This window comes from Ursus arctos, unplaced genomic scaffold, assembly GCF_023065955.2.
Source record: "Ursus arctos isolate Adak ecotype North America unplaced genomic scaffold, UrsArc2.0 scaffold_4, whole genome shotgun sequence".
Lineage (NCBI taxonomy): Eukaryota > Metazoa > Chordata > Mammalia > Carnivora > Ursidae > Ursus > Ursus arctos.
This window is the reverse complement of record NW_026623056.1, coordinates 54,333,962-55,487,394: the sequence shown is the minus strand read 5'-3', so window position 1 is coordinate 55,487,394 and position 1,153,433 is coordinate 54,333,962. Positions and strand designations below refer to the sequence as shown.

At 36.6% G+C, this 1,153,433-nt stretch overlaps 4 protein-coding genes, 2 non-coding genes and 1 pseudogene across 15 annotated transcripts; 3 read left to right on the top strand and 4 right to left on the bottom strand.

Annotated features, from left to right (window-relative positions):
* The first annotated feature begins 526,556 nt into the window (after positions 1-526,556).
* LOC113270862 (uncharacterized) lies at positions 526,557-532,022 on the top strand (annotated as a pseudogene).
* Positions 532,023-540,029: 8,007 nt separating this feature from the next.
* Positions 540,030-606,294, bottom strand: PROS1 (protein S). Its single transcript, XM_026490997.4, has 15 exons — positions 605,947-606,294; positions 587,224-587,381; positions 584,309-584,333; positions 577,773-577,859; positions 575,270-575,392; positions 575,040-575,171; positions 572,082-572,207; positions 569,342-569,463; positions 566,592-566,707; positions 557,355-557,544; positions 552,239-552,406; positions 550,781-550,949; positions 546,948-547,096; positions 544,654-544,879; positions 540,030-541,302 (listed from the first exon to the last, which is right to left on the bottom strand). The coding sequence occupies exons 1-15, from the start codon at positions 606,020-606,022 to the stop codon at positions 541,142-541,144; spliced, it is 2,028 nt and encodes a 675-aa protein (XP_026346782.1). The 5' UTR covers positions 606,023-606,294; the 3' UTR covers positions 540,030-541,141.
* ARL13B (ADP ribosylation factor like GTPase 13B) lies at positions 595,941-678,929 on the top strand. Of its 7 annotated transcripts, none has more exons than XM_044381222.3 (10): positions 595,941-605,665; positions 626,027-626,097; positions 632,529-632,778; positions 656,613-656,718; positions 657,550-657,752; positions 661,483-661,597; positions 664,543-664,762; positions 667,361-667,477; positions 668,449-668,517; positions 676,756-678,929. In XM_044381222.3, the coding sequence occupies exons 2-10, from the start codon at positions 626,043-626,045 to the stop codon at positions 676,830-676,832; spliced, it is 1,212 nt and encodes a 403-aa protein (XP_044237157.1). In that variant the 5' UTR covers positions 595,941-605,665; positions 626,027-626,042; the 3' UTR covers positions 676,833-678,929. The 7 variants fall into 7 exon arrangements, 6 of the variants coding, with proteins under 6 accessions (XP_044237157.1, XP_026346862.1, XP_026347105.1 ...); XM_026491077.3 differs by lacking the exon at positions 595,941-605,665 and adding an exon at positions 610,968-611,347; XM_057306505.1 differs by lacking the exon at positions 595,941-605,665 and adding an exon at positions 622,959-623,035.
* STX19 (syntaxin 19) lies at positions 634,011-644,270 on the bottom strand. The gene has a single exon (XM_048214873.2). It carries the CDS (start codon positions 643,058-643,060, stop codon positions 642,179-642,181), a length of 882 nt encoding a protein of 293 aa, XP_048070830.1. The 5' UTR covers positions 643,061-644,270; the 3' UTR covers positions 634,011-642,178.
* Positions 678,930-682,937: 4,008 nt separating the features above from the next.
* NSUN3 (NOP2/Sun RNA methyltransferase 3) lies at positions 682,938-1,132,906 on the top strand. Of its 4 annotated transcripts, XR_007188714.2 has the most exons (12): positions 682,938-684,123; positions 684,911-685,020; positions 697,967-698,310; positions 708,114-708,268; positions 709,016-709,137; positions 797,131-797,215; positions 826,652-826,716; positions 878,613-878,691; positions 920,434-920,534; positions 964,848-964,906; positions 982,175-982,228; positions 1,132,867-1,132,906. XR_007188714.2 is itself a non-coding variant. In XM_044381248.3 (7 exons), exons 1-7 carry the CDS (start codon positions 684,112-684,114, stop codon positions 826,682-826,684), a joined length of 861 nt encoding a protein of 286 aa, XP_044237183.1. In that variant the 5' UTR covers positions 682,938-684,111; the 3' UTR covers positions 826,685-826,808. The 4 variants fall into 4 exon arrangements, 2 of the variants coding, with proteins under 2 accessions (XP_044237183.1, XP_026347262.1); XR_008957257.1 differs by lacking the exons at positions 826,652-826,716; positions 878,613-878,691; positions 982,175-982,228; positions 1,132,867-1,132,906 and having other exon boundaries at positions 964,848-965,465; XM_044381248.3 differs by lacking the exons at positions 878,613-878,691; positions 920,434-920,534; positions 964,848-964,906; positions 982,175-982,228; positions 1,132,867-1,132,906 and having other exon boundaries at positions 826,652-826,808.
* On the bottom strand, positions 930,295-930,364 carry LOC113257054 (small nucleolar RNA U2-30). Its single transcript, XR_003316812.3, has one exon. It is a non-coding gene; the product is annotated as a small nucleolar RNA U2-30 (small nucleolar RNA).
* Positions 930,523-930,602, bottom strand: LOC113257059 (small nucleolar RNA U2-19). The gene has a single exon (XR_003316813.1). It is a non-coding gene; the product is annotated as a small nucleolar RNA U2-19 (small nucleolar RNA).
* Positions 1,132,907-1,153,433: the final 20,527 nt, after the last annotated feature.

The following is a 1,153,433-nucleotide window of genomic DNA, read 5'->3' as shown; positions in this document are numbered from 1 at the left end:
ATTGGTTCTTAAAAACCTTCCCTCTTAAATCACAGGAAATTTCTACTTTAAAATTTTTAAAATCTACAATACATCTAGCCATTTTCGCCGACCTTTCTCTGCCTTCCCTAAAGCAAAGTGCATGTTGCTGTGCTCTGCCAATCGATTTAACTTCTGTTTGGGACCTGGGACATGTAAGTGCTGTTTTTGTTTTTTGTAAGAAACGAAAACTACTAGGAGAGTTAGTTTAACTAGATTACCCCAACCACTATTCAATTATTTCACTATTTCAAAAAGTAACTGTGGTTATAATACATTCAAATGCAGTCTGAAACTCTGTTGGGAAGTAATACTTTTAGAACAAAATTTCCAATCTGGTTTACTGGAAATTTTTAGCAATATGTAAAATCCTAATGTGTTTCCATCTGCAAGACTTTCGCACACTTTTTATCAGGTACTAGAGAAACACTGAATGTTAATGCCATCAGATTTTGCTGAATTGGTGTACTAGACAACTCCTTTCATATTAAAGATTTCACCCACTTAACTTCACCAGAAGCAGTGTTTTCACAATGCATGGTAATGACAAAGGCAGGATGGCAAGAAGAGAGAAAAGTGCCATCAGGTTTGGAGTTAGAAGAAAAAAAACCCAAAACTCTTTTTTTCCTATCAGTTATCTTTTCCATTTTAATAAAGAAAAATGAGTGCCTTTGCAAAACGCTTTTCAAAATTTATTTCAGGTCCTTATTTCCAGCTTAAATCAGAAACCTTAACCTGTGAAACTCCGTGTGCATGTGAGTGCCATGGTAGAAAAGACATACCTGATGCGTTTGACTTGTTATTTAAAAGTTTTTTGCCAAACATCTGCTTCGTTAATTGATGCCAGCAATGGATAAATGTATTAATGAATAATATTCATGGTATTTTGTGTCTGGATTTTTTTGTAAAAGTCTCTTATTCATTCTTTTCCTTTGCTTTGTTTTTTTAAATAGGAATTTGGAGTTAGATCATGTGACCATATCATTAATTCTATCATCCAAAACCCTTATCAGGAGATTGGAAATTGAAAAATGACTGTACACACAGATGTGACGCCAGAGAAGAGGGCATAAAACAAGGCGGTGTTTCTAAACGCCTTCCAGGAGCAACGAAAAATGGAAGTTATCTGCTATCTTAAAAGATGGTTAAGGAAAAAGTGAAACTTGAAACTAAGGAAACAAAAGTTTAGACAAGATAATCCCAACATCAGAGAGAGCATTTGTCATTGTCAGAACTCCAAAGAGCAATAAAGCTTTAATCCATTTCATGGATCCCAGGCCTCATGGTCTAGTAATTCTTATGTCACCAAACCATCATGATCTGTATGAAATTACAGTGTGTCACCACTTTCCATCTGCAATCTTAATGTTTCCGTCCTTTGACTGCATGACAAGGAAACTCTTGAACCAGAGCACTCCACTTCACAGCAGTTGGATACAACCAGCTGCTCGTAATTTTGGATTTTTATAAAGGCTCTTTAGTTCCAGAATCCCTGTCTGACCTTTGTCCATTTTCAGAATTCTTCAGGAAAAATATTTGGCTGTCTTGTAGTATCTTAGACATTTTGTAAAATACGGAGAAAGATTTCCAAAGCTACCCATAGCATCACTGTCTTCTTCCATTGTTACTTTAATTGCAACACAGTTATGGAATCTGAAAAGTGCCTATTTTAAATTATATTCACTGATTTCAAAACAAAACTTTTTTAGATGGCTTCATTGTCCTTCCAAAAAGGAACATTACATCTAGAATTGACAATTACCAAAATCGATGTCATAATGGATTATGTGTGCATTTATAAACTTTTTGTTGTTGCAAAGCATCAAAAGGGATTGTTAGCTGCCTTTATTTGGGGAGTTTAGAGATGTAAGTGATGGAAAAATAAATTTCAGATTATACACAAGTCTTCAGAGTTCTTAGTGCCCACTATTTCTATTCCCTGGGAATATAAACTTCTGCAAATCTCTGTGATAGCCTCACGGATGGTCAAACACGTGACACAATTTACTGTTTAATTAAAAACAGAACTGATCTCAACAACTGTGATAAGAGTTATACAGATTATATGTTTTGTCTAATACTCTTCTGTGATATCGAGAAATTTTTGTAAACTAAGTGCTTTAGAAATGACAGTTGTTGGGGTGGATGGGGAAACCGGGTGATGGACATTAAGGAAGGCTCTTGATGTAATGAATGTTCTATAATGTAATGTGTGTTATATAAGAGTGATGAATCACAGACCTTTACCTCTGAAATTAATAATACACTATATATTAATTAATTGAATTTAAATTTTAAAAATGAGGGGAAAAAGAAAGAAAAAAGAAATGAGGGGTGCCTGGGTGGCTCAGTCGGGTAAGCAACTGCCTTCGGCTCTGGTCATGATCCAGCGTCCTGGGATCGAGTCCCATATGGGGCTCCCTGCTCAGAGGAGAGCCTGCGTCTCCCTCTGCCCCTCCTCCTCACTTGTTCTCTCTCTCTCTCTCAAATAATTTTTTTAAAAAAAATCTTAAGAGAAAAAAAGAAATGAAGTCCAAGTTGTTAGGAAATCTCTGTGTAAAAAAGAAAACTCGAACTCTTACCATCATGTATCTGTGCTACTGGCTAGTATGTGGCTTTACAGGCCAGTTCGTGCTCTCACTTCTTGTGCTGCCAAAAAATAGTAGTTACCACATCAATTGGAGTTACAGTTGATTTATTTAAAAGGATCACAATGCATGTGCATTGCTGAAATTTATTCCTACAAAGTATGTATGTTTAAAGGAAAACAGAGGGTTGCTGGATTGGGGGAAGGCTCAGGTTTACACCAAATGGCCTGCTTTGGAAAAAGCAGTCGTGGTATTGGGACAAATGAAGTTTAGAAAATATTCTGTGCTCAATGCCTCCTCATGGTGAACCTCTATGCTTTTCTTTGTTGAAGCCTCTAGAAAGTGTGGCCCCCAAACATCTGTTTAACTGTGCTTGTTCTACAGCATTCAAATTTATTTGACCACAGAAAGCTTTTAACTAGGTATCTGTTTTGCAGAACACATGCTGGGAAATGCTGGTCCGTATTGTACTGAATCACAATACGGCATTTTGTACTGCCACGATGGTCAAAGGCGGAAATGGTTTTTTCAATTTGTTTTGTGCAATCTTTTAAGTTTGGAAATTTTGTGGCAAAATATATAAGGCACCCTGGTTATCAAGGGGCTCCTTACCTATTGTAATGTGTGCAAACTGTTGTCTCTTTTCTGAGGTCCTGTATGTGCCTCTTCAGGAGAGCTGTTGATTCAGCAGATTTTTTTCTATTTTTCCTTTAATTATATCCAAGTATAAAGGAAATTCAGATTTCTTAGAAGCCTAATCAATGAGGATAGAGTTAAATACTTCTAATTCTAGATTCAGCTGGCATACAACACGTTTTATTTCATCACACGTAAATCAATTTCATGATAAATGTGCCCGTTTATGTTCTTTATATAATACAAAATGAACTTCTCGGGGAAGAATATGGGTTATCTCAGACTTGGTTGCTCTAATGAGACACTTTATAACTTCGTATTAGGAAAGTATGGTTGCAAACAACCGAAAACAAGTGTTACGTTTTCCTCTGATGAAAATGTAAAATTATTTAAAATACTTGAAAATAACTCTCTTCAAGTAAAGGGGTACTCAGTTTTCTTTGGAGTGAGTCCCTTCATCCTGAGATAATGCCCAAAGACATTTCGGGTAGACTAGCTCTACACAGAGTGTTTGCAAAGGCTTTGGGATAGAAATCATGTTGAGGCAGAATTGACCTAGTCACACTGCCAGGATGAAGGTTCTTCGGTAATTTAAAGTTTTCCCTGCACCGTCATAAAATATGAAACATGATATTCCTACGACGGTGAAATGTTGATGTGCTTACCTTTCTCTGCGCAACTCCGGCATCGATCTGGTGTCTGTCTCATGACTTAGTTTGGTAGCGCTGAACATGTGAATGGTAAATGTTCTGACATTCCCGAAGGCCTGGACGCGGGGAAAGAGGAGAAGTAGGAAACCGAGGCTGTTGCGGTCAAGATTGACGTCACTTTCCCTTCCAGGATGGCAGAAAGAGGATTAGCAATGTCCCCTCCGGAGCCATGAGCAGGGAACAGTGCTGTCCTGCTTGTTGATTAGACCTACAGCTGTTGCGGCCACCCGGGTCTTCATGGGGAGCGGGGCTGCATCCCCGGGCGGGTGGTGGGGGGGGGACGAGAAGGCATGGGTCAGGGAGTTTCTGACCACCGTTTGAGTACAGCCTCACAGTGCTGGTTCACTGGCTGCCAACATATAGGCATATGTTTAGGATCATGATTTTTGACAGAAAATGGAAATGCAAGATAGGACATATAAAATTGAAAGTAGCGGCATAGATCAGAATCGATATGAGAGAAGAGCATCTTCCCAGACGCAAATTCTTTCCTAAAGACTCTTTCTCTATCGCTTTCGACCTGAGCTTGACCTCTCTAAAGTCTTCGGCTGCAAACTAAAGCAATGGTGTCACCTCGACTCTTCCTTGACAGCTTCCTGCTAATAGTTTAGATTTTTAACTATTTCTGCATGGTTCTTGAGGTCTTTTCAGCCAGCCAGGCCAGTCGTCCTGAGGCATGCAATATAAATGCCATATTAAGGCTCTTTATAGATATTTGTTTAAATAACAGATGGCACTTATAAAATTGAGTTGAACTATGTCTAATTCTGTCACAATGTTTGGCAAAACTACTCCTGAACATCTTCAAAGAGATTTTAGTGATTGCAGACAGTCTCCACCGAGAGCATGGTCAGTGACAGACATAAAACTGCTTGAAAGAAAGCGAGTTGGGAGGATGTTAATTTATACCTACATTATCAGAGCTGGTCGTGAAAATGTTCTCATAGAGGGTATTTTATCAAGAATAACACATGGCATAAAGTGAGGATCAGTGTTTGTTTTTCAGTGAAGCTAAATATATCTCATTTTTAATGTTGTATCTTCAGACAACGGGGTACAGCTGGTTAGTGACCTCTTGGAGAAATACTGAGCAGAGTTCTTAATTTATCTAATATAAGAGATAGTGTATTACTCTGGACCCAAGAAAATTTATCATCATGACAGGAGAAGATAAAGCATCTAATAACTGAGTAATACCATATGTAGAATCTTTCAAGAATATTTAGTACTTCTACCTATAGAATATCTGTCTCAGTTTCATCTGCACCCGCTCTTTTGGGGACCTTGTCGTGGCAATCGACAATATAAATTCACCGACTTCCTGAACTTCAGCTAGCAAAGTCCTGATTGATGGTTCTAACGGGGAGTAGGTGTGTGCAGGCAGGAACTGAAAGTTTATTTTCAAGTAGCATCAAGCCAGACACAAATCAGTCAAATCAGGACTTGTTGATGTAGAGACTGGAAGCTGTTCGTGGATAATAGGATGCTTCCACAAATCATTTTTATCTTACATCAGGAGACATAAGTGATCCCAGTCATCTTTGAATAAAACTGCAGGATGAGATATTTATCACTTTGTTTCAAAACAAAATTAACCTTTCAAAAATCTTTAAACTCTATCAAATACAAATTCCCCCTGATGCACAATGTACGAGAAAGAGCATTTCTCAGGCACGAAAGTGTGAAAACAGTATCAGTTACAACATTCTTTAAACATTTTCTAGGATGCCACCTTCACTCATTCCCATCAGAAATAAATATTTCTTGGGTCTCTAGTGCTAGAACTTCAGGTCCGAGAAGCACTTGATAAAATTATGCAGACTTTGTCTTGGGGGAGTTTTAAATGTCAGATTTGAGTGCTGAAAACTCAAGTGACATCCTGAATACCTAGGGAATTACCTCAGAGGCATGAGAAATAAGTTCTCAGTAGCAGAGTTTTGTTTTGCCAAAGTATAAAAGGAAGGGGGATACCAAGAGCAATCCATAATATTGCCATGTGTGTCTGAGGTTGAAATGATACTTGATTAAAATCCTCCCCGTTTAGAAGTATGCTTTCATAACCTCACAAGTTTTTATCACTTCAAAGAAGCACAGAGATTTTTTTTACAGTTTGTAGTCACACACCGACAACATTTATTTTCTCTCACAAGAACACTGATTCAGTAACATTAGGTAGGGGTTGGTTTCTGTGTATGTGTGCTTCTTTCTTCTACCCTGCAGCTGTTCTAGCATAAGGCCGCCTCTGGAGTGGAAACATGGACGCCTACCAAAAGCCCTGCTACGTGCTGCCATTGGTTGATGTATAGCAGAATGTTGTGAAAGAGGGTTGGTTCTCTAGGCCCCAAATTCTTATTTTAGTAAATTCTTTCATCTGTTATATTTTTGCAGTTCAAAACAGAAGAATTTGTTGCTTGTCTAATCCAAGATGATGCATTACATTGAACCAGAGAAATCCACACAATGACAGGGGTATAATAAAAGAACAGGCTTCCATTTAATAACTGAGTGATACCACATGTAGAATCCTGAATGTTTACAAAACTGTGTGGGTGGGTTCATGGAATCAGGCTTTTCCCTGGATTTGGAGACCTGTTTACAGCTGCACTCAAGTAGAAAGGGAAATATCACTGGGCTTGATCAAAATCCCATTTGGGAAAGGATGAACTTGGATGGGCTTTTAATCTTCAATTTAAAAACGGTATTAACATCAAGTTTGTTTTTCCTATTTCTTCACTGAAAGTTGATTTAATTATTGTGTGGCCATTTTGCACTTCAGCTTTATATTCTTTGTGAATAAACAAGCATATGATTATATTTTAACATATTAAGGGATTTATGTTGAGTTTTTAAGAATATAATGGAAAAACTAGCCAGGTAAAACAGTGATCAAGTTATCTTTGTTTTTTTGTTTTGTTTTAATTTTGATTTTTTTATTAATAATTTTAGTTTGTTATATTAGTCACCATACAGTACATCCCCAGTTTTTGATGCAATGTTCCATGATTCATTTTGCGTAGAACACCCAGTGCACCATGCAATATGTGCCCTCCTTACAACCCATCGCTGGACTAACCCAATCCCCCACCTCCCTCCCCTCTGAAGCCCTCAGTTTGTTTCCTAGAGTCCACAGTCTCTCATGGTTCGTTCCCCTTCTGTTTACGCCCCCTTCATTCTTCCCTTCCTTCTCCTATGATCTTCCTATTTCTTATGTTCCATAAATGAGTGAAACCATATGATAATTGTCTTTCTCTGCTTGACTTGTTTCACTTAGCATAATCTCCTCCAGTCCTGTCCATGTTGCTGCAAATGTTGTGTAATCGTTCTTTCTGATGGCTGAGTAATATTCCATTGTATATATGGACCACATCTTCTTTATCCATTCGTCTGTTGAAGGGCATCTTGGCTCCTTCCACGATTTAGCTATTGTGGACAATGCTGCTATGAACGTTGGGGTGCATATGGCCCTTCTCTTCACTACATCTCTATCTTTGGGGTAAATACCCAGTAGTGCAATTGCTGGATCATAGGGTAGCTCAATTTTTAACTTTTTAGGGGTCAAGTTATCTTTGGAATACATAAAATGGTCATACAAATAAAGTCTCATAAGTGATAACCAATGCATTTAACTTTAATCCTCCTTAGACCTCAAGCACATGTCTCCCTGTTTGAAAGGGGATGGATTTGGACATCTCGTTCATCCCCACCAACCTTAGAAGGGGGGGGTCTAATAAAATTGTTTGGGGAGGCTGTGTGACAGGACCTTCCTGCTTGTTGAGGGTGTCTTTAACAGTTGATTTTTAATATGAAATACTGTAAAGGAAATGGTTAGAAGTGTCCATGAATTTACAGTGTATACTGTTCCATAATCATTCAGTCCTCATACTTGTTTTATCATAGACTTATGATGATGTTTTTAAGGACCTCCAAAGAAGAGGATTCCAGTTTTCATAAGCAATTTATTTTACCATGCAACCACCATGAAGTACATGATAGTCTGTAATAACTGCCATAGAGTCTTTAATAACTCCATATATCTCACGGGAGACATAACCTGAGTGATAATAGGAACTTACTTATCCATACTTCTATAAATATTGATAGCTTTACACATTATTTTAATGTCTTATTGATCTTTCAGTTACCCAAGCTAAATCATGCTAGTCACTTTAGAATATTTGTTTTAAAAAATAATAATTTCAATTAAAAGTCTAACAACAAATATACTCTTTTTAATACAAAATTTAAAACCGTCCACATAAAGTCAACATCTGCTTTGATCATCACTCCCAATCTCCCAAAAGCAGCCAGTTGATGTTGGTTTGGTCTGTAATCTTCTAGTACTCCTTCTCAGGATTCCTGTAGATCTCTGTAAGCCTAGAACATGCAGAGGAATGGTATTTTTCTTTAAATACATTACTAGAAATGATATGCGATATTTTTTTGTTATGTTTTTTTTTAAATTCAATGAGCCACATCTAGTACATCATTATTTTCAGATGTAGTGTTCAATAATTTATCAGTAACACCCAGTGCTCATCACATCACGTGCCCTCCTCAATGCCCAACATCTGGTTACCCCATTTCCCCACCCCTCCTTCCCTTCAGCAACCATCAGTTTGTTTCCTACAGTTAAGTCTTTCATGTTTTTTCTCCCCCCCTGATGACTTCCCTTTCAATTTTCCCTCCCTTCCCTAAGGTCCTCTGCACTGTTTAGAAATGATATATTAATATTTTAAAAATAGCTGGTCGACAATGCCATTTTGTTGCATTGTATTTTTCTCCTATTAGTATTGATTAGCATCTTATCTTAGTCCTAATTTTTCAACACCTTCCTCTATATTATGGTCTTAGAAAATGCTATAATCTTAAACTAAGAGATCTAAATTGTGCTTTTTAAATGTACTTTTCTGCACTTACAGATTAATTTTGAGTCATTAATTTTGAACATAATATAATTTCCCTTAACTTAGAAATCTGTTTCTACTATTATAGCATATAACCAGCCATTACGTCTCTTTCATTTTTATGATATAGTCACCTTTCATACATAGTACCATGTGACATTAATTGAGACCTCCTCTTTCTATCATAAAAGCACAACTTTATCTCAACTTATATATCACACAGGACATGAAAAAAGAGATGACTAACTGATCCTTTCTCTTCTATCCTTTTTTTTTAAATTCTGAGATGAATTTCATTCCCTTATGTGTTTAGTTTCCATTGCACTGACAAGTTCAGTTATACTTAAGATATGTGAATTAGATAGCTAGTTCATATAAAGTACATTCTTTAAAAGAGAAGATAAACAGAAATGAGATTCATAGAGGGAATTACTAACTATTCCACCAAATCACTTTCTTCTCTTCTGAAAAAGGAAACCCAAGAACATTCATGTAATACTTACCTCCTGAAAAAAATTCACAAACTTAGTAAAATGTTTATTCAAGATCTTTTATTATAGGTATGACAATAGTGGCTTATTTTAACCACTATCTCTGTCTTCAGTTCGACAACCATGCAAGGAACTCTCAAAGAGGCTTCCATTTTACTCCAGCGGGATATAGAAGGGATTCTTGCTGTCCACCCTGAAAAAGATTATAATGGAAAGGGAATTAAACTAGAAGCCAGAACACCTGATTATCAGCCTCTTATCGTTATCATAAATGCTGTGAGACTTTGGGCAAGCTGCATTTTAATCTCTGTAAATACTGCTTCCATGTAAAGTGAGGGGGTTGAAATAGATATCTCTAAGGTCTGCTCCATATCTAGAATTCTATGATATTATGCTGATTAGAAACATAGTATTTAAGTGTTCTTTGATAGCTTAAAACTGGAAGTTCAACTTTCATTCTAGAAACACATTTGATGTTGAAATTAGCTGATTTATTTTGAAAGAGCTTAGCTTTGATCTAATGCGTAGATTCAGAACATCATGATGTGCTTTAAACACAATTTAAACATAAAGTGACAGTCTGAAGACAGAATTACTATTAGGTCCAGTGTGTTAAAAGATCTTGTATTGCAATTTTATTCTTAATTAGCCTGAGATTCAAGTAAAATCCTTACAAAGCATGGATTACTGTTTGCTTGTTTGTTTGTTTGCTTTATTCTAAAGAGGCTTTACATAGAGTTTCAACTAATAGTTGTAATGGAGTGTAAGCAAAACTTTAAGCTTTTATTTATCACAAATACATGTTTTTTAACATTGATTGCAACATACCATTAAACATATTTAAATGATTTAAAAGTTTTAAATTTGTGATTTGCTATAATTATGACTGCATAAAAAATAATCTGAAATAAGTTTTCTTTAAAATTATGATGGAAATCAATATAATGCAAAATTCACTGACGACAATTGGATTCATTTGCATTGTAGATTACATTTATACATTTTGTTAATCTGCATTGTGGTGGTAAACTTTGCATTGACCTGTATTTTAATTTATTTTTTCTTTTCATTCTATTTCTGTAAATGTTGTGTACAAATTGTTTATATCTGACACCTAACCTTAGTCAAATTAAAGAAAAAAAGGAACATACCCAGTAACTACTTGAAAACATTGTTCTAAATTGTAGAGTTTTAAAAAAATTCTTTAAAATCTTGGCTCCAGGGCCTAGATCAGATACATTTAATGTAAGTTCTATGTGAAGGTTAAAAAAAAATGAGATGCAAAAAGCAACTAGTAATAAACTTAATGGGCAAATATTGAAAATAAAAAATACATATATTGCCAGCTTTCTGAGTTTTACTTTGACCTAATTTAGGGCATTTAAAGAAGAATTTATTAAAATATTTTTTAAGACTTTGTTTATTGATTTGACAGAGAGAGAGAGACAGCCAGCAAGAGAGAGAGAGGGAACACAAGCAGGGGGAGTGGGAGAGGAAGAAGCAGGCTCCAACAGAAGAGCCCGATGCAGAGCTCGATCCCAGGACTCTGGGATCACGCCCTGAGCCAAAGGCAGATGCTTAATGACTGAGCCACCCAGGTGCCCCTATTAAAATATTTATTGAATGAACTGATGAGAGTATCCTCTTTTCTCTATTTTTCATTTCTCTTTTATTTATTTTTTTCCTTCATTAACCATGTAGAATATTTTAAGGAGATGATGTGACAAAGAATATATGATTGTTTTTCTTCCTCTAAGGTGCTTAAGCTCCACTTGGAAACTCAATGTTTATAAGAGTAGGAGGAGTAGAAGGAGGTGGAGGAAGAAGAAGATAAAGGGGGAGGAGGAGGAGGAGGAGAAGAGGAGAAAGAAGAAGAGGAAGAGGAGGAGGAGGAAGAGGGGTAGGAGGAAAAGGAGAAGAAAAAGGAGGAGAAGGAGAAGAAGAGGAGGAAGAAGGGGAAGAAGGGGGAGGAGGAGGCGGAGGAGGAGGACAAGAAGATGAGGAGAAGAAGAAAAAGGATGAGAAGGAGGAGAAGGAGAAGAGGAGGAAAAAGGAGAAGAAGGAGGGGAAAGAGAAGAAGGAGGAAGAAAAGGAGGAGAAGTGATTTGGGGCACCTGGGTGGCTCAGTCTGTTAAGCATCTGCCTTCTGCTCAGGTCATGATCCCAGGGTCCTGGGATGAGCCTCGCATGATCTCCCTGCTCAGCAGGGAGCCTTCTCCCTCTCCCTCTGCTGTCTGCTCCCCTTTCTTGTGCTCCCTTTCTCTATCTCTCTGTCAAATAAATAAATACAATCTTATAATAAAAAAAGAAGGAGGAGGTGGTGGTGGTGGCCAAGGAGGGGGAGGAGGAGGAGGAAGAGGAGGGGAAGGGGGAGCGGGAGGAGAAAATGAACAATATTAATTAGTGGCAAGTAGCAAATTGACTTTCTCTATTAAAAAGCCAAGGAGTTAAGATGAGAGAAGACAAAACACTTCTGCTGTATCTTATAGAAGGTAAAAAGAAATTTAAATTGACTCTTGAAGTAATATATAGAAAGAGACGAAAAAGGAATATAATATACATTACTCCTGCAGCAAAGAGTACAGATATGAATATAGATACATTATGCAAATAGCATGGTCAGATACAAATGAGTAAATCCTAGATCCTTCTTGTAAGTAGAAAAATAGAAATCTTTGGGACAATACATTTTAAGATTAAAAAAAATTTTCTTGAAAACAGTTTTGCATAATTTTAATAGAAAGAAATGAAGATAAAAAGAAACAATTTACAAAGATGAATAAATTCAGTCTCGTTTTACATAATAGGAGTGATGAAACCTTTGACAAACTTTTTGCAAAAAGTGATTTGAGCAAAACTAATGCTTTAGAAAGTTTCTTCTAGCAGTAGTGTGTAGGGTGTATTAAGGGGGCAAGCAGATAGCTGAGGGGATTGTTGAACTAGCCATATAAGAATGATAGCTTGGACTGGAAGGTGTTAACAGCGGGAATGGAAAGAAAGAGAAAAATGAAGGCAACATGGAGTGGAAGAATTTACTGAATACAGTCATTAAGTAGATTGGTAAAAAAGCGTCAGGAAGGATTACAAGAATGCGAGCACGAAAACTTGGAAAATGTAGATTTGTCTAAGAGAACATGAAGCTGTTTGGAGGATAACCAAGTCTGGGAAAATCTTGATGTACGTGATCAACGAAAGGAGTTTGAGAAAATAATCACCGTTCATTGAAAACAACATTTTTATAGGGCTGATCCAGAGAAGTCTGGTACACTGAGAAATCATTTTACTGGAGTTTATGGTTGAAGTCATCAGAAGATATGAAATGTCCAAGGAAGAAAATAAATGAAGAGCAGAGAGATAAAAAATATGAGTCATGTGGCACAATTTAAACAACGATTGAAAAGGATCTAAGGAAACAGAAGCAGTACATAGAGAGTAAGGAATAGAACTAGAATCCTCTGATGAGTATGAAATCAAGGAATCATTTTAAGCAGAAGATATTCAAAGTGTCACACAGCTCGGAAAAAATTAGGAGTAATGATCACACACACACACAAAAAGCTTTGAAATTTACATGAAGAGATCACTGGTTAATTTCAACTAAGGCACCTGGGAGAGGTCAGAAACTACATCATAGAATGAGGTCATGAAGTTATTACATGGAAGTATACCAAGAGTGGGGTGTTCTTGAGAGTTGTATAGTAGAAGAGAAACACATTTGGGTCCCTATTTGGGTTTAAGAGTAGAAACAGTACAAACTGAAATTTCTCGTTCTTTCAGAAAACTATTTGGTTCAGAAACAAAACAGAAATAGACACTGAACAAAACAATTCAGAATCAGACATTATCTAAGTAACTCATTACCTAGTTTGAACTTATTGACATATCTGGGCTCCCTGACTGTTCTTTGCACAGTAACCACCCCCCTATGTAAGGGGGTGACTTCCTGAAACTTACAGAGTAGGCAAGCCAAACAACTGAGTTAAAGGTGTGCTGTAATGTGCACTAACCAGCGATGGAAGTGTACCCAGGGAAGAGAAACCATCTAGGGAAATAATATTGTTGGGGGATTTGGAGCTTCAGGAAGGAGCTCCTAGATGTTTCAAAGATGGGGGCAAAACACTCCTGGAATCAGAATTTTGTCCAACAGAGAAAGTCGTAAATTATAAGATGAAATTTTTCTTTCTTTTTTTACACTGACCTTTGATGAATGTATAATTTAGGATATTAGTTTTGTTCTCAAACCATACTAACGGTTCTAATCAAAATTCACCAGGGGGGCTTATTTAAAAACAAACTTTCAAATGATGTATTATAGCATTTTAACACTGTCACCTGTCATCATTTAAGAAAATTAGGAAAAAAATATATATAGTCTCGTTAAGCACTATTAGTGTTTTTTTTTTTTAATAGAGGATTGGACTTTTTTTTTTTTTTTAGATTTTATTTATTTGACAGAGAAAGAGAGAGAGAGAGAGACAGCCAGCGAGAGAGGGAACACAAGCAGGGGGAGTGGGAGAGGAAGAAGCAGACTCCCAGCGGAGGAGCCTGTTGCGGGGCTCAATCCCATAATGCGGGGATCACGCCCTGAGCCGAAGGCAGACGCTTAACGACTGTGCTACCCAGGCGCCCCACACTATTAGTTTTTATCTTCACCAGCCAGAAGTTTCAAGGAAATGATAACAAAGAAAAACACAAGCACCCAGAATAATTATTTTTTTGGATATTGCACAGTAGTGATAGCTAAGGCCACAAAGCAAATCACTGACATTCTGAACTATTTTATTAACTCCATTTTAGATTCTAGATTAAACTTGATGCAAAGTGAAAAAAAGTCACAAAAATTTAAAAGGGTGTAACTACAAAAGGAAATAAAATATATGTTGTAAATAAGATGAGTTGGAATCTAAAACATATTAATTTAAATTATGAAAATTATTATAGAATACTTAAGGATATGTAAGATAGAATTCTGGATATGACAGATTTCCCACGCCAATTATTATTTTTCAAGTCAATTGATGCCATCCATTCAAAATTACTCATGCAATTAACAATTAAGTACAAATGTTTTATTTATATATTAGTTTAAAATTACGTTCTTAACCAAGAGATTACAAATAAGGTCACCTGTAGTCTACATTACTTTAACAGCATATAAGACAGCTGCTGAAAAATATTTATACAGCTTGGTATTTGGGGGGAAAAAAGTGGATGCTACTTTCAATTACACAAAAAGAGGTACATTACAATGCACAATAAGGTGATAACCTTATTGTGGTAATAGAAGCCCAATATCTAATTTTTTATCTCAAAATAGCAGAATAGAATTTTCAGAAATTTGAATCCAGGAAACATCCTTGTAGATTTTCAGTTGAGTTGACCTTGTTGAAATAACTGTTAGATCATTTTAATGGGAATAGTTCATTTCTTCTACAATCTTTCTTTCCTCTTTTTTTTCCCCCTCCTTTACCTCTTTTCCTCATACCTACAATAGTTGGATTTTATACCGTTCTCAGTCAGTTTCCGGTATCTTGAACAATGAATTATGGATCTTGAAGGAGATCTGAAGCAACAGACAAAATTGTAAAGCAGAGAGGTAAGAGGTTTGATGATAGAAAGATGTTAACATAGTCAAACTTAGTACTGCCTGTGATCCCTCTTCAAAAAGCAAGAACCAGGCGCCTAAAGGTCATGATGCTGAGAGTAATTCTGGAAATATGTTAAAAAAGAAAAAAAGACAAGACAAAAAGTGCTTGAGAAGTTACAGCAAGAAGAGAAAATAATAATGAAGAATTATTCTGTTATCCCTCACTGATGCCAAAATAATATAACCTATGAAAGGCTGTTATCAACATATGCTAATGTGTAGACTGATGCTAATTAGACAAGTTTTACTCCACACATAAGTCTGGCTCCTGCAGTTATTGCTAGTCATAAACATAAGGGGTTACTGATTTAATGACAAGCAGAATTTCCTGCTGAGCCAGGAAGAAAATCATGGGGTAGAGATTAAAGTGTAAAGTGTGAACCAGGAGACGTACTTCAAACAGCTAACAATTTTTTTTTTTTGGAGGAATGCTTATATTAGTTTAAAGATAGAGAAAGGAACAATAGTATTTATAACTTCATTAATTATTTATTAAACAGTGGGAACTTCTGAACTTTTTTCAGGTGAAGCAAATTCATCTTTTCTCTCTTTTTTTGTGGAGATAACCACTCCCATAAGCAAGGATTAGAAAATGAAAACATCAGGATATTCTCTACTCAACTCTTTCTACAAACTGATTCAGGTAGAGGAAATTGTGTGTGCTGGTGCGTGTGCGTGTGTGTTAAAAAGAAGTATTATAAATAAAAATGTTTGGGGAAAAGGAGAAAATCTCAGTTTTCTCACTGTTCTTCAGAAGACAAATTGTTCATTTCACCATTAGCCATCACCCTACTAAATTTCACCACAGGATTCCTACCCCTGCATTCTTGACTTGCTCCTATGAGACAACATAAAAGGGAGACTTTACAACAGGATTGTAAAACATAAGGCCCTGTAGGTATTTTAAGTTCCTATACATATGTATGTATTTTCAGTATAATTCTTTTAACTGAAAAAAAAATGTATTTATTAGTTTCTTTTTCCTTTACAACAAATATTTACCCCCTACCTAGAAAAGTAGATCTGAACAAATAAGAAATGAAAAGTCAAGTATAGGGAAATTGCCTAATATACACGCAGGGATGATTGCTGTCGGTAAATTGCAACTGAAACATTTTCTCCTGGATGTAACGTTGATAGAAAGTTGACGCGGAAACTCACAAAACAATTTATAACTGTTCTGTCTTTACACAATTTACGGCACAGCCTCCCGTAAGTCAAGCTTCATTTTATCTCTTGTGCAAAATTCTATAAACTATTTCAGGAAACTGAGGCTCAGAAAAATCTAACTAATGTAACTAATTTACTTAAGTTCAGAAGGTTAATTAGTGTGAAAGATGACACCAACTTTCTTGGTCCTCTTGTTTATTCCTCTCCATTCTCCATTATATTGTCCGTGGAACATTGAATTTACAAAGGAAATGAGCAAGAGCAAGTGTGCAGCCAGGTAAAAGAAACAAAAAGTGTAGTCTTTACTTACTTGTCTTCTGAAAGAATAGAGAATGATGACTTTCATTCTAGACTGCATCTAAATTGACCTTGAATTGTGTAACTCTCCATTTTTCCCCTTTTAACATTAGCACTCTTCCATACTTGATGAGTCATTTATTTATTACTAGGTCCGCAGTGGCCGGAAATAGCAGATACTCAGTAAATATTTACAGAATAAATAAATTGTATTTTGTATCTGCAAAGCTCTGGTATCTTTAACTCACCAAGTGAATTAAGGCAAGCCTCGAAATTGAACCACCCATACTGACAAATTGTCTGTTAGATAAACACGGTTCGGATCTCTTTAGTGCTGTTCTATTACGGTCACTCTTCGGGAGTCTATTAATGGCATATGTTCAAGTGTCAAACATCCTGGACAAACAGTAAATAGGAAGGTGCGAAATGTGCTTTTTTCCCCCCTGGCTGCAATACAATCAAACACTTGTATTAAAAATGCAGCGTATTGTGCCTGACACAGAAAAACACTTCCCTGCCTATTCTCTCACACTATGCAAATTTTAAATAAATATTAAAGAATCAAACAATCGTTAGGTGGTATGTCATTTATTTTCTTTTAATCTATTGTTATTTTTCCATCACGTATCTATTCACAATTTCCTTTCTATTTTGCAGCATGTAAGTTGCACTTAATGCTATTGAGTGTATGTTGTTTTCATGTGTATTTTGACAGACTCATTGTTACAATTATGCTTGTTATTTCCAGTAGAATGCATATGTTAGGTTTTGATTCAATCAATATTGAATAGAGAGATAAATTTGCAATAGTCCTACTGCAAGGAACTCACACATATGCAACAGGATGTCTGGCCATGGGGTGAATGGAAGGGCGAAGTGTGTGTTCTCGCTTTCACTGGGGGAATGTTTCTCCCACCAAGGCCCTTAACACTGAGACTGCTTTTCCCCCACAGGCTGGTGTCCATGAATCTTACTGCCTCCTGGCCAGCTGAGTCAGCACCTTTAAGATTCAGAACTCTGTCTCCACACCAAGCAAATGGCTCTTTTGCTGTCAGATCTGATCCAAGAGGAAGAGCCAACACAGTGGGACATGACCAGACCTGAGACATTTGCAGTTCAAAAGACATTAAATAAGAATTTGGGTCAAAATAAATAGACTTCTTTGCATATTTAGTATCACCTAGATGATCTCAAAAGTGAGAATGAGTATTTTTCCACCAAAATTAAGTGTTTAATTCCTCAAAAAAGAAACACAAACAACTAACGGTGTCCGTTTATTTACCTTCTTGTAAAATAAACTCTCCCAAACTATATAAGAACCTCTGAATTTCAGGTAGGCTTAATTCATTCACTTTTTGAATTTTGGGGGATGCTTATTCTATCTTTAACTGATAATTTCTTATCTAGATGATCTTTGTTTTTTCCTGAATGGGGCGATCTCAACAGCCTTTAGGATGATCTTTGACTTCACGTGGAAATAAAAGCTCACGATAAATCACCTATTAGAACTTGCTAATGAAACACAAACATTTTAGAAGTTACAGATATTTCAGATATACCTGTACGTATCTGAAAACAACAAAGCACAGACTTTCTAAGTACAGGCTTTTTTTCAGACTGCCCCGATGAAGCATTTTAGGAGCTGCTCGCCAGCTTAAAGCTGCATCCTTTAAAATTTGTGTTGCAGTTTTGATTGGAAACAACAGCTAAATATTAAAGAGACATAACCTGAAGGGTACATCATCCTGGTGACAGGGCAGAGGCACAGACATTCACATTTAGGGCATTTTCTCAGTGCATGCTGGGGATTTCCCTCTTCCAAATATTACTTCATAGCTGCGATTCTATAGTCCTTGATGGAATATGTTTCTTAGGTTGAGAAACTTTAAAACCCCGAGGGCAGGTGCGTACCTAGTTCGCATGTTTACAAACATAATGACTTCTCACACAGCAGACGAGATGTAACAATGTTGCTTGAATTTAATGCTGGGAAAGTGTGTGCTCTGGCCTAGTGCTGGGAAGGCATGCAAGCCAGCTGGAAACCCGTCATTGCCAAACGTCGGTGCCGAGGGAATTGGGTAAGGAGCCCGTGCAACACTTATTTCAGGGGCCTCATACGCAGGCATTCTTGTTCCGTAGGCCTGAACGTGGCTTCAGAATCTGAGTTTGGGTCAGGCATCATAATGCTACAGACGTGGCTGGTGCCTGGACAATATTTGAAAAGAAGGCTTTTGAACACCTCCCGCCCGTTGTCCTGCGCGGGTCCATCACTGTAGTCTGTCAGGAGGCTCATTTGCAGAGCTATCCGCTCCTACACCACCACGGCCCCCATGCAGCCTCCTACGCCCGTCTTCGCACGGAGCAAGGTGTTCGAGGAGGGTGCACGACTGATGGGCAGCTGGCCATCGTGGAAGGTCAGCACTAATCACCCTGCCTCATTTGCATGAGAAATTTTGAAAGACGAAAACTAAAGTGACTGTGGTGTTTTTCTGCCAACAAATTACCTGGCCGACAGGAGGGTGTCACCGTTCATCAAGTGCGATGCTATGGAGGCTGCTGCTCGTGCGATTAAGGAGAAGTGAAATATTGCCTCAGAGAGGTACCTTGCTGGGAGCAATTACTGTGGGTGTCAACAGGCTGGGAAAAGAAGGGCGTCTAAGATCGTGAATGATGAAAGGGCCGAGTCTGGGGATCATACACATTTCTCTCCCTCCTCTCAGTTCGTCACTGATTATAGGATCGTGCGAAAGAACAGACGGCAAGGAGGTGGTTAAGAACCAACCCCTGTCCCTTTTCCGTGGATTCCTGAGACGGTTCTCAGATGAAGTCACAGTTCGGAAACACGATGTTGCTGGGTCGATCTCAAGAACCAACAGGAAGGATTATGGACAGGAGGAATCATCAGAAAATAGTTGGATAAGAGCTTCTCAAGAAAATAAAGCGATCGGAGCCCACCGTTTAGGAGGCCAGAATATGTGAAGCACCTTGAGCTTTGGTTTGTCAGCAAAGAGATTGACAAACTTCCTTCACAAACTTGAAACTGCTCTAAGTTTATGTCTTTCCTCTTTGCTCGGCTTGCTTCAGGTTCTCATGCTGTTCTCATGCTTCCCACATAAGAAAAACAAGCAGATCCTGATTTTCCCAAGTTCCTCCTTGTAGCCACGGCCAGGCAATGGCAGTTTGGAGCCCCCTCTTGGAGATGGAGTATATTTGGACATTTGCCAGGAGACCAGCGAAGGCTAGGACTAGTGAGTAGAGGCCTTTTCATCTGGTTTACATAGCTCAGAGTTCACCACCATCATCAACACTGATCACTTCAGAGTTCTGTAGTTCTGTTCTGTGTTAGCCCTCTCAGACCCCTATGGCCTCTGGGAGACCTGACCCCTACTTTGAGACACATTGAACTGGAAATAATAACTCCCATATGGGAGAAGAATACTTCAGCCGCAAGAGCTTATCAAGCTTTGTTTTTTCTATGACTGCTAAGAAAAGGAGTGTGTATTGGAAGCGATTCTCTCAGCTTATAGCTATTTTGATAGGGGTTCTATATTTAATAAAGGTTAAATCCATTGAAACTGTGAGTCAAAGGCACTTTTCATGGCCAACAATTTCACCTACTTTAGAAGCCTGTCTCTTCCCGCTCTCCCCATGTCTACTCAAAGCGGGAAATGGGTGACATTGGCTTTGTTCAATAGGCAAATGGCCCCTCTCCCAAAGAATATGAATAAGGATTTTCAATCTGAACTTGTACATCACTCTTATATGTCTCTCTCCTCCACACAAAAGAAAGCTCTTTCGGTAATTGCAAGACTTAATTAGCCTGTGTTCCCACAAAGGCTTCCTTTGTTCACCTACCAACAGGCTGCTTTCGCTGATGGTTCTCTGACTCTCTGAAGACTATTCTTTTCCTAAGTTTTACACAGACTTCTATTTTCAGCTTTAGAGCCTATGATATAAGTGCTCTGCATTCCAGTCCCTGGTGTCTGTGTCTCTCCCTCATCCCTATTACGGACAACTCCTCCCACGACTAATGGCAATCTGACCACCTTCCCGGTCGGCCAGCTCCTAGCTTTCAGTGGGACAGAAGCAGATTTTCAGAACAACAGTGATGCTTTGGCAATAATGGTTCACTAAAGAGCTGGTTACTTTCTACTTCCACTTTCCCCATCTCTAAGTCAGAGCTCTAGCAATAGCAGGGAAGGGGGAGGGGGATAATGAACACCTAAAAAATGCTAGAAAGATGTTCTGGTGAGTACGCTGCACAAAGTTAAGCTATATTTCTTTTAGGAGTGAAAGGAAAGAAAGCACCTCTTATACCTGTTCACGGATTTAAAAAAATGTTTAGATTCTTTATTAGCTAATTTACGGCAGTCATATTCTGAGCATTACCCGGTATTACTCTTTGAAATTACCTCTTTTCTCTCCTTCGCTTATGGAAATCCTACTGCAACATTTCATGACACTTTTCTGAGTTAACATGTAAAAGGTTTCTGTTCGAGAGATTATTATTTTCTTTCTAGGGTAAAAAGCTTAAAATTTACATATCTTTTGGAGTCTGACATCTATAGACGTAAATGTATGGTAATTCTGCCACTAACATTAAAAAAAAATGGAGACTCAGTTGTTAGTTAAGAGGAAATTCTCACTGACTGGTATATAGTAATCCCTCCAAAGAAAGGTACTTTTTATCATGACTGCTCCTATCCTGTGGCAAGTGATGCTTGTAATCTGTGGCATTCAAAAGAATACCCATAGATCCCCACATAAAGCAGTATTTTTTTAAAAAAGATTTATTTATTTATTTTTGATAGAGAAAGCAGGGAAGAGGGACAGAGGGAGGAAGAAACTTAAGCAGACTCCATTCTGAGCATGGAGCCCAGCATGGGGCTCGATACTGCAACCTTGAGATCATGACTCTGAGATTGCAACCTGAACCGAAACCAAGAGTTGGGCTCTCAACCGACTGCACCACCCAGAAGCCCCTATAAATAGTTTTTGAAATCACTAATTGCCTTTATAAAGCTTTCTGTTAGTCTATTAAACACAAATATTAGTTTACATTACCATGACATTATAATTTAAAAGATAATGCAAGGTCCAGAGAAAGATGTTTTAAAATCATACAGATTTCACTACAAGAAATATGCACTCAGTAATCTTGAGTTGCCATCAAACACTACTACAATTAATCAGGATATTTTTCACCTGTTCCAGAAGAAAACAATGTACTACCTTCCAAGATTTGCTAATGGAATACCAGTTCTGACACTTCCATGGGTGCTAGGATGCAAAAAGATTTTATTTGGAATTAAATTAAATTAACCAGGGTTGTGTAAGTATATATGCTTGGATTTGTGTTCTTCTGCTATAATTCACAGATTTGTACGTGATAGTGTACTGTGCTTTCCAAGATAGGAGCCCATCATTAGCTTTGCTCAATTAACTGGACAGAGAAACCCGTCTGAGGGAACGTCCCATGAGGTTTTCTATGGTACACATTTTTTTCGAATTCACCATTGGTTTTTCTTAGAGTTTCAAGGCTGTCCATAATTTGTAGACATTTAGCAGCAGTTTACCAAATATCAAAAACAAAACGATACAAACACTGGTTTTAACTCTTCTAATGAGAGGATTATCCTTATAGTTCTCAGAAGATGTTTGCTTAATTTCCCTCACTTCCTCATGGGCACTTTGTCTGCAGCATGCCCCTCCATTTTTTCTCTACACAACTACAAGAACACAGGGTACATCCCTTATTTATCATAAATTTGCCAGCATGAGCACTTTTCCGAAAGAAGTATCATTTTTCAGTTCAGAGAGAAGTCATTTCCTTGATTTGCAGATATTTCTGCAGAGACGGATTTTGTTTACGGGTTAATTTATTTGTACATACAACTGGCCCCAGTTTATAGCCGCTCATCTCTACTTGATTTCTTCTTTTATAGTTTGGCCTATGATATTAGCTGTACTCGATAAAGTTACTTCGAGTACTCTAAGTTCTCTTCCAGTTTATTGCAGAATGTACCTATTAAAATAATATTTAAATAAAACATGTGTAATTAAAGATTTTTTATCATCGTGAAAATGTAAGTCTTTGGAAGAAACAAATCGCTTACATCTAACGGTAAACAAGTTGGTAACAGTGTTCTGTATTTAGTTCCAAACATTTTCCTATCAAGGGTAAATCCAGTTTTTAAACAGACCCATTACAGATGCTTTGCTCTACATATGAACCTCCTTAAACTCTCATCTTTGTTAATAACCTCTCCAGTATTTTCAATAATAAGCATTTTTCAATAACAATCATAGGCGGGAAAACATGCCATGTGTTGAGGAGAGAGAAGACAGAGCAATATTTTTGGCTTTAGAAGACCCTTAGCACAATTCAATAGTTAAGGCATGAATCCTCTAGATAAGAACAATATAAGGAAGCTTACGATATATATAAGAGGAATAATAAGGTGAGAACGCTGAGTACTGGGGCGGTCAGGGAAAGATCATGCTATGTTAAATCATATAATAAGCAGACTTTAAACATTTCTGAAAAAAATTATAGTGAAGGAAGAAGAAACAATGTGTTTGATTACCCACTACACATGAGTGACTTCAGGGCATTTTAAGACAGAATATTTGAAGCCCATTCTCCTAGTTTGCTAACTTTGTTTAGGCAGTCACATGTTTTTAAAAAGCTAATGCTTAATAAAATCGTGCGAACATGTAATTATCTTAATTGGATTTAAGAGCTCTTTTTGGCATATCCTCTTCCATTGAGGAGTTATGGTACTACAATTAAGTTAAAAATCTATTTTCCTTTCTATCTTGGAATTGTTTGCAAACATTTTTTTTAATCAGAGAGTTTTATCACTCAATTGTTAAGTATAAACAAGATTCAAAAGAACCTTCTTTTCAGTTGTCATAGTTTGCTCTTACAGACTGAGTTGATTTGACATGGTGAAAATACATTCATATGACATTAAGTTTCACATTAAATAAGAACCACAAATCTGCATTTTAACTTCACTAAGTAATTTAGAGAAAGTATTGGATTCTAATGCTATTTTGAAAACTGAAATTATTCAGTAAGAACAGAAAGTCTGGTTGTATTTGATTGGAGTTCACAGCAAAAAGAAAACTCAATCTTAAGAACAGAAATGTTACAATGGAATATCTTCATCAGGTGGCATTATCATCTGTTTCTTAATTTTGTTCCATGAAAATCAGCAAGGTTATTATTTAAAACTGCCTATGCTGAAAGACAGATTAGTTGAATTTGAAAAACAGTTATTTTACTATGGGTTTTGACATTCTTGATTTCCTGATTGTTTTCTCCCTTTCTAGTTCATACTCCATAAAAAAGCATCATTACATCTACTGACAACTGCAAACAGATTCTAATTTAGTTCTATTTCGTTAAACTTGAGCATACTGTAGTCCATTTGGGTGCACCATTTACTTGCCCCTGCAGCGGGACTCAGGGGAGCGGGAGGGGCATGAGCAGGATCTTTATATTCTCCATTTTTACCTCCATCAAAATCCGGTCTCAGACTAAACTTGAAAATTTAGTAATGACTTATAGTGCTCCTTCTTCTAGAGGGCACTTAATCTAAATTTAAGTATAGTTATAGGAGATGAAGGTTTTTTTTTTTATGTTTTTTTATTATATTATGTTAGTCACCGTACAATACATCCCCGGTTTCCGATGTAAAGTTTGATGATTCATTAGTTGCATATAACACCCAGTGCACTATGCAATACGTGCCCTCCTTACTACCCATCACCAGTCTATCCCATTCCCCCACCCCCTTCCCCTCTGAGGCCCTCAGTTTGTTTCTCATAGTCCATAGTCTCTCATGCTTCATTCCCCCTTCTGATTACCCCCCCTTTCTTTATCCCTTTCTTCCCCTACCGATCATCCTAGTTCTTATGTTCCATCGATGAGAGAAATCATATGATATTTGTCTTTCTCTGCTTGACTTATTTCACTTAGCATTATCTCCTCCAGTGCCGTCCATGTTGCAGCAAATGTTGAGAATTCGTTCTTTCTGATAGCTGAGTAATATTCCATTGTATATATGGACCACAACTCCTTAATCCAGTCATCTGTTGAAGGGCATCTCGGTTCCTTCCATGCTTTGGCTATTGTGGACAATGCTGCTATGAACATTGGGGTGCATATGGCCCTTCTCTTCACTACATCTGTATCTTTGGGGTAAACACCCAGTAGTGCAATGGCTGGATCATAGGGTAGCTCAATTTTTAACTTTTTAAGGGACCTCCACACTGTTTTCCAGAGTGGCTGTACCAACTTGCATTCCCACCAACAATGTAGGAGGGATCCCCTTTCTCCACATCCTCTCCAGCAATTGTTGTTTCTTGCCTTGTCTGTTTTTGCCATTCTAACTGGCATAAGGTGGTATCTTAGTGTGGTTTTGATTTGAATTTCCCTGATGGTTAATGATTTTGAACATTTTTTTTCATGTGTCTGTTAGCCATTTGTATGTCTTCATTGGAAAAGTGTCTGTTCATATCTTCTGCCCATTTTATGATTTGTTTATTTGTTTCTCATGTATTGAGTTTAAGAAGTTCTTTGTAGATCTTGGATACCAGTCTTTTATCTGTAGTGTCATTTGCAAATATCTTCTCCCATTCCGTGGGCTGCTTCTTAGTTTTTTTGACTGTTTCCTTAGCTGTGCAGAAGCTTTTTATCTTGATGAAGTCCCACAAGTTCATTTTATCTTTTGTTTCTCTTGCCTTTGGAGATGTGTCATGAAAAAGGTTGCTTTGGCCGATGTCATAGAGGTTGCTGCCTATGTTCTCCTCTAGGAGATGAAGGTTTTTGATTATAGGACCTTCCCCCATCTACAAAACCACTCCATGTAGACATAGGGCCAATCCAGCAAGGTATTCAGAATAACTTTAGGTTTTTATTAAGCAAAATGTAAACATTATATCATATAGTCCCTGATTCAACTCTAATATGAAAGTAAGACAATTCATCCTACGGCATAAGTATGAATATACTGATTAAAGAAACAACCAAATATTAACTATAGATATCCTTGAGAAATAAAATATTTTACTGAAAGTTTCTACAGTGTAACTTTAAGGTACAATTGTAAATAATAACTAATACCAACGAGGACACGTTTCCTTAGGTATAGAAAATATTCTCGGGGAGTCTGGGTGGCTCAGTCGATGAAGCATGTGCCTTCAGCTCAGGTCATGATCTCAGGGCCCTGGGCTCAGCCCCTCACTGGGCTCCCTGCTCAGCGAGGTGTCCGCATCTCCCTCTCAGGTCATGATCTCAGGGCCCTGGGCTCAGCCCCTCACTGGGCTCCCTGCTCAGCGAGGTGTCCGCATCTCCCTCTCCCTCTGTGCCCTGCCCCCCTCTCATGCACTCTCTCTGTCTCAAGTAAATAAATAAAATCTTTAAAATATATTCTGATAGTGCCTTAAGTTCCTAAATATCATCAATTTTCTTGGGAAACACTAAAAACTCACAAAAATAAACACAACTCGATGGCTGTATATTTGGGCACAGGAGGGAAAAATGATTAAAATTATACAGAATCAAAAGGCATGGTCATGAAATACCCAATAAGACAGGGTGTGGACTACCTCTAACTGCATAATACCTATGTACATGTTTAAAATTCATTAAACATTTTTCATACTTATAATTTCTTACAGAAATCTTCATTTGTGTTAAATAGTAAAAATGCTATCCTCCCCATTTTACTATAAATTTAGAGCCATTCAGGGATTTAGAAGAAGCTGTGAGAGAAGCAGATCAAGCTGAATGAGATGTAGTCTTAAGCCCACCCATTGAGCACCCTTTTTCAACTTGGAAAAAAATGAAAAGCGGTCTAATCCAAAACCTTGCATGATAATCTGTGCCGTGCTCACACAAGTGGCTATTGATTCTCACAGTAGTCTTTCTGTGAAGCTTGTGTGGTCCTTCTGAAGAAGCCAAACTGTGAGATAATGACAATAGCACTTTTTATAAAAATCACATTTTTGATCACTATGTTTGCTGCCTCCAATTTGTGGTTTACATTTCCCATTATTAAGAAAAACTGGCTGATGTAAAATCACATACTAGACAGTACAGACTCCGCTCCCCTCTCCTCCCATTTTCCATGGAACCATTGGCCACCGCACACATTGCTGTCAAATTGTTCTGCTTCTTGTCAGCTGCACACTGGCCAGGAGAACAGGAGGCTGGTCGCGCACTAACGAGGAGGGCAGACTTGCTTTAAAGTCCATTCTGAGAAATATGGGGGCCAACTATTAGCTTATGTAAAAGTTATTTAAGGAGAAAGGGCAAGGGTAGAAGAATTACAGAACAGAATTGTTAATGTCTTTGGACTAGGATGTTGAAAGAAATGTGTTTTCAGGATGGCATCAATAGGAGTGGCATTTTCCCCTGAAACAGGAAAGGGCAGAACTGTGGGTGCACTTAGAATTGATGGCTTTAGGGGGAAAAAAGCCAAATCTATAAAATTCCTCATGGGGATTTGACTAAATAGCTCTGTTTTTCTGAAATAATTATAGGCTAATAAATGTGCTAAATTTATAGGTAAGACATTAATCTGGTTTGGCAGAAATAATAGTGTAAACTTGTAGTACATGGAAAGTTCCCACAGCAAACTGATCTCTTAATATCATTAGTTACATATGAAAAGTGCATTAAATAGAAGTTTTTCTCTATTTTAATACATTGGCTTGCATTGCATATTGCTTAACCTGAAGTTAAGGCATTATGCAAAAGAGTTGTTTTAAAATATCTTATTTTTAAAATAGAATAAAATATCTTATTAATGATTATAGAACAGTATGAAAGTGAAGATGGAGTCAAAGAGTGTACAGATGATTAAAGAAAGCATATAAATTGGGGCACCTGGGGTGGCTCAGTCAGTTAAGAGCCTGGCTCTTGGTTTTGGCTCAGGTCATGATCTCATGTGTGGGATTGAGCTTGTGTGCTCAGTGGGGAGTCTGTTTGAAGATTCTCTCTCTCTGCCCATCCCCCAACCTGAGCGCATGTGCACGCTCTCTCTCTCTCTCAAAATAAATAAATCTTTTTAAAAAAGAAAGTATATTAATTTATTAATTTTATGTATCTATTACAAGTACATATGAAGATATACAACAGAAAGACTTGCGAATACCTGAAAGGCAGTCATTTCTTGATGATGAAATTGGTAATTTTTAGTTCATCTCTATTTTGTATCTCTAGTGGGCACAATTTATTTATCAATATTACAATATATTTTTGAATCTTTTATTTTGGAAATTTTGGAAAATATTTAAAACACTGCGTAAACCAAACTGATGACTAAAGATTTATAAATTAAATAATATCCACAGTGAGAAAAGGCTTATGAGTTCATATTTGTGTACTTTTAAAATGTTTTAAAATTAAATAAGATCATGACAGAAAAAAACAAAAGCATGGGTTCCCTGCCTGATAGCAGATTAGAGGTAAAGAGGATTTAGAATAGCAGCAAATTTCTAATGTTTGGAAGGATATTTAGCGGATAAGATGTTAATGTCAAAATGGACTTCAACAAAAAACCTAAAGTAAAAAAGTCCTAAATTTTAAAAGATATTTGTCACATTGGGTCGTTTAGTAATACATTGGATGACAACTTTTAGACATAATTTAACTGAAAACCTTGAATTATATGCACTTTAAGAATCAAAAATCAGGATAGATCATATAAAATCAGCAGCCCTATTCCTCACAACAGAGTAAATGAGACAAAAGAAAACATGACATAATTAATAGTGGAATATTTGAGACCACAACCCATTGAATTGTCAGACGAGAGTAAAACCCATAGTACGTTAAGAAAGGACTTAGTATAATGACTTAAAAAAATAGTTGTAATTGAAAGATAATTTCACACACACACAAAATAAGTTCACATGCAGTTTGAGCTGGTTCAAAGGTAGTGAGTTGCCACAGTGGATTTTTCGCAGTCAGGTACAGATGAAACTTTTTGTTCTCTTTCACCTCTTCTCACTACTGCTTTGATTAGCCTTTGGGGAAAAAATAAAAGATAAAGTACAGTCTGAATTCTTGCAGATGTTGATGTATTTAAAATTAAATTAAATGTGTCTGTCCTTCCAGAAGTTATGGGACATAGCATTCTGTGCATGATTTTATGTTTTCCTAACTTCTAATATATAAACAAACACATTCAAATTTAAAACAATTGAAAAGTTGAGAAATACGGAGAACATCCCATGATTCCACCACACAAACTCTATTCCTATTTTGATGTTTTTGTTTAATGCAAATAGAAACATATATTAAATGCAAATTTTAATATAAATGTGAAGTTAAATTCACAGTTTAGTAAGTATTTCCTTATTGTTGATATGTAGGTCATAGGGGTAGACTTACAACTGAAAAATCACAAAAGTAAATCTTAATCTAGTGTGGGCAAAACCAAGAATCAGTAGGAACGTAAAATATGCCTAGAGTTGCATGAAGCTGGTTGTAGAGGCTCACCAAGTCTGTCTCCTTTCACCACCTGGCTTTACTTCTTTAGGCATGTTGGTTTCCTTCAGCTGTCAGTAAAACTCCATGAAGGCCATGGACATGATGAGCATTACATCTTCCCATGCAAGCTACCGCAGTGGAAGGAGGACTATATGCGACAGAGAGGGAAAGAACTCATATAGTTCTTGCTTAAATACCACCTGTTACTGTATCTAACGAACTGGACCAATAAGAACGATCAGTCCTGGGTGACGTGCCGTAATTGTGTGTGTGCGGAGGGTATTTCTGAAGAGTTAGAATGAATACAAAATAATAAGATTAGAAAGATAAAAAGGACTGCACTCCAAAGTAAGTGGTTTCCAAATATTTATTTGTATTTACTTACTCTTTTAATTCTGGCTTAACTTTTAAAATGTTTAGATTTTGGATTTTTTTTATAAAAAGAGCTATGTTTTGGATTTATTCCTTTGGTTTTCTATTTCTACTTTCTATGTTGAAGAACAATTAATATTGAAGAACTATTTTTCTCTCATTTGGAAGCTTGGGATCAACTACTAATAAAACTACCTGAGCTCAAGATATACTTAGTAGATCTCCGATTTTTCTTGACAATTTACCTAACACGCTTTTAAATTTTTGTTCAACTAATTTTTGAAAATTTTGCTTGACAAAGAAATCATTAATTTTGTTGGTATCTTCTGTATATTTAATTATGATTGAATATATTTGTTTCTTTTTCATATCACCTTTTCCACAATGGATTTGCTTACTTTTGTTTTTTTATTTGCCTATGGTTTGTCTTATTTTAAAAACAAATATATATTGATCTATATACTAATCTACCTCTCAAATTACAAATAATTTTGTCTATACATTTTCTATATATCTCAAATTTATTTTTTTATTTTCATACAATCGCCATCCTTAGATTTTTCTCTTTATAAAATAATGCAGTAAATAATTACTTTACATATTTTCTCCTTGCTTCTTGTTTCCTATCTTATGGATCCAAGAAGAGTTGTTCATTTTTTCCTCCGTTTAGCTTTCTACTACTTGTTAAGGTGTCATGCTGAATTCCGAACTTCTTACATCAAACTGGGAACTAAAAGTGTGAAAAGATTTTTAAACCAAAGTTTAATTTTCAAATAGGATCATTCAGGTTGTTTCTTCATTAATTAATTTTGGTCATTTGTTTTTCAAAGAATTTATTTTCACTTAAGTTGAGTTTAAAAGCATAAAATTATAATATTCTCTTATCATAGTTTTAATATTCCTAATTTAATATTCATTTATTATGAATTATGAACTTCAATATTAATTTATAATAGCGTCCCCTCCTTCATTACTGCTGTTGGTAATTTGCTTCTTCTCTCCTTTTTCTTAGTCAGGATAAATGTTTGCCAATTTTATTGATCTTTTCAAAGACTCATCTTTCAGTTTCATTCATATTTTATTACTTAATTAAAATTAATTTATTTCTGCTCTTATGATAATTATCTCATTTCTTCTGCTTACTTTGGAATAATTTATTCTTCTTATATTTGTTTCTTAAAATGAGATTATAGATTATTGACTTAAGACAATTTTTCTTTTCTAATATTAGTGTCATTTCCATAAATTTTCCTGTAAGTATATCTTTATTTAGTAGGACATCACAATTTTAATATATAGTGTTTTATTGTCAATCAATACAAAACATTTTCAATATTCTCTTTTTACTTCCTCATTAACCCATGGAATATATAGAAATGTGCTGTTTTATTTACAAATATTTGAGGATGTTTCAGATATGATTATTGCTGCCTAATTGAATTCCACTTTAGTCAGTGAACTTATTTTGTTTGATTTCAATTGTTTTAATTTGTTGAGGTTTAGTTTTTTTTAGGCCTAGAATATGACTTGCCATAGTGAACGTTTCATACCCAGAACACACATTGTTTTTAAGTGCCTATCGAACAATTACTATGGTAAATAATATATTGGACCTCATCTTGGCTGTCAATTTTAGGGTTGGGTCAATTTTATTCAGAGTTGAGCTGGGTTTGAGTTTTATTGTTGTCATGGTTACCTTCAGTTTACTATTGGCTTCAGAATCCTCTAGAATTTCTCACACTCGTGCACTTGGCCAGAAAGTTTTCCTCAAAGTTGCCTTCACTCTCAGCTTTAGGTTTTCTCTTTGTGAGTTTGCCCCATAGAAGATTTGCCTATATCCTTGTCTTTCCTTAAGCAATAGACTGCTGTTGCATGATACTTGGTGCTTGCTGTATTCTGGTGAGGGTCGGGGGGATTTTGTTGTCCCCCAGCATCAGCGTTAGGCTTGCCCCGTGTCCCTGGGTCTTAGGGGTTGAAATCTTTCTCACTCAAGGGTTGAGGATAATTTCTCAATGACCCTATTGCTTCCCAAATTTTTGGAAGTCTATAAAGTGGTTGCCCTAAGACTTCACTGATCCAGTGGATTCAGGAAAAGTAATGATTTTATAGGTTATAGATTTTATAGATTATAGATTATATAGATTATATATGGTATATATATAGGTATAGATTATAAGGACTTTTCCTTTTTTTGGGTGGTAGTTACATTATTTCCAGATTTCCACATCTTAAGCTGAAGCCAGAAGTCTATCCTTTTCTTTTAAATTAAAAAATAATGCCTCTATATATTTTCCTCTGAGTCAATGCTTGACCATATGTCATCATTTTTATGTAAAATATAATTGCAATTATTTTTAAGTAAATGAATCGTTGTGTCTTTTAAAATTTAATCTCTATTAATAGTACAAAACCTAGATATCATGTTTAATTTTCATTTCTGATGGTATGAATAAGCCCTGCTATTAATTTCCAATTTATTACTTTATAATCAGAAGTCATGATACTTACAATATCTGTTATTTGATTCAGAATATTATCATTTTTTAGTGCTCTTTTACTAATTGATGAGAATTTAGATGCCCAAAGGAATTGATTTTCAAATGGCACTGAGAAGTTAACTGATATTCAATATCAAAAATAGTGCTAAAACTAATTATCATTATTATATTCAACAGTTTAGTTGTAGAGTGAAATCATACTAAGTTTTGAGGTTTGGGGGAAACAATCATCACTTTATTCTAGAATATACATAGCTCATAGACTAATGTGACCTATATTCACAGATGTTTTATATAAATTGCACACACTGTTGATTATTATTGAAGCAGCTGTTCACTAAAGCCCTTAAGATGCTTATCCAGCTAAACCAGTGTATAATTGGACATTTTGAGATTTCCATTTTATTGCTGTGCCTTAAATTTATCTATGTTAAAATTTGCCACGCTTAATTTGATCCCCATCTCATCCTGTCAAGTTCTTTTTGGACACTAATACTGTCACCCAGAATACTATTTATTCCTTCCAGATTCATGTCATTTTCTCTTTGGAGAATGATGTTTTTATACAAGTCATTTATAAATGGTGATAAGTGTTACATAGAACCTGATCGAGAAGAAAGCCTTATGTTCTGCCACTAGAAATGTCTCTTTAAGTTGACACTTTTCTATGAATAAATATGTTTGGATATGGCCATTTACTTTATTACAAATCTAACTCTTGCCTCAACCCAAATCTACATGATTCCATCTTTTCCACACATAATACAGAAATTATCTAGTTTAATGTCATTTTGAAATTCAGCTATGTCTCATCTATTTCTGAATTCACTTAATGATTTATTCTGAAATTATGTTTGTGATTTTGTCTGTATTTGGAGAAAAATACTGTAGTAAATTTACTACAAAAAATAGCTGAATTCACCACTTCTCCCTCTAGGCATACCTTTTGCATTCTAATATTACAACTTCTTCAGTCAAGAGGTAGACTCTGTTTCCCTGACCCCTGAATTTGGGCTAAACCTGTGACTTGCTTTGGCCAATAGAGTATGATGGAAGTATCAATATGACAGATCCAGTCCTAGAGCTCAAGAACATTTGAGCACTTCCATTGTTTCATGGAAACCTTCACCATCATGACAACACGTCCAGAATAACCATTTGGAAGATGGGAGACCAAATGGAGGACAACAGAGTTGCTCAGCAGAGACCAACTAGCTGAACACAGATAAGTGAGTGATCCCAAGAAAATTTAATGAGTCTGGGCCACATTATCCACTTCCCACAGATTCATGGAAAATGGAAAATAATGAATGTTACCCAAAGGAATCTACAGATTCAATGCAATCCCTATCAAACCTCCAATTACATTTTTCATGAAAAAAAATCCTAAAATTCAAATCGAACCACAAAAGACCCCAAATAGATGAAGCAAGCTTAAGCAAAAAGAACAAAACTGGAGGTATCAGTTGCTATGGGCAATAAGGGGACAGAACAAAGTTTCATAAGGAACACAACTTGAGGAGCCGTCCGTTCTTGCACACCTGAGAAACTGGGGCAAGAGGATTGGTAAAATTGTGTAATTCTATGTAGACGACAGGTGCCACAATGATACATGTTTTTATCAGCCTATATGTCTATTGCACAGAGCTGGAATTTATACTTTAACTATTTTCTTCTGTTGGGTCAATTCATGAAGTCAGAACAGCAATAGAAATATGAATGTTTTCTAAAATACTGGTGAAAATTCAGAATGTTTTAGATGACTAAATGTGTGTTTGGGCATGGAGCTATCACTTCTATTAAACTTTGTATAATAATTAACTTACTAAAGAAATATGAGGAAGTTTTCTCTAAGCATTTAAATACTACTTTCCTATTAGCAAATAAAAAAAACCCAAAGGAAATAAACAACATTTCTTAGATATTTAAAATTGACTATAAACATTTCCTTCTAAATATGTTTATAAAATAAAGGATTTATTTCACCTTCCCTATAGTACTTCAAATGATATTTAAAACTAATAAAGCATTAACAATTATCAAATAACTCAAAACTTCTTATTATATCTACATAATTTATAAACTAGTGCCTAGAAACTCTGGAGGTTGAATCCAGCAATCTATTCCACATGTCTTCCAGGTGATTCTGATAATTCTCATATTTGAGACTCACTGGTGTATGGTGTATTCCTTCACCAGTAACACATGTGTTTTTTCTTCCTTTTGTTCACACCCAAACTTTGCCATATATTTTCAGTTTATGGGAAAATCGAGCAGAAAGTAGAGAAAGTTCCCGCATACCCTCTGAACCCTCCATGATTAGTCTTTTGAAGGTGCCAAAATATTTGGTAAAGCAGTGTTTTGGTCTGAAACAAATGCATAATCAATGTCATCGTCATCTACGTTATCATGAGAATTAGAGGTTTATAGTATATTTTTCCTTGTTATTTTGCCTTGTGGATTTTATCAAAGGCTATGGGTGGAATTCAATAGATGGTTTCTCCTATTTCTGTCCTCTAGAAGGGGAAATTGACTAAATATATGTTTGTCAAGCATTTGCCTAGTCTTTCTGTTTCTATTTATTTGAGTGTATAACTGTATTGTCTGTGGGAAAGTTTTCTTAGAACATATTTCACTTATAGCACCTAATCTTTCATTACTTCATGTAAAAAAGGGAGCACTATTAGTCAAATTTAATTGAAACATATCATGATGTTTGCTGGGCTGTACTTTTATTTTCTTCACTGTGGCTATTTTCAAAAATGTCTGATATGAGTTAGCCATGAATTAATTTAAGATGTGACAGGAACTGTATAAAATAAGGACTCCAAACTTAACTTCTGATCAAGTATATCCTTGTGTACCAAACAGAGAGCAAGGAAATAATGCAGTTATTGGTAAAGTACAAATCTGAGCTACCTGGTAAATAGAAATGGAAATCTCTTAAGTAAATGTAACTGGAGATCAAGAACTGTAGTCTATATTTGAAGAGTTCTCATTTCAAATCGAGACTGCAAAATGTCTCCTTCATGTTCGTATAAGCTTGATTTTAAGCAGTTTCAAATTTTGTACACTGTGCAAATCAACCTGGGAAATGGATACTCAGAATCCTATACTTCTCTATTCTATAAATATGTCTGCCTCTGGGCCAATAAAAGTGATTTAGCTGAAACTGAAGTTCCAAATTATTACTAAATTCAAATCTCTTTCTGGAGATGTATGTATATATCATATACAAATATATATATAATATATAAGATATGATATCCAGATATACATCCAAGAAAATGTTTGAATTTAGTCGTAAGTCTATATTCATATTTTATATACATGTATACACATCTACACATACAGTGCACAGTATATATTTATTCTTTGCAACATTTTTTGTTTAAATTAAATAAAAACAATCACAGGATTTTTTTAAATTAACATTGATTTTTATTACTTTGTAAATGTTTTTAGGTCATTATTACCTTAATTGTGTTCATGGAACACTTTGACCATATTATAATGGAGTAAGTAATAATATAGAGAATTTAGCTATTCTGCACAAAAACTGAAGATTTAAAATATAGCTTTTCAACTATATACATTCCTATTTCCTACAAAAACTACAAATTATTTTACATCTTTAATTCTTTTCATTAGATGAGGTATAAGGTTATTTTAAAATTTTTTGATGGACAAGTTTCTGCCATCGATTTTCTGTTGGCACTAATCTTCATATCTGCCCTTCTGTGCTGGTCTTTCTATCACAAGAAGATAAAACTAGAAAATTTATTTCCCAGCTCCCTTGTCAGCTGGTTTCCATTTAGGTTCTGCCAAGGGGATGAACTGGCTAGAGATCAGAGGGCAAAATGGAGATGAAAAGTAGTTTGTTTCTGGTTCTATAGGCTAGGAGGGGCTCTAGAACTTTGGTTGTCCCAACAGTGGCAGTCGGGTCCCTCCTGTGGAGGCATCTCCAGTACTATAAATGACACTCAGTCACAGCCTGGGTCAGCTCCTGCGTGTTGGCAGCTGTGGACCTCAAGAAGGTCTGAAGTTTTATCTGCTTTAGTTAAAACTCATTTTCCACATGTGCTCCTCTAGCCCTTCCAATACCTTTAAATCCAATTTTCTTTATGAGCTCTTTTCTCTGCTTGAAAAATCTAGAACCGTTTCTCTTTTCTGGGCTGAAGAAGGAGCTACATAGGAGAAAAACTTGCCTTATTCATCGGGACAACTAGGAGACAAGACTAATGGGTGTACATAGACCTCACACTGTGTCCAATGTGACATGACACAGAGAACAGCCCTTTCACTGTTAGTGTTGAGGACATAATTTAAAGCAAATCTCAGTAGTGAAGAGTTAACTAAGATTTGGCAGAACCTCATCTCTTCTTCAAAGATAACTAGGGAGACAGCAGTTTTGGGAATAAATAAGAGAGAGCCTTTTATCTCAAAATAGCTGTCTAAAAATGTGTGTGTGTGTGTGTGTGTGTGTGTGCGCTACATCCACTCTGAGTCACCTTTTAACAGGTCATCATTTTACTCTGTTAAATATGCATAAATACTCAAGCTGTAGACTTGGAGCCCAAATGTCTTGGTTTAAGCCTGGGCTTCTCTTCTGACCAACTATAGGCATTTCAGTGTTTCCCATTCTTCATCTGGAAAACGAATGCTATAATCCATACCTCTAGAGTGTGGAGCCTTTTGCAAAACCTTGCGGGATCAAATAAGATAATGTATATGAAGGTGCTTTTTAAGAAGCTAAGTTCTAGAGGTGTTTTAGATGTTATTAAAGAATATTAGGTAACAGCTGGGAATGGAATGACAGTGACTCCAGAAATTATAGCAAGGAAAATAGATCCTGAATGAAACAGTGACTCTGTTCACAGCCTCACACTATTTTTCTCTTTATGTGGAGCCGTGAAGTCAGGAATGCCTCGGGAACAGGATGAGGGATTCAAGAAACATAACAGTGGGAAAAAGCAGAAAACAGAGTCAAGAGACATGAGTTAGCACTTGCTACATGTTCACATCATCACTGTACCGACTTCTCTTCCCTGGGCATTGACTGTCATAAATGCTTATGAATTTGTGCAACAGAACCAGAAACTTAGAAATGTATTTTAGAAACTTTATTGCATACAGAATCAACTGGAAAGCTTATTAAAACATAGATTGAAGTGTACCACCATTAGATTTCTATTCACTAGCTCAGGATATCATTTAAGACTCTAATTTTTTCAAATGTTCCAGAAGGTTCTGAGGTATGGGCCTGCCCTAAAGCAGCATTTTGCAGAATCACTTTGGGATCAATTTAATTGAATTCCTTTTTTACTTTTTTAAATTCCCAATTTCTGAGCCCAATCCCGATCATTGAATCAGAGTCTCTAAGTGGTGGATCTCGGGGTCTGCAATTCAGCAAGAAACACAAGTGCTTGTTATTCATGCTTAATTTTGGCATCCAGGCCTAGTGGGCAAGGTTGGTTCAAGGGCAAGCTCTGCACCTGCTCGCTCACTCTGACACACTCTCATACACTTTGCATCTAATTTAACTGCATTCCTAAAATAAATTGTGTCTCTGTTTTAAATTAAAATTAGAGACAATGAAATTTAAGATGCAAATACCTGGCAGTTCACTGACAAGTAAATCATGACTTTAATTTTTCTAAGCTCTACTAAGCTGAATCCTGCATCCTTCTTGGCTGCCTCGGTAGCCACCTCTAAATTTGGTGTTATTCTTCCATTCCTCATGGGGCACGTTTCAATATTGATCTAATTTGACAACCTTTGTCACTTTGGGGTTTTGAACTTGTACAGTCTCCTCAACTTAGAATGCTCTCACTGACTCACTTATCTGGTTCACACCTACTTATCTTGCTAAGTTCATCTTCAACATCACCATCTCTGGGAACCATTTTCTGGTCTCTCATGTCCAGGTTATTCAGTGTCCTTTATCTAGCTTCCAGGGCCCTTCCTATCATATATGCCACACATTATTCTAAGTGTCCATTTACTTGTCTTACACTCCCACCAGATTGGGGTTGTCAAACTCTTTCTGTAAAGCACCAGATAGTATTTATTGCAGGCTTTGTGGGCCATGAGGTCTCTGTCATAGTTACTCAATTCGGTAATTGTAGTGTGAAAGCAGCAATAGACAATAAAAATGATTGTTTCAATAAAATTTTGTTTACCAAAACAGTGGGTGGGGAGATTTGCCCCATGGGTTGTAGTTTCTGACCCCTGCACCAGACTGTTAACTAAACATGTCCATTCTGATTCACCATTGTAGCCTCCGATAGAAGAACAGCCCCTGGCCAATGGTAAACATACCACACAGATTGGTTGAATTTAATCTGTATTATGTATAGAATTTAGTTCAGCTGGGAATAAACAAACAAACATTAAATACTCAGTGGTGTAAATAATACAGAAACTTATTCCTCTATCATTTTAGAGAATTCTGGTGGCAGGCAATAAAGCCGGTATGCCAGCTTCACTGTTCTCACACAGTGTCTTAAGTCACTGGTTCCCATCTGTGTGTATATGCCACTATCTTCAGCACGTGACTTCCATTCTTGAAGACTTCCACTTCATTTACGCATGGATGAAGAAAGGAGGACGTTCATTTGAGGAAACCTCCTGGAAGTCTGCTGTATGTTCACTTACATGAAATTGTCCAGAACTTCGTCATATTTAGCTACAAGAGAGAATGGGGAATGTGATTTTTTAACAAGGAGTACTATAATCACCTAAAAATTGGAGTCCAATTGCAAAGGGAAAAAGGGAAAATGGATGTTGGTATCTAACATGCACGTTAATGATTGTTATTGGGAGTAGCTTGGTATTTTTTTCCAATGCTGTGTCTATATGTCAGAAAATGAAGCACAAGTACTATTTTCCTGAAATGGCTGAAGTGTGGCCATAGGAAAGAGCAAAGCCCCTCCATAATGGTCCTTCCTGTAGTAAACCTCATTATACCTTCAATTATTATACCACGTATTTTCAGATATTATACCATATCATAAGCCTTATGATATATTTGTCAATAAGCATAGGAAAAAGAACTCAAGCAAGTTTTAAACCTCATTTTTGGGTGACACCGGAAGTTCACAAATAAGTGACCTTCCTAAAAATTTCATTTAATGATTAATGTGCTTGCATTTCCTCTAATCTCTCATTCTCCACTTCAGAAAGACAAATAATGTTTGTGTTCAACCAGCTCCACCCACAATTTCTAAAGCAACTGTTTTTGTGCTTGAAAGGCAGCCTGAAACATGCATAATTACCAGTGTTTACATCTGTTTCCAATCTCTAAACCAGAGCACAGAAGTACTCTTGTACTGGGGCTTACACAGTGGTCCTATTTGTTTATTTATGTTTTGGTTCTTGAATTATATGTAAACATGCACAATGACAACGATGTTATAATATCTGACATCTGTCAGATGATGAGGTTAGTACACAGGAAGAAATTGGACTTTTTTATGAGGAATGGACATTTGATCTTCAGCAGAACAGTTCTGGGGTTTCTAAAAAATAGAAAACTTCTTAAAAAATAGGAACTTCTTAAATCTAATTGGTTTTAATTAATTTCTTTTCCCATACAAAATTTTGTTTTTCTCTCTTTATTATTGTATATGGAAAAATTGGGACTATATCCTTTCCTCTATTTCTCTCTCTCTGTCTACCTGTCAACCTACCTTCCTATGTATCTATGTTGTACACTTAAAACTTCCTAATCGTGAATGTGCTTTACTTTTGACATTACTTCAATACTCAGATTTGATATACTGTAATCCTTTTATTTGAAAATAGAAACATGTAAGTGTTCTGTTTCTTGGCTCACCATTTACCATGGTGACCTTGCTTAATTATAAAAAGCTATGACTCTGGAATGTTGGTCTTATTTATTATTTCACTAATGTGTTTGGATATTAGTGTAGCAGAAAGAAAATAGCTATTCTATAATCTTTATCACTAGATTTATTTTTATTCCTCTTCCATTCTCTAATATTGGTCATCTAACTTCAGTGTACAGAATAATCACACACACATAATCACACAGAGATGTTGTAAAAATACAGATTCCTGATCTATCTGCTAAGAAGTCTGAATTTTTACATAGCAGTGGTCTGCAGTTCATACTTTTAGGATACCGGGTCAAGTATGTATTAAGCACATTTGCTTAACTCTGTTCATAACATTTTCTTCATGTAAAGCATGGTTCGTGTGTGTATGTGTGTTTCTGATTTAGTGTTTTTGGGGGTGTTTTTTCCTTCTTTCCAAATTAGCATCTTTGATTTCCTGGGCTGCTGCTCTGAAGCATCTCCTCCCCACTTTCTGCCTCCTTCTAACCCTGCGCTACCCAATTTATACAAAGCACTCTCAGTACTAAAGTGCTTTCAGCAAAGCTGCATTGTGTTTCAGTAATTGTGAAGAAATTATAAAAAATTAGCTTAAGATATTTCATCAATCATAAACCGTTTCAGTTTTTTCTTCTTTCAAATTACATGAATTCTTTTTTCCATCGGATATTCTTTCCTGCTTTGTCAAAGATTAGTTGGCCATTGAGTTGAGGGTCCATTTCTGGGTTTTCTATTTTGTTAAAAAACAGTCTCTTCAACAAATGGTGCTGGGAAAATTGGACAGCCACATGCAGAAGAATGAAACTGGACAACTTTGTTATACCATACACAAAAATAAACTCAAAATGGATGAAAGACCTAAATGTGAGATAGGTATCCATCAAAATCCTAGGGGAGAACACAGGCAGCCACTTCTGTGACCTTGGCCACAGCAACTTCTTGCTAGACACATCTCCAAAGGCAAGGGAAATACAGGCAAAGATGAACTATTGGGACTTCATCAAGATAAAAAGCTTTTGCACAGCAAAGGAAACAGTCAATAAAACTAAAAGGGAACCTACAGTATGGGAGAAAATATTTGCAAATGTCTTATCAGATAAAGGGCTAGTATCCTAAATCTATAAAGAACGCATCAAACTCAACATCCCCAAAACAAAACAAAACAAAACAAAAATCCAGTCAAGAAATGGGCAGAAGATATGAACAGACATCTCTCCAAAGAAAACATACAAATAACCAATAGACACATTAAAAAAATTCTCAACATCACTTGGCATCAGGGAAATACAAACCGAAACCACAGTGAGATATCACCTCATACCAGAGAATGGCTAAAATTAACAATTCAGGAAACAACAGATGTTGGCAAGGATGTGGAGAAAGGGGAACCCTCTTACACTGTTGGTGGGAATGCAAGCTGTTGCAGCCACTCTGGAAAACAGTATGGAGGTTTCTCAAAAAGCTAAAAATAGAACTACCCTATGATCCAGCAGTTGCAGTACTAGGTATTTTTCCAAAGGATACAAACGTAGTGATTCAAAGGGGCACATGCACCCCAACGTTCATAGCAGCAATGTCCACAATAGCCAGAATATGGAAAGAGCCCAGATGTCCATCGACACATGAACAGATAACAAGATGTCATATAGATATATATACTACTCAGTCATCAAAAAGAATGAATTCTTGCCATTTACAACAACATGGATGGAACTAGACGGTATTATCCTAAGTGAAATAAACTAGTCAGAGAAAGACAAATACCATATGATTTCACTCTTATGTGGCATTTAAGAAACAAAACAGATGAGCATAAGGGAAGGGAAGGAAAAATAAAATAAGATGAAAATTGGGAGGGAGGCAAACCATAAGAGACGCCAAACTCTAGGAAACAAACTGAGGGTTGGTGGAGGGAAGGTGGGTGGGGGAAAAGGATAATTAGTTGATGGGAATTAAAGAGGGCACTTGATGTAATGAGCACTGGGTATTATATGCAACTGATGAATCACTAAATTCTACATCTGAAACTAATTAAAGCAAAAACAAAAGCAAAACAAATTACATGGGTTTTATTAGTATTAAAATTTGAACAGTAGCCATTTTGGGGGGGGCATTACAGAATTACTGGCAGTTGGAGAATGTTGGGGATTATTCCTGTGCATGCAATTAAAGCTGGATAAATGCTAAAGATGGATACACCTGGCAGTATATTTTTATTAGCATAAGTAATGGCAGAGCATTGTAGGGGATGGCACTTGTCAGCTTGAAGCATCTAGTCAGATAAATAGTACTAGTAATGAACTTTTTCAGTGAGTAGGCAAGCAAAGGTAAAGTAAGTCACCATTGTCTTCTGATGTGTTGGGGTACAAAAGTAAGCTATGCTCCAATTTTTTTTTTTAAAGATTTTATTTATTTATTTGAGAGAGAGAGTGAGAGAAAGAGAGAGAGCATGAGTGGAGGGGGCAGAAGGAGAGGGACAAGTGGACTCCCTGCTAAGAAGAGAGCCTGACGCAGGGCTGGATCCCAGGACCTCAGGACCATGACCTGAGCCAAAGGCAGAAGTTTAACTGACTGAGCCACCCAGGTGCCCCTATGCTCCAATTCTTGTAGGAAATGAAGTACCTAGAACAAAGCCCATTCTGGGAGTATTAGACAAACAACTCAGATTAAAGACAAAGTAATAATTTTCCTTAGTTGACTTAGAAGAACATATTCTGAAACTTCTTAACTCAATTTTTGGGACACTGCTTTTAGGACTGGACCATCAAGTATGGCTTTGAGATATCATCAACAATAATAGTAGGCATATTAAATTAAAAAAATTCCTGTGGCCCTGTGTGTGTGTGTGTGTGTGTGTATAACCAATTTGAGATAATTCTCAATGACTGGTCATTAGTTAGCATGATATTTGATATATTCAGTATCTCTATTTTAAGAAACCATTTTTTTAATCAAAGTAAGGTAAAGGTTGATTTAAAAAATACATAAGGCTTGGTTCTTACTGATTTCTTATTAATCAATATCATTTGTCATTCCATGCATTCCCCCTTTCTTATTATTTTTCGATATATAAATTTGAAAAAGGAATGAAGACAAGGTCATTATCCACTTTTAATAAATTTGAGGGAAAATTCCATTTATGAAGGGATGTTATTTGTTCCAGGTAAATGACATGCTGTCTGAATTAATATCTTCATCATAAAGTAAGTACAAGTGGAACTATTTTTCCAGAAGGCCGAATTCCAGAATTGAATTACCTCTTAAAGAAAGGAGTGCCACAATCAGCCAAATCAAAGTGCTCAGAATGATTTTGTACTACTCTAAAGGAAATTACTTCAGTAGATATCATAAAAGCATACTCTATGTTTCAAAGGTAAGTATAAATGCTACAAAACTTATAAAACCAGATGCCGGTGACATGAGAGCACACCATTCAAAAGAAGAGAAACTGTCAGGCAAGATATGTTCTATCAAGTTTCCTCCCCAGTGGAAAAATAAAAAAATAAAAAGAGAAGGTTATATTATCCTCTTCAAAGGAAACCAGTTCATTTTTTACCATTACCCAGTCCTTCCTTCACAATTAATTATTTGTCTTGTTTTTTTTTCCCTCTTCATTAAACCTTTCTTCTTTAGTGTTGAAAGTTAACCTTTCCACAAAGAAACCTATTTTCTGTAGGCCTTGTTTGTTATCTTCAAGGTGCCATCAAGTGACTAGTCCTTCTTTAAGTATTAATAATTTGAGAAATACTTTATGTTTAGTTTTTATTTTTTCATAGTCATTATTTAATTTACCACCTGCACGTCGTCTTCAACAGTTTGCCAAAACTTCTTTAAAAAATCAGTGTCACCCAATTTCTAAATTCAGTAACCTTCCTTAAGTCCTAACTTCCCTTGATTTTTGTGTCATCCAAATATGGATGCCTCTCCCTACAGATGTACTCTCTTTGGCTTCAGAAGGTAGTCCTTCACTCATTCTCCATATGTATCTGACATCTCAGATTTATGTTTCTTTCCTTACTCTTCAAATAAAGTTGATCTCTAACTATTCTCTTACATCTCCTTTCCAAATTCATGGTGGCAACTAACACCCGTTTGTGGTTGAACCACAAATCTGTGTATACAGTTCAAATCTCAATGAACCATAGTTTCATATTTTCATCTGTGTTCTAGACATATTCCCTCAGAGTCTGTGTAGGATGCAAATTCAAGGTATTCAACATTGAATTACATATACTTTTTGTAAGTTTACCACATACATTATTATATTAAAGGCTCAAAAATGTCCTACACACACACACACACACACACACACACACACAACACACACACATAAAATCTTCACTTAGAGTTCTCTCAATTATGTACGAAATTGGACTACCTCTTTTTCTATCCACAAAATACATTTTATTAGTATTAGAGTTTTATTGGTTCCTCTGTTGAAATTAAATTTTAACAATTTTCTCTGTTTATAAGACTGCCATCTATTACTATCATCTTTCCTATATTTACTTATTATTTCTCTTAACAAATTGAAAGTTCAGAAAGGAGAAGTCAATTTCTGTTTCTTCTAAATTTCCTAGCCCAAAGCCTGACACATTTAGAGTATTCACCACTATTTAGATAGTAAATAAAGTCTTCTTTTAACAATAAAGTGGATACTTATAATTTATATTTCAAATTAAAAATACAAATAACCTCCTTCTCCTTTCCCTTGCAACTTAAACCTAGTAAAAGTCCTCATCAATATTCTAATTTCTCATTACACTAGATACAGTCATCTCAAAGCTTCTCTTTACATAATCAGAATATTGGCCTTGAAGAAATCCATGGCTATCCTGTTATTACTGACTGGGTCAGTTCAGCACCATGAAAGAGTGTGGAGCTTCACAAAGTGTGCCATATATTCAGACAGTTAGAAACAAATATTTCATGTTTATTATGGGTTTAGATTGTTCTGTTTCAGGAAATGTATATTTCCAACCATTAGAAAGAAAGTAAATAGAGACACTTTAAAACTCACCCTCGTGTATATATCGCAGTAAAAACATAATTTAGAAAGCCAAGCTTTACTGGTCTTGAACCTCTTAATTTGCTCTCCCTGTACTGCATGAAAATTTTACTTTAAACTACTTTATTTTTCTTATACACAAAATTAACTCATTTCTTACATCAATTTCAATGTAAGGAGTAGCAACTACATTATGCTCCTCAAAAATGTGCTTGATTCACATTTCTTGAGTCTAAATTCTTATTTGCTAAATACTCAGAGCAAAGTTTCTAGTCATAACTATCATAACAACTGTCAATTAGATTAGTCACAATTACAGACAAACATTATTAGCTCTTTTGGATATGTGGAAACTGTGCTGAACAATTTTTCACTCTGAGAACATGAATGAACTTTGACAGATTTGGTTAACTATTGGCACATCTTGGCTTTTGATAGCTGTCACTGTGATAAAACTTGAGAAATTTTCACTAGTCAATAGTCATACTGTTTTTTTTCCCCTAGTGTAGACATATCTTCCCTGGAAAACATTCCAGTTTCTTATGAATCATCCTCTTAATCATGGGTAGAAACCCTTCCATGGTTTTTTTCCCCCAATTTTATAGTCCATTTCCCAGACCTAGGGGTATTCTGGTGGCCTGGGAACCTGGAGGACAATGCCATCATATCTTTATGCTCCAGAAGAGTTTCGCTATTTTTACATAATAAGATTTGAAATGTAGCTCTTAAAAGCCATTCATACCTTTCTCTTTAGTCATCTAAATACTGCAGAAAAATTAATATGTTCAGCTATTTACAGACCATGCTGTATGTTCCAGGGTTTTATGGCATCTAATGAAAACTTAAAGGCTTATTATCCCAGTATAATGATACTTACAAACCAATGTTGATTCTTGAAAGTCCATGTTCATTGTTGTTCATCAGATTATTGAGAGGGTCATGGCCATTATTTCAAACTCACTTGATTCCATTTTTAAAAATTGTAATTTGTTTGGTATTCATATGTACCATATGAGTTCTTAGCTACCACCTCATGAGAATTCTAATCAGTTTTGAATGTTTCCCAAAATAACCAGCATAAATTGTTCCATGACATCAGAAAAAAAAAAAAAAAGACTCAAGATAAGGAAAGAGTTTTAAAATCACGGTAAATATCCCTAATGCTCCACTTCCTGATTAAAAGAACACAAAATTCCAGTTGTTTGAAGAAGTTCTCTCCACTTGCTATGTCCAAGAAGAGTCCTGGGGACTCAGAGGTGCTCCCTGGACTGCGAAGTCCACACTGTTGTTTCCCGTTGCCATGGTCTCAGGCAGAAGGGGATAGCCTCGTGAGAATCTGTGCTCAGGATTTCAAGGTGGAGCCTGCCTGCTGGCAAAGGCAGTTATGGCCCACGGCAGAGTTAGAGTGAAGGGAAAGATACACGATATTGGGAATATATACTGCAATTTAGAGAAGCAGTGTTAGTAAGAATAGAGAATGTCTATGCCTGTAAGTGTAGAAAAGGAATTGAGTCCTGGGGTCTTGCTACAGGCATTTCTGTAATAGAATCGACAAAATAGAATCTAAAACTGCCAAAACTAACAGCATAAAAAAATATTACTTTGAATGATATCCCCTTCACCAAAACTGCCTCATGAAAGACCTGGAAAATTTTTTTCTTGAAACTAGCTAATAGATTAACCTCAATATCTGCGTTGTCAAAACTTTATCTATGATGCTTCAAACAAAAAACAAAAATTTTAAAAAGCCAAATAATAAATATTTACCCTCAGGTAAGCAAACATTTGAAAATGGTGAGTGGCGTTGCTCAAGGACACAATCCCTACCGAGAAACAAATGTTTAATATTCTCTTTCAGGCTGATATAAACTCTTCAGCTAAGACTTTTAACTCCTGCTTATTAGGATCCTGTCTGGCAGTGCTGCCTGGAGATGTCTGTAGCAGTACCGTCAGTCTTGACGAAACCTCATATGTGAATCCCATGCAATTAATCTTATGTAGGTATACCAGAACTCTCTGTCCCAAGTGTGTATCTTTGCATCAAATGTCTTCAGGCTGTATGTGAGGAGTCCAGCTCCAGGCCAAAATCCTCTTTGTGATCTTTTGTGTCTGACCATGGGCAATGACAAGGCTTTTTCTGGCAGGCCACAGGGAAGAGGAAGCTACCCTCCCCACACAGGGCTCAGCCCATGGATAGTGCATTACAGTTTTATGGAGGCAGTTGCAGTCAAGGACTCATGTTCACATGCATATCCTACACTCCTACTCCTGGTGCCTCCCTTCAGAGGTCTCTTTATTGGGAGGACCTGACTAAGACACTTCTCTATACTCAGTACTTCTCTCTACTACCAGCACTTCTTCTTCTTCCTCTCTATAGCCCTGTGCGTCCACAAAATAACAGGGGCCTTTTTTTCAGAGATGTCAGTAGTGAAAAGATTTCCCCTGACTGCGCTGATCCACTTGACCCTTGCCTGGTGCCCACCTAATGGGGAAAAAAAAAAAAAAAAACTACAGAGCTGGTGCCTATATTTGCCTGTTACTTACACTATCTCAGCAAAGTAATAAAGTCTTGGTTATTACCTTCAGTTTGGCTTGTTGTCCTAATTGACCCCTTGGCAACCTGGCAGCTTGACAGCAGTGTGAAGCACACAGGTCTCTTCCCCAGGAACTTCTGGGGATTAACAAGATAGCTGGGGAAAATGTGTTAGGAGGGAACTTCCCCCTCTTTATTCAGCCAGCAATTACTGCATCCAATCTCGTTTTATCTATACTGAAATTGGCCAACTGCCCACAATATAATTATTTTAGAATGTGAGACTTATATTTAAAAGAGAAAAGATATGAATAGCATATGTCCATGCAAACACAAATTGCATATTCCTTTGATAGATATTCTACTTTCTTGAGAATTATCAGGACACTCTCACTGAATGCCTCTGATAAAGCTAAGCCAGTTCTTCGTATTGTAGCTTACAGGGCACAAATATTTGGAGGGAGAGAATGCACATAAGATCCTCCAACTGGCATGAGAAGGCTACAGCAAATTTTCCTTCAGTGCTGTGTCTGACACCCTGAAGCTCAGGCTGGCCAATGGAACAAACAGAAGAATGGCGAGATAACAGAAAATGTATACACTGGTCTCTGCCCCTGGTTCTTGGCACAGGGATCCTGAAACTCTTGTAATTTCTTAGGTGATGGGAGTGTCATGCTCTAATGAGATGATTCTGGATGGCTCCTGGGTAAGGACTGGTCATGGGAAAGACCAAGCCATGATAAGAAGCTTGGAATTCCCAGTCCCAGCCGCCATTCCTTGAGAAGAAAGAAAGGCCAAAGACGGACTTAATGATCTATCATGCCTACGTGATGAGCCTCTATAAAAAGCCCAGTAGGATAGGTTCAGAAAGTTTTCAGGTGGGCAAACACACCCATGTACAAGGGGGGAGACAGAAAGACATACCCCAGCTCCATGGGGACAGAAGCTTCCGCACTCAGGACCCTCCCAGATCTATGTATCTCTTCATCAGGCTATTCATCTGTATCTTTTATCATACACCTTAATAAACTGGTAAATGTAAATAAGTATTTTCCTGAGTTCTGTGAGTTACTCTAACAAATTAATCAAACCTGTGGAAAGGATTGTGGGTACCTCTGATTTGTACCCAGACAGAAGTTGTAGGTAACCTGGGGACCTCTTACTCATGATTAGCATCTGAAGTGGGGTGGAACAGTCTTGTGGGACTGAGCCTTCAACCTATAGGATCTGACGCTATCTCCAGATAGTGTCACAATTGAGTTAAATTGTGGGACACCGAGCTGGTATCATGGAGAATTTCTTGGGGTGTGTGTGTGGGGGGGAATCACACATTTGGTGGCCAGAAGTGTCAGAAGTGCAGTGTTCTGTGTGAGTGGTAAAGAAGAAGGGAGAACTATGTTGTTGTTGTTTTCCCAATACTGCTGTATTGGGAAAAAGAGAAGGAAAGAAAAAAGGGAAAATAGTACATTCTTCAGGGTTTCTGTGCATTATATAAAAAACCTGAGGCTGGCGACCCAGTTTCCTCAACCATGTTCTGCAAGTCATCTTGCTCATCAGAAGGAGACCCTTTAACAGCCTGGGTTCCCACAGACAGATACATACTGCTGGGCACGCTGTGAACTTCCCGACTCTGAGACATGACGCACATGCACACGCCTCAAATTTCATGAGTGTACAAATCACCTGGAATCTTGTTAAAATGCAGATTTTGAGTCTGTAGTTCTGGAGCAGGACCCGAAATTCCATATTTCTAACAAGCTCCATGAGGTGATATCACTTCTGCTGGGCAAGATTATAGGCTATAATGGAAAGGTACAAATAAAATTGTGCACTGCACAATCTGCACAAATGTTCACAGCAGCCCATTTCATCAGCACTTAAGATAGTGCAAACTATGTTACCTACTTTACTTTTCATAAACTTCTTTTAAACATGAAAGGAAAAACAAAACTGTTCTCTTCTTGAAGAGACCAAATGACTCACACTTTATGGCACGGGGTTACACATATAAAGGCCTTCCCCAGGTCCTTGGTGGCTACCTGCTTAGCTTTTCATTCTTGCCTGACATAAAGTATAGTTTTTAGGATTCAGTCCAGATAGTATACAACTGACAATCATGAGAAATTCAAGACATTAAAAAAAAAAATAGCCCCAAAGCTAAAGACTCAGTTTAATTGAGCCACAGAATAGACTTTTGCTTCCAACCATGATAGAGTAGAAGGAATCATATTCATTCTCCAGCCTTACACAATTAAAAACCTGAACAATATAAATGAAGTAATGGCTTTCAGCTATTAGACAATAGGCAGCACAGGGAAGGAAGGAAAGTACGTCTTATGATTGCCCAACTAGCAGAGATAGAGTTGAGCATTTGAGGAGACAAAACATCAATAATTAAAAAATAGAATACAGGAGGGGCACCTGGGTGGCACAGCGATTAAGCGTCTGCCTTCGGCTCAGGGCGTGATCCCAGCATTGTGGGATCGAGCCCCACGTCAGGCTCCTCCGCTATGAGCCTGCTTCTTCCTTTCCCACTCCCCCTGCTTGTGTTCCCTCTCTCACTGGCTGTCTCTATCTCTGTCAAATAAATAAATAAAATCTTTAAAAAAAAATAGAATACAGGAGAGAAGAGAGAACTCTGGAGATGTGGACAATTCTTCTTGAATCATCAACTGAGTACTGACCATCATGTGAAAAAATGACATAAATATGCAGAAAGGAGACAGAATAACTACTGAGGTCCCATAGGGGTGATAATAGATTATGTTTTCAAGGGTGAAAGGGAAGAGGGACATCAGTTAGAATACTCAGAAATTCATTGCTTCTGTATTTGGGCCAAAGTAGCCTACACTGAGGACTAAGATAAAAAATATTTAAAGGGATACCCCCCAAAATCTAACATGTACAAATGAAATTTTAAAATATCTAGAATCCAGTTAAAAATAACCAGTCATGAAAATAAATCAGAAGAATACAACTCATACAACAAAAATAATTCAGTCAATAGAAATGAACTTGGAATGATAGAGATGCTAGAATTATCAGACAGGCATTAAAATCACTTCTATAAATATATAGTATATGTTCAAGAAAATAAAGAAAAACATGGTCACATTAACATTTAAAAAGAGCCAAATCAAACTGCTAGAGATAAAAAAAATATATCTCAGATGAAAAATACACTAAAGTCTATCAAGAGCAGATTAGCTGCTACAGAACAAAATATTAGTGAACTTGAAGACATAGAAATAAAACCTACTTAATAAAACAGAAAAAGACTGAAAAATAATGTAAATAATATCAATGAGCTATGGGGACAAAGTCAAGAGGCCTATTCTATTGAATTTAAAATTCTGTAAGGAGAAGAAATATTTGAAAAAAATGGCTGAAAGATTTCCAGATCTGATAAGACTTTAAGCCTATAATTCCAAGAATTTCATAAAACCCAAGCAGAAAAAAAAAAACACAAAACACTGCACAGGGCATATCATAATAAAATTCCTTAAACCAGTAAAGAATTGACCTAAGGTTTGCAAAATGGAACAGTGTAAAATAAATTCTTCACACACATTTATTTTTTCACATGTTGCATGAAAAGGAAAAATGATATGATTGTATTGTAGAAGATTAATTATGTAAAACATTTTATTTTGTTAAATTCTTATATTTAGAATAGAAGGCCAAGCTTAAGATTGAGAAAAGCTCCACAATCATTGCTCCCAGTTCCACTGACAGACCCCAATACATTTGTATTTTCAAAGTAGCCAGCTTTTCATGTTGGTTTCTTTTTTTTTCTTTTTTTTCTTTTTTTTAAAGATTTTAGTTATTTATTTGACAGAGAGAGAGAGAAAGCCAGCGAGAGAGGGAACACAAGCAGGGGAGTGGAAGAGGAAGAAGCAGGCTCCCAGTGGAGGAGCCCATGTGGGGCTCCATCCCAGGACTCTGGGATCACGCCCTGAGCCGAAGGCAGATGCCCAACGACCAAGCCACCCAGGCGCCCCTCATGTTGGTTTCTTAAAAATTAGAGAAAAGAGAAAAAACTCCCTTGTGATGTTAGCTTATAACTTTAAAAGTTCTATTCCCATCCTTTTGGGGGTACAATATAATATGGAATTTGGCATTATTTAGAATCAGTTATTATGTGGGGAGGGAGGAATAGGATTTTGGTCTTTCCTTTGGTATTTACATGTAGTCCTTTCTGTTAGATTTGGTTATATTCTTTGTTTCCATTCTTTATGTCCTGTTCCATGTGGAACAACAAATACTGAATGCACACGACACTGTTTTAGGTTCTCGAGAAACGCTAATGAATGAAACAAAAACATTCCTCCCCAATGTATATTCTAGAATTTTACACACTTTAAGAAGATATGTTTAGCCAGCAGATCTAACATTAATTTTTGTAATAATGTTATTATAATGGGAAACTATAATAAGCTAACATTTATTTTAATTAAAAGAGCTCCATTTTCTGTCTCATGTCTATTTCAGTATAATTTTCAGACCGGGTAAATTGTGACTATCATACTAATATGAAATGAAGAGTCTTCAAAGATTTTATTTAATCCACTAATTAGCAAGAGAAACAGCAAGCTGTTAAAATAAATTCAAATAAGAATTCTAGAGCTTTCTGCACAAATCCATTTGCATTGCCATTAGCAAAAATCATGTACATGGCTACGTAACATAAATCCAGGAAACAGTTGCATTATTTTGTTTTTTTTCAAGTTAACCTCTATCTATCACAGGTAGACACCCCTACAGACATATAATTCCAGACGGTCAGTTATGCAATTCTCAGTATTTTATTCAAAGGACACCCAGGGATCTCTCAGCACATTTCAAAGTCTTGTACCAATTCCTAACTTAACTTATTTGCCATTATACCAGTGCTGTTAGAACTTTTCTAAAACTCATTAAAGCATCGCAGTTTGACAAATTAAAAAAACGTTATATTTTATTATGATTTTTAAATTGACTCCTCATGAAATTAGAACTAAGTGAAAAACAAAATAAGTGAATTCTACAGAGAAAAGCTTTAACATTTACTTACTTTAAATTATACCTAACTTGTAAAAATTACAACATATAGATTCTCAAACAATAAGTGGACTATGATGCCATTTGAGGTAAACATTGGTGTCTGGGAGGTAAAGATATTAATTGCTCCCCCAAATTGGAATAATATTAGCTAATTTAAAAGAAAGCAAGAAAAATAATTTTCACTAAACTTTAGTGACTTTGTAAGTTTCAAGGTAATACATCAAAAAATAACCATAACCACTTATCTCGTATTTTGCCTCAATGATTTTTCCATATTTTCTTTTACAGCTCAGTAACTAGAGCATGAAAGTGATTCTTCAATTTCCTGGGTGTTTTAAAAATAAAAACCAAGTGATTTAAGTACTTATAAACATAGTTGTATTTTGAAATTTATATTTACTATTTAAAATTATAGATGTGAATACTTAAGATTTAAAAAACACTGATGCCTTTCTAACAATTGCCTTTGTTTTTCTTGATAGCACTTGGATACAGATGGTCAATCCTATGTCAACACCTAAATGAAAGAAAGCTCTTAGTTTTTATTATTATTATCATTATTATTACTGCTATTTAATTTCTGACTATTCTAAAACTAACTGTAACCTGTCGTTTTGCACACTTTCATGATTATTTATGTTCATACTTGATCTGTAATGAATAGGTAAAAGTGCAGAAATAAACTTTCACCCTGTAATGTGTTGCTTTAATCTATACTCAAAGATAGTATCAGCTTATCCATATCTCCCGACACCAAGATCAATGCAGATCCAGCAATTTCTTTTTCCCTACCATGAGACGGAGTTAATCCATCTTGTCTGCAAACACAAAATACATGGAATCTCTCACAGGCAATTAACGTGACAGAGAAATATATGATTCTCTCCTCGACATCTTTGGGATGCACCTTGTAAGCCGTTTTCTCTGGCACCTCTGTGCCAGCTTTGTTTCTCTGCTCTCTGACTACAGGGTAGTTTCATTTCAAGTCACGGATCCTGGATACCAACCAAGCTGGCAAATGAAAAATAACTCAGCCGGGGCCATTTCACCCACCAGTGATCTCTGTCTGTGAGATAATTCCTCCCTGAGGTTTCTTTCTCTCCACTACTGTGTTCTTAAAGGCCTAACACAGGGCAGCAGGCTGGTGCCACTGTTGAAGGTTTCAATTAAGACGTGTGCAGATATCAAAGAAGTAACAAGCCGGCCTCCACAACAATGCCTCATGCTTGCCTCTCGGTTCTAGTTCAGAGATGGCAAGATGCTTGAAAAATGCAGTTCATTAATCCCCACAACAGACCCCGGAGGTTGAGAGGACAGAGAGGGAGCCAGCAACAGGATCAGGTTTGAATAGTCTCTCTGTTGGTTGTGTACGTTTGGAGCTGACTGTGAAATCTGTGTGGACATACTGAACCCTCTAGTTAACCTCGTGGTGCAAATGTGTTGATCAAAGGCACTCTGTCAGTATCTGATTAAAAGCCATGTAAGAGCACTGAAGACATTTCCTTCTGGTTAACAACTCTGATTACGGAGGGCTCCTGGAGTGAGTTTTCCTCTTAGCAGTCAAGCAGGTCCCCGGGCTCCAGCTGGAGCTCTAGGGTTTCCCAATGGTAGAGCTTCCTGTTGCTGAAGGCTTCAATTCATTCACAGCTTGTAAATCAGTAGCCTGTAAATCAACAGATTGAGCTACTACTGTTTAAAACACAGTTTCCTCGACAAGCTTCCTTCTGGTTTTGTTTTCATATATCAAGGGCATAAAAAAAGTGTCCAATTTTTAACACCTGGACCGATGGGGACTCAGCAGGAGAGGCAAGTTATATCAAGCTCTGCAGTTTTGTTTTGGTTGCAGTGGAGCAAGGATTTAGTGGCTCAAGTCAAGATAGCATTTACTTAGAGAAATGATAAAGGCCTGTTTGGGGGAAATATGAATTTGAAAAATACGAATGTTGCATGCATCTCGGCAATTTTTAATGTTGCTTTAATATACAGCAAAAACTGAAATGAGAATCAAGACATGTTATTATTTGTTTACTCTCCTATATTAAACATGTGTGGATAATATCTTGAAATGGGTATGAGGTGCTTAACCCAACTACTTTGAATATTTTATATGACTCAATGCCTATTGAAACAGAATCAACAGCAAAAGGACTAGTTAATTGCAAAACATCTGTTGTTAATGATCAGTTACACAGGGTAAGGCATCAAGACAGATAACTGAAATGGGTCAGATTTCTAAATTCATGCCTTCACCTATTATCACAGAGGGTTTTAGATGGTAATAACAGGTACCATAATCATAATAAACTTTTACTCATTATTGCCATGTCTATTTGAGAGGGGCAGAGTTCTGTGACAGATCGTTTGTAAATTTTAATGTTATGTTCAAAGTCAACATGAAGCATGGGTATTTAGCATCCAAGAAAATAACTTAGTTCTATTTTATCCTGGTCCCTCTAGTAAATGCACCAAAATCACGTAGAAATTTTATGATCCTTGCCAGGAATCTGAAACCATCTATATATTGATTCTATTTATATGGCTGTCTCTATAGAGGCTCTCTGACGAAGAGAATTTTGGAACTAATCTTTTGAAGAAAATTATTAGTAGTAGTGGTAGTCATAGTAGTAGTAGTAGTAGTAGTAGTAGTAGTAGTAGTAGTAGTAAAACAGACTTAAAGATTGATCCAGGTTCTTGGAAAGGAGTTTTCTAAAACCAGAGATCTCCCTCTAGGGCAGAGTGGAGATGAAGAAATCTTTCTCTACTGTAGTAAGAAAAGCAAAGACAGCTTCATAGGCGGTCACACTACTAGCACACAGCATTGCCCTTGGGGGGCGTGATCTAACCTCCTAGACAGGGAAGTATAATTCCCCGGGGAGGAAACTACATAGAGAAAGTCAACATAGGTAAAGTCACCTAAGGCTATACCTTATTTGCGGGTAAAAATATTTCCTTTCAGCATGAAGATGCTGGCATGCAAAAGAGTCAAATGAATTCATCGGCAGTGGAGAAGCAAGTAGCAAAAATAAACCATCCTGACCTTTGAGGAACAAGCGTACAGATTATGGGGAATGACTCTCCACAATAAGAACGGCGTGAGGGTTACAATTAGCATCCTGAGATTACCACCCTGGGGAAGGGACAGTGGAATCCAAATTCCAGGAATAAATTTAGATGGGAATGTTGCTCAGTGTAGCTGTTATGCAAGCTAACTCTGGCTATGTCTTATGGCTGATATTTCCTGGCAAACAGCTTTATAAACCCATACACTTAAGTTTGTAAGTGACAATAATCACAGATTCTTCACCCATTAGTCCCCCAGGCTAATCTTCATCCAATTGTTTCCCTCCTCCTCAAACTCTCTCTACATTTCTACCTGTCACCTCAGCCACTTAACAGTATTTTTTAGAACTCCCACTCTTTCAAGAACAGCTTGTCTAAACCTTGAGTTTTTATTCATTTTTCAGTCCACATTCAAGCCTTAAAATCAAAACAGGTTTCCTTTTAATTCATCTCATCCATGAAAACAATAGTTATTACTGCTTTTCCTGCTCAGTCCCTGAAGACCTAAGATATAGGGTTACTCTCTATTTATTCTTACTCGGTCTGGATGATTCAAAGCTATTGAAATGCTACCGTCATTTTAATAACATTTCTTTTATGACATTTTCCACGTTTGTTTATAGCATGACATCTCTGATTCACTATAATCAGCAGTAAAAATCCCCTTCTTGATTGGCCCTTCTGTTCTTCCTTGTCATAACTTACATGTTGACTTCGTATATTTTTCTAATTACTAAACCCCCAAATCAGTCATTTACAACGTTCTTATCTCAATATTATATATTGACTAAAATAGCTCACATTTCTCCTGTTATAACCTGTCTGGTTAACCTATCTGGCTGTGTATGTGTTAGGTAAGACCCACTTCGATGCTTCCTGTATCAACTCATCAGAGACTTCCTAGAATATTAGGAAAAAAAAAAAAAGATGGAGGGAGAAATCAGTAACTAGAATCACTGCAAATTCATTCCATCCATTCTACAAAATACGCCATCAGTAATCCAATCTATCTCCATTTTGGGTGAGACTTAACATTACAATAATTTAATTAAAACTGCAGCATAGAAGCTGGTTCCAATCTCTTTGGGTAGGAAGGAAAAAAAAAACAGTAAGGGAAAACACTGAAAAATCTTTCTGTATTTGCCTGTAATGCAACCAAGTTAAGAAATAATGTTTCATGCAATACGTGCCCAATCCCCCTACCTCCCTCCCCTCTGAGGCCCTCAGTTTGTTTCTCATAGTCCATAGTCTCATGTTTCATTCCCCCTTCTGATTACCCCCACTTTCTTTATCCCTTTCTTCTCCTACCGATCATCCTAGTTCTTATGTTCCATAGATGAAAGAAATCATATGATATTTGTCTTTCTCTGCTTGACTTATTTCACTTAGCATTATCTCCTCCAGTGCCGTCCATGTTGCAGCAAATGTTGAGAATTCGTTCTTTCTGATAGCTGAGTAATATTTCAGTATTGCATGGTGCACTGGGTGTTATACGCAACTAATGAATCATTGAACTTTACATCGGAAACCGGGGATGTACTGTATGGTGACTAACATAATATAATAAAAAATCATTAAAAAAATAATGTTTCATGTAAGACTACTACTATTTGGGGCAATGTTTCCAAGTGATAGGTATATATCTCTTTTCCAGCAACATCTACCATTGGAAACTTCTAAAAACTGAATAAAAGAACATGTCTATGAGTATCAACTAAAGCTTGAGACATTGCTTGAGTAAAAACTTACAATGGGTCATTACTTTTCCTTTTGAAAGAAGAAAATTGTTTTTCAAATGCAGAGTTGAAGAGAGGACTATATGTGAGCAAGAGAGGGCTCCAAGTGAGATAAATTCATCATGAGGAGAAAGAGCACCCATTAAGCACCTATGAAGGCTTAAGTCTTGAAGGACTCTCTCCTTTCTAACTGATACAGGGGAATGGCTCACTTAGCTACCATTTCAACCTTTATTGAAGCTACCATAAATTTTTTCTCTTAGAATTGCATATTTTAAGAAAAAGTAATGCGTGTTTTTCCATGGTAACCTAGCATGATTATCATTGGTAGATGCTGATGTAGTAAGAATGGCTCAGGGAGGATAACAGTCTGATTTACCTAGTAATTTCCTGAACAATTCAGCTGAAGTGGATGGAGAGGAATCAAGCAAATCTTGTCTAGATTCCTATGTAGAGTCATCTTGGTGTAAAGATAATCACAAAGAGATCCAAAATTCTAGAAAATTCCTGAGAGGATCCATGATCATAGAGAAAGAAGATAAAACTTCTTGATTGCTACTTTATAGGATAGGAGGTTTGCCCTATGGAAGTAAAAATGTAGATATGATCATTGTCATACCTGGGTTACATTGTCTCTTTACTTATTTAGCAAAGATTTAATTTTGATTTGTTTTGTTCTAGATCCTAAATACATCTTTAGTTTATAAAGTCTACCACACACACACACACAATTAATTATAACATACTAAAAAATAAATATGAGCTAATAGTATATTGTGACAAAAATATTTAATTTTAATTACAGTAATCAAAGTGTAGTGTCACTATCAAGAGAGCAAAAATATATTAACCTCTGCACTTCTAATTAGTCAAATAATTTTGACAGAGTTTTAAGAGAATACTAGTAAATAAGAACTAAATTAGTGATAGTGAGAATTATGTAAGACCTAAAAATCATATCATACGAAGAATGCTTTGAGGGACTGAGAGCATATACCTACAAAGTATAGATTTCTAAATATATTAGAATATCTGTAAGATAAATTCCTAAACATGAAATTTCCAATTCAAAAGAATTTGCATTTTTAATTATGATAGATAATGTTCCCACACAGATATTTATGTTGTCCCACACAAAAAAAGTGTACAATTTAAATTTTCGCAAAACTGTACTTCCTGTTTCAGTCTCTTAACATAGATGACGTTGGTCAACTCTTTATATTTAAAAAATTCATTTGTATTTTTCCCCAGTAATTTCTGTTTTCATGACCTATACCATTTCATTAATAAGTTGTTGATCTTTTTCATATCAATTTGTAGGAGCACATAATATGTTAAGTAAATAAGAATTGAACTATGATAATTGTTACAAAAATGTTTCCAAAACTTCCCTGTCTTTTGATTTTGTTTATGTCATTTATTTAGATTTTTATTAAGTTAATTTTAATCAATCATTTTTCAAGATTTTGGACTTGATGTCATATTAAGCAATTCTACCTCCACATCCTAATATTGTGTAAAACACTCTCTCATATTTTCTTTGAGTGCATTTGGGTTCATTTTTCAGAGGGTTTAAACATTAGTCCATAAAAATGTTTTGATATAAGGAGTCAGATACAGCTCTAAATATTTCTTAGAAGCCTGCTTAGTTGTTAAAATGTCTGTCAACCAATCTTTTCTTCATTGATATGCAGTGACACCTTCATTATATAAAAATACTCATGTATAGGGGCGCCTGGGTGGCACAGCGGTTAAGCGTCTGCCTTCGGCTCAGGGCGTGGTCCCGGTGTTATGGGATCGAGCCCCACATCAGGCTCCTCCGCTATGAGCCTGCTTCTTCCTCTCCCACTCCCCCTGCTTGTGTTCCCTCTCTCGCTGGCTGTCTCTATCTCTGTCAAATAAATAAATTTAAAAAAAATCTTAAAAAAAAAACCTCATGTATATGTTGATCTATCCATTCATTCGTCAATATCTATCATGGCACTTCAAATATATTTAATAATTGTTTAAGCTAGTTTTGTCCAATTACTTTTATTTTTCATATTCTTATAGCTATGATTGCATATTTTTTCTATATGGCTTATAGAATCAACTTGAATTAAAAATAAACTAGATGTAGATTCTTTAATTATTCTAAAGTTTTAGATTAGACTTAATCAAATTCCAACCAATAGAACAAATATAGCCTTTTCCTTGTTTTTTTTTTTTTTAAGATTTTATTTATTTATTCGACAGAGATAGAGACAGCCAGAGAGAGAGGGAACACAAGCAGGGGGAGTGGGAGAGGAAGAAGCAGGCTCATAGCGGAGGAGCCTGATGTGGGGCTCCATCCCATAATGCCAGGATCATGCCCTGAGCCAAAGGCAGACGCTTAACTGCTGTGCCACCCAGGCAACCCTCTTTTCCTTGTTTTTGAAATAAAGTTTTATTGGGACACAGATATATTTATTCATTTGGGTACTATCCATAGTTGATTTTCTGCTATAACAGAAGAGGTAACTAGATGTGATCAAGATTATACAAACCATAAAATCAGAAGTATTTAATATCTGGACCTATACAGAAAAAGTTTGTTGATCTCTGTTGTAGATTAATATTCCATCGTTTAATGTATTTCCAAATTTATGAGGCAATCACCAAATTTCACTGGCTTAACACAATAAAATTATGTTTCTTGGGCTTACCATTCATTCATAACAATTCAGCAGGGGCAACAGGTAGTTCTCATAATAGCTACTCAGCAACCTTGGTTAACAGAAGTTTCATCTCAAAATTTGTTACCATAAATCCTGTAGAAAAATGTAGTAATAGAAGCATGTTAAATTATGAACAGGCACGTAAAGCTTCTTCCTGAAAGTGACGCATATAACTTCTTATTTTGTATTAGCCAAAGCAAGTCACATGGCCATATTTAAATTCAAGGAATTAGAAAGTCAATTCTATTACATGCCCAGAAGAAAAAAGAGACAAAAAATATTTTGGTGTACACTGTTAATGATTACCATCATTAATGCAAGGAGACCTGCCATTTCTTGAATATCAAAGCATCCCATTCAAGAATATTCTATGCTTGGAAAATCATTAAAATGTTGTATCAGATCTTTTCATAGTATACTCATTTATTTCTTTCAACCAGCTCTTAAACAATTTTTGAAACATTTACTACTCAGTACCATCATTTCTGTTACTAATGTAAATGGGATTTCTGATAGCTTGTTGCTTACAAATTGAAAACTATTGATTTTTATGTATTACTTTTTATTCCTAGCCATATTATTGAACACTATTATTGTTCTTAATGACTTATTAGAATCTTGGATTTCCTAAGCACACAATAATTTCCCGAGAAATAAAAATCTTGTATTTGAGTTCATATATATTTAAGGTACTTTCATAAGTCCCAATTTCCATAAGTGCACTTGACCTGAATTGGTATCCTACCATTCCTTGCTTCATTCATTCATTCATTCATTCACTCATTCATTTAATATCCAATTAAAATTTAACATAAAAAGAATATTGTCTTATGCCTTACAGATTGAAAGGTGAATAAGGCAGAGGAAGTACTTGCTTCGAGGAACTCATTTTCTATAGGCAGATATATTAATAGATAATCATACAAAATGAAAAACCTATATGGAAAGTAGAAATAATGCCATGTGGAAAAACCTAGCAAAGTATGTCAGATTTAATATTGAAATTTAGCAATGACTAAATGAGTAAGTATAGTAATAATCCAAGGTCAGTTAGTGTCATTGTAAAAATAATTACCCCCAAATCATGGAAAATAAACATACTTGTATCTTAAAATGTTTGTGTCATTTTCCAATGTGTGTGTGTGTGTATACACAACTATTTCAAACTATTTCAAACTATTAATTTCAAAACATCAGGAACAGTGTGACTTCTTTTTAAATTTCTTGCAGCATTGCCTTGTATTATTGTACCTTCAGTGAACTCTCAATTAATTGTGACTAAATCGGTTTGTATTTAATTAAGCTCAGGATATTTCTAGGACAAAGGAGAGATTATTGCGAGCTAAGAAAGATAAAAAGAGAAGAATCTTAGGAGGTAAGAATAGGTTTTCAAATTATCAATACCATTTTTAGAGAAAATAAACATGATAGTAACCCCGATAGAGATAATTTCATTGTAAATCCACTTGCCTATGCCTCCTACATTATTTTTATTACTTAGATTCGAGACTGAAGTAGGTGAACCCTGCAGAATTCAAGGACATTTAGAAATATTTACTTTGCCAGGACCAGTTTTGAAATATCTTCACCAGGGAGGAAGTGGCCTTTGCCAGTTACAAGGGACTCACAATTCTCCTGCTTCTGTTTCAGAGGCCTGAGGGTAATTTGATGACTGATACTTTTTCAGTTCCCTAGGGAATCTAGTTAAATTGAGAAGAAAACAATCACCATAAATCATACATGATGTTTTGAGACTTAACATTTTTCATATAATTCAGAGGCTACTCCAATCATGACACTTGAATGACATACAATAATAAGGTACACGGACCTCCAATTATGAAATCGGGGTGGTCTCAGAAGATGGTAGAGATTTTAAAAATTGCAATATATTGCTAACAAATTGTGATTAAACACCAGGTCAGGTTAGCAAAGAAATTGTCTCATCTTAGTCACCATTCATTTCATTAAGTTGAGATTCCAGCAAAGCGTAACAGAATTACAGAAGAAATGACCAAAACTATTTATTGAATGGAATACACATACTGTGTCAGATGTCTGCTCTAAGTGTTTTTCTCTCCCTTATTTGCAACTGTATTATAGAGATACATGTTATCGTAGAGAGCCTGGTTACATTACAAAGTAATTGCTCAAATATGCACACAGTTTTCTTTCATTATTTCCATCTCAGAGACCAAATACTTTCTTCAACTGTCAAAGATTTATACATGTTGAAGCTATACACATATATACATTTAAAAAATCATTCCTCTATTTTGCTTACATCCTTACAATATAATTTCTAGTGCAAGATGTCATTTAAAAATCAAAATATTTTTTATCCCTGTTAATAGTAAAACTAAGAGAGGTAGGATCAATTGATAAATATGATTTTATGTAGTATCTCTTTATGAAGGAAATAAAACGCAAAATCCAGAGACTAAATCTTCAATACCTCCCTTTTATCTACTCTCCCACCTCTCATTCCCAAAGCTTTCCTTAACCCACTTCACAAATCTTTCACTGTTCCCTTAGAGTAACATTTTTTGCTAAAACCAAGCTGAGTGACTCATTACTTCCTGCACATGCCTCACATTTTCTTACTTGTTTTCTCCAGCAATTTGCACAACTACAACATCTATGAAAACTATACTCATAATTTATGATCGCTTTTTCAAATGTCCTATTTATGTAGTTTCACAAATGGATTCCAATCCATAGTGATCTCTCTTTCTCTAAACTCGTAAAACTTAGCAGCAATGTCTCCCAAACTTTTCATGCCGTGACAACACAACCAAAGGAACGGTACACACTACAGCAGATCAGCATGCTCTTTTCACAACATTGGAGGCGAAAATAACCGAGGTTCCAGACGCCCCAGATCCAACAAGGCAGGCTAAGATTAAGAACGTGGCGCAGTTGTAATCAGGAAGGCCTATAGGAAAAGGCTGAATTCTGTACCAATTTTTTGACATTATGTCAGGTGCTGTCGTATATCATGACTGACATCATACTCCCTTATTGCACTCTTCTTGCCATGTTTCCTGAAGAGATCACACGTTTTTTGAAAGTAGGGGTAATGTCTTATTTCCTTACAATTGTGATAAAATATATATAACATAAAATTTACTGTGTTGAACATGTTTAAGGGTATAGTTCAGTGGCATATAAGTATATTGACATTCTGTGCAGTCATGACCACCCTCCACCTCCAGAACTTTCCTCATCTTTCAAAACTGAAACTCTGTATCCACTAAAAAAAACCTCCCCATTCCTCCATCCTCTGGTCCCTGGCACCTACCGTTCTACTTTCTCTGTCTATTACTTTGACTATTATAGATACTTCGTGTTAGTGGAATCATAAAGTATTTTCCTTTTGTGACTGGCTTATTTCATGTAACAGAATGTCTTCAAGGTTTATTTATAATTGTTTGAAACATGATAGTGATTAGCGTCTTGTACAACACCTAGAAGATATATCTATAGAGAGAGAGATCTTATATTTCTTATAGATCTTACACTATGTACATTATTTATTACTCATTTCCCTCTAAGCAGCTTATATTTAGTAGCAACAATTATGTATTAAAAGAGTTAGTTTCTGATTACATTAGAAATTGTGAATCATCGCTAAGCTTTACTGCATCTGGTATCTTTGATTTCCAGTTAAATTCTTTTAATGTGAATCAATACAGTCATTTGTTTGAAGGGCGTTATGACTGACTTAGTTACTAATTGACTTTGATGTATGGAGTGTAGCTTATCACACAGGCTTCAATTGACCCTAATAATTCAATTATTTTAAATTAGATTATTGTGTCATAGTCGTTAATAAGACCATGTCTCTTGATATTTCTTGTTCTTTGGAGGGTTTCTAATAAACTTGCTGAAATGATTACTATAATCTACCATTTTCCTCTAAAAATTTGTTAGTGACTTACTGATTTATATAATCAAGTGTAGTACATTAAATTTCTTTCTATTACTTATGATATTTAGTTAAACTAATGGCCCCATCCCCTGGACAAGATTCTGTCTATAATCTATGATATGCTGATAAAAGCCAACCAACAAAAAATTTATTAACATGATAGTAAAATAGTTTTGAGAACAAAATAGACTTTTAAAGCTAATACTGAAAAAAATCCAAATTTAAGCTTTTATCCTGCTGCCTACATTCTCCCATATTTTGCAATTTTTGTTGTCCTATTTCATTTTATGACTCAATTTTCTAAAGCATATTGTAAGTGAGTTTGCTCATGCAGTTGCAAGCAATCTACTTGAAGTATATTGATGTAGAATGCTTCTTTCATCCTGAGGTCTTTATTCCCTTCTTTTATATTTATTTTGAATATTTTTGGCTATTGCACCTCAGCAACTTAAGTTATGATTAACTTTGAAAGCTGTGATCTGATTTCAAAATACATGTTGACTCTAAACAAACTTAAAAGTATTAGTTTACAGTGCATAATTCATAATAATTACATAATAATACATTCAATAAAAAACATTTTAATAGCAAGCAACAGTGATGGCAATTGAGAAAATGCAGATATTTTCCTACCTCACATTGCTAATTTCCTGAATGTGCTAAAAATTGAATCCATCTTCTGCCTAAAATTCCTAAGTTTAAGTCTACAGTAGTTGATGAGAGGCTGTGCAAAAAAAAAAAAAAAATTGAGTTATTAAATAAGATAAAATTTTAATAACAGTTTTGGAAAAATGTTATGGTACCAATTTTAAAAAGAAAAAAAGAAAATCTGACATTGATCTTGCTAATCCACTGTATAGAATGAAAGACTTCAGATTTATACACAAAGTAGGTTCTCCAACAACAATTATGTGGGTGACAGCATTCTCTTCTTGGGAAACTTCAGGGATTTTTTTTTCTTAAGTCCTGTGAATGTCATTCAAACATTGTAAGTATACTTCTCAAATGGAAAACAAAATGAAGTATGATTAATTTGTAATTCATCAGATACTCTCCATATTCTTTTTTTTTTTTAAAGATTTTAATTATTTTGACAGAGAGAGACACAGCAAGAGAGGGAACACAAGCAGGGGGAGTGGGAGAGGAAGCAGGCTTCCCGCGGAGCAGGGAGCCCGATGCGGGGCTCAATCCTAGGACCCTGGGATCATGACCTGAGCCGAAGGCAGATGCTTAACGACTGAGCCACCCAGGCACCCCAGATACTAACCATATTCTAAGCCACTACTGAAACAGACTGTATAGTTTACATAAAATGAAAATCCATATTTTTTCATACCTATTTCTCTTATTCAGGCCGTAATCACTCTATCATTCAGAACATGGTCAGGAAAACAGAAGCTACTCTATGCAATCAAAATGTAAATTGTTTAATATGGATTTAGATCGTTGTTGTAAGGACAATTATCATATGGTTTCACTCATATGTGGAACATAAGGAATCATGAAGAGGATCATAAGGGAGTGAAAACTGAATGGGAAGAAATTGGAAAGGGAGACAAAACATGAGAGACTCTGGACTCCAGGAAACAAACTGAGGGTTACAGAAGGGAGGGGGGTGGGGGTTGGGGTAATGAGGTGATGGGAATTAAGGAGGGCACTTGATGTGATGAGCACTGGGTGTTATACGCATCTAATGAATCATTGAATGCTACATCAAAAAATAATGATGTACTATATGTTGGCTAATTGAACATAATAAAAAAAATTTTAAAAACTGGTAGAGTGGAAGTCAGTGAAATGTTCATTAAAAATCAGGTAAGCTGCTACTAAATCTTAGAAAGTGTACATTGGAAAGCTCAGTATAAAGCATCAAATTATGCTGTTCTCAGAGACTTGCCAGAAGGTTTCTGTGATTTTCAAGAACCTCTATGAAGTTTGCACCATTGGTCTCAGTCATTAGGAACAAAACATAGGGTCCTCAGTGGGAAGTGGGAAACCAGTGAGAATTTCACATCTCCCATGCATTTTGATACTTTTGATTTCTCCTTCTTTTTGTCCCTTGTATCTTTTATTAGGTCCCTCTCATTAGCGAACTAGCCTCGAATCAAACAAGGAAAACACTTCTGGGAAATGTTTTTCCCAAGAATACAGTGGAGACCTGGAAGGGAACAGTAGTGATGTCAGGTTGAAAACTGATAATTTGGGGCACCTGGGTGGCTCAGTCTTAAGCGTCTGCCTTCGGCTTGGGTCATGATCCCAGGGTCCTGGGATCAAGCACTGCATCGGGCTCCCCGCTCAGTGGGAAGCCTGCTTTTCCCTCTCTCACTCTCCCTGCTGGTGTTCCCTCTCTCTCTGTGCCTCTCTTTGTCCAATAAATAAATAAAATCTTAAAAAATAAATAAATAAAACTGATAATTTGACAATTTGGTTTTGGTGAACATTGCTTTTTCCATATTTTACTTTTGAGTAAGCTTCAGGCTTTCCCACATAACAGAAAAAATGCTTGCCCTTTCCTTGAAAGGAGGAGAAAGTCTGATATACCACTTCATAGATCTCAGTATGAGGTTCATTTTTCTTCTAATCCGTCACAAAACTATCCATATATGGCTTTGTGAAGATCTAGATATCCATAACTGAAACATTGAAATATAGGTCTAAACAATGCTAATGCATTTATATTAAATATAAGAAGCGACAGAGATGAAAACAAACCCCAAAATAGTTTATGTGCACTATATACATATATATGTACATACACACACACACACACACACACACAACCAAATAAATATGGTACATGTACTAAACAACTAAGTAAGCACATGTATGCAACTAGATACATGGTCATGGATGATAGTTAACTTCCTTCTTCCACTGACCATTTCATGTTCATTTTGCTCTCAGCTAGCATCTTAGCATATCAGGATACTTTCACCTGGCAGGATGATCCAAACCTTTATTCCTGAAGGATCTATGTTATCAGTGGTCCTTCCTGGGTTGAGTTGTCATACTTTGCTTTAACTTTTACTATTGGACATGAGAACCTCTATATTGACCTCCATTATGTATTTGCACCTCTGTGTTTTCAGTCATTCCAGCCAGAATAGTAAGCCTTTTCTTTGACTACTCATTTATGTCAATGGTATAAAAAGATTAATGTGACTAAAGATAGATGACAATGTGATCTTCCTGTTCAATTGTACCTTTGTTATTTCACACTGATGAAAACATTCCCATCCTGAGCAAGGCCTGGGTGGCTGGCAAAGTGGCAGACCCACATACACAATATAGATTATCTTATCCACCTGATTAGTCAGGCTCATGTGCAGCTAGTTGGTGAGTATCCAATTTGTGCTCTTATGAAACTTCCATCCAAATACTTCTTCCCTAGAACTTCTTGTCAATCAATATCTTTTCTCTCAAATCTCTTACCATCCAGCCCAACTATTAGCCAGTTTCCATGAAATAACATAGATCTGCATCTCTGGTCATTTCTCCTTCTAGACAAAGTAACATGAAAATGTTGAACATGCAAATGTAATGCTTGAAGTGTTGCTGAGAGGATCACCTTTACAACTGAATTTCAGGATCACTGTTAAATAAGTAAGGCGAGATTTTAGTAGATGCACATACATCAGTCTTAATCATAATAATCAATAAATTACCACAAATGTTTCCATTAGGAAAACCATTTTCACTATTACTTTATTCTTGTACTTATTATAGTAACAATGCCCATCTTGTTTCTGATGGGGCACTACTGAAGCTTGTCCTTTCTTTCTCTGAGCCTCTATTATTCCCTTTGGATTCAGGATGCTAATTTCAATGGTGGTATCTTCCGCTGTGATTTTTGGCCTGAGAAGATTTTTTTTTAAATGATGGTGGTACTTCCTTCAGTTCTATAAAGAGAACGCTAAAATCCTCAACAGAGAGCAAGGCTACTCCTTCAGCTGAAGTAAGTTTACTGGGGGATAGCATTTTTATCAGTTTGTGGGGGTTACCATAACAAATTACTATAAACTGGCTGAGTTAAAAAAACATAAATTTATTGTCTCACAGTTTTGGAGGCTAGGAATTCAACATCAAAGTATCAGCAGGATTGGTTTCTTCCAAAGGCTGTAAGGGTAAATCTGTTCCATGCCTGTCTTTTAGTTTCTGGTGATTTCTTGAAAATCTTTGGCATTTCTTGGCCTGTAGATGCATCACTCTGATTTCTGTCTCATGCTCACATGTCATTCTCGGTATGTGCAAGTCTGTGTCTGTGTGTAAATGTCTTTTTTCTTTATATACAGATAAAATTTATACAGATATTGGATAAGGCCATCACAATGAACTCATCTTAATGAATTATACCTGCAATAAACCTATTTCCAAAAAGAGTCACTTCTTAGGTACTGGGGTTAGAACCTATGCATGAATTTGAGATAGACACAATCAACCTGTAATAGCACAGAGTATATTTTGGTCTTCACAAATGTTGGCCTTAAGACTATAAAAAATAAGAACTTTTTTCAGAGCCTTGACCTTTAATTGGAAATTAAAAGCAATGAGTCTATTTTCTTTCTTCAAGTTTTCCAGTACATTTAAAAGATGCCAACCCATTCCACAGTTCTTGTGTTTTTTTCCCTCCATTATATGTATTACTATAGCTATTTGGTCTCCTAAAGTCTGTCTTATTTAGGTATTTGATTATCCGTGATAATTTAATTCAATGTTTCACAACTGTATTCTAAGGACTATTAGTGTTTCAATTTCCATTTTTCACTGGCAAGGAAGCTATTACTAAATTAAAATCCAATAGGATTACAGAACTAGTTTCAGAGTCCCATCTGATAGATTCTATTATCTTAGACTTACAGCACCAAAGCTGCATCAGTCAGCATTAAGTCAGGAAAAAGAAAAGCAACTCAGTGTATTTTGAGTACAAAGGTTTAATGCTTTACTAGGGGCTTACATGATGATTGGGAAATGTTTGTGGAATGAAGATGCAGGAAGCCAATGCCAAAAGTAAGGTTGCTGCCACTGACGGCTAGGGAAGAAAACGTTGACTGTCCTAGCCTGAAGCACAAAAGCGATTCTCAAAAGCTTGGAAAAGAGCTGCCACATTCTCACGAATCTCTAAAAAGTGTGTACCATCTCATTCTGCAGCAGAGAAGTGAGTAGTTATCACAAGCTTCTTAGTGGCCTGCTATGAACTTCACATCTTCTCATTCTTCGGCTGCAATTCTGTCTTGAGGAAAATAGCTTTCCCTTCTCTTCTGCTATTCAAATCATGTACAGGGTCCTTCTTTACTAAAACCTGGACCCGTATATAAAAGATGATTCTGGTAAATGCATGTTCTAGCTTTTCTATAATGTAGAATATTCTTCAAGAGGTGGCAATTATGTTGGGTTGAAAACAGATAAACCATGAGAATTATGTCTTCTTCAAACAATTACATATATGAGCCCCTAATCTCCTTTGCCACTTTAGCCCATTAACTGTTATCTTAAAATACAATTCAAATAATATCGCTCTCCAATGCACCCCCTCAAAAAATTAAATGAACAGCAAAGACTTTCTGTAATCCACCTCCAACCTCCTTAGTCTAGTCTTCAATGCTTTCAGAAAGTATTAATTCTTTTCAAGTCCACATGGGATATTCTTCAGGATAGAACATATGCTAGGCTATAGAACAATTCTCAATAAAGTTAAAAGAATTGAAATCATATAAAGTATGTTTTCTTTTTTCATTATTTTTTAAATTTAAATTTAAATTCAATTAATACATATAATGTATTATTTGTTTCAGGGGTACAGTTCTGTGATTCATCAGTCTTATATAACACCCACTGCTCATTATAACACATACCCTCCCCAGTGTTCATCACCTAGTTACCCCATCCCCCCCACTCCCCTCCCTTCTATAACCCTCAGTTTGTTTCCCGGAGTCCAGAGTCTCTCATGGTTTGTCTCTCTCTCTGATTTCTTCCCATTCAGTTTTCCCTCCCTTCCCCTATGGTCCTCCATTCCTTATATTCCATATATGAGTGAAACCATATGATAATTGTCTTTCTCTGATTGCCTTATTTCACCTAGCATAATACCCTCCAGGTCCATCCATGTTGATATAAGTGGTAGGTATTTATCCTTTCTGATGGCTGAGTACTATTCCATTGTATATATGAACCACATCTTCTTTATCCAGTCATCTGTTGAAGGGCATCTCTGCTCCTTCCACAGTTTGGCTATTGTGGACATTGCTGCTATGAACATTGGGGTGCATGTGCCCCTTCTTTTCACTGCATCTGTATCTTTGGGGTAAATACCTAGTAGTGCAATTGCTGTATCATAGGGTAGCTCTATTTTTAATGTTTTAATGTTTGTTTTAATGTTTTGGGCTCTATGTTTAATGTTTTAATATTAACATGCATTCCCACCAACAGTGTAAGAGGATTCCGTTTTCTCCACATCCTTGCCAACATTTGTTGTTCCCTGTCTTGTTAATTTTGTTGTTTTTTTTTTTTTAAGGGTAGTTGTAGGTTAACGACAGAATGGAGAAGAAGGTACAGAGACGTCCCATATACTCCCTGTCCCCACACATATATAGCATCCCTATTATCAACATCACTCAACAGAATGATACATTTTTACCAAGAATGAACCTACACTGACACATCATAATCACCCTAAATACATAGTTTTTCCTTAGGGTTCACTCTTTGTGTTGTATATTCTATGTGTTCGGCCAGATACATAATGACATATATCCATCATTATAACATACAGAATATTTTCACTGCTCTAAAAATCCTCTGTACCAGAATATATTTTTAAAAATTCAAAATTACTTTTTGTAATATACTTCATCTCAGTTGACCAACCAACACTAACATCGGGAAAATATATTCTCATTTATAAAACAGGATGCAGGCTGGAACATTATATATTTGAGCCAAAGTGACTAAACCCTGTCCAATCTCTTTTTAGAAATAGGTTATTGAAAATATTGTTTAACTTTCTTGAGTTTCAATTTCTCTATTAGTAAAATGAGAATAATAATACTAACATATAAAATAAATATCAAAACTATGAAGTAATAGATATAAAGTGGTAGCATAGTACCTGGCACCTAAATGTTCAATAAACAATTTTGGTATTATTATATGTTGTTAGAGTTTATTTTGAGGAAAAAATTATGTATCTGTAAGAAAGCATGAATATCTAAGAAATTCCAGTTAAAATACAATCTTATATTATTACATCATTAAAATGATTTATAAATTCAGTTTATGTGTGGGTAAGAAAGCTATTATTCATTTTTACAATCAGGTGGATTTCTAGGCAGAAAGAATTTCTTTAGAAAAATGCTGCAAATTGACTTTAACAGCTATAGGTGAAACAGGAAACAAATATGCAAAGACCTTGTTAAAACTTCTACAATTCTGTTGTGCAGGAGGTACCAGATGCTATTCAAATAAATGTTGAGAATGTGAACGAGCTGGTTCTTGATGGGTGATCTCACCTATTGGAAAGATCCCCCTGCCCTCATTTAATTCCTCCTGAGCTTAAGAACTTCCTGAAAAGAAATGCCAGTATTCCGAAAGGCTGAGAGGAGAGTAAGTGCCAATTATAGCTCCAGCTGAGACACGCACAACTCCACTCATCAGGAAGAAAGAAGGTGAACTGTTGGAGGAGCTCCTTATATAAATGCTACAGTAAATGCGGCGGGTCTGTCACGGGATATTTCAAAACAGAGTGTGTATCTTTCAGATTTACAAGCAACCTGCTAAGAATGTGGAGACCTACTTTCCTCTGCTATGATTTCAGTGCATTTTAAGAAATATCCCTAAATTTTGCCCCTTCCCCTGAATACTTGGTTCTGTCATACTTTTCTGAGTTAATAGGAAGCATGGCTTCTTCCTGTAATTTAAAGGAAGACATGTGTTTCCTAAAGAGACAAACAAGATCAAGTTAAAATCGGCTGATTATGTATTTCAGAAATCCTGTAGTCGTCTACAATAAACAAAAAAAATAGAAGAAAAGAGGGAAAGTCAAATATGTAATTTAACATCCAAAAATGAAAGAGTGAGTAAGCATTAAATAAAACATCTAGGACAATTGATAAATTTTTGTTCTCATTGAGGCAAATTCAAACTATGATCTATAGTCTATTATAGATTGATGCTGTCAATATAGGTACACAGTATTTCAAAAATAATATAACTCTTGCAATAATAGTATTTTTGGAGGAAATCTTAAATGCCACTAGCCGAGTTAATAACCTATTACATTCAAATCCCCTTAAAATCTGTACCTATTATGTATATTAATGATTTTTAATAATTTTAAAGTATGTATCATCACTGTGAGGTGAAATGGAACTGTGATTCTTTATGGAAAATAAAAGTCACAAAACAACCTATAGTTTTCCCTGGGGAAGGAAATACACCAATCTTTAAAATGATGGACAAGTTATGCAGAGAGAATCCATTTTGTGTCCCAGTTTTGGCTGAACCTGTTAAATGTGTCGCATACTTTCCTGTAGCAGGTCTGCAGGAAGGGCTTGCTGCTTTTGTGCAGAATATATCCTTGACTAGTGGAATAACGCAACTTGTTTCAGAGCACAATAGATGTATAGCAAATAAAAGGAAAGAACATGCTCGGTTTGGCTCACCTGGCTAACACAGGTACACAGGACTCTGCTTTGCCTGTAGTACCTCAGCATATACTCAAAATAGTAAGGCCATTTTGTGCTTGGAGAATTAACACAGCATAATGGTGAAAGATTGTGGTCAGCGGAGGGGCGCCTGGGTGGCTCAGTCAGTTGAGCACCTGGCTCTTGATTTTGGCCCAGGTCTTGATCTTGGTGGGTCCTGGGATCAAGCCCTAGGTTGGTCTCTGTGTGGGGAGTCTGTTTGAGATTCTCTCTCTACCTCTCCTTCTGCTGCTCCCCCACTTCTCTCTCTCTCTTTTTCTAAAATAAATAAATAAATATGTAAAAAAAAGATTCTGGTCAGTGACATTAAATTACACAGATTGAAATACTGACAGACAAGGCTAGTTATGAGATGTAAGATTTTGGGCAATTTACTCAGTCTCTGTGTTTCATATTACTTATCCAAAAAATGGAGATTCTTCACCTTAAATCTTTTTGGGGGGCTAAATATACAATCCATTTAAAGTTTTTATTATTGTCTCTGGCCCACAAATATGCTCAAAAAGAAATAACTTATCCTCATTATTGTAATCTTTAAGAAAAATAGTTTTAGGTTTTTTTTTTTTTTTGCCTACTATCATCTACTGTTTACTCTGTTTCTGCATCTGTACAAAGGTTATAAGCTATCACTTTTTAAACATATTTATTAATCAATATATTAACTCCACAAGTACTTACAAAACATCTACTCTGTTTTTTGAGCACTGTTAATCACTCACTGATGAAACAATGGTCACAAAATACATTTGTTCTCTGTTTATGTGACTCATACATGAAAAATGGACTTACATAAACATAAGGGGGGTTTCTAATTTATTATAAGACAATTGCCATCCTATTTTTAGTTGAAAATTAGTCTACCTGCAAACTAATTACTTAATTAGTTATAGAAGTTGGCATTTTCTGTCTAGCAACTAAATGCTGCCATACACATAAGCACTACATTTACTCTTAGAGTCATCCATCCATTGAATTAAATAGTTGTTAAATAGTCCTTCTCTGTGCTGAGCTCTGGGAGGCACTCCGAACCAAAACACTGGTAAGAAATTCTCATCCTCGCCCACTAAGAGTGGTGGGAAAGTAGATATGTAAACAGAATGTGAGGTTATTTCTAGTTAAAGGTGTGAGCAAGGCGCTGAGGGAAAAAGAGAAGTAAGCAGAAAGAAGAAACACTAAATTTTACATTTAAAAGTTGACAAATGTAGATAGACATATAAAAAACAAAAGTTATAGTCTATGTAAGAATGTTACCATTCTTAATATATAAGCAATAGTAATAGTAATTAGTAATTGCAAGTAACATAATACATAAATGCTATAAATATATATTATAAGCAGCATGGATAGCAATAGAAGATATATTTGACTGAAAGTAGATTTTAAATTACAGAGATAAAAGAAGAAAATGATTTAAAAAAACTGACTTCTGGCTGGGAAAAGAATGTTATGAGAAAACAGTGAGCAGTGCCTTTCTTTTTATTGAAGACAGTGCAGGAGAAATCCAGAATAAGACTTCCCTCATAGCACTGGGATGTATTTCAGGAAGGTTATGGAATTACTACGTGTGAATATTTACCAGTTACAATATAGGGTTTTTTATTTTCTTGAGGAGGGAAGGTAAATGTGGTATGCATTCACATAAACTAAGTTAGATCTTGCAGCTGAAGACAACCATCTGCAGGATGCCTCCAAGGCTGAGCAGTAACACTCAAAGTTTACTCTCACCAATGGCCACATGTAGCAGTCTATCAACTTAAAGAAAAGCATACATCAACTTTGACATCTGACATTGTGATTCATAGGTAGCAAGGTCACGTACAGAGTTCTGACGTAAGGATGTCTTATTAATTAGAAAAAAGACCTTGGTTATTAGTCAAAAAAGATAATAGGAAGTCATTTTAACAGATAAAACACAGACACCTTGCTCTTCTGAAGGCAAGTGTAATCTCGTTCTCTGTTTCTGATGATGCTTGCCCCCACAAACTGGACACAATGACAGTGACTCTGAGATTTTCATCTAAGGGTTACTTAAGTAATCTATTCTTTCTTAGATACTGATTGAAAGAACATTCCATGTTTGGACTCAATCATGGCCATTTTGAGTGGTAGGTGTTTGGTTTTATAGATACTTAAAAAAATGACCTACGGAGTCATTTATGACCACATGTCATATACCCAATAGTGAATGAGCTCTAAATTCTCTGACTGAATTTTTTAGGTTGGAATTTGGACTCTCAAGGACTAGAACAATAAAAGTGGAAATACTTGTGGAGGGCCTCCGTGTACATTTAGAAACTGGTAGGAATTTTTCCTTGGTTGAGTGGAGTATATTTTCCCATTTTAACAGTTTTTCTGCCAGGTTAAAAGTAACAAATATATTTACATGAGTTGGTTGGGATTACTCTCTGCTTTCTGCAAACCGATACTAAATAAAAGTGAAATTATATCGAGAAAGAAAAAGCAAGTCAATATTCAAGCTAAGACCTGGTCCCATAGTAGTCTGAAAAATGTCAGGAAGTGAGCCCTTAAGTCATTCTCAAGTGAACCTGAATTCAGTACAGCTTATGAACATCCTGCCACCCCTTGGCTCGCTTGACCTCAAATACATTCCTCTTTCCCCTGCACTGATGAATATCAAAAAACACTGATCTATCCAGGCTACATTTTCTTGACATCTGTGTGAAGTGACATCCAGCTGAATTTGGCCAAAGAGAAGGACTAGCAGGGCCTGGTGGCATCTCTGACACAGCTGCTTCTACAAGACTGGCCTCATTGGTTCCACGTTCCAGTGAGGATCTAGATTCTTTGGCTCTGGAAATACTACTTCTTTTGCTTGTCCCTCCAGCTTAGCCATGGTAAAAGATTCCTGTTATTTCTCATCTTGGGTTCTCTTTCACAGATCCCTACTGGTGTATTAGATCTTTTATTGTCTATGTAACTGATTCCATGAATTAATTATATTCGTTTAAATATTCACAGTAGCATTTTCATAACTGGTTTGAATTAACCAATATAGTTCTTGGGACCAGGGGTAGTCCGAAAATAAAAATCCTCAAGTTGAGCTGCTGAGTTGAATGACTTACCTGTTTAAGTGGGATACTGTTAATCAGTGATTTGCGGGAGTGTTATGATTATGTAAATTTTGCCTGTGGTTGCTTGGAATAAAGTGCCAGTCAAAAGCAAGACTTCAGGAAATCAAGAAGGTGCTCCACTTGATCATTCACCATGGCAATAATGATGCTTACTCCGAATGCCAGGGAGACTCGTCACTTCTGCCGACACAAGAGATCTTACAGGAAAAACAAGGTCAGAGCTTTGAAGTCTCCATTCAAAACACAGGCAACAAGAAGAGAGATTCAAATCTAGAATTTAAGAAAATTTTCTACTTCTTGAAGCTTCAAGGAAGACATTGATGTTAATTGGTCTTTAAATCAAAAATGAACACATAATTGTTATATCTGTTTTATAAAAGTAAGGGTATTATTGAAGAAGGAGTAAGACTATCGTACTTGGGGTGGGTATATCTGAGTGTATGTACCCAACTAAGCCTTAGGACCATTAAGACCCAAATTTCCCTGAACTCTTTTGCAAGCAGAAGAAATTTGTTCTTCCTTCTCTGAGGAAACTAGCTGTGTTAGTCACAGTCTACTGAAAACAGAAGACATACTCATGTAGGATTTTGAAGTGTTAACAGGAAAAAAAGGATATTGAGACATTCTGGACTTGCAACTGTGGTAACCTTTACTACCCACATTACTAAAAAAGCAAAAGGAAAAAAATGAGATCCCAGTCAGACCTAGAATCACTCAATAGGAATTCTAATCATAGAGAGAATCAATTATCATTTTGCATTTACCAGAAATTACCTATTACCTATCAGTAATTACCTATTGGTGTCTGCATTGGCCACATGCAACTAAAAGCCAGAAGTTAAGGAGGGATGGCTGACCTATAAGGGCTAACCTCTAGCAATATATAGTATGTAGCAAAGTGTGGAGAGTAGACCTGAAAGTGGAGGAGAGCTAGTGGAGACCAAAAAGTATATTCCACTCCTCTTGCCAATTTTTATCCATTCCAGATATGTGTTGGAAGGAAAAAATTCTGACTAGAGAGACACTCTCTCATTAAAGGATAATCTCAATTCACTTATGCTCCCCATGGAACCACTATTATAGCATTAGCTATCATCTTTACTTTTCAGCAAGGGTAGCAGATGACGGTTAACTTTAGTTAGAGCCATCATAGTGCCCAACTGTGTACCCGGTCACTAAGCTGAACACTGATAATTATGCCTTTTTTCTTATACCTACCATTCTATATTCTTATTCTCTGAGACTATCTCTTTCTGCCCTTTGACAGCATCACTACTTGGCAGAATGATCCAAATATTTACTATTATAGTATCCAAATCCTTGCTGGACCTGTCTTTATTGTAATGTTGATGTAATTTCTCATTGATCATTGTAACTGGCTATGGGATTAATAAGAGGTACTTCAGTGACTTCTCTGGATGAGTCCTCTTTTTTGCCTGTGGAAGAGTACCAGACCAATTTTCCCTTCATAATCAGGGGTAAGAACTGTGACCAGTGGACTGACATTATTCACAAGAAGTCCCAAAAGGCTTGTGATTATGTTCCTTAGTATGCACACCTCCTTCGGCCACTAGTACCTTCAAACCTACCAAGGCCAGGCTGTAGAGGTGAGCTGCAAATGATCAAGAAATGGATTATTAAATGTATCAGTGAAAGGGGCCTCTCTTCAGCTTGGTTCCCAGACTTCTACACTCTAACTGAAGAGAAATTGGAAACATACGTTGGACTGCACTGTAACTTTGGGGTGCAACTGAGTCTTCAATAGGCCATAACACTATTCTTTCAAATTCCGTCTTTCTCATCAGTTCATAGTAAGCCAATGAATCCCTCCCACATGAGCCCATCGTTACATTTCTTTCACTTTAAAATGAGTTCTTTGTTTGCAGGCAATGATGTGTGTAATAACAAGGCCATAAATAAAGCATTATGTAAAATCCACTAATGGATGTTCTGGCAGAAGTATTTCACACAGGGAAGGCAAGTTCATATTTGGAATATGTACATATATTCTCATGGAGACAAATCACTGCCTTGCATCTTGAGAAGGGATCAAAAATAAGCTAATTGTAACATCTATTGAAAGGTTGGGCAGGTGGTAGCCAGACCAGCCTTAATGAGGGAAAGCCTATGCGTTCTGAGCCCAGACCTAGCCCACATCTCTGCATATCTTCTTCGTACATGTCCCATTGAGGAGACAGTGGAATATTTGGACAACGAGTTTGAGTGACATCAACAGGATGGCCTATCTTGTCTACCTGATTATGGAGTCTCTTAACTTGGTGCCTCTAGAAGGTATCTATTTGGTATATGTACATGATTTCTTTCCCTTTTTGCCCTTTCTGTGATTTTCATCCATATCTTTCCTGATCCTCCTTGTCATAAATATTCCAGTGTTATTCTTTGTTTCCAGCAAGAAAAGACTTACCCACTATCCAAGAATCAATACAGATCCATACCACACACAATCTTTCTTTAAATAAACATATATATTCATTCATTTATTTATGTGTTAAAAACTAGATATGCTGCTTGATATTTGATTAAGAAAAGATTTCTCTTCACTATTGTCTCCTACAGCCCGACGTCAGGCTGTAATGTAGCAGTTATGTACTTCCTAAATGGTACATGTCACTGTGCATTCCCATCTATAAAGCATGCCTACTCTTCTTTTTCCGTTTCAGTTAACTGGTTCTAAGGAACTTCCCATGAGTGTGCCTACGTGTGGATTGAGCAAGAAGTGGTGAAGCTGTAAGAGTAGGTATTTGTGAATTTGACCCATCTGCTTATGCTAATTACTTGTGCAAACTAGACCTTTGATAGCTTGGTCTCACATATGCCATTTCCATTCATTTCACAATAAAAAGCTTTTGTTAATATCCAACATTATAATATTATGGATATGATCACTTACTATAAAATTGGGGCTTGCCAGAGGCTCCATCTTGCATCTCTATCTGCCACACAGATTTTCTTCATGATATTTTGTTTTTGTTCTTATTGTTCCTCATGATTAATTAGGCCATGCCATTAGGTACAGGTGGCAGAGCAGCTTACATTTCAGGCTGGGTATGCTAAAGAGTCTTCTCTTGTTCCGGGTTCCACTCAGCACTGATAGCATCAGGGATTTCCCAGTAAATGAGACTGAGCAGACAATATAAAATTTAACAAAACCACAAAGCATTAAAACTTGTCTTCTTTATTCCTAGACAGCAATATAAAATGCACTAAGTTGTCTTTCGCTTTAAAAGAATAGCCCCAACATTCCACCAACACTGGAGGAAATCACTAATGTGGGAGCCTCTAAAACTTCTCAGGGCTTACTGCCTGTGCTCTGGTACACAGCTATCTAATTAAAGCATATAAGGAGCTTGCTAATTCCTCTTCACCAGGCCAGTTAGTAAAATGTTCATATTGTTAGGGATGAGTGATCAAGATAGATATAATACATTTGCTCCAACATTCCCATTTTCTAACCCTTTAGACCTCTTTCTCTATATAGTATGCCAGGGAAGTTCTGGCACCTTGACCTTACTGACTCTAGGACATTGTTGAGTCCAGGATTTCCCTATCCAACAAATCAAACCATTGAAGTTAATTTTGGGGGCTGGAACTAACATTTTATATCCTGAATTCCAAGTAATTCCACATGTATCAATACATTTAGCCTAAAACGACTTTATATTCCATCCCTCTTTTTTTAAAAACACAGTCAAGAACCTTCCCCAAGATGGATGGGAGGAGACACCCCCAAGGATAAGTAATAAAAGAGTTTTTTAAAAATTAATATCTAGTTTCCTCAGACTGGGGGAGGTCTGATTTTGCTGCTACAGGATGTTCAGGGGAAATTGAGAGTCCAAGTTTCTCAGCTCTGTTGAAATCTTCCTCTAACATTCTTAAACTTACTGATTTGGCTTCAGTTCTCATAAGGTCATTCATACATTCAACCAATATTTATCGACACTTTATGTCTATAAATACATCAGTGAATAAACAAACAAAAATCCCTATTTTCACAATTACATTATAGTAGGAGAAGCAAATAACATGATAAATAAAATACAAAAGCCCATTAATTATTAGTTCTAAGAAGAAAAATAATGCAGGAAAGGACCCTGGATAGAACACGTCAGTGATAAAGAAATTGCAGTTTAGATAGCTATCTGGGTTGGACATTCACTAGGAAGATGACGTGACAGGGGCGCCTGGGTGGCTCAGTTGTTAGGCATTTGCCTTCGGCTCAGGTCATGATCCCAGGGTCCTGTGATCAAGCCCCACATCAGGCTCCCTGATCGGTGGGAAGCCTGCTTCTCCCTCTCCCACTCCCTCTGCTGGTGTTTCCCCTCTCTCGCTGTGTCTCTCTGTCAAATAAATAAATAAAATCTTTAAAAAAAAAAAAAAAGGAAGATGACATGACAAGTAAGGGCATGAAAGTGCAACCCATTGAGATTTCAGGGTGCTGGACACTCCAGGCAGAGAAAACATCAAGGGCAAAGACCTTGAAGCAGAGGTGTACTTGACTGGATCAGTGAACAACTGGAGACAAATGGAATTGGAGTGGAGTAGGCCAGGGGGAGAGCAGTAGGAGATGAGATGAAAAGGGCTACATCTAAAGAGCCTTGTGGATCATCTGAGAAACTTTAGGTTTTAATCTCAGCCAGTTGCACACTGGGGTGGGGGAGGGAAACTGTTCCGGAGGCAGGGAAATTAGAATATAGCTTTGGTACTGTAGAATAGCCAGGTGGGTAGGTAGGTGGTTGAGGACAGACATGATACCCGGTGTGATTAAGAAACAGGTTTCAGGAGTGCCTGGGTGGCTCAGTCGTTACGCGTGTGCCTTCGGCTTAGGGCGTGATCCCAGAGTCCTGGGATCGAGCCCCACATCAGGCTCCTCTGCTGGGCGCCTGCTTCTTCCTCTCCCACTCCCCCTGATTATGTTCCCTCTCTCGCTGGCTGTTTCTCTGTGTCAAATAAATACATAAAATCTTTAAAGAAAAAAAAAAGAAACAGGTTTCAGTGAAGAAGTTTTCAACCTACAGGAAAATTAAATCCTTCATTCTTTTTAATCCCACCCCAATCCAATTTTTTATTTGATCGACACCACTTAAAATACTCTTGTCAAGTTAACCATTTACCTCAGGTTCTCCATGCTCTGCCCTCTGCTATCCTGTCTCTTTAGATTTCAAGCATTCGAACCATTTTGTATAGAGGAAGAGTCATGACAGAAACATAGTCTGAGTTTAGGAGCCATGTGTGCCAAGGCTTCTCTGAGAATACCATCTCCTCACCACCAGGGGCCTTTTGGGAATTGAGACTCGGGCTTCAGGAGAAGCAGAGCCCCTTTAGACGGGGGAGGACAAGCACACTACTCTCAGGCTCTTTCACTGGTCCCTTGACCAAGCCCTCTAGTACCATTCATTAAACAATTCTGCTTTTGCCTCCCATGCCTACGAGAAGTAATAGTGGCTTGCACTGTGACGGTAGCAATTGGAGACAGTGCCTCAAATTCTGTTGTTGTAAAGGCTTAAACAGCCATGTTTACTGGAAAATATAACATGAAAAAGAGAGGACCCATGGATGATTCTTGTGTTTCTGACTGAGGAACTGGAGAATAGAGTTGCCACTAGCTAGAATTTAAAAAATTCTACAAGTATTTGAGTTTGAAGGGTAATACAGAGCTCAGACTTGGACATACAAAGTGCAAAGTACCCATTAACATCCCAGAGAAAATATCTAGCATTTGAAGAGAAGTCTTGGCTGAAGACATAAATTAAGATACAAACACGGGCATTGTCAGCATAGAGTGGGGCCTAAAGTACCACAGTCAGATGAGATCATTCACAAAGTGACTGTAGGTATAAAAAAGTAGATGTCCATACAAGGACTGAACTCTGAGTACTCTTAAGTTTAGAGATAAGGGAGATGAGAAAAATCAACAAATGACATTGAGAAGGAAAGGGCAGATTTCACAGAAACACCAGGAGACTTCTGTCTCACAAGCTAATAGAAGGAAATATTTGGGAAGAAAGTGATTAACTGGGAAAAAATGCTGCTGAGAAGTTAAGATGAAGGAGGGTTGACTATTAGCTTTAGAACACAGCATTAATAAGATTCAACAAAAGGACAGCAGTCCTGCCTCATCCATAGAGGACATGTTCCAAACCCCCAGTAAGTGCCCGAAACCACAAATAATGCAGAATCCCATATATACTCTATTTTTACTGATATGTACATACCTGGGATAATATTTAATTTATGAATTAGTCACAGTAAGAGGTTAACAACCATAACTAGTAATAAAATAGAACAATTATAACAATATGCTCTAATTAAAGTTATGTAAATGTAGAGTCTGTTTCTCTCAAAATATCTTATCAAACTATATTCACTTTCTTGTGATGACAGGAAGTAATAAAATGCCTGAGTGATGAGATGAAATGAGGTGAATGACATAGACATTGAAACATGGTGTTAAGGCTACAACTGAGGTTCTACTGTTAAGTCAGGAGGATCATCTGCTTCTGGACCATCGTTGACTGCAGGTAATTGAAATGCAAAGAATGAAACCATGGTTAAAGGGGGGAGACCTCTGTAATTTAGGAGTGGTCGTGGGGATAAAAATGATAAGGGTGGATTCAAGACCAACTGAGAAGAACCAAGTTGGAAAATGCTCGTTTTAACAGTATTGCTATAGAAAGAAGGCTGAAAATATGGTGGAAGTAGGAAATGGCAGTGAAGTGCAGTAAAGAAAAAAAATTTTAAGATGAAAGAACTCAGTGTTTTTGTATGTTGATAAAAATTTAAAGAAAGAAAAAACAATAAATAGTGGAGGAAAGAATGGGAAGAAATGACGGGGCAATGTTTTGAAATAAGTGATAGGAGATGAAATTCAGAAGACAGATGAAGAGGTTGGACTTGCCCAGGATACACAAATGACATTGAGAAGGATACACAGTTCATTTGCTGGAATAGAAGAGAATATGGACAACAATGAGGGTAGATGTGATTATGGGAGCCAGTGAAATGTCTTTTCAGGTTGCTTGTATTTTCTTAGTGAAATAGAAAGCCAAATCATCATTTATGCATAAGAATGGGGAAGGCTTTGAAGATTTGAGGGTAGAAAAGAAGGTATGAGGGGTGCCTGGGTGGCTCTGTTAGCTGGGCATCTGACTTTTGAACTCAGGATCCTGGTATGTAGCCCTGGTGTCAGGTTCTGCACTTGACGTGGAGTCTGCTTGGGATTCTTTCTCTCTCTTTCTGCCTCTGCCCTGCTCACATGCTCTCTGTCTCTAAAGTAAATGAATAAATCTTAAAAAAAAAAAAAAAAGAAGAACAGAAAGAAAAGATGGTATGAAACAGTCCAACAGGAAGGTTTAAACCGCCCATCAAAAATTACCAACAAATTCTTTGCACATAGAATAGAAGGGACAGTGACCTTGGACAAAACCTGAACAATCCAAAAGTTAAGCTATAGGTAAAAGGAAAAAAAGAAAAAAAAAAGCTCAAAAAAAAGTTCACTGGGAAGGAGTAAACATGAGAATTTTGGGGAAAAATATCCAGGAAGTAGTGTTGATACCAGTGGTGTCAAGGAGCAAAAGAACAATAATGTTCAAATGTTAAGGCCTGGGAAGTATCTATTACATTTATCAAAAAGAAAGTTATTTAGTTACTTTGGTGATACCTATTTTTTGGAAAATGATGGCATATCAGCAGTAATAATTGATTTTTATTAAAAACAATATATTTCAGGAATTTGTCTCATTTGTCTCATTCAGGAGTGAGACTTTATACATATTATTTCATTTGACACTCAAACAAATCAGTATAGAAGTCAAGAATCATAGGAGGGAGCATAGGCAACTTTTTCAAGAGATTTCATGTGATGGAAAGAAAAGTTTGATCACTGGAGAAGATGGTAATGAGAAGAGATTTTTAATTGTTTTTAATTACTTTTGCTTGATTTGGTTTTCACTTTGCTTATAACTTAGGAGAATCTTGGATATGTTTAAATACTGATGGGCAAGAATCACCAGTGAAGGAGACATTGAAGATATAAGTAAGAGAGAATCAGAAACAGAGAGAGAAATTGATTCATAGGACAAAGCCTCTAAGGAGACGAGGATAGAATCCAGAGCACAGGTTGAAAAATTTAAGCAATAATCTTCAGATGATATGCTGGACCCTTAGGTATTGTAAGAGAAGAAATATATTTAAAAATGAATGGAAACATAGGACTATTGGTAAACTTGGTGGCAGGAATCTGAAAAAGAGACTTTCAGATCAATTGTAATAGTAGGAGGCAAGACCATCTGTTGAAGAGTAGGGCAAAAGGAAAATGATGAGGTCAGAGGTTTCATGGAGTGCTGGACATGTGTATTAACCTCTCTAAGAATAGACAGAGAGGGCTGACTTGTGAATCATAGTACGGTTGGCAATTTGCATTGAAAACAGAGTTGACAATTAAAACCATACATTTTTATTGCACCAATAACAATACTAACAGATAATACTCAGCATTTATGAACCAGGCACTATTTTAGGCACTTTGTTATATTAACTCATTTAATTGTCACTGCAACCTCATGGAGTTAGTATTATTGTCCACATTTCATGGATGACGAATTTGAGAATTAAGAAATTAAGTAAATTGGCCAAAGTTATAAGCTACTAAGTGGCAGAGCTGGAATTTGACCCTCACATGGCTATTAACCATTGTTTTTTACTCCAGAACTGTAAAGTTTTATGACTTACCTCCAGCAATGATAAATAACTCAGGTATAGGCACAAGGGAATGGAACAGTAAGATGATAAGTCAAGTGGACTGAGGTTATTGGTAAGAGGTTGCTTGAAGTGGAGACACGATCATATAAACTAGATGTGGAAGGCAGGGAAGGGCAATTGGGAGCTGGTGTATCTTAGCACATCATAGAGGGGTGTGAGAGCATACAGTCTGCATTTGAGAGCACAGAAGTGGAAAGGATGTCCCAGGTTTCAATGTGCAGGAATAATGTTAAAGATTCGTTATAGAGGCCCAAATGTTGATATCCCTTCAAGTTAATCCTTCTATAGCTGACTTATGCAGTAATACTTTGATTCTGGAATTTATGAGTTAATTTCTGTCTTTTTTATTTTCTAATTACGAATTATGTGTATTTAAAGTGTGATGATTTGGTATACACATACACATAGCAAAACAATTACTACAGTTAAGCTAACTAACATATGTTCCCCTCACATAGTTACCATTTTCGTGCATGTAATGAGAGCACTCAAAATCTACTCTTTTACCAAATTTCAATATAGTGTTATTAACTATAGTCTCCATGCTGTAAATTAGCTCCCCAGACTTATTTACCCTACATAACTGCAACTTTGTACACTTTGACCGACATCTCCTCACGCTCCCACTTCCCCACCCATGGTAAGCGCCATTCTACCTTCCGCTTCTAAGTATTCAACGTTTTTAGATTCCACGTATAAGCGAAATCACGTGGTTGCTTTTCATTTTTTTCTTTCTGGTCTGGCTTATTTTACTTAGCATAATGTCTCCCAGGTTCTATTCATGTTGTTGCAAATGACAAGATCTCCTTTAGGCTCAATAATACATTATTATATTATATTATATTATATTATATTATATATACTGTGATAGACATATAACATTTTATCCATTCATCTGTTAACACATACTTGGTTGTTTCCATATCTTGAGTATTATGAATAATGCTGCAGGGAACTTGAGAGCACAGATATCTGTTTGAGGTACTGATTTCACTTCCTTTTGATATATACCAGAAGAGGGATTGCTGAATCATATAGTAATTTTATTTTTAATTTTTTTAGTAACCTCACACTATTTCTACAATGGCTGTTACATTCCCACCAACTGTGTACAAGTGTTCTCCTCTCTCCATATCCATCTTTTTTTTTTCCTTTATAATGGACATTCTAACAGGCATGATGTGATATTTCACTGTGGCTTTCATGGGTATTTCCATAATTTGGGATATTGAGCATTTACTTATATACCTGTTCACCATTTCTTTGTCTTCTTTTCAAAAATGTCTTTTTAGGTCTTTTGTCCATTATTCAATCAGGTTCTTTGGGGTTTTTTTGATGTTGAGTTGCATAAGTTCCTTATATGTTTTGGATATTAATCTATCAGATATATGGCTTGAAAATATTTTCTCTCAATATGTATGCTGCTTTTTTCTTTTTATTTATACAACTGGTTTAGAATTTCAAGTGAAGACATATTTTTAAAGTAAATATTGTAAACTAACAAGTATCCAACTTCAACATAATTTCACAAGTCTTACGGTCTATTATTTTAATTTGGTTTTCCTTTTCATGGTTGAGAAGAGATGTTCTATTGGGGTACTTTATAATATGCTATTTCCTCAGTCTGCCAGTAATGAATGAAGTTACACTTATTACCGAGACATTCTGTTTCAAATTTAGTGAGCAAGGTGATGTTATCGAATACACTGTGGAAAGAAGATGGAATTTAAATTAAACACTGCAATTACTGGTTTTGTAATATTAGAATGTTCACTGACGCTCCTGTTTTTACCTTGGTAAAATGGAACTAACCTAATTTTGGCATTATAGTGTTACACTCATAATTTAGGTTAGGGAAAGTACTTGAAAAAATTCTAAAACAGCACATTTTCTTTACTAATGACTATTATGTTTCAGCTACTAAATAGTCATGTCTATTAGCTGAAGATTACACTTTAATAACATCTAGAGAAGTTCAGGCCTGGTCAAGTGTGCATACCTGTGGATTATATAAATTCTAGCATCCTCTTGGAGCCTATTTGTATTTATTATTTGTAAAATTTTAAAGAAGCATTAATCAAAAGCAGAAAAAGCTCCTTGTAATAGTTTTCTACGGCTACCATCATGAAGCACCGCTGTCTGAGTGGCTTGAGGCAATGAAAATTTACTCTCACATGGCTCTGGAGGTTAGAAGTCCAAAATCAATGTGTTAGCATGGTTGGTTCCTTCTGAAGGCTCTGAAAACAAACTGTTCCAGCCCTCTGTCCTCCGTTAAGAACCAGCAATCTTGGAAATTCCTTGGCTTGTACTTTCATCATTGGATCTCTGCCTCCATCTTTGCATGGCATTCCTCGCATGTGTCTGCATTCATATGCCAATCTCCTTATAAGGACTATATTTGACTAGGATCCCACCCCAGTTCATTATGAGCTCATCTTAACTAATTATAGCTGATTACAATCACAACAACCCTATTTGCAAATAATGTCTCATTCTGAAATACTGGGGGTTAGAACTTCAACAGGTCTTCTTGTGTGGGGTAAATTGAACTCATAAAACTGTCCTATTGAAATGCATTTAGGGACATGACTTAAAATTAAAGATTTTTCCAGGAAACCAAACTAGATTAGAATTTGTTCTTTTCCTGCAGAGTAGCTGATACTGTCTATTTATCTTTGCTATGAACACTGAATTACCTTTATTTATGATAGAGGAAGGCCTGTAGAGAAAGCCCAAGTTCCATTAATTACAGTGTTATTGACCTCAAAGACTGTGTTCCTAAGCCTGTAACCAAAATATTTGCTTAAGCCTTCAGCTTCTTGTTGATCTCTGGTGATAAGAACAGAATAGTTAAAAATCATAAGGTTTGGCCTTGTTCATAATATAGGAAGCTTAATGTGTATCAAATTTCTACTTGCCTCACTATCACTAGATTTCCCACAAGTGGTCCATTTTAAATCCAACTCCTTCATGTTCAATAGCTTAAAGCAGGTAGGTTTCGTATGTATCTTATAGGATAGATAGAAAGAGCAGCAAGATTTCATAGGCATTAAAACTGTCTTATGGGGTAGAACGTTTTAATTGTCAAAGTGTAGGCTCTGAAGTCAACATTGAATCCACACAAGTCAACATTTGAATCCCAGGGTTTCTTCCATTATTAACTTTGTCATCATGTATAAGATGGAGAGAAGCTCATATATCTTAAAAAATTCTAGAAAACATAGAATAAAATCTGCAAAGCAGCCAACACAGGGCTGTCACATGTAGGTATCGGTAAGTACTGATTTCTGTTTCCTCCCTGTCTGACTACATGTGGTTATTGTTTCAATGAGCTGCTCGTCCTCATCAGGAAACCAGTCCTTTCTGATCTCCTGATCTCCTTAACACTGTGGAGAAAGTACAACAATACACCTTGTGAACAGAATCAAGTGATAGTGGGAAACATATTGTTATGAAGATCTAGGAAATGGACAGGGTAACTACATGTACCCAGTGCTGCCAGAATTCAGGGAGATTATGAGACTTAGAAATGTGGGCCAGGAAGTGCATCCGAGGCCATGGAGCCATTATTCAAATGTAGAGGTTCAGAAATGTACTCTAGAGATAGCAAGTAACCCCAGAAGGTCCCTATTTCACTGGAACCTTTAAACAGGATTTGAGGATACCTCTCACTCTCATTTTGAATACAGGTGCATGATCAAACTGGAGATGTTATCCTAGTCTTACTCCTTTGTAAAATTGTGCTCCAGGCAAGATAGGAGATATTAAATAGAAGGTTCACCTTTGTTATGTATTCAAGTGTTTTTCAACAAATATTCTTTGGGGATCAGTGAAGGCATCTTGGAAGATGTGGAGTCTCAGATAACTACCAAAAGAGGAAGAACAATTAACAAAAAGAGGTTGAGATTAACGAGAAGATAAGCTTTGTAAGCGGAGGAAATAGCAAAACCTAATCCAGAGAGAGAGAGTAATAGATGGATTCAAGGCACAAGATGTAGCTAATTAGATTAGATTGCAGAGTGCAAGTAAGCCACACTTAAGAAACAAAGCTAGGGGCAACCCATACTCCAGGGTCCTAAAAAATGTAAGGATATGGATTTTATTCTGAACAAAATGAGGAGACATTGAGAGGGGTTTCAAGCCAGGAAAGGACTGATATGTCCAATTTTGTGCTCTAGAACAATCTGAGAATGGTTTACAAGGGGTCCAACCTGAAAGCTGGGAGAGCCATTAGGATATGGATTCAGATGAACAGAGTATACCTAAGGCAGAGGTAATGTGAAGAAAGTGAAAGAAATAAAGTGAAATAAAGACCCTGTAACATTACAGGGGAAGCCAACAAAATAAGGCCTGGGGATCAATTTGATAAGAGAACAAAGAAAGAGTGGTGTTTAGGATGATCCAAGGATTTCTGGCGAGGATGAAGGAGCAGGTGGTGTTGCTGTCTTGAGCTGAGAGAGCACAGGGAAAGGAGAAGGTGTATTGGTGAGTGGGATGAATGCTACTGAGTCTGTGCACATTATGCATGAGGGTGATTATGATACTGCAGTGCAAATACTTCAGACTACATCCACCTCTACTTCACCGGGGAGCCTTAGAGGCAGTGACTTTTATACCAGTGTTTCATTGATGCTATCATAGAGCTAACATTTAGAGTATTTGATAAATATTTATGTATTTATCCATTTCTTCACATATATTTATTGAACAACTGCTTTGTATCAGGCCTTAGTCTGGTAACTCATTCTCAATCATGACTGCACATCAAAGCAACTGGGAACGTTCAAAAACTTTTGAGGACTACCCCCCGACACCTGGACCCATTATATCAAAATATCTGGGCTCAGAAAGCAAGTGATTATAAATGGCAGCCAAGTGACATCCAGCAAATTCCATCCAGTATCCAGTGTTGAGGACTATCATTTTAGGAACTGGGTGTGTGTGACAAAAAACAAGAGAGCCAGAGTCTCTCATTATTTGGGACTTATATGCAAAGATTTGTTAAAGGCAGAAAGAAATAAAAGCAGGAAGCCAGAAACAGCTGCTACACTAGTTTAAATATCCTAATATTGAAGTAAATAATAGTTAATAGAAAATTATGAGATAATCATAAACAATATAATCAAATCGTATAATAGAAATGTACATCTCTTATGTGGCAGTCCTCACTTGAGGCAATATCATCTGGGAATAATCTTAAGTTTGTAAGTAAATAGAACACAAGGTCATCTCTTCCAAATTAAAATTCTTAGCCCTCAGCCCTGTATATCATCCATGATACAAAATATGTTTAATTCGTTTTAAAGCGAGCTCTTGGTTTCCTGGTTGGAGAGGATACACTAGAGCCTATAGAGGGGAGTGATGGGTGGGTGGGCACATACTAACTGCTGCAGAAAGTGACCTCTGAACTTTAGGAAGGACCACATACCAGAAGAACTGCAAACATAAAGACAGGAAGAAGCTGGGCCCACTTAGAGTGAAAAAAGCATTGCATATTCCAGATTTTGTTCTGTTGTTGGCTAAAGGAGGCAGACTAGCAAAATAAGCTACGGGAAATGAATAAGGGGAATGTCATCTATTTTGTCTCAGAGGCTCCTGCATGTTTCACGGTATTAGAGCATGCTACAGCACCACCGCTCATAATGTGACTTAATCATTTTGGAAAATCGAAATAAAAAAATTAAAAGGTAAGAAATTATTTGCCTCAGAGTGTTTTACAAAGCAATGATGAGTAAATACTTTATTTCAGGGATTAAGCATTAATTATCTGGAAAGTGTTACTTATCCTGGACATCTAATTTCTCAGAGGGTACAATATAAATGAAATATTACTAGCTTATTACAAAAGGTGATCCATTACTGCCTATTACACAGAGCAAACTACTATTAATTTCATTTACCATTTGCCTTCAAGTAAAGCATGAGAGTCATTTATTAAGAGATAATGAAAACATGGCTGCGGCATATTCAGACAGAGTCAATGAACACAAAATATCATATAGCTATTATGTATAGATTTGCTACCTTAGGTAAGAATTATATACACAACTAATTTAATCAAGACTAATAAATGAAACCATATGTTTATCATTACTTTAGAATATTACATATTATAGCTTCCTATACATTTCCTCTGGTTTTAAATAATTTCTGATGAATTAATTTGTTTACTTAAAACATATTAGAATAAAAACAAGTGCTGTATATTCATATTTATCAAGTACCAAACAATGTATTAGGGATTTTCTCATGCAAGTTCACAGTAATGCCTACAAAGTCATTCCAGATAAACACAAACATTCTCTTCAAAAAATTGATAAATTATTTAATAATTAATGAGTTTTAATATATGAATAGCTAAATTTCTGAACATCAGAGAAGTTGGGAAGTTAGTCACGGTTCCAAGCTACTGAAAAGCAGAGTAAGGATTTAAAAGTTGGCTATTCTGGTTCTATAGTTCAGTGGTTCTCCAAGTGTGGTCCCAATAGCATAAAATTGCACATTTTTAGGCCCCATTGCTGATAACAACTCTGGATGGAAGCCCACTAATCTGGTTTTACTCCTCTAGCTGATTCTGATTCAAGTTAAAGATTGAGAGTCACCGTTAACAGTCAATTTTCTCTTGCTGGGTCATACAACCCCTGTGACAGTGAAATTTTAGTCACAAAAGCTTCATTGCCCTGTGCTTCTCTAGATCCATGCTCACCCTTCTGTACCCAACTCTGCAGCCTGGGAGGATGACCCATATAGACCACCACAAAAATTTCCCTTGACCTTGGACTTCTATTTGGATTCTGTCAATAAATGACCATGGCAGGACATTTGAAGAGGGGAAGAGAGGGCTTGCAGGCTGTTTATTACCCCAGTTCTTTCCCTGTCACAGTGCTGTGGCCTGGCTTCATCCCGTGATTAATTTTAACAACACCCTTTTGGCAACACTTTCCATGCAGTTTTTTCCCTAGTTTATAGTAACGTTCTCATCCCCTTGCACCTTCATTATTAGAGGTAGAAATAAAGCCCTGTGGTTTCCCTACATCTTAACCACAACTCTTTATTATAGTCTTTTCAAGTTTCCCAGTAAATTGTGCCATGTATGACTCATAGGTTTATTGACTCATTTACCACCATTATCATAATTTAAATCAACAGTGTTGCAAATTTTTTATTTCTAAAATGGCCATTAGCAAAATTCATGTTTGTCACTTCTTGGCCAAAGCATTTATGGGACAGTGTAAGTCTTCCATCTCTCTCTGTCTTTGACATGGGAGCCACATAGATACCTAGATCACTGCTTAGAAGAAGACTTCCAGGGACGCCTGTGTGGCTCAGTCGGTTAAGCATCTGCCTTCGGCTCAGGTCATGATCCCAGGGTCCTGGGACTGAACCCCACACCAGGCTCCCTGCTCAGTCAGGGGCATGCTTCTCCCTCACTCTCTGCCTGCAGCTCCACCTGCTTGTGCTCTTTCCCCCTCTCTCTCGCTGTCAAATAAATAAATAAAATAAAATTTTTTTAAAAATTAAAAGAAGACTTCCATCTCTCTTGTCATTTTTTGTATAAGAAAAAAATGAAACACTTAATAAAGAACATTTAAAAAGTAAAGGAAATGTCCTTTATTAAATTTGAAATATATAATTACTCAAATATGCTTAAACTACATCTCCAATAAACTCCATCTAAATTTTTAAAATCCGGATTTTCTTGTGTCTATAATTCTTGTAACACAGCCTATAGTAGTCAGGTTGGGATAAGGTATGTTGTAAAAACAATTTAGAAAATCTCAGTGGTTAAACACAATAGAAGTTTCATTTGTTCTCATATAAAAACTGTCTCATTGACAGAAATTGGCTTGCTTTTTCTGGCATGGAAACTTCACCCTAGGTGGAAGTAGCTTGAAAGTAATAGAAGTCCCATTAATCTCGACCTGCCATGCCTGGGTTACAGCCCCTGTACTACCAAATTGTAGTTGCGGTAAGCAAGGAGACTGTCTTGGCTGCATGCTCCTTAAATTAGCTTCTGCAACATGGAGCAGGACAGTGCATGGCAAATACTGACAGCCCGCCTCTTCTGTGGAGGGGCCTTAGTGCTTTACTGGGAGCTAAGAGTAAAGGATTCCTCAACTTCTGGGCCACACACACCAGGAATGCAGCTTTTGTCATACTGAGCTGAGGAATGGGAGGGAGGGAGCGAGCCCTTTCTGAAACTCTAGAGACTCTCCTTCTTACCTAATTTAGTAGCTTTCTTGAATAAAGTGTCTTCATGCACTGTTTGCTCTTGGGAAAAATTCCAAAGATCTTAACTGATTGTTGTTCTATAATTCATACCCATTTATTGTTGTTTTGTTGGGAGTTGAGTCCATGGAACGCTTCATAAAGCCATTCTGGAAATGTCAAAGGGTTATTCACACTTCTTTTTAATTTCAATTGATTTCTAGAAAACTCACTCTTCTGACTAGTCAGAAGACTAAAATCTCTCTAGTACCCCATTCCATCAAACCCAGGGGTTTATTCATATAGGGGACATGCTTATTGCAAAGTACAGATGGGAAAACAGGCAAAATTTGCTAAATTCTTAGCTGTTATAGACTGAAATGAGTTTCTCCCAAAATTCGTATGTTGAGGCACTAACTCCCAATATGATGGTATTTAGAGAGGGAGTCTGTGGAAGATAATTAGGTTTAGATGAGTGTGGCGCCTTCATAATGGAACTACTGCCCTTATAAGAAGAGATACCAGAGAGCTTTGTAGTCTTTCTTTCTCTGCCATGTGGGGACACAGAGAAAAAGCAGCTCCCTGTAAGAATGTGGTCAACTGCAAGCCAGGAAGAAGGCTCTCACCAAAACCCACCTGTACTGCCACCTTGGTCTCAGACTTCCAGCCACTAGAACTGTGAGAACATACATTTCTATTGTTTAAGCCACCCCATCTGTGGTATTTTGTTATGGCAGCCCAAGCTGAGCAGCCACTGGCACTTGTGCTTTTGGTCTCATTGTATATGATGTTGCAATTGGACCTCACTCCCACATAGTCTACTGAATACTTCTTCATAGCAGGGCTCCCATCCTTGGCGAACCAGTCCCCTCCACCAATCTTGGCATTGGATTTCAATGTTAGGGCTTATTCAGTTCACTCTCAAAGGCACAGCTCACACTCCCATACCGGTGACATTAATTCTAGAAAGGACTGCCAGCTTTAGCCATATATGTTCTGGAACTGGATGTTTCATTTAAAATGTCAGCCCTGAGGGTGGGCCTCAGTTAGCAATAAAGAGTCTCTCTTTTTCCTGATGAATTTTTGAATCATTGAACACTACATCAAAAACTAATGATGTAATATACAGTGACTAACTGAACATAATAAAAAAAAATTCTTTCTAATCAACATCAGTTAGGTCAATGGCATTCCATCAGAGAAATGCTAAAAATATTAAACTTCAAAGAAAAAAATGCTTATGGTCTCAATCCCTTTCCTTTCAGAAGATGTTTTTGTCCCAATTCAAATATGTCCATTTTCTACCTCTAGATCAGCTCTGTACTCCAAGCAGCTTTGGGAGAGATTCAAGTACTTATTTCACAATTCTCCAGATACAATCGTTTCCTATTTGGTTTATATTTATGTATGTACACATGTAAGGATCATTCTAACCACTCTTTCCTGAATAAGCAAGTTCTTCTCTAAGGTGTCCTACTCTATTCACCAATAAAGAAAGCTGATATTGTCATTTTATAGACTTTTAAAGGCTTTTTAAAAAATTAACTAAAAAATAACATTGCACCTTTAAAAACATTTTAATTGAAAGATTAGCAAAACTGAGAACTGACAAATCATTGAATTAATTCTAACATATAATGCATTCACATTTCTGCTACTTTTTATTTATTTATCTCTATCAGTTCTGCATAATGAGCAATGCATTTTGGTACTTGCCTTCATGGGTACACATGTATTTTACAAGGTCACTGGTGATATATTTTCCTATATAAATCACAAAATATAGTTTACACACACAGAGCTCAGGCTTTTATGTATTTATTCCCAAAGGATATTCATATTTGATAAATCACTGATTGAAATCTGAGGCAATTAAGTTGCGATGACCTTGGTATACGAGTGGATGTATTTTCCATTAAGACAATGTCAGTCCTTTATTTATATCTGACTGAGTAAAACAAAGAGTCAAGTTAGGCCCACATCCCATTTAATTTCTTATCTTTCAAGTATACGCAGTGTTTTAATTCATGCTGATCAAATCTACTTGGTAGCTTCTCACTTTATTAGGCCAAGTTGAATGACTTGCTTAGAATTCTACTCTTTAATTGAGCTAAAAGCTGTGAATCTCAAAAGGCAAAACAAGTGTCTAACTTTGCAGTGGTTTTTATCTTTTATTTTCTCTTTTTGAAATCATGAATAGAAAATTCTCCTCTATCCTACATTGTTATAATACAGTATTTGAAAATGTTTTGATTATAAAATATTCTAGTATTATCTAAGTTTACAGAATGAAATATAGCCATTCACTTTCACATTTTATTCCCTTTCTCTCTCTCCTTCTCAGAAGTAACCTTTCTCACTAGCTATTATATGTTCATGCAGGCGTTTCTATTCATTACTAGACACAATTTACAGGATGGTGAATGGGACTTATCCTATTATCTTTTTTCTAGGGTAATCCCAGACATAGTATGTAGTATGAGAACCTGGACTTCCTGGAAATTCTGTGACCCATCTAATGCCCTTTAACAAATTATTTCTCTGCTTATGAATTCAGAATATATTCTGTTATTGCCAATAAGAACCTGAATGACACAGGCTTTTCTTCACTCTTTTCCTCGGAAGATCACCATGGGTAATAAACTCTCTGGATTTCTGATTAGCATTAAATAAATTTGCCAAATGATGATTTAGCTGAGTGCACTGTTGTTGTGCTGGTGTCTTCAGCTCAGCGAGGTACAGGTGCTGTTGTACTTGCCTCTAGAGTCAAGGTTGCCGATAAGTCTGATGGTAACATAATTTTTTTCCTTTGTAGGCACCTTGTTCTTTCTGCCTTGAGTTTATGAGATTTTTTTTCTTGACTCTTAGAGTTCAGAGATTTTACCAGGAAATGCCTGGTTTTGTGTGCTTTTTCTCATCAGTGTGAACTTGAATTCACTGAGGTTTTTCTGTGGCATGTCTTTATTTAGTTCTTCACTTCAGGAAAATTGTCTTCTAATTGCTAAATTTTTATCTCTCCATCCACTTTATAAAGCTCTTGTTTTCATGCAATTCCACGTGACTATATTCTCCAGCCTCTGAACTTTCCTTCATGATTTTGTACGTTTGCTCTTGGATCTGAGCTATTTCTTGCATTTCATTTTCCAACCACTAATTTGGGTTTGAATGTTTACTATTCTTCCCTTCAATAGAGCTACTGGTTTATTGTTAAGAAACTGGTTTGTTGTTTGTTCGTTTGTTTAGCTTTGGAAGTCCTCTTTGGACTTCACGTCAATTTCCTGAGAACTCATATATATTTTTCTTATTCAGATTGTTAACTGTCACCTCTACTCCCATCTCTATTTGCTGAACATGCATTCTGTTTGTTTTGACTGAACATTTTCCTTTGGGGTCTGAACACTTCAGAGAGGATGTCGATTTTCCTTGTCATGTCACTGAAGTTAGCTGTTGGAACTCCAATGAGTGTCTTCCATGTTGTAAGAGGTGGATGTACGTGATGACCCAGAAAAAGGCGGTTTACCACAACACTAATGCAGGGCCGTGACGAAGACTTATTGCTTGAACTTGCCCAGGTTTAGGGTGAGGGACAATTTGCTTCACCCCTTTAGCTATTGCTTGGCCACTTATGGGCCAAAGAAACCCAGCACACTTACAAGGCGCTGAGGCTGACCTTGCCTCCAACAGTACCTAGGTCTCTGCAGGGATTCCTGATCTTCCCCGGAGCACCTGTTCAGGCTGCCCAGTCCTCAAGGGAGAAAAGTCCTAGTCTCACTTGCTTCCTGTTGTCCAGAAAGGAAAACTCACTGTATTTGGGACTAAAGAGAAGGAAGAGTCCCATAGGTCTCCAAGTTCCCAGAATTCTCCATAAATTGGATGATTGATATTTACTTTCTTTTCAGTATATTAATTGTTTTTCTTCTTTTCCTAGGTGACCTTAAACAAAATGTGAAAAAAACAAATTACAGATTCAGTACCTGTCTTAACACTGATCTTTCAGCCACTCACTCCTTTTGTCTCCAAATTTCTCTGCCTCTTCTCCACAGCTCCAACTTTCATACCAATAATATTTTCTCTCAACTGAAGGACATGTCAATGGGGAATCAACATTTGGTAAGGAGAGCTGTGTAGTGCCTGTCAGCTCACACCACATGGGAACCCACGTCCACACTGGCTTTGTTTCCAGCATCTAGCCTTGGAACATTTTGTCTCTAGATTGCCAAATGATTTCTACCTTCAAATTCACTAGTTAAGGTTATATCATTTTAATATCTTACATTATCATAAAACAGATACCCTCAAAATAACTTAATAGAATATCTTTTTGAATTGCTGATTAACAACTGTTTGGAATCATGTCTGTCAGTTCGGAACATGACAATAAGGAAAGACTTAGTTTGAGGTGTGTCTTTTTTGCCTTATTTTCCTTGTTCACACCTGATAATGCACTCCTTTGATAATAACAGATAATTTAAAAGAAGACTACATCTTGCTCAGTACTCAACCCCTCCCTCAGTTTATTAAATCAAATTTTTAAGACTGCAATGTTGTTAAAGATTTTACTAAATTTAATCAGAACTAATCAAATCGTACCACACAGAGAAGCTTATGGACTTGCTGGACTAATGGTATTTTAGCAGCATTTCAAAGTATCCATAAATATATTAAATATTTCATTCTAATACTTTTGGCTTTTACATTGAAAGTTTTAATCGACCTGAAATTTATTTTTGCAGTTTTATGACTAGTGTGAGAGAGACATCTAATTTCACTTTTTTTCATATAATAAGACAATCCCACATGATTTATTTGAAAAAACTACATCTCTTTTTACAGATTCTTATACCCTTTCGAAAGTATGATTTTTTTTATTTAAAGTATGTCAAATCCTGTTACTTATTCTTAACAATTGACTTTATAAATGTTAGGCTCAAAAACTTTTAAATCTGAATGACTCCTAGACATTAAAACAAATAAGGAACATCACCCAAATCAAAAGAGATCATCATCTTTTGAACTGTTATTTTTATTAAAGTAATCAATGCAATAACTTAAAATCAAACAAAATTTTTTTTAGATGAGCTTAAGTGCTTGACAATGATTTTATACTTTGAAAAACTGAGTCCAGCACCCGTCTCACTTTCCTCAATATGACAGTTAAACCTTATTAGGTAGAACTAAAATTTCTGTATCTGTGTAATACCATGTTGAAAAAATGGGACTAGCCTCATAGAGTTTCTGCCTGGGGTGACTGAGTTTCACTGGGTAAAAATATCTTGTATAGTATGGGGAATATCTGAAAGATGAGAGGAAAAGACAGTGATGTGATATACACAAATATTTTTAAATTAGAAGAAATTTGTATTTTGATATTTGTTTTTACATTTAAAGCAAAACAATTTTTTTTAAATTCAGACCAGAAAAGCTGTCAATCACAGATCCAAACATGCCATCTTGCTCAGATGCTGTGTTTCTTTTTTAATTTTAAATACTGTCCTAGAATTACCTTGTAGACTGGACTTGTTACTTTTAGACAATGAACTGTCTGGTACTAATTACAGCAAGGTATTGTAAAAATAGTCTTATAACACAGATTAAAAGTGAAGGAAATAAAAAATAAAACTGTGAGGTCTATATCTTTGCATTAATTAATTAACAATTTAAGTTCTATATGCCCTGGTTGTTAGAGAACCTTTTTAATGCCTCCAACTAATTAAGACATATGTTTAAAAGAAGTAAGAAGTTCAATATCAAAATAAAGAATTTGCAAACTTATATTAAGTAACTTCACTAACAGACTAGGCGGGAAACAATAACAGAACTTCTGTGGTTTGAAATGAATGAAATGATGTAATTTTCCTCAGAGTAGAAGTGCAAATGTCCTTGGTATTTTGCCTCAGACAGTAGATTATATTTAATATATGTATTAGGGATAATACATATATAAGTATATGCAAGTATAACTTGGATTGGAGCTTCTTATATTTTATTTCCCTTTAGTTTGAGTTGCTAAAGATGAATGGAGACAGAGCAGCTGCTTCGTCCTTGTTGTAGCAGGTAATATTAAGTGCCTACCAGGAATTTGGGCCTCAGTGATTACACCAGCAAATATATATTTCTCTAAGGAACCCGTCAATTGAGACCATATTTCAGAAAGATATGAATTTTAATAACCTCAGGTTTAAGCTGAATTAACCAAGTAGGTGAAGACAGGTCCAGCCATTAACTACAATTGTCCAGAGTTCCCATCTGCCAGGTGGTTTAGACCAAATCTCAAAGAAAGGAAGAAATACATATCAAAAAGTTCTATTTGAACTCGAAATGTCCCCTTGTCACATCTGTGAATATAAAAATATGATATTTTAAATGCATTGTATTATAAATCTCAAACCCTAAGCTTTTACTTCCATGATTAACAAACAAAAAATCCAATTTTTTTCCTTTGTGACTCTTTCATCAATCATCTAGGTATCTGAAGAGACATGTATGTGTAAATAAATAAAAGTTGTTTGGTTATCACTTGATATTTTGTGATGCTTGCAACATTCTGTCTTTGGCCCTAGTGTTATTTATTCATTTATGTAACAATTACTGATCAAGCATCGTCCATGAGTAAAATATGATTCTAGATACTAGGCATAATTAATAAACAAGATGGTGAGGGTCCCTCACCTCCTGTATAGAGACAGCTTTCTAGCATTGCCTTCACTGTTTTTCTGGGCCAGAGATATCGTTGGTTTTCTCCCTCACTGCTTGGGCCCATCAGCTGCCTCTCTGTAGATGCAGACCTCTTCTAGGCTGTTCATCTAGGTTCTCTTTCTTTAATCAGGACAACAGAGAAACTTCTTATGCCCCCTGCGATAAACTCTTTCAAAGCGATTTATCGTAGCAGAGCTCTTACACACTTCAGGAACACACTTATTTCATTTATGCCAGTGGTTTCCGAAACTTGGTTGTGAATCAGAATGACTTTGTGAGATGTTTAAAAGACACAGACTTTCTGTTTCTCTTCATGTTTACTGAATTAGAGTAACTGGTAGTGAAACCCAATAATCTATATTCTTAAAAATCTCTTGAGATGATTCTGATGAAGTGTGAAACACAACTTCTTAGTTCACCTGATGAATCCCTTCAAATCTGAACCCTGATGTTCAGTTTCACTTACTCTAGCAAACTTGTCCCTGTTTGTTTTGGCTTATTTGTTTGTTTCAAGACCCCAATTTTCTTTTCCATACTCTGACCCCATATGAGGGTTTTCAGTCCATCAAGAGACTTTGAATATGCCCAAATCCTAATTGTGAATAAATTCACGTTCATTCTCACAGGACTTTATAAAATTCCAAGTTGAGGTTTCCATTTTTATGTCCTTGGGCTATGACCAACATTCCACAATAAATACAAGATTCTTCCAATATTTATTAAAAATACAAAATCTGATGTGCCTGGAGAAAAGAGACTCCAGAGGGTGATGGTGTCTAAAACCCAGGAAACTAAATGTCATCTTCAACTCAGCCAAATTAGTTACTCATAAAATTTCTGTGGGAAAGAACATTAGTAGAGATAAAGATGCATATTAGAATATTAATCTCACAAAAATATCTTTAGATTTGGCTAATCTTCACTTCTGGCAGTATTAAGTTATCTTTGCAGAAAAGAAAAAAAACAATGATGGGGGTAAAGAGCAAGCACATCCTGAGACAGAGCCATTTGGATTTAAGTCCTGGCCATGAGACATTCTTTCAGGGTGGTCGAGACAAAATATTGAACTTCGAGGGTCTAGTTTCCCCTCACTGGTGCAGAAATGCTAGCAGTACCTACTTTATAGGGTCATTCTCAGTATTACTTGGGACAATGTACATTAAGCCCTGAATGTAATACTTAGCACACTGTAAGAATTCAAGAAATAATGACTGTTATTTATAAAAGTTTTACAAGTTATCACTGGTCCATTGCTCGATATTTAAAAGTAGACTTTATAGAGCACAGACATTGGGTAACACAATGTAAGTTAGTGTTATATTGTATAGTATGCTTTCCTCCTTTCTTTTTACCTTGAATCAATTTTTTTCATAAGACTTTGTGATAAAATTCTGAATATATTTGCTATAGGCGGGTGTTTGTTTCACAAAAATCACAAAATGTAAGTTGATATCATAAAGAAAAAAATAATATTGTAAAACTATAGGTGACACAATTAAAACTCAAATATTTAGTTATTTTTAATAAAACTATTTACAAGTTTCATACTGTAATGTACAGCATTAGTTTTCAAAGAAAATCTACTAATAAACTATGTATTAACTATTTCTAAGTGATTAAAATTAAAAAGCCTTAGACTCCCTCCCAGCAGTGGCTCTAGAATTTCTATATAGGAAAATTCCAGGACTTAACTATCTGTTTGGCAGGGAAGACAAAGACATGTCTTGACAGGGTGGTAATACAGTAACCCCATCATTGTGAGATAGAGCTTTTCTATCTGCAATGGCTTGGGTAAACATGCTTATATAGTTAGGCTGGGGGAAGTGGCAGTGAGGCAATACCTCTCTTTGTGCTATCATGGCTCCCCTCTCTCATAAATTACTAAAACAATGAAATTGGTGCCAGCTACTTCAGCTGTAAAAGGGGGGGAAGAATTAAGAAACTCACAAGGCAAAAATAAAATCTAACCCACCTTACAACTGATTCTAACAATCTGGGATTATCCTATGCTGTACTTTCAATTTTATACCAGAACTGTTGTACATTTCGTGGATAGCTGTGATTTTCAAAAACATTTCGATATGGGAAATAATTATTCGACTATAAGACATAGAATAAAGAATATTAAACAAAGACTTTTTAGTTAATGAACCTATGCAGATTTAGCCTCAGGGGAATGGTGATAATGAAAAGCATCATATATCATGAGAATCACTATTCTATTGAATGACAAGATCCGTTCTTCCCTTCTCTTACAGAGAAACCCACTAAAGAATAAAAAAAAAAGAACCTGTCCTTAATTGTTTCTATGTTTGTTTCTGCAGTTTCAGGAGCTAATTTTTACCTGATTAAAAAACCTGTATTAACAGAGAATTCCATGCTGTCACTAAAACCCTTCCCAGATTTTTCTTTTCCAATAAGCTTAATGAAGGAGACACTAAATCCTTTTCTTTAACTCTTAGCACAGGACTTTAGGGATATAAACAATTATCCTCATCCGGCATGAAGCTGAATTTCCTGGCTTGGAAAGCAAATGTATACAGTTTGATTCTAGTTACACTATTCTATGCCATGAATTCCTAGGTTACTTGTATATATTTGTTACTATCCTTTACTTCCTAGTATGCAAATCTAATTGGCTGGCTATCTCACAGTTTACCCCCAAAATAAAAGACTGTATTATAAAGCAGGCATCTAATGAGTTAGAAAATCAGGATGAACTATGATTCTTCCTTTGTCCCATAAATCCCCAAAGATAATATGAATACATTTGAGAGAAAAAAATATTATTAAAAGGAAACCTGGCCTTACAATCTCATTCTAATGGAATACACAGAAGAAATATGAATCATATTGTACTAGGGTTAAGTTGGTAAAATGTAAGGTTGATGGATGTTTTTGGAAAATGTATGTGCTTTCTCATAGGGAAATGCACATACAAGCTTTCATGGCTTCCACAGTATACATGAATGATGGTTCCTTTGCTTGCTCTATAATCATACAAAGTGGGCAAATGTATAGCAGTAAAATCTAAATTTTTGCTTGTTAGCTTCATTCAAAATATTCAGATGTGAGTAATTCTCTAGTGAATGACTATAATAAACATAACTGACATGAGTACTGAGCTTTATCTCTATTACTGCCATGTTGAGGTGCATATCAGCTTTGTTTACCTGTGCTGACTTAACTTGCAAATAAAGTGCACATTGTTGAACTGTCCCAAAGTTCTCCTTAACTATTTTTAGCCTATGCCCACTTTGTACTTTTGACATAGTAGAATAAAGATGGAGAGATTGGTTCTGGTACGGATCAGGTTCTCATCAGAGTGAACTGAATTCTTTAATCAACAACATATTTTTTTTATAAGAAATTAAAACCAGTGTCTGCAGATTTCCTTCTTTTCTAATGGTTTACTGTTCTCTTTTTAAAGTAGCCTTAAGCCAAAGTGAAGTTGAAGTTGGGGGAAGGGGGAAGTTATGCAATACAGAAGTTTGTTGACAAAACTTTTTTGATGTCTTCCAATTTATAATGGAAAGTGAACTTCCCAGAACAGTACAAAAAGCAAGTGAATCACGTTATTCTTAGACAAAAATTTAAATACAAAACAGTTCCTAAAATGCTCACGTTTAAGCTGTGTGCCTTTATAGCAAATTCTTACTTCATGAGCAGTTTATTCTGTGTGAAAAGCAAATATCTGTAATGTAACTATGAAAATACTAAATAAAAATGGTTACGTTAATTTCCATTGTGAGAAAAACTCGAGTCTCAATTTAGTGAATTGATCTTTTGTGTGTGCTTCGGTAATTGAAATAAATTAAGATATTCAGCCATAACAAGGAGTCAAACTAAAACGGGTAAGGTTATGCCTTTTCACTTTCAGAATCTTGTTTTCCAAAATTGAATGATTCAGGGAAGTGTAGACGTCTAAGACTAGCCTAGTTTTGTATTTTCCCCCTGTTAGGAGAGTACTGGTAGTTAATTGATTCATTGCACTCAACTCCTTATATATTTATTTTTAATATTATTTTATTGATTGATTTTTTAAATTTTTTAAAAGATTCGATTCATTTATTTTAGAGAGAGAGCACTCACGCGCTCAGGTGAGCAGGGGGAGGGGCAAAGGGGAAGAAACATAAGCAGACTTCTGCTGAGTGCAGAGCCTGACATGGGACTCAATCCCAGGTCCTGAGCTGAAATCAAGAATCTGACCCTTCACTGACTGAGCCAACCCAGGTGTCCCTTTTGTATTTATTTTTTGATCTGTTCTTTCTTCTTATGGTCAAACACTGCTTCTGTTTTATTGCAATACAGTAATTTTTGTTATTTTGGTGACAAATCTTCTAAAATATTCTTGTTGTAAAAAGTACTGTTTAGCAGGACTTCATTAAAATTAAATACTTTTGTTCTGAAAAAGACCATGTCAAGAGTGTGAGGAGACAAGCCACAGACTTGGAATAAATTTTGCAAACACACCTTTGATGAAAAACTGTTATCCAAAATATTTAAAGAGCTCTTAAAACTGAACAGTAAGATAACAAAAAACCCAATTAAAAAATTAGTTAATGATGAAGAGACACAACACTAAGCAAGATACTCAGATAGCAAATAAAGACATGAAAAGATGCTCCATATCTTATGCCATTAGGGAAATGTCAATTAAAACAATAGCTATCATGACACACGTATTAGAAATGGCCAAAATCGAGAACACAGACAACACCAAATGCTGATAAGGATGTGGAGCAATGGGAACTCTCATTCATTGCTGCTGGAAATGCAAAATGATTCAGCCATTTTGGATGATAGCTTGGCAATTTCCTACAAAATTAAACATACTCTTTCCATATGACTCAGCAATCACACCTCTTGGCATTTACCCAAATGAACTGAAAATTATGTCCACACATCGGGCATGTGTCGGAACATGGAATATACGGTAACTCTGTGCTTTTCACTCAGTATTGTTGGGAACCTAAAACTGCTCTAAAAATAAAGTTTATTAATTAAAAAGTATTGTCTGAAATATGTTATCATATGAATTTGCAGGATGACGCTCCCTTTTGATTATGTTGCAATCTTTTTAGGTTTTATTTATTTATTTATTTATATTTTATTTAAGTTCAATTAGCCAACTTATAGTACATCATTAGTTTCAGATGTAGTGTTCAGTATTGCAATATTTTAAAGTAGATTTTTCCCTCCTTCTCTTTCTCAACGTTGTACGGGAAGATATTTATTTAAGTCTTCCATTTGCAAAAAAAGCAGAAGTAGGAAATTTCTATAGTTCTTTTCACTATGTGGATATTTATAGATTTTTCCTTTCAGAACTTAGCCTTAAGGTACTGTTCTACATAACAATTAACTCCACTTCTGAGAGCAATTCGACCTTCATTTAGGACATGTCTACTCAAGATTATTCTGCTCTCTTTTTGGCCATGATAGATGACTACCTAAACAATTTGTTTTTTTGTTTTGTTTTGTTTTTCTTTTTTTTCCTGGAACATTCCAGACAACTTACCCCCACCAAAAGCACCCATTACTTCCAGAAACCTACTTTTATTGCATGTGAATTTGTTTTCCGTTGTTAGTTAAGAATCACAATATAATACAATACCTTCATCCATTCCTTTATTCTTCCTATTTTGGTTCTTAAATTTTGCATTGCTTCAGTGAATTTTAAAAGATAGTCACTGTTAGAGTGAGATACAAAACTCTAGTGATTGCTGTCAATAGCTACCAAATTTTCTTTCTGATTAACTCAGTTTCTTCATCCTGGATTTATATATGAAAGTGCATATATATTAAATACATTTTTCTCTGTCCTTGTTAGTATTTTCCCCTTGTTCTGGTTCAGAAGATTTTGTGAATGTATGCTGAACCTAGTTTATCTGCTACTCTAGAGCTATTCAACCAATACTCCCAGGACTTTGGCCGCTTGCCTTGCTTCTTGGCCAGAGTAGCTCTAGCAGAAGGTCCATACCGTCCCTAGAGCTGTAAAGCTCTGAGACCCACCGCTGTTATCAACACCACAGACTGAAGGACCCTTTGTTTGGTGCCAACTGACAGGAAGAGATCCCTGTGCTTGCACAGTGGCTGGATTATGCCCAAAGAAGTTTGGATTTCCCTGGTGATTTCCCAGAGAATTGGCCAGATTAAACCAAACAGGCATATGGGGCATTAATGCCCTAAGGGGAAGATTTTGACCAAGGACATAAGGAAGGCAGGAAAGATTCAGCAAATAAATTGCTCCCTCTCCTCCCCTGGTTGACCATTTCCAGACACGAGGGTTTCCATGTGGCCTTCTTGGATATGTCCCATGTAACAGAGCAACAAAATGTATTTTAAGGCAAAGCTGTGGCCAGCTCTGTAACGCACCGTCTTCAGTTTGCTCTCGTATCTCCCTTGCTTCACTCTTCTCTTTGACTCATGTTTGCTGGGTATTATATCCCCCATGCAAGGGTAACCTGTTAGTTTTTGCCTCGGACCCTGTTTTCTAAGAAATCAAGATTTAGAGTGTGTGTGTATGTGTGTGTGCGTGTGTGTGAGAGATATAAGTTGTCATTAGGAGTCTCTTTGGTGTTCATCTTTTATACATAAAATAAAAATAAGCCAGAAAATAATTTTGGGGAATAGAAAGTGCTGCGAATTCACATAGTATGTGGTCTAAACCACAAATTCCACTGATGTCGACATATTAAGCTGGGATGGATGGGAAGAAAACAGATATAAATAAAAACGTGCTTTATTCCTTATTCATTAGGAGGGTAACAGTGATAACTCTATAATTTGTTACAAAAGCAGCTTTAAATAGGTCTAATAAAAGTATGAAAGGGACTATTAGTATAGAAGTAGAAGTATAACTTTACAGCAGTAGAATAAAATAAATGAAACAAAAAAGCATTTATCATAATAACAAAGACTAAAAAGGGTAGGGAACTTGAAATATAATAACAGAAAAAAATAATAGAAAAACTATAGGTTCAAACAAGTCAAGAACTATAATTAAAGTAAATAAAAATTTTCTTAAAATTTCTCTAAGAAAAGACAGAGTCAAGGATAAGCTGAAAAATAATTTGCAATATGCTGCTTGCAGCAACAAGCTTGCAATAGAAAGGAAAGACTATACTTAAAGTAAAGAGCTATAAATATAATTATATTGGTCAGGGTTCTCCAGAGAAATATAGTCAACAGGCTTTGCCAGTTATCAAAACGCCAAACATTGGGGCCTTAAAAGCATAGTTCTGGTGTCAGAAGAGAAGAATATACCATTGGAACATAAACGGAGTGGATGTATTTCAAACAAGTGTTGGAAGGATGGACTATTTAATAAATCTTTCCCAGAAAATTGGAAGTTCATTTTGAAAAAAAATTGTCTTACTTCACACAGTTGGAGAAAGTCTAAATAAGTTCCTAAATATATTGCTTTTTACAAAATATGGAGCACGTTAATAACTTTGGTATTTAGGTAACCTTCCTAAACAAGGCAAAAGCAAAAGCAATAAATTAAAAGTTTGTATATAACTAATATAAAGTATCTTTATGGCAAAAGACAACATAAACAAAGCTAAAAGCATTTTGTAGGAAAAAAATTCAATCAATAAATGGAAGAGGTCCCGTCTCACTAGTTATCAGGAAAATGCAAATTAAAGCAACAAAAAACATGATTTTTACCCATCTGACTGGTGTATATATAGAAAAAATATACATATTGGAGAGATGTGTAAAATATACATTGTTTATAAGGATTTAATATAGCACAGACACTTTGAGAGTCATTGCGTCAGGAAAAATTAAATTTTTATACAAATTGTTAAGTTCTCAAGACCTACCAAGACAAACACTTATATCAGCACCAAAGGAAATATTTAAAGAATGCTCATTGATTTATTTTGGTAGCAGAAATTAGGACAACATAAATATATACATGTATTTAGAGAGTAACCAGATAAACTTTTATATGCCCATACTATGCAATATTATACAATACTAGAAATGAACAATGCAGTTGAATAAGTATTGTTCTGGAAGGAAAACAAATTACTAAACACTAGCTAACAAACAGCAAAAGAAATTACTAAATTGTACCTTTAGGTATTCTGTTTATATGTATATATAGAGAAACATGGCCCAAAACGTGTATTTTATGGATGCATATGTTTAAGTATTTGCTCTGAAAAACTTAAAAGTATACATTGAACTCATAAATATGCCTATTTCTCATTAAAGGGGCAAAATTAAGGTTAATCATCAAAAGAAATTTTAGTCTTATTAATAATATTTTAATGTCTTCTAATGGAGATATTCATGCATTACTTGCATAATTAAAATTTAATTTGAAATGTAAAGAATATGAGTGAGGAAAAGACCAAATTATTAGTTATTCATTGGCCTGGGGCATGAGTATTCTTCATATAGTCTGTGCCTATGGCATAGCATCCCTTTGAGAATTATATAACAAAATATATGACAACACATTATGAAATGTAAAGCATAATAGAAATTCTAGATTTTATTCAAGGATTTTTTTTTTTTTTTACTTCAGGCAAAATGATTTTTAACACCATCAGTATGTAATGAAATCTTTGCCAACAGGAATATTAATGACCATTATGCTACTGGAGAATGCCTGGAGCTAAGAAAAAATTAATTTCCTCTCAATCACTTCCCCTTTCAGAGCTATGTAAATGGAAATCTTCTGCTAGACAGAACAGACCTATAAAGAAACAGTTTGTTAGTTCATGGAATGGAAATAGCAGTGTAGGTACGTGAGGAAAACAAATAACATTGATATAATATTTTGTTAGTAGAAGAAAAATTATTTTAAATTGACATTTTTGGAGGAGGACAAAATGCAAAATCATACAGGAAAGTGAAATTTTGTTGGAAGGTATGACGTGCTGAACTAATGAAGATTGGTTATGGTTATATTGTTAGTAGCAAGATTAACTGGAATGTATGAGAATTACAAGCTTCAAAGTTAGAAGGATCATACACACTATCTAACCAGACCCACCCATTCTACAGATTGAGTTTACTTACCTAAAAGGAGACATGTTGAAAAAAAACTAAAATTAAAATGGATGTGCTCTATGGCTTTATCAAATTTAGTTTATGAAGTAGAGGTAAATAGAGAAACCATAATTCTCATGCTGTATTCCAATAAGATTTCTCCCCATATTATGTAGAAAACCCCCACTAGTAGATACTTTTCCATTTATTTTGATCACTTACAATAACTTTATTCAATAACATACCCAATACCATTATATTCAGTAAAACCTGACATTTCCTTCTAGAAGACTTAAAGGAAATGGCCCAATTTTTCCAGTCCACCCCAATCTAGTTTTGTTTTTTTTTTTTCCTATGCTCTATAACACAGCAAAAGATTCTACCAGCATCAAGGTTGTCCAAGATGTAAACATGGGTTATACCAATAATACTTCTTTCAAACTCATCCACTTGCTGTCAATAATAAAGTCTAGTACATTTCCCCCTAAATATTCTTCACATCTGCCTATACCTCCCTTTCTTCACTCCAGTCCAATCTAAGTTCCCATCATTTGCAAAAGGCAGAGAAAAACAGACAAATCACAAGTATATAACTTGATAAATTTTCACATCATTGTTGAACACACAAAATTCCAGCAGTATATCATGAAATTGAATCTTTCACAGCATCACAGAATCACCTCATCCATTCCATCACTGCTTTCCCTACCCAAGGGTTAAAACTATTCTGACTTGTAGCACCATTAGTTTGGCCTGTTTTTGAACTTTCTTTAAAAGAGATCATATAGCATTTACCCTTTTATGTCTGACTTTGCTAGCTTGACATTAGGTTTATGGGATCCATAAGGACACTATCACTGGCTTGGTTGCTCAGTCATATTACTAGGTAGCATTGCTTTCCTTGGATGTATCATAACTTATTTACCCTTTCTAGTCTTAACAGATATTTCAATTGCTTTTGGTTTGGAGTTATAACAAAATAATGATGTGAACGCTCATTCTTATGCACTATTTTTAATGAACATACACATGTGTTTCCACTGAATATATGCCTAAGAGTGGAATTGCTGGGATATAGGATATGAATATGATAATATTTACTATCCAATAAAGAGGAATACAAAGTGGTTAAGAGTTCCAACTGACTTATGTGAAAAAGACGTTAATATCTGTATTTTTAAATCAATCATTATGGAAGTTGTGATTGAATCTCATTGCATTTTTAACTTTTATTTCTCTGATGAATAATAACACTGAACACTTTTTCATATATTTTGCCTATGTAGATATCTTCTTTTGTAAAGTATTTGTAAATTATTTTTCTACCAGGTTCTCTATTTTTCATTTAATGTTAAATTATATATGCACCTGTTGCTGGAAATTATATATGTATTTATGATATTAATATATAATTCCTATAAAGTGGGAACTCTATATATAATTTATATACAATTATATATTATATTTATGAATACTATAATGTATATATTGAATATATATACAGTATATACTCTAAAAATATATATACACCCTATATAAATTATATATATTAAAAATATATAAAGCATGTACCTTAGATATTTATATATACATATAAATATTAAATTATGTATAATTATATTATTTCCACTCTCTGACTTGGTTTTTCACTATTTTAACGGTGTTTTTCTAAGAAACAAAATTCTAAAATTTTAATATAATCTAATACATTTTTTTGGTTTTGCTGTGAGCACTTTTTTGTGACTTGTTTCATACATTTCTGCCTTCCTGAAAGCGGAGAAGATATACTCCTACATTGCTTTTGGAATTGTTAATGTTTTGCTCACATTTATATGGGATTGAATCAGCTATTCACAGTTTATTGTATTTTCATTTAAATTTTTAGAAGAGTTTATCAAGTTTCACACCAGAATCAAAGCAATATAAAACAAATTAACTGAAATTATGACTGTTATTGTATTGAATGTATAGATCATGTTGGGAAAAATTAACACCTTTAAAATAGGGAGTCTTCTAATTCATAAATGTAGTATTTTTTACATTTATTTGTCTTCTTTAACATTGCTAATGTTTCATAATTTTCATTGTAGAGGTCTTGCACATTTACTTAGTTTTATTTCTAAATACTTGATACTTTGATATTGAGGTAAAAGATATTTATTCACTTTATTATGTATATATAGAATCATGATTTCTATACAATGACTTTAAAAACTCAGATATTCTGACTTGTTTTGTCTGTTTCTTCTACAGACATTGAAAGACATGTATTAGTGCCTCTAACTAGATTTATAAATGTGCATATTTCTGCTTTGGTTTCAGTTTTTGCTTTACATGCTTGCAACTTTGGACTGTGGTGTCTTTCTTTTGGACTGACCTGTTATAATCATGAAATGTTTCTCTATATCTCTCATAATATACCTTCCCTTAAAATCTAATTTGCCTAATATAGATATAGACATAACTTGTCTCTTTTGATTACTGCTTTAATTATTCTACTTATGTCCTTTTGTATCAAGTATATCCCATTTGAACAGAAAATATTTGGATTTTTTTTTTTTTAATGTGGACTGACAATCTTGGTCTTTTGAATGGAGGTTTCAATTCATATACATTTAATGTAATTACAGATATATTTAAGTTTGTCTACTCTCCTGCCATTTGCCTTATCTGTTCTTCGATTCTTTATTTCTTTTTCCCTACCTTTTTTGTGTCCTCTTTACCTTTTTAGGTAAACATTTTTTATATTATTCTTTTAGTGCAGATATTGGGGTTATGCAGTCTTCACTTCTTACCATATATGTTAAAGTATTTCTTTTTTGAACTAAGAAATTTATAGTTTAAACTTCTTCTGATTGCTCTGATTGCTTTGTTATTGGTATCATGTACTTAAACTGCAAATATGTTATAAATATTAGAAGACAGCATTATTATTATTTTTGCCAGTTAACTTATTTAAAATTTTTTTGCATATGCTTATCATTTCCTGCAGTTTTCACTTCTTACAGTTTTATGCTTCCATTTGGTATCATTTTTCATGTCTCTCAATTTTTTTTTTAAGTAGACCCCGCACCAAGCATGAAGCCTAGCCCCGAAACCAGGACCCCAAGATCAAGACCTGAGCTGAGATCAAGAGTTTCACCCAATCAACTGAGCCACCCAGGAGCCGCTCATGTCTCTCAATTTTGAATTCTAGCTTGACAGGGTTTTTTCCCTCAGGACATCAAAAATATTATTCCGTATCCCTCTGAATTTCATGGTTTCCACTTAAAAGACAGTAATCAATATTTTTGTTACTCCTTGATGAATATAATATATATTCTTTCTCAGGCTACTTTCAAAATCCAATTTGTCTATTTTCTTTCCTCTCTGATTTGAGGAAATTATCTATAATCTAGCTCTGCATCTATAATGTATAGTTTTATATGCTTGAAAAAGTTCAGTAAGTTTCTTGATTCCTGGGGTTATCTTTCATTACCTGTTTTAAATAATCACAAATATTAAGTCTTGCAATGTTGCTTTTATCCTATTATCTCTGCTTTCTCCTACTAGAACTCCAGTTACATCTATGCCTTATTATTTGACTGTGTACTCTAATAACTAGCTTTTCCTGTTTTTTCCATCTTTGCTTGAGAATAGAAAATATTCTCTAGCTTCAAGTTTATTAATCTTGGCTTTTACTACATCCATTCTGCTGTTTAATCCATACAATGAGTTTCTAATTTCAAATATTGTATTTTTTTAAAAATCTCTATAATACTTTTTAACCAATGGGCTGTAATTCTATAGATATTTTCCATTATTTCTTTGTTTTGCCTTTTTTCCTGTATTTTTAAAATATATGCATAATAGTTATATTAAATTCCTTGTCTGCTAATTTCAATATCAGATTATTTGAGTTTTTTATCATCTGGTTTTTTTCTTTCAATTGTCTGTCATATTTCCTCTTTATTCATATCTTTTAAATTTTTTTAATTCTAAGTCACATAATGTCTAAAATAATTCTAGGGACTCTGGATGTTATTGCCCTTCTTCCCCCACTAGAAAAAATTCAACTTTTCCTCTGTTCAGTGGATTAGGTGATCAACTGATCACCTCAATCTAATCAGGGTATGATCTGCATGAAAGTATAGATTGCCATATAGTAAGCCTTCGTTGATTCTACTATGTCTCTCTTCCACATACACCATCCTCCTGGGCATTTGACCAACTGATAGGTTGTTTATTGGAGGGTGTTCTGTTCTGTTTTGCTTTGTTTTAGTTCCTTTGCTTCTTGACCCCTGTTAACTTCAATATCTGGTAAATGTCTTGACCTGGAGACTGTCCATGTATTTGAAGCAAGCCCCCTAGCTCTAGTGTGATTTGTTTCCTAAGTGTCCAGAGATGGCAGAAGACTTCATTCAGGGTTTTAGAAGTTCAAAAACCAAACTTGCAACCACCACTATCACCACAACGCACGTACCCTCCCATATAGAAACAACTCACTCAATAAATGTCACATCAGGAAAGATGGCCATGTACTTGGGCTCCACTAGATTCTACTCCAGCACACCAGCCGGTAGAACAGTAAAATCTCCCTTAGATTTTTTTTTTTTTTCTAACCTCAGGAGGATCCATGTCCCTGTGTTAAAGCCAATTCTCTGCTTGTGCTCAGAATCAGAAAATAATCCTAAGGTATGGCAACGACTATCAGGTCATTTAGGAAGGACTTTTCCCTCTATGTATTTTTAACTCCTCTAGTCTTTGTTGATATCACACTTTTTGATATCTTTAAAAATATGTTATTTGTGAATATTCTTTTATTTTCTAGACACTGTATCAGAAGTATTGACCTGACAAAGTACTAACGCTAATTGTCAAGCTTTTCAACAGAGGGATAAATTCTAATGTTTTCTCCTCCTTCTCCTCTCTGTCACTACTATTATTTATTGTTATTATGTGCCAAACACAATATTAAATGCTTTTCTCTAAGTGTCTCTCAATAACTACAATAATTATTCCTACTTTTCTTATTTATATTTGGAGTAACTCAGGCTTATGGTGGTTTACATAGGTAGGAAGTAATGGAACTAGGCTAATTTTGTCACTGGCCATATGACTCCAAAAGACAAGAATTTACCATCATAGTACAGGATATTGCTTTTTCTCTGTCTCTCTTTCATTTTCTCTCAGTATTTTATGTACACTATATATATTCAATATTTTATATGATCTATATTATATATATATACACACATATATGTATATTCAATATATTTCCTAAGAAATGAAATATAATAATGATCTATACACAGGTTTTCCATCAGAAGAATGGGTTCATGCTCTAGTTCTTGCACTTTAAATTAACAATAATTAACTTTCCTTAATCTTACTTTTCCCATCTATAAATGGTACAAATAAAACCTCATTAGGTAGTTCTATAGTAGGAATTAATGATATAGAACCTATTTTTAAAGCATAAATCACCATAAATATTTTAGTTATACTTTCCACTAACAAATGTCCTCATTCATATCTTGACAAGCTTTTGGTTGCTCAAATCTGTCTTGTAGTTAAGTTCATCACATGTCAATTATACTTAAACCAAACAATCAAGTTGTTATCCAATTGTGCAGGATAACCAGCTAATCTCATTATTGAACTTGGTACATTATGTTGAATTATATACCTTAAGTGTCAAGGAAAGGTCCTTAAATAAGCCATCAACAGTAAAAGGATTTTAACCTTAGTTGGCTTGCCAAAGACATTTTAATTGATTGCACTGTTAAGTTTGCTGAAACTACTAACAGGGGCCATGAGAAAATTGAGCTGCCAGTTGTTAAAAGAAATAACAGGATGAAGGGGTGGGGGGAGAAAGTTAGACAGAATAGATTTTAAAACAAAGACAGATACTATGTTGAAAATCAATCAGGCGTAAGTAATGTCTGTACAATATGTTCAGACTCTCTTTGGCCAAAATTCATATAACAGAAAAGCATGAAATATTTTTTCCCCTTTAAACAGCACCAAATACTGGGAAATTAATTTTCGTAGTGATGAACTCTCATGCACTACAGCCGCCAGACCCAACTTCTACATCATCATCAGTTAAATTATGTTCTGCCCAGTGTAATGACACTGTTCTGTTTATTTGTGAAACAGTAGAGTCTTAGCACACGCCCCTTTAGTTCACACGGATGTAGCCCCATGCTCTGTAGGGACAGTTGTAACCGGGGCAGAGAGAGAACGAGGAGAAGGGATGAAAAAGAGAGATTGCAAAGAGAGAAACATCTCTGTATATAATTTTGTGGCTTTAAACTTTTCAAACTATTTTGAACTAAAATGTTGAACATGAACAAGCCAAAATTAACTATTGCCATTTTCAAGAGCAATTTTGACTCTATGAAATTTTGTAACCTAAACCCCTTTTTAAGACATTATTCTACTTGATTTTGAGATGGATAATATGTTGATTTATGTGCTTTTGAAAGGATTCCTTTCTTTTTTTTTTTTTTTTTTAACTAATTTACCTTTGAGGAAATCTTGACAGGTAATACTCTCTCCTAAAATCAATCTCAGAAGTTCAGAAGATGTATCAAAGTCACAACCAGTTATTTCCATATAACCAAGAGTAAATTCCTTATTCTCTATGTGCTTCTTTTTATGACTTTCTATTCCCTGTACACTACACTTAGACACACATGTATGTATGTGCTCACAGGCTACACATGTTTAGGTATACCACATACAAAAAATAAATTTAAAAGCCAGAATCATAAGAAAAAATTAGAATTTTTTGAAAAGGGAAATAAAGTTCCCACGAAACATTCTGTAGCTCTTTAATTTTCAATAGACTTAAATTACCATTTTTGTTTGTCAATTGCCATACTTTTCCGTAGATTGTTTAGATTATACTCAATTTTTTATTTAAAAAAACTGCTGGAGGCTATAGCTTATGTTTTCCATTTTCTGATCTTTTTGACAATTTTCCCCCTCAATTATCATAAGCCAGTTAGTGGACTCTTCCTTAAAAGGTAAAATACAGGATGATATAGGTTATAACACTTCATGGGTGACACTTCTTTGCACCATCGTCTCTTCCACTTTTCGTCTTTGGCATTTGAAGGGCATGTCAGAGAAATCAAAAATCTATCGTCTATGTAAAATGCAGGTGTATCTAACAGTAAGTCTTGCATTTTGACAGGTTTTTAATTCACCAGATGTTCACATACACTAAACACACAATCAGACCAAGGAACGCATTACACATCCAGCGCCTGATTAGTGTTCACATTTACACTCAGATGGATTATACCTCTTACTGGCTTATTGACTGAGAGAAAGCAACTTGATTAAAACACATCAGTAACAAGACACAGTAAGTACTTCAAAGGAAAATGCATCTTATATTAAAAAGCATTTTAAAAAGAACTTAATTAAGCAATTACAGGATATAGACAATATTGTGGAGCAAAATACAAATAAAATTTAAAAACAAAGGACTATAGCAATGCATTCCGAAAAGAATAGTCTATAACTGAACTTTTTCTCAAATAGATTATCTAGATTTAAAGTAACCTTTCTACTTTATGCTTTCTTGTGATTTAGTTGGTTGTTAACATCTCACCAATAAATAATAACAATAGAGTCATATCATTAAACTTTTATGTCCATACTTGATTTTAGCCAAAAGATTGAGACGCACTTAAAACTTCTACATCTAGTATGGTTTAAAAGATTAATAAAACTAATGTAGGGGCGCCTGGGTGGCACAGCGGTTAAGCGTCTGTCTTCGGCTCAGGGCGTGATCCTGGCGTTATGGGATCGAGCCCCACATCAGGCTCCTCCGCTATGAGCCTGCTTCTTCGTCTCCCACTCCCCCTGCTTGTGTTCCCTCTCTTGCTGGCTGTTTCTATCTCTGTCGAATAAATAAATAAAATCTTTAAAAAAAAAAACTAATGTAAACTGAGATAGTGTACAGCAAATTTATTTATTAACTTAATGATCCCTTTTGAAATTAAAGACTTATAATTTCTTCAATTTATACCTATAAACTTGGTAATAATTTTTACCTATTGCCCCTCTAACAAACTAAGAATCTTTTATGTGTTTGGGTTGTACTAAACACTAAATACATGATTCTGAAGCATAACAGCTGAGACCCTGATGTCATGGATCTTAGCTCCTAGTATGTAATTATGGAATGTTCTGGGCCTTCTATAAGAAAGAGTAACAAATTACTGGGTGACAGGCATTAGGGAGGGCACTTGATGTAATGAGCACTAGGTGTTACATGCAATGGATGATTAACTGAACACTACCTCTGAAACTAACGATATGCTATATGTTAATTAATTGAATTTAAATGTAATAAAAATTTTTAAGAAGTAACAATTTAAAGGAACTGGGAGCAAAAAGTCGTAGCGTATTCTCTGTGTGGTCTGTTCGGGTCCCCAATTATTTGTAAAATCAAGATGAGGTAGAAATATCCACTTTGAATTAGAAATGACTGGCTCATACTGAATTTGATCAATCTATGTTGCATTAATAAAGAAAAAAACCTATCTAATGAGGAATTCTAATTAAAAGAATTCAAAAAAAAAAAAAAAAGATTTCCAGCACCTTTTAAGCACACAACCGTGGGCATTTACATAACCTCCTCAATAGTTTTATTAAAATACTGGATATGTTGGTCATGTACAATTGGTTTTTACCCACATTACTTAGGTTTTCTTTTCATTCATTGATTTCTTACATGTAGACATTACTTTCTAAAGAGATGTGACAGGTTATCTTTTCCAAAATTGACCACAGCAGTATTTCCAGTCCCTGTTGCTGTTGTAGACCCTTGCCACACCTACATCAGGAGCTGGAGTTTCTTTTCCTTCCATTGGAAACTGGGCAGGGCTTTTGTGACTCAGGGAATAAAATTCTGCAGGAGTTATGTGCTGCATGAGGTTTAAGACAAAATCATAAAAGTCAAACTAATTTCTCTCCCCACTTGCTTTGGAATCCTGAGTGTCCATGTAAGACTCTTGGCTCTCCTAACTCATGGATATAGCAGAATGGCTGAGGAGTCCTGGTTCTTCCAGCCCCAAGGTGTTCCAGTCTTCGGGTATGGGAAATACAAGGTGGCAAGCATGATTTTGAGCCCCAGTCACTGTGTAACTGTGTCACGGCCTGGAGATTCTGCAAGAGAACTCAGTAGCTAACCCCAGTTAATCTTCAGATTCAGAGGCAAAACAGGTTATTCTTATTGTTTTTTTAAGCCATTGTTTTGGAGTAATATGTTATGCAATAGATAAGTAGAACATGGGAAGAGAATATAAATAAATATGCCAATGAATACAGAGTAGTCACCAAGACAATAGAAAAAGATAAAGCAACATAAGAGAGATTAGGAGGACCTGGCAGTGAAAGTGAGGGTTCACTATTTTATAAAGGATGCTCAGGAAAGTCTCGGCTCCTAGGTGGACATTTGAGCACAGACCTGAAGAGAGTTGACCCTATGGGTATCTGGGGGAAAATATTCTGTCAGAAAGAAGAGCAGTGCAAAGGCACTGGGGTGAAAGTGTGCATGGTGTATCTGTCAACAATAGGAAGACGAGGTGACTAAAGCAGAATAAAAGAGGCTGAGAATAGTAGGAAATTAGGTCTTTAAGTATAATTGGGCCAAGGAAACATAAAGGCGTAATTGTTTGCATTGCCTATAATTAAGGCAAAGGATAAATACAAAATATGGCACTAAAAATCCTCACAGTACCAAGACTAACTCCAGCTTCAATCTCTTTGCCAAATATAAACAATCTACTTTGATTAATGAGCATAACCTCATTTTGCTTGGCTAAATTCAGATCATAGCCTATTTGCATACCAATGATTTTTAAACCACACAGAAAACAATTTGCCCTGTGTTATTCATAAGCACTGGAAGGCAAATAAATCATAAGAGACAACTTCTCAAAGCACATATTGCAAACATTCATCTTTTAGATCTAATGTTTTAGTAGGATGCCCTAAATTTTACTGCCTATTCCAGAATAAATGATTAATTCAATTTGTAATTTTTTTGGTGAGATTAATGCTATCCTGAAAATGTAACCACTGAACAGGAAAGTATCTTTTATCTGTGACCGAGGTCACCTCAAATGTTCACCATTGGCAGAAAATATGCTTTTGTCTGTCACTAGTGGAGTAACATAAACTCCCATAAGCTGTACTTAAGGGATTGTGTTAGTTGACACAAAGCACTGATTGAATCTGGAGTCAGATATGGCTGTCACATGGGCTGCTGGAAACTTTGGTGAGGTTTTGGACCTAGGAAATGACAGATAACCTAGATAAATTTCATTTAGTGCTCTTTTTCTCACCTTCATCACACACATATCCATGCAGGAGGATCTTAGTGACATTTAATGATCCCTTTAGCAGTCATAGAAGGGGAGGGAGGATGACACAGTTCAATACAACTAAGAGGAAGTTACACCCTGAAAACGATTTTGCTAGAATAATCAAGAAGCTACTTAGTGACTGCCATTCAATAGATTTTCATTGTATCCCCCAGGTCATCATATGTAAACCAGTGTTTCTTTCCTCAAGCTCATGGGTCCCTGACCGTTACTTCGTGTTGCAGATAGGAAATTATCCATGCACTAGGCTTACCTTTCTTGATGCCTTTTGTCGTCTTCTTGCAGCATTTCACTGTTCCTGCTACAGGTGTTACTTTGCCTCAACATGTTTCTGGGATGTTGTTTGTTTCTTGGTCTGTTTGTTTGTTTAGGGTTTTGTTTGCTTGTTTTCTTTGTTTTCCAAAAATAGCAGAGAACTTTCCACTGTGCCTGCTCCTGCAGTTTAGTGTTAGGCCCCTCTATCCAGATATGAGGAACTTGGACATTTTAAAGAGGAACATTGCACAAGATGAAGGACCTTTTTTTCTTTCTCTCTGTGAGAAGCAGTTTGGGACTAGGAGAAGGAACACAGATTTTGTAGTAGACAAAGATTTGAACCTTGTTCAACCACTTATCATGGGTATGACTTGTCTCAAGTTATTCACACCTCTTTGAACCTTTGTTTCCTGAATTTTAAGATGAAGACATCTGATACCACTTTCGAAGGTTTAAATGAGATAACATAGAGTGCCTGGGTGGCTCAGTTGGTTAAGTGTCTGCCTTCAGCTCAGGTCAAGATGTCAGGGTCTTGGGTTTGAGCTCATCAGTAAGGAAGGGCATCCCTCTCCTCCAAGGGTTAATGGAGGCTAAATGGGTAAATTGGGCTTCCACTCCTACCTGAGAGTAATAAGGCTACACTCTCATTCCTTGCTGGAACAGTGTCAGAAGTAACTATCTAAAACAAAAGGTTTAAATAAGATTCAGAGCTCCATAACATAATATACAAAATGTCCAGGTTTTAATAAAAAAAAACATTCAGTATACCAAGAACCAAGAAGATCAGACTGAGTGAAAAACAGAAAGACAAGCAAAAAATGTCAACACCAAAAGAATAGAGATGTTAGAAATATGACTAATATTTTAAAGCATCTGTTATAAAATGGTTCAATGAGCAATTGTAAAAACACTTGAAACAAAGGAAAAAATAGAGTCTCAGCACATAAATACAAGCTGTAAAGAAGAATGTGAGTGCTATTGGAACTGAAAAATAAAATAAATAAAAAATTCAATGGATGGATTCAACAGAAAACCAGGGCATAAGAAAGAATCAGTGAATTGAAAAAGAACATTAGAAATTATCCAATTTTAACAACAGAAAGAAAATGAACTGTGAAAACAAAATGAATAGAGCTTCAGGGATCTGTGAGTACAATAGAAATCTAATATCTCTGTCCTTGGAGTTCTAGAAGGAGAGGTAAAAGGATGAGACTGAAAAAGTACTTGAAGAAATAATGGCTAAAAACCTATCAACTCTGGCAAAACACATCAACCTGGGAGATTCAAGAAGATGAGCAAATCTCATTGAGTATAAATTCAAAGAAATCCACACCAAAACATAGCAGAATCAAACTTCCAAAACGAAAAACAAAGAATGTATCTTAATAGCAAGGAGAGAGAAACAACCTATAAGGGAAATCTAATTTAAATGACAGGAGTTTCTCATCCCAAACCATGGAGTCCAAAAGGAAATGGCACAATGTTTTTAAAGTGTTGAAAGAAAATAAATGTAAACCCAGAATCCTATATCCAATGAGAATATCCTTTAGGAATGAAGGGGAAATTCAGACATTTGTCACCAGCAAAACTACCAAAAAGAATGGCTAAAGGGATTTCTCAAAACAGAAAGGAGTGATTCAAGAAGGAATCCTGAAATATCAGAAGGAAGAAAGAACACAGGAATCAAAATTATAGGTGAATACAATAAATTTTCCTTTCCCTCTTGAGTTGCCTAGTTGACACTTGATAGTAGAAGCAGAAATTATAGCACTATGATTTGGTTCTAAATTTCAGTAGAGGTACAGTTCAGGCAACTACACTGTAAAGGGAGTAGGGTAAAGGAATATAAAAGAAAGTAAGTTTTCTAAACTTTGTTCAAGTTGGTAAAATGTTAACAGCAGTGAATATGCTGATTGAACACCCTATGACTTTCAACTGTGACTTTCAACAAGTGATAGAAAAACTACACAGAATATTAGAAGATATAGAGAAACTCAGTAACACCACCAACCAGCAGGATATAATTGACAATTACAGAACACTCCACCCAAGGACGGCAGAGTGCACATCTTTGTCAAGTGCCCATGAAAGATATACTAAGATAAACCTTATCTTGGAACATAAAACAAACCTCAAAAGTCTTAAAAGACTTGATATCAGAGTTTATTTTGTCACAATGGTATCATACAAAAGTCAATAGAAAAATTAAGATAATATTCAAATATTTGGAAGCTGAGCCAGGCACTTCTACATAATACATGGATCAAAAAGGAAGTCTCAAGGGAAAATTTTTAAAATACATTGAACTGAGTGAAAATGACAATGTAACATATCAAAATTTGTAGCAAAATTTGCAGCAAAATTTGCAGCTAAAATGGTGTTGACACGGCAAATTATACCATTAAATGCATACATTCGAAATGAGTGAAAGCTTCAAAGTTTCTAGAGAAAGAATAAAGTAAACCCAAATGAGGAAGAAGAAAGAAAGAAAATAAAGAGCAGAAATCAATGACAGTGAAGACAGAAAACAATGGAGAAAAATCAGTGCAACAAAAAGATAGTTCTTTCAAAAAATCAATGAAATAAATAAACCTCTAGTGAAAGTGACAAAAAAGAGAGAAGACATAAATTGTCAATATTAGAAATGAAACCAGAGGTATCATTACAGAAACTTCTCAATTCTGTCTTGAGACAGAACAAAAATGAATAATACTACAGACCAATATCCATCATAAATATCGATGCAAAAATTTTTACCAAAATATGAGCAAATCAGACTTAGCAGTATATAGAAAGCATTATATACCACGATTAGTGGTATTTATTCCAGGAATGAAAGGCTGTTTCAATACTTGCAGCTTAATCAATATGATACAAAATGTCAACACTCTAAAAAAGACAAATCTCATGATTGATTGATGTAGAAAAAGCATTTTACAAAATTCACTCCCACTCATGATAAAAACTATCAGAAAAAAAGGTAGAAATTGAGTGGAACTTTATTGTGGATTTTACTGAAAAGAGCCCAAAACTGAAAACAACCCAGATGTCCTTCAACAAGTGAATAATTACACAGATTGTGGTACACTTTACCATGAAATATGACTCAACAATAGGAAAGAACAAATTATTGATGCATGCAAGAATCTCCATAGAATTCTACTGAGTGGAAAAAGCAAGTTCCAAACAGTTAAAAATGTTATGATTTCATTTATAGAAAATTTTTGAAATGCTAAAATTAGAGAGATGGAGGACAGATTAATGGCAGCCTGGGGGTAAGGGAAGGGAGGAGTTGAGGGTGAGAGGAGATTGGGCGTGGTTGTAAAAAGGGAGGGATCCCCCTGAGGGTACGGATGTTCTGGACTTTGTCTTTATCACTATCGAAATTCTAGGTGTAAAATGGCGCTATAGATTTCAAGATGTTATCATTGGGAAATTGGGTAAAAGGTACACAAGATTCCGCTGTGTTATTCCTTACAGCTGCGTGTGCCTCTATAATTATCTCCAAGTTTAAAAATTAAAAAAAATAAAAAATAAAAAATAACGAGTGCCAGGTTGGACAACTAAGGGAGGAAAAAAGCAATGAATGAGAGGGGCAAACATATGTGTCCAAAATATTTTCTAAAGTGATACAAATCAGGAACAATAATTCAAAATGGTGGAATTCTCAAAGGAAGGAAACAAACAAACAAAAAACAATTTATGTTTTGTATCATTTTGTTCTCTATCACATAATGAGTATGTGATTCTAATGACCTGTGCTTTAAAAAAAAAAAGAAAGAAATATTTATATGACTTTTCTTACAGAAAAAGTAAACAAAATTTCAATGATAAATTTATTTCTCTATTTTACATGAGACTTATAGTTAATTATACAAAGATTAATTATTATTTCAAAAAGTACATAAAGACTTCCTTTTTAATATAAGATAATTGAGAATTATTAGGATAACTCCCAATTGAGAAATCTGTTCAAAAGAAGTTACTACTATTAATATGAAAATACAATAGAGACGTATATAATTATTGAAACTAATGCCAGAAATTTTTTTCTTTGAAAGTTTCTATCTCGGGTGCCTGGCTGGATCAGTCGGTGGAGCATGCAACTCTTGATCTCAGGGTCGTGGGTTTGAGACCCATGCTGGGTATAGAGTTTACCTAAAAAAAAAAAAAAAAAGTTTCTATCTCTATCTATCTATTATCTATCTATCTATTATCTATCTATCTATCTATCTATCAGCTATCTTTTATCTATCTATCCTCTCTCTCTATATCTGCAAAGAAACAGTCAGGAATTAAAAATGTAAAATAAGTGTTAAGTCAATGCAAAGTTATGGGCCTGGGTTACTGAGAACATTCCTTATCCACAACATGAAATGTCACCATCAAAGTTTTTGATGATTAATTTTATTGCAAGCATAAAAAGTATTAAGTCCATACTTCAGGAAAAAAAAGCAGTTCCTTATATCTAGAAAATCTACCTTTTGCATATACTACAGGCAAAGTTTTTCAAATTTGATGCAAATGGAGATGGTAACAAATATATAAAATATTTTAAAATCCAAGTTTATTGATTTTTTTCACGATTCATTGATATTTTGTTCTTCATTCAACAACTAGCATTTAATCCTGATTTTTTAAGTTTTTTGATACTATGCAATTCACCAAATATGCAAAAGTAAAAAAAAAAAAACTCAGAGTTTCAAGGATTTATGGGTGGGAACAATTTATAAGTATTGAAAAATTTTAACAATTAAATTTAATTCTGAGGATGATGTAGTAATTTTGGCAATGCTTAGACAAGTCTAATGACCCCCGGCATAGTATGAAGTTTAAATGGAATGAAAATAAATGTATTGTTTACTACATATTTATCAGCATATTGGAATTTGAAGGTATCTTCAAAATTAATTGTTGAAATTCCCTCAGTAAACCCATGAGAAAACTAACACTCAAATCTCACAATTACTGTGAGGCACAGAAGCAGGAGTAAAACCTAGATGTCAAAGTCTTAAGCTAAGTAAGAAATCTTACCATGTAGCAAAAATGTAATGATATTTGAGCCAAAGCTTCCTATTTACTTAACTGTAGAATTAGGTTTTGCACAGCCATAGGTAACAAAGTTAAGCGTCATCTAATGCTAGAATTTCTCCTATACTTTGGCAGCTCCCTAAAACTTAGGGAATGTGATCACACGGCATCTACTACATTGCATTCATCACATCTTATCGTTCCCCTATGGATACTGAATTCCTTGAGATCAAAGACTTTATCTTACACAGATTTGCATTCCTAACACTTCAAGGTATTTGGCTTTTGGTAAGATCTGAAAGCAGGTATATTAATAGAAGTTTCTGTACTGAGAGGCACAGAGAGGGATATGATTTACTAATTATTGAATTGTGCCTTATCAAGTTAGGATTTCTTTCATTCAGTATGCTTGCCAATAGCCTGAAATACCTATAAGTCAGGGACAAGCCAAGCTGCCATTCAGGCCACCATATCTTTGCTCACATATCTCCATAAAGATTGGGAAAAATTAGATGATCAATAGTTCTCTAACATCTACAAAGAAGGTGAATGACTGGATTAAAAGAACATGAGATGTAAAGGGTCAAGATTTGAGTGTTGAATAGTAATAGGTCTTTTTTACAAAGAATTATCATATTATTTTCATTTTTATCAGGATTATAATTATCTCATTATTGATTTCTTCTATCACTGCTTATAAGAACAAACTTTAATCTGGTTCCTTGATTTATGTAGATAAATACAACAGGTTCCGCAGCTAGGGATGTGATTGCTGAAGCGTGCTTCTATTCCTAGGTGGTGTGAAGAAGCAAGGCAATAGGGAGGAAGCAGGGCATACAAATGGGAAATGTGTGCATGTACAATTTTTCCTCTTTGAGTATGTTTGTATCTGTGAAGGAGCTATAATATCTTATCTGAGGAGGTGAACATTCATGCCTATAAATGAACCGTCAGTGCTTGCAGTAAAAGGATGTGAATGCAATCCTAAAAGAAGATAGTGTTCATATTAAAAACACTGAACATTCTTTACCTAAACTGGGACAGAGAGTGGGCGGGTCCCCCAGACTCCTAATCGTTCATACACCATGAAACAGAGGCATAACAATGACTTTATTTGGGCTGAGGACATGGGATTCTGGTCTTCTGCTAGCAATAGAAATTTACAGTAGAAACAGAAGCACATGACCTTTTTGAGCCTATGGAATCTTTGAAGAGGGTGATGATTATTGAGACAAAATTAAAAATAGATGAACAGATTTGCTGTGAAATCCATGTATTTTTATGGCGCACCAACTAAAACTAATCATTATTATCAATGTGTATCATCTCATGAAGAATAGTCAACTGCCACTGAGTTTGCATGGCTGCGGATCAGCCTCGTTAATTGGCTTATTTCTCTAGAAGTCAAAATACAATTGCAATGCCAGTTCTTTTTGATATACTATAAAACACTGTATCTGATACTCAGAGTTTTCCTAGGGAGGCTACAACTCAAGCTTAAAAATTAATTGATATTTTCATGCTGGAAGTTGACCATTTAAGTCTTGTTTCTTAGACCACTGAAATTAAAACAAACCATTGTTAACGTGTCTCCAGGAAGCAGTCAGAGATACGCTACGGAGAGCAGGAATTAAAAACTATAGGGTCAAGGGGTCCAAAGCCTGGTTGTATTAGATGGTGGATAGGACAAAACATTTTTCACACATGTTATTGTAAAAAATATGAACGTAACACCGGTACGTTCTGACAACCTAGCCTCTTAATGTGGGTGTAATTCTATTGATATTTTAATGTAATTCTTGATGTTTGGATTTAAGATTTACCGTTTTACCATTTACCATTTTCTGTTCTCTTTGCTGGTTTTGTTTGTTTCTCACTTTTTCCATTCCTGCCTTCCTTTGAATTATTTTGATACTTTTAGAATTGCATTTTATCAATCGGCTTTTTTAGCTAAACTTTTCTGCATTACTTTTCTAGTGTTTGTTTTAAGATTACAACATGCGTTCTCAATGTTTCAGGGTCTCCTTCCATACACTGTTGCAGCACTCACCGTCATATGGGTCATATACTGCACACTTTTTCTCTTTATGGTAGTTTTCATGTGTATTATATCACATATTTTCTGACCCTAAGAAGACAATGTTCACAATGTTTAGTTTAATCAGTTATATGCACTTAAAAATTACCACTTCCAATGTTTTTTATGCATTGCTGAATATGCAAGGATCTGTACTCTATCATCTTCTGCAGTCTGAAGAAATTCCCTTAGCATTTCTTGTAGTACAAGTTTATTGGAATTAAATATTGAATTCGAGCGAATTCTCTTAGTTTCTCTGAAATCTAAAAATATATTTAGTTCATCTTCATTCTGGAATGATACTTACTCTGAGTGTAGTCTCCACTTTGACAGATTTTATTTGTGTAGCACCTGAAAGATATTGCTTCATTTTCTTCTGTTCCTTATTATTTTTGGTGAGGTCAAGTGATCATTTGAATATTTGCATAGCTATATATAATGTCGTTTTTTTTTTAAAAGATTTTATTTATTTATTTGACAGAGATAGAGACAGCCAGCGAGGGAGGGAACACAAGCAGGGGGAGTGGGAGAGGAAGAAGCAGGCTCATAGCGGAGGAGCCTGATGTGGGGCTCGATCCCATAACGCCGGGATCACGCCCTGAGCCGAAGGCAGACGCTTAACCGCTGTGCCACCCAGGCGCCCCCATAATGTCTTTTTTTAAGATGGCTTTAAAAATATTCTCCTTATATTTTCTTTTCCTCAGTCTGATTTTTGTGCCTTACACATGATTGTTGTTACCTTACTTATGTTTCATTGAACTTCTTGCTTGTATAAATGCATGTGCTTTACCATATTTAAAAGCTTGTCAGCCATCACTTCTTTAAACATTCACATTTTTTTACCGATTATCTTCTTCCTCTTCTTATGGGGCAGGCCTTTTGTTATTTTCTAATTGGTTTCAAGGATCTAATTTATTTATTTTTATTTATTTATTTATTTTTTCTCCGAGACGGACAGTGGCCGGAGGGGCAGAGGTAAAGGGAGAGGGAGAATCTCAAGCGGACTCCCCCCTGAACACAGAGCCCAATTTGGGGTTTGACCTCACAACACTGAGATCATGAGCTGAGCCAAAATAGTCGGCTGCTTAACTGACTGAGCCACCCAGGCTCCCCCATCCTATTATACTCTTCCCAAGTGGATTGTCTGTGGTATGAGACATTTAACTTTGTTGGCATCAAACTACAGTTCCATCTTTAGGACTCACACTAAAATATCAGCTCAGTCCTTTCAGCTTCGGCTGAGCTGCTCAGATTCTGTTCCGTCAATGTGTAATTCAGTGGACAGGACAGAAATATTGGCAGAGTTTACAGGAAACTTGAGAGTCTCCATCTTGGTTCTCTTATGTCTAAGATTCCTCCCTCATTTTCCAGTGCTTGTGACTGCCTCAAACTAAAATATTTTAGTTTTCAAGTCAAAAAAGACTAAAGTTTCCCCATGGTGTTCTAGGCAAACTGTATGGCACAGATGAAGCCTCTCCTTAGCAAAAGAAAGCTGTAACATAAACACACACACACACAATAAAGTCACCTACTGCATTCCCTAGTCCAAATTATTTATTTCACTTGCAGTCAGCTTATGGGTTGCTCTCCACTGTCTTTTGTATTTTGTAAATGGTTCATACTTGTCATCCGGGAGAGAGGTGATCAAATACAAGCCTCTTGGCCATTGCCTAAAGCAGAACCTAAAGATAATTCATTTCAATATTAAGATGAACTGGAATATAGGCAAAAAAAAAAGTTTAAGATCTTCTGGTAAAACTGGACTGCAGAGTCAGTCTGCTACTGGCACAGATGCACAAAACCCCAACCAGACTGTCTAGATCTTGATTTTTTTTTTGTAAAGATTTTATTTGTTTGACAGAGAGAGAGACAGCCAGCGAGAGAGGGAACACAAGCAGGGGGAGTGGGAGAGGAAGAAGCAGGCTCCCAGCAGAGGAGCCTGATGTGGGACTCGATCCCATAACGCCGGGATCATGCCCTGAGCCGAAGGTAGACGCTTAACCGCTGTGCCACCCAGGCGCCCCTAGATCTTAATGCTGATCCAGACAAGACTGTTTCTGCCATTCATATAATGTACTTCAATTTTTATGTAAATTCAAAACCTTATGGAACGTGTATTTCACATTTTCAGGAATATACACTTACTATTTAAAAGACAAAAATTTAAACCCTTAGAAAAGCCTTAAAGTTTTTGAAAAACACTCTTCTCATTTTGACAGTTACATAGAATTTTCCACCCCATATTTCTTAATAAATAATACATTTTTAGAGTTCCTCTGCATTTACTAGCATGTTTGTAAAATATTTTTGAAAAGAATTGTTTAACCGAGAGATCACTTTTAAAAAATAAATAAATCCCATAGCATAAGTGGAAAAGCTGATGGTTTCCCTTTTTATGTTTTAAATAATAAACAATTTATATTCAAGAGTTTAAGAAAGCATACATTTTGTTGATTTTCTGAAGGTGTTACTTTTTTGGCTTGTTATTTTTTCTGGTAGTTTTAATGTCTTTTTCTTTTTTTTTTTTGAAATTTTGCACATGATTCAAGTCATGACCCCGTCATCTGCCTTACACAGACTTTTCAGGGGAACTTTTTTCCTAGAAAGGAAGGTCTTTTGAGTCTTGAAATAAAAGAGGGTATGGAGCTTTCATTTCTTCCAGTTACTTATTTGGAAAGGAGAAAGTGCAGACAGTTTTTAACCAATCATGCAAAATTATGCATTTTGTGTGTTCTCACTTAGAATAAGTTACAGTTTCTGTACACCTTTGAAAAGATGAATGCTGGACCTTGGATTAGCAAAGCCAACAGAATCACATACAATATGGTGTTTTGAATTCCTGCTGAGGTTTTTGCCTATGAAGGCTTTCTGACCTACATGTTGCACTCACTAGGCTGATCATTTACTCTTTGTTCTCTTCCACCACCAGAAATTTGTTTCTCTTTAAGCTTACTTGGATGGTTTCATTCCTGAAGGGCTATGACTGACTTAGAAAAAAACACTGTGTCACCGAAAAATATTGAAATTAAAATCAAGACAACCTATTTTTTAAAGATTTATTTATTTATTTTTAGAGATAGAGTGTGTGAGCAGAGGGAGAGGCTGAGGGAGAGAGAGAAAGAGAGAGAGAGAGAGAGAGAGAGAAAAGTAGACTCCCCCCTGAGCAGGGAGCCCAATGCAGGGCTCCATCTTGCAATCCTGAGATCATAATCTAAGCTGAAATCAAGAGTCAGTTGCCTAACCTACTGAGCCACCCAGGTGCCCCTAAAATAATATTTTTTATAATTCACTTATTTAGTATCATATTTAGTGAACTCATCATGGACCAGGCCCCAGGATTATGTGAATACATTGATGGATAAGAATTGTCCCTATTTGGAGTAACTTCTGCAGATTATGTGGCCATTTATATATTCTATTTATACTTCTATTAATTTTTTTCATTAATTTTGACTCAAATATTTTTTTAATTTAGTTATCTTTATATGTTTTCTTTGGTACTCAACAGGTTTTCTGGAAATAAAAATTGCACAAGATTGTTAAATACTTTGAAGGTAATAATCATTAAAAAAAGAACAAAACTTTTCATCTTTACTAATCTATTTTCTTAAAATAAGTAAAAATGCAAAGTAAACTTTATCTTAACTATCATTTCCTTAATTCAAATAGTGTTTATTTTTCTATTAAGGAAAGAAAATGTGTGAGTTTAGAATGACCATCATTTAAAATATATTTGAAAGCCATAGCCAACACTTAACTTTCCAAAAACCATGCAGTGATATTAAAACAATTCCTCATTTATCTGACAGTATTTGCTAGAAATGAGTCTTGCAGACATCTTGATGCTTATTTCTTCACATGGCCAAGCAATCTATTTGTAACCATTGTTGATAAATGCAGACTGACAGACTTTTAAATATTTTATTGTTAATTCAAGCCCAGTATTATAAACACTCATTATAGCTCATATTTAGAACATTCTGCCAACTTTCTAATTCTTCATGGTCAGGCTGTCTTATATCAATTATCATTTTAGTGACTGTGTGGGCCTCTAATAGATTTTTCAACTTCTATTCTTTTAAGGGATAGAAAACTAGACAATCAGTTAGTTGTATTTTGAGTCAACAGTGATTGTGAAAGATTTAAAAACAAAATAAAACAGAAAACAAACAAAACAAAAAATTCATAGGTTCGGCCCAACGAAGAAAAGAGCATGATTTAAGAATAGAGGAGAGAGAACATCTTTTGTTACAGATGTCGATGAGACCTAAGTCCGTTTTCCATAGCATGTTTGTTTTGATTATGAATGAAATAAATTCTCATTTTATGACATTTACATAATGCGTTCATTGACAGAAAAAAACTTTTCAAAAGACATTATTACCAGTTTGAGTTACTGGTTTTGAATATTTGTTTCTAGTTAGCATAAAGAAATCTGTATCATATTATTTTCACTACACATCAACATAAAACATTAAGTTTCATTCCATTTTTATACCTCCTTAGAGATCTAATCAGCATACAATAAACTACAAGTACTTGAAGTGTATACTTTGATGAGTTTTGATACATAATACAGCTACAAAACCATGAACACGGTGAAGATACAGCATACCTACAGTCACCAACATTTTCTCATGCTCTTTTGTGAATCCTCCTGAGTCTCCGTTCTCATGGCAGGTCTCACATTCACTTTCAAATTACTACTGATATGCTCTCTATGGCTGTACATTTCCATTTGTTTCCTTTAGAGGCGTAGTCAAGTGTTTTATGTGAACATTTTTATTGTAAGTGAAATAAAATGGTCTGTTTTCTTATTATTGCTTCTGTTTAATATATATTCTGAATACAACTTTATTATCAGATATATAATTAGAAAATATCTTCTGCCATACTATGTCTTGTCTTTTTATTCTCTTAACCATGTCTTTTAAAGATCAGAGATTCTTAACTTTAATGAAGTCTAATTTATCAATTTTGTGTCAGTATTGTACTTTCAGTGCTGTATCTAAGAAATCTTTGCCTAATCCAAAATCACAAAGATTTTCTCCTATATTCTCTGTCAAAATCGTATTAGTTCTATGACTTACACTTAAGTCTATGATTGATTTTGAGTTAATTTCTGTATATGGTGTGAGATGTTGATTGAAGTTCTTTTTTTTTTTTTTTTTTTTTTTTTGCATATAGATGGGTGATTTTTCCAGCATCATTTGTTGAAAAGACTATTGATTCTTTATCCATTGAATTGACTCTGTACTTTTGTTGAAATCAACTGGCCACATTTCTGTGAGTCTATTTTTGAACTCTTTTTTCTGCACCTGTGGATGATCATATGTTGTTCATTATGTGGTCTGTCAATATGATAAATTGTATCAATAGATTTTCAAATATTAAGCCATCGTTCTTGGGATGAATTCTAAATGGTAATGAATCATGATCATTACATAGTGTTCAAATTGATTTGCTAAAATTTTGTTAAGAATATTTGCATCTATCTGGTTTGTGAGAAACATTTTTCTATGCTTCTCTTCCCTTGTAATGTGTTTAGTTGGTATTACGTGGTGATGCGGGTCTCATAGAATGAATTAGAAAGAATTCCCTCTTTTTATATTGTCTACAAGAGTTTATGTACAAAACATCCATTCATTCGGTGTTTCATAGAATGTGTCAGTGAAACCATTCAAGCCTGGAGTTTTCTTTTTAGCTATGAATTCATTTTTAAGTCGTTACAGAGGGTTTTTTTTTTATTATTTCTTCTTGAGTCATCTTTGATAGCTGTATTTACAAGGAATTTGCCTTTTTCCTCTAAGTTATCAAATTTATTGGTATTAATTGTTTCATCATATCCCCATATCATTCTTCTAATATCCATAGAATATTTAGTTATGCCACCTCTCTCATTCCAAATACTAGTAATTTGTGTTTTTCTTTTTTACTTCATAAATTTAGATAGAATTTTTTCAATTTCAATAACCTTCACAAAAGAAATGGTTTAGGGTTACATTGATTTCAGTATTGGTGGGGTTTTTTCCTGTATTCGATTTTAACGATTTTTGTTTTTATCTTTATCATTGCCTTTTTCTTGTTTTCATTGTATCTAATTAGGTCTTCTTTTGTTAGTTCTTTAAAGGTTTCTTTATTTTAGAGAGAGAGTGCACATGTGAGCAGAAGGGACAAAGGCAGAAGGAGAAGGAGAGAAATACCCTCCCTGCTGAGCATGGAGCCCAATGTGGAGCTCAATCCCATGAACCTGAGATCATGACCTGAGTTGAAATCAAGAGTCGGATGTTCAACTGAGCAACCCAGGTACCCCTTCTTTTTCTAGGTCTTTAAAGTGGATGCGGAAGTCATTGATTTGCAACTTTTCTCATTTTCTAATATATCTATATTCATTGTTATAAACCTTTGCCTTGGGGCCCCTGGGTGGCTCAGTTCGTTAAGGCTCTGACTCTTGGTTTCTGCTCAGGTCCTGATCTCCAGGGTCATGGGATCTGGCTCCATGCTCAGCAAGAAGTCTGCTTGAGATTCTCTCCCTCATCCTCTGTCCCTCCCCTCACTCCCTCTCTCTCTTTAAAATAAAATAAAAAAAGAAAATCTTTAAAAAACCCAACTTTCCTCTTCAGCACTACTTACACTACATTTGACAAATTTTGATATGCTGGGGTTTTTTGTTTTCATTCAGTTTAAAATACTTTCCCTTTCAGTTTAAAATAATTCATTTAAAATAATATTTAAAATTCAGTTTAAAATAATTTCCCTTCTAAAACTAAGGATATACTGTATGGTGACTAACATAACATAATAAAAAATATTATTAAAAAAATAAAATAATTTCACTTCTGATTTTTTTCTACAACCCATAAATTATTTAAGCATCTGCTAGTTTTCAGATATTTGGGTAATTTCCAGATATTTTCTTTTATTAACTTCTAATTTAGTTCCATTGTTACCTGAGAACATACCTTGCATTAAATTATTTTAAAATATTGAGACTTGTTTTATTGCTTAAAATTATGGCCTACAACGGTAAATGTTTTTTATATACTTGAATAGTATGTTTTCTGCCGTTGTTGGGTGAAGTGTTCTGTAATTGCCAATTAGGTCATGCCTGTTGATAATGTTTTTCTAATCTTAAATCCTTACTGATTTTGTCTGCTTATTATAACAATTATTGTGAAAGGAGCATTGAAAGGTATTTTATAATGTGAAAAGCTGTTGAAATCTTGAGCTATAATTGTGGGTTTGTCTTTTTATAATTCTATCAGTTTCTGTTCCATGTATTTTGAAGTTTTGTTTTATTTTAATAATTATTGTGGATTGTCAGATAGATTTATCTTTCTAAAATTATGTTCTTTATCTCTAGTAAAATTCTTTGATCAGAAAACTATTTTGTCTGATATTAATATAGGCACTCCAACCTTCTTTGGATTAATTATATAAATAATCTTCCATCCTTTTACTTTTAATTTATCTATACCTTTATATTCGAAGTGGGTTTTTTTGTAGATAGCAAATACTTGGATGTTGCTTTTTAAATCTTATCTCTATCTCTCTGTCTTTTCATTGTGGTATTTAAACCATTTGTTTTTAATATAATTACTGAAAAGAATGGGCTTATATCTACTGTTTTGTTATTTGTTTTTAATTTGCACCATCTGTACTTTTTACTTTTTCTCTCTCTGCTTTCTTTGAGATTGAGAACTGTTTATAACTCATTTTATCTCCATTGTTTTCTTATTAACTATAACTTTTATTTTAATAATATGTACAATAATACATATAATTATTTTATTTTATTTATTAGTGGTTACTTTAGAGTTTATAGTTTTGTGTGTTCATTTTATTACTTTGTTTTAAAGATTTATTTACTTTAGAGAGAGAGAGTGTGTGGTAGGAGGGGCAGAGGGAGAAGGAGAGAGAGACTCCCAAGCAGACCCCTGCTGAGTGTGGAGCCCCATGTGGGGCTCAATCCCTAGGTCCCTGAGATCATGACCTGAGCTGAAACCAAGAGTTGGAGCTTAACAGAGGGTGCACAGGGACCCCCATTTTAGTACTTAAAAAGAATGTATTCCACCTCCTCCTGTCTTGAATTTTTTTCTTGCATTTTTGTTATTTTTTCCTTTTTTCCTCTTACATAATGTTCCCCCAACACCCCAGCCAATTTTAAGCAGTATGAATATGGCAAGCCTTGGTGTAGTTTTCTTCATGTTTCATGTTCTTTGAGTTCATGGAAAATTTTTTTTAAAGATTTTATTTATTTATTTGAGAGAGAGCAAAGTGAGAGAGATCACAGAGAGAGAGAGGGAGAAGTAGGTTCCCTGGCTGAGCAGAGAGCTCAATGCAGGGCTCGATCCCTGGACCCTGGGATCATGACCTGAGCCAAGGTAGACGCTTAACTGACTGAGCCATCCAGGCGCCCCAACTTCATGGAACTTATTAGCTCTTCTCTCTTCTTCAGATACTCCAGTTACAGTTATGTTAGGGTGCTTAAAGTCATCCCATAAGTCACTGAGGCTATTTTCATATTTTATCCAGTTTGTCTCTGTATTTCATTTCAGATAGATTCTATTTCCATATCTTCAGGTTCACTACTAGTTTGTTTTGTCACCTGAAATGTCTAATATACTGTGAATTATATTAATTGCATTTTTTATTTCAGACATTGTAGTTTTTCTTCTCTAGAATTTTGATTTGGGTCTTTTTTTATATCTTCAGTTTTGCTACTTACCATCCTCAATCTTTCATTTGCCTTCTTAAACATGTTGAATATAATGACATTAACTCTTTTAATGTCCATGCCAATTAACACTATTATTTGCTCCATTTCTGGATCGATTTTTACTCTCCACAACTCTTCTAAGTTGTGTTTTTCTGCTTATTCTCATGTCTGGTAATTTTTTATTGTGAATTCTATGTCTTCGAGTGTATATATTCACAAACGTGCATTTCCTGTAAACATTCTTTAGCTTCGTTATTAAATGAAGTTAAGTCACTTGGAAACAATTTGATCCTTTTGAGGCTTTTTTTTTATAAGGTTTGTTGGGTAGGTTAACAGTGGTCATTAGTCTAAGGCTTGTTTTGTCCTGCTACTCAGGTGATTTCTTTCTGAGTACTCCACCTGATGTCGTATGAATTATAGGTCTTTTCCATTCTGGTTGATGGGAAGAAACAATTTTCAGTCATGTGTGAGTTTTAAGGGTTATTCTCTCTAATACTTTCACGTGATTCTTTCCTCAGACTCAGGTATTTTCCTCACATATATGTGCTCATCAGTATTTAGTTGAAGTCTGCAGATATCTGGGGATCTATCTCTTTGTAGCTCTCTCCTCTTAAGCATGCTACCCATGAAAACTATAGCCACCTTGGTTTCCTTGGACTCTCAACTCTGTCTTTCAACTCAGGGAGATTGCCAGTCTCTGCCTAGATTCCCCTTCCTTGCCATGTGGCCTGGAAATTCTTTCCTGACAGTAAGCTCTGATAATTGGAGGGCTCACCTGTTTCATTTTCTCTCTTTCAGAGATTACTGTTCTTTGCTGCTTGATGTCCATTACCTAAACACTATTGGGTTTTTTTGTGGGTTTTTTTTTTTTCACCTATGGCGTCTTATTTTGTTTCCTGTGGGAGGATAAATTCAGTCTTGTTAGAAGTGCAAGGCTTTCATTAAGTTATTTAAAGGATTACTTTTGGGGGTGCCTAGGTGGCTCAGTCAGTGAAGTGTCTGCCGTAGGCTCAGGTCATGATCCCAGGGTCCTGGGATTGAGCCCCACATCAGGCTCCCTACTCAATGCGGAGTCTGTTTGTCCCTCTCCTTCTGCCCCTCCCTACTGCTCATGTTGTCTCTCTCTCTTTCTCTCTCTCTCAAATAAAATAAAATAAATAAAGGATTACTTTTAATGATTTAATGTATTTAATACTAATTTAACCTTTGTTTAAATATGCCTATAATTATTCCCCATTTTTGTATGTTCAATTTTCTAAAGAATTTTTTGTCCCTATATTATAATCAAAATTTTTATAAATATTATTTATCTCAGATTATTCTGCAAATTAATTATTAGAAGTAAATATTACTAGTCAAAATATATAAATGTTTTAAGTCCCTTGATGGATTTTACTTCTATTTTCAATAATGTTTTAAAATACTGACTTTCTGAATAGCCTTTATTACAGCTAAGAAGGAAACAGCATTTCCAAAATAGTATCAAAATGAAATATTCATACCATGAAATCTCTAAGACATATATAATTGTATTTTCATATTTTAAAACAGCTGGAAGTTTTACTGAAGGACTACCAAATGGTAAAGAAACTGGGTTTTTTTTAAGGAACTACTTCAGGTTAAAACATTTTGTCTTATATCTGTATGGAAGCAAGGACAAAATTTAGAATAAATTTAGAATAAATAGTATTTGCAATAAAAACATTGTTTTGAAAATACTGACAAAATTGATTTATGCAGCCAATACAGTCAAGAACAAAACTCAAAAAGAATTCTTGTTATATGAAAAAGTAAAATCTCTATCTCTTTAAACTACTTAAGGTTCAGCTTTCTGTTTCTTGTAGTAAACATTTGCAACTTATACAGAAATTGAATTCTGATAAGTGAACATTGAGGGGAACAACCAACAGTGTCTATAATAATTATATTTCAAACTGCTTTCCATAACGTAAAATCAAAATCTGTTGCAATTTTGTTTTTTATAGAAATAAACTACCTGAAGGAAAGAAGAAGTAATTTATGTTTCAATATTTTTTGAGTCAAAAGCAGTTTGTATAATGCCACTAAATAAGGTAAGGATGAAGATGAATATTGGAAATGACACCGTAATTAGTGGTATGGATAGGAGAAAAAATTAATTTCTTCTTGGGAAAAGGATAGGTTCCATGGAGTATTATTTTACAAATAGGTAATCAGATGATTTTTGAGAGCAGTAGGGAATTAATTATTTATTTTTGAGAGAAAAAGCGAGAGCAAGTGGGGTTGGGGGAACAGGCAGAGGGAGAGAGAAATTCCCAAGCCAGCTCCACACCCAGGTTGGAGTCTGACACAGGGCTCAGTCTCAGCACCCCAAGATTATGACCTGAGCTGAAATCAAGAGTCAGACTCTTAACTGACTGAGCCACCCAGGTGCCAGAAGCAGTAGAGAATTCCATAGCTTTGTACTCTAAAACTACAAAAAGTAGACAATTTATCTCTGAAATTAAAAAAGAAAAATAAAACCTCATTTTATTCCTCTAACTCAGAGAAATGCTTTGATTACAAAGGGTATTTATTTATTTCAGTCACACCTTAATTTATTCAATGAGTTGACAAATCCTCTTTCCATTGTCTTGTTTTGGTTTCTCGGTAGCCATGTCTTCATGCTGGCAGAGATGTTCCCTAGTCTCCCCACCTCCATGCCCCAGCCCAGTATTAGTCCCCCAGAAAAGAGAGGGGCATTAAGTGAGACTCAGCCCCCAGGCCACCTAAGGAAGAAGTTTTCTCAGGAAATTTCAATCACCCTTTGACCATCAAAAAATAATAGCTACAGGAAGCAAAGGTACGTGCAACCCTGTGTTTTCCAGCTTGAACTGTTTACCCACCTTCTCTTAAGAAATTGTTGGGTTAATCTTGTCATTCCTCACTTTCTGATTCTCCTTAGCCATTTGGAGAGGCCCAAGACACGTCTGCCATCCATCATCGAGTGAACTCACATCCCCACCCTACACATTAATCTCCTCTAATCTCTTAACTCCCGAACCCTTCACGTGTGCCCTTTGCAAAGCACCTTCTGTCAACAGCAAAGCATTAATGTGCTCTAACACTGCTCTGAATGTTCCTTTTTCTCTAACTGAAGCCTGGCTATTCTACAAACATCACTTTCCCACAGGTTTCTTGAGACTTTTTGCCCTCTCAAGGCTTCACTACTAATAATTTCCCTCCATTTTCTGTATGTAGTTTCACTATTACTACAGATCATTCCTGTTTGCCTTTCTGAAAGCGAACAAACAAAAATTGACCTCCACATTCCCCTCCCACTCATCTCACCTTAGGTATAGTCCCAAATCTCTGCTCCCACTAAGCAAAACTTACTGAAGCAGTCTTTTGTAGACAATTTTGCCACTTTCTTACCTACATTCTTCTTTCACACCACTCAGATAGAACTCCCAGGCCTTCTGCTCCACTGAGTCTATTCTTTGCAAGGTTGTCAAAACCATAGTTATCTCATTCTGGAAACACTTTCTTCCTTTGAATCTCTGGTTTTGCTGTCACCTCACCTCCGTCTCCTTTGGTAGACTGTTTCCCCATTCAATCTCAAATGTTGACATGTTCCAGGGCTTCATCCTGAAGCCCCTATTTTGTCCTGCTAGACTTTAGTCACTATCCTTCTATGATTTCATCTAATCCTATGACTTCAAATTCCATCATGTGAGCCCATCTCTCCAGAACTCCAAATTAGTTTTTCCATATGACTACATATTTCCACTTAGATTTCTAACAGACATCGTGCCAAAATATAACTCTTTGTTTTTTAACCCCCCAGATGCTCTTGTTGATTTTTTCAATTTTAGTAAACATCAACTGAATATACGTCAAGTCAGAAATCTAGATATTATTTTTAATTTATATCCTTCTCTCAATCTTATTACCAATCAATAGCAACTTTACCTTCAAAATATACTTGGAATCCATTCACTTCACAACGCTTCAACTACTACCACCATGTCCACGGTGTGTGGTTATGTGGATTGTGCACTGGACAAGGGCATCCAGCCAAAGGGTAAGTCTATATTCAGCCCATGTTTTATTTGCTATCCTGGTGTTGGGATGCATCATCATCGTTATTATTTGTACAAATACTTTTCTTTTTTCTATTTGGCCAATCTGAAAGGATGACTCTTTTTAAAATATGCAAAGGAGATAGGCTATCTAACCATTAATATCACTCTTCCCCAGACAACTAAATAGCCTCCTAATTTTTCCTCAATGTAATTAACCCCATTACAAAAATATAATATATTTAGCAGTCAAAATATTATAGTACATCAGAACATGTAATCATTGGCTTAAAATTCTTGCCTAGCTTAGAAAGTTCTATATAAACTATGACCTGTTTACTTATTCAAACTTATCTGGTATCACTTTAGAGATATTTGGTACATCACTCTACATAAGTGTATATATGTATAAGGATACATCTCACTTTTCCACCTGTCTTTCTTACTTGTGTGTTTCCTTCACTGCTCTACAGAACACTTCACTTCTGACACTTCAATCACCGAATGTGTGGAAATTTTCCTTGATGACAATCACTTCTCTGCAATACTACCTGGGTGTCCTACAATTTAACTAAATTCTAACCCTATTTACCTGGAAACAGCGTGAGATCCCACTGTTTAAAAGCTCACCCAACTTCAGAAGCCAATCATAAGTACCAAGTCCCCATGTTATCCACAACTTCTGTCTGATTTGGCTTCAAATTGGAGGCTACCACAAGCCCTGCCTCAGGTTTGATTAATTTGCTGGAGCAGCTCAAAGACTCAAGGAAACACTGACTTATGTTTATCAGTTTATTAAAGATATGACAAAGGATACAGATAAACAACCAAATAAAAAGATACATATGGTAAGGTCTGGGAGGGTCCCAAGCAAAGGGACCTATGTCCACATGGAGTTGAGGTGCATCACCCTCCTGATGAGGATGTGTTTTCCAACCTGGAAACTCTCATAACCCCATACTGTTGGGAATTTTATGGAGGCATTTAATAGGCATGATAGATCATTAACTCCATTTTTAGCCCTTCCCCCTTCTCAAGAGGCTGAAAATTCCAAGCTTCTAATCATGGCTTCGTCTTTCCATTGACAAGCCTCCAACCAGGAGCCCACCCAAAGTTGACTCATTATAACAAAAGACACTCTTATTACCCAGGAAATGACAAGAGCTTCAGGACTTCTATGTCAAGGACAGGGTCAAAGACCAAATATTAGAACAAAAGATGTTCTTAGTGCTCTTATCATTTAGGAAATTACAAAGATTTCAGAAGCTTTATGTCAGGAGCCAGGAGCAGAGCCCAATATCTGTTTTTTCTCTTATCTCACAACAAATAACTTTGTTTTTGTGTTCCTTTTTTATTGGGCATGTTTCCGTCTGATTCATTTGTGGTCGGCTCCTTCTTATTGGGTAGAACTCCGTCTGATGATCACATCCTGAAGGCTTTCTCTGAGGATCCAGACTAAATAACTTTTATTTTAATATGTTGCAGTTATTTATTTATAATTCATTCTTCATTTATTGTTGTATTTATTTATTTATTGTTAAATCTATTTTTCTCTTCATTAAGATATAAGTTTCTTGTCTGTCATGTTCACTGCTACTTCCCAGCATTTTGAATTGTGTGTGGCCCATGGTAGGCCTTTGATAAATACTTGTCCAATAGTTTTCTGAATATCCTTTTTTTCTAAAGATTTATTTATTTGAAAGAGAGAAAGTGGGTGGGAAGGGCAAAGGGAGAGAGAGAGAATTTCTAGCAGACTCCCACTGAGAGAAGAGTCCAACACAGGGCTTGATCCCACGATCCTGAGATCATGACCTGAGTCGAAATCAAGAGTCTGACCCTTAACCAACTGAGCCACCCAGGAGCCCTGGTTTTCTGAATATCTTAAGGTGCTGCTCAGGAAGTCACATAGTGTGGGTCATTATGGGTTATCACTGAGTGTTTACGAGCCAAACAAAACAAAACAGAGCAAAACAAAACAAAACAACCAAGTTCTTATCCTTTGAGAGGTGAGACATAGTTAAAAAATAATTTCAATAAAGACATTTCCTCCCTAAAGCCCATGTTAAAGTACACACAAGAATCAGAAACTTGTTAAAAAGGAATATTCATTATTAAAGGAAGAAAATGATCAGTTAATAGTTAGTTCCATTTATGATGAAGACCAGGCTGGCAGATACAGATTTGAGATTCATACAACTCAATAATCTTGGAAGTAGAGACCAAAGAGAATAAAGTTCCAAAAAAAGGAGAAGAGGAACTAACATAGCAAAACAAATTGTCGACATTACAAAAGAAGTTTGAAAGTCAGAATAGTATAGAATCTCATAGTAGAAGAAAGATAAGTGTAATTAATTTTATAATTTCTATATGAATAGATACGGCTTTAGCTTTCCAAATTCTAGCTGGTTCATCATGCTACACGATTTTTTTTTAAAGATTTTATTTATTTATTTGACAGAGAGACACAGCCAGTGAGAGAGGGAACACAAGCAGAGGGAGTGGGAGAGGAAGAAGCAGGCTCCCAGCGGGGCCCGGAGTTCCATGCAGGGCTGGATCCCAGAACGCTGGGATCATGCCCTGAGCCGAAGGCAGACGCTTAACCGCTGTGCCACCCAGGCGCCCCTATCATGCCACACAATTTTTAAAAGAATTTACTGTTGAGAATCAAGATAAAGTGAGGTACTGATTGTGACCTCCCTATCCAGTTTTCTCAAAGCTCCACATTTTTAAAATAAGATTTATTAGTTTTATTTACTTATTACTTATTTATTTATTATTTATTAATAAGTTATATTAGTAAAATGATGAGTTTGGAATACAATATAATAAAGAAAATGTACCTATTTGGTAACTGCTTTATTGTCTGTTACATTTGATGTAATTCCAGTTCACATTTTGTAGCTCATTTTTTTAAATAAAGTAAGCAATTTTTTTTTTTAGAGAGAGAAAGAGTGTGAGCACGTGCACACGCTCCAGTGAGGGAGGGTAGAGGGAGAGAATCTTAGACAGGCTCCACGCTCAGCACAGAGGCCGAACTGGGGCTTGATTTCACGACCCTGAGCTCATGACCTGAGCCAAAATCGAGTGTTGACTGCTTAACCGACTGAGTCACCCAGGTGCCCCTAAAGTAAGTAAATTTTTGAATATTCTTCTACTTGGTTTTTTAGAATAATGCACAATATATTGTAATTTTATTAGTCTACATCTCATAATATGTGAGTGATTAAGAGGAATTTAGAGAAATTAAGTTCAAAATCCTGAGTCTATTGTGTACCCAGTGACATTGGGAAGTTATAAAACCTCCTTAAGTCTAAATTCTCTCACTTGCAAATGGATCCATGTTATTTTAAATTGTTGTGAAAATAAGTGATATAATATGTCTGAAGCTACCAAATCATTGCCTAGCACCACAGAGCAGTGCTCGATATGTAGAAGCTTCTTTTTGAAAAGTAAACTATTCCCAGGGAGAAGGACATTATTTTGCTCCCTTAAAAATATGCCCAATGCTGTTTTCAAAACAGGTGTCTGTGATATAGACTTACTACTTCATGGACCAGGTTAGTATTCTTCTGTTATTGTAAAAAATGTTTTTAAATGTTTAAACTTTTAAAGATTTAGAGAAACATATATTCTTTTAAAATTATGACAGTTATCAAGAGAAGTAAATACATAAAGTGATAAAAATTTCATAATAAACTCAAAGTTGCATATGGTGGTAAAATCTGTTCTTTTGTCCTTCATCATTCAGAGCAACTGCTCTGTCCCGCACCATCCTCATCACTGCTTCGGCCTTGTGGTTTGAATAAGAACTAACATTTTATAAGTCCCAACCCTGACCATCGTGAAGTAGAAGTTGCCTATGTACTCGAAGATGTACTATTTAGCTACCTTTTCCAGAAATTTTGAAGTTAGAATTTAAGAGAGGTCAAACTTTTGGAACTATATATGGTAACAGGTGTTAACTAGACTTACTGTGGTGATCATTTCACATTATATATAAATATTAAATCATTATGTTATATACCTGAAACGAATACAATGTCACATGCCAATTATACTTCAATAAAAAAAGAAAGGAAAAAAAGGGCTAATTCTCATCAATTGCTGAGGGGCAGATTATGACTATGGGAGCAACCGGTAGACATGACATCCACAGCGTAGAAGAAACACATCTGCACAAAGAGAGACTAAACTGACAATGTGAGTTGGAGAACCTGAAAATATTCCTTTTCTTGTTTACAATTGTCCCTAAAGCCAGCTGCTTGGGTGACTTTGGGTGGTATGTTTCTGCAAACAACTGTACTTCCCTTTTGGCCTAAGTTTGTTCAAGCTGGGTTTCCTTCAGTTCAAAACAAAACTGTTCTGAGAAATGTTTATTGTCAAAAATTGCTGTGTATAATTAACTCATATGAAGAGCAAAGCACAACATAACAAAACTAAATTGTCTTTACATCATGTTATTTATATTTGAGAATTTCTGGGTGGAAAGTCAACCTTTGGGAAATAGAGAATACTTCTAGACTTCTAGAGGGCAAAACATGGGCTGGTCTTCAGAGATATTTGGATCTACCCTTCTTGAATTGTTAATTTCTCCTTCTAGGAGAAAATATTAATAAGGCTTTCTTATCTCCTCAAAGAGTACAGTTTGTCTTGATTGAAATTCATCCTTTTAGCCCCAAAGTGTTCTTTCCTAGCAGCTGCATAAACAAAGGATTTAGTGCTTTATATTGCGGACGCAACTCTTATTGGTGTTTGCATTATCCCTGGGTTCATCCGTTGGCTGTTCAGTTTGTTAGGGAATGTAGGAAGCCTGCAATATGATAGGATTCTTGGTTTTAACCTTTGGTTGATATTTTAACTTCCTCCGTTTTTTTACACCCTTCCATTTCCACCAGTTCAATACTTCAGTAGTTACATATAATCATCTACAGTCATTTTCAACATATAATAACTTCACCACACAGTCTTATTTAGAAATTATTTGAACTTACTACCACAAAACACAAAGCACTGTCACTAAATGAAATCTAAAGTGAAAAAGAAAATACTGCCACTCAAGGCCTAAACGGGAATGTAGGATTATTTACTAGCTATTCTGATACTAAAAAGAAATGAGGGTAGTGGTTTCTAGCATAAACATCAGGAAAATTGTTTAATTTTGTTATTTATTTGAATGTGATATTAGCAGATTTACCCAGAAGAGATGTTGTAGCCATTTCTCTTTTTGTAGGTTATAGAGGAAGAAAAGAATTCTCCTTTTTCCTTTCTTTTTTTTTTTTTTTTTTTTTTAGCACATGCAAGGCTATAAAAGCAGAGCTTGGTCTGCAAAAAGATTGAGAAACTTCTAGCAGCTATAAAAGCTGGACGTATATACACATTGAACGCATTGAACAATGAACACATGCTCTTTTGATGGTCCTGAGATCATCTTTTGAGCTGTTGCAGTTTACAATCCTTACTGCTCTCAGCACCTTTTGCCCTCCCTGCCTCTTCTGAACACGCAAACTCTGTTTCTCCGTTCAATCTTTAATTATGCCTCATGTTACACTCTTTACCACATTGCAGGTTCTGAAGAAATCATCTCTGTCTTATATTCCCCATACTGGCTGAGCATGAGATAGTAACCCAGTGTTCGGATTGAATGGAACAAATACTGAAGATGCCATGAGAAATAAAATACTGAGACATTATCTCCTTGATATTTGGTAAGAGGTGTTGTTTCTCTTGTTTTATCAATCAGGCATCAGAGTACCACTGTCAAATATGGCACCCAGCGCAGATATCTACCTATGACTACATCAGGAGGGACACTTAACTGTGTACTTATGAAGAAAAAAATAAATAAATGTAAGTTTACTTAAAATGACTAAATTCACATTCTGGGAATGAGGATAATATATATTTTACTATAAATTTCATGTCTACCATTTAGTAGATAACAAACACTGCATGAGACAGTAGATTCTGACATAGTTTTATAGCTTACATAGAAAAAGCTTCTTAGTATTAGCATTGTACAATCGTTCTGTATGCATTAGTCTACACATAATTGTGTAATGCTCTATAAGAAGAATCTAGTTGGAAAGAAAAAGAAATCATCATTCACGTGTTGGCTAAGAGGATCGCCTTTGTATTTGCCCTTGCATTTTCTAAATTCTAGAGATACTGCTGCTATTGTTGTTCCGGTTTATGTACCATAGGCCACCGCTTTTATCCAATTAACCCCATACTACACTTTGCACGATATAACTTGATTTGTCAAGAAGGCATTACTCCATGGACTGGGTCTAGTATCTGAAGTGTCTGAAGTATTAGTTCAAGAATGGCTTCTCTCCCTCTGTTTCATGACCTTGGGGTCCTCTGCCTCTCGTGTGCTACCTACTGACATGAGGCACTCGATAAAAATTCATGGAATCGATATATGAAGGGTTTTTGTCAAATACATAGCAACTTTCAGATGAAGATCCAGTCTGAGCAAAATGAACTCCCTCCCCAGTTGGATGGTAATAAAGATACCGTACAACTTCCAGCATGCCTCCTTAAGAAAGCTGAAGAGAAGTGTAGCTCATGGTCTAGACGTTCGACACTATTACCGTAGCTACATCAGAAATAAAAAGCATCTGCACTTTGAAATGCTTTTTAAAATTCACTTCCCATGATGGTTAAAATTAAATTAGTGTATATGAAATATTATGTAAACAGTAAATGACCAACAAATAGTAAGAGCATCATTATTCATCATTAGATGAAATCCATTCCCATATTATTTGGGGTTGGGAAATGACTTCTGGTTCTGCCTGTTGAAATCAAGTTTTGAAAGCCACTCCTTTCCCTCCTCACTTCCGATGTATCTGGAACAAAGTAACTAGTGAATGATGGTATGCTTGTGATTATCTTGAGGATAAAAGCAGAAATCTTCAGAGTATTTGCAGCTGTTTAATGATACCTGCACTTTCCTTAAACTGATTTGTTGGTACAGTTTGCGACTAACTACTTTGCATGATGTACAGTACAGTACTTTTTAATGCAATAGTACACGAGAAGATTTATTTGGACAGTGACAGAGTCCCATCTGCAATCATTTATTTTCAGCCTACACATTTTTCAATTTCTGTAGAAATATCCTCCAAATATTATATAATTTCATGATTGATTTTTTTTAACTTCTCTCTAAAATCCTGAAAGAGGAAATGAGGTATGATTGACTTCTTTTTGATTTCCTACCCACAACCTTGTATCTTGTTTGTGGGGGGAAAAAAAACCTACTCATAATTTTTGTAATTGTTTTGCTGTACTCGGGGTTGGATGTGGTTTATAATGACACAAATTGAATTCTGGGGCGTGCTTTGAAATAATGATGTGGAACAAAATAGTCTTCTTATTTCTTAAAATTTCTGGATTTGGTAGTCTCTCTCCTTTCTTGCCTCTGTGAGTAAGAAAATCCAGTTAATTTGGAAATTATTGGAAATTGCATTTGGTGCACTGCGTGAGAGAAAGGGGTTACAATCAGAAGAGTACATGTAGTGCAATGTTTCAAAAAATTGACTGGTTGTTGACTTAGGAAACATGAGAGTATGGAGACACTGTACAGTTACAGGAGTGAAACATCTGGTCCAGACACAAGCGGATTACCCGGCATAACAGACTCACCTGCTAGGAAGCATGCAAATGAACAGACGCCTCATGAGGAGTCAGTTGGTGGGAAGAAACAGCAGAGTAAGGCTACTTAGAACAGACATAATGATATTAAAAGGCAAACATTTTTAACTTTGGAACGCACATTTGAGGTTTCCTAAGCAAAAGGGTAGGTCACAGTGAGAGACAAAAAACTGATGAGAAACATAAAAGTTAACCTTTCTGAATAGTAATGCCATATGTAGGAGTTTCCCAGCCATCAGCACTGTCCCTGAAGACCATTTATACTTCGCAGCATTAATATTCATTAGGTGTAATGCCATATGTTGCACAGCAGGATGCATTGCCAGCAGACTGTTTGTCATAAAGCCAGATTTAATAAAGCATTGTAAAACAAACATTATGATGATAAATACAAAATGACAGGCTAATTAAGAGAATCTTAATTGCCATTTTTCCATAATAACATTTGTTTAGTTGTATCTGTCTTTGTGCTAGCATCCTTCTTGCTCAGTTTGCATTCTGTGCGTCTTCCTCATCACTCTGCCCGAGGGAAAATTATGCCACATATGATTTAGAGCACTTAATGCCTCCTTTTCTCCTCCCACAAATCGATTATCAAGTAATGAATAGCTGTGTGCCATTGACGTTCACAAACATTAACCTTTAATCTTTAAGTAGTGGTCAGCATCTCTAATGGAGGTGTGTACCCACATAGCAGGTGAAATGATAAGTTGTACAAATCGATAAAAATTCGAAATCCAACTATCACCTGAAATCTTTCACAAAATATTTGGAGTTAACTTTTCTCAGCCTGAAGAAATCCATCCTCGATTTCAAAAGCCACTATTACCTTTTTAAAAGAAATTGAAACCCAGCAAATTTTACCGAGCAGCTCTCGGCCAAGAAAAGAGAGGTGATTTATCTATCTTCCATCATATTGGTGAAAAGAGGGTCTCTAATCTTCACTCAAGACCTCTGTATCATATTTCATGAACTCCCTAACCTGCATAGTCCATAAAAGATGAGATACCATAGTTAGTTATTTCTCCCCTTCCTTTATAAATATAATTTCAGATGCATATATTTTTGTTGTCACTTAAAAGTAGAGGCTAACCAAAAAAATCAGAGTATCATCTAGGAAAAGGATAAAGAACCAGCTCTCAAGAGTCTTTACTGTAGGGGTGCCTGAGTGGCTCAGTCAGTTAAGTGTCTCACTCTTGATTTCGGCTCAGATCATGGTCTCAAGGCTGTGAGACTGAGCCCCGTGTCAGGCTCTTTGCCAAGCATGCAGCAAAGAGATTCTCTCTCTCCCTCTCCTTCTGTCCCCGTCTCCCTCCTCCCTCTCCTAAAAACAAACAAAACCCCCAAAATGCCTTTACTGTATTTCCTTGGTAATTTTACTATGATGCAAGTTCTGATTTTCTGCTTTGCTGTATTAGGGAATGGTTGGACTGAAGGGGATTCAAAATCAGATGTGTGCTGGTAAATATTTAATAACTGGCTCTCAGATGGTGAGACCAAAAGCTCTGATTCTTAGGATTTGCTGATCTCAAACTACCAATAAATAGTCACTGAGCAAGAAGTTAAAAAAGAATGCACATGATTGGCTGTCGGGAGTGCTGATGTGAGTTATAAACGTGCGATGAATTATCAGTAGAGAGTCATCACATCTGAGTTTTCCTTTTGGGAGGAGAAAGAGAAAACATTCTGAATTTTTTTTTTTCGTATTCATGGTTTACTGACAATCTCTGAGCTCAGGGACTAGAAACATCAGATATGTATCTACATAATCTAAATAACAAGAATTCTATTGACAGGGGCGCCTGGGTGGCACAGCGGTTAAGCGTCTGCCTTCGGCTCAGGGCGTGATCCTGGCGTTGTGGGATCGAGCCCCACATCAGGCTCCTCCGCTATGAGCCTGCTTCTTCCTCTCCCACTCCCCCTGCTTGTGTTCCCTCTCTCGCTGGCTGTCTCTCTCTCTCTGTCAAATAAATAAATAAAATCTTTAAAAAAAAAAAAGAATTCTATTGACAAATCTTTGCAAAAGAATTATAATTTCAAAAGTAGTTAAATTGGTACAAATATCTACTCCAACCGGAATTCTAATAATGTTAAATGGGCAGAAAAAAATCACAATAGCTTCTGAAACACAATGTTAAATTTTCCCCAAATATATCTAGAACAAAGTAAATACAAATATTTGAAATGATTCTTTCAAAAATATTTTTTCAGGAAAGTTGATGACATTGTTCAGTATTATTTATCTTATAAAAATTATCTTTCTTAAGAAATTAAATAATAATTAAATAATTATTCTTATTTTCTTATGGTTTGTACAATTATTAAGTTCAATTATTAAGTTCAGTTTAGGAGTGGGGCTGAACATATCCCCTGTTAAGATGTGTGAAAAATCAAATGAGAACCATTAGTTTTGTTTTTTGGGTTTTGTAGTTTTTTGAAGACCATTACTTTTAACAAAAGTAGCAACTCCGTAACACTCTTCAAAACCACCTAATTCTGAGTGTGTTATAAGTAAGTTAGAACATGGATAGTTTTATTTCACCTAATGTTATTAGATGTTTCTCTGATCGATTATTTTGTGAGTTGTTACAGTTGTGTATGCTTATAAAGTTTAAGCATGTAATTGTTTATTTTATTATTTTCATAATCATCATAATTAAGCCTGGCTTTGAATCCTGTGTCCACCACTTGCCAATTCTTTGACTTTTGAACAAACTTAACTTTTCTGAAAATACTTTCACATTGGTAAAAAAAGAAAGAAAGAAAGAAAGAAAGAAAGAAAGAAAGAAAGAAAGAAAGAAAAAGAAAAAGAAAAAATGGTACTATGTATGTATTGAGTATGCAAACTGTTTAACAAAGTAACTGGTTTTAAAAAGATTTTCTTATGTGCACGATTTAAATTCCTGCAGATACTTTGGCCAGTGAAAAGTGGAATAGAACATTTCACTTTGTTCCTAAGCCTTATTTGGTAGAATCATCTTTTAATTTGCACTAACATGTTTTCAGGTTGAATTCCATTCATTACAGTGTGGCATTTATATCTTCACAGTTCTATTTATTGCTGTAAGACAGGTTCAGTAAAGACAGTTTTCAGGTGAGAGCTTGTTTAGAGTGAATTTCTGGTAAAGTTGTGGATAACGGTGTAATCTGATGCCAATTTCTTTGTTGTAGCCCATTGCTATTTACTATATCTTTTGTGTAAGCCAATCAATGTAAACATAATTGGCGGATTAAAGAAGGGATTTGAATTTGTGCAATCCTACTATTCCTGCTAAATAAACTACTTAAACGAGTTTGTACTTCCCACAAATTAATCCACATTTTAAAAATGCATTACTCTCTAGGTTTAACAACTTTGATCAAAATGTGGACATAGTCATATTACAACAGAAATTCTAATGACTACAATTATTTACATATCCTATGTAGTTTTGTTTTCCTAATCTCTCTGTTCATGTTACAAAACTCACATCAGTTTGACATATTCCATGTGTTCCCGAAACTGATGGAGATGTTTGTAAAACCGTATTCCCTTTCATTATTCCAATCTTCATTCTTAGAAGGATGATTAAGCATCCAAAGTACATTTGAAAATGTGTGGTGAGATGCCAAAAAATAAAAAAACATGTCGCCTGGGTGACTCAGTCAGTTAAGCGTCTGCCTTCGGTTCAGGTCATGATTCCAGGGTCCTGGGATTGAACCCCACATTGGGCTCCTTGATCAGAAGGGAGTCTGCATCTCCCTTCCCCTCTGTTGCTCCCCCCAGCTTGGGCTCTCTCTTGCTTGCTCTCTCTCTCATATAAATAAATAAAATCTTGAAAAAAAAATTCTAGAAATTAATAAATACTAAATTTGTTATTTTTTACTACAATAATGCTCATAATGTCAAAAAAAAAAAAAAAACTAAAAGAGCCTGCGAGGGCATTTCTCAACAAAAGCAACAATTAAAATCTGAAGGTAGAATCCTACATGGATTATATACTGATTGCCCTAATTTCAGGAGAATCCCTTTCTAAACTTACCCACGAAACTAAGAAAAGTGCACAAGCAATTTTGCAATGCAGTCAGCATGTCCAACTGTCTTTTTTACTTTTGAAATCATGAAAAAAATAAAAAGATGAACTTTATTTATTAGGACGAAAGGAGAATACTCCAAAACAAAGTTTTTAATTTCTGTTGTTCTAAAGATCAAAGTTATAACCTTCTTTTCTTGAAAAAATTTCATAAATGTTTGCCTCCTCTGATTTAATACTTCCGTGATTTAGGTCAGAAATTTGTTCTTTATTTTTAATTTAAACTCAATATGTATCACACATTCATGAAACTATAGGCTTAAATAATTTAAATGCAACAATATCATTGTCATGAAGATAACTGCATGAAACAGTTGTATAACTAGGCTAACCATCTTGGCTCATAGTTAAATAAAAAGGCAAGTATCTAAACTTCAGTTTAAGGAGAAAGAATCATTAAGCAAAGTGGTCATGAAAATTAAGAAATAGGCCTATTTTGCAGAAAATTCCTATCCTGGAATTTTATTGCTCTAATATAATTATCATCTTTATGAAAACTCAAAAGTTTACCCAGCGGTAGTAGATAGAGCATACTGTCTATTAATTTGATCACTTTGGCAGAATTTTTTAATCACTTAAATTCACAGGGAAGCATCCACTTACCTTACCTATATGTAATTGAGCATTGCTTTAAAGTTTTTCAGGGTTTGCCAGATGTTTGGGTATAAAAACCAATTGCTTTTTGTGTAAAAACTGTGAATCCATTATCTGGGCCTTAGGTTTAGTCAGAGAGTAAACACAGCATTTCTATTTTTTAAAAGCTTATATCATCAGTCTAATCTCAGGAACATCCACCTGAAATTGATTTCAATAAAATGGACCTTACACGTTGAGACAGAGTATAGAAGTTTAGTTTGGTACAAAACAAACCAGACCCCTTACTTCCTGGCAGTTTTTACTGCTAGACGGTCCATGAGCTCATCTTTAACAATGAAGGCAGTGCAGTGTCCAGGCTTGGCACCGACTCTGTGTAGAGCATCGGGTTTCCAGGCTGCCTCATCCTCCATCTGGATACTTGTCCTACTGTTGGAATGGACTAAACCTAATGACTCAGTGAACCAAATACCCAATGCACTTCAGCAATTCCTTGGTAACATTACCAAGGAATATTAGTAAGTCTGTAGATTCACTAAAACGCGGTATGCCAGAATGATAGAGTATTAAATGGCGCTTGCTTGAAAAAAAAAAATAGATATGAGTCTCTACATGTTTCCTACATTTTGGCAAGAGATTTTGCACTTTTACATTATATTTTATATCCATTCTATTGTTTTGGCTATTGCTGCTCATATAATGTGATTGTACTTATGTTTTAGGTCATTAGTATTCAAAAAGGCCTAAAGAAAATATTAATTTATATTAACCAAATACAGAATAATATGTAAAGGACACTTAAAATTAATATTTAGAAAACCTAAGCTAATATTTAAAAGTTACAAGAGAGGGGCAGATATTAAACAAATATTAGAGCAGTAATAGTTTAAATAGCATGGGATTTCTGCAAATAGAAAAAGATCAATGAAAGAGAATAGATTTCTCTTAAATGAAATGTATATATACACAAAAGTGTTATATAAAAAAGAAATGTCATAAGACAATGTAAAATGAATATATGTCCAATAAATTATGCTGAGAAGTTGGCCAAGGGAAAAGAAAAATTATGTAACTTCCTCACTTCCTACGTGTCATGATAAATTTGACTAGCCCAGCCATTCCTCATGTTTGCTAAGTTTCACAGAAGCAATGTAACATACATCATTGTCCTGTGATATTTGTTATTTCCCAGTAGAGGACACATATATTAGCTACGACTGAAAATCCAGAAGTACACTTCTGTGGGCAGGTCCCATGTGTTATGTATAGTTGATAATTCCAAGGAGTCTAGTATAGTCCTCAGCCCACAAATTAATGTCAACAAATATTTGCCTAACTGATTATTATGCATTGGGACTATCTATCCAAACTATCTCTGTGCCAATACAAAACATTGTTTTCTTGCTAGAGATAGAGCTTGGGAGGATTATAAAAATAATTAATAAAAACTGTAGACTACCTGTAAAGATACATAAGGAATCTACTATTCCTCAGACCACCATCAAACTGTCTTTGCAAGAAGACAGTAAGAAAACAACCGCTAGCCTCTTCTGCACTTGTGTTTTGATGGTTTGTTTTATTTCATGTTCTGTTAATTTTTCTTTTTTGTCTTTTTGTTGTTGTTGTTTCCAAAATGTATTTGTAATATATGTAGCACGTCCTTTTCCATCCATCTTCTTTGTGTTAATTTCTTTAACGATGTTCAAAGGCCATATCAAAGTTTTTCATTTTGAATTTGCACTTTGTAGGTTTTTCATTATTACATTCTACTGACAATTCTTTATCTCAATGCATGTGCCTTTCAAGTTATCATAAATGTACACATGAATCCTGAGAATGAACAAATTAACCAGACTAGTTATATAGGTGGGAAGAGAAAGAGAAAAGAACCGCAGTTTATAAAGCCAACAAACAATAAATACATCAGGTGTGACACATTTAAATTCAGATGTACAGCAGCAATATAACTTTATTTTGCGAGAATTCTACTTACTTTAAGCCCCAATCCTGCGGAGCTTCTAAGAAACTTCCACCTTGTGTCCTCACTAAAATTTTTGGTAGATGCGTCTGAGATAAAGGAAAAGGAACTTTCAGGCTTTCTGCAGCAGGAGAGCACTTTACTCTGATGGTCCTACACACAGCTCTTTATCAAGATGTCTCTTTTTCTTGTGTTTCCCATCTGTCTGCTCTGTGTTAATCTTAGGGGTCCTAGAGGCCACTCAGTATTTCACAGTGTGACCAAGTGTGCGAGAAGCTATCTGTTGTCACGCGTAAGAATCACAAAGCCATTCCTTCTGTGCAATGTTTCCACTTCTTCAGTACACATGGCCCTCTCTGGGAGACCTATAGACTTTCCAATTTTCACTGCCTCCTGTCTGTTTCTCTTCACACAAATCTCAGACTCTTCTAATCTGGACAAAGTAGGAAAATATTTTCCCTTACAAAAATTTTCAAAGTTATTTCTCCCCTCGTGTCTGTTTCTCCAAAACCAAAACTAATGTGGCAATGGGGGAAAAGAATCAACCACAAATATCTTCATGGTTTAATATAGGAATTATTTTCTTACACAGTTTTATTAAAAGAGAAAAAAAACAAATTAGTTGGCAATACCTTAAAATCTGGATTTCTAGCTTCTCTCAGAAATTCGAAAAACTGGAAATAAGGAGACTTTATCCCTGTATCACAAAAAATACTGGTGGGTTAGTGCCGCTCACCTAAGAAACTTGTGTTCTCTATTTCATGATAGAAACTCCTGAAAACTGAGGACGGTTTTAGCTGCCACTTGTCAGTGATATTTTGCTGCTGTTTCTTACACCTGGTCATTTTCCTCTTTCATAGGGCCTGCCTTGGCCCCTTTATGCATTTGCTTCAGCATATAGGACAAAGGGCTTAAGCTTTTGGAAAACCAAATACGAAAATTCTGAAAGACTTTTTTTTTTCTGCTTGCCCTATCCCTCCCTGGGAGCAAAGAGCACAGACCAGTGAGTTGTTTCTGAAGGACAAAGGAAAACAAGACATACCAGAGAAATTTTGCTATCTCAAAAATATTATTCCATTACTGACCTGTCAAATTATTTTATACATTATTCTAAGCATAACATAAACTTTAAAACCGTTAAATCTGGGGCGCCTGGGTGGCACAGTGGTTAAAGTGTCTGCCTTCGGCTCAGGGCGTGATCCTGGCGTTATGGGATCGAGCCCCACATCAGGCTCCTCCGCTGTGAGCCTGCTTCTTCCTCTCCCACGCCCCCTGCTTGTGTTCCCTCTCTCGCTGGCTGTCTCTATCTCTGTCGAATAAATAAATAAAATCTTTAAAAAATAAAAATAAAAATAAAAATAAAACCGTTAAATCTGCTTATAGCACCCCCCCCCCCCACGTAACACTAACTTATCAAACCCGTACCTAGTGCATTAGATTTATGGATGATTTTAAAGAAGCATCCATGAAATTCAGCACCTTTAAAAATGTGATTTCAATGAAAAGTCAAATATAATTAATTCAAAATAAAACCAAATGACTTAAAAACTGTGTGTAAAATTTTTGAAATGGACAACCTACCAAAAAAGCTTTTGCAAGAGATGGCTAACATAGAGTTCTAGCTATTATGTCATGCTAGTTAAAGCTGTATTAAAACGGAACCAGAAGTGTTTGTCTTTCAAAGGACCAGATCTAGTCTGTAAAAAATCGATTTCCTTGCAGGTGGATACCATAAACATACTGAGGTTGTGCTAATGCCTCACAGAGTGTTACATGCATAGTAGGGCCTTGATATAATCGGGGAAAAAATGACCACATGCTGAACGAAGGGGAAAAAAACAGGAACGCATTTAAAGCGTTCCATTTTTTCACGGCAAATAGAATATGTCACATATAGTAAATAAAAGAAGGTGCCTTACAGATTAATTATCTGTGGAAGCAGTATTCCTACCATCCAGACTTAAAATAAAAATTCTTAGACTTATAAAAAGGTTTATAAACATTCAGTAGTAAGAGATGAATTTCTAAACATGTTTCCAGACTGACTCATGCATCCTAAGCTGTCTCTGCATGAGAGAGTGTACTTATTTCTTATTTCATTTCTTTCTTCTTGATGTGACTATTCCAGTGGCACATAGGAGGAAATTAAGTCCTAGTGATTGAGAACAGGACCCCAAACCAAGACTAAGTAACAGAGTTAGGAACTGAACTGGCATTTGCTCACCGGAGCGTACTGTAGGCTTGGAGATTCCCGCAATTGAAATCGAGAGGACTGTATTTCTGAAGCGTGCATTTTTTGTGCCTCACCTGCTCTTCATACACAGGTGTCAGAAATGGAAATGATTTCTTCTTCAACTCCTTTTCCTTTATTTCCTTAGTCTTAGAGGAAAAAGCGGTCTCTGTTCAGATCATGTAAAGACAGAGATTTTCAACACACGAACGCACACACACACACACACAGGCACACGCACTCACCATCTATCAAAATTATGCTAAGAAAGAGGTAAGCAGACTGATCTCTGACCTAGCTTACCTCCTTCATTTAATAAATGAGGAAACTAAGTCCCAGAGAGAGTATGTGCTAATTCAATTAAATTTATTATTGTTTGCTTATCGCTCTTTCAAAAATTCTTTTAGGCAGTTCATAGAAAGGGCAAATATGGCAATATAGATAATATACAGAGAAAAATGGGAAACTCGTATTGAATAAATAAATAAATAAATAAATAAAGCAAGTACATGGCTGAAGCATTGTCTTTAACATTCCACAAGAAGGCAAGAAGAAATGCGAGACGCGGTAGGTTTAACGGTTATGATAAATGCAATAAAAATATCTACAGGGTAAGGCGGTAATCAAGAAATGTTTAATTCTGTACAAGGAAATCAGGAAGTCTCCACAAGGAAAGTTTACATGAACAGGAATTAGAATGACATACTATGATTCTAAGGCATATATATAGAGAGAGAGAAAGAGAGAAGAAACAGGCGTCAAAGACTTTTTTGTGTTATTAATTAATAAAGAAACCAGTAAAATGGTCAAGCTACCTCCATCGGCATTCAAGAAATAGGATTTTATAGGCCTTCCCGAATGACATTTTTATTTATTTTAAATACTAGAATAAGATTATGAGCATAGGTACAAAGAGAGGTCTACTTCAGGAATGTTGATGTGAGAATTTCCCAGGACCCATTTACACCGCAGCCAAACAACCACAGCTTATGAAAACTATTTTTTTTTGAAAAAAGCAAATAGCCATTTAAAATGTCTGAAGTTGTTCTAAAGGCCTACAGGCACATGTCATATGAAGAATCATTTTATTTTAAGAAAATCTACTAAATTCACAGTGAAAATCTGTGGCACTTGAGTCAAGACATACTCCTTCTCCACTCCCATACGCACAGCTCCATTCTGGGTAGATAACACTGAAACAATGGGGCTTCTTGTACCCCCATCTCCATTAGGGGCTACAATATCTCTAGAGGAGCAAGCTGCCAGTATTTCTCATAACCCGACCCCCAGGTTTACGTTGCAGAAGCTAAACACCACATGACTACAACTGAGAGATTGGAGCCTCCCTTTATCCACCCAGTTCTCACTTGCAGAGGGATGCTTGAGGCCAGGAATAGTAGGCAGAGAATACTGGATAATGAGCTTCATTCCAGAAAATTCATAGTGCAGAGTTTCCACGCTGAAAAGGCAAGCCAAGAAGACCAGAGGCTACTGTCCCTGTCCAAATCCCTGCTCATAAATCAGGGATTTCATTGTGAGAGTAGATGGCCTCTGTCCTTGCTCCCAGCTTCAGAAATGTCCCAGAGACTTTTCACAAGTGGAAAGGCAGCTCTTAGGAGCAGAGAGATTCAATGCTCTTCCCAAAGGAAATGACTTTATTTAGAAGAGTATTAGAAAAGTTTACAACTAAAGGCAGTTGTGGAAACAAGGGAAATTCTGGTGGTATGTTAATAAGGAGAAGCTGGTATCTTCATGAAAACAATAAGCTAAATCATAAGTTTGCTAGCTTACAAGAGAACTAAGGAAATAATTAAGAAGAGTGCTTGTGGGTTCAAAAAAAAACCTCAAGAATTGGCCTCAAAAATTTTCCCTACAAAGGAGCATGTATTTAATTGGATTGATTTTTGCTCCGGGTCATTGTCAAGGACAATAGAACAATCGGCTGGCAATTAGTGGAGCCTAACATCTCTGTGTGTTACCAACAGAGACAGACACCTAATAGAGAAACCAGGAAAGAGACAGTAAAAAACGTCCTGCTAAAACCACTGTCATATCCGGGTGACTGGTCATGCCCAAGGCAGTGCCCTCTTGAGAGAAACATCAGAGACTTCACACAGAGGGAGAAATAGACTTCCCTAAATTAGTCTAGCCAGATCACTAAATAAATGGCAAACAACGGCACTCCTGGAGAGGGAAGGCAATCAGTATTCAGAGTTGCTACAATATATGATCCAAAACACCTAGTTTTTAACAACAATGTATGAGACCTAAAAGAAAAGGAGCTCCTTGGACTTATAAACAGGGAAAGAAAAAGCAGAGAGAAGGCTCAATACTGAACTCAGTAAAAACTTCAAAGTATGTATTGCAAACATGTTCCAGAAACTAAAAGAAACCATATTTTTTAAAAAAGTAAAGAAAGATATAATGAAATGTCTTCTATAGAGAATATCAATAGATACCAAGTGAATGTTTTCATGACAATAAAGTATAGCCTTTTGGGTTATATTTTCTACCAGAAAAAGATCATTTGCATATTTATTAGGTGCAATGTGCAAGTTAACATGAAACTTCACAAAGTCCGGGTCACTGATTGTCAGGGAATAGCACAGTCTAACAATGGCGTGGAATTCTAGAAGAAAAAAAAAAAATCTGAATATCTCTTGGGTGGCTCTAACAAACAGTTCCTCAGTATGATAATGAAAGCAGGTGCATGCCTTATTTAAAAATTTTAGATAATCTAACTTAACAAGAAGTATGTCCCCATGTGGCCTAGGAAGAAAAAGATATTCAAGGCAGAGGAAACAACATATCCAGAAACAAGAAATAGAAAATAGCAGGTGTTTGGAGAGAAACCAGTAATTCACCAATGACTGTATGTTTAAGTTATTAGATACAGAAGAGGAGGCTGGAGAGCTACTATCAAAAGTCCACTTGTGTGCCTGGCTAGATAAGAAGTTTGCATTTTATGTGACTATTATCCTGGACCCTTTACAGGTTTTAAATAAGGATAAACATCATTTTAAAGAAAATAGTAAGAAAGGTAGAATTGAAGGGCTATAAACTGCAAACACTACTTTGCATAGTTGTCTAGATCCCTCCTTTACGTTTAAATGTGTGTACAAATCACTTAGGAATTTGTCAAAATTCAACTTCATATTTAGTAGTTCTAGGAAGGAGCCTGAGATTTCCATTTCTGGAAAGCTCCCAGGTAATGCTAATGCCACTGGGCTGTAGACTACACACTGAGTAGCAAGAATCAAGATTGGCACTAATACAAAAATAATGCAACCCGTATATGTAATTTACTCTTTAGTAGCCTCATTCTAAACTGGTGACAAGAAACCATTGAAATTAATCTTAAAAATAGATTTTATCTAACTCTATATATCCAAAATATTAACATTTCAACATGCTTACCAATCAAAGGAAGATTGGTAATCAGATATTGTATATTATTTTGTTCATTCTCAGTGTCAGACATCCAGTTTGTCTTTTACACTTACAACACCCTTCAATTCAGATTCTAACTTTTCATTGGGCATAGTGGATCTGCATTTAGATTTCATAAAACTTAACACTGGGAAAGATTTACTTATCCAAGGTGTTCAAAGCAGTCTCAAAATTTTTGCAATAACAGAGTCAAATTTCATTTTCATAATTCAAATTAAAGTTAATTAAAATTGAACAAGTGAAATATTTGGTTTCTCACTAGCCACACTTCACGTGCTACCATATTGGAGAGCGCAGGTCTCCGTGAGATGAGAGTGGGAGCAAAGAAGGACAAAGCGGTACTATGTGGTAGCACATTTGGGGTACGTGAAAGGAAAGAAGTGTAAGAAGCAGTGAAACAAACAAACCAAAAAACCCCAAAGAGTTATTGAAAAAACCAGGAGACAGTATTCATTTATTCTTGCAGCTCAAGAGAGCCAGTTGTGTGCTTCTCTTCCCAATTCTTCATGTAGCGATGTCACATCAGGCACTGTGAACTTGGCCATGCTGGGCGGATTCACAGCAGAGATGATAACAGCTAGTGCTTCCCTTCCTCCCCAAAAGCCAGTTGTTAAATATTTACCAGCACATCAGGAGGGTTAAAATATTCTAGGAATCAGATCAGTTTATTCCCATTTTCTTTTTTTTTTTTTTAAGATTTTATTTATTTATTCGACAGAAATAGAGACAGCCAGTGAGAGAGGGAACACAGCAGGGGGAGTGGGAGAGGAAGAAGCAGGCTCATAGCGGAAGAGCCTGATGTGGGGCTCGATCCCGAATCACCGGGATCATGCCCTGAGCCGAAGGCAGACGCTTAACCGCTGTGCCACCCAGGAGCCCCTATTCCCATTTTCTAATAGCTTTCCATCCAAATGAAATCTAAAATCATTTAATACACTACACATTCTGGCTTAAGTTGATCTCTCCAAAATCATTTACATCCTGATATTAGAGTACTCTGCTTTTCCTTCAACGTGCCAAGCTTTTTTCAAGTTAGCATTTTCTTTGCTTGTTGAACATTTTCCCCACAGAACTGTGAACTTCATCCTTTTACATATTTGCTCAAAAGTTTATTTCTCAGAAAAGCCTTTAGGAATTAGTTCCTCTCTAACCATTGGCAAGGACTTTTCTGCCTCTTTATTTTATTTTTCTTATTAGAATTAAATATAACCTGAAATTATATCTTTTTAAATTTATTTTTTTCATGTATTTTTCTGCCTCTATAAATAGAATATAAGTTCCTTGAGGACTTTGTTGGTTTTGTTCCAGTGCCTCAAGCTCCAGAGCTCTACGTGGTACACCATGGCATGCAATAATAATTTGGGGCATTTGAGAATAATTGAATGAATGAATTTAAATGGGACCGTGATACAGGATTTGGTAAATGATTGAGTATAAAGGATAAAAAAAGCCAAGAAGACTCTCAGTTTCCAGGCTTAGATGATTAGGAAGATATTCACCAGGTAAGACAATAAACGCAAGAGGATGGGCAAATGTGGAGATGAGTAAGTTCAGCTGACTCAACTGCCTCTCCCCACCATCATTTCTAGGGCATCTCATGCCTTTAAACTGTGAGTCCTGAGTGCTGAGAAGGAGAAGCTAAAGTGGTGAAGTAGGGGATGAGGATCCCCAGGATCTGCTGTAGGATCCACCCCTAAAAGGCTGGATCGTAGAAAACAACATTGTCAAAACAATGTAGGCCTTGAGGAAGAACCCGTGACTGCAAGAAGCAGCAAGATGACTCCCCAAAGACACCAAAGTCCAAACATGGCCACACTAAAAGCAGTTAGATTAGGTGCACGGAGAGCCATTACTGCAGAGTGTAAGGGGGTGCAGGGCCTCAGGAGCCCCAGCAGAAGTGTAGCAGAGCCATGATAACAAATAGGGTTATATGACATAGGATCCACAGAACGTATGTCATCCTGGGAACTAGTTAAGGCCCTGCCACTTGGCAAGTGGGCTCTGGGTTCAAGTCATCGAGGTAACTCAGGACCAGCTCAAGCAGTTAAATGATTTTCCCAGGTCTGTACATTTTATGAAAGTTCAAGCAGATATTTCATTTATATCGCAATATTTTTAATACCTGGAAATATTTTTAAAAACAAAAGTTTTCTCATATCTGTCAGAAATACTTATTCTAAAGTATTGAATCATATCTATTTGCTAGCTGACACCCTTATTTGCATGGTGTTGTCTACTTATTGGCTCTACAATAAGGTCATGACTTTTCTATTCGTGTATGTTATTCTTATATATTTTGCCTTATTAATTTTCATAACTTCAGTACCTAAAAATAATAGGTGCTTGCTGTTTAGTCTCTGAACTATTTTAAAAAACAAAACAACTTTTGGTCTTGTGGGAAATAGGCAAGAGTGCCCACAGAGGCATCCTATTTAGAGTGACTGGGGACACATGGAGAAACACCCCACTAAACAGTGGGGAGAGTGTTAATACAAATTCAAATTGTATTATTTGATTGAAAATCAGAACAGATGAAATTAGAAATAATTCAGAACAATTGAATTCTGACTTTAACTTGAATCACTAAGCTAATTTTTACTTCTTAGTGTCTACACGTGTACATTCACTAGGGGGTATCCTGGTTATTATAAAAAAAAATTTTTTTAAAACCTGTCAGCTAAAGTAGAGATCAAAATACAAATTGTAACACAGAGGAACATTATGTGAATTTGTGTCACTCCCTGGAGAACTTTAGGTTTATAAAAAGCAATGAATGGATTACATGAAGACATAAATATGCTCCTGCATTTTCATCTGTGACAGATATACTCTTATTGTAATGCAATCTTAAAACGACACCACCTTCGGCTATGAGCTCATCAGAGCTCTCAAGCTCAGCAGGGTCAAATCTGGCTAATGTCTAAAAAGGTGACCTACAAGGAAAATCCAGGTGCAAGAGGATATAATGTTAGCAATTCAATGGATGACATGGTTCTCTTTAAGTCATTAATAAGCAATTTCCCCTCAAGATCACTATCAGACATCATGCTACCGGATGTTTCTTTGTAAAGATTTAATACATATGGACATTTAAGATCTTCATGAATTTTTTACTAACCTCTATTATCATTTATAATCATCTGTGTTGAAAAATATTGGGGAAACCCAATATTTTTATTGCAGTGAAATATACATAACATGAAATGTACCATTTTAACCCTTTCTAAGTATACAAGTCAGTGATACTAAGTACATTTCAATCACCAACACCAATCTTTAGAACTCTTTCCATCTTGAAAAACAAAAATCTATGTCAATTAAATAATAACTCTCCATTCTTCCTCCTATCAATCAGTCCCTGGCATCCATCATTCCATTCCACATTCTGTCTCAGTGATTTTGACTTCTCTAGATACCTCATATAAATGGAATCATACAGTATTTGCCTTTTTGTGATTTGCTTATTTCCCATAGCATAATGTCCTCAGGTATTTCCATGTTGTAGCATAAGTCAGAATTCCCTTCCTAATTAAGGCGGAATAATATTCTATGGTATGTATAGGGCACATTTTACTTATCCATTCATCTGTCAGTGGACACTTGGGTTGCTACCATGTTTAATTACTGTGAATAAAGTTGCTATGAACATGCACGTACCAATATCTCTGAGACCCTCCTTTCAATTCTTTGGGGTACATATCCACAAATGGAATTGCTGGATCATATGATAATTCTATTTTAATTTTTTAAGGAACCAGCATATGGTTTTACACTACGCTGTACCAATTTACATTCCCATCAACAGCGCACCTGGGCTCCAATTACTCCACATTTTCAGCAACACTTGTTATTCTGTGTTTTGTTTTGTTTTTCATAGTAGCTATACTAATAGGTGTGAAGTAGTACCTCATTGTAGTTTTGATTTACATTTCTCTAATAATTAATGATTTTGAGCACTTATTTATTTTCACTTTTGTTTATTGGCCATTCACACATATTTGGAGAAATATCTATTCAAGCCCTTTGTCCACTTTTGAATTATTTTTTTGTTACTGAGTTTTAGATATTCTATCTATATTATGGATATTAACCCTTCATTAGATATGTGATTTGCAAATATTTTTTTCCATTCCATAGGGTTACCTTTTTGATCCATTGGTAGTGTCCTTTGATACACAGAAATTTTAATTTTTATGAAATCCAATTTGTCTCTTTTATTATTATTGCCTGTTCCTTTGCTATCATTGCTAAGAAACTGCCAAGTCCAATGTCAGAAAGCTTTTGCTCTTTTAAAAAATAGTTTTTACATTTAGGTCTTTGATCCATCTTGAGTTATTTTATTTTTTTTTAAAGATTTTATTTATTTATTTGACAGAGATAGACAGCCAGAGAGAGAGGGAACACAAGCAGGGGGAGTGGGAGAGGAAGAAGCAGGCTCATAGCGGAGGAGCCTGATGTGGGGCTCGATCCCATAACGCCGGGATAACACCCTGAGCCGAAGGCAGACGCTTAACGACTGTGGTGCCCCCATCTTGAGTTAATTATTATATCTCATATTAGGTAAAGGTCCAGCTTCATACTTCTAAATCTTCAGTTTTCCCAGCACTTTCATTGAAGACTGTCTTTTCACCTCCAGATTTAAAGTAAGGGGGTGGAAAACCATTTATCAAGCTAAAGGACATCAAAAGAAAGCTGGGTGACAATCCTTATATCAGACAAATTCGATTATAAACCAAAGACTGTAGTAAGAGATGAGGAAGGACACTATGTCATATTTAAAGGGTCTATCCAATAAGAAGTTCTAACAACTGTAAGTATTTATGCCCCTAACATGGGTGCAGCCAATTATATAAGTTAATTAATAACAAAATCAAAAAAACACATCTATAATAATACAATAATAGGAGGGGACTTTAACACCCCCCCCCCACTGAAATGGACAGATCATCTAAGCAAAAGATCAACAAGGAACTAAGGGCTTTAAATGACACACTGCACCAGATGGACTTCACAGATATATTCAGAACATTTCATCCCAAAGCTACAGAATACACATTCTTCTCTAGTGTACATGGAACATTCTCCAGAATAGATCACATCCTGGGTCACAAATAGGTCTCAACCAGTACCAAAAGATTGGATCATTCCCTGCATATTTTTGGAACACAAAGCTTTGAAACTCAAACTCAATCACAAGAGGAAAGTTGTAAAGAACTGAAATACATGGAGGATGAAGACCATTCTACTAAGGAGTGAATGAGCCAACCAGGAAATTAAAGAAGAGATAAAAAAAATTCATGGAAAAAAATGAAAACAAGAACACAACTGCTTAAAATCTTTGGGATGCAGCAAAGGTGGTCCTAAGAGGGAAGTATTTAGCAATACAAGCCTTTCTCAAGAAACAAGAAAGGTCTCAAATACACAACCTAACCCTACACCTAAAGGAGGTGGAGAAAGAATAGCAAGTAAAGCCTAAACCAAGCAGGAGAAGAGAAATAATAAAGATCAGAGCAGAAATCAATGAAATAGAAACCAAAAGAACAGTAGAACAGATCAACAAAACTTGGAGCTGGGAGCTCGTTTTTTTTGAAAGAATTAGTAAGATTGATAACACCCTGCCAGACTTATCAAAAAGAAAAGAGAAAGGACCCAAATAAATAAAATCATGAATGAAAAAGGAGAGATCACAACCAACACTGAAGAAATACAAACAATTATAAGAACATATTATGAGCAACAATATGCCAACAAATTAGACAACCTGGAAGAAATGGATGCATTCCTACAGATATATAAACTACCAAAACTGAACCAGGAAGAAATAGAAAACCTGAACAGACCCATAACCAGCAAGGAAATTGAAGCAGTAATCAAAAATTTCCCAAAAAACAAGAGCGCAGGGACAGATGGCTTCCCAGGGGAATTCTACCAAACATTTAAAGAAGAATTAATAACTATTCTTCTGAAACTGTTCCAAAAAATAGAAATGGAAGGAAAATTTCCAAACTCATTTTATGAGGCCAGCATTACCTTGATCCCAAAACCAGACAAAGGCCCCACCAAAAAGGAGAATTACAGACCAATATCCCTAATGACATGGAAGCAAAAATTCTCACCAAAATACTAGCCAAGTGGATGAAACAGTACATTAAAACGATTATTCACCATGACCAAGTGAGATTTATTCCTGGGCTGCAAGTGTGGTTCAACATCTGCAAATCAATGTGATACACTACATTAATAAAAGAACGAACAAGAACCATATAATACTCTCAATAGGTGCAGAGAAAGCATCTGACAAGGTACAGCATAATTTCTTGATTAAAACTCTTCACAGTGTAGGGATAGAGGGTACATACCTCAATATCATAAAAGCCATCTATGAAAAACACACAGTGAATATCATTCTCAATAGGAAAAACTGAGAACTTTTCCCCTAAGGTCAGGAACACGGCAGGGATGTCCACTATCACCACTGCTGTTCAACATAGTACTAGAAGTCCTAAACTCAGCCATCACACAACAAAAAGAAATTAAAGGCATCTGGATCAGCAAAGAAGAAGTCAAACTCTCACTCTTTGCAACTGATATAATACTTTACGTGGAAAACCCAAAAGACCACCACAAAACTGCTAGAACTCATACAGGACTTCAGTAAAGTAGCAGGATATAAAATCAATGCACAGAAATCAGTTGCATTTCTATACACCAACAATGGGACAGAAGAAAGAGAAATTAAGGAGTTGATCCCATTTACCACTGCACCAAAGCCATAAGATACCTAGGAATAAATCTAACCAAAGAGGTGAAGGATCTGTACTCAGAAAACTATAGAATACTCATGAAAGAAATTGAGGAAGACACAAAGAAATGGAAAAAGTTCCATGCTCATGGATTAGAAGAACAATTATTGTGAAAATGTCTATGCTACCTAGAGCAATCTACACATTCAATGCAATCCCTATCAAAATACCATCACCTTTTTTCATAGAAATGGAACGAATAATCCTAAAATTTGTATGGAACCAGGAAAGACCCCCAATAGTCAGAGGAATGTTGAAAAAAAAAAAAAAAACAAAGCTGGTTGCATCACAATTCCAGACTTCAAGCTATATTACAAAGCTATAATCATCAAGACAATATGGTACTGGCACAAAAACAGACACATAGATCAATGGACAGAATCAAGAGTTCAGAAATGGACTCTCAACTCTATGGTCCACTAATCTTCGACAAAGCAGGAAAGAATATCCAACGGAAGGGGCACCTAGGTGGCACAGCGGTTAAGCATCTGCCTTCGGCTCAGGGCATGATCCCGGCGTTGTGGGATCTAGCCCCACATCAGGCTCCTCTGCTATGAGCCTGCTTCTTCCTCTCCCACTCCTCCTGCTTGTGTTCCCTCTCTCGCTAGCTGTCTCTATCTCTGCCGAATAAATAAATAAAATCTTTAAAAAAAAAAAAAAAGAATATCTGATGGAAGAAAGAGAGTCTCTTCAACAAATGGTGTTGGGAAAATTAGACAGCCTCACACAGAATGAAACTGGACCATTTTCTTACAGCACACACAAAAATAGACTCAAGATGGAAGAAAGACCTAAATGTGAGACAGGAATCCATCAAAATCCTTGAGGAGAACACAAGCAGCAACCTTTTCAACCTCAGCCGCAGCAACTTCTTCCTGGACACATTGCCAAAGACAAGGGAAGCAAGGGCAAAAATGAACTATTGGGGACTTCATAAAGATAAAAAGCTTTTGCACAGCAAAGGAAACAGTCAAAACCAAAAGAAAACTGACAGAATGGGAGAAGATATTTGCAAATGACATACCAGATAAAGGGCTAGTATCTGAAATCTATAAAGAACTTCTCAAACTCAACACTCAAGGAATGAATGGTCCAATCAAGAAATGGACAGAAGACATGATTAGACATTTCTCTAAAGAAGACCTATAAATGGCCAACAGACACATGAAAAAGTGCTCAACATCACTCAGCATCAGCGAAATACAAATCAAAACCACAATGAGATACCACCTCATACCACTCAGAATGGCTAAAACTAACAAGTCAGGAAATGACAGATGTTGGTGAGGATGCAGAGAAAGGGGAACCCTCCTACACTGTTGGTGGGAATGCAAGCTGATGCAGCCACTCTGGAAAACGGTATGGAGGTTCCTCAAAAAGTTGAAAATAGAGCTATCCTGTAATCCAGTAACTGCACTACTGGGTATTTACCCCAAAGATACAAATGTAATCTGAAGGGGCACCTGCACGCCAATTTTTATATCAGCAATGCCCACAATGGCCAAACTATGGAAAAAGCCCAGATGTCCATCAACAGATGAATAGATTAAGAAGTTGTAGTATATATATATATATACACACAATAGAATATTATGCAGCCATCAAAAAAATGAAATCTTACCATTTGCAAAGATATGGATGGAACTAGAGGGTATTATGCTAAGCAAAGTAAGTCAATCAGAAAATACAATTATCATATGATCTCACTGATATATGGAATTTGAGAAACAAGGCAGAGGATCATAGGGTAAGAGAGGAAAAAATGGAGCAAGAACAAACCAGAGAGGGAGACAAATCATTAAAGACTCTTAATCTCAGGAAACTGAGGGTTGCTGGAGTGCAGGGGGTGAGAGGGATGGGGTGGCTGGGTGATGGACATCGGCAAGGGTATGTGTTGTGGTAAGTGTTGTGTATTGTGTAAGACTGATGAATCGCAGACCTGTACCCCTGAAACAAATAAAACCTTACATGTTAAAAAAAAAAAAAAGACAAACTTGGTTATACAATTAAACAGGTCATTGTTCATACCCTTTTTACAGATATGTGAGTGCTGAAGACTGCCAGACCTAGGGGATGGGAGTGGTGCAAAATAAATTATAAAGAATAAGAATGAGTTAGGAAGTATCCTCTATTTTCCAATTTTTCTGGGAGGGAAAAGGTTGAGAAGAATTAGTGTTGATTTTTTTTTTTTTTTTTAATATTTGGCACAATTCACCAGTAAAGCCATCACGTCTAGGGCTTTTCTTTGTCATTTTATTTTTTAATTGCTGATGCAAACTTTCAGCTAGTTATATATCTATTCAAATTTTGTATTTTCTCATGGTTTTCAGTTTTTCAAGTCCTGGTGGGTTTTGTTTCTAGGAATTTTTCTAGGAATCTAGGTTAATTCCATTGCACCAAGAGTATACGGTTAGTTTGCATGCTATTCTCATAGTATTCTCTTATAAAATTCTTTTTATTTCTGTAGAATTAGGGGTAATGTTCCACTTTAATTTCTGATTTTAGTAATTTGAGTCTTCTATCTTTTCTTCCTTAGTCCATCTAATTAAAAGTTGTTGATTTTGTTGATCTTTCCAAAGAACCTAACCTAGTAGGACTGAGTGAGGAAGGGAGATTACTTGTCATGGTTAATTTTATATGCCAGTGTAACTGGGCCATGTGATATCTATTATTTGGTTAAACACATTCTAAGTGTATCTGTGATGGTGTTTCTGGGAGATATTAACATTTGAATCAGTAGACTGAGTAAAGCAGATTGCCCTTCCCAATGTGGGAGAGACTTATCTAGTCCTTTGAAGGCCTGAATAGAACTAAGGGATACTTTTTTCTCCTTGACTGCCTATCTCTCTAAGCTTGGAGATAGAAAGATAGATAGATGATAGATAGATAGATAGATAGATAGATAGATAGATAGATAGATAGATGATAGATAGATAGATGATAGATAGATAGATAGATAGATAGATAGATAGATAGATAGATAATAGATAGATAGATCTCCAATATATATATTCTGTTTTTCTGGGGAACCCTGGCTAATACACATAGTATATCTAATCTAGCATGTTCAGTTCTATGGGTTCTTTGATTCCTCTTTACGCTATCTGCCTCAGGAATCTTGACATTTCTACTTTATTGAATGTGGGCTGTTACTTTCTCCAAGTTTCCAAAGTCGTCTTAGCACCATGTTATCAGTCTAGCACAGTCATTGCCAGGGAGCTAAATACTATATCCCAGGATAATAATAATAATAAAATAAATATTCCCTTATCAAATCTTATGCTCTGCCCCATCAATCCTGCAACCTTAGAATCCAGTCTCATACTTAATTTCCCTGGGTTTGTCTATGCACTTCAGCTAGGTCCAACAGTCCTTTGGGGTATAGACCCTTTTTCAGCACTTCTTTAGCCTGTTTATACTGTGACTTGATCTGCTATTGATCTTGTAGCAGGAAGGTAAGGTGAGTACAGAAGTACCTTGAAAGGGATACATGTTGCATATTTTCTTCAAGTGAGACGCACACTAGTTTTTAATAAGGAGGACAAGGTCATATCCATAGAGTTTAAGGGGATATGGATTTTTTTTAAGTTTTTCTTTTTGTTATTTTGCCTCCTTGACTTGGATATTCTCTGGGTATTCTTGGGGTCTTAACTTTTCAGCCAAAGCCCTGACCTTGGCAAAGAGACCTGAGAAATTGGGAATTCAAATCTCTCTGTATGTATCTCTATTACTGTTATACTAATTTCTAAGCCTGGATCTTGGCATTTTTTTCTACCTTCTAGGTTCATGCAAGAGACAAAGGACTTTTTCAACTGCTGCTAAGGAGGACCTCTGACATTCACACTTCACCTTCATTTGGTGCTAATGTACCCTCAGTTTTTCATTTATTGTATTTCTCCAATGGGACAATGGTATTCAGCAAAACTCATCAGATTCCATTGTTATTATAATTAATATTTCCCCCAAACCCTCACTTTCCTGAAATACTGCATCTGCCTTGAATCTTTTTCTAGTGGTAGTTCATCCTAATTGACTATCAGCAAAATATTAACAATTGCAGTGTTACAAGTTACCATGTCCATCCACTACCAGTGAAGAGGTCCTCATTATTGGTCTACCAGTCAGTGGCCCAAATCCAAAGCCTTACATTAGAATCCTTCCTTGGAACAATCCAGCAAAGATTGGCTTGGGTCAGGTTTCCTGGAAAATAGATTTTAAAACAGATTTGCATGCAGGAGCTTTACTGGGAGTATCATTGGTACCAACAATGCTGGAGAAGTGAAGGAAGGAACTAGCAAAAGGTCACAAAAAAGGCCTCAGTCAACCTTATGGATGTCCCTTCAGAGTTGCATTCTTAGAAAAAAATATGGCAGACCTGTTTTTCTGTGTTTTTATTATTGGGTTGTAAAGGGTTTTGTTTCTTTCGTTTAGTTTTGTTTTTTTATGAATTTCAGGTACAAATATGGCATCAGATATATGTTTTGCAAATATATATTTTTTTCCAATCTGTGATGTCTTTTTCCTTTACCTCACAGCAACTTATATCAACCATTCCTGGAGCCAGTGAACTCTCTCTTTCAGGATCAAGTAGTAAGTAATTTAGGGTTCGTCACATATTCTGTCACATATTCTCTTTCTCCGTCTTCTTCTCCACCTCATCCTTTCCCTTATCTTCTTTCTCTTCTTATGAACCTTTAAAATGTATCTTCTGTGCCCTATAAAAACAGACTGGAGACCAGATTTGGTTTTAGCCATACTTTGCTGACCTCTGATGTCAACATATGTGTACTTCCTTCATGAAGAGTATGTAACCTTGGACTAGGAGGTTCTCTTGGGCCTGGGGAAATTCCTAGAAAAAGACATCTTGGTGTGGCCAACTTTCAACACTTGTAGAAACCAAAGATAATGAATGACTCAATCCTGAGTGGGGAATATTTGTGGCAAGACATATACTATTACTACATAAACTATTAGTAGATATTATATTCTAGCAGGAGACAGTAAACCATAAGCATAACAAGTAAATATGTGAGTATAGAAATAAATAGTGTACTATAAGGTTATAAGTGCTCTGAAAGAAAATTAAAAGTACAGTAAGATAAGGAACATCAAAGGTGGGGAATAGGTTTCACTTAAAATAGTTGGGTTAAACTCATTAGGATGGTTAAGTATGTCTTTTTATGGAGATACAATAAAACTAAGATTTCATATCCATAGTTTGATGTGTTTTAACAAATGCATACAGCTGTATAAATATCATCACAATTAAGACATAGAGCACATCCATTACCCCCGAATTCCTTTATATCTCTGTAATCTTTCTTTCATCCTAAACTCTTAGCAAATACTGCTCTGTTTTCTATCCCTGTAGTTTTTGTCTTTCCAGAATGTCATGTAAATGGAATCATGTAGTATTTATGTTTTATCTTCTACTTAACATATGCTTTTGATATTTATCCATGATGTTGCATGTATTAACAATCCATTTTTAATAGCTGAATAATATCCTATTAAATGGATATACCACAGTTTGTTTATTCATTCACCAGTTGATAGATATTTAGGTTGTATCTAGTTTTTTCTCCCCCCCCCCCCCCTTTTTTTCCTGCCATAAAGGACAAGCTTATGAGTATTTGAATCCAAGTTTTTGTATAAACAGATATCATCATGTTTCTTGGGCAATATATATAGGGATGAAATGGGAGGGTCATAAAATAAGCGTTTACCTTTATAAGAAACTGCCACAGTGTTTTCCGAAGTGACAGTTTTGCATTTCCAACAGCAATGTATGTGATTTCTAGTTGCTCCACATTCTGAACTCCATAAGGTATTGTCAATTTTATTTTCAATTACACCTTTTATTTGCATTTTTCTGATGACTAAAGAGGTTGAGCATATTTTTACACACTTTCTAACTATTTAACTATCTTTCTTGGTAACGTATTTGTTCAAATATTTTGCCCATTTTGTAATTGTTTTTCTGCGTTTTTATTATTGAGTTGTAAAGGTTTTTGTTTGTTTTGTTTAGTTTCATTTTTTTTTATGAATTTCAGGTACAAATCTGGCATCAAATATATTTTTTTGCTAATCGGTGATGTCTTTTTCCTTTACCTCACAACAACTTTCAAAGAAGAGAGGTTTTAACATTGATGAAGACTAATTTATATATATTTTCTTTTACAGTTTATGATTTTTTGTCCTACCGAAGAAATTTTTGCCTAATGCAAGGTCACAAAGACTTTAATTCACTTTTTCCTTTAGAAATTTTATAGATATAGCTCTTCTTATTTAGGTACCTAGTCAATATCAGTTTTTGTATATGAACATCTAATTTTTCCAGTGCCATTTGTCAAAAACACCAGCTTTTTCATCACTGAATTCTCTTGAAGACTTTATAATAAATTTTGGTTCTACTACTGACTATTTTTCTGCTTCATCTATATGTCTTTATGCCTTGATCACTATCTCTTTTAACCATGTGAGTTCAGAGCATTTGTATGTGTGGAGTTGGGCGAAAGGTATAGATATGAATAAGAAGGTGTAATATTTTACATTAAAGCAATGTGATAGGATTAATTTCTCATATAAAGATCCCAGGCACATACATAATATGTCATATTTTGAAATAAAAATTAAGTAACAAGGTAGATTGAATGTTCAAATGATTTCAAAAAAGAATTTGAAAATCTACCTTATTATTATCCACAAACTTGTTTTGCCTGAATCAGATGAAAACATTGCATATGAATGTTTTCTTACATTCATTCCTCAAGTATTTATTGACATCCAGACTTTCACTGCATTGTGTTTGAAGATGGAACTCAGAAGATCATTTGTATCTGTCCTCGGGGTTTTCAAGGTGGTAAGAAAATGTATGTACATAATCATAAACTTCTATAGTAAGTACTATGAACATGTAATCTTGTGAAATTCAAGAGTTTCCCAGAAAAAAATAGTAGCCCCCAATTTTATAGAATTTACCTGATAAAACACTAGTTAGAATTCTACTGGGTGAAAATGAAGGATTTGTATGAGTTTTGGGTTTTTTTTCCCTGATCCCCTGAAAATTTATTTTTATTTATTCCACTCTCAAAGTGCATATTGAGGACAAAGATCAGTCAAATGCTTTTCTTAATAATTTCCTAAAAATATAGTATTATTTTTCCTTTAAGTGTATGAAGTGTGACCAAGCAATTATTTATCTTCATTTGACAGATGAGAAACAGAAGATTAATACCTACTCAGTAATATTGTGCCCAATAAATATTCAAACCAGGTTCTAACTGGTTAATTATTTTATCAAAGTTTATTTCAGAAGCTCAAGAACGTGAATGTATTTTCCAGTATGACAAACTGTCTCTTGAGTGGTAATTTATACTTTGATAGGTTCTGAATGCTTTGGATGACAATGATGATGATAGAGTGCAAGAAAGCTATGATTTATCACAAATGATACACACAATGAACTACTGGGGAAGTACAGAGTAGGATGTAAAGAATCTCTGGCTCTCTCTCTTATTATACTGATCTTAAATATTGTTTCAGCTTCCCTACTAGTCTATCACTGCCACTTGATAAATTATTTAAAATGGAAGGAATTTGACATAGTATTAAAAAAATCTATTCTATTAGATTATTAAATTAAATGAACTATAAATTAATTTTAGTCATAAAGTCATTTTCACAAAATAACCATGGACTTAACTGTGGGATTAAAAGCATTTAGGTTATGTTTATTTCCTTTTTGTGGAAGTTCTGTTAAATATAAAATTTAGGGGAAAAAACTCATTTGTTGCTATCACTGTATTAAAAAAAGTAATACAGAATCACTAAAAAGAGTTTTTAATATTTAACAAACATTTTAAAAGCCAGCATTCATTCAAATTAAAGCTGCACATTTTCTAAATCATCTTATTTCCATATATTTGACCATAATTATTTCTATTTAAATCAACAACTGATGTTCTTAATCAGAAGTTTTGGGTTGCAATTATAATTACTTAAAATGGTAAAATGAATAATTATTTGTTTAATAGATTCAAGACATTCTTAAAAGACAAATGACAAGGGAATTCCATGGGGATCACAGTTTGGAGATCACTGACATAAAATATTTCACATTAACTGGGGCTGAAATATATAGGTAACCATAATATTTTGAATTTAATCTAAAAAGTGTATGTGTAAGAATATTCATGTACTTTGAAATTTTCATGTCTACCTTCCCAAAGAAAATTAAAATCTCCATAAGAGTTAAAAGATTTAATAAACTTTATGATATAGTTGTTTTTCGATTAAGAGATTTTTATTTTGAAGCCCAAGCAAATTCTCAGTTGTACAGGACTCTAAAAGTGATATAAAAAGGAAAACCTAGAAGACTTTGAAGGTGATATCTGTCCAGTAGCTAAATTACATCAAAATTTATACCACAGTTTATTTTCTTCTCTCGTAAAGCTTCTATGTACACTCTTCTGCACAATACATGTTGGTAATAAAGAGTCAGAAGCTAAAAACAGCTTCAAAATAAAAGGGAGAAGAATTAATTTTGAGTGCCCACTATATGCTTACAGCTTTCCATACAAACCTCACAACAACCTCAGGAATGGACATTATATATTGTAGGTAAAGAAGGATATGGAGATTAAACCACTTGTCTAGTTTCATATCACTGGTATATAGCAGAGTCAAGATTCAGACCTACATACATATAAACCAAAATCTTGTGCTCTTTCCCTATAATATAAACACTCAAGAGGATCTAAAAATATACCAACTCCATTTCTTTATAGCATATGTAAGAGCTTAGAAGCCCAAAGAGGTGAAGTAACTTTCAAAAGTACATAGATAATGGGCTTCTAATCCTGAAAAACATGTAGTAGATGCACTTCTTCCTATATTCCCACTAAGTGCAGCTAAAACCCTGTATATTATATACTAACTATATATAAGAAGGCTCTCAAAGGTAGAGAGAAGAAGGCAGACCATCTAGGGAACTTAGGACCCAAGGGAAGACATGCCAGTTCATTCTCTAAGTTTTGTTTATATCACAAACTGAGTGCTGAAGAAGTCGACATCGATTAGCACAACAATAACAAAAAGCCCCAATGGAAGCCTGTTCTCTATAGCCAGAAATAAGGAAAAGGGCACCAAAGCAAGATAGAAGTTGTTTACAACGGTGTTGTATGTAAGTGATGAATCACTAAATCCTACAGCTGAAACTAATTTAACTGTATGTTAACTAACTTGAATTTAAATAAAAACTTGGAAGAAAAAGGAAGGAAGGAAGGAAGGAAGGAAGGAAGGAAGGAAGGAAGGAAGGAAGGAAGGAAAAAAGAAAGAAAGAAAGAAAGAAAGAAAGAAAGAAAGAAAGAAAGAAAGAAAGAAAGAAAGAAAGAAAGAAAGAAGGAGGAAGGAAGTAGGGAAGAAGGAGGAAGGAAGGAAGGAAGGAAGGAAGGAAGGAAGGAAGGAAGGAAGGAAAGAAGGAAGGATCTGTTCTACTCCATGCAAGCATAACGGAGAAAACAGTGGCTCCACCTCTATCCCAATCAGCAAAATTTCAGTGGGAAGCCTAGACTTTCAAACTTACCTAGCTGTAACAAGGTATTCTGTTCCTCCCACAGAGGGGTGATGTCAGAGACGGCCTATTGAGAACCTAGGATTCCATCACCACTCAGAAGTAACAAGCACCCCTGCCCCTCCCTGCAGGGGTGATGTGAGAGGGTCATAATGGGAAACTGTGAATTTCACCATATTCTAGTAGTGACAAGACATTTTTGTCAAATAAGAGGCAATAACAAGGTGTTCCTAACCCTGCCAGGCAGGGTGGATGTCTAGTGAGGATTCTGAACTCTCACCCACATCCAGCAGTTATGAGGTACCTTTCACCCCCCATCTCAGGGTATTAAGCTCATTCCCCAGAAGCTCATCTGGGGAAGAACTTTCATCTCAACCTGGCAGTAATAAGGAAGATTTCTCTCCCCTCCCCAACCATCATGACTCCAGAGGAGACTTGATAAAACAGAAGTTTTAAATGAGATTCAGTGTGTTGTAAGATGATATTTGAAATGTCATGGATAATCATGAAAGAAATCCATCATACCATGAATCAGAAAAATCTCAGGTTGAATCAGAAAAGACAATCAACAGATGCTAGCGTTGAGAAGATACTGATGTTGGAATTATTTAACAATGTTTTCAAAGTAGCTCTTATAAAAATACTTCAACAAGAAATTTATGAACATATTAGATGAATTAAGAGATACAAACTTCTCATTATAAAGTAAATAAGTCACACAGATATAAAGTACAGCACAGGGAATATACTCAATAATATTGTAATGACTGGTGATAATGGTAACTAGACTTATTATGGTGACCACTTCATACTGTATATAAATGTCAAATCATTATGTTGTACACCTGAAACATAATTTTGTATGCCAGTTATACTTAAAAAAAAAGAAATTACAAACATGCTTCAAAAAAATGAAAACAAAATAGAAATTCTTAACCAAGGAATATAAAATATAAAAAAGAACCATGTAGAAATTTTAGAACTAAACATAAAACAACTAAAATTACAACTAATGTTTATGCTCAACAATAGAATGGAAACAACAGGGGAAAGAATCAGTGACTTAAAGATTGACCAATACAAATTACCCAGTCTGAACAACAAAAAGAAAATAGACTGAAAAAAATAAACATCTTCAGAGACCCATGGGTATGTAATAAAAGAGCTAAAGTACATGTCATCAGAGTCTCAGTAAGAAGAAGAGAAAGTGGTGCTGGACACGTATTTAAGTAAACAATGGCTAAAAAGCTCCCAAATTTGGGAAGCAAACAAAATACCCATAAACCTACAGATTAAAGAAGCTGAGGAAACCCAAAACAGGATAAACCAAAGATATCCATGCCAACACCATCATAATCAAACTTCTCAAAACAAAAGACAATAAAACAGAGCCTTGAAGGGAGCAAGAGAAAGACTACACCTTACTATGAGGAACTATTCAAATAACAGTGGACTTCTAATCAGAAATCAAAGAAGTGTCATGTCATTTCTCAGGTAATTAAATAAAAAAAGTAGCCATCCCAGAATCCTATATCCTGCCAAAGTATCATTTAATAATGGAGTAGAAATTAAGACATTCTCAGACAAAGGAAAACTAAAAGAATTTGTCACTAGCAGAACTACCCTAAGAGATTGGCTTAAGAAAACTCCTAAAACAGGGGTGCCTGGGTGGCACAGAGGTTAAGCGCCTGCCTTCGGCTCAGGGCGTGATCCTGGTGTTCTGGGATCGAGTCCCACATCAGGCTCCTCCATTATGAGCCTGCTTCTTCCTCTCCCACTCCCCCTGCTTGTGTTCCCTCTCTCGCTGGCTGTCTCTATCTCTGTCAAATAAATAAATAAAATCTTAAAAAAAAAAGAAAACTCCTAAAACAGACAGAAAACAAATAAAAGAGGAAACTTAGAATATTAGAAATGAAGAAAGAACAAAGAAAAGAATACAAAAATGAGTAAATATAATGGACTTTTATCTCTTGAATTTCCTAAATTATATTTGATAATTAAGGGAGAAATTAGAACATTATTCTGATGTACTTCTCAAGGTATAGAAGGAAGTATTAAACACAGTTTATATTATAAATGGGTGAAAAGGCTTTAAAAGGAATTAAGTTTTCTATACTTCACTCTAACCAGTAAAATGTCTACATCAGCACACTATGATAAATTATGTATGTAAGTATAATACCTAGAATAACCACTAAAAATATATATACGAAGAAATACAGTCAAAAACACTAAAGATACATAAAAGGGAATTCTAAAAAAATATTTAAGTAACTATTGATACACAAAACAACTTTGGTAGATTTTATGAACAATCTGTGGAGAGAAAAAAAATCTCAAATGTAGCAAATTTGATTTGATTTATGTAACATTTTTGAAATGGCAAAATTATACAGCTGGGTAACAGATGAGTATTTTTGAAGGGTTCGGAATTGTAGGGTGAGAAGCATGAGTGATATCATAAAGGAGTAGCATGAGAGGAATGTTTGTGGTGATGGAGTAACTCTGGATCTTGATTGTAGGGGCAGTTACATGATTCTACACATGTGATAAAATGCCTGAACTGTAAACACACATTGTACCAATATCACTTCTGTTGTCTGGATGTTATACTATAGTTGCACAAGATAAAACCTTTGGGGAAACTGGTGAAGGGTACCCAATATCTGTCTGTAATATGATTGCAATTTCTTAGGAATCTATTTTTCAATAAACATTAACAAATACATAGATAATAGCAGAACTTAAGTTTAAGTGTAGGTTAAAAAATAATAGCAATAAAATGCAGAGGCTGGGAGTCAGAATATTGGGAACCAAGCTAGCCATATTTTCTTGATGATCCCTCAGCAATTCACTAAACATATTTCTGATCAATAATATAGATAACAACAACAACAACAACAAAACAAACTTGATTAGATCATCAGGGAAGGAACTCTAAATCAAGATACAGGCCAGTCCAGGCCTAAGAACATATCTATCATATGGCAATATTTTTGAGAAAATTGCAGACTCTGTTCTCATTCTTGAAAAATAAGCATCAGTTCTTATGAACTTTTCCACAGAAATACTTGGTAAAATGACATTTATAAAATCTGGGTGGCTCATGTTGGAGACCACTAGAATCGTCTACTGAGCCTAGATGGCTCAGTTGGTTAAGCATCTGATTTCCGCTCAGGTCATGATCTCAGAGGCCTGGGATGGTGCCAGACCTAGGGCTCCACACTCAGCAGGGAATCTGTTTCTCCCTGTCCCTCTGCACCTCCCCTGACTTCTGCTCTCTCTGTCTATGTCTCTCTCATTCTCTCTCTCAAATAAATAAACAAAACCTAAAAAAACAAATCTGTGGCCTTCAATGCATTTTCTCCTTCAGTGGGTGTAACTCATCTCAAAAGGAATGCATTGGACAATTTCCAGGCTCTTACTGACATGCCAGTTATTAGATGTTAATAACTCACATGAATCATCAAAGGGGCTAGGTTTGGGAGGTGAGCCTTTCACATACTCTCTTTTAAAAACATAAAGAATCCTGTTATTCTGGAATAAAGCTCTAGAATAAACTTGAAACTCTTTAAAAATAATTTTGACTCCTCAAGTGAAACTACGCAGGTGATTCTAGCGGTCTTCAACATGAAAAGAGGAAGTAAAAAACATGAGTTAATATAATTATTATTTTTTAGTATTTATATGGCTTTCCAAGTGATTTTATATAATATAATGTCCAAATCTTGCTGTTTTTAAAATCAGCTGGTTTTTTACAAGCTATTCTTCACATTTTATAAATGTTAATACTTTTAAATTTGTTTGATGCAAACCTTATAACTTTTTATATCAAATGGACACATAATATTATTACTTTTGCATTTTGCTTTAGTTTAGATTAATTGGTATGTACCACAGGAGTGGTGACTTTTTAGTACTACATAAGAATAAAATAATTAAATTTTAAGAATGGAGATATTCTCTAATTATTAAATTTTGATCAGTGGTTATCCTCAGTTTTACATATTCTGAGTGCCTATAGTCATTGTTACTTGAAAATTGTATAGCTTACTTCTCCTTTTTCATAAATTATTCTCTCAAATTATTTTTGTGTGATAGATATATTATTTTTATATTAATTTGGGAAATGTTTGAATTGATAATATAAACCTAATTTAATATTTTGATCTGAATACTTATTCATATTTACTAAAAACATTATTAATAGAAAACTTTTAGTTTTATTGGGACCATGCAATTCTATAAAACTAAAATATTGACCCAAGCTATCTTAATCTTTGCAGAGCACATAGCTGGAATATAGTAAATACCTAATAGGTATTAATGAATGGATATGTCTTCATGAGAAAAATAAACAAGAAGAGTAAAAATAACTTCAAAAATGAAATAAAACAGTTTACAGCCATGTAACCATGCTATATTTTTAAGCAAAATATATATTGCCTATATGTGTGTGTATGCATTCATATGTCTGAAATATCTGACAAAGTACTATTATTTAGTGAGGCATCAATATTTTGTTAAAATTACTTTCCACAGGGGCGCCTGGGTGGCACAGCGGTTAAGCGTCTGCCTTCGGCTCAGGGCGTGGTCCCGGCGATCTGGGATCGAGCCCCACATCAGGCTCTTCCACTATGAGCCTGCTTCTTCCTCTCCCACTCCCCCTGCTTGTGTTCCCTCTCTCGCTGGTTGTCTCTCTGTCAAATAAATAAATAAAATCTTTAAAAAAAAATTACTTTCCACAAGAAAATAAGACACTGAATGTATCCATAATCTTACCAAAACTCAAAGAAAAATAACCTTAATGGAAAATACTCAGTAAGTTAAAAATAGACTTACTACATAATATCTCTTCTTTTTTGTGTGTAATTATTGAACAGATTTCATTTTTTCTTTATGTTAGTAATACAAGAGATAATGTATGTATCAACATGTGGAAAGAAATAAGTAAGATTTCTCACTAAAACTGCTATTGTTTAAGAATAAAAACCTAGCATACTCATTGGCTACATAAGAAAAAAAAAAACTATATCCCAGCTAATGCAAAATTCTAGAAATTCTACACCATTCTCTCTGAGTCTATTACAGAGAAATTTCATGGAATGGCAAATACTTATTACTTTCACCAAAATTCCCAACACCCCCAAATAAGGCAAACATTATTTTGAATCACAAAACTCTGTTTGAAACTTACTCATGTCCTCAAAATTCTTGTTAATGCACTCTAGGAAATGATTGACATTGGAGTACATAAATATGATATTCATAATGGAGATCAATTTGCCATGCTTTTTTTAGGCAGCATTCTAAAGACACCCTCTAACATCTAAGCCCTACTGGCTAATGCATCTGAAATGGTTATAAGAATTCTACATTATTGTAACATATAGTGTAATTTGTATCTAAATGTGAAGGAACTTCTCTAGATTTCAAACAATGTTAAAATAGAAAACATGCATCCTATATGACACAACGATTCTATTTCTAGTTATTCCACTCTAGAGAACTTCACACAGGTATCTACTAAACACATACATAAGACGATTTATGGTAATATTTATTAATAACAAAAATAGAACCAATTAGCATGAATCAGTAAGAAAATGGATAAATTTCAGTATATTCACAAAATGGAATGCAAGAAGTTAAAATCAATGGCCTAGTACTTTCTATATTCATTCTTTATTCGTTCAACAAATATTCTCCCACCATTTTCCTCACTCATTTCACCCTGAGTCAGATGCTTTCCAAAGTCTCTTTCCATCAAGCTGGCAAATTATTACTTTTTTCTTGCTACTGTGCCTGCAATTCAATAGCTGTTACTCATTAGTTCTGCGAAATAAAGAAATGGATAAGCATTTTATCTGTCAATATATTTTTTCTTTTTGATTAAGAGGCCAGAGTAATGGGGCACCTGGGTGGCAGAGTCGTTAAGCGTCTGCCATCGGCTCAGGGCGTGATCCCAGAGTCCTGGGATCGAGCCCCGCATCAGGCTCCTCCACTGGGAGCCTGCTTCTTCTTCTCCCACTCCCCCTGCTTGTGTTCCCTCTCTCACTGGCTGTCTTTCTCTCTGTCAAATAAATAAATAAAATCTTAAAAAAAAAAAAAAAGGAGGCCAGAGTAACAAAGACAAATACATTTAGAATTAATTCCCTTTACTTAAAATCAAGTAAGGGAACAACTAACTCTCTCTGTGTACACCTTGTCCATTATCTTTCTCAACAAGAAAAACCCGTTTGCCATTTTCTTTCTCCATAATGGGAATCAAAAGTCACATCACAGGCAATCTTCCCATATGTAGCAAGTCAAACTTTGAAGAATCTAAACAAATATATTTTTAATATCTTATTATCTTAAATTGTGCTTAGAAGAAACAATAGTTCCCTTTAGAAATATTAAGTGTTATTAGGTTGTCTGTTGAAATGATATAAATGAAAGCAAAGGTGAAATAGTTATTATTTCTAGAGGTGATTTTCATTTTTTACTTTACTCATTGAATCCGGAAATGATACATTTAATGCTGCCCTCTTTTTGCTTCTTCCCGCTATTTCTCATGATAATCCATCATAGTCATCTGTGGAAGAAAGTCATAATATTGTCATCAATGCCAGCTTGAATGACAGCTTATCCTAATAGCATGTCTTTACTACTTCCTGATTTCCTGTTAGGCTTTCAGCTCCAAGTTTGCTCTTAAACTTGTGTTTGCATTCATTGTATCAACTGACATTATTTGAAGTGTAATTTTCTTCAACCAATTTCTTTTATATACTCCTTACAGTTACTGGATAGAACCTTCTTGTGAGTAGAGGTTTTGCTCTATTTAATTCTGTAACTTGCCAGGGAAATTGGCATTGAATCTGACAAGCAGAAAGTAATTACTAATTATTTTTCAAAGAAATGAGTAAATAGATAATGTTCACCCTTTCTGAGTTCATTTGGCTGTCTTTGCCTAATAAAATTACATTTCCATTGTAATTTAGCAGATTTTATTAATTATTGGGCTACAACAGATGTCTGTTCTGGTGGCATTCTTTTATTTTTCTGTCCTCATAATGTCCTTAAATTAATATTTTAATTTCTCTGAACTTCTTAAAACAACAGGAATTAAAACGTATGAGTAATTATTTTTATAAAGAGCAGAATAGATTACATTCTGAGTTACTAAATAACATGGATCTGTGTCCCAAAAATTTAAATATGACTTTCATCTATTTATATATATTTCTTATTTATTTGATGTTTTACTTAATATATGTGATTTTTAATCTGTGATTTATAGACAAATAAAATTTTACTTACGGAAGTTTTCTTGTCAGTTCTGTCCTTTAAGGTGTATTCCTCATGGACTACAAGCAACAACATTTGCAGGATAGTTCACATAATTAATTTTCTAAATGTATCAGGTTAAAAAAATTCAGTTGTAAAACTATTTTCAGAATTACTTAAACATTACTCAAGACAAAATAATATTTTATCTTTTTCCCAGCTCTATTGAGATCTAATTGACACATAACATTGTGTAAGTTCATGTTGGACAATGTGACAATTTGATACACTTACATATTGCAAAATGCTCCCCACAGTAGGGTTAGTTAACACCTTCATCATCTCCCATAATTGCCATTTCTTTTCTGTAGTGAGAACACTTAAGATCTACTCTCTTATCAACTTATCAGTCATGTAAGAATAATATAATTACAGTTATATATTATAGTACAATTTAATAATATAGAATACTGTATATAATACAGTATAATTAACTGTAGTCACCATGCTGTACATTAGATCCCTAGAATTTATTCATCTTATAAATGGAAGTTTGTACCCCTTGACCAACATCTCAGCATTTCCCCCACACCCACCCCGACAACCACCATTCTACTTTTTGATTTATGAGTTCATCATTTTAGATTCCATTTATAAATGATATCAATCAGTATTTGTCTTTCTCTGCCTAACTTCATTATTTAGCATAATGCCCTCACAGTCCATTCAGGTTGTCACAAATGGCAAGATCCCTTCGTTCTCATGGTTGAATAACAGTCCATTGTATATATTTACCACATCTTCTTTATTGATTCATCTTTCAACGGACACAGGTTGTTTCCATATTTTGGCTATTGTGAAAACTATTGCAACGAATTTTGAAGTTAAGATACGTACTGGAGAACCTGATTTCCTTTTGATATATACCCAGAAGTGGATAGCTGGATCCTATGGTAAGTTCTGTTTTTAATTTTTGTAGGAACCTCCATACTGTTTTCATAACAGCTGAACCAGCTTATATTTCCACCAACAGTACACAAGGGTTTTCTTTTCTCCATATTCTTGCCAACACTTATTATCTCTTGTCTTATGATAATGGCCATTCTGACAAGTGTGAGATGATATGTCATTGTGGTTTTGATTTGCATTTCCCTGATGACTAGTGAAGTTAACTTTTCCTGTACCTATTGGCCATTTTGATTCCTTCTTTTGAAAAAACATCTATTTAGTTCCTCTGCCATTGTTTAATCAGATTACTTGGGGTTGTTTGCTACTGAATTGTATAAGTTCTTTATGTATATTGGATATTAACCTCTTGTCAGTTGGTTTGTAATTACTGTCTCCCATTCCATAGAATGCCTTCTTCATTTTGTTGTTCCTTTTGCTCTGCAGAATCTTTTTAGTTTGATGTTTAGTTTGATTTTTACTTTTGTTACTTGTGCAAAATCATTGCCAAGACCAATGTCAAGAAGCTCTTTCCCTTCGAGAAGTTTTATGGTTTTAGGTCTTTTGTTTAAGTCTTAGTTCATTTCTAGTTAATTTTTGTGAGTGGTTAGAATAAACGTCCAATTTCATTCTTCTGCCTGTGATGATCCAGTTTTCCCAACACCATTTATTAAAGAGACTATCATTTCCCCATTAAGTATTCTTGACTCTTTTGTCAAATGTTAGTTGATGGTATATATGAGGGTTTATTTCTGGTTTCGCAATTCTGTTCTATTGGCCTACAGGTCTATTTTTTATGCCAGCACCATACCATTTTTATTACTATAACTTTGCAACATACTTTGAAATTGGGTAGGGTAATGCCTCCAGCTTTGTTCTCTCTCAGAATTACTTTGGCTTCTTGGAGTTTTTTGTGATTTCATGCAAATTTTAGGGTTGTTTGTTCTATTTCTGTGAAAAATACCATCGGAATTTTCATAAGGATTGAATCTGTACATGGGTTTGAGTGGCATAGACATTTTAGCAATATTAATTCTTCTGATCAATAAACATAGGCTATCTTTCCATTTATTTGTGCCTTCCTCAATTTCTTTCCTCAGTCTTATACTTTTCAGTGTACAGATCTTTCATCTCTTTGTTTAAATTTATTCTGAAATATTTCATTGTTTTTGACACCATTGTGAACAAGAGTGTCTTACTTCTTTTTCAGATATTTCAATGTTAGTGTATAAAAAAAGTAACTGATTTCTGCATGCTGATTTTATATCTTGCAACTTCATTGAATTTGCTCATTAGTTTTGATAGATTTTTGGTAATGCCTTTAGAATTTTCTGTATATAAGATCATATCATCTGCAAACAGACAATTTTACTTCTTCCTTACTAATCTGTATGTACTTGTTTCTTTTTTCTTGCTTGATTTCTCTAGCTAGGACTTCCAGTACTATGCTAAATAGAAGCAGAGAAAGTGGGAAACTTTGTCATGTTTCTGATTTTAGAGGGAAAGTTTTCAATTTTTCATATGATATCAGCTGGGAGTTCATCATGTATGACCTTTACTATGTTGAGGTACATTTCTTCTATACCTAATTTGTTGAGCGTTTTTATCAAGAAAGGATGTTGTATTTTGTCACTTTTTCTCCAATCATTGAGATTATCATATGATTTTTCATCTTTTATTTTACCTATGTACTGTATCACATTTATTGACTTGTGTATGATGAACCATCCATGCATCACACAGATAAGTCCCACTTGATTATCCTGTATGATCCTTTTAATATGCTGTTGAATTTGTCTTCCTTATATTTGGTTGAGAATTTTTGTGTGTATATGTCTATATTCATCAGGATTATTGGCCTGTAGCTTTATTTTCTCGTATGGTCCTTATTTGGCTTTGGTATCAGTGTAAAGCTGACTTTATAAGTGAATTTGAGAGTGCCCCTTTCTCTTCAATTTTCTGTAAGACTTTGAGAAAGATTGGTTTTCATTCTTTAAATGTTTGGTAGAATTGAGCAGGGACACCACCAGGTCCCAGGCTTTATTTCTTGGAACCTTTTTGATTACTGATCCAGTTTCCCTACTCTTTATTAGTGTATTCGGATTTTCTCTTTCTTCATGATTCAGTCTTGGTATGTTGTATATTTCTAGGAATTTGTCCATGTCTTCTAGGTAACTCAATTTGTTTATGCATAATTGTTTACAGTAGTCTCTTACTACTGAAAGTTCTCTGCTGGATTCCTGAGCTTCCACAAGAGCTCTCTGTGGTCTGTAAGTGATTGTCTAAGAGAATTCTCCAGGAACTCTCAACATGTGGCCAAGAGAAGCTGGAGCTGGTTCATAGGTCACAGGAGGGTCGTCTGCTGGGACTAAGGTGTATGTTTATTACTTGATGCCCAAGTAGGTGAGACTCCTCCTAGGCCACTTGATGTTTAGTGCTGAATCCCATAGCTCCTACGAAGGCATTTTTGTATGTGGATAAATGCCAAATTGCTGTTATTGAGAAGAGATGCCTTATTTCACCATTTTGCTTATATTACTCCTGCAAAATATTATTTTTAAATAATTTGTTCATTTAATTTACAAACAATATTGCCACTAGACAAAGGTCGTTAACCCTTCAGGCTTCCTAAACCTAGGTTAAGCCAAGTATTAAGTGCTTTTCTATATGTTATTGAAGATGAGTTTAATAATTATGTGAATTAGATGATAATATCCAATTTTACATAAGAGAAAACAGTGGCTTCCAGAGAAGTTAACTTGTTTCAAGCACCTCTTTATAAATGAAAATTCAAGAAATGAAAGCACAGGAGAAGAAAATCAAGACCTCTGTTCCTGTAACCAGGGAAGAAATATACATGCATTATTTAAATATCCCAAATAATGTGTTCACTCCATCTTCTATACCATGTGGCCTTTATGATAAAATATTAAAAATTTTAAACTTTTTTTTTTGCTGAGTAGGTAAAACATATCAAAGTGGTGAAATAAACTCTAGAAAGCAAAAGTCAGCTCAATTTATTCAAGAAATAATTAAAAGATTAACAGAACATTTATTTCCCTCAGGTTGGCATGATTTCATCTCTGCTTTTTATTTCTATTCTCATCCTGATGATCAATCATGTTATGCACAGCAACCTGTCAAAATGTGCTATATTAGCAAATCTGGAATGCTTTGCTCATCTTTCCCTCAAAGCCCACACATTTTAATAGGACAAGTGAACTCAAATTGGTATTTGGAAAGAAATAAAAGCAAAGACTAAATCAAGATCATCTTGCTTTGATAGTCTTTATGATTTTTTCTATTGGCTAACAAGTGTTTGGTAATCATGGTTAATGCTTTGTTAAATCAGAAATTTTTAGCATTCTCTGTGGCAACAGATCTTCCGATTTTAACTAAAATAGGGGGAAATCTACATTTTTTACTATGTAAATCTTTTAATGACTCACAGTGTTCGGTAAAAACAACTGCTATAAACTCCTCCTTAGTCAGGAAGGTATAGTTTTGCTCATCTGACATTTTTTCTATCTACAGTTAAACTCTTTCAGGTTAATTCCTTTCATATTAGCAATTTATTTTACTTCTTCAAAGATTAGTAACTTTTGTCAACTAATGAAAGAATGGCACAAACTCCCCAAATCGCAATATTTTATTAGACATCCAAAAAGAATAACACCAAAATATTTTTTAATCACTTTGAGTATCTAGTAAGGTTAAGTATCTATTAAGCTACTTTTTTTAGTATCTTTAATTTTTTTTAATTGAGGTTAAATTGACACATAACATTATATTAGTTTCAAGTGTACAGCATAGTGATTCAACATTTGTATATATTGCAAAATCATTACCACAATAAGTCTAGTTAACATCCATTACCATAGTTATTTTTGTATTTTTTATCTACTTTCTTAGCAACTTTCAAATGTTTAATATAGTATTAATAACTATAGTCATCATCATGATTACTTATTTTATAACTGGAAGTTTGTACCTTTTGATCCCCTTCACCCATTTCACCCATCCCCTACCCCTACCTCTGGCATCTGCCAATCTGCTCTCTTGATTTTGTTGTTGTTGTTGTTATTGTAATTCCACATATAAGTGAGATCATACAATATTTGTATGTTAGGCTATTTATAGCAATTATGCTGCATCCTGCTACAAGTAACCGGAGACCTAACCAAATAGAACTTAAAAAGTAAGATTTATTCTTTCATATAATAAGATTTATTAGTTCATATTACAGAATTTCTAGAGAAAGTGTGGCTTCAGAATGGCTAATTTAGAAATGCAACATGTTTTCTTTCAAAGTCATAAGATGGTTGCAGCAATTCTAGGCATCATCATTTTACTCAGCAACATACAAAGGCCCCAAACTTATTCCTTTGTTAAGATTGAGAAAACTTTCCAGGAAATGCCTCAACAGATGCCTCCTTACTTTGTATTCACCAGGTCTGCATCACTAGCTTGTACCTGAGTCAATGTCAAGGGGAATGGATCTTGTATGAGTGGCTTACACTTTATTTGTTCACTGGTCAAGTCAATACCAATATGTGAATTAAATTTATTTTCTTTTATCATAAAATAAGGAAAATGGATGTCAAGATGGTGTTTGATAGACAAATAATGACTGTCAATACCTTGTGATGCTAAAATCTCTAATGCATTTTCTTATGTTGTAATACATATTATCAAAATATAAACAGGAATGTATCAGTTCTGCTAATTTCACAAAGGAAATTAATTTGCCCCTTTTGGGTTTTATTCTGTTATGTGATATCTGTTATGTGGTATCTGTTATGTGATATCATGATATCATATATAAATACATATGGACATATATAGAAAATAAATAAAAATTTTAAAATATATGCATATAAGCAAATATAAAAAATAATTAGAAATATGGAAATAAGGTAGAGAATGGAGACTTAAAATGTGGGTTTTATTTTTTAAGGTGAATAAAATAGTCTGTATAAAACAAAGAAAAATAATATAGTAACGGCACTACCAGAAAAGAGAGATTAACCAGGGCTCACACTATAGTGGAAGACTTTGTAGAAGTGGACATTGAACCCAGTAATGAATATTAGGTAGATTTCAAACAGAGGAACTAAAGAAGTAAAGTGTTAGGAGTGACGGAAACAGAAAGAACAGGTATATGGAAACAAGGATGAACTAAGTAGATGGAATCTGGTTTGAGGGTAGTGGAGAGTTGAGGGCTTAAGATCATGTTTGCTAAGTTCAAGACCAGTTTTTAAAGCTCACCCTTTCATACTGCTGTTTCTGCACATCAAACAAAAGGTGCCTATGGAAAGGTGACTGTGGGGAACAAAAAAAAAGCTCTTAATTTTGTTCCAGTGACAGAGTCATGGTTTTATTTACTCACGTTGACTTTGAGTAAGCTACTTAACTCAGTTGTAAAATGGGAACGATTTTCACTCCTGTTGCTCAGAATTGTGATAATGCAATAAGCAAAAGCATCTTAAAACATCTTGCATAAATCTTCAGCTATTAATAGTGATTAATATATATTAGTATGTATTAGTAGTAACAGTACCAATTACTTCCTGTAACATTTATATAGACAGATCAATAGCTACTAAGATGTGATCTTACCACTAGCTCTAGGTAAACACTTGAATATTTTTTAGCACATGGAGTTAATGTATTAACAATATTGAGACTCAGAGTAGTTAACTGTCTCAAATTAAAAATTAAATTACAAATTGAGCAGAAATCTTTGTAATAAGAAATCTGTCTTTATGTTACTGTGATTTGTAAGAGTGACCATTCTGGGATAACTTGAGAGTTTTCATCAAATCCTAATGTATCTGTTATGAAAATGTGTGGACTAACACCATTTTTTAATTTGTAGTATCAGTACAAAAATAATACTTTGTAAAGTCACAATCGTATGCAAGTGTTTGATGCTAAGAAACTATTTATTATTGTAATGAATTTAATCCTCAGGGGTTCTTTGGGAAGTATTCTCTGTGGAAATTTCATTTAAAGGATTAACTTAAGAATGGTTGAAAATAAAGAGCAGATGACTCATCTGAAAAGAATCCACCAAGAGATCAACGTGTGCCATAACACTTTATGTCTGAACTTAATAGCGCTGCGCAGTCTTAAAAAGCGCTGAATCGAGGGCGAGTCTTTACACAATGGCATGTTATTAACCCATACCTGATAATAAACAAGCAGCCCCATCTGTTGTGTGGTGGTGTGTTCTCTCCAGACCTCACAGACTCAATGTTGTACAAGTCAGTGTACAAGTGTAAATCACAGAGGGCCACCCAAATGCTTTGGAAACGGAAGAGTTGTTTAAACTAAATAAAAGTGCGTCCAACGTGACAGTCTGTGTGGATTACTTTTAAGTTTATTGCATTGTGTGGCATTACCTCACCAGATAAAACTCTGCATTGTTCTAGGTTCAGGTTGCATATTTGAATTCAGGTGTTTTGTCCCGCTCCACACTTCGCATGTTTCAATTTTATTTATGTGTGTGTTAAGTGACTTAAAAACTCTATTTTATGTACACCTCATTATTTAAATCCCTCCTCTCAACTAAAATGCCAACTGACTGTCAAATATCTACGGGCTTTGCCTGAGAACAACTACAGAACATTTCTTTCTAAATTTTTCGTTCTTTTATTTTTTCTACAACATAAGTAAATCAAAACAATTTTCTAGGTGGAAACTATTTATTATTTATAATAAAAACAAAAGTTAACCCTTATCCTTACCAGAAAAATAAAAGTAGCTAGAGTCAAAAGGCCAAATTATCACATTGTTCATTTCCCTAAACAGAGATCTGTTAGTTTATAGAGCATACCTTATTATTTCTACTCAAATACTTTTATGAGTCTGTTGTGGCATGTTTAAAATAAAAATTGATTTTAATTTTTTTTCTTTATTCATGAAGTATTTGTTGGGAATTTATTAAGTATTAGGCAAGCTAAGATGTAGACATACAATGAATCCCAAATAATAAATACTCCCTCTATTTATAGAGGGAATAGACTACTTAGTTTGGGAATCAAACAAATAGCATTAATTGGGCATCTATTGATTTGTGAGAAGAAAGAAGTATATTCAAGGAAACTGCAATATATACACATGTAAAACTTTTTTTTTTTTTAGCTCAGTATTTATCAGTGTTTGTAAAATGGGAACTACAGAGTGAGTTTTAGACAACACCTTAGCTCATGAAGGGTGAAGAGGAAAAAATTGTAAGAAACAATTTAATTGAAGGAAATGACTCCTAGGACAGACTTCTTGGCAGTAAAAGGTCTGCATATTGGTCTTAGCTCCAATATGAAATTGCTCCAAAATGTCTGGGTTTTTTCCCTTTATTTTGTTAGTTATAAAGTCCACTAAATATAGTAATTTGGATGAACAAATATCTTGTTTTAAATCAGAAATACTCCTGGGATAATTATTAATCCCATTAGGGTAAAAAAATAACTAAGCTACATTGCTTTCTTACTGTAATGATATGAGCAACATCAAAAAATGGAACATGTTGGTGGAAGGAGAAGTAGGTAATTTTGGAATGGTGTAAATTTTGCCAAGAATGGGTCAGACCAGAGTTGTAGTTCTTCAGGGTGGTTTAGAGCTTATGAGGTCTCATGAGAAAGCAGAGGAAAAGCAGAGCTGGAAAGGGGAAAAGGCTATCGCCTGTGGAATCAAAACAAACTGGCCAGAAGAGGAAGAGGCCATTTTCTCCTCAAATCCCTTCTCCAGAGACTGAGGAGTAATAGGCACATACTGTCAGCCAAATAATGGGTTAAAGCAGCTATCTGTGGGCTTGCTTGGGAAACACTAACATTTAACCTAGTTTATACATAAAAATATGTTCTTAGTCCCAAACAACTGACTCATAACTGCACTTTTGGAATACAATCCATTCATAAATTGTGGTCTCCTCCTATAATTACATTCAGACAAAAATTCTGTGACTCATAAACAAATTAAACAAATAATTTCCTTCCCAAACATCTGTTAGTATGAATTGCAATCTTGTACACCAGCCACAAGATGCCTTATAATAACATGTGTGGTACAACCCTAGCATATGGACAACATGAAGTCATGAGTTCTTATGGACCTGGTTAGTCATCCAGACGCTTTTCCCAAAAATTTTAGTCCAGACTTTTGAGGTCAGTAGATGGTAACTTCATTTCTTTCTTGGACAATCTGCAGGAAACATTATTTTTGAAGATAATAAACTCTGGCACTATTACTAATGATTATCTTTCATTTTATAATATTCCCACAAATTCCATTTACATTTTTATAGTTTAAATTAATTAAATCCATTTGACGTCAGTGGAAGTAGTGACTTTACTGCAGAGAATAAATCCAATAGCTACTTATTGTCACAGATTTCAGAGGTAGTTGCTTACAGGTAATATAGATATAAAGTAAGGAAAGGATGTCATTTGCCTAAATGTTTAACTAAATTAATTAATAAGGAGACAGCTCTCTAGATGTTGTCAAAGCCAACATTTTAAAATGATAATGAGAAGAAAAACAGATATTATATCATATGATAATAATGCTTGTTAGTATTCAGTGCTTATAATATTCTAGATCTATTCTATGGCTATATGGAAATATATCATTTAATTTTAAGAAAAGTCTATAAGATAGTTACCAGATTTATGACACTCTTAAAGTGAAGGAAATGAAGGAGAAAAAGATTAAACATCTTGTTCAAGATTACATAGCTAAGTGGCTCAAGTTTATACAGCTAAGTGATAGACTATATGTATACCATTAATGTGAGTAAAAGAAATATTTTGTGCAATTGTTAAAAACTTAGATGCTACATCAAAGCGTATATTAGGCAGTTTAGAAGTTTTTGAGGAATTTATGAATTTACTTTGTTAGTTTATGTCCAGGAGCTCCTAACTTCAAAAGCTATATTATAGAGATTATTTTTCTACATTTGTATTTTTAAGAGACCCCTTGTTATGTCAAATAAAAACTTATATGGGTCTCTTCAATAAAATGCACTTTTGCAGATTCGGAAGGAAGGAAGGAAGGCCGGCCTGGTGAAAGAAAATTAATTTGAGTTGTTTCATGTAGACATGTCTTCTCAAAGTCACACCCACTCAGGAAATTAACAAATGTCTATAATACGGTGTAGTGTATAATAATTGACACAAGAATATATGTAAATAAAGTGAGCAACCAAAGGCAGTAAAAGTACATGCACATACCAGTCCAGAGGAAAAAGGCCTTGAAAGATGAATATATTCAACTAGTTAAGACATACACGTGCTAATCTACAAATTGCATTTAGTGTGTAGAACTTTCCTTAGTTAGCTTATCCAATGTAAATATTAAAACATATAGAAAGAAAGTAAAGAGTAAGATGTTCAAAAAGGTATTTGGGGTCTCTACCAGGTGTCAATTACCTCAGAAAGTACTGACAATCAGTCATTCTTTCTGTCTTCTGAATCTCGGTTGGCAATTTGGGTTTAGCTGGGCAGTTCCGCTGCTCACGGGGAGGGGGGTCACTCAACCAATGTGGTCGTCTAGACATTTACTAGAGCTGGGTAGCCTCACACAAACGTCTGATGGTCAGTGCAGGCTATTGGCTGGGCTGCCCCTGTTCTCCTCCACGTGTTGCTCTCCTCTACCACTAGCTAGACTGGACTTCTTTAAATGATGGGGAGAGTTCCAAGAGGGTGAAAGCAAAAGCTCCAGGCTTCTTAGAGCCTAGCCTCAGAAGGTGATCAATTCTGTAGTATTCTGTGGGTTAAAATAAGTCACAAGGTCAACTCAGACATAAGAGTTGAGGAAATAGATGCCACCTCTTGATGGAGGCAAAATTGCACCACCAAGAGGCCTAGAAACAGATGGAAAAGTGCATGATCACAATCTACTACAGGGCCATTAAGTGTTTTGGATAATTACTGAATTTTTCCAACAGCATATAAACATGTTGCTAAATTCTTCTGTCTTTAAAAAGAAAAAACTTTTTCTTAACTCACTTCCCACTGAGATAGCTCATCATTTCTTTTGTTTTCCTTTGTAACAAATTTTCAAAGAGGAGCCTGTTTTCACAGTCTGATTTCTTTCCTCCCATTCACTGTTAAACTCCATCCAGTCAGGCTTCACTCCTCACCACTCCACCAAAACTATTCTGGTCAAATCCATCAACAAACTCCATGTTGTTAAATCCAGTTGTTAGTTCTTAGCCCTCCTCTTCTTCAGCCTCTCATCAGCATGTCATGTAATTCAACGCTCCTTCCTTGTTCTTCGCTTGCTTCTTAGGATACCATACTGGTGCCCATGCTGACATCCTGCTGTGGGTAGCACAAATGAGAACTGCCTGCCCCAGTACTCTTGGATCCACTCCTGTATTTGTGTGTTGACTTCATGCTTCCAACTAGCTGCTCCCAGTCAATGGCTGAGCACAGCATCAGCACTAACATGTCATCCAGGAGATCTAGAACTCCTCCAATGGGGCTTCAGCTTTAGGACTTGTTATCACCTGGCTGGAACATTCTTAGAACTGCACTGACATCTGAAACTCCTCTCCTTGATTCTCCTTCCTCCCGCTCTTTTTTCACAGTTCTCAGACCTCCATCAATTTGAGGAAGTTCTCTTCACTTCATTTAGCTACCTGCCTCCTTTTTTTCTTTATTTTTTTTTTCCTGTTAAAACTCTTTCTATCTAATCGTATCTTAATCTTATCTTGGTATTTGCTTCTCTGAGGACCCAAATTAACACACATTGTATTGGTTTTGCCCATACCTCACTGGTTACTCCTTCTCAGCATACTTTGATGATACCTCTTCTTTTGTACTAGATTCTGAATGTTGAAATACCACAGGGCTCAGTTTTTGGTCCCATGCTCTTCACAATCTATACTCATCCCTAAGTGATCTCATTTAGACCCATGACTTTAAACACCATCTCTGTATCAATAACTATCAAATATATATCCCCAGTCCAGAACTCACACAGCTCTCTAGTATATCCACTACCACCCTAATTGAGAGTTCTACTTGGACTTATAATTAATATTTCATTCTCAACATATCCAAGGATAAAGTCCTGACAAACCCCATCATGAAACAAACAAAAAACAAAAGTGACTTCCTTCATATCCTTCCCCATATCAGTACAACAGTCAGACTCAAAACCTTGAAGCTACTCTGTTCCATTTTCTTTTCTTTCTTTCTGTCCAGTCCCTTACTAAGTTCTATTGGCTATATTTTCTAAACATTTTAAAAGTCTTTCAAAGGTTCATCTCTCCGCTGGTGCCATCCTGAACTGAGGCAGGCAGTCTTGGTTAGATTATATCTTGGTTAAATTACTGCAGTAGCCTTCTAGCTTATCTTCCTGATTCTAGAGTTGCTCAATTATAGTCTATTCTCATTACAGTAGCCAGAGTGATGTTCCTCCTCAAAAACCTTCATCGGCTTCCCATTTCACTCAGAGTAACAGACACAGTCCCTAGAACAGTCTTCTAGTTCTATATGATCTGAAGCCTTCTTACCCCTCTGGACTTGCTCCCTCCTCTCACTTTTAGTTTTAATACCCCAACTTTACTGACATTGCTCTTTACAGAACATACCAAGCCTACTCTACCTTAAGGTCTTTGCATCGGCCATTACATCTGCCCGAAATGATCTCCAATGATCCATGGAATGGAATGCCCGGTTATCTGTGTGGCTAACTCTCTTCAAGACTTTGTTCCAACTCCATCGTCTCACAAGTAGTGACCTGACCACCATATTTAACATTGAAATCTACCTCTAATAACTACTCCTCAACAGGATATTTCCCATTCCCTTTATGTGTGTGTGTGTGTGTGTGTGTGTGTGCATATATATATATAGTAGCTAATTATTGCTAAAACAAAACTTTCAAGGAGTCTTTGTCAAAGATAATTTTCTCAGCTCAACACTTTGTCTTTCTCAAATAATCACTTTAGTTAAATGCCAATGCCAATATTATGCAGTGTTAACTAGTTAGAGCCTAATACAAATTATCATGTTAACAATTTCCTCAGTAATATTGGGACTTTAAAACTCTTGAACTTCTTCTTTACATCCTTCCTACTTCTTTTTAATTATTTTTAGGGTGTGTTTTAGATCAGCCATGTTCAGTCATTTTGCACTTAAATATTTACCAACAGGTTTATCCTTTCTTTTTAATTCTTTATTCTTCCTTGGTAGTCATATGATGGAATATAATATTCTTCCTTGGTAGTCATATGATGGAATATAATAAAACAATGAGAATGAACAAACTATAGATGCTCTTATAACATGAATGAACCTCACAAACAACATGTTGATCATAAGAAACCCGACACAAAAGAGAATCTACTGTATGTTTCCATTTACATAAAGTTAAAGAGCAAACTAAATGAAACTATGGTGTTATAAAGTCAGGACAGTGGTTGCCCTAGGCAAAGGTGGCAGGGGTTGTTGCTGGAACAGAACACAGGGAGCTTTCGAGGTTATGCATAACTGGTTGAGTTCACCTTAAAACATTCATCAAATCCTACATTTACCATTTTACAACCTTTCTGTAAGTATACTTCAACAAAAAGTTCCTATTAAAAGAAATCAGATGAAATTGTGATGTCCAACATTTCTACTTATAAAGTCTTGTTCTCACATGGCACAGATGCTAATATTGTCCTTACAAAACTATTATGAGGAACTATTAAGACAATGCATATAAAACACTTTAAAAATGATAAGCATTACTATTATAAAGTAGTTTTATAAATAACAAAAAGCTAGTATCTAACTAGGAAAAAATAAATTTTTACTTGCTTTAATATGCTGAATTCTCTAAGAAAGTTTCAAATATTAAAATGTATTGTATCTAAATTTATGAATAGAATCATAAAATAAACCAAGGGAACAAATTAAAGATAGTCTAACCTCAAAATACATTAAAAATACTGCACAATACCTAATGCTTGCACAGTTAGGAAATCTCAAGCAGACTCCCCACTGAATGAGGAGCCCATTGCGGGGCTCAATCTCACCACCCTGAGATCACAACCTGAGCTGAAATCAAGAGTCGGACACTTAACCAAATGAGCCACCCAAGCACCCCTCACATTGTGTTTTTACTAGAATATCAGGGCTGGAGATTTAAGGCAGGACTTAGAAGGATGCTATTTGTGTTCTGGGAGTATTACCTCTTGCAGAGGGAAGGAGTAGGGGTGTCTTTTCCTCCCCTCAGCCTAATGAAAGGAGTTTGAACAAGGTCTCCAGAGAGTGCAATACAAGCTGCACTAGTGTGTAACTCCTGCTAGAAAAATCTAAAGCAGCTTCATGCTCACATTATACAAATCAGGGAGAGAGGACTCTACCAATGTGTATGTGGATGTATGTTTGTATTTATAAATTTTATTTATATGTGTCATTTAAAATAATGAATCCACTTTTTTTTTTAGTGAGATAGCTTAAAAACTGGTTGTTTTATTTTACAGGGGAGCAAATGGGAGACGTGGTAGAGGGAGGGGGAAAAAGGGGAAAATATAATTACTGTTTCACAAATAAATAGTTAATTCACTAATAAACAGTGAATAAAAAGAAAATAGTGAATTATTGAGAAGATAAAGCAAATGAACATTGAAATCCACAGAAAGACGAGAAATCACACTGTGGAACCACTTTAGTCAAAGGAAATTATTTTTCCCACAATCCTTCATTTGGAATTCTAATGCTATAATTGAAACAAGAGGAAGGTAGTGGAGTCTGTAATGGCCAATAGTGGTGTGGGAAATAATCCACAACAATCAATCCTGCAGAAGGCAGAAGGACAGGGGCTGCTAAAACCTTAATTTTATTTAGTTCTATGCTTAGAAAACCCAAGGGAAGAACTTTTGGTTGCTAGTTTTGAAGATTAGCTAGGAAAAAATATTCTAACACAACAGAAGGAGCTTATGACAAGTGATGAGTGCATTTCAAATATTTAAAGTTTTTTGTTTTTTTAAATAAGAATAGTTTCATCTGAATTCCTCTATGGTAGAAATATCACATTATAGATGTGTTATTTTTTTTCTTTTAGATTACAGATACTTTTCTTTTAAATTACAGATAGTTTTTCAATTGAATTCTGGCCTGATGCAAGTTAACACTGAACACAATAGTTTTCCTAAAAGGAATGACTATAGGGGCACCTGGGTGGCACAGTCGATTAAGCCTCCTACTCTTGATTTCGGCTCAGGTCATGATCTTATGGTCCTGAGGTCGAGACCCTTGGTGAGCTGGCCTGGAGCCTGCCTTCCCACATGCTCAGTAGGGACTCTGCTTGAGATTCTTTCCCTCTGCACTTCCCTCTGCCCCTCCCTTCGCGCGTGCTCTTTCTTTCTCAAATAAATATATAAATGTCAAAAAAAATGAATACATGCATATTAATTATAAAAAGTGAACACCTATTAAATAAAATTTTAAGATTTTTCAAAGCATAGGGCCTATAAAGCAACAACAATTCTTAGGCTATTTTACACACACGCTTATTTTAATCATATAATTTGCACAATTTGCCATATTGAAATCGGACATAGACCCTCAGAATGTTTGATAAGGAGGGAACCTCAGACATTACAGTTGGAGTAAATAACTAGTTGTGTTTGATGTCTAATGTCATACAGTAAGTGGTAAGAAAAACATGTTGTTTCTGAGATACTTCTGTCTACTTCAAGTGAAGAGAATAAAAAGAGAGACAGAGAGACAACAATGGTACCAAAGTAGGAGAAAAGGAGATTTCACTGGAGTAGTTCTAAGGGTATCTACCTATGCTGGGAAGTTGAACCACTTGTGAGAGAGGTTAGTTCAGAAGATGCAGTGTGCTATGTATCTGCAAGAAGACACATTCATGGCAATACTTCCTTAGGGGTCAAAAATCAACCCATTCATGCTACCCCAGAAGATCTTTGTGGTGATGGGGTAGTTCTGTATCTTGATTGCATTGGTAATTGTAGGATTCTACACAAGATCAAATAGCATAGAACTTTACATATCTTTTACCAATATTGATTTCCTAGTTTTGACATAATGCTATAACTAGGTACAATATAACTATGGGGAAACTGGATAAAATGTACACCAGACCTCTCTGCTATTTTTATAACTTCTTGTGATGCTGTAATTGTTTCCAAATAAAATGTTTTTAAAAATTATCCTCTCCATCTTAGAGTCCCAGCAACTGAGATGACAGGTGACTTTCCAAGCCTCATGTCAGATTATTCTGACCCTTATCTTACAGACAATCATGGGGAATTTTCAAAGTCTACCTGCAAGCAGAAAGAGTTAGAGGTCCATGGAAAACCTTCTTGACATAAGATAAGTCACTTTGGTCCCTGGTCATCTTGTGATCCATGCCTAACCACTACTACTTGCTCAAAGCACATTTCTTGCATAACTTCCTAGAATATGCAGAAGAGTAGACCCCAATAGATTATGATTTTGAAGGAACAAAAGAATACAAGAACAACCAGCTGCTATCAGGTGAGTAGATAGCCCTACTCATATCAGGGACAATAAATCAGTGGTAAAACTCGAAGTACTGGTTCAAAAGTAAAAGATTGACCTGACACACATTCTTGAGTTACCTTTGCTGGATTTAAACCTCTATGAGCATTCAAATATTAGACCAACTAAAGCCAGAGACTTGATGATGTTAACCCCTTGCCAGCCCTCATGACTTCAGTCTGAACTGTCACCTTAAGATGACTTTTGCCCCAATTTCATGCTCACTTCCTCATTTCACAAGTCCTTTCAAGAAAATGTATGCATCCTTAGTTTGAAACTTCCCCAATTTTGTTTAATTTTGTTTAATTTTGTTTACTTGGAGAAATATCCCCAATATTCTCCTTTACTTGTTGCAAGTAAAACTCTTCCTTTCCCTATTCTTTGGCTTGTTTGTCTTTTGGCTCAACACCCACCAAGAGGTGAACCCAGTTTCAGGTAATATACTTAAAAGTTGAATCTGTAGGGGAGGAAAACTAATTCTTTCTTTACCTTCTAAGTTCTTGGCTGAGACCCCTCTCTAAAAAACAAAACAAACAAACAAACAAACAAGAAGCCCCACAGATTAACAGGGGAGAAAAAAAGCTTACTAACATATATACCTCTTATACACTTGGAAAATACCCAGGAAACCTGAGCAACTCCCTGAAACAGCCCAAGCCACTATATTAAATACCATCTTCAACTAAAAACGAAAGAAGATATTGGGAGGAAAGCAGAAGCCAGTTGTGGCGGATTGCCATACAAAACACAGTAAACAAGGGTAAAGTTGTTATGCAGATTTGTCTTTGCCTTCTCCACTGATAAAAGTTTCTAGAGATTTAGTTATCTTCTCCAAGGTACTGGGAGAAATCCTTAGAAATGGAGATTATCTTATAAATGTAAGGGTAATCTCTACTAGGTTTTAATAGCTTTTCCTGCATCTGCCATTTCTTAAAAGTAACCTGCTTAAAATAATCCTTATGCCAAAAAGTCGTGTTTGAGGGTTGCAATTTATGCTCCCCTTCAAGTCAAACTGGGATCTTTCTACATTCTGCTTTTAATTGCTAAGGGAATATTAGCCCTGCAACTGGCCTCCCACATATTCAACATGACACATTGTTATGTGTTGAATTGCGTCCCCCAAAATGATATGTTGATGTCCTAACTCCTGTATGTCTGAATGAGAACTATGTGGAAATAGAATTGTTGCAGATGTAATAAAGTAAAGATACATGATTAGGGGACTCAGTTAGAGTGAGCCATAATCCAATATGGTTGGTGTCCTTATCAGAAGAGGAGAAAGACAAAAAGACATTGAGAAAAGACCATGTGACAACAGAGACCAACTTTGGTTGAATGATGCATCTGCAAGCCAAGAAACTCTAGGGATTAAGAGTTGCCACCCAAAGCTAGGAATAGATAAGGAAGGACTATCCCCCAGAGCTAGCAGAGAAGCATGACCATGCCTACACCTTAATTTTGATCTTCTAGCCCCTAGAACTGAGTCAATAAATGTCTGTTGTTGCAAACCACCCAGCTCACAATAGTTAGTATGGCAGCGCTAGGAAACCAATCCATACCAAGAGGTCCATCAACTTGCCCCAAAGTACTATGTTACTGTTTATAAAAAGAACACCCATGGGATGCCTGGGTGGCTCAGTTGGTTAAGTGCCTTCAGCTCAGGTCATGATCCCAGGGTCATTCGATTGAGTCCCGTATCTGGCTCCCTGCTCAGCAGAGAGGCTGCTTCTCCCTCTGCCTGTCACTCCCCCAGCTTTTGCTCTTTGTGTCTCTCACTCTTTCTTTGACAAATAAAAAAAAAATCTTTTAAAAAAAAAAGAATATTCATTATAGAGAAAATTGAAAAGGAATAAAACTATTTGATCCATTAGACCTGTAGTAAAGCAAATCCTTTAAAATATGGTTGTAAGAAAAATTTTAAGCATGATTAACACATGCCTTTTTCATGCAAGGAAAAAGGCAAAATAGAAGTTATAGTATTCATAATACTATAGCTTTTATGATACCCTTTTCAGCTGGGCACACATTTTGTCTAGCAAAATACAAATCGTGGGACAAATAATCTTTAAAAAACTGAAATCATTTATTGTTTATGAGATGCTAGTTTTTTAATCAGGACCTTTAATTGAATATTTTCTCCTCCCACACACACACAAAATCATGCATCTGTAACAATAAAATCACAGCAGTTTGTTATATTATGAAAATGTGTTTGTTAATCAAAGAAAACATCAAGTTAATGTATTGTGTTGTGTTAATGTTTAGTTAATGGATACATTTTGTATTATGTGAGCATCTGCTGTGAGGTTTTTGATAAAGAATTTTCTCAAAGAATTGCTGATTAAAATTAAAGCGACTGGATTTCAGTAGTTTCATGCAAATCTCTTAAAGGAAAAGTCCTTTAAATCTAAATCCTTTCTTTGATTAGCTCAATAAAATGAATGACTTTATGACAAAGCTTTGAGTCACACACATTTTGATAGACATGTTTAAGTGCACATAAAAACTAGTTTTTAAGAAATGGTTACAATAAATGACCTGATTCATTTCATAAATAATAATTAAAGTTAATGCTAGACTTTTGATGGTAAAAAAATGCTTCCTGATAATCCCTTATATTTGCATGAGGTTTAACAGATCACCAAATGCTTTTGTACAAATTACCTCAACATTGTCACTAATAAGGGAGTCAGAGGATGTTCTTTTCTATGACTGATGAAACTGCGTTAGAAGAGTAATGTGACTTTTTCAAGTTATTTAAACTAGTGAAAGGCAGAGATTTTATGCTTTATTGCCAGTACTCTTTTCATTTCTGTATAAGTGGCTGTCAACCTATGATCATCTTACACTCTAATATGCTGCTATCTGACCAAAATGCCATCTCATTTTTTCACTTCCTTTCCCCAATCACATTGTTCTCCAGGGACATTTAAACAACACCTTTTAAGAGACATATAGATAAAAATACATTAATAGTAGGGGACCTCAACACCCCACTATCAGAAATAGACAGAACACCCATGCAAAAACTCGACAAAGAAACAAGGGCTTTGAATGCCATACTCGACGAGTTGGACCTCATAGATATATACAGAACACTACACCCCAGAACCAAAGAATACTCATTCTATTCTAATGCCCATGGAACATTCTCAAGAATAGACCATGTTCTGGGACACAAAACAGGTCTCAACCGATACCAAAAGATTGAAATTATCCCCTGCATATTCTCAGACCACAATGCTCTGAAATTGGAACTCAACCACAAGGAAAAATTTGGAAGAAACTCAAACACTTGGAGACTAAGAACCATCCTGCTCAGGAATGATTCCATAAACCAGGAAATCAAAAATCAATTTAAACAATTTATAGAGACCAACGAGAATGAAAACACAACGGTCTAAAACCTATGGGATACTGCAAAGGCAGTCCTAAGGGGGAAATACATAGCCATCCAAGCCTCACTCAAAAGAATAGAAAAATCTAAAATGCAGTTTTTATATTCTTTCCTCAAGAAGCTGGAACAGCAATAGAGGCACAGGCCTAATCCATGCACGAGGAAGCAGTTGACCAAGATTAGAGCAGAAATCAACGAATTAGAAACCAGGAGTACAGTAGAGCAGATCAACAGAACTAGAAGCTGGTTCTTTGAGAGAATCAATAAAATTGACAAACCTTAGGCAAGACTTATCCAAAAGAATAGAGAAAGGACCCAAATTAATAAAATTATGAATGAAAAAGGAGAGGTCACAACCAACACCAATGAAATTGGAAGGATTATTAGAAACTTTTATTAACAGCTTTATGCCAATAAATTAAGCAATCTGGAAGAGATGGAGGCCTTACTGGAAACCTATAAACTACCAAGACTGAAACAGGAAGAAATTGATTTTTTAAACAGGCCAATTAATTATGAAGAGATTGAGTCAGTGATAAACAACCTTCCAAAAAATAAAACTCCAGGCCCGGATGGTTTTCCTGGGGAATTCTACCAAACATTCAAAGAAGAAATAATACCTATTCTCCTAAGCTATTTCAAAAAATAGAAACAGAAGGAAAGCTACCAAACTCATTCCATGAGGCCAATATTACCTTGATCCCCAAACCAGGCAAAGACCCCATCAAAAAGGAGAATTCCCTGATGAATATGGACGCCAAAATCCTCAACAAGATCCTGGCTAATAGAATCCAACAGTACATTAAAAGGATTATCCATCATGACCAAGTGGGATTCATCCCTGGGATGCAAGGGTGGTACAACATTCGCAAATCTATCAGTGTCTTAGATTTTATCCAGAAACAAAAATTCAGAAATCATATGATTCTCTCAATAGACGCAGAAAAAGCATCTGACAAAATACAGCATCCTTTCCTGATTAAAACCCTTCAGAGTGTAGGAATAGAGGGTATATTTCTCAAGCTCATAAAAGCCATCTATGAAAAGCCTACAGCAAATATTATTCTCAATGGGGAAAAGCTGGAAGCCTTTCCCTTAAGATCAGGAACACGACACGGATGTCCACTCCCGCCACTATTATTCAACATAGTACTAGAAGTCCTTGCAACAGCAATCAGACAACAAAAAGGGATAAAAGGTATCCAAATCAGCAAAGAAGAAGTCAAACTGTCTCTCTTCGCAATGACATGATACTCTATATGGAAAACCCAAAAGAATCCACTCCCAAACTATTAGAAGTTATAGAGCAATTCAGTAATGTGGCAGGATACAAAATCAATGCTCAGAAATCGGTTGCATTTCTATACACAAATAATGAGACTGAAGAAAGAGAAATTAGGGAATTCATCCCATTTACAATAGCACCAAAAACCATACGTTACCTTGGAATTAACTTAACCAGAGACGTAAAGGATTTATATTCTAGATACTATAAATCACTCTTGAAAGAAATTGAGGAAGACACAAAAAGATGGAAAGATATTCCATGCTCATGGATTGGAAGAATTAACATAGTTAAAATGTCCATGCTAGCCAGAGCAATCTACACTTTCAATGCTATCCCGATCAAAATACCGATGACATTTTTCAAGGAACTGGAACAAATAGTCCTTAAATTTGTATGGAACCAGAAAAGGCCCTGAATCACCAAGGAACTGTTGAAAAGGAAAAACAAAGCTGGGGGCATCACAATGCTGGATTTCGAGCTGTACTACAAAGCTGTGATCACAAAGCATGGTGTTGGCACAAAAACAGACACATAGACCAATGGAACAGAATAGAGAACCCAGAAATGGACCCTCAGCTCTTTGGGCAACTAATCTTTGATAAAGCAGGAAAAAAACATCTGGTGGAAAAAAGACAGTCTCTTCAATAAATGGTGCTGGGAAAATTGGACAGCTACATGCAAAAGAATGAAACTTGACCACTCTCTCACACCATACACAAAGATAAACTCCAAATGGATGAAAGACCTCGATGTGAGACAGGAATCCATCAAAATCATAGAGGAGAGCATAGGCAGCAACCTCTACGACATCGGCCAAAGGAACTTTTTTATTACACATCTCCAAAGGCAAGAGAAACAAAAGATAGAATGAACTTGTAGGACTTGATCAAGATAAAAAGCTTCTGCACAGCCAAGGAAACAGTCAAAAAAACTAAGAGGCAGCCCATGGAATGGGAGAATATATTTGCAAATGATGCTACAGATAAAAGACTGGTATCCAAGATCTACAAAGAACTTCTCAAACTCAATATGCGAGAAACAAATAAACAAATCATAAAATGGGCAGAAGATATGAACAGACACTTTTCCAATGAAGACATACAAATGGCTAACAGACACATGAAAAAATGTTCAAAATCATTAGCCATCAGGGAAATTCAAATCAAAACCACACTAAGATACCACCTTATGCCAGTTAGAATGGCAAAAATTAACAAGACAGGAAACAGCAATTGCTGGAGAGGATGTGGAGAAAGGGGATCCCTCCTACATTGTTGGTGAGAATGCAGGTTGGTGCTGCCACTCTGGAAAACAGTGTGGAGGTCCCTTAAAAAGTTAAAAATTGAGCTACCCTATGACCCAGCCATTGCAATACTGGGCATTTACCCCAAAGATACAGACGTAGTGAAGAGAAGGGCCATATGCACCCCAATGTTCATAGCAGCATTGTCCACAATAGCCAAAGCATGGAAGGAACCGAGATGCCCTTCAACAGATGACTGGATTAAGAAGCTGTGGTCCAAATATACAATGGAATATTACTCAGCTATCAGAAAGAATGAGTTCTCAACATTTGCTGCAACATGGACGGCATTGGAGGAGATAATGCTAAGTGAAATAAGTCAAGCAGAGAAAGACAATTATATGATCTCTCTCATCTATGGAACATAAGAAATAGGAAGATCGGTAAGGGAAGAAAGGGATAAAGAAGGGGGGGTAATCAGAAGGGGGAATGAAGCATGACAGACTATGGACTCTGAGAAACAAACTGAGGGCTTCAGAGGGGAGGGGGTGGGGGAATGGGATAGACTGGTGATGGGTAGTAAGGAGGGCATGTATTGCATGGTGCACTGGGTGTTATACGCAACTAATGAACCATCGAACTTACATCAGAAACCAGGGATGTACTGTATGGTGACTAACATAATATAATAAAAAAACATTAAAATTAAAAAAATTTTTAAAAAAACAACACCTTTTATATGATTATTTTCCATTGTCTCACCTGTTCCATTGGCTAAATCCCGTGCCTAAGTATTCACAAATTCTTTCACCTGGATAAACTGTCATATTCTATTCTATCATTGTATCTAGATAACTAATCACTGAAGGACAAAATTGTACAACTTGGAAATCCGAATCTCTGATTTTTAATCTCAGTTGTAGCTATTATGTCACTTGGCAATTCTTTTTATTTTGAATTGGGCCTCTCTCAACTTCTTCCAGAGTTTCTCCTTTTTAAAACTTACCGTCCATAGGCGCTCTTTTGTATGTATTTGTTTGTTTTGTTTTGTTTGATGAGAAATGGGAGTGGAAAATAGGGTTAGTTTATCTTTTTCCCCTTTTTCTTAAAGATTTTATTTATGTATTTGAGAGAGAGAGAGAAATCGTGAGTGGGGGGAAGGCAGAGGGAAAAAGGGAGCCTGACATGGGGCTTGATCTCAGAACCCCAAGATCATGATTCTAAGCCTAAGGAAGATGATAAACCAACTGAGTCACCCAGATACCCCCATCTTTTTCCTTTTTTGAGGTATAATTGACCTATGGTAAGAAGCACAGATCGTAAGAATCCAGTTCAATGAATTTTGACAATTGTACGTATATATACGTACCACTAAATAAAATATAAAACCTGTCCATTCTTCAGAAATTTCCATTATATTCTTTTCTAGTAAACATCTGCCTTCCAGAATTTGATCAAAATGAGTTCAGGAGAGAATGAAAGAAATGTTAGAGACAGCAAGTTTACATAACTATTTCACTGATGACATTATGATTTCAACTGGGCAGTCAATGGAGAAGAATGGATATTCAACATAATTTATTTTAGATGGACAAAATGATTGTGTATAGCTGAGAGGGATGTTGGTGGTAATTGAAAAAGAGAGGGTAATTTAAAGAGAGGGATGTTGGTGGTAATTGAAAAACTGATATATTTTAGAAGGCAAAAGGATGAGATCTAGTACATATATGAATAGACAAGCCTAGGTAGGATACAAACATTAGCTTCATTGCGGCAGGTTACTAAACAAAGTATATGGATATGAGAATAGATGGAATTAAGCTGGTAGATCTGTCAAAAAAACAAAAAACATGTGGTGGGCTTTTTTTGTTTTTCCTGATTTTTTATAATGACTTTTAATAATGAAATCAGAAGCACAGCTGTCAGCTGCAAATGGGATAAGAGAGGGCATTACTTGGCACTTGAAAATAAAAGAGAAAGGATGGAAGAGTCTTCTTGTATAGGGGAGTAAATGTAACAGAGAAGCAGTTCAGGTTGCACTTAGGACTCCTTTTGTGTTAAGGGTCATGAATTTTTTATTTTTTTAGGATTTTACTTATTTATTTGATAGAGAGAGAGAGAGCATAAGCAGGGGGAGTGGCAGAAGGAGAAGCAGACTCCCCACTGAGCAGGAAGCCCAATGTGGGGCTTGATCCCAGGACCCCAGAATCATGACTTAGCCAAAGGCAGACACTTAACTGACTGAGGCACCCAAGCACCGTAAAGGTCATGAATTTAAGGGAAACAGGCTGGTGTGTTTGTACGTTTTCTTCCAATCATGCTCATTGAGCTAGGCAGATAATGAGGCAATATAAACAAACCGTTTTGTGCAATTAGCATTGATATTTTCCAGGTGGGCATCAAAAAGAGCAAAGAGGCCAAAGAGCTAAGAAAATGAGACAAAAGGCTGATTACCATAATAGAACATTGACCTAAATTGGGTAAAAAGAAAGTGGGAATATTATTTGAATGAGGGAAAGTAAGATGATGGTTGAATCAATGTATGGTTATATCTTTTAAATGCTTTTAAATAATCAGATTGTGTGTGTGTGTGTGTGTTCATGTTTGTATTTTTATTATAACTAAATGCATCATTTTCCAAACATCTGAGTGTGCCTGCTATGTGACATAATTCAGGAATTTAGGACAAGCCAATCAATCTTATTCTTATTTATTGCATATTTTCAAATAGGTTAGACTTTTTGGTTTTCAGACTAAGGTATTCCAGTCTTAACCTACCGTAAGCTGTCTGGATCATCTGTCTTTCTCTGAATTTCTATCTTTTCATTTATATCTTTCATTAGTGCAATAACAGCTGTGCTATGTTTTGTTCACGTTAAGATTTTGTTTGTTACTTTGCTTTTAACAATAACATAGTCCAAAGATAATATCTTAAAATATACATCTTCAGGTAAACATAAACAAAAATAGTTTATCCCTCCAATACAAAAATCTTTATTTTTAAAATTTTAACTTAAATTAACAGGAGCTTTTGAAAAGGTTTTGCGAATGCAGTGGTCAATTCTAGGTGAATATGTTAAATCATCCCAAGCATTGAATGTAGTTGATCACTCATCATTCTTGAAATGCTTCTTTCTCGTGGCTTCTTGATTTTTCTCTTACTTCGCTGGCCACTGCTTTCTCACAGTGCTCCTTTGCTTGAGAGTTTACTCAGTATTTATTCTCTTCTTTATTTATGCTCACTTTATGCGTGATTCATCCATTCTTGTGGTTTTAAATACAATTTATATTATGATTTATAAATTTACTTCTCTGACCCAGATCTCTTCCTGTGAACTCCAGATTCATATATCTAACATCTTATCAACATTTTCACTTAGATAGCTAATAAATGATTCAAACTTAACATATCCAAAACCACGTTTTGTATTTCCCCTTTCAGAATTAAATGTTTATTTCCGTTAATGACACCTTCACTCTTCCAGGTATTCACTTTGAACATCCTGGAGGTGTCCATTATGTTGCTTTAATTTATTAGTATCTTCTGTTAGTTATGCTATCAAAATACAATTATAATCCAATTACATCATCCAAATCTGACATTAGCACCTGTTTTTGTCCTCCCAAAATTCATATGTGGAAGTCCTAAACCCCCAATGCGATGGGATTGGTACATGGAACCTTTGGAGCTGATTAGGTCGTGAGAGTGGAGCCTCATGAACGAGATTAGTCATCTTATAAATAGTCACCACAGAGCTCCCTTGACCTTTCTACCCTGTGAGGAGACATACAAGAAGTCTGCAACCCGGAAGGGCCCTCACCCAACCATGCTGGCACACTGATCTCAAAATTCCAGGCCCTAGAATTGTCAGAAATAAATTTCTGTTGCTTTTAATGTACCCAGTCAGTGCTTTCTGGTTTTTTTGTTCTTGACAGACACACAGTGCCAGGAGGGAGAGAGAGAATCTTAAGCAGGGTCCACAACCCAGCACAGGAGCCCTAGGTGGGGCTCGATTTCATGACCTTGAAATCATGACCTGAGCCAAAATCAAGAGTCAGATGCTTAACTGGCTGAGCTACCCAGGCACCCCAGTGGTTTTTTATTACAGGGGCCCACATGGACTAAGACAGAAAATGTTCCCAGCTTCCATAATTAGTCACCTGGATTATTACTATGGCCTTCTGAATGTTCTTCCTGTTTTTGCCCTTACCTCCTCTAGAGTTTATTGTAATAATCAATGTAATCCTTCTAAAACATAAATCAGATCATATCACTACTCTGTTGAAAAGCTTTTATTAGCTCTCTTCTCACTTAGAATGAGAACAGAAGTCCTTACTAGGACTGCCAAGCTCCGCAAGGCTTGTCCTGCTATCTCCCTGACCTCATCATCTCATCTCCAGCTGCCTTCCTTTTCACTCACTCAGGACCAATCATATTAATCTTCCTGTTCCCCAAATACTCCAAGTGTGATTCCACCTTAAGGCCTCTGCACTTGCTGTTCCCTTTGCCTAGAATGGTTTTCCTTATGATAGTCACATTCCTAACTCCAGACTTCCTGCAAGTTTCTGTTCAAATGTCATTTGTCTGGAAAAGCTCTCTCTGAAAAAAAATACTCTGATGCCACTCTTCTGAAATTTATTTAAATGTACTGTACTCAAATGTTCTTATCAAGTGTTATACTCTCAGTTTATCACTAAGAGAGGAGTTAGCTAGGCTAGCACTGTGGTCCAAGGAGCTAACTGCAACTTGGTCTTGAATCAGTCACAGATTGTCATGCAGAGTAGGCTTCTGATTCAGGAATTTGAGTATGACAACACAGATCAAAGCCCAGAAACAGGTAGGTAGGCAGTGGTAGTTCTGGGTGATCCCAGTAATGTGGACATTCAAATGAGTAGCCAGGGTCCAAGGACACTGGTGCCACATTGGAGAGGGAAACTGCCCAGAGCAGGCCCAGGCCAGGAAGCCGCAGAAAATGGAAAGTTACTAACAACAAGCGAGAGATGGGGGCGCCTGAGTGGCTCAGTCATAAAGCATCTGCCTTCAGCTCAGGTCATGATCCCGGGTCCTGGGATTGAGCTCTGCATTGGGCTCCCTGCTCAGCGGGAAGCCTGCTTCTCCCTCTCCCACTCCCCTGCTTGTGCTCTCTCTCTTGCTGTCTCTCTCTCTGTCAGATAAATAAATAAAATCTTTAAAAATAAAAATAAAAAAATAAGCTAGAGATAACCAGAAGCCCTACGGGGAGCAAGAGATAACCAGCTCTTTCTGCTTCCGTAAACAGGCTTCCCGCCACAGGCTCCCTGCACTACTGTTCTGGCCTAAAGCAGCCCGCACTCCCCCAGTGCAAACCCACCTACCAGCAGTCAGCACAGCCCTTGGAGCCTGACTGCCTGCAGTGCCCTATAAAAGCCCTATAACCCCATTGCCCGGGGCCCAGAATTTGGAGCAGGAGCTCATCTGGGCCCGCCTGCATGAAATAAATCTGAGTTCTCCTACTTCTCCAAGTGTCACTTGGTCTCTCGCCAGTCTGATTCTTATTTTTTCCGCAACACATTAGCTGGACCTCTGGAACACAGCACTGCCATAACCTAGCCGAGGAGCCCAGCCAAGGAGCTTATCGTTCAGTACAGCACTCCCATGTTCATGAAGGTACTAAAATGCTAATCACGAGGCAAACAAGACCCAGATGTAAAAATATTGTGAAAATTAGGTTATGGCTGTGGATCTGAATAAACCTATGAGTTCAGGGTTCAACTGTGGCATATAGGATGTTGAACTGACAATAGTATGACAAATTTCAAGCCTCGGAGGGCAGGATATTTTTTTTCTTTTTTTTTTTTATTTTAATGATTTTTTATTATATTATGTTAGTCACCATACAGTACATCCCCGGTTTCCGATGTAAGGCTCGATGATTCATTAGTTGTGTATAACACCCAGTGCACCATGCAATATGTGGAAGGCAGGATATTTGAATCTACTCCAAACTGCCAATGTTGGTCAGGATTATCTGAGCCTGTCCAAGCAGTCCGTAAAACAGCGGCCTGGGATAGTCCTGGACTCGCTTAAAATCCCTCTTTATTTAGGCAAGGTTTACTTTTTTGGGGAGGGGACTATAACTTATGCCTAATATGATGAGTACACAAGAGAAATAATAAAATATGTGACGATTAAGGGCAGAAACAGCATATTTAACTCCCCTAGAATGTCTATTTTGATTATATTATCGCTAGGCACTTAGAATTCATACCATAAATATGTGCTGAATTGAAGGTACTATATCTACTTTAATATTTATCTGAAAACTATTTAAGCAAAGACATTAACCAAAAATGTAAAAAAATATATATTTGAGTAGTTACAAATGAAACTTTACCATATCAAAAATAATCTCAAGTTACATTAAAAATCAATATTAACTGAATAAGAATTTAATGCATGTGGCAGACAAATAACACTATTCATCTTTTATGAGAACATTCAAATCTTTCAGATGAAAACATATGCCCCTACAGAAAAATGTGCAAAAGGCATTAAAAGAAAATTCACAAAAGAATAAATGTAAATGACCCATGAACCTATGAATGTTTTTAGCCTCATTAGCAATAAAAAAAAAAGAATAATGCAAAAAAATTTTTTCTACATCTAAAACTAATGGTGTCCTAAGGTGTCTACAATTAGGATAATTTCACTCTCTGCCCCACTGGTGTAAATTGATTTAACTTCCTAGAATTTCCTTGACAAAATTATCAAGAAGATTAAATATGTTTATAATATTTGACTCAGCAATTGTGCTTATAATATTTTAGCCTAGAAAATAGTAGAGCCTTGAGTTATGTATTTTTAGAGACAGCACTGTTTTTTTCAATAAGGAAAATTTATAATAGGGAAATCCAAGACTTTTGGAAATTTTAAATAGAGTAAAATTTTTCTAATTCTGGCATTCTGTATAGTCATTAAATAGCATGCTTTTAATAATAGCCAATAACAATCTATAATACTAACAGCTAATAATAATTTTTAAATTGTATAGGATATGTTATAGAAAAGGGCAAGGTTGTAAAACCATATACAGTATACTAACTTCTTTGAGAAATAATTCACACATGTACAAAAGAACACAAAGGTAAATTAAATTGTGGATGATAGTTAAACATTTAGATGGTAAGAATATTGTACGTTTTTTTCATACTTTTCTCATATTTCTACCTTCCAATAATGAACTTTTTCTACTCCAGCAAAAAAAAAAAAATGTATGATAAAGGTTTGGAAAAAAAAATGGGCCTCAACAAACAGAGAAAAAAAACATCATTTTATCCTATGATATTTCCTGTTGTTACCAGTAGAAAAAAAAATCAGTGTTCTCAAGCTATTGCTATAAGCCATTGTTGCTGACTCAATGTCTAGCTTAATTTTTAAACAAAACGATTACTCTGAAAAAATCTCAAGACCTTCAAAACACTAATCATGAGTAAGTCATGCTATTTTATTTCCTACGTGGAAAACCTGAGGAATGGTTATAGGATTGGGGAAAATCTCAGTTAAAATTCTCCAGATTTTTAATAGCCAATTCTGCTTTTTCTCAAATATTCAGGATTCACAGATTGGGTAAAGGCTATGAATTAGATTTTGGTCAGTATATAAAACATTTTTTTTTCTATAAAGTCATTGTATTCTGTATGACTGCTATTGGCCTTTTACCAACCACATGCCCACTGAGTGATGCAGCAAATACAGAATCCAGACACGTAGGACAAGTTTAGGGGATCACCTTCTAAAGAGAGCAGTAAGTTTGCCTTATCCTCCCTATAGGCACTGTCAAGTTCATCGTTTTTCTATTGAAAAAAAAAGAGAGACAGCTATTTAGCCCTTTATACTTTACTTAAATTTGCCCATAGTCCCTTATGTATAGTTTGAGTAAACATTCAAAGGGGTAAAACACATGATTTTTATATGTTATACTATCTGATATCATTAGTCCATAATTTGATCAATCTAAATATTTGGAGATATATATATTTCCACAAAGAAATTACTTGCTATCCAGGAGTTTAAAACCTAAAACAGACCAAGCTAAACTCAACAACAGAAGTAATGTCTTCATAATTTTTGTACCTTAAAAGGTTGCAAAAACATAAGGTTGTAGATATCTGTGAAATTCACTTTACTCCATTGTATATTTAATTTGCTTTAAATTAATTTGTACAAAACTATGCTATAAGTAAGAGGACACAATTCTTTAAGGGTATTTTCTTGACAGAAGAATTCTCAATAAGCTTGCATTAAATATCAGTTACCCTACCACTTTTACAAATATGAAAATTAAATATGATTCCATTTACAAAAAATATTTGTGTGAATTTTCTCAGTTGTGTGTCAAATTGAGTATATACGTCGTACTACTCAAGTGTCTCTGCTACAAATTAATCCTTCTTTAAATGTGACGAAGTTAATCTTTCTAAAGCATAGCCCTAAAAAATCACTTTATGCCTTAAATTTCTTTGCTGGTTTTCCATTACCGTTACATTCTGCACCAAGAATACACCTGGGATATTCATCCTGTTCAATCACACGCCTCCTACTTAACATTTCCAGTCTTCTTTCCCAAGGCTTCTTTATTTTCATTTTTCCTTCCCACCAAAATAGGCTACTCATTTTACCTAGCACATAACCCAAATTCCCTTACCTTTTATTGTTTTGCCTATACATTTCCTTCTATTTTTATATCATAATTTCCCCACTTTCGTTGCTGACATATTTTCCATCTTTCAAAAGTTCAAAGTCTTTCCACATGCTTTTAAACTTCATTTTATTTTTCTCACTGTGAATTGCCTTGATTACTCTCCTATGTCACTGGCACATTCTACAATTTGCTTTGGTTATATAGATGTTTATATTCGTCTAATTTTTCCATAATCTGCAGAACTAGCAGAGTACTTTGCTCAATAAATATTTGTTGAATTGAGGAGCAAGAATACATTAAATGGATAGTGTAAGGAAGGAATGACAGATATAAATGGGTACAGGATAAATATCACCGAATGAAATGGAGGAGAACCTACAATTGGACTACAGAGGATGCAGCCCTTATGGAAGCCAGGAAAATCGCATCCAATTTTAGATACATTCTTAGTTTTTTACTAAAAGTATGTTCTATTAGGTCAGGGAAGGATAATGTTTTACCCATCTTTGATCCTTTTTCTAGCATTATTAACAAATCGCTACTATTTATATTCATTGGTGGACTCACCTTAAGCTTCCCCAATGTATTCAGGAGTACTAAGAATTCATTGGCTTTTAATGGAATTTAGAAGTTATGATTTTAAGTGTTCAGAGCCAAATAATCTATAGTTTTGAGAACTACACTTCCTTTTTTTCTCTAGAGAAGTTTTAGGTTCACAGCAACAGTCAGTGGATAGTATAGAGATTTCCCATATACCCCAAGATCCCACATGTACATGGCCTCCCACATTATCAACATCCCCCAAGAGAGCAGTTCATTTGTTACAATCAATGAACCTACACTGACACATCACAATCACTCAAAAATCCGGAGTTTACATTACCGTTCACTATTGGTGGTGTACATTTTATGAGTTTAGCTGAATGTATATAATGACATGTATATACCATGTAGTATCATACCGAGTGGTTTCACTGCCCTAAAAACCCTTGGGTTCCACCTATTATTCCTCTGTCTCCTCTAACTCCTGGCAACCACGGATCTTTTTACTGTTTCCATAGTTTTGCCTTTTCTAAAATGTTATATAGTTGAAATCATACACTATGTAGCCTTTTCAGTAATATGCATTTAAAGACCCTCCATGTTTTTCTTCAAGGTTTGATGGCTCATTTCATTTTAGGGTTTAATAATATTCCAGTGTCTGGATGCTATGGTTTATTTATCCACTCATCTACTAAAGGGCATCTTGGTTGCCAAGTTTTGGCAATTGTGAATAAAGCTGATATAAACATCTGTGTGTAGGTTTTTGTGCAGACATAAGTTTTCAACTTTTTTGGGTAGATATCAAAGAACGTGATTGCTGGTTTGTATGGTAAGAGTATGTTTAGTTTTACAAGAAACGGTTAAACAGTCTTCCAAGGATCTGTATCATTTGCGCATCTACCAGCGATGAATGAGAGTTCCTATTGCTCCATAACCTGGCCAGTATTTGGTGCTGTCAGTATTTGAGATTTTGGCTATCCTAATCAATGCATAATGATATCACACAGTTGTTCTAATTTGTAATTCCTTAATGATATTTGATGTGGAACATCTTTTTATATGGTTACTTGTAATCTATATATCTTCTTTAGTGAGCGTATACTGAGATCTTTTACCCATTGTTTAATAAGGTTGTATGTGTTTTTACTGTTGTCTTTAAGAGTTCCTCATATATTTTAGATAACAATTCTTTATCAAATTTATCTTTTGAAAATGTTTTTTTCCTGATCTGTGGTTTGTCTCTATATCCTCTTGACATTGCTGATTGCAGAGCAGAAATTTTTAATTCCAGTGAAGTCTAGCTTATCAATTCTTTCCGCTATGGATCATGATATCTTAAAAGCATAGTATCTAAAAAGTCATTGCAGTATCCAAGGTCATCTAAATTTTCCCTTTTGTTTTCTTCTAGGAGCTTTTTACTTTTGTATCTTATTCCTAGTTCTATGTCCATTTTGAGTTAATATTTGTGACAGGTGTAAGGCTTGTGTCTAGGTTCATTTTTTTGCATGTGCATGTCCAGTTTTTCTAGTATCATTTGTTAAAAAGACTATCTTTGCTTCATTGTCTTGCCTTTGCCACATTGTCAAAGATCAGTTGACTATATTTATTTGGAGCCTTACTTCTTTAATTTTTTTGAGTATAGTAGACACATAATGTACATTAGTTACAGGTGTACAGCAGAGTGATTCAGCTTCTCTATATGTTATGCTGTGCTCACCCCAAGTGTAGCTGCCATCAGACACAATACAATTCTATTAATATATCATCAACTATATTTTCTACACTGTGCCTTTTATTCATATGGTATCTTACATTAAAAACAAAACAAAAAAACTTCTCATGGTTGTCCTACCCAAAGCATGTAATCACAACATTGACTTATGACATTTAAAACTTTTATTTAATCTTAAAAATTTTAAATATGTAAGAGATAACATTTCTGAGCTATTTTTATATAAAATAACACATTTATTGAAGAAATACCATAAAATATAGATTAGAGATTAAGGAAAAATGTTGTGACACCATCACCCAGAGATAACTGTGGCATATATTGGTACATATATTTCTGACTATTTTTCATATATTTGTGTCATTTATTTTTTTCAAAAAATTAGGAACTAATCTTATACCATCTTTTTCACTAATATTCATTTTGATATCTTTTGATACAAATAAATACACTTCTGTAAAACATTATTTGATGGCAGGATGGATTTTGTTTATTTTGATATTTTACTTCCTTAGGTAATTAATTTTAGGGCTAAATCTTTTTATAAGTGTTTGATTATTTGATTTGAATATTCTTAACATAAGATCTTCAAAATGACATGTCGGTTCAAATGCCCTCCCCTCACATTGTAGGGTTTAGTTGTGTCTATCTAAGTTTCTTTCCCAAATCTCCAGGTCTGGATCACTACAAAACTGGAAGCCTTTGGTACCACACTGGTTAAGGCAAATAAGATAACGAAAAGGAGACCTCTGCAAATTATGCTGTCAGGTCACTTACCTATGATACTGAAAGACACTTCTTAAATAATTGCCAACGTGGTCTTTCTTTTCTACTTGAAATTGGACTCCATCATTAAAGCTAAGCCTCTCAGGATTTAAAACAAAACCAAAATGTACTCTCTTTGTTTGCTAGTACCAACAAAGTACCATAGACTGGGAATTTATTTCCTTGCAGTTCTGGAGATAAGAGTCCAAGATGAAGGTGCCAGCAGGGTTGGTTTCTTCTGGGAGGCTCTCTCCTCCTTACGGATGGCTTGTCTTCTTCCAGTGTCTTCACGTGGTCTTCCCTCAGTATCTTATTTCCAAATTCCCTTTTCTTTTAAGGTCACCAATCATATTGGATTAGAGTCCACTCTAATGTTCTCATTTAATTTTACCTCTCTAAAGACTCAGTCTCTAAAAACAGAGACATTCTGAGATAGTGAGGGTCAGAACTTCAACATATGAATTGTGAGGGAATACAATTCAGCCCATAACATTTACATATTTTTATATCTTTTCTTCTGGAAAGACAATAGTAATCTTCTTATTTCTCTAAGGTATAATGGCGAGGATTTAAGATAGGAGCAATGTTGTCAATCAGTAAACAAATCCTTCCTCATTTAATCATTAAGATTCGTGACAGCTGGTACTGGGTCTGTCTTGTTCATCTTTATCCTCATTGATGAGTATGTTATCTAAAATAGGGCAGGTACATAGTGAAGATTTGTGGATTAGATGAATAAATGAAAGAAATATACATTTACTTAAGAAACTGTGATAATTGGTGCCAGGGAAAATCAAGGAAGTACTGTGTTGTTTTCAAAGAGTGTGTAATATCAAGGGAAGGATTGTAACATTTGAAGTCTGATAATAAAGCCATATCACAAACTCAAATGCCCTCAAGTGTTAGGGAAGTAATTTAAATGTGTGAAGCAGCTACAAATAAGAAAATAAGCAATGACAGGGCCTTCTAAAAACTAGAAAATCAATGCTAAACCTAATAAAAATGTACTTTCTTAAAAAAACCACAACGATAACTATGCTACCAAAAAAATATGTCTGAGAGTTTATTTAGGACCACAGGATATCAGTTCTCTACTCTTCTTTAGGAAATGCAGTTGCATTATTTTGTAGACTTATAAAAAGATAATTAAAATTAAACAACCAATGAAGAGCCAAGATTCTTCAATATAAATGGTAGGTACTCTCAAATGTGAAAAAGCACTGTAGGCCTGATAATTCAATTTATACATCAAACCATTGCCAGACAGCAATAAGACCTAGGCAATCTCTAAATGTCTTCACTGGTTTAAAATCTGTAACTCCGTGTAGAAATTGTTTACCAGTTTATAGTGTATATTAACTAGTAATAATAAACTTAATTTTTCCCGATTATAAAATCTATGTGTCCTTGAACATATATGATTAGCTAATTGTATCTAGAGTTTACTGAGACAATTTTTAAAATGTGCTTCTGTTGTTCTGCAGCAGCGTATAGATATTTACAGAGATTCTACAGAGACTCAAATCACTTTGGATCTATTCCCATGAACTAATGTTCTGTCTTTGTTATTTTCACAGCCACTATCAATTCCCTCCCTGTTGAGCTATTCACATGTCTCAAACAAAGGAGTATATTTATCGAATGTTGAATGAATTCCTCTACCAAAACATATTCTCTCATAAAAGAGAAAGTAAATGATGAGTATTTTATATTCTACATTGAGTCCAGCACTTGATTTCACCTAGGGCTATCCATACATATAAATTTTCATAGACACAGTTAATATGTTTCCATTTTTATAGCGCTCTCAAACTTTTCAGATAGAGGTGAAGGGCTGTTTAATCCTTTTTCTTTGATTTATGAATAGAATACATGCTTACAGAGCTTGACTTGATGGTTCAACTGTTGGCCTTTTTTTTTTAATCAGATATTAATTTGGGAAGACATTTTAAGATATTCAATAAATATTACATGGTGCAGTTTAACACAAGAGGGATTTTCCCTCTCTAAATGAATTTAGTATTCCTGAAAGGTTTTCGTAGAGCATTCTTTGAGATGCAGAATTACAAGCCTCCGCCAGAAGCAATGGAAACTTCTCTGAAACGCCCAGTTAAGGGCCCTGCTGAGCTAAAACGTCTCCACACGTTTTCCTTCTCATATTTAGAAGAACTGTAAATCGCTGGAAACAGCTACTTCATTTCTGTTCTCCGGCCAGGGCTTGAATCCTAGGAGACGTTCCAGGGGATGTGGGTTTGATAGCTTCAGCACATCCTGCCGAGAACTCTCCATACAAACCCCAGCTGAGGTGGCCGCCTTTGGAAAGGACATGTTTCCAGCCGGCGAGAAGACTGCATTATCTCTTCTCCCTAGGGAGCAAGATCCCTTTTGATCAAGGTTGCAGTTACTTCAAGGTCAGAAAGGAGCACCTTGCACTAGTCTTGCTGGCTTTTTCCCAGCCTCCGAGTGGAGTCCATCTGCTTCCCTGCCAGCACGTGTTTAAACTTGAGCAGCGGCATTGAGAAGGGAGGGGTCAGGGGAGGGATAAACTTAAAGAAATCCAGGTATAAATTGGTGACCAGATGTTTCAGTTGGAGGGGCAATCCCGCAATCTAGTTTGTGCTGCTGAACTACATTACCGTTCAGGACCCCGATTTTTTGTGCTCTCTCCGATTTAGAGTTCATTAACTTCCCCCCTTTAGAAGCGCATTTGCAGGACAACAGGTGAAGGAAGAAGGTCTCCTGTTTGATCAGATCAGAGTACTTTTCCTCCAGGAAAATTCCATCCATGTATTAAAGCAAATTTTAAACTAAAACTTTGAATTCAATAATCTTTAAAAGGAAAATTTAAAAATTTTTATTTTATAGATACTTTTCAAATAGTATGAAACCATAGTCTATGAAGCACTTACTTTACCTACGAAAGTTTGTTACATGTACATGTTCAAAGGTTTAATAAATCACCACCCACAGTATCATGGGTGATTAACAAAACAGAAGGTAATTAACTTTTAATTAACAATGCAACTCCAAAATATTAGCAAATATGGATCTCATCACCTTTTTCAAGGAGATTTTTTTTTCCTTTGGTGAGTTACCAGAGAGTTTCTTTAGATTCCAAAATGAAGTGTAGACATTACTGATGTTTGAAGATCTACCGGAGGGAAATATTGCTGATTGTGGCACAAAGGACAGTGGGGTGAGAGTTAGGGACGTTGATTCTTCTAATCTGTCACTAACTATTCATATAAGCAACATGGAATGCATTGCTTTACACTAAATTAATGCCTGTGACTTCTTTTGTTCATCTGTACTCTGAGGGAACTTTGCTTCTCCGAACATGGGCTGCAGACCAACAACCTCCAAACCACTCCAGAGCTTTTAGAGATGCAAGCTCAGAGTCCTGGTAACAGAATCACAGATTCAGAATCTGCATTTTTTAACAGATCTCCCTGTGATTCATACACTCAGAGTTTGAGAAGGCACCATGTGTAAATGAACTTCAAGTATCGCTTCTTCCATAATCCATGATTACATGGGATAAAAATCCCACATGGTGTTGATACACTCGCATGGTTTCCGAATTTAGCTCAAAGGAAAATTCATGTCCTTGCGCTTTGCAGAACTGGAAAGCAGGTGACCACTGTGGCATTTGTTTTTTCATGTAAGCATATGTGCTATGTGTTGTAGGCTGAGAAGAAGGAAAGTCAAAGTGACCAGGGAAGTCAAAGACAATGGAGGGAGTGAGATACTTGTTCTCCATCTGCCTTCATCTAGTTTTGAAATTCTAACAAAGAAGAGGACAGCCAGAAGTTGAGTAGCATCATTATAACTCATGATGATTTGGCCTTTGGCAACAATTCAGAGCAGAAGCACCCTTCCCATTTTCTTCAGGAAGAGCCAGGATCACCATCTGGGGGCATCGTAGAGCGGCAGAAGTAACTGCAGTGCCCAGAAGATTCTCAGGGAGTCATCATGGTTAGGGAGCGTGGCACTGGCAGTGAGCCTCCCTCAGATTGCCTTTAATTATTTTATGGATGTTAGAGAACAGATGAAAATGCATAGACTGTTTGGAGAACCCATATACACAGTGGGGATGCCTAGAAATAATTGCCCTATGTCAAGATCTAAGAGTGAATCCATCTTTCCCTTCACACCTGCAAATGTTTTAGTGGATCGTACTTCTATCCAACCAATTGCTCAAGCCAGGAACTAGGAATAATCCTTGACTTTCCTTCTCCATTATTCCCACATTAGTCAATGAGTAAGGCTGATCAATTAAAAATCTTGAATATTCTCTATCTCTATTAGTTTCCTTCTAATTCTTACTGTTATACTTCCCCACTCAGGGCAACATCATGTCCCAGGAACAACCTTGCAACTAGCCACCTTGAAACTGGTTTGTTTTTCTTCTAATCCATTTGTCATGGTTTGGAAGTCCATTTTTGATCTTGTCTCTGCATAGCTAACTAGTTCCATCTCCTTCCATTCCCCTACCACTTATGTGCTATTTATGTATATGAATTTTAGTTTTCAGATGTGGTGTGCTTTAGTTTGCACTCTTAGTCTTTCTACATGTTTTCCCCAGTTTGGTGGGCTATCCCTCTCCAAGTGAGCCAAAGTATGACTCATCCTGCAAATGCTAACTTAGATTAAATTGAAATAAAATAATTAATTTGGACTCCTAAAACATACAGATTTTTATGGAGCACATAACAGGCGGAGGTTGCCTCCTCTCAGAGATCACAGGGAGGTTCCTAGAGGTTTACTGGACCTCATTTTTCACAGTAAACTAGCTAATGGATTTTAAAATTGACACTGCCTTATCATAACATTAATAGGTGGATGATACATTTCCTTCACAGAACAATTCCTCAATAGCATCATCTCAAAACCACTTTTGTTCTTTCAAGCAAATAGAACATAAGCTGGGACTAATTATAAGAAAATCTGAGTGACTAAACAGATGGGCTGTAATACTATTTCTAGTTAATCATGTTCCTTATATTAATTGTTTATACGTGGCTTTGAGCATATAATATCACAAAACAATTATCCTGTTAAGGGTTATCAGAATGGCTTTGCCTTAGCTATTTCTGGTTCAAGCAGACAGCTTTGTGACACAGAAAAAAAGCCTGGCGAATTCTAGCAGCCTTGTTCTCCACACTGATCCTTTTTACCACCAGTTACGGAAACAAGTCTAGAAGTGGATTAGTAGGCTTCTCTCTCCCTTGCATTCTGGACTTTATTCTAAAAGGGAAACTTTTAACCCCCAGCACTAGAGCTCTGCGCAGATCCAGGTTTTACTTCACATGACCTGCATGTGACCAGTTCTCTCTGATGTTTCTCACATGCTTGTATACATAGACTTGTCTCAAGATCCAACAATACCCTCAAAATGAAGTACATTCCTCTGAGATGGTTGAAATTCTGATCCTCCCGCTCAAGGAAAATTGTTATTTTTGTCCTTTTCAGGAACAATTTAAAAGAAAAAAAAACTCACAGTCCTGCAAACATTCTGTCCCTCAGTGGACTCACAATTTAAATTATTTTAAGAGAGCTAGGGGGAAAAAATGAAGAAAGCAATACAGAAATTCAGAGTACTACATCTGTAGTACCTTTGGGGTGGGGGTGGGGAGGATGGTCCTGATTGACTCCCAGGTGTGTTTTTACCATAAATGGATATCAATTCTAACTCCTCTAACATGCACACAGTTTCCAATACACAGGGAAATCTGAAGCCAAGTGAGCTTTTCGTCTTTCTTCTGGTGAACATTTTACATAGCGATTGTGAGATGGTGTCTTCAGGAATTCCTCTCTCTGAGATTCCTTTTACTGGTCATAATATCCCTCCCAACTTGGAAATGTGAGCAGGCCTATATATTTCCCATTTCTTGACTGTTCTGGCAATTTTCCCTGAAAGGGAGGAAAAGCCCTATAAAATTTCTTTGGGCCCCCAAAGCAGAAACATCTGCTGGAGTCATGAGTAGCTTGTTGGCGCTGCTGCTTGGTCCCAGCCTGGAGTTGATTATCTCCCTGTTTCACCAGTGTCCATGCACTCAGTGAGGAACGCAGAGAGAGGTTTCTGGGAAGACTCATTATAAATAATGAGAACACGGAAGAAGAAAGAGGGAAAAGGTTCAAGCTACTTTGGCCTATGCATTTTGTAAGTTTCACCAACTAAAATCATTAGACCACCAAACTGCTCAATTAGGAATCGAGATTTAAGAAATCAGGCCGTTGCTTTCTGTAAATACAGCTGCTTGGCAAACATAAAGAAAAAGAGTGACAGATTCTTTGCATGATCCTTTTTCCTGCCAGAAAAGGGGGAAAAAAATGTTAGTTATTTTAAGTGACACTCTGGGGAAAGGCTTGGTTGCTGACCTGTCTGAAGTTGCCAATTGCACGCTACCTCTTGGTGGAGCTGCCAGGGAGTAACATTTTCTGGCTGGAGTGTGCAGGCATTTTTCTTCTTTGAAATAGTCTAACAGGTGCAAGTCAAGTCCTGCTAGGAATGCTTATGTATGACAATGTACTGAACTCTTTCTTAAATTAATTCACTCCAACCAATGTACAATATCACTTGTTGCAAAATCTTTGGTGTGCTGTCAATTCAATCAGTTACTTAACAGATGAAAGTAACCCTAGTTCTTTGCATCCTCCAGCAACTGACAATTTTATTACTTTTTTACCATTGGTTTTTCTAAGGTTAACAACTGACAGGGTCAAAATGCTCTCTGTCATTCTGATAGGATTTGCAGGGAAAACCATGTGAATGGATTAGATTTAAAAAGATATAAAGATTCATATTTTAAGGTAGACCTAATAGCTACACAAGGAAGGTTAAAAATGAGCGAGCAATGAGACAATGTCTGTGGAATCGAGTTCATTGGTTGTAAGTTGCAGGTGAATTATTCTCTGAGTCAGAAGTTCTCACACTTAACTGCACCAGAAACCTCTGGAGGGCTTGTTAAAGCACGTATTGCTGAGTCCCACTCCAGAGTTTCTCATCCAGGAGGTCTTGGGTGGTGCATTTCTTACAGGTTCCCAGGTGCAGGACATGGAGCTGGCCTGGGGCCACACTTTGCTAACCAATGCTCTAAGAGACAGTGGGAGGAACCAAGTCAAAATCCCAGCGTGCATATCTCTAAGAGTTAAGCTTCCCAGACTTCCAGGTAAATGAACTACCAACCAGTTTTCAATAAGATCACAGGCTCGCTTTCTTCTAACCCTGGGTGCCAAGTGTAACTTCACTTATAGTCCACAAATCAGGGTCCTGTTTTCATGCTAGGATTGTCTAAGGTGATTATTCGACCCGAGCGTTCTCCTTGTCACATCTATATGTCTATATGCTATATATATGCATAATTATTATTGTACATAATTTATATATACATAATTTTCTTACATTTTAGCTTTTTGACAATTGTGATAACTTAGTGAATGTTAATTATTTTCATATTAAAATCAATTCTACCCAAATACCCACCTCTCCCTCCCCCTGTAAACACTTGGAGTCATGAACACCACAGGCAAGTCTCTCCTTACAAAGGAGTTTGATTTCCCATCACATACTGCTATCAACTTCTTACCTGTGTACACCTGGAGGCACATGTCAGCCTCCCTCAGAGGTTTTGGTGGAGACTCACACCCTAGAGCTGAGTCTTCTGTCCTGCTCTCCACCAATACTCACCTGCTTCTGAAGCCTTCCCTTACTAACGCCTCATGTTCCCACTTTTTTAATAAACCTCTACCAACAGCTCTGCTCAACAGACCCATACACAAACACCTGATTTGCCTGGAGTCTTTGTTTATATAGTTTTGTTAATTTTTCACTGAATACCTTTTAAAACAATTTTCATGATAATGTTTGTGCTAATATAGAAGTTTAAAAGCATTTTTGATAACTCAGTTTCACCCTAATAAACCTATATTTTGGTAGTTTATTGTATTCCTATGGCTTATTACAAATAAATACCAAAAGGACCTTGAGATTTTTAACCTGCTATATACCAAATGGCTCCAGGCTAAGACTGATTTCTGAGTACTTGCATCTTTTAATTTTTAACATCTTAGTTTGAACTAATTTTAGATCTGCAAGAAAGGTGCACAATGGTATAAATTCTCCTTATGCCCTTCTCATCGCTTCCCCTAATGTTAATATCTTACATAGCCAAATCATTAAATATAGTAATTATCTATAACTTTAAAACAAAGCAAGGTCAATATAGACCTTTTACATCGGACGCTGATCCCTTTCGATATGTTAAAAGTGACTGGGTCAAACTGAATGATCATTCAAGATCCAGGAATAAAATTAACTCCACACTGATTTTTCTCAATTAATGTAAAGATAACTCCCACACTCTAAGGTGTGAGAATTATCATCTCAGGCATGTTTTAAGCCTATTCCTCTCCTCCTTCTCATTAGAGCAGCCGAGAAATATAAGTAAACATTTGTGGTATTAAAAGAAATGAGGGAAGGAACACTATCATTCAGTGCAGCTGAGAGGCCCTGCAATGTCCATTGCCCATGCCTCACAGATCCACTGAGGACAGAGCTCAAGCTTTGCAAGGGCAAAGCATGGGCACAAAGGTCTTTGTGGAGGCTGGAGGCACCGGTACCGCCTGTCCAGACTTCTACAGGCATCTCACAGCTGTCGCTCTGCACACTCCCGTCACCTCCCAGCTGGCTGCCACGAGGAGGTGGGGCACTAATGAGAACAGGAGCTACTCAGCTCCTGTGTCCTTACCACATGGAGGGATCTCCCCTTCTACCAGCTCCAGCCACTCTCTCCTCTCCTTCTCCAATTACCCCCTTTTGTCTTCTCCTTTTCACAAAACATCTCCCATCTTAAAGAACCACTGAGAGCTGTCCATTACAATAAACTAAAACATGAAACTATTCTCTGACTTCCAGGGTGTGGTTGGAGAATGATGTGTTGTGCTAACCTCAATACATTTTCTCCTTCATAACATACTCTGTAATACATATATCTTCAAAGCCTACACTATAGTATTAGGAACGTTAAGTATTTTGAATTGCTTTAGTCCTTGATAGATTCCATAAGTAAATGCTTTAAAAAAAAAAAAAGTTCTGGGCACCTCGCCGTCTCAGTTGGTAGAGCTTGCAACTCTTGATCTCAGGGTCATGAGTTTGAGCCCCACACTGGGCAGAGAGATAACTTTAAAAAAAATTTTCAAGTTTAAAATTACCAAAACTATACAGAAGGAAAAGAGAACTCATATTAAATTTTCAAACTTTTGGTTTGGGAGAAAAGAGGGAAGGAGGAAAGCAAGCATGGTAATACAGGAAAGGAAGTTAATAGGGGTGTCATTATTGCGGAGATGATCAAATATTTTAAAAAATATATGATGCTTCCAAATCTCTATAGACAAAGCTGTTTCATATTGTGTATTGCTGTTCATTAATATTTAATAATGTTTTAATTTTATAGATAAAGCAGTATCTAATTTATTTAAATCGGGTTTGGCAAATATATGAAACACTTGCAACCATTTTGTATTCATTTGCCATGACAACTATGCTAAGTGATCACAACAGTTTGTCTTCCTGAATTCTAAGGAGTTCTCAAAACCTTTCACCACCATTTGTGGATTGGAGTTAATAAATGGCCCCACTGAATCTCTGGGGAAGGCTTTATCATTTTGTCTATGTTTCATATGTTAGCATAGGGTTACTTAAGTTAAATAGAAATGCTATAATAAATACAATAGATATTATATTATATATTAAATAATGTAATAAATATAATGCACAAACTTAGAAACACATATTGCTAGAATGCAATGGGTATTTCCTTTCTAGGGAACAGTCTAAGGTTTTATTTCTGGTTCACAAGAGGTGCATTAATATTAATGTTAATATTCAATGACCCAGGCTTCTTATACCTTGTGGCTCCCCTGTAATTGCTTCATTCAGCCAGCAAAAGAGAAAAAAGAACATGAGGGAGACCAACATCGATCTTAAAAGCCTTGTCTCAAAGGTCACTCACATCACTGCCTCTCTCATTCTATTGATGAGGTCTTGTCATATGGACTCGTTCACCTTTAAGAGAGGCTGGAAAATGTATTTTAGCCATGATCCCAGCTACAATCCTACTCCTGTGGTTGGTGAGGGTGGGCTTGGGTGTGGGCCCCCAGTCTCTGCAACAGGCATCACTGTCTTCTGATGGCAGTTGGTGGAATTACAAGCAGTGATTTCACAAGACAGCAGTCCACCTCCGTCTTCTTGAACATATCATGAGAATGTAGATGCAGGTTTGGACAGTTGGGAAGCAAGCACAGGGACATACTTGAAGATAGGCAAAAAGATAAGGGTGAATTCAACTTTTTAATGCATGTAAATATATCAATGTTCGCTGTACTATAGGGTCAAAATCTCACACTTGAATACATGGGAGCAACAGTGATTTATCTTCTAAAAATCATATTGAAATTAAACGGCTAAATTTGCATTAGAATGTTTAGACATTTGTAAAAACTAGAAAAAGTTATTTTTTCCATGACTTCTAAAAGATTTTGTATTTTTATACATTCTAATAAGTTATTATATAACATCTCATTACTGCCAACAATAGGAGTAAAGCCAAAGGGGGAAAAAATGATTTCATATTTACGTTAATACATGTTAGAAACTCCAAAGGCAAAGTGTTGATTATTTTCCACTTTGAATTCCACACATTCTAATAGTTGCATCTCGGGATATTAGAATGATATAGATATAGTGATATTTCCAATGCCAAAAAAGCCATTATCTGAGAAACAACTTCATGGAAGTCCAGACATAATTATAAATACATGGGTCACTGGGCCTATGTGGGGAAAAAAAGGGCTGGAAAGCAATATGGGAGCAGCATATTATTTTTTTCAGGTTCATGGAGATCTCTGCAGTTGTGGGCTACAAGGGTGTGCATAGCATTACACACCATACGAATAACACCTCACAATGTCCCCCATCCTGTTTTCTTCTCCCAGACCTTGTATTAGTTTTATAAAATACGAAAACACATGGAAACACACACAGGCAAATACTAAGGTTTTTTTTTTTTTTTTTAAGATTTTATTTATTTATTTGACAGAGATAGACAGCCAGTGAGAGAGGGAACACAAGCAGGGGGAGTGGGAGAGGAAGAAGCAGGCTCCCAGCAGAGGAGCCTGAAGTGGGGCTCGATCCCAGAACGCTGGGATCACGCCCTGAGCCGAAGGCTGACGCTTAACGACTGTGCCACCCAGGCGCCCCAATACTAAGTTTTACCTCAGAATCAGAATGTACACTGGAAAGTTCATCGCACATAGAACTAGAAAACTACCAAAAATTTCCAAAATCAAACCCTGGACTCTGTCTTCTATTTTCCTATAACTATAAAAGGCTTTCCTCATCCAGTAAGGTAATAACATTGAACTTTCAAGTCTCTCAAGAAGGGAAAGGGCTGGGTGCCTGGGTAGCTCAGTGTGTTGGTTAAGTGTCTGCCTTCGGCTCCAGTCATGATCCTGGGGTCCTGTGTTCGAGCCCCACTTCAGCAGGCTCGTCAGGGAGCCTGAGTCTCCCTCTCTCTCTGCCACTTCCTCCCTTCCCCCCCACCAACTCATGCTCTCTCTTGTGCTCTTTGTCTCTCTCTCTCTTTCTCAAATAAATAAAGGTAAAATCTTAAAAAGAAGAAGAAAAAGGGCAAGTATTTTGAACCTGTTATTCTTCCATATTAGATTAGAATTATAAACAATGGTAATACTGCTTATAACTATAAAATGATCTATACAAAAGGACTGTTGTGAGAACTTTACATATATAAAAGCCTAGATCAGTATCTGGCTAGCCCACAGAAAGCATTTGATAAATATCAACAACTGTCAAATATGGGAAAATATTTCTAAAAATTGAATGGATATATTCATTTTTATTTTCAAAATCATATGAGAAATGTAAAGGCAAACCCCAATATTTGTTCACGGAGGAGCAACATGAATAATAACTCACTTACAAGTGGTCTCCCATATCTGATTGCTACACCATTGCCTCATTAGAAAATGAAGCACACACTCACCCTACACTTAGCACATGAGAACTGTGCCAGCATGGAACACATTAAGCTTCATCAAAATGCTTTTGGAGTCCATGAAATGCTCTGCTATACGGAAGCCACCAGAAGCAATTATTAAGTGACTGGGGAGATAAATGTAGCTATTAATACTGCACACCTGCCGTTCTCCCCTCTGCACTTTGATCTAACAGATGATGATTTGTAATGGCACAACCTCAACACCCGCCCACCTGTAGTTTATTAGGAAGTCAGCCAAGTAACAGTACTGCTTAGCTACTAGGAGCAGGGAACTAGACGCACACCATGAATTTCTGTCATTTCATAGGTGATACTTTCCTCCAGAAATCACCCTGAGCACCTGTGCTGCCCTTTGGCGAGTGATATGCAAATTAAGCATCCCTGTGGGCAAAGATGCCTCTTCCTATTCAAAAACCCTGGCTTTATGGATTATTATATTGTTTTTAAAATAGATGTTAGGGGGCGCCTGGGTGGCACAGCGGTTAAGCGTCTGCCTTCGGCTCAGGGCGTGATCCCAGCGTTACGGGATCGAGCCCCACATCAGGCTCCTCCGCTATGAGCCTGCTTCTTCCTCTCCCACTCCTCCTGCTTGTGTTCCCTCTCTCGCTGGCTGTCTCTATCTCTGTCAAATAAATAAATTTAAAAAAATCTTTAAAAAAAATAAATAAATAAAATAGATGTTAGTATGTATTATTTTTGCACAGTGTGTGTTTGCCCAGTTTATGCCCCAGGAAAGTAAATCACGTTATGTATTTTTTCCTTGGTTAGTGTTTTTTTTACACACCGTTTTTTTTACACACCGTTTAAAATAAAAGATATTTTAAAACATTAGAATAACCACATAACTGCTTTGTCAGCTGAAAGAGAAAAGCTTTTCGGTTATTTTTGCATTGAACAATGTGGAAAAAAATTGTCGCATGACGAAAAGTTCAGTTGTCCCGGAGCCTTTGAACTGACTCGGTGGGTTCATCTGTTGGATCATAGTTCAGCCTTATTTGCCTCAAAATATCCTCATCATAAACAAGCACTGTAGAAGCAGAGACATTTTTATATGGCTATATCTTTAATATTTTGTTATCATAGAATGAGCATAAGAATCCAGGAACGATAGACAAAGAAACACCAGGAGCAGCAGGAAACTAAGTCATTTCAAACCAAGGACTTCAAAGCCCAGGTACGCCTGCTAACATTTTGTGAAAATTTATCATATACCTAGTGTCTCAGGGATGAACAAAATAGATATAAACCAAAGGATGCTTTTTTCAAAGTATCTAAGATACTTATGATTGTATTCTCTTTTTGACGTATCTTTTCATTTGTAGATAATACTCTTGTCATTATCATTAAAATTCCAAAACTGTGAGGTAAGTTAATTTGTGGTGTGTGTGGGTATGTGTTTGAAAGCCACTTCATCCAGATTTATTGCCAATGTCACTTGGAAACTTTTAATACTTCTACATTTTTTTTCTCCTAGAGTCATTTAAATTTTTCCCATATGAAAAAAAAGGAATAATTCTTTAATCCACTTTACAATGATTTATCTGGTCATTTCTCTTTTAACTGTGAAATCACTTAAGTGGTGAGTTCTTCATAACTTGGTATTTGTATGTTTCATGGAAATTTCAGTAGCTTCATGGGAAAAAAAAACTAAATACAGGGATTTGAGTGATTTAGTCTGATTTGAGTCTGATAAACTTCATACATGAAATATACCTACATAGTCTAAATTGAGTTTGTGAGAGCAATCTTTGTTATATAGTCACAATTCTCAGTCCATAAGGAAACTGCTACACTACAGTGGCTAAAGTAATATAAAGATTTATTTCTGCATGCCCATCACGGGTCAGCCAGGGTCCTATACTGAGCAATGTTTTTGTCAGAGATCAAACCATCAGGGCAGGGAGGTGTAACTTTTCCTCAGGAAGGGTCTGTGAATGATGATAACCTTTATTAAACATACTCTACTTTGCTACAATTTCATAAGGAACAAATGTTATATATTTATAAGTAAATACATGGAAGGGCATAAATCGTTCCTATTTGAGAAGCTTGCTAGTTGATCATTTGAAAACACAACTAAATTATCCTTAGAAAATGTACTAAGAATATATAGTGCTGATTTACCTGTTCCATATAGAAACAATGTATTAAAAAGGCAGAGATAAATGCATTAGAAATTTTGCAAAGAGCCGAAAAGTTTATAAGTATTATATAAATCAGTGAGAATAAATGTGAAATGATGGATTTAAATTAAAATAGTGATATAAAGCGTAAATTCCAATTTCCAATTTAAAACTAATGTTTTTAAAATCCCAAGACACACTTGATTTTATATCTAAACATTTTCTTTAAATGCAACAATCAGCTATCTCCAATCTAGTCCAGAAGGAGGTGGGAAGTTGCCACTCTGTCCTAACAACAAAAAGCTGAACAACTAAAACACTAACAACTCTTCTTAGGTTGTCAGAGAAGTGACTGGTCAAGGTGCTCCCCCCAAAATCAGAGAGACAGAAAAGCAGCTAGAGAGAAGCAGAGTCAAAGCAGAACCTCCCACGCAGAAATCACCCCTGGAACCAATACTGAGGTAGCAAAACATGAACTATAACTGATGAATTGCTGCAGGTTTAGTGAGGACAAGAGTGAGAGATCAAAACTCGATGGAGACGCAATCACAGCAGAGCACTCACATTTTTGTAAGTCTTACTTCCAGAATTTGGAGCAGATAATCACAGTGAATTTCAGAGAAAAAAAAAAAAAAAATCCCCCATGCTTCTGCTGCTAGGAGGAGGAGAAAAAGAACCATTTTGAAGTACCCTAGAGCATTCTGTTATTAATAAGACCTGCCTTCAAGGACAGTAGTTTGCCAGAGACTGAACTATTGCTTTTATCAGAGCCTAACTGACCTGAGAAAGGAAAATACCAAACTCCAGCCCACTCTACCTGTCTCACTTAAAGGGGGGAAAAATGAGAAGCACTCGTGAAGTTCACCGTTCAGAGGCATGGGTTCACTAAAAACCTAATCATAGGACTAGAGAACACTTTCCCTCCCTCCGCGCCTCACCACCACATTACTGAAGGACTATTTACCTTAATACATCTTACCCAGTATATCATGTCTGGCCATCAAGAGAAAACTACACGCACACTAAAAGTCAAAAAAACACAGTACAAAGAGACAGAGCATGCATCAAAATCAGACATATTAGGGATATGAGAATTATAAGACTGAGAATTTAAAATAACTCTGAGGAGTATGGTAAAGGCTCTATAGATAAAGAAGGTAGAGTAGAACAAATGGGCAATGTAAGCAGAGAGAGAGAAATTCTAAGAAAATTCAAAAAGAAGTATTGGAAATAAAAAATACTGTAACAGAAATGAAAAAAAAAGAAAAGCTTTTACTGGGCTCATTAGTGGATTCAACAGGGCTGAAAAAGAATCTTTGAGCTTTAGAATATGTCAACAGAAACCCCCAAACTGAAAATGCAAATAGAACATGGACTGAAAGAAACAGGAGAATATGTCCAAAGATGTGGGACAACTACAAAAGATGGGTCATACATGAAATGGAAATGCCAGAGGGAGATGTAAGAGAGGGAAAAAAAAAAAAAAAACAGAAGAAATATTTGAGACAATAATTAGGAAGAATTCCCACTCCCCCAATTAATGCCAGCCATGAAACCACAGTTCTAGGTAGCTCAAAAAGCTTCAAGCAAGATAAATGCCAGAAAAACTACACCTAGGCGTACCACATGCAAACTGCAGATCAAACATTTATTAAACATCTTGAAAGAAACAAAAAGAAAAAAAAGCTTACTGCTAGAAGATCAAAGATAAGAAATGTCTCTGACTGCTCAGAAACCATGAAAGCAAGAAGAAAGTTGACTGAAATATTTAAAGTGTTTAGAGAAAAAAAAAAAAAAAAACCACCAACCTAGAATTCTGTATCCTGGGAAATTATCTTTGAAAACTGAAGGAGGATTAAAGACTTTCACAAACACAAAAAAATTGAAATAATTTGTTGCCTGTAGACCTGTCTCACAAGAATGTTAAAAAACGTCTTTAGAGAGAAGAATGATACAGGTCAGAAACTTGGATCTATAAAAAGAAAGGAAGATAATTGAAAACAAAAGTGAAGGTAAATTAATTTTTTAATATTTCTTATTCTAAATTGATCTAACAAAGAGTACTTGTTCAAAATAATAATACCAACAACATATCTGATTGTGTGTGCTTTTGTGTATTTTATTTGTATATGTAGGTTTAAGTATGTTTATATGTAAGTGAAATGAATCAACAAGGAAGGAACAGAGGAATTAAGATTTTTTTCGTAAGGTTCTTATCCTACCTGTAATGTGCTCTTGTGTTATTTGAATGTAGACTTGGATTAACAGTAAATGTACACTGCAAACAATGAGGCAACCGCTAGAAATTTTTTTTTAAAAATAATGTATAACTAGAAAGAAGAGAAAGCAAAGAAAATGGAACCATATATATAAAATGTTTAATACAAATAAAGGCAGGAAAAAAAGTGGAAGACAAAAATAGGAATAAAAAACAGGGCAACAAATAGAAAACAGAAACAAATATGGTAGATATTAACCCAACTATATCAAATAATCACTTTGAACACCAATGGACCAAATGCACCAATTGAAAGACAGAAATTGTCAGAGTGAATCAAAAAAACAAGACCCCACTATATGTTATCTACAATAAACCCACTTTAAATATAAAGATATGTATAGATTAAATGTAAATGAATGGAGAAAAATATACCACGTTAACACTAATCAAAAGAAGGAAGATGTGGCTATATCAAGTTAAGAGAGAGAAGACATCATCGGGGATAATGTAGAGCATGATATAATGATTAAAAGGTCAATTCTCCAAGAAGACATAATAATCCTTAACAAATAAGCATTTAACAAGAGAGTGTCAAACTATATGAGGCAAAAGCTAATAGAACAGCAAGGAGAAACAGATGAATCCACTACCATTGTTGGAAATGTCAACACCCCTCTATCAGAAATGGACATGTTCAGGAGACAGAAAATCAGTAAGGGCATAGTTCAACTCAACACCACTATCAGTCAACTTGATATAATCGACATCTATAGACTATCTCATCCAACATGGCAGAGTACATAATTTCCCCAAACTTACATGGAATATTCACTGAGATAGATCACAGTCTAGGCCATAAACCATAACTTAACAAATTTACAAAATAAAAATCATACAATGTCTGCTCTCAGACCATAGTGAAATTAAATCAGAACTCAATTATAGAAAGATAGGTGGAAAATCTGAAATACATCAAGATTAATCAACACACTATTAAACAGCACATGGGTCAAAGCTTTCAAGAGAAATTTAAAAATATTTTAAACAATGTATAAATGTAAATACAACTTATCAAAATTTGTGGGATGTTGTGAAAGCAGTAGAGACAAATTGATAGTATTTTGATGCATATACTAGAAAAGAAGAAAGATGTAAAATCAATAATCTAAGTTTCCACCTTAGAAAACTAAAAAGAAAGAGCAAATTAAATACAAGTAAGTAAGAAGAAGAAAAGAAATAATAAAAACTAGAGGAAAAAAATCAGTGAAATTGATTTCTAAATTGATTTGTAAAAAAGTATTTTTAAAAATGTAATGATCACATATGATTGTTTTCTAAAGAATTTGTAGATATTTCTAAAGGTAAAGGCAAGATTCTTCTTATGTCTAATCCAAAGATTTCATTTGAAAATCCAAAATTCTCATTTAAATAACAAACTTTCATGTAGAAATACTAAATTTCATGTTTAAATACTAAGGCAATCTAAGATTTGCAAACTTTCTTCCTAAGAAATGTGATTTATGTCTAACTAAGTTTGGGTATGATTAATATTAAAATTAGAACTTGGTATTAACTACCATTGGATCTCTTATTTGAGACTGGCACAATGTCACTTCCCCCGAATTTTATTGGCCGAAATAAATCAAAAGCCCAGCTCAGAACATGGTGGAGGGAAAGTTGTCCTCTTGACAGAGAAAGAGATATGCACACACAGGAAGAGAAGGAATTGTTAACAGGCATTGCATGGGATAGAGTGATCATATGATCATACAGTTGAATCTCAGACTGTCTTTGCTTTGCAAAAAAAAAAGACTCCTGACCTCGGACAAGAAAAAGACAAGTTGTGTTAGCTTCTGATTTATAGCGTGCTGCTTAAATTGCGAAACTCCTCTAACAGAATGTGTGTTTAACTTGTCTAAACTGTTTAGGACTCTTCAGAGAGAGAGTTTACACCCAGTTAAACCTACTACAACTGGTGTGGTTACATGACCAGTGGGGTGTAAAAGACCCTGCTGGAAGATTTCGCCCAAGCTATCCTGAAACCAAGATTCCTCACACATATCTTCATCGTTCACAATCGAGAGACAAAGTACATCCTGTGTGACCAAGGAAGGAACCTGGGAACTGCACCTGGAAGTTTCTGGGGCCCCGGATGCGTGCCTGTGTTTTCTTTCTCCTTCTTTACCATATTATTCATTTTTATTAAAGCTTTACATTAGTATACTCAGTGGAATCTTCTGAGTTCATTCAACTATCTAATCTTGTGTAATTGATTCTACCATTATTTTAGGCAATATATTAAAACTCACTCTAAAAAATTGAAACAATATATTCCTTCACTTAAATAAAACAAACACAGAAAGTTAGTCCCTAGTGAACCACTTATAACCTAACAATAAATTTTTGGTTTAAAACTAAACTTTCACTTTCTATTGGATGGAAAGTTCAGAAATACATGGTTTTTGGTGAATAGCAATTTTACTCCTTCTGATAATAATAGTAATGATAATGCCTAAAATTTATTGAGTGTTTACAATAGACCCAGCATTTAAATCCATTTATCATGAATTTGTCATGAAAATATTGACTGGCATTATTTATAAAATTCATATGTATGTGTCTATGTATATATACACACACACATAGATAGAGGCCTTACCTGGGCCCATATATGTATATAAAATTCTCCAAACACATCAATTCTGGAAATACATTTTTCAGTATATCTACATATGCTAAGTATATTATCTCCTCACTCTTCTTTGATAGTGTTTGCATTTACCAGCCTAATAAACTTTGTAAACTTTTCAAACCATGTTAACATGGGATATTTCTGAAACATATTCCTTCTAGACAGATTATAAGGATAATTAAATTCTTACTTTAGAATATATTTCTGCATAATTAATTTTGTTTTCCAAGATATATTTTATCTTAAGTATTTTCTTCCACATTTGTCATTATGGAGTCTTCATTAGAATATTAATATTAAATTATCAACTTATTTGGAGCCCTAATTTTATGAACACAAGAAAGGGTCCATACCTCTAGAAAATCAAATTCCCTTAGTTACTATCCTTTCTTTACCCAAGGGCTCTCTCTCTTTTACAGTGCCCTTAAACTAAAATCTGTATTTTCTTTCTTGATCATAAAAGGAATACTTTTATTACCCCATATCTCAACACATTCTGAATTGAATCTGTGAAAAAAATTCACTCAGGGCTGCATATTTTTGCCTCCTCTTGAATTTTCAGGCAGTCTGTTGTTCATAACCTTATAGTTATAAGGGTTTCTTCTATGTTCCTGGGAGACATTTGTGTATCCTGGATTTGACAACAAAAGTCACAACTCAAAAGTACATCAGGGAAAGCAGATCAGGTCATATTTACAAACATTACACAGAAAATGCATAAAACTGAGGACTGAATCCATCAACAATAAGTCCAGATCGACAAAAGGAACAAGAGCTTCTTGGAGAAATAGCTGTTTCTAGGACATCCTGCTCCTGCAGGATGAACCAGGAGCATCTTGCAGTGTCATAAAATATGGAAGTTTTCAAAACACACACACATTCATGAGGGTATGTCAAATGGACATAGGAGCCAACTGAAAATGCTCTCAATGGTCAAAGCTGGAACAATGCGAGCAACAAAACAAATAAATATGAATGTGTTGAAATAAATGATGAATACATAAAGGGAGAAGAGACAAATCTCACATGTGGAAGAATTCCAAATAATTTATGTAGATAATCCATGCTCAAAGAGGTTGAGCATACCTTCCCACTTCTGAAATGTGGGCTGTGCCAAAGTGACATTTTTCAAAAGAACATAGTATGGAAATTTGGAGTGGAGGGTGATGAATAACTTTATAGAGGAGAAACCTGGCAAATACTACCTTGAGTAAGTGACAAAGGTTAAAATAAATAATGGTAAGTTATAAGTCATGCTGTTAACATGCACCTTTGATAAAATGTGATAAAAATGACATTTTGTCTTCATGGTTCTGCTCCCCCAGGCCCATACCTCAATCTAAACATGAGAAAAATATCAGATGAATCTCAATAGAGGGGCATTTTATAATATACCTGTTCAATACTCCTCGAAACTATTAATGTCATGAAAATCAAGGAAAGTGTGAGAAATTCTCATGGCCAAGGGTCATCTAAGACATAATGACATGTAAACATGCAATATCCTGGGTGAGATCCTGAAACAGAAAGGAATAGTGGGTAAAAACTAAGGAAATCTGAGTAAAGTATGGACTTTATCTAATCATAGTGCGTCAATATTGGTTTGTCAATTGTAACAAATATACCTTACTAAGGTAAGATGTTAATAGTAAGGGAAACCTTGTGTAAAGATTATGGGAAGTCTGTACTATTTTCACAATTTTTCTGTAAAATTTAAAACATTCTAAAAATTTGTTTGTTAAAAAATCAAAACTCCAACACTGACTGAAGTGCTTAGAACAGGGGAGAAAATCAACGTATATTCCTAAAGACAGGCTAAACAATGAATAAATGAAAAATCATAAGATCAATGCAAAATTAAGAAGATCCAAAAACATCTAATTATCTATGTCTGTGAGTAAAAGTTTGGAGACATTTCAATTTTATAGTCCATGCCTTTATGAATACTGCAATTCAAACCCTGCCAATATTAATAGTTATAAAAAGTCAATAAATTTATAAAGAATTGTATTGTGGGCATTATAAAACAGGGATATTTCAAAAAGACCTATGAGTTAAGGTTGAATGCCTTTTACTAGATGCATTTGGGAAAAAAATTGATTGCTAAAAAGAACATCAATGGCTTGAAAAAAATAATAGTTAAAAATATTGAATAAATAAAATTCTCAAATCCATAGTAATATTTAGAAAGAGTGATAAAAGGAAGGTAAAAGAAAAGGAAAGACATTGACATAAAAATCGTATTATACAAAGACATAAAATACATATTATACAAAGACATAAAAATCATATTATATAAACAGTGAAGCAATAAAAGAAAAAATTGTAAATTAAATACAGAAAGAAAAATCCATTGAGAAAAATTATTAGAAATCTAAGGATGCATTGGTAGACAAAATAATAAAGAAAAATGTTAAAATTAAGTATGAAGTTATAGTACAACATGCAGAAAAACATTAAGATCACAGAAGATGTAAATAGAAAAGCAATAATTAGTAAAATGTTATATGCAAAAATGGAAAGAAATGTCTAGAAAAAATATTTAGAAAAATTGGTCGTGGGCTCAGTCATAAAAACACAAAAATCATAAAAAATTGTAAAGCTCAAAGTCAATGATCATGTGCAATAAAAAATAACAACAAAAGTACAAGCGAGAAACTCACAATTATTTCACAGTTTCAAAATAAATTTTCTTGAAGTTATTGAATCATGGTGAAATTTTAAAAGCCCAAATCACTTACTCTAAAAATAAGCTGTGAAGACTCACACAATCAATTTTTGCCAAAGTCATTTTTAGAGGTTAAGTGATAGCATTAACATGCCATAATTACTAAAAATTAAAATTAATTAATTTTAGTTTCAGCATTTGAAAAATAAATAAATAAAATGAAAAAACCCAGTAAAGTGAATTAAAAAACATAAACAAAGCAAATAAAAATTTTAAAGGAAAATAAAAATTGATAGTAAAATTCACATACTGTTTTTAAGCATGATTAAAATAGCTATCATTATGCCAAACTTAAAAAGATATTTTTTATAAAACATATATTCAACATTTGTAAATTATAAGAACATAAATAACTTTATGCTTTAAAAAGCCCTCAATAAAAAGCACAATGATATGGAAAAAGTAAAAATTAGCAACATTCACTTTCTTATCAATAAAGTAGAAAATGTGAGCAGTGGGCAGAGATTTAAAAATTGTCAAAGTATTGGGGCACCTGGGTGGTTCGGTTGGCTGAGCATCCAGCTCTTGTTTTGGGGTCAGGTCATGATCTCAGGATCCTGAGGTCTAGCTCTCGTGATGGGCTCTGTGCTCAATGGTGGAGTCTGCTTTCCTTCTCCAACTGCCCCTCCCCCATCTCACATGTGAGCTTTCTCTCTCTTTAAAATAAATAAATAAATCTTAAAAAAAATATCAACATATTAAGAAAAGAGATTCTGGATGTAAGTTACTTTACACTTAACTTTTTGTAAGTATTCCAGAAAAAAATTAATTCCTATGATAAAAATCATAGAAAGTTTCAGAAATTATCTCAGGAAATCTATTTGAACCTGCTATTTGTACACATAAATACAGTACTTATATCAACATCTATTCTAAATACTTACTGCAAAATCCAAAAAAATTCCATGTAGTAATAAATGGTATTATATCCAAAATGCAAAGATGATTTTATTAGGAAATTAATAGATATTAAATTTTTAATCAAAAAGAAAAATTATCTGATCATTCTAAATGAAAAATAAAAATCATATGATTAACTCATTGGATACTAATAATTTGTCATAAATATAATCCACAAGATTTACCTAAAACAGAGGATTTTTTTTTTAAGCATTAAGGTACAGGAATATTCTCTTAACATAGCTCTCTGAAATCAATAGCCAACATCATTCTTAGCATTTATCTCCATAATAAACCAAGATGCATTCATTTAACATTATTTAACATCATTCTATTAATTTGATGAATGAATTAAGACTCCAAATAGGAGTATGGATATTGAAAGAGTGGAGGAAAAGTTAGCATTGTTTGCAGATGTGATACATTCTTTTTTTTTTTTTTTAAAGATTTTATTTATTTATTTGACAGAGATAGAGACAGCCAGCGAGAGAGGGAACACAAGCAGGGGGAGTGGGAGAGGAAGAAGCAGGCTCCTAGCAGAGGAACCTGATGTGGGGCTCGATCCCATAACGCCGGGATCACGCCCTGAGCCGAAGGCAGACGCTTAACCGCTGTGCCACCCAGGCGCCCCAGATGTGATACATTCTGACAAAATTTGGCTTTTTAAAAGTAATCTCAAACTGAGTATCTACAAAATTACATTCTTTCCTAGCATACATTCTAAGTATTTTTCCATATCTTCTACATTTAGGAAAATGTTATCACATCCAGCCACTAGTTGAAACCAGAAACCAAGGAGGAATTTTGATTCCTTCATTTCCCTTATTATGTCATCCAATGCATAAGTACTTGGGGACCAACTTGTCACCACATTCATCCTTTTTCTTATTTGGCCATTATGATAATTTCCAAAATTGGTCTACCCACTTCTACCCTAAAATTCTTCCCTTACATAGAAGCCCTAGTGTTTTTTTAATGTGGAATTTTTTTATTAAGTTTTTAAATTTTAATTCCTGTATAGTTAACATACAGTGTTATATTAGTTTCAGGTGTACAATATAGGTATTTAACAATTCTATATATCATTATTTGGTGTTCATCACGATAAGTGAACTCTTAATCCCCTTCACCTATTTCACCGATACCCCCACCCATTACCCCTCCCCTCTGATATGCTTGATTTTAAACTTGAAGTCCTAGTGACTTTTAAATCAATTATAAGTCACTCAATTAACACTTCCCATCGTATTTGTAAGTACATCTAAACCCCCATGTATGTTATATGGTCTGCCTTGATATTCCTCCCCTGGACATGCAATCTAGAGGAACCCCTCTGGTTTAAGTTATTCTCTAACACAACAATCTGAAAGAATCTATTGAAAAAGCATTGAATTAAATTAATTATATAAGGGGTGCCTGGGTGACTCAGTTGGTTAAAGCATCTGCCTGTGGCTGGGGTCATGGTCACGGGGGTCCTGGGATTGAGAACCGCATGGGTCTCCCTGCTCAGCCAGGAGGCTGCTTCTCCCACTCCTTCTGCTCCCCCGCACTCATGCTCTCTCTCTCACTCTCTTTCTCAGATAAATAAAATCTTTAGGAAAAAATTATTTATACAAAAATTTCTTTATATAACAGTATCAAAATAGCATTATAAAAAAGATATTATGTTCTAAGAACAATACAATTAAGGAAAGGTATTCTTAAATTCATATGGACTTAGAGATAAAAATATAAATTTGAAAAATAAGAGTAATTTAAAATATAAACAAAAATAAATGTACATAAAATACTAAAAAATTCTTACCCGATTTCAGATTACAAAAGACTTTTAAAAACCATATTACCTAATGACTGCAAGCAGCAGCATGAATTGATCTAGCTGCTTTTAAAGTAATATCTTGAAACACACTAAAGCTTTAAAATTGTCTAACTTTTGACTCAGTGAGTTACTTTTAACATATTGATATTTGCCTTTAGAAAATAAGCCTTAGTAAAGCAGAAAAAATGTTTATGATACATTATCTTGATAAAATTTTAGTAATACAATATGTAACAATATAAACACTTTAAATAAATACATAATAATGAGGGAAAAATCATAGTATCAAGAAGAAAGCTAACTAGAAAATTGTACTTTCAGTATGGTTATAAGGCTCTATTAACCGTATGTATTTGAAAGTGAAAGGCAACACCAGCAATTCAATAATTATTTTCTGCTGGAATTATCTGTTGGAGATTTTTTTTAAATGTGCTTTTCTAAAACTTCTTAAATTTAACTATTTATTATATTTATATAAGTAAGATAAGCAACCTTTAAAATCATCAGTATGATCTGATAATGTATATTTATAAATACAGCATAAAATAGTGCAGAAATTATTTAACTGACTTGCTCTAAAAAAATGAAAATTTAAAGAAGAGTAAAAACCAAATTGAACAAATCAAAAAAAAAGATATTCTTCTAATTAGAAAAAATTTCTTTGGTCTTTTTTTTCTCACATAAAATATAAAAACATGATGTCAGATTCTGGGTAAAAAAAGAAAGAAACTACAAATATTTCAGAAGCACAAAATAGTAAACCCATTTTTATTCCCTAAGTCATACTCCAAAAAAAGGAAAAGAATGATGAAGTAGATACTGATCACTAAAAAGGGAAAAATCCAGACTGGCATTACTCCAATATCCTCATAGAAAATTAGACTCCTAAAAGATTACTGCCTTGAGTAGAATGCACCTGAAAATAATTTTCAGGACAAACATATAGTGATAATCAGTTAACAAGGAAATGTGTTTTCTAAGAATCATTTATAGCTTGTTAAATACTCAAACCAAGGAATTAGTATGTATACAAATGAGGCAGTTTGAACAAATTTTACTTCTGAAAGAGCATGCACATGGAGGAGTGGATGGATGAATGGATGGACGGATAGAGGGAGGGATGAATGGATGGAGGGAAGGATGGAGATACAGATAATAGAAATAAAAAGAAAATATATTAATTGACATGGAAACCAGCAAGGGTTTCTTTTGAGAAAACAATATGTAACAGTCATCTTTAGAGCCACAAAAAAAAAAAAACCATCAAATCAGGTAAAAAACTATAAATAAATAACATTTTTTCTTTGAGTTAAAAATAGCAAGGATGAGAGTTGCAGACTCAGAAAGGAAATTACATTTTTTTAATGAGTGTGTTATAACTTTTTCTTTTAAAACACCAACTAATTTTTGCAAATTGCAGTGTACATAATAATGCTAATGAAATAAAAAGTCGTATAGAAATTTTACATAGAAAATGTGAGAAAATGCCATTAGAGCCAAATAGTAAAAGTGATAATAATATGAGGTTGTACTAATAAGAATACATGAAAGCAGGCTTGTACACCTGACTGTAATTACATCACTAACACCTGAGGAAATGAAGGTTGATTAATGAGAAACAGATGCTAATTTTGAAGCCCACAAATTCAAATATGTTCAATAATGTAAAGAAGTGGTATGCAAATGAAGTTTAGAATGCGTCATATACCATAAATTATAAAAAAATTAAAAACTAAGTTGTTTTAAAATATAACATAGATAGAAAAATGGATTGAAACTAACAAATTAGAATGTGAGAGTTTTTATTTTTAGTTATTTGAATACCATTTAACGTTGAATATCAAAACTAACAATTTCATAGCTGTAAGAAATGTGTGGTGCATTTGGTTATGTCAATTTTACTAATTACATATTTGTTCAAAAATCAATCTGAATCTCAGTCTGTAAGCAGAAACTAAGGTAAAAAAAATATGAAATTAACATTTTTTTAAAAACGCATACTGTGCATGTGGCTGAAGCTCCAATAAGCCACATCAACATTGGTGGAAAAAAACATGTCAGTAATTCAACATTAGTATAGTGAGAAATCCCATTTGAATTGAAGAAGACATTATGAGCTGATTTTCTTAATTTTTTTAATCACTCAACAAAGTTGCTTTTTTAAAGGCAAAGTCCCTCCACTTCTCCAAGATCTAGAGGTAGATGACACTGACCTACTTTTCAACCTCAAAATAACATCTGCAATTAAGATGTGACTTTGCATCATCTCCATCATTACATTATGCAGATAAGCTTTCAGAATGCTAACAAGGATGTTTTACTCCTTGAGCACCTGGGCTACAATTTTATTCTTTGTATCAGGGATTGAAGCACCTGCACTTCAGTGGACCAATAGTATTAGAGAAAAACAGAACTATCAAATTATAATAATCCAGAAAAATCTCTGAAATTTTGTCATTTGGGAAATTTGATTCGCTAAGATAGTAAATATTCCATCGTAATTGAGTCAACTAAAGGGGAAAATGGTATTGAAATGTGTTCAGCTCATCTAATGCCTTGAATGGTCAACATCTATTAAAGAGCCAAAGACTGTCCTTCAAATCAAGGTCCTTGCTTTCCTGGAGGCAGTAAAATGCACGACACACAAGGAGTGATGAATTTCTGAGGCTCCTGGAGAACACCAAGTCCTTGTAGTCTTTTCACATTCTGTCCTTTAAAACATTAGCTCTGCATTTATATCAATTTCCTTGAGAGCTTAGTGAGGTTATTAAAAAAAATCTTAAGTATTTAATATGAGACTAAAATTTCCTTGGAAGACAAGTTCAGTGATAGCAAGGGAGGCTAAATCTATTAAGAATCTTTCATTCCAATAAGGTTATTAGAAAAAAAGCATGCTATTAATTAGAAGAAATATGACTTTCAAGAAAATAAAAACAATTGCTTTATCAATAAAAAGAGTTGTTTTATCCATTTCTTTGACCATTTGAAGTTTCATATACTTTTACCCACAGCAGTAGTATACATCAAGGATTTAAAAAATTGAATAAAAATACAATACACCCAACCTAGTCCATTTCTACAAAGGCAATAAATATAAAAGGAAGTGTAGGTTTTCTTTTTTCCTGACATAATAAAAGCAATGTCATACTTATTTGAACGGGTTTCTAATATAGCAGGAATAATTCTAAATGAATCCCCATTTTCAAAATAAGAAAAAAGGATTTTTAAAAATTAAATGTATCATAAACAGGTAGAAAAAATCATTTTGGCAATTCCAACTGCTATACTAAATAAACAACCTTTGAGAATTTTAAGTGCTATAGAACACTGTCAGAATTATAACTGGAGATGGGGGTGCATGGATGGTGCCTGGGTGGCACAGTCCATTAAGTGTTAGGCTCTTGGTTTCCACTCTGTCATGATCTCAGGTTCATGAGATCAAGCCCCACCTCAGGCTCCATGCTCAGTGCAGAGTCTGCTTAAGACTCTCCCTCCCTCTTCTCTGCCCTAGGTGAGCAGGATGTCAGGGACATACTGTAATCCTAACCCTAACCCTAACCCTAACCCTAACCCTGACCCCTAACCACTAACCCTAAACCTAACCCTCTGGAAGGTCTCTGAACAACAGGATAACAGGCATATACCCTCACCCTGGCCTTAACCCTTAGCTTAGCCCTATCTCTGGCCCTAAACCTAAATTTAACCCTAGATCTGAGGGGGGGAAATAATATATATATAGGGAGAGGGAGAGAGAGAGAGAGAAATACCATATGATTTCACTTATATGTGGGATTTAAGAAACGAAACAGATGAACATAGGTGCAAGAGAAAAGAGAGAGAGATAAACCATAAAACAGACTCTTAGCTATGAAGAATGAATTGAGGATTGCTGGAGGGAAGGTGGGTGGGGGATGGGCTAGATGGGATGGGCATTAAGGAGGGCACTTGTCTTGACGAGCATTGGGTGTTATATGTAAGTGATGAATCACTAAATTGTACTCCTGAAACTAATATTACACTATATGTTAACTAATTGGAATTTAAATTAAAACTTGAAACAAACAAAAAAAGAAAGAAAATACCTGAACCAATTAAGTAAGATAAAAAAATAAGTTAAAATGTATATAAATCTTGAGTCCTCAAAGAGAGTAACAAAATACATGTACATTCACAGATTTTACAGATGTAACTGTACTTAAGACCTATTTAGAGAAAAAAAACAGGTTGGGGGGTGTTTTCTATGCAATAATGATATATACAAAATGAAAATGTCCGCATACCATTTTAAAGCCAATTTTAGACCAAACTAAGATATCATGGAATCCTAGGTATGGCTGTGCAGTGATATTGGGAAAGTTTAATTTACAGTTTATGAAATACACAAAGAAATGTTAAAAACTATAAAACACAGACAAGAGTATGTGTTATTTGAGTGGTGCTTTCAGGAAACAATCTTTTGAGGAGGGTTAAGCTTGGATATAGTTTCATCAAATAAAATATTGAACTAATTAGTGCCATGAAGCTCAGATACAGAAAAAATGTCTGCCATCGTATCTTGCATGAACATCTATATAGAAATTAGACTAGTATCTTTCTACTTGATTTCTTAGTTTATTAATAAAACTCTCACTATTTTAAAGATTATTATGCTTTATCCAATCTTTTATCTCCCACATGGTTTTTGCTGTCTACATTTTATAAAATTTTCTAATTTCTGGTTGATTTTTAAATTATATATAGTACATTAATAGGGTAGCAACAGTCAATGAAATATATAACGGCTGGAAAGTTTCAGAGCAGATACAAAACATGAATCTTCAGATTCAGGGAAGTTCAAAGAATCTCACTTAGAATAAATAAAAAGGAATCTATATCTAAATTTCATGAGAATCAAATAGCTTATTATCAAAACAAAAAGTAGATCTCGAAAGTAGCCAGAGGAAAACACAAATGATTTGCAAAGAAGCAACAATAAGACTGATTTCTTAACAAAAATGAAGACAGAAGATGGGAAAACTATTTCTTGAGTGTGCTGAGAAAAAAAAAATACTGTCCACCTAGAATATATTCTTAAGTAAACTTCCTTTCAAAAACAAGGAAGAAATAGAGGGCTGCCTGCTTGGCTCGTCAGTTAAATGGTTAAGCATTTGCCTTCCGCTCAGGTCATGATCCCAGGGTCCTAAGATCCAGCCCTGCATCTGGCTCCCTGCTCAGCAGAAAGTCTGCTTCTCCCTCTCCCTCTGCCCCTCCCCAGCCCATACTCTCTCTCTCTCTCTCTCTCTCTGTCTCACTCTCTCACTCTCTCACTCTCTCATTCTATCTCTCAAATAAATAAATAGAATCTTTAAAAAAAAGAAACAAGGATGAAATAGACATATTTTCAGACCAAAAAAAAAAAAAAGAGAGAGAGAGAGAGTTAGCAGCAAAATGTCTCACTACACAAAATTCTAAAGGATGTCCTTAAAACAGAAGGAAAATGACCACGAAGGTAGGTCTGAGATATTAGAAAAAATGATAAGCAAAGAAACTCGTAAACCCCTGGGCAAATCTAGGCAAATATTAGATACATTTGATAATATCTAAATTATAGAATAGTCTACACATTGGGAGGAACATCATCTTAGTTGTATTATTCCAAAGAAAAGAAAGGAAACTGGTTAATTTTAAGATTCATTTAGACTTTGTTAAAATCATGAGGTGCATTAAAATTTCTATTTTCTAATACATTATAGGGGCGCCTGGGTGGCTCAGTCAGTTGAGCGTCAGACTCCTGATTTCAGCTCAGGTCGTGATCTCAGGGTCTCCTGGAAAAGAGCCCCACATCGGGCTCCCTGCTCAGCACAGAATCTGTTTGTCCCTCTCCCTCTGCTCCTCTTCCTGCTCCCTCTCTCTCAAATAAATAAATGCATCTTAAGAAAACATATAAAATAAAATATTATAAATGCCATATACAATATCCAAACTAGCAGAGGAAAATCCTTGAAAGAAAAGTAAATAATACAATGAATCCAAAATAAGGCAAAGAAGGAAAAGATACAAATTGCAGCATGAAAGGAAAGCATAAAATAGTAAGCATGAATATTTCAGTAATTATGATAAATATAAATGAGTTATAACTTCAAATAAAATACAGGAGTTAAGACTGTAGTTGGTAAATCAGAAATATGCTCATTACCTGAAACATGTGTACAATATAAAGATACATAAAGACTTTTTAAGATGTGAGAAAACATATATAATAAGTTATAATTTTTAAAAAGTTGGTATATTATCTTGCCAGACACATATATCATACTAAATTGTCTTTGTTAGATGTCAAGTCACTGCAATGACTAATTATTAGAAAGTGAAAAAAAAAAAAGTGAAGAACAAATAAAATGGACTCCTACCATAAAAATTCTTCATGGAGAGGTGCCTGGGTGGCTCAGTCATTAAGTGTCTGCCTTCAGCTCAGGTCATGATCCCAGGGTCCTGGGATCGAGCCCTCCATCAGGCTCCCTGCTCGGCGGGAAGTCTGCTTCTCCCTCTCCCACTCCATCTGCTTGTGCTCCCTCTCTCGCTGTATCTCTCTCTGTCAAATAAATAAAGTCTTAAAAAACAAATTCTTCATGGATTAAGGATCTAAGTATAAAAACAAAAGCATTAATCTTTCTAACGAATATAGCTGTAAACTTTGGGGTAAAGGATTTTCTACACAAAAAGTACAAATTACAGGGGAAGGATTAATGAATTTGAATATATTAAAACTATGAATTTCTGTTAATCAAAGGATGGCATAAAAAATCTGAAAAATGAGAAAATATTAGGAATACATAAAACTTACAAGGGAATAAGTATCCTATAGATATTTTACATATATATAATTTATAATATTTTATATATTTGTATATATATAAAATATATTTTTTAAACTCCTAAATTTATATAGTAAGAGACAAAAAATCAAAAGGCGAATAAATTTAATAGGCAGTTCATAAAAAAAAATAATGTACAACAAACCTACCAAAAGGTACTCAAATTCAATAGAAACAAGGGAAAAGCAAAATGACTGAGATGCAATTTTAATTCCACTGGAATAGCAAAAATTTAAGTCAGTATGAAATATTTGCACGGGAAAAACGGTCAGAACTCATTTACTGTTTATACTGAGAAAACATTGGTACAACTAGATACACATGTAATAAACCAAAAAGAAACATTTTAAAAATACTGGACCACTGATGAGAAAATTCTACACTAAGATTTCATCAACTATAATAACTTAGTGACTCAAAGCTATATTTGAAAATCATAGAATTGCTAAAGTAGAAACTCTAGAAGAGAAATAAAATAAAAATAACACTTTTATAATTTACACTAATACAAAAAAACTACCTATTGTAAAAGGTGAGTAGGTAGAAACAGTACAAATATTCATACCCTCACACAAGTACAGCTGTTATGAGCGTTGGAAACCAAATTTTATTAGTAGAATGAAGGATGCAAAGATGTCAATAGTTCAGTTAAGAAATAAGAAAAACTATAAATTTTTAAATCATCCTCCAAAGACGACTATGTTCCAGATGTTTTTGAAAGTATGGGTAAAGGGGCGCCTGGGTGGCACAGTGGTTAAGCGCCTGCCTTCGGCTCAGGGCGTGATCCCAGCGTTCTGGGATCGAGCCCCACATCAGGCTTCTCCGCTATGAGCCTGCTTCTTCCTCTCCCACTCCCCCTGCTTGTGTTCCCTCTCTCACTGGCTGTCTCTATCTCTGTCAAATAAATAAATAAATAAATAAATAAATAAATAAATAAATAAATAATCTTAAAAAAAAAAAAAGGAAAGAAAGTATGGGTAAAAACCCACCCTGTAACGAAGTCTGTAAGTATTAATTAATGAGGAAAAAATGTGATTTTGCCATTAAAAGGGGTCATGTGTTTATTTTTACAGTGATGATTCTGACTATGCAGATGGTGCTCCTGAAGATTTCTGTCTCCATGTGATTGTGAATATATATTATAGAATCCAAATTGATCTTAAACGGACATAACAAAGTTTCTCTTTAATAAAATTATTACTTATGGTACAATATATTGAAAAAACTTCAAAATAAAAAATTAGTCATTTTACATGTATCTTTCAAAAGAGATTTCAGGATTGTATCAAAATTTAAACATTTCAGGATTTGTTAGATATCTATCAACAGTTTACTTATGTTCAATTGCCAGTGACTACAACTTTAGCTTCTTCTCTGTTAATTCATCCCCTTTGGCAGTAAAACTCAGATCTATTAGGTTTATGATAAAATATTATTCCTCCTCGAGTTACTATTTAATCATACATATTCTTTTCCACAATTCTCTTCCATATATTTGTATAGAAATATTGATGTGTAAAGTATGTGGTGTTCATCAGCAATGAATTAATAACTCAATTAGATAAAAGTTATATTAACTATATAATGATGTTTGTCACCAATTCTCTGGCTAATTGTATTGATATAAGAGAACCATGATCCATGTCGCAAAATTAAAACTCCAGAAAGAAAGTGACCTAATATGACATGAATTCTTAATAAGTCTGGCCAAGCGTTCATCAGGAATTAGAGAGGGTTATATAAGAAAGACATGAGGAGAATATCACACAACTGTAAGAGTCTTGAGTTAGTGGGACCAACCTTTGTAATGGCAGTGAGTATGGAGGCTAGCGAGATATACAAAGTAGAATCAACAAGATTTGGAAAATATGTGAGAAGTATGAGAGAAGAGAAAGCTGTCAAACGTGACCCAAAGGTTTCTAATTTAAGAAGCTGGGTAAAAAGAAAACTTTATAGCATACCAAAGGAAGAATATATTTGGATAAGAAAAATTATGAATTCATTTTTGGATACATTTGAAGTGAGTTAAGATGCCAGACTATTATTTAAATCAACATGTCTAGTAGGCAGTTAGATATATGGCACCAAAATGCAGAACAGAAATTAGAGCCAGAAATAGAAATTTTCATGGGATCCGAAGCCTCAGGGTTAAATGTGCTTGTGTGAGTAAACAAAACATTGATGGGAGCAAATAGAAGAGTGGTCAAAGTCAGAGTCATAAAAAACGACAAAATTTTAGAGGCAGGCTAAAGAAGATAATATATAAAAATATAGGTCAGAGAAAACACTATGTCATTTAGGCAAGAGGTAAATATCACTACTATGGGAAGTGGTCCAGTTGGAAGAGATTGACCAAAACGTATTAAGCATGAAATAGTGGGAATGGGCTAGGTTGGAAGAAATGGGATGACTGGAGAGAAAGTTTACAATTAGCATCATGGAGAAAAGAGAAGTTAATGGAGGCTTTTATGTAGGGAAGCAATGTATAAAATTGGCATCCACTCACGGATTTTCCAGAAGTAATGCAGAGATAGATCTGAGTTTAAAAGGCAAGCTAAGGAACTACTCTTATAAACCAGGAATGAGTGGTAATGAATCTGACTAGACTGGTAGGACAAGAAAAAATGGATAGAATGAGCTCCAGAAAGGGAAATGTTTTAAAATAAAAAGTAAATAAACTTAGTGCCTGATCTTTATTTCCCAAAAATTAAATGAAAGAAATGAGTAAGTTAAAGATGATTCCAAGACTTAATCCTTAAGTGACTGGAAACTTAATAGCGAGAGGAGATCTGATAAGAAGCACTAATTAAGAATGGGAAGTATATGTTTGTTTTGGTATCTGTTAAGCTTATTGTGATGGAATTCATCCAAGAAAATAATGTTCATTGGGCAACCGGTGAAGGAGCTGGAGCTCGAGTAAATGGACTCGAATAGTGTTATTAGAAATATAAATATGTGACTACTGATAATAGCTTGCTATAATTTTTATAGCCATTTGATCATTCTATGTGTTTTAACCATTTCAAAAATATTATCAGGTATGTAATAAAAATTTGAAGTATTCCAGGGGATGTTTTTATCACTTTGTCATTTAATCTTTTTTTTTAATTTAAATTCTATCAGCCAAGTTGTAGTACATCATCAGTGTTTGATATAATGTTCAATGCTTCATTAGTTGAGTGTATCACCCAGTGCTCATCATATCATGTGTCATTTAATCTTTACAACAAAACTTCAATCTAGATGTTATTGTTATTAACCGTATTGTAAACATGAAGCCCCTGTGAGATACGGAGAAGTCAAGCGACTTGGGCAAGTTGGTACAGCCACAGAGTAGGACTAAACGTGGTTCTCTGAATCCAGAGCTTGGTCAGTAGGCATCACACAGCACTCACTGCAGATGAGAAGGGTAAATAGGCTCCAAATATTCATAGAATGGAAATTAGTGGATTCTGCTAAAGTTGAAGGACTGAATAATCTATTTCAAAGTTATCTGGAAACACGAAGAAATAAAATCTGTAAGATAAATGGCAAATAACGTATGATAAAATTGACTTTCTTCTTCCAGAAAGAGGAAACACTTCATTTATTCAGTGTAGATTTATTAAGGAAAGAGTGTCTTAAGCAGTAAGCGTATAAATATTATCTGTGTTTATGTAGATTGAATTTTTATAAATTTTAATAACTTCTTTATATGTTTTCAAAGACTAAAACAATGGTGTTAACTTTGTACTGAGCTATATGCAAATTTTCCAGTTACTTATTTAGAAGTAGTTTTTAAAAACTATACATCACCTGGAAATTTTGGATACAACAATTTGCCGTTCATAAACAACGGTTATTATGACAAGACAATACAACTGAAGATAAGCCTGCACAGTAACAGTGGATAGTTGAAACTAGAACAATGAGTTTTCTCAAGATAATTTTTTCAATACACTCCTACAATTCTGAAAGTAACTATGGGGCGTGTCCTATAATTATGTGTTATAGAAAATGAATAAAAGATGTTCTTCAGAAACAAATATAAAGTAATAGTAAAACTCTTTCTTTCTTCTAATTTGGAACAATGCTGCCACACATTTAATCCAAAATAAATTTTACTTTATAACACTTGGGGTCACATACAAACTAATATTAAAGCTCAAATGTATTACACACACATACACACACAATAAAATATGACATCAACTGTTCATGATATTGTTTCTTTTACAGGCAAAGTTAAACTATCAACATTTTCTTCATTTTTTTCCCACCGTGCAAACATAAGACTCATTTCAAATATTCATATCCTATAGGCTACATATTAGTAAATTCTCAAAAACAAAAAAAAAGGGCAAGATACATTGTGCCTAGTCATGAATTCCAACTAGGCTTTTGTAAGCAAATTATACACTTTGTTTCTTAAGGTATTTCTAATGAATAGTAAATATGCTTTAAATATTTAAATTGTATAAATAGGAAATATGCTTTTAAAATAAAGATCTTATATCTTAGATTAGCAGGAATTTATCCATAGGACTTAGCAAGAACTAGAGCAAAAACTATCAAAGATTAGATTCAGTTAGAAATTTAAATGAGTTTCTGGCACTGATAAATTGAATAGTCAGGGTACTTGGTAGAAATGTGCATGCTGCTTACTGAAGCCACTTTATTACTGCCTAGAATAAGTCCTGCTTATCCTTGAGTAGATTAAAATAGAACCTGTAAGAGGTTAAATGCATACCTGTATGAGACAGTAGGCATCATCTTACTTTTTACTGAATTTAATATTGACTAAGTGCTGTTGGTCTTATCTCTAAGGAACTTCTGACCCTGATCCTGAAATGTAGGGCAGATTTAAAAAAAAAAAAAAAATCCACTGTTAGGCAATTAGGATTTTTTTTCTTTTTACCCTAGCACCCCAGAGGAGCTTCTAGATTAAAAATAATAATAGACTTACCAAATCATTTCTGAATAATTTGAGTTAATATCAGTTTCTTTTCTCAAAGAAAAAATTGTCTATACTAGTGGTGTAGAAATATTTAGGTCATAATATATTTTCTTGGGTTAAACAAGAGGGTATTATGCAGTGTTTAAATAATTAATTAATCTTTATCCAAAGCCTGATCGTTCAAGGTGAAAGAAACACTAGCCAGGGAACTGAGTCATGTCTTAACTGCCAAACTTCTTTGCCTACCTTGCCTGAATTGTCACTATGTCCTGCCAAGTCCACTTCCTAAATGCCAACATGAAAAACATTTGTTCCTTCCTCCAACTACCCACCAAGCTACATAACACATTACCCTAATTCAGGTCCTCATCATGTTTTCCTTATTATAATCTTATTTTAAAAGTTATTTTTATGGAGCACCTGGGTGGTTTAGTCAGTTAAACATTTGACTCTTGATTTTGGCTCAAGTCATGATGTCAAAGTTATGAGATCAAACCCCACCTTGCACTCCTCGCTGGGTGTGGAGCCTGCTTCAGGGTCCCTTCCTCCCATTCCCTCTGTTCCTCCCCTCTCCCCACTCACAGGTGCTCTCTCTTCCTCTTTCTCTCTCAAAAAACAAAAAAAGTTATTTTTACCAATATATTATTTGGGCTCATTATGCTTATTATTAAATATAATGTCTAAAACAAAAACAGGAAACCTCTTCATCTAATTCTCCAGAAGATGTAACTAGTTTCATAACCTTATAGACATTTTCAATATAAGCACAAATATATATGTATGTGCATTCAAATTTTACAGAAGTTAATCCATACTTTATTCGTTGTTTTCTATTATATCGTATGTATGCATGCATGGGTGCATGTGTGGTATTAATATTAGATTGTAATTTTATTATGCTCTTTGGATAAATCTTTGTATTCAGTACCTCAGTGTTACAAAATTAATTTAAAAATAAAGCAATATCATAATGATAAAAACTTCTAAAACTTGATACAAAATTTTGAATGGACAATTTCTGTTGGGCCATTTTTTCACTTTACTATGTGGGTTCCTAAGAATCAAATGATAAAAACAACATTTTACTTGGTATAACATATATATTGCGATCCCATTTTCCTATTCAGATATTCCTTAATAACTTTAAAATTATTGGCTTATTTCTGAAAGTTATTATATCCATTTAAAACAGATAATTTAGCAAATTGGATTTTGGATAAATTTTAAAGCAAATAACTGAAATTTGCATAAATTAAAATAAGCTACTTCTACACACCGAATGGTATTATAAGATCGCTACAGAAAATTTACTTTAAAATACTTTTGCAATAGAAGGATATTCACCATTTATATCCTTTAACATGGAACATAGTTTTGTTGAAAACGAAAGGGAGACCATAACTGGTCTTCCTGGTTGGACCTGGGTGGAAACCGGGGTCAGGGTCAGTAATATTTTCTTAAGTGTCCATGATATACACTCAGACAGGACAGTTCCCAGAAACTAAATATCTAAGAACGGATAGCATGAAAAGCTCTCCACCTTCACCCACCCAATGATGTACAATATTATGTATGTATTATGTACAATATTAAAATTCTTAATATTATAAATACAGGCGAAGTTTGGAGATATTGCAGGTTTGGTTCCAGACCACCGCGATAAAGCAAATATTGCAATAGAGTGAGTCCATTGTTTTTGCTTCACAGTACATAAAAAAGTTAGATGTACGCTATACTGTAGTCTGTTAAGTGTGCAATAGCATTATGGCTAAAAACTTAATGTACAATCTTAATTTAAAAATATTTATTGCTAAAAAATGCTAATATGATCTGAGCTTTCAGTGAGTTGTAATCTTTTTGCTGGTGGATTACTTTGATGGTGGATTAATCTTGATGCTGGTGGCTGCTGACTGATGAGGGGGCCATTTGCTGAAGGCTGGGGTGGCTGTGGCCATTTCTTAAAATAAGACAACAATGAAGTTTGCCATATCGATGGATTCTTCCTTTCACAAACGACTTCTCTGTAGCATGTGCTGTTGCTTGATAGCGTTTGACCCACAGTACAACTTCTTTCAATGTTGGAGTCAATCCCCTTCAACCCTGACACAGCTTCATCAACTAAGCTTATGTAATATTCTTAATTTTTGCTGTCATTTCTGCAATCTTTAAAACATCTTCACCAGGAATAGATTCTATCTCAAGAAACTGCTTTCTTTGCTCATCCATAAGAAGCAAATTCTCATCCGTTAAAGTTTTATCGTGAGCTTGCGGTCCCATCTGCAGGCTCCACTTCTGATCCTAGTTCTCTCGCTATTCCCACTGCATGGGTAGTTATCTGCTCTGCTGAAGTCTTGAACCCCTCGAAGTCCTCCGTGAGGGTGGGAATCGGCTTCTTCCAAACGCCTGTGGATGTTACTATGTTGACCTCTTTCCATGAATCGCAAATGTTTTTAATGAAATTTAGAATGGTGAATCCTATCCAGAGGATTTTCAGTTCACTTTTCCCAGATCCATAAGCAGAATCTGTACGGCAGCTATAACTTTACAAAACGTATTTCTTAAATAATGAGACTTGAGAGTCAAAATTACTCCTGTATCCATGGGTTGCAGAACAGTTGTGTTGGCAGACATGAAAACAACATTCATCTTATTGTCCATCTCTATCAGAGCTCCTGGGTGACCAGGTGCATTGTCAATAAGCAGTCATATTTTGAAAGGAATCTTTTCTTCTGAGTAGTAGGTCTCAACAGTGAATTTAAAGTATTCAGTAAACCATGTTGTAAACAGATGTGCTGTGATCCAGACTCTGTTGTTCCATTTACAGAGCACAGGCAGAGTAGATTTAAGGTAATTCTTAAGGGCCCCAGGAGTTTTGAAATGGTAAATGAGCGTCGGCTTCAACTGCAAGTCACCCGGCTGCATTAGCCCCTAATGAAAGAGTCAATCTGTCCTTCGAAGCTTTGAAGTCAGGCATCGACTTCCCTTCTCTAACTATGAAAGTCCTGGATGGCATCTTCTAATCAAAGGCAGTTTTGTCTACATTGAAAATCTGTTGTTTGGTGTAGCCACCTTCATTAATGATCTGAATTCTACCAACAACCAAATGGGCCTGAAAGAAACCCTGAGATTCGGAAAAGAACCCAACCTAGTTAACACCGTGAATCTAGTCTATGAGACTTTGAGCAGAGGACCTGTCACCATGCGCACACTCTTGACCCATGGGACCTATGAGATTATAAATATGTTTTACTCCTCTAAGTATGTGGTAATTTGTTGCACAGCAATAGAAGACTAATTGATGGCTTTTGTTCAAGACTATCTTTTCCAGAATGACTGTTTGGCCAGGTGGCCCTGGAATATTATTAGTCTCTCCCCACAAATTTGAGGACAGGGTTGCTTACCAACCACTATAATGAATGTCTCCTCCTAGAGCAAAGGGCAAATTTGCCTACTGACCGTAATAAAAGATTCAGGGTCCCCAAGCCCAGGGTTCCTCAGCCATGATGCAAAGCCACTACCTGTGAAGCCTCTATCTAGACCCCTCCACGTCACCCCTGTGGGACACGGAGTACAAGGAAAACTAACTCATATGTGAAGATCCTTCTTGCTATGCTGTTAAATATAAAGACTTCTGACTAAGAACAGGAGTATCATACTCTCTGCCATTATCCATGAAGCTGACAGGCTGACTTATTAGTTCGTACATAGGGTAAAATCTCAGAACCTTCACAGTTCATGACAAGCTCTGCCCTATTCACTTTTGTATTTCTGACCTCTAATATAAGGCCTAGCATAATGTCTAACATATAGCAGGAGAGCAACATAAAAAATTTAAAGTAACAAATTAACTAATGAATCCAATACAACTTCTATAATCTGAAGGAACTTTTCCTCATAAAACATTATGTCTTTTATAATATGTGTAATTAACGTCAAATTCAATTTTCTATAATATCTTTATTAATAAATTTTAAATAAGTAAATTTTTATTACATTTTTTATTCCCCAGTAGATCATATGCTTTTTGAGACATGGATTTTTTTCTAGTTTTTATATATAGTGGCTACAGGATACACCATTTAATAGATTGTAAGTATCTAATAAATGTATCCATTGATTTATCAAATTTGATTTTTAATGTAGTCACACTCAATTTCAGAAGCAGATCTTTCCACATCATTTGCAACTGATATCCTAACTAATCTGCCCATTTTTAAATAATGAATAAAATGCAATCACCAGCTATTTGAATAATAGTCAACCTTTCTAATATAAAGACTTCTGGTGATAAGTAATTTCTTTGGAAATATTTGGATTATCAATATGAGTGTCATTAAATATATCCTCACACTTTACCTGTGGCATACAGACCTGGGATGCTATATTCTCAAGAAGGCTAATTTGACAATGTTATTATGTTAGAATAAATTATAAAAATTATTTTTCTCCTTTTGTATGTATTGAATGACATCCATATTAATTATTTAATACTCACTAGGTAGGATAGGTAATGTGCTATGAATTAGGAAAGTAAAACATATGAATTGCTTACATCACACACACACACACACACACACACACCAGTGAAAGACTACTACTACTACTACTACTACTACTACTACTACTACAAGTAGGTCTCTTGAGTCATTTCCCAGGGAATCTTCAGGTATGTTGTCTGTTTGATAAGCTGCATGAAGTAAAGGAGAACCCATGGAAATCTTAACTGCAAAGTTAGAGAAATATATACTTTGGGCTTAAAATAGTCTCCAAGTCTCTTTAGTTGGGCAAAATAAACTCTCTTGGATTTGGTAATGGTCTTGGTATTTTCTATCTTCATTTCAAGAGTTCAGTTTAATTTAGAATCCCCTGAGACGAAGCTGAGAAGGAAAATTTGTTTCAGTATGCACCTGTCTCTAACGAAAATTCTCATCAGGTAAGAGACAGCCTAAGTACAGCAATTTATCTAATTTGAAAGTTTCCTCCAATAAGTGTCTTTGTCATTTACACCTGATGCTTAAAATTCAAAATGGCAGTTTCAGCAGCAGCTCGAAGCTACTGGAAAAATTAGAACCTGGACATCTCTACCCTAACACCCCAATACTTCTATCCTAAATGTATCCAGTGATAAACCCCATGAGGCATTCGAATCCTCTGAAATTTCATGTATGTGCTTATTTTGTATTATGAGCATTTTTTTAGGGAAAGTTTATACAGGTTTGATCATATTCTTATGGCCTAAGAAAAGAATTGAAGAGATTATCAGCACAGACTGGTTATTCTAGAATCCAGATTAGTAGATGACTAAATTTAAGGGCATTTTGAAGTTTTAATGAATAATTTTCATTCTTGTTATAAAACAGGTATAACTTATTATGTCATTTTTTATTGAGGAAAACTTTCTTATAAATCAAGTTATTTAATCAATAAGAATGTGTCCATTCACTAATCCTTTCCTAAGATTACATGCTAGACTTTATTAATGATAACTGGACCATCTCCAAAATCTTGATTTCAAGCATCCAATTCTTTCACTAATCCTCTAAGCATACTAACTACACTGCCGGCACTCTAAAAATTCTTCCATTCTTCTGGATCTCCAGTGCACAGACCCACTCTCCATCTCTCACCTCATATCTGTGTTTCCCTTTGCAATCAATTAAATTCCATGGCCCATTATTATAACCGCGTCTATGCATGTACCCACAACTCCTTTGCTCATTTCTCTCGTAATTTATATTTACTTGACCAAAGCCCCACCCCTGAAGATCCTAAAGCTCAAGATGCCTGTGTCAAGAATGGACTGTTTATAAGCTCTCTCGGGCCCACTGTTCCAATTGTGCATGATCCTGTCATCCATCACCTCTCACCTAATCTAAGAATTTGTTCTTGAAGTCTTCACTTTCTCTCCTGCATCATGGTTTTCCATATTTATTTGGCAATTTTTATAACTATATAGACATGCTTTAAAGTAAGATTGGGGATTTTCCAGTAGAGATATATTTAGGATAGGGTGTAAGAAGGGAAGAGCACATTTATAAAACATATTTTCAATAGAGATACTTTAGTAGTATATCACAGAATACAAGCTGAGTGAGAAAGGAAGCACAAAGGAGGAGTTTGTGCAGTGAAAAGGTGATGAAATCAATGGATCTCTACTCTTGATGGAGTTTGAAGAATTATTGGATACTGTAATAATGTAGATGAGCTGGAAGTGGGTGGCCAGAGAGTAGAATGACTAAAATTGAGATATGAGCTGGGATATAATTATTTTTAATGGGAATATCTTGAGTGGTGAAGAAGTAGAATGACAGAAAAGCAACTGAGGGGATCAGAGTATTGGTGGATAATTAACATGATTACGATCGAAGACACTAAAAATCAAGGCAAGAGTAATGATGGAAAGAAAGGCAATGATCTAGACATTAAAGCCTTGCATAAATGTGGTGTGAGGGTGAGAACTGACATGGAAATAAGTAGATAACATCAACAAGAAGAGTTTAGTCTGGAGGTTTAGTCTGATAGCATGCACTTCAGAGAAGTTGAGATAATGTGGGAGAGAAAGGAGAATTTGCTTGGAAAACAGCAAATGGAAGCACAAAGGACACCATCCACTGCAGGACCTGAAGTCACATGTGAGAGAAAGAGAGAGGGAACGACTTCCCCGTTTGACAAAACTGTGGGGGAATTGTGTCCTCAGTGAAGAGTTGAATTTCCAGAAGAAATAGAAGGGATATTCAAAAGTAGATTGACAAAAACAAGGTTACTAGTCCTCCACAGACCTCAAGGTGCTCTGGGAGTTAAAGTGTCATGAAACTCTTGGGGCATCTATTAAAATGAGTTATTCTAAGTGGATATTAAAATTATCCCTCATTTATATTCACCAGCCCCAGGAATATAGTCTAGTCTTTTTAGTGCATTCGTAAACCATTTAAAAATTTTACCTGATTAAATATATTTATGTTTGAATCTCAGCCAAGGGAGTGAATCAGAACTTACTCATTTGTGTGATAACACGCTTTCAAGGAAAATAGAGCTGTCCTGTGTGTTCAGTTGAATTTATCCTTTATAGATTCAACATGAGGTAATTAAATTTTTATCCAATCTGAATAGCAAATCCAAAATATCACGATCAAAAATATAGTAAAGGTTTTGCAGACTTGCTTTTGTCTTGAATTATTTATTACAAGTCACTTAATGATAAAATTGAATCAAAAACAAATTTTTCATTGTTTCAAAGAATCTATTCAGCATTTCACCTACTAAAAATCTTTTTTATAATTGCTACCCAGCACTAGGAATCAAGAGTACCTATACAAGGAAATGTGTAATTACCAATTTATGCTCTTTTTACAACTGAAAAGTCATTTGTGAAATTGGTTAATGTCAGAAAGTGCAGGATGAATAAAGAACTGGAATAAAGGGAACTGTATCTTTTTACAAAATTGTATCATTGCACTCTGGTAACCTTACGGCCGTCTTCCCGCAATAGTGTGTATCTGTCAAGGGACTTTAAGTATAAGTTTCGGCTGCTCAGGCTGCCTTCTGGTAATTTTATAGTTGAAGAAGGAAAATAAAGCAATGTCACGACACAAAAGAAAGCATTCTTAACTTAGTTTTGGTGGAAAAAGAAAAAAAACTATTAATTTTGTGTTTATTTTTAGTTAGAACTTTTCCTATAACCAGTGCCAACTTTTGATTCATCTAGAGAATAAGCATATAAAAAAGATAAGAGTAGGAATAGTTAATAATTGCATAGTAATAATAGAAAACTGTATTAAAATATTCTCTAAGGGAGGCATTATTATCTCCTCCATCTTACACATGAGGATAAAGAGGGATAAAGAAATTAAATTATTTGTTCGAAACCATAATAGTCAATAACAAGTTTTTCTGATGCTATGCCTTCTCATATCACGAGAACTTAATGTTTATACATCTCACCCTAGGGTGTTTCTAAAGCCATTTATTTAAAATATTAATATGGTACTTGAAAATGAGAGGCTAAATATAATAGATAAAGAGATGAGAGATTAGAAAAAAAAGGAAAAGAAAATTACACAAAAGCGTTTGTCAACAGTGAGAGGTTTGAAGAATGCAGGCCGGAGAAAACAGATTGGTTCAGTTTGAAAGCTATGCAAAGAGAACTGGGGTTTAAAAGGATTTAGTGGGATAAAGAAATTGTTTAGTGGAATAATCTGGAAAAGAAACTTGAAGAATAGCAAAAGGAAGCCAAAAGCTTTTTTTATTCTGTCAGTTTTTATTTTTGACCGTGTAAAATTAAGGCTACGCTCTGCTGACTCACCTTACATGTGGGCTGACTTCTACTTGGTATGTCCAGAAAGGACCTTCTGACTTTCGGCATTCAGTTCTGGAAGAACAATTCAAAAGTCAATAACTGGAGTTTTCCATTTTTTGACTGGTCATTTCATGTTTTTAATGGATTGAGCTGGAATACAGCCAAGTAATTTCCAAATGACAAGTTATTTCCCTAGAAGAGAAATAATTTATTCTGAGAACAAGGCCTGGCAACTATGAATCTTAACAGTAAAACCATCTTTCTTTTTTTAAAATTGTCTTTCAAAATGAGATTTAGGGTTAAAAGGTTACTTTTCAGATTTTTTTAAAAGTAATGCAAGTAGGAAAAACAAATAATTTATGTTGCTGATTATAAAAAATATTTAATACATAGCTATCTGCCCTAGATTAGCTCAGCTTAAGCTAAAAATAATTAAAGCGTGTATAGAAAACTTATTACAAACAATGTTATGATATTAAGAGAAATTTATATTTTAAAAGACATTCACATCTGAAAAGTATCAGACTTCGGATTAAATCATTGACAATAAATTCTGTAGCAACTTGAATTATGGAAGAAGTAATGCTCAAATTATTAGTAAATAATGCTACAGGGATAGAAAGGACTTTTTGTAAAGTATAAAGTGTTCAGGTCAACATTATTATTATTGCATTCAACTGTTCAGAAAGACCACAGTTCAATTTAAGAAACAAATAAGCACAGGGAAAAAAGAGAGAGAGAGGCAAATCAAGAAACAGACTCTTAACTATAGAGAATGAACTGATGGTTGCCAGAGGGGAAGTGGGAGGGGGACAGGTTAAACAGGCGATGGGGATTAAGAAGGGCACCTGTGATGAGCTCCAGGTATTGTATGTTAAATATTGAATCAATAAATTGTACCTCTGGAATTAAAATAAAAATTTAAAAATAAATAAATAAACATAAGTGTAGTTGAATATTGGTGGGGGGGAAGACCACAGTTCACTTACATTTATTTTTCATTCTTAATATTTGAGAGTGTATTTATTTTTCTGGTTTATTTTCTTGATACAGCAATAATATTTCCCAAAGGTTTATTTTATATAACAATTTTTGTTTTGCTACTCAAGATTTATAATAGAAAAAGAATAGTTTTGTACCCATTAAGCCTCACTGCCCAGGTAAACAAAAAAGTGATTTGCTTTTTTGCTACCCCAAACCTACATGAAAATTAGTAAACATGAAAAATAAGTAAAAGATAATATTCTGTACTGAAAAGATGCAAATAGTTCAGAATTATTAGTTTTGCCTTCTAAACAATTACCTATAATGAATTAACCAAATATATCATTTAATGCATACAAGTAGTTGATAATTTTTTAAACCATCTAAGCTACCACACATTCAAAGAAGGGACAGTGGGTTTTGTCTGTTTGTCTGTTGTTTTTTTCTTTTGTTACCTACCAAGGATCCACAACTTTACATTGCATCATAGTCTCCAAAGTATTTAATTAGGCTTTTGGATACAGTTTAGGAAGCAGGTAGAAAACTGTTTAACGTTGCCTTCATGCAGTGATGCTTTTATCTGTTTCATTTTTCTCCTATATGAGAGATAGCTAGGAAGTTCATGGATGCATACGCTTTCAGAAACTGCTTCAGAATATGCAATATAATTGCTTTGCATAGGAAGTATTGACTGAATGTTTTGCTTTTGTTGTTTGAAAGCCAGTTTTACTTTCTCCCTGTAGAACTTTAGATCTGAAATAACCGCAAAAATCTCTTTGGAAGTTGGTCAGAGTTCTGAGCTGAAGTAAGTTCTCCTGGGAAAAGACCAAAAAACAAAACAAAACAAAACAAACCCTCCAGAATGATTTCTAGAACTGTTGTGCTTTGTTATATGTTCAGTATCCAAAATTCTATCAAATTTTTAATGATATTATTGAGAAAGAGAAACTTTTGAAACTTTTATCAATTTACATATCTATTATATAGCTACACAGACCAAGTACTCATTCAAATATTTAGAAGGCCCAAACTTTGAAGATTATTAATATTTTGAGTATAGTTGTTCTGCCATTTACACAGTAAACCACAATCTCTGATAATCTTTGACATATTGCCAGCTAGTATGTACTCTGTAAATTACTTCAATATGTTCACTCAAAATATCCATTTAACTGGAAATGTCGTAACACAGACAATACTTAGCACTATGCAAAGTGAATATGAGCTTTTCTCTGTACTGTTTATATGTAGAGAGAGTCATTGATTTATATTATTGATTGATACAATCATATCAACAAAATATATAGTTACTCTCCTATTTCCCTTCATTGTGAATCTTGAGCTATTATACTAATTGTCATTTAAATAGAAGTAGCAATTGGTTTCCCCTTTTATTGGGATGCCTCTTTTATTTTTATTTTTTTGTTGTTGTTTTTATTTTTTTACCTTGGTTCTTTTTTCATTTTGACCTTAGTTGAACAAATACAAGAAACAATCTAAATGGAACGATTAGTTTAATGGTAATATCATCTAGGCATTAGATCTTTCTGCTCTGTTGGGTAGGAAGTAAACATTAAAGGCAAGCAAACACTCAAAAATACTGTATCATCATTCTGTTTGAACCCTAGAGGTACTAAAGGTAATAAACCAAGGGGAAAAGAGATGCAATCAAAATGTACAAGTGACTGTCGTATGTTTGATGTCATTTTGTTCTTTAGAGGTTCTGCTTTTTGTCAGAGAAAGCAAATTCTTTCAAAGCATGAAAATTGCGTTTTATTTTGTTATATTGTTTTAATGGGGACTCTTTTAACAAAGTATCCAAGACTTTCAAACTATTGAAGTTGCTTTAAAAAGCAATAGGGTTTATCCTGGGGCCAACAGGTAAAAATCTATAAAGACAGGCTAAAAAAGATTAAGTGCTCTCTTGGGAAGAACGTAATTAAGAAAGATTTCACTGAAATACACAGAACTGAACATGATAGAAATAATGTCAAGCAGACTATTTTCCACTTAAAGAAGATAACAAGATGAGGGTTCAGGAATGGGACTGGGGGAAAGAGGAAATTCAAGGCAGATGTCAGGAAGCACTTTTTCATAAAATGGATCACAAGTACCTGGGAAAGAAGTCTAAATGGAAAAACTAAAGGTATAGTGAAATCATTGGCTGTAGGGGTTGAAGAAACTTTAATACACATTTTTAAACATGGAATATAAAATAAGATAATACATAATTATTTTTATAGTTTGACATGCTTATTTTTAACTTCAATTAAACAGATCCAAAACAGTCATGCAAATCAAGCTAATTACAAATTATTAAAAAGCCAAAAAAAAAAAAAAGGCAGTACTACTTTTACGAAATAAACTCTTTGACCTACTACCTATAAATCATTAACTCAACAAAGTGACTCTGGAAATGACACTGTTTTTTTTATTCTGAGTGATTATGACAGTGCCTTTCATCAGGCACCAATGTTCTATCTCTGAGTTTTCTTAAATATAATCACTTTACTTAAAGTCACAGAATCGTATACTTTTGAGACCTGTCAGTATCATAAAGATCATTGTATTTAGTTCTTTATATTCTTTATTTAATTTTTATAGAAATTAAATGAATACAAATTACACTGCAGAACCAGTGTACAAAATCAGAACTTCTAACACTTCCTCATAATTTCCTGTCTGAGAGGAACTCAGAAACAACAGGTCCAAGACACTTTTCTTCCTTCCTCTCCCAAATGGTCTTGATGTACTATTTTGCACATTTCTATCACCAGATCCAGAATCTTCAGTTATTCTTGTTCTCCTTAGTGTGGGAGAGTTTTTTTTTCTTTCTATAATTAATATACAATGTGATATTAGTTTCAGGTATTGATCCAACAATTTTATGCATTACTCAGTGCTCACCTGATAAGGGTAGTCACCACCCATCACCATAAAACATGATTACAATATTATTGACTATATTTCCTATGCTGTACTTTGAGGAATAATTTTTAGAAAATATAATCTGGGCTTCATCATTAGACAGAATTAGAAATTATTTAATTTAAAAAATATGAGATCGTGCAGGGCTTTCATTTCATAATACACAACATACAATCATTTTGATTTTGAAATTATATCTTATTTTTTACACTGAAAATCTTGGTTCCTGACAATATTAGCAAAATTATTTATATGCTTTTTTCCTCAACACACACACAAAATTTCAAAAGAGAAATATCAATATCACAATTAACAATGAGTCATATTGATTTTATTTTTGGAATGCACTTCATTAAGTGTGCAAGTGCAAATCTAAAGTCTAAAAAACATTAGTAGCTATTTTCTCCATGCAGTATGTCTGCAACTTGAAAAACATACATTTTTCCAGTTGGCTTCCTACTTTTAGGAAATTTCTTCCATTGAATTTTCCTTTTGAATTCCATTTTATTTTTTGAATATTTAGAATGTTTTCAAATTTCAAAGTCAATAATAAATAACAAGTAATAGAGAAATATTCCCATCCCACCTTCTCTCCCATGCTCTCCCTTTATGAAGATAATGATTTAATAATGTTTCATTTTCTACTTAAATGTTGCTATTTGCAAACTTGTGGAAATATATATTGTGGTAACTCTACCTATCCAGTTGTGAGAAACCTGAAGCCAGAGAATCACTTTGTCTACTTTTTTTTTTTTTTTTTTTTGGTTTCTGCTCATAGATTTTTTTTAACCTTTTCTGTCTACAATTTATGCAATAATGGCTTTTTTTTTTCACATCTAACAGCCATCAAACTATTACCCTACTAACAATCATTTCTCCCTCCAAAACATCATCCCCAGAACCTAAAGACATTTTTTTATTTAAATACATCATCTGATATCTTTCATTGATTCCACATTGCCTCCAGAGCCAAGATTTAAATTCAGATTTTCACACCAAAAATTAAATTCCTTTTCTATTACAAATATTTGCCTAAGTCTGTCTATTTTTCATTAATTAATCATTATTTAAATTTTGGTAGTTAACATGCATACAGTGCAATATTGGTCTATGGAGAATTCAGCGGTTCATCACATATAACACCCAGTGCTCATCACAGCAAGTGCTCTCTTTAGTACCTATCACCCACCTACCCCATCTTCCACCCACCTCCCTCCTTCAACCCTCAGTTTGTTCTCTTTTTTAAGAATCTCTTATGGCTTGTTTCCCTCTCCCCTTCTTCTTCTTTTTTTTTTTCCTTTTCCCCCTTTCCATACATTCATCTGTTTTCTTTCTTAAATTCCACATATGAGTGAAATCATATGGTATTAGTCCTTCTCTGACTGACTTATTTTGCTCAGCATAATACTTTCTAGCTCCATCCATTGTTGTTGCAAATGGCAAAATTTCATTCTTTTTGATGGCTGAGTAATATTCTAGTGTGTGTGTGTGTGTGTGTGTGTGTGTGTACACCTCATCTTTATCCATACATCATTTGATGGACATTTGGGCTATTTCCATAGTTTGGCTATTGTTGATAATGCTGCTATAAACATCAGGGTACATGTATCCCTTCCAATCTGTACTTTTGTATCCTTTGGGTAAATACCTAATAGTGCAATTGCTGGATCATAGGATAGTTCCGTTTTTAACATTTTGAGGAAACTTCATAGTGTTCTCCAGAGTGGTTGCCCCAGTTTGCATTCTCACCAACAGTGCAAGAGTGTTCCCCTTTCTCCACATCCTCATCAATATCTGTTGTTTCTTGGGTTGTTAATTTTAGCCATCCTGACAGGTGTGAGATGGTATCTCATCATGGTTTTCACTTGTATTTCTTTGATGATGAATGATGTTGAGCATTTTTTCATGTGGCTATTAGCCATCTGGATGGATGTCTTTTTTGGAAAAGTGTGTATTCATGTCTTCTGCCCATTTCTTAACTGTGTTATTTTGGGGGAGGGTATGGAGTGTGATGAGTTCTTTTAGGTTTTGCATACTAACCCTTTATCAGATATGCCATTTGCAAATATCTTCTCCCATTGCAAAGGCTGCCTAGTAGTTTTTTTGATTGTTTCCTTTGCTGTACAGAAGCTTTTTATCTTGATGAAGTTTGTATAGAATCACAAAAGGCCCCGAACAGCTAAAGCAATTCTGAAAAAAGAAAAACAAACTACAGGCATCATGATTCTGGATTTCAAGCTATATTACAAAGCTGTAAGTCATCAAGACAGTATGGTACTGGCACAAAAACAGACACATGGACCAATGGAACAGAATAGAGAACCCAGAAATGGACCCACAACTGTGTGGCCAACTAACCTTTGACAAAGCAAGAAAGAATATCTAATGGAAAAAAGATAGTCTCTTCAACAAATAGTGTTGGGAAAACTGGACAGCCACATGCAGAAGAATAAAACTGGACCATTTCTTTACACCATACACACATACAAAAAAAAATTCAAAATGGATTCAAGACCTTAATATGAGACAGGAAACCATCGAAATTCTGGAGGAGAACACAGGCAGAAACCTCTTTGACCGTGGTCAAAGCAACTTCTTACTAGACATGTCACCAAAGGCAAGGGAAACAAAAGCAAATACGAACTAAGATGTCTTAATACCCAATACATTTCTAAATCACCTTCCTTTGCTACCAATTTGCCTGTGTTCAAAAAAAACTTTCATACTACATAAAATTATATAATTATACAAGAAGAAATAGTGCCATACAACAACAAAAATAAGATTTTATGGGCCTTAATACAGTATTTTTTTTATTTGCGTTGCATAATACATATTTAATGATAAAATTAGCAAGCATAGCCCTAAAAGATTGAGTGTGATTTTTTAGCCACTGGTCTACAGAGTTACCTAAATCCCTAGTATAGCACATTTGGGTGGATCCATGAATTCAGATGCTTTGGGCTCTAGATCTAAGACCTTAAGCAACATTCAGAAAAACTGAGATCTCATATAAAGGTGGAGATGTATAATAGGATGCATTGAATTAACCAAAAAAAAAAAAAAACAACCTTCCTACAAACTTCCTACATACTCCTTTATATATTTCTTATCTTGTCATTAAAGTCTTTTTTTTTTAGGTTTTATTGTTTTAAGCAATTTCTACACCCAATGTGGGGCTCAAACCCACAACCCCAAGATCAAGAGTCACATGCTCCACCTACTGAGCCAGCCAGTGTCCCTTGTCATTGAAGTCTTAAAGGGTTTCCTAGTGAGCAGAACTGTCATTAATTTCATATAACTGTTGTGATCCATAAAACACAAATATTTGTGGGTCTTTGATTTAAAGTTTTAGCCTAAAGCAATGTCTTTAATGGGGCATTATTAAGTTTGATTATTTGTGGTGTGTTTATCTTCCTAATACTCATTTTATTATTCATGAAACTTCCAAATTGAGACACTGAATATACACACTTAGCTTAATATTAAAAACCTATTGATATTTTATTCTAACTGTCCTAACTTGGCAAATAAAACCCTTGGACAACACTTTAGTTATGTACCAATTTCCATCTGTAAGTACAAACCATGTTCATCTAACGTATTTTTGGCTTATAAAAAGTAGTAAAGTGCCTATATTGAAATCATATTACACACTTGGTGAATGTGCAATAATTATGTTAATTACATACTTGAAATGTATTCATTCATAAAGGGTTTTACTAACCATTAAATTCACATAATTACACCAGGCCATGGGGGATAGAGGGCATCAAAATGAATAAAACTTGCATTACTATTCTTTTTTCTTTCTTTCTTTTGTTTTTTTTTTTTTTTTTTGCATTACTATTCTTAAGAAGTTTATAACACAGAAAGGGAGAAAGCATAAGAGTAACTGTTCTGTAAAGTAGTATAAAACAAATGCTATAAAATTCCCTTTCGCCTCTTCACTCAAAGAACCAACACAGATGAGGAGAAAATAAAATTACTTAAGAGTTTTGTGGTGGGATTTTAGTTCTTAGAAGAGAGAGCTTGAGAGACACAGCATAGGTAACAGTGTCCAAGGAAGGTTAAAGGATGAGGGAGGAGTTACTAGGTCTGGATAACAATATTATGGGAGAGGATTGCAGGTCAAAGAGGCTTACACCAAGGATAATGATTATGGATAATGGGAGTTTGAAAGATACAGTTAATAGAATAGGAGATGTTTTAGGGGGAAAATGTTAGCTTAGAAAGTGGACTAATTATGAGTCAGCCAGTCTTTACATTTCACATGAAATCTCAATATGTTATTCTGGGTCTTATTAAAAATTGAATCAAATGAGAATGTTTACTGCTTGCTGATAAGCCTCTCTGGGGAAAAAATGCATCAATAACTGTGAAGGGTCTGAAATTTACCTTACTTGCAAGTTAACAACTAAGCCTGGCACAGGTTCATGGATTCTGGCAGAAAACACAAAACGCTGTGGCCAAAGACAAAAGACATTATGATCCCCTGTAACAGCAGTACCAAGAGTGTCCGTGTTTTCTTGAGTTGGTTCCTCAGGCTCAAGTTCCTGCAGGAAGAGCAAATTTTTAGTAATTGCATGTTTGGATCTAAGATGATACCTAGCAAAGAAGACCTCAGCACAAAGTCCAATCATGTGTATTGAGAAAAAAGTTCCACAGATAATTTGATTCACATTCTTTGCTAAAAATAATTCAATAAAGGGTAAATTTGAAAAATGTTCATAAGCTTAAATAGCATTGTAAATAATTCAATTCATAGTCAGGTCTTCATTGTAAGTTAACTTTTATGTGTCCAGCTCCATACCAGAAATAGAAAGGAAATCATAAATGAAGTCTGTGTTTTCTAAGAATTTATACTTTAACTGGGAATATAAAAATATAAGTATAAGTCAGAAATAAATTAAATAATTATAGATTAAAAGTTTAGTAGGTATGTAAATAGAAAAATGTCAAAATAATATACCAGATTATGGTTTATTGGTAAGAATTGGTTATCATATGTGAAAAAGAAGCTATTTCAACATTCAATATTTATGTGTTTCTACCCTACATGTAATGAGAGGCAATAGACATAGTCATTAAGAGTATGCACCCTGCAATCAGAGCACCTTAGTTGTAATCTAGCTGTTTGTCCCTAGGCCTCCCTAGCCCTCTAAGTACTCATCTATAAAATTAATATAATTACTGTGTCGAATTCATGGATTGATATCAAGATTAAAATATTAAGGGTTTTAATATATCTTCCTTCTCCAAAAAAGATATCTAAATAGCCGATAAGCACATGAGAAGATGTTTAATATTATTAAATACTAGGGAAATGCAAATCAAACTCATAATGAGATACCAGTTCACACCATTCAGATGACTCTTATCAAAAAAACATACAATAGCAAGTGTTGGCGAGGATGTGGAGAAATGGTAACTTTCATACATTACTAGTGGGAATGTAAACAATACCACCACTCTGGAAAAGAGTTGGCAGTACTTCAAAATATTATACATAAAGTTGCTATATAACCTAGCATTTTCACTCCTAGGTATGTACATATGAAATTTGTGAAAATTTATACACACACACACACACACACACACAACTTGTGCATGAATAGTGGAAACAACCCAAATGTTTATCAACTGATCAAAGAACAAAATGTGGTCTATCTATAAGATGGAGTACCATTTGGCAATAACACAGAATTAAGTACTGACACATACAATAAGGATAAACGTTGAAAATGTTGTGTTAACTGAAGAAAGCCAGACAAAAAAAAGGGCACATATTGTATGATTCCATTTGTATGAAATGTCCAGAACAGGCAAATCTACAGAGACAGAAAGTAGATTCACGGTTGCCAGGGACTGAGGGAAGATGGGAGGCAGGAGTAAGGAGTGACTATTTGTGGTTACAGGGTCTCCTCTTGGCATGATGAGAAGTTCTAAAATTAGGGGCGCCTGGGTCGCTCAGTCGATAAGCGTCTGCCTTCAGCTCAGGGCGTGATCCGGCGTTCTAGGATCGAGCCTCACGTCAGGCTCCTCCACCGGGAGCCTGCTTCTTCCTCTCCCACTCCCCCTGCCTGTGTTCCCTCTCTCGCTGGCTGTCTCTCTCTCTGTCGAATGAATAAATAAAATCTTTAAAAAAAAAAAAAAAGACATTCTAAAATTAGTTTTTAGTGATAGTTTCACAATTTTGTAAGTACAGTAAAAAAACCATTGAACTGCATGTACATTTTAAGTGAGAGAACTTTGTAGTATGTAAATTTCATATCAATACAGGTTTTTTTAAAAGATTAAAAAGTTAATATAAGTAAAATTCTTGTAAGTGTCTATGACACAGTAACTACTCAGTGATCTTAGCTTTCAGGGTTATTTCTAAGTACCAAGTGTTTGTCCCCTATCAAGGCACACATAAATAATTGTTCATTTACTTGACTCTATTTCTTATGAGATGGTAAATGCCATGAGATTAGGTATCACATTGAGTTTATCATATCTGCAATATCTACACAATGTAAGATATATTATAACCATATTATAGTTATTTAAAAAGAGTGGGTGGGGGAAGGGCAGAGGGGAAGGGATGGAAGAAGGCAGGCAAGAAAGCAAGAGAATTGCAAAACAGTGAATGAACATGGTCCTTTCCCTTGAAAAACTCACATTTCATCAGGGAGAAAGACATGCATGCATTTAATTAAAATACAGTTGCAACATTTTGTTGAGGAGTAAGTAAGGGGTGACAAATAGAGGTGGCTATCTGAAGAAAGAGATTTGCAGAGGCTTGGGAAGGTTGTGGGTGGAAGGGTATTCTGTGCAAAGAAAGTAGAATAAACATAGAGGAAGAGATGTTGAAAGGCATAGAATCTATAAGGAAGAAAATGTTTACTGTGGCCTCAGTATTTCATTCATGGAAGAGATGAAGCAACACGAACCTGTAGTGGAAAATTCAATTCAGACTTAGTAACACTTGGTATGTCATTATATTTTTATATCGAACAAAGGGAACTCAAGTTCCTTTCTGTTTTTGTTTTTTTGTTGTTGTTGTTTTTATTTATTTACATATATATTTTACGTGTCAGGTGTTTTTACAGTTGTTTGGAAGAAAAAGAAAGATAAAAGACTGTTTTAATTTTGCTGGCTTTGGGAATTTGGTATGGTGACTATTTATGTAAAAATGATGGTGTGTAACACATTTTATCACTCTGCTGTGGGAATTTGAGCCAGTGGCCATGCTATAAGGCCCTCTGAATAATTAAGACATGGAACTGAGATTCAGTAAATCACATTGCTAGCTCATGGGTTGGAAAGGGCCTTAGGTTTCTACCCCCTTTCGGTGTTGAATCCCCTCTACAACATCGCCACCAAGTGGTCATAGAAGCCCTGCGGGAGGAGCAGGCCTGAGTTTACAAATAAAAACTAGGTGAGCTAAACTTTAAATATAATCAGTAAAACGTAGCGTGTTTAGGTTAAAACATGGACAGTACTTAAATTCGATGCTCCCAATTTTTAAAGAAGACTCATCTCTTTTCCAAGTAGAGAAGGTTTGAAACAGCTGGTTTCTGTTAAAAGTAGTCATTTTTAAATATTTCTTTCCATACAGTGTGTTTTGGACAGGAGACAGGAAAGAAAAAGCAGCCAGGAATTAACGAACATGGATGGAAGTACAACAAAAGGAAAACAGGAAAGAAGGAAAAGGAACAGACAACACACTAAAAATGGCATAGAGTCCCTCTCCTGTTTGCCTTTGCATTTTATTTTTACTTAAGGGATTGAGCATACTGTATTATAAAAGATTTATTAGTGTCACAAGTAATGTTAGATCAGCTAGTGTTTTTATCAACCCAAGCAATAAACACTTCAACATTTAAAACACTTGGCAAGACAGAGGCAGAATTTGAAATGAGTTGAAAGGAACGATCACAAATAATGAGGTATGTGCTTCTTGCTCCTAAACATACAGAGTTCTGGCTTCTTCTGCCAACTCAGTGTTGGGGGGTAACTGTGTTAAGCCAATGCTACAAATCCTTATTTCTTCATAAAGCAACTACGATAACAAAAACAAAAGTAAATAAAATACTTGACCCATTTCTGAACCAAAACACAACTTTCTGTGGAAAAAAGAACATAAATCATCTACCCTATGAGAACAGCAGGTAACAGTACTCATTCCTTATCTCGATAAAAACAGAATTATTTATGGATAAAAAATAATATTCCCTCTACTGAATAATGTATAGAATTGTTGAATCACTATCTTGTACACCTGAAACTAATACACCACTGTATGTTAACTACACTGGAATTAAATTTTTTTAAAAAATTGGGAGTTTGTAACTCTTTGTCCCTCTTTTCTAAAGTAGTTCCACTATTCGAGGGGAAACCATCAAATGCTAGGTAACATAAAATGTGACAACAAGATATGTCATGTCCACATACTCTTGCCAAAATTTTATTCCTTCACTCATTGCAACATTATTTCTATTCATTTATGTATTTGTATACCCTGCTTTGTTCCAGACCCACACACCCCAAAAGGATTTAGTGCATAGTCAAGTGACAGAGTGAAGAGAAAATAGGAGAAGGGAGATTAGAAAACTGGGCCACCAAATCGTACCAGGTGGTCCAGTGAAGTTGCTAAAAGCAAGAGATGATCATTACATGATCCTAAAAATAGCTTCTAAAACCTTTCTTCTCAGCCTCAGTGGACCATAATTATTGTCATTTCAAAACTGCTCATTACCTTGACAGTGTCTCCACTCCCCATGGCTGCCATCTGATGTCATTAGAGTCTTTTACTGCAGTTTCTCAGAATTATTGAATGTTGCTCTTGGGTACCCCTGCTGATGGGGAAAGTCAGTATAGCTTTTAGGACTGGGTGTGGGAAAGTGCCCTGAAATGATGGACTCATGCTTCCCTTTGAAACTGGGTAAAGAATATATCTCCTATCACAGCCTTCTCTCTGAGAACCCATTCTTCATGAGTCTGAAGTTAGTGGGCTCAGCACCCCAACTTTTACAACTGACCTAGAAGTGTTCCTTTTCCTTTTGGTGTGGTGCCATCTCGGTTTTTATATCTCAGTTAGCCTGCAGTCTGGGCTAGTACTACACAACTGCAAAGCAAGTTCGGTTTGGTTTGGTTTGGTTTGGTTTGTTATGGAGGAGGAATAGAGTAGATGCTTAACCAAATCGAATGAAAAGAAATTTTGAAATATAAATCCCCCCTATGCAATTTTCAACTCATTTGATTATATGGAAAGGTATTTTAAATGTAGCCTATGGTTAAACACAATTGAAGATTTGATAAAATTTACCCAAAACAAAAATGCAATCTTCTCCATATGACTTGAATCACAGCACCTCATATAAATATAGTCCCTAAAAATACCTACAAATAGTAAATACCTACAAATAGTAAAAGCCAATTCTACAGCACGTACATCTGCATAGCACTTACCTTGTGCTGTTTGAAGAGTTTATACATAATAATCCATTTACCCTTGCAAAAACCTTGAGATAGGAATTATCTTTATGTAACAAATGAGGACACTGAGGCACAGAGAAATTAAGCAACTTGCCTAGAGTCATACAACTGGTTAGTGGCAGAGCCAACATCCACACATATCCTGCATTCTGGTGCCCAAGCTCCTGATCTTGCCGCCTAGACTATTCTGCCTCTTCAGTATGAAGTTTCTGTGCTACATATCTTCCAGCACGATTTTGTCTTACCATAATGTATTTGACCCCAGAGCCAGACCACTGTAACTTTATTTGGATAGCATTTAGATAATTTGAGATTATTTGGGTAGACTGACAAAAAAATAAACCAGAATTAATCCGTGTGTGGTATGTCTCTTTCACAGAATTGGTGAAGCCATTGTAACATTCTGTGGCCTGTTTTTTCATTTATAAAGTTGGAATTTTCATATAACATGTTTCCTAACCATAAATGGAAACTGAGCATGAATGTGATTATAAAGCCAAGATAGTTAAAACTCCCTGCAAGTTCAGTGTTGTAAGAGGTAGTACTCGAATCAGTAGGACATCTCCCTAAGGATTCTGCTTAATTTATTCTCAACTAATAGAATACATGGACCATGGGTATAGGATCCCCTGGGATGCTTGCAAAAATGTGATTATGGGACCTTTACTGAGACATGCTCTATCAAAATTTCTGGAAGTTTAGCACCAGAATACACACTTCATTAAACTCTCATGTGATTCTTATATACTAGAATTTGATGATCATTGCTCTTGAATAAGCCTTGTTCTTCAACCTCTGGCACATTTAATTCACCTGGGGGCTTTGAAAAAGTTAAACCAAATGAATCAGAATCTTAGGTAGGCATGGGACCTGAGCATCTGATATTGTCAAAGGTTGTCAGCTCCTTCATGCCACCGATGCATTCAGACCTAAGAACGACTGCCTGCCCTCAAGTTCATCAAAAGCAATGGAAAGAGAAGCACACCCTTTCTGATTTCAATAATCTAATCTATTAAATAACTAACTCTATAAAAATGATCATCTTTGCCAGACTATTCTTTCCAATTTGTGAAAATATTCATGTGGAAATGCGTATTCCAACTTCACTTTCACAAGAATAAGTGACCCGGAAGCTACCGTATTGATTTCCTTTTTACTATTACAGCGGGAGTCTCCATGGTCCAACGAGATCATGTAATGGTAGGATTGATTACATGGATTTTGGGGTTGTTTATAATTGTGTTTGTGGAGTTTCCTGCCCTGACAGTATAGGAACATACTAGAGGATGAAATGCTTTTATATACCCTAATCTTCAAGCCCAGTTATACTCTTGAGACTTAAATACTATTCATGAGTGATGCTATACAGCCCGTTAAATCTCCTCACTCTTCCCATATGGAAATGCTTTGCTTAAAACAGTTCCCTAGGGACAGAGGGAAAAAAAGAAATTATTTTTAAAATATGTTGGGATTTTTACAGGGTGATGCTATATACTGTATACTCAAGTGACAATTCTGAATAGACCGTGATGACCCAAGACTTTTAATTTTGTGATTTAGTCTGACATGAACATCTTAACCTCCCAGTTCAACAAATTCAAGTTCAATGGCATAATAAAGGCGGATGCCACATTTAATGCTGCTTTCAGAATGTACTTTAGGGAAATTGATTTAGGCCCTTTTTATCCTTGGGAAATATGATTTTATGCTCCTAACTTTGAAAATGAAAACAATATGTAATAAGATGAACACAGAAATACACAACAAAAAAGAGCGGGGCTTAAGAACCAATTGACTAGAGACAGGTCCCTGAGTCACTCCGGTTAGCAAAAGCAATAGATCTCTAGAGAGAAAAGCTGATGATCGATAGAGAAAAGTAAGTATGGCATTGCATCGAGAAGTATAACTGCATTTCTGATAGTTATCTTAGCTTAAAAGCTTTAAGAAACATGTCATACTTCAAGATAAGCCAGAGGAGGAGTTGCATTGCCTTGCACGCAATTGAGGACAAATCAAAATTTCTTAGCCAACAGAGACACCCATGGATTTGTAAAGGCTTGCAGATGGTGTTCACAAATGACACCTTGGAGATGATGACATCAGCTTTATAGGCGAGGTCAAAATCCAGTGGCTGGGATTTTGACAGCATGTGTTCCATTTAACGACAATAAAAACAACTTTATATACTGTATTGTACATTGTACTTGCTATTCTGTGAGAAATAATATGATATAGGAAACAAAGGGTAAACAAATCCACGTGTGGTTAGGCAATGACATGTTTCCAAACACTCTGATGTTCATTTTTCTTCATCGAAATTACATCACGTTGTTCCATGCCACCTGGTATGAGCCTACCTAGCACTAATAAATCAGTGATTTCCGTGATGACCAGGTATCTTATGTAACGACCCCATTCCCAAGGAGCAGAAGCTTTCGATAGTGACTATATTAGACTCACAGTCCAATAAGACTACACTGGACACAGCAATGTAGAATCAATTTCACCACCATATTTTAAAACTATACAACTCAAAAGACACCGGTCCATGATGCCATAAGGAGCTTGCTCTAGAAAATAAATCAATATACCATTTCTGTCATTAAAATCTCTCCCAAAAAATGTTAGCCAAATCTATTGGTGTGCTCTGTTAATGAAGTTGATGGACATCCTGGTGTGAGCTCCTTATCTTGTTGCAGACCAATAGCAAATAGTTTACAAACTTGGTAGCCATCTGAGGACTAGTTTTGAGTAGTATTGCTTAAAATATCTATTTACATCTATAATATCTGTTGTGAGTTGAATGGTAGCCCCCTCCTAACCCCCAGATCTGTGAAAATGTGACTTCATTTGGAAAAAGGACTTTTGCAGATGCAATTAAACATCTCAAGATGAGGTCATTCTGGATTATCTAGGTGGGTCCTAAGTTCAAAGTCAAGCTTACAAGAGACACGGGAGGACGAGACACGGGGAGAAATTGGAGATCACATGATAGACGCAGGCAGAAATTGGATTGATGCAGCCCTGAGCCAAAAAACACCAGGAGCCACCAGAAGCCAGAAGAAGCAAGAAAGGATTTTCCCCTACTGACCTTGAAGGGCATATGACCTCCAGAGCTGTGAGACAATACATTTCTGCTATTTGAAGCCACCCAGTTTGTGGTAACTTTTTACAGTAGCCCTAGGAAACTAATACAATGCCGTTACTTTTATTGTTATATTAACTTCTAAAAATATCATTACGTGCATTCTTTAGGAATATATTTTTGTAAATATAACATGCATTATATATATACATACAAATATATGTAAATTCATATATACATTATATATATATATATATATCGAGGACAGTGATTCAATAAGAAATTAAAATCTAACTGTTGCAACTTATATTTTTTAAACTTCTTATAATTAATCAATCAAGTGATCCTCTCCTGTTTAACTCAAGTATATTTAGTTATCTACTAAGCACGAGAATTAAATTAGTCACTTGTCACAAATATCTCTACCTTATTTTTGTAAGTAGAAGGGACATTTCTGTAAGTGGAAGGGGCATTTTCTTTTCCACAGAAAGATCATGCCATGAATTACAATAATAAGGAATTAGACAAGGAATTTATGATATGTGTCCAAAATTTCTGAGTTTCGCAGGTTTTGTCTGATTTTTACACACACATGTAAATATACGTAAACATATAGAAATATAAATATGTACACTGTTATCTCTAGGGGCAAAATTGGGAAGATATTACTATATGAGTCCATGATTTAAGTGTAAGAAATGTCCTCAGCATTTTACTTCCAAGTGCAAACTGATTTGGAAAATGATTACAAGGATACAGTATAATTAGCCCAACCATTTTATTTTTTGTTCCCTCCTTTCAATAGGGAAGGAGTAGTTTGAATCACATCACAGCAAACCACAGCTTACAGGCTCTGGATTTCTAATCCATCAGGAATAAAACCCTTTCAGGGATCTCTCACCAATATCACTTTTCTCTTTCTCAAAGCATTTATCCTACAATTCACCACGTACGGTTGCACCTGCATGGTACATTCACGTTCGCTGCTGGACCTGCCAAAAAGTGACTTGCAGTCACCATGTTTCTGTTCAAATTAGCTGGGCTCTCTCTATCTGCGAAACATCTGCTTTGAGTGATACTGCAGCAGCTGTGATGATCTAATAGTAAGCTAAGCACTCTAGTATTCGATTGTACAAAAGGGGCTTTGAGGAGAATGATAAATGACCTAAATTAGATGACGATTTTTAAGTACCTAATTTTAACCTTTGCCATAATGAATGCTTTTTCCTCAAGCTTCTTTGCACCTGTCGCTCTTGGAAAGCCAGTAAAATGCGCCTGCTTGTTGTTTAGTTCAAGTTGCATTCTCAACAGATTGTTCGGCAATGCCTGAAATGGTGAAACGAACCACCACATTGTGCCTTTTAAGAGCTTTCTCTCTCTCGTTTTTTTTTTTTTTTTAGCTTCCTCTAATTTCCTATGGTCTTAAAAGGCAGAACTTTCTCCAGAAACGCATATATACTGTAGAAATAAATAAACCTACATATCATCCGTAAGAAATTCTTTCATCTATTCAACGTATTTTATTTTTAGACTAATCAGGGTTTTTTTTTTCCTTTAAATGCTTTTATATATGGAAAGAAAATGTTTTGATTTAATTTTGATCAATGCTTGATTTTGATTTTATGTTAACAGCTCTACAATGTTAGGTAAATATGTGCACTAAAATAATAAGTGATTATTAAGAAGGCACTTACCCATTTCCCTAAAACTATAAAGGTAATTGGGGTCTACTCTTCAAATCAATCCCTTCTATCTCCCTCACTCCCATCATTTTTCATACACACATTGGAAAGAGAATAATGAAGTCAATCTCGCCACCTTGAAAACAATGGAATAGCAATATCCTGTTTACAAAATAGTTCCAGAACAGGGGTGCCTGGGGGGCTTAGTTGGTGGAACATCTGACTCTTGATTGCAGCTGAGGTCATGATTTCAGGGTCAGGGGATCGAGCTCCTTGTGGGGCTCCGTGTGGGGCTCTGCACTGGGCGTGGAGCCTACCTGAGATTCTCTTCCTCTTCCTCTACCCCTCCCCCCCCCGCATGCTTTCTCTCTCTCTAAAATAAATAAAATAATCCTTAAAAATACTTCCAGAACAACATAGTGTCTCTTTCGTTGCTCACAATGAGATCGTTGAGGTAAGTTTTACCTGTGACAGATTCAGATTGTTTAATTGTACGCACAAAGTGAAGTCTGAACTAATGTACAGGATTGCTTCTGTTTCGTTTTTATTCGTTTTATTATATGCTCTTCCCACTACATAAAATTGGTAAGCGAAAGGAAGTCTGAAAGCATAGTTTCACCTATTGGTCAAAATGCTTTGCCTTCTATGTGGGAAAGGCATAAAATACACCATTCTTTTATGAATTTTCTTTATTAAGTTACTTTGCAAAAAATTGTCATAGCAATACTTGCACACAAGAACTGGTAAGATAGCGCAATGGTGTGTGAGAAAAGCTATAACTTTTCCCATCTACATCCCTGTCTCCACTAGATCCTCAATATGTCAAAGAGTCTTTGTCTTCCTCTAAAAAAGACACAAACGTCTACATACATCTATACGGTTTTATTGTTCTTGTGTCTTTTTGAGAAAATATATTAATATTGTAGACTTTACTCTTCAGCTTGTTTTTCTTTCTTTAATAACACATCATTGGCGTATCTCAGGTGAATAAAGAACTTAACATAAAACATGCGCTCAATTTAGGCCATCACTGGCATTTCCTGCAGCCCTTAGTGAAGGAGACATTCTGGCCTAGTGGCACCTTGACCCCTTCCTTCTTAATATATTTTCGTGCTTCATTCTGTTATCAGTCCAGGTCAAAACCCACCGACAGGTCCCTGGTATATGCCAGGGAGAGGGACTTCTACTTATTGCTGTACTTTTTCATATCTTCTTGTTTTGCATGATTACCAATTCAAAAGCATGTAGTTCTGTTTTACCTTACTTTCTGGCATTTAGAGGGCATCCCGTCTCAGAGAACGCCTCTGTCCTGGGTACGTACCTACTCATTAACAGACTATTCACATTGTTTCCAGATTTTTTGGGAAAAAAAATGACTACAAGAAACATAGTTAACATGACATAATAGGAAATGTGGGTACACGTACTCATTCTTTAACTTTTATAGGATAGTTTCCCAGGAGTGGGACTACCAAATTTATGTCAGCGTTTATGAACAAACCCTTTTGATCCAGACCTACCATATAAATATTACTGCTTTTTATAATTTGTTGCCATTCTTACAGAAAGTTTTTATCTCATTTTTACTTTGGTTTGCATTATCCTGACTACTAATATTTACTATTTAAATTTGCTCTTCTGTGATTTTTCCTACTCATATCATTTCTTCATTTTCTTTGTTCTTGGATTTTGTTATTTCATCAACATTACAGATAGTAATCCTCTGGGTTGCAAAAATAGGTCTATATAGCTTTTTTATCTGCTGACATTTAGAACAAATTTCCTACAGTTTAGTAATTTTATCTGTGTTTTTCTGGCTTCCAAGTTTCTGGTTTTGTCTTAGAATTCTTTCCTGCCATATGTTGTATGTCTTTTAGATTTATTGAAAGAATTCAAGCGGTGTCTAGGTGGCTCAGTCAGTTAGGGATCCAACTTTTGATTTTGGCTCAGGTCATGATCTCAGGGCTGTGAGAGGGAGCCTTGCGGCTGAATCCACACTCAGCAGGGAATCTGCTTCTCTTCCCTCTCCTTCTGCCCCTCCCCTCACTCACGTGGGCATGCTCTCTCCTCTCTCTCTCTAAAGTAAATAAATATTTTTTTTAAAAAGAAATATTTCAATTATTTCAGTGGATACATAATTTACTATAGGATGCGTATCTTGGAGTCTGTTTTTATTTTCTCCTGGGGCACAGTTAATGTTCTTAATGAGTTTCTTGAAATCTCGATATATGTTGAGAGTTAACGCACCATGGGCCCTGAGCATCCCTGTATACTCTTTTTTTTTTTTTCAAGTTTTTCTGTAAACTCCAGCTAGTTAACATACAATGCAATATGAGTTTCAGTGTAGAATTTCGTGATTCATCAGTTACATGCAACACCCAGTGCTCATCACGATAAGTGCCCTCCTTAGGACCCATCACCTGTTTAACCCATCCCCCAACTCCCCTCCCCTCTCTTGACCATCAGTTTGTTCTCTCTAATTAAGAGTCTGTTTCTTGGTTTGCCTCTTTTTCCCCCCGTGTTCTTTGGCTTCGTTTCTTAAATTCCACATATGAGTGAACTCATATGGCATTTGTCTTTCTCTGACTGACTTATTTTGCTTCGTATTATACTCTCTAGCTCCAACCATGTTGTTGCAAATGGCAAGATTTCATTCTTTTTGATGGCTGAGTAATAATCCATTATGTGTTGTGTTGTGTGTGTGTGTGTGTGTGTGTGTGTGTATAACCTCTTCTTTATCCATTCATCAGTCAGTGGACATTGCATTGCTGTATATTCTTGCTGAATGTGCTAAGAATGAAAGGCCCTCACTGCTCTGATCCAGATAATTTCTCCAGGTTGCATTTGCAGCAACAATGTGATGGGGTAATGGTCCTCTCTCCCTCTGAGACAAAGAGCATATTTACTTGCCTCTCATTATAAAAGTGGTAGATTCCTCAAACGCAGTCTTCCTGCTCTATAATAGGCAGGCATGCGCCCAAGCCACCCATTTCACACATATAAGGACACGGAAAATAAAAGGAAATGATGCAAGCATGCTCATATTCTTTGCTGTGACATCAGAAATAAATCTTTTTTCTCTTGTCCAGGAGTCCCATGTCTTCTGCCAGTATCCATTTAACAGTACTAGGCTAACTTAGCTTGTAACTAGAGTAAAATCCCACATGCAACAGCAATAATATAGATAAATGTATACACCCATGCACAACCATACAGATATAAATATACGAGTTTAATGATTATATTTCAAGATCTTATATTCTTTTTTCTAAGTTTCTGTTCTCTTGAATTCAGTTGTATCTCCTAATAATTACATCACCAGCATTTTTAAAAATCAAAATTGATAATCTTTATTTGTGCAATCATGATGAGTGAATGATTTATATTTTAGTTCCATTTTTAAATGATTTCTATCCTAATTTGTTTACTACTTTTACCAAATGTCAACTGTTTTGCTCTGTTTTCTTTCCTTACATGTTATGGTTTGAATGAATTTTTTACATACATTATTTTTCAAAATGACACTTTAAAATGGACATTACCCACATATTTATGGGTGAAAAAGCAAAGGCTCCTAATGGTGCATTGACTTTGCTCAAGATACAAAGCTAAGATATGGTAGATCTAGGATTTAAACCCAGGTCTGTCAACTCCAAATACCCTTCTCTTTCCATTATACCATTTTCCTTTTTGCTGATAAAAACTAGTGAAAATATTTTAAAGCTTTTCCAATGTCATTTGAAATTTGCTGTTAAGTATGAAATTTTTATTACTTAAAGGGTATGTTGTACTTTTGACATTAGCGCAACTTCTTCTATAGCTTCCCCATGTTGGAGAGGGGAAGCAAGGAACAGCATTGCCAAATCCCCTTCCTCATCTGGTTCTGGGTTAGAGCTGCCGGTATGGAGCCTTTGGGGTGAGAGCTGAAAGGTGGGAGATAGGAGAAGCCATTATTCCCCATTGGCAGCTACCAGCAGACACATGTGAGGTCCTTGGTAGTTTCCGGGCTGTGGAAGTCAGCTGAGACAGTAAGCAACAGTTTCTGGAGACGACTTGCTTCAGTGCTAAAGGCTGAGATGGTGGCAGAAGGTTGCTAGATATTTGCATAAACCTCCAGGGAACATCTGGAGAACCACTAGTTTTGAAAGTACATTTTCAAAAAACTTTAACCCTCCTCACCCATTTTTCATACTTCCTACCCTTCCTCTGGCAACAATGGATCTGTTCTTTATATCTATGAGATTTTTTTTTAAGATTCTACATGTAAAAGAGATTGTATGGTATCTGTATTTCTCCGTCTGACTTATTTCACTTAGCATAATCCCCTCAAGATCCGTCTATGTTGTCACAAATAGCAGAATTTCCTTCTTTTTATGGCTGAATAATATTCCACTGTATATATACACCACAATTTCTTTATCCATTCCTCCTTCAATGGACACATAGCTTGCTACTACATCTTGACTATTGTAAATAATGCTGCAATGAACATGAGGGGTACACATACCTTTTTGAGTTAGTGTTTTCATTTTGTTCAAATAAATGCCCAGAGTGGAATTACTAGACCATATAGTAGTTCTAGTTTTAATTGCTTGAGAACCTCCATATTGTTTTACATTCCCACCAACAGGGCAAGGATTGCCTTTTCTCCACATCCTCACCAACACTTGTTATTTCTTGTCTTTTTCATACTAGCCATTCTAACAGGTGTGAAGTGATATCTCATTGTGGTTTGATTTGCAGTTCTCTGATTGCTAATGATGTGGAACACCTTTTCATGTGCCTGTTTGTCATCTATATGTCTTCTTTGGAAAAATGTCTATTCAGATCTTCTGCCTATTTTGTAATCAAATTGTTTCTTGATTTAATTTATTGTATAACTTTTTTCCCCTTGTTAATTTGGAAGTTTCTGTTATGATTTCCATTTCTACAAATGGTTATGTATTAGTCTGATCAGACTCTCATAACAAAATATCATAGGCAGGTGGCTTAAATAACAGAAATTTATTTTCTCACAGTTCTGAATGCTAGAAGGATAGATCAAGTTGCTGGCCAACTCAGTTCCTGGTGAGAGCTCTCTTCCCAGTTCTTAGATGACTGCCTCCTTGCTGTGTCCTCACAGAGCAGAGAGAGAGAGAGCAAAATTTATGTACCTCTTTTTATAAGGACACTAATTCTATAGTGAAGGCCTTTCCCTCCTGACCTCATCTAACCCTAAGTAGCTCCTAAAGGCCCCATCACATTGAGAGTTAGGTCTTCAACATATAAATTTGGGGAGACACAAACATTCAGCCCATAACATGTTACTTTTCTATTTCTTGTACTCATATCTAAAACTAAATCTTTCTAATAATTATATGGAAATGTACTTAAAATATCATCTCAATTAAGATGCATTATTTATCTCTGTTGTTCCAAACCCACTAGTAAGAAACCTCTAAAATACTTTTATTTCCCCATTCTCCCACACTTCCCCTCTCAAATATTTGGTTTTATGACTTTTGTTGAGATAATTTTTAATTCTTGACTCTTGAGATTTACATTTGCAGTGTGCCTCTTCTGTTTTATAATCTTTATCCTTAAAAGTGTAAAATCTCGGTCATATTGTCATCCATTTAAGTTTAACTACACATAAAAGAGTCAGTTATATTACTGACTATTAAATTTAAGTTTAGAATATCCTTCAAGCATTTTCCAGAGATAAGGTGGGGTTTTTTATGAATTTGTACTCATATTTCTTTTGTACTACCCTATAAGTGATTTTCAAAAAAAAAAAAAAGCCAATATGTTTAACTGTGAATCTGAAACAAGATTCTGTTTCTTTCTTTCTGAGACACTTTGGAGTGTACCTCAGTTTCTTCATGTATAAATTGAACATAATAAAATAATCTATCTCGAAGGATTGATATATAGTACTTTAAATACATAAAACAATGATTAGTATATTGAGCACAATGTGTTAGCTTGTATTAACTGGGTATTACACATTTTTTTTTTGAGAGGGGAGAAGCAAAGTGAGAGGGAGAGAGAGAATCTTATGCAGGCTCCATGCTGAGACACCCCATGTGGGGTTCGATCTCACAACTCTGAGATCATGACCTGAGCTGAAATCAAGAGTTGGATGCTTAATCACTGAGCCACCCAGGCCCCCTGTGTATTAAACTCTTGAGGGACGCCTGCGTGGTGCAGTCACTGAGCATCTGCCTTCGGCTCAGGGCGTGATCCTGGAGTTCTGGGATCGAGCCCCGCATCAGGCTCCTCCACTGGGAGCCTGCTTCTTCCTCTCCCACTCCCTCTGCTGTGTTCCCTCTCTCGCTGGCTGTCTCTCTCTCTGTCGAATAAATAAATAATCTTTAATAAATAAATAAATAAACAAACTCTTGACGAATAACATTTTCTAACAGTAGTGTGTGATATTATTCTACCATCATATACAAACATCATTTTACTGTGCTTCTTTTTATTGCATTTCATAGATATTGCTTTGAAGGTACAAATTGAAGTCTAGGAACTAAAGTTACAAATTGAATTACAAATTGAAGTTTTGTAACTGAATAATATATAATTACCTCACACCTATTGCCAGAAATAAAGGATTAAATATATTTGAAAAGCTTAGAACAATATTTTGCCCATAGTAAACATTACATAATCATTAATATCTTCATGGAAACATAAAAATTCTTTACATTTGCAAAATCAAGTCTGTTACTACATAATATGGAATATTCTTACCAAAGAGGAGATCTGACTCAGCAATCTTTCCTTGCAACCTGAAATATCCATTTTTTACAGTGTATATATTTTGATTTCTATCTTATTTTGTTAGAGAAAATTTGAGGCCTTTAACTTGAAAAGTGAAAAGTAGAAAATATTATTATCAACTCAATTATTTTTGCCTATTTTCAAAGGTGATAATATATTTCCTTTTATTCAAAACATGAAATAATAAAGATAATTAAGGAATTTCTCTCAATTACTTCATTTTTCCACTTGCCTAAAATGAAATATTAGTGTAAATGCCATAGAAGAATAAACACACAAATAATTACCTAAGATGAAAATGCTATAAAACTGTATTAGTACCCCTTATCCACAGAGGACACATTCCAAGACCCCCAGTGGATTTCTGAAACCATGGATAATACTGAACCCTACATATGCTATGTGTTTTTCTACACTTATGATAAAGTTTAATTTATAAATTAGGCACAGTGAGAGGTTAACCACAATAACTGATAGCATAGAACAATTATAACAATATACTTTAATAAAAATTATGTGAACGTGGTCTCTTTCTCTTTCTCAAAATATCTCTGTACAATATCCACCCTTCTTCTTATGATGATGTGAGATGATAAAATTCCTGCATGATGAGATGAAGTGAGGTGAATGACATAGGTATTATGGCATAGCTTTAGACTACAACTGACCTTCTGGTAATATGTCAGAAGGAGAATCATCTGGAAGCAGTGGTTGGCCATGGTTAACTGAAACTGTGGAAAGCAAAACTGCAGATAAGGAGGGAACACTGTATTTTGATTGGTGTGGTATTCATTCAGCTGCCAATCTATGCAAAATATAAATTTCCAGACTTGTAATAATCACCCACCTCTTTATACTATGTTTACTTTTTTAAATAGTTTATGTAATTTTACGGCATCCTGTAGGGTAATTTTGAACAGATGTTTTATAAGGGTTAATTACGTGTGTCAACTTGACCAGGTCCTCCATTCCCAAATATCTGGTTAAACAATATTTCTAAGTGTATTTGGGAGGGTGTTTCCAGAAGAGATTAGTATTTGAATGGGTAGACGGAGTAAAGAAGATAGCCATCCCCAATACGGATGGGCATCATCTAATCCATTGAAGGCCTTAATAGAACAAAAAGGGGAAGAAAACTTGAACTCACTCTCTGCCTATTGAGTTGGGAGAGCAATTTCCTGCCCCTGCTGCTCCTGATTCTCAAATCTTCAAACTTGGACTGGAATCTACACCATCAGCTCTGGATCACAGCCCCCAAACTACAACACTGGTTTTCTTGGGTCACCAGCAAATGGTAGATTGTGGGACTTCTCAGTGTCCATAGTCAGTAAGCCAATTCCTTATCATAAATCTCAAAATTGAAGAAGTGCTCGAAGGTTAATGGAACATAACAAAACAATACAGAAGCCAGTTTGAAGGGGCTCCCCAGGCAAGTCTATGAGTTGGTCAACAAAATACACAACAAATTTACAAAACTTCATCTAACTGTATATTTAAAAATGAATAGATAGATAGATAGATAGATAGATATTTAGTAGACAGATGGTAGGTAGATAGATGATATATAGAAATTGTAAGTTAATTAATACAATACAGTTTCATGTGTTCACACAGATAAAACAACTAGTAAGTAAGAAAGAGAAGAAAAACCTCCCCTGTACAGTAGGATAACAAAGAACATATGCAGAATGAGTGGTGAAATTGGATAATCACCATTTGGCACCAATTGTTACTAGCATTTATTGTAATAATTATTTCAGAATCTTCAATAAAATTAATTTAAAAACTCAATAAAATTTATTTAATAAAATTCAAGACATAAATGAAATATTTACATAATCTCGAGCTATCTACCCACAAATTATTCATTAATAAGAATGAAGAAAATAACACATAAAGATATTTTATCATGCAGAAACTTGGCAATCACTTTTTAATCAAATCTACATTCTACACCACCTGATGGGACACAGTGAGAACACAGCATCAAATCCTCCGCTATCTCTGCCCCACATGGATAACCTGAGGCTACACACGAGAAAGCATCAAACAAATATAAATTGAGGGATATTCTACGAAATGACTGACTCACATCTTCAAAAATGTCGAAGTCATGAAAGTCAAGGAAAGATGAGCAGCTAGGAGACCAGAGATAACAAGTGGGTGCCTTGCACGCTCCAGGATTGGTTCCATTACATCGGACAACTGACAAAACATGAATGGGCTATCTGCGTGACTTGTGTGCAGTTCTCTGTGCTATTTCTGCAAACACTTTGTAAACTGAAATTGTTCCAAAATGTATTTCTTTAAGAAATAGGTGAAAAAGCATTAAAATTGTTGGGGTAGGTTGCAACGTATGTGTATTCAGAAAAGGGATTGAACTTCTAGAAGCTAAAATTCTCTGCATATATTATGTAGGTCAATTTGATTTGGAACCTTAAACATATATAAAATAAAATTACATTTTTATAAGTTATCCATAAAAATTAAAAGCAAAATGAAACAAACGAACCAAATTACATATCAAGTTAGTGGTATAATCATACAATGACTTTAAAACACAGAGATTTGCTTATAGGTATACCCTAAAAGAAAAAAAAAAGAACTTCAAAAAAACATTGACTCCTTTTCTGTCTATGCTTTTTAGGGTAGTGATACTAGTTTTATTCTGAGTCTGGTGTGTAGGTGCGTAGATGCTATGGGATAAAACATATGAGTATTTGTGTTAGTGTCATTGAGAACACAAAAAAAAGGAGTTATAAATGTAAGATGGATGAGTTTAATAACATCTCTCTGCTCCTAATTTGAATTTGAAGTAATAGTAAGAGTTCATGATATATTTTCTCTTAAAATATTCATACTTTGTAGCTCAGACTGCTGAAAAAACCATCTACCTACTATTTCCCACTAATAAGAACTGGGATCCCTGGAAAACTGTGTGAAGCCAGATCTGAGTCAGAAAACATCCAAAATGATCCTGCAACACATTATCATAGCAGAAAACAAGGAAGCTATCAAAACTATTTCAAATGGATTCAAGAGCAAAAGCTTGAATTTTTTCCCTTATAAATATTTGAAAAAGATATCTTTTATATAGGAAAGTGTGCTTTTTCAATTAATAAAATTATTTTCATAACTTTATAGTATAAATCCAGTATATTTCTGGATTAATCTTCTCAGTGTTTTTGAAACTGTATGATATTTTCTTCTCTAATGTTCAAATAGTTTATCTTTAAAATGTAATTATGATTTAAAATAATTTAGAAATAGGCTGTGTGTGTGCACGTGTGTGTGTGTGTGTGTTTGTGTATTGCACAGGGGTAAGATGTGTCCCTGAATAGTGTTCAGAAAAGGAATATAGTTGGCGGCCTGGTTGCAATCTATCTAGAGAAAGATCTGCTCCCAACCTCTGCGATCACAGTAAGTGTAAATAAGCAAGTGCATCTTTACAAGACAGTAGCCATGCATATTAACAGGCAAGTAGTAAGGCTTCTCTGAAACCTTGCAGATTCAAAACATATAGTTAAGCTTTGCTAAGAATGAGAACTATTAAAAACTCTAGAGTCCAGTTGTATTAAGAAAATCTTTTTTCCTGAAAATAGTAAATCAGTATCTGAGACTGCATGCATCTAATATTTTTGGCAAATGTGTCTAAACTACAAAATCATGTCTTGAATAAAAATCTGCATTTTAGCACTAAGGATTTGATAAAACTAAAAATGCCCATTTTATTTCCCTAAAATAAAAGTATTTGCAATATCATAGTACAGTTTCAGGGGAAAAGAGTGAGAACTGAAGCCAAAAACCAGTGAATTGTGGCATGAATGGCAGTAAAATGTAAGGACACAAAGGAAGTAAAAATTTTGAAGGAGTTTTGGAGAGGGCTAGAATAGACACTGGAAGGATAAGATGAGCTCAAACAAAATGGCGGATATCAGGGATATGAGCATGTGGAAACATTTACAAGAAGAATATAGTAGAGAGAGAACTTGAAGATACAGAGGATAAATGAGTAATAGGTAGTGTGGTCCCTTGGGAGCAGAAGGTAGTCAATTTTGGTGGCCTGGGGGAAGGATTACCTTTAGTTGGAAAATCTGTTTCTATTCTATTTTAGAGGAGAGTTGTAAAAAGAACAAGATGGAGTGAAATTATAGATAACTGTTCAGGTTTAGTACTTGAATTGTGGAGGACAGCACATCTGACAATCATTGTAAACAAGTAAACGATGGGGGCACCTGGGTGGCACAGCGGTTAAGCATCTGCCTTCGGCTCAGGGCTTGATCCCGGCGTTATGGGATCGAGCCCCACATCAGGCTCCTATGCTATGGGCCTGCTTCTTCCTCTCCCACTCCCCCTGCTTGTGTTCCCTCTCTCGCTGGCTGTCTCTATCTCTGTTAAATAAATAAATAAAATCTTTAAAAAAAAAAAAGTAAACGATGATGTCATCTCCAGAATCTGACTGAGGGTCTTGGCAGAATCAGAGATTTAAGAGAAGTGAAGAAAAGGAGAGGGAGCTAAGTCAAACAGAGGAATTTCTAGACGGCATAGCAGACCCAATTAAGGTTAAATAGGATGGATTTATAACTATCTACACAGTTAATTAGTGTTTTTCTTTCTTTTCTTTACCTTGAAGTGAAAGGTAAGCTGGTTATTGGTTTATTAGCAGGTTGAATTGATTTGGCCTTGGAGATTGCCCAGATGGAGTTTCAAAGAGACAACAAGGGATGAGGATATTGGCCAGTGTTACAGAGGTGAACATAAAAAATCAGAGATCAGGCTTTACTTGTTAAATAATAAAAATGCCATGTTATTGTACAAGGTAGTGTTGGTGTTATAAATATAAAATGATACCTAAACTTTACCTTAAAATATGATCAAATTTTGCTCTCTTAATCTTCATAAGTATTTGAAACTATCACATCGTATGTATATTTTGCCCTAAAGTCATGTAAAAGTCTCACTTTCTGGTCTGAATTAATGATTACTTAAGTATAAGTTTTGTAAATGTATAATGATTTTTCTCTGGCATGATACTAAGGGTTAAATTGTTAAAATTTGTGTGCTGTATTTGAAGCAAGGTAAGTTTTAGAGTAAAAAAAAAATCTGCATTTTAATCTCATACTGTGAAGAGCTGGTACAAACATCAAACAATGAAAGAAAGAAAGAAAGAAAGAAAGAAAGAAAGAAAGAAAGAAAGAAAGAAAGAAAGAAAGAGAAAGAAAGAAAGAAAGAAAGAAAGAAAGAAAGAAAGAAAGAAAGAAAGCGAGGGAGGGAGGAAGGGAGGAAGGAAGGAAGAAAAAGGAAGGAAGGAAGGAAGGAAGGAAGGAAGGAAGGAAGGAAGGAAGGAAGGAAGAAAAAATTCTATTTTATTTTAAGTGACTGATTTGATCTTCTTCAAAAGTTCCTGCCCATAATTTACTGGAGGTGGAGAAAAGCTTTTGATTTTAGATTTCAAATGTGTCCCGATCTTGTCACCTAAAATTTTCTGATAGGCATTGTTCAGTGTATTATGGAAAACAAATGTTCAGTCACTCAGTTTCCCTACATTGCTTCCTTCACACGTGTTTATCTCCCCTAAATGACAGGTGGAAGTAGGGAGTAAAGGAGGTTGATTTATCTTCATTACAACAGAAGAGAGGGAGTCCTCTACTCTCTGTCTCCTCCTGCCGTCCCTTGTCCACCTGAGTTGCTCCCTGCTGCTTAATCCATAGCTGCTGTAGCTCTGACCTGGTTATGAGCTTCGCCAATCAAAGCCAGATGGCCTTCCTCAGACCCCTGGGATCTGGCTGCGACTCTCCTCTGCCCTCGCTCTCGTGGTCAGCTCTGTGGATGCAGGCACAGAGTCACCTCATCTCATCTCATCTCACTTGCAATCTCCTGAGCCAAAATGCCGGCTACTCCTTGTCTAAAACCCATGAGATGAAAGGAGAGTGGGGACTGCTAAACCTCAAGGCTTCCCTCCACCGTTAGTAAAACCCCATGGAGTTGGTAACCCCACTGATAACAGGGGCTACTCTGTGATCACATCCTTTCAGAATCCTTAGAATCAAGTGGGGACACAAGCCTTCGACTCCATCACTTGTTTAACACAATTCTGTCTTGTTTGGGGCAAAATTGGGGCCAGTATCTGATCATTTTGCTCTCCAGCATTTTTCTTCCCCACCCCTTTTTCTCTCTGACCACCCTACAGTTCAGCCCATTCCCCTTGCAACAAATCCTCTTTCAATCAGATACCTTCATCATGGACAGGGGTCTATTTAAAGTCAGATAGAGATACAAAAGTTTGGGGGAGAAATTGTCTTTACATGGCACCCGTGCTTGAAGCTCTCTATCCACTCTTATCATCTAAATTTGAATATGAAAATCATGTTTCACCAGTTGTTTTTTCTATTTCACCAAGTCCTTGTTCCTGCTCTGACAAATAGTTACCTCAAGCATACTAGGATAGAAGTCTTATGTATAAAAAGGTTAAAAGAGAAAAGCACAACAAAATATGAAACTATTACTCCTTTCCTCTTGTTTATTATCATAGACAGGCTTGAACACTATTTATTAGGTACAGCAGGGGAGCGATGATTTAGTATTTCACTGTGATAATTTGGAGTTCTTATTTTTTGCTACAGTGATTTATGAGTAGACAATAAAATGTTGTTTGTCTCTTGTCTTTTATATGAGCACATAGCATAAACATCTTTTAATGGCTAAAAATTTTTCCCATAACCAAATATCTTAAAAGATTATTTTTTCCTAAACTCTATGTTTAGCATATTGAAGAAAAATGACAAAAATCAGAGAACCATGGAAATTTTAGAGCTGACAGAGACCTAAGACATAATTAAATTTAATCTCTTTCCCAAATATTTATTTATTATCATGTAAACAGCATGGAAAAAGTCCAGATTTCTGGGTTGTTAGCCAGAACTTTTTTTTAAAGATTTATTTATGCCAGAACTTTTAAAATGTAAGCCTAGAGAATATTAACAAATTTAACTGATCAGCCAGCTGTACCGAATGTGAGGTTTCCTTTAATATTTTGCTATAAATATAGACTACATAGAATATGTGATGGATGCAGTAAGACTATTTGAAAAAGTAATAAAGAAAAATTACTACAAAGTAGCATTGAAAGGAACGCACCTACCTGATTTCTTTTAAGAATGCTTCTGATGAGCACTGGGTGTTATACGCAACTAATGAATCATTGAACACTACACCAAAAGCTAATGATGTACTATATGTGGGATAATTGAACTTTATAAAAAAAAACTTTTTTTAAATTAAAAAAAAAAGAATACTTTTGTATTAGGATGACTGGGTGGCTCAGTTGGTTAAGCGTCTGCCTTGCTCAGTGGGGAGACTGCTGCTCCCTCTGTCTGCCACTCCCCTGCTTGTGAGCTTGCTCTCTCTCACTCTCTCTCTCTGGCAAATAAATAAATAAAACCTTTTTTGGAAAAAAAAAAGAATACCTCTGTATTTACTAATGGCAGTGAAAAAATTTCAGTTGTACTAGTTCAGAATCTAAACAAATGTCATTCCATAAAATACGTGATCACTTATAACTGTGGGTGAGAAAAGGACAAAATTCTGGAAAGAGTCCCACTCATTGGAGAATGAAGGGAGGGAGAGTTAGCAATAAAAGATAATCATATACCATAGGTTGATTGTACCACATTTGCAATAAAAGAAATTATAAGGAAGCTATTTTCCATTTTCCTATAAAATATAAAAAAATGCTGTAACAATTCTAAGTCTTTATCTAAGTCATAATTGCAAATCATAAATATAAAAAGAAATTTTTTGATGAATTTACAGAGTTTTAAATTCTGTAACATTGCTTTCAATAGAAAAAAGTACAGGAAAATATGTCAATATTATATCTCCAAGCATATATCTATGTTATATATTATATACTTTAATATGTACTGAATATAGATATGTAATGACAACACAATTTGCAAATCTCATTCATCAGGTCAATAATGTTATTTAGTCAATTTTTTAAATTCATAGTATTTGTCATAGGTGGTACTAAGGGCTGGGTCTAGATCTATGTCCTCATGAGGTTTATGAAATAATAGCACAATGTAAAAAGTATACTGAGCAGTTAATCATTTAAACTAAAGATATACATAAAATGTTGTCTTTGAAATCTCAGAGTTACATCAGTAAGAAAATAATTTAGATTAGCTAAAAAGTTGGACAAAATCAAATTAGCTCCCAAGACATTTTTTAAAGATGAAAACAAGTATATCAAATCACCACATTATACACTTTAAATAGATACAATTTTGTTTGTCAATTATAAGTCAATAAAACTGGGAAAAATAAAATAAAAACATTTCTGTGGTGTCTCACTGATGTTTCTATTCTTTTTTAAGCCCAGTGAGTATACTTATGATTGCTGCTTTAAATTCTCCAGCAGGCATGTTACTTATATCTGTTTCACTTAGATCTCTGGCTGTGGCTTTATCTTATTCTTTCATTTGGGATAAACCAAAAAATGAATAGTCCAATTAAAAAATGGGCAGAAGACATACATAGACATTTTTCCAAAGATGACTTACAGATGGTCAACAGGACCATGAAAAGATGCTCACCATCACTCATCATTAGGGAAATACAAATCAAAACTACAATGAGATATCACCTCATACCTGTCAGAATGGCTAAAATCAGTAACACAAGAAACAACAGGTGCTGGCAAGGATGTGGAAAAAGAGGAGCCCTCTTGCACTTTTGGTGGTTATGCAAACTGGTATAGTCACTCTGGAAAACAGCACAGAGATTCCTCAAAAAGATAAAAATAGAGCTACCCTATGATCCAGCACTGCACTACTAGATATTTACCTAAAGAATACAAAAGTACTAATTCAAAGGGATACATGCATCCCAATGTTTATACCAGCATTAAGTACAATAGCCAAATTGTGGAAACAACCCAAGTGTCCATCAATCAATGAATAGATAAAGAAGAGGTGGTAGGTATATACAATGGAATATTACTCAGCCATAAAAAAGAATGACATCTCACCATTTGCAACAACACGGATGGAGCTAGAGAGTATTACGCTAAGTGAAATAAGTCAATCAGAGAAAGACAAATGCCATATGATTTTACTCATATGTGGAAATTAAGAAACCAAACAAACAAGTAAAGGGGAAATAAAGAGAGAAGCAACCCAAGAAACAGACTCAACTATAGAGAACAAACCGATGGTTACCAGAAGGGAGGTGGGTGGAGGGATGGGTTAAATAGGTGATGGGGATTAAGAGAGTACTTGTGATGAACACTGGGTGTTATATGGAAATGTTGAATCACTATATTGTACATCTGAAATTAATATTACACTATATGTTAACTAACTGGAATTTTAATCAAAACTTTAAAACAACCCTACAAGTATTAAGGGTGTTCCTTGACTCTCTTTATGGTGTCATATGAACAGGCACCAAGTACAAGGAGTGATAAGGCTCTCAGAAATATGTTCCATATGCATTTCAACAAGATGCCATATTATATTATTTTCCTCCCTAAAGACATAAAATATTACATAGGAATACAAAAACAGCACCTGCTTTCTGCTAGAATCCTACTTGCAATAAATCTGAATCTGACAGATGAAGACTAAGGACAAGTGTAAAGTCTCCAGGAAATACGAACCACCAGATGTGCTGCTTGCCAACACTTCTATCCCACAAACCTACTCTCTGACTGCTGAAATCATCATCCTCTGAAAACAATGGCTCACTAAGCATCTGCTTAGAAATTAAAATTGTAATCATACAAATATTACTTATTCAAGTCTTCTAAATATTGAGAAATTAATGGGCTGACAATTGTTCAAATGTAAGTATATATTATCACCATAAGAAAGTTCTGTAAATGAAAGGTGAAAAGTTTGATTTCTGCAATTACAGACATAATCTCAGAAAGATTTAATTTTTGAATATTCCTGCCACTTAAAAATCACTGATTGGATCTTTAACCCTAAATTTGTTGTTACATTCTCGTTTTCCATTTGTAAGTCCATTTTTTGGTATAGAATTAAAAGTTCCAATAAGTAGTAATGTGGCATGAAAGATGGTACTGCTTGGAATTTCTCAGGTAAACAAGTGCTGTAAGTTTTGCCAGTACTGCTGTTCGGTCCTTTACTTTTTCCTATGTAATTACTCAAATAAATGTAGAACCAAGGCTAAGTCAATACTTCAGGTCTTTATTAAGAATGTTTAAAATGGGACATATTCTGTATTGACTGCAGAAACACTGTCATTGATTTGCATCTTGACATTCATATTTTAAAAATTTCCTTTCTAATGTTACACAATAGAGTGTTGAACATGAGCCTCTCTTGGAGAGACATAACTATTTCCATATGCAACATACATCTGGTTAGGAAATAAAATCTTTCTATGCACATTTATCAAGACCAAGGCCTTCTATCGACCGGCTCCTGAATTTTTCCAAGTTCATCTCTCATTACCACCCAACATGCCCATTGTCTTCTACTTACTATTCAAGCAGAGGGAATGAGTAGTTACTGAGTATGATTGACTGGGGCTTGGCCTATGGCTGTAAGGCATGTTATGTTTGTGATGATTTGACTGCCCTCATTTCCTCTTGGGAATAAATGCTAGAGAATAAAATTAGCTTAAGAGCGCTGTGCCTATATGATTCAGAGTACAGTTTTGCCTTTCATGAAACTTGTTTAGAATTCCAATTTCTTGAAATTTTCACACCCTACAATTTTAGTATTTTCAGCTGTTTTAGCAGCATCTGATATTGAGAAATGATATTAACCACTTCTATGTAGGATAGGACACAGGATAGACTACATTAGTTTAGCATCTGAAACAGGAAATAAGAACAATAATACTACCATTAAATATTTCTGCATGATCATAATACATCAGATACCTTGCTAAGATCTTTAAATACATTTTATTTTTTATAATGTGTATGTGAAATAGGTAATAATTATTTGCATATTATATGGAAGGAAACAGGCATAACTGATGCAAAAAGTGTATAAATAATTTAATTAAGGGTACACTGTTCAAAAACAGAAATACCCAGATATAACCTCGGATCTTTCTGTCATCAAATCCAAACTTTTAATTATTTTATTATACTACCATCCCTAACTTATAACCTCCATCTCAAACCCAGCATATTAGAATTACATTTTCTTATGCTTATTTAAAAGTTATTTTTTGCTAGTTAACATTATTTTAATATTTTAGCAGGTTTTTTAGTGACTTGAGGATTATATTTTCATTTTCTATTATATATATTTTTTAAAGATTTTATTTATTTATTTGACAGGATAGAGACAGCCAGCGAGAGAGGGAACACAAGCAGGGGGAGTGGGAGAGGAAGAAGCAGGCTCATAGCAGAGGAGCCTGATGTGGGACTCGATCCCATAACGCCGGGATCACGCCCTGAGCCGAAGGCAGACGCTTAACCACTGCGCCACCCAGGCGCCCCTCATTTTCTATTATATTAATTTTTATTTTATTCTTTCTATACTGGAATTTTATTCTGCCATTATTACAGAGGCTTAGTAAATGTCTTAGCTAATGCATTTTACTTCTACTTGTTTTTATATTTTAATCTTTTTATATTTAATAATTCAATTAATTTAGCTTCACTTTTTCTTATAATTACATTATCTTTCCTGGTGATTTTAGATAACTAATGACTATCGGTCATGGGCACTCTAAAAAGGGTGGTGACTTTATCAATGTATCTGTTCAATCATTATCCACAAAGCCCAGGTAATCTAATATTAATTATTTAAGCTTTATAAATTATTTAACAAAAAGTAGCTATAATTTGCTGAATGTTTAGCAGTATTAATTATACCAAAGGGCTTTATTTTCATTGAGTCCATTGCTTACAATTAAATAGCAATTAACTATTAACAACCCATTTATCATCTGAGGAAAGAAGGGGACACAGTGTTTAAATAACTCATCCAAAGTCACTTAACTAGTAAAGACTCAACCTGGAATTGAACCCAGATGGATTTAACTACAAAATGTATATCTTTTCCAAGACATGGAATGGTCATCCTGGTATCATGATAGACAATACTTTCTACATGGAAAGATTTTAACTTTCAGCCTAAGAAGGTACAAAATTTCAAGAAGCTATTTGTCACTTCCTAGAAGTCATTAGGATATCTGATATTATTGATATCTTCAATTTAATCCTGAATAGGTCAGGATGTTGATGTGAGGAAGGCTATGTGTGTCTGGGGAGGGGATATAGAGGAACTCTCCACACTTCCTAATCAATCTCACTGTGAACCCAAAGCTGTTCCAAAATATAAAGTCTGTGAATTTGGGGGCACCTGGGTGGCTCAGGTGGTTGAGCGTCTGCTCTCGGCTCAGGTCATGATCTCCATCCAGGTCCTAAGATGGAGCCCTGCTTCAGGCTCCCAGCTCAGCGGGGAGTCTACTTATTCCCTCTCCCTCTGCCTCTCCCCCTGCTCATGCTCTCTCTCTGTATCTTTGTCTCAAATGAATAAATAAAATCTTTTTTAAAAGTCTATTAATTTTAAAGAAAACACCTATATTGTATATTTCTTTATATATAAAGTGCAAAGCTGGGGAAAAAACTCAAGAATTAACATATATGCCTTGAAGAATAAAACCTATACATTTAGAAACTTAGGTCAAGGGGCACCTGGGTGGCTCAGTCATTAAGCGTCTGCCTTCAGCTCAGGGTGTGATCCTGGTTTTATGGGATCAAGCCCCGCATCAGGCTCCTCTGCTGGGAGCCTGCTTCTTCCTCTCCCACTCCCCCTGCTTGTGTTCCCTCTCTCTCTGACTGTCTCTCTCTCTCTGTCAAATAAATAAATAAATAAATAAATAAATAAATAAAATCTTAAAAAAAAAAAGAAACTTAGGTCAAATTTAATTACCTGTAAGATCCTCTGGTCACTTAGGAAAAATGAATCAAAATGAGACATTCAAAGAGTAAAAATTTTTAGTAGAAACTCGCTAATCTGTTTTAGGTGCCTCTGACTGAACAAATTAGGTCTCTGGATTAATACAGCCACATAGACAAGGAAAGTATTCAATTGTTCCCTCTCTTGGATTTCCTTCCAAATACTAATTAGGTGATTACCTTAGCTGACTCTTTACAACATAACTTGTAAAAGCAAAGTCATAAAATCACAAAATCTCTTGCCTTATATTCTGGACTAAATGATCCCAGTTTTAGTCCACAAATAAAAATATTTCAGGTACTAATTTAAACAGAACGTATGCCACCTAACAATTTCTTGCCTCTCAACTTCGAATTCAGCCTGTTAGACTTCTCTGTAAAAATGGAGATGGACCCTTTAAATATATTTTTTCTCTTAACCGGTGAGCACTGAATCTGGAAAGACATCGAAGCAGGAAAAGAGATGTGTGCAGGAAAAGAGATGTGTGCTTCCTGGCTCCAGTGTGCTTAGTCAGCAGGATCCTGCAGCACGCAGAGCTACAGCACCAGCTTTCTGCAGCTCTCCTAGCTCCCAGGGTCCCGGTCCTGCAGGACATGGTGAACAGCAGCACACAGCAGCCAACAGCTCCTCACTGCACCTCCCTCAGGCAATTCTGCAGCAGAGTGCCCTGGTGAAGTACCTCCTGTGAACAGCTTTCCCCCAGCAAACTCCAGGGTAGACTTCTGGCAAGCTCTCCCCTGGGATATTATTGAGACTTCTCTGCTGCTCAATAAAGCAATGCACTACCCTCTCCAACAAGCTCTAGATCTCATCTCTAGAAGTCTCTTCCTTGGATGCATAACTTTAGCCCTACGGCTAGGAACTGCTTCTTATATCTGATATTTTATATTATTTACAATTCTCTTTACTTCTTACTACCCAATATGTTATTACTCCAACCCTCAGTTATACTTAGTTAATAATTCTTTATATTAAACATCATCTGTTCAAATTATTGTTTGGTTTCCCTCTCCTGATTGAGGCCAGTCTGATAAAGTTTTAACAGCACAAGTTATACCTTAGCTTTATAATCCATACCCACTTATTTCATAAAGCATTTGGTTTAACATAATGTATTTAATAAATATTTAACAAATGCCCACCACATGACCAAAACTATTTTACATGCTAGGACTGTGGCAGTAAGCACACAGAACAAAACAAAACAAAACAAAACAAAATCCATCCCCATGGAGTTAAACTTCTGGCAATGGGAGACAGACAGTAAAAGGTACATAGTCCAAGAAAAGATTTTTTTAAATTCTATGGATAAAAAGAAGGCATGGAATGTCAAAGAATGAAGTTGAACCCTTACCATACACTATATACAAAAATAACTCAAAATGGATCGAAGACCAGACATAAAATCCATAAAAATTTTGATGGAAAATTCTGGGTAGTAGCAGTAGAGGAAAAGAAAAATAAGGAATCATTTCTGATTAACTTAAGTTTGAGATATCTTCTAAATATTCGAGACAAATGTCAAGTCTAGAAAATTTGATCATTACGTTTATTCAGTTGATTACTAATCAGCACATGCATATGGGAAAACTACTCAAGGCCAGAAATTCTAATCTAAAAATATTAAAGAAAATGGCATCCAAGAAACAAAGGTTTAAGAATAATTTTTATTCTCGTTAAAAAAGGGGGTCAGATCTTATTAGGGGCATCAAGGTTTGCCTACATAATGAGACAAATTTAGATCTAGACCAAATACTTCTCTGTCCTACCTAGCAAAACTTGAAAGTATCACCCAAGAAGGTAAAAAAGCAGAAAAATACAAATCATATTGAAGGGGATAAGCAATAAGTCAAAAGTATCCAGAAATGAAATAAAAGTTAGAATTAGTAGGTAAGGATATTTAATATTTACCATACTAATATTGCACATGTTCAAGAAGCTAGAAAAAAAAGGATTGAACGTGTTAATAAAAGGTATGGGAGATTTAAAAAACAGTAGAACTTCTAAAGGCAAAAATGATAATTTCCAAGATGAAAAATACACTGTGTGGGATTAATGGCAGATAAGACAAAGAAAAAAAATGAATAGTAAACTTGAAGAAATAACAATAGAAACTTTACATAAGGAAGCATAGGGAGGGAAAAACAAAACAAAAACAGAAATACATATAATACATGTGAACCCTGGGACAACTTCAAATGACCTACTATACATGTAAGTGTCCCAGGAAGAGAGAAAAGGACAAGTAAAATTATTTGCAGAAAATTTTCCCAATTTGATATACACTATAAATCATATATCCAAGAAAGTCAATGAACACAAGTATACCAAATATGAAGAAAATCTCACTAAAATGTACTACAGTCAAATTGCTTGAACTAGTGACAAAAGAAAATCTTAAAAGCCATCAGAGGAAAAAGTACATTACATTAAGAAGAATAAAGATAAAGATAGGAGATTTATCACCAGTAAAAAGCCAAGCTTATAAGTGAAGTAAGGGTATATTGCTTAAAGGTAGACTATGATAAAGAGTATCCCATAAACCCTTAAGTGACCACTAAAATAACACAACAAAAAGTTACAAAAAATAAGCCAACAAAAGAGGAAAAGTATTATCATAAGACTTATTAATTTATGGAAAGGAAAACAGAAGAAGAGGAAATAGAGAACAGAGAGCACATCGGACAAATAGAACACAAATGGCAAAATGGTAGATTTAAACCCGTCCGTATAAATAATCACATCAGATGGAAACAGTTGAACTACCTCTACTAAGAGTCAGAGATTCATAAGAAACTCACTTTAAATGTAAAGAGGGGCACCTGGGTGGCTCAGTTGGCTAAGCATCTGACTTTGACTCAGGTCATGATCTGCAGGTCCTTGGATTGAGTCCCGCATCGGGCTCCCTGCTCAGCAGGGAGTCTGCTTCTTCCTCTGCTTCCCCCACCGCTCATTCTCTTTCTCTCTCTCTTTCTCTACCTCTGTCTCTCTCTCAAATGAATAAATAAAATCTTTAAAGTATATATAAAAATATAAATGAGCTAAAAGCAAAATATATATCATATGAATACTAATCAAAATAAAGCTAGAGTGACTATATTAATAACTCCAAATCATGGCGCACCTGGGTGACTCAGTCAGTTAAGCGTCTGCCTTTGGCTCAGGTCATGATTCCAGGGTCATGGGATGGAGCCCCACGTTGGGCTCCCTGCTCAGCGGGGCATCTGCTTCTCCCTCTGCCCCTCACCCGATGTGTGCGCTCTCTCTCTCTCTCGCAAATAAATGAATAAAATATTTTTTAAAAAATAACTCCAAATCAATGTTCAAAACAAACACTATCACTATGGTTAAAGAGTCTCAATTCACAGCGATATGGAAGACCTAACAATCCTAAATGTTAACAAGTCCCTACATGTAAAACAAGACATCAAAATACTATTAGAAAAACAAGGAGAAATAGACAAAATTGCAAATACAGTAGGGAGATTTTGACACCCTTCTTTCAATAATTTAAAGAACAATTAAAGACAAATTCTTTAAGGATAGCGCTGGTTGTTATATGCAACTAATGAATCATTGAACACTACACCAAAACCTAATGATGTACTATATGTGTGCTAATTGAATTTAATGAAAAAAAAAAGGATACAGAAACCTTGAACACCATTGTCAACCAACTTGACCTAAATAACATTTACAAACCACTCCATATAATAACAGAACATACATTATTTTAGGTGTGCATGGAACATATATCAGGAACAACTATATTATGTGTCATAAAACAAGTGTCAGTAGATTTAAAGGCTTCAATCATATAAAGTATTTCTTCATACAAAGCATTTTTTACTGTAGAGTTAAATTAGAAATCAATAACAGGAAGCTTTCTGGAAAAGTTTCTAATATTTAGAAATTAAATAACATACTCCAATAAACCATGGGTTGAAAAGAAACCAAAATAAAATTAGAATTTGCTTTGAGCTGAATGAAAATGAAAACACAGCATGTCAAAATTTGTTGGATACAACAGAAACAGAGGAAAATCAATAACCTTAAATGCTTATATTAGGAAAGAAAAAGAGGTCTCAAGTCAATGACCTCAGCTTCCACCTTAAAAATTAGAATAAGAAAAGTAAAAGAAGCCCAAAGTAAGCTTCAGATAAGAAGGGAGGGGTAAGATATGAAAGGAGGAAAATACGAAATATTAAAGTGGAAATCAATGAAATAGAAATTTGAAAAAATAGACAAAATGAGTGAATCAAAAGTTGATTCCTTGTAATGATCTATGAAACTGATAAATCCATAGCCAGACTAATCAGAAAGAAAGACGTAGACATCAATTCTCAATTTTTGAAATGAGAGAAGTGACATAATGACTTATTCTCCAGATATTTAAAGTATAGGAGGTTATCACGAACAACTTGATACCATTAAATTCCCCAACTTTGATGAAATTAACAATTTCCTCAAAGGACACACACTACAAATCTCATTTAAGAAGAAATATATGATATTAATAGCCCTATATAGATATAATGCAACTCAACTTATAGTTTAAATACTTCCCCACAGGGGGTGCCTGGGTGGCACAGCGGTTAAGCGTCTGCCTTCGGCTCAGGGCGTGATCCCGGCATTGTGGGATCAAGCCCCACATCAGGCTCCTCTGCTATGAGCCTGCTTCTTCCTCTCCCACTCCCCCTGCTTGTGTTCCCTCTCTCGCTGGCTGTCTCTATCTCTGTCAAATAAATACAAAAATAAAATCTTTAAAAAAAAAAAAAACTTCCCCACAAAGTTTTATTCAGGCCCAGATGGCTTCACTGTTGAATTCTACCAAACGATTAGGGAAAAAATACATTTTGTGCCCCAAAAAGCAAACACAAAACCAAACCCTTGGGTCTATACTTTCCTTCACCAAACTTAACTCAAGATGTATCATAAACTTAAATGTAAAACTACAAAAGTTCTAGGAGAAAATTTTATGACTTTGAGTTAGGCAAGGCTTCTTAGAGTTAACATCCAAAGTATAATCCATAAAAGAAAAAATTGATAAATTGAAGTTTATGAAAATCAAGAACCGCTTTTCAAAAGACACTATCAAGAGAATAAAAATACAGGTTACAGATTGGGAGTATATATTTGCAAATAACATAATTGGACTGGTATTCAGAATACACAAAGAACTCTCAAAATTAAAAATAAGGAAATAAACAACTTAATTTAAAAATGGACAAAATATAAGAGCATACATTTCACCAAAGAAGATATATGCATGGCAAATAAGCACATAAAAAATGTCCAACATCATTTAATCATTGGGGAAATGTATATAAAAAATCACAGTGAGATGCCTGCCACCTACTTAGAATACCTAAAATTATAAATACTGAACAAATCAAGTCTCTGTGAGGATGAGGAGCAACTGGAAATCTCAAAACCTGCTGGTAGGAATATAAAATGGTACAATCACTTTGGAAAACTATTTGGTGTTTTTTTAAAAAGCTAGCCATTGGTGCACCAGTCAGTCAAGCATCCAACTCTTGGTTGCAGCTCAGGTCATGATCTCAGGGTCGTAAGATTGAGCCTTGCATCGGGTCTGTGCTCAGTGTGGAGTCTGCTTATAGTTTCTCTCTTCCTCTTCCTCTACCCTTCCCCTTGCTTTCTCTCTTTCTCTCTCTCTCAAATAAATAAATAAATCTTAAAAAAAAAAAAAAAGCTTGACATATACAACCATATGAGTCATCCATTTCACTCATTTATCCAAGATTGATGAAAACATACATCCATAAATAGACTTGTACAGAAATGTTTATAGCAGCTATCTGTAATAGCTGAATCTAGAAACAACTCAATGTTCATCCTCAGGAAAATCAATAAACAAATTGTAGTATGCCTAATCAATGGCATACTACTCAGCAAAAAAAAAAAAAAAAAAAAAAAAAAAAAAAAAAAAGGAAAGAATTATTGATATACTCAACATCGTGGATGAATCTTAAAAAAAAAATAAAGCAAAACATTGGAAATGGAGGAAGTGAAGCCAGTTCATAAAGAAAACCTCTCAAGAATTTTGCTACAAAAAGAATTGGATAAATGGAGAAGTGTGTACACAGGAAAGTAAAGACTGAAAGAGTTTATTTTTAAGGTAGGAGGAAAAGCCTAGATAGATGCATGACACCGTGAAAGAATCTACAGTGGGGGGAAATACTATTGATGCAGAAGACAGAGGGTAGCATTTCTCAGCCACTTTCAGAGCAAGTGAAGCCATTGGCCTTAAGAAAAGACAAAAAATTCATCAATAATACAGGAGGTTAGACAGACCATGTAGGTACATGTTGCTAGCAGATAGGTAGGAAATGTGGTTAGAGATTTTTTAATGTCTCTTCTGATTTTGAAATTTCTCACAAAAATTAGAAAGTTGGTCATCAGTTCAGAGTGAGGAATGAGAGAGAAAGAAGAGAGGTATTAGATTTTGAGAGGAGAAGAAGTAGGGAGTGGGAGAGTGGATGGACTAGATATAATAATTGTCAGGAGTTCAAGGAACTGAGAGGCCATTGCTTTGGAAGTGTTGGCCTTGTGTACTGAAATCTCCAAGAGGAGGTTTTAGAATGACAGTAAATCAGAAGCAAAAGCTTTCAAAATACAGAAGCAGTTGGAGTGGAAATGGTAGGTTATGACCTAAATGTAGCTACACTGTTACAACAATGAAGGGAATGGATAGTACTGTCTGGTACATGAAATTCAAAGTTAATGGGTCTTAGGGAAGAGGAAAGGAGAATGGTCTAGAAAAAAGCAGTTTATATCAATGAGGACACTTGCCTCACTTTCAGGCTCAGTGCTATGAAATAGGACTCTGGAGGCAGCAGTGTACTCAAAGGAGATTCGAATTTCTGTTAAAACAGGAATTAAAGGGAATGTTCAGAAAAATCCTGAAGATACAGGGGATTTTCTTTTTCTAGTACTGTTCTGTGTGTTACAGAAGACTCAATGGAAGGCTTCCAGAAGTTGGGGGTGGGGGGTTGAGAGGTAGAGAATTGCAAATGTGCAGAGTCGTCAATGACTATCACCAGGAGATAGAAGTCATAGAAGATGAGGATGTCTTGGGAGTCTAGGCTTCTCATGGCCACCTATGTGATCAGGATAGAGACATGTTGGTATTATTTCTAGTAACCTAAAGACAAGTGGAGGGGAGGCCATGGTACTTGGAAAAAAATTGGGGATTAAGAGAGGCCAGGGGACCTCCTCTCCATTCTTGTAGGAGGAAACACAGTAAGTAGAAAAGAGTTGTGAAAATTAATAAAGGACACCTTATTTAAAATGGAGTCAAGAGGTCAACTGCAGCACTGTCACATCCTACCACCCTGGTCATCCAATGAGAAAAGGAGTATCTTGCTAATTGAGACTACCTATTTTAGCTACTGTTTTACCCCCCAGAGGGAGGAAGTAATGTTTTCTCCTCCCCCAGCAGTACCCTAGCCAACTCAACCAATGAAAAGCTGTTATACTTCAAATTCCCAGTCCGTTCCAATGGACCTTTTGCTCGTAACAGCTCTCTACACTCTCCGCTTTGCTCTATAAAACAGCGTGTTCCGTTTCTCTGTTTTCTGGACTTGCCCATGGTTTTGTTCTAGCTTGCTTGTCCTGAATTGCAATTCTTTGCTCTTCCTGAAAAAATTCATTTTTACTGGTAAAATAACTGGCAGTTTTATTTGTAAAGGTAACAGGGGCAATCGAGTGTGGAGGCTTACCTTGACTCATATGGATGGAGGCTTAGAGGTCTGGGTAGAGATCTTCTTTCTTTAAGTCTGCGGTACCTACTCTTGACTTCTATGGACAAGACTAATTTCCCTCCTAAGTGACTTCAGTACCCCTGCCTGAACACATGATGGACTATCTGAATGGTTCTTTCTCATCTCCAGTGACCAAGTGTTACAGCCAGGATTTCTGTTAGCTCCACTCAGCAATTACAGCATAATTAAAAGTTTTCCTAGGATTTGTAGTATTATATTTTCATTCTATAATTTTCTCTATTTTGATGTAATAATCCTATCATCTTTTACTTACACAATGCCTAAAAAAGATGACCATCTAAATGCAATGACTATTCGGCAAAATATTCTAAGCTGGCTGACATCTTTCCAAGATACAGTGCTCTCAGGTAGACTCAAAGACCAAATCAGTACACCATGTTTTCATCTCTGCTGAATGGAATATAATGGTGTGGATATCAATGAATGGTAAGTGAGTTTTAAAGATATAATGCCTTAAACATGAGAACAGGTACCTATATACATTTATTTAATTCAATGACAATATTACTACCAACACATGTGTGAAGCACATTGCAGTTTATACTGTAATTTCGTGTTTGATTTTCCCATAGTATTGTGTACATGTTATTTTTACTGCTTTGTGGGTAAGAAAAATGGATTCCAAAGAGTTTAAAAGTGCACAGGTGGGCTGTGCTGAAATTCAAGCTTTCCTATTACACTGTTCTTTCCTTTTCAGAATAGTCAGTACACTGAAAGAAGAACCTGAACTAGAATCTGAATCTTTGGAAGCCTAGTCATGAGTCCTTAACCTACATCTCTGTATGCAAAGGACAATTTGGAACATTTAAATCACTGTTTTTCTTTTGGCTTAAGTGGGCCAGATGTATAATACTCTCTCTCTCTCTCTCTGTGTCTCTCTTCCTCCCCAGCTAATCTCTTTCCTGTTACGTTTATTTCTGCCTACTATATTCTATTATTTTGATTGTAAATTGCAAGTTATGGATGTATACAGTAATAGAAGGACTGTTTTTCAATGCCTCCAGAAATTAATTTAAAAATCTCTGGAGTGACTGATTTGGTTCACCACACTGAAATCATAATGTTAGTCATACATGTCTCAGAGGGTGAATATAATTTAGAAAATGTTGACATGAAATTTGCATATAGACAGTATTTGGATACTAAATATACTTAATTACATTCTATGAATATATCCCCATTTCACTTCACTTGTGGCAAGAATATGATTATTCTTGCACTGATTGTGTACAAGGAAAACAGCTAATCCTTTTTTTTTTTTTACATTACTGCAAATGGTGGAGAAATATATTTAAATATACTTATCAATGAGTTAGATAAAAAGTAAAATAAAATTTTATGATAAAATTTCCTGGCTTTATCTTGATGTAAAAGTTCCTAATATATGACTACTGTAAACTTTGAGAACGCTGACGCCCCCATTAAATATTAAGGAGAGTACTCGGAAAAGGTTCATGGTAGTAACATGCAAAGAAAAGGAATACATTAAACAGAAGTGTCACATCATGGCTTTTTTTTTTTCTCATAAAGCTGTAAAACTAATTCATTTGCACTTAAGTAGTGCGTAAGTTATTCATGAATAGGGACTTAAAGCTCATTCCAACCTGAATATTTGGGAAATAATTTAACACGTAAACTATCGCTAAATCAGAGAGACGATTAGATTAGTTATGGAGGAATTTTAGTTCCAAAAGGTGAGAAATAAATGCAAAGTATACCAGCTCTTGATATTATTAATTTTCTTTCAAATCCAATGGGGCTTCATAGTCCCATTAGAATATTTCTCGGGTAGTAAAAATATATAGGATCTCCACTTTCTCAAATATTTCATTTCCATAGCAGTATCAGGGATCACAAGCATTAGATTCAACCCATGGGGAGACTCTAAACAGAGTTTTCACCAGCTATCCATTTGGATACATTATTCATGTAGAAAAAAATTAATTTTTCTTCTTATTTAGGAATTCTATCTTTTTTCGAATGTTCTTCTGACTGCTTTTCTACCACTTAACTTAGCCACCTTAAAATAAACCTAAGAGAATGAATAATAATCCCCCTTGGGACGATGGGTTTACAATATGTATATAACCATCCACAAGGAGGGATATGATGTCTGCTATTTAGCAACAAGCCAAAGATGATAATAAAATCATTAGTTCTGTCAATATAAATGCTAATAGAAAAGGAAAATTGGATCCATGCCTGGTATCACATTTTCTCTGATAGTAAATTAGAGCAGAGAAATCGAATCTGACAAATCTTAACATTTATAGACCAACATCAAAATTGTAGTCTAGAGTACACAGTAAATGGTAGAATGCTTCTTAATTAAACTGTGCTTTTGTTAGGTCAGGATGAATAGCCTCTGCCTGGCCAGCATAGTGATCCACAGTCTCCCAGAGGGATCCTTAAAAAATACAGTACAAAATAAAAGCCATAATGTTAGCAAAAATCAAGCTGACAAGCCTGCACTAATTATCTTTGGTATTACAACACTGCTAATAGAGCTGCAGTCTGAAAGATAATAGAGGTGAACTCATTAGCAGTGCCTTGAACTAATGTTTGTAAGGGGAGCATTTATTGTCTGCTAGTCCTTGCATAGTTCAACATTTTACAGCAGCATATTAAACAGGAATCTAACTTGATTTGTGAGCATTTTTTTAACCTCTTAGTATAAATGACTTCATTTGGGGGGAAACAAATTTCAGTAAATTGGGGAGTCTATAAGACTTTAAGGGCAAAGATCAGGCAATTGATGAAAGAAATATATTTAAAATGTTTCACTTTTGATAAAGGAGTTAAAGGATATCCGAAGTCAGCCATGGAAATCTCCCCATTAAACTTAACCTATATAAATGGGGGGGGGAATATCTATAAAAGATATAGAGATATATTTTAGCATTTTCTACAACTTGATTATTTTTATTGAAACTTAACCTTATTTTAGTAGCACTAGTAGAAATGATTTCCATTGTTTTTTAAGAAGAAATGTGTGATTTTGAGGTTTGGAAAATAACAATGGAATAACCAGTGAACCAGGTTTTCGTTGGTTACTTTAGTTTAGTTTGCTTGCTTATTTGAGTGTAAGGGCATGACTGAATTAACTGGGGACATAATCTTTTCTCTTTCTATCTGGCAATATCTATTTCAGTCCTCTCCTCCCTTCACTTTTCCATCCCAGTTAGGCCCATCCTCCTACGTAAGATGAAGAATCTGTATGTATCCACCAAGATGCCCCATCACCTTTGAATAGCCACCATTTGCAATGTGTAATGCCACTCCAATAATGGTTTATTTCACAAAAGTTTCATGTATAGGGCTCTCTCTACTTGCCTGCAGTAATCTCCTGTAGAGATTTTATTCAGTCAATTCTTATTTTATTCAAACTACAGTTTTAATTAAGGAATTAAACCAAGTTATAAGTTTTCTCTCTTTGAAATTGCATTTCAGTGCCCATTTTTGTATGGTAAATTTTTGTTAGAAATATGTAATTTTAAAGACCCTAATGCTATCAAGTGCCTCATAAAGGAGAAACACATGTTACCTTCAGGTAATTGTCTTTAGGTAATTTTTCAATTTCTACATATTTCTCAAAAATGAAGTTAAAGCATTCTTTTAAATAATATGATTCATATTGTATGGATATTAAGGAAAATTAGCTGTATCAGTAAAATGTATCATCTTCTTTAAAATTGTCCTCAAATCATATTGTTTAAATTAATCCCCACTCATTTCAAATATATTTTCCCACTAGCCATTTAATATCTTAAGACAAATGTTAACATGCATCCACAAAAACAAGCAAAATAAACATCATAAATACATAGCTTTATATAAAAGATAATGTAGAAATTTAGTAGTTGTGTTTCAGAGCATTACATATATATGTATTTTTATGTTTTGAGTTTTTGTGTATGTTTGTGTCTGTGTTCACACATGTACCTGACCTTAAACATTTTATACATGGATAGTTAAAATTTTGGTTATAGATTTAAGAATTTTGTAGATGGATAGAATTCATCTATCTGAAGTTACATAAAGTCTGAGTTGAAAGAACTGGAAAACGAAGGCAAGAGAAGTTATGTAACTTCTTCCTAGTTGATTAGTAAAATTCTAATGACCTTAAAATTAATGTAGAATTTTAGGGTGAGAGTCTAGGAGAATTATGACCTTGAAAAAGTACATTGCATTACCCATCCTACTCCTATTACTCCACACTTAGAGAGCAGCCCAATGAATCTAGCCTCAACCAGACCCGATGGTTCCCTCTGACATACGACCTTGAAGTGCTCGGAGAAGGACAGCTTGTCTGTTTTCCACTGTCTGAGAGAATGTGTCCACCTATGAAGAGGAGTTTTTCTATGTTTCAATACTATCTTCTTTAACATAGATCATCAAAAAGAAATTTTAATTGATTAATTTCTTCTGTAAATGGGTGACTTTATTATAGTTCATTTAGTAGACTTCATTTTTTTAAATTTCTTTTAATATATTTCAAACTCTTTAGGTGGCCTCGACCAGAGAAATTGAAAGTAGAAGCAATAATCAAACACTGAGGAATACCGCTAGTACACATAACATACACATAAACACACATACGCAAACACACACATGCAACCTTTCCTTCAGCTGCTTCCAGAAAAAATTACATTTGAGTGCCTCTGTCATAGTCCACATCTAAATACATTAGTGAAAATAAAACAGTAAGAACAAACAGCAGCAGCTTCTTTTTAAAATAAAATAAAAACAGAACTAATTTCTAGTCTTTGCAAATCAAATCTTTTTTTTTTTGCCCGTGTACCTCAAGTTCCACTTGTAATTATCTCATGTGACTGAAGAAAGGAAAACACTGAAACTATCTAATGAGTTTGCTGAATAGATTAATGCAAAGTAACTAAAGCATTTTGAAAGCATGGCATGCCCTGTGAGTGCAAATGAACAACCAAGATGTCACTAATTAATAACTTGCAAGCAAGTTTATTTTTTTTAGTAAATAAAATTGTCAGACCATTCAGTATATTGTAAAGCAAAAGAAAGTTTAAGTCATGTTTACTTTTGGCGAAACTTTAAAGATTACTGGACTCAAACAGAAATGGTTATCATCTGTTGGAACCTAAGCAAACTCATAGAGTACTCTTAGGAAATTTTTCAGTTGACCAAGTGGTCACCACAATTGTTTGTTTTTTATTTGTTTGTATGTTTTTTGTACACAGAAAACATACACTTTGGAGAGATTCTCTAGAAACCCAGGAGGGCATGTGAAAGGACAGAGGAAAGGAGGGAAGACTGGCCAGGAGGGGTACAATACGGATTTTTCAAGGCTGTCTTGGCCCAGTTTTGAGGTCCTGGCCGGAAGGCTGTCAGTGCCCCTTCTTGAGGAGCTAAGTCTATATCTGGACCACTTCCGTTATTGGGCTTTCACATACTGGCTTCTACACACTATGCATCTCCCCTAATATACCCAGGCCAGACACCATGCAACCGGGGCTAGCCCCAGAGTATGCAAAATTATGCAAATTAGCTGGTCCATGGGGATCCTGGAAATCTAGCTATCTCACCTCCTTGCCACGCTTATGCTACCTCTCACAGCTCCAACTTGCTGTTCACCTGTCCCTGGGGGCAACCCTCTGTACAGCTCTGCTTGACAGCACTTCTGTTTTAGAACTGCAAGAAACAAAGAATTCTGCCTTTCACCTATCCTGGTGTCAGTGTTGTGTCCTACCATCACAAGAATCTTTCTATCTTATAAAATAAGGAGTCTCATATGTTGCCCATTAAAGGAGTCCTGGCATCTAAACACAGCAAAAATGAGCCTACACCGGGTTCATTGTCTTGGTGTGGCCTAGGGGAGCATGACCTTGCAACAAATGAAATGGAGAATACAGAAAGGTGGCAACTGGGCCTTCCAGGCAGCAAGTTCTCTTGAAGACCGAAGTAGCCCATCTCACAAGGGTGATTCCCAACCCTACTCCAAGGATAGATTTTAAGTTAATCTGGGCATGAAATTCCTCAGTGACTGTTACTGGCACAGCAGTAGACTCGTGATTTCAACAGGCCATCAGACTGAAGGAAAGAGTGGTAATCCATGTCTGTGGTGGAGTTTCTCCCTCTCTCCTTCCAGCTATCAACAAAAAAGCACATATATTCTCAATTGCCACTGTTGACAGACAACTATTAACCATGAATGGAACCAGCATCAGGATGAAGCCCACGGTTTGTGGTGGCAGGATGGCCACCAAACCATGACACTGGGAGCCTGCCTGCCTCTGGACTTCAAAGTATGTGTAGTCAGAGTTTGGGTACCTTTTGGTCCTTTACATCAGGAAACAGCCTACAGAATTTCATTTTTAATACTTTGCTCATATAGGTACATGCTTTCACCCATATAAGGTAAAAGTACCTGAACACTCAAAGCAGTCTATTCAGGGAAAGCTCAACAAAACTTCAGTCTGGCATTTTCCTCTCTCAGCAAATGTACTCAACCAGTTCTGCTTGTTCCTAGAGGCATTTAGGAGAGAAACAGCAATGAAATACACGAAGAACAATGTTTACAAAGAAATCTGATCTAACAGGCTTTTCTAATCACTCCTGCAAATATTGGCATATTTTGACATTGTAGTTTTAATAAATGCAAGAATCTGCTACAGTCGATTATCTGCTTTACATTTGAAAAGTGTATCGATCGCTTGACTTGAATTAACGATGCAGGTTTCCTAATTGGACAATCAGGATCAGGAAGCTGGATATATGTTCAAGAAGAGCTTCACTTTTATTGACTTCCTCATAGGAACTAATGAGATTATCATTTAGGGCAATTTTGCTTCTTCTACTGATTAACATATTATGATTGTACAATATTGACTTTCCTTGATAATAAAATGCAATTGGATTATTAAAATTCATTTTAATGACTTGGGATTTGATTCTTGATTATTTTAAGAAACTATATTCTTTTCCATTCCTGAAAACTTTATTTTCTACATAGGTGATCTGAGTCACCTTGGCCTTTTTGATAAAGTCAAGACATTTAAAACAAACTATAGAAGCACTGAATTCAAAGCTTTAGACCTTCTTTAAAAAAGGAAATTCCTAAGATTTCCTGGAAACTATGATTGGTTAATTTCAAGGTCTTCATGACTAGGGAAAAAAGGAGATATATTCTGAGGAAATTCGAAACCACAGTACCGAGGACAATGCTTTCCCAGAATTTCTGCTCCTACTTTTCCTTCTTTTTCATCATTTTTATCATCTATAGCATTCCTGATTGCATATGCATTTTCAAAAGCTCCACCTGTCTCAATTCATTTGTATTCTAATTTGAGACAGGTGTTATTTCCCAAATCTTATAAATAAAAACATTGAATTTCAGGTAATTTGATATTTGTTCTAAATTAAAATCTTGGTTCATGGCAAACCTGAAATTAGAATCTGTTGCTCTTTTCCTCACTAGATTGCTTCATGGTTCAATCCAAACTCAGACTACAAATTAATTAGAAAATTATTAATGCGCTGGCTTGTATATGCATAATGTGTAATATATTTATATGATAAATTTAGAAATAAATATTGTTATTACTATTACCAGTTGATTTTTCCAACCCATTTTAATGTATACTCATTTGTCTGGGCTTCTCATACCCTGCATTTACTTTCAGAGGTTATTTGAAATAAGTAGAGAGAAATAAAGTTTTCAGGGGTGCCCGAGTGGCACAGTTGGTTAAGTGTCTGACTCTTGGTTTCATCTCAGGTCATGATCTTATGGCCCTGATCTCAGGGTGGTGAGATCCAGCCCTGTGTCAGACTCTGTACTCAGTGTGGAGTCTGCTTGAGATTCTCTCTCCCTCTCCCTCAACCCCTCCCACTTGTGCACATGAACTCTCTCTCTCTCCCTCTCTCAAATAAATAAACAAATCTTTTTTTAAAAAAAAGAAATAAGGTTTTCATATCACTTCTTTTAAGTAGGGTCACCATTATGGAATCCTAAATGAAATGCCTTCTCCAAATGATAATCTTTTCATTTATTTTTTTCCTGTTGTTGTTGTAGTATTTGTTTTTAGTGCAACCATAGCTATAATATCTAGCAAAGAAGGCAAAATGAGGATTTGGCATAAATTCTGGTATCCTAGGGTCCAGCACATGTTCCCACAGCATAGGGCAGACAGGAAATTAGTTCATTACTAATTTTATATGTGCTTCCTAGAAAGCCGAAGGATCAAGGGGGATCCTGGACTGTTCTAGTTGCTTTCTAGTCTCTACTGTTTACTAAGTCATAATTTTTCTTATTAAACATGCATTCATTAAAGCATAGAAATTATTTCATGGGTCTCATGATGGGGACCATTCATCCACTGACCACACTGAGTTCTTTCCAGAAGCAACCAGGTAAGTTAATAAATGCTCCTAAAACATGGAAGTAGCAATCTCTGAATCCAGCTTCAATATTTGAAGTCTTTGTAGTCAGTCAGTTATCCCAAATGGGATGAAAAGCAGCCCTGAATAAAATATTAGTATAATTCAGCCCCAAATTCAGAAAGAGTTTATTCAGACAAGGTATCTTCTATAGTGTCTGCCAATAAATATGTGATTTCCCAGGATAGGAAGGGATAGGAAAAAGCTCATTCTTTTTCTGTAAACTCCACATACTAAAGATATGAATGTGGACAGTAGCATTCTCCCTCTTTGACAATCTAAATGATAAGAGGGGGGAAAAAACATAGATTCTCTCATTCGAGAAAATCTGAACCATCTTCTGTTTCCTTCTGCTTAATGTGTCATCTTTATATTATTCACATTAAAATTTTGCCAGTTACCACCTCTTTAATTCTTTGTATAAATGCTTCATAAGATGGAGTCCCCAGATATTGAATATCTACATGGCAATGCAGCAACCAAAGGACTGCAACTTATAAAATCATCTTCTTTGCTGTTATATAAAAGCCAAAGTCAATTTATAATGTGATAACATGGTTTATTAGAGCAACTTGAATATTCTAGAAATTAAATGCCATTTCCATTCCTTTCTTTTTATTTTTTAAGATTTTGCTTATTATTTATTTATTTATTTATTTATTTGAGAGAGAGTGCAAGAGCACAAGCAGGGGGAGGGAGAGGGACAAGCAGACTCTGCACTGGGCTGGGAGCCTGATGTGGAGCTCAATCTCACGACCCTGAGATCATGACCTGAGCCGAAATCAAGAGTCAGTTGTTTAACTGAATGAGCCACCTAGGTGCCCCCATTCCTCTATTTTCTTATTCAACAATATTTATTGAATGGCTACTCTGTTCAGGTATAGCTTGGGATTAACAACTGAATAAAACCAAAATCTCTCCTCCTTTTATGTGAAATTTATACAGACTAACAAATTCATGTAGGATAAATCTAATAAATTACATGCTGACAAAAGGTGGTGTGCAGACCATCACCTTGTCTTTGCTGAAAGCCCCTATATAGACATAAATAGGAAATTTCTAGGTATTGGAGAGTAGGTATAGATAATGGAATGTGGCATAAAGTGTCTTTCAGATGCATCAAAAGGAATATTGCATAAATATGGTGTGTCAAGAATTTCAGGACTTGAAAATCCCCAGATATCTGGAACTTCTTGACTGGACTTCCTGTGCACCAGTATAAATTATCACTTCATATAGCATAGATCTTTTTTCATGCATGATGACCTAACCATTCCAGCTAGTGTGAGGGTAGCCATTTGTTCAGAGTTCCTCAGACTGGAAGTTTACCCACCCTGCAGGGCTTGATGACCACTGGCACATTCTTCTGAGAGACAGAAAACAGACTCAAGAAATCTGCTCTCACTCATGAATGCCATATCCATTCTGGTGCTTAATAATGCCTATATATGGAACTAAGTGAATGTAGAAATTTCTTTGCCACCATCCTCAAACCCAGTCCCAGTCTTCTTGGACCCTGTGCATAAGCCATAGAGTTAGTTCATCCTCCGATTCTAATGTTGTAAGGAAGATATTTAGAGATATTTCTTCCCTTGACTTCTTTGCTCTATTTCCTTTTATTCCTGGACCTGAGCACCATTTTAGCCAGTATACTCTAAAATATAATCATCTTCCATATATTTCCATTGGAAATAGAATCATTTCCATTCCATATTATTTCCGTATTATATGAAATATAACCATTTCCAAGTACTCCTCTATATCTCTCATGCGTCTTGTGCTTTATCTGCATTTCATGTTCTTTAAAGAATTGGGTTCTGTTTAATTATAAATAAAATTTTGTACAAAGAACATTCAAATGGGGTGCTTCATATTTCTTGAATAATGATGGAATCTTTACTATTAATAATAATGAGTGGAATAGAGAGAGAAAGTCCCACAAATGAATGAGCAAGACCATGAGAAAAATAAATGGTAGATTTTAATATAACTGCCACAACGGAGCGTTATTCCTTTTTAATGGTTCGGAAGCAAAGCCCACCAAATAGGCCTCATACTCTCACTGCATTGTGATCCACCTTCATAATTTTCCTATACTAAACTCAAAATGATATTGGGGTAATTCTTCTCTTTTCAAGTTTTTAGGATAATGAATTTGTTTTGAATTTCAATTCAAAAGGAACCTTCACAATTCCCATTGAAGCAATCTTGCTGATCAGCAACATTTGGTGCAAATAGTAATCAAGCTTCAAAATTATGCAAAACATTCCCTATTTCTCAAGAATTTCACTGAATTATTTAAAACTCAGTGTTGGAAACAAGCACCAGCTGTGGTGTGAAGGGGGTGGGGATTTGTAACTATGCACAAAGGATTGGAATGCTCAGTGAGCACGATTCACATAGCTGCGTGTCCTTCTTCTGGCTAGACTGCAGTGAAATCACACTGAAACCTAACTGCACAACACACATCATTTACTCAAAGAGGATTTTTTTTTTGTATTCAATTAAAAAGTGTTTTGTCACAATACTTTGCCATCTGTTTAAAAGTTTTAAGCAAAGTTACATAGCTCCAGTTTAGTGGTATGGGCCGTGTATTAATACGATATTAACTGTATAATGCACTACTGGCTGAAATGTATAGCAATGGCACAACCCCAAAAGGCACCAAAGCAGGGTTAAACACCATTGTCTTCCCAAAAGATTGACACTTCATGGATAACAGTACATGATAATTTGGTCAACAAAAATAAAGTCATAATAAAGACTAAAGAAAAAACAAAAATAGAAAACCAAGGAGCTATTATACCACTAAATATTACTTTCAGTTATACTTCAGACATACTGGAGACGGCAGAGACTTCATCGCCTCGGTGCCTCTATGTTATATAGCAATATCTGACTAAATTCCGTCAGTCAAAACTGCAGCTATTGTGATGTTTCTACCTTTGATTCTATCAAAACCCCAAGAAGAAAAGGAGGAAGAGGAGTGGGAATATATTGTTTGTTACAATATTACCTTATGAATCTTTGATCGAGAGACCCACCTATCAATTATGCTTTGAACAAGACAGTAATAGGCTAACATTCTTGATCTTTCTTCTCCTTGATTATTGCATTCTCTTACCAAAAGTAAATACTACTTTTGTGATTCGCATTTTTCTCTTGAGTTAAGAGATAAGATAAATTCAATCCAATGTGTATTTATCAAATTTCTATTATGAATGCTTAGAACTTTGGGATATCCAGAAAAATAAAAATGTTCCCTGCCCAGAAAGAATTTAAAATGTTATTAGTTAATAAATGTGATTTACCCACCCAGGCACCTGAAGCTATTGACCTTTAAGGAATGCCTATATTATTCATGAATTTCATGATAATAAATAAACATCTGAAAAATTAAACTTCTGAGGGCACCTGGAGGGCTCTGTTGGTAGAGCATGCAACTCTTGATCTTGCGGTTGTAAGTTCCAGCCCCATGTTAAGTGTAGAGATTACTTAAAAATAAAAAAATTTTTTTAAAAATTAACCTTCTGAGTAATATATATTAAAACAGATATGAGGGAATATATCTTTCTTGTTGATGCATTAGGAAATTGATTCCTCCGTGACTAGGTATAAACCTGTCCAAAGAGGTGATGAATCTTTTCAGATCTCTTTGTACACTGGGGACCATGAGAGGAAAAAATAGTCAAGCTTAGGATATTACTCAATTAATTTGAAGACAATTGTTTTTCCTGGCCTGAGCAGGACTTGCCAAAGCAACTTCCTGCTTTGTGCCTTCTTTCCCTCAACGGAGGAGACAAGAAAAATGAGAAGTTGTGAGGAAGACAGAAAAAAAATCTTTATTGGAAAAAAAGTAGGCACCTCAGACATCTTAAAGGGAAAAAAAAGGCAGGAAGATCTGTTAGCAAAGAGAGTTTGGGACAGATCCTAAAAATTGGTAGATAGAAGTTCAATGGTAACTTAATTAGCTTGATTCCAAAGACTGCCCGTTAAATAAAGAAACTCTTAGGATGCAGTTTTTTTCTCTTTCGTGCAATGAAAGGAAATGACTTTATTATATGTTGTTTTGCAGAGCATGTGTTTAGTCATATTCTGAGTAATTTTGCTTGAAATAATGCGGCTTTATTGAGAACACGAGCAGGAAACAAGAAGTGTTTATGTCTCAGATGAGGATTGTCATGAACGTTTTGCACAATTTCACTGTACAACGTGTCCATGCTAAGCGTATGTGACATTCTAAACTGCCTGTGGGAAAGCATGAAACCAAAGAGAAATTAAAGTAATTCCTAAACTAGAGGAAAGGACTAAGGCTTCACTCATTTTATTTTAGTATTATGAATAAAATTGTGTTGCTGCGTTGATAAATACAAGGTTATCCAAAGCAGAGGGATCTGAGCATTTTGTTTTATACCATTGTACATTCAATATGTGGTTTTTTCAACTTTTGAAAAATAAAAAATAGACTTCTGTGGGCAAAATTGTGAAAAAATGCTTATATTGACGCAGTATGTTAATATATGCATATTCCTTTTACACACATAAGGTAGTTTAACCATTATAACCATCTGGTAAGTGGTATCAATGTCTTAGTTTTACAGAGAACTGAAGAGATTAAATGATTTCTTTCAAAAAACCATAACTAGAGACTGGAAAATTCAATATGCAACTCAGGGCTTCTGATTTTATGTTTGGTACTCTTTCTCCACCACAAATGTGTACTGTCTTGCTCTCTTTTCTTTTTTCTTTTTTCTCCCCACTTTTAGGCAAGCGGGACTTGTGTTAACTCTGCTTTTTCCCCTCAATCTTTGCAGACTTTACCCTCTTGTGTCAGGCAAAGTCATCTAAGTAACAAAAGTATTTGAATACCCTGACCCTTGGCCAACTCAAACATGGTACTACTAGCGGAACCTATGCCCATATTGAGTCCTTAAGATCTTCAATGTTAATTACCTAAGCATGGCAGAAGAAGCCTGACCAAGCAGCTGTCTGGCTACATGAACTCCGTTTTCCCTAAGGAGATACTAGTGGGAGGGACCAAGCCTTAACTTCTGAAGGCCACAGTGTGGCTAGTCACGCCTATACAGAGCTGTAAACCCCCCCTTATATTATTTCTTCTTTTTATTCTCCCCAGTTTCCTGCGCAGCCCCTCCAAGTGGTATTTTTCACCCTCTTTATACTTTTGATCCTTGTTTAACCCCAGAGACCAGTTTTGTTCTGTTTTTAATCTGCTTCTAAAATATAACTTCACATACTAATCGTTGCTTATTTGCTTCCTGTCATAGTCTTTCCTCCAATCGACGATTCAGCAAATATTTGTTATGTAACAGAATATGAGCTATGTAGTGGGGGACGAAAATATGCCATCTTTTAAAGACTTTTTTCCAAGACAACTTTCTCTAATTTAAAGAGAAATATAAATACAAGTTGTGCAATTTTTTTAATAAACAATTAAAAAAAAAAACCCAAAACCTTCAGTAACACAATGATGGTGAGAACATGGTGAGAGAGTCAGATGTGATGAGGGTTAATATTTGAACTGATTTTAAAGGTAGAATCAGGAGATTGAAAACACCGTGGCATTCCAGAGAGAGGTTGCGCAATATGTAAACCACAGAATATGAAATTGCATTATGATTTTTGAAGGAAGACTAGACTGTAGATGCATTTTTGGAAGTGGTAAAAGATAAAGTTCAAAAGGGAGAGAAGAGTCAGATTGCAAAGGACCCTTTAGGGCACATCAAGGAGCAGATCCTCTACCTACTGGGAGCAGAGACCTACTCAATGATTTTTAGGAGGAGAATAATGTAATCAGCTCCGTGTGTTTAAAAGGCATGCTGGTGACAGTGTAGAAGATGAACTGGAGAAAGGAAAAGATAAGAAGCAGGGGGAAAGAGTTAGGAAGTAAGTATACACATCCAATTATGTCATGATGAGAATCTTAACTATGACAGAATCTAAACATAAGTGCTAGATCAAAGCCATAAAAAGAGAACAGAAGTGTGTGCAATATACATAAAGGACACAGAAGATAGTTTTGCTGATCCTGTCTGCGAAAAGGATGGGCTCAAAGAGGAAGTCGAAAACTATACGAAATTCATAACTTAGTGGAATTGTCAAAGTGAATGATGGCCACTGAATGGCATTACAGTGGTAGAGAAGAAAATGTGATAAAGCTGTTCTGAAGAGGGAGGTGTCATATGTCATCTAGGAGAATGCACTGAGAAGGTGAAGCTTGCAGGTGGTAAAACTGTGGTGAGTCAGAAATTCTTGGTTTCTAGAGGAAAATGTCTCAATAGACAGAGAATGCTGTCTTTTGTGGAATTCTCAGACCCAAAGGGAATCTGACATCTCCTCACTGTCTCAAAGGCACCCTATGGCCACAACACATTTGCTTAATGCATTGGAGCTCAGGGTACCATCAGCTAAGTTTCCAAGAGTAAGGATTGCTCAGAGTTCTCCCCTGAAGAGAGATGCAAGTTTGCACCTTCCTTTACACGGAACCACAGAACATAAATTATTCATTTAAGAACAAGACTGAACATAGAAATTAGAAAGACACTTGAGCAGATGATTTAATTCAGGAATCTTATCCCCCATAAAAGTAGTCTCTCAAGAGTCACTAACAGAAAAATCTGTAAAATATCTTAAAGCATTTCAGGAGGTAGCTGCCAGTGTAGGAGCTAAAAATGAGATTGCTGGGATAATCATGTCAAGAAGTAGGCTCCTGCAGAGAGCCCACTGAGGCAAAAGCAAAACAGATGTGTTTGACAGGTTGGAAAATGGCAGCAAAAGAATGAAACATTGAATTTGTAAATTTATAAAAAAAATCAGCTTCCCTAAGGGTTTTTCCTCAGGGACCTCTGAGTAAAGTGAAAGAACTTGTTAGAAAGAAAAATGCCATTGTATTTTTAAGGGCTTAAGAAAAAAAATAATTAAATAAATGAAGCCAGTTTAAAATCATAGACTTTAGGTAATTAGATGTTTCCCTGGCATCATTGAGTCCACCAATATGGAGTCCATATGATGAAGAGAAAAAAATTAAATGGGGCGGGGGAGAAAGTTGATATGTATTAAACGGCTACTACAGCCTGAACACTTTGCTGGATGTCTTACATGTGTTTTCTCATTTAATCTTCATAAAAGTCTTATGAAATAGGAATTACTCTCCCTATCACAAAGGGAAGGTGTCTGATGCTGAGAGAGGTTAGGTAAATGTATTTATTTATACAGCTTCCAGAAAAAAGATTTCCGGGATATGAGAATGATTAAAGATACCTACGATATGACAATAATAATAATAATAACAATTTTAAAGTGGATGAGACAGATGTTAAAAAAGAAAAGTGAGGTAATACAGAGCAAAAAGCATATAAAACTACAATCCTCATTAAATCTAAAAGTGGCTTAGTGGTACACATCTCTGTGATACTGAATAAGGAAATGTGATACTTCCTCTTTTTGTGTTTCTAATACTCTCAAGAGAATTATTTTTCAGAATCTCTGGAAGCTGGTGTAACTCCTCCAGTCCTTTGTTGATGAAGTTCTTGTGGGGATCCTGGATTCAGTAGGAAAGTCACAGAAGTGCTGTAGGACCGGTTACGTACATAGCCATGCACGTAAAGCAAGCTGCCTTTTAAACAACATTTTGACAGCATTCTTGAGAAGTCTACGGTAATAGGTGGATAGAAATAATATTGGGCTTTAGGGCAATACAAATTCTGTTTAGGATAGACAGGATTCCTGTCTAGAACAGGAATATTAAGGGAAAAAAACCCACTGCTCATTTTAGGAGGCATTTGTGTCTGATCTATCTATGGAGAATAATGGACTATGAATAAAGGAAACACCAAATAGTTTGTAAGACTGGTATGGATGTAAGGGAGAGAAAGAGAGAGAGAAGAATCTGGAATTGTATGTCAAAGTCAAGAACTCAATATATTGACTCGAAAATCTTGAAAGAAGGACTTTGAAAAATGATTATGTGTGAAGTGCTCAATGGGAGGTGCCAGAAATTTTAAAAAGCCTACAGGAACAAAATTGGGGGCATAAGTGAATTAAGAAAACCTGAGAGAAAGAATTAAAAAGTGGTGGGTGGGTAATTAATGGGAGGAGGTGCACTTGGCTGGCTGCCTCCACCAAGACTTAGCCAATAACTGCCTGGAGGGATCTCATGCCAAGGATAAAATAGAGACAAAGCTCTTCAATTTGTCATTTACAATGTGTAGGGTATATTAAAAAATTTACTGAACATATGAAGAAATAGAACAAAATTAAATTAGAATACAACAACAATAATAAAATCTTCAAATATTTGGAAATGAGCAACATACTTCTAAATAATCCAAGGGTCAAAGAAGAATTCACAAGGAATATTAGAAAATACTTTGAACTGAATGACAATATAAACATAACATATCAAAAATGATGGGAGACCACTAAAGCAGGACCTAGAGGAAAAATTATAATTTGAAATTCTATATTAGGAAAGAAAAGAGTTTTTAAATAGATGGTCTAAGCTTCTACCTTAAGAGGCCAGCAAAAAAAAAAAAAAAAAGAAGAAGAGCAAATCAAATTCAAAGTAAGTAAAAGAAAAGTAAAACAAACTAACATAAAGCAACCAAAGCAGGAAAACAATAAAATTAGAAACAAGCTAGAAAAAAAATTAATAAATCAAAAATTGGTTCTTTGAAAATATTAATTTAATTGATAAACCGTTAGATTATTCAAAAAAAGAAAAAAAGAAAATGCACAAATCGCCACTATTGAGAATAACAGCAGTAACATCATTACAAATCTTAAAGACATTAAAGAGGGAATAGTATGAAAGATTTTATGCAATAAATTCAACATTGTAGATGAAATGGTCAAAGTCCTCAAGAAAGAAACTTACCATAAGTAATTAAAAATCTTCACTGAAAGAAACCATTAGTACCATGTGACTTCACTAGTATATTCTATCAAACACCTAAGGAGGAAATAATGCTGATCTTACACAAACTTCTTATATAAACTCTTTTTGAAAATCTAAGAGGCAGGAATACTTCCCAACTTGTTTTATGAAGCAAACAAAACCTGACAAACACATTAAAAGAAAATCAATTAACAACAATATCAGTTAGAAACATAAAGGCAAGAATCTTTAGGAAAATACCAGCAAAACAAAGCCGACAATTCATAATAAAGATAATAGACCCGAATCAAGTGAGATTAATTACAAGAGAGCAAGATTGGTTCAATTTTCAAAAATCGATCAGTATAATTAACCACATTAAAAACTAAAAGAGAAAAATTATGTGATAATCTTAGTATTAAGCACCCAGTGTAAAGAAATAGTTTTAAGTTAGGAAATGCTGTATTCAAAGGGTGTATGAGAAAGATACTTCTCTCAAAATTCAACAATTGATTGGAGCCTAAAAAGATGATGGTAAATTACGGGAGTTGAAGGGGAAAGCAGGGATCTGGGGAGAAGGGCTTTGTAATCCAAATGGAATGAAAGCTACAAGAAAATCTAACGATGATGGAGGTGGCAATTAATACAAAGAAGGCTCAAAGGCTGTTAAGTGTTCAAGAAAACTTACAATGTTAAGGGGAACATGTGCATGATAACAGAAAGCTAAAATCATGGCTTATTTTATCAAAAGAAAGAGAACTTTGACATTTTATTATTTCAAAAGCAAAAATGTAAAAAAGCAAACCAAAACAGGGACATTTTTTCTTCTAATGTCCTATTTAAAGTGCTTAATTTAAAATAATATTAGGTCTGTTTATACTATCATTGAATGTAAAATGAGAAATTAATCTTTTTATCTGTAATAGTACACGGCATGTAGGAGGTGCCCAATACATGTGTGTTGAATGGAATAATGAATTAATGGGATTTAGAATTTTTTTATGGTATGCTTTATAGTATAATTTTAGAACTTTAAAGCACAATTAAACAAAATATATTGAACAGTTTTTTTATACTTGGAAAAAGATATAGATGTATATATGTGTGTGTATGTATAAATAAGTATATATATAACTTAATTTTAAAATTTTATAAATTTTAAGGACACCTGGGTGGCTCAGCTGGTTAAGCATCTGCCTTCAGCTCAGGTCATGATCCCAGGGTCCTGGGATCGAGTCCTGCATGGGGCTCCTTGCTCAGCGGGAAGCCAGCTTCTCCATCTGCCTGCCATTCTGCCTGCTTGTGCTCTTTCTTTCTCTCCCTCTGATGAATAAATAAATAAAATATTTTTTAAAAATTATAAATTTTAAAAATTTATAATATATACACAGACACACAGCATATAAATGTATATATACTTTCTCTGTTTTTGAAGAATAATTGAAATAGAATGCTGTATTAGTTTCCAGTGTATAATGTAGGAATTCAATATTTATATACGTTAGGAAATAGTCCACAATAAGCCTAGTTACCATCTGTCACCATTCAAAGTTATTACGATTACATATATTTTATTTCCAATGTCTTATTTACCTTGAATTTAAATTTATTGTTTGTATGTATATTTTGTACAAAGTAAATGTACATTTTGATAAAAATACGCATGCCTATTATGAACCTGTATGCTTCTTCTTACTATTTTAATAAGATTTATTTCATTGCTTTTTATGTAAAATACAGAAGAAATACAAACTTGCATCATTAAGAATTTTTTAATTATAAACCATTTAAGGCTGTAGTTCGGAAGGGAATCTGTAAGTCCATATTCAGTCCACTCCAATGTAAGCTTCATCTCCCCCAATACACAAACACATGCGCAATACAAGATAATTTCTACGAAGACGGGATGTTTTTTGTTGTCATTCTAGTTTCCCGGAACAGTTCCTGACACACAATGATACATAATAAATTGATATGCTAATAAATTGAATAATTAAAGAATGAAAAATAAACTTAGACTGTACATGTGCCATTAGAATTCTAACCGTCTGAGAGTATGCAAACTTTGTTTTCTCTTGGGAGGTCAGTATTGTCCATGGAGATGAAGCCTAAATGGTGAGTCAAGAAAGGAATTTAGAGAATCCCTAATTGAGGGATTTAGATGTTCTTTTAATTGTTCTATCTGTTTAAAAGAACTAAAAAAAAAAAAAGTAAGTGGCCAAATAACATAAACTTGCGTTATTAAACAGTTAGGGGTAGAAAAGGGAGGGAAGATATCAGAAAGTCAAGAAGATAAAGGTAATAGAGAAATTTATTAGTCTCCTAGGAGCATGTAATTTTAGTTTATTGCTGTACCTTTCATATTTGGGCCTTCTGGGTTTGTTATTAAAGAGTTTCTCTGGAGAGGTAGAGTCATTACTCTCTTCTGTTTATGAAAATAATATAAAGTTCTATTAGATGTGTCCAAAAGAGGTTGCAGAAGACATAAAATTTATTTATACACATAAAGTATCTGTGCTCTCCAGTAGAAATTTCTGCAAGCTGGAAATGCTTTACGCTGTGCAATATGGTAGCTACTAATTACATGTGGCTATTGAGCACTTTAAATATGGCTAGTATGACTGAGGAAATGAACTGTTGATTTTATTTTAATAACAAGTTTATATAGCCACATGTGGCTAAAGTCTACCAAATTGGATAGAGGAGGTTTAGATGATCAAAATAGGGCAGACTTTGGGGCGCCTGGGTGGCACAGTGGTTGAGCGTCTGCCTTCGGCTCAGGGCGTGATCCCGGCGTTCTGGGATCGAGCCCCACATCAGGCTCCTCTGCTATGAGCCTGTTTCTTCCTCTCCCACTCCCCCTGCTTGTGTTCCCTCTCTCGCTGGCTGTCGCTATCTCTGTCAAATAAATAAATAAAATCTTTAAAAAAAAAATTGGGCAGACCTATTTTGTTTTCACAACAGCATAATACAATATTATCATAAGGCATAGTGTGAGACATTTCTACCAACCACAGATTCCAGAATGAAATGAGTATCACAAGAAAATGGGAATGTAGCAACCAGTCAGGAACACAAGAGTAAAGTGACGGAGGTAGATAGAAGTAGATATAATGGCTGGATAAAAAGAATCATCATTTACATAATAAAATAAATTGTATCAATACATAATTTTATGCAATGGATCAAAATAAATGATTCACAAAAAAACATGATTTTTGATCAAACTTTCATGCTAATTTTAGTAATTGCTTTACCTGAGGCTGATTAAGTTTTTCTTGAGAAACCTACTATATTACAGAGGTTTAATATAATCTTTTGCTTCAGAGTATAACATTAAAAGTTTGATTATTAACTGATAAATCTGATTCTTTTCATTCTTTTAATTTTGCAAAATTAAATTTTGACTACATCACTATGATTTTGATGACTGTTCAGCTAGTGAATGTATATTTACAATGCATATTTACTTTGAAAATCTTATATTGTGAAATGGACACTTAAAATCCAAATTGATGCTATGTTATATTTACTTGCAAAGTCTTTCGTATGAGTAAAGTAGGACGCAAAAATCCTTGACCTCATTGAAGATGAAGCCACCTGCGTGGTAACATCAGGATTCCTCACATTACTGGTAAATATTTTAACATTGAACTGCTGTTGCTGACAGTCGTCAGTCTGATTGTTAACTCGGGTATGTTTTTTCAAGCCTGATTTTTTTTGGTATAAACAGCCGTGAATCAATGCCAATAAAATCTATATACCTCATTATGTTGCTAACTCTCCCAAATGGGAAAAAGAATTATCTCCTCATAAAATTTGAAGTCTTAGTATTGGGAATAGAATTCATTGGAAGAAAGCATACCTGAGCATTCCCTAAAGGCATAGTATGTAGGCTGTTTGCCATTTTCATATACTTCACTTCTTACAATTTCAATCCACTTCAATCACAGAGATTAGTTTCAGGATGGGCAGGCTCAGGAAGGGATAATTCCATCCTGCCTCAATACAACCTATTAGTTATGACAAGAATTGTTCTTTATTGTTGACATATTCCAGTGTTCTTCCCCAAACCAGAAGGCTATATATAAGGAAGATATTATGATGTTGGGAGGAAGGAGGGATCAGGGAACCACATTCTGAAACTGTTTTTAGATCATAATCCTCGGTATTTCTGAGAAGAAAATCATCTTGCTGTGGTTTCAAGAACTCTTTGAAACAAATACATTTCAGAAGTCATCAGGGAAAAACATCACTACACAACATTGTTTCTTCTTCCTTTTTTTTTCTTTCCCTAGCTAATTTTTACTTTCTTCCCTGGAAGAAAAGCAATATGTAACAGCTGTATGATTTATGCAATAATTGATGCAAAACTACATTGAATCCCCAGGTCATTCACCATATCGTTTGCCAATTAATATCAGTAAAAGCAGTGTGACTTGGTTTCTCAAACATGCAAGTGAAATAACTTTCACTGCGCTGGAATGCCAAGCGAAACCACAGACTGGTATTTCTGTACTGCCTCTTCAAGTCTGAAAGCAGGGAACTGTTGCTGTTTCTTTTCCATCACAATGGCAATGAAATTTTACTGATCTGTTGACTGTGCCTGATTCTTGCCAGGAATTAGAAGATCCTTTCAGGTTGCAGGACAGGTTGAAATCCATTGCTAATGTGAACCATATTTAAAATGAGACTTCTCGGCAAAGGCAGGAAGGCAGCTATGGTTTAAGAGTTTTGAGATCGCTCCTCGGGGCACATCACAACTGATGCTCCTACTTGGCCAGTGTTTCCTTGATTCTGGACTTGTAATGTCTTCTCCCCTCAGCATTAATAATCAGATTATTTTCAACCACAGTTGTAAGCTCTCAACTATGCTGGAAAACCTCCTTATGTTAAATTCACTTTCCCCAATTAGCAAACAACTGAAAAAAAATTTAACACCTGCTAGACTTTAAGTATTATCTATTTTTTAAAAAGTTAAATTGTAAAGGTGTATGCTCGTGTTTCAACACTGGCTCTAAGTCTTCACAGGCAAGTTTCCCAATAAAAAGCAATCATTGTCCCTGCACCCAGCATGCAAATCTATGGTGAAATGTGTAGTCCACGAGGCATTCAGGAACAGTCTCACCATAGTCAGGCAAACCCTGATCTATGTGTGAAATCAGAATTGCTGTCATCACCACCACCACCACCCCCCTCCCGGCAATTCATATATGAAATAAGGCAAATGAGACCATAAGCAAACATGTCATGATTTGAGACAAACAAAAGATATAGTTAATTATCAGTGTATATACCATACTATTTCACTCATATGTGGAATATAAGAAATGAAACAGATGAACATTGGGGGAGAAAGAGAGAGAGAGAGAGGCAAACCATAAAAGAGACTCTTAACTATATAGAACAAACCGAAGGTTACTGAAGGGGAGGTGGGTGGAGGATGGGCTAAATGAGTGATGGGGATTAGCAGGGCACTTGTGATGAGCACCAGGCGTTGCATGTAAATGATTAATCACAAAATTCTACTACCGAAACTAATATTACACTATATGTTAACTAACTGGAATTCAAATAAAAATGTAAAAGAGAAAAAAAAAAACACAAAAGTGTATTCCCTTTACTCCATTGCAGAGAATTCAGTCCTAGCCATATCTTATCCAGATAGAGGATGTTTAAAAAGCTTTAAAGTACAATTTTTATAATGAGCCTCTGCTATTGAAAAGGATTTTACTCAGTCTACTTTGGAAAGCAATAAATACTCTAGAATAGAGAACGCTTCTGTATCTCTAGCATTTTAAGTAAGTTCCTTTGATAAATTCAGAATTGATAAAAAGGGAAAGAGAAAGAAAAAAGGAAACAAGAAATAACAAAAAATGTAAGTGGAAAAAATAGAAAGCTTTTTATCAGTTGTTCCAGATTCCCCACTTCTCGACCGTGAGTAGCTTCTGTCAACTCTACGGATAATTTGCGAGTGTCATTGTTCAAAATAAATAAAACTTAAAGCCAAACACTCCTCAAATATGAAGAGGATTACATAATTATTGTATTGGAGCAAACAACACTTATGATTATAGTTTAGTCTTGAATCACAAACCATATTAAATATTATATATTCTGCTTTAAGGATATTCAATACATTAAACATCTGGATTTAGAAGAAAATGTCACAGAAAATTACAGGTAAGAGGGACTTCAAAGATCATTGAATACAATCTGCTACTTCTATGAATAAAGAGAGGGAAACCAATGAAATCTGAGGACTCTGTTTATTTGTTTCAGCATTCTGGCTTCAACAGAGCTGCAGAAGCTGTGAGTCATCAGAAAGGAATTTGGAGAAGAAATTAATCAAGGTTTACCCTTTTTTCAAATGGCATGTTGTATTTCAGGTATTTGGGGATTATTCTTATTTTTTTTCTAGAGGTTAAGTGAAGGTCTTGGTCAAATTGTGAGCACCAAAGTAATTAATTTTATCATTTAATTTATTAAAATATTTATTAGAGGTTACTTTTAAATATGAGCTTGTCAAGTGAAAACATATTTAAATTTACAATATTATTTGCCCATAACTTTTCAGGAATGCATCTGTAATATGAATTGTAGTATGTCTCTGGAGCCTCATTATACAATGACCAACATCTTAACAACACCCTTGCGAAATGCAGTAAAGAACTTGGGCCAGTTTCTTATATCATTCTGAAATCAATGCCTACGGTCAGTACCTCCAAATGCAGTTCACAAAGCAAATTTTAGGTGATGAGTTAATAGACAAAAATAATGCAAGTACGGCATTTGGTATTTATCTAATACACAACTAGATTGTAAATTATCTGGAGCAGGAAATTTTAACCTGTAGTTCATAGACAGAATTAACAGGAACATGAACTCACCATGTATGCATACTATTATTTGATTTTAGAAGGTGCCTGAGACTAAAGAATCTGTTGTAGAATAGTGATATCCACAGAAATCTAATGTAAGCCACAAATGTGAGCTACCTATGTCATTTTAAATTTGGTAGTAGCCACATTTTTCAAAAAGATAAAAATAATTTTAATATATTTTATTCAACCTCATATAGCCAAAATATTCTCATTTCAGCATGTAATAGATATAAAAATTACTGAGGAGCTGTTTTACATTTTGTCGTTGGTACCAAGTCTTTAAAAATCTGGTGTGTATTTAATACCTACAGTACATTTCAGTTTGGACTGGCCACATTTCAGCGGCTCAAGAGGCACATGTGGTTAGTGGCTACCGCACAGTCAATGTAGGTCTAGAGATAAGATGCACAATAGGCATCAGGTAGCACATCATGAATGATATTTCTTTACGTTGATCTACTGACAAGTATTTAGTGGCACTGAATTTGAGGTGATCCTCAGATAATTACTGGTATTTCTGTGCTGCAGATTGATAATGCAAAAGTTTTCATGCTCAGTCGATCTGGGGCACGTTGTTCATCTTCTGAAAATGCCATCCTCAGAAAGAAGAGTGCCTTCATGGACCACCCACTCTCCCACAAGCACTGAGGAAGAAACGCCTAAAGATTGAGAAGATTTTCATCGTTGAAATGGTCCTTATTTTCACAGGAAAGTCATCACATGACAAGATGTGTTCCTGTGATTGAGTATCCTTTGCATATATTTAAAAAATAGCTTTCAAGGACTTGTGGAATCTTAGTAATTAAATAAGAAATGCTCTTCTTTAAAATGGCATAACAGACATTTAAATTAAATTTTGTTTGCAATTGTACTGGTACATGCAATTTATTGTGTACGCGACCAAAGCCAGAAATTGTTAGTGATTTCCCCTGAATGTCTCGTTATAATCAACTCTCTTAAAAGTTAATTCTTCAATACTTATTGGATCTTCTTATTTCGTAGTCATGGTGAATGGGGGCTCTTAAAAAATCTGATGACAGCATCTTTCCTCTTCCTTCTTAGGGCCCGTATAATTAAAAAGGCCAACAGAGTTGTCAGACTAAATTATACCATTATTCTGTTCTTTAATTGCAATCATTTCTAACATTACTTTATTATTTTTTAACCTCAAAATATCTTATCCCTCTTTGAGTGGAAATACTTCCTCTTTTCTGTACTACTATATTTAAAATTCAGGGGTGTACTACTGTGGTAGTATCAATGGGGTGTTTGTTTCCTTTACCTCAATTCAGAGATAAAAGGATGTATTCCTTAGGTATTGAAATTGTAAGGGAATATCCCTTATCATGTAAGAATTCAGCAATAAACTGGTTTTATATCTTAAAATTTGTGGCAAGAAAGCCAAATGTGGGTAGAATTATTACCAGTTCATAGAACTGTGAAACACTCTTGCTCGGCAAGAGGAGAGACCATTTTGTTTTTCGTTTGATCCCAGTGACCGACAAACAAACAAATAAACAACTCTCATTGGTGATTGCAAATCCACTGAGCCATGTTGTGGGTAGGGGAACTTTAAAGGGTGCCACTGAATTGGACCAAAGGGAGCTACGAAGGTACAGGTATCCCTTGTTTTTTGAAAGTTTACTTTGTGCCACTTGCTTTTACAAAAGATCTACATTAGTACCTGTCTTGGAAAACCAAAGAAATCTGAAGATGATTTTTGCTTTTATGAAAAAAGGTGAAAAGCTATAAGACGTTCAGTGTTTGTGTCACAGCTAGCTCTGTAGAGGCCGCTCGCACCCCCAGCAGGGAGAGGGGCACCTCCACGCTCCTTCCGGGAGAACCACACCCAGCATCTCAGCATCAGGCTGCCACAGCTTTGAGCTGTGTCTGTGAGCATCTGTGCTTGGTCTCGACTTACTCTGCACATCTATTAGCAAGATGTGTCCCAGGTATCAGAAAAGCCTAAGAGAGGTTATTTCTTGGGTCTAGGTCTGGGATTCCTACAACAATTTTCCATATACTTTAGCAGTAATTGCTTTTTTATGCCTTTTCAGTCTATAAAGGTTTTCATGGGAAACCTCTACTTTTGGAGAGTGGGGCAAACTTGTAATATAGATATTGCAGAAAAGCATCTGAAAACTGGGAAAGAGGGATGGAATAACATGGCTTCTCCCTGTCTTCCTGCTCTTTATTCTATCCCCAGTACTTTTCTTGGGCCGATCCTATAGGTTGATTTATGTATTTATATAAATGGAGGAGGGGTTGAAAAACTCAGAAAACCTGATCAATGCTGAAAGCCAACCTAAATAATTTAGATGCAAGGATTTTTCTTTTTTTCTCATGAGCAGGCTTTTATTCCTAATATATTTGGACAATTTTCTTTACTCTCAATTGAAGATACTGACACAGTCATCAAGTTTGCCAACAAGTGAGAATGAATCAGCATGTATTACATGGATCATATTCATGAGAGGCTTTGAGATATCCTGACATATTAACGTCATGTCAGCTCAACTCATCATGTATTGATTTCCAAGTTAAAATATATTATTTATATCATGATGGTTACATATATCTCTCCTCTACGTGTTGCTTGCCATTTTCCTAAAGTGATCAAAATGCTTACTCTATATATTTTTTTCCTCATTCCAATCTACAATCTCAGGAAGAGTAGAGTTGTATATTATTACCCTTATTTTTTACCTTAAAAAAAAATAAAATGAAGAGAATTTAAATCTGGTCACAGTGATTTAGTCACTTGCTGATATAATCCATATGGTAATTTTTTTCCTGATTTGAGGTGCTTTTTAAATAAGTTTTGTGCATTATTATTTATGACTACTTATAAGTTTTATATGTATGCATAAATATATGCATTTCTTGCATATTGCTCACAATTACTTATATATAGGATTTCATTCCATTAATAAAAATTCTAAGTGAATAAAGAATGAGTCAGCAATGTAAATGATCTTCTGTCTTATTATTGGCTTAAAGCACAAACCTCTGACTAAAAAAGAAAATATATTTCCCTTAGATACTATAAAATACTGCTGCTCATGAGAGTCTGTCCTTCCACTATGGAGGTATTAAGTAACGAACTGTAATGAAATAATACTCATTTAAACCCACCATACTGGAAAAATCATATGTTTAAAATTATTTCCTAAGCATTTCTTCTAAAAAAGAGCATGCGAGACAATGTAAGAATACTCACTTAAACATTTTTTAGTAAATACTCACTGAATACCAATATATGTCAGTCACTAAGCCGGAAATTCCGTTAAAAAAAATTAGATGAATAATGGTTCCTGCCTTTAAAGAGGTGAAAATCTGGTAATAAAATCTGGCAAAACTGCCCCATAGAGACAACAAGAAAATACTGTGTGCACACGCGCACACACTCACACACGCTCACAGAAGAACTTGTGAAGATATAAAGAAGTCTACTTAGAGAAGAGCATGCAGGGATGCAGTTGGGAAGGACTTTATAGAAGAGGGTGTACTTGAGCTGAGTTTTAAAAGTTGAAAGGCAGTCACCTGGAGAACATCTAGAAGTATAGTTCAAGCTGGAAGAGTAAGATGTGTGGGGGCACAGAAGCAGGAAATGGAAGTGTTCAGGATGGCTGAAGTACAATGGAGTGGGCAGTGGTGAACGATGAGGTGAGCAGGGATCTCAGCAGAGGGCATCTTGTGGGCAACTTCCTGAAAAGAGATATTGATTATTATATTATAGCTTTACATTTGGAGTGGCTCTTATGCATGGGCCTGGAAAAGTCTACTCTCTAGGATATTGAGTTTATATAAAAAGGCCTGGTGAGTAATCAGTTCTCAGATCACAGCCTGTACCCAAAGAATTTTAATTCATGCATTTAGGATTTAAGAATGTAAACAGTAGCTGAGAGGTTTCTTCTTCAGTCCAGAACTTGCCAGGAGTCCCACACGTGAGATCTATTCAGAGTACCTGCTAACATAATTCCCTTGGATCTTAGAGATTTCCTAAATTTAGATTGAATATTCCATGACAGCTGATGGATTTTGCACAGTCCTGACCAAATGTCTAAGGCATTACTAAGTATTTCAAGCCTATTCACAAAGCTACGTGGTATGTGTGAAACCTGAATTCAACTGCTGGATGAGGAAGGCACTGTATCCTCCCTGTGACTGTTAGGGGTTCAAATGAATTCTATTTCATTTCATGTAATTGTATTTGAATCACTACTGTGTGTTAATACAGCGAAGGGCTATGTAGAACACAGTGTGGGAAAAGACACAAGTAAGACCCTCAAGGCTCATGACCCCAAGTCAGTTTGGATGGTGGACTCAGATGCTTAACCCCCATGGCCAGTAATATCACAGCTGGAAAGTAGTGGAACAAGGGATATTTTTACTCTTTCTTTTCTCTCTTGTGTTTATGAAAATAATATTTATGAAGCCGAGTTTTCCCCATTATAGTGAATCAAAGCAATGACATATGGATACAGTCTCTACTATTACCTGTATTCTTTTCCAATGTAAGCCTTCAGATGATTTTAAAGTTTTCCAGCCATGGCACGTGGACTTATAAGAATGAGAAAAAGAAGAGAATTCTGTGAATGTTATAAACAGGCACATCAATTAATCGTTGCTATATAATAAACTATCCAGTACTTAGTGGTTTAAAACAATAACCCCATCCCCCCTTTTTTTTCTTGGGTTACAGTTCTGTGGTCAGGGGGGTAGTGAGCTGATCTCCGCTGGGCATACTTACGCTTCTTCAGTTAGCTAGTGGGTTGGTCCCTCACTAATTTAGAGTAGGCTTACTCAGCTGTATGGCAGTTGGTATATTTTTGGCCAAGGTGAAAGAAATGACTATATGTCTCTCATCCCTCAACAGGCTACCCTAGTCATAGAATTCAAAGACGGTGAGGAGAACTCTGAGGCCCAGGTCAGAACAACATTACTTACTTTGCATTCTGTTGGCCAAAGCCACATGGTCAGCTCAGACGTAAAAAGAGGGGAGATAGTTACTGTCAAGTCCCATTGCCAAGGCCCTAGATACAGGAATAGGTGGAAAATTGTGTCCACTTTTTGCAAGCTACCACATCAGAGGATTGAGAACATTTTTTCTAAAGATTTTATTTATTTGTCAGAGAGAGTGTGTGTGTACAAGAAGGGGGAGCAGCAGGCAGAGAGAGAAGCAGACTCCCTATTGGGCAAGGAGCCCAATGTAGGACCCAATCCCAGGACACTGGGATCATGACCTAAGCCGAAGGCAGACGCTTAACCAACTGAGCCACCCAGGCATCCTGAGGACCTTTTTTAAATAGCACTATGGATTTACATATTTTTTATCATATACATTTTATGGTACCTGAAAGAGCTTGAAGTGTAGGGGCATTGGCTGCCCGAAGGCATATGAACTAAGAGCATATTTGAAATATAGTTACAGATTGACTAAAGTGATCAAGCAGAAAACAAAAATATTACTTTCACAAGACAATGCATATTTTGGAGAGTTTTCACCAAAATCCAAAAGTAATCATTTGAAACCTAACTATTCTTTAGTCTCCTCTTTGTTCTTCAGATTTAAGCTCTTGTACTATGATATCAAACATCCTATGGCTAATCTATAAGCTTATTTAAAAAAAGTTTCCCTTTCTGCTGTCCCTCACTGAAATTCCAACAATATGGTCGGCCGCCTTCCTAATGATTACTTGCCATATCTTTTCCATATGTTTCTGTCCATTTTGACCGTTGAGAGACAGCATGGCACGACTCTGAGGAGGTGGCATTAATGTCGCCTGTGTCATCAGGATACTGACAAGCCCAAAAATGAGAGCCGCATTTATCACCAGGTTCTTCCTCTCATGTGCACAGGCTGGTAACACTTGGACTTTTGCTAAGAGTCACTCATTTCAGTCCTTCAGTCCTGCAGGTTGGCGGAAAGGCTGTACTCGTACCCCCAGTCTGGAAGAAGGCCTGCTGGCGGCTACAGTTCAGTGACGGGAACGCAAGTCAGGGATGACAACTTTGAGCATATGCTGGACTCCTTGTGGTGGGAATAAAGCGAGGCTTCCATTGCCCTGGGGCTCCTGAGGTGGGAAGAACAAGATTTATTGCAAGCTCCAAGGCCTTCAAAACAAGCCAGCAAGCTCCATGTGTTCTTTCCCTGATTGAAAGCATTGTGTATATAACTTGGCCTAAGTAAACTAACTCAGCTCACCCATATTTACATTTAAGCACTGGTGTCCTAAATATAAGCAGGATGGGCCTGGTGGCCAGTCTTGGCACACAGAGCAATGTTTGTGTTTTTCTTTCCTTGGTGCCCCAGACGTTCGCTCTCCATCTGATTGGCATCAGCGTCTGCAGCTGCTCCTGCTTGTCTGGCCGTCGCGACTCCCCATCTCGTGCTTCTTGCTGATGGCTGTGCTTTATTTCACCCATTCATTCATTCATTCATTCACTAGATGGGACTGGAAATCTACTACACACTGAGATTTTTTTTTTTAACTTTCAAGATATGAATATTTTCTTAATTTTCTATGGCAAATAGACATCAAAACTAAATAAATGTGTTCTTCTCTCAATTCTCACACTTTTCATTTGAGACAGAGGAGTTCCGTGGAAGAAGTCCAAGATGAGATTGCGTGATGATTCCTATAACCGGGCACGCCAAACATATTGACCCAGGAACTGTGAACAAAATGCAGCTTCAATTCCACCTCCCTCTGATTATAACCTTCTCTACCCCCGATGAAAACTCAGACAGCTCACATGGCTTTTGTTCCCATTCACTCCTACATAACCCAACATTTTACAATCTCTGTAAGTCAAAAACAGTCTCAGGTCAGTATGTAGAACGTCCGTTGAAAAAATCTGAACTTGGCCTATCACCAAGTCTTCTCCTTTCCCCTCCCAGATTTGCTTCAGGCTGGAAGCCCAGGGTTGTTGCTCTGCCCTCCAATTGTCCTGGTCAAGATTTTCTCTCACTCAATAGTTGCAGTGAATGAAGAGACTTAGATGGTTCTTACCTGGACTGGTGCCATCACAGGTTGGTTGTCCTCTCTGGCCTTGAGGGTTGATAAAAGTCAATTCTTGGTCTCTGCAGAGTGTCCCTTCTGGGCTCCGATTTCCTGAGGACCCCTTCACACTGGGGCATGACCCTCTATCCTGGTGACGGCTTGCTGCAGCAACCTCAGCTACTGGGCATACCTCAGCGATCTTTCTCTTTCTGCTGAGGTTTCCTTGCACTGTGGTACAGAACCCAAAAGTCTCATAATCTCGTGTTGGCTCTTCCAACTTTTTTTTTTTTTTTTTCAGAGAGAGAGAGACAGAATGCAAGTGGGGGAAGGAAAAAGGGCAGAGGGAGAGGGAGAGAGAGAATCTCAAGCAGGCTTCATGCTGAGCCCTACGTAGGGCTCAATCTCCTGACCCAAAATCAAGAGTCGGAGGCTTAACTGACTGAGCCACCCAAGTGTCCCAGCTCTCTGACTTTCAATGTCCCTCCCTGGTCTGTATGAAATGGTGGTAAACTCTTTGCACACTCTGAGAGTTCAAGCAATCCCAAGGCAATGCTCTTCTGACTGTACTGCCAAATATGGAGGCAACATATCAAGTTGTTCTCTCAAAGACCTCCTCGCTAGTCTTGGGCTTAGAAATTAGCATGCCCCCAAATTTCCTCCAAAGAGTGGGGTCTCAAAGCAACACGTGAGCTTTCTCCAAAGAAATTTTTTCCTTACCAATCTTTTCTGTGTTTCACTGCCTCTGTTATCTTTGTATGTCCTTGTTCTGGCAAAGGGGTGTGAGAGTCCCTTTTTCTGTACCATTTCCTTTAAAAATCAGCATATGGGGACAGAGATGACTGCCTACACTCCCTGCTATCTGATACTTTTCCTTATGGTGCCTCCGTTGAAACCTGAGGCAGGCACAGTCGATACTAACTTCCTATTACACTCACTATATAACTTTGCAACAACAATTTAAATTTTCTGGATCTGTATTTCCTCTTTCATAAAATGAGATGGTTGAAGCTCAATCTCTAGGGTCCTTTTCAGCTCTCAAACTTGGTGGTTTTGTAGTTAAGTTTCTGTAGACTGTGCAACACAATGGAAAACACATGGAGATAGTTGTCAAGAAATATAATCCCGGCTGTAATCCTATTAACAAGTTGAACAATCTTAAGCAGATCTCTTAATTTTTCTGGGACTCCCTTTTCTAATATGTAAAGGTGAAGTTTAAACTGATGACATCTAAGTGTCTCTCTCAGAGCTTATTTTATTTAAAACTTATCATTTCTGAAGATTTCCCCAATTACAAATACTAATTTTGCCACACACACAAAATCAGATTTTAAACTGGGAAAAATATTGCAATTAAATACAAAACTTAGCTGAGAAACCTCCTGGTTAGCAAAAGCATAATAAAAAATGCAGGATTTAAGATCATTATTATTTATTATTTTAGAAGGCTATGGTGCTCTTTGCTTTTTCTCCAGGTATATGAGCACAAAGATATTATCAAATATTTTCAAACTTCATTAATAATGATAAAAATAAGAATGTTTACTTAATAGGATTGATTAGAGGATCATATGGCATAATTTTGGAAAGTGTTTTTTAAAGAAAAATATAAAACAAATGCTGGTTGGTATGTTTAAATACATTCAATAATGTAAAAATGAAACAATTGTTTTTCTTCTTGTTCCGAACGGTGATGAGAGAGAAACTTTGTGATTATCACCAGGATCTGCAAGCCTATAATATACCCGGAAGCAGGAGAAGCAGGAAAACTGTGCACCAGAGGATGAAGTAAATCCTGGATGTAGTGAAGGGTACATTCCAACACCTCTGTGAATCTGCTAACTAGAAATATTTGTCCAGGCTCTTGGTTTTCTCTCAAATCACATTTCAGTCAAGCCACATGTTTCCTGAGAATATCCTCATGTGAGTGGTTTGAGTATTTACTAGAATATTCCGGTCATATTTTATCTTATTTCCACAACAGTGGGGTATGCTTGTTCATATCATTGGACCAAGTCTTCACTAAAACAGACATCTCACTCTCTACTGTACCTAAAACTCCTGCTATCTGAATGAGAATCCTGTCAGCTTTTAGACTCCTTGATATTTGCTTTACTTTCAACCTCAATACTAATGCTTTCTTTTAGGTCTAGTATGAAAGAACAAAAGTTCTCTTTTCTTGCTAGTTTTTCTTTAAGAATCTCTCAAAAGAATTATTATGGAAGCTTATTTACTACCTAGGTGGGACACTTTCATTTTTGGCACGTGACTCAAATTCATGCCTTTGCAAAATGACAAGTATTCTCTAATACATCTTAAAATCTTGGAAACCTTGACCATTGAATTCTCAAGTGCTAAGGTCTATTATACCCAACAGCCTTGCCATTAATGCTTTTTTCTATTAATTCAATTTCCCTTTTCCTGATCAATTCAATTTCCCTTTTCCTGATCAGACTATTTCACACCTCTCTCTTCAAAACTCCAACAACCCTGCTTTCTCCCTTTAGTGATAATCTCACTTTTTAATTAACTGAGAAAATGGAAATGAATAGACAAGAATTCCTCCATGCTCTCAACACCAATTACTCACCTACCCGGTGACTTCTCTTCTGAAATCACCCCCTCCTGCCTGCATCCTTGTCTCCCGTGCTCTACTGGATCATGCCCATTAGCAGACAAACAGGCCAAATTAGCTCCCATCTGAGAAATCCCGCATTTTCTTTAATGCCTCCTTTGTCTGTTCCTCTTTTTTTCTAAACCTGTTGCCTATATTTAGTATATTTTCTCCTCTCCCACACTCTCCTGAACCCACCCCCAGACAGGCTGAAATCCTTACCATGCCAACAGTCTGCCCTGGTTAACAATGAGCGCCATATTGCAAGATCAGATAAATGCTTTTTACATCTTCACATTCTCAAATGATTCATTCTTAGTCAAATAATATTTTCAACTGTTAACAAACAGTTGTTTGTTAAGTTGCGTCTTCAAAATGTCATGTCTCTTGGCTTCTGGGGAACCCCCCCTCTCCCGGCTTATTTCCTGGCACGCTGACTATTCTTTCTTGGCCTTGTTTGCTGACTCTTTTTCCCCAACCTAAATATTATAGTGGCCAAGAGCCTGGTCTTACGTTCTTTCTCTTCTCCATTTATACATACCTCACCCACCACCTTGACTTTATATAAAATGCAAATGTAGATGTAAATTCATTGTAAGTCCCTTTCTCTGCACTGAGGTGCAGACTTATAAATCTAACTGCTACTTAATGATTACAATTAAAAACATAAAATAGACACCACAAATTTAACATAGCAAAATGAAGGTTTTTTTTCCAACCCAAAAACCATTTCTTCCTAGTCTTCCCATCTCAGTAAATGGCACCCCTACCTATGCAGTTACTTAGAACAAAATCCAAGGAGTCATCTATGACTCTTCTCTTTCCTTCACATTCCACATCCGGTTCACCAGCAAGTCAAACTGGCTTCATTTTGAAAATATAACTTGCTCATTTCTCTCCATTTGGACTATGCCACTTTAGTTCAGCCTCCTCCTTCTCTTACTTAGATTTCAGCAATAACCTCCTAACTGATATCCTTGCTTCTACCCTTATGCACATTCAACTCATTTTCCATTTAACATGTCTGATGGCATAACTCTTCTAAAGGCTTGACCTCACTTTTAAAATAAAATCTGTGCAAAATAAATAAAATCAAACTTTCACACATGAAAAAAAATTTATTTTGTTAAAGACCAGAGATTGTAAATGAATATACCTGTATGTTTATATGGACAAGCATACATACGCATACACATAGCAAGTGAATGAATAATTGAAATAAGTAAGTTAATGAAACAAGTAAAAAAAACTAGTTTTTATTTCTTATAAGTTAATATTTTTAATTTAAAGCCAACTGACAAATATAAAAAAAGAAGAATGAAAAAATTTTTTTAAATGTTAGGATCACATGATATCTCTAAGAGGTTATATGCTTAAAACTAATTTCTTTGGATTATGTGCCCAGATTCCTAGAAAGGGTCAATCCTTAACCCACCTACCCCCCACCAGAGGGACTTGGATGGGAAAATATGTATCTATATTAGAAGTAATGATCTGTACTCAAAGAATTTTCTTATATCAATAATCAATACCTTTTTGCTAGGCCCCAAATCAACACTCTTCATGTTGTCCAACAGACAACTGAAAGGGACCCAAGGAGTGATACTTTACATTATAAAGCTTTCAAAGGAAGCTAAAATCCTTGTTTACTTATTTATCCTGTGCATGGTCCCTATAAATTGATGTCAAATTTATCAAAGCAATCCAGCTTTCAAGAAATCATAAAGAGTGTGAAAATCATTACTCACAATCTGTCTTCTTTTCCATCATAGACATTTCTTCATAGACAGCTCCTGGTGAGTTTGAGCCCCTTGTAATCTTCCTGAGCGTATAAATAATGTCACACTATTCAGCGTTAGAAAATTCGACTTTCTCAGGCATTTCAGTCTGAAAACAAGATAGTGTCCCAGTGTTTGTTTAGTGACCATCAAATGCCCCCAGTGCTGGAAAGTATTTCTGCACTACATCTTGTACTGGGCTTTGGGCCAAAAACTTCCTGCATTAGATGTTACCACTGGCCTCTGTAAGGGGAAAATTATTTTACCCTACACTTTAATTAGCAAGGAAATGGTCATAAAACTGCTTAGCCTTTCCCTGTTATTCTGGATAAAGCAAAAACAAAAAACAAACAAACCCACCACATCTCCATATGGATAAAACTCTACACAAAATTTTGCCATTGACTACTGAAGTAATAAGAAAAATTTCCCTCCTGGCGAGGCTTCCCATCTCAGATTCCTTACCCTCACAGGGAATGGGGCCAACCCACCAAGAAGCAAACTGACTCTCGCTCTCCTGCTATAACAATTGCTGGTACAGAGCCATGGAGGGAGCACTGTGGGAAAGCAATCAAGACAGCAGAGTGAGTTAATTTTCTGCTGTCAGAATAAAGCTTCATAACTCACAGATGTGAGGAATTGACAAGAAAACCTACAGTCAAATCAGTTTCTACTCATCCAAGAGTCTCCTTATCCCTGGAAATGATATAAACTTCAATCCCAATCACAATCTGGTTCATGTCCTGTTGCCCAAAGAAATGTCTGTTTGCAACATATTCATTTTAATGGTTTTAACATAAACATTCTCCTCACCATCATAAATTTACCCATTCCGATTTGAAAGATACACTCTATTAACAGTGGTGAAATAATATGAAAGGATATTTTTATAATGTAGGAGGATGCTCCGTGTGTATATGTCATATGGTCCTATGGGAGTGGGGTGTGTCTGTGTGTGTGTGAGAGAGAGAGAGAAGAGAGAAAATGAGGTGGGGGAAAGGAAAAAGAAGACAAGTGATACTTCCTACAGAATGAAAGAGTTCGGTAGGCTAGAAAGATTTCCCAGATTTCCAAGTGAAATCAGACATAACTAAATTTCAAATGAACACCTCAATAGACAACTCTGAGCTCTCCAAGGCTGATATGTCAGCTCCATACCATCCTTCTCATACCACTCTTGTACTCATGTCGATAGCCAAAGGATTTTCAGAATAGAATGGAAGCAAACATCCTGGCTAAGAATCATTCCCAGTCAGTACATTTGCTGGCTGACATAACCCAGTGCCCCAGGAAGACCATGCATTTTGGCTTGTTTTACTTGATGATCAGCTAGTGACTATTTTTAGTTTACCATCTCCTTCTTGTGACTAAGGGAAAGTATTAGCAAAATTAATGGCAGAATAGCTGCATAAGCTATGTGGCCCTGAGATGCAATAAAAGTCATGTATTGAAATGCCCACGATTACGACTTGAGTCCAAAAAGTACTTGTGAATATAAGGTTCAAAGCAGGAGCCCTACTACTTTAATTATATATGACAGTATAGACAGCTAATGGTCTGAGAACACTGATTATTGCTACTTTATACTTTTTATGGAGCCCAGTAAATTTCCCATTTGGGGTTAAATGTCAAGAGAATAGATTATATGTCTTGCTTCTATTTATGATGAAGTGATTATACAGATAGAGGTAAATATATCTTAGTGTAGCTTCTCTGTAGCTCAAGCAACTCCATCTGCACTATGGTTTACGAGCTCCACTTTGTCTAAATTCCTTATTCCAAATGGCCAAAATAATAAGCATTGCACATCTATATTTGATGCTTTCTGGTCTAAAATGCAAATATAATCACTGGAAAGATATTTTTCCAGGGATACAGAATTGCAAATACTCAGTGAGCTGGTGGCAAAGCTGGTCACTGAGTTATCGTGGCACGTATTCCATGAATCTCCCAGATGAACAGAAACAACCTGGTCGATTCCCTGGGTTACTCCTTGGGATCACACCTTCAATTGTCAGTAGTGCAGGTTTCAGAGGTTGTGAAAAATATATTGGCAAATATTAGTCTGATAAGTGCAAATCGCCCCTTTATTTAGATTGCTTTTCTGTAGAGCATGCAGCTACAATATAAGCCCACTCTAAATTTGGATTGAGTGTACCCTTGAGAAAAAAATATTTTAACAAATTAAGTTTATTTTGTGTTAATCCTGTCCCAGTCCTTCCTTTCAACCGAAATGCACTCCAGACAAATCCTTTAGGGTTTGCTCGATCTTTGTTGGAGAAGCAGTACGAAAATACAATCTGGGAAGAAGGAAAAAAAACAAAAAACTTTTTTTCCCGGAATCATGCTGACATGACATCAGTTTTATAGAAACACAGACACATTGGTATGTAAGCTCCAGTTTGGCTAAGTTGAGTGAACCCAAAGATAGATGAATCCTGTCCCCAACCACACCTTAAAAGTTGTCACTAAACAAAACACAGATGTGTTGATTTTAGCTCTATTCAAAACATTTATAAATTCTCTATGAAGTTTTATTTCAGGATCCTAAAGAAAACAATAATGTTTGAGTTAAATCCTAGATATTTATATGATTTACCTAAAGTCAACAAGGCCACAGATAAGAAGTACAGATGAATTATACGAAGAGAAATGTGAGTATATGTGAGAATACAATGTTAAAGGAAGTTACAGGTCTTAAAATCAGGTCAGTCTTAATGTTTTTCAAGTCATAAAACTTTTCCAGCTACAGGCCTTTCCCCCATCTTTTGCTCACCACTGTTAACAAGTGTGGGAAAACAGCTGCCTTGTGTGGTTTTAAAGGCAAGAGAATTACTGGTATCTCACAAACTCTGAAGAGACATGCAGTAATATGTAGACAGCATATGAGTTGATTAATTCTCCTTAGATGGTTTCAGTCTCCTTTAAAAACAAGCTTGAGAAGAAAATTGAGGCCGTATAGTATGTTTCATCAGGCTGTTGTATACACATTAACACATCCCACGTACAAAGTGTAACCATTGCATTAAAGAACACAACATTGCTGTTCCATATTTAGATGCAACGCAGCCTGTCCCCTTCAAAAGAAGTTCACAGTTACCCAAAACAAGGAGATTGTAAAGCAAACCATATTCATTAATTGCCTTACAAAACTGTTCTTTCATTTAAATTTTAGAAACAGTGTGATGAAAGAAAAAAGAAGTCAGCACTTGAGAGCACTTTAAAAAGAGTACCAAAAAATCACAGCACCAAAGATTTCTCAAAGTCTACTTATTTGGTACACAATGGAGTGGCATTTGTACACATTCAGTTTTTCATCCTGTGTGTCTGTACTCTGAGGGGCGGATGTGGGTGGAGGGTGTAGGAAAATACTCTTTTATTTCTCTTGTTACCTTTTTCCCCAGGTTATGAGGCTACAGATTTAGTGCGAAAGAATCCCAGCCTGGTGATTTCATGGCAGTGAAGGAATTTTTCAAGGATAGTTTTAAATGTATGTGATTTTTGTACTATGTCCTTACTTCAGAATCTAACTTTCTCATTAGATGTGAGTCCACCCTATTATGCACTTACCTTTAAGTATTCTGATAAAATTCTTGCTGCTTCCGTTTATCATTTCAAAGGACAGAAATTATTTTTGACAATTTGTTTAATGTTAAAATTTGGAAACTAACAAGTCTTTAAACAAAGTCTTACATTAAAGAAGCCCCTCATGTTTTAGGTGGTAACAGAATGTTTTAACTATTGTAACTCCTTTGTCAGATTCTTGGACATCAGCGTTCCCTCTGGTTTTCAGGAATCACATCGCATTTATTCTTTTTAAGCGTTTCTTTTTATTTATTTATTTATTTATAGTATGTGTGGGGGGAGGGGCAGAGAAAGAGGACAAGGGACAAGCAGACACCCTGCGGAGCAAGGAGCCTGCCCTGGGGCTCGATCCCACAACCCTAGATCATGACCTGAGCCAAAACCAAGGGTCAGACCCTTAACTGACTAAGCCACCCAGCCATCACATCGCATTTAAAGGAAAATCAGCTAAATTCTCCATTTCAGGAGATACAGGGAGCCCAGTTTCTCTCCCACTACACAGGACAGGTGAGGTGAGAGCAGTTCCTCATCATCTTCAGTTCTTCTTCTGCTAAATTGTCATTTGTCCTCCTGTGTGTCTATTTTTTTTGCCAATCAATGGGGTGCTGGTGAGACATCCATTCCTTCAATTCCCAACGTCCACCAACCCAAAGCCATGTAAATAGGGATCTTATACAAGGTTTAGAATAGGGAAAGTTATGTCTCTAGTGAAGGACAGAAAATATCTTAAAATTTAATATTAGTCATTCTTTATTTAAACTCCCAAATACTCTCTCCTCCAAAGAATGCTTATACTTCTTGCTTCTACTTGATTTCTAGAATTTCATCTTCCTTTCCCCTGCTCCCCATCTGTGCCTCCAACTCGAAAACTTCTCCTGATTTCTTATAGAAGACATTTTTGCTGTCTCTGTGTGTGTCATTCTTGGCTATCCAACCATTTCCTGGGGCCTAATAAGCCAGAGAAATGAGGGGAGAGAGAACAGTACTTCCATAATCAAAATAGTCTGTTTCAAGATGGTGAGCTAAACATAGAGAAGTCTCTTGTAAATAATTCGAATGTCTACAGGGGCTAAGTAGGAGGCAAACAGGGACACAGATGAGTGGGCCGCAGAGAACTAGAGCTTCTACACCCCACCCAGAGGAGTCAGTGGTCTGGATCATCAGCCCCAGCTACTCGTTGCCCTCTGAATTTGAACCCCCTTTGCTAGTGTTTACCATTTTTCATGAAAAGGCCAAAATTTCAGATTATTCTGTGAAATCTCCCAGTTTTTAAATATTGGAAACTAATTTTTTAAATGTTTTAGAACACTGTACAGAGCAAATGTAGTATGTTTACAGTTTATATCGAGCCTGTGGGATACTGTTACAGGAGGCAAAGCTGTTCACTGTTATTGTAAACTATGTGCACATGTTAGCTGAAACTCCCTAATGAACAGAGACACTCTACTTTAATTATCACTTTAATTGCACATGACAGTATAGATAGCTAACAAGTTTCAAGACCTCTCATAAATACACAATTTTACCCTCCTAGTTATACTATTTATAAACCTCTATTTTTCATCTTCTGAAAGGGAGAAGATCAATTTAAAGTAAAATTATGAGGGGAAAAATGCATTTCACTTGTTTTTCCCTAAATCCCCTATTCTTCTGGCTTCATTTTCATAAATATCTAAATTAAATAAATCAAGTCCATGTCCCCCATGCTAAGGGACATTTCAGAATTCCAGATTTTTCATGATTCCCCTGGGGAAGTACAGTCATTGTCCTCATCACCTCTTACTATGAATTACAATGGCTGACACCGGCTATCCTCTTTTTGGTCACTACGTCCCACACAAGGCCTTCTCTTTCATTCTCCAAGGAAACAATAAGACAAGACCAGTGCATGTATGCTTAGGATTAAATGAGAAAGAACTCCATATACTCAAAATAGGAAAGGAGTCTAAAAAACTGTTGGACATTATTTTCCTTGGGTTCTTCTTAGACTCTGGCCTTTATCATGAGTTGGAAAGAAATTACTTTGGCTTGTTTGTTTCTCTCCATTTCACCACTTCTGACATTAGCATTTAAAACATTCATATTTTTTATATGTGATAATCTTGTCTGTGACAATACCCGCAGTAAATAGAATCCACAATAATTTAAGGAAGATGTTTTGCCATGAGAAAACTTTAATAATTTTATTTCACATGGCCAATATAGTTCCCATAAAAACTCACATCAAGACCAAACTAATACAATGTTTTAAACAACTGGATTTTTGGGGTGTCACTAGTCAAATGAACCAGACTTTCAAAGCTCAGCAACATGCACCTGTGATTAAGGGAAAATGTTGATGCCATTGTTTATTATTTCTAAGTAATTAAATGTTGAGGTATTGTGGTTTTGAGTGAACACGAAAAGTTGTTTCTTTGAATTATTAACAGAATCACGATGCTGTATTTAGGAATGTTTTGAAAGCCAGAGAATTGAAAGGTCTTTTGCAGGGAAACAGGGATGAGAATGATACAGATTTAAATATTAAATTAACCCAGTAGATGGATATTAATAAATTTGGCATTGAAAATCACTGTAGCATCTCAAATTCATCTTAGATGTCAACAAGTCATGAATACTGCATCACCAATGACTTTCCTGGAATGTTTTCACGATTGATCATATACATGTCTGTCCTTAGCACATCACAGATGGAAAGAATATATGGAATGCAATTCCCTTTTCCAGATTTAAGAGGCAACTGGTCCTTGGGGTTTCTGAAGCTTCCTCACACGGAGGAGAGTCACCCTATAGCTCAATGTCGTGACTGCTCCGAAAGGGATTTTGGCCCAGACCTCTATGGGGGTAAAAGAGGCCTTTGTGGAAGGGTGCAAAAGAAAAAAGAGAAAGGAAAAAAAAAATTTTCAGCTGCTAAATTCCCATATACTTCAAAAATCCCCATTAAAGAAAACAATGTTTTTCCAAATTGCTGTCGATAAGTGTAGGTTTGCATTTGTGATGATAACCTTTCTTATCATTTGCTCAACTGAAGCTTTGTGAGTGAACACAGAATAAGAAATGAATGGTCCCAACAATTTACTTTCCTATACACTTCAGAAAGGCAACCTTTTTTTTCCCCATGTAAAATGTAATCATTAAACACAAAAACCCAGAACTGTACAGTATGATATAAGAAGACAGGGCTGGCCCACCTGTCCAAAACACCCTCCTTTTACCTGAACTGTCACTTTTATGAGTGTGTTTCTTAAAACTGCACCATATTTGCATAATGAGCACTCATTTCCAGTTGATGAGTCTAATACTTACTGTCCAGGATACCAACATATACCAAGTTTGAGACTTACTTGAAATTGCTTTCAACATTGATATAGATAAGAGTTAGTAGAAAAATAACCAGAGTGGTTTAATCAATCAAGAGTATTGCAAAAGTAAGATTTTTCAGAATAATTTAATAGTCTGCTTTAATCAGATTATCAATACCAGACCTGTTGAGCAGACCACACCGGAAAATTGGATTAAATTTCGAGAAACATTAATATATGTCTTGCAGATTTTATGATTTTCAAAAAATTATTTTCAATTTTATGTTCATCATAAACAAGTTTCTTGCTAAATACATCTTTCTCTAAATCTTATCAACAGTTGTTTATCATCTATTCTAGACATTTCCAACCTGGAATGCCCAAAGGTCTAGATATTCTGGGAGGTATTAAAGTCTACCATGTGAATTTGCCATTTTCGTAGCTCGAAAATGGCCAAACATCAGCAATTTCATATTATTCAATTCAAAGTAATAAAAGACAGTGGTTAGTAAATTCAATAAAACACACAAACACAAAAGTTATTTTTACTATTTTTACTATTTTACTATTTTTGAGTTTTAAAGATTGGCACATTATAGCCTGACAAAAATTCTGATTATTTTATGGTGATCAGAAGCTGTAAGTGTTAACTAAATACACTTTCACGTATTAAAACTGAAAAATAATCATTTCATAAATACAGTTTGATAAATATAAAAACTTTATTTAGCAGCCTTAAAATTTGTCATCACAGTAGTTCAAACAACTCAGATATTCAAAAATAGAGCTTTATTTTCCTCTTACTAAATCCATCATAATTCTCAGGTGCTCATTTCTTTCAACAGGAGGCAACAATCTAAATAAGAAATATGTTCACTTCCTGTTCGTATAAAAGTCTCTTTTTGGATAGTCAATCAAATCCAGAGTTCTCTCCCTCTCCCTTCTCCTTTTCTGGGGAGTAATCTAAGCTTCAGAGTCTTACTAGCATGACTTTGAGGAAGGAGAGTTCACTTTGTAGATTCTTATGTAGGGGACAAAAAAGTTTCCCTCGACCCTCTTAGAGTCCCTGGCTGGGGCTGAAAATCAAACTTAGATTAACAGGAGAAAACTGTACAACTTTTATTGAATTTTTACATGTACATTAGAGCCTTCACAAGAGAATGAAGACCCAAAGAATTGACCAATGCAGACAGCTTTTATACCTTTTACACAAAGAAATAATAAATTTGTGAAGAACTGGCTAAACAAGGTGGTTTGGGTAAAGGGTAGTAAATGGTGAAGAATAACTAGGAAGATAAGGGTCAGTTTGACACAGTTTATTTGTACAGAAAGGCTCTTGTGATAAGAATTTCTTTGCTCCTCCTGATACAGAGAGGGTGCCTTTCACATGGGATTTTTATAATTTGTTTCAGAGAAGAAGAGTGAAGGGTTGAAAGGTCAGAGTGACTGCTTCTGCTGGTTTTTAAATTCCTCTAGCTTATGATATCTAATATGCCAAGCCATATTTTTGTGTAGTGTCCTGCCCCATCATGATCTTCAGGTAATCATTAGTGATTAATTCCTCCACTCTTTTCCCAGCCGGGGAAAGGCAGTATGACAGGAGGAGCATACCCAATAGTCTTGTCTGATTGTTCCATCATACTCCTCAGTTCCCACATCCTCCCTTCAGAAGCCAACTAGGCCTTTTGTCCCATAGACTCTATAAGGAGTCCTTCATCCCTTACCATGACACTTCCTTGGCAAGCATAACATCTTCACCTCTCTTTTCATTCCCTATTTGGCTCTCCTATGAATATTTCCAGATCTCTTCTATATCCAGTAGAAAATTTAAATGGTGAGTGGAAACAAGGGATAGATCTCTAAGCATTTTCTAAGTAGACGTGCACTGTTAGCATTTTTTTTCTGAATTGCAGTGATTCTATGTTAACATAGAATACTCCACAATGATAAATTTTGTCATAGTTCCAGACAGAATCTCAGGCAAGTATCACATCCATCCACAGATTCTCACATCTAGAAGTTTCCATCCTGCCCACTGGGAGGGTAATAGTAGTAGAGATTGACAGAGAAGGGAACTCCATGCTAGTGGTTAAATTCTACTTTCCTTTCTCAGTCTTCTCTAAACCTCTCCTCTGAGCCCAGAAATCATTGTTATCTTTTTTTTTAATGTGGAAGTATAAGTATATGTATGATACAAATATTTTTCATTTATTTCTCTTCCTTTTGTTTATGATATAAATATATGATCTGAGGTTTCCAAATTTTGCTTTTTTTTTTAAAGATTTTTTTTTTATTTTTTTTTTATTTATTTGAGAGAGAGAGCACAAGCAGCCAGAGAGGCAGAGGAAGATGGAGAACAGACTCCCTGCTGGAGTCTCCAGCCCTGGAACCTGAGATCATGACCTGAGCTGAAAGCAGAAGCTTAACCAACTGAGCCACCCAAGCGCCCTCCAAATTTTTCTTTTGATACTCAAAACCAAATTGAGAAAATCTTAAAAATTAGAAAAATCAATATGGAAGCCTCCTCTCACCAGTTGCAGGCTATTTAAATCAAAAACCATATAGATGGTGCCTGGGTGTCTCAGTCGGTTAAGCGTCTGCCTTAGGCTCAAGTCATGATCTCAAGGTCCTGGGATTGAGCCCCACATTGGACTCCCTGCTGAGTGGGGAATCTGCTCCTCCCCTCCCTCTGCCCCGCTGCCTGCTTGTGCTCACTCTCTCAAATAAATAAAATCTATAAAATAGCTATATAGAATTTGTATAATTGCATTTTTGAGACAGATACCCTCCTCTGCTGTAGTGAATACCACTGAGTGAATACCAGAATAGTTGTAAGGTAATATTATTAAAAACAAAATTATCTTCATAATACTCTCATTTATATGCTTTCTTCCTAATGTTCTTATATAACCTTGTAAGTTATATCGAGTAGAATTAACATGTTGACTATGACTAAACACTGTGATTTGTGACTGATATCATTGATGCTCACACCAACATTATGCACACACAGAATTGCCCCATTTCACACATAAGAAAGCTACGGTGCCACGATAACTTCAGTGATTATTCAATTTTATCTGACACTAAATGTTAGAGCTAAAATTTAATCTAGAGCTTCCTTGCTTTTCCCATATCACCTTTTTTTCATGTAATACCTGAAATACGTATATATAATCATTTAAATAACTTCTAAAATATTGGGGAAAGAGCAAATAATATTCTGAAATGGTACAACTACAGGTTTGTAAATTTCAAACCATTAGACTAACATAGATATATATTGAAAAGAAAGATTGAAATCTTCTCTAATAACTTTTTCATCACAGGACACAATTTATGGCTTTCTGCCATTTGATAATGAAAGTTAAGTTTTCTGTGCTATTACTGGAATTGGGCACAATAACTCATTCTCCAAAACCAATTTATATAGAAAACATATTCAATACTGAGATGATTGAGTTCCTGTATTTCTCTTTTGTCATTTGGCAGCAATTTGTGTGAGACTCAAGAAGATAGAGTGAGAACTGATGGTAGTTATTTCTTCAAGATATGTGGAAAAGACCAATGGTACTGAAAGCATGTGTCAGTTAAAATCATTCATCTTAGATTAAACTCATGGTCTGCAGTGACAGAAATCCCAAAGAAGATATCTATCTTTAAGGATTAATAGAGTTTTATCCGAGGATTATTCTTGGTCAAAAAAACATGGCTGTTGTGTTGTTATTTTTTTCTTTAGTAGCTCATTTGACAGCCATTGTAGCCATAGATGGCAGTAGACATTTGAATCTATTTTTTCTGAGGTATGTGAATGTTGGACGGAGTCTTTGGTAACTTTACAATTTATTTTGAAGGCACAATGGACTTTGTAATCTCTGTTCTCCCACACTCAATAAATCTGTCAGTTACCTCTATCGTTGAAAATAAAAGTTTTTCGAATGCAATAATTATAAGGTGGTTGGCAACACCATTTGTGAAACTGACAATTTCAATTTCTAAGCCTTAGTATCTTTTATAACCTTGCAGCTGAGTTCATAAAGTCATGTTTTTTTTCTATATATTTCAAACTTTTTAGAGTATTTCTTCAGTAATGGACATTGGGGTAGTCTCTTCAACAATCTCTAAACATTCTTCATCATGAAGCAACTGTGAAGGTTGGGTGGGATTGGGTGGGACCTTGAGAGGTCCACATTCTTTGGGTTAGTGTCACATTCCTTACTACAACCATTGTCACAGCAACCCATACAGCAGATGGTCTGGCAATCTAAGACAAATTCAGTTAATGTGTAACATTTTCTTGGCCGCTGAAATTAGTTGAAGATTAGCCCAATCATCACTAAAGTTGCTAATAATGAAGAAACTGTGGAACCAGATGTCCATCTTCTCCTAATGATGTGATTGGTGAATGTGCCATCAGTCTGACAGCCTGAAGGACACCAATTTGATGATACAACCTGATCAGAGACCTGATCAAATCATATCTAGACATGTTATTTCTCTGAAACTTTTAAAAGATGTAAATAAATCCCTTTATAACTTAAATAATTTCAAGATAGATTTTACATAATAAGTTAAATAGACATAACTATATCTCTCCTTAAATTGTAAGTCTAACAAATATTTCTGTAGCTAGAAGTATTGTGCCTCATGATTTTTACAGGTTAGTTACATTATCTTAAATTATTTGGTGAATAATTAGAAAGAAAATATTTTTCTATTAATTTTCTTAAAAGGTAAAAAGTAAAAGATACTGTATATTAAGTCACATATTTGGCTAATTAGCTTCTTTTTCCTCTTTTTCTGTAATCAAAGAATGTGAGATGAGAATAAGATCACAATGATCATTTAGTTTAACAATACATCTGAGGCTTGAATTCTATTCCAATTGGTCATTAGCCAACTCTTGATCACTTCCAGTGACAGGAAACTCATACTTCCTGAGATGGTTTCTTCCATCTTTATTCAAAATTTATTAGTAAGCTTCATTTTCATTCATATTAGAATGCAGGTTACTAGTTCACTGAAGATCCTGTAAATTTTAATAGTATTTATTTTCCTTTCTCTCTAGATAATAATTTATCATTTCTATGTCTCTTCAGGCAAAGCATTCATTGCTAGTTGCCTTTGAAATTCCTGCTGTCTTTATTCAAAGATTTCACTTCAATTTTCTTTTTACCCAATTGACTTTGGGCTACTGTGTTTTTTTAATCTAGTCAATTATGATTGCAGAGATTAGAAAAGGAACTGTGACTGTCATAATGTCTTTTCTAAAATCCTGCTTTCCTGTTTAGAGGTCACTAAGCTTTCTGGTAGTATAGTTAAAAGGGTTCATCAATTTTGGAAAATTCTTGGTCTTTATCTCTTCGAATATTCTTTCTTCCCCATTCGCCCTCTGCTCTCTTCATGAGAGTTCATTTATAAACAGATTGGGAATTGCTACAAATCTCTGTCATTTCAATCCTTTTTCTTTTTGTTTCAGTGTGAATGTATTCTATCAACTTGTCTTTAAGTTCACTTACCCTTTTCTCTGCTGTTTCCATGCTCCTGCTAAGTCTGTTTAATGAATTTTTCATTTCTCTTTTTTTAAGATTTTATTTATTCATTTGACAGAGAGAAAGAGAGCAAGCAGGAGTTGGGGCAGGGGGAGAAGGAGAAACAGACTCCCCCCAAGCAGCAAGCCAGATGCAAGGTTTGATCCCAGGACCCTGAGATCATGACCTGAGCCAAAGGCAGACACTTAACCAACTGAGCCACCCAGGTGGTGCCCAGAATGTTTCATTTCTTATAATGTTGTCTTCATTCTAGTATTTCCACTTTTTTCTACAGCAGATGCCTCTTTCTCTTGCCATTCCACCAGAGGTAAAATTAACTGTAGTTCTCTCTCCTGCTAAGCATACAACACTTTTGGAGTTTAGTTCCTTTTGTGTTTCTTTGAGTACTCAGATCTCTGATGGGTTTATAAAACTAGATTCTCTAAGTTACCTGGATTGTTTGGGTTGTTAGGGTAAATTGCTTGTCATTTTCTAAGACTGAACTAAAACCAAAAGTGCCATATGGTTTTGTTTAATTTTAAAAATCATATGGGGCGCCTGGGTGGCTCAGTCGTTAAGCATCTGTCTTTGGCTCAGGGTGTGATCCCGGCGTTCTGGGATTGAGCCGTGCATCAGGCTCCTCCGCTGGGAGCCTGCTTCTTCCTCTCCCACTCCCCCTGCTTGTGTTCCCCCTCTCTCTGGTTGTCTCTCTGTCAAATAAATAAATAAAATCTTTAAAAAAAATAAAAAATAAAATAAAAATCATAGAATTATAATAATGACCTGTTGTTCCACTTGCTGTCAGGTATTTGACTTGTCTGATATGAAAGTTGGTAGATCCAATTGCAAGAGTCCTAGAGAAATAAGAGAAAAAGTTTTTTTTTTTTTAATTACTAAGGCTTTGTAGAATCCCAAAGGCTTCCCCCAAAAAGGTCACATAACATGTATAGGTATATAAATAAGCACAGTGTCTTATGTTATATGCCATCCTCCAAAGTACTTTTAAACATAATTTTTTAAAGGTTCCACTTGTAAGTTATATTGTATGGTATTTGTATTTCTCTCTCTGGCTTCCTTCACTTAGCGTAATGTCCTATAGTTTCACCTATGTTGTCACAAATAACAGGATTTCTCTCTTTCACATCGTGGAATAATATTCAATTAGGTATGTAAATACACCACAAATTCATTTTCTATTCTCTCAATGACAGACATTTAGTTTGTTTCTATATCTTGGCTATTTTAAATAATGCTGTGATGAACATAGAGGTGCAGATATCTCTTTAAGATATTGATTTTGTTTCCTTCAGATATAGACCCAGAAGTGGGAATGAAGAATCATATAGTAGTTCTATTTATATTTTTTTCAGGAACCTCCATACCGTTTTCCATAGTGGTTGCACCAACTTACGTTTCAACCAATAGTATGTAAGGAAAGGGTCCCTGTCCTCCACATTATCACCAACACTTGTTATTTCTTATCTTTTTGATAAATGCCATCCTCACAGGTGTGAGGTGATATCTCATTGTGGTTCATGGTAGAATGGTGATCACTAGGAGTTGATGAGTGGGGGAATTAGGGAGCGGCTCTTCTAATGGTGCAGGCCTTCAGTTACAAGATGAGTAAGTTCTGAGGATCTATTGTACCGCAGATTGATTATAGTTAATAACACTAAATTGTATACTTGAAATTTGCTAAAAGAATAGACCTTAAACATTCTCACCACACACACACACACAAAAATAGATAACTATGTGAGGTGATGAATGTGCTAATTAACCTGGTTGTGGCAATTATTTCAAAGTATATTTATATCAAATGGTTACATGGATTAGGTCATAGGTGTTAAGGAGGACACATGTTGTGAAGAGCGCTGGGTGTGATACACAACTAATGAATCATTGAACACTACATCAAAAAGTAATGATGTACTATATGTTCGTTACTCGAACATAATAAAAAATATTTAAAAAATTGTTACATTGTACAGTTTAAATATATACAATTTTATCTGTCATTTATACCTCAATAAGGGGGAAAAAAGCTGTAAGAAATGTAAGCAATGTAGCAAAGATACAGAGTCCTGGAAAATAGCAGACCACGCTGTGATATTTAGCAATCACGCAGAGGCACAGAATAGTAGAACTCGAAAGGATTTAGAGTTCTGGCTCATCACATTCATTTTAAACAAGAAAGATTTAGAAAGCTAACATACACAAGAGGTTATTAAAATTAGAAGCTCTATACATCTATTTCTTCAGTCTTAATCTCTACACCATTCCACTGACTTCTGAGCAAGTTCTACTAGAGATTTCATGGAGAACTTTAATATTTCTCTCTCCCTCACTCTTGACATACTTCCAGTCAGCAACCACATTTTATTAGTTCTTCATCACAAAACCCATGTTTTCCAAATTCAAGATATATTTATATTATGTAGTTGTCAAAAATATGAGAAACTAGCAAAAGTACATAAAACCAAAGTCACCATTTGTTTTTTTCTGCTATAATAATCATAGGTTATTAAGCAATGTAGAAAATAAAAACTCAACATCACAACATACACAAATCTGGGTTCATGCCCACTAAGCATTTTAAACATTTCATCTCTATGCTTCAAAATATCTTTGACTTTTGTCCTTTCTTGTCCTCTTGTCACTAGCCCTCCAATGTGTGTACTTTCTATTCCATTTTCATGCTTTTTCCAGACTTACTGAGCTAAGACATAGATTAGATGGTGCTACTTCATTTTTCAAAGGTATTCAAAGGTATTCACCTTCCAGATGGCTACACACACGCACACACACACATGCACACACACACGCACACACATACACACACACACACACCCTAAGATGCTCCAACATGGCATATAAGAGTTTCCATGGGATAAAATTTAGAATCCATTCTTTTGTTTGATCAGAGATGGAGTAGGGACTTGAAAAGGAAAACAAAACAAAATGAAAAGGTGCTTAGCTTAAGATGAGAATTCTGATTTGGAATGTACTTGAAACAGAAAAAGGATATTGTGAGGGGCATTAAGTTCCCAAAAGCAGTGACTAGAATAGAAGGTTAAGCCTAACACTACAGCTTCAGGCTAACATATCAAGGAACACATGTTCCTTATATAAATGTTCCACAGTGTGTTTAAAATCCTCACTCTATTTGTGCTTGAAACACACAGTCATCGGTCATTTTCACTGTTTCAGTAGAATAATTTGTCTTCCTATTATTTAAGACACTGTCTACTAACCATCTCAAAAGGACACATAGCCCAACAAGCCCCACCTCACTAGAAATAGCAAGTGATCATTGAAACCTACTGAAGTAGGAGAAAGGTTCAAACTGCGTGTATTTTAGAAAAAGTGAAATTGATATGCCAAATGCTGAATCAATGACTCTTGCAAGGGAAGATAGGGTATCTTGACTGGCCATTTGCCATTCCTTATTAATGTATCCAATTCAGAGTAAGTAGAAAGAAGCAATTCACTGAAGCAGCAAGGAATAAGTTCCCCAAAATAAAGATGTATTTTTATACAATAAGAAGAGAAAAAAAAAAAAGAAAAAAATAGTTCTGGACATTATATCAACTAATTTAAATGAGTATTTGATAAAAGATCTGCATTATCTACAAATTTGTTATTGGGGCCAAATGGTTAATATTTAAATACACAGAATTAAGCATAAACATTTTGTTAAGTATAAATTATGCACTCTTGGCTATCTTTTATTTTCCTAGTTGCAACTGATTAATATTCCCATTTAATAGTCAATGTTGATACTCTCCAAACTATTCCAGGTACCATGTAACTTCTCTTTACTGGACAACCGTAAAACAGAAATTTGTTGGTTTCTGCCTCCCTCCACTGATGATGACAATAATAATAACATTTATTGAATACTTATTATGTAAGTATTCACTGTAAGTAGGCACTGTTTTAAGTACCGTGTGTGGTTTTTCTAACTGATGCATAATTAACAGTGTTATATTAATTTCAAGTGCACAGTATAATGGCTCAACAATTCTACACATTACTCAGTGTTCTTCACAATAAGTGTATTCTTAATTCCCTTTATCTATTTCACCCATCCCCTCTCCTATCGCACCTCTGTCAATCATCAGCTTGTTCTTTATAGTTAAGAGTCTGTCTTCGGATTTTGTTTTTGTCTTTTTTTCCCTTTGTTTGCTCATTTGTTTTGTTTCTTAAACTCTGTGTATGAGTGAATCATATGGTATTTGTTTTTCTCTGATTGACTTATTTCACTTAGCATTATACCCTCTAGAACTTCCATGTTGTTGCAAATGGTGGGATTTCATTGCTTTTGAGGGCTGAGTAATATCCCATTGTATAAATATACTTCTTCTTTATTCATTCACCTATGAGTGGATACTTGGGTTGCTTCCATATCTTGACTATTGTAATTAATACTGCAATAAACATATGGGTGCATATATCTTTCAAATTAGTGTTTCCATTTGGGGGGAGTAAATATCCAGTAGTGGAATTATGCAATCATATGCTAATTCTATTTTCAATTTTTTAAGGAACCCCACTACTATTTTCCACAATGGTGCCCAATTTGCATTTCCACCAACAGTACAAGGATATTCTTTTTTCTCCACATCCTTGCCAACACTTGATATTTCTTTACTTTTTTCTAGTTTATTTTAGCTAACCCAACAGATATAAGGTGATATTTCATTGTGGTCTCAATTTGCATTTGCCTGATGATTAGTGATGTTGAGCATCTTTTCATTTACCTATGGGCCATTTGTTTGTCTTCTTTGGAAAAATGACTATTCAGGTCCTCTGCCCATTTTTTAATCTAATTATTTGTGGGTTTTGGTGTTGAGTTGTATAAGTTCTTTACATATTTTGGATATTAACCCCTTATCAGATAAAACACTTGCAAATATCTTCTCCCGTTCAGTAGGTTGCCTTTTTGTTTTGATGGTTCCCTTCACTGTGCAAAAGCTTTTTATTTTGGTGAAATCCCAATACTTTGTGTATGTTTTAACCATTTAGATCACATATCCTAATGCAAAGGAAAATTTGGCATAGGTTTAGAGTAATTACTTGGTTAATTAGGCATTAAAATGCAAAATTGGCCCTCACATCTCAACACCACTTAAACTAACAGATTTTTTTCAGGAGGCTTTTTTTTTTTTTTAACAAACTCTCATTTGCATGTGCGAAATCTTGCTGTGAGGCTGCATAACGCAGAATTAAAAATAGATTTAGGGTACATTACATCTCTATCACATAAGAAAGACCTAAATGAACTCCCCAGGTCTGTCACACCCTTTGGTTATTTAAAGAACAGAACTAAATTTGTGTGTTCAGCTGTGATATCTCTTGTCAGGTCATCTTACAGTGTTCAAGAATAGGTCCTCTGATTATTGTGGCGTATGCATGGAGTTTATCTACTCTAAAATGGTGACAAATCAAGTTAGAGTCCTGCAACAGAAAGGCAGAAGGCTTAATGTATCAATTTAATCTATAAATAGTCTATTATTGAAACAAAGTAAAAAGACTTTTGTTACAATGACAAGCTACAAATGCAAACCATGAAAATAAATGATGGATCCATTTCATGGTTATGGAAAACATAGACCCTCCTATCATTATTTTCTTTATTAACCTAATTGAGCAACCAAAGTAATTTAGTAATAGCATTGCTTCCATTTGGATAGAGACTGTAAGTATTTCTATTCTGGAAGAGCTGGCAATTATATCATTTGAACAAGTAGGAATTTATATTCTAATAAATATTCGTGGAAAATTATTAGATGAAACCCTACAATGAAAAGGCGGTTACTATTTACAGAAGCTACTTTTGAATTCACAATATGCTTATCTCTAAAATTTGGAAAGATATCAATACAAAAACCCAATGAGAAAATATGTTGACCATGTTTTCTGAACTAGTAATTCAGAGATTAAAAATAACTATTTTATTTGTGGTTTGTGTTTGTAATTATTCTAAATGAGAAGTCATAAAAGTAAAACATGTCAACTCATCTTTTGTTTGGAGAAATAGAATTATATTAAATTAAAACTACATCATACAAGCTATATTTAGGATCTATCAAAGCCTTACTTAGGAGATTTCTGCTTTTAGGCATCTTAGGGTAAGAGAGACTGGATTCACCAAATGGCGCTAAAACATTTGAATATCCAGATACAAATGATGAACTTCAAACCTTACCATATACCATATAAAATATTAACTAGAAGTAGATGAATAATAAATCCAAATGAAGGTCTAAAACTATAAAATTTCTAAGAGAAAATACAACAAAATTTATGTGACGTTGGGTTAGCAAAGTTGTATTAGGTAGGACACAAAAAGCACTACTATAATACAAAATATTGATAAAATATCAAAAAGTAAAGGTTTTTTTTTTTCATTTTTCAAAGACACTGTTAAGAAAAAATGAAAAGACAAGCCACAGACTGGGAGAAAATATTTGCACAGCATATGTCTAATAAAAGACTGGTATACTGAAAATGCAAAAAACTCTTACAATAAGACAAATTACTCAAATAAGATATAGATAAAATATTTGAATAGAAAAGTCACCAAATAAGGATATATAAATAGAAAATTAGCACATGAAAAGATCTTCAATATCATTAGTCAATATGGAAATTCATAATAAAACATCATACTACTGCAAACCCACTAGGATGGTTTAAATTTCTTTAAAGATTTATTTATTTATTGGAGAGAGAGAGAGAGAACATAAATGGGAAGAGGGGCAGAGGGAGAGGGAGAGAATCCCCAAGCAGACTCCCTGCTGAGCGTGGAGCCCACAGCAGGGCTCGATCCCAGGACACCAAGATCATGACCTGAGCTGAAATCAAGAGTCTGATGCTTACCGACTGAGCCACAGAGGTGCCCCTCGAATGGTTAAAGTTTTTAAAAACTGACAAGTGCTGGTGAGGTTATAGAGCAATTGGAACTCATACATTGTTGGAGGAAATTCAAAATGTCATGCAACTTGAAATTTAGGGTGATACTTTCTACCAAGTCAAACTTTTGCTCATACAACCCACTGATTCCATCCCTCATCATGGCCCCAGAAAAATGAGAGTTTATGTTTCCAGGAAGACTTGTCCACCAATATTTATAAGACCTTTATTCATGTAGGTAAAAACTGGAGACAATCCACATGTCCATCAGTTGGAGAATGAATAAACTTGGGGAGAAAAAAGAAGGAAGTAATGATATACACTAGAACACGGATGGATTTTAAATCATGAAGCTAAATGAAAGAAGCCAGGCAGTAAAAATAACCTACACACTACATGATTCTATTCAAATGGTATTCTCAAAAAGGCAAATTATAGTGACAGAAAGCATAGTACTTGCCAAAGGCTGGCTAGGAGTGGGAAACAGGGATTCACCACAAAGGGACACAAGAAGTTTTGGGGGTGATGAAAATATTCTAAATATCATGATGGTGCCGATGGTTCAAACCACATTAATCTCTACATTTAACTTATGGTACATAGATTGTAACTCACCGTTATAGACAGAATGTGTGCGTCCCCCTAAAACTCACATGTGGAAACACTAACCTCCAATGTGATGGTTTAGGAGGTGGGGTCTTTGGGGGTAATTAGGTTTAAATGAGGTCATGAGGGTGGAGCCCCCATGTTGATATTAATGCCTTATAAAAAGAGGAAGAGAGACCAGAGCTGCTCTTTCTGTCATGTGAGGATAGACCAAGCTTGTCCATCTGCAAGCCAGGAAGAAGGCCTCCACCAGGAGCTGAATTGACTAGTACCTTGTGATATAGGGACTTCTCAGCCTCTAGAACCGTAAGAAATCGACGTCTATTGGGAAGCCATCTAGTCTATGGTATTTTGTTCTGACAAACTAGAAGACTAAGACACTCCCTGAAGCTTATTTTAATAAACAGATAGACAATAACACAGTTAAGTATTGACCTAAAATTATTAGGGATGTGGAATAACATGTCCTTGATGTATTCCTCAAGCCGCTTAAGTGTACTCGAATCTGCCCCTCATTGTGGTCAAGTGGCCAGTCAGAGGGCTACTGAGTACGAAGCTTAGAACAAAGTCGGCACAGGAAGCTCTGGACCGTGAGTGTAGGGGAATGCCTTAAAACACGAAGCTCTGGTGCTCGAGTGGTACAGGAGAAGGACTGCTGGCGAATGTAACATTTCCATAGGAAATAGCAGCTAAGGTTGAGGCCAATTTCCCTGTTCGTAATTCTCTCTCTGTCCATCTGCCAAGAAAAACTAAACAGCAGCAGCACCAGCTGTTCTTGTTGCTCCACAGATTGCAAACCATGTTTCCCAAATTAACATCTCACCAACGCATATCCATAGAGTTTACATAAGACAGGAACCGAGTCAAGATGGGATCTGGGAAGAGTGAGAAAGTAACAAGGAAGTCTGATTACGGAGCAGACAGCAAGAAGCTGTCCATCTGAAGGACCAGCGGCACAATCTGCTGAGAAATTAGTGCAAGGTCAACTTGCGGAAGCAGGGAAAGGGGCAGGTGTTTGAGAAGTGAAAGTAGGGTACTAAGACGATGACGCAGTACTTTGCCTCCCTCATTTCAGAAATGCAAGTGGGAAAATGAAGAGTCAAGTAGCAGAGCATTATTAGTCCTGTCCATATGCCAAGTAATGAACTCAATGTACTGCATCCCATTAGACAGGTGCTCGAGAGTTAGAGACGAAATGAATTATGTTAACAGTATGCGTTGCCTCAAGTATTAAGATGGAATTCTTCATGTCTCGCTAAGAACACTACTTGTGATCATACAATAAAAGGAGTCTCATTTATTCTGTTTGGAGAACTGTACCCCTGAACCCACATTCCTCTGGTTCCTGGAGCAGAAATGCTTTCCTGTAGCTAGGCACTGCTCTCATAGGGCCAGCGTATTCCAAAATCATCTGCTTGAGATGTGAAGTGAAAGCTCTTGAAATGGTAAATTTTCTTGGGAAAATGAAAAAAAAAAAAAGAAAACCACTTTTTCCTCTCTTTTACTCATTACCTTCCTCTTCCCTTACTTCCTCCATATTCCTCTAATTTTCATCTCCTCCCCACAAACCATGTTGGGCTTGCACTGGACAGCAGGCTGGAATAATGCTCACACTGTCTTAGATGGCAATACAAGGAGGGGGCATGCTCTCATTTGAAAAATATGTCCATTTCAATATCCTCTAAAGTAATCTGTTCTGAACACAAAACATGATGAGGACAAGTGTACATTATTCTATGTCATATCTGATGGGGTGGCAAAGGGAGGGTTTAACCAATTTCACAATTTTAATCTTGAATATAAAAAGTTTAAAGCATCTATTGATGCTCCCATGGTATGTTTTCTGAAAGCTTTAGGGGAAAAAGTTTAGAATTTAGTTTATTTCATTTACATACACTATAAACAAATCAGAAACATTTATGGCTTTATTCTGCTCACTGTGTAAAGGTGAACATTCCATTTTCCTGTGTAAAGATAAATGAAAATACCTTACAGGCGTGGAAGAATAATCTAAGTGATGGCTAAGTATATTTTAAACAATATATATATTTTTCTTCTTTCTTTAAAACATTTCATGCATTTCTTACTTGCAAGATCAACAAATATAAACAGCTAACTTCAATTTATAGGAGGCAATAGATACTTCTTCAGTCAGCAAACAATATGTGTAATTATCATGTAACTATCCTGCTCCTTGTTTTACTGCTCACAAGTTATTTGGGCCAAGGGGTCACTGGGAGCTTTAATTTTCTTATCTGAATTCTGAAAGGGCTACATGAATAACGTATGTATAACAACTTCTTAAAAAGTCATTACTTTTCTTTAAAAATAAAAAAATAATAAATTTATAAATGAAGTTTCTGTAATTAATGTCTACAAATAAAACTAAGAGATATACATAGTGTTATGGTTCAGGTGTATTGTTTCTTGTCCGCCCCCTCAAAATATTGATTTCATTGATTTTATGGTGTCTGCAGTGTTACAGAGGGTTTTAAAGTGTTTATGTATTCTGCTGCTGGAACAAATAGTAAATGCCATTTGTAAGTATTTACACCCAAAATAAATTTTGCTTGAAATATGATTATGAGAATCTTTTAAAAATTAACCTTAGGAAAACAAATTTATATCCTTCCCCAAAATCTTAATAAAATACAGGTTTCAGGAAGGTAGTACCATTGTGGTTAACAGAGTGAAATAGTGCTAAGAGTTTGATCTGTAAGAGGCTATCAGAGTTTATATCCTACTCCACTGCTTTTGAGTGATCTAATCTTGAAGTATTTCTAAATCTGCATTCGTTTTCCCTTCAGTAAAATGAAGGGAAGCAGAACCACTGCTTTTATTGTGTTCTTGTGAATAATAAATGATACATGTAGAAAGCAGTTAAAATAGTGCATAGCAGAGCAGAAACACGAATAAATGTCAGCTATTTATTTTTGAACAAATATTTATGGAGTGACGACTGTGCTCTGGACATTGTTCTGGTTGCCTGAGAGAGAGTAGCAAGCACAAAAGATTAGAATAGCTTCCTTCATGAAGATTACACTCTAATGAGAAGATTGACAATAACCAATATAGAAAATACATATTCTGCTGGTGGAAAAGTACTATATAGGGGAGAGACAAGATATCTCAGGGGGAGGGAAGCAATTTGAGACAGGATGCCTAGGGAAACGGCACTGAAAATGTGGCAGAGGTGAGAAAAGACTTGAAGGAAATGAAAAAGCAAACCAAGAAGTGTTTTCAGGGTGAAGAGTTTTCTAGGCGTGTCACAAGTGTGAAGGCCCCGGGGGGAGAACTGTGTTTGATCTGTTAGAGGAACAAGGTAGAGATCAGTGTGTCTGGAAGGGAGGGAGTGAGCAAGGTGGTGTGTGATCAAGAGGTCAGCAGGGGAGCTGCAGGTGGGGAACAGCAAGGGGCGGAAGAGTAGATTACGTGGGCATTGAGGGGAAGAGCCATTCAATAACTGATACTCTGAGTGAGGTGAGAAGCTATTGGAGAGTTTTAAGCAGAGGAGTGGCATGATGTGACTTACACTACAGTTGACCAGGATTTCCGTAGCTAGTATAGACAGAAGTGCCCTCCAATCCTCACACCCAAGTACGCTGTCTACTCCAGTTACAGCATTGCTGCTCTTAGACCTCTTCTGAAACGTCAAGAACCAATGACGCAAACCTGAGAATGTGAAAGGACTCAGAGTAAATACTCTGTTAGCCTTATGTAGGACACAGGCAGCTTTGGGGGCTTTTTTATTGGTAACACGCACAGCTCAGTGATAACTCAATGTCCCTGTTCCTCCAGTCGACCAGCAATGAATATTCAAAAGAACAAGGAGGGCATCAGCCGGTGTGGAATTCCTAATAGCAGTCTACACCACAACAAATTAGTGCCCCTCCTGTTTTTCACACGAGCTGATTCATGAGGGAAGCAGAAAATTCAATCAGCCGAGGGCTTGTGTTGCTTTCGTTACAAGCCTATAGAGCATTTAAACTTTCCAAGGAGAGATTGTCCCTGGCTTCAGCTTCTACTCTCTTAAAGCCAGCTGTCCACCAGCTACTCTCCACGCTCCATAAGGCACCCCGCCTAGAGAATTCCACTTCCCCCTAAAGACCAGTCAGAACTGCTAGGAAAGACAAGCACTTCAAAGAAACACAGAAGTCTGGTGAATGTTCGCATCACTTCAGAAAACACTTCCCTGCTCAGAGATAAGGGGGATGCTGCGTGATCCTGGAAGCTTGCAGAATCACAGCATTGCCCCCACCTGCTTTTCGGTTTCGCCTAGAAACTTACGTCAATCGAGAGGCATGCTTCTTGCCCAGTTGAGCACAAATAACAACTGGCTGGGAAAATAAAACAACAGTAATCTCCACTATTGTGATCTGGGGGCTTGAGCATACATGTGAAACAGATGTAATACCAAAGACTCTGACTTCTGGGTCTTGAAAATCTTAACAGTGCTTTTGACTGCCAATTATGTAACTGTCTGGCAAGACTGAACTAACTCCAAAGTATTTTCTCAGTATAAGAGAGCATATTTCTCTCTACCCTTTACCTTTTCTGTGAATGAAGATTCCTCTTGTCCAGAACGAGCCTACTCCAAATTGTAATCCAATGCTTAGATTTACCTCTGAGAATATTCCATCAATGGGGAGAGAGATTAACTGGACCTGGTGGAGATTTTCTCTGGTTAGGGACTATCACAGGAATCCAGCTGGCCCCTTTTGGTCCTTAGAATAAACATAGCTTATTTCATTTAATCTCACATCATATAACGTAAGCAATTATATACACAGATTCCTTTTCCAAAGACATTCATGAAGAAAGACATCCAAATGCTATTTGTGGGCTGCCATTTTCTTGGAACATGCCTACCGAAACCAATCCACTAAGAATACACAACTGCTTTTAAGTTAGTGAGTGATAAAGTTAAATCATCATTCCCACAAAAATGCGATATCCCCAAATGAAGAAACAGTTGGATTAAACAATTTCTGCTCTTATTAGTTAAATCAATGTCATAAGCAAAACAGTTTTCTTTTAAAAATTATCTTAGAATCTTCCTGCCAAATCTCCTTCCCACACTTATCACCCCAAATAAATCTTACACAGCCCACATTTGCCCACATCTAAATTATTTGGGTTTGCCTGACAGGCACACGAAATGTTAATCAAAATAAGTAGTCATCTCTTCTTTCTGAATAGAGTGACAACTGGTGTTTTTCTTTCCTCACCACCTCCTCAAAGACCTCTCCTTCACCGATCAAACCTACTCGCTATTTTTTTTTAATCCTTCCCATCGATGATCAGTGGTTTGCTTCATTTCTGTTAATTTGGATTGTTCAAAGACAAAAAAGTATATCATTTTAATATCAGTATTTTAATTCAGGGACAATTCAATGTGACCTAAAATAATAATACATTGACATGCAGCATTAAGAACAATATGACGTCGCTTTCTGAAAAAGGATAGCAAATTAACAAGTAAAGAAGTGTTATGCCCCCTTCTCTGAAATGGCACCTCATCCCAGGCTTCATCCATATCCTCATTCTGCCCCTCAAAGTCTCCTAATTACCACATCCCAAAGTTCTGCTCTACCTATCAACAGTTCTGACCCTCAACCCATCCACAGGGCCTATCCCTTAACCCATGAACCCTACCCCTCACCCTTTCCTATCTGGTCAAAATGGCTAACTTCCATTGGGCTAAATTCTCCACTTCTGTGTTCAATGTGCACATCATAGGCAAAATAATCATTAATACGACATTTTTAAATGGGGTTGCCTTGTTTCCTCTTAAGAAAGCTTAAATTCATAATTTCAGTATAAAAGAACTTCAAAACCAAAAAAGATTTGTCAATCGCTTAACTTTATTTTTATGTACTTGCCTTTTGCTGGACATCTAAGCATGAGCTCAACTAATCAAGCCCCTCAGCTCATGACATAGTCTATTTGTCCGTGAAAGCTGTGCACATATATAATTTTATTCTTCCTTTCATTCCTGTTATCACTCCTATCCTCCTCTTTTTTCAATGGGTGCCCACTATAGTAACTGTCATTAAAAATCTATGTGTCTTTGAAAACACGATAGAATTCTGTGGCATTTAAATGTACGTAATTATGTTGTTTCTTTATTCATTTAACGCTGTTTGTAAGGTATAAGATGTTGCTATAAATATACCTCAGCCATTCCTTTTAGCAATGGAATGGTATTCCACGGTCTGTAACACCATGTTTTACATAGTTATTCCCCTGATGACAGAGAAGTAGGTGTTCTCCAACTGTCCCCCTTAATAAACATGTGTATGATTATTACTCATATAAGACAAATTGAGAGCTAATATTTCTAAATGGACTTTTTTAAAAAGATGTGGATTTAGGGGAACCACAAAGGTTATTTTAGTAGCCCAGGGTTAAAAACAGAGTTCTACAATCCCTAGGTTTAAAAGCTTAAGTGCAAGGAGTGGTTGCTAAAACCTGAAAAAAGACGACAACGTTGAAGGCTACCTCCCGAGAGAAGCAGTGACCTTGGGTAGAGGAACACAGTAGCTCAACCTTCTGTCTCACGTCTCTGAGGCTCTATCCATTTTTCTTCATTCTTATTTCTCTCTGTTCCTCAGACTGGATAATTTCTGCTGACCTACCTTGAAGGTTGCTGCTTCTTTCTTCTGACAGTTCAAATCTGCTGTTGAGCCCCCTAGTGAAATTTTCATTTCAGTTATTATAGAATTTCCACTTTTTTAAACAACTTTTAAACAATTTCTATCTCTTGAATGATATTTTCTATTTGGTGGACATTGTTCTCATGCATTCCCTTAGCTCTTTAGTGTTGGGGTTAACATAGAGCATAGAGAAACCATAATACCTTGCTTGCTAAAATGTAACATGGAGGCCGCCGAGGGCAGGGAAGGTTTCTGAGAAGGGCATAGGCCTTTGGAATGCCGAGGCCTATGTGACCACTCGGCTGTTGGAATACCTTGGGGAGTTGCCTTCCCAAAACTTTCCTAGCCCAAACAGTTGCCCTGTGACCTAAGAGTTGTAGGCATTGTCCCTTAGGCTATGTTTGGCAGACCTTGTAGACCACGCCCAAATTAGCATATTGTATCTTCCCCGTAAATATATCTTCCCAGTTTCAGTAAGACCCCTTGTCAACATCATGTGCTTGAGAAACAGCGATAAGGATTTGTGATTATCCTGAAGGAACAATAAAAGCGGGAGCAAAGAAGAGCAAAGGATCTTGGCCTCTGAGCGTTGACCCCCTTACCTTTTCCTCTCTTTCATGGCAGAGTCTGGAGTAATCTTTCATCCCTCTGTACAGGGATTGCTGGCCATTCCCAACTATAGACATGTTTTTTTTTTAGTTTTTGAACATACTAGAAATAGCTGATACAGAGTTTTTTTCTGGTAACACCAATGTCTGGACTTCCTCAAGGACAATTTCTATCCTACTTCTTGCATTTTCACCCAGCAAATGGGCCATACTTTCTTGTTTCTTGCAACTCCTGTGATAAGTTTTTATTGAAATCTAGATACTTTAAATAATGTAATGTAGGGATTCAGATGCCACTCACCCTCAGTGTGGTACAGTTGTCGTTTGTTGTTGCTGTTGCCGTTTGTTTAGTGACAGACTTGAACAAATGTTGTAAATTATGTACTTTTTCTCACAAGTAGCCACTGAAGTCTCCGCTGGATTATTTTAGTGGTCAGCCAGTGATTAAACAGAGACTGAAATGCTTGGAAGCATTTCACCATGGGACCGTGTTTGCGTGATGCGGCACACCTTCAGTCATTCCCGCTGGCCGTCAAAATTCTGCTTCAGCCTTTACTTTCTGCTGCACAGAGCTCCAAGATTCATCGAAGACAGGAGATAGAGGCCTCTCGAGTCTTTCCTGGACACACATGTAGCCTTGCGTTTGCATGTGTGGGTAGCCTTGTAGACTCCCAAAGTTACCTCAAAGCTCTTTGCAGCCCTCCCTGGTCCTCTCAGTACCCAGCGTTTCCTTTTAAGTGTTTTGGTCAGCTTCTGGCAGATACCAAATGTTATCTCCACTTTAGGCCACTTCATAGTTAAAACTCTATCCCTCGACTCTGTCCAGATTTTGTAAATAGTTCCTCTATCCAATGTTCATTGAATTAAATTTTAGATGTGGTTAAATGCATTTGATTTTTGCCTGAGGATTTATGCTTTATAGAACTTGGTTAAAAACTCCTCTCTCAACCCAAATGCAAAGAGTTAGTTTCCAAATATTTCTGTTGCTAGCTTCATTCCACTTATTGGTTTCTGTATATGTTTTAATCCTTTTAACATTCATCATTGTATACGGTTAGAGGTAGATGTCTGTATTAGTTTCCTGTTGCTGCTATAACAAGCTCTCACTAACTCGAAGACATAAAATAACACAAGCTTGTGCTCTTACAGGTTTGAAGAACAGGTTGGAAGAAACCCTGAAATGGGTTTCACTGGGCAAAAATCAAGATGTCAGCAAAGCTGTGCTCCTACTAGAGGCTTTAGAGGAGAATCCGTTTCCTTGCCTTTTCAGTTTCTAGAGCTGCATTTCTTACATTCTTTAGTTCATGGTCCCTTTCTCCATCGTCAAAGCCAGTAACATAACATCTTAAAGTTTCTCTGCCTCCATCTTCACACCATCTTTTCTTTTATAAGGACCCTTCTTATTACATCAGACCATTGGATAATCCAAATTAATCTCCTCATCTCAAAATCCTGAAGATATGCAAAGTCTCCTTTGACCCCTTTTCAAAGGTAATATTCACAGGTTCTGTGGATTAGGACTTAGACATTTTTCCATGAGCTATTTTTCAGCACACCAAAGTATCCTGCCTTATTTTACTCTATATGTGAGCCAGTTTTCTTAATACCATCTATCAATCTTTCCCTCCATTGTTTTATATTGCCAATTTCATCAAGAATACAGGGTCCCTCATAATGCACAGCTTTATTTTTGAGCTATCTAGTCTAGTAGTTCTCAATAGAAGCAATTGCACTTCCCAGAGGACATTTGGAAATATTTGAAGAATATTTTGCTTGTCAAAACCAGAGTAAGCTGGGTGGGAAGCGAGGGGGTCCTACTGAAATCTGGTGAGTAGAGGCCTAAACATCTTACAAAGCACAGAACAGCCCCACCCCCACCCCACCAACAGTTTGGCTCAAAATATAAATAATACTGAGGTTGAGGAACCCAGCTTTAGTCTATTCCCATGATCGGTAGGCTTATGGCTTCCTGAATGCCACATTATCTTTATTACCATGTATTTGTATAGTATATCTTCATATCATTTAGGATATAGTCTCCCTCTCTTTAAGAAAAAAACAGGTTATAACAGATAAATGTTATAATAAGTGGTTTAGTCCCTCAAAATAACTTACTGGAATTTTATTTGGAATTGCATATTGATTTTTTTAGAATAAATTGGAAGAATAAACATTTTTACAATGTTAACGATGAGAGACAACTCCCGCTGGCCCCGGTGACTCCTTTTGTGCCCTCTATCACTAGCTTATCAGAGAACTGGCAGAACCTTCAGCTGATGTCAGTATTCTTGGCATGCAAGGCTGTTCCCACGACTCTTGTCTACAGACCTTGGCCTTCCATATGCATAGTCCTCAGAGTTGCTCCTTGACTAGAAAATCCTTTGAATATAGCTCTTGTTACTTAGAAAAGCTACATATTTCCTTTCCTTGTTAGGATAGATTGTAGATATATAATGAGGTTTAGGGGCAGAGCTTCTTCTTGCTCTTGGAGTACATTCAATTGCACATCCAACCTATTGGCCACTGCAGGTAAGTCTCTATGGGATCACTGGCCACTGGGTACACAGATAATCCATATACCCTACCTACGCTGTAGAATCATGAAGGTTTTGCACAAGCTCTCCACTACCTTGTGGTAAGTTTTCATCCAATAAACTTTATATTGTACTTGCACCACGTGGCTCTAGTAGTGTATGTCCATGACCTTCTTGAATAAACTCTTAAGTCATTCCCTGATGAACAAGTTGCATTTTTTTTTTATTTCACATAGTCCTGTATGTCTTTTAAAAGAGTGGATTTTTTTATAAAATTCTTGTTCTTTTCATTAAGTAAAGTCTTAGGTCTTTTATATATTTTTATTGCTAATATAACTTCCTTTATTATATTTTTTAGTTAGTTTTGGCCGATATAGAGGAATGTTTAACTTATATAGGTTGATATTGTATTCAATTTTGTTGCATTTTATATTCATAAAAAAGAGTATGTGAGTAAATTTTTTGTTTTATAAGTAAATGATCATATCATCTATAATAACAGTTTGCTTATCTACCTACTAGACATACACATTGTACTTTTCACATGCTTTGTATCTTATTCCATTAAACACAGACTTCAGACTTCTGTATTACTTTGATAGTCGTGGTGATAATAGGTCTTTCTCTTTTTCCCCCCACTCCTTGCCCATCTTAAAGATAATGTGTTGAATGTTTCTTGATTATAATTTGTGTAGATTTATCACACAAAGGAAACACTATTATAGCTTTTGACACCCTAAGAGAAAAGCAACAAACTGATTATTATATACCAGACAAAGAAGAATAAAGGACCAGACAGAACAAGTATTTAAAATAAGCATATTATCACCAGACAAATAAAGGCAGAATCTTGAAAATAAAATCAAGAATGAAAAGTCTTAGGAACCAACTGGAGGTATTCATATTAAAATATAATATGTGAGAAATAAATAATTTGAAAGGCAGGTTGAATATGAGAGTGGATATACCTGAAGAATAAATCAATATGCAATACTTTATTAGGAACACCAACATAAGACATCAATATAAGATTAAACATGGAAAAATATAAATGGAAAATTAAGAGATCAAAAGGACAACGTACAAATGCCAATATCCTTTTTGATAGAGTCCAAATAGAACAAAAAAAAGTAAATAAATGAATAAATTGATTAGGAAGAAATAACTCAAGTAAAATGTCTAACAAAATTCCTGAAGTTATGAAAGATATTGAAAAAGATTATAAAGAGCCAAATTACATAGATACCTTTTTAGAAAGAAGAAAAAGAAAACTGGATAAATTATAATACAATTTAAGGACATTTGAACTGGTCAAAGGAATCAATCAGGAAAGCAAAACCATTGTAAGTATTTTGAAGAAAGTAATTTATTATAAAATTAGGCAGTAAACAATTGTGGAAGGATCCTGGAAAATAAGGTCCAAAAAGAGAAGTTGAAGAATCAGAGAAGGGTCACTAACAAGTACCTATGTGAATGAATGACTCAAAGCTAAAAGAAAACTCTGGAATTTATGCACATCCAGCTGCTAAAGAGTGACTGCAAAGTGGGCTGGTCTGTCTATGAAAGGCTGTTGATTGTTTACGCTCACCGTTCAGTGAATTTGCTGCAAAGCACCTAGGGATGGGCTTGTAATCACTGCAGGGCATCTGGGCAGCATTTGGAAAAGACACTTGGATCTAGAACATATCCAAGATGGGTCTATTATTTTCAAATTAAAAAAAAAAACTATTCCCAATTACAACTTTACAATAAGTATATATCACTCATTTAAAATGAAGTAATGACTAAGGAAAGTATGCAGATAATGAATGTCACTTGAGTCATTCAGTTTTCTCCAAGTGACAACCTGACAGATGGCAAAGGTCCAAATTACCAGGGCCTTTGAAAATGTATATATATTTTTAAGTTAATATTTTTTTCCTTCTCTTTTCCTCCAATATCCCATCTTAGACTGAGACTTCTGGAAACAGATTCAGAGGCACAGCTGCATACATAAGGTTAATGTAGAAGCACTCTAGGGGGACCTGCCTATAAGGAAGTGAGGAAAGCACATTAGGAAGAGGGAGAAACTGACCCACAGTGTGGTTGTAACCAGGATACCAGTTGATCTCATATGGGACTAGAGCTAGAGTTGTCTCCAATCAAAGCTACATGGCCAGGGCTTTGTATGCCTGCTTCAGCCAATTTTTAGCTGAGAATCACTTTCTGGGTGGGAGAGCAACACTGGGTGGAGCTGTTCTCAGCAACCCAGTGAAATTCCTATAAAAGATACATCTATGAACCATCAGCAATCCATATTTCTAGCAACGGAAGGGTGAGTGGCTTTGACTGGGAAGAGTATCCACTATAGCTCATTCCTTGGGCCACTGACAGCCACTTGCTTCTGTTAGTAATTTTGCCCCATTTGGGGTAGCTTCTTTAAAAACTGTTGTTGCAGTTGATCTTGAGGCCATAACTGATACTTAGTCATTCCCCTTCTCTATTTGTGCCGAAGTCCCCTTCCTTAAGCTAACACCTCCCCTGGACTGGCAGAATTTTTGGTGAGGTGACCCTCATCTCTGAGTAGTCTGAGCCCCTAGTTACCATTCCCATCTCAGATGATGGCCACTCTAGCAATGAGAATCTTTACACCGGTAGCCTAAGAAATGTGGATAGCCCCTGGCATCCTGTGATTGTACAATGCTTACGAATTTCACTGGTGGTAAATTTTGATGCATATTGGTAGAAGGACCCCACTGGTTGGTATAACATATCTAATACTAGAAAGAAGCTAGGACAATTATAAAAATAAGGGCCTGGAATTATGTAGCTACTCCTAAACTGTGTTAATTTGTTGAAGAGAGATAATGAAGGCTCTCTATGATGTATCATCAATTCAAGAAAAAAAAATGAGAAAGTACTTAAAAAAAAAATGTTAGCACCATCCTTACTCAACTTTATCAACTGACTCCAGGCATAGACCCATCCTTAGGCCCGCAATCTTTTTAGAAGACACTATCACTCTGGAACTTAGTTTCTTCAGATATCAATGCACCCATAGCTCTCCAATGACTTCATTTTTTTTTTCTTTCTTTCTTTTCTTTTCTTTTCTTTTATTTTAATTCAATTAATATATAGTTAATATTAGTTTCAGAGGTAGAGTTCAGTGATTCATCAGTTGCATATAACACCCAGTGCTCATTACATCACGTGCCCTCCTTAATGCCCATCACCTAGTTACCCCATCCTCCTCCCCCCTCCCCTCCAGCAACCATCAGTTTGTTTCCTATAGTTAAGAATTTCTTAGGGTTTAAAGAAAAGCATGATTTTTTTTTTGTCTATACAGGATTTCTTGTTATTACAGCAATTCGGTAGTTTTAAAAATATTTCTACAATTACTCTGAAATTCTCCTCCCTTCAAGAGATGAAACTTCATTCCCCTCCACGTGAGTGTCAGCTGGTTTCAGGGACACACTTGTGAATAAAATATGGCAAAAGTGTTAGCATGTTCCCAAAGACTGCATCTTCTAACTTGGGGAAGATACTCTTTCTGGTTCATTCTTTTGATCAGATCACTTGCTTTGTGGGAATTGGTTTCCATGGTTTAAGAATGTTCAGGGAGTCTGTGTACAGGCCCACACATTCAAGAACTGCAGACCAGTCAATAGCTGCGCTAATGTGCTTTCTTGGAAATGGACCCTCTACCACTGAGGCTTTAGATGAGTGCAGGCCCAAGGGACTTATCTGCAAGCTCATGAGATACCCTGAGTCAGAACTACTGAGCTAAACCACTCTTGGATTCTTGAGCCACACAAAGTATGTGGGATAATAATGTTTTAAGCTTCTAAGATTGGGAGTAACTTGTCATACAGCAAAAGATAACTAATGCAACTGGACCAAAGATCATTCAAAGCCTTCTACATCCTAGAAGGATATAGTACATCCTAACTCACTCTGAGCCATTCATAAGAGAATTTCACACACCCACGTGGATGGTTCTGAAATTTATATCACTAGTCTAGAAATCTCAGACAAGCTTTCATACATTGTGATGTTTTCCATTCATCCTATCTGCCCACTTCAGTGTCTGCCTCTCTATAACCCTATTTATGTTAGAGGGGTTGGTGGTAGTTTAATGTCCTGAATGTTATCTCTACCACTGCATTTAGCACTTTGTATAATTTCTAATATTTCTTTCCAAACTACTAGACAGTGAGAAGCTTGAAGGTAGGAAGAGTGTTCATCTTTGCATCCCCTTGGGCCTAGCACAAATGGGTCCTCAAACATTGCTATTAATTAATGAATGGATAATTAATTAATTGTCATGATAGAGTCAGTCACAAACTGTCTAAGACAACTGTGAATTGCAAAATGTGGTTTAATAGTAATTAGAGTCACCAAGCATGGAAAAATATGATAAATATTAATTGCATTTTTCATTTTAAACATTAATTGCATTTTTCATGTAGACTGGTATTGATTGAGCTTCAGTTTATTATTCCAGAATCCTTCTTCAGTGTTTATGAAACATCTCCCACAGGAAAAGGATCTTCAATGAAATAACTAAACCTAATATATGCCATCTAATAAAGAAAAGATGAAGGGAGGATTAAGATCATATCTGAAATGCCAGATGAGTATCTGTATCTGATTTACTGATTAAGTTAGGCCAGAACTAATTTTTATCATCATCGTATTTTCTGAGACTCTAGACACACGAGGTCTGTCATGCCCCATAGCTAGTGCACTAATGCTTCTCAAGTTCATGAAGCCTGTCCTTTCAACCTTGACACTAGTCTGAATAGAGCAAGGCCACAATATATTTTCAGTTTCTAATCCCATGTTATCAATTGTTCAAGTACTTTGGCATTAAAAAGAGGGGGAATGCCGCTCCTTTATCCCCTGCTGGTTATACCTCTCTTAAAGTCATAATCCTTGTGACAAAATTCGATTGAAGAGGGCATTGCTTTGATGAGGCTCTTTAACCTCAATCCTTTTCCATACTGTTTGTAATCTGCACAGCCATCCAAGTATTCAGCTTCCCTTTCTTTTTATGGCATCTCTTTTCACACTTGCAAAGCTCCTCAAACTTATAATTCAGCTTCACTGGCATAAGGACAAAAAAACCCTCCCAACTGTGGTTTAGAATCATGCCACTGTTGGCCTTAATCTCCTTCTAAAGCCCTAAAATATAAATTAGGCCTGTATTCATTGTGTCCCAAAGAGCTTTCTTTTCTGAAACTAGCTCTCACTGCCGCGGGGTCTCCCCAACAGTTCACAATGGCCATCTGGTTGGTTTGCGTTCCCAGATGGGCTCAGTCAGCACAGATTCCAGGGTCTAGGAAAAAGGATAAGAAAGAGACATTTGGTAGCTGACTAAATTTAAAATATAAGTCTGCATTTCCTTTTCTCTCAGCTTCACCATCACCTGCAAAAGTTATTTGTGCCTAATAGGAGCTGCCATGTTGGTTAACAGGCTTTATAACAGTTTATGATTTCCTAATAAAAGAACACTTTGAGAAGTCAAGAAATTGTATTAAATGTGACAGATTCCTTGACTTAAAAAAAAAATCTGTTGCAAAAATGTAAACAGATGCTTGAATTATTGTGAAATAGTAAGTTTGAACAATGTGCTCTGTCCTGCCATAGAAAAGTAGAAGAATGAAAAGATATGTCGTTCATTCTATTAAATAGTAGTAGAAAATGCTTATCTCGGATTTAAAACATGCCAGGCAAATGTTCTGAGTAATTTGCATATGTGAGCTCATTTAATCTTCATAATAATCATGTGAAGTACTCACTACTGTTTAAAAACAGAGAAGCATAAAGAAGGTAAATAATTTGTGCAAAGTGACATAGGTATTGACAGAACTAGGATTAGAACTGATGGTCTGGCTGCAAAGTCCATGGTCCACTCTAGACTATCATACAATCTCCTCCACATTTTACCCTATATTCTTGATCAGACTACCTAGGTAGGGCCACATTCCAACACTTGATCTCTGTAAAGTTATTTCCCCTCCAGTTAACTATCACAACTGGCAAGCAGTGCAAGTACTTCTGATGTACCAGCAGGCACAAGGCCAACATTTGGTGATCTTCACTATCCGCTGTGTTAGAGGAGCCCAGAACTTTGGTTGCTGATGCTAACTTCTCCTAGGCTGAGGCATCAGGGTGGTTGGTCAGTCTGGTCTATGCAGCCCTGAGGTTAAGCAAATAATTGCTCACTGCCCACAGTAAAACAATCCAGTTTCTGCTGTTTTGGGTTCCTGGCTGCACCAATAGCTTTCACAGACTTTCAACACCACAGACCACAAATATGTGCCTATGTCTAAGAACATATGTGTTTCAGATCAATTCAGAGTCAATGATTTCGTGTCCATCCCATTTAGTACATACTTGGAGACTTAATAAACTATGTAACCATTCTGTTTCCATCAAAATACAAAAACATTTGTTTTGTTCTTGTAACATCATGTCTGATGTTTTTTTAACAACATATCTGATTTTTTTTTTTAACATCATCTCTGATGTTAAATCCTCTGTCCCCATTAAGCTGGATCAGGAAAATGATGCATGATATGTTCAGGGCTATCATGCCTTCCACACATCAGGCGACTGAGAATTTAACCAAGAAACCCTATTTTTACCTCTATCTGATAAAGGTGCAAAAGAGTGGGCCTTCTAAGGAGACTCTAACCCATGAGAAAAAAGTCAAAATATGTGACTGGGCTACACTTGCAGGGGTGACCAGCAACAGGGAGAATCATGCTTCAAAGAAGGCTTTGCCATGACCATGACCATGGTAATTAAGTTAGAAGGTGGAACTTTGTAAGGAAGTAAAGTCTGGGAATTTGGGGATAGTTTTGAGCTACTAAATATAGGGATGTAGAGTTTAAGTCTAATTTGCCTGATTTCAGAGAAGAAGGGAAACAACAAGAAACATCCGGGTTACAGTGGGAAACAAGTTAGGCTCTCTCTCCTCCCATGATGCTAAAATCTTCCCAGGAAAATCGTAGGCTTTTTAGCCTCCCTAAAGTTTCCATGGTTCTCTTGCAAACAAGCATTATAAACAAAGGATAGAAATTTCCACAGTATTTTTGGGCTCCTTAAACATTAACAAGAGAAGAGTTACAAGGTATAAAATTCTTGATCTTTTAAGGAATACGCATAAATCTTTTAATGTAAATCAGTATTTGATATTCAGCCAGGATTAAACCACACTAAGAATCTCAAAGAAATATGCATTTTAGCATTTATATTATGGTTTATCCTACATACCAATATGAATGTAAATATTAATTTTCAACCACTCAAACTACTATATAAAGCCTGAACAAGTAACAATAAAATGTTTTATTTTTTTTAATTTTTTTTTTAAAGATTTTATTTATTTATTCGACAGAGAGAGAGACAGCCAGCGGGAGAGGGAACACAAGCAGGGGGAGTGGGGGAGAAAGAAGCAGACTTCCAGCGGAGGAGCCTACTTACATCCCATTATTCTTATTCCCTGGTAACCACTGAGCCCTCCATTTCTGAATTTTGTCATTTCAAAAATGTTATATAAATGGAATTACGAAGTATGTAACCTTTCGGGGTTGACTTTTCTCACTCAGCATAATTCTCTGGAGAGTCATCCAAGTCATTGCATATATACCAATACTTTATTCCTTTTTGTTGTTGAATATTCTCTTTCTTCTAAGTTGTCTAATTTTCTAGTATCAGTAGTTCATAGTACCCCCTTGTTAATTTACTAAAGGTTACAGGATCTGTAGTGATATCTCATATTTCATTCCTTATATTGATGATTTTTTGCTTTCTTGCTTTTTATTTTTATTAATGTTATTGATTCTTTAAAACAACAAACTTTTTGTTTGATTAACTTTATTTAATTTTACTATTTTCAATTTCATTGATTTATGCTCTGTATTATTTTCTTTCTCTGCTTGCTTTGAATTTATTTTACTTTTCTTTTTCTAGTTTCTTGAGGTAAGAACTTAGGTTATTGCTTTGAAAACTTTCTTCATTTCTAACACGAGTACTTATTACTGCAAACCTTTAAATTGGTGGGGAAAGACTTTTAAAATTGTTCATTTTTAATTCCTTTGGACATTCTTATATTGAGTGACTTTATGCAAGACTGAGTCCTAAGCAAAATTGGATATATACCTTTCTGAGACAGTTGTATTCAAACAATTCTAACTTTAAAATAGGGTTAATTGATTAATACTACTTAAAGTTTTTAACATGTTATTTTTTGTCCGTGGTCTATAGAAAATACATGTTTCACACTGATATTTTATAAAGGACTGTTACTTTTCTGAGGGCTCATAATTAACACTCCATGGCTTATATAGTTCATGTATCCAGTGAGTCAGATATGTTACCTGACATGTTTTAAAATTTAAACTTTCTTTGACATTTTAATATTTTAATTAGGAATTTTGTTTCTTTAGATAAGAAAGCTGTCATTGTGAAATTGTGCTTTTCAGTTCATTTGAAGGTAGCAGTGTAACCAGCTTTGGGAACAATGATTAAGGACAACAATGTTGAAAAAATACATCGAGATAGGACAGAGTCATTAAGAAAATTTTAAGTAAAATGAAAGCAAAACAGAGTGGTGGATTTAAAATACACTCACAAATTCTTTGATATACCTTTCTTCAAGAGGTAGAGTTTAATTCCTTTCCGTTTGAGTGTGGGCTGGATTAGTGACTTGCTTTTATCAAACAGACTATGAAAAAGTGACGGTGCGTGACTTTCAAGATTAGATAATTAAAAACTTTGCAATTTCTCTTTACTCTCTTTTGAATTAACGGCTCTAGTGAATGGTAGATGCCATGTCATGAGGACACTCAAGCAATTTTATGTGAAGGTCCATGTGGCCAGGAACTGAAACATCCTGCCAAAAAACAACCCATCAAGGAATTGAGACCTTCTGCCAAAAGTCATGTAACTGAGCCATTTTGGAAGTGAATCCTACAGCCCTGGTTAAATTTTCAGATGATAGTAGCCCCAGCCAAAAACTTGACTGGACTCTCACCCAGAATCATGAGGCTAAGCCATCTTCAAGTCTTTGACCCCTAGAAACTATGAGAGAATAAATGCTTATTGTTTTCAGTTCCTAAGTTTTAAGATAACATGTAATATAGCAATAGATAACTATTAGAAATAGCTTCCCTTACAGATCCTGACAAAGAGGTCATATCCTTCAATGTCCAGAAGTAAACATGGCCTGGCATGTGCTAATCTTTGAAAACATTCTGGGGAAACAGGTCACTGTTTCCTTCTAACAAACCCAACTCTTCCTACCCATCTCACCTTACCAATATTCTTACTCTAATTCACTACCCTATGGGATTTCTCTCCCTTTGAAATTGGCATATTAGATGATAGATCTAGTACATTTTTGTTTAGGCAGACTTAAGTCAGCTTCTCATTTTCCATTTTATGGTTTTCAGTGAGGAGATTCTGTAGCAGTGTTGTCTGTTCCTCAGAAATCAGACCATCAGATTTTTATTCACAAATAAGTATTTTTTTATTCCCATACCTCTGAACATTCTTGCTCTGATCTTAACATGAAATTGCATGTACCCACGGTCTTCTTACATAAATTATTTTAACATCACATTAAAATGGAGAATGATCTGTATTTTAAAATTCTATATTTGAATGTATCAGCACGTTCACCTTTTAATACAAATTCTTCAGTGAAAATTAATGTGAAATTATCTATAGCAAGGAAACCTGCTGAGTTCACTGGTAAGAAAAACTGTGAGGCAAATAATGATTTCCTAAATTGAACAGTCTTAGGAGTGACATAATTCTGTCAATGGACAAATTATCTTCTCCGAAATCCCACTGTTATGTGCAAGGAACTCCCAAACTGAATGCCCTAAGAGTGATATTAACAACCCTGGTCAAATCCAGTTTCTATATTTTTTCCATCTAACCCTTCATATGTCTTTTGGTTCTTACAAAGTAGCAAAATTGTTGTACTGTCTTAGACAGATCTCCTTGAAGGGGAAATAAACTCTCTGTTTCTATTCTAAACTGGACACATATTTCTCCCACTAATTATTTCATTGCTGTTTTTTGGCTTGGCCAACTACTGTGTATTTCATGATGGTTTTTTCTAGAATAAATTGTTTTAACTCCTAAACTTGGAAGATATTTTTCTTAAAAAAAAAAAAAATTGAAAGCTGCACTTGACTAAAATGCCATGGGAAGGGATAAGTCATTCCAAATATCCAAGTTATTGGTAGAATACTTTAAAAGTTGAATATAATGGCTATGTTCAACTAACTTTGCACATTTTATAATATTCTAAGTGTGATCCAAAAGAAAAATATGAAATAAATCTATGTGCAAATCACATTACATATCTTTAAGAACTATACAGCAACACATAGACTGCATTAAGAGAAGAATTAATAATTCAGAGTATTTCATCAGGAAAAGTTGTCTGCAAGTTGATTTGAATATTACTTTAATGTTAAATTGGAGAAAAGTACAACCAGAATCCCATGTATAAAGACTCTGTGACAGTTATTAATTGCTAAAATGAAGTATTGTGGCATTTTAAAATTAAGATTAACAATTTGCCATCACACCAATCACTCTTGACACTTCAGGCTGAACTGCTTCTCTTATATTACCAAATTATGACAATACCAGCTCCTGTGTTATACTGAAAGGGACATTTCAAGAGGTTGACAACCGATCCTCAGGAATCTGAAAGGAAATATCAAGTAGGTGTTACTTATCCACATGTGAGGCTTCCAGGAAGACCGGGAAAATTTGTAAGGCTCAATATTGCTGGAAATTCACTTAATGCATTCTGTCCTTCTCCCTAGTGTCTACAGAGAAATGATTTAGGGATACCGGCTGCCATGTCTTGATTTAGAACTAAGATCTTAATCACAATAAAACCCCTGCCTTGGCAGACCTTTCCTGTTATCTTCATAAAGACCTCGGCAATAACAGCCGCTCGACTCCTCACAATTCTCACAGAACCACCTTATGGTTTTTCTGGGCATCCATTCTCTTTTTCGAATTTGCATTTAGACCAATTGGAGATAAGATCTGGTGCTTTGGGGAGCAGGTGCTAAGAGACCCAACAAAAAGTGGAGCTGTGGAGAGCTGTAGAGCAGTGTAGGTTGAAGCAATCAATTTTATTGCAGGACACTTTTCCTCCTGCTACCAACAGCTGCTCAGAGGATAGTGGGGAAGCTACCCTGCTGAGAGATTTAAGTCAGAGGATGGAAAATCCACCTCATTTCCAGGCTGAAAGGTCCCACATTAAAAGACCATAAAGCTAAAGTCATTTAAATAGTAGCTCCAGGGGCATATAACTGCCTTCCTATAAAATGCCTGTTAATATAGATCTCAAAGACAAGTTCCTGGTCACTTGAACATTCAACACAACATAGCAGGTTTTTTAATTTGGTTTCCTGCCTCAGACGTTTGTGTTTGTATGCACATGTGCGTGCGCGCACACACACGTTTGATTAAATGAGGGAAAAGAGCACGCTATCACTTTGTATGCACGTGGAAGCCACCATCTCCAAAAAGCTAAGACTGGCCATTGGAAACCTTGGCAAAGCATTTAAAGTAGTGAGAGGGACATGTCATCATTTATGTGGGGGAAAAAAATAATTTATTGCCACACATAGTGCTACAAGCTTCATGAGGGCTTGAAATTTCTGGATTGTGGATTTGGAATATTTCTGTCCTGGAGGAATGCCTTAGAGGAATGAATTTGGAATATAAATTGGCCCTGAGAAGTCCAGTGAGTTAGACGGCTGGATGCATGTCAACTTGTTAAGTACGCCACAGTCTTCGTGGAGAGACCTGAACAGCCGGACGGCCCGTTCCTGCTGCTGTCAGCCGGATGTTCCCTTGAGAGATGCAGCTCCTGGGTGCCACACCAGAACTGTAAACTACTTGGGAAAAGTGGCGAGAGTGGGATTTAGAAATGTCTGGCAGCTCAAGGATCTGGTTTGAATGCCAAGTAGCAGCTGAGACAACTGTGTAATAGCTTTACAGTCCCAAAGGAGAAGGGATTAAAAAAAGAAAGACAGCTAGGTTCTTGTCGACTGTTTTGAGAATAGATAATGCCAACGCTTCTCAACAAGATCATTATTTTTGCGTTTTAAAAATAATGTATGTTTCACACCCAGGGTAAATTAAAACACTGAATTTATAATCAGGGTGCCTGTCTAAATGGAATTATATAAATCTGGCTGTGTAATGTGCTAGCTATTAATATTATATCTTAAAGAGAGCATGATGAATAAAATATTTGGATTAGTCAATTATTGTAATACTTTGTGCAGTGTAGACATTGGTATAGGCAAATTTCATGAAAGATTTTTAAAATATTCCCACTATAAAAATACCAGCATCATCTTATTTTAAATAATCATTGTTTTCATTAAATTATTTAGGTCAGCAACATTAGATATTCAAGTAGAAAACTAGAAGATCAATACTATGATTTATCGGATGCTAGAAATATAGCATTAAACGATCATTATAAGCAATAAAATACTGTAACAGCATGTATTGACATCTCAAATTTAAGAAAAGTGAAAGTTGGCAATTTAGTAAAATCAACTACTGATAGAAATGTATGTGATTCCTGGAGATGGAATTTTTCTAAATGTCTATTTTTTTAATTTTCTAAGTTGTTTCATTGTGATGTAACTGATTTGTCTGGGTAGGATTTGAACGGTTGGCCTAGATGAGATCTTAGTAATCTCATTTTGAAGAAAATCAAGATATGTATTTTAATACATACTCTACTTTCCAGCTTTGACACTGTAATCAGAACTTCCAGCAGATGTTCCTTCAGTTCTAAGAACATGAATCAGCTTTCGGATAAAATCAGAGCATCCTATTTAGGGAAACTCCTCTTGGGGGAAAAAAAAAATCTGATGTGATGTCTTGGGTGCAAACAAGAGTCAAAAGAACTTGCCAGAGCTTGAGCTTGGGGGTTTGTGCCCTGAAGGTGAGTCAGCATTCGTTCTTCCATGCTGGCCATATGCTCTTGTCCTTATTTCCTTTTGTATCTGCCTACCTCTGATTCCTCTGGCTCCACAGGAAGGCAGCCCCTGTTGGACTGTCTTCCTGAAGATGCTTAAGCCTTAAGCCTGAAATTTCACAGAAAAGGAAATTCTAATTTGTAAACATCATCACCCTTCAATCACTTTGTGACTGAATCACGGGGAATACCCAAAGTGATTTGTAAATACACAGCGTACAGAAGTGTTCCCTATTTCATACCTTTTGCTCTAACTTAAGGGAGAACAGGGTCCAGATGCTTATATAATTCTCACCTTAACCCCACACATTTTGAAAATTACCAAGGGTGAGGGTAGAAAGGAAAAAATACTTGGGTAGGTATGATGCTTACCATATGGAGCAGATTTCAAGTGTCTTTCATCAAGCATTAAAATATTCCAGATATTTCAACATGTTTTGCCTCAAAGGTGCCTATTCCATTCTGACGCTTACACCTGGAAAGCCATGTTTATGCTATTCCGTGTCTCCATTAATTTGGAAAATAGAGCCCTGAGGGGGTTGGGAGAAAGCCTGTGACTCTGAGGCATATTGTGAAGTCTCTTTTTATCAAATTAGCACAATCAGTTCGACACAAATGTATTATTTTGGACACAGTCAGTGCTTAGTATTACTAATTTTATTTGATTTAGCTCAGTGATAAAGGTCATATGGACAATGATGCCTGATCATTGTCGTTCTACATCCCTCAAGAATACAGACTCACTGAAGTTTAAAGATCCATGTTTTTCACAAGGGAAAGTTGCAAACCAACAAGTAAACAGGACATTTTCCCATAAATAATGAAGGTCATCTCAAATGATCCTATGTACAATGATAAAGAAATATTCAGTAAAAGACCACATTTGCAACATAACTTCAAGGTTCCTAAAACTCATGTAATCCCCCAAAGCATGTATCCTGCACTACAAATACCTGCCATTATTTTTGCTTCTATTGTTAAATGTATGCATTTTCAGAGGGTCCTTGTATAAGGGAAATACATTATCCAGAACGTGTAGCAGTTTATCATCTTGGCCCTCACGATCTCATTTGGTACAACTAGACTTTTTTTTTTTTTTTTTTTTTTTTTTTTTTAGCTTTCCACAGAGATTAGGAACTATAACAAGACAAGTAGCTTTTGAGATGAGTGCAGTTTGGTAAAGTCCTAAATGCAATGCATATTGTAAAATGAAATATGTAATTGGGGTGGGAGAGGGAGATCCCTTGAGCAGCCAGAAGGATGAGCTCATGAGAACACTGGATTTCTATAAGAGGTTATTCAGGAAAAGGAACAAGCTCCACATCAGTATTTTCAGCTGCATTGTGTCCCCTCCAAAGTCGTATGTTGAAGCCCTAACCCCCAGTACCTCAGAATGTGACTGTATTTGGAGATAGTGTCTTTAAAGATGTAATTAACATAAAATGAGATCATGTGGGTGGACCCCAACTTAATATAATGACGTCCTTATGAAAAGAGGAGGTTGGGACACAGAGAGACCAGAGGAATACACCATCTACCAGCCAAGGAAAAAGGCTTCAGAAGAAACAACTCTGCAGACATTGATCTCAGGTTTCTACCCTCCAGAATTGTAAGAGAAAAAAATGTCCGTTGTGCAAGCCACCCAGTCTTTGTGTTGGAAACCCTGGCAAACTAATATGGTCTTTTTTTTTTTTTTTTCAGCATGTGGGCCAGAATGGAAAGCCATCCTTAGGCCCAATAGCATATTATATAATTTAAAATTTCAATCATAATTTAATGCGATTCGACAAGGTCAAAGAAGTAGCATTCAAAAGACACAATAGGCTTGAAGTCAAGAAAAAGAAGGAAATGGGAACACCTGGGTGTCTCAGTCATTAAGCGATTGCCTTCAGCTCAGGGCGTGATCCCAGGGTTCTGGGATTGAGCCCCGCATTGGACTCCCAGCTTTGCTGGGAGCCTGCTTCTTCCTCTCCCGCTCCCCCTGCTTGTGTTCCCTCTCTCGCTGGCTGTCTCTCTCCGTCAAATAAATAAATAAATAAAAATGTAAAAAAAAAAAAAAAGAAGAAGAAGAAGGAAATGACAAAATAAGAAGAAAGACTCCCAAAGATCAAGTCAGAAAAATTGTGAATACGATGGCTTAAGCCAGGAAAAATGAGACAGGGGGAAACATGTTAAGAAACAAACAGTATATAGTATGTGGTCTCAAGTGATGATAGTGAGTGGGCGTTGCCAATGGCATGAAGAGTATGAAATTAAATAAGACATGATGTTTTGATGCCCTGAGTAACGGACCCTTGGACAAGGTATCCAAATTATAATTACAAATATTATATTTTAGTTTAAAAATACTATTATTAAGTAAAGTTTAAAAAAACTTGGAGTTTTTGGTTGAAAGGCCATTTAGAATCAATGAATGAATTGAATTATAACATGTTTTTAAAACATACAACTACATTATGTTCTTATCCTTAACAGTTTATCAAACTAGGCTGACAAGAGAGCAAGTGAAAAAAGAATTCGAATATAAAGAAGCATAGACTATAGCATCCTTTATTATACTTAATGCTAAATTCCATGCTAGTAAATGATTTACTGAAAACAGGGAGTTTTTTTTCCTAATTTTTCTGCTACTACTTGCACTATTGATGTTCGTCATAACTAAAGAAAGGACTAACAAGTTGTGGTAGTTAAGCCTACCTGAGTAATTAACCATTCCATAAGACATGACAGTAGACACGAACACCAGTGTGGATGACATAGTAAAATAAAGAGGATGGGGTAAATAGTGTTTGGGAGTTAACTTAAAATGACACAGGGTTTAGAAGGTAACAAAATATAGCTAAAGTAGCTTTTCTAATAAAACCATTGCTTAGGTATTACTGAGCACAAAAGATAAAAACTAGTCAGACAACCCTAGGGGCACCTGTGCAGCACAGTCGGTTAAGCGTCAGACTCTTGGTTTCAGCTCAGGTCATGATCTCAGGGCTGTGAGATCAGCCCCACACTCGGCTCCATGCTGAGTGCAGAGTGGGCTTCATATTCTCTCTGCCTCTCCCTCTGCCCCGAACAGCCCCCCCAACCCCACTCACACATGTGCATGCTCTTTTTCTCTCAAAAACAAGAAAGAAAGAGAAAGAAAGAAAGAAAGAAAGAAAGAAGGAAGGAAGGAAGGAAGGAAGAAAGAAAGAAAGAAAGAAAGAAAGAAAGAAAGAAAGAAAGAAAGAAAGAAAGAAAAAGAAAGACAAATGGTAGAACTAGTGCTGAATGTCTTAACATTAAACATTATTCCAGATCGTCAACACGTCTTAAGAAGGTGCTATAGTGGAGCCAAAAACTTAATCAGAGAAAGTGATTATGATGCTGATGTTCTCCAGGAAAATAAAGGTGATGCAAATAACATAGCTGTAATAGTATGATTATGAATTTGAATGACTATCTTGAGATTGCTGAAACATTCTATCTCTTTGTAGTAGGGTATCATTGTTCAGAAGCTTATTATATGTCTGGCAGTTTATTAGACATCTCCCAAAGATGGTCTTCAACCCTCAGACCAACACCATAATGTAGATACCATTATCCTCTTTTCTATCAACTGGTGGACAAAGAAAAGATTGTCAATACTGGAAACATTGTGTATCTTTTCTTCCTCCTACAAACCATTGTTGATTTACCAGCTCCACCTTACAGAGAGCTGCAGGTCTAATTCTCTTTGGAAAATACTTCACAGTTTTAAAGGTGGTCTCATTTTCCATAAATAAGAAAATATAATTTTAAAATCCTCTATTTTGTTGACTATGTAGCTCTATAAAGCATAAGCCACTATTGCTTCTGCCTGCAAGTTTCATTCAGAGCCTAACTTCTAAGTAACAATAAACACAGTTCAACAAACGCCTCGCACAAAAGTCATTCTTGGTGGATATGAGTGATCCGTTATGGAAATACTGAAGTTTCTCTTAAAATTATGTTCTTTCCAGTAAGAACTATGATTCTTACTCTCAAGCTTGGTTTTTTTAAAAAATTGAGCTTATTGAAGAAATACACGTCTTCATTTTTTTTTAAAGTACTTTATGGCTTTAAGAAGTTAGTTAAATAAAAAATAAGTCTTCAAAAGAAGAGTTACCTAAATAGCACACTAGATTACATCCTTAAAAATATTCCTTGAGCATTTTAATAATATATTTTGAAATTTCTCACCCAATTGTTACCTTTACAATATTCCTGCCAAGAGGGATTTCTTGACTGCACTTGATTCTTTTATATTTATCTGATAACTTATTTGGGCTAAGACACTGTTAAGCCCTTTATTAAAATTCCACAATGGACTGAAAAAGAGAATTTCTCAAAGTGCCTCACCAAACTAGAGAGTGCCTGAACACTGAGAGAATCAATATCCATAAAATCTAACGCATAATGGAAAAAACCATGCTGTACTAAGTAAGCATTGTCAAATTCACCTGCAGCATTCCACGATTTTTTTTTTAATCTGCAGAATGTTTCTCAGTGTCTTCTAAGGAACATTTATGTTATTGTTATTTTCACAGTTTAAATGTGTTTCCCTGCACTCTTTCTAATGCAATCTAGAATTAATCAAATGCATGTGCTAAGAATGAGGGAAATAATAGTAAGACAGTTTCCTTTCATCTCCATGATTTCAGCCTACTAGGGGTGACCGAACAGAGAAATGGCAACTTCCAATGACAAGTCACGTGAGAGTGTTAAGATAACAAGAACCTCATTCTGCTTGAAGCTGCCAAAAATAGGTAAGCTGGCCAAGATGCTAAAGAATACCTGCATGATGAAGGTGTCCTACTTTGGCGTAACCATAAGATGCTGTTAAATATTTAAATGGAGAACATGTATATACGTAGATATATATGTCAAATTTGGAGATGCACACCCAAAATATTTTGATTACGTGTTAAAAGATTGTATTCATTAGGATGTGGTGATATAATTTCATAAAATTTTACTACATTTTGGTCTACTCACGTCTTTGGAAACAACCCAATTGAAATTCTGTGAAAAAAATCTCTTTACAAATGATTGAGTAAAAGAGACTTACTAATCTCAACAATTTATTATCCCACAATGTTAATATATCATACAAAAACTCCAATAAGGAAAAATTTTCAACTTTTAGATTGAAAAAGAAAGACAGAAGTTAAATATTTCCTTTTCGATCAAAGTGCTGTGAACTTGAAAGGATTTGCAAAGTGGAAACAGGTGTAGTCAACTGTTGGAGTATTTTTAAAAATTGTTTGACACATTATAATAGTGTGATCCAAAACTGAAACTTGACAGTACTATAAGCATTGGAAGATCATAAATCACTTTAGACAGCACACCACAGTCTCAGTTTTTGCACACTGAAAGTATTTTGTGATACTTTGTATTTTTAATAAAAGAAAACATTAATATGCTTAACAGGAGAAAGCTTTTTATTAATCTTATTAATATGAAAAAATTTGATATTATTTTGCTTCGTAATATAGAATAATATTACAATTACTTACACACACAATGATTGTGATATTATTGTATATTAGGAAAGATAACAATACCAAGTCTAAAGAATAAATGAAAATCTCACTTTCTTCCCATATACTCAATACATTATATATAATCCCATAGTGTTTGTAAAAATTAAATATTTTTTCTGCTTTGGCATTTTTTATTAAAGGCTGGACATTTATGAATGATGATTTGAAGTGGACTTCATACATATGCATGCATTTTATAGGTGATTAAATTGATGCATAATTAAAATTACAAAAAAATTAGAAGACAAACTTTCATACTAATTTTGGTTTTGTAAGGACAATTTCACGTAAATGCTAAAAATTTCATATTTTACAATAGCATTTTTCCAATGTTCCCAATTTTTTTAATAGAAGCTATCTCAAAACAACTTTATTTATTGTCATACTAACACTGTGAGTATAAAATAATCCAGGTCAGAAAAATAGCACACAGGATGCTGGCTCCCTCTCTTGCCCGGCGAATCACTCTTGGGGTGATGTTCCCACTCCAACTACAAAGTGTCAAAAGTTAACAGTCATGCTGATTTCTTTTTTTTTTTTTTAAGATTTTATTTATTTATTTGACAGAGAAAGACAGCCAGCAAGAGAGGGAACACAAGCAGGGGAGTGGGAGAGGAAGAAGCAGGCTCCCCGCAGAGGAGCCCAATGTGGGGCTCCATCCCAAAACGCCGGGATCACGCCCTGAGCTGAAGGCAGATGCTTAATGAACAGTCATGCTGATTTCTTAAGACTGCCTTATAGTGACTCAAAAGCAACTTGTTATTGTCTTTCGGTATGTTAAGAAGCAAGAATAAAGTAAACCTATTTTATATCAGAAATGGATATTTTAACATGAGCCAAAAATGTTTAATTATTAAAGAAATTAAATTAAGCAATTTGCTTTAGGTTAGCCCAAAGGGTGTCTTTGAAAACTTTACTGTTGACATACACATATCCAACTCTCAGAGAAATATTAAACAATTTAACACTTAAAGAAAATACTTTTGTCAGTGCTCATCTGTTTGAGTTTTCACCCCTCTCTGGTCCCAAGAGATTTCTGCTGTTTTTCCATTTAATTTCCTCATCTCTTTTTAATTCCTAGTTCTACTAGAAATTTTTAACATTGGACTATGCTTTTCTAATGCTTAATGATACTAACAATCTATGCTATGACTTGATTTTTTTTCTGTTCTCCAAGGAGTCCCTTTCTGTTGTGAAGTTTTCAAAATCTAAATACATTTCATGGATTGAAAACATCCAAACAGTCTCTAGCAGGAAAATATATAGCCCACAGTCCTTTAAAAATGCGTACAATAACAGCTGGGATTTATAATAGCAAATGAAGGGAAAGATGAAGGAAATATACAAATCATAAGCTCCAAGAAACACGTAAATCTTTATGACGTTTTATCATAACTCAGACAGAACGTTATCCTTTCAAAACCTGCCAGATCACGCCAGACATTATACCCGGTTTAAAACTCAGGTGCTTTGAAGTTACCTTTGAAGTCCTCTCCGTTTTGGAGTTTTGGTCACTCCTCAGATCACAGCAATGCCTGCATTAGTTCTATGCAGTCCTATTGTTTCCCTATGCCAATCACTGTGTCTTCTTCTGTTTAATACAAAAATACATAGTTCTGTTATCTATAATAGATAATACAAAAATATTATTTTCTGCATAAAAATGTTAAATTTATAAAAGATAATAGAGTAAACTGAACTTGGTAGATTGCAAAGAGAAACTTTTTTTTTCAAACTACTGTCCCCTTCAACTTCACTCTGTCTACTTAATTTTTTTGCCTGCAGGTGAAATTTGGACCAGAATGTATAACTTTTCTCATATTAATTTATATATTCATTCAAAAATTGTTTCAAATGTCTACTAAGTGCTTAACACTGCTATAGATGCTTAGACACACCAGTGACCAACGTCAAAGTTTCCTAAAGAGCTTTTATTCTAGTTGGGGAAAGTAATCAGAAGTAATTCTATGGAAAAAATTAAAATAATCAAGTATGGTAAAGGGAGTCAAAAGGTCTGGTTTGGGAAAGTGAGGAGCAGTAAGGGGAGGTTTGGGAAGAGGTCAGAATTTAGTATTAATTACGGTGATCAGGTAGGCCTCATTGAAATGGTGAGATTTAGACAAGGTAGTAAGTTTAGCCAAATTGATATCTGGTGGAAGAACATTCCAGAACAGATAAAGCAAAACCTTAAAATAAGAATATAGCTGGTATGCTCACATAACATCAAGGAAACCAGTGTGCTGAAGCTGACTGAGCATGCGTGCGAATGGTAGAAGTCAGAGAGGAGGGCTGGGTAAAAGAACACGAGAGACTATATTGGCCATTTTCCAGTCTTCGGCTTCTACTCTGAGTGAAATGGAAATATGACATAGTTTGACTTATATTTTACAGAGATAACTCAGTGTACAGGCAAGAGATGAGGATAATACAGACCAAGGAGGTAACAGTGGAGGATACTTTTTGAAGACAGAGCCACCATCATTTCTTAACATATTTGATACAGAAGTGAGAGAAAGAAAGGAGGTATATTTGCTCCAGGGCTTTCAGCTTGTACATGAGGAAGAATGGAAGTGAAGCAGATTGTCCAGAGGACAGATTATTTAGAATGTTGAAAGTTTTATACATGTTACATTTATGATGTCTGTCAGACAGTCTAGTAGAGATGTTGAGTCGGCAATTGGACCCATGAGTCTATAGTTTAGGAGCACAATCTGGCCAAGAGGTATAAAAAATCGGGGAGTCATCAGCATATGGTTTTTTTAAAATTACAAGACTAGATGAGATCACCATAAATCTTTAGCTAAAAAAGACAAGCCTACAAACTAAACTCGAGGCCAATGTGAATGGGTCAGTTAAAAGAGAAGGGATTGACAAAGGCGATGAACAACCAGTAAGCTGGAGAAAAAAACCAATCAAGTGCTGTGATTTGGAAATAAAATTTTAAAAGGCAATGTAGAGGCAGAGAGAGATCAACTATACCGATGCTGCCGATAGGTTCAATAGTTCCAGGAAAAACGGCTGTTATAGGGTTAGAATTCAAATATGTAGCCAGAATTACATTTTTGTTCTGAAAACCAGTGATCAAATTACCAACTAGCATCACTTTTAAATAAAAAGGTCTGGGGGCACCTGGATGGCACAGCGGTTAAGCGTCTGCCTTCCTTCGGCTAAGGGCGTGATCCTGGCGTTATGGGATCGAGCCCCACATCAGGCTCCTCCACTATGAGCCTGCTTCTTCCTCTCCCACTCCCCCTGCTTGTGTTCCCTCGCTTGCTGGCTGTCACTATCTCTGTTAAATAAATAAATAAAATCTTTTTTTAAAAATTTTTTAAAATAAATAAATAAATAAAAAGGTCTATCAAAAAATCACAGAGTTGCTTTTGCATCTCTCTGCTATCTGTTGAAACTCTTGATTTTATTGAAGATGTTATTATTCCATACATGGGATGCATCCGAATTGGATTGCGGCACCAAAATGTCCATGATAGTGGGGGCTCCTCAGCCTGAGTCTACCGTTCTTGGCGTCCTCCAATTGCCTTTTGCTCTTCAGTAGAAGGAATTTTGGAGTAAAAAAAATGTTTAGCTCATTCTTCATTCTCTGAAACCTTATAGACTGTTTCAACATATGTTCAATACTATATTTATGGCTCTGCCTGACTCAGAAAACCAATTGTATTTAATCCTCCTATTATTACCTTTGGGAATAATACAGAAGTGCATACTTTGAAATTTTTTCCCTAATATTGAAGCTTAAAAGACCATAACAAAACTATAACACAATAAAGGATGTCTGCCGAATGCCAATCGATCATTTTCCAAAGGGGTCTTTTGGGGAAATTACAGATAAAATCCTTTGTAAGTGCTTTCTACACATTAATGCTGGAGTTTTTCAAGAAAAATCTAAAGGCATTCTTAGACTTTCTCGAGCATGAATTCATACTTGGTATCACTTTTCACTGACTTTCTCAAACCTGGAGCATCCTAAACCCCAGGTGCCCAAAAAATATCTTGCCTTATCAGTAAAGATTACATAACTAGGTTTTGCAATAGTGCCTCTAAGTTTTATTTTAAAAGATTTCTCAGTTAAACCTAATCATTTAAAAATCTTTCTAAAAAAAGCAAAAATTTTTCAAACCATGACTTTTATTATAAAATCATTTTAACTTTTAGCAAAATATGATTTCTTTATAAAAAGGAATGGATTTAATACAAAAAGTAGCATTTTCATTTTAATAAGAAATAACAATATAAATTATTAGATGCCCAGAACACACAACTCAATTTTCAAACAATCTTCTGATTTTAAATATAATTGTGTTCATTTTATAAATAAGCAATAATGTTGCCCAAGTCAAATTTAATAGGTATAAGTGAATACTGCCCCTTGGAAAACACCTGTGGTATTTGTTCTAGAATATGAGCGTCCATCCTGGACCCGATATTTATGGTTTATGTCATTTTTAGAAATTCATTTAGCCACTCAAGAGTCTTAATTCCTTCACCCCTTAAATGATAACATTATTCCATGTAAATTGTCTTTATTTTTAAGTGCATTATCGTTGAAAAAAATGTACAATGTAAAACTGTTATGTAAAAAAAAAAAAAAAATTCCAGACACTTCTGAAGTCTACTCTGGCAGACATTGCTAGTTATATTAGTCAGGATTCTCCAAAGTCACAGAACCAATAGGATGTATATATAGATAGAGAGATTTATTTTAAGGAATTGGCTCACGTAATTGTAAAACTTGGCAGGTCCAAAATCTGCTGGGCAGTTTGGCAGGCTGCAGACCCAGGGAAGAGTTAATGTTGTTGTCTAGAGTCCAAAGGCACTCCAGAAGCAGAATTTCTTCTTCTTCTGGGAACTTCATTTTTTACTCTTAAGGTCTTCAATTGACTGGAAGACTCACCCATATTATGGGAGGTAACTGTCTTTACTCAAAGTCTACTGGTTTAAATGTTAATCACATCTAAAAAATACCTTCCCAGCAACAACTAGAATGGTGTTTGACCAAACAACCGGGCACTATAGCTTAGCCAAGTCGACACATACAATTAACCATTAGAGTCTACCCTTTGTCATTTAGGCACCCATATGCATCTCTGTAAATATACTTATTCTCAAAATAAAGACAATAACAAGGAATATTTCCACCTTCCATTCTCCTGTGTACATCTGAAAATACATAAATACTTTCCCCAGAAGAGTATATGAAGTCCTTAGGTGATAATTCACTCTTCTTCTTGATGACCTACAATTTAGTTATTATGATATAAATTTAATACATCTTATGTTATATGAAAAGAGGATAAGAAAGGGAAGAAAACAAAGATATTGCCACACATATATTCATAACAAAATAAGGAGGTAATACTCATGACAATTGTTGTCCTTGTTTCTGTAACTGGTCACATGACCATAGCTGGCATTTATAACTACCTTTTTCAATAATCTATTCCTTCTGCAATCAGCAGGCACCTCAACTGGTCATGGTTCTTTACCAGGTAGAATTACCCAAATATTCATTCCTGAGGGTCTAGCCCATTATTAGTCCTGCCTGAACTGATTCGTAGTTTTCCTATCGACTCTAAACCCAAGGCATGGTAGTACTAAGAGATGCCCTAAGGAATCACCTGTATTCCCGATATACTCTTCCTTAATTCAGTGTTGGTCTCTGCTGCTGGCATACTGGATACGCAACAGTGGCTATAGCCAGGTTGGCCCTCATGAGTAGAAGTCCATGTTACTGAACCATACCATGGACACTTTGTTCATGATCTCATTGGGTACTGACAAGGGTCACTAGGAAAAGAGGCTACATTATCCACAGAATGGGTCATCCTATCCACTTGATTATTAAAAACTCCCTACTACTGAAGTCATTCTTTGATAAGCATTCACATGGGACACAAATACTTTGACATTTCTCACCCATTCTGAGAGGCCTATCCATATACCTCTTCCCTAATCTCTTTCTTATTAATTTTCCAATCATTTTCCTTCCAAGTCCCTAACTATCTAGCCAAACCATTGGCCACAGGCCATGAATTGGTATACAGTATTTAGCTATTTCTCCTTCCACAAAAAATGAATAACCAGATACAGTATTGAAGTTCTGCCCACCGAGAGGATTTCCCTTTACCACTGTCCTTCAGGGATGTCCCAGAGAAGGGCTATAGTGCCGCAGCTATCCATTTCCAGATGGTGTCTGCCCATCATACAGACCCATCTCTAAACCAGGCCCAAATTTTCTCTTTCTCTATCAATTTATCATAAAGAACTTCCTATGAGGCCATAGCTGAAGGTTGTGGGAAATAAGTCAATGTAATAGAGGTGGGGACCATGGGGATTTGGGCCATTTCTTAATGGAACATACTTGATCCTCCAGAGCCCATTTGAACCCAATTCCATATGCACTACTTGCATTTGATGGTGATGTGCTACTGTGCACACTCAACTTCATGGCTTGGTGGGGCAGACACCACCCAGTTCATGATGACATTTCAGGTTGCCTGGTAACTTAATGGCTCATGACTAGCATTCGGTATCTACTAAGGCCTAATAGCAAACCAAAAGCTGTTTCTCAAAAGGAGAGTAACTATCCACAGAAGATGACAAGGTTTTCCTCTAAAATCTGAAGGTTTTAAGCTGTTATTCATCTATAAGGGCCTGCAAAGGCTCCAGACGACATCCTTATTTGCCACTGACATACCAAGCACCATTGGATCTACTGGATCATATGGCCCAAGTGGCAGAGCAGCTAGCATGGCAGAATGTACCTGTCACAGAGCCTTCTCTTGCTCTGGACCCCAATCAAAATAGCAATTTTTTTGGTTACTTGGTAAATGGGCTGGAATAACATACCCAAATGAGAAAAATATGTTGCCTCCAAAATCCAAAGTGACCCATTACATTTTATGTATCTTTTTCGGTTGTTGGAGGGGCCAGATGCAGCCATTTATTCTTCACTTTAAAATGGATATCTTGACATGGCCCACAGCACCTGATCCCTAGATATTTCACTGATGTAGCAGGCCCTTGACTTCTTATCAGATTTATTTCTCACTCTCTGATATGCAATGTCTTACCAATTAGTCTAGAGCAGCTGCTGATTTTGCTCAGTGGCACTCCATGACGTAATGTCATCAACATGATGACCAGTGGGATATCTTGTGGAAAGGAAAGGTGATCAAGATTCCTGCAAACTAAATTATGACATAGAGCTAAAGAGTTGATATATCCTTAAGGTAGGATAGTGAATGTGTATCGTTGGCTCTGCCAGCTGAAATCAAACCACTCCACTGGTCTTTACTAACATGGATGAGGAAACATTATTTGCCAGATCAATGTGTTAATTTGCTCAAGCAATGAATCTATGCCTGGTACAGCAGCTGTGACTGGAGTTACTACCTGGTTATGCTTGCAACGATCCACTGTCATTCTCTAAAATTCATGTTTTCTGCACAGCCAGATAGGCAAGCTAAATGGGAATGTAGTGGAATCACCACTCCTGCATCCTTCAAGTCATTGATGGCAGCTGTAATTTCCACAATCCCTCCAGAAATGAGGTATTGGTTTTGATTTCCTATTTTCCTTAGGGGCAGTTTTCCTATGTAAAGGCTTCCACTTTGCCTTTCTCACCTTAATAGCCCTCATTCTATAGATCAAGAAACCAATGTGGGGATTTCGCCCATTGTTAAGTATGTCTATCCTAATTATGTATTCCAGAACTGGAGAAATAACCACAAGGTGAGCTGAGGGACCCGCTGGACCCACTGAAATGGATCTGAGCTAAAACAAAACAAAACAAACAAACAACAACAACAACTAAAAAGTAAAAACAAAAACAACTGACCTTCCAAAGCTTCTACTCCACCAGATAGGTCACAGTGGCATTTGGGGTCTCCTAGAAATAGTGTCAGTTCAGAACCAGTGTTTAGTAATCCCTGAGAAGTCTGTTTATTTCTCTTTCCCCAGTGACCAGTCACCCACTAAAATGGTGTAGATCCCTTTGGAGAAGACTAGGAGAAAGAGTAATGGTATAAGTTTTGGGTCGTGTAGCTGAGTCCTTACTCAAGGGGACTCAGCCTCCTTTTCATTCATGGGGTTCTGGGTCTATAAACTGGCTCAAGCCTTAGAATGAGGGACCATGACTCTCTTGTTTTTATGATTTAAGTTTTTATGATTCAAGACTTTAATTTGCTTGGCCTATAACTCTTTTGTGTATACAAACCAAGGAAGAATTTAGTAGGTTTCCCATCTATTTCACTTCTAGGAACACCATGATTCAACTAGCCAATGCCATAAATCTTTACCAGTCAGACTATTCTGATTACCGGTTTGACTTCATTGTCCATTGTGATAAGCACATCCACCTTGCCTTTGGTGATGGAGTGTTGCCTCTTGGCTCTTGCTGCCCCAAGATCCAACAAACCCCGTTGCATTTAGGTTTCCCAATTCATATAATTTCTGACCTATAGAGAAGAGTGACCACGGAGCTCTTCAAAGATACTGGATATCACCTCACAAATTTATTTCTCACAGTTGTGATGATAGGTGTGTTCTCTAGATGCACCCAGGGTAGGTGAGCAGGTCTTACATGATAACTCCATTCTTACATTCTCATCTCTCTAAGCCTTTTGATTACTTCCTATACCAAGGCACTTCTGGTATTTCAACTTACTTAATATAGGTCACCTTTTGGTCCGTATTTCAGCCAAAGAAACAAACAAACTCTTAGAGTCCTATCTAACCCTCTGAGCAGCAACATTAAATCCAGAATCTCTGCTTATTGATATATATATCAATAAATTAAGCCTGATCCAACTTTATGTTCCTTCTACCATTATTCAAAGCCCTTAATATCCATTCTCACACATATTCCCTGGATTTCTGTCTGTATAAATTGGAAATGTTGTATAGTATTTTGAGAACACCTCCTCGTGGTCCTACTTTGTACCTCACCTTTCAGTGCCTTCTGGGAAGTGAGTTTAGTCTAGAAGCAAAAAGGGGCTGTGATGGCTGGGTCCTGAGGAGAATCTGCAGTGCTTTGCAAGGAAACTGCTTCACAGGAGGCCATTATGGGTTCATTGGCATATTAATTATCCTCAGGGGGAGGTGGGACAGCTTCATCTATGGGCAAAAAAGACTGGAAGTATTAGAGATTCACTGTCCTCAGTCTCATCAGGATCTTCCTATATGGCCCCATTCCAGCCTTCAGAACTCTATTTCTTCTCAGTCAATACCTCACTTTACCAGTAGATATTCTGTGAGGTTTGGAATTCAATTTGTGTTGTAATTCAGCCAGTAGCAGGATGAGACTCTGGGCCTGGCTTTCAGCAATCTCTGTGGCGACAGGATATAAAGGTTTCTGTCAGGGCAGACATAGAATCTTTCAGGTCACTTATGTGGTGCTCAGACTGGGAATTCAAATCCTTGAACTCATCCTTTTCTTTCCCCACTTTTTCCAACACAATTAGGAGCAACCAGCCAACTTCATTATACTTGTTAGTTTGACAAAAATGTTGTAAGATATCAAGTACATGGTCACGCAAAAACTTGTCTTCTAAAAGTCTTTGATATAAAAGTACCCAAGATGATATTTTGTATATCTTTATTGCCACATCACATCATGAACTATCATTTACTACGGGGAATATAGTCATTAGTGCTTTTGTAACTAATCAGATTAGAGACTCAATTCCAGAAAAGTCAGAAAAATTCGGAAAACTATTCTGAAGATTTGGTTCTTCTAGAACCACTCTCAGTGCCAAAATTAGTCAGAGCTTTTCAGAGAAGCACAATCAATAAGCTGTATAGATAGATAAAGAAAGAGAGATTTATTTTAAGAAGTTGGCCCACATGATTGTGGTGACTGGGAAGTCTAAAATCTGCAGGGCAGGCCAGCAAGACAAAAACCCAGGTAAGAGTTGACATTGCTAGCAGTCTTGAGTTTGGAGGCAGAATTTGTTCCTCTCAGGAGACCTCAGTCTTTTCTCGTAAGGCCTTCAAGTGGTTGGATGGGGCCCACTCACATTGTGGAAGATAATCTGCTTTATTCAAAGCTTACTGATTTAAATGTTGCCCACATCTAAAATATACCTTCACAGCAACATCAACACTTGTGTTTGACCAAATATGACTGTGCACCATAGCCTAGCCAAGTTGACACATAAAATTAACCAACATACTACCCAATGTGTGTTTTTCTTTGCTTTTTTCTAACCAACAGAAACCAGATTTTGTTTGGAACAGGTATAAACAATTATATCTCCCAGCTTGTCTTCCACTTCTGACCAATGAAATTTCAGCAGAAATCTCTAAGTATGGATTCCAGAAAAACTCTTTAAAAATGTGAGACTAAGGGATGCCTGGGTGGTTCAGATGGTTAAGCGTCTGCCTTCTGCTCAGGTCGTGATCCCAGGGTCCTGGGATCCAGCCCCACATCAGGCACTCTGCTCAGTGGGGAGCCTGCTTCTCCCTCTCCCTCTGCCTGCAGCTCCACCTGCTTGTGCTCTGTCACTCGCTCATAAATAAATAGATAAATAAATAAATAAATAAATAAATAAATAAATAAATAAATAAAGTGAGACTAAGTTGGCACGTCATTTTGTCATTTTCCCTTGTCCTTCTTCTTGCCAAGACTGCAAAAACAATACGTGGAGGCTGGGAGGCAGTGGGGGAGAAGTCATCTTCTGAAATATAAGATGACAATGTTGACAAAAATGCCTCACACAAAACATGGCAGAGCAGGAAAATAGGAGTTTGGGTCCCTGAGGGCAGAGTGGAAGCACGGGACCTAGACTGTCAACTTCTGGGCTTCTTTCATGTGAAAAAAATTAAATCCCTATTTGATGAGTCTCTGAAATAAGATCTAATGTATCACCAATCTATGCTAGACACCTATTTCATTACAACCTTAATAGTTTAATTTTTAATATTGGGCAGGTAAGTTTCTTTTCTTTGAAAAAATGCATAATTCCCTCATAGGGTTTTCTTTAATATCTAGAAATATATTGTAGCTTAGATCCAGGTGATGTTAATATTTTCCTCAAATGTTTATGAGGATTAGTTACAATCATACAAAGTTGCATTTGTAAAAGAAATATCTTTTAAAAAGTTATTAACAATTACAAACATCTATAAAGAAAACAGATTACTTGATATTCATTTCATGTTCCCCACTGTATGATTGAACCAGGACCAGGGCTCAAAAACTCTGATATGCAACCAGTTTCTTAAGAATTATAGTCCATCGGGATCTTGTATTTCTTAGGTACATGATAACCAGATAGATCACAAAAACAAGAGGGAAGAAGAAAGAGAGAAGGAGAGAGAGATACAAAGATATTGAAGAAATTAATATATACTTTATTCAAACAAAAATTTAGAAAAGAGATAGAAAAGATTCTCCCTAAGCTAAAAATGTTCTTTAAAAATTATTTTCAAAGCAAGAAGTAAAATAATCTTTGAAACCCTAGAGGTTTTTGTTTTAGCAAAAGCAATGTGACTCCTATAACTTGGAATATAGATCTGAAGCTCTAGTTCTGGGAGACATTTGTTGCCAACAGTGTCCAAGAAGTATCACTTTGTGTGAGGTATTAAACTAAGTGTCATGAAAAGGTTGGTTCTTAGAATATTAGAAGAATGAGGATTCTAGACTATTAGAAGCCATTTCATCTGGTTGCTTTTTTCCCAGGAATCTGAGATTCTACAATATTAGAAAAATGTCATAAGCTCTACATCCCCTGGCTCTTTTCTCGTAATATACAAGAGACTTTAACTCCCATGTAAAGCTACGAGCTCTCTTAAACATGAAAATTAGGTAACAAGGTCATACCTAACATACAACAGTTGTCTTTGAGCAAAAGGGAATAGAAATAATTCCCTGGAAGAAAGATGAAAAGTCAAAACCAACTTTTGCATCCATGAGAAGGTCGTACTAAACCTAAGTTAAATTAGCAATAACATTTCTCTTCATAAGCAAATGTGCCAAATGGTACCAATCCCTCTTCTGCACTCTAAGGACGGATCAAGGCAGCAAGAATTCGAATGAAGAGGTATAGACACACAGCAGCTAGAGTGCGTGTTTTAAAATAAAAACCATGCCATATGTCTGCTCAAACCTTTGTCATGATTTCTTAGTCTACTCAGAGTGAAATCAAAAACGCATACAATTCTAACAGCGGTATTTACTCCCAACCTCTAGTATCACACTGACAACACTTCTGGGATCAGCTAGTTACTGCTGTGAAACAAACCACCTTAAAACTGCCTTTAGACACCACTTGATGTGTTCTCATGAACCTGCTGGTCAGCTGTGCCATGTCAACTGTCAGCTGGTGGGTTCCTAGGGGCTGTCTAGTCCGGGATGCCACCAGGCAGATGCCAGATGCCTCTGCTCCACTCCTTGGGGCCTTTCATCCTCCCTAGGCTGTCCCAGGCTTCTTCCATGGTGGTGGCAAGGTTCCAAGACAAAGGGAAAAGCTTTTACTAGCTCCCTTGAATCAAATTTGCGACCATCCCATTGGTCAAAGCAAATCACATGGCTAAACCCAGAGTCACTCTTGAGAAGGAGTCAATCTGGAGAATCACTATCAAAGTGAATGGGGAAAGGAAGTCATAAAATATTGGGGCCATCAGTGAAAACCATTCCCACTTTTTTTACACTTTTTGCTACTCGTCCTTTTGCTCACACAGTCCCAACCCTACTGACTTTCATGCTGTTCTGTGAACATAACAGACCCCTTCCTGCATGAGGATCTTAATTTAGCTGTTTCTTCTGCCAGAACTGCTCTTCACCGGATATTGGCTTGGCTAACTCCTTCCGTTCTTTCAAGTTTCTGTTCTAACTGCTCCTCGATGAGCCCTACCTGTCTACCCTATTTAATAAAGCAATCCACCACAAATGCCCCTTACTTTTTCTTTTTCCTTTTCCATAACATGGAAGAATTTCTAATATAATGTTATGTGTGTATATTTTTTGTTTCTTACGTATCACGGGTTTTTTTGGTTTCTTGTCTTTCTTTTCAGTGAAATGTAAGGTGTGATCTTCACCTATTTTGTTTAATGATGCATCTTAAGACACTTGTTAAGAAAATTTAATTTAAAATACTTGTTAAACGAATTAGATAATCAGATTTCTGCTTCTGTCACTTAAATATAAGAAATATGAGCTTTGTGTACATCACAAAGTGCACAACAATCAGGAAACGAATACAATATAATAAATAATAAATATATAATAAATATAAACGTGCTGTTCAGAAACTTCAAAATCTCTTGAAATAGGTAGCCTCAGTATTGGTGCAAGTCACAGCAGGTGCAAGCCCAGGATGTGAAAGCCAAAAGAAAAGATCATTTTATCCAACTTCCTTATTCTACTAATGAAGACAATTAGGCCCAAGGACGTTAAGTGTATTGAAGAATGTTAAAAAGTCAGCTGGTGGCAAAACTAGGATTAGAACCAAATTTTCTAATTATGAACATTACATCCGTTCTACTTTCTCAAATTAACAAAATTACTGCTCAAACAAAATGTATAACCATCAAATAAAAATAGAAAAAAAGAAATTTCCAACGTTATTGGGCATTCAAAAATGTAGGGCTTTGAAAATTAAACTTACAGTTCCTAATTTCACCAAATCCAATAGTCTGATATACTTGTTTCTCAAAAAAAAAAAAAGAAAGAAAAAAAAAAAGCATAGATGACTGCGGTTTAGCTTGTCTGAATGTAAAACTGCAATAGAAAAGAGAGATGTCTTCCTGAATCTAAACTTACAATCTCATTGAACTAAATTATTGGCTTCAGCCGGGCCATGGGAATTTCATCTGCAGAATTGAAATGAGCATAGTAACAGCTACTACTGAGAAAGGGAAAGATTGTTTCAGCTACTCATGTGAAGGAAGCAGAAGTTGTCACTCTAAGGAAATATCTTTTTAGTCTATTTGCTATTGAATAGTTTCAAAGAAATTTTTTCTATTTAAACAAGCAGGGAGTTAATTTACCTCGGAGAAGAAGCATCTAATAATTGTGGTTATGCTTCTACACACTGAATTTTACCGGTGGAGTGTAATTTCTCCCACAGAGTTTTATAGAATGAGAATCTGGGTCAGTGTTTTATATCACCGGCTTCGAACGACAGAGTAATGTGATACTCCCTCCTTGTTGCAACTGAAAGCAGGAAGTTAATAATTTTGAGGCAAAGTTTATCATTTTCTTTCCCAGACATTTGGCTTTTTTGGTCTTGTGATTCTTCCCCGTACTCCAATGTTATAGCTACTTGAGATGCATTTCTATCTGATGAAGACTGAACGAATCTTTCCTGGTGAAAATATTATACATTTATAGCTATTAATGTCCCTACATTTAATTTCCACTTCACTGACGATAAATCAGCTATTAGGTTTCCTATACAAATTGGCAACAAAAAGTTCATAAAACTAATCATTTAAAGGTCAATGTTTATATCGTTAAAGAAAATAGAATCGAAACAACCAGCTTAATTCTCTGCTTTGCACCAATTAAGAAAATGTTCTTCTACTCAGCAACCACTATAAGTCTATGCTGTAAAATAAAATTAGAATTTCAGCACCATCTGCAAATTCTCTCACATTGAAAGTTAATTACATTATTGTTAAACTGATTTGTTAAAGCTTGAAATGTTGTGTTGTAGTAAGAAGACATGAAGAATCTTTCAGACTCTGGTATCAGACTGTTCTCATTTTGAAACAAAACATTGCCTCATGTAGTCAATATAATTTGGTTAACTAACTGAAATGGTATGTTATCTTTATCCTCATTATTGTACAAAAATGTTAAATTGTCTCCTTAGGAATAAAGAAATAGTTTATGACAATTGTTTTCTAAATTTTAAAAACTTGCAAATTTCTTTTTTCCCCAGTAGTATGCATTTTTTATTTGAAAACCTCAATTTCCATTCCAGATACTTCAAACCTTATTTAAATGCAAATAATATCCTGAAATACCTTCTTTCAACATACAACTCTCGATTGGAGACAGAAGCAATTTAATGAAAACAATTGATAAGCAGTTCATTAACTGGAGATTTTCATTAAGTTCATGACCTTCCTGGAAGTATTTTAATTTAAATATATTTCACACAATATAAATAAAAATAATGTATTATGTAGAAAAGAGGGCAGACACAATGACTCACCAAATTGCCAAAAATCTGAACATGGTTTTATTCTCAGCCCTACAGCAAGTTTCTACTTGACACTGAGCATCTCACTGGATAATCAGTAACATTCTAGAAAGAGGATAGATGCAAAAAAATTGCAGAAGATTGCAGTGATTTCTCAAGAAAGAGAAGTCTCTCTAACATCTTTGGATCATTCCCGAATTATGCATATAACAATGCTAGAATTTGATTAAAACTTTGAAAACTTGAAGGTCCCTCCCCCACCACCCCAATAATATTTTCTCCTGGGAGCAGCAATGTAAAGATTTATGTTTAATATAACAATCCTCTTAAATTTGCATACCAAGTTTTTAAATTATTTAGCTTCTTAGTTCTTAAAGAAAGGGGGAAATCCCTTTTTCTATTTAATAGAGTAATTATTCTAAAAAGTAAATACAATAATAACATATGTCAGCATAACCAAATCAACGTTCAGATTAGCCTCTAAAATTTAAAAGAGGCTTTAGCAGCATGAGAAAATATTGTAGGTTCTGATTATGTGTTTTCTGTATCTCCCTATTGTATGGTTTGGATTTGAAAATGGTAAGATGGTCCATTGCAGATGAGAAACATAGAACATATTTCCATTCCAAAAGGACGGTATCTAAAAGTATATCTTTAAAAAATAGAAGTCTACCTGGGTCATCTGGTCAAACTTGCCTCGTAGCATTTCACGCAAAATGCAATTTATTCTCTAAATTGCCTAACAGCCTCACAAAAGAATAAACTATAAAAACAGATAATACTCCTGCCCTATAGGACCCCAGTATGTCTTGCTGCCAAATAAGAGAGAGTACTCAAAGAGAGAACAGAAATCCATATCCAAAGTGGGAAATAAACTTTAAAGTATGAATTTCTCCACAAATGAGTAGCAAGAACCAGAGAGAAAAGGGAAGTCAGCTCAACTGTTTCAATAAGGAACTACCAAACTGAGAAGCAGTAATTTCCAGAACAATAAGCCGACCATTGTCATAAGGAAGGGAACCTGATACTCAGAGTCTTTAGGACTATAAAGAGATGAACAAATATTTAAGGATGTCCATACTGATTTTTTTTTATTTTAATTTTTCTAAAAAGGAAGTTTTATGGCCTGCAACACAGAAAATAACAATCACCAAGTTATATTTTCCATTTTGGGGGGCTTGATGTTACTCTCAGTAATGGTAAACTAAGCTATCTTCTTGGAATTAATGATTAGAAAATCTCATCTTACAGTATCATTGTTAACTTTAGATAAAAATTGCAAACCTAACATTTATTAAATGTTTATAATGGACTAAGTGGGTGCTGTTCTAAGTACTTTGATTTTTTAGCTTATGTAAATCCTCACAACATAAATTATCTCATCTGTTTTATAAAGGCACAGAATTTACAAGATTTACCCCAAATCACATAGCTAGTAATTTTAGAACTAATATTTGAACCCACTTTGTCTGACTCCCAGACCCCTCTACTTATACAGAGCTCATTATGTCTTAGAAAGCCTAATGAAGTCAAAGGAACTTGGAAAGTAGCAACAGAAGCCTAAAACAGATTTTAACTTTTTATAGTCTGTTCCATTTTTTTGGTGGGTGATCTTGCATATTACTTTTTCTTCTATTATATTTTAAGCTCAGAAAATAATTCTATCTTCCAAAGATTGGACAAATATTCATTTTAACCAACACCATAAATGACACCACCAAATAAGCCAACATCTTCCTTTGTTCTGATCATTTTCCTTGTCCGTACTTAGAGGGGTCCAAGTACAGAGTTACCCTGAAGATGACTGCAATCGTTTGGCCATGGACTTGGGCCCCTGGCTTATTCTTGCCAGATTAAGAGCTCTACCCACCTTCGCATTCCCCATCTCTTTGCAAGGTACATGTCAGTTAGATAAGCTGTCTTAGAAGTACGAGTCGCTTGGCTGACTGGATTGCCTATTGCCCCGTCATACCACCCTAATCCCATGACCTCTCAACACAAAAGAAGGACAGGAAACCTGCACTCTTCGAAGAACTAGACCTAGCCTGACTGGATGTCCAATACCCGCCTAAATTTAGAAGATGGACAGCCTCTGACGCCCCGCTTGCTTATCTCTCTTTCTATCACCATGTGCTGCTAACCAATCACTCTGTCCCAACAACAAGTAAAAAGCTGAGCACAGTGAAGAATCAACAACTCTTCTTGGATCCATAAAGGAGCTGAGGACACAGAGAAAACCCCTGCTCCCCAGATTGGAGAGACAGACAAGGGCACACTGGGAGTCACAGCTTCCTGGAGGTGTGCAAAATTGCCTGGGGGACTAGTGCTGGAGGAGGAAAACTTGAACTGTAATTGACAAGTCGCCGGAGGCTCAGTGCAGACAAGTCTGAGAGTTAAAAACTCCATAGGGACCGGGTCATATGGGGGGCCCACGCTTTTGTGAGTCTTACCTCCAGGGGCACAACCAGGTTCTCACAGTAAATATCAGAAAACTCCCCTCTTGCTGGGGAAAAGGAATTGTTTGAAATACACCAGAGCCTGCCCTCAGGGGAAACCAGTTAACCAGAGTCTCACAGTCTGGGGTTTTATCAGAGCCTAACTGACCTGTGGTTGGAGAAATAACCAACTCCAGCCCACCCCCTCTTGTCCCACAAGAGAGGAAGAGAAAAAAGCAACAACAACTTGTAAACTTCACAGTCCAAAGGCATAGTCTCATTAAAAGTCATGATCTTTCCCTCATTTAGTGATACTTTTTTCAACCCTGATGAATACAATAGGTCTATTACAAAGCTACCATGGAAAAGAGGGAAAGATCTTTTGTATTAGTGTGTGAGTGTGTGTATTGTGTTTGAGTCTCTGTGTGGGGAAGTTGTGAAGTGAGGGAAAGACATTAGAATAAAGCTATTTAGAAGAACATGTATTTAGCTAAAAAGGAAATGAAAAGTGATACTAAATCTAACACTCAAGTAGATAAAGCTTCGACCATCTTCACAGGAAATAAATGAATAGTGCTAATAGCTGGATCCAATTTATAAGGCACTAAACGGATATTATAGGAAGAAGGGAGATAATTAATCTTCAGCTAGAACAATGAAAGATCAGCTGCAGTATTATCACAGTGCCACATTCCAAGACACTGGAGGTGCTTTGCCTTCCAATGTATTAATCAAAGACTATCCAGAATTAGGATGTTTAATTATTTGCAAGGATTCTTTGTATTTTTTATCTCTGCATAAAGCCACTGATTACTGTACATAAAAAGCTTTCCCCTTAACAATGATATTAATAGCCCTTAAGTGTAGAAATAAAGATATTTGACTTCAAAATTTAACAAGGCTATAGTTTTTGTGATTATTTGATGGATTAGAAATTTGATCTCAAATTTAATAAAGCTTTAATTTCTGGTGATTCTTTGAGTATTTGGTCTACATTTTTTTAGACCTTAGAACTTACAACAAATAGTGTTATTCTATTTCCAGTTGATTCAAATAAAAAAATTAAAGTCATAAAAAAATAAAGTCATGATTGCTAGACACAGGAAAAACTGTTCAAATATTAATTCTGTTTTTGCAGATTACTTCAAATATGCATAACATTGGTAATGAGGAAAGTTTTGTGCAATCTACGCCACTTTACAAATGCATAAAACAAAATGGGAGAGTAGAAAGTCATAGCACGTGGGGCGCCTGGGTGGCTCAGTCCTTTAGCGATTGCTTTTGGCTCAGGGCGTGATCCTGGAGTTCTGGGATCAAGCCCCACGTCAGGCTCTTCCGCTGGGAGCCTGCTTCTTCCTCTCCCACTCCCCCTGCTTGTGTTCCCTCTCTTGCTGGCTGTCTCTCTCTCTGTCAAATAAATAAATAAAATCTTTAAAAGAAAGAAGAAAGAAAAGAAAGAAAGAAAGAAAGAAAGAAAGAAAGAAAGAAAGAAAGAGAAAGAAAGAAAGAAAAAGAAAGAAAGAAAGAAGAAAGAAAGAAAGAAAGAAAGAAAGAAAGAAAGAAAGAAAGAAAGAAAGAAAGTCACAGCACCAATTCAAGCACATTCTTTACCTTACAGTATTTAACAAGTTTATTCTTAAAAGTTTTGTGAATAAATCTCTATCATTATCAAAGTGATATAATCATCAAAATGAGATTGTTTGACTACTTTTCCAATAAACAAGTTTTAAAACAGGGGTGGCATTTTTTTTCTACTCTTCTTACACATATACCTTCCCCTCTAGTTTGGAAAGACTGTCTTCCACTATGTTCTATTACCTTGACTATGCCCCTAGCACATTTTGCAAGTATGATCACATTCACCTTTCCACTGTCTCTAACTCCAATTCTTTTTTATATTTATTTTACAATATCAAAAGGTTCTCAGCATATGCAGACTGAATGGTGCCGCAACTTCACCTATAACCCTTCAAGGTTTTCTTACCCTAGAGATACAGCCCAAGCTTAGTATAGAAGTTACCATTTGCCCTTAGCTGGACCTACTTACCTATCCAGTTATAGCTCCTATGCCATTCTTTCATCTCCATTTCAGCCAAACTACCAAATGTTTCTAGAGATACTCTGTAGATGTTTGCCAGTACTCATACTTCTTTCTTCATTGAATTCCTTTCCCCACCCAACTGCATTACCCATTGGAAAACTCACACTATCCTTTCAAGACCCAAGAAAAGACACACATTCTTTACCTGATTCGTACTACTCTTCTTATGGTCAATCCCTTACCTGAAGTACCACTGTTTGCATTATAGTTACTTTATGTGCCTTCTCTCTAACTTTTGTATGCCCAAAAGTGAGAAGTGGCATATAGGGCATTGTAGGTGCTCAATAAACATATGCAGCCTTAATTAATGAAGTCTACCCTATTAGTAGATCAGCGTGTCCCAACTTGTAAGCTGAGTTACTAGTGACCCTTCACTTTTGTACCAACACGCCCACCTCTAGTAGACTTGGTTTTGCCATTCTTCTCCCCATGACAGATTTTATTTTAATCCATATGTTTATTGAATAAAAATAAATAGAGAAATATTTTGGCAGGACTATAAAAAGAAAAAGTCATTACTTTTAAGAACTGGTTGGTAGAAGACAATTCTCTATAAATCTAGGATCTATACATAACTTACAAACAAAGGCTATTATTGCCCTTTGGTTCCAAACAACCTTTATATGTATGCTTACATGGAAAACAGCCTTGGAAAATACTATCTCCCTTCAAAGAAGAATGCAGGTTTAACTGTCCAGTATAAAAAAGATAATACCTTCTTCTAGGGCAATGATTGTTCAGAATTGCTTGTAGCTCAATGTAAAAGATTCAGGTTTCCTAAGCTCAGCATTTCTCAGCTGTGACAAAAATCAACCCTGTGGAACTTGGCGGAGTGGGGGGACAAGGTGCACCATTGCAAACAGGAGGCTCTTATTTCCTGTTTTGCTGTGAGTGGTAAGAGTCCTTTGTTTCTGATTTGGAGTCTCATATCTTCCTCCAGCTTCCATGAATGTATGCCAGGCTAACTTACTTGTTTGCAAGTAGCTTTCATCAATGGAGATCAGATGTTAACAGAGTCATGGCTTTCTGGAAGAAAAAGATTAAGGGCCTCATATGAAAAGGATATGAAAAGACTCCCTAGGATCTGAGAAGGAATGCTCTTGCTTAGACTAAACAGAGGCAGCGGGGGGAGAGTGGCAGAGAGGAAATAAGTGCCCCCTACTCTCCTACCTGTTAATGAATATTTACAGGTTGAGTGACTGATGAAAAGTGGTATTGAATAAAGTTGCCCAAATAGTGATGTAATTATTGGTCACTGTCCTCCAGGCAGAAGGAGGTAGAGATATTATCATGGCAACAGGGCAGAAAGCATCACTACCCTGGCTGAAAGGCAATACGGCTGCATCTCTAAGTCCAGGAGTCCCTCAGGCTGAAATAGATGGTGTCAGTAATGATGAACTTGGACAGGTGGACAGATCAAAAACATTAGAGGTGTTTTCAGTGGAGGCATGTGTAGTTCCTGCACCATCTGAAACCAAAAGTGAATGTGCCCTGCTTACTAATGCAGAGCGTTCTCTCCCACTGTGTCCTCCATCCCTCACTCCCCCCACCACCCTAATCTCAGTCAGCTTATGGAAAAAGAAAATTAGCAGTGGGCTGAAGTTTCCCTGTCCTCAGGAGTTGCTAAAAACCATATGCACCTATTCACGTACACCGGAAAACTTCATGAACAAGGGAGACTTGAACTTTTATGACTCTGTTAAATATAGGCATCCAATTCAGTATCCTACCCAGTCCTACAGGGCAAGAAGATGGCCAAATTCAACTGGTACTGTTTGGACAGTATTCACAGGGGTGTGTGTAGGGTGGTCAGAGGGGGGCAGATTCTAACATGACATTGTAGATGGATCTTTTGGGGTCAATTCAATGTGCTGTTGTTGCTTCTAGAGCTGAATGTACAGTAGGATTGCTGTGTTCCATGTTTATACTTCACTATCCCATAAATGCCATAGAGGCTGCTCTCAGTCGGGAAGGGCCTCAGTGAGAGAATGGTTAGTGGGACAAACTCCCCTGAAACTTTCTACCAATAGGGAGGTCAGAAACTAATATGCATGCCTCCACCCTCTAATGTCCCAAGCTGTCACTAGATAGATAACATCCTGTTGGAGGGCAAGTCAGCAGTCCCATTCCCTATCATCACACCTTTGAAGCAAGGGTGGCTAATAAATCCTTACAAAAATAGACAGGGACCTTCACACCAAGTAATTTATTGGGACTATTTAGATGGACTAACAGTGCTCGGTGCTTCCAGAAATCAAAGAAAAACTACTATTTCTTTGGATCTCCCATGACAAAAAAGGAGAATCATCATGTTATGACACGTTGGAGACAGTACTGTCTCACGTGGGCGTTTAACTTGATTCTTTGTATCAGCAAATGCATAGTCGGCATCCTCTGAGCGCAGCTCGAAACAGCAGGTTGCACTGGAACCCGTCCAGCCACCTCTGGAACACTCTAGATCTTTACAACCCCATAGTTTTAATAATCTCTTTGAGCTACAAATATCTGATCTTGTGAGTGAGAGACTGTGCAGCACGAAACAGCCGCCACCAAGAAGATCCCCTTGTGATTCTGCACTTGTTGCCCCCCTGATACAGCTACTCAGTATACTCCTTTTGGAAGCTGCTATCAGCTCTCTGATGAGCTCTTGCCAAAAACAAATACCTAACCCAGGGAGGCCTTATGACTCTGCAGCCTGATATTCCCATGTGGAGGCGGGTCAGCTTGCACTCAATAGCTACGAAGGTGGGAAGAGGTCAGCAAACCTCACCTGACATATTCAAAACCACACCAGGCCTGGTTCCAGTGGTATCTCAACTTTACATGAAAAAGTGGCAACTCTTCTACTGGGAGAAATTTATCCCCCACTATTCTTACTGAGTCAAAGCTACTGGCTCATTAGGCCCTTGATCACAGATTCCTGTAAATGGCCTGGTCCTGGTTCAACTAAACTGAATCCAGTGATGTCCATGGGACTGCTAAATCTACCCGACCTCAGTACCAGCTCTATAGAATCAAAAATGGAAAATAGTATGTGATCTCACTTATATGTGGAATCTTTAAAAAAAAAAAAAAAAAGGAAAGAAAAAAACTGAACTCATAAATACAGAGAACTGGGGCGCCTGGGTGGCACAGCAGTTAAGCATCTGCCTTCGGCTCAGGGCGTGATCCCGGCGTTATGGGATCGAGCCCCACATCAGGCTCCTCCGCTAGGAGCCTGCTTCTTCCTCTCCCACTCCCCCTGCTTGTGTTCCTCTCTCACTGGCTGTCTCTATCTCTGTCAAATAAATAAATAAATACAGAGAACAGGTTGGTGGTTGTCAAAGGTGAGGGGAGAGGGGTGGGTGAAATGGGTGAAGGGAGTCAAAAGGTACAAACCTCTGGTTACAAGATAAATAAGTCCAGAGGACGTGATGTGTGGCATGATGACTACAGTACAATGCTTTATTGTATATTGAAAGTTGCTAAAAGAGTAAAGCTTCAAAGCTCTCATTGCAAGAAAAAAAAATTTGTAACTGTGTGTGATGATGGTCTAAGTAGACTTATTATGCTGACCATTCTGCAATACATACAAATATCAAACCATTATGTTGTACACTTAAAACTAGTACAATGTTATATATGTCAGTTATACCTCAATTTTTACAAATGGCCGTGATCACTCTGCTCAGTGGGCAAAACTCAAGGCAGATCTACAGCAGTCTACATCTGACTGCATCTTAGCGCTCTCAGTGGTGCCTCACCACTTACGTTACAGACTGGCTGTTTCAGTGCACTCCGTTCAGTGCAACGACATCCTGGCCTTTGAATTAATATGAGTCATTGTGATGTCCACGGACTCCCTTCACTTCTGCCACCAACTGCAAAGTTAAGCACAGTTCATAAGACCACCCTCACGTCTGACAGCAACTGCAGGTTCAGCAGCCTTCAAGACTGCTCTTATGGTTCGCCAGTTCACCAGAAGAACACACAGAACTCACTGAAAGCTGTTATACTCACAACTATGGATTATTCTAGGGAAAGGATACATATTAAAATCAACCGGGGGGGGGGGGTGAGGGACACCTGGGTGACTCAGCCCTTAAATGTCTGCCTTCGGCTCAGGTCATGATCCCAGGGTCCTGGGATCAAGCCCTGCATCGGGCTCCCTGCTCCGTGGGAAGCCTGCTTCTCCCTCTCACATGCCCCTTGCTTGTGTTCCCTCTCTCGCTGTCTCTGTCAAATAAATAAATAAAATCTTTAATAAATAAATAAATAAAAATAAAATCAACCAAGGGAAGAAGTGCATAGGGCAGAGCCCAGGATATTTCCAAAATATGGAGCTTCTAGTTGTCCTATCCCAAAAAGTCTTAGTGTTACTTTCTCAGATTTGCTTTGTGATAGTATGCATGGTATATTATAAACCAGAGAACCTTACTTGTTGCTTGATGATCAGAGTCTTTATTGAGGCTTGATCACATAAACCTGAGAGGCCACCTACACAGCTGACCACAGTCTCCAGCCCTCAGGTGATTGACTGAGACCTCATGACCCAAAGACCCCACCTTAAATCATACTCTATCTCAAAATCTGCAGGTAAACAAAGATATTTTTAGCAGGCAGAACATTCCAAAGGCTTGGCGATTACCTCTCAGGGACCAAAGACAAAGGCTCTACCTCTCTTTTCAGACCATCTTCAATCAGATAATGACATATATGCTTTTTGTTTCAAAAACCTTTGAAAAATTGGTTGAGAGTCAAAATATTCGATGGTCCATGTGATTGGACTTTCCATACTCCCTGACATCCCCAAACATCTGGTGTCACTTAGTTTTGGAATTATCTTCTCAAAAATAATGAACATTTCCTATCTTCAGCTTTCATACTCTCTCCTTGTTCATGGCTTAGTAAGTTAGTTTGATCACTGAGTATGGTCATCTCAGAAAGAAATAATTCTCCCTCAGCCACTTCCTGGGTGACAATGATGAGCAAGGTGTGGGGGTAGCATACAGACATCTTTTGAAAATGTGGGATTCTGCTCTAACTATTCTTGGACATATGTGATTTTCTACTTACTAAGGGCAATCCTTGGCTAGCTTGGTTGTCACATCTTGACTGCCAAGCCAAAGTGGGGCATAAGAGATTCAGGTCCAGCCACCTAGATCTCCTCTTGCTTGCTACAGGCTTACATCATAAAGATAATGACCATTTGGTTGTCCATTGCTTATTGAGTCCTCCTACAGTAGCCCATATAGGACAAAGTACAGAACATAGTAGGCATCTGTAAGTTTTATAGAAATGCCCTTGCTGCTCTTACAAATGATCTTTTGTCTGAAAAGGTTTGGTGTGAGTAGGGGATGACTGAAAAAGGGGTGAGGTTCTAGCTATTGAAATGGAAACACTGATTTTATAAAGATGAAGCAGAGCACCAATGCTGGCCCCTGAGGACAGAACATCTTAGATGCCAAAAAGAATAAGGAAAGGAGGAAAATTAATCATAATTTTCTTTCAGAACCTTCTGTGGAAACTTTCACATGAAAGAAAAGATCTCAGTATGGCTCTTCAAAACTTTATTTTATTTACTTAACTTTATTTACTTAAAGTCACCTGAATCCTAGGTTACCCATCCATCCCCTTCCAGATGAGTCTGACCATTTCTCTTAACTTCCTCAAGATGTCTACCTGAAAGAGCATTGGATGGCCTTTACTTCCAGAATACATCTGGATGTCTTCTCCTCCCCGATTCTTAATCATTTAGTTGGGCAAAGGAATGCTAACCAGTTGGTAGTGTGGAAAAACTGGTAGTCCTTCTTTAAAAAAAAAAAAAAAAAGGAATAGACTCAATTATTTAAACTGAATTTTGAACTCTCAAGGCAATAAAACAGCCAGGTGGATGACACTGGAAGCACTCTCAACTTGTGTCCTCTGACTGATGTAGCTTCTATTTGATCACCATCAATTATAAGCAACACTTTGTTTCCAAGGGAATCTTCAGAATTACATTTTCAGGTGGAACCTAGGCACCAAAATGTCTTTCTCCCAAAAACATGGTGGCTTACACCTTAGTAGGAGTGATAAGAGATTTTCCATGTTTAAGGAAATACCCCCTCTGCCCTAGAAGGCATCCAGCTCAGTCAGAACTCACAGACCAGGGTTCATATAAATGAGACAATTGCCCTACATTTCTGACTTGCAAGACAGTGCAAGGCTGGACAATCTTGAATACATTTATGTGCACCTGGCTTAATTCCTCCAGCCAGGTGGAAAGGTCAACATGAGAAAAGGAGACTTTTAGGAGAAACCATCTGGCTTTCTACTAGACACGCTAATGGTTCATGGAGGTATAGCATAATTAAGGTAAATAGTGCATGTCAGCCCCATCCTTCTGCTTGGAATATTGCTGGGAATAGCCTTAATTAAATGCTACTTGATACAAACTAAAGAGATTTGGTCCCGGCCCCTATCAGTTAGATTAACTAGAATGTTGCAATCTTAGAAATTAATGCCATAGCAAAGATAATGCAGAAACAAAAAGTTACAATTATTTGGAGACAATTCCCCATGGATATCTCATATTTCCACACATTTTTGTGAGCAAGGACACTACCACTAACTACACTTTTTTTCTGGACTATTTTTAAGGATGTCTGTATAACAAATACCCTTGGCAGATAGAAATAATGTATTTCTCTCCAAGATAGAGTAAACGAACCCACTAGTATTATAATGTATCCTGCAGGGCAAAGGTCAGACAGGTCTGCTTGCAGAATTTATAAGACATTGGGGCTTCTTAAACTTGGGGTTCTTCGGCTATGATGAAAATCTACTACATACACAGCATTCACTGAGCCCTTCTGCATCTCCCTATCGTGGGTCTTGAGGAGTAAGGAGAACAGATATGAAGCTCGTAGTGCTTTGCAATGGGAGTAACAAGCCCTTTGTCTCTGACACAGGATTCTCATGTTTTCTACCAGAATTCAAAAAATGGCAGCAGACTAACTCATTAGCTTTCAAGTAGGGTACATTTTCTGACCCTTTACGATTCTTGATAGTGGTCAGAACTTTCAAAACAAACGTGTATGTAGCATGGGAGATGGGGGTGGGAAGGAGTGCAGAATGAGAAAAAAAAAACTGAGTATATTTTCCATAGTTGTTCATTGCTAATTCGTGCATTTTTTTCCTCATGGACAAATTTCCCCCTCTCAGTTAAGCAGAGACATACAAAAACATAGTTCTCACTACCTAGCCTCAAACTGAAAAAAAATATATATAATATATATATGTATATATATACATATATATATATACATATATATATATACATATATATATACATATATATATATACATATATATATATATTTCTTTACTTAATTTGCAACTTAATATAAATAGGCTTGCCTTCATTTCATAGGTACATTTTGGGAAATCAATATTTTTGAATCAAAATATTAAGATACTAAATAAGAGAGTAGCAATTGTTTAGGAAAATACTTTTCGGAAGTTGTTAAAGTGGGATTATAACTCTTAGCCTATTGCTTTGCCAGCTGAGCTGTACAAAATATGTGTCTATAATGAACAATTCATACAATTCCAGAAATACTAGAAAAGGAAATACTGCAAGCAGCATCCAGTCCCAGGGCAGTTATACTGAACCTCTTGAGTGCTGTAGATTTTTGCATTATGTACAAACACGTGATCATTTCCATTGGTCCATCTATGTTTATGCCTGCTTTGAGGAATGAATATGCCAGTATATAATAAGAGTAATTAAAAGCTGTTATGCTTTAAGATCATCTATGAAATTATTTATAAAATTTTTGTGATCTGGATCTTTTCTACAATTATTGCCAGTTGAAAATGTACTTCATCTTTTCTGGAATGGAGAGTGGGAATATATACTCTGGGACATTTGAGTATAAAGGCCCAAAGGGACATAGGCCTTGGGAACAGCTGGTTTTTTGGGCCTGACTTCTTGTAAATATTAAATCTAATTTTTCCCAATTACAGCCAGCACATATGGATGTAATACTAGCAGGGGCATCTCATTCAAGAATATCAATATAGTTAATATATTTGGGTTCATTTAAAGTTTATAGTCAGAACAACCTAAGGACAAGGATTCAAACTTTCAGTGTCTGCTAGTTGGCAAAGATCCAAGTGAGATAATTCAGTTGGTTGCTATTTTTGTCTCAAACGAGTTATAACTGATTCTTATTGTTACATACTAGAGTCAGAAATACTCCACAAATAATGTTTAAAGAGTATTTTTGAACACAGAAATAAGCTATCCCTGTATACATTCTTATGAAAATGCTTCATGTTATTTTAATTAAATTTTGATGTTATAAAATTATTTCGCTTCTTATACACCTCCTAAATTTATATATACAAATATTATAATATTTAAAATCAGAATTTTTAAGTCTGATATCAGTTATTAATTTCTAAGGGATTATTTTGCCATAACATTATAATTGAGGGTTCTTATTAAATATTGACTTTTTCAATGTGATTTATGAATTTTAAGTATAAATTTTACGTCACTGTGTTATTTTTTGCAATGGATTCTGTGAGGTAAAAACCCCACTTCACTTGATTAATGGGTATCTGTTTATGAAGTCAGTAGTTCAATAGCTCCATCGTTTTTAACCAGATGATAGGTAAGTCTATTGGGTTGTTGAAAGAAAAGAAGAAAAAGAGGATGGAAAGGTAAGAGGGAGGGAGGGAGCAAGGGAAGAGAAGGGAGAGAGAGAGGAGAGAGAAAGAAAGAAAGTGAGTTTAAGGAAATACAAAATGCTATAAGCAGTCATTCACCAAATAGGGCATGTTTTTTAATATTTATGCTTTCAGTTCACTAAATGATAACTTGGATTAACTGTGAACATAACCTGCCTTCTATCAGAAAGCAATTTATTCCAACAGAAATGTTTAACTTTATATTTAATTACTCATATCTGCATTTCTGAATAGCGCGGACGTTCTAGTGTGTAGATAATAAAGGGGAAAGGATTTCCCAAACCAGAACGTGGCAAAGGCTTGAATACGTTGTCCGTGGAACTTAAGCCCTTGATCCAAATTCCCTGCATGGAACGTATTGCCATGTGTCAGCCGTCATCATCGGTATTATTTTAGAATCGCGATACGAAGCACAGACCTAGTGCGTGCACGAAGTTGAGAAGTACCCACAGGCTTTCTCTCTGTTCACCAAAGGAGATAAACTTTCCTCAGAATATAGGAAAGACTCAATTTCTTTTTTTAATTTGAACTTGATTGAGGTATAATGGACAAAATTGTAAGATATTTAAAGTGTACATTGTGGCAATGTGATAGACATTATGAAAGGGTTCTACTCTCTTCCCAAATTCCAGGTATATTGTGCTGTCACCTATAGTCACCATGTTTTACTTTTCATCCCAAGACTCAATTTCATGTGCCCTAAAAGGACCCTGAGGTTTCATTTCACTTTTCTCAAGCAAACTTCCTTACCTAAACTTCCTAAAACTGACCAGTCAGATATCAACTACAAAACATCCCTCCAACAATCTTTCCATGCACCATATTCCTTCTGTCTGCGCCTGAAGATAACTTCCTGATTAGTAACCACTAACTTCACTTAATGAGAAAAGTAGATTTCTTACAACTCTCCATAACATATCTCACTGTGAAGTCAATCAGAAGCTCTGGTCTCAGGTCTGAAAATAGTATTCATCATTCTTCTCCCAGCATGAATTGAAGCATATACTCTCATTCCAGAGGCAAGCTTGAAAAGACAGTGATTCACTGCATTCGAATTAGTAAATCCTCTTCATATGTACATTCCTGGCAATAGCAATATAATGGCTATTTATCCTTTATCTTGTGTTTTGATCTTTAATGGATAATAATAATAAAAATAAATCATATTTTTGGATGGTCAGGATAAGCATGTTACATCTGGCAACTTGACCAGATTTCATTCTTGACACATACTGTCAGAGAAACCAGAAAAAAGTTCAGTTTTAAGAAAGTGAGAGACTGATCTATGATGTAGTCAAGAAATAAATAGCTCTACTACATTAATAGAATTCTAATATACCTCACCCAGGCTTACGTGGAACTCGTAATGACAGTATATTTAAGAGAAATTAACTCAAGATATGTAAATTGATTGAGTGCTGAACTGTGCTGCAGTTATTAGAACTAATTTGCCCCATCTGAATCTTACATTGACATTTATACTGTTTTAATAAGAATCCATTATGAGGCTCATTTTAGGGAAAGGGATTTATTAAGCAAAAGTAACCACATATGCATCCAAGCAAATGCCAAGTAGAACAAGTAATAGATTTTAAATGGAGGTTAAAATTCATAAATGTAATGAGTGATAATAATATCTCATAATTTGTATAACTCTTTTTATTAACAAACCCTCTTCAAATATCCTGTCTCATTCAGTCTTCATATAATTCTTTGGTAAAGAAAGATATTTATCTGGAGTTTCAGTCTGACACCCTATGGATTTCTATTGCTGTTTGACAATATTATCTTATGAGTTAGGATTTTATCAAGACAATAATAAACCATTGTAACTGAATTAGTCATGTTTAAATGTTCTAGGAAAGTCAGTGGAGCTAAAGAACATTACATTACCTTATTTCTTATCCTTTCAAAAAACATGACTAATTTGCATGAGAGACCAGGTGGTCAATTTGCATAGATAAGACCCTAGCAAATGTGTGCTACAATATGAAGTTTGGGGTTTGGGGGAGGCAAAGGCTGGAAGAATAATGCAGGGTGTGTTGTGGGGTTTTTTTTCTTTTTTCTTTTTTTTTTTAATCTTTGGTTTGTTAGCTCAGGCAAAGTCTGACTGGAGCAGCAGGGACTAAAAATCTCTTTGTTCATTTTCTGAAACCTTGGCCATTTTTCAAATTAAAACTATCACATTTATATTTTAGGTACACTTAATGAATTAAATAATAATAGAATACAATAATCAAAAAATAATAGAAAGTTGAATTTAGCATGGCTAAAAATAGTTTTAACTAATCTAAGTTTCATTTTCTTGATAGAGCATTACTTTATCCTTCTATTTAAAACATATTATAATATTAAAATGTATTAGTTGTAGAAACAATACTGATTATATGCATTTTATCCAACCTTTTGGTTACTAGTAATGAATATGAAAATACTGCAAGCTTCTTAAAATAAAGCTAATACAGTTGTTTCCACCTTCTTAAAACTGACATTAGGAAATGGAATGTTAACTCTTCTATTTTTTGGCAACAGAGGGTGGCTTATTTACTCTTCTTGTATCAAACTTGCTAGCTAAAGGGGAAGGAACAAGTGCCACCATTTGTAGGGTTTATTCTGATAAGGGACAGAATAGTACTTCCACCACTACAAAACACCTCCCTGCTCCACTTAAAATGACAGTTGGTAAGAATGGGAGGCACTAATGGAGATCAAGGTTATCTCAGTAATTAACCTGTACATTATGAAATAGAAATTCCTGGTTATCCATAATAGGAGTGGAGAGGAAGGATGATATCTAAATCCCTCTAAATACAGAATAAAAGAAGTTTTCTTTTAGTCCCTGATAGCACAAGAGATGGGTGCAGTTTCTCTGGAGGGAAAGAAAAAGAGCCATATCAACTTACAGTGGAAGAAAGCTTCAAATGTGAACCTTCGAGAAAGAAATTTCCAGTCACTGAGTGGTTATTCAAGGAATGACTAATGTTCAACTTTCAAGTTGTTTCCTTTTTAGATTTGTAAGTAACCACTATCATTCCTAAATATCTACGTAAAATTTTGTACATAGGAAAAAAGAAAAACACACTTGTGTTAATTGTGCACTGAAGAATGGAGACATACAGAAAGAATAAAGAGACAGTTCAACCTAATCAAACAAAAGACAGGAGCAAGAATAAGAGTGTTCTTCTTTTGTACAAGGGAAATCCTTGGAAATCCTGTGAATGTATTGGAATTCCCAGAATTTCCTGGGATGGAAGCTCAGTTTTATTTGTTTATTTTTTCTTTCCAATATATAGTAGAAGAGAGAGAAAGTCGGATGGTTGGAAAATAGTTCACTACATATGTAATTTTTATTCATGTAAACACTATTTATGCCAGGTTCATTTGAAGTGCTGTGGTATTTAATAAGCTGATAACATAGGATCTTTCCTATTGCTAATTTATTCCTTATTTGTATATCCTAGGAAGTCGGGGGGAGCAGCCCGTTGTCCTAGAAAGGGTAGACAATGGCTGGCCCATCAGCAGACAGCAAACAGCTTGGTTATAACTCTCTCATGGAATTTCCTAGAGATCAGGGACTTTTGTCATCTATGATACTATATCCCCAGTAAATATTTGATGAATGAAAATTTGTACTTCTGTCTGGCTCATTATTTAAAATTTTTCACATAAAAAAACCCCATGTTAGTAGTGCTTTAAAAATGAAAGTATAATAACCAAAAAACAAGTAACCCAGTTAAGAAATGGGCAGGAGACATGAATAGACACTTTTCCAAAGAAGACATACAGATGGTAACAGACACAGGAAAAGATGTTCAACAACACTCATCACCAGGAAAATACAAATAAAACCATGATGAGGTACCATCTCACGCCTGTCAGAATGGCTGAAATTAACAACATAAGAAAAAAAACAGGTGTTGGCAAGAATGCAGAGAAGGGGAACCTTTCTTGCGCTGTCGGTGGGAATGTAAACTGGTGCAGCAACTCTGGAGAGGAGTATGGAGTTTCTTCAAAATGTTAAAAATAGAACTACCCTATGGCCCAGCAATTGTTCTACTATGTATTTACCCAAAGGATACAAAAACACAGATTTGAAGGGTACATGCACCCTGATGTTTATAGTAGCATTTCAACAATGGCCAAATTATGGAGAGACTCCAAATGTCCATCGACTGATGAATGGATAAAGAAGATATGGTTTACACACACACACACACACACACACACACACACACACACACAATGGAATATGACTCAGCCATCAAAAAGAATGAAATCTTGTCATTTGCAATGATGTGCATGGAGCTAGAGTGAAATAAGTTAGCCAGAGAAAGACAAATACCATATGATCTCTCTCATATGTGGAATTTAAGAAAGAAAACAGATGAACATATGGAAAGGGGGAAAAGAAAAAAGGAGAGAGGGAAAAAAGCCGTAAGAGACTCCTAACAATAGAAAACAAACCAAGGGTTGATGGAGAGATGTGGGTTGGGTATGGGCTAGACGGGTGATGGGTATTAAGGAGGGCACTTGTTGTGATGAGCACTAAGTGTTGCATATAAGTGATGAATCACTGAATTCTACTCCACAAACCAATATTACACTGTACGTTAACTACCTAAAATTTAAATTTAAAAAAATGAAAGTATACATAAAGACTGATTTACTCAAAGTTTTAAAACTGATAAATCCTGAAAACTTACCTTAAAATGGGACTCCTTACATAAGACTTTCAGGTAGTTTCAGTTCTGATAGGCAGTTATAAACAACAGCAATTTTAACTTTTCTTTTTAATTACTTGAATCTGTAACTGTAAAGTTTTGTTGTTTTTTCCCTATGAATCATTCTCCAGATAATGCCATTTTGAGCATTAACTGCATCTGATGAAAGTAGAATTGGTATTGCTTGGGAGTTTAAAAATAAACTTTGATGGAATGGTTATTTCACTGTGAATATAATATCATTATTTTTTCTATATACATATACAATTATTCTTCCAATGTCACAGATTTGAACACTTGATTGAAAGATAAAGTCTTTTTTAAAAAAATGTCAAGAATAAGTTTCTTTCCTGTCCATGCAAATAGAGAGTCCCAATATACACATCAATCTGTGTCGTGATTTCTGTTCACTCATGCCTACTTGTATCTCCGCATTTTAAGGAGAAGTATTTTAAGAAAATACAAGTCTTCTGTAGTAGCACAGCTTCTTGCTAATGCTACTTCTTCTGTTATAATCTGAGACAAATAAAATCACATGGTTTATGGGTTTTAGCATAAGGGATACACATTTTTCCCCTAGAGTCCAACTCATTAAATTTTACTTTTCTGGACACCTTTACCTCATTGAATGCTGCTAGCTACTATTGCATTCTATCCCTGCAAAGAACATCTCTAGTGTTATCCAGCTACTGTTTTACCACGCTCTCTAGTTTCACTTTTCTGTCTCATGCCGTTCTCTCCTGGTAACTTTATTCTGACAGGTTGGCATTGCATTCTTTATTCACTATGTTTCTATAATTAGAATTCTGACAATAAGAGGATTTGGAGAAAATGGCACTGGAAGAGGTATAGTTTTTGAATCTCTCCAATCTCCCAATAAAAGCAGAACAATGTTGTGTGAAGAAGCTGCAGAGAATGAAATAAATATGCAGAGGCAATAGAAACAAAGAAAAGGAACACTGAAATTCAAGTTGGGCAGGAGAATAAAGTCAGGAAATCTCAGAAAGCAAATCACCATATTTTCAGCACTATAAAAATCTTTTTGAAATTAAAAAAAAAAAGGAGAGGGAGCTCTGAAAAGCTAGAAGTATGTTAAATCACATCTTTTTTTAAGATAAAATGATTGTTTTATTCTTATTTAATAAAAATAAAGACTAAAAAAGCATACCTTAATGTGAGAAACTATAACATAGATATAAAACATTACTTCTACCCATTGAGTACTTTGGTAAAGATGGGCTTCTGCTAATATAGTGATTCAGTAGTAAGTAACAGGGCCAAGTTAACATGAAGCATGATAGGTCTCAGTGCTTATGCCAGTACTAACCCTGAACCGTGTCATAACAAAAAAGAGCACAAAGATGGAATCCTGTAAAAGACAATTTGACTTAGAATGGCCCTCAAAATTTAGAAATAGTGATTGTGAATAATTAAAAAGACTTCACTCAAACCACTTAGATTTAAAACATAGGCTTAAATTCAAGAAAATTTATTTTTTAAGTGCATTCAAGTAATTAGTAAAGTAAATCTTTCTGAAAGATAAAGAAAAATAACTAAAAAAAATGGGGGGCAACTCGAGGGGTGGGGGTGAGGGGTTCAGCAAAATGGGTAAGAGGGAAGGGAAGTACAGGCTTCCAGTTATCAAATGACTATGTCATAGGAATAACAGACACAGCATAAGGAATATAGAGAATAATATGGTAATAGTGATATGTGGGGACAGATGGTACAACTACACTTGTGGGGAACATAACCTAATATATGGACTTGTCGAATCACTGTTTTGTACACCCAGAGCTAATGTAACAGTGTGTCAACTATACTCAAATTAAAAACAAAAAAAAATTACAAAAAAATTTTTTTAAAGTATACCTAACTAAATTGGTACAGAGAGTGTCAGTGTTGGTGAACACATCAAGGTGCTGGGAGTGTGGCATGCCCAGCAAAGGCACGGAAGCTCTGCACCCTATCCCCACCTTTTATCCTATGCATCTCCTTCACCTGGCTGTTCCTACATTGTATCTTTTTATTAAAAACAACAACAACAGCAACAATAATCTAGTAAGTTAAAAAAAAGGCAAACATAACATAATAAAAGATTTTTTAATAAAAGGCAACACAAAAAGGTCATAGTGAATTCTATACAAAGTTATAAGAAAAAAGAGAGAGACAAAATAAGGAGCAGAGTAAAACACCTACAATGAAAGTAATGTAAACTATAATACTATAATAACAAATGTGAACTTTAATGCACTACTTCAAAAACAGCTAAAAGTATTAAAACAATTATACAAGACCTAAAATAACATAAATCTGAATTAGAAAAATAAAAGAAATGAAGTAGAACTTTGGAGAGAATTAAAAATAAAGCAATCATTCAGAAACACAGACTAAACTAGAAAGAATACAAAAACAATGAATATGGTACATAATGTCTTAGTATAAATAGAAGATCAAGGGAAATGAAGAGATAAATAGGATTAAGAGAATGTGATGATTATGGAAAACAGATCAGATCTAACAGATGCCAGAAAATCCTGAAGAAAGCAAAGCAAAGGGTACAAGACAAATACAAAACACTATATTCTAAGAAAGCTTTCCAGAGACTTAAACAAAAATATATTTGTTACTACATATTGAAAGAGTATACCTCATCCCTAGGACTACCAGACCCTAAGATATATTCAGATATATTCTCCTACAATTACCATTACTGGGCTTTACAGAAAGAAAAAATCTTCAAGTATTAAGGTAGAAAGGTCAAGTGAAGAACTGCCAACTAACAAAAAAGAACAATTGGGTTATTATCAAACTGACGCAATGCTTTAGGGCCGAAGAAATGGAGTGACATATTTGTTAGTCAAAGGAAGAAAATGTGACCTAAGGAGCGGAGAGCAAACAAACTGAATTTCCAGTATGAATTTATCTGATATCAATGTGCACAAATTCAAGGAAAGATGTTCCTTTGCTCACTTTCTGAAGAATCTACCACAGACCAGTTTCAAACAGCCGAAATGACCAGAGACCCTGCGACAAGGACTGAGGGTGCACACGAAGGACATGCTGCGTGCACAGCTAAGACTAACTGGTTACGAGATAAAGTGCGATGTGTGCTGTATGCTCAGACAATGTAGATATATTACGGCTGCAACAAAACGGGAAAATGAGAAGACATTCTTTAAGTCTTTTCTGTCACTTTTTTTCCCATAGTATGAATAACAGTGTTGCAATTCTAAGTGAATTATATAAATGTTATATAAAATGTTATATAAAACAACTGAGTAATTCAAATTGTATCATCCTCTGAGCCCTTAAGATTAATAATGCAGAAAAAATGAAAAATAAAATAGAAGGAAGAAAAGGAAAGTAAAGAAAAAGAAAAGAAATTTTTAAAAATTGTTCGCCGTTGGAAGATCAGGAAAAAAAGGAACAATTTTTTAAGAAAATGAGTATAAATTGTCGTTGGCAAAACTTTTGGAGAAGTTTCACTTTCCTTCCTCACCCTAGGCTTACTCTGCTTTCTAGAGGACATGGACTAAAACTGCATCTTACTTAGTTCTCATAATGGTCATGTAAAATAATTATTATTATCTCCGTGTTACAGAAAGAAAAATGGAGCTCCAAGACACTAAATTATTTGCATAAAACCTCATAGCTAGTAAACGGAGCTATAGCTCAAATTGAATTCTTTTGAGTCAAAGTCCAATGTCCATTCTGCTATGACACATGGGCACACAAGCACAAACCAACCACGAGAGAAAAGAGCGGCCCCGCCGTGGCTCAGTGGCCGCAGCACTCGGTTTGCGCTCAGGTGGTGACCTCAGGGTCCTGAGTTCAGTCGCGCATTGGGCACCATGCTCCGTGCAGAGTCTGCTTGAGACTTAGTGCAGAGTCTCTCCCTCTCTCTAAAATAAAATAAATAAAATCTTTAAAAATAACACAGAAGAGAAAAGACAATTTTCCAGTACTTCCAATAATTTCCACTGACTAGCATTGTTTTTAATTTGTATTAAGGTGTAAAAAAAATGGGGAAAATTTTACCTGTCTTCCTACCTCAATGCGTCTATGAAATTTCGCCTATGTCTACATCCATACACTATTGAATATCTTCAGCATCCCAGTAGGCTCCCTCCTGACCCCTCACAGTCAATACCCTCCCCAAAACTAACTTAACTTGTATCCAAAAAGATATGTTTTCATTCTGTATCCAGCTCATTTTGCTCAACACCGTATCTCTGAAATTTATCCATATACCTGCATCTGTGTGATTGTATCCATGCAGTTACTCTAATGTGTTCTTTTCTTTTGGTGTATTTACTCTCCTGTGAGTAAATATCCACAAAGCATTTATCTATTTTTTTGTTGATCGAGATCAAATTGTTTTAGTGTGAGGTTATCGTAAGTAAAGCTGTAATAAACATTGCTTTGCATGTATTTTGAGGACTAAGCACTCATTTTTCTTGGGGTTGACCTCACGTCATAGTATAAGGGTATACTTAGCTGTAGGTGAGGTTAGTATCATTATAACCTAAACTGTTCTTTGTTTGGCCCAAATAACCACAGCTTCTTAAAGGCAATTGACTTGTTTCCCATTGCAGGAAATCTCCAAATTCCTTCAAGGCAAATAAGAAAGGCCCTTGTTGCACTTCTTGCTGACGTCTTTTCCAGCCTGATCACTGTCAGTACTGACATTAAACTTGACTCACTAGAGACATAGAACAGCTTGAAATCGCCTATTCTGATGTTACCACACTCACATCTTTGCTAATGCTGAAACTTCTACCTAGGGAAATCTTCCTCTCAATATTAATTTTGTTTCATTCTATTTATCCCTAAAGATGTATTTATATTTCTGACAACTCCACCAGACCGTGAGTTCTTTCAGAACATTCTTTCATTCATCTTTATGTTCCTAATCTCCAGCATTATATCTGATATGCACTTAAATAAGTGAACACATGAACAGGAAACACACAGTATCAAAGAACTGGAAGAAAACACGTCTTGCTTAAAATGATAAATTTGTTGTACCAGTTTCCCCTCCCCTAGATCTGTCCCTCACAGTACAAAACTGCATCTCTGAAGATAGAATAGAAAATTAAATATGATAAATTTAAATATCTTAAGTTTCTAAGACTAGTGTATAGGATCTACATTTTCAAAGATTATGCTCACTGATTTTGAACACAAATGCAAAATTTTAAAAATTACTTTGTACAACTTCTCCAGATCTTAATAATTTCAAGATGATGTTCCAAATGGAACTTCCACAACAAAGAATAAAGATATTATATTTTTACCCATTTAAACATTAGGATTTCTGTACATACATATAAATTGATCTGGAACTAGACTGTACATCTGGCAACATTTTGTAAACTGGATTAGAACCTCATGAGAAATCAAAATGCATTACAGACTTCGTGTAAAATTTTAGCTTAATTGTACTCCTCATACCCTATAATAAGCATGCATTAAGGTTGGATTGTCATCAAAGGCATATGGTTAACCAAATGTGCGAAGAAATACAAGGTTTCAGAGTAAAACATTAGCAATGTATATGCAAGTGAAAATGTTGAGTGTAACTACACCACAGTAGACATATGCTTTACATAGTTGCCACTTCTCCTCATCGCAGAACCATTTCAGTTTTATGGAGAGGCGCAACTGTGTTTAGTTTGGGAGCTCAATCGGCAAAACCTTTTAAAAGCCAAAAAGAACAATTCTTGATGCATTCGATCTCTTATACTTTGCATGGCGATTTTCACTCTGAAGTTCTAAGGGAAAACCTTATCTCTCCTTCTCTCTGTAAGGTTTATAGAAGATGTTTTATTTTTTTATTAGTTTCAATTGTTGCTACAAGGGGGGAAAAAAAGAACCTGGTGTCTGGGCAACGTGCTACACTTGCTGGTGTTGAACAAACAATTCCATATGCTGGTCCAAGCGTAGAAGGTGAAAACCTCAATCATTAACTGTGATTGAGTCCTTTCCAGGAATCAGATATTATAACATTATCTGTTTTTCATCTTTTATTTAATATAGTTCCTGTGAAGTGTGAAATATTAGAAGAAATTCATATAGATTTTATTTGTGCAGTGACTTAAAAAGAAAATTTCCTTCCAGATGTTTAAATGATCATCTTACCGAATTTGGAGAAACACAGAATGATGACAGAGTTTACTAACAGGTCCTAAAACTTTAGGCATTTCTTTTAATATTTATTGCTTTTTAATCTCTACTCCTTTTAAACACCTTTTCTTATATTTTTTTAGTATTCAACTAGTTCACTGGGGAAATTTTTAAAATACAGGATATCTAAAAGAACTGGGAAAAAGTGCATCTCTAATCCCATTCAGAGACAGCCGTAGATATAGCATAACTGTTTTTTTCTAAGAAGGATGGAAGTTGTTACTAAAACTATGATAAAAGATGGAGGGGAGGAAAAATAATTTTCCCCCTACCCTCCAGGTTCGTGATTGAGACACTCCCGTAGTAAAAAGATTAATAGATGAAAACTAATAAATGTTTAATAACATATATACCTCTAGTATACATGGGAGATATCCAGGAAAACTGAGCAACTCCCCAAAATGGCTGAAGTCATCACCTTAAATACCATTTTCAGCTAAAGGCTAACAAAGATATTGAGGATGGGGATTCAGTCGCGGGAGGGCACCAGGAAAAGCACACTAAATAAGTGTGAGGTTATTGTGCAGATTTAAGTTGTTGCCTTCAGCAATGAGTTCAACCCCTTTTCCTGGTACAGCAAGGGAGCTATCCTCATGAATGGAGATTTTCCTTATACATGTAAATAAGTCTTACAAAAGCAAAACTTCTTCTACTCAGTTTTCAGATCTTCTCCTGTGTCTGCTGTTTCTTAAAAATAATCGCCTTGGGGTGCCTGTATGGTTCAGTCAGTTAAGCATCCCACTCTTGGTTTCGGCTCAGGTCATGATCTCCCAGTGGTGAGATGGAGCCCCACCTCAGGCTCCGCACTTAACAGGGAGTTGGCTTCAGATTCTCTCTCTCCTTCTCCCTCTCCCTGCCCCTCTGCTTCTCCCCTAGCTCGCTCTTGCACACGTGCTCTCTCTTTCTCTCTAAAATACATAAATAAAATCTTAAAAAAAAAAAATAATCACCTTAAAACAACCTTTAGGCCAAAGAGGCACATTTTGGAAGGGCAAATTCTCCTCCCTTTCAAATGCAAACAAGTTCTTGAGATTCTGGATTTTATAAAGAAAACAGACAGGACTGAACTTCTCCCAAGAATATATGATCAATTCTTGAGTGTCTCTTAGAATAACTGTACTTTAACCAATTACAACTGAAAACTCTAGAGGCTGAAAATTCTGGGCTCATATAAGCTACAAAGAATATGGAAGTAATTAAACTCAGGAAATGGTAAGGAAAATGACAACAGAATAACTACAGGACAGAAAAGCTCACAAGGATTTTAAAGAAAGAGCCCGTGAATACGTAAATATCCTCATTATCAATGTCAATGACAAACTCCCTCCTTGGGCAAATACTTTCACTAGAAGAGAACTGGCCTGTTTCTTGGGGACATTCAAACCTTGATCAGAGGTTCTGCACATATTAGAAAACTGTAGGGAAGGGCTTCATAGGTAGACAGAAGGAGAAAAGGAATAGTTTGCCACTGCTAACTCCAGTCCTTATTTTCTCTAACTTTACTGCTTCCCTTATCCAGTGTTTGTGGAAGAAAAGGGGAAAAGAAAGAGGAGGGGTTTGGAGGGGAGGAAATGAAAATGGAGGAGAGGAGGAAAGGTAGGGGAAGAGAGGTAGGGAAAGAGAGAAAATGAAAGGACAGTGGACAGAAAAACTGTCAAAAGGTTCCTACTGGATTTCTTCTGAAAAACTACAGAAATTACAAGAAAGAATGCATCAGAGGAACAAACAAAAACTAGCAAGTACAATCAAAACCTGCAAGAAACTATGGAGGAGACTACAGATTGTCCCAAACTGGTTCCTGTGGTCAGGAAAATGTTCATATTTTGCCCTTTCCTTTCTCCTGTGTTGACTTAGGAAAATCATCACTTGCTGCTTAGGCACAGAAGCCACCAAGATCCACAGAGTAATCTCAGAGTGCTGCAAAAGTCCTCTTGGGGTGAGAAGTGGATTCAAACAGATCTGGGGTGATCTTCTGCCCTCCAGCATCCATTCCATTAATGGCTTCCTATGCCCAGCACTACTTGTTTACAAACTAAGGAAACAGTCTTCTCCCTTTCTTTCCAAAAATTTAAAAGCGAGTCCCTGACCAAAGGAGTAGTCGATGATAAGCAAGTGGTCTCATCATCAGTGGTCTTCATCTGATGATGATAAGCAAGAGTGAACAATAGTGGTTCTACAGTGCCTGAAATTTTCTACTATGAGGTTCATGCCCTTCCATACCCCGAAATTAACCAGGAAAGAAACAAACTAAAATGTAGTCCTCAGTGTTCTCCAATACCCATTACCAGGCTGAGTAGCTGGTAATTTCATAGGATAATGTGCTTATAAGACAAAACAATAAGTACAACCCTATAAAAGAAAAACTATGGCTTGAATATGCATAAATTAAAGCTGAAGAGAAAAATAGAAAAATTAAAGTATCATGAATATAAGTAAAATATAAAGTATAATAAATACAGTTAAATATGTGAAAATGCTAACTATCAAGTAGGAGCAAGAAACTGAAGAACTCATCAAATATTAGGTCTAAGAACAATAATAGTTGAAAGGAAGAAGAAAAGAGATATTGCATAAACAGCACAATGAACACAGTTTAAGAACAAATTAATGAGTAGAAAATCAGACTCAGGCCATCTTCCATAAGTAACAAGGAAAACTACAATCTAAAATGATATATGACATAAAATTCAAAAAGGGGGGTATAGAGAGTTCTATTGTCAACATCCAGAGAGTGGAAATCCCTGAAATAAAGGAAATTTTTTAAAAAGGAAGAAAACATGAAGATAAAGTTCCTAGAGTTAAAGAAACAGGGAAGACCCCAGATTGAGAGTTCTCAGAGAAACAAAGAAAATGAATAACAAAAAACTTCACTTCTAGATATAGTATTATGATAATCAAGAATGCCAAAGACAAGAGAAGAATTCCAAAGCTTCTCAAGAGGAAACTCAAATCATCTACACAGGGGCAGGAATCAGTTGACCTCAGACTTCCCTGCAGCAATACTTCATGATTTAATATATTCAAAAGGAAATAATTGTAATGTGAGAATTTTATATCCAGCCATATTATCAATTAAGTATTAGGGAATGATAGAAAAAAGAAAAAAAAAAAACTCAGGCAATCCAAGCCTCAGATATTTTGCCATGTTAAAGCCACCATGAAAACAATCCTGAAGAAAGTATTGAAATAAGAAGAAAAATAAAGGTGGTTACTTAAAAAATTATACATTCAACATCATCAAACACCATGACAACAACCGTAATCTAGAAAGCTAGAAACAAAGAAAAGAAAAAGAGAAAATACATTGTAACCAACCAAAAAAAATTCTAATAAACATCATCACTGTGGTAGGTCAGTGAAATCAGTAGCCCAAACTCCTAGAAGAAAGAAGTTGACCTAGGTTTATTGATATAAATTCAAACTGCAAACTTCAATAACATCTCTTTATACAAACAATAACAATTAGAAAATATAATAAAAATGATATACTACCTATATATGAAACATTTCTAGGAATTGTTCCAAATTGAAAAACTCAAGACTTTATGGAGGAAATTTTAAAGCTCTAATGTAGATCATAGATGAGCTGAATAAATGGAGAGACAGACCATGTTCTTGGGAAGACAACTTAAAGTATAAAGACGTCAGTTCTCACCTATAAATTCAGTGCAACCTTAATCCACTGGGGCTTTTTTGAGCAATTTGATATATTTACTCTAAAATTTATATGGAAAAAAAAAGGTCCACAAATAGCAAAGTCTGTATAAAAAAGAGGAGGAAAAAAGGGAAATTTTAGCATATCAGATATTAGTTCATACTATACATATACAGCCTTATTAAAATATCTCTATAAAAATATATATAAATATAAATAGACACACATACATACTGCGATGGCAGTGTGTTATTGGCACAAACACAGATGATGATCCAAAGAAAGAAAATACAGAGTTCAAAACTTACCATCTATGTATTGTAAAGAACTTTGTATGTATTATATTATAAAGGTGACAGCACGACCAATGGGCAAATGGCAGATTGTTTAATAGGTGGAGTCGGAGACATTGGCACTACAGTAGATGAAGTAGGTGAATAACGTAGGCACTATCGGGTAGTATTAGGCTACTATTGAATTGCTGGCAATGCATTAGGAGAATCATCTACTTTCAGACCGCCTTTGACCATGGGGAACTAAAACCAGGGAAACCAAAACCAGGACAAAGGACTACTGTATATGGAGAAAAATAGCATTGGAGCATTGTCTTTGTCTTCAGGCTGCTATAACAGATCTTAGACTAGGCGGGACACTTACAAACAACAGAAATTTATTTCTCACAGCTCTGGAGGCCAAGAAGTCTAAAATCGAGTGACGAGGGAGGTCCCACATTCCAGTTCATAGATGGCCATGTTCTCATTGTGTCCTCACACAGTGGAAAGGACAAAAGAGCTATCTGGTGTCTCTTTTTTCCAAGTTTTTATTTAAATTTAAGTTAGTTAATATATAGTGTAGTGTTGGTTTCAGGAGTAGAATTTAGTGATTCATCACATATAACACCCAGTGCCTATCTCAACAAGTGCCCTCCTTAACGCCCACCACCCATTTAACCCATCCCCCACTCACCTTCCCTCCAGCAACCTTCAGTTTGTTATCTAAAGTTAGAAGTCTCTTGGGGCTCCTAGGTGGCTCAGTCAGTTAAGTGTCCAACTCTTGATCTCAGTTCATGTCTTGATCTCAGAGTCGTGAGTTTAAGCCCAGAGTTGGGCTCCAGCCTACTAAAAAAAAAAAAAAAAAAAAAATCTCTTATCATTTGCCTCTCTCTCTGTTTTTATCTTATTTAATTTTTCCTTCCCTTCCCCTATTTTCATGTTTTGTTTCTTAAATTCCACATGAGTGAAATCATATGGTATTAGTCTTTCTCTGACTGACTTATTTTGCTTAGCATAATACACTCTAGCTCCATCCACATCATTGCAAATGGAAAGATTTCATTCTTTTCAATGGTTGAATAATATTCCATTGTATATATAAACCACCTCTTCCTTATCCATTCATCAGTTTATGGACACTTGGGCTCTCTCCATAGCTTGGCTATTGTTGATAATGCTGCTGTAAACATCAGGGTGCATGCATCTCTTTGAGTCTATATTTTTGTACCCTTTGGGTCAATACCTAGTAGTGCCATTGCTGATTTGTAGGATAGGTCTATTTTTAACTTTTTGAGGAAACTTCATGCTGTTTTCCAGAGTGGCTGCACCAGTTTGCACTCTCACCAACAGTGTAAGAGGGTTCCCCTTTCTCCACATCCTGGCCGACAACTGTTGTTTCCTCTGTTGTTAATTTCAGCCATTCTGACAGGTGTGAGGTGATACATCATGGTTTTGATTTGTATTCCCCTGGTAATGAGGGATGTTGAGCATTTTTTTATGTCTATTAGCCATCTGGATATCTTCTTGGAAAAAATGTCTATTTATATCTTCTGCCTACTTCTTAACTGGATTATTTGTTTTCGGGATGTTGAGTTTGATAAAATCTTTATAGATTTTGGATACTAACCCTTTATCAGATATGTCATTTGCAAATATCTTCTCCCATTCCAAAGGTTACCTTTTAGTTTTGTTAATTATTTCCTTGGCTATGCAGGAGCTTTTTATCTTGATGAGGTCCCAATAGTTCATTTCTTGCTTTTATTTCTCTTGCCTCTGATGACGTGTCTAATAAGAAGTTGCCAAAGCTGAGATCAAAGAGGTTAATTCCTGCTTTCTTCTTTAGGATTTTGATGGTTTCCTGTCTCACATTTAGGTCTTTTCATCCAATTTGAGTTTGTTTTGTGTGTGGTATAAAAAAGTGGTCCAGTTTCATTCTTTTGCATGTTGCTGTCCAGTTTTCCCAACACCATTTGTTGAAGAGACTGTCCCTTTTCCATTGGATATTCTTTCCTGCATTGTCAAAGATTAGTTGACCATATAGTTGTGGGTCCATTTCTGGGTTCTCTATTCTGTTCCATTGATCTATGTGTCTTTTTTTGTGCCAGTACCATATTGTCTTGATGATTACAGCTTTGTAATATAGCTTGAAGTCTGAAATTGTGATGCCTTCCCCTTTGCTTTTCTTTTTCAACATTACTTTGGCTCATCAGGGTCTTTTTTGGTTCCATATAAATTTTAAGAATTGTTTGTTCTAGCTCTGTGAAAAATGCTGGTGTTATTTTGATCATGATTGCATTGAATGTGTAGACTGCTGTGGGTAGTATAGACATTTTAACAATATTTGCTCTTCTGATCCATGAGTATGAAATGTTTTTCCATTTCTTTGTGTCTTCTTCAATTTCTTTCATAAGAGTTCTATATTTTCAGTGTACAGATCTTTTACCTCTTTAGTTAGGTTTATTCCTTAACTTAAGGTTTTTAGTGCAATTATAAATGGAATCAATTCCTTGATTTCTCTTTCTACTGCTTCATTATTGGTGTATAAAAATGCAACAGATTTCTGTACTTTGATTTTATACCCTGCAACTTTGCTGAATTCGTTTATCAGTTCTAGTAATTTCTTGGTGGAGTCTTCATGGTTTTCTACATAGAGTAGCATGGCATCTGTGAAGAGTGAAAGTTTAACTTCTTCCTTGCAGATTTGGATGCCTTTTATTTCTTTTTGTTGTCTGATTGCTGAGGCTAGGACTTCCAGTACTATGTTAAATAATGGTGGTGAGAGTAGACATCCCTGCCATGTTCCTGACCCTAGAGGAAAATCTCTCAGTTTCTCCCCTTTGAGGATGATATTAGCTGTGGGCTTTTCTTATATGGCCTTTATGATGTTGAGGTATGTTCCTCCTGTCCCTAATTTCTTGAGGGTTTTTATCAGGAAAGATGCTATATTTTGTCAAATGTTTTTCCTGCATCTATTAACAGGATCATATGGTTCTTACCCTTTCTTTTATTAGTGTGGTGAATCATGTTGATTGATTTGTGGATATTAAACCACCCATGAAGCCCAGGCATAAATCCCACTTGGTCATGGTGAATAATCCTTTTAATGTTCTGTTGGATTCGATTAGTTCGTATCTTGTTGAGAATTTTTGCATCCATGTTCATCAGGGATATTGGTCTGTAATTCTCATTTTTAGTGGGTCTCTGTCTGGTTTTGGAATCAAGGCAATCCTGGCTTCACAGAATGATTTTGGAAGTTTTCCTTCCATTTCTATTTTTTTAGAACGTTGTCAGAACAATAGGCATTAATTCTGCTTTAAATGTCTGATAGAATTCCCCTGGGAAGCCATTTGGCCCTGGTCTCTTGTTTGTTGGGAGATTTTTGATTACTGACTCAATTTATTTGCTGATATGGCTCTGTTCAAATTTTCTATTTCTTTCTGTTTCAGTTTTGGTAGTTTATAGGTTTCTAGAAACTTATCCATTTCTTGCCCATTGCCTAATTTGTTGACAAAAATTGCTCAAAATATTCTCTTATAATTGTATTTCTGCAGTGTTGGTTGTGATCTCTCCTCTTTCATTCATGATTTTATTTATTTGGGTCCTTTCTCTTTTCTTTTTGGTAAGTCCAGATAGGGGTTTATTTATCTTGTTAAATCTTTCAAAGAACCAGCTCCCTGGTATGGTCTCAATCTTTTTGTACTGGTGGAGGCCTGATTTGTGACCCAGTATGTGATGTATTCTGGAGAATGTTCCATGTGCACTCAAAAAGAATGTGTATTCTGCTGCATTAGGATGAAATGCTGTGAATATATCTGTTAAGTCCATCTGATCCAGTGTGCCATTCAAAGCCATTGTTTCCTTGTTGATCTTTTGCTTAGATGATCTATCCATTGCTGTGAGTGGGTTTAAAATCCCTTACTATTGTTGTATTATTATCAATCATTTTCTTTAAATTTGTTATTAAATGATTTCTATATTTGCCTGTTCCCAAGTTGGAGGCATAAATACTTATAATTGTTAGATCTTCTTGTTGGATAGACCCCTTTATTATGATACAGTGCCCTTCATCTCTTATTACAGTCTTTGGTTTAAATCTAGTTTGTCTGATATAATTATGGCAGCTTTCTTTTGATGTCCATTAATGTGATAGATGGTTCTCCACCTCCTCACTTTCAATGTGGAGGTGACTTTGGGTCTAAAATGAGTCTCTTGTAAGCAGCATATTGATGGATCTTGGTGTGTGTGTTTTTTTTTTAATCCATTCTGATACCCTATGTTTTTTTTTTTTTATTGGAGCATTTAGTCCATTTATTTTCAGAGTAATCATTGATAGTTATGAATTTAATGCAATTAGATTACCTATAAAGTCGCTGTTCCTATAGATTGTCTCTATTCCTTTCTAGTCTTTGTTGCTTTTGGTCTCTCCCTCTCAAAGTGTCCCCTTTAATATTTTCTGCTGACCTGGTTTAGTATTCATGAATTCCTTTAGTTTTTGCTTGTCTTGAAAACTCTTTATCTCTCCTATTCTGAATGCCAGCCTTGTTGAATAAAGTATTCTTGGTTGCATATTTTTCCCATTTAGCATGTTGATTATATCATACCACTTTTCTGGCCTGCCAAGTTTCTGTGGACAGGTCTGCTGCTGACCTTATGTGTCTACCCTTGTAGGTTAAGGACCTTTTGCCCCCAGCTGCTTTCAGAATTCTTTTTTCTTTGTATTTTGTAAGTTTCACTATGATATGTTTGGTGTTGACCTTTTTTGTTGATTTTTAGGGGAATTCTCTGTGCCTCTTACATTTGAATGCCTGTTTCCTTTCCCAGATTAGGGAAGTACTCACTATAATTTGTTCAAATAAAACTTCTGCCCCATTTTCCCTGCTTTTCTTCTTCTGGGACTCCTATGATATGAATATTATTGTACTTTATGGAATCGCTGAGTTCCCTATGTCTATATTCATAATAGAATAGTTTTCTTTCCCTCTTCTTTTCAGCTTCATTATTTTTCATAATTTTATTTTCTCTATCACCTATTCATCCCTCTGTTCCTTCTATCCTCACTGTGATTACCTCCAGTTGGTTTTACATCTCAGTTATAGCACTTTTTATTTTGGCCTGACTAGTTTTTAGGTCTTTTAACTCTGCAGCAAGGGTTTCTCTGGTGTCTTCTATGCTTTTTTCAAGCCCAGCTAGTATTCTTATGACTGCTGATCTAAATTCTTGTTCAGATATATTGATCATATATGTTTTGAGTAAATCCTGGCTGTGGTTTCTTCTTGATCTTTCTTTTGGGGAGAATTCCTCTATCTTGTCATGTTTGCCTAAGTTTCTGTCTTTTGTGTGTTATGAAAGCTTGTTATGTTTCCTGTTCCTGAGAGTAATACTATATTAAGAAGGGGTCATACACTGTCCAGGGCCTGGTGCTTCAGGAAGTATTCTGGTGTGTGCTATGTGCACTCTGCTGTTGTGCTTTGGCTGCTCTTTCCCAGGGGTCAATCCTCTGCAGCGTTCTTCCTTGCTTGCAGTCGGGAGTGTTTGGACCTTTAACTAAGTGTGTTTTGATTTGTTTGTTAAAATAAGCCTGGGGTGGGGGGGGGGGGGGGAATCCTGATCCAAAAAAGAGAAAAGGAAAAGGAACAAAACAAAACAAACAAAAAACTTTAAGTCTGATTCCAAAGAAAGAGAAAAGAAGAGGAAGAAGAAGAAGAAGAAGCCTGATCCAAAAAAAGAAAGGAAACAAAAAAAACAACAAATAAGCATAAAGTTATAAGACTAATTACCACCACCCACCCACCCCCCAAAAAAGCCTTGTCCTATTTCCACCAGAACTGAAGCTGATGCTACAGAGCACTCTATGATCAGTACACTTGATGCATGTGTGGGACCTGTGCTGGACATCTCGGGGAGAGGCCCACTGTGCTTATTCATAGTCAGACCAGCCCTATTAAAGATGCCTCTGCAGGGCACAGGGGGGTGGAGTTTGGTGTAAGCAGCTCCAGCCTCCACTGGGGGCGCTGTGTTGTTCACTGAAGTCCCACGTGCTAGCGGGCAAGGCAAAGATGATGTCACCTCACCCTCTAATCCCCAGGGAGGGGAGCTGAGCCTGCTGCTATTCAGGAAGCTCTCACAGAAAAGTGAATAATCTCCCCTCTTATGTGCCAGGTTTCCATCAGATCCCTGTCCTCAATCTGCCTGTGCCCAGGCTGCTGGCATGCCTGACGACACAGTTCTCCTGTGTTTTGTCTCTGGCCACTAGCTGGAATTCAAAACTCCAAATCTTAAAGGACCCAGCAAGGTATGAACCCACTCCCCTCCCAGGAGGACAGTCTCACAGTGCTGCACCTAGCACCATTTTGTCCCAGAAAATCCATCACACACCAGGTGCCACATTTCTTCTGTTTTATCTCTGGCACATAGCTGGGATTCAAACTTCTAAATCTTAAAGGACCTTGCAGGACACTAGCCCACAGGCCTCCTCTAGAGGACAACCTCCCAGCGCTGTCTCTGGGGCTGTTTTGTCCCAGAAAGTCAGTTGAACAGCCACACGGATGCTTGGAGTTTAAGCAAAAAGCTGTGACCTGGTAATCTGCCCTTTGCACATGCTTCTGTCCCTTGCTGTTGGACGGCCATGCCATGATGCCCACGGTGTCTTTTGTCCTTGGAGAGACATATACCCTCTTCCAAATGTGCTCCAGGAAGGGGAACATTCTCTTCCAGTGCGACCCAGGGCATCCCTACACTACACTGTCTGCTGTCCACTGTCTGCTCCCAGGCCTCCGCCTTCCTTCTCCCCAGGAGCACCACTGACCAACCCGCTTGACTCTGACAAATGGTGTGGACTTCTAAAACCTCAGAATTTGAGCTCCATTGTTTGTAAAAACTTGCAATAGTCAGTTCCTCTCTATTTCCCAGTCAATGGTTTTGGAGGAGTGTTTTTCTTGCACAAACCCAACACACTGCTCTCTCTTCCCCTCTCTCTTTCTCTCTCTGTTCTCTCTCAGCAAAAAGGGCTCCCTCCCCTCCATAGCATCTCAGCCTTTCTCTCTCCCAATTTATGTCTCTGCACTTCATACATGCCACGTTCTCTCTCTCTAATTGTTCAGATTGTTCTCTTAATCCTCAGATCTGTTTCCTAGGTGTTCAAAATGATTTGATGTTCTAGCTGTGTTCAAGGGATGAGGCAAGCCTAGCCCCCCCGCCCCCGCTACTCTGCCATATTAACTCTGGTGTCTCTTTTAAAAGCCACTAATCCCCTTCATAACGGCTCCACCTCATAACCTAATCACCTCACAAAGACCATACCTCCTAATACCATCACACTGTGGGTTAGGATTTCAACATATGACTTCGGGAACATTCAGTCTATAACAATCTCCATTGACATCAGATATAAATGTAGACTCCACATATATGAAGGACTTAGATATGTGATGTGAAAATCGTAGTTAATAATAGGTAACATGGAAGAATAACTTGGGGACAAGTTGGTCAGACATGACTTCTTAAACCCAAAACTACATACAAAAATTAGACCAACCAATTACATTGAATGTGAGGATTTTGCTCAAGGAAGAACCTCAAAAACGAGGATCAGAGAAAAATGGAGGATTGGAAGAAGTTTTCATTGTCTAAAACCATCACGGTTCTAATACACAGACTATGCTGAGAAAATCAAAAAGGAAAACAGAAGGCTCCCGGGTTGCTTAATCTGTTATGCATCTGACTCGATCTCAGCTCAGGTCTTGATCTCAGGGTCGTGAGTTTTATATGAGAAAATATATAAAACCCAACTGAAAATGGGTCAAAGTATATGTTCCAGGAATTTACAGAGAAGGTAGTCTAACAGGTCAGCTAACATGTGAGAAGATGTTCGAACTCATTAGTAATTTCTTAGAGTGCCCATTAAAATAATGAGATATTATTTAACATCCAAAAATTAGCATATGAGGTAACACCAAATGTCTGCTGGCTTGTGGGATCATGAGAATCCTCAGGAACTGCAAGTAGGAAAGGGGACTCATACAGAGAGCAATGTGATAATACTGATTTCGATTAACGATGTGCGTCACCTGTAACCTGGCAACTCTGTTTGTAGGTATATGTCAAAGAGCTCCTCACATAGATACATAGAGACAGTAGCTTTGTGTGGAGGCCGGAGGCTACAGACATTATGGGTGACACCACTGAGGAAATGGAGGGGCAACACACGGTGGATACACACTACAGTGACCATATTATATGTAGCCACAAAGAAGTCTTAAATCATCCTTATGAGTGAAAATGGTAAGAACAAGAAAAAAATCTATTCCAGTACCATTTACATAAATTAAACACAGATGCATGTGAAACAGTAATACATATTTTATTAGAGTGTAAGAACAGAAAGAAATACATTATGATTGTCTTCTGTGGAGAAGGGGGTTGAACAATGAAAATAAAGGAAATGCATCAAAAAAAAAAAAATAGGAGAAGGACCTCATTCAGAGCCCTGTTGAGCATGTTCCATAAACAGGAATATGGTTAATTTAACTCCTTGTATAATTTTTTTAAATAGTAAGAAAGGAAAGGATAGGATGAAAAAGAGATAAGACATAAGAACATGAAAAGATGAGACTCAAACACAAAGAAATTCAGAGTAGGAATAATGTTGTCCCATTTTTTCCCTAAGAAGGAATGCAGATTTCAGGCTTTTGATAGAGCAAGTGTAATGCCATACTTCTTTCTTTCCTCAAGCACTGACAATAAGGAAATTGAGACTTGCTTCATTTGAATAAGAATATCCTATGTAGTTAATTTCCTTGCTTGAAATTATAAATTATAATAAAAACAATGATGATGGCATATTCTTTTTTCTTTCTCTCTCTTTCTATTTTTTTTTTTTTTGAGCACAAGAATGACTTTAATAGAATTTTTAAGGATTCCAAATTGAGAAAATACACGTGCTTGAACTATCCAGTCATTCGATCCTTAAACAAACTCGTATTTAGGGTCTATTATGTACGTACCTATCTTGTAGAAATTTAACAAGAAAACAATATACAGCAATGAATCAAGGTGAACCCTTTCATATTGTAAAATACAAATCTTTAATAAAATATTTTTAATTTTCAATTTGAAATGCTTTTCCTTGATTCATTAGGCCATGTACAGATATAAACTTTGCCCAGTTTATGTCCTGATCATGTCTCAATGTTACATTGTAACTAGACCAAAATCAGACTTCACAATCTATCCTGTTGTTTCTTTAAATGTACATAATGCTTATTAAGAATCTGCAGTGGGGAAATCTATTTGAAAAATAATCTCCTGACCATCTTTGTGTGCCTGGCATTCTGGCCCTTATTAATCACCTCCCATAAATCTGCTCTTTGACACCACAGACAAATACAACTTTATTAGCTGCAAATCTATTTGGCGGTTTCTAAATGGCTTTCTCAAATTGCACCACTCTCACAGTGCAACGGCCCTTTCATGTTGATTAAAATATTTGAGGGATACAAACAACAACAACAGAGTCACAGGAAATCCAGTCATTCCTTTCATCTTCCCAGTGGGAGCCAGTCAGTGTAACTTGACTTTCTTCAAACAAAACTCCCCTTTTTGTGGCTGAAGAAAGGCTTTGGCAAACACTTCTCCTTTGATATGATACGCACTTGACAAAAATCACAGAGCAAATCAAGCCACTGCTTTGAAGAAAATGCTTATTAGAAACCTGAAGCTCTTAAGTGCACCAGGACTTAATACTGTTGCCAGCAACAGGAGGCCAAATGGGTCTGTGGCGTCAACATGAAGTCAAGTCCAAAGGTATTGACTTCAGGGCTGCAGCTGCCATCTCATGCCTTAGTTTAATTGCGAGTATACCTTGAAGAATTGTTTAGTTTTCAAGTCTATTCTGGAATGTCAGTTCTATATTTCACTCCACTGAAGCATACATTTCATTATTTAGCTAGAAAGGAATGTGCGAAAATCCTTGTTCTATAGCCTTTGCTTAATGTCCCAAAGCCTTCGGTAACATGCCAATTTCTCTTTCAAGTAGAAACTCAGCTTCGGAGCAAAGAGTGCTGGGGGATCCAGAGTCAACCTAGAATTCTAACATGAAGGGCCAGGGTTGGAAATCTTCATACACATTCAGGATCTGACAGGAAACAGATGGCACATTCAAATTAGGATAGTTTGAGGGGAGTTTAATAAAAAAAAAAAAAAAATGTTACACATGTACGGGGAGGAGTGGAAAACCCAAAACCCAGAAGAGAAAATAAAAAAGAAAAGAAAAACCCGGAAAGGGTGAAGCAATACCCCTGGCCGCTTTTTTTTTTTTTTTTTTTTTATTCAGTTAGCCACCATATAATACATCATTAGTTTTTGATGTAGTGTTCAATGATTCATTAGTTGGGTATAACACCCAGTGCTCATCACAACACTTGCCCTCCTTAATACCCATCACCCGGTGGCCCTGTCCCCCCCCTCCCCCGAAAACTTCAGTTTTCTTCCCGGAGTCTAGAGTCTCTCGTGGTTTGTCTCCCTCTCTGATTTCTTCCTCTTCGGTTTTCCCTCCTTCCCCTGGGGCCCTCCCTGCTATTCCTTATGTTCCACATATGAGTGAAACCGTATGATAATTGTCTTTCTCTGCTTGACTTAGGTCACTTAGCATCATCCCCTCCAGTTCTCTCCATGTCTATGTAAACGGTTACCCCTGGCCTTTTAAGAGATGGACAGTTAGCAACCTTAAGGCTGTAGGATAGTCAGTGGTAACCCAAACCCAGAGACGGACAGCCACCCCCAGAGACCCAACAAGAGAACAAGGGGAATAAATTCCCAAACTCACCCTCCTCCCTACTTCCTATCTCTTATTCATTTTCCCCACTGTCCTCACCTAACCAGGGGACAGAAAGAAAGGAATCAGGGCCATAGTCTCCACAGGTCGGCTCCCCAGGACTAGAAAAAGATGTCTGAGGATCTGCAGGGCACACAGAAGACAGCCAACAAATACACATCATCGCTTCCACCGAAGTCACCCGTAAAGGTGGATTGCATTTGCTAGGAGTACCAGCCAAACATCAGACACCTTCTCGAAGTTTTAACCTCAGGTGAAAACTCCCAGGTTTTTTTTGTGATAAAGCCCTTTCATTTTCCAAGATGCAAATGTGAAAGTTAAGTCAAATTTGTAATTTAGTTAAAAACATATCAAATAGATTCTTGTAATGACTTATATCCCCTCAAATACACAACCATGTCAAAATACAGATGGTATACTTCATTGAAATAGCTATAACAAAGATACGTGAAAATATACACAGAGATTAACTTGTAAATATTCCCTGAAATAACATATTGCTATCAGTTTTAACAAAATGTTTTCTTCTCTGATTCAAGAAGTCATCACTGAAGAGAAAGTGTAGATAGGTAGAAAACATTTTTCCCAGCAGCTCAGCTCCTGCTAAACTCTAGAAATTTCTGCTTTGGTCTTTCCCTGACACTTCAAGTCCAGCATGTCCAGACACAAACTCCCTCTTTCCACCCCAAGACTACTAACTCCTTGAATGATGGTGTGTGTGTGTGTGTGTGTGTGTGTGTGTGTGTGTGTACATACATTTACACACACTAAGCTTTTTACTACTTGGTAAATGTTTAATGGATATGTTTATTAATTATTGGGTAATTATGCTTTTCTAACATCTACTTTAAGAGAACAATGAAATTTTGCATGAAAAATATAAATAAGAAGCAGAGCCAAAGAGGTACTAACTCCTTTGCTACCAGGAGGTGATCAGGATTTTGCCAGTCTGAGCAATGATTTACAAATGAGTTCATTCTCCTTAGTGGAGTAAATGTGGAATTTGATCCAAGAATCTTTATCAATTAAATTAAAATAATAGTCTGTAAAGGAAAAGGAAATGAATGAGCGCATTATTAACCTGTCACAATCACTAAATCTGCCAGAGGTAATCTGAAATAATTAGGAGAGAGTAAAGCTGGCACACACGGAAAGACGTTGGTGTAAAAGTGTAGAGGTGGAAGGAGCAGGTGCTCCGTACCGAATCTGGGGCCCATTACCTGGACGACCACAGACAGTCCAAAGTGCACGGGATATAAATGAAACAAGATGAGTCTTGAGTAGACGGCTGCTGAGGTGGGTGTAGTGAAGAGGGCGTTCGATGCCAGCACTGTCCAATAAAAACACACTGGGAGACATCTATGCCACATATGTAACTTCAGATTTTCTAATAGCCGCATTTTTAAAGGGTAAGAGGAAATAAGTGGAATTCATTAAAAAAATGTATTTGATTTAACTCAATATAGCCAAAATATTATTACTTCAACATGTGTCACTAGGCAGCTTTGAAGTTCTGTATAGCCACATGTGGCTGGTTTTCTAGAATTAAAAAACTAAAAGGGGCGCCTGGGTGGCACAGCTGTTAAGCGTCTGCCTTCGGCTCAGGGCGTGGTCCCGGCGTTATGGGATCGAGCCCCACGTCAGGCTCCTCTGCTATGAGCCTGCTTCTTCCTCTCCCACTCCCCCTGCTTGGGTTCCCTCTCTCGCTGGCTGTCTCTCTCTCTGTCAAATAAATAAATAAAATCTTTAAAAAATAAAAAGAAAAATAAAATAAAATTTTTAAAAAAAAGAAAAAACTAAAAGAAAAAAGTCAAAACACCTGTCCTTATCTCTCTCTGGGACTCTTTCCCATTTCTATGTTGAGAGAGAGACACTGGTCATTACAGCATTTCCAAGATTCCTTCTAATTCCCTGTTTTTTACTTCCTTTTCCAATGTATTCTCATTCTGAGTCTTCACTAAGAAAATGTCTTTTAAAAAATGTCTTTATGTTCACAGAGATATGACCTGAAAATTACCATTGTCTATTTATCTAAGGAATATTTGTGGATAAATGGCCATTTATTCACAAAACAGTTTCTCTTCTGCTCCAAGACCGAATGGTGATATATGAGCTCTGTTTCCAGTCAGCACTGTTTTGCTCATTCAGTTTTTCCTTCCGTATAATAAGATTTACCACCTGGCCAGGCGAGAGATGGGTACTGGGAAGAGGCAGATTAATACCACAAATAAATCATAATCTATACCCAAAAAGTGATTTTGAAGAAATAGAAATTAAAATATCTTGGGCATTTCTCACATCATTTGTAAAAATTTAGTCCCAATAATTTCATGGATTTATCTCATTTGTCCATTTGGTTTCTTTTTGTATTGTGTTTTATAGTTGTATTTACAGAGCCTCAGCCTCATACCATTCAAAATAAAGTAAAAGTGAAAGTAAAAATTCCTATAAATAACTGAATGTGTGTACTTAAAAATATGCATTTTACGACTGACTAAACTGCTAAATTTTAATTTAATTGTTTTGATGGCCCGAAGCCCCACTCTGTTCTCTTAGCTCAATATTTAGGTCAGGCTCACCAGTAAATATGCTCCTGGTATCATTTTGAAGAAAGGTTATCACTGTGTCTCTCTTTTATTAATCTCAACTGGAAGGAAATTGCATATTTGACCAATTTTAGGAGATCTTGATATATGAAAAAATACACTAAATATAGTTTACATTCTCTATATGCAAGATTGCTTGCAATATTAAAAAGGTTAACTACCGAAAAAGATCCCTGCAATTTTTTTTCTGACAGGAAACTATTTTTGGTACACTTACGTGATAATTAAATTTTGAAAATCAATTTTCATGCGATCATTTAGGGACTGATTTCCTAAAACAAATTTGTTTGTATTAATCTATTTCCACAAATAGAGACACAGCTAACACATATAGAAAGATCTATTGAGTTAAATGGTATACAACTGTTGAGACTTTTCTCCCCAATGATAGTGCAAGGCTGGGGTAGACACAGAATTACGTCCAGTCCTTAGAATGTGAAGTGAGATGTTTTTGTACCACGTACTTTATTTCCCTCTTCCAGTTGTTAGTTTAAAAATGTGGTTGTTCTTTTTTTGTAGCTTCAACAATGTGCTTTATATGTAAGTGAGAGCTCAGCGTATATGAGGTAATCCTATAAAACAATAAAATTCATAGCTGAAATCAGATACATGCATATTTTCTATACGTTCCTTCACTATTACTCCCATAGGAGAAAAGTTAATTATGGAGACTTTTTTAGACAAACAAAAAAAAGAAAAATCATTACCATCAGTCAATTGTTTCTCTATGGTTTCCTTCATTTAATCAGCTTGTCTGGTCTTTATTACCTGTGAGGTTCCAGCCATCTCATTCTACGACATTCATGAAAACAAAGATCCATTTTCCTTAATGGGACTAAAAATCTATTGGCATTAACAGGAACAGAAGTCTTTATGCAGTTATGGGAATAAAGGTTGGTTCTCAATTATGGGAAGAAAGGATTGTTCCCCTGAACTGGCAGTTCTTAAACAAAGCATGAAGGAGAAAAAGGTACGAAAAGAGTGAATAGAATAGGAAGAGAATTGTATTACTAATAATACTCACAGCACACATTTCTACTTACCTGATGAATAAAATACTTAAAGATGTGATTTAATTTAATTAATTCAAGAAGCAACTTTTCTTTTCTCTAACTTATCCTCAAGGGCCTCAATGTTTTATCACACCAGCTCAGCATCTGTGGCTCCTAGTCTGGCAATAAAGTTTTCTTACTAAGTTATTTTTTTTAAATGGAAGCCAAGGGGAAGACTGAAAATCCATGACAGGGACATGGAGCTTTACGCTCTAACAAATCAGCCGCCCCAACACTGGGTCAGCTTCAGGCCTCATGTGTCCCAACAGTAACCATCTGCAAAGTCAAAGATTTTTCAGATAAAATGCCAACTTTTCTGCAAGAGAGTCTCCAGCCTCTGCCAGACTCTCTGGCAATGTTGACTTGTATCATTAATAATAACCAGGGTCAGGAAAAAGTGACCGGATATGGTAACTTTAGATGCATACCTACAGGAACATCCAGTTGTTCTGGCAAGAAGAGTAGGATACAAAATCAGGAGAGCCCTTCAAGACCCAATTTTAAGTGTGATCCATTATGGCCCCCAAATTCATGATTAGAAATATATTCAAGGTACTTCACAAAAGGAACTCACTACCTCTTTAATAGTTTTTCCCACTTTCTCCTACACATGTTCCCCTTTTCAGACATAAATTTTCCTCATTAATGCCAAGAAATATCTGAGCATCTCTCCCCAACACATTCTCTGCTTTCCATTTTGGGAATGGAATAGCTCAATATTTCAAAACCAAAGGCAAAATCCAATTTTCTGAAGCCAATTGTGACAGATCTAATCTAAATGAAACTACTCACATCTCCAAATCCCCATGGTCTCTTCCACTCATTGGACACCTAAATGTTTCTTTTAAAGTCCAATTTGTTTCACATGTTATTTCTAGTTTCCACCCATAACTATATAGTCATCCTTTTAAGGCACTGGCACCCGCTTAATTCATCTTTGTACTCCCCTCAACACCTAGTACATTGCCAGGTCCCCACTTGGCATTCAATAAGAGTTAAATGGATTTTATAAATGAAGAAAAGAAAGTGGTGAGAATTAGTATAATTCTCTATATTGAAATTGTTGATTGGTGAACAATCTGAAACTAAGATGTAGAATGACTTCTTGTGAAGTTAGAGCTCTTTCCAGAAACTAATGCTATTTTCCAACACCACACAACTTTTCATACACATGGTTCTAGTCCCCACTTACAAAAATGAGACAGTCAGTGCTGCCGTTGATAACTGATGCGTTTATTTTTGATGTGATATAAATAAGACTTCTAAACTGTTACAGCAGAATGAAGGAGGAAGAATAATTGACCATGAAAGAAAATTACTCATCTATAACCATTTCATGACTGCAATAGCATTAGAGGCTAATGGACAAGGAGTGATGCAGAGTGGGTGGCAATGACTAGGGAGTCGTGCAGTCAAAAAGAAATCACAGCGGTATCAAAAGGACAGGAAGAAATCATTGGTACAGCGTCCAGTCACTCAGCAAACATAATAAAGATCTGCTCCATACCCAGTTAATGTGATAAACAATTACAAAATAAAAATGTCACCCTCTCTATCCAGTATCTCTAGTAGGAAAGATGAAATCTTGTAAACAAATGCATAAATAATAATAAATAAAACTGATAAATCATAAAGGAGATTTAAAGAGCTTTGCTTCAGAGTGGGAGTGAGAGATATGGCTAGTCACACAGGCAGCTTGTTCTCACTGCGTTGCCTAATTTAACACAGCACCCAGCTCTCTGTGAGCACTTAATGACTACCAGTTGGCAAATGGATAAATGCCAGTGGTTGGGGAAGAGAGACGGATGTGTTATCTCCCTGGTTGCCCAGCAAACTGGTGTGGCTTGTGAGGGAACCTCCTCCGCTGGGACAGCTACACAGTGACTCCTAGTGGTCACAAATTGAACCTTATCTTTGATCATAGTAGAGCAAGCATGTAATTCAGTATACTGCATATATACACACATATTATATAAGTATATGTATGTATGTATATATATACTGTATATATACACACACATATTATATAAATTAGTATAATAACTAAAGCCATCACCCTTGCTAACAAACTTTGGTACTCATTCTGCTTAAAAGTGAAAGTCTTCTGCAAAGCACCATGATATGTGTTAAATGAACAGTAAGTTCCTTTCCAATTCTGAAAGCCAGATTATTCAATTATTTTAAACTAACTTTCTAATACGGTCAGTGTGGTGTTAAACTTAACATGAAGCAGAACAAATAGAAAAGACGTTTATTATGAGAAATAAGCTCTGTTGTCTCCAAGCTAATGAAAATGCTCTCCTCAGGGAAAGACATGGAATATTTCTTTGAGTCTTGTCTAAATTTTAAAGCATTTTTCTTGACTCAGAACAATTATTAGCTTGGCAAAAGTTCCAAATTGTCCCGGTTATTTTTAAACTATGTACATTCTCCTTTTTTATAAAGAAAAAGAATAATGTTTCGTTATATTTTTGCTATCACTACAAAGGTATTTCCACTGACGTTTAATATTTCTCTACCAACAAAAATCGCTATGCAATAGGTCATTCTGGTATATTAGAACTTACTGAGTTCTTTCTATTCAGATCAGCTCAAAAAGCACAATCAGTGCCGGCTATACGTGAAGCCTTATGCTAAGCACTGGAAAAATAAAGATAGGTAAGATATAGCCCCTGCCTACGAAGAACTTATGGCATAGCGCAGAAAAAAAAGAACCTCACTATCGCCCAGAAACCAAAAGAAACATGAAAAAAAATCGAAACTGGGGTTACATAAGGCATCATAGTTATAACGTCACTCATATGGTTCCCGCATGTCAGTCAAAGCCCAAATCCAGTCATTCCGTGAGCAACTGTCAACTTCCTTCCCATTCATAAAGGTTTGGGGAAGACCCTGACCTATGATTCTGCTGTTGTCTGCCATCCTCTTGCTCCTGCATATTAAATAAGATGAAGGCTCTGAATACACATCAGACAGAAGAGAAAGGAGACAGCTAAGAGAAAAGAACAGTTAAGCTATAGACTGAAATCCTTTGAGAAATGTCCTGAGTGTAGCTAGAAAATTCAAGCTGCGAGACGCTGTATATTACCGTGTAAGTATCCAAGGAGATTCTTCTATCCCCAAGTGAAAAAGCACTGCATGAAATCAAATCACACCGCCCTAAAACTGGACACTTAAGTGATATATATGGACATCTGTTCATGTAGACTGACCCCTGGCGGTAGAAACTGATTGTTGCAGGGAGAATGCTTGAAAATTAGACTCCCTTTTAAAAAAAGAGCTCACTCCTCTTCAAAATGTACTGATACAGAGTTTCATAAATATGGACATTCTAGGTGAGATATGTGGCCTTACTGTCCTCTATAAAAACCAAATAAACATAATCTGCAAAGTTCATAATGAAGGAGAAAACAATTTAACAGAGAACCTATCTAGAATCATTGGGGCTACTTTATGACAAGATATGTTAGTCTATGTCACCTTTAGTATTGTCTCCACATGTGTGTCTCTACGAGAGGATATTCTCAAAGTCTTCATATGTGGTTGCAAATTACTCATAACAAAAATTCTTTTCAATTTTCTAATCTTATTTCAATGAATTTTGACACACCGCAAAACAACCTAGCCTATAGTTACGAGCACATTGTTTAAAAAATAATTTGTAATTTCTGAGTAATCAAAAACTAAAACATAAATCATTAATACGTTAATTAAATAAAAATGTAAAATAATTTGACAGAACCAGTTAAAATGAAGAGCAATTTATTTCACATATTATATAATTATGTGCTCTTTTTTATAATGAAACAAAAAGTTACATATCAAAGTCAAAATTATATTTAGGTTTAAGGAAAGATGAGAAAAAAGTAAGTAAATGGTTTTATGCATCCGAAACTAGAAATGAATGGCCTTTTCTCCACCATCAATGTTAAACATAGATTAACTTAGTTAATTTTTGCTATAATTAAGGAGTTTGGAAACAAAAGCCACCCACAGAGGCCAACTAAGAAGTCTCATGTGTATTTTCTTTTTCTTCTAGATGTTCTTTCTTCCATTTTTCCTATTGGCATCCCATGGGAAAGCTGCAAGAACCTTTATATGTTAGACATTCTTTTTCTTTTGTTTCTCAGATAGAACTATTTCTATTTTTTGCTTTTCTTACCATCCCTACTGATAAGTCTATGAGTCACCTGTGAGGAGGCAGGATGGGGTAGTTACCCAAAGCATGAGTGCCTAAAGACATACTCGTGTAGTCCATCTTCTTTTAAAAATGGTTCTTGCTAGCTCATATTAGGCTAAAAATACCATTATGGTAAATGACGATTTATAGGCCATCTGGAAACTGTTCCACCATGAGAAACATAGACTACCACGTACTGCAGTTCGTGTAAATAGTAAAGAAACCAAAATTGTTAACTATATGAAGTGCATACCACTGAAAATTAAAATTTAAAAAAAAGGAGACAAATCTATGCAAACCATTTTTAGAATAGTGAAGTTAACCTGAAATGAATCTGTAAATTCAGGAATTCTTAAGGTCAACACATCAAGAAACTCCTAAATGATGTGGCTTCTTCTAAACTTTGATGTCCCGGCAGAGTTATATATCTTTTAATTTTCCCTCCTTCTCCACAACCAAAAACCCAGTAACTAAAGAAAACCAACAAACAAGCTGAAAGAGACAAAGTTTTTCTAACGAAAATAAGAAATTTGGTTAACAACGTGGAGATCAAGCCAACAAATTCTTGTTTATGGCACTCCATAGCCTTTCCATTAAAACAATCCAGAACATTTTAGAAACTCAAGCTATAACATTTAGCAGTTCCGAACCTCCATTTTATTATTTACATGTAATTAGAGAACCACTACTGGAAATTCTAGGTAGAATGACCCAAATTTGTATCAGAAGTTGAGGAATTCGTTTCAGATAAATATATATTTTCAGAAAAAAGTTTATCACAGACTACAATTTCCAGGTCATTTGCACTAAATTAAAATTCATATTCAGATTTTTTTATGCAGTCTATATTCTTCTTAAATAAGTCTTACCTTCAAATGCTTTAAAATCTATCCTACTGGGCGCCTGGGTTGTTCAGTCTGTTAAGCATCTGCCTTCAGCTCAGGTCATGATCCCAGGGCCCTGGGATTAAGCCCCACGTTGGGTTCCTGACTCAGTGGGAAGTCTGCTTCTCCGCCTCCCTCTGCCCCTCCTTCTACTAGTGCTCTCTTCCTCTCTCTCTCTCTCTCTCTCAAATAAGTAAATAAAATCTTTTTTTTTTGAATCTATCTTACTAAAATCCCATGCAAATCTTTTCTAAGTTTTCTCAAATTATTCTCAGCAACTCCTCCCCTGCACAGTACAAGCCAACACACAAGGTGTGGAACCGAACAGCTAAAGCCTCTTCTTTATATTTGAACCAGCTTAGTGACAGTCATGTATGTTTATCAAAGAAATTTTTTCTCACACTTTCAGCTCTTTACCTCTTACATCAATGTTTTGAGAAGTTCTCAGCACACAAATCTCTACAAATAAATCTGTAATTCAGTTGCAAACACACTAAAGCTGGAGATCATCAATCAAGGAAAAGACACACAAAAGCAAGCACAAATTCCCAAGTCAGCACAAAAGTAAAATCTTCAGATGCAACAAAGGCCTGGAGAACTGAAAAGAAGACGGCCCCTAACTCCAGGGTCCCAATTGCTGATCCCACTTCAATCTTCTCTTTTTGTTGTTGTATTTAAAAAATTAAAAAAAAAAAAAAAAACATGTTCTTCCCTTGTATTCAAGTCATGTCAAACAATCTATCACAACAAACAGATCCAGATGGAAAAGACAAAATTGTTCTCTGATTCGCACTACAGAGTGGACAAAAGGGCTTAGGTTTAATATCCACTGCTACGTAAATAAGTCTCTTAGGCACCCTTGCATTCTCCAGTTTAAAAAATCTTTCATTTCAACATGTGGAAGATTCGGCCACATTGGACTGTTATTTGTAATAGGTCTTGCCCTTTCTCTCTCCTACAATACTCCGTAGGGTGATGAGCAAATGTACTCTCCTTGCAGTTAAGGAGTTTGGAAATTAAAACTATCTACCCAGAGGTAGATAAGTAAAATCTCACTTTATGAAAGCTTTCCAGATGTCTTTGCATCCGCCTCTTTCCCTTGAGGCAAAGAAGAACCAATGAGAGAAACCCTGATACTTTAAATAATGCTCTTTCTGTCTGGCAGTTTTTCCTACACAAGTCCGGGTCTCTGTATGATGCTACTTGTGGCTGTTTTGGCAGCCTGGTTCCCCGTCGCATGAGTACTGTGAGGACTCCAACATTTTGTTTCTTCTAAGCTCAGCAACTAGCAGTGAATATAAACTTAGTTGCTTCGACATGGGAAATCATAACAGGCGGAGAAATTTCAATTAAACAAACCATGCTCTTTTCCAAACACTCCCTCAGCCCAGATCCTCAGGATCAGTCAAATATAAATGTCATTTCAATCACTCTAAATACATTGCTAACACATGCAAAGCATCTAAAGTAGTCATCTTTTTTTTCAAGCTGAATGACCTATCAATAATCATACCTTATTGTTGCTGAAACCCGTCTCCAAGGATTCAATATGTTTGATCTACCCTCTGCCACTCAGGATATAGGCAGAGTTCATATCGTGTAAATTTAGGCAACAGCACTTAGAAATCAAGTAGCAACCAAGAAAAGCGAGGCAGGAGTGACTCCGGTACCTCACAACAGAGTGAGATAGTGGATGCGATGTATCCAGTAGAGAGGAGAAGCCAACCAGGCAAGAGTCACCAACTGGAGCAAGCGGAAGGGGTCAATGGAAGCCAATCGCACCTGTGCTTTTCCACTGGCAAGCGGGAGAGCTGTGTTCCCATTGCTCAGATGGGTACTCAGAGGATCTCCACAGTATTGGAAGCTTTGGGGCATGAAGACAAGCGATAAATTTAAATCCAACCTTTATTTCCTCTTCACTACTAATCAGCATTGATAGCTTTCTTAAAGCAGAGAATAAATCTATGTTTCAATTTCACTTGGAATTCATTGGTGACTCTTGGGTGCAAAAATAATCGCGATAAACACAATGTATCCAATTTTAAAGCAAGACAGGCTGTTGGTACGTACTTTCCCCAGTCCTCCCATTTGTAAAAAGAAAACTGAGACCTAAATGGGTGACATGACTTGCTCCAGACTATGTAAAGAATAAGAGACAGAATTAAGGCTAGAACCTAAACCCACTGGCTTTGTGTTCTTTCTACTACTCCTCATGGTCATTCATAAACAAAGCCTGCCTTCATGAGTTTATTATTTCCTCCATTGTGATATCAGGCAGTGAAGAATCAAGGAGTAATTGAAAGTGAAACATTTAGTAAGAAGAAAATATCAATAAACATTCTGAATTTCCGGATACATTGGAGAAATTCATTCCAATATTTAGGGAATGTTGCTAGTTAATACCCGTTACTCTTTATCACAACATCATTCCTCCTGATTCTTAAATTTAGGCAAGTAAAACATTCCACAGACATGAGATTTGTTACTTGAAACAAAACTTTCTGGGTTATGCTAGTTTTATGTCTTTTAACTCCTCTATGTCATGTAAGAAACTTGAGACTATATCCAAATGTTTCCTTTTTCCAAAGTACAAATTTATTCTCTCTCTCTGTCTTTTAATTTTTTTTTTTTTTTTTTTTTTTAAGATCTTCGTTAACAGGTGTTTGCAGTTGGTTGACGTTTTGGGGGGAAAAAAAAGTTGTAAATTTTTATTACAAAAAAAAATGCAGCTTGACCAGACGTGAAACAACTTAAAACGTCAGCCCCGCCCCGCTCAGCATCTGGAGCTAAGGAATTTTCGCTGGTGGATGCTGCTTTTGTCCCTTTGCCATCTCATGGTTTGGGGCTTTCTGGGCATCTGCTTCGGTAAGGGGAGGGGTGTTGGTACTGAGGATGCGGAGGCTGCTAAAGCCTTTGCACTATCTCACGTCCTTAGTCTCGCCCTGATTTTCCTTGTCTTCTGCCTTGCCTTTGTCTATAGGCTCTTGCGTGAGGGGGGCCCCTGCGGAAGCCTGGTCTATGACCTCAATAGTCTGTGTCTCTGGCCTGCCTTGCTCTGCTGTACGCTGCTGTCTGCACCGCGCATCACTTCTCCCTGCACAGGGGGGCTGGAGCGTTGTGGTGCGGCCCACAGGGTCTCCGTGCGGGGGAAGGGGACACGGTGGCCCCCCGTGGGGGTAGGGCGGCGTTGTTGGACCTGGCCTGCGGCAGCTCGCTCCAATCCCTCCCTCTCCCATTCTCTCCCTTCTCGTCCTTCTGCTGGTAACTGGTGCAGTTTATTGCATCCGCACCGGCTGCAAGGGGGCCAGCGCCTATCCTGGTTTGGGTCCGCTGCGCGCTTACTGCCTTGCCCTGGCCCCCCATCCGCAGCATTAGCTGCTCCGCCGCCTTTGCTCCGACAAGGTCAAGTCCTACACTGCCAAGGCACTGCCTGGGGCTCTTCTTTATGGCGGTCTGCTCTACGAATACATCTTCCGTGGTGTCATTCCTGTTGATGAAACATACCCGTTTCTCACATGGAACCGTCTTACGGTTCCCAAAACCGTCCTCGAGGTTATCCTGTCCTTCCCGCCCCGGTCCCTGCCCCGCAGCACGTAGCACCGGGCTTGGTGTCCCAGCGTCGAGGCAGGGAGGCTGGGTCTCCGCTTCGCTGACCGTGGGTGCTGTGACCAGCACTGACGGCTGAGGGGCCCCGCTCTTCCCTCCCCGGTGTGAGCGCCACGGCCTGACCAGACGGTGGGGCTGCTCAGAGCTCTCTGCTGCCTGCCCTCTGTTCCTGCTCCGGCCACCAGCAAGTTTCTGAAAAGGCCATCGCATTGGAACAACTGCCTAAAAATAATGCCTCGTTTCATTCTTCAGAATTTGTACTAAGTTGGAGATAAACTATGACCTCTTAAAGGAATATAGGTGGGTTTTAACTAATAAGGACTGTTCACTGTGGAAACAGATTGTGTTATAAACAAGGGCCATCTCATATTAATTTATTGGACAGTGGAAAGCCTTTAGGGTAATTAGTTTTTTGTAACATTGAGACAGAATCCAATTCTGATAAGACTTATTCTATAATTTCTGTCTCTGTTCAACCTGTATTAAAACCTTCAGGTAAAATAAGACTTCTAACGACAACTATGTTTGGCCCTGCAAGATATATGGAATTTAAAATCACATTCCATACTTGAGCCTTCTAGGTATGGTATGCAAATTTTATTTTTCAAGAAAACTTGGAGTGGTTGTTCCAACATAATGAATCAAATGCAAATTTTTCTGTTGAGAATACATATGTGAATTTTAGAGATATTACGGTTTCCCCGAGGCACATTTATTATAGTTTCTGAGGCCTAGAAATTTGCAGTGTCTTACATTATAGGAGAAGAGGAGACATAACTGGTTTTATTTCTTACTACTGTGTAAAATAGTTTACTGAGTTCTGTGTAAACATACAGTATCTTTCTAACAGCATGTTTTGCTCTTACTGTTGATGTATTTTGCAAAAGCCTCTGAGGATAACAGGTTCTCCAGACTGAGAATGGAAAGCAGGCTCGACGTCTGACTTGAAAGTAGCTAGGATAAAAGGTCGGCAGATGTCATCAATATCTGATGATTTCTCATCAGTGCCTCACAAGGCAATTTCAATCCAACAAATATATATTGACAGCTTACTTCCTAGTGAGTCAAACCCAGTTCTGGGTTATTGTCAGTTTCTGTTCATACGTTCTAATAAACAAATTCCAAAATAGCCCAATTGTGGAGATGCCTGGTCTAGGCAGAGGAAGGGACAGTCATGGTACTGAATCTGACTTCCCACCAAAATACGGGAAACCAAATAGGCTCTTCCATTTTTAAAGGGTCCTACAGAGCAAATTTGGTTGACTGTCAAAATGCAGATTTATATTATACTAGTTGGCCAAACAGTAAAAGATTTTGTTCTGGATTTCGGTTTCGTGTGTTCTCTTGGATGTTTGGAAATCACTCACGGTGACAATGCTTGTGAAAAAAACCGAAGGTTCTCCTTTCTTCTTAAAGATGTTCCCATTTTTGGGGCGCCTGGGTGGCTCAGTCGTTAAGCGTCTGCCTTCGGCTCAGGGTGTGATCCCAGGGTCCTGGGACTGAGCCCCCCATCAGGTTCCTCCGCTAGGAGCCTGCTTCTTCCTCTCCCACTCCCCCTGCTTGTGTTCCCTCTCTCACTGACTGTCTCTCTCTCTGTCAAATAGACATGTAAAATCTTAAAAAAAAAAAAAAAAAGTTCCCATGTTCTATATTTTTAAAACAAACTCCATTAAAACATCAGCAAAAATCTTGCTGTTTCCCTTGAAAAGACATAAAGAGCTAATGAGCAGTTGCTCTTAGGTGCTCAAGGATCTTAAAACAAGAATGAGTTTCACAAATGAAAAGGAGAGTGAATGAGAAGAAAGGAACAAAAGTGAAACCCAAGAAAGCCTACTCACCCATCTCATGTCAAGTTCTCATTAAGTGAACAATTCATGGAAATAAGAACTTGATGGTGGCCAAATTCTCATTGCATATCAGTTTTTAAGTGGATAGAACACTGGATTAATAAAGAGCCTGCTGGTAATAGTCATTTGGGCATGAGAAAGTCTTTTGGTTGAAATACACTGACTGATCAAATATTAAGATTCTTTCTGTGCACACAACTCTGATAGATACTATAACAGTATATCCATTTATTAAGGAAAATGCCTTAAAAATAGTGAAAACAGTTGAACGTGGAACTCAAATTATAAGTACTATATAAATTTATCTCTATGCTTCTTACTAGGGTAGCAGAAAAAACCCACAGGAAACAAAATGGAATAAGAAACATCAACTCAGGTTCAAAATTGAACATCGGTTGACCTGTAGGTCCCAGAGATGAAGTACAAAACGTACTATTTTAGTTTTATACTTATTTGAGGTATTTCTATATTGTCCAAAGGTAGGTCAGTTATTTAACATATGGTGATTTTTCTAAAAATAATTACCATCTTACATTTTATATTTTAAAGTGTTTCCTGTGAAAATGAATGTCTCTGACATATGTGTCTATCCTCTGAATAATAAGACACAGCTTGGAAAACATGTGAATGGTCAATAAAATTCTATGTATGTTGTTCTAATTTTTTAAATGAATCCTAAAAGAAATCAATAATGTTTTTTCCTTACTTTAATATTAATGCAAGGCCTTTGGAAATTCCAAATATAGGGCAAATAAACACATTGAATGTAACAAAAATACATTATTTTTAATTGTTTCCAAGACATTTTCTTGAATTTCACTCTCTCACACTATATTACACAGGACCACATTTGATTGAGTGGAGTTACAATATTAGAAATAATCATTAAACCAAATCTTAGCCACAAATCAATAAGCCAGATGTGAAATTGTCTCAGTGCGAGATGTCAGAGAAGATTATCACATCCTCAAATTTTTAAAATATCTGTTGAATGCCAATTCTGTGCAAACGTGTGACTCATGTTCTATATAAAGTATATAAAAATCAAAGAGAAAAGCTTTGACGTTGGGGCCCTTAAGGTTTAATGTGAGGGGTGTGCCTAACTGTGAGCAGAACTACACACTCTGATAGGACAGTTATTACCAGCCCTAGAAGAGGACTTCAAGAGAAGATCTTGAGATGAATAGTTACAGGAATTGGGATAAAATTAGCCCAGTGTGGAGGAAACAGAGACAAAATCTGCACCCATTGAATGGAACCAGTTTTCAGAGACCACACATAAATACACAGCGAACATAATGGATGGCAAGTGTGGGCAGTAGTAGAATGGACAGACACAATAATAGTGTGTGTCATGAGCTGGGACATCAAAAAATCTGTTCAAAGATTACATGGAAAGAAAAAAGAAAACTCATCTGATTCCAGTACCCTTCATAGGAAACAGTTGCCAGAAACAGGTAGGCAGATGGTACCCAGTATCCAGTCTCCCAAAGACCTCATGCCCTGAGGACAGAGGTGAGAATGGGAAATACAAAAAGTAGGAAGGAGCTGCTCCCACTTGTAGGAATCTGAAAAAGCTTCAAGAGGAAGTTTTTTTTTTTTTTTAACTGACACTTGATTTAGAGTTTCAGACAGGTAATAATTTTGAGAAGAACATGCAAGTGCCGATAAAAATCAGGTGTGTCAGAAAGACCTTCTCAGAACAGAGGGTCAATTGCTGCAGGCCAGTGAAGGGGCAAGAGTGCTGCGTAGACACATCAGTTGGAGAGCTGGAAACCAAGGAGCTTCGTGAGTGCAAGGGAGCTGGCAGGTGCAGAGGCGGCCCGTGTGGTTGGGAGATTTATTGTTACAAACAAAGTAGTAAATTGATTGAACAAATAACTGTGTGTGTGTGTGTGTGTGTGTGTGTGTGTGTGTGTGTGTGTGCATGAGTACATGTGCCTGTGGAGAAGGAGAAACAGAGACAGAGGAAAAAGGGAAGAGGTTTCTCACTGTCAGAGAAGGGATTTACAAACACAGAGAAGAAGAGAAAGAATCTTCAGAAGAGTTTAAATAAGGGATATTAGGGGGCACTTGAGTGGCTCAGTCAATTAAGCACCAGACTCTTGATTTTGGCTCAGGTCATGATCTCAGGGTGGTGGGATCAAGCCTCATGTTGGGCTCCGAGCTTGGCGGGGAGCCTGCTTAAGATTCTTTCTCTCCCTCTGCTTCTTCCCCCACCACAAGCACTTGCTCTTTACCTCTCTTTCTAAAAAAAAAAAAGAGAGAGAGAGAGATTAGTATGAACTCTTTTTTTTTTTTTTTACAACACTCCGATACATAAATAGTATGCAGGGATGTGTACATACAGGTGTATGAATATATATACATGAATTTTCTAGTTCTGTTTTCTGAGAGGTACTTAAAGCAACAACATCCCAAAAGCTATGAACACATTAAGTACCCAGATCTTGGTTTCTGAATACCATCCTTCATTAAAAATAATCAGAGCTTTTTGGGAAAATGGCTGATTCCAAGGCCGGGGTGAGGCAAAAACAAGATACGCCTGAGACATCCTATAATGCCAAATAGTAAGAAAATGCAAAAAGACATGAGTTATCTTGAAGGGGCCCAAGCTATGACAATTCACATCAAAATAAATACCAAAAGCGATGGATTACTAACTCATTGAGTAAAACAGGAATTTGTAAGTCCACATATAATAAACTAAAAAATAACAAAATAAAAATAAAGTCCATGTAATCTAAACAAATAATGAATGAATGAATGAATGAATGAATGAATGAATGAATAAAAGGGGAAAGCTCTCTCTTACAATGGAATGGCAACTAACAAATGAAGACAATTAGAATATCACCCATTTGACAACCATTAGAGACTGATGGCTAATTCCAGAGAAAGTCATCAATGGATACTAAGGCTGGTTCAGTGGTTTGATAAGTAACAAGAGAGTGATGTAATAGCAGAATTTCTACTAAGAGAAAACTAAAAAAATGTAGAAGGGGAAAATAGAGATGCCTGGTATACACTGACTTGACCAAGTGATTAAATTATCATCACCAGTGCTAAGAGAACTCTATTTCTATGCCTACATTATCATGAATTGAGAAGAGCCCAGGATCATTTCTGTGTTATTTCTTCCCAGAATGCATGGCCTGAGTATGGTTAGGAGAAAGCATCATTTGGACTCATATTGAGATTATCAAAGTCCTAAAAGACAAGGAAACATTGAGGAATTGTTGAGTCTGAACAAAACTGAAAGGACATGACCTCTAAATGAAACATAGGTTTCTGGATCACAAAGGAAAAAGCAACATTATTGGAAACATTGGTGGAATTTAAATGCTGTCTGTTAATTGGGCAATAGTATTGTGTCATTGTTGATTTCCTGATTTGGAGGCCAGTGGGGAGGTACTATAGGAGAGTGTCCTTGTTTTGGAGAGATAGACACTGGAATATTTAGGGGTAATGGGGCATCATAATTGCAACTTGCTCTCAAATGGTTAGACAAATGACAATGGGTATATACATATAGCAAGAAAAGCTGATAGCTCACAGACTGAATCTGGGAAAATAAGATGAGGGAGTTCTTTGTACTATTCTTGCAACGTTTCTACAGGTTTGAAATAATCTCAAAATACAGTTTAAAAAAGAAACATGACTTTATATCCTATGACTCAATTTCATTTCTATGTTGAGCCACATTTTACTGAAATGACAGCCAATGAATCACAGTAAACTCTAGGTTTTCCCTTCTCCAGGGATGTGTGTAACCTGGGGTGGAAGGATGGTAAGGCGGACGTGGTGCCAGGGCGTGGAGGTGTCTGACTCCTGGTCTTTGAGTCATCTCACCAGGCTTGTCTGGACTGCGGAGTCCTTCACCTTCCCTGGCTCTCTGGGAAGCTTCTGCAGTTACTGCCTCTGGAGGCCCCCTTGCTGTCTACACATGCCATTCATCTCCTGTGGTTGCTCTTCCCTCTCTTCACTAGGCGCCGTGGACAAGAATCTCTTTTCTATTTCCAAGCTGTGGCAAGTGACCTCTGAGAGACTAGGCCTTACTCGACCCTTCCCTCCTCAGGGTCTACTCTTGCCACTTCCCACACATCTCTGTTCGTGTCATTTTCGCTCGCCCAGCCCTGGTTCCAGGAAAATAATTTTTTCTGAGGGAAGAGAGAAGGTTCAACCTGGACTCTTACCCTATGTGTAACCACAGTTACGTCTAAGGAAGTAACTCTTTAATGGATTCAGATTTGGGGAGACACATTGTCTTTCCTATTTTCAGCACTGAATTATTTTTCATTCATTATGGTAAACACAAAGTCAAATCTCTACTTGTGTAAGGCAGGAGAGTGAAGGATGTAAGTGGAGAACGTTAGGTTAGTTAACGTGTTGGAATTGGAGTTCATCGGGTGATACTCATTCTGTGACCTCACTTTGAGAACCACGGGCCTGAACTAACGTTTTCCAGAAATCAATTTTCTAGGTTTATCGGTAAATTACAGAAAGTTCTGGTTTGAGTTCTGGCATTGCTTCTTACTGGTTATGTTAACCTAACCAAGTCACATTCCGATGATCTCTTATTTTTACCCAATTTACCAAAATGTAGCTACATAATATAGTACTATTTTCCTGACGAATTGAATGTAAATGTTGTTATGGACTGCATGTTTGTGTTCCCCAAGATGTATTTGTTGAAATTCTGATTTTATTAGGAAAGGGGCCCAGTGAGAGGTAATTAGGGTGGAGCCCTCATGAGTAAAGTTAATGCCCTTATAAAAAGACACAAAAGAGCTTCCTTCCCCTCTCTCTGCTCTTTCCATTCCATGAGGATCCAATGAGAAGTCAGCAGTCTGAAACCTGGAAGAGGATTCTCACCAGAAGCCAACCATGCTGGTATCCTGATCTCATTCTTCCAGGCTTTAGAACTGTGAGAAACACATTGCTCTTCTTGACACAAGCCACCCAGTCTATGGTACTTTGTTATGTCAGCCTGAATAAACTAGGTCAAATGTCATGTTGAATAAATGAACTGAAGTGTTTTCTTTTCCATGGTTTCATCATAACAATGTAGTTTGCTTACTTCGTGATTTTTCAAGATTAGAAAAATAATAAAAGACATCTCTAACTTACTCTTACATAGATTGAAGCCATAAGTAAAATGTTTATTGGAGGGAAGGTCCAGAGTTTCAGTGGACGATGAGCTGTGTGAAGACTACAAGAAGCAGAGGGGTGGTCTGTTCCGTTACCTGGGTGGAGCACCCTGCACAGTATTCACATCATTCTCAAACGCAGACATACTGAAATCCAGCCTCAAAGCACACGGTCGAGCTGTGGGTACTAGACACACATCACAGCACTCAGCCAGACCATTGGACAGATTCCTGGGAAGTCATATTTCCCTTCAAGGGAAGAGTCTTGTGAATCACAAGGCTAGCTAGAGCTTCCTTCCTGAAAAAGCAAGAGACCCTAGAAAAAAAAACAATCCAATGAAATAGCCAATTTTAACAAAACCTCTAGAGTATTATGATGCATGCCTCAGTACATCAGTCAGTTCAGGGTTCTCCAAAGAAATAAAATCAATTAGGGACACCTGGTGGCTCAGTTGGTTAAGCTTCTACCTTTGGCTCAAGTCATGATCCCAGGGTTCTGGGATCGAACCCTGCATCGGACTCCCTGCTCAGCAAGGAGCTTGCTTCTCCCTCTCTCTCTGCCCCTCCCACCCCACTTGTGCACGCTCTCTCTCTCTCCCTCTCCCAAGTAAATAAATAAAATCTTAAAAAAAAGTAGAACCAATTATACATTTATTATATAGAGATAGAGTCAGAGAGACAGAGACAGAGATATAGGGAAAAGAGGACAGAGACACACAGACAGATGGAGAAATTTAGTTTAAGGAATTTACTTGTGATTGTGAGGATTATTAAGTCCAAAATCTAAGGCAGGCAAGTAGGCTGAGAACTCAGGTAATAGTCCTGTGTCACAGTCTTAAGGCAGAATTCATTCTTCCCCAGGAAATTTAAGTTTCTGCTCTTCAGAACTGATTAGAGAGGTCCAGCCACATTCCCAATGGTGATATCTTTTCCTAAAGGCAGCTGACTGTAAAATGTTAATCACGTCTGCAAAATACCTTTAAAGCAACACCAGACTAGCATTTGACCAAACAACTGGGCATCATAATGTAGCCAAGTTGACACATCAAGTGAATCATCACACTCGACATCTTTTAAAATTTTTTCAATTCTCAAAAACATTTTTGAAAAGAGCATGGGGAAACACGAAGATGGTGATATAGAAAATTACTATCCAATGTTTCCACCTCAGATACATACGAACATACATACATGCCAGACTCTAAAACATACCCAAAATTATTTTCAGAAGTTTATTACTTGTTGATAGAGCCTGTTCGAATACGTATGTATGACTGAGGTTTACCCAATTCTGAGCTCTGATCCTAGAAGACTAAAAAGGAGGGGACAATTTTTTAAACAGTAAGTTAGTTTGGAAGATGAGGAGAGGGTTTGCAAAAAAGATAGCAAGAGAGATGAACAAGAAAGAAAAGATAAAACAGGCTTAAAACAAAGGGAGAGGACTTTTATTTAAATCTGTACAAATAATGAGTCCAGCAAAATTTGAAGAAATTGGCCAGGATGACAGAGCTAATTACAGTGATTTCAACTTCAGTATCGTGGACAATTAGAATGTGTCCAGACACACTGTTTAAAAAGAAATACCAACTTCATAGGCAGTAATAGAAAGAGACCTCATATGGGGTCCCTGGGTGGTACAGTCGGTTAGGCACCCAACTTTTGGTTTCCACTCAGGGAGTGATCACCAAGTTGCGGGATCAAGCCCCGTGTCAGGCTCCACACACTCAGCCCAGAGTCTGCTTGGGATTCTCACTCTCCCTCTGTTTCTGCTGCTCCCTTCCACGTGCTCTTACTCTCTCTAAAATAAATAAATAAATCTTAAAAAAATTAAAAAGAAAGAAATAGACCTAATTTAAAAAAAATACATCACAGGGAACAGCATATCTAAAAGACCCTGCACATAGAAAAATAAGGCATCTAAACAAAACATACGTTCAAGGGACCAGTACAAGTCTTTTCACCTTGCAAGCCTGCCTCTCTTCTCTCCGCCCTTGTTCTTCCTCTAACCCTGTTTATCTCCTTTATACATGACATTCCCTTTAAAGTTAATGAGGTTGGAAAGAAATCATGCAGTGTGCATTTGGTGGGGGTAGAAAGGCGGGAAGGTTCAGATTAATTCACCACGAAGATCAGCCCCTTTTCGTCCTCAGCCTTATCACTTTCCATTCTTGCATATGGAAAAACATCTTCAGTATGTTCTCCACAAATTAATTGGTTTGGCTTAATCCCAGCACAGCACTTGTTCCTTTGAAGTACGTTCAAGTACTTGAAATTTTAAGCTTTTACAGAATAATTTAAATATTGACTTGTGGAAATGGCTTTCTTTATAAGTTCATATAATTATATTTTAGTAGCAAAAAAGTGTGTGTGTGGGGGGAATGTTCCTTGAGTTTTGTCCTCAGAATTTAACTTTAAAAGTCAGGACCTGAAGTAAAAAAAAGAAAGAAAGAAAGAAAGAAAGAAAGAAAGAAAGAAAGAAAGAAAGAAGGAAAGAAAAGAAAAGAAAAAAGAAAGAAAGAAAGAAGAAAAAAGAAAAGAAAAAAAGGGAAGAAAACAAAAGAAAAAAATCCTTACAAATCAGTAACTATTCAAAGAAACGTAGCAAATGGAAGAGGTTAATAAGGTCTCAGGCGTAAATTGAAGCAGAGCTCATGACCCCCATGGTTTGTCTTCTTGAGCCGGTGGTTATGCAACTGAGTGCACATGTGATTCAGCCCTTCAGAGTTTAAATAGTGTATAAGGGTTTACTCAATTTTAATGTTTCTTATAACATCGGTAGATTGTAAATGAAGATAATACTGTCTTGGATGATAATATTGCTCAAAATATGTTTTTCATCTGATTTACATAATCTCCTTTAGTTTGTCCCTGTAAAATAGGCTGGGCAGGTAGATAATATTAACCTAATTTTAAAAAACTGGAAACTAAGATTTAGTAAATTAATCGCCTTGACTCAGAAACTTCACATGTGTAAAGGTGAGATAAAGATGTTGACTTCTGCCTGAAAAACGTTGCTCTTTGCCATACTCTGGGTGCCTTTTGTTTTATGTTGAGCTAACATCCCTGAGGACATTATGCTACAAGATAATCAAAGACAAATACCATATGATATTTCTGAATGTGGAATCTGAAACAAGACAAAACACAATCGTGAAAGCAAGAGTGAGATGGTGGTTACCAGGGGGTGGAGGGGCTGAGAGAGGTTTAAGGAAACATACTTGCAACCAGTAGGTAATTATGTCCTGGAGACCTAATGCACAGCACAGTGATTATAGACAACAAAACAGTATTATAGACATTAAACTTGCTAAGATTAGATCTTAATTGTTCCCAACATTACAAGAAAAGATAGTTACGTGATGTAATAGAGGTGTTAACTAAAGCTACAATGGCAATCGTCTTGCAATATAAATGCATCAAATCAATATGTTGTACGCCTTAAACTTAAAAAATGTATCTCAATAAAACAATTTTATTAAAGTAAAAAATTAGAAAGGGTTAAATATGTGCCAGATGCTCTAAATTTATTAATTCATATAATTCTCATATGCTTTCCATGAGGCAGATTATATTTTACGGACTGGAGCCCACAGTCACTCAGCTTGCTAACCTCAGAGCTGAGCTTTGCAAAACCTCTAAAGGGAGATCAGGGCTACCCAGTGAGGTGTATAGGCTCATTCTTATGTCATTTTCTGAAAAAGCATGGCATCAGTAGAAATTGTAGAACAAACAGAGAGATGTGAGGGGAACAGGGACTCACACTTTTGTCCACATTTTTGGACTAAATGTGGGGCTTTCCATTTATTCATTTGACTCATTCAGTATTTAGCCACCGAAAATATTGTACTTTTCCATTTGATCATCACAAGTACTCTATAGGATAGGCACTCTTCCGTTTGACAAATGAGAAAACTGAGACACAGGGTTGGGTAAATAATTTGCCTAGTATCAGAGCCAAGATTGAACACTAGTGAAATCCAATCCCAAAGTTATAATATTTCCGCTTTTTCCTTCCTGCTTAACAATCCATTTAACTCGGTTGAGTAAATGCAAGATATGATAATGTCTGCTAATCCTTGGGTTACAAATAACTCACAGATAGCTCTGATCATTGCAGCAAAATTTGAGGTAGACCTCAAGACACTTCACAGCACTTTTTTTGAATAGTCAGATTTACTGAGTTTTTTTCCCTGGTCTGGTCTACAACATTAATGCACATTTTCACCCAATGCTTCTTAGTCTTCCTTATTCAAAAGTTATTTCCTTTGCAAAACTTTGATAGATTTTCTTGTTTGTCCAACCCAGATGAACTTGTAGCTGGCCATTTCTCACTTGGCCCTGCCTGGTGAGATACGCTTGTATAATAACAGTCAGTTCTGTGGCACCCGCCTTTGACGCCGACACCTGTCCCTGAAAAGGCCTTCCATAACATACATTGAATAAATGTAAAGTAATCCTGAAAATGTCAAATTAGTATTACAATGACTTTGCCAGGCTATTGATTCTTCTTGTTAAACTAATATTGATTCTTCTTGTAAAATTTATATTTATCATAGAGGGATCAAGGTTCATCTGAGAAGTTGGTTTTCAATTATTGCACAAAGCAATTAAATATCTAAACCTGTGATGAATCAGGCTTACGAGTGATCTTACAATGTGAAATATTGGTGTTTCCTGATTGCCAGAACTATAGCGTCTCTATTGGGAGTTCACTGTCTCATTTGTCACACACAGAATAAAATCACTTGCTTAGCTCCCATGTATCATGTATCAAGGAAATCATTTTTGACGCAGGAGCCATTCAGTTTCCACGTCTTGAGCCCTATTCAGTTGTTCACTCAAAGCTCTCGATAGGGATAGATCACCCTGATGACTAAATAAGATGTTATATTGACCGCAAGATAAAACAAGTAAAACCTGCTATAGGAAACAAGCAGGTCTGCAACACTGTTCCTTCAATAACATCCTTGCATTTTCCTTTCCTGCGCCTCAACCCTAAGCCTGCCTCCACCACTACCAATGATACGGCAGGTAGAGACAGAAAAACAAAAGCTCCTCAAAAATATTAATGCTAACTCATAACAACTAACAACAAAATGTTTTCCTATCTCTAATGAATACGTGGAAAGATCAGGAGAATTCCCAATCTGCTAGTGATCAGGGTCTGAGGCTTGCCGAAGGTAGGCTAATGTGTGTGCTAAGTCCATAGTAACAGACTAATCAGCATGGTTTGCCGAGTTTAGAGTCTTGGACTTTTAACTAAAGCAATTACTGTAAGATGATTTCATTTTTTTTGACACTAAATTTTCAGGAAATTGAACGATGATACAGAAAGCCACAAAAAGGATAAATCAATGTATCGAATAGAAATAAAGGGGTAGCTTGAATTTATAATAATTGTTTTAAACGTTCTGAGTTGTTCAGAGCTAGCAGTTTTGTAGGTCAACAAGGATGAATACACTTAAATTAACAACACTTCTTAAACCTAAATTCTCTTCAAAGTAATTTGCTTAGGAGAAAGCAAACTGTGGAGACTGAGAGTGCTGAGCCCAAAGAGGATGAGAGAGGATCAGTGAGGCAAGGAAGGCCTGCTAAGTCCAGCCTTCTCTCTCTTCACGTGGTGGTAGCAGCAGAAGCAAAGTGGTTAGAGTCGACGAGGCAGCAGCCAGCGTTAGTGGAGGGAACTACATAGGCTTAGTGGGGGAGGGGAAAGGGACAGTAAAAGAGTAAACGTATATTTAATGAGTCTACTATGATCAAGACCCCATTTCAGAACCTTTAAAACCTTTAAACCTGCCACCCTAGGGTGCAGAAGAACAGAGGTTGAATAACACTAATCTCGTCCCATTCCTGTATTCTTTAGATGAATAACTATCATGGAAAGATAATTCTCCAAGGGGCAAAGCCACTTAGTGGCTTATATTGGCATTAAAACCCGGGTCTCTCGGTCCCCATATTGTACCTTCTACACCATAATGCTTCAGAGAATAGTTTTCTTAATGTGCTTGCAAAATTGAATGAATTTTGTAAAACTGGATTATTTCAAATTTCTGTTGCTAAATAACTTTTAAATGCTAGTGTGTTTTGTTAGCCATTGTGCTAAACTGATCAGGAGCAAAAAAAGAAAAAAACGAAAAGAAAACAGAAAACCGTGTAATGAAAAAAAAAAAGCTCTTCTAGACAATGCTTATTAACTGGAGATATCATTCTTTACTTTGAAGTGCATGTAGACTTTTCATTGTTAAATTTAGAAGAATCACAAATACAAATCTTTGCCCATATCTGAAACATTTTCTCTTTGGAGTAAAATTTTCTTGTGATCTTTTTTATTATATATCACCAGTCTCCAGCATTTCAGAGACAGCACCTATACTGTATCAAATGTGGTATAATCAGATTTTCACTAATTTGATCCATTTCAACTTGGTTTTAATGAATAAATACCTGCTTGCTGGACAAGGAATGATGATTGGAAGAAAGACTTTTCCCTTGAGAAGAAATAACCCAAGCGAAGTACCAACTTATGGATGTGGTGAATTGGAATGAGGATTCATGGAAGTCTTGGAAGGCTCATACAATGGTCCCAGTGAAAGATGATCTGTAGAGAACAGTGACAGTTGGGTAGATCAGAGAGATTCAAGAAATTTCTGGTCAAAGCACCTACCTGACTTAGGGATGAACTCAATGTGGGTAGTGAGAGAAAACAAAGAGTACTGAGCATGACATCAAATTTCTAGCATGGGAAGCTGAGTGGCTAGTGATGCCTTAACTGAAATGTAAAAAGACTAGAAAGAGAAGCAGATCTATTTGGACTGTGGTTCTTGGGTGAATCCACATGCGTTTGTTTGGTTCAGCTGAAGATTTAGATTTAAGGGTCCTTTGCATGTTGATGGTTTTGGTAGGCAGACTTCTAAGATGGCCCCCAATGATTCCTATCTGCTGAAATTCATATCCTGTGTAATCCTTCCCCTTGAGAGTGAGCTGGACCAAGAATTTGCTCCTAACAGCTAAGCATTTGCAAAGGTGATAGGATGGCAATTCCATAATTAGGTTAGAAACATTTCAACTTCCACTTGGCTAGCAGATTTCCTCTCTTGCTGGCTTTGATGAAGAATGTTGCTGTGTTGGAAATGCCAGATGGCACAAACTGAGGACAGCCTCCATCCAATGGCCAGTGAAGAACTGAGGCCCTTTGTCCAACAACTCTTGAAGAACTGAATCCTGCCAGCAGCAATGCATATGAGCTTGAAAGAGGATTCTTCCCTAGGAAGCCTCAGGTGAGACTCCAACCCTGGCCAATACATTGGTTACATTCTTACAGGAGACCATAAAGCCAAAGACCCAACTAACTGGGAGCCAGATTTCTGACCCAAAAAAACTGTGAGATAGTAAATGTGGTGTGCTATTTTAAGCCACTAAGTTCTGAGGTAACTTGTTTCATAGCAATAGATAACCAATACAATGATAGTTACAATCATGGAGACAAATGAGATTTAAAATAAAAAGATTTGTCCCAGGACAAATCTTTGAAGGAAATCAAGAATATCTTTGGGCTCCTGCCTCTCTTCATTACCGTTTCTGGGTTTCCAGATTCTCAGTTCTTCTATCTGTCACCTATCCCCTTATTAAAAAGAAAATCAATCTGGCAAATTTATTCCCAGTAAGTGTTATTTCATCATAATGTGCTAATTGGGAGTGCAGAATATTTGTATTTTAAGAGAGAAACCAAGGAGAACTACTCACATGCTAAAATATCAGGCACTGATATTTGTGGATAAGAACTTTGCCCTGCCCACACAGCCCCCTAAGTCACTCCATGTGGGTGACTGCCTGTTATTCCTGACTTTAAATATGAACTTTTATCTGCCCATGGAAATATTTAAATATAATTTTTGTTTGATTCCAGGTTTAATATTGTGGTTTAAGGTTCTCAAGGGTGAGCAGAGTTTAAATTCATATCAAAACGAGGTCTTGAGTAAAATACTTGTGTGAAGTATCTTTTACTTTCCAGATCGATGTGGAAACTCAATGTTGACACTGCCCAAATCTTCACAGCAATATCAAGTGGCTTCTGCATTCTATCCAAAGGCGGATGGCATACATGAATCAGCAGAGCAAATGCTTTTTTTTTTTTCTGATAAATTTTATTTGGCTTCCTTAAGTGTTTAATTACCATTCTTAGTTAGAATATCATATAGTATATTTTTTCATATTGTACATTCGGGGGCAGACTTTCCTGGAAATTTTTATTTCTCTAAAAGTAAATCAAAACATATTTTACTATTATAACTCTGTTTAGGAGAATATAAGCCCTAGAAAAGGGTCTGAATTGAAAAAGTGAGGGGAACTATGGTTTCCCCACTAATGCTAGCCCCTTTAGCAATGACACAAACCAAGAAATTATGGGTACATGTGATACATATTTGATTATATGCTAAATGACTATGCAGGAAAAGGAAATCAAAAGGAAAATCCAAATAGCCTAAAGGCATAAGACTTCATGGAGTCATAGTTTCTCTACCAAAAATTGTCAAGAATTTGTCACTCTTTTATAAATAAAAATATAAAATATCAGGGCACAAACTCTATAGAATAGTTTATAAAAACATCATTCACAATATTTATGACTTTTCCACCAAAGGGGCCCAAATAGTCATGAGTGTCACAACATGTGCGCTTCCAGGAATGTACCTACCAATGAAGCAAAATCCGAACAGCTTTCAGAATTACCTCTCAGGCCTTCAAAGTTTGGATTTTTAGTTACTGGACCACAGACGTTGTGATTCACAGTCTGAGAAGGGGTTCTAGGCCTGTGTGTTCTAGGACACCTTTGATGTGATTTTGTGCACCTCCAAGGTTGAAGGACTACAGGTTATTAGAATTTTTGAATGCAACACTTTCTATTTCAGAAATTGAGGTGTCAGTACTGAAGACAGCAAATACCACAGGAGGTGTGAGAGGATATGCAGAGAGTCAAACAACTTCTCTGTGAACCGGTTCTGTGACTCTGACTCTTCTCAACAAAGCACAGACCAATGAAAAAGGTCAGAGTGTGGAGAAACAGTAAAGACGTCATAAGGAAAATGTTGTTGGGGAAAGCTCTCTTCACTCACCCTAATAGAAGAGTGCCTTTCTCCTCATCTCAAACCTTTCAAGGGGTAACAGGTTTCAAGGGACCCAGTCTGACAGCTTTGAAATATGTTCTCTGTACAGACAGGTGATATATCATGCCTGAGATAGTTAAGCAGATGGTGGCTAGGCTTAACTGCCAGACAATCTAGGGATGCAGAGAGAGTCTGACAACTGCCTTTAGACAGAATCAGCAGACTGCTGCTGGGTGGCCAGTGGGCTGCTCTCTGAGAGGTGGTCAGGGCAAAAACATCAGCTTGGGGTCAACCCCATACAGCTCTTCCAGGGACAAAAAGACTCCAGCCAAATAAGGCTGGATGTGGTAAGCTGGATGCTGGCTTGAGTCTTGATGACTCTTCAGAAGAGAGATCAGTGGTTCATCTGCTGATGTCAAGGGAACCAGGAACTAAAGGAGGGCTCAGGAACCCCCAAAAGCCCATGAAAGGACACTATGAAGAGAAGAATCATCTGCTAGACCCAGAAAGCATAGTCAGCCAGGTAATAATGGTACAATTTCAAGTCAAAACTCTCCAATTCCTTCTCTTCCATTTCTTATTTCTTATTTCTTCTTATTTCTGATCTTCTTATTTCTCCAGCAGCTAGCCAGATGGAGGGAGCTAACAAGTGAGGAGCAGAGGGTGATATTATGGTTCAGGCTTGGAGAAGGAAAGGAAGGAAAAACCAGGAGTGGCCCCTTTCTGCTGCAGACTTCCATATCTAAGCCTGGTGGCTCAACCTGCTCATGGAGAAAAGATTTTGACAGTAAATCAGGTCCACAACTTTTATTAATATAGGACCAGATATCCTACTTACCAATTTGAGACAATGTTCAACACATCATCCATTAACTTTTTTTTAAAAGATTTTATCCATTTATTTGACAGAGAGAGAGGCAGCGGGAGAGGGAACACAAGCAGGGGGAGTGGGAGTGGGAGAGGGAGAAGAAGGCTTCCCGCTCAGCAGGGACCCCAATCCCAGACCGTGGGGATCATGACCTGAGCCAAAGGCAGACGCTTAACGACTGAGCCACCCAGGTGCCCCCATCCATTAACTTTTTAATGGAAGACCTATTATAGAAGAATGAAAGAAAAGTCATGGTGTGTACATCTGTTTTCATCCCTGAAGGAATACCCTCATTGAATACATTCTGAATGTGCAGTGCGAGTAAAAAATAAGGTTGCCTCTTAACTATGTCATATGATATACTTATTTGTTAAATTATATTTATTAACTTAACAGAGTTATTTGATTACAGAAGAATAAAATGGCCATGGAATTTCACCTAGAAATTCATACAGATAGTCATACAGATAAGTATTCTGGAGGACTTATGAAAAAAATTAATGTCTGGATTGAAGACCATTTATGGAGCATTTTAATTTCTATCCGCTGAGACAGAACAATTTTTTTTCACCTATAATTTGTACTTATAGCCATCTCAGTGCCTGTTGTTAATGAATCTGCAGTTGTTGGATAGAATTTACCCTGTGGTACTTAGATTCTTTATTTAGTGTTCATATATTTTCTTGAACTGGAAAGAATTTTAAGATGACTTTTATGAGAGACTTTCATAATAAAATAGTAAAATCAAAATAGAAATGTGGGTTTAGTCCAAGGAAATATAAAGAGAATATAAAGAGAAATTAAACCTGACAGAAAAGGAAAGCTCTATGTATATATATATGTGTGTGTGTGTATATGTATATGTATATATATATATAGAGAGAGAGAGAGAGAGCCCATAACCACAGACAGATGGTTAAGAAGCAAACTATTTATATTTCATGTTCAGCTTCCTGGAGACCAAGGCCCAAGAAAAAACTCACTGTATAATCCTCATTATCAGAAGTGTCACACCATACCCTCATGAACACTATGTTTTCCTAAGACTATTGTCTAAAAAAAAATAAACAACAACAACGAAAAACTCATTAAATAGTCTCATTAAGTGGGACCTATAAGTAATAAGCAAGAGATACCAGTAGAAGTAACAGTAACATAGAAGTAGCCCAGCTGTTTACCAAATCTCTGGCATCAAAACTTGCTTGTTCTTAGATAATGAATGAAAAATAAAATATTGGCATATGTATTCGTTTCCGGTGGCTGCCATAAGAAAAGACCACAATCCTGGTGGCTAAAAACAGTAGAAACGTATTCTCTCACACATCTGGAGACCAGAAGGCCAAAATTGGTTTCACTGAGCTGAAATCAGGTGTTATCAAGGTCCTCCATCTTCCGAAAGACCTAGGGGAGAATCCACTGCCTGCTTCTTCCAGCTTTTGGTGACCGCTCATATTCCTCAGCTTGTGGCCACATCACTCTGCCTTCATCGTCACCCTGCATTATTCTCTTCTATCTGTGTAAGATCTCTATCTGCCTCTTACAAAGGTACGTGTGATTTAGGGCCCACCTTGATAACTAAAATAATCTCCCAATCTCAATATTCTTAATTTAATCACATCTACAAAGACCTTTTTTTCCCAACATAAAGTAACATGCACAGGTCCCAGTGACTATCCTTCTAGGGGATCATTTTTGAGCTATCACAAGACATAAACAACAATAAATACATTATATAACATGCAGAATAAGATTTTGTACACACTCCTATACTTTAGATAATAAACCGGCATTGAAAACCCAGAAATCGTGTTGGATTTCAATAACATCTTCATTAACGTAATTAATTCTCACATCATTGCTCTAAGTAGAATTTTTAGGTCTCAGCAGTGAAAATAAAGTAGATTTCTGGAAGCAAAGAGGTGTTGGTGAGATGGTCTGTGTAAACCGTGGGACCAGATTATTGTAAAATTCCATTACTCACAAATGCCTCTACTAAGAGTTCGACGTAAGGAAAGTAAATTTATTGCTATCCCTTTAGGATAGTAAAATCTAAAATAGCTCAGTGTGGGCCTTAGCTCACCACAGAATTTTAATGCTAGACAGGATCTCAGCCCATCATCTTACTTTTTAGATAAGGAAAGTAAGACTCGGCCAAACGCCTGCTCTTAGCTCCCAGAGCTTGTAAGTGGCAGAGATCAGGACTAATACTTCCTCGCTCCTGCTCCACTCTCTTTCCTTTGAGCTATGCAACAACTCTCTTTTCTGTTTGGTCCTTTGCTGAAATAAAAGCTCTTCTAGCACTCTTCTATGCAGGTGTCTTCGATCCTTAAAATTAAAGCACATCAATTTGAATTTAAGTCTCTATTTCTAGACTGAATAACATAAATACTCCTGTTGACCCTCTAGCAACGAAAGTCTGATCTGTAAAGGAGGGAATTTAGGAGGACGGCCCTCCACAGTCAACCACTATTAGGTGAATTCAAAGGAGTTGGTTTAGTTAAGATTAAACGAAAGGAGACAAAACCTGCAAATGCACTCAGTCCGGAAACATCGACAAGAAGCGGTGAGCGGGACTTAATCTGTAACAGCTGGGGAGGTTCCTATCTACAGATTAATTTAAAGACGCAGAAATATTCTCTCTCACACCGAGTAAGTTGGTTTGTGGTTTTCTAAAAATGCACTGGCTGTATATGTATTATTTCTCCTTAAGGGAGGCTTGATAAAAGGGCACAATGTCAGGCTGATACCCTTTGTAAATCATCTGCTTGCAAGTTGACCAGGCAAGTTTAGCAAGGAGACAGCTGATTACATGACCTGCTCCTGTGCCTCTAACTGATGCCAGGAAGCCATCTGACAAATCTAGCTTTAAAAACCTGAGTGGGTAAGTGATTTTGAATGGATTTTGTTCCTGTAGTTGTTCATAACATAAAATACTGGCGACATTACAACATGGTCCAGATTTTTTCTCAGAGTATTACGTATCGTGTTTAGATAGTTAGAACTCCCTGCTATTGTTTACTCATGCCAATATAAATTACTCTGTTCAAATGAACTCAGGTCACGTAAACTCTGGCTTCCCAGAACCAGAGCATGCTTTCTTTTGGAGAGATGTGAATTTCACCTTATTCCTTGAAAATTGAAAAATCAAATAACAAACAACCTTAGTGTTTGCAATCAATACCTAGTTCAGTAACTCCTTGAGATTGCTTGACTCCAGTGTGAGTTGCAGTGTTGGGAGTATTAAGGACTTGAGATCTTTTTTTTGCTCTCAGCTCCAAAACCAAGATGAGCTGCAGTAGGGAGTTGCCTTTATTACGGGGTCTGAAGAGGGTCTCTGGTTTGTTTTATTTATTTGAAAGCCCCAAGCCAATTCAAGGATGATGAATGGTGTCAGTTTGACAGCACCAAAGACTGAAATTCTTCATTTCTTCCAAGGTTTAGCAGGGCAATGACTGCTATTTCTTTTACAGTTTACCGAGTGAAGTGCATTAACTCTTACCTGGATAAGCTGATTCTAAAAATGTGGTATTGGGATCATGATCTATTCTGACAATCCTTTTCTCCTGATAGACCTTGTAAGTGTGAGGGTAGATGTATGAAAAGAGATTCTTTTTACTTTTTAAGGGATTTTTTTTTCCAGTTGGAACTGAATAAAGCCTTCTGATTGAATTTATTCAGGTCAGCACGGTGATTGAAGGATAGAGCTGGTGTGAACCTGACCCCAACAATGACTGTTCCACGGGCCCAATCGCAGATGGGGTTCAGATTTATCGACCTGAATTTGTCCAGATTGAAAGGACGTCTCGGGGAAAGTTTACCCTTACATAATCTACCTTTCTGCTTTAACAGAAACTTGCTCTGCTCCTCGGTTGGCACCAATAGTGGTAATAGGGGGAATGGATATTTTTTGTTGCTGAGAGCCATCTGTGGAACAAGGAGAGAAAAAGCTGTCTTCAGTTGGTCATTGCCATCCAGGTAATAATGACTTCTGGTTGTTACTATACAGTCTAGCTTCAAATGAGAATCATTTTGTCTGAAGCAATTTGTTTTTCACTTACTCTTTCCCATAAGTACCTAGTTTACAGCATTTAAATATTTTCATTGAAATGATTATAGAAACTCAATAAAAGGATGAAAGACACTATTCATTATTCCTTAGGCATTCTTTTCTTCAACTTTTTAAACGTAGTATATATTTTTTAAAAGGTTATTAATAGAGATTGAAGCTGAGTCTATATAAATAATAGTAAGAAGGTTTGAAGAACCATTATAGCAATAAAATTTTGCTGAAATAATGATGCTAATTAAATTCGTGGAATAACCACAATATAACAGTTGTTGCTAAAAGCTTTTGGCATAATAATGAAAATATAGCTTGTTTCAAGGTATTTATAATCATCCTGAAGAAACAATAATAATACACTGAAAACAACAACAACAACAGGTTACAATGTGAAACAAAACCTGAGTGTTACCATCACATACTGCAAGTCTTATGAAAATTAACGTCCTTTTATAGTTAATCGTTTTTAATACATAGTTGTTAAATAAGGTGGCATGGACTGCAAATACTGCTGGAATTCAGATAAGGAAGCAGTTAAATGAAGTACAGAGTATTTGAATTGTGAACTAGATTTGGAAAAAAGAGAGTATATTTTAAAAATAGGATTGAAAAATATTAAATAAATAAAAATCGGATTGGAGAACATCGCCAATAAAAAAAAAAAATGCTATCAGATGGTAGAAGCATAGATTATATTGGAACAATGAGGCCTTCTCATTTCTCTAGTGGATGAAACACACCCTGAAATGACTTCAATGAATGTTGTTTTTCCTTTCCTTCAGAACTTTTGAGAAGTGAAAAACTGAGTGATTGTTAGGATAATTTCAACCCATGTCAAAAAATAAAGTAAATTATAGCAAACTAAGTTGGGGTGGGAGAGAAAAAACACAATTCCTCTTCAAGGATTGAATTTTTCTGTTAAGATTTGCTGCCCACAAGCTTGACAGATTTTTTTTTAAATCTCTTTCTTGATTTAAAATGATGAAAGCTGAGTGAGAAATTTTCTTGAATTCATTAGACTAATATAAACACTTCAGAGTTTACAAGTATAATCACTTACGTTACTTATTTTGTCCTAGACTGGAGAGGGGGTAGCTGGTTCCAGTGTCACTACCGTCCAGCCGTGCGACTTTGGCCTTTTTTTTTTTCTATTTCAAACTTCTTTTGAAGTTTAGTTTCCTTTTTTCTGTTATACGACATGATGATACCACATAGAGTTGTTGTAAATCCTTTAGAAACATAGTGCTTGCTACAGAGTTGGCTCTCAAGCATTAGTCCTCTATGCAGGCTGAGCATGGCCACCATCTAAATGATGACGAAATCCGGAGAGAGTCCAGCAACTTGTCAAAGGCTTCACAAACTGACAGCATAAACATAACATCTTGTGATTTTTCTGCTGTGTTGTATAGCTGCAAATAATTTTTCATATGTTCATATTGATGGATGTGAGTCTATGGATACATTTTACCTGTATCTAACAAAGCCAATATCGCTTATGTATTTAAGTGGTATGTGTATCACTGTTATACTTTTTTTTTTTAAATTTATTCGACAGAGATAGAGACAGCCAGTGAGAGAGGGAACACAAGCAGGGGGATGGGAGAGGAAGAAACAGGCTCACAGCGGAGGAGCCTGATGTGGGGCTCGATCCCAGAATGGCAGGATCACACCCTGAGCCGAAGGCAGACGCTTAACCACTGTGCCACCCAGGCGCCCCCACTGTTATACTTCTTAAACAAAGTATCCATGGGGTATATGTCCCTGTGCTGTTGTTATTCAAAATCACAGATTAAACTTGGAGCACCTGGATGGGGGGAAGGTCAATATTTTCTATTAAAATAAGAGAACCTCATATAAACCATATGTAATGAGGTAGAGATTGTATTTTCTAACATAAAACAAAAAATGTGCTTACAGAAGTTTGTTTTAAATCATTTCCCAGTCCCTTGTTTATATGATCATGTTTTCTGCTGTGCTTGACAGTTTGAAAGGAAGGTTTGATGAGCAATGAAATACCATGTTAAAGACCACAAAGGTGTTTGTGTTCACAGAAATCTACATTTTGTAGAATATAAGCTAGAAATTGGTGTGGTCTCTAATCCTCTCTTTACACTGTAATTTCTATATATTTTTATATCTACTCTTCCCCATTTCTCCTTCTCCTCCATTTTGAACGAAGGAGTACTAAGTACAGCATGACCAAAGGCAACCTAAGGGAAGCAACATTAGAGGGAAGCAAGTCCAACATGAAAATATGCGTAGTGGTTTCTGTACTCTAAGGGACATGATTTTACTTGAGGTAAAATTAAAATTCTTAATTATATTAAATGTTCTCGTATCAGTGGCATGTGTGTTGGATAGTACATTTTAAACCCAATCTTCTCTACTGCTCTTTGTGGTGCTGGAGCTGGAGGTCCAGAAACTCATTTCTGCTTTATCATTTCTGCCAGTAGGGGGTGCCAGAGGGAGGCTGGAAAGCTAGAGGCTGGAAAGACTTGCTGCTTTGTGTCTGCTTCCTGTTCTTGTCCCAGTGGACCTAGCAGTACACCTTCTCCCTGCCAGTGACACTTGCTCAGTAAGCACAGTTAATTCCTATTTGCAGTCTTTCCAACATCCCCACTGTCTTTTGTTAAATCACTGATTTAGGCATTATTTCTTTTAAAATCATTTCCTTAGTGTCTTGGTTATTATCACAAACAACAGTGACAGGTTTTTGCTTGCTTTTATTTTTTTTTTCTCCAACTTGATCTCTGCCAGAAATCTCCAGAGCAATCATACTATCTCTCATCTCTCCCCCAAGAATTCTAGATAGGTTGGGTAATCTCCTTTTGTGATTACTGGAAAGAGAATATTCAAATAATTAACATAATTTTGTCTCAACACTACAAGGCATGAGACCATGAGATCTTATTTCAAACCCTGTTTCAATGTGTCCATATAAAATATTATTGAATGAAGTAATTAATTTGGACTTGCAATTAAAAAAAATTCTCTTGAGAGTTTCTGTGGGATTAAGAACTATTTTTTTCATTTCCTTCACAGATGCAGCATAAAATGCACCAGAAAACTAAACCACTATACTTCTCACATCTGTTTTTCCTACTTTATATATCAAAAGTCTTCATTTTTTCTTTTTCTTTTTTTTCCCTCTTCTCTGTGTAATGCTCAAAAGGGCCTTGTGAAGCAAATATTTTCAGTTTTCTACCATTTCATAGGAAATAAATACCCACAAGATGATTTTTTAAATATTTTTAAAGCTTTTATTTTGAAGATTTTTAATTTTCCAGAAAAGTAGGAAGAGTTATGTAATAATTTCTCGTATACCCATTGTGATGGTTAATTTATGTGTCTATTTGGCTGGACCACAGTACCCAAAGTTAATCTGGATGTTTCTGTGAAGGGTTTTTGGATAAGATTAACATTTAAATTGGTGGACTTTGAGTAAATTAGGTTGTCCTTTAAAATGTGGATGAGCCTCATCTAATCAGTTGAAGGCCTAAACAGAACAAAGACTGATCTCCTCTGAGCAGGAGGGAATTCTGCCAGCAGACAGTCCTCACACTGCAACTCCAACAGCGGCTTTTCTCTGGCTTTCAGCCTGCTGACCCACCCTACAGACTTGGGACTTGCCAGCCTTCATAATCATGGAAACAAATTCCTTAAATTAACTATATGTAATTTAAAATAACTAGACACACACACACACACACACACACACACACACACCTTATTGGTTCTATTGCTCTGGAGAAGCTAAAAAAATACACACATTATCACCATTAACAATTGGCAGTTTCTATATTAATCTATTTTTGTTTGTAATTATTTAAATTCAGACATCATGACATTTTATCCCTAAATAGGTCAGTTCATTACCTCAGTAATCTCTGAAAGTAATATTTTCCCACATAAGAGAATGTTATTATCATACTTAACAAACTTAATAATTCTTTATATCAGTTAATACTTACCCCATCTTGAAATTCTCCCAATGGTCCCAAAAATATCTTGTTCAAACAAGAAGCCAATTAAAAAACAAACATTGTGTTGGGGTGTGATGAGACATAATACTTTATAGGTGATACTGTGCAGTTCATAATAAGAAACACATAATGTCTGAATTATTAGTGATGCTAACTTTAAACTCTGGTTCAAGAGGATAACAGCCTGATCTCTAATTGTAAAGTGACATCTTTTGCTTTCTGTTACCTGCAACTAATCTTTGTGACTATATTTTGGCATCCCATGAAGATCTGTAGCAATCTTTCATCTAGTGATTTTATCATCCATTAATGATTCTTACTTGAGTCAGTGTTTTAATAGAGGTTGCAAAAAAAATGTTAGCAGAATATCCAATGATTCTTTATTGTAGGATTACAGGAAAGCCAGGTCTATCTTCCATCTCCTACTTTGTTCAACTCTGAACACACTAGCATAGGATTTCGGGTTGTCATGGTTGCAATCAGTAAAATCAAGTAAAAGAAAATTGCTCTGGATGGAAGAGAGCCTACTTTAAGGTCTGGTTTATGTAAGATGAGGAGAGTCTAAAAGACTACTAATGCAAATATTGAATTTCGGAAGTCCCAACCCCCACATCACTTTAAAAAATTAGTTGGATATATTATCTGAAATTTTCTGTTAGAATGGGGAACAGATGAATGAATTATGTTCGGCAGCACAAAGCAAGGAGTTATTAGCTTGGAATTTTTCCTCAGCTTTATTGAAGTATAATCGACAAATAATTGAATTATTTTTATAAAGACCTAATCAAATGACATTTAGTATATGCAACCTGCTAACTTAACAGTGTGTTTACCTATTGCCATGTATTTTTATATGGTTTTGGCAATTCTAAACCTTTTTTCTTCCCATTTTTTTTTCATATTCACTTTGAATCACAGGTTCTAGAACTCGGAGTCTCCCCTCTTCAGTATTCGATTTTCACCTTTTTCCTACCACTGTAAATCTTCTGCATGTATTAGTTTTCCTTCAACTTTGCTGTGTGTGGCAAAGGAACACCCACTGAGGATAAATGGAAAAGATATTAAACTGAAGGGCTACGGGAATTTAGAAATTAACATTCTGATAGGAACAAGAAGATGCTGAGACAGTCCTGGAAAAAAGCCAGTTCTCTCTAAGTTTGTGGTCTGTTCTAGTATATTGGAGACATTTAATTAAGATCCCAATAGACTTTGAACTCAGAGTACTTATTCAAACTCATTGTGAACCCTTTGAGTTTGACTCATTGCTAATATTTTTCCATTTTAGGGTAAGATTTCCCACTGACACTAACCAGCACAACCTTAATGTGGGTAAGTGGAACAGGAAGTTCAAGATCACTGAACTCTTGTAAAATGACCTATTTATTGGTTTTACTTAATTCCTCAGACATGCTTTGTGGCTTTTTTTTTATTATTACTATTTGATTTTTAAGTTCTATTTTCCATCCAGTGGCCCTAATCTTCCTAGGAAAATCTTGAACAACAGGGACAGCTGTTAAAGGCATGAGCTCACTAATTAGTTTCATATTGGAAAAATAAATAGTGTAACAAGTAACTTACCTTATTGTTTATTTCTTAAAGGATAGTGTGGAAAATGTCCACTCATGACTTAACTGCAATAAAATAAATAGGGTTCGATCTGTATGCTTTGGTTGACAAATGTTCCAAGCGTAGAACAGTGCCAAATTAAAATAAGCACCTGTCTTCACAAGCTTGGTTGTTATTTACCTATCTATTTATTCATCTTTTCAGTCTGAGAAAAATTCAGTGGTGAACAAATTATTCTCTTAAATACAGGAGGCATACAACAGTCCGCTCCTTACAGCCTCTAGTCTGCATGCCATTCTATTGTGGGAAGGAATATATGAAACAGTATCTACTGAGAAATGATAGGTTTCTGTAGATTCTAAATAAGTAGCTACACACTGACATCTAATTGTTCTATTTCAGTAAGAGAGTTTATTTATTTACCTATTCTAAAAGTGACATGTTGCTTTCTTTAAATGTAGATGTCATTTTTTTCTTTGTATTTCAATTTTTCCTTTTCCTTCCTTCATTGAAGAACTTATTGGTCTTATGAACTGAATGTTGGTGTTCTGTCACAATACATATATGGAAACCTTACCCCCCTACACACCACCAATATGATGGTTGTAGGACGTAGGGCCTTTGGAAGGTAATTACAATTAGATAAGATCTAATGAATGGGATTCGTGTCCTTATAGGAGTTAACCAGAGAGCTTGTCTCTCTGCTCTCTGCCCTGTGAAGATACAGCAAGAAGAGAGCTGTCTACACCAGGAAGTAGGTTCTCACCAGAACTGAATTTCCAGGCACCATAATCTTGGACTTCTGCGCCTCCAGAATAATGAGAAATGAACAGATGTTATTTAATCCACCCAGTCAAGGATAATTTGTTATAGCAGCCAGGACTAAAATTGTCTAAACTAAATAATTACACGTCACATACAAAAATAAAAATATGTTTGAAAAATAGTGCTGGTCACCTCCAACACTGCATATAAAACCATTTCACCTCATTTTACATTTTTACTTATTACTCAAAAGATAGAGTGTTCTGCAATTCACAAATACATCTTCTTTCTGGACAAACGTAAAATTGAATGCCCACTGGAGTTATTATGTGGTTTGACAAAACTTTGCTTCTCATTTTTGCCTGGCACCAAAGTGAAGACAAACCCACGGCCAGTTCCTGTGGGGACACAACATGCCAACATTCGTTTCTCTATGACCAGCACAGGCTAACTGGCGTCTAACCCGGAAATCCTCAAGAACACCCAGACTTATAGAACTGACTCCCTATGTTATGTCGCTTCAATCAGAAAAAAACTGAGGAAGAAAATGAGATTAAGGGAAGCAGTAAGGAAGGGAGTGGTTGGGGAAAAAAGGAAAAAAAACAATAGGTAGGAAGCATTTATAGTGGATTTCTGATTTTCTTTGCAATGTTCTCTAACGAAGTTCTGGAATAAAAGACCATTGTAACATGATGTACCCCTAGCAAACTATGCAGACATGAGGAATTTTACAGAGACCATAATTAAAGTTCTCAAACCAAATAAATCAAAACCAAATAAAAATAAAATATTTTATTGAATTTATTATTTTATTAAATGCATTATTAAATTTCAATAAATTCTTGTGATACTAATTTCAAGCAGTTAAATAATTTTAACATGTTAACTTGAGAAAATGTGTCAAATGTTTAACTCCACCTGTAATACTTCGCTATAGAATAATTCAGGGACTTTCCTTCATTTTAAAATATTTTCCACAGCAGTTTATCATACTGCTCTGTTTCCCACCTATTTCTTACATACAACCACTTTACAGTTAAAAATAAGTTTTCAAAAGTTGTCTGTGATAAAACTCTCACCTTTCCTTATAAGTAGGTATATTGGATTACATATAAATGGTATCCAATAAACCTGCATTGCTAAGCCAAGCACAAACTCCTGTTGGCTTCTGCCCTTGTCTTTTGGTGATTCTGAAGTAAGAAACTATATATTTATGACTGAGTACTTGCTATGACAGAGAACTGTAGGAGAAGATGTGATTAGTGGTAAACCAAAGAGAAGATTCCAACTGATACTCCTCAAAGCCCATTAACCATATATAGTGTGGCAAAATGTATTTTCCAAAAATGGCCACAATAGTATTTCTTGTTCCACAGAATATTTTCAGATCCTTGTTATTCCCTCATCAAGAAGTAGTCTATTTTTTCTCCACTTGACACTGGTTGGGACTTTATAAGTGAAATGCACCTCAAGTGATGCTTGTAACTTTGAGGCTGGGTGGTCAGCGATGGAGTGGCTTCCGCTTGGCTCTTTTTCAGTCTCTCAGGACACTCCCCTTTAGAACCTGAGCGCTACGCGGAGCTTTGTAGGTGTTCAGCTGACAGCTCCTGCTAAAGTCCTACACAACCGCCACACGGGTTGCTAATTACCCGTATGAGTAAATGACTCCAACCGCCAGGCTTCTGGCTGCCCCTGCTGACACCGAATGGAGCTGAGACAAGCCAGCCTGCTGAGCCTTGCCCAGTGGAAAACTTGTCAGCAAAATCAATGTTGTTTTGTTTTTAAGCCACTAAGTGTTGTGGGTTTGTTATTGGTATGGACAGGACTGTGTCTTCCCCCCACCCCAATCCATAATTTTAAACTCTCACTCCTAATATGACTAATTTTGGAGGTGGGGCCTTAAAGGAAATAAATAAGGTTAAATGAGATCATACAGGTGGTACTTTAACTCAATGGGACTGGTGGCCTTATAAGAAGAGGGAGAGACACCAGAGCTCGCTCGCTCTCTGTCTGTCTCTCTCTCCCCTCCACTAATACACAAAGAAAAGACTCTGTGTAGACACAGTGAGAAAGTGGACTTCTGTAAGACAGGAGGAAAGGCTTCACGAGAAACTGACCTGCTGGCACCCCAATCTCGGACTTCTAGCCTCCAGAACTGTAAGAAAATAAATTTCTGTTGCCCAAACCACCTTCTCTGTGGTATTTTGTTCTGGCAATCTGAGCAGACTAACACAGACTTTGGTAATATGAAGAAGAGGGCTGCTATGAAAACTATCTAAAAATGGGACAGACACAGAACGAAGGAAGGGGCAGAATGAAGGCAGACTGTTGGAGTTCAGGTAGTCTGTAGGATGGGCTGAGAGAACGCTCCAGCTTTGAACACGCATTATCCTTCAAGAAAAGCGAACAAGGACTCTGAAGGCAATTCAGAGACCATTGGGAACGCCACTCCCACCCCAGACCCAGGGGCCAAGGCTGTTTCATCAATGCTTGCAGAGAGTGAGGCCACCTCCTCAGTTTCTGTGGCTTCTGTGGGCCATGCTGCTGCTGCGGCCCAGGGCCGCAGGGGCAAGCCCATCCGCAGAGCCGAAGGGGTGGGGCTGCCACCTCAGGACTGAGGAGTGACACCACCACCCAGTGGGCACAGAAGGCAGACCCTTGAGCCCAAGAGGATTATTCTCAAGCTTTAAGACCTAGTAGAATTTTTACCTGCTTGAGACCTGTCACCCCTTTTGTATTTCCATTTTCTCCCTTTTGGAATGGGAATGTCTACCCTCTGCCTGTCCCCTCGCTGTGCTTTGGAAGCACACAACGTGTCTAGTTGCCTAGGTTCTCAGCTGGTGAGGAAATTTGAGTCAGGAAAAATCATACTTCAACTCTCACCCATACCCAATTTAGATGAGACTTTGGAATGGATGATGAAATGGGTTATGATTTGGGGAGGGCTTTTGGGATGGGATGAATTTTGCACATGAGAAGGATATGAATTGGGGGGAGGCCAAATGTTAATAACTGACTGTGCATGCTGAGGCCCTAGCCCCTGCTGGGTCTGTATTTGGAGACAGGGCATTTATAGAAGGTAACTGAGATTAAATGAGGTCATAAGGGTGGGACCCTAATCCAGTACCCTTATAAGAAGGTGTCTTATGAGAAGAGAAAGAAGAGTGTGGGCTCACAGAGGACAGGTTCTATGAGGACACAGAAGAAGCTGAGAATTAAAATCTTGAACTATAATTGCACATTTGTCTATTCATCCTTTTATTTCTGCCAGTTTGGAGTTTCATAATTTGAAGCTCTGTCATTAGCAGCATACATATTTGGAATTCATGTATTTTCTTGATGAAATGACCCCTTAACCATTATACAATAGCTTTCTTTATCCCTGCAAATAGTCATTGTTCTGAGGTTTATTTATCCTGATATTAATATAATCACACCCGCATCCTTATGATTAATGTTTACCTTGTTCATCTTTTTTCCATTATGTAACTTCCAACATAGCTATGTTTTTATGTTTATAGTGAGTTTCTTGTAGGCAACATATAAGTGGGTTTGCTTTTTCATCCTGACAATTCTTTTTTTTAAGATTTTGTTTATTTATTTACTTTAGAAAGAGGTAGAGAGAGAGCAAGCACAGGGAGGAGCAGAGAGGGAGGGAGAAAGAACGTCAAGAGACTCTGCGCTGAGCACAGAGCCTGACGGGGGCGCCGTCTCATGACCCTGAGATCAGGACCTGAGCTGAAACCAAGAGTCAGACGCTCAACTGACTGAACCACCCAGGTGCCCCCTGACAACTCTATCTTCAATTAGGCAGTAGAGATTACTTGAGTATTGTTCTGAATGTTGGCTTTGCAATTAAGTATAACAAATACGAAGTTAATTGTAAAGTAAATTTATACAAATAAAATCTCATTTTTATCTGTTGCATAGTTTGGAATTCTGAATAAGATATTTTTGAAGGCAAAAAAGACTCGGACACCAAAATTATCTTCAAGCCGCAGATGATCTTGCATTGATCGATTATTAGCTTTTGGTCAAGTGGATTAGTTTTGACTGATCTAAACTGAGGTGTCTCAGCAGATGCCCAAATGAACTTTCATTTCTGATTATAGATATAGGTCACTGTTTATCACTTACATAAGTAGTACCACAGTACAATTGCAGAACTAATTCTGCCACCCTCTGGTAATTCTACCATGATCACATGCTTTTTTTTTTTAAAGATTTTATTTATTTATTTGACAGAGAGAGAGAGAGAGAGACAGCCAGCGAGAGAGGGAACACAAGCAGGGGGAGTGGGAGAGGAAGAAGCAGGCTCCCAGCGGAGGAGCCTGATGTGGGGCTCGATCCCAGAATCCTGGGATCACGCCCTGAGCCGAAGGTAGACGCTTAACAACTGAGCCACCCAGGCGCCCCCATGATCATATGCTTTTGAAACTTTCAGTATTGCTAAAGTGAAAAATCAAAGGAAAGGAGAATTGGTTTCTCATGAACTTCGCACTCTAAGTCTCTCCAGAAGTATGTATTGACTTTGCCGCCTTATCGGTCTAAGCTTCCTTTCTAACATCTAGAATATGAAAATAATATCATTTTCTCCAAAAGAATTTAGAAAGTATGGTCACAAGAGAATCAGTGATATTTCCAAAGACTTCCATTAATTCTGTGTGTCTCTGAATGCAAATCTTTTCTTTATATTACCTCCCTCTCCTGAAAATGCATCCATATTATAGATAAGACATTTTTCTATCTTCTCTTTTGCTTAGTTAATTTAACTGAAGAAAAACAGAATGCTGATATTATCCAGAGACTAGCCAAATTGCCCTTAGAGGAAGGTATCTACGAATCACTTGCTGGGCTGTAAATAGGGTTGATAAAAATACAAATGATAACAAACTGTTATAATAAAAATCATTAATTTTAAGGATTCTACCCTACCTTTCAAGTTGGTGTTAGCTAGACAAGAGCAGGTAGGAGGAAAATATTAGATGGAAAATAATAAAAGTTCACTTGCTTTTAATTTGAATGAATATGACTCAAAATTGAACTCCTGTGTTTGCCCTGAAAAACTCCCTTATTTAGTTATTTATTAAAAATGGAGAACTTCAGAGGTGTCTGGGTGGCTCAGTCAGTTAAGAAGCTGCCTTTGGCTCAGGTTATGATCCCAGAGTCCTGTATCCGGCTCCCTGCTCAACAGGGACTCTGCTTCTGCCCCTCCTCCCTGCTCTTGAACTCTCTCACTCTCTCTCTCTGTGTGTCTTAAATAAATAGAATCTTTTAAGAAATGGAGAATTCAATGGAAGATTTCAATATACTAAATTCATAGGCTAACTCCACAGAGAAAATAATAAACACCCATTCTTCTCAAACTGTGTAAGAAGAAAAAGATAAAATTCTGTCATATTTATCAGAAATTTCTCTGTGATATTTATGAGTCTTATGAAATCATACCAACTCTACAAAAACTAGTTATGTCTACTAAACAAGTTCGTATTTTACACTGAATATGTTCTGCTATACAACAATAAAGAAAAAGAAATATAAAGTTGAGAAGTAAAACCTCACTACTTTAGAAACTTAATCTCATTTCTTATAAACTCTAAAATTAAATAATCTAAACCTTAAAAACATAGATGTCAAATCACTAACATATATCTATTTTTTTTAAGAGAGAGAACGAGCACAAGTTGCGGGGGGACAGTGGGAGAGGGAGAGAGAATCCTAAGCAGGCTCCTTGCTCAGAGCAAAGCCCAACATGGAGCTCAATCTCATGACCCTGAGATCATGACCTGAGACAAAATTAAGAGTCCGACCATAATCAACACTTAGAGATCATTTTAAATGGATCTGGATATAGAGCTCTTAACTTGCATAATCAATTATATAGTTTTTAACATATCTAAGCTGCTACATTTTTTTTAAAGATTTTATTTATCTATTTGAGAGAGAGAGAGCACAAGTAAGGGGAGGGGCAGAGGGAGAGCCAGAGGGAGAAGCAGACTCCCTGCTGAGCGTGGAGCCCAACCTGAGCCAAAGACACTAGCTTAACCCACTGAGCCACCCATGTGCCCCTAAGCTGCTACATGTTTATCTGAACTTTAAAAAAATAGCATTTTGAAATTTGAAGAGACTTTAAAGATTATCTAGTCTAATTATATTCCTTTAGAATGGAGAAGGTTTAAGTCAAGAAAAGATGAAACACTTGCCCAAAATCTCCCTGCAGTTAGTTTACCAAAGTGGAATTAGAACTCCCATCTAATAACTTAGAATGGTAACAATAGGAGGTGAGAACAGTAAATTACATTACCGTCAGAAAATCAGTTCCAAATAAATATCGTTTTGTCCAATGCACTTTCCAGCACACCGTTTTTACCTCTCCATTTGATTTCTACTGTTTATTCTATGTAATTGTATGATTTTCCTTATGAATAACAAACTATTTCACTTTCTTTTTACCTGGAATAGAACAGCTCATCTTCTTAAAATAAATGTCATTCTTTTGTCTTCAGCAAGGTGATTTCTTATATGGCAATTAGAAACATTCAGCTTTACTGACCCTGACAAATGAGGAGAACAAGTTTTTAATTCACATTTTCTCTCACTGAAATGCTTCTTGACTAACAAATGATTTCCTATGCTTATTTGGCCTAAGCTGAGATTCAACCATTCATCTGTATGAAATCCCTCAATGGGTATAGTTATTGTTTTCCCCTTAAGTACTTATCAGTTGGGTATGAAATGATCTTTGAAATGTGTTCTAACATACTACAATGGCTGAAAATAGAAGGTTAAACCACTTTATTCTATTTTATCGTGAATTGTTCACTCTTCTGCTTTCTTGAGCATTTTCTTCTAAGCTTCTATTATATAAAATGTTGATGGTCATATCTTGAGAGAAAAGAGAGACTTGCAAATAGGATTGAAATTGTAATGACTGTCTCTAATGGGGATTAGAGCATAAGAAAAAGAAATGCTATTTTGAATAACAGATGGAATTTGTTGATACTCAAACCCATCATTTTAACATTCGGGGGGAGATACCAAAGATAGATATGCTGAAAATAGAAAAAATAGCACATTATTAAGAAGCGCAATATTAAATTGTTTTATATAACATTTGTTTCTATCTCTAAGGTGCCACGAATTATATTGGACTGTGTCCCAAATTTGGATCAATCTGCAAATAAATTTGAGTTTATGTATATAGACATAAATGTGGGTATAAAGAAGATGCCCTCTACTTGATTTATATTTATGTTTGTCTATGTTTATTTACTTCCTCTTCACATTAAAACTGTGATCTTTAAGGTTTCTGTATTTATAAGATAAGCAGAATAATTTAATTCCATATCTCAGGTTTGATTTATTTCTCTTCCCTTTTGCGGGAAATGGGCTAATTCCCATGGATTATCCAGCATTATATATGGTTTCATTATCTTTGTTTATTCAGATAGTATTCAATTGCCAACTTGATGGTGACTGTAAGACACAAGCTAGCAAAAAAGCGTTTTTCATTTTGATTCCAAGAAGTCATTAGGATTAACAAGTTAATGTTTATCAAATTACCTTAAACACTGAAGTGCATGTTTTTGCATTAGTACGAAGGATTATCTGGTAAACCAGATTAACAGAAATGAACAGCATGGTAAAGCAAGAGTCATCTGCTTTAAGGAATTAAGCAATTATATATAATTAATGGAAAGGAATAATAATTAGTGAATACATAATACTTACACAATAATCAGTTGACACTTTAAAAATAATTAACTTTCCTAATGACCATTTTCAACAAAATTAATGTATTTTGCATGAGTAGCTGGTGACAAGTAAAATACTAATAGCTCCTCATTACAGCACTGCCAGAGGGAGTAGAAAGAATATGGTGAGAGCAAACCTTCATGTTTTTCATTAGTATACTCCTCATGATTCTTTTCCTGAAGAAGAAGAATTCTCCTTCAGAAAATTTAGCATTGGTAGAATTTAAGTGATAAAAAATTAAAAATAAACATATAGATTTATATTGTATGATTTAATATGTGTATTTAAAATTACTGCATTTAAATGCATTCATTTCAGGGAAAGTAATTTTTCAGCTATGATGGTTTGATCTTTCTTATCCTTATATTCAGTCAGCTACCAATGTGAAAGTTTTCCCCATTAGACCTATTTCAATCTTTCCAATCCACAGGCTCCCTTCGTTACATGTCTGATCTCCTCTAGGTACCTTGCTTCCATTTTTAACTCCTACGTTTCATCGTATGCATAGTCAGCAATCTACTTTTTCCCCTAAAGCATGGTTTACAACCAGATGCTAGTTCATTCAAAGAATGTCAGTGGTTCCCATTGCCCAATACTATGGCCTGACACTTGTTCTGATCAAAATCCAAAGCTTCTTCTCTTACTTCACTCTTCTATTTCTGCTTTTTAAATAGTTCTTGAGTGAATTAAATGGCTACCGTTATTTTCCTAAAGTTAATAATTCAGATAATCAATGGTAAGATGATCAAAATTCAAAGTATTCTAACTTGCCAGCTATTATAATGATCTTCAAACAAACAATGCTGAACTTTCTCATTAAGATTAGTATTCAGGAAAATAATAACCAGTCATCACCAGAAGAACTAAGTCTTGGTCAATGAAACAATGAAACAAAACTTCCCGTTGTGAATACACCTGCTCCCTAGCGCTCTACAGTTATCGCCAACTCTTCTAGGACATAAGGATATGCTGTAGGGATTTACCTTCTTTTTTCCATCCCTGACTTTTGAACATTTGCTTCAGTGTCTAACCAATTGGGCGGCCCAGGTACTCTGCAATAAAAAAGAAGGAATTATGGATATAATCAACAATATGAATAAATCTTCAAACCACTATGCTGAGGGCAAGAAACTAGACCACAAAGAAAAACAGAACATACCAAGAGATTTCATTTGTGTGAAGTTCAAGTTGAAATTCTACGGTGACAAAAATGAAAACAATGTTGCTATGGGATGGAAACCGAGTGGAATGGGGCATGAGAGGGCTTTCTAAGATGATAGAAAGTCCTATGTCTGGCTTGGGGTGTGTTAGTTACACCCCAGCTATATGTATATACCAGGTATATACATTTATCAAAACTCAGCAAATGGTACATATGAAGTCTGTATATTTCACTGTGTATAACGTTTGCTTCAATAAAAAAAATTCCAAAAGCAAGTTTAAATGGATAACATTAGGTGGAATTCACCCTTTGGTCTGAAGCTCCCATGTTCTAGCTCTTACATATGATATTGTAATTTTCATTAACATGTCCATCTCTCCTCCTTATTGGGCAGAGGCTGTGACTTATCTATTCCTGCTTTATCCTGCCACACACAGACTATCACAGCACTGTCTCAAGGAAGGTGTTGAATAAGTAAAGAAAAGAGGTACTCATTTTTTATTTGCAAGTTGTTTACTATTCTTTTAATTAATGAGCAGTTCTCTGCATGAACTCCATGAGGAAGCTTCTCATTGTTCCTGGAACAACAGTATATAAATTTTTCCTAGTTCCTGAAGGCACTCTGGACTTTAAATCAGTCGGCTTTGGGCCCCAATGCCAGATGGGCTTCTTAGTACCTGTGGGGTCTTAAGAAAATCAGTTAACCTCTCTGGGCCCATTTCCTCATTGATATATATAAATGATCATAATAAGACCCAAAACAAAAGGTATCGAAGAGTAGACGTTAAATAGAAAAGCACTATCACATAATATGACACATACAGTGAGCAAGCTGTATGAGTTAGCTCTATTCCCACATCCTATAAACAACACAAGTGTGTCTCTCCTGGAGTCATCAAAATAATACAGCCTACTGTTTCTCTCCACCTTTAAACATGTGTGCAGATGGCCAGAGAGGTTCAATAATTAACCTCTGTTCCTGCATGATTTCGAGTCACCAAGCTATCTCTCCCCAGTCCCCTGTTTTTAATTTGGTGTGACGGGCTAAGTGGAAATGTTAAGCCTCACACCTTTTGTGGCTTGTGTGTCGAAACCCCCCTTTAAACCCACGAGGAACTTTCTCCCAGAGCACAGCAAAACTCTTTTTAGGATGGGACAACTGAATTCAACAGCTCCTTGTAGAATTCAGTTTTATGAGCCTGCTGAATTATCTAAGGGGCTTCTTTCCTTCCACTTACTGTTTTACCGCCGACCTCACCCCAAAATGTAGCGTGTCAGTTGTTTCCTGCTAACTGCCTCATAAGGTGTCCCATTAAAAAAGCAAAAACTTGTGGGAGGAAAGCCAGCAGTCTATATTTGTTCTATTCTCTATGAATACCTCATTAAAAAAAAAAAAAAGAATAGGCACCATTTTTATTTATAGCAATAAAACCGAACTCTCAACTTCAGGAAGGTTTCTCTAGCCTCACAACCAGGAGCTATCGTTTGAAATTCACAAGCCTCTGACAAGTCCTGGTTTCTGTACTTCAGGCATTTCACAGCTAAGCCTACAGATCGTAGTTACAATAAGCCCTGAAATCTTAACTTTATGAAACAATAACTACCAACTCCTTCATCTATGCAATACACTCAAATTTAATGTGTGTGATTTCAAGGAAGAAAGGTATGAAATTGGAAACTAGTCTCTTGATAAGACGTTTAGATTTTAACACTTTAACATAGAACAACTTTTTTTCTGAATCCTTCCATTCCCACCACATTTTCCAACTAATTTAAATAAGAAAACAACTGATTTTAATTAAGGCAACTGATTTAAATAAGAGAGATCATCTTTACTTAACAGAATGGTACTTTTACTGGACATGCTGGGGGGAGATCCATGGAACCTCAGATGAGCACCAAAGCGCAAGGTATCCTCCTGAGGAAAGTGACCAGAACTGGTTCTTTCTTGAATATGATGCTTTCAAATGTACATTGAGTATGAAATCAACCTCAGTCTTTTGGGCACAACTGATTGCAACAATAATCTGTGCACAGGTCAAAGACAACCACACTGGAGCAGGTCAAAAGTGAGGCCAACCATCTCTGAAAAGCTTTGGCCTGAAACTCTACCCAAGAAACTTGCCCCATATTGAAAGATGATAAAACAAGCCAATCAAATCTTCATCTTTAGAAATAACAAATGTTAAATGAAAAGATGTCATATATTCCTATTCGATCCTTGGTAATATTGTTATGGTTTCAGTTCTCCAAACAGGGTAATACTCTGTTAGAAGAACTTTCAACCCAATATTTCTATATAAGCTTAATAAGCTCCCTTTGCCAAAGGTAATTCCTACGTGCCTCTTTCCTGCAGTATTAAAGAATCTGACTAATATAACAATACCAGTGCTGGGAATAATGTATTTATTTTTATGTGTATAACAGAGTAATACAATAAAACAAAGCATTATCATTGACATCATAGATCATATTTCTTACTTGCAGCTTTCCTAACCACTGGGAACATGTGTAAAGGGAATATAATTTGGAGGAACAAAAGGAATTAATTTAGCCAAGCAGTTGACTGTGAAAATCGTATTATTGAGAGAAGAATACTAATCGCAAATAAATAAGTGGACTAGTTCATTGTACTAAATTCCCATTTTCCTTGGGCTATGCCTAGGTTAAAAGTAGAGCTTCTGTTTTAAAATAAAAGGTTGGCAAATACCAAGTATATAATGAAAATTCTCCCCAGTTTATACCACAAACCAACTCCAATCATCGCTGACTTTCCACCAGCACAAGCAGCTAACCAAAAATAAGGTCAACGCAAATGCTACCCAGCCAAAAATTTTTAAAAACACCAAATTATAGCCAAACATATAAAATAAATTCTTAGACTATAGTTTGGATGTTATCTATACCTCACTAGGTAGTAATTAGATAAAGAGGGGTTTTTATTTTAGCATGGTTAATCATTATTTCTCCCATAATTTTGCCTTCTCAATAATATAAACCCTGGCGCAGTTTGCACAAATTTTGCATGTTTTCCATAATATATACTCTCCTATTTATAATGCAAATCTAATTATAATCAGTCATAAAAAGGGAAATGATATTTTGCTACTCGAAATTGGTTTTAGTAGCAACAAGGCTATTATCACTCAATTTCTGTTAAGGGCATTCTATCTTCATATATGCCAGTTATCTGTGAAACTAAGTATTTTTCCATTAAAACTAAGTAGTTTTAATCTATTTGTTTTAAGATTTTATTTATTTATTTGAGAGAGAGAGAGCACAAGCTCTCTGATTTTAGCTCTCATTTTTTTGCAATTATTTGAAGGCATTAATGTGCTTCACCACTCCAACCATTATATTCCATCTTCTATATACCTGGTCTTGAAATGTTTTATGACACCTCTTTTTTTCTACTTTTCTTGTATGGTGACTCCAACCAGACTCCTTTGGTGACTCCCTCCCTTCTCTAGTGACTTCCCTCTCCATCTCCAATCACTGCCCTACCATGTCCGCCTTTTTCTTTGATCTTATTTTAATCCTAACCCAGAAATTTTGTGTATATGTTTGTTAAGTTTTAGTTTGGAGAGGTTGAACTGGTTTCACTGGAAGATGGTCTATTCAAATAGCTAATTGAACTAATTAGTCTTAGGTGGCAAAGAGGAGCTGAATTAATCAGGAGAGAGCTGAGTAGCAGAAGGCCAGGGTCAAAATCTTGGTTTCTGAAAAGAATATTGAGTTTAAATAGCTATCAGTTTTACTTGAGGTTAACAACATAAATTAAACTATTTGAAGGCACTTACCTAGAATCTGGCATAGTATTAGATTGTAAATTCAAAAGCAAATTTATAAAAAAACTTAGCCCTCTTTTCTCAAAATGGCAGAGCAAATGTAGTTTGGATAGTGAGTGTAATTATTCATCATCCACCCACCACTTGTTGTCAGAGGGTAATTTAATTCAATCAGACTCATCCAACATTTACTAGTGTTCTAAAAGTGTTGGTCATCCATGCTAGAAATTGTTAAAGAGAGAATAATAATTTCAATATAAAAAAAGTTCCTCTCTGCACAAAAGGAGACAAAAGAAAGCCTGCAACTTGATCCTGGATACTAAGCATTCCAATGACTTTGCAAATTTAAATTAAACCATCCTTTCATGAAGAAGCATTGCATTTTAAACCTAGGTAATGAAAGTTATTCTAAATATGAATAATACAAGTAGCTCCTTGTAGTTCTTAGTAAGGAGAGATACAAAGAGAAATCTAACTTCAAAGTACACAGAGTGCAATGGAAGTACTGATGAGTCCTTGTTTTCCACACAAATCATCTACAGAAGAGGCTATCTTTCGAAACTCTAAGGCCATGAAAGAAGATAAAGCTAAACTTAAAGAGTTTGCCCCTGAAATTCAAAGTTCAAGATGCATCAGAATTTCATTATTCAAATGCAACCTTTCAGTAACATCAGATGAGATTCGATTTTTTGGCTCAGAAGCTCAGGCTATGATGATGGAAAATCTGGAGGGTCACTCCTAGCTCCAATAACATTGAAGTCTGTAATTTGATTAGTTGGTTCATACTCATGATTTATGAAACAATCTCTAGGTCAATAGTCCCAAGATTCATAGAACCTTAGAGCAGAATGGAACCATAAGAAATCACCTGCAAATAAATGACTTAGTGATGGGTGTTTAAAGAAAAAGACAGCTGGCCCAAAATGGAGTCACTTGTGCTAAGCTTCACACCAGCAAAACAAGACTTAATTACAGTTTCGGCCTCTCCCAGGAATGTAACCTTTAACCAGTCAATTTAGAATTACTTGATCAGCATAGTGAGGTAATCCACTCAATAGACGGCCTTCGCTCCCCATAGGAAGAAGACTTTGAAACAATCCACTCTTTGCTAGAAATTTTCTTTTCCTGACTCCTTCTATCTATAAAAGCCTTTCATTTTGTAGAGCTCTTCAGAGTTCCTTTCTATCCGCTAGAAGGGATGCTGTCCAATTCATGAATCATTGAATAAAACCAATAAGATCTTTAAAATTTAGTTGAATTTTTCCTTTTAACATGGGAAGGTGAATCCTGTGACTAGTTAGGGGAGAGGGAGAATTAAAACCAGTTTTTCTGCCTCTTGGAGCAGTGTTTTATTCCACTAATGCAAATACAGAATAAAAAAAGCTTCTGTCCACTTGATAGTTTCATTTTCCTTCTATCTTTTCCTTCTTAAACCCTTTTACACTCTAACCTTGCTTTCCATAAATCTCTAGGCTCTGCTGAGGTGTGATTTTTCAACATTTTCTGCTGTAATTGCTATTTATTTAAGCAAAAGAATAATTCTAATGGACTCTCTTTTTGGCTTGCATCTCATCAGAAAATGTGAAATTTCAGCCGTAAGCTATTCTTTCAAATAATAAATACTTTATTTTCATTTGTACTAAAATTACATTTTGTAATTTGCATGTTCCAAATTATTGTTCCAAAAGCTTTAGAAACTCAAAATGCTATATGAAGCCAAAAGGAAGTAGTTTTCTTTTTGCTAGAAGAGGCCTTATCTAAAAGAGCAAGGGATTCGACTACTAATTCAATAACATTTTATACCAACTCAATTCTAAATAGTCCGAAAATATGCTCTTATAATTTTAAGTGAAATGCATAATTCTCCTTAATAAATCAATCAATTATTTTATGTACTGGCAAGAAAACAGTAATATAAACCAAGACAATTATTTCAGTCACCAGAAATAACTCATTAAAATAGAGCTGAGTGAAAAACTAAAGAGCCAACACACAAGAAAAACCAAGGAAATACAACAATGTGAAGTCTAAGGTTTGTGTAAGAATTTTCTATCCATATAAAAGGAAAAAAAGTGAATATGGACTTCATATCAAATGATCAAAGTAAATTTTGACTAAAGCATGAGGGGTGGACTAACAAGAAACAAGAAAGAGAAACCAGAATAATTCTGACTGCAATTCTTATTCTCTCTTCGATACATGCATGTATATCTGTACGTCTGCTTAATGTTGTCATTTCTACGAAGGAGTAAGAAATGAACAAGGAAAAAAATGCACCAAAAACACTTCTTCTTAGCCAAATTTTAGGAAACAAATTTACAGGATCTGGAAATTGAGGGGAGGAATGCACAAATGGAATGGTAGCTGGAGTAAAAGAGGCCCCGTCGGCCCCTTTGATCATCTCCAGTAATGACTAATATCAGTCACGGCTGGACCTGCAAAGTTTCCAGCCCCGCTGGGTAACCATCTGAGTATTGAACTAAATGACCCTCCAGGATTCTCAAATACTGTAGTAGATCAATTACATTTTCACATTTGCACAGCTGGTTATTTGGTTAAATGTGGGCAATTCCCCAAGTCCTCATTTGATTTTGGAATGTATCTGTTCACTTAAAGCGCACTGTAATGTGCTGCCTTGGATAGTGTATTTGTCCCCGGGGGATTAGTTCAGCAAGCCTGTGCTCCCACAAACCAAACACCCTCCTGGAGAGACAGTACAAGGCTTTCTGAATTCATTGGTCACAGCCCCAAATCCATACTATCTGATAATGGTTATTTTAAAACAAAGAAGCTATTAAGATTAGCTAAAGAATCAAAAGCTAAAAAAAGAAAAGAAAAGAAAAAGGGCCCAGTGGCAAAATTAATCCCCAGATGATTTATGATCCAATATACTATCTATCAATGTTGCTAAATTTTAGTTCAGTTAAAGAGCAACTCTGAAGCCCTGGGTCACAAAATACCAGAAGAATTGCCCACAGACTCTAAAAATTTAGTAGGCCAGATTATGAGACTCGTGACTAAAAAATGCTAATTATGACATTTTAAACTTATCAGAGAGCTTTTAAGTCTTTTCATGTTCAAAATGTATATTCTTTATACCTATTATGAGGGGATTTCGTCCTACCATCCAGTGAGGAAAACAGAAGCAATCTGTTCTTCCTCCTTCCGAAGGGGAGAGAGATGAGATTATGGGATCGGTGTAATCCTCTCAGCCCTCCATTGCTGCTCCCATCACTGGTTACAGAGTCTTCCTCCACAGTCATTTCAGCTTCAGGACTTCTGCTTGGAGAAAAATACTTGGATACTACATTTATTCAGTTCCTTCTCAGGAAAGAACCACCCAGATGATGTTCCAACCCAACTTCTCTCAATATCTCCATCTATAAAGGAGAATGATTTAAAAATCTCTCAGAAGATTTTGTGAGAAATACAAGAGCAAATGCATGTAAGGTATATGATAAAAGACCTGGCAGTTAGAACACGTGTGGATGTTAGCTCTTAGAGTCAAGCACCCGATGAAAAACAAAAAGGCCCTTGCAAAAATCTGGAAAGGAATTTGTAGCTTAATATTTAAGGCAGAAAGAGGGAAAGGAACTGTAAAAGAGGAGATAGAAAAATACCAAAGTGGGGTCCCTGGTTGGCTCAGTCGGTTAAGCATCTGCCTTAGGAAGGCTCAGTCGTGAGGGTCTGCCTTCGGCTCAGGTCACGATCCCAGGGTCCTGGAATGGAGCTCAGTATCATCAGGCTCTCTGCTCAATGAGAAGTCTGCTTCTCCCTCTCCCTCTGTCCCTCCCCCTGCTTGTGCTCGCTCTCTCTCTCTCTCTCATAAATAAAATCTTTAAAAAAAAGTCAAAAGCAAAAGACACTTAAATTCACTTCATTTTAATTCATGGAGCTACATCTGCTTTGAGCTCAACCTGGATGCTGAAAGGGTGAAAGCAGAGTTGTTCTTCATTCCATGCCATTTGTTCTTCCTTTACAGAACAATCCTACTTCAAACAGAGGCTACAGAAACATCCATTTTGGAACATAATGGAAATTGTGAATGCTGTGATATTTTTATTTATGTCTTGGGCACCTAAAACAGCACGTACAAGGAAGGAATGGAAGGTGGTAGTCAAGAGTGGGCTTTTCCTTTTTTTTTAAAGATTTTATTAATTTATTTGAGAGAGCGAGAGCCCTTGCAAGAGAGCGCAAGCAAGGGCAGCAGCAGAGGGAGAGGGAGAAGCAGGTTCCTGGCTGAGCAGGGAGCCCAATTTGGGACTCCATCATGGGTTCTACCCTCCTTAACCCTTTGGGGTCAGTTCCTGCTTCTCTGCTGTCTGATCATTCTCACTTCTTTGCACAAGAAACAGAACTTTACTTTTGAGAACTTCTTAGAAATCTGTAAAGACAAAAATAATTAAATCTGGAAGCCAGGATCATGATCCGAGCCGAAGGCAGATGCTTAACAGACTGAGCCACCCAGATGCCCCAAGAGTGAGCTTTCGGTAGTGAAAAATCTTACAGGTTCGACAAAGCTATATCTACAATATACCCAAAAAACGATCTGAAACAGATAGAAATATGTGCAGCCATGAATCTTGTATTTTTAGGTGCTTCAGAATTCATTATTTCTTTTAAAAGTGAATGAGAATGAGCACATACGTGGTTGCATGAGTATGAAATTAAGAACAATGAAAGTCAAAAAAGCCCTTTCTAGAATCGCTCAGGTGTCAGCATTGCCATTTACCCCTTTGTAGACAGATTTAATTATTTTTGTCTTTACAGATTTCTAAGAAGTTCTCAAAAGTAAAGTTCTGTTTCTTGTGCAAAGAAGGGAGAAGGATCAGACAGCAGAGAAGCAGGAAATGACCCCAAAGGGTTAAGGAGGGTAGAAGCAATGGAAGGGAGACAGGGCTAGGTAGCTGGTACAGCTGGGGATTGTTAATAGCAATCAAGGGCCACTATAAACAAATCAGCAGGAAATAGAGAGACTCTACATTTTCCTGGCTTGGTAGCAGGAGCCATCTGGACAGAGGGAATTTGGCTTAAAACTCTCATAAGGGAACTTGGCTTTTTCTTTTTTAACCATTCCAGCATAGTAGGTCACTGAAGTAAACAAATTGAACCTGCTTATGCTATAACAGATTAATTTACTATCACAAAATATAAAATCCACAACGGATTATGGCTAATTTAACACAACAACATAGGAAGAATTTTACAGCTCGGGAAAAGTGGGTATAGTTTTAAGAGTAGCCAGGGAAACTTAAACAAAGAAAGGAGAGAAAAGAAGAAAAAGTTTTTCGTTTATTATATATATATACACACACACACACACACACACACACACACACACATAAATTATATTCTCCAGAGTTTAAAAAAGAAATCATTTGTTTAAAAGCCTCCAAGTCAGCACAACTGGTCACCATGATCAAGTCTGCTTGGAAGCATCACATAGGCAGTCCTTGGTCAGGGAGCTGCTAATGAGGTTAGAAGTAAAAAACAATAAAAAGAATGATCACAATAGAGAAGAACAGCAAACAACCAAATGGTTTTTTTCCGAGAGTTTTCTTCCTGTCTGTACACTTACAAATCTCCATCATCTCTGCTCCAGTTTCAAGTGTTTACTACACCCAGACCCGACTCCCAATCTCCATTGGTGTTGCTAGTGTTGCTTTGGTGTTGTTAGCTTAACATTTGCTTCACTGCTTTGTATCTATGGCTCCCTTTGTTTCAATCTATAGCTTGCACGTTTCACTGTTAAGCGGACAGACAGGAGGCAAGGGGAGTCTCCAACTATGAACCAGCAAGGTTAATTAGCTCTCTCTCCTGACTTCCTTTCTCTTTTCCAATTGTCTGCTCTATAAAACTGACTCCTTCAAATATTCTATCCAGCCAAAACTTTGACTTCAGAACTTAGAAGAATTGATGTAAACTCAGGACCTTACATTCACCATGACTTGGTGTTTTCTTCTTTTGACTATGAAAAACTGGATGTTAAGAAGTTGCTCTGAAATACATTCATTATTGCTATCAGTTGGGTTTAAACCGCCAAGAAAGGTTTCCTGCACCTGCTAGGAGGCCCGCACCGAGTATGGCCTCCAACTACAGCAGTATGTTCGGTAGTTCAGACGCCCACTCGGGGCAGAATCCCTGTCCTATCACGTAGCGGCGGTATGTACAGTAACTAGGAGAGGTACACAGCTCTCTGAGATTCAGTTTTCCCGTTTGCAAAATGGAGAAAAGAGTCCCCAGTTCACAGTGTTGCTGGAGGATTTCGCATTTGAATGCACGTGGAGTCCTCACCATGCTGCCAGGCACAAGGAACAGGCTTTTTAAAAAATAGGCCAACTCATGACTTTCTCTAGGAACTGTTTTTGAAAAATGTTATGCCTTCCCTCCATTTGAGGCAGACTCCTTTAACTCATACCCAACGGTGAAACTATAAATATTTTGCTATGAAGGGTTTCACCTCTCCTTTGTCGTGGTTTTTGGTTTTTGTCGGGTGCCTTATGTGTGCACAATTCCCAGGAAATAAAGGCAGAAACAATTTCTTGGTTTTTGCTTTTCTCTCCTGGGCAGCAATTATAATTTGCTTGGAACACAGTTTATTGTAAGTCATCAAATACATTTCCCTAAGGTGTCATTGCATACCACCTATCTAAATATTTTTTCTGCTGATTTACTTATTTATTCTTCAGAATAAAAATAAAGAAAGCCATATGACAAAAAATATAATTTACTTATCCAAGGGTCTTACCCAAAAAAGCGTGTACAACTTTAATACGTTGACCTTCTATTTACAATGATGATTTCAAATAACCTAATTCTATGCTTTCCAAAAACTCTTAGTTTGAACTTACACCCAGAAGGAGAGATTTACATTAAGCATAGACTGCCACTTGAAAAAGGAAAAACTCAGTTTAATGTCCAAACATCATGGAATCACTCTTTTGTTTTTCAATCATTACGTTAACAAACATATAGAGAGAGCCCTTAGACGTGCCCACACTGCCAGCCACTGAGGAGACGATAGTGAATCACTGCCTTGCCCTGATGGGGCCGAACTGTGGTATGGAAGACAGAAAAGAAGCAAGTAATACGCATGCTGTGTTAGATCGTCATCAGCGGCGAGAAGAAAAAGGTAAAGCAGGCGGGGAGGACGTGAAATGGGGGGTTGAGGTTCCACACATCGACTGGGGTGACTCACTGCGAAGCTGAATTTTGACGAAAACCTGGAAAACACAAGAAACTAACTCTACAGTGTCTGAAGGAGCAGCATTTCAGAGAGAAGCAGCAGCAAGTGCCCAGTCCCTGGGTCAGCAGTGTGCTTGGCTGTTTGAGGAAGAGTAAGGAGGAGAACTGGCACGGAGAAAGTGAAAGGAAGAGAAGTTTCAAAAAGGGCAGAAATCATGAGAGCGGGAGCTTGCAGGGTCTCACCCTTGTGTATTCCTTGAGTCCGTAATACAGATTGCCTAGGAGATAATTAGAAGTTTTAAGGTTAACTTACTTGCAAGTGACTTTCTGCCATTCACACTCCTTGTTTCCATGTGTATTACTTACAGTGAGTCTTTTCTGTACATCATTCTTTTTTTAAGATTTATTTATTTATTTGAGAGAGAAAGAGCGTGCTTACGTGTGCAGAAGCCGGAGGAGGGGCAGAGGGAGAGAGAGAGAATCCCAAGTGGACTCTGTGCCAAGCTCAGAGCCGGGGGGTGGGGGGGTCGTTCTTACAACACTAAGATCATAACCTCAGCCCAGACCAAGAGTCAGAGGCTTAACTGACTGAGCCACCCAGGCGCCCCTCGTTCTTCTTTTAATCTGAAGTAAAAGATATATATTGGAGAAAATATGACCATTGAATCTTTTTTTTTTTTTTTACCTTTTGAGATAAATCACAGGGTTAATCATTTGATAATTTACCGTTAGTTTAAAAATATGGCAGAGATTAAATTAGGGTAGCCTATAAAACAGAACTGGCCTCAAGTAGCAGGTAAACAACTCTACCCAGTAAAAAGGCCAGTTTGCTCCCCTTGGTTAAGGAGCCCAAATCCATAACACGCAGTGAAGAAGATTCCTTCAGAACCTCCTTGAATGCACTGTAGGAGAAAATTATGTGCAGCAGAGCACTGACAGATGTATAAATGATCTAATTCCTATACAACTTTAGGACCAAAAAATGCTCAAATGGGGCATGAGAATTTTCATGAAGAAGAGACTTAAGTACTAAACCTTTGAACGTCTGGTAAAGAGTGAGGCACGGAGAAGGCTCGAGGGCAGGGGACTCAGTCAGGCACCGGAGGAGACCCATGCTACCCACACACAGGGGAAAAGCATTACCATCTAACAGAGGAGACAGATATTTCTTTTAAAAAAATTAAAAATGAGTTTTAGAACCAAAATGAAACCAAATGTTTACAGGATCATTTTTATAATTTCAAATATAAATTTGTTGAGATGAAATAGAAATCTTTAACTAGGATACATGAAACACATACAACTTATTCCTCTAAGCAATACTGTATTTACTTACCAGTAAGAACAAAACATGTTCTATTTCACTTACATTTGCCTCGAAAATTCTGAAACTAGCATATACTATAACAATAAAATGGGAAATCCAGGAATGCAGTTGGATCTATGTATCAGCTTTAAAAATTAGCCTCAGGGGCACCTGGGTGGTTCAGCCATTTAAGTGTTTGCCTTCAGCTCATGTCATGGTCTTGGGGTCCTGGGATCGAACCTGATATCGGGCTCTCTGCTGGGTGGGGAGTCTGCTTCTTCCTCCCCCCCCCATGCTCTCTCTCACTCTCACTCACACTCTCTTTCTCTCTCAAATAAATAAATAAAATCTAAAAAAAAAAAAGTAGCCTCAAATGTATGACCTTGTTAATTTTTGACAGTCATACAACTTCGCCATGCTTAGTATCAACAGGCATTTGATACAAAATAAATTTTGATTCATTTAGTATATTGACCCAGTAAAACTAGAGAGGGATATTTTTTATAATTTGGCAAATTGTGCCACACTTATTAGGTATTAGAACTTGTTTTCAGGTATCTTCACTCACCACCAACAACAAAAATATGGAGAGAGGCCATGAAAAGATAATAATCTAGGCTCATCTACACCATGGAGTAGGAATTTCCCTACAGTTACCTCATGCCTAAACTAAATGCATTTAGATTTTTTCCCCTCTGAAGTCCAAGAAATGAGAGTTATCAAAAAGCCACTTCCAAGTAAATTAGCCTTGATGTCTAATAAATAATTGTCCTTATCTATCTGTCTGTCCATCCACATCTATATATGCATACATACATATATACATGATGAATTCTATTATTTCTGATATTCTACTAGAATTATAAGATTATAATATAATCTAGTACAAATCAATTCTGTTGCACAAAACTCTGTCTACAAAACTTCCTCTCATCACCAAAACCACAGCTAATCCTTTCCCTTCTTTGCATAATGACTCACTTCACACTCTTAAAATGGTTTCTCGTAACCTTCCTGATGAAACTGAAAACCTTTTTCTCAAATGTTCACTTGAATTCACACTGACCTCTCTCTAGTTTTCACTGTCTAGCTCTCTTCCACTCTCTCCACAGGTTCTCCTCAGCAGCCCCTCCGTCAACCCTCGTCTATCCCAGGATCGCTCCCCACTCCCTGGAGCTTTCCATAGCAAATAGAAAGAAGTTGGCACATTCCTGCAACATAAAATCCCCATGATTTCCCTTCTACCCTTTTTTTCCAGATTACATACTAACTCTCTAGCCTTTCACACATGTCCTCAATTTCAAGTAATTCTCTAATTCATTATTTTTTAAAAGATTTTATTTATTTGTCAGAGAGTGAGAGAACACAAACAGGGGGAGCAGCAGGCAGAGGGAGAAGCAGGCTCCCCGCTGAGCAGGGAGCCCCATGCAGGACTCAATCCCAGGACCCAGGGATCATAACCTGAGCCAAAGGCAGACCATTAACCAACTGAGCCACCCAGGTGCCCCTCATTATCTTTTTAAATAGAGCTAAGGCTTTCAGGTTTTATGTGTGTTAACATATTTAATCTTCCCAGCCACTCTAAGAGGTAAAGACATTGTTAGTCCCATTTTACAGGGGAAGAAACTGAGGCGCATGGAAGTTAATTGTCAAATGTCACAAGTTAGTAAGTGGAAGAGCTCATATGTGAACAGAGACATTATGGCTCCAGAGTTCATGCTCTTAACCAGTTCGCTAATCTGCTCCTTTGTGTTCAATATTTGTCATTTACTTATATTTTTAAAGCCTAAGCCGCTGTGTTGTCTGTTCTACCATACTAAAGACTCTATTGTTACAAAGACAATGCAGCTTAATTCAAACTATATTCGAATTTTTTTAACCTTTATTAATCATTGGGAGCTAATGCATTCAGAGGACTAACTAACTTGGCCAGTGCCATACGAAATGTTAATACACAAGAAAAAAAGACGAAGAGACAAGAGAAATAGATGAAGCAGTATAAATAATATATTGGCTCAGATTTTCTTTAGGAAATTCATCATCTCCTTTCAAAGTTGTCTACTGCCTCAAACCATTGCTGAAAGATTATATTAATATTCTAGTTCCTTCAAATGGATTACTTGCTTTGTCAGCGATATTTGTGGGGCTTTTTTTTCCCCTTGGAAACTAAAATACACCTCAAATGTTAAAATTGTGTTGCTGCTTACAGTGTATTTTGTACACATTATTTCATTTGATTATATCAGCAATGACTTATTCCTTTTCCCTGACAAGGAGTAAGCAAAGGCGATGTAAATATGAGAACGAATTTCTTAGGAAAACCTTTATTTTTGCCAAGTGAAAGCAGTTCCTCCTGATATACATACATCTTCCTTTTCCCAAGAACTAAATATCTATCTTAACTGATAAGAAGGTTTATAAATCCATTGCAGGACCAGCATTTTTTGTGTCAGTTTCTGCGAAATAATAGTCTTCAAGTCAATAGTCAAATGAATGAGAAGGGTTGAAAGCCAGTGTCAATTCACATATCCAGCAGTAAGTCATGTACAATTCTTTCTTAACCATGCTCTTCCCATCTTGTGGAAACATATGTAGGGCTGAATCACCACATACTGAAAAACTCTCTTTCTCATACATATATATACACACATAAACACATGTAAATATATAAGAATCATTTTATTAATGTATTTATGTATAAAGTTCTTTAATGAATTGTTTCATATAGTAACAGCTGATAGAAAATAAGTAGGTGGTCTCTTATCTAAACTATTTACTCCTATTTCAGAGGAAATGTGTTAGGTTTAACAAAACAACTGCAGCTAAGCTAATTATAAGCGTGAATCTACTTTGTATATATTGTACCTCCTTGGATTCTTATTATTTGGGGGGAAATTTTATACTTTTTATGTTGTTTTTGTATTTCATACTTTCAAGGGCACTCTTCCACTGAATTCACAATAACAATAACTTAAAGATTTTTACTAGTCAGCAAATAGCCGTAGATGAAGTTAAGAGCTTCTTTAAGGAAAAGATCAGTAATGCTATTCTTTATTCTGCAACCAATAATTTTACAATTAACAGGAAATAGGCCAGTTGTTTCTCCAGTATAGACTTTTTCCTAGGAATTCTTGTGATGTGATTGCCAAGAACAGATTTCTACATTGGCTTAATGGTCATTGAAGAAAGGATACGTTTTCAAAGTTAACAGATCAATGTCTTCAGAAGCTCTCTTACTTTAATATTATAAAAACAAAACAAAACACATAACCAAGGATTCTAAAGTGCATAAAGAACATTTCAAAGTCTAACTTTTACACCCATAACATAAATAAGCACCAAGTATATCTCTAAACTGAGAAAAAGTTATTATTCTCTCTGAGCAGGAAACTAAACCACTAGGCTGAATATATACCAAGCTACATGTCTGTGAGTTTGCCTTTCACAGAAAGGGAATTACTCAGCACATTTTTACCACCCAGCAACACAGATAGCCCTCAATTATGTTTAAGACAAATCCATATTGTGGAATCGAACAATCACTGCTGTATTAAAATTCTCAAGTAACACAAAGATCGTGTTAACACACAAAATCAATCAGATTGATGTTTGAAGTCCACAAAGAAGTCAGTGTAGCCATTCTTCAACTATTCCTTTGATTTCTTTTTCTTTTCCTTTTTTTTTTTTTTTTTGCTTCCTTCCCAAAAATCAGACCCTGATACTAGCAAGTTGAATTAAAAACCTGTTGTAAGACATCTGTAAATGATTCTGTAACCAACGTCTATGGCCAGACCCCAAATTTAATTACGTGTAAAATGATAAATAAAACAGAAAAAGTTCCAAACTTAATTAATACGGTGAACATTAAATAGCTTCAATGGATATTATATTTAGAAAGTCCCGGCATTTAACAGGCACATACCGCAAAGGCAGTATTTTTCTTTGCATCTCTCACAACACTGGTCACGAATGAGAGCATGCAACAATCGATTTAAAACCTTTCTGAAATTGTGGGTGTGTTTGTCTCCACACAAATACATCATTGATAATACTACACAGTTCCATTACTGAAGAGGCCAAGCCAATGCCAGGCTAATAATATGAATAGAGAGGACAGCAGAAACTGCTCATTTCTCCTTCCTCTGGGCTTCACACAAAAAACTTTCATGTCATTCAGATTTCATTTCTAGTTTGAGATATTTTCCAGGAGTCTATTTTGATTCAAGAGCTTGAGGAATGGTAACATGTTCTGGTCTTTGGTTGGCAATGTAACGCCTGCGTAGATCGCTAAGAGCAAATTAGCAAAGATGGCAAGTGCCAGCATTCCCTAAGTGGTGAGCTGGTTGCAGCAAAAGCAAGCATGCAGTGACATCACCTAATATTTGCAGGGTAGTAGTCATTAATAATAAAGAGCAAAAAGCCCTGGAACCAAGGGCCCCAGTTCAAGTTCCTGTTCTGCCACTTTCTGTACCTTTTGCCAAATTACTTAACCTCTCTGCACTTCAACGGCCTCAATATGCAAAAGGGGGATCATTATAAAATTGTTATGAAGATTAAGTGAATTCATATATATATAAAACTCTAAAACATGTATGCTAGTTATGTTGTTGTATTTTATGATTTATAGTTACTCAGAGGATATTTTGACTGTATGACACTGTAACTATTTTCTCTATTCCCAGAAGAAAATGAAGCTTCTTTATGCCACTGGTTTCAAATGTGGCTACACACTGGCATCATGCAGGTAATGTTTGGAACTACTCATAACTGGTGTAGGCTACAGCCTGGGCATTAGCGTTTTGGAAAGATTCCTAAGTTATTTTAATGTGCAGCCAAATTTAAGAACCACAGATCTCTGTTCCTTCTTATCTAGATGGAATACCTGTAAAAAATACAGCCGGAGTGAGGTTGGAAGTAGATGATGCTAATTCTCAAGGTTCCCTGTGGCCTAGGACAATTGCTCTTAATCTTTAGTGTGCATTAGAATTATTGGGAGGATTTATTAAAATCAAGATTGCTAGCCACACCACAGAGTTTCTGAACCAGTAGGTCTGGGATAAGGCTCAAGGATTTGCATTTCTAACAGGTTCCCATGGAATGTTCGTGTTGCTGGTCCAGTGACCAGGAGTTGGGGCAGGTAAGCCCACAGTAACCACCATGCTTTTTGCATCTGAAGTATGGCCTGTACTAGTCAGGATTCTCCAGAAAACGGAACCAACAGGGTGTGTGTGTGTATGTGTGTGTGTGTGCTCTATAAATGCCTTCAACTGATTGGATGAGACCTACCTGCATTATGGATGGTGCTCTGCTTTACTCAAAGTGCACCAATTTAAATGTTAATAACCAAAAAACACCTTCAGAGAAACATCCAGACTGATGTTTGACCAAATATCTGGGCACTGTGGCCCCAGTCAAGTTGACACACAAAATAAACCATATAGGTTCTCATCTGTCCACAAGTGCTGAATCCAATAGGAAAAAGAAATAACTTCTCTTCTCTAAATCTCTTGATTATTGCAAGTTACCATGGAAAACATTCAAATTAATCAGATGGTGATAGAAACCATAAGAAATTTGAATGATCCAAAAGTGACTGAGTTTGGCCGTTGTCAGTGACAAAATTCTCAGTGTATCGAGTGACCCAACAGGTACAGCTCTCTAAATAAAATTTTAGGATGCTTATGAAAAACAGACACAGGATTCACTCAAAGTACAATTATGAAGCTGACTCTTCTCCTTTCCAGCACTCCTCTGCCGGGTGACAGAGCTCCAGCACGGTTTGAAGCCTTCTAGATTGTCCTGTTCCATCCATCAAAACCTGTTTGCCCTGCGTTCCTATCCCCAAAATGTCCTAATCTCAGCTGTAAATATCATAACAAATTAATATGCCATGAAGTACAGAGATCATTTGATGACACTGACTGACTTTTATGAGGCTTAATAAACCAAAGACCTGCCAACATTATTTCTCCAGAATTGCAAATGGACAGCAAAACAAAGTACATGAAAGCATTTATTTTTCGCGCTGGGGTCTATTACAAGATTAGCATTAGTGAGAGAGCTTTTTCAAAACACACACCGTGTCCCTGTGCACACAGGGTATATTCATATGTCCAGTGATGGGTTTGTTCCAGATAATTCAAATACAACCCCTTCAGTAGTTCTCAATCCTAATTATATATTAAATCACCTTGTGAGCTTTTATTATATACAGATGCCAGGGCTCCTCCCTAATCCAATTAAGAAAAGAACATCTACATCTATGATGGGTGGGGAATCAATGTGTTTTAATAGTCCCCCCCCCCCAGTGATTCTAATATGCACCCAAGGTTGAGAACCACTGCCTTACATTAAGAAGCAACCGTAAACCATGAGGTCACTGAGCTTGTAAGGACAGCAGACCACACTATTTATCATAAAATAAATAAAATCTTTATGGTATCAGTTTTACAATATATAGTTACAAACTTTATACTTATAGCCAGCCGAAGTTAGAAACCGCCTAGGCCTAGTATGGGAAGAAGTTTGGGGGAACACGAAGATCTTCAGCACCTTCTAACCTCTCATTCTCTCAGCTTTATCATTCTTATCCATTGAAAAATTCTTACTCACTGAAAATTACCACCGTAAGCATGCAACATTCCAGGTACTTAGGCAGAGCAATCATTTTTTTAATAGAATAATGATTAAAAATAGAGGGTTTTTTTCCCCTTCACTGGGATTTTTGCTAGTCTAATGAGCTTGAAAGACAAATGCCCTGCAACCATCCTGAAGTTTTCTTGTAACCTTTGACCAACTAGAGCAGGGGGCATGTCCTAAATCAACTGAGGCCTCTCCGCAGTTCTAGCCCAGACAGGAGCTCAGTAAGTATTATTGATTGGCTGACGGAGGATGAATTGTTTTAACTGGTTTATTTCAATTTTTAAGGTATTTTAAGCACACATCTTTTAGTGCGTATTTTTAAATAAGATATATATTTAAATACTTGGATTTTAGGTAAGCAATGTAAACCTTCAGAAAACATTTAAGCTACAAAAGCTTTTGTTGGTCTCAAAGTGGTAAATTTGAAAAAGATCTAAGAACCAATGCATAAAAAGAACAGGAAATACTGGAGAACCGTACTCAAACTATTTCAGATTTTAGATTTAAGAAAATTTTAGGCACCTAGGGGGAAAACAGCATAGCTGTTACAAATCCTTATACAAAGGAAACAATCTTCAAATAAACCAAGTAATACACGTTTGAAATCGTAATTGGAACAGGCCCTTATCCACGTAGTTGGATCATAAAGGTAACTGGCATAATTCTGTACTTCCCCTCAAAACTACACCAGTTACGGCTGAAATGACCCCAGTGTCGTTAAGTGTAGCTGTAAGCATGGATCGCTTGTAGCAAATACTCCTGAGAAAACTAGTAGCCCCAGTGAATTAAAGTTAACTTTACTAGGCTCTGCACTTGAAGGCACCTGGTGTGAAGAACGGGATTAGGGGCTTCCAGACAGCGTCAAAATCTACCCTTGTCGACTTTTCAGAAACTGAAATTATGAGACTCACGTACACTTTCTCAGGATCAGTCTCTCTGTCTGAAAAGATCTGAATAACATTGTGGAGTTCCGGAAAGCTGAACTCACTTACAATTAGACATATTTGAACATAATTTTTATAGCTGGAAAATCTGAACATCTAATATATTTTTCATATAACTTTAAATGTAGAAGGAAATATAAAAAATGTTTGACAAGGGGTGTCTGGGGGGCTCAGTTGTTTGGGCAACGGACTCTTGATTTTGGCTCAGGTGGTGATCTTGGGGTCATGGGATTCAGCCCCCCCCCCCAGCCTTACTGGATGCTGGGTGTAGAGTCTGCTAGGGATTCTCTCTCTCCCATTGCCCCGTCCCCCCACTCACACTTGGGGTGTCTCTCAAAAAAAAAATGCTCTCTCCTTCTTCCTCTGCCCCTCCCCACCTCCTGACTCACACTTGGCACCTCTCTCTAAGAAAGAAAGAAAGAAAGAAAGAAAGAAAGAAAGAAAGAAAGAAAGAAGAAAGAAAGAGAAAGAAAAAGAAAATGTGTGACAAGAACAGCGTACTCTATAAAACTTGAGGGAAGATATCAGGGTAATTAACCTGTTAACAGCAAAACGAAAATTTTCAAAGACTACCAGAATACCAGGGGCTAGTCTACAATAAATATGAGCACCACATTTATATTATTTCAATACATTTTCAGATAACATGGATCATTAATATGCAATTTTCAAGTGGGTAAAGCTGGTGATGTTTTTAATGGTGCATTTTGTTGTATTCATTTTAATTCATTTAACTTTTCAGTAATGTTTCATTTTGTTTCCAAGTGTGCCATAAAATAGTTGCAACCATATCTGCAAACAGGAAAAGAATGAATGAGATTGTAAATATAATAATTAATTTGCGTAATATTAGCAATTATTATATTTATGTAATGATTTATATAATTTTATAATTATGTTTATTTTATTTATACAATTACAGATAGTGATTATATTACAATGCTAATGGTACTGCACATAATTAAATGAAAATGCTAAATATTTCAAATGCACAAAATTAAAGTATTTGGCCATATTATATGTATGTGTTATTTGTACAAATCAATTTTGATGTTAATATCCTAATGTTACTTCCTTCCTAACCTTGCAATGGAAGTTTTTGTTTTATTTTAAAAATGATTAAGAAACATTGCATTCAAACATTAAGTTCAATAGTTCTCTTTAGAAACTAAGCTGTCATGGAAAACTTATGTTAATTGCTCTTCTATTTTAGAGATACATGCTAAATGGTAATTGAATTTGAACACATAATCAATAAATAAAACATGAGTTATTATGACTCCAACAAAGGTTTTCAATTTTAAATCTCTTACTGTTCACAATTTCAATAAGTGAAAATACGTACAGACCTCTGTGAGAATTCGCCACTTGTTGTTTAGTCAGCATTAATATGCTCGTCATTGTCTACATAGTGCTGGCCTTGTTATCAGCAAGTTTCTAATATCTCCAACTAAGATATGTTTGAAAGAATGAGAAATGCCATTTTATCAGGCAAATCCCTTCATTGATTTCACTGCAAGATTTAGGAGGCACAGAGTCAGAAGAGAAATTGTTAACCTAGTTTATGATTTAAAATGTTGCTTTTATATTAAAATTAATAATGATATCATAGAGATAAGAATAAGAAAATTCCCCACAATTCTGAGGATTAAACTGGACATATCAACCATATTTGCTACAGCTGCTTCAGGCTACCCTTCAGCCACATGCACTCACCACTCTCCTCTGCTTCAAGGAGGACACATTTTGAGAAGTATGGCTGTGGTCCCTTCCTCTTGTTCATTGAACTGTTGGCTGCATCTCTTACCCTGCACAATGCAATGAAAACTTTGCTTCTTTAATTAAATTCAACAGGTAATGTGACCTTATTATGAACCTGGCACTTTAACATATATTCAAAGAGATACTCAAGGATAAGATACAATAATTGAGGAAAGAAAGAAAGAACAGTAACTTTTATAGCTTACAAACTCAATAAGCATATAGGACAGATACACATGAAAACATGCATTTTAGTAAACCACACAACAGTTTGCACAAGTGATGCAATGATTACTAATCACATATGGGAAAGGGAGACAGACCTGAACACTGGAGGGAGGAGTGAACAGTACTCTGAGGCAAGAGACTTACTTTTGTTCTTAGAAGAATAGATAGAGAGGAAGGGGTCAAGCTTCCCCATTTGGAGGAACAACTTGAGTAAAATTGTATCACTGGCAATAATCAAGGTCCAAGAAACATTCTAAAGGAAGAAATTACTGGTTATGAAATACTCAACAAGGGTGAAGAGAAAAAGAAAAGATTATTTCTAAGGTCCAAATCTGGGAGACCAAGAGAACAAAGTCAAGATAAGTCTGAAGGGAATTTTCACAAGAGAAAAGCTTGAGTTGGGTTTGCATGTGTTGAATTTTCGGTCATTTCTGGGACAACCAGAAGAAAATTAAAAGTGGTACTGAAGCTTGGCCAACAAGGTAAGTAGTGACAAGAGATCACTGCTACCATTTCTGCTACTAGGAAAAGCATAATAACTAAAAATTTTAATTATTTTTATCACAGCATCTCTTCATTCAATATGAAACATAGAGCAGTGAATATTTTCAGTGAAAGTTTCAGTGGGATTCCTACAACTCCTGAATTTTCAGCATCTCTGAGGAATGAAGTTAAACTCAGGGACATTCGGTCAAGCCTCCTTCTGTGACTTTTCTTATAGACTCCCTCTCCTATACTCATCAAAAGTGTTCCAAATTCTTCAAAGAGTCTTCTAATTCATTAACTTGAACTTTACTCCAAGAACATGAGAAAACGATGTGTCTGGGAAAGGGGCCTAGAGTATCAAGGTGAAGAGAGTAAGTAGCATGATCAGACTTCCATCCTTGTACTCCCTAGGAAGACGGCATGGTGCAAGCTCCCCACCAAGGGAGAAGCAAATGACCATAAGTATTGCTTACATTTGGCCACCTGATGTCTTCTAGAAATCGAGAGTAACTCAGCTACCAACCAGGCTTCTATGACACAGGCTCAGCTCAGACTTTTGGTCAAAGAAACACAATAGTGTAATAAGAAGGAATTAAAAGACATTCAAATTGGGGCACCTGGGTGACTCAGTTAAGCATCTGACTCTTGATTTCAGCTCAGGTCATCATCTCAGGGTTGCAAGATGGAGCCCCTCATTGGGCCCCAGGGAGCCTGCTTAATATTCTCTCTCTCTCTCCCTCTACCCATCTTCCCACCTCTCTCTAATAAAAAATTTAAAAAGACATTCAAATCATTTAAAGATGTCCTTTTAAAAATGGTGACAAGATGGAAATAGACTTTAAAAACCATAAATCATCTGAAATATTCATTCTCCCCATCTTTACAACTCTTAACATTCTCCACATGGATAGCAGTAACTCCCACAAATCTTCCTCTCTGATGCTCTCAAGGCCCCACCACCATCCTGTGAGGGGCTTTGCCTTTCCTTCTAACACTAGTCTTTTTTCTCTCCCCAAAGTAAATATTCCATCATCCCTTTTCAGTGTTTTTTTTTAATCCATTGGCCCAAAACAACATCAAAGTAACATAGAAATTGAGAGAATTGTCATTGGAGGTCAGAAGCAAGAAGAAAATTCGGGGCAAAAGTGGGCAGAGGTCAGCACACACAGCTTGACATTTGCTGTTCCCATCACATGTAGAGGCTTCGTGTCAAAATAATTTACTGTTCGTATGTTTTATTTTGTTCTCAAACTCTAGGCTCTTCAGGGACCCTGGGTGTTTCAGTCAGTTAAGAGTCTGCCAGGATTGGGGCGCCTGGGTGGCACAGCGGTTAAGCGTCTGCCTTCGGCTCAGGGCGTGATCCCGGCGTTCTGGGATCGAGCCCCATATCAGGCTCCTCCGCTATGAGCCTGCTTCTTCCTCTCCCACTCCCCCTGCTTGTGTTCCCTCTCTCGCTGGCTGTCTCTGTCTCTATCAAATAAATAAATAAAATCTTTAAAAAAAAAAAAAAAAAAAGAGTCTGCCAGGATCTGGGCATTAAGCCCCGCACCGGGCTCTCTGCTCAGCAGGGAGCTTGCTTCTCCCTCTGCCTGCTACTCCCACCGCTTGTGTGCTCTCTCTCTCTGACAAATAAATAAATAAAAATCTTTTTTAAAAAAACAAACCTCTAGGCTCTTGAGAAGACCATTCAAATTCTCAGGAGATCTCTGGATTATTCTCTTTTAGGATCCTTTGTGCTTTTGGAATCAGTGAGAAACTGAAAAGAAATCTCCATTGTTAAGTCAAACCACAGAGACCTCAAGAGTCCCCTAACTGTGGAGATGCCAAACATCTTCAGTGCTTCCCTGGCGTGTGAGACGAAGAGCTGTGCAAGGTCAGATTCTCACTGGTCTGTGGCTCTCCACGTTGCCACTCACCAGAAGACAAGCATGGAATTTCTGTCTGCCCCAAGAACTAGTGCAACACTGTCATGTTGTCTGTTTTTCTCACACAGACTGTGTTTTTGTCCTATTTTGCTTTTAATGAGTAAGACGTTTGATAATATGATTCATCTAATTTTATTTAATTTTTTTAGTGTTAGAGTACTGCCAAGAAAGAAACACCCTATAAAAATGTAGAATGCACTCTTTAAAAATTGGGGGTGGGGGGCGCACCAGGGTGGCTCAGTCAGTTAAGTGTCTGCCTTAGGCTCAGGTCATGATCCCAGGGTCTTGGGATTGAGCTCCACATTGGGCTCCCTGCTCAGTGGGGGAGTCTTCTTCTCCCTCTCCCTCTTCCTGCTACTCCCTCTGCTTGTGCTCTCTCTCACTGTCAAATAAATAAACAAAATCTTTTTTAAAAATGTAGAATGCATGGGGCGCCTGAGTGGCTCAGTCGTTGAGCCTCTGCCTTCGGCTCAGGGTGTGATCCCGGCGTTCTGGGATCGAGCCCCACATCAGGCTCCTCTGCTGGGAGCCTGCTTCTTCCTCTCTCACTCCCCCTGCTTGTGTTCCCTCTCTCGCTGGCTGTCTCTCTCTGTCAAATAAATTAAAAAATCTTTTTAAAAAAATTTTTAATAAAGAAATAAATAATAATAATGTAGAATGCACTCTTTTTCTTTTCTAAAATGTCCAAGGAATTTTAGGTCATGGATAGTGAACATCTAGTTAACTAAAGATTGTGATATCAATTATTAGTTTCAATGACATAAATTACAAGGACAAAACAATAGCAATGTGTTAAGTATAATTCAAAGTATCCTTTGGCACACAGTGGGGGCTCCATAAATATCCGTAAATGAATCATTCTCCCTCAAAAGACTAAATTACTGATGGTGATTGCAGATGATATTCTCTTTGCTAGAAAACTAAAATATTACTTTTTTCTGAAAAAAATTTAAGCCAATTTGTTCTTAGGGAGTCCAATTTTAAGTAGCTTATTTGAATTGTGTTCTCCATAATAATTGTTCTTTAAAATAATAATTATTACAGCTGTACCAGAGAGTGCTATACTCTTAATCTCCATTTACAGAAGAAGAAACCACAGTTTAATGAGTCCAGAGGAATAAGGGTTCTAACTATGGCAGAACATGTACTTCCTACTCCACCCTCAACCTGTCTCGCACTCCTTCAATTACGTGATGTGTAACTATCCGTTATACCTACTCGACTGTTCATTCAGCTGAGTAAAGAGACATCAACCTAAGTAACACCAAGTAGTTTCAGAGTTTACCTAGCCTTGAGAACTTCAAAGACACCAATTAATTACAATTACATAGCAGGTAACAATTACATGAAATCAATGCAAATCATCCAGGATGAATGAATTCTTATTTAAAACACATTACGTACCATTTAAGAAAAACGCTGAATACTTGAAATGGGATGAAAGAAAGTTTGAAATCAAGTTCCTTAATTTTAGATAGCTATTCTGTGAATGCATGTGTTTAATAGCATTATAAAGTATCACTTCTGAAACACCATTATATTTGCAGACAGCGTATTCTTAGGTCACAAAGTTATGATTCATATATATCAAGTCACTTAGCACTGCCGGCAAGTGTTGCCAGCCTGAAATATAAAACAGAGAGGATAATAAAACTTTAACAAGCAGCAATAAAACTAATGAAATATAATCTCAAATATACTACTCTAATTCATCCAGAGAGGAAACACAATCACCCAGTCCTGGGGATGAGGAAATGAAGCCAGCTCCATAAAACACGTATGCATCACAGCAACGTGGATCATTTTAGAATGAGAACCAAAGAGAATTCAAGCTCGTTACAGTAGTGTAATTAGCACGGCCAAGTAGATGAGGATGACAGGATGAAGCAACAGTTCGCAAAAGCTTATGTTGGCTGCATATTTAAAGGTATGGAAATGAAAATATTGATATTATTCTTAATAGAGATAATCTTCCGTGTTGAGGACAGAGAAACTTCATGATAGTTAGATTGAGCAGGAGTTAAGCAGTTAAGACTTCCAACATCAATATGTAATGGGTCACGAGTCTATTTACATACAGTTCGCATGTGCCTGCAGTAACCATATGATCTAGTCCAAAATAACTTCAGGTTGACGGGTATTACTGTGTCCCTTGAGGTTGTAATTATTTAACAATTAGGAGTTTCCCACTCCCCAGCCCCCACTTATTTCTTGTCAGGCTCCTCTGTTTTTGAGGACCTAGATTTCCAAATTTAAGGGGAAGCAAGGAGAGGGCAGGAAAAGAAAGGAAGAGTGAGAAAGGGCAGAGTGAGGAGGGAAGGGGGCAGAGGAGAGGAGCGGTTTGTGGTCTGAGCCCTTCCGCGAGAGCCTTGCCTCTCGGCTCACAGAAGTGATTTAAGGCAGCAAGCGAAAGAACAGACCTCTCCAAAGATGAAATCGGAAGAGGCAAGGTTGGTTTTGTTTTGTTTTGTTTTTTTCCTTTTAAGAGACAACGTGCATGATTGTGTATATAGTATAGTTTACACATCCGAGCAAATTAGTAAAGGGAAACAGGTCTCAGCTGCCCATTCTCAGAAGCACCCACAAGACGACAGAGTTCCGTGCTTAGTCCCCCACTGCGAGAAGGTTTAGGGAGAAGTTAGAGGAATTTATATCAGTGATTGATTTCTGTTATCCAAGGATGCTGAGGAAAAACACAGTGTCAAGTGGGGTCAAAGAATGAGTAAGACAGGATATGGAACTCTGTTCAGATGTGTGTAAGAGAAGTAAAATAATGGAGAAGAGCAAGATGTGTACAAGGATTATATAAGAGTTTGGAATTTCTATTCATCAAAGGGCAACCTGATGGCATATTTTCCTAATAGAATGAACTCACAGAGACTCCGCTTATCAGCTGCAGGCTGAATTGACTAAGGCATTTTTAAAAACTCTAATAAGAGTTTTGTTGAAAAGCAACAATGGAAAGAAGGTGTCCCATGAAAAACGTATGAAAAATAAGAATGACTTTTTCTTTTTTAATCCTACACTTAAATGAATAGAAAACAGAATATGAGGTTAAACTCAATAATCAAATACATCTTACCTTCTATTGTCTCACTTTTCTTTATAAAATATGTATACGTCTACCCATTGGTTTTATTTCAGTTTGTTTGATGGGAGTACTAATGTTGGCCTCAAAATTGTCCCCTTGGAAAAGATAATTTTCACTATTTCCCACCTGTCCTAAAATTTCAATATCTAGGTACATGACTTTTCATCTCAAAAGTGGCAATTATTTAGTGGTGCCTGGATCGTTCAGTCAGTTAAGCATCCAAATCTTGGTTTTGGCTCAGGTCTTGATCTTAGGGTTGTGAGATCGAGCCCCGAGTCAGGCTCCACGCTGAGCAAGGCGTCCATTTGAGATTCTCTCCCCCTTTCTCTCTTCCCCTGCCGTCCGTGCTCCCTCTCTCTCTCTCTCTCAATCTCAAAAATAAATAAATCTTTTAAAAAAATAATACAAAAGGAAAAAGACACTTCATAGAAATGAAGTAATAAGGTTTGTAAGAGTTATAGGTTGATAAAGAGTCAATGTTATTATTTTCCTTTTTAATATAAATTCCTGGTAATTCTTTTCAATAAAATAAAACCAAAACAATGCCTTTAACATCTTCCTGCTTTCAAGGTTTACTAATAGTTCTATCATTAGCCTATGGTGAGGGAAGGGGAACCTCAATATAAAGAGCATAAGTGACAATATTTTCAATATGAAGGATGTTCCATGGAAATGGAGACCTGAATCAGGCCACATTTATGCTGTACGGGGATAATTCCTGTTGTTACATTATACAGTTTGAAAAGGAGTCTTTTTAGGGCTTGCTTTCATTATAACGTATTCGTGTAGCACCATCGTGTGGTAAATCCAGCACATACCAGCTTACTTGAAATAGTGTGAAAAGACCCCAAAAGAGAACAAAATGTGCTATTTGTTTGGGTTCATTCTAATCACCTTCATTTTATCAAAAGAGCCTAGAAAGAGTTAGCCGTGATAACCTCATACCACAGATCTAAGCCAAAGTGCTTGTTTCCTAACAGGCGTGGACAGGCTCCGTTTGAAGTCAGATCCATGCCAATATAACTGATAAAAATACAGGGAGCAAATAACATTTCCCATTTCAAAACTGTTTAATATTCTAGGTCCCTTATAGAAAAGGTCTATCAACTATTCAAAGTTTTGTCCTTTATATATTTCCAAAATCACAAGTTACAGTTAAAATGATATTTTATAACTATGGTGCCTCTTTTATCTAACTGAAAAAAACACCTGGATACATGAAGGGACAAGTTTAAGTGCACATTTGGGGTGTTTGAAAGCAATTTAAATTGGAATGTTAAACATACAGTCTGACATGACACTTTTCTCCCTCAGATCATTTGCATCCATTTTCAAAAGCACAAAATCAAACTTTAGTTTTAACTCTCTTCTACTTAATTTTCAATATCATCTCTAATACTGAGGGATGGGTATAATGAGATTATTTTAACAGATTTATATTTTACAAGTTAAATTTTTTTTCTTCCAAGATCAGAGCATGGAAATCAAAAACACAGCTTGGTAAGGCAGTAATTCTGGATTTAAATACAGAAGTTCTTCTTATAAAGCATTTAAAAAAATTTTTCAGAAACAAAACATAATTAAAATTTAAATATAGAAAAAGTACAAGGAAGTGCCATTTTGTTAATGATTTCTCTCAGTTTAGAAAGTATTAAATGAGCTGATGAAATTTTTGCCCTTAATTAATAGTGTAAGGAGAGAAATGTAATTATTTAAACTCTATTATCTCCAATATATTGTTTTAAGAAATGACAAGTGCTTTCAAATACATTGCCTCAGATTATTAATTTAAATACACCAAACAACACCTAATGTATTTTCCTCTTTTCCCTTCTCCACTGAACACCAACCACAAATTGCTTTTTAGATTTAAAGATACAGAATGTGAGAGAAAAAAAACGACCTAGTAAGTAAATATGCTAATGAAGAAGGAAAAGAATGTATTGAGTAGAGATGGAGATTATCTAACCCAAAGATTAGATAAACACTATTATTTTGGTTATATGAGTATCTATTATGGAAAACAAAACAAACCCAGTAAACAGACATAATAAAACAATTTGAACACCTAATGGAATCTTGACACTCTTAAAAGACTTAATAATTAAGGGAGGCGGGACCACAACTAAGACAGTTCACAAGTTATTTCATTGCCTGCCAACGCCAGAAAATTTTAATTTAGTCATGGTGGCTTTGGTTCAACAGGAGAGTCAGGGGCAGCTGCCAACGTCAGGACTACAAATCTAAAGTCTCCTGAATCTTCAGCCTCATGAAGATGAAAGCATCTGGAAGATCTGGCTATGAGGTAACATCAAGGAAGGAGCACGGGTCACCTTCATAGATACATGTCTGTTGTCTCAAAGAGAAGAATGGAGGCAATCTTGGTCAACGTTTTTTTGACAGCAAGTTACAGAAACTCATTTAAGATACCCAGAATGGGCATTTGTCACATGAATATAAGTATATAGTGCTACTCAAAGAGCAATCCAAAGACAATGATGGGATTGGTTATGGAAGTTGAGACTAAATATTTAGAAAGTCATATAGCATTGGATACAGTACTCTTTTGTCTGCTGATTCCTTAATAAAATCTGTATTAGTTCCAATGGCCATGATAACAAATTGCCACAAATTTGGTGACTTGCTGCAACAGAGGTTTATTGTTTCATTGTCCTGGAGGCCACTCCAGCCACCTTCTTTCAAGGAAGGCCTTGAGCTAGTGAAGCATCTTAGCCAGCATGAGCAGAAAATAGAAAGTGCTTGAGAGTTTACAATCACCACTGCCTCCCAAGACGGCTGTAAGCCAACAACTGATGCGTCAGGGAGTATGGAAGCCTAGCAACTTTGCCTTGAGTCAGGACAAACAGTGCATTGTAACTTACATTCCAAAACTCCCCTGCTGAATAAGTCTGTCACCACCCTTGCTTGAAATAGCACCCTTGCTGCTTACCTTCCCTCTCTTGCTTCCCTCATCTCTTACTAGTTTATCTGGAAGCACTTCCTTAATAAATGACTTGCATATGAATCCCTTGCTTAATGTCTTCTTATATTGAAGAAAGTGACCTAATACTAAAGGTATTTCACAGAGACCTTGTTTAATGTCCCCTGAGACTGGGAAACCCAACCTAAGACAAAAGCGGTCTCATATAAACGAATGGCAATATGAGCATCCAAGCCTCATTGAAGAACCAGAACCAAATCATCCAGCTCTCTCTCTGGGCCTCCCGAGCCTCATGAGCTATTCTCTTTGCAGGCCAATTTTATTTTTGTCTCTGCTTACATCCACCTCTGCTTTCCTGCACATGAACATAACTTTCAATCTAGCTTTTGGGTCTCTACTTGTAATTTTCTTCCACTGAATATAGTAACTTTCCACAATCTGTTAATGACTTTTGTAATAGTTTTATATAAAAGAAGCTTGTTTCAATGAACTTTAATAGAAGAAAAGGATCATTCCACAGTTTTAGAGATTACAATGCTCTTCATAGTGATAAACCAGATCAATTACTTCTCAGTCTCATGCAAGTGTGGAATAAAGGTGGATCTGATGGACCCAGATTATATTGGGATAATAATACTGGGCAGGATCAGTAGAGATAGTATACAAATGACTGCCAAGCTCCATCGCTTTAAGACAGTTTTTCTCTTTTAGGAAAAGAAATGCCTGCCAAAAAGAATAAAATGACTAGAAGTAAACTAAGAATAAAATGACTAGAAGGATGTGAAAGACGTGTACTCTGAAAATTATAAAACGCTGATGAAAGAAATTAAAGAGGGCCCAAACAAATAAAAAGATATTCCATGATCCTGGTTCAGAAGAATTAATATTGTTAAACTGACCATATTACCCCAAGCAATCTACATGCTCAGTGCAATCCCCGTCCAATTACCACCAGCATTTCTCACAGAACTAGAATAAATAATACTAAAATTTGTATGGAGCCACAAAAGAACCCAAATAGCTAAAGCAATCTGGAGAAAGAAAAACAAGGCAGAAGTTATTACAATTCCGGATTTCAGGATACACTACAAAACTGTAGTGATCAAAGCAGTATGGTACTGGCACAAAAAATAGAGACATAGATCATAGGAAAAAGAATAGAGAGCCCAGAAATAAACCCATGCTTATATGGCCAATTAATCTACAACAAAGGAAGGAAGAATACACAATCAGGAAAAGACAGTCTCTTCAATAAACGGTACTGGGAAAACTAGGCAGCCACATGCAAAAGAATGAAACTAGACCAGTTTATGATACTAGACACAAGCATAAACTCAAAATGGATTAAAGATCTATATTTTAAGCCTGAAACCATAAAAGTCCTAGAAAAGAAAATAGGCAACAATTTCTCTGACACTGACTGTAGCAACATTTGGGGGGGGGGGGGTATTTCTCCTAAAGCAAGGAAAATAAAGCAATCATCAACTATTGGGAGTACATCAAAATAAAAAGCATTTGCACAGAAAAAAAAATCAAGAAAACAAAAAGGCAGCCTACTGAATGGGAGCAGATATTTGCAAATAAACTCCATTAAGGCATTAATATTCAAAATATATAAAGAACATATACAACTAAACACCAAAAATCAAATAATCTGATTAAAACATGGGCAGAGGACCTAAACAGACTTTTTGCAAAGACATACAGAGGCCAACAGACACATGAAAACATGCTCAACATCCCTCATCATCAGGGAAATGCAAATTAAAACTATAATGAGATATCACCTCTCATCTGCCAGAATGGCTAAAATCAAAGACCACGAGAAACAAGTATGGGTGAGGATGTGGAGAAATAGGAACACTGTGCACTGTTGGTAGAAATGCAAACTGGTGCAGACACCGTGTGAGACAGTAAGGAGGTTCCTCAAAAATGAAAAATAAAACTACCTACCCTATGATCCAGCAATCGCACTGTTGGGTATTTATCCAAAGAATACAAAAACACTAATTTGAAGGGCTACATACATCCCTATGTTTATTGCAGAATTATTTACAATAGCTGAATTATGGGTGCACTTAAGTGTCCATCGTCTGATGAATGGATAAAGAAGAAGTGGTATGTGTGTGTATATATACATATATACATATGTATACACACACACACACACACACACACACACACTCACACACACAGAGGAATATTACCCAACCATAAAAAAGAATTTGCAACAACATGGATGGAGCTAGAAGGTATAATGCTAAGTGAAATAAGTCAGTCAGAGAAAGATAAATACCATATGATTTCACTCATATGTGGAATTTAAGAAACAAAACAAATGAACAAAGAAAAAAGAGAGAGAGAGAAACCAAGAAATAGACTCTTAACTATAGAGAACAAACTGATGGTTACCAGAGGGGATAGGGGTGGGGGGGTGGATGAAATAGGTGAGGGGGATTAAGAGTACATGTATCCTGATGAGCACTGAGAAATATATGGAACTGTTGAACCACTATATTGTACACCTGAAATGACTATAAATGTACGTTAATTACACTGGACTAAAAATTACATACATATATACGGCATAAAAACGTTTGGCCAAAAGACGGACAAGAATGATTTATTCTTTCTAGAGCAAAAATAAATTAAAAAATAAAGTCTTCACAGAAAGAGCATTAAACGTGGACTTGAAGAATGAATAAAAGTTCACCAGGGCGCAAGTGAGGGAATGACAGTTTGTGCAGAGAAAATAGCATCACCAAATCTGTGGAAACTTAAAAGGAAGCTCTGAGAGCAGACACTCATTTGGTGCTTTTTTTTTCTATCCTCAGTATTTATCATAAGGCTGGTCATAAAGTAGCTCTTCAGCAAATGAATTGTTCAGAAAATACGTGCCTCCAGAGTTAGCGGAACCATGGAATGCATAGAAGACGATATAAAGCATGACAATGGAAACACGGGCAAGAAAAAAGGAAAGAACCTAAGTGAGAGAGAAAGTGAGTATCAGGCTGAAGAACCACAGCGGTGAGTGAGAAGAGATAACAAACCCCAAAAATATTCTAGTGGTAGAATTGACAAGATGTGGTAACCAAACGAATATATATGAGGGAAGCAAGGAGAGAAAGAAGCACGAGGTCACAGAAGAAAGGATCTGGGAGAAAGTGCCCAAGTGAGTGATGATCCTTTTATTTAAGATAAAGAACACAATAGGGAAAAAAAAAAAACGGACTTGCAGGAATTAATAAAAAGTGCAATTTCAGGCTCTGTTAATTTCAGAATGCCAGGTGTCTGTTGGCGATAGTCTAGAGATACAGAACGGAAGCTCAACAGAAGTCAGGCCAGAGATACACCGTGGGAAGTCATCTCCAAAGAGTTCGACCTCTCAAAATGGAATATTCATGAAAAGGGTATATATACTCAGCAGGGCAGCAAGTTTACGGGAAATAGCAGGAGATCAAAGGGTGTTCTAGGGCAAGTGACTTCAAGCATTGGCAATGGGAAAAGAAATTCTCACTAAACTCACGGTGCGTAGTTCCTGCTTAAAGAACTCAGTTTCCAGGAAAAGGCTGAGAAGATGATTCTCAGAATACATAGATGCAGAAAATCCTTAGAAGGAGGCAAATGGAAAAGTATCACATGATGGGTTAACTGAGAAAATTTATGAACAAGATTGGCTAATATCAATCTGTCGTTCCTTTTTTAATAATTGCCACCAGGTGCATCAAACCTTTGTCGAGTGCCTCACCTTCAAACTCATTGTGTCAGTGACATTTGAGAAATTTCGGAGAAAGAAGTGGATCTTTTACACCTGGGTTGATACTGTCCCGACAGGGCTCGATGGTACTAGAAGGATGGTGAAATCGTATATAAAATGAACTACACTAGACACAGCAGGAACTCAAAGTCAGAAGTGACTAAGGAAACTTCCGTGCCTCTCTCTGCCACAACAGACACCAAATCCCCAGTTCCCAGAGACGGAGAGGGACCCAGAGTACATGGTATGTTTAAGTAAAAACAGTAATAATAATTCCCAAGGACAGACTACCTCATCTGACATTTCGGTTACAATTTTACAAATTAAACAATGGTAAACATAATATCAATTACAATAGAAAATCTACCTGAGTTAAGAGAAAACTCAGAACTTAAAAGTGGTTTTGTGCTTAGGGTGAGTAACTTCAGGTTATGCTTCCAAACCATCAGATACAAAAGCTCATTCTCATTTGCTGTCGGAGCTGTTTTTTCAGTTTTGCGAAACAACCAAAAGAGAAGACAGAAGATGTCATGAGAGATTGTGAAATCAACCACGGAAGTGTATAAAGTGAAAAGAAAGCCAAATACAAAGTTTGGAAAATTTCATATTTGAAGGATGACTTTCCTAGAATTGCCCAAAAAAAAAAAGTTTTTTCAGAGAAGTTGGACAAGAATCCTGAAAGACACATGACACAAAAACCAAACACTAAGAGTGTTTCAAATCAAACAGGAGGCCCTGGTCAGTGGGGTCAAATTTGGTTAAAAGCTCTTTGAGAGTTACAATTAAGATCTTGAGTTTCGTACATGGGAGGTGCCTTTTGCAAAAGCAGTTCGAGTGGACTAGCTAATGTGGGCCATGGGTGAAGTTGTAAATAGATGACTTTTTAAAATGAGCAAAAGAATATGGATTACTCGGAGAAGTTTACAAAAACTGAGAGCAGTCAAGAGATGAGAATGAACTAGAAGTATTGTTACAGAATGGAGATATCGTGAATAAGCTTGTAGACCAGGGGAAACAGTCCGAAAGAAGAAAGGACTGATTAAGAATGCAAGGAATGCCTCGGTGGCTCAGTCGTTAATCGTCTGCCTTCACCTCAGGGCGTGCGTGATCCCAGGGTCCTGGGATTGAGCCCCACATTGGGCTCCCTGCTCCGCTAGGAGCCTGCTTCTTCCTCTCCCACTCCCCCTGCTTGTGTTCCCTCTCTCGCTGGCTGTCCCTCTCTGTCAAATAAATAAATAAAATCTTTAAAAAAAAAAAAAAAAGAATGCAAGGAACAGAGCGTATTTGGTGGCACAGGGTATCAACAAAGTGGAGGCAACAGAACAGGAGAAACACCGCATTACCGCTGCACAGAGAAAGAAGGGGTACAGGAGGGTGGAAAATTAGGTAGTCTGGGAGGCCCCTGCCTTCTCAGAGAATTTAGACACTGCTTATCTCACGAGGGCTAAAGGCACAGGGTTGAACTCAGTCACTAGGAGATAATAAAAGTTTGTTAAATTTACAGTTAACTAGAGAGAAACAAAAGAATTAGTGAGTATGTTATAAATGCGCTAACTGCCACCGAATGACTTTAAAATGGCTAATTTTATGTTCTGTGAATTTTACTTCAATTAAAAAAGAAAAAGTGGTGAGCAAAAGTGAGAGCCTGAAAAGCACACAAAGTTAGTACAAAACAATAGGAAAGAGAAGACATGGGTGCTCAAAGACCATGACATGTTCTGCCAAAGACGTTACAGTTCTGTTCGACTTTACTGACCTGAAGCTAAATTAAGACTGAAATATGAGTCTATCTTCAAAGGCAGACAGAGAGAAAAAGCAGTATTGCAGGCAAAAATATATGTACAAAAGGAGAAAAATGTAGTCAGATACTGGGCTTTTAAATCAGGAGGGGAAAAAAACAGGTCTGTTAAATGTAAATAATGGGAGATTTCTTTCCTTTGTGACTGAGTAGAGTTCATTTGAGTTATTTCCAAGGATGTCAAAGTCATGATGAAACACTCCTTTTGTAAGAGTATTTGAAAAATAATGACATGTCCAGGTTGATAGGAAAGTTGAGGATTTCCTTTGAGACAGTTTTGGCAAGATTTGTGGATGTGGGCTGTTCTACAGTAATATAAGTCATCTGTTTTGCCTGGGTTACGAAATTCCGAGAATGAGGAGGAAAATAGGATGCATCTTTGCATGTCAATATCTTCCTTACACGATAATCTCTCTTTAGAGTGCAATGCCTTTTGCCCTAAATCATCTGGTTGTGGGCTTGCATAGAAATGGCTTGTTCTTGCTTCTTTATAGACAGAATAGAAACCCAGAAGCCTTCGATGTTCCCCTTTATATCCTGCAAATGTTCTGCCGTAAACATTCAGTTTCAAAAAACTTCATTAACTTCGTACTTTCTGTTTTAGATGAGATAATAGGTGAAATGTGCTAAAGAAGAGCTGACTGAAACTCCCACGCCTCGTTCTTCTCCACCCAATTGCTGGTTTTCCATTTGACCTTCACAACTGTCTCATGATTTTCATGAGCCTCCATTTTTCAGGTATCCCCGAAGTCACTGGTATTTTAGGAAGCAGAGAGGTAATCCAGAAGCATCTGTGGATTCAAAAAGAACAGCGGGTGTTTTCCCTATAGGTAAATGTTTGCAAACTTGTTGCAAATCGGAGAGGAAGTAAAGCAAACACAAACAAAACGAATGTATGTATTTAACAAATATGTATCACTTAGCAAATGCCAGGCACTAGGACACAGAGAACGCCCCTCCTTTCATACAAATTACAGTGTACAGAAGGACACATTGTAAATAATCCACAGAGTATATGGAAGTAGGTAAACGTGATTCAGTGCTACAAGGGGGAATGGATGGATGCCTTTGAGATAGTCTGAAGAAAAGCAGGGAGGGCTTTATTAGTGGAACGAAAAAGAGAAAGGATGAAGACAAAGGGATTAAAAGGGACCTGTGGAGAGCCACAGAGTCACTGACCTGAGGAGCAGAGATAATGGCTGGGGACAGAAGGAGAGGAAAAGATTATGAAGGACCTTGTGAACTTTGCAGAGAACTTAAATATAAAACAAAGCAATTAGTGGCCAGGGAAAGAGTCTGTTTTTAAAATGAGCTTAAGCAGGCTCATCTCTTTTGTCTATAATGAGGATTTACTCTTAGTCCTTTGACTGGAGAATTTTGCAGGTGAGAAAAATGGTAGATATCAGAGAAAGCTACTGAGGACACGTAGTAACTTGTCATTTTGTCCCTAGTTGCCATGGGTTTTACTTAACATACTAACTGAAAACATAAGTGGACAGAAAGTACATGTGAAGGGCTACTTTAAAATCTAAGTTATTAAGGGGCGCCTGGATGGCACAGCGGTTAAGCATCTGCCTTCGGCTTAGACCGTGATCCTGGCGTTATGGGATCAAGCCCCACATCAGGCTCTTCTACTATGAGCCTGCTTCTTCCTCTCCCACTCCCTCTGCTTGTGTTCCCTCTCTCACTGGCTGTCTCTATCTCTGTCGAATAAATAAATAAAATCTTTAAAAAAAAATCTAAGTTATTAAGAACAAAAAGGAAAGGCATCTGAATCATAGTATTGAATTTGGACAACTCATAATAAATATTTTGAGCTGCTTTTCTCAGTCCTAAGATACACTTTATATATAGTGCATTTTATTGTGCAATTAATGAAACTAAATATTTTTTCAACTGGAGATATTAATGAGAAGTGCCATAAAATGTAGAGTAATAGAGAATCCTTAGGATAATTTTGAATATATATTCTTTTCCTGACTTTACCTCACCATTGTCATGAGGCCATTTTTCTGGATCTGATAGCCTGACACTCTCTGGTTTCTAGTCAGGCAAATTAAATGTAAGTTATAATAGCTTAAAAAGCTACTTTAAGAAACACAGCTTTATTAATTAAAACTGATTTTTTGGGGGGCACCTGGGTGGCTCAGTCGTTAAGCATCTGCCTTCGGCTCAGGGCGTGATCCCGGCATTCTGGGATCGAGCCCCACATCAGGCTCCTCTGCTGGGAGCCTGCTTCTTCCTCTCCCACTCCCCCTGCTTGTGTTCCCTCTCTCGCTGGCTGTCTCTATCTCTATCAAATTAAAAAAAAAGAAATCTTAAAACTGATTTTTTTCTTATCAATTATTTGAAATATTTAGTATCTCCCATCTTGTCCACTCAAAAGAAGTCTTACACATATTTTTTAATAAAAGAGATTTTACCTTTTCTCGCTTCTGGCCACCTTGGTGCCTGCTCTTGATTGAGGCCATCCCACACCTAAGGCAGCAATATAGCAGCCACAAAGAAGTCAAAAAAGTCGCTGGAGTCAATCAACTCTAGGCTCCAACTTGTTATGAAAAGTGGAAAGTATGTGCTGGAGTACAAGCAGACCCTGAAAATGATCAGACATGGCAAAGCAAAACTGGTCATCCTAGCCCAGCCTTGAGGAAATTTGAAATAGAACACTGCCCCCTGTTGACCAAAACTGGTGTCCATCACTGCTGTGGCAATGATACCGAACTGGGCCCAGCACGTGGGAAATGCTGCAGTGTGCGCATACTGGCTATCCTTGATCTAGGGATTCTGATATCATTTGAAGCATGCCAGAACAGACTGGTGAAAAGTAAATCATGCAAAATTTTTCTTTAATAAAACTGGCCAGAGCTTGTTTTAAAAAAAAAATTAAAAATAAAGAAAAGGGGTTTTAAAAATTAAGAAGCAGAACAGAGCATTAAATAATAACTGCCTATAAAACTGACTACACCATGGAAAATAATTTTTATTTGAACAAATCTCTCTGGTCAACAAATGAGGGTCAAATTCAAAATGAAATTCTAGAGGCTTTCTTTTTTTACTTTCTAAAGCACATAATTAGCTCTCTGAAAATTATATAGAAAACCCTTAATATAGCTGTGCTTTAAGTAATTCTTAGAGGAAGCAACAAAGACATTTTAATACTTTCAGAGGAAATGCATCTAAATGAATTATGCAAGTTAATTATAGTTTAGATTTCTTACCTTTCCCCTCCCATAATTTACAAGAGAGTCAGAATCTATTTATTTTATTAAATGAACATTAACATGAGTGCTTAGTGGATTAGCATTTCTGCTCTTGCACCATTATGAATCGAATGAATGTTCTAGTGGTGGTGATTAAAATTGTGATGGTGAAAGCATATAGTATAAATGCATCTTTCAAGGTTTTCAAATTTTGCTTTTTCCTAAATGTGGCACTGTTGGAGAAAGGGACACATTTAAGTCACTTTTGATCAAGTAAAAGGTATACAGTCTCTTCTGCAATGCAAAACTGGAACCAGGAAAACAAAGCATCCTGTTACCATTTTCAAGACAGGCCTGAGAAAAAACTGGAATGTATCAGTGAATGAAGCTGGATCTTTAAGAATCACTCCTCTCAAGCCTAGTTTGTGGACTTCCACATGGCAAGTTTCTGGTCCTGCAAAGTAGAAGATAAGACTTTCAACTTTTAATAAAGGCCATTATTTTAATGAATCTTGGGAATCTAGCCAAGTTATTAACAATAACAATAATAAAAATTATAATAACAAACACATGTATCACTTACTATGGACAGTTTAATCTTCACATCAACCCAATAAGCCAGGCACTATTATCTCACTTTACAGATGAGGAAAGAGGCACAGAGACAATAAACAACTTAGCACTAACAGCTACTTAGTTATGGAACTGGTATTTAAACTAAATAGTCTGGGGTCACCTGGGTGGTGCAGTTGGTTAAGCGGTCGACTCTTGGTTTTGACTCAGGGTCCAGCCTCTCATAGGGCTTCACGCTCAGTGCTGAGTCTGTTTCAGATTCTCTCTCCCTCCCTTTCTGCTCCTTCTCATGCTTTCTCTCGCTCTAAAATAAACAATATAAATCTTTAAAAAAATAAAATAAAATAAATAGCCTGGCTCCAGAATTCATATACGTAATAAAAACAACATAATATTCCTCTCACTTTCTATCTCTGTTCTCTTAAATTTCAACATCAATCCAAAATGAATTTTAGTCACAAAACAAGTGTAATGGGATGAATGGTGCTCCCCCCCCCCCCCACACACACACACAAAGATATGCCCACATCTTAATTCTTTAAGCTGTAGGTGTTTCCCTTCTTGGAAAAAGAGACTTCTTGGGTGTAATTAAGTTAAAGATCTTGCAATGAGATCACCCTGGATTATCTGCGTGGGCCTGAAATTTAATTGTAAGGGCCACCGCAAGAGCCAGGTGCACAGACAAGAGACACACCGAAGGGAAGGCAGTGTAAAGATGAAGACAGAAATGGAGTGACATGGTCACCAGCCAAGAAAACTGAAGAAAGCCGACAGCCACCAGAAGTCGGAAGAGGGAAGGAATGGATTCTCTTCCAGAGCCCCCAGCGGAAGCACGACCTGGCCAGATCTTGACTCTGGACTCCAGATGTGTGAGAGAGTAAATTTCTGTTATTTTAAGCCACGGAGTCTGTGGTCATTTGTTACAGCAGCCTCAGGAAACTGATACAGTAAATAATGTGTTTCTGTGGTGTATCTTAAAATCACCTGTAGAGTTTTAAAACTCTTCATGCCCAGACTGCACACCAAACTGATTAAATTAGAATCCTGGGCTGGAGTCTGGAGCCTGAGGGTGGAAAGAAGGGGAAGGGAGGTAAATGGTCAGTATTTTTAAAGGTCTGCAGGTGATTTCACTGTACAGCCAGGTTTGAGAACCATTGGTCTAGTGTAAGTCCACTGTTTTGACTTCCCACCATTTTTGATGGTTCAGAATGAATACTGGACCCAGGCTGGGGGAGTCAAATATTTCCTTTGGAATTCTGGAACCAAGGATGAAAGATAAAAAAATTATTACTACTGTGCCATCTCTGAGCTGTATGTGACATGAACACGTAAATTCAGAATTGGTTGGCAGCCATATTCCATGACGTTCCAACTGAACAGTTGAGGAAACCAGTATGTATTATTACGGTAAACCATAGGTGTTAGGAGAGAAACAGCCATGAGAAACAATGTGAGGAAATTTCCTTAGTTTTACCCCTTATATTCCATAAGTTAACCAAACACCTTTCAAAAATTCTCTTTTTGCTTAAGCTAGTTCCAGCTGAATTCCTGCTACTTGCAACCAATAGCATCCTAACTCATTTATGTCAGTAATAGAGGAGGATTTCGGGTTACATATAGAGATTCTGATTTTTTTAGAGCTTTGCAATACGGAAGCATGCAGCTTAGACCACTTTTAAGAGACCCTGCTGCATGGAACACAGCTGACTGATAGCTGAAGTTATTACCTCTCTGGATCCATCTGGGATTCCTCCCAGCCAGTGACTTAACACGGTCATGGTATTTCTGCCAGGCCACTCCTGCCTGAGGCAGAACTCTGCTGAGGGGCAACGCGTCCGAGAATTCCTCACTGACCTAGCTGAAACTTCCTCAGAACTGCGAGATATGAGACTCTTCCTATCAACCTATTTCCTTCTCTCCTTGTACAGGTGTCAGACATACCTGGCTACCTGAGGCTTCTCCCTACCCATTCCTGCTCTCTTCCACTTTTCCCTTCACAGGTGATTCGCCCAACAAATCTCTTGCCTGTGGTATTTGTTTGCTAGGACTGCCGTAATAAAATACTACACACCAGGTGACTTAGACAACAGAAATTTGTTTTCACATCGTTCTGGAGGCTGGAAGCCCAAAGACCCAAGACATCAGCAGGTTTGGTTTCTCCTAGGGCCTCTCTCTTCTTTGGCTTGCTATGTCCTCACATGGTTTTTCTTCTGTGTGCGTACATCCCAGGCGTGTCTCTCTCTTGTAAGGACAGCAGTTGTATTGGCCTAGGGCCCACTCTTATGACCTTACTTAATCTTAATTACCTCCTCAAATGCCCTCTTTCCAAATACCGTCACATTAGGGTTGAGGGCTTGAACATAAGAATTTTGTGGACATGCAATTCAGTTCATAACACCTGTCTATTACTTTCTTGGTATCTGATTCTTGAAGCTTCCAAACTAAGGCACTGAGCAAAGAGTAAAGGGGCTTTCTTAGACAAACAGTGAGCCCTGCATCCGTGAAGGTGTTCACACAGAGCTTGAAAGATCACATCTCACTGATATCATTTGGTCCAACTGATTAAGTTTCTATCTGAATTTCAGATTCACATCTTTTTTTTTTTAATTGAACATGACCAGTAAAAAAAAGTAACCTGAAATCTGGAATACTGAGGTAAAAACTGATTTAAATTAAGCCATGATATGCAGAGTCATAGAAGATACTTTTGCTTTCTGGATTGGACCTCCACAGTTCCTTTCTTTTCCATGACCATGTTTGTACATAGGCAGAAGGATATTCACTCACGTAGTCCAAGCACCTAGAACAAGGTTTGGCATATTATATGTATTCTACAAATACTTGTTGAATGAATTTATTGTTGCCTTCCAAACACGTCCATAGTTACTGCATCTAGTGGGTGCTTAGATTCTGTATGTTAAAAAGAATTCAATTGGAGAATTATAACGGTAATGATGTGAACAAGAGATCAGAGGCTAGTGATTTTACTGATTTTTCTCCCTACATTGCCTATCCTAGGAAGTTCAGCCCAGAAAACGGAGTTAACTGAGAAATCTGGGAAGTTTTCCCACAATGATGTGCAGTTGCATGGCCTTCGAACCCCTCTCCCCCACCCCCACAAGTAGTTCTTTTAGAGCTTTGCGAGTAGTTCTCTGATCACCAGGAAAACTTGATGGCATCATGCCAACAGCTTTCAAGTAATCAGAGCCTATGAGGCTTAGTCTTCCTTATTAGAAAGGAAAGAAGGAAGAGAGATGGGAGAAAGGAAAGGCAGGAGGGAGGAAGACATCCTTGCTTTCTTGGAGGAAGATTTATGACTAGATGCCGTGCTCCATGCACAGAGCTCTTGCGAAGCTAGACTGAGCTGATGAGTGAAAAAACAGTTACTGCTTACCAGCTACAGATCCCTAGTCTTTTCAGGTATTTCTAGAGTATTTTAAACAACAGAGGGGAAAGTACGGATACCAGGGAGTGTGAGGGTTAGCTAAAAGCATAAAAAAATTTCTTTGAAAGCTACTGTTTTTAGTTCCATACGCATTTGCCAAAGCCTTTCAAGAGAAAGATTCAACAGCAAGTTTTGTGCTGTGGGGAGATTCTGGAAAAATGTGGTGCCTCAAAGAAAAAAATAAAAATAAAAACCAATACTTACTATTTCCAGACTAATTAGTCTACATATTTTGGGGACTATAACAAAGACAGGGGAGTGTCAGAAACGTAGAGGAGCTCTTCCGAGGAGGTAGAGAGCACACGCTGAGCAGGTTGCTACAGCATCATCTTGATAATCCATTCTACCGGAGGGGGCCAGGCAAGCTTCTTCCTTCATGGAGTATGATAGATAGGACACTCTCCCTAACTCAGTAACTTTCATAAACTTGCCTTTTTGGCTTACTACTGGATTTTCTTTCCTACACTCCCAGGCGTTGCACATGTCTATAACTAACTCACTATTAGTATGCCGGCCATAGCCTGTGATGCTTGGATTCTCATGACTGTAGATTTGAAAGTTCTCACTGTTCTATCATCGACCTCACACCATGTTGAAGAGCGCTCTCTCTCCTCTGCATTTCCCCAGATGTAATCTCCCTTGGTGACAACTTCCTTTCGTGTAAACTGGCTAAGCCCCCAATTTCAAAGACATCAGAAATAAGGCAAGAAAAAGGCAACCAGTGATAGCGGTTGCAAGCCCTTCCATCCATTCCTGGCAGAGTGTTACAAGACCATCCTTATGAATTCCTATAGAAAATTCCCTGATGATTGACTCTGGGGACACTTTGTGGTGGACGCTCCCTAGCAGCTGCCTGGCCAAGAGGTCCACCTCCAGGGCAGGGAGCATCATCTCCACACCAAGTCTTAGGGCTGCCATTCTCACCTTGGATAAACTAGCTGAGTCCCCTCTCCTTCTTCTTGCCTCACTCTATTTCTGTATCTTTTTCCCTTTTAATTACTATGTTGTTTCTGCTTTCTCTTCCCAGACATATTCTTCTTGTTATGTTTATGTCTGCCTCTTTCTTGTTCTTCTTCTGGCACTCTTTCCCTCTTTCTTTCCATTTATATTTGTTCCTTCTGTCTGTCTGGTTCATCTTTCTTTACCTTTTTTTTTTTTCTCTTTCTATGCTCATCTAGTCTTTTCTGTTTCTCCCTTTCTTCTTTCTTAAACTTTTCTTTCACTCTTTCCTTTTCAATTTCTTTTCTTATAAATTTCTATCTCTACTTCATTATCTCAGTTGCTCTTTTATTTCTATTTAATTAATTTCTCTAATTCTCAGATGTCACTACCAATGTCACTGACTCCTAAATGTCTACAAAAAAGTAGGTATTTCTTTTTGTATTTTTTTCTCTATCTCTATCCTCTTCACCCAGTTTTGTGTCCTTTGCTTTTTCCCCCTTTTTCCCCCTTTATTTTCTACCTTACCAAATCTTTCACTGAATCTGCCTTCCTATCTTTCTCCTCTCGTGTGCTTTGCTCTTTGTCCTTTTCTCTCCTCCTGGTTTTGTTCACACACACACTCACTCACACCTGTTTCTCTGCCTTGCTCCTGTATCTACTTTCCACTCATCTTTTGCATTATGTCTGCCCTACTGTATGTGTACGTGTGAGCTCACATGCACATGGGAGACAAAAGGAGACCGAAGGGAGTGCATGCGGTTAGGGAGGAACCCAGAGGCTGGATCTGTAGTTTGTTACTCTGGTTATCAGTGGGAAGCTTCTGATTCATTGTCTGCAATGGGGCCAATGATCTAATAAGCATCTCGGGTTGAGATCCACTGGTTTAATGATGAAAGACCTTGATAGCTACGATTAATTATCTGTACTTCATGCAATAATCAATAGGGAAATAAGGGAGGTTTTGAGAATTATTGTGAAATACCACCTCTATGTGAGAGATTATCTGAAAACATTGTGGGAAAGAGGACTTGGAAGCAGAGAAATGGAACTTCATATATATTTGGCTTAATTCAAATAGCACTTTACTAAGCTTCCATTTGTAACCCACTTCTTCCTCCCCATAATCTCCTGCATACGATGTATTTCTCTGTTGCAGCTCTTACCAAACTCAGGCTCATATCTGAATTATGTGTCCCATTTCTCCGCTATCTCCTAGACTGAGTTTTTTGATGGCAGGACTAGAACATTTTCTCTGTTGTTTTCCTAGGACAATATGTAGCCCAGAGTTCTAATTATAAAAGTTTTCAGAGTCATTGTCAGCATTTCCTTAATTTAATTAAATAATATCACATTTGTCTTCAAAACCATTAAATTGATATTATCATCTGAGAATCAAAGACACAGCAAGTTATATGTAGAGCTGAGGATAGAATTTGTTCACTCCAACAGTTAGCATGTACTAAGTGATGGGTTAACTAGTAAGAATAGAGGAGCAGTATAGAGTTTCGAATTTGGGCATGGACTCTTGATTCAGACATCCCTGCCTGGTAACCTGTTAGCTACATATACAAAGAAGGCTACAACTGTATCTATCTTCTAGAACAGCCAGCTATTAGTCCTGTGTGTCTGCCTTGTACATGCTGAGTTGGCTCAGTAAGACACTCATCCCTGAAAGCTCCAGCTCCAACCCCAGTGTTCAATATGACTCTATTTAATTAAATTTTTTATATTTATTATACTTATATTTATATAAAATAACTTATTTCATATTTATTTATTATTTGGGAACTCCAGATAATAACATTAGATTCTTCCCATGTCTTTTAAATATTGGCCCACTCACCCTCCTCTTAAGATCAACTTGAAGAGGATCAGATGTATCAAATGGTTTTTCCATCTGGAGACTAGTTACAGAATGAGCTTTTAGACTCCATTTAAACCTTTAGCAGGAAAGAGGATTTTTCTTGTTCCACAACAGAAGATCCCGTTTTCAAATGTTTCTCTGGGAAAGCCTGAAGCCAGGTATAGCAAGGAGCCCATGTGTAAGATCGTCAGAAGATTCTCGTTTGTAAGAAACACCTCCCCGCCCACCTCTCTAAGCCATTCGTACATGCATCTCAAAGAGAGATGAAATTTATACATGGGTCTCTGGAGCCTCTTTGCAGATCACTGTATGTTGGAAGTTTTCTGTTTCTGATGGGAAGTGTGGAATTGGTCCCTACACCCGTCTTTGTATCTGGACATAATTAAATAAGAATCATAAAACTCCTCCCCAAAGAAAATTCATTTTTCCCTCCCTTCCTTTCTTATTTTTCCTTTTCATTGGCTTTCAGTTTTTCTACTTCTTTGCTTTTTTACACCAACGTAATTGTCAACAGTTGCTTGCTGAAATTCATCACCCACAGTACCTGGTGGTAAATTGGGAGAAAGATTACATCGAGTAAGATGAGCTAGTACAATTTCTGGCAGGTGTCAAACATTCAATACTCATCGCCTTTGCTTTTCTTCCCTTTCTGAGCTCCAGTCTATAACTCAACCATAGCTACTGATCAAATATTTGACCTTTATATCTTTCAACTAAAAAACCACTGTGCTGCAGGAAGACTTACAAGTATGTTATATAATTGTATGTTCTGCACAAAGAGTTGATAGAATACAAATATTATTCACGTAAATGTTTGCAATATACTCCAATTTATTATGTTTTACATGATATAAAATATCTATAGTAGAAAAAAAGTTTATTTTCTAAAACCATTGATGAAACATCTGATCCATACCTATGTGACTGGTAGGTTTGGGAGTGATAAAACTGTCACTTGGAATGCATTACCAACAAGTACATGACACTCTTCACCTCCTTACTCCAAAGACACAGTATTAACTATGTCCCTCCGTGGTTATCCTTTCATTATACCTGTTCAAGCTTTCAGAGTTCTTTTTGCCCTTCAACAATCACATCTGGCAACTTACTCTGGTAATTAAAGCTGGATTCTAGGAAAACTATGCACTTCCACGTTATTCATTCTCTCATTCTTCTTTCCATCTTAGGTTCTGCTTTTTCTATCTTGAGCTTGTGTGACCCCCAACCATACTTAAGGACCGTATCCATCCCAGGTTCTGACACCCATTCCAGCACAATCTAGTATCGCATCCTCATAAAATCCAATTACTAACCAGCAAGATTTGTGTGTTCTCATGAAAATCTGTCCCACTTGTTTTGTAATTCAGGAAAGCTACTGGTTCAAATGTGAAGCTGAGGAACTGTTTTTGGAGTAAAGCTTTAAAGCCTTCTACTCAATTCATTCCTAATAGGCTGCTGTCTCTCCTTCTGCCCTCCTTAGGGAAAAACAAAAATAAATAAAAGAGTATCTGCTATGATCCATAGTATTTAGTCACATTCACTTTTGTTTGAGTTTACTTCCTTACCTTTCAAAAAACACAGATATTTCAGCACTAGCTCATGGTGATAAAATTAAATTTTACTTTTACAAACATAAAAATGAAGAAATGTCATTTGTAGCAAAAAAAATCAAATTAGAAATGTTTATGTATTTCATTATTTAATTTCTAGGCAGCAATAGAGGTAAGAACTTTTAAATGTGATTTGTACCACAAGAGGATCTTGTTCTTCTTGAAAAAGGACCTTTTTTAAAAATTCCAGGAAAGTCAAAGTACCATGAAATAATCAAGGTCTGCACATTGCAGGTAAAACCCTTCAGCTATTATTGAAATGTAAGTATAATTACACACAGGAAAAATACATTATCGACTCAGGAAAGAAGCCTTAAGATTTCTCTGTGTTTTTCAAAACTGATGGACACGAGTGAGCTCTAATATCATTATGTTTAGAAACGGCTTCATCCAGATCCAGCTGAACACCATTAATGTTCACTTCCATGCAGCCATTATAAAAGGCATTCACTGGTGTGGCACTGAATGGAATATCTGTAAAAACAGAATATTAAAATATTAGCCCAAGACTTATGGCATCTTTAGAGGAACTATTCAGACTTCCCATTTCCAACCAAATTCTAATCATAAAGGAAAAATTAATAATGTAATTATTCAATAAATTTATACTAAGTGACTCCTATGTATATAAGGCTGGCACTGGATTCAGCATATCATGAGTTCCTCTGATGTCATAAACACAATCAGTCTCATTCAAACCTAAGATAAATAAACACACTTTAAAAAGAATAAAAAAGAGCATATTCTTAACTGTGATGTTCTAGTTGATTATTTTCTTTTTAAATTTGAGCAACAGTTTAAGCATTGTTAAATCATTTTTTCAACTCCAAACTATAGCTACATGGAAATCTTTTTAAAATGCCGTGATAAGTGTATCTCTTTTATTACTGCTGGAATAAAAGCAGATTTCTATATTTTCCCAAAAATAGCTTCTTGCTGAGCATACAATGGTAGGTCATAATAGGGAATTCACTTTATCTACTGTTTAGTGTTCAAAAAAATAATTTTAATAATGCTTCAGTGAATAGTTTAGGGCCTTTGGGCCTTTCAACACTTTCACTCTCCTTGTCAGAGTTAATACTTGAGTAACACCCTTGAATTCCTAAGAACTATGGTTCATCTTAATAATATCTATCTCTCTACTTGCTTCTCTTTTTGGCATCTCCTCCCCATGAATTTAGCTCCCAACGGACATTTTTCAGCCTTTATTCTTTCTTAGTACCTTATGCAAAAAACATACAGTTCAAATTTTCCACCTTTAATTTGCCAACGCAGTGAATAAAGTTCATACTTTTCTAGGGATTCACAGCATTCTTTACGAAACCCTTTCAAGTCTGGCTGAGCAACAAAGATTATGCCATTATTATAAAAATCCTCAGAATCATCAATTTCCTCTGATTTTTAATTCATAACATGCGACTGAATATGCCTGTTTTGCATATCAACTGGTAATTTACCTATTCCACTGTTTACACTCCTAATATCTCAATTGTCAGTTCTCCTCAATTTCCCTCACTCTTTCTCTAAACACATCTTGCCTGAAGTCAATCTTCAGTGCTGATGCCAAAGTCCTAAAACCATTAAAATTCGATAGCTTTACTTCTTTTCAACTCTTTCATCGTCTGATTTACTAAAACTGCATTCAACTCATTTGCAAATAAGATAGTAGGTGGACTTCAATATAGAATTCATTCATTTGACCTATAATTATACTTCCTAATAATAAACCACAGTAACTTAAGTAACTTTTTAATAGTTCAGCATGCTAACCTATCTATTTATCTATCTATCCATAACTTTTAGAGCATCCTTACTTCTATTCCACAAAAACCCAGATAAAATTTCCATATGTGAAAAATGAAGGCCCTGAGCAGTTAAAAGTAAGAAAATGAAGGTTACTAGAACTCCAGACATCAAACTCAGAATTTTCCCTATGAGAATAACCTGCAAATTGTATTTGAAAATATTTCTCAAAAACTTTCTGCCTCAATTACATTTTGCCATTTAAAGTAAAATGTTGATGCCAATTTCATATTTTCCAATATTAGGTCAAAGATGAATGTGATGGGACGCCTGGGTGGCTCAGTTGGTTAAGCGTCTGCCTTTTGCTCAGGTCATGATTCCCAGGTCCTAGGATAGAGTCCCACATCAGGCTCCTTGCTCAGTGCTTCTCCCTCTGCCTGCCACTCCCCCTTTTGTGCTCTCTCTCTCTGACAAATAAAGAAATAAAATCTTAAAAAAAAATGATGAATGTGCTTTTCCTCCAGTTTTCCCCATCTTATGGTAAATGGAACCTCCACTCACGCAAGTGCTCAAGCCAGATACCTAAGAAAGAGATCCTTATACCTGCCTTTCAGTCATTAAATCCTATTAATGTTGTTTCTCACATACATGTCCCATCTAATCCCTGTGCCCATCTTCACTGCCATCATCCGAGTCCAGCAGCTTCCTCATCTGTAATATGGGGATAAAAATAGCACCTGCCTCCCAGGTCTATTTTGCAAATTAAATGTCGATCCCTCTGAAGCACTCTGAATGATGCCGGACTATTTACTACACACTGACTGATGGTAGTATAGTCGTTGCTTCTGTTATTGTTACTGCTTTTCCATCTGGACTACTTCAGCAGCCCCGTATCATCTCATCCACTTTCGCCTCCCACCTGTCCATCTCTATCCATCACGTAGGGTGGGTTTTTAAAATGATAATACTGATATACTATTTCGCTGTCTAACTTTTTTTTAAAGACTCCCATGGCTCTTGTAATAAGACTTAGGACCCTGAACCAAGTCTACAAACCCCCCACCCACCTACCCAGTTCCCAGCCTCATCCTGCACTACCATTCCCCTTGCTCAATGTGTTTTCACCACACTCATCTTCTATATATTCCTCAAGTGTATCCACCCCCGTTTTGCCCACACACAGACCTTTTTTACTTGCATATTAATTCCAATTCCCACCCTACCACTCGGTTACATTTAACCCTTCAATTTGTCAATATTTATATCTTAGGCTTTTCTTCAGAGAGCTCATTCCTGACCCGCACAACCAGGGCTAGTCCCCATTTTTAGGCTCTGAAAGAAATTCATACTTTTCCTTCATAGAAGTTATCACAATTTAATTATTCCGATATTTTCCTCATTGGTTATTTGATGTCTGCCTCTGTACTAGATTGTAAAAAGGCTTAGCAGCAGGGATCACATCTATTTGTTTATTACTATAACCCTACGACCTGGGAGGTAGGTTCTTAATAAATAAAAGGTAAATGATGGATGAATTAAAGAATAAATATTGAGGGGCGCCTGGGTGGCCCAGTCGTTACACGTCTGCCTTCGGCTCAGGGCATGATCCCAGTGTTCTGGGATCGAGCCCCACATCAGGCTTCTCTTCTAGGAGCCTGCTTCTTCCTCTCCCACTCCCCCTGCTTGTGTTCCCTCTCTCGCTGGCTGTCTCTCTCTGTCAAATAAATAAATAAATAAATAAATAAATAAATAAATAAAAACTTAAAAAAAAAAAGAATAAATATTGAACTCACAAGACTATTGTGAGGATGAACTGAAATAAACACTTTCTGACTAAGATAATCGAATGCAACAAATCATGGTTAATTTTAGTTCACTATTAAAAGAATAAATAAAATATACTAATAAAACAACAATATAAATCCCCAGGACAAGAAAAATGGATACTGGAATTTTGTCTTCCCCTCTAAGGTCCTTTTACTAAGATTACATATTTTAAATACTATCAATTGATTAAAAAGATACTTTTTAAAACTTTTTAAAGATAATTTTGAAAAAAAAAAAAAAAAAGTAAGAAGATACCTGGAAGGCCACCCAGGTAAGTGGTCACTGTCCCTTTCATTGCTTTGTCTAAAATGGCCAATTGTTTTTTAAGGTTTTCAGAGGAGGTGACGCCTTTTTCAAGTGGAGTGAACAGCTCTAGATTGTTTCTGTTGACTCTTAATTCCAGATGAAATTGTTGACTGGAACACAGACTTACGGCCTCTATCCGAAACATTACCATATTTTCAACAGACACCAGGATATCCTGAAAAACACAGCAAAGATTCAATATAAGCAAGTATTAATGATAATGCCACTTAAGAGTGACTTTTGAGTCACGTCATAATTTTTAAATATACATTAGTTTTACAAATTTCAGGTTTAGCTAAGATATAAATGGGTAGTGGCTTCTGAAAATTCAATACACCATGTTGTTTTACCAAAGATGGGAATCTAAAGTGGTGTCTTAAGCAATATTTTTCTGTTTGTGAGCCTTTCCAACTTCAAAACTTACATGTGAAAAATGAAGGAGTTGAATCACTCTTTGTTGGGGAAAAGGATTGGAAAATTTCAAGTGCTTGAGTAAGCACATGCCAGCAAGACTGAAAGGTTTCTGTGTGCCACACAAGCAATCCTGTAAGACTTGGGACAAAATGAGTGAAAAAGTCCTGAGAGAGGAAAGCCAGGGATCGCCAGCAGTAAGTTACAGAGTATTTACCAGAAGATATTCAAAAGAAAAAATGTATTCATTTTGCAGAACTTTTCAAACTGCTGAGACACAAAACTACTCAACTTGTTCACAGTGATCTATGCATATAACTTCTTTGTGTACAGAGGAAAGGTAAAAAGAAAATAAAATCAAGGGGCGCCTGGGTAGCTCAGTAGGTTAGGTGTCTGCCTTCGGCTCAGGTCACTATCTCAAGGTCCTGGGATGGAGCCCCACTTCGTGGTCCCTGCTTAGTGGGGAGCCTACTTCTCCCTCTCCATCTGCCCCTCCCCCCCTTGTTCTTGCTCTCTATCAAATAAATAAGTAAAATCTTAAAAAAAAAGAAAAGAAAATCAAAACTAGGAACATGGGTGTTATGAGATGGTAGAAAGATAGTCTGAAGTATTTACTTAAGAATCCAAGTCTATACTTATTAAATACAGGTTATTTGAGGAAATCTGTTACTGTTATATATCCATATCCTTGAACTCACTAATAATCTTAAAATGGTCTGCTGACAACTGTTCCAGAAATGATCAACAATATGTGGAATAATGTTATGAAATATTGTACCCAGATATTGAGAAGGCAATCTGACATGGCGGGAAAAAAGGAGCCATGGAGTCAAACACGGAAAAGATAAAATAAGTATCAAAGACATGGCATGCATTAATCTCCTCTACTGCAGGGATATAGTGCTGAAGATAGGATTTCCATTTTGTTGGGGGAAAGAAAGCGAACAAAAAGCTGGAATCTAAACGTAGCAAGCTCCTGTGTTAGACTGGAGATAAAAACTCAGCAGGATCTCCTTAGGTGGCTTATGCTTAACCACCAGAAACTCCTTGCAATCATCGTGAAGCTGAAAACAACACACCTTTTTATTGCTACAGACATTATTCAATTATACGCTTCTTTCTAAAAGCTACAGAGATCATCCAAGCCAACCTTGGCACAAAATCAAGCTCCTTGCTGTAATTTGTTGGAATCCATTGTGGATGACACATGGTCAGAACTATTAGCCTCTAATAGAAGGCTGAATAATACAGATCTTCTGATAACGCTCATGTTTTCTTTTATCCAAGAGTTTTTTCCTGTTCTTCCTCCAGCAAGAAGCCAGGTGGACTGGTTTCAGTTTTCTCCAGTCCTTCCTAATTTACTCATGGGAGAAAAGATAAGAGTGCCAGAGAGCACAAAACATTATAATTGGGCACGGAATATCTGAGACTGAATTTTAATCAGAGTCACTTTTATTTTGTTAGTACAGACTATGATTCCCACCATATTTCAAGGATTTAAATAAAGGTGGATCTCTGTTCTCTGGGAAGGGTCCAGGCAGCCTGTCTGTGAGTCCCCCTTATCTAGGCTGTGGATACACAGTAACAGGCTTTTCAATTTCTCCTCCTACTTTCTGGATCAGGCCCTGGAAATAAGCCAGCAAAAAAGTAATAATAATGGACATTTTTTTGAGTCCTTATTGATATGCCGAAGACTGTGCTAAATACTTTACATGTTATCTCATTTAATCATCCAACTAGCACTTTGAGTTAAATACTGCTAACATATCCATTTTACAGATAAAAAAACAAAACAAAACAAACCAAGAATCACAAAAGTTTAGTGAGGTTACCTGAAGCTTTTCAGAGGCGGAGTCTACCAAGGACAAGGCAAAGGGCACGGTGTTACCAGAAACCAAGGCGAACATAACACCAGTGCCCGCGGATGGGCGAATGTTCAAGGACGCGTTTACTTGCCAGTCCTCAGCATTGGATATGTTACCTGTTTAAGCAATGAGACAGAAGCAGGATCAGTGTACTCCTCAAGTGTGTCAGGAGGAATTATTACAATCTCACTAAGACTCAATTTATATGTGTGGAATACTAAAGATTCTCATTCTCCTTCCTCAGTGATCTATAAAACCCAGGCAAAAAAAGAAAAAACAAAACACATTTTTTTAAATACAGGTGAGAAACATATAAATGGAGCCCTGGCCTTCTGGTCTTCCCAGAATACAAATCTAGATGTGGTGTTTCAGAATATTATGAACTTCCCTGTTGGCTCTTTTACAGGTATTCTTCTGCCTCCATAGTCACCACTGGTTCAATCTCAGAGTGGTCATATTTTAAAGTACACATTTAGAAGGAAATTCAACAAATTCATTCTAATGCTTCTGAGGGAACATTCAGGTATGGCTGCCATCACCACCCTACCATTCCTCATCCATAAAGGGGTCAGTTCAAAGCAGTGGGAAAGAAAAATATGATTTATACAAATAGTGGAGTTAGATAGTTTGGGAGTACAGAAATACTCTGAAATCAACACGTAACTCTAAAATTCTAACAGGAACTCTTCTGCGATTCTCTTGTCATAATAGTTAACATTCTTTTTTTTGTTACTAGGTTGTCTGTCCTACAAGAGTGCAAGCCTACAAGTCTCTACAACCACTTTGTTTTTCACAGCAGTCACTCAAAAAAATATTTGAATTGATATGTTTCCAAAATAGTTTAATTCCTAAAAATACTGGGGCACCTGGGTGGCTCAGTCGATTAAGCATTTGACTTCAGCTCAGGTCATGATCTCAGGGTCCTGGAATCGAGCCCCACATCAGGCTCCCCACTCAGCAGGGAGTCTGCTTGTCACTCTCCCTCTTCCTCTGCCCCTCCCCATTCATACTCTTTCTCTCTCTCTCAAATAAATAAAATCTTTAAAAAAGATATTAATCCACATTTTGAGTGAAGTCTTCCTTATTTATTATGAAGTAATATAAAACAATAGCCCAAATACCACTTGTAGGTTTTGAAAAGGTGACTGTGAATGGAGAAAATAATTTCCCTTTGACAAGATGATCTTCCATTTAGCCACATCTAATGCTATAACATTGTTCATTTATAATCGTTTTTTAAAAGATTTTATTTATTTATTTGTCAGAGACAGAGCGAGAAGAGAGTGCATAAGCAGGGGGAGGGGCAGGTAGAAGGAGAAGCAAGCTCCCCACTGAGCAAGAAGCCTGATGCCAGACTCGATCCCAGGACACTGGGATCATGACCTATGCCAAAGGCAGACGCTTAACCAACTGAGCCACCCAGGCGTCCCCATTTATAATACGTTAATTCCCACCCAGGAGAGGGGAAAAAAAACAAAACAAAGCATATATATATATATATATATATATATATATACACACACACACACACATATATAATCATTTTGAAATAAGTAAATTTACTGTAAGATATTAACAAACTCAAGATAAATATGCACATGTACAGAAATTATAATGTAACATTAAATATTAATTTAAAAGTAGGTCACTTTGAAGTTATCCATCAACTAACTACTTATGAAAGTAATTTTTTTTTCAGATAAAACGGAACTCTTATTTTCATTTTCTTTTCAGAGAGTTTCCTTTGAGCAAGTTATTGTGGGCCTAGTTTTTTCCTATATTCAGTCATCAACTCCAATTAATACATTTTTTTAAAAAATCCTTCATATACAGAACAGAACTAAAGTTAAAGACACTGCATTACTTTATGGTAGGAACACAAAAAGTACTAGTGTAAGATTCTTCCTTAAAACTGTAATAATACTTTTTTAGACTGCAAATAAACACATTTAAAATATAATTTTCCTTAAAGCAGAGATATCAGATTAACACTAAGTTTATAATGCAAAGTATTAGTAGCTCAAATAATGAACTCCTAAACAGAAAAAGACAAAGAACCTAATAAGATAATTAAGATATAAAAATAGCTAATAAACATGTGGATATTTAACTTCAATAGAATTGGGATAATAATATTTAAAACTACATGATTTAATTTTTCAACTCTCAGACTGGAAACAAATCTCAAGCATACACTTTCTTATTCTGTTGGTAGAAGTATAAATTGATAAAACATCTCTGGAAGAGAATCTATCTGAACAGTAGGAACTATATACATCTGCATAACCTTTGATGGACATAATCTAAGATTCTCTCCTACAGAATTAATCATATAAAGGTATAAAGATGTATGTCCAAGGGTATTATGGAAATACTATTTGCAAAGGCAAAAACCTAGGTCAGTCTAGCAGGAGTTCCTATTCTGCTTTGGCTGTAAGAAACTGGAAAGAGCACTGCTCCTACCCTTACAACAACCACCACCGAAGACCAATTATCTAGCTCCCCTCCTCCTGCAGGCCTGGAGGAGAGGAGCAGCAACCGGCAGGAAATGCACAAACTCCATTCTTTCTCTGTCTTCTCTATGCAACTAAAGCCTTACAGCGTTGGGGGGAAAGCAACAAACATTGTTGCCATTAGAACACATGCAAAGACCCACTGCGTTTACAGGTTAAGGAAAGGAAACTGGAAAAAACAAACCAACCAAAAACCATTTACCATGGAGAAGGAGCAAAAAGACCATCTGGAGTCCTGATCATTAGATATCTCCCCCACAGGTGGCTGGGAGGCGGACAATGAAAAGTTCACACCCCTGAGACCCAGGGATACAGTACTTGCCCAAAACTGAATCTGTATCAGAACATTAGAGAATGTTCCCCAGGCCCTGTGACCATGCTAGCAAATGTCAAGTAATAAGAGCATTCTTTTGGGATGAAGCAAGACCATGGAGAGATACTTTCCTGAGGCATATCATAAACAGAATACCTAAAGCTAAGGACAGAAGAGCTATTAAGAAAAATCCTCTGGCAAACCAGTCACTACCATAGACACAAGGTAACAATAAAGGAATTTGAAGGGTACTCATGGAAACAAGAAAGCTTGAGCAGCTAAACTCTTGACTAGACTGATTCAACCACTTTATAAAAGGCCTACCAAAAGCAGAAATATGCTCATCTCCAGACATATATATTATTTATCTGTCTCTACTGTTCTAAAGAAGATGCTTACCTTCTAAACCAAAAATTATGCAATACCGAAGGAAACAAGGAAAAACAACACATGGTCAAGAGATAAGGCAATCAACATGTCAGATATTGGACCCATCAGACAGGAATTTAAAATAATTATGATTAATAAGTTGAAGGCTCAGGTAGAAAATGTGGACAACATGTATGAACAGATGGGAAATTTCAACAAAGGGTTGGACATTTTAAGAACCAATCAATTGAAATTCTAGAAATGAAGATGAATCCTTTTGCTGCATTAATCAGTAGACTCAAGGCAACTGAGAAATTGGTGAACCTTAAAATAGGTTAATTGAATTTACTTGCAATTAATCAACTAATTTGTGAATAACTTTTTTAAAAAAATAATCTTTAAATAACAGAAGCATATTCTACTACTTTTCCCCCTCAACATACTACAAAAATTTAATAAGAAATACATAAAACCATGAATAAGCCTAACACTATGCCTGGCGCATAGTTTAGTATTTGATGTTTACTGAAGGAAATATTGCTGTTTGTCAATGAATAAATTTAGTCATTAATGAGAAAAGAGAGGTAAAACGAGACATCACTTACTATAATCTATGCTAAATTGAGCAACTCCAGAACCAGGATAGTAGGAACCCTTCTCCACAGTGACAAGACAATGCTTATTTTGTTTTTCTTGAATAATTTCCTTTATTCCTGAAGCTCCTTGATCCATCAAATTCCAGCCTCGTATACATCCATCTAGACGAGGGTTAATCTAACAAATTAAAATATAGGTCAAGGAGTGCGTCTTAAACTTTAAAGTCAGACTCATACTGATTACAAATGCAGTTTTCATTTAAAGGGAAAACCCTTTCTTAGATGACATTTTTAAAATACTTAAAATATTTTGAGTATTATCTAAATTTTTAAAGGTGCCCTTTTTGCAGTTACAGTTTACGCCATCACAGAACTCCACTGGGATCCTAATGATTTTTAACCCCTCAAGCCCTACCTGCCTCTCCTCTATCACCTAGAAATAACTCTTCTGCTCTCAAGTTCCATATATGCTTCTAGCTGTGGCCCTGGGCTCTAAGCTGCTTTCTTTAATTGCATTTATATATAGGTTTGTTCTGCCATCAGACACTGAACCTCTTCAGGAACTTAAGTGTTTGCACTCTTTAGTCTCCATCAAAGCATCCAGACAGACTCAAGACCCATAGTAGCCATTTCATAAATAGTTTTTGAATAGTTTATTTTACTTTTAAAATGTCTTGATTTATCAATTTCAAAGGAACAGATGCATTCACTCTGACATGGGTGAACTAATTCAGGTTTTATATCATACTGCAGAAATCTTTCAAAAGTTAAGGTAACTGTGAATCGCCATGAGTAAAAGATGGATATAAAATAGTAAATATTTAAGTTAAATCAGCAAGTGTAATTGACAGACCCATGACTTCAAATGAAATTTTTAAAACTCTTCAAGGACAGTGATTAGTCTCCTTCATGAAACCTATTCCACGGTTATTAAACATCATATTCAGAAAATCATCTATTATATATACCTTCAATTTATGATAGGCTGAAGTTATACACCCAGCAAAGATTTTTTTTTTAAAGTTCCACCTTTATATGTTATTTTATCTCCCAAAATTTAAGTCCTAAAATAGACGTAAGAAAATGCTTCTTCAAAGCATTTGACTGGCTTCTACAAAATGCTGTATTTTTGGACTCAAATATATGTATTTATATTTGTAATAGCTGAATATGGACAGTTATCATGTTAACACTGAACTGATGCTTGAGAATTAAAAAAAAAAAATCTATGTCCCCATGGGTAACACTGGGAATTTAAATGGGCTCAAAAACACTACATTTATTTTCTTTATTTCCTTAATATAATTTCAAGGATCGCTATGTTATTTTTCCTTGTTCAATTCAAGTTGTCACAGTTGGTATGTTTAACAAAATAACTTCTTTTGACTCTCAGAAAAACACATCCTCAAATCCATTACAGACAAGAGGAACTCATCCATGATGAATGATATAAGCTTGGATCGTTACCGGTCTAATGAGGGTGTTCTCTGCTTTCCGAGGTAATCCTGCAAAATACACTTTAGTTTCTAGAAATCCATTTGTAGGCTTAAAAAGGCTTTCAGGTTTATTTATATTCATTACAGCTTCTTTAGCTATTTTTACACTAATACTGTGTTCTAATTCTTCCACAGAGACCTACAATTAAAAAGACAAAAATTATCAAACAACCAAACATCACTGCATGTCATTTGAAACGCTAAGATTGAAAAATCCTGTTATTATTCTGATAAAACAGTTCTCAAAATAATCATTTTAATGTAATTATTAATTTGTTGTAATCCACTTGAAATGTCTAATTACTATAAAGGTGGTAAAAATGGGTTTTAAAGTGATAATTCTTGATTGAAAATTAAATGAACACCATATTTTAAAGTAAAAAAAAAACAAACCCAGAATATTGTTCTTTTAAATTTAAACATCCAAATTATAATATACATACTTCAAATCCAGTGTCATAAAATTAAGTTTTAAGTGAGTCACTCTACAAAATCTTAGAAAGCTTTTAAGTCTTCTTATTTTTGCAACTGTCTGAAAGTATACATATAGAATCAATAATGGAAATAAATTCTTAATATAATGTATGAGAAATCAGTACCTCCAGTATTCTGTTCATTACACACAAATTCTATTTTATTTCAAAATTCGAAAGTAATTCAGGTCATAAGGAAACACAACACATAAAATTAAATTGGGTTTTTCCAATTTTGAAAGTAGTTTTGTTTTCATTTTTTTTTTTTTTTCTTATGTAGGCTTGATGCCCAGCATGGAGCCCAACACAGGGCCTGAACTCATGACCCTGAGATCAAGCCCTGAGCTGAGATCCAGGAGTCGGACGCTTAACCGACTGAGCCACCCGGGTGCCCTGAAAGTAGTTTGGGTTTTTAAAAAAGGTTGAAAGTGATGGTAAACAACAACAATAACAAAAAAGTCCCAAAAAGGTGATTTGAAGAACCATAGCTGCCTATCTCCTCACGCAAAACTGTAGCACTCAACACGCAAACTCTTCTTTTACTCATCAACGATGGAAGCCAAAGAGTGGGCATATTAAAGCACCACTAGAGGAAGGGGAAAACTGTGCTCTAAAGTAAAATAACTTTGGTAATGTTTACAGATTTAAAGTTAGTCAGTGCGCTGTCCTTAATGTAGCCAACCGGCATCATTTTACTTGAAGGACTATTCATGCCCTCCTTGAAGATGTTAAGTCAGCCTCTAAAACCTCAGACTCGCTTGCATCTCTCCATTCTTACCACTCCCTCTCAGCCTCCGTTGCTGGCTCCTCCTCTGCTCTCAACGTCTGTAATAACCCAGAGCTCAGCCCCCAGACCTTTTCCCTCTAGTCATGCAAATATTTTTAAGTGGAGGTCTACTGCTCCACTCTAGGGCATCAGGAAAATTTGGGGGTAGGGATGGTACTTTTAGTTGTCACAATGAGTAGGACGTATGCTGACACTGCAAGATGCTGGACATCTGTCATATGCAAGAGAGTCATGCAAAATAAGTAATAAAATATTCAATACCCTGCAAACCTTCTGAACATCCCTACAGGATATTCATGTAGGGTATACTTGTGCTTATCTGAGTTTCTGTATATATGCACACAAAATATTTTTTGTACCATTTCAGCGCATTCCCTGAATTTTTCAGGAATAAAAGTCTTGTAAACCAAGGATAAACTGATGCTTGTTTTGTCTGGATCTTTACCAAGAGTTTCTCACTATTTCGGAAAATTACTTTCACCGATGGCAATATCATCTATGCACTTAAAGAGTATCTGAACTATCAGTACAACATTCCAGTATAACTCTTCATTTGCAGCTTTCACATTATTCTACGTATAGGAGCAAGCTTTGACAAATACTGTACTTGTGCTTGAGCATTTATATGTTGGAATATATATCATTTTCTTATAAATTATGTTCCTTTATTTCTTTGTATAATAATTAAAGCATTACATTGGTTTCTATTAGGGATATGCAAAAGTAGCTTACATTATTGATGCATTTCATTACAGGAGCATTGTGAATACGTTGGCACTGGATGAGTTAGAGTTTAGAACCACAGATTAACAATAATCTCATGACCTTTGAGCCCCTCTTTATGCTGAATATTCAAAAGTTTTTATCTACCTGAAATTGAAGGCTGGACCTTAAAAGTATATCCAGAATCTGACCATTTTCCCCCACCTATCAACACTGTCGTCAGTGATGCCATCTTCTCTCCACTGAGCTACTGCAATGGTCTCTTGACCCCACAATCTGTCCCATTCTTACTGTCTACTATCTAGTTTCCACAAAGTCATCATCTCCTGATTACAGATTACCTTTTAACATACATGCAAATTAAATCATGTCACTTCTCACAATCATCCAAGGTCTTTCTACTTAGCATAAACTCCAAGTTCCCACTACAGTACCCATGACCTCACCTGGTCTTGTTACAGAACACATTTCTAACCTCATTTTCTGCCCCTCTCTGCCTCCCATACTCCCCTGCATCTACACTGACCTTTGTGTTGTTCCTCAAATACAACAATCACACCCTCCTGCCTGATGCTCTGTACTTGCTCTTCACATGGCACAGAATCATCACCCCAGAGACTTCCCATGATCTGCGCCCTGGTCTCCGTTCAGATGTAATCTCATCAGAGATGGCTTTCCTGATTCCACATGCACACTCAGCTTCATCACTCTCTGTTACCTGGCCTTGCTTTTGTTTCTTCCTCCTAGCACTAACCACTACCTGACATATCTATTTGTTCGTTCAATTTGTGGTTTACATCTCACCGTGAGTATGCAAGCTCCACAAAGAAGTGATTTTGTTTTATTCACTGTTGTAGCCTCACCACCCAAAGGAAGGAATAGCACATAAAGTGCTCAATAAATATATTATTGAATGAATAAAATTATGATCCAAATTACAGATTTCCTACCCATTTTAGAATCATACCCAAATATGAGATATAATAATGATTTATAATAAAGCAATATTTACTTCTATAGTTTATAGCCATTATAGTTACTTAACAATTACACATACATTCTATTTATCTGATTACAAAACAATTCCACATTTTAATTGCTTATTTTTAAAGTATTTCATTTGAAATTTTAAAATTATTTAAAATTAATGAAACAACTGCTATCAAGTGAATAGTCCAGTTTATAGATTAATTTAACTTTGTCAATTAAAATGTTTACTTAAAATATGTATCTATTTGAGATAATTTCTGTGGTTGCATAAATTTGTCTAAAACAGTATAGTTTATTAACAAGCCATCAAGATTACAAAATGGTAAAAATATCATGCCGTAATGTTTTTAAATGAAAGATATGAAGAAAAGAAATCCCATTTATATGGGGGGGGTGAACATTCATAAATTGTTAAAATATCAAATTAAGACTTTTTAAAAAAGATCCAGCACCAAATTTATTACCAGATTAAAGTTTTTCTCTGACTTGTTTATGGTTTTTTAATTTTTAATGTCAAGTTGGATTCAGTTTATAAAGGGAAATTTTAATCAGAATATGGGCATATCATTAAATGAGTTTCTTTTTAACAAGGATCATAAATATAGGAGACAGAATGTGTGGAACTGAATGGCTGCCTTCTATCCAATCCACAATCCTGCCTTTAACATATCATTCATGGATAATTTATTAATAAACACTCCCTGCAACTCAAGATGTTAGCTTAAAAGGTAAACATTTACCTTCTTTATATATATTCTGTATTACCTAGAGTGTATCCACGTTCTTCTTCAAACAAATAATATTTTCAATTTGTATCAACTAATCAGAAAAAAATTCCATTTGCTCTTTTTTGCTGAAAAGTGATCTTAGTGATTTTTAGATATGTGATTTGGGGACATTAGGCAATAAAATGTCTTGTTCAGTACACTGGAGGAATAGTTGTACATATCAAGCTGTGTGGACACTAACAAGAGCATCTGGAGAAGCCAGAGAATTTCAGTGATGACTCTGACAACTGCATCTGATCTTGTGCAGACATTATTCTGGTAAGAGTCCAAAATCTATGGCTGTCAAAGGATGAATAGCGCCATTTTTGGTAAACCACACCTGTGCCCACCTGTACTTTATTACTACTTGTACTGTAACGATCTCACATTACATTGCATTAATTCATAAGGCAGCACCAGCTATTAAACTGTGAGGTACTAAGTGAGTTCAAGAGCAAGGAAAATCTCTTGCCAGAGTTCTAGCACCTTGGACTCAGGAATGTAGCATTTTAAAAGTGCTCACTAAAAGCTCATGGAATATATGAATGCATGAGTGAGTAAATAAAGAAATGAAATAATTTAGTGATGACTTCACATGTCTTCTCAACATGGACCTCCTGGCAGATACCATAGGTATAGGAAGTGTCTCTTTTGGGTACCACATTCTACGGGGAAGCTGATCTCTCAATTATCAGCTGCAGAAAGTAGCGATGACTCTTATGCAGAAAAGAATTCTCCCCATTATAGATGCAGTAATACCTTCATGAAAAATTCCATTTTAGGCTCACTGTTAGGGATTATGTAAAAATGCTTATTTCTAAGCACTCTAATTGGTACTAGCTAGCATATACTGTTTTGTACAAATTATTTATCTATATGCTAATATTTAAAATTGAGCTAATTACTATACGCATTACTCTTTCTATGTGTATTTCTATGTTACTATGTGTATTTCTCTTTCATTTAAAAAATATGAATGGCTACTCAGTATAACTGTCCTTGGTCAGTGATTATCTTTGCATAAGCTGTTAAGCCTGCTAATAATCCCTAACCTATAGGAGAGACACCAATAACAGCCACTAAAAAAGGTAAAAAGTCAAAGATAGAGTAGTCCCAGCAAATAGCTGAAAACAATTTCAGTTCCAGAAAATCCTAAATATATTATGTGAGGTTATCATTTCTCAGAGGCTGTTTCAAGGATTTACAGTGTATGGAATATGCTTCATACAACATCAAATAAATCCAGCTCCATTTAGATTTGTTATCAGTATAAAAATAAATTATTAATGATGTTAAACAAACTGTGTCAAAGTAGGGATCTTCTTGGTGAAATCTGCAAAAACCTACCATATTCCATTGACCATCATTAATAACTTTGCCTCCAGTTGTGATTTTTGTTGTAAATTCATTTTTAAACTGGATTTCAATCTTTCCGTCACGCAGGGCAATCAGGAACCAAGCCGAGCGGTCAAGAGATTCTGCGTACAGGATCACACCTGCTGAATCATATGTCCGGAAATCAAATTCGGCTGAAAATCTAAATAATGGACAAACAGAGAGCCTTAAGAGAGAAATTCGGAAAGCTCAATATATTATGCTTTTTCTCTTATACTAGCAAACAGCAGTATGTTGAAAGAGCCAACTGTTTCTTTCTTTCCTGGAATTAAAGAAAGAGTAGGGCAGAATTAAACTGTTCATGTGTTATTTCTGGTTCCATGTGTTTAAAATCAGGTTATTTAATTTTCTTGCTTATTCTTGGAGTCTTTTTCCCCCGTGAACAGATGCTGTGGTAATTTTTCATCTGTTTTGGCATTTGTTTTGAAGGCACTCTTTTAAATGCTGGAATTCATACACATGTACCAATATTACATATATTCTATCTCTCCTGGAGCTTTTTAATACACTATATAATCTGACATTCTGACATTAAGATTCCTTTTTTTTTTTTTTTTTTGCTGTGTCCGTTAAGTGATTAGTAAAGGATGGTACAATTTCATGATTGGTTTATACATCAAAAGGCCCATTTTCCCTGTGATTTCATATATGTCAGGAAGGAATCAATCACGGAGATATATAAGACCGCATCTGTCTGACTGCAAACATAATTAAGCCTTCCTGTGTGGTAAGAAACGTAAAGTAAAAAACTTTAAAATATATCCGTTAGTTTGATTTCAAAAGCTCTCCAGAGCTCTAACTGTATAAATCACTATACTAGAGCACATGAAAGGACAGCTTAAAAGATGTAGTCTGGCCATGTGCTTGGGGGTATCTGAGCTCTAGGGCAATGACTGTTGCTATTAAGACCCCACGTATATAGGTAGCTATTACAGGGGAAGAAATATCTTAGAAATGCTGCATTAAAAAATAACATGTATTGATTAGTGCCCTAATGACACTGTAATGAGAATCAGCATTAACATTTCCCAGAAACCAGCAAATCAAAATGATTGAAAAAAGACAAACAGGGAATAGAAAAAATAGTTGTGTAACTCTCATCCCTTGAGTTAAGCTAAAATAAAGTTAATTTAAAAGTCAGGACTTCAGATAATTGCCAAGTAAGGCAAGAAAGAATCCCACACCCTTACCTACTAGTAATAGTAATAGGGGCACCATACACAACTTCTAACTTCAAATGGAGCAAAGAAAGGCTCATAAAAAATAAATTTTTTAATCTTTAGAATTCCAAAGAAATATTTAAAAGAGGTCATGTGCAGTAAAGTATGTTGGATAGATAACGATATAGTAGTAATTGACTGAACTAAGATTATTATTATTACTATTTATATTTTTCACTTAGGATGAGGACCTTTATTCTCTTTCATAACCACCACATTTTGCTGATGTCAAACATGTATTATCTTGTCAAAACGCAAATCTGTGTATGCTCAGGATCTCCCAGAAGTTGATCCTATTCTGGAGGTAATTTCCTTCTCTTTGCAAAATCATGCTAACCCAGTAATACAGAGCTGTGTTCTGCATCTTTCTGTCTGGAATATATCAGCATACATTGGGGAACAATTAATTCTTTTTCTGAAGAAGAATGAATTTGTTAACTTTAGGATAGGATAAATATTTGATCATTGGAAACAGCTGAAGGAATTTGCAAAAAGGGGTGGGGGGAGCAACAAAGCACTGGCTATTCTGTGTTGCTGACTCACCAGGTGGCAGTTTATAAAAAATTCATCAAGCTGTACATTTAAGGTATGTGTATATTTCCATATATGTATATATATTATACTTCAATAAAAAGTTTAAATAAATAGGCAATAAATACTGAAAAAATTATTATTTGGCCTATTTGATCCAATGTTAGAGCCCCAACTGAATCACCTGAGCATACCTAAGTCTGCAATAATTTTTTCTCTCTCATTCTCATTATTCTCTTTGCAAAGGAAATGTTGTCCCCAGTCCATGTCACCAGACAATATTATTTGTTCTGAGATGTTAAAAGGAAAACCAGGTCTTGGTGGGTAACAGTATTGAACGAGGGGCGCCTGGGTGGCTCAGTCGTTAAGCATCTGCCTTCAGCTCAGGGCGTGATCCCAGTGTTCTGGAATTGAGCCCCGCATCAGGCTCCTCCACTGGGAGCCTGCCTCTTCCTCTCCCACTCCCCTGCTTGTGTTCCCTTTCTCACTGGCTGTCTCTCTGTCAAATAAATAAATAAAAGCTTAAAAAAAAAAAGAGTATTGAAGGAGCACAATTATATCAGTGAATTTTAGAATACAGTTCAGCTTCTGTTCCTTCTTTAGTCAGACTACTGGATTCTGAGTTTTGATCTCTGGTCTCTGCTATCAACTATTTGGCTTGGAACAAGAAATGTCATAGCATGCGGATGGAGTTAAGATGGCGGAGGAGTAGGGGACCCCTTTTTCAGCCGGTCCCCTAAGTCGAGCTGGATAGGTACCAGGCCAGCCTGAACATCCACAGAATCAGCCTGAGATGCAGGAAGATACATCTGGATCTCTACAAATCTCCAGTATTGAGGTACGAAGCGGGCAGCCGGGAAACCACACACAGATATCGGAAGATAAACGGAAGGGGGAGGGAGCCACCGCGTTCGGGCGCTGGGAAGCGGTAGCCACTTGCACAGGGGAGCGGGCGGACTCGGAGACCTGCACCTGCGAGAGAGCAGACTGAGACCATGAGCCGGGGAACGCAGGCGACCAGTCTGAGGGCCGGAGCTCCGGAGCGCTCGGGGGTGGCTGGCTCGGAGCACGCGGGGGTGGCTGGCGGCTGGCGGCGTTAGAAACACAAAGGACAGAGACATGCTGGCCCTGGAAGTGAGGGCAGGGACGCCGGGTATGGGGTGCACATCCCGGGACGCTGCAGGGTTGAGCAGCACCAACAGAAACAGAGTTAAAGTGGCCAGAACATCAGTGGAGAACGGTCCGCGATCCCTCTGTTCTGAGACAGAGGCTGAGATTCAGCCACTGCTGCTCTGACTCTCAGAAGAGGCACAGCAAACCGCCAGGGAAAGCCGCCAGAGAACAAAAGCCTGGAAATACCAGCTCACAGCGTGCCCATCCCCATCCCCCCTTGCAGGGGACACGGAGACTCTACCCAAAAAGGGGTGCCTGAGTATCGGCGCGGCAGGCCCCTCCCCCAGAAGGCAGGCTGAAAAGTCAAGAAGCCCACATCCCTAAGATCCCTATAAAACAAATGTGCACTGCCTGGGTCCCGGTCAATAATTTGGGCTCTGGGCAACCCCGCAACCTCTCCTCATCAGAATGACGAGAAAGACAAATCCCCCCCAAGCAAAGAAAAGACAATGAGTCTGTGGCCTCTGCCACAGAACTAATGGATATGGATATAACCAAATTATCAGAAATGGAATTCAGAGTAACAATGGTCAAGATGATGTGTAGACTTGAAAAAAGTATTAACGAAAATGTTAAAGAGAATATAGAATCTCTAAGGGCGGAAATGAGAGCGAATTTGGCAGAAATTAAAAATTCTATGAGCCAAATGCAGTCAAACGAGAGGCTCTGATGGCCAGGGTGAATGAGGCAGAACGACAAATTGGCGAATTGGAGGATGGGTTAGTAGAAGAAAAAACTAAAATAAAATCTGGACTCAAAAAAATCCACACACAGGAATGTAGGTTACGGGAGATTACTGACTCAATGAAACGTTCCAATATCAGAATCATCGGCATCCCTGAGGGGGTGGAGAAAAACAGAGGTCTAGAAGAGATATTTGAACAAATTGTAGCTGAAAACTTCCCTAATCTAGCAAGGGAAACAAGCATTCGTGTCCAAGAGGCAGAGAGGACCCCTCCCAAGCTCAACCACGACAAACCCACGCCACGTCACGTCATAGTGCAATTCGCAAATATTAGATCCAAGGATACAGTATTGAAAGCGGCCAGGGCAACAAAATTTCTCACGTACCAAGGCAAAGGTATCAGAATTACGTCAGACCTGTCTACACAGACCTGGAATGAGAGAAAGGGTTGGGGGGGCATTTATAAAGCTCTTTCAGAGAAAAACATTCAGCCAAAAACCCTCTATCCAGCAAGGCTGTCATTCAGAATGGATGGAGAAATAAAGACCTTCCAGAATCGCCAGTCATTAACCAATTTCGTAACCACGAAACCAGCCCTACAGGAGATATTAAGGGGGGTTCTATAAAAGTAAAAAGGCCCCAAGAGTGATACAGAACAGAAAGTCACAATCTATAGAAACAAAGACTTTACTGGCAACATGGCATCATTAAAACCATCTCTCTCAATAATCAGTCTCAATGTAAATGGCCTAAATGCTCCCATAAAGTGCCACAGGGTTGCACATTGGATAAAAAGACATGACCCATCCATTTGCTGTCTACAAGAGACTCATTTTGAACCTAAAGATACATCCAGACTGAAAGTAAAGGGATGGAATACCATCTTTCACGCCAATGGACCTCAAAAGAAAGCTGGGGTAGCGATTCTCATATCAGACAGATTGGATTTTAAACTAAAGACTACAGTTAGAGACACAGAAGGGCACTATATTATTCTTAAAGGATGTATCCAACAAGTGGATATGACAATTATAAATATATATGCCCCCACCAGGGGAGCAGCAAGATACACAAGCCAACTCTTAACCAGAATAAAGAGACATATAGATTAAAAATACGTTAATAGTAGGGGACCTCAACACTCCACTATCAGCAACAGACAGAAAACCGGAGAAGAAAACCAACATAGAAACAAGAGCTTTGAATGCATACTTGACGAGTTGGACCTCATAGATATATATAGAACACTACACCCCAGAACCAAAGAATATTCATTCTATTCTAATGCCCATGGAACATTCTCAAGAATAGACCATGTTCTGGGACACAAAACAGGTCTCAACCGATAACAAAAGACTGAAATTATCCCCTGCATATTCTCAGACCACAATGCTCTGAAATTGGAACTCAACCACAAGGAAAAAATTGGAAGAAACTCAAACACTTGGAGACTAAGAACCATCTTGCTCAGGAATGACTCGATAAACCAGGAAATCAAAAATCAATGTAAACAATTTATGGAGACCAACGAGAATGAAAACACAACGGTCCAAAACCTATGGGATACTGCAAAGGCAGTCCTAAGGGGGAAATACATAGCCATCCAAGCCTCACTCAAAAGAATAGAAAAATCTAAAATGCAGTTTTTATATTCTCACCTCAAGAAGCTGGAACAGCAACAGAGGGACAGGCCTAATCCACTCACAAGGAAGCAGTTGACCAAGATGAGAGCAGAAATCAATGAATTAGAAACCAGAAGTACAGTAGAGCAGATCAACAGGACTAGAAGCTGGTTCTTTGAGAGAATCAATAAAATTGACAAACCGCTGGTAAGACTTATCCAAAAGAATAGAGAGAGGACCCAAATTAATAAAATTATGAATGAAAAAGGAGAGGTCACGACCAACACCAATGAAATTGGAAGGATTATTGGAAGCTTTTATCAACAGCTATATGCCAATAAATTAAGCAATCTGCAAGAGATGGAGGCCTTCCTGGAAACCTATAAACTACCAAAACTGAAACAGGAAGAAATTGATTTTTTAAACAGGCCAATTAATTATGAAGAGATTGAATCAGTGATAAACAACCTTCCAAATAACAAAACTCCAGGCCCAGATGGTTTTCCTGGGGAATTCTACCAAACATTCTAAGAAGAAATAATACCTTTTCTCCCAAAGCTATTTCAAAAAATAGAAACAGAAGGAAAGCTACCAAACTCATTCTATGAGGCCAATATTACCTTGATCCCCAAACCAGGCAAAGACTCCATCAAAAAAGAGAATTACAGACCGATTTCCCTAATGAATATGGATGCCAAAATCCTCAACAAGATCCTGGCTAATAGAATCCAACAGTACATTAAAAGGATTATCCATCATGACCAAGTGGGATTCATACCTGGGATGCAAGCGTGGTTCAACATTCACCAATCGATGAGCGTGATACATCATATCAACAAGAAAAGACTCAGGAACCATATGATCCTCTCAATTGATGCAGAAAAAGCATTTGACAAAATACAGCATCCTTTCCTGATTAAAACCCTTCAGAGTGTAGGAATAGAGGGTACATTTCTCAATCTCATAAAAGCCATCTATGAAAAGCCTACAGCAAATATTATTCTCAATGGGGAAAAGCTGGAAGCCTTTCCCTTAAGATCAGGAACACGACAAGGATGCCCACTCTCGCCACTATTATTCAACATAGTACTAGAAGTCCTTGCAACAGCAATCAGACAACAAAAAGGGATCAAAGGTATCCAAATCGGCAAAGAAGAAGTCAAGCTGTCTCTCTTCGCAGATGACATGATACCCTATATGGAAAACCCAAAAGAATCCACTCCCAAACTATTAAAAGTTATAGAGCAATTCAGTAATGTGGCGGGATACAAAATCAATGCTCAGAAATCAGTTGCATTTCTATACACGAATAATGAGACTAAAGAAAGAGAAATTAGGGAATCCATCCCATTTACAATAGCACCAAAAACCATACGATACCTTGGAATTAACTTAAGCAGAGATGTAAAGGATCTATATTCTAGAAACTATAAATCACTCTTGAAAGACATTGAGGAAGACACAAAAAGATGGAAAAATATTCCATGCTCATGGATCGGAAGAATTAACATAGTTAAAATGTTCATGCTACCCAGAGCAATCTACACTTTCAATGCTATCCCGATCAAAATACCAATGACATTTTTCAAAGAACTGGAACAAACAGTCCTTAAATTTGTATGGAACCAGAAAAGGCCCCGAATCTCCAAGGAACTGTTGAAAAGGAAAAACAAAGCTGGGGGCATCTTGTTGCCGGATTTTGAGCTGTACTACAAAGCTGTGATCACAAAGACAGCATGGTACTGGCACAAAAACAGACACATAGACCAATGGAACAGAATAGAGAACCCAGAAATGGACCCTCGGCTCTTTGGGCAACTAATCTTTGATAAAGCAGGAAAAAACATCCGGTGGAAAAAAGACAGTCTCTTCAATAAATGGTGCTGGGAAAATTGGACAGCTACATGCAAAAGAATGAAACTTGACCACTCTCTCACACCATACACAAAAATAAACTCCAAATGGATGAAAGACCTCGATGTGAGACAGGAATCCATCAAAATCCTAGAGGAGAACATAGGCAGCAACCTCTAGGACCTTTTTCATGACACATCTCCAAAGGCAAGAGGAACAAAAGATAAAATGAACTTCTGGGACTTCATCAAGATAAAAAGTTTCTGCACAGCCAAGGAAACAGTCAAAAAAACTAAGAGGCAGCCCACGGAATGGGAGAATATATTTGCAAATGACACTACAGATAAAAGACTGGTATCCAAGATCCACAAAGAACTTCTCAAACTCAATATACGAGAAACAAATAAACAAATCAAAAAATGGGCAGAAGATATGAACAGATACTTTTCCAATGAAGACATACAAATGGCTAACAGACACATGAAAAAATGTTCAAAATCATTAGCCATCAGGGAAATTCAAATAAAAAACCACACTAAGATACCACCTTATGCCAGTGAGAATGGCAAAAATAGACAAGGCAAGAAACAACAGTTGTTGGAGAAGATGTGGAGAAAGGGGATCCCTCCTACATTGTTGGTGGGAATGCAAGTTGGTACAGCCACTCTGGAAAACAATGTGCAGGTCCCTTAAAAAGTTAAAAATTGAGCTACCCTATGATCCAGCCATTGCACTACTGGGTATTTACCCCAAAGATACAGACGTAGTGAAGAGAAGGGCCATATGCACCCCAATGTTCATAGCAGCATTGTCCACAATAGCCAAAGTGTGGAAGGAACCGAGATGCCTTTCAACAGATGACTGGATTAAGAAGTTGTGGTCCATATATACAATGGAATATTACTCAGCTATCAGAAAGAACGATTTCTCAACATTTGCTGCAACATGGACGGCACCGGAGGAGATAATGCTGAGTGAAATAAGTCAAGCAGAGAAAGACAATTATCATATGATTTCTCTCATCTATGGAACATAAGAACTAGGAAGATCAGTAGGGGAAGAAAGGGATACAGAAAGGGGGGTAATCAGAAGAGGGAATGAAGCATGAGAGACTATGGACTCTGAGAAACAAACTGAGGGCCTCAGAGGGGAGGGGGGTGGGGGAATGGGATAGACTGGTGATGGGTAGTAAGGAGGGCACGTATTGCATGGTGCACTGGGTGTTATACGCAACTAATGAATCATCGAACTTTACATCGGAAACCGGGGATGTACTGTATGGTGATTAACATAATATAATAAAAAAAATAAAAAAAAAAGAATACAGTTCAATGTTCCTTAATGATGCAAAGTCTATGAATTTAGTTGAATTATTCAATGAATAGTCATTCATATATCTAATGAATTAAATTGCATGTATGCACGCTTATCTGATTAAAATGTTTTAAAATATGGACTCTATAATCAGTCACAAATAAGTTTCCTTTCCATTACTTCAACAAAACTCCAATTTCTTTTTTCTAGTTCCAACCACGTATGACTCTGAGAATATCTGGTAATTAAATCGTAACTCTAAAATACAAACAACTATTCTTTCCCTAGAGGCAACCTAACTGTAGGAATAACAGAAACGGTACTCGGTCAATTAAAATCATGTGATGTGTTCCTTTAAAATACCACCTAAGCAATCTTATGAATTTTCCTTAGTGATTATGAATAGAACTATATTCTAAAGGCAATACTGAGCATTTTCTCATTAGTTTTTATATCACAAAAGAAGAAGAATAGAAATTTCACAAATATATTAAATCTACTTTCCCAACTTGTTAGTAAAAATGTATTCACTAGAAAAGAGAGGAGGATGTATGAAGGTAAAATGATCATTGGGGAAGGTTAGCCTAGCATGCCCCAAATGATTCTAGCATGACAATTACATGTGTGAAGGGGTAAATCACCTTTAGGGTTCCCCAAATCATCTGATTGATAATATCCCTCAATTATCTAATTGGAAATGCAATCTCATACATTTCAAACCTTTTCAGTTATTTCTCTTCTGTCGTTACCTCTTTACCTCTAGAGATTATCACTGACATTGGTACCTCACCTGGTGATTTCTGGCAAACGAAACTTTAAATATAAAACCACGCCTACAAATTGCTCTGCCAAGTGAAGTAATTCATAATTTTTGTCAAGGTTCAAGGGAAGGCATACTGGAACAGCCTGGAGAAAAGGAAACAAAACAAAGAAACAAAATGCATAGGTTATTGCTTGCTATTTGTGTCAGGTTAGACATCCCTTTCTCTGATTCCTAATGGTCTTGTCAAATGTGTCCTCTGTGATACGTTAATTAAATTAAGAACACCCTTGGTAATAAAGCAACATCCTTTACTTCCTTATATAGTCCATTAGTATAAATTCCCACAACACGTGTTTGAAAAAGTCTTGCTCAATCTATGTGGCTTATATTTTTGTCCTTACTATTTCCTTTGCAAATCTCAGCCCAAAACACAACCTTCTTCTTGCAGTAACAACATATATCTCTTTAATTAACTGCAGTTCTGATGCCTTCTAAGAATTACATTGGAAAAAAATTTTGGAGTCAGAAATCATGGAAGAATTAGTATACCAGTAAGTAGCAGCTCATACATTCACTCATTCACTTATTAAAGAAGTTCTGAACAAAAATGTATCATCTAGATAATAAAGGTGAGGTAGGGAGGCTGAAGGCACTCTATTTTAGAAACACTCCTGTTTACTATTTTAGAAACACTCAGCCCTATTTACTCATGTTCTGTATTTCACCTCGTGTCTGCGTAAAAACCAAAGCAGCTATATTCCCACTCTAGGGGGGGAAACAAGAAAGTTAATCATTCTCTGAGTTTTGTCCTAGGCCCCAAACACCCGATAACATCTAAGAAGAGCTGGACCCCAAACATGCTCTAGGACATTAGCTCCGAACAAACCTCAGCTGACACTGGCATCACACCCCCTACCTTTGATGATTTACAAAATAATACCTATTACTCACCTATCACTTGCCTTTGATGGGACCCTACCCTGGATTCCTGAAGGAATATATTACCTTGGACCCCTTTCCAGTATAAACTCCTAGCCCTAAATAATGAAGAGACTCATTCTCTTTTCCTTTCTGAGTCCCCCAGACACTCTGTCTGCTATACTCTGTCATTCACACTATTCAATAAACTCCACTTTCACTTTCCTTGGCTTGCATTTGATTTCTATCCTGTAGGAAGCCAAGGAACCTCTTGGCTGGTCCTGTGGGAACTCCCCCACCCCACCTCCCCAGGTTCTCAGACGCAGACTGCCTGCATCAAAGGAAATGCTAGAAATCCTAGATGGGATAAATATAAATTAAGATACCATGTTAGTCTCCAAAGAATTTAGAAAAAAGTGATTCGGAGTCATTAAAGTTAATACCAAGTATTTTTTTCTAAGAGTAAAAGCAAACATTAAAACAGAAAGCTTTTTAGGGATACGTTCTTGGGCATACATATAGGGATATTCAGGGGGGATCTGTGTACATGGCACTGTATTAAATCAAGGTCCAGAAACAACATCTCATTTCCTCTTAGAATTTCAATACATCTATTCCAAGGTAGATGGTGATGTGTAACTACTACAAATACTAATATAGTAAAAGACTAAATTACAAAATAGACATTCACACACATGGCATTCAATTAAGTACAGTCGAAGTTATTGCGTATGCCAAATATCTCACCTTACCTTCCTCTACCAAGTAGGTGGCATTTATTGAATGTGACATTTTTGGACATACACAGTTTTGTCCTAGTAACAGATACAGAGGTATGTGAACACACATGATTAAATCAGCATTTAGGTGGTTTTTGCTTTGTTTTGTTTTTTACTGTCTGCCTCATAATCCTGTAACATTTTACCTTCCCTTGTGAAAAGGGATGCAAGAGTTGGACTAATAATCACTAACACATGATCCTTACATACAGGAAAAAAAGCTGTACATGTTGACCTATTTATTTCAATGAAGGAAAAAATACCCCCAACATTCAATTCTTGGATCAATTCTGAATTAAATCCAAGTAATTAAAAGCAAGTTTGAGAGATACAGATTAACAAAATTGACCTCTCTGAATTTTGACATACTTAAACCCCACTAAATTCTAATCTGACAGTTATTTCCACCTGAGATTTTATGAGCACTCTTGCAAGAACTGACATGCCAAAGTGCGATTAAACTTGTCAGAGAGGGATAAGGGAAAGTACACAGAAGAAGATGTTTCTGCTAGGGTTTCTATGTAAGATTTTTTCTCCCAAAGGGAAGTATAAACCTCAGCTTTTCTTAATTTTTTAAATATGCATACACATTGTATTCTGTAAATGCACAGCCTTACAGATGAGCACTTTCTAAACTATGACACTGCAGTCATTTTTTTAAACCTAGTCACTAATTATCCCCAATATTTATAGCTTACATGACCAAAATTAGTAATTAGATTGTGACTCATAGCCTGCTAGACCTATAGCAATTATTAGAGAACATCTGTATTTTCCTGGGGTGCCTGGGTGGCTCAGTTAATTAAGCGTCCGACTCTTGATTTTGGCTCAGGTCATGATCTCAGGGTCATGAGATGGAACCCCTCGTGGGAGTCTGCTTGAAATTCTTTCTTTCCCTCTCTCTCTGTCCCTCCTGTGCTCGAGCTCTCTCTCAAAATAAATGAATAAATCTTTTTTTTTTTAATGCACCTTTTCTTAGAACATCTGCATTTTCCTGACTTACCTCAGCTATGTGGAAGTACGTACCTCAGTTTCTCATTTTAGAAAAGAGATGGTAAGTTTAGCATCGCAAAATGTTACCTCACAGCTCTTGTGATCTTGGGCAAGTTTGAATCCTTTTTTTCCATCACAATAACAAGAGTAACCTCCAGGGTAATTGACACAAAGTTGAGCACACATGTTCTCAGAGCATTCGTCCACATCTGGGGTAAAAGAGAACACAGATCTTAATATCTTCAAAATGTTCAATCCAATAGGAGTATTCTGATTTTAGTGTAAGATAATCAATGATAATAGGAGTGCCTGGGTAGCTTAGTTGGCTGAGCATTTGACTCTTTATTTCAGCTCAGATCATGATCTCAGGGTCTTGAGATCGAGCCCCGCCTGCATCAGAAACCACGCTCAGAGGCGAGTTTGCTGAGATTTTCTCCCTCTGCCCCTCCCCCTTGTGCTTGCTCACTCTCTCAAATAAAATAAATAAAAGATAATCAGTGATACTAGATTCTTAGTAAAAGAAATCTCTGTGACATGAAATCCCATTTCAACACTTGGCATGGAAATTTAAATGAATTACAAGTGTAATTTCCATATATGTACACAAGTGAAACAACAAATTTAATATATAACTTTCAGTAATAAATAATTAATAAAAATGTAACAAATATACTAATTTCCAATTTTTGTATTTGAAGGAAAAAAGACTGAAAGTCTCAAGGTAACTGTCTTTTCTAACTAACTGAATTCCATTGAGACTGCCTACCAATTATTTGCTCTGAAGAAAAGAAAGGGAAGAGTAAGGAAGGGAGAGGAGAGGAGGGAAGAGAGGGGAAGGGGAAAAAATCCCTTTTAACTGAAGGTTAATATAATCAGGTATTACATAATATCAAGAACATTTGACATTCCATAATGCAGTGATTGACAGTAACAATAAATTTAAGGATGTCTCTTTATTTCTTATCATTTAAAAAAGAAAAATTTGCTATTACCTCCCATATTGTGAAATATATTTAGTCCTGTCCTTGCCCCGTATTCAAGAAAATCATCCTTGAAAAGTTGTAATAACATGCTTCAGCTAAAGTCTACTTCAGAGCTACATGAGATCCTTGATATTTTCAATGCACGCACCCTGCAATCTTTGAGAATTCCCAAGTACAGAAATGCATGCATTCGTAGCATATAAATTCCCCCATAAAATGCCTCAAAATACAACTGCAAAATTAGTGATCCCTTAGCATTAAAATTAAATTGCAGATAATTAAAGTAATATGAATACTGTACCTATGTGTCATAGATACCTCTTTTTTTAAAAATCTGTCATTCATTGAATAAAACTACAATATACATGCTGAAGTTGGCTAATAATAAATCTGAGTATTATCACAGTAATTTCTATCTGGAATTGTGGGCGAACAGAAATGGTGTGTGGAGGGGATATTTTTTGGTGAGTGTATAGGGGGTAAAACATCAAAATATCAAGAGGAGCAGATTTATTTGAAAAAAACCTACTCTAAAATTACTGTTGATTTAGGCAAATTCCTAGAGACAGAAATTAGATTAAAGGTTATCTCCCAAAAAGTAGATAGAGACAGAAAGTAGATTAGAGTTTGGGAGATGGAGGAGGGGAAATTTATTGCTTAATGGTTACAGAGTTCTGTTTGGAATGATGAAAAACTTTTGGAAACAGAGAACCGTAATGGCTCCATAACCATGTGAAAGTAATTAATGTCACTGAACTGTACCCTTAAAAATTGTTAAAAGGGTACATTATATATATATATATATACACACACATATATATATATACACACATATGTATATATATAGTCATACTAAAAAATCACTATTGATTAGTTTAAGTCATGATATTAAATTTGTCTTGAAATGTTTAAAAATTTAGAGGAGGATATGAGCTGATTTGCATATTTATCTATGATAAAAAAAAAATCCCCCTAATACCTCCATGCTACATACACACTTGGCAGCACTCTCTGGGCCAAGTGAGTCCAAAGGGCCCTCCCAAATCCACAGGCACTGACAGTACTCATCAATACTTCTCAAATTTCTAGAGCTCAGTTATCATTTAATTATGACAAGATTTTTCTTTTGTATGTATTTAATTATAATAAAACTATGTCATTTCCTATTTAAGAATAAATGATATACTGATACAGGGGCGCCTGGGTGGCACAGCGGTTAAGCGTCTGCCTTCGGCTCACGGTGTGGTCCCGGCGTTATGGGATCGAGCCCCACATCAGGCTCCTCTGCTACGAGCCTGCTTCTTCCTCTCCCACTCCCTCTGCTTGTGTTCCCTCTCTCGCTGGCTGTCTCTATCTCTGTCAAATAAATAAATAAAATCTTTAAAAAAAAATGATATACTGATACATGCACAGAAAATTATTCAAAAGTTGGTATAAAACTGAAGGTTTCTAACCATCCATGTACATCCATGTGATTTTTAAACTCGTCTTTCTTTCATATGTGTATGTTTTTCCTTTCAGGTTGAAATTCTTTTTATCTTTGAATGTTATTTAAATGATGCAAATGTGTGTTTATTTTGCTTTTATCATATATGGGAGGTGTCTGGTTCGTAAGTAGCTTAGAGGACAAACACAGTGCATAACACTAAACTTAAAGACCATGTGTCTTACACACTTTTGCTCTGGAAGGAAGCCAACAACTACCCAATCAGCCAAGCTTTGTCATGGAGCTTGCCATCCTAGGAAATCTGACTGGATGTCAAACAGAACCAATGCTTCTAATCTCAAATCAAGGCTCACACCTACCCTCTCCACCATCAATAATGATACCGTCACAACTCTACCTTCACAAGACTTTAATACGGGATTGTATTTGTAGCCTTCAGCACATTCACACTCAAAGTCTCCTGGGATGTTCTTACACACAGCTGTGCCACAAATGTCTGGCATTACGGAGCATTCATCCACATCTATAAATGAAACCAATAAATTAAAAAAACATTTTTCCCATACCAGAGGATACTAGCAAAGAATGCTTGGTTTGTGTTTCCTGGATCTAGTTTAATATACATAATGAGACAACAGTGTGGCCTGGGAATAACAAAATTTTAAATCTATCATCACGTTTTAGTTTACTAAACATGATTTCTTCATACAAACATATAGGGAATTTGATGTTTGCTATGTTCTTTATAGTTATGTAAAAGAAGGAGAGGGCTTTAGCTATTTTCTTATCTACCAAGTTACATTACATGAATAAATGGGAGAAAAGATTCACCATATTCTTAACATATATCTCTAAATTCGTGTTTTTGAAGTATGTTCTTAAAAGTAGATTCACTCTGTATCATCGCAAATGCAAAGTGGCTCATCAGTCATGTTGTCCTTTGGAAATGGACAGTAGCTAAATCTGCATACAATTATTGCTGGCTAAAGTATTCAAGAGTGACTCAGATTTAAAAAGGAATTAAGTAAGGTCTCTACGTATTTATAAAATTCCAATACAAATTTTAGTGCTAAATTAATATCCAGAAATTTCAGATGCATTTATTACGTTACATGGTGCAGTAGGAAACAAAATATTGATTGCAACTAGTCACTAGATAAAAGCATCCGAGAGAAAAACAAAACAAGTGACTGAAATAGTTCAATGGAGATGTAATTATTAGTGAATTTTTCTCATCTGTGCTCTCTGGAGACAGCAAAGTTCAGAATGGAAAATATATTTTCTACTCTATAAAACTGAGAGTTTAATTTTTCCACAGACTAATGACCAAAATTTCAGACATTACTCTATTTTAAAAAGCATGAACAGAAATAACTGAATCAATTCCTGTATAAGGGAATCCTCCTATATCATGACTGTATCAATGTCAATATCCTGCGTGTGATATTGTACTACAGTTTTATAAAATGTTACTATTGGGGGAACTCTACAAAGAGTACATGGGATCTCTTTCTATAATTTCTTACAATGGCATGTGAATCTCCAATGACATCAAATAAAATATTCATTTTTTTAAAAAGAGCTAAAAAAGCCGTATTTTAAAAGAAAGTGAAAACATATGACTTAAAATTATTTGGTTTGAGGCATTCTGCAGAGCATTATTTAAATCATATGAGCTCAGGTTATAGCACATTGATTTTATTACTCTACACTGACATCTAAAGTCTGATGAAAAGTTGTATTCTTGCATTTGTAGACAATTACTGGCAACTTGATCTCAAGCATATCCACATCTTGGCAAAGGCCCTACTGTAATAGTTGTATACGTATTCTTCTATCACCTAGTTCATGAATAAAGTCTGTGTAAATGAAGTATACAAGAACATATGCTGTAGTCATCAGGGACATTCTTGTGTGTAAGAGGACTTACACATAATACATAATTTATGTACATGTGTATTAACTCAATGGATAAGAATTAAATGCCTTTAAACTAAAAATATAAGTCACAACTTCTTTAGAACAGACCACTCAAGTATTTAAATGCAGAAGTATGAATGGGTATTTGCTTATAGAATGCATATGGTATCCTGCATTATGATGGTTTTCTATAATGTGTTCTAACAGTATTGGTACTCTCAATTTCTAACCTCAAACAGACCTTCAAATAGGTAGACAAGAAAGATGTGTGGTCAGAAATTGGATAATGGTTTAGGAGAAATTGTTAGTTAATGCAGTTCACTGCAGAGTCATTTAACGGCACTTTAAATAATTACGGTAAATTATACTATACTAAACACTATAGCACAGTTAGGGACAGAACATCCCTTGAATATGAATTCAATTTGGGGATTTCCCAAAGCACATATGAATAGAATTGAACAAGGACACTTTATGTTTTAACTTACTGTATTTTTCCACCTCATAGCAAAAAGGAGAGGGACAAGAAGGGAGGGAGGGAGAGAGGGAGGGAGGAAGGGAGGGAGAAATTATTTCCAATTTCTAAAGGTAAAACTTAACTCCGGGCTGGAAAATTTCATCTTTAGTCATCTACATGTAGCACAAATATTTGAAGATTTAATTATAGCAGTTCAAATAGTCAAATAGAAAGGACAATAGGCAGAGGGAAAAAGAGTCAAAATTGAAGGGAAACATAAGGACAAAGGAAAACAAAGGAAATACACTAGTAAAATGACTTATTGTGAATAGAAGCTAAACTGAAAGGGATTATTTAAGTCTGAAGAAAGAAAAAAATAGTTATGACCAATGAGGAGATGTTAAATGTATAAAGAGAAAGAAAACTATTCCTTCATCTTTCCCAAAACCACAAAGGAGATAAGGTGCAAGAAGAAAGGTTTATATTGGATATCTGACAGGTATACCTAACAAGGAAATATGAAATACAGTGGAAGAGGTTATTAAGGATTATGATGGATTACTTTGTATAGCTGTTTATCTTATTGGAATAAAGGAAATATTAGAGTGTCTAAAAAAATAAAAACAATGATTTTGCAAAGACTCTAGTAAGCACGGACTTGCACTGAAGCTTCACTTTATCAGCTTTTAATGAAATTCTTTATTCAAATGTGCACATGCACATTTGACGCTAAGAAAACAGTAAAATACTCAATAAATAATAAAATGCAATAAGAAAACAATGAAAAGTTCTATAAATAACAAAATAATCCATAAACATTAAACTAAAAGGCAGTCCCCTAGTATTACAAGGCTTCAAGGTGGGTAATAACGTATATTTATTACAAGAACTTATAACCACAGAGTTCCAAGAATTTCCTGGGGAAATTCCTCTAACTGAACTTTGCTCTCACACAGTAAAAAGCCTTCTTGCTCTTACCTTTGCAGTCCTTCTTATTTAAAAGCATTAAAAAACCACTTTTACAGGAACAGCGGTAACTTCCAGGTGTATTATCACATATCTGGCTGCAACCTCCATTTACATTTGCTGGATCTTTGCATTCATTTATATCTAAGAAGGGAAATATAAATTATTTTTAAAGCAATAAGGCTTTGGAGAACTTTCCAGGAGGCCAACTGAGATGAGTCAGGTGGGTTTAGTATACACACCATATTCACACTTGTCTCCTTGCCAACCTGGTTTACAAATGCAAGTGAATGTAGCTCGGCCATCTTTGCAGCTCTTATATCCATCTTCATTGCATGGCAGAGGACTACATTGGTCTGGAATGGCTGAAGGAGATAGACAGCTATTTAATTTTTACCACATGTCATGGTAGAATTATAAACTCTTTAATAGAAATCCTGTGCACAGAGTCTGTCATCAATGAAAACAATTACAACTCCTTCCCTCAACTAATACTTTGTCATAGAAAAATGAGTCCACTATTTTCTCCTCTATGATCATTAGCCTTGTTTCCCAAACTCCACCTGAGTGAAATCACACAGTATCTGTCTTTCTCTGACGACCTACCTTACTCAGCGTAATATTCGCTAGCTCCATCTACACTGCCACAAATGGCAAAATTTCATTCTTTTTTAAAGAGAGGCAGATCAAGAGGCCAACTCTTTTTTTTTTTTTTTTTTTGCTTACTTAAAGACTTTATTTGTTAGAGAGAGTGGGCGCACAAGCAGGAGGATTGGCAGGCAGAGGGAGAAGCAGGCCCGCCCTCTGAGCAAGGAACCCAATGTGGGACTTGATCCCAACACCCTGGGATCATGACCTGAGCCGAAGGCAGACACTGAACCAACTGAGCCACCCAGGTGTCCCAGGCCAACTCTTAACTATGGAGAATGGGCTGACGATTGGCAGAGGGGAGGTGGGTGGGTGAATGGGTGATGGGGACTAGGGGGGTGCACTCGTTGTGATGAGCACCAGGTGTTGTATGTAGGTGTTGAGTCACTAGATTGTGCACCTGAAACTCATATTGCACTGTATGTTGGCTAATTGGAATTTAAATAAAAATTTTTTTAAAAAAGAAAAATAGTCCATTAGAGAAATCTTTATAATTATTTTGCAAAAGGGAACTACTTTTCTATTTGCAAATATATACAACTCTACAATATATATTTGCAACTGTAATTGTTATTTTTTCATATAAATTACCTTATTTGATCCTTAAAACAATTCAATGTGGCAGGCAGAACAAATAAAACTACTCGGTATCGATAGAAAAAAGAATATGGGACTTCCAATTTGGGCTATGATGAAGTAACATGAACTAGATTTATCTTCCTGCCTTAAATAAATACAACTCTGCTCAAAATACATAAAACAACGGTTTCCAGACACTGGACAATAGGTAGAAGAGAACTGGTGATTCCTAGAGGATGGTCATTTTCTTCATAAAATGTTACAGTACTTTATCACCATCTTAAAAGATATGCCCATTTTTGTATTTGTGGTCTCTCCCCTCACTAGACACTGCAATGGTCCCTTGGTTCCTGCACATTTCCAGACCTGTTTTTCAAGCCTTCCAAGTTAACACTGCAAGTTCCTTCCAACACATTCCCCTTTGCTTAAATTACCCTGAGGAATTTTGTTACATGTTTTAAAAAAAAAATTTTTTAAACCTAATCAAAACCTAATTACCAAATTTTTCAACAAATGTCCTCATAAAATCAATTTTTTTGAAAAGTGGTAATAAACTAGGTATTAGTTAAAATTCTAGAAGACAGGCTAATCAGCAAATATCAAATCATTTTCATATCTGGGACGGCTGGGTGGCTCAGTCGGTTAAGTGGCTGTTTTGGGCTCAGGTCATGATCCTGGGGTCCTGAGACTGATTCCCACAACCAGCTCCTTTCTCAGTGGGGAGCCTGCTTCTCCCTCTGCCTGCAGCTCCCCTTGCCTGTGCACGCTCGCTCTCTCTCTCTGACAAATAAATAAATAAAATCTTTAAAAAAATTATTTTCATATCCTTTGGTAAATTAAAATATAAAGCATGGATTAAATATACACGTTCAGGCAAACTGTTTTACTTGTGTAATTATAACCAATTTAAAATTAGAGAAAATTCAGATAAATGAGTATTTAGATAACGCCAATGCCACATGTAAAATATTCACTAGACGAACATCCCAATTTACATGTTGCAATTTCACCTTTTTGTCTCTGACTCTCAGCTGGGAAATTGGGAAATTAGAGACAAATAATCTACTGGAATTATCACTAGGTCCTACATGAACTTCAGAGGGAGAAGGCTAATTTGATATTCTAACATTTTTCACATTCATATTATTGATGCCAAAAGTTAGAAGAATAAACATGGCTCTACTTTGACCTTATTAATCAACTGTATACATGATTATGCAACAACATCCAAAATAAAGCTGTCGGGAATAAAATTCTGAAGTTAATGACCTAAAGCTTAGTAAACAAGGAACACTGTTCAACCTAACCATTAGGTGAATATTTATTTTGAGCAAAAGAGCAGCATTTACATTTGAAAAAAACATTATTTCAAGTGATTTTGAGAGTATCTCCTTGCTGGGCACACAACTAGGGCTCAGTTGTTGATTTTAAACATTAGTTATAGTCACATGGTGTATTTTATTTACTTGCAGGTTTTTATTTTGTTTTGTTTTTTAAACGGATGGTAGAGGTGTTTACCAGTGACGCAGCTCCTTAAATCGGGGTAAGCATCAGTGGACTGACGTGCGGCCGTGAACAATCCAGCTCGGAAAGAGCCAAGACAACCTGTAAGTACAGACAAATGTAATCTTTTTAGAGTAGGTACACTTCATCCGAAATCATGGTGGAGGTAGAAATTATCCAAAGTGATAGAATATTTATCTTCCTATGGATTTACAGGATATGGCATTCAAAACGTCATCCCTAAGTGTTTCCATCCACATTTTTGAAAAATTAAAAATTCTACAAGCAAGATTACAATAAATACAGAATCATGAAAAACAGGTTTATGGAAGCTTCTTTTTGGAGAAGAACATTAAAGCAAGAAGTGAAAAAGATCTTAGATTAACAGAAAAATTTATTGGCCAATAAATCTATGCTCTTAACTCTGTAGCAGAGACCTAGGGTTACCCTCAAATCTGTGGACCAGAGTCTAATTTAAAAGTGTCTATAATTAAGTCAATAGATTAAGCTAGTGTTTCTGGTTGCTGCAGGCAACTTCTAATTCTCCCAGTGTTGCACAGAGACTAATAAAATAATATTTGTATAATGCCTCAATATTACAAAGCAGGTTTACTTCATTCATTTTATTTCTCACTATAATTGAGTGAAATTAGATATAGCAATCTGGAAGCAAAAACAGCTGAAATAACAGATAAATACATATACTTTAACTAGGAGACATTTAGTGTCAACATTTCTTAATAGTCTCTGAAGACAACATTATTGTTCATTGTACAGCTAATCACAACTTACTAAAGAAGTGGTATTTAGAGTATCTTTTGCTGAGTAACAACCCCCAAAATTAGAAGCTTAAATAATCCCTCCATTTTGCTCACAATCTGTGGGTCAACTATTAGAAAGGGTTTAGTTGGGCTGTTTGTCTCTGTCGCACATAGAGTCAGCCAGGGTAGCTGAGATTGCAAGATCCGCCTCTCAGATGGCTTCTCACTCATATCGCTGACAGCTCGGGCTCCTGGGCACCTCTCTCCCCACTAGTTATGTCATACTTCAGGGCTTCTCAATGTGGCTGAGTTTCTCTGAGCGTGCTGGTCCTAAAGTGGCACTTCTTTCATGCCAGCTTCCAGGAGGAAGAAAGCAGAAGCTGCCAGGCCAATGAAGAGGCATTCTGTCCCCTCTGCCATAGTCTACTGATCAAGGCAATCCTAGGGTACATCCAAATTCAGAGAGCAAGGAGGCACTGGATGTTTATGATCACTCCATGATGCTGCATAAAAGTTATTGCTTCTAATTTTTTGCTTGTTGAACATTACTCCGTTACAAGTAACCACCATTTTTATAAACCCATGAAAGATACTTAGATTGTCCCCAACTTCCCACCTCTACAAGTTGCACTGCAATGGATATCTCCATGCATGTCTCTTTAGTAATTGCATAAGAAATGGATACCCAGGGGTTTCAGGAATTGTGGGATCATTAGATAGGCAGGTACTTAGTTGCTCTCCAGAGGTGCGTTCCTACCAGAGAGCATACGAATTTCTATACCTTGGCTTTCTAATTTTTGCCATAATAGGCAAATAAGTGATATCTGATAGTTTTTTTTTTCTAGTGAGATGGAGCATACCTTTATGTCATTTAGAAAATTTTTGTTTCCTCCTCTGAAAACATTCCTTATTAACTATTTTTCTATTGGCAGTTACTTATTGTTCATGTGGGTCTGCAGAAATTTAAACATTTATGAATATCATCTCTCATTCTATTATTTCTTAACTTTACCTTTCATGTCTCTTTTAAGAGAAGTTCTTCATTTTGTTGTAATCAAATGTACCAATTATTGTCCTATAGCTTGTACATTTGCAGTTTTTTTCCATTACATAGATTATGAAGATAATCTACTGTATTATTTCTTTAATTACATGGTTTTACTTTAACATTTTTTGTCTTTCTTTATTCCACCTAGAATACACCATTACATTTGGTGGTACCTAGGAACTCAAATTTATATTTCTGATTAAAGTTAGTCAACCTCCCCCACACTATCTTCTCAACAATCCACACTGATTTGTGGTGTCATCTTTATCAAATATTAGGTTGGCATATATACACGGGTCTTTCTCTGACCTCTCTAGTTTCATTAGTCTATGTGTTCTGACAGTATCACATTGTTTTCTTTCTATGGCTTTGAATTATTACTATTTGATGAGGTGCTTCCTCCTTTTACATTTTTAAATGTTTATTTAGACATGGGTGGACTTTTATTCCCTGATTTAAATGCTTAAGTGAACTTATTGAATTCCTTTTTCAAAAATCCATCTGGAATTCTAAATAGGATTGCTTTTAATATATAGATTAATTTGGAGATAATTGCTCTCCCTATAGTATCACTCAATCAAGAACATGAAATGTCTTTCCATGATTCCAGTTCATCCTGTATATTCTTTTTTTTTTTTTTAAAGATTTTATTTATTTGACACAGAGAAAGACAGCCAGCGAGAGAGGGAACACAAGCAGGGGGAGTGGGAGAGGGAGAAGCAGGCTCCCAGCGGAGGAGCCCGATGTGGGGCTTGATCCCAGAACACCCGGGATCACGTCCTGAGCCAAAGGCAGACGGTTAACGACTGAGCCACCCAGGCACCCCCATCCTGTATATTCTTAATATGAGTTTTAAATTTTTCTCTAGAGGGGTCTTATGAGATTTGTTGTTACAGCAGAAGGTATCATCTTTTCATTTTCTACTGACTGTGTAAAGAACTACTACTGATTTTTTTATAGGCTAGTCTTAGAGCTATCTAAAAATCTCTTATGTATCTACTATATTGTCTATGGATCCTTTTACTTCTAGATATATCATCATATCAATTATAATTAATGACAGGTATGTATTTTGCCCATGCGCTACATAATTCTTATTTTTCTTTCCTTATTGCATTGGTTGTAACTTCCAGTGCTTATCTTCTTATTCTCAATCATAAAGAGACTACATCTGAAGTTTATCCAGCAAGTACAATGTTTACTGCACATTTTGTGTTTTTTTTCCTTCCTTCCTTTCTTCCTTTTTCCCCTTCCTCCTTGCCTTTCTCTTTCTCTCTCCCTTTTTCTTTTTTCTTTTCCTTCCCTCCCCTTTTCTTTTTCTTTCTTTCTTTTTCTCTACTGTTGTGTGTATATCATTAGAGTAACCATACTTGGCAATTTTCCCAGAACAGTCCTATTTTGTTCTTTTTTACCTGGCATTTATCTATGGTAGTATTGGCCTGGACAAAAGTATCAAAATCTGTAAATTATATGGTTATTCTGTATAACCTTAGCCAAGCTCAGAAAGTAATCCTATAATCACAGTTTGCAAAAAGGTTTTATAATTAAATGCTGAACTTTATCAACTGCTTTTTCTGTATGAACTGAGGTAATGATATACTCTTTATGTGGATAATTAAATTGAGAGGTTTTCTGATGTTAAACCATTCTTGAATTTCTGGAATAAACCCTATTTTATTATGATATATTATTTTTAATACACTTTGGATATCATTTTCTTTAGAATTAATTTATAATTGAAAAGGAATTTTATTTTTATTTTCTTGTGTTGTTCTTTTTTTTAATAATAATTTTTTATTATATTATGTTAGTCACCATACAGTACATCCCTAGTTTTTGATGTAAAGTTCCATGATTCATTACTTGCGTATAACACCCAGTGCACCATGCAATACGTGCCCTCCTTAATACCCATCACCAGCCTATCCCATTCACTACCCCCGAAGCCCTCAGTTTGTTTTCTTGTGTTGTTCTTATCTGAGTTTGGATTCAAGATTACACAAACCTTTCTGAATAAGTTCACAGCATAGAATCTTATTCTCTCTTCCAGGACAATTTTATAAGAGAAAATTTAAGAATTTTTTTTTTAATTTGGAAGAAGTCATTTGTAAAACATCTGGGTCTGGATTTGAGGGGCAACATGGAAGAGGGCTTTGATTGAGGTTTTGCTGGTTTAGTAATTATTTGTAATCAAGTTATCTACTTCTTTTTGTAAAATTATAGTGTTTTGTATTTTTCTGGGAATGTATCCATTTTATCAAGTTTCCAAATATATTGTGGCATAGCTATTTATATTATTTTGTGATTGTATTTTATTTTATGATTATCTTTACTTTACCATTATAAATTCAATCTATGTTGGGTTTATAGTATTTCTTCTTTTTATCCTACACTTTTTGTTTTGGCATTTCCTTTTTCCTTAAGTATTCTTATTAGAGGTCAATCTAACTTACTAACCTTTTCAAAGAATGAGATTTTGTTTTTGTGAATCTTCTCTTTTGTTTTCCTTTTAACTTATTTCTATCCCTATTTTTGTTATTTCCATATGTCTTGCTACGGAGAGTTTGCAGTATTGTACTTTTATAAAGTTTTTTTCTTCATTTGTATGATTAGGTCATTTTTTAAATACTCCAAACTGTCCTCTTACTGCTGCCTCAGCAGTCAGCACCCCACTTTCCACACACACATACTAGGTCAAGCCAGCCTTCAGTTTATCCATGGATTTCTCACATTTCTTGTTGTTTTTCATTTTATTTTGTTATCATTATTGCCTGGAATGCCAATGTTTCTCTTGAGATGATTTTAAGAGAAGGAGTCAGCAGTCTGGGTTAACTCGCCAACTTGGCAAGAACCAAAAACTAAAATTTATTTCTAATGTTTATATTTAGGCTCAGAACTTAGCATTTTCCAAAGAAGTTTCTCTTCCATTAATACAAAAATCCAGTCTATCAGGTGATATTTTAAAGGCCCACATAAATGGTAGGGTTATTCATTCTATTTTCTAAGGAAAGAACAGAACTTAAAAACTTAACTTTTGTATGATGAAACCCACAGTATTTTTTTAAACAAGCTCCATGTTTCCAATGCAGTACATAGGATATGTGGATAAACTGAAGTACTTTCTAACCCCTGAAACTCCAAATCTAAACACTGGCCACTGTGTGAGTATTAGTGATCTAAGTTCTTGGGTGTCCTTATCTCACTATAAGAAGATTCCTGAATAAGCTATGGTAACTAGTAAAGTTATGTTAGTTTGCCAAGGACAGGATCATAAAGGTTTTTTTCTCCCCATTAGGGCCATTGGCCTATAGAACATATACATCAAATGACATAAAAGTTTAAGTTACGTAGAGCATTTCTTTTCTGTTTTCAATAGTGGAATTCATTGCATATGCCTATATGTAAGTAAAGACTAAAATATAAATTGTGCATCAAAAAACAAAACATGATAAAAAGTATAGTTTTGTTTCAAATTACGGATTGGTTAAATAATAATACTTTACATTTGAAGAAAAATGTAAAGTAAAAAAAAAATCTATCTACATACATATACTTATTTGGTGTTCCCAACAGGTCCGAAGTTAGAAAATATAATTATAGTGCACATTTAAATACAGAACCTGAAAAACAAAATAAAGTTGCTTAACCTGACACAGTAGAAATTTTTAGATCTGGGAGTAGAGCCCACATCTTACAGGTTTGTTTTTGGTTTTGTTTTTTTGCACTTGGTTATTCTACCATGCTGCCAAATAAGACAAGCAAAGAGAAAAGAAAGTTGAGTAGAGCCAGAAAAGAGGAAGTTGAGAAGGAGAAAAAAGAAAAGTATTTTATCTAAGGAATTTCCCCAAAATATATAATGTTGTATTAAAAAGTTATTTATCTTTATCCAAATGTACTCTGTGATCAAAGGTTATGTACCTCTAGAGTGCTGATGCCTGCAAAAATAGAGCTTTATTACATGGACCTAAGAAACAAGGATTAATACTATATTTTTTAATACAAGCTTTTAATTTTTAATAGCCAAATATCTGAGAAGCTGAAACAGTCTTGACATTCTATGTTTTCTCTACTTTAAATTATGATGATTTATGTCATAAGCTCTGGAGAGCATAGAGATCTTTTCTTTCATTAAAAGGTAATCCATAAGTTCCAGTTATAAAGTAAACAAGTCTTAGGGTATAATGTATAGAATGGTGACTATAGTTAATAATACTGTATTGTATATTTGAAAGTTGCTAAAAAAGTAGATCTTAAAAGTTTTCATACAGAAAAAAAACCTGTAACTACGTGTGGTGATGGATGTTATCTAGACTTACTGGGTGGTCATTTTGCAACGTATACATACATATATTAAATATTATGTTGTATACCTGAAACTAATACAATATTATATGTTAATTATATATCAATATTAAGAAGATAACCCATGACAATTCATATGCTTCTAAAGAATGTCCTGATACTTAAATATATTTTATCATCAGCCGATGGACCTTTATGACAAAGACAAGAGAAGGAAAAAGACAAAACGTCAAAATGCCACATGGTAATTAAAGAACCATTTCAAATTTGTCTACATGTCCTTAAATAAAAGGACAGCAAAACTGCATATAAAATGAACTCTTACTCCCAAGGCTAATTAAATTATATTGGACAGAATAGATGGGTGGAAGATTGGACTTGATCAAATCTAAATTCCCTTCTATTTCTATGATTATATAATTGAGATTCTTCGAACTTACCTAAGTATTTTGGATAAAAATAATCCTAGAAAGAAAGAAAGAAAAGAATATATCTTAGCAAGCTTAAATTTCACTATACAGTTAAAACTTAATTATATAATTTGTTTTATATTAAATATGCAAATATATTCATATAACTATCATTTCCACATTACAACATTTTTGCTACAGTAAAATATGCCAGGAATAGATAACTAATAACATTAAGCCAATAAGACACTTAGCTTAAATCAATATTGAGCAATAAAGTCACTTTACAAAAGCTTCTAATCTGAAAACAGGTTCCACTGAAAATGTTACATGTTATATATGCTCTCTATTTGTAAATCCTTTAATTTTTCCACAATGATCAGATACCCATTTGACACATTTCATGTCATGCTGATTACATATACCACGTTTAAGGTTGAGTAAGAGAGACATAATTTGAAGTGAATTAAAGTGGACATTTATCTTTCAGCATCTTATGTACATGTAATACCTTACTTACAAATTGGTTATGTACCAAAAGTTTGTCTGTAAATCAGTAATTTGGACTAAGGAATGTACTTTTCCAAAGGGAGAAAAATGTTAAAAATGATTTCTCAATGTAAGGTTCTTGGGCTGGTTCCTGAAGCCTTTTTAAGCAATAATATATCTAATGTGTAACATTAACAGCACAAGAACACCTCATGAGAAACCAGTGTTTCTACACAAAAACATACTCAAGTAAGAAATATACCTCATCCAGTACAGAGCCAAAGTCTTCGCTCTTGCCTCCTCCCGCATATAAACCCACACAACACTTGTCTACTTGTTTATAAGGATGGGATCTCCCACCAAGTAATTCGAACAGTAGCGTTTTCTTCTACAGAACAAAAGCCAGGAAGACAAGCAACAATGAACGGGTTCCAAAGGAGATGATGTAAGTGTGAAAGGAAGGTATTTGGGACAACGGGGAGGTGAGCAGCAGGGTGGAGACTGGGAGTGTGGACTAGTATATTAGGGACCTGGACAGGGAGAGGCTGGGGTGAATAGAAAATGAGAAGGAGGGGTGCCTGGATGGCCCAGTAGGTTGGGCGTCTGCCTTCAGCTTGGGTCATGGTCTCAGGATCCTAGGTTCAAGCCCCGAGTCAGGCTCCCTGCTCAGCAGGGAATCTGCTTCTCCCACTCTCTCTGCCTCTCCCTCCGCCTCCCCCCCCATACTCTCTCTCTCTCTCAAATAAATAAAATCTTTTAAAAAAAGAGAAAATGAGAAGCAGTCACAAATGTTGCTTTTTTTCTTGCCTTTCATTTCTCCCATTTTTTCTTTAGTTTCTCTGTCATCTTTGTCTTTTGTATATGAGACCAATGTCAGAAAGCGGAGGGGAAACTCATATAAATGAGTTTCACTTCTCTACTACTTTCCCTCCTCTCCACTATGGTCTTCTACCTCACTCTCCATTTGCCATTCTGAGGCTAAGCTACAAGAACATATCTACAATGTTAGAAACATATACTCAAGTATTTATGGGCAATGTAATAATATGATATCTCAGGGATGCAGGCTTGCCTTAAGTGATGCAGCAAAACAAAACAAAAATTAGATTGGGTGGGGTAGAGAATAGGCAAAACAAGAATGGCTGATCGGTGATAATTGCTGAAGTCTGGGGAGGTATATGGGGTCTTATTATACTGTTTCGACTACTATGGTATGTATTTAAATTTCTATAATAAATAATATTCTATATTCTATATATATATATATCCTACACAATAAGAGTACTAATCTGCTATATAGTGTGAAATAAAATATTTTGTCTTGTCAATTGCCTATCCACAAAAAGCAACAAAACTGGCTCAATCCTGCAGAGTATTAAAAATGATTCTTTGGGTACCTTGGAAAAAATATTCTTTGAACCTCTTAGAGTAGGTAGAGATAAAAGGATTAAAGAGGAACTCTGGAGAATACAAGTTGTTACTGTCTTGGACAAGTTCTCTACAGACAAATGTTCCTGCTCATTACCTCTCATCTAGTCTCATGGTCCCAGGAGCCACGGCTGAGCTAAAGGAGCTACTTTGTATACGTTTTCTCCCTTGTTTCCTTTGGGTTACATAGTTCATCTCAGGAAAAATATCTGATGTTTATCAGGGTCATCTTCATCTCAAGGTCATCTTCATCTAAATATTTAGAGGCACTGTTTATAATCCTGTTTTCCACAGGGCATATTAGAAAACATCCTTCCCTAGGAAAACTAGGAGACTAAAGATAAGGTCTGGGGTCCCATATTTCTGTATGATATTTAGTGGTCTTTATGATTAAATTCTTCAAAGTAACTTGGAAAAATTTTTGCACTAAATATATAAATTCTAACCCCAGGAATTAGTGACCATTTTACGTGGGTTCAGGAAACTTCCCAAGGCTTTATGCAAAAAATTATACTTAGGAAATACGGTACTGTAATGAATTCTTCAGTAAGCATTCACTGAGTACCTATGATGTACCAAGCTCTGGATTAGATAGCCTTGTCTTCTAAAGCCTGGTTAAAAATGCCAGCGGAGAGATTTAATGAAGTATAGTGATAATGCAGTCACACACAACACACATTATACTTGAGATACCTCCTTCTCCACCTACCCAATACTACCAAATTTCAGTTGGGAAAAAAGTGTTTACAAACCATGAAGTCAAGACCACTTGCTGAGAATGAAGTATAACTAACTGAATTATAGTTTGGTCAGAGCACACTGCATTGGCAATAGTGTCTTCCTAAGAAGCCCACTTTCCTTTGAAGTTACTTTCTTCTGAAATGCTTCAGTGGTTACATGCAGAAGGCGATATACACAATCATTAACTTTAAAAAGGAACACAAGAGAACACGGACTCAACCTGGAAATGTTCAGTCTTTCATCGTATGTCTAGGTATGCTAACTTACTAGATTTCATAAATTCTTACCGTTTCAGGGTCATTTTCAAAGATCTCCCTGGCTTCTTCTTTATTGCACAATTCTTCAATGCATTCTCTTTCAAGATTACCCTTTTTGGTTTCTTCAAACATAGAATTTGCACGGCGTTTCCTAACCAGGACTTGTGAAGCATGCTGCTTTGACAAAACTGAAGGAAAAAATAAGTTTTTATGAGTAAGCTTTTCATTTCTCCACCTAAAATATGGTATTTTATTAAACAGTGAGAATTAAAATCATTGTCTAACTGTGAACTGCATAACATTTAAAATCAGTATAGGAAAACTGGGAAGAAAAATACGCAGATACATAAATACTTTGATTAACAACTCAAAGAGCAGGTTTGGCGTGCAAGCTACAGCACTTTTATACTGATCTACACGAATAATTCAAGTACATGCATGAGGCCAAACACGGCAGACAATATTCAATCTTTACCTTATTATGACTACACTTGGAAAAAGCAGCATGCTGAAATGACTACATCAAAAGTTACAGCCACACATCTTTAAAGCTAGAGTAATAGTTTTCTCAATTTAAATGGAAAACCGCATGACCTCTGTAAAGATAGAGAAATGTGGGAGTACAATCCAATCAGCTATTTAAAAGATACTTGATGAGCTAAAACATTTGATTTAGTCATACAAAGGAAAAATAAAAATCTTTGGAGAAAGGAAGATCATGTGCAAAGCACAGAATACAGAAGGCAAAGAGAAAACAGTTTAAATAACAGCAACAAACGTAACAAAGTTCAACATCAAGTAACAGACTGGAAGAAAATATTTCATGATATAAAATGGAAAAAAATACATCCAGAATGTATAAACAACTTTTGCAAATTAAAATAATAACAACAAAAATAATAAGCCAATGAATAATAAGAATGTGTGCAAGATTAAATACAAAATAATATAAAGAAAATATAAATAAAACACTATAATCAAAATCATATCAACATCACTAAAGAGGAAAAAAAATGTTCAATAAACATGTGAAAAGATCTTCATTACAAAATTTTTAACTAGGTGTTTGCCCATTAGATTTGCACAAACTTAAAAGACTGATAACATCAAGCAATGGTGAGGATAAGGGGAAACAAGTATTCTTGTATATCAGTGGTAGGAACATACACCGGTAAGCATTATTTTAAGGTAATCTGGTAGTAGCTGAAAATTTAAAGCACACATACTCTTCAATTCAACAATTCTGCTTGTAAGGATGTCCTGCAGATACGCACCTGAGCTGGAAAAGGTGTATAGAATGTTGAAAAACCGTAATATCAAAAAATTAGAAACAATCTAAATAACTCTGAAGAAGGAAATGGAAAAATAAACTATAATACATTTGTACTGTGGAATAATATGCAGTTATCAAAGAGAAGGAAGATACTCCTGTACCAAAGATCTCCAAGATATATTATTAAATTAAAAATGAAAATTGTGGAATGTCATACTATCGCATAACCCTATGTGTATCATCTATACTTGTAGATGTGTAAATAACATGTGGAGAGATACATAGAAAATAGTTTGGAAAGACACTCAAACTACTAATTGCAATTATGTTGGAAAAAAAGAATGGACAGTATGAAGCTTTGGCTTTATTGTTTTAGTATGTAAGCAACATTACGTTTTAATGAAAAATTTTAAAAGCAAAAATAAAATCTACAAATAATTTTTAAATCCTGACTTAAACCACAATAGAACTTTCACTAAGATGAGTAAGTAACATAAATAGATAAATTTGTTTTTCTCTTTTTTACCTTATTACCTGGTGAAAAAGGAACACACAAAAATATGTCAACAGAAAGAAGAAAAAGAAAAGCAAAAGGAGTAACTAATCAAGTCACCACAATTATTAGTTGAATAACGGAACATCTTTCAAGAGTGAAGTTACTAATGCTATTTTATTTCTCCTACTTGCCAAAACAGAAGTTTAAATGTGATGACTAACTAAATACATGGTGTTCGGGTTATATTTTTAATCCTATGTCTTACCATCTTTATCACTATTCGTTAAGATCAAGATTAAATCAAGGCTGTGTGGGGTCTAACAGATGCTGTTCTGTGAGCACATTTCCTGTCAAGTGTATTACTCAATAATAAATGGTAGACCTATCCACAATGAAAGAATCTGACGTGGCCAGTTATCTCATTTATTTATAGTAGTTTTAAGGATGCTACTTTATAATAAATATAGCAAAAACTGAACCCTTCTGAACCTTGAAGCAAATATGTTTTCTGGGGAAAACAATAACATCTTTCTCTGAAAGATAAATACAGTGATGCAATAACAAAAAAATCAATGTCAAATGCACTTAGAAAACTGACCATAAACACATCACTCTTTTGCATTTCTTTCTTATGGAATGTTAAGTTTTGGAATTTAGATTTTAATATTGACGTTTAAGAATCTCTCTTCCCCTACATGTTGACCCCACTGCAGGACACAGGCCAGGTTTGGTAACACATACTACATTCACGTTGTGAAAGGGGAAGTTGTCAAGTGTCCAGAGAGAACCAAGGTGGACATTGAAAGGAATGCTCACATAAGTTTATAGAAGGAGAAGGAAACAAGAAGCCTCCATTGTTTTAGAGAAGATGAAATTCACATAAAGAGCATGCAGGATAGTTGCCCTAAGTGCAAATTTAGGACTTAGATCCCGATGTCCGGATCCCAATGTACAGATTACTATCCGCTGCTTCTCAAAAAACAGAGGTTTCATTTTCTCCACTGATTAGAGGAATCTTAAAAAGGAAAACTGTTACACATCTACCCTAAAGGAAAATGAAGTTAACAGTAAAAACCTAATTTTGTCTAAATTTGAATGTTTATGTTTTATTTTACCCAGGTTCAAGCCAATAATGTTTTAAATTGGCATTGTCCTTAATAATTTTCAATGTGTATATTATTCCATTTGATCATCACATAAATAATGTCATAAACCAGAGGACAGAATTATCACTCCCACTTTCCTTTAGTTACTTGAAGAAAATGAAGCTGAAAGAGGTTACATGATTTGGCCCAAGGTCATAGAGTTAGGATGTGCCACTAATGGGACAAGAATTTAAATATACCCATCTTCCTAATCCAGTGCTTTCTTCTCTATATCTGCCACTCAAATGCCAACAACATACTTGATCTTAAAAAAAGAAATTATGTGGTTGTGGCATGGACAAGTTTGATATCTTCAATAAGACATTTACTACTGTCCTTTAGAAAATAAACCCATCGATTTAACAAGTGTGCTTTCAAAAGAGTCTACTGTTCCTTGTCAAAAAAAAAAAAGTAAACATGACATCACAGATTCAAATTAAGAACTACAGAACTGTAAGATGGGAAAACTATGTGGGTTAGAAGTGCTTTTACCAGCTGCCTCAGTCTATCTACCCAAATGCATCCACCCTGCCAGACTGCAGGAATGTCTACAAAGTTCCACTATTTATCATAATAGTCATGGCATATAAGCAGATATATGCCGTTTTTACATTATCTCCATTAATACTAATCACAACTGTTCTAAGTAGACAGTAATTTTCCCATTTTATGCATGAACAAACTAGAACTCAGGGAAGTTGAGTTAAGCTTACCAAGTTCACACAGCTGAGAACAGAAGCCTGCCTCCAAAACCTGTTTTCCCTTCGCATTACTACATTGTCTCTAATCACTTGTTTCACTTCTTTGGGTTAAGAAGTTTTTCAAGGATCTCTGTTAAAACCCAGGTATGTTACTTGAAAAGTGTTACCTTCAGATTCATATTTTTAGATATAATGTTTAGTTATGAGTCTTTCAAGTTAGAAGAATGACTGAACTATTTACATTTTTAACTTACCTAAGTCCTCCCTCTTCAAAACAGTGACCATAGCACGTTGAACAATTACGTCAATAACATAACCACTGTTCAAACATTAACTGGAATTCCTTTTTGAAACCGTCTTAACAACCTTCATATGTTCCCTCTGGTATTTTCTGTGGGGGCAAATCTTTGTTTTTCGAGCCTAAGATTTGATTGTCTTATCCTCAAAAAAGTTACTTATTGCTACTGGTACTTCATAAAAGCACCTGGAATAAAGATAGTGGGGTTAGCACTGCCTCTGACCAGAGGAGAATTTCCCAGCGTCAATTCAGTTCCACTTGGTCAACAGGAGGTCCTTTCCTGAGGCCCCTCTTCTCTCACTGAAGTGTTCAAACTTGCAACCCTCTGTTCAGGAGGGTGGTTAGGACCATGGATCTGCAGGTTGCCCAATACTGATCAGTCAGACGAGAGTGAGGTTGCAGATGAAAGAGATCCAAGCTTTAGGATAATCCATCCTCTGAATCTTTTCCATTCTGCTTTCTTGTCCTTTGCCAACATGGTTCTCACATTCCTTCTTCCAAAGCTCATCTCTTTTTTAGTTCTGCTTTCTGTCTCTCCTCTTCCCAGGCCCTACTTGTCTGGCATCCCAAGAATGAAGAACTACCCCTCAAAAATGTGTCTGAGAAGAAAATCTCTGGCTAGCATTTGTGTTGGCAGACTGCTTGAATCTTTGTTTCTGCTTCAGTGTGGGAGGAGGCAGGGGGAAATTGTTTTCAACGTACAAATAGAACAACTAGATAATACTTTGAGATGTAATCGTGCTTCATGCGTGTCAACTGCTGAAATGGCATGTTTTCTTTAGTCAAAGCCTGAGGAAAAATAGAACTGCATGTAATATAGAAACACTGTTAATTAAAAAACATATGTCCAGATATTACCAACTGTATTTAAAACAATCACATAGTAATCAGATGTAAGATCTTTTGTTTTTTTTCATAAAGATTTCTACTACAGAAGATTTCTAACTGAGGAGGGATGTTTAAAAATGTGAAGATTGCAAGGACCATGAAAACCAAAAGACAGATTTTTAATTAGGCATTTGTCAGCCTATATAATTATTACCAATTTTTGGAGAAGGCTTCGGGAAGAAATGCCATGTCTGGATGCATGCTACAATTCGATCTTTTCTAAGTTAATTTTTTATTTTTTTATTTTTATTTATTTTTTTTAAGATTTTATTTATTTATTTGACAGAGATAGAGACAGCCAGCAAGAGAGGGAACACAAGCAGGGGGAGTGGGAGAGGAAGAAGCAGGCTCCCAGTGGAGGAGCCTGATGTGGGGCTCGATCCCATAACGCCGGGATCACACCCTGAGCTGAAGGCAGACGCTTAACCGCTGTGCCACCCAGGTGCCCCTCTAAGTTAATTTTTTAAAGAGAATTATTACACTTGCTTTCCTCTAAAGTTCTTATTTTTGTTTATATTGAGGACTAGGCTGCTGAGCAACTGATTCTTCTCATATTATTATGTTAAAGGTTGTGTTAGAAGAAGTATTCTCTAAAGGTAAGCTGTGTGTGCAACCATTCTTCAAGAGGACTAAGCAATACTTTAAAAGAGTAAAAAATCATAAGGAATAGATCTGGATAAGAATTTAAATCTGGGGAAGAAAAAGAGGAAATAATCTGAGTTATATGTTGTATCTATAAAGGTGAGTCCTAAAACATCTGGATTAAAAGAGATGAAGGTTGGCATTTATTTAGAAGGAGAAACTGCCATTGGTGCCATTGAAAAAAAAAAAAAAGGGACTCTCAAGACCCATTCTGTCTGAGTAGGCAAACAATGCCCGAACTGTTTAGCCACAACAGGAGCGACAGGGACCTCTCCTTACTCGGAGGTTTAATTATAACTTTAATTTACAGCGCCTGGTCTAGAAAGAAAAGAATAAATCAAACACTCTGCCATTGTTTCCTCAAGGTTAAAACCTTTGATTGTAGCCAGAGACAGAGAAAGTGGTACATATCCGTTATTCCTCCCAAAACAACAAATACTTCTACCCAAAAGACAGAACAGGCAGCTTATTATTACCGCCCCCCCCCAAAAAAACACCAAACAAACCCCAAAACACAACATTAATCATTTATTTCACTTGATTTGTCTGCTCTTGGTGAGGGATAAATTACAGTACTTGCTTTGAAGGGACTCAGAGTTCAGATTTGGGCAAGGTATGGAGAGGGATTTCATGGCCTTGTCTCCTCAAGGTAACTACACTGCAAACTGGCCGTCCTTCCTGAGGCTCCAGCAAGAGGCCTGCTTTGGGACGTGCAGAAGATCTTCCACGCAGTCAGCTTTCCCTGTCTTTTTCATCTCCGACACACTCGGACACCAGAACAGCATCTGCTCTTGACGTCATGTACCAAGAGGTTACAGCGCAGGAAAAGTTGTGTTTTTGTTCTATTTGACCCATTTGTTAGGATAGCATCAATTAATACTATTAGTTCACTGGCCTGTGCCTGTGTTTATGTTTGGAAAAGCAACAGGCAAACTGTTCCTGGACATTTTTAAAGGCAACAGTGAAAGAGTTGGCCTAATTCTGCACTATCCTACTTCCGTCAGTATCTCCCAGATATGAAGCAAGGCTTAGAAAGACTCAATATGCATCCCCTTTGACTCTAAAGGTACATTTTTTTTTAAGTGCTGATGTGGAAATGAGATTTTTTGGAATACTGGTATAGTACTGAGTAGGTGTTTATAATTCAATTTCTAAATTTCCACCAGAACGTCAGAATTACTTGTTGACTTTCTAAAAGGCTATAAGACACAGTCTAAATAACAATGGAATAAAATAATTTATTAAGGAGAAGGGAGAAAATGATTGGGATAAGGACTTGGGGAAGAACAAGAAATAAGGAAAGGCACATTTAATATACAGAAACCCACTTAAAAAAAAAATGACCACAAAATAAAAAAACCTACTTCGCCCCTTACACAGTTACAAACAAACAAACCAACAAACAACTTGTGTCCTACTTGACAAGGCATATGGACTAAATGTTTGGCGTTATGGTCTGAATGTTTCTGTCCACTTCCCCGAATTTCTATGTTCAAGTGGAAATCCCCAATGTGGCTGTATTTGGAAAAGGGCCTTCTAAGGAAATAATTAAGGTTAAATAAAGTCATGAGGGTGGGGCCCCAAACCTATAGGATTAGTGTCCTTATAAGAGATGAGACATTAGCGAGCTCTATCCTTGCAAGCATACAGACCCTGAGAAAGGCCATGTGAGAACATAGTAAGAAAGCAAGGTCTACAAGCCATGAAGGGAGCCCTCACTAGAAATTAAACTGGTCAGAACTTTTATCTTGGATTTTCCAGCCTCCAGAACTGTGAGAAAATAAATTTCTCTTGTTTAAGCTATGTCGTCTGTGGTATTTTGTCAGAGCAGTCTGAGCGGACTAATACATAAGGCAAGGAGGTTAATGACTATTTCTAGCTGTTCTTCAAAGTTAAGGGATGAGCGGAAAAATAGAATGGACTACTTCTCTCCCACCCCAAAAAGGTCACCCCCATTTTTTTCCTATTGCATTGACAAAGATTTAAAAAGAAGTTAATGTTCAATATTGGCAAAGATGAGAGCAAGTAGGCACTCTTAAATCTACTCTTAAAAGCAAATTTCCAGAGAGAAATCTAACAATATGTATTCAAAACCTTTAGCAATTCTATTTCTAGGAAATTAATCTGAGGAAATGAACAGGATATATGTAAAGAAATATGTATGAATATGTGCATCACAATATTATTGATATAAGCAAAACACTGGAAATAATCTAAATTTCCAAACATATCTTTTTGATAAAATATATTATGATGAACTTATATGAAGGAAAATTATAAACCTATTTAAGTGTGACAGATTTTATTGATAAGAAAACCATCATCATATTTTTAGGTGAAACAAGTTAAAAGTATTAGAAAAAAATAGTATTACAGCACAATTCCATTCTCTTATGTTTGTATTTTAATTTCCTAAGCATATATATATATATATATATATATATATATATGCAGACAAAGTTACTTAGAAGAATATAGAGCAAAACATCACTTGGCTAGTGGGGCTATCAATGCATTTTTTTTTTAGTGCATATCTGTATTCCCAAATTAGATTATATTAATCATGGATTACCTGAATGGTTTAAAAATGTTAGGGAGTCAGTAGGATACAGCTAGTAGTTTAAGCTGGAAAAGATGTTCAATGGCGTCAAAAGGTCAAAATGGAACCCAAGGAAAATTTAATATTTAAGGGAAAACAGAGATCATCAAAACAACAGAAGTAGAATGAGTAACATACACATAGAGAGAAAGAAAATTTGAAGATAATGCTTATAGACATAAAAGGAGGTCAATTTCAAAAAGATAAGTTTCAACAGTATCAAATGTTGTGAAGAAGTTATTAATAATAGGAGCCCCTGGGTGGCTCAGTCAGTTAGGCATCTGACTCCCAATTTCTGCTTGGGTCATAATCTCAGACCCTGAGATCGAGCCCTGCCTCGAGTTCCACACTGAGCAGGGAGCCTGCTTTGGATTCTCTCTCTCCGTCTCCCTCTGCCCTAACACCCTGACTTCTGCTCATGTGCGTGCATGATCTCTCTGTCTCTGTCTCTCAAAAAAAAAAAAAACTTATTAATAATAATTACCATTATTTAGGATGAGAGCTAAAATGCAGTTGATTTAACAACAGAATCACTGTTAACATTTCCAATCACCAATACCAGTGGGAGGGTGAGAAGGAAGAGAGAAAACAGAGACTGGTAGAATAAACCACTTCCTCAGGAAGTTCAAATGAGAGCAGGAAGAGAATGTGGGGTAACAACTCTCGGTAGAGGGAGAGTAAAGGTAACATTTTCCTAAAGTTGGGAAGGTGCATCACAGAACAGCTGTGAAATACCATGAGAAAATGCCAAATATGCCATTTTGAAAGATGGAAACTATCACACAAATGCCAGAAGTTGTATTTTTACCATTTCTATGAAGATGTAAAAGCCATTGTTCTTGAATGCGTCTTTTTAAAGTCCATTCCAAAAAATGAACAAGAGGACTAAGAAGAATTATACTAATGGCCTAGAACTAGTGAGAGCCAGTTCCTATTACTTTACTCACAGTATAAACACTCAGAATCTAGATAAATTATCCTTATTTCACTTCCCCTCGAGCCTGAAGGACTCAATTTCCATATTTAGAACAATGTAATATAAATAAAACTCATAAATGAAATGGTGTTCTCATACTGAAGTAACAGAAGTTATCATATCTATTAAAAGCAAAAAGGTAAGCAAGGAATAAAAAGCATCATAACTCTACTTTCTAAAGACACTATTAAAATGCTATCCATTTTCTTCCAATCTTTTGTGTGCAGTATTTTCTTGTCTAAAATTACTGAATTCTTGCCCATCCCCCCAAATTATTACAATTGTTTACTTACATGTATTTCCCAGATACATGTAAAATAAAGTAGGAATATTTAGGTAAAAAGGATTTGCATCACCCAATAGAAAAAGAGTCAAGACCTATTATTATTTGTTTTTGCATCATCAAGGTGAGTTTTTTTTCTTCTAGCATTAACACAACATTACCCTCAATCAAAGCTTAACAATTTAATGATAATTTGAGTTTTGATAATGTCACATATCATCTTGCCCTTTTTGATTAACAGACTGGGTCCAAAAACCCCAATCCTACACCTGATAAAAATTCCAATGTCTCTTAAGACTTCTGCCTCCTTTTGGAGCCGAGGTTCTTAGAGTCACTATTGGCTTTGTGTGTTTGTGTTCACTAAACTCTTCACCTTGGTTGTATCTTATGGAACTATTCTCTTCTCTTCATTTTTGATCCAGTTAGATTCGGAAATCAACCTCTTCTGAAGAAGCCCTGGAGGTCGGTGGCAACGGAGAGGTGCAAAGGGCTATAGTTTACATTAAAGCAACTTTTGCAATTTAAAGTAGAGTCTTAAGAAAAGCCAGTTCCTAAAGGTCCTCTGTCCCCCTCACATACAATAATTTCTTACTGGATGGGGCGCCTGGGTGACTCAGTCAGTTAAGCATCCAACTCTTCATTTCGGCTCAGGACATGATCTCAGGATTGGGAGATGGGAGCTCCTCGTCGGGCTCCATGCTGGGTGTAGAGCCTGCTTAAGATTCTCTCTCCCTCTCCCTTTGCCCCTCTCCCTCTGCCCTCCCCCTGCTCATGCTCTCTTCTCTCTCTAAAAAAAAAATAAATAAAGGAGACATTCGTAAAAGATGTACTGTCTTGCCATATGGCTCAGCTTCTTTTCTCCCTTCTCTGACACCTTCTCTCCTTCTCTCTCCCTGGTTGCCTCCTACTTCCACCCCTGCAATTTCTATTCACTTCTAATACAGACAATTTAGCAACCTTTTCTCCTATTTCTTTAGACACCAGCATGATTCAAATTTTAAGTGTGCATAGGAATTACCTGGAGTCTTCTTAAAATGAATATTCTGAATCAGTAGGTCTGGCATGGGGCCAGAGATGCTTCATTTCTAATAAACTCCCAGGTGATGCTGCTGTTACTGGTTCATCAACTACTGGTTCATGAATTATTCTTGAATAGCAAAGTTATAGGCCATGTTTCCAGGACTTCAGTTTCTAAACCTAAAGCCATTTTTTCAAGGTAAAATAATAACAATTCTCACAAAAGGAATAATTTCAGTACTAACTGTTACCATATATTTTTCACCCTGCTACATTAACAGCCAATTCAATATCATTACACTATGTCCCCAGCTTTGGTTTGTTGGGCATAGTTAATTATGCCCTCTCTATTTAAGATAGTTAATTCAACTTCACAGTTTGTAATATATATTACTAAAAGTTAAATGAAAAATATGTGTTTTGCTTCTCTTAGAGGAAGAAACAGTAATCTTAACCTTAAAGGAATAATATTTATAACAGAGACAATGCTGACCAAATATTCCATGTGATTTCTTGGGTTGGGACTATTAGAATTATAAGAAGTGAGTTCTGTCACTTTCATGCACAAGCACACCACCTCCATTGATCTCCTCTCTCCTTCCTCTCACTGGAGAGATCAATGCACTTGGGAGAGGACACCGCAGATGAGACCTCGGCTCTGGTGAATCCCTTGATCTTAGCTTTGTGAGACCCTGAACAGGTCCCTGGACTTGTACCTGGACTATGAGTTTTAAGATGCTGAGTTTGTGAAACCTGGTTACACAACAATAGAAAACCAATACAAAAAGGCATATACAATTTTGAATCAGGCTAAATGTATTAATATTGCTGATTTCATTCCATGTGCTAGCTAGGGTCACCAGTTCCAGTTCAAACAGTTGGCTTGGTTGGCTAATGCCATCCTAGACAAAACTTTGGCACATGCTAAATAACTCTGAAAAGCCAGACATTCCTTGGCATAATATTAAAGAAAGAATTCACAAGGACTAGGAGACAGATTCTGGCTTGAATCTTTCACATGGTTCCTACCTATTCACTTTCTCATTTATCCATCCCACTCCCCAGTATGAAATGAAATAATATATGTTCATGATTATCCTAGAAATCAATTAATAAGGAAATCACTGGGCTTTCTAAAAAGCATTTTACTGGCTGTTCTCCCTAGATTGGAAACGCTAATGGTAGGGGCTGCAGTGAAGCCGGGCTCCCAGATCTCAGGTGGAATGAGAGGAACCTGGGGTGGCTGAGCTTAGGTGGGAGCTCATATTCACATGAATCAAAGTCAAGACGAGTGTAGTGATCAAATCTTGGAGAAAGAATTAACAGGTGAAGATCTCCCTAGAATGAGATGGGAAGACAACCCATAAAATTCTTGAGTTTTTTCTCCCAAAACTCCCTAGGTTAGTAAATAGAGGTTGTACAATACAAAGAAATCACCACCTCTCCTTAATTACCAATCTTGAATCAGTTGATGGATCCAGAACTTCTTGAATGAAGGAGAGGAGAGATGCCCTTGAGGAAGCATCCTGTACACAGAGAACTTTTCTTCTTGTTTTCTCCCACACAAATTAACTGCACTGGGTAATTGCACTAAAGGAAGAGATTCCAAAAACCTTTAGTGATTATTAGATATTGGCCTCCAGAGAAGCAAAACATCTAAAATCTAAGGTTTGCTGCTTAGAACTGAGGCCTATGGGGGTCAGCTGATTAAGGGGATTGTGTCTGTAAAGTACTAACTATAGGTCCAATAAAACTCGGACTCCAAGCTGTGATTCCTTCCACAGGCATGAACTATTTTCAGCACCAATTTGGTCATGCTGGAATATTCCTGCCCAAGTGAGAGACAGGTTTTTCTATACCTGGGCGTTCAACACTGAAATGGAAGGATACATATTGTCAGACACTTTATTGTTGAGGCATATTCCATTTTTGGGTATTCTACTCTGGTCTTCTTATCGTATGAGTTCAAAACCTGCCAGATGTAGATGGAAACCAGAATAAGAAAATGCTCTCTAGCTAGTTCAAAGTTCAATTCAAGCAGTCTGTCAGTCAGAACAGCCAGTGACCCATCAGATTCAGTTGTGTCAAACTGTCCCTAGGATGGCAGGGTACTTTGGTACTATCCAGGATACCACAGCAAGCCCCCAAAGAAGAATTTCAGTAAAGGTCCTTACAATATGAGAGCAAGTCACATTTCCTTCTGCCAGTAATTAGTCTACCTTTGAGAAACTGCTCTTGGCATCCTTTGGGACTTTAGTGAAGTCTGCAAATCTGACCACAGGACACCTGGTGACTGGGCTGGGACTACAGGCACAACTGAGTGGCCTATGCGGGTTGCTCACTCTCCTGACGTGAAGAAGTCCTCCCTCAACCCCCCCCTTACAGTCTCATGAGGAAAAGCCTATGACCAACCTACTGAGGATGAAAATCAACCTACTGAAGACCAAATCTCTAATTGACAGGTACTTCTTTGTGACGGACCAACGCGAGCCAGAGGGAGATCTGCTATGAAGCCACAGCCTGCAATAAACAAACAAACAAACGATAGCCTCTCTCAGGGGTGATCCTGAGAAGAAACAGAATGTTTGGAGAAATGAAAACCTCACAATGGGCAGACATATAAGCAGTATTTCTCATTGTTCACTTTCCTTGGAATGAGATCAGGATCTAGTCTCCTTTCTGAATAGCTATAAATGGTCTGTCTAGTTCAGAGACCCATAAAGAGCTAGATATCAAGTCTAGAGACGGGGATGTTTGGCAAGAATTGCCCAGAGCTGAGCCTATTTGTGTTCCAGGTAAATACTCCCAAAATAGCCCCACACCAGAGAAGTTCTTAATAGCAAGAGGGGACACAATGGTCCACTGAAGGATTGTCCATTGTGTTTCTTTTCAAGGCAATCTAGTGCAAAGGTCACAAACTCCAAAATCTACAAGTGTCAGATAGGTTCCATAAATAAGGGAAGAGAATTTGGTGAAGGACAACAAAGGATGCTTGGAATTGTGGCAAACTAGAGAGAGTATATTCACCTCAAGAACGCAGCTTTGAATCTTACCGTGTTGGAGGGTGCAAGCAGTGTTGCCAGATCTTCCTTCATTTGTTTTTCAAGAGAGGTCATAAAACAAACTTTTTAGATGAAATTTCCTGATTTTTAAATGCCATGAGGGCCAAACACACAAGTCTGTAGGCACATTTGATGCTAAGGCTGTCACTTTCTATGTCATTTGGGCTACTGTTGCTTGATACTTTAAAAAAAAAACAAACCTAGTCAGAGTGGCAAGGATGGAGATGACATATTGACTCAACTATATAGACTCTTCCTCACTAAGATCCACTGGGCTCTCACTACTAAAAAAACACATTTACCAGCAGAACTGCCATTCCTTTTGCTGTTAGACGTTAGACATATTGTAAAATCCATCAGATCCTAGTGGATGGTTGATTAGTTAGGGCTCTTTTACCATGCAGGAGCACCACATTGTACTAGAGATATTCATTCTGTATTTGGATTTAGTTTTTCTATTGGTACCACTACTGGTAGACTCATTTAATGCTTTATGCTAAGCCACACAACTTTATCTCTAACTAAGGAATTAACTCCACAGTTAAGGAAGTAAGTCAATGGGATGATTGTTACGGTTTTCGTGGGTCTTACTGTGTAGTCTAATACCTAAAAGGAGCTAGCCTTGTAGGACGATAGACTGACTAATTATTGAAGGCTCTGTTACTGCCTTTTCAGACACAACACTATCTTCCAAAATGTGGTTTATAAATTGTGGTATGTTTTTGGAGGCCCCTCAGTGGCTCAGTCAGTAGAGCTGCAACTCTTGATCTCAGGGCCATGAGTTTGAGGCCCACATTGGGCGTAGAGCTTACTTTAAAAAAAGGGGGTATTTTGTACCAGACATCATTAATATATAGTACTTTATTTCCCTAAAGCTAAAATACACAAGTCAGAAATAAAGATAGAAAGGGAAGAAGTCCTTGTCATGATATGATGCATAGTGACTGTTATGGATTGAATGGTGTCCTTTAATACCCCAGTACTTGCAAATATGATCTTATTTGGAAAAAGGAGCTTTGCAGATGATCAAGTTAAGACAACGTCCATAAGGGTGCGCTCTAATCCAATATGGCTGATGTTTTTTATCAAAAGAGGAAATTTGGAATAGAGACACTCATGTACAGAGGGAAGATGATGTGAAGATAGGGAAAACGCCATCTACAAGCCAAGAAATGTCTGAGGCTCCCAGAAGTGAGGAGAGAGGCGTGAACATTCTCCTTCACAGCTCCCAGAAGAAATCAATCCTGCTGACACCTTAATCTTAGACTTCTAGCTCCCAGAACTGAGAGACAATAAATTCTGTTGTTTAAGCTACCCAGTATGTGGTGCTTTATTACAGCAGCGTAAGAAACTAATTCAATGACCCATTCTCAATTTTTTTGCCTTTTTTTTCTTTGCAACTGTCTTTTGCTCATCTAGGAATTGGTAAACCAAGAAGAAATACATTCACAATGAGATCTAATATATTTTCCACTGAATTAGAGTCTGAGATGGCTATGAAGCCATCTTAAGTTCTTTATTCCTGTTGAAAAAAATTAAAAAGAATATTATACTGGTATGACAATAATCAAGGCAAAATAGTGTTGTTGCCACGTCTAATTCAAGTGTAGGAGTGCTGCTCCTTCAAGATGACTATTATACACAACAGAAATTGTAAAAGAAGAGACGGATACAACCACCCACAGGTAGGAACAACAAGGCTCAGACTCTTCATGAATAAAAGTGTGGTTCATCTCAGAGAGAAGACAAAAAAATCAAACATTAAAGGAACTGTGTGAAAGCAAGAGACATGTGAACTGGGGAGTGTAGGAGGAGGTCATAAATACCAGCTCCCGCTCAAAAAGAAGACAGACCACCCTAAAGTACTTGTATTCTTTTGCTTGTCTTTTAAGCATGATTATTCTTTGGCATATGAGATGGATTGGTACACTACAATGTACTGTTTCATCCATAATGCATAGAACAGTGACATGGGTCTGTGACAGAACGAGAGGAGGCACAGACATCACTCGATGACAGTAAACTGAGAAATGGTAGCCTTGAGCCTTCCTCTTTGGGTATGATGACTGGAATCTATGAAGGAGAAGTCCTTTCTGCTGTACCTGAGTTCTTAGTTATTTGCATTATATTAAAATATGTGCATTATACTTGAAGTGCCCAATGGCGTATATGGAAAGAAAGGCATGTGTGTACGTTGTGCAGCCAATAATTAGCATGTGTAGACTTCTTTGTTTCTGCGTCCTTTGCAGCTTCCCTTCCTTTGTGGGAGCTGTGTGGACACTTCTCTGATTCTAGAGAACTGTCAGTCACAGGACTCCAGAGACATGTTCAACCAAAATGATCTCTCTCCTGGGAGAGTTCTCTCTCCTGGGAATTTCAATCATGGGCAGAGACACCCAAGGCTAGAAGACAGTTAGAACCCAGTCCTTTGACAGCAGCTCCTAACACAGTGAGCACATGAGTTCCCATTATACAGATCACTGAAATGCCTAAATCCCTGGCTTCTGTTGCCCTACTTATTCAGCATGCCATTCAGTAGTCTTCCAATAAATCCCCTCAGCGTCCTTCTTTCCTTCCTTCTCCCTCTTCCTTCCTTCCTTTCTTAGTTAGCAAAGCTCATTATTGTTGCTTGTAGCTAAGGAATATTGATATATGTACTATCAGGCTTCTTATTTTTTTCTCATAATATGTTGAAAGTTTAAATGTAGATAATTTTGGGGCACCTGGATGGCTCAGTTGGTTAATTGCCTGTCTTTGGCTCAGGTCATCATTTCAGGGTCCTGGCATCGAGCCCTATGTCAGGCTCCCTGCTCAGCGGGGGCTCAGCTTCTCCCTCTCCCTCTGCACCTCCCCCTGCCTTGCTTGTACATTCTCTCTCTCTCTCAAATAAATAAATAAATAAAATCTTTAAAAAAATAAAATAAATATAGATCATTTAGCTGTAAAAAGGATGTTGAACTTGGTGGACAGAAAAGGTCTATTATGAAGTATTACTGTGTATCCTGGAGTAGAACTGATGGTAAGAGAATATGGCACAGGGTATCGTTGTACCAGAAACTGCCTCTAACTCTTCCTAAACTTAATAAAATCTCTCCATCAGTGCAACATTTTGTACTCTGAAATAAAGGGAATAAAAAAAAAAAGGTAAACAATGAAAGGACTAATTAGAGAAGGAAAGAGGAGAATAAAACAGAGAAAGTAAATAGAAGTCAGTAATGTCAAGGGTAGACTGCACCCACCTAGCAGTGGAAGTCTGGATAGGACCAAACTAGCACAGCCAGAGAACATTTGCCTTAGTGGCAAATGATGGAATATGTAGACAGTATATATTTTAAATCTCTCTCTCTTCCCCTTTCTATTTATTAAAAATATGAGATAGTAAAAGTATCTTTCATATATATGTCTGCAAAGTCAGTTAACATCTCTGACCAATTCTTTATTGCTAAAGTGAAGAAATTGAACTGGATAGTTTCTAACAACTCTCAAAACTAAAACTGTGATTTGTAAACCTTTTTCTTTAAAATAGCAACTATATTTGCATGGACTAATCAATGAATTATAAATCAAATATTTAGAGTTCTAATTCTCTCTCAAATGTAAAATCTTAGGGAGTAAAAACATTCCATCTGTACCTCAGTTTCCCCATCAGTTAACCAGAGATGATTTTTAATCCAATTAAACTATTCATACTTTTTAAAATAAAGTCAATTAGGGCCAACTATTCTTTATGTCATATATTTGTACTATTAATTTCTCCATGTTATCATAACAGGTGTATTTTACCATATGTATGGATTGATTACTTGCGTGTAATACGCACCGACATATACATCATTTTTAACTCTGTCTAGATTCAGTGAAAATGTAACAATCTCTACAAAAAGAAAGGTTTAGCACGTTTCTGTGATGACAAGCAGTGAATCTGGAAAGCTACTTTTGCCTCTTTGGTTACCAGGCAAATATCCGATTGTTGTAATGAACTACATAAGTAATGAATTTGCGCATATGGTCCACATACAGGCTTAATGATAGTGGTTTGAACAGCAATGCAGATACTGCAGCTCTTTAAGATCAACAAATCATGTTTAATCTTTAAATTAGAATTTTAAAATACCTCATTCATCCTGATCAGTAACTAATACAAACTAGTGGAATGTTAATAAATTCCTACTTAATTCTCCTAAAATTACCATCTTTGAAAAGTTTCCACAGGAGCTTTAGGCAGCCTAAAAGTTTTTGCAATTCAGAGTTTATCTCTCCCATGCCATTTCCTGAGACTAAAACGTAGCACAAGTAAGCATTTTTAATCAATGATCATGCTTAAACTTTGAAAACAAGCAAACAAATTAACTGGCAATCAAAATGTACTAAATGCCAAGGGGCGCCTGGGTAGCTCAGTCGGTTAAGGGTTAAGTTGCTGCCTTCAGCTCAGGTCAGGATCCCAGGGTCCTGGGATGGAGCCCCACATAGGGCTCCCTGCTCAGTGAGGTGTCGCTTCTCCCTCTCCGTCTGCCCCTCCCCCCCCGCTTTTGCACGCATTCTCTCTCTTTCTCTCCCTCTAATAAATAAATAAATAAAATCTTTTTTAAAAACCCAAAATGTACTAAATGCCTTGATCTTCCTTATATACTTTCAGACAAAACTCAATATCCTGCCTTGAATCCACCCATGGGAACATAAAGAACTGGAAATACAAAGATAAAGTACAGAGAATTCATTCCATGACCTCAGATCAGTGACAGTGTCAAAAATACTTAGTACAAAATGATCTGAGAAACAACATTTAGCAGTCCTTTTTGATTTCAAGGTTAGAAACCTTTTGATTTCAAGGTTAGAAAATAACATCTACCTTCTGCTATGCAAACCGGCAGTGATCCTAAAACAATTGGTTTGTCAATGTTGAGATAAGCAAACCAAGCTCAAAGTCCAGAAATTGCAAAAGGGAGGAAAATTTCAGCAAGGGGTGCTGGCTGGGGACAGCCACTTGTACCAAGAGAAAACATAGTAGGCTGCCTTTTTCTCCCTATTGTTATACTCGAAAGTGCTCATCCTTGTCCTCTGACTGGGAACTTCAGCTGCTGAGGGCAAATAGGTACGTGCTGTAATTTCTTCATTGGTATTTAGTGTCGCCCAGGTTCCTGAATCTGTCCCCTAGCCAACAGTTGACTCCTAGGGCAGGGCAAATATTGCCCCTGCCCCACCGTTACACTGCCCGCTAGATCCTCTGGCTGCTTCCGTCAGCCCGGAGACGGCTGGCACTTACTGGAAACTTTCTAGCAGGCTGCAGCCCCAGCAAAGAAAATCCTACCGAGAGGGCTCCCAGTTTAGTCAGAGCTGCTGGGGAAAGAAGATAGCACGCTATTGATTACTCACAGTTTGCCTCGGAGACGGGGAGCACTAGGACGAGGCACGCCAGCAGCGCCCCACAGCGCCCACCCAGGACCCTCATTGCGAAGCGGGCGGAGGCGCGGGCGGGGACCAGGACGGTGGCGCGTCGCGGCGGGGACCTGCGAACCCGGGCGCCGCTCACCGAGGACTGCGGCGCGGCGGGGACCTGCGAACCCGGGCGCCGCTCACCGAGGACTGCGGCGCGGCGGCGCCTGCGAGCGAGCGCTCCCGCGGAACAGCGGGAGCCGGGGGCGGGGGGGACCGCCCGCTCCCAGCCCCCAGCCCGAGAGGGGAAGTGATAAGGAGGACATTTCCAGGAAGCTTTCGAAGCTGGGGGCAGGGCTCAGGGAGAGTGGTGGAGGCCTAGTAAACACTGTCGAGACATCCTTCCTCGTCCCGTGTTGCGTTCCCTGTCTCCGCGCTGTGAACTTTCCCAAGGAGAAGGGGAAGGAAACGTAGTAGAAACCGTCAGCGAGCTAGGGTGAGAGGCTGAGTGGCCCGGGGAACTTTGAGAACTCAGAGGACGGGGTGTCCAGGCTTAGAAGGAAAAATGCTGCAGAGACAGACTGACGTTGGGATGAAGACATTAATCAAACCTAGAAGCGAGTAGCTCCAAGAAGGCGCCAGAGAACAGAGATAATGGAAGCAAACGGGATAGTTTTGATCATCCACGGTTTTCTTTTGTTCTTGCATTTATGGTGTTTAAAAAAAAATGTTTTGAGAGAAAAAAAGAGAATGTATCGAATTCCATCACCTTCAAACAGCTCGTTTTGGTTTTTGCAATATAACCTCTACATCTTGTGCTTAGACATACACATTTGAAATGTTAGGTAATGTTTAAGGCTGCATCTGAAGCTTTAAACGCCTGATTCAAGTCTCAATACTTTTATCACTTACTAGTTCTGTAACTTTAAGAAAATTGCTTAACCTCTCTAAGCCTCAGTTGTATCGTCTGTAAAATGGGGACAGTAGTGGGTTTTCATAAAGTTAATGTAAGGATTTAAGAGATAACAGATGTAAAGCAATTACTATGTGTTAAATAGTATTACTGAAGGCATATTTACTATAATCACTTCCAGAATTTCTGCCCAAATGAGCCTGTCAATTGATTTCTTGTGTGTGTGTGTGTGTGTGTGTGTGTGTGTGTGTGTGAAATTCTAGAGGCTGATCATTTTTAAAGGGTCTCTTGTAGCGCTAGCTTTCTGTGGTTCTGTGACCCATCCGGATGGAAGCTGATATTAGAGTCGCTTTTTCTGATAAGAACACTTTTGAAGGAATTATTGAATATATCTATCACCCTTCCCTTTTTGAAGTTCTTTTCCTTCTTGCTGTGTCTGACTCTACCATATCAATTTATTCACCAGTTTATTCCCAGCCCCAAGTGATTTAATTCTTAATATAATTCTAATCTCTGTAGAATTCTTTGGTGTGCTAACAATCATAGCATTAAACAAAATGACCTTTAGGTACTATATTTAACTTTTAAGTTTAAATGCATTTAAGGTAGGAGTCTTTCAAGTAAATGTTCTATTTGGGAATCTCCTTATCTTATGAGGAGGAATTAAGGGCAGAAAAATCTCAAAATTTCACAAGGAGAGGAAACTTCCAAAATCATGAATCAACAACATTCATAGCCATCTCCAATATCCCCAATATAAAAAATAATATAAAAAGTTTGAATAAGGAAATGTTAGAGAAACATGTTACCCAAAAGAAAAATCTTGCTCTCCTAAAAATTTCAGGAGATAGAATGGTTGTTGCCAGGAGCTGGGGAGTAAGGAAATGGGGAGACATTGATAAAGGTTATATAGTAGTTTATATACCCTTTCACAGCATGGTGACTATAGTTAATTATACTATAGCATATAATGAAATTTGCTAAGAGAGTACATCTTAAGTGTGTTCTCAAAAGGAAAAAAAAAAGAAAGGTAACAATGTGAGGTGATGGATGTGTTAATTATTATCATATTGTACATTTTAAATATATTACAATTTTGTCAATTATCCCTCAATAAAGCTGGAAAAAGAAATCAAGTAACATTTAGGATGCTAAATAATCCCTGGGGGATTAAATAAGAGTCTTAGCTAAAACGACAACAAGGTTGTTTTCATCTTTCAGAATAAACTAGATTACACTATGGTGAAATAGTCATGGAATTACAATGATTTAAGGTTAAGTGTTTATTGCTTACTCATGGGAAGTTCACTGTAGGACTTTCTGGGCAGACATCCTCATTGTGTTTGTTCAGCATTCTATACTGTTTTGATTTTATAGTATTTCAAAGTTAACATAGTCTTCCACAATTTCCATTTCACTCATATTTCACTGGACAAAGCAAGTCCCATTACTTCTAGATGATGGGAATAACTATCTCATATGTTTGGAAAAGGAAAAGAAAACTGAAAATAGTGTGCAGTGCTTATGTCTACCAAACCACTTAATGTATTGAAAAACTAATAGTCAACTTAGTTTACTAACTGACTGGCTGTATTTTGGCACCAGAAATGTTTGGTAATGTATCGTTCTGAGGGAAGACATGAAGTAGAATATATTTTTGGGGAACAAAAGGGGTGTTGAGTATAGTTCCAGAAATGGTAATGGAACATCTACATAGTGAGTCCTTTCAGGCACAGGAGTAGTAATTGGATTCTCCAAGAATTAAAAAGGAATATAGAGGGATGAGGTCAGATCTTGGGGAGTACATATGGGAAGCTGAAGGAGGATTGACTAGTGAGATCCAGAATAGTACATAATTGTGAAAAGCCAAGGGAAGAAAGAGCTTTAGAAGAGTTGACTGTATTAAATGTATTAAGTGATGAAAAAGAAAATGAGAACTGACTTAGTAATTAGGAAGATATACTACATTTAAAAATGTGCTTTGAGTAGTTTGATGGGGCAGAACCCCAATCACAGTAAATTGATAAAAAGAGTGAACAGAAAAAAAAATAGTGCTTTAGGGTTTTAGTGATAAGCCACCAGTTTAAAAAGTTGAGTTGTGAAAGTAAAGAGTTAGCAGAACAGTACTAATCTGGCGCATAGCTGAGGAGGAGTTGTAGATCTTTCCTGCCTTGCCTTCTTACTCCCTCCCCACCCTGGAAATTATAGTAAAAAAATCTAGTGAAAAAATGGAGAGCCATATATTTCAGATGTTGGATCAAGAAGAAATAATCAGAGGAACAGGATTTCAGAAAAGTTGAAACACGATTTTATCAAAGTCGCAGGAAAGTTAACCTTGGAAAAGATGAGGTAGATGTCTTCACTGAGAAGAAACAGATAACAGCGAGGAAAGAAAATTCATGGAGGTATAATCTAACTTTCTTCATTAGCACTGTAGAATAGAAGTATTATTGTGTCTGGACAACAGTCTGGGCAGAGAAAGCATCTGGCACTGATGAAGGGAGGATTCAGTTAGGAGAACCAGTACAGGTCATGCAGCCTTGAGCAACTGAAAAGAAATGTGAAGTTATCAAGTCAGGACAATGAAAAGAGTGAACAAGTTCCCTAGCAATTTGAAGAAAGAGATAGGAAGAAACATGCCATAAATGTTTATTAGAAAGATAACACCAACTTCAAAATTTGCTATTATTTGTTAGAAACTGCACTTAAGCTTTATTTCTTTCATTTCATCACCTTGGCAACCCTGCAAAGTAGGTATTTTTATTCCCATTTTGCAGATGGGATACTTGGGTTCAGAGACGGTGAGCTGTAAGAAATGTATCTGAGTTGAATCAGGGTTACATGAATGAGTAAAGAATAGAGAATAATTTTAAAACTGAATCTGTTGTGGGGTGGTGGGTGACTCAGTTGGTTAATCCTCTGACTCATGATTTCAGCTCAGGTCGTGATCTCAGGGTCCTGGATTGAGTCCTGAATAGTGCTGAACTCTGTGTCTGCTTGAGATTCTCTCTCCATCTGCTCTGCCTCCCACTGATATGCATGTGTGCTCTCTCTCTCTCTAAATAAAATAAATAAATAACAAAAATAACAACAAAAAACTAAATCTGTTGTAGCAAACCATTGTTTTCCCCTGAATACACTGGGCATCTCAGGGCCCTCTCCCTTTTACCAAGATTTGAAAAAATAGATTTAAGTAGAAATGGAATGGACAGACAGGTCCCTACATATCATGTGTGCATTTTTTTCCCCTACAAGAATGTACTTGTCATTTCTTTCCCAAAAATATCTGAAGGAGAAATGCAGATATTACATAGCCTTTTAAATAAACTAAAACATATTACAAAATAGCCAGATCACCATCTCCATCTTGCAGAAACTAAATAGCTAGCCATCTAATATTATCTAAAAATCCTAGAAAAAACATGTATCAAAATGTTAATAATTGTTATTTTTGGGTGGTGAATGTGAAATCTTATTTGTTCACTTTATTTCTTTTTCAGTGTTTTTCACATTTTATACAATGAACATATTATTTCTTTTAGCACCTGCTACTTGATATTCACTCATTTCTTTTGCATTCACAACCTCCCCACACAATAAATATCACACAATTCCATTTTACATTTTATGTAAAAAACAGCAATAAACATACAGACTAAAACGTCACTGTCATCTGAATTATTAGATAGTTAGCAAATGAATTTTCCCCTTGTCCTTAATTTATAATAACTGCCCCACTGTATTGTTTCTGTAGTTGTGAAGCCAGAGTCAGCCGGAGTCCCAGAGGATCCCCAACCCTGCTTCATAAAACAAAACAAAACACGCGCAAGACCTGAGATCTCTGGATTTCAGTTGGGGTTAGGGACAGACGAGGAACAACACCCTCGACTGGCAACACATCTTTTATGGGTATACAGAGAGGCCTTGCCCAAGATCATCAGGGATTTTTCAACTCCTTTCTGGACGCTCCGGTTGCCTAGTTACGAGAACCACCTCCCCGCCCCCGCCTCCGCAGGGGAAGGGGAGGTCGGCCCCTTCAGCCACTCAGAGGCCCCAACCACGGACGGTCGCACGATAATTGGAGAAGTCCATGGGCGGTGCTTGGGGCGGGCCTTCCGCGCCTGGGAGGAACGTCAGCACGTCGACGAGGGGTTTTCTCTGGCCGGGCTCCGCTAACCCTGCGTGGGTCTGTGTATCTGCGACTTTGGCCCGGCTGTGCCTGGGCGAGGAGGCCGTTGTTCGCTCGCGGGCCGCCGGCGCGGTTATCAGGGGTTGGTGCTGGGACTGACCGCCTTGCCCTCCCTCCCGACTTCTACGCCTCAGAGGTGCCTTGGAGCGGCTGCGGCCCCTCGGGGACTCGGCCCGGGGCAACCAGGGGCCCATCTCCTCTCGGGGCTCGGATGGGAGGCGGCGGGAGGTGCGGCCTGGCATGTTCAGTCTGATGGCCAATTGCTGCAGCTGGTTCAAGCGGTGGCGGGAGCCCGTCAGGTAAGCTGGAGCCCGCTGTCCCGGTGCCGTCCTCGGGGGTGGGGACAGCTGCGCCCCGAGGGACGGGTTGGGGCGCCACACCTCTCCTCTGGGAAGAGTCTCTCTCAGGCCGCGGGGGATGCTTTTGCTCCCGGGTTTGACTTGTCCTCAGAGGAAAAGATAGGAGGAGTAGCCTTTTTGTCTAGCTGCATTTAAGTTTTCATCAGTAATGCTTACTGTTATTTAAATGGGTTCGAATTTCTTTAAGAAGTTGTGGATTTTGTGTACGGAATTGGAAACTATCCGTTGTGTATATTTCCTGTGACGCTTTTGTAACGGGAATTTTTTTTTTAATAGAGAAGAATGGGATATAGTTTTCATAACATCCATTCCCTTACAACACATACACACGCATCACACTCATTCACTCCTGTTTTGAGGACTTGGGTTTGAAATCTGGCTCCACTGCTTAATAAATTATATGACTTACCTACTTTTGGCCCCACCTTCGTCATATATTAAATGGGGGTGATAATATCTATGCCTCAGGAGTGTTGTATTAAATGAGAATAGCTGATGGAAAGTGTTTTCTTAACCGTCGTGTAGCTTCAGTTTTCATGTGGAGTCTAGTTAAGCCTTTAATTGAAAGAGTTCACTTCTTAACCTTTCATTTTGAAATGCTAGCTGTATTAAGATCTAGCACCTGCTACTTGATATTCACACATTTGTTGAGAAGATACCATGTGCCAGGCACTGTGCTAGGCAAGAGTCAGTAAAAGTGATGCTTTTTAGGTTTAACCAAACCTTAAGTTTGTTACTCTTTATAAATAATGTTGACTTTTTAATAGTTCTACTTTGGAATTAGGCCAAGGGTAAATTATAACAAAGTTTTGTTTTTCTTGTGATTTGATAAAGGTGTTGTTGGGCAGAAGAATACCACAGAGGTGACTTGTCTTTCTCAGTATCGAAGGGTGCATGATGTTGATAGTCTTATTACTCGTAGTGTTAACTTTGAGCACTTGGTTATGGTTGTGTCTGCCAGATTTCTTTTTTTTTTTTTTTAAAAGATTTTATTTATTTATTTGAGAGAGAGCATGCGCAAGCGAGCACAAGCAGGAAGAGAGGCAGAGGGAGAAGCAGATTCCACACTGAGCATGGAGCCTGATGTGGGACTCTATCCCAGGACTCTGGGATCATGACCTGAGCCGAAGGCAGACACTTAACCAACTAAGCCACCCAGGTGCCCTCAGATTTCTCAATGTAGTGTTTTTGAGTCAAACAGATTCATGTCTGAATCCTAGGAATTTTGGCACTTTTCTCCCTGTCAGATGTGGATAATTTTTGCCTTGCAGCATTTTGAGAAAGAAAATGTATTCAAATAGTCGGTGCTTTGCAGGTAGCACTCAGTGAATGATACTTCTGATCTTAGGAGACAAGTGCCTATTAGTCAATTACCCACCTCAATTCATTTTATACTTACCAGTATAGATACCTTTCCCTTCCTCCCTTTCTGTGTTTGTGGAAGAAAGGTTCGTTTTCCTTTTCAAGGCTAATTCTGGTGGCTGTGTTCATTATTCCATTTTTTCCCATTTCCTGGTGAGCTTCAGTTGTTCAGCATTTTGCCAGAGATCATGGAGAAAACTTCTGGGATACAAGAATAAACCTAAACTTTTATCACAAAATTTATTATTCAGTTTTATCAAAAATACAAGATCTCTTGGGGCGCCTGGGTGGCACAGCGGTTAAGCGTCTGCCTTCAGCTCAGGGCGTGATCCCGGCGTTATGGGATCGAGCCCCACATCAGGCTCCTCTGCTATGAGCCTGCTTCTTCCTCTCCCACTCCCCCTGCTTGTGTTCCCTCCTCGCTGGCTGTCTCTATCTCTGTCGTATAAATAAATAAAATCTTTAAAAAAAAAAAAATACAAGATCTCTTTGTCTTTTGTCTTCACAGTTTTGCTTCTGTTCTTTCTTTAGAATGTAAACATGCTCAAGCCTCTCTGACCTAAAAAACAACCCAAACTAAATGTTTCCTATTGCTGCTGTAACAAATTACTATTACCTTAGTGACCTAAAACAACACAAATTTATTATCCAATAGTTCTGAGGTCAGAAGCCTAAAATTGGTTAGGAGAGTCGTATACCTTCTGGAGGCTCTAAGAGAGAATCTGTTTTTCTTTGCCTTTTCCAGGGGAAAAAAAAAAAAAAAGGTTGCCTGCAGTCTTTGGCTTGTGGCCCCCTTCTTCCATCTTCAAAGCCAATTGCATAAGACCTCTCTTCTCTGATCTTTTCTCAGGACTTTTAAGAGTCCCTTTTGTAGGGACTCTTGTGTTTACATGGGCTCTACCTGGGTACTCCCAAGACAAGCTCCCTATCCAAGATCCAGTAAATAAATCATGTCTGCAAGATTCCTTTTGCCATGTAAGGTGACATGTTCACAGGTTCCAGCGATTAGGTTGTAGACATATTTGGGAAGCCATTATTCTGTGTCTACCACAGTAAACAACCCTCTGTCCCTGCAGCCACGACCTTTCCCTCTTGGCCTTCATCCCGGACTAACAGTTGGCAATGGATTACTGACACTTTATCACCTTCTTCTCCTCTCACGAATTCCTTAACTTCTGCATTTGAAGACTTCTGCCCAGACCCCTTAATTCAGTTGTTCTCGCTACACCAGATGCTGCCTCGTTTTTAAATCCAGTGGATTCTTTTCGATCTCTTGGCATCATTTGACACTTAAGACCACTCTCTTGAAATTCTCTGATTTTTTTTTTCTGAATTTAAAATTTTTTACCTTTCTGCCAGTTAGCCTTTCATCATCTCACTCTCAAGTCTTCCCCAGGGTTTTGTCTTCAACTCTCTTTTCTTCTGTATATTCTCCTTTAGTGGGCCTATTTCACTGCATATAGTGACTTCAGTGGCCACTTAAACATTGACTCTCAAGTCTATGTGTCCAGCACAAAGACTCATCTACCACTTGAAGATTTACATATCCCATTCCAAAAGAATCCTCAATCCGAGCACATCCAAAATTGAGCTTATGTCCTCTCTCATTTCCATGTCGAATTGCTTCTGCCTTCCTTTTACCCAAGTCAAGCCAGGAGTAATCCTAGATACTTCTTTGTACTTTGATCTCTCAAACCATCAAGTCTTTTGGCTTCTAAGGGCTTAATACCAATTATATGTCTTACTCTTTTTTAGCTTTTCCATACCCACTGCTCTGTTTTAGATAAAATTTCCATTATTTCTTTCCTACATTTCTTTGACAGACTTTCCACTGTTCCCCTCTGATTAATTCTCTACACTGTTGTCAGTGGCCTTTTTTCCTTTTCCTCCTGTCTTAATTCCTTATGCCAAATTTGCCATATTTAAGTTCTCCAGTCCCTCCATTCTTCACCAAATGCTCTTTTTTTTGGTTGGCTGTCCCTAATCATTCCTCACATATCAGTTGGGAGATTCTCTTTCAGGAAACTTTCTTTGGATTCCATCTAGATTCTTTACCTTTTCATTGTAATTGCTTAGCACCCTGTATTTGTCTCTACTTATCCATGTATTGTAATGAAATGTTTATTCAACTCTTCTCACCAGTCCTCCAGCATGGCTTGTGAATAGGAGCTGTTATTTAAAAATACTTAAAAGTAATGCATGCTTATTATTATTTAAAGGTGATGAATATTTATGTAGAACGTTGAAAGCACAGTTAAGCAAAAAAGTGGCATATATTAGTAACCCGCAATCTCACCCACAAAGATTTCCATTTTGGTGTAGAATCTGTGATGTACCTGTAAAGTCTCTTTTTATTTGCTATTTTTATGCATTACTAAATGATCTCCATGGTAAGTCTAGTTAACCATCTGACACTATACAAAATTATTAAAATATTATTGACTATATTCCCTATGCTGTATATAACATCCCCATGACTAATTTATTTTATAACTGGAAGTTTGTACCTCTTAATACTATTCACTTATTTCATCTCTCCCCACTATGGTAACCAACAGTTTCTTTCCTATCTCTGTAAGTTTCTTTCTGTTTGGTTTGTGTGTTTGTTTTTTAGATTCCACAAATAAATGAAAGGATATGGTATTTGTCTTTCCCTGACTTATTTCACTTAGGATAATGCCCTCTGGGCCCATCCATGTAGCTGTAAATGGCAGGATTTCATTCTTTTTTTTTTTTTTTAATGGCCGAGTTATATTCCATTGTATATCTATACACCACATCTTTATTCATGTATCGATGGACATTTAGGTTGTTTCCATATCTTGGCTATTGTAAATAATGCTGCAATAAACATACGGGTGCATGTATCTCTTCAAATTGATATCTTTCTTTTCTTCCTATGGATACCCAGAAGTGGAATTGCTGAATCGTATGGTAGTTATATTTTAAATTTTCTGACGAACTGCCATACTCCATATGTTTTCCATAGTGGAAAATTTACATTCCCACCAGCAGTGTATGAGACTTCGGTTTTCTCCACATCTGCACCAACACTTGTTATTTTTTGTCTTTTTGATAATAGCCAATCTGACCAGCATGAGGTGATAATCTTATTATAGTTTTGATTTGTATTTCCCTCACGGTTAGTAACGTTGAGCATTCCTTCAGGTGCCTGTTGGCCATCTCTGTGTTTTCTTTGGAAAAACATTTGTTTGGGTCTTCTGCCCGTTTTTTAATCAGGTTGTTTTTTTGAGTTGTGTAAAGTTATATATATATTGTCCTAAGTTTTATACATTTGGGATATTAATCCTTTATTGGGTGTATGATTTGCAAATATCTTCTCTCATTCAGTAGGTTGCCTTTTTGTTTTGTTGATGGTTTCTATCTGTGTAAATTTTTGAACAAAGAGATAATAGAGTGATATTTTGCAGCTTCTTTTTATTTATTTATTTTTGCCTTAATCATTTTTAACATCTTTTTGCATCATTACATGTTTTTCATAAACCATCTTTTTAAGTAGTGTGTTGTATAGATTCACCAAAGTATGTTTAATCATTCCTGTTATTAAATATTTAGAAAATTAAAAATTTTTCACTATTATGAACAATGCTTGGGTGGGCACCCTTCTATAAATATTTTTGGAAATGAAATTTGAGATAAAATGATGATGAGATCAAATTGATGTAGTTTTGGAAAATAGGTAAGGTTCAGTGGGGTGGAGTTGGAGCTGACAACCAAGAAAGAATTCTTGAGACGTCTTTGGTGCAAAATGGTGGTTTATTAAAGCACAGGGACAGGACCTGTGGGCAGAAAGAGCTGCTGCCCCGGGGTTTTGAGGGGTGGCTGATTATTATACTATGGGGTTGGGGGAGGTGAGGAAAAAGGGACGTTTCTAAAGAACCTTCATATGCTCAGAGGACCTACAAGATACTGGAGGCCTTGCCAGTGTCAAGTTAAGGTTTTTCCCCTCTAGCAAGGCATTAACATTAAGATAGTTTGGAGATTCCTGGAAGAATGTCACACGTGTCCCACCTGGGAGTGAGAGGTGGGGGAAGGTTGCCCCGTGTCCACTTGTGCTTTGTCTTCAGCCAGCCTTCTGCTCCCTCATCAAAATGAAAAAGTTTAAGGTATTTGCTATTTATTGCCAAATTGCTTTTCAGAAAAGCTTTAAAAAACAAACAAAACAGAATTGTTACTCCTACCAGAAGTGTATGAAAGTGGCTTTTCCCCTCAAAAAGTAAGAGTCACTACTTGTTTTTTTCAGGTTATAGGGGGAAACGCTGTCCATATTTAGTTTCTATTTGATTCCTAGTAAAATTGTTTTTCCCTTGGACTTTTGTATTTCTTCTTTTGAGAATTTCCCAGTGATTTCCTTTGCTGTTTTCCTATTGGGGCAGGTGCATTTTCTTACTGAATTTTCTAAAAGAAATTTTAAACATATATAGTAGTAGCCATTTCTGTGTAGTATATATTGAAGATTTTTTCCTTCCATTTGTTATATTTGTAAATTTTTGATGGTGTTTGAAGCATAAACATTTAGCAATTTTTTAGTCAAATACCATTCTTTTATTGAAATAATTATAGTCGATTATATGTATCCAAGATTATATTCACCCGTACTTTTTTCCTAGTACTTTCATATTTTATTTTTAATATTTAAAACTATTGAAATTTATTTTGTTTATAGGGAACAGCATTTGTCCTGGACACAGAACGCAAGACATGGTGCTCAGCATATTCAGGACCTTGTAAGCGGGTCCTCACCCTTATATATTATCATCTACATACTGAACTCCTATTATTTATGCCAGGTAGCATCTAGTTGATGGAATAGTGCATATAAAATATGATAGAACATGCAAGAGTTGAAAGATGATTTCTAAGATTATTAGCAAGAGTAAAAGGCAGGATTTTGGAAGTGGTATAATTTTACTGGGGTCTTGAAGAAATTTTGTGCTTCCTAAGCTTCCCAAGGGCATGAATTCAGAAATGGCCTGCCGAAGAAAAGCACAAAATTAGTATCAAGTTAAATGAGAAAAAAATGGCAACAAGAACTATGTAATATTACAATTAAAAATAGCATTTACTATTATTTAAACAAAAAGAAAAATAAAATAAGTACTCATGTGCCTACTACCCAGATTTTACAAGTATTAACCTTTGCTTATCACATTTCGTTTTTTTTCTAAAGAAATAGATAACAAATCTTTGAAGCTCCCTGCACCCTCTTCATCTCCTACCATCCCTTCCTGGAGGTAACCACTAACTGGAAATAGTTTCTTGTCCATCTGTGTTTTTTGATGTCATAATTCAGCTTATCAAAACTTCAGATTTATTAATAAATTATTGTTCACTGTGGCCAACTCTAAAAGAGGCTCAGATGTTACTTAAGCACTGTGGGTTAATGCTTTCTGTACATCACTGTGGTGTCTGGTAAAAGCATACTATGATAGATAGGATATGTCATTTTTGCTGTGGATTTTTTCAATGGGGAAACATTTAGCACCTTAATAACCATCATTTTGGTTTAAATAAATATGACTAAATCCTAGATTATTTATACAAATTGCTGAGTTTTTAATTTGTTAATTAAACTGTACACACAGATTAGCAAGGATTATCTGATGTGCTGTATGCAGAACTGGAAAGTTTTACATTTCTTTTTAACCCCCTAGGCCTTTTTGTTTATTCTTAGTAAGAAGTTTAGAATTTTAGGATAATAAGGGATCTAGAGACATTCTGAATCTACCCCTTTATATTTTAGAAATGAACAAATTGACACTAAGAATTTGACTTAAGACTTCAGAGCTAGCATATGACTCCAAGTTTGTTCCTCTTTCTATTTATTAATGGTCCATAAATTTAGATAGTGATTTTGATGTAATATTGTCCTGGGCTCCACAATCTGACTTAAAATGTCAGAAAATAGTACACTTATACAATAAAATCACACCATATTTTTTTTGGCAAATTATTTATTATATTGATTTTTTTGTGATAGGTTTTTTTCTCTCTCATTCATTTATCATAAAATAGTGTTCCCAAGTCTTTTTTCTGACATGTGTTTATGTTACGTTTTAAATTTAGAACTTGCTTTATGTAGTTCTAAATATTTTCAGTAATACCAATTTGATGTGTTAGTTTTTTTTAGTGTTTTGGTGAAATAGTTTTTTTTTTTTAAGATTTTATTTTATTTATTTGAGACAGAGAACATGAGCATGGGGAGAGGGGTAGAAAGAGAGGAAGAGAGAGAAACAGACTCCCCACTGAGCAGGGATCCCGATCCAGGCTAAATCGCAGGACCCTGGAATCATGACCTGAACCAAAGGCAGCCACTTAACCGACTGAGCCATCCAAGCATCCCCGAAATAGTTTATTTTTGACTTGCAAAATATTTTTGAAGTTAGAAATAGTTTTTATGTAATTATCTCATTTGAAGTATTGTCTCCTTAGTTGACAGGTCAGGATGTTTAGAATTGTAAATGTTCAAATGATTGCAATGATGTCACTCAAAAACGATGAACAATTCAAATATTTTATGAGTCTAAGTTCAAGACTCCAGTATTATGTTGCTTATATTTCTGATATATCAAATTGTGTATCTGTTATATAAAAGAGACTCTGAGATCAAATCTATAAAACAAGCTTTTGACTCTCTTAATCCCTACTTTTAATTTTTTTCTCAGAATTATTTCACTTTAAAAAATTTTTCTCACTGTTAATTATTATCTTGAAACCTTGACAATGTAAACTTTTTCAGAGAACTTCAGCCAGTTCGATGTAAGAAGATAGATAATTACATTCTCTAAGATTGAACTGTTACTTTTGTGTGAAGATTTATATAAATTAAATCCATTGTAGTACTTTATCAGCTGAAAATTATATATTTTAATTTTACTTAATATTTACTCAGCAAGTGGGGGAGTCAGAAAATACATTATGCTGTTTCATTCAGTAAAGATGCTTAATGTGTGCCCAGCACATTTGATGCTGGGGCTACAGAGTTGATTGACAAGTTCTAGTAGAGGACACTGTATGAGAAGTTGCATGAGAAAGTTAATGTATGTTTGCTATGGTAGCATGGATGGTCAGGAAGGACAGAAAGGATGAGGGGAGTACCTGGACTAGTAGGCGTGCTAGAGGAAAGTGGCAGAAGAGGAGGCTACAGAGTTTGGACTTGATTTTGTTTAAGGATTTTAAGCAGAAAAATGCCATAGGTTGATTTTCATCAATATCATGGTTAGGTTTTATTAACAGCATGCTATTCATGACCTTAGTTATTGTACCTGTATTAGATAATCTACTTTCTGTTAGGTCCACGAACTAAGTTATGATTGTGATCGACCTAAATCTGGGTGGGTAACTTCAGGATACTCTGATGAGAATGAGCCATACTACTTGGCTATCTGATGTGTATCTGTGTGCATATATATAAATATGAGTAAATTGTAGGCTAAACAAAATGGTTCAAGTTACCCTTTAAAATAATAATTACTATTTTTACAAACCATAGTATTTAAACTTCCCATGGAAACTGCTGTTGATTAACTTTATGAGCACGTAAGGATGGGTAAATTGTACCCACTCTACTTGCAGGGACAGTATGAATATAAATGATAGGGTAAAGTAGCTTTGAACTATTAAGAAATACTGTATAAATTCAAAGCATTGGTTATTGCAGGTTTTGGGAAAAGATGAGATCATTTACTTCAGAGTTACTTAATTTGGGACAATTACTTTACAAAACTTTGCAGTATTTAATATTGTTCATCTCATAACCCTTCTGGAAGTTATTCCCAATGCTGTCATTTCTTTGGTCACCTCATTTCTTTCTGACTGCAGTTTTAAGGGTTTCTTCAAAGGTTCTCAGGGTTCCATGCCACCCTTGCCCCTGGCTCTTCTCCCTCTTATGCTCTCCCTGGGATCTTTCATCTGTTCTCATAGTTTTAATTACCAGATGTATGTCTCATAAACTCAGGACAGACCTCTCCTTCAGCTTTAGACTGCAATGTGAGATGAGTGAGTGCTGTCAACATGTGTAAAACTGAACCCATTCATTCTCTTCTGTAATCTGCTCCCTGCGTGTTTCTGTGGTCTCATCTCATGGACTCCCTGTTTTGAATTTTATGCTGTAATAAGAATAGCTATTGGTTGAGCACTTATTTTGTGCCACAGGCGTTGAGCACTTTACTTGCACTGTCATATTTCATTTAACCACATACCTATGGGATGGATGTTATTATTAACTTTACTGATAAAATTCTGAGAAGTTAAATAACATGGCCCAGGTCATATTGCTTGGAGGTGGCAAATCTGGGACTTGAATACAGGTCTAATACCAAGCTTGTGGCAATATATCAGCTTGCACACAATCCTTGTTATTTGTTACTAGTACAAACATACTGTACATCTTAAAATACCACAAAGTCCTTTCCAGTTAAAGGCTGTGGTAAGAGTGAAGTGATCACTTTCAACTTCTGGGAAGGTCACATTATTAACTATTTGTTGATACTAGTTCCTAAGTTAGCAGTATATCAGGTTTCCTTTAGACTCAATGTATAGTTGCATTGTGTCGTGATTATGTGTGAGTCTAACAGGTGTGTTCTCCTTCTGTTTAAGGCTGCTCTCCTGAGGTGCACTCTTAACCCCTGGCTGTAGCAACTCTATACCCGGCCATTCTCCTCCCCTCCTTGTGTGGTATCTTCTCAGGTAGTGCTCTTAGTCTGGAATCTCTTCACCTCCTACCTTCTATTTTCACCTTCCCCTTGTTTGACAAACTTTTCCACTTTAACAGCTTAGCTGAGGCATTGCCTTGTGTAAGAAGCTTCCCTGACCTTCTGTATCTCTAAGCTGGCTAAAGTCCCCTTGCTCTGTATTACTTCAATATCTTGTATATATAGATGAGCATATTTAACTGTCATAGTGTCACAATGTACTAATATTAGTTCTTTTTTTTTCTTTTTTTAAAAATTTTTTTATTATGTTATGTTAGTCACCATACAGTACATCATTAGTTTTTGATATAGTGTTCCATGATTCATTGTTTGTGTATAACACCCAGTGCTCCATGCAATACATGCCCTCCTTAATACCCATCACCGGCCTATCCCAATCCCCCACCCCCCTCCCCTCTGAAACCCTCTGTTTGTTTCCCAGAGTCCATAGCTAATATTAGTTCTTATATTATTTTTATTGTCTCCTGCCACTATCATGTAAGTTTCATAAGGGAAGAATGTCTGTATCTGTTGTTTTTTGTTATACTAGTATTTGTTTATGTTTTAGTCACTCTCATTAGAAGATGAGTACTCTGAGATAGAAAACTATGTCTCAGGCATGTTTGTATCCATAATGCCTACTGTCTGACCAAATGACTTGTTTTTATTGCTAGTATCAACTTTTCCAGACACTATAGACCTAAGCACACTCTATTTTTTTTCAGTTGAAGGGTTAATGAATTTGATCAGTAATCATAAGGTTAAAAGACATAGAGTGTCTCCATCCTTCTTTTGTCATAGGTACAGCCAGCTGTTCCCAATCAGTGATAATTTACCATATTTTAAACAGCTATAATGACATGTACATTTTAATGTGTGTTAAATTGTACATCTTCATTTTTTAAAGGGTTGCATAGAATTTTGGGTGTTAGTGAATGTTAACCTTTAAACCCATTCTGTTCTGAAAGTATAATGTTTTATTATCAGACATTGTGGTAATTCTTGCTGTGCTTTTCATTTGTACTGCTAATGTTATGTTTATTCATTAAGACTTTACTTACCTCAAATATTTAATTAAAGGCATGTTTTCAAGTATATGGTGTAATGATCTAAAAAATTAACTGCTTTCAAGAGTAGTCAGACTAAAAAAGAAATCCAGAGAGACTTATTTTGTGCTAGTCTCAGCATAATTACAATTTTCCAATGTGTTATTTTCATGTTTGAAGGACTTTTTTGTTTGAGCCTAATATTCTATTAAAAAAGGAGAGCTTTTAAGGTAAAAAGCTAATACCCTTGGTAGCCAGCTTTAAGAGCAATGTTTCAAAATGTATAATAGAAATTATTTGGAAGATTTTTTTTAGCTGAAATCTTGACAAGAATGGAGAGAAAACATAAGATGCAATCTGTGTAATGGAGAATGAGGGGCCATTTTCCTTAAAAAAGTATATTTGATATTTTTCACTCTTGCTCATAAGGTATGAGAGAACATCAGTTCCATGATGCTCCTAGAAACTGCTGACCTAGTTGCAGTTGGCCTTCCATGAATTCTAGTGTAGGTATGGTTGCCTGCCATCTCTTCCTGTGGCTGCCTGTGCTTTCCCATGACAGCAGTCATCACAAATACCTACCTAACACCTGTTTTCTTGCTCTAAGGTATAGGAGGGCTAGGAATTGTGAATGTTTGTTTGCTGCTGTTTACAAGGTGTTTAATAAATATTTATGGAATAAATGATGCAAATAAGCATAATGTGGGCATTTTGTTCCCCAGTAGTAATTGTTTTGGTTTATTGTCATGTTTGAAGCATGGTAGATCTTGAAATACATTGTACATTTTTCAAAGGTCAGTTGAATTAGTTTTAATATTATTTTAATCTAATTGCATATCTAGTAACTTGAGTTACCTAAAATATTACATAAATGCTACATTACCCATTTCTTTTGGGTAGACATTTACTGTATTTTGCTTAAGAAATTATTTTGTATTTAAATCTTTTTTAAAGAATTTATTTCTTTATTTGAGAGAGAGAGAGAGAGCACAAGCAGGGGGAACAGCAGAGGGAGAGGGAGAAGCAGGCTCCCTGCTGAGCAGGGACCCTGATGCGGGACTCAGTCCCAGGACTCTGGGATCATGACCTGAGCCGAAGGCAGATGCTTAATCAACTGAGTCACCCAGGTGCCCCATAATTTGTATTTAAATCTTATTTGATATTTGGTAGTTAAGAATTCTTCAAACAAAATAATAAAGTTATACTCCAAAATATTGCACTGCTTCCTTAAGAAGTAAACTCATATTTTTCACAGTTGATAATACAGGTGTAATTTCTGCATGCATAGAGATATCCAGAACTCACATACTACCTAAGCTCCTTAAATTCGTAATCTGTCATTGTTCTCTTTGGCATTCCCACTAATCCCCCACTGGCTGACTAGGGATGGGTTATGGGGATTCTGCTAATTGTGGCTTACTTTATTCTTGCACTGATTCAAGCTTGAATATACTTCCATTTACTCCCCATGGTGGGTAGAGACAGTTGAAAGTTTTAGAAGGCTATGGCTCCTAGATAACAAAAGAAATTAATATGGAGAGTAAATTAACTTCATTCACAAAAACCAAAGTCCTCACCTACAAGCCCTCCATGATCTGGCCTCTGATGTGTTTCTGACTCCCTGTTCTTCCCTGCTCATTCTCACTGGGTTTTACCACATTGGCTTGCATGTTGATATTAGAACATTCCTGCATGCGTCCATGTTAGCGCCTTTGCCCTAGATATTCTCTCTTGACCCAGATATTTGCATGACTAACTCCCTCCTTCAAGACCTTGCTCTGATTTTACCTTCTCAATGAGGACTGCCCATATCACCCTACATAAAACTGCACCCCAGCTCCCATCTCCACTCCTGTCTGCCTCTAGCCCACTTTACTCTATATTCTTTTTTAATAGTGTGTAACTGCCTTCCAACATAATTATAATGTACTTAGTTCTTATATTTATTATTATTGTCTCCTACTGCTAACATGTAAATTTAGTACGGGAAGAATTTCTGTATCTTTTTTTGTTTTTTTTTCTTATTGTGGTAGTTATTTTAATAAACAGGTGTATCTTAGGACACTTGGGTGGCTCAGTCAGTTAAGCCTCTGCCTTTCGCTCAGGTCATGATCCTGGGGTCCTGGGATCGAGTTCCGCATGGAGCTGCTTGCTCAGTGGGGAGCCTACTTCTCCCTCTGCCTGCTCCTTCCCCTGCTTGTGCTCTCTCTCTGACAAATAAAAAAATCTTAAAAAAAACCAAAACCCTAAACTTGAGATACAGGTCAAGTACCTAAAACACTGGTGTCTAGTGTACAGATGGTCAGTAACTATTTGTTTAATAAATGACTGATTTGTTTTTTGCTAGACCATTTTTTCTTCCTCAGCGTATGACTCATAACTGGACTGCCTTACACCTTCAACTCTGTCCTTTCTTTTTGTTATATGGATCCTTTGAATATACCTAGAATAAAACAAAAACAAACGGATCCAAGAGAGTCAGGGCTAGAGAGATGAAAAAACACCCCTTCTTAACATCTAAGTTCTGTTTTTTTTTTTTTTAACCCTTTTTGGGATGATTGTTAGTGAATAATGACTTGGCAGAAACCTTGACTGTATCCCGTAAGAGTGTGGCCCTGTAGCCATGTTATGCTTTGGCTTTCTCTCTATATTTCCAAATCTATGGTGTTAATGGATGGTCTTACCTCTAATGTGTGATGGTTCAGCCTGAAACAGAAATGAGCTCTAGTGGTGGACTGTATTGCCAAGATAATAGGAGCATTATAATAGGTTTATTCCTTTATACCTATACCTGGTTTAAGAAGTCTCTAGGAATTAAGTGATTTAGGTTCTGGTTCTGATTCTGTAAGCGACTCATTGTCTTACAACTCTGGGCTTAACATTGAGCTAGACTTTTTTTTCCCCCCTGATTCTGTGAAGTTTAGCTATATCATCAAAAACATTTTAAGCTTTATAATTGTTAGGGCCCTCTTTCAAAATATGTTAGCACTTAAGTTAATAATCATGTTATTATATTTTAAGATTTATACTTGGTAAGGTGCTGCATATCTAAAAACAGGGGTGAGCACACCTAACAATAATTGTTTTCGTACGTATTTCACAAGAAAAAACAGATTCGTGATAATCCTTAGAATTCAATTAACTAGAAAATTGAGTCTTTAGCCATGACAAATAACTCATGTGTTAGAATCCTCCTCTCTTCCTTCTTTCTCTTTCTTTTGTTCTTTCTCTACCTTTTGCACAATCTCTTGCACAATTTTCTTTAATTTTTTTTCTTTTTTGCCTGTAGAACAGAAGGATGACACTTTAAAGATATTTCTCAAGAATTTTGCTTTTGGAATCTATTCTATCCATTATTGAACTGTCTGGCGTCTAACAGATTGGCTTTTACATAGTAGATGTTCCTTAAATGTTGCTTGAATGAATGAATTTACTTTTATCTTTCCCCATTATTGAATTAATTCAGAAAGTGATTTTTAAATTTTTATTATTTTAAGAAAGGTGACTCTTGTGATGGTGGGACTTGATAATGCTGGTAAAACGGCAACAGCAAAGGGAATCCAAGGAGGTAAGCACAAAATATTTATTATTAAATTATTCTGGATTATTTATTTATGTAAATTGCTTTGTTACATATTCATTTGGTAAAGATAGTATACACTCCATTACTTTAAATTCTTACTATACTTGTGGCTAATATGGTGAATAGACTTTAGGTTAAGAGTACCAGCCTGTGAACATGTTTCAGATTTGAATAAGTGCGGGGATGCAGAGGATCCTTGAGGTCTTTGATCAGATAAAAGGGATCACATCTGTCTTCTCAGCACGGGAGGGGAAAAAGCAAAAAAAGGACATGCCCCGCCTTGAAGGATACCCATCTTCCACTTAGCGTTCTCTTGGCCAGAATTTAGTAACAAGGCTACACCTAAATGAAAGGGAGGTAGAAATATAGTTAGCCAGTACAACTCTCTTTGTATGTCTTGATTTTTTTCAATATGATATGTAATTTTTATAGTTATGTTAAAATTAGGGCCTCTTTTTTATCAAAGGGTTTTGTCATTTATATGTATTTATTTAGTTAATCTTAATTTAATGCTGTGTACTACCGTATAGAAGCAACTGTGCTGGTGAGTTTGTTGTATACCCAGATGATGTGGCCAAGCATCTTACGGGTATGAATTGGGAAAAAACTTAACAAATATTTGTTGCTGAAAAAGGATGTTGCAACAAGATATGCATAGCAAATTAGGGGGCTTTTATTTAGGAAGTTTATGAAAGAAAATTAACACCTTGCAAAACTTGCTGTTGGAGGAAAATGTTTTGTCACCGCATATTCTACTATGTAACATTAGATGTAAATTATGCGTTTTTATCTTTGGATTCTTATGAAGTCCTTTTGTACGTACCCTTCATGCTATCTCCTAGGTTATATCCTCACAGAATACTCATCGTCATCATCTAAACCGGCGGTGGCAAACTTCTCTTGTAAAGAGCCAGATAGTAAATATTTTAAACTTTGAGGGTCATGTGGTCTATTTCCCAACCGTACAACCCTGACATAGTGTGAAAGCAGCCATAGATAATATATAAACAAATGAGCGTGGCCATGTTCCAATGAAACTTTGTTATGGACACTAACATTTGATATGTTATGAAATACTGTCTTTTTGATTTTTGTGTAATTATTTAAAAATAAAAAACACAATCTTAGCTTGAGGGCCACATAAAAATAGGTAGTGAGCCATATTTGGCCTGCAGGCCATGACTCCTTATCTAAACATCTTCACGTCTTCCATTTCTTCAGTCTTACATTCAAGGGAGCAGAATCTAAGAATCAGGCCATTAATCTATTGTGTGTACTTAGAACCTCTTCTTTCCATTAGGATCTTTCTCTTCTGATTTTCACCTCCATATATCCATCAGTTTCTTTTTCTGAGTTTAGAAAATACTCAAGGTGTTATATCATGAACAGAAAGTCAAAGCTGTCTTCAACTTTGAGCTTTCCTCTGGTTCTGTTTTTGTTCTTCATCTTGTTTATTTATAAGCCAGCCTACTCTAGTGACTGATTTCTTACTTTTTTTCTTTTTTAAAGATTCCAGTTATGTAGAACTATATGAAGTTTTCTAATGGAGCTTTTTTATGCCTTTGTATTTGTTTATGCTGTTCCCGCTTGTCTTACTAGAGAGAATATCTGCTTATCTTTAAAGCAGATTATCTATATATCTCTAAAGATGGATTTTTGTTATATAGTCTCATTCGTCATGAAGTCTTTTCCGCCTTCTGCTACTGTTAGCCATTACCACCACCATTAGTAGTCTTGGCTACTTCCTCTGCTTTGGTCTATACTTACTTACACCTACTTGTATCACTACTGAAATTACTCCTTTGTTCATGTATCTCTCCACCTTTCCAGACCATACATGCCCAAAGGATAGTTTTACTCATTTTGGTGTCCCAGTTAGCATAGCTTTAGGTGTAATAGGCAACCTTCTTAGAACATTTCTACCATGGCTTCTACTCTTCAGCTTATTTCTGGCTTGTTTCTGTTTCTTTTCTTCTCTTTTCTTTCTTTTTTTTTTTTCTCATTTCTTTTGAGATATATCTGCTTCTTTTCTAACTGCAGTGTCCAAATCCATACCCTCAGTGTCTTTCATCTAGAATGTTAATAGCTTCCTAATCAAAGAATACTTTCCTTACCTTGACCTTTGCTTCTTTCAATCAACCTCTCTTCTTTATGGCTGTCAGAGTGATTGCATTAGTTGAATATAGGTTCAGTTGTCCTAACAGAGACCTAAAATAACAGTGGATTAACAAAACAGAATTTTATTTCTCATAATAGTGCACACAAAAGTAGTGTAGGCCTAGCATAACAGTCCCATGATGGTAGAGACTCAAGTCCGTTCTCTTTTTTGTGTTTTTTTTGCCATTTATAGTGTTCTCCCTTGCCTATCTAGTCCAAATAGCTCACTACTGTGCATTTCAGCTGGAAGGATGAGGTAAAGGGGGAGGGAAGCCATTTTCTTTTCTTTTAAGGGCATGAACTGGAAGCTGCTGTATCAGTTCAGTTCAGTGCCATTGACTAGAACTGATGGTATTCTGGAGCTGGCTCCTACTTGCTCTGTTGGCTCATATCATCTATCTAGAGCCAGTTAGGTACATCTCTTCCCAACTATGTATTCAGGTACCTCACACTAGTTTGAAATTGGCCATAGTGGGAGTATTTATACCATGGAAAATGGCAAACACTACATATCGAAGTTCCCCAAAAGTGGTTAAACGTTTAACACTACTCCACTAACTCACTATCTAGAGAGTGCTCTATTAGTCATTCCTAGCTGCCACGGGGACTGGGGATTGTAGTCTTTATCCTAAGTAGGTATGTGCTCAGCTAAAATATCCAGGATTTTCTGACTATCCCGTGCTATTTCCTAATAGTTTCTAAGAAATGATTGTTATTTGGGTGGCAAAATTCTTCTTTGTGTAAACTGATCCCTACCTTTGTTGGATATTAACATACCTTCATTATGTTTTAGTTGTTTATGTTTCCATTTTTCTCCTCTACATAAGAGCTCTAAGATCAGAAGATGGGTCTTATTATTGTGTATCTAGGACATTGCACAGTGCTTAGCATATAATAGATGCTCAATAAATAGTTATTGATTATGTATTTTCACTTTATCTTGGGCTTTCTAGATATTGTCTTAACACATAAACTTTAATGAAATCCTCAGGATTGGGGACCATTTGTCTTTGTACCCCTGGTTCTTATATGATGCCTAATCTATAATAGGCCCTCAATAAATGGCTACTAGCATGAATGGATGGATAAATATATGGAAGGACAAAAGGAAGGATGGATGTAAGGACAGTAGCTTCAGCTCTCATGGCAGTTTGGTATTATAATATTGAGCCACTGTATACTTTGTGCTAAGTATTAAGGATGCAAAGGTAGGTCCCAGATACTGGGAAGATACAGGACTAGCAAGAAGACAGAATATTGTGATAGAGCATGTAGGTGATAATGGAAGTAGAAAGAAATCATCAGAAATGATTTATAGGGAAGTTGTATCTGGAACATTTGGTCTTGAGTCTTAAAACACAGAATCATGAGTAGGACCCTGGAGGAAAGGATAGAGAAATCAGGGAGGAAAGGCATTTAATGTCTTGACCTGGATTTGAATCCTGGCTCTGCCTACCATGTAACTTTGAAAAATTGGTTTCCTGGGAATGTTGCCATCATTTTATCTGTGCTTACATTGCTCTCCTGCTTGGAATGTTCTTCTCCCTTCTTTATTTTTTAATACTTCATTTTTCTTTCATGAAAAGAAGGCTTCTTTCTGAAGCCTTTGTATACTGTAACTTCTGCCTTCTTGATGCCCTTGGTCTTGATTTGGGCTGCTACACCAGTATCTTAGACTGGGTGGCTTAGACAAGTTATTTCCTACAGTTCTGGAGGTTGGAAGTGTGAAGTTGGGGTGCCAGTGTGGTTGGGCTCTTGATGAGGGCCCTCTTCCTGATTTATAGATGACTGTCTTCTTGCTGCGTCCTTGTGTGATGCAGAGACACAGAAAACAAGCTCTCGTGTGTCTTCTTATAAGTGTACTAATTCCATCATGGTAGCTGCACCCTCATGATCTCACCCAAAGCTAATTACCTCCCAAAGGCTTCATCTTCAAATACCATCACATTGGGGATTAGGGTTTCAACATATGAGTTTTGCAGGGGGAGGGGAGCTTATGGACACAGGACATAGGCATGCAATCCATAACATCCTCACACTATCCTCTCCAGACTTTTTTCATAGAAATAAAGGTTCTTGTGTTATTTCCATTAATATGTATCTGTCTATATTATACTATATGTTCTTTGAGGACAGCAGCCCTGTCTTATTCATCTTTATTTCCTAATGCTTAACAAAGTCCTGTACTGAGTAGGTATCTGTACTTGTTAGTTTCCTTATCCCTACTCCAGCACTTTTGATTTATGTATTTTCACGGATAATTTCCTGGGAGTACCTCTCAAGTCATGCTCAAAGACGGCTGCCTATTTTAACTAAGGAAACCAGTTCTGGCCTGGACTAGATCCATATTTTTAAGAGTCTAGTGTAATCCTGTTTTGGGAGTATCACTCTGCTTGTATTGTGTCTAAACTTTTTTTCCCTAGATAATGAAGGTCTTAGAAAAATGTGACTTGTAATGTCTCTTTGAACTCTCTAGGCAGCTGTTTAAACTGCACCAAGGTACTTGCTATCAGGGAGTAGTACCCTGCAAGTCTGTTTCCCAGTCACACCTAAGTCTAGCAGCAAATGCCTTTCAAATTTATCTTTGTAATACCAAATGTTTTGCGGAATGTGGGAATGATAAGACCATCTATACCACTGTTATTCAGTAGAGCTTTCCACAATGATAGGAATGTTCTCTATGGTCTCTGTCTGGTAGTAGGGTGGGCCACTAGGCAGTGTGGCTTTGGCACTTTAAGTATAGATAGTACAGCTGAAGAACTGAAATTTAGTTTAATTTTAATTGATTTTAATTTTAAAAACCTCATGTAGTTTGGGGCCATTGTATTGCCCATGCAGGTGTAAACAAAGTCCAATGGAATACTGTTTGTTGTGGATTCTGGTGATGAAGAGCGAATGAAAGAGACAAACGTGAAGTTTCAATTCTTCATAGCCATTGAGTTACCAGGTTCTATTAGTCTCTTTCATGAGTTCTTTCTGTTCTTCCTTATTTATTTTCATATCTGTCTGAAAAATGGCCATCACTCTCATTTCTAGCCAGTTCTAGAGACTTTGCAAAGTTGTTTCTTTTTTTTTTTTTTTAAAGATTTTATTTATTTATTTGACAGAGATAGAGACAGCCAGCGAGAGAGGGAACACAAGCAGGGGGAGTGGGAGAGGAAGAAGCAGGCTCATAGCAGAGGAGCCTGATGTGGAGCTCGATCCCGTAACGCCGGGATCATGCCCTGAGCCGAAGGCAGACGCTTAACCGCTGTGCCACCCAGGCGCCCCTGCAAAGTTGTTTCTTAAAGCACTCTTTAATCACCTTAATTATATTACTGGTCTGCTGAAATACCTTCCATGCTTCCCAGTTCTCTCCAGTACTCTTCAGTTCGCATTCACAATCTTAAGGGTTTGCTCCAGCTACAATGGTCAACTTGTTTGTACTTTCTTGCCTTTTCTATTTCTTCTGTTACTTAGATCACTCTTACCTAGCTTTAAGGCCTAAGTCTCAGCTCTCAGTTCAAGTCTTTCTTGAACCTTAGTTATCTTTTTAATCTTATTGTTCTTACCATTCCTTGGCAGTTAAGCACATCCTGTACCTTCTTTGTGTTGTCATATACAGCAGTACAGAAAATTTCAATTTTAAATTTATGAGAACATCCAAAACATGTTCCTGTAGAAATAATGAGATCTACTCTATATTTCAAGCTGCTCTGAAAAGTTTCTTTATTCCAATTATAGCTTTAATTCAGTAATTAGAAAAGTGCAGTCTACTCATAGCTTCTCCCATTTTTTGGTTCTTCTCAACTATTCTCTTAATACTCAGTTTTTCTTTATAAATTCAAAGAGGTTGTAATGGTCCCTGAGGATGGCTATGGCGTTGAAGGTTGAAATTTTTATTATTTGTAACTTGGAGTGTCAATAGCCTTAAAGGCAAGAGTTCATTCATTTATTTATTCTACAGATATTTATTAAGTACCTACTATGTGGTAGACATTATTCTAGGAGCTGGGGTTATTTCAATACAAAACAAATAAAAAACAGACAGATTTTTATCTGCACGGAGCGTAAATTCTAGTTGGATATTTTATAATATTTACCCTTCCCCCAAACCAGTATACTTAGATATAAAGCTTAGTGTGTAAGCAAATAGTAAACATTCCATTTAGTACCAAATTATGATGAAAAACACTGTTTATGTCATTTAAGTTGTAAAGTTAAATTAATGTTATTATTTTAAAGTCTAAAGGTTGTTTCTTTTGTATCATTTGAAACAGAATATCCTGAAGATGTAGCTCCTACTGTTGGCTTTTCCAAAATTGACCTTAGACAAGGAAAGTTTGAAGTTACCATCTTTGACTTGGGAGGTGGAAAAAGAATTCGGGGAATCTGGAAGAATTACTATGCTGAGTCCTATGGGGTAATATTTGTTGTGGATTCCAGTGATGAAGAGAGAATGGAAGAGACAAAAGAGACAATGTCAGAGGTGCTAAGACATCCTAGGATATCAGGAAAGCCTATACTGGTGTAAGTAACGTTGGTGTCATTGTAAACACAGAAGCGATGGCATTAGCCAATAAAGAAATTTACCTAAGTTACAAAATAAGCTAAATAAGTGAATAAGCTAAAATTGTCACATCCTAATGTAATAAAATGTGATTAACTGGGGATTGTTAATATAGTGAGGCCTTGTTAGGGACTAAGGATTGAGGCTATATTATGAAGAAGAGTTATACTTAGATCTTCTGGGTATTCAAATATAAACTCTTTGTTTTATTTGATGACATTTTATAAAATTGTGCATTTTGAAATGGCCTACTAACAAGGTTCTGGAATGTTTTTCAACTTTTTCCCCTCTTAATAACTTATGTGTTGCCTCTGTCTTATTTTTCTTGAAGAGTATTCTTATTTGGAAGTTATTTAAAAGTTTGATTCTTCTAATGCCACATTGATTTCTAAATTTTTATTTCTGTATTTCCATATTGAATGTGTGATCTGTGTTGTTATGAACTTAGTCATATGCTTGTATTATTTTGTTCAGCTGCCTAAACATTTTTTAAAAAGTGACAAAGGACTTTTACAACCCATGCCTTCACAGCCTTTCTGCACAGTAAACACCAGATGGTGCTATAAGACACAGAAAGTGAAAGTCCTTTAAATTACTGTTAAAATCAGAGTGAGCTGAGTGTGTGCCCTTGCCTTCTTGTCCCTTTTCCTCATGCTTGTTTCATTACTGAGGATTAAAACAAAACCAACCAGCTTATCATATGGTTAAATGAGAAATTGTAAGCAGTTTCTCAGTGGTCCTCAGTAGTAAATGAACATTTTTAAATGAGGCAGTTTGGAAGCTCTGATTACACAAAGTAAGACTTTATGGCATCGTTTATTAGTACAGGTTACATGGCTTAATTTTTATTTATTTAACCAATTAGTGAAGTTATTTAATTTGTGTAATCAATTCTCACCTTTATTGACTCTGAAGGAAACTTTAATAGATGTATATACAAAGAAGAACTTTGCTGAACCCCACAGGCTAAGATAGTCTCTACACATTTAAGCAAAGAACCAGTGACTTCTAAGGTAAAAAATGTTAATGACTGAGATGACTGATGCTCATGTGTAAAATAATTGTGTGTTCATTTTTTAACCTAATAGTCATTTATTTTAGTCTTTCATTCATTCATTCATTCATTCATGTGTTAATTTAGCAAATATTTATTGTGCATCTACTATGTGCTAGGCATTGTCTTGGTGATGGGGATACATTTGGGAACAAAAATAATATAAATCCATGTATGACCTCAGAATCTTACATTTTAGGGGGTGACATACACAATAAATGTAATAAAAAGTTATATCATACATTAGGTGATAAGTATATTGAAAAATGCAGGCAAAAGATCTGGGATCCTATGGTGGTGGTATGACAGGGGTATGTTACTCTTTTATAATTAGGATAATCATAGTAGGTCTTACTGAGGAGACGACACCGGATGGGAGAGAGGCAGTCATGCAGATGTATGTGGAAAAGCCATGAGGCAAAAGCGTGCAGTTCCTAAGTGACTACAATTAGCACTGAGTAATCAAATAATGATTAATAAGGGATCTGCTGTCTGTCCTCTCACCTTTCTCACCTAGTAAATTTTTGGAATAGAGGGGGGAAAAAACTGGAAAACCACCAGCTAGGGGGTTGCTTCACCATTATAATTTGGTAGGCAGTGAGATCTCATGAGCGCTCATGAGAATTCATAATGATACTATAATATACTTGTGAAGTATAGGTTTGCCATTTGGCCAGTTTTTTCCAGGGCAATTTTACAACCAAAGGATTTTTACTAATAAAGGTAAACTGCTTTTTGAAATGAGTGTGCTTCAAAAATATGCAAAATGTACAAAAAGTACACATTCTTAATAAATTTAATACATATAGGGAAGAGTGAGTTAAAAAATGTTGATTGAACATGCAGAGCCAATCACTGCTGACATTTTGATGAATTTCCTATGCATATTTTTGCAAAATTTGTAATGTATACAATTGTGTATAGTATGTAAAATTTTGTATCCCATCTTTTCTTTTTAAAAAATATATGTGTATATATTTTAATTTATTTATTTGTTTTTAAGTAAGCTCTATGACGCTGAGATCAAGAGTCCCATGCTCTTCTGACTGAGCCGGGCTAGGGGCCCCTGTACCCCCTTTTTTTATATGTTTCTAAATCCCTCTTAAATATCTATACAAAACCTGTATTTGGAAATTCTCCTGTTTACCTTTTTCTCTCTGACCTACAAGTAATTTCTCTTATTGATGTTACTGTCTTAATATCCTTTGAGTCTCTACTCTCTGTAATCCCCTGTGTAATCCCTCTGCACTTCTCGCCTGTGTTTCTGAGAGCAGCAGTCTCCTAAGCAGTCTCCCTGCAGTCCTGCCCATCCTCCAAGCTTTCCTCTACATTGCTAGCAGGAGCCTTTTTCTTTATTTGATGTTTTTCAAATTTACAAAATTTGATGTTTTACCAAAAAAATTGATGTTGTACAAAACTGGTGTATGCTTTCACAAGTGAAACAATACAAAATTATATAAAGAATATGAGAGCTCTTTAAAACACACATTTGATCATTTTACAGTTCATCTGCTTACAGTTCTTCAGGTTGCCTTCACTGCTCCATGCAGATAAATTCTGTTTAACTGAAACAACCCTAACCCATAATAGGTATGTCATTGAATACTCCACTAGGTAATAAATGGGAAGGGCTTCTGGCAGAACCCTGCTAAGCTCAGTGCTAGGACCTGGTGGGGTGTGGAGATGGAGGGGGAGGGTACCTGAATTAGGAGGCAGCCTACAGTGCTCCTTGTCACTCAGCTGCTTCCTTCCAGCCCACAAACGTCTAGACCTATCATGGGCAAAATTCAATGACAGCATCTGATTTCTTCTGTTCATCCTGTCTGAGCCTGACCTAGCTGATTTAGGACCCACAGAGCCTCTCAGAACTCACTTCAATACCTAGGTAACTTTCTCTTCCCACCCTCTAATGATGAACAAACAGCGAACAATAGAAAACCTCTGAGAAGATTCAGCCATTCAACAGAAATAAACCTGAAAAATTAGAATATTGTCTATAGTCACAGAATTACAAATTGATGGAGCCGGGATTCATTCATGCTGTGGAAAGCCAAGTTAGGTGACCACAGTAGCAGGTCCTGGACAGTCTCTGGCTCTGCTTGACTTGCTCTTGCATACCAGCCTGACAGCATGTGTCATTGCAAATGAAGCTTCAGCCAAAGTTCACTTTATGTCAGACTTGAGGGCAATCTTGAAAGGTCAGAGTCATAGAACACCGCCAGTCTTCTGCGTTTTATTAGCTCAGAAATTCTGTTTTACCGTTCTATAGCATTTACTACTTAATGAGCATAATATTTTGATTAAAATCTCTGAAATAGTGGTGAAAAGTTAAAAAACCATGGGTTTAGAGAGAACATGGAGAGTCTGGAACCTGGATTCTAAGAGCTGGTATGAATTTGTTTATGACCCTGGCAAGTTACTGTCCTTCTTTGGACTTAGTGGTTAAATGCCTCTTCTATATTAAAATTAGCTGTAAAATATTGTAATTCTGCTTTTGTATTTAGCTGTATATAATCATGTGAACCATACTATAGGGTATTGTAAGAATCCATTTTAGTAAAAAAGTGAAAGTGATTAAAGAGAGTCAAAAATAGATGCTATTCCAAAGTTCTGCTCTATAATCATGTTAACCTGTTTATTTACCTAGAAAGTGTTCCTTTTAGTCTCCTAGTTACAATAGAGATTAACCTATACTCTGGTTAATGTATGAATTATATTATTTGCCCTCATGTGCCCCCCCCCATACTCTTGCTTTGACAGTTTATAACTTAATTTTTAAAAAACTGAAATTAGAGACTCTGGACAGATAAAGACCTTTCCAACAGGAAAAGTAAACAACTTTTGCAGTTGTATCAAAGCACTGGAATCAACATAATCCCTAATTTCTTTTTTAGTTGACATATAATGTTAGTTTCAGGTGTACAATGTAGTGATTCAACAATTATATATACATTACAAAATGCTCACTATGGTAAGTGTAGTTACCATCTGTCACCATACAGCGATTACAATATTATTGACTCTATTCCTATGCTGTATTTTTTCTTCCCAACTTATTTTATAGCTGGAAGTTTTAACCTCTTAATCCCTTGTACCTTTTTCACAACTCCCCCACCCCCGTTCCAGCACTAAGCCCAAATTTCAAGCTCAACACATACCATAGAAATTTTTCATAAATAATATAAGGCACTATTTGTTGATTACTTCTGGAAAGAACTGAGCTGAAGCTTCCCTTTTTTATGGTCGAATCTCCTAATACATAAAACTGGGATAACTCTGGAGATCCAAGGCTAAAATTTTCTCCCAGGATAGTAACAATTCTCTTTGTGTTAGCACATTTGAACTCTTGGAAAGATGCCACTTTCTCATTACATACTGTCTGTTTTTCTGTGGAGTTATATGACCTAACTTTGGACCAAACATTATGAATTAGATGCTTTGCAACAAAAGTAATATAGAGGAGTTTCACTCAGGGAAGAAACACAATATCTGTGATATGATCTTACTAGGTGTTATGAACATTTCAATAAAAAAAGAATTTTTTGACCCAGAGGTCTTTGCACCTATGATAGCCTCCCAGGGCTCCCTGAAATCACATACATAGTCCTGAGTGCATGTGCATTTTTCCTTGGGAGCAGATCCTAACTCTCATCAAATTCCTAATGGATTTCATGACCAAAGAGGTTAAAAACCATGGCAGTGAGTTTCCATATTAGGAGAAACAATAACCAGGGTTTTATTATTACTTTTCTGTGGAAGATTTTTGCCTTGAACCTTTATATGCCTACTTGAGTCACCTTTTTCTAGACAGTATTACAGAAAAAAATTAGTTTGCAAATTTCTTTGAGTCATATTCTTTATTATAAGTGCTTAGAAGTTAACTAAGGTTATGGATTATCCTAATACTGTCATTAGAATTTGAGGAAAAGGCACTTTTACCAAGTTAGATCTTTACATAATAAATAGGAGAACTTGGGCCCTTCTTAGATTGCTAGAAACTCATAAGTATGCAGATATGGACTACCTATGTCATTTAATCCCTTGATCCTTAGATATAGTGGTGAGCCCTTTAACTTACTATTTTTACCATCTGAAAACCCTAGTCTATGTATAGGGCCCATAGGGCTTAAGATTTCTCTTTTTGCGGGGGAACCGTACCAAGCTGTCATCTTCATCCTTATTTCATTATATTGTTGACTCACCTCCAAACTTCCTTACTGAAGTCTTAGTTTTGTCCCTACTGGCATCAACTTCACTCTTAGCAGCAGTAGTTTCTGGTGAAGCTTCTCAGCTGGTTGACTTCCTAGGTAATTTATGCATAAGGAAACTTCAGAGGTTCCCATCCTTCCCTTCCCCACCCAAACACACTTTATATAAAAACAATATAACAAAGAGAAACCTGTTGGTAGTGTTGTTAGCAGGATGTTTTCTGGGGACCATCTGCATCAGCATCAGCCCAGACCTTTTAAATTTTGAGGGTGGGGCCAGCGAATGCTTCTGGGTTGTTTTCACACATTCTTCAGATCATTCTGATGCACAGCAAAAGTTGAGAGCTACTGGTGTAGGGGAAGGCGTGGGCTTTGGAGTCAGGCCTTGGGCAGCTTGCTTTCTGAGTTTCCATGTCTACACTTGTAAATAAGTATTTTAGTATCTGTGTTTTCATGTGAATTTCAAATGATGCATTTAAAGCAGCTAGTGCAGTGCTTTATTAGTGTTCTGTAAATGTGATGATGGATATGAATAGTTATTGTTGATGATACACTGTGCCTGGATGGAGATCACTTAGGAGAGCAAGTTTTAAAGTGTCTCATCATAAGAATTCAGGCTACATGGAGCTTTTGATTACAGAAAATGACATAATTTAGTAGGTGAGTATGAGCCCAAGTGCTCATAGTAATTTTACCAGTAGATTTCCTAATATTGTACCTCTAACGTTTAGTAATTTTTTCTCTTTAAGGTAGTAATTTTAATGAAAAAAATTACTTTTAGTGCCTATTGAGTGTATGAATAAAATATATGCAAAATGTTCAACTAATTAAGTATCCTGTTGTTTTTGTTGCTTAGGTTAGGGTTATTCTTTTTTTTTTTTTTTAAGATTTTATTTATTTGAGATAGGGAGAGAGAGAGCATGAGCAGGGGGAAGGGGCAGATGGGGAGGGAGAAACAGACACACTGCTGAGCAGAGAGCCCGACCTGAGCTGAGGGCAGATGCTTAACTGACTGAGCCACCCAGGCACCCCTCTTTTTTTTTTTTTAAGATTTGATTTTTAAGTATTCTCTACACCCAACATAGGGCTTGAACTCACAACCCCAAGATCAAGAGTTACATACTTCTCCGACTGAGCCAGCCAACCGGGTGCCCCAGGGTGATTCTAATTGGTTTTAAGATACAATAATGAAAATTGTATGTGATACGTGTGATGTATTGCTTTGCTATGAATCTTTCTGTGCTTAAGTCTTGCTTTAAGAGCACTATGTACAGATATAAATACTATTAGAAAATTACTATTTTACAAATCAATTATGCTAGTGAATAGTAAATAATACTTAATCTTCTCAGTTTCCATGATAAACAGTTTAGGAACAACTATAAACAAGTGTCAGTATGGTACTAGATAAAAGATTATAGCTCAACTTTAGAAGGAACAGAAGAAATTTATTACCACCTGATTAGGTAGAGAGTTTATCATTGGTTTTATATTGATCTTTTTTTTTTTTAATAAAGTTCTCTAAACATTTGGAGTTGACATGTGAAACATCTTTTTCTCCAGTAATACTTGATAATTGGCAGAGTAGAAAGCTCTTCAATTTCTTTGTATTTTATAATTTAAAATTTATTTTATAGTGTTAGGATGTATGTATATGTATATTCTGGTTCTCCTTTAGTCCCATTGTGCTTTCGGTTAATAATTTTGCCTCAGTTCTTTAGGAAGTAGAAACTATTACATGAGAATTCTCTCATTTAGGACCACCAGATTTGCTCAATTATCTCTATCTGCTTTTATTCCTGAATGTTGCCTTCTCTCCAGTCCAAGGCCAGCTCCTCCAGTTGTACTACAGATTCCACCCCTTTCTACTTTTGCATATAATCCCTTCCCTTTCTTATATCAAGAGTGTGGCTCCCTGGATCATTCCCATTAGGATGTGCTCTTGTGTTTCTTAACTTTAAGTTTTATGGAATCCTTTTGCTCTGCATTTCTCTTCAGCAGTTAATTCCTTTTTATAGTCCTCTATTCACACAGCTGGAAAGAAGAGTTTATAGTGGCTGCTGTACTTCTTCACATTGCATTCTTTCTTCAACATATTCTACTTGTGCTTCTATCCCTACAGTTCCTTGAAACTGCTCATGGTGGAGTCAACAAATTATCTCCACATTGCCAAATCCACTGTGAGCGGGCTGTTCTTATTTTACTTCAAGTTGACTTTTTCCTCAACTTTGTTCTTTTAATACTACATTGCGGCACACTTTTTTGGTTTTCCTTCTACTTCATTGATGGTTTCTTCTCAATCTCCTTTATTAAGTCTTCTGCTTTAGATAGAAATTTTGGAATACCCCAGGCTCTTTTCTGGGCATCTGGTTTTTTACATCCACAAACTTTTCAGGTGATTTCGTTCTAAATACTTACCTTAAGTACTGTTTACTCAAATGATCCAAATCTATACTTCTAGCCCTTCCCTCTTTCAAGAGCTCCTAGTCATCTAGCTAATATCTTAGAAACCTCTGCTTGGGCATTTTATAGTAACCTCAGCTTCTCTTGGCCAAAATAGAATTCTAGATTTCCTTTTCACCCCGATTTCTGAAACCCTTATCTCTGATTTTCCCTGATGACATCATCATCCAATCAGTATCCTGTAGATTCTGGCTCTTAAATCTATCACAAGTTAGTTTTTTTTCATCACTACTTATATAGTAAAAAGTACTTAAGAACTGGTTCTGGAATCAGGCTGCCTGGGTTCAAATTCTGATTCTCACAGTTTCTGTGACCTGGGACAGGTTACTTAACCTTGCTGTACCTCAGTGTTTTGTTGGTAAAAATGTAAAATTATTTGAACAATTTTGAGATGTAGTACAGAGTAGACAGAATGGTTTTTCCAAATATAAATTATATGTAAACATTATTTTCAGGCCAAAATAGTCTGAGGTCTTTGCATTGATTACATTTGCTATAAACTTCAGACTTACATGGCTTACAAAGCCTTAAATCTAGCCTCTGCTGACCTTTCTTAGCTTTATCTCTTACCTCATTGCTCTTTTCTTACTATGATAAGGTGTACTCCTCATTGTTCTTTAAACAGTAAGTTACATCATCCTTGGGGTCTTTGTAACTGTTTCTTATGCCTGGGATATACCCTCCCTTGTCCTCATCATTCAGATCTTCATTTAATATTATATTTCAGCGAGGCCTTCACTGACCACCCAACCAAAAGAAGCCACTCCAACCATCTGTGTCTCAACACTTCAAGTTTCTGCCCAAGATCTTAACATTATCTGATTTTTATATTTGTGTGTTACCTGCTTTCTCCACTAAAATGTGAATCCTAAATCTCTATACCTGTGTGAGTTCAAACTGTATCCCTAGCCCATAGTGTAGTCCTCAGCTTCGTGCTAAAGTGATGGAAAAACTTTCAAGAATGCAATTGCCTTTATTTTTTATTTTGTTTGCCAAACTTCCTGATCTGTAATGCAGTGTCCTGAATGGAGCTAAATTCAGGAAACCAGTGCCTTACTTTCTTAGTCCTTAAACTAGGTTCAGCTCCTAGTTACCAACTAGACTCTTCATTGAGTACATAGTTGGATTTTCCCAGGTTATGTTGACCACTGAGTTAACTGACCTCTCGGAGCATAAAAGATTTGACATAGCGTCTGGTTTGATTTTACTTTAATAAAGCACTCTTTGAAATCTTGTTATATACACTTCTTAACTACTGAAATACTCTCAAATGAGCCATAAGGATTGTTGAAGCAGTTGTCACTTACTGACACTCCTCTTGTTAAGGCATTGAAAGTTAACAAAAATATATAATAGAGCTTGGTACCTGAACAGAAATGTAGGATCACTGATCTCATTTTCAATAGTTAACCTGTGAGTTTAAAGTTAACTATACTGTTTTTAGTTTAATAAGGGAAGGCTTGTTTTGTCACTGACTTCAGAAGTTTCTGTTCCAATAAGTAAGGGCTAAAGAGGAAAATCATGACTTAATAGTGATGAAAGGTATGTGAATGAATCTATAAAATGAAAAAAGAAGCTGAAACATGGAACATCTTCATTCTAAAACTGGAAAAAATGTCTAAAATAACATCTTTATTATGAGCCACAGCATGGACAGCACCAACAACACAATACCTTACAAGGATTTCTTTTTTTGTATTTTACAGCTAGTCCAAATTTCTCCTTGGTAGTATTAACATACTCTTTTGTATTGTTCACTAGCATTTCAATATTGTTGATGCTTTCTCCTTGTTCCTCTACTAAAAGAGATATCTGAATGAAAAGGTCCCTTAAATCCTTCATTTGGTTCTCCAAATTAACAAGTTCCTTGTGTCTCTGTTCTATCTCTGAGAGTTGTGCTTTAGTGATAGTGATTTCTGTAAGTAAGCATTCATTAAAAACTTCCCATTTTCCTTGATAAAGCATGTCATTTACTTCTTCTTCAGGCACTTCTTTTCCAGCAACTTCAAGCTGACGGAAAATAAATGTCTTGCACTTCTCTTGCTTTGCTGCTATTGTGTCATTGTATGTAAACATAGTTTGCTGAAATTGGCGGAACATCGCAGCATGCTGAGATTTAAGTATCCTTGTCACCACTGATGATGGACCATTTTCAGCCTCTGACTTTTTAACTTCTTTTACTAAATCATCCAAACCTCTATTAATGTGTTCTGCTTGGATTTTTATCTCCTTTGTAATGCTAGACTCTCTCTTAAGTAGGCTAAACCTTCTCATTGAAGCCACCAGACTTCTCTGTTGTTGCCCAAATTTTTGAACATCATCTGTCAAATTGTTAATACTCTCCTGTAGTTTTTGGATCTCATGTAGGTGTCTCTCAGCTACAGGCTCTCTTTCATAAATAACAGCTTGCTGCAAAAACACCCCTTGTTCTTCTGCTTCTGTAGTCGACACATGCCTATCTCTAGAGAGTTCAATTTCCTTTGTTCGTTGCTTTAGTTCTTGAAGTCGGTCTTTCATCTTCCCTTTCCTCTTAAGAAGCAAAAATGATTGTGTCGAACAAGTAAAAGTTTGGCATTTTCTCTGTTAGTAATTGGCTTCACGTAGCTATGTGTGTCTTCCAGGAAAAATTCTCGTTTTCTGAAAAGAAGTTGAAAAATTAGAAAAATCATTAAGAATTTCCTCATAAAGATAACTAATAGGAAAAGTAATGTAAAATAATTTATAAGTTACTGTGCATCTCGTGGGCCTACTATGAGTCCTGTTCAGTTGAGTGAAGTAGTTGAGAAAGCAGTGATAAAGATACAGTTGCCCCCAAAATAAGTACTTCAGTGTCGTGATACCATCACCTAATAGATTTTTGTGCATATAGAGGATATACCTTAGAATGGAAGATCTGGCCATATCTTCCAAGTTTTATAAGTCAAAGGGCACTCTGCAAATGCCCTTACTACTAAAGATACTGTTTCCAGTTAATTCGGCCTATGTAATGTTAAACTCATTTTGTTAAATATGCATAATTCAGTTAAAATCAGTATAGTGACAGGGCAGATTCCATTCGAGCACTTGAAATAATATAGATAATGTTGAATTTATTTTAAAATTTCTGAGGCTTCTAGATGGATTAACATATTATTTGACATAGCTTTGTTTTTTTTTTTCCATTGCATACATATGAAAACATATTCTTGGTTTGATTATGCTGGTTTCTCATTCTTAGCATTCCTTTGCAAAGATATCCAGACTTAGAACAAAATTTGTGTCCATTCATATTAAGTGCTGTGTTTTTCAAACATGAGGTTATATAAAGTCTTGTTTTGGGGTGCTGATAATATTGACATCATATCCTATGTTGGTAGTTATCCACAGGATTAAATTTGGTGTACATTATTTATAAATACTGATTTATATACATATATAATGATTTGCATTTATGTGTGTGCATGTGTGTGTGTGTGTGTGTGTGTGTGTGTGTGTGTATACACAGAGTGAAGTGGGTAAGTGGAAATGCAAACTGGTGCAGCCACTGTGGAAAACAGTATGGAGGTTCCTCAAAAAGTTTAAAAATAGAGCTACCCTATGACCCAGTGATTGCCTTACTAAGTATTTACCCAAAGAATACAAAAGTACTAATTCAAAGGCATACATGCACCCCAGTGTTTTTGGCAGCAATATCTCCTTCCAAATTATGGAAACAGCCCAAGTGTCCATGGACTGATGAATGGATAAAGAAAAGGTGGTATATATATACAATGGAATGTTACTCAGCCATAAGAAAAAATGAAGTCTTGCCATTTGCAATGACATGGATGGAGCTGGAGTGTATTATACTAAGCAAAATAAGTCAAAGAAAGAAAAGTACCATATGATTTCACTCATGTGTGGAATTTAAAACAAATTTAACAAATATAAAACAAATCAGTAAAGGGGGGAAAAGAGAGAGAGAGAGAGGCAAACCAAGCAACAGACTCTTAACTATGTGGAGAAGAAACTGATGGTGACCAGAGGGGAAGTGAGGGGGGCGATGGGTTAAACAGATGATGGAAATGAAGGCGTGCACTTGGCTGTGATGAGCACCGGGTGTTGTGTGGAAGGAAGTGTTGATTCACTATCTGAAACTAATACTCACTGTGTCGTAACTTAAAATATATATTGAAAAAGGCAATCTATGTTAATAAAATATTTTCACAGTACATCTTGATTTTAGAAATGCACCTTTCATGATATTTTTGCAGATAAGAAGCTACTGGGGAGTTAACATAGTGCATTGAATTACACATAATATCGGTATAAGCCAGAGAAAAATCAACCAGTATTACTAATGTTATGTTGTTATGCTATGGGACTTAGTGTTTGAAATGCTTATGCAACTATTTTTGTAGGTGAATTGGATGTTGTCACAGAAGGCATACTTATCAAATATGTTGATGGCCCAGAATGTTGAAGTACAGAATTGGGATTCAAAAAACAGCATAGGACACCATACTAAAAGTAACAAGATTATGTTTAACCAGGACAGATGTAAAATATTGCAGCTGGTTGTTTAGAAAATACCTTTACATATATAAAATGGAAGATCCTGTGTTCATAGCAGTGCTTATGAAAATTACTGAAGATTTCTATCAGAATAATCATTCTTTCTATCAGAATAATCATGCTTTCATGAATAACAGTGTCATGTCTAGACTGACTTAAGAAAGATGACTCTAGGCTAGATGACTTTAGGCTAGTCAAAGCAAATGGAAGAAGGACTGTGTTAAGTTCTGATGTTTTAAGATGAAAATTCATAAATTGTGAATTTCCAAACTGTCATGGAAAGATGAGATTGGAAGACAGTAGTGCAGAGAGAATCATTGAAAGGAATGGAAATCCTTGTCCTGCAAAAGAGATGTAGAGGGTATCTACAACTGTTTTCTGAAATGTATGGGTCTGTATATATAAGAGGAATTAGACTTACTTGGTATTAATCTGAAAGAAAATCGGTGGAAATTACATGGAGAGAGGTTTGATTTAGTATCAAGTGGAGTTTTTGAACAGGTAGAGTTGTCCCAAGATGGAACAAACTGCTTCATGAGTTAATAAGCTTGCCATCACTGGAAGTGTTCAAGATTCTTGAATTATGACCCAGTTGAGAATGTAGAAATGAGGCCTGCATTGCCCAAAAAGTTAAACCAGTGTCCTATGGGACACCTGGGTGGCTCAGGTTGTGATTGGGATCAAGCCCTGCCTTGGGCTCCCTGCTCGGCGGGAAGCCTGCTTCTCCTCTCCCATTCCCCCCGTTTGTGCTCCCTCTCTTGTCTCTCTCTCTGTCAAATAAATAAAATCTTCAACAAAACAAAACAAGTATCCTAATATTCCTTTGGTTTTAAAGGACTGGTATTTTGTCAAATAATTATTGAGGCTTACTATATGCAAAATTTTAAATGCCATAGTATTTATTCAGTAGTACTTGTCCTTGAATAATTTACTCTCTGAGGGGAGTTGGACAGTATACAGTTAAACAGATAAGTGAGACAATTTTAGATCTTGACCAATTAAGCAAGTCTTCTTTAAGGAGGCATTTGAACTGTGAGACCTAAAGTTGAGAAGATGAAGAGCCAAGGGATACTGTCTGGGGTGTAGGTGATGGGGTGCAAAGGCAATGAATGGGATTCCAGAAAGAATCCCTATAAGTTAAGTAATCAATGTCTGCATTTTTCTTATGGGGAGATTGAGAATCAGAAAACTAAATGTCTTACCCAGAGCTTGTTAGTAGTAGTACTGGTTAAATAATGCCAGATTTCCTGGCTGCTAGACCAGTGCTTTTCCCAGCATAAGGCATATAACATAAATTTCCCAGAATAATATATATTACATAAAGCTGGCATCATCTATATGCTCTTTTGTATTCAGTATTTTATTAAATATCTTATGATTATGTTGGTATTGATACTTAAAAACACTCAAAAACATTGGGAAGTGATTGTAGAAACTTTTTCTTAGGTGGCAACTTTGATAATTTACTATATACCTCTGATAAAGACTAACCGTCTTTCCAGTGTAGAGGGAGGTTGATGCTAAAGTCAGTTAGCTTAATGATTTATCTTGAATAGCTCCCTACTCTTTGTTTGGTTTAGTGTTATTTATTACTTCCTTATCTATATGCTGTCTCTGGCATTACCTTATTGATGCTGAAAATGAATTCCTCTCCAAAGTGTTTAAGATGTCATATTGCTTTTGTTATAGCTGTCAACTTTTTCTTTTTTAAATCGGCTTTTTAAATATGATTTTTATTTTCCTCAAATTAACACATACAGTCAGTTTAAGAAGTCAGACCATTTCAAGGCTTGTAAAGATAAACTGCTGATACCTGCCTGCCCCACCACACCTCATTTCCAGTTCCCCATTCCCAAAGGCAATAATTTTCAACTCCTTAGCTGTATGTTGCTTTTAAACTAAGTAAATTTGCCTGTATAGGTGTTTCTGCTTTTTCAATTTTAAATATTATATTGAATCTCTGCTATGAAAGTTGTGGATTTAACTTTGCCTTCAACCCGAGCCTTGCCTCAGTTTTTCCCTCTCAATATAGTTATATTTTTGGTTAGTCAGTATTCTGTGTTTTTTATTATAATTACATATTAGTTCAAATATTATGTATGCCAGACTCACACAAGGTACTGTGGTCATGTTTCCTTTCTCAGATAATTTTTTTCATTGTTTCTAGGCCTTTTCAGTGGATAGAGCTAGGAAATGTGTATTTTCACTTTAAGAAAGCTTTTCATTGAAATATTTGCATATATACAGAAAATGCCCAAAATAAAAATGTATAGTTTGATGATTTTTACACATCCATGTAATCACCACACAGATCAAGAACCATGTAACTTAAAAATTCTCCTGAAGATACTAATTAAGTTTTTCAAATGACTCATTTTGTGCATGTGCATTAATTCATTCTAAAACTCTTCAATTGAACTGAAAGTATCCTCTCAATATATTTAAATATAGTAGGTATCCTTTTTCTTTTATTTCCTTTTATTATTGTATCTTTTGAGGCTTCTTTCCTAGAACCCTCTCCTATCACCTGATTTACCACACAGCTGTTGTGTTTAGATATTTTTCTCCTGTCTTGTATATTATCTCCTGATTCCTAGTTCCTCATCTCTATTCTAGGTCTGTCCCCTTGATTTTGGGGCATACCCATAGTTTTCTTTCAAAACATAAATGTAGTGAAAACTTGTATTTCTGAAAGTGTTTTTATTCTATCCTTAACACTTGAATGATATATTTTCTGCAGATACAATTCTTGCTTGGAAATTACATTCCCATAGAATTTTGAAAATCTTGCTGCATTTTTATCTAACATTGTTTGTTGCCCTTAAGAAATCTATCAAATGCCTGGTTTATATAGGATCTTTTATTTTCTTTCTTCCTTTCATGAAAGTCTTGGCCTTTTCTTTTTATTCCTGGTGTTCTGAAATTTCACAATAACATGACCTGGGGTACATCTTTTTGCGTTAATTTGCTGGAAATTTAGTGGCTCTTTTCAAGCTGGAAACTCATGTATTTAAAATTAAAAATTAAAATCTGGGGGGGAGTCCTAAGTTTTTAAAAACATCATCTCTTCCATTTTCTTTGTATTGTTTTCTTTGAAATTCCACTTATTTGGATGTTGACTTTCTTGGCTATTCCTCTAACTTTGTGCCAGAGGCCACACAACTAAAAAGTAGCAGAGCCTACGGTCAGATATAAGCTCACCTGATTGCAGATCTGTTCTTTTCTCCCCATTCTATAGTGAATAGAGATAGATTATCCTAGTGAAATACACTACAAATGACGTTGATCTGTATCAAATATTGTGTTATTAGTATAAATACTATAAAAAATTAGTATAAATTACTATAAATACTAAAATAAAAGTGTTTTGTGGGAGGTAATATACCATATCATATAACATATAATTATGTTGTTTGCAGCTTTATTATGACCTTTAATATAATTAGATCAAATTAAGCACTTTACAGTTTAGAAGAGGAAAAAGAATTGGTTCTGATCTCATAGACCTATGTTATAGAAAGTCTCTAAGAAATTGTGAATCCTATCCTTGGTACCGTGTAGAGATTAGGATTCTTATATTTTGTTTTGGCTTGTAGTAATAGGCTGAGATAGATAGGAAGTGAGCTATACTTCATTTCTATATATGTACACAGATTTCTGTTTTCTACTAACCTGTTAGTATGAATTCTTACCGCTACAATGTATATACTATGCAAGACATAGCTATGCTGCTTTTTGTACTTAGACAAAAACTCACTTGTGTTCTTGCTAATGTGCTTTGAAAAAAAAAAGGAGTAAGAAGCTCAGATGAGAAATGGAAGGGGGGACCAAAACAAAGCCAATTCTGATTTTTTTTTAAAATTCATGATAATTAAGTCCTATTTAATGCTCTATATGGCTAAGTAGCTTTTGGTAATGTTTAAATTTCACAGTTCTCAAGAACTACAATGTCCCCAGCTTTGTCCTTGGTTTCATGGTTTAGAAGAAATCCTGAAAAAAAAAAAACCCTCTATCATTTCTATGGCTGGATAGATCTTTTCTTTTCTTTTTTGAATTAGAAATAAATGATCAGTGCCATCAAAAGTCTTTTTCTCAAGCATCATAGTTTGAAAAAATTTTTAAGGAATAGAATATTTCAGATTGATACTGTAACACAGTGTGCCTTTGCAAAGTGCTTTTGGGAAGGTAAATTTTACTGTCACTGATTTTGGAAACCAAGATATTTGACTCTCACCCTTATAAAGATTGTCTTTTCTTGGGTTTCTGTTCTTGAAAGAATAGTTTACCAGAGTACCACACTTTCATATTTGCATAGAAGGTGCTTTAAGGAATGCTTCAAAATATATTGATAGTATTTTATATTCATTAATGCTGATAATTTTACCAGGAAAATAATTTTACCAGGGGAAAAAAGTAAATATTCCACATCTGTTTTTCTGTAGATCTCTATATGTTATTAATATTAAAGGAAAAAGAGTCAGATTTCTTTTCAGTGTTATGTATCACAACATGTATATTATAGTAAATAACGTTTATATATAATCAGCGATGCAGTTTATACTGTGTTCATCTTGGTTTATAGATCCAGTGTCTTCGTTTACTTCTTTTGAACATTTAAAGTACATTTATGTTAAAGATACTTTACATTACTAGATTATTTCTCATTTCTTAGGAATAAATTCCTTTGTTTGTTGTGGCTATCGACTGTTTCTTCTGGTGGTGGGCAAGTGTATTTTGTGAGCTTTGTCTTTAGTGGGTAATTCTATTATACAGCGATGCCCTGAGTGCTCTGCGCTATAGATACTCTTAACCTATTTTTTGTGTTTGGCACTACTAGGCCTCTTTGGAGCTTGCCCAATTTAGCCTAGGTAGAATAAATATGGACTTGATTTTTCTCTAGTGATTTCTATAGCCCAGGTAATCTACATATGCGTCTGATTTTTTTTTTTCTAGTGATTTTTATAGCCCCAGTGGATACCTCCCCTCCTGCTGTAATCTTGGACAAACCAACAGATTTTCCTATGTCTGTATATGGACTATATTCTATTTTTTCTAGTTTACTACTTCATCTAGGAAGCCCAGTTTTTGTCCCCTGTTATGCACAAACTCTAAACCCGCCCCCCCAGGAAGAAGTATTTGCATGGAATTTGCTTTAATTCCTACGTTCCATTTTAACTATGAGTGTGTTCCCTTTTCAGTTCTGGCATCTGGAAATTTCACTTTCTTACTTCAGATATATTAATGCAGTTTTAAATTTTGTCTTTTTTTCCCTTAAGATTACATCAAACACTTCTATATGTTTGTGTAGGGAGGAATATCTGTATATCTTGACTGGAAGTCATAGGTGATTATCTTTACAGAGTTAACTAATTCAGAATGTTCCTTAAGTCCTTGTCAGTCTGTCCAAAAATTGACTTAATGTAAGTACTCAGGTGCACATACATGTTATATATAAATTGCATTTTCTAGTAGTTACATGCTCATAACTACATGCATAACTATTTCCAATTTCACTGCTTAATCTTATAGCTTCATAAAGTAGAATATTAGGCAAAATGAGATATCTAAGCATATTAAAATTTGAAAGTTGAAGAAACAGAGTTCAGGAAGCTGTAAATTATAATAGCTTAGGCTGCATGAAATTCATGAGACCACCATTGTATGTAATCTCTTCTGTACTTTAAATTTATTTTTCTTAGTGTTGGAAGAGTTCTATCCAAATATGAATCATCTTTCAGCCTTTTTAGCTTACTGTATTGCTATACAGTTTTGAATTGTACTGTTAATAACTGACTTGTGTTTGAGCTTAACCATGGTATTTGCAAAAAGAAAAAAAACCTAATTTATAAATATGGTAATCAACTTTCACAAATTGTCCTAGGAAATAGAAAAATAAACCTTGTATGACTCAAAAGTTTCTCCACCCTATTACAAACAGGGGACGTTCCCAGAAACAGAAATATAAATAAAAATTACCTAATGCCTTAAGAAATATGCCCTGGGATAGATACTGAAAGATTTATAGATTTTTTTTTTCAGTAGGACATTTCTTTCTATAGTTACTATTAAATACAATATTTTAATAAATATAACCAGTTTTTATACGACATAAAACAGAGTACTCTTTTGCTTTTATGAATGAAGACAACTTGCAATATTTTTCTAGTTCAAGGTGAAAGCAGCTGTTACTGGAAAATTCACCTCTTTGGCTACTTAAATATGGAAAACTAAAAAAAAAAATATTGGCAAATTGCATATATTCTCTCAAAGCTTAAAATCTGATATTTTTTGTAATGCAGTCTTTCAGTGCTTTTTTCATTCTACTTATTTGTTGTAAATAAGTTGTTAAATTAACTTGCTTAATGTAACAAGACCATGTTTGTTTAAGGATTTAAAAATTGTATAATTTTGAACTCTCATCTGATTAAGCTGTATGCACATGAAATGATTTTTATATTAAATTTAAAACTACATAGCCATGAAGATAATATGTTGTAGGTATATCATAGCCAACTTTCAAGTCCACCCTTAAAACATTTTTAAAAGTCATTATTATTTTGATTGAAAATGAGTTATCTATATTATAGGAATTATAAAGTAACTTTGAAGAAATATCAAAAAATAAAATAAGTTTTGGTTAGGCTTCTATATATTGCTTAATTTTGAAAGTATCAGACCTACCTCTATATATGTTACATTTAAATAATGCTGTCTTAAAATTTTTTAAGTGTCAAATCAAATACATTTATATTGAATTTTATAATTTAAGTACTTTCAATATACTAAAACATTAAAAATGAGTATTTTAATATTTTTACTGTAGTCCTTTTACAACAAAATTATTTTCCAATTTCTTCCAGTTTAAAAGATTTTCAGAAACAACAACGAAGAAATTAAGACCTTATAGAAAATTATTTTAACTTTAAAAAAAATTACACGTGTGTGTCAAATTTAGGTATAAGCTTCTTTTCACAGTTAAATGTAGAAGTGTTCTCTAAAGCAAGCACAGTATGAGTAATTTATAGTCTGTCTAAAAAAGAATTTTAAGTTACTTTTAGAGGATTTGACTTTCTCGTGTTTCCAAAATGAGAAGTTATTTTTTAAAGGAATTAAAAGAAAAAGGTTGATTTTTATTACGGTGGTTTATTCCTGAGAACTCTAAACCCAAATCTTATTCAGTATATTAGCAGTATAAATGAACAGTTCAGCTACCTGTAGCCTGGTCCAAATCTGAGCAAATGAGTAACATTAATTATCTATTGAGTTATTTTTAAATGTGACACATTTCAGTCTATGGATGTCTTGCATTGAAAAGTACAAAAAAAAAAAAAAAAAGAGTAGTTTATTTACCTTTGTCCTGTTCTTTTTGTTGCTTTCCACCTGCGGTGTTGGAGTTCTGCCCTTAAGAGAAAAACTGAGTATCATCTGTAACATTTCAACCAAATTATTTAAGCCTGTGTCTTATGGTTCACAGGCTAATTTCTGTATGACTTTCATATAGTTAACATAATTGAAAGCCGAATAATGAGGTCAAATAAGTTAGACATAAAGTTGTCCTTTTGCTGTTAGTATCAAATGAGAAGAACAAATTGCTTACTTCACACCTGGAGAATCCGGTTTTGCCTGTTAGCCGCCCATTCTTTAGATTAAAGGAAGATCATTTTCATTGGAGCTAGCTGGTAACAGGAAGTCCTTGTTAAACTGCCTACATAGAGTATTTGGCACAGTCTCTGTAATGCCAATTCTGTATTATATATAAAATACATTACTCACAAAAGGTGATTTGTATTTAAACAGAGGTTACTTTGTTTTCTTTAGGTATCAAAACTTGCTATATATACAGAATTTAGAATAAATAAGAATGGAAACAAGCTTGGTGTAAAGGCTTTTTGTTCCATTTACTTTAAAATGATTGAATTCTATTTTATTTTAGGAAATCCCAAAGGCTTAGCTCATGAAATCAACAAATTTCAGAACTACAACAGCCAGAAAAGAGCTTGTTTTTAAACCTTCCGTCCTTTTCTTTTTACTTACATCTGCTATTTTCATTTTAAAATAAGTTACTTTATAGTTTCAGCGTAGAAAAACTAAAGTTATGCAGCAATCTGTGATACTGTTTATAATATCAGTATAACAATTCAAAATTAATTTTTACCAGAGTGAACTATTTATAAGTATTAGAAATGAAATTTCTCTCACACTACTAAATATCCTTACTTTACCTTTTTTGCTGCCTGAGTTCTATGATTTAAGGGTAAGAGGAGGGACATTGCTATAATATCTGTCAAAATAACATTTACATTTATTCTTTTGATTTAGTAGTCCTACTTCCTGGAATCTGTTCCCAAAATAAGAAATAACTCCTTCACACACTTATTCTTCACAGCACTCTTTGTGAAGACAAATCACTGGAACAACAACTCAGAAGTCCTTCAGTGTAGGCCTGGCCGAATAAACGAAACATCCATATAATGACCACTTTGCTTATTAATAAAGAATATAGTAATAAAAAAGATTTCTTTATACTGCTCCAGGGTAATTTTAGGATTTACTGTTTTTTAAAAAAGCATGGTGGTGCTCAAGAGTGTATATAGTATACTAACTAGCTTTAGGAAGAAATGGAGGGTAGAGATACACACACACACACAAATACCCCTCCCCATCACCAGTCAATAGCAATGGATTTCCATGGTCCCCAAATTGTGTACTTTAAAATACCATTTCCCCCATATTGGTGTTTATATTTTCAAAAAGGAACAGTGGGAGGATGAACAAAAAACTAATGAAAATAGATACCTAAAGGAGAATGAAAGAAATAGAGGAAAAGGGACAGAGATGGAAAATAGTTCTGATTGTACCTTGTTTTTATAGTTTTGTATTTGGAACCATATAGACGTTTTAAAAATTAAATCTTAAAAAAATAAAACTATATATAAAAGGTAAAAGAAGCCTGAAACAAATGAACCCGGGTACATATCTAGGTGGTGGGATAGCCACACAGAGAGGGATAATTCCAAGTAATTTTAAAACTGAGTATTTTGACCCATGCATCTTTTGTGGGCTGTATCGTAGAGACAAAAATAATCACAAAGAGATCTTGACCTGCATTTAATAGGATTTTTAGTAATAATATTGGTATTGTTATGTTGAAACTCATATATGTTGTAGGATAAAGAAATAATGTCAGTGTTATTAGGAGCTGTAGTTTTCAAGCATGAGAAAAAGATAAACTAAATAAAATGTAAGTAATATTTGATTTAAAATGGAAAAATCAATATGAGCTCATGATTTAATTTTTTTTCTTTCTTACAAAACATTTTTCCTACCTTTATTCACTGAGAGGGTCTAGAAGCAATGGCATTAATAGCAATAAATGCCCATACTCCCCAGACTGTGATCTTTAAAGTACCATTTCCTTCCTTACTGAAGGGAATCAGGGCTCCTTAGAGAAATTGAAGACTCCAGGTCTGGGACATTGTTTTTTTAATGAGAAATCAAAGAAGCTATCAAAGCCTATTGGAGTTGTACCAAAAGAACACAGGAGCTAGTTCAAAGGGGATTCCCCCTGACCAAAAATGGGTAACTGAGCCTCAAAAATAACAATGACTATGATAAATTGAAACACATCAAAGAGATTTTTAAAATCCTCGAGTTCATAATGATATCCCCCCAGAAACCAAAGAAAGCAATTTGGAGGTTGATAGGGCACCAATTCATTCTAATGAAAACTAGGAAATGAAGGCAAAGGATCAAACATTTATGTTGACTTTCATCTGAATTGTATTTAAGTAAGAGTTACCAAGTAGTTGGTGAAAGCTTACCTTTTTTTTTTTTTTAAAGCAAAATCCAGATAGTAAATTCAGAGGGAATATAGAACTAGAAAAGTCATGATTTTTATAAGCTCCTATAAAATAATGAAATTAAGGAAAGGTCATTAATGGCTGTTAAAATCATTCGATGAAAGAAAGGTTAGTGGGGAACTTTATTTTGGATGAATCAAGCTTACTCCAGCCGAATCCACTGATGCATTTTAAAATCATTTAATGTTCTATAACTAGATATTCTATGCCTTCTCGGTATCACCACCATCTGTGAAATACGCTTGTCAAGATTTCAACTTGAAACTCATGCAACCTGTACATCTAACTGCAGATGTCACATCTACAGATGTGCATTTAACTACAGATATAGGAAGTACTGGATATGCATGTTAAAATGACCTTATAAGGAAGATAGTCGAATCCTAAACACAGGAAATTCTATAGAAATGGGACTTGTTTTGTTTTCAAATAAATGTCATGGAAGGAAACGAGGTGGTGGTGGTGGTATTACAGGGGTATAAGTGTTGGGACTGGGGACAGTATTAAAAAGATTTAAATGAATACATTGTAATGTGTATCTTCTTTGGATCTGAATTTGGACATACCATTATAAAAAAGATTGAGGAATGTTATTTTTTTTAGGTGTGATAATGGTATTATGGTAATTTTTTTAATTTTTAAATTTTTGGTGAAGTAACTGGGCAGGGAAAATAGAGGAAATGTAGATGAGCAAGAATGGCATAATGTTGATAATTTTTAAATGTGGTTGATAAGTCTTTCATTAGATTTATTATTCTACATATTTATTAAATAATATATATTTGCCTCTGAAATGTCTATCAAACCCTGACCAAGACAGTGTTTCATTAAACTTCTGATCTCTGCCATCTGATAGGCAAACAGTATTATTTTATAGTAATTCCTATTTTTTTAATAACTTATTTTGGTTTTTCATTTTGTTTTTCCCCAATTTGTTCCTAACTGAGAAGCATGGTTTTTATGCCCACTGCTATGCCAAGTTAATTAAAAGTGACCCTATCTCTCAGTAAGTTGCACATCTATGTGGACACATTCACACACTGAAAATATAGATGAGCTCAAATATTACAGGCTCAGTATGACTATCTGGGTGTTTAAAACATGATACAGTTTGTATTTTAAGAGGATAAGGACATAATTAATGTGAAAGTTGGAATTGATGGCTGAGGGCAGTGGAAGTTCACTTCTTTTTCTCTTTGTAGCATTTTTTGTTGTTGGCCTATTGCCCTATTGCTTGTTTTCTTGAGACTTCTGTTTAGTTGATTTTTGCTTTTTATAGGCCAATTCTTACAAACTTATTTTAGCAGTAATAAATCAAGAAAAAAATGATGAAATAGATACTACAATACTTTTTTTTAAAAAGATTTTGTTTATTTGAGAGAGAGTGCATGAACGGGGGAAGGGGCAGAGGAGGAGGGAGAAGCAGACTCTCCACTGAGCAGGGAGCCTAACTTGGGGCTCAATCCCAGGAACCCAGGATCATGACCTGAGCTGAAGGAGACACTTAATGGACTGGGCTACCCAGGTGCCCCAATACAGCCATACTCTTTTGAACCAGTGTGTTCTGTGATCAGTAGGCTTAAATCTTTGGAATAAGAAGAACATGATCAAAATATTTTTAAGTGGCTTTACGATTATGTATTTGCTATAAAACTACTGCATCTATGTCTCTCTAGGTTGGCAAATAAACAAGACAAAGAAGGGGCTTTAGGAGAAGCTGATGTGATTGAATGCCTATCTCTGGAAAAACTGGTCAATGAGCACAAGTGCCTATGTCAAATAGTAAGTTTTTGGTGGTTTTTTTTGCCCTATGAGATATGTTCAGCATAACTTAGTTTTTATAGAGGTGATAGGCGATTACATGATTTATTAGTGTCTTAATTTTTTTTTACCCAGGAAATCATATTCTCACTCTTCTTTTGATATTACTTAATACTGTAACATCTATTTTCTGTTCAGTTGTTACTTCCATAAACTTTCGTGATTTCAAAGATTTTGGTTTGCTTTTCGTAAAAGATATTGCTGATAGGACCTGTAAGTTATACAGACATGTCATGCTATAAATTTTGTAGAATGGTAGAGTATAAATAAAAAATTTAGTGACAGAGGTTATTACGAGTTTTGAAAAATTGTATCAGGAGATTTATCCTACAATCTTAAGAAAGGTGGACAGAGGATTTAGTTCATTCTGGTTTCAGAAGACGGCCATTAGGCTATCAGTCTTAAAAGATGTTTACTGCTATAAATTCCATGGTATATAAGGAGTTAAAACTTTCTGCTGTTTTTAATAAGTAGGGCCATTTTTCTTGTGGCAGTACAATTTTGTCTTCCATTGGGCTTGTTTAAAAATAAAACTGGCACTGTCGACTTCTTATGTCATAATGTGTCTCATAGCTTACAGATACAATCCATAAAATACTTCAATTTACATGTATTAATGTTAGTTTAGTGATCATTGCAAAGGTGTCTTTTGTAAGTTAAATAAGCAGATGCTTCATATCATTAACTTAATGAGTTTTGATTTGCCAGTAATCATATTAATGGTTTATGAACAGATTTTTGTGGAGAACTTTTAGTTTTAATCTTTAAGTCAAATAAATTGCTGTTTTTCAGGAACCTTGTTCAGCAGTCTTGGGATATGGAAAGAAAATCGACAAGTCCATTAAAAAAGGCCTTTATTGGCTGCTGCATATCATTGCAAGAGACTTTGATGCCTTAAATGAACGCATCCAAAGGGACACAACAGAACAGCGTGCTCTTGAAGAACAAGAGAAACGAGAAAGGGCTGAACGAGTGCGAAAATTACGAGAAGAGAGGCAAGTAGATTTATTTGTGCCACAGCACACTTGCAAAGTCAAGAGCACCACAGCTTTATGAGTAACTTTATAGTTTTGTCTATTCAGTTTCCTCTTGCTTTATGAAGATGCTAGGTAAAGTTTTTATTTCTGTGGATTTTTCTCTATACAAGTTTGGGTGATAGGGTTCTAATTTTCCTAGTGGTGTTATAATAATTAAAATTTGAAGGTTTTTTTTTTTTTAAGATTTATTTATTTATTTATTTATTTATTTATTTATTTATTTATTTATTTATGTGACAGAGAGACAGTGAGAGAGGGAACACAAGCAGGGGGATTGGGAGAGGGAGAAGCAGGCTCCCAGCATGGAGCCTGATGTGGGTCTTGATCCCAGGACTCTGGGATCATGCCCTGAGCCGAAGGCAGACGCTTAACAACTGAGCCATCCAGACACCCCAGAATTTGAAGATTTTTATCTCTTCTTATGGGTACCTTTGGTGCAGTGGTTCTCAATCAGTGGCATGATTTTGCTTCTCAGAGGACATTTGGCAATGTTTAGAGATATTTTTCTTACATGGGGGTAGCTGGAGTGCTACTGGTATCTAGTGAGTAGAGGCCAGGGATTCTGCTAAATATCTTGTGATACGCAGAACCATCTCCCACACAAAGAATTATTGGGCTCAATATTTCAATAGATTGAGAACTCCTTCTTTAGTCTAAGCAAAGAGAGAAGGTAAGCTGTTAGTGGATCTGTCAACTGAAGCAAAATCTGATCTTCAACACTAGTTGTGTCAGAAAGTAGATTAAATTGCAATATCTCAATATTTTAAAATGTTTTTAAAATTATTTTGAAAATATGCTTGAAAGCAAACTTTAAATGTAATTTAGCAAACTAAATTTAAAAAGAGGATTATATAAATTCTACCACAGAATCATAATAATCTTAATGTTCAAGGAAGTACACAGATTTAATTAGAAGTTGAATTTAGTACTTAATACCATGATTCAGCTTTCTTTCTTCACTGGATTGTTATGTGGTAGGAGAGGGGAGAAATGAAAAGATGTATGTATATGTATATATATTTTATATATATATATATATATATATATTTTTTTTTTTTTTTTTAGAGAGAGAGAAAGAGAGGGGTAGGGAGGGGCAGAGGGAGGGGGGAGACTCTTAAGCATGCTCCACAACCAGCGAAGAGCCCGATATCGGGCTGAATCTCACAACCCTGAGATCATGACCTGAGATGAAAACAAGAGTCGGGTGCTTAACCAACTGAGCCACCCAGGTCGCCCAAAATGAAAAGATTTTTTTTTTTTTTTAATATAGAAAGGGAGAGTGTGTACACACACACACACACACACACACACACACACACACACACGTGCATGGGGGAGGGGCGGAGAAGGAGGAAGAGAGAGAATCTTAAGCAAGTTCTGTGCTCAGCATGGAGTCCAATGCGAAGTGGAGCTCAGTCTCTCCACCATGAGATCATGATCTGTGCTTAAATCAAAAGTCAGACGCTTAACTGATTGGGCCACCCAGATTCACCTAAAATGAAAAGATTTTTAAATGAGTTCCTGTAAGATACAAAGGTGTCTTCCATCTATCTAAGTAACATTGGCCTCCCATGTGCTTTTACCATAGTTGTAGTCTGGTAGGCAAGAACCCACTAATTACCCTTAGCGATGCTTCCTTGCACTCCTGAGGAACTCCTCTGATTACTGGTATCTTTCATTTAATTCAGAGATAGGACTTAAAGAAATACTTCCAGAGATAACTCTCTATCCCCCAGTGCTCAACAATATGAGCAGATTATTCATCTAGGTCTTTCTTGATACCAGTGTGAGGTTTTAGTAAATGTGAGAATCTTTGGTTTTCTCTATCCTAGTGTATCGTATTTTATATAAAGCTCAGTACAACCAGTCATTCATGGAAGTTTACCTTTTATTTTCTGAAGATTCTTTTGCTTTTCTTCCACTAAGAAAGCAAACAAAAAGAACGAAAAAAAGTTGGGTTGGATAAAAGAAGTCCAACGTTAGTCATTTTTTTTCAAGTTTTTACCTTTTCCATAAAGATACTCTAGATCGTGTTATGGCAGGCTTTTCTGTTACCCATTCCGCTTTCCTCCTTTCTCCTAGCCATGTCGCTTGTGGGCTGAGCCCTCTCCTATTGAGCAAAGAGACTCTGTAATTACAAGTAAACTGGCATTTAGAGAAGAGTTATTTAAAAAAACACAAACTTTTTTATTTAATTAAATCCAATTGAGTAGGTTCAGATATTTTTGAAAAGCAGTAAAACATGCTATTGTTGATAACCTGAAAATAGTATGTCAGTGCTAGATTACCTGAAATTGCTTAGTAATAAATGAATAACATTAAGAGCAATTACTGTCTTGTAGGTATGTTCATTTATAGAGTGTTTCTACATACAGAGTGCTTTGTCTACACAACCCTATGAGGTAGATATTTATATTCACATTTATGGGAAAGCCGAGGCTTAAAGATCCAGATAGAAGTCCCGGGTCACAGAGGTAATAAATCTAACTCTTGGTTTCCTATGTTCAGAATGAATGGATCTATCTTTCCATAATAGAACATAATTAATAAGTGTCATAGTAATGAGCATTCATATTACCATACTTACAGTGTAGTTGCAGATCTACAGTACTTATTTTTCTGTCTTCAGCTACTTGTTCTAAAAAGTAACTTATTATTCTTAATGCCTGGGGCAATGTTAACTATAAAAAACAGTGATAGTAAGTGCTTCAGTAGTAACTAATGTGGAAATATTTATTTAATCTGAGTGATGTCGGGCAACTTAGTTTTGTAGTTTCTCTACTTTTACACAACAATGATTGTTATACAGTTCTTTTGTGACATACAGCCTGACACAGCTCTGAAGAAGGGTGTTAACTAGAGGACTTATTTATTTGTTAATATCAATGAAGAGGACGGCATTTGTTTGGGAGGGTAATTAAGAAATCGATGAATATAAACCTTTGGGACATAGAAAATTAATTAACAAGCACCACTGACCTTAAGAAGTCAGTAATAGGGAATGTTATTTTTGTCAGCATTTTCTTTTGTTTTTAATTCAAATGACCAACTATGGAATATTACTCAGCCATAAAACATAATGAGATCTTGCATTTGCAACAGCATGAATGGACCTGGAGGGTATTATGCTAAGTGAAATAAGTCAGACAGAGAAAGACAAATACCATATGATTTCACTTATATGTGTAATTAAAAAAAATAAATGAAAAAGCAGAAGCAGATCCCTAAGCACGGGGAGCAAACTGATGGTTGCAGGGAGAGGGAGAGATGGATAGGCAAAATGCGTGAAGGGAAGTGGGAGGTATAGGCTTCCAGTTATGGAATGAATAAGTCATGGGATGAAAAGTATAGCCCAGAGAATATTGTGATAGTGTTGTATGGTGACAGTGGCTACATTCATAAGCATAACATAATGTGTAGACTCCTCAAATCACTATGTTGTACTCCTGAAACTAATGTAATATTGTGTGTCAACTATACTTCAAATAAAAAGTTCAAATGATTAATCTTACATGGGCTTAGAGGCCTATTATCTGCATTAGGATTTCTGAAAGTCTCTCCATAATTCAAAGCCATGTCCAGATGTTTAACTTAATCAGCTTAATAGCCTTAAACCTATTACAAGTGTTCTAAAACATGGTTCAGCGTTTCCTCATAAGGAATTCCCAATTTTTCCCTCAAATGATAGAGAACAAAGAGAGCGAGAGCAGGCGGAAGTGAATGGAACCAGCAGCCTAGCTGAGTTGGACCCCGAACCAATTATTGTTAATCCTTTCCAGCCAATAGCATCTGTCATCCTTGAGGTATGGATGGTGGCAAATGTAATTTTTATAACTTAAGTTATAAAGTTGGAAGATGAGAAAGGAGGTGGGGAGAAGTGTTTCACCAGAGATTATTTCTAAAAGAAATTAAATGGGTGAAGTGGATTAAAGGCTTGCTGCTTTTTCTTCTTCTTTAAGTTTACTTTTTGACTAATATAAAAAGGAAAGCTGACTTCTGAATTAACTGAGAATGAAAATGAAGGTTGAATATAGCAACTGTCATAGTTACTGTCCTGATAAATCTTTTTTTGTCATTTATTTCATATGATAGTAATGTCTTTACTCTTACTTACATGGTCTTTTCTCCCTGTGTTACTGTTACTATCCCTTTAAATGCTTATGATGCATATTAGAGTATGTAAATGATTTCCTAATTATTTTCCTAGGTTACTTCAGAATGTTTGAAACTATAGTAAGTTCTTCTATATATGAATATCATTTATTTAATTTCAATTGTCAGAAGTTTTACCAAAATTAATTTTTTAGACTTTAATCACGGAGAAGTTAAGAGACTATGTGTGTGTGTGTGTCTGTGTGTCTCTATCTTTGTTTTCATTTTTTGCTGGTGTCGAGTTCTCATTGGCCCTTGCTTTAATTACCCTCAACAGCCATGCCTCCTTAGAGGCAGAGCTTCCTAAATCTCCATCCACTTAGAGCTTAATGTGGCAGCTGGCATGGTGGTCCCACCTGTACATTCTCCATTCCTCTTCCCCTGTCACTGCCTCCTTCCACACAGGTGCTCATCTGGAAAGGTGGATGATTGTTTCTTCCTTGGGGCTGCTGCTAAGGAGGGAGGCAGCTCCACAGGTAAGAAGATGATTGGATAGTTTTGGTATTGCTTGATTTTGCAGAATAATTGGTAATATGAGATAGTTTGTCTTAAGTTGCTTAGATAACAGAAGGTTAATTGTATTTAATCTTTTTATTAACCCTACTACATTTACCATAAGTATATATATGCTTTTCTAAGTACATTAAAGCTGTCTTAATAACCTGAGCTATTGATTTATCTCTATCCTATTAAATACTATGGTTGCCAAGTTTTGTTGTATGTTCTTTAAAAAATACTGATAGAGAGGAAGGAAATCAAGTTCGACTTTTCACTTTGAAACATGCATTTTCTCTATATTTGTAATAAAGCTCACCTCGTAAATGATGACTGTTTTATAGCACCATGTTTATAAATTACATAGAGGGCCTTAGTGCTTCTACCAACATGGTATTTTTCATGATATAAAGATGTGAACAATAATGATATATAGCATTGTATACCTCATATTCAAAGTCCCTGAACTAATTAGTGGCATACAGAAAGTACAGTTAATATGCTTTTAAACTATGTTAATTTTAAGAATATGATCAGTAAAGAAATGAAATAGATGAAAACAAATTACCTAAAATCTCGTTTACCAAGCAAATTTTCTTTTCATTCCATAAAACTTCTCCTTTAAAATGTTTGCATTTTAGAGAAACACCTTGCATTCCTTTGATTTTACCACAGATAAAAAAATGATGAGGTATTGTTTCCAGAATAACAACGAATCAATGGAACAGATAGTAATAAACCTAACAATGCATGAGCATTTAGTATAAGATAAAGGTGACATTTCAAATCTGAGAGAAAAGGGAGTTAGAATAATGGACAATTACTTGGAAAAAAGTAAAATTAATGAACAGTGTATACCAAATTCAACTCTAGAAAACTTAAATGTATAAAAAAAGAAGACTTAAAAGTACTAGCACAGAATATATTTGAACATTTGTATACACTCGGAGGAGAACTTTCAAAGCAGGATAATCTAGCCACAAATCATGAAGTGAAAAACAGATCAGTCTTACTATATTCAGTTTTTAAACATCTGTTCTACGAAGTTAAAGGCAAAGAACAAACCCTAATGAAAAACACTTGAGACACGTAAGACAAAAAAAGAACCCTTAAAAATTCCTATGAAAATAATGAGAACCTAATAGAAAAAAAGGTTTTGAGTTACCATGGATAGTTAACTAAAGAAAAAACTAAAAATGGCAATAAGGTTGCTTAATAGTTCATCTTCACTAGCAATAAAAAAATTAAACTGAATTAAACTAACATGGAGGTAAAAATATGTATTTATTAGTGTGACAGACATGTAAAAGACTGATGATGATATATAGGCATTGAAAAAGATATGGGGCAATGTCACTTTCCTAACCCTTTGCCTGTAGTGTAAATTGACTTTAGCTTTTCTGAAGGGCAGTGTGTAGTTTTACCCATTGATCCAGTAGTTTCACTGTTAGGAATTTATTCGAAAAAACTCATTCAAGAATCGTCTTTCTTAGAATGAAAAATTGAAAATAATTTGTCTCTTCATTAGGAGTTGGTAAATTAAGTTATGCTATAACCATTCAAAATGATAATATAATTGATGAAGGTAGTAAAAGCTAACGCATATAGCATTATATAACACATACAGCTAATGCTTTACTATGGGTCAGGTACTATTCTAAGCACTTCATATATTCATTGACAAGGAAAGAAATATATATTCTTAAGTAAAAACTTTAATTCTTTTTTGTTTAAAAAACAAATTCATAAATATGTATATGAAAAGAAACATTCAATCACATTTATGTATGTTTGTGGGTGGCGTATGTCTGTATGTGTGCGGGTAGGAAAAGAAAAACACCTCTTATTGATTATGTGCCAAATAGAGATTATTTCTTGATTATGGAATTACTGGTAATATTTGTTTTCTTTCTTTATACTGTCTGTGTTTTCTGAAAGTTTACCAATTAGTATGCTTTAGTGATATATTCAACAAGTAATTTTTTAATAGAAATGTCACAGTGCCCTGAAGTTTCAGAATGCTTTTGGATTATTTGATTTCTTCTGTAAAACTATCTTAGACAACAATTATATTAAAAATGATATATTTCATTTTTGTTAGAATGAAAGAAAACTTGAAAAAACGAGACAAAATATGGAGAAAGACAGTGATGGCGGCCCCCTGAAACATAAAGTGGAGCATGAGCAAATAGAGACACAGAGCCAGATCAGTGACAGTAGCCAAAAAAACAATGAGCTTGGAATAGTAGAAAATTATAAGGAGGCATTAACACAGCAGTTGGAGAATGAAGATGAGACAGACCAGCGATCATCAGAATCAGGTGATAAATCTAGTTCAAAAACAAAAAAAATACACACACACACACAAACACACACACACACACACATATACACAAAACTTAACAATACATGTCTCATTTGTCATGATTATTTTCACAAAAATGTACTGTAATATTTTTTGTCTCCAAATGCAGTATATGTCAGGGTTTTCTCATGGTTTTGACTTTCTCGTTAGTGAATTTGCTAACTTTTGTTTTTATTCATGATGCCTTAAAATGTAGTTCTTTGTAATTTAAATGACTTTCAGCAGAAAATTCTGCTTTCAGTTTTATTTCATAAATTTTGAATATAGCACAGTCCTAAGAATCCTTGGAATGTATTTAACCTTTAAAGCTCATTTATGGGGTTTTGTTGGGGTTTTATTTTAAACTTCATAATACTACAGTCAGCATCACTTCTTTTATTGACTTGCTATTTCTACAGAATGCAGACATGCTCAGTTGAACATTTTTAAAGTTAATAGTCATTTTCCTCTTACTTTAATATCATATAAAATCGTTAATTCATAATTGCTTTTCTTTCTCTAAGTGGCTATGTGGTTTAACAGAAAGTTCATGTCTTTGGTTTTATAGAATCAGGCAACCTGGGATAGAATCTAGATATTTGTTATATTACACTGTATTGTTTTTCAGTCTTAGTTTCTTCATCTCTAAAATGGAGATAAGCATCGTTTTTTTCCACAGGTCTTTTTTTTTTTTTTTTAAGATGTTATTTATTTATTTGACAGAGATAGAGACAGCCAGCGAGAGAGGGAACACAAGCAGGGGGAGTGGGAGAGGAAGAAGCAGGCTCATAGCGGAGGAGCCTGATGTGGGGCTCGATCCCAGAACGCCGGGATCACGCCCTGAGCCGAAGGCAGATGCTTAACCGCTGTGCCAACCAGGCGCCCCTCCACAGGTCTTTAAGGTTACTTAAAATAAAAATAACCCTGCAGTGTTCCTAGTGCAGGGCCTGACCCATGACCCAATAATCATTACTTCCTTGCAACTTCTAGTTAGCAGTATGGTTTCATTATATATAAGAATTTTTGTACAGTATCAGGAAGGTTATGAAGAAAAGATGTAATCCCTGAGGTTCAGATTAGCTAACATGGATATTTTGATGTATAAAATTAGATTTGAAAGTTACACCTTTTATAAGTTGGGAAGGTAGGGCAGCCATATTCATATTCATGTAGTTTTGTTAACAGAGTTAAACAAAATAGATTTAAAGTGGCTTCCCAATATATTGAAAGAACTTTTGAACACTAATACTCTTTGTTAAAGAGCAAAAGATTTGGCAGATTTGAAAATATAGTGTAGGAAGAGCTAAGATAGTCAATCATATAACTATAATAATAATAATTAACATATTTTATACCGTAGAACATGGTTTCAGATATATTATTTAATGCAAGATTACATTATTTAACATAACAGTCCTAGGGTATATTATTCCCGTTATTTTGAGTAGGAAATCAGGGACTTGGAGAGATTGAGTTGTACTCATATGTGGCTGGACTAAGAGCCTGCTTCATAGCATCTGCCCATTATCATGTGCTTTTTAGTGACCCTGAGCTAGTCCCATCCTGAAATACCATATGGTTCTGGACTTCCTCTTTCCTTTCTCTAAGCTGTAAAGTTTAGGTTTTAATTGTAAAACGATATCTTTGTTTTTCTCTGGAGTAAAATGTCTCAAATGACACAAGTAATTTATTTAGAAAAATAATGTGTTTCTAAACATGTTTATATTTCTCATTGCTTTGCAGATTTCATAGATGTTAGCTATTTCTCATATAACAGATAATTCCCATTTTATAAAATATATTACATATATGTAAATTAAGCAGCTGGGATTGTCAGTTAAGATATTTTGGTAACTTTGGTGTTTGGTATTTAACTATTATGCCATACAGGTTTTCATTGTTAAAGTTTACATGTTAATGACATAGGTGTCCTTAAATTGTTTTTAAGTACTTAAGTGATAATCTGTAGTTATTTTTTAGAAAGAACACAAATTAATTCTGCAGTCTCTAATAGTGTGATTTTGGTTACATGTGTTTATTATATTAGGCATACCTTGTCTGGGGGTTATTTCAGTGGGTAATGTGTTTAGATTTGATTGGGGTCTTTTTTCACATTTCAGATAATTATTTTTGGACTGTTTATACTTAGAATCCATTCTGTGTATTCTACTAAGACAAATCAACATCTCTCCCCTTTCCCTGAGCCATTCTGAGTTTCATGAAAATCCCTGCAATTAGACAATTGTATTTACTTAATATGACATTTGGAAAAAAATGTAAGTTACTTTTGGAAAGATGAACTTTTTTCTGTATTCTGAATAAGCTTTCATAAAACTTAAAATACAGGCTTTTTGCTCTTTGCATTATGTTCATTAATTATTCATTCAATAAGCAATCATTTAAAAAATTTACTCTTCGTAAAGGCAGATTCACATTTCATTACTGGTAACAGTTTGCAAAGTTGAAGATGTAGTTTTATGGTAATGATAATATGAATATTTTAGTTCAATTATTTTTTATTATAGAAGTTTACGTTTTCGCAGAGGCATATAGTTCTATGTTTATATTCTTTTAGATAACAGTAAAAAGAAAACGAAGAAGCTAAGAATGAAAAGGAGTCACCGTGTAGAACCTGTTAATACAGATGAATCTGCTCCTAAGAGTCCAACACCACCCCCACCACCTCCTCCTGGTGAGTAAATGATACTGAATTTAGAAATACTGCTTTAAACAGTAAGAAAAAAGAACGAAATCTTGTAATTTTATTCTGTATGTTTATTATTTTGTGAATTTATGAAAAAGGCAGTTTTCTCTGTCTACTTTGTTCAAAATTTATTGTTAACTATGTATTTTCTTTTTTTAATCAGAAAAAAAAATGTTTTCTAAAAGTAAAAGATAGTATGTAAAATTAATAAGAATACTTTACCCAAGCACTTCCTAGAATGGATTCAAGTCCTACTTGAAATATTAGTACCCAGATTGCTAAAAGGAATTTATTTAAATTTAGTGAATGGATGGCTAATGTAAATTTTTAAAAAGTAGAATCTTTCATCCTGAAAGTTGTCATTTGAAAGCAAGATGTGTGAATTTTTCCAAAATATTTCCAACATACATACTGACCTTCTAAGTTATCATGAGGATTAAAAGGAATATTGCATGTAAAACACTGGGACATGCTAATTGCACAGTAATTGTGAGAAGTTTCTCAGAACTAGGCACAGCACCTCACATACCGTAGGTGCTTGATAAATATCTAAATGTATATGTTTATAGTGTCCTTTTAGCCTGGTTAGAAGGCTTTAGGTGGTAACATTCTCCTTTGAGGATTATTTTAAGACTCATTTCTAGTATTTAATTTATTATTATTTTAGCCTTTGCTAGGGGTTGGAATAGTAGCCTAAGGTTATTTTTGATGGTGGTGAAGATGCTTATATTTTTGACTAAAGATGAGTAAAAACTTAAAGCAGATGTTACCAGCCTATAATTACATTTTTAAATAAAAACTATTTCAAATGGCTTTGTGGCTATTCATTACTGTGTCATTCAATATACATATATGACTTGACATCAAATATATACATTCCTGTCAAGGGAGGGATCCTCTCAACAGGCCTAAAGAGACATTGTTTAACAGTGTTTTAAAATGTTTTTCTTTTTCCTTAGTTGGCTGGGGAACCCCCAAAGTCACTAGACTTCCAAAACTTGAGCCTCTTGGTGAAACACGTCATAATGGTAATGCAAAAGGATCAGTTTTCAAATATACATATTACATCCACTTTTCTTAACCTCATTATTTCAACAAACTTTTATTTTTGGAAACCTTTCGAATCCACAAGCATCCTTTTTCATTATACCTCACTTTTTTCATTTTATTTAATTTTTTTTTTATTCTTTAGTGCCTTTTGCCTCCATATAATTTGTTTACCTTGGAATACAGATGTAAAAATAATCATAGTTTGTGTTTATCCATTATATATTTATATAAACTGTTATGAGAAGTGAACAGGTATAAAGCAATTTAAATTAAATATGAGACATTACAATTATACTTAGTGTTAAAAATAGCATTGTCCTGTATGTGCTCAGTATACTCAGTGATAATGCCACATAGTTGTTCTTTCTGTTTCTAATAAGACCCAGCTGCTGAATATTAAAGTCAAGTAAAGATCCACACAATTTGTAAAATCAGAGACTAAATCAGCAAGCCAAATAAAGTTCAGCTAAATAGAAAGTTACTAAAGGCTTATTGACTCAAGAAAACAGTTTTCTTTGGGTGAAATTAACATAACGTATAGTCCAGCCAATATACGGCATTGGAACTCCACAATTGGAAAACTAGAGAAAGGACAGTTGGGTATAGCAAACTGCCTGATAGAGTGGGCAGAAGTTCTGATTTCAGACTATCAGCTCAGGCTCTTTCAATAAAATGTTTCTAGAATGCAAAAGGGTAATTATGTATCTTGTAGCTCAATGAAGTTCTCCATCAAGAATGTCCAATTCCCTTATTGATGGCTCTGTTTACCCAATCTAGGACTTGAATTCCTAAGGAAACCTATTTACGAGGAAAGAAAGTGCGAAGGTTAACATTTACAAAATCATTATCATGTAACTTGAAAGTATGTCAAACTTTATAAAATTTTTTTATTCAAAAAGTACATTAATATAAATGACCCATTTGCTTTCTTTTTCAGAATATTATAGGTCAGTAATGAAATACATCTTTCATAATCATTAGTGAAAAAGGGTTTTTTTCATTTCTAAATACAGAAATGTTTGTTCTTAGAGTATATCAGAATTACAGTGAAGTCACATCTCTGGTTGATTGACTTTACATCATGATATTTTTATTGACTAATATGCTAGTTTGTGTTTAATGATACTCAACTTGTGTATGTTAGAATACATGATCAGTTTAAATATTCACCCTGCTGTTAATAAAATTAGGTAAAGTTAATATACATTTGTATGTATGTATGTATATATCTGTCTATATATATGTACACATAGAAAAATACTAATTTCTCATAGGACATTTTTTCTCTTACTGTGTGGGATTTTTAGGCATCCAAAAAGCAAAGTTTTTCTATTTGACACCACCTAAAACATTGGCGATACCAAGATGAATAAGATTCTGCAGATCCTGGTCTAATAGAGAAGAGAATTCTTGAGCTTACTGTAGTGTATGTGACAATTCACAATATACAGTAATAAGTTCTATGGTGTGGAATTGGAGTACTGTACACAAACTGCATGGACAGTTAGTGAAAGTGGTATTACAACTGGGTCTTCAAAGAAGAAGTCAGTAAGGAGAAGAAACAGACTATTCAAAGGCAGAGGAGTAGGAAAGGGCATTGGTTATATGGAAAATAAATTCCTTGTGATTGGAGCTTAGGTTCATGTAGGTAGGGTGGGTAAGAAAGAGGACATTTGAAGTTATAGAGTTTTAAGACTGGAATTACGGCTTAGGGTCAGATTGTGAAGGCCTACATATATATAAATTAAGATGTCTGGACTTGCTGTAATCTTCCAAGAGACACTACACATTTTTGAGCAGGGAAGTAATGTTGCTAGATGTGTTGTTTAGGAAAATAACTTTTGTCTCAGTGAAAAGTACAGACTTGCTGGTGGCCACACTTGAGGTAAGAATACCATCCAAGAGGCTGTTCTAGTAGTCACAGTGAGAAGTGAAGAATGGAAATTGGAATGGAGAGTAAAAAATGTATGCAGGAAATATCTTAACGATTATAAGTAATATGTGATGAATGAATGTATGGGCCAAGGGAGAGAGGAATAGAGGATTATTTACTCAAGCAGCTTGAAGGTTGGTGCTGTCTCTAGGATTGAAAGTACCTGAGGAAGGAAACCTGTTCTGAAGGTATCTGTAGGCTTATGTATTTGGAAATGTCTCTTGGCCAATACAAGTAAGATTTAAGAGCTCAGGAGAAAAGAAGTGACTCAGGTGGGTGGAGGGTTTACAGACAGATTAGTCGCCATCTTACAATAGGAATTCTTTGCCCATAATAAATGTTTTGTAATCTTTACAGAATGAATGCAGGAGGGGATGATAGTTTCTTGTTTCTGAAAGAAATTTTGTAGAATGAGGAGAAAAGAAGTAATGGTAACATTCAGGGGGAACACAGTTAAGGGCAAGTGGAAGAAGTTCAAAAATAGGTTGAGAAGGTTGTTTTGTTTGTGCTCATTTCTTGTGTTTGTTTTTAAATAGAACTTTTTTTTAAAAGAAAGTCTTTCTTTCTTTCTTTCTTTCTTTTTTTTTTTAAAGATTTTATTTATTTGTTTGTCAGAGAGAGAGCAGAAGCAGGGGGAGCAGCAGGCAAAGGGAAAAGCAGGCTCCTCTCTGGGCAAGGAGCCCGATGTGGGACTCGATCCCAGGACCCCGGGATCATGACCCGAGCCGAAGGCAGATGCTCAACGGACTAAGCCACCCAAGCGTCCCATAAATTAGAACTTTCGAGAAAGAATTGTAATAAATTAGTTAAGTTTAAGACTACCATATTCCAATATTTTAGTTGGTTTTCAGTTTGTATCAATAAATGTAGCTTCCCAGAGCAGAGAAGAAAACACTGTAACTTTCACAAGTTTCAAAATATTTTTATCGTTTTCTTCCCATAAATTTTAAGTCTAAGTATACCTAACCTGGGTTTAAAAAAAAAAAAAAGTGCAATCAACTCTGCTTTCATTAATGGGGAAGAAAGCAGGTATAATTAAAAATTATAATAAAAAACCTTAAATTTGTTTTTAGAGTTTATCATGAGATCTTCATCAGAGATGCTGATAGCTGCCAATTTTGTAATTGCATCCTCCTCTTTTCTCTAATTTGGTACACATTTCTTTGCATTTGGTGAATGGCAAATAAACAACAGATATATAATAAACTAGAGTAGTAATTAAAAGTTAGCTGCAAATGGCTTGGCACTTAAAATTTACTGGGATGAAAAACAACTTTTTATAGTCACACTAGGAATTTTAAGGCGGATTCTTACTTGTTTTTTGATAATAGACATTTGCTTTGATAGTGGTTTGGTTTTACTTTTCTAATTATTGTCTAATGCTTGCTCAGTGTAACAGGTAAGACATGCATTGAGAAAAGAGACTTAAAAAGAGAATCTGTTTACTATATGAACACTCTCAACCCATACTTCATTAACATATTGTGTATTATACATTATGAGAAATATATCAAGGATTCTGTTAGCTAGAAATACCAAATGCACTAAAGAATATTTCTAATCTTAAAATATGAATGAAGATAACATTTTATATGCAGTTTTACTACCCTTCAATTTGATGTTTGAAAAGTTTGAAGCTCTTTATAAAAATGTGTGTTAGCAGTGAAGTTGGTTTATTATCAGTTAGTTCCCAATTATCAATTGGGTACTAACATCGACTTAAATCCCCTACAATTAAGACAACAAGAAACCTACTTTGTATAGAATGATTTTATTTTCTGGAAAGAAATACAAAATCTTTATTGCAAAAATAAAATAATTTCTTGGGAGGGAAAAAGATAATTCTTGCCACATGTATGTGATTTCTCTTTTTACGAGGATACTTTTAAATTCTAGAAGTATAACATATTAGGAAGTATATTCATGCTGGTTTAATTTTGAGTTCTGTATTAAAATTCTCATTAATTTTGAATTTAAGAAATTAAAAAAGTCATACTTAGAATTTGTCAAAAATAATTGTTTTAATTTAAATTATAACAATGATATAGCAATAATATTAACTGTATATTCTTTGTTCCTGGCATATTGCTAAGCACTTCAGGTACATTATTTCATTTTAATTCTCCTAAAAGCCTTATAAGGTGGGCAGTGATGTCCCATTTTGTGCAAGAGGAACTTATGCTCCAAGGTCACATAGCTACTAAGTAGCAGTATCAGAATTTGGACTTAGGTCTGTCCAGCTTTGAAATCTATACCTTTAATTTATTATGTTACACTATTACATCAAGACTTATTAGGGCATCCTTGCAGTTTACTAGTTGCTTGGAATTTATAGTTGCTTGAAAAACCATTTTCTCTTAATCCCTCTATTTAAAGTGGTTTTCTTGTAGACAGCCTATAGTTGGATCATATTTTTCAATCCACTCTGACAATCTCTTTTAATTGTTGCATTTGTACCATTGATATTCAAAATGATTATTGGTATAGTTGGATTAATATCTACCATATCCATTACTGTTTTCTTTTCTTTTTTTTTTTTTTTTTAAGATTTTATTTATTTATGTGACAGAGAGACAGCCAGCGAGAGAGGGAACACAGCAGGGGAGTGGGAGAGGAAGAAGCAGGCTCCCAGTGGAGTAGCCCGATGTGGGACTTGATTCCGTAACGCCGGGATCACGCCCTGAGCCGAAGGCAGACGCTTAATGACTGCGCTACGCAGGCGCCCCCATTACTGTTTTCTATTTGTTACCCTCATTCTTTGTTCCTGTTTTTGTCTTCCACTCTTTTTCTGCCTTGTGTGTATGTGTTTTTAAGATTTGTTTATTTATTTTAGAGAGAGACAAAAAGAGAGTGGGGTAGGGGGAGGGGCAGAGGGAGAGAGAGACTCTCAGACTCCCCGCGTGGCAGAGCGTGTTCCAGGGCTCCATCCCACAACCCTGAGGTCATGACCTAAGCCAAAACCAAGAGCTGGACACTTAACTGACTGTGCCACCCAGGTGCCTCTGTCTTTTGTGAGTTTAATTGAGCATTTGATAGGATTCCATTTTGTCTCCTTTCTTAGCATATAAGTTATACTAATTTTTTTTTTTTTTTACTTTTTTTAGTGTCTGCTCTAGAGTTTGGACTATACATTTACATTAATCCAAGTCCACTTTCAAATGATGCTATAGATTTAATGGGTAGTGCAAGTACCTAAAATAATCAGATAATCCTAATTCCTTTCTCGGTGTTCTTTGTGTCATTGCTGTCATTCATTTGACTTAAATATAAGCATTTAAGTGAGTGTGTGTATGTGTGTGTGTATTGTGTATATATGTATTAAGTATACTACATATACATAATCAAATACATTGTTACTATTAGCATTTTTTAACAAACTTTTATCTTTTTGATCAATTAAAATTAAGAAAAATACGTTTTCATTTTATTTCTTCTTTGATAATATTTCTTTCTTTATGTAGATCTGAGTTTCTGACCTATATATTATTTTCCTTCTCTCTAAAGAACTTCTTTTAACATTCCTTGCAAGGCAAGTCTACTTGCAATAAATTCCCTCAGTTTTTGTTTGTCTGAAAAAAGTCTTTGTTTTTCCTTTACTTTTGAAGGACAATTTTGCAGGGTACAGAATTCTAGGTTGGTGTGGTTTTTTTCTCTAAACACTTTAGATATTTCACTTTACTTTCTTCTTGCTTGCATGGTGTCTGAGGAAAAGTTGGATATTATTCTTATCTTTGAGTCTCTGTTGTAAAGATGGTTTTTCCTCTGGCTTCTTTCAGGATTTTTCATTTTCTTTGATTTTTTGTAGTTTGAAAATGATGTGCCTAAATATAGCTTGGCATTTATCCTGCTCAGCGTTCTCTAGATTCCTTGATCTGTGCTTTGATGTCTGACATTAATTTGGGGGAAATTCTTAGTCATTATCACTTCAAATATTGCTTCTGTTCTCTTTTCTCTTCTTCTGGTATTCGCATTATAAATAAGATATGCCTTTTGTACTTGTCCCACAGTCCTTCCTTATTCTTTTCTGTTTTTTTTTTTTTTTCCCAGTCTTTGTTCTCTTTGCTTTTCAGTTCTTGAGATTTTATTGATCTATTCTCAAGCTCAGAGGTTCTTTCCTCAGTTGTGTCCTGTCTACTAATAAGCCCATCAAAGACATTCTTCATGTAATGGTGTTTTTTTTATCTCTAGCATTTCTTTTTTTTTTTTTTTTTTGTTCTTTCTTACGATTTCCATCTCTCTGCTTACATTGCTATCTGTTCTTGCATAGTCTACTTTATCCACTAAAGTCCTTAGCTTATTAATCATAGTTATTTTAAATTCCTGGCCTGATAATTCTGACATTCCTGCCATGTCTTGTTCTGATGCTTGATCTTTTTCTTTAGATTTCGGGGTTTTTGCCCTTTTTGGAATGCCTTGTTTTTGTTTTGTTTTGTTTATAGTCTGACATGGTGTACCAGGTGAAAGGAACTGCTGTAAATTGGCCTTTTGTAATATGGGGGTGATGGGTGATGGAAGGAGAAGCATTCTATATTTCTATGATTAGATCTAAGTGTATTAGTGAGCTTGTGCCTCTGGACTCTGAACTTCACAAGAGTGTCTCAGCTTTTTTCTTCCCCATTAGGTGGACAAAATGGGTAGTGCCAGATGGTGGTGATTTCCTTCCCCAGGTCAGTTAGGGTTTGATGATACATGGTAGGTTAGGCTCTAGTAGTTTCCCCTGAGGGCAGTCCTTGTGCCCCAGAACAGAGTGCTCTTGGATATTTCAGAATGGTTTCTTTTTTTCCTCCCCTGCCAAAAGTGGGAGGGGATTTTTCTTCAATATTTATTGTGGGACTTTGTTCACGTTCCTGGAGATAAATTTCACAGTCTCACAGGGATCCTCTTATGACTTAGTCTCCTTGGAATTTTTAACTCTCAAATGTTCCTGCTAAGCCTCCAGCAATTCATCAAAGTTCAGGTTTTCCTACCTGGGCAATTTTCCTTCCTTTGGCAGTTTCCATTCATGAACATAATGCTCTGGTAAACTGAAACTCCTTATATTTGCCTGTCTGTCTCCAGTATTGGGATGGTGGTTTGTCTTGTGACCTCCCCTCGGAAATGAGACGAGTTGTTGATTTTGTAGTCTGTTTAGCTTTTTACTTCTTGTTAGGATGAAGTGGTGACTTCTAATCTCCTTAAATGCTGTTATGACTTTGATAAATTATCATTTGTTAAGTAGGGGCCCTGGATGCTAGATGGTAAGTCTTGCTTCAAAAAGACCACAGGAGAAGTTGAAATAGGAAAAGTTGATTACTCATAGGTCCTGGAGGAAGTATATGGCATACCTTGAGGGTTCCACAGGGGGAGACCAAGGCAGGGTTCAGGCAGAGAGAGCTATAGGAACTGGGTGATATGCTAAGGCCAGACTGGTGAATTCAAAACAAAAAGAATTAAGTTTCCTAAGCTCCACCAGAGTCTTATCTAACAGAAAGCCCTGGCAGGTGAGGGAGACTGTTGATCACAAAGGGCACTGGGTAAATAATATCAGGAACTTATATTTACTTGTGACTTTGCAGGGTGTTTTCTAGGGCATGTACTTATTTGCATGAGGGACTAGTTAGCCAAACTCTCAACGTATGTGAAACGGGAAACAGGCCTCCAACACATTTTCAATATAGTTATTTCAAGTGATCCTAAAAATCTATGCTTCTAGAATAATTTTAAGTTAATAGGCTGGAACATAATTACTTATGGAAGGTTTATATATGCTATTAAATTTAAGCCAATTTATAATAATTAAGGGACAGGAACTTATGAAATGTAAAATAAGACTTTCTTTGTATCATATGTATCATATATATGTATCATATATCATATATATCACTGAATTATAGTGAAACATCATTGTAAAAGATTATTACCAGAAAACTAAGATTCCCAAAATACCTACAAGTAATAGCCATTGGATGAGAACATGGATGGTACAAATACTGACTTATCAGGGTCTTGGCAGCAGGTTCCATAGATTTTTGAATATTTGTTATTTTATTCTAATATGAACATTAGATAGAGCTTTTTTATTAAATCAAGTAGAAATTAATTTATAATCTAAAGTTAGGAATTTATCCTAGTGGTTATGTTTTGAATTTATTCAAGTTTTCTTGGATTTTGATTTTTTTGGTCTATTCTCCTCATCCATTATTTTACCCATCAAGTCTACTTTTTAAAGATGTTAGTTGGAAAATAATGAACTGTATCAAAAATTCTGATTTACCATACTATTTTTTGGTATCCCTTTATGTAGATTTCTATGGAAAGCCACTGCCTCCCCTGGCTGTGCGGCAGAGACCTAACAGTGATGCTCATGATGTGATTTCATAACCAAGTCACATGGATGCGCTCTTTTAATACAGGCAAGATCAGCTACAGGACCTTCCTTCTCAAAGAAGAAAAACCCTGAACATTGATGACTGGGGCAAGATAACCATAACAATTTCAGTAAGGAGATGAATAGCCAAAGACCAGACTGATCTGATAATTATCCATGTTATTCACGGTTAAAAAAAAAAAAAAAAAAAGGAAGCAAAATGACCAGTAGATGGGATGAGCATTTGAATCAAGTTAGCAGGAATTACTGTTGACTCTGGATTTTACAGTCCCCCTCATGGGCATATTCCTGAAAGAAAACCTCTTCAGAACAAGAGCCAATGGACTCTCCACACTTTCTTTACTATTTGTTTAATAGTCTTTGTTACTGTATCTTATACATTTTTTGTAAGATACACGTGCATGGAAGGGAAACTCTTGGGAATTTATAACCTAAGTTTTTTAACTTTTTATATTTTTCTAAAACTTATGAGAATTTTAATTACTATGATATGACTGCACTTTTCTATAGATGCTTTGTTTAAATTGTGTCTGGAAATGGAGTTGATTTATTTGACAAACATGAACTATACAAACAGGACATATTTATATGGTTTTAGGTATGTTTTATAATAGTATTGTTCTTGAAGTATACGTCCTAAGTTTACCTAATTTTAAAATAATACCTTTTTAAAATAGATTCTTATTCTTAGATCTTCATTCTTCCAAATTATGTTATCTGAAAACACTACCCAAGGAGGGTTCGTGTTGTTGTTTGCTTTTTTTTGGTGATGATCGCAATAAATGAAAGAGACTTGAAATACTTTCTTGATCTAAATGCTTTTTAAATTAATAAAAATGTTATGTTGAGATATTATTAAAATTTTCAATGAACACCTCTTTTATGGGATAGACCTTTTCAGATCAAGGTGCTCATTGTCACTCCCTTGTTCTATCAGAAGCTACAGTGACTCTTTTAGGTTATTCTAATTCTTTTGTGCCTTGAAAATAAAGGCAAAAAGACTGAAAAAGCCACTGTGGGTACAGAGACTTGGTTTTATAACTAGGAAATGCTTGGGTACTAAATCAGTAAGAATAAAAATGTTTGTTTAAAATTACTTTTATAAAGAAAGAATTCCAAAATAATTTCTCGCTTTAAAATAATAGCACTTCCCTTGTACTGAAGAATGGCATCTTTAGGATTCTCTATCTAGGCAAACTTTTAGAAATATATTTTGGGTATTAGATTTATAATGTTGCATTAATTGAAAGTATATAAATTTATATCAAGGTGAAAATACTATAAACAACATGAATCCTTACCAACTTGTTAAAATTGGTAAGTTTGGTAACTTGTACTGACAATAAACATATACTAGTATCTGACAATAATAAGATTAAGTATGTCTAAGGCAGTTTACTATGATTATTTACTTTAAAAATTTTACTTTGGAGCATCACATTTTAGTCACATTTTTTAAGTCCCAGAACTTTCATTAATTGGTCACTTATTACTCTAGTGAGCATCATAATGCAGTCTTTTGAAGTTTTGTGCATAGGACACCAGGCACACTGAGTAAAAAGCATTCTACTTCAGATATAAAATTCATTAACAGCCTAAATTTGATAGGTGACCGAAATGTAAGGAAAAGCAACACAAGAAGACAATGTAAATTTTGAACTGGATTGTAGAGAAAAACTTATTTGTATATCTTTTTGGTTCCTGTTTGTAACATTTACATTTATTCATTTTTTTAAACACTAAACTTACACTTTTGTCATCCTTTTAATTTTCACCTAGTTTATGAGTAAATAAAAGTTTAAATTTTTTGTTTCCTGTGATTACTGTAGCGTACAATACTGAATTCATTTATTAAAAATGAATAAAAATGATTTTGAAATTAAATATATGATGAAGTGAAATGAATGTTTTATATATCTCTCAAAAAATTAATTTGTATTCTTAAAGCATCCTAAGAAATTTTAAAAGAAGTTTTGTAAATCCAAGTTGCTTTTAACAAGTAAATGCCTATTTTGTTATATGCTGCATTTTTATTCTTAATCATCACGAATTATGACATTTTCACACAATAAAAATAATTTATATCAGTATGCTGTTTTGCATTTCATTTGATAAATTTAAATGATTTCTTTTTGGTAAGAAAATAGAAAAGGAATTTTCAAATATGACTGTTGGAAGAAATCTTAAGTCTATAGATTAAAATAATGATTTTATTTTACATGAAACCTTTTTTCTCTGCACATGCACAAGTTTATATATATGTGCAAAAGAATATTGTCATTTTAAAGGCAGCTAAAAATATCATATCACCTTATGATCTTAGATGATCCAATGTCTGTCTTTTGTTAAATTACTGACCCAAAGATACATTTTTACTTTTTTACAAGATAACTCTATATGCTTTTTACACAAAAGGCATATATAACATACATACAATATTGCATGTAATTGATATTAAATATAAAACTATGAAAGCAACACTAGAAAGAAATGTTACAAAATGTTAATAATGAATTTTTCTAGTTATTGGTTGTGTGTTTTCCTCAATTTTTCAAACTAGTTTTTAGCATTTTGCTTATTTTATTTATTTATTTATTTATTTATTTATTTATTTATTTAGATTTTATTTATTTGGCACAGCACAAGCAGGGGGGAGCAACAGGCAGAAGGAGAGGGAGAAGCCGACTCCCCACTGAGCAGGGAGCCTAACGTGGGGCTTGATCCAAGGGTCCTGGGATCATGACCCGAGCCGAAGGCAGATGCTTAACTGACTGAGCCACCCAGGTGCCCCCAAATTTTGCTTATTTTATAATGGGAGAATCGAACATACAATTTTGTAAAGATTAAGTACCGTGCTTTCTGCAAGCTTAAAATTAAATGGTCTTTTAAGTGTCAAATGGAGGACTGAATATGTAAAACTTACTTTTTTTTTTTAAGATTTTATTTATTTGAGAGAGAGAACATGCACGGGAGCGGGGTTGGGGGGAGAGGGAGAGGGAGATGGAGGAAATAGACTAGTTGCACTGAGTGCTGAGCCCTTCACTGGGTTGGATCCCAGGAGCCATGAGATCATGACCTGAGCCAAAACCAAGAGTCAGATACTCAACTGAGCCACCCAGGTGCTCCTGTAAAATGTATTTTGAATAGCCTAAAAACATTTATCTGTAGAATATGGCATTTTATTTGCAGCTGATCTCTTAAGTATTCTTTTACTATGGTAATATTTTATTTTATTTGATACTCGGTTCTATATGATATGCTATTCATGTTATTTAATTTCTCCCATTCTGCACTGAAGAAATCTAATACTTGGTGTCAAAAGCTTATCAAAAGTGAAACTGCTTATACAAATAAAGCTATAGCTTATAAACTTTATTATCCTTGGCTTTAATACTTAAGTTTTTCTCTAAGTGGAGTAGACTTTGCACAACTGAGATTCTGCTAATACTATTTAATTTATCAAGAAATATATTCCAGCTGATCCAAAGAGCAAATTCAGATATTTGAAGACTTACCTTAAAGTATGATTATAGGGGCGCCTGGGTGGCTTAGTCCATTAAGGGTCTGCCTTTGGCTCAGGTCATGATCTCAGGGTCCTGGGATCAAGCCCCACATCAGGCCTCCGCTCAGTCAGTGGTGAGTCTGTTTCTCCTTCTCCCTCTGTAATCTCTCTTGGCTTTTGCTCTCTCTCAAATAAAAAATAACATCTTTAAAAATATGATTATAAATAATCAAAATAACAATCCATTAGCTTTGTGGAAACAATAATGGAAACCCGCTTTTGGGGGGAAAGAGGAAATCAGAAATGAATTTTCTTTAATGAAGGGGCTCAGCTTATAATTGAAGGAAAAATAGGAACAAAATTATTTGCTTGTTTAGAGCCTGAGTTGTAAATTCTTTCTGTGTGCTAATTAGTAAACAGAATTTATGACCTAGTGGTCATAAATTGAGTCAGTGGTCAAATTGAGTCAAATGAGTCAGTGGTCTCCAGATTTTTGTAATACATCTTTTCCAGTAAATATTTAAGTTATTGCATTAGTTTGGTAGATCTGCCATAACATACTACCAAAGACTGGGTGCATCAAACAACAGAAATTAATTTTCTCACAGTTCTGAAGTCTGGAAATCCAAGATCAACCTGGAATCTTGTTGGCAGGATTGGTTTCTTCTGAAACCCCTCTCCTTGGCTTATGGATGGCCTGCTTCTTCTCCCTGTTTCCTCACATGGTCTTTCCACTGTGTGTGGTTATCCCTAGTGTCTCAGGATTTAAATTTCCTCTTTCATTTATAAGGATACTTAGGACCCACCATAAAAGCCTCTTTTTAATTTTATCACCTCTGGAAAGACTTTCTAAATACAGTCATATTTTGAGGTATTAGGGCTTGGGGCTTCAGCATGTGAATTTTGAGGGGATAAGTTTCAGCTTATAAGTTACATACATATTCTATTGCACTTTGTACATATACCTCCCCCTAAATTTTTTCTTAAAGATTTGATAAAATTAAATAAAAGTTATTTTTACTTCCCAGTCCCAGTAGATTGTCTGATAGAGTTTGTACACACCACTTTGGAGGCCTAAAATAATAAAGTGAGAGCCTCAGCTAATTAGCTATTCTCCTGAGATGATCGTTCAAGATTGCCTGTAACTAAGCTTTGTTCTCTTGCTTTGATGGTGGATTTCTCTGTTGTGTTTTTCTGCCATTGATTTTAAGGAGCTAATGGTTTCTTCATGTTGGATTGTTTTACTACAAAGTCTGTCTTTATCTTTTTTACTCATAAACCACATGAATATGAAGGGTTTTGAGAAATGTTTTATGTAAATATGAAAATTCATAAAATGCACAGAAGTCTGTAAGTATACTTATCCTGAAACACTTCTTGTATCAAAGGACTTCACAATAAAATTGCTTAGGTATGTAAAAATTATTTTCCTGCCCAGTGTAAGTACATATTAACCTGCTTTATTCTTTAACACAATAGTTATAATAATAACAAAATATAATTTCTGGGATTTGTGTCAGCTCAATTTTTTATAACTGCAGTGATTTAAAACAAGTCTGGTAACAGTTTCTATTTTTAAAATAAAGTGTTAAGCTTTGTTTATTCTTTACTAGGTATTTGGTATAAGGTAGGGGAAATCCACTAACATTTTTAAGATACATTAATATTGATTGTTGATAGATTAAATGGGTTAAATACTAAAGATCAAACTGTAAAGAAAAAAAAAGGGAGAAAGAAACAGAAATAATTGCTTGCCTCCTTGGGAAGAACTTTCCAAGCCGAAAAGCAATGGAATCAATTGCGAAATCAGAGAATTGACTGCATAAAATTTTAAAATATTTTTACATTTAAAAGGTTGTAAGAAAAAAACAGGAAAGTATTTGAAAATGTGATATGGTTAACATCTCTAATATAAATAAAAATAGCACTAAGACATCTATGGATAAGTGGACATGAGGTGGTAATTTACAAAGAAACATAATTAGGATGATTTGAAACCTATTTAAGAACATAATAAAAAAATTATAAGGTTTTCAGATATGGAAAGAATGATAAGCAAACATGTTTATCAATGGTAAGAAGGTAAGCTAGTATAGTATTCCATACCTTGGAATACTATGCAACTTGTAGAAATAATGTATATGAGGAATTTTTAATATAAGAAAATGCTTATAATAACAGGATACATTATATGTACTGTTTGATCAAACTTGAACTGGGAAATACATCAAAATGTCAATACTGATGATCTCTAGTGGCATTATGTTCAATTTTCATTCTCATAGGCTTTTGTTTTTACATTTTTTTCAGTAAGCATTTGCTTATTTAAAATCAGAAAATAGAAACGTGCTTTTAAAAGTCAAAAATAATATAATAGAACGAATATGACCTCTTTCCAAGCATTACACATCCTCTTTCCAAGCATTACAAATCCCCTTTCCCTGATAGGAATATAGTGTATATGATTTCTACTATCTCCTTAAAAGTCTTTTAAATGTCTATTTTACAAATATACTACCATATTAATTCAATAAATGCAACATTCTGTAATGAACACAGAAAATACATATAAAATCTGTGTATGGAGGCTGAAAAGTAGACTAATGACTTTTCTCTAAACAATTAACAAACTGCATTCATTTAATGACTTCACTCCTTAATACTTTATTTTCTTTTGCACCAAATCTAAATTCAATTTTAGATTACTGGGGAACTTGTTTAAATATATTAAGCTTCAAACTACATTAGTGGCGATATTTTTCTTTTTACATGGTTCTAAGATTCGTACCTATGGTATACTGATATTTTGAGCATCAAGGGTCTCAAAATGATGATGCTCATCAAATATCAGGGACCATATGAAGCATTGATTTCCTGATGAATTCCTGATGCTGTTAACAAGGGAGGAACTAAAAAGTAACACTAAAAGAGCAAATAAACTGCTGTTCCTATTAGAATGGGTGTAATAACTTTCTTCAGAACATGTAACACTGCCCGTAATAAAGGTGGGTGGGAGGGTAGTGTGTAGGGTCATTTTGGTCTTCAGGCATTTGGTAGCAGAACATGATCACGATCATCTCGAAGATCGTGATACTGAAAATAATACACAGGAGCAGCCAACATTAGGGCGTTTACTGTTTCCTAACCTTTGTGCTAAGTGCTTTACTGTATTTCAATTAATCATTTAACCCTCCCCGTTAAAAAAAAGAGATTATCTCCGTGGTCCATCTCTAGGAAATAAATGCGTAATTTCTTTATCGTATCTATCCCTTTTACCCTTAGTTCTGAATATCCGAGCTAAAGGGGGGTCATCAAATTTGGTAGATTAATTCAGTAACTAGCTTACCCTCTGGGAACATTTTACAACAATGATCATTATACAAAACCTAATTGTGGAAAAGTTACAATTTTTTTTTACTGAGCCACAAGCAAACAGCACCCACTCTCCAACACAACGCTTCACTTGCCGCGCCAGCCTCTCAAGGTTCCGCCCAGGGGTCTAGCTACGCCCTCGGGAGTAAGCACCGCCTCCACCAGCCGCCGGCGGAAGGAACTTTGCGCGCGCCTGCCTCTCGCGGGACCTACACCTCTTTTGGCGAGATTTCGACAACGCGGCAGGGCAGTATCTCGCGGGAAGTTGAACCGGAAAAGCGAGGGATAGAAGTGAATGAGGTTGAACCTCGGGTCTGAGGCTGTGCTTTTGATTTCCTGGAGGTTTTAGGTGCTGCTGGGTGTTGTAGAGCTCTTGTTTGGCATCTCCCGGCGGGACAATGTTAACCCGGGTGAGGGCTGGCACCCGAATGGGAACCTCTGACTGAATCAGACACTTTATGAGGGAGGGGGTCGGGAAGGGGGAACTTCGTAAGCTGTTGGTTTTTCTGGCTTCACAGTCCCAAGCCCTAGCGTAATGCTGGATGCTCGAACGCTTTCTCGTGAGCGTTTTCTTCCAAGACTCACCTGCGCCTCCACGTAACTTGCCTGCAGTCCAGCCTGCAGACTTGAATACCTACTCCCTTCAGCTTTGAGCAGAATGCAAGCTCCTCAGGGCCTGAGACTCACTGCTCTCTATACTGGGAACGTAGAACAATGTTACATAGTCATACCTCGCTAAACTTTGGATGAGTAAATGAAATAGAGTTGAAAGGAAGTTTTCACAGGAAACGAGTGACTTTTTTTTCCGAAATAACCTTTTTATTTTAGGATAATTTTACATTTACAAAAAAGTTGCAAATACGGACTTCCATAGGCTTTTCACTCAGTTTTCCCTAATGTTACCACCAAGAGTGGCTTATTTAAGTTAATTTTGTTCCTTTGATACAGCTTCTGTTAAGGCCACTATTTTTTTTTTTTAATGCCACAAATCCTTTAACCTTTGCTTTACATTTGAGCAATAATTATTTGAAGAAACCCTCTTTTTTCACAAATACAATGTTGCTACATTGAGGTAATGCTCCCTTGCAAAAACTAGTGATAATCGTAAAACATGTTCTTAAGAAAAAAAATGGTAATTTGAAGTTTAATAAATTTGTAATATCAGATTGTGTCAGCAATGTTTTCTTGTCATCATAGCTGAAAGCAAAATCAGAGAGGAAGCTTGCAAAACAAATTTGCAAAGTTGTATTGGATCATTTTGAAAAACAGTATTCCAAAGAACTTGGAGATGCCTGGAATACAGTAAGGTTAGTATAATTCATCTCTTGATGCTTTATGATGGAACACGAAATAAACCCTTTTTGGGGAGGGATGCTGTGAGGATAAAAGATGAATCTAAGCCTGGCTGCCCTTTTCCTACAGGGGCTAGTGAAGAGAACTGTGAAGAAATAGATGGGATCATACGAAAATGAAAAGGGGAGAAAGAAAACTTTGTAGTAATAGTAAAGAAAAAATTGTTATGGCCTTTCCTTGAGCAGTTGTTTTGATCTTTGAAACAGACTGCCCACCAGTTTGACAAAATTAATTATACTGTAACAGAAAAATCTTAAAACTTCTGAGGGTATTTGACTAGTTTTTGAAATTCAGAAGATAATACAGTAAATCTTTAAAGCTGGCACAGCTCTGTCTTAGCTAGGGTCACTTTATTTGGTTATTATATTTATTCCTTGTGTTTTTGGCAGGCTGTTTTGAACACATGCAGAAACACACACAAATTCTTTAAATGTATTATCGAAAACAAATGTTCATGCATAGAAGTAATTGAGATAAGTTTGATTTGTATGTTTAATGACTTTTGCCTTTGGTCAGAATGTTATTCCATGGGTTCTTCACATTGAGGGTTTTTTTTTTCCCCAAATTTTTATTTAATTTCTAGTTAGTTAACATATAGTGTAATATTCATTTCAGGAGTAGAATTTAGTGATTCATCACTTACATATAACACCCAGTGCTCAGCACTAATGCCCTCCTTAATGCCCATCACCTATCTAGCCCTTCGCCCATCCACCTCCCCTCCAGCAACCCTCAGTTTGTTCTCTATAGTTAAGAGTCTCTTATGGTTTGCTTCCCTCTCTCTCTTTTTCCCCTTCCCCTGTGTTCATCTGTTTTGTTTCTTAAATTCCACATACGAGGGAAATCATGTGGTATTTGTCTTTCTCTGGCAGACTTCTTTTGCTTAGCGTAGTACATTCTGGCTCCATCCGTGTCATCGCAAATGGCAAGATTTCATTCTTTTTGATGGCTGAGTAATATTCCATTGTGTATGTATGTAGTGTGTGTGTGTGTGTATGTATGCCACATCTTCTTTATCCATTCATCAGTCGATGGACATTTGGGCTCTTTCTGTAATTTGGCTATTGTTGATAATGCTGCTATAAACATTGGGGTGCATGTGTCCCTTTGAATCAATATGTTTGTATCCTTTGGGTAAATTCATAGTAGTGCAATTGCTGGATCATAGGGTCGTTCTATTTTTAACTTTTTGAGGAACCGTCATACTGTTTTCCAGAGGGGCTGCACCGGTTTGCATTCCCACCAACAGTGCAAGAGCGTTCCCCTTTCTCTGCATCCTCACCAACATCCATTGTTTCCTGAGTTGTCAATTTTAGCCATTCTGACAGGTGTGAGGTGGTATCTCATTGTGGTTTTGATTTGTATTTCTCTGATGATGAGTGATGTTGAGCATCTTTTCATGTGCCTGTTGGCCATCTGTATGTCTTCTTTGGAAAAATGTCTATTCATGTCTTCTGCCCATTTCTTAACTGGATTAATTATTTTTTGGGCTGTTGAATTTGATTAGTTCTTTATTTTGGATACTAACCCTTTATTACATATGTTATTTGCAAATATTTTCTCCAATTCTGACTTTTGCCTTTTAGATTCGTTGATTGTTTCCTTGGCAGTGCAGAAGCTTTTTGTCTTGATGAAGACCTAATAGTTAATTTTTTCTTTTGTTTCCCTTGCCTGTATTGAGTTCTTATATAGTGTATTCCATTCCCCAAGGAATACAGAGAGCAACACAGTCCCCATATCCAGTTTGCCTGCAGTCTGGTGTTCATGGGGGAAAGGGGACTGGTTAAAACTATGTAAACTATTAATTCCATAAATATTCTGATGGAAATAGGCAGGAGAACCTTGTCTCTTATTTAACAAAAACTGAGGGTGCCAGCAAAGACCTGAGGAGAAGCCAGGCCTTGGTGACTTAACAGGAGTTAGCTTAGCAAAAGAACCAGGTAACTTTGGCTGAAAGAAGAGGGTTAACTGCTTCTGAAGCTAGGAGCAAAAAGCCCAGTACAGTTTGCTCAGGAAAAGAAGGTTATGTAGCTATAGACAATGGAATTTAGTCACACTGTTGTCTTATTAATCTCTTCTTGGATCAACTCAGTAACACTTTCTCATTTACAATGGACAGCTTTAAGCATTTTTTTAAAAACAGAGATGAAGTATTGACTGATTAAATACAGTCCGAGGTGGTTCTGAGATAATTTTAGGACAGATAACACTGTTTCAGAAACTTGTAAATACTGCGATATGAAAAAGTAGTTTATGGTTGTGGTTTTTTATTTCAAAACTAGATTTTAAAATAGGTGTCTTCTGTCACAGCGAAGAAAGAATGATAGGTGTAATAAACTCATTATGTTTTTAGTATGTAAAGTTACTCACGTGAAATAGCCAAACAACCACACACCTACTGCGTGCTTATTATGTACCAGATGGTATTGGCTTTACGCGATCCTCAGAACAAAGCTCTGAGGTTTGTTTCCCATTTTTCATGTGATGAAACCACACAGTGTTTAAGTAACTTCCCAAGTTTACTTAGCTGGTAAGTGCCAGAGCAGAGATTTGTGTCTAGGCTTTCTGATTCAAGAACTTCCACTGCTAACCCCTAATCTCACACCTGAGGTGTAGTTAGGCATTCATGGATGATTAAAAAAGGGGGTTTAAAGGTATATTGTCTTCAGATTTTACAGTAGTCTGGCTACCCATACCCTGTAATGAGTTATTTTTCTATTTAATGTGCTCAGACAGATTTGTAAATTATTGTTTGACCCTAAACAAAATGAGCAGTGAACCTCAAATCCATTTAATTAGCTGTGCCTTCTGCTTCATCTACCTTTTTGTTGGGTTTTCATGGTAATTTAAGTTTTGCATAAATTTGCTGAATTTGCCATGGGCAAAATAAAGGCTGAGCTTAGAAAGTAGTCTGAGCATGGAAGATGGTATGGGAAAGTAAGCGCAAATATTTTTGTTGTTTTTTCTTTTTAACTTTTTTTGGAAGACAAAATGTCATGCTTGCAGGGTCTGTTTACTTCCAGGGAAAGGTAAGTGCATTTTTGTCTTGTACCTAGAAAGTTATTTACTTATTTTAAGTTTCCTATCTTACCTAAGGGATTTAAATAGTGGGGAAGACTTAGTGTTTATTTAAATTTTATTGTTTTGTAATAACCTTTTTTACAAGTCACCCTCTGAGCAGCCCTTTAAAGTTGTTTACAGTGGATTCAAGTTTTGCTCTGCTCATTGCCTACATTATCTTTCAGGTAAGCCCATTCATGGCAGGACTTTGGACTTCCCTCAGTAAGTTGCCATCTCAAGCTGTGCAGTCCTCTCTAAGCTTTGTTTCTCAGTATTTTCTGGTAACTTCACTTAGTTTGGTACTAGGCAATCTCAAAAGCATGTTGTTTTTCCCTTCTAAACCTATGTTGTCATTTGCCACTTGCATATTTTTTCTCACTTGTTGAAGGTATCACCATCAATATGTCTCTTCTTTTCTCCTCCATACCTTCAAGGTAAAGAATGAACCTTAATCAAAAGTAAGTCTGACATGTGACCTCAGCTCCTGGGAGGTTATCTCTAAGCCCTTGGAATGTCCTGCCTAAGAGTGTCTTTGTTTACCTGGGGGCTTGGGCCACACTGGAAAGTCTAGCAGTGTGATTTATGGTGGGGGCTGTGGGCCATGATAACAGCTTGTCTTCCCACCTCTGACCCCCAGAGGAGCTGGAGACTAAAGATTAGCAATTGATCATGTTTGTGTGACTGTGCCCCAGTGAAATCTAGTAGCCAAGCTTTTGGTGAGCCTTCCTACTTGGCAGTATTCCTAAGTATGTGGTCACACATTGTTGCAGGGAAAAGTCCTTGCTCATGATTCCACTGGAGAGGACACCTGGAAGCTTCATGCTTTGAACTTTCCTGTGCTCTGCACCATGTATCTCTTACCTTGACTGACCTTGATAGTTTGGGGGCTCCCAGACTATGAACTGCCATATACCACTACTCTGCCTACATCAAAATCTAAATGCCCACCAAATGCTTTTGCTTCTTCCTGAGAAATTTCTTAATTTGGATTTCATTTGTATTCCCTTTATTACTGTTTAGTTAAGCCTTCATCATTTCTTACTTGGCATATTGCAGTAGCCCCTTTCCACAGTCTCCTACCTTTAGTATTTATTTGTTGGCTTACTTAGCAACCCCTTTTATGACACTGTACCCCAGGCAATGTTCTAATCACTTTATAAATATTAACATAATCCTCTGTACAGCCTTCTGAGGTAGTTACTACTGTTTACATTTTACAGATAGGAAAACTGAGGCATATGAAGGCTAATTAACTTGCCCAGTGGAACAGAGCTCACATTTGGGGGAGCTTTGGGAGTTTGTCTTACCTTCTGTCCTGCTGCTTCTCAGTGCTGTTGTATTCCATTGTGCCACTCCTGGAGTAGAAGCCTCCTCTGCTCCCCCACTGTCTGTAGTATTATGTTTGGACTGAATATCTTAGCATGACTAGACAGGCTCCTTCATCCCTTTGGGATTGGATATGCTATTCCCTCTGCCAGGAATGAGCCTCTCCTTTTCCCCTCTGTACAGTGGCTAAACTGTGGGTTCAAATCCTACCTCTGCGCCTTGTAGCATATGACCTAGATAAGTTACTTAACATCTCTGTGCCTCACTATCCTTATGTGCAAAATAGGATCTATTTCATACAATTATTTGGGAAGATAAAATGATTTTATATATATACAAAGTGCTTAGAATATTGCTTGACATATAGTAAGCCCTTGATATGTGTTAGCATTATTTTTATTACTACTGCTGTTTTTAACCAGTTCTCTATCAAGCTGTCCCATACCCTTGACAAAATTAGTTCTTTGTGTTTCCATTGCATTTTGTTGATAACAGCTATTATAATTCTTTCAAGATTGTGCTGTCATAATTTATTAAGTTGTCTTTTCTGACAAGGGAGGGTCTTGAAGAACCAATACCTTAAAACTTGAACAAGTCATCTACTTATTCACAATTTTGTTTTATAAACCAGGTACTGTTCTAAGCCCTGGGGATACAAAGATGGATTATATATATTCTGCCTTCAAATGAAGGGAGGATTAACTGGAAGTCTGTATATGAACTTTGGAAATTTTGTGTGCACTTTGTAGAAAGCAAAGTAAACAAAAAGCCTCAGTTAAGTCTGGCCTATCTGTAAATATTTTTTTATTTAGACACTTTTCTCCAGAGTTCACATAGTTCATATATAGAGGGGAAAAAATATAGCCAGATTGCATTAGCAGAATCTGTGAATGGGATGGAGTGGGGTGGTTGGGGAAGACAGAAATGAGCTGGTATCTCTATCTCTCTTTTGTCCCTAATGTTAGCTTTACACAAATATTCAGCCATAATTTGTGCATATCCCTGTGAAGTAGTAACTTTTCGCACCTTTAAAATTCAGAAGTTAGAAAATACCAATTTTAATGGCCAATCCAGGCCTGTGATTTTAAAATCCATCTCTTTTCCTCTAGCAAGTGTGCTGCTTTGAAGGGTGTAGAGTCCCAGCACTCGGAGTGTATGCACATGTCTTTTGATATAAGGGATTCCTTGTATGCAATATTTTTAGCCTTTTGTTGGTCTCTACCAGAAACACAAACCTTTACTCAGGACTTCTAGTTGAGCTACTGTGGATAACAAATATGGACATAGATTGCCTTCTATGAGAGACACTGAAGAAACAATGCCAAGAAAGAGTAGGAGACACTCAGTTCATCATTAGAATCTCTGAAGAATAAAAATAAAATAAATAAACATACTTAGGTGACCTCCATGAATTGACTGATTCATTTCTAAACCAGACTTTTAAAATGATTGAATGAGCACCCTCTAGTGGATACCAATAGCAATAAAACAAAAGGGATTTTTATTTTTCTAACCATAAAAATTTAATTGGTTTTGTAATCGACAGGGTTATACCAGTTGTGCTTAGCAATACCTAGATAAAATGATTTTTTATCCTCATCATTATATAGGAAGGTAGAATAGAGAATAGAATAAATACTAAGAGAAAAGAATAAAATCACAGAAAGTTGAATGAAAATAATAACGTCAAATAACATGGTCCAAATAATACATTGTACAGTTTTTTCAAGGGGTATGTGTGCACAGGCAAGTTACAGCAATCAACTTTAAGCTTTTCAGTTTTCATGTATTCTCTTTCACAGAATTACTCTGATCCTTATGTGCCTAAGGGGTACTTATTCTCCTTCCCCCGGCTACCTTTCTATTGTCTTTCTCCTACTTTATGAAAAAAGGATACACTTTCACCATCTTGACTCTTCCACATTGCATTTCTCCAGGGTGACAACACCTCTACCTATCAGAGACTATTGGAATGTCATTGTAAGGGTTGAGGAAGTAAATGACTAATGACTAACAAATTCTTTGACAGGTCACATGGTCTCCAAGTTTTGCTTTTAACAAAAGTAGAGGATCTCCAGTTGAGTTATCAACTAACAGATCATTTAAAATATTTTTGAAGATAGATCATTAAGTGATTTGGGAATACAACTCAAAGAAATAGAAGTCAAAAAGAGAGACATTGCTGTAACAAAATATATTTAATTCTTACCCACTTATTTAAGTGAAGGCTTTTCTCAGCCCTTGTTAAAATACAAAACAGGAATATAGTTAATTTGGACCCTGACTCGGGATAGCCCTAGGTAATAGTCATCTCTGGATATATGGGGACCAGGGCCGGGGGGGGGGGGGGAAGCTCATTTCATTGAGATCCATTTCCTAACACTTTTTCTTTTTATGTTTAGTAATTGTCAAATCTATAATAAGTATTTTGATCAATTTTATAATAACAATTTTACTGATAACTGAATCCAGAAGTTACCATTTTAACACTTAGAGATCTAGGCCACAGTGAAAACAAATTTACTATATATACACGTGTGTGTGTTTATGGCAGAGAGGTACAATAGGGTAATAAAAGTTTTCAAGCACAAAAATGTATTAAGATAAAGTTATGTGGGGAAATAGAATGTAAATAGAAAAAAGGAACTGTAAAATTTTCACCTGTTCAAGAAGAGTCAGTCCATGAATTTTTAAATGGACAATGCTGGGTTTCAAAATCACTCTGGTATTTAGGTTCCACTGAATACATTTTAAAAAGTGGTATAATTTATATTTTAAAATGTCAATTTTTATAGTATGCTGGAAGTAACATTCTTAATCTATGGTGAAGATTTTGATGTCAACTTAAAACATGCCAGAAGGTACATAGTTTTTTTCAAAATGGTATCAGTGGAGAGACTAGCAAACATCTTTAGGTCACTGATCTTGTGGGTCCCAGTTCTGCTGGCTGCTGGTGTACTCGAACTTCTGTCATTGAAGACCAGGAAGTGACAGCTTCAGACTCCTAATGAATCTTGAGAGGAGTCCTGGAGTGTGGTCCCTGGTGAGTGTCTTCTTAAGTCCGCCAGTGTACACTCCCTGTGGTGTCTGCTGGGCTGCTTGTCCCTCCAGACAGAGCTTTGGACTTGAATAGCCGCAGGCCTGCCAGCCCCAAGGGCATCATCCTGCCAGTGCACTGGAGTGTGAGTGTGTGTGTGTCTGTGTGCGCATGTGCTAGGGAGAGGGGAGGTCACTGGTAGTTGGGTGGGGTGGGGGTGGGTGGGGTGCTGAGTCCCAAATTAATATGTAGTTTTGCTTTCTCAGGGGTAGGAATTACCAGCCTGAGCAGTCTGAGCAGTCCCTTCATCAAGTGGTCCCATTACAGAGCCTCAGGGCAGTGTGTGTCAGGCTATTCCCATTGTTAGGAGCAAGGGGAGGCCAGGGCACTGACACTAGGCGAGGGTTGGGGTGAAAATTCTCTGCCTCTCCCTGTGGTATGCCACTAGTGCTATAGTACCAAGGTCTCACACTTCGTTAGACTTTAAAGTCAGCCAGATTTTGAATCAGGTACTTCTGCTTAATAGTGATAGAACCTTGGGTGAGTTGCTTAATTCCTGAAAGCTTCAGTTACCTAACTTCTAACATGGGGATAATAGCTGTCCTTCACAGTAGTGATGGTTAAATGAGCTAAGCATGTAAAATGTGTATTGTAAACATATGATCAGTAATTTTTATTATTAATATCAGGGTGAGGTAGAGTGGGTGGGTTGGGTTGTAGGTAGAAAGGTTTCCCTGAGAAGATAAAACCTAAACCAGCCCCTCAGCAGAGAGTAGGGGAGTCAGCCAGGCTGTAGGTGGGCCATTGTAGGCAGAAGGAGCAGTTTATCCTGAGACTGGTAAAGGCTAAAGAAAACTTGTTCCAGGAAGTTCAAGGACTTCAGTAAGGCTGCATATAAGTTAGGAGGAGTAAGAAAATTTGTTTTAAGCAAGTTCTTTTTTTTTTTTTTTAAATTATGGTATGTTAGTCACCATACAATACATCATTAGTTTTTGATGTAGTGTTCCATGATTCATTGTTTGCGTATAACACCCAGTGCTCCATGCAGTACATGCCCTCCTTAATACCCTTCACCAGGCTGTCCTATCCCCCCACTCCCCTCCCCTCTAAAACCCTCAGTTTGTTTCCTGGAGCCCATCGTCTCTCATGGTTCATTTCCCCTCTGTTTACTCCCCCCCCTTCATTTTTCCCTTCCTTCTCCTAACGATCTCTCTGCTATTCCTTATGTTCCACAAATGAGTGAAACCATATGATAATTGTCTTTCTCTGCTTGATTTATTTCGCTTAGCATAATCTCCTCCAGTCCCATCCATGTTGCTGCAAATGTTGGGTAATCATTCTTTCTGATGGCGGAGTAATATTCTGTTGTATATATGGACTACATCTTCTTTATCCATTCGTCTGTTGAAGGGCATCTCGGCTCCTTCCACAGTTTGGCTATTGTGGACAATGCTGCTATGAACATTGGGATGCATATCTCCCTTCTTTTCACTACATCTGTATCGTTAGGGTAAATACCGAGTAGTGCAATTGCTTGGTCATAGGGTAGCTCTATTTTTAATTTTTTAAGGAACCTCCACACTGTTTTCCAAAGAGGCTGTACCAACTTACATTCCCACCAACAGTGTAAGAGGGTTCCCCTTTCTCCACATCCTTTCCAACATTTGTTGTTTCTTGCCTTGTCAATTTTTGCCATTCTAACTGGTGTAAGGTGGTATCTCAATGTGGTTTTGATTTGAATTTCCCTGATGGCTAATGATGTTGAACATTTTTTCATGTGTCTGTTAACCGTTCATATGTCTTCATTAGAAAATGTTCATATCTTCTGCCCATTTTTTTTATTTGATTATTTGTTTCTTGGGTATTGAGTTTGAGAAGTTCTTTTTAGAGCTCAGATACCAGCCTTTTATCTGTAGTGTCATTTGCAAATATGTTCTCCCATTCCGTGGGTTGCCTCTTTGTTTTGTTGACTGTTTCTTTGCTGTGCAGAAACTTTATATCTTGATGAAGTCCCAAAAGTTCATTTTTGCTTTTGTTTCCCTTGCCTTTGGAAATGTGTCTTGAAAGAAGTTGCTGTGGCCGATGTCAAAGAGGTTACAGCCTGTGTTCTCCTCTATGATTTTGATGGATTCCTGTCTCACATCGAGGTCTTTCATCCATTAGGAGTTTATCTCCATATGAGTTGAGGGTCCATTTCTGGAGTCTGTATTCTGTTCCATTGATCTATGTGTCTGTTTTTGTGCCAGTACCATGCTGTCTTGGTGATTACAGCTTTGTAGTATAGCTTGAAATCAGGCAACGTGATGCCCCAGCTTTGTTTTTCTTTTTCAACATTTCCTTGGTGATTTGGGGTCTTTTCTGATTCCACACAAATTTTAGGATTGTTTGTTCCAGCACTTTGAAAAATGTCATTGGTATTTCGGGATGGCGTTGAAAGTATAGATTGCTCTGGGTAGCATAGACATTTTAACTATGTTTACTCTTCTGAAGCATGAGCGTGGAATGTTTTTCCATCTTTTTGTGTCTTCTTCAGTGTTTTTCATCAGCGTTCTGTGGTTTCTAGAATATAGATCCTTTACCTCTCTGGTTAAATTTATTCCGAGATATCTTATGGTTTTTGGTGCTATTATAAATGGAATCAATTCCCTAATTTCTCTTTTTTCAGTCTCATTGTTCATGTATAGAAATGCAACTGATTTCTATGCATTGATTTTGTATCCTGCCACGTTACTGAATTGTTGTATGAGTTCTCGTAATTTGGCGGTGGAGTCTTTTGGGTTTTCCACATAAAGTATCATGTCATCTGCGAAGAGAGTTTGACTTCTTTTTTGCCAATTTGAATACCTTTTATTCTTTTTTGTTGTCTGATTGCTGTTGCTAGGACTTCTAGTACTATGTTGAACAATAATGGTGAGAGTGGGCATCCTTGTCGTGTTCCTGATCTTAAGGGAGAGGATCTCAGCTTTTCCTCATTGAGAATGATATTTGCTGTGGGCTTTTCGTAGGTGGTTTTTATGAAATTGAGGAATATGCCCTCTATCCCTGTACTCTGAAGGGTTTTAATCAGGAAAGGATGCTGTATTTTGTCAAATAAGCAAGTTCTTATTTTATCCAATTTTTAAAGAATGAGAATAGTTTCTGAAGATCGCTGACTCACTCTTCCATGAGTGTGTGTGTGTGTATATATACATATATATGTATATGTGTGTGTATACACACACATTTTTTTTTTTAAGATTTATTTATTTGAGAGAGAGAGTGCAGGGAGGGGCAGCGAGAGAGGGAGAGGGAAGCTTTAGCAGACTCCTTGCTTAGCTTCCCTTGTGGGGCTTGATCTTAGGACCCTGAGATCATGACCTGAGCTGAAACCAAGAGTTAGATGCTTAACCGACTGTGCCATCCAGGAGCCCCAATAAGTATATGATTTTAAAACCAATGAGGCTCTCTCCCCTAGAGTCCTTCAGTGAACTTTATCATATTATACTTGACCCATATAATCTGCCATGAGCCACACCAGACTACTATTAATTACCCAAATGCACTGTCCTTCTTCATACATTTGTACCTGTGCTATTGCCTTTGTCCTTGAACTTCCCTTCTCATTTTGTCCTATGGTATTCCTCCTTATCCTTCAAGATTTAATCTATTGTATAATACACAACAATAAATAGTGTTCCTAAACTAACAGTCCTTTTATATACAATAAGGTTAAAAGGAAATATGCAAGATTAAGAACCTTTACTAAGGGATCTGAAAGAAAATGTGACTAAATGGGGAAACATTGTTGTCAGGGTTGGAAAGACTAAATACAGTAAGGATGTTAATTCTCCCCAAATTTACTGCATTTAATATAATCTTAGTCAAGGTTTCTATCTACACAAATATTTTATAAATTATTTTTAAGTGACCCAGCTGATTCTGAAGTTCATTTGAAAGAATAAACGTTTTAAAATAGTTTTGGAAATTCTGAAGGAAAAAAAAAAGAATAGAGATTTGCTTTGTTAGATATTAACCAATTGAAAGTGTTCTACCTTTGTTACCTAAAGGGACAAGCTGCTCCAATCTGTATTAGTTAAATTATGTTTCTATTATTTTTCTGTTAAATGAGTCAAAACCCTGGGTAGATTTTTATCCAGTTTGCAGGGTAAGATTAGGATGGACTGAAATAAAAGTTATGGCAGTGACATTTGCAGATCTCCCCTTTGGGTCCATTGTAATGCAGTGGTTCCCAAAGTGTGGTGTTGAGGATTAGCAGCATCATTATCACTGGAGAACTTGCTAGAAATGCTAATTCTCAGGCCCTGCTTCTGACCTACTGTATCAGAAAATCCTGGAGTAGGGCTTAGCAGTCTTTTACAGACACTTGATGCATGCTAAAATTTGCAGAGTACATTCTTAAAAAAAGAGGTTGTCATCCTCCAGATTCCTGAAACAGACACAACAGGCTCCTATGATGGTGGGCTATCATAGTAAGAGGCAGTGAAGGAGAAAGTAGTTTCACATATTAGCCCCCGATTGAAATTCAGTTGGCACAATTCCAGTCGCAGGTGTTACATTTCAATCCAGCCATTTCTCACATAGGCAACTCCAGGGTGAGTAGCAGCTGGAATTTATTTAATTGACCATGGTTAATGAGGCTTCCAGATAAGTCAGCTTGAAAGGTCAGCTTGTAAATAAATTAAATATTTCCTGCTGTATCATCTGTCAGTTGATGTGAGCTTGTGACTGTTAAGAGATCTAACTGTTGGACCAAATAAAAAATTAGGAAAGAGAATCTTCTGGTGAAGGCGGGAGGGTGGGGGATGGGCGGTGGGCGGTGCTGTCAATCCATAAGTGATTTTTAAACCATGCTTGGTTTTGTAACATCTGAACCACTGATCGCTTCATTAACTGTTACTGTAGAGTTCACTATGGTTTTCCATACTTTTATTTCATGAGAGGAAGACTTTAACACTCACTCCTTTAAATACCCTTTAAAGATAGTACTTTACCCTCCAGTATTAACAGTCTCAGGTTTTAAGTTTTGTCTTTATGAAAAAACACTTGTGCAAAGAGTGATAGACTGACATCTATTTTGATGTATTCAGAGGTATGTAAAGAAAGGCCGTGTGTTTTTGGCAAGGTGTTCTGCAGGAAGGGACTAGGCTGAGGCAGGTGAGGCATTCCTGTCTCGTGCAGAATTTAAGGGGCCCCTAAAACTCAATAATCAAATAATACTTTATTGGGCACAATTGATACAAAAGAAAGAAAACCCATGATGAATAAAATACCAAAGTTTTAAATAAAGGCAGGATCATAACAGTGGTAGGTTGAGCCATATTGGAGCCTATGGCAAAAGGGCAAAGTCAGTGATACTAATCCTGACTTTGAAAAAAATCATAGGTAAGTGTGAAACTAGGACCCCATTTACTCGGTGAGTAATATAAAATTGCGTTTGTATATATAATATTAATATTATTTTGTTTTTCTATTTCTAGGGATATACTAGTATCTCCATCAAGCTGGCAATATGCTGTCCTTCTTAACCGATTCAATTATTCCTTGAAACTGGAAAAAGATTTACATTTAAAAGGCTATCACACACTCTTTCAAGGATCTTTACCCTTCTGTCCTAAGTCAATGAAATGTTACCTTAGCAGAACTCCAGATAGAATGCCTTCAGAAAGACACCAAATTGGAAGTCTAAAAAAATACTATCTCCTGAATGCTGCCTCTCTTCTCCCAGTATTGGCTCTGGAATTAAGGGATGGGGAGAGGGTTCTGGATCTGTGTGCTGCTCCTGGAGGCAAATCGATAGCTCTGCTGCAGTGTGCTTATCCAGGTAATGTGCTTTTCTTTCAGTAATTGACAACTTTTAAATATCCATATATTACAGACTATTTATAAACTATATCAGAAGTGTAAGATTGAGTTTGCAGACTTTGTAAGTCTGAAAACCAGGATGGTATGTAGAATGGAAGTTTTAGATGAGGAATCAGTGTAATTTTTTTTTTTTCAGCTACATACTAGCCGGTAATTTTGAACAAAATTACCACATTTTGTAAACATAAATCCGTCAGGTAATGTGAATCCTGATAAGCCAATAACAAAGATTTTAATTTTATCTTTGACTTTTATACTTGAGAGTCTTGTATCAATAACTCATCACACTTCTAGGCAACAAAATATACACATTTAAAGTCATTATTTGTATCATTAGACCATAAGGTTATAAGGCAGTTCTGTCCAATAGAAATATAATGTGAAGTGCATATAAAATTTAAAATTTTTAAGTACTCATTAGAAAAAAATAGAAACAGGTAAGATTAATTTTAGTAATACATTGTAACCCGGTACATCCAAAATATTATTTCAACATGTAATCAAAATAAAAGTTATTAAAGAGACATTTTGCATCCTTATTTTCTTACAAAGTCTTCAAAATGGGTATGTATTGTACAACACATTTCAGTTTGGACTAGCTACCTTCTAAGTGCTCATAGCCACATGTGGCAAATGGGTATGGTATTAGACAATGCAATTCTTTTTTTTTTTTAAGATTTTATTTATTTATTTGACAGAACACAAGCAGGGGGAGTAGCAGGCAAAGGGAGAAACAGGCTCCCTGCTGAACAGGGAGCCCAATGTGGGGCTTGATCCCAGGACCCTGGGTTCATGACCTGAGCTGAAGGCAGACGCTTAACCAACTGAGCCATCCAGTCTCCCCTAGACAATGCAATTCTAAAAGACTTTAAAAAGTTTTTTGGAAGTAACTTATCATTACCATTATTAGTATAAAAATGATGAAATGTATGTAAATGTACATTTTTTATACATATTAAAAACAATGAATCAACATTCATCTTAAATTGTTTTCCTAATTAGATAATAAGACTTTTTAAAAAATTATTTCAGATTTCCCTGGATAAATATTACTTATAGCTTGGTAAGACAGGGTTCAGCATCAGTTCTGCCTGGTTTTTGATTGTTTGATCGTTTTTATAAATGCAGATGCTGTTTATTATAAATAAGATGATGGAAATGGTGGGAATTGTGTTATAGTAATTTCACTAAGCTCTTTATATCTTGAGTTATGACCCCAAATCACATAGATATTTTTCATCAGGCATTATTTTAATGATCTGCTAGGTGAACACTGTAGGTCCGCTTTGATTTTGTTGAAGGCAAAGGGTTACAAACCATCTCAATTACAAAAGGCTACTTTGCCTAGTTTAATTCATTCACTTTCCTAGCCAAGGTACCCATGTGTTTAATTGCCTTTGTTTGGTGCTTTGTAAATTTCTACACCCTGGCACAATTTGCTGTAATAAGATTCTGGATGAGCGGGAAGCATGCTCCTCAGTTACAAGGTTGGTGAAAGGTCATTGTGAAAGGAGATGCCCTGACCAGAGGTGTTCTTTAGGAAGTTGATGATCTGAAAATTGATTCTTTTAAAACTATCCAACTTTGCTTATAATCTCTTGGAAAGTTGTTACGTATCCCTAGGGCATGCATATCACAGTTTGAAGACTGCTAATTTATATCTTCCTTTGAGAGCACTCCCTGTTGAAATAGATTTCAAAAACTTTTATGAGAACTGTGAATCCAGTTGTACTAGGCATTGGTACAAATATATCAGTTAACTGTATATTTAGGAGAAAACATACTGTGTGTTTTAGAGTTGTTATTAAAACTCTGTTTTTGAAGCTTGGTGTATTAACGTAAGAAATCACAAAAGAGATAATTTTGTAAGGTTATTTTATTTTTTATAATTTGAGCTGAAGGTTTATGAAATCATGTGTTCTAAGTAGTATTTTTACTTTCTTTTTGTGTTCTTTGGCAGTATTCTTATTTTGTCCATTACATCAATTTTGAATATAGAATTTTTAGTATTTTAAAAAAAATGGAAGAGAAATGTCAAATTTGGGTACCATGTTGAAGAGAGAGTATTTTAATCCTAAATTATCCTCATTAGTAGGCTATAAATATTTCACATGCTTATGATAGGGAAGGTGATTTGATTTGGAATACAAATGCAAACTGATATATCCTAGGAGTTTGAAGTGGAGAAGTATCTTCCGGTTCTTACATCAAGGGCAATGAACTACAGGCAGTGTTCCAAGTAAAGAAGCTTTTCATCTAAGTAGGACTAATGATAATGGTTTAGTAAGAAGTACAGATGTCTTCATGCTGATGCTCAAAGCCCAAATTAGGTTAGCTACAGTGCTTGAATTTGGAATGCAGAAGCAATGCTAAAATAAGCTTTTAAAAGCAAAACCTAAAATGATGGCTGCAACTAAATGTGCCTTTATACAACAAATTTCTTTAGATCAGTACTGGCCTTTATTCTGGGCCAAGAGGCTCAAGCTTTGAATGTTTAAAAAGCTCATATTTTAAGATGATTAAAGAAATTAGTTTATTTCTCTTTTGGTCCAGCTGCTCCCACCTGTTAGCACAGTGATGGATTATCTGTTTGTTTTTTTGTTTTTGTTTTTGTCAACACAGCCTTTGTTATGTCCTGGTCTTGATAGAAAAGAGAAGACAATTCTGATTCTAAATAGGAAGGCAATAACATACTAAGAATGACCCAGACTGGTGAAGTGGCTTGTTCAACTTCCTTGCTGAGGGCTCTATCCTTTCATTAAATTTTCTTTGCGGTCATTGATACCTTTTTGATATCTGGTTAGCCTTTGGTGGTAGAAAAGATTAGAAAGACTCCTTGCTTTACTGAATTGCTTTTATCCTGCTTCCTGCTCCCTTAGGCCTCCAGGCCTTTTGCACACCCTATGGGTATGACTGTTCTTCCCCTCTTCCCCTGCTAACTTTTTTTCATTCTTCATGTGTTCACTCAGGAACCAGCTTTCCTAGAAAGTCTTCCAGAACCCCCTGCATTAGATGCACTTTTTATTTTGGTAGTAATAAAAACATTTCAGAATAACCTAGTATGTGCCAAGGTCTGTAGTAATCACATTGCCCAAATTTGTGTTTTCAAACATTTTTTAGTAGTCTTTGCTTCCAACATCTTGAGTTGTATTTCTATATATACGTGTCTCTGAAGTCCTAGGGCTCTAAGGAACACAGTGTGACTACCACTGATATATATGATCTTCTTAACCCTGCAGCACCATTAGTTGGTTAACTGAAAATAGGCAGAATTGGTTTTTTTCCAAGTTAGTTGCACCAAAATAAATTAATGAATGAAACTACCAGCCCAGTTTCTTCCCATGAACCAAAGGCTGCCTTATATAGATATAAAGCCTCAATGATGTTTTCAGTTTCTTAAATTCACCCCCTTTGCTGCTTAGATGAAAAAAATACCAAAATTTGGTTTATTTTTGACAATTTAAACATAAAGTTAATTCTTTTTTTTTTTTTTTTAAGATTTTATTTGTTTGAGAGAGAGAATGAGAGAGAGAGCATGAGAGGGGGGAGGGTCAGAGGGAGAAGCAGACTGCGTGCTGAACAGGGAGCCTGATGCAGACTGGATCCTGGGACTCCAAGGTCATGACCTGAGCTGAAGGCAGTTGCTTAACCAACTGAGCCACCCAGGCGCCCAAACATAAAGTTAATTCTGTTTCAATGTAGTAAGTCTTAGTATATATAGGAAACTTGGGTTGTGATGTCTTATATTACATATTTTTAAAAGTTTAACCGATCTAAGACAATTTCAAATAAAATCTACATCTAGGCCAAACAACAATATAACATTAAGCTATATTTGAACTAAGAGAGTTACTTTAACATGCTGAATTAAGAATCTTGACTAAAGCTGTAATTTAATGAAAAGCTGACCTGATTTTCAGTTTTAACAGTTTAAATATTCTTTATTATAATGCCGTGTTTCAAGTCAACTCAGCCACATTAGTGAGCACATACTATATGTGCAAGGCTTTGGATGGTAGGTGTGGAACTATGAAAGGTACAGAAATAACTAAGACTTCAGTTTCTTGTAGAATGACAAACTAGGTCTCCTAACAAACCCTCCTGTTGAAAACAACTAAAAAATATAGGATATAATATTAAAAACAGAATCTTTTAAAATGCATTGGTGATCTCCAAATATCCAGTGACCATAATCTAAGAGATAATGGGAACCTAAAAGATCAGTTGAGCATCAAAGCTAGCTTTTCACTTGTGAGCATTTGCTTAACCAGAAAAACTTGCATGTTGATTTTTATTACTTCATGAAAATGTGGGAATAAAAGACAAAGCCAGAGCTTGCCTAAGAGAGCATCTACTAGGAGGTTAACTTACAGAAAGCTGAGATTCCAAAATGGTATACCTGCTGTGTAAGGTAAACTAAGAAGAAATTGTCCTCTCCCAAGGGACTGAAAGGAAAACTGTCTGTTTTCAACTTTGATGATGAAGGAGGAATGAAAATACCCTCTGTAATTGTGTAAGCACAGCTAAGCCAGTGTAGACCATTATAGTGAAGTTGTAGAACATTGAAAATAAAGAGAAGATCTTAATAGCAGCCAGAGAGGACAGATAGTTTACCTTCAAAAGACAACAGACTGAGGATTGACCTTTGAGAGTAACAGTGGAAACTAGCATTCAGAGGAATGATGTTTTAAATGTCCTAAGAAAAGATGACTATAAATCCAGAAATATATTCACCAAAATATCCCTGAAGAACAAAAGTGAAATGGACATTTCTTTTTTAGACAAAAAGAGATAGAAAGTATAAGTTTGTCACCAATGATTCTGAAAGATGTGCTTCAGGAAAAAGGAAAGCCATTGTAGAGGGATGATAAAAAGATAAGAAGAAATGAAGAACAAAGAAGATGGGAAATATATGGGTAAAATCTAAAAGTCATCGACTATAGAGGACGATGATAATGTTTTGTGCAGTTAAAAAATGTAAGCCCAAATAAAACCCAGATATATAGTAAAAGCATCAAGTTTGGGAGGGGAACTAAAACATTCTTATATGTTTTAGGAAAAACAGTAAGGTTGACTAACTATATATTTTTTTACATATGTATATTAAAATGTTTAAGTTTACCAGTAAAATAATAGAAATGGAATATAATTTAAACCAGAAAAAGGGAGAAGTGGAATGAAAAATAATTAAGACATGGGTCTTTCTTTTGAGTCTTTTAGTATCTGATGGGGACAAGGTGTGACTTTGGGGTGCCCTCTTGGCCCCAGTGTATGCTCCACCACAGATGTCTTTGGCTCACCTTTACTCACATTCCTTACTTAAAAGGCTTGAGACTCTTGAATTGTTTCCAGATTGGAGAAACCCTAGAAAAGATTCATGCTGTTCTGCAGTTATCTGCTGCTAATGTTACTACCACCACAAATTGAGGAGCCTCTAGATGGCTTCCAGCTGACAGGCAAAAATCACCATACCTGCGTGGTTGCTATAACTGGCCTTGGGACTCTCTGGCTTGCCTGAGGGGCCAGAGAGCACAAACCTGAATTTGGGAGTTATCAGCTCTTGGAAAGTACTTTAACCAATGAGAGACGGGAGACAGGAAGATGACAGCAGATTAACTGTTCTTCCTCCTTGCTCCCCTAAGCCCCATGGTTTCTTCCAAGGCTTAGCAGTTTCAGACTATGGGCATATCGTGAGAGACTGACCAGTGCTGTAGCCAGCTTGATTACAAACCCTTTCATATTTGTGCTCCGTCTTTGTATGATTTACTTCCTTTTTTCTCTCCCTCTAGTTTCCCTGTGGTTGCATCCCCTCCATAATGTTAACTTTTGTCTTAGGTCATTTCCTAGTGATTTCAGGCTTTTAGACAACTGTCCATAAGCTGCATTAGCAAATCCTCCAAAAGCTCCTGAGAAACACATAAACTAAATTAAAAAAAGAGTATACTACCTGTGTAAATGCAGCTTTAAGGTGATTTCTTAGTCTTTTTCCTCCTCTAACAAAATTGATGCCATCTCCTGAGCTCCTTCCATGTAGAAATTGCAGTGTGGTGGTAGTAGAAAGGGTAAGCAATGCAAACAAACATCTCTCAATGAGGTAGAGTATGGTTAAGTACTATAGAAGAGGTTCAAAGTCTGTATGAAAGTGGACAAGTCAGTCAAATTTGATGGCGCACAGAGTATGTTGGTAAAACGGTGGGAGGTTAAAATTGAAAAGTTGTCTTGAGGTCTCATTATCACAGACCTTGAAATAAATCAGTAGTTTGAACTTTAATAGATGTTAGGATATCATTAAACATTTTTAATCATGGAGTGACAATCAGAGAAAACATATGTGTGTATATATATATATATATAGAGAGAGAGAGAGAGAGAGAGATGTATATATATACTTATACATATATATATTTGAGCAAAGGGTTTACAAAAATATTTCCCCCTCTGCATTAGAATTTCACCTTCATGTAGTTCTCTAGTTTTGTTTCCCTGGTAACATGATAGATTGTCACTATGTTTCCAGGCAACATTACTCATTATAAAAAAGACCCTGATGGGTAAAATGCATGTGCACTGGGAGAAAGAATAAATAAGCCCCAGAGACCCGATACGGATGCCCTGATTGGGTCTTCCTGAGTGCATTGATTGTTACTGGGCAGTCCTCTTGTAACTGGGCATCCCTCTTGGGGATCCTGGAAGCTGTGCCTATGGAGTTGTTAGAAGAGATGTTGTCTCCTGTGGGACATGAAGCTTTTTAAGCGAGGCAGCTCCTACACCAATGTGAATCTTACCTTCTTGCACCTAAATTACCAACTTATCAAATTACAAGGTCTTCCATGAAAGAGGAATGTCTCACCCTGCCTCTTGGCAAGCTGTGGTTCCTGTCCTTTGTAGGATGATGCCAAACATGGCCTGCATGAATGTTGAGGTGAATCAGACCTGAAAATCTAATGATTGAAAAGACTACTTTAAATAAGACCAAAAAACCTAGAAATTATAAAAGTGATATGATTGACTATTAAAATATTGTGAAACTTAAGAATTAAAGATACTACAAATAAATTCAGAAGACAATGTAAGAAACATTTGCACATCGGATGGCAGATAAAGGGATAATATCTGTACAATGAAAATATATCTTACCTGTTAGTAAGAAAAATATAAATAGTGGAATAGGAAAAAAAAAAGGCAAAGGATAAGAATAGGCATTGACCGAAAAGCAAAACCAAATGGCAAATAGAAGATGAAAAGATTAAACTACAACATCACATCCCAGATCAGACTTAATAAAAACACTTCTCGTGGGAGTTTGGTGGAGGGATAGGGTAATATTTACTAAAAGTAAAAATTCCCCTACCCGATACCCTAACCTATCCATTTCTCTGGAACTGTTTCATAATAATAAAAACATATTATAAAAGGACAGATTTATAAAGACACTTATTGAATTTTATTTTATTATTTTATTTTATTTTTGTTTATTGAATATTATTAGTGACAACAATGTGAATGCCCAGTGATTGGTAATGGATGAATAAAGGATGATATATCTATTTCATGTACTATTTAGCAGCCTTTAAAAATTATATTTTTCCCAGTTGACTTGGTAGTGTTTATTTTAAAGTGTTGGTATATGTGGAGAAGAAGTCTTTTATAGATAGATAGATAGATAATATAAGTTCCTTTTGATGGGGTTGTTGGGCAGTTGGTGGAGAGGGTAGATGAAGAATGAGATGGAAAAAAATGACACTATGAAAATATTATATAATTCCACTTATATCAATTTTATATGGGTATATACATAAGGAGATGTGGTATGATGGTATGATTATCAAATGGCTATCTGAAGACTGGGTTTGAGGTAATTTTTGATGTTCTTTATACTTTTGTGCATTTAAAAATGTGCTTGTATTTATGTATTATATTTATATATAATATAATTTATAATAAATATGTATAAATATTTATAAACATATACACATATATTTAAATAAAGGGAAAACAAAATAACTATTTCATTAGGGAGTGAACCATTTTGCTAGGTGTCTTCTGTACTGAGAAGCAGTATAGCATGTCGCTTAAGAGGTGCTTAAGGATAGGTAGGGCTCTGGAACTAAGATGTCTGGATTTTTAGCTCTGTGAACTTGGGCTCATGGTCTAAGTTTTCTCATCAGTAAAATATAAATAACAATAAAAGTATCTATCTCTTAGGTTTGTGAGCATTAAATGTGTCCCTATTTGTAAAGTCTTAGAGCAATGCCTAGGACATAATACGGACTCAAGAATTGTTAGTAATTATTATAAACATTTGTTATTACTGCTTTTGCAGTCCTATGCTAGGTATGTTATTAAAATATCACATTTAAACTTAACCAGTTTTTAAGGTAGCCAGTGTAGGGGAGATAAAGTTTCTCCTCTATCCTTTTAGAGTTTCTCATTGGTACTGACAAAACAGATTAGTAGAAGTAAAGCGTACAAATTTTATTTAATAAATTTTACATATACATGGGAGTTGCCCCAGGAACATGGAAGATCCACAAAGTGGCCAATCGTAAGTGCTTATATACTAGGTTGAACATAGAGTGCCAGTTGTGGAAAGTAACTAAAATATGTGGAGGAGGAGACAGGAAGAATTTTTAACAAGGTCTGTTTGTACAGATTTCTTGGCCCTGACTCCCCATCTCTGGTGTTAAGAATATTTCTTTCCTTCTGGTATAGGGAGAGTATTTTTCATATGGGATTTCATCTCCTTTGAGGAAGAAAAAGGAAGGTAAAAATGCCCTTCTCTGGTGATAAGAATATTTCTTTCCTTCTGGTATAGGGAGAGTATTTTTCATATGGGATTTCATCTCCTTTTAGGAAGAAAAAGGAAGGTAAAAATGCCCTTCCTGCATCTGCTGTTATTCAAGTGCCTTTAACTCAAAATAATCAACATGCCAAAGTGCCATATTTTGGAGAGGCATGTTCTGAATCCTTTCACTAGGTACAATCCCCATTTTACACATAAGGAAATGGAGACTTTTTTTTATGAGATTATGAACATTTTTTTAAAATTTAAATTCAATTAACATATAGTGTATTATTAGTTTCAGAGGTGGAATTCAGTGATTTCATCAGTTTTATGTAACACCCAGTACTCATCACATCAGGTGCCCTCCTTAATGCCTACCACTTTTTACCCCATCCTCCTACCCCCCCCCAGCAACCCACAGTTTGAGAAACTGAGACTCTTAAGGAGAGCTAAGTAAGTTCCCCAGAGTCTGACAGTTCATAATTTGAGCCCATGTCTTATCATAGAGCCAGTAGCATTTTACATGTTTTTTTCCATATATCGCATACCTTCTTTTGTTTAAAATGAAAGTGTTCTGTTCTGAAAGGAGCACGGGCGTGCGCACGTTTGTGCGCGCGCGCTCTATCACTCTCTCTCTCTCTCTCTCTCTATATATATATATCAGTGTATCATTTACTCTTAAGAGCTTTAGGGGAGAACTGTATTTGAGGTATTGGTTGTATAGCATATCTTTAGGAATTCATAATTTGAATGATTAAATGGTCAGCTTCTGACAGGCTGTGTAGGCAAGACTATAGTCAATGTTTTTTGTGTGTGTATATTGCTGTTTTTAAAACCTAAGATAATCATAATATTTACCTCTGTGCCCTATTTCTGCATAATTAATGATGAATTGATTTCTTTCTGAAATTTATTTGCTCAAAAGTGGAAATTTAACAATTCCATTGCATTCATTTTAAAACTTTTTAATCCTTTAGGTTATCTTCACTGTAATGAGCACGATAGTCTGAGATTGAGGTGGCTGAGGCAGACATTAGAATCTTTCATCCCACAGCCTTTGGTAAACGTAATTAAAGTGTCTGAATTGGATGGCAGAGAAATGGGAGATGCCCAGCCTGAAATGTTTGACAAGGTACAGTTTATTACATTGTGACAAACCGATGGGCTCCCAATGATACCACTGTTATGTTGCTTTGTTGTTGTTTTCCATCTGCTTCCAGACATAGCCTGATACAATTTCTCAGTACTCTGGGAAATTTTGATAAAGTGAACAAGGAAGCAGTTTTCATTTGATGGTCAGCATGGTTCAAAGGAAGCGGTGACATTGGGATTGGGGATTATTGAATGTTTTTTATTTCCAGGTGCCTCAAAGATACTCAGGAAAAGATCAGATATTATTTGGGTCAGTGCACAAACATGTACACTATATTGCTTTAATTTGGTAACATTTCATATCAGAGTATGACAGTTGAGGAAAAAGAACGTTTCAGCAAACCAAAATTGAAATATTAGTTCTCAAAAATAAATGCTGAGAATTCAGAAATATAGTAATATCTGTTTAAAACGAGTAACTTTTGTAAAAGTTTTTGCTGTAGTCCTCAAGAATATGAAACATGAGTAGACATTAGTGGACTTTTAGTCCTCCTGTTCCCCCTCCCCACCAAAAAACCAAACACTGAAAGTGCACAGGACATTTTCCTGTAAAGTATTAATGAAGGAATGTCATGAAGAATTTACCATAGTATACTTTTGGTTTTAAAAGAAATGTCTTTATTTATTAGCTGTTTTTTTTCATGTTTTACAGAGCTTCTCCGTGTATTTTGCATCTGAGACTGTATTTTCAGTGCATGTTTGCATTATATATCCTTTTTTTCTCTAGGTGTTAGTTGATGCTCCATGTTCAAATGATCGAAGTTGGTTGTTCTCTTCTGATTCTCAGAAGGCAGCCTGTAGGATAAGCCAAAGGAGGAATTTGCCCATTCTGCAGATAGAACTCTTAAGGTGAGGGCTATTAACACAAAAGTTATTCTTGTTCGTAATGTAATTTAAGTAGGCATGACGAATCATGACACAGAGAATTCCCCAAATGGAGGGTTTCCTGTGTAGGTGTTGGTAATTATTCCTCCAAAGACTGTATCCAGAAAATTCTTAACCTCTTTCCTTTCAGCTCTCATGCTATAAGGCCCCACTGCCCCCTACCCCACCCCCTCAGTGAAATGTGGTATTGCTGTGCATTGTCCTTTAAAGGACACATACGATTTTACTGTGGTTTAAAGTTGTTTGCATATCAGGACCATCTCAAACCTAGGTTTCAGTACCCTATTCTTTCACCAGAACCTGAACAGCCCCCCATAATAGTAGCTTTAGACAACGATTTTTTTTTTTATTTTTTATTTTTTTGGTAATGGATACATTGTTCTGGATGAGTCAGCCTCCTAGGAAGTTTTAGTTCATTGTTAGCACTTATCTCTTCCCAAAGAATTTTCCAGAAGCGTGTGACCACCAAGAGATACTTGGTTTTCTTCTGAACAGAGGCATTTTGGGACATTCTGTCCTGGTTTCAAAAGAGATTTCTACTTCTACCCTACTCCCGAGTAATTCCTGTTGTTCAATGCAGAACAAAAATTCTGTGGAATATTTAAAATATAATTTAATGATGTATTATCACTTGTTAGCTTTTACATGTGGAATGAGAATGATTAAAATTTTTTTTTGCACTTCTGACAATGTGGTTTACTTCCAACTTCTGATTGATACACAATAATGAATACATGCCATTACCTAAGTATTACAGCCAACTAATATGTAGTCTTGTTCTTGTACCAGATTATGAAATTAGCTCATATGGCTATTTTAGGTAGTACCTGCCAGAGGGTTCTTCTAAACGTGACTCATCTGGCAGTTAAACTGTTTATGTGCTTCCAGTGTCAGCCTTTCATTTACTAAACCCTAAAATATTTTGAGAATTTTATACCACCTTTCCCCTTCTACCTCTTGGATTATTAGCTTTGGCATGTTGCATAGATTCTGCTATAAGACTTGTTTCTCACCTAAACTTTCTCGATCTGGCTTCTTAGTTAATTATTGCAGCTACTCCGGGCCTTGCTATTGTTATACCTTAGACCCTGTAACAGACAATAAGTTTTATGATGGCTTGTTAGCTTTGTGACCTCTATTTTTTTTTTAAACTGTGATTAAGCAACAAGGCTTTCTGAGAGTATAATTTTTCTTTCTCTCTCATGAAAAATCCTCCATTCACTTCTTTTTCTTCCTGTTCATTACCCAGCTTTCTGTGTCCCATTTTGTCTCAATTCATTGTAACCTATTTTCTGTTCCCTTTATTCTTCCAAATTTATGTTTGTTAAAGTTACTAAAGATCCATTAAATTGACAAATATTTTTCAGTTTTAATTTTACTTGATCTCTTGATAGCATTTTTAAAATCTCATTTTCATTGTAAAAAGCTCAAATAATAAGAATGAAGCAAAAGGCCCTTTTGGCCATGGACCCAACCAAATACCAGCTTTCTTTACTGAGTTAACTGTTGGACTTGTTTGGTGTGCACTCTTCCAGACTTTTTCTATAGCTGTTTTTACAATTATGTGTGATAGAGAAATACATTTAAAAATAACTGCTATCATTGTGTATATATTGTTCTGAAACTTGCTTCTTTTGTACGTAGTTTTTCTTAGTTTTGTCCTTATAGATCTACTTTGTTCTCTTCAACTTTTATGAAATATTAAATAGGGTAAGTCTATCATATTCTATTTAATCCTCTATTTTTTGGATACCTAACATTATTTCCTTTTTTTTTTTTTTTTTTTACTGTAACAAACCATCCTTTAATTTGTCTCATTGGACATGATACATTTTTCTTGATTAAATATCAAGAAGTGGAATTGAGGATCAAACATTTTAGATGTATTCAATACTCTAAAACAGTTATACCAGTTTATACTTTCTATTGCATTTGACTTTGTCGCTTGCATGTTCCCTCTTTTTTTTTTTTTTTAATATTCATTTATTTTCGGGGGTGGGGCCTAGGAAGAGAGAGAAAGTCTTAAGCAGACTCCGCGCTGAGCACAGAGCCCCACACAGGGCTCGATCTCATAACCGTGAGATCAGGACTTGAGCGGAAACCAAAAGTTGGAGGCTTAACCAACTATGCCACTCAGGTGCCCCGGCTTGTTCCCTTTTATAGTATTCTCTTCCCTTGATTTTTGTGGTCATATGCTTTCCTGGTTTTCTTTCTACTTATTTTCTTAATTTACCCTTAACTAGCTCATCCCATAATTTCTGGGTTTCCTTAGGCTGTTGATGTTGGCTCTCTTCTCTGTTTATCTGATGGCTTCAACTGATAAAAGATGCTATCTCTACTTTGTATGTGTCTAAGCTCATATCTTTCTCCCTAGCCTCAGATCTGTATATTCAGTTATCTATGACATATCTCCATTTGGAAGCCCCTTGGACACATTAAACTCAATTTGTCAAGAGGGGAACTCATAATTTCTAAAGCTTTTCTGTCCCCCTTAAAATCAACAAAACAAAAAATCAGAAACCCCACTAATCTACCTTTTTTTCTCTTTTGTATCTCAGTAATTTCCATACCATCATACATTTGCCTAAGTCAGAAATCCATGTCCAACCCCCCTTTCTCTTATACTCAGTCAATCCCTAAGATGTTTCAGTTTTACCTGTTAGATATTTTTCAAGTCCATCTAATTCTATCCCTCCGGAATAGCCTAATCTGAGTCTGTCATCTGAATCATTACAACTGGCTCCTAACTGCCTTGCACATCTCCAGGTGTGAGCTTCACTTCACTCTTCACGGTAAAGCAAATCTGATCTGAAATGTAAATCTGATTATGTCATTCTCCTTTTCAAAATCCTGCAGGGGTTCCCATTACCATTAAGATCTCAAATTCCTTAGTATGATATTCAAGTTGTCTTTGTTTGTTTGTTTTTTTTGTTTTTGTTTTGTTTTGTTTTTTTAAAGATTTTTATTTATTTATTTGACAGAGACAGCGAGAGAGGGAACACAAGCAAGGGAGTGTGAGAGGGAGAAGCAGGCTTCCCGCCGAGCGGGGAGCCAGCCCGATGCAGGGCTTGATCCCAGGACCCTGGGATCATGACCTGAGCTGAAGGCAGATGCTTAATGGCTGAGCCACCCAGACAACCCTCAAGTTGTCTTTGGGTATGCTTCCTTCTTACTTCATTTGCCTCATTGTCTCAGGACTTCTCTTGCTTTGTGTTCCACCGGAGCAGTTCTTCAGACTCACCTTACAATGTCATTTCTGAGGCCAGGGCAGGTCCTGTTCCTTTTGGTTGAGAGTTCTTACTCCTCCTCCCCTTTCTTTGGTTAACTCTGGATTCTTTAGAAATTAGCTGTGACCTCTTCTTATTGAAGCCTCCTGACTCCCTAGGACTAGGATTGATATTCCCTTCATGTCCGTTACTTTCATTTAAAAATATATTGTCAGTTTCTTTGCTTAACATTTGCCTTGTACTTATCTCTCTCTTCAGCAAGACTGTCATAAGCCCCATGGGAACAGGGGATAGTCTTACTGTTTTTATTGCTAATACATAATTTGGTGTCTGGTATGTAGAAGGAGGTCAGCAAATAATTGTTTAAAAACACTAAATTACAAGGGCTGAGTATTTAGAATTTAAATATGTAATTAAATGTATAGCAAAGTTAATCTGCCAAAAATGATATAATCACTATTGTGCTGCATAGTAATTAGGCATAAACATAAAGCATTTCCATAATTTATTTTGATAAGTATTGCTTTTATATAACCAAAGCATGGTTTTAGTTTCAGTTTAGTTTTTTTTCCCCCCAATTAATACATTTCTCTTAATATCATTTAGCATTTCAATCATTGTCGTGAAGGTCACACATTATATAAACCTCACATAGGCACCTACTTACCTTAACAACTAGGGCTCTTCCTTAGTGGCCACTCCTCTCTCCCATCATCTTATTCCCCAAAAGGAATGGTTTTAGCACTGCGTCATTTTAGTAGCATGTTAACAAGGTGCAAAACTGACATCTCAATCACTACAGGTGTAGATTTTCATGTAATCAGATGGGGAAGACCATCACCCCAGCCATCTCCTATTCTTTTCCTTGAGCAGCTACTCTCCATTTTCTGTCTCTGATGCTTGGTCTGTGTGAGAGATTTGGGAGCCACCTAAATAAAATAGTTGAAACTTTGGGTCCCGTGGCTATGTGGTTATGATGATAATGGGGAAAGAGTGGGACACCCAAGCTGTAGGCGTAGAGAATGGTTCTAATTTCCTGACATCTACAGGTCTGGGGGTTGAAAAGATGAAGGGAAAAATGATAATGCCAGCCACAATTTCTCTTTTACCTCCTGTCCCTGACCCCAGAAAATGAAATATATAGTAATAGTAATTTTCTCATCAGGGATAACTCTATCACTGACTATACCACATACAAAGAAATTTCTTACTTTCTTTGAAATCTTTCTCACCTAGTTATTGCCTTACCTTCCTTTAACGAAAGGTTGTCCTTTTATTCCACAATAAGAAATAAAAGATTTCAAATGCAAATAAAGGCAAGAAAGTAAATATATTGATGTGTGAGTTTTAGTCAAAAGTATAAAGGATTGATAGTAGATCCTTATTTGCATTTGCAGAGAGCAATTAGAAAGCAAAAAAGCAAATATTGCCTAGCCTGATATTGTGGACAGAAGATGGCACTCAGAAGGGAGAAAAGGAGTGGAATGGATAATTGAGAGGCAAATAAGGAAAACTTTTTGTACTGTTTTGTTGAAGACTAGTATTTGTCAGCTGATGGATATGATACTCAAAGATACTTTATGCCCTCTGTGGCTGTATATTCATTTACCTCTCCAGAAGTTATTCATATTTATATTAATTAGGCAATCTGCATAATGTTCACGGTTTTAGCTTTTGAAAACACAATACTGTACAACCAAATATTACTCTTACAGGTTTTTATGAATGTGATACCTAACTTAAAATTAATACTTTATTTATTTATTATTAAAGAATTTATTTATTTGAGAGAGAGAGAGCACACACAGAGCAGGGCAGAGGGAGAGGGAGAAGCAGACTCCCTGCTGAGCAGGGAGACTGATGCCAGGCTAGATCCCTGGACCCTGAGATCATGACCTGATTCAAAAGCAGAAGCTTAACTGACTGAGCCACACAGGCATCCCAGTAATTTACTTAATAGAAGTTTCTTGATGTTACATTTTTTTAAAAAGAGTAATATTAGTAGATATATAAGTCTTTTAAAAATTCTTTTAAAAATCAATGTATGTTTGTAATCATGAAAATGGTAATCTAACCTGATTTTTCTTTTTAGCATGGGAAGCTTATTATAGGAAGACACAGTGATGACAGGAGATAGATCCCAAAGCATATGTGAGTTCATGGTACACTTATTGAGGACTCTTCAATTTATCCATACAGAAATGGAAAAATTAGAATCTTCTGTTTAATTTATGAAATATGAAGATAAAATTATATACAACCCTCTCACACATCTTCCCCAAAACCATTTCAGAAGATAAGAATGTGGGACAACATTATAAAGAATAATTGAACACAAGCCAGTTCTATTAATGCAGTACCATTTGAAAGTATACCTTTATTATTTCTCAAAATAATTTCTGAGACCAGTCATTTCTGTTACATACTATGTATGTACAGACTACATAATCAGATTCTCTTGCCTCATTTTTATTTAAATGTATTAGGAAAAACAGAGTGGGAAAATATGCTGAAAATAATATACACATAGTCTCTTTAGAAAGTGGCCATGGTGTTTGTGCAAAAGAAGTTTACATAATTTTTAGATGGGAAAGCACAAATGGAAGAGTATGATTTATAAGAAAAATATTGGTATGTTATTGCAGTAATGTATCATGTCATCCATTTCCTCAGAGAAAATCAATCACATTTAAAATACTGACCCCTTCTGGTTTCCTTTTCTCACTAGCTGACAAATAAAATACAATTTGTGAACTCATTGAAAAAGGAAGCTTAGATTATTCAGTAACATTTTGAAAATTTGTATAAATCATCCAGATAACTATCCTTAAAAAGTGGTACTCTGACAGCATTGTGTTTTAAAAGAAACATTAAAAAAAAAAGTCCTCAACAACTCCTCTGTCATGCTCTTGAGGTGAGATAAAGCTCCATAGTCCTACTGACTATGGAGCGTAAGTCTTCATCATTCATCAACATAGTGACCAAAATATTGATGTGTTCATGTTGGAAAAATAGCATTTAGACATATAGTCTATTAGAATGGAAGATTTCCACCACTGTTTCGGCTATGTATATAATTTCTTTTTAAAGGTCAACTGATTCAGTTAGCTTTGCATGCTGTCATTATATGCTTAGTCATATGTTTGGAATCCAGACAACAAAAGCAAACCACTATCAATACAACTGCTCTTGCTACTACTACTACTTTTCTTCCTCCTCTTTCTTCTTTTTTTCTTTAAGTTAAATGGCAGGAGTCAGAGGTTCTCAATTAAAAATCTGTAATTTGGGCAACATACACACTTCTTTTTAATAAGAGTGTACAGATCAAAATATTCCATATTAAATGAAATTGTAAAAGGTTGAGAAGACATCCATAGTTTGTAGCTATTTTATTTTCAACATTAAAAATATCCCAAGTGTAGATTGACAGTATGAAATACAATCTTGAAAATGAGATTTTATCAGCATTTATTAATTTATCCACTTTTATGAAGTATCTCTTTTGCATCAGAACTTTTCTAGGCAGTGCAGAAACTAAAATATATGCGGAATGCTCCTTGTTCTCAAGGTCCTCAGGGCAATTGTCGTAACATGGGGCAAGAACATGGTAACAGAATAGAGTACAGAGGTAGCGAGAGGAGGGACACCCAGCTTTGGTCAGGTTAAGGATGGAGTGTGGCTTTAACAAGTTATATTTTACAAAATAAGCAACAGATAAATATTTAAATTAAAGATATTTATTCTAATATTTTTTCCTAACATGGAAGTAATATAGTCTCATACAGCATTTGGAATATAAAAAGAAATATAAAGAAGAAAATAAGCCATCCATTGAAAGAAACTTATATTGACTTACTTCCTTTGACTGCGTATAGTAATAACAATAGTAGAAATCATAGTGATATATAATTTGGTATCTTTTTCCATTTAATTTATTGTGAACATGTTAATTATTAAATAGCAGTTGAAAGTATACTTTTGAAATGGCCACATCATATTAAATCACTCCATTCATTTATTCAGGTAGCTAGGAGTATGAAAGACTTTCCTATGATAGAATCTCATTAATGAAAGAAATAGGTACAAAAACATCCTAGTGGAGATTAAAAACTCAGCCTTTTCAATGATCCAGGCAAGAGCTTGCTAACTCTTTGGGGAAGGAGTTAGCAGCTGGCCTGTGATCCATTTCTCTTTTGATTTCTAGGGAGGCAGTTCCAAGAAGGCAGGCGACCCAGTTAAACATGTTGATAACTGACCTCCTTGGTAAATAGATTAATAAATTTTGCTGAGAGGAGAACTCTTTCTTATGACATGCTTTGAGCAGAATATCCCTGGTTAGGCTTGCCATGGTAAACACAACCTAGAATCTAGATTTATGAGGCACAGCTTCCTGGAGAATGTCATACAGGCTATTCAACTCCCCAAGATATATTGGAGATGTGACATAACCTAAATGCTCCCCATTGTGTGAGGTGACCTGTGAACTTTGCTTAGAGAACTCATCTATTATCTGAGCTAGAAAACATTCTGAGCTATAAGCAAGGCTGAGGTAGCCATGTTGGGTGTCCCTGCCTCTTTTATGCCACTTGATTGCTTGTATACTTGAAATTATTAGTAAAGCTGGATAGTGGCTAAGCTCTCTGGCTCATGAGAATCTGATTTGACAGTCCAGTCCTTTGTGTTAGCTCACCCCTAAACCCCATCCAGGGTCGTCTGATGAAACCTCTTATTCCAGTCCCTCATCTAAATCTTGAAATTCAGTCAACTAATCCAGACAGCTCTTAGACAGAAATTAAGAGCCCTTCCCCTTTATATCCTGTGCGTCGAAACATGATTAAAAAGGTGAAAGGGTAGGGCCTGTTGTGCCAGAGTTTAGGCAGTTCCAGGACTACAAGAAAGTTTGTGATTTTCTTGTGATTCCATGAACAGTGATTTTTCCGTTTTGGCTCCACTCATTAGTAAAAATAATAACAATGGATGCTGTTCATTGACTATATTAGCTACTTTTCCTCTCTTTGTTTGCAGAGGCTCAAGTAAATAGGTGGAGAGTCTTGAATTGTTTCTTCCAGCAACATGCCTACCCCTGCCTTGTAGGTGGAGGAGGAAGAATCTCCTCCTTCATAGAAACAGGATGCAAACATGGTGACAGTTCTCCCCTCACTGGGTATTCTTTCTGTTTATTGTATTTGAAGTATTTATTGAGTGCCTTTTATGTTTTGGGCACCAGTGGTAAAACAGGGCAGATTCAAATTTTGTTTGACTTGGCTGCTATTATTTTGTAAATAATTAACCATCCATCATTACTGATTTAGAAGTTTCATGATTTCTATCAACGTCCCTGAAACTGGCATGCTACCTTATTAGCTTACAAGCAGGATAAATACCAGTCCCTTCACAGTTTTTGACTTTGTGGTACAAATATTTTCTCCATATTGCGACTTGGTGGCTTACCTTTTACTCTTCTCAGTGTTTTTGTTTTTGTTTTTACAAAGAGGTTATTGCTTTTTAAATATAATTTATTTTATCTATATCTTCCTTTCAGATGAATGCTTTTTTGTGTGTCCTGTTTAAGAAATCTTTCCATACCTTAGATAATCTCTTGTGTTATTTTCTGGAAGCTTTATTTTTTAACTTTCACATTTAGGTCTATAATACACCTCAGCTAATTTTTGTTTAGTAGTGTGAGGTAGGAATCTATTTTCTTCCTTCTCGTTTTCCTTCCCTTTTTTAACCTTGCATGTGGATACCTAATTGTCCCAACAGCTTTTATTTTATTTTTTTAAAGATATATTTATGTTTAGAGAGAGAGAGAAAGCATGTGGGAACAGGGAAAGGGGCAGAGGACAAGGGAGAGAGAGAGAACCTCCAGCAGACTACCCGCTGAGCATGGAACCCCACATAGGGCTCAGACTCAGGACCCTGAGATCATGACCTGAGTTGAAATCAAGAGTCACACACTTAACCAACTGAACCACCCATGTGTCCCTCAAGAGCATTTATGGAAAAGTCTGTCCATTTACCAGTACTGTGTAGTGCTACTTCTGTCACAGATCAGATGTCCACATCAGCATCAGTCTGATTTCTGTTTATTCAATTGCTTTGTTTACAGATCCTCCAGCCAGTGCTACACTAACTTAATTACCATAGCATTAATGTCATGATACGTAGGTGCAAATATTCCCTTTTTGTTTGTTTCATTTTGTTTTGTTAAGAGTATCTTGGCTATTTTCGATTCTTTTGCATCTTTACATTTTAGAATCAGCTTTTCAGGTTTCATAAAAAACTTGTAGGGATTTTGATTGGAATTACATTAAATCTATCAATTTAGGGAGTTTTGTCATTTTCCTGCTATTTCACAATATTGATAAATTTTTTAAGTCTAAAAATTTATGGATTCTTTTGGATTTTTAAGAAAACCCCTCATAATTCTGTAATATCTAGAAATATGTAGGTAATTTTTTCTGGATTCTGTATGATATTTTTCCTAGGATTTTTTCATGTGTGTTCATAAGTGAAACTGGCCTATAATTTTTCATTTTTGAAATAGTCTTATTAGAGTTTGGAATTAAGATTATACTGGCTTCATAAAATGAATTGAGGAGTGGGTTCTCATTTATATTCTCTGAAACAGTGTATGGAAAATTGCAATTATTTTTCCCCCTTGAATATTTGACAGAAGCTGTAGTTGAAGCCATAATGGGCCTGGAGTTCTATGGGAAAATTTTTGACCGGTGATTTAGTTGTTTCTTTAATGGTTACAGGACTCTTTTTTTTTTTTTTTTTAAAGATTTTATTTATCTATTTAACAGAGAGTGTGTGCACACTCAAGCAGGGAAGTGGCAGGCAGAGAGAGAGGGAGAAGCAGGTTCCCCACTGATGACGGAGCCTGATGTGGGGTCGATCCCGGGACCTTGGGATCACGACTGGAACTGAAGGCAGACACTTAACCAACTGAACCACCCAGGCACCCAGGCACCCCACAGTTACAGGACTCTTAGCAGTTCTCTCTCTCTTTTTTTAATCAGTTTAAGAGGGTTTTGTTTTTAAGTAATTTTCCCATTTTATCCAAGTCTACAAACTTACTGACATAAAGTTGTATATAGTATCTCCTCATTATCTTTTTAGTGCTTGCAGGATTTATAAGGATGTCCTCTGTTTTATTTTTGTTAATCAGTCTTGCCTGAGGCTTGTCAAATTTCTGTGTCTTTCCAGAATGTAGTGTTTAACTTTGTTCATCTTTTTTATTGTAAGTTTGTTTCTTGTTTCCAAACATATGGGGATTTTTTCGTTATCTTATTAGTTTTTAATTTTTATTGTGATCAGAGAACATATGCTAGCTATATCGGCCTGTTGTTTACCTCTAAAGAATTATTTAGGATAGTGATTTTTAAACTTTGCTTTGTAAAGACATAGGGATTTTGTAGCATTGTTGTAGGAGCCATCCTGAGGGAAGGGAGAGGGATGACCAGCAGAGCCTTATAGTTCATCACAGCAGATCCAGCTAGAGATGTGATAGCTTCATCTGGTTAAACTTGTAGGATGTCATTTGAAGAAAATTTGTTACTAAAAAAATAAATTAATAAAAAGTTTGAAAAAACTTATAAAAATCATGTAAATCAGCAATAAGCAATCTCTCTTCATTTATAAGCACATTTGCTATGGGCCAGAATTAAGTCAATTCTGGTGGTTTTCTTAAAAGCTTTTTAGTTCTTTTTCTTTATGTAAGTGAAGAGACAATATTTGATAGTAGATTAAAGACCCTATGTAAAAGGCAGGCCTAATGTAATCTATTGTCACTCTTCCTAATTTAAGCAACACAAATCTACATTCCTTATATTCAGTCTTAGTAGAGAGCTTTTAATCCCTCGCCCACCCTCCTATACCAGTCTTAATGAGGTAGTTAACTGTTGGTGGGAAAGACAATAAACATAAGATTTCGAAGTAGAAATGGATAATATGTTAAAACTTGTCATTTATAATCTATTTTAAGTGTAGCTAGCATCATTTATCACTTGGCTCTACCATATATAAAAATACTATATAAAGAATATTCTTTCTTCAAGGTAAAAACTTACTGCAGGTGCAGAGAAGATAATTATCAGCATTGTTTTTGTTTCTTAGGCTGACAAAGGAATAGCTGCTGGGTATGGCATCTCTGAAAATAGCAAGCTCAGTCACGTTTCTTTATCTTGAATTTACAGAACTACTTTGATAATAAACAGTTTGAAATCTAGAAATTTGATTACTTACTATGAGCATAGTGAAAGGTACCCTCAAGGCTTGTAAAATAATACTTTTAAAACTGATGATAGCACTGGGTAACTATCAACCTAGAAATATCTGTGTTTTTGGATTCTTATGGTCCTGAAATTTAATTTTGAATCTGCATTTATTTGATGGATTGTACATGAGCTTCAACTTTTCACCTTAATGTTTTCTTTGGTCATAGTACATAATAGTGATATTTGCTTCCTTGCCCAGACTGCTGTTTACCAGCAGAAATAGTAAGCTGATACAAACAGAGGAAAATGATAAAAAAAAAAAAAAAAGGCCATGGAAAAATGAAAGAAATAGGAACTGTTGAAAAGTAACAAAAATAGAAAAATTTGAAATGAATACTAGAAGCCAACAGCGTAACATGGAAAAAAAAAATATGGAATGGTAAGGAAAAATAAATGGAACAGAAAACCCTGAAATACTTAGAGAAAAAAAAAAAAAAGACAAAATGTAGAGGAATTAAACATTTAGGATTGGGGGGAGACAAAAAAGGAACAACTTAGACATATAAGTTTTGTGAGCTCATAACAATTGGCTAAAGTTGTGGCTTGATCATTTGTTAAATTATCTTGTAGTAATTAAAATATTTCTATTGGTACATCAAATTAGGCATATATATATATGTGTGTGTATATATATGTGTATATATATATGTGTATATATATATATACATATTTTAAAGACTAGATTTATTTTCTTCCTTTTAAATCGGATTGCCTGCCTTCCACACTAACTTTCTCTTTTAGATTTCCCTTATGTTACCAGAAAGACAGTGTCAGGGATAATCTTCATTTTTAAATATGTCTTAATGGCATTTTTGGTGCCTAAAAGGGTTCTGGTGCCAATTCCAATGTGGTGGTGTGGGGGGGAGTCCCTCACCCCACACACCACCAAGTAGTTCTCTGTGATACCAGCTGGGTGTCCTATGTTTAACTCAGTTCTTGACACTCTCTACCTGGAGTGTCACATCCCACAGGTTAAGAGTTCAGTCCTGCAAGACTGCCCTCACTATACTTAAGAAGCCAATTACAAGTCCATGTTTGTCACCTTGCTTCTAACCAATGGGCTCTAAACTTGTTGGTTTTGACTTGTTAGAGCAGCTCACAGAACTCAGAGAAACATTTACTTGCATATACCAATTCTATTAAAGAATATGATAAAGGATACAGACGAATATCCAGGTGGAAAAAATGCAAGGTATATGGGAAAGACCACAGAGCCTCCATGCACTCTGTGGGTGTGTCACTCTCTCCCAGTTTCAGCACGTGTTCACCAACCCAGAAGCTCTCTGACCTATCCTTCTGGGTTTTTATGGTGGCTTTATTATATAGCCATGCTTGATTAAATTGTTGGCTATTGGCAATTTTTAAATCTTCAGCTGCTCATGCCTCCTAGAGGTTTGGAAGGTGAGACTGAAAGTTCTAACCTTCTGGTCACATGTTGGTTCCTCTGGAAACCAGTGTCCACCCTTAGTTGGTGTTCAAAAGTCCACCTCATTCGTGTAACAAAAGATACCTTTGTTACTCTCATCTCTTAGGAAATGTCAAAGCTTTTGGAGCCCTGTGCTAGAAAAAGGAATGAAGACCAAATATATATGATATATTTTATTATAAATCACTAGATCACAGTACCACATATCTCTGTTTTAAAGTAGTGACCATGGTTTCCCCTGTGGAATGCCAAGTTCACCTACTGAAAGTTAAACCAAACTATTCCACTCAATCAGAATTGAGACCACAATTGCTATGTAGTAACCTTCATTAACAGATTATTTTACTTTCTTTAGGAGTTTATCTACAACACTTTTAGCAAGGGAAAATACGTTTCTCATATTTATAAATTACTTGTTGGCAAAAACTTTAGTATATTTTTCCAGATAAAGTCTCTGCCTCTAACATTTCTGTCTGTTCTATAACGTGAGAGTTGTAGGTTGCTTGAGCTGTTCGCTATTCAGAATATTTTTAGAATTTTATTTATTTATTTTAGAGAGAGAAAGCATGAATGGGGGGAGGAGGAGAGGGAGAGAGAGAATCTCAAGTGGAATCCCCACTGAGCGGGGAGCCCAATGTGAGGCTCTGTCCCATGACCCTGAGATCATGACCTGAGCCGAAACCAAGAGTTGGAGACTTAACTGACGGAGCCACCTGGCTATTCAGAATTTTTGAGTGTAGTTGCAATGAAATATGTTTCTTTTGCTTTACACTGAAAAGTTCTCTGCTTGACCTACCTTTTAATTAAGGTAGCATTCATTCACTCTTTAATAAATATATTTTGAGAACATAGCTTCTAGTTGTGCTGTATATAAACAAGGCAAAATGAATGTAATATAAACCATGTTTTCAAGGAGCTGAAAATTTATTGCTTGGGAAAAACAAGAGGAAGGAATTCCATGGGAAGTCAGTGAAAATTTTGGAGATTATATGAACTTTGAAGTAGGTCTAGAAGGATGAGTGAAAATTTGATCAAAAGGAAACTGGAAAATAATTATGTAAGCACTGGAACTTGCTAAACATCTAGAAATATGAGGCAAAGAATGAATTTTAACTCCTTGGCTTGAGAGTTAATTACACCATTGTCTCATTCTACAAGGAGCAGAGGTATTACTGACAGGGTTTAGTCAGAGAAGAATCTCTGTAAGTGATGTAAAGGATCTTATAGGAATTAGATCTTACTGAATCATGGGAGCTGGTTTAAAAATCTATAAAAGTCGTATATAACTGTGCCCCTACTTCTGGTGTGAGACCTGAAGTTAGCCAGGACTAGTAACCAGCTCACAAAGTGGAGGAGAACAAAGACAAGCTACAACCCAGAAGGACAGAGGAACCACGTCTTTCTATCACCAGAACCTGTATAGGTCTCATATGACCTCTAAGCATCTGATCTCAATGATGTGGGTGGTCTGCAGAACTGCTGGTGCATTTCATTATGGAGGTATATAGGAACGTGGTCTAGAATTCAGAGAAGCTGAAGGAAGATCCCATGATTGCTGGAGGAGCTATCCCCCACTCCACCTAAAAGTTGAACCACTGGATCTGTAATGACGTGTGTGTACACTAGGCCATATGTGTGTTTCAGGGAATTTTGACAGTTACAAAGGCATTTGTAACCCACAGCCTATCAAAATATAGAACATTTCTATCACCCCAGAAAGATTCCTGGTGCTTCCTTAGAATCTATTTGCTCCTCTCACCAAAGGCAACCACTGTTCTGACTTTTCTTACTGTAGATTAGCTTTGCCCATTCTCAAACTATGAAAATGTAATCAAACAACGTGTATTCTTTGTGTATGTGTGTATTCTTTTTTTATCTGGAATTTTTCTCAGTATAACATTTTTGAAATTTATTCATATTGTGTATATCAGAAGTTTGTTCCATTTTGTTGAATGAGGTATGAAAGAAACATCTTTATTTTGGGACTAAATCCCACTATCTGCATAAGAACGTTACTTAGAAGTGCTTGAGCAAGGCTTGAGGCCACTGTCTTATCTCTGTAAGAGCTGCCTCTTCAGGGATACCTTTTTATCAATGCTTTACTTTGGGGCACAGAATCTGTTCACTTTTTCAACCCTAACAAGGCCCAAATTATTGAATTCTTTGTTGATTTAGATTATAATCCACAGGCAGAGCCTTCTTTAGCAGAGCTGTATTCCTTCCATCTCTTCTTCCAAATCCTAGGATCTTTGCTGATCCTTCTCTCATTAACATGCACTAACATTTTGAGATTTTCTTCTAGTCACCTTAGAGTTATATAAGCTTTGTTTAGCATGTGGTCTATCTTCCAAGATACCGTAAACAATGATTTCATTTAATGTTATCCCATGGCATAATAAGGGTTACCTGCTATATTAATCTGGATTCTCCAGAGAAACATAGGATGTGTGTATATATACAGAAAGAGGGATTTTTTAAAGCAACTGGCTCATGATTATGGAGGCTGGCAAATTCAAACTCTATAGGATGAGTGAGCACACTGGAGATCCAGAGAAGATTTGATGTTGTGGTTCAAGTCTGAATAATACCAGTTGGTAGAATTCCTGTTCAAGGGAGGTCAGTTTCTGTTCTGTTCAAGCCTCACTGACTGGATGAGACCCAAACATATTATGGAGCGCATTCTGCTTTACTCAAAGTTCACTGATGTAAATTTAATTTTATCCAAAAATACCACCACAGAGACATCCAGAATACTGTTTAACCAAATATCTAGGCACAATGGCCCAGTCAAGTTGACACATAAAATTAATAGTCACTGGCTTTCTAGCCAGTAGTTATTTGTTTGAATATTCCTTCTATTGCCTGCTTCCTAAGCCAGTTCTACATTTTAGATGCTGCTAAAGCAAGTCCACATTTGGTGCCAAATTCAGGATAAGTGAAAATAATTGTTCTTTTAATATAACAGAAAGAAATAGACTCAAAATAATAGTGACTTAAGTAAAAGCCTGACTAGGTTTCTCAGGGTTGTTCTGGCAGTCAGCTCCACAATTGTCAGGGATCCAGGCCGCAGCTTTCTTCTACCCCATTATCCATGGTGGCTATTCCAGCTCTTGCTGTTTAACCTGCATTGCAGCAGTAGGAAGGAACAAAAGAACATACCTCATATTACTTCTACTCACATCTCATGGGTTAGACTTAGTCATATGACTACCTTTAGTGAAAGGCAGTTTGCAAAATTAGCCTTAGCTATACCCAATTAAAAACTGCATTACTCTTACAGAAGGAAGTGAGAACTGGTATTGAGGAACAATTAGAAGTGTTTGCCACAAGTTGGAAATCCCTTGATCAGATAACCTTGGAGGATGCAAAGAAGATTTAAAGAAAATCCTTTAGCAAGAAAACCAATTTGAAAAATTTTACAATAGTCAAGAATTAGATGACAAAGTCCTTAACGAAGTAAATGATAGGGAAATAGGGACATGTGGTTAGATTTGCAAGATAATTTCAATGGAGAATTAATAGAACTTGGTGATTGATTGGCTCTGGAGTGGGAAGGAAAAGAAAATGTCAAGGATAACACCTTGGTTAACAGCATGAGCTGTAGAGCTCTATTGTCTGGATTTGATTCTTGGTTTGGATATTTACTGAGTGGCCTTGTAGCAGTTGCTTAACTCTTGCCTTGGTTTTCTCATCTGCAAAGTGGGAATAATAATGTCTAAAAATGTAATTGAAAGATTGAATGAGATAACATGTTAAACACCCAACTTTAGGGAAAAAAAAAAATAAATGGGGCACCTGGCTGGCTCGGTTGGTAGAGCATAGGACTCTTGATCTCAGAGTAGGTTTGAGCTCCACGCTGGGTGGAGAGATTACTTAAAATCTTAAAAAAAAAACAAAAAACAGAAAAGGATAAAACTCTCGGGAAGACTGATGTTTAATGGATAGGAAGAAGAGGATAGGTGGTTAAGGAGGCTAAAAGGGAACTTCAGAGAAGGAGGTGTGAACAAAGGAAGAGTAGCGTCCAGGAAGCCACAGGGTGGGAGAATGTTTCTTGAGGTTGAGGGTGAATGACAGAATCAAATAATATAGTTAGAAGAAGGCTGAAAATGAACCTTTTAGGCTGGTTTTGTACTCATTTTATCAACAAGCTTCTGAGGAAAACATATTCAAAGTTAATGGAAACTAAAGCTGAAGGAAGGTTAAGGAATTTGGAATAATTACCGAATTACTCCAAGTTATTTGGAATTCTAATGGAGGTTCTCACTTAGAGGTTCTAACAGTCTAGTGTAGTTTGTTAAAATTCTTTAAAACTATGATTTAGATGTCAGTCTGTAATTAAGAGGTTCAGATTATGTCTCAGCCTGAGGTATTTGCTTTCATTTACCTGATCATACATTCTGTGCTATATCACCTGAATACGTGAAGATTGTATGTTCTATAAAAGGAGCAGGTAGCCAAGATTCTCGGATTATAGCGTCCTGAGACCTGTTAAGTCCTGTTAATTCGTAGTGTCCTGAGACCCTAAGACCAATTAATTCTTAGTTTCTTTATGTTAAAGGTCCTAGAAGTATATAGTTACTCCTTACCTTCAGTGAATATTTGGGACAGTTAGGATGATAAAATGTACGCATGTGTCATCCTCTGTTTTATTGCCCTAGATTCCATACTTATTTTAGCAGTGGTAACATTTGCTTCAGGGTATGTAGCAGTGGTAAAGCTTGCAAGTCCTCTTCCTGGTATTAGATTAGGGTGGCAGTCTTTGTGCTGCATTAATTAGCTGTGCAACTTTGAGTAAGTCACTGAGTCTTTGTGACCCTCCATTTGATAAATTGGGTCAGACTATTTACCCTGTGCACCTCATAAGGTTTTATTAAGACTCCATGTGTGAGGTGCTCTTTAGATTAAGTACTAAATAAACATAAGGTAACATGACTAATTAGACTGATTGCTTGTCCTTCACTTGGCTAATATAGGAATTGCATCTCATTTGATTCCTGGACCAAATCCATATTCCCATTGATTTAGGAATCTTCTGTTTTATTCAAAAGAAAAAGTAAAAATTTCTTCCTGGAGGAACATGTGCTGTGTGTGCAATGTCCTCTGGAAGCATTTAACCTTTTCAGTTTGGGATTTAGTTTGTCATTTGAGTAGTAATATGATACAAAGACTGCCAGTAGTTTTCATACATCTTTCACATTAATTATATAAATGTTCTTCTTTTCTATGTAAGTTGAAAGTAACTTTATAAAGTAGCCTTTATAAAATCTCTGAAATACTAATTGAATATTAAATGATTACAGGGGACCAATTGCAGGATTGATGCTCTTATGCCCATTTAAAATTTTTAAAGTTACTGTAGTCTTACCGGTTTTTTAAAAAACGTTTAATACTAGAGTTTCTAAATGAAGGGAACAAATTGAGAATATTGTGTCAATAAAGGAATCCTTAAGTCTATTTCACTTGATTGCTTCCCCATATTTACATCTGGAGAAAAGGTAGCTATTGCCTTAATACTTTAATGTTGATAGAAGGGACTTGAGGAAAGATGGAGAATAAATATATTAATCACAGTAATGTTTAGCTGTAATCTTAATTTTTGAAAAGTATAGACACCTATGATTGCTTTACTTCTCCACCAGAAGTTGTTGTAGGCGGGACAGTGACTATAACTTCAAACATGTTGCAAGGAAGACGTAAAAAGATGTTGTTTATCTCCTTCCTGATAGTAAATCATGAGGAAGTGAAGGCGGAAAGAATCACTTTCTGTTTTGGTCAAAAGATGGCACTATTGCTGTGCTGATTGTTTTCTTCTGCAGTTTGGTTCAGTCTTTTTAAATGCAGAAAACAGTTAAATTTAGTGATCTAATTAATACTGACTCTCCTAACAGAATGCCAAATTTCTAATCAAGGACCAAAAGAATAGACCAGAAAAATGGGATTTATATTTTAAAAATGTGTTAGGTTGTTTAAATAGCTGTTTAAATAACATTTTCTGAGATTCAAACCTTAGGAACAATAGGACGCCCTGCAACATGTTTTCAATTTTGGTTAAGTTTGAAATACCTTTACTTTGGAACCTTGATAGCTGCCAGGGTTCCAAGATGTTTTAGTTTGTTTTCTGTTTTGGGTTTTTTTTTTTTTCCCCTTTTCTTTTTTTAGTTTTTTAACTTGTTTTCATTAAGGTAATAATACCTTTTTATTCTTCAAGGTATTAAGGCCGGATAATCATTTTTTTTTTCCCCTCGACCATTATACTTTACTTCTTGATAGTTGGAAAACTGTGGACCAGGCTGGAAATGTAAAGGTGGTCTCCCTTCTTGTGCCGGGAATGCCAGCATCTACTCTCATATTTCTAAGCCAGTACCTTAAATGGCTCCTGGGGCTTAATTCTCTGTTTTTCTTTGAGCAGGTCTTTCAAGGGTGGAGAAATTCAGGGAAAAGCACTGATCAAAATGACAGAATACACTCCTGAAAAAAAGGGCTTTATTATTGATTGTACAAAATGTTCTTTAAAAAATACAAAATAAATAAATAAACAAAATTAAAAATACAAACATACAAATCAAAACACTTTTTTGGGGGAAGTGGGAATCCTTGGTATATTGAGAGAACACAAAACAATCCAGATTTTTGCTTACTCTGGATTGGAATAGGAAAACACTGATGGATTCCTGCATATAGACTGCAGATTTACCTAGCTGGTGCTTTTTAAAGTTAAGATTTAGGGGCGCCTGGGTAGCGCAGTTGTTAAGCTTCTGCCTTTGGCTCAGGGCGTGATCCTGGCATTCTGGGATCGAGCCCCACATCAGGCTCCTCCCTTGGGAGCTTGCTTCTTCCTCTCCCACCCCCTGCTTGTGTTCCCTCTCTCGCTGGCTGTCTCTCTGCCTAATAAATAAATAAAATCTTTTTAAAAAAATAAATAAATAAAGTTAAGATTTAAATGGTTTACTTTTAAAAGTAATTAAATTAGGCTTTTATCAGTTAACTATGTGGCTAGTTTATCATGTAGATAATAAGACAATATATTTTATGAAACTTTGCATTGTAACTCATTTGAATCTAAAATACCAGTCCAAAATCTTATTCAAAATGTTTGAGGCTAGATATGTTTCAGAATTCTGATTTTTTTGGACTTTAAAAAGGTAATGAAATATAGCTATTTGGTATAATATGTCACCCCCTTCTCCCAGTAGGGTCTGAGGCAGCACCCTGTCATCAAACATTAATGTGTTTTCAACAAAACCTCTGAATAGTTATATCACATGGGCTAAATCTTGACCATAAATAGCTGCACATCAGTTTAGGTCAGATTTTGAGGGCAAATGAGTCTGCCACAAACTTAAGGAAAAAAACTGTAGGTTGCAGAGCTTTTGGATTTCACAAAAGCATGTAAGTGGTAGTAGACCTGAAGTATCATTCAGATCTACTCTGTGAGCTGCCAGAAATCAACCAAGGTTTTCTGTTTGTAAATGGGAAAATTTAATTTAATATTTTATTGTATTTAATGATTTCTTTTTTTTAGAATATGTTTTGTTTTTAGCTGCTTCATTAATAGGTGGCTCAAGCACAAAATACATTTCAGCCTATTCCATAATATGCTGAAAGACAACCAAAGATTTGGAGAAATTTGTATAGCCAATACCTGCCGTAAAGCAACAGGCTATCTAGTTCTGTGGCAAAGAAAGTCATCATTCTTTTTCTATTAGGGATACTTGAGGTAAAACCATTTCCCACTTTATTTTATTTTATGCTGTACTATTAATCAACACCAGCTTTATTTCCTACAGCAGTGTTGTGAGATAGAATCCTATTTCAAATTTAAAGTAGGGTTAAGCCTGATCATGACTTAGGTAGGGGGTTTCGGACGGGAACATATGTTTCAGTTATTGATAGAGGTATTGTATGATGTGGTAAATCTGCTTCCTTTGGAAGTACTTCTCCTGGTTCTGCATTATAGTTAGCCATTGTGTATTCAATAATATATAAAACACAAAATAATGTCTACTAGTTTCTATTTCAATTAAAGTATTAGGTTAGCCTTCCACCTAATCTGATCAAAATAATACTTTTGCTCCATCTGTTGTAGTTAGTTGTGACATCTTTTTCTGACTTCTGCTGGCAAGTATGATTAGAAAGCTCTGTTGACCATCTCTCTCGCATCTGTTATAATTCGATGGGAAATAATGACAGTCTTAATACAACTTGGTTTGTTTTAATTTCATGTAGTATAGTTAGTGTTATATCGTAGGTGAAAAATATCCTATTACTCAGGTTCTTGTTAAACTATAAAGTTTATGGCCATCGAGAAGCCAAGGGGCCACAGCTCATTTGGAGAAAGTTAGCAGAGGACACCATTATGCCAAAATGGATGTTGCTTGGTTGTTTAGTTTTCTTTCCTATTATTAAAAAAAAAAAAAAAAAAGGATTTTGCATGGTATAGAAATTTACATAAGTATAGAGAGAACCCTTTTTGCCTTCTACCAGACCTCAGATCCAACACGTCTTATTTTTCTTCTCTAATCCTGACTTACATTTTTATATGGTTGTGACCACAACTTTGCCACTTTACTTGTATTATTCAGGTCTCTCTGACTTCTAAATGTTTTTTTTTCCCTCTCCAGAATTTTAAATTTCTTACTGGGCTTGTTAAGATCTACTAAGCAGTATCTTTCTTCTATTCTGATTGTAATCATTTCTGTCCTGATGCATCACACCCTTCTCACACCCTCCTAACTGTTCTAAGAATATATATATATAGTCTTCTTATGATTTGGGTGAAATAATAATTACTTGGTTCTTAGGGGCTGTTTCAAAGTATGCCTAAATTATGGAAGCAGATGATTTATCTTAGACTCTACTGTAGTAGGCAAAGTAGTATATATTTGCATACTTATATTTTAGAAATGTGTTAATTTTCACTTAGTATATTATATATATATATATATATATTTTTTAAAGATTTTATTTATTTATTTGACAGAGAGAGAGACAGCCAGCGAGAGAGGGAACACAAGCAGGGGGAGTGGGAGAGGAAGAAGCAGGCTCCCAGTGGAGGAGCCCGATATGGGGCTGATCCCATAACGCCGGGATCACGCCCTGAGCCGAAGGCAGACGCCTAAGAACTGAGCCACCCAGGCGCCCCTTCACTTAGTATAGTATAAAACACATACTAAATTATCTTTTAATTTATTGGAATGCCAATACCAGAAGTATTGGTTTTTAAATCATTGAACTTATCTATAGAGTTGTTAAATACTCTAGCCTTAACTAAAATTTAGTACCTATTGCCTATGTGTCAAAAGTGAAGAAACTTATTGTATGTGTTGGTAAATGCTAATTATAAAGGTATCTTTATACTTTCTAATAATTCTCAGCTATTTGAACCCTGGGAGTGAGTTTTCTTCACATGCCTGTTTTCTTTGATATGTGAATACAAAGTTATGGTATTTTTGAAATCTATAACTACTACAAGCAAAAGGACAAAAAATGGTGTTTAAACAACAATCATCAGCAGCCAAACAACAGCCATTTGACAGGAATCCCTAACATTTTGCACTAGGGTGTTGAGATTAACCCAGTTTGTAAAAAAGCATTTGTGTTGCCACACACAATTTTCTTGTTTAGAAATTAATGTGACCAGTTAAGTTATACCAACCTAATTTTAGAAATATAAATTATGAATGTTGGAATGAAAACAAACCAGGAGAATTAGCCAACATTGCCAACATTGCAGAAATTAATTTAAATTTCCATCAAGCCAGGAACATATTGTTTGTGAATGATGAGGCTTCTGTGTACTTTTGTATAAATGTAATAAGAAAGAATCATACTTATTTGATTATTGGCTTTGCTAATTGTGGCAGTAGGAGCAAAATAAGTACTTTTAGCGGGGATTTTAAAAAGCTGTATTCAAACTGCGTACATCCCCTACACAGTAATCTAAGTTTTTTAAAGGAATTCTTATATCCATTGCTATAGTTAGAAAATGATCCAAAATGAGTGTAATTTTAACTTAAACAATTTCAGCAAAATCTTCTGATGCTTAGTATGTTAGCTGTTAAAAAAAAAAAAGCCATCACCAGGTGTGTATTAATTTCTTATTGTTGCTATAACAAATTACAACAAAGTTAGTGGCTTAAAGTAACACAGGTTTATTATCTTACACTTCTGGAGGTTCTAAGTTCAAAATCAAGGCCCTGGCCGAGCTGCAGTTCCTTCCAGATGCTCTAGGTGAGTACTATAGACTGGATATTTGTATCCTCCCAAAATTTATATGTAAAAATCCTAATCGTAAAGGTGATGGTTTTAGGTGGTAGGCCTTTGGAGGGTGATTAGATTATGAGGGTGGAGCCCTTATGAATGGGATCAGTGCCCTTATAAAAGAGACCCGAGAGAGCGCCCTCACGCCTTCTGCCGTGTGAGGACCCAAGGGCCATCAGTGAGCCAGGAAGCAGGTCCTCACCAGACAGGAAACCTGCTGGTACCTTGATCTTGGACTTTCCAGCCTTCAGACCTGTGAGAAATACATGTTTATTATTTAAGCCACCCAGTCTATGGTATTTTTGTTATAGCAGCCCAAAGGGACTATGGTGGAGAATTGTTTCCTTACCTTTACTGGTTTCCAGAAACTGCTCACATTCCTTGGCTTTGGTCTTTGACCAGCAATCCTGTCACTCCTGCCTTAGCTTCAGTCATCACCTCTTTCTCTGCTCTCCTGCCTCCCTTTTCGATGTGTAAGGATCTTTGGGATTACATTGGGCAAACTCAGATAATCCAATTTAGTGTTCCTATCTCAAGTTCCTTAATTTAATCACATCTTTAAATATCCTTTTGCCATGTAATGTGACATGTTCAAAGGTATTGGGGATCAGGATATGGCCAACTTTGGGGGGGCATTATTTTTCCTACCATAGGCTCTTCACAAATGTGAAACCATGAATGGTTCATATCTCTGGTGTCTAGATAGGAGCCTTTTTTGTTTTTGTGGGGGAATATTTAGGGGACAGTGAAAAGTAAGATACATATTAAAAAAATTTTTTAGAGACTTCCAGCAAACACTGAAGGTTAAGTTGGCATTCAGTGGTAGGCACTTCCCCAAATATTTTTTACAATGAATGAATACATGAGAAGACTAGAAATTCTGAATACCATAAAATTTTAGTTATCTGGAACCTGAGGGAATAACTTTTCTAGAGAGTTAATCCCTTAAGAGTAAAAAAAACAAAACCAAAAATTAACTGGGAACATTTTGTCTGTGGGAACATTTTTGATATTTATCTTACTGTCATAGCTCCCCTTTAATTTGTGTTATCAAAGAAATACATCATATGGGTAAAAATTGAAAATATAAACGAACTTTTAGTTAAAAGAGATTTACACTCCCCCCTCTTTGCCTAGTCTCATTCCTTATAGGCAACCACTTCTGATTATTTCTGTTCTTTACCTATTCTGCATGTTACTCCCAAACTTCTAACTAGTATGTTTATCCTTTATTTTTTAATTTATCAACTTTAGACATTGACTACTGACTTCTTGCTAGGGCTTCTCTCATCTGTGCCTCCCTTACCTCCTCACCCCACTTGCACCCTGAGTTCTTACCCTATCCTCAGTTTCTCCCTCATTCGGTTCAGAAACTTAGCACTGCATGCTTAGATTTACCTTCTTATTCTGTTAGTAGTGGAATGGGTCTCTGAACACACTTCCAACTTTATTCTTTTTTGAAATAATGAGCCCAGTATCTCTTGGTTTCTCTTTTTGTGATATCAGAATGTTTGCAGTCCCACCCTGCCTTCCATTTCTCCCTCCCCACTTCATGGTGGCTTACAACAGCACCTTTACTGTCCGGTCCACAGTATTCTTTCTGAGATGTACAGATCTGTTCTGAAGCATTACTAAGATCAGTCTATGGAATGATTCTGACTGTAAATATTGTTCACTGCAGAATGAACTGATACCTTAGAATTGCATTTCCTTTTGGTTCAGTGTTACGATCAAGTGCTGAAAGGACAGTGTTCCTACAGTCAAATTTGATGGGAAAATCTCTTTCTCCTCTTTTTCTCCCTTCCCCCAGCCCCAGCCCAGTTGCATATGCCAAATCTTCAAGGTTTTCTCACTTTTCAGGCATTTCATCTCTTGTATCCCTTCTCACTTCCTTCTAAAGATATCCCTCTCATTCTAATCTGGAGTAGTTACCTCTGGGGCTTCTGAGTAGTTATTGTTCTGGGATTTCCCTTCCTCCACTGCTTTCCTATGTTACATTGACTACATTCAGTATCACATTTCTCCCCTTTCTTGATTTACCTCCTCATTTTGCTAGAGGTAACATTTCTGAGTCATCAGATATCTGAACATTTCTGTATTTCTCCTATATATTTATTTGACAGTTTGGCAGTAAATAGCATCCACTTTAAATTGCTTTTTTTCCAGAATTTCTAGTGAGCTATGCCATTGATCCCAGTCTGTTCCCTGGAGCTTTATTGGTGACCCATTTTTCTTTCCGAGGTCATTTAGCATCTTTTGTTCTTGAAATTTTAAAGTTAATAATAATGCATCTAAGTATGGATGTTTTTCATTCATTATAAGATTGAAGTGCTTACAGTGTTAATATAAGACCTTCTACACCCCTTCCTTATGGGTCTCTGATCTCATCTCATTCTGCCCCCCCCCCCCCACCTTGCTCCAACCACACTGGCTCTTCTTTCCTTGAACATGCCTCAGGGTCATTGCACTGGCTATTCCTTTTGTGTGAAATGCTCTTCCCTCAGATATCTGCATGGCCACTTCCTTACTTCCTCAGGTCTTTGTTCAAATGTCATCCTATTCTAACTACCCCATGTAATATTGTAATCTGACTCTCTGCCCCCCCCCACCATCCAAGCTCTTCTAATCCTGTTATCTTGATTTAATTTTCTTCATAAATCTATCACTAAGCAAAAATATATATATATATATATGTAAACTGTGATGTTGTAAAGATATATTTGGTCTTTTTGCTGGATACGGGCTAGAGCTCCTAAAGCCCTTGTAATTTCCTAAGTGATAAGAGGGATAGGAACATCTTTTATTATAATATTTGCTTTTTGTTAATATGAAAGAGCAACGTTTGTTACTGATAAGAAACTTCTCAACCACATCTTAGTATATGTTAATGAGGTGGCTTTTGGAAAGCCTCTAAGGATGTCAGGGGAACCAACCATGTGATTAGAGGGTTGGAGATTTCAGCACCCCTCTCCTCTGCCTCCCCCTTCAGAGAGAATGAGTTAAATCACCAATGGCTAATGTTTTAATCAGTTATGCCTACTTAATGAAGCCTCCATAAAAAACCCTAACTGAAGGGATTTGGGGGCCTTCCAGGTTGGTGAGGAGGTGCTAGGAGGGTGGCATGCCTGGAAAGGGTACAGCAAGTCTGCACCTCTTTTCCCATACTTTGTTCTATGCATTCCATCTGGCTTTTCCTGAATTGTATCTTTTTATAATAAATCAGTAATCTAGTAAGTAAACTCTTTTCCTGAATTCTGAGAGCTGTTCTAGCAAATTGTTGAACCCAAGGACAGGGGTTGTGGGAACCCTTAATTTATGGCAGTTCAGTCGGAAGTACCAGAGGCCTAAACTTCCAATAGGCTTCTGAAAGGCAGCCTTGTAGGGCTTAGCCCTTAACCTGTAGAATTTGATGCTAGCTCCAGGTGAATAGTGTTAGAATTGAGTTAAATTGTTGGACGTGCAGTCAGTGTTTTCAGAGAATTGGAAGGAGGATTGTCTGGTGAGGAAAAAATACACACACACATACATACATATATGTGTGTGTGTGCATATATATATATATGTATATATATATGTATATATATGTTTATGTGTGTATATGTATATGTTTACACATACACACAAGTTGTCTTTTGGTGTGTATATACTTTGTATTAAATTGCCAGAGACTGAGTGTCTTAAATCACAGAAGTTTATTTTCTCACAGTTCTGGAGGTTAGAAGTCTGATACCAAGGTTCCCAGGGTTGATTTCTTCAGGCCTCTGGTTGGCTGGTAGATACCTGTCGTCTCCCTGTGTTTTCATACGGTCTTCCCTCTGTAACTGTGTGTCCAAAATTCCCCTTTTTACAAGACACCAGTTATATTAGAGTAGGGCCCACTTCATTTTAACTTAATTCCTCTTTAAAGATCCTATTTTCCAAATACCATCAGATTCTGAAGTACTGAAGGTTAGGATTCAGCAAATGAATTCGGGGAGGGGAGGAGGACACAATTTAGCTCATGACAACTTACTGTCAATATTATTATTATTATTATTATTTTTAAAGATTTTATTTATTTATTAGACAGAGAGAGACAGCCAGCGAGAGAGGGAACACAAGCAGGGGGAGTGGGAGAGGAAGAAGCAGGCTCATAGCGGAGGAGCCTGATGTGGGGCTCGATCCCAGAACGCCGGGATCACGCCCTGAGCCGAAGGCAGACGCTTAACCGCTGTGCCACCCAGGCGCCCCAATATTATTATTTTTTTTATATTCTGTCTCCCCCAGCCAGAATGTTAGCTTCATGTAGGCAAGGAGTTTTTTGTTGTTGTTGTTCTATTTTAATATATACCTAACATTTAGAACAATGCCCAGCAACATAATAGATGCTCAATTGATAATAAAGAGTGTTCTAGCCTCTTGATGAATTCTTTCATCTGGGACACTCCTTTTATCCCTGGAAAATTCTCTTATTATTTCATTGATTTAGTGTCCCCCCAGTTCCAGTCCTCTATATTACCTTTCCTGTACTCATGTTAATTGAAATTTGGACCTACTTGATTGATCTTACGTGTCTCATTTTTAGTCAATCTGTTTTTCTACTTTTTTGGACAATTTCTTCAACCTTAACTTCTAAACACTTCTACAAAATATTATTTATTTTGTTAAACATATATTTAACTCGTATGAGCCCTTTTCTTGGTCCTGTTCCATGGCATTCTGTTATTGTTTTATGGGTGCTATATCTTTGCTGATCTTTTTGCATTTAGTAGGTCTTATTATGTCTCTTGTTTTCTGAATTTTCTGTTTCTTCGTAGGCCATTTTTTTGTGTATTTTGTTCTTACTCTTACACATTGCTTAAGCATTTCTCGCCCCAAATTATCTGGCAATCCTTGGTTGTACATTTTTATTTAATGGGACAATAAAACACTAGGAGATTTATTTTGGGGGTGGAAGTTTGTGCCTAGTGATGTCACTTTGTGATGAGCTGGCACTTAATCTCATGGCTCCCTTCAAGGTAGAATGCGGAGGACTTTGGTTTCGGAGGGCAAATAATGACAGTGGCTGACTTAGGTCTCCCCAAATAATTTATTCAACTTTCTTAGATAAAAACCTTCCAGACTTTTTACCTGACTACCTGACTTGCCATATATGGTAGTATGGAATCCATGGTTTCTTACATATGCTCTGAATTAATATCCTTGTTTTCACTTTTTACTCCCATCACATTGTATCTGGCATTTCCAGTTCCCAAACTCCTCTGTAGTTCCCCAGGTCAAGTTACGTCCTCTGTGGCTGTTGTCCTCACCATGAGAGGCTCTCTCTACTTTCTTGATGCTGTTGCTGCTCCTCCGTCTGCATATCATCTTTCAGAAATGGGTTGAAATCTGTTATTAGTTAATAATTCTATCCTATTTACTTTATTGTTTTGAGTTAGTACTTAAAAAATACATGTATATATTTTTCACTTTATGTTTCAAGATGTCTAAGGATCTTTGAGGAAGGAAAACTTTGTGATCAGTTTGTCTTGAATTAGGACTCTTCAGTCCTTTAATAATTGAACATAGGGAATAAAATGTGAACTTATTTTGATGATGTGTATCTTCATTATAAATCTCCGTTATTGGCATGTGCTCTAGGTTGTTAAAATACATGGGGCTGTCTGTATACTGAAATCCAGTGGAGGTTTTAGAACATGATTCTTAAAAAACATACAAACAGACAAACCAAAAAACCTTGAGTAGTAATTACTCAGGGGTTATCACCACAGCAGCAGGACTAAAACTTTTCTAGTTTTCTCTTTCGGTAGATTACCTTGTCTCCCACTGCACTCTTATTATCAAGGCTTTCTTTCTATCTTGAACTTTTATTTACCTTAAAACATCTTGGTTCCCTATTCATGCTCCCATGTTGTTTCAGATGAAGTGCTGGAACCTCTTCTTTCTGAAGCTAACTCCTCCATTTGCTGTCTGTAGCCATAGGTCTGTTCTTCTCCTGGATCTGCATTTACAAATATGTTCAAGTCTTCCCCTAAAAAAAAAAACAAAAAACCGAGCCAAAACAGACAAACAAAAACACCTTTCTTTCCATCTTTTCCCGAAGCTACACGGTCATCAGGTGAAGCCTTCGTTATTTCCTTTCTGAGTTTTGTCTCCCTTTAAATATAGGTATTCTCTTAGTGTCTGTGTCTAGTCCACTTACTTTCTTGCTCTTTTCTGGGGAAATCCTATTTACTCCCATGACTTAAGCTATCACTGAATCCTAACTCCTTTCTCGAAGTTCAGATGTTTTCTTCCCACCTACTCATTAGCACCACTCGGTATATTCAAAGACAAACCCATTAATCATGTTCTACCCCCATCCTACTATCCTTAAAAAACAAAGAATCAGCCAAACACATTCTCTGTTTTTCCCATGTTGATTGATCTGATTATCATTTTTGGAGTCATCCAGGGACACATTAGGAAGAAAGAGTTGTAAGGCTAGTAAACATCCAGAGTTTTTGCAGCCTAAGTCATGGTAAGGTTAGTTTCAATTGTAAGCTTCCTTGTCCTCTGACCTCATAGTTTCCTTTTCCTGCATCTAACCAAACTTCTCCATTTTCCTGATTACACACAGGTCTGCAATTAAGGCCTTACGCCCTGGCGGGTTACTAGTGTACTCTACATGCACACTTTCCAAGGCAGAAAATCAAGATGTCATCTGTGAAATTTTAAACTCCTACACGAACATCATGCCTGTGGACATTAAGGAAATGGCAAGGACTTGCTCCCAAGACTTCACATTTGCTCCCACTGGCCAGGAATGTGGACTCTTGGTGATTCCAGATAAGGGCAAAGCCTGGGGCCCAATGTATGTAGCCAAATTGAAGAAATCATGGACTACATGAATTTGGTGATATGCATTTTGTAAGCCATGTCAGTGTATTATTATATTTATTTTTCTGGGTTCTCTAGGTGTTAACATTTACATAATGATGGAGTCATTTTCCCTGAGTCTGTTTGGAATCCTATTTATTTAATACTTGGCATCTCAGAATATAGGCTTGAGAATTTTCCAGTAGTATTTTTCTCCTGGAAATATATCTATAGCACTGGTTTCAGGTGTTGCAGATGGTGTTTGTTCTGTATAATAAATCTGCTGTCTCTTAGTTGGCATTTTGTAGTTAAATTAATCAGAATATATAGTTTTATGCATATGTTTTATGTTTAGGAATACACTCTATCCATGATGTTGGTGCTTTGAATCTTTAAAAATGCACGTTCGGCTGTCCTTTTATAATTTTTCTCCTTATCAAATATACAGATTCTTTCAGAATTCCCCCCCCCACCTTTTTCCATAAGAACTGATTAGTATTCTGAGACTAACTTCTTAAGCGGCACTATTTCTAGTTCTAGAAAATAGATTTCTTATTTGCCACGTTGTTTTCCACTAAGGACTATCTTCTGTTTACTGCAAAGGTCAGTGACTCTATTGACACCAGCTTTATTTCTCCACTTTTTTTTGTATTCACAAATACAAATTGAAAGGGTAAATTATGTTGAAAGGCTGTTAGAACAGCAGATTCACATGCACAAGTTTGACTTTCGACATTCAGCTTGTAGAATAATGGAGTCTATCCAGCAGGCTATAAAGCAAGTACTTGAAACAAAACCAGAATGATTAATAACTGCAATAACTGAACTATATTTGGAGAGTTTTGTTACATAATTGCAATCATAATGAGCACTACAGAATCTGATTATCTTACAGTTGCAATCTGGAGGGGCTTTTTATTTCACTCCGTTATGAAATGTTATATGAGTATGATGTCACGTATTAATGCACAAGAGGGAGATGCCTAATGAGAGTGGATTATACTATTACCAAAACCCAATACCATTTACTATGTGGCTGTCCTCGTTTACATATATCCTGGGAATATTGTGTACATTTCAGTATATCTACTTAGGGTTTGAGCTTCAGGTTTGGATCATGTATTTTCTCTAGAAATTGCTTCACTTGGAGTCCAAAGGTACTTTTCCAACTATTAAGAAAAATTATGTAGCTTACTTCAACAGAGAATATCTATTTGGAAATTAACTTAAAAAAAAATAAACTGACTATGGAAATAGAAAATTCTGCTGAAGCTGAATCCTTTTGAATTTGTTTACTATATTCTGCATATTTAAACTAGAGACTCTTTTCTCCTGAACTTCTTTTTTTCAAGCATATATAATCAGTTTCTTATAGCTGGGAAAGAAAAAGCTGGATCTCTTGGACTCAATGAAATATACTGGATTAATACAGAAAATTAATGATAATGGAAAATGTATTTATTTACTTATTTATTTAAGTTTGTATTTGTTGGTTTTTTCAGTTTAAAACCTTGTCTTCACGGGGCACCTGAGTAGCTCAGTGGGTTAAGCTTCTGCCTTCGGCTCAGGTCGTGATCCCAGGGTCCAGGGATTGAGCCCCATGTTGGGCTCCCTGCTCAGTGGGAGCCTGCTTCTCCCTCTCCTCCCTGCTTGTTATCTCTGTCTCTCCTCTCAAAGAAATAAAATCTTTAAAAAAATTAAAAAAAATAAAACCTTGTCTTCAGATACTGTAGGTTAAAAAGTGCATTTATTCTGTGTAGGTTAATCACAAAGTAAATTTTCACAGTACACTTTGTTGAATGTCATTATTTTTCCAACATGCTGCCATGAAGCCTAATCTGAATACTCAATATGCCATTGGATTTGACCTTCCTATGATTACTGAAAAATGCAAATATAGATACATATATACCTTTATTATTAACATTAATTATAATGAAACAGCTGGCATTTATGGAGCATTAAATATTTGATTAAGTTTTTTATACATATGTTATCTTTTTTGATCTTTAAAACAACTTATGTGAGTATTATAACCACCTTTTATGAATGAGAAAACCCTAGCTCAGTGCTGTTTGTAGCTTGCCAAGGCTACACTGGTAAGTAAAGAGTGGAGCCAAGATTAAAACTAGCTCCAAAGACCAGGTCCTTCTCCCTATACCATACTGTCTCACAAGATAGAGATTATAGGAACCCCCAGGATTACCAGCTGGCCCTCCCTTATTCTCCATTACTCAGGTTTTCACTTGTATGTAGTTCTTTAGTCACAGAGCATTGAAGGGTTAATCAACTCTTGGGAGGAAAAAAACTGCAGTATTTCCATGTGTGTTCTAAACTACTTCTTGTGATTGCAATTCCCAGAAATCTCCCACGGAGGTGCTCTGTGCCTTCCTTTTCTTTGTAGATGCTCAACTGAAGGATAGAAATTTGGAGCAGCCTTGCAATGTCAATTGAAAAGCAAGGAGTAATTGATATTACTTTCTGCGGCATTGAGTTACTTTCAAAATAGCTTTATAAAAGTTTAGGTTGCTTACCAACACATTAACTTCTCTCTGCCTTCAGCACACTGAATAGCTACTAGTTTCAGAAATAGACTATGAATAAATGTAATGCATTTAAATGGTTTATACTGAATTTTTAAAGCATTTGATATTATCTGTGGTTTGAAATCAAGGCAGCCTATAGTCCTTTATCCTATTATACGTATCCTTATAGCCTCATCTTCAAGATTGCATGTTACTCCCTTAGCAGTATTGTGAAAAATATCCTTTTATACAATGTGAGTAGGTGTAAAATAATAGGTACCAGAACACTTGCTATATGACTAAATAAAGTAATCACAAATCTAATAGGCCCTCATCCAAGAAGGCTTTATACCTGGAAGATAAGCATCAGATGATCTGCATAGGCTGATGCAACTCATCTGGAATACAAAGAGAAAATTGGAACCAATAGCAACAGTTTTATTAGATGCAAAGAAGTCCTTTGATGCAGTTGAATGGGACTACTTGTATTATGTGTTAGGTAAATTTGACTTTGGGGACAAATATAACAGCACAAACCATTTATATGGTTCAGATCAATGGTTTACAATCTCCTTTTCCTTGCCTTATTGCTGCATTGGGGAGTAAGTAAGGATGGTACCCATTACTGATGTTACTTTTCAGCCTGACATTGAAGTTATAATATCACCCAGATCCCATGGGTATCTGAAGGATATTCAGATGAAGGTTCACAAATTAACTAATGTCTCCTGATAACCTACTACTTGTGCTGAAAGCCCTAACAGCATCTGTCCTGAAAACATTAAAAGTAATGTCAGTATTTGGAATGGCGTCAGGCTGCAAAGTCAATGGGAGAGAATCAGAAATACTATCTTAACGTTATAGTTTCTATTAACACTTACTGTGTGACATTTAAAATAAAATGAAAATTTAACAAGAATTGACTTGGGATTCTCATTAGGGAATGATTAAACAATAGAATAAAAAAAATTAAAAAAATTGACCTGTAATTTAATGCTCAGATTTTTAAAAAATAGGTTTCACTAAATCTAAGGAGGAAGAAAGTCTGGTAAAGCACATACCTCTTTAAAATTTAATTAGCTCAATCAAATATTAACTCCATACCTTTCTGTAACTTTTCACAAATGAAGAAAGTAATTTCCTTAGTTATGTGAGATCATATAGTCATGTTGAAACTGGGTGAAAGCATATGCTACCTTAGAAGAAGGACTTTCTGCCTCACTGGAAGCTACTTGATGGCATACGTCAAGACTCAGTTAAGCTTGCTATGGCTTGTCAAAAGGGATTTTCTGCTGCATATTGCTATGGAAGAGGCTATTACACACAAATAACTGTACAACCTAGCAGAATCAACAGATACTAAAGGCATATAGCCTACTGAAAAATAAGAAGCAGGACCCAGTTTCTTCCTAGTTCTGAAAAACAAATAGGAGTACAATTGCAGGTATTAACAACAATGGACAAAGTTTGGAGGGATTAGCACTGGTGATAGAAAAGGGGACTGAGCTTATTCCAGCTTATAATTACTAAGTTATAGAGAGAAAGATTATTCATTTACTCATCCAAACAAAGTATTAACAACCTTTCCAAAACAGTAAACCTTTTCCTCCTGGCATTACATTAATCACTGGGGTGAGGGGTGGAGAAATGAGAAGACCAAGGAGCCAGTGCTGACTCATGAACTGTTTTAGTAGGGATGGATTAGTGTGGGCTTGTAGCTCATAACTGCAACTTTTAAGAAAAAGGAAAAGGGGACATGGTGGTGGCAATTAGCTCTAATGCTACTGGAAATTGTTCTATATGATATAGTCATGAATAGCCAACTAGCTATACCACATTTCCACAGATAGATATCCTTCTTGACTTGATTATAAAAAAAACTTCAGTTTAAGTCCTAAATTATAGCAAATGTGTTTGATAAACAGAGCAGATATATACAAACTACCTGTGTTCTTCAATAAAAAAAAGACTGCTTTTGTCATATAGTCTACCATAGATAATCTCTGTTAAATAGTCTATATGAAGCTATAGCTGTGCCCATAGACAGATTATTTTCAACTACCTAGTTAACCTGACCATACAGAGTTAACAGGTTCCTTTCTCACCCCCACAGTATTGAGTTGGGTGAAGCAAGTTGATGGAGTTTCACAAGAGGTGGTTGTGAACCAGAAGTTGTGAACCCTGGGATTACACCCTGAGCCGAAGGCAGACACTTAATGACTGAGCCACCCAGGCGCCCCTACCTTTCTGATTCTTTTACTGCCTCTCTTTCAATGGCTTTTGTCTTCATTATCTTCAGGAGCTCACATTCTTGGGCATTTCCTAGAACTTGGCGTTAGCTAGAGGCACACTCTCCAATGGAGCTTTCTACCTGATGGCAATGTTTTATCTGCCTTGTGAAATATGGACAATATAGTAGCCAAGCATGGCTACTGAGCACTTGAAATGTGGCCAGTGTGACAGAGGAACTAAAATTATATTTTAATTAATTTAAATATAAGTAGCCATCTGTGGCTATTGGCTACCATATCGGATAGCACAGATCTAGAATTTCTCTACTTAGGAAAATTTAATCTCAGTACCTTGTATCCTTTCAGCTTTATTACTCTCTCATTAAAACTGCAGTCCAATCTCCTTGACACTTGTAGTTTTTAAACCTTTTTCCCTCTGAGACTGTCCATTCCTCTCTCGTGGTCTCCTTTCCCTATCTATCCTAAACCCTATAGTTGATGCCTTAATACTTTTTTTCTGACAGTGCTTTTATCTCCTCATACTTTTGGATTCTGTGGCATCTGACACTTAAAATTGCAACTCTGGATCAGCCTGGTAGTTCCTACATCTGCTTCTGTCATACGTGGATGGCTGAGCATTGTTTGGAAAGAAAGAAAACCATATAGTAGTGTAGACTGATGTCACTACATATTCATACACCTGTGCAGATTGATTTCGCTACAGATTCATGTTGCCCTGCCTCCCCTAGGACTTTTACACCGCTCAACAACTTTGGCTATTCTTTGGCCAGCTTCCTTCTCCATTTCCATTAGTGACTTTTCCAAACTTCCACTATTTTCTACAACTGTCCTATATAAGCACTCTCCTCTTTTCTCTCAGAAGAGGCTCCTGCCTCCTAGTTCCTTGAGAAAATTATGGCTGTCAGAGTGAATGTTCTTAATCTTTCCTCATGCATACTCCTCTTCATTTTATTTAGAAGCACCACCATCTATCTGGCCTTAAAAGTTAGAAACCTGGGAGCCGTTTTCGGTTTTTCTCTTTAAAAACCAAGTCTTGCCTTATTTTATCGTTCTCTCTTAATACCATTGGTGTTGCCTTAGTTAAGGCCACCTGGGCTATTGAATTTTCTCCCCAATTCATCTTCCTACCTCCTGCCTCACAGTTCACAATCCACACTCTATTGCTGCTCAAGTTCTGTTCCTACAATAAAATCCCTTCCTATTACCCTGCTTAAAATTCTTCAGTGATCTTTAAAAAAAGGAGGGGGGTCTGCCTGGATGACACAGTCAGTTATGCTTCTGACTCTTTGGTTTCGGCTTAGGTTGTGATCTCAGAGTCGTGAGATTGAGCCCCAAGTCGGGCTCTGTGCTCAGCACGGAGTCTGCTTGAGATTCTCTCTCCCCTCTCCCTATGCCACTCCTGCTCATGCTCTCTCTCTAATAAATAAATCTTAAAAAAAAATAAATTCTTCAATGGCTCCCTGTTGCCTATAGGATAAAATCTGAGCCCTTAGTATTTCATGCTATGTTCTCTTGTTTTGAGATCTGTATCTCTCTCTTTCTTACTCTTTCACACACACACAGACACACAGACACACACACACAGACACACAAATTCATCCTTATTAACTTCATCAAAATTTGAATATTCATGTTGAAGAAACCTAATACCACAGTGTATGAAGTGTCCCAGCTTATTGTTTGGGATATCTGTTAAATAACTTGCCAGTGTCCCCAGTCTATAATTAGCTAGAGTTCTACTAGAGAACTGTTTTTTTTTTTTTTCAAAGTGATCTAGATTTTTAAGAATATAGTATTCTTGTTCTTATACTCTTATCTGAAAACAATAAAGGCATATTTTAGGCTGCAATACTGAGTTTTTCCATAGTGAATTGTAAGAATAGTCAAATCATTTTCAAAAGCTTGTGCATTGGACTGAGAGATGTAAATTAAATAGAGAATCCGCTATATTATGAGCATGCTTAGGCATGCATACAGTGTGGGAAAATTTTAAAATGAAATAGGCTCAATAATAAGTTTGGAATGCCAGTGGATAAATCCATAATTGTCTTCTAGAGGATACTTCAAACCTACAAGGAATATCCAAGGGCAGAACAGCAGATGAGAATGTCTTAAAATAGAAAACGAAATTGTACTTCAGCACATCAAGGACAGTCAAAAATAGATTATTAAAGTGGCACTTGCAGAAACTATAGAAAAATCTTACTCTCTATAAACTTACCAGTTATTCCAGAGTTGGGTTTTTTTAGTATGATTTAGAGCTACTTCTACCTTTAACTTTATCTGTAACATTAAATAGGTCTCTAACTTTCTAAATCTTGGTTGCCTAATTTTTAAAGTAAAATAGATTATCTCTAAGGGAAGTGAGTATGTTTTGAGCCATTACAATATTGCAGGCATTGTTCTAAGTATTTACATACTTGTTATTTTATTTAGTCCAGTTTCTTCTCTTTTATAAAGTTCTCTGACCTGAAACTGAGATTGAGGTAAAGGGCTAATATTGTGTACTAAAGTCAAGAGAGAAATTAGATGGTAGTGAACCAAAATAGTCTAAGAGGAGTTGATAAAAGGAAGAGTAAGTTCTGAGTAGGCAAAGCATCTGACAAAGGAGAAGCAGACAGGAGAAGGAGAGCCTGGTTGAAGAGGACGACTGTCCATGTTAGTTCATATTCTTGGCAGTTACATTCATTTTGCTAAACTGGCATTTCTGTAAAGCCAAGATGCCAGAAAGCCTGGTTGTTTCTATTTCTTTTTTGTAGAAAACCAAAACATGACATTTTTCACTCTAATGTATCTCAAACTTTCATAATGAGAGCCCCCTTTTTAAAGAGCAAAAATATTTTCTGAGGCTAAAATGTTTTCTTATTTATTTTAAAATAGAACAGTGTATAGGGGCACCTGGATGGCTCAATTAATTGTCTGCTATCAGCTCAGGTCATCATCTCAGGGTTTTAGGATCGAGCCCCACATTGGGCTCCCTGCTCATCTGGGGGGGGGCGGGAGGTCTGCTTCTCCATCTCCCTCTGCCCTTCCCCTCAATTGTGCAAGCTCTCTCTCTCTCAAGTAAATAAGTAAAAATCGTAGAAAAATAGAACAGTATATAAAATTCTGTATACAAATTGTTTTACACAACTCTAAAATCCACAAACCCTATAAAGATTTAAACAGTTGAAAAATGGAGTTGAAACAAATAACATTAATTATTAAACATAGCATACTGTTCTGTTGAAATAGTTTCGTCACTTGAAATCTGAGTGTGGTATTAACTGTTAAGGTGTAGGGGCTTTGGAGTTCAGCCTATCTTGGCTATCATGCAACAATTAATTTCTTCCACCAATTTTCTCTATTTGTACTAAAGAAAAACCTTATTTTTGTGTGTTCTATGATGCCGTTTGTCTCCAACTTTTAATGAATACAGAATTTATATATTAAGAACACCTTCAGGGTTCTTTTTTTTTTTTTTTTTTAAGATTTTATTTATTTATTTGACAGAGACAGCCAGTGAGAGAGGGAACACAAGCAGGGGGAGTGGAAGAGGAAGAAGCAGGCTCCCAGCGGAGGAGCCTGATGTGGGGCTCGATCCCAGAACGCTGGGATCACGCCCTGAGCCGAAGGCAGATGCTTAACGACTGCACCACCCAGGCGCCCCTAGGGTTCTTAAGTTATGTCACAGATATTAAAACAGTACTGCTTAATTTTAACTTAATAACAGAACTACCTTAAGCACTAGAATCTTATTGTGACCATTCAGATAATACAGAGTATGCCTACATTCTATTTTTTTCTTTTAAGATTTTATGTTTAAGTAATCTCTAAACCCAAAGTGGGACTCAAACTCACAACCCCAAGATCAAGAGTTGCACACTCTACTTCCTGAGCCAGCCAGGTGCCCCAAGGTAGTTTCTTTCCGAGGACTCTTTTCTAGGCTTACAGGTGGCTACTTTTTTTTTTTTTTTTTTTAAGATTTATTTATTTATTTATTTGAGAGAGAAACAAAGACAGAGAGAAGGAGAGGGAGAAGCAGGTTCCCCACTGAGCAGGAAGCCCAACATGTGGGGCTCAATCCCAGGACCCTAGGATCCTGACCTGAGTCAAAGGCAGATGCTTAATTGGCTGAGCCATCCAGGAGCCCCAGGTGGCTACTTTCTCACCACATGTTCAAGTGTCCTCTTGACTTGAACAAACCATCTTGACTTGAACAAACCTCTTGAACAAGCCATCAGTTTGTTCTCTATAGTTAAGAGTCTGTTTCTTGGTTTGTCTCTCTCTCTCTCTCTTTTTTCTCTCTTTGTTCATTTGTTTCTTAAATTCCACATATGAGTGAAATCATGGTGTTTGTCTTTCCCTGACTTATTTTGCTTAGCTCCATCCATGTCTTCGCAGAGGGCACGATTTCATTCTTTTTTTATAGCTAAATAATATTCCATTGTGTTTGTGTATACATATATATATATATCACAAATACATTGTTTTTAAGAAAATATAATACTATTGCACACTTAATTGACTATGGTAGAGTGTAAACATAACTTTTATATGCACTGTGAAACCAAAAAACCATTTGGCTCCTTAGTGTGCTATTCTTTTTTATTTCAGTGGTCTGGAACCAACCCCACAATATCTCCCAGATATGCTTGTATTTATTTTTGAACTTGAAATGTACCCCTTCTCATATATCTATATCTATATATATATGTACAATTTTTATTTTATTTTTATTTATTTATTTGAGAAAGAGATAGAGAAAGAGCAGGAGGGCTGGACAGAGGGAGAGGAAGAGAGAGAATCTCCAGCAAACTCCCCACTGAGTGAGGAGCCCGACATGGGGTTTAATCTCAGGACCCTGAGACTATGACCTGAGCCAAAATCAAGAGTCAGATGCTCAACCCACTGAGCCACCCAGGCACTCCATATGTCCGTATAATTAAAAAAAAAAAAAAAAAAAAAAAACTGCCTGTGACTCACTTGGTTGATTTCATGACCCAGGAATGGTTTGTGATCTGTGGTTTGAAGAAACTGCTAACCAGCCATTCCTGCTGTGTCAAGTTAAGTAAAAAGATACATAACAGTACTATATTAATTCACTTCTACATGCCTTCACAGAACTTCAATATACTGTTTTGTTCTTGGTTTAAAAGTTAATTTCAGAACACTTTTTAAAAATCTTATATAAGACATAGTATACTATAGTATTCAAAATCCTTCCCATGTAAGGACCCTAATTATGAATTTTTCTTAGATTTCAGTGAGTGTTTTCAGATTAGGAAGACAGTGGAAATCAGGTTATTTCCCATTTTGTCTTGGGTGCTGAGAAACATAGCTGAGTTCTATGATCAGTTGCAGCAAATATCTCTGTCTCCCTTCACCTACCTCATTTTCTACATGGCTCTTCTCCTTTTCAGATAAAATGGTCATACTGTGGAATGCATTAACCTCTTAGTATCTTACCTCATCAGTAAAATTAGAATAACAAAAATAATTTCTATTTTATAGGTTTTTGTGAGAGCTGAATGAGACAATACTTGTAAGTACTTCGAACATTGCTTAGCTTGTAGTAAAAGGACAGACAGTAAATGAAGTTATTACTGGTATCATCTAAAGTTTTAAAAGCAAACATACAATTAGTTATTTATTATTTCTTTTCCCAATCTTATGGAACCAGCAACCTCCCATAAATATAAAATCTTCTCTGAGGTGAGCATATAAATGTGTCTCTGTGTCTTATTCCATAACTATCCCTTTATCAGGTGAATTAATAGATAAATGTTTTCTCTTGGAATCTCAAGGCTGGGTAATCCCTCCCATCCCCGGCCTTACTCACTCCTTTGTGATAGGTATATATGAGTTTGTTTTCCCACTAGTATGCAAGAAACTTGAGGGCCAGGGTCTGTCTTATCAGTCTTTGAATTCCCCCAGCACTTTATTCAGTGCTTTGCTACAGTAGGTATTTCATAAATGTTTAATGAAATAAATTAATCTAACTGGTTCTTTTCAATGTCAATAAAGTAAGGAAGTTCTCAGTAAGGAGTAAAAAGCCACACAGAGTTGGATGAAAGCACAGAGGAAGTTTGATAATCAGAATGTTAGCTGAGGCAGTAAGGCCAATTTAGAATGCCCAGTTTTCCTATCAGTGGTGGTGAAGAACATGGGCTTTTGGTAAATCTGTATATAAAATCTTGTCTCTGTTGCTTCCTACTTATTCAAATGTGGGCAGATTATGTAGCCTCTTTAAGCTTCGGATCCCTTTGATCTATGGTAAAAATAATGAAAAGATCATATTTAAAGTACTGAGCACGGTGTCTGTTATATAGGAAGCTGATGTATTAGGTTTTCTTTTGCTGTGTCACAGATTACCACAAACTTACCAGTTTAAAATTTATTGTTTTACAGTTTTCATGGGTCAGCAGTCCAGGACATTATAATTTCGCTCTCTGTTTATGGTTTCAAAGGCTAAAATCAAGATGTAAGCCAAGTATGCCTTCATCTAGAGATGAGACTAGGGAGCCATCTGTTTCCAAGCTCTCTCAATTTGTTGGTCCAATTTTGATACTAACTGTTGGCTAGAAACACTCTCAGCAACTAGAAGCCACTGGCGGGTCCTTGTCACGTGGCCCTCTCCATGGGCCTTCTCACTCTATGAATCTCTTAATCCTTTTAATTTCTTCCTTCAGAAAAGGCTCCCAGTCGCTTTAAGTACTCACGTGACTAGAGCAGGCCCACCTAAGGTAATCTCCCTTCTGATGAACTCATAGTCAACTGATTAGTAACTCAGACTTGGGAGTGATATTTCATCATGTTCATAGGTCTGGCTCACATGCAGGAGGAGAGAATTATACAAGGGTGAGGGTTGCAGGGGGATGGGAATCTTAGGGGTCATCTTAGCATTCTGCATAACACAAGATGTAATTTCAGATTCCCTGCGAATGAGCATTTAAGTTTTGGGAAACAAGTGGCTAAAGAGAAAGAATCACATTTCATTTCACCATTCCACATTCAGTGAATGTGTGCAGTGTAGTAAGTATGAGAGAATTGTGGTTGATGTTTTCTCGCTGCATACCTCTGTTACTTTAAGCATCTTGCCATTCTAAGTATGATTATACTACTTATGTATACATATTAATTATATAGCATGGCCCTTAACTATTTAATCAGGGGGTAAGTGGAAGAAACAACATTTTTTTAAGATTGGAAGATAAACTGGCTGTGTTACATTTATTGACACCTGGTAGATCTCCCATACAGCAGTTTCGTAAGAAATTTTAAAAGATAATTTTGATTATATACTATTTGCATTTAATACCCTGTTTCTATAAAGAAACAACTCTACTGTATTTTTCATATTGTTATTATCATCTCAGACTCCTTGAGATAACAAATGAGACAAAAATGGTTGAAAGGGTGTAGAGTTAGGGAGATATGGGTCCTTTTTCATATTCCTCCTGTATCAAGTGGTTTAAACAAACTTTATTATAATTTTCAGTTGTATGAATTATATTAAATATAGAGAGTACAAAGAAATACAAAATTACCTTTATTTTCAACAAATTTTCAATCTTGCTTGCAAAGGTAAGACACAAATATGAAGAACTAAGTCACAGTAGAAGGCAGTATATAATAATAAGCCAATGAATAGTGATTGATACGATAGATTCATAATTATAAGCTGGAGATGTTGAAGACAGCTAAGGGAAGTAGGCAACCACAGTTAAACCTGTAGAGATGGGAAGGATGTCACCAGATGGGGAGAATGGAAGAGGACATTTCTGGAGGGTGGAGCGGCATGAACAGAAATGGAGATGTACATACATGGAAAGATATTCATGGAGTGGCAGTCTGGCTGGAGTCCAGAGCTCAACTAAATGAATAGGAAGAGATACAGTTGAAAATGTAGTTCTTCTTTGGAACTTCAGGTGGGAATCCAAAGAGTTTGGACTTAATTAAATAGGCAATGGCAGTCCACTGAACCTTTTTCAGAAGAGGAATGTCGCACAGAGTAAATATCGAATGAGCATTTCTAGAAAGAATGAATGAATACGTAATAAATATGTCATTTTAAGTAGAGTAATAGTTTGGGGAAGGTTGAATTGGAGGAAATAGAATATTGGCCTGGCCTGTATTATTCTAAGGATCTGAGATATGCCCTGTTCAGTCATAAGATCTGAGTTAGGTCATATCAAAGCAATGAAATTTCAAAAGGAGGCATAGATGGGAAGGAAGAATTAATAGGATTTGAAGACTAACTTAATGTGGGTGGAATGGAAGAGAGAGAGGAACTGAAAATAGCTCTGGATTTCTAACCTGGATAATTAAAAAAAATGATGGTAGCACTTTACAGTTTTCCTCCATGTAAAATGAGGAGAATAAACAATATTCAGCTCATAGTATAAGCACATTTTTATTATTATTGTTATGTACCTAAAATAGCTAACACATTGCTTGAGTGATTGTTGGTTTCCAGTAAATAGTTGTTATTATAATATTGTTGTCATCATTAATATTCTTTAATTCACAATCCCTGAATCCAAAAAGCTCTGAAACTTTTTAAAAAATGTTTTGCTAATATGTTCAGTAACCTGACCTGAAGTCCTTTGACAGCAAAACCTTACCTGAACTGACTGCGAGGTTATTTGTATCTTTATTAACTGTGTAAATAATGGTGTGTTTTGCCCCCTAAATATTAACGATACTCCTGGGAGTATTAAAAAAATATATGATATATGTAATATATCTTCAAATATTTGAAAATATCTAATTTCAAGTTCTGTCTAGCTCAAGGGTGTTAGATACAGGATAGTGAGCCTGTATTCCTGTTGCTGGGAAAAGAAAAACAGAGCTACTTTGAAGGGACAAATAATTGATTTACATATGTTGGGTTTGAGGTGGTTTTTCCCATGCAAGTGAAACTGTTTTTTAGGCAATTGGAGGTAAATGATTGGAATTTCAGGCAAATGAGTGAGAGCAATATAGAAGTGAATTTTTAAGGCATGAGTAGGATGGGATCTTCTAGAAAGACTTTGAGGAGGGAGAAAAAAAGCCATGAGGGATTCTGGAAACGTGGGGTATGCCCATCATGCATGTAACGAAAAGCCCTGGCTAAGCTATCACAGTGGAGATGCTTAATCAGGATGGAAGCGGAGTCAGTAGGAATAGTTTGAAATGGAAAAGAAGCAGGATAGCTCCAGAGTTGACAAGGAAAGAACTAATTTTAAGAAGGAGCAGTTGATCCCTAGAGTCAGGCATGACAGAGAGGTCAGGGAAAGGCAGCACAATAACAACAGATTGGATTTGGTAATTTTGAAGGTTCAAAGATGGTGAGTGTGTATGTTGAACTGCTAGCGGGGAGGTGAGCACAGAAGCCTCAAGGATTTAAGTGGGGAATGGCAGGAGCCTATCTGGATCTTATTACTTCTTTTTTATTCTTAATTATACCCATTCTTGAATAATCCAGGAGCAGAAAATTCAAAGAATCATAGAACTTCAGAGCTAAATCAGATTGTATATTCTATCCCTCTTGCTTTGTAATTAAGGATGCCGATATGCCCAAAGTAGTTAAGATTCTGGTAAAGATGAGTTAGTGGCAGAGCTAAGAGCAGAACGTGAGGACTGAGCGTCCCAATTTAGTGCTATTTCTGCTATGCCATGGATGTTCCAGCAGGAGACTCGGCTAGCGGTGCTATCTGAGTGATGCCTGTACACATCCTGCAGTCCCCTTCAGTACAGAAGCAAGATACTCCTCCACCACCAGTTCAAGGATAAAAAGGCTATATATAGGCTACATATATCTTGCCTATATGTGTTAGTATATATATGTATATATGTGTGGTGGTTTTTATTACAAAGCATTTTTCTTCACACTAATTTGCCTCTCACACAATTGGGATTTTATAGGAAATTGAAAATCTTACACATTCATATATTTTAACTTTCAGTGAGCCCAAAGAACCGCTCCTTTGTATCAGTATCCATGACAGAAGATCAGTCACTCTGTCCATAAACTTTCAATAGTTTCATTTTTCTTCAGCTTAATCTTTATAACTTGCAGAACTCCAACGGCTTTGAGAGGAACACCACAGGATAGTGAGCTTCTTAAAGGCAGGGACTTTATCATACTTATCTTTTATCTGTGGCATCCTAAAACGTCTGGAACACAGCATATATTCAATAAACTTGTTGAATGAATGAATGGGCAAAGAAATGAGCGAAGGAAAGTTGAGTGAATGTTCAGTAAACCTCATCCAGAAACTATGGTGAGAAAACATATTTGGTTCAATCTCCTGACCTAGCTTATGCCTGTTTTTCTGACTCAATGCCAATAGAAATAGCCCTCAGCACATTTGTAAATACAATAGTAGCATCAATCAAAGCATTAAATCTGAATTGTCCCTCAGAATTACTGTTAACAGATTTACTTCTTTGGGTGCCAGTAGCCCTGAATAAAAATTGGGGAATTGAGGAGGTCATGGGGTTGGTGGTAGAATGCATTGATCCTGGTCCTCTAACATTCTGGTTATACATTTCTTTGCTACCTAGTCTCCATTTGGGCTTTCTGTTTCTTTTGAAATGCAGCCTGGAGAGCAAAAGGGTATACCAGAAGGTTTAGCCTTATTTGGAAGATCTCTGTCAAAAACGGCTTATCCATACTTACCATTTTTCCAAATTTGGTGCACAAATATGCCTTATTTTAAAAAATGTGCAAAGTACTAATGATATATTTCACACTGTACTATAATATTTTTTTCTTCTCTGAGTGTGATGTGTCTTCAACCTATAGCATTTAATGTCATAAATTTCTAACACTGAGATTAAAATTCCTCAGAGGACTGATTCCCAAGTTATCTCACGATAAGCCCGATATCACTAAGGAAATGCCCATGCTTTTCCCAAGGACCCATGCATTACGTTGGCAGGCTGCCTCACTGGTGAGTTACCTTGGAACAAAAGCCTTGTCAACAATAGAACACTCTTTTTCTTCTTAAAACCTTTTATTTGCTCCCCACCTCTCTCCCCCAACTATGTCATTCTGTATTTTAAAGCAGTGATCATAAAGTACTTACTTATTTTGTCAGGATTTCTAGATAAATTAGCTTAAGTAGCTACGTAAGTGGAATATACCTCCCTGGCTTCTCTGCCAGCCTACCCTGAGATCATTCTGGCTTAATTCCTATCTTTAACAAGACCAAGAAGATAGTCTTTGTATATCCATGTGCAAAGTATTTACATATTCAGAAATCAGCTTGGCAAACCACAGCTAAGAGTATGGGGAATAAACATTGTCTCCATTCTTTTTTTCCCTCCTCAGAGTGAGAATTTAATTTTTGAATATGATAAGAGCTAAAAATTGGCAAAGGGGAGAGGACAACAGTGATGTGACATCTGTCAAAAACTCATATTGATCAGGGAGGCCTCTCTGCCTACCCTGTGCACCCTTGGACTCTTATGAGCTTGACAGGTGTTTCCCTTCTTCCCCTTTCCTTCCCCTGAACTGGCTTCCATGGGCCTGACAGAGGCAGAGGCAAACATTCCACGGCTTATACCACCGGATTTAAAATGCACGGTGGGTAGAAATTAAAATTAAAATGAGTTCTTTTTTTAAGCAAAAATGTCACCATTCTCTTGCAAAGATGAGAATGTGAGTAATGACTCTCAAGAGAAAAGATTGGTGTCAAATTATGAGGTTGTGCTTAGTGAGCTTATGATTTATGTATAGGAATACATAATTTTAAAATAAGAACAAGAGGAGGTTGAAATTGTATTTATTTGGGAAGCTAACATTGGCTTCTTTTACTTTTAAGCCATTGGCATACATTTTGTATGTCATGTACACTTGTCCAATATCATACAGCAAGGACATGGGTGTTCATGCTCAAAGCTAGGGCAGGCACTCATCCACTAGACCACTGTAGGAAGTCTCCAAAGAATTCCATGGAATGAGAGCTCTCTCTCTATTTTGTGATGTATCTAGGCTGATCATTTTGTTCCTAGAAGTGTGATTTCTGTAGCTATCTGCTCTGTCTCTCCCTTGTTGTCTATTAATGCTACAAAGAGTGGTCTTTACCTCAGGCAAGTGGAAATTGATATAAGGACCACTAGCTTTTAGAAATTCTTTGGAAATATATATTCAGTTCTCCCTATTTCTCTCCCCAGAATGGCATGCTATTTTAGCAATCAAGCTATTCGTGTATCAAAACTAAGAATTATAAATCACCTAGTCTGTCTTCACTAAGTAATAATCATGAGTATGATTACATGAAATTTTCCTCTGTGAGCTCTTGAACTCCTGGAGGCTGTGCCATCACCATCATCATCATCGTCATCATCGTCGTCATCATCATCATCATCATCGTCATCATGACAGCTACTCTCTAAGATGGCTCTTACTGATCTTTGCCTCCTGGAATACATACTCTTTTGCACTCTTCAGTGTTGAATAGGGATGACCTGTTCAACCAATAAGATGTTGTGGATATGATTATGTGTAATTTCTGAGCATAGGCCATAAAAAGCACTGCAGCTTCAGCCTTTCTCTCTTGATCATTTGCTTTGAGGGAAGCCTGGTGTCCTGGTATGGGGACATTGAAACAATCCTCTGGAGAAGACCACGTAGCAAGAGAGTGACACCTCCTGCCAATACCCTATGAATAAACCATCTTGGAAGTACATCCTCCAGCCCCTAGCCAGGACTGCAGCCCTGGCCAACATTTGTCTATGCTTGTGTAAGAGACCCTGAGCCACAGCTGTCTAGTTAAGGGGCTCCCAAACTCCTGACCCAGGACTGCAGCCCTGGCCAACATTTGTCTATGCTTGTGTAAGAGACCCTGAGCCACAGCTGTCTAGTTAAGGGGCTCCCAAACTCCTGACCCATACGAACTATGAGATGAAAAGATTTTTTTGTTGTTTTAAGCTACTAAGCATTGAAGTAATTTGTTACACAGCAGTAGATAACTAATATAATCATCACTGTGCTTCTTGAATGCCTTCCATATATAAGCAAGTATATGATTTCATTCTTGTACTAATCCTCTGAGTTTGTAGTCATATCCTTATTGTACAGATGGGCAAATGGAGGCCCAGAGAGGTTACATTACACATCTAGTGAATAGATGAGCTAGAATTTGAAGACAGACTTTATTTTTAACCAGTGTTCAGTGTTCCATTCTGAGTAGTATCTTTAGACTATAAAGCTATTGCTGGCAGTGTCTGAACATGATACCTGGGGAACTTGGTACCACAGACCACTTTCAGTAATAATGTTCCTTTTAAGGCACAAGGTTAGAGTCCCTAGATACCTTGAATTTCAAGAATTGCTCAAAGCTTCCCTGAGTCTTCTAAAATACATGCATGGGTTCTGTATAGTCACAATCTTTATCGCATGCTAAGTTCTTAATTAAATAGCTAGTCAGCTAGCTGGTTCCCAATGGAATTCAACACAAGAGAAGGAAGTTTGGATGGTAGTAGGGGTTCAGGGATAATGACATTGAGAGAAGGGGGAGCTACACAGAAATCATGATTCTAAAATGTGGTAAATAATCTGTCATTTCACAAATTATCCACCAAGTCTAGCCTTCAAAGAAAGGTACACTTATTCAAAAGTAAGTGACTAGTAGCTTCCCTTGTTTTCCTGGGTTCACTGCTCTAGTATTTCATCTTAAAAATGGTTATGCCCAATAGTGGAGGGAAGAACATAAGAAATACACAAGAATATAAGAAATCCCTGACCTGAACTTTATTCACATCCACTCCTCTTTTTATATTACATTTCCTCTCTACCAGTCTGAAATAGAGTTAAATGTAGTTAAAGTAATTCTCCCACTGGAATCCCAGCAAAGTAATGAGAATTATATATTCTGATTGTTTAAAATGTTTACATGAAATTAAGACACAAAGCTTATGTCTGTGAAACAGGTGCAAGCTTAAAATCTAACTGATGAGTGCTTAAAGATGACAGTCTAATTTCCCCAAATATATAAACTACCTCATATTGCCATTTTTGTGCTCAGTACTCACATTGTCCTTTGTGTTTTAAATTCTTTTGCTGACTTATTTCCTGTGTCAGTTTTTCACAGTCAGCATCCTTTAAAATTGGCTTAGAATTTTGCTACAGAAAATGCTGAAAAAATCCCTTGGTGATTGTGTATGGCATATACCCCACATAAAATACATCATATCTCATTTTCTTTTTGAACGGTACTTCTTATAAACATGAAATTACAATGGAGTTGGGGAAACTATCTAGAAATGAACAAATGGTTGATATAGGTGTATGGTAAACTCTTTTCTATGGGCACCAAGACTATATGAGACCCTGAATCTAACTCCAGAAATACAAGGACATAAGCATAGAAAAGAGGAGATTGGGTATCCATACCAAAAGCCAAATGGGAGATGGATTCAGCAGGAAATTTACTGAACCCATGGGGTGTTGTGGCAGCCAATAAAGCTAATGGGCATTAACAGAAGAATGCACTTTAGAATGAGGAAAGTGATAACCATACTCTGCTCAAACATTTGTTGGGATATTGCATTATATTTTGAATATCAAATTGTTAAAGGAATAGAAACAAATGAAGCTATATTCAGAGAAGAAAATTTTAAATGTTGGATTATTTCAAATCTATGTCATATGAGAAGCATATTCAAATATTTAATGAGCTCTGTGGATTCAAGGTTCATAGTTTCATTTGTTTTAATATTTTTTCAGTTTTTTTTTTTTATTTAAATGCCAGTTAACGTACAGCGTAATATTAGTTTCAGGTTAAAATTTAGTGATTCAAACACTTCTTTGCAATACCCGGTGCTCATCACAAGAAATGTACTCCTTAATCCCCATCTCCTATTTAACCCATGACCTCACCTCCCTTCTGGTAACCATCAGTTTGTTCCTTATACTTAAGAGTCTGTTTCTTGGTTTGCCTCTCTCTCTCTCTCTTTTTCCTTTTGCTCATTTGTTTCATTTCTTAATTTCCACATATGAGTGAAATCATATGGTGTTTGTCTTTCTCTGACTTATTTCGCTTAGCATAATGCTCTCTAGCTCCATCCATGTTGTTGCAAATGGCAAGATTTCATTCTTTTTTATGGCTAATATTTCAGTGTGTGTGTGTGTGTGTGTGTGTGTGTGTGTGTGTGTGTATAACACATCTTCTTTACCCATTCATCAGTCAGTGGACACCTGGGATCTTTCTATAATGATGCTATAAATATCGGGATGCCTGTATCCCTTTGAATTAGTATTTTTGTGTTTTTTGGGTAAATAGTTATGCATTTGCTGGATCATAGGGTAGTTCTATTTTTAACTTTTTGAGGAACTTACTTACTGTTTTTCAGAGTGGCTGCCCCCATTTGCATTCCCACCAACAGTGCAAGACAGCTCCCCTTTCTTCACATCCTCCCCAACAACTGTTGTTTCCTTTGTTCTTAATTTTAGCGATTCTGACAGGTGTGAGGTGACATTTCATTGTGGTTTTGATTTGTATCAAACAATCCCTGACAATCAGTAATGTTGAGCATCTTTTCATGTCTCCATTGGCCATCTGTATGTCTTCTTTGGAAAAATGTCTATTTATATCTTCTGCCCATTTTTTAATTTTATTATTCAGTTTGGGGGTGTTGAGTTTTATTAGTTCTTTATATATTTTGGATACTAACCCTTTATCAGATAGTCATTCGCAAATATCTTCTCCCATTCTGAAGGGTGCCTTTTAGTTTTGCTTATTGTTTCCTTCACTGTGCAAAGCTTTTTATTTTGATGAAGTCTCAGTAGTTTTTTTTTTTTTTTTTTTGCTTTTGTTTCCCTTGCCTCAGGAGATGTATCTAGTAAGAAGTTGCTATGGCTGATGTCAAAGAAGTTACTGCGTGTGTTCCCTTCTAGGATTTTGATGGTTTTCTGTCTCACATTTAGGTCTTTCATCCATTTTAAATTTATTTTTGTGTATGTTATAAGAAAGTGGTCCAGTTTCATTCTTTTGCATGTTGCTATCCAGTTTTCCCAACACCATTTGTTGAAGAGACTGTCTTTTTCCCATTGTATATTCTTTCCTGCTTCATCGAAGATTAACTGACCATATTGTTGTGGGTTCATTTCTGGCTTCCTTTGATCTATGTGTCTGTTTTTGTGCCAGTACCATACTGTTTTGATCACTACAGCTTTGTAGTCTGAAATTGTAATGCCTCCAACTTTGCTTTTCTTTTTCAAGGTTGCTTTGGCTATTCACAGTCTTTTGATCTATGTGTCTGTTTTTGTGCCAGTACCATACTGTTTTGATCACTACAGCTTTGAAGTCTGGAATTGTGATGCCTCCAACTTTGCTTTTCTTTTTCAAGGTTGCTTTGGCTATTCACAGTCTTTTGTGGTTCCATACTAATTTTAGGATTGTTTGTTCTACCTGTGTGAAAGATGCTGTTGGTATTTTAAGAGGGATTGCACTAAATGTGTAGACTGTGTTGGTAGTACAGACATGTTAACATTTGTTCTTCCAACCCATGAGCATGTAATATCTTTCCATTTCTGTGTCATCTTCAATTTCTTTTATCAGTGTTTTATAGCTTTTGGAGTACAGATCTTATTCCTCTTTGGTTAGGTTTATTCCTAGGTATGTTATTGTTTTTGGTGCAATTATAAATGGTATTGATTCCTTAGTTTCGTTTTCTGCCGCTTCATTATTGATGTATAGAAATGCATCATACTTCTTCTGTACGTTGATTTTGTATCCTGTGACTTTACTGAGTTTATCAGTTCTAGCAGGTTTTTTGGTGTTTTTTTTTTGTGTGTGTGTGTGGAATCTTTTGGATCTATATAATATCATGTCATCTGAAAATAGTGAAAGTTTTATTTTTTTCTTGCCAATTTGGATGGCTTTTATTTCTTTTTGTTGTCTGATAGCTGTGGCTGGGACTTCCAGTACTATGTTAAACAACAGTGGTGACAGTGGACATCCCCGTCTTGTTCCTGACAAGAGGAAAAGTTCTCACTTTTTCCCCATTTAGGATGATATTAGCTGTGGGTTTCTCATATATCGCCTTTATTATGTTGAGGTATATTACACAAGGTTCAGATTTTTAGTTAAGTTTTCAAATTATGGACCAGAACCTATGCATAGAAGAAAATAGGCTGAATCAAAAGAATTAGGAGATAACTAGCTGCTTCAGGTAGTATGTACTTGTGATTATTGAAGGTGCTCAAATGTAGAAAAGTACTTGAGACAGAAAAGTACTTGAGAGAAAAGTGCTTTTTTCCCTCAGCTGTACACAGATGCATCATCTTTTAATATAGAGTTGCCTTGTGCACTACTGTGTTTTGCCTAATGAACGTCCAGGATTTAGATCAATCAGGTTAGTGAATCCTCACTGCTTGGGGAGGGGGTTTGCTTAGTGGTGGGCAGAGCAACAGAAGCATGGAGGAGGGCTGGTTGCTGTTATTTCCCCCACTACATACACACACACACACACACACACACACTCTCTCTCTCTCTCTCTCTCTCTCTCTCTCACACACACACACACACACACACTACATTGGTAAATTTTTCTTCCCTAGGAGAGAACTAGAGAAGTTTATGGCAATAAATAGTAGGAATTTTAAAGATGATCATATCATTTGATCTAACAATTTCACTTCTAGAGCATGAAAGATATAAATAGATGTTGTGAGAAAACTTTATATACAGAAACGTTCATCACAACATTATAATAGTAAAAAAGAAAAAAAGTGGGGGACCTTTTCAATTTAGCAAATATTTACTGAACACCTGTTCTCTTACAGATATTTTATAGGTGTTTGGGATATATCAGTGAGCAAAATAGTTTCCTGCTCTCAAGGAGTTTATGGTCCAGCAGGTAAAAGTAAATATAAATACAATAAATAAATATTTATGTAATACTATTTATATAATGGTAGAAGAGAATAAGTGCTATAGGGCAACCTAAAGTAGTGGGTGTTGGAGTTGGTGACTGCAAAATGAGTGTAGGTCTTAGTGAGAAGGCAGTATAACCCAAGACTTGGCGATGGAGGTAGCTATGCAGATATCTGGAAAGAAATAGCAATTTGTAAACTAACAGGAATGATTCAGTAGAAAGTAAAAATTTGATGAAATAAGATTTATTTACATAGGAAATGCTAACAATATACAGTGAAACAAGCAGGGTATGAGCTGTATATTCAGTATTACAGTTTTAATTATGCACACATGTGTATATACTCATTTATTCCATAAATATTTATTGAGTACCTATTTATTTTATAAACATTTATATAGCACTTTTTATATTCCAGGTGCTATTCAAAGCATCTCCAAATATTAATGTCATTAAATCTTCATAACTTTGTTATGAAGTAGGACTATGTTGACTTCAGGAATGGAAAGATTCTAATTAATTACCTAAGGCCACATTGCCGGAAAGAGCAGACCACAGTTTTGCTCTCAGTCTGTTTTCTTAATCCGCATGATTCTGCCTCCTCTTTGCTGTGCACTGTTTGCATGCTGGGGAGGGAGTAAAACATATATATGTATATATGCCTAGAAAAAAGTTCTGGAAAGTATATGCCGAATGTTAGTACTGATTTTTTCTGTGTGGGTGTAATTATAGATATTTATTATTTTCCATACATTGGTGCATTTTTAAAATTTTCTATAATAAAGACATTTAAAGTTGTAACTAGAATATTACATATGTTTTAATACTATGGTGTCTTTTACAGTGCTTATAATGCTTTTAAGAATAAAAGCATGAACAGTTAAAGCTTGAAGGAAGAGCTGGAACAACGTTGGTCTCCCTTATTTTAGTTCAGTTTTTTCCCTTGGCTGTGTTTCTTTTACATTGTATATTCAGCATAATATGGCAGAAAGATGACTCTACTGGAAGGCTAGACTCCAGTCCTGCTTCTGACTCTACTCAGCTCTGCACCTACAAACAAGTTGCTTCACCACTGTGGGCTTCAGTTTACTCTTTTGCAAAATTGGAGATTTGGACTGTCTGGTATCTGGTCCTGTTCATTTCTTTTTTTTTTCATAATAATATTTTTATTATGTTATTCACCATACAGTACATCCCCGGTTCTTGATGCAAAGTTCGATGATTCCTTAGTTGCGTATAACACCCAGTGCACCATGCAATACATGCCCTCCTTACTACCCATCACCAGCCTATCCCATTCCCCCATCCCCTCCCCTCTGAAGCCCTCAGTTTGTTTTTCAGTCCATAGTCTCTCATGCTTCATTCCCCCTTCTGATTACCCCCCCTTCTTTATCCCTTTCATCTCCTACCGATCTTCCTAATTCTTATGTTCCATAGATGAGAGAAACCATATGATAATTGTCTTTCTCTGCTTGACTTATTTCACTTAGCATTATCTCCTCCAGGGCCGTCCATGTTGCAGCAAATGTTGAGAAATCGTTCTTTCTGATGGCTGAGTAATATTCCATTGTATATGTGGACCACAACTTCTTAATCCAGTCATCTGTTGAAGGGCATCTTGGCTCCTTCCACGATTTAGCTATTGTGGACAGTGCTGCTATGAACATTGGGGTGCATATGGCCCTTCTCTTCACTACATCTGTATCTTTGGGGTAGATACCCGGTAGTGCAATGGCTGGGTCATAGGGTAGCTCAATTTTTAACTTTTTAAGGGACCCCCAAACTGTTTTCCAGAGTGGCTGTACCAACTTGCATTCCCACCAACAATGTAGGAGGGATCCCCTTCTCCACATCCTCTCCAACAATTGTTGTTTTTTGCCTTGTCAATTTTTGCCATTCTGACTGGCATAAGGTGGTATCTCAATGTGGTTTTGATTTGAATTTCCCTGATGGCTAATGATTTTGAACATTTTTTCATGTGTCTGTTAGCCATTTGTATGTCTTCATTGGAAAAGTGTCTGTTCATATCTTCTGCCCATTTTATGATTTGTTTATTTGTTTCTCATGTATTGAGTTTGAGAAGTTCTTTGTAGATCTTGGATACCAGTCTTTTATCTGTAGTATCATTTGCAAATATATTCTCCCATTCTGTGGGCTGCCTCTTTGTTTTTTTGACTGTTTCCTTGGCTGTGCAGAAGCTTTTTATCTTGATGAAGTCCCACAAGTTCATTTTATCTTTTGTTTCTCTTGCCTTTGGAGATGTGTCATGAAAAAGGTTACTGTGGCTGATGACATAGAGGTTGCTGCCTATGTTTTCCTCTATGATTTTGATGGATTCCTGTCTCACATTGAGATCTTTCATCCATTTGGAGTTTATCTTTGTCTATGGCCTGAGAGAGTGGTCAAGTTTCATTCTTTTGCATGTAGCTGTCCAGTTTTCCCAGCACCATTTATTGAAGAGACTGTCTTTTTTCCACCGGATGTTTTTTCCTGCTTTATCAAATATTAGTTGCCCAAAGAGCCGAGGGTCCATTTCTGGGTTCTCTATTCTGTTCCATTGGTCTATGTGTCTGTTTTTGTGCCAGTACCATGCTGTCTTTGTGATCACAGCTTTGTAGTACAGCTTGAAATCCGGCATTGTGATGCCCCCAGCTTTGTTTTTCCTTTTCAACAATTCCTTGGCGATTCGGGGCCTTTTCTGGTTCCACACAAATTTAAGGACTATTTGTTCCAGTTCTTTGAAAAATGTCTTCGGTATTTTGATCGGGATAGCATTGAAAGTGTAGATTGCTCTGGGTAGCATGGACATATTAACTATGTTAATTCTTCCGATCCATGAGCATGGAATATTTTTCCATCTTTTTGTGTCTTCTTCAATGTCTTTCAAGAGTGATTTGTAGTTTCTAGAATATAGATCCTTAATGTCTCTGGTTAAGTTAATTCCAAGATAGCGTATGATTTTTGGTGCTATTGTAAATGGGATGGATTCCCTAATTTCTCTTTCTTCAGTCTCATTGTTTGTGTATAGAAATGCAACTGATTTCTGAGCATTGATTTTGTATCCCGCCACATTACTGAATTGCTCTATAACTTCTAGTAGTTTGGGAGTGAATTCTTTTGGGTTTTCCATATAGAGTATTATGTCATCTGCAAAGAGAGACAGTTTGACTTCTTTGCCGATTTGGATACCTTTGATCCCTTTTTGTTGTCTGATTGCTGTTGCAAGGACTTCTAGTACTATGTTGAATAATAATGGCAAGAGTGGGCATCCTTCTCGGAAAGGCTTCCAGCTTTTCCCCATTGAGAATGATATTTGCTGTAGGCTTTTCATAGTTGGTTTTTATGAGATTGAGGAATGTACCCTCTATCCCTGCACTCTGAAGGGTTTTAATCAGGAAAGGATGCTGTATTTTGTTAAATGCTTTTTCTGCATCTATTGAGAGAATCATATGATTTTTGGCTTTTTTCTTGTTGATATAATCTATCACACTGATAGATTTGCGAATGTTGAACCACCCTTGCATCCCAAGGATGAATCCCACTAGGTCATGATGGATAATCCTTTTAATGTACTGTTGGATTCTATTAGCAAGGATCTTGTTGAGAATTTTGGCGTGCATATTCCTCAGGGAATTCGGTCTGTAATTCTCCTTTTTGATGGGGTCTTTGCCTGGTTTGGGGATCAAGGTATAATTGGTCTCATAGAATGAGTTTGGTAGCTTTCCTTCTGTTTCTATTTTTTGAAATAGCTTTAGGAGAATAGGTATTATTTCTTCCTTGAATGTTTGGTAGAATTCCCCGGGAAATCCATCAGGCCCTGGCGTTTTGTTTTTTGGAAGGTTTTTTTTTTTTTTTTTTTTTTTTATGTATGTGACAGAGAGACAGCCAGCGAGAGAGGGAACACAGCAGGGGAGTAGGAGAGGAAGAAGCAGGCTCCCAGCGGAGGAGCCTGATGCGGCACTCGATCCTGGAACGCCGGGATCACGCCCTGAGCCGAAGGCAGACGCTTAACGACTGCACTACCCAGGCGCCCCTTTTGGAAGGTTTTTAATCACTGTTTCAATCTCTTCATAATTAATTGGTCTGTTTAAAAAATCAATTTCTTCCTGTTTTAGTCTTGGTAGTTTATAGGTTTCCAGGAAGGCCTCCATCTCTTCCAGATTGCTTAATATATTGGCATAAAGCTATTGATAAAAGTTTCTAATAATCCTTCTTATTTCATTGGTGTTGGTTGTGACCTCTCCCTTTTCATTCATAATTTTATTAATTTGGGTCCTTTCTCTATTCTTTTGGATAAGTCTTGCCAGTGGTTTGTCAATTTTATTTATTCTTTCATAGAACCAGCTTCTAGTTCTGTTGATCTGCTCTACTGTGCTCCTGGTTTCTAATTCATTGATCTCTGCTCTAATCTTGATCAACTGCTTTCTCGTGCGTGGATTAGGCCTGTTCCTCTGTTGCTGTTCCAGCTTCTTGAGGTGAGAATATAAAAACTGCATTTTAGATTTTTCTGTTCTTTTGAGTGAGACTTGGACGGCTATGTATTTACCCCTTAGGACTGCCTTTGTAGTAACCCATAGATTTTGGGCAGTTGTGTTTTCATTCTCGTTGGTCTCCATAAATTGTTTAAATTGATTTTTGATTTCCTGGTTTATTGAATCATTCCCAAGCAGGATGGTTCTTAGTCTCCAAGTGTTTGAGTTTCTTCCAAATTTTTCCTTGTGGTTGAGTTCCAATTTCAAAGCTTTGTGGTCTGAGAATATGCAGGGAATAATTTCAGTCTTTTGGTATTGGTTGAGACCTGATTTGTGACTCAGAACATGGTCTATTCTTGAGAATGTTCCATGGGCATTAGAATAGAATGAGTATTCTTTTGTTCTGGGGTGTAGTGTTCTATATATATCAATGAGGTCTAACTCATCGAGTATGGCATTCAAAGCTCTTGTTTCTTTGTTGATTTTCTGCTTAGGTGGTCTGTCTATTGCTGACAGTGGAGTATTGAGGTCCCCTACTATTAACGTATTTTTATCTATATGTCTCTTTATTCTGGTTAAGAGTTGGCTTGTGTATCTTGCTGCTTCCCTGTGGGGGCATATATATTTATAATTGTCATATCCACTTGTTGGATACATCCTTTAAGAATAATATAGTGCCCTTCTGTATCTCTAACTATAATCTTTAGTTTAAAATCCAATCTGTCTGACATGAGAATTGCTACCCCAGCTTTCTTTTGAGGTCCATTGGCATGAAAGATGGTATTCCATCCCTTTACTTTCAGTCTGGATGTATCTTTAGGTTCAAAATGAGTCTCTTGTAGACAGCAAATGGATGGGTCATGTCTTTTTATCCAATCTGCAACCCTGTGGCATTTTATGGGAGCATTTAGGCCATTTACATTGAGAGTGATTATTGAGAGATAAGATTTTAATGATGCCATGTTGCCAGTAAAGTCTTTGTTTCTATAGATTGTGACTTTCTGTTCTGTATCACTCTTGGGGACTTTTTACCTTTATAGAACCCCCCTTAATATCTCCTGTAGGGCTGGTTTTGTGGTTACGAAATTGGTCATTGACTGGCGATTCTGGAAGGTCTTTATCTCTCCATCAATTCTGATTGACAGCCTTGCTGGATAAAGGATCCTTGGCTGCATGTTTTTCTCTGAAAGAGCTTTAAAAGTGCCCCCCAACCCTTTCTGTCATTCCAGGTCTGTGTAGACAGGTCTGATGTAATTCTGATGCCTTTGCCTTGGTACGTGAGAAATTTCTTTGCCCTGGCCGCTTTCAATACTGTATCCTTGGATCTATTATTTGCGAATTGCACTATGACGTGACGTGGCGTAGGTTTGTCATGGTTGAGCTTGGGAGGGGTCCTCTCTGCCTCTTGGACACGAATGCTTGTTTCCCTTGCTAGATTAGGGAAGTTTTCAGCTACAATTTGTTCAAACATCTCTTCTAGACCTCTGTTTTTCTCCACCCCCTCGGGGATGCCAATGATTCTGACATTGGAACGTTTCATTGAGTCAGTAATCTCTCGTAACCTACATTCTTGAGATTGGATTTTTTTGAGCCAGGTTTCTTTCTTTTTTTTTTTTAATGATTTTTTATTATATTATGTCACCATACAGTACATCCCCGGTTTCCGATGTAAGTGAGCCAAGTTTCTATCTTAGCTTTCTCTTCTACTAACCCATCCTCTAATTCGCCGATACGTTCTTCTGCCTCATTCACCCTGGCCGTCAGAGCATCTAGTTTTGACTGCATTTCATTTATAGAATTTTTAATTTCTGCCAGATTTGCTCACATTTCCGCCCTTAGAGAGTCTATATTCTCGTTAATATATTCGTTAATATTTTTTTCAAGTCTACACATCATCTTGACCATTTTTACTCTAAATTCCATTTCTGATAATTTGGTTATATCCATATCCATCAGTTCTGTGGCAGAGGCCACAGACTCATTGTTTTTTCTTTGCTGGGGGGGACTTCTCCTTCTCGTCATTCTGATGAGGAGAGGTTGCGGGGTTGTCCAGAGCCCAAATTATTGACCGGGGCCCAGGCCGTGCGCCCTTGTTTTACAGGGATCTTAGGGATGTGGGCTTCTTGATTTTTCAGCCTGCCTTCTGGGGGAAGGGCCTGCCACGCCAATACTCAGGCAACCCTGTTTGGGTAGAGTGTCCGTGTCCCCTGTGAGGGGGGATGGGGATGGGCACACAGTGAGCCAGTATTTCCAGGCTTTTGTTCTTTGGTGGCTTTCCCTGGCGGTTTGCTGTGCCTCTTCTGAGAGTCAGAGCCACAGCAGCCGAATCCCAGCCTCTGTCTCTGAACAGAGAGATCGCAGACCGTTTTCCTCTGGCCACTTTAACTCTGTTTCTGTTGGTGCTGCTTAACCCTGCAGCGTCCCAGGGATGTGCACCCCACACCCGGCATCCCAGCCCTCACTTCCAGTGCCTGCACGTTCTGTCCTTTGTGTTTCTAACACCGCCAGCCGCCAGCCACCCCCACGCGCCCCGGAGCTCCCTTTCAGTGTGGTTCGCGCACAATCCGGAGCTCCGGTTTTCAGACTGGTCGCACGCCTTCCCAGGCTCACAGTCACAGTCTGCTCTCTCGCGGGTGCTGGTCCACGAGTCAGCCCTCTCCCCAGTGCAGGTGGCTACTGCTTCCCGGCACCGGAGCGCGGAGGCTCCTTGCCCCTTCTGTTTATCTTCCAATATCTGTGCATGGTTTCACGGCTCCCCGCTTCGTACCTCAGTACTCAGGGCCAGAGATGTTCATTTGTAGAGATCCAGATGTATCTTCCTGCATCTCAGGCTGATTCCGTGGGTGTTCAGGATGGTCTGGTACCTATCCAGCTCGACTCAGGGGACCAGCTGAAAAAGGGGACCCCCTACTCCTCCGCCATCTTATCTCCTCTCTCTCTGGTCCTGTTCATTTCTGACTTTCCAGGATTCTATGGCAGTTTTACATTCTTATCTTAACCAAAAGGCAAATTATTCTGAAGTAGACAGTAGAATACCAGTTGATTAGCTTGCAAAATAAATTGACATGTGGACAAAAACCTTTGAAGTCTGTATTATTAATTCATTTTCTTAATGTAGCCAAGCCATCAAAGTATTGTTTTATAGATTAAAAATAGGCAAATATTAACAAATTCATAACATTTGACTTAATATGTGGAAAAACAATAATAATCAACTACTTCGGTGATTATTTGAACTTACTATCACATGCATAGCGATACTTGAGGTTTGGATAGTTAGAAAATTCTGCAATATTGACTGACCAGCTTTGGAGTCTGAGGTTTGCATGGTGAGGATAAAATCAGACTAAGAGGTATCAGAAGAATCCAGCTGTCTAATGACCTCAGAATAAGATAGCCCGAAACATCTGTGTATCAACCTGGAGATTCAAAATCTGTTGCGTATAACCTCCATATGCCGTCTCCACACAGCCTTTCCGATGAGACTAGTACTCACGGAAATCTGTTGAAGTGTTGAAGGCTCTCCTTTTTGGCACATCGTCAAAGTTAGGCTCTGTCCAGACTGAGAAACCTGTACCTTTCCTTTCTCTGCTTTCTGGCTGGACCCAAACTTCTCTCTCTAGAGGGTAGGCTTCTTCGAATTACTTTGCATATCTGTATCGTCCAGGTTCCAGTTGAACCCTCTAAAGGCTTTTTCATTTTACTAATTTCCTGATTTTTGAAAGAGGGTAGCAATTCACTGTTAACCTGCAATTATCGATGACACGGTTTGCTCCTTTGGTCCTTTTGGGCTAGAAGAAACAACTTTTCCTCAAATTCCCAGGCTGAGAATAAATTAAAGTTACCTGTGAAGCCACTAGAGCACTCAGGCTCCTCTAGAAAGCTGTTACTAGCAACTTTGCTGTCCAAGAAAAGAAGCACCAAATGCACCCGCAAATCAGCTTCATAATTCACAGATGGGCGTTATTAACAATGTGCACCATCTGGCAGCTTCCTCTTTTTGACTAATTTGTCTCGCTAACTGGGCTTAGTTATGGTCTATGCTGCTGAGGAAGTGCATGTGCTGTCAACATGTATATATAACAAACTTGAAGATTGCACAACCTTAAAATCATTACTTAAAAAAAATTTTTTCTTTAAGTTTTCATTGCCCAGACCTAGATATAGCTTTAGCTTTGTGTATATATCCTCAGTGTTCACATATTCTATGTTGACAGGGAACTTCTAGAGAATTGTTCTTTTAATCAATGTGGAGAAGTATCTACGGAACACTGAAATAGTAAACAATGAAAAGTTACAGAAGCCCCCAAAATCTGAAAATCCAACAAAATTATTATACCAATTATGTCTGTTTTAGAGTTTCGAGCTCCTCATCTGATTTGAATTCTGTAGATTCTCTCAGGTGGTCTATACATCTAACATTATTCTATGGCACTTCTATTCTGAAAATAGCTATCATTAATCTCTTTCTTTCTGCTCAAGATCCTCTTTATTTTAACCAGGAGAGGGCAAATTATATCATTCCCTGGTATACAGTTGCTGTGGAATTGGTTAAATAACTTCCCCATCATAGCTAGACCTTGCACTTTTTATGAGAGATAGTCTTACCTATTAAGAGATGGTCAGATCCTTTTAAGTTATAAGGGACAGAAACCTGACTTGGGCTAGCCCAAGCAAAACAATGGACTTTACTGATTCACCAACTGGTGGAAAAGAAAAGGAGATGGCACCAGGTATAGCTAGCTAACACTTAAGTGATATTTCCAGGATCTCTTTCTCTCTGCTAGTCACCTGTTTCTCTCTCTCTGTGTTAGGCTCAATCCCTCCTATTGCTTTCCAGCTTTCTTTTGCTGGCACCTTCAAGTCTGTAGGATACCAACTAAGCATCTTCAAAGATGGGAGAGCCAACCCTTTTCCCCCCAGTGTCCATATTGCAATCCCAGGAAAAGACTCTGTTGGGCCTTGTTTAGTCACTTACCCAATCATGGAGACCAGAATGGTATTGTGAATCTGTTGTGAATGGAGGCCAGGAGGGTAAGGCTCCCATGACCTTGGTTAATCCTTGGTTATCCTTTTGCGTTGGGTTTATTTGTCAACAGAAAAGGAGGAAGGGATCCTTGCATATTAAGCAGACAAACACAGTACCTACCATGGTGTACTACAGTATCTAAGAATAAAGTCATTTGCAGTATTATATTTAACTTTTCATAAAGGTAACCAAACATTCTGGATTTTCTGGAACAATCCTGATTTCAGATATTCTATCCCACTGAGTGACCATGTGTTCAAAACTTTGAATTGGAAAATTACATCATTCTGCTCTAAGACATGCAGTGATTGGCTCTCACAGCAGAACATTTTTATAGCTTTTACATGACGATCTACGTATTTTTAAAAAATCTTTAATTATAATGTACTGGAGTATAAATCCAAGGGGAACATAATTAACAATAGGTTGTAAAGAATGTAGCAAAATACTTTTATAAAAGAAAAAGATAATTTGAGGTTTTGTGTAAGGCTTCAAACCTTGCCAGCAAATGTCCTTTGCCATATTGAACTTGTGTAACTCTCAATGCTGCCATTTAAGCTACTGTTTGCTTGGCACTTTTCACAAGCTCATTAATTATGCTTTGAAATTTTACTTTACAAACTATTACTTTTTAATGAGAGAGCTCATTATTTTCCATTGGAAGTGCTTCCCTGCCAAGTGCTACCATTTCGTAGGAGGTGGGCAGACTTTTAAGTGGCAGCACAAGGCTCCATTATGCTTCTTTGTTCACATTGGCCCCAATCCACTGTCCTTGCCCCTCTCTGCCCAAATAAACATTTCTCCCCACCAGGCATACATTTTCAATCCTTGGAACTTGAAGCTGCTATCAGGAGTCTACAAATGAATCTCTTCTGCCTTGGCTAACAGATGCCCCACTGGCACCAGACACATAGGCTGACCTCGGGGGATTTGTAACATTAAGAGTAAGTACGAAAACTATAAGCATTCAAAAGGCACTCATTTTGTTTAATTCACCAGACCTTGGCATTTTGTTAAAAAAAAGGGAAGTATAAACCCCTTTCTCATTACGCCCCTCAAATGATTTCTTCTTTATTGAAATATGGTGCTCTTTTTACTAAGCCCCTAAATAAGCACAACAACTAGAAAAACTGCATGCGGCCATAAAAACTAATTATCATAAAATGCCACCAAAAGCTTCAGGACCCAAGGGGCTTTTCTTAAGGTCACCGCCCACCATACTGCTACAACGTAGGCACCATGAGGATAGAGGAAGAACTAACAGATGAGACTAAGCCATCCAAACTCTGTGCCTTCCATGCAAGGTGCTCAGGGGGCACGGCCGGGTGGCGGCGTGAGAGTGACGATGTGCTTTGGAAAGTGAATTTCGAGTACGAGAGTGCTTTTGCCATCTTAGTGCCATAAAAGGGAGAAAGTACACAACAGGCTTTTAGGAATCATGAGAGAGTTGGGGCGTGCAGTGTTCTGATTTAAAATCCCTTTAACGACTGCCCATTTTTTTCTTACTCTTTTTCATTTCCTGACGCTAGAACAGAAAGCACTCCATGGGATGCAAGTGACACATCATTTTATGCATCCAAGTGCTTTATTCTCTTAACCATTTTTTCCAGCAATTTAAATAAATCACAGAGATGGAATTAGATTTTCCTGAAGAGCTAGAGAAAGGCAGTGAGAGGCTGAGTCACAGTTAATTTCTACTGAGCTGATAGGAATCTCACTCTTTCCATTTAGGTGATACTCATGTAGTTTGGAGAGGAATGTGTGGCATCTTATCAGCCTACTATAAAGGCTGCTTAAGCTCCTGACTAATGAGTCCCCGAAATGTTTTTAATGAATGATGGGGGGAGGAGTGTGAAGGGCCCTCATGTTTATTCATTTCCTCCTTGTAATGCTGGCTGATAGACGGACTAAAAGATTGAGCACTTAAATAATTAACTCATTTAAAATGTGAATTATATGCATGATTTGCCTGACAAGCTACTTGTGAAGTGGAACACAGACTAAAACCTCTCTACACAGTAGTAGAGGTAGGGAAGAGAGCAAGGTATTTGAGGTCTGGTTAATCTGGGGAGGAACATTTAGTGTAAGGATGGGATGTTCAAGGGAATGAAGAAGCAGAAGATCAGATACTCCGTTTTCTCCCTCCAGGACAGGGTTTACAATCTTTTTAGTGAAGGGCCAGATAGTAAATGTTTTAGGCTCTGCAAGCTACGTGGTGTCTGGTGTATCTGCTCACTCCTCCGGTGCAGCACAAAAGGAGCTGTAGACAGTATGTAGATGAATAGACGTGGCTGCATTATAGCAAAGCATAATTTATTGGCATTCAATCTGAATTTCATATAATATGGAGTGTCACAAAATATGATTCTTCTTTTGACTTTTTCAACCAGTAAAAGTGTAGAAGATATTCTTAACTCACGTGCAGGACAAAAACAGTCGGTGCCTCTGTGGGTGGCAGTTGGCAGTCTCCCTCCGGAAGACTGAATATGGGTTTTTCCGTTTAATTATGAAGGGACTGTGTCCGGGGCTTGAGGTAGGATATTAGAGTTAGAAAATTATAGAATTTTAGATTGAAGTGGCTTTTAAAGATTGCCCAGCCCAACACCCTCACTTTAATGATCATCCTTAGCATTTCTAGTTCATTATTAAGTATGGTAGGACATGTATGTAATAGTACAATACAAAGAGTGTCAGATCGTCAGTGATTTGGCTTGGTTTAGGAACTGCCTCTTGGCTTTGCAAGTCCAATAACACTTGTTTGCCTTATGAGTAGAGAAGTATAGAGTGAAGGTGGTTTTGATTCAAGTAAAATGATTCCTCCATCCCCACAGTGGAGAGTCATGGAGATGAGAAGGTCCACTTGGTAGCCTCCTCCTCTAGATAGTACTTGGCTGGATACTGCCAGTATTTCCCATCATGGCAGCTTTTTTCTTTTTCCATTTGAAACAACTACTCTGAATGACACACTCTTTACATAATAGATTTTCCTGTAGTTCATCCACTGTGACAAGCATCCTAACCATATCTGGAATCCTTTAGTAAGAGCCCTTCCTGTGTTACATTCCAAAAGTGGCCATAAATACACATGCAGACACACACATGCACACACACTCACACCCCTTCTTTCTATAGTATTAGTGTCCATCCCCCACAGCTCCCACACCACTTCTTAGCCTCATGATGTGGTTTGCTTTGGCCAATGGGACATGAACAAAATGACATAAGCAGGGTCTTGAAAATCACTTACACTTTGGTGTTTGCTCATCTATTCTTGAAACCTAGAAAACTCTACATGAGCAAGGGAGGGCTCACTGGCTGGATGATAGAAGACACATCACTCCTGACAATGAGACTATTCCAGACCATGCAGCTTCTTTCCAAATCACACAAGGGAGCTGAAGAGATACCAGTTAAATCTGTCCCAGATGTACAGAATCTCCCAGCTGATGCATGGATTCCAGCACAGTAATGAATGTTGGTCGTTTTAAGCCTGTGTGTTATATGATTCCTTGTTCTGCTGCAAAAGCTAACTGCTCACCAAACCATTCCCTTTGCTGTCCTGCTGCGTCCCTTTCCAGCATGCTGTCCCCAAAGTTTATGGAGATAGCACTCTGCTCCGAAGGCACTCTGCTGAAGTACAACATTTCTTCCCAACCTTTGCCACCATTCCTTAGTATTACATTCTCTCACTGAGATCCCAGAGAACTTGCCTCAAGAACCCCAAGTGTGACACAGATATCGTGTGGAAATAACTCACTGGTTTGATTCCAAAACGTAACTCTTCTGTTACAAGGAAAGAGAATGATGGTATACCAAATTCCTCTTTAGGGGCATTTGAACATAGAAGAATATATCATGGAGAGAAGGCAAGCTTTGCACAAAGGAATAAACTGCTAGTGATAGAATTTCAAGAGTCAGTTGAAGTATTTATGGGCAAAATAGGTTCCTAACACACTTTAAAATTAAATAAATGCATTTATTGAACTTATCATACCATGACCATCACCAGGACCAAGATTAGGGTAAAGCCAGCAATGTTCGTAGGACACAAAATTTAGGAAGGTGTTTACTCTCAGGGCTCTGCAAGTGTAAAGGGTGAATGCTTCCTTAAATTTTGTGCCCCAGGTGCTCTAATCTGAGCCCTGGTTTGCAGCATTCGTCAGGGCGTTGTACTTACCAGTATTTGCTCTGACTGTGGCAAGACACTGTTGATTGCAACTGCAACAACTATTCCTCTCCTCTTTGTTGTGATGTTACAGACTGAGTTTTGTCCAGATGCCTTCACGGAGCTCTGTGTTCATGAATGGGCTCCTGACCTACCTTAGGAGGTGGTCAGGATAAGTCTAAAGCAAGCATGGTGCCCTGTACCCCTTGCCAGTGATTGGTTCCTATGAGTGGATCTAATCTTGGTGAGTGGGACCTGAGGGAATTCTGCAGGGGTGCTTCTGGGAAAAGTATGTTCCCTAGTCCTCTGTTCCTTGCTAAACATGGTCTTGTTTGCAAATGATGCCTAGCCCTACTGCAACCATTTACAACTATGAAGGATGGATCACTGACATGCTGGAGATGGCAAATTAGATCGATGTCAAGCACCTGGATCTTTAATGACAAGGCTGAGCCACAGAATTAACTACAAATGAATGCTACCTCTGGACCTTTAAAATATGAGCTAGAGTTTTAAACCACTTCTAGTTAAGTTTCTGCTAACTGAAGCTGAAAGTGTATGTGATGCAACTGAATATTCTGAATTTGCAGAAAGAGAGTTTTGCTTATGGGGGAAGATTGCACTTCCTTAATGCTTTAATTAAATAGCATACAAAATATCTCCTTTCATTTCAAGCATGGTTAAAGAAACAACAAACAACTTGTAAGACCTGAGATCTTATGAATCCATGTAATTTAATTTGTGGGGTGAACTGTATAGCCACAGGTTGGTTATTAATGAACCCAGAAAGGATTCTGCAACCTTTGGTTCTAGAGAAGGCATCTCAGGACACCCAGGTGAGAAACACAGGTACTCATGAGGAGAGTACCTCTGTTTTATAGTATGGGAACAAGATGAGCAACAAAGAAAATTGGTGGAGAAATTGTATTTAATCAACTGAGGTGAACATCAGCAATGATTAGAAAAATCGATGGCCACTTAACTATAGAAATAAATCAAGAAAAGACATCTCCCTCATGGAGACTTTATTTGTAAGAGAAATTAGAGATCCAAGAAGAAAGATATCATAACTGTACACATTGTAAGGTCTGGGTTTCTCTCCACAGCTCTACCCCATCTCTGCATTGGGTGTGTGAAGCCAGGGAGGAGTAACTAAGAGGAGGGAAGGGAAGCTAGAGCATTGGTTGAGGGAAACACAATTCTAGAATATAGAAAAGCACACAAACAAAAATGATGGACTGTGAAGAAGGCATGAGAGAATTTAAAAGAGAGATAGGAAGGGAAGCAGCGGTCATTGTCTACCCACCATCTGCCGGTTTGTTATCATGCTTCCTCATTTAATTTCCACAACAATCTTGAAAAGAAATCATGTTTACCTCCATTTTACAGATAAAGAAACTATGTAAGCATATTGACTTGCCTCTCTGGGTGATAGTATTGGGATTCAAATTCAGGTCCAGTGTGTCACACTGACACAAATAAAAAGTCTTTGAATTTATTTTTATTTTTTAAAAAATTTTATTTATTTGAGGGAGGGAGAGAGAGGAGGAGAGAGAATGAGTGAGCATGAGAGAGGGAAGAAGGGGTAGAGGGAGAGGGAGAGGGGAAACAGACTCCCTGCTGAGGAGGGGGCCCTAGGCAGCTCCCAGGACCCTGGGATCATGACATGAACTGAAGGCTGATGTTTAACTAACTGAGCCACCCATCCACCCCAAAAGCCTTTGAATTTAGGAGTGAGCTGCAAAGTCTGTAAAATGGGAGGAGAAAAATTAGTCACGAGATATCTGTATCTAGAATCCTTCAACTTGTGAGTGAAAGCAAGACCAAATGAGCTGACTAATCTAAGGTGGTGGGAAAGAGAGGTATCCGGCATGAAATGAGGGGAGAGGGAAAGGTGGGTTTCTGGGAGATGCAGATTAGACATGAAGTGGTCTTGAGTAATTTGATTTCATTGGAAGGGATTCTTCCATGAGGTAGGGACACAGAAAAACAGAAGAAGCCACAAGATGTACTGGGATTGAGGGTATGGGGGTATGGTCAGCCACCCTATTTACTCAATGCCTGGAGCTGTCCCGCACTGTCAGTAGAAAGGGAAACAGGGAGACAGAGACGTAACTAATGGGTTTGGCAGTGGTTCTGTAAGGTACCACAGTTTCATCTGCAACGTAATCCTATTTTCTTCTCTTTGTCCCTAACTATAGTCCAGCTTTTTATCTAAGGTACAAGAGGTTTCCTAGGAGGAAATGGATCCCAAGTACAAGAGGAATATGCTTCTGCTTGGATTCTCTGTGTTGTTCCTCCTGGGGCAGGTAGCCAGGGAAATTTGCTACAAATCACCAGAATAGGAGAAAGATGGCCATCAAGAGAAACCCCAGAACATCAGTCTTACATAACCTCTCTTTGCCAGACCATTTATTTAGGATGTTTCACAGATACCTTTCTTTCAGCATGTCCCAAACTGAACTCATTTTCTTTTCCCTAGCCCTGCTCTTTCTGTCTTTGTAACCAGAGATAATAATATCAAGACACATGTGCCAGAAACCACAGTGTCATCCTTAACTCTTCCCTCTCCTCCTCTGACACATCCCAGGTCCCTCCATGCTTGCTTCCCTCTTCACTCATTCTTTCCCCTGTTAACTCCTTTTCACACACACTGTCATTGCCCTGTACCAGATCCTTATACCATATCTGGATCCTTCTAGTTGGCCCTACCCTTCTCATCCAGTCCCTTCTCAGCTCAGCAACCCCCCCCCCCTCAACTGCCCAGTGTGAACTTTCTACCGCACTGCTGCTTTGTTTAGTTCCTGGTGAGTCACAGCATCAAGCCCAAGCTCTTTGGCTACTCACCGTGGTACATGAGACTCTCCAATAACTGGCTGTCAGTGCTTCTTAATCCTTGTCCCCCCTGCCATCTGTTTTGAACTTTATTATTTAGGGATGTCTAACAGCTTATGCTTCTCAGAACATACCATCCTGGTGAATGCCTTAGGTCTTTGTTCATGCCTGGATGTCTTTCTCATCTTTTACCACCTTGCTAATTCTTTAGTCATCCTCTCCAGTACATTAGCCATCTTCAGAAATCCTTCTTCAGAACCAAAGATGAGGCTAATGACTGCACTCTCCATGCCCCCTTCACTTCTGTGCTCCAAATAGAGTCCTCATTCTATCTCTAATTTAACATATAGAAATTTTCTATGTGTCTGCCTCCCTCAGAAAATTACAGCATTCTAGATGGCCGGACCTGGGACTTGCTTAGTTTTATATTTTCAGGTGTCTAAACAACAGATAGAGTAGGCAGATAATAAGTGTTTAATAAACCAAATGAAAATCCTCTTACACTGACCAAAGTTTGGTGTTTGCCTTGACCATAGACACAGGTCTCACACTCCATAAACATACTCTGAGCTGGAAGGATCCCCGTAGGCCGGTGGCCTGGGTAATACTTGTTACACTGTCCAATTAAAATCCTTAACTTCTTACTGTTTTAAAAGAAGCAGACAGAGTGTTCTTTTTACAAGTACCTTTTTTTAAGTTGTGCAAACAGGATTTGGGGGACTAATGTCTGAATCATTGTAAGAGGATATGCTACAGTTATTTCTTTGCTAAATTATCATCTGCAAGTTGAACTCAACCATGAACCTTCAGGAGACATCATTTTGAAGTCAATGTATATCTCCTTGTGTGTTTTTCCTTGTTAACCCATAAAAACTAGTTTGAATCTTACCATATTTCTGGCTAAGTGTGGCATCCATGGACTAGGCCTGAGGTTTTTAACAATCTGGGAAAATATTTTTTCTGAACTTTCAGTGGACTAATTTACATCATTTAGGCCGGTTGATAAGGCACAAGAGCTCCCGGGACTGAGTTTTAAGAGCTTACAAAGTGGATGACTTACAGCCATCATGCTTTTCTTGATATCAAAGTTAGTTGAAAAATTTATGTTTTTCTCTTGCAAAAATAGACTTTTTGCAAGCTATGATACTGGAGGAAATCAATTTTATACAGTTTATGCTGCAGGCATAGGTATAAGGTGCTTTTTTTCCTTTTTTATTTGGAAGGATTGTCTTTTTGCTGATCTACATGTACTCTTTCGATCGGTTTCATAATAGGAGGTGTGAAATCATAACAAATAACGATTATATGCCCAGACTGGTGAGTGCCCTAAGTATGTGTGGACCCAGTAGCTGTTGGTTGTTGACAGTGCAATATTTTACCTCTCTCATCACAGTGAGTGGAAAAGCACTGGAGATGGAAGACCTCATTTCTAGTCCCGGCTCTATAGCCAATAAGTTTAGTGCCCTTAGAAAAGCCAGCTGTATTCACTGGGCCTTCGTTTTCTCATCTGTAAAATGTAGAGATTGAACTTTATGGCCTCAAAACTATCTCTCTATTTATAAAAATTTATATTTGGTACTAAAATATTGAAAGTTTTAATACTTGCATGACGGATTTGTGATCACATTTACCTTTCTTTTCTACCTTGTGGTTTCTGTTTTTCTCAGTATTTTTTACTGGCTTGTTCTAGAAAATGAAAATAATATATGGAATTACATTGCTCCTAAACAAATTAAATAACATTATTTAAGTATCCATCATACATATCATGATAGCAGTACATAAATTGTTTCATTTAATGATTACATCTGCACCGAGAGTTAATTATCCCTACTTATGATAAGGAACCTAAGGGACAGAGAGAAGAAATAAGTTTCCCCAGTGCAACTAGTTAAGTTACAGAATCAGGATGCTAATAAGCTCTACATACAAATTCCTAGAAGACCAAGCTGCTTCTGTTTAAAATATTTTAATATATAAGGAATTGGAGGAGAAAAAGCACTGGTCTAAGGAAGTTAGCTGGACTGTTAGGGATAATGCTAAAATAGGCTGTGATTAAAATGCTTTAGGGCATTTTCTGTTTTCTAGTGCTTGAATTTTAAAATTTACCAATGTCATAGCTGGCTGAAAGTATATTTGCCATCTGTTGTTAAAATCTCCAATCTTCTGGCTGTCCTTTTCAAATCAAGTAGTGTATGCACGTCTCATCGTTAGTGATGTATGCTGTGCTTTCTATGAGCCACTGATTTGCCATCAATCCAGCTTCTCTACTAGCTGTTACCCAGCATCAGTGACAGATTTCAAGCAAAACTCTGCAGACTTGGCCTACAACCAATTCATGCTGCCTGACTTTAATTGCTTCTTAATCCTTTCATTAATCTCTTGTTGATCCTCTAACACAGTCTGCACAAGAGCTATTCCAAACCTTCACTCACTTCCGATTCAGAGGCCCATCCTTCCCTCTCACTTTGAAGTGGACAACTTCCCTTCTTTTTTTTTTTTTTTAAAGATTTTATTTATTTATTTGACACAGAGACAGCCAGTGAGAGAGACAGCCAGTGAGAGAGAGACAAGCAGGGGGAGTGGTAGAGGAAGAAGCAGGCTCCCATCGGAGAAGCCTGATGTGGGGCTCGATCCCAGAACGCCAGGATCACGCCCTGAGCCAAAGGCAGACGCTTAATGACTGAGCCACACAGGCGCCCCGACAACTTCCCTTCTTTATCAAGAAGTTAGAGACTATCCTATGGGAGTCTTTTTTGAAAAATCACCTCTTCTTTTTACATGTCCTTTTTTTTTTTTTTTTTTTTTTTTTTAAAGTCTGAGAGTAAGAAGTGTTTTCCTTTAGAGCTCATGCATCTGCTCAAGTCCCAGGTGTCATGCCTTAATCACCTCTTGCTCTAGCATCATTAATCTTTTTTTCTCTTACTTCCACCATGTTGAAATATACATTCCTTAACCCTACACTTGGTATCTAACCCAACTTTCATTGAACATCTTTCTTTAATTTCCAAAATTGTTCTATTTATTTATATTCAGTATCCCCAAATGTGCACCATCCATCCCCTCCCCAACTCTTTAAAATATTTATTTTGAAGCTCCATAGTCTAGTGAAGCTGCTTTCACAAAAGGCTCCTGTACCCATTTTCCATTTTCTCATGAAGTATAATGACTGCTTTTATAGTTCTTCTTTCTGACATCTCTTAAGTACTTGACTTGGTTTTTAAATCTCTTCATCATGATTTTTTCCCCCTCATTTCTAAGACCTTCTCATGACTCTTCCAGATCCTCCACTGCTCTTCTTTCCAGTCTGTCTATGCTCTTCTGTTACATGATGTTTTGTTTCATAATGACTCACTGAAAATTTGACAATAAACTTGTATCTCTTGTAAGTTTTAATCATAAGGTATTTAGGTATTCTATTAGTTTTAGTGCCCTAAAATAATTTTTATTCCTCCCATATTTTTTTTTCCTTTTCTTCATGTCTAAAATGATAGAAATAGTACTGCCAGTGTCCCCTTTACCCAAGTTTCTCTTCACCCGAATCCAAACAATTACCACCTGTCTAATTGTATTAGTTTTTTATGCTGCATAATAAATTACCACACATTTAGCAGCTTACAATAATATACATTTATTATCTCACATTTTCTCTGGGTCAGGATTCTAGGCATGGCTTAGCTAGGTCCTTTGCTGAGGGTCTTATAAGGCTACAATAAAGATATTGGCTGAGAATGAGGTCTCATCTGAAGTCTCAACTGGGAAATGATCCACTTCTAAGTGCCCACAAGTTGTTGGTAGAATTATTTTCCTTTTTTTGGTGGGGAGGATGTATGTAGCTTTAGAACTAATGGTGGCTTGGTTCTTCAGTGCCATTGTAAGACCAAAATTGACAGGAGATCTATCTATCTATGTGAAACCAGAAAGTGATATCCAATCACTCTTACCATGTTTTTTTTTTGTTTTTTGTTTTTTTGTTTTTTGGCTAGAGGCAAGTCATAGGTCCTGCTTACACTCAAAGGATATGGATTATTCAGGGTAGAACACCAACAGGCTATCTTAGAATTACCACACTGTTCTTTCTACAGGACTCAAGCAAGGGAAAGAAGTGCCTTTTATCCATGCTATTGGAATAATTTTGTAGCCTAATTGGATAAGTATACAAAATGCACAAAAGACACTTCAGTTTACTACTGAGTTCTAGGGAGGGAATCAAATTGGATTTAGAAAACAGATAAGAAGAAAGAGTTGGAGGTGAGAATGGGTCAAAGAGGAGCTGTAATAAATATTTTCCTCAAACGGTCTAATTCAGTGCTTAATCTACCTGTGATAATGGACCAGGATTTTTATTTGTGTGTTTGTTTGTTTGTAACATATCCAGTCTATTACATACCAAAATTTTGTAAAAATTAAAAAGATTTATACTACTGAAAAAATGAAATAAAAAAGAAAAACATACAAAATATGAGCCCAATTTTTTATCTTAATAAAACAGACATAAAATTACTCTGTTAAATTCTATAAAAGTTTCCAAATGGTAATTTTTAATATCTGTTTTTATCTTAAAGACACATGACAGCTTCTGGATGAGCATTGTCTGAAGTCCATACTTTGAGCAGAACTGATTTAATACATTCTCACAGCATAAATTCTCCCAGGTATATATTAATTTCCTTTTCTAGATTCAAATCTAGATCTCTTTTCCAAGATTTTTTGTTCTTTTATTCACAAATGAATTACTGAGCACTTCCTGTTGGTTAGGCACTATGCAGAACTAGACAAAATGCTATATAAATTGATGGCTTCTCATTGCACATCTTCACTTTAGGATTCAAATGATCTCAAACATAGCATGTATAAACTTCAAAGAGTGAACTTACAGTCTTCCTTCTTGCCTGCTGCCTACTGTGTCTTCTTGTTTCATGCTTGCCCCTTTCATCCACCAGTTGCCAAAGTCAGAATTCTACTTATCCACTCTTTACTCCCTCATATTTTCTTTCCAAAATATCAAATCTACCTACTTGCATAATTCTCCAATGCTACTACATTTGTTCAGGCACCCAGCCTTTCCCATTGGGACCACTGCAGCTATTTGCTGAATGCTCTCCTTGACATCATTCTTCCTCCTCTCCATTCAACTGCCACAGTACACTCGAGAGGATCTTTCTAAACTTGTCTAAGCCTCATTTTGTCATTGCTTTGCTTAAGACCCCTTAGTCATTTCTCATTGCTTACCAATAAACGTGAACATTTATCAAGTTCTAATTTTTTTTTTTTATGGGCTCATTCCTGATTACTTCTTCTTCTCTTGCCTCACTTCCTCTCTGAAGCTTTACTCTAACCACACTGAATTATTTGCAGTTCCTAGGATTTGCCGTGCTCTGTCTTGCCTCTGTTCTTTGTTTTTGCTGAATTTCCTCCCTAACACATTTTTCACTTGATCCTTTATTTGGGTACTTCTTTTGGCCTCAGCATTTGATCACCTTTTTTTCCAGGAAAACTTCTGTACTGCATCCCCAGTCCCTGTCTGTGTCTACCTTTATGGTAGGACTGTCAAATTTGGTTGTAATACAGAAAGGAGATGGCTGGAGTAACTCCATCATTAGACTGTGTATACTTGAATTTAGAAATTTTATCACAGTTTCATTGAAATTTTGAAATGGATGTGTGAAAGGATTCTAGAGAATAGGTTGTTACACACATTTTAGAGGCAAGCTCATCCCATATAATGAGGACAAATTGATCTATCCTTCTTCTTCCATTCTTGCTGTCACCAACCCAGTTTAAGATCTCATCATAGCATATTTGGAGTGTCACTACAGTCTTCTAGTTTCCTGAAACCTACTCACTTTCTTGGAATCCATTTAAATGCCTTTTCTCAGGCTTAATTCTGTATTGAGAGATAATTAAATAAATATTTGGTTAAATGCATTTAGTATTTCAACCAAAAAATTTTTTTGAGCACCTGCTCTGTGCTAGTTACTCTTCCTGATGCTTGGGCTATCTCAGTGAACAAAATGGAAACAAAACAAAACAGAGTCTTGGGAACTCATGTTTCTTTTATTACATTATTGTTGAAGTCATTTCATTTATTTTATTGTAAATACTGAAATGTATATACAGTTTAAATTTTATAGATGTAGTTGCATAATACAAGTAGAGAAAACCATGGTTGCTTATGCATCTGCAAATGCTATATCCATGACCCTGTATTGGTTATGTAACATCACAACAATATATTATTACTGTGCAATAAACCATCTCCATCTCAGTAGCTCGAAAGAAGTGTTTGTTTTATTTCTCATGAATCTATGAGTCAGCTTGACAGTTCTGCTGATCTGGACCAGGCTCAGCCAATCTCAGCTGGGTTAGCTCACACATCTGTGGAAATCTGGCAGATAAGCTAGAGGCTGCCTCATCTAAAATAGCCTTGCTCATGTCTGGCTGTGTGCTGGTTGCTGGTTGGGTGACGGAGGTAACCAGGCCAGATATGTCTCACTATCTAGCCATCTAGCTTGGTCTTGTTCACATGTTGGTGACAAGGTTCCAGGAGAGAGAACAGAAGAGGTCAAGCCTCTTGGAACCTTAGCACAGAACTGGCACAGGGATTCTTCTGGCATTATCTGTTGGCCAAAGCAAGTTATAAGGCTAGTCCAGATTCAAGAGGTAGGGAAGTAGATTCTACCTTTGGATGGGAGCTGATAGTCACATCGCAAAGGGCATGAAGAGGGGGTGAAGAATTGAGGACATTTTGGCAATCAATCTACCACAGTTTCCTTCTTTGCAGATTGAGTATCTGATGTAATGCTTATACAGAGGTTTTCGCTTGCCAGTCATTGTACACAATTATCTTACTTCTTACTCTGTATAAGTTTCATAACTTCCTTCGGTACATAAAACTAAAATGTAAACCCTTAAGTTTTTGTGAGCTTCTTGGGGACAAAGAACATACCTCAATCATCTCCTCATGTTCCATGGGACATAGCACAGCACATTGCACACAATGGACTCTCAAAATACTGGCTGAATCAATTGTTCACTAAATCAATTATATGAATCTGTAATAAAGAGCAGGGGCTTGTCATAGTGAGATGTCCTTTCACATCTACTTGACTTAAAAGGAACATGAAAACACTGACTTAAAGTGCTTTCCTAATATTATTTGGATAGCTGATATGCTTTTCTGTTTGATGGGGGAAAGAGCTGAAATCCATTAAATTTGACTCACTAACAGTCATCTGGTGCTTCTAAGAAGAGATAAGGATTGATTTCTTCAGATAGTTAAAATGCTGGCTATAGAACAACAACAAAACAACCAGGAAGGGAAGCAGAGGGACCAGAGGTCCTGCTGTATGCCACAGTAAAGTTAAAATAGGTAGAGCTAAAGCGTGTGTTCAGGGGAAGTAGGAAGCTGTGGTAAAAAAAGTATCTATCAAACACTTAGTTGAGCCGGGCTAATGAGGTTAATAAAGAGTGAAACAGGCCTTCCAGGAAGAGCATCTGAATTACTCCCAGGAGACCCTAACTATCTGGAGATAAGGTCCAGGTAAAAAGATAAAATACAGGTAAATTATAAAGGTAAGCTATCCTCATTTATAGAGTCTGAGAGACATGTTACTGCTAGAAAACTCTGATATTAATAACACAGTTTTTTTTTTTTTCATTTTTTCCCCAAGGATGTTTTATATAAATAGATGCTGAGAGAAGATGGGGGAAAAAAAAGAGGAAAGTTCCTTAGCTTTAAGAATTTGCTTTTTGCATTTGTAAATGTAATTCTATCAACTTTCAAGAGTTGGAAGGAAATGAGATAGATATATGTTTTAAAAAAACTGACTTTAGGAAAATTGGAAAGGGGAGTAATTTTTAGTCAGGTTTTTGTTAATGAATATTCTTTTTTTTTTTTTTTTAAAGATGAGCTATCTTTTTTTTTTTTAAGATTTTATTTATTTATTTGACAGAGAGAGACAGCCAGCGAGAGAGGGAACACAAGCAGGGGTAGTGGGAGAGGAAGAAGCAGGCTCATAGCGGAGGAGCCTGATGTGGGGCTCGGTCCCATAACGCTGGGATCACGCCCTGAGCTGAAGGCAGATGCTTAACGACTGTGCCACCCAGGTGCCCCTGATAACAAATATTCTGTTGTCTTTAGGATAGACTGTATTTTTTCATATGCTATTTACTTTACAAAGGAAGATTGGAATTGCTTGAGTTAAATTTGAATTTTAAAACTTGGTTTTAAATGAAACTAAGAACAAGGTATACTCAAAAAGAATAATAGAATCTCTGTTAAGGGTCATATAGTGTAATTACAGAGTAATAATTTAATCACAGTAGCCTGTAACATAAATGGAATAAAGTGATAATATTGATGTAAACTATTAAGAGAAAGTTCATCTTCTTTTTTCACTAATGTGGGCAGTCAGGTTTAAGTCTTACAACCCCAAGTTTGTATTTTGCTCAAGCAACCCGGATCTTATTACAGTAGGCAAACACTATTCGGGAGAACAGTGGATCATGTAAATACCTTTAATATTATTCATGAATTTTACTTCCACAGTAGGTTGGAAATATGCTACAGATATTCTCTTATGAATGACCTTATTTAACTTCTGATATTGCATTTCTAAATTTTTTCATAACAATTTAAAGAGGCTCTGATTTACCTTCCTGCTATAGATTTAGCATTCTTTTGTCTCTACATTCTGCTCCAGTTTTCTTAACTGTTTCTCCTCTTTATTTACCTTCCTACTTTTTTTTTCTTCATCCTTACAGGCCTCTTGGCACCAGTTCATATCAACAGTCAGCATTGCAGGTCCAAGTTAATAAATTTAGCTTTAGGCAACACACAGATTGTGTGTGTGTGTGGGTGGGTGGGTGGGTGTGTGTGTGTATGTGTGAATCAGCCTGGAATTTATGACCACCTCACAGAAATGACACCACTGCATACTTGTGCTACAAGGCAGCTTTGATAATCACTGCTGCTCCTTTCACATGGTATCTTTTGAGTATATTGTGATCTCAGAAGAAAGAAGAAGAATATACAACATCAAAAACTAGACAAAACAACTTTAGTAAATATTTATTAATATTTATTATTAAATATTTATTAATAAATAAATATTTATTGAGCAGGTACTGATAGAGCCGTGAACAAAACAAATGTTTTGAATTCTTGGAGTTTATGATTTATTAGTGAGAGACAGGAAAGAAATAGAAAGTTGACCAGGTGGTAATGCTAGGACGAAAAGTAAGCCAGGAGAAATGTACCCAATGACAGGTGTGATTGTAGGTTGATGATGTCAGTTGCATCATCACTGGCAGGTAATTTTTGATCAGAGCCCTACATGAAATAAACAAATGAATAGTGTGAATCTCTGAAAGGAAAAATGTTTGCTTCACAGTGGTGTGGGCTTGCTGTGTTAAAGGCAAGGGGAGATGGCCAGTTTGGCTGCAGACAATGAGTGAGGGGAAAGTGGGGGATGCGGTTGGGCAAGTGGGTGTGGGGGTTGGCACAGACACTGTAGAGAGTAGTGGGGGTCCAACCATACTTAGCCCTCTGGACCAAGGAAAAGGTTCAGGATTTTGCTGAGTAACATGTGAAGTTTTAGGAAGATTTTGAAAAGAGGAAAAATAAGCTCTACCATTTTTTAAAAAATACCATTCTAAATGTTTAGTTCAGTAGTGTTAACTATATTCATATCCTTGTGTAACAGATCTCTAGCTGTTTTTCATCTTGCAAAATTGAAACTTTATTTCCATTGAGCAACAACTTCCCATTTTCTCCTCCCCCCAGCCCTTGGCAACCACTGTTCTACTTTCTGTTTCTATGAGTTTGACTATTTTAGATACTTTCTAAGTGGAATCATTCAATGTTTGTCATTTTGTGACGGACTGATTTCGCTTTGATATGACTCTTTGTATTTTTGACTTAGTTATTATGTTATCTTTATGTTATAGCTCCTATGTGGAGGGAATATAGACTAAGAGAAGGGCAAAGAGGGAAGCAGAGGTACAAGTTTTGAAGCCATTGGAGTACAATAGGCAAGAGATGATGGTACCTTGAACATGGCCGAAAGATTGGAGGTAGATAGACTCTGGATAGATTTTTAAAGTAATGCTAATGAGATTTGCTGATATTTTGGACATGTTATGTGATAGAGGAAAAGGATGTGAATTATTATATAGTGAATTGTCTGAATAATTTAATCATCAATCCCTTATCCATCATTGAGGGTAATCTTTGTAAAATCTCCTTAAATGCTGCGTGTCTTCTGGAAAAGTGCTGATGCCAAATCAACCTATTTAATGGCTCACGGTTATTATTTGAACGTTAGTTTTTATATAGGTATTTTAAATACAGATGTGGATGGTATAAAACCTAAGGTGTCGGTATGTCAGGAGAAAAGATATGGGAAATCTGGTTGGCCTGGGTAATAGTGAACATTTCCAGGTAGAGGACAAGAATGTCTGATTTTGGCAGTAAGGTGGCTCCATGCCACCAAATTTTTGGAACATTATCTAGATGCTGTATTGTAAACTACCATCCTTATGAGGTCTGCTCGGTGTTATATGAGTGTGGGATGAGCTGGTAGCAACTTGAGACCTAGTGAAACTTAAGACCTAGAGAAAATGGGGGAGACAGAAAGGGGAGAATCATACTTTCTTTTTCATTTTTAGGTTAATATTAGAGACAAAAGGAAAAAGAATTCTATAAACAGATTTTTTAAAAGCTAAATGTATAGAGTAGCCATTGAAGAATATCTCTAAATGTTTAAAAGTTATTGGTTATTGGCTTAAACTATGTGATGAAAAACCACTTATGGGCAGCTGGAGATTTTTTTAAAAATCTGATTATTTGTGGCAGGTCACATTTCTTATGGGACAGTATAAGAGGTGTGATAAAAGGACACATGGTTTCCTAGGCTGTGCTTCTTTTCCTGACATTGTGTTCTGTATTTCCTTGATTGACAAGAGGAGATGTGGTGCGTGTTGGGCAACCGCATGTTGGCCATGTGTACTTTTTTTGACCATTCTTAAAGCATGTCAGGCAGAATTTTGTAATTAGCTGAAAAGACACCCAATTCAGTTTCACTTTGTTGAACCCAATCTGTAGGATTGACAGCATGCCTTTAATAGATTCCTTCAGTAGATAATTAAACCAGTTTAACGCAAGCACTGCATGAATTAACATTTGCACTTGGGTATGAATATTCAGGGCTAGGGTGCTTTCTGTGGTGTGAGTTGTTTTGCCAGGATTTGCAGAAGTGCCTATTAGGTGCTTGTAAAGTATTGATTAGTACAGAATGGCACCAATTAGAGGATATGGAAACATCCCTGGAGTCAGAGATGATATCCTTTTTGGTGGTACTTGGGCTTTCTCCTGTAAACTCTAACCCAGACAACAGATTGCCTGCTTTAACTAGTCATGTGCTTCAGTTTTGATGTGAATTTTAAATTGCTATGCAGAAACTACTAATTTTCTTGGCCTTTCCTGGAATGATGCCATCTGTTCGTTTCTCCCCTCTCTATGAGATTTTTCAACTGTAAGATTAACCTGAAAGATCATTTGCTCTAGATGTTATAAATAAATAATTGAATAAATAAATAAAAGAATCATCGGGCCACTGAAACTTGCTTTTTATAGTGATAAAAATTACTTTGGCATAGCTTGCTAGTGCCTCAAATATTAGTTCAAAGCTTTATATGCATTTATTTGGGAATTTCAAAGAACTTTATGCTATTTATAAAATCATCTCCGAGAAAATAAAAACTTCAATGTGCATACCTTTAGGGTAAACCTAGTCAGGGGACTTGGAGGTAGAGAGAGGGTTTGGATAGCTGAGATTAGATCAAGTTAATATCTCTGTATGATTATTTAAAAGGGAAATAAGATTTTCAAAACTTCAAAAATAAAATTTTCTGAAAACTGAAAGAGGTTTATAATGTGATGGTAAACGGAGTGAACTCTGGAGCCAGAATGCCTGGGTAGGAACCCAGCTCTACCATTAGTTTACTAGTTGTGTGACCTTGGGTAAGTTACCTAAACTCACCTATAAATAGTCTGGTAACAATAATACCCACCTATATGCTTGCTCTTCATATTTGCTCATTAATATACAGATAGTGTAGATTGAAATGGTCTTTTTAAAAGTATATAAAATGTTGAATATAAACTTTAAAATATTTCCAATACTTCTTACAAGAGGTGACAACTGTTCAGAAAGTGGAGTAAACTATTCATTGCCTTCCCTTTCCTAATCTGCAAGTCCCCAGCCTCTTCCTTGGTTCCTTTCCACCATCTAGGACTTAACATGCATTTTGAAGGTTAATGTCAGGTCTGGCTCACAGGTAGTTTTCACGGTCCAGAAAGCAACCAAATAATTTTAAGTATAACCTCTCCATGATTTTCAGTGTCCCAATCCTACATCTCTGTAGTGCTGCAAAGATGCTTATATAAATTGTGTATGAACACCAGCTTCCAATCGGTGTGTTCTCCCACACAGGGTATTGGGGCATTTGGATCATGATGTGGAAAGAATGTTAAGAAGCTTTTGTTTGCTGTAATTGAAAATGCCCCCGGGACTGAATCTCAGTAGGAGTAGACCCATGCTGCTGTCAATAAAACTGAAAGAGAAAATAGAGCCCCTCTGTGGAAAAGTAAGTAGATTCTCTACCCAGCAGAAATGAGGAGGTGTATCACTCCTGGGGTCATTTAGGAATAGCCTGAAGGCCACCTATTCTTTCTCTATGGGTTTTCTAAGTGTTGCATAAATAAAAGTTGCTTAAATTCAGTTGGTGAGAGACCTCAGCTCTCAGAGTTCTAATGAACACTGTATGTCAATGAGAACACAGGTGTCCTTCTCCTTACAAGTTCTTCTAATGGCAGAATGCTCACTTTTGGAAACACTACTTCTGTGGAGGCAGGGACATGGGAGCAGGATGAGGCTATGTTCCCAACATGTCTAAGAAAATTGGAAGATGCTTTCAGACCAATTCAGATTACATCAAATGGAGTTTATCTGCAGCTTTTTAAATTGAGCTTCATCAGATACTGTGTAATCATAACTTTTTATATTTTTATAGTGTGGACAACAAATGCCAATGTCTTATATCTGGAGAGAACTCATTTATTCTAGTTACCATACTGAACATTGTTGAATCTCAAACACCTGATTCCTTGGTAAAAATATTGTCATACTATCCAAGTATTTGTTTATTTAGGGTGACTTCTTTCCTGGGATTGAAACCATCAATTTTATATAGGAAGTGCTTCAGTCGAGATGTGTGCTGTGACAGCAAAGGGTGAATGCCATGGAGCGTCCCAGAAGTTTTCGGTGAGGGAAACCGGGGTACTCTGTGTACGTGTGTCAGTGCGGGGCGGCGGCGGGTGCGGGGGGCACTTTTAACTTGGTCTCAGGTTGAAGATAGCCATCCTATGTGCATCAATGTCAGGATTCTGGAGGATGCCTTTGGTCAAAGCATGGGGAAAACTGATTTCCCACAGCATAGATAAATAAGAGTGAAGATTTGCTTTTCAAATATCAGATTAGAGGAGAATGCCAGCATCACTCCTGCTCCTAAATTTGTCTCTCTAGGCTTATATGTGCAAACAAACAAAAATGTCTCTCTCCCAAGTGTAAATCAGCTAGGATTTTCCCAGTTTCCTTCCTTTCTGACTTTAATTTTGCCACTTTGCAAACTGAAGTTGTGAATTAAAAAGCAAGATTAGCATTTTATGAATTTCCAGAATTTCCTATAATAATTAGGGTACTGCATATATATGCAGTATATTATGGCTTACAATGTTGGAGAAGCAGGATATGGTATTAAAATAAAGAGAAATATGAGATTTCATAATCAGCTGATTTAAAATTTAGGATTTGTAATTGTCTTACTGTTGGGGGCTAGGAAAAGCTTACAGAATCTTTGCTGCTCTGCCTACTTCATTAAAATGCCAGGTTAAGGAGTAAATATTTTTGTAGGAAACTTAACTGATGTTATACATTTTGGCATGATATTGCATTGAGTATTTTAAGGGGATAATTTTCTTTTAAGAAAGGATGACCTTATGGTTAAATTTCAACATCAAAAAATTCTGAAAGTGTGGTCAACAAAAGGAATTTAAAAAGTTGGAACAAATGAAGTCACCCATTTGTTTCTAACAAAAAATGTGTGCATTCTCCTGCTGCTCCAGTTTCATTAACACTGAATGTGAGAACAGATAGTATAATTGACAGTTAAGTCTATTACTTAAGATTTTGCCTTTCATATGGGTGTGTGGGATGTGAGTTATGCATTAGAAGTTGTCACTGTTGTTCTTAAGTGCATATTCCCCAGCATCCAGCATTGCTTTCTCAGCTCTCATTTTGGCTTTTTGTTTTTCTCTGCCATTTATTTCTCAAGGTGCATACTCATTAGTAAGTTAAAGTTTTTTTTTTTTTTTTTTAAAGAAATTCAAGGCAAACGCATGTAGTTGAAAGTCTTTTCCCAAAACCTATTTGAAAAGTTCCATGTCTGAACTTTGAGTTTTACAGAGTATGAATGACCCAAGTTGAAAATTATGTGAAAATGTTACAAAATAATATACTCATTTCCCATCGAATTGCTTTATGTGTTTTCTTATAAAAGGTGTAAACATTGAAGCGCGTATTTCTTCCAGACTTGAGACCAGGAGTGCCTTGCATTATAGGAAACTCAACAAGGTCATGTGTTACCAACATGATAAAGAGTTGGGAATCTGGTGGAGAACATCAAATCTGAATGACAAAAGAACATGATGTCAGACAAATCTGCCTGTGTATCAGGGCTGAAACTAATTGTCTAGGTAACTTTGGTCAAGATGCTTAGCCTTCGTGAACCTCGGTTACCTATCTGTAACACAGAGATAAGTGTTTCCTCGGGTTGTTATGAAAGACTGAATGGAATGCCTTATGTCAGGCATTTTGCAAAGGGGTTGGTCCGTTATGGGTACTCAACAAATTGCAGTAAGTTCTTTCCTTCCTCCCAAGGAAAAGAATTTGAACAAGGCTGTACTGGTGTTGGTGAGAGTACTGTGTTAATTGGTGTTAGTACTTTTGATTCTCTAGCTTCAGTTTTCGTTAAATAAAATCTAATTATTTTTCTTTTGTTTTTATGGTGAAACAGGAAAACCATCATAAATGAATGGTAGCTTTACTATATGGTGGGTAGGAATACAAATGGCTTCAACCTTTTACATGATGCTCCTGCAACATATATAAGGGCCTTAAAATCTGCACCCTTTTCAACTTCCTTATAAGGAATTAATCAGAGATGTGCATGAATGTTTATGTGGTATTATTTATAATGTTGAGGAATTAGAAGCAAACTAAATGTATATTATTAGGGCATTGGCTAGAGATTATTAAGACATGCCCATAATGGAATATATTGAAGCTATTAAAAAATAATGTTGCAGAAACGCATTTATATGGAAAGATTATCATCTACATTACAAGAGAAAGGAATATATAACAAAACTGTATTAACCAAGTTAAAAGTATTTTTTTAGTTAATTTAAATAAATATGTATATACCAGTTGATATCTCTAGGTGATGGTTGCTTTCTATTTTGTATATTTTATTGTTGTCTGTGTATTGAAAAATAAGCAAGTATTGCTTGTGTTTGCTTATTTAGGAAAATGTCCATTATTTTAAAAATTAGTTCATTAATATATAAAATTATTATTATTATTATTTAAAGATTTTATTTATTTATTTGACAGAGACAGCCAGTGAGAGAGGGAATACAAGCAGGGGGAGTGGGAAAGGAAGAAGCAGGCTCCTAGCAGAGGAGCCTGATGTGGGGCTCGATCCCAGGACTCCGGGATCACGCCCTGAGCCAAAGGCAGACGCTTAATGACTGCACCACCCAGGTACCCCAATATATAAAATTATTAAGATAGCACATGCTATTTGAAAATTCAAACAGTGCAAAATGTATAAAGTAAGAAATGGGATTAATTCCACCACCCCTACATGTTTAATTTATATGCAGTAAAAAACAATAAAAATTTTTTTCATTAATAAAAATAATCAGACCCTTACTAATCCAAATCACCATCATAAGAACAAGAAGTAGAAACAGACCACAGTAGAGCAAGCGCACTGCCTAAATGGTTTGGTTGACAAAGCCAAGATAGTCTGAGAACTGCGACTATCATTGTTAACTTTTTCTTCCCTGATAGCACTTACCATTGGGACCTCATTTGAGGCTTTAAATGAAATCAGAATAAAAAAAAAAAAAAAAACAAAACAACAAAAAACCTGTTGCACTGGCAAAGAGCTTTCCTAATATGCAGAACACATATGCACACCTGTTGTGTGAAATTGCACTGACAAGATTCTATTGGAAGCTTGCTGTGCCAGTTAACTGTAATGTACGCCAGTCTACCTGGACTGAGCTGAGGGGCTGGATGGAGGGGTCTGCAGGAGATTTGGCTAAACACAGCCAGGAAATCACACCTGGTTTTAATATTCATAATCACAATTAAGATTGCTTTCTCTTTCTTTTTTAAATATTCATAATCACAATTAAGATTGCTTTTCTCTTTCTCTTGAAAGCTGTCTATCACATAATCCTCCCAGAGAGCACATGCATCAAAGTACATGTGGTAGGAAACAATGTTCATTTTTGTTCTTAGATTACATTCAGCATAAATGGATCCCAAGGGATTTTAATCATGTCAGAACATAAAATTACCTTTTTTAGCAGCTTTGGGAAGGAAGGCAGCAGTCAGATATGTCATCACCAGTTTACCTGGGCGGGATATTATCATTGTCAGTAAATGGTATTTTGCCACATTGTATCCTATTAAATAAGTTTCCTTCTCTGAGCCATCTTTCATTTGAGGAACATGAGATATCTGCAGTCTTCATAGGAAGCTGGGATAGTGTCACGCTAGGGACCCTCCGTGCCTTACCGTGGGCGAGGGTGAGGGCCAGGGCCCCGCTGCAATCATCAGGCTTGGGATTTGTCCTTCCACCTTGCACAAGGCCCTCCACTCCTCTGAATCTTAGCTTCCACATCTGTGGAATGTGGAGAATTTATTTGTAGGGACCAGGCATTCCACTGACTGTAAGAAAACTAATGCAATGATATGGTCTGTATTCTTAAGACATGAAACTGAATCAGAAGGCAGTATGAGGCAGGGAGTGTGGGGATCATAAGTATAATTCCTTTGTTCATTATTCTGGTTTGTGGTGAATGGGAAGGACTCAAGTACTTCCAACATCAGTACTACAGACTTTTTCATCCTCTTCCTATGGAAGCTGTAAAATAACTGACAATATAAGACTGCATGCTCTAAGTGTTCTATTGTTTCAAATATAAAGGCTTCTCCTGAATTTTTTCTAAAGATTGTATTTATTTATTTATTTATTTATTTTAGAGATGGAGAGAGAGAGAGTGCATGGGGGGAGGAGCAGAGGGAGCAGACAAGCAGACACTCTGCACTCAGGGTGGAGCCCAATGCAGGGCTTGATTCTAGGACCTTGAAATCATGACCTGGGCCAAAATCAAGAGTCGGTTGCTTAACCGACTGAGGCACCCAGATGCCCCAAGGCTTCTCATGAATTTTGTGATATGATGCACCCGGGGTGCCTTGAGCTTGTAGCAGATATCTCAAGAAATGAGTTGTTGGGAAAATTAACTGTCCATACTCACTCTCGGCCATACTATACATTTTCTCATTGAAAAAATGTATCTGTTGTAAAGGTTAAGGTAAAAAATACCAAACGTAGGAATGAAAAAAAATTCGGTTACTTATCTAGAAGTCCTCCTTAATATGTAATATTTTCTATGATTAAACATATAATATCTAGATTTTTCATGACTCTTTACATTTTTAATCTGGATGTCCAGAGATGGCATTAGCTGCTACCTAGGAGTGATTTACACTACCAAAGCAAGAGCCCAGTTATGTGAGAGCTAATTTAAAAAAAAAAAAAAAAAAGTTTATTTTAGAGAGAGAGAGCACAGTGGGAGGGGCAGAGGGAAAGAGAATCTGAAGCCGACTTCATGCTGAGGGTGGAGCCCCACAGGGGGCTTGATCCCAAGACCCCAAGATCATAACCTGAGCCAAAACCAAGAGTCCGGCACTTAACCAACTACGCCACCCAGGCACCCCAGTGAAAGCCAACTTTTTAAGGAGTAAATAGTTCAATAGTTTAGGATTTCTTTCTTTAGTCCTAGGATTGAAAGCTGATAGTGCCTTCTGAGTACTTGAAATGTAGCAATGAGGGGCGCCTGGGTGGCACAGCGGTTAAGCGTCTGCCTTCGGCTCAGGGCGTGATCCCGGCGTTACGGGATCGAGCCCCACATCAGGCTCTTCTGCTATGAGCCTGCTTCTTCCTCTCCCACTCCCCCTGCTTGTGTTCCCTCTCTCGCTGGCTGTCTCTATCTCTGTCAAATAAATAAATAAAATCTTTAAAAAAAAAAAAAAAGAAATGTAACAATGAAACCTAAAATATAATTTAAATGAAATTGTGCAAAACCTCAAGGATGTAGAAGACTGGATATGCTTCCTTCCTTGGTGTCACTCCGTAGGGAGTGGTGGGTCTATGCAGTTTGCAACAATAGCATTTGAAGTCATTGTTGCTTTTCCACCTTTTCATTCCAGCACAAGGATGCAGGAATATTCAGCCTTGGAATATCTATAGACTAATCTGTGGGGAATGAATAAAAGCATAAGAATGGAGGGAGTAGGGAAGCTAATCAGAGGGTTTTTGAGTTTTTCTCAAATACATTTCTCTTTGGAATATAACTGGCTTTTTCTTTTCCCTAGTGATGGTTCAGTTCTGGGATCATCATGCAGTGACTCTGTCCTGTCGTGGCCACTTCTGCAGAAAACTTCCACCATCAAGCACAAGGTACAAAATTACTGCATATTAATTTAAGCTCTCACTTAGGTATGATTTTTAACTTTTCATTTCAGGATGAAAGGGTAGCCTTTTGTTTACTAAAATGACATACACTTTCAGATGGCATCTCTGTATAATTTTGCTTTCACTTCCTTAGTGAAATTTCTTCTACCAAATAGTTGGTGTAAGAGAACCAAATAAAATATCCTGTTGGCGTACTCAATTTCTGTCAGGTGTCATCTCTTACTGAATAGTGAAAGATGATGCCTGAGGCGTTCTTTCATTTTCATGGTGGTTTGGGGCTTTCGTGGCCATTTATTTTTCTGACCAATTTATGTCCTGGTTTTATTTATTATTTTATTTATTTTAAAAAAAGATTTTATTTATTCATTTGAGACAGAGAGAGAGAGAGAGAGACAAAGAGAGAAAGAGAAAGAGAAAGAAAAAGCATGAGCAGGGGAGAGAGGCAGAGGGAGAGGAGAAGCAGACTCCCCGCTGACCAGGGAGCCGATGTCCGGGCTCCATCCCAGGACCCTGGGATCATGACCTGAGCCAAAGGTAGACACTTAACTATCTGAGCCACCCAGGAGCCCCTATATCTCCATTTTAGTTCGTACTTTCATTTCCTTTGGTTAAAATCAGATTATTACAAAATTTCCCCTGTTCCAACTGGGAAATTCAGGAATGGTGTCCTGCCAATGCTGGGTTAGGTGGTAATGAGCAGAGGAAATAGACTTTTTAATTATTTGATTTTATCAAATTTCTCGATAATTAAGATGTATTTCAAACACATAGAACATTTCAAAGAATGTTATAGAAAATGTAACCCTTTTGTTTTACTTGCTTTAAATAAAAATAAAAAGAAATAAAACTTTATAAAGTTGAGACAGCCCTGGGTAGATTTCCCTAATCTAACTTTCCCTCCCTCTCCTGAGATAAACCCAAGTTAGTACTGATCATCCCAAATTTTTACACAATAACTAAAACAGCATGTATCCATAAACAATACATAACACCATTCTGCGTATTTTCTAGATTTAAGTAAATACTATTATATTATATATATCATTCAGTAACTTTCTTTATTCGTTCAACTCTGCTTTAGAAATTAGTCCATGAGGATACATGTGATTCTAGTTCATTCATCTTAACAGTTGTATAGTGCTTCATTGAATAAATATATTAAAATTTATCATTTCCTTCTGGTAGACATTTAGGTTAAATGAAGTTTTAATAAACATTACATGTACATACTTTTTCGTTTCCATGGGAAAAAGTATCTCTAGGAATAGCTGAATATTTTCATCTTAACTGTGTAAGATATTGCTAAATTGTTCTGTAAAGTGGATATGCCAATTTATCTTCCCATCCCTGGATAGAAGTTTTGTATTTCTCCACTTCCACACCAAATAATAGGCTTTTGAAATTTTTTACTGAATTGGTGATTGTGAAATGATATCTCCTTGAGGTTTTTAGCTTGTGTTTTCTCGATTACTGATGAGGATATGTACCTATTTTATTTCTGTTGATCATGTGGGTTCCCTCCTTTGTGAATTCTTATTCATTTCTTTGCTGCTTTTCTGTTGAATAATTTGTATTTTTCTCTACATGTGTTCTGGACATGCATGAGTTACAAATATCTTCTTGCAGATTGTAGCTTTTAAAAGAAATTTTTTTGTTTATGGTGTCTTGTTAACAGAAGTTTCTATTTTAATGTAATCAGATGTATCAGTCTTTTCATTTGTGGTTGGCACTTTTTGTATTTTGCTTAAGAAATATTTCCATACAATATCATATTTGCCCATTTTTATTTTTTAAAATTTCAAATTAATAAACTTTATTTTTTTAGACCAGTTTTAAGGCTCACAGCAAAATTGAGTGGGAAGTACCAGAATTCCCCATATATACCCCTTGTCCTCACACGTGTACAACCTCCTTGACTATCCTGCACTAGAGCAGTGCATTTATTCCAATCAATTAACCTATATTAACACAGTTATCACCCAAAGTTCTTAGTTTACATTAGGGTTCACTCTTTTTCTGTTCATTAGTTTTCACTTGGTGTTGTACATTTTATGGATGACAAATGTATAATAACATGTATCCATCATGTACGATCATACACAATAGTTTCACTGCCTTAAAAATCCTGTGTGCTCTGCATATTCATCCCTCCCTCCACCCTAATCCTGGCAAACGGTGATCTTACTGTCTCCATAGTTTTATCTTTTCCAGAAGGTTACATAGTTAGAATCATTCAGTGTGTAGCCTTTTCAGATTGGTTTCTTTCACTTAGTTTTGTGCATTTAAGTTTTTTTCTGTGTCTTTTCATGGCTGGGTAGCTCATTTCTTTTTAGCACTGAAATGAATATTCCATTGCCTGGATGTACCACAGTTTATCCATTCACTTACTGGTGGACGTCTTAGTTGCTTCCAAGTTTTGGCAATGGTGAATAAATATGGATAGAGTTATTTTCATGTGAATACAAGTGTTCAGTTCATTTAGGTAAATACCAAGGAGTGTGACTGCAGGATTATATAGTAAGAGGATGTTTACTTTTATCAGAAAACACCAAAACGTCTGTGGCTGTACCATTTTGCTTCCTACCAGCAGTGAATGTTGCTCCACGTCCTCACAAGCATTTGGTGTTGTCAGTGTTTTGTATTTGACCATTCTAATAGGCGTGTAATGGTATGTTATTGTTATTTCAATTTGTAATTGCCTAGTGACATATGACATTGAATATCTTTTCATACAGTTACTTTCCATCTGCATATCTTCTTTGATGAAGTGTCTGTTCAGGTCTTTTGACCATTTTTTAATTGGGTTGTTTTCTTATTGTTGAGTTTTAAGACTTCTTTGTATATTTTGAGTAGCAGTCTTTTATTAAATGTGTCTTTTGCAAATATTTAAAAAAATCCCCCAAGAGTGTGTTGCTATTAGAGAGAAAACAATGACTATAGCAAGAGAATATGAACAATCAACAATGCTCATGTTGGAGAGAGTCCAGGTAGATCAGTGTTTCCCAAAATGCAGAGCATATACCACAGGTATGGTCATTGTAGCCTTCAGATGACTCCAGCCAGTGTCATTGTCTGAACTTAGCCACAAGGAAGATTCTGAGTGAGAACCACCAAGTCCAGTCCAATCAGTGCCTACAACCATGACACATAATAATAATAATACTAGTATTATTGTATCAATGTTCATTTTTTAAAACTCATTGATTATATTATGGTTTTATAAGAAATTAACATTAGGAGAAATTTGGTGAATGGTATATAAAAATTCTCTGTGCAGTTTTTGCAACTTTAGCAAGCATGAGGTGATTTCAGATTAAAACCTTTAAAAATGAGATACAATAATAAATGTTGTTTTATGTCACTAAGATTGGTTTATTTCACAGCAATAGACAACCACAGCACAAAGGTAAAGTATTGTCACCTGAAGTTCATGGGACTGGAGATGGAGATGGACTTATTTTAAATTAACTTTTAACTTGAAATCATCTTACGCTTACTGAAAGTTACAAAAAGAGAGAGCTTTTATATACTATTAACCCAGCTTCCGCTAATGTTAACATCTTGCATAATCACAATAAAATTAAGGACAGCAAAAAAATAAACATTTATACAATAATGTCATTAACTAATCTAGAGACTTTGTATTTTCCCAGTTGTACCACTAATGCTGCTTTTCTAGTCCAAGATTTAATCCGGAGTCCCACTTTACCTTAAGTTGTTTTATTTTGTTAGCCTTCTCAACTCATATTATAATTCTTCTGTCTTTGTTTCTCTTTTATGACCTTGACATTTTGAAGAGCAGGAACCAGTTATTTTATAGAATGTCACTTGATTTGGGTTTATCTGATGTTTCCTCATAATTAAATTCAAGTTATGCATTTTTTGGTGAGAATATCGCAGAAGCAATGTTGAAATCTCTTCAGTATATCATATCAGGAGGTATAGTATTAAGACATGTCTTAATTCATGAGTTCTTATGCAATTCCAACTTTCATCGCTTGTTTAAGATAGGAGCCACCATATTTCTTCACCGTAAGGTTTTTTTTTTTCATTTGTAATTAATAAGTGTCTTGTGAGGAGATATTTTGCAATGATGCAAATATCCTGTTTCTTATCATATTTTTACATATTAATTTTAGCATCCATCTGTGACTCTTGCCTGCAATAGCTATTATGTGGTGTTTGCCTAAGAGTGATTTTCTATCTCCTTCATTCCATCTACAGCTATCAGTTAGAATTTGACTGTAATAAAAGCCATCCCTTCTCATTTATATACTTATTCAATTATTTGTTTATATCACTATTAACTATGGATTATAATCCAATATATCAATTATGTCATTGTTGAGACTGACCCAGATTTGGCCACCAAAATTCTTCAAATTGTTCTTTAATATGTTCTCATCATTTTCTAGCATTTCCTTTCCTTTTGGTACCACAAGGTATTCCAGAATTGTCTCATATTTTTCCTACATTGGCCCTGGAATCCACTCTTCCTCTGAGAGTTCTGTTTTTTTTTTTTTTTTTTTTTTTTTTCCACTGGAGGAAAGTATTTAGAAACTTAAGATTTGGGAGCTAGATAGTCTCATTACTACTGGACTAGTATTGCTACCTAGGTTTTCTCAGTGGACATACCAGGGCAATATATGTATATAAACTAACCTATGCATATGGACATACCTGTATTTATTTCTATATCTATTCATAGTTATATTAAAAATTGATAAGATACCTTTGATTCTAATCTACCACCATAGATTTCACTCTAGCCTTCTTTCTTTATTTGTAACTCATTCTTCTAACCGAAAACTCACTCTCGTTTCCACAATACCTTTACATACAAAAATGGACTTTTTAAAATTTTTTAATTTAATTTTTCTTTTTTAGAGAGGGAGAGAGAGAATACATATGAATGGGGGGGTAAAGGGAGAGGGAGAATCTTAAGCAGGCTTAACACACAGCAGGAGATCATGACCTGAGCCAAAATCTAGAGTCAGACACCCAACTGACTGAGCTACCCAAGTGCCCTGAAAAGTGACTTTCATAGCCCCCCCTCCCTACTTCTCACTTCAACTACTTTCTTGGCATTTCAGATCTTATGAAGGTAAGTTCGTCAATAGGGACAAATGGAGAGTACCAGTTCTGTAGAGTTATGCAGTTAGTGCACAGGGGATCAGGGTTGATAAGCAAACACAGACATTTAATTAATGTTTTTAAGTAACTCCATTTTACTAGGCTAATTTCATATTGGTTTAAGAAAATCAATCATTTAATGGATTTTGTTGAGTGCAATGCTAACACCCTTCATCAGGATTTACAATAAAAATAGCAAACTGAGACTGAATATATCTGGTAATATATGTCAGACATGTCCCAGAAACTGAAAACAAACAAAATTAATATTATGCATTATTTTAATTTTGTAAAGGATGTTGAAATACTCTTTCTGTGAATGATGCCATACAAAACTAGTTTGCACTGTTCTGGTTATATAGTGACAAGAATAAATGAATATCAATTAGACATTTGTTTTTCAGTTATTTTAAGCTTAAAATGTTAGCTCTATCGTTTGAATAATGTATGTACCTATTTTAACTAATAGTCTTATTTTTTCAGCTACTTAGTTTAGAAATGATAATTTAGCTTTAAAGCATGTTTTGATTTGCAAATTTGTTACTCAATCTCTTTTCTTATAAATAGATTTCTAAATATCTGTAACTTTAGAAATAAAGTACTTGTATTATGTTCATGAAAGTCCTCATCAGTGAGTTGGATATCTTGCATGATTTGTTTTTTAAATATAGAAACAACAGTTGCCATGGCAAGTGTGAATTTTAGACTCAATATTCACATGAAGATTGTCTTAGAAACTGTCATCAAACACATATAGGGTAAATGTTGAACAAATTGTACCAGCTTTTTGCTGACTATCAAAGTCTGCACAAGAGAACCTGAGACTTAGAGTAACGAATTTAAATTTAATTCTGAGGAGTGATTTTCTTATAGTGAGAACTGTTAAACCCTCAGATATTCTCTTGAAGGCGGGGATTTAGAATTTATTCTCTCAAGGTCCTTACAAGCTAATAAATTTCTATTTCCAAGATAGTTTAGGTGTGATCTCACTTTAATGTAGAGACACAGCCTTAAAAGTCTCCCAAAGGTTGCATTCTAGCCTTAAGATTCGAAGAAGAATGCCATTTGCATGTCGAATTTGCATTGGAATGGGACCTAGGAGGCTTTCTAGTTCTACCTGTCCACTGAGAAATGACATCTAGAGAAATGATGTGAGAGAGCTCATGTGTGCCTACCTGTGCATTAATAGGTTTGGACCTGAACTCCCTCAGTACAGTGGAGTAACAGAGCTTTTGTGTAGTATGCTACATTCAGATTTTTTTTTTTTTTTGGTGTATATTTTATTATTATAACAACACGGTGAAGCAAAGAACATACTATTTCTTTGATACCTTCACGGAAACTGAGGAACAGATATTTTAGAGTACTTGCCTAAGGTCAAGAAGCAGAGTTAGGACTTGAATGTATGACATGGCCATTGCTGTTTCCATTTACCTGCTGTCTTTTGTTTGTAAATATTTGGAATCAAATGTAAAAACGAGGCAGAAACAAAAATTCTCTGTGCGTGGAGGCAGACAAAGACATACATGTTGGGGATAAGAGGCACCAGGTTTCCGTGGCTGACCAGCACTTCTCTCAGTGTCCTCTGATAGCACTGTTCTATGAGATGATGATAGGTGTTACACTGTATTAGGGCTTGGTTCAGCCTGGAGTAACAGAAAAAACAAAATAACAGTCTGTATACAAAATCAAAGATTATTTCTCTCTCACTTAAAGGAGTTGGAGGTTAGGTACTCTATGGCTCATGAGGTGCTCCACAATGATCAAGGAGCCAGGTTCTTGCTGTCTTGCAGCTTTCTTGCCTTTAGTGAACATTCTACAGGTTCAACTACTACAGCTGAAACCATCATTGTGCATTCTGGCTGGCCAAAAGGAGGAAAGGAGTGGTACAAAAAAGGAGTGCTTCTTGCCTTTTAGGCTATTTCTAGGTTGTCACTCGTATCATTTCCAATTATATCTCATTGGTTAGAACTTAGTTGTGTGGCCAAGACCAGCAGTTAAGGGGAGCTGGAAATCTAACCTTTTGGCTAAGTAGCAGCGTGCCCAGCTAAAGCTGCAGTGGGCTAAAAAGGGAAAAGGGACGGGTGGATATGATAATTGGCTGTATTGATGACTGCTACGTACATCCATAAAAGTGGGCTCAGCTTTAAAAAAAAAATAAAGGAATTTTGTAGTCAAGCCTCAGAAGTGCAAGGTTAAATAAGTTAAGCAGATCTCTTTAACACCAGGGGTGAGCAGAGATGCTAATGAGCATTGTAACAATCTAAGTTGAGATATAGCATGTAGAGTTCTCACACTTATTTGACCTTAGAACTCTTGACTCGTGGAACATCTGCTGGGATTAATGGTCCACAGAGTATACTGTGAGGAAATGCTGCTCTAAACTGTTGAATCCACGATGAGTAATTCCTCTCTGTTGACTGCTGCCAAGTACTGACTGAACAAAGCATTGTGCCTCCTCTGATTTACTTAACTTGATTTTATTCTGTGTGTAAGTCAGGGATATGGGGAAGCATACACAATAAGCATGACTGTGGAACAATTTGCAAATATAAAGGATTATAGAAATGCCAAGTAATTAGACATTAAAGAGGAAATTCTTAAATTTCTGCCTAAAAACTATGTCAAGCAATTTTCAGGTAGTTAATTCAGTGTTCTCTAATACCTCTATTAAGGGAGAGGGTGCTTGTGAATAACACAATAATAATAGCTACCACTTGTTCAAACACACCGGGAACCTGGGGTACAGCAGCTGGGGTACCTGCCCTGGACTGTGGACACTCCCATGGCTCTGGACCAAGCACCTCAAGTACATCTTTAACTTTACCTGACAATCATGCTGTCTTTGCCTAGTTCGTTCACTCTCCCACTTTCTCTCTCCTCTAACTTCCAGCTTCTTCTCCCTTATCCTCACTTTCTGCATATGACCTGTTTCCTACCTCACTGTGTGCTTACAAGCACTCAGAGGAACTTTTGCAGACTCTCCCATGCTACTTGCCCAACAGCTATTTTATCTGTATACTTTATTTTCTTACCTGTTACCCGGAAGAACTACACACATCTCATTCTAATGTCAGTCTCTCCCCTTGGGCGCTAGATTTCATCTCTTTGGCATAGTCAAGAGCGTTATCCCCATTGTTTTTACCTCTATCCCCCACATCACCAGTATTTTTTTCGCTTTCTACTCGGCTGTCCCATTAGCCCATAAACCTTCTCCCCTGCCCCCATTTTTAAAAAAGAGAGACCGTATGATAATTGTCTTTCTCTGATTGGCTTATTTCACTCAGTATAATACCCTCTAGTTTCAGCCATATTGATATAAATGGTAAGATTTCATCCTTTTTGATGGGTGAGTAATATTCCTGTGTGTGTGTGTGTGTGTGTGTGTGTGTGTGTGTGTGTACACACACTACCTCTTCTTTATCCATTCATCTGTCGATGGACATCTGGGTTCTTTCCATAGTTTAGCTATTGTGGACATTGCTGCTATGAACATTGGGGTATCCTTTGGGTAAATACCTAGTGGTGCAATTGATGGGTCACAGAGTAGCTGTATTTTTAACTTCTTGAGGAACCTCCATACTGTTTGCCACAGTGGTTGTACCAGCTTGGGAACAGCAACAGTGTAAGAGGGCTTCCCTTTCTTGGCATCCTTACCAACATTTGTTGTTTCCTGACTTGTTAATTTTAGTCATTCTGACTGGTGTGAGGCCGTATCTCATCGTGGTTTTGATTTGTATTTCCCTGATGCTGAATGATGTTGAGCATTTTTTCATGTGTCTGTTGGCCATTTGTATGTCTTCTTTGGAGAAATGTCTGTTCATGCCTTCTGCCCATTTCTTGAATGGATTATTTGTTTTTTGAGTGTTGAGTTTGGTAAGTTCTTTATAGATCTTGGATACTAGCCCTTTATCTGATATGTGGAATTTAAGAAACAAAACAGAGGATCATAGGGGAAGGGATGGAAAAATAAAATAAGACGAAATCATAGAGGGAGACAAACCATAAGAGACTCTTAACTGTAGAAACAAACAGGATCGCTGGAGGGAAGGTGGTGGAGGGGATGGGGAAATGGGGATGGGCTTTAAAGAGGGCATGTGAGGTGATGAGCACTGGGTGTTATATGCAACTGATGAATTGCTGAACTCTACATCTGAAATGAATGATAGACTATTTGTTAACTAATTGAATTTAAATAAAATAGTAAAAAATAAAAAAGAGAAGAATATTTTCTTTTGACTTCATTTTTCAGTGCTCCAATTTATAATAAATTTCTTGCTGCTTTCAAGTTTTCTCTTTTCTTCATATTTAGCCTCTCTAGTCAGGCTTTTGCTTCTACCACTACCCTGAAAGTGCTCTTGTCTAGGTCCCCAGTGATCGTCATGTTGCTAAAGCCAATGGCCAATTCTCAGGCCTCATCCTTCTTGCTCAGCAGTATTTGGCAAAGTAGATTGCCCTCCTCCACACACTTTCTTCATTTGCTCCTAGGACATTACTCTTCTAGTTTCCTTTCTATACCACTGGGCATTTTTCTGATTGAAAAATGTAGTACATTAGTCATTCAGCATACCAAAATGGAATCTCGATCTAGTCTTTGGAAGTCTCTAGGAGGTTTCAAAAGCAAAAACAGGGTGATTCAAAGTAGGTTGCTTAGATTCTTGAATTAGAGTCATCAGGTGTAATGTAGAAGGGTTTGGACTGCATGGTCTTGAAGTTATCTTGCACTGCTCTCATTCTTAGAAAATACTTTATGATCTAAAGTGAACCAGATAAAGAGACAAAAAACCCCAGTCTTCTATTGTATAATCCATTCTAACCACATTGGGGCCTTGGGTTAATCTCATAGTTCTTTTGAGCCTTAGTCATCTCATCTGTTACATGGGGAATAATATCTTTCCTGCTCTTCTAAAAAATTGTTATAAATATCAAAACAAATTGTATTTTGTGTATGAATTTACTTCAAGAATGCTGCAACACTATGTGATAAAGAAGGGGATGGGTACATTGTTTTAAAAGCACAGCGGAGTATTTTGATATAAAAATTTTATGATGTGACATTCATTCCCTGTGCTAGTCTTTTCCATTACAGAAAATGCTAACTTCATTTTCAGTTGCTCAGGCCAACCCAATCTTGGGATGATGCATTTCTTTTCTGTTCCTCTTAAAGTCAAACATATTAGAAAACACTTGAATTTCTACCTTCAAAATCTGCCTGGCAGTCCAATCACTTCCTACCACTTTCTCCCAACTTGTCACCATCTTTCTGATACATACTACTACGGTCTTTCACCAGGATTGTTGCAAGAGCTCCCTGAACTCTGGCTTTTGTACTTAGCTCAGGTAATCCATTCTCTACGCATCAGCCACAGTGGGGCTACTATAGTATTTAGATATTATGTCACCTCTCACTCAAGACCCTGCATGGGCTTTCAATTTCACTCAAAATAAAAGACAGTTTCCTAATAATGACCTACCAGAGCACACTCCACTCTTCCTTACCTCTCTGAACACATCTCTTGCTGACTTTACACAGTCTGTTTCTTCTGCCTTGAGCGCTTATTTCTCAAATTTCCACATGATTAATTCTCTCCCCTCCAAAATTTGTGCTCAGATATCATTTTCTCAATAAATCCTACTTTGGCCTCCCTATGTAAAATCGCAGTCTGTTCCACCATTGTGACTCTTCTAATCCCCCTCCCTAATTTTTACTTTTCTGTATCATCATCATCCTCTAACATACTATACCATATACATATTTATTATATTTATTATTTATTGTCTCCCTTTCCCAGCTGAATAATGCAGGGGTTTTTGTCTTTTTCTTTTCCACTAATGTATTCCAGGCACTCAAGAGAGTACGTGGTATGTTGTTGGCATTCAATAGTTCTTAAGTGTTAAATGATTGAGTTCTGAGGGCATTACTGCTAAGTGGGTATTATATCTGTTTTGTAGCTATGTAAACTGATATGTGGAAAAGCCAAATAACTTGTCTAACACCACACAGTGGGGAAACCGCATGGCCTGGATTTAGGCCACAGTTTTTGCATTGTACCACTATCATGTTTTATTTTGTATGGTGATTCTGATTGCTCTGTCCAGAGCCAGAGGATGAGAATGTTTCAAAGGAGGGGAATGTCAGTGGGCTCAAAAGCTTTCAGAAATGCCAGAAAGGAGGGAGATTAAGAAAAAAGGCTACGGTTCTTTGTAACTAGATGATCATGAGTTTTGTAAAAGCTGTTTCAGTAGCATTGGAGCCAAAATCAAAGAGCAGTGGATGAGAGAGTGAATAGAAAGTAAGTAAAAGGAGAGAGGGAATAATTATGACTCTTCAAAAATTCTGGGCATGAGAAGAAAAGATTGTAGTTGCATGGAAACAAAAAAGTTCTTTTTTAGGATGAGTAAGACTTGAGCGTATTCATAGGAAGAGGGAAAGGAGGTTAAAGACAGGTAAAATATAGGTATAAGTATAGAGGTAAATAGAAGGACTCCTTTCTAGGAAGAGCCAACTTAGTGGGTAAAGTGACACATGGACATACATGGAATTTCCTGGCCAGGTGGCTGTGGCTGTGCTGTGAGGCACGGGGTCTGTGGTAAAGCAGGTGTTAAATTATCCCTCCACTTCACTTTTCCTTGTCCCTTCAAAGAAACTGTTCCCATTTTCCTAAGATGTTTTTCCTACAAGTTAGTACTTTGGTCAGTCTTCCTGCCTCAGTTCCAGATAGCACTGTCTTCTCGCTCTGAAGCAGGTGACATTATCTTTGAGGGAAAAGAGTAGCCAGCAGCACAAGCTTTTTCAACTCATCTCCTCACTTCTGATCTCATTTGCATTATCACGACTTTCCCTCCTTTCCCTCCATCTCAATGGAAAGGCATCCCTGTTTTTCCCCAAGGTTAAAATGTTAAGTCTAAGATCATCATCTGTCCTTAAATGTATTTTTTATAAATTTTTCTTTTATTCTGAAACTACTTGTCAGGGTTTTTTTTTTTTTTTTTTTTAAGTATCTCTACACCCAGTAAGGGGCTTGAACTCATAACCCCTGAGATCAAGAGTCACTTGCTCCACTGACTGAGCCAGTCAGGCACCTGCATCAGTTCTTTATCTGTACTGATAAACAACATCTGTATATAGAATATTCCCTCTGTATATCACTTTTCTGAACTTTCTACCTGAATGTAATGATTTCCTTTATTAAACCAACATGTATTTAACTATTGTTAAACCAACATGTATTTAATGGACCACACTGGATATTATTACATTTGACATTGGAAAAACCTAAGATAAGTATCTTCAGGCATAAAGACTGAGGAAGATAGAAACATAAATAGATTATAATACCATGTAGTAAGTATAATAGTGCAGACTTTTCACAGTCAAATGGACATCTCTTCCCATGGGATGCTCTTCCTATAATTTCTTTTTGAGTGACACAGATTTCTTTGTTCTCCTAAGCTCATTTGAGTTGGGTTTCTGTGGCTTGGAGAAAAAGAATATTGATTAATAGACTCAAGTCATCTAACTCAGTAATTGTCAGAGGAGGCTTCCAGGAAAGCTTTGTGGAAGAAGTAATGAGTGAAGTGAGTAATTATTAAATGAGTAAGAATCAGGCTGTAGTGAGAGGAAGTAAGGGGACAAAGGTGGGTATGAGGAGGCAGTTGGGGTAGAAGAGATGGCACCAATAGGAGCTCTGACGGGAGACACAGCTTAGTGGGTGTGTAGGGAAATGTCATTTGGTATCTCTGGAGAGGGAACTACATGGCAGGAAATAGCAGGTGAAAAGAATGGAGAAACGGCCAGGGATCAGAACATAGAGTATCTCAATAGGTCACGAGTGACTTTGGACGTTGTCTTAGGTAATGGGGAGCCAAGTAGGTGAGTCACATGACCCAGTTTGGCTCCTGGTAGGATGGATATAAAGAGGACAAGTCTTGAAACATGTTATCTTCAATCTTGAACCCATTTTCTGATTGCCAGTCCCCCTACACTTCCCATTGCTTCTTCTTCTTCTTTTTTTTTTTTTTAAGTAAGAGAGCATTTGTGGCTTGCTGCTGCTTAAAGATGTTGACCTTTCCTCTTACTCCTCCTCAGCACCTCACATCAGTATTTTAAACCATATTCATGGACATCTTTGTTTTGCAACTGAAAGAGGAGAACAAAACTTGGGATGGGAGGAAGGGCTGAACAGCAGAAAAGTGAAATAGGAGAGAGGGCATTTGTGCCCAACAGTCCCTTGAACTAAGTTTGAGCCTCGTTTTTTTTTTTTTTTTTTTTTTTTTAAAGATTGTATTTATTTATTTGACAGAGAGAGCACAAGCAGGGGGAGCGGCAGGCAGAGGGAGTAGAAGAAGCAGGCTCCCCACTGAGCAGGGAGCCCAATGCGGGGCTCCATCCCAGAACCCTGGGATCATGACCTGAGCCGAAGGCAGTCGCTTAACCAACTGAGCCACCCAGGTGCCCCGAGCCTCATTTTTGAGAGTGAAAGACTTAACCACACTGATGGACTCAGGCAGAAGGCCTTTTATTCAAGATGGTTGGGATCAGTAGTTGTTTAACGAAAAAGTTTTATAAAATACGGAATAATAATCTTTTAAAAAAAATTAGTTTCAGAATTAAAACTTAGTGATTCATCAGTTGCAATAACACCCAGTGCTCATTACATCACGTGCCCTCCTTACTGCCCATAACCCAGTTACCCCATTACCCCACTTACCTCCCCCTCCAGCAACCCTCAGTTTGTTTTCTGGAGTCCAGCGTCTCTTATAGTTCGCCTCCCTCTCAATTTTCATCTCATTTTATTTTTCCTTCCCTTCCCCTATGTTCATCTGTTTTGTTTCTTAAATTCCATATATGAGTGAAATCATATGATATTTGTCTTTCTCCTACTGGCTTATTTCACTTAGCGTAATACACTCTGGTTCCATCCATGTGGTTGCAAATGGCAAGATTTCATGGAATAATAATCTTAACAGAAATGTATGCATCTTTAATTCTATTTTAACCTAAATAAATACACTGTAAGTAAAAATTATTTGCCAATCTTTTGATTTAGGGCCAATATCTAATTAGCTGCACTGATTAGAAATCTTTGTCTTGTTTTTCTTTAAACCACAGCCTCAATTTGTCACATTTAAGCTTCTTTAAACTGATGTAAAAATTAAATTAATTGTGAAACAATGTAAGTATAGAATTCTGTATTTTCTCTAGTCTTTTATAGTTACCTCTCACAGGCCTCATTTGATAACAATACTTGTAGCAACTTTCCTTTGGAGGGAGTGTATACCACTATAAAAGGGCAACATGAGGAATCTTTATGGTGACAGAAATGTTTTGTATTTTGACTGCTTTAATGTCAATATCCTGGTGTGTTATTGTATTATAGTTTTTCCAGATGTTACTATTGGGGGAAATTACTAAAGGGTACATCGGATCTCCCTGTATTATATCTTAAAATTGCATGCGAGGCTATAATTACCTAAAGTTTAATTAAAAAAATATTTATTGAGCCACTGTTATGTGCCAGGCACTTTTGTAGATACAGAAGATATTGCAGTAAATGAAAACTAAAAATTTCTGCACTTATAGAGCATACATTCTAATGGAGGAGAAATTCTAGTGGGTGAGCCCAAATTTGCCCAGTGTTCTGCCTTGGCGTGTAACACAGTGCCATTCTGGAGGATGGAAACATGAAAGCCATAGGGTCATTTAGAAATAGTGCCCTTGATATGGTCATTGACAAGGCATGTTCTCATGGAAGATGGAGAAGTTGTTCCACATTACTTTGCAGGCAGCAGATGTGAGTGAGTGGAAGCCCACTTGAGAAAAAAAGGACATAGGAGGTGCAACATAATGATTCTAGTTGGCTTACTGGTTTGTGGGTACTTAAAAAAAAAATGAAAGCTTTGTGGAGGAAGCTGAGGGTCTGCTGCTATCAGATGGAAGGCTATAGAAAAATTGACATTTGAGCTATATTTTCTGCTTTGGTTAAAAGCATCATCTACTTTGTCCCTCAGGTAGAGAAATATTAGTCTTACTTGTCTCTTCCCCTTCCTAATGCTCTATATCTAATCTATGGACTGGCTTACAAAATGCCTCTCTACCTCACCCCATAAGATATTTCAGAACTCTACTCTAAGCAGTCCCCACAACATGCGCTGTCCTCCTCATCACTGGCTTCCTTATCATTTCTAAATACCCTCCTTGTATTTGCATATGCTTTTCCTACCGTCTGAGTTCCCACCCTTCCATTCTGCCTAAACTCCAACTCAAGATTTAACATCTGTCCTAACATAACCTCTTTTCTGGAACTTTCCCTAAAATCCTCACAGCTCAAAGTCAAGGAAAAGATTCTGTCTTTTACCACCACAGCAGTTTCTATATAGCTGCATTATAGTATTTGTCACATTGACTTGAAGTTATTTGTTGCCGAGTCTGTCTCCACTACAAGTCCTGCCGCTAAGTAATACAGGAAGGATTGGGAAATCTTTCCAAAAGTATATTCCTTCCTGTAATTGTTTGGGGAAGGAATCTTGCTCATTTCTCGATTTGTGCTTATGCATTCTCGATCCTGGAGTGTTTGAATGTTCAAGTTTCTCTTGGAGGCAAAACAAGATCAAACCTAGCAGCACCCCGCCTTCCCCTGGCTCCCCAACTCCTAGATGACGGAGCTCTTTGGCAGTGTCCAGAATATGCCTTTATGTCACCTAGAAATGATTTGCTTGAAAAAATATCATCACTATTTGTCTTCCTCATTTGTTCCTTCTATTGACCTTGTGCTAAGGACAGCAGCTGTTATCCCAACCATGTCCATACCTGAACCTTTGATTCAGGGAGATTTGTGTTAATTCAGGTATCACTGTACTATGAACCCTGTCTCAGAGATCATCGGTTTTTTAAGGATTACTCATACAAAGGACACTATGTATTACTGAGCTTGAGATCTCTGTCTGTAAATTTGGTTGTCATCTATATAGTGCCTGAGGTTCTTTTACATCAAAGAAATATATAATGCTCTAATTTATCCACATCCTTACTCTATCTACCAAGTAGATGCTATGTTCTCTAGCTGATATTTTCAAAACATTTCAGAGCCACACAGACCTTTATACTACTCTGCAAAATAACTATGAGGGCTTCTTGCGTTTGCCAGTGCTTTTGTAATGATACATGGATAGCAGTGGGTATCAAGGTCCAAAGGAGGACAGTAGAGTGCCCTGAGACATACTCTGTGTTTTTATTAACACTTTAGCTCACCCATCCTACATTTTTTTCTGGTCTGATGCTATGTTATTATTGCTATGGTCATACACCGTAATCACGTACACACATGCACACAGAGAGACACATACACATACACGGAGTGATGGTATATATATTTCTATTGTTCTCTTGAAGACTCTTAGTATTATGCATGTTATTTCACACATAAAACATTTAACAACACTAAATTGAAAGCAGAAGAAGCAGGGGAGGGAACAGAAGGTGACAAATGAAGAGGGGGAGGGAGAGTGGGAAGGCAATGTGTAGCAGGAAGAGGCAAGGCATATGGGAAAACAGGGATATGTCAAATTCATAGAAAATAGCAAGCCAATATCTGATTGATGGCATGTATTTGTCGTGTGCCTCCCGGTCTTCAACCTAAGGGGTGCTGTCCATGAGAAAGGTAACTGTCTCACAGTGATAGAGATCCCTATGTCTGCAGCAGCCATTGATATAAAATTACTGACCTAGAAGTTGTTCTCCAAAGACTGGAGCATAGTGTTGGCTTCCTTTTATTTATTTTATTCTTTCCATTCACATTTGAGAGGAAATCCCATCTTTTTTTTTTTTTTTTTTTTTTTTGTCCCAGAATCCCTGGAGGGCAGATTTATTCACCTACAGTTTCTAGAAGCCATCTGACTATTATCACCATGGGTAAGCCCAAAATCCCTTCACTCAAAACAGTTCAGAGAGCACGTAGCCGGAGCTCACTCAGCTGCTCCTTCTCTGGCACTCTCTGTGGGCTTTGTGCTTCTTGGATGCCAGACATGCAGAAGTGCACAGTGGAAAGAAGGACTTTGAAGTGGCACAGACCTGAATTGAAATTCTAGCTCTGAAATAATATGACCTTGGGAAAATTACTTAACTTTTTCAAGCCTGTATGTCCTCAACAAATTATTTAATGACTAACTGTATCAGCATTAATACCTGGCATATCAAGTCCTATAAATGGAAGTTTCTTTCTTCTTTATATCTACCTTAGCTGTTCACTCTTTGGGAATCTCAATTTGGACAGAAGCGAACTCCCTAAGATTCTGACTTCTCGAAACGTATCTGCCAACTTGGAAAGTCTCTGGCGGCCACAATCAGCAGTGGTGGTATCTTGGGCAGAAAGCTGTCTCACAGAGGTGGTGGCTTCATTGATACGATAACTTCAGGAGTAGCTATCACAAAGAGTTACAGCAGGGCAGGGAGAAAACCAAAGCGTTATTGTTGAAGGAACTGTGTTGTGCTGATAACCAAACATGCTGGCATTACCTGTAGGTGAAAGAAGTAGTTGGAGGAAAGTCTAAAGCCAATCTGGAGATATAGTGTCAGGACAGAACAAATATACTGTCTTGTGCCCTTATTAATGCCTGGGTTTAGCCAAGTTTAAAACAAGCCAGGAGACTCCTCCTGCACAACAGATTTACTGGCCCTGGTCAATTTTGCCCTATCTACTGCCTTATTCCAGCATGATTTCATGTAGATTGCTAATGACTTAACACTCTGTCTGAAAGATTACACAAAGATTTGCAGATCTCCTTTTGGTTCCCTATTCCAGAAAGCAAGCTGTAACCTGGGTCAGAAAATATTTCCTAAATATCTGTACTTTCTGTTATTGTGTGGCTAGTGTCTTTAGGAATCACTAAGGTTTTAGAGCAAAAAATTCTGAATATGATCCTAGGAAGATACATCTGAATTCTGACAAGTGCAATCATGGGAGAGTAGGACCTGAATGATGGACAGAATTTGAGTGAGTAGAGAAAAAATGATCTGGCCATTCTTAGTTGAGAAACGAAGAAATTCGTGCGAGTGGGGATGATCTTGGCTTAGTCAAAGTTTAAACACAAGGTAGTGAGGTTTCAGCTGGAAATGAAGGAGGCGGGAGGAATCTCTGTGAGAAGACGTCAGCACCCACAGACTTTCAACCCCCTCATACCTGACACAATTAGACAATATGTGGGGTTTAAAAAAATTTTTTTAAGATTTAATTTTAAAATCTCTACACCCAATATGGGAATCCCGAGATCAAGAGTCACGTGCTCTACTGACTGAGCCAGCCAGGTGCCCAGCAAGATGCACTTTTGAGCACTAAGCAACTTACTTTATAACTGGCAAGAAATCAGAAAACATTTAAGTGTTCAGACTATTTCCTGTCAATGCTTTAACAATCACCCTTCATGTGAGAAGCACAAAGACCCTACATGACACTGTGGAAAGTTTCACTGTGTGAGACTTTTTTTTTTTTTTTTTTTTCCTGTTAATAACGGGGTCCATGAGTTCCTGAGAACCCCTCTCAGGTGGGTGATACTATGTCTCGGGTTGCCAAGTCTGGAAAAAGAGGACTTGACAGATTTCTTTCATCTAAGAGTTATTTATTTATTTTTTGTACTTGACACTGCTTTGAAGGTATCGAGGAAGAGCAAAACAGCACCTTGCAAGGACAGCGAGATATCAATTACTTTTAATTACTCCCAGCTCTCTCCCTTAATTACCTACTATGGTAGCTGGGATTTATTGCAGAGCAATAATAGTGGTGCTTTTTGCATTTACATAGTCACTTTCTCCGAGGAGTTCAGTGTACTCATAGATATGACTTCTCTATTAATTTAAAAATTTTAAATGTTAAAAAAATTTTCCATGGATAAGGAAGTTATAAAATGGGAATTACATTCCCATTTTTCAGGTAGGACATATTCTAGAGATAGTTCACAGTAACAACCAAACCTGAGGGACCCTGATAATCACCTTTCCTCTCTATATTTTACATGTTTTGTTCATTATACATGGTTCTTATGTTTGCTGATTAAAAAATATTTTCCAAGATATATAAAATAAAAATATCACAAGAGATTAAATAGTAATAATCCTATCAGGAGTGCAATTCTTTTCCCACTCTAAGATTCAAATAATGGATCCCAACTTATTATTTTTTTTAGTATGAAAATTCTTGCACAGTAGCAAAATATTATGAATATGCCAAAAAGAATTTGCATTTTTAGGTCCATTGATTGGAAAATATGTAATTAGAAAATTTACTGTGAACTGTGCTGGAATATTTTTTATTCCATCCATTATCCTAAAACAAAAAATCCTGTGAGATAAGTGGTGGTAGCTCTAATTAACCTCATTCTGTACATGCAGAATGTTATTCACTCCAGTCTACATTTGATGTGCTTATATCCCTATTGCTTCAGACCTTGTAACTCCATTGCTTCTCAGAGGTCTGCCTCCCAGTGTTGAGAACAATTGATTTAAGTTTTAAAACCATTGTTTTCAGGAACATTTGCTCATACACAGAATAATTATGTTGAACTTAAAACAAAGAACTGAAGAACATCATTCAACATTCAAGAGCTCCTCAATAGTTGGTGAGCTACCCTGTAGGGTTAAAACTACTTAGACATTAAAACAATGGAATTTACATGCTTCAGAGGGTTTCTTTCCCCTTATCTTGTCTGTTAGAATTAATAAGTTAGAAGCATTCTGCTCAGAATGGAGGCTTGATTGCATGCCTTTTGCTAAGGATCTGAGACGTGAGGAGACTGCAGTTTGAGATACTTACAGAGTAAGCACCTTTTGGACCTGAAACTGCCTTGCATAGTTTCTGTTTTTATATCTTATTGTTTGTATTTAAACATGCTCTACTGCTAATAAGCATATACTAGAAATTATAAGGTTTTTATGCCCAGGCTAGAGGTGGTAAGGGAAACAAAGTGTTTTTTTTTTTTTTTTCTAATTTATCCTATTTGAGTAGTAAATTATGGCCCACAAGATCACAAAGCATTAGGATCATCTTCTTTTAGAATTTTGTTTAGTAGTCTTCCCCTGTGGTTGTTGTAGATAATTTTAGAAAACAAGTGAAGTTTGGAAAAAGGCAATGGGATTTTGATTAGGAGGCATTTATTCCTAATTCTTGTTTAGATTTTAACCATATATTGCTTTGAGATGCAATTAGAATTACCATACACAACAAAACTAAATTTATGTTGCATCTTTCTTTTAAAGGAAAGGAAGAGTTTGGAAGTAACATTTTGTTTATTGGGTAGGATATTGAAAAGGAATTTGTAAATCAGCGATTGCCTCTGAATCAGTTTCTTGATTATATTAATTATTTGTTATGCCATTTACAGAACAAGGTTAATTATAGCTACCCTCACTTATCCCATAGGATTTTTTAGGAGAATGGATGGAATAATAAATATACCAGTATGTCTAAAGTGAGATATTCAAAATACAAATTGTAACACTATAACACTGTTTTAGTACAGGAATATACTACAGAAAGGATTTTTTTTTTAAGTGATAATATTTACTATAAAGGAAAGATCCTCAGAATTGGGGAGGGTAGGGGTCAAAAAGGATAACAGGGAAGGGAAGAAAAATAATTTAAGTTCTCTGCTGTATCATTTCATTGGAGAGAATTCCAGTGTCAGGTTTGGGGTTTGTGAATGATAGGGCCCAGTAGATGCAGAGAGGGCCTTAGACTTCTGTGACCTGTGGAATTCTGAAGGGCAGGGGGTGGGGCTGACACTGCTGGGATCTAAAGTGGGTATGTCTAAAGCTGAAGTTATTGGCTGCCCCCATAAACCAGCTTTTGCTCCGTTATATCTCCTCGATTGTCCAGTGAGAAGGTGATTTAACTCTAAACCCAGAACTGAAAGTTTTAGCCACTGTCCTCTTTTCTTTTTCCTCATCTTCCATATCGAAGAAGTATTAAGATGCCATCAAAAAATTTTCCCCATGGGGCACCTGGGTGGCTCAGTGGGTTGAGAGTCAGACTCTTGGTTTCAGCTCAGGTCATAATCTCAAGGTTGTGAGATTGAGCCCCATGTCGGGCTCCATGCTCAGCAAGGAGTCTGCTTGTGATTCTTTCCCTGTGCCCCTTACAAATACAAATTCTTCTCAAGTGCGCATGAACATTCGTCAGAATAGAGATCACATATTGGGTCATAAATCAGCCCTCAACAAGTATAAAAAAATCAAAATCATACCATGCATGTTTTCAGACCACAATGCTATGAATGAAGTCAACCACAAGAAAAAATATGGAAAGACCTCAAATGGAGGTTAAAGGACATCCTACTAAAGAATGAATGGGTTAACCAGGAAATTAAAGAAGGATTTTAAAAAATGGAAGCATTTTAAACATGGAAGCAAAAGAAAATGAAAGCATGACAGCTCAAAACCTTTGGGGTGAAGCAAAGGCAGTCCTAAGAGAGAAGTATATTGCAGTAAAGGCCTACCTCAAGAAGCATGAAAAGTCTCAAATACAAAACCTAACCTTACAGTTAAAGGAGTTAGAAAAGAAACAGCAAATAAAGCCTAAATCCAGCAGAAGAAGGGAAATAATAAAGATTAAAGCAGAAATACATGCTATAAAAACAAAGAAAACCAGTAGAACAGATTAACAAAACTAAGAATGGTACTTCCAAAGAATAAAATTGATAAACCCCTAGCCAGACTTATCAAACTTGGGTGCTCCCAAGTTGGGAGCATAAATATTTATAATTGTTAGATTTTCTTGATGGATAGACCCCATAATTATGATATAATGCCCTTCTTCTTCTTTTGTTACAATCTTTCTTTTATTTATTTATTTATTTATTTTTTTAAGATTTTATTTATTTATTCGACAGAGATAGAGACAGCCAGCGAGAGAGGGAACACAAGCAGGGGGAGTGGGAGAGGAAGAAGCAGGCTCATAGCAGAGGAGCCCCATGTGGGGCTCGATCCCATAATGCCGGGATCACGCCCTGAGCCGAAGGCAGACGCTTAACCGCTGTGCCACCCAGGCGCCCCTACAGTCTTTCTTTTAAAATCTAGTATGTCTGATATAAGTATGGCTACTCTGGCTTTCTTTTGACCTCCATTAGCATGCTAGATGGTTCTCCATTCCCTCAATTTCAATTTGCAGGGTCTTTAGATCTAAAATGAGTCTCTTATAAGCAGCATATCGATGGGTCTTTTTTTTTTTTTTTTTAATCCTTTCTGATACCCTATGTCTTTTGATTGGCCCATTTAGTCCATTTACATTCAGAGTGATTATTGAAAGATATGTACTTAGTGTCATTGTGTTACCTGTAGAGTTGGTGTCTCTGGTGATGTTCTCTGGTCCTTTCTAGTCTTTATTGCTTTTGGTCTTTTTTTCTCCACTCAAAGAGTCCCCCTTAAAATTTCTTGCAGGGTTGGTTTAGTGGTCAGAAACTCCTTTTGTTTTTGTTTGTGTGGAAAACTCTGTATCTCTCCTTCTATTCTGAATGACAGCCTTGCTGGATAAAGATTTCTTGAGTGTGTATTTTTTCCTATTCAGCACATTGAGTATTTCCTTCCCCTCCTTTCTGGCCTGCCAATTCTCTGTGGGCAGATCCGCTGAGAATCTGATCTGTCATCCCTTGTAGGTTAAGGATATTTTTTCCCCTTGCTGCTTCCAGGATTCTTTCCTTGTCTGTGTATTTTGTGAATTTGATGATGATATGCCTTGGCGATGGTCAGCTTTTGTTGAACTTAATGGGAGTTCTCTGTGCTTCCTGGATTTTGATGGCCTGTGTACTTCCCCAGATTAGGAAGTTTTCAGCTATAATTTGTTCAGATAAACCTTCTGACTCTTTATCTCTCTTTTCATCTTTTGGGACACCTTTGATATAAATGTTATTACATTTTAATAAGTAGTTGAGTCCCTAAGTCTACCTTCGTGGTCCATTACCTTTCTTAAGGAAAGTCAAATTAAATGCAGTGTTCACATTTTTATTTTGTCATGCTCATAGACACCCAGCTACTCACAGTATCCATTTTCCTCTCTTTGCTCCTTGATCTTTTGATGGTATCTGGCAAATGAAAGCACTGGAGCCTTTGACTGGGAGACTGTGAAACAGGCTTGAGAACTATTATTTTTGAATCTTTGGGGGGCTGCTGGGGCACTACTCAGTTTATTAACTTGAAGTCCATGATCTCACACTAGGGAGACTGTCATTGTCTCTGTAGTGTCTTTAGTTATTTCCCATGTGATTCAGCAAATGCCTGACTGCTCTTTTGCTCTTCTCCTATTTGTCTTGTTTTATCCCTAGATAAGATTCCCAGGTTCACAATCAGATTTGGTTAAATGCCGTAAGTGCTTCTCTATCTGGCCTATGAAGTTCTTTCTCTGCTTTTGGCATATTGTTGGATAAACAAATGTTCTAATCTAATTTATACTAATAGGCTTTTGTAAAAGTGTTCTTCTCTGGAGCTACCAAAGGAGCATAGAATTTGCTTTCTTGTCTAGATACTACCCAAATGACTTGCCTATGCAGAGGCATCCTGCCTCTTTCCCTCTTGACCTTCCTCCCTGCAATCTTTTCAGATCAGTGGGTTGCCTTTCTTATTAGCACTCTGAGAAACTGAGAGGCGAGTACAGTAATAATCTTCCGTCCTCCTCTTCATTCATGAGCATTTCTCTTTCTTTTCTGTGCATTTTAATTCCTCTAATAACCCAGCCGTAACCATAGCCAGTATTCTTTCCTAGGTGTCTGTGTTCCTCTCTTTTATCTTTTCCTTGGGTGATAACTGCTTATCAGATTTTTGCTGGATTTTCTTTCAATCTCTCAATACTGATTCTGGCTCTATAATAAATCTGACTCGGTATCTTCTTAAAGAAATTCCATCATAAGTGATAAGTTCATTCAACTCAACACTCTCTTAAGATTCTTCAGGGATCTTAAGAAGAGGTTTCAACCTGGCTGTTGCAGGTTCTTTTTGTTCTGAATGGGGCTCGCCAGTTCTAAGCTCATTGCAGTTAGATGTTGGGAGGCATTTCCTTAGATGTGAAACCTGAATCACCCCTATGAGGCTTATGGCAAAGTAAGCTGTTGCTGGCTTACTCACCCCTCAAAAACTCTCCCCAGACAACCATTTGCAAAATCTCTGAGAAATTGATTATAGAAGAGTTCAAACTTTGGAAAGACCCGTGATCTCCATTTCTGTATGTCACAGAGACAAATACAAAGGGGCATACAGGGATTGGCAGAAAGGGGTGTGTGGACAACTAATTTTGTTGTCCTCAGCAACCCAATTTAAAAAACTTCTGAAAACTCCTTAGAGACCATGCTGGGTAATTATACTAGAATTCTTCTTCCTTGGATGTAGCCTGGCGGTGAGTTAGTTTTGCCAAAGTTTTTGCTGAGCTTCACCCTTTATTGCCTTCTTTTCTTATATTTAAGTGTGTGCTGTCAAAAGTGTGTGCTGTCTCTACCTTCATTATTTCTAAACCAACATGAGAAAATAAGCAGGAACAGAGGGACCTCTTGATGACTATAAAAATATGTGTGTGTAGGTAGGGTGTAGAGTTGATGGTGCCAAGAGGGGTGCTGGTGTTTTAAGATGTACCTGAGATTTGTTTTAATCAGGTATAGTAAGACACATAGACACAGAAATGACTTTCACAATGGAAGAAGTTTTTATACTCACCAATTTCTAGAAACATGAAGCATGGCATGCCATGCTGGGCCACAGGGAAACACCAGGGCTGCCAAAGGCAGAGGGAGCAGGAAGCAATGTGGGCAAGAACCATTCCTACAAGACCCCTGGTTCTTTTTATTGTTGGAAGGTGTTTAGAAATTAAAATCTGAGAGCTAGATAAGCTTTTTCTTTCTTGAATTGTCTTGCTTTGTTACATTTACTAAGATATCTAGAAGACTGATCGGGAATAAGTGAGGTAGGGTAAGCAGGTTTAGGATTGGCTAGTTTGAATAATTTTGGTGGGCTCTGGTAAATAAGGGCTGTCTCTAGTTGTCAGGTACCTGGCCCTGGGGTAGATGGAAAATGGCCCTGAATGTAAGAGCTAGCTAGATAAAAAAGGTAGTTCTGGGGTCTGGGCTTTGGATTGGTTGGTTTGCATATGAAAAGCATGCTCACAGGCAAGTTGTTTGCTATCTCTAGGAAATTGGCTAACCTTGGAAAGGACAGTCTCTTCTGTTGTCATGCAAGATGTCAAAACACCAGAGTAAAAAGACACGTTCAACACAGTTGGTAATGTTTAAAAAACAACACCAACAAAACACAACCTGATTTGTAGCACTTGCCAAATTCCATAGGTGCTTGTGCAAGGCTATTACTTAAACGTAATCTATTTTTAAGGACAGCTTCTCTGACAGATATGGCTATGCAGGAGTGCTTTGATAAGGAAGAAATTAGAACTAAAATGGTATGATAGGGGGTCATGATGGCACCTGAGGCTGGGAATGGATTTCAGTCATGATCAATTTAGTATTTTCTTCCCTGCATATGGTGATTCACTTTTATCCCCTGTTCAAATGATTAATGTATTTACAGTTGCATTTACGGTGATGTTGCCTAAAATGGATTAGAGAATCCAGCGTGGAATTAGAATTTTTCTTTAAAATTTGAGGAAATAAAGAACAGTTTGTGGAAAATTTTATTTCACCACCTTTAAGTAAGAAAATAAAACAAAAGGGGGCACCTGGGTGCTCAGTTAAGTGTCTGCCCTCATCTCAGGTCATGATTTCAGGGTCCTGGTATTGAGCTCTGTGTCAGGCTCCCAGTTCATCAGGGAGCCTACTTCTCCCTCTATCTCTACCATTCCCTCCTGCTCATTCGTTCTCTCCCTCTCTCTCTCAAAATAAATAAAATCTTAAAAAGAAAACAAAACAAAAATTTTCTTCTGAACCATGTTTAAGCCATGAAATTTAGAATTAAAAAAGAATTAAAAACTTACCTCTAATAATTCATGTTTTAAAATGTATGTGTAAGTGGAAATGTTAATATTTTCACAAATTCATGTTTCAGAAACTCATGTTTCTTTAAAAAATTAATGTAGAAGAAAAATAGGAAGGTTAATTTTCTCATAAAAATAATCTTTTCCTGATGTTGGGAGATAATTCTCCATAGCTTTCTTACATTTCTATGCATATTTTGGGCAGAGCTACTAACTGCCTTTCTTCTATCTTTTCCAGAATATCTGCCCAGAAAATAAAGTTGGAAGGTAGAGATAGTGGCCCTCCTGGAACTCAAGTTGGTCAGGCTTAAAGTCTATTAAAAAAAAAATTCGAGTTCCCTAAGTTTAGAGTTCCTCTTCTGTAGTGTAGCCCACTGTGTTTATAGGCATCTTGTGGGAATTAAGCCTCAGGGAATTGGTGCAAATGCTGACTTCCTGCTTATGACTATTGCTGTGAGAAACTGTCCTTCGCCTCTGATCCAGGAGTCTCATGTCTGCTACCCATCCTCATGAAACTGTGGCAGATTGACTTGTTAGCTTGCAAGCAGGGTATAAGCTCAGCCCCACCATAGTTTCTGACACCTAGAGAAACTTGTACACATTTGTGCCAGGGTACATTATAAGAACATTCAGAATAGAATTGCTTGTGATATCCAAAAACTGGAAATAAATAAAATGTCTGTCAATATTGAAATAGATAAATATATTTTATAGATTTATATGATGAAATCATACACAGTAGATACACAAGTGAACAAACTACAACTCTGTGCAGCAATGTGGATTAATTATATAAGCGTAATTTTAAAAAAAGAAGCCAGTCACAAAATTATATGTACATCCTGATCAAAACAAACACAAGTAAACTATATTTTTAAAGAGAAATACATTGGTGGTAATGGTGTAAAGAAGATGAAGAAATATTATATGAAGAGTATAAGTCATGATAATTACCCCAAATGAGGAGAGAGGGTTATATGAAAGAAGAAACTCATGGGGGATATCTATCACGCTGTCAGCACTCACTCTATGTCTGACCCAAGTGGTAGATACATGGGTGTTTGCTTTATATTTATTCACCTTACTGTGTATTTGCATTTTATGTGTTTTTTGTGAGTGTGGTATTGCACAACCAGAGTGGTTAGAATTACTTCAGAAACAATTCCTTCATCTATTATTCTTTGGGTGATATAACCCAATGTATCTGTTCACTGTAAAGAATGTAAACAGAGAAAAAAGTAAACTTTATATTAAAGATTAATTAAGCCTTTATAGTCAATAACCACCAAGTTATTAATGCTTTGTTGAATAAGTTTCCTTGAAAATGTTACTTTTACAAATATGCCAGACTATTAAATTGGGAATCAGAGTTTGTTTTGAGATTGATTTTTATGTGCTTCACTTTTGAGAGTCAGTACTATGAACACATACATAAGGAATACATCTCCTTGAAGTGCTTTACAAAAGGTGATAGGGTGATATTACTTATTTTCAAGAATATACCATTAACAAAATAGGTACTTGGAATTATTGATGCTATATCCATGTGTTATGCTTTTGAAAGAACATAAAGTGTATGGTCATTTGATCAAATGCATGTAGTGGTTAAGAAAAATTTTATTTTTCTACTCCTTTATGTTCATTTCTATGTATTAAATATTAATCTTTCTTTGATCTGCCAATGTATGCATGTCTAAGGCATCCTCTTTGCTGATCAAAGTATTCCTATTTATTAAAAGGAAATCTAAGATTGGGAAATTCCCAATCTTAGATATTTTAAAAGATTTTATTTATTTTAAAGAAACCGAGAGAGAGAGAGGGAGAGAGAGAGAATGTGTGCCAGGAGAAGGGCAGAGAAAGAATCTCAAGCAGGTTCCCTGCGGAGCAGGGAGCCCCACACAGGGCCTGATTCCAGATACCTGAGTTCACGACCTGAACCAAAATCAAGAGTCAGATGCTCTACCGACTGAGTTACCCAGGCGCCCCTGAGATATTTTTAAAGGGAAAAAAAAAAAAGTTTTAAGGTTTTCCTGATTTGTCAATAAGGTTTAAAAAAATAATAGAGATAATAATTATGAGACTGATTTAGCTGTATAGTATGTTGAGTGGCTGAAACATTAGCGCTTTTTTTGTATTTTAAACAGTTTGAAATTCTTTCATCTTATAGCTGCCGACAATTATATTACAGTTTCAGAGATCAGTTGTAAAAATGCTCTAGAGATGAGGAAACGAATGCCAAACAAGGAAGGGACTAAGACAAGGCCACAGAATTAACAGTAAGATTCAACAGCAAGATGTCAAGATTCAAACCCAAGTTTGAAGTTCTTTTCTCAACTGAATCACAAGTCCCCACCTCCAAAACCAAAGCTGTCAATACTTGAGGAAAGTCTTCTATGACACCTGCTCCCTTCTTCCTCAAGCCCCAGTTTGTCTCCTTACACTTTTCCACTCAAGTTGAATCACAACTCTCTAATTTTAGGCTCAATCCCTTTTCCTAGATAGGATGTGTATGAAGAAGAGAGAAGAATGAAAGATTTCTGCAGCCCTGTGGGTTGATTTTTCATTAGCATAAATATAATCAACCAGGCCAACAGAAGACTCAGCAGCAGATGGCTAGTAAGATCCCCTCTTGTTCAGTATATTCAGAAATGGAATTAATTTTTAATACCACATATTAGCAATCTTCTAATACATAGGTAATCTCCTTGCAGCCCCTTCCAGTAAGCACAGATGCTGCTGATGGAATAAATGGAAGTCAGCCTGATCTAATAGAAAGTGTTTTTCCACCTTTTCCTGGGATAGCCATTTTAGTCTGAATTTTACTGGCAATATACTTATGAGACACTCAATAACTGTTAGCTCTATTAGGCTATGGCTGAGTGAATGGATCATGGCATAGTAGGCAAAGCACTGGACTGGAAGTCAGAGAAATTGAAATCAGGTTTTTGACTTTTTTGGGATCAAATGATAGAGTAAAAATAAATAATTGACTCTTTTGGTTTCAGTTTATTCATTTGTGTAAACAAGCAAATAAATGAATCTGATGATTTCTAAGTTACTGTTAGCTAGCTCTGTGTTTCTCAGACACTGTGAATGGTAAATACCACTCATTCCTTCAACTATTCCAAATAAAAAGAAAATAACTATGTTTTTAATCTAATGACTTAGAGTATATTCGTCAATCTCCAAAGGCCTTAACCGACATTTTTATTCCATAGAATAAAATAGGCACAATTTAGAAGACTCTTGGTATGTTTCAGGTACTACATTAATTACTTTACAAATGCTATCTCATTTAATCCTTTATGAATTAGTTATTATTATCATAACTTTTTAGATGATGGAACACACGCTTCGGGAACTTGAGTAACTTGACCAAGGCCCAGAAGCCACTCCTGATTGGTAAGACATGATATCAACTCATTTCTATATTGCTTCAGAGTCTGTGTTCATAATCACTGTACCTGAATGGAACATGGTAATACAGGATCATCAAGGGGAATCACTGGGTTAAGATGGGAGGATGTAAATCGTTTTATTTCAAAGGTAATATGTAGTTATATTCTTGATATGCAAAATTAAAATAGCACATGGCAAATGTAATTTTCCTCCTTACCTGCCCTTTCATTCCCACTCCCCTCCCAACAGCATAAATTGCTCTCTATAGAGTAGTGTATGGAGACACGCTATTTTAGTGACTGAAAGGAAACACAAGGAGGAAGGAGGGGCTCTGAGGTAATAATGTTCTGGTACTTGATCTGGGTGCTTAGTTACCCAGATGTGTTCATTTTGTGAAAATATATCAAGCCTTTATGACTTGTATACTTTTCTGTATGCATGTAATATTTCAGTTAAAAGCATGTCTGAGTTTCTTTCATAGCGTATGAGGAACAGGGGTGGCACCCCCTGTCATTGGCCAGGTCCTCTTCAGGGACCCAGAGGTGATCCTTCTGGATCAGCCTTTTGGAGAAGAATTCCTCCATGCCCTCATCCATGTGGGCACTGAGCCCATTTTGTATGTGTGTGATATTTCAGTTAAAGCATGTCAAGGAAAATACCATGATACTGACTGCTAGTTGTCCCAGAGCCTCCCTTTTGGGAAATTATGGAAAAATCTTGTAAAAACTGAGTTGCAAGAACAACTTTCTCTCTTTGTTCCTTGAGGATTAATGATTCTACATTGTAATTTCTGGAATCCACTTTGGTTATACCATTTGTTGGGAGCCTCCTACATAATTGGCACGCTCTGCTTAATGTATTTCCCCATGTGAGGCTGCCCCCATTCACAGAAGAATGCCTAACTCAAATTGCGCTTCATTTTTAATCCCAATTGAGCTCAAACCTCAAATTTTCACAGTTGGTCTCCTAAGGCGGAATACCTCTTCCCTGTTAATCTGGTTTCCATGAGAAAGATATCACCTAGAGAAGTTTTATCCATCTCCATGAAATTCTGAGTGGTAACTTTTGGTATGTGGAGCCTAGCACCTTCCACTTCTGTGTCTCTTAGGAGGCCGGCATGCCTATGGAGAGCACCTGTCTACAGTTGCTCTTGGCCATGAAAATATTTAAAGTTTTTGCTCACCAATGTCCATTCTTCTTCTCTGGGCTATATTTCCTGGTAGGGCCATTTTATTCGTTCTGACTGCTGGGTTGAGATTGAAAGTGGTGTGTTTCACTTTCGGAGTGGAGCGTGTGACCGCCAGGAAGAGAAACTTTCAAAGCCCTGTCTTATCTTTCTGCAGTGGCAACCAGCAAAGTTTGAGAGAGTGGTTGTTTCTTCAGTCTGGGTCCCAGAGACAGACCGAAATATAGAGCAGAGTCTCAGCTGCCCTACGACGGACATTAAATGAGCAAGCAATATGCCTTTGTGGCTTCAAGCCAGTGAGATTTGGGAATCATTTGATACTGAAGCATAACCTAGGCTCTTCTAAACTATTGCCAGGACTTAAACTTTGTAACTGAGGCTCTGCCCTCAGGCATGAGGAAAGTCATTCAATACTGCCTATATCTGGTAGGGTAAACCTAATTCTCAGGTTTAACCTTCAGAAATTCCCTTCATTTAAAGGCTATATTCTCCAATACCAATGTAATATGTGATAAAGATTTTTAAGTCTCTCATTTATCTTGTTCTTTTGCCTAAGCAATTGGTTTAGAACTTGTATAGGGAAGAGAAACATTATTTGCTGGACCTCCTTCTTTGTAATTCCATCAGATTAGTGAAGGGAGCCAAGTGACCTTCAGAAACTAAAGAGGGAGGTAAGGATGAGGTCATGCGTAGCCCAATGGGTAATGTTAAAGATTTTGTCTTTAATGTAAAGTCCAATAGGAAGTCACAGAAGGTTTTTTTTTTTTTTTTTTTAAAGATTTTATTTATTTATTTGACAGAGATAGAGACAGCCAGCGAGAGGGAACACAAGCAGGGGGAGTGGGAGAGGAAGAAGCAGGCTCACAGCAGAGGAGCCTGATGTGGGGCTCGATCCCACAACGCCGGGATCACGCCCTGAGCCGAAGGCAGACGCTTAACCGCTGTGCCACCCATGCGCCCCCACAGAAGGTTTTAAGTAGACACGTGACAAGATAGGATTTGCAATTTTCAAGAAGCAGCCTGATTGGCGTGTGGAGAATGCATTAGAGGGGTATGGAAACACATATAGGCAGACCAGGTAAGAGGACATTGCAGAAAGTCCTAACTCAAGATGATGGTTGCCCAAACGAAAGAAATTATGTGATGGTTAAAATAATGAAATACACGTTTCCTTTCCTCTTATGGTCTGGCTTGTCTGGGAATACATTTTAGAATATTTAGAGGAATGGAAGTATGGCATAGCCTTCAGGCAATTCTCCAGAAATAGTATAATATTAATATTCTCTCTGTCTCTCTGTATCTCCTTCCTCCCTCTCTCCCTGTCTCTCTCTCAGTTCCTCTCACATACATACATATGTACACCTACACACTCATACACTTTTGGATAATAAATAAAAGAGTTTGGATTATATTTCCTTGTAATAATTTTAAGTATACAAATTCTGTATATACTTCAAAGTCCAACCGCTATCTCCTCTGTCATTTAAGCATTAATGAAGACCACATCACCTCTATTCTTCTGAGAGTGTCTGGGCTCACCCTATGTCACCTCTGGTCCAAAACCCTCTTGGTAACAAGTTATGTCTGCCCAGAGTCCTGCTGTGTTACAAGGTACCCTAACCACAACCTTCCCTGTATTACAAGGAACTCCTATACCACAAGGATTCCCCTGTCACAAAAAGCCCATGACCACAGAAAAAGAAAAACAAACAAACAAACATAGTTTTAAGAAAAGATGACCCCTAACCACAGAGGAAGCCAATTTTCATAAAGGGATCCCCGACTGCTTATTCAAGCTGGGAATTAGGTCTATAAAATGCCAACTAAAAGGGACCAAATGGCTTGTAGAGGTAAGGTACTTCTGGGTGCCCTCTCATTTCTACTCGCTGCATAAAGATTAGCAGTAAAGGGAGAATCTTCTCTTCCAACAGCACACATATCTGATTCAAAGGCCACATGATCTTCGATGGATATGTGCCTGATGAGATTTTGTGCAAAAGGCCAAGATTTTCCTAGCAAGGCAATTTGGGTTTACTCCAACACTCAGATGGGCAATTGACACGCTGAAGTTCTATATCATAGAACATAGGCACAGTGATTTTCGACTGGAAAGATTTCAAAGGATAGTTTACTCATCTTCCATTGTGGCAATTAAAAATAATTCTCAGTAAGATACTCCTAAAACATTTACTTTGAGACATGTAAATTCCTGGGGATTTCTAGTATTAATTAGATATAAAATTGGGAAAAGTTATAAGTAATCTCATCTGATACTACAGTCTGAGTTCATAAAGGGTGAATTTGGTTTGGGGTAGCTTTTTAAGTAACAATAAAATAGTGGAAACCATTGTATGTTGAAGCTGCTCCTATTATAAAAGAGAGAGAAGAGAGGGGGAAAAACATTGAGTGCATCTATATAATGATTTTCTTTTCTAAGACAAGCATATGGCTCACTCGGAAGTGTTACTAAATTATTAAATTTCACATTAAAATGTAGTGTGAACTCATCCCTGCTTTGCCTCTTCACAATTATCTGTTGACCAATAGATGGTGCTCTGATCTTGATTCTAGTGGAGATTTAATGATGAGCAGATTACAGACTGTAGATCTTTATTGACTTAAAGGGAGTTTGCCATGACTCATTCATTCGTTCATTCATTCATTCATTCATTCATTCATTTTACCAGTAATTATTAAGCACCCACCATGTGCTAGGACTGTATTAGGTTTCTTTCCACAGAGTAAAGATCACTATAAAGGAAATACAAGCTTCACTGTTTTTCTTCTCGGGGTGATAATATTTCAGTTTATATTGCTGTGTAACAAATTCCTTCAAAGCTTAATGGTTTACAATAACAACAATTTACAACTTCTCACCATTTGGTCTGTTGGCTGGGTGGTTCCTCTCCTGTTTCTTCTGGGCTCACTTGCTCAGAGTTGCATTCAGCCTGGGCTGGAAAATCTGAGACGGTCTAACTCACATTTCTGGCAGTCAGTGCTGGCTGTCCTCTGGGGCACCTATGTCTGCCTCCCCATAGACCAGACATGCTTTCTTATTACATGGCAGCCTCAGAGCAGGGCTCCACGTGGGTGAAGCCAGAGCCATAAAGCCTGTTAAGACCTACGTAGTCTTTTAAGTTGCATCATGTCACTTTTGCCACCTTCTATTGGTCAAAGTGAGTCCAGGACCAGCCTAGATTCAAGAGGTGGAGGAATAGACTCTAACTCTTGGTAGAAGAGTGATAAATCACCTTGCAAAGGGACATGCTTCCTGGGATGGGAGGACTTTGTGGTCATATTTTTTGATCTACAAAAAAACAAGTAGAGAAATGAATAATAGTACACTAAAAATGCTTAGATCTCATAGTCTCCTTGTAGAAACATGACTGGAGAAGCCCGGACTTGCAGTTTTTAAAAAGGAAAGTGGTATGTCTTTAAGACAAACTGTCTATTGGGCTAATGAGGCCATTGCTTCCGTGGAGAGTAAAGGGTTATATGGATGTGGATTGTATATCACACACGCTGTGTGGATTTCTTTATTATTCGTCTTTTCCATTATTCCTAGATACTTAGTTTTCTTCAGCAGTTGACTAACCCTGTGAGAGTGTGTTAACTCCTAATTGGTACTTCTCCAGAGGGTGGGACAGAGATAATGAAACGAGATACAAAGAAGTAATTGAGTTGCACTGGCAAGGCAGTGTGATGTAGTTCGGTATTTGACGGCATAGTACGTGATCAGATAATTAACCTTTCAACAACAGTGTTCAGTAAGCACACAAATATATTTCAGAAGTTAGAGCTTTTTTGGGGGTAATCATTTCATTTATTAAATCCTACTGTGTGTCAAGATTTTTACATATGTTATCTTTTTTTTTTTTTTTTAAGATTTTATTTATTTGAGGGAAAGAGAGCTAGCCAGCAAGACAAGGAACACAGGCAGGGGGAGTGGGAGAGGAAGAAGCAGGCTCCCAGCGGAGGAGCCTGGTGTGGGGCCCGATCCCAGGACCCTGGGATCATGCCCTGAGCCGAAGGCAGACGCTTAACTACTGAGCCACCCAGGCGCCCCACATATGTTATCTTTAAATGTTTTAACAATCATGAAAAGTGCCAGTTTCTGTTTTACAAATGAGAAAGCTGAGGCCTAGGGAAGATAAGTGAATTTCACATAGCCAAATATTAAGTACAGGACAGAATTTAGACTTCCCGGTACCTGCTCCATATCCATTCTCCTCCTCCCTTTGTGCAGTGGAACCTCAGTTTCGCTGGAGGTTGCAATGTGCCCCACCAAAACTATATTTCACAAACTTCTTTGCATAGCCAATGGAAGCTGGCTGATGAAAGGTAGCTGGAAGTTGTTTTGTAGGGCTTTTGGGAAAGCGCCTTGAAAAGGAGGCTGATGTGGTTGATATGCACATTTCTGCTATTATTCCTTCCTGCTGCTTGGAACAGGACACGATGCCTAGGGCCCGGCATCTATAATATAAACATAAGCACAAGCACCTAGCGAGACTATTAGGATGGTAGAGCAGAGACCTGGAAGAAGCATGGCCCCTGAAGAATTTATGGGCCTGCTTTATCAGCTCTTACATGAGACAAAAATAAAACTCCCATCTTTCTTAAGCCAGGGTTATTTCCTATACAGGCAGCTATACTCAATCCTAACAGTTAAAGACATCAAAACACACAGCCCCCATTGCTTTATCTCAATTCTTTATTTAAAAATAAAATTTAGAGAATTAGTATCATGAAAGTAATAAAATAATAATGCAGATGCAAGAATGTCCGCAATCACAAGCCTCTATTTCTGCAGAAAATTAGGAAGAATCTTATTTATGTTGAGCTCAGCCCAAGCAAACTGTATTTTCAAGGCTTACTTCCTTATTCTCCAATTTTAGTGATTCTGTGGCTTCTGAAGGAACCTGATCCTGCTTCTGTGCCTGAGAATGAGAGTCCCTTGCCTTTGCTTGGAGTCTGTGGCACTATGACTTCTGTAGTGATCGACCTTTGTATCCCACATCCTAAAGCAGTGCATCTTCAAATTTCAGCTACATGAGAATCACAGGGCATGTTGGTAAATTAAAAAAAAAAAAATCAGATTTGGAGATCTACCAGAGAGATTTTGAATTAATTGTTCTGTGGCGGGGCCCAGGAATTTGCATTTTTAGGAAATACTCCACACAGTTCTTAGGTATGTGATTCACCAGTTCCCTTTTGAGAAACCCAGCTGAACCTTCATCCTAACCAGTGCTTCACACTGTTATCTGATCCAAACTTGCAATTTTTGGTGTGGAAGTGGGTAGGAGGGTATTTTGGTGTCTTTAATAGTTAGACATGGAGTGAAGATGCATGTATAAGAAAAACAAAACAGAACAAAACACCTGGCTTAAACAAGATAGGGTTTGTATTTTCCACTCACAAAAGTCCTGCTATGGTATGAATATCAAAGGTGATTCCTGAAATTTAGTAAGCCAGGTCAGGGTAATATGGCTTATTTTTTTTACTTATAGGAATTTTCTTGTAAGTATTAAATCTGTACTAATTGCCATGGCTGGCACAAATTGTACCAGATGGATAGGTAAGTCTCCTACTTTTGCAGAGTTCCAAGTTGCCTTTCCTGTTCTTAATTATTAAAGATTAATTTTATTTTGCAGAACATTCACAGAGAATTGCCAATACCTTTCCTCAAAGGACATAATTTAAACTTTAAAAGATCAAAATTTTAATAAAAGTTTGAAATTGTTGCCAATGTTTATACAGAAGCGACCAAATGATTTCAACTAATGGTGCATATGAAAGGCAACCATTGTGAGAAGGTAAAACCTAGGCCCCCCCGGAAAAGAAAATACCTGTCTATCTCCATAGTGTCCACATAGTGGACATATAGTGTCCCTCTTCTACTTTCAGGGATGGGTTCCTGAGAAGTGCAATGGCACGGAATGGGAAAAATGAAAACAATCAACCTCTATGCTTTAAGGCAGAGCTAGACATTTTACAAAACCCGCAATTTTACCTGATTCCTCAATCATGTATGACTAGTATGTATCTCATACATGCTCTTATGCTCTTTAATTTATTCTTTTCCTTCAGCTGGATTTAAGTTAAATTAATTTCTATTGGGGCATCTGGGTGGCTCAGTTGGTTAAGCATCTGCCTTTGGCTCAGGTCATGATCCTGGAGTCCCAGGGTCGAGACCCAGGTCAGGCTCCCAGCTCAGCGGGGAGTCTGCTTCTCCCTCTGCCTCTGCCCCTCACCATGCTTGCATGTACTCTCTCTCTCTCTTTCTGTGTCTCTCTCAAATAAATAAATAAAATCTTCTGTAATCCTACCACTGCTACTGCTGCTGTTACTACTTCTACTACATCTCCAACTTCTCCTGCCACTACTGAAATATCCCCTCACCGTCAGGTCAGTATTGCAGGTATGCTATGAATGTCATCTGTTTAGTAAAACATCTCTCTGCTCCTGAAATCTAGGATTGGCTGATATCTAGGCCTGATGCGGGACTGTCTTGAAATTTCTGTTCTCCGTCATTCTATGGATTTTCTTTATTTTTCTCTCAGGTTGGATCCTGTCCCCCTAGCTCTCTATTATTTCTTTTCTCAGTTCATGCCTTGTTTCGGCAGAACACAATTTCTAGGATGGTCCTGAAAGAAGGTTCCATGACAGGTAAACTTTTTGAGGCATTGCATGAATGACGCTGTCTTTCTTATCATGCCATCACCTTCAGTGGCCGGTTTGGCTGAGTGTAGAATTCCAGGCTGAGTGCTTCCTTGTAACTCAATGCTCCTCTCTCTTCCAGCTTCCACTGTAGTATTGAGAAGTCCAGTGCCACTCTGATTTTTGTTCATTGTGAGAACTATGATTTTTATTGCTCTTAAAACATTTCAAATCTTGTTGTCCTCAGTGATCTGAAACATCTTGGCATGAGTCTATTTTATCTCTTATGTCAGTCCTTTGATGAAATTTTTCAGTCTGTTGATTCATTTTTTACAGTTCTGTGAATTTGTCTTGAATTGTTTATTTGATTATTATTTTCCCCCACCTCTTCTCCCTGTATTTTTCTTTCTGGAATACCTTTTGATCTTAGACCCTATGGATTGACTTCTTTTTCTTTTCTTTTCTTTCTTTTTTTTTTTTCTTTTTCTTTTTTTTTATGTTTCTGTCCTATTTTCCACCCTTTCCTCCTTTTGCTATATTCTGCCAGGTTTTCTCAGTCTTTTTCATGTTTTCTCAATTGTATCTTCCAGCTCTTACATTGTATATTTAATAACTGCTGTTACACTTTTCCTTTCCAAGAGCTATTTTTTTTCTTTTGTTTTCTGAATGGTTTCTTTTCTCGCCCTCCCCACAGTAGTGTGACACAGGCAGTCAGCTATCCAATATAGGTTTGTATTCGTTCCTTAAAATAAAGTTGCTGATGGAAACTGACTGCTCAGTCAGGGATCTGACTCCCCTTGCATCGTGCTATTGGAAAGTGAACAACAATAGTGTATATTCTTCTAAGACAAAGAGGAACTAAGTATGTTTCCTTTGCCATTTCTTTCATCATTTGTCACACGAATAGATAGAGCTCTAAGGACAAAAGGGATGGAGAAGTCACAAGTGGGGAGGCAGGAACCTGGGGTAATATGTGGAACAGAGCCCCTCCCCTATCCCATTACTAATTGGACTCTATATAGGTGAGAAATAAATATCTATGATATTAAGCTATTGAGATGCCAAGGTGTTGTCTCTATTATAGCGGTTAGTATTACCTTAATTAAGGTATCATTCTTTTTTTGATTGGTTGATGTAATAACTTCTTTTTTTCCTCTGAGAAAATTAATGCTATTTTTAATTTTATTATTCTTTCTCCAGTGTAGTCTTGTTTTTCCTCGGGTTGCTTTTATGGGTGTTTGCTTTGACCACTTTCTGTCATTTGGATGCTTGCCTCAAATATCTTTATTGGCCATTCATATTTAAGAAGAGGGCAACAAAAAAAAATCCTCTTTAGAAACTGTGTGCATGTGTGGGGGCGCGTGAACTGTAGGCTTCAGAGTCGAGTAATTTGACTAGAATGTTTCTTTGGGAAATCCTTTAGGAGAGTATTTTCAAGGCTTTCTCTTGGACTTGCAAGATTGCCCAGAAAAGGTGTTTTCGACCTCCTGGCTGGACGTATAGTCTTCACAGCTGGCAATCTGAGAGCTAGGTTCAGGGGGAGATTTGGGGATAGGAGAATGCTGACATCTCAACATTCAGTCTGGGAACTTGCATTTAAGTCCCCCATTTTTATTTTGGCACCTCTTCCTGCACCTCTGCCTGGTGGCCCTTTAGTAGAGACAACCTCAGTTTCACTTTCTGCAGAGTAACTTCGAGTTTGCCAGAGACCAAGGAATGGCTGTCCAGCTTCACAAGTTTGGTGAGGGTCCAAGAGGTCTGTATGTTTCTCAGAAATGACTTTCAAACTATCCTGCAGGTTTATCATCACTTTTACCCCTGGGTCTTCCAGAGGTACTTGGTCCACTAAATCTTGGGTCTTTGGGGGATTCTGTACCATACATTGGGTTGTTTCTCAGGTTTTCCTACCACTGGCTTAGAATTCAGCTCTCTCAGATTTGCCAAGTAATTTACCACTCATCCAATTGTTTTCTAGCTTCCAAAACTGTGTGGTCTTTGTCTCCTTTCCAAAAACTCTTTGCCCATGCATCTTTATGCCTTTATTAAAAAAAAAAAAATACAGAACATTGAGCTTTTAGAAGGCAGCAGGGCTCTTAATTTACTATGTTTATCTGGAAACTTAAAAAAAATTTAAATTAAAACCAACTCAATTTCATAATTTCCAAAATAGCAGGATGTCTAGAACCTTTCTTTCCCTCTCTTCTGAATTGCTCCGTGACTCCAAGAGATTACTCAAACGGGCAGATCTTGCTTATAATTGCTTCACCAAGAGGAAATTGGGAAACTGGCTGATTCACTGGTGAAACTCATTTGTCTGTTATCATTTGTTCTGTAGCTGGTGGACAGCATTGCTCTTGTCAAGTCGTTTGGCAGAGCTCACTGCTGTGCTTAGGCTTTGCTGGTCCAGTTCCTTGCATGGGTTCTCTGATGGAGCTTAACCTCATTCCTTCAGCCATGGGTGGTGTGTATTGTCTCTTAGAGTTGCATCTTTTTGGTTCATGGTCATATGCTCAGCTCTTGTTTCCAGAGTGTGGCCCTAATTGGCTAAAATGATCAGCCAACCTCAACTACACATTGTGCCTGAACCAAACCTCCCTGAATAAGCCTGGGTCCCTAATTCAGATTCCTTTCCCCTAACAATAAGTGTTTCTTAGAGGACCCTAGAGTCTTTTTCTGCCAAAGTCCTTCTAGTGACTGTAAGCTTGGACACTGCCTGAGAACTTCCAGCCCCTCACAGGGCAAGCAGAGATTTTTCTTTTTTTTAATTTTTTAATAGATTTTATTTATTTATTCGATAGAGATAGAGACAGCCAGCGAGAGAGGGAATACAAGCAGGGGGAGTGGGAGAGGAAGAAGCAGGCTCATAGCTTAAGAGCCTGATGTGGGGCTCGATCCCATAACGCCGGGATCATGCCCTGAGCCGAAGGCAGACGCTTAACCACTGTGCCACCCAGGCTCCCCAAGCAGAGATTTTTCTGATCAGCAGCATTTGTATGAGATTTGGAAGGTGAGAGAGAACCAGAAAGCCCTTATGACTCCTCTTGGCAATCATGGTCAGATATGTGGGCTTCAGCTGTTGTGAGGTCCGGGGCCTCTAATATTATCGTGTGACTGACTCACTTCACAGTGCTAGAGGCAGCTCTGATCACTAGCAGCACTAGTGGTACTATACACTTTCAAGTCCTGAGACATAATGGTAAACCCTGAATGCTAGTGGCCGCATTTCCTGACTTCTCTATTCCTCTGGCTTGTCTGACAGTTTGGAAAGCACCTAACCCCTTGTATTAATTCTCTTTCTGCTTGAAATACTAGGATGACAAGATCATGACTGCTCTTGTACCCACCTTGTCCTGTTTCACATCTCTCTCAGGGTTTTGAGTGCCTCTTGTCTACACTGAGAGGAACACGGTAGCTATCAGATGGAAGCTGCCCTGGGGGGTGTGGTTTGTGGGCTGGAAGTCAAGCTCCACTGACCCAGGCGTGTTGCCCCACACAGACGTGTGAGGGAAATTCAGGTGTCAAATGTAAATTATTTGAGGACTGCCTTTGTTTTCCAAAGGGGAATGGTTAGAGAAAAAATTAACCTCTTTGAGTAAATAATTAAATGAAAACTTTTCTATTTTATCCACAAATCAAACTCACACTGGTAGACAATGTGTAAATAGTATGGCATCCAGCTCTATAATTCAGTGGATCCCTGCCTATCTAATTTAAATCTGTTATTGTCCATGCTGTCATCCTACGGAAAAACTAGAAAATATTTGTTGGCCTCTTTTCCCCTAAAGAACCTTAATTATTGGCCTTTTTTATGTTGTCATGGAAAAATTCTCTTTTACATTAAGTATACTAACAATTATCTTAGTGACTGAACCATTATTTTCAATTCTGCTTATTTCTGTCTCACTGGAATTTTAGACCAAAAATCTCTGAAAGAAGTTGATATATAATTCTAGGAGTGTAACCTTGTCACATCAGATTTCTCTAAAATATATATAAATTTTTAAATTCACTATGTACTGAAAGATATCCATCAAGGTCAGGTAATAGAACTTTTCAGAATAGTCTTTTCAAAGCAGTTTGACGTATATAGAGTATTACTTATTTACAATTATTTTAATGGCACCTGTTGGTAGATTGTAAAAGAATCCTCTGATTGACTACAATATATTCTGATCTCAAATCACGAAAATGTTGTAGTCTATATGCCAGTTGTTGTTCGGTACTTGTAACACATTTTCCCATGGACATATCATTTATTTCGTTTATGTAATATTTATACCCTGCCTACTCCAGAAAATGATTGGAAGAAACTTATGTAACTAAGTGTAATGTAAAATAAGAAAAGTTTAAAATTGGAAGGAGCAGAGAAATACAAGTCTCTTGGTACCCAAGATTTTTTTAAAAAAGGAGGCAGTTTGGTATAGCTAAAAGGTAAATTAATTTCATATAGATCCATGTCCTCACCTTTGTGCTTGTGTGAATTTGGTCAAGCTTCTGAATCTCAATATCCACATCTGTTAAATGGATTTAAACTGTAACCTGGCCAGTGACTGTGTGCCACGACAAAGCCTTAATGAAAGACCCCTTCTCCTTTAGATCTCCTTGACATTTCCTCTAGGATCCCTGGCTCAGGATGAACAAGGACAATTCTGAGAAGTTCTGCCTCCAGAACAGCTATCTCTCTCCTTCTGTTTTTGCTGGACCAGCTGGACCAGCTTTAACCTCTACCTGTGCTTGTGCTGAGATCTTCTGATGTGCCGACCTCCACGCCACTCACAGAACCTGTTTGTGCTGCTGTCCATTTCCTTTACCCCATTGACTCACTAATCTTTTCCACTAGCCCGGAAATCACCTTACCTTGCTATTTTCAACTCTAAAGCTGTTACATTCCAGGTGATGCTGACTTCCTCTAATAATGCACCTTTCTATTTCCCAGAGAACAGAACTTTCGGCTGGCCAGGTCAAGGGATGGTGAAGCTTGATCGGACCTTCCCCTGGAACTACTGGTTCTTCTAAAATCTCTACCTGCTGTGCCATCTGGACCATTCTTAACGCGGTGCACTTTTCCCTGGTTTAAAGAGTTCTCTCCAGTCTAATACAATTTTAGGGAAGCTTCCAGGCTTTCATACAAGATCTCATTCCAATTGGAATATAAGTACACCTTCTTTTCCGTGGATCATTGGACCTCAACCAAATGCAGGAACCCAGGCTTACATTCATTTCAGTTGGCTAATGAGGTTTAGCTTTCTGGAGGACAAAGTAAACCACGAGGGGGCAGTGTTGCCTAATCTTGCTTTCCAGCCTAATACTCTTGGTGAATGCAGCCCCAAATCTTTTGTTGAACTCAAGTTTAGATAAATTGCGAAGCCTAAATAAGATAATATAATAGTTGCGACTCCTGCTTCTTAAATGCCTTCTAAGTGCCAAGTATTTTATATATTATTTCATTTAATTCTCGTGTAGCTCAGATAACATGTGGGTTTCTCTGCCCAGTGAGGCTTAGATGGCATTATTTCAAACATTAGTAATTCCATGACTCCAACCCACAAATTCTGTTAATTTCTGTGTTAAATGCCTGTGGTTCCCTTTGTCTATGGCTCCTGAAATTGTCCATGCTTCCTCTATTTGCACAAATCAATTTAGTTTTTCTGTTAAGTTTCCATAGGACATCCATTCTGTTCAAACTGAGTCTTTTAGGGTCTACAGGAAGGGGTCAGTTCATTGTCTTTTTTTCCCCCCTCAAACTCTGTATTCCCTTCCCCCAAATCCCCAAAGGACCAATCAAATCCCTCTTTTCTTCTTATAATAACTGAATGAATGTGTTCATTGCTTGAGGTTTTCTCTCATCCAAGTTACTTATTCTCAGACAATGGGAGAGGGAAATCTGAAAGTGAAATCTTGGTGACATAATTTGTATGTGTGAACTCTTTGTCAATGGAATGTTTATAATTTAGGAACTTCAAGCATATGCAAAAAGGCTCTTATACTAATCAGAATTTCGTAGGGTTGTTCTTCAGCAGTTACATGGGGAGTGGGTTAATTATGAACCAGTGCCAAAAAAAGTTTAGCACACTGAGAAGATATCAGAAATATCTCAAATGAATATTAATGTTTTGAAATGTCCATGTAATTGAAATCAATTTAAACGTAAAAATAATTTGAAGAATGCTAATGCAGTGGCAGAGTCTCCCACAGATCAATATGTCAAAACATATTAGAATTTCTCTGAGGCTATGGCAGAAACCTGTATTGTGAATGGGGTGCAGGATAGGCAGATCTGACTTCGGTTTTGCTCTGGTAAGCCTATTTCTTTTTGGTTTTCATATTTGCATCTTTAGTCAGAAGATTTTTGCTTTGGCCGTGTGGATTTTTCTTGGAAATGAAACCTCTATTTTAATTTTAACTTTGCTTAAAGTTGACTGACTTACCCAAATGTCCAGGTTTGGCTTTGGGACTCATAAACTTCAATTTTAAAGTGATTTGTAATTTAAAAAATATGTTGTTGGGAAAAATATCGCATGAGTCCACTTATATGAAGTATCTAAAATAATCAAACTTCTAGAAGCGGAGAATAGCATTTGGGATACCTGGGACCGAGGGGCAAGGGGAAATGGAAAGTTGGATGTATGTAAAGTTTTGGTTTTGTGAAATGACTAAGTTCTAGATATCTGCTATCCAACATTGTGGCTATAGTTAAAAATACTGTACTGCCACTTTAAGAAATTGTTAAGAGGATAGATTTCATGTTAAGTGTTTTTACCACAAAACAAAATAAAAAACCCAGAAAACAACAACAAAAAGGAGCATGAGAAAACTTTTGGAGGTGATAGATATGTTTATTATCTTGACTGTGGTGATGTTTGTGGGTGTATATATCCAAAGTCATCAAATTGTTTACATTAATTATATCTAGTCTTTTTTACATACTAGCTATATCTCAATAAAGCTGTTTAAAAAGGAAATATGTGTGGTAAGGGAAATATGTTGACACCCTTTTTTTTTTAAATTGAGATATGGTTGATATATAACATTATATTAGTTTCAGATGTGTCCATTGCCAAATGATCACTTCAATGAATTTACTTAACATTCATCACCACATAGTTACATTTTTTTCTTCTGGTGAGAACTTTTTAAAAACTTAGTGAGGTATAATTGGCATACAGTGCTATATTAGTTTCAGGTGTAAAACATAGTGATTTGACATTTGTGTACATCGTGAAATGGTCTCCACGATAAGTCTAGTTACCATCTGCCATCCTGCAAAGTTAATGCAGTGTTATTGCCTGTACTCCTCATGCTGTACATTACATCCTCATGACTTATTTTTTACCTGAAGTTTGTACTTAATCACCTTCACCCCATTTTGCTGCCCCCTCCCAAACACCCTCCCCTGTGGCAACTACCAGTCTGTTCTCTTTATCTGTGTGTCTGGGTTTTATTTTGTTTTGTTTGTTTTGTTTTTTAGATTCTACATATAAGTGAAATCATGCAGTATTTGTCTTTCTCTATTTGACGTATTTCACTTAACTTAGTATCCTCAAGGCCCATGCATGTTGTTGCAAATGGTAAGATTTCATTCTTTTTTATGGCTAAGCGGCATTCCATTGTGTATATACATATATCACATCTTCTTTGTCCATTCATCCATCAGTAGACCCTTAGATTTCCTTATCTTGGCTATTGTAAATAACACTGCAGTGAACATAGGGGTACATATATCTTTTTGAATTAGTGTTTTCATTTTTCTCAGCTAGATACCTAGAAGTGGAATTGCTAGATTTTATGGTAGCTCTATTTTTAATTTTTTGAGGAACTTCTATACTGTCATCACAAGTGCACTCCTAAATCCCCATCACCTATTTTACCCATCTCCCACCCACCTCTCCTCTGGTAACCATCAGTTTGTTCTCTATAGGTCTGTTTCATTAAAAAAATAAAATAAAAAAAGTCTATTTCTTGGTTTGCTCCCTCTCTGTTTTTTATTCCCCTTTGCTTGTTTGTTTTGTTTCTTAAATTACACAAATGAGTGAAATCATATGGTATTTGTCTTTCTCTGACCGACTTAGTTTGCTTAGCATAATACCTGCTAATTCCATCCATGTCATTGCAAGTGGCAAGATTTCATTCTTTTTTATGGCTGAGTGATATTCCATTGTGTATTTATATACCACATCTTCTTTATCCATTCGTTAGTGGATGGGCGCTTGGTCTGTTTCTAGGATTTGGCTATTGTAGATAATGCTGCTGTAGACATCAGGGTGCCAATTAAGCCAACCATTAAAGATATTTGCAAAAAATATAAAACAACAACAACAACAAAACATCAGGGTGCATGTATCCCTTTGAATTAGTATTTCTGTATCCTTTGAGTAAATACCTAGTCATGCAATTGCTGGATCATAGGTTAGTTCTATTTTTAACTTTTTGAGAACCAGTTTGCATTCCCACCAACAGTGCAAGACAGTTGCCCTTTCTCCACATCCTTGCCAACACTTCTTTTTTCTTGTGTTATTGATTTTAGCCATTCTGACAGATGTAAGGTGATATCTCATTGTAGTTTTGATTTCTATTTCCCTGATGATCAGTAATGTTGAGCATCTTTTCATGTGCCTATTGGCCATCTGTATGTCCTCTTTGGAAAAATGTCTATTAATTTCTTCTGCCCATTTTTAATTGGATTATTTGGTTTTGGGGTGTTGAGTTGTGTAAGTTCTTTATATTTTGGATACTAACCCTTTATCAAATATGTCATTTGCAAATATCTTCTCCCATGCTGTGGGTTGCCCTTCAGTTTTGTTGATTGTTTCCTTTGCTGTGCAGAAGCTTTTTATTTTCATGAGGTTCCAATAGTTTATTTTTGGTTTTGTTTCCCTTGCCTCAGAAGACATATCAGAAAGAAGTTGCTATGGCTGGTGTCAGAGAAGTTACTGTGTGTGTTCTCTTCTAGTATTTTCATGGTTTCCTGTCTCACGTTCAGTTCTTTCATCCATTTTGAATTTATTTTTGTGCATTGTTTAAGAAAGTGGGCCATTTTCATTCTTTTGCATGTTGCTGTCCAGTTTTCCCAACATCATTTGTTGAAGAGACTGTCTTTCCCATTGTGTATTCTCTCTTGCTTCATTAAAGATTAATTGACCATACAGTTGTAGGTTTATTTCTCGGTTTTTTATTATGTTCTATTGATCTATGTGTTTATTTTTGTGCCAGTACTATACTGTTTTGATCACTACAGCTTTGTAATATAACTTGAAGTCTGGAATGGTGATGTGTCCAGCTTTTCTTTTCTTTTTTCTTTTAAGGTTGCTTTGGATATTTGCAGTCTTTTGTGGTTCCATACAAACTTTGGGATTGTTTGTTCTAGCTTTGTGAAAAATGCTATTGGTATTTTGATAGGGATTGCATTAAATGTATAGATTGCTTTGGGTAGTGTGGATATTTTAACAATTATTTGTTCTTCCAATCCATGAGCGTGGAATGTCTTTTCATTTCTTTCCGTCATTTTCAATTTCTTTCATCAGTGTTTTATAGATTTCAGAGTATAGGTCTTTTATCTCTTTGGTTAGGTTTATTCTTAGGTATGCGATTGTTTTTGGTGCAGTTGTAAATGGGATTGATTCCTTAATTTCTCTTTCTGCTGCTTCATTATTGGCGTGTAGAAATGCAACAGACTTCTGTATGTTAATTTTGTATCCTGTGACTTCTGATTTCATTTATCAATTCTAGCAGTTTCTTTTTTTTTTTTTTTTTATTAAAGATTTTATTTATTTATTTGACAGAGATAGAGACAGCCAGCGAGAGAGGGAACACAAGCAGGGGGAGTGGGAGAGGAAGAAGCAGGCTCACAGTGGAAGAGCCTGATGTGGGGCTCGATCCCATAACGCCGGGATCACGCCCTGAGCCGAAGGCAGACGCTTAACCGCTGTGCCACCCAGGCGCCCCAATTCTAGCAGTTTCTTGATGGAGACTTTTGGGTTTTCTATCTATAGTATCACATCATCTGCAAATAGTGGAAGTTTTACTTCTTCCTTACCAATTTGGATGTCTTTTATTTCTTTTTGTTGTCTGATTGCTGTGACTAGGATTTCCAGTACTATGTTGTATAGCAGTGGTGAGAGTAGACATACCTGTCTTTTTCCTGACTTAGAGGAAAAGCTCTCAGTTTCTTCCCCTTTGAGGATATTAGCTGTGGGTTTCTCATACATGGCCTTTATTATGTTGCCTTCTGTTCCCTCTAAACCTACTCTGTTGAGGGTTTTTATCATGAATAAATGTTGTACTTTGTCAAATGCTTTTTTTGCATCTATTGAAATGATCATATGGTTCTTATCCTTTCTTTTATTAATATGGTATATCATGTTGATTGATTTTTGAATATTGAAACATCCTTGCATCCTGGGAATAAATCCCACTTGATTATGGTGAATGATTTTTAAATGTATTGTTGAATTCAGTTTCCTAGTATTTTATTGAGAATTTTTGGATCCATGTTCATCAGGGATATTGGCCTTTGATTCCCTTTTTTAGTGGAGTCTTTGCCTGGTTTTGATAATTCTGGCCTCATAGAATGAATTTGGAAGTTTTTTCTTCCTTTTCTATTTTTTGGAATAGTTTGATAAGAATGGGTAGTAACTTTGGGTAGAATTTGCTACTTCTACCCTGTGAAGCTATCTGGCCCTGAACTTTTGTTTGTTGGGAGTTTTTTGATTACTGATTCGATTTCTTTGCAGGTTATCAGTGTGTTCAAATTTTCTATTTCTTCCTGTTTCAGTTTTGATAGCTTATATGTTTGTAGGAATTTATCCATTTCTTCCAGGTTGTCCAATTTGTTGGCATGTAGTTTTTCATAATTGTTCTCATAATTGTTCACATTTCTGTGGTGTTGATTGTTATTTCTTCTCTCTCACTTGTGATTTTATTCATTTGGGTCCTTTCACTTTTTGTTAAGTCTGGCTAGAGGTTTATCAATTTTATTAATTTTTTCAGAGAATCAGTTCCTGGTTTCATTGATCTGTTCTATTGGTTTTTTTAGTTTGTATGTCATTTATCTTTGCTCTAATTTATTATTATCTTCTTTCTGCTGGCTTTAGGCTTAATTTATTATTCTTTTTCTTGCTCCTTTAGGTATAAAGTTAGGCTGTATATTTGAGATTTTTCTTGCTTCTTAAGGTAGGCCTGTATTGCTATATACTTCCTTCTTAGGACCACTTTTGCTGAATCCCAAAGGTTTTGAATTATTGTGTTTTCATTTTTAATTGTTTCTATGTATTTTTTAAATTTCTTCTTTGATTTACTAGTTGATCCATTCATTGTTTAGTAGCATGTTATTTAACCTTTATGTATTTGTTGTCTTTCCAAATTTTTCTGGTGGTTGACTTCTAGATTCATAGCATTGTGGTCAGAAAAGGTCCATGGTATGATTTCAACCTTTTTGTATTTGTTGAGGCCTGATTTGTGACCCAGTATGTGATCTATTATGAAGAAAGCTCCATGTGTGCTTGACAAGAATGTGCATTCTGCTGTTTTAGGATGGAATGTTCTGAATATATCTGTTAAGTCCATCTGGTACAACATGTCATTCAAAGCCATTGTTTTCTTTTTTTTTTAAATAATAATTTTTTTTATTATAGTATGTTAGTCACCATATAGTACATCCCTAGTTTTTGATGTAAAGTTCCATGATTCATTAGTTGCGTATAACAAACACCCAGTGCACCATGCAATACGTGCCCTCCTTACTACCCATCACCAGCCTATCCCATTCCCCCACCCCCCTCCCCTCTGAGGCCTCCTCAGTTTGTTTCTCAGAATCCATGGTCTCTAATGCTTCATTCCCCCTTCTGATTACCCCCCTTTCTTTATCCCTTTCTTCCCCTACCGATCTTCCTAGTTCTTATGTTCCATAGATGAGAGAAACCATATGATAATTGTCTTTCTCTGCTTGACTTATTTCACTTAGCATTATCTCCTCCAGTGCCACCCATGTTGCAGCAAATGTTGAGAAATCATTCTTTTTGATAGCTGAGTAATATTCCATTGTATATGTGGACCACAACTTCTTAATCCAGTCATCTGTTGAAGGGCATCTCGGTTCCTTCCACGATTTAGCTATTGTGGACAATGCTGCTATGAACATTGGGGTGCATATGGCCCTTCTCTTCACTATGTCTGTATCTTTGGGGTAAATACCCAGTAGTACAATGGCTGGATCATAGGGTAGCTCAATTTTTAACTTTTTAAGGGACCTCCACACTGTTTTCCAGAGTGGCTCTACCAACTTGCATTCCCACCAACAATGTAGGAGGGATCCCCTTTCTCCACATCCTCTCCAACTGTTTAGATGATCTGTCTGTTGATGTAAATGGGTTGTTAAAGTCCCCTACTATTATTTTGTGTTATTATCAGTTAGTTTCTTTATATTTGTTATTAATTGTTTTATATATTTGGATGTTCCTATGTTGAGTGCATAAATATTTATAATTGTTCTATTTTCTTGTTGAATTGTCCCCTTTTTGATTATATAATGCTCTTCTTTGTTTCTTTTTTTACAGTCTGTTTTAAAGTCTCATTTGCCCATTGTAAGTTTGCTACTCTGGCTTTCTTTTGACATCCATTGGCATGATAAATGTTTCTCCATCCCCTCACTTTCAGTCTGAAGGTGTCTTTAGGTCTAAAATGAGTCTCTTGTAGGCAGCATATAGATGTTTATTTTTTTTTAATCCATTCTGATACCCTGTATCCTTTGATTGGAGTGTTTAGTCCATTTATATTCAAAGTAATTATTTATTCTTATGTATTTATTGCCATTTTATTATTTGTTTTGGCCTTGTTTCTGGAGATTTTCTCTTATCCTTTCTAGTCTTTGTCACTTTTGGTCTCTCCTTTGCACTCAAAGTGTCCCCTTTAATATTTCTTGCAGGGCTGGTTTAGTGGTCACAAGCTCCTTTAGTTTTTATTTATCTTGGAATCTCTTTATCTCTCCTCTATTGTGAATGATAACCTTGCTTGATAGAGTATTCTTGGCTGCAGATTTTTCCCATTCAGCACTTTGAATATATCATTCCACGCTCTATTTCTTTCTTATCTTTTACTCTTCCCTTGTGGTTTGATGGCTTTCTTTAGTGTTATGTTTATATTCCTTTATATTTTTCTTTTGTGTATCTATTTGTGTGTAAGTTTTTGCTTTGTGGTTACCATGAAATTTACATATATCATTGCGTGTGTATGTGTATATATATAGATATAGATATAGATGGCAACTTAAATTTGAACACATTCAAAACTCTACATGTTTATACTCACCCATATTTTATGTCTTTGATGTTTCTTTTTATATCTTTTTATTTTACATATTTCTTCACTAATTATTATAGTCTTAGTTAATTTTGCTACTTTTGTCTTCTTAGCCTTCTTAGTTGCTTTTTTTTTTTTTTAAGATTTATTTATTTGAGAGAAGGAGAGAACAGGGGCGGGGTAGAGGGAGAGGGAGAAGGAGAGAATCACAGAAAGACTCTACTGAGTGTGGAGCCCAATGTGGGCTCAATCTCATAGCCCTGAGATCATGACCTGACCTGAAATCAAGAGTTGGACACTTAACCAACAAAAACACCCAGGCATCCCCTTCTTAGTTACTTTGTAAGTGATTAATCCACTGCCTCTGCTATATATTTACCTTTCCAGTAAGATTTTTACTTTCATATGTTTTCTTGTTATTAATGTCTTTTCTTTCAAGCTTAAAGAAATCTCTTTAATATTTCTTGTAAGACTGGTTTAATATTATTAAACTCCTTTGGCTTTTGCTTATCTGGAAAATTCTTTCTCTCTCCTTTGATAACTTTGCTGAGTAAAGTATTCTTGGCTGGAAGTTTTTTTTCCTTTTGGTCTTTGAATAGGTTATACTAATTACTTCTGGCTTGCAAAGTTTCTGTTGAGAAATCTGCTGATAGCCTTATGGAGTTTCTTGCACATAAAAATTTGTTTTTCTCTTGTTGCTTTTAGAGTCTCTCTTTATCATCAACTTTCAGCATTTTGATTATATTGTGTCTTTGTGTGTTTCATTTTTTTGGGTTCATTTTATTTAGAACTCTCTGGGCTTCTTGAACCTGGATGTCTGTTTCCTTCCCTAGGTTGAGGAAGCTTTATGCCGTTATTTCTTCAGACAAGTTTTCTTCCCCTTTCTCCCTTTTTTTCCTTCTGGGACTCTATAATGTGAATATTATTTCTGTTGATATTGTTGTAGAGGTCCCCTAAGTTATCTTTATTTTTTAAAAAATTATCTTCATTTTTTAAAATACTTTTCTCTTTTTGCTGCTCTGAATGAATTCCATTGCATTATCTCCCAGCTTGCTGATTCACTCTTCTACTTCATCCAGTGTGCTGTTAAACCTCTCTAATGTATTTTTCAGTTCAGTTATTGTGTTCTTCAGCTCTGCAACTTCTGTTTGGTAATTTTTTTATGTTTTCTGTCTTTTTGTTGAAGTTGTCATGTGCTCATCCATTCTGCTCCTGAGTTTGATGAGCATCTTTAAGATTATTTGAATTCTTTATCAGCTAGATTACTTATCTCTGTATAATGATGGCCTTTTTCTGAGATTTTGTCTTTTTCTTTTATTTGTCATGTATTTCTCTGTTTCGTCATTTTGCTTGGTTCTCTGTGTTTATTTCTAGGTATTAGGCAAAACTACTACCTCTCTCAGTCTTGAATAAGTGGCCTTGTGTAGGTGATGATCCTTCTCAATGAACCTTGCACTAGCTCTTGGCTGCTTCTGAAGCCTTCGTGATTGTCCAAGCTGCCTAATGTATTCTTGATATGCCCTCATCGTTGAGCATATGCCAAGACTTGTCAGTGATCCTAGGGGAGGAATCTCGTTTAGCACCTAGTTTCAAGTTTCAGGCTGATTGGAAGCCAGACCATAAGGTAGTGTCTTTTAAAGCATGCAAATATATGTATTTCTGTGGGGCTGCAAGTATAATCCCCGTTGGTCTCCATGCCAGATGATCTGGAGGTGACAATTGCAAAACTAGTGGTTCCAGATGAGTGTATAGCTCCTTTATGGGAAGTCCTGCTGAGCTGTATAGACGTTAGAGTAGTGAACAAGGATAGTGTCTCCCTGCTTATGTTTTCTGGGTGTGTCTCCTTAGCATCTGCATGTGTAGAAATCTGTAAGCCTGTCCCTTAGGCTGAAGCTTCAGGCCAAATAAATAAACTTTTTCACAGGAAGACTGTAATTGTGTTTCTGTCTGCCATCTATGTAGTGCCCTAGGATTGATGGCCTGCTAATAGCTGTCTTTTTAATTTTTGTAGTCCCATGGAGCTCTGGAACACTTGTCCCCTTGGCCACTCAGGCAGGGCAATCAAGGGGTATCCCCTGTGAGGATCATGTGTCCTCTGGCTTTAGCAAGGCAACTGGGAAGTGTAATAGGTGAAACATGCTTGCTGGCTTCTGAAAAATACCTGGAAAATATCTTGTCTGCATGAATGCTCAGGCTTCAACAGTGCAACAACCAGGAGCCTTGTCTGTGCACTAGTGCCAACTTTAAGCTCGGAGTATGAAGATGCTGTGACCACTTGTGCTCACCAGACCCAGTCTGGGAACAGGGGAGTGTTGCAACAACCTGTGCTCTCTGGTCTCAGCAAGTGCTATGACCACTCACCCCCACTGCTGGTCCCAAAAATGTGGCTATATCCAAGTTCACCTCTCTGTGCTAACAGGCTATGTGGAGTGTGCAACGGTGGTGTCTGCCAGCACCTCCATTTTGGGGACAATCTCAGCTGTTCCCCACCACTCCATGACAATCCTCCAAGAGGGAATCTCAGTTTCCTATGGCACTTTGGGGCCCCTAGACATTAGCCCCATTGGTTTTTCAAGATAGATGTAATGACGGCTCATCTTTCCAGTGCTAATCTTAGGGTTCAGGCTGTTCAATATAGGATACCAACGCCTCACTACTCCAGAAGTGCCTGTATGCTGAGATCCCTTTTTATTGTGTGTCATTGCATCAGGCATTTTTTTTTTTTTTAAAGAAGACCGTGTTTCTGCCTCTTCTACCTATCTCAGTGAGGTCCTTCTATTCTTTGTTGTAAAGAGCAATTCATCTAGTTTTCAGATCTTTTTCAGAGGTAAATGGTGATCCATATGCAGTTGTAGATTTGGTATATCTTTGGGAGGAAGTTAAGTACAGGATCTTTCTATACCACCATCTTGGACACCCCCCTCATGATGAGAACTTTTAAGATCTACTCTCTTAGCAACTTTCATGTATACAATACAATATTATTAACCACAGTCACCATGCTGTGCATTACATTTCTAGGACTAATTTATTTTATAACTGAAAATTTGTACCTTTTGACCACCTTCACTCATTTTAACCCCTTCTACCACCTACCTCTGGTACCCACTGATCTGTTCTCTGTATCTATGCATTCAGTTTGTTTGTTTGCTTACTTGTTTTTTAAGATTCTGCATATAAGTGAGATCATATAGTATTTTTGTCTTTCTTTGACTTATTTTGCTTAGCATAATGTCCTCAAGGTCCATGTTGTGACAAATGGAAAGATATCCTGGTACATTTTCTTATTAAGCCTCTAAAAAAAGTCATGTGAAAAAGGCAGAGGACTCATGACTCTTCCCATTTTCCATTTGGGGAACCAAGGCTCAACCACATTAAGTGAGTTGACCCAGGCCACTGTGTAATTCTTTACAGTTATGTTGTGCTTGACTAATTCAAAATGATTTCAGAAACATTATGTCATTTGAGATAGACTTCTACATTCTCTCTATGCAATGGATTATCAAGTTCTATCTATGCTTCCTTATGTGCTTTTCCACCTGTCACAATCTTTTATTCCTTAAGACTCAAAGTATATAGTTTTTCCTACCTTTCAACCAGAAGGAATCTACCCTATTTTGAACCTCCAATAGCATATAATTATTTCAGTCATATGACCTTTGCTGCATGCTTCCTTCAGTGTGCTTTCTTCTGTATCTGATTTACTGACACTTCTTGGTGACAAATCTGGAAATTATTAATCTTTATATATTTTCAAAAGCTTACCACAATGTTTTTCCCCATGGTAGTTACTTAAGAAATATTTGTTGAAATAAATGCATAAGAGACATTTCTCTTTTCTCTTTATTATCTGTTATTGATCCTATACTTTCTAACCAAACTTAATTTTAGCTACTTGTAAATGCTTTCCCTCTGCCCCATTCAAAGCAACACTATGTACACTTTGTCGTTTAAAAACAAATAAACAAACTAAAACCAAAACCAAATAAAAATAAAACTTCCCATGGTTTTGCTTTTATTAATTTCTTCTCTTGAGATTCTCTTTGAAGTTTTCTGACCCAATTCATTTCTCCCTTCCTCAACCTCTTGTATTTAGAGCTTATGACTGTATAGATGAGTTTCTGTTCTCTGATTTTCTGTGGGCACTTAGAGGGCATGTAAAAAATGATATCTGCCTTCCAAATTGATTACTCAAACTAAATAAGATGGCTGTAGATTGCTGTATTATTTTTTGTGTTTAAAAAAAAAACCCAGGGGCACCTGGGTGGCTCAGTTGGTCGAGTGTCTGACTCTTTGTTTTGGCTCAAGTCATGATCTCAGAGTTGTGGGATAGAGCCCCTCATCGAGCACTATGTTCAGCAGTGAGTCTGCTTGAGATTCTCTCTCCCTCTGCCCCTGCCACCTGCTCGCATGTGCTGTCTCTCAAATAAGTAAATAAATCTTTAAAAACAAAAAAGAAAAGAAAATATTCTCCAAATTCCTACCACAGGACTAGACAAATGGTAGGACCCCCCCCCCCAAAGTGTTGAATCAAATTGATTCACATAATTAATTTCCCAGAAGTATGGTTTCAAGATTACATTGTGCTACGCAGATATTTTCCTTTATGTCTTTTCTATTTATAACATTACAAAGCAGTTTCCATTCATTTTTAAAAATATTTAACACATCAGTTTATTGACTTTTTTTCATTTCCTGACCAGACTGGAACCATTTGGACTATATATTGTGTTGTAAATCTGATATTATTAGATTTCCTGTTGCAAAATTACATTATCCTCATGTTCTAAATAGGTTAGATATTTCAACCATTTGTAGTTGTCTTCTGAGAGATCATGACCATATATATGCTGAGAAATTTGCTTTATAATTCCTAACAAAAAATCATGAAAATAGATTGACTTTTCAATGTTTTAATATGGCTTTTGTATGATAAAGCTTGATATCAAATTTCCTTACTGAAATGAAGCATGCCAATATTTTTAGACACTTAAAATACTCTCCTCTAATTTCACTTCTGAGTTGATGTTTTTAATGTCTTCCACACTGACACATAGTGGGTTTTCATTAAATGCTGCTAGAATAAGTATAAGATTGTATAGATGAAAGCTTTAATATTTGCACAGATTTTCTGTTTATTCAGTTTGATTTTCTGATTCATGAGTTTATAATGCATTTGGAAGGAAAAATATTCTAGTATTCTCCAAGTGAGGTTCATGGAACATTGGTTTTATAATAAACTGATAGATGTTACTTAAAAAAAAAAGTGGGAGAAAGTCTATGGAAAATAGTATGAGAAATCCCAAGTTAAAATTAAACATTTTCTTTTATTACAGCAGGACTTCTCATGACTTTAATATGCTAATCTGCATTAGAAATCCCCAGTGTAGTATGCAGTATTACCCAGATTCGCTTAAGTCCAGTATTATCAGGGCTCTTGATTTTAAGTTGCAGAAACGCAGCTCAGAATGCCTTGACTTAAAAATGGAATTGATCTGCTCATGTGACTAAAATATCTGGGGCTAGATTGGCCTCAGGTATACATGGCTACATAGAGTATTCCCATAAGTCATCAGAAGTGATCTCTTCATCTGCTTTCCTCTGGGATAAGTCTATTATCAAATAGGATCTCCCAATGAGGAGACGAGGATGGCCACTGCAACTTTATTTTTTTAATAGTTTTTTAAAAAGATTTTTATTTTTTTATTTATTTGACAGAGTGAGTAGAGCAAGTGAGAGAGAGAACATATGTGTGGGGGAGGGGGGGCAGAGGAAGAGGGAGAAGCAGGCTCCCCACTGAGCAGGGAGCCCACCTTATGGCTCCATTCCAAGACCCTGGGATCATGACCTGAGCAGAAGGCAGCCACTTAACCAACTGAGCCACTCAAGCGCCCTGGCCACTACAACTTTTGTCTTCTGTTCTACCATTTTAGCAACCATGGCTCAAAGACAGCCATTCTTTCCTAATAATTATAGGAAAATTCCACTTGTGTAAAAGCTCTTCCAAAGAAGGAATTTTTCTATTTGCTTCCAAATATATTTGCAGCTGCCAGAATAGTTCCTATTTTGTAATTGGTGTTCAATAAACTGAATCTCATTTACGTGGCTTGCACCACATTCCTGAACCAACTGGTGTAAGCAGGAGCATGGAATGCTTTACACATCTAGACTGGACGATGTGTTCAGTTGTGGAGGGGAGGAAAAAAGAGGCTGGACCCACCTGAACCACATGAACTGAGAGTAGAGGAGAAAAAAAAAAGGAAGGAAGGAAGGAAAAGTAAAGGAGGAAGGGAGGAGGAAAGGAAAGAAAAAAGGAAGGAAGGGAGAAGTGACTATTCAATAAAGAAATATGTGCTAATATGTTAATGGAAAGATTCTTCCTCCCTTATTTTATCAGCAATCTTCTGGATATCTGCATCATATGCAGATAGTACCTCTTAGTTCCAGCCTTGAAGTTTGGTTTTATCTTACTTCTGAGCTAATGTGTTCTCATGTTATTATTTGATGGATGCTGGCAGAAGACACGAGGCTCCTGTATCAGAGAAAAGGGCTTTATTACTTACGGTACAGCAGGCAGCGTGAGCATCATATATCTACATGCAGTAGGGGGCAGGTGGATGCCTCACATATAGAGGGTTTGCATCACACCTGGGAAATAGTAACTTAGGAGAATTCGCTACTTTTATAGCAAGCGGTAAGCAAGTCTGTCTTTTGTCTGGGCTAAATGTTACTTCATCCCCTAAGATTGCTCATTGCAAACATGACCCTGATAAAGGGCACTGTGTAAAGAGCAGCCATGGCCTTTTATTCCTGGCACACTGAGCAAGATGTATAGAAGCATGAGAAATATATGAAGGACTATCTCCCAACACTTACCTTGAAAATATTACTTTAATCCCATGTCAGCCAGGTGAGAAGGTGAACAGAAAGTTTTGGAGATGGCAGGGCTTTGTATTATTTCTGAAGTCGTGTCACATAGGTAGTTGCCTCCTTTGTGGAGCTATACTCATACCAGGAGCATAAATTCTAATTCAGGGAAAGTGTGCATGTGCTTTGGGGACATTGGGTTTTATGGGGAAAAGGAGACAATATCTTTACCTTTTATGACTGTAGAATGTGATTTCTTTGGTATGAAAAAGAGCATAAATAAGTTTATTTGGGTTTTCAGGGAGAGCACTTAGCTATGCTTTCTTTTAATACATTTGATTTCCAATTATTAAGCAATTGCTCAGCATGCTCTGAGAAGAGTCTTCATGAAAATGAAGAGCCCAAAAGGTCTTTAGTGGGCCTTGTTCTAAATCTGGCCTCTGTGGTTGTTTGGCGGTTTATCAAAAGCCACATTAATCCCTATAAATAGTGCTTGATTGTCAAAAGACAGCCCCCTTGTTCCAGCCTTGCAGATTGAGCCACGCTTATTATTTCTCTTGACTTCTTGTACACAGGCTGCATGATTACCAAGTGATCATGTGTAAACAAGAGGCTGTTTTGTGCCGATAAATGGATTCCCACTGTTGCACAAGCCCCTAGGAGTCTGCATTAAAAACAAGTTGAGATGCAGAACAGAACACAGCATTTATTTTAACAGCAGGCACTTATCATTGGTGACATTACCTGATATGGCTGATAATCTAAAGCATTATGACTTTGGAGCAAAATTTGGTTCATAAAGACATACACGGAGATAAACCATGGCTACTAATAGAAATTGCAAGCAATGCTTTGAATAGAATAATCTTATCTACATTCATCATCCGGCGAAGTCTCTCCTCCCACTGAAATGAGACAAGGTAAATTCACAACCCCATTAATGCTAATAGCAGCTTCAGAAGCAAATCCCTTGTTCCTCCATAGGAGAGGATGGCTGCCCCCTCTTGTTTCAATATGCTGTAAACCTGTGTCAGTCCGAGCTAATTGGTGGAAATCTGGAATACAAGCAGCTTGAAATAAATCTTTTGAAATGGTAGCCAATACTCTTGTTGTTGATAGCAGCTACTGGCTAAAAAGCAATGACATTTCTCCTTGCAGTGCTGATTCTGGTGGTTTGGTACTAAGCCATTAGTGTTCCTGGACCAGATTATCTGCTTGCACCCATGTCTACTTCTGGCGCCAGCCTGTCAAGATACACTTAGGAAAACTAGGGAGGAAGTCTATGGGTAAGGCACACTGGCATGGGATTCACTGTTTTATGATAGAATACCCCTCTAAAACATATAAATTTAACCATTTGTCTACTTTGCAAAGTTGAGCAAGCAGCTTACGATCTCTGCATCCCAATTTCAGCATCTGTAAGATGAACCCTTCTAGTATTTTACTCACAGTGTTTTTCCTGAAGGTGAAACATGATAACATAGTTACAGTAATAAAGAGTAAAAATACGGCACTTAGAGAGGCTCCTACTTCACTTTATTGAGAGGTGATTGCCAGGAAGGAACTGATACCTGCTTTACAGGTGCTCCTGTCCTGTATATAGGAAAAGGGGGAGAAATGCAATCTACACTTCATGGTATAATTACTTGGAGGTTATATAAGGAAATGAAGCCATAATGTTTTATGATAAATTTTGGCTATCAAACCTGTTCTTCTGCTAGGGCATTTGCTGGAACTTCCTGGGCAACAAGCATGCAGGTTGGGGTAGTCTGATAACTGCATCAGCTGTGCTGAAACTGGAGCCACAAAGTCCAGGGGACACCTCTCCATACTTGTTATACCCCTTACACGATGTGGGACAGGTAGGCATCAACAGGATAACCGTAAGCAACATCCTAGTTTGGCAAAGATGTTCTGCTATATAATTATCTCCATATTGTACATGGAGTAAAAGTTAAGTAAGAAAACAATTTTAAGAATAGACTCTAAATACTTTTCTGAATCAAAAAAAAGTAAGGACTAGCTGTTAGTAAGTATGTCAAAAAATACAAATAAGCAATGAACAGATTTTCAAGCCTGAACATTGTGCCAAGTCCATGTCATTTGTTAAAAATAAAAATACATGATGCCTCACAAAGATATTACCAGGTGACATGAAGTATAATGGTGTTAGAAATGGAAAAGCAAAATCATGATCCCAAGCCCTTAAAAAATGAGGTCTAGTATGATATTAAAAGAATTTAGAATTAAATGTAAATTAAGATGTAAAGTCATTTAGGACAATGAAAAATTTATTTAAAAGAACTAGTACTTTTAAAACTAAATATAAACAATATGAGACAAACAATTGTGATTCAACAAAGTTTTGCCTGGTGTTCATGTTCTCTTATTAGTATATTATAGTAGTAATAACCATGAGGTTATATTAATAACTTCATGCTTATGTTAATAACCCCTTGGTTATTAATATGTTTCAATTTTCTTTAAAAACCTGAATTTCAAGAGGCTTATTCTATTATTAAAATGGACTTTTTTTCCCCCAGAGGAACAATATCCCCCCTCCCCTATTGGGTCCCTCTGTGATTTGCATGTGTATGTGCGTGCATGCAGAGGGGTAGTTGAGGTAGGAATATCACCAATTAAAATTCACTTGTACAAAACTTCTCTGTGAAGTATGACTGTTTCAGAAATCATTGTTATTTCTATTTATTATGTTCCTTTTTTCCTAGCTGGATTATAAGCTCCATTTTTAATTTCTCATGTTATCTAGTACAGTGCAATAAATAAAGTCTCATTAAATGTTTATGCAATGACTAGATAAGCTAGGAAAAAAACCCCACTTTTTTCACGAGTACCATCATCTGTATATTGAAGTCTTTCTTATCAGCCTCTCAGCGAACAGATGATTGAGTTAATTTAGGGATAGGATAGAAAGAGCCTAATATCTGAAACAGTTTCACTAGGAATAGTATGAAGGTCATGGGAAGCAGCCAGTTGTTAGTGCTGCCCCATTTTTATTTATTTATTTATTTTGGTATAGCAAATCCTTTTTCTTTCAGAGAAGTGATTTTGAAATTACTAAAACTCTCATATTAAAATTTTCTAAAAGAAAATAAACTTCCCATAAGAATAGTATTGAAATATTACTCTTTGAGCTGTGTAATATTCCATTATCAAATATGTATCCAGTCATATGTATTGGATTTGAATTTATCCCATGAGATGTTAGGCTTGCAGATCTAGTTAACTTCTTAAACATAGTTGGCTTACCAGTTCGTTAGTTCCTCAATCAGGAGAGAGGGATAATAACATCTAATGGGAATGCGGAGGAAATACAATTTTGTTGAGAACTGTGGTGAAGCTCTTCAGCTTCCTCAGAGGAAAGACCCTATAATCGTGTCATGGCTGCTTTTCTGTAAGCTTAGGAATTGAGAGGTTGACCTGGCAACAATCTGAATAGCGAAGCAGGTTTTTTCTTAGTGCCCGTTTTCCTGCAAAAGCATATTTTTGATTGGACTGCAGTCAAAAGCATAATTAAATGTTACAGAGACTCTCAGAACTTTAAACCATTCTCTTTTCCCTTTTTAATTTGACAACACAAACAAGTCTAATGTTCCCTTTTGCTGGCTCCAGATGTCCATTGTGAATGTAAATGATGAGCCAGTAGAGTGGATGCTTCCACAGAACCAACACGCGGAGTAAAAATGAATCGTTGCACATCCTGCAGGTGCCTCTGCTGAGGGAATCTTTTCACTCTGAGGACATTTAACAGATAGAATATACAGCTGGTCAAAGAAAGCCTTTAGGCTATTTCAAAGTTTCTATACAAAATAAAATGCTTCATAAAGTTTGCTTGAAAGTGGAATTTTGGAAAATATGGTTATCTCCACTCTTTCATTTTTATTCCAATAATTCCAGGCTCTTTTCAAGCTGAAAATATATTTTTAAGAATCTGATAAACGCTAATATTTGAAATTCTGGTAGAAAAACTTTCCATTTGGCATGTAATTTGGAGGTTGTATTCAAGTTAACAGCAACAAAAATGCAGTGAATTTTGTATGTTGTCAATAATCGCTGCTTACAGCTTGATTATTTTGAAATTTTCAAGATCTCTTTGTGCCAAAGCCTTTCAAATGTCACCTAATGAGAGCCATTTATGTAGATGGCATTGATATCTGACTAGGGAGAGAGTGGTTCACATACTTAGCATTTGAACTAGAATTCGCGATCTGATTTTCTCAATCAAGGTCTGAGATTTGGGAAGACTCTATCGCTGAGTCTAAATTGTCTACTGAAGTACTTATGACTGCAGAATTTGGAATCGGAAAAAGTATCTTGATAGTTTTGTCTCTCCTCCTTTTCCTCAGAAGCCCTGAGTGATTATACTGCCTATGTCTGTGGGCTCCCCCTGTGATGACTCAACTGGATTCCTCTTCCCTAAAAGAGCCAATATTCTAAAATAATTTTCTTCCTTTCTAACGCTGGCTAAAACACCAATTCTTTCAGCACAGCTGACCACAGCAAGAGGAAAGCAAACAGATGGAGTTAATTCATGCTAAGAGGAGAAAGTCTGCTAGCCTCCATGGGGGTATTTGCTTTGTAAAAGAGTTTGCTTGAGAAGCTAAATTTATCTCTAATTTGCAGAACCTAGAAAATGAAGTAAAAAATTTCAATGGTGGGGAAGAGACTTGGATGTTTGTATTTTTTTCAGTATTTGGATCATAATAGATCACAAAAGAGGTGACCAGAAAAAAAAAAAAAAAAAGCTGGAACTGCAATTGAATGATTAACACATTCAAGGAAAAAGTTCTCCATTAGATACTGGTCACTCTGCAGTCACAGTGAACAGTGAACAGTCACAGAAGTGAACAGTCACAGAAGCTCATTTTGGCAAGGCCTGTCCTAGCAGAGTTCAGAAAAAAGATGTCATACATAACACAATTTTTAGGAATCTCTTTAGACTGTCAAGAAGATCCTATATTAAAACAGGTCTAATTTACATTAAATATTTGATTATCTAACTCAGTTCTGTTTCCAAGCTTTCTAAGCGAACTTCTGGTTACTATTTCATTCCTGGGTAGTTCTGCCTATAGAGAGGGAATGTGCTGGTCACATAGGCTTCAAGAACTCAAGACCAATTATCGTTATTTTTTACATAAGTCAGGTTAGGATCAAAGAGATGGAACCACCATGATGGTTTTAGAAAGATTCTGTCTTATGCAATTGTGGGAGATGGTTAAAGATGTTGTCTTTGCATCTTTTCTGGAGCTTGAAGTCTGCAGGACACGGAATCAAGAAAAGATGTGAAGAGAGGGAGAGTAAGGAAAAACTGGGAACCACTGGTCCATGAGGATGGACTGGGGCCCGGGTACCTCACTGCCTTCCACTTTGATGCTATGGGTGATCTGCAGGAGACTCTGATGCCCTTTGTCACAGAGCTACACACATCGCTGGGGCAGGAGACAAAGAATCTAAAGAGCAGCTGAGGGGCATGTGCCACATTCAATCGAGGGTCAGTTGAAGCATCCAGGAGTCTGAGATGGAAGAGCACTTGGTGCCCCTGAATCAACCTGTGAGAGCAGTGTGGCTACTGCTTCAAATAAGCTTCCGAAATTTGTGCAAAAAGCTTCTTTGGGGTAATGTGGGAGGGAATTATGGGAAATGTAGTGCCAGCTTAGCTAAATCACCATGATTCAAATAACATATTGGCGTTTGGTTTTACATATCCTCTTAAACCTCTATAAACCTGTTAATAAGAATGTGGTCCTGAGACATGATTCTACCCTTGATGTTCTGACAAAATAAGGGGACTGGGTGTGGCTAGAACCTGGGGAGAAGTTTATCCCACAAAGCTAATGAATGACATCCTGTGAGCCTCTTATTAGACATCCCACTTCATCCCCCAGGCAATGCAGAGGCAATCTCTCATCATTTTCCTACTGGTTGCCTGGTAATCCTCTTTTTCTTTTGAATTTCTACACCTGGAATGTCTCAAATTCCCACCTCAGAGATTGTGCAGTGATTTTTCTTTGGTGTCCAGAAGACAGAAGATGAAAATAACAGTTTTTCTGCCCCCACATTATCCTTTTGTTCTGCTAATTATTAAAGAGCTCTTTCATTGTCTGTTTTACACTTCTTTTTTGGTCAAACTTCTTTATTAACCAAAATACCGAAATGTTATAGATAGAGCTATAGATACTGTCTTCTGGATATGTTGACATGCTTTATCATATTAGCTTCTCAAGGCGTCCTCACAGTGCGTATGAAGAAACTTGTTCTATCCTTTAAGCATCCACTTGGTGGTATTGTAATTAAATTTGGATTTAACCTAAATGTCGTAGGTTAAGCTTGATTGTATTTATAGGTGTATATTACATCCCAGTCAGTGATTCCAAGTAAGGCATGGATTCTAGTTGGGGAGGAAAGAGAATACTGATGAACCAGTACAAATCCATCAGCATTCTTTGGAAAACCTCTATTCCAGAAATAGATTATTTAAGAAAAATATGAGTAACAGTTCATTAAGCTAGAAATTCTCCTACACTCTCCAGCCTTCATCTTCTAGTGGTTTCTAGTACGTGACTGCAAGTTTAAATGCTAGAAAGAAAATACTGGTAAAGCAGTTTGGTTTTGAAAGGATGAGAGTTATTTTTCTCCTCATGTGCAATTCTTTTGGCCCATAATTGTCCAAAAGTTCAGAAGCTATGTGATCTTGTCAAACGTCATCTATTTCAGCATTACCTACCAACTCTGATGTTGTGATGACAGACTGGCAATGACATCACAGGAAAGGAGGTAACTTGAACCTGGAATCAGAGTAGAAACTGGTGAGAACCAGCTGTCAGGATGTACCTAAGGGACAAAGATCAGGGAATGGGCAGGCCACAAGTTAGAACTAACACTGGAGAGAGGACTGCAGATCCTGTAGGCATCTGGGAGATCTGCAGAGAGAAGGCAGAGCAAAGCAACTAAGTGGGACACTTGATGCAGGGACTCAAAGATGGCCTTTGTTCTGGGCTGAGCCTTTGCCTTGGTCAGGAGAAGCTAAAACTTGTAGTTTAATTCAGGGACTTCCCCAGGGTGGCTAGACTGGGTCTGTGGGTGGAGTGAAGTGAGGGATTTCTGGGTAAAATGAGGAGTGGTCAGTGGGAATGAAAGGCCAGCTGTTGGTGGGAAAGTACTCACACACACTCAAACTTCTGGAAAGAGGGATTGGAATGACAGAGCAAATCAGTCAGTGACCACAACCAAGGCAGGTAGGGGTGCTCTCATTTTTTCCAAACTTTTGTGTTGAATTGACTATCTCTTTAAGACTCCCCCTTCCCTTCCCCCCTAGCTTCAGGTTTCTGGGATTTGGCAGCAAGACAGTCAAATCACAGGGAGTGAGATTTGGGGGAGAGGAAATAATTGAAAAGCTTGCTTGCTTATCAGGCAATAAATTATGTCCTGGGATTGATGCCAGGGTGGTTTTGGAGGGGCCAATACATACTGACCTCTGAAAAAAATGGATTTATTATCAAGCAGCCTTTGTATGAAATCTTAACTAATGAGGGGCATGTCAAAGCACCGCTGGTTAGGCAGCTCCCGTGTGCACTTGCAACGAGGTTGGAAGGTTGCATTCTGCTGACATCTGTCTGGCAGAGACACCGCTGTTTGGAACCTCCTGCTAATCAGAAGTTTGTCCAGACCGTTTCTCCTTTGGTAGATTATCCTTTACTGAATTGTAATGCAGATTAGGGGGAAGAGCTGCCCAAATTTCAAAGGCACTGTCAAATGTCCTAGTGGTTGTCTACCCTAGTGAGTGTTTCTAAAACCGAATAACTGTTGTGTCGAATAGCAGATGTGACTCTGTTCCTGGTAGAAAAGCACAGACCAAGATTATTTACCTTACCTTGTAAATAAAAAATATTAAATTTTATAAATATTGGATGAAATATTTGATTAGTGTCTATGGTTAGATGACTTAGAAAAATCCCAAGCAAATGGTTAAATAGGGGAAAAATCGATTCCTGTTGAAGGATTTTGTCCATACTGGTATCTGTGGAGTGATTTAAAATGTAGAATCTCACTTAATGATCTGAACAACACTGTGGCATAGATGCTATGATCTCCTCAGTTTACAAAGACAAAAGCAGACCTATCTCCCTGAGGCAGTGGTTCTTAGCTGGGGGCGATTTGACTCTGAGGGGACATTTGGCAATGTCTGGAGACATATCTAGTTGCCACAGCTAGGGAAGGGGTGCTAGAGGAGCTGGTAGGTAGAGGTCAGGGGTACTGCTACAGCTCCTGGAATGCACAGGAAAGCCCCATGACAATGAGTTACCCAACCAAAATGTCAACACTGCTGTGGGTGAGAAACCCTGCACTAACGTAATGACATCACATGGTAGAAACAGGACTAGAATCCAGATTTCTTGACGCCCCCCCCCCCCCCGCCGCCAATGCTGAGCTCATTACAATATACCCTATATCTTCTCACATAAGATACCTTTAGAACAGGGAAAACATTTGCAGGAAAACTTCTTTTTATGATGTTCTGTACCATCTAAAGAGAGTCAATCTCCATCCTCGTATTAGAGAAATTTGGCCTGCTGGCTCTTCACAGAACCAAGGAAGCATCAGTTGAAGGGTATCGCAATGGAAGATTACAGGAGCAGGGATGGTGTCAAATTGCTCTGGAAAACAAAGTATAATACGAAAAGCCTAGAGGAAACATTTGTGAAATTGGAGTACAGATGTGGGAGGTGGGACAGGTAGGGAGTTGGTGCTGAGAAAGGAATTACTAGGGGGAAACCAAGGGCATCTTGTGGAGTAGAACATGGTGATGGGACCTAATAGGAATCAAATGGGGTATGTCTGGTGAAACAAATGTGACCCACTTCCCCACCACCAAAACACTGGTAAAATTTACATTGCTCCTCGATGCTTGCAGAGTGAAGTTCATACATGGGTGTGGTCCACATCTATTTATAAATGTGTCAATAGTAGTCCTGCCCAGAAAAAAAGACAATCTCTGTGTTTCAGTTTCAGGCCCTTTAACTGGATCTTAATATATGCCCTAAAAAGTAGAGGATTAGAAGTGAGCAGAAAGACTGGGTCTCCATTATACTTGTCATTACTGTGTGACCATTGAAACTTAATTTTCTCGTCTGTAAAATAAGGATCATGATAGCAATCCTGTACACTTCACAGATTATGATAAAATAGGTAATGACTTGTCAACTGTAAAATGATTAACAAAGCCTTTGAATATCACTAATATGTGGATGACTGTCAAATTTCCAGTTCTAGCCAGGCCAATCTCCAAGTCACCAACTAGCCTTTCTAATGCTAGTGCAGTATGAGTTGGAAGTTGCTGGGAAATCAGGGGGGCCAGCGCATCCAGTGAAATGCAGAGGGAAGCTGGTGTAGAACTCTGTGGAAGGCTGTTGATTCTGGGTCTGGTGGTGGATCCGGGGTTGCTCTTGGCCAGCAGGGCCTGCAAAACGGAAAATCACTTTGATGTGAGCACGGAAGACAAACTGGATCCGCAAGTGCCTGCATTTCTGCCTCTCTCTTCACTGAGTAAGAATGACCCCCAGAGAGTAATGGCTGCCACTGCCATGGTTAATTATGTGCCAACTTTACTAGGCTAAGGGATGCCCAGATAGCTGGTAAAACATTATTTCTGGGTGTGTCTGGAAGGGTGTTCTGGAAGAGGTTATCATTTGGATTGGTAGAGTGAGTAAAGATCACCCTCACCAATGTGGATGGGCATCATCCAATCTGCTGAGGGCCTGCACAGAACCCAAAGGCCGAGGAAGGGCAAATTTGCATTCTTTGCTAGAATTAGGACATCCATCTTCTCCTGCCCTTGGTCATTGGTGCTTCTGGTTCTGGGGCTTTTGGACTCAGATTGGGACTTACTCCATTGATTCACCAATTCTCAGGCCTTTTGTACTCAGACAGACTTATATCACCAGCTTGCAGATAGCAGATTGGAGGACTTCTCAGCCTCCATAGTTATGTGAGTCAATTTATCTAATACATCCTTTCTTATATCTCTCTCTATGTATATCCTATTGGTTCTGTTTCTCTGGAGAACTATGACTCGGATATCTACCTTCCCAATTTATCACAAATTTGACTTTGGGCCGACCCTAACCAATATCATACATGGAAGGTGATCCTGGGAAACAAAGTGTCAGTTTCAACAAGTTAACACAATATGAAGCAACTTCAATATCAGATAACTTACTTATTTAATAGACTTTTTAGGTAATGTGTCATTCAAAGTAAGCACCTCCAATGCAGAGCAGTCTGTTTTATTTAATAATACCCCAAACCACCAAGAACAGTGAATGGCACATAGTAGGTACCTCTTATGGAGTGATTATACACCCCCCCCATTCCTATGTTGATATTCTGACCCTCAAGGTGATGGTGTTAGGAGGTCAGCCTTTGGGAGTCGATTAGGTCATGAAGGTGGAACTCTTGTCAATGGAATTAGTGCCATTAGAAAGAAGCCCCAGAGAGCTTGCTCCTTCTTTCTGCCCTGTGAAGACAGAATGAGAAGATGGCCATCTGTGAGCCAGGAAGTGGGTTTTTGCCAGACACCTAATCTGCCAACACTTTGATCTTGAACTTCCAACCTTCAGAACTATGAGAAAATGTTTGTCGTTTGAGCCACACAGACTTTGATATTTTTGTTATAGCAGCCTGAAGTAAGTGCATAATAACTATTTGTTGGGGAGAGGGGAGATAGAAGGAAGAAAGGTAGGAAGAATTGAATGAAAAAAATGGATTCATTTATCTAAATCTTTAAATTTAGGACCTTTGGAAATTGCTTTGACTTTGCAAATGCACTGAAAGTGCATTTTCATGCATTGAAAACAGTAGATTGCATCTTAATAGCTTAAGGGAATTCCATCAGCCTTCAGATATTTCTGTTTGTACACAAAGACATGGATGGTTCACTTTAACATTAATGAGGACTTGCTAGGTGCCAAGCACTGAGCTGGATTTGCAGATATTTGAGAGCATCAAAGCATCTTTCAAGTAAGGATTGTTGTATTTAGGGAAGACGTGGTTGCCATTGGCATGATTTTTTTGCCAGGAAAAATTTCCTGCCAGGTGAAATTTTCCACTGATCCCTGGCCTCAGGAATTTTTATCAATAGGAATTTGTTCCTTTAGCTTAAAGCCATTTTGTAAAGCTCTTGGTTTACAATGCAAATGCATGTTATTCCCACCTATCAGTGAGCATTGAAAAGCAGTTTGTTTTATGTTTTTAGATGGGAGGGATCTGGAAGCAAACAGTGTAAAAGGAAGGTAGGTTTAAGAGATGAAGGGGTAGAGACAAGGGAGGAGGTCAGGGTGAGTGGCTGCCCTGGTTGGCAGTTGGTGGGAGAAGGAGGGAGTGGCTACCTGGGTGCAGAGAGAATGGAATGCCATGTTGGAAGTTACCTGTGTAGGAAAAACTCCGTTTTTTTCCTCCACGCTACGACCACCCTCATAGGAATTCTGACACCAGATGTGAGAGTTTTCCACACACCAATTCTCTAACACCAGCTGGGTGTCCCACAATTCAGTTCAGTTCTGACATTCAATACCTGGAGTTAGTGCGGACCCCACAGGTTAAAGGCTCTGTCCCACAATACCGCCCTCCGCTTCAGACACTAGCTGCAAATAGTAGTTCCTACATTACCAGCAATTTCTGTCTGACTTGGCTCTGAATCTGTCATTCCCATGACCCCTTCCTTGGGTTTGATCATTTGCTAGAACAGCTTGCAGAACTCAGGGAAACACTTCCTTGCATTGACTGACTTACTCCATAGTAAGGGATATGATAAAGTATACAGGCGAACGACCAGATAAAGAGACACATGAGTAAGGTCAGGAAGGGTGATGGGCACTTCTTTTCCATGGAGTTGGGGTGAGCCACCCTCCTGGCATGTGGGTGTGTTCACGAACCTGGAAGTTCTCAGAATTCTGTACTTTTGGGATTTTTATGGATACGTCATTATGTAATCATGATCAATCATTAATTCAGTCTAAAACCTCTCTCCCCTTCCTGGTCGATGGGTGGTGGGGTGGAAAGTTCTGAGCTTCAAATTATGGCTTGGTCTTTCTGGTGACCAGACTCCATCCTGATGCTGTTGAGGAACTCACCAAGAATCACCTCACTGACTGGAACAAAAATACACTCCTACCACTCAGGAAATTCCAAGAGATATTTAGGAGTTCTGTGTCAGGAACCAGGAACCGGGGTCAGGGACCAAATACCAGAACAAAAGATGCTCCTAGTGCTCTTATTTTTTAGGAAATTACAAGGGTTTTAGGACCTCTGTGCCAGGAACCAGGGCAAAGACCAATATATACTTTTTCTTATTTCATCGTGCCCCAAGCGGTTTTCATATTTGGCTTCTATCTGGTCCCACCCTAATCACTTTGAGGAGGGAAAAAAACCCCAAAACAAAAAACATTCAGCAGATTTCTGTATGCAGAGCTAAGTAATTCTTTCAGTAATGTATCACAGCATTAATTCATTCACGAGTGTGGATCTTAAAAATGTGTTCTGTGACTCCTGCGGATTCCTAAAACACTTTTGGGATTTTCAAGGTCAAAACTATCTCCTTAACAATACTAGGGCATTATTTACCTTTTGCACTCTCATCCTCCCATCTCACATCTTCACACAGTAGAGCTTTCCAGAGGCTACATGATGTGTGATGATGTCATCAATCTGACAGCTAATAGCATGTGTGCTTGTGCATTCTTGAGTGTTTTTAAAAATGTCTCAGCTTTAAAAGAAATAAATAGATAAATAAATGAATTAATTTCTCAGTTTTAATCACTGATATATATATCCCATATAAATAAAAGCCCGTTGGAGTCTTAAATAGTTATTTTAAGAATATGAAGTGACGGGGCGCCTGGGTGGCACAGCGGTTAAGCGCCTGCCTTCGGCTCAGGGCGTGATCCCGGCGTTGTGGGATCGAGCCCCACGTCAGGCTCCTCTGCTATGAGCCTGCTTCTCCCTCTCGCACTCCCCCTGCTTGTGTTCCCTCTCTCGCTGGCTGTCTCTATCTCTGTTAAATAAATAAAATAAAATCTTTAAAAAAAAAAAAAAGAATATGAAGTGACTCTGGAGCCAAAATATTTGGGCACTGTTAGTTTGGGACAGCTTCTAAAATTGGTCAGAATATCTCATAAGAGGAGGCTGCTCAGGACTTTTTTTTTTCATTTCTGCCGGTTTCCCTTCCTTTATTTCAGAACTCATAGGCTTAGATCCCACAGGAAAAGAAAGGGAAAATCTTGTTAGAGGATTTTATACCATTCAAAGACTTTTAGATCTAAAACCAAATGAAAGGAAATGGATTTTTTTTTTTTTTTTTTTTGGTGTGTGTGGCAGAATCAGCCTTTTTCAACAGTAATCTTTTGCATCTTAATCAGCTATAAAATAGGTTGAGGAACTAGCTAAATAAGCAATAGATATATACACCCATCTTACAGGAAGGCAATAGGAATCCCAACCTTCCAGCTAATCAGGGGTGGAATAATTCTTACACCTTTAATAAATAGTTGCCTCCCTGGTTGGGTCTGTGAGCCCCAGGAAAAACAGTGGTGGCCAGGAAATGAGACTCTGAATGACCCAGTTGTAAGATGCCACTGCAGAATGTTTGTGGCACATGTAGCTTCTTTCCCTTAGCTGTCCGGAAAACTCTATCTTGAATTGTATTCCTGTTCATGATAAAAAGATAGACAGATACTGAGCAATAACCTAAAAATGCATGCACAAGTTTATTTAGAGAGACCCACAAAATTGAGTTTTCATGAATTATAGAGGTAATTAAGACAATCAGCTCACATTTTTTGAATAATTTAGATAATAGTTCTATATTCTCCTTGGGAATAACTAGTACACTTTGTAGATGAAGGGGCAATAATTTATTGCTTTGGAAAGTGATTTCTGCACCACAAACACACCATAATTGTGGAAGGAGTTAATGCCCACTGCCAAGAACTGAACTCATTCTGTATCCCTGTGTTTTATCTGCATGAAACATGGAAGGCCTGTTCTTTGCAATTGTAGTTTTGAATTTAATTTTTGGCCAGTTTCTTACTCATCTTCAGGGAAAACTGAAAATGTGTGGTTACACTATTTTTTATACTGCATCTATTACAAAGTAGCTGAAGTAGAGATGTGATATGGAATAGGAAACAATACCTGTTTCCTGTCATTTTTTTTTTTCCTTTTGGTTTTGGAATCCTGAATTCGAAGAGTTAATGTAATCACATCCCAAAGTTCTGAGCACACTATTACCATCAACTTTGTAAAATCTACCTATTGCTTGGCTTTACCTTGCATCCCTGGTCATCCTTGATTGTCTTTCCCACTCTGCTCCTCTCTCAGTCACCCGTGCTGAAAGGTTTGAGATACATAGGTACAAATCCTTGGAATATGGGTCGTGTCGTTTTACCTGGGAGGTGTTTTTAATTTACTTTGAGGATACTATGTTTCAGAGCTCATTTTATATCTTTTTTTGTTGTTGTTAAGCTCAATACTGTGTTTTAAGACATCTGTCCATGTTTCAGTAAAGCATGTTTATTGTTTCTGACCGCTGCAGAGTATTCCATAGAAGGCATCGGCCTCATCCTCCTGCTTTGTTTCCTTAATGATGAGCACTAAACCCCACACCCCACTGATTCATCTTGTGTCCTTTAGTTCACAATGTAAATGACATAGAGGTAGGGATTTCTGTTTATTTTATTTACCCCTATCTACCCCTGGCACTGGGCACTCCGCGCTCAGAAGGGTGCCTAGCACATGGTAGGGGTTCAAGAAATTTTTGTTGAATCAACAAATTAACTCATTTGCATTTGGTTAAGTGTGGACCACATAGGTAAATGTAAAGTGCTTCCTTAGAAAACTCCATCCTGACTTCCTAGTCTAGGTTTTCTTATATATTCATTATATCCTGGACTTTTCTACAGAGGTGCCAACCACAGTTGTGATTGTAATTGCTCCTCTTCCTTCCTTCCTCTCTCCTTCCTCCTTCCCTCCTTTCTTTCTTCTCTCTTCTTTTTCTTTCTTTCTTTCTTTCTTTCTTTCTTTCTTTCTTTCTTTCTTTCTTTTTCTTTCTTTCTTTCTTTCTTTCTTTCTTTCTTTCTTTCTTTCTTTCTTTCTTTCTTTCTTTCTTTCTCTCTTTCTTTCTTTTTCTTTTTCTTTTCCCCCCCCAAGATTTATTTATTTGAGTGATAGAGAGAGAGGGAGAGAGTGAGCATGGGGAGGGCCAGTGGGAGAGGGAGAGAGAAACTTTAGCAGACTCCTTGCTGACCTCAGAGTCCTGTGCAGAGCTTGATCCCAGGACTCTGAGATCATGACTTGACCCTGAGAGCCTGACCTGAGCCAAAACCAAAAGTCCGAGGCCTAACCGACAGCGCCACCCAGGGGCTCTGTTGCACCGCTTTCTTGATTCACTTTCCTGCTTGCTCATTTGTTTCTAACACAGACGCTGAACTTAACTATGCTTTTACTGCCATTTGGCAGTTTCTGCCAGCGGTTCTCCCTGGCATGAGATTCTTGGTGGTCGGAGGTAGAGGTGGCAATAGCAGTGGTTTGGGGAGTGGGGGAATGGTAAAATCTACATCAGCCCTGAACCTGGAAAAATAAATAATTAATTACTATGATGCATAGCCCGACTGTAAGTTCTCCGGGCCTTTCCCACGACCTTTTTCCCAACAGACCACTTTCCCAAGCCAACTCTAGAAATTCTAGAATGGTTTCTGACTGAGGCGGATAAACATTGATTCCGTGGTTCCCAAATGTCATCAATGAGGCATAGTATTGTGCTTTTCTCCTACAATTTTGAGTCTTCTTTATTCCGTGAAGGCTGTTTGGACAGAAGGAATGTGGGTGAGAGAAAGAGGGGAGAGATGAGAAAAAAAAAAAAAAAAGTACACACAATGTTCACAAAACAGAGTTCAGTAATGCTTTCAGATATTAAAATTATCATAATATTAAGAAGGTTATATTTGAAAAAGAATTATCAATTGGATTATTCTCAGGGTCCTTGCTTACTGTAGAAAATATTTATGGATTTATTCAGCGAGAGTACCTGGCTCAATTGGTGGCTAGAACCTAATCAATGCAGTAAAGTACTCAACAAGGCCGAATGTAATCTTTGCTTCTCCCACTAAACTGTAATTTATTAAAAATAAATTCAAGATCCGTATTGGTAAGTATCACCCACTAGTGCAGGGTTAATTATATAAACTTCAAAACATGCTAGCAGTCATCATAGATAAATTAGTAGCTGGCATAAAATCTGCTGGCAGAAGAAATATGCGCACAGGCTGACAATTTCGGATAGTCAGGAGTACATGGAAAATGTAGTTTAAACATTCATTCTCTAGTTTAAACACTAATTGGTCAGTAGTTTGATCACAGCCATTGATGATTGATACTGTTGACCTCATTAACTTCACTGTATCTCGACATGTTAAAAATGCAGAGGAAAAATAAGTGCATAAAATAGGAATCAGACTTTGAAAATGTTCTGTTGTCTTGAAAGCTCAATTAGGAATGAAATGTCAATTCTGTAGTGTGAGCTTTTTTGGAGCTGGTTTGCAGCAGTCTGACATTCACTTTCAAGTAGAAATCATGTAGTATCTGACGGTAGTTTGTCACTTGGTTCTCTTTTAAGTGCTATTAGATCTGTTCTCCTTTTTTCTCTTTCCACTTCTTTTTCTTTCCTTAATTAATTAATTAACTAATTAATTTTGGCTAGACTTGAGGGACCAGATAGAAAAAGTGCTCTAGATTGCGAGTGCTTAGAAAGTGTGAGTACGTGTGACTATTAAGATATGTGTTATTTAATGGTACTTTCTCATTTCTTTTCTCTCTTCTTTCTTCTTCTTTTTTTTAATTGCCTTTTATGTTCTTTATGGAAGTTCAAGGAGCAAAAAGTTATGTCTTTGTGATCTGATAAATGATGCCGAGTTCTCAGAGTATGGCAAATCAGGATTTTCCTGAGCCCAGAGTTGCTATTTGCAAGTGTAATCTCTTGGGTAAGAGCTCTGGGAGCTCTGGGAGCTATTAGCTTCTTAGACCTTTTCCTTCTCTACCACAGGGGATCCCTCCGGACCTTCTCCTGCTTGCCATCCATCCTCAGTTACACACACCTCCCAACTCACAGTTCATCTTCTTATGTTCCCCCCCCACTTCAAACCTCCACGGTCATCACAGAGGTCAGCCTATCCCTTACTTTTACAATGCCCTACCCCTCCTGCTGCATTTGAAGTTCTTTTTAACTTGATTTTACCTGTACAAAGCATTAAACAGTAGGTATTTTTTCCCTTAATCTGATAATTAAGAGAGACTATTTATTATGAGTGATGCTGCTTAGGGAAGTAAATTTATTTCCTAAACTTCCATTTTCCATCACAAATATGGAGATGATCATTTTAAATTCAAGACAATTTGCAGACCAGATATTCAACTAACAAGGACTTTAAGAATTCTTTTTTTTTTTTAAGATTTATTTGTTTTTTTGAGAGAGACAGAGAGAGAGAGAGTGGGGGGGTGGGTAGAGGGAGAGGGAGGGAATCTTAAGTAGACTTCCCGATGAGCATAGAGCCCAATGCAAGACTTGATCCCAGAACCCTGAGATCATGACCTGAGCTGAAATTAAGAGTCAGATGCTCAACTGACCAAGACACCCAGGCACACCAAGACTTTAAGAATTCTTTACTGACAAGGGCTGTGTTACTACTCATTGAAAATTCTGATTTAGGACTTTCAATGTATTTTCAGACTGGGGATTTCAGGGATTTTTTTGTTTTTTTAAGATTTTATTTATTTGACAGAGAGAGAGAGACAGCGAGAGAGAGAGAGCACACAGCAGGGGGGAGCAGCAGGCAGAGGGAGAAGCAGACTCCCTGCCAAGCAGGGAGCACAATGTGGGACTCCATCCCAGGACCCTGGGACTGGGATCATGACCTGAGCCGAAGGCAGACTCTTAACTGACTGAGTCAACGAGGCACCCTGATTTTTTTAAAGGAAAGAGAATTTAAATATTGCGTAGCCTAGTGGTTTTCAAAATTTGGAGAATAGTGTAGGAACAAATCCTATTTTTAAATAAATTTCTACTGGAGAGTAAAAGCAGAGCTGCCTTGGCGATGAATAATGCCTATGTCCCTCTCCCTTTGTTCTCCTCTGTGGAATCATAGGGCCTCATAAAACATCATTTTAAAGCCAGTGAGGGTGTCCAGATTAATTTCCATTTTGACTTTTAAATAAATATTTCCTTTTGTCAAACATTCCATTGCCACATTGTGCAGTCCCCTGCAAAGGAATTGTGTGATCTGGACTTCCCTGGATAGGTGGACTAGTTTTTAACTCCTACCAAGGCCACTTTCATTCTGTCTTTTCCTGCATCTGCAAGCTCAGCATTTCCAGCTAAGATATCCACCTATAGCTCCTGAATTTCCTCTTTCATTTCCATTTCTTCAGCTACACGTCAGCATTCTAACCGGTTTTCCTGTTTTCTGGCCTCTCCCCAATTCAAACACTTCAGTCTGAGAGATAGATTAAATTTATCAAGCCAGTAGTAAATTTAAGTCGGTAGTAAATTTCAAGTCCTCAGTTTCCTTAACAGCAACTAAAGCTGTCGTACACTAGCCAAAAGACAAGGGAGCAGTCAGTGGATGAGCCTTCATACTGTGGGTAAGATATTGGTCCATCTTCCAGCAAATTTCATCACAAAGGCATGTTCAGTTCTTTTTTTTTTTTAAGATTTTATTTTATTTTATTTTTTATTTGAGAGAGAGACAGAGATAGAGAGAGAGCGCGTGCATAAGCAGGGAGGAGAAGGAGAAGCAGGCTCCCTGCTGAGCAGCGAGCCTAACGTTGGGCTGCATCCCAGGACCCCAGAATCATGACCTGAATGGAAGGCAGACTCTTAACTGACTGAGCCACCCAGGCACCCCGGGATGTTCAGTATTGAACATCTTTGAGAAAAACTGAGATAGGTGGGGAAAAAAACAGTGATTGTAGAGGCATAGATTCTGTTATGAACAGAATCTGTCCCGGCAAATTTCATACATTGAAGTCCCCTAACCCCCAGTATACCACAGATTGTGACTGTCTTTGGAGATAGGACCTTTAAAGAGGTAATTAAAGGTGAAATGAGAACATATGGGTGAGCCTCAATCCAAAATGACAAGTGTCCTTATAAGAAGACACCACGTGTGCACAGTGGAAAGGCCAGGCAGAGATATGGCAAGAAGGTGTCATCTGTGTGTCTTTGTGTCTCAGGTTAAGGGATCAGAGCAGTTCCTCAAAAGGAGGAGTCTACTGCAGGTTTATAAAATATTAGCATTCACATAGATTATAGGGCTTAATGATATAAATCTTTAATTTTTTTAGCGTATAGGTTATAAATATTTAGAGGGATTGCCATACCACTTAATGGTAATATTTTAATCTTGTTCATTTCTCAAGTTCTTCCAGGCTTAATTAAGATCACCTTTCCTTTAATCTGTAACAACATATACTTTTGGAGAATTTAGCTATCTCTCCCTTGTTTTGTCCTCCATAATCTCTATATTTTTCTCCTTTCTGGAGTGAGTCAAAAGGCATATGTGACTGTATATTTGCTTGTTTTTGCCATCAGTGTGTGAATTCTAGCAGGACATATCTATATATATGTTGTATAAATTCTTTGACTATGAAAATACATAATTTTATTGCCTTCTTATCTTTCCTTAGTACCTTTTGAGCATGGTTTCAATGGACCTACCCTAGGAATATTGCACCACTGCAGAAAGGAATATGCCCAGAGTTAGCAACATAGACCATTTTAGGAGCATCTGAATATGTTTTAAATACCATTAATTATCATAGCATATGATGAGCACAGCCCACAAAAGGGAAACTTGGTTTTTAAAGGGAGTCTGTCATTTTTGAAAATATAAAAAAGAATAATTGTTAAACTGTCATCAGGTTAATACTTCATCTTAATAATTTTGATAAATGGCAAATATTTCACTGGTGTTATAAAGACATGCAATAAATTTAAAAAACATTTAACAACGGCCTTGCCTTTTCTTCCCCTAAGGAAATCTAGCAGGACCTCTTGTTTTGAAAAAAAGAAAAAAATTCTTTAAGATCATTTAGCTGATATTCCCTCATGTATGAAACATATCCATTGCATAGCTAACTGATGAATTGATCTAATTTTATCAGCAAAATTAAATTTTCTCTTTAGGTAGGTGTTTTAAAGATTCCTATGTGAAAACCTCAGCTAATGAGTATTCTGCATAATAGTTTGTTTTATTAGACGATTATTTTCAAACTAATTCCTGCTTGGAGAGCCATATATTTTTTCCTTTCACAGAGAAAACCATTATGTTTAAAATATTTGAGAAAGATATGTGAGATCACCAAGAAGCAACATAGAGTCTTTAAACATACCTCCAAAACAAAACAAAAACAACCCAGAATCTTTCTAGAATCTTAAATCTTTAAAGACCTAAATATCATTCATTCTCAATTTTTTTTGTTTAACAGAAAGCTGGTTGGAGGAGAGCCAAAGCTTGGAGCCAAATCTGTCATTTTTACAAGCTTTTATACTGTGCTTATTTAACTGTATGGCATGTTTATGGTCAGACATTTTGGGGTCAGATATTTTCAGGATGAATGGCCTATTAACGCCTTGTCTGGTTTCATTTGCATGTGATGCCCAGTTGTAGAGCTTGGAGTTTTAATCCTTAACATGTCATCCAATAATTTAAGATTGGGCCACAAAAGGTAGCTCATTTAGCTTGGTCTTTGAAGTTTAGTCTTTCTCTGAGTAAGGGTTGATCCTTGGCAAGGTATCCAGGGAAAAAGTGATCTGGAGCCTTATCTGAGTTCTAATCAATTGTATTTCAATTTAAAAAAAGAGGTTTTCAGACACTTTTGGGTAAAGGAAAAGATGGCTGAGAAAAAATTTTGTGAGTTGGGAAATTACTGCAATTTACTTGCCAAGTACAACTAGCCAATGATAGTTTGAATATGAATGGAATTGAAAATTAATAATATTGCTGAAACCCAAATTGTTTTTATTTCAATTTGTATGAGAAGTTTCAGGGGAAAGCCACTAAGGAAATGGGATCTGGAATTCAGGGGACTGTGATGGCCAGTAGGCAACTATTGCACGTTGGAAGTCACTTCATATCCCTGCTGTTACCTCATTGTATATTAGGAATATTAGTAATAGCTAACTTTTATTGAATGTTCACTATGTGCCAGGCATCATTCTAAACTGCTGTACATGTATTAACTTACTTAATCTTCATAAAACTCATGAGGTCATTACTGTTATAAGGCCTCCTTTACTTCCTAAATGAAAAATTGAAGAACAAAGAGGTTAGATCATTTGCCCAAAGTACCACAGTGAGTTGGGGAAAAACCAAGAACCAAATGACCGAGTTCCAGAGCCTATGCTCTTAAACCTACACCCTTGCTTTTGCTGTGCTTAAGACATTAAATAAAGTGGGGCTACTGGAAAATTCTTTTTTTTTTTTTTTTAAGATTTTATTTATTTATTCGACAGAGACAGAGACAGCCAGCAAGAGAGGGAACACAAGCAGGGGTAATGGGAGAGGAAGAAGCAGGCTCATAGCGGAGGAGCCTGATGTGGGGCTCAATCCCATAACGCCAGGATCACGCCCTGAGCCGAAGGCAGACGCTTAACCGCTGTGCCACCCAGGTGCCCCTGGAAAATTCTTATATTAGATGTGTCTCATGTAAATCAATCTTATGACAGAAAGTACTTTATTGTTTCTAACCCAGAAGTTCATTTGGACTAAAATTTTAGAATTCTGTTTTTTGAACTCTTTTATATTCCCAATGCATATTTATCCCCCAAACAGTCAAATGGCATAACTGAAATGCCCTTCATTTCCAGACAGGACATTTTCCATAATGAATTGATGCACTCTCCATTTTTGAGTCCTTAGGAATCTTTCAAACACCTTTTCTGATTGGAAAAAAATAAAAAGTCCACCTGGTTTTTAGATGAGAAATATTTCTTTTTTTTTTTTTTTAAAGATTTTATTTATTTATTTAACACAGATAGAGACAGCCAGCGAGAGAGGGAACACAAGCAGGGGGAGTGGGAGAGGAAGAAGCAGGCTCATAGCGGAGGAGCCTGATGCGGGGCTCGATCCCATAACGCTGGGATCACGCCCTGAGCTGAAGGCAGACGCTTAACCACTGTGCCACCCAGGCGCCCCTAGATGAGAAATATTTCTTATACAAAATATCAACTTCTGAAAATACTCCTAAAAGAGTTTTTATACTGGTTTTATTTATTTATATTATTATTATTTATACTAGTTTTAGAAGGTATATTTGTCGACATCAATTAGTAGTCATGATACCTTTGAGGATGGCAAAGAAGGCGTTATTCCACTTTTTCAAAGATTCTCACTTTTCTAATTTCCCTAATGTTTTCAGTCTGCAGGTATTTGGATCTAGGTTTATGGTCTATCTGCCTTCAAGCCACAGGATACAAATTCTGTGTGCATTGCTCATGATAAATTCAGTAGATATTTGTGTAAATGTCATGCTGCATGTAAAGTGACAAGAATTTCACTGTAATTTGGCATGAGGTGAAGCATTAATTAAGGGATATACATACAAATGAGTTGAGGGAAAACATTTTGCTGTCAGGTAGTTTGGAAAATGACCATAATGAACACTGTTGGCATTTTTGTGACCTATAAATGCTATATAAAGCTTTACCAAAAATCTACTGAGGTCAGCAGCAGCAGCAAAGCATTAACTAATGGGTACTTAAACTACTAGCAAAAATGAATCATATTAAATCTTCAGAAAAATAAATCACTATTTACTGATGCAGAATAGGTTACATGATTATTGCAAGCCACAACATATGAGAATGTGATATCATTCATAAAATACAGAATAAAATAGACCTATTTACTTCATATTATTATTTTTGATGCACATCCTTTTTCTAATTAGTAGAACAAATGTTAATGGCAAGATCCTGGATGCCCAAGTAGAAGCAAGTATCCATTCTACAGGGGGCTGAACTGGGGATTGAAAGCATTAAAAATTATTTTATATTTAGTACAGCCTCTCCCCAAATAAAAGTTAGTGCCCTTTAAAATGTGACACTGTCTAATGCTCTTTGATATTCTTGTCTAAGCTTTAGAGACTGTTTTGAATGAAATAATCATAGAAGGAAACTAATGGGGAGATGAAGAAATGGGTTGATTCCCTTGGGTTGTGTACTGTTTCCTCAATTAGTCGTTGCCTTGCAATTGAATGTAAGTTGTACCCTGAGGATAACATTATGATTTTTAGTCACCTTTGGATCTTCAGCATTGGTAAATTTTCAAAAAAAATAGGGACTAGAGAAATCTGAGTACCATCTTCCATAGATCTTCTCTTTCCTCTCACATTGTCTCTGATATCTTTCTTTCTTTCTTTTCTTTCTTTCTTTCTTTCTTTCTTTCTTTCTTTCTTTCTTTCTTTCTTTCTTTTTTCTTTTTCTTTTCTTTTCTTTTCTTTTCTTTTCTTTTCTTTTCTTTTCTTTTTTTTCTTTTCAGGCTCACTAGTGTAGCCCTTTGGTTTCTATCTCTACATCTATCCAAACTTGTCAGGTTAACCCCCATGTATAGGCTTAGCTGTTCTGTATACTTTAGAACCAGTCTTGATCTTAGGAGTGTTATAAGTGGTAACAAATAAGCCTACTTAAAAACTTACATGCCTCAAATTGAAACAAAATTATGGTGATTCTACTCTGTCTATGGTGATCCAGTCTTCCGGAACTTGAGTTTCTCTTTCTAGTTTACATTTTTCTAGAAATAGCAATTTTGTCTTCTCTTTCTCTCACTAGGTATCAAGGCCTTAAATCGAATTATTCCAGTTGTCCAGATCACAGTCTTAAATATCTGTTCCACAAATATTTGTTGCTGGTAAGAATTTCCACCCTATTTTGAGTAGAGCCATTTCCTTGCCTTATCTTATCTTTCCTGTCTAGACTCTAAGCTCTATAAGAGCAGCAGATGTATGTGCTTTCTCCACTTGGAAATACTGATCAGAAGTTTACCAAATCCACTTCCTCTGCCTGGCTCCACAACTGAACGGTACTTCACAGATCTTCCCATTTAGGTGGGACAGTAAGACTAGTCCCAGCTGATAGAATTTAAGCAAGAGTAATGTCCCCATTTCAGTGTAAGCCAGTTAAAAGCAGATGTGTATTCTCTAAGCTTGTGCTCACTCATTCTCTCTGTCCCTGTCTCTCAGCTGGCTGACTGATGCTAGACTGATTGTGAAAACGTGTGTTGGAGAAAGTGGAACTAAAACAAGTTTCCTTTGCTGAATGACTACATGCAGCAGAAACTGTGTTGTCAATCTGCTTATATGTTAAGCCTCTGAGGTTTGGAGGCTTGTCTATTTTTTTTCCCCAAACAACAATCAACTTTATTATTCATAAATGGGCTGTGGCTATCATAAAAATCTAAAATACATGGCATTGGTTTAGCATTTGGGTGACGGAATTCAAAGAAACCGATATTGAAGGCTGGAAATATGGCAATTCATATAAAGTACTGACAGCACATGTGGTAAGACTGTAACTTATATTGGGAGGCAGACCATATGCCTGCTCAGCTGACAGGAAGTGAATTAAAAGAATAAAATTGTTAGTGTATTTTAGCTCATATTAATTAACGTTGACAAAGATAAAGTGAGCTCAGGAAAGAATTGGCCAAGTTGTAAGCGTAAATGAATGGAAATAGAGAAAGTCTAGAAAAAAGATCGTTGCAGAGTTGGAAAAGTTGACTGTTTCTAGGTCTGAAACAACTGGATATAAGATTCGATGCCATATGTGACTGAGAAAGCTTGCAAGTAAAAGAAGCTTATTGAAAATAGTCCTCCTAGTCAAGCTTAATAGACTCAAGAAAGCAGCCATTAAGGTTGGAGTGGCCTGTTGGCAAAAAAGCAAATAAATACATCAGATTTGGGAACTGTGTCCATGAAGGACCACCAGCTATGTTTGCTGTACATCATACCACTTGGTAAGATGGTAACATACCAATAGATAACAAATAATTTAGAAGCCTAAAAAAGCAATAAGCTGGGACTAAAACTCTCTAAACTTTAAATCAAGTATTGGAACATCAGCTTTCAATGAGCAGAAAGCAAGTTTCCAAAGTTTTTCTGCCTCCATAGTGAGCAGAATGTCCAAAATTTATTTTAAATATGGCTGTGGAGTATTTTGACATGAAAGAATCATCTCCCCCAACTCAGAAGGCCAAGGATCAAAAGAGCAATGGAGGGAGACGTTCTTTCCAAGTCAGGTTTGTAATATCTGTCACATAGGATTTCAGAACTGCTGTGCACCAATACTGCTTTGTTATTTCCATTCTTCTCTTTTCTGAATGGGAATGTTTATTGTGGTTACATTGGCCCTGCTCCCCCATTGTGCAGTCAGTGTCAGAGGGAGACCAATAATTTCTCTTTTTGGTTCACCAGACCATAAGAAGCAATATGAGGCAAGTTAAAAAGGACTTTGCATCATCAGGAATTCTTAAACTTTCAATTGACTGGAATGAATGCTTAGGATTTTGAGTTTTCCTTGGGAGTGGATGAGTATGTTTTACACTGTGGGATGAAAAGCAAAATGGATATTTCTTGACCACAGCAGAGGATTGTGGCAGAGACAATGGACAATGTTTACCAAACCCATTTCTTTTTCCTCTTGTGCATGTTGATATACTAAGGTTCCTAGCCAACTTGTGATAGATAAAGCTATATGACTGGATTCTAGTGAAAACAATGTGGGCAGAAGTATTAAGTACAGCTTGTGGGTCTAGACCGTAAAAATCACCCATGAACAATTACTCATTTTCTTCCTATTTGAGGACATCCTTGGAGTTTATGTGTTTAAGATGGTAGCATCATATAATGGAAGGAGCCAAGTTTGTGAAGTAAAGCCCTGTCGATCCCCATCACCATTTCGTTAGATTATGGCATAAGCAATCAATAAGCTTTTATTAAATGACTGAGACTTTAAGGTTTGGGCTTTTTTTTTTTTTTTTTTTTTTTTTTCCTGGTAGTTAGCCTACCCTGACTGGTACACCCAATATTCACAACTTTTTCTTTTTCATGATACACTGTTCCTGGATTTATTTTGTATGTTTTTAATACCACAAGCCTTTCTATTTTGTATAATCTGTGCTTTAACCAGGATAATAATCCATTCTAAATTGATTTCATAAATTACTGAATTGAATACTTGGTTGATTTATTTTTATTCTTTGTTTGTTTAAAGTGAAAGTGCTTAAATCTGTTAATTTTACCCTGAGTACATTTTACTCTGGTTCTCTGAATAGAGCTTTGGCGACATCCCATAAATTTTGACGTATTATTTCATTTTATCATGTTCTCTTTATCATTATTTTCCAAGGGGCTCCCAACGAAGTTTTTATTTCCTCATTGATACAAGAGTTTAGGAGAGGGGCGCCTGGGTGGCTCAGTAGTTAAGCATCTGCCTTCGGCTCAGGGCGTGATCCTGGGATCGAGCCCCGCGTCAGTCTCCTTTGCTGGGAGCCTGCTTCTTCCTCTCCTGCTCCCCCTGCTTGTGGTCCCTCTCTCACGGGCTGTCTCTCTCTCTGTCAAATAAATAAATAAAATCTTAAAAAAAAAAAAGAGTTTAGGAGAATAGTTTTAAATTTCCATGTGGTTAAGCATACTGGTTTTATGTTGCTGAGGGCATTAAATGAGAAATTGAAGGCAAAATCACTCAATCACACAATTGACACCGTGCCTGCTTAATCATAATCATTCACTAAATATTAGTAAATAATATTAAACTGCTTTTGCTGTAATACTCTGCTAAAGTCTAAACATGGTAGCTATGCCAATGGAGAGAGAGCAATCCAGTTTTCCAGTTGAATCTGGTTGTTTGAACAATGGGACCAGTGGTGAAAGAATGCATCTCAGATTCCAACATAAGAACAGTAGGATCTCTCTCTTTTATGTGACAAAATGTGTGTCAGGGTCTTCTAGTAATCTACTGGTGTGTAACAAACTACTCTCAAATTGAGTGGCCTAAAATTACATTTACTGTGCTTACAAATCTGAAATTTGGGCAAAGCCCATTAAGGTAGGTAATCCCTTCTCCACTAAGCCTCAGCTGGGGCAACTCAGAGTCTGGGGGCTAGAATCATCAGAAGGTTTACTCATTGATATATCTAGTGGCTGACCACACTGGCTACTGGTTTAGACCTTAGCTGATGCTGTTGGCCAGCACACCAGCTGGTCGCCTCTCTGTCTGGCCTGGGCTTCCTCACCACATGGTAGGTGAATTACAAAGAAGAGGTACAGAAAGAGAGAAACAGATGGCCAGGTGGAATCAGTATTGACTTTTCCAACCTAGCTGTAGAAGTCATACAGTGTCTCTTCCTTTGTATTTTATTTGTTAAAAGCAAATACTAGGGGCGCCTAGTCATCTCACTCTTGCTTTCAGCTCAGATTCTGATCTTGGGGTCATGGGATCGAGCCTTGTGTGGGGCTCGGCACTGGGTGTGGAGCATGCTTAAGATTCTCTCTCTCATTCTCCCTCTGCCTCTCCTCCCCACTTCCCTGCTCACACACCTGTGGGCTCTCTCTCTAAAAAAACAAAACAAAACAAAACAAAACAAAACAAAAAACAAATACTAAAAATACTAAGGAGGTCTATATTCAATGGAGGGAGAAATAAAACCCACCTTTTGATGAAGGAGCATCAATGTAACGTAAGAATACATGGGATGGAATAAATCGGTGTGGTCATCTTTAGAACATGTATCTGCCACATGGGGATTTTTACTAATTGTGATTTTTATTTCTATCCCCTACTCTGATACAATGCAAAAATTCTAGTCAACTTTGATTTGAATGTTGACTTTAAGTCTTTATGTTTAGTACTATGTGTTTTCTTCTGAATCATCATAGGTACTTCAGTGGGCACATTAGAGAAGCTAGATATTACTCTTTGTCAGATATGATTTAGACCATTGTGGGCCACTTTTGAACTTTTCCCCTACTGCCAAAACACAGATCTTATTGAGAAATACCACCAAATCAACTGGGTTGATCTAAATTTGGTGCAATAACTAAAATATACTTCCATGTGGATAATAATTCCTTCCTCATTTTAATTTAGCAATGTACCACTGCTTTGTTTATGGCTATAACTTTTAAGAATGGTAGAATCTTGGCCCTGGGCTGGAAATGTCATCAAGATTTGAGTAGTGATCTATGCTTTGAGCAGCCAAATCTAAATCAACCTTTGAAATATTACTTGGGTTGGCAAGATGCAGCCTGGACCAAGGACATTACTGCAAGTCAAAAACTTTTGGATCCGTAGATAAAACTCTGACATTCATACCAGCTGTGACTTTGATTAAGTCACTTATTCTGCATTTCTGGCTATCTGCCTTAACTTTCCGGCCAGACCTGCTCACTCCCCTTTCAAAACAGGAGAGATAGAGAGAGCTGACAAAGCAAGCTGTTACTTATTAAGTTTATTAAAAAGTAAGTAGCACTACATGATGAGTTGGCAGAGCCTAGGTCAGCTGTAGAAACTAGAGCATGTTTAGCCCAATAAGTAAAATCCAAAAAAGAAGCTCTTTAATAGTATAAGGTAGAACCTTATTTGTTAATAATAATAGTTAATATTCATTGAATGCTTAGTATAGGCCAGGCACTATGCTAAACATTTTGTTTATTGAACCTAATTTTCCCAACAAGAAAATTGAGATATTATTATTACCCTCATTTTAAAGGTATGGAAACAGGCTCAAAAGGTTAAATACATATTCAAGCTCTCACAGCTGAGTGACAGCAGAAATTCAAACAGGAGTTTTTCTGACTCCAAAGTCTATACTTGCAAACACTTCACTATACTGCAGATACCACGTGGATCTAGTTCAGCCCTACTGATTTCACAGTGTAGTTGTTTAGGACCAGAGGTTATATGAACTTCCCAAAGTCACAAAACTACTTAATTATTTAGTCAAGGCTTTAGGTAGTCTGTTGAAATACTTTGTGATTCTCTACACATCATGTCAGTGTGTAGAATTTAATTCCACTTACAGGCGTGACATCCCCCCAAATTACCAAGTCATAATCTAAATAATTAAATATCAGAGTTATAGTTCTGAATTTATGTTTTGTCAATACTTGAGTTCTTATAAAAATTGTTGCTTGTTAAACAGTTCTCTATAACAGATCGTAGCAACATTTCTACTTGCTTATTTCACAGAGATGTTTTCAGGATCAATGAAATCATGTGTGTAAAGTACACAGGGTGAAACACTAAACATTACTTACATAAACGACAAGATGCCCATATCGCTGTTGTATTTGTGACTGAAATCATTTCTCGCCATCAGCCGACTACAGTGCAGAAATCCAACAACCACAAGACACTCCCCTCCCACCTACCCAAAGTGGTTCTTTCCTTTTCTAGTTAGGCAGTCAGTAGTGTAGAGTGTTGTGGCTGTTGGATTTCTACACTGCAGGTAGCAGAGAGCAAAGAAATGATCATAGTCACAAGTTCAGCAATAGAACAGGCGTTACTGGCATGTTTAATTATTTCCTATAAGATACTACACCAAAGTGCTATCTTGCATTTCCCCAAGGTCCAACCACAAGCACATTATTGCCTAATGAAAATTACTGGGATACAGCCTAACACAGTGCCATCTGGTGGTTTCCATCTAATAATAAAATAGATCTATAAACCCTTTCTCACCTCACTCTAGCTTCTCGTTGATTGTGGAAAGCCAGCTTCAGTAAGTTGTTTTTGATAAAAAGTTCTGTATGTTACAGAAAATTTCAGAAAGTAGTTGGTTGTGTCATAGTGAAGAAATTCCCCAAGATTTTTTCAAACATGAAATAATTTTATGCCTTAATCTGGGCAGTGCTTTCCAAGTAAGGAAGAGGAAAAGGTTCCTTAACGTTATTACATGAGTATCATTGGCATTAGTGTCCTCTCTTACACGATTTTCCAAGATTCGTTTCATGAACCCTCAGTCCTGGCACCTGTCCTTTTTCTAGTATTCCTGACAATGTCTTTAATACAAGGCAGGGATATTAACACTTTTTGTGAGAAAATAACATTAATGCCTATTACTGTGAAACAATTGATAATAGCAATTCAGTGGTTGGTAAATAACCTCTACTTCCCCTAAGACAGCAAACTCTGGATTTTGAGAGTGGTCAAAACACTGCCCAGGGTGTCTGGCTGTTGATGTGTGTGTCATTCCTTAATGTTCCTGTATCAATTCCAGGCATACTTGCCCCCATCCTAAGGATGGGAGCCAAGTTAAATCATCTACTTTGTTCTCATTGTCTTGACAGTTCTGAAATCTATACAGTCCTTGCCAAATACCCATGTGTTAGAAAAAGAGAGAAATCCTGCCCTTTTCTTTCAATTACCTTTTCTTTCTCTGTAAAACAATTGTTTTTCTTAATCACTTTTTTTTTTTTTACTCTTTCTCTGTGCAACATGAATGTCCTTTTCTTTGGCTTTTTTTTTTTTTTTTCTTTACCCGAGTGTCATTTCTTGTCTCATTTGGCTATTTCTTGCTGGCTCATTGGCAAATTAGCATAATCAGTTCTGGACTTGCTTAAGTATATCTATTTGCAGTTATATCAAATATCCAATTTTAAATTTTCATTTCAGCTCTGAATTATGCAGCATCCAATGACTTTTAACCATTTAAAACCCAGTAATAGACATAGGTAATACATTATTAATCTGTATTCTCCTGTGATTTAACTATATCTTAGAAGCCTGACAACTTTGGAAGATTTGTTAACCATCTTATGGCTATAAGGCTTGTAAGGCACTTCTACAGCGAGTATTACCTGAAACATTGTGAAAAATTGATATTTTAAAAATTCATGGCAGTTTTACAGATCTCCATGAGTCCAAGTTAAAAAAAAAATAAAGGCAAAAGAGGAGATAGTGTCTTTATTTAAAAGAAAAAATTGAGATGTATTTATTTCAGTGAGAGAGAGAGTGCGCAGGGGGGAAGAACAGAGGAAGAGGGAGAGAGAAACTCTAGCAGACTCTGCTGAGCATGGAGCCAACGCTGGGCTCGAGCTCACAACCCTGCGATCACCACCTGAGCCGGAACCATCAGACATAACCAACTGCACCACCCAGGTGCCCCAAGAGATACTCTTTTTAATAGCTGCTGTCCACTTTTGCTGAAAATATAAGCCTTTATGAAATCTCCAAATAGTAATGTGTTTATTTTATGACAAAATAAAAGCAGGGAAGATGAGATAAGCATAATATTATAAATGGTCAGATAGGAAAGCAAACTCTCCAACCTCAGTTTGAGAAGGACCCAGGCTGAGTATGAAGAGAGGGGAACACTTCCTACTCCCTAACTTCCAGAGGTTTTCACCTTTAGATTTCCTATCACCCCCATATTTTATCCTATTTTCTCTTTTGGAGCGCAGGCCCCTGGCCCAGGGACTTAAACTGAAGACCTGCTCTGAGGGGAAATATGTCCCTGCCTTTCCGAGCTGCGATTCGGAATGCATTTTTCTAACAGGAACATTGCAGCATGGTTTCGTAAGATGCTCAGGACAGAACATTGCTTCCGCCGTTGGTTTTAGCTCTCTGGTTGTCTCTAGGGAAAATGCTAACTGAGTCTTAAATGAGTATCTCACAACCTAAACTCTTAGAACATAGTCCATGTGGAAGCTGGAGGGTGCCTTTATGTTTAGAAATATCAAAGAAATCCTCACTGGCTTCTCTCCAAGCTCTCTCGGAATTCTTGAACATTCTGACAAGCCCTAGCTAGAAGTCAGCAGGAAGCTGGAAGGCACACACTCTTGAACTTTTGAACCTCTGAAACAGCATCTATTTTCTCAGTTCTGTTTGTTGACTCCTCTTTGATCTCATCTTATTAGAAAGATAATACCCTACATTTTAGCATATTTAACATAAACTGCTCCTACAATCCTCCGGGGAGCTCTGCTTAACTTTAGCCTTTCCCCAATCTCTAAGCTCTTTACTGCAGTGTGCACTTACCTTCACGGAAATTGTTAAGTAATTCTCCCTAACAGGGAGTTTACTTTTCTGTAGGCAGGGTTATTTGTATTTCATTTCATCATTTGAACGTGAACTTATTTCTAATTTTGTGAGCATCTTTGAAAGCTTCCTAATACAACTAAAAGAGCCAACAGGAGGAAAGAAACCTTGTCTATGGCGATGGTGGTGGTGGTGATGAAGGACACCCTTTGCCGTTTGGCCATTTGGCCAGAGCCTTACATTCAGAAAGTGTCTCAGATTTATAGCTTTTGCTATAATCTCGGAATGAGGAAATAACATGCAATTACATACATAAAGGAAGGGATTGAAAGATGATCATAGTACACTTCAAACTTGTGTTCATTGCTAAGCCAAATCAATGTAGCATACTATTGATGTGGGAAACAAGGGCAGAAGAAAAATTATTACATTTCCTTACTACTTATATCCCATTGACAAGTCCTTGAAACATTCCCCTAGGAACTTAACTGCCTGGATGTTGACACTTTGCCAAGAGCAAAAGGCAATCTTAGCCTGACTCCCAGATTCTGTAAGTCTACTTTAACATATAAAAATTCCTTTAGAAACTTCCCTTATCTCTACCCTCCCCACCCCGAAGATACATGTTGGCAATCATACCCCAAGTATATGACCCACAGATATAAATCCGAAGGGTCTCATTGAATAAGGAACAGGAGGGGCTATGTAGGAAGAAATAGGTAGAGGGCTATGTGATTAGGCTCACAGAAATTCCAGAAATACTGAGACATAAGGAAACCAGAGATAAGAGACAAACCAGACCACCCTGCCTTGGGCGTCAGAGGTGGGGTCTTTTAATGGCAGTCACATTGTGACCAGACCCCAAAGAAGAAGTAAGCCATTAAAGATGTTACTACCAGTCCTCACTCAAACCAAGACATCACCAGAATGATAAGGCCACGAGCTCCCTGATCAGTTCTAAATAAAAGACTGTCAGTGGAGGCCCAGGATGAAAACCCTGTCAGGACCCTTCTCACTCCTGAGAGCTTTTTCTGTATCTTGCTTAATAAAACTCTATCTCTTTACTCGCTCTCCTTTGTCCTTTGTCCATGAGATTCATTCTTTGACTCCATGAGAGCAGAACCTCACTCTCCCACTTCACTACGAATCACTATTAATTTGAAAATACTAATCCTATAATTACCTTTCAAATAGCAAAATGTTACATTGTAACTTTTGCTTTAAAATATTTTTTTTTAAAGATTTTATTTATTCGACAGAGACAGAGACAGCCAGTGAGAGAGGCAACACAAGCAGGGGGAGTGGGAGAGGAAGAAGCAGGCTCATAGCGGAGGAGCCTGATGTGGGACTCGATCCCACAATAACAGGATCACGCCCTGAGCCGAAGGCAGACGCTTAACCGCTGTGCCACCCAGGTGCCCCTAAAATATTATTTTTTAATGTAAGCATTGAAATTTTTAACTGTAGTAGCAGATAGTATTATTAGCATTCTAGAACTCAGTCCCTTCCTTTTCCCTTTCAAATAACAGCCAGATTTTATTTTGGCTCAATCCATCGCTCATCTCACTATCTTCGGTACAGGAATAGCCCTGGATGGCTTGAACCAGTCAGCATGTTTCATTCTTGTAGCCATAGTCACTAAAGGTTCAGGGATGGACTCAACTTCAGTGGTCCATCTTGATTGAATTCCAGGACTCTTTCTGGAAGAGTTGTTGGATTCCTTTTGACAGATTTAAAAGAGGATATGTATACCTTATGCCATGAGAAGAATGAACCTCAAGAAGACAGAGAGGAGAAAAAGAAAGAAAAAAAAAGATGATCCTCTGTATAGAGAGAGAGAGAGAAAAAGGAGGAACAGGGTCCTCCTTCATACAATCATAGACTTGCCAATTCTGAGGCCTGACGTATCTGAAAAAATTTCATTTTTGTGATCAACACTTCTCCCCACTTTTGAAAACTGGTTTGAATTAAAATTTCCATTATTGGTCACACAGAGTCTTATCCTTTTCCTAGAACTCCATTATGAAATTTCTTACATTTTTTAAGATCCAGATATCCTCAAAATCTTGAAGTGGCAAAGGCCTCTCTTAGCCATTGAGTGGCCCAGACTCAATATGGTGGTTGCCGTCCGCCGCAGAGGGTCCAGTCCAGGTTTTCCAGTGAGTCAGAATCCTGAACTCAGAGCTGCTGCCCCCAGTTTAGGAATGTTTCAAGCCTTTAAGATGTTGTGATATTGAGGAGCTAGTATTCCCACCCTCTGCTTTACATTCGTAATTTAATTCCAAAACCTGGGTGAAAGGCAGAAAGATATCAACTGAATAAAAGATGCCCATGATGTAAAAATCGATTACATTTTATTCCTTTTGGAGAGTCCATGCTAAGTAAAAATTAACTAGAGTTAATGGTTCTCAACCAGGCTGATTTTGTCCTCTGGGGGACATCTGGCATTGTCTGGAGCCATTTTTTGGTTGTCATATCTGTGGGAGAGGTGCTACTGGTGTCTAATGGGTAGAGGCTAGGGATGCTACCATATGGCCTGTAATGCACAGGACAGTGCCCACCGCACCCACAACAAAGAATTATCCAGCCTAAAATGTTAATAATAGTGCCGAACTTAAAAAACCCTGTTCTAACCATTTAAAGTAGTAGCAAAAGGGGGCGCCTGGGTGGCACAGCGGTTAAGCATCTGCCTTCGGCTCAGGGCGTGATCCCGGCGTTATGGGATCGAGCCCCACATCAGGCTCCTCCGCTATGAGCCTGCTTCTTCCTCTCCCACTCCCCCTGCTTGTGTTCCCTCTCTCGCTGGCTGTCTCTGTCTCTGTCAAATAAATAAATAAAAAATCTTTAAAAAAATAAAAATAAAAAATAAAGTAGTAGCAAAAGAAACTGATGATCTAGCTGTCACCCATTCTTTCGCTTTTGCTCAGTCTTTTATTGTTTGTCTCTCTTCTGTGTGCTGGCTGAGCTGGTTGTTTACAGTTATTGAAGAGCTTCTAGTTTAAGGTTTTGATTTTTCTTTGTTATTGGGGGAAACTGACAATTTTGGAAATTAGCATAATTTTTTCCTATGATGCAATCAGACAATTTAGAGAAAGACTCCCTAACCAAGAGATGACTGTATTATCCTTAGTATTTCTCTTTCTCTTTCTTTTTAAAGTCAACTTCTAAGTAATGAATGCTTACAAAGTACTACTTGTTTTTTTGTTTATTTATTTTTTGGAAAGATTCAGAGTTGTATAAGGCTTTTCTTGTTTCCCAGGAGCTCATAATCTAATAGTGGAGATGGGAAAAACATTCAGATTCTTTAGTACAAGGGGGTAGCTGTCGTGTTTGATGCTGCCATCACCAGAATGCTATTCAAGCACACAAGAAGGAAGATAAACTTAGAATCCAGGGATAACGTAGGGTTGACCTACACCTGGGGTAAATGCTCTTGCACAACTATGGCTCCTCGGAAGGGTCACTCCGAGCTTGTCACTTGCCTCTTGTGGCATCTGTAAGACAGCAGAAATCTTGTGGGTTTTTAGGGGCTTGTCGGCAGCTGTCTGGGTGAGGCTGCCAGCCTTAATCATTCACCTTCCCTGGTGCAGAGACAGTGAAGAGAAAACGCAGCTCAGCAAGGCTGAGAGGGCATGAAATTGTGTTAAGCAACACTCATGACAATGACTGGATTTGCTATTTTAGAGTAAGTGACTAAATGTTTTTTTTTGAAATTGTAATTTTCCTGTGCTGTTAAGTGTAAAGGTGACCGCTCCGTGGTGGGCTCTCAGCAGTTTGTACTCGACAGCTAATCAGGTTGATTCATTTGGTGAGGTGGGCAGTAAGCTCAGTTATAAAACAGAATTGAGTTCTTACCTCACTGAGATGTAACCTCACATATTTTTTTCTTTCTTCTTCTTGAAGGAAAGAAATCACCATGCAGACTTTTCAGGGGACATTGTGAAGACACGAGATTCTGTATTCGTACTAGGAAAGATAATCATCCATGGAACAAAACCCGTTCCTTTATTGAGTTTGCTAGCAGCCTTTCAATAAATAATTTAGGCTGCAATCACAAATGAGAGTCAGAGTTTTGGGTGGGGACTATCCTGAGTTTATTCTAGCCCAATGCCAATGCTAGTGGAGTGTAAAATGCATGCTGGCCTATTGCTAATTGCACCAGAGCTGACCAGAGGCGAGTTAGCAATGGCTCCCGTATTACCACGTTTCCCCACAGGATGGCATCCATCAGTTAAAAACAAAATTTACAGTATTAGCAAAACTCACAAAAATAGAGATGGGGAAAATTTTCTATGAGGCTTTACAGTGTTTAGGGTTTATTTTGATACACATTTTAACTTGATCATAGTGAGTGAGGGTGGTGTGGGTGTTTGCCAGGAGCTGGCACAGAAACAGACATAGAATTTGTGGTATGTGCGAAGAGAAAAACCGACTCATGCTGAGGATGGAGTTGCTAACAAATAAAGCTGAGCATTTCAGAGCCCCTGATCACCAGAGGCCCATTTATGGAATTAATGTTTTTTCCTCCATCAGAAGATTAGCAACTATCAAGAGATCAAATCAGAACAAGCAGAGTCTCATGACAAATTAAGGAGCACAGCATAAGATGATTTGGGGTTTTGGTTTGGTGATGACAAAGTGCTAATATTTTATAGCATGAGAACAAGAAAAGTATAATATTTTAGCTCTGTGATGATAGAAGTCACACAGACCAACCCTGAATGTTTCTTTTTTTTTCTTTCTTTTTTTTTTTTTTTAAAGATTTTATTTATTTATTTGACAGAGATAGAGACAGCCAGCGAGAGAGGGAACACAAGCAGGGGGAGTGGGAGAGGAAGAAGCAGGCTCACAGTGGAGGAGCCTGATGCGGGGCTCGATCCCAGAACGCCAGGATCACGCCCTGAGCCGAAGGCAGACACTTAACCGCTGTGCCACCCAGGCGCCCCAACCCTGAATGTTTCTGATGGGGGAAAACAATTCCAAAGAGAAGGAGACATTTTTCTAAGCCAGGACTAGAACAAAAGCAATGTTTCCATTTAGAGGGTACTTAGTCAATGAGAAGGAAAATGAGGGAGGTTGTCTTGAAGCTCTGTTATGTCCAGCATATGTATTTTCAAAATTAGATTTATGTTGCAGATCAATAAAAATGGCAAAGTTTCCTTCTTTCTTTCCTTCCTTCCTTCCTTCCTTCCTTCCTTCCTTCCTTCCTTCCTTTCTTTCCTTCTTTCCTTCTTCTTTCTTTCTTTCTTTCTTTCTTTCTTTCTTTCTTTCTTTTTTCTTTTCTTTTCTTTTCTTTTCTTTTCTTTTTTCTTTTCTTTTCTTTTCTTTCTTTTTTCTTCCAGATTTTTATTTATTTGACAGAGAGAGCACAAGCAGGGGGAGAGGCAGGCAGAAGGAGAAGCAGGCTCCCCACTAATTGAGGAGCCCCATGGGGGGCTCGATCCCAGTACCCGAGCTGAAGGTAGACACTTAACTGACTGAGCCACCCAGGTGCCCTGAAAAATGGCAAAGTTTTCTAAAGATGATTTATTCACTGTTAACTTAAAGGTAGAGAAATGTTGATTATCCATGTGAAAGGATGTTGTTGTTATTAAAACGCTTGGGGCAGCTTGGAGGTTGGTAGAAATTGGGGTTGGGGCACTAAGATTCCCCTCAGGACAACCTTGGTATCTCCATGAAATCTGAGTCTTCTGATCCCTCGTCAGATCCTTTCCACTGTGGTACATTTTTGTGAACCTTTCAAAGCCCTTTACAGTGAATAACTGCTGTATTATCTGCTTTTGTTCTCCTTTGAGACTCTTCCTGTGAGCCCACTGTCCTTTTGTCCATTACATCTTCCAAGCCTTTTATGGCTAAACTTGTTAGGCACACTTCCCCATCACCTTGAAAAGGACACTGAAGTCCTCCTGGGGGAGTGATTTCCTCACTGGGGAAAGTTAAGTCACAGTTCATTTTTCCACTACCAACTGCCAATTTCATTTCAGTAATCAAGTTATCAGTTATCAAGTGTCTTAGAGCTCACTTATTGTTTGTGGGCAAATATGATTTTTACATGTTCGTAGGCATCATGGGTATCTACTATAAAGCTTCTAGAAGGCGAGGATGTTGTCTTTTTCAGCTCACATAGCTCTTGCAAACATAGGCATTTCATTTTTAAAAAATGCAAAACAAACAAACAGAAAGAAGCTACTAATAACATCTTGGTGTCTGATGATGTCTCAATCGCAGATATAGCAAACTGCATCTGGCTTATTAAACAAGAATCTTTCCAGGGACTATTTAAAGTACTAGTAACTGTAACCCATCCATGAAAAGGCTGATTCATTCTGGATCTAGGAATCTGTATTCTTAACCTTTTCCTGACTCTGATACGCAGAGGTCAGTTGTATCCTATATCAACACATGGATCCTTTCTGTGTCTGGAAACACTTTGCTTCTTAAAGGGTCCAACAGAATGATGGTGATAAAATTTAAATTCAACTTACTGAATAATTTCGTGGTTGGAAACTGTAACAATCTTACCTGTATATGTTTGTCTGTCCTATTTGTGCATTTCAGTACTGGACAAAGGAATCTGTGAATTCGGTGTGTTTTAAATCACTTTGATGTCCGGTGTTGAAGAATGTAAAAGAAAAAAATGCATTACTATTATGTATTGCAAAAGCAGAGAAACCCTAGATCCTTTCCTCTGCCAGCATTTGTCACATTTAAGTAAGAGATTTTTGAAAATGGGCCTGTGTAATAATACCTGGGCATGTCCAGGACACCTCATAGATGTGATTATTTGTGAAGAGTAAAATCAGCAATGCCTTCACTTTCCTGAGTAACAAGTCATGGTTCTTTGATGACATTCTGTTAGGCAAAGAAGAGAACAATAATAATAAAAAAAAATCCCAGTCTTTTTTCTTTACCTTTTTTTCCCCTCTGATATTATCAATATGTAAAACCCAAGGCAAGAAGAGGCCTTTGGCATCCTTGTTAGTAAACAAACAGAGCGGTTACAATTCTTTTGACAAGAAGGTGTGGAAGAGTGTGCTCTGGAAGGCTCTTTCTCCTTTTCTCCCCCGACTTCCTCTCCTCCAACTTGACAAGCTGATTGCAGAGGCCAATGAAAGCATCCTTGTCTTTTTCAGGTTGAGAGCATTTGTTTGGCATCTGAGCGGGTGGCCTTCTTGCTGTGGGGTGTCAAGTCACGCGATGGGAACTGAGGCAGCCTTCTTGGACTGCTCAGCCATCGCTTTCCTGTGAGAGCAGCCCTGATGCCCACGAGCGAGTGGCCCAATTAGAAACTGAAGAAAACATTTCACCATGGGGGACACCAGCTGACTTTCCTGACTGTGGCGTTATTAATTAGATTGACAGGGGCAGCCAGGAGAGGTCGCAGTGGCTGAGAGGATATGGAAACAGAGTTCACGTTTCCTCAAAAGGCAAGAAATCACTGTTTTTCTGGTGTTGTTGGTAAGTTGTTGATCTTGAAAATCAGAAACCTGATTCACAGCCTCTTTTCCAGACTTTGTTAATATTTTAAATTATTTTGAGAGACATTCCCAAATGTAATGTCTCACAATATTTAAAGTACCACAAATTTCTTCAGAACTTAGCTCCAGCCTGTGCATCCAAGTAGGACCACTTTAATAGTTCTATTCAGGGTTTACTCTCTGGATATGTTGCCTTTGGTTCTTTTCTGGTGTTTTCAGGAAGTACTGTATATATCCTCACCAACATGTTTTCTTATAGCTGGGCACCATGTTGCCTACCTTTTCCACAGAGGCTTTGCCTTCCTTAGTCAGACATCACTATCAATCTCTTGTTCTGTCATTGCTCCTAGGCATTGCCACTGATTTACCAGACCCCTGATAAGTCAAAAATGAGGAGAATATGTCTCTTTTTTTTCCCGTACCTTGTCACTGGGGACATGATCAGCATTTGATCCCTGTTTCAAATAGTCTCTCTTGAAAATGGACGTGTCATCATTTCCCTTGGAAAGGAACCTCTTGCTTCCTTCAAAATCCCTCTTGGCCTTGCCTAGTCTACTCTTGGGCCAACAATAGATGAGAGTTGATAGATGATAACACTAAATTCCAGACCACGAAAACCCAAATGCAAGGCAAAACAGTCTCTTCTAGTATAGGCCGACCACATAATTAGCTGTGATTGTATGATTTGGGGCTTCAGGATAGCAGAAGATGAACCACATAACTTGTCCTCTTAACCTAGATCTATCAGGCATTGCCTTGCAGCCTTAGGAATCCTGCCAGTTCAAACTTGAGAGACCAGTAGTGACCAAGACGCAGTTCCTCAGCTCACAGGGATCAGATCCAGGCCTGCCAAAAGGGCACAATCAGTCGTTTCCATGAATGCTGCATGCAAATTACCTATGAAATTACCCTGAAATTAGTGGTATTTGTTTATTTATGTCATAATTTTGCAAGTGAACAACTTGGGCTGGGTTTAGCTAGGAGATTCTTCTGGTCTTAGCTGGGCTTACTCATGAGTATCTGTCCAGTTGGCTGGGAGCTGGCTCATTGGGATGCCCTCAGCTGATATGGCTCATTTTTGTTCTATGTGGTCTTTCATTCTCTAGTTAGCAAGCCAGGGCTTATTTCCATGATGTCTGCTAGGATTCCAAGAGAAATTGAAGAAGTATGTAAAACTTCTTGAGGTCTTGGCTTGGAATTGACATGTCATTACTTCTGCTGTATTCTGTTGGCCAATGCAGATTGAAAGGTGGTGTAAACTCAAGGGGAGGAGAAATGGGTCCCCTTATTGATGGGAGAAAGATGGGAATTCAGATTGTAGTGAAGGATTAATATCATTTTTGCAACTTACTATAAGACATGTTTTAAATACAGCTACATGTGATATTTCTGTGGATTGATTAATAACTTGAACAATTATTGACTTTTGTTGTTATTTTGTTTTGTTTGTTTATTTTTGTAAGTGTAGATCTGGGTATGCTTCTTATTTACCTCCCGGAGCCTACAGAGTAATTTTGCCTAAACCTCATCTTATAATTTACTGTGTAATGCCATAAGATTATAGAGATAGGTTTAGAAATAAATAAAAGAAAAAACAAAAACAAAATTAATACATTGCTATCTTATACAAGCAAAAGAGACGGATATGAGGAAAAGTATTATGTAATAAAGGAAAATATAAGGGCAAAAGTTATGGGACTTCTGTCTCTTATCTAGGCAAAAGAAGGGGAAATAACTGTCCATGACAGTTTGGAGGAATATTTACTCATCTCTTCTGGCTTTGCTTTTCTTCCTCTTAGACCTCAAGGCTTCTGGCTCTTCATGTCCTTCTTCTTCCACTATACCTGACCTGTGGGCTCTCAACTCAAAATCAGGCCCATCATCAGATGTGTGCATTTCTTATACTTGCATTTCTAGGCACTACTGGAAGAAGTAACATCACTGGACAGAATGGTATCACTGCTGGGTCCTCCACTTTGTGTTAGAATCCTTTCATGTGCAAGTCCCTCTCTTCTTCTCCCTACCAACAATCCCACATTCCCACCAGCATCCTCATTCTCTCACATCACCTTTCAAAGAGAACCATTGATATCAGGCAAAGTGTTCTTAACCTCCTCTCCACTCATAAGATGATCTGTATAAGTTCAAACTCTTCTATAGTCTTTCTCATTCAGTGTAAAAAAATGTTTTACTTTTCCTGTAACAAGAAATTAACATTACTGAGCCTTCAGATACACAGATTATGGAGCTATACTGATTGTATTGAAATCTTGTTTCTGCCTCTTACAAGCTTCATGACTTCATTGCAGGTCTCAGCTTTGTCACCTGTAATGGGGCAGGGTTAACTGGAGTGGTTGTGAGATTTTAATGGGACTTTCCCATTGAATGCAATGGGCTTAGCATCATACCTGACACATAGTTATCATGAGCCCTATTGTTTCTCAGTACTTGGGCTGTGAATTCCATGTCTAATAGTTTCAGAAAACATATTCCATCAGTTGTGATGAGCTTCTTCTATATAGTCAGTTCTTATTTTTCTTACTGACTCAAGTGTACTCTATTTTAATTTTCTTTTACCTTTTCATTATCATTTTGGGACTTTAAGTAACAAATGATCCCTTTGGATAATGCGAGGCCAATCTTTCTCCCTTTTTTTTTAAACAATATATTTAAAATTTTTCTTTCATGTGCCCTGATTTCTTTAGGCATTTGCTTTTTTTCTTTCTCTTTTTCTTCCCAGTCATAAATGTTTGATAGAGCTTATTGCATCTTTTTTTTTTCAACTAAGTATAAACTTATAATCTATCAGTACTATTAGTTAACTTTGTTCCAAATTGACAACCCCAAATTTCAGTGGCTTATGATAGAGCTATTTGGCTCTGCTCCCATATGTGGGACATACACTTTCTTATGGTAGAAGGGAAGAGTAAGAGACTGAGATAAACCAAACAATTGCATGTAAAATTTTTGTTTGGATATGACAAATGGCATTTCAGCTCATAATCTCTTGCTCAAACCAAGTCATATGACCAGAATAAAGTCAATGGGATGGTAAGTATAATTATACCCATTAAAAAGTACATAAGACACATAGCAATGAAGGGGTGAGGGTATATGTGCAGTGGTAGAGCTTACCATGTCAGTCCATTTAAACATGGTCTTGATCTGCACCTAAATGATTACTTATTTACCAAATTGTTGGGCTTGAGAATAAGCACACTTGGATTTGAGTCCTGCTACACCATTGACTCACCATAGTTCCAGCCTCAGTAAGCCTCAATTTCATCTATTATGGGGGTTAGAGTTCCCAGTTCATGGACAGTTTGTTATGGAGTATTAAAATATTTAAAGCACTTACATAAAAGTTAACTGTATGGTCAACATTATCACCACTACCAACCATCCTGTAGCAGGGACCAATATGAGCTATTTTAAAATTTTCAACTCTTTCTGCATGGGAGGAGAGGGGGAAATGAAAGCTGAAATTCATCCTTTGAGGAGAAGAAGAAGAGAGTGCTACCTTTGTTTTGAGAACTACTTTGGAGAACCTTTTGAATTATACAGATACAAGACCTCAGATACACTGAGATGTTTGATATTAGAATGCTATTAAATAATGTAAAGCAAAGTTTGTCTTTTTTTCCTTATTGGCAGAGGGTATTGTTGTAGAAATTAGTACATATATTTTTTAAAGATTTATTTATTTATTTGGGGGGGGCAGAGGAAGAGAAAGAGAGAGAATCATATACGAGGCTCAATCTCACACCCCTGAGATCACGACCTGAGCTGAAACTAAGAGTTGGTGGCTCAACTGACTGAGTTACCCAGGAGCCCCGGAAATCAATATATTAATTGAATGTTTTCTAATGCTTCCTGACTGTCCCTATGTGGAGACCCAGAACGTAGGGAGAGAAGAGAGAAAAATAAAATTCCTCTTTATTGTCTTATGTTATTTGTTCACTAATTCTTTCATGATTCCTTCATGATATAGATATTTATACTGTGCCTACTAGAGGCCTGGCACTGTGCTAGTAGGTTCTCGGGTTATAATAATTTACAAATCCCCATATATGGTCCTGCCTTCTTACATCCTTCAGTTTTACCTCTATTCATGCTTGGAGATAAAGCAGATCAGAGAGTTGAGCATAGCAAACAAAGTGGCTTGGAGAACACGCCACATGATAGTAGCCAGGGAAGCAGTCTGATGGGAGGGATGACTAATGACAATCAGAAATGAATCATGGGGTATACTAGAACTTACTAGAGATCCTCAAAGCAACAGCAACAACAAAAACAGCAAATTAGTATATAGGACATAAGACAGGATAATGATTTGGGCTATTATTACTTATACATTAAAGGAAAGGATGATGCAGAAAGCTTGTTATTGATTCACTTGTTTATGTTCCCATTCCTCTTCCCATCCCACCACCTCAATTAGGAGACTTGAGACAATGTCTTCCATTTCTTTTGTTATGATTCTGAATGGCTAACACAATGCGTGAACATAGTATTTACTTAAAAATTGTTTTCTCTGCCCATGGAACATTCTCAAGAATAGACCATGTTCTGGGACACAAAACAGGTCTCAGCCAATACCAAAAGACTGAAATTATCCCCTGCATATTCTCAGACCACAATGCTCTGAAATTGGAACTCAACCACAAGGAAAAATTTGGAAGAAACTCAAACACTTGGAGACTAAGAACCATCCTGCTCAGGAATGACTCGATAAACCAGGAAATCAAAAATCAAATTAAACAATTTATGGAGACCAATGAGAATGAAAATACAACAGTCCAAAACCTATGGGATACTGCAAAGGCAGTCCTAAGGGGGAAATACATAGCCATCCAAGCCTCACTCAAAAGAATAGAAAAATCTAAAATGCAGTTTTTATATTCTCACCTCAAGAAGCTGGAACAGCAACAGAGGGACAGGCCTAATCCACGCACGAGGAAGCAGTTGACCAAAATTAGAGCTGAAATCAATCAATCAGAAACCAGAAGTACAGTAGAGCAGATCAACAGGACTAGAAGCTGGTTCTTTGAGAGAATCAGTAAAATTGACAGACCACTGGCAAGACTTATCCAAAAGAAAAGAGAAAGGACCCAGATTATTAAAATTATGAATGAAAAAGGAGAGGTCATGACAAACACCATTGAAATTGGAAGGATTATTAGAAATTTTTATCAACAGCTATATGCCAAAAAACTAAGCAATCTGGAAGAGATGGAGGCCTTCCTGGAAACCTATAAACTACCAAGACTGAAACAGGAAGAAATTGATTTCTTAAACAGGCCAATTAATTATGACGAAATTGAGTCAGTGATAAACAACCTTCCAAATAACAAAACTCCAGGCCCGGACAGTTTTCCTGGGGAATTCTACCAAACATTCAAAGAAGAAATAATACCTATTCTCCTAAAGCTATTTCAAAAAATAGAAACAGAAGGAAAGCTACCAAACTCATTCTATGAGGCCAATATTACCTTGATCCCCAAACCAGGCAAAGACCCCATCAAAAAGGAGAATTACAGACCGATTTCCCTAATGAATATGGACGCTAAAATCCTCAACAAGATACTTGCTAATAGAATCCAACAGTACATTAAAAGGATTATCCATCACGATCAAGTGGTATTCATACCTGGGATGCAAGCGTGGTTCAACATTCGTAAATCAATGAGCGTGATACATCATATCAACAAGAAAAGATTCAGGAACCATATGATCCTCTCAATTGATGCAGAAAAAGCATTCGACAAAATACAGCATCCTTTCCTGATTAAAACCCTTCAGAGTGTAGGAATAGAGGGTACATTTCTCAATCTCATAAAAGCCATCTATGAAAAGCCTACTGCAAATATTATTCTCAATGTGGAAAAGCTGGAAGCCTTTCCCTTAAGATCAGGAACACGACAAGGATGCCCACTCTCGCCACTATTATTCAACATAGTACTAGAAGTCCTTGCAACAGCAATCAGACGACAAAAAGGGATCAAAGGTATTCAAATCGGCAAAAAAGAAGTCAAAATGTCTCTCTTCACAGATGACATGATACTCTATATGGAAAACCCAAAAGAAGCCACTCGCAAACTATTAGAAGTTATAGAGCAATTCAGTAACGTGGCGGGATGCAAAATCAATGCTCAGAAATCAGTTTCATTTCTATACATGAATAACGAGACCGAAGAAAGAGAAATTAGGGAATCCATCCCATTTACAATAGCACCAAAAACCATACGTTACCTTGGAATTAACTTAACCAGAGACGTAAAGGACCTATATTCTAGAAACTATAAATCACTCTTGAAAGACATTGAGGAAGACATAAAAAGATGGAAAAATATTCCATGCTCATGGATCGGAAGAATTAACATAGTTAAAATGTCCATGCTACCCAGAGCAATCTACACTTTCAATGCTATCCCGATCAAAATACCGAGGACATTTTTCAAAGAACTGGAACAAATAGTCCTTAAATTTGTATGGAAACAGAAAAGGCCCCGAATCTCCAAGAACTGTTGAAAAGGAAAAACAAAGCTGGGGGCATCACAATGCCGGATTTCGAGCTGTACTACAAAGCTGTGATCACAAAGACAGCATGGTACTTGCACAAAAACAGACACATAGACCAGTGGAACAGAATAGAGAGCCCAGAAATGGACCCTCGGCTCTTTGGGCAACTAATCTTTGATAAAGCAGGAAAAAACATCCGTTGGGAAAAAGACAGTCTCTTCAATAAATGGTGCTGGGAAAATTGGACAGCTACATGCAAAAGAATGAAACTTGACCACTCTCTCACACCATACACAAAAATAAACTCCAAATGGATGAAAGACCTCGATGTGAGACAGGAATCCATCAAAATTCCAGAGGAGAACATAGGCAGCAACCTCTACGACATCGGCCAAAGCAACCTTTTTCATGATACATCCCCAAAGGCAAGAGAAACAAAAGATAAAATGAATTTATGGAACTTCATTAAGATTAAAAGTTTCTGCACAGCCAAGGAAACAGTCAGAAAAACTAAGAGGCAGCCCACGGAATGGGAGAATATATTTGCAAATGACACTACAGATAAAGGACTGGTATCCAAGATCTATAAAGAACTTCTCAAACTCAATACACAAGAAACAAATAAACAAATCAAAAAATGGGCAGAAGATATGGACAGACACTCTTCCAATGAAGACATACAAATGGCTAACAGACACATGAAAAAATGTTCAAAATCATTAGCCATCAAGGAAATTCAAATCAAAACCACACTGAGATACCACCTTACGCCAGTTAGAATGGCAAAAATAGACAAGGCAAGAAACAACAATTGTTGGAGAGGATGTGGAGAAAGGGGATCCCTCCTACATTGTTGGTGGGAATGCAAGTTGGTACAGCCACTTTGGAAAACCGTGTGGAGGTCCCTTAAAAAGTTAAAAATTGAGCTACCCTATGATCCAGCCATTGCACTACTGGGTATTTACCCCAAAGATACAGACGTAGTGAAGAGAAGGGCCATATGCACCCCAATGTTCATAGCGGCAATGTCCACAATAGCTAAATCGTGGAAGGAGCCGAGATGCCCTTCAACAGATGACTGGATTAAGAAGTTGTGGTCCATATATACAATGGAATATTACTCAGCTATCAGAAAGAACGATTTCTCAACATTTGCTGCAACATGGACGGCACTGGAGGAGATAATGCTAAGTGAAATAAGTCAAGCAGAGAAAGACAACTATCATATGATTTCTCTCATCTATGGAACATAAGAACTAGGAAGATCGGTAGGAGAAGAAAGGGATAAAGAAAGTGGGGGTAATCAGAAGGCAGAATGAAACATGAGAGACTATGGACTATGAGAAACAAACTGAGGGCCTCAGAGGGGAGGGGGGTGGGGGAATGGGATAGACCGGTGATGGGTCGTAAGGAGGGCACGTATTGCATGGTGCACTGGGTGTTATACGCAACTAACGAATCATCGAGCCTTACATCGGAAACCGGGGATGTACTGTATGGTGACTAACATAATATAATAAAAAATCATTAAAAAAAATTGTTTTCTCTAAGAACAGATAAGTAAGATCATTTGGGCCAAAGCTGTCCTCTAGCTCCTGGCTGTCTTTAGATATCAGAGGGATTTTAGAATTTGGAGAAGAACATATTGTGAATTTGAAAAACTATGAGAAAAGAATGTGGCAAGAATTTGATTGTCTCAAATGAAGGGGATGGACATGTGGTGGAGTCCCTAAATATGCATAAAATCTTTTTTAGGCCATATGCTTTTCCCATAAGAGAATCTTTCTCTAAAGGCAATAGCTGGTACTTATTGAGTGTTACCCTATTAGAAGTAACTATTCTAAATGTTTTATCTGCATTAACTCATTTAATACTCCCAGAAATGCAATCTCAGTTTTGTCCGGTTATTAGTCCCATTTTATAGATGAAAAGACTGAGGCTTGGGAAGTTATGTAGCTGTCAAATATTACTCAGTACCAATGTTTCAGCACTGATACCATACCAAAGAGGTCACACTGTCAACCACTGTGGTAACACACTGTGTTACCTCCTTATGCTACAGGATGTGAACCATGGTCAAAGGTCATAATATGATGTCAAAGAGCTCAAGAAGTCACAAATGCTTAGAGAGAGTCAGAGGAGGTAGATCTTCTCACCCCTTTCCCTGAAAATCTCTTTTATAATTGATGTGGGTAAGCAGATTTGGTTTCCCAAAGGTTGATTAGGAGGAGCCAAAATATAAACTGACTCTACCTTTAAGTAGAATAGAATTTATATTGCCTTTGATGGGGTCCAGAAATTGATGAAATGCAATAATCAACAGTTTAATTGCAGACACTAAAAAAATTAGACCCTTTTTCCTTGAGGGGGAAGGAGTGGGAGGAAAGAAGGCATAGGACGGGATGTTTAGCAGCCTCTGGTTTGATATATGTAACTAGCTCATGCTTCCTATGGGGTTGCTCTAAGGAGAGGTGGCTCAATCTCTTTGCATCCCAACAGATCATCCCAAATGGCTTCCCACACATGTTCTGGAGGTCTGCATGTGGGCTTTCATGTGCATTTTTAGAGTGATGGAGATTGTGTTTCTTTCTATTTTTGTATTTATTAATTCTTAGGAAATAGATGGTACATACTATGTTTCACCCTAGAATTTACAGATTTTGGCTGATACATCAGTTCAGATGTTATCTCCTAGACATAAGCCCTGAGATCATGAAGCATGATGTAGAATTACAAGGCAGCAATTATTTGCTCAACCGTTTACAATTGTTTTCTCAGGAGGTAGCCTCTTTGTCTCTCAAGGAAATGACAAAACATGAATGAGGTTTCAGTTCAGGGGCTTGGAGGAAACTTGGAGTCTAACGCTCCCTAACTGACAGGGATATTTTAAGCTGAGACTTAAATCAGGATTCCCCTGAGGTAGATTCTGCTGCTTTGTTTAACAAAAGCAAACTATGAGTACAAATTATTCATTACCATATTCATAAGTAGCCTATTTAGTAAGACGGTATGGAGATAATAATAAAAACAAATATTGAATAAAGCTTTCCACATCAGCTTTTCCAGCACATACAGTATGTTGACTCATTGTTAGTCTGGAATCAATGGTTTAAAATTAATGAGCATATACTCACCCCCCCCTTTTTTTTTAGAGAGAGAGAGAGAGGGAGAGGGAGAAAGAGAGAATCCCAAGCAGGCTCTGCTCTTAGCACGGAGCCCCACGCAGGGCTTGACCTCACAACCCTGAGATCATGACCTGAGCTGAAATCAGGAGTTGGATGCTTAACTGACTGAGCCACCCAGGCGCCCTGAATGAGCATATACTCTTGATTGCTGGGTGAGAAACTGAAGAAATTGGAAATATGTAGCTTTTCATGTAGGAAAATGCTGAATAAAGAAAAATGTTGAATTAAAATTCATTTCAATGGATTTGAACTTTCAAAATGTATTGTACACGGTTCACTCACTAAAATGTGATAATAATTTGTACTAAATTAAAGGACCAACAATGCCAGTAGTAATTTTTCTTATCCATTCTCATTTCTTTCCATTCTCCATTTTTCATCTCTCTCATGTTTTATGATACTGCAACTAGAGAACAAAGACAAGTTGCAAGTATTAATCTGGCTTATATTTGTCTTTATACTCTCTTAATTTTATATTCTCCTTTGTGATTCAGATTCCTTGAGCAATTTCTGTGTCTATACTACTGCCATTTATAGCTATCCAAGTACAAATATAAATCTGTTTCATTTTTGCATCCTGTTTACTAATAGTGTTTTAACAAGATAGTAAAATTCTATATCCTGGCATACTAACACAGGGAAAGGCCATTTGCTTGCCTTGTAATCTGAGAAACAGCTGAACTTCTTTCTTATTGGTGGAGGGACTCATAGAAACATTTGCTTCACTCTTCCCTTGTGATCTTCATTTTATAAAATTGGCAGAAAGTGGGGGTATGGTAAAAGGGAAATCTCTGCAGTCACAAGAACATGTCATTATAAGGAAAAATGAATTGCAGGCTTTGTTCTTAAAAACGTGAAGCAGAAAGGGGTTCATTTGGCCCCCTGCTGAAAGAAGGCCAGGGACCCCCTGCTGTGGGGAGATGTCTGGATGGTAAATTAAGATCTGTTAGAAAAGAAAAGTATTTTCTTAGTTCTTCAGAGAGAGAGTACAATTGCACTGAAACAGAAGAAAACTATTCTTCCTTGATTATAAAATGAGGAAAGGAGAGACAGGTATACCATGCAGCTAATTCCTTGCAAGAAGGACACTAGCAATGCATTTTCATAGACTTATATTCCCTTTTGTTCTTATTCTTAGAGAGGGCTCTCTAAATTGTGGAAGCCACACAAAACCTGGATCCACCCCTAGAAGCAGTGTTTGAATTCTTGAATTATCAGTGTTCAAAAAAAAAAAAAAATCTCAGAGTTGAACTGGTTGGAATTCTTGAATTATCAGTGTTCAAAAAAAAAAAAATCTCAGAGTTGAACTGGTTGGAATGAGGAGGCCAGATGAACTAGTGGCAAGTTCTAAAGTACTGAGTATATGCAGAATACAACGTGTGCAAAATTTCTAAATTCTTGTTTCATTAGCATTTACTTTATCTGTAAATGGATTATTTAAATATACTTAGAACTTCCTTCTGAAATCATTTAAGTATCCTCCTTTTTTTAGCATTGTGAATTTGATCAGTCAATTGTTTTCTTTATAGAGTTGTCAAGGGAAAGTTTTGTTCTAAAGGCCAAGAATCTGAGCCTATGGAATCTGTATTAAAGACTGTTTTAGCATACTTCTAAACAGGATCTTCATTTTTGTTTTTTTTCTTCCATTTTATTTTTGTTCATTTATTATCTGTAGTTATGGAGTACAGGCCTGGGTTATGATGGACATGATATATACATCAAATATGGATTAAATCCTAAAAAAAAGCGCTAATCAATGACAAGTCTATTTATTGCCACTCTTTAATTAAAATTAAAATCTTTAAAATTATTATCAGAGACTCTCTATTTTTTATTTATTTATTTTTTTAAAGATTTTATTTATTTATTTGACAGAGATAGAGACAGCCAGCGAGAGAGGGAACACAAGCAGGGGGAGTGGGAGAGGAAGAAGCAGGCTCATAGTGGAAGAGCCTGATGTGGGGCTCGATCCCAGAACACCGGGATCACGCCCTGAGCCGAAGGCAGACGCTTTAACCGCTGTGCCACCCAGGTGCCCCTGAGATTTTCTATTTTTTAAAGTGAAGAATCAGTTTGTATTATTATTATTGTCATCATCATCATCATTGCTGTTGTTGTTACTCCCATTAATTCTGTAGTTCCTGATTTTTAAATAGTAAGTCGTTCCAATTTTTTAATTATAAAATATGCATGACATCAAATTTACTATATTAACCATTTTTAGGTGTACAGTTCAGTGGTATTAAATACATTCATATTATTATACAGCTATCACTACCATACATGCCAGAACTTTTTTCATTTGGCAAAAACAGAAACTTTGCACTGATTAAATGATAACTCCCCATGACCTGTTCCCCCCGCCCTTGGCAACCATCATTCTACTGTCTTCTTTTCTTCTTTTTTTAAATACCTCTATTCCCCCACACCCCAGCCTCTGGTTAATATTCTCTTAATATTAGTTCAGGTTTTTGTTTTTATTTTTGTTTTGATTCCACATGTAAATGAGATCATGTAATATTTGACTTTCTGTGTCTGACTTGTTTTACTTAGCATAATGTTCTGCAGTCCATACATGTTGTTGTAAAAGGAAGATTTTTCTTTTTAAAGATTGAATAATATTCTACTCTGTGTGTGTGTGTATGTGTGTGTGTGTGTGTGTGTGTGTGTGTGTGTGTGTGACATTTTATTTATCCATTCATTCGTTGATGAACATTTAGGTTGTTTTTCATATCTTGCGATTGTAAATAATGGAACACTGCAATGAATATGGGAGTGCAGGTATATCTTTGAGGTGGTGGTTTTATTTCTTTTGGATATATACCCAGAAATGGGATTGCTGGATCATATGGTAGTTTTATTTTTAATTTTTTTGTAACTTCCATACTGTGTTCCATTAATACCTGTGCCAATTTTATATTCCTACCAACAGTGCATAAGGTTTGGTTTCCCTATTCTCCACATCCTTGCTAATACTTATCTTTTGACATTTTGATGATTGCCATCCTAACAGATGTGAGGTTATATTTCATTGTAGTTTTGATTTGCATTGCCCTGATGATTAGTGATGTTGGCCATCTTTTCATGTATCTGTTGGCCATTTATATGTCTTCTTTGGAAAACTGTCTATTCAAGTCCTTTCCCCTTTTTTTATTTGGGTTATTTTTTAAAATTTATTTTATTTTTTTGCCATTAAGTTGTAAAACTTCCTTATATATTTTGGTTTCCTAATATTTTCTTCTATTCTGCAGATTGCCTCTTCGTTTTGTTGTTTCCTTTGCTGTGCAAAGACTTTCGTTTGATGTAGTCCCATTTGTTTCTTTTTGTTTGTTTGTTTTTTGGTTTTTTTGCTTGTACTTTGGGTATTAAACCCAAAACATCATTGCCAAGACCAATGTTGAGCAGCTTTCCCCCTACGTTTTCTTCTAGAAGTTTTATAGTTCCAGATTTTATGTTTAAATCTTTAATCCATTTTGGGTTTATTTTTGCATATAGTGTAAGATAAGGGTCCAATTTCATTCATTTGCATGCAGCTGTTCAGTTTTCCCAGCACCATTTATTGAAGAGACTGTCCTGCCCCCATTGTGTCTGCTTGGTCCCTTTGTCAAAAATTCACTGACTAAATATGTGTGGATTTATTTCTGAGCTGTCTATTCTCTTCCATTGACTTATGTGTCTGTTTTTATGCCAGTACCATTTTATTTTGATTACTGTAGCTTTGTCTTATAGTTTGAAATGGGGACATGTGATACCTCCAGCTTTGTTTTTCTGTAGCTATCCAGAGTCTTTGGTGGTGCCATACAAATTTTAGGGTTACTTTTTCTATTTCTGTGAAAAATGACATTGGAATTTTGGTAGGGATTGCATTGAATTTGTAGATGATTTGGGATAGTATGGACATTTTAACAATATTAATTCTTCCAATTCATAAGCATGCAATATCTTTCCATTTATTTGTGTCTTCTATAATTTCTTTCATTAAAGTCTTATAGTTTTCAGTGTGCAGATCTTTTACCCCCCTAGTTAAATTTATTCCTAAGTGTTTTATTGTTTTTGATGCTATTGTATACAGAATTTTTTTTGGGGGGGGGATAGCTTATTAGTGGTATCTGATTTTTGCATGTTGATTTTTGTATCCTGCAACAAAATTCATTTATTAGTTTTAACTTTTTTTTTTTTGTAGAGTTTTAGGATTTTGTGATATACCATCATGACATCTGCAGAGACACATTTTACTTCTCCCCTTCCAATTTTGATAACTTTTATTTCTTTTATTGTCTTACTGCTCTGGCTAAGACTCAGTACTGTGGTTGAATAGAAGTGGTGAAAGTGGGCACACTTATCTTGTGTTTGATCTTAGAGAAAAATCTTTCAGCTTTTCACCATTAAATGTGTTGTTAGTTGTGGACTTATCATATATTGCCTTTCTTATGTTGATTCCTTCTATATTTAATTTGTTGAAAGTTTTTATCATGAAAGGATACTAAATTTTGTCAAACACTTTTTCTACATCTATTAAGAGGATCATATGACTTTCATCCTTTATTCTGTAATATGATGTATTGATCACATTTATTGATTTGCAGATGTTAGACTATATTTGCATCCTGGGGATAAATCCCATTTGATGATGGTGTATGATTCTTTTAATGTGTTGTTGAATTCAGTTTGCCAGTATTTTGTTAAGGATATTTACATTTATGTACATTAGGGACATTGGCCTATAATCTTTTTTCTTGTAGTGTTCTTGTCTGGCTTTGGTGTTAGGGTAATGCTGGCTTTATAAAATGATTATGAAAGTGTTCTCTCCTCATCAACTTTTTGGAAGAGTTTGAGAAAGACTGATATTAATTGTTCTTTAATTGTTTTGTAGAATTACCAGTGAAGAAATCTGGTGCTGGGCTTTTCTTTTTCAGGAGATTTTTGATTACTGATTCAATCTCCTCACACATTATTGGTCTGTTCAGATTTTCTATTTCTTCATGATTTATACTTACTAGGTTGTATGTTTTTAGGAATTTATCCATTTCTTCTAGGTTATCCAATTTGTTGGTATATAATTCGTTATCATATCTGTTATGATCCTTTGTATTTCTGTGGTATCAGTTGTAATGTCTCCTCTTTCACTTCTGACTTTGAGTATTCATTTTTTTCTGAGTTAGTCTAGCTAAAGATTTGTCAATTTTGTTTATCTTTTCAAAGAACCAACTCTTAGTTTCATTGGCTTTTCTGTTGGCCATCTACTCTATTTCATTTATTTCTACTGTGATCTTTGTTGTTTTCTTCCTTCTAACACTGGGCTTAGTTTGTTCTTATTTTTTCATTTTCTAAAAAAATGTATTTTATTTATTTACTTAGAGTGCATGAGCAGGGGCAGAGGAAGAGGGAGAGAGAGAATCTCAAGCAGACTCTGCTCTGAGGGTTAAACCAGTGTGGAGCTCGATCTCACAGCCCTGTGATCATGACCTGAGCCAAAATCAATTCAGATGCTTAACTGAGCCACCCAGGTGCCTAGGTTCTTATCTTTTCTAGTTCCTTGAGGTATAGGCTTAGGTTGTAATTTGAAATCTTTCTTTTTTGTTAATGTAGGTGCTTATTACCATAAACTCTTAGAACTGTTTTGGTTGGATCTCATAAGTTGTGGTACAATGTTCTTCCATCTTTTTTTGTTTCAATATATTTTTTGATTTCCTTTTTGATTTCTTCCTTGACCCATTGATTGTTCAGGTACAAGTTGTTTAATCTCTACATTTTTTGTTTGCTTGTTTAATTTTCCAGTTTTCTTCCTGTTATATTGATTTCTAGTTTCATACCATTGTGGTCAGAAAAGATACTTGAGATGATTTCAGACTCTTAAATTTGTTAATACATGTTTTGTGGCCTAACACATGATCTATCCTATTGAATGTTTGTGTATACTTGAGAAAAATGGGTATTCTGCTATCTTGGGATGAAATAGTCTGTATATGTCTGTTATGTCCATTTGGTCTATCATATAGTTCAAATCCAATGTTTCCTTATTGATTTCCTGTATGGATGATCTATCCATTGTTGAAAGTGGGGTATTGGAGTACCTTACTATTAATGTATTTCTATCTATTATTTCTCCCTTTATACTTCTTAATATCTGCTGTGTATATATAAGTGCTATGATGTTAGGTGCATAAATATTTACAATTCTTATATACTCTTATTGAATTGAACCCATTATCATTATATAATGATCTTTGTCTTTTGTTACAGTTTTTGATTTATGCTAGTTTGTCTGATATAAATGTAGCTACCCTGCTTTCTTTTGGTTTCTATTTGCATGGACCATCTTTCTGCATACCTTCACTTTTAGTCTATGCATGAAGTGAGTCTCTTATAGGCAGTATATACCTAGGTCTTGTTTTTTTTTTTAATCTATTCACATTATTTTATATCCTTTGATTGAAAAATTTAGACCATTTACATTTTTTTAAAATTTTTTATTATGTTATGTTAGTCACCATACAGTACATCATTAGTTTTTGATGTAGTGTTCCGTGATTCATTGTTTGCATATAACACCCAGTGCCCCATGCAATATGTGCCCTCCTTAATACCCATCACCGGCCTATCCCAATTTTCCACTCCCCTCCCCCATGAAGCCCTCCGTTTGTTTCCCAGAGTCCATGGTCTCTTGTGGTTCATTCCCCCTTCTGTTTACCCCCCCTTCATTCTTCCCTTCCTTTTAATACCAATCTCCCTGCTATTCCTTATTTTCCATAAATGAGTGAAACCATATGATAATTGTCTTTCTCTTCTTGACTTATTTCACTTAGCATAATCTCCCCCAGTCCCGTCCATGTTGCTGCAAATGTTGGGTAATCGTTCTTTCTGATGGCTGAGTAATATTCCGTTGTATATATGGACCACATCTTCTTTATCCATTCATCTGTTGAAGGGCATCTCGGCTCCTTCCACAATTTAGCTATTGTGGACAATGCTGCTATGAACATTGGGGTGCATATGGCCCTTCTCTTCACTACGTCTGTAACTTTGGGGTAAATAGCCAGTAGTGCAGTTGCTTTTTGAGGGACCTCCACACTGTTTTCCAAAGTGGCTGTGCCAACTTTCATTCCCACCAACAGTGTAAGAGGGTTCCCCTTTCTTCATATCATCTCCAGCATTTGTTGTTTCCTGCCTTGTCCATTTTTGCCATTCTGACTGGCATAAGGTGGTATCTCAATGTGGTTTTGATTTGAATTTCCCTGATGGCTAATGATTTGAATATTTTTTCATGTGTCTATTAGCCATTCATATGTCTTCATTGGAAAACTGTCTGTTCATATCTTCTGCCCATTTTTTTACTTGATTATTTGTTTCTTATGTATTGATTTTGAGAAGTTCTTTATAGATCTTAGATACCAGCCTTTTATCTGTAGTTTCATTTGCAAATATCTCCTCCCATTTTGTGGGTTGCCTCTTTGTTTTGGTGACTGTTTCCTTTGCTGTGCAGAAACTTTTTATCTTGATGAAGTCCCACAAGTTCATTTTATCTTTTGTTTCTCTTGCCTTTGGAGATGTGTCATGAAAGAAGTTGCTGTGGCTGATGTCGAAGAGGTTACAGCCTATATTCTCCTCTATGATTTTGATGGATTCCTGTCTCACATGGAGGTCTTTCATCCATTTGGAGTTTATCTTTGTGTATGGTGTGAGAGAGTGGTCAAGTTTCATTCTTTTGCATATAGCTGTCCAATTTTCCCAGCACCATTTATTGAAGAGACTGTCTTTTTTCCACTGGATGTTTTTTCCTGCTTTGTCAAAGATTAGTTGCCCAAAGAGCCGAGGGTCCATTTCTGGGTTCTCTATTCTGTTCCACTGGTCTATGTGTCTGTTTTTGTGCCAGTACCATACTGTCTTGGTGATCACAGCTTTGTAGTATAGCTTGAAATCAGTCAATGTGATGCCACCAGCTTTGTTTTTCCTTTTCAACATTTCCTTGGCAATTTGGGGTCTTTTCTGGTTCCACACAAATCTTAGGATTGTTTGTTCCAGCTCTTTGAAAAATGTCATTGGTATTTTGATCAGGATGGCATTGAAAGTGTAGATTGTTCTGGGTAGCATAGACATTTTAACTTCATTTATTCTTCCGATCCATGAACATGGAATGTTTTTCCATCTTTTTGTGTCTTCTATGTCTTTCATCAGTGTTGTGTGGTTTCTAGAATATAGATCCTTTACCTCTCTGGTTAAGTTAATTCCAAGATATCATATGATTTTTGGTGCTATTGTAAATGGAATCAATTCCCTAATTTCTCTTTTTTCAGTCTCATTGTTCGTGTATAGAAATGCAGCTGATTTCTGAGCATTGATTTTTGTATCCTGCCACATTACTGAATTGTTCTATGAGTTCTAGTAATTTGGGGGTGGAGTCTTTTGGGTTTTCCATATAGAGTATCATGTCATCTGCGAAGAGAGACAGTTTGACTTCTTCTTTGCTGATTTGGATACCTTTTATCCCTTTTTGTTGTATGATTGCTGTTGCAAGGACTCCTAGTACTATGTTGAATAATAATGGCAAGAGTGGGCATCCTTCTTGTGTTCCTGATCTTAAGGGAAAGGCTTTCAGCTTTTCCCCATTAAGAATGATATTCGCTGTAGGCTTTTCATAGATGGTTTTTATGAAATTGAAAAATGTACCCTCTATCCCTACACTCTAAAGGGTTTTAATCAGGAAAGGATGCTGTATTTTGTCAAATGTTTTTTTCTGCATCAGTTGAGAGGATCATATGGTTCTTGCCTCTTTTCTTGTTGATATAATCTATCACACTGATCGATTTGCAAATGTTGAACCACCCTTGCATCCCAGGGATGAATCCCACTTGGTCATGATGGATAATCCTTTTAATGTACTGTTGGATCCTATTAGCTAGGATCTTGTTGAGAATTTTGGCATCCATATTCATCAGGGATACAGTCTGTAATTCTCCTTTTTGATGGGGTCTTTGCCTGGTTTGGGGATCAAGGTAATACTGGCCTCATAGAATGAGTTTGGTAGTTTTCCTTCTGTTTCTATTTTTTGAAACAGCTTCAGAAGAATAGGTATTATTTCTTCTTTGAATGTTTGATAGAATTCCCTGGGGAATCCGTCAGGCCCTGGACTCTTGTTTTTGGGAAGGTTTTTGATCATTGCTTCAATCTCTTCATAATTAATCAGTCTGTTTAGATACTCAATTTCTTCCTGTTTCAGACTTGGTAGTTTATAGGCTTCCAGGAAAGCATCCATTTCTTCCAGGTTGTTTAATTTATTGATGTATAGTTGTTGATAATAGTTTCTAATGATTGTTTCTATTTCCTTGGTGTTGGTCATAATCTCTCCCCTTTCATTCATAATTTTATTAATTTGGTTCCTTTCTCTGTTCTTTTGAATAAGTCTGGCCAGTAGCTTATTGATCTTATTTATTCTTTCAAAGAACCAGCTTCTAGTTTTGTTGATCTGCTCTACTGTGCTTCTGGTTTCTAATTCATTGATCTCTGCTCTAATCTTGATCAGCTACCTTCCTGTGTGTGGGTTAGGCCTGTTCTTCTGTTCCAGCTCCATCTTCTTAAGGTGAGAATATAAAAACTGCATTTTAGATTTTTCTATTCCTTTGAGTGAGGCTTGGATGGCTATGTATTTTCCCCTTAGGACTGCCTTTGCAGCGTCCCATAGGTTTTAGACCGATGTGTTTTCATTATCATTGGTTTCCATAAATTGCTTAAGCTCATCTTTAATTTCCTGGTTTACCCAATCATTCTTAAGCAGGATAGTTCTTAGTTTCTAAGTGTTTGAGTTTCTTCCAAATTTTTCCTCATGATTGAGTTCCAGTTTCAAAGCATTGTGGTCTGAGAATATGCAGGGAATAATCTCAATCTTTTGGTATCAGTTGAGACCTGTTTTGTGACCCAGTATATGGTCTATTCTGGAGAAAGTTCCATGTGCGTTCGAAAAGAATGAGTATTCTGTTGTTCTGGGGTGTAGTGTTCTGTATATATCTATGAGGTCCATCTGGCTCAGTATGTCATTCAAAGCCCTTATTTCTTTGTTGATTTTCTGTTTAAGTGATCTGTCTATTGCTGAGAGCGGAGTGTTGAGGTCCCCTACTATTAACGTATTATATTATCTATATGTCTCTTTATTCTGGTTAAGAGTTGGCTTGTGTATCTAGCTGCTCCCCTGTTGGGGGCATAGATATTTATAATTGTCATAACCACTTGTTGGATACATCCTTTACGAATAATATAGTGTACTTCTGTAGCTCTAACTACAGTCTTTAGTTTAAAATCGAAATCTGTCTGATATAAGAATTGCTACCCCAGCTTTCTTTTGAGGCCCATTGGCATGAAAATGGTTCTCCATCCCTTCACGTTCAGTCTGGATGTATCGTTAGGTACAAAATGAGTTTCTTGTAGACAGCATATGGGTGGGTCATGTCTTTTTTTTTTTTTTTTTTAAAGATTTTATTTATTCATTTGACAGAGATAGAGACAGCCAGCAAGAGAGGGAACACAAGCAGGGGGAGTGGGAGAGGAAGAAGCAGGCTCACAGCAGAAGAGCCTGATGTGGGGCTCGATCCCACAACGCCAGCATCATGCCCTGAGCCAAAGGCAGACGCTTAACCGCTATGCCACCCAGGCGCCCCGGGTCATGTCATTTTATCCAATCTGCAACCCTGTGGTGTTTTATGGGTGCATTTAGGCCATTCACATCGAGAGTGATTATTGAGAGATATAATTTTAATGATGCCATGTTGCCAGTAAAGTCTTTGTTCCTATAGATTGTAAATTTCTGTTTTGTATCACTCTTGGGGTCTTTTTACTTTTATAGAACCCCCCCCTTAATATTTCTTGTGGGGCTGGCTTGGTGGTCACATATTCTTTCAGTTTCTGCCAGTCTTGGAAGGTCCTTGTCTCTCCATCAATTCTGAATGACAGCCTTGCTGAATAAAGGATCCTTGGCTGCATGTTCTTCTCACTTAGTTCTCCGAATATGTCTTGCCAGCTTTTTCTGGCTTGCCAGGTCTCTGTAGATGGGTCTCGCATTTATTTTGATGTTCCTCCCTCTGTAGGTGAGGATTCTCTTCCCCCTGGCCGCTTTCAAGATTTTATCCTTGGATCTAAGATTTGCGAATTATACTATTATGTGATGTGGTGTTGGTCTGTTCTCATTGATCTTGGGAGGGGTCCTCTCTGCCTCTTGGACATGAATGTTTGTTTCCTTTCCCAGATTAGGGAAGTTCTCAGCTACAATTTGTTCAGATATCTCTTCTAGACCTTTCTCTTTCTCCACCCCCTCAGGGATGCCAATGATTCTGACATTGGAACGTTTCATTGAGTCAGTAATCTCCCGTATTCTACATTCTTGAGATTGGATTTTTTAAGCTTGGTTCCCATTTTTCCTTCTTTTCTATCATCCCATCTTCCAACTCACTAATTTATTCTTCTGCCTCATTTACCCTGGCTGTCAGAGCATCCAGTTTAGACTGCATTTGATTCATAGTATTTTTAATTTCTGCCAGATTCACTCTCATTTCCACCCTTAGAGATACTATATTCTTGTTAATATTTTCATTAATATTTTTTTCAAACCTACACATAATCGTGACCATTGTTACTCTGAACTCCATTTCTGAGAGTTTGGTTATATCCATATCCATTAGTTCTATGGCAGAGACCACAGTCTCTGTTTCTTTCCTTTGATGGAGGTTCCTCCTTCTTGTCATTTTGATGAGGAGAGGTTGCGGGGATGTACAGAGCCCAAATTATTGACCAGGACCCAAGCAATGTGCACTTGTTTTATAGGGACCTTAGGGATGTGAGCTTCTTGATTTTTCAGCATGCCTTCTGGGGGAGGGGCCTGCCACGCTGATACTCAGGCAACCTTGTTTGGGTAGAGTTGCCCGTCCCCTGTGGGGATGCGGGATGGGCACAATGTGAACCAGTTTTTCTGGGCTTTTGTTCCCTGGCAGCTTTCCCTGGTGGTTTTCTGTGACTCTTCTGAGAGTCAGAGTAGCAGTGGCTGTATCCTAGCCTCTGTCTCAGAACAGAGAGATCGCAGTCCGCTCTCCACTAAGCTCTCTTGGCCACTTTAACTCTGTTTCTGTCGGTGCTACTAAAAACCCTGCAGCATCCTGGGTTGTGCGCCCCACAGTCGCTCTCCCAGTTCTTGCTCCCAGGGCTGGCATATCTCTGTCCTTTGTGCTTCTAAGACTGCCAGCTGCCCCCCGTTCCTGCGCGTGCTCCCGGGCTCCCTGTTTCAGTGTGGTTCGCTCGTGCTCCAAGCGCAGGTTTTCCATCTGGTTGCGTGCACGCTCCCAAGCTCCTCGTGTCAGTCCCACTCCAGTGAGTGCTCTGGAGCTCCAGTTTTCAGTCTGGTTGCGCAGGCGCTCCTGAGCTCCTGGTATCAGTCCGGTTCCAGTGAGCAGGCCGTAGCTCCGGTTTTCAGACCGGTCACGTGCGTTCTCAGGCTCACGGTCTCAATCTGCTTTCTCACGGGTGTCCCTCCGCGAGTCTGCCCGGCTCCCCAGTGCAGGTGGCTACTGCTTCCCGGCGCCCGAGCATGGCGGCTCCCTCCCCTTTCCGTTTATCTTCCTATATCTGTGCTCAGATTCATGGCTCCCTGCTTCGTACCTCAGTACTCAGCACCGGAGATGTTCGTTTGTAGAGATCCAGATGTATCTTCCTACGTCTCAGGCTGATTTTGTGGGTGTTCAGGATGATTTGGTAGATATCCAGCTCGATTCAGGGGACCAGCTGAAAAAAGTTCCCCTACTCCTCCGCCATCTTCTTCCAAGTCCCCATAGACCATTTACATTTAAAGTGATTATTTATAGGTAAGAGCTTACTATTGCCACTTATTCAGTTGTTTTCTGGGTGTTCATAGATTTTTTGTTTCTTACTTACTCTCTTGCAGTCTTCGTTTGTGATTTGGTGATTTTCTCCTTTGATTCCTTCTTTATATTTTGTATATCCACTATAGATTTTTGCTTTGTGATTACCACGAGGCTTACAACAAACATACCAGTTATAAAATTCTATTTTCAGCTGATGACAACTTCAAATACATAAAAAAGGTCTACATTTTTTACACTCTTCCCCCACCATTTTATGTTTTTCATTTCATAATTTACATCTTTTTATATGGTGTACCACTAACAAATATTGTAGTTATTGTTATTTTTAATATTTTGTGTTTTAAGCTTTACACTAGTGTTCAAAGTGATTTACACACCACCATTACAATATTAGAGTATTCTGAATTGGACTATATTTAGTGAGTTATATACTTTTTTATTTCTTAGTATAACCTTTTCATTTCAGCTTCAAGAACTCACTTTAGCATTTCTTAAAAGGCAGGTCCAGGGGTGATGAACTTTAGCTTTTGTCTGTCCTTCAAATATGAATGACAAGTTTGCTGAATAAAATATTCTTGGTTGGCAGTTTATTACTTTCACCAATTTGAATATATCTTCCCACTCAGTTATGGCTTGCAAAGTTTCTGCTAAAAAAATCTGCTGTTTTATGGGGGTTTCCTTATATGGAACAAATTGCTTTTTCTTGCTGTATTCAAAATTGCGTTAATCTCTTTAAATTTTGGCAGTTTGATTATAATGTGTATTGGTGTGGGTCTCTTTGGATTCATCTTAATAATTTTCTCTGGGATTCCTGGATCTGAATGTTTATTTCTTTCCCCAGGTTTGAGAATTTTCTGCCATTATTTCTTTGAATGGGTTTTTGCCCCTTTTCTCTTTCTGTTTTCCTTCTGGGAGTCCATAATGTGTATACTGTTCCACTAATAGTATTCTATAAATCACTTAAACAATCTTCACTCTATTTCTTTTTTTTTCTCCCCTTTTTGTTCCTCTGATTGAATGATTTCCACTAACCTATCTTCATGTGTGCTAACCCTTTCTTCTGCTTGATCTAGTCTGCTGTTGAATTCTTCTATTAAATGTTTCGGTCCATTTAAGGTATTCTCCAGCTTTATGATTTTGGTTTGGTACTCTTTTTATATTTTCTTTCTCTTTATTGGAATTCTCACTTGTTCATGCATTGCTCTTCTGATCTCAGTAATCATCTTTATGATTGTTGTTTTGCATTCTCTTTTTGGGGGGGGTTAATCACTTATCTTTGTTTCCTTAGGATTGGTTTGAGAGAGAGAGAGACTGCATGAGCAGGGGGGGCTGGTGCAGAGGGAGAGGATTGGAGAGAATCTTAAGCAGCCCAGCATGGAGCCTCACTGGGGCTTGATCTCACAAATCCTAGATCATGATCTGAGCTGAAATCAAGAGTAAGACGCTCAACGGACTGAGCAAACCAGGGGCCCCCTCTGAATTTTTTTTTATTAATACTATTTTATAGGAAACTAAATCATGCTCTAAATGTGGTCTTGCAACCTATATTTTAACATACATTCTATTTGAACATAGCTGTTTGTATAGATCCACTTTATTCTTTTTAATAGCTGTATTTGTATACCTTTATTTAACTGATCTTTTGCTGTCAGATGTTCTTTCCTCAGTCTTTGTCTATTACTAACATTTAAAAAATTTTTTCTTATACATATATCTTCACTCACTGGTAGGAATGTATCAATTTTATAAAATTCACTAAGTGAAGCTGTTGTGTCAAATGATACAAAACATAATTTTAGTAGATTTTCAAAATTGCCTTTCAAAATGGTGCCATCCATTTATAGTTCTAATAACAATGTATGAAACTGTATGAGAATATTGATTTCCCTATTTCAATGATTGAATATTAGGTAGATTTAAAAATATGTCTCATTCTGGTTTTGTTTTGATATTTGTATGTTTTGTTACATGTACGTTTAAACATAATTTAATTAGTTAAACTGCTTATCTTTTTCATTTGCCTCTTTACATCTTGACACCTTTTTCTATTACTGTGTTTGATTTGTAGGAGCTCTTTTTCTGTCTTGGCTCTCTCTTTCTATCTATGTATTTACATATATACATACACATGAAATTATTTATTGTATATATTGCAATTGGTTTTTACCTTTTCACTTTACTTTTAAAATTAATTTGAGTTATATTTTATGGATATAGGTTTTAAATGTTTATGAAACCAAATCTATCAATCTATTTTTAAAAGATCTCTTTATGGTTATAAACATTAAAAAGAATCTCTTCATTAATCCAAAAATGGATAAATATTTTTCCACATTGAAATAAAATATAATACTTCTTGTTTTTTAATTTTATCTTTAGCATTAAGACTTTTATTCATTTGTAATTAAATTTATATATGCTATCCATTTTCTACTCTAAGCATTGCTTATCGTAAATAAAAGATTATATTTGAACCTTTATATTTACGAAACAAATACACTAAGATTTAATAAGAAGTTTTTTCAGTATCAAACTCTGATAGTTTATCTAAAATATAATTTACCAAAATCCAAGTTATACTAAACTTTTCAGAATTGCATTTATTGAATAATTCAAGGTTTCTGCTTCAACTATTGATTCCTGTTCTTTCTTGGCATTGGCATTTTTCCTTCAATGAAATAGAGCTATTTCATATATTTTAAAAGACATTTCACCTTTATAAGTTTCAGCAAAGATAGAAATGAAAGACAATTAAAGGTAAAAGGTGGGAGAAGGAAGTGTAACCATGAGAAGTTCATTAACCCAACAAAGAACTAAGATTCATCCAGGAAGCTGATCACATTACTAGCATCTGCACTTCTTGGAGCCCACAAAACAATACTGTTGTGTACATTTTTCTGCTAAGAACAAAGGTTTACTCTTTAAAAACAATTCTACAATTTTACTATAAATAAACTAGAGCAAATTGTCTTGCTGCCAATTACCATTATAAAAAAAAAAAAACATCTTTTGCTGTTGAAAGAGCTTGTCTAGATCATTTTCTTCTTCCTATACCTGGCATAAAAAGTTACACACATTAAACAAGCATTGTGTTTGGGAACTTGCGAAAAAAAATGCTTGTCTTTACAGCATTCTATTTCAATTCTCTGAGATTGTTCAGCATAATTAAAGTAAAGCTCTCAAACACAAACAGCTTGTCAAACACTTCTGGAAGTTTCTCCTGACTCAGGCCTGTGGTGGCAAGGACAGGTTATAAACACTATAGATGCTCTCCATTTAAGGAGATATGTGCTCCAGGAAAGTTAGTTTCGAAGAATCTTTAAATAAATTGAGTCATGCTTTCCTCTTGACTATATGTTTATAGAAATAAAATATGTAGGACCCTCACAATATAGTAATTATGATGATAAAAATGATGGTAATTATAATAATGTTATTGCATCACTATTTTAGGGGTTCTGGCATAATAATATCATATAATAATTGTCATTTATCAAGTGTTCGGTTAATATGCTGTGATAAATAACCCTAATATTTAGTGATGTAAAATAATGATTCATTGTACTCATAGGTTCTGTGGGCCAGGAATTCGGAAAGAGGACAAAGAAGATGACTTGTCTCTGCTTTAGGATATCTGAAGTCTCAACTGAAAGACTCCAAGGCTGAGAGATGGTATGATCTAATGGCTCCTTCACTCATATGTCTGTGTGGTGGTTAATGATAGCTGTCAAATGAGACCTTAGCTGGGACTTTCAGCTGGAATGCTTACACGTGGCCTCTCCTTGTGTCCTTGGCTTCCTTACAACTTGGTGGCTGGGTTCAAAGGGTGAGAGTTTCAAGAGAGAGTGAGAGCCAGGCAGAAGCCATATCATCTTTTATGATCTAGCTTCAGAAGTCAAGCACTGTCACTTCTACTACATTCTTTATGTTGAGGCAGTTACAAAGATTTACCCAGTTTCAAGAAGAAGTAAAATGGCCTACCACCTAATGGAAGAGTGTCAGTATCATACTACAAGAAGACAGTGTGGAATGTGAGATATATATACTATATAACATACTATAATATAATACTATAATATATATGTTATACATATACAATATAATATATTGTACACATGTACAATACAACGTGATAGAATATATTGTACATATATACAATACAGATACAATATAACATAATACATATACAATATAATATATATAATATATATATACTACTATAATATATATATTATATAATATAATATAACAGTGTATTGTATGGATAGAGGTTTCTGTGATTTGTCCTGCATAACTGACCACCCAGACCTGCATGTTTGCAGGCAGGTTAAGGAATGCCATTTGTGAGACTTATGCTGCCTAAGTGACCTTGGGAGTCTGATTAATTGATTATTAGTTGGCTTCTAGATCATAATTGGCCCTTTTGGTCTGGATGCCAAGGGCTATAAATTTTGTCTTTCATCTTCTCTGGCTCCAGGTTGGGCTGGCCCCCCAGAATGGAATCTGGGTGAGGAGGCAAGTACATATGACCCAGTCTCCTTGAAGATGTAAAGACATGATAACATAGAAATGTGGCTCACTCCAAACTGCATGTAGACAAATGTTTAACTTCAGACCCTGTCATTTGCCCTATAAATATAGCCTTTATGGGGATGGTCAGTTGGAAGTCTCACCAGAGGGGCGGGTGCTCCACCCAGGCCTCTCAGTCGGAACTCCAGCCTGACTGTCACCATGGGGCTTCCCCAGCTAATGAGGTTGGATGTTGTAAGTACCCAGTTTGATGTAACTGTCTTATTCTCCTTTACTGCTTAGTATTGCCCTTATCTATTCATAGACTTTCCTTCTCTTCTTTTTATTTTCACTAGGTTTTTACTTTATAATATCAACAAAGTGTTTTTCCCCTTCAAAACTGAAAACACAGCTGTTGTGAATATTTCCTTTAGAACAGACAGACGTCTTTTGAAAATGTAATACTCTACAATAAGAAATTACTTTTTGTTAAATACTTTACTTTCAACATTTTAAACTTTACAACTATGACACTGGTCTCATCTTCCATTTCCAGATGAGAAACCTGTAAGATCAGAGAGGTTAGATAATTTAGGCAAAGTCACATAAGTAAATAAAAAAAGCCACAATTCAAATTAAGGATATCTTATTCCAAAGACAGTGTGTTCACTTACTACATTGAAAGTGATCATTTATTATAAGTTTTAAAAAATAATTATCAAATAAGGCTTTATGTTAGGGGTTTATGTGTTAAGGAATCGAGATATGCTTTGAATACTTTGGGTGATAGTTCATTAGAAAGATACACTGGAAAATAAGAAAGAATTGGAACCAGCCTCTATAGTTTCAGGGCTGGATAAAAATCTATGGATAAATAGATTATCTTTGGATTCACCATAATAGTTTTAGTGGCCCAAGAGCAGCTTTAGAAAACGGTCTTGTTTTTGACTAGTCACTTTCTGTCCTTAGTATCTATTATGAGTTTACCTCTATGTTCTTATCAACAATAGCTGATCTTGGTGTGTGGATTCCTGCCCATGTCTCACATACAAACTCTCTGAGAGAGGGTCTGATTTTGTTCTAGTAGTCAAAATCCCACAGAGAGTGCCTTTATCCGTCAGCCTCTGGGGGTCAGCACCCACTCTTAGTCCAGTCAATCCAGAATTTCAGATCACATGACAAAATCCTGACCATCAACCCAGCCCTTAGTTATTTTGCTCACATGGCAGCTTTTGGTGGGGTTAGCAGTCAAGGCATCATGGATTATTTAATCCTGAAACTTTAAATGTAGGAACTTAAACTATTCCAGAGCATTCTATCCCCCAAGGAAGCAAAGGACTTATCAAATGATGTATTTTCTGGACATATCAATTTCTGGACATTTGTGTCACGAAGTTCTAGGTACTAGTCTTTTTAACTGGAGTTAACTGGAGTGGCTTGTAGGAGCTGCTTACAACAGGCTATATTCATTCTTTCTGGGCACTGAAGCTGAGAACTTGAAGCAGGAATTGTCCTGGTTGGCACTATAGTTGCCACAGTTTTCTGTGAAAAGCCCTGCAAAAGCCACTGAAAAAATTACCTACTTGAGGGCACCGGAAGGAACCATCATTGGAAGTAGCAGGTGAACTATCAGGTTTGAGGGTTGCCATTCTCTGATAATTCAGTGTGAGTGACTTTAATCAGTGTGAGAAAGAGAAGAACATTGGTCTTTCAAGATTTTCACATTAGAAGGTATGACTAGTTTTCTCTTATGAAAGTTAGTTAAAATGTTCAGAAATTTTGGGAAGAAGATAAGGCATATATTGAAACTTTAATGAAGCCATTTCATTCCTTAGAATCTCTTTGTAGTATATAATCCTGGAAGGAATTAATAGAATTCTGACTGATGGGAGATGTATAATCTCTAGCCAAATAAACACAGATGCTGGAAATATTGAGAATGGGTTAGTTAACAGCAGATTGATTCTGTTGTTATTTTCAATTGTTTGGGGCTGGAACCTAGCTTCTTATGAATATTTCTTTAAAAAATTACCAGAGGAAAATAGAATAAAATCAATATTCTATTCATTTGTCACAAATAACTTTATTGTCTTCAGTTAGTAATATCATTTATCTCAAAGAGGTGAGCAGACGTCCCTGAAAGCTCCCATTTGCCAGTGAGGAAGACAGCCATAAAGCCTACTTTTTTATTTGTGGTTAGATTCCAAAATGCTGAAATAGACTATAATAAAATGTGCTTTGTTCCTAGAAAACTATGCAGCTTGTGTGACTTTTTATACACTACATTTTTTTTTTTTTCCTTCTCTCTTCAGGGATTTTTCTCAAACTTAATTTTCAACTAGCTCTTGCTGAACAGATCTCAGTAAATTACACCACCCTCTAGCTTGTTAGTGAGTCTGGAAGACTGAGATTTATATTTGATATCTTCTTCCTCATTCTCCATATTATATTTACCACTAAATCATCTGCATTCTCCCTCTAAATTGTGCTTCATGCCATTCCCTTATGTCCATCTCTACTGCCGCCTTTCTAGTACAAGCAAAATCATTTCTTGCCCAAACCACTGCAATAAGTTCCAAATTCATCATCCCATTTTCTCTCTTGATCCTCTCCAATCCAGTTTTTACAGAATAGCCAGAGGATTATTTTTAAATCATTAATTGAATTTCATGCTCTTAACTTAAGAATTTTAAGTGGCTTTGCATTGCAGTTAGAATGAAATCCAAACTCCTAATTTTTGGCTACAAGATCCCAGTTGAAATGTCTTCCCCATTACGATTATGTTGGATGGATAATTTTCATTTAATTCTTCAGACTCAGATATCTGGGTGGGAACAGAGTGAGGTCAGGGCATTTAGACCCTTAACTTCCTGCAGTTGGTTACCACGCTCCTTTCAGATGGACAGCAAGTTATTGCACATTCTCATAACTGCTCACTCCCCTGCACCTTCAGGCTCAGAGGTGGTAATGGTTTTCCACTGGTTGTTAGCTCTGGAGGAACTATATCTTCCCTCATTATTTCCTTGCTTCTTGCCCACTCCTTTGAAAGTAGTCCTTCATTAAACTTTTTACAAATTAGCCAGATTGCATGTGCTATCTCTTTTTTGTTAGGAACATGACTGATTAAATATCTGGTAGTGGGGTGGCCTGAAAAATGGATTGGGTAGCTCCATACATTTAAGAAATACATAGATAATCTTTTGGTAGGAAGGAATAGGACGCCAATAGTCCATGGCTTACAGTGTCTTTATGATTATTCAAAATTCTACCCATATGGCACAGGCTTAAGTGAATGTAGAAATCAAGGGAGTGGAATCAAATGCTGTGGCACTTGGTCTTATAGTAACAATAGTGATTATAAAGATTATGGATTGGTTGTCTGTTTTGGAAGATCCTAGAAATCCTGCAGGGTGAAAAGAACAAATTCAAAGTCATGAAAATATAACCTAGAGTACAAGATAGAAATCAGAAATCTTCAAGGGCATCTTTGAATGAGTCCTCTTATTTCCTGTAGTCATAGGGCAGATATGGCTGAGGACCAAGCCCAAGGCCTGATTATCAAGGCTGCAGAATTGTAGTGCCTGTTCAAGGCTTATCCCATGGGACAAAAGGATCTTACCTCCCTATCCCATCTGAGAGAAGAGATTCCCCTTGAAATGAAACTTTTATTGACTGCTACTGGTTGCGATGTCTCACAAAGAAGCACCAGTTCTCCCAGGTACGCACCACCACTGCCCTTCATGGCTTCTCTACCCGTAGGAGTTAGATCCCAACATAGACCTGATGGACACATACAAAGCCTACTCTGAAGGGTATAGCTTATATACCCAAAAGGTTGTAGGACCACATCAGTTTGTATTAGCAGGAATCAGAAGCATATGTAAGCTTGGGTTCTATGGATGTTATTTGATTGGACAAAAATGACTGATATGCATATGCCCACAAAAGTTACAGAATTTAATGTGCTGGTTTAAGCACCTAGGAGTGATTTTAATCAATTAGGTTGGCTAATTATAGGCTAGAGACATTGGTGGCCTATCATCAAAAAAGTGGTAAAGCTGAAAAGTACCTGGTGTACTGCTAAAGGAGTTAAAAGGCCCAGAGAGATAGCAATATTAAATTCATTTAATGCCACAAACTGCTCAGGTATTCCTCTAACCATACTTATCAGGAGAGCCAGAAACACTTTCTCAACAGTGCTTTTTTTTTTTTTTTTTAATGCCTTAGGTGAAGAGTTACTAATAGTCACTCCTGTAGTCTGGAGATCATGTTTGGGAAGCTCTTTCACTCACTTTCCTTAACTAAATAAATCCCAACTTTGGGCTTTGTTGATTTCAGTAATAGCTAAGCATTAATACTCTGAATGGCAGAATTAAAGGGCAAAGAATAAAACCCACTTCCAATACCCCAACATCCTGGTAGTACTTACTCTCATTTACATAAGGTTGTGGATCTAAAGCCTTAGACGTAAAAAATATGGATTTTTTACTTATTTTAAACAATTTGGTGATTTTTTTCTTGTGTCTTTTAAGTCATAGTAATTAAAATTTTTGTCTTTGGCTTCTTAGCCCTTAAGACCTTTCTTAAAAAAAAAAGTCCAATTTGTGAAATTTGTATTGCGTGTGTGCATATTCATATAAATTTCATATATATGTATACTTCAACTGAAGTTAAAAGAGGGATATAGATAAAAGAGTGTGGAAAAGGTTAAGAAGATTTTCTTTAGATAGGCTCTAAAGAGCATGATTGGAAATCCACTGGTCAACTGGTCAAGGTGATTGGCTTATTACGTTTAGAATTGTCCTTTCCCTTTCTAAAAGAAAGATGATGAGTTATTGCTATCACGGGCACTATGTCCTTCAAAAACGCATCGATAATATTTAGTAGCTTGGTAATTGTTTCAGCTAATTCCTTAAGAAGCTTGGGATGTATGTTATTAGGATCTGATAATTGGATGGAATCCAGTTTTTAGTGTAATGTTTGATGTGAAGCTGTCCTGCTTTTACCATCCTATGATATCTAATTATTGACTGGTATAGGAAATTAAAGGAAAGTTGCTTTTGTTTTGGTAGTCTCATTGGTAGATTTTTTTCCTTTTGCTATAGGCCTAGTAAAATGAAAGTAAATTTCAAGTTTATTTCTCAGGATTCCCAAGAAGAGAACATGCATCATATGAAATACTTTATAATGTGATATTATGAATAAGATTAATGAAATTTATCAAAGATGTCAGTGAGAATTTTCTTATGACGGTAGATTTTAATTCACGAGAAAATCCTCACCAGCTTGCTTGAAATCAAGTTTTCAGAGGTTAATATGATAGTAATAACAATAAAAACGATAACTAATATTTGTGGAGCATTATGTACTGAGCCCTGTAGGGTAAGTACTTTATATGGATGATCTCATTGAAGTCTCAGATCAAATTGCTATGTGATATTACACTCCGTTTCACAAATGAGGGAACCAGGCTTAGAGAGGTTAGGTAAATTTCCCATGGCCATAAACATTGTAAAAGTGGCTAAGACAGACCATGTTTAAATCCATAGTCTGTACCAAACTGTCCCCCTATTGATGGTGCTTCTCTCTAACTGTGGTGGTGAGGACAGCAGGACTTGGAGAAATTTGGCAGTTAATATTCTGAAAGAAGTAGAAAATACATGAAAGGAAATTTAGAAGCCAACCAGTAAAACCATCATATTTTATTGATGAAGAACATGAGGCACAAATAGTATAATGTCGCACCCATGTTGCCTGGATATACCTCTTAAAAATTAAGGGAATTTAGGCCTCTCAATTCCTCAGTTTTCTCATCTATAAAATGGGAATGATAATAATAGAACGTACCTCAAAGAATCACTCTAAAATTCATTACATCCTTGTAATATGTATTTAGTTTTCCCTCTTTCTAAAGTGTAAGAACAAGAGAATTCAGGAAGTGTAAGGGTTAAAAAGAGTAACTAAATATACTTGTTACCTACAATGCATCACTTTGTATTCTAGTTTCCAGAAATGTTAGAATAAAGAATACATAAGCATTTGGCCAGGAGCATACATAGTAAAATAAAATTTAGATTCAAATTGTTAGCAGGGGTGAAAATTCTATATTTTCTTCTCTTTTGGTTTCTTGGAGCTAATTTGTAGACAAGAGGAGGTTTAGTACCTCTATGAGGATATTCCACCTCTCCAAACTATATAGCTACTACCTTGGTTAACAAGAAATGCTGAGTAGGCAGTTCTTGGCGTTGGTTTATCTATGTAATAATGCCAGGGTTGCTATCTCTGAAATTATATTGGCCTTCCTTTCTTGGTCTCAAGACGGTTACTGCAGGTCCAGAAATCATGGACACAGTTAAAGCATGAAAAAGGGGGGAAGAAATGGAATCAGCCTCCTCTGTCCCTTTTATTAGGCAAAGCAAAAGCCTTCCAAAAAGGCTTCCCAGGACACTTGTGCTCATTTGACAAAACCAAGGCCATCATGTTTCCAACTAGCCTACCAGTGTAGGTAGATAATGAAAGGTAAAGAATAGACTAGTCAACAGTATTATTCAGATATATGATTTTTTTTTTTTGGCAAGATGATTTTTTTTTAAAGATTTTATTTATTCATCCGACAGAGAGAGAGACAGCCAGTGAGAGAGGGAACACAAGCAGGGGGAGTGGGAGAGGAAGAAGCAGGCTCACAGAGGGAGGAGCCCGATGCAGGACTCGATCCCAGGACTCTGGGATCACGCCCTGGGCCGAAGGCAGACGCTTAACGACTGAGCCACCCAGGCGCCCCCAGATTTATGATTAATTATATGCTGACCACATTTTTATATTAGCTTATATATTAATGGAAATGGGGAAACTGCCACTTACAGAGTATTAAATTCTAGCATATATGTCAGGTAATTTACGGTCATTGTTTAATACTCAAAACACCTTTGAGAAAATAGATGAATAAACTGAGATTCAGAAAGGTGAATTCTATTGCAAATATCATATACATAATATTCTTTGAAACTGGGCCTGACTTGAAAGTCTGTGTTTACAGTTGGAACATGAAAAAAATGAAGGAAGCTGTAGCATAATAGCCACAAATTTAATGAATCCTTATTAAATGTGAGGCATCACAAAAGTTAACATATTTTAAAATAAATTATCACATTTATCCTCACATTTGTCTTCAATAATCTTATGAGATATTTTTATCCCTATTTTAGAGATAGAATGAAGTCAGGGAAGGTGGCTACCTTTTTCAAGTTTACTTAGCTAAAAATCTGGGACTGGGGTTGGTATCCAAATCTAAGTAATTTGCTCCCAACCACTAAAACAGATTACTACTTGCCATCTATGTTGTCTAACCTCCCATCATAACATGTGATGATTCTAGAATGAGTACAGAATATGCTTTCCAGGCAGGTATTGGAAATGTATACTTGGGTTTTTCCTCATTTATCTGTTAAAATTGTCAGGATAAAGTGCCAGGCAAAACAGTTTTCAGAAGGAAAGGAAGTATATGTAAGGTCAGGGATGTCTGGCGTAGATAACACTTTTGCCTGATGATCTGGCAGAATGTGAGGTTGGAAAAGATGGCTAAACTGAGGAGGATCCTTAGAAGCAATTTATTCTACCCCTCTGACTGCAGTGCCATATTCTCTATTTAAATTCTTTTTAATATAAATAAGACAATAGAAAACAGAAACAAAAAACCACCAACACCTTAAGATCAGTATTTCTTTTTTTTTTTTTTTTTAAGATTTTATTTATTTATTTGACAGAAAGACAGTGTGAGCAAAAGTAGAGGGAACAGCAGAGGGAGTGGGAGAAAGAGACTCTCCACTGGGCAGGGAGCCCAATGTGGGGCTCAATCCCAGGACCCTGAGATCACAACCTGAGCGGAAGGCAGCTGCTTAACAAACTGAGCTACCCAGGTGCCCCAAGATCAATATTTCTTCACTATTCAGTAATAGCTTTAAAATTCTCTTCAGTGTATTAGAAAATTCCAGAACCAGCATCTTTATGTAAGTGAGAAAAAGGCAAGTATAAGGCGTCATCTTTTTTAACTATGAGATGTTAGTATACACTTAGCAGGGGACTTATAATGGTCATGTGGGGGTGGAAGGATGAGAATTATTTTTCCCCACATAGGTTCTCTTTAAAGAGGCTTTAAAGGCTTATATCCCTTTAAAGGTAATAACGAAGGGTTTCAGAAAGATGTTTCAGCACAGTTCACTGAGCAGAGTAAAAACATTTGCCCGTGGATATCAAATACATAGGGAAAAAAAGCACCTACAATAACTGATGGCAACCACCAAAGAAAAAAAAATTAAAAACAGGTGTGAGATTTTATTGCTAGCACAACTACGATGACTTTATAAAATGAATTTGGTGTCTCAGGTGTCTGGCCTGAACATCTGAATAATCTTATTTCTTAAGGTGTCTGTCAGTGGATCTGTTCATAATTTGTTTGGTCCATGCTTATGGATGAAACTGTACCCTTTAATGATCAGGAAAAGTGATTTTTTGCTAATCCCAAAGAAGAGGTAATTAGGCATTTCATGTTCCTCTGGTTCCCATCAGTTTAATAACCACTCATTTTTGTATCTTGAAACTATAAATATGTATAAATATATGGTATTATATTGTAATTTGTAACATGGTTCTATGTCTTCTTTTTCCTTCTTGCTATAAGACACATACATATTGAATCTCTGTGTTTTTCAGTATAATTCAAATATTTAAAACTTTATTCTGAGCTTCTAGTAATAATACTTTTAATAAGGACACAACTTCTTTATTCTAATAATTACAAATAATAGTCATAACTAACATTTACTGAGTTATTGCTAAGTGCTAGTCTTCTTAAATATTTCATAAGCCTAATCTCACTTAGTTTTCTCAGCAACCTAATGGAATATGTACACTTATTTTTTTTTCTTGAGCTCAGATCAAGTGCAGAAATCTTCGTAATTGCAAACGTCAGTAGTAAAACCTTTCCATCATTGCTCAGAACTGATTAGTCCTTCATATACACACATATCCTCTCCACCCTCACCCCAATCTCATTCATCAAGTCATCAGTTATACACTGTCACCTTCACCTGTGTGCATGCACACACACACACCCACACACCTACAGCCTTTATTGTTCTAAATTACTTCTGCTTCTCAGAACTATGGAGATCATGCATCAGGTAGACTGGAAGGTCTTCTGATGCTCAGATTTGGCTGTCTTCATCATTGATCCTCTTCAGTAAGAGCAGATCTCAGAAGGCACTTATTTTTATTTCACAGATGAGAAGATGATCCGCAGAGCGATATATAATCTAGCAAAGATCAACTAATTTATAAATGGAAAACTTACAAGTCTAGAGCCTCAACATATAAGACAATGCTAGAGAAATTTAGATTGTATGGCTATCTGAATTTTTTTTTTTTTTTAAGATTTTATTTACTTATTCGACAGAGATAGAGACAGCCAGCGAGAGAGGGAACACAAGCAGGGGGAGTGGGAGAGGAAGAAGCAGGCTCCTAGCAGAGGAGCCTGATGTGGGGCTTGATCCCATAACGCTGGGATCACGCCGTGAGCCGAAGGCAGATGCTTAACCGCTGTGCCACCCAGGCGCCCCATGAATTTTAAACTCTTATTTTAAAATTGTGAGGCTACATTGAATTATAACAGACTCCTGTTGGGAAAGTGGAAATAATTATGGACATTGCTCCTCACAGTTCGTAGCAATGCCTTTTGTGTATCTGGTACTCCAGTGAATGTTTGATGAACAAAAAATAAATCAGTAATAAAATACAGAGGAAAAACTAATGCCATAGTAATTTAGAACAATTATTGCTTTATTATCTTCAAGCATATTCAAAGTATTGAAGTGTGGATATTTGTTGATACTACATAGTATGATTTCAGTGTTTTGCATTGTTGACTCTATGTGAATTATCTGTATCCATTGTTAATTTTTCTGTTGAAAATGTGTAATGTGTTTTGTATCACCTTTATCTGGATTTATCCTAGTTGACTGAGATACTTAGGAAGAGACACAGGATCAAAGCTTTTAGGTGGTAGGAGTTTAGAATGAATTGCTCCAAAGATGTGCCACTTTGGCATGCAGTTTATTTGAACTTAAAACAGTCAAGGCCCCAAAACTCAGGAAGAAACTTTGACTTTTCCCCTAACTGCCTAAAGGAAGTTAGGTAGAGAACCTGCTGCAGAAATAGAGCTATCACCATAGATAACTACATTATAATATGAACCAGAGGTGGTAGACAAGGAGGAATTTAAAATAGCGTCTGTTTGTTAAAATTCCTCTGGATGTCTCACTGTTTCTGTATGGCCCAGCAAACATTTATTCATCAAACATTACTCTTTTTCATCTCTTGTGCATGCCTTTCCTTCCTTTTGAAGTCCCACGCCTCTACCCCCTTATCCTTAGTTCAGGATGGTGTATATACCTTGTTTTACTTTTCTATCCTTGAACCTTTCATATATGGGATTCCTATACACCCAAAATTAAAATTGATTTTCTCAGGGGTGCCTGGGTGGCTCAGTTGGTTAAGCATCTGCTTTCAGCTCAGGTCATGATCCCAGGGTCCTGGGATTGAGCCCCGTGTCAGGCTCCTGGCTCAGCGGGGAGCCTGCTTCTCCCTCTCCCCCTGCTTGTGCTTGCTCGCTGTCTCTCTCAAATAAATAAATAAAATCTTTAAAATAAATAAATAAATAAATAAATAAATAAATAAACAAACAAATAAATAAATAAATGATTTTCTCCTATTTATCTGTCTTATGTCAATTTAACTCTTAGACCAACCAGAAGAGTTTTGAAGGGTAGAGAAACCTTCTCCCCAACAAGCTTATTGAGTAGAAACCAAACAAACATTCATGTGGAAGCAGGATAACTTCTCATGGTGTCAGGTTTCTTTATTCGCTTGCTGTCCAGAAGAACAGCTTTATGAAACTGCTCCTCATACAATTTTTCTTGCTTCAGGAAATCAGATCATGGTCTCAATCTGACAGTGTGTCTTTCACTCAGATTTTGGGCTGTCCTTGGCAGTGCTCCCATGTTGTGCAGATAATTGAGAATTGACTAAAATATATACATTTTCCTTTAGGGTAATCAATAGAAATATGGCTGTAAAGAAAAATTAAATTGCTTTCTCCTTGAGGTTTGAAGAAATTGAATTTATAAAACTTTAGTATATAGTATCAAATTCTTTGGGAAAAAATAAGAATACAACACTGATTACATCACTTCACTTCATTTGCTCCTCATTGTCTAAAGTCTAAACAACTTAGCTTGGTATTCAAGTCTTCCAAGCCCTAGCCCCAACATTATTGTCATCCTTAAATCCAACTTCTTACACATATATGTTATTGCAAATCCAAATTGGACTATAATAATTTCCTGGACATTCACTGTTTGCAATTCTTCATCTCTGTAGGCATTCTCTGACCACTCTACCAAAAATATCATCCTTTATTATCTTTTATTTCCTTGCTGTCTTTTTTCTTCTTGACCCTGCCTTCTTTATTTTTTCTATAGCACTGACACTATATTATATATTTGTTTATATCTGTCTTATAGCACCTAGAAGACTGCTCAATCAGTATTTGTTGAATGAATGAATAATTTTCTAAACCATCAAGTAGGAGCACCTGTGTGGCTCAGTCGTTAAGTGTCTGCCTTCGGCTCAGGGCGTAATCCCAGGGTTCTAGGATCGAGCCCTGCATGGGGCTCCCTGCTCCGCTGGGAGCCTGCTTCTTCCTCTCCCACTCCCCCTGCTTGTGTTCCCTCTCTCGCTGGCTGTCTCTCTCTCTGTCAAATAAATAAATAAAATCTAAAAAAATAAAAAATAAACCATCAAGTAACTTCAATTCTCCATATTGAAAAAAAAGCTTATTTTTCAGTAGCTTTAGAGTGGTATGGTGGGTCCGTTTGTACTTAGCAGTCTTAGCAGTTTAAGCAAGGTTTTTTGTTTGTTGTTTTATTTTTTAAAATTTTATTCAGAAATTACTGTGTCTTTTAGAGAAACTTACACCAGTTTACCAAATTGACCACCATCAATTCCAAGAAGTTTTATACAGTTTCTTGTACCTAACAAGGATTTTTGGTTACTTACTGCCTTGCTCTCAAAGAAAGCCAGATGTGACTTGAATGCGAAGGAAACTCTCTAATCTGGTATTTACTTACAGTGTGTTTTTATTTTGTCCATGGGTGATGGCCTGTGATGACTAAGTAGCATTATGTACCAGTGGGAGGTTGCAGATCTATTGATAATAGCCACCAAGAGACTTTATATCTATTTGGGATGTCAGGGAAGTGTTTCCTTGAAACTGAATTAACCCACTTAGAGATGAACATTATTTTTTCTAAATTAAAAAAGAAAATTAAATCCTACAAAAAGTTAAAAGAATAGTATAATGGGTACACATATATCTTTTCCTTAGAAGTTCTAATTTTTATCATTTTGTCACATTTGCTCTAAAATTTCTACCAATATATATATTTTAAATTAATACCTTTTTTGCTGAGATATTTGAAATTAGCTTGCAAACATAATGACATTTTGCTCTAAATACTTCAACATGTATTTCATAAGAACAAGGACTTCTTTTTTTAATGAGCACAATATGACTTTCATATCTAGAAAAGTGCATATTAACACAATTATAATATCAAATATACAGTTTCATTCAAATTTCTCCATTTGTCCCAGCCACGTATATTCCTTTTAATTGTGTGAATGTGGCTTTTATTATTTGTTTGTTTGTTTGCATCTAATCAAGGATCTCAATTTGCATTTAGTTGTCATGTCTCCTTAGTCTCCCTTAATCTATAGCCATTCCTTTGCCTCCTCTTTTCTTTTCCCTGTTTTTATTTTGCTTTGTGTTTTTCTTCTACAAACTTGACAAGTTTGTCAAATCCAGGGCAATTGTTTTGTGAAATATTCTACAGTCTGAACTTGTTTTCTCACAACTAGTTTCAGGTTAATTTTTTTTTTTTTTTTTTTTTTTTTTTTTTTTTTTTGCCCATAGCCATACGTGGTATTGCATACTTTCCATTGCATCATATCAGAAGATACATAATGCTAATTGGATCCATTACTGGTGATGCTAACTTTGGTCCCTTGGTTAAGACACTTTCACTATTGTAAAAATGCCTTTTTTCCCCTTTGTAATCAATACATAATATGTTAGGTAAAACTTTGAAAATGTGAGGATCCTTTCATCCTATGGTTTTTAGCATCATTTGGTGAATCTTATATAAATCAGCTCTGACACTGTTGTTTGCAAATTGATGATTTTCTTATTTTATCATTCCTTCAAAATAGCTAGCATTCTTTTGTTACAGAGGTTTTTTTTCTCTCTCCCTCCCCCATACATTAAAAAAATTTTTAAAAAAATTTTAAGTAGCCTCTGTGCAGGGCTCGAATGTAGGGCTTGAACTCATGACCCCAAGATCAAGACCTGAGCTGAGATCAAGAGTTGGAAGCTTAACAAACTGAGCCACCCAGGCACTACCGGACTCTTTTTTTAAAATGCAATGTTATAATTTATTTCCTTTAAAAAAAAAACATTCCAGTTGTCCCAGATTTGGCCAGTTGGATCTTTGAAGCTATTCCCTATGGTTTTTTGTTATGTCCCCATTAATCACTGAGTATTTTTTTGCTTCCTGATACTATAAGAACATTTAGCTTCACCAGTGATTTTCCTTGCCTCAGCCATTTCTCCAAGGAACTCTGGTTCCGTTATGTGGAGAATGGTATTTAGAAACCAAGATCTTGGCACTGGATGAACACAATGATGTGAGGGTGGGCATGAGCAATTTTCACCTCTATTATATACAGTTCAGTTCCATTCTTCTTTCTCTTGTTCCCACTTGTTTAATTTTGGATTTCATACAATAATAGCATTTTCTTCTCTTGTATTTTCTTCAGCTAAGTATTTAACTTAAAATGCTGCTACCTAAAAGTCTCCATGATTCCTGAGGATTGGCAGAGTATGAGATTCTTTCTTTCTTCATCTGACAGCGTGAAAACTCTCAAATTCCGCACTCATTCAAGTCTTTCTCAGTCACCTCTGTTTGTCTTTCATCTGATTTTTTCCAGATGTTCTATAGTTCCCAAAATAAATAGGGATATTCAGTGAACCACAATATCTGAAAGATAAAGCAAGTGCTTACCTGTTTGCTTTGCCATCTGCTCTGTTTTGAATTGGATAAGTACATATTCAATCCCCCCAAACAGCATGCATGTCTTAAATTCCCACAGTGACTGACTTCAGTTCCATCTGGTTGATTCTTGTTATTTCATTACAACTGTTCAGATTTATAAACCCAGCAATTAAAACAACTTAGACATGTTAATACCTATGTTGCTCTTAACTACCATGACTCAAAAAAAGTGCGATAGGTTTTACAAGACATTGTTTCATTGAAGGGACTATTATTATTTTAATGAAACATGTTATACATGCATATTATTTTAAAAGGTTTCTTTCTTTTTGGATTTGTCAGGCCTTCATTTACAAATAGAAGATTAACTATACTTTAATTGTTCCAAATGTGATGATGGTGAAAAGCAAAATACAAATTCCAGCCTTTTCCCTCCTCTATCAATGTTTCTATGCAAAGATTAAGAGTGTCTGTGACTAGTTCTAGAGTGATAATTTCAGTTGGCTCAGGTCCATTAGCTGCAGGGAAAAACACCTGGCAAGGAGGTTCATAGCAGCCCATTCCTGTTAACCTTTCAGCCTTCACAATAACTATCAGCAGGCACCAAGTAAGGGCCTCTAATAAACTGGCATTGAAGCTGCTGACAGCTGATAACTTTTTATGGGTTTCCAGAACTAAGTGAAAGAAAATGTTCTGATTAATTAGAATCAAAGAATTTTTAAATTCCTTAATCCCAGAATTAGATAATTTTTAGACATGTAAAATGGAATAAAGATCAATGTGTCCTCTCATAAAACATTTTCCTATAAATGGATTTTCAAAGTATACTATTTTTGCTACTTTAATCCAGTTTAATTTTCAGCTACTGTGCTCTTTTATTTTAGTAAAAGGGAAAACAGCTAAGAGATGGGAAACAGTACCAACTTTAGAGGTAGTTTTAACTAGATTCTTCTTACCTGTAGTCTACTTTTTGCTAGTTAATTATGGAAACTCTTTATAATACCCAATAACTGTGGGAGATTAGGCCTCCGTCCTGCAGGGCCAACACTAAAGAAGAGTATTTAAAAGTTTCACTGACACCCTTCTCTTTAATCAGAGGGTAAGAAGAAAGTTTATGTATGGTGAGCCCCTGCATTCTGTCTCTCTACTCTTGCTTGAAAAATGGGGAGCCAAAGACAGATCCAAGATCTCAGAGCAAGATCCATTTCCTCTTTCTTAGTACTCAAACAAGTCCCATTATCCAGAACTCCACCTTGTTCCCAGAATAACATGGAAACAAAAGTCAGCCTTGGGTAACATTTCTAAGATGAGAAAACCTGGACCAGCCTCACAGAATTTCTCACAACTCAGTTTGAGGGGAAGCATTTGGTGGCTTCCTGTGCTTTTTGGGGACTGCATAAGTAATAGAAAGAGAGCCAGACCTGGAGAATTGCTAAGGGAGGGAGCATGAGAAAAATGCGGAGGCAACCTGCCTTCATTAGTCTGAGGATTGGATGGGAACATGCTCATCTCAGAGAGTGTAGACAGGAAGAGTTCCTGAGTAAGGACCGATACCATCCCCTCATTCCTTGATACCAAGGCATTACATAAGAATACTAGATTTATGGCAAAACCCCTGGAATAAAGGAAATGGTTTGACTTGATTAATATTTTATGTTCATCACCTGATCAAATAGAGACCCAAAATACAAAATTAAGTTAAAGTATTGAAAAATAAGCAAATTTACAGTTCTTGTCCACCTGAGTTTTGTGGATTAAGATTCATACTGATTACATTTAATATTTATGTTATTTGTGTGCCAGCTTTAATAAATTCTATTAGAACATGTGTTCCCAAATAATAGTGGTATATCTTTTTCCTTTCTGACTTCCAGACATCTTAAAAATAGTAGTTACTTAGTATTTGTTCAGTAGTATTGAATGGCTTAATCCAAAACATCCTAGTAGCAAATTTTCTTGGTTAACCAACTTTTTCATCCACTATTTTCAAGGCTGGTGTTCGGATATGTTTATTAATTCAGTGGGTCTTCAGATATAATCAGCTACAGTTCAACATCACTAATCCAAAGACTGCATGAAAGAGAATCAAACCAGAATATCCTAACAACTTGGGCACATAGATCTCCAGGCTCAATATCTGATATATCTCTACTTTTGAAGAACTGTCTTCACTTACTTTCCAACATACTTGACTCATCTAGCCTTCTTTCTACCTTTTTGTCCATTCCTGCTCAATTTCTTTTGCTGCTTTCTCTTCTCTTAATCTTATGCAGTCTCCAGGCTATAAATTCCACCTGTGTGCTGATGACTCATATATTTATATATCTGGTTCATGTTTCTTTCCTTAGCTTCCAAGTGCCTCCTTAACTTTTGCATCTAGATGTCTAATAGGATCCTAAAACATATCCTTTCTAAAACTGAGCTCCTGATATATTCCCCCAAGCCAACTCCTCTAGCATTTTGCTGCTGTCTCAGTAAGTGACGATTTTCTAGTCCCAGCTTCTCAAACCAAAATGCATGGTGACGTGCCTGACTACTTCTTTTCTCTTGAACCTCATATCCAAGTCCACAGGGAAATCTATCTGGTTCTACCTTTAAATATACCTGGAATCTGATTGTTCTTATCATATCTACTGCTATCATATAAGTCCAAGACACCATCGTCCCTTAGCCTGGATTATTTTAACAGCTTCCCAGCTGGCCTCTCTTGTCCAATCTTGTACTCCTATAGACGATTTATCAACACAGTGGCCAGAGTGATCTTATTAAATTATCATCAGATTAGGTCACTCCTCTGCACCAAATTTTTCCATTGCTTTCTCAATCAGTAAAATGCAAAAGCCTCACTGTAACGCTTTCCATGTGATCTGGCTCCACATGGCCTCTCAACCTTCAGTTTTTCCTCTTAGGATTTCAGCAACTCTGGCTTCCTTGTCCTTTCTCATGCATATCAGACATACTTTTGAGAAGGCTTCTGCACTGAATACACTCACAGTTTGGAATATTCTTCCCTATTACATTGACATGGTTAGCTACCTCACTTCCTTCATATTTTTATTCAAAAATCATCTTTTAATAAGACATTTCTGGCCACTTGTTCTAAAATTTTAATGCTTAGCTTCACATTTCATAGGCTTTCTCTGCTTTATAATTCCTTCTTAGAACACATCATTTATTCACATATCTTTTACTTATTTATCTTGTTTATTGTCTGTCTCCTGCTTGACAGTGTTTTGTTCACTACATGATACCTGGCCCTACAATAGTGCTTGGCATATAGCAAGTACTCAATAAATATTTGTTGAATAATTATTTAGTAAATAATGAGTATTTACTAAACCATCACCAGAATCTTTTTTACTTATATTAATTTATGGCCACATTAAAAAAAAATCCTATTTCACTAACAAAATTTTTCAACATGGGTTTTATTCTATTCATCACAAAACCCAGTATTAAAAATACTTCTGTAACACAAGTTTGTATATGATAAAGTATTACTTTTCTCCTAGTAAATATACTCTCTGAGCACAATGCTATCTGGAAAAAGCTCTGTTAGTAATTAACATGAAGGTTATTTTGCCTCATTATAAATTGGTTCTTTATCCTAGAATGGTTTCTGGACCAAATCATAAAATAAGCATTTTGCTTTTGAATGAAGGCTGTGTCTTTGTAGACAATCTTCTGTTTGCTTTTTTTTTTTTTTTTTTGACTTATCTTGTTCTCTTTTGCTAGAATTTTTAACCTCTTCATTTCTATCCATGGAAACCTACATATTAAGGGTGAAATATTTTTAATACTTCCTAAATGAATTTCCTTATTAATAAACTGATTTTTTCTCTGGAGGCTGCCCACTATCAGGGAAGGAGAGATGGATAATACTGTCTCTGAAAGAAGGAGAATATGATGTTGGAGACAAAAGTAATGGAATTTTAATCTACCTCCCAATGCTTCAAAGCCCCACACAGAATGGGGAGGAAGCTTAGTGCATGCGTAAATAGGAAAACTAAGGGCAGACAGGCTGTAGCCTTGCTCAGCATTTGGTAATTCTTGAGGAAGCTAATGTTCCAGGGCTGCTCTGGCCAATGTGCAGCAGCTCAGCACAGTCAAAAGAGTGGGTGGTTCAGTTTGGTGGAGAGAGGATATCATTGACATGTGCCTGCTTCTTTTAGTTTCAGAATGTATGGACACTGGTTTAGAGACTACAAAAGAACCTAGTATGGTGAGAACAACCTGGGGCCAAGGAAAAGACAGATGTCGCACCAGCTTGGAGGGGTCTGCAGAATCAGGAACATAGGGGAAGCAGTGTCAGCTTGGAGGGTTAAGAGGTTCAACCAAGCTGAGAAATTTAAGATCACAAGGGTTCAGCCATCTAACAAATAGGCAAACTCAGCTAACACACCCAGAGATTAGTTTCAGGCTAGGAACCGCCCTGTCCCAGTGCCCAAGGTCACTTAAAGTGTCCCCACTCATGTACAACACACCTGGGGTCAGCAAATTTTAGCCCACGGGCCAGTATAGCTTGCTGCCTGTTTTTGTATGTCCTATAGGCTGAGAAGGGTTTTTACATTTTTAAGTGGTTGAAAGAAGCACAAAATATTTTATAGCAGCCCTTGAATGATATATGAAGATAAAATTTCATATAAAGCATTAATAAATAAAGCTTTATTGGAACACAGCCATACTCATTCATTTACATCTTGACTCTGGTTACTTTCCTCCTGATGGAGTTGAATAGTTGCAGTAGTGACTATACGGGCAATAAAGCCTCAAATATACTATCTGGCCATTTACAGATCAAGTTTGCCCACTCTTGCAATATACCATCTTGGAAGGTAGCCTAAGGAGAAAGAATCTGAAGAACTGAGTTATAACCTGAAAGGGATTGAATTAATCCCCAAGAGACCATTGAATTATTGAATTCATTACATTTAATTGAGACAAAAATTAGGATTAGCAAGAAATTCTGAGTAATGCCAATTCTTCCACATATTCCTAAATGGTTCAACGGGACATCTTTAGTCATGATATATCTCAGACAGAGGGTGTTCTCCAGGCCCTTAACAGACTCAGTGCAGATTTATCCACACCTCATGCAATGGTACTCTACAGCATGTATCCAACATACAAATATTTTATTAGAACCCAACCTTATGAAATCTTTGGACAAAACTGTGAAATTGTTTTGTTTTCTATTCTCTCTCTTCTCACTTCCAAATCTGTTGGCAGCCCTATTTTCATGCTCACGGAGGTACCAACTTCATTCAGGCTGTATTGTTGATGTCATGTGTTATTCCTGGCTCTCGTCTCCTACTCTTCACAAGACAGTGGAAGCATCTTCTTTGTTTTTAAAAATTCACATTACTCTGATTTTAAAGGAGAAGAAATTGAAGTGGATAAGAATTGATGTTGATTAAAGACACACCTGGATCTATAAGCCACGTGGAAAGGAATATGGAAATAATCACCAGTCCTTAAGCTGAATCTTGAACTTAAACATTACTACTGATTAGGGGTTATCATTTCTCTTATTAGTTACATTACAGTGATATCATTAATAAATGTTCCCTATTATGTATTTTCAGTGTTAGAGTCTTTTTATTTTACTTAATCCTTAAAAACAGTTCTCAAGTCTGTGTATCTTCAAAGCCTATACTTTTAAATTGAGAATAAGTTAAAACTCCTAACCACTACTTAACCCTACTTTGTACATTTGAAATACATTTTTTTTTGGCAAATGACTTAGTTTTCTTTCTCTCTCCCTCTTTTTTAAAAATAATTGTTGAGTGTTCTATACATAGGTCCTCAAAGGCTTCAACAGGCTACTCTCTTTTTCTCTAACCCTCAAGGTTAAATAGCCCAGTTTAGCTATGCCAGCATTCTTCTTGGTAGAGGAGATAGCAACTCAGTGTGCGGAGTTAACCTTGAAGTTATTTGATGTTAAATCAGTTTTACTTAGGGATTTTTTTCCACCCCTCCCCCAAGGTCCCTTTTATTCTGTCATACAATTTGCTGTCAAACTAAATGATGCATTTAAATAAAATGACCAAAGATAATGACTGTGATGAGGGAGAGACCAGAACAATTGCCAGTGTAATGTCATTGTGATCTGAACGACCCTGTTATGTTGGAGTCATGATGCAAGTGGTGTCAAGTGATGGTAACTGGCCACTTTTTCCCAGCCAAATTATGGAAGTTTCTGGTGGGCCAGCTTTTAAAGAAAAGTTGCCCAAGGGGTAAAGTGTTTGTTATAAGACAGGCTCAGGAATGGTCACAATACTAATTATAAGTAGAATGTAAGAACAATGTACTCAAGTTGATCATCAGACTGAATGACATTCAAATCTGTTTCTTACTGGAATTTATATAGCATGGTAAAATAATGAGGAAGAACAGTTGTGGTTACCAAATTGGCATGGCTATCCTGTGCATAGGTAATTGACAAGATGTTTTTCAAAGACAATTGGGTTTATGAACTTAGAAGTTGGATTTTTTAGGTGGAAAAAAGCAATTGCAGAGCTTTCAGACTACATGAGTCTAATCAAATAATATCTTTTCTTCCCTTCTTCTTCCTCTATTCCTCCCTTCCTTATTTCCTTCCTTCTCCCTCCCTCCCTTCCTCCCTCTCTTACTCCCTTCCTTCTTTCCTTCCTTCCTTCCTTCCTTCCTTCCTTCCTTCTTCCCCACACCCCCCCCCCTTTACTAAGTTGAGCGTATTTTAGAGGCTATTATTATTTGGCTAACTTGGATAAAGGGAGATCTTATAATTTTACTTTTACCTTCCAGGTTTTAATCATATGAATTTAGCACCTATGTATACTGGATTTCAATTAATTAATCTCCAAAAGAAATGGTCTACACTTTACAACTGCTTTTTGTCACTTTTTTCATGCATCATTGACCAGATTTTTTTGCTTTATTTTTTTTAAAGATTTTATTTATTTATTTGACAGAGAGAGAGTGCGTGTGCACAAGCAGGGTGGGAGCAACAGGCAGGGGGAGAGGGAGAAGCAGGCTCCCCACGGAGCAGGGAGCCCAACGGGGCTGGATCCCAGGACCCTGGGATCATGACCTGAGCCAAAGGCAGACGCTTAACTGACTGAGCCATGCAGATGCCTAATTTTTTTGCTTTATAAACCACTAGAAAAACACCAGAAAGTTTGTTTTCTTAAAAATTTTTTCAATGATACTCTACATTTTCTTATTTCTAAGCAGAAAGTTCATAATCCTCCTAATTTCTTTTTCTCCCATTTAATGTACAACCTGATCTTAATGCATGAATATGGAGTCTATTGAGGTTAGAGTTTGATTGTGTGATTCTTATACGGCCTTGAATTTTTTCCCCTTAATAACAAGAATAATATTTTTGTTTTATAATCAGAAGCCAAATTTAATGTACACTATTAGAAATTTTTATTTTATTTATCTGAAATATTAATCCTACATTCTATACGGAAGAAAAAAGATAGTTTTCCCTCTACTCTTCTAAGTTCTCAGCTGGGACCCCTATAACAAAAGACAGATTGACAAGAGGAAGAAAAACTCAGAAGTGTATTAGTGTTGCAGGATTTCTTTTCCTTTGGTGCCCATGGTTCTTGGTCACGCTGCTTTGAAGAATGAAGAGGTAGACCAGACCAAGAGTGGTGGGCAGCAAAGCAACGTTTATTAGGTGATAGTACAGAGCTCCCAAAGAGGGAGGGGACCCAAGAAGGTTGCCACCGGAGTTTCTAAGTCTAGTGGTGGTTTTTATGGGGTCTTTGTGCAGGTTGTTTTAATCTGATTAACCCTCCGTGCGCTTTTTGTCCTGATCAGGTTGTGTCCATGCTCATCTACCTGTCAGGTAGTTTTTCTTGTGGGAAAGGGTGGAGGTCTTCTTCCGGGTGGTATAAAATCTTTTTAAGGGTGGTTTCCTCTTAGGCTGGGGCCCCTTCTCCCTTCCCGTCTGCCTTTCTTTGGAGTATCCTTCACTATTAGTATATATACCTCATGTGTATGTGGGAGATACCCAGGGAAAATGACAAACTCTTAGATGTGCCTTTGAATTTAGGCTTAAATGCCATCTTCAGCTAAAGACAAAGGGAGAAGTGTGTGAGGAAGCCAGTTGTAGGGAGGTAACCAGGAAAAGTATGGTAAATAAGAGTAAGGTCTGTTATTCAGATTTAAGTTGTTTCCTTCTCCATCAATAGGAGTTTCTAGTGAGTCATCCTTTTCTTTTTGGTATATCCTTACATGTGGGGACTTTCTTTATAAATGTAAATTTCCCTTTCAAAAGGGTAGCTTCTGTTGTCTTTTCAGAGCTTCTCTTGTGTCTGCTGTTTCTCAAAATAATCAGTTCAAAATAATCCTTATGTCAAAGAGGTGTATTTTGGGGTGGCATATTTTCACACCCTTCACTCCCTTTTAGTTTTGATATTTATAACTTATTTTTACGATTAAAGGAAAATAGTTTTGAAGTATTTTCAACAGAAGTTCAAAGCAGTTTATAAGAAAAAGTTTCTATATAGGATATTTGAAAAAGTGGATTTAAATATTAAATAGTAACTAGTGAATTGCAACTAAATATAAAAACAAAACAAAAACAAACAAGAAAACATTCAACTCTTCCTCTATTTGGTGACTTCTTGCATTTGAGGTATTTCAAGTCTTACTTAAAGTACTAAAGTAAAATTCAGCATGACTCTTCCTCCTAATTTTGGTACCACTGATTGTCTCCACTTTCTGAAATGTTCTCACTTCTTCCTTACAGCATACTATTCTTGATTTTCTTCCTGTCTCTAAGTTCTTCCATGTCTTCATTTCCCCATTCAGTGAGTACTTTTCTAAGTGTGTTTCTTTGTTCATCTGTATGTATAATAATCAATAATAGGATTCCTTCTAAAAATGCAGCTCCCCCCTGCCCCCCGCCATTCTGGCCTTCTAAAGAGAAATCTCCTAGTGGTGGAGCCTGAGAATCTGCCTTATAGTTTCTCTGTGTGCCTTAAGCACAGTAAAGTTTGAGATTTGCTACCTTAAATGATGGGCTATTTCAGAATTTTCCCACAATTTGCCTCAGTCACACCAGAATTCTCTCTACTGTCCAAAAATGCACTTAACCTCTTCTGGCCTCCATTCCAATCTCACTCCTGAGGCTCAGACTTCTCTCTCTCATTGGATGGCTCACAAAAGTGTCAAACTCCCCTTGAACTTGGTCGTCCTTCTGTTTTTCCTTCTTTGGTAATTGGCATTACTTATATCTGGACAGCTGCCAGAGCCAGAAACTGGGAGGTAACTCCAATTTCTGTCCTTTCCCCTAGATTCATTCACTAATAGTCTCCTATTTATTTTGCCTTCTGAATCTTTGTATGTTTTACCCAATTATCTCTAGTACCACTTTCACTACCTTTATTGGCCCCTGTTATCTCTCATCAAAAGTATTACAACAGTAATTTTTTGGGTCCTGGGTGACTCAGTTGGTGAAGTGTCTGCCTTCAGCTCAGGTCATATCCCTGGGTCCTGGATCAAGCCCTGCATCAGGCTCCCTGCTCAGCGAGGAGCCTGCTTCTCTCTCTCCTTCTGCTGCTCCCCCTGCTTGTTCTCGCTCTCTCCCTCTCTCTTTCTCTCTAATAAATAAAATCTTAAAAAAGAAAAACAGTAATTTTTTATGTTTCCCCTAGTCCCTAATAAAGTCCCATGCATTCACCTTCTAAGATTTAATTCTAATCGTGTCCCTTCTCTGATTAAAAGCTTTCAATAGTCCCCATTTGTTTTCAGTGTAAAATATCACCTCCTTAGTGTGGCTTACAATGCCCTTCATGATTTGATCATTGTTTGTCTTTCCAGTTTATTTCTTAGCACTCCCATCCTCATGCTTTATAAATTTGGTCATACTAAATTTCTTACAGTTTCTTCAAGATTCCATGCTATTTCTTGTCTCTGGGCATTTATAGAGTACTCTTTCATCCTGGAGACCTGTTCCCCACCTGGTTTATTCTGATAGTTTCTGATGTTGGAAAGATGTTAGGGTTTGAAGCCAATGGCCGAAAAAGAATTCTTGAGACATCTTTGGTGCAAAAAGGTGGTTTTATTAAAGCATGGGGACAGGACCCTTAGGCAGAAAGAGCTGCATTGGGGTCACAAGGAGTGGCCAATTATATACTTTCAAGTTGGGAGGAGGCTAGGGATAGTGTAAATCTCTAAGGAATTTTGGCAGCAAGGTATCCAGGACCTGGAGGGGGCTAGCAATTATTGGGTAAAGGTCATTTATTACCATCTAATAAAACCTTAGTCATGAGACCCTTCAGATGTATATCGGTGCATCATATGCTTGGGGGATGATTGCCAACATGTATCTTGGGGAGTAGCGATAAAGGAAGTTTCCAAAGGAATTTTTATATGTTTAAGTAGGCTTACGGGATCCTAGGGTTCAGCTAAGAATGCCTTTTGCCCTTAGCAAAGTATTAACATTGAGGCAGCTGAGCTCCTAGAGGACTGTCACTGCCTGTTTTAAGGACTTGTGAATGGGCTGTGAGTAGTAAGGAAATTTTCTTTTGCCTTTGTTTCTCACATCAGTTTCTACTTAATATTTAGGTCTCAGTTCTTCTGGAATGCCTTTCTCCCCACCTTTTGGCTTTGGGCACAGCGTCACAACAGTGACCCAAACAAGAAGAAAGAAGGAGTTGCACTAGCCAACACTATTCTAACATTTTATTTCACTCATTCTCTTTTACAGAATTGAGTCAAATTGTCACCTATAGCTGCAAAGGAGGCTAGGTATAAAAGTATCTTCCAAAGGGAATGAGATACTAAGATAGTTCAGACATCATGATTCACCAGTCAGATTAGACAAATAGCTGTTAGGAACAAAGTTAGAATACTGTTATCAAGAAAGAAGGGAAAATGCTTAAGAGGAGGAAATCAGTTATGTTTATCAGGCTTTCCCTTAAAGATTGACACCCCAGGGAAATGCTCCACTGGCCTCCTCCTTAATCCAGCCCTAGTTATCTCTACCCTCCCCCCAGAACCTCAGTGCTGTTTCCACTGTAAGAAGCAGACACCTGCAGAGCTCTCCCAGTCAAGGTTAATGTCTAGGCATCTTGTGTTTGCTGCTGCTTAAGGGAGCCTTTTGCTACTTTGCATGCTACTTGTTTCCAGAGCTGAAGAAACACTGCTTAAAAGGATTAATTTGGCTGGTGCTCCAGAGAATTTGGAAGGTAAACAACTGTTTCTTTTTTGTCAATATGGCAATTAAGAACGAAGAGATTAAAGAAGAAAAGTAAATGCAGCTTTTATTTCTACAGTAGACTGATAGGCTAGTGAGTCACTGAATAGGTAATGAGCACCAGACTAGTTTGGGATTAATAAATTCAGTTCATGGATAAAGGTCTCTCTTCCTTCAACTTCTTTTACCCCAAAGTACCTAAACACAGCATAGACTGAAGCTTGCCAATTTAGAATTGGGAATTTGTGTTCATTTGATTGTGCTTAAAACACGTTTTTATGCCAGGGACACATTTCTGCATGAAAATTTGGTTTCAAATGAAAGCAAATTTTTCTACAGCCAGAAGTATTGTTTTTTTATTTTATTATGGATGAGAAAAAATATAAATATATCGTCATCTTATTAGAGTAAATGATCCAATAAGAGTGTTACTAGTTGATATGAAATCATAACAAAAAAGTGAAAAATGGTTTCAACTCTGTTATCAATTTACCTATCAGTGAGCTTGGCCAACTGCTTAATCTTTCTGAGATTGTTTCCTTGTATTTTAGAGGGTGGCCTTCTTCACCGTTGGTTTTTCAGGGCTGTTATACTTCATTGTACTCCCCTATTCTTAAGTTAGTGCCTCACACATGATAGACACTGAATAAATACTCATTAAAGGGAATACAGAATTGAAAAGCAAATGAAATACATATGTGAAAGAATTGTGAATAACAATACAAATATAAGTATGATTATTTTTATTTTCTTCCATGATATATCTTGTTTCAAATTTTACTGTCAGAAATTAATGGGTAAGTTAAAACCACATTATAGAAAGATTAAATTTGCAAAATTTCTAAGATTCCATTTGGTACTCTATTGAGACTGACCTTACCTATAAACCTTCAGAGTTATTTATAGGAGTGAATTCCATTTATAAACAATTGGAATCACTTAAAAAGCAACTTTATAATCTTAGATTTTTTTTCTCACTCCACAGGGTAAAAGAACAAATGGAGTATCTTTTGATGTACAGTGGCTTTCATTGTCAGTCATTAACAACTAAATTAATCAGAAGCCAAATTTGCTAAAATGTAGCCACTAAGAAGGGAACAGACTTACTGGAATATAGTTTCAGGAAGAGATCATGATGGCGTTTTCTTTAAGTGTTTGCATTCCTGGTAGATTTGAGATAAGTTAGCTTTGAGACTTCTTGGGTGGTATTGCTGAGAAGAAAGCACCATTGCATTTGCTGTCTCTCCAGCTGAGAATTCCAGAACACCCCCCTACAGATACTTATCTCATGTTTGCATACCAGTTACCTTACATGGTAAAAACTGTAGGAAAAGCAGAGGGAGCAGTGAACCCAAAGAGGAAAAAGGGACATTTTTCAGAGGAAATTGTGTTTCAGAAATCCCTCTAAAAAATCAGGGGAGGGGAGAAAACCTGGTTAAAATAATTAGACAAGGAGCCCATTAGGCTGAGGTGGCTTTAATGCCTCAGTTGCTTACATAAGCAAACTAGACTCTAAGCCTGTAATACCTCAAGGATTAGAAATCAAAATTTAAGGACAACCAAGCACAAACAGTCAACTAAGGCAACCCAGATAGGGCAACTGCTTAAGCTGTAGTCGATCAGTTTTTCTTTTCTTTCCTCCTGCTGCTTCTCTATAAAAGTCTTTCTTTTGCTCCTCAGAGGAGCACTCCTAACCATTGCCAGTTTGACACTGCCTAATTCCAATGAATTTTTGCTCAAATACACTCTTAAATTTTAATATGCCTCAGTTTATCTTTTAATGTTTTGAAATGCAAGTGTTATTTTAGTGGTTACTGTTGCTTCTCTCATCTGCTCTTTCAGAGTAGCAATGGTCGAATTTAATTGATGATAGGTTTAAATATACTATAATAAGGACTCAAAATTATTATGAAAAAGTCTGATACTAAGCAAATGGTGAGCTAATGCCCATAAGATAGAGTCAACATTGCAACAACTGTAGACAACGGTATTGTCACTATCCAGAGACAATTCTTTGTATAGAGAAATGGAATACTACCCACTTTTGGGTATATTTTGAAATACTACCCATTTCATTTTCCTTCTTGGTCATTGTCTTTTAACACTGTAGTCTTCATGATTAAATGAGACATGAGTATGAGGGCCATTACCCTAGGGAAAAATTGAATAAAAGAGAATTCTGAAAGAGTCAGATTTTTGACTTTATAGCTTCAAAGTAGGCTTTTATAATTTTATAGTAGATATTAAAATGAAAGCTGAAAAATGTTTGAAAAGCAAATGATAGACACTATTCAGACAAAGAGGTTTGTAATGATATAGCAGAAGTTGCATTTTAATATATATCAAGGAAACTGGAGCACTCAAACATGGAGCTCTTGCCAAAACCAAAGGGTTGAGGAGAATGAACAGTGGACCATTTTCTGTATCATCAAGAAGATAAAAGTACAACTAGTTGAATTCAAAGGAGATAGTCGAACTTGATGTGACTGGGGTTTGGATACCAATGGGATGCTGAACAGATGACAGTAATTCTCCTAGACTTGCATGTACTAGCTTTGGTTTTTGTTTTTATTAGGTGACTAAAAATATCACTCATAATCCTGTCAACCCAATAATATATATTCCATACTTATTCTGTTAGTCATTTTTATCTGTACATATTTCTGTATAATTATGTCTGTATCTATATCTGTACTTGTACCTATACCTGCAACTCTGTTTGCATCTGTATCTCCATCGGTAGCTCGAGCTGTACCCGTATCTGTACCCGCATGTCCTGGGAAATTCTGGGAACGTGGTGACAACTGGAAAGGAAACTGAAAAAACTCATTGTCAATGTTTATAACTACACTGGGTCACGAGCTGTTTCTTTGAACCTCAAATTTAAGCAGTGGAAACAAATCAACAGCCACAAAACCTGTATGACAACAACATTTTCATTGAAAGAAGCTATATGGTAGTAATGGAACGACTGAAGGACCTGAGCATAGGAACCCACAAAACAGCCAACAAGCACTCACTGGAAAGGTTAAGGAGCTGGAGCTGGCGAGGCCCCATAACTCTTGAAACTGATTAACCAGAATTTCCTTCCAGGAGAGGGTCCCTTATTAGGGAGAAACTGCCAAAAGTAGAATCACTATTGGTCAGGATAGGGACAATAACAAGAAAGAGCAAAGGACATCTGCGTAAAAGTGGGAAAGGGAAATAGAACTGGAAAATCACAGAAAGCGAGCCACCATATATATATATATATATATTTTTTTTTTATGATTTTTTATTATATTATGTTAGTCACCATACAGTACATCCCCGGTTTCCGATGTAAAGCTTGATGATTCATTAGTTGCGTATAACACCCAGTGCACCATGCGATACGTGCCCTCCTTACTACCCATCACCAGTCTATCCCATTCCCCCACCCCCTCCCCTCTGAGGCCTTCAGTTTGTTTCTCATAGTCCATAGTCTCTCATGTTTCATTCCCCCTTCTGATTACTCCCCCCTTTCTTTATCCCTTTCTTCCCCTACCGATCATTCTAGTTCTTATGTTCCATAGATGAGAGAAATCATATGATAGTTGTCTTTCTCTGCTTGACTTATTTCACTCAGCATTATCTCCTCCAGTGCCATCCATGTTGAAGCAAATGTTGAGAATTTCTTCTTTCTGATAGCTGAGTAATATTCCATTGTATATATGGACCACAACTTCTTAATCCAGCCATCTGTTGAAGGGCATCTCGGCTCCTTCCACGATTTAGCTATTGTGGACATTGCTGCTATGAACATTGGAGTGCATATGGCCCTTCTCTTCACTACGTCTGTATGTTTGGGGTAAACACCCAGTAGTGCAATGGCTGGATCACAGGGTAGCTCAATTTTTAACTTTTTGAGGGACCTCCACACTGTTTTCCAGAGTGGCTGTACCAACTTGCATTCCCACCAACAATGTAGGAGGGATCCCCTTTCTCCACATCCTCTCCAACAATTGTTGTTTCTTGCCTTGTCTATTTTTGCCATTCTAACTGGCGTAAGGTGGTATCTCAGTGTGGTTTTGATTTGAATTTCCTTGATGGCTAATGATTTTGAACATTTTTTCATGTGTCTGTTAGCCATTTGTGTGTCTTCATTGGAAAAGTGTCTGTTCATATCTTCTGCCCATTTTTTGATTTGTTTATTTGTTTCTCGTGTATTGAGTTTGAGAAGTTCTTTGTAGATCTTGGATACCAGTCCTTTATCTGTAGTGTCATTTGCAAATATATTCTCCCATTCCGTGGGCTGCCTCTTTAGTTTTTTTGACTGTTTCCTTGGCTATGCAGAAGCTTTTAATCTTGATGAAGTCCCATAAGTTCATTTTATCTTTTGTTTCTCTTGCCTTTGGGGATGTGTCATGAAAAAGGTTGCTTTGGCCGATATCGTAGAGGTTGCTGCCTATGTTCTCCTCTAGAATTTTGATGGATTCCTGTCTCACATCGAGGTCTTTCATTCATTTGGAGTTTATTTTTGTGTATGGTGTGAGAGAGTGGTCAAGTTTCATTCTTTTGCATGTAGCTGTCCAATTTTCCCAGCACCATTTATTGAAGAGACTGTCTTTTTCCCAACGGATGTTTTTTCCTGCTTTATCAAAGATTAGTTGCCCAAAGAGCCGAGGGTCCATTTCTGGGTTCTCTATTCTGTTCCATTGGTCTATGTGTCTGTTTTTGTGCCAGTACCATGCTGTCTTTGTGATCACAGCTTTGTAGTACAGCTCGAAATCCGGCATTGTGATGCCCCCAGCTTTGTTTTTCCTTTTCAACAGTTCTTGGAGATTCGGGGCCTTTTCTGTTTCCATACAAATTTAAGGACTATTTGTTCCAGTTCTTTGAAAAATGTCCTCGGTATTTTGATCGGGATAGCATTGAAAGTGTAGATTGCTCTGGGTAGCATGGACATTTTAACTATGTTAATTCTTCCGATCCATGAGCATGGAATATTTTTCCATCCTTTTATGTCTTCCTCAATGTCTTTCAAGAGTGATTTATAGTTTCTAGAATATAGGTCCTTTACGTCTCTGGTTAAGTTAATTCCAAGGTAACGTATGGTTTTTGGTGCTATTGTAAATGGGATGGATTCCCTAATTTCTCTTTCTTCGGTCTCGTTATTCATGTATAGAAATGCAGCTGATTTCTGAGTATTGATTTTGTATCCCGCCACATTACTGAATTGCTCTATAACTTCTAATAGTTTGGGAGTGGCTTCTTTTGGGTTTTCCATATAGAGTATCATGTCATCTGTGAAGAGAGACATTTTGACTTCTTCTCTGCCGATTTGGATACCTCTGATCCCTTTTTGTCGTCTGATTGCTGTTGCAAGGACTTCTAGTACTATGTTGAATAATAGTGGCGAGAGTGGGCATCCTTGTCGTGTTCCTGATCTTAAGGGAAAGGCTTCCAGCTTTTCCACATTGAGAATAATATTTGCTATAGGCTTGTCATAGATGGCTTTTATGAGATTGAGAAATGTACCCTCTATTCCTACACTCTGAAGGGTTTTAATCAGGAAAGGATGCTGTATTTTGTCAAATGCTTTTTCTGCATCAATTGAGAGGATCGTATGGTTCCTGAGTCTTTTCTTGTTGATATGATGTATCACGCTCATTGATTTACGAATGTTGAACTACGCTTGCATCCCAGGTATGAATCCCACTTGGTCATGATGGATAATCCCTTTAATGTACTGTTGGATTCTATTAGCAAGGATCTTGTTGAGGATTTTGGCATCCATATTCATTAGGGAAATCGGTCTGTAATTCTCCTTTTTGAGGGGGTCTTTGCCTGGTTTGGGGATCAAGGTAATATTGGCCTCATAGAATGAGTTGGTAGCTTTCCTTCTGTTTCTATTTTTTGAAATAGCTTTAGGAGAATAGGTATGATTTCTTCTTTGAATGTTTGGTAGAATTCCCCAGGAAAACCGTTCGGACCTGAAGTTTTGTTATTTGGAAGGTTGTTTATCACTGACTCAATCTCTTCATAATTAATTGGCCTGTTTAAGAAATCAGTTTCTTCCTGTTTCAGTCTTGGTAGTTTATATGTTTCCAGGAAGGCCTCCATCTCTTCCAGATTGCTTAGTTTTTTGGCATATAGCTGTTGATAATAGTTTCTAATAATCCTTCCAATTTCATTGGTGTTGGTCATGACCTCTCCTTTTTCATTCATAATTTTAATAATTTGGGTCCTTTCTCTTTTCTCTTGGATAAGTCTTGCCAGTGGTCTGTCAATTTTATTGATTCTCTCAAAGAACCAGCTTCTAGTCCTGTTGATTTGCTCTACTGTACTTCTGGTTTCTAATTCATTGATTTCTGCTCTCATCTTGGTCAACTGCTTCCTTGTGAGTGGATTAGGCCTGTCCCTCTGTTGCTGTTCCAGCTTCTTGAGGTGAGAATATAAAAACTGCATTTTAGATTTTTCTATTCTTTTGAGTGGGGCTTGGATGGCTATGTATTTCCCCCTTAGGACTGCTTTTGCAGTATCCCATAGGTTTTGGACCATTTTGTTTTCATTCTCGTTGGTGTCCATAAATTGTTCAAGTTGATTTTTTATTTCCTGGTTTATCGAGTCATTCCTGAGCAGAATGGTTCTTAGTCTCCAAGTGTTTGAGTTTCTTCCAAATTTTTCCTTGTGGTTGAGTTCCAATTTCAGAGCGTTGTGGTCTGAGAATATGCAGGGGATAATTTCAATCTTTTGGTATTGGTTGAGACCTGTTTTGTGTCCCAGAACATAGTCTATTCTTGAGAATGTTCCATGGGCATTAGAATAGAATGAGTATTCTTTGGTTCTGGGGTGTAGTGGTCTATATATATCTATGAGGTCCAACTCGTCGAGTATGGCATTCAAAGCCTTTGATTCTTTGCTTAGTTTTTGCCAGGGTGTTCTGTCTATTTCTGATAGTGGAGTGTTGAGGTGCCCTAATATTAATGTATTTTTATCTATATGTCTATTCTGGTTAAGAGTTGGCTTGTGTATCTTGCTGCTCCCCTGTTGGGGGCATATATATTTATAATTGTCATATCCACTTGTTGAATACTTCCCTTAAGAATAATATAGTGCCGTTCTGCGTCTCTAACTATAGTCTCTAGTTTAAAATCCAATCTATCTGATATGAGAATTGCTACCCCAGCTTTCTTTTGAGGTCCATTTGCGTGAAAGATGGTACTCCATCCCCTTACTCTCAGTCTGAATGCATCTTTGGGTTCGAAATGAGTCTCTTGTAGACAGCAAATGGATGGGTCATTTCTTTTTATCCAATCTGCAACCCTGTGGTGTTTAAAGCAAGAATTTAAACCATTAATGTTAAGACTGAGTACTGAGAGATATGCTTTTAATTCTGCCATGTTGTCAGTAAAGTCTTTGTTTGTATTGGCTGTGACTTTCTGTTTTGTATCACTCTTGGGGCTTTTTTACTTTTATAGAACCCCCCGTAATACCTCCTGTAGGGCTGGTTTCGTGGTTACGAAGTTGGCTAGTGACTGTCGATTCTGAAATGTCTTTATTTTTCCATCAATTCTGAATGACAGCCTTGCTGGATAAAGGATCCTTGGCTGCATGTTTTTCTCTGAAAGAGCTTTAAAAATGCTCCCCCAACCCTTTCTCTCATTCCAGGTCTGTGTAGACAGGTCTGACGTGATTCTGATGCCTTTGCCTTGGTACGTGAGAAATTTCTTTGCCCTGGCCGCTTTCAATACTGTATCCTTGGATCTAATATTTGCGAAATGCACTATGACGTGACGTGGCGTAGGTTTGTCATGGTTGAGCTTCGGAGGGGTCCTCTCTGCCTCTTGGACACGAATGTTTGTTTCCCTCGCTAGATTAGAGAAGTTTTCAGCTACAATTTGTTCAGATATCTCTTCTAGACCTCTGTTTTTCTCCGCCCCCTCGGGGATGCCGATGATTCTGACATTGGATCGTTTCATTGAGTCAGTAATCTCCCGTAACCTACATTCGTGGGCGTGGATTTTTTTAAGACCAGCTTCTATTTTCATTTTTTCCTCTATTAACCCATCCTCCAATTCACTAACCCATTCCTCTGCTTCGGTGACCCTGGCTGTCAGAGCCTCTAGTTTTGCCTGCGTTTGGCTCATAGAATTTTTAATTTCTGTCAGATTCGCTCTCATTTCTGTCCTTAGGGATTCTATATTCTCAGTAACCTTTTCGTTAATACTTTTTTCAATTCTACTCATCATTTTGACCATTGTTACTCTGAATTCCATTTCTGATAATTTGGTTACATCTATATCCATTATTTCTGTGGCAGAGGCCACAGACTCACTGTCTTTTCTTTGCTGGGGGGGGCTTCTCCTTCTTGTCATTCTGATGAGGAGAGGTTGCGGGGTTGTCCAGAACCCAAATTATTGACTGGGTCCCAGGCCGTGCCCCTTGTTTTATAGGGATCTTAGGGGTGTGGGCTTCTTCTTTAAAGATTTTATTTATTTATTTATTTATGTGGCAGAGAGCCAACCAGTGAGAGAGGGAACACAAGCAGGGGAGTGGGAGAGGAAGAAGCAGGCTCCCAGCGGAGGAGCCCAATGAGGGACTCCTTTCCGGAATGCCGGGATCACGCCCTAAGCGGAAGACAGGTGCTCAATGACTGCGCCACCCAGGCGCCCCGGGTTGTGGGCTTCTTGATTTTTCAGCCTGCCTTCTGTGTTCTGGGGGAGGGGCCTGCTGCGCCGATACTCAGGCAACCCTGTTTGGGTAGAGTCTCCGTGTCCCCTGCGAGGGGGGATGGGGATGGGCATGCTGTGCGCCGGTATTTCCAGGCTTTTGTTCTCTGGCGGCTTTCCCTGGCGGTTTGCTGTGCCTCTTCTGAGAGTCAGAGCAGCAGCGGCCGAATTTCAGCCTCTGTCACAGAACAGAGGGATTGCGGCCCATTCTCCGCTGATGTTCTGGCCACTTTAACTCTGTTACTATTGGTGCTGCTCAACCCTGCAGCGTCCCGGGATGTGCGCCCCACACCCGGCGTCCCAGCCCTCACTTCCAGGGCCGGCGCGTCTCTGTCCTTTGTGTTTCTAATGCTGCCAGCCGCCAGCCGTCCCCCGTGCGCTCCCAGAGCTTCCGGTCTCAGTCTGGTTCCAGTGAACGCACTGGGATTCCGGAGTTCTGTGAGATGCCTGGTGGTGCGTGCTCCTGGCTCACGGTCTCAGTCCGCTCTCTCGTGGGTGCCATCCATGAGTACGCCCGCTCCCCCCCGTGCAGGTGGCTACCGCTTCCCGGCGCCCGAATGTGGCGGCTCCCTCCCCCTTCCGTTTATCTTCCGATATCTGTGCGCGGTTTCATGGCTCCCCGCTTTGTACCTCAATACTCAGCGCTGGAGATGTTCATTTGTAGAGATCCAGATGTATCTTCCTGCGTCTCAGGCTGCTTCCGTGGTTGTTTAAGCTGGTCTGGTACCTATCCAGCTCGACTCAGGGGACCGGCTGAAAAAGGTGTCTCCTACTCCTCCGCCATCTTAACTCCTCTCCCATATATATATTTTTAACACTACCTGCAAATGCTGGAAGAAGGAGCTCTCTGAAGTTAGAAAATACCATTTGAACTAAGGTCCGTTCTAAAAGTTCAGGAAAATAATTTCACATAAAAATGAATAAGAAAAAAGTGTTGCGGGTAAATCCCATTAAAAAATATCAAAATACAAAGAATGAGAATAAAAGCATGCTGAAATGATATTCCTGTAAAGCAGATCAAAGTTATAACATGCTATGTCAAATAAGTTTAAAGAGGTAAGTGTATGTGTGTGTATTATATGTGTTTTCTCCACTGGAAAGGCCTGGGAACAATGACAACATTGTCAGCATCAGTGCATATTTCTGGTAATCAAACTATGTGTTGAAATATCATAACTTTCAAGAGAAATAGAGAAATATACAAGATGGGTTTGTTAAATCTGTTGTGCTGGCTAACAAGGGAGCTATCAGAGACTTTTTATGATCCTGTCAAAAGGAATTAAGCATTAACTTAAAGAGTTTCCCACTGGCTAATACAGTTGACCCTTGAACAACACAGGTTTAAATGGTACACTCATACCTGGATTTTTCACAGTACAGTAATATAAATGCATTTTTATCTTCCTCATGATTTTCTTAATAAGATTGTTTTCTCTAGCTTACTTTATTGTAAGACTATAGTATATAACCTATAACATACAAAATGTGTGTTAATCAACTATTTATGTTATTGGTGAGGCTTCTTGTCAACAGCAACAGGCTATCAGTAGTTATGTTTTGGAGGAGTCCAATTTATATGCAGATTTTTGACTGTGCTGGGGGTCAGCACTCTAATCCACATGTTTTTCAAGGATCAACTCTATAGGACAATTTGAACTCCAATAAACATAAGAAATACATGTATTGAAATCAATATGTTTAAATGCATAGGTTTGTTAGCGTGAGAGAGAGTCTGCTTTGTATGAATGGAGTACTTGGATTCCCCATGAGAGGATTTACCTGGGGATATATGTTCCAATAAAGACAGCCAGAAGGAAAGTAGCAAGCACACAGTAGTTTATTAAAGTGAAAGTACACTGCCAAAGTGGGAGAGTGGGCAGGTTCCATAAGATGGGCCTGTAGATTGTTTTGGGATTGGATATGATTGGGTCTCTCCGGTTGGGGAGTACCTTGACTATAGTTGGGATGGTATCTATTGGAGCAGGCTTCCAATCATTTGGGAACTCCTCCCACAGGTTGAGAGGGGGAGGCCTTGACCCTACAAGGTTTCTACCTACCATCTTCATGGCAGCCTTTCTCTATGGGCAGGACTCTTCCAGCAATGCACATGTATTATAATGAGTCTAGGGCTTACCCTGGAGCAGAGGTGGAAGAGGAGAACATGTTCTGCACCTGTGGCTCTTAATCTATCAGGCCTAAGGTCTTGGAAGTTACAAGGTCAGGATGTTGAGCCCTCCAGCTTATAATATGTAGATTTTTAAATTATTTTTTATTTTTATTTTTTTATCACCATCCTTTCCATCAGCTCCAGTCTCTGTTATTCCCCTTCAAGGACTTGGGACTCTGCATCTGGGTGTTTCTTCCACTGCTCATATCTAGCTTCTCCCTAACAGATTTATATTTTTAGAAGTGTAAGGGATCAAAACTTACCTTGAGAAATGGTATATAAAGGGAAAGAATAAGGCATTTATATTTCTTTCTTATATGAGCTGTACCACTGGCTGACCAAATGGTTGAAAAGTCAGTAAGGCCAATCAGCTATTTCAAATTTTTCTATAAGTGAAACAAGTACTGTATTTAACAATAGGTATGAGGTTAACCAGCAATGCATTCATTTATTTATTCCGATGAACTAGTCCAATTAGTTGTTTTATCTGCTTCTGCTATTAAGAATTAAGACTAACATAACATAATAATAATAAAAAAAAGAATTAAGAAGCTAAGGAAAAAGCTTTGGTTTAATGTTTTTCTGTATATTACTGAATATATTTGAGAATAGATGGTAAATTTTTCCCTTGAAACCATCTTTGACATATGCTCAAAGTGAGTTTTGCAACCTGCTGTAGGACGAGAGATTTGTAAAAGGCAGGCCCTGATACTGAGGTCTTCTATGCTTGTGGTAGTGCTGGGATTAGACAAACATCCGTTTTTTCTGGCAGAGATTCAAGTGACTTCTGAGTACCTGAGTAGTGAACTAGCCCAGCCTCTTTGGAATGAGAGACTCTCCTTGAAGGACCTGGGTGTGTGCATCTATTTTTAAAAATAATTGTCTTAATCTTTAACAGTGGCAGAGCTCTGATAAACTCGTGTTAACATTTGCAGGATATTCCCCACTAGATTTCAGTTTTTGCTTAACATTTTTCTTAAAATAACACTGTTTTGAGAACAATGTTGCTCTTCCAATCTGTCATTCCCTGGGGCAAAAGAGCATGGCTGAATGTCCATGGTTGTATTTCCTGTCTCTTATCACATATCTGGAGCCTCTCTCCAATAAAGTATCTTGAGCCAATGCACCCTTTTTGCTATTTATGTGAGACCTATAATTCAGCATATTGTTCTTCATCTTGCTGCTTTCACTCCCTTAATTAGTTAAAAGATATTTCAGGAATATATTGAATATACATCAAATCAGTAGGATACCTTAGACATTTCTTCAGTCCCTCCAGTATATAACAGAAAAAAGAAGTGAGACCAGAGAAATTATGACTTTCCAACGTTCTCAAAGCAAGTTCACAGCTGATTTTTTTTTTTTTTTTATAGCTCTATTCAGGATGTAGGTTACTTTACATTGTTACGCATGTAACAACAATGAATAGAACTCTCCCTGGTTTGTTAATGGCTTCAAAGAGACTGAGTTACCAATATTGATCTTTTCTAAAGTTATGTACAGAAAATACATATTACTATTTGTATAACTGATATTTTTGTCCCAGATACAATACCAAATAAGTTGAAACATGTTGATACTGTTGCACTGATATTTGTACCACAATACATTCATGTTTGCTTTGCATTACCAATACTTCAGGTACTTTAGCAATACTGGGAAAAGCAGATGATACCATGTTGTAAGAGAGCTTTAGTTACAATTGTAATGAGTGTTTGATTACCCAAGTTGATTTCTGTTGTAATCAAGTAGCATCCTTTTTCCTGACCCCTTGGCAGCCTTGCCGTGCTGACTGATTCTTTCTTGGAAAGGCGATTTTCCTTGTTTTGGTAGCTAGTCTGGTTTTCCCCACATATCCTGTGAGAACTTTTGCTCTGTCTCTTTCTCCTATCTCTTAAAATTAGCAATCATTTCCTTGTATATCAAATTTAATATGTCCCAGCTTGAAAACTCATTATCTCCTCAACATCCTGAACCAACCTGCCCTCCTTATTTTCCTTTTCCTGTTAATGACACATCTTTCTCCCAGTTCCTCTGGCTCAAAGCCTAGGAATAATTTTTTCTTGTCATATATTATTATTCCCTTACCTTTGAAATTCAAAAAATTGTCAAGAATTGCACATTTTCCTTTGAAAAGTTTTCTCATCCATCCTCATTTTTGCATTTCTTTCCTACAATCTTAATTCATCTCTTTTATTAAATCTTTCCAGACCATTGCCAGAAGGAACTGTTGGTTTCCTTACTTCTGAAAGTCTTTGTACATTACTCTACAAACGTGCTTAAAGGTTCACATGCTTAGAGGCTGCCTATGGTCCCCACTGGCTAATGGTGGATTTTTGTCAAAGCATAATAATTTCTTTAGGAAATAGCTCCACACTACTTTGCTAATTGTTCTTTTCTTTCACTTAACTACAGGTGCCTAAATTTGCTTCTCAATTTTAACGTGCATATAAATCAAATGTAGTTTTGCTCTCTTCTTGAAAAGTATTGTTTTTTTTTCTTTTTTGGTTCTGTGCTGTTCACTGTCTTCAATGTCTTGTCTCCCCAACTCCTCTATTATAATCCTATTCCAACTGCAAAGCACATCCCAAAAGCCAACCTATCCATGAAATTTTATTTGCATGAGTTTTATATGTTCTTTCAAATTCTCAAACATCTGTATGTATATTGTGCATAACGCTTATATTATGCATAACACTTAACACTATATTACTTCACGTGACAGTTTCTCAAATCGAATGTAAGAATTTTGAAGACGGGCTATGCTTTATTTTGCTTTCTATCCCCCGTAGGCCTTGCACAACACTTCACATGCACGAGGTGTTCAGTAACTATTTTTAAGTGGAATTATTCTGCATGGTTGAGTCACACTGGTAGAATAAGCCACTAGTAAAAAGACTTGAGTTCATAATTAATGTTTGTGATATTTCCTGTAAACTGGAAAAGCTTAGATTCTATTTAGCTGTGGCCTTTTCAGAAATGTTTGTATGAATTCCAAATATCAAACTCTGCCCTATTGTTAAAATAACAGCAGATTTCAAATCAACTTGATGTTTGAGATTAAAAGAGAAAATGCTATGTAGTAATGAATATAAAGAAGATTAAACCTTAAAAAAAACACACACAGGAAAACCTAAATTGGTAAAAATAAGTAGGAATGGGAGTGCTTCCGTGGCTGAACTGGGTTCTTTTACCAACTTATTCAACATATTATTTGAGAAATGCTGTGTGTTCTCAGAGGTTGTCTTAACTTGTCACCACTCAAGCAGAGGGCAAGTTGTGTCTGTTGTTAAGTGAGAATTGCTGGAGCATTAGACTTATAGGAAAAATGCCCCTGGTGTGCTCATTCAGCCATTCACATTTTTTTATGCTGTTGTTATGTGCCAAGCAATGTGTTATAAATGCAGAAATGAAAATCATAACCTTTTTAAAAAAAGATTTTATTTATTTATTTGAGAGAGAGAGAGAGCACAAGCAGGGAGAGGGACAGAGGGAGAGGGAGAAGCACACTCCCCGCTGAGCAGAGAGCCCGAAGTGGGGCTCCATCCCAGGACCCTGGGATCATGACCGGAGCCGAAGGCAGATGCTTAACCGACTGAGCCACCCAGGTGCCCCCCAAATCATAAACTTCTTAAAATCTTCTTAAAATCTAGTGAGGAGAGAGAAAGATAAATAATCATGAATCAAACAATATGACAAGTTGTTAACTGAGGAAGCTATGGAATCCAAAATAATAGTAGGATCTGCTTAATAGAACAGGCAGGGGAGGACATTCACATTCAGCAATGTTCCTCAGTCCTTTTCTTTTTTCTTCCATGATCACTGCCCCCCACCTCACCCCCACTCAGAGCTTTTTTTAGACTCTTTGTTCCCCCATCACATGAAATGTTAATACCGTAGAAATATTATATGTTCCTTTATGTACTGTGGCACATTGGAGAGCCACAAACCGTTGTATACTAACTTTTTTTCTTTTGTCCCTGAAAAACAACTTTTCATTACCTTAGCTGAGAATGCCTGACATAGAAGGCCTAGATCTTGCCAACTAATGTGAACGCCCTGGGATCAACTTTGGCAATCTTGGTGTCATACTGCCCCCATATTGTTGTCCCTACTTTGCTCTCAGTTATTTTCAACTGATTATAATTTAAATATTGCAACTTGGTGGTTTTTGGGCTGACCTCTTTACATTTAGTAAGTTGAGATTTTGCTTTTAGTAACAGAAAAGTGAAAACTAACAGTAGTTTATACAAGATAGTTTCTTGCTCACTTTCCTTCACATAGAGAAAGGCCAGAGATAGGCAAACCAGGGCTGAGAGTATGACTCTGCTCTTACATTGTCTTGAAGGATTCAGACTCCTTCCAGTTCAAACTGCTTTGTCAATTCTACACTGTGGCCTTTGTCCAAGTTGGCTTCTATAACCTACTAGCAGGATGAAGGAACATAGAAGCTAGGAAAGGCCATGTGACAGCTATCTGTTAAGGTAGGATTAAGGAAGCTGCCACATAGCATTCTGACTCATGGCACACTGGCCAGGACTTAGATATGTCCCCAACACCTGGCTACAAAGGACACTGGGACATGCTGCCTTTATTCAGGTGGCCTTGTGCCCATTTTTATGGAAAATGAGAGGATAGAAAGTGGGGACCACTAGGGTTTTGTTACTCCTTGCCAGGAATATTTGCTTTGAATAAATTATTTTTGCTAAATAAATAAAATTGTAGTATTGATTGGATTAAAACACAATGCATTAAAACGGCTTACAAAGATTTAACCAAACTTTTAAATATTCTTTTTTTTCCCTATGTAGTTCTTATCTAGGCATGATTTTTATATTTAGTAGACAGATGCAGTTATTTATTTTTCATTTAGTGTTATAAATAAGCATTTTTCATGTTGCACAATCCTCACAATTTTAATGGCTTTATATTTATTATAATGAATATTTTCATGCATATTAACTTTTTCTCATTTTTTCCCTTCCTATTTTCCCTCTTTTATCTTCTCATCAAAAGATAATTGGGTTAAAAGGTACAATTATTTTATATGTCTTGGAATACCTTGAAAAATCAGTTTTCCAGAAGGAATCTGACAATTTATTATCTTTTATAAGTTATGTATGAGAGCACCTGCTTGATTACCAAATTTCCTCATTTTATTGATTTAAAAAGGTACATTACTCTTATTTCATTGTGTTCTTTTGGTAACTAGCGGAATTGAACATTTTTGTTTTTAAAGATTCTGTGTGTTTATTTGAGAGGGAGAGCATGAAAGATAGAGTGCAAGGGTGGGGAGAGGCAGAGGGAGAGGGAGAAGCAGGCTCCCTGTTGAGCAGGGAGTCCAATGCAGGGCTCCATCCCAGGATCCTGGAATCATGACCTGAGCCAAAGGTAGATGCTTAACTGACTGAGCCACTCAGGCACCCTGAGAATTGAAGATTTTTATATAGATATTTTACTTTACTAATGTTAATTAAGTTGTTCATATCCTTTTTTACATTTTAGTGTTATTTTTCATATGAGTTTGCATAAGCCTTTTTTATACAGTACAGATATTGTTTTTTTAAAATATATAAAATTTGCTGAAAACATTTGCATGGATCTGTTTCCCTTCTTATAAAATCATTTTTATTATCATTATAAATATATATTTATATAATGTTGTCTGCCAATCTTTTCACATAGCTTCTTTATCAGCATTTCTTCTCTCTTTACATTTATGATGTAACACTTATAATACATAAATATATAACAGATATTTGTGTGCATATATGTGTATAAGTGTAACCCAAATTATTATTCTGTTCTCTGTTTTTGCAATAATCTCCACTGATTTAATGGTGTTTTAAAATTTGTTTTTCAGTGATGAATAATATTAGCTCTTATTTTACCTGTTATATCCTTTTACTCCAATTTTACTTCTCAAACTACCTTCTTTATATTGGCCTATGACCTAGCAAACAACCACTGGTAACTTTCTAATCCCTGTTCTAGAGCCTAAAAGATCAAAGAATAAGAAAAGGGAGGAAGAATATTTATGGAGAATCTGACCTGGAGAGATGCATGGCAGAGAGAGGGGAGATAGAATTAGGAAGGAATGACTGAAATGATTCAGATATGTGGCAGCTCTCTTTTGGTTACTCTTCACACTTAAATGCATATGAGCATTTAAAGTTTGTTCCTTTGAGTTACGCTTATCTTTTTAACATCTTATGGCCCTTACCGAATTAAAGTAACATTGTCTGACTTAAAATTAAGGACCTATTGCTCACTTTAGAGTCCTGTTACATGCAAGTTTGCCCTCTTTGTTGTAAGAATAAATATAAAACAATAGGTAGGAGCCAATTTATATGAATTTATTTATGTTAGGCAGTCATAGCTTCAGATACATTTCTTTGAAGTTGCAAGTTGAAGTTTCATCTACTAACGCATCCAAGTTGCAGCTTACATCAAGTAGTTCTTGAGTTCCACGGTTCCCTTTGTAAATATGCAGGCTCAATAGAAGGAATGATGCTGTCTTGGTTTGAAACTATTTATCTTATTTTCTTACATAATTTCTGCAGGAAAATTAAGTAGACGGGAGGGCTGATTATTTTGGCCATTTGATTTCCAAGTCTATCCAAGAGGAGGAGCAACCAAAGATCAGATTTATTATAAAATTTTGCAAAGTTCAGCTGACAAATTCCACCAATTTTTCTTTCCTCATATTCTCTGTCGTAAGGAATTCTTTAGAAAAATAAAAATTTAAAAGGAGAGTCAAGATGCATGTCAAACATCAATGAAAAGCAAATATTAGAGCAGACATCTCTTAGCCAAGGAAACATTTGTTTTAATAAATTTCCCTCTCTGATTAGTTTTCTCTTGAACACCTCTAAAATAAACGCACACACAAAATCAGCCTTTGGGGTTTTCTGTTTGCTGTGATTGTGTGGTTCAATCCATTAGAAAACTAGCAGTACATAGGGCTTCCCACACTCCACTCGAGGAATCACAATTTCACAGTTTGGTTCCCAGCACTGCCTTGCAGGGCTGCAATCATAATGAGTTTCTGGCTCTGGACATGCAGGCAGAAGTCTCTTATGTTGGCTTCTCAAAGGGGAAGGAGAGAAACACTAGAGGAAACAGCAATTATATCACTCTATAATAACACAAAAGCTATAGAATTGTTCCCAATACTCACATGTACGTTACTGATATAACGTGTCTCTTTTTCCCTCATATAATGATTTTTTTTTTTTTTTTTTTTTTTGTCAGAATGAAAATGGTACAGATTTGTACAAGCGAAACCATAGGAAGAAGCCTGGGAAACTAAGGTATTGTGCCTTATATATTTAGAGCATCATTTAGCTGGGGTCTTTAAAAAAAAAATGACCAAATCCAAGAATTTAATCAGCTATGAAATCTCTGATATAAAAATGTTTTATGGATAAAGTATATCTATTTTAAAAAATCTGTCTTATTAAAAATTTTATTATGAAAATAAACCAGTTTATAGGACATAATCTCATCACATGCAGGGCAATAGGGCATATTAAATTTATGTTTTGTGATTTTTTGTTTTAAAAACAAGGTCACTGAGCAGCCAGAAGAGTCTGAAGTTATTTTAGCATGTGCTACTCCAGTGCTCTGGAGACATATGACATCAGGCTCCTCACTAGCGCTCCTTCCAACCCGAGGTGATGTGATATATGAGAAATCGCACAGGCCTTGAAGTCAGCTAAACTTGGGGACGCATTACAGCTTCTCACTCCTTCTGTGTTCCTGGATAAGTTTCTTAATTTGTCTCTCCCTCTTGTAAAAGTGTAAAAATTGAGACAAATACCTACCTTGCCAGGTCATTGTGAAGGTCTGTGATAATGTTTTTAAAGTATCCACCTTAAACTGGAGGGTATTATGCTAAATGAAATAAGTCCATCAGAGAAAGACAAATACCGTATGATTTCACTCATATGTGGAATTTAAGAAACAAAACAAATGAACATAGGGGAAGGGAAGGAAAAATAAAATAAGATATAAACAGAGAGGGAGGAAAACCATTAGAGACTCTTAACTGTAGGGAAAAAATGGAGGGTGGCTTGAGGGGAGGTGGGTGGGGCATGGGGTAACTGGGTAATGGGCATTAAGGAGGGCACTTGATGGAATGAACTCTAGTGTTATACGCAACTGATGAATCACTAAATTCTACCCCTGAAACTAATAATACACTATATGTTAACTAAATTGAATTTAAATAAAAAATTAAAATAAAGTATCCACCATAATGACTATAACAGCATGGGGATTTAATAACTAGTGGGAAGTACTATTTTTATCCTTTCTCTTATCTATCCTACATTATTTTCATAGATCATGAGTGGCAAATATATCTTAATTGTACATACTTGCATTTCCACCCTCATCCTCTTTCCATACCCCTGAAGACATCAGATTGATAATGGCACTGTATTTCACTGTATTTGAACAGTCCTAGAATCAAATTATCTTACTAATTTGCTGAGGGAGATATTGTGTTATGTTTTGTTGTTGTTGTTTGGCAGGTGTTATGATTTCCAGGACACATTACATGCAAGAAAAGATGCATTTGTTTCATCATTTCTCAATTTTTCCATTTGAGTTTTATTACAGTTTAATTTTGTACAATACTGAAAGAATAAAGTAAGTGGGAATTCATTTGTGCTATCAGTGTTTTGAGGGCTGATACTGAGTAGAATCAGGTTCTATTATGAACAGGTGCCTAATTCTCACCTGGTTAGTCTCTACTCATTTCATAAAGAGATTCTGAATTCAAAGGGAAAAGAGTCCCCAACGGGAGTCTTCTTTTCCTGTGCTGAGAAAGTCCAAAACCAAGGGTACTTATGAATATACCTACCTATGAGGGAATGGGGAGAGATATTCTACCTTAAGCACTAGGTCTGTACTGCACCAAAGAGGGTTAACAGTTAGCGTTAACCCAAAGCAGAAGTTCCCAAGGATAATTTCATTAAGACAGGTGGGAAGAGCTGTATCAAAGAGTTGGAATAATTGTCTTCATTTTCCTGTTATCTTGTTTTTAGTGTTATTGAAGGCCATGATTTAGGTCTCTACATAGACTAATGAGATCTCTTTGCAATTATACTCTTAGCCTAACTTGCCAATAGTTTTCAATGGTGTTGCTTTTTTCAATAAATAGTAAATTTTTAGTTCTTTTGTAGATTTTGTTCTTTTAAGACTGAGAATTACTTCCATAGAAGATAGATATAAAACAATGTACATATGTATGTATTTCGAAATGAGTACCCTCATATTAAGTGAGTATGAACAAATCTCTCTTTCAGAAAGAAAAGAAAAATATTTAAATTTAGGGTGATCTTTTTCTTGTTGTATATTATCCAGGCCCTCAGACATCCCCCTCCTGGAGTACATGTTCTGTAGTATTGCTTCCTTTTGGATATGGATGGGACCTGTGAGTAGATTGGATGTCACTCCTGCGATTAGGTTACATTATATTATAAAGATGAAGGGAATTTTCAGGTGGAATTAAGGTTGCAAATCAGTTGACTTTGAGTTACTCACAAGGACTTATCCTGGGTGGTCCTGATCTAATCAGGTGAGCCTTTAAAAGAGACTGGGCTTTTCTAACGTTAGAGAGATTTGAAGCAGCAAATGTTCTCTTGTTGGCCTTGAAGAAGCAATTGCCATCTTATAGAGAAGATAACATGAAAGGGGCAACAAGTGGCTTGTTAGAACAACACCTGGGTGACAGCCAGCAGTAGAGCAGGGACCTGTTTCACAACTGCAAGGAACAAGATTCTGCTAAGAACCAGTGGGTTTAGAAGAGGACCTTGAATCTCAGATGAGAACACAGCCCCAGCCAACAGACACCTTGATTTCATTCTGTTAGTCCCTGAGATGCCCCAGTTAACCAGTGTCCAGACTCCTGAAAACTGTGAGATGAGAAAGTTGTATAGTCATAAACTACTAAGTCCGTAGTGATTTTTTACATAGCAATAGAAGACTAATACACTGGGCTAAGAAAAAATTTGAATCCATCATTTTCTTCTTTACATAAGAAAAAAAAAATTCCCCCACCCCTTTAAAGTTAATTATGTCATCTTGGGGGTGTTTTGATTTCATCCTGTATCTTCAAAGTCATTGTGTACTCATATCTCTAAAGAACATTTAACCATACCAGACAATATAAGATAATCTTATATATCTTCCATGTCTCTCTTTAATTATCTCTGAAGCTTGTGCTTGGTTTGGCAGCACATATACTAAATATCTCTGAAGCTTTATCTAAAAGAGTTGTCTATCTATAATTGCTTTCTGAAATTTACCTTCTGTCATTCACTGCAAACTAGCTTGCACCCATTAATCTACAGACACATTATTGCTGTGTTGATGTTCATAATATTATTGCTAATGAGTCCAGTAGAGTTTTCAGTTCTTTTCTTCCTTGACCACTCAGTAGCATTAATGCATTTATTTTTCAAAACAGTTCTTGTGGCTTTCATCACATTTCACTTCTTCTCATTTTCTGATTTCATCCCTGACTATTTTTTCTTTTTTGGCATTAATTGTTGGTATTATTCAGGCTCCATTTGTCAGCTTAAATAGTATCCCTGAACAATCTCCTTTACTCCCTTTATTTTAATTGCCATATATATGCTGATGATCAGTCTCTGGACCAGATCTTTCTTCTTTGCTCCAAACCTGTGTGTCCAGTTGTCTATAGGATGCCTCCATTTGGATGGCTTAGGCATCTTTAGTGCAATATACATAAAGTTCAATTCATATCTTACATCCTGATTTGGTTTTTTACTACAGGATCCTATCTTAGTGAATACAATCTCCCTGGTTACCCAATTTAAGGGACATGATGTTTTCTTAGATCTGCTGTTAGGCTTCTCCCTTTCCCTTATCTCCATATTTATTCATTTACCACATTCTGCTAGTCCTACTATATCATATTTATATCCACTTTTAAGTGTTTAGAAGACACCAGTATCTCTTTTCATATTCTGTAATATCCTCAAAGCCAGTTTCTCTTTTCAATCTAATTGATCTGTTTCTCTGCATTGTGCCCAACATAATCTTTATAATGCACACATGTGACTATATCACTTCCCTGCTTAAAACTTGAAGGACCTCTTTTCTTCTGGGTAGAATCCCAAACTCTTTAACAGAGTACACAATCCTTTCATCATCCTTCTATCTTTACTTGTACCACCCTCTTCCCCACTGCTGTCCACAACCTTTTCTGCTGTCCAGCTCCTTGCCTCCAGGTCTTCTCATTACATCTTCTCTGCTGGGAAACTTCCATGTCCACCTCACTTCTTTCAGTTGATACAGTTACTCCTTACTCTGATCTGTCATACATACATTAGGTTCTTGTCTTTTGTACATCATAGCACCGTGTCCTTAGATTTCAAACTCTGTTACAGTAGAGTGACTTTTCTACTCTTTCAGACAATAACTTCCTTTAGGGTGGGCCTGTTTCCTTTTCATGGTTGAAACCTGGTGCCTAACACAGCATAAACATTTTAGGAAAAGATGATTGATTTTCCAAATTATAGCTAACTTTTATCATACCATTGAAATGTATTAATTAATGTACAGTATTACCTATATAGTGAATTTTCTTGTTTCAATGACAAATATCCCATATATAAAATTATATTATAAATTTTACTCATATAATATTTCCTAAAAATGAAATATAAGCAAATTTAGGTTAAAAAATTTTAAGGAATGTTTCTTCTATAGTCTGCTTATATGTAAACTCAGTTCCTGGTTGTTTTTTGTTTTTTGTTTTTTTTTTTTTTTTGGTCTTATTAATGCAAGTGTAGTACCTTATTCAACATAGTACTGGAAGTCCTAGCCATAGCAATCAAATAAGAAAAAGAAATAAGAGGCATCTATATTGGTAAAGAAGAAGTTAAACTATCACTATTTGCAGACATGATACTGTACAGAGAAAATCCTAAAGCCTCCACCAAAAAACCTTACCAGAACTGATAAATGAATTTGGTAAAGTTGCAGGATAAAAAATTAATATGCAGAAATCAGCAGCATATCTATACACTAAAAATGAAGTATCAGGAAGAGAAATTACACTGTTTTAATTGCACCAAAAAGAGTGAAATACCTAGAAACAAACTTAACCAAAGAGATGAAAGACCTATACTCTGAGAACTATAAAACACTGATGAAAGAAATTGAAGATAATGCAAACATATGGAATGCTCATACATTGGAAGTATTAATATTGCTAAAATGTCCATAGTATGCAAAGGAATCTACAGATTCAATGCAATCCCTATTAAAATACCAACAACATTTTTTCACAGAACTAAAACAAATAACACTAAAATATGTATGGAATCACAAATGACCTCAAATAGCCAAAGCAATCTTGAGAAAGAAAAACAAAGCTGGAGTATCACAATTCCAGATTTCAGGATATACTACAAAGCTGTATTAATTAAAATATTATGGTACTAGCACAAAAGTAGATATATAAATTAATGGAACAGAACAGGGAGCCTAGAAATAAACCCATACTTTCAGGTTCAATTAATCTATGACAAAGAAGATAAGAATATGTAGTGGGGAAAAGACAGTCTGTTTAATAAATGGTTCTGGAAGAACTGGATAGGTACAAGTAAAAGAATGAAACTGGACCACTTTTAACACCACACACACATACACACACACACACACACCAAAAAACAAAAAACCTCAAAGTGGATTTAATACCTAATTATGAGACTTGAAACTGTATAAATCCTAGTAAATTCTCTGACATCAGCTATTGCAACATTTTCCTGACATGTCTCCTGAGGCAAGGGAAAGAAAAGCAAAAACAAACTATTGGGAGTACATCAAAATACAAAGTTTTTGCACAGCCGAGGAAATCATCAACAAAACAAAAAGTCAATCTACTGGATGGGAGAAGGCATTTCAAATGATATATCCAGTATAGGGTTAATATCCAAAATATATAAAGAACTTCTACAACTCATTACCAAAAAAAACCAAGAATCCAATTAAAAAATGGACAGAGGACCTGAATAGATATTTTCCATAGAAGACATACAGGTGTCAACAGACACATGGAAAGATTCCCAACATCACTAATTATCAGGGAAATGCAAATCGGAACCACAATGAGGGGTGCTTGGGTGGCTCAGTTGATTAAGTGTCCAACTCTTGATCTCACTTCAGGTCTTAATCTCAGGGTTACTTGAGTTCAAACAAACAAATAAACACCACCAAGGAGATACCACCTTATAGATGTTAGGCTAAAATAAAAAACAAGAAATGACAAGTGTTGACAAAGATGTAGAGTAAAAGGAACCCTTATACACTGTTGGTGGGAATGTAAATTGGTGCAGCCACTGTGGAAAACAGTATGGAGATTCCTCAAAAAATTAAAAATGTAAATACCGTATGATCCAATGATTCCACTATTGGGTGTTTACCCAAATAAAATAAACACACTAATTTGAAAAGGTATTGACACTCCTATGTTTATTGCCAGCATTATTTGCAAAAGCTAAGATATAGAAGCAACCTAAGTGTCCACAGATAGATGAGTGGATAAGGAAGATATGGGATAGATAGTAGATAGATAGAGAGATAGATTTAGTAATATTACTCAGCCATAAAAAAAAAAATGAAATTTTGCCATTTGAGACAGAATGAATGCACCTGGAAGGTATAAGTCTAAGTAAAATTAGTCAGAGAAAGAAAAATATCATATGATTTCACTCATGTGTGGAATCTAAAAAAAACCAAAATAAACAAAAAAGCAGAATCAGACCTATAAATACAGAGAACAAACTGATGGTTGCCAGAAGGGAGGGATGGGGGGCTGGGAAAAAAGGGTGAAGGGGAGAGGGAAATACAGGCCTTCAGTTATAGAATGAACTAGTCACTGGAATAAAAGAGCATAAGGAATATAATGATATTATAACAACGATATATGGGGACAGATGGTAGCTACACTTGTATTGAACATAGCATAATGTATAAACTTGTGAATCACTATGTTGTACACCTGAAATTAATGTAACATTGTTTGTCAACTATACTCAAATAAAAAAAAATCAAGCAGCATTAGTGAAGCAAATTCAATAGTATGTACATTTTAAAGTTTTATTTGCATATCTATGATTTAAAAGTATAAAGCAATGATTTTAATAAAACAATCAATACAGAAATAATTTCTGTTATGATATTGCTTGTTTTTCAATTTATGTGCTTTATAATGTAATCCATCCATATTATCTTAAAAAGACTACATGTATGCTAATATATAGAAAGGAGATCATTGAAGTAATTATCTAGATTTTTTTAAAGGTTATTTATTTATTTAAGTAATCTCTATACCCAATGTGGGGCTCAAACTCACTCCAAGATCAAAAGTCCTGTGCTCTTCCAACTGAGCCAGCCAGGCACCCCTAGATTGTTAAAGTAAAACAAAACAATGAGGCAAACCATCTTAAATTTGAATTAAAATGGCAAAATTTCTATTTATACATTTTATTTTTCAATTTTACTTATTTTTTTGGAAAAAATAATTTTCTGGGGTGCCTGAGTGGCTCAGTAGGTTAAGCATCTGCCGTCAGCTCAGGTCATGATCCCAGGGTCCTGGGATCAAGCCCTGCATTTGGCTCCCCCCTCAGTGGGGAGCCTGCTTCTCCCTGTCCCTCTGCTTCTCCCCCACCAACTTATGCTTTCTCTCTCTCTCTCACTCTATCAAATAAATAATAAAATATTTTTAAAAATTCTATTTTCTTAGCCATCTAAAGTTGAAATCCCAAGCCAGTTTTGAATTCCCTCTCCTACACTTCCTGCTTATGTGTGTGCCCAAATTTATATCCAGCCTGCTACCAAGTTCAATAGTTTCTATCTCAGTATCTCAGGATGAATCCATCTGATTCCCTTTTGGCTTTCTCTTCCTCTATCTTCTCAATATAGCTCTTTCATAGTAACTTCCTAACTAGTCTTCTCCTCACTCAAATCCATCATATAAAAAGATTAGTTCTGTCATTTATTTACTGTAATGCAAAGATTTTCCATTGTTGAGTCAGGAAAAAAGTCCTCAAACTTGCTAGTCACGTGCCTGCATAACATGGCTCCCTACTATTTCATTAGCTACCCCTCCACTTCTTCCGTACATGAACCCAATAGGAAACCAAACCCACACACTTCAGCCAAACACATCCTATGCTCTCCAACCTTTATATTTTTGTTGTAGTATCTGCTAATTCTTCTCCATTTTCTTATCAGTCTTTCTAAAATCTTACACAAGCATCTTTTGAGAAAGCATCTACTTCACCAAGCAGTCCTTGATCTCCCAACTGAAGACACCAGTCCTTTGAATCACATCAACATTCTCTACCCTCTCACATCACTTATATCCTGATTATTAATATAGATATTTGTAGGGTTATCTTGTTAACAACCCTTTCCTCACACCCAGGAACTAGATCACAATCATCCTGAGAGAATAGTTTCTTTTTTTAATTTCATCCCCATAAAGCCTCATTTGGCATCTTATTTTTGTTTTTGTGGAAACAGAATTGAATTTTTGTTTATTGACATACATTAGAAGAAAGTATTCCATTTATAAAATGAAGTAGAGTGTTGAAATAAGGAGTGGAAGTAAAGAGCTGTTTAGTTAGGATCAAGTATATTAAGAAAATTTAGGGCTCAATTTAGGAGTTCTATTTTAGTTAGATTCATTTTTCTCTTTTAACCTTTCTTCATTTTTGCTATGTATGTCTTCATGTAGATATAGCAATAACTATTTCTCTTCCCTAATGTCAAAGAATTCTTCTTCTATTTGATTTTCCCCAGGGTTAGGCAGAGTGATTTAGAATAAACTAAATTTGACTTGAATCCTTACACATTTCTGAAAATGTCAAAGTTTTAAATTGCATACCTCTGTATAGGATTTGTGATGTCTTGACTTACTTCCACATTCTGCTTTGAGCAACAAAACACACCATGCTTAAAATCGAGCTCATTTGAAGAACACTGAAAGTAATGTCGGGAAGAAATATTACTCAATATCACTTCCTCTCAGAAAGATCTCAATATGCTCAACATAACTATCTGCAAACTTCTAGGCCAAGCAAATGAATGAAATTGCTATCAGTCAGTGAGTTCTCTAAGGGAGGGAGAGTGATGGTGTGAATGGAGGGTAAAGGCTCTATTATCTCTGTATGTTTGTGGGGTCCTTTCAGCAGCTGCACTTCATTTCAGAAAGTCATTTCATTAATGGCTTTTTTCGGCAGACATTTCCATAAAATACTAACCTGGACGCATTTAATCTTTACATTTTTTGGAGAAAACTGCTTAATTTGGGGCATGTTCACTTCTGTTGAAATGTTGCTGTTGAAAGCTGCATGTAGATCTTTTGAGAGCCCACATGCTTGAGTCTCTATTTTTAAATTTTCATGACAGCGTTTACACTCTCCTGAGCATGCAGGATCTAAGTTTCTACTGAAGCATGTAATTGCCAGCAATGACTTAGCACCCGCCATGTGGTGCCAAGTAATGGCAAGTGGAGGCAATGTCAATAAGAGAAAATTGGCAAGCTGGAGATAGCCAAGTGAGATACTCAGAGACTCACATGCTCTGGCAAACATTCCCCCTATTGCTAGTAGCACAAAAGAACTTTATTCACAAGGAATTTTATGTAATCTACAAGGTGCCCACACCAGAGAAAATAAAACGGCTGCTTTATTGTTTAGAATGAAGACATGGCTCCATTGATGATGTGTCCCACTTTTCTAAAACTATTCTCACTTACCCTGTCATTTTACCTCCTGCCTCCAGTACTTGATTTGCTCCTTTGGATTAGGACAATATCTGTAGAAAGCAGCTCTTAAAACATCTAGCTATGACATGGAAACCCTAGGAATGGGGTTGGAGGTGAACCTGTAATTTAGACTTTGGGATGTACAGGATTCACCCGAGGAAGTTATTAAAATGGCAGATTCCTGGGCTCATTCCTCAGGGATTCAGATTCAGTAGGTCTGGAATGAAGCCCAGAAATCTGCATTTTTTTCCTGAAGCACTAAGTCCTGGACTAGATAGGAAAGACACTGCGCTAACTTAAAAAACAAAAACTATCAGCTTCTTTCTACTCCAAATGTGATCTGTGGACCAGCAGGAACATCACCTGGGAGTATGATAGAATTGCAAAATCACTGGCCCCACCCCACTTGTTGAATCAGAATTTGCGTTTTGACAAGATGCCCAGGTGATCCCTATACCCATTAGACAAACACTGCTTTAGCAAACACTTTGAATTTAGTTACAGGTGCTTACTAGTTAGATTGGCTATTATTCTGAAGGAGAGTAGGACCCGGAAGAGGAACGTTTAGATGGAAGGGTGGGCTACAGCCATTAGGGCATTAGGTGGGAAGACGGTGGCAGAAGGCTCGAGGCATCTTGAGAACAAGCTGGGGTAGAACTGGCTATGAAGGTAAGCAGGGCAGATTTCACAATAATCCAGGGGCCTTTCTGTCTAGTATTAGAAAGCGCTAAACCATTATTACTTATTATTCTGTTAAAAATATTCTATGTAATTCATTTATACTTTGGATTTTGTTTTGATAAATTATTATAGTCTGTTTATTATGCTTTAATGCTTGATGGCTAGGACAGATAGACACTTTCTGAGTCCTCCTTATTTTGAAGTTTGTACAGACTGACACAGTCATAGTTGTTGAATAATTCAAGGTGAAAATATCAGATATTCTTTAAGTAGCTGTGATCTTTAGGCCTGTCCACAGATGTATTTGCCTGAGTCAAATGATCTCAAGATTAAAGTTTCAAGCAAATCATAGAAGCTATGTTCTCTGAATGAGTCTTGAATCTGGTGAAATGAATTCAGCTATTTTAAGCATCTATAAAGCAGAATAAATTATATGATAATAAATTAAATCACATAACCTAATGAATGTACTTCTTGTCACTTAGCAAGATAACTATTACAAGCTAAATACTAAAAGCTGTGTATTTAATTGATAAAAGCACATTTGCTGCATTAGAAATACATAAAGTTACCCTGTAATGTCACTACCACATAGAGTTCTGTCTCATTAATTCCAAAGAGACACTATGCAAGTTTTATGGTAATTTTGATACATTAAATTTCTTGGTGTTTTAATTTGGAATTTATAATCTTTTTTGCCAAATAATTATTTAACCTCACAAATGCTAGCTTTGTAATAATTAATTGGTATTTAATTATCGTATAGCCAGTAAAGTTATAATCTCTAAATGAAGTTTTATTCCATTTAAAATAACTGCTCGTTTTAATTTAATTTTTTTTTTCAGAGTAGTAGTGGGAGTTTTTATGCAGGGCATAATGAATTTGGTCATTCTTCCAAACTGAGCAAGCAAGTAATCTCCTTTCAAGGTTAGCAAGGGATTTAGGTCTCATTCTTGATGAAAAATACTCTGAAGTTTTATTTTCCTTCCATAAAATAAATCCAAATCACATACTTTCTTCCTTTGGGAACCCAAATAGAATAATTACTTGGTTTATGACATTATAATTAATGAGTAAAAAGATAAAAACATATGAAATCTAAGAGATGTAATTCTACTTGCAATGCACTGATCTAGAGAGTATTCTTATCCCTCAATGGAAAGTAGCAAGAATCATACATATTTATTTATTTTTGATGTATCATTCTTTCCTTCATTTCCATAATGAGAAGAATCACCTGGGGTACTTGTTTAAAATAGCACTTTCTGGGGCTTTCTGGGAGATTCTGATTTACTGGGACTGGGATAGGGCTGGGAAACACTGTTCTCATACTAAGAACCAGAAAACAGGAAATTCAGAATCGCTTGTGCTGAAGCAAGAGTACAGATCTGTGCTCTGAAACTTGGCTGCACATTAGAAACCCTCTTTCAAAAATCCTAATGGCCAAGGCACATCCAGACCAATTAGATCATAATCTCTAAAGTGGGATGCAAGGGTCAAAGTGTGTAATTTGGGCAGTACCTCATAAAGGGTGTAAAAACCATACCAAGTGGATATTTTCAAGGTGATAAAGTTATGGGGTCACTGCCTATTCACTGAGAGAACGTAAGAAAAAAAAATACTGAATTAGGAATCTAAGGTGGTGGTTTTAAAATTTGAACTTCTATCAGAATCACAGGGAAGACTAATTAAAATAGATTGATTAGCTCCACCCTAGAGTTTCTAATTAGTAGGTCTAGGGTGGAGCCCAAGATCTCGCATTTCTAATAAGTTCTAGGTGAAGCTTATGCTGTTGACCCAGGCAAACACATCTGAGAACCAATGTTCTTTTTTTTTTTTTTAAGACTTTATTTATTTGACAGTGAGTGCACCCACAAGCAAGTGGAGCAGCAGGCAGAGAGGGAGGCAGAGGGAGAGGGAGAAGCAGGCTCCCTGCTAAGCAGAGAGCAGGACATGGGGCTCGATCCCAGGATGCTGGGATCATGACCTGAGCCAAAGGCAGACACTTAACTGACAGCCGCCCAGGTGCCCCAAGAACCAATGTTCTAAGGGAAGAATAAGAGATGTCAAATGAGAGCATGGTGGGACCAAATTAGATTAAACTCAATCTTGGGTAAAATGTTAATCTGCTAGAATACCTCCTACATCGGATTCTAATAAAAAGAGCTAAGTGTTATAGAGTACCTACTATGTGCCAGATGTTGTTCCAAACATTATGTGTGTGTGCATATATACAGATAGATAGATAAATGCAGTCATTTATTTTTAAAAATAATCCTACATGACAGATGTGCCATAATGATTTCTTTTTAAATGGACTCCACAGCTAGTGTAGGGTGGTGCTTGAACTCACGACCTTGAGATCAAGAGTTGCATGCTGAGCCAGCCATGCACCCCTGTGATGGCTTCTATTTTACAGCTGTGGAAGTTGAGGTACAGGGAGGTTAAGTAACTTATTCAAAGCAATGCAGTTAGTAAACGGTAGAGCTGAAATTGGAATCTAGATGGTCTGGCTCCAGGGTTCATGCAGTTAACCACTGTTGCACCAAGGGAGGTGAAGATGGACAAGATTTGTTCAAACAGTAGATGTTTGTAGGAAATTGAGAACCAACTAGCTTTATCTCTTTCACCATCTCCAAAAGGGAATTCTACAAAAATATTTTAGGAAACAAAATGTCTGGACCAGAAATCAAAGTAAAACGAAAGAAGGTAGCCAGATCCAGAAACAGCCTTACATATGTAAAAGTAGGAGAAGGACCAATTTGGGAAGGAGTCTAAAATATTATAGCTCAGTTGTGCCTTCCTGAAAGAGTATGGAAGGTAAATAAACCACTAGGGGTACATCCTACCACTGCAGAAAAAGACATGACATAAATGCTATTCAAGGGCTGAAACCTGCATCTACTGAGGAATAACCATGTCTGCAGAGCTTTTGGCTTTCGTCAGGCCAGCAAGAATACAGGCTTTGGCAACAGCTATTGCAGTTTCATTTTATGAATCTGTAAGGGTGATTTTCAGTTAGAAAGATGCCTGCACTTATTTTTTCATTCGACCATCAAGAATTTTCTACTCTATGCTCAGCATCTAGGCACTAAGGATTCGGCAGTGAACTAACAAGAGCACGTTCCTGTTGGGATGGTGCTTATATTCTAGTAAGGGGAGTGGTAACTCCTTTAATAAATGAAATACTTGTAATTTAGATGTTGAGAAAATGTTTTAGAGAAAAAGGGTGATGGGAGCATGCTGGGAATGGTGACAGTGTGTACGGTAGATGAGAGTACCATTTGCTTATATAGTCAGGGAAGTCTCCGATGAGTTGATAATGAACAAAAATCTCAAAGAAATGAAGTGTGAAGGGAAAAGAATAAATGAGACCTTAGAGCTCTAGAACTAGCCACCTGGTTTCACAAAATGAAACGCAGGTGCCCATGTCATGCATGGTTGGGCCCAATGACAATGCATTCCTTTTTTTACCTGAAGAAACCAATGTCCACAGGAAAAAAATAACCCAAACATGACTGTAGGCTGAATTTCCTGAGGACAAGGCTTACCTTCTCTACATCTGGCAAGTGGGCTGCATGGGTTTCTAGCCAATGTAATTCCTATGAGCTATAAATGGAGGCTAAGTGAAATGATAGATAGATGATAGATAGATAGATAGATAGATAGATAGATGATAGATGATAGATCGATCGATCTAGATATTCCAGGCTTTGCGTATCCTGGAAGAGAAGGAACTGTAGATAGTGGAGTTCAAAGTTTTGAACAGAAAATTCTCTATCAATTTGACCCACCAACATAGGTTTTACATAACATTTTACTGCTAATGTACAAGAAAGAGCAAGAAGATATAACATTATATGAACATATTACATTCTTTGACTCACTGAGCTGTGTTTTCACTGAAAATCGGAATGGGAAATTAAAACATTTCATATTTAAAATAGGTGGTGGTGGGATTTGAAAGGCTGGTTTAGTCAATTAAATACATTGAATATAAGAGGGTGAAGTGGGAAATGCACATATATTTCTTTTGTTTTGTCTGAATTCATTATCCTGGGACCAGGATCAAATTTGCACATGCCAGGAGAGGAAGGTATCATTGTGTCAGACATCCTATCCCAGCCACTAACTTTGGGCATATTTCTAAAGTACTTTGGGAGTAGGTAATAAATAGTTTTGTACCATAAAATCAAATAATCAAATTAGGGATAAGTGTGAATGGAATCCCACTGGCAAAGTGTAAAGATAGTCTGTGATTTTTTTTTTTTTTTACCTGCAAAATTCTATGATCTCTTCCTGGAAACAGGACATGGGAGAGACATTGGCATGTCTGTTGTTATTGTTTGTTTTATGGATAAGCATTAGATTCTAGCCAGAGAACCACACCATGGTGGGGAGGATATGGCCGAAAGCAGGTACTAAATGGAAAAGGTGGAAAGAGAGGCAAATGGGAAGTGTACCCAAGAAGGGATGCAGTTATACTATTCCCAAGAGACAGTCAGAGTATGAAAGTATTGCTCTTAATTCTCTCAGATCTCATGATGACGAATGGCTGATGTTGAGAGAAACCACTTGAATCGTTTTGTGCAGAGAAACTGTTAATTTAAGGGTTCTTCCTAAAAACATTTCTTTATAATGAAATTCTGTCACATCAACTTACTAGAAGCTAGCTGGAGCTACAGTTTGGCTTACGAATTGTAGCCTTTATTTACCACTTTGGGTTTTTTTCAGGTAGCCTACAAGAAATACTACCATGAATTGAAAGGGAGAATGTTACCCAAGTCTGAGTATATTTAAAATGGAGAAAATCAAACAGAATTCTCTGACTGCAATGGAATTAAATTAGAAATGAATAAAAATAAAATAATCAGGAAACCCCAAGTACTTGGAAATTAAAATATCCAATGTCAACAATATGTGTGATGGTTTGATCATTCTTGGCAGCCATATGCCAGGAGTTCTAAGAGATTTTAGGAGGGTTCAGTGACTAGGACAGGCTGGAATATGGAGGCCCATAATCATGATTAAAACAACCTGCTAACTTTGATTTCTGGCCAAATCTGAGTAACTATACCATATTTCCCTTCTATAAACAACTAGAAAAACAGACAATAGATGTGAAACTGATGTTTTCAGACATTGGACAAAAGGTAGCACAGTACTGTGATGAAAAAAAAAGGAGAATAAGCAAGATAAACCCTGTGATTGCCCTGTCTTTCTACCTAGATGCTCTTCTGTAAAGTGCTGCATACATATGTGTTTGTGGGGGGCGGGGAGGGTGAGGTATTGGGACCTGAGAAGAATATCATGGTCTTGCTAAGCTAAGAAGACAGAGATTGGAGTTGAGGAAGACTGAGTGGTTAGCATGTGCAGTGCAGAGTACTGGAGAGGAATGTAGAGAAGATTCTCTTTGGAACTGTTGGAGAGTACCAGTCTGGGCATGCATAAGTGAAAGTGCATGAGGCCAATCTAAAACTCTTGGAGGGTTGTAATTTGAATAATTTCCAGAATGTACACAGGCTGAAAGATGCTTAAACTCTGACCAGCCAGGTTGGAGCCACCTAAGAATATCTGGGGTGTTTAATTAAGATCCTAGAAGAGTCAAGCTTTGCTAGTAGACCGAGAGTAAAGACTATGCCTGACTAGTCCTGACAAAGCTTAAAGACAAGCCTTAAAAGGATAAAGCTGACTCACAAGTTATTTAACTACACCCCACAAAGTTTAACATTCTTTACAGAAAGACAGCAAAACCTGGAATAAGGATAAGAGTCAGAAACAGTTAAGCCAGAAAACGGTGAAATAACATTTTTAAAGTGCTGGTTAAATAGAACAAAATAAAACACATTATTAACCTAGAAATCTCTATCCCCTGAAAAGAATATTATTATATCCTTAACAAATGAAGGCAAAATAAAAATATTTTCAGACCAGAGAAAGGTTAGAGATTTTATTGCCAGAAGACCTGAATAAGAATTGTTAAAGGAAATTCCTCACGCAGAAGAAAGTGATGCCGGATGGCTACTCAGATTTATAAAAACGAATAAAGAGTGCCAGAAATTGTAAATACATGGGTAATTTAAAAAACCCCATATTTTTCTACATTAAAAAATTCTTTAAAATGTAATTCACTTTTGGAGTGCCAAGGGGGCTCAGTTGGTTAAGCATCTGCCTTTGGCTCAGGTCATGATCCCGGTGTCCTGTGATGGAGCCCCTCATCAGGCTCCCTGCTCAGGGGGGTGTCTTCTTCTCCCTCTGCCCCCGCCCCCAGTCATGCACTGTCTCTCAAAAAAATCTTTCAAAAATATAATTCACTTTTTAATGAAGTTATAACAATAACATCTATGAAAGCAACCACAGAGTTAGAGAAAATATTTGGTATACCCAAAAGAAATTCTGGGGTACTTTAGGAGTCTTTACTTTCTTTGGTACTCTACAGTTGGAACTCTAATTTTGCTACTGGTATGTGATCACAGGGAGGAGTTTATAATCAAATGTGGGGATCTGGTAGCTCTTTCTGCCCATGGGTCCTGTGTCCGGGCTTTACTAAAACCAAAATTTTGCCCCCCAAAACCCCCCCAAATGTAGGGATCTCTGTGTTATTGGCATTTTTATTATTTGAGTATCTCTAAGTATTTGTATAGTCCAGACTTTGGCAATTTTTTTTTTCTGTAAAGAGCCAGATAATAATATTTTAGGTTTTGAACACCATGTATTTTTGGTTATGACTATTCAAATCTGTCATGTGCAGTCATAGACAATATGTAAATGAATGGGCACAGACAGATTTGGCCTATGGCTATTGTTTGCCAATCCCTGGATCTCATTGTCTCTCCTGTGATGACTTTTATTGGGCAAAAGAGTTGGATGTAGTGGAGCTGAGAAATCAAAGAGGGGGTTAATTTCCTTTAAAGACTTCATAGGCAGTTATTTTATGTTCTATATCTTATATTTACATCTTCTGAAGTCACTGAGGAATCTAAAGCTGTTTTTTATTGTTTCAACTGACTTTCATTCATGGTAGTTTCTTTCATTGTTTATTTGTGTTAAGTTTTGATTGTGATTGTGGATTGTACTTAATTTGTAGGAATTTGGGGCCTGGATTGAAGAGGATTTGCATTTACTTCTGCTGGTCACCAAGGTATGTGAAGGATCTGGGACCATTTAAATTTTTCAGTTTGAGGTTTTCCCAACTGTGGGGCTGGTGAGCCCCAGGGTAAGAATAGATTTATGAGGGCAAATATCCAGGGGGGATTTTATTAGTAGTGTTTTTGTGGTGGTCTTCTTCTCCTTCTCCTCCTCCTCCTCCTTCTCCTCCTTCTCCATCATCATCATCATCATCATCATCATCATCATCATCATCAATCAGTCTTTTCCATCCAGAGCCCTGGCAAATATTGGTAAGTTACTTATCTTTTCTCTTCATTGCTCAATGGAGTTTTTCTGGTCAGTCCTTGAAGTGGACTAAAGTTCAGCTCCATTTTGCACCACCTCAAGCCTGGTCCCCCAATCCTTGTGCAGCTTCTGATCCTCACATTTTCCAAACAACTTTGTCAGTAATTACTTGGGAATGTCCATCTGCCTGACTCCTATATCTGTCTCTCACTTGCTTCTGAACTGAAATATGGAATATCAGTGCAATTTATTAGGCCCCCTAAAAGTCCAATGCTTTTAAATTTATGAACCACCTCATAATAAAAATGTTCATATGTGATATATATATATGTATGTATATACATACACACACACACACACACACATAAAATTATATATGTTGCACAAGTGCTTTGGAGACAAGCCATGGCTTCCTTAGAGTCAAGTTTTAAGGATTTCTGCTAACTATTAAATTATTTAAAGTTTGAGTGAGCTGTTTTGATTAAAATCAAATTCAAAATTAAATTTCATTACAGTATTGTAATTTCTGATGTTGAATAGAAGACTTGATATATAAATGGGATCTTGTGGGTATGTCGGGGTGGGAGAAATATGAAGAGTGATTAGAGGGTTTCCACTTCTTATAAATGGAAGTGGCATTATTGGCTTATTGTAAAATACTCTGGTTGCCTTGATAATTATGTGGTGTTATTTCCTGCTCTAGATTAGTTGATGGTTTGGAAGAACAATGATCAAGGAAAGGTTTATGCAATGTAGTTCCTTTTTCCATTTTTTGTTTATTGATGTCTATGAATTTTTTGCTTTAACAATGTGTTCTTGGGAATATACAGAAATGAAGTAAGGGTTTTCACGAGCATCCTGTCAGAAGAGAAATATTTCCACCAAATCAATAGTTTCAATAGAATATTTAGGATTGTATATTATATATTTAAACTACCTACAAGTATTTTCTCTATTAAGCAATCTGTCAAGACCCATATCAATATACATTTTTAAATGACATAATTAGAGTAGCATTTCAAAATGTCTTGATAATGGATTTTTAAAGAACAGTATTATGGTTAAATGAATTGACAATGGCGTGGGTTAGACTTGGTGAAGCAGTTTCTTTACAGAATAATTTTTCAGAAACTTTAAAATGCAAATATAGCATTGTTATACCTCTAAAATGAGGTATAACAAGCTGCATTTTTGTACTCCCATTTAAACATGAAATCCTTTTCTCTTGGTGCTTCTCCTGGGACAATAGATTTAAAACATATCTGTGTCTTTTTATACTGCTTTTCTTCCTATTTAAATATGAAAGAAAATTTATACACGTTTATGTCATGAATATTTATTCTTTTTCTTTATTAAATATAAAGAAATTTAAATAATTAGTGCTTAAAATGGAAACTATGTATTAAACATAAGAGTAAGTTGGTTTTCAGATAAATCTAAACGATCAGGGGACACCTAGGTGGCTCAGTCGGTTAAGGTCTGCCTTCGGCTCAGGTCATGATCTTGGGGTCCTGGGATAGAGTCCCTCATCATGCTCCTTGCTCAGTGGGGAGCCTGCTTCTCCCTCTGCCTGCCGCTCCCCCTGCTTGTGCTCTCTCTCTCGCTGACAAATAAATAAAATCTTTTAAAAAAATCTAAATGATCAGGATCACTAATTTAATAGGAAGAATCTGTCGTATCAGACCTCATTACTGTTAATCTTAAGTCTCTCAAAACAATTTGTGTGGCAGACATGAGGACCAGAATGCTCATTACCAAATCCCCAAGTGCCTAGAAATGCTCTTGCCTAAAACCTACATGTTAAGTGTGAACAACATGTTTTCCTCCATGGATGGGATTGAATGAGTGAAACCTGAAGTTGAAGATGCTAATTGCATATTTTAATACCATGTCTTCTGCAGTAACGATGTGTCATTTATTATCTATAAAGAAACTCATAATTAGGTTTAATAAAACTCAATAATTAAAAATTAAAAACGATCCTAAATCTTTTAAAACACATGACCAAGGTCTTTGAAAATGCTGTATCTTTTATGCCCACTGTCATGCAGCCACCAGGTGGTAGCCTGTATGACTATCTCAATTGATTTAGTTTATGGTATTACATATATTAATATCTAGGAAATTTCAACCAACTTTCCTCTTTTGAGAATGTTTATCTAGTATCTTGACAAGGGAGTATGTTTTATCTCCCCATCATATCGCATCTTATAAATAATACATTTAGTTTTAAAAACAAAAGAAAATGCATGTGGGGAGTGACTGGAATAGGGACCGATGCTCTTCTTTCCCACACCTTGTATCCTGGCTGAAGAGGGAGGTGGTCTTCTGGTTCACACTCTTCTGCAACTTTTCCCTTGCTCAAAACCTCATTGAACCTCCATCAGTCTTTCCATATCATACCTTTTTTTTTTTTTTTTTTTTTAAGGACTCACACGGGTGTTTTCTAGCATGGCCTTAACAGTTTGCTCCCTTCCCTTATTTACTAGGAAACTGGACCATGCACATAGAAGACATGGTAGCTGTAATGGAGGGGAAATGAAAAGAATCTGAGGACATTCTTCTTTGCAGAATTTTGGCTTTACTTCACTTTCCTCTAGGCTCCTGTCTTTGGCTTTTTGCTAGGAAGAGAGGCACTTGTATTCTTGCCCTTGGCAGAATACCAGTCAACCAACAATCTTCAGAACCCCAACGTAACGCTTCTGCCCTACAGTCAGCATCTTGTCCCAGTGACAGCAGCTGTGGCTAAAGCTGTCAGTTTGCTATTTCACTTCTCCTTAAATATGTTCTATAATACACATATATATGCATATCAAAGGCATCCATGTAGTTTTACCTTAAACTTCTATCATCTAATGAGTAACTTCTGTAAACTCAGGAAGGTAGGACTCCAAGGTAGACAATGGCCTGGAAATCTCACTTAAAAGTATTTATATATATATTTAATAAATATATAAATATAACATATAATAGTGTTCCATACAATTTTTTTTCTATCTTTTGTGGTATCCAGATACATAGAGAGGAATAGAGTATGGGTTTAAAAAGTAATCATACGTTGGGGTGCCTGGGTGGCTCAGTTGGTTAAGTGTCCGACTCTTAATTTCAGCTCAGGTGATGATCCCAGGGTTGTGAGATGGAGCTCCTTGCAGGGCTCTGCTTATGATTTTCTCTCTTCCTCTGCTCCCCCACTCACCGCACTCTCTCTCAAACAAATCTTTTAAAAAATCCTATGTTTATCTAGCATATTTAGTTAAAAATTCAAATTTGTAAACAAAAGAGCTTAAAAGGCTATTATACTTTTTCTGTTAATTTTTTTTATTTTATAAAGAATAAGACCAGGACACATATTTTTCATTGTTGTTCTTTTCCTAATGCAATGGTATCCCCCAAATCTGTAAGTAGCATACTTAATAAGATGTTTTACCTTCCAGTGACTTCATATTAATAGCTAACAAAATTATCATTCAATTCTGCAAAAGCAAGTATTTTCTTATGGTAATTTACTATGTGTATCTTTTGAAAATGAAGTCTATGTCGAGATATGACTTACAAAGGATTATAAGAATAAGTTGAAGAATACTCTAGCAACAATAAAAAGTGCATTGTTTATAGAAAATAATCATTAAATTAAGTTCTAACCAGTGTTTTAAATAAATTTTATTTGACTAAAACCCCACCCTACCAACTGAAATCCCATCAGCGATAATGGAAGGGAAGGGTGGTAAACTATATTATCAGCATCAACTCCAGGAAGGTCAAGATACCAACCTTGGATTAATATGAGGAGGCCTTCATAACTTAAGAGACTCGAAAACACGCAAGTTGCCTGACCGTCCTAACTGTGATGAAAATCATCCACTGAAGTGGGTATTATTGTAAATCTTTGTCTACATGACAGATTTACATCTCCTAACCTCCATAAAATTCACCGTTAATGGCACAACACCTATTAAGCTGAGATATTTCTAGGTGTAGTACGTCATGGTATTTTCCTGTATAGTTTACATTATTCTTGGCATTTCACTGCCTGTCTCATGAGATGGCTGAGAAGGAAAATATAGTAACTTGCACTCACTTCTCAAGGACAAAATGCCACATCTTACCAGAGGAAACATTCAGAAAGTGAAAAGCAAATATTGAGAATAATAAGGTTGAAAAATGTGGCACATGAGAAATCTGGCGACTTTAGGGGAAAAACATTTTGTTTTGTGGAATACAATTTTACTACACTACCAAATTCCCAGTTTTTAGGGTTTTTTCAAAAAGGGACAAATAAACATTTGCTAAAGCTCATTGTTTGAGCTGGGTATATACAAGAGAGAAAATACGATCTTTGACATAAACCCAGTCTTAGAGCTTAAGCTTTCACCAGTACTTGTATAGGGAAACCCTGGGGCCTCAAAAACATTTGGGTAACACTCCTGTAGCACTTTCTTACAATACAAGTTAAGCAGGCTTTCTGTAACAGAGGCAATTAAAATGTCCAGGCTCTCCCTTGAGATATGTCAGCACACTGAGAACCTGAGATTCTGAATAACTTAATTCTTATTCACATACAGCCTGAGAGGAAAATAATGTCAACTCTTACCATAGAGTCTTTCTATTTTCTCTCTTAGGAGAAACAATTAAACAGTTACAAGCATGTAATAAACTTTTGACACGTTGTTGTGAAGGGTTTGGGCCATAACGTAGGGTAGAAAATCCTATGAACTAATGCCACTGCATTTTACATGGGCTAAAAAGGAATTTTTAAAACCAGATTGCAACATTGCACAGCTGAAAGAGATTGGTGATATTTTCTCATGCAAAGCCCTGGCTTTATGCATGACAGAACCGCAAGATTACCAGCCCAAGTTCACATTATTAGCTAATGGTAGAACCAGGACTTAAGAAACAAGTATTCTTCAGAGAAACTTCTCTTGAACTCGGATAAAGAACAGCCAAATTTTGCTTCTCGTGGAGCTAGCTTTGGGGAGTGGTATGTAGTAGAAAATGGTTTCCTGAGCTTTTTGTCTTTTCACTATGGAAAGGAGAAACAGAAAAATGAAACTATTGAGATTTTAAGCAAATGTTTAGGAGGAGAACTTGCACTTCTTTCCTATGTAGTGTATGCTGCCTGATCCATTTCCTTCTTTCCAGCAAAGTCCTTTCATTGTATATTTGTAATAATAAAGGGCACAGTGGAAAAGCCTCCTGTGCAACAATGTCATTACATGGAGCTTTGGATATATGGTGTTTATTGGTATTACAAACTGTTGGAAATAACCATACAGATCTTATGGAAGAAAGATCTGTATATAATGGCTGCTAATGGTTTCACATAATAGGGGCTCAGAAAATATTTATTTGACTTGGTTCTTCTGTATTTTTTGTTGAACCCATGTTTAAGATAATCCAGTCTGGATCACAAATGGCCTGAAAAAATTAATATACTGAAATGTTCAACATGTATCATGTGTTTATTGGTTTTTATATAAAAGGATTTTCTGGAGACTGTGTGGCACAGTTTTACTATCTCCACAAAGCAGGGTGGGAACATCCCCATAATCCTAAGTAGTAACAAGTAGGCTGTGCTTCCTTTTGACCTACAGAGAAAGTGCAAGAGCATTCAGGTTAAACAACGGTCCGCTAGACAACTTCCCAGCTGCCAGTTAAGTCCTATCAAACCTAGTGTGCAGAGATCCTTTGCTCTGGTGGGTACAGTACCACAGTTATGGACGAACAGTAATTATGCCTCCCACCCCTCAAATTCATATGTTGAAGTCTCAATTCCCCATGTGACTGTATTTGGAAATGGAGCCTTTATGGAGGTATTTAAAGTTAGATGAGGTCATAAGAAGCGACACTGGAGAGCTCTCTCTTCACCTTGTGAGGGCACAGTAAGAAGGTGGCCGTCAGTAAAGTAGGAAGGGAATCCTCACCAGAACCTGGCCCTGCCAGACCTTCTTCTTACCTTTCAGAACTGTGAGAAATACATTCCTGTGTTTAAGCCATCCTGTCTGTGGGATTTCATATGACAGCCAGAGCTGACTAACACAATTACCATTTAAAACAAAAAAACAGGATGGATAAACAAGCATTTTTGGAAAACTATTATGCACATGAACCTTTCCAAAAATTGTGCTGCTGTTTTCTCCCCCTTCATCTCTTATGGTCCTTTACTTATCCATCTCTTAGACCAGAAAGAGGACAAGCTATTGTTGGGAAATTAAAAAAATAACATGCACAAGCTTATAAAAACAAATGCATTACAGTCTCTCCACCAGCCCAATTCCTTCATAGATGAATTAAAGAAATGAGAAGTTTTAAACAAAGTTCAGTTACTTAAGGACCTGATGTGTCGAGTGAGTTGTATTATCCTCACCCAGATATGTTTTTGTTTTGCCCTTTGAACAAAGCACATCATCCCCACAGGCTGCATGAACAGCCAGTGCTTCCAGGAGAGCTTTTTGGAGTCAGAAATGCTGAGTTTCTCCAAGATGAGAAATTATGTTTGCATAGCAGAAAACACAAATTTAAGTTAGAAATATGTTGGAAAATGTCATTTCCTTTGCAACCCAAACAAATTAAGAGGAAGGGAAATATCACTTAGTAGAATTCAGAGCTTGTTGTGAAATTTTGAAAGAGTTATGGAAATTTGGCAAAACCTAAAATGTTGCTTGGCATTTATGCCCTGGGATGAGTATTTTAGGAGTTCAGATTAAACTTGTTGACGGATATATACTGAGAACATGTTAACATATTGCTGTTTCTATTTCTTGTTATAAGTATTGTCCTATGAACTATGGATTTGTCCCACATATAACCTATTCAAGTTACTATGTGTAATGCAGATGAAAAATTTATATTTACTATGTATTTAAAATTTTTTTAATTTTATTTTTTTTTACTACATATTTTAAACTCATGGTTATATCCCCATGGGATAAAGCATTCCCAAATGCTTAGAAAACTAAGCATAGAAAACCAAAAATAACAGATTTTAAGATTACCACTGTGGGGTGCCCGGGCGGCTCAGTGGGTTAAGTGGCCGGCTCTTATTTTCGCTCAGGTCATAATCTGAGGGTTGTGAGATTGAATCCGGGGTCAGGCTCTGTGCTGGGTGTGGAGCCTGCTTAGGATTCTCTCTCTCCCTCTCCCTCTGCCTCTCCCCTCCCTCTTTCTCTCCCCCCACCTTTGAAAAAATGATTACCACTGTGCTGTATATCATCTACTAACTGAAGAGAAAATGGCAGATGCATGGAAGTTAAAATTCAAGAAGGCTACTAAAAAGCTCTAACTGCTTTCTTTCTGTAGAAGATAGAAGCATTTAAATGCTGTATATGTTTACCTTGAGCCAGTATTCTATTTAGTTATACACATTTTATCCAGCTTGGACTACTGTGCTGTGTTAGGCTCTCAATTTTTGCATGCGGTATTGGAAAAGTCAACTTACAACCGAGGTAAAATGGAATATCAAGATGCATGACAGTCCGTAGGGATGTTATGGAGGAAGAAATCATTATTGCTGAGATGGTTATAAGCCTATCTTTTGAAGTGAAAGTTCTTAATTTGAAACTTGTTTTCCAAATTACTGGCATTTTGAATTCTAATCTTATAGAATACTCTAAGAGGAATACAATTTTTGAAGATACCCCCCCCCTACATATTTGCTAGGTAAAATACATACAGTACCTAGTGTAGTATTTGCATAAATGTTTTCTTTCTTTTTTCTTCTTAACAGACGACCAAGGGTGGAAGAAGTTCATTCTCCAACCTGCTTTTGCTACTGTGTAGATATTGCTCAGCTTTCTAATTTGGTGGTTATGAAGGTGGGAGAATAGTGGGAAGGAGGTGGGCTAGTTCCAGCGTCTCTGCTCTAGAAGGAACATCTGACTTCAGAATCTTTGTAGAATGTGATGGTTAACTTTATGTGTCACCTTCACTGGGTTGATGGATGCCAGATAGCTGATAAAATATTATTTCTGGGTATGTCTGCGAGGGTATTTCAGGAAGAGATCAGTTTTTGATTCAGGAGATAGAGATCTGCCTTCACCAGTTGGGTGGGCACCATCTAATCCTTTAAGGACCTGAATGGAAAAAAGGTGAAGGAAGGGTGAATGTTCTGTCTCTCTTCTTGAACTGGAACATCCATCTTTTCCTGATTTTGGTTCTTGGGCCTTTGGCCTCAGACTGAATTAAATCCCTGGCTTTCCTGGTTGCAGATGGCAGATTATTGGACTTCTCAGCATCCATAATTCTGTGAACAGATTCCTGTAATAAATCTCTCTCTCTCTCTCTCCCTCTCTTTCTCTCTCTCTCTATGTATATATCTTATTGGTTCTATTTCTCTGGAGAACCCTAATACAAAGAATAAAGACATTGGAATCAAGACAATTTCTAGGATACGGTAGAGAATCAGTAAATGTTTGTTGAGTGAACAAACTGATACATGCATAAAGATAATGAATTCCAACATGTGTGCAAGTAATGACTGAATAAGCCAAAAGGAGAAGGTTGCAGTTAATGCTAGTCTGTTCAGTTTGCCATGACAAAATACCACAGACTGGGTGGTTTAAACAATGGAAATTTGTTTTCTCACAGTTCTGGAGGCGAAAAGTCCAAGATCAAAGTGCTGTCAGGGTTGTTTCTGGTGAAGCCTCACTTCTGGTTTGCAGATGGCTGCCTTCTCAAGGAAGAGAGATCTCTGATGTCTCTTAATCTTCCTATAGAGACACCAGTCCTGTTGGATTATGGCCCTATCCTGTGACTTCATTTAATTTTAATTCCTTGCTTAAAGGCCCTATTTCCACATATAGTCACATTAGGAGTTAAGGCTGCAACATATGAGTTTGGGGTAGGGGTGGGGGAGGGGGCCACAATTCATTTTGTAGCATGGAGGAATGCTGAAATTATAAGAAATGTGCACTATGTACTTTCGGCAGTTGTTATCTGGTAACTATTTTATCTACACATTTTTCACCTTAAAAACTAGTTTTATCATGAGAGACTATGGACTATGAGAAACAAACTGAGGACTTCAGAGGGGAGGGGGGTGGGGGACTGGGATAGACCGGTGATGGGTAGTAAGGAGGGCACGTATTGCATGGTGCACTGGGTGTTATACACAACTAATGAATCATCGAGCCTTACATCGGAAACCGGGGATGTACTGTATGGTGACTAACATAATATAATAAAAAATCATTAAAAAAAAAAAAAAAACTAGTTTTATAACTATGCAATCCTAATCTAGCATTTGCAGAATGGAGATAAAGGGATTTCAAGTAGTTCAGTGTAGCTACAATACGTTCAAACCTTTCAAATTTGTGATGCCAATAAAAATGGGGCCTACAGATTGAGGATGGCCTACAGATTTTGCAATAGTCAAATTCCTTCACAGTATCTCCCAAATAACAACAATGAACAAGCTGAAAAACACACTTGACTAAACTAAGTGTTTGGTTCAGTAGAATGCATCTCATAGTTTGTTTGGACTTCACTCAAATGGAGCTGTTTCCAAGGAGAAGAACGGAGAGGCAATGAATTTTATACTTCTAGCTATTTAGCTACATTTATTAAACAATAATTAATATATAATTTAATAATAAATACTAATTTTAATGTGAGCTACCCAGCAAAATTATAAGTGTTATACAATGTGTTTAGTATAGTATTTATAATTTTCATTGTAATCTACACTTTTATTTTTAAATTAATAAAAAAATCATGGCTACAGGGGTTTAAACTCTGTATTCTAACAGATTTATTGGGCCATTCAGCTCTCTTATTACTCAAGGACATATATAATTGGTTTAAAATAAAAGGATGAAATAAATATATTTTGAACAATCCAGATTATATTGAGCTCTAAAGCCATATCTGATAAAGATGCCCACCAATGTTCTACCAAGAAGAGTAAAATTAGTACTTAAGGATGAGTTATATAGATGATATAACTTGAAGTAATTTGTTGGACACATTTTGAAGAAATGGCAATGTTGATGCATATCTGGTTTTATTTTACAATTTTCTTCCAGGTATATTTTACTGAATTATATTATCTTTAAATTTTGCAGACTAGTATTTATTGTTCTTAGACTAGTTCAAGTTGTCAGATTATTTCTAATCTAAAATTGCTTGGTTTATATACAAGATTTATATTTTTATAAAAGTGTATGTATTTTGTCACACAACGTGTGACAAAAGCAGTAGGCATGGGGTTATTATATGTGAGATAAAAACAAGCCTTTCTGTATATATACATATTTATTTCTATGTATATGTCTATTTATACATTTAATTTCTGTTAGTCCTCTTTTACTCCTTCCCGTGTTCCTTTCTGTCTTCCACTAGCCTTATTCATCATTATTTCTTATTTCCCATTCTTCACACAAGTCTCCATCAAGATCTAAAGTGCATGTAGTTCTTTGAATCCTTCCCAAATCACTTACTTGTAAAAGGTTCCCTTTTGCTTCATTCTCTTGCACACATATACAAAAGAATATGTAGGACTATCTAGCTACTTTTTTTTTTTTTTTTTTTGCCATTTCCAAGTAAATTTTAAGTACAGAAGATTGACTTTCAAACATCTGAGTTGATTTTCAATTTTTTTGAAGAGTGAGATGATGTTAGCTGAACATGAAATCTCATAGTTTCCTGGCATATATAAATCCTTTCATCTGCAGTTAGTATGGTCACCTCTTCCTATTCAACCTATTGATTAAATTCCGAGCTATGGTCTTTTTGCAAGGCTGCCTGAATTATAGTTTTTGAAACACTAGATGTGGACTACATGAAAATATAATTTTTGAGATCAGACAAGAGTTTCTACTGCTTCTTCTTTCACTGTACTTGGTGGTTTTCCAGAGAATTAAATGAAAACATAGGAGCATGTGGTTTTAGAGGTGATGCTTCATTTTAACTTAATTTTATTATTTTATTTTATTTAAATTACTTATAATTTAATTTATATTAACTAATTAATTTTCTGTGCAGAGGTAGCGGTGGTTGATCAGTGTCGTGATGTTTTTACCTCGGTGAACTTCGTTTTGTGATTTCAGTTACAGTTGTAGGAGACCAATGAATGCAGCTTCAGAGTTTCTAGAACGTTGAACCTAAAGATACAGAGTTTCTAGAACGACTAAATTTGTAGGGTACATGGCATGGAAATATCTGGAATGTATGAATATACTCTTGGTTTCTTTTAAATGCTCTGCTAATTTTGCTTGATGATGCTCAAAGGTAAGGCAAAACTCCATGAGAATTACAGAACTTTTATACCTGGAAAATATTTGAAAAAAATCAACTTCCAAGTTGTTGTATTAGTGATCTGTGAAAAGCCATACCCATGGGCTGTTGTATTCATCAATATTCTTTGAGTAATAGTGGGCAGGAATCTAACTTAAGGAAAGAAAAAAATGATTGGAATGAAAATGATGTAATTCTAAGAAATTCTAAGAAAAAAAGGGCTATCCTGCAGCTCTTACACTCTGGATCTGAAGACGCAATGTTGCCAGGGTCTTTCCTCTTAGAATCTTATTTCTACCTTTCTTTGGGTGTAGGTTTCAGTATTTAAAATTTTTCTGTATGAAAGTATTTCTCCAGATTAAAGACTAAAGAGGAAGAGAAATTGTCTTCAAAATATTCATTTAGAAAAGTAATAATTTATTACTGGACTGGCATTGACATGTAACCATCTCTGGAATAATCTCAGGGCCAGGAGAATGAGGTACAACTGTGTGTGAATCATGTGTTCACATCTTTGGCTAGACGAGTAGGCCACTATAATTGACAATTCATTTAGAAACACAGTTTCAGACACTAAGGGGAGGGGAATAATTATAGGTAGCAATAATAATAAATGCCCACAGGGGTAAACTCTGTGAATGCACAGTACCTACATCTGTTTTTCTACATGTATAATTTTTAGAGAACTCCTGTATTACATCCAATTGTTTCGTGTATAATCGGAAACTCTCTTTTCTTTTCCACATGGTGGGGGACAGTCATGGGTGACTGAATCCTGCCCCAAATCTAGAATCTTTGGGCAATGAGATATCCTCTCATTCAAGCCCCAATATGGCTTCTCATCAGCCAGCAATTTATGTAGTGAGTGGTACATTTGACCACCTGTGCTACTCACAACATACAATGAAGAAACAAAAAAGTATTTCCGTCCAGGTCAGGGAGGGTTTCTCAGCAGTGCCACTGTCGACATTCTGGGTTGAATAATTCTTTTGGAGGCTGTTCTGTGCATCGTAGGATGTTCAGCAGCATTCCTGGCCTCTACCCACTAGATGTCAGTAGCACCAACCCACCCAAGTTTGAGGTGCTCAAAAATGTCTCTACAGTTTGCCGAACGTCTTCTAAGGGGCAAAATCACCCACAGTTAACCACTGAAATAAGAGGAGAATGGGATGCAACATGAGAGTTGTCAATGGTCCAAAACCACTATTGTATACTCATTGGAGGGGAGTAGTTACAATCACTGGGCCTGAAGTCAGGTTCTTTGTGTCTAGATTTTTACTTCCAAGTTTCCTAACTGTGGGCAAGGGACTTACCTTCTGTAAGCCTGTTTGTTTTTCACAAAACCAACATAATGATAGGAACAATCTCATAAGGTTGTTTTGAGGATTCAGTGAGCTTTTAGCACAGTGCCTGCACATAATAAGAGACGTTTCCACTAATGGTGGCTATTATCATTCTCATCTGGCTAAGTAGGAACATTAAGTTGCATCCACATGTTGACTTTCCAGGGAATGGAGTGAGTTTCTTGATCGGATATTTAGTTGTCCTTATTCTGCCCATGGGAAAAAGTCCATTGTCCAGAGTTCTTTACAGACATACCTGAAGGGCTATTAATGAGGCTTCACCAACTTCGGAATAGTCTACCTCTAGAGAACAATTCTATCATGACCGTGTGGATTGCCTCTGCAGTTAAATATTCATGCACCACTGTTTACCAAGCTTGGGGTTTTTCTTTCCCTGAGGATCTTCCTTCCTCCTTCATCCCTTCCTTCCTCTTCCTTTTTTCCGCCTCCCTCCCTCTCCTCCTTTCCTCCTCCTCCACTTGTTCCTTCCTCCCTCCCTTCTCTCTCTCTGTCTCTCTCTCTCATATAGTTGCCTATAAATTTCATTTGATGACAATGATTTAGCAGTAAATAAAAGTAGAAATTGTGAGGTCAGGAACTTTGTATCTGGACCTCTGCTTTGCAGGCTCTGTTTCTTAGCAACGGGTCTTCTACCTTCTCAGTTTCTCAGGTCTCAGCTCAATGCCTTTGGCTTAAGCCACTGTCTGAATCAGGATAAAGAAATAGGCTGGAGTGGTAAGACAGAGCTTCCCCAATGCTCAGAAACCTGCATCTCTTATTTGCAAGTGACAAATTGGATGCTAATTTTAGGGAAAAGTGAGTACCTTTGCCAAGTAGGGAGTTCAGAACAAGAGATGTTTGAGAGTAGCCTGAATAGGACTAGTTCTTTCTGGATCCTAGTCTTAGCTGTGGTAGCATTTCTTCCTTCCTAAACTTTGCAAACACAACTTTTAATACAAGGCAGAGAATTCAACTGTTGCAGTTCTTTAGGATGCATTAGATAGGAGTTTTTGAAATTACAGTTTAATAGCTAAGGGGAGAAAATGTACCTCTTTTAAAAAGTTGTTTAAATTAGCAGTGGTCTTTCTGTTCCCAGATGGAGAAGCTTGGGTTAAAACTTGTCTCTCACATGTAGGACCTTACTAACCCTGGGAAAGGAAGCCAGCATTCCAATATTCTAATGTTTTTCTACCATTAGAGATTGAGTTTAGGCAGGTACATATTTGAGACAAATTGCTTAATGAACTGCTTCACTGGTTTAGAAGCAGTTGTTTTTCCCATCCTGGGATGAAAGGGTATCCACTATCCCCTAGTCCAACTTGAATAGCTACTTCTGTGTTTTTGGCTTATAACTTTATAACTTTTCACTCTCTTCTTTTGATATAATTTTATTTATTTATTGAAATTATTTATTTGCAAGTGACAAACCTAATTCAAGTAGTTTCAGCAAAAAGAGATGTATGTGTGTATATTTTGTGTGTGTGTGTATATATATATATATAATTTTTTTGATAGATGACTGCTTGGAGAGCTGCAGGAGGCAGACAGGAAAAACCTCAGGGTATCAGAAGCAGAAATCAGACTTGATTCATTTATTTCACAAATTTTAACTGAGGAACTACTATGTGCCAACCTCTGAGATCAAGGTGCAGTAAAAACAGGCACTTTCTGATTCCCTAAAGCTTTAAAATCTATTTCAATGAGATCATCTGTCTAATTCTTATTACAGCTTCTCTATTGGTTATTGTAGTCATTCAGATTCCTTTACGTGGTAGTGTACATAATCCCTAGTACCTCCTGGTTTAGGTCTTTTCAAATTCCTAACTTGAAGAAAGGATGATTTTTCTCTAATAGGTCTATTCAAGAAAATCTTGGAAGGCCCCACCCCTGAATCAGTTACATTGGGGTATAGGAGTGATACTATCAATGGCCAGGTTTGGGTCTCTCTGGATCCACCTCTCTACTGAGTAAAACTCTCCTCTTCTACGGAGTTTGGGAAGGAACAATAGTCTCTTTTTAGCTCTGGGAGATAATTAGTGCCTCTGCTTTCTAAGACTTGATGCTCCCATTCCGGGCTTAGTTTTGAGCTCTTTCAAATTGTTTTCCAGCTCTCCAAATGTTGCTGTTGTGTCCCATTGTATTTGTCCTTGGATTTTTATGCTTTTTTACTGATTTATTTTTTAAAAATAGTTTTCTTTCATTTACTGCAGACTCAGAGAGTGTATGTGTAAACCGTTGTGTGATGTTAAGTTTCATGTAAATGTATTTCATATGAAATCTCATTTGACCATTGGTCGTTAAAATACCTACGACTGGTGCAACCCCATTCCAAGTTTGTGCAGTTGTTTTGATGAAATTGCACTTAAAAAGATTTTTGCTTTATCAGTGTTATCAAAAGCTATATAGTTAATTTTTAGATCATTTTATATAATGATCAAATTCAGATAAAAGACAGGCATTTGCTTTTTTTTTTTTTTTTCAAAGATTTTGTTTATTTATTTGACAGAGAGACAGCCAGTGAGAGAGGGAACACAAGCGGGGGGAGTGGGAGAGGAAGAAGCAGGCTCCCAGTGGAGGAGCCCAATGTGGGGCTCGATCCCAGAACTCTGGGATCACGCCCTGAGCCGAAGGCAGACGCTTAATGACTGAGCCACCCAGGCATCCCCGGCATTTGCTTTTAAGCTCTTAATTTTCTTGAGAAATCTTTTGATCATTTCACGTCATCATCTCTTTATAGTACTATAGTACTAGAGTACTTTGTAGTACTATGAATACTCTGACCACTGATTTTACTGGTATTAGCCGGGTCCTTCTCTACATATTTGTGCCATCAGCTTTAGAGGAGGGGAAATCTTTTCACCAAGAGAACTATATGGGTTTCCACAATAAAGTATTATACCTTTTAATATTGAAGAACGTCTTAAGATTTTGACAGTGCTAACAAAGGGTTTAGTGAGAGGAAGGGGAAGATATTTGTAATTCACGTTGCTACGAAGCAACCAAATTCTCATCTCTGTGTTTTTACTGTTGCAAATACTGGCATATACTGACAAATTTGCCTTGTGGCTTCTGACTGTGATACATCTACTGAACTATACTAACTATACTAGCAAATAATAAAAGTTTAGATGATATCTTTTTAAAATATCTAATTCCTTATTCCTGACACTGCTTACTTGGCTTTTCATTATACCTGTATCTCAGTGTTTGCATACTGGAATGACCCGTGGGGCTCTTAAGAAATATTGAGGCTCTGGCCCCAACCCAGACTAATTAAATCTGAATTTCTGAGGATGGCATCTGGACAGCAGTACTGTGTTGAGCTCTACAGGTGATTATGATACGCGAGCAGAGCTGAAAACTACTGATCTCTTTATGTCCTGTAGGAACATGCAAAAGAATATGTTTTTGTCCTTTTGAGGGTGTATCTGACTTCAACTTCCTGCTGCATTCTCACCTCAGGATCTAAGAGATCCCTGGGTTCTGAATATTATCATTACTTTGTTTAGGGACCTCATGTCAGGGAGTCCTAACATTTAAGCCCATGGAGTCTTAAAATATGAAGGGAATTTAAGAAAGTGTTGCTGTCGGGCAGCACTTGAAATCTCCTGTGGACCTTCTCTGTCACCTAGCCAAAGGAGTGCCCGGAGACTCAGTTACTCAAAACTGAAGTATGTTAATTTACTTTGATTCATATTTAATTATTTGAATATATTTTATTAATGTATGATTGTTCTTTTATGTCACAGGTAAGTGCTTTGCAATGCTATATATCATATCTTATAACATTTATTTCCCTCTACGATATTGGTTTTGGCTCTCCAGATAAGAAACTAATTTTCCCTTATCTAACATATGCATAGGTTACTTGAGAGGACCAGGGTATTAAAAGTGCTGTTGTGGATACTATGAAGTCATGAAAAGTTGAAGGTTTTGGAATCGGGATTGCTTTTGGGGGGTATCAAACATTGACAATGGGATGTCAAAAAAAAAAAAGGTAAATATTCCTCAGAGAGGGACTTTCTTGCTAAAAGCTGTTCTTTAAGGAATGTTAGTTTTTATGGTGCCAGAAGAAACAGAAGCTATCTATCAAATAGTCATTTATTAAAATATTTATTTGTGCCTACTATGTGGCAGGCAATGTGCTTGACATTTCAAATGGAGAGCAGGTTGAAGGAGATGATGGTATACATAGGGGAATACGTATACATTAATTTGTATGTCAGAAACATTTGAATCAGGCTTAAGAAGTACAACCACTCTGGAAAACAGTATGGAGATTCCTCAAGATGTTAAAAATAGAGCTACCCTACAATCTAGCAATTGCACTACTGGATATTTACCCCAAAGATACAGATATAGTGAAAAGAAGGGGCAACTGCACCCCAGTGTTCATAGCGGCAGTGTCCACAATAGCCAAATTGTGGAAGGAGCTGAGATGTCCTCCAACAAATGAGTGGATAAAGAAGATGTGGTTCATGTATACAATGGAATATTACTCAGCCATCAGAAAGGATAAATACCCACCATTCACATCGACGTGGATGGAACTACAGGGTATTATGCTAAGTGAAATAAGTCAAGCAGAGAAAGACAATTAGCATATAGTTTCACTCATATGTGGAATATAAGAAATAGTGCAGAGGATCATAGAGGAAGGGAGGGAAAACTGAATGGGGAGAAATTAGAGAGGGAGACAAACCATGAGAAACTCTTGACTCCGGGAAACAAACTGAGGTCTGCATAAAGGGAGGTGGGTGGGGGGGATGGGAAAACTGGGTGATGGGCATTAAGGAGGGCACGTGATGTGATGAGCACTGGGTATTATATGTAACTCATGAATCATTGAACAGTACATCAAAAACTAATGATGTACTATATGTTGGCTAAGTGAATTTAAATTTAAAAAATTAAGATGTTAGTTGGAAAAAAAAAAAAAGAGAGATGTGGCCCCATGTAATGATATTTCTTTATAAGATGGTAAAAAAATGTCTCCTAGGATTCTTCAAGCCAGACTGGTTTCTGGCCTTTTAATTTCTCTGGGTCCCTAAGCCAATGCACAAAATAAGTAGAGAGGATGTTCCTGGTTATTACTTAGTGCTTGACTCCCTGAGATGCCCTGCTCCTCTAACTTCTGCTTTTAAGTCTTGATTTGAAACCTCTATTTACCACTGCTTTTTAATTGCTCCTAAGTCCTAAACTTTGCCTTGTTTATTCCCTCATCATTTATCACATTTTTTGGATGATGCAGGCCAGTGTGTGTGTGTGTGTGTGTGTGTATGTGTGTGTGTGTGTGTGCGTGCACGCATGTGTATAGATCATAAGTCCATGACCAGAAGTGACATATTCATGTTATAATCAATTTTGGAATTGCCGTGAATTGATTTATCTCTGTTGACCCTCTGATTTTCATTACCCTTAAGAAGTTTCCCTGGTTTATACAGATTTTGAAGTTCTTTCATAATTTACCTTTGGAAGCAGCTTTCTCATTTTTCACAAATGATGATTTACACATTGAAAACTAATAATAGGAATTTAATCATTACATAATATTATTAAACTGTAGTTTTATAGTAAAAATATTTATTAAGACAGTGGTTCTCAGCCAGGGTCAATTTTGTCCCCCAGAGGATATTTGACAGTGTCTGGAGACTTTGTTTTGGATTGTCACGGCCAGGAAATGCTCCTGGCATCTAGTTGATAGAGGCCAGGGGTGCTGCTACGCAGCGCACGATGCCCAGGACAGACCCAATGACAAAGAGTCATCCAGCCCAAAATCTCAATAGTGCTGTGGTTGAGGAAACCTGTCTTAAAATAATTCTAAGAAAAAGACTATATTGTTGAATTTTTAATGTATGCTTGAAAGCCATGGTACTATAATTTTTATCTAAGGAAAAGATAATTTAAAAGCATTTGTGCTTTGGTCTTCTTTCTTTTACACATTAATGTATTCTTTCTAAAGCTCTAAATTGAGTAGATTAAATGATTTCCCTTCTAAAATGTTCAACTACCTATAACCATGAGTGCTTCCCTTAAGTGCAAGCTGTCTTCTCAGCAAGTAATGCCAGATTCAGTTATTAAGAAAATGAATACCCTGTAGATAAAATATGTTCCCATTTCAAAATAAATTACACATTTAAATGATGCTGCAGCAATTTTCCAAATATGTTTCTTCTGTACAAATCAAAATTCTACTTCTATGTTCACCATATACTTTCACTTCTAATACCTAAGCTTAATTTCTACATGTATAAGGGGATGCAAATGCATGCAAATACTCATGCTCTCTAGGGGTGCTGTTTGAGTTACCTATATGTATGTCTCTATATTTGTGTATAGTTTATGCACATATCACTTCTGACCTTTACTGGTACCTAGCATAGTGCCTCTCAAGGAATGTTGTGATATTGTGAAGGATACTTGGCTATATCTTTACTTTTTTAAAAGGTTTCATTTATTCATTAGAGAGAGAGAGAGAGAGAGTGTGTGCACCAGCAAGGGGTGGGGAGAGGGAGAAGCAGACTCCCTGCGGGGCAGGAAGCCCACTGAGAGGCTGGATCCCAGGGCCTGCACATCATGACCTGAGCCCAAAGCAGATGGCCAACTGACTGAGCCACCCAGGTGCCCCCTATCTATACTTTTTGTAAGGAAAGCATTTTATTATTGGATGTGTTTGTGTGTGTGTGTGTAATGTGTAATATAGCCTTAATTTCTATATAGAAATTAATAAAGGAGAATGAAACCATGTCTTTTAGAAGATTTCCCTGACTCCCTTAGTCTGGAGCATTCCCATAGCACTCCAGGTATGCCACTATTAATCCATTTAGCAGATTGTTTCAAAATGTTTGTTTGTGGGGCGCCTGGGTGGCACAGCGGTTAAGCGTCTGCCTTCGGCTCAGGGTGTGATCCTGGCGTTATGGAATCGAGCCCCACATCAGGCTCCTCCGCTATGAGCCTGCTTCTTCCTCTCCCACTCCCCCTGCTTGTGTTCCCCCTCTCGCTGGCTGTCTCTATCTCTGTCAGATAAATAAATAAAATCTTAAAAAAAAAAAAAATGTTTGTTTGTATGCTGTCTCCCGAAAATGACTGTCAATTTTTCTTTGTATCCTAGTTCTGTCACATTGCCTAGCATAAAGTAAAACCTCAGGGTTGTTGACTTACACTGCAATGTGATAGTTTCTTAAAACAGAAGCTCCATGCTCATGGCAAGCCCTGTTTCTTTTTGTTGATTTGTTGTTTTAAGTCAGACTTATTCCTGAGCGATATAAGGATTTCATCATGAGTTAGAGATGTATATCTTCTATGTTGTAAAAGAATCCCATTTTTGTTCAGATAGTCATACATCCCCCTGCAGCCCCCATGACTCAAGTGAAATGCATACGTTTGCAGCCACATGGCCATGTGATGATTAGTCTAGGACACTCTTAGGAAACTCATCCTCTTTCCAATGGAATGGTTTGAGAATCCATAATTAAACCCTGAGCACTCAGGACTATTTGGGGGGGGGGCAGGGTAATTACTAATTGAGGGGATTCAGCCTAATCAGATGGGGAGAGAGAATATTTTTCCCATTGTTGGGAGATGGGATTTTTTCCCAATCTTCCTCACCATGCATGAACAAGGAAGCACGAGCCACATTTGCTGGAGGCAGTTATCTTGCTGTCATGGAGAACGCCTTCCTAATAACAGAGCTGACACATAGAAGAAGGGAAAGCTGAGGTAATGGCGGAGAAACAGAGCCGGATCCGTGAATATACTACATCTAGAGCCCATCCCACTTTTTGATTTAGGTTATGTGAGAAACTGTCTTTCTATATTTTTTAAGCCTGTTAGAGTAGTGCTATTACTTGTAGCGTAAGTAACAGAATGTTAAAAATTCTCAATCCCCTCTTTAAAAAAAATCATTCATATCTGTTGGGTTTTTTTTCCCCTGTAATTCGGGCTATATCACCTGTAGCACATTCAGCGGTTCTCTTCCTATCTGCTCGCCTGTGCTGCAGATCAGGGTGACTGTTTGTGTTTTTTTCCTTACCTTGAGGCCTGCTGACAGTTGTCTTCCGGTTCTCAACTTTCCCCAAGTGACTTATGAAGACTCCTTTAGCACAAATGAATTCCTTCTCTAAGAGAAATTCCAGAGCCAGTTGTTAAGACCTTACAATTTTCTCATTTCCTCAATCTTCCCTTTCATCACTGAGAATGTGAGACATTACAGAATCCTGAAGGCAGTGTAGCGTAGTAGTTAGGGATGCAGATTTGTAGTCCGTCTGTTTTTGGGGGGAAGAGGGGCGGGGGAGGGAGAGAGAAAGAGAGAGATTGATCGATCTCAGGCAGACTCCCTGCCAGCAGGGAGCCTGATGCAAGGCTTGATCTCAAGACCCTGAGATCCATGACCTGAGCCAAACCCAAGAGTCAGAGGCTTAGCTGACTGAGCCACCCAGGTGCCCCACAGTTTGTCTCTTTTTAACTGTTGGCCTTATTACTTAGCGACCCTGGGTGAGTTATTTAACCTTGCTAAACCTCAATTTCATCATCTGGAACGGGGTAGGCAAACAGTTGCCTACAGGCAAAATCCAGTCCGCCCCCTGCTTTTTTTGTAAATAAACTTTTACTGGAACACAGTTACACTTATTTGGTTGTGTATTGTCTGCACAGCTTTTGTACCACACTAGCAATTGAAGAGCTGTGACAGACTGTAAGGCTGGCAAGTCTTTCGATATTTACACTCTGGCTTTTTACCAAAAATGCTGGCCAACTCCTGATCTAGAGAATTATAGGGTTAATAAAAGGCTCTAGCTCACAGGATTGTTGCAAGGTTTAGTGAAATAATCCGCATAAATAGTTAGCAAGGCAGCTGACACATATAAACATCAATAGATATTAGCTGTCGTCGTTGTTGTTAATAATAGTAATGTTCAGGAGAAGGTCAGTGCCTGTAGATCAAAAGTTATTTGAACCACTAATCTCAGCACTTTTTGCAGTTGAGGGAAATGGCTGCCGTGAGGACACATGATGTAATTTCACCAAACAATATTTATTAGCAGGGTAAAGAAAACAGTATTTCTGGAGTCAGTCCCCCAGGTGAGGTATAAATATAATTACAAGGCTGCATAAATATATTTACACCACCCCAGTGAGAGTGTAACACTTTACATCTTATTTTTCATCCAGAAGAAATAAATGTTATTTTAAAAATTATAATTCATTGCTATTGTTAATTCCATAATAGCAATGGTGTATGGTGCTGCATTAGAGGAGAGTATATCATCAGTGCTTGGCCAGACAGTGGGACAATTAATAGAATCCCCATTTCCCCTAAGAGGTTTATTTGTCATGTCAAAGTTACTCTGGTCTGGTGCGACACAGATGGTGTTGTGACAGCACAAAATGATGAGTGCCACATTGTTCCTTCTAATGATCTTCCGCGCAATCCATCTTGTTTTGCAGCCTTGGATCTCTGCTACATGATTGTTTTGAAAATAGGAGGAATCAAGTAGGGAAAGTCAAAGAAGAGGCTGAGTCCTCTTGTTATTTTTCTAATTGGTGTGTGGGTCCAGAAAATATTAAAATATAATATGGATGAAAGTATGGAAAACCCCCCCACCAGTTTTGTCCTACAAATGAAAAATCAACTTGCTTTTCTCAAAAATAGAAGGTATTGTAGTTTTATACAAAACAAATTTGAAACTCGTTCAATCATCTGTACAATGCAGTGCTGGATGTGGTAGATAAAGGAAAACTGTTACACATATTAAACAAAGGATACGTGGTTAAATGGTGATTCTCTTTATTCACTGTTGGAAGGACATAAAACTAGTTAGAGAATCAATGAGAGGATCAATAAAAATAGCGTAAATGTCAAAAGGAAAACAGTTCAAATAATGAGGAATATTGAATTAAAAAACTGACATTATGATAATGTATGATTAGCATATCCTTTGATGAAAATTGATGGTATCGACAGAGTAGGAATAAAATAGTTATATTCAAATGTACACCTTTCTGAAGTTCATTGTATGGTTTTTCCACTTTTTCACATTTCTGTCATTTCTGCTTTAGATGTTGAATTAAATGCCAAGTGGGAGTTTTATTCATGTTGTAAATCCTCCCTGAATAATGGGAATAATGGTAAAAAGGACTTTTTTTCTCAACTAAAGCTCCTAAGAACATTCAGCATACACGTAAACCATCAATTTTAGATTAATTATAAATTTTAACATTTACATAGTATTTAAAATCGGTAGTTTTACCAACTCTGTATTTGTTAGAAGGATGATGTTGCTTGCAACCTTTCACTAAGATATATATATTAAGTTTGATAATTTTTCACTTGAGCCATAGATTATATTCTTCATCCAGTCAATTTTTTGTCTTTTTTTCTTTTAACTGAAGTAGAAAATCTTATCTTACAATAAGGGCATTATGAATGGCTCTAATTGTTAGATCATTCTGAGTATTCAAATCAAATTTCCTTTTAAGTCAATGAAGCTTTTTCATTCAGAAGCCAGATCCATTCATCCTTGATCTATTCTTTGTTTACTTTCAATTCTGCAAAGTCTGTTATTGTTGTTTTTGGATGTTGTTTGTAAATGTGCCCAATAATTGTTTTAAAATCTATTTCCTCTTCAATCAATGGAAAAAAAATGCTAAGAAAGAGTGAAACTTACTGATTTCATTGAAATTCTTCTGTATTGTTTTTGTCTTCAGCAGACAAATCGCAGTATTTTGATGCCAAAATGATAGCTTTAGGCTCTTTAAGATATTAAACATTTCATTGGGTTGTGCCAATAAAGCAAGTCGTATGTAATCATGTAAATGGTTCTGCCAGGCATTGTTGTTGTCATGAAGTAGTGTTTTTCATCTCATACCCTATTTTGAATTTGGTGAATGTATTTTCCCTTGACTGCTGTTATACTTCAATGAGGAAAATTAGTCACGTATTTATCGCCAATTTCTTCACACAACGTGCTGAAAATCATATATGCTCAGTAGATGAAATGTGATTATAATGAAAGTTTTGACTATTTTTTTCTCTGTGTATATGACAATGTGCTGGATTGACATTCAGGTATAAACTTTTTTCCCTTTCTTTCTTTCTTTCTTTCTTTCTTTCTTTCTTTCTTTCTTTCTTTCTTAATTGTGGAGTGGTGCTTTTCCTTGTAAGACACAGAAATGCTGCTCTGTTAAAATTAATCCCAGCACATATTTTCTAGTGTACACTACAAAAGAAAAATATTACTCCCTGTAGCACATTTTCTAGTAATAAACCATACAAAAAGACATCAGGCACTTCTCCCTTATACTGCACAGAGCAAAAAGCTTACTCACATGCTTTGCGTATATGCATGGCCTTGCCTACTGCAAAATGAAATATGTACATAATGTTTTAGTAATTGCTCTTCCACATTATGTGCCACAGATTTGTGTGTATGACTTTTAGGTTGTGTCTTGAAAGGTAAGTGCTCTCTTCTCTTTGGGCAAAGGTGAACATTATAATACACCTGGGGACCTAGAGATGGAATCGTGTGTTGAGAGGGTAGAAGACCCCCTTTTAGCTTCGGTTTCTACATGACTGAGAAATAAACTTTGATCTTATTAATCAATTTTATTTATGTCTCTTACAGTAGCTTAGCTGTGCTCTAATTAGTATAAACAACAAATCTCCTAACGGGGAAAAAAGTTATATCAATAGCAATGAATCTAACTGCATCTGTATCCATAATCATTAGAGAAAGCGTCTTAATTTCACTGATCCTCAGCTTTTTAATCTGTAAAATATGGATGCTAACCCCTTCCTCTCATGGTTGTTGTGAAGATTCAATTGATATGAAATACATAAAATGCTTTAGCATACTTTCTAGTGCTGTGAATAAGGACAATAAATTTTAACTGGTGTCTATTGAATTTGCTATTTAGGTACCTTGGAACATCACTATATTAATCACTTATTCCCATAAATAGAAATTATATTTAATTAAATAAGTTTCAGATAACTTTCTTGTTGTGTAAGTCACTTAATGCTGGCATATACCCTGGCCTGGTTCTGGACCTGTCCAAAACTGCACCTCCAACCAGCCAATTCATTTCTCAACCAGTGAGCATGGGTCCCTCTGCTCTTTTAGTTGAGTTCTTGTTTGTGTTCTGTGCATTAAATTAACTAACGGTTGTAAATTGATTGTCATATAGTTAGTACTCAATAACTGGAGATTATTATTGTTTTGATTTTTTTGTGCATTTATCATCCTTCAATTTAGTGATAAGGAAAAAAAGATTCAAAGGTGTCAGGTGACTTATTCAAAGTTTCTTCTATCTTTGATTCATTTTTCCCCTTCATGAAAGTAGGGTAAATTAACTACTTTGAGGAATTTGTTAAAAGGATGCTGTGGTAGCTAATGGAGTCAATGGCAGAGCTAACCACTCAAGTCTTAGGAAGATTAGAAAATTGAGACAATCTTGGAACTTATATGGCCAATAAAAAAGACACTAATACGATCAATACTCTTTATCTCCCTCTCTTTCCAAAAAATTATGTATATTCCTAGAGTTGCCATACAATCCAGTTTCTCAATATTGAAGAATGCTTGCATACTTTGGGAAAACTCCAACCATACAGATGTTTACTTTATACAAATATGTAATATTCTGTAATTATTATCACATAATGATGTGGCTTGATGTATAGTATTCTCACTAATCTTACCTCTTTATCCTGCTAAACAAACTCATTGGAGAAGAGAACATGAAATGAGAATGTAAGTTTTACTGTATAGAAGTTAGATCCAACATTTACAACAGCACAGAGAACCAGTCATATTACTTTGTGAGCATTAAATGAGTTAATATGTATAAAGTCTATAGAATAGAGATCACTACTAAAATTGTTATTATTATAGAAGTATAATTTAAAAAATAATTTTGTGAATGCAAGATACTTTATCAAGAAAATTAATTTAAAAGTAATTCTTGAATCTGATGCTTTATATCTGCAATTTTGGAAAATATTTGGTCCAATCTTTCAAATATAGCTTTTTGGATTCTAACTGCACGTATGTTAGAACTTTTCACCATATTTCATATTTCTTTTGTGATCTTTTTGTATATTCCATCTTTTTCTGCATCAGTGTAAATAGTTTCCACTAGTCTAGTTTTTATTTCACTAATCCTCACTTTAGCTATGTCTGTCTAATTTGGTATTAAATTAATTTTTGAGTATTTAATTTCAGTTATTAGAATTTTAGTTTTAGAATCTTCATTTGGTTCTTTTTTATAGACTCTACATTTCTGCTGATTTTCCAACCACTATTTTATTTTCTTGAATATATTAACATATATTTAAAATTCTATAGTTAATAATTCCAATATCTGGATCTTCCTTCTGTGGGAATATTTTTATTATCTTTTTTTAGTATTTTGGTTTTATTGCCTGGTATGATGGGTAATTTTTGTTAAATGTTGGACATTGTGATCAATAAATTTTGGTGGTGTTTATGCCTCTGAATGATCTCTGTTCCTCCAGGGAAGACTCGTTGCTTTTGGCAAACTATTAGGGAAGATGCAGATAACCTTATTTCAGGTTTTCTAAAGGCAGAACTATTTTCAATTAGCTTTATATCTGCAATCATTCAGGAATCCCAGCAGAGAGCTTGAGGGTGTTGACCAGGTGGTCCTCCTTGGTGCCTCCTGAACCTCAGTGTTGTTCATCCTTTCACGAGATTGCCCCACATCTGCTTAGATCCTTGGCCACTGTTTTCTGCAACTTCAACACAGGCCACAGCTTATGAATCAGCACATGCTTACTAGGGAAAAGCAATGACAAATACTAGTCTTCCGTGCTTCTTTTTCCCCTGGATTTTGGGTCCTAAATTCTTCTGCTATGATAGCTGCTAATGTCTTCAAACTCATTTTAAAATATTATATTTAGCTTCTCCAAATGTTCTCAGTGGGAAGGTTGGTATAAAAATACCAGTCACCACAGCCATGTGTGGGAAAGCTAGTAATCATTCATTCTTAGGGAATCTGTTGGGCTGTTTTACATACTGCCAACTCCTCTTTCACTTGCAAAGTGTTTTGTTCTAAACATTTCTTTCTTACATGTACATGTAGACTTTTACCTTCATTTTCCTTCCTCTGGCCCCGAATTTTAGCCCCTAATGACTTACTTCAGAAAAATCATCTCTAGTTACTGTTTCATATGAGAGTTATAATGTCCCTGCCCAAGTGGTTAGGGGTAAGCATAGTGATAGTATTGAAAATACACCAGTGAGGGCGAAAAAACCAACTGTGAGTTCTAGAATGCAACAAAATATCAAAATAAATCACTATTACCATCAAATAAAGTCTCCTTAAAATTCCTAAACTTTCTCAGTCTGAATCTCTGCAAATCAAATAATCCTCCCTTCTTAAATTTAACTTGTTTTTTAAGCAGCATTTAATCAAAAAAGGTTAAAAAGTAGAATTATGGGGTGCCTGGGTGGCTCAGTGAGTTAAGTGTCTGACTTTTGGTTTTGGCTCAGGTCATGATCACAGGGTAATGAGACCGAACCCCATGTCGGGCACCAGGCTCAGTGGGGAGTCTGCTTGAGATTCTCTCTCCCTCTGCCTCTCACCCAACTCGCCTTCTCTCTTTCTCTCAAATAAATCCTTAAAAATAAAAAAGTAAAATTATAAGAGCAAATACAAATTAAATAAAAAAATATCGTTTAAGGTATGGGACCAGAATTTTATTACATTTCTCTCTCTTCCTCCCTGCCCCAGTGATTTGGCACATACTTTTGACCCTATCAGGAGAATCTCTCACGTCCTTTTTGAAGCTCTCCTCTTTCAAGTTGTCCAAACAAACAAGGTACTTATCCAGTCAAAGAAGTCAGTGCTGCTTTCAAATATTAGGTGGCCCTTTGCTTCTAACATGGTTGAAAACTTAAACTTTATAGATAAACACAACCTTGTCTACTCTGTGATTTAAAAACAAAGCAAAAAAACCCAAACCAAAACAAAAATACCTTGAGGCTCAAATTACTGCACAGGTCTGAATAATTACAGCCTGTTGGGTTCTGAAGTATATGAAACTCTTTACTAATGCGTAGTTCCCAAACACTGACCACTTTCTCAGCCGGATGGAATTGACCTTTCTGTATCAACTGCTTGGCTTTGGTGTTGAGCCTGAGTCCCTGGTCCTGAATTCCCCTTTCTTCTGTTATGGTTTTGTTTGGAGCCCTGTGTTTCTTTTTCCCCTTAGCAGTCCTCTTTGGAGACCATCTCGATCCATCAGAGCTAATATTAACTTGGAAATTAGTGTCCAAGATGTGATTTCTTTTCCCAAAGTCACCTTGACCCCTATATAAACTTCCCTTAAGAACCAAATCTGAATCAAAATGCTTGCAAGAGGCAGATTTTGTCAGACCACACAGGGTCTTGTTTTACACTTCCCTGGGGAAATAGCTGCTTATATAATTGACTGCTTAATCTAAAGGCTGATTAGGATTTAAAGGTCAAAAAGAGCTTCTCAAAGATCATTTTGTGTTCATCCTGTGTATAACTAATTTAGCAGCTTTTTTTTTTTATTCAAAAGGTATTTTTCAGTTTCCCTTGACCTTGAATATTGTAAGATATTTCATTGTCCAAGGAAAGATGGCATGTACACAAACAACTAGGAGCAAGGATGGGGAAAGTATTCTAAAAGTGATCAAAACACATACATGCTGGAAACTTAGAGGATGAAGTGGTCACTCTCTATTATTCCTTAATAAAAGAGCAAAAGGTAATGATTACAAAACTTCATTTGGGAATTAGGGTTTTATGAGCCAGTTTGGGAATGTGATCATTGTGTATGCAGAATAAACATATTAGTGCATCCAAATCATTGATGTATAAATAAACTTGGGTTCCCATTCCTCATAAATTGGGCACTGGTTGTGTTTCTGCTACTTTTTTTGCCCGTTTTATGTTTTGCTTTGGAAAATGTTTAAAAGTTGAGTCAGTAAATGAGAGAATTTCGCACTATGAGGAAGGCAAAAAGACTAATGATAAATGAATCACGTTATTTTGTGGCAATTACATTGTAGGATATTAAAGGTTGTGTGTAAATTAAGTAAAATTTACACCCAAGCATTCAAGAATTCATGTATGAGAGGTGCGGTGTATCTGCTCCTTGCTGGGGATTGGAACCAGCTAGGACACACCACATATATTCCTGCCTGTGGTTTTTTCCCATCCTTTTCTCTTATGTGTTAATGAATGTAGTTTCTGATCCAGGATGGCTATTTATCTTGGATTTCATTTATTTCTCAGTGTCTTAGTTCTTATTATGGGGAACATCATTGGAAAGATATCATACTTTCATAGATGACTAATCTGTGATGAAGATAGATCACCCATTGCTTCATAAGTAACATCTGGCATCAAAGATAATTCCATTGACTTGAAATCTCATAAAATGTAACATCATTAGATTGAAGAAAAGACTGTCATTCTCTCTGTTTATAATGAACAACGCCTACCAGAAAGTCACAGAAAGGTGCTTTCTAATTTTCCCTAAAGACCTATACAGCGGCAAACACATTTTCTGGAGCTATCCTAGAAGTTTGCTTCCCCATGACAGAAGATCCTTGAACAGTTAGGGAAAAGGTATAATTCTGAGGCACAGATCATGCTTTAGATCATGCTTCTAATTTGCTAACACTTGTTTTGCTCATCTATAACCACAGGTTCTAACAGAGGAGACAATTGATTTCTAATGAAGAATATGTTTCCGTAGCCAATATGGCCCATAAACATTATCACTTTCCCTTCAGATAATAAATATAACTGAAAAAAATCATATACAGAATTACATCATTGATAGCATTTGAATTAATGAGGAAGCTTTACTGTTTTCTGGGAATAAATCGAGAATTCATTGTTTTTTTTTTTTTTTTTCCCTTCCAATCTGTAATGATGTCAAGTCAATGCTGGGAACTCTCCTGAGTTCATATTAGGTAATTGCAGGTTTAACAAAAAGAAGGTTAAGTTTTACATTAATTAAAAACAATAATAATAGGTTTCTAAATTATTATAGAGTAATGATAGAATAAAAATCAGAAGTATTTTCTTTAAAGAAACTTTTTCTTTGATCCAGAGTTTTAATTCATAAATGAAATGCTTTCAATAGCTTAATTTATTCTAATACTGATTGCTTTATTGTGTTGGAAAAGTTTTGCTCATACTGTCTTTCCCATGGCAGAATTAATTCTCATAATTTATGAAAATAACATCATTTTAGAGGAATTAAAAATATTTAAGATGAAAAGGCTGGTATGAGTTGATTAACATGTTTTCCTTATTTAAAGTATGTAAGTTTATAAGAGTCTAGTAAGCTGAAAAATCTGTAAATTACATACAGTACTAATACATAACTTTTGAAAGCATCTTCTTTATTTAACGGGTGTTTATTGATTTATCCTTCTCTAAGGAACAGGTGCAGGATCAGAAAGGAGGAGGTGGCTGAGTTCATAGTATATGGAAAGTTGTTTCTGTGGATACTACTTTTAATTCTAATTATATTATCACCAGAAGTTTTCTATATTTTTTAAAATAATATAGAAAATGATAGCTGCAGAAAAGCTATCATTCATATTAATGTGTCTTTTCCTTTACCAAAGAATTTACCCTCCTCTATATTTTGGTAACTCTGTCTATGGAAGAAAACTAAAACCAAAACCGAAATCAAAACTGAAACTAAAGAAACCCAAAACAACAACAAAAAACAAATAATGCTCTATTGTACTCAAATGATTATAGCAGTGATAATTCCAAGAGATTCTTTCTGACCAGTATTAAATAATTCCCTTGAACTTTTTATTTTTGTGAATAATTTAAAATACCAAAGAATTTATGGAATATACAGTTTGACTTTAAAAACCTAGTGGTAGTACACAAAGGGAAAGGAATTAACATTTTTAAAGTATTGACTGCCTGGAAATTGCCAGTTGCTCTACACACATGAAATTTTTTTACCCTTTCCATAATTCCATGATACATTTTACCTGCTAGGACACTGGGGCTCAGAGAAGTTAAGCAAAGTGTTCGAGCATACACAGCTATTTCATGCTGGAAATATATTTCAGATATGTGAATATGTAACTTAAAAGATCATGCTCTTCACATTACATCACTTTAGAGACAAAACGGTTCAATTATCAGTCTTGAAGAAGTCTACTTCTTGTCAATAAATACATCAGTGGTCAGCAATAGTCAAACCTGAGATTAGCCTTCAGTTGAATAGGTTTTCTATGTAAGGGAACTCACATAGACTTTCTGTAGTTAAAATATTTCTATTATTAAGTAGGGGAAGTGAGTCCATTTAAAAGTAAGAAGAGGGGTGCCAACATGTTAAGTCAGAAACTGAGGGTCTGCTATTTTACTCTTCTTGCAAATTAACAAGTTAGTCCGCCACACTTTACACACACACACACACACACACACACACACACACACACGAGCAAAAGTTCTCTGGGTCAGAGAAATTTTTTTTTTTTTTTTTTTTTTTTTTTTTTTGCTTTTAGCAAAAAGTAGCAGCCACAGCAATAACTTGCACCAGCATCTCATGTTCTAATTCGCACAGGGCAAGTTGGTAAGTTGCAGAGAGTTATCTGCATGTGCAGGAGGTTGCACCACATGAGAAGAACCCCAAACTAAGGAGACCCTGAGCTTTCATAGGGGCAGTTGCTGATGTCCCCATTCTCCATTCTGGAGAGAGATTACTTCTTAACCTGGAATGTAAAAAAATCTCTTGCAGGGTAGCAAAGGAAGGCATGTCAGGATCTACAACCCTGGTTTATAAGCAAGTATCTCCAGGAAGGAAAGAAAAGTCCTTGATCTTTAGTCTCCTGGAATGTCCCTAAATTTCTCTGGTGGAATACACCATCTCTGGCTTCCATATTCAAGCATGCCCTTTATTCAAAGATTTAGAATATGTAGTAATTCAAGAAGTTTATGGGAAATTGTCTCCAACAAAGCCTTGAAACTAGTATTCCTCTTGTTTTACTGGACCATGTCTATAAACTCTAGTTTGAACTCTAGCTTATTTATTTGATGACCTGTTGTTTATTTTTATTTTTTTCCCTTTCTATATTTTGGTGGGTTTCTTAGCCCTAAAAAACCCAGAACATGAAATGACAGCTTAAGTGCAAGTCATATATTTGAAAATGTGATGTTGGGTAGTGGAAATGAGACCCAGGATGTGAAACAGGAAGGTGGGGGGGGGGGGGCGGGCAATATAAGGTTAGATGCTGAAGTGCGTTCTTGTAGCCTTTCAGAAGATGTGCCATGAGAATGGTTGACGTTTTGTCTCTCTGTGGCTCTGGTGAAGTGGTCACCAGTAGGGCACTGTATTACATCACATTGGTTGATGTCTCCGCCTGCCTCCTTTCCTTCTTTTCCCCACCCTCACCTCCCCTGCTCGCTTCCATGGCCCCACATAAAGCATTTTTCCCTTAATCTTTGCTACAGGCTCTGCTCTGTAGAGGACTGAGGCTGAAACAAAGTGCTTTGTGATTTAAAAAATACTTTTACAGACATTATCTTATACACATCATTTTAAAATAAGATTTTTTTAAACCAAAGTGATATTGTGAACATAAAGCATTATCTTGTGAACATAAACTATTATCTTGATTTAAATAAATTATTTAAATTATTTACATGGAAAAATAGCAATCTCCTGCACTCCTGCCTCTCCAACTTTGTAAATTCAATCCCCAGAAGTTGTATTTTTCAAACTCTAAAGCAATAACTTTTATTATTTATTTTAATAGCTCTTTAATATGTCTGTTTGGTTTTAGAAAATACCAACTTTAAGGGCAACTGGGTGGCTTGGTTGATTAAGTGTCCAACTCTTGATTTCAGCTCTGGTCAGGATCTCAGGGTGGTGAGATCCAGCCCCTCAGCCAGCTCTGCTCAGGGTGGAGTCTGCTTGAGATTCTCTCTCTCCTTCTCCCTCTCAACTCTCACTCATGCTCTCTCTCTTGTTCTGTAAGTAAATAAATAAAATCTTAAAAAAAAAAAAAAAAGAAAACACCAGCTTTAGGCAGCATTTGTCTGCTACTTACTAAGATGTTGAGGTGTCATCATTTTACAATGATCGAGCTTATAACTTCTCATCCCACTCACCTGTTTTCCCTTTAATTAATAATTGTCTAATTTTTCCATTTACTCCGTTTTGTATATACCTATGATCAAAAATTTCCCCTAATTTTCCAATGCAATCTAGTAAATACTAATGATCATATTTCTAAACACTCCAATTTATTAAATAATCTATCAGTTCCATTTCATTTTCTTGAAAAATCTCTCCCAAATCTCTATCCATCTGCTCTAATCTGGAAGAATTCCTCTCTAGAAGCAATGCACAAATGTCATCTTGTTGTTTGCCTTAATTTCTTTCCTTCGTTAGATATCCCATTTCTTGAATCTTATTTCTTCCTCTTTCTTGGCTTAGTTCTTCATTTGGTTGTAAACATTCTTTAGCTTTCTGGAGAGGAAGTTAATATTTTTAGGCTTTCTGAATTAGGCCACATCATAGGGCTTACCTAGGCTTAAGACTGGAGAGAAAGATTACTTGGATTTGGCTCAAATTACTTTTACTTTAATTTATACTAAACCAGTAAACAATATTGCAAAAATAGATGAGACATAAATGAGAGTGTTAGTAGACCAAATTGTGTTCCAACTTCTGTGGTCAATACACCCTGCACATAGTAGACAAACGTTAAGGTCATAACTACTATGAACTGGATGCTTGCTGCTTTTTATTCCATTTGCTTGGTAGGATGGACTATATCAGCATTCAAGGTCTGCTTAACGCTTTCTTGTTTTATTTTATTACTAGGGGATTTGGCCATAGTTAAACGCTATTTGTTTATGTGAAAATGTTTTTATTTTCCCTGTATGCTTGACTAATGCTTTAGCTGGATGGGCTATTCTGGGTTGAAAATTATTTTTCCTCTCAATTTTCGATGCTTGGTCTCACGGTCTTTTAGCATCCAATATTGCTCTTAAGTAATCTGGTGTATGCTTACTTTTCTTCATTTCATTGTGTCATTTTTCCCCCTTTCCCTATCTCTTAAAACATCTTAATCTTCTCTGTAACCCCTTGAATTACATCACTTGTGAACCTTCTCTGATTCCTCAGCCACCTTCACTACATTGATAGCAGCTGCAGGGGTACAAGGGAAGGGAACTTTCTGTTAAGGTAGATATTGATTATTGCTCTTGGCTCCCTTCGGGCACTATTCATTGTTCAATACAGTGTCTCTAGTTCTCCATTTCTCCCATTGTTTCATATCACCAGGACTGTAAATTTCAAGGTGGGTCTATATTCCAATTGATTAAAAGAACGTATCTTATATGTTTGATAATGAAGTCCAGAGATAACAAAAGTGAAGGGTTTAGGAATGATGAAGATGAGTTATAAATGGGCTGGTAGTGAGCACTGAGCCTGTTTAAGACAAAACTAATGCCAAGTAAAAATGAAAATTATGGTTAAAAAACTGAATACAAATTTATAAACCTTGAAAATGTGGAAATAATAAATGAAAATCAATAGATTGTGAGAAGGAAGTTTAGGAATTCCCATCTACCTACCTTCTGTACTAAGGAATGATAAATGGATAGTGTCTCAGTCTAATAACTAAAGAAAAAATAGCTTGAGTATATTTCTTAAAATTACAAATGTAATCTCCCAGAAGAAATGATTTAAAGTAAGTAGCAGTCGTCATTGTAAGAATTCAAATCTGACATTCTCACGGGACAAGAGAGATATCAAATTATTAGTGTTTATCTCCTTTTTGAAAGGAAGAAGTATTTCTTGTATCTGCTACTATAACTTCTTTGAATAATAAATCCAGGTTGATGAGGAGAAACACTGCAGTTGAGAAGGTGGTGCTAAGTATCATTTACTATAGGTTTGATACAGTCAGAAGAAAATGAATTTCATGAAATTTTACCATGTGTTAATTTTCTTTAAGAGATCATTTTATTTGCTTTTAAATTATTCTCAGTTTTTTTTTTTTTTTTTGATTGGTATTTCCTGGAATGAAACTTTATGCTGTGATTAGGCTACAAGGTAATTTAACTCCTTGTGGTGTACATTGGTAAATATTACCTACGTATTTTGTAAGATTACACTTAGTATTTTACATAACTAAGTATTTTGAGAGATAGCAAAAGGGAAAGTGAAATGGTTCAACCTCTTCAGTAGAAAAGATAAAATACAGATCATAACCTGAAACAAGTGAACTTTCATTCTTTGTTAGTTTCCCCACCAGCCACTTAGAGGCCTTCTTAACTGCAACTCATTCCAGCTATAAATATAGGCCTATCTCTGTTCTGTAAAATCACAGGGTCGAATTCACAAGGTTCTCAGGGATAAGATAGATACCTAGAAGGTTAAATGACTTGTCTATATTCCCTCAGGTAGTTAATAAAAGATCAAGAATTAGAACCCAGGTGTTTGACTGAGTTTCTTTGCGCAATAGTATACTGTTTCTGAAAGCTGTGATTCTTTTTTTTTTTTAAATTATGTTAGTCACCGTACAGTATATCATTAGTTTTTGATGTAGTGTTCCATGATTCATTGTTCACGTATAACACCCAGTGCTCCATGCAATATGTGCCCTCCTTAATACCATCACGGGACTAACTCATCCCCCCACCCCCTCCCCTCTGACACCCTCAGTTTGTTTCCCAGAGTCCATAGTCTCTCATGGTTCATCTCCCCCTCTGATTCCCCCCCTTCATTTTTCCCTTCTTTCTCCTAATGTCTTCCCTGCTATTCCATATGTTCCACATGTAAGTGAAACCATATGATAATTGTCTTTCTCTGCTTGACTTATTTTACTTAGCATAATCCCCTGCAGCTCCATCCATGTCAATGCAAATGGTGGGTATTCATCCTTTCTGATGGCTGAATAATATTCCATTGTATATATGAACCATATTCTTTATCCATTCATCTGTTGAAGGGCATCTTGGCTCCTTCCACAGTTTGGCTATTGTGGACATTGCTGCTATGAACATTGGGGTGCAAATGCCCCTTCTTTTCACTACATCTGTATCTTTGGGGTAAATACCTAGTAGTGCAATTGCTGGGTCATAGGGTAGCTCTATTCTTAACATCTTGAGGAACCGCCACACTGTTTTCCAGAGTGGCTGTACCAGCTTGCATTCCTACCAGCACTGTAAGAGGGTTCCCCTTCCTCCACATCCTTGCCAGCATTTGTTGTTTCCTGTCTTTTTTGTTTTTGCCATTCTAACTGGCGTAAGGTGGTATCTCATTATGGTTTTGATTTGTATTTCCCTGATGGTAGCGATGTTGAGCATTTTTTCATGTGTGAAAGCTGTGATTCTTAAATGTTGGTATATAATATTCACTAGGGAATCACTGGACAGTCTCTCAGATCTGGGTGAGACTCAGGAATTTGTCGTAAGAAGGACCCCAGTTGTTGGAGCCCACACTTGGGTAGACATCATTTTAAAGTTGCTTCTTTAAAAGTAGTCCAGTGGTCACCTATCTTTACAGAATACTTATGTCAAATTGCGTTCAGTGGAGTAGTGTTTGTTCCAGTCCTTAAAGAAGTCAGATGAAATCTAATCTCATTGTGCATTATTGTACAGTTTCCAAAAGTTGCAAACAACCAGTTGTCATCAAAATAAATATACAAAGTGATTATTTTACATCATGGTTACCTTGGGTTGCCCTTTTTGCAACCTGTGTGAATCATTAGCAGTCATTATTAAAATTTCAGTCCTAGAAACCAATTTCAGATTTCTTTCTTAAGACTGTAAAAGTGGGTAGGCAAATGGAATTTCTGTGTATCCCATCTGCTGCATTATTTCATGTTTTTCTTCATCCGCACTATAAAACTTTATGAACCTGGGCTGTAATACAACAATGTAGTTCACAGTCCATTGGTGTTGCTGAAATCAGTCTTCTGAGACGCCTGTATGGACATGATTTTGCAGGTAATAGGCTGTTTCAGTTCTGCTTGAGCTTTCACTGCTGTCTCCATCCCAGCAACAGCTGTGTTTTACTGTTGTCATTTGGAATACATAAATAAAGATGAGAACACCAATATTCCTTTTAATTTTCCTTCCCAATAAGTAATTAGGGTAAATGTAAAGAGTGTGTAGTTGCTTTGAATGAAAGATGCTATAAAAATAGTATGATAGTTTAGCATATTTTCATAAATTACAAATACATTTGTAAGTTGAATGTTCTCCATGATGGTTCTTAATCATATTACAAAAGTTCTTTGTCAAATTTTAGTAGGCTCTATTTTTGGCTATTTTTTTAAAAAAATGAAACAGGCATATGTCTTATCAGTAGCAAAATGGGAAGTAAAACAATATAAATAGTCATTTAGCTGGGGAGAAGATACAGAATTTTCTAATTCAGAGGTTGACAACTATGATCTGTATGCTAAGCCCAGTCCACTACATGTTTTTGTAAAGAAAGTTTTATTGGAACATGTATACTACCATTAGTTTGTCTATTGTCTATGCACTTAAGCTGTAACGGTATGGTTGAGTAGTTGTAACAGATATCATATGGCCTAAAATATTAACTATTTGACCCTTTTTACAAATAATTTGCTGACCCATTACTCTAACCCAATGGTTTGCAGACTTCACAGAATTCTTGGAGATCTTTTGAAAAAGTACAGAAGTCTAGACCCCATATTTAAGGATTTGAATTCAGTTGGTCTGGTGAGGGGCTTAGAGCTTCCTACCTAATATGAGTATATAGCAAGAATTGAGAAATACTTTCTGACTTCTGCAGAAAGTTTACATTCCTCACAGAGTATATGACATTGTCCTCAGAGAGTGGGAGGTCAGTCAGACTCAGGTTTGTCAGATAAGTCATGGCCTCAGATAAAAACAAATCCAAGATGACTTTCTTCTTGTTTGGTTGATCAAATAAATGCTTCACAAGTGACCTGACATGACTTGAAATGATCCTGGGGAAGCTGAATGCCATGTAAAGTATATTCATCATAGTTCAGAGGAAGGAAAAATTACCTTGTATCGAGGTGTCAGGGAAGACATCAGAAGTGTATGTTTTGAACAGTGCAGAGATGCTTCAAATATGGGTAGAATTCAATGCTTCAAATAGGGTCACTGTAGAGATTTAAAATTATTTTTTCCCTTCTCCAATCTTTGCCCTAAAATCCCAGACTCAGAGTTTACCCATCTTGGCTTGCAGTAGCACAGTTCAGTTCAACAAAATGTATTGACCCAGGTGCTACTCAGTGGTGAGGATGCCACAATGAACAAGACAGGTATTACCTGGCTCTATTGGAAATTCTAAGTTGGGATCTTTTGAAAGATTGATATGGAGTAGGGTGGAGTGGGGGTGGTCAAAGGGAGAAGGATGAGAAGGATAAACAAAGCGTTTGCAATAATCTTGGACTGACTGTGACAGAGTAATAATGGTAGACGTGAATTTGAAGGGTAATTAGAATTACAATTTTAAGGGCCTTTTTAATGCCATGTTGAGGAGTCTGGACATTCCACAAGACAATAGGAAACACTTGAGAGGGGTGTTTTTTTAAAGATTTTATTTATTTATTTGACAGAGAGGCAGCTAGAGAGGGAACACAAGCAGGGTGAGTGGGAGAGGCAAAAGCAGGCTTCCCGCTGAGCAGGGAGCCCGATGCGGGGCTCAATCCCAGAACACCGGGATCATGACCTGAGCGGAAGGCAGACGGTTAATAACCGAGCCATCCAGGCGCCCCTGAAAGAGTTTGTGAACTATAGAATGAAATGATTAGAGGGGAACAATATTATTCTGATACATAGGGAAAATATTCAGGAGGGAGCAAGTCTTGAAACAGGAAATCCAACTAAGTGTCTTTTGGGGCACAGAGACTGGTCCTGTGAGGCAGGGCAGTGACAATAGTGAAAGAGATAAACAGATGAGTTTCAAAGGTAATGTGGAGATATGAAAGATACAGGACTTGGAGATTCCTTAGATGTTGTTCGTAGAAAGGGAAAAGAAGGATTCTGGGAGGACAGAAGCTTTGGCTCCATCTTTGTTCAAGAAAAAGCATTTGTAGTGCTTGATATTTTTATATTTCTATTGCCTCCAGTCCTGCTACTGAAATATCTAACAACAACAACAACAACAAACAAACAAAAAAAGGCTCTGGCTTTACAGGGACCACCAATGGAAAGTCAGTTTGCTTCATGACCCTTGAGGAGATGGTTGATTTTGAGGATTTCATTTTATAAATTCCTGGGGGCCACATTGAAATGAGCTGTGACACATTTACGACTGTATTCATATTGCAAAGTGTGAAAGGCGAAGATATTTGCATACCTCTGTCGGCTTTGGACAAGAAACCCTTTCACCTTAAAGATCCATTCATCCTTCCAAATGATCCCACTTAATGTATGACTCATATTCATTCAACTGCTGTACTTGGAACATTTAAAGGATCCATGGGCCATTTACTTCTTTTAGAGATTGTTAGCAATGCTATCTTGGGGATTTATGCTTCCTTTACCATGTTTCGTGAACTGTGAGGTAGGTCTTTACTATTCATTTATCCTCGTCCTGGAAAAGCCAGAGCAACAACAAGAGAAAAATAGTGAGGGAGGCAATGTTTATATTTATTGTTTGTACGTTGTGCATTGGCAGAACAGTATTCTGCATTCAAATGATAAATATTCAGCAAGGTATGTATCAGTTATAGAATAACCCAGTGAAAAGAGTAAGTTTTATCTGCATTCATATTGATTCCAGGTTAGTCATACATCATCTTTATTGAGAGCAACACATGGCTTGCTATGAAAGCAACGTGTTCTTGCATTCTCTTGCTGACTTTCTTCGCTTTGATTCCATGCATTGTAAAGTTTTCTCTTTCCCTTTAATAGCCAAATATTAAATGCAAGTAGGTGTAAGGATTAAAACTGGATAATCGATAAAATTAACTATCTTATTTTAAAGATGTGGTTTCTTCTTTCATTTGCCGTTCTTTCCTATTAGACTATAAAACCCTCTGTAATATCACAAATTACTCCTTTCCATGTGTTAATATCTTACCTAGTTTCCAATCATAGTAGATATTTGATCTGTATTTAAAACTTTCATTCAGCTTCCTTTTCCACCCACTCTCACATTAAACTCTCTTAAAGACTTTTTTTTTTTAGTTATCTTACAATTGTGAGCCCCTTTTTTTTCTTTCTCTTTACAATGACATTTCTCTCACTTCCCAGTGTTTGAAGCTCTTGCAGAGTATTTAATTAATTAATTTATTTATTTATTTTGGTATATTTTGATCTGCTTGAGTTCAAAATGTTGCTACCTTGAACCCACCTGTCCTTGGCATTTCCAAGGGCAGGAAGTGTTCCGTGATTTTTGTGTACACTTATGGATAATAGGAATAGTTTTGTTTATAGGAAGTGTGAGCGAATTCTCTCATCAACATTTTTTTGTTGTGTTCCTATAGTAAGATGTAGAAAAGAAACTGTTCCTTCCTAAGAAGCATTTCTAGAAAAAATTCAAGGAGTTTTTTATTTCAAGAATAATTAAATGGCAACCATGATGGTACTAACTATAGACATAGGAATAGGTATTCAGGAAGGAAAAAAGTTCTAGGGGTTGGATTTACTGGATGTTTAAAGATAGGCCTTGAATAAAATGGGAAATGAGGGATGAATAAAACTGGAATAGGCAGAAGAGTGGATAGGGAGGAGGTAGTGAGATAGTGAGGAAAGACAGTAGCTACTTCAAATTGAGAAACTGGCCTTAAACAGGTATGCTAGCCTCGGATTATGGCAGGAGCCCTGCTTAGTGAAACCATTCTTGGGTGTTTTTCCTCATTTTGCCCAAGGGTGTTTGCCTTTCTGGACATGAGTATGGGTTTGACTCTCACCTCTGTGTATCTCATCTTGATTTGATAAACTAGAGCTGTAGTTCCTGTGTTTCTTTTTCTTTTCTTTCTTTTATTTATTTTTTTTGGTGCTTTTCTCTTTTTTTAATTTTATTTTTTATTTTTAAATTTTTTATTGTGCTATGTTAGTCACCATACAGTACATCATTTGTTTTTGATGTAGTGTTCCATGATTCATTGTTTGCATATAACACCCAGGGCTCCATGCAATATGTGCCCTCCTTAATACCCATCACTGGCCTATCCCAATCCCCCCATCCCCCTCCCCTCTGACACCCTCAGTTTGTTTCCCAGAGTCCATAGTCTCTCGTGGTTCATTCCCCCTTCTGTTTACCCCCCTTCATTCTTCCCTTCCTTTTCCTACCAATCTCCCTGCTATTTCTTATGTTCCATAAATGAATGAAACCATATGATAATTGTCTTCCTCTTCTTGACTTATTTCACTTAGCATAATCTCCTCCAGTCCTATCCATGTTGCTGCAAATGTTGGGTAATCGTTCTTTCTGATGGCTGAGTAATATTCCATTGTATATATGGACCACATCTTCTTTATCCATTCGTCTGTTGAAGCCATCTTGGCTCCTGCCACAATTTAGCTATTGTGGACAATGCTGCTATAAACACTGGGGTGCATATGGCCCTTCTCTTCACTACATCTGTATCTTTGGGGTAAATACCCAGTAGTGCAATTTCTGGGTCATAGGGTAGCTCTATTTTTAACTTTTTGAGGGACCTCCATACCGTTTTCCAAAGTGGCTGTACCAACTTGCATTCCCACCAACAGTGTAAGAGGGATCCCCTTTCTGCACATCCTCTCCAGCATTTGTTGTTTCTTGCCTTGTCCATTTTTGCCATCCTAACTGGCATAAGGTGGTATCTCAATGTGGTTTTGATTTGAATTTCCCTGATGGCTAATGATGTTGAACATTTTTTCATGTGTCTGTTAGCCATTTGTATGTCTTCATTGGAAAAGTGTCTGTTCATGTCTTCTGTCCATTTTTTGATTTGAGTTCCTGTGTTTCTTATTTTAATTTTTATTTGCCTTGCTTGCTTCATCTAAGATCCCAAACTTAGTGCTAAACCAGACCCAGTTTTTGTTTTGTTTCTCTCCTTGATTCGACTTGCTGCTTTTGATCGATTTATGAACCTACACCATGCTCTGTTCTTTAATGGTGTAACAGAAGACTTAAGATGAAAACTGTAATTTATTTTGAACTACTAAAGGGCTTTCACACTTGACTATTTTCTCAGATATATATGGCTTCTCTCTCATCTGCTTTTAGTCGTGTTTATTTGTAAAAGAAAGATAATAAGAAACCACTTATAATATGTTTCAAGGGTTCCAGAACCTTTAGTTATCACAAGACAGCAAAAAAATAGTATCCTCTTGCAAATGACAACTTTAATATTTTGTCAGTCAGTTCATAAATATGTGTCATGCATAGTTCCAGATTCTGGTCATATAGAAATAAATATACTCCCTCATGGAGCTAACATGTTGTGTCAGGAAAAAGAAAATAAACACATAAAAATAATTGAATAATTTAATTTCATATGCTTATAGAGTTTGGATGGTTCGGGAGAGGGTGCTACTTTAGCTAAGATGTTCAGTAAAAGTATCTTTGAGGAAGTAATGTTGAAGATGAGATGTAACATTTGAGACAGGACAGACAAAAAGTGCAATCAATGAGAAGACTCTTAAACAGGAATGAGCTTGATATACTCATGGGACAGAAATAAGGCCAGCATGCTTTGAATATAGTAAGGATGAAGCCAAAACTAAAAAATGCATGAGTTCATATTTTAGTTTTCTACACAAGTAGGTATTTTGCCAAGACACCATATTTGGTTCAGTTTTTATAACACGCTTTGATGTGTTGTGGCATTCCTACTTAATTTTTTGCTTACCTTTATGAGTTAACAGAAGGTCAGATATTTTGAAAGACTAAATCAATTCCTAATCCTGTGGCAGGATTTTGACTGCAGCAAATTCATCACTTATCAAAAATCAAAGTAATTTTTTCTTCCTTTTTAATATTTAAAATGTGATAAAACTTCTCTTCCTTATTACATTTTCCAGCAGGCTTAAAGTTTATGATGTTATATGTAGGTAATGCTGAATGAAGGAAATGCTAATAAAATTTAACCAAGGATTCATTTTATGTGAATACAAAATGGATGTGAGTTTGGCCTCTTCTTTCAGCATGGGTTGATGAATTTTGTAGCTTTTATATGTGAGTTTGAATCCTAGAAATTTTCCTTATTGGCTCTGTCAACTTAGACAAGTTAATAAATCTCCAGGTCTTCATTTCCCCCATCTGTACAATGGAAGATCATTTTTTGAGGGTTTTAGGAGGATTACATAAGGAGGTGAAGTGTGTGGAAACACCTCACTCAATCTGTCACCCATACCACACTGCACAATAAATGCTTGAGTTCGTAGAGATGAATGGGGGGCAGTACATACCAGCTCATCTTTCTTTAACGTACTTTGCCTCCTCAAGTTCAAGGACTCACTTCTCCACAGAAGTAGTTATGCTCTGAATCACATGGTGTTGAACACTATCAAATAACTATGGGTGTTGGCATCAGAAAAGGGGGGTGGTGGGAACAAGCCTCTTCCTAAGGTAAAGATTAAATTATAGGTTTTGGGTCCCATTCCTACTCTTTTATAGTGGCTTAACCAGCCCACTTTTAGAAGAAGGAGCTTAATAGGAACTTTCTTCCAGGTCACCTAAAGGATTTCTTTCTGCTCTGTGTTCTCATTTGCAGACAGCCTCTGAAATGCTCTTTTTACTTTGACCCATTGACAGAAAATACTTGAGGCCTCGGTTGTGGAATTCTCCACTGACTTCTCATTATCTTGCCTGCTCTGTGTGTCAGAGTCTCCGTTTAGCATCCATTTTTACTCTCCATGCAGAACCTGACCCATTTCTTAGGTGGGCCCTTGACTGGATTACTCCCTGACTTTGTTCTCTTCAGACAGGGCTATCGCTCAGGGATCTTTGCTCCTACAGAGACTTCCGCCCTGTTGCTTTTCAGTTACTTTCTTGCTTTTGGATGTACTGAGGTGCATCCTTTTCTGCTCTCAGAATAACTAGGAAAGACCACTGAAATCAAGAGGCAACTGGGGAAGATTCGATAGTCAGGATGTAGTTCTCAAATCATAAGATGACACCGTTTTAAAGCATTTATTTCAAATTCTCCTTACTAGGTCTACACTTTGAAATAAGTAATTTCAAATATGCTAAATTGTTTTTGGCCAAAGATATTTTTTATTCTTTCTCTGCATTTCTTGTGTTCAAAGCAAACAAAGAAAAGTGTGGGAAATGTTTTGATCCATAACAACATCATCAAAGTATTTATTAAACACTCGATCTTGAATGGTGTCTTGGTTGTTTCAACAAGTTAAATGTAAGGTCTCTCAGCCTTTTCAATATTTATAATTGAAGTAAATAAATGTTATGCCATCTTGGGATGTTCCTGGTAGCGTCCTTTTGTTTCTTCTACCCTTGTCTTACCTTTCTTTTTCTTCTCTTTCACTCTAAGTACTGTAGGTAGGAGATGTGATATTTAAACTGGTAGGTATAATAAAACATAGCAAGTGCTCTGGTGAAGGCATATGTAAAGTACCGTGGGAATTTAGGGAATGGGACGACCATGTTTTCTTTACTCAGAGTTCAGGGAAAAGCTGAACATCAAATTGAGTCTTAAAGTTTATGTGTAGGGACTTGCCAGATGGACAGGGGAGATGGGGATTCTAAGAGGTAATGGTGGATGATGGCAGTGAAGTTTCTCCAGAAAAACAGAACCAGTAGGTCAGAAGCAGTAGGTCATTCATTCATTCACTCACTCATTCACTCATTCATTCATTATGAGAAATTAGCTCATGCGATGAGGAAAGCTGAGAAGTTTCATGGTTCCCTGTGTACAAGTCAGAGACCCAGGAAAGCCAGTGGTATAATTTTAGTGCAAGTCTGAAAACCTGAGAACCAGGGAAACCAGTGGTATAAATCCCACTTCAAAGGCAGGGAAAAGATTGGAGTTCCAACTCAAGCAGGCTAGCAAGGAGCCCTAGGGGAAGGCCCTTCCTTCCTTGGCCTTTTGTTCTAATCAGGCCCTTAATGATTAGATGAATGCCCATCCACTGATTCAAATGCCAGTCTCATCTGGAAATGCCCTCCCTATAGAGCCTCTAAGAAATAATGTTTAATCTGATCACTCCTAGCACAGTCAGGTTGATACACAAAATCCACCATCAAAATGACCAAAGGTCTGAAAAAAATGCATTTGAAAAAGTCAGTGGTTCATTGTGATGAAACAACTCTGAAATTTTAATCTTCCAATGTTTTAGAAATACCTGTGATCTTTTTGAAAGTTCTCCATCTGAAAATCTCTCAGGGAGTTTAGTGAGTCCCTCATTCTGTGTGTGACCTGACTTATACCTCAGTTTCACCTTCTTCAGCTTTATAGAACTAGAGATCAGAAGTTGTGTATGAATGTCCTGAAGTATTTTTAAACTAATCCAGGATGATTGCAAATTGGATGAGAAATCCTCTCTGATTTCTGGCTAGATGGTACCTTCACGTGGAAATATGTAAACTGAGTTTCTTACATTGCTTGGCACAACTAGTTACCTGCCAGGAAAGGAAAAGGCATACAATTTGAGAGCTCGAAGTAGACTGAAGAGTCATCCTTTTTATTACTTATCAACACATAACCTTCTGGTCACCTGAAGTGCTTGTGAAACAAACCAATTACTCCTGAGGCTCAGCCCCCTGAAAATTCACAAAAATTATCTGACATCTTCTAGCCTTCTATTTAGAGATGGAGTTCCGTAGTTCTAATAAGTGAAGTGCTCCTCTGATGTTCCCAGATGGAGTGAATAGTAGAGCTGAATATGACAAAATCTTGTATTTATTATTATAGCAATTTCTTTAATGGTTGATGAAAATTAAGTGAGAATAAGACTCTTGTGACTCTTAACTGTTACCAAAGAATATGAGTAAGCCAGAAAGTTACACTCCACTAGAGTGTCACAATGGAAAATTCATCCTTCAGACATACCGTCATGGGTGCTCTGGAAGGCGGTCAGCTTTGCTGTGTGTATGTTCTCACTCCTCTGTCAGGTGAGACTCCCATATTCCATGAAACCAGATCAGTTCCTGGATCTGTGTCTGATGAAATTTCTGTTTATAACTCCTCCATAGGTTAGGTAGCCTCTTAAGACCAAGTCTTCCATCTCTACTGTAATCTAGAAAAATATAGGTTATGTACAGATATTAATCAGAGATTCAAACTACTACCTTTCTTCCTGAATTGTGCACATAAATGGTTCTCCATCAAGCCCTCTGGGTCTTTCTATTGGTCCTTCTTCCTCTTTTTGGAAACACATTCCTTTTCTCCATTTATTGCTCCTTCTCATCTATCCATCCGTTCTTCCATCTAGCCATCAAAATGTTTTTTTTTTCCCCTTCATCCAGCCATACATGTATCTTCTTCTGTCACCTTCAAATATTTAATCATGTTCTGAACTAAACAAAATTTTGGAATACAGAAAAGGCTAAGACACAGTTGCTATTGACAAAAAAAAAAAAAAAAAAGCACAAAGACTTAATTTTGTATTTATGTTAAGGTAATCACTCTAGGTTCCCAATGTAAAAGTCTATGTGTTGGGGGGAGAAAAAAAGCCCTTTCACTTTATAAATTATTTTATTTTTTTTAAGTTTTCAAATGACAAATGACTGCTGAAAAAAATTCAAAGATATATCAGAATATATAGAGAGATATACCAAATGCCAATTATCTATAATCCTACTATTTTGAAATAAGCATTATTGTATTTTTACTATAATTCCCTAAACTATTTTTTCCCTCTGTGTGTATTAGGAGCTCAGAGTATGTTTTGGAGACCTCCTATACAAGAAGTTGGGAGGTGATTGCTAAATTTGTGGGGGTGATTTTTAAAGTACAGATTCCTAGGTGGCTCATTCCTCAGGCTGTTGCATTTGTGACTCTGGGGTGATTGTTGTGCATCTTGAAGTTAAAGAACCACTAATACACAAATATCCTGATGTTTTGATTGTATTACTTCATCCATATTTACTTTTTTTTCCCTGTCCCAATATGGTCTTTTTCTAAAGTCTCAGCTAATAGTCTACCTGCAGGGAAATGGCTTCAAATGTTTTCACTCATTACATTCAGTTTATATTTGGTTTTTAATCAAAGTGTAACAGAAAGTTCAATAAAAATAGCACTTTACCCTAGCTAATGCTTGCCCCAAATCCCTAGAAAACATTATAAAGACCACAGATACTATACTAAGCTTCCGTATCCTGCTGTAAAAATCACAGATGCCTCTGCCCAGTAACAGCCTGGAACAGTGAGAGCATTGTCAGCCTGCCTCCATCCTTTCTTCACTGAGAAACACCAGAGTGACTCCTTGGCCCGGAGTTTTGTATCTCAGCATATTGTTGTCCAACCTGGACACAGATGAGATGAGGCAAATGACGGATGGTAACTGTCAACAGGCTTCAGAGGCAGGGCAATATTTGAGAAAAACAGTTGTTGATTGTCATTTGAAAATTTCTTCATTTCATACCAACAACTCGACTTCCTGGAAACCACTCCCATCAAAGAAAGACAGACAATACTATGCTGTGTCTGACAAAGCATCTTGTGGAAGTGTGGGGGGAAGAGTGAAATCAGCTGACTGCTTCCTTTATTTGATGACAAAAAAGATCATTCACTTTTTATTGTTGTTGTTTTGGCTGAAAAGGCAGGACCAAGTGTTTACTTGGGTGCCTTTCGTACACAGTTTGCTTTCTATCTTTATGTGCTAGAATTTCTATCTTTATGTATCATCTTCACAGTATTCAAAGAATTGTTTTTCTGAATCTGGGTAATGAAACAACAAACTTTAAGAAAAGGAATAGATTGTTTGTACCCAAGTTAATTGATAGAGAAAATTTTGTAGCAATGTGTTGACTTCATGCCAAATTCTGAGCTGAAAGCTTCACAGAATTTTTTTCAGTTAAAATGTTAAGGCTGTGTCTCATCTCTTGAATAAATTGTTTACTTATGTTTATCTACTCATTAATGTCTTTCTCCATCATTAGAATGTAAGCATTGCCTGTCCAGTACCTAGTGTGTTTGGCACGTCATTGATGCAGGAATGTACCCTTGACCCAATCTTCCAGGCATCATGGGGAAGAATTTGTCCAGGAGCATTGGTTCTGTGTTCCTCCTGAAGGCAGCTCCCAGTGTTCCACTTACTTGTTCGAAAGTCTAACATTTCATTTCAAATAAAATCTGTTGTTAAAAGCATATCATTTGGGGTGCCTGGATGGCTTAGTCGTTAAGCGTCTGCCTTCGGCTCAGGGCGTGATCCCGGCATTCCGGGATCGAGCCCCACATCAGGCTTCTCTACTGGGAGCCTGCTTCTTCCTCTCCCACTCCCCCTGCTTGTGTTCCCTCTCTCGCTGGCTGGCTGGCTGTCAAATAAATAAATAAAATCTTAAAAAAAAAACAAAAAACCATATCATTTAAGGCCCTTTAGGGGTCAAGTTTTCAATGTCTTACCTACTCTCATTTCTCATATTTTCATATATGTATTTTCCCGTGTCTAGGCCATTGCATTTTCATTCCCTTAACTTAAATGCTCCTCATTGCTCTTGAAATCCTACTTAGAGTGTATGCCTAGAGTTGGTTTAAAAGTTCTTCCCTGATTCACTGGATGGAAGGAACTTTCTAGCCTTTGAAATATCAACAGCTTTTATAACTGTATCAGGACACATCATGTGATGTCTTGCATCATTTTATTGCTGACTGGTCTTCCTGTGTGTGTATTTTCTCTGACACTAGGTCATTACCTTGAGACAAATAACCATGTCCCTCTACTCAGCCAAGTACAAAATAAGTGCTTAGTATTTATTTATTTATTGAACAAATAACTGGACATTCGAAAAAACGAAGACGGGAATAGAGACTTTATTATGTTTACCCTGGGGCATGGGGGGAACACGGTATTTTTCAGAAAAAGATATCAACTCTCAACGATGCAGTATTGTCTTCTCTTACTCATTTTATGCTATGATTCCCTGTTTATTTCTAATAGTTTAGGAGATTGGTATTCTATATATTTAATTGGCATGCAAATTATTCTGAAAGGTTGAATGCCTTGAATAAGATAAGTAACATAGACCAAAATAAATGTCTATTTCCAGTAATTAAAAATTTTAAAAAATCCTTAATATTGCCTTATGCAGGTTTATTCACTATTTCTAAAATCATTTGACTGTGGTCATCAGAACTGTTAGCTCTTGAAATTCATTTTTCTCATCATATAATACAAACCAATTTAGAAATTGTAAAAATTCTATGGTGGGAAAGATATTTTCTGAACTTGGAGTATATATTGAATGGTTATGAATATAGATTGAATGTATGTACTAGAAAAATTTATGAAGCAATTTATGTGATTTTGATGTGTATCATCTAAATCTTCTCCGAATTATAGGTGAATTGTGAGAGCATTTTCAATAAATAGAATAACCTATGATTGGTTCTGAACATAAAGTGAAAGTATGTTTTGATAACTGCATGGGTAATTGGGCCAAAGTGGGCTATTAAAGAATAAGCTAGGAATGTTTATTATTCCATTTCAATATTTTGAGACTGTTGTAATGAATAACAACAGTACTTGCCTGTGGATTATCTATGATCACAGCTAAAGACAGAATTTGAGATTCAGTGGATGGCCCTGTCTGATTCAGACAGTGTTTCTCCATTAAAAATTATATTTTCAAAGAAATTTTTATTAAGAAATTTCCTTGACCAAGTGACATGTGTTTAGGGAAATGGAAATGAATAATACAATGGATTTGACTTCTAGATGTCTATAATGCAGATTAAACTATTACAAAGAGACTAATTATTTCTTTAGAAGATACTCTAGGCTCACAATTTATACCAATGGTTCTACTTTGATTTTCTATTTCATTCACTACTATGTAGGGAAATCACTTTAAAAGTGACACATCTATATTTCAAGCTTATAAAAAACACCACATTTCTGGGCTGCCTGGGTGGCTCCATCAGTTAAGCAGCCAAACTTGGTTTTTGGCTCAGGTCATGATCTCAGGGTGGTGACATCCAGCCCAGCGTCAGGCTCCCACTCAGGATGAGTCTGCTTCAGATTCTTTCCCTCTGCCCCTCCCTCTTCTCTAAAATAAATAAATCTTAAAAAAAAAAAAAAAAGATTTATTTGTTATGTTAGAGAGCATGCACGTGGGTGGGGGAGGGACAGAAGGAGCAGGAGAGAGAGGATCTCAAGCAGACTCCCCACTGAGCACAGAGCCCAGGGTGGAGCTCGATCTCAGGACCCTGAGGTCATGACCTGAGCTGAAACCAAGAGTTGGACGCTTAACCGACTGAGGCACCCAAGTGCCCCAATAAATAAATCTTAACAAAAAACCCCCACATTTCTCATAAATACACATTCTATATGTTTGACTTTTTTTCCTCCAGCAGGCACCACATCAGATACAAATAATTAGGTACTAGAAGAAATGTTTATGAGGGTATGAGTACTATTTCTTTCTTTCCATCTTTTCTTCCCTCCTTCCCTCCCTCCCTTCCTTCCTTCCTTTTGTGACTGAAAAGTCTGACATAGCAAGGCATTGTAGGTACATGTCCAGTAGGGAACCTGTACAGTCACAGTGAGGGATGGTGTTCAGATGTTGACTGATTGACGTTAATAAAGAGCATGATCCCTTTGGAATAAATCTCTTCCCAACTTCTAGATATGCCTCTCAGGGGTTCAGAACTTGCTTGATAGACAGGTGTCAGCTATGAACAGACACAGGCAAGTGAAAGCTCAGCAAACGAGGAGGCAGTCTGTAATTCCAACTCAGGGGGTAGAGAAAAGATAGGAGGGAGGATTGTGTGAATTTCCCAGGATCTTCCACCAGGAGCAGGTGGATAGAAAATGTGGTTTCTGAAAGGATTCCCTGAAAAGATCTTTTCTTCTCCTTGTCATTTAGATCTCTTATCTGTATGCTAAGCCTTTAAAAATAGCATTGGTGATGAGTTCAATTGTAATTATCCTGAGATATATATCTTTCTGAATTAAATTCTAAAAGAGGTATGAATGACTGATAACTGACTCTCTGTTCGGAGTGACTTTTGACTGCAGGAAAAGTAGACAAGACAGGAGAAACAAGGAATGGGAGAAGAGACTTGCACAGCAGAAAAGGAACTCTGGCATGTGCAAAGACGAGCGCTGCTTTCTCAAATTTTCGCAGGGCCACAGAGCTCCATGTCCAGACATTATCATGAAATTGCCGGAGATGAATCAAAGAGACTGAATGGCTTGTGTGATTCAAGCATTAGGAGGAACCTCTAGGAAGCTGGGGACATTTTGTTTATGCACATCTTGGAATAGGCAGCAGAGTAGAGGAGAGAAGAGTTGCAGAACAGCATAAGATAATGGAAGAAAGAAAAGAGGAAATGGTGTGGGGAAATCAAGCACATTACCTAACTGGAGATTTAGGGATTTTTGAGAATGAGTCACCACCAATTTGGGGGAAATTTGGTATAGGCACTTATTAGGATTAAGTGGCAACAGATTAGCACATACAACTCATGGCTCCTGCTTTGGGATTTGAAGACTCCCTGACTCTCCCTTGTTTTTTTTTTTTTTTTTTTTTTTTTTTTTCTCTGCCCATTGACTGTAAGTGAAATATCTATCATAATGACAGGACTTCAGTTTACATCTGGAGACAGTTCTCGAGTTAGCCAGATTCTTCATGAAAGTCAAATAAGCAGCTGGTTAAATTCTTTCTGTCACAACTGTTTGTGTCCTTTTTATGAACCTACTTCAGAATTTCTTTCCTCTCACATATTTCCTGTGCACATTTTTTACAATGTGCAAAATTATTTTATTCCTAGTCACTAATTTATTTTTTTTCTACTTATAATGTGTAACTTACAAAGTGCTACATCAATTACTGTATAGTTTACTTAATGAATTCTGAAAGTTGATAATAAAATACACCCCCTCCCCCCCAAAAAAGCTGCTTACTTACAGCAGCAAATAGAGAACAGCACTGACGTCAGAATGGTTGGTTTTGATTGTGGCCTGATTGACCTCATATCAAATGGTGACAGATATTAACACAAGAATATTTTATGGGAACCATTCTCACAGCTAAGTGACATTACGGGTTTTATATTTTATATAGTTCATTATGGAAATGAATACCTGACAATGTCTGCATTGACAAATTCTGCAAAAGGATGAATAATGACTCTTCCTAACAATGGCTGATGATGAAAGCTCGTTCTTCATTTAGCCTATATTCTGGTCCATGGAGCTTGCTAGGCATGTATGTGGACATTATTAGTCTCTCTAAGTGTTAGGCTTTTGTAGGAGTATCAACTCTAATGTGTAATTCTCCATTTAATATTCATAATAAACTTATTCATTAAAATTCTTATTTTACTGCTTCCAAGTGGACAAGCTGAGGTAGTCAAAAATTTCCCATTACGTGTATCATAGCTTCCATATGGATTCTCTGTGAAATGATACTAACTGAAGTGCAACCCCCAAACAGTGACCCTGGCCTTTTGGCAGGGTCTTGGCATTGAAAGAAGTGTACTAAGTCTGTATCTCAGGTAAGAAGAGTTAACTGCTTGCTTTGTCAGCCTGATGGGTTGGTAACTGGTGGGAGTGCCTGTAGAGCTGCGTTTGAACAGTCTTCCAGGCAGGGTTCCTTACTGTTCTCTCAATGTACCATGCTCATTACTGTGGGTAATGATTAGAAAATGAGTATGGAGAGCAGGGAGCGTCTACAGATCTTCTGAGAGTCCCATTAAAGTTCCTCCTCCACTGTTACACTTTCTGATCGTTCCAACCCCTGATCTCTCCATACTCTGAATGCCTCACTTATTATCACATCCTCTCATTATGGCTTTTAATCACAGGCTATCTCTATCATCTTCTAAGTGTTTCTGGTATCCTGTATTATATTGTTCACTCTGAGCAGGAGAGATCACCCCTTTAACTCATCTCCTCTGTGGGGTTAACCAGAAGGCCATTCCATTATTTCATTAAATTCTAGCCCTGTTGAATAAATGAGTTGTAACCACTATTAAAGATTTAAACAGTTTAAAATTAATGTTTTGTTTTAATGAGCAAAACGGTAAAATGGGCTGATTATTATTAAACATCTGATGGAGTGGATAGACAATGAGTTATAACAATGGCAGCACTTTTCAAATTTCCAGAGTATAAAAGAGAATACGTGTTGTTAGAATATAGTGAATTCTATTTGGATCGATAGGAAGAGATGGTTTTGAATACTTTTCTTCTTTTGTTCTTTTTCTTTGAAGTGTTTGAAAATAATGCCTGCCTGTCTGCTACTCAGGGTATTTAGACATACTCTAAGTTGACAAAGCCAGTGCTTGAGAAGTGGTGGACTACTTGTTCTTCTACAGTAATAGCTTCTTATTTGCACAGCAGACCTTAAGCTAATTTAAAAGCATGGAGAAGTTGGATTGAACTTCAGATAATAGAAGAAAATAAAGCATAAAACATTAGGTCCATAGGAACATATCACAGTGTGCCACCTCCTGACTGGGAAACTGGAAGGGGGATTTTCTTTCTTTCTTTTTTTTTTTTTTTTTAAATCAGTGCCTCCCTCCTTCGGTTGTTGGGAGGATTTAAGGAGTCAACATTTTATTTTTTTTTAAAGATTTTTTATTTATTTTTATTTGACAAAGAGAGAGACAGCCAGCGAGAGAGGGAACACAAGCAGTGGGAGTAGGAGAGGAAGAAGCAGGCTCCCAGCAGAGGAGCCTGATGTGGGGCTTGATCCCATAACGCTGGGATCACGCCCTGAGCCGAAGGCAGTCGCTTAACCGCTGTGCCACCCAGGCTCCCCGGAAGGGGGATTTTCTAAGCCACATGTCAGCCCATCCTTCTAGTCTCAGGATAGAGCAGTAAATACAGAGGGATTCTCTGTATCACTGGCATCTAACCATATGACCTTTGGATGCTTCATTTTCTTAGCTTCAAAGTGGAGTCAGTGCATCCTATGTCTCATTTATTCACTCACTAAAGAATATTTTCCTGGTCCTGCTATGTGCCAGGACTCTTTCTAGGAATTAGGAGATCCAGCAGGAGACAAGAAAGATACCGCCTTTGCTTTCACGAATCTTACATATTAGTGTATTTTTGTGTGTATACGTGTTGAGGGAATGGTTCAGTAAGGTAAGATGTGCAGAACATCTAGAATACAGACATTCGATAATAGTAACTGTCGTTTATTGAGGCAGTACTATGCACCAGGAGTTTTACCTGTAATTTCATGACACAGTAGTCCATATTCTAAACATGAGAAAACTCTTGGATTTGGTAAGAATTAAACGATTTCCAAGCGTTCTTCAGTGACACAACCTGGATTAAATATCTACATTCCTGTATATACCTTCTCTTTCTCCAAGCATTGCCCTTTATGACATATAGATACAAACCTGACAGAGGACCAGGTTTATAGCATGTATAGGTATTTTAGGAACTATAATCTCATATGTGCCAAATATAAATTTTTATAATAACCCTAAACGATGGCTTCATTTTGGTGGAGACCATGCACACCCTGCATCATTCTATTCCCTGCCTCTAGCAAGTTCTCTAAACTCAAAATTTTTGATGAATGAATGCCTGAGTGAATATGCTGGATTATATGAAGGTCTTTGGACTTACTGTTTACTTTGTATTATCCGAGGAGTATTTTTGTCAATTCACATTCCCTTTGCTGAGTTAATCTTTTAGGGACTGGGTTTAGCCTCCGCAGAAATGAGTTGTCTGCCACAAGTCTTGTAAACGTCACGTTTCACTGCCATTAGCTCAAGTGATACATTTTCAGTAGGGATACCAGGGGACTTAGGTTGGCAGCAGTGAAGGGGGCCTGGCTTACAAGATTTCTTTTCTCCTCAAAGGAGGTGTGCTTTGGTGGGAAATGGTATACCACCTGGCCTGGAGGTGGTGCTAACAAGTCTCCAGAGCTTCCAGATAGGGGCTACCCAAATTTCCTTTACCTCAACCACCTTATCCTGAAACTTCTACCTATTTACAAAAAGTAGTTCCAGCTTCTCTGATCATCTAGCGCCAGCAATAATTTGTTTCTGACACCAGCACTTTCTTGCTACATTATCCATGGTTCATATGATAGTGACTAGGCATTCCGTATACATTGCAGGCATGAAAGTATGACCAATCTGTATGTGTGTGCTATCAGTGAATTTTTCCTATTATGTGAAATCTAGCAGGAATCAAGGGTAGCAAGCCTGGAGAAGGCCTCTAACACAACAGCTTTTACTTTATTTACTGCTAAGGTAATCCCTATTGATAGCCATCAGTTGCCTAATTGACAGTCTGATGAACAGCAGGCAAAATCATGTGTTCAAATTAAAATGTATTAAGCTCTTACTACTGGTAAGAAGTATTTATTTATTTGGGCACTTACTCCATAGATACAGGATTAAGAAACAAACAGCTGAAAAATTAAAAATATAAAGTTTGGATCCAGTACTGTCTGCTTCACGAGGTGGGAGCTTGCTCTTAGAATATGGCACATGGTACGGTTTTGATCTATTTTAATGAAATGAATAAAGCATAGCATTAGAATTCAATTCTATGAATTTTAAATGAATAAATGGTAATGACCAGTTCCCTAGAAATTAAGGTGAAGGAGTGATACGTTCAGGCCTAGAAAAATCTTAAATATAACAATACTGTCTGTCTGTCTATCTTAGAAGTTTGCAATGTGTTTCATATTTATTATTTTATTTTGATCTTTTTAACATTCCTGGGAGATAGGTGGTGGGACAGATATTATTAGTCATTTTGCAGATTAAATGGCACCAAGAGTTCAGTATAACTCTAGGGACAGAGAACGTTTCCCTCCTTCCCTTTTAGTTCTTTGGCTGGGCTAATAATCAGATTGATGTAAGACAGATTTAACAGGAGAAAAACAAATTTCATGCACATGAGAGCCCCGTAAAAATGAGACTCCCCAATAGTCAGGTGGTTGCAGCCTATATACTGCCCTGGACTAAGGGGGAAGGGGCTTGGGTGTGGAGCTTCAAAAGGAAGGAAGGCAATTCATAGGAAGATGAGAAGAGCAAATGTTTGGTAAACCAATGTTTGCCATGCCCTGCTCATAAGTCTTTCTGATACAAAAAGTTATCTCTGGTAATAACTCTTTTCCTGATGCAGGTTTCCTATCTCAATTCTTTTAGGCATTTAAGGGAGAGATAGAAAGCTCCTCCTGAGTTGGCTGGGCCCGATTGTCTTCAGCTCGAGATAATTCACAAGGCAAAGCAGCATATTCTGGGGTGGTGCATTCTGTCCCTTTATAATTTCCCATGTCATAGCTAGTACATGGCAACACTGGGACTCCGACTCACTTTTTGTTATTGTCAGTTCAGTGCTGCTTCCAGCACGGTGCAGTATCATCTTCCACTTTAGTAGAAACCAGTAGTAGTGTTTCACTGAATTGATGTAGGTGCCCTGGACACAAGGTGCCTTCATTTGCTATCCTAGAACCTAGAGGAACATGCCTGAAGTCTTTCTTCTGGTCTTGCAGGTGTTTCTCTCCAAACACTGAACGTTTATACCTTCAAAAGAGAATTGGTGTTAATAACAATGATTGAAGAATCCTAATCGTTCCTTTTAGACACCATTGGGTAGTTTAAATTAAGTATTTGTGGATTCAGTGAGTAAGGAGGTAGGTGGGGGGTTGAAAGGAAGAACATGGGTAAGAATACAAAATCAGACAAATCATGCAAATGGTACAGCCATTCATTCGCAAATGATTCTTGGGCAGCGATCATATAAACTACACTGAGGGACATGAAGCCTGCCCTAGTTAGCTTGCCTGCCCATAAAAATTGTCTCCTAAGTGTGCTTTAGCCCATATGTTAGAGCACATTTCTGGCATGAGTGCTTTCTAAATAGCAGGCTCCTTTTTAGGGGACTGGAACAGATTTTACAGGTGATAACCTGCCTTGTGCCCCAGGGCGGAAGTATTACTCTGCAACAAGAAGTTGATGCTTAACCTCTGCCTGGCCTCAAAAGCCATTCAGTGGTAGAAGCCAACAATTTCAGGTATTTCAACCTAATGGACCTTCAAGCCTCAAGGCTGCCTTGTTCTATCTCTTTAATATCATCTTTTGTGCAAATTCAAGCCCCTTAACAGTCTGGCAAAGATGCTTTAAGGAAGTGGGCTGATAGAACTCTGATGTTACTTTTAGGGGAATCACTCCATTCCCTGTGAGCTGAATAGGTGGGACTAAGACAGTTGTGCATGTTGCCAGCTCAGACTAGCCCTGGAGTAATTATTTTTGCCTTGTAGTACATGCAAGTTGTTCCTTTTCATGTGAGGGAAAACAAAAGGAACATAAACCAAATTTGTGTCTATATGGCTTGGCCCTACAGACCTGGAATTTTCAACAAGAAAGATAATTATTTGGAGATGATTCAAGGTCCCCCTTTCTTTGCATTTGACTCAGAGGTCTGTTTAAGTAAAATGAATAGGATTCTCTAAAATATCTAACTTTTTCTCTTCTACTTTGTCCCATATTTCTATTCAACTCATCTCAAATGAGGATTTTCAAAGTAATGTGGCTTTTCTGGTTTCAAAGGTATACCCCAGTATTCCTGACGTGATTGCTTTGGAACCTCTAAAATTCACCAAGAAGTTGCATTATCAGTCCATTAGTACATTCTTTTTAAATATCCTCCCTTGATGCAATGAAACCTGTCCCTCCCTGTACATCCACCCTTAGTGTTCTCCTGTTCTTATGCTGTGTACCCTGATGGGACGTCTTCTCTTATCATGTCTGTTGCAATAGCACTTGTGTTTTTGTTTCCTGGCATTTCAAGTCTTGGCTCTTCTCATACTGTGTCACTCAATTTAGAATTTTACATGCATTATTGTTTTCCATTTCATATGAGTTTGGTCTGCTTTTCAAGCTGGGATATCAGCTATGTTAGCCGTGCATTTGTTCACAGGAGAGGCACAGGTGCATGGGGCATTAAAGCTGGTTGGCCCAGGCCTCTTCCTTCATGGTTGAGGAAACTAAAGCCCAGTGAAGGTTAATCTCTTGTTCAAGGTGCTTTAGTGAATTTATGGCAGAATCAAGGCCATAGAACTCGTTATGGAACCTTTTAACTATCAGTCCACCACCTTACACATCAAAAGTATTCTATAAGCGCTTGATATAGATGGATTGACTTATCCAGTGTTTATTCAGCTGTCTAAAGCAGCTCTTTTTAGTTTGTAAACACCGGTAGTGTGTGAGTGAAACTCTAGTAATAATATATACTATTGTTATTGTTATTACTTGCCAACACACACATACACACACAGACACAAACACACTTTTTTCTCCTGACTGTCTCATCTGCAAGGTACCAGGATTTCCCATTCCTTCCTCCACCAAGAGAGATGCCTCTGTAGAAGCTGACCTTAGAATACCCAGGAGAAGTCATGCGGTGTGTGTGACACACACACACACAGTGCACATATCTACACATACACACAAAATCTGGGGCTTTGTGACACTTGAAAAGTGGTATTCAGTTATTTGGTCATAATGCATTTAAGCAAAACATTACTCTTCTCTGTGTTCCAATTGTAAGGAATCCCCCAACTGTCAAAGATTTTTAGAAAAATGTCATGGAAGGTGGCCACATTAAACAGCATTAAATTAACATTAAAAGTTATTACAACAGTAAAGATTATTAAAGTCAAACTTTAGATTGAAGTTTTAAAGTAGTAATAAAATCATTATTTCAAATAAATTCTGGTTCAGTTGATAAACTCCAATTAAAACAGTGCAGAGGGAGGATTATTTGGGAGATGTGGGTAAGATTCCTGGGTCGTTGACCAAACATTATGGACTTTCAATCAGCAAGATTGCTTTGGGCTTAGAGGTGAAGCTCTGTTTATTTTCTTTGTTGTTATGTCAAGAGTAGGAACTCTGGTGAAGGTTTGTTTTGTTTTGTTTTGTTTTAATCTTTGAACTATTCTTCTTTAGAATAGTATAACATTTCAATATTAATGAGATTTTGGAATTGACTTTTAACAGTTTTCTGGTTAGTTATATCACATTATAAAGTGGATAACTTAGAACCAATTATCCCTGTATTTAACAGTTCTATTCACAAGACTATCACTTACAGTAAAATATTTTTCTGACATCTACTGTATAGGTTTACAGAATGAGCCTGAGAAAAATGCCAGAGATCCATATTTTTAAGAATCATTTTCTTAGTGACTAATGTGGGTAACTTTCCATAAGTTGTTGAATACTCATTGCTTTAGGTTTTGAGAGTGTGCATGCATCCGATGTCTAGGAGAGGCACACACACATGCCTACTGCTGAATGTTCTGGTTAATCGAGGCAAAATATTTCAAAATTTCCACATAACTCAAGTTATTTATATTTAGTAGGTCAACTTAGTGTTTCAGAAGAAAGGTTCTTTAGTCACTTCTATCAAAATATTTGGATTTGCTTTTAGGATTGGACTAGTTCTGGGATGTAGTGCACGAGACGGTATTCACTCTAGAAAGTTGCCATACTTAGAGTTTTCCTCAAGGCCTAGAACCTATTGGTTCTAATTTATTCAGTTTTAGGGAATCTGCATTGAATTAGTACTTCTCCTCACCCTTCTAATATAGGTGAATTTTGGAATTTGATCTCCACTTAGGAGGGCAATCTAATACTTACATTATAGCCTGAACATTTACAGCAAAAGTGGGCCACCTCCCCAAGTAATGAATATTCCACCCCCCAGATGACAAGTGTCAATAAAAGAGAGAAACCCCAACCCTGGGGTGCACAGCTCTCCTTTAAGCTCACCAGTTCTCACATCTGGAGAGTGTAACTCTCACTTTAACGAACTTTCCCACTAGCACCACTCAACGTGTTATGTCTGGTCTGTCCCTGAATCTTTCCTTGTGACCAGACTCAGAGCCCCCAAGGACAGTCTGGGTAGAGACCTCTGGGCCTGGGGATCTCCCCAGTCCACCCGGAGACAACACCATTCTCTGCTGCAGGGCAAGAAGAGTCATATCTTCTAAGTATACTACTCTTTCTTTGATCCAAACTTCCATAAATGAGATCTACTTAATTATTGGAAATTCTGCTAATCTTTTGCTGTGCCCTGTAGAACTCAGAGGATTTTATTGCTTAGAGATTGAGGAGCTGACAACTTAGACCACAACGCTAGTACTTTAGAAGCAGAGTTATTGTAATCTTAGTATATATAACACGCTAATTTTATAGAGATGACAGTAAGATCCAGAGATACTGCGTGGCTTAGTCAACGTTAAGTGTCTTCGTTAGGCGCAGGACAAAGATTAGATCCAAGAAGTTTTAGATTGCAATCCAAACTATTTGGCCTCTGATATCACTGCCTTTTAAAACTATTCTTAAAATTACTTTTTTCTTGATGTTTTGATCATAATTGCGAAAAAGAATTATTGTAATATGAAGTGATGCCTTTGGGTATTACCGCTGCTGTTTACTTCAATGATGGAGGGAATAGTGACCTCTAGAAAAGTGATAAAGAGCTGTACAGGCTTTAAATATTCATTTAAATTGTTTCTCATCTGAAGAATATTCTCTTAAATAAAAAGCCATTACAATAATTAGCACTCCAATGTACAAAAGGACACCATTAACAAAAGGAAATTACCAAACATATTAAATTAACGTATCAAAAGATCACAAATTGTTCCTTAAAAAGCATAGCCCCTAAAGGCATGCATAAACAATTAGCAATGAGGTCACACTGAGGTTAATAATGTATTTGGATTACAGTTTGGGACTTTAAAAAAGGATGCATTTCTCAGGACCAGGTTAACCAAACTTACTCAAATAGGAAGGAAATAGAGTTTCTGTCATTAAACACTACTTCCCAGCCCTGGACAATCTCCTTTTTCCACATGAATCAAGCCCTAAGGAAAAGCTGGTTCTGATAAAATGTCTTTGTCAGTTTCAGGGCACACTAGTGCTTTGTGATTTATTTGGGGACATTCTGCCTTTTTGATAAAATAATCCTCTTTGTTATTAAAAGTCTGTTAGGAATTCAGTCTCACATTTCAGAATCTGAGTGAAGGGAGGTCTAGGGCTCAAAGCAGCACAAAGTTTAGGGTTAGAGCATTCTGATTTGGGGGTTCAGGCTTAGGCTGTAGGATTCCAGTTGGGCTTGGGTCTCAGGAAGATTAAAGAGGTTTTGTGGACTGAAATTGGAAGAATTTAGCCAGGTGTCATGGGATTATACTCGAACATACTTGTTTTTTGGAACATACTGTTCATGATAATTAGGAAACAGTGGTATTTTGTTTTATTTATGTATTTTGTTTATTTTTGCTTTTGGTATTAACTAAAGAGAATGTAGCTTTAAGTATGACTTAAAAATGTGATCCAGTTTTATAAATTAAATTAAGATACATTTAAATGTTAACCTTTGAAAATAAAGAGCTGCAATGGGAAGCAAGCAAGCATTTATTTGGGATCAAAGGATTGCAATTCAGGAAGCTCAGATTCAAGTAGAAACCGAATTAGTGTCCTGCCTGTAGGGTAAAAGCAATGGGTTTTTATGAGGAAAAGGAAGGGGAATAATTACATGAGTTGAAAAAAAAAAGGAATACAAAGTTTTCTATGGCTGTCAACAAGCTAAACTCCTCTGGGTTATATATTGACTACTGATTCTAAATGCAGAATGTCCATCACCATCAGTCTTGTGGTCATGAGGTTTGTTCTCCCCACTGACTTCTCAAACAATTGCATAAAATACTTGCTGTTTTGCCCTATCCAGAAGCTTTGGCCCAGTTCTAACAAAGAAGGGGAGGACAGTTTTTCTGCAGTGGCCACTCTGGCTCTATTTGAAAATGGCTCCAGCCATGTCACTTCCTCATAGTTCTCTCTCACAGTTTCTGATCATCTATTCATTTGCTGTAGTGCCTACAGAAGGAAAAAGTAATCTTCCAAACCTGGCAGCTTCACTGAGGTTGACGCCACCAGAATCAAACACCCTTGGACTATGCATGCAACCGGTGTCATGCTTTTAGTCTGTGAAGGAAATTTGGACGTGATGCCCAATGTTGAATTTCTGATTAATTATATAATGAAATAAATGTAACTAATAATCCAATTGTATGATGACCTTTAGTTTGATAGGGAATTAAATACTGTGTTCCCCATAAGTCCTCTTGCCAAATACAAGGGAAAATAACCTTAAGGTAGCACAAATTATGGAGTCCTACAAAATTAATTAAACCAAGGGTTTGAAGGGTATGAGCAATTGAGAATGTTATCTGTAGGCAGAGTATGATTCAACTGGCTGAAGTCACATGGTCTTAAATTTTTCTCTTTACAAATATCTTTCTTCGGATCCTTGGTTTGGGTCATTAGGCAAGGAGTCCTAGGAAGAATCCAAATAAGCCTCATCCACTATGAAGGCTCAACAATACAATTTATACAAGAAGTTAAGGGAGGAAAGGCAGAGAGATTAACAATTAAATGTACTGGAGTATCTCCAGATTCATGTACAAAGCGAGGTAATGATGACGAATCCAACAGTTTGTTAAATTTTCTCCGTATGTGGGAGATTGGGATATGTAGACAATGAAATTGTCCTTCTAGGCAGAAATTGAGAAGAAAAAGGAAACAACAGCTATTATAACAAATGTCTGGCCTCCCAAATTATTCATTAGGCAGGAAGGGACTGATTGAAATATGTAAAGAAAACGGATTGAACAGTTAACATTGTAGTTACAATATATTCTGCAAAGTGAGGACCAGGATATTTTTTCAAAACCATCAATCAATAAGGTGGACCTGTTTGAGTAGGGCAATTAACATATAGGAAGTAAGGAGTCACAGTATTTAAAAAATACATCAGTAAATGTTATCAAAGTTTAAGGAATTTGCCAGTATTGTAAAGTAGTTCAAACATGAAAAGGACTAAGAGCAGATTCAAAATAATGTCTCCACAAGGAATTCCAGTTGTTTCCTAAGTTCCCTTTTCTAGGTAGTTATGGTAAACACTCCATAATATTTGTAAACATAAACACTCTATGAACATTTTAGAATGCTTGCCTGTTCCACAAAATTGTCCTGGCAGTTTGTCCTTACCCAAGCCATCCTTTGGGCTCTATGCCATACCTCAACCCTCCCCATGAAGCACATTGCTCCTTTGTCTGTCAATGTCTTCTTTGTGGCCCTTCATCCTTAGATTCAACTGTAAATTCTTAACAATGAAAGCAGAGAATAGACTACAGTTTTAAGCAACAACTTATTAAGAATATGTAGATCCTGGGAAAAATTATAATAGAGTAACTTACACAACTCAAGGCTAAATCTAGGTTTATCTTTGCAACACTTGCAAAATGTGCTTTTCTCACTGATCTTGATCTAATATCATTGGGGAGGGCCAGATGGCCTTCGTGCCTTTAGTGAGAGTTTATAATACCATGCCTATGCTACCTTGATGTGAGACCCTATCCAACCATAAGACTCCAGAATGAAAAAAAAAGGTCTCTTGTTACTTTTAACTAAGAGATCCATCTCCCAAATACTTATTTCCATTGCTTCATTGACATCTGCCAAGTAATATTAATCATGATACTTCCACTGATTTGAAAGAAATCATCCATGTGTTGTGGCCTTGCACCATAGCCATAAAATAAAATAGCTCTGCAGCAGTCCATTTTGGGTAATCAATCTTAGGTAACATTACACTTAAGATGACAGCCCAACCCAGGTTCTACTGCCCAATTCAATTCAATTCCTTTTACATTGGTCATGTAGGTACCTGTAGTCTTTCCCATCTCAGCTCTCAATATCCTGCAAACTACCACTTACAGACATATGCACACATATATCTTTAGGAAAAAAGAAATCTTATGTATGTATTTGTCAAAATGCTTACTGTAAAAAGGGCCTTCCCCCTCTCCCCCAAGGAACACAGTCTTCAGAGTCAATATCCTGCTAAAATATATACCCAAATGAAATTATCAGGCAGACTGTTAATTTTCTTAGTATGAAGTATCGACATCCAGGTCACTTTACTTCATTCAGGTCTCTTCCATAAACAAGAAAACAAAACAAAACGAACATTACTTGCAGTTCTTAAATGGTAGTTTTTGAAGTCTACGTATCAAAGATTCATGGAAGTCTTTTGATAGCATTCTTTGCCGCTCCAGTTGTCTGTTTTAGAAAACTCTCAAAAAGCATATATTCGTATTTCGATAAAGATTACATTGAAGCTTGCATAGCTATATTACTCCTAAAATTGTGTACATTTCAAATACAGATTTTCAAGATCCTCACTCCAACAAAACATAGCCTTTTGGCCTCTTTATGATGTGGAATGGGGGAAATTATTTTAAAATTATTGTGGGATCCATGGAATTTTATTTGTATTAAAATGCTGACACTTGTATAGTCCTTTGCAGTTTATAGGGCAATTATCACTAGATGGATTGATGTACAAGTATCTGGAACTTATTTTAAAAATCAGTAGATTGTTAAAACTCATTTGATCATATGTATCAATTAACTTTCTTTGAAAGAAAACATCCTAAAATTTAGTGGCTTAAAACACTGCAATTTACTTATGATTCTGGTTGTTGGCAATTTGTGCTGGGCTCAGTTGGGTGCTTCTGCTAATGGGGCCAGGTTCAGCTGATCTCTGGCTTGCTTGTGTTATCTGCAGGCAGCTTCTGGATTAGTCGATAGATTGCTGGTCTAGGATAGTTTGGCCGGGGCAGCTCATCTCTGGTCTGTGGAGTCTTTCATCACCTAGCAGGCTACTCTGGGCTGGTTCATATGGTGATGGGAATAGGGTTTCCAAAAGTAGGAAGAAAACAATTCCCAATCCACAAGCACTTTTTAAGCTTCTGCTTGTGTCACATTTCTAACATCCCATTGTCCAAAACAAATCATATGCAAGCTCAGAGTGAGAGTGACAAGACTCTCAAAATTATATGGCATGATGTCATGGTTATGCTTGCATATTCTACCTGGTAAAGTGCTAAATACATCATCAAATCTCCTTGATTCAAAGTATTTCATTTTTATTTAGTCAACCATGGTGATTAAAACCCAATCTAAAATTCTATTTGTGGTTCTAGACCATGTACTTCTAAAAGGGCACAGAAAAATCCTATATCTGCTGTCCCATACACATATTCAACCCTTTATTATTGTATTTTCAACTCAAAAACTGGTAATTGGATAGCTAAAAAAAAAAAAAAGTACCTTAAAAAGAATGTTCACCCACTATGTTGGCAAGAAAGAGCAGCTGGATGGAATTCCGCTCCATGCTGATAATGGTAATTTCAAAGTGTATAACCTTCTAATAAAACTATTTGATAGCTTAACATCTTTGTGTTTCTTCCTTTGCAGAGTTGCCAACAGTTGTAATAGACATTCTTTGAACACAAATCATTTTCCTTCCCAATATTTTTTAGATGGGCAAGTTTTTATGTCCTTTCTATTCTTTTCCCAAATTAGTGATGATTTTTTTTTAGTCTTGGAGATTTTTGGAAGTAAAATGTGATATGTTTCTAGGGAGATTTAATCATCACATAAAAAAGAAAAATAGTAACCTCACTCAGGAAAGTGATTTCCAGATATTCTGATAATTAAAGACACTGCAGTTGCCATATAAAAAAGTTTCAGTAAGAAGAAACTTGACTCCTACGATAAGATAACTTTATATTACTATCTAAAGTTATGTTAAATTCTGCTTAAATGAGTTATAATATGCTATACTTTTATTTGCCTTGATTTCAATCTGGAAAAGATGACAAAGTAAAAGTAAGTTTTTATCTTACCTTTGGTTAAAAGTATTTCTTAATATTCTTTAATCGAACAAACAGCTTAAAGGTGAAAATTAGGTATATGTGTGCATGCAGATGTATCTGTGTCTTCATGTGTCTATTGTCTATTTTTTTTTTTTAATCTATCCATATATATCTCTTGATCTTTAGCAAGACTGGGAGGAAAGACACATTGACCACTTTCTCAGTTTATCCTTCTGTTTTCAAATAGTTCATAGTCAAGTGAGAAGGCTGTTTACAGTATGTAATCTGGTGAAGATTCATCATGTTTGCAAGTGGAATGCTCAGAAAAATATCAGCAAGCCATTTGTATAAAATAATTGAAAATATCAAAGTTCCCAGCTTGGTTATACCAGCATTGTGATCTATCATTTATGTGTTCATTCATTTATTAAACATCAATGCTATGTGCCAGGCACTGTAGTAAGTTCAGAGAAATCACGGTGCTTACCCAGGTAAGCTGGGTCGTAGGCTTATGATGAGATGAGATCTCCAATCCACACTGTCCATCTCCTGGAGAAGAGAACTCATGATTGTGTAATAATTAACTGAACTGGTTCTTGACAAAATGTGATTTTCAAAGAGAATTATATGTATCTAGTTCCTAGCTTTAAACATTTACAATTTGGGGGATATATATTACATATATTGATATATCTGTACACAAAGAATTATAAAACCAAAGAGAAAAATAAGGTATTAATTTTTTTACATGTCCTTTTGCAAATCAGGTGTGTTTCTTCCTCAATTATGGATTGCAGTGTTTTTCTCCACTCTTTGAACTTGCAATAGCTTCCCCTTGCCTTGGAATAAAGTCCTAAATGTGTACCAAATCAATAAAGATTTTCTCTCATCTAATCTCAAACTTCCCATTTTCTTCTACTACATCATTTTACAAACGCTAAACAAATCCATATTTATATTTTTCTACATATCCTATGATTTTATCACTCTTAATTTTGTCTGTGTTCTGTGTTCTGCCCTCAGCATGGAATCTCTTTTTCCTAATTTTCTACCCATCAATCTCCATTTTTCTCATTAAAAGCACAGTTCAAACATCACCTGCTTTAAATGCTTTACTTGGTTAGCTTGTCATAAAGAGCTTCTCTCTCATATGGTAGATATTCATTAAATATTTGTTGAATAAGTTAATCATGCCAAACTTCATACTTAGTGCTTATTTAATTTGGGGTTTTATTCTACATAACTGTTGTATCTTTTTCTTGCTCATTAGTTTGTAAGTTCTATGAGAGATAGTACCATGTATTAATCATTTTTGTAAGGCATAGCACAATATCCTCCTCTCAATACAAAGTTAAGAACTAAATTGAATTCAGGGCGGTTTCTAAAACTGGGGTGTTGATAAAGTACTGTCACATGACTAGATAAAGGGAAAGGCATTTTGATGTTAGTGATAATTTTATAGGCATCAGGCATTCTACTCTATCGAGACAGGTTTACCTTTCCACGGTAGGGAACTCATTTCCGGGATGGCCCACAGCATCTACTTTGGGTTGCTTTTGAATTTTCTCTTCTTCATCTGTGAAGTCAACTTGAAAGACCCATGATCAAAATGAAGGTTCACTACTAATATGTTTTATGACCATGGCCAAGTTATTCAATGCCATAGTTTTCCTCATGTGTAAGTGAGAATGATGATATTTGCTTTATGACCTTATAGACTTGCTATGAGGATCCAGTATAAAAGAATATTCACAGATATTTACAGACAAAAATAAAGCTATATTATTCCAAACCTCCTTAGGACTGACTTTACATTTTCCTAAGGCCATGGCAAGGAAACTAGGGTTTGGCATATTACAGAAAAGTGACGTTTTGGGGGTGGGGGATGGGGAGAAGAGGTCTCCTTAAAAAGGGCTCTCCTTATCTGGCTGGTTTCCTGCCTTCCCCACGGACTCTCTGTGATACATCTTTTTTACTTCATAGTAACGATCAGAATTTGTAATAATAGATATGCTTGTTTACTTATTCATTTCCTATTTTGCAAGGCTGTTGGTCTGATGAGAGTGTAAATTGTCTGTGGCCTTCACTACTGAATAAACAGTACCTATGAGCCTAAAAGGATTCTTGTGGAATCCACTAGGATTAGTAGATCTCTAATTTTAATGTGAATAAGAATCACAGAAATTGCTAAAATATACAGACTCTGAATTTCCACTGGGGAGATTTTGATTTTATGGTCTGGTCTGAGGCCCAGGATCTACATTTTAACCCCTTCACTCCCCTCCATGGTTCCGATGTGAATGATCAACAGATCTCCCCTTGAAAAATAATGAGCAGGTGGTGCATTTCGTGCATTTGGTGTGGGAACGACTGCCGCCCTCAGTGATGGGGGGGAGAATTAGAGCTGGCTCCTTGATATACCCAGAGAGGAACCCCTCTGGAGGCACACACTGCCGAGGAGGCAGATTGTTCTTTCATTTGTCTCGGAACACAGCAATTACAATTCAGACTTTTGAAAGGATGGAAAATGAGGTTTCCTAAGGACTCAGTCTGGCAGACCGTAGCAATGCTGAGTCTTTGGGCATTGGAGGTCTGCCAGAAGCACTTGCCCAGCACTAATTGCAGAGCACCTGAACTTTTATCCATCATCTGTTTTGCTGCACAAAAACTTGAACACTCCAATGAATGGTTTGCATTCTTCCCAGCAGCTCCAGGACAGGAGGAAAATCCTTTCATTTAATTAGGCTATTATTTTCCATCTTAAGCTTCAATAGAGATTCAGAAACAGGTGCCAGTTTCTCTTCTGCCTCTAGGCCTAGAAATCAGAATAACTACTACTGAGAAAAGAAAGCAGGTAAGGCCTCTGCCACAATGCTATTAACTTGCCTCTACCTATGCAGTCCGGAAGCAGATGTTAATTACCACGCAGTACAGCCCGAGACCCAAAACAGCTTAATCACTGCTTGGGCTTTTGTTGGTTGTCTGCTAATGCTTTATGCTGGTTCTTGTATGTCTGGAAAATGGTGTATATTTCTAGATCTGTATCCATATCCATATCTACCTGTATCTGCATCTATTTTAATAGTAGGGTTTGTTTACTTTTTAAAATTATCAACATTACCTCATTATAGATGATACTGCTTAGGGCCACTTGCTTTCCCAAGACCATTGCTGAGAGCAGAGGCACTTGTGGCCACTCACATTGGATTTGTAGGCATGATCATTTTCTTTTTCTTTTTCTTTCTTTCTTTCTTTTTCTTTCTTTCTTTCTTTCTTTCTTTTTCTTTCTTTCTTTCTTTCAAGATTTTATTGATTTATTTGAGAGAGAGAGCGAGTGATGGGGAGGGGGAGAGAGAGAGAGAAGGAGTAAGAAGCAGACTCCCCACTGAGCAGGGAGCCCAGTGTGGGACTCCATCCCAGGACCTGGAGATCACGGCCCGTAGCCAAAGGCAGACGCTTAACCAACTCAGCCACCCAGGCACCCCATGTGATCATTTTCTGACACAAGGCATGACTCTATATCCCCACCTCCTCCCAAGGTTTACAAGATTATTTTTTACCAGGTCAGACAAAACAAAATTAATTAATTAATTAATTAATTAACAAAATTAATTCAGGGATTTACCTGAATAATTCGCTTTAAAATTCATTTTATTAAATGGTGGGGAGATTTTTGTTTTTAGAGCTTATGTTGGATTGCTGTCTTTGGATGAGGAGACTGTTCGAGGAGACTGGGAACTGCAGTTGGATGCAAGAATAACATATTTCGTGGGATTACAAACATGCCACTGACTACCCTTGGCTTTGTTCATGACACTTGGGAATGGCTGAATGGGTTAACGGGCCGTAAGACAGCTATCTGCTAAAGGCAGGAGAAACCCAAAGCTTGGGAAATATTTAAAATACATGAGAAGTATAGAGCTGAGACTGGCATCTTTGTTGAGGGGGTCCAGTAACTCCAAAACCAAAAATGACTATGTTGTGAGGTGGCTCAGAGGCTAGTGCAAGGACAGTTGGATTGACTTTCTTGGTGAGTAGATTCTTCGAGAGAGAATAAAATGGAAATTGATATATTATCAAGTTCCTCAGGCCTGGAGAAGCAGAGTTAACAGTTTTCTTTTGGCTCAAATAATTCATCCTGACTGAAGTCAGGGGAAGTAAACTCAAATTCCTCTAAAGGCCGGGAATAGATTAAATAAATGAGCAGAGTAATCCGATGTAAGAAATATTCCTGGAAGCGTTTGCCCTCTTCGACTAAATTTTATTTGCTTTTGTTAGAAATGTGGATACAAAAATATTTCACTTTCTCATAATTCTACTAGAAGAAAAAAACAGAAAAAAAAAAAAAGAAAAAAAGAAAACGGGCTGAGTGAGATGATAGATGGGAGTTGGACATGATGGTTTAGGGCAGCAAGCCCAGAGAGGTGGGGACTGGGGCTTCCCTGCCCCCTTCTAAAATGGGCAGCACTGTGCTGCCTAGCTGAAGACTGCCACGGGGCAACGTGGGCCCTGGGCCTGTCAGTTATTCTGTTTTCAAGAGAAACTAGAAAACCCAAATCTTATATGGAAACTCCTGATTTTTACATTATGGCTGCTGATTCAACTTTTTATGCGGTCTTTTTTTCCAGTATAGATAGTCCCCGATTCAACAGTTATATAACTATCTCAGCATCCTTTGTTCCTAGCCCAGAGCAAACTTCTCAGAGGCAGAGCGAGGTGTGATTTATGTTGCCCTAAGTCCTAGAAGATAGTTTCCTAGTGAGTTGATAAACAACTCTCTTTTCTTTTACCTAGAGCTTAACTGGTTGTTTTTCTTTTGCCATTGGCTTTTGGAAATTCCCCTTAAATGCATCATTGGAGGAATGTAGGAAGCATGACAATAGGCTTATTATAAAATACATTTCAATATCCTCATGTCAAATCACTGCCCCTAAAACATAACATGTATGTGACAATAAATGATCACTTAGACATGCCCAGCAATACTATTTAGAGAAGGGTCTTGCTTTGGTAATAGTTGTTTCAGGAATATTTGGTGAATTTTCAACACTGTAATTATGGAGAAAAATAGGAATTTCAAAGATAACAGCCTTTTATGAAGCCATCATTTATAGAAGTGAAGGAACCTTTAATAAACAAAACACAAGTCAAAACAAAAAGCAAGCAATTCACAAGTCTTCTCAAAAAGGATAGATGATAGTGGGGCAAGCAAAAGTGTTATGACTCCAAAGGTTACTCAGGCATATTAATCAAATGCTATACATTATATTAAAAATGGTGTGTTCCTGAGGAAAACTCAGAATTAAAAACAATCATATATAATGGGTATTATAGGTAGCTCTCAAACAGCTTTAGCTTCTATTCTGGGATTTAAGGAATACTCTCAGATTTCAAGAACCTCTTTAAGGTGCAGTAAATTTTCATATTTTAGGATCATATTCCTGTATACAGGGCATAACTTTTTTCCTGTCATTATGATAAGATATTCAATGATTGCAAAGCATTTTTAGAGTGTGAATCTTATTTTAAGGCACATTCTCAACTTAGGGTAATATGGAACTTTCCTAAAATTCTGATGCTTTTAGGAATCATTAAAATCCATGCTTTATCTTCCAAGCTCAAAAATATGAATGTCATCTGATTTAGTGGAAAATTTCATCATTTCCCCCTGCCTTTTCATCTCTTCATCTAATCATATGAAGTAGCCAATCCATCCTGCACACATAGGAATCCTTTCTCTAAGGCTGATCATGAATCTCCCATATTCCAATGATCCATGGCTGTATACAAGTCACCCCAAACCTAGTGGCTTAGAGCAACAGCAATTATTTACTTTTCTCATGAATCTGCAATTGTCTATTGCTCTAAAGAGATAGCTCATGAATGCTCCATGCAGGATCACTGGAAGCCTAGACAGGGCTGAGGGTCCACTTCCAAGTGACTGTTTTCCATGGTTGGGAACTTGGTGCTGGGTGTTGGCTGGGAGTTCATCCTGGGCTTCTCCCCAGGGCATTGTGAGTTTCATCAGCACAGGGTTCCAGCTGTGTCCCCTGAACAAGTGGAGACAGAAAGTGCAAGCTGCAAGCCTCCTGGGGACCAGACCTGTAAAGCAGCAAAGCAACACTTGCATCATGTTTTGTTGGTTGTGCAGTCACAGCGTCCAGGAGATTCAAGGGGAGGGGACGTAGACTTGCCTCTCAATGGGAGCAGTGTCAAAGAAAAAAACATTCTGTTTTCTCACCTTTAAAATTTCATCTCCTAACACGACCATCCCCCACCATCTCTACTTCTCCACCCCCAACTCTAACTACTTCACTTGCCTGGATTCCAACTACATCAAACAAATGATTGTCCATCACGTTTTTTGTTTTGTTTTGTTTTGTTTTTTGTTTTTTGTCCTTACATATTATCTTCCTGGACTGCTCTTATCTGGCTGTGTATCCAGAATACCATCCCTAGGGTACAAAATGTGAGTGAAAGCGTTCCTTCCTCTTTGACATCCTTCCTAACTCCCCTCAGGAAGTAACATTAAGGACACTTTCCTCAGTGCTTATCTACTGTACTGTCTTTGAGTACAATGTTTCTTGTCCCTTCTGGCATCATGCCTAATGCAGAGTGAGAATTGAATAGTTCTATGTTGAATGCATAAATTCTGGCTAACTAGAGGGTGATTTATTGAGAGATTGAATCTACAGTAAACCTGGAATCTAGTTCTATCTCTACCATTCATGAACGTGTCACCTTGGGTAAGTCACCTAAGCTCCTGTAGCTTCTCTTAGCTTCACTTTCTTAATTTCTCAAAAGAGGTAACAGTGTCTGTCCTACAACCTCACGGGCATATCAAGGTAAATAAAATTTGCATGGAAAAGCACTTTAAATGTACAGAATGCTACCGAAATACACATCTTTATAAACTATTTATCAAATGACTATAGGTAATATGGGAAGAATTGGCCCAAAGGAATAAAGATGGCTTTAGCATTCCACTTTGTGCTTGTAGTTTTTGATGTAAGAGCAATGTTTTTGCAAACTGCCATGGCGTTGAGTGACTTTTTTCTTTTTGTCTCCAGTCTTATTGAAATGTAATTGACATGTAATATTGTGTAAATTTAAGCTGTACAACGTAATGATTTGATACACATGTATACTGCAAAATGATTACCACAGTAGGGTTAGTTAATACCTCCATCACCGCACATGATTTCTATTTTGTGTGTGGGTGTGTGATAACATTTAAGATCTGCTCTTAGCAACTTGCAAGTATATAATACAGTATTGTTAACTATAGTGACTATGCTGCACATTAGCTCCCCAAAACTTACTCATATTATAACTAGAAGTTTGTACCCATTGACCAACATATCCCCATTTCTCTACCTTTCTACTCTCTATTTCTGAGTTCAGCTTTTTTAGATTTCTCATATAAGCGAGAACATACACAGTATTTCTTTTTCTGTCTGACTTACAAAACACACACTTGTAAAGTTATTTTCTTTTTTTTAATTATCTTTTATCTTTTTAAAAAAAATTATTTTAGAGAGAAAGAGAGAGAGTGGGGGGGGTTGAGGGAGGAGGGGCGAGGGAGAGAGAGAATCCTTAAGTAGACTCTCTGCTGAGCATGGAGCCCAATCCTAGGACCCAGAGATCATACCTGACCTGAAATCAAGAGCCGGCTGCTTAACCGACTGAGCCACCCAAGTGCCCAGAAAGTTAATTCCCTTCTTATACAATGCTTCATCAGACAAAAGCATCAGGTGTGTACCTGACTACAAGCATTATTCAAAGAGAGAAATCTTTATGTATTGTTTCAATGTCTGTTTTACTGAGGTTATGAAATTTTTAAAAACTTCATTAAGGAACCAAATCTGTGGACACATGATTAAAGTCCAGATCCTTTTCAATGTGTCTTGTTGTGCCCTTATTGTAAGAAAGCAGGGCATGCTGAGCTTTTGTAACTCACCTAGAGTGGGTTGCAAACATTTGTTTAAAAAAAATCAGTTTCACCAGTTTGAAGGATCCAGAGAAAGAATTTTATTTTAAATTTTTCATGTAGTTTGAAAAAGAACACTTGAAAATATCTGTTCCTTAAGTGATGGTCCTTCTGGTGATAGTGAACGTAAAAGCCAGTTTTCTTAATCTAAAATGATGCTGCTTCATTCAAAAGTAAGGAGCTCCTTTCCTCATTTGGAAAAAAAAAAAAAAGAAAAGAAAAGAATGGGAAAATGTTTTCAAAGAAATGAATGACCTGAATGTCCAGATTGCTTGGGTTGGGGAGGGAGGTGCCCGTGTCTATAGGGTAGCCTGACACCACTTAAAAGATGCTGTGTTGGGGCTAAGGCAGGCAGATTCCATAAAGAAAAGGTTTGAGTTCGGAATGCATAAGAACAACATAAGGGGACAAAATTTAATTCTGTGAGAGTGCATGTAAGTGAGAGAGTGTTTATAGTGAGAACAGGGGAAGCTTCGGGAATAGAGCCAAGCAGTTGGAGAGAACATTATGTACCGGCATGTGATATAGACAGAAGGAGAAGAGTGTGTGGAACATCTCAGAAAAAGGAAAAAATTGTGGTGATTGTGATGGAACATTGCTGAGAAAAAGGAAAGGTGATTTTGTAAGAAGCTCCAATCAGAGCTGTAAGTCCTAGTTCTCTAAGAAAGGGGAATTGCATAAATTCAAAAGGCGTGCACGAATTCTTAGCAATACACACGCAAAATAGTCAAAGAAAGAATATGTGAAGGATAACGAATATAGTCCTCTGACAAGGTCATTTTTTAAAAAATATTTTACTAACTCCCCGTTTATAAGGGGGCTGTTGGTATAAATTATTTTGAGGATCCCTTGTATGCCTGGCAATTAATACATGCCAAAGATGTTTATTAAAGTCTGATTTAAACTCACAATATTATTATATTGGGAGAATTTATTATTATTCTTAAGTCAAGCATTTACTAACTTCAGAAGGTCCATAGGGTGTCATTAATGTTTCTCAAAGAAATTTTTAATACCTTAACTACTTGAAGTTATGTTTATGTATATCCAAATCTCATTGGTTCCATAAAATGTCTGGTTACTCCTAAGGTGGAGAAAGACTGTGAATTTATTTGTCTGTATTCCTACGTGGCCGATACAGCGAAGGGGCAAATACAGAATTGTCAACCCTAAAGGGCATTTGTTGCTCTTATGTACTAACAGTTGCCATTCCTCTAATTACATAGTTTTGTCTTTTTAAAGATTTTATTTATTTATTTGACAGAGAGAGCAAGCACTAGCAAGGAGGAGGGGCAGAGGCAGAGGGAGAAGCAGGCTCCCAGTGGAGCAGGGAGCCCGATGTGGGGCTCCATCCTAGGACCCTGGGATCATGACCTGAGCCGAAAGTAGATGCTTAACTGACTGAACTACCCAGGCGCGCCCTCCAAATACATAGTTGAGAAAAGAAAACGTACTTAAGATGATGATTTTTGGGAGAGTTCAGAGGTCAGTTTGCTCCTTCTCACCTTAATCCAGAGCTGTTTAATCCTTAGACCAACTATGGTAGGGTAGAGACTCTCACTGCACATTTATTTCTTCCCATTCGAAAGGCACTCTTAACACTCTTAGACGGTGACGAGGAGGAGAGCAAAGATGGCATGAGTGACAGCAGTGAGGAATTGCCTGCTCTCAGTTCATGGTAGCCAAACCCCCTTCTCAACAGAATCACCTAAGTTGGCACTGGGAAAGAAAAGACAGAGCTCGCGTAGGTAGATGCAGTGCTCCTTATAAGCCCTCCTGATGTCCGCCACTGTTTTACAGGACTTGGTGGCTTTTAGCCAGGTCCTTTTAGAAGCTTATTTTGCGTCTTCCCTGTGCCTCAGTTTCCTCATCTCTAAACTCTCCTCAGATAATCTGGAAATGAAAGCCTGCCTGGAAATGAGTGTAGTCATTTCCAAAGTGGATTCAATGCTTTTTTGAGATAAAAGCAGAGCTTTCAGGTTGTTTTTTCTTCCACCCTTGTGAATTCATACACACAGAGAGAGAGAGAGAGAGAGAGAGAGAGACAGAAAGTGAAAATCATTTTGTAGTTAGTTCTGATTTGACTGTACGATCTCCTCCCAATTTTACTTGTAGTGGCAAGTGATGTTCAGATCCACTAATGAACATTGCTTATGAAGCATTTTACGGAGTAAAAGTTTTGAATTTGTTTTCTCGAAAAGAAAAGAATATATTTGTTCTAAGTCCTCTTGAACCAGTCACCTTAATTCTGTTTGATACCATTCTTTGGAAAATTCTATTTTACAAGAAACATTTCTCTGGTATAAGACAACTTTAGTGAGTCATCATTAAACTCAAGTGAAGAGTAATCAGAAATTTTTAAAAATTTCATCCATTACCTGCCTCATTCTTTGTATAATTTTTCTGTTATTGATAAAATTATTTTCTATATTCATTGATTCATGCAAATGTGCTTAGATCCCTATGTCCTTTGGAAGTGAATTGAATCTCTACGATGTTGGTTGCTAAAGTCATATGCACTGCCCATAATGCCCTGGGACGTGAGCGAAGCCACTAGAACTTATATTCATATCGTTCCATAACTTAAAATGTTTGTGTATGTTTAACAATATGCCATATTAAATCAATACAATACTTTTATAGAATGTGTGAACAAATATATTTCATATTTATATAGAATTTTTGAATAAATATATTCCATATTTAATATATCTATTTAAGAGAGCATATATTCTATGCATTTTCATATGTAGACCATATAGATCTACACTATCTAATAGAGTACACATTAGCCAGAGATGGTGTTGAGCGCTTGAAATGTAGCTAATATAACATATTGAAATAATAGTGATTTGGGTATACTTGATGAAATTAAATATATTATTAAAATTAATTTCATCTGTTCACTTTTTAAAAATGTGTGCTAAATAATTTAAGATTACATATGTGGCTCACATTATATTTATATTAGAAATAGCTTCTCTAAAAATATATATTGTCTAGACAATAAAGATATCCTGTATATTATAGATATATGATATACACACTGGGGAATGGTTTTCAAAAACTTCTAGGAATATGCCTACATGATCAAATCACCATTGTACAGTACTATAACATTTAGTCCATTTAAAAAATTAATGAAATAATACAATTAGAAGTTTATTAATTTATGTATTTATGGTTATTGTACTGGACACATTGTATTTTCTACAAATTCCCATTTCTGAGAATTGCCCTCTTTGACTTTGAGCTCTATAAATGTAGTTTTGTGGAAGCTTCCCTGTTAATTTACCTTTAGCCACGGATAATTGCTACTGATTCAAACTAGGTTGGTCAGAATCTTTCTGAATTCTGCAACTGAGTCAGAGAATCATATTCTGTCTAGATGGCCAATACTGTAAGATGGGAAGCTCAAGATCATATAATGTGCCTGTGTTCTGCCCAAGCTACTCTAAAGTATACAAATGAAGACTGAAATAAGCAGAGATGAGATATGTAGAAAATGTCTTTCTCTGCAAGATTCTGGGGACTACCTCCGTTTCCCACTCATTAGGTTTGATAAGATGTCTCAGGGCCCTTATAACATATTTTGAGTTTCTGTCACTTGAAATAAAATTGTTTAATCAATGCCATCATCAGGAGCTCAGAGAAATCTTATTAACAGTTCATCTCTTAGGTGATTAAATTTTGTGGTGACAAAGCCTCCGTCTACTTCCTAATTGTAAAAGAAATAGAGCCCAGAAATTTGATTTTAATCTTTTAAACAGTTTTATTCTGATTTATGTAAAAATACGTGTTGATTAGGGGCAGGTGTATAAAATACAGGTAAATTTAAGAAATAAATAAAAGAACACCTGATACCTCATCATTCTGAAAAAGTTTTATTAATAGTATTTTATCTTATACCTGATTTTTATACATTTACAATCGATGTCTCATTTTATTTTTTCTAAAATTTATTCAATACTGTATATTCAATATTCTATTTAGTATTTGTTTTCTGTTTAATGTTATAGCATAAGGATTTTAAAATTACATTACTAGATTACCTTAAAACTTGATTCAAATATGCTTTTTTAATGGTAGCATTAATTCCATCTTATAGATGCATGATATTTTATTTACCAATCCTGTAAGTTCTCTAAGCTCTTTATAATTTTCTACTAGTGTATATAATGCTGAAATTAATACATACCCAAGTTTTTTTTTGCCAAATTTATTTATTTATTTACTTTTTTTGAAGTATATAGTTGATACATAATGTTACATTAGTTTCAGGTGTACAGTATAGTGATTTGACAAGTTTATACACCATGCTATGCTCACCACGAGTGTAGCTACCAGCTGTCACTGTACACACTATTACAGTACCATTGACTATATTCTCCATGCCTTACCTTTTAGCTCCATGATTTATTCATTCCACAACCGGAAGCCTGTGTTTCCCACTCCCCTTCACCCATTTTGCCCGTATCCCCACCCTCTCCCCTCTGGCCACCACTGGTTTGTGCTCTGTATTTATTTAGGTTTGTTTCACTTTGTTTGTTTGTTTATTTGTTTTGTTTTTTAGATTTCACATATAAGTGAAACCCTATGGTATTTTTCTCTTATTTCACTTAGCCTAATACCCCCCAGATCCATCTGTGTTGCAAATGGCAAATCTCATTACTTTTTCATGGCCACGTAAGAAGTTTTTGACTGCATCTCTGGATATTTCCATAGGATGGTGAGATACATACATTATCAATCAAAAAAGCATGACCATTTTAAAAGGACTGATTTGTGTTGCAGAGTTGGTTATAGCAAATTTTCAACAGCAGCGTTTGAGTGCCCATCTTACTGTAATTTCACCGGTATAGAATATGATATCTTAAAAATTACCTAACTATTACTTTATATTTTGTTATTATTAAATACATAATTCAGTAAATTTATACAGTTGACAACAAAGGATTTTAAAAATGCAATATATTTACAAAATCAAGTAACTCATTGAGATTTAAGAAAATGCGCAAAACACAACTTCAGAAAATCTAGAATCGATAAACTGTAAAATAGCATAGTGATATGTAAAAAAAGGTACTTCAAGTTGTAGAGATGAGTTTGCAAAGAATTTTAGAATTGTATGCAAATCTGTTAAGAAATAAAAGTATACCCAAGAAATTAAGAATTACAGTATCAGAAAATAAATGATTTATAAAGAAATAATAATATGAAGGAGAAAATCTGGGTATGGTATTGAAATACCGGTTGTAGATCAAGAGGTACATGGTGGAAGGAGGGACATCTAAAATTGGGAATAAGCCAAATACTGGAAATCCGTAGATAAAGGGGAAAAATAAGCACAATGCTTATTTCTCTGTGCACCATGCTGCCCCATCTCTCTTTGATAATTCCCTTACACTTCTCTTTGCCTTAGTAAACACATTTAAAGAGAATTCTCCAAAGTCAAAGAGGGGATAGATAATAGGTGATGGTGATGTAATAAGCAGCCAAAGAGAGTAAACCAGAGGGTTTTACTTCTCAGGCAATTTGCTCTCTTGAGAAGCAGGTTTCATTATTTGAAACCAACTTGTCTATTTTTCCCCTTTGATGTGTTGTTAAAAAAAGTTTTACAAATTATTTGATATATTGCTTCTCTTCTAATATTCTAAAACTTTGCTGATGCAGAGAAAATGCTCCAAGGTTAATAAGTTAATCTTTTATTGTATAGAACTTCATATATATTCTGTGATCATGTTCCAAATCGTGCCTTAAAACAGTTCATTAATAATAGCTGATGTCTTTACATTTTAAGGTAGGTCAATTATATTTGACGTGATGGTTGAATTTCATTAAAAGATAGAAAACATTAATCTTCTATGTTTAAGAAACACTTTTTTTTTTTTTTTTTTTTTTGCGCTTATAAAAGAAGGGCATTTGGGAGGGGGAGTTTGAAAGGCATGAGAATGTAGCACATTTGTAAGAGGAAATGTCTGTTTTATATTAAGTATGTATCCTTAGAATATAAGCTTTTAAGAGTAAATGGACAGTCACTGCCTCAGCCCAGATTCCCCCAAAGCAGTGCTGAAGCAAGGTTTTGCATACAGATAGTTTATTTGGGAACAGGATCTCACAGAGCAGGAATGATGGATAGGGGTATACAGTGTAACTTTCTGAGGAGTCCAAAAAAGAATGTGTTTTAGATCTCTTTTGCAAAAAGGATGGCATATGTTTGTCAACTCCTGTCCCCTATTGGTTAAACATGATTCTGTAGACCGTATCTCGTTCATGTTTCTAAGTTACACCTGCGTGAGTAGTGACTGTTCCCGTTAGCATCCCACATGGTGCCATTGGAGAAACCCTCATGAAGGAAGTGGGCGTTATACATTCATGGTGAGTCTGTGGTGAGGTGCTGGGTGTAGCTTCCACAGGTCTGGTCACCACAGCTGGAGTAAGGAGCGACGCTGAGAAGATTTGAAATTAGCACAAAAGATGTATACGCTAGTCCAATCTTTGTGGCACTCAGATCTATTCAGACTCTAAGTCCCAGGATTATTTGAACAAGGTAGTATTCCCAATCGTAGAGCTTGTCCTGGGGCCTTAATTGATATTCATTATCTACCTCTACAAATTTCCATTCTAGATTTATCTCACCTTCAGTCAGAATTTCAGCTTATCTATGTTGCTTGTCTAGTGAAATGATCCCTCAGATTCAAAGTGGCTGACTTTTTAATTGAATTGTTTTATTGGGCCATAGTTGTTGCGTGTGTCCGTCCACAGCTGTTAGGGAGCACAGAAGCACCAAGAAGTGCCCCCATGCATCACTTGTTTTCCCGACACAATCCTCACTCACTCACTATGGTAGTGGCAGTCCTCGCTCCTCGTGGTAATCATGGTCAGTGACTCCCCTAGTATAGTCATTCTTTTTTTTTGGTCTGTTGATTCTTTGATGTGAGGATTCCAACATAATAGTTATAGCTTTAAGTTCAATGGAGCCTTTACTGTATTCCCTGGTGGGAGGACCTCTTTTTCCTCTAGGAGTTCTACACTAACATGGGAATAAGAATAAAAAATTCTGCAGGTGTATTAGTGGGTATTGATTATATTTAACTCCTTGGTTTATGGACCTGTGTATTCTAATTATTGGGACACAATATTAGCTTTTGGTTCAGCACATTAACTCATTCTGGACATAAGGACACTGACTCTACAGGATCTTGTCCCCCAGCTGGCAACATAGCTGAGCCTTTAACAGGATACATAGCATGTGTCTACTGGGTTGAATGTTCTGGGTGGCAAGGTTTGTAATAAAACTGGAGGATCCATTGTCATTTCCCCATTGTTACACCTCTTTCTGTCATAAATAAGCCCCTTACTCTCATACACTACTGTGTAACGTACAGTGTGAATGAGTGGTGGTGCTGGAAGAAGCATTTGGGAAAGGAAGGACAGATCCATATTCCAGAATAGTATTGAGTTGGGTAAGGATTCCATCACATCGTCTAAGATATTAAAGGTCAGATGTAGTCGAAGTGCCAAAAAGTGGATAGCTATTCTCCTTGAGGGATGATGCCACATTGAAGGCATAGTGTCATTTTTGCTGCTGGTAAGTTGACTATTTAGCAGTGGTAGTGGTCTGATCATTCTTGCTGAGAGGGAACCCGTGCTGTTGGGTCCATGTGCAGCCCCCTCGGGTGCATCCGTGGATCATTTCTCCGGCATTAGGCGGCTGAGGAAAAAACGCCAGCATTCTTGGGACATGTAATTCTGCCTGTTTGAATGGTCCATCTTTTCTCTGCAGTGGAAACACTCTTAGGAGCCTTATTGCGGGATGAGAACCTCTGCATGCAGAGTTAATGACCAAGTGTACTTCTCACAACTTTGCTACTTGGAGGTTTTCCTTTCACCATTGTTATTTGCAGCCATCCCTGAATGAGAGTATAGCGTAGCAGCATTCAATCTGTGGCCAGTACCAATGCCAGTCCATCTGTAAACCAGGTCTAAGAATTTTCCTTCTTGCTCATTTAGTTCTAGGCCACATCTCCAAAAAGACCAAGTGTATATCTGAGTTAGCTGACATGGGGCCTGGGTCTTTTTTTTTTTTTTTCTTGTAATTTACTTGCATTTTCTGGATCTGCTTAGGCATCATTCTGAATGTGTCATTCCTATCATGAGGTTGGTTGATTGCTGCCTGCTCTGTCAGGGGATGGGCAGCTCCAATTCACAGTTACTTGGTATTTCCTATTAGATCTTAAGATTTTATTAAGACTCACTAATACAACAGGAGGTATTTTTTAAGGGCTGGTAGTTCTGCCACAGAAAACATGGCCTTGTTGCAAACTCCTTAGAATTTGTGCAGGGACTGCTCTGTCCTGGCTCACCACAGATGCTGCAAAGATTTTTTTTTTTTTAAATCCACTATGTGTACTTCTAGCATCATCAGACATGCTAGATCATATGACCTGAGTGTCAGAACAGCTTGCACACATCTGAGACTTCCTGTAGGGGCTTCTGTTACTCTGGGAACTATTTATTTTTATTTTTAAAAAAGATTTTATTTATTTATTTGAGAGAGAGAACACAAGCAGGGAGAGGGGCAGAGGGAGAAGCAGACTGCCCACTGAGCAGGGAGCCCCACGTGGGGCTCAATCCCAGGTCCATGACCTGAGTACATGACCTGAGCCAAAGGTGGATGCTTAACTGAATGAGCTACCCAGGTGCCCCTACTCTAGGAACTATTAAAAACTGTCAGCATGGTAAGTTACTTGATAAATACTTCAGAACAGAATTTTCAGATTTCTTTCGCATATCAAAAAGGGCTACAAACTGACATGTTTCTTTTTTCATCACAGACAGTACAAAATGCAGCATACTGTCCTTATCTTAAACCGAACTTCTCAGTATTCTTCCGACCCCTGGACATCTATAAACTTCACAAGAGAGTACATTCCTGAGTTATCATGATATTTGTTTTCTACCCTCTGGGAATTCTGTCTTACTGGACTACTTACTGCCCTTGAGTGCCAATTAGCAGTATTTTATGTTATAATTGACCAATAATGTTGTTCTGCAGAATGTCAAGATGATCAAATTCCCTGTGTAATAAGACCATTCCCTGAGGACAGAGAATGGGGTAGTTAACAGTCTTGAGAAAAGAGTGAATGTGTACTGCTCTCTCTTCCAAGAAAAAGAGAACTGCTGTCTCTCTTCTGTACTGGTAGTGGTTGGAAAGAATGTATCCGGTAGATCAATAACCACATACAAGTGCCAGGAGCTCTGTTGATATGTTTCAGTAAAGAATGACTTCCAGCAGAGAAGCAGCTGTGAATAAGGCTACCATTTGGTTAAGTTTATAATAGTCCCTCTTCATTTGCTACAATCCATCTGCTTTTTCAGAGACAAGCAGGTGAATTAAAAAACAGGTTTGTGGAAAGTGGGAGTAGTATCTAAATTCCTCCTGGACTGAAATACTGCTTTTTCTTTGCCATCCTGACAGACTTCAGCGGCAGGTTAAATTGCTCCACTTACTCGTCCTACCATATGGCTCTTACATCATCGTTTGGAGAACTAATGTGAGAGTCTGCCAGCTACTTCATATATCCTGTCAATTATGCAATTAGAGACTGAAGAATTAACACCAGAATCAATCAGTAGGAATTTGGGACCATTGTGAAATGGAGTTGAACCAAAATTATCTTTATTACCTGGTTTTTATAAACCCTTTAACAAATCAAAGGACTCCTGATGGGGTTTCATGTCCTCTGGTATCAGTGTCTTAAAAACAAAAAAACAAAAACAAAACTTTCCCCAGTTTGGGTCATGGATGTCTTTAGGGAGTTATAGAAGGAATGTTTATCATTTTATCATATATGCTCTCAAGGCCTTTTCTCAAGGGAATCTAACATCCTCTTTATTATGGGCTGCATTGTGTTCCTCTCAAGCTCATGTGTTAAAGTTCTAACCCCTGGAACCTCAGAATGTAACTATTTGGAGATAGCATCTTTAAGAAGGTAATTAAATTTTTTTTAAAGATTTTATTTATGTATTTGAGAGAGAGAGCACAGAAGAGAAAGAGAGAGAGAGAGAGCACATAAATGTGCGTGGGGGGGAGGGAAGGACAGTCAGAGAGGGAGAAGCAGGCTCTGCACTGCGCAGGGAGCCCAACATGGGGCTCGATCCCAGTACCCCGAGATCATGACCTGACCTGAAGCTATTAGATGCTTAACCAACTGAGCCACTTAAGTGCCCCTAAATGGGTAATTAAGTTAAAATGAGGTCATTAAGGGGGGCCCTAATCCAATATGACCAGTGTCCTTATAAGAAGAGACACAGGCAGGAACAGAGGGAAGATCAGTGAAGACATAAGGAGCAGATTGACATCTACACATGAAGGGGAGAGGCCTCAGAAGAAATGAACCCTGCCGACACCTTGGTCTCAGATATCTAGCCTCCAGAAGTGTGAGAAAGTAAATTTTCATTGTTTAAGCCACTCAGTCTGTGATACCTTGTTAGGGCAGCCCTAGCAAAATAATAGACTCTTCAGTTAATGTGATCTGGGTATGTGGACTGACTTGGCTTTGGAAGTTGAGTAAAGGATTGTCATTATGCAATATAGCAATTCATCTCAGCCCTCTTATTTCCAGACCTTAATTGTATTGTTTTAGGTTCATAGAGGAAAGTAACTTCATAATCAGCTGTACATCTGTAATGCCTCTTGAAGTATATAATCTCTTGGCCAACCATCACCACTAATTTCTATGGACTGAGGTACTCTGCCACTCTGGCTTTCTCTAACAGTAAGTACTACACCACTGCTATTCTGGAATTCTGTAACTGCTACTGATATTAGTGAGTTCAGTAGGAAGTATCTCCTGTTGTCATTCCCTGCCTGCAGAAGATGCCAGTGCCTCTCTCACTATGTCATTTCTTGCTACCTTTATGAAGACATGTCCTCCAGGTCCTCCCAGGGAACATAATCAGGTTTTTCAATCTGTTATAGTAAGTTCATTTAAATATTTTTATTTCCTTAAGTCTTCTGATCTCCTTCTCAGTACCATTCCAAGGACATTTTATAATTTATATCTCATTTAATATAGACCAAGCTTCAAAGAGCCATCCCTGTGGTGTGTTAGGAGCAAAACCAGTTGTCCTTACCAAGACATTGAACTCTGAGTCACAGGTTTCCAAACCAATAAACTATCCTCTATTCAACCTTATATTCTGCTTTATTCCCCCACTGACCTCTGATCAGTGTATAGCCTCAAGACCGCCTACTCACATGTATATTCTTCTGTTTCTGCTTGTACATATTAGCAGCCCCTATTATTCTTTCAATGTATAAGAAATTGCATTTCCCTGTTTGGGCTACACTGACACCTAACCTTGCTTTTTGGTCTGAAAGCAATGAGGAGGTGTGGATATATATCGTGAAGAGGACAAGTAAAATCTGGCTAGGCATCTGCCTTAGAGTCTTTGCAGAGTAGGTAGGAAGGGGAAGACTACTTTCTTTATCAAGGGGGAGAAGCCTGCTTCTATTGCCTTGAAGGGTTTAGGGATATCTTTTGGTTCAAGATTCTTAGAATTTTCCACCAAAAAATTCCACCTTCAGGTTTTCAAGGTGATATATATAAAAAGCACCTATTTTTAATTAAAAAATCAACATATACATATGTTTTAATTTTTTAGCAGAGTTCTGATTTTGATTTAGTAGATCTGTCAAGGCCATATGCTGAGCCCTTTTGCAGCTCAATAAAATCTTGAGCCTGGTTTTCAGTAGGATGTACCCTGTGGCTGTAGGAGATGGGGATCTTTTCAAACACTCTTCTTGAGTTCTTCCTTTTCAAGCATGCCTTATGTTGATGAAAAGCCAACCTGAGCTTGGCATTTATTTTTTCAGGGCTTCCAAAGCAATCAATTAAAGACACCTAATCCATTCTGTAAAATTACATCCTGCGAAATGGTATTCTGATAGCCACAGATACCAACACTTGAACTTTCCATGTGTATACCATTCCAATCCACCTATGTTGAGATTACTACTAATTGTGATGCTCTTGTATGCATCACAGATACCATCACACACACCTACCACACATACCATCGCCTGTCTGACTGAGCTCGATCCAGCTTCCAAAGCCCATTCTGAAGATCGGTTATGTGGACTCAGTTCAAGTACCAAGTGTCTTAGCATGGGTACCCAAGAAAGCAGAGCCTGGGGCAAAGGATGGCAGCAAACAGGAGTGAGGGGTGGGAGAATAAAACAGGGAAGGAGGGAAAGCTAAAATAAAGATGCATCATTAAACTGGCAATCATTATAAGAAATTGTGGGTTGAATTCTTTGCACTTTATGGAGTGTTTTATGAAATGTGTCTTAGAACAATCTGCCTGGGGGATGAAAGGAGGAGGTATTTATCCTTTGGCTCTCATCTCACATTGGTTAAGGATGACTCCTGGGCATTCACTCTCCCCCACTTCCAGATTGGTCATGTGTAAATGCTGAGCAGGTATCTGCAGACATCCCACGCTGTGGCATTAGAAGAATCCTAAAGACAAGTGCTATGAAGCAATGACCTGAAGTTTCACCTGTGTGAACAATATCAAAGTTAGTGAAAGGGTTATTGGAACATCAGCCAGAATAAGAGGTGGGGTCAGGAGCATTTAAAATAGAAACACAGAATCTCTGATTTGTAGACCAATAAGTGGCTTAATGGTAAAACATTCAAATGTTTTGTTCCTTTAGAAAAATACCGTTTTTATGGGAAAGTCTCACACAATTGGATTTTGACTATAATGTAGATTTATCTAATGTCTTGATTGCAAATAATAAAAAGAATTGATAGGGATGTCTGGGTGGCTCAGTCGGTTAAGTATCTGCCTTCGGCTCAGGTCATGATCTCAGGGTCCTGGGATCCAGCAGGTGTCTGGGCTCCGCACTCAGCAGGGAGTTTGCTTCTTCCTCTCCCTCTGCCCCTCCCCCTGCTTGTGCTCTTTCTCATGCACACGCTCTCATGCTCTCTCTCAAATAAATACAATCCTAAAAAAAAAAAAAAAGAATTGATAAAAATAAAGACTTTTACAGCTTCCCTTTGTGCAAATCACGTCAATAGGTGCAAATAGGTTCCCAGTTTATTGAACAAGCCTCCTCATAATTCTTTTTCTCCTTCCAGTTTGTGCAGTGGCCTTTGCCTATCACTATATTTATCAATGACTTGTATCCAGTGGATGTTACACAACAGAGTGGTGCTGCACAGATAAAAGAGGTTGCATTATTTTACTCAGGAATGTTGCCTTGAATTGGAGTAAAGCTCATTAGCAGCTCTAGAAAGGTGAAGTAACTTTTCAGAGTTTCACCAGCTACTTGTAGAAACACAAATATGGAGATAGGGTGAGATTTGAGCTCTTTTCTCCATCATAACTTTGGGGACTGGTTTTCTAAATAATCAGTATCAAATGGGTAATCCTAGGTGATTGAGGAGTTTTTATTTACCATTATTGATAGTGTGTCTGGCACATGGTAAGGGTGTGCAATAAATGAATGTTCATCAAAGCTTATTTTTATTTCCATGGCTTTCCTATTCAGTTTTATATAAGTCCTGGCCATTCACCAGAATACTGTTGTTACAGGATGCAATCTGTAAATAAAACAGATTTGTGGTGTGGAGGTATGCTTCTTACACACGAGTATGAATGAACTAAAAGTATCCTCTTTCAGATTATTATCCTGTTCTTTCCCTGTGCTTTATCACTGCTGATTTAACTTTGGTTAATTTTCCCTTACCAACTCCTTTTTCCTGTGGTAAAAAGTTTCCTAGTCTGGTGTTATAATTATAGCCAGTTAATTTTTCCTTTTAAAAAGCGGTTTAAATTTGGCCTTTTGTTTCTTGCAGCTAAAAGCATTCTTTCAGATACAGCCCTATTTTTCTTGTGTTTCGCTTCTTTGACCTAGTGTGACATTATTCTCTACTGCTATTTTCTACCAATTTCGTTGAAGAATAATCATACAATAAATCACACATACTTAAAGTGTGCAAACTAAGTTTTGCCATATGTGTATATACATGAAGCAATCCCCGTAATCAAGATAAGGTACCCATTCATCACCTCCAAAAGTTTCCTTGTGCCCCTTTCTCTGCCTCCCTCCAATTCCTCCCTCACTTCCCAGACAATCAGTAATCTACTTTCTGTCACTCCACATTAGTTTGAATTTCTTAGAATTTTATGTAAATGGAATCCTACATTCTGAATTACTTTTTATTTGGCTTCTTTCGCTCAGAATAATCATTTTGTGAATCATTCATGTAGTAGGATGTGTCTATAGTTTGTTCCTTTTTACCTCTGAGTCATATTCAGTTCTATGGATCTGCCACAATGTTTATCCATTCACCTGTTGGTGGACATTTGGGTTGTTTCTAGCTTTTGCTTACTAAAAATAAAGCTGCTATTAATATTTGTGTATAATTTTTTGTATGGTTGGATTCTTTAGTTTTTCTTGGAAGCCATTTAGGAGTGGAATGGCTAGACTGTATGGTGAATATATGGGTAACCTTTTTCAAAAACTGCCAAGTGCTTCTCCAAATAGTTATCACTAGAAGTGTGTGAGACATCTTGTCGCTCTACATCCTCACCAACAGTTGGTAGGGTCTTGACACATGAGCACTCCAAGGCATCAGGTCCTAATCTCAAAAACCGTGTACGTTACCTTATTTGGAAGAAGGACTTAGCAGATGTAGTTAAAGATCTTGAGATGAGGACATTACCTACATTATTTGGGTGAGGCCTCCATGCCATCACCAATGCCTTCATCAGAAGGAGGCAAAGCGAGTTTTGAGAGACACACAGAAGAGGAGGAAGTGGTCTGAAGGTGGAAACCAAAATTGGAGTTGCCTCAAGCCAAAGGAATGCTGGCAACCACCAGAAGCTGGGAGAGGCGAGGGATGGAATCTCCCCAGAGCTGCTGGAGGGAGTGCAGGCCTGTCAATGTCTTGATTTCATATGTCTGACCTCCAGAATAGACATTTCTGTTGTTTTAAGTTACCGAGTTTGTGGTAATTGTTTATGGCAGCCTCAGGTAACTAATACAGTGGTTCTCCAGTTCTCAGAAACATGTCTGCTCCTGATCAGTTAGATACGTCTACCTAGAACCTTGATACTTCAGGGAGTGATGCTAGGACATTAAATAGAATAGATTCACAGAGGTAAATGGTAAAATGGCAGAAGTATTTCCAGCAGTGGTGCAGTAGCCACATCAGAAGGTGGTGGTCATATGTCCTAGAGTAGCTGGAATAGCTGATATCCTGGCCACACTGTTCTGTTGGCAGTGCTTTCTATTTTGCGCATGGTAAGAGTTGGCTTAGCTTCTATTTTCTATCTGTTTTAAGCCTGGTTCAATACACTCCTATGGATTTTGTGAGAGCCCCCTCATTTTGTTTTATTTTTCCCCCCCAAATAAGTCCCTTGAAAATATGGTTTGATTTTTATTAATTGCAATTTGAGGTTTGTAACTGATTCAGGCAATCAATCAATCAATCAATCAATAAAATGCCTTACAGTTTGAAAAAGAGAAAGAACAGTTTTCCTAGTATTCAAATCCTTTTTCTTTTGATTAACAACTAAGCATACAAAATGCTTCAGAGTTAATAGTTCTTGGGTACTTGTCATCATCTCCTACTTTTTTCAGAAGCCCAAATTTAATAGCAACAACTTTTAAATCTTGCAGCAACAGTGCTGTTCCCTAACCCTCCAATAAACAAAATCAACATTATAATAGTTCCCATTGGGGTAATGCTTTGAGTTCAATACAGATGGATCCGACCATCATATTGTACTATTTAATATTATTTTTGATTCCAGTGATTTATCCTATTCTTTGGCCCACTTCCTTCAACACTCAAAGGGCTAGTCCTCTGTTGTACCTTACTGATATAATGGGTTTTATGTCACATTCGATGCCACCATTTTTCTCCATGTTCTTACATAACTAAATATGTTTACTGTAGTTGAATGTGCCTTTGGGGCATAGTGAACTTTGCAGTGATTAATTGAAAAAGTTTTAGATATACACAGGATATTTTTCTAATATTATACATTCAAGAAATGTTTAGAAACAAAATAAACAGGAGATGGACATTTGCATTACTACAATCCAAACAAACCAGGACTTGAATTTCAGTTTAGTGTGTTTAACTTCTCTTAAGCTCTGTTTACGTAATACCATATGAACAACCTATTGTCTGAGGGAAAAATCAGTAAAAATATTGGGTAATTCATAGCAAAAATTACTGCTTGGTTAATTATTTTTTCTCAGTAGTTGGTGATAGTTTTATATAGAAATAGCCTCAGGGCCAAGTGTTAACTTATTTCTCTCTCCTGTCAAATGTAATTCATAGAGAGTTAATTTTAATTTCCTATGCCCTTTATCCTTTTACTCAAGTGGGCTACACTTGAACAATAAAAGGGAATTAAATAGTGATGCAGGAGACTAAACATGTGCCAATCTGGGACACTGGGGCCAAAAAACATATTCTTTGTTCTCATTTTTACAATTCTGACACGGATATACAGCCTTAATTGCTTACAAAGAGAAAATATTACATTTCATATGGCTTTAATACTTAGAATGATTAAAATCAACCTAACATTATCACTATCTCTTTGTACAAATACAAAAACCTGTCACTCGAGGGGCACCTGGGTGGCACAGCGGTTGAGTGTCTGCCTTCGGCTCAGGGCGTGATCCCGGCGTTCTGGGATCGAGTCCCACATCAGGCTCCTCCACTATGAGCCTGCTTCTTCCTCTCCCACTCCCCCTGCTTGTGTTCCCTCTCTCGCTGGCTGTCTCTATCTCTGTCAAATAAGTAAATAAAATCTTAAAACAAACAAACAAACAAACAAAAAAACCTGTCACTCGAGTGTTGGGCCAGCTTCTCAAGTTATTAGTTACTATTATCAAAGGTATCTGAAAAAGCACAATATCTTTGCAATGCCATCACTCTCTAGTGACAAGCTTTTATATTTTTAATGCAACTATATAATTTCAGTCTCACTATAACTATTCTCAAGGTTGTTAGGGTATATCAGCAAGATGGTACCATTGAGGGGAGCCTGGGTGGCTCAGTAGGTTGACCGTGGACTCTTGGTTTTGGCTCAGGTCATGATTTTGGGATTGTGAGATCAGCCCCATGTTGGGCTCCTCACTCAGTGCAGAGTCTGCTTGAGATTCTCTCCCTCCTGCTCCTTCCTTCCCCTCACTAGCATGCTCTCTCTCTCTCTCTCAAATAAAATCTTTTAAAGAAAAGATGGTACCTTTGAAAAAAAATTAAATAATAGAATTTTGATTATTAATCACACCATCTACCTAACTTTGCCTCTTCCAGAGAAAGACATGTAGATGAATCTCCTTTAATATTCTTCTAGAATGGGAATGTGACAGTAATCCAGAGAAATTATGGGGACATATTTTGCATTTGGGAAGAATTTTTACTTTTCCAGAATCAGAAGTTTGAAGGGACTTCAAAGATTTAAAAAATTTAATCCCCATATTTTTCAGAAGAAAAAAAGATGCATCAGAGTGTGATCATATGCCAAAAAACAATGCAATTTATGACTAATACTAGTGTATGAGTCTTCTGATGTGTAGTTCTGTATCTTATCTGTGAAAAAAGACATTAAAGGATGCACAGTAGAATCCTTTTATGTAGTACATGTATTTATTGCCTACAATATCACCATATTTGCAAGCATTGCATTTGGTAATATTTTTCTGTCTCACATTTAATTAATGTCAATAGTTTCATCGAAAGAGTGCTCTGGTCCTGCCCTAACCATTACTAGTTATAAGACATGAGGTAGTAAGTCACTTTGGCTTTCCTTTCCTCAACTGATGATTAGATTATGTGACCTCCAAGGCCTCTTCCAGTCCTTAACTTCTATTCTACAATACAGATTTATATCATCTACTGTATCTTTCCACATCTATGTGGGAGATTCTTAATCACGGATAAATTGGCAAGACAAGATTTTTGGTGAATGGCTTGTTCTTTTACCTTTCTTTATAGTGGAGCTAGAATCAGCCTTCTTTGCTCAGTTTCCACATGCCCCCACCCTAACCAAGGCTTCTCCCTGTGATACCACTCAGCCTGGCACAGCCAGGTAGGCATAGCCTGCCTTTCTAGAGAGCATAGCTGGCTGAAGTGGTGAGACATTCCTGTGAGGCGCCAGAAATACTTATTTGCTTTGAACACTTTCTGAGGATTGGATACATATGTATTCCATAAGCACGTACAGCCAAACATACAGCTATATTTCAGAAGTACAAATGTACTATCATGAATAGGAAAAACAATAAATTTTAAGGTGCCAGTGAATTCAGGGTAAATTTTTATCTTTTATTTTCTCAAATGCTAAAATTATCTAATGTACTGAACAAATACTATCATTTGGGGAGTCAGCACCCCAGTGTCTTACCAGTGTCCTTATTCAGGAAAAGGTTTGGAGGGTAGAATAATGGTCTCAGGTAGGGATAATTAGCTAAACCAGTATGCACTGAGACATTTATGGTCCGTAGTGGTTTAGTGAATAATATCTTCATGAAAATACTTTTAATTGTTATTAGAGGCTTGAAGTCTGCAGCAAGTCACAGTGGTGAATTCCAGGTGCTATGACAGGCTTCTGAAGAATGCATTTTAGGGCAAGATTATTTTTGTTGCCTCTCCAGTCATACCTGCTCTGGTGTTGGGTATTACCTGCTCTGCATACTCATTTTAGTCCTCAAGTTCCTTTGATTATTAGGAATCTTCATGCTTGAAAAGCTGGCTCTGCTACTCCTCCACAGAGAGAGGGAGGGAAATGGCACATTTTGCAAATTTCAGTTCTTTTGAAAGGAATAATGAAAAGGAGGTGGTGCTGCTTCAGAAGGCGGGCTACAGATGAAACAAAAGGTTAACTCAAATTTCTGCTGCAAATAGAAAGTAAAAGTAGTAATGATGATCCATACAAGAGCAGAAAACATAGCCAAGTGAAGTTACTCATTTTGAATCAGCAGCTTCTTTTAAAACATCCCACATCCTCTGATTGTTCAAAAGGGTTTTATTTTACAAATTGGCATTCAGTAGGCGCGTCTGACAACTGGTTCATTGTGTCTTTTTTACCAATTGTCAGCAATAGTCTTTCTTTGGATCCACTGAGGAACTTGAGTGTTCTGAGGTAGTTTCTTTGAGGACAGATGATCCAACTTTTTTCCCCCGTGTTTGCTTAAAAAGAATTCAAAGCTTAACTTTGCACTCAGTGGCTTCTCTTTATTATATCTGCAGCTGCTTTCCACTTCCCCCATCACTGGAAGTGGGAGTTTCCTTGCTTTCAGATATCAGTCTTTTGTCTGTCTGGTACCTCACACCATAAAAAAAAAAAAAAAAAAAAAAAAAAAAAAAAAAAAAAAAGAAGTAATCCATCTCCACAGAGGTTGCATTACTGGTAAAAAGAGACTGCTTCGATTAAAGACTTCTGAAGAAGGTGCGAGTGGTATGTGCACAGGAATGTGACTGAAATACAGTCATTCCTCCCGAGCATTTCCGATGTGTGGCTTTGAAAAGGTACAGAGCAATCTGACAGGATTGGCTTCACTTACTTCTTGTTAAACCTTAACCCCAGCCCGCACTCGAAGAATTTCAGAGCTCTTGAATTAGGAAAAACCATCCTTGCTAAAGAGAAATATAAAGAATGATACTAAGAAAGCTACAAGTGGCAAAGAAGTACATTAAATCTAGTGAATACTTGAAGTCTTTTCTTTGTTATGAACAGAATCTTTAAAATCATGTTGTAAAAGTAATGCCTTAAAAATGCATTGACATGGGGCACCTGGGTGGCTCAGTCGGTTAAGCGTCTGACTCTTGGCTTCAGCTCAGGTCATGATCTCATGGGTCCTGAGATTGAACCCTGTATCAGGCTCCACGCTCTGTGGGGAGTCTGCTTGAAGAGTCTCTCCCTCTGCACCTTCCCCTACTTGTGCATGCGCACACGTTCTCTCTCTCTCTCAAATAAATAAATACATCTTTAAGAAAAAAAAATGCATTGACATTTGTCCAAAGTGTTCTCTTTATTGGTAATACAATATCCTATTTGCAGATTTTTCTATTCATAGACTCTTAGGAACAAATAACGCCTTACATCTACATAGGACTTAAATGTAAACACATTTTTTTTTACAGGTGTGATACTTTCAAATAGAACATACCATCATCATTACATTATGATGACATAGATATTGAAATGCCTGTTACAGATGACAGATTTGTTGTTTAGAATCTTACATCACTTGCATTAGATCACTGTGGCAGAGACTGCTAGTTTTCTATCAATATATATTCCTGGAGTTTGGGTTATGTACGTGGCTGTGAATAAAGACTGTATTTCCCAGCTTCCGTTGTACCAGTGGCTAAGGTTTGGCAAATACAGTATCAGTGTATGTGCAGGGACATGACCTCATTTTCTCTCTGTCCTCTTGGCCAGCTGTAATAGGGATCTGATGGTCAGAGCTTGAGCAGCCAGTGCAGACACCGAGAAAGGCATGACAGAAGAATAAGATAAGAAGAACTTAGTTTTCATTAGCCTGCTTTTGCATGAGAGATTAAAAATTTGTGAGTTTATGATAGATTATTTTTTAATGGTCTTAAGATACAATCAAGAAATAGAAAAAGTAGAATTTACTCCCATATTATCTAAATCTGATGTAAATGTTTTTTATATTGTACAACTTCAGTCCACCTGCCTTATATCAATACTGTGATCTTTTGTCCTTCTTCTTGAGTCTAGCCTGTTTAGTTAAGGTTTCTTCAACAACTGTTGAAAAACCATTGTTTTACTACATTTTATGTAGTAGACTATATTATGATCTGGACTCGTGTTTAAAATGCTTGAAATACTAAGGATTTTAAAGTACTTCTCAAGCATGAATTTTTATGTAAGTAGAAATGTCCACCTTATAACAGTTTATAGAGATGTAAATGAAGATACTAAAATCTTTTACAAAAGTCACTGCAACTTGTAAGAAAAATAGGGAATTGGGATAAGAAATGGAGCTGCTAGACTTGATTTCCTCTCCTATCACCAATCTGTCTTATTCACTTCCTTCCAGTGGATTCTTTTACTAAAACTCCTATTTCCTTCAAACAGCTGGTAGTAGTCTTATCTCCTAATGATATACACCACATTAAAAAAATGCTACTAATCTAAAAATTCTACTCTGTGAAGATAAGCATATGGTTTAGAAGATGAAAAATGCTGACTATATGATTACATTCCTGTCTATTTGTACAATGCTTGATCATTAAGCCATTCATCATTCTTTCTGTGGTCTTAGTTTTGGGGCTGGGTAAAGGGGGGATGAGGTAAGCAGAGAATCAATTAGCTTTCACTTGGCAGACAATAGTCCTTGCCCCTGATATTATATATGTTCCTTATTTTAAAGGTGATTATAGAGAAGTTTAACGACTTGTCAGTTGGTCACAAAGTCACGGCTTCTCTCTCTGGGTCTCTCTCTCTCTCAAGTATAGGGTTTTTCTCCTACATGGTGCCCTTTTTCCTGTCTTTGCTATAACCTTTTGGGAAGGAGGAAGAACTGGTCTAAGACCCCAGCCAGGCCCCTTTATTAACCAGGTGTTGATGAGGCAACTTCCTGAACTTCTCTTTCTAGTTATTAGAAGAATTCAATAATCATCTCTACATTAAGGGATGGTTGTGTTGTATAAATGATAATGGGCATGTCAGATACTTTGCCTAGAGCCCAGCACATTGTAGGTGCTTCGTAATTTAGTGAAAAACTTGTTTAATCAACAAGAGAAAATATAAAAGCAGTAGAAAAGAGGAATACTTGGTAGGGTTAAGTGACTTAATTTGTCAAAACTAAAAAAAAAAAAAAAAAACCAAAAAACAAAAACAAACAAACCTTCTAATTTTTCACTCAAGGGACAGGACATATTGGGAAGGGAAATGTAAGTACAGGTAAATGAAGGAGCACTAAGTTTGGTTTATGCCGTAGAAGTGCAAACTTAACTTAGTTTATCAAGTGCAGTTTTGATCTGCCATAAATAGGGCATAGTGAGCCAATGGAATTTTCAAAAGTAATCTGATTTACATTTATTTTCAAATACATTCTATAATTCATGCTCTTGAGTGATTGAAACCTGTGAAGTACCTTTGAATTCACATATATTTTTTGTGTTTGTTGAATACATGAAAGAATAAATGTTTACAGTATGGTTAGAGGCAGTCATTCTTTTTGTTAATGTGAGCCATTCAAGGTTTATTTTTCAAAATCAAAGAAATAAACAAATAAAATCCAATCAACTAACCCACGGAGTAGTTTAAGCTGAAGATTGAAACTCATTATTAACATTAGCAGGGAATTTTCAGAAGTTCCATTGATAGAATTACTGAATTGAGTTTCATTTTTCACTTAACAATAAGAGTCATTCTCCTAAGGTTTATTAAGGGATTACAGAATGCAGGCTCTTTAGGAAAGCATTTCTTTTATGAGAGTGAGGAGAAATGAACATGATTTTTCTACTTTTGGAGCTCATAGCCTGGAGAGGAGGATAGATGTTAATAACAAAAACACAGAGCTGTCTCTAATCCCTGTTCTCAGAGGAGAGGTTCAGGGTGCTATGAGATCTTATATATAAGGAATTTGACCTAAAAAGGGAGGTCAGGGAAATGACAGTTATGCTGAGATCTGAAGTAGGAGCAAAACCCTGATGAAGCAAAACCACCTTTTGCGGAGACAGTGGTTAGAGGAAGCAACGGCCAGTGTGGCTGAAGCAGAGGCAGGGAGCCCAGGAGAGTCCAGGCTTCAAAAGCAAGCACCAGAAACTCTGGCAAGGAGTTTTGTGTCTATAGTGAAGTACACTGGAAATTCAATGAAACATTTCAAGTCTTTAGTTAGGGGTGGAAGCAGGGGAGGGTGAGGATATACTGAGATGTGCCCTTTGGGAAGATCACCCTACCATGCATTGTGGAGAATGGATTTAACAGAGACCACAATGCCTTTGTAGTAGTTCTAGAGGGAGATGATGGTGTTTCCTTCTTTCTCCAGATGGTTGTTAACTTCTTGCGGGCAAAGGCTTCGTTTATAATTTCTTGTATTTTATAGTGCTAGACCCAAATTATATAGGAAGTTAATATTGGCAGATTAAATGAAAAAAATGGCAAGCTCATCTGTTGCTTAGATGATAGAATAATTAGGTTGGTTACTTATTATCATTTAATTTAGCCCAATGAACCATCGAAGCTGATTGGATAATTAGTGATACATAGCATACGCTGTTTGGAATCATCATAACAGAAAGGAGTAGAACTTTGGGTTCTGGGAGTTGTCTCTTCATCTCAGTCACTCGACATGCAAATCAGAGTAGGAGTCAGTTGCTGGTTGTTCATTTTAAAATTTTATGAGCTTTGCTCTATCACACTTACATGTTATCATGAGTTTGACTTTTTTGTTTTTTAATGTCTTCCTTTTTTTTTTATAAAAGGAAAAGCATGAGCAATCTAATAAACAGATTGTGCCTCCTACTTGGGATTTTTTAAAAATAATTTTATCAGCTCATATTGTGTTTTTTTTTTTTTTTAAGATTTTATTTATTTATTTGACAGAGATAGAGACAGCCAGCGAGAGAGGGAACACAAGCAGGGGGAGTGGGAGAGGAAGAAGCAGGCTCATAGCGGAGGAGCCTGATGTGGGGCTCGATCCCATAACGCCGGGATCACGCCCTGAGCCGAAGGCAGACGCTTAACCGCTGTGCCACCCAGGCGCCCCTCATATTGTGTTTTGAATTAAAAATGAAGCAGTTAATTTATTTGAAATTAAGAAATATTCTTTCATGCTAAGTTCTCCAAACTGTCTTTTTACAAACAAGTTTGCCTAGGAGTTAACAAAGAAGAGGAAATAATAATATACTAAATACTAAACTGATTATCCTTTGAGAGTCCTCTTAACATCCTTCTAAAGATTAGGTAAGATGTTGGATGGTATCTACATGGTGCTATTTTCACCATTCCAAGTAGGTACTCCAAAATTATCTTTGGGCTGGATTTTTTTAAAAATATGATATCAGAAATATTAAAAAATGTTTTTTGAAAAAAAATAATGCTTTTTGAATTCAATAGGTACTTCTATCTTAAGTTTCTCTTTCAATTGACTTCAAAATTGTATAAGTGACATTGAAGTGCTCTAAAAGAGCATGCAGTGAGGTTTTGTTCTTTGGTTTTTTTTCTCTCCTTCCCCCCCTCCATCAACCCTACTGGGTTTCTAATTCTAACAATTATGGGAAATAGATCAATTAGTACACACAAAAAATCATGTAGGAAAGCTCAAGAAAAAAAAATTGAAATATCAACAAACTTGGACATATTCATATAAATAATGTACTTCTGACAAAATCATAGGTAGAATACAATCCATTAAAAGATACTTGTAAGATAGTCCTTGGGATATTTTCTTTGGTAACTTTAAAAAGCAAACCAAAGCAGGGCCCCTGAGTGACTCAGTTGAGTAAGTATCAGACTCTTGATTTCAGCTCAGGTCATGATCTCAGGGTGGTGAGATACCGACATAGAGCCTGCTTGGGATTCTCTCTCTCCCTCTCCCTCTCCGCTGCCCCACGGGGTGGGGTGGGGGGAGGAGCGTGCCCCGCCCCCAAGGCAGCTCAGCTAGTTCTCACTTCTACATTGTTTTCTGAGTTTAGTGAGGATCTGTCACAGCCATTAGCTTAAAAAAAAAAACGAAACAAAACACAAACAAACAAAAAAACTCCCTGAGAATAAATAGGTTCCCATACGTAGTTTTTAAGTCCTCTGCCATGTCTGGTTCTCTTTGCCTCTCTCTAATTTTCTGCTTTGGCTGCCCTTAGCCCATATCTCTCAGTCTGTTTCCCCTACCCCAATCTTCCTTTTTTGGTTAATTTTCTCTATCTTTGTCAATCTATCCCTTCTCTCTCTTTCTCTCTCTCTGTAGCAAGCTATATTAAAATATCAAAGTTCAGTGAATGCTTCCCAGTACCATATGTGACTCTCATTACCCACATAGTCCTAAAAAAAAATCTGATATAACTACCATTCTTAATTAGCAAACACAACAAAAAAAGGAAATGTTTTTATGCCACGAAATCCAGTTTTTCTTTGAGAAGCTCTTCAAATCATTTTCAAAGTCCCTCTCTTTCCTTTTCCATCAAACGTGAATTGAAAATCAGAGTTCAAAGGGCTGGGGACTTCTTATTTATGTTTAAAAAAAAAAAACCGAAGTGAAATATAGTTTCATTTCTCCTTGTGGGATGTAGTAAAGAAGTTAAAAATGAATTATCAGTGGGTTAAAGGTTATAATGAAATAATTTAGAGTTTTAGGAGTTCTGTTTGATTTAGCTTCTTGTTTTGCTAATATATTTGCTAATATATAGAGAGTGCAGATTAACCTGGTACCTACCAAAGACCCCAAAATATAGACTGTAAAAAGATAGACCTTTCTCTTTGTCATATTTCTGACCAGATATAAGCAGTCTCGGGGGGTTGTGTAATTTTGCTCATTTTGATGTGTTACTTCCATCTCTGTTCCAGTGCCCATTGACTTGTGGGCAGTCACAAAGGGGAAAGAGCCAAAATAGCAACATGCAATCTCTCTTAGGACCTAGAGTTGGCTCCTGTATCTTTTGCTTGCATCCCATTAGCCAATACTGAGTCACAAGGCCTGTGGGAGTTCTATTATGAGCCAGGGGGGAGAAGGACATTGGAGAACCACAAGCAGTTTCTGTCAGTTTGAAAAATTTAACTGAAGACAAATTATTTTAGCAAAATTCTCTCCATCCTTGGAATGCATTTAATTTAAAAATCTGGTTTATTTCAGCTTTATTATTGATCAGCTGGTGACAAGAATTTTTTTAAAAGTTGGAGTTCAACCATGAGCCTTCTAATGTACTACCAAATGAACATTTTTATAGGAAACAGAAGATGATTTAAATGTATCCAGATATAGGTTGGGTCTCACCCTAAGTCACTCAGCTTTAATGAAAAAGTCCTTACAGTGGTTTTCAAGGCTTTACTAGATCTGATATCTGGAACCTCTGTATCTCCATCTCTCATTTCTCTCTTCCTCTCTAATGACATTCCAGCCATATTGTCACTCTTGATTTTCCTCCCAAGCACCAGCCACTCTCTTACCTCTGAGCCTTTATCCATAATACTCTTCTATAATTCCTTTTCCTCAAAAATTTCTGCAAGATCTGCTCCATTCTCTCCGTTAGGTCTTTCTTTAAATGTCACCTACTCAGTAAGACCTACTGTAACCTTCCTCTTTAAAATTTCAAGTCCATCCCCAACATTTTCTATTCCCCTTTCCTGCTTTATTTATTCCATTAGAGTTATCACCATCCAAGATTCTATATATTTGCTTATTTATTCTGTGTATTGACCATCTTCCATAACCAACTAGAATGGATGATCTCTGAAGGAATTTTTGTTTAGTTTGTTTCCCATGGCTGTAATAGTGCCTGGAACATAATATGATCAATGCAATCACTAAATGAATGATAAACAAATGAATGAGTGATTGAATAAATGAATCACAAACCTAAAATGGCATTAACTCCAGTAGTCGTTTTGGGAAAATTTGATTCATGCATTGACATTTTTTAATATTCTCTCTTTACTTAGGCAGTCACACTATGTTTCACACCTTGAAAAGAACTCAATTTATTTTTTATTAGTTTTATGCACCCAAAATATCTAAGGAAAATAAAGTCTTCTCTAGGAAAGAATATTGCATAAAATTATGAATACTTATCTTGCATAGAAGCTATACCTGGGGTTAAAAATATCTAAGCATTGATTTTAATCATCCCATCTACATTAAAATCTCTTTAAAAGCAGTAACATTTTGTTTTTGGAATATCATCGTAATAGTAAAACTGTGATTTATGCTTTTCTTACATAATGAAGAAAATCCTTAAGGCTAATAGCAAAGCTCTAAACTTCATGACCTCTTATAGGCTTATTTTTAATGCAGTGAATATAGTTCAAATGATAATTTCAATCATTAGCATCATTCTGTATTTAAATATAAGCCATCGGAGCTAGTTATTGAGCAGAACTTATTTTTATATTAAGTCATGCCATGCAATGTTCTTCAATATATGTTATCTGAGCACCAATTAATACCCAAGCAGTAGTTAAGCACCCAGATTAATGTTTCTACTCACCACATGAAGTGATTCTAAAAATGCCTGTGGAGGTAATTGCAAATTTGTTTTAGGTACAAATGCATTGATTTAGTTATATAGTCAGCAGAGTCAAATCTGAATGTAGGCCAAACAAGGTGTGGTTGAGCAGATTGTTCTGAGCGTAATTGTTCAAAATGCTTTAAAGTGATAATTAGGATGATAAGAAATGAATCCCCAAGGGAGGCAATTGTCAGGTAGCATATAGTAAAACTGGAACTTTTTTGCAGAACTTAAGGAAGTACTTAGCATATATTTAAAACCATCTCCCCAAAATAAAAGTGAAATTGTAAGTTTTTTTTGATGACCGTAAATTTATAAATTCCACTACATTTATATTTACGTAAATGGGAAAGTTTTGGTATATACCATCAAATGACATTTTTTCAGAGTAAAGGTTTTTTTTCAATCTTGATAAATAGAGATACAAATATGCTATTATGGGGTATTTCTCACACAGAAAAGAGACTGCTGCTACAGCATACTTATAAGGAATGTCCTCACCTCCCGCCAACACATAGGATCTAACGTGTACACTTTCAGAGACAGGTGCTAAAATTTCTGGTCTTACAGTGGCAACTCAAGCTAAAGATAATAATAACATTAATAATAATTACCATAGTAAAAATTAATATTTATTGAATCCTTACTATGTGTCAGACATTCGTGTAAACCAATTTAAATACATAATTTAGTTTTCACACCAATGTTGGGAGATGAAATTGTTATATTTGTTTGACAGATGGGAAAATGAGTTAAAATTAGCCAATAATAGAGCATGGGTGAAAACTCAAGTCTGTCCTGTTCTTGAGTTCTTAATGTTAACTGCAATATTACGCTGGTATACTCACAGGTTGAGTTGACATCCTTTATTGGCATTAGTATTCTGTACAATGTTTCCACAGTTCTGTTGATCACATACCTCACATTCTCTTAGACGCCAATAGGGCCTTCTGTGCTCCACACTTACTTAAAGGAATGACCCTAGCCGTTGATACTTTCTCTTCATTCCGTATCTCCTGGACTTGCTAAAGAAACAAGTTACTAAAAGAGTGTCCTTTAAAAGGGTCCTTGTATAGCTTGTATCTCATAATGATGAGATCCTATTGGCCTGCTATAATGCTTGAAATGCTTATATAACTTCTTATTTGGACATTAGCATATCTAAACATTTTGGAAAATCATATAACTATTGTTCATTCAGTTTTCTTCTCTGTGAAATGGGTATAATATGACATACTTCCATTGCTCTGTTGGTTATTAAGTGAGAAGATATATTTCAAGGTCAGGGCACAGTGTGGGGAAGCCTGGGAGGTTCAGGTTACTGAGGAGAAAAGAGGACAATTAATTAAGAAGTTTTTCTTTTTTTTCTATAATAGGCACGCAATGAAAAGAACTCTGTTAAAATTGAGTGTTATTTATAAAGGGCAACATTTACACTGGGCCAGGCACTGTACTAGGTATTGATACAATGGTGAATAAAATGGATTTTTTTCTGAATGTTTGTGAACAAATAAGTAGAAGAAGTCAAATTATGACAAATAAGGACCAGACCATGGAGTGATGAGGGGTAGTGATGGGTTGAGGACCTAATTTGGAGTCCATTGTTAGAGAAGTCTTCTCTTGAAAAGGGTTGTGTTTATGCTGAGACCCAACCAATGAGAAGGAGCCAAACCAATGAAGAGTGTTTAAGGCAACATGCTCAAGCTCTGATATGAAATTGAAGGAATTCCACATTGAAGGAATTGAGAAGACAGTAGCAAAGTGCAGGCACCGGTTACCATGGATGGGAATGAGAAATATATGTAGAGAGATGATGTGGCCTGGGGGGCCGAGGGGGGTGGCAGCAGAGGTCACTGAATAGGTGCACAAAGGTGCCAAAGAGTCGTGGGAACAATGCTGAAGACAGACCTGGCAAAACTCCCAATTCTTTTTCTATATAGTGCCTTATGGGGCCATGTTGACTTGTGGCCCAAGGAGCATCTTCGGGGGCGGAGCCTGCACTAGTCCAATACCTCAATGTCACCTACCCACTCTTTTCCGAGTCCCTCTTATTTCCAGTGAGCCCTGGGCAAGCGTTTCTATTCTCCAGTCACCAAAGCGGACACCAAGAGAAGCTTTGTGAAGTGCTCTCTGTTGGAACATTTTTCCCTTACGGGCTGTTGCTGCTTGATGAGCTTATCTGCTCTTGGCTGTGCAGCCCTACAAGGTTGCTTTGCTCTGTCGGTTTTGCTTTAAGTCTCTTAAAATGGATCAGCCAGGTCAATGGAAGGTCATATTTGTAGTCTTTGGTGTTTAAAGGTGAAAGTAAATATGCTGATAGCTGGGGAAAGAGCATTTTAGGCTGTGTTTTGAACTGTGTGCAGACTTTGAGGAATTTGGACAATTAAGGTAATTAGGCAGAGCCAGATGAAGGCCCCTAATGAAAGGCCCACAGAGTTGATTTGTCATCCTTCTGACCCCTGCTAGTGACAGACTTTAAAACATTTGTTATTCCATTTTGCTTGAGTAACAAAGTAACATGACCCAGATAAGTACTGTGACTCCTTGTTTATCTTCTGGGAGAGGTAGGGGTGGTGCATGGGGAGAGGAGGGGGAAGTGGGGAGGGGGGAAAGAAAGAGAGAGGGTATATGTGAGTACACAAAAACAAAGCAAGATGATTCAGCAAATTACAGATGTGGCTTTCTGTTTCCTAAGAAGCTCTTGGTCCTTGTTACCTATAACCAAACTGAACACCAGAAATTTATTTTAAAGAAATGACATTAATTAGGTATCTAGCTGCCAGCCTGTTAAAAAGCAGAGGTACCAATGACATAGTGCTGACCACTGTTTTCAACAACTGATACTGGAAGATGCATCAGGCTGGAAAAGCTATATCAACATGAAAAGGAAGGATCTCTGATCCGAGGCATTGTTTCTGTGTCCTTTTCCCAGAGCTTCTAGAAATGTCTTATTTGTATTCAGCCAAGTGGCAGCCTGCTTTGAGAAATCACGCACTCTGATTGCCTCGGGCACACCACGCAACACTGGACAGTTTCATGTGCTGTTGTCTCCCACGGCAAGAAGCATAGTGTGCTCCGCATTGCCATTGAGATATTTTGTATCATATTCATTGTGTGAGAGGAGTTACAAAGCTCCTGTGTTTCCATACCCCAGCCAAGTGAGTCAGTCAGGAAAATGGAAATTCCCACAGAAGCCCTTTGCCAGACTTCTTTTGCCCTGTGTGATAGTCAGAACTGACAGGTGGGAAAATAGCAATGGTTTATCAGAATGCCTGCGTAAGATAAGGTACGATGTTTTATAAAACAGAGTCAGAGGCCTACAGATATTTAAATGGCTGGAGATATCGAAGTACCAGTGTCCAAGAGAGCTGACTAAAGGTGGCTAAAAGCCTCCTTGGAGAAAGGGCAGGTTTAAGTGCTAAGTGTCAACACCTTAACAGACAACAGAATCGAATTGTTACTGCGCTTACACCTGGGGTATTGGTTAATAGTGAAGACGAAGAGGATTGACTTTCTCTGTGTAATTCAAGGCATCCTGTCATCTTTCAAGCTGTTTGCATTTTCAGAACATCTACTGGGTACATGTGCCTTACAGTTCTGAAAACAAAAACAGTCTGCTTTCCCACACTCTAGATGTTTTTTTCTCTTATTTTGCTGATTTCTCTTCTGCCTACCTTAAATCATTATTCTCCTACATTCTTTGCACCTGCATCTGTGCAGCTAAATGAGGTTAAAAAACAAACAAACAAACCCACAGAGCCATGTTGGTCGCTTTGGCTTTAAATTCCCAGCTCTTAGCTCTGTGGGCCTTTCATGCTGCAGCATAACATTCTACATATCTTTGGATCTCCGCTCTCCACTCTCCCAGATGCGTGGTGAATACATTTTTTTTTCCTCCTCAAACTTGCAACAACCTAACCACCACTTTTACTTTCAAATGATGACCTTGCTTGCTTATTTATTTAGAAAGTGGAAGCTGTCAAAAAAGAGCTTCCACAAGCTCTCACCACAGCGTCCATATGCTTGCATTCTTGCTTGTAACTGATCTCATTAGCTTTACGTTGGATGAATGTCCACGGTCTCCACTTGAGCTCTGCGTGTTCACCCAAGGACATTGCAATGCTAATCTCACACTCTTCTGCATCACCAAGTTCCCCCTTTGTACTGGATTGTTTCCTCAACGTAAAACATCTCTGAAGTGTCTTAAAATTGGTAAATGGCTGAACAACTGTGGTACATCCATACCTTGGAATACTACTCAGAAATAAAATGGAACAAATTATTGAAACACACAGCAACTTGGATGAATCTCAAGGGTATTATGTTGAGTGAAAAAAAAAAAAAAACAATAGGAAGGGGTCACAAACTGTATAATTCCCTTTATATAACATTCAAGAAAACAAAATTAGAGAAATGGAGAACAAATTATGGTTGCCAGTGGTTAGGAATGATAGCAGGGAAGAGGAGGGTTGTGACTATAAAGATGTAGCACAAGGGAGATGTTCGTGGTGGTGGAATAGTTCTGTATTTTCAATCTGGTAGCGGTTTCATGAATCTCCATGAGTGGTAAAATAACAGAGAGCTGTATACACATTATACCAAAGTTACTTTCCTGGTTTTGATATTGGATAATAGTTATATAAGGGAAAAACTGGGTAAAAAGTTTAAAGACCCCTCTGCATTATTTTTGCAAATTTATGTGAATTTATAATAATTTCAAAAAACAAAGTTAAAAAGTATACACACAATGAATGTTATATGTCAAATTTTAACCTATCAAAGACCACCAAGTACATTAACTTGTACTGCCAGGTTGACTAACAAAAAAATGGAACAAAATAAAACAAAAAAATCAAAACAAAATACCTGTCTTGATCCTGTGTCCTCCTCCAACTACCATTTCCTTTCTCTGCATTACTTCACAGAAAATCTAGAAAGATTCATTTATACTCCCTGTCTCCGAACTCCTCTTTCCCTATTCTTTGTTGAATATACCAAGTTAATGCCTATCATTCTAATTTTCTTGGTCTTATCAAAGCCACCATTGGCCATATTGCTAAATTGAATGTCCCACCTTCTCTTCTCATATTAGTAACTCTACCAGCGGCATCTGAGAGGGTGTATTACTCCCTCCTTCTATAAATAATTTTTAAAAAGTTGTCTCCAGGTTGTCACACTCTCCTGTCTTTCCTCCTTATGCCTGGCTATTCCTTCTCAATCAGCATGGCTTGGTCTTCCTTATCTCTTAGACACATCCATGGATAGTCCTAGAACTCAGAGTTCAGACTACATCTTTTCTATTTCTACATTCCACATTTAAACGCCATCTGTTTAAACTTCCCAAGTTTTTATCTCCAGCCCTGCCTTCTCAGTTCAGGTCTGGACACATACATTTGACAGCCTTCTTGACATCTCTCCCTGTACACTTATCAGGTACCCCAATATTAACATATCCCACACCAACCTCTGATCTCTCCCTCCCCCAGGTTGTTCCTCCTGATTCTTTAACTGTTCAGTTAACAGAAGCTCCGTTTTTCCAATCACTTAGGCTAAATGCCTAGGATGTATCCTTGATACTTCTCCATTTTCTACAACATACATCCAATATACCAGGAAATACACTAATGTCTCTCAAAAATGTATGTAGGATCTGCTGTTTCTCACCACTTTATCATCACACCACACTGGTTAAACCATCGTCATCCCAAGCCACGTTGTTGTAATCACTTCCTAATTGGTCTCCCTCCTTCTGCCACTCACTTTTCTGGAGTCTAGTCCAAATTAAGCTTTCAGAAGGATCTCTTTGAAACATAAGCCATATCACGTGTCATTTAAAAGTTCTATGAACATTCATGCTTGTGTCTTTCTAGGGACATATACTTTTATTTATCTTGGATAAATACCTATGAGTGAAATGTCTAGATCACAACATAGATGTGTGTTTAATTTTTGAAGAAGCTGCCAAACTATTTTCCAAAGTGTGTGTACCATCTTACTTTCCCACTAGCAGTGTATGAGAATTCTAGTTCCTCAACATTATAATCAATGGTAAAGAAAAGTCTGTGGTTGCCTGCTAAGGGAAAAGAGGAGAGAGGAGAGATGGGAAGGGAGGGATGGATTATACATGAGTGCCAGGAAAACTTTGGGGGATGATGGATGAATGTCCATTATCTCAATTCTGGTGATAGTTTCACAGATATATACATAAGTCAAAACTTATTAAATTTTATGCTTTAAATGTGTAGTTTATTGAATATAAATTGTACCTCATAAAGTACTTATGGCTATGGGAATTATAATAATGTTTCATCTAGTTATCATGAGTATTAAGTAAGGTAAGACATGTACTAAGCATAAGCCTGGTTTTTGTTAAGTGCTCAATAAATGGTGACTATTACAACTTTATTGGTAATAAAAGAACTAATCTTGTACTTTATTGTTCTTTAGATATATGGCATCAGTTCAGAGTAGGAGAGGAAAATAATCTTTATTCAAGTATAGTTGACATAGTTGTACTTTTAAGGAAAACACTTGGCATTTCTTAATGTATATGGAGTTCCAAAACATTTCCTCTAATATGAATGAACACATTTAACCCATCAAAAGGAAAATGTGAAATTAGAGTAAATTTTACAAACATGATGAATATGGATGTAACTTCCTTGTTCAATTCTCAAATCTGGCCCATAGGTTGGAATCATGGAACATTAACCAGGCTATGAAGCAGAGGCCATAGAACACAGTGAAACTAAGTGGTTAGCTTTGATCTTCGTTAATAGGGAGCTTTGCACTGAGTCAGCGCTGTTTCATTTAATAATACTACTGAAAAAAAACCCTTATTCTTCTTTTCTTGATGCCCTTCTCTTATTGCCTTCTTGTTAATTGTCATTCCATGATTCAAAAGACATGTGATTAACTTATTGTTTGACCCTTTGGGTTTCCATTTTGAGAAAAAGTGTCTTTGTCCTCTATGTTTTCCATGTTGTTTCATTGATAAGAACATAGTTCATTTAAGGGGGGGAAAAATTAAAAAAGAGAGCAACAAAAATCTGAGTATGACTTCTTCTGACCCTCTCCTCAGCAGCTAGGTCAGATAATGCTTTTAACTGAAATAGATATGTTAAAAATAATCAAGGTTGCTCTGGTACAATGGAGAAAAATACAATTAGACTTCATGTGGTAGAAATGGAACATCATTAAAGATGTTGGTTCTCAAAGACAAAAGTTAGGTGTTTTTTTTTTTTTTTCTTTAAATTTGTTATTCCAGTTTTTTAATGCTCTGTTATGTAGTTAAACTTCTTTCAAGGACCTCCTTTTTGAGTTTATAAATGAAACAAGGAAAACAGACATAGCACACAGTCCTTAAACTGACTGCAATAATGACCACTGAATTTATTAAGAACCTTTGCTGTGGCGGTTTCTTAAGGAGTTTGGTTTCTGCAAGAGAACAACAGTTTGTTGTGAAAGAAACTGACTTACTATAGAAATGGTATTTTGGATGCTAAATATGAGGGCAGTTTTGGGGGTGTCCTGTTGTCAGGGTTGGGTTGGCTAATCCCTATGTCTAGGCAAGATCCCTTTTAATTTAATAATTCCATGGATATATAGTTGACCTAACAGGGTATTTGTTGCTATTGTTATTTTTAATTCTCCAAATATTTATAGGATAGTGTGTAGGTGTTAACTGCAAGAGTTTTGGCTGCTACAGCCAGAATTGTAAAACTTCGACCTAGTTAACACCATACAAAGGTCATAGAGAGAAGCTATCTGAGCATGGTTATCACACTGGAAACACAATTCCAAGCTTCTTTATCTAGAACAGATGAGATGTTTCTCATATATTATAAATGTAAGCACACCTCAGACAATGGACTTCTGTATTCCTGTGGTGAAATCATGAGTACTGATTGACAGGACCCATGGGGCAAGGTGCTGATAGGATGTATGATGAATGGAGAGGAGACACAGTGTATTAATTGTATTCCTTAACTGTGTAGTTTGCCTTTAATGCTTCACTGCTTCAGCCAGGTAGAAAGACAATACCAGATGTGGCTATTAAAAAGGTGTGTTGGGTTCCCTGACATGATCAACTTTCAAACTGGTTCTCCCTGAAGAGATAACCAGTGTGGTTTGCCATATGACATAATAAGCGATCTTTATTGGCCTATTTGAGATTGAAACTGAATATAAATTATGGATTTCTATCTTAGTGGTACAGTTTGCATTCAGCATAGGAGTAAGAAAGGCAGAGAGAATTATAGTTCAAGGACAGATATTTTGTGGTGCAGTAATTCAGTGTGCAAATTTTACCTCGTAAGTTGTAGTGAACAATACCAAGGGATCATACTGCAAATATCTTGCAATGAATTTGCACTTTTAGTATTATTATCTGTTATCTTTGCTTTTGGAGATGGGCTAATCTACTCTAGTACAAGCACACTTTTGGAGGGCAATAGAAACAAACATAGGCTAACAGAATCCACACAGTGTGTATGTATGGGTCTGCCTTATAGCTGTAATTTCTTTGGGAAGCAGAAAGTATAGGCAATAACCAGGCCAGAACTTTAGTGTACTTTATTATTTCTTCCTTCTGGACTTTTCATATGCTTCTTAGTTAGCCACTCTCTCTAGTGGTGATGATTCTTGGTGACACTGAGATTACTTTCAGGTATTCTATAGTTTCTGTTCATTGGAGGATGATGTTAATGATTACAATGTGTTCTTTTTCTTGGGGTGGGGGGAAGGGAGAGTCTTTAATTTGCCCAAGAGAACAAAGCCAGGTTTTATTATTTTCAAATCAGATTTTAACTTCTAGTTCTGTCATGAAGCAGAGATATTTTCTTCCAGAGAGAGAGGATGTTTTCTATTTCTTCTAGACCACAAAGTACCATAAGGAAAGATAATAGGTCATTTCATTTTTGTATTCCTAGAGCCTGGCATAGAAGGTGTCAATCTATGCTTATTGATTTGAAGGAAGGAAGAGAGGAAGGATGCTAGTAACTTTATTATTGGCTTCTAAAATCAGTTGGTTACATGTTTCTTAAGTGGTTCATAGTCATAAATTTGAGAATTGTGTTCTACTTTTTGTGAAAAATTTAATAAAATGCCTAAGGGACCAGTCTTTGGATAAGGACAGTTTTATCTTTCTTTTCCCCAATATTCACTGAAAAACTGTGTGTGATAGACCTAAGTGCTTAATCACCATGTAATTTGCTTTGGCCAGTGAAATGTGAACAGAAGTGACATGTATCACATCTCCTGCAACTGTATGCTTATCCCCTTTTCTTCTGTCATGGTATCCAGTGAAGTTCCATATGATGGAGCCTAGGTCTCTAAATGAGAGTGAATGGAGCTGTTATTTTGTATATCCGGAGCAACCTATCATAGATATATCACAAGGAATAATTCTTTTATTTTAAGTCACTGAACTGTATTTTTTGCTACCAATAGAGTTAAGGTTCTAATCACTGCTCTCATTTACCTTATTATTTTCCTGCCATTAATTTTGCAACCATATTTTTACACCAAATACTCTAGGAGTTCTCCTGTAGCAGAGAAGTATTATCAAATACATTTTCTTATAATTTCACAGATAATGCAGGCTTTTTGACAAATATATGGAATAACTTCTTAGCACTATCCCCCAAATTTATAATTTCACTTTTCAAAGATAACCAACGTCAAAATTTGTGTATTTATTTTTGAGCCTTATTTATAAAAAAACAAAACAAAAAAAACACAACTCTTTTATATGTATATACCCATATATTTCAGGACATAAAGTAATTTTAAAAATACATAATGGAAGTCATTGGAACAAATAGTCACCCATATTAAATTCTAACTTTAGGAACATCTATTCCTCCTAAGAACACATCAGGTTGCTGTGTTAAATGATAGCTGTATCCCAGTTTTAGGATGATGATGTGAAATGACATTCTATTTTATTTTGTAATTTACCACATTTGGGTTCTCTTACAGTGACGTATCTAGAAAAGCAAAAGTCGTGCTTTTAAAGCACTTCATGTTTGTCAGTGCGTTTTTGCATTTTATCTCATTTATGCCCCCAAGCGAACCTGCGCAGTAGAAGCGGCTGGCATTTTCTCTGTTTCACATACGTGAGGATAGGATTTGGCAAGTCTGATAGCTGGTGTTGGGGAAATCTAAGCGAAAGCCCCAGTGCTCTTGTACTCATTTTATTCGTCCTGACAGTGTAAGATTTTCCTTAAAAGAAGCTAATGATTTTCACTTGCCTCAGTGGAGAATGATAGACATGAAAACCAGGATATCATCTATTCCAACATTTTGCAAAGCAAGACATGTATTGTACATCCCTAACATTCCAGCTGAAGGGTATGCCTATGTCTCAGGGTAACTCACAGAGTGTGCCTTCCATGATTAGAGGCCCACCCAAGCCATTTAATGAATCTAAAACTAATAAGAGTTATTCTGCATGGCTCAAAGGCTGTTGGATGTAGTGGAAGAGCACTCAACTAAGAATCATAAGATTTGGCTTCCAGATCCATTGAGCTCCTGAGGTAGTCTCAAGGTAGTCATGTCATCTGTATGTTTCTGTATCTCATGGGTGGAATGGGGATAAGAGTAAATGCCTTCTAATTTTTTTTTCAAAACACACACATGCACAAACATATATATATATATATATAGAAATAGGGCTTAGTGATTGGCAAATAGTTTGTACTTGATAAATGGCATATATTATCATTTGTAAGCAGAACAGACTTCCATTTTAAAGCCACAAGCAGTTTTTCTCTGTCTCTAGTGTTGGAAGATTGAACTCTCAGGCATGGGAGAAGACTGCTCTTTTGTTTTGGGAAAAATCCCTCTATGGCTAAAAGTAAAGCAAAAGTCACATTTTAAAAAATGGAAATGGTCACTACTCTGTAACAATAAAAGTTTATCTTTATGGGCAGAGTTCAATATCTATGGATTGTTTCTTCTGGGAAGAAATATTTCTTTTCTAAATAGATATTTAGACTGTATCATCTTGAAGAATTCTTTTCTAAAGCAGTTTCAAAATAGTGGTTGAGAGAGAAGGTTCTGAAGTCATTCTACGTGGGCATGAATCACAGATTTCTCATTTACTGTTTGACTTTGGGCAAGCTATATAACCTGTCTATATCTATAGGTATAATAATGGAACCCATCTCATAGCATTGTCAGAAGTGGAGACCTAAAGATGGCAGCCAGGATATGGGGACATATATTCACATCATGTAATTAGAGAGACTCTTAAAGGGCACAATTTGAGATTCTGCAGTTTATTTTGGACTGTCAAAGTACTCTTTGAGATGGTATTTAAGAATGAAGTATCCTGGCTAGGGAAACAATATAAGAATGTTAGATTTTGATGAATTGCCCTCATAGCAACTTTAAGCAAGGTGAATACTTATAGTTTAAAGGTAGGGAGAAATACGCATTCATATTGTCAAGCATCCAGGGAAGAAGTCTGGCCTAGGGCAGAAATGGGTAGCATGAGCTACAAGCCTTAGAATGGGGTCATAGGGGAAGTTGTTTCCTTCTTCCAGGACTCAGGTAGCTGGGGCTTGGATCCCAAGGGGAGGAAGACCTACTTCTGTGCACTTACCCTAGGGATGATACATACGATGACACCAGGTCATAGGGGGAGTGCCACACAGGAAGAAATGCCTAATGGAGGCGTAAGGCTGAAGACCTGAGGATGCCACAGTTAGGGCACAGGCTTAAGCCCTCAGCTTTGTAACTCTTTTGTCTTATTACCAAGTCTCTGGAAAATCCTTACATGGGTTGTAGCCTGGTCACCAGTCATTCTGGAGAATCAAAGAAGGGCTAGTGCCAGTGTGAGGGACAATGTGTTACAGGGAAAGTAACATTGGCTTGTGGGTCCCCAGTCTCAAGAAAGCAGGAAGTGGATTGTAAGAGGTAGTGGTGATCACAAGCCTGACGTCTGGCTAAGATGATTTGTGAAAAGCAGGGTAATTCTGAAAAACACCTAAGTATTCCTTAGATATATCCTCGAGAACATTTACAGATTGGAATCTATTAGAATATTGGAATCTGGTTGCAGATGAAATTGTCGTGCTTTGAACATTAGAGAAGGTGAGCTTAAAACTTGGTGAAGTCTGGAATCTTTTTTAATACTGATGTAGGAAGTGTTGGGGTTCGGAGCCAACAGCCAAGAAAGAATTCTTGAGAAGTCTTCGGTGCAAAAAGGTGGTTTTATGATAGTGGGACAGGACCTTGGGCAGAAAGGGCTGCCCTGGGGTTGTGAGGAGCAGCTGATTACACACTTTGGAGTTGGGGAAAGTAAAGACAAAGGGAAGTTTCCAAAAGGACTTTCATATGCTAAAGGCTCACAGGATCCTGGAGGCCTCCCTATAGTCAAGAGAAGGTTGTTTTTCCTCCCAGCAAGACAGTTGGTTTCCTGGAGGAATGTCCTACTCTGCCTGCCTCAGGTATTTGTCAGTGGGCTGCAGGTTCTAAGGACATTTAATTTTATCTACATTTCCACATCGGTACCACCACCATCATCATTAACATCACCATTGATATAAACTGGCTTCACAAATCTCTAATGAAAAATACAATTTTATGTTTATATTAAATTCTTCCATTACAAGCACCAGCGTAATTAACAGAAGTTGCATCCCTCCAACAGTGTTCTAGCTGTTTTTGTGATTTTTCGCAGGTTTCTGATGGTCATAACATCCCTCAGTTCTTCTGCTCCAGTCTCCTCATTCTGGTCCCTGTTGTTACCTCTTCTGCCTTTACTATCACTGCTCTGTTGGCATAGTTATCTCGCAATGGTGAGTTCCACTGACACTGCCTATCTGGCCTCTGGGAGGGAAAAAACCAGTTTTTTCTTATTCTCCAGAGCACAGGCTGCAACTTCTTATAAGATATTACTAAATGTCACCAGTACAAATTTAAGCTATTTACTTGTGTTTATTATTATTAGAACTTCAGATTCAAAATCCGAATTCTTGCTTTACCCCAGATATGCCTCCAGATAGCGGAAGCTCACCCACTTGCCCCACACCAGTGAGATTCTGCAAAACCATTGCTATATGTCACCTGCCCTGGTCCCATCCCTGTCCTCAGCCTCTGTACTCCTGTCCTCCCAACTGAAGAGAAAAGAGGTATCCTTATATGTCACAGGTTGCTTAAAGTCTTATCTTAGGATTAAACACATTCTAACATGATGGACAGTGAGAACATCCACTCCTTTCAGAAGGAAATCCCCATTCCAGCACTAGACGTGTGGCTGGAACAAGACGGTCACAATAGTTGATGCCAGGTTTTTGGTTTTCTGGTCTATTAAATCTTAAATAACATCACATGGAGGATACCAAATGTCCAGGAGTGGTTGTCCAGTCAAGCCTCTGCTCAAAGTTTGTTCTTTAGTTTGAAGTAGAGAGAGGGTCAGTTCTGCCTGCCAAACTAATAATCTGGTCTCAGGAAAGAGTCAAAACATGTGTATCCCAAACGAGTAATTGTTTCTCTCTTTCATAGCTTAGTATTTTGAAGCATTGCTAAGCTTTGATGTAACTTCTCACTGAAGCTTCTCCACAACCTTTAAGACTGCCCAAAGAGTACCTCTTAGTGCAAAGGAAAGTCTACTCTAAAGACAAATTCCAATTTCTCTCCAAGAAGACACAGATTACTACCAATCTCTCAATTTCCTGTTTAAAATGTTAAAAGCTAGACTCTACCAGGTGGGCTTGGTCTCAGTTCCAATATGTCCAAAAATAATAGTTGGTTTTTGCATGGAACATTGACCAATTTCTATTCCTATTGAAAACTGTACAAAGATTAGTGTTCTGCAGTGTTCTATAGTTAGAATAAAATCACATTCTTAACTCATTTATTTGTGTATTCTTTAGTAGACCTAGACAGTCTTAATTTATGTTAATAGAGATTTTGGTAAGGGATAAATACTCTTGGTTTCTACAAGGATTCTTTTACTTGGGAATTCAGAAATACTAAAAATGATTCATTGAGAATACCTTCCCCAAATGCTGGAATGGGAACTCCTATTTTTGTCTCACTAGCTTTAGGTAATTTTTCCAAATCTGTGCTATTAGGTGGGGCGGTATATGTCTGGGACAGTTTGGTTTCCTTCTTATTGCATTGCCTCAGTTCTGATACCAGTTTTGTTGTGTTTTTCAAATCTTATCTCACAGTGTTCTGGCCTAGGATGTCTGCTTTCAGAGCTCTTAATACCAATGGCAGTTATTTCTGAGTTTTTTCATTTGCAAATGTCCAAAGAGTACTTTCTGAAAGCTCTGGGACTATATTTTAAAAGTCTGCTTTGTTCCGGTGTGTGCTGATAAATGGTTATGTTGAAAGGTTAAGAGTTTCTACTTCGAAGCCAAATTGCCTACATGTACATCCCGACTCTGCCACTTACAAACTACATAACCTTGCAAGGTTACTTAATATTTCTGTGTTTCAGTTTCCTTATTTATAAAATGGTGGTAATAATAGCAGCTACCTCATAGGGATGTTATGAGAGTTAAATAGGAATGCATGTGTGCTTGTGTGCATGCGTGTGTAAAACATTGTATGCATTGAATAGATGTTATTTACAATTTTGATCACAAAATGGTTTTCCAGTGTTCTTGAAAAAATATTGGTTGCCTGCTTTATTTCTGCACGTCACTTCAACTCTGTCTTTAATTTATTCTGTCTTGCATCCTTGCATTTTAAGCCATAACTGTTCTATTCAAAGGTGATGAAATATTCTAAACTAGGAAATGTCAACGACAACCTGGAGCCCAAGTTGAAATCAGATGCCATTTGCATGACACTGTGATAACATGAAACACCATACTGCCACCTCCTCCCCCAACAGGGGTGTAGCAGTTCCAAGAAAATTATTCCTTAATCGCTTATGGCGAATACTTTGTGGGCTACAACTGCACTCTGCAGCCAGGAGCACTGCCCTTTTTATAGAAGGCTCTGGTAACTCACTAATTTTAAATCTCTAGTTATTTTTTGAAACACAGTAAATTATAAAAAGTCAACATTGTGGTATAAAATATGGAAAAAATAAAGGTCTTTACATGAGAGTCTTCTATTTAAGACCGCTCAAGAAATCTGACATGTCTAACTTCCTGTAATTATGCTGTCAGTTGCGGACTACAGTTTCTAATTATAATATTTGGCAGTTTTTCATCTCCTTGGCTTTGACTAGATTTTAAGAAAAAGATAAGGGTAAAATACAATTTCTGACTGATCTTATTTCATGGATAATGATTTTTGGTACTGAGTTTTGAGGTAGAAACTTAGAATGAAGGAATACTGTTTAAATCCTCCAGTAATTTCAGGGGGAAGTAGTTTTTGTGAGGATCACTCCTGATAAGAGCAATGTGTTGTCTTTCCTATAGATATGGCAAGGGACAGGCTGTGTGGTAGGTAAAGGCATGTGCCCTGGAGCCAAACCACCTGGGTTCAAAGCTGACATTGTCACCTACTAGTTGTGTGGCTTTGGTGTTTTCATGTAACCTCTGTCTCTGTCTCAGATTTTAGCTAAGATATGTTATGACAATATTTAACTCAGAGCATCATCGTGAGGACTAAATGAGTTACCATATGTGACAAGAGTATCTGACACATAGTATATGCTGGATAAGAGCTAGCTTTTACTAATAACTTCCTTCAAAGGTCATCATATCCGAGTTGACTTATTCACGTGGCACCTTAAGATAGTAACAGACATCTGTAATTTCTTTCTTTCCCTTCACATCTAACTAGTTATTAAGGTTATTGATTTTTCAAAATAATCCTTCGGAAATTTTCGTTTTGATGGACACTAACCTTTTTAGTTCCTTATGATATCTTCCTCAGATGAACAAACCAGTTTTCCATCTGATTTCCATGTCTTTAGTCTTTTCTCACTTCAGTGCCTCTAAGCATCACCGGCAGATCAATCTTCCTAAACGTCAGATTGAGTCCATCACTGTTAAGCTCTGGATCTTTAGTAGCACTCTATTTCTTACAGTATAAAATCCAGACCCTTAATCTTTATATCTAGACTCCTTGGGTGTAGCTAGCCTCAACCTTGACAAACCTTCAGTTGTGCTGGTCTGCTCAGTATTCAGGAAAACACATTTTCCTTTATTTATGTTATAAGTTTCTTCTCTCCTCTCCTTCCTTTGAAATATTCTCTTCATTTGTCATTTGCTGTTTAATTTTTATGGGTGCATATCAGAATAAATTATGTACATTTTTAAAGAAAGAGGATATTGCTGATAATTCTCCCATACAAGGCTATGCAAAAGGTAATAGCTTAGTAAATACTCACCAAGTAAATACTTTCCATCTTACAGTTGGTGAAGTTCTCCTTCCTGAAGGAAAATGGATTTGGTTCAAATTCCATTAAATTGCCACATGAACGGACTGGGGACTATCCTCTAGGAACTGTTCAAACTGTTATCACATTATGTTAAATAACTTCATTCTAAAGAATGTCTTTTTTATATTTTGGGACATTGCTTTTACATCTATTAAAATCTATTTTTAGTTAATTAATTAATAATAATATGTCCCTAGTCTATGCCAGGTACTCTATGTACAGTATCTCACTTAATTCTAAGAGTACCCCAGTGAATCAAGACAATCTACTACTATAATCCTAATTTAGGTGACCTGAGGCTCAGAAGGTTAAGTTACTTTCCCAGGGTGTGTCAGCCTATATAAATTAGAATTCCTTAACTCTCAACTCATGGTGCTTCAAGCTAATGAAAGTAAACAGCAACTCAATTCCCATTATTAGTGGTTTTAGGATTTACCTCCCAAAAGCTGACTAGGGAATTTAGTTGGGAAGAAGCATTAGTCTGGAAGCAGGAGAAACTGGTCTGGAACTATCTGTAGCACCCCATGTCTGGTTTCTGAAGTTTAGTATGCTTAATTTTAGAACGTGATCAAGATTCAGCACTAAAATATAAGGAGTGTTTAAGTAGCCAGTATAACGTGACAGGCAGATGGCAGGTAACATACAGTTGGCAGAGAGATCATGTTCCCTTCTAGATGGTGTTCTAAGAACTGAGGAAACAATAGGTACCAACATTCTAATTTGATCTCCAAATAACCTCAAACAAATGGAGACACATCAACAGTGTATATGTATGCAAATCCATAAAACATCGATTTCAAAAATAAGATCTATGTAGCTTGACATGCACCACAGATTTAAAAGAGAAATCTCTTCTGTGTAAATCTGAATTAACTCTGCTTGAGGAGAAAATGTACAGCACCTGCCATGGCCTGCATCTCCTTTAAAACGGAGAATGGAATGTACGTACATGTGGGTGGAACGGAGCTTTCTAACGTTCTCTTCTCCATCACTGTGGGAATATATATTGTTTTTATTCTTTAAGCCCCCACTGCATGTTGTGTCCAATACTACTTTCTTGTCGAAACTCTGTAGTTTGAGACCACCTATGTTATCCGGATGTGTATGTGTCCCGTCTGTGTGTGTGTGTGTGTGTGTATGTATAAATTCTGGGTATACATTTATAGATACCAAAGAATAAAGAGCATTTCCTCAGACAAGCTATAATAATTCTTATATTAGAATTTAATCTTTATTGCATGCTTTTGGGTAGACTATTTTCCTCCCCAGATCTGTCAGGTTAGTATATACTTTTTTTTTTCTTTTGTGAATTTAAGAAATTAAATTCTTACATTGCAATGTAAAATTCTTTACATTGAAAAACAAGATGTCTGATGTGTTAAATGGAGTTTAATTAAAAATGCGGAGTGGATTTTATATGTAAATATGCATAGTTATTTTTCTATAAAAGATGTCTTTTATGCTGCCTTTATAGGAGTTTACAGTTGCGAGTATACATTTTTTTTTTTTAACAGTGATTCAGAAGGCACAGATGTGCCAAGAAGCAGTGGTATTCAGTATGCCCTTTTGGGTGGGCTGGCCTGAGCAGATGGACCTCCAGTCTGCATTAAAGGTCAAATGATGTGTGCTTTTGCCAAATCAGTTTGGGAAAGAAATTTCAAATTCTCTCTCTGATAAGTGGCTCACTACATATTTTCTGAAAATTTAAATTTAATTGTAGTTGTTTCCAGTTCTTTACAGAAAGTCCTGGTGGCTAAACTTAAAGCCTAAATAAAGTTTGAACTTTTAGCCTGAAATTTGGCATTCAAAACTTTGATACTGATCCTGGTCCATTGTTTCAGCCTAAACTTTTATTACACTCCTTTACAAAGCCCTCCGTCCCTCCACTCCCCTAAGCTATGTCTCCCAACCAAATAGCAAATTCATGCAATTCTCTGAATGGGAAGTGGTGTTTTCTTTGTAAGTAATGAGAGGACTTTCCCTCGTGTTCTAGTTTGAGTTCCCTCTTACAGACAAAGCTTTTTTTTGATCACTCTAGCTAATAAAACTGTTTCTTTCTCTAAACTCCTTTAGTCCTTGCTATATATTTCATTAATTTAATCTTTAACATTAAAAAAAAAAGATGTTATTCTCATTTATGCAACAATTCTGTTGCATGTTGAAATTAGGACTACCATAATTCCTGTAGTAGACATGGAGGAAGGTAACTGGTTTAGCAAGCATTATAATCAAGACGTTTTTTTCTGGTGTAATGGAAGAAAAGACAGCAAGCCTGGGGCTTTGGCCTTTTGCTGTCAGTTCTTACTGTTCTGGGGGCTTCATTAACAACTAAACCTTCAGGCATGCTTACTAAGTTAGTAGAGGGGTACAGGGAAGTTGTTCCTTATTTACCTATGTCTTATGATGCTTGTTTGCAAACTGAGGTGAAAACCAACATGAATACATTCTTACTAGAGTGGGTCAACCCTTTTGGTGTTGCCTAATCTAATATCTGTCTAGTATCATTTTGAAGAACAAGTATGGAATATGAAGATTCATATATCAATATGAAAGTCAAGTTCTAAGTGGTTTCACTCATTCTGAAAGTTTTTCTGGTCATTTGTGCTTATACAACTGAAGGTTATGCCTCACAATTAAGGTTAAGTCTGGGCCCAGGGAGGAACACCTAAAGAGAGCTGCAAAATACCCTTACAAAAGGAGTAATTACGGGGGTGCCTGGGTGGCGCAGTTGGTAGAGCGTCTGACTCTTGGTTTCAACTTAGGTAGTGATGTCAGGGTCCTGAGATTGAGCCCCCAGTTGGACTCTGTGCTCAGCGGGGAGTCTGCTTGAGATTTTCTCTCTCCCTCTGCCCCTCCCCGCCACCTCCCCAGCCCGAGAGCACACGTGCTTTCTCTCGCTCGCTCGCTCTCTCTCAAATAAATAAAACTTTGGGATGCCTGGGTGGCTCAATTGGTTAAGTATCTGCCTTCCGCTCAGGTCGTGATCCTGGGGTCCTGGGATCGAGTCCTGCATCAGGCTTCTTGCTCAGTGAGGAGCCTGCTTCTCCCTCTGCCTGCCGCTCCCCCTGCCCATGTGCTCGCTCTCCCTCTCTCTCTCTCACTGACAAATAAATAAATAAAATCTTTAAAAAAAAGAAAAGAAAAGAAAAGAAAAAATCTATTCCGAACTGGTTGGTCATAGCTGAAAAAAATCAGACAATGACCTGTGACTTTGCAAGGTGGATGCACTGCCAAAGAAAAAATTATTCACTCCTTGGCTTGGTTTTATCTTTCTGAGTAACAGAGTGAATGGCTTTGGAGACACTCTAGCCTTTAACAATTGACATAAAGTTCCTTAAAAACACTGTATTTTAACCAAATTGTCATTGCAGTTAATGAGCAGAATATGGCATTTCATGAGTTGATACTAACTTACATGAAATTTTTTCTTAGTGGAAATAATGCATGTTCTCTGTGTCCTTAGGAATCACAAAATTTATGAAATCTTTCATGAACTAGAAAAGCAGAGATCATTTAAAGTTGACATTTTCTTTCTTTTTCTCTTAAACCAAGTGGTGGAATTGCAGCATCTTTAGGGAATGAAGCATTAAAATAGACTACTTCTACTGAGTAGTGAAATCTAGCTTATTTCATATTATCCTAGAAACACTGACATTAAAGGGATTATAAAAATTATCTTGTTCAACTATCATCAGATGCTCGTATCTTTTCTGTATCATCTCTGACAAGTTAAAGTCCTACTTCTGCTTGAACTCGCCCTAGTGATGAGAAAGCTTTCTGCCCTGAGGCAGCCTCTTGCATTTGTGCATATCTGTGAGGGTTACAAAACCCTTCTAGGTATAGTGTTGAAATCTGTGTTTCTGTATTTCAATCATTTTATCGTAGTGATTCCTTCTAAATGAGTTGTGTATTTTTCAACATGACAGCAGGTCAGACAATCTGACAACAGTAAGCAAATTCTTCTTAAGCCCCTTTCTCATGACTAAGCATCCACAATTTCTTCCATTACTCCAAAACTGATGTAGTTTTGAGTTCCTTCATTAATTTGTTCATTATTTTCCAGATAGATTCTGATTTTTCAGTATTTCTCTTAAATTGTGATTCCCATAATTTTCCAGAGATTCCAAGAGTGGTCTCATTTACATAAATTAAAAATGTGATTTTTCACTCTATCATTGTAGGTTTTTTTTTTAATGTCCATTTGAAAATTTAAAGTTCTGTCTTGTTGGATGGTCTCATCACATTGTTGATTGATTATGTTTCCTGTTAACTAAAACCCCTCAGTATTTTACAGGAGCTAGTACTAATTTTTATCAATCCTGTTCCTATAATTATATGATTACTTCTTTTAAATCCAAGTCCAGGTTCTTAGGAGGTATATCTTAGATGCTGGTTTTTAAATTTCTGTTTAAGAAATATTTACATCATTGGACTTAAACTATTATTCAAACTCATTGTTAACATTTTGAAACTTGTTTGTGTTATCTAACATCCTGACTTTCTTGACAACCTTTATGACTCCACTAAGCATGCTATTAAATCATTATGAACATTTTGAACAAGACAGAGTAAAAATCTAACAAATATTTGAGACCTCATTAGTATATTTCATGGGTTTTTCTCCCCAGGATTGATCCACTCCAACTTCCCTTGACCTATAGCAAACAGTGAGGTTGGGGAAGGATTGATCCATCACTGTCAGAATTGGGCCCTGATTGGCCGAAGCTGATCAGTATATTTTAACAATCTATGTCACAGTGTTTGGTTCATGGACAGCCCACTCAGAGTAAAGGATAGAATGTTAGGTTGAGAAAAAGGAAATCTCTTTCTCTTGTTCTGGGTAATAAGATAGGCAGATGTGAGGCCTGGAACTGCTTTTCGCTACTTTGCAACTATGAGGGATACCAGCCTGAGGACGAAACCAAAACACGGAATTGCTAAAAACATCTTATAAATGAAATTAAAATTCTACTCTAACAATGTCCAAGGCTTTTTCTATCTCTAAAATTTTTAGTCATATGAGTAATTATATGAGAGGAGGGATCTTAATGCTAGCTACCGTAGAATATCATGGAATACAAGTAGTTTAACACAACAGAAGTCTCTATTTTATTCACATAATTTCTGATGTGAATTGTCAGAGGTTATCCTCTCTGTAATGACTCAGGCGACCAGGGAGTCTCTTTCCGTCTTAGGATGTCACTGCCTCAATCTGTGGCGGGGAAAGAGAAAGTTAGAGGAGGAATCTGGCTTTTAAACTGTCTTGGTCTAGAAATAAAAAATATTGCTTCCACTCATAATTCATTAGCCTGAACTTGTCACATAGTTCCAAATTAAATGCTAAGGAGGCTAGGCATTATAGAGAATATTTTGAATATTTGATGAGTACTAGTGGCACCAGCAGCTCAACCTCCTCTCTTCCAGAAATGTAGGTTTTCACAAAAGAATGAAGGAGCCCCTGATCATAAGCCCTGTCTGCTTTCTACTTGTAACCATCTCAAAGGTGAGGAGGTATTAATGGCCTTGTTCTTGGTTTAGAACAGTGAGAACACACACAAATTATAACAATAAATTCTTCTAAGACACTATCTTTTCCTTTCACTTTGAAAGTTAGGACTAAACGTTTGTAACTCTGGATTCCTGGTCACATCTCCTATTTTCCCCGGTGGCTGGAAGATAAGAAATTTCCGTTCATGCAGTTCACTATCTCATCTGCAGGTTTTTACCATACTCTGGTATGTAATCTTCTTAGGCCTGGAGACTTAAAATCATTTAGAGAAGCTAAATGCTATCTTCTCATCTCTTTACATATCTTGAGGTTCAGTTGCTTTTACCGATATTTATTCTACCTTCTCCAGGCTAAAAATGATTCTCCTGGTCAGAGATTATGGAGGTAAAAGAAAAATTTCAGAATGCCATTTTGTGTCACATGTTCAATTTATAAAATCCTACTAGACATGTAACAGGTAAACTGTCTTTGTTCTTGCTCTGGATATAAGTGTCCCTTTAAAGAGTTTTATTTTCCTTATGCAGTTTATTCACAAACCTCAGTCCATTCTGGTTTTCCGGCACTGTTCTCTCAGCTTCATGTTCTTTTCATATTTGTGCTTGGTTAAATGCCTCCGAAACCCATTTCTATATGTAAATGTAAAAGTTAAAACCATCCAAGTTGCCTTTATGGAGCCACTGTGAATCTTCAGATGCTGTCCTCGATGAAGTGGGTTTTTGTTTGTTTGTTTGTTTGTTTTGTAATTTCAAAGGTGGAAATTCAGTTTCAAGTGATTTCCAAACTCTCTGAACTTTCCCTATTGAGAGGCTGAAACTACATGACTATTTACAACTTTCACTTGACTTCTTTGACGTTTTCCTATGTGAAGTTTCAGGTAGCTTTCTCCCCTGCATCTCCTGGTCACCATGTGTTTGGAATACTCTAATGCTTAATATGTGACTTTTGAATGAATGCGTTTGAACCGAGCAAGGACAAGATGACTTTTCCATGAGAATCCCATCTCATTTTTCTTTCTTCCTTTCCTTTTTTCTTTCTTTTTTCTTTTCTTTTGTTTCTTTTTTGGTCAAATCTGAACCTTTTGGTCAATCATAACTGATAGTTTTTTTTAATGGAATTTTGTTTTTGATAACTTCTGACAAGCTTTCTATTCGTGGAGATTAAAACTTTTACATAGTCTACTAAACTCTTTTAGTATAGCTCTATCCATGTTAAAGTTACAGGTTTGATATCCATATAGACAGTTCTTATTCTACAGATAATTATATTTAATCTTGTATCCTTACCGACAGGCTACATTGATCATCAGAGACATAGGTCAAGAAAATAAAAATAGCTCAATATAATTCCATTATCATTACTAAAGCAGAAAACTTTTGATATCTCTTTCACGTCTGTTTTCCTAAGATTTTATGGAACAAGCTTGTCTATATTCAAAATTCCATAACTTTATCAAAGTTTTCCTCAATCTTATTGAAGTTCTTCAGTATTGCTTCAGAATAAAGGGAGAAAATATATGCTAAGTTTAAATGCAAGTCATTAGCATCAGTAAAAGCAGCAGACACCCATGAATCATAATCATGGAACTATTTATATATGTATACTTAAACCTCAATAAACCTGTAAGAGCATATTTTAAAAGATTCAATATTAAAAGAAGGTAGAAGAAAAAAGAATAGGTAAAAACAATAATTAAGCAATTAGCAGAAGAATTTTGAAGAAAAACTTGAATCTTTGAATATGGAAGGACTTACCTAGATAACTTGATGGAATTCTTGCATTTCAAGTCGGATGACTCAATGAAAAGAAACTTACTTAATTATGGGAGACAACAAATGATATGGTCTTGGGGAAATTTATGTTTAACTAATTTTATTAATTATGAAAGATTGAAAATAAATGAGTCAAACATTTAACATTAGTAATTAGAAAGCAAAATAATAAGCCATAAAATGCAGCTATAATTATATACATATCTTATATTTTATTTTCTGATATTGCTACTAATTATTTCACTTTCTTATCTATGACATTTGCTAGAATAACTTTGAAATATTGAAATACAACAGTGATAATGACTTCCTTGTTGTCTATAATTTTAGCAAATGATTTTAAGTATCTAAAATCGGTTTGGGGTAGTCTTCATCATATCTAAGTTTCTTCTATTCTTACCTCTTAGAGTTTTTATTAGGAATGATTCTGGAATTTTGTTAAATACTGTTCAGCATATATTTATATGACTTTTTTCTCCTGAAATGGGGATTATGATGATAGATTGGCTTTTTTGGATCATGCTTGATTTCCTGGAATTAAAGGCCTATGGTTTTGGGTGCCCAAGTGGCTTAGTTGGTAGAATATGTGACTCTTGATCTCAGGGTTGAGAGTTCAAGACCCACGTTGAGTGTAGAGCTTACTTAAAAGAAAAAAATCCATGGTTGTTAGCTATAATATTAAATTCTATTTGTTAAACTCCACTTATATCTTTGCACATATATCCACAAGAATGATTTATGTTTTTGCTGTATTTTATTAAGTCTTAATAAAATTGTAGGATTTTATGAACATTTCTCTGTTTTCATATGTTCCAGAATATTTTAAATAATATAAGAATTATCTGAACCTTTAAAGTTATATAGAATTTAGCTGTGAACTTGTTCCTCATTGGAGCTTTTATTAATGCTAAAATTTAGAGTTCTTTTTTATTCAGATTTTCTCTCCTGTCTCAAGTTAACTTTGGTAATTTATAGTGAGATTAAAACTCTTCAACTTCCTCCATAATTTTCTTCATTTTTATAAATATGTAAATAATAAACTCATAGTTATTATAATATGTGTATTTGGTTACTTTTCTTTTTAAATCCTCACTATTTTATGTTGCTTTCCCTTTTTGCCCATACTTAAGCATACCAGGTTATCTGTTTTATTGCCTTATCCTTTCTACATTTTTCTCTTTTAGTTATTTCATGATTTAGCTGTATTAATTCCCAGAACCTATATATCATATATAATTATTGAAGTATAGTTGATGCACAAATTGTGCATATTTAATATAGGCAATTTGATGAGTTTAGACATATGCATACAAAATGAAATCTTTATTTTAACCTTCAAATCTCTTACCTTTTCATTCATCATGCCCACCTCTTTGAGATTTTGATCAAGAATCTGAGACAGCTCTCTTAAAGTAGAGCAATTTATTTCTCCAGTTTTAACCATTTTATGTTTTAGGTTATTGTTATTTTAGTTTTGGTAAGTTTACAGTGATATAATTGTAGTTTAGTGAAAATAGTTAAATTTCTTCAATAGGAGCAATTCTAGTTGTCAGCTTTATCTTCTTCCCTTAAGTTAATATCTTCCTTTAATTAACTGGAACTCTTCATTGCTTTATTGTTGGGAGACAATTCTTCATAAACATCTCACATTTCTTCTGCACAGTATGGATCCTCTGAGTGAAGGGACTTACAGCCAAATTAAGGGATGTTTATATAAGGAGATTTTCTAACATACTAAAGCTGAAAGTGTTTCCAAATTAATGATAAGGTCTCTTCTCTCTGTCCAGAAGAGGATAGACAAGTCACCAACTATACTGTATAAGATTAGAGTATCCTAAACTCAGGATTGCTTTATAATGCATGCTGCCGTGTGTGTGTGTGTGTGTGTGTGTGTGTGTGTGTGTGTAAGTGTAAGCATAAATGTATATAAATATAAGCCCCGTGGTCTCCATAAGTTTAGAGATATATCAAAGATGGGCATGGTGAGTGCTTAGAATTTATGGAACAAAGTATCAGAGATGAAAAAACTATAAAGAAAAAGAACGTGGGGCACCAGAGTGGTTCAGTCAGTTTAAGTGTCTGACTCTTGATTTTTAGCTCAGGTCATGATCTCAGGGTCATGATATCAAGCCTCACGTGTGTCTTGGCACTGGGTGTGGAGCCTGCTTAAGATTCTCTCTCTCCCTCCCTGCCCCTCCTCTGCTCTCTCTCGCTCTCTCTCTCTCAAAACAAAACAAAACAAACAACAAAGAGAAAGAACTTAGCAAGTCCAATACGGCAAAAACAAAATTAAAGACATTCAGATTTGAAAAGTAAAATTGTCATTATTTATAAATGATATGATTGAAAACTTAATGAAATCTACACAAAAGCTCCAAGAAAAAATGAGTGAATTTAGCAAGATGGCAGGATACAACATCAATATACATGAAAACTTTTGGATTTTTATATATTTTTAACATTCAGAAATCAGAATTTTAAAAACTCCATGTATATTAGCATCAGAAAATATGAAATCACTAGGGGTAAATATAAAGATGTGCAAACTTTTTAAAAGACCTGTTTAAGTGGAGAGATATTCTCTGATCATGAGTCAGAACACTCAATATGGTTAAGATATCAATTCTTCCCAAATTAATCTATAGTTTCAACTTAATCCCAATAAAACCCCAGCAGACTATTTTTTTCCCATAGAAATTGACAAGCTGATTCTAAAATTCATATGAAAATGCAAAGGACATAGAATAGCCTTAAACACCTTTGAAAAAGGATAAAATTTGACAAATAGTACCACCTGATTTTAAGAAATTGTAAGACTTGTGAAGCTACAGTAATGTTTTTATTGGCCTGCATAAAGATAGATATGTAAGTCATTGGAAAAGAATAGAGTAAGAAGTAGACCCACTCACACATTGACAGTTTAGACAGAGGTGGAAAGACAGTTCTGTTGAGAAAGGCTAGATAGCCTTTTAAACAAATGGTGCCGTGACACTGGGAACATATGCAAAACAATGAATTTCAACCATCTAACACAATCTACACAATTTAACTCAAGATGGATCATCAGCCTAAATGGAAGCCTGAAACTTTAAAACTTCAGAAGAAATCATTAGAGGAAAGCCTTTGCAATCCTGTGTTATAACACTAATTGTTGTAGTTAAACTACATTGTTGAGTTAAATTGTTAAGTTAAACTCATCAAAATAGAAAAGTTCTATTTTTTGAAAGACACTGTTAGAAGACAAACCAAGACTGGAAGAAAATATTTGTAAATCATATTATCTGATAAAGGAATGATTTCCAGAATATATGAGGAACTCATATATGAATAAGACAGCAAAAATCCAGTTTAAAAATATCAAAAGGTTTGAACAGTCACTTGCAAAAAAGAAGACATATGGATAGCAAATAGGCACAGGAAAAGATGTTCAACTTCATTAGGAAAATGCAAATTAAAATTACAATGTGATGCCTCTACAAACTTGTACGAATGTCTAAAACTAAAATGACTGACTGTACCAAGTGTTGGTGAGGATGTGAATAAACTGGAAGTCTCAGACACTACTGGTGGAAATGTAAAATTGTATAACAATTTTGTAAAAAGTTTGACAGTTTTTTAAAAAGTTTAACATTCACCTACTATGTGATGTAGACCTTCTCCACATTCCACACATCAACAGAAAGGAAAACATACATCCATAGCAAGGCTTATACACAAGTATTTGTAGCAACTTCATTTGTAATGGGCTTTAAAAAAAAAAAAAAACTGGTAACAACCCAAATGTCCATTCACAGGTGAATGAATTAATGAACTGTGATAACCACAGAGTGGAACACTGCTCTGGAATCAGAAGGAATGAAATACTGATCCGTGATACGAAAGGAATGGTTCTGAAAATACTTATCCTGAGTGAAACAAGTGAGGTCCAAACAAGTACATATTGTATGATTCCATTTATGTAACATTCTAGAAAATGCAAACTAATCTATAGTGACAGAAAACAGAATATTAAGTTGCTTGGGTGAGGATTGGGGTGAATAGGATGGCAAAAAGAGGTTATAAAGGCTATGAAAAATCTTTTGGGGGTGATCAATATGTTCAAATCTTCATTGTTTTATAGGTACATATTATGCCAAATCTTATTAAATGTACACTTTAATATGTGCAGTTTATTATACTTTAATTATATTTCAATAAAGCTGATAAAACTAATAAGAGAATGTGGTTATGCAGTTTTATTAATACAACAAATAGTAGTGGCTTACTTTGATACTGGAAATAAAGATCTAATAGTGGAAACTGGAAGCAAACTTTATGGGTATGAATACCCAAACTATGGAATCTTCAGGAATAACTTCATTAAGAATGCTGTGGAACTCAAGGAAAATAGATTTTTAATTTAGTAGAAAGATATAAAATAGAATATGACAAAAGGAAGATGATTTATAAAAGATGATATATAAATTCAGTGAGAGAGAATAGTTTACTTAATGTGAAAACAACTAGAAAAAAATTGGATTGGACTCTCTTATACAAATAAATTTTGGAATCTATACCATCAATAACTTTATAAAGTCAGATGTTATCAGTCCCCATCATTTCCCTACTTACTTCACCTTTCTAGTACATGCAAAAACCAGATGGATCAGGTAGATTATTTTAATCTAAGCAGGTGATAGCTTTAATCACTGCTGCCTGGAATGATCTGAATATTCTTAGACCCTCTGAGTCATAAATTCAGGTATGAGTACAACAATCCTTTGAGTAATAGAAATTGTACACTTGATATTGGACCAAGTTAGATCTAGAAGGCACAAGCAAATTATATGAATAAATGATCTAGAATCCCATGGTATGTACTACTCTTGCACTTCAACTACTATCTCTAAGGTCATTTCCTACACTAACTGGAAGGGGAGTAAAGCACTTGGATCTGATTACTAAAATGCCAGCACAAGATGGTATAATGAGCTCGTAAATAGAGCAGCCATGGTGGCAGGGATAGAAGCTATGCATGGACTCAATAGCATAGTCTCCCTTTTACCAGGATTTACTAGCTACTACTTACTGGCTATTGATCACAGAGTGACTACATTGGACCTCTTCCCTCTTGGATAAGAAGGCAATTTTCCTTTTTACAATCAATATTTATTCTAGATATGGGCTGGTTCTATATCCATAATACCTCCATTGCAACCACCATCTAAGTGCTCTTTATAGAATGTCTGGATTATAAACAAGTTATCCCATAGGACATTGCTGAGACCCAGGTGTCCATCTGATGGCAAAGGAAGCATAAAAGTAAAAAACAAAAACAAACAAACAAACAAAAAAACAGAACCATAGATTCCACCAGCAGCAAATGACCTGTTAGAGTGATGGATGGACTGCTTAAGGCTTAGCTAAGCATACAGACAACATCCTCTAGAGGTAGGACATGGGTATATAAGAGGCTATGTATGTACTGAACTAACCATATATTTTCTGTTTGGGTGTCTCCCAAAGCTAAAATACATGGTTTTAGGCAACAAATTTTGGAAAAAGTATTGGTTCTTATCAACATCCTTACACCATTTGCAAATTTAGGTTCAACTGAGGATCCTGGTTTTCAGGGAGGTAACATAGTAGTCAGCCAGGGGACAAAGGATTTCACTGAATTGGATGCTTATATAGCATCAAATTGTGTTGAGCTCCTCCTCACAGTGGACCAACAAGCAAAAACAGGAACTCCTGTTCTACCAGAAGTGATTAACGAAAATTACCATGAAGCACAGGGTTGATGCTACACAGTGGGAGCAAGCAGTGTCTAGAGCCCAGGATTTTCTCTAGGGTAGCCCTCGGTGCTTCTGCGGTACTATGCATTGTATTAATAGTAAATGGCCAATTTATGGACAGCTAAACACTCAGGACCTTTGGGGAGGAGGACTGGAAATCTCCATTTCAATTGGTTTAAAAATACCAAAAAAATTGTTATCTTGAGAGTTTACACATGACATATATTTGTTTTACATGTTTTGGCTTCCTTAATATTCCCTTACTTTGCATCCTTCTGTTCCCACTTCTACTCTGATAACACCTTAAGTATATTTTCACATTTTTTAATGAAAATAACTTTAAATCCTTGTATTTAAAACCTCTGAAGTTTTCTTTACTAACAAAACCGTAGTAAGTTTATCTTTTCTTTCAAAGTTCACCAAGTCAGGGTCACCAAACAATAATACTCTTTCTATTTTTTTTACAGTTTTTAAAAATATTTTCTAAACATTTTCTTAAGAAACAGGGCCTTTTGGGGCGCCTGGGTAGCGCAGTCATTAAGCATCTGCCTTTGGCTCGGGGCGTGATCCCGGCATTATGGGATCAGGTACCTCTGCTGGAAGCCTGCTTCTTCCTCTCCCACTCCTGCTGCTTGTGTTACCTCTCTCACTGGCTGTCTCTGTCAAATAAATAAATAAAATCTTAAAAAAAAAAAAAAAAGAAACAGGGCCTTTTTATTTTTTTTATTTATTTGAGAGAGAGAGAGAGAGAGAGATAAAAATTGAGATAATGAGTGGGAGGAGGGGCAAAGGGAGAAGCAGGCTCCCCGCTGAGCAGGGAGCCCAATGAGGGCTCAGTCCCAGGTCCCTGGGATCATGACCTGAGCTGAAGGCAGGTGCTTAACCAACTGAGCCACCCAGACACCCAAGAAATGGGGCCTCTATATTGTTTCCGTGTATTTCTTATCTCTGTGGGGAGGCTCCAGAAGCAAAAAAAATGTCCTATAGTTAATTGAACAAATCCCTTCCTCCTCAATATCCATTGGTTTCCAATAAGGGTAACAACACTAGAACAATATGGAGGAAGCTTTGTGGAAAATTACATCTATATTACAAATAAACTTGGGACATATCTTTGTATTTAACATAGAAATGTACAGAAGAATGTAAGAGAAGGAAGAAAAGGTATTATATCTACTTTTATGACCATCAAAATCACACTGGTTGTATAAGGAAGCATCTAAAAAATAGGTGACAGTTTCAAGGTAGTCTAGATCTGGTTTTACAAATTTCAGAATTTATAACATGGATTAATAGTCATATATTAGGAGACTTGAAAAAAGTGTTTCTAATATGTATTAATGTGTTCTACATTGAATAAGTTAGCCATTTACCACATTAGCTTCATATGTAAATTGTCTATGCAATTTGGAAATATATAATGAAGAATATTTTATTATTTGGGAGAACGTATTTAATTGGTACAGAAAAAAATACATGAGAATTCCAGGTTAATAATTTCAATATTTCTATTTTATTTTAAAAGTTTATCCTCTACATCTGTTCAAATAGATCTTAGAATTTAACTCCTTATAGCATTTTATTCTTCTCCCTGGAAACAGAATGATCTGAGGTCTCCCTGTGCCCACCACAGTGAACTTCGTGGGCACCCTGCATTAAATGGCCTAAGAATATTACTTTCAGCCTTATGAATGATCTGGTATAAGTTTTTGATTTGTGTATCGGTTTGATGACTTTTAGAAGAACCACATTCTAAAAATAAATCACTTATTAAAGCCTTTAAGCCAAATTTTTAAGGATTAAAAGTATTTTAAATATTTTTTTTTTTCCTCAGGCAAATTTGTAGGCCCTAATGCTAAGAGCTCTGAAAAATCTGATTAGGTGTCCTTAAGGTGTCTGAAGATGTTCCCAGTTCATCCAAACCCCTAAGCACAGAGTACATTCAGTTTAGACTAATCAAATTCAGAACCATTTTTTATCTGCAATTTTATTAAAGACTTTTACAAGCTCTCATATACTTTTTCACTTACAATTATCATTCTTATTGTAATTTTTGGAGCAGTGGTTAAGCATTTCTCAAATTACAATGCTGGATAACAGCCCAAGTGCCAGAGTAGGTCAAGGGGCCAAGGAAACCATATACAAATGATCCCTAACTTTGCAGGTTAAGATGATCTACTGTTGGATATACAAGTCCTAGGGATTTGTGTTGAGCTCTGAGGCTAGAGAGTACTGCGGCTGTTCTTACCTGAAGGAGAACAGTGCTGGGATTTAACCATTGGCAGAGCTAAGTGCGGTGTGTGTACCTGTGAATGCAGGTACTTGAGGGAGTTAAGGGTTTAATTGCTTGTTCACTAGAGATTATCTCATAGCAGGCATTCAATCAGTCTTCACCAGGTTGAAGGAGGTTCAAGGGCAGGAACGGGCTTTGTGTACTCTCTTTTGTGTTCCTGCCTTACTCCCTGCATATCCTATACTGTATGCATAATTCAAGCCAAATAATTTATGTAAACGAATGAAGGAATCCTAATTTGCCATATAACATACTATGAGAATGTCCTTTCCATTCTTTATTTAGAGTGTGTGAAAAGTGAATTTAGAAAGGTACAATGGTAGCTTCTCCCTGTGCTTAACGTAAACTTTTTTTGTGAAACAAAGAAAGGACTTCTCTGTTGGATTCATAAGTGAAAGGGGATATGTTTTTCTGTGTATGAACAGATATAGTCTTCTTTAAGTGGTCTTGATGACATTTCTTAATATTTTTTGAATTTTAATTGTTAAATATGTTTTCTTGTCATAGTAAATGCAGATTTCTGACCAGTGCTGTTATGACCTTTGGTAGAGAAGTGTTGTATCTTTTAATAATAGGAGAAAGAAATTAAGTCAATTATATTATTAATTACAGGATATAAACGCTAAGATGCACTGATGTCAGCATAGGCCTTGATAAAACTTAGGGCACTTCAACACTAAGTCATTGGTCTGTCATGATGCAGGCCTGTTGAAATGATCCCGAGCTCAAGAACCTTGACATAACCCTGCAACTGCCCTAAGCAACCACTTACCAGGATCTATTGAGTAGCAAAACTCAATGTTAAATTGAGCTTATACAGACAATGCATTCCTGCCCCTTACGGTAATGAGCCACGGCCTAAACAGTAACTCAATATATAAGACCAGTTTCTAGCATTTGCAAAAATGGCAGAAATAATTACTGATCATTATGCTCCTATGTGATCAAGAATGTGATTCAGTGTATTGTTGCACTGATAGATTTAAGCAAATGTTGACAATTGCTCCCTTCAAAACAAGGGAACAAAAGAAAGTCATTATATTGGGAAATTTGACGTAGTCATAGCCTTACTACAATTGACGGCAAATTTTTAAAAATAAATCATTCTTTTTTTTCATGATGCTTATTTTTTTCTATATTTTTAGAAACATTTGGTTTTTGTTTTACTTAAGAATAGGGGGAATGGATCTGTTTTTCTTGGGTGCTAATTCCTTTTAAGTTATGAATCTTTTCATGACTATAGCAATTTTTCTCATTTATATTTTACCAGTCACTTTATCATTAACTTTCCTACTTTGTTCTGAGTTCCATTCCAGCAGACCCATGTGGGGCGATTTCCCCTTCCCACAATGTGTAGAGGCACTTCCATACAAGAAGGTTTGCCTTTCCTGCCTTCAGACCCATTTCTGAGTGGGGTTGTAGAACACTAGCCATATACTTGCATCTAATTTTAGTGCACTAAGCAGATCCATCCATGATAAGGCTCACACCTTTTCCTCTTTTATTAACTTGTCATAGGGAACTTTCCATGAGACCAAAGATGTAGGTTGAGAGAGGGGCAGTAAAACAGTAGGAACAGGTACCACGAGAGTCTTAGTTACCTGCTTTTGCAGTTCACACGTCTTTAGGACCTATTAGAGCTTTGTCTTATATATCTCATCATTACTTTGTATCAGAATGCTGCTGTGCAAACCGATGTTTGAAGGTAGATCCGGAGACATATCATCATAATGGGCAATTTGGTTTATGGTCATTAGATATCTCATGTTCAGTCATTTAGTCCATACAAGGGCCTAGTCACAAGCCAGGAGCTGCTTTTTTCAAATGTGGAACAGTTGCCAAAAGAGGAGGACATGATCTTATTTCAAAAAACCCTAGGGATTTTGCTTATTTTCTTTCTGGAGTTTACCAAAAATTTCATATATCAGCTGTATGCCACAGACAATTCCAAAACTATTTGAACTACTGAGTCATTATCACCAATAGTAGCAAAATGGTACTACAACCTAAACTTGATGAAGTGAAATTTCATGCTCCAGACCACATTCAACACAGGCATGTAGGGTACCTGGTAATGGTGCAAGAAGCTCACTGAAATACTAGATATTTTTTCTCCAAAACCCAAATATATCCACAGAACAACGTGCTTATTCTTTTTTGAGGTTGATCTTGTCTTTTAGTTTAGAAAGAATATTCTGTCATGGCCTAAGTCACTGGACGCCTGGAAACTCCATCAACAGAACAGACACATGAACGGTTGTGGTTTATCTCCTTTTTTGGCATAGGTTTGTTGTACTAAGTAGTCCAGAGTGCCAGCTAAGTAGCAAACTAACAAACTGTCTATTAGGAAAGAAAGCTAGAGTTGACATAACCCAGTGGCAAGACAGTGAAGTTACGCAGTTGTCTCTGACTTACAAATGAAAGTCTTTATGATTTTGCTTACTGACCTTAATAGAAAATCAATTATTTGCCGCATAACAGGAACTAAAAGCTGCGTTGAGTTGTGCCTGTAAAGACACCTAATCTGGAGGCACAGCTGCAAATGGACATCAACACTTGATTAAGTTTTTGATATTCTACTGTCATTCTCCATGACCCAATAGGCTTTTGCACTGACAACATAATAATCAATTGGTGCTGTGCTACTAATCACAATCCTTGCATATCTCAAATCCTTGATGGTAGCAATGATCTCTGTAATTCCCCCAGGGATGATGTTTTGGTTTACTATTTCAAGGACGGAAGAAACACAAAGGCTTTTCTTTGGTTCTATAGTAATAGCTCTGTTTCAAGTATTAGGGAATTCTGCCTGCTAAGTATATTTGGTTTCCACTATAGGCTCTAGGACCACTGCTAGAACAACACAAGGCTTAACTTTGTGTAGTGGAACATGATGGCATTTGGGTCTCTGAGAATACGCGTGAGTTCAGAGCCAGTATCTAATAAATTCTGAAGTATGGGTATTTCCCTTTCTAAAAGCATTCTGATAAATGGTAATGGGTCCATTTGGGAACCTAATGCAGGTTTCTTTGTCAAACTGATCAGCCTCAACCTTTATCACGGCCTATGTTTTGTCTTCAACTGACTTAAGTATAATAACTAAGCTGTGAATCTCCAAAGTGGCAATTACGGTCAAATTTTTGCCTGGCAAATCTAGAATTTATTATCTCAAATATTTAAGAAGCACTTAAGTTGACTCCTAGAGATCCATTTATTTAATTTCTGAAGCTATGAATAATTAGTATAACCACAGATTACTATGAGTGAAACCACTATGGTGATGATGACCGTTTTCTACCTGTAGCTTTTGTATGGCACATACCTTTTCTCTCGTAGTTGCATGCGTCCATCTGTACACCATTAATCTAGAGTCCCATTATCACCACTGAGATCACAGAGGCAACTCTTACTGAAGCATCTCATACTGGCATCTCTGGCCTACACAGTATAACCACCAGAGACATCATTGGGAATGCCCATGCCTCCCTCATGAAGGCATTTCTTAATGTCTTGTTGAGGGAATGTGCTCCCAGATATCCTGGGGGGATGTGGCTAGGAGTGACTGAGAAGGTTCCATTTAATAGATTTATTCCATCAAGTCTATTTTCTTAAGAATTACAACTCTCCTTTAGAGTAGGACAGGAAGTTTTTTTTTGCCTTTCAATTTCATTAACCATAGCTCTTTGTTGAGTGAAAGGTTAGATTAGCCAACCTAGCAGAGTATTAATGTCATGCACAGGTGCTCAAGCCTGCACAACAAATTCTGAAACCAATGTGAATGCATCCATGCCAGTAATTAGAACCTAATGAATCTTAAATTATATCTGTGGTCTAACAGACTTAGAGCCAATTACCGCACATGCTTCCCAGACTCCCAACAATTTAGATTTGTGAATGATTTTAACTCATTTGATGTATACATTATCTCCTTCTAGAACAGACCTTGTACCACACTCTCTGAACTATGCTGAGATATAAGCCTTGATACATATCTGAAAGGAAGGGAAGGAAGACAAGATAGTTCTGGAAATGATTTCATCACCTTATGAAGCTAATTGCCTCAGCTGCAACCAGGTGCTGAGGATGGAACAATTTAAATTTTGATTCTTGATTATGGTTATCATATTAGCCTATGTGATTAGTATGTTTACTTCTACCTTTTTCATATTGGTTTGATTTTCTATTTTTATTTTAGCAATTTTTTTGCAACTTCTTTAACCTCTTCATATTTTTTCCTATACATAGGTTATAAATTGTAAATAAAATAAACAAATGCATTTGGATGTAAAACAAAAACAAAAACAAAAGACAGCAATGGCTTGAGTCTTGGAAAACCACAAAGATAAAGTGCAGAATCCCAGAACCTTGCTGCCATAAACAGATGTTACCCTCCCTCGGTATAAAGGTCTAAATATGTGGTAGGAGGTTTTCAGAACTGGAAGGAAATATAAAATGGGCCATCTTGAGTGCAGTAGTGCTGTCTTTTCAGTAGCGACAGCCAGCCTGAGGTGACTTCAAAGGAATGGAATCAGGAGAATTAAAGCTGACGTTGCTCTCATCCCTTCTTCCAAAATTTCCCTGGGCCTCTCCAGCTAGGAGTAGAGGGCACAGGAGATCTGATGAGTTCTACAGGTCAGCCTCTTGAATCACAGAGTAAGATGAAACAGAGTAGGGAGTGGATCTAGAGGGGCAAGTGGGTGGAGATGCCAAGCACACTTCATCTATTTTCATTCAGTTTTTCTGAAATTCTGAATATAGCCAGAAATTTCATTTTTTTCCTGATTGGGTGTATCCATAATTTGTAAGATGCAACAGTTACCAATTTCCTAAGGATGCTATCCTTATACACAAGAAAGATGGTAGTATATGTGTATTTGATATAGGAATTATATAATTCAGGAAAATAACATGAATAAGAGATTCGGTCCTAAAGACTGTATTTGGGTTTATGCAGCTCAAATTCACCAAATGATCCAACTTTTCCAGTGCAAAGATGAAATTCAGACATTGCGATGCTATGATTTAGTCCTATAAGTGATCTGCAGCGCTGTCATAGCATGTAGGTAATTTCCTCAGATTAAAGAATAGTTTGATCTTTATAATCGTCTTTTATATCTTCTTCAAAGACATGAATGTAGGCTGAGAGCATATATTGCAGTAAAGCTTTGCACATAAGTTTGAGTTCAGTAAGTTTGATTTGAAATTAAGTGGTATTATGTAAGATTTATAAAATAGTATTTTGTAAGATAAAGTAATTAAATTATATGATACTGTGTGTACATTTAGGGTCAGATATTTTTGACAGCTCAGTATGAGTCCTTTTCACTACGCGTGCTGAAATAAATTTACAGTTTCCTTGTTCTTTTTATCTGCCGTACAGTCACTTAAAAGTCAAGGAAGCTGGAGAAATCTGGGCCCTGCTTTGGGGGAAACTCAATTTTCATAGCTCTGCTATAAGCAATAATGAGAAATATACTGCTCAGATAAAATTTGTAGTGGAAACATTTCCAATATCTCCATCTGCTGTTACCTTTTAGTTTAATATGTAAGTTAAAACAGGATGTTCAACCTGCAAGCCACATTTACTTCACAGTAAAAAATACCACTGATCTGGAACATTTAAAATTCAGCATCATTGTAGAACTGATGAAAAGAGACAGGAAGAGAACTTCTGTTTAAACTAGTGCTATGTTAGTAACAAAAGGACCAGTAACAACAACTGGGGTTCACACTATTTTTTTTCTTCATTTTTTGATATGAGACATCAGAATTATGAATTCTTAGATGGAAATAAAGATGTCTTTGCAGAAAAAAATGCACTAGTGAATAATGGGCATACTTGTCTAGACTTAGTTTTAATTCTTTCTTATTTATACTTTGATTTAAGCCTGAAAATAACATTTTTCAACCTTCACTCTATGTCCATCTGGAAGGAAATGTGAATATCTCTTGTTAAAAGACTCAACTGATGGACAAAATATGCCATTGAGAAGAATAATTATGGATTGTTCCTAATAAATAGCAGTTAAGGTCAAATATAATATAGATTAGATCACTATGAGAAAGCCAGAGTTTTAAAATTTAGTTGATACCAGTTAGTTTGGTTATTGAATTCAGGCTTCACAAGACCAGGCCATAGATGACCTAGAAAGGAATTATTAGTCTCTGATACTAGAAGTCCTAAGTAATCATACTTCTTTGTAATTCTAAGAATAGTAAAAAAATTAACCTAGGGTTCTTAGCATTTTGACCTCAGAAAAACTGCATTGAAGATTTGCTCCTATTTATGGAGACTATGGAATAAATTATTGTTTAGTTGTGTTGTGGTCTGCTTCATGCAAAGCAAACACAAATTGCTTACATGTTTCACAAGTCCGAATAAATTGAAACTATTGTTTACAAATAATTTATTTTATTTTGACCTTAATTGTCACCATAACTTCAGAATACAGGTTGAATATTCTAAAATAGTACTTAATGATTTCTAACTGATTGATTGGAGGGAAAAGTATATAAAGTGAGAGTAATCATATTGTTTCCAAGGTGAACTATAAAAAATCAAGATTGATTTATTTATTTATTTAATTTATTTTTAAAGTAAGTATTGTTTTCTTTCTTTTTTTTATTTAATAATATTTTTTTATTATATTATGTTAGTCACCATACAGTACATCCCTAGTTTTTGGTGTAAAGTTTCATGATTCATTACTTGCGTATAACACCCAGTTATATGCAAGTATAGTAAAGTTCCATGATTCATTACTTGCGTATAACACCAGTGCACCATGCAATACGTGCCCTCCTTAATACCCATCACTAGCCTATCCCATTCCCCAACCCCCCTCCCCTCTGAAGCCCTCAGTTTGTTTCCCAGAGTCCATAGTCTCTCATGGTTCATTCCGCCTTCTGTTTACCCCCCTTCATTCTTCCCTTTCTTCTCCTACTGATCTTCCTACTTCTTATGTTCCATAAATGAGTGAAACCATATGATAATTGTCTTTCTCTGCTTGACTTATTTCGCTTAGCATTATCTCCTCCAGTCCCGCCCATGTTGCAGCAAATGATTTATTTCTAGTTTTAAAACTCTGATTGACTAATCTATCAGAAATACAGAGAAATAAGAAAATTCTGGTTGATTATTCTATTAGAAATGCAGAGGAATAAGAAAAGTATAACAGTGGTGACAGAATTTGTTGTTGTTATTTTGATTACGGTTGATACACAGTTACATTAGTTTCAGGTATACAACATAGCGTTTCAACATCTCTAAACATTATGCTATGCTCACCAGGAATGCGGCTACCATCTGTTACCATGCAACTATTACAATATCATTGACTATATTCCCTATGCCATACCTTTTAGTCCCTTGACTTTATCATTCCTTAACAGGAAGCCTTTACCTCTCACTCCCCTCACTCATTTTGCCCATCCCTCACTCCCCTTCCCTCTGGCAACATCAATTTGTTCTTTGTATTTATAAGTCTGATTCTGCTTTTTCTTTGTTTATTCATTTGTTTTGTTTTGTTTTTTAGATCCCATACATAAGTGAAATCATATATATTTGTCTTTCTCTGTCTGGCTTATTTCACTTAGCATAATGCCCTCTAAGTCCATCCGTGTTGTCACAAATGGCAAGATCTCATCCTTTTTATGGTTGAGTAATATTACACACACACACACACACACACACACACACACTGTATACACACATACACACAATCCACATCTTTTTTATCCATTCATATTGATAGACACTTGGGATGCTTCCATATCTTAGCTATTGTAAATAATGCTGCAATAAACATAGGAGTGCACATATCTTTTCAAATTAGTGTTTTCATTTTCTTCAGATAGATACCCAGTAGTGGAAACATTGGCTCATATGGTATTTATATTTTTAGTTTTCTGAGGAACCTCTATACTGTTTCCCACCATGGTTACACCAGTTTACATTCTCACCAATAGTGCACAAAGATTTCTTCTTCTCTACATTCTCACCAACACTTATTATTTCATGTCTTCTTTATTCTAGCCAGACAGATGTAAGGTGATTTCTCATTGTGGTTTTAGTTTGCATTTCCCTGATGATTAGTAATGTTGAGCATCTTTTCATGTGCCTGCTGGCCATCTGTATATCTTCTTTGGAAAAATGTCTATTTTAATTGGATTATTTATTTATCTTTTTGGTGTTGAGGAGCATTCGTTATTTCTATTTTGGATATAAACTCCTCATCAGATATATTATTTTCAAATATCTTCTCCCATTCAGTAAGTTGCCTTTTTGTTTTGTTGATAGTTTCCTTGGCTGTGCAAATGTTTTTAATTTTGGTGTCATTCCAATAGTTTAATTTTGCTTTTTTCCCCTTGCCTTAAGAGGTATATCTAGAAAAATGTTGCTTTAGCAGAATTTTTTAGCAGCAATTATTGCCTATGTTCACTTTTAGGAGTTTTATGGTTTCAGGTCTCTTTAATCCATTTTAAATTTGTGTGTGTGTGTGTGTGTGTGTGTGTGGTGTTAGAAAGTCGTCCAGTTTCATTCTTTTGCTTGTAGCTGTCCGGTTTTCCCAATACCATTTATTGAAGGGACTGCGTTTTCTCCATTGTATATTCTTGCCTCCTTTGTTGTAGATTAATAGACCGTATAAATGTGGGTTTATTTCTGGGGTCTCTATTCCGTTCTATTAATCTATGTGCCTAGCAAACTGCATTGAACTATACATTACAAGGATCATTCACTGTGATCAAATGGGATTTATTCCAGAGATACAAGGATGGTTTAATATTTACAAATCAATGGATGTAATATAACACATAAACAAAACAAAGGGTAAAAATCATATGATCATCTCAATAGATGTAGAAAAAGCATTTGATAAAATTCAATATCTAGTCATGATAAAAACTCAACAAAGTTGATTTAGAGGGAACATACCTCAACATAATAAAGGCCATATATGAAAAACCCGTGGCTAGCATTACACTCACTAGTGAAAAACTGAGAGTTTTTCCTTTAAGATCAGGAACAAGATAAGGATGTCTACTCTCACCACTTCTAATCAACATAGTACTAGAAGTCTTAGCCACCACAATCAGTCAAGAAAAGAAAAAAGGCATCCATATTGGAAAAGAAGAAGTGAAAATGTCACTATTTGCAGATGCCATGATACTATACATAGAAAACTTTAAAGATTCTACCAAAAAACTATTAGAAATAATAAATGAATTCAGTAAAGTTACAGATACAAAATTAATACCCTAAAATCTGTTGTGTTTCTATACATGAATAATGGAGTAGCAGAAAGAGAAATTAAGAAAACAATTCAATTTATAATTGCACTGAAAAGAATAAAATACCTAGGAATAAACTTAACCAAAAAGGTGAAAGACTTGTACTCTGAAAAGTGTAAAACATTGATGAAAGATATTGAAGATGATATAAATAAATGAAAAGATATTGCATGCTCATGGATTGGAAGAAAGTATTGTTAAAATGTTCATATTATCCAAAGCAATCTACTGATTCAATGCAATCCCTATCAAAATACCAAGTAATCTTCACAGAACTAGAACAAATAATACTAAAATTTGTACGGAACCACAAAAGACCCCCAAAAGCCAAAGCATTTGTGAGAAAGGCAAACAAGGCCGGATGTATCACAATTCCAGGTTTCCAGATACACTACAAGCTGTAGTAATCAAATCAGTATGGTTATGACAGAATTTTAATGAGTCCAGACTTACCATATATTTCTTCAAAGGTAGAAATTATAGATTGGATAATGTGTTCTAACAAAATTGTAAACCATTCAAAGTGTAAAACTTAAAAATGACTTGGGCATTAATTTAATTATTGTGCTCATTCATATTCATTAATTCACCAAAAGTACATTGAATCCCTTTAAAAGTTAGAGACTAGACTAGTTTCTGGAGATTTTATAACAGTAAAAAAAAAAAAGAAAAAGTGCTTGTCTTCTAATAACATGATATTTATTTATTTTTTAATTCCATGAATGAGTTTATTAAATCTATATTGTATTTGAAAAAGTGGCTTTGTACTTTCAGAATATTTTTAAGCATACTTCTTTGCAGTGATTGTTGTAATAATTTGTTTGCATTTCTCCTACTAGACAGTGGTTGATTAGGGAGTTGAAGGATCGTTTTCTGTATTCCCTATGTTTTTAGTGTATATTTAGTGTATGTATAACAAGCGCTAAGCTTAGACTTTGTATCCACTCAATCTTCTTTCAGTGGATGAATCAGTTAAAGTTGTGTAGTCACATAGCAGTCTTATTGATCTTTGAAAATGAGAAGAAGAGAGCAAGATACATTAGTAATCATCAAAAAATTTTGTTTAGGCTTGACTGAATCTACCCATGCTAACTTACACTAAAATAAAATAAATGAACAAAGATAAATATAGCAAAGAAACTAAAAGCTGAAAACCTCACAATTTAAGGATAGTCAAATTATTTGCTTCTCATCAATATCTTCTTGGAGAGATGTAAATGCAAATGCTTTACAAATGATTTGGGGATGACAGTTATCGAAATGAAATCAGTCACATGGATGGATATAATTCAATTGTACAAAACATTTATCATTGTAAGAGCAGAATTCTCAGTTCTTTGTAAAGAATGTTAAGATAAAGCTTGTGAATATAGTTGATTATTTGAAAAAAACAATAAGTTCTCTGTATCAACGAAGTGCCACTTTGATGGGAATCCCGAAAAGCAATTTAGATGTGTATTTCTAGGCATTTTATGATGCTGATCTTATCTCTTTCATGGATTTTAATAATACTTTCTGAATCTACAACATAAATTTTTATTGATTTATTCAATTTTGACCAGCATTTATTAAACATCCATTTTGTGCACAACACTAGGAATACAAAATTAACATGAAAATGCTATCTTCTTTCAGGAAACTTATATATGAAAGATGCATTATCTAGAAAATCCTCAAAATATCTAAATAAATGGATTATATAAAATGATCACCACGTGTTAACACAAATAAAGAATAAAAGTTAATTTTTCAAAATTAGGTCATTTATTTAAAGGAGAAGTTAAGGGATCCTTTGAACAGTTGAGGCTAAAGAAAACGTAGTCAATGAGTGGAGAAGGGGCATAGAATATGCAGAAGCCTGTCCATGTTGCTGAAATCTTGGGTATACACACAAACATTTTCTTATCTGGTCGCTACTTATATTTAGATTTTTCCCTCCCGCTACACATTTCAAGTTCCTTTTTACTTCAGCCAACACCACAGTTGGTAGGATTCTTTACCGTATCATGATAGCTCTGAACCTTTGTAGTTGGTGTAGGGTTAATATAGTGTTCCATTAAACTGTAAAACTGTATGCATTAGTACAAGGAGAAGTCCTAGGGATCTGTTGTGTTCCATCTGTATTGTTTTTTAATACAAAACACATATTTTCTCTTACGATGAAAAGGAATTATCAGACAAAATGCAAAAACCTTTTTTTTCCCCCTTCAGTTTATTCAGTGGCATGAAGAGCCCTAAAAGGCTAGATGAGCCTCTGCTTCCAATTCTGTGGAGCCATTGATGTGTCTCTTAGTGGAAGCATACCGTTCTTGGACATTAGACTCCTTAAGCACAGATTTCAGAATAATGAGATTGAAAAGAAATGTTTCAGTAAGTGTTTAGGTGCATAATGAAAATTATGATCCCTACTTACACTTTGTTCTATTAGAATTGTTGGAGAAACAGCACCACATATTGGCTATTGGCTTGGAGCTTACAGCACCCTGTCCTGCAGTACTATAATGGTTGATACTTGTATATCATTCCTCCTTTCTCTAAGGTCAGACATTTTTGTGTGACGTGGTAGATGGTGAGCCCTTGGACATGAAGGTGTTGTTTAGGGGCACCTGGGTGGCTCAGTCATTAAGCATCTGCCTTTGGCTCAGGTCATGATCCCAGGGTCCTGGGATCGAGCCCCGCATCAGACTCCCTGTTCAGCGGGAAGCCTGCTTCTCCCTCTCCCACTCCCCCTACTGGTGTTCCCACTTTTGCTGTGTTTCTCTGTCCAATAAATAAATTTAAAAAAAAAAGTGTTGCTTAACTGCTTGCTACTTATTAAGTTGCTTAATTAGAATCAATGTTGTATGCGATACTACAATGGCATATAAGGCACTTAGTTGGTCTAGGGTTAGTAGCGATAAAAGAAGAATGACAGATAAGAAATGCAAATCCACAACTCTAATAAGTATCTATTTTAGTGAAGAAAAGTGTTCATCCAAGTTTATGGGTGGGGTTCCAGGGTAATCAACCTGGTATCGTGTAACTATATGTCTCTTCCAACACTACAATTGGAGAAACCCATAGGGCTGCATTTTTGATGGCTGCTAAGGAAAAATCTTATATAAGTATTAGTGATTGATTGGATTACTGGGGACAAGCCCATTGTGTGGGCCCATGCATAGACTATCTCCATTGCTAGGGATGCTTTTTCATGAGATCAATGAACATGCACTATAGTGACTGAAAAAGTATGATAACAAACATGCACAGGGCGGATCATCTTTCCATTTGATTATTAAGATCTTTATACAAAATGGCAATCTATTGAACGCTAGCACAAACATGACCTAAATGTTTTTAAAAGTAGGCCCATTTGAGAGTCCACACACAATCTCCTTTTCCAAGCCCCCATGTTAGCAGTCTTCTAATATTCCTTCTTAAAAATGCCTGAACATCTAGCCTAAACATTAGTCACTGCCTATGGACCAATAAATATCACAACCACAGGCCTCTTCTTATAAGCAAAGTGGATAATCAGGTGGCCAGCTTGAAGCTCTTCCTAATAGGGTTAATTACCTTCTCTACCGCTAGTGGAGCTATAATGTCCTAGCCATCCACATCTTGCAATGCCAGCATTTTGTGCAGTGCCATCAGGTTTAATTAATTTATTTCTTCTTTGGACAACTGATGACACAGAATCCTCATGGGTTCATTGGTTTATGTCGATGGAGAGTTGAATTATAGTTACAGCTGGAATACATGCCTTGGAAATATGAGGGAATTTCCAGTGTGAACCATCTGTACTCTCTGCACAAGACTGGGCATTGTTCCATATGTACAACTTTTACTTTATACTTAAGTGATATTTTGGGGTGCCTGGGTGGCGCAGTTGTTAAGCGTCTGCCTTTGGCTCAGGGCGTGATCCCGGTGCTCTGAGATCGAGCTCCACATCAGGCTCCTCCACTAGGAGCTTGCTTCTTCCTCTCCCATTCCCCTGCTTGTATTCCCTCTCTCGCTGGCTGTCTGTCTCTGTTAAATAAAGAAATAAAATATTTTTTTTTAAAAAAGTGATATTTTGTACTACTAAAATATTTGTCTGGATAAAATAACATCTAATTCATGACTAGAAATAGGTTAAAAGGTCATTTATTATTCCGTGGTAAATTGCTCAGGCTCTGTCAGGGTTTCTCAGCAAATCAAAAGCTGTTTTGCCAAGGAGAGATAGTTGGTAAAGAAGACATATAACAGAACCTTCAGAGTACCCACTGACCTTATCCCAGATACCAGGCAACTTTCTTTCTTTTTTTTTTTTTTTTTTAAGATTTTTTTTAATTCATTGATTTGACAGAGAGAGACAGCCAGCGAGAGAGGGAACACAAGCAGGGGGAGTGGGAGAGGAGGAAGCAGGCTCCTAGCGGAGGAGCCCGATGTGGGGCTTGATCCCATAACGCTGGGATCACGCCCTGAGCTGAAGGCAGACGCTTAGCGACTGAGCCACCCAGGCGCCCCACCAGGCTACTTATGCACCAGAGATCTTTGAGCGCGACTGACTTCTGTGAAGTCTTAATAGCCTAGAGGAAGAGCTACTTGCCCAGTAGCCTGTAACATGCAAGAGAGTCTTCTTTTTGGTGGTGGTGGTGGCAGTGGTGGGATCCAACTCAAAGACTACAGGTTTTTAGGACATATGTAAATCGGTCTCACTGGGTCACCAAATGTAGTTTATGTTATTTGAAAAAGATGCTCTTTAAATATTGTCTCTTTCTTAATTGTGGAGAATGAGGGTACAGCAACTTACCCTTCATGTCCTGATATGCTTAAAACCTGAAACACATTTTTTTTTGGGATTTGTTTCTAACTTTTTCTCATTCATATATCTTTCTAAAATATATAGATGATTCATCAATTGAATTAAATGATTTTGGAAATGGGACCACATATGGAACAATAATTATAATTTAGAGTCACTCTCTGGTAAAGTTTATGAAAATTTACTCTCCTTTTCAAATACTCATCCAGCTAATTTGGTGAAATAGTCAAGATATATTCATCTTTCAAGTTTCAGTGGTAGTACTCATCTCTGTCATTTTCCTAGTTATGTGGTATACCATCTGGTTTATTATTTTGGTAGAAAGTGGGAGCTCATAGGACTTTATCGTTGTTATTTCTACGTCATAATTCTTCTTCATAGGACAAGAAGACATGTAGGAATTTTTCCTGTCAGTATCTTCTTCTAGAACTGGAAATGTAAACAGGCATGAGTTCAGAATCCCCTGACGCTGCTGTAAGGACTATAGGGAACAGTCACTAAATGCTCTTCAAATATGGTTCTGGAGCACTTCTTTCATTTTGTTTATTTTTTTTTTTCAAAGATTTATTTATTTATTTGAGAGAGAGAGAAAGCCCATGTGCACTAGTGGGAGGGGCAGAGGGAGAGAATCTCAAGCAGATTCCACGCTGAGTGCAGAGCCTGACGTGGGGCTCAATCTCATGACCCTGAGATCATGACCTGAGCTGAAACTAAGAGTTGGACGTTTAACCATCAGCGCCACCCTGGTGCCCCTGGAGCAACTCTTTTAATTTATTTCTCGTATTATCACAAATTTCTTGACAATTTAGCAAGCGTCGAGATTACTTTATTGCATAAGCCATTTATCCTTGATGTGATCTGACTATTCTACCCAATCCCATCCCAATCATGCTGGAATCTGATTCTAGTTACATTTCTGGAGTCAATAAGAGATGCGAGTGAGGATGGAGCATTAAGATGCTTTTGTTTTTGTGTTTTTTTCTGATAAGGTTTTAAAATAAGGGGGAAAATTTTCAGACAAGGATCTGCTTGGACTGCTGGGGAAATATCAGAGAGTATTCCATACCATTCAGATGTTCAAATATATTCTTTCTAGTTTTTAGGATCCCAGGTTTTCCAAAACAGTGCCATATCCTATACAAAAGATAGAGCTTGGCTGCAAATGCAACTGTCATTGTAAGTCAGCAACTTACAGGATTAATCTTTGCATTTGGTTTTCAACTATCTGTCTGTGACTACAGGTGATAATAGATATTTTAACACCATCAAAGAGTCTCCAGATTTAAGTCCCTTACTTGAGCTAAAAATTTAAGAATGTGATTTTGTGCTCTCTAAATCTGTCAAACAGTGTTAAGAGCAATCACAATGCTCCACATTTCTTGAGTTCTCATTTTTTAAAAAAATGTCCTGTATTAGTTTCTTAGGGCTACCATAACAAAATACCACAGAGCCCAAGAGGCTAAAAACCACAGAAGCTGATTGTATCTGAAATCTGTAAGAGAATACCTTCTTTGCCTCTTCTTAGCTTCTGATGGTTTGCAGAAGCTGTGGTTCACATCTGTATAGGTTCAGTCTTTGCTTTCATTGTCACATGACATTTGCTCTGTGTATGTCTCTGTCTGTAGACAGAGTATTCTTATAAGGACATGGCTGTATTCTTATAAGGACATCAGCCGTATTGGACTAGAGTCCCACCCTCCTCCAGTATGACCTCATTTGACTTAACTAATTACACACACAATGGCCCTGTTTCCAAAAAATTTTACTTTGTGGGGTATTTGAGGTGAGGACTTTAATGCATCTTTTTCAGGGTTACACAATTCAACCCATAACATATTCTTGTCTCCAGCTACATCTATAGCCCCATAGGTCTCGCTTCCAGGTAAACCTAAGTTACAATTCATTTAATGGCTTTTCCTTTGCATGGATAAAATTCTAATTTCTGAATATTCATAGATTTTCATTGATGTTAGACTCATTTAAAATAAATAATGCATCCTAGATTTCTTTCATTTCGCTAATGGTCTGGGTCCTGAATCCCACTCCTGGTACCAGTTTTGTGACAGATTTCTTTGTCACAAACAACTGGGCCTAATTTAGACTTTTTTTTTTTTTTTAAGGGATATATTGTTAAGATAACTGGAAACCTGCAGAATACATGGTAAGGTTGGCTAAAAATGCTTGATAGCATGTCAGAGGCAAAAAGATGACCAAGATCTGGCTAAGATTACACCAAAAAAATAATCACAAAGAGTGGACATTAAAACTATGGCCTTTAGTTAATAATAATATATCAATATTGGATCATCAATTACAAAGAAATACCCCACACTACTGTAAAATGTTAATAATAGGAGGAATTGTATGTAGGGTGTTGAAGACTATACTTTCCCCTCAATTTTTTCTAAACCTAAAACTGCTTTAAAAAACTAAGTCTATTAAAAATATATGTATTGATATAAAGAACAAGAGCATGTTGAGATAATAAAATAGCATGGGGGTTCATACAGGGTACACTTTGGTGATTGCTCTGGCTGAAATATTGGCTGAGTTGGAGCCAAGTGAAGAGCAAGTGTTGGAAACCGAGCTGGACTGAGCAGCCTTAACCTGAAGCTAAAGGATCTTTGAGCAGAGGGGTAGACTGCTGCAGCTAGTTTAGAATAGCCTAAGGATTTCTGAAACATGCAGAAACTTGATATCTTAAGATAATAGTCTGGTAGTAAGAGAACCTGGGCCAGAGTATGGCAATACATGAATAAGAAGCAATTGCTATCAAGAAGTCTCCTGTGGAAATGTGTAAAAAAAAAAAAAAAAGAAAGAAAGAAAAATGGTAACTGGATTCATACTTTCTCTCTGTTCATCTCTACTGGCTTCTCCTAAATTTACAGATTTGCTTCCATCCTTTTCATCCACAAACAAGACATTTCCTTAGGGGCGCCTGGGTGGCTCAGTCGTTAAGCGTCTGCCTTCGGCTCAGGGCGTGATCCCGGCGATCTGGGATCGAGCCCCACGTCAGGCTCCTCCGCTATGAGCCTGCTTCTTCCTCTCCCACTCCCCCTGCCTGTGTTCCCTCTCTCGCTGGCTGTCTCTCTCTCTGTCGAATAAATAAATAAAATCTTAAAAAAAAAAAAAAAGACATTTCCTTACATTTTTATTCTTACCTCAGCAATGTCTTTTTTTTTTTAGGGTTTATTTATTTATTTGAGAGAGAGAGCACGAGTGAGTGCACAGTGGGGAGGGAGAGAAAGAATCTTAAGCAGGCTCCATACCCAGTGTGGAGCCCAATGCAGGGCTCGATCTCACGACCCTGACATCACGACCTGAGCCAAAACCAAGAGTTGGATGCTCAACTGAGTGCACCACCCAGGTGCTGCTTACCCAAACAAGATCTTAACACCTCCCTTATGCTACAACGTACTTCTTGAAAGAGTAATTACCTTCATTGTGTTCACATTCTTAGAAACCATTTTCTTCTTAGAAAAATCTTTTTCTTTTTCTTTCCTGCTTCTTCTCCTAACTTGGATTATTATTATTTTTTTTTTCTCCACTTTTTTTTTTTTCCTGGCTATTCTTTCTCAGCTCACTTGCTAGTGTTGGTATTCTCTTGAGTAGTGTGTGCCTTTTCAGTGGAAATATAAGGAGTGTTCTGAACTCAGACCTCTTTTCTTTACAATAGATGCCTTCTCTGTAAACGATCTCATACATATCGAGGTCTTCCATCTCACATTCTCTATCTCAGATGCCCCTTCTCATTCCATTTTCTGCCTCTGAATTCCACAGTCAACTCAAACACAAAATGTTTAAAACCAAACACTTTTATTTTCCCTATAAACTTTCCACTCTCCATCCTCTAACATAGAAATCTTGTAATTTTATTTAATGCTCTTCCTGACAACCCATTCCTCCTTACCCATGCCATTGATCATCAAGTTTAGTAAATTCAGCTCTGCCACTTACCTGAATGATTATAATCACTTTCTAACAGGTTTGCGGCTACCAGTGTCTTTTTCCTGTGATGCCACCCCATTGTGCAGCTGCTAGAATTCTTTATCAGGTGAATATGTGTCTATTCTTATTTTTAAAACTTTTTTATAAGATAAAATTCAAATAATTTGAAATGTTGCAAACCTATTTTACATTCTAGCTTCAACATTACTGTCTAGGCAAGTGCTTCTTAAACTGTGGAAAAGGCCAGTTTTGCCCACCCCCCCCTTTTTTAATCCATTGTGGGCCATACTTTTATAAAATTCAATAAAAATTCTTTATTAGAATAATTATCACTTGCTGGGAGCTATAGCAACATCAAATTGCTATAAAAGTATTTAAACATTTCATCACATTTTCTCTAGTGTTGCAAAGTGTTCATAGTCTGCAGTCCAGCGCCAGAAGCATGAATCTAGGTTAGAGTTTTGACTTTCCCCGTAATACTTTTGTGTAACTTTTGTGGTAATCACGCTATTTGAGAAGTGTGATAAAAGTTAAAGAATGCTTGCTGAAATCTCATTGGTGTGCAAAAATGACACACAAGTAAAGGGATTAAACATAACTTTGAGTTCCTATATTTGTAATTTAAGAATTTTGGTGTCATTGATAGTAACAGAAGAGTAAAAACATGGATATTTTTAAAGTATTGGCTCTACAAATACAAGATACACAATTAGATAGAATTATAAATTAATTCAACCACTTTGGAAAAGTATTTGGTAGTATGTATTAAAGGGAAATATACACATCCTCTGTGACCCAGTCATTCTAGTACCACATGCAGGGAAATGACAGAAATGTCGTATACTCCACAGCCATAAAAAAGAACCCACACTATTCATGGTAGTCCCAAACTGGAAACTGTCCACGCGTCCGTTTACCATAAAATGGATTTAAAAAGTTAGTATATTTATACAATGAAATTTTTACTTAGCAAGGAATATAAACAAATTGCAACTATTCTCAACAGCATAATGGACATCTTAAGTATAATGGTAAGTGAAAGGAACCAGTTGCATAAGAGTATATACTTTATGATTCCACTTAAATCAAATAAAAATAAAGGTCATGATCATGTTAGAAGTCAGGGTAATGAGTACTCTTAAAGAGATAGTAGCTAATACAAAGCATAACAGTGGGTTCTTAACTGCTACTGATATACTGTTTCTTTATATGTTTGCCCCATAGATCCTCATGGTCGATTTATTAACAAAATTCACTAACTTATGCAAATATGGTTGTATATTTTATTTTGTATTTATGTTGTACTGTAGTATAAATTTTACTTTAAAATGTTAGTTCTAAACTGAGTTTCTGCTGATGACATATCTAAGAGGAGATTACCTATAGGCAGCTGATAATGAAGGACCAAAGAGTAAGAACTTAGATGCTGAAGTCAAAAGGAAGTAAGTGACTGCTAAAATCATTCATATGGAGGAGCTGCCATTTTGGATGAATATGTGTAGAGCTAGAAACTGGAGGTCAAATTTTCAACTTTAAGGTGTCCATCATTTGCATGTCAGAAAGAAAAAAAATGCCAACAAAAAAGGAGTCAAAGAAAGAGGGTAGAAGAAAAATTGTTGAAGAAAAAGAGTTGAAGAAGCTAATAATTTATTTTGAGACTGTACCAATTATTCCGTGATAACAGAAAAAAACAGAACAGGGCAAAAATTAGTAAATGAATAGTGGATAATCTCACAAGGAATCACTGGTCTTTTTGGCAAACTGTCAATGGTTTGGCCATAATTTAAATCAGACTTGGGATTAGTGATAAAATAGGTAGTGAAGAGTAGAGGCAGTAGTCATTGCACACATTTTGAATAATTTCACTGGTAAATGTGAAGAAAAATGATTATTTTGTAAAGAGCACTTACAAACTTTCCTATAACAAAAAATACAACTCCTCAAAATATCATCTAATCATCTATCTTCAACTTCATTTTTCTGAGAGACAACAATACCAGAAACTTTAAAATGAAGACATCTAAAAAAACTTTGTCACCTATATGATTCTTTTTTAAATTATATATTTTAGATATATCTATGAACTTATGTAGTTCTTAGGGTGGCTAAAGATAATAAATGTTACAGAAAGACACCAAAAATCTGTTTTGATTGCTTATTAAAATTATGAACACATATAAGCATTTTCAAAATAGACAAAAGCTGCAATATGTAATTAACTATGAATTGAGTTATCGATGCTCAGACAGCATAACTGATTCAATGAAACATGGCTCCATGCACTTCACATTTGTGAGTTTATTACACTTATTACAAACTAATTAGCATTGCAGTGTAATAGTACAACCTAAGGGGCTGGCTTGCCTTCAGTAGTTCTGAAAGTAATGGAGGTTGAAAGCTTGTCTATTCTGGTAAATAGTCCTCCTCACTCATGAGGTATCTTAATAAGATATAAGAAATAAGAAATAAGAACAGGATGCAGTATAAACTTGAACACTTAGAAAAATGTGAGATGAAAATGTTGAAGGGTTTTAGAAACAAAGCTTAGGATGTGTCAAGTCAGGTGTTTATCAATGAAGTGAAGAAACACAAAACTAAGCAATCCCTATCCCTATCCCATGCCACTATGGGAGGTGATGGCCTTTCTCCTGGAATCAGTTGCTATCTACAGTCTTCCAATTACAGAGGTAGTGTTGTACAGTAGTTGATTGGAACCCTATTGCCTTTCTTTCAAATCCCATTTGCACTACTTCCTTGTGTGGTTTAGCCAATTTTTAAAAGTCTCTTTCTGCTGCAGTTTCCCCAATAATAAAAAGAGATGTAGTAATAGTCCCTTTATCATAGGTAAGTGGTGAGGATTGATGATGTAAAAGCATTTGAAACAGAGTCTGGCATTTGGACAGTCACATATAGAAGAATGATGCTGGACCACTTTCTTACACCATACACAAAAATAAACTCAAAATGGACAAAAGACCTAAATGTGAGACAGGAAGCCATCAAAATCTGAGAGAAAAATGCAGACAGCAACCTCTTCGACCTTGGCTGCAGGAACTTCTTGCTTGACATGTCTCTAAAGGCAAGAGAAACAAAAGCAAAAATGAACTGTTGGGACTTCATCAAGATAAAAAGCTTTTACACAGCAAAGGAAACAGTCAACAAAACTAAAAGGCTACCTATGGAATGGGAGAAGATATTTTCAAATGACTTATCAGATAAAAGGCTAGTATTCAAAATCTATAAAGAACTTATCAAACTCAATATCCAAAAAACAAAAGTCCAGTCAAGAAATGGGCAGAAGACGTGAATAGACATTTCTCCAAAGAAGACGTACCAATGACTAACAGACACATGAAAACATGCTCAACATCACTCTGTACCAGGGAAATACAAATCAAAACCACATTGAGATACCACTTCACACTGGCCAGAATGGCTAAAATTAACAAGTCTGAAAAAAACAGATGTTGGCGAGGATGCAGAGAAAGGGGAATCTCTTACACTGTTGGTGGGAATGCAAGCTGGTGCAGCCACTCTGGAAAACTGTATGGAGGATCCTCAAAAAGTTAAAAGTAGAGCTGCCCTATGACCCAGCAATCGCATTACTAGGTATTTATCCAAAGGATACAAACGCTGTGATACAAAGGGGCCCCTGCACCCAATGTTTATAGCAGCAATGTCCACAAAGACAAACTATGGAGAGAGCCTAGATGTCCATCAACAGATGAATGGATAAAGAAGATGTGGCATATATGTACAATGCAATATTACTCAGCCATCAAAAAGAATGAAATCTAGCCATTTGCAATGACATGGTTGGAACTAGAGGGTATTATGCTAAGTGAAATAAATCAGAGAAAGACAAATACCATGTAATTTCACTCATGTGGAATTTAAGAAACAAAACAGATGAACATAGGGGAAGGGAAGGAAAAATAAAATAAGATGAAAACAGAGAGGGAGGCAAGCCATAAGAGACTCTTAACTCGAGGAAACAAACTGAGGGTTGCTGGAGGGGAGGTGGATGGGGCATGGAGTAACTGGGTGATGGGCATTAAGGGGAGTGCTTGATGTAATGAGCATTGGGTGTTATATGCAACTGATGAATCAATAAATTCTATCCCTGAAACTAATAACACAGTATAAGTTAACTAAATTGAATTTAAATAAAAACGTTTAAAAAAAGGAAATGCTTTAAAAAATCATCAAAAAAATAGTCTGGCATACAGTAAGTGCTAAATATTAGCTCCTATTTACATTACTTGACCTAGGTCTTTGGATATTTAAGTGAAGGTCTGAGCTTACAGTTAAATGCTAGAAAAAGTATATTGTTCTTAATGATAAAATCTAAGCATTTCTGTGTTGTTTTTGTTACTGAGAGAAAGAGCAAGAAAAGAGAGAAGTAATAGCAAAGACAAGGAGAGAAAGATAGGGTCAAAAAACATGTGAAGAGAGTATAACTCAAGAGGGAGAGTATTTGAGGTATCTTTCATTGGATTATATTTTACAGAAGATTATTCAAGAATTTTTCAGTATAGAATTTTTCAAACATGCAGAGAGAAAATAGTGTGGTGAATCTCGTCCCCCGTACCCTCCCCACCACTGCCAATGTACCTATCTCTACTTCTCATGTCGCTAATTGTTTCATCTAAATGCTTTCTGCTCCTCCCTCCCTCCAACTGGATTATTTTAAACTAAATCCCAGCATCAGATCATTTCATCTCTAAAGATTAGATCTCTTGATATATATAATAACCATAATTTCATTACCACAATGTAACAAAACATAATTCTTTGGCATCATTAAATATTTAGTCACTGTTCAAATTTCTGTTTCTCATATGAGTATGGATATTTTGCATGCAATTTAAAATTGGTTACCTGGTTAAGGTGTAAATCATATTTCCTCTCAGGCTTTAAGGAAAATTAGTTACATACGTAAACTTGCTCTGCATGTGTGTGTGTGTGTTAGGGTGGAGGAGGTTGGTCTCGATAGAAGTGGTATGAAGTGGACAGCGCGATGCACTCAGGGAATGACAACGGTTGGATGTTATACTGAATTAATGCTTCAGAAGATTAATCTGGTTCCAAACCAGAGGTGAATGATTCTTTCATTCAATGATTATATATTGAGCACTTTCTATATATCAAGTATATGTGTGGGCACTAGGAATCCAATTTGGGGAGAGTATAAATCTTAACAAAATCCCTTGGAATAAGATTCAAGCAATGTTGTATCTATCTTAGTGAACAGCATTTCCCTTACTGGCATATGGATTGCAAATGCTCTTGAAAGAAGGAACATTAAACTTGCCGAAGGAGCACCAACACAAGAGATGAGAAAAGACCATCAGAGTAAATTTGTAAATACTTGCAAGAATGTCCTGGTCACGTTCAGAACAGAAAAGTATAAAAGATATGACATGTCTACATCCATACAGGACCAAGATTCAAACTTCTCAGGTGAATGCCTTCTGTTCTTAGATACACGTAACTGGCAGAAACAATATTTATATTTTGGATATACTTGGTTCTTTTTGCATGTAGATCTCTAGCAAATGTTTGAATAATGCCATATCAAAGAAACTTTGAATCCTTCTCTTAGAGATAAATTTTATCACCATCTTGTCATTAGACTTTATTTATTTATTTATTTAGATTTTATTTATTTTTTTGAGAGAGAGATTGAGAAAGAGCATAGGGAGAGGGAAGAGAGAGGGACAAGTCGACTCTGCCCACTGAGCAGAGAGCCCGACTCCGGGCTGGATCCCAGGACCCAGGGATCATGACCCGAGCTGAAGGCAGATGTTTAACCAACTGAGCCACCCAGGCCCCTCATCATTAGATTTTATTTTTAAAAAATTATCTTTTGCTGTAGAATAGTCAACTACAACTTTTTCACTTGGTATTTCCGGAGCACCAGGGGCCAGCAGGGCCTTGTGGCAGTTACTGTGTCAGATGCAGTGTTGTTTAAATATTGTTCCTGCCTCAGAGAAGCTAACACTTGAAGAGACAAATTTAAATTTATATGATTGAGAATGTCATACACTAAGTATCATTTGATGGCTATAAACTAAGATTTGTAAGAATAGAAGAGTATCTGAAAGAAAATGTGAAAGACTGAAAAAATAATTGAAATCCTAATTGGCAGGAATGGCATAATTTACTTTTGCTGCTGTAACAAATTATTATAAACTGTGTGACTTCAAACAACACAAATTTATTGTTTTATAGTTTTAAAGTCCAAAATGGTTCTCAGTGGGCTGAAATCAATTTGTCAGCAAGACTGCACTCCTTTTGGAGGCTCTAGAGTAGGGATTATTCCCGTTGGAGTAATCCCTTCTCCATAAGTGCAGGTGGAACCTGTGATTTGCTTCTAACTGAAGAAAAAGGGGAAAGAATTCACTTCCAAGATCATTCTTCCTGTTGGAAGAATTCAGTTCTTTGCAGTTGTTGGGCTGAGGTCCTCATTTCCCTGCCTACAATCAGCCAGAGCCTGGTCTTTGCTCCTAGAGGCTGGCCTCATTTTTTCTCTTGGCCTGATCCATCTTCAGACCACCAGTGGCATGTTGAAGTCCTTTCTCGTGTCGTCACCTCACTTCTTGTTTTTAACGGGGCCTGTGTGCTTTAAAGCAGATACATGGATAATCTTCCCATGATGAAGTAAACTTGTGCTGTATAAAATAGCACTCATGGGAGTGATATTCAGTAAATTACCAACACAGGAGATTAGGACAGGGAATCTTGGGAGCCGTTCTTAGAATTCTGGCTCTAAATTCTAAATTTATAATTTAGACTCCATCTGAGCAGACTGGCGAGAGCCTCCTACTGGCCTTGAAGAAGCAAACAGCCATGCTGTGAACTGCCTATGGAGAGGGACATATGGCAGAGAACCACAGACAGCCTCTAGGAGCTGAGGATAGCCTTCAGTCAACAGTCATTAATAAGTTAGGACTCAGTCCTATAACCACAACCTCAAGAATCTAAATTCTGCCAACAACCATACAAGCTTGGAAGAGGACCCTGAGCTTCAGGAAAGTAGATAGCCTGGTTGACATTTTGATTCAGCCTTATAAGATCCTGAACAACTCCTGACCCACAGGAACTCTGGGATGGTACAAGATGATAAATATGTTTTGTTTTGAGCAACTACGTTGTGGTGATTTGTTACCCAGCACTAGAAAACTCATACGTGGGACTCCTTTGTAGATCTTGATTCAGAAAGTCTGGGATCAGAATCCAAAATCTGTAATTTAACAAATCATACAGGGGAATTTGATGCAGATAGTCTCTTAACTAGTTTGAGAAACCCTGACTTACTTCTCACAATTTCCATCTTTCATTAACATGTAGGAGAAGCTCATTACCGTGATTTTGTGCCCGGGAGAACTGCATGTAGCCAGAGTTTTCATTCCTTCATTTCCTTCAGGAGAACATTACTCACTGAAAGGAGCTTAAAATCTGTAATAACCTGAGAAAGACCCCAGAGCTAGAGAATCTACAAAATCCATGGCACTTGAGACATAAAACAGCTTGTTCCTTCCAAAGATTGGGTAATTCAATCATCTTCCAGAAGGCCACCAGCAGGAGAATGATAGAAATGACATATTTGCTGTTCATGGAAGAAAAAAAATGTAATTGGAAGGAAATAAGACAAGATGTTCACAGATAAAGGAGGAAATATCTGCTGGTTTAAAAAATTGTGTGCTAGTTTACTCATCTGCCAACAATAAGTTTCTATTTTCATTTTCACAATTGAAGTTTGGTTAGAATTAAATGCAAAAAGTTTTTGCATTCACCAGGACAGATTTTTTTTTTTAATGCCTAGAGATGGACCTATGAAGAATAAAGGTTAGTCACTTTAGCAGAACAAGGACCTGTTAATCACTTCACAAACCTAATAACTGATTTCCTAAGAAATAGTAGTGAGCACTGGGGCTGCAGTTATAACTCCAGCACATACATTTCGGCATTTAGGAGCAAATTCGATTTTGTGATTAGCAAGCAAACTGCCTCGCCTGTGCTTATTGGACTATATATTTTTGAAGTGGCTTTGGGGCTTTGGTCTGTAAAGTCTTTTACAGGCTATATTAATCACATTTTTTTTTAAACCCAAAGTATACTTTGACATCACTGAGGAATCAATATAGCTAATTCTGCATTGAGGACAATGTCTAGTGCTGTGTTGATGCTAAACTTGTTAAATCATGGTATATTTGGTATGTATTTAACAGGATCAAGCTGTCAAATTTACATGTTCATTTAAACAGGTGCATGAAAAGTTTTCTATTTGTCAGTCATATCACTTGAAATGAGAACCTAATATTGAAGTATTTCTTTAAAAAATGAAGTTTCATTGTTGATTAAAGGTAGAGAAAAGAACTTAAGGCCCTAGGACAGCTTTTGAGGGGTAAAGACAAGGGGTTGAATGAAAAATCACATTTTGCTGAAAATAACTGAGAAGCTTTTATTTAACTAGATTTGAACTATTTGTAAAATGCATTTGAATGGCATGTTAGGTTTTACCGAACAAGATTTGTTAAAAGCTGGCCTGTGACAGGAGACACTGCTCTAGTGGTTGGCAAACTAAAACCTGTGGGCCTATGCAGTCCACAGCCCAATTTTGCATAGTCAACAAGCTAGGAATGGTTTTCACATTTTTAAAGGATTAAAATAGAATATGCAGCAGAACCTGCCTGTGGCCTACAAAGCCTGAAGTCTAGCCCTTTACAGAAAAATAGTTTGCTGACCTCTGTTCTAGAACTAGGAAGGACAATTTGCTGAGAACCACATGGCTAGTTATAAAATTTATAAAGATCTCTCTTATCAACACTGCTGTCAGGGTTTCTATAATAAAGTACTACAAGCTAGGTGACTTACACAGCAGAAATCTGTTTGCTCACAGTTCTGGAAGCTGGAAGTACAAAATCAAGATGTGGGCAGGGTTGCTTGTTTTGGAGATCTGTGAGGGAAGAGTCTGTTCTCAGCTTTCCTCCTTGGTTTGTATGGCTATCTTCTCCCTGTTTCTCTTCACTCTGTCTTCCCTCTGTATGTATCTCTGTGTCCAAATTTCCCATTTCCCACCAATCATCTTGGATTAAGGACCCATACTAACGACCTCATTTTAACTTGATTGCCTCTCTGAAGGTCCTATCTCCGGGTAATGTCACATTCGGAGGTACTGGGGGTTCGGATGTTAATATACAAATTTGGGGAGGGAGGATACAATTCAACCTGTAACAGTAGAGTTCTCTAATATCTTCTACATCACTCAAATAAAATTTTAATTTGAGCAGTGCCAGGGTGGCTCAGTTGGTTAAAGCGTCTGTCTTCAACTCAGGTCATGGTCCCAGAGTCCATGGGACTTGCATCGTGGGGAGTCTGCTTCTCCCTCTCCCTCTGCCCCTCCTCCCTGCTCATTCTCTCTCTCTCTCAAATGAATAAATAAAATCTTAAAAAAAATGAATAAAATTTTAATTTGAGAGAGGCCCTATATGATCTGCCCAAGGCCAAACGTCTAATACCCACAGAAATAGGATGCAAATCCAGAATTTATCGCCCCAAGTATGTTTTTCACTTCTTTCAATTGCCCTGAGGAACAAAAACAATAACCATGTCACACATTAGTCATTCATTCAGTTATTCAAGTCTATAAATATGTGTATATTATATGACATGCATGCTTATACAAATAAGTCCTATCCCTCTGTGTCAGGGGATTAGGTATGTGTCGATATTGATAATGCAAAGTGAAAGGCAATGAATGTCATTACAAACTATCGGTAACTCAAAGAAGAGGAGATTTTATTTCCTTCCTAAGTACACTTTTACTTCAGGTGGCTTATGTCTGATGATGTGTGTCACCTCAAGATTCTGTTAAGATAGAAATTTTCTTTCTTCACACTCTGGAACCAGAATTTTGAAAAGCCACTATAAGTTAGGAGCTGTCTTTTTTGGGTATCCTTTCTAGTAACACAATTCTTTCAGTTGAGTTGTTGGAAAGATAATAGAGAAGAAAAAGTTTAAGAATGGAATCTGTAACATGCAATAAGTGTATAGCAAGCATTAATAGGAACTCATGCAGCAAAGTACAGTTAATATGCGCTGTGACATTTGCTTATTAATTTTCTTTCCTGTCCTATACTTCTGGAATCTAGTCACCAGGTAGCCCAAGTCAAAGAGACCTGTTTTGTTTAGTTTTGTTTGTTTGCTGCTATTGCTGTTGTTCTTGTCATTCCGATATTCTGGGTCTCGTCATTGGAGTCTGCTTTTTTCTGATCTCCTTAATTTGTGCTCTGGTCTATTGGATGGCCATTTTCTTTTATTAAGGAACTTAATGTGATGATCAGGGAATTCTCAGGATCACTTTAAACAATTTCTAAAGGTTTCCACTAGCTGTATTCTCCACTGAATCTATACAGGCATGCTCCCTTTTCCAAAACATGGTCTTTACAAAACGCTGGGCCTCTGTTCTCTGCCTCTGTTCTCTGCTCTGCCTCTGTTCTCTCTGCTCTGTGATAAGGGCTCGGCCTCCGGCTTAGCCAAACTAAGCTACTTGGTAGAAGGACTTTCAAAGCTCCTTGATTTTGGCAAGAAGAGAACTGCTTCCAAGATGAATCTAAACTGAGAAAGTTTCTTCCACTACACAGATGTCATTGATTTACTTGTATTTCCTGGGATAAAATATTGAATGTCTCTTCCTAGCTACCACCACCTAGAGTTTTATTGTTTAACTACAGCATGCCTATTTTTGAAACATCTGACTGTGATACATGAGTTCATCATTTTTTAAATGCATTACCTAATTAGAGACCAGAGGAAAAAACACATTCAAAGTGACTGTTCCAACCTAGTTTGACCAGCCTTCTCTCTGCACTGTGGTTTAACCAGAAAAATAAATATTATCCTTTTTCCAGTTAGGCTTACAGTGTTACAGGTGTCTAAACAATTCAAGCAAAATACTTACATTGAATTGTATAATGAGCATTTTGTAGCTGTTGGTCCAAACTATCCTAAGAAATGCCAAGAGTCCATGTTACTTAGTGGATACTTTTTAGAGAGTTTCTTTTCTGTCTGAGTAAATACACATTTCTGTATACATGTAAACATTTACTCATCACTCCTCTTCTTTCTCAATAAAAAAATTAAACTGATTTGTTTAAAAATCTGTTATTAGTTTTGTATATAACATTACTTTAGTTGTATTTGTATGTAATTTGTATATGTAATCTGTACATAATTACAGTGATTTACACTAATTATTAAGCCTTATTTTTTTGAAATTAGGGAATCAACAACACACAATAAAAATGTGTGTGCAGTGCTATTTTACTTTTACAACCTAAATCCAGGAGTTCTCATCAGAACTCTAGAATAGTTGAACGCTTCCTACCCTGAAGATCCTGGCTAAAGTTGAATAGAGACAGGAAGTGAGAGGACTGTAAGACTTCTCCATGGTACACTATGTCATTCACACTATATAGCATATCCCCCAGAGCCCTAGGAAACCCATGTCAGGGAGTGGGATTTGAAGAATTCTCCATACCAGGTAGTCATGGTGGAATTCCTCCCAATTCCAGGAGGTGCTGGGAAATCTCAACATGATTCTCACAACAGAGTTTTGCTGGCAACCTGTGGAAACCACTGGAAATCTCAACATGCTCAGTTTTGAGGATAAAGTGGTGAATTCGCAATCTCTGAAAACTTTAAAGTGGAAAGGAGATTTTGAGGCTTGAGGACTATGATATTGTGACTGTCTGTAATTTAGAGGTGGAAGGCAGGGATTGCCTCTCCCCACAAGGCCAAATATGTGAATTGCTACAACAGGTAAAATACATCTGTCTGTAAATACTGGTAATGCTTCACATGGAACCTGCAAATCTTAATTTAGTGCCATGGGATGAGGCCCAGAAACTTCCATTTTCAACAAGCATTCTGGTACTTTTTGTTCAGAATCTTTCATTTGAGAAACCAAATAGAGAAGGTAACAATTTTTAATATTATCTCACTATTTACATAAGTGGAAAGAATTATTTTGCTGTTAAATCAAGTAGGAAAAAATAATTTAAAATAATAAATAATAACCCTGTGTTTATCCTTTCTGTCTATCCCAATATATTACATAGGATTTAAAAAAATAGATTTTTCTTTTCAAATTACCTAGTAATGCTATTTTGTTAATTCTATGGAGGTATAATATATGTATAATTATTATCTATGAAAACTGCATCCTATTTTAACTGTACAATTTTATGAGTTTTGACAGATATATACACCCATGAAACCACTACCACGGTCAAGAAATAAAACATTTCTGTTACCCTGGAGAATTTCCTCATGCCCTGTACATTTTATCTCTCCCAGTGCTTTTGTCCCCCACACAACCACTGACCTGCTCCTTTTCACTTTCTCATGTGCTTATTGGCCATTCTTATATTTCTTTTTGTTAAGTGGTCAAATCTTTGTCAATTTTCTATTGATTATCTTCTTATTATTGAGTTTAAAATTTCTTTATATTATTCTAGATCCAGGTTCTTTGTCAGTTATTTAGGGCGGAGAATACTTTCTCCCAGTCTGTGGATTATGTCTTCATTTTCTTAATAGTATCTTTCAGAGAGAAAACACTTTTAATTTTGATAACGTTTAAGTAGTGTCACATCAGGGGCTCGGCATTGGTGTCTGTGGGTAGCGGATGGGACATTCAGGGTCGGCAGTAGCTAGATTGGCCCTGCTAGGAGGGAGTCTGTGCTGGAGGACCCATGTGTAATCTCAGTCTCTACCACTGTCGCCACTTCCGTCAAGCTCTCATCATGCCAGTCTTGGAGTAGCCAGTCAGGAAGGCCAGGTAACATCAACAGGCCTAGTCATTTTGTCTACTTGTTTGTATGTTGCCTCTTCTGTGGAGGGTAATTTTTTAGTGATAGACTAAAATACACCATGATACAAAAACCTTTACACATTAGGCCCCTTTTCATTTCTCCATCTTGTCTCCAGGGCTCCTAGTCTTGAATCGTTTAGTTTTAGTTAGTTAGTTTGTTTTTCTTTTTACTTCTGATCACTTGGTCATACCATTGGTGACTGCCCAGGAATCTCTGTATATTCTTGCCTTGAGCCACTTCTTTTTTCATATAAAGTAAATGTCTAAGTGCACCATCACTACTCTGCCCATAAAGAATATTTTCCCTCTCCTGCTGTCTTTCTATTATAGACCTGAATTGTAATCCAACTAGTGTCTATTTTTTGGCTTACATGCATATCTAAAATCCAAGTTTTTCTTCTTCCTCCGGCTGGTCTTATGGGACCTCTTATATTTTAAGGTCATAGGCGCAAGCCAGGGAACGGTGCTGGTACAACTGTGGTGAGTGACATGGACATTTGTGCTTTCTGCTCATGAAGCTTACTTATATTTGGTCCTGTTCAGGATCTATCCCAGACATACCTTTTCCTTCTTATTAAGGATTGCTATTGGACCATCCCACTTTATGAATTGATGCATCCAACCGAACAGAACTCATACTGAGCAATTTCATATGTATAATCATGTAATGGCCATGGTTAAATGGCTTGTCTTTACCAGAGCCTAGTGATAGGGCACATCATTCTATACATGATTTTATTTCAGAGTGATGTCTCCTACTTGCATTTGCCAAAAACTCCCAAGTTCTTTCCCCACAAATACCATGGGATCCACTGGACCATGGATACATGCATGGTCCGTATGGTAGGGCTGGTTGCAATTAACCTAGACCCCCTGTATACCTCTTTCCTCCTCCAGGTCACACTCAAAGCTAGCAAACATATGTATCATCAGGACTGAAGTCTAGAGAAGTCTAGACTATTTTGCTTCCAGAACCCCCCAAAAGCTTACTAGACACTGCTGATGCAAGATGCAGCATTTTTCTTTTACTTTTGGAGATAATATCCTGATATTCTCTGACCATTATATCCATAAAATCTTCACTGAAGTGGTAGCTCCTGAGTCTTTGTAAGGTTTATCTCTTTTCTACTGTGACACATGTGTCTTATCAAAGCCCCCAGTGTAGTAGCTACCTTTTGTTCATGCTGTTTGGTCAAGATGATTTCATTGATGGAATGTGTCATCAGTGTAATGTTCTGTGGGATGTCTTGGCAGTCCAGATTTCTTTGGACTATATTATGACAAAGTGAGAGAGTTGATGTAGATCTAAGGGAAAACTGTAAATGAAAACTATCGTCTGTTCCATGTGAATATGAACTGTTTCCAGCCCTCTTTCTTAATCAGAATGAAAAAGAATGCATTCACCAAGTCAGTGATTGTAAGCCACATACCTGGAGCTTTATTAATCCACCCTAACAACTGTATCATATCTGACATAGCAATTGATATTGGGGCAACTAATTAATTAAGCCTGCAGTCTTCAGTCATTCATCAAGATCCATACAGATTCTGTAGGGGCAAGTATGGCAGAATTAAATGGAGATAAGATAGAAACTACCAGGTTTGCATCCTAGAGGACCTTAATGGTGGTACCAATCTCCTCCATCTGCCTTGGAATACAGTATTGATTTTGATTTAATATCTTGGCCAGTAGTGAGAAATTTCAGATGTTTCCACTTGGCCTTTCCCATAATGAAAGTTTTTACCTTACAGGTCAATAATGCATTGGTAGTTTTCACTTTCACTGCTAAGTATTGCACTTTTAATTATGTACGTGGAGACTGGGGAAATAACCACTGGGTTGGTATACAGACCCAATGGGCCCACTCCTATTTGGACTTTAGTCATAATTCCATTTTATTTTATGGTGTCCATTGGCTCCCATTCCAAAAGGGGGCAGTACTGATGTTTTGGATCTCTAGATATCAATAACCTATTTCCAACAGTACTCAAAATGTTTGGGTTTTCTCCTTTTCACAGTGTAGTCAAACTGAATAAATGGTTTTGGGTTACTTTGGGGAAGGACTGGGGAAATCATCACAACATATTAAATACTTATCACAGTATCATATGTATTAATATATGTATCAACGTGTTGTAGATCTGAAGATAAGCTTTGGTCTGGGAACTTAGCCACAGATCATGACTTTATATTGGGACAACTGTCCTTAGATCCCTTCTCCTTCATTCTTGTCTTTTAAATTTTTGTACTGGATTCTAATCAGCTCTTTTATTAAATATTGTCTAGTTTGCTGCTAGGGATGCAACCATGCTTTATTAACCATCTGTACAGTGGGTATAGCCTGCTCCAGTGCTCCTCTTACCTTATCTTACCTTAGGACCTCCTGTCTTCCGGTAGTTAAGAACTGATCCCTGACCCATCATCCCCATGGATATTAATGAGGCCAGCTCTATGACTGCCTCTCCTCCATCAACCCTGATTGGTAAAAGGGACCATACTGGACTTATTTTTTATACTGGTCCTGCATTCACTAGAGCATTTACAATGACCTTAATGAATGATCTGCACCACTTTTTGCCTTCTTGGGTGAGATAAATCTGAAACATCTTTCAGGATGGGGAAATGTAGGTTGCCTTTGTCAGGTTTGAAGAATTGGGGGGCATCTGCTGGGCCCCAGGGGAGTTCATCCAGATGTTCTTATGTCATGTCTCAGAATCCCACATTACTCATAATCAGGGCCCTGATCTTAACGAAACAGATCTGCCATGGCTGAGATTCAAACATCCCTCAGCTCTGCAACTCTATCAGGTCTTCACTTTCTTGATTATCTTTCTCAAAATTAACCAATTATTACTTGTCAGTGGTCTTCAGGTTCTCATAATCTCTCTTCAAGCCATTAATCCAAATTAGCAATAACCAGTCAACTTCACTGTCATTGTATGCATGGATTCCCCCATTTTCCAAATGCTTGGATCACTAGACCTAGAGTGACATTCCTCTACTGGGACATTTTCCCAGGTCACTATTAGTGAAAGTTTTAGCTGTTGTCTTGTGCCAGGGACTATCTGTACCTCATCTATCTTCTCTGTCCTCTGTGCAGTGAGTTCTAAATTCAAATTTTATTGCCTGTGGCCTTGGACCACTCTTGGTACCACTAATATTAGTTTGGGTCATCTGAGAAGCAGGTGCTAAGACAGGATTGTACATCTAAGGATTTATTTGGGGAAAATGCCTATAAAGGAAAATGGGATGAAGCCAGAGGAGGTGGTAGGTAAAACTACGAGACCATATGCAGGAATGACCCATGAGGTAGAGAAGAAACGGTTGTAGAGGAATTGTCTCAGAGTGCAATACACTTCTAGGAAAGTTTTGACCAGGCCCATAGGGAGTCCTTAAACCAAAGTCACTTGACAGAGGAGTCCTACTTCTCACAGGAATGGACCTGCTTTAGTATCCCTGCTATACTCCGTAATTTTCTGGGAGCAGCTGTGGGAAGCATGGTCTCAGTACAATTCAGAGTACAGCAGCTGAGGCTGTCTGTCAATTATGTTCCCCATAGCAGGAGATGTGAATGGTCTATTTTCATGGCCACTACACACACTTATGAAAAAACATATCCTGGCTGGCAAAAATAAAATCCCTTTCAATATATGTAGAGGTGTTAAATATATAAAAACAAACCATATTATTTCATTTGAACATTATATTTGGCTGCACATAGCTTAAAATTTTATTATATCAATGATTCTGGAAGGTCATTTGACATTCTAAATACGGCAAAATAGGGTTCGGAATGACATTGTGGCCCATTTACTGGGAAATTTGGCATTGGTTTTGGAAGCTTAGAATGGTGTATAGGTGAAAGGCAGAATTAGAGATTTTATACCAATAGGTGAAGGTCAAATGGAGTTCAAGGATGAACTTCTTATGTAAAGAGTTCAGGTTGAGGGGATGAGGGAATGGTAAGACAGGGTTTTATTATCTAATCTCCATTCTAAGGTTTGTAAACATGTCTCAAAATGTAAAATACTATCAGCACTAAAATCCTAATGATCCAAGAAGGGACTGTTTCTTTAGGAAGGCTCTGCTCTCTTGATATCTCTGGCTCTGTGGTTGCTTGCTCTTGTTTTCTCATATCACATTTTCTTCATGTCTATATGCTTCTCTATATCTCAGGAAAAAAAAATCTGCCTCATTCTTTTGCTCCTTTATTTTTTGTCTCTCCTTTAAGGTCATGATAGTTGAACCATAATATAATAGTCACAATGAAGTGAGAAAAGAAGGGATTGGCAAAACGGACTGAAAATGAGCAATCAATCAAAAAGGTTATGGGAGAACTGGTAATTAAAAATGAATTCAATCTAATAAATTTTATTACAGAGAGAAATATAAAAAAGAGCTAGTAACCTTTAAGGAAGTCTGGATATGAATCAGATTTTAATTAGTTTCCCTGTATTTTCAGGGAGCTCTTAGTGCTTTCCTGTCAATAAAGTCATCTGGAAGAATCTTTCTGTTCAGATTGTACCAACAGAGGAAAAGCTTACTGTTAACTGGGAATTTGTTTTTCAGTTGGGAGTCTGGTTCCAGTTGTATAACACTGTCTGGAGTAATGAAAAAAATTATATGTTCTCTCATAATTATATTATAAACCAATGAAAAACTAAAATTTGAAATGAAGAAAAAAGGATATTTGAGCATATTCTGAAGTAAGCTGATGATGTCTCAACAATACATGATGTGAAGAACATAGATAATCTACAATCTGAACTTCTAAAATTAATTTGTTGATAGACCTCATCACTGATCTTCAGGTTTTATTAAACCCTGAGATTCTATTGGTGATTTTAATAGTTTGTATGAACTCCTCCCCACTCCATACACACACATAAAAAAAATTCCAAAATCAGATTAGTTCGTAATATTAAATTGGTACTTCCTCCATTTTTTTATCTTCTTCAGTATTGAGCGCAGTGCCTTGGAATGCATTCACCTCGCTAAAACTGTGAAATGTCTACCCCCAGACAATTCACATGCAAAGACTTTTGGAAAACTAGATGCATTTAATGATATCTCATTCAGAGTAGGCAGCTATTTAGCTGTCTGAGAGTGGAAATTATTTGCTGTCAACAACTGGGTATTTTTTGCCCAATGTTTGATATCTCCAGGGGCAAAGTGAAATGAATAACTGAGATCCTTATGGGTTTTTCAGCGATTTAAGTCCTGAGTATAGTCAAATACGAAGCAAGGACCCTCTTCAGCTAAGTATTTCTCCTAAGGGAAGGGCAGTGTCTGATCTTTTGCACAAGAATAAGCTACAGATTCTTATCTCCTTAGTGTGCCAGTGGGGACACCAGCTGACTTGCATTTTCTCAATCTGTCACCAGTCCCTCTTGCTGCTACTGTTGTTGCTACAAATGGTCTTTTTGCCTTCACGACTTTGGATTATTTACCCTGTCAGTGTCTGTCAACCCCAAATTCAAAACTACCCTTTGGTGGGTTCTTCTGTTTGAGCTTTTAATTGTTGCCAGGTACTGTTTTAGAGGTAACTTAAGAATTTTTTTTAATATCCTATGTCAAATGCCATGTGGTATTAGCATTTGAATGTTTTTCAAAGTAGTACAGATTGGATTCAAATAAATTGTGGGGAGATCATTAAAAGCAAACTTTGAAAGTACCCTAGATGTTTAAAAATTAATTAAATGTATTTGAGAAACTTCAGATCCTGCTATTGCTTCTCATTTATTGGATATTTTGAAATTTAATATGATATTAATTTCTGCCTAATTAAAATTGAGTGCTAAAATTGTCAGTATAATGATTGTGAAGATTTGTTTAAAGCTAAACAATGGAATCGGGCATACAGGGGTTTCCTGCTTGCAGAAAGCTACTCTCCTGAGAATCGGAATGTAACAGACAATGTGGTTCCTTTTGTTGGTGAAGCAAATTCCTAGTGATGATTGTTTGCAGATCAAAATGATAAGTATAGTAATAAAATCTGTTGAGAGATTGAAATTGTAAAATATACCTGGCTCAAATGCTGAGAAAAGTAGAAAATTGTGAACTTTGGCCATTTTTAAACTGTTAAAGTGAGAAGGAAGCTTTTATATCATCAACCTAAAAAAGAAGGAAGGAAGGAAGGAAGGAAGGAAGGAAGGAAGGAAGGAAGGAAGGAAGGAAGGAAGGAAGGAGAGAAAGAAAAATAGAAAGAGAAAAAAAATAAAGTGACTTCCTTTTATTGAGGTATAATTGACATATAACATTATGTCAATTTCATATGTACAACATAATGACACAATGATTCAATATTGGTATATATTGCAGAATGATCACCACAATAAGTCTAGTTAACATCTGTCATCATCCACAGTTAGGAATTTTTTTTTTTCTTGTGATGAGAACTATTTTAAGATTTACTTTCTTGGCAACTTTCCAACATGCAGTACAGTATCATTAACTATAGTCACCATGCTGTACATTACAGCCCCATGACTTAATCATTTTACAGCTGGAAGTTTGTACCTTTTGATCACCTTCACCCATTTCGCATGCCACCCACCCCACCTGCATCTGGCAAGCACTATTCCAAAGATGTGACATTGAAGAAAGAGTGACATTTTAATATTAGATCATCTCTTTGGGCCATCCATTTTGATGTTATGTAGCTTCCCTGTTATTGGTTGTGAACTTCTGAAAGACGCCAGCAATATCTTAGAAATGCCAAGTATTATTGATTGCATTTTCTTCCTATCTGCTTACAAGCTCCAGAGGCCAGGTGCTCTGCCTTGGCACCCTTTGGATGTCCCTACCTTTGTTTTTTGCTGCTTCTTACTACTTTTCCACTGCCTTCATACTCATTCTACGTTTAGCAGAGAACTTCACCCAAATCAAGGTTATCTAAATTCTCATTGGTGTAGTCGTCTTAGGCATTAGTTATGTTATACAAAAATTTGAAGATGTTTTGAAAAGAGAATATCAAACAAGTGTTGAATTCATATATTCATAACATTTTTTTTTCTGCAGATAACTTACAAAAAAATTATCTAGCAAGGAAAAAAAGTAGGGGATGTCTGGGTGGCTCAGTTGGTTAAGCGTCTGACTTTGATTTCAGCTCAGATCATGATCTTGAGGTTGTGAGATTGAGTCCAGGATTGGGCTCCGTGCTGTGTGTGGAGTCTGCTTAATATTCTCTCTCCCTCTCCCTTTGCCCCTCCCCTTATCTAGCAAGGCTGATTTCAAGCTACCCATGTGAAATCACCAAATGGAAACTAGGGAAAATGTGCACAGTAAGATCTTGGAAGTAAGTGGGAGCTGGCTTCAGCATCCCACTGCCTCTGGCAGAAGCTATTATTGCCTTGTCCTGTTTCTTATGACCATACGGTTTCATTGCACCCTGCCCTACTTTCCAGCTGCTAGTTTTTACATCTAAGAGTTGTCTGTATATGTGAGATCCCTTTCTACTTGAGCCAGAAGTGCCAAGAAATTATTTCCCCTGGCAGCTGCATTTGACCAATTTTTGCAGTGATTGCTGCGTAAATTCATCATCTCCCTCAACTCTGATCGGATAAGTTAGATGTCTGTGCTCTAAAATGGCTCCCATCATTCCCCAGCAGTGAGTTTCAGGGTAATGTATCCTGTATTGATTGTTTTCCCTTCCCTTTCTTATTTTCCTCCTCATTTACAGGTATTTCCTGGAATCAACTCTAATAAAACTATTTGCATTGAATCC

Excerpts from the sequence above, each read along its gene's own strand:
- NSUN3 (XM_026491477.4), top strand. Across the intron at positions 685,021-697,966 it reads GATGCCTGGAATACAGTAAG|GGATATACTAGTATCTCCAT; the intron begins GTTAGTATAATT and ends TTCTATTTCTAG. Across the intron at positions 709,138-738,966 it reads CTGCAGATAGAACTCTTAAG|GTCTGCAATTAAGGCCTTAC; the intron begins GTGAGGGCTATT and ends GATTACACACAG.
- ARL13B (XM_026491077.3), top strand. The coding sequence starts at position 611,289 with ATGTTCAGTCTGATGGCCAATTGCTGCAGCTGGTTCAAGCGGTGGCGG. Across the intron at positions 611,348-626,026 it reads CGGTGGCGGGAGCCCGTCAG|AAAGGTGACTCTTGTGATGG; the intron begins GTAAGCTGGAGC and ends TATTATTTTAAG. Across the intron at positions 657,753-661,482 it reads CGAAAATTACGAGAAGAGAG|AGAACAAAGAGAGCGAGAGC; the intron begins GCAAGTAGATTT and ends CTCAAATGATAG.
- STX19 (XM_048214873.2), bottom strand. The coding sequence starts at position 643,060 with ATGAAAGACCGACTTCAAGAACTAAAGCAACGAACAAAGGAAATTGAA.
- PROS1 (XM_026490997.4), bottom strand. The coding sequence starts at position 606,022 with ATGAGGGTCCTGGGTGGGCGCTGTGGGGCGCTGCTGGCGTGCCTCGTC. Across the intron at positions 584,334-587,223 it reads TTGAAAATGACCCTGAAACG|GATTATTTTTATCCAAAATA; the intron begins GTAAGAATTTAT and ends CTTTCTTTCTAG. Across the intron at positions 577,860-584,308 it reads TTTTTATCCAAAATACTTAG|GTTGTCTTGGCTCTTTCCGA; the intron begins GTAAGTTCGAAG and ends CTGTACTTACAG.